A 1,153,433-nucleotide genomic window follows, 5' to 3' on the forward strand; every position below is an offset into this window, starting at 1 on the left:
CAATGCTCTGACCAATAAAGGAAAGCATACAAACACTATTATATCCATCTGTGATTCTATTTTTAAGGAACTATAAACCTGCACTCCAAGGTCTCTTTATTCAGCAACACTCCCCATGGCCTTGCCTTTAATTGTATAAGTCCTACTCTGATTTGCTTTTCCAAAAAGCAGCACCTTGCATTTATCTAAAGTTCAGTATAGCTGTCATGCTATCCCTTATCAAAAACACCACTCCCCCTCCTCTCTTGCCTCCCCTTCTGTCCTTCCTGTAGCATTTGTATCCTGGAACATTAAGCTGCCAGTCCCATCCATCCCTGAGCCATGTTTCTGTAATTGCTGATATCCCATTCCCATGTCGGCGAACATGGTGGCATAGTAGTTAGCACTGCTGCCTCACAGCGCCAGAGACCCGGGTTCAATTCCCGACTCAGGCGACTGACTGTGTGGAGTTTGTACATTCTCCCTGTGTCTGTGTGGGTTTCCTCCGGGTGCTCCGGTTTCCTCCCACTGTCCAAAGATGTGCAGGTCAGGTGAATTGGCCATGCTAAATTGTCCATAGTGTTAGGTAAAGGGGTAAATGTAGGGGAATGGATGGGTTGCGCTTCGGTGGGTTGGTGTGGACTTGTTGGGCCGAAGGGCCTGTTTCCACACTGTAAGTAATCTAATCTAATCATGTTCTTAACCAGGCCCTGAGGTCTGCAGATGTTGGAGATCAGAATTGAGAGTGTATTGCTGGAAAAGCACAGCAGGTCAGGCAGCATTCGAGGAGCAGGAAAATTGATGTTTCAGGCCGGAGACCTTCATGACGAAGGGCTCCAGCCCGAAACATCCCTTTTCCAGCAATACACTCTGCCTTCCCTGTTAGGCCCTTGCATTGAAATAAATGTAGTACTGCTAATCAGAGAGTGCATCACAGCTACAGAAACGAAGGTTGTCAAGGAAGGTTTTATACTGAGTCATTATGGGTGGAAGTTAGGAACAGCAAGGGAGCAGTCACCTCATTGGTGGTTTTCTACAGATGACCCCCTAATAGCAGTAGGGAGATTGAAGAACTCATAGGCTGGCAGATTTTGGAAAAATGCAAATGTAGCAGAGTTGTTGTTATGGGTGACTTCAACTTTCCCAATACTGACTGGAACCTCCTTAGTGCAAATGGTTTGGATGGAGCTGTTTTTGTCAGATGTGTTCAGGAGGATATAGACAGGTCAACAAGGGGAGAGACCATTTTGTATTTGGTGCTCAGAAATGAGTCATATCTCATGGTGGAAGAACACATTGGTTACAGTGACATCTGCCTCACATTTACCATAGCCTTGGAGAGGGAAAGGAGCAGTTACCAAGGGAAGATATTTAATTGGGGAAAAGGAAATTATGACGCGATCAGACAGGAGTTGGGAAGTACAGATTGGGAACAATTATTCTGCAGAAAGGCCACAACAGAAATGTGAAGACTGTTTAAGGAGCAGTTGTTGTGAGTGATGCACAAATTTGTTCTTCTGAGACAGGCAAGAAGGGGTAAGCATAAGGAACCTTAGATGGTGAGAACAGAGGAACTTCTTGTCAAAGGAAGAAGGCAGCTTACGGAAGGTGGAGGAAGCAAGGGTCTAGCACAGCTTTAGAGGATTACAGGCTTACTAGAAAGGAGCTCAGAAATGGACTGAGGAGAGCCAGGATGGCAAAAAAAAAGGCTTGGCAGGAAGGATTAGGGAGAACTCAAAGGCATTTTACTCATACGTGAGGAATAAGAGAATGATCAGGGAGAAGGAAGGGCTGGTCAGAGATAGCATAGGGAACTTGTGTGTGGAGTCTGAGCAGATAGGGGAAACCTAAATGACTTTTTTGCTTAGGGTTTTCACTCAGGAAAGGGATCTTGTTGTTAATGAGAACTTTGAAGAGCTGGGAAACAGGCTTAAACAGATTAAGATTGATGAAATTGATGTTCTGAAAACTTCAACGAAGTTTAAGATTGATAAGTCCCCGGGGTCAGACCATATTTATCCTAGGTTGCTCTGGGAAGCGAGAAAGGAGGTTGCTAAGCCGCTAGCAAAGATCTTTGCTTCCTCACTCTCCACGGGAGTCGTATCAGAGGATTGGAGGGAGGTAAATGTTGTTCCTCTTTTCAAGAAGGGGAATAGGGAAATCCCTGGTAATTCCAGACCAGCCAGTCATATGTCTGTGGTCAGCAAGGTTTTGGAAAGAATTCTGAGGGATAGGATTTATAACTATTTGGAAAAGTATAGCGTGATTAAAGGCAGAGAGCATGGCTTTGTGAGGTCCACCTTCTTGACCTGCAATCTTCTTCCCGACCTCTTCGCCCCCACCCTTCTCTGGCCTATCACCCTCACCTTCACCTCCTTCAACCTATCGCATTCCCAACACCCCTCCCCCAAGTTCCTCCTCCCTACCTTTTATCTTAGCCTGCTTGGCACACCCTCCTCATTCCTGAACAAGGGCTTATGCCTGAAACATTGATTCTCCTTCTCCTTGGAAGCTGCCTGACCTGTGTGTGCTTTTTCAGCAACACATTTTTCAGCGTTTGTGAGGTCATGCCTCACAAATCTTATTGAGTTCTTTGAGGAGGTGACAAGACAGATCGAGCAGCGAATGTGGTGTTTCTGGACTTCAGCAAGGCATTTGATAATATTCCCAATCGTAGGCTCATTCATAAAGTCAGGAGGCTGACAGAAGACAGAGAGTGGTTGTAGATGAAAAGTATTCTGCTTGGAGGTCAGTGGTGAGTGGTGTCCCGCAGGGCTATGTTCTTGGGCCTCTGCTCTTCGTAGATTTTACAAATGACTTGGATGATGAAGTTGAGGGGTAGGTTAGTAAATTTGCCAATGACACAAAGGTTGGAGGTGCCATTGATAGTATCAAGGGCTATTGCAGGCTGCAACACGACATAGACAGGATGCAGAGCTGGGCTGAGAAATGGCAGATGGAGTTCAATCTCGATAAATGCAAAGTGATGCATTTTGGAAGGTCATACTTGAATGCTGAATACAGAATTAAAGACAGGATTCTTGGCAGTATAGAGGAACAGAAGGATCTTGGTGTTCAAGTGCATAGATCCCTTAAAGTTGCCACCCAAGTGAATAGAGTTGTTAAGAAAACTTATGGTATTTTGGCTTTCATTAACAAGGTGATTGAGTTTAAGAGCTGCAAGATTTTGTTGCAGCTCTACAAGACCCTGGTGAGATCACACGTAGAATATTGTGTCCAGTTCTGATCACCCATTTATAGGAAAGATACGGTGGCTTTGGAGAGAGTGCAAATAAGGTTTACTAGGATGCTGTCTGGACGGGAGGGCTTGTCTTACAAAGAGAGGTTGTCTAAGCTCGGACTTTTCTCTCTGGAGGGAAGGAGGAAGAGAGGTGATCTGATCAAGGTATACAAGGTAATGAGAGGCATGGATAGAGTCAATAGCCAGAGAGCTTTCCCCAGGGCAGGATAGTCTGGCATGAGGGGTCACAGTTTGAAGATATTAGGAAAAGGTATAGGGGAGACGTCAGAGGTAGGTTCTTTATGCAGAGACTTGCGAATACATGGAATGCGTTGCCAGTGGTGGTGGTGGAAGCAGAGTCATTAGGGACATTTAAGTGACTGCTGGACATGCACATGGACAGCAGTGAATAGAGGGGTGTATAGGTTAGGTTATTTTATTTATATTAGAAATACTCCTTGGCCTGTTCTGTGCTCTACATTTCTATGTTCTGTTTAATTTATCAGTCCTACCTTGTTCTCTGCTTTGTCCCTGCTTGCCCTGACTGCTTGACTCACTTCTTTTCTCAATGCTACCTGTCTCAGATTGATCCCTTTCCTCACTATCTCCCTGTTTCTCACCCCCAACCTTACTAGTTTAAATCCTCCCAAACAGCTCTAGAAAATCTCATTGCCAGTATATTAGTCCCCTTCCAATTTCGGTGCAATTCTGTCCTTCTTGTACAGATCACTTCTACTCTAAAAGAGATTCCAATGATCCAAAATGTGAATCCTTCTCCCATACACCAACTCCTCAGCCATGCATTCATCTGCCCTACCCTCACTAGCTCGTACCATCAGGAGTAATTCAGATATTACTACTCTTGAGGACCTCCTTTTTAAATTCCTGCCTAACTCTCTGTAATCTCCCTTCAGAATCTCAACCTTTTCCCTTCCTGTGTCATTGGTTCGAATGTATACAATGACCTCCTGCTTGGCCCCCTCCCCCTTGAGAACATTCTGCACCCTCTCTGAGACATCCTTGATCCTGGCACCAGGGAAGCAACACACCATTCTGATATTTGCTGCTGGCCACAGAAACATTCGTCTGTACCTTGGACTAGAGAGTTCCCTAATACAATCGATCTCTTAGAAACCGATGTATTCCTCATTGCATTACAGCCTGTCTCAATACCAAAAACTTGACTGTTTGTGCTATGTTACCCTGCGAATCCATCACCCCCTCTATTTTCCAAAGCAGCATACTTGTTTGAAATGGGGATGGCCACAGACGACTCCTGAACTCCCTGCCTACTATCTTTTCTTCAATTAACCCATCCATGTGACTGTCTGCAACTTTTCTCCCTTCCTGTAACTGCCATCCATTACATCCCCTTGCTCTTGTAAATTCCCCATTGCTTCTAACTGTTGCTCCAACATTCAATTCAATCTGATGGGATTTGCAACCAATGGCATTTATTGCAGATATAATCCTCAGTAAAATGCAAACTCTCCCTAAACTCCCACATTTGATAAGCCTCGGAATTGCTTCCTGGTCAACATGTAAAGTGACTTTGGCACCTTTGATAGGTCCAAGCCTATCAGCGTATTTCATTAGGACCTCAGTGAGGCCAGCCTTTATGGAATTGAAACATGTTGAACCAATCCAGGTGAATCTTTCTCAACCAATTCTGCCCCGATTGTTTGGGACCAAGCCTTTTACGACCATCAATGACTGCACCAACTGCTTCTCATAGGAGACTGGAACCTAAGTCATACTCTTAATCTGCAACAGTTCTCCAGTCTGGCTAAGGTCTTGTGCAAACTTAAGGGTTGGAGTGCCAAGCGAACCTTGTTATGCTACCTCCATAACAATCTCCGTGACCATTTAACCAAGCATTAATTTTAATTAGTTCAGATTTGGATGTCACTAAACAATTTAATCGTTCCAACCCACATGTAGGGGGACTTTCCAGGGTATGCACTCTCCTGGGTACAGGTGCACGAGTTTTCTTACACAAGTCAGGCATTGTAGGATTCCTTTGCTGTCTCGAGTCTACACAGCAGTAGCAACTACAATAGCTTGTTGGCCCAGACCCTGAAGAACATTTTAGCCACTTGGCTGAGGCTTGGCTTTGTTGTCGAGTACTTCTGTGGGCTGGCCTAGGCTCCCTCTGCTCAAGATATGCCCTGCATGGGGCTCTATGATTGCCTACACTCAAGTTATGTTTCCAATGTCAATCGGAGAGGTGAGGGAGTCCACTTCCATTGGGATGTCCTCTCGCTCCCAGGCTCCACTTGCTGCATTTTCTAATGACTACGCCAATTGTGGTGCCTGTTTGAAATCTAGTTAGCTTCAGCTAGTAGGGAATTCTGCATGGTTATGTTATTAATCCTACATGCCAAACTCTCAGCATCTAATTCAGATTGAACCCAAATCACATGCCTTTGCCAGTCATCTCAACCTTGTGAAAATTCTCAGTATGGATTCCTCCTGTTCTCTAACAGCCAAGTAAAACCGATAGCATCTCAAAATTAGAGGGTTGGGGTCGTAATATTCCATCAACTCTTGTGAGGTTTTAGTGTCTCATGCCTCTGAGAAACTTAAGCCCCTTATAACTGAAAATGCTGTGGGTCTGCAAGCTGTTATAATGATTACTCGTTGCTATTCTTCTGCCCTGACGTCATTTACCCTGAAAAAAATATTGCATTTTTTCCACATACTGGGCCCAGACTTCAACAGCAGAATCAAATAAGGCAAACTTCCCAACTAAAGGCATGATGCCAGAAATGTTTACCCCAACTCAAAGATGACTGTTACATGCAAATGTTCTTCAGGCATGTCCTGTTTTTGTTAATTGCCACTTAAATAACTGCACAGAGGATGGGATCCTGTCACCAAGTCACCCATTTTTAAAACTAGTGCTTTTGTAAACTAGCTGTGCCCAGCCAGCTCAGAGTCAGTCACCTGAACTGAGGAGATTCTGATTTCCTGATTATATCTTCCAGATTCTGTACAGTGTGGAAACAGGCCCTATGGCACAACAAGACCCTCCGAAGAGTAACCCACCCAGACACACCTAACACTATGGACAATTTAGCATGGCCAATTCACCTGACCTGCACATCTTTGGACTGTGGGAGGAAACCAGAGCACCTGGAGGAAACCCAGACATGGGGAGAATGTGCAAACTCCACACAGACAGTTGCCCAAGGCTGGAATTGAACCTGGGACCTTGATGCTGTGAGGCAGCAGTGCTAACCACTTTCATACTGAGCATCTCTGGTCCATGTACATTGAGCATCTTCGACTCACACATGGAACATCTTCCGGATACTGGAACATCTTTCCATCAGGCAGACGCAGCATGGATTCAGGAAGGGAAAATCGTGTTTGACAAACTTACTGAGTTCTTTGAGGTTGTAACAAGCCAGGTGGATGGAGGGGAACAAGTGGATGTTGTATATGTGGATTTCCAGAAGGCATTCAATAAGGTGCCACATAAAAAACACATCCATAAGATAAGAATACATAGAGTTGCAGGGAACATACTAGCATGGATAGAGGACTGATTCACCAATAGAAGCCAAGAAGATGTGGGGGAGCCGGTGTTGGACTGGGGTGGACAAAGTTAAAATTAAACGGGTGTTGTGTGATTTTTAACTTTAACCAATAGAAAGCACACAGTTGGGATAAATAGATGTTTTTCTGGTTGGAGATCAGGGATGAGTGGCATGCCTCAGAGGTCAGTGTTAGGCCTATAACTGTCCATTTTATATACATAAATAACTTGGAAGAGAAGGTTGAGTGTAACATATCCAAGTTTGCTGATCACACTAAATTGAGTGGAAAGGCAAACGGTGCAGAAGATGTGGAGAATCTGCAGAGAGATTTAGATAGGTTAAGTGAGTGGGCAAACATCTGGCAGATGGAGTACAATATTGGTAAAAGTTGATTTGCAGGTGCAACAGGTCAACAGGAAGGAAATCGGAATATTGACTTTCATTGCTAGAAGGATTAAATTTAAGAGCAGGAAGGTTAGACAATAGACAATAGACAATAGGTGCAGGAGTAGGATATTCTGCCCTTCGAGCCCGCACCACCATTCAATATGATCATGGCTGATCATCCTTAATCAGTATCCTGTTCCTGCCTTATCTCCACAACCCTTGATTCCACTATCCTTGAGAGCTCTATCCAACTCTTTCTTAAATGAATCCAGAGACTGGGCCTCCACTGCCCTCTGGGGTAGAGCATTCCATACAGCCACCACTCTCTGGGTGAAGAAGTATCTCCTCATCTCTGTCCTAAATGGTCTACCCTGTATTTTTAAGCTGTGTCCTCTGGTTCGGCACTCACCCATCAGCGGAAACATGTTTCCTGCCTCCAGAGCGTCCAATCCTTTAATAATCTTATATGTCTCAATCAGATCCCCTCCCTTCTTCTAAACTCTAAGGGTATACAAACCCAGTCGCTCCAGTCTTTCAGCGTAAGGTAGTCCCGCCATTCCAGGAATTGATCTCGTGAACTTACGCTGCACTCCCTCAATAGCCAGAATGTCTTTCCTCAAATTTGGAGACCAGAACTGCACACAATACTCCAGGTGTGGTCTCACCAGGCCCTGTACATTTGCAGAAGAACCTCTTTGCTTCTTTACTCAATCCCTCTTGTTATGAAGGCCTTCTTCACTACCTGCTGTACCTGCATGCTTACCTTCATTGGTGTACAAGAACACCCAGATCTCTTTGTACTGCCCCTTTACCTAAATTGATTCCATTTAGGTAGTAATCTGCCTTCCTGTTCTTGCCACCAAAGTGGATAACCATACATTTATCCATTTTAAACTGCATCTGCCATGCATCTGACCACTCACCTAACCTGTCAGGTCACCCTGCAGTCTCGTAGAATCTTCCTCACATTTCACCCTGCCACCCAGTTTAGTATCATCAGCAAATTTGCTAATGTTATTACTAATACCATCTCCTATATCATTAATATATATTGTAAAAAGCTCCGGTCCCAGCACTGATCCCTGTGGTACCCCACTAGTCACCGCCCACCATTCCGAAAGGGAGCCATTTATCACTACTCTTTGTTTCCTGTCAGCCAACCAATTTTCAATCGGCCACCATGAGTATGATTCTAACACTCATAGCAATGACAGACTGACAGGTTTGACTTAGAAGCTGCTTTGAAACTGCACTGGACATCTAATTGCCAAATATGATTAAGGTGATGTAGTTATCTCCAAACACTGCCATTTCCCTTACAAGTGTAAATGTGTTTGTGAAAGATTCTTAATTTGATCATTCTCTTCCAGTTATAATGACCATGTCTTTTAAAAGCAAGAAACCTGACACACATTGTTTACATAGCTGCTTGTTTCAGCAATACCTGAAGTGTTGTTTGCAAATGAGCTGGAGCTAAGATATACGTACAAATGGGGATTCAGCTGGCAACAATTGCTTGATTGGTCTTTGAACTACTTTCCAGTTATTGATGACAAAGGCCTTCTGCCTGCCAACAATTACTCGATTTGTTCTCAGAGAACTGAAAAGCTTGTTGTGGTGAACAAAATAGTGAAAAAATACCAGACCTCCACCAGATATGGGGCTCTCTCTGTTCTCTGCAGCAAAAGCCTGAAGATAACCAGTTTATTCTTCCTTCAGCAATTGCTCAACACTGTGACTTATCAGTGTAAATCAGCCACCCTGTGCCTCCTACAAACCTGTGTGTTTGTGTAAGGGGGTGTTTATGTTACAAATATTACTAGTTACATCCCTTCACCTGAATGTTAAAGGCTTCAAGCATTGTGAAAATGTTATTTAATCAATAGGTTAATTGATGAAAAGTTTTTAAATTGAAACTGCATGTTATTTAACTGCTATACAAGTGATCTTTTGCAATGCTAAGTTCTTAATCCCTTAAAATCCATCCTTTAATCATTTGTAAAATGTTGGAGGTTCCAGCCAATATCAAATTTCTAAATCTCCATGATCAAGTAACAACTATTTATTTTAACAGGTTTCAGTTTCATTAACTGAGTTTCTGAAATCAACTTGACCAATCGCAAATATAATTCTTAGAATAATCACCACATATTGCTCTGTTTACTAACTTCAAAGCATATTCCCAGATGTGCAGTTGAGTCACAACATTGAAACTGGAGGTCTCCCAAATCGAGTCATAGAGTCATACAGCACGGAAACAGACCAATCCATGCTGAACATAACCCCAAACTAAACTAGTCCCACTTACCTGCTCCTGGCCCATATTCATCTAAACCTGTCCTATTCATCTATCTATCCAAACGCCATTTAAATGTTGTAATTGTACCTACATCCACAACTTCCTCAGGAAGTTCATTCCACACACACACACCAACTTCTGTGTAAAAGATTTGTCCTTCATGTCTTTTTTAAATCCCTCTCCTCTCACTTTAAAAATATGTCCCCAGTCTTGAAATCTCCCATCCTAGGGAAATAACAACTACCATTAACTCTATCTATACCACTCATTATTTTATAAACTTCTTTCAGGTCACTTCTCCATCTCTTACACTCCAGTGAAAAACATTCCAGGCTATCCAGACTTTCTTTATAACTCAAACTTTCCATATCCGACAGCATCCTGGTAAATCTCTTCTGATCGCTCTCCAGCTTAATAATATTCTTGCTATAATGGGGCTAGCAGAACTAGACACAGTACTTCAGAAGTGGCCTCTTCAATGTCCTGTATAAACCTCAACATGACTTTGTAACTCCTATACTCAAAGGACTGAGCAATGAAGGCAAGCATGCCGAATGCCTTTTTAACCACCCTGTCTATATGTGTCACAATCTTGGAAGAATTATATACCTGCACTCCTAGGTCCCTCTGTTCTACAACTCTATTCAAGGCCCTTCCATTAATGATATAAACCCTGCCCTTGTTTGTTTAACCAAAATGCAACATCCCACATTTATCCAGATTGAACTCCATCTGCCATTTTTCAGCTTATTGACCCATTTGATCAAGATCCCTTTGGATTCTTAGAAAGTTTTCTTCACTGTCTACTGTGCTACCATCCTGAGTATTCTCTGTCATGTGATGGGGTTACTTCTGCCATCAATATTTCTATAGATCAAAAATTAGTTGTCAATTTATTTCTTAAATTTGAATCAGAAAAATGTACTTAATGAAATCGCACACATACCCTGCACTGGTGGTATATCTGGATCTAGTTGATACAAGTAAGGATCTCATGAAAGAAATGAACTTTTGGAATTGCTGCAAAGAAAGAGAGAGAGAGAGAGAGATGGACTAAGTCAGTTAGCTTGTGGCACAACTGGCTCTACTGTAGAGCAGGGTCGGGCAAAGTTCAAGCGAGCAATAGTGGTAGGAGATTCGCTGCTTAGAAGCACAGACAGGCATTTTCATGGCCGCATTTGAGATCCAGGATAGTGTGTTGCCTCCCTGATGCCAAGATCACAGACATCTCTGAATGGTTGCATGAAATTCTTAAGGGGGAGGGTGAGCAGCCAAAGGTCATTGTACACATTGTTACTGACTAAGTCAGATCCCCAATTTAATCCTCCATGAATTGGAACAATTTCAGGCCCCGTGATTTCTGTCCAGCATCTGGTACGGTCCAGAAAGAAGCAGGAAAATTCCCCCAACAAACACTGCCAAGGAAGTCTTCATTTCATTTTCTTGATCATGGTCTACTATTATCGGCCCCCTACTCTTCTTTCACAGCCTTCCTTACTTCCTGTTCCAAGCCCAATGTCTCAGCTGTTCCCTTCTGATTGTTAATATTTACTTGTCCTATCTTACAAGACTCAATTTCCCATTCCCACTCTCAATTTCCCCCTTTTCCTAACCCATTGCCCACTCCTTAACTCGACTACATTCATGATTCTGTGTTCTCCCATTCTCTACAAAGGAACAATGTTAACTATGGTTTTATTTCTATTTGGCCAAACTCATGAAGGAAACAAGAGGAAATTTACAAGGAGGCTCATGTCCCTGGCCTTACCATATTTACCCTCTATCACTCCCCACTGGTGCTACCTCACTGTTCCTGTGTTAGCTCCTTTCCTGTTTCACTATCTGTATATATTCCTGATTTGGAGGTGCCAGTGTTTGGCCAACAGTCTTACAAAAACCAGCAGAAGTTTTTCTGATAGCATGATATTCATTTGATAAACATCCAATTGCACTGAGGAGCATTCTGGGAGAAGTCATCTCAGTTACCATGACTGAATAGCAGATCACCAAAGATCATAGTGACAAGGAATAGTAAGTTCCAAACATTACATTCCTCTACTTTAACCAAAGAAAAGAGAGAAGAAAGAGCGCCTGGAGGATCATCAACTCGGCGAAGGACGCTCTCTGGGTGATCCGAAACCTGTTGATCTTCCAGCTGAAGGAGTTGACCCCGACTGAGTGTTGCAGACTGGCACATTCCAAGGTCCAGGACTACGTGTTGAGGGATGTGCTGAAGCTTGGGGCAGCTGCCGCCAGGGCGCGGTGGGGAAAGACCACCGTTTAACATCTGCCTGTCTAAAGAAGATCAGGGGGCCCATGCAGTCATTTGGGCTCTGCTGACGCCTCAGCTCAATATATGAGTGAGAAATGTACAGATCTGTATGTAATAATGAAAATTCTGAGCTGTGTATGTAAATGTGGAAATATGTATGGCATTACCTAATGTACAGTGTATCAAATTATTTTATGAATATTTTATGAATAAAGTATATTTTTGAAATAAAAAAAAGAAATAGAGATTGAGAGAGGCTGTTAGAAAGTTTCTTTTAGCCTAGAAGGTACTTGGTCTGTTTGTCAAGATTATACATAATTTAAGTAACCCCTGTTTAACAGGTAAACCGTTTTGGATACTATTGGCTGGAAGAGGTTGATAGCCCCTCAGGGGAGTGTAACAGCTGTAGTTAGGCCTGTGGTACAACTGGCTCTACTGTAGAGCAGGGTCAGGCAAAGTTCAAGCGAGCAATAGTGGGAGGAGATTCACTACTTAGAAGCACAGACAAGCATTTTCATAGCTGCATTCGAGATCCAGGATAGTGTGTTGCCTCCCTGATGCCGGGATCACAGACATCTCTGAATGGTTGCATGAAATTCTTAAGGGGGAGGGCGAGCAGCCAAATGATATATATAGAAAGAGGGATGCGATTCTGCAGAGTGAGTTCAGGGATTCAGGAAAGAGGCTGAAAAGCAAGATCTTGAGGTTAGTATTCTCTAGGATACTGCTAGTGCCATGTGTTGGTGAGGTAAGGAATAGAAAGGTAAGACAGGTGAATGCACTGATAAGTAACTGGTGCAGGGGACAGGGTTTTAGATTCTTGGTTTATTGGGAGCTCTTCTGGGCAGGAGTGACCTGCACAACAGGGACGGGTTGTACTAAACTGGAGTGGAACTAATATCAGGAAGGTTTAAACTAGAATGGCAGGGGGCTAGGAAAAAAAGCATCAGGTCGGCCAGTGGAGGGACAGAGGGGAAGGTAGATGTTAGGACCAATAAAACAGAATGGAAGACAGGTAGAGGAACATGATGATATTGATGGGCAGAGGTGTGTTTACTTCAATACCAGGAATATTATAGGTAAGGCAGATGAGCTTAGAACCTGGATCAGTAAATGGGTCTATGATATTTGCAAGGTTTGTGATGGTTTGTAGCTCAGGTTGAGGCTTAGAGTGTAGGTTTGCTCGCTGAGCTGTAGGTTTGATATCCAGACGTTTCATTACCTGGCTAGGTAACATCATCAGTGGTGACCTCCAAGTGAAGTGAAGCTCTTGTCTCCTGCTTTCTATTTATATCTTTCTCCTGGATGGGGTTCCTGGGGTTTGTGGTGATGTAATTTCCTGTTCATTTTCTGAGGGGTTGATAGATGGCATCTAGATCTATGTGTTTGTTTATAGCGTTGTGTTTGGAATGCAGGCCTCTAGGAATTCTCTGACATGTCTTTGCTTAGCTTGTCCCAGGTTGGATGTGTTGTCCCAGTCGAAATGGTGGATTTTTTCATCTGTGTGTAGGGCTAAAAGGCTCAACCTGAGCTACAAACCTTCACAAACCTTGCAAAAACCTATGGGCGCAACACGCTACAACTTGTCCGAAGATGGGAAAGGAATGCCATCCGAGAGAGTTCCACCCGCAAACTGTACTTTCTGCATGAATGTTTAAGAAAACAGGTACTGCCAAAATGTCTCCAATATAAACCACTGATAACAGCACCTCAAGCCAGGAGTTTAACAGAACAAAACGGCCGCAGAATGTTCCGAGAACTAATCAATGACGCCCAACACAGACTCCGAAAATACAACCGGGAATTGCGCGCCAAAAACCGTTATTCAAACAAGCAACAAATCAAGAATGGATAGACGCGGTAGAATGAGCCATAAACACCAAACAACAACAAACACAGATAAAGAAAAATCGGGACCTGAAGAAAAAACTTGACAAACGCACAAAAAAATGACAAAACCGATAACACAGGGGCATGGATAAAGAACTTATCAGACCAGACCCTATCAGACACAGAAAAAGAGGTACTAGTAAAAGGATTAAATTTCAATTACCGAGACGCTGACAAGAAGGATTTCCTAGCGGCATTAGAAACCACATTGAAGGACAACAATCTCACGGAAGAAACACATCAAACGATCAGACAGACAGTTGCACCTACTCTGAGCCAAAAGAGGGAAGGAAACAAACTGAAAACACAAGAAAAGAAAGCCCAAGAAAACCTCAAAAAAGATAAAAACATCGTTATATTACCTGCAGACAAAGGTCGGCTCTCAGTCATCCTGAACAGAAGGGACTACACAGAGAAAGCCAATGCACTACTCGCAGGCACCAACACCTACCAACAGGTGGTGCTAGACCCGACCCCACAACTAGGAAACAATTCTACGGACTATCAAAAATCCATAAACCAGGAGCCCCCCTCAGACCTATAGTCTCACTACCCGGAACACCAACATACAGACTGGCCAAAGAACTACATGCTAGACTGAAACACCTAGTAGAAGAGTCACAGCACTCCATCCACTCCACCCAGGAATTCCTAAAAATCATCAAAAACACCAAAATAGAGGAAGATGAAGCAATGATTTCATTCGACGTAACAGCACTGTTCACCTCCATCAACATCGACCTGGCAAAGGAAACACTTACCACACTTTTAGAAAAGACCATCTCACACACACACCAAACACCATCAATCACATTACCAACGAAAACATTATGAAGCTAGTGGACCTGTGCCTCACCACCCACTTTACTTTCAACAACATAGTCTACAAACAAACCAACGGCACACCCATGGGATCTCCGCTATCAGGATTCATAGCAGAAGCAGTAATGCAAAGACTAGAACAAATAGCCGTACCAACCATCAAACCAAAAATCTGGGTCCGCTACGTAGATGACACCTTTGTCATCACAAAACGAAACAAGATAGAAGAGACATTTAACATCATCAACAACACCCTCACAGGCATAAAGTTCACCAAGGAGGAAGAAACCGACAACAAACTCGCATTCCTGGATGTCACAGTCGAAAGAAAGGACAACGGAGAACTACAAACCTGCATATACAGAAAACCGACAAACACTGACCAAATACTTAACTACACCAATAACCATCCCAACACACACAAACAAAGCTGTATCAGAACACTATTCCAATGAGCCACCACACACTGCATCACAGACGAACTTCGGAAAACAGAGGAGAACCACCTATACAACGTATTCAAGAAGAACGGATACTCAAAAAATACAGTGCGCAGAATCCTCAAGAACATACCCAACAAGCAGACCAAACACAGCCAGAAACCCTAACCACCTTACCATACATCAAAGAAGTTTCAGAAATGACAGCCAGACTACTAAGATCCCTCGGAATCCTAGTAGCCCACAAACCCACCAACACTCTCAAACAAAAACTAACTAACTTAAAAGACCCAGTACAACCCTTGGACAAAACCAACGTCATCTACAAAATTCCATGCAAGAACTGCACAAACACTACGTAGGACAAACAGGAAGAAAGCTAGCCACCAGGATACACAAAGACCAGCTAGTCACAAAAAGACACAATTCTCTCTCCCTTGTAGTCCTACACACAGATGAAAAAAACCACCATTTCATCTGGGACAACACATCTATCCTGGGACAGGCTAAGCAAAGACATGCCAGAGAATTCCTAGAAGCCTGGCACTCCAATCATAACGCCATAAAGAAACACATATATCTAGATGCCATCTATCAACCCCTCAGAAAACGAACAGGAAATGACATTGTCACAAACCCTAGGAACCCCATCCAGGAGAAAGATATAAATAGAAAGCAGGAGACAACAGCTTCGCTTCACTTGGAGGTCGCCACTGATGATGTTACCTAGCTAGGTAATGAAACGTCTGGATATCAAATCTACAATTCAGCAAGCAAACCTACACCCTAAATGGGTCTATGATGTTGTGGCCATTACAGAGACTTGATTGTGAAAGTACTGGCTGCTCCAAGTTTCAGGGTTTCATTGTTTTAAATGAGATGGAGAGGAAGGTTACATTATGAATCAGGGAGAATGCCACATCTGCACTCACAGAGGAGATATTGGAGGGCTCATCCACTGAGGCAATTTGGGCAGACAGCAAAAACAAATGGGTGCAATCACGCCGATAGCATGATACTGTAGGCCCCCTACAGCCACTGAGACGTTGAGGAACAATTACGTAAGCAGATTATAGAAAGATGCAATGACAACAGAGTTGTCATAGTGGGTGACTTTAACTTTTCCAATATTGACTGGGACTCCCTTAGAATAAGAGGCTTAGACAGGGCAGAATTTAAGTTCATCCAAGAGAATCTCTTGAAACAAGAAATGGATAGTCTAATGAGAGGAAGAACCATACTGGACCTTGTATTGCGTAATGAGCCTGGCCAGGTGACTGACATTTCTGTAGGTCATTTTGGAAATAGTGATTACAATCTTATGTTGTAAGATAACTTTGAATAAGAATAATTCAGGACCTTGTAGCAAAGTACTAAACTGGGAGAGGGCAAATTATGTCAGTATTAGGCTTGGTTTCTGCTTGTGGTGATGCCAAGTTTCTCCAGTTTCTTGTTCTTGGTGTGCATGTACATGGTGTAGTTTTGTTGCCTTGCCTGTTTTGGCAATGTTGTGTAACTGTACTGCTGTATCCTGAGTGCAGGCTGAGAGTGTGGACTCCATCTTGATTTCAAGGTTGTGGTGCCTGCTGTAGAGTTGGTGCACAAGATGATTGAGGAGTTTACGAGAGGTGTAGTGGCAAAATCTTTCTGCATAGCCTGTGTTGTAGGTCGACTTGAGTGGATTCGTGGTCCGTATCCCTTTGGTCTTTCCTGCATTTCTGCAGAAACTTGATGTTGGAGTTGATATGTGTGATATTCTTTGAGGTCCACTCCATTTTGAGACGGCAGTTAGTGGTGTCGAGGGTAGCCATGACTTGGAGATGCCAGTGTTGGACTGGGTGGACAAAGTTAAAGATCACACAACAGCAGGTTAGAGTCCAACAGGTTTATTTGGAAGCACTAGTTTTTGGAATCTGCTCCTTCATCATTGTGGAATATAAGATCATAAGACACAGAATTCATACTAAAAGTTTACAGTGTGATGTAACTGAAATTATATATTGAAAAAGACCTGGATTATTTGTTAAATCTCTCATCTTTTAGAATGACCATGTTGGTTTTAGTTCTTTCATATGTAAATCCACAAACTTTTTTAACAATTAGATGTTATGTTGGCTCAGATAATGCATTGAAGGTATGAGAAGCTTTGTGTGAGACTGTCTGTGGCCCATTGTTCAGACTGATTCTAATCTAAAAAAGGGATTTACATGGAGTTTGTGAGCAAAATAAAATGTGATTCTGCAAGTACAAATTCACCACATAAACATATATGTGTGTGTGTGTCTGTGTGTGTATGCGCACGGGGGTACAAGTGTCTCTGAGTTTGTATATCTGTATGCATGCAAGTGTGAGTGTAAAGGGGTATACATCTATGAGAGGGTACATGAGTGGATGTGAGTGTGGGAGTGTATGTGTTAGCATATGAGAGAGAGTCAGGGTATGAGAGGGTCTGCGAGGGTGTATGGATCTGTAGGCATCTGTGTGTGCGTGTGTGCCTGTAGGAGTGTGTGTGTCTGTGTGTATATGTCTGTGTGTGTATATGCGTGCATTTCTGAATGCGTGTAGTGCAGTGGGGTCACCTGTAGTGTGACATGAAACCAAGGACCCAGCTGAGGCCATCCCCATGGGTACTGAACTTGGCTATCAGCCTCAGCTTGACCAATTTGCGTTGTTGCCTATCTCAAAGTCCACCTTGGAAGATAGTCACCTGAAAGTCTGAGGTTGAATGTCTCAGACCACTGAAATGTTCTCCGATTGGGAGGAAAGACTTTATCTGTTGATTGTTCTGTGGTGTCCATTGATCCGTTGCCATAGCCTCTCCTCGGTCTTGCCAATGTTCCATGCCTCAGGGCTGAAAATGTGTTGCTGGAAAAGCTCAGCAGGTCAGCCATCATCCAAAGAGCAGGAGAATCGACGTTTCGGGCATGAGCCCTTCTTCGGGAATGAGGAAAGTGTGTCCAGCAGTCTAAGATAAAAGGTAGGGAGGAGGGACTTGGGGGAGGGGCATTGGAAATGCGATTGGTGGAAGGAGGTCAAGGTGAGGGTGATAGGCCAGAGTGGGGGTGGGGGCGGAGAGGTCAGGAAGAAGCGCTTCTGTGCTGATTCCTCTGGCATTTATACTGGTTTGAATCTGCCGCTTCCGGTTGTCAGTTGCTGTCCGCTGCAGTGGCCGGTATATAGGGTCTAGGTCGATGTGTCTGTTGATAGAATTTGTGGATGAGTGCCACGCCTCTAGGAATTCCTTGGCTGTTCTCTGTTTGGACTGCCCTATAATAGTGGTGTTGTCCCAATCGAATTTGTGTTGTTTGTCATCTGAGTGTATGGCTACTAGGGATAGCTGATCGTGTCGTTTCGTGGCTAGTTGGTGTTCATGGATGTGGGTTGTTAGCTGTCTTCCTGTTTGTCCTATGTAGTGTTTTGTGTAGTCCTTGCATGGGATTTTGTACACTACGTTGGTGTTGCTCATGCTGGGTATCGGGCCCTTTGTCCTGGTGAGTTGTTGTCTGAGGGTGGTTGTTGGTTTGTCTGCTGTTATGAGTTCTAGTGGGCGCAGCAGTCTGGCTGTCAGTTCAGAAATGCTCCTGATGTATGGGAATGTGGCCAGTCCTTTGGGTTGTGGCATGTCCTCATTTCGTTGTCTTTCCCTGAGGCATCTGTTGATGAAATTGCGCGGGTATCCGTTCTTGGTGAATACCTTGTATAGGTGCTCTTCTTCCTCTTTTTGTAGTTCAGGTGTGGTGCAGTGTGTTGTGGCCCTTTTGAATAATGTCCTGATGCAACTTCGTTTGTGTGTGTTGCGGTGGTTGCCTTCATAGTTCAGGACTTGGTCTGTGTGTGTGGCTTTCCTGTATACCTTCGTTGTGAATTCTCTGTTCGGTGTTCTTTGTACCATTACGTCTAGGAATGGGAGCTGGTTGTCCTTTTCTTCCTCTCTCGTGAATCGGATTCCTGTGAGTGTGGCATTGATGATCCGGTGTGTGTTCTCTATTTCTGTGTTTTTAATGATTACAAAGGTGTCGTCCACGTATCTGATCCAGAGTTTGGGTTGTAATTGCGTTAGAACTGTTTTTTCTTACCTTTGCATTACTGCTTCTGCTATGAGTCTGGAGATCGGTGAGCCCATGGGTGTTCCATTGATTTGTTCATATATCTGGTTGTTGAATGTGAAGTGTGTTGTGAGGCATAGGTCCAGTAGTTTAAGGGTGCCGTCTTTGTTAATAGGTTCAGCGTCCTGTTGTCTGTTGTGTATGTCCAGCAGGTTGGATATTGTTTCTCTGGCTAGGGTTTTGTCAACAGAAGTGAACAGTGCCGTTACATCAAATGAGACCATGGTTTCTTCCTTGTCTATGTGTATATTTCTGATGATGTCCAGGAATTCTTGTGTTGACTGTATAGAGTGTCTGGATCCGCTGATCAGGTGTTTCAGTTTCTGTTGTAGCTCTTTAGCCAGTTTGTGTGATGGTGTTCCTGGTAGTGATACTATGGGTCTGAGTGGGATGTCTGGTTTGTGTACTTTAGGTAGTCCATAGAATCTGGGGGTGTTGTTGCTTTCCGGTTTCATTTTTTGTAGGTCAGTCCTGGTTATCTGTCCGTTTTTTTTGTAGATTCCTCAGTGTGCTCTTTATCCTATTGGTGAGCTGTGGAGTGGGGTCAAACTCCCTCTTTTGGTAGGTGTTGGTGCCTGCAAGTAGTTCTTCAGCTTTTTGAATGTAGTCTGATTTATCCAGTATCACAGTCATTCTGCCTTTGTCTGCTGGTAGTATGATTATGGTCTTATCGTTTCTTAGTGATTTTAGTGCTTCTTTCTCCTTGGTGTTGAGGTTGTGTGTTTGCCTTTTCCTTGTTATCATAGGTACGATACTTTGTCTCACTGTTTGTTGTGTCTCTTCTGTCAATCCATTGTTCCTGAGTGTGCATTCTAGTGCTGCTAGGAAGTCTGCTGTCTTGGCGTCCCTGTGGTTGTAGTTAAGTCCCTTGGCCAGTATTGTTCTTTCCGTGTCCGTGAGCTGTCTGTGGGAAAAGTTTTTAACCCAGGTGTGTGTTGTGGTGTCCTTTTCGTTGTGTGTTAGTTTGGCCATTTTTTCTTTTAGTGCCGTTTTTTTGTGGTGTGTGGTCCTGTTCTGTACTATGGTGACAGCCTGTTCTATGGTCCGAGTCCATTCCTGATTGGTAGTTTTTAAAATTAACGATTTTTGGCGCGCAATTTCTTGTCTGTATTTGTGGAGTCTGTTGTGAGCATCTGTAATCATTACCTGGATCATCCTGAGTCCGTTCTGTCTGGCTGTGTCCCTGGCTTGTGGGTTGTTGACTGGTGGTCTGTATCTGACACATTGTGGAAGGATTCGATTCTTTCGGCATTCATGCAGGAATCGGAGTTGTTCATATGTGGCGCTTAGGCGGTTAGCACACAATTCTGGGATTTACATATGACAGAAACCAACATGGTCATTCTAAAAGATGAGACTTCACAAACAATCCGGGCCTTCTTCAATATGTAATTTCAGTTACATCACACTGTAAACTTCTGCGAGAATTCTGTGTCATACGATTGTATACTCCACAACTACCCGATGAAGGAGCAGTGCTCCAAAAGCTAGTGCTTCCAAAGGTAATCAATGCAGAGTCATGAGAGGTATGTACTTAACACAAAACTGGTACTTTAAGATGCAACTAAAATAGAATTTAAATCAATTGTAAAACAGTAGAGACTACATTATATAAAACCAGCAGCATCTAAACCAAATCATAGACATTAAAATATTATGTTCTGCTTGCTCTCAATAACAATGTGAATGTAATACTTCAGGTGCCTTGTACCTACATTTGATCATATCCATTTTGACACGATCTACACTGAGCTAATTTAGATTATTCAAATAAGCAATGCATGTTGGCAAGCAATGACATATGTAGCATTTTCACAAATGGTAATGGATCTCAAAGTAAGGTTAACAAAGGAAGCAAGTGTTTTTACAATAAGTTACAGTTTTCATTGGTCTCTCTCGATTTGTTAACTGCATCCTAGTGGTCTTGGTGCGCACAGTAAGTAAATACAGACCACATACAATTAGCAGATGTATGAACTCTGGTGTCCATGATTAGGTGGCCACAACTATTTTTCCCCTCTTCAGTTCATTCCTCAGAGTAAGACTTAGGAGGTTTACTCATCTTTTCGTGAAGCCCAAGACACCCGAGTCTCATAATGTAAAAAAGGGATTTCCAAAGAGAATTCAATTGGCCTTCCCCTAAAAAAATGCAGGGATTATGTTTGCTTTAGCACACTAAAAAAAACACTTGCCAAATAGTTCACTTGATGAAAACAGCTTTAACTGAAATAAACAAAAGTGATTTCAAGGTTAAATTCCCCTGTTTCCCCCGTCTCTACCATGGTTCTCAGTCTCAATCCAATGATTTACGCTGTGAAGTATATGATTGGCTGTTGTGTGCTCTTACTTACAATGCTCATACGTTAAATAGCATCTTGGCACTAATCGTTGAGGCCCATATTAGATTTTCAAGTTAGAATTGATGCTTCCAGGAAAGATAACAATTAGCAAAATAAAAAATACACCACAGTTGGCGTGCCCAAAGACAGCAGATGGTAGTGGTGCAAGAGTGTTTTTCAGGCTGGAGATTCATGACGAGTGGTCTGTACTGGAACCTCTGCTGTATGTGATATATATAAATGATTTGGATGAAAATGTAGATGGGTGGATTAGTACAATACAAAGATTGGAGAAGTTGCGGATAGTGTAGAATGTTGACAAAAGATATAGCAAAATATAGATCAGTTGCATTTATGGACGGAGAAATAGCAGATGATGTTTAATCCAGGTAAGTGTGAATGCTATACTTTGGGAGGTTAAAAGTTAAGGAAAGATATAGTTAATGGCAGGATCCTGAACAGCATTGATGTACTGAGGGATCTTGGGGTTCAAGTTCGTAACTCCCTGAGAGTGGCCACTCAAGTAGATAGGATAGTAAAGAAGGCATATGGCATGCTTATCATTATTGGTCAGGGACATTGAGTACAAGAGTCAGGACTTTGGTTAGGCCACACTTAGAGCATTGCATTCAAATCTGGTTACCATATTACAGGAAGAATGTGGAGAGGGTGCAGAGACATTTACCAGGATGCTACCTGGATTAGAAATATGAGCTATAAGGAGAGGCTAAACAAAACTCAGATTGTTTTCTCTGGAGCGGAGGAAGCTGAAGGGAAACTTGATTAAAGTCTATGTATGCAAGATGGCGCTGGATATAGTCGACTCCTTGTGAGCTCCTGCATGCAGATCTAAGTTTCCTATTTCCTACAATCGTTTTATACTCTTTAAACTTAATAGCATGCTTTCAAAAATGACTAATAACTCTGTTTTATCTAAACTCACAGGTTTGAAGGTCCTCCAATCCTCAAAACCAACTTACTGGATGAAGGCAGCAGACCTCGTGGTGCCCACGGCCCATCCGGCCACACTGGAAAAAGGCCAGGCCAGCTAGAGGTAGCTTACGCGAGCCCCAGGCTTGGGGCCTGCCTTAAAATGGAGGGACCTGAGAGACCAGCCCCAGAAAACAGAACTGACATGAAACACTCTCTTGGAGAAAGTGAGGACTGCAGATGCTGGAGATCAGAACTGAAAATGTGTTACGGGAAAAGCGCAGCAGGTCAGGCAGCATCCAAGGAGCAGGAGAGTCGATGTTTCGGGCATGAGCCCTTCTTCAGGAATCAGTGAAGAAGGGCTCATGCCTGAAACGTCGACTCTCCTGCTCCTTGGATGCTGCTTGACCTGCTGCGCTTTTCCAGCAACACATGAAACACTCTCTGCCCCATAAGACGCTTGCCTGACATGAAAACTATCAGAATATATCTGGAGAGTTAGATCAAACACTTCTGCAAAAAACATGGCTGGACCTATAGCAGCAAATCGGTGGCAACTGAAACCAGGAACTAACTGGACAAATCGGAACACCAGCAGAAACTTATCTTCTCCACTGGATCCTAAGCTCACACCCTCTAGCAAAAAAACCAAACTTGGTCCAAAGTAGACCCTCTGCAAAAATACACTAAACTGCAACCTACCTGCTCCACAGGGTCTTAGGAAGGATCACAACTGGAAGCAGTCACAATCCACTCCACTAGACCACCGGACCACTCAAATGTAAGAAACCTGCGAAGAAGCGGGATAAGTTTGCTGGCCTGCTAGTAAGATTGAGACTTCACGGTTTCAATACCCCCTTTCCTAGCTAACACCCTAGCAATTGTGGAATCTCTGGAGAACAAGATGGACGAACTCAGATCATGGCTCAGCTTCCAGCGTGAACTGCAGGACTGCTGCGCACTTTGCTTCACAGAAACATTGCTCAATCCATCCATTCCTGACTGCGCACTTCAGGCTGATGGTTTTCCTATCCATCGTATGCACTGTACAGCGTCCTCGAGTAAGACAAAGGGTGGAGGAGTTTGCTTTTCAATCAACAACTTGTGATGCATGGACATTGCAACCCTGGGTAGCCATTGCTCTCCAAACCTTGAATTCCTCACTATCAAATGCCGCCCATCCTATCTACCACAGGAATTTACCACTGCTATACTAGCTGCTGTGTACATACCGCCACAAGCAAAGGTTGAGGAAGCTCTGGATGTACTGTACTCCACCACTAACTCCCTGGAGACAGATCACCCTTAGGTCTGTTGATTCAATCAAGCCAATGTAAGGAAGGTGTTGCCCAAGTACCACCAGAACATTACCTGCCCCACCAGGGGCCCGAACATTTTAGACCACTGCTACACCACTCCATCCTCCGCCCTCATTTCGGGAACTCCGACCACAATGCCGTGTTTCTTCTCCCGGCAAAAGACCAAGCAGGAGACCCCTCTTGGATACAGGCGCAGTGCTGGTTGGAGGAGGCAGAGGATCAACTCTGGTGCTGTCTGGAATTGGCTGATTGGGCCATGTTCAAACAGTCCACAGGTACCTTGGACAAGTACACCACCACTGTCACAGACTTTATCAGCAAGTGTGTGGAGGATTGCATACTGAGGAAGTCAAATCCGGATGTCGTCCAGCAGAAAACCCTGGATGAATCAGGACAAACAGAACATACAGACATACACAAAAAACCAGGTGTGAGGCCTTCAGACCAGGAAACCCACTCATATATAAGGAATCCAAGTGTGACCTTCACAGCACCATTAAGAAAGCTGTGGACCAATATCGATCCAAACTAGACACCCAGACAGACACCCAGCAACTATGGCAAGGACTGAATGACATCACAGTTTCTAAAAAGAGACAGTGAAAGAGAATGAGAGAGCTCTCCCAGATCATCTTAATGTCTTCTATGCTTGTCTTGAGCAGAATTTCGGCGGAGAGGTAACACCTACTCTGACAAGTCCTGACAAACCTACCCCATCAGTCACTGCATCAGAGGTCAGATCAGTTTTCCTTCGTGTGAATCCAAGGATAGCAATGGGACCAGATAGAGTACCAGGCCGTGTACTCACAGCATGCCCAGATCAACTGGCAGAGGTCATCTCCAACATCTTCAACCTCTCCCTGCAGCAGGCTACTGTCCCTACCTGTTTCAAGAGGGCCAACATCATCCCTGTGCCTAAGAAGGCTCATGAAACATGTCTCAATGATTACCGCCCAATGGCCTTAACTTCAGTGGTCATGAAGTGCTTTGAAAGGCTGGTCATAGCATTAATCAACTCCAGCCTCCCCACTACTCTTGACCCACTCCAATTTGCCTATCGGACCAACAGATCCACATCAGGTTAGGTGATTTGGCCATGCTAAATTGTTAGTGTTAGGTGAAGGGGTAAATGTAGGGGAATGGGTCTGGGTGGGTTACTCTTCGGAGGGTTGGTGTGGACTTGTTCGGCCGAAGGGCCTGTTTCCATACTGTAAGTAATCTAATCTAAAAAAAAGATGCAATTTCACTTGCCCTTCACTCCACCCTAGAACATCTTAACACGAAGAACAGCTACTTAAGAATCCAATCATTGACTACAGTTCAGCCTTCAACACTGTTATCCCCTCGAGACTGATTACTAATCTTAGTATGTGGGACTAAGCCCCACTCTCTGCAACTGGACCCTCAGTTTCCTGACTCACAGGCCACAATCAGTAATGACTGGGGACAATATTTCATCCTCACTAACACTCAACACAGGAGCCCCCCGCAGGAGTCTGTACTCAGCCCCTTACTGTATTCACTGTATACCCATGACTATGTCACCAAATACCAGACTAATGCCATTTCCAAATTCACTGATGATACCATAGTCAGTCGAATCTCAGATGGTGAAAAAACAGACTACAGACGGGAGGTGGAAGACCTGGAAAAATGGTGCACTGAGAACAACCTAGCTCTCAATGCCAGCAAAACCAAAGAACTCATTATTGACTTTCAGCGGGATGTTATTTATGCCCCCCTACATATGAACAGCACAGAAGTGGAATGACTGGAGAGTGTCAAGCTCCTGGATGTGGTCATCAACAACAAGCTTTCTTGGACTCTTCCAGTGGATGCACTGATTACAAAGGCCCAACAACGTCTCTTCTTCCTCAGGCAGCTGAGAAAATTTGACATTCCAGCGAATACCCTTGCCAACTTCTATTGGTACGCCATTGAGAGCATTCTGTATGGATGTATCACTACCTGGTATGGTAACTGTATCATTCAAGATTGGAGACAGTTACAGAGAGTGGTGAACTCGGCCCGGACAATCACAAAAGCCAACCTCCCATCTATAGAATCCATCTACCAGGCCCGCTGTCAAGGAAAGGCCGCCAGCATGGTCCATCCCACCCTGGCAATGCTTTTCTCCAACCTCTATCATTGGGGAGAAGGTACAGAAGCCTAAACACATGCATCAGCTGGTTTTGTAACAGTTTCTACCATACTGTTGTTAGAATACTGAATGGACTCACAAACTCTTAACATTTGCCCGTACCCATGTTGTTGTTTTTGCCACTGTTTACGTATTATTTACTTATGTATGCTACTTAACTATGTGCTTTGCCTGTATGCTCACAAGACAAAGCTTTTCACTGTGCCTTAGCACACGTGACAATAAATTCAATTCAATGACATAGATATGGTGGATGGTCAGATTCTTTTCCTCCGAATTGAAACATTTAATACTCGGGGACATGCATTTAAGGTGAGCGGGCACACGTTCAAAGGAGATGTGAGGGGCAAGTTCTTCTACACAAATTGTGATAGGAGTCTGGAACACGTTGCCAGTGATGGTGGCGAAGGCAGATACGATTGAGAGTTTAAGGGACTTTTAGATAAGTACGTGAATATGCAAGAAATGGAGGGATATGAACCATAGGCAGGCAGAAGAGATGTGGCGTATGTTCGGTACAACTTTGTGGACCGAAGAGGTGTTCCTGTGTTATGTGGTTCTATGTCTTATGTTCTCCAAAACAAGAATATTGTTTATAGCATGTTACTTAAGCTGAATGTTGTATTTACCTACATAATAAACATGAAAATACGTTCATAAACTGTTAAAGTGACATTTAAATACAAGCATTCCTTCCATTCCAATCTTCTAAATAAGCCTGTTTATATTTTTAAAAGGAATGAAACTTACATTAGTTGTTGAAATGATTTATTGAAGTGTTTATATTAGCTGATGATGTGCAGTGCACACATTCACACATCTCTACACGTTTCTATTTTTTTTCACAATTCTGTCTGCCTATGCTTTAACAAACACCCAGAATACTGAAGAAACTCACCGGATCTGGCAGCCTCTGCTTCAAGTCCAATATAATTCTTCTACAGAAATGAAAATTGTTGGAAAATAGGGTCTTTTTATTCTTTTGATAGAGGCAGAGGAGAAACAAGAAGGCAGATATTGGGAAGCCCAGTGCAAAAGATAAAGAGATTGGTAGTGATTTGAGGAAAAAAAAGATATATATCTCTTAATTCTCCTGAATACAGTTTCTTGCTCTCTTCTCCTTTAATTTGATGAATGTTGTTATATTAAACTAAGGTTTCACTTCTTCACTCCTGAACTTTGGTTTACACACCAATCAGAAAAACACTTTAGAAATTCCTTGTTCATTCCAATTTTACTGAAGGACTATATGTTGGGAGCTGCCATTGAATAATTGAGTCACCAGCTGATGTCAAGTTCTCCCAACTTTCACACTGGGCTAGGCTTTCACTACATTACATAGCCCCAGAGACATTTGTCCTCCAAAATCTCTGACTTTGCACCTGTCAGGCTGAGGCCAGGCCTCCTTGAAGGTGTACAGCTAACAGCCACAATCTTCCTCATTGTCACTAAGCAAGCTGCAAAACATCTATGCATCAGGTGTTTTGTTTAAGGTTCTGTAATATCCAGCCCATCACATATCTTGTACGATGTCTTACAACTAGTATGCAATAAATCTTTAAGAGACATACTCATAATATCATTACCGTATCATAGCAAGTAACTAAAGGGTGAACTAGACTCGGTCTCCATCTTAACTTGGGTCACTTGAAGCATGACAGTCTAAACCATACTGCTGTTTGTAATTGAATAGCTCAGTACTTCATACAGCAATGTTAATGACAGTATAATTGGTACTGATATAACATGATAGTTCCGTCCTCATGCGATCTCACATAATAATAAAATTGTGCAAAAGCCATGTCACACAAATGAATCAGGCCAGAATTGTGTTGTAGCCAAGACAGATAAGGAAAGGACATGTTCTACAAATAATGATCTAAATTCTCCAATCGCATTAAAGTTAATTCACGTTGAAGAAACACACATTAATAGCAGAACCAACCGTAATATATGGAGATACCAGGAGTTTCATAAACATCAATTGAATCTTTCAGTACTGCTCACCCCACGTATAAAGTTCATGTCACAGGAGGTAATGTAATCAGGAGAAAAATATGCTGCTAGAGGCAAAAGTCAATCACTATATTTACAAAATCCATAAGGGGAGAATAGATCAGTGTACACAGTTGTACTGGTGCGAAGTGATCAGTATACATGGTTGATGTCACCACCCACAGCTGCAGTTTCTTGAACCTAACCTTTCATTATTTTGTTCATTTTGATCATATCGCCTTTGTCCCAAGGAGAACAACCCCAGCTCCACCAACCTTGTAATCACAATCCCTCATTCCTGGACAACATTCAGCCTTGCACTGTAAAGTAACATCCATGCCACAAAATTGCCAGGCATTGATCATCATCAATAAGAGGAGAAAGTGAGGTCTGCAGATGCTGGAGATCAGAGCTGAAAATGTGTTGCTGGAAAAGCGCAGCAGGTCAGGCAGCATCCAAGGAACAGGAAATTCGATGTTTCAGGCATAAGCCCTTCATCAGGATGAAGGGCTTATGTCCAAAACGTCAAATTTCCTGTTCCTTGGATGCTGCCTGACCTGCTGCGCTTTTCCAGCAACACATTTTCAGCCATCATCAATAAGAGACAGGCTAACCACAGCCACTTGACTTGCAATGGCACTACCATCACTGAATCAACTCTATCAACATTCTGAGGGTCACCATTGTCCAGAAACTGAACAGTCAACTAGACAAATACAATGGTGACAAGAGTAGGTCAGAGGCCAGAAATACTTTGGCAAGTAACTCACCTCCTGACTCCCTAAAGCCTGTCCACCATTTACAAAGCACAAGTTTTAAGTGTAATGGAATACTCTGCACTTTCCTGGATGAGTGCCACCACAATAATTCTCAAGAAACTGGCACCATCCACTTCCTCCACCACCAATACTCAGTAGCAGCATTGTGTACTATCTACAAGATCCACTGCAGAAATTCACCAAAGATCCTGAGAAAGCATCCTTAAAATCCATAACCACTTTTATTTAGAAGGACAAGGGCAGCAGATACATAGGAACACCATCTACAAGTTCCCCTAAAAGCCACACAACTATCCTGAATTGAAAATACATCACCATTCCTTCACTCTTGATGGGTTGAAAGTCTGGTATTCCCTCCTTAATATTTTGGGCCTGTCTACAGCATCTGGACTACAGCAGTTCAATAAGGCAGCTTACCACCACCATCTCAAGGGCGACCAGAGATATATACATAGATAAAGTGGTTAAAAAGGCATATGGTACTTGTCTTTATTAGTCAAGGAATTGAATTTAAAGAGCAGGGAGGTTAAAATGTTGGTCAGGCTGCAGCTAGAGCAATGTGTGCAGTCCTGGAATAGACATTATAGGAGAAATCTAATAGTACTGGAGAAGGTACAGAAGAGACTTACCAGGAAGTTGCCTGGACAGGAGAATTTCAGTTATGAAGAGAGAACGGGTGGACTGGTGTTATCTTCCTTAGAGCACGGGAGATTCCGAAGGGACATGATTACAATGTATAAAATTATGAGGGATGTAAATACGGTAGACAGTAAGAAACTTGTTCCCTTGATGGAGGGAATCAATGATCAGAGGGTACAGATTTAAGATAACGGGAAGAACGTTTCAAGGAAATGTGAGGAAAAACATTTTCACCCAGAGGCTGGTGGGAATTTGGAACTAACTGCCTATATGGATGCTAGAGGCAGAAACCCTCATAATATTTAAGAAGCATTTACATGTGCACATACAAAGTTATAGCCAAGTGCTGGAAAATGGGATTAGAATATTCAGTGTTGTTTTTGACTGGCACGGATGCAATGGGCTGAAGGGCCTTTATCCGTGCAGTAGAGCTCTGAATCTGTGACTCTGTGATAATAGATGCTGGACAAAACAGTCATGCCAAGTCCCAATCTCCTCTCCCAAAGGCTTCCATGCCTTTCTTAAAGTATGGTGACCAGAAATGCTCTACTTGGGGCCTTACTAGGCTTTATAAATGTTCAAGATAACATCCCTGCTTTTGTACTCAAAGCCTCTATTGAAGATGCCCAAGATCCAGATTAGGTTCCTTACAGTGTGGAAACAGGCATTTGGCTCACATCCATGCTGACCCTCTGAACAGTAACCCACCCAGACCCAATTCTCTCTGACTAATGCACCTAACATTATGGGCAATTTAGCATGTCCAATTCCCGTGACCTGCACATCTTTGGACTGTGGGAGGAAACTGGAGCACACCCATGCAGACATAGGGAGAACGTGCAAACTCCACATAGATAGTCACCTTAGGCTGGAATCGAACCCAGATCCCTGGCACTGCGAGGCAACAGTGCTAACCACTGAATCACCATGCCAGATGCTATGCTAACCAACTCCGTCACTGCGTCCTACTACTTTACAGATGAATGCATTTTGCCCCAGGTGCCTCTGGTCCCTGAACTGCCTAGAACTGTACCATGTTGATTCTCCCTCTCTCATCTGTCAATATAAACCACCTCACAGTTTTCTGTATGGAATTCCATATGCGGCTTGTCTACCTATTCTAGCTATCTCAATATCCTGTTCCAGTAGATTAGTGGTCCTGATAAGTTTTGTATCATTGGCAAATTTTGAAATTTTACTCTATTTTAGGATCTAAGTCATTTACCTACAGCAAAAAACGTGGTCCTAACAATGACCCTTGGAGCCCACCACTGTCTGCCATCTTACAGTCTGAAAAACAACCATTCACATGACTTGATTAAGATAAAAGAACTGTCGATCCTGTATATCAAAAATAAAATAAAATTGCTAAAGGAACTCACCAAGTTTGGCAGCAACTAGGGAGAGGAAGCACAGTCAATGTTTTGAGTCCAGTCACCCTTCTTCAGAACTCTCCCCAATCCTCTAGTTACTGTTCAATTGCTCAAAATCATTACTCCCTTTCCCATGGCATCTTCCCATTCAAACGCAAGAGTTGCAATACACTTCTATTTCCTCCCTGCGCAAACATTTGTCCAGACAAAACAATGATTTCTTTATTCCAGTTTAGTTTAGTGCACTTAGAATTCACAATGCAGCCTCCTCTGCACTGGGAACAGCAAACACAGATAATCAGATTGCTTTGCAGAACATCACCACAGAGCCCACAAGTGCAAGCTCAAGTTTCCAGATTTCCATAATTTACTTATAATGTACATATCTCATTCTGACCTCTGCCCTCTGGGATGGGCAATAAATGCTGGCCTTGCCAGTGATGCCCTCAGGCCTTGAATGAATTTTTAAAAAATGCTCAACCTCCCTTGGTGTTCCAATGAACCTCAATGTAAGCCAAAACCTCGGCTTTCGACCACTTTACAGCTTTCCAGGCTCAAGAACGAGTCCTAATACCATCTAATTCTGTTTAGTCCCATCATCTCCTTTGTCACTTATTCGCTTCCACTGTAATACTTCCCTTCTTGCAATAATGGCTAAACGACAAGTCGTTCATTCTTCTGCCACCACCTTCTCAAGAACAATTAGGATGGGCGCTAAGTTGTTTCCTCCCCTTTCCCCTGTTTCTGTTTCTGTACTTGCATTAAACCTGTCACATTTTCCGGTTCTGCTGAAAGGTCTTTGACCCAAATCATTTTTCCCAATGCAGCTCCACTTGAACTGCTGAGTATTCCAATATTTTCCTGTTTTTATTTCAGGCTTCCAGCAACTGCACTACCTTGCATTCCACCACAAAAATATAATGAAAACATAATAAAATGTCAATATACCTGACTGATTTTTATTAACCTGAATTGCAAGTTAAAAGGATTGCAAGGTATCACCAAAAAGTCTTGGGATAACTGGGGAAAAGAAGCAGGGGTGTTTCAGTTGACTGAGAATTTATGATCAAAAGACTCTGAAAGTTATCAGGATCTTCCAAAATATTGCAGAATTAGTTGGAATTTGAGAGATTTAGCTAAGTAAAGGCTGCTCATTTTTCATACTGTTCATGTCTAGTAGGAACCAACATTATACTCAAAAATTGAGTCAGAGATCAAAGACATGCTCTTGGTTAGTCAGAAACTGGGGTTGTGTTGAGCAACCCATTTATGAGATAACACAGACAATTAATTGAAGGGAGAATTATTGTTAATAAAAAATTATATCGAGGTTACAGGACATTGGTTAGGCCACTGTTGGAATATTGGGTGCAATTCTGGTCTCCTTCCTATCAGAAAGATGTTGTGAAACTTGAAAGGGTTCAGGAAAGATTTACAAGCATGTTGCCAGGGTTGGAAGATTTGAACTATAGGGAGAGGCTGGGACTGTTTTCCCTGGAACGTTGGAGGCTGAGGGGTGACCTTATAGAGGTTTACAAAATTATGAGGGGTATGGATAGGATAAATAAACGAAGTCTTTTCCCTGGGGTCGGGGAGTCCAGAACTAGAGGGCATAGGTTTAGGGTGAGAGGGGAAAGATATAAAAGAGACCTAAGGGGCAACTTTTTCACGCAGAGGGTGGTATGTCTATGGAATGAGCTGCCAGAGGATGTGGTGGAGGCTGGTACAAATCCAACATTTAAGAGGCATTTGGATGGGATGGACAGGTTGGACCGAAGATTTGTTTCCATGCTGTACATCTCTATGACTCTATGACTCAATGAATATTTGCACGTTATTGAATGCCTTGGATTCATACAATGATAAATAGTCATGTAAAATTTCCTTTTCTTTATTAATATAAAACAAAACACTGGGGGTGCTGGAGATCTGAAACAGACAAAAGCAGGAAGTGCTGGAGAAACCCAGCAGGTCTGGCAGTATCTGTGGAGATCGACACAGGATTAATATTTTGAGTTCAATGACCCTTCTTCAGAACCTTTCTTCACCTCTGATGTCTGAGCTATTTCAGTATATTGGTGAACATGTTTGCATTCAATAATTATCTCTAGCATTGCAACATAACTGACAGTCCAATGTTCACTGGAACATACAACAAATGCATGAAAGCAAACTTTTAAAAATAGAAAGAACTGACCTCTGTTTTGCTGTCTTCTACAGAGACCTTCTGGGAGTCACACTGGGTTATGAGCTCAGTCTTCAAGGACTGAAGATTCCCTTGACAAGAATCACTGTCCAAAAAGAGCACATAACATGCCAAAAAAGGTTGGCACATCAGCAGCCACAGTGCAAGACAAATAGTTGTTACATTGATACATATATTTCACTGCGCCTGGATTTCAGCCAGATATTACCAGGGTATTACAGTGCAGTGTACATACTTTGGCAATTCTTCTTTATGATTAGTCCTGACATTAAATAATGTCTGTAGTCATCCATAGGGTTTTTCGAAAAGATGTACATTCTGTCGGGATATATTGCTGTGGACAGCATCTGATATACACTTACGGCTGGCTACTCTGCATGTACATTAGTGAATATCACACAGGAACTATAGACAAAGCATCACTACAGAAAATCCTGACTATCTTGTGCAATCTCTCTGGGTTCAGTTTAAGATCAAATTTCTTCCAAATGAGTAAACCTCAAAACAAGACAGGTTTCAGGCTCAATTTTACTTCTTCAGCATCTGATAATCTGCCAGTCCTTGTATCATTTTCTTTATAGAAAGAAACAATACTGGAGAATTTGGATTAATAGACAATTGACTTCACATACAATTGAGATTCAGAGACAATGTATCATCTGAAGATTCTTGATCCTCAACAGATTTTAATGACTATATAATTCAGAAACTCAAAAGCATGTCAGTAGTTAATGTGGATGCAATGAGCATTGCAGTATGTTTTACATCAGAATAGGAGACTGACAGCTGATTAAAGCACCAGCACAGCCAAGAGCTCTAATCAGCTCTCAGTTCTTCAATGTGGCATAGAACATGCTCAAGCATTCATTATTACCATCAGCAGATAATGGTCACTCTGAGAATCTGCACATTTACACTGTATTAATGTCCACTTTTACAGCCAGAGTACTGCTTTAATTTATTTTCTCTCCTAATACACAAAGAATGTAATATAACATTGGCAGGAAACCTGTTCTGTATCACAGTCTGTCCCTCATTAGAAGTATTGGTGTTTGCAGTGAAAGCTGACTGGAAATAAAATAATGCACTTTTTTAAAGGAGAGGAAAAACACACTATTTTGCCAAGATGACAACAGTTTCCAGTTTGTCAGCAAAATGTTGATAGCTGCAAAGAAATGCTTGATTTTCAAAAACAGTAAAGAACACCGAGGCCCCCTGGTGGATCCAAGAAGATAACTCACAAGGACACAAGAAATATCAGGACCATTATTGAAAACAGCAATCCATGGAGAGAGAGCAAGCTAATAGTTGTTGTGTGTGTTCTGCATTCTAATTGATCAATACTGAAATTCTCTATCAAATTTACTTTCCTACTTGATTTGATTACACCTTTACATCAACAGAGTAGCGGTTGAGAGCGTCAAGTTCCCAGGAGTGATGATAACAACAACCTGTCCTGGACTTTCTTCGCAGATGCAACGGTCAAGAAGGTACAACAGTGCCACTTCTTCCTCAGGCAGCTTAGAAATCAGGAAAGTCCACAAGGACCCTCACCAATTTTTACAGATGCACCATAGGCAGCAGACTATCCGGGTCCATTTGCATTTCTCTATGCTGCAGAAAGGTTGCCAACATCATCAAACACCCCTCCCACACCAGAAATGCTCTCCTACAACCTCTTTATGACAGAAGATACAGAAGTTTGAAAATACACACCAACAGGTTCAAGAACAGCTTCTTCCCTGCTGTTATTAGACTGATGAATGGACTCCCTAACTTAAAATAATCTTGCTTTATGTACCTCTTGTGCAATGTAACCTTGCATGCCTCGCTCAGCCTATGATCTGTATTTCCTTATTTGCTATGGTCTGCCCATACTGCTCTTAGATACATGTAACTACAATAATTCAAATCAAACCTTTTGTTGTACCCCATCTGGACAAGTATGTTATTATGTAGGTGAGGTGAGGTTGACAGCAAAACCTCCATATACTTACACTCAAAATCCAATAAAAATTAATATACAATTTGCTTTTCTAATTGCTTGTTGCATCTATGTAAGAAAAAGATTTTAAAGAGGAGTCAGCGTGAGGGAAATTTTGCTTGAGTGAAGATAACAGCATGGGTGAACACAGAACTAGGCATTTCTGCCCCTTGAGCCTGCTCCACCATTTAATATAAACATGGCTATTTCATCTCATTCCTGATGAAGGGCCTTTGCCTGAAACGTCAATTCGCTTGCTCCTTGGATGCTGCCTGACCTGCTGTGCTTTTCCAGCACCACACTCTCAACTCTAATCTCATCTCAGCCTCAACTCCAGTTTCCTACCCACTCTCTGTAATCCTTCAATCAATTATTAATTAAAAATCAGTCTATGGGTCAGTGAATTCCACAGGTTCTCTCCTTTTTGAGAGAAGTAACTTCTCATCTGTTTTAAATCTGCTATCCCTTATCCTAAAACCATGAACTCTCATTCTGGATTGCCCACGAGGTAACACTCTTTCTGCCTTTACTTTATCAGTCCCATTAGCATCTTAAGTACCTCAATTAGATCTCCTTTCGTCCTTCTAAACTCCAGAAAATATACGTGTAAACTCTCAATCTGTGTTCATAAGACAAATCCCTTATCTTTGGAATCAATTTAGTTAACCTCCTCTGAACTGCCTCCAATACAATTACAGTTATCCTCAAGTAAGGGGACCAAAAGTGTCCACAGTACTCCAGGTGTGGTCTTATCAGCGCATCACTTTCCTGTTTTTATACTCCATTCCTTTAGCAACAAATGCCAAAATTCAATTTGCCTTTCTTATTAGCTGCTGTACCTGTATATTAGTTTCCTGCCATCCCACTGCGCCAAAGTATGCTGAAGTTTTTTTTCTCATTTAGATTAATAAGTTGCTTTTCTTTTTTCTCCAACCAAAACGGATAGCCTTCTACTTACCCACATTATTCCACCTGACAAACTTTGGCCCGTTCACCTAACCCATCCATACATATCTGTAAAATTCTTAACTCTTGATTGTAACTTACGTTCCTTCCTTTTTTAGAGTCATTTTCAAATTTGGCTATGATATTTTCTATCCCCATATCCAAGTCATTAATACAGATTGTAAATTGTTGGGGGCCAACGACTGAACTCTGTGGTATCGCACGAGTTACAGTTTGCCAACGAGAAAAAGATCACTTTATCCTCACTCTCTGCTTTCTGTTTAACCAAGCTAATAAATTACCTCCAATTCCATGGGATCTTACCTTGAATATTAACCTTTTGTGCAGCACCTTATCAAATGCCTTCTGAAAGTGAATGACAAAGACTGAATGACTAGATTTGGGAATTTGGAGCACAGGGAAAAGAAGTACTTTATGTAAGGTTTACCCCAAGAAGTATAGTGAGCCCAGAATTCAGTGAAGGGCAGGGAGAAGGCATTTCAGTCTCCAACATTTTACTTGCCAATCTGTGCAGGAGCAGATAAATCAGTAAGTGGCATTATTAGAAACTGCAGGTTTTATGTAAGTATTGTACTATTTTATCTGTATGGTAAAGATTACTGGCAGTGCTAAAATATATTGGGAGGTGTAAGTCATATTAATAATAAATTAAGTAATTAGCAATTATTAATTGGCACATATTAGGGTTGGCAGGGCAGATGATGTGCTTCAAAATTGCAAAATATGAGAGCTGGAGGATGCTGCTGTGATCCAAGGAAAACAAGTCTGCAATAAGTGCTTGCAGCTGCAGACACAGTGGCAAATCATGGAGTGGGAAATTTGTCTGGACATTTTATCCCAGAACAGGGTATTCTGACATGGTCAGCGGTCAGGGAAGGAAGGTGTGACTGCAAGTGAGGCAAGTAAGGGAACCTAGGACCCTCAGATTTTGCGATTTATTTGAGGAGTTCTCAGCTTGTTCGAAAGAGAGTAAGGGCAACAAGGAAGGTGACTAAAATAGTCACAGAATTCTGGTACAGGAAGCCATTCAGAGAAAGTGGAAATATGAAAGGATGTAGTGATCATATGGGAAAATATTGTGAAAGGGTTTGACACGGTCATCTGCAGCAAAGTGTGAGTCTAGATATCTGTGTTATCTACCTAGTCCCAGGGCTCAGAACATCTGCTCTGGGTTGGAGGAAGAACCTGCAGTGAGAAAGGGACAGTTAGTGGCTGTGATCCATGCAAGTAGCAATGAAAAAGGTAGAAATTGGAAACACGTTATGCTAAAGGAATTTGAAAAGTTAGAAGCTAAACTAAGAAACAGGACCTCAAAGACCAATTGTATCTGCTTTACTAAATGAGCCAATAGCTTAGGATGGATACAATCACTGAAGTGAATGTGTGGCTTAAAGACTGGCATGGAGAACCAAATTCCAGTTTATAGGCCATTGGCATCAGTACTGGGAAAGTGGGTCATGTACCATTGGGATAATTCACCTGAACCATCTGACTAGTGTTCTCGTGAATTTTATTAGTAGGGAAGTGGGGGGAGGCTTCAAACTAAAGAAGGCGTGAAGGATCATTTTGGACAATTGTAACAAATGAATGGATAGAGATGAATCAAGAGAGCAAAATACTAACACGGATTCACAAAGGTGACAAAATAGCAGGAAGGAACAGAGTATATCCGGTCAAGATTAGATGATACAATGATAAATAAAACAAAACTAATCACACTGCATCTCATTGCATACAGTATTGTTAACAAAGTAAATGAATTGATAACACATATTCAAGTAAATACATACAATCTGACATGTATGTATCATGTGTAGGTATGGTTGCAGGATGATAAGGAGTGAGCTCTGAATTTTGAGGAGAATTTGGCATCCAAGAAAAATAGGCAGCTAGACAAAATGGACGGCAGCATTTTTAAGCAAAGATAATATTGGTGCAGGAGGTAGAATCGATTTGGGTGGAGATTAGACTAGTAGTGCAAAGAAGTCACTAGAGGGAGTAGTCTACAAACCCCTAAATAGTAACCACAATGTAGGACAATATATGTAGGAAGGAAGATTAGGTGCTTGTGATGAAAGAGTGGCAATAATCATAGCTGAGTTTAATCTATATCTAAACAAGAAAAACTAAATTGGCACCATTAGACTTGATGAGAGGTCCGTAGAATGCTTTTAAAATAGGGACATAGGAAGAGCAGAAGGCCATTCAAAACTATTGAGCATGCTCCACCAGTCAATATGATAACGGCTGATCAAGTAATTTACTCACACTATCCTCATAACCTTGTACACCACTGGTACACAAAAATCTCTCAATCTCTATTTTAAATAATCAAAGGTGGAGTATCCACAGACATCGGTGATACAGAATTCCAAAGGTTCAAACAAAATTCTCCTAATCTCCAATCTAAGTGGTATCCCCCTTACTTTTAAATTCTTCCCTTTGGATCAAGACATCCGAATGAGGAGAAATATCTCATTGCGTATACCTTTTCTATCCCGACGAGTATTTTGAAAGTTTTATTTCGATCATCTCTCATTCTTTAGAACTCTTGAGAATACAGGTCCAGTTTGGGCAACCTCTCTTCATATCTCCCATCCTGGGAACAAGTCTGATGAAGCTTTCTTGCACTCCTGCCAAGGATTTATCATCTTTCCGGGGATAAGGAGACAAAGGACGACACACAGTACACGAAGTGCTGCCTGACTAAAGTGGGGCAGCACGGTGGCTCAGTGGTTAGCACTGCTGCCTCACAGCATCAGGGTCCCAGGTTTGATTCCAGCCTTGGGCGACTGTCTGTGTGTATGTGTGTAGTTTGCACATTCTCCCAATGTCTGTGTGGATTTCCACCCGTAGTCCAAAGATGTGCAAGCCAGGTGAATTGGCCATGCTAAATTACCTGTAGTGTTAGTTGCATTAGTCAGAGGGAAATGGGACTGGGTGGGTGATTCTTCGGAGGATCGGTGTGGACTTGTTGGGCCAAAGGGTTGGTTTCCACACTGTAGGGAATCTAATCTACAGCTGAAGCAGGACTTCATTACTTGCACTCACATCATCCTTTAATAAAGGCTAATATTCTATTAATCTTCCTAATAGCTTGCTGCAACTGCAGGTTAGCCTTCCGTGACTTATTCATGAGGATACCTGGGGTCCTTTACCAACCCTTTAACATTTGAGAAATACTCTGTATATCTGTTCCTCTTATCAAAGTTGCCAACCTCACATTTTTCCATTTTATTTTGTTCCCACCTGTTCAATGTTCAAATCATTGAGATGCCCAGTTCATATTACTTCTTGCTATTTAGCACAGAAACAACAAGGAAGCTTCTTATGCTTGTCAGAAATCCTCACTCAAGGGCAAGGGCCTTTGCTCAGGGTATTTCCAGCAGAACAGACCCTGGCTGGGGCAGTGAAGAGTCAAGATTCTCTCCAGGTAAACAACTAGGAGCCCAATATCCCACCGCCAATCTAAGCTCTTTCTGTCCAATTGGAGGCTGATTTCCTTCTAAGATAAGAGGTAGGTATTACATGAGATGAAAAAGGGTTGGTACAGCTTTTATTCATGGTGCAGAAAGGAGATGTTCCAAGTTCAGAGGGATGCAGGGTTAGTCATCAGAAGTCACATGACACCAGGTTATAGTCCAACAGGTTTATTTGAAATCACAAGCTTTTGAAGCACTTCACCACTTCACCTGATGAAGGAGCAGCACTTCAAAAGGTGGGATTTCAAATAAATCTGTTGAACTATAACCTGGTGACATGTGGCTGCTGACTTTGTCCATCCCAGTCCAACAGCAGCACCTCCACATCAGGGTTAGCAGTGTTGGTGGGTGACAGTGAGTGAAGGAAGCTGCAACAGCTAGAGTGGTACAACACAAGTCTTTATGGGATGAGGCTGCAGTAGCCAAGATAATAATAAATGAAAGCGAAGTATTGGAGAGAAAATAAATGGCATCTACGCTCACATAGAGTAGGACATGGAACTTCTTCCTACATTATGCATTCTTCCAGATGGCTGAGACTGCTTTAACTGGGTGACAACTTTGGACTAGGCTTGCTTGGTCTGATGTTGAGGCCTCCACTCCTGGGGAAAGAGAACATTCTGTCTGCATCAATCCGTTCAGTAGGATCTCCAGCACCCAACCCACACGTCAGAGCACCGATTTTATTTTTCCTTCTTGTCTGCTATATCCAGGCAAATGTCACAAATTGTACATGGCAGCACCAGACTGATGGCGCGTGTCCAGCAATATAACCAGCTTTCAAAGATGGTGCAGACACAAAAGATACGGTGAGTTCTGTGATATCCACTGAGTGGCGAGCTGTTCGAGGAATGGTGCATGATACGATAAGGCAGAAACTGGACAAGAGAGATGTCATGGGGTGGGGGAGGGATTTAGAGATGAATTTAATCAAGGGAACTCGCCAGGCCCCATGGCGATATGGCCTCCAAAACTTGATGCAACGTGGACTTGGCCAAGTGTCAGTCAGCCTGATCATTCTTTTGAAAAATAACAGTTAATTATGCCAGCACAGTTCAAACGCTGGCTCATTATGAATATCATGTAAGTTGATATGGAGAGGAAAGAATAAAAAGGCTGGGTGTGAACTGGCCTCAGGGTTATAAAGAACCACGGGGATAAATGTGGGGGAATAGTTTGGCATTGTGGGTCTGAGGCATTTGATGGCATTAGGAGACATGGGTCAGCATGGATGGGAATGGATATGTGAACAGGGATACAAGAAGGGGGCATATGAGAAGGGAGGTATAGAAATATAGAAGATAGATGCATAAGTAGGCCATTCAGCTCTTTGACCCTGCACCATCATTATCAGGGTTGATCATACAATTTCAGTTTCCCACTCCTTTCTCTCCATACCCTTAATCCCTTTAGCTGCAAGGTCACGTCCAGCTCCCTCTTGAATATAGATTGTGAACTAGCCCCAACAACTTTCTGTGGTAGAGAATTACAAAAGTTCACAATTCAGTGAAGAAATTCTTCCTCATCTCAGTCCTAAATGGCTTACCCCTTACTCTTTGACTGTGCCAGCTTGTTCTGGACTTTCCCAACATGAAGTACATCCTTCCCACATCTAGCCTGTCCAAACCCATCAGAATTTTAGATGCTTCTCTGAGATTCCACCTCCCACCACCACCACCATCTCCACCCACCCCCTCATGCTTCTAATTTCCAGTGAGTACAAGCCCAGATGGTCCAGTCATTCTTCATATGTCAGTCCTGCCGTACGGGAATCAGTCTGGTGAACTTTCACTGGACTCCCTCAATAACAAGAGTATCCTTCCTCAGACAAGGAAACCAAAACTGCACACAATATTCAAGGTGTGTTCTCATCAAGGCCCTCTATAACCGCAGCAAAACATCCTTATTCCTATACTCAAATTCTCTCACTATGAGGCCAGCATACAATTAACATGCCTCACAGCTTGCTGCACTCCATTCCATCCTTCAACGACTATTCCACCAGGACACCAAGGCCTTGTTGCACCACACCTTTACCTAAATTGCCACCATTTAGACAATAATCTGCCTTCCTGTTTGCTACCAAAGTGAATTACTTTACATTTATCCACACCATATTGCATTTGCCTAGTATTTGACCACTCAGCCAGTGTGTCCTAGTCACTGCACAGCCTCTTAGCATCCCCCTCATTGCACACATTGCCTCCCAGTTTAGCATTGCCTGCATGAATGGTGAGGACTGGTTTTGGTTATTTTTCTATTAATCGCCCACAAAGAAACAGTGCACGATGGTCGCCCAGACTCCTTCTGGAGAATCTCATCACCCTAATACAATAACCTGACTTTTTCAGGCCAGGATCTCTATGTTTTGATATAGGAAGCAGGGAAATGTTCCATCTCTTGGCTCACAACCAGGAATTAAAAATCAGGGCCCTAGGTTTACACCATTGTAAACTTGCAAATAGAGTAAAAATAAGATGGATATTATTCCAAAATGTTGTCTTGGTGTCAGACGGGGGAGGCCTGCAACACAGATTGGGTATAAACTCTAGAATAAGACAATAATGCAGCACTTGGAGTACGAGATCTCCTTTATCCCATCAGCTAGATGTAAATGGCACTCAGAAAAGAGGAGCAGGTGTTTCTTCCTATGTCTTAGCCAACTTTTAGCCTGATAAAGATCAAAGCCTTCCCCAAAATTCCAAAGACATTTTCCAATAAAAATTTCTTGCATCTGCTATTTTTTGCTTCTTAAAACTAAAAGTATAACTTATTTTAGAAAGGAAAGAAAGAATTAAAGGAAAAAGATCTCTAAAAATCGATTATAAAGTTTTTTGTACCATGTACTTTAATTAGCAAGTTGTCATCATTTCAAACATATTACCAGAAGCCTTTTCACCAGCTAACATTAGTCAGTGGGAAACTTTCCCAAGATGTCATACTGTCACAAAGCTAGTCCCTTTTTTTCCTAAAAGCTGTTCCTTGGCTCAAGGAGACTCTGTCTTTGACTTTTTTCAGAGGTGTAATAAAGCAGGCCAGGCTGCGATCAGTCTATTTTGGTCCAGAGATGAAAAGGATTTTGAGAGGCATTTTCTTCATATGTAAACAGATGAGACTTCAGGCCAAAGTTGTCATGTTTTAGAAGTTACCTGTATAATGAAAGGGGAGTGGTCAGCTCTCTTGCTGAGCTGCACAGTTTTAGTTCAGTCTGACCTGATGCCAAGTTCAACAGGGAGCTGTGTGGAAACTCTCTCTCTGCCCTTCAACTTCAACCTGTAAGCATGATAGTGGCTTTTAAAGGGTGTTTACTTATTGGGATTGTTGTGTATATTCGGAACAGCATAATTAAGTCTACTTGGATAGATTGAGTTCTGTAGGGGTTCTGTGTTATGTTCTTTGTGTTTCACTATGTAATTTTGTGAATACATTTTTGTCTGTTTTAAAATCTAGTAGTCAACCTAGCTAACTTAATCTGGGTAATTTTCACTGTATACTTACAGAAACAAATTGCAACATTATGGTCTAAGCTGCCTGCTTAAGAATATTTTGAGTTGTCTGGCTTAGTCCATAACAACGCGCACAGTATTTAATTGTTCTATCTAAACAAGACCATGTAATAACAAAGGTCCTACTTTCTTTAAACCTCAAAACAGCGTTGATGTTTTTCAAAGTTCCATTTGTCGTAGTTTCCTTCATGGGTGCAGTTCAGAAGTCATGCCAATTTTAAAAATATGCCTACTTGTAGGTTGAAGATACATTCACAGTCATGCACATACTAGACTTACTATAAGCTTGAGTGCAAAAACATGAATAATCAATGAAATATGCATTAAAGAAACAGTAAAAATTATATCTTCAGGGTACAAGGATAGAGTGGTCCATCAGAGTGAGTTTGAAGAAGGCATGTTAGGCAGCATGTGTATCACTATTCTTCAAACTAGCTTCCTGCGTACTGCAACTGAATACTTGGGCGGTACAGTGGCACAATGGTGATCAACACTGCTGCCTCATAGCACCAGTGATTCAGGTTCACTTCCAGCCTTGGATGTATGTCTGTGTGGAGTTTGCACATTTGCTCTATGTCTGTGTAGATTTCTGCTGGGTGCTCTGGTTTCTCCAATGGTCCAAAGATGTGCAGGTTAAGTTGGACATCATGGCGTTATAGTGGTTAGCACTGCTGCCTCAATGTGCCAAGCTACTGGTTCGGACACAGCCTTGAAATGTTGTTGGTGTGCACTTCGCACCCATGCCTGCATGGGTTTCTGCCAGGTGCTCCAGTTTTCTCTCTCAGTTCACAGATGTGCAGGTTAGGTGAGTTAGCCATCAAAAACATAGGGTTATAGGATAGGGCAAGTTTCAGGGCAGGGGGCTGCTTTTTGGACAGTTGATCTCTTTCCGCACTGTAGCAATTCTACATCATTCTAATTTCTTTTTGCAGATGACTGACAGTACAGAACTGATCTGTAAAAAAGGCTTTTCACAGGAGCTACATGGTGCTTCTAATTTTACTGAGGATTAAAGATCTCCTCAGTGATGTCAAGCGTTGGCATAGAGCTCCTCTGGACCTCAGCCCTTGTTGCAGTGAAAGAATGGCCATGGCTGAGACACTTAGTTCCTTATCAATAATCCCAGCAACTGCAGAAAAGTTCATTAAAATTTGATCAGGACAGGTATTACACTCAATAGTCATAGTATTGCGCTAGTCCCAACCTAGCCCCATTTCACCTGGCTAACCTCTCAGGGAATTCTGGCACCTTGGAATAAAAATTCAACCTCTCAGGCCAATTTTATATAGATTGGGTTTAGCAAACCAGAAAATGCCCCATCCCTGAGCTCCTGTCTTAGGAGTGAAAAACATTATTTTACAGTCTTGGCTCAGAAAATATCATGTGCGTCTGTAATAGTAGTAAACCTCTGTAAAACTACAGAAGACAATGACACTGAATAGTTAAACTGATGTGAATTACAAACAGCATGGATGAATTTCAACATTATTTATTGGTTTGCTTATTCCATTTTCCAATACTTGCTCCAAAGTTAAGGTAGACAAATAGAAGGAATACCCTCCTAATTTACACAACAGCATAATGCTTTTACTTAGATGCTTGTTGATTTCACATTAGCCCGTAATTACAAGGATGCCCTGATGATGTTACTCTTCAAAAGGTACAGAAGTCCTCAAAGACAGGTGAGGGGGGGGGGGCAAACCTGTATCAGAATGTTACTGACTCTCTTATTCGACTTTCCTTTTGTTAATCAATTTCTTCAACTGTTTGGCAACAGCTTTGGGATTTCTGTAGATCATCTGTCTGTCTGTTCCTTTTATTTTGATCCATTTGGCTGTGGGATAACCTTGTAAAATGAACTGCTGCTGAAAATGGGTCACAACCTACAGTAAATGTTAAAAGGAAATACAAAGTTAAACAAAGACTAACCATCACCAACACTGGGAAATCAAAATGAGGAACTGGATTATGAAAGCAATATTTAAGCTAATATGAAACTACAGTTAAGGAAGCCACTTTGCAAACTCATTTATACCATTTTATAAAGTTGTTGCTCCTCCTTCACTGAAATCATGAGACATAATCACACTGTATTTTTTTTTAAGCTGGTAGCACAGCTGTTAAAGTAGCTAGGCCCACAGCAATCCTTATTACTACAGTGTAATGTTAGAGAAATTACACAAGGCTTACTCACTCTTGCATGTGCAAAACACCACCTACTATAAGATAGTCAAAAGGCCATTTAAGTTTTTCCACTCTATGACTCTATTAGCATGTATCAGTTAGTATTGGAGTTGTACTGTTGAAAATTCCATAAGTGACCTGATCAGACATACTTGGAATACTTGCAGCATCCGAAGAAAGCCCTTCTTCAAGAATGAGGCAGTGCTGCCTGGCCTGCTGTGTTTTCACAGCACCACACTTCTCAACTCAGTTGTGGGAGGAAACCGGAGCACCCGGAAGAAACCCTCACAGACATAGGAAGAATGTGCAAACCCACACAGACAATGGCCTGAGCCTGGAATTAAACCTGGGCCCCTGGTGCAGTGAGGTTGCAGTGCTAACCACTGAGCTACCCTAGAGACTTGAGAAGGGGGTTGACAATTAGTAGAAAACCATTTCTTGGAGAGGTTTGATTTTTGAATATTCATTTAAGAAAGAGTTGGATAGAGCTCTCAAGGAGAGTGGAACAAAGGGTTAGGGAGATTAGGCAGGAACAGGATACTGTTGATCAAATTGAATGGTGGTGCAGGCTCGAAGGGCAGAATGGCCTATTCCTGCACCTGCTGTCTATTGTCGTGCTCCATCACAAGTCTGCACCACTCTACAAGACCTGACAGCTTTTCTGATATCCAATTCATTCGGATGTTTTTCTCCACACAGTACATCAGAATATTGAATAATCTCCTCCTGTTTTCATCCAAAGAGGGAAGATTCGGTAGTCCTAAGAGGAGGGATACCGGATCCCCTCAACATCCATTCCCAAGGACCCCTCCAGTTCACACACTATAGCCTCCCAATACACTCGGATCCTGTGACAGGACCAGAAGCAAAGTGTAAGCAAGGGTGGCCACACTGTTTTTATATTTGGGTCATTTCACAGCATATCCTTTCTTGGACTTTGCTAGTCTCTCTGGCGCCATATGGGCCCTATGGAGGATCTTCAATTGCATTGCTTGTGCCCTATTGCTTTTTAAAATCTTCTTTACATTCCCCCATATATCGTCCCACGTTTCTGATGAGATTTCTTCCCCATCTTATGAGTCCAAATCTTATAGAGTCTCTCCATATACTACCAGCAATTCCCTCTTTGCAGATGATATAAGATACTAACACTCTATCAGACTTGTAGGGCTGGGTCAAGAGCGTGGTTTTCTTCTGTATATAGTATCTAACTTGAACATATTGGAAAAGAACCTTATCAGGGATTCCATATTTCTGACCTCACTGGCTAAAAGAAATCATGACCTCTCCCTCAAACAGATTGCCCAGACAGGAGTTTCCTGTACCGTCCCATGCTTTGAAGCCAGAGTCCATTGACCCCGGCTTAAATCCTGGGGCTCCCAGTAATGGGGTAAATGGCAAAATCTTGAGCGAATTGCCCTCAGTCTGCCGCACCATTCTCCATGCTTTCACTGTACTTATAATAATCGGACTTTCACAGTGCTCAGTCACTGATCTCATCCATGAAAAGCAAGATTATGAGGTGACACTTCACCTGCGAGGCCTCCATATCTTATACTGATTTCGAGTTATGGTGCAACCATTCGCCCCCATATGATAGCAGAGCATCTATTTGATATTTCTTCAGATTCGGGAGATCCACCCCACCCATATCCTGCAAAACTGCAACTTGGTAAATTTAATTAAGAGGCACCTATGGCATCAAATAAACGACCCAAGCCATCCCACAAACCTCTGCAGCACCAGTTTGGGTAATAATAATAATGGGAGCAACCAAGAGAGAGCATTCATCTTGATCAAGGTTATATGGCAGCCCCTTCCATCATTGCAAGTCCTGTTTTATCCTCTCAAACAGCTGTACAAAGTTAGCTCTGTACAGCTGCCAGAAGTGAGGAGTAACAAGAAGTCGTGGATTGAGAAAACCTTTGTGCGACCATTTAAAGGAACATTTCATTCCGCCTTCCAACTTGGTTACCTCCACCAATTCCTCCCCCCATTGCATGGGCATCACTTCCGATTTTGTGAAATTTATCCTCTATCCCAAAAAGCTACCCAATAACTTAAACTCTTGTACTAACCGGGGTATGCAGTTTTCCAGGTTGGCTAGAAACAGAAGGACATCATCCGCATAGAGAGTAATTTTGTGTTCCCCAACTCCCATTTTCGGTTTTCTGCTTTCAGGGTCTTTTCGGATAGCCTCCGCTAGTGGTTCAAGTACCAAGGTGAACAGTAGCGGCGATAAGAGACATCCTTGTGGGCTACCCCTCTCCACATCAAAATTACTCAATCCCGTTGGAAATAACCGCTGCCTTACGGTCTTTCTGTAATACTGCCACCCACCTAGTGAAAGCTGCTCCCAGAACAAGGGATCTAGAACAGCAAAGAGGTACAACAATTTCACTCAAAAGCCTTCTCTGCATCTGCAGGGAACACCAAAACCAGAATTGCTCTCTGTTGACATATTTGCACCATATTCAATATCCGCCTAATATTATTTGAGGAGCTGCGGCCCTTGATAAAACCTGTCTGGTCCTCTTTTATAATAATGGGCAGCACCTTCTCCAATCTCAAAGCCAACACCTTTGTTAAGATTTTAAAATACACATTCAGCAATGAGATGGGCCTATACAATGCACAATCTTCAGTGTTTTTCTCTTTTTTTAAGAATGAGGGAGATATTTGCCTGCCTAAGAGAGGTGGAAGACAGTCCTAGCTATATGAATGGTTATACATACTCAGCAGCGGTTCACCCAACATGTGTACAAGCTCCTTATAAAATTCACTTGGGAATCCGTCTGGGCTGGGTGCCTTATCACTCTGGAGCTCCCTTACCACTTCCTGCACCTACTGTACTGCTAGAGGTGCATTTAAAAGGGAGCCCTGATCTGCATTTATACCAGGGAGGTCTAAGTTTTCAAAAAAGAACTCCACTCTCACATTTCCATCACCACATCTCTCTGGTATAACTGTACAAAACTCTCAAAATCTGGCATTGATCTTCCTCAATTCACAAATAACATTGCCAGCTCTCTCTCCGACAGACACAATGCACTGTGGGGCACTTTTCTTCCTAGCTAGGTAAGCCGGGTATCTGCCTGGTTTGCCCCATATTCAAATAACTTTTGCTTTGTAAAGGAGACCCCTATCTCCGTTGCTTGTGTAAACACTGAATCAAGAGCAGCCGAGAGAGCTGTGATCTGCTGCAGTTTAACCATGGATGGTCTGGTGTAGTATGCCAATTCGGCTGCTTCAGCTGAGCCTCGAGCATCCACTGCTGCTCCCCACTCCGTCTCCCTCTTGCTGCTGAATATGAAATAATCGCACTCCTTAAGAATGCTTCGGTGGTCTCCCAGAGCACTGATGGGTTGCTGGCCGTATCCCGATGATGTCCCAAACACCCTGAACTCCCTTGTGACGTACTGAACAAAGTTGTTATCCTTCAACAGAAATGGATCCATGTGCTACTGCTTTAAATCTATTCCACTAACTTTGGTCTTAACATCTAAATATACTGCCGCATGGTCCAAGGTAGTTATACTCTCGATTCTACTCTAATCATATGGTGCACCCCTTGTGCCATTACCTTAAAGATTGCGTCAGCTAAAAACTTGAGAAGGTGGGCCGGGGAACAATAGATATTCAAAACACCATACTCTTCTCAATGCATCAGCGCCTTAAGAATGATGAACCATCCATACTCATCCTTGATTTGCTCTGTCATCTGAAATGGAAGATTTCTCCGTATCAGCATGGCCACCTCTCTACTTTTGGAGTTAAAGGAGGAAAGGAATACCCAATGATATCCCCCCTGCTGTAGCTTCAGATGTTCCCTATCTGTCAAATGTGTTTCTTGCAATATTACAATGTCAACCCTTTCTTTCTTGAGTCTTGACAGCACCATTTTCCTTTTAATGGAGGAGTGGCTTCCCTTTATATTCCAGGTACACCACCTGAACAGATCGCTAGCCATGACAGCACCCTACAGTCCGGAGGCCCCCTACAAGAAAAAGCCCAATCAATGTGCGACGAGTGGAGAGAAAATGAACTTTATCACATCTAAGAACTATTCCTACAAACACTGTCAAAACTATAAAAACTAAAGAACTAATCTTTACTACTAAATTAAACAGTTAAACACAAAAAACACAATTTTCCAGAGATACCTCCCTTACCCATAGGGAGCATTCCCAACTTCACAACCTAACACTTTCCAGTTAAGGCCACAGCCCAGACCCAAGGAAGAAAAACAAACATTATTTACTCTCTTACCAGTTAAAAATGGATGCTCATCCCTCCCCCTCATCATCTCAGCCCCATACATATTTACATCAAAGGAATAACCACTCCTCACCCAGCAAAACAGAACAATAAAATACAGAAGAACCTCGATTATCCAAATATCAATTATCCGAACATCGGATTATCTGAAGGAGATCTCGAGGTCCTGATAGACACATTACCTCAAAGACTTGTTTCCAACACTGATCATGTCTTTTGTTACAGTGATTAATAGTGAACTCGGCTAACTGAAATGCTGCTGACAACAGTCCTGGACTGATGGGATCCCAGGCACTGTCTCCAAATGACTGACCTCCCGCGCACTCTCTCTCCCTCCCCCAACACACTCTCCCTGGAGTTTTACGCAGGCATGTACCCTAGTCCCCAGATCATTTATCCAACATTGACAGGTTCCACCTTTGCAGTGTGTGTGTGTGTGTGTGTGTGCGCGCGCGTGTGTGCTCGTGCGTGCATTATTTGGAGACTCCGCCCCCCCCCCACAAAAGGCGACAGCAGCAGCAGTCGTCATCTTGTTGGTGTCTAGTCCGGCTACCCTGGAGAGAAGTGTTGGGGGAGGGGGGCGGTATTGGACAGGGTTGGAGGATGGGGGGGAAGGGGGCGATGTTGGATGGGTTTGGGGGGAGAGCGGGAGTGGGGAGGATGGGGGGCCGGTGTTGGACAAGGTTGGGGGTAATGCTGGGGGCAGGGCGCGGTGTTGGACAGGGTTGGGCAGCGGTCGGGGGCCAGGGTTGGGGGTGGGTGGGGAGCCGGTATTGGAAAAGGGTTGGGGGGGGGGATGGGGGCTTGCACGTAGTGTGCTGCTGCCTTGTCTCCTGAATGGGGAGCGGACTTAAAACAGAAAACTCTGAGTCCCAGAGGAAAGGCATGAATCAATTAACCGAATAATCAATTATCCGAACCAAATAGTGCCTGCCCATCTCATTCGAGTAATCGAGGTTCCTCTGTAACTAATAACCTCCAAACACATATAACATAAAACCCACTGGATTCTTTACCAACACAACATCAAGCTTATAAAATCAGAGACCCCGAAAGGAAAAAAAAACAAGGAGAAAGAAGATACAATAAAAAGGCATGTTACGCCATTGTCCGTACGACCCTTCTTCTCCGTGTTCCTCTGCCAGAGTTTATCATTGTGGCGAGTCCAAAAATTCTTTTATTTTTTTCCATGGAGTCGCTGTTGTAGACAGTTCTCCCATAGCTGACACATAGCACTGCCGGATACTTCAGGAAAAATTGAATGTTTAAATCTCTTACTTTTTTCTTTACCTCATCAAAGGCCTTCCTGTTCTTAAGTACAGCTCTGGAAAAGTCATGAAAAAGCATTATTTTTGAGCTTTTATACGTCAAAGCCTGTGGGTCCTTTCCCAGTCTTTTTGCTGTTTCAATTATTAAATACTTTTCCTTGTACTGCTGGAGTCACACTAGGACAGGGCAGGGTCGCTGAGCCGGCCCAGACTTGTGCAATGCAATTTGGTAGCCTTGGGGCGCCTCCTAGCAGAGCGCTTTAGGGAACATCTCCGAGATACCCGCACCAATCAACCACACCGCCGTGTGGCCCAACATTTCAACTCCCCCTCCCACTCTGCCGAGGACATGGAGGTCCTGAGCCTCCTTCACCGCCGCTCCCTCACCACCAGACGCCTGGATGAAGAACGCCTCATCTTCCACCTCGGAACACTTCAACCTCAGGGTATCAATGTGGACTTCAACAGCTTCCTCATTTCCCCTTCCCCCACCTCATCCTAGTTTCAAACTTCCAGTTCAGCACTGTCCCCATGACTTGTCCGGACTTGTCCGACCTGTCTATCTTCTTTTCCACCTATCCACTCCACCTTCTCCTCCCTGACCTATCACCTTCATCTCCTCCCCCACTCACCTATTGTACTCTGTGCTACTCTCTCCCCACCCCACCCTCCTCTAGCTCATCTCTCCATGCTTCCAGCTCACTGCCTTTATTCCTGATGAAGGGCTTTTGCCCGAAATGTCGATTTCGCTTCTCGTTGGATGCTGCCTGAACTGCTGTGCTCTTCCAGCCCCACTGATCCAGAATCTGGTTTCAGCATCTGCAGTCATTGTTTTTACCTTGCCCCACACTCACCCAGCCTGATTCGATTTCCAGGCCCAGCAGCTCCGGAATCTATCCCTCAAGGAATTCAGCGAGGTTTTCTTCTTATTCCGCTCAGGTAAGCCCAGAATTCGCAAGTTTTTTTCTCTGACCTTGTCTACCTGTTCCTGCAGGGCCCTAACCTGGCCTTCCAGGGTTAGGACCCACCCCTCGGAGCTTTCCATCATGGCATCCTTTGTTCCACAGCTCCAACACGCTGATCCAAGGTCTGGATCTACTGTTCATGCTTTGCCAGTATGGAAGTGATTGGTTCCAGTACTCCCTCAACCTTTTCACGGAGTCATGCTGTTCCCTTGGACGCAAGGGCGCCGCCCACAGGAGTCGAGTAACAGCTGCAGGTGTGCCCAACATAGTAGGGGTGTGCCCTGCTTGCTGCCCTCCCCAGGCCCTTTTCCCTCAGATGTCTTCACATTAACTCCAAACCTTCTAAATTAAAATTTAAAGGGGCTCTAGATATTCTGTCAGTTTTTGGCTACCAACTTTCCCCAGGAGTGACTAGCGGAAGTGGAGATAGGAGCCCACTTTGCCCAGGGTATGGCACACAGCGTAACACAGCAGACTGCTCAGACTGCCTCCATCTTGAATCTCACTTAAACCTCTTTTAACCTCACCTTTTTTTTTTAACTCTGCTGTTTGTACTAAGCATTACTATCTCTTCTTGAATTTAGTAATTAATAAGTTCACTCAAGAAAGCCTGGATAAAGTTGGTTCCTTTTTAGACATTTGGAAGAAAATGGACTGGTTAGTGTCAGGCAGCATGATTTTGAATTGAGAAGGTCATGTCTCACGAACCTGACTGAATTTTTTGAAGAGGTGACAAAAATAATTGATGAGGGAAGGACTGTGGATGTAGTTTATCTGGACTTTAGTAAGGCATTTGATAAAGTCACACATGGTAATATTGATGGGATTCAGGGTGGCTGGCTAGATGGATGCTAAACCGGCTTGGTCATAGAAGATAGAGGGTAGCGGTGGAAGAATGTTTTTTAGAATGGAGATCAATAACTAGTGGTGCTCCATGGGGAACAGTCTTAGGTCCCCTGTTGATTGCAGCATATATAAATGATCTGGAAGAAAACATGGGTAGTTTGATTAGTAAGCTTGCAGATGACATGAAGATTGGTGGAGTTGCTGATAGTGCCAATGATTATGACATGATACAACAGGATATGGATGGATTAGTGACTTGGACACAGAAGTGGCGTTTGGAGTTTAATCCAGACAAATGCAAGATGATGCATTTTAGAGGACCAAATTTAGATGTGAATTGTACTGTATTTGGCAGAACCCTTAGGAACATTAACAAACAAAAGGATCTGGGTGTGCAGGTTCACAGTTCCCTAAAAGTGGCAACACAGGTGGGCAAGGTGATTAAGGAAGCATTTGCAATGCTTGCCTTTACTGGCCAGGGCATGGACTAAAAAAGTTGGAAACCATGTTGCAGTCAAATACAATCCATATTTGGCTGCTTTTGGAGTACAGTGTGCAGTTTTGGTCACTACATTACCAGAAGGTCGTGGAAGCTTTGGACAGAGCGCACAGAAGGTTCACCAGGATGTTGCCTGGTCTCTAGGACATTGGCTATGAGGAAAGGTTAAAAAGACTAGTATTCTTCTCACTGGAAAAATGGCGGCTGAGAGGAGACCTGGTAAAAGTCTACAAAATTATGCGAGGCATAGATTCAATGGATAGTCAGAGATGAAAAAGTTTTAATTACAAGGGGGCACAGGTTCAAGATAAGAGGGGGAAAGTTTAAGGGAGATGCATGAGGCATGTTTTTCACGTAGAAAATGACAGGAGCCTGGAATACACTGCCAGAACAGATGATGGGTGCAGGCACAATGGCGACATTTAAGAGGCATTTGAATAGTTACATGAATAGAACATAGAAAAATACAGCGCAGTACAGGCCCTTTGGCCCTTGATGTTGCGCTGACCAAAGCCTACCTAACCTACACTAGCCCAATAACCTCCATATGCTTATCCAATGCCCGCTTAAATGACCATAAAGAGGGAGAGTCCACCACTGCTACTGGCAGGACATTCCATGAACTCACAACTTGCTGTTTGAAATTTACAGTGTTCATAATCATAATTTTGAAATATACTAGAGGTCAAAATTTTGGGAGACTTATAATAAATTAGGGAGGGTATAGAGAGATATGAACCGAGTTAAGGGCAGAAGGTTTTTTTTCATTTAGTAAGAGCATGACGATTGTCACAGGTTTGGAGGGTCAAAGCGCCTGTTCCTGTGCCATACTTCTCTTTTATTCTTTATGCTATGAAAACATCAGCTCATTTGGATCCACAATGAAGGGATCCTTCTAAGATTAACCTTGTTGGCATCAAGGCAGGTAAATGGCTCTCAAACACTCTGAGATTCATTGAGATCTGGTTATAACAGTGCAGTTCACAGAGGGCACACATTACTGCCACTGTGCACCAGGACTGAATGTTGTAGGTAATTATGTGGGTTGCTACAAAAGTAGACTGCTTTGTACTGCATAGGATTGAGCTTTTTGAGCTTCGTTGGAGCTACACAAAAGATAAGTGCGGAGTATTCCATCACACTCCTGACTTCTGTGATATATTTGACTTCATGACTGCTTGAGATTTCAAAGATAACTTTCTTCTGCCTTCAATGCTCAATCTACCACCAGGATGTTTATTTTCCTCTTTTGGGTCCTCTGTAATACTTGACACACTATATAACCTTAAATATGTCAGCATTTGAAAATACAGTACTCCATATGTGTGATGGTTCTAACAATTACTGTGCACTGCAGAAAACAATACAAGAATTAGTTTCTTATCTGAAAGGCATTATTTTGAATGCCTTTAACCTCTAACCTCTTCATTCATTGCAATCTATCTCATCTCTTTCTAAGCTATTATCCCTCCTTTCAGTGTTTTGAATTCCTTCAAAGCTGTGGCCAGAGAGGAATTAAAAAGTTGTGTCATAGCCCTTGCAATTTTCTGATCCTGCATAGGAATTTTTCACTTAGTTTATAAGTTCTCATCATTCTGTAGCCTTTAACTCACTTGCATTTTAGATCTCAAAACTTGGGTAGACTTCAGAGCCATTCATCCTAATATTTAGTTCCTTCTACAATCTTTAAGCTTTTGAAACCAAGATCAGGATCACTTCTCGATTGCCTAGTCTTCTCCCCTATCCTTTGAACTTTGACATGCTCCACTCTGGCCCTTTAACATTAATTTAGTTTTGAGAACTCAGTAAGTATCCAGTTATGAGATTTTCTATACATAACACATCCCAAAGGCATTTAATTACAGGTCTAAACGGAGTATCAAAACCTATTATTCTTATGCTTTAATGTTTGATAAATCATAGTTTTCTATTTTATTCTCTGAATATAACTTGCTGTTTGAAATTTACAGTGTTCATAATCATAATTTTGAAATATACTAGAGGTCAAAATTTTGGGAGGCTTATAATAAATTAGGCAGAATGATAGGGCCAGTCTGCTTTTGATCTCCATCTGAATGAAGACGTCAAGCTATGATCCAGCTTTTCAGGCTTTTCCTGGACAGAGGCTGGTTTTCAGAAATGTATTCTCATTCTCAACATTACATACATTTCAAAGTGAAAACAAACATGATCAACTAAGTCAGAGCATAAAAGCAAAGAAGTGACACTGCACCTCTATTGGTCATATCACCCTGAGTTCAGAGATATACAAGAATGTTCTTGGAAGCTAGTTTTCTATCAAAAAGGCCATCAATAAACACAGAAATAGACCAGATGAAAAGGGTAGCCAAGGGCACCTGCATGGACCCCAGCTCTTCATCAGGTCCATCTTCCGCAGCTACACTGGCACTATTCTGCACCTTTTTCTCTGCTACATCGGCACCACCGCAGCAGGTTCACCTCTCCATCTTGACCAACTCAACACAGACATCTACTTCACACCCATCAACTCCAGCTACCTGGACTATACCTCATACCACACTGCCCCTTACTCAAAATTTCTTCGCCTCCGCCACATCTGCTGCCAGGATGACAAATTCCACCACAGGGCACACCAGATGGTCTCCTTATGCAAGGACCGCAATTTCCCTTCTCACATGGTCAACAATGTCCTCCAGGGCATCTCCTCCACTTCCTGCACCTCTGCCCTTGAACCCCATTCCTCCAATCGCAACAAGGACTGAATGGTCCTCAACTTCCATCCCACCAACTCCAAATAGAACGCAATATCCTCCACCATTTCCACCACTTACAAACAGACTCCAACACCACAAAAAATATTTCCCTTCCATCCCTATATGCATTCCACAGAGACCATTCCCTCCACGACTCCTCTTACCCAAAAAAAAGTTTTGTGTGCCAATTGGTAAGGTCAAAAGTGCTTTTTGTTCATGTTTCATTTGTTTATTTTTTTCCTAGTAGTCTATTTGTGAATTTTGAATAGTGTGAATGGAGGTTAGGGTAGTTGAATGTTCGTTCTACAGTATGTGAGAGGTAAGAGTCACCTCTAGTGTCGTTTCCTGACTTCATTTGTGGGAAGTGCAACCAACTCCAGCTCCTCGAGAACCATGTTAGGGAACTGGATGTGGATGAACTTCAGATCATTCAGGGGGCGGAGGGGTTATGCACAGGAGTTGCAGGAAGGTAGTTAAGAAGGTAGATGGGTTACCGTCAGGGAACTGGCAGGCAGTGCAGGGATCTCCTGTGGTGGTTCTCCTCAACAACTAAGTACATCGTTTTGGATACTATTAGGGAGGATGACTTACCAGGGGTAAGCAATGGGACACAGATCTCTGGTGCAGAGTCTGTCTCTGTTGCTCAGAAGGGAAGGGGGAAGAGGAGCAGAGCTTTGGTCATTGGGGACTCCATAGTTAGGGGGACAGATAGGAGGTTTTATGGGAATGAGAGAGATTCACGATTGGTTCGTTACCTCCCAGGTGCAAAGGTTCATGATGTCTCTGATCGTGTTTTTGGGATCCTTGAGGGGGAAGGGGAGCAGCACCAAGTCGTGGTTCATAGAGGCATCAATGACAGAGATAGGAAGAGAGGTGGGGGTCTAAGGCAGAAATTCAAGGAGCTAGTGTGGAAGCTTAGAACTAGATCAAACAGAGTTGTTATCGCTGGTTTGTTGTCCGTGCTGGTGAAGTAAGGAACAGGGAGAGGGTGGAGCTGAACACATAGCTGCAGGGATTGGCAGGAAGGAGGGTTTTGGATTCTTGGATAATTGGAGCTCTTTCTGGGGAAGGTGGGACCTCTACAAACAGGATGGTCTTCACCAAAACTGGGGGGTACCAATATTCTGGGGGTGGGGGTGGAATTTGCTAATGCACTTTGGGGGGTTTAAACTAATGCAGCAGGAGGATGGGAATCTAAATTGTATTTCCAATGTACAGGAGTTGAGGGTAGTGAGGTCAGGGATAGGTTTACAAGGTCGCAAGAGGACACCAGCAATCAGGATTTTGGTTTGAAATGTGTGTACATCATTGCCAGGAGAATCCGGAATAAGGTGGGTGAACTTGCAGCATGGGTTGATACCTGGGATTTCGATGTTGTGGCCATTTCAGAGACATGGGTAGAGGAGGGACAGGAATGGTTGTTGCACAATGTTAATGTTCCAGCAAGAACAGAGAAGATGGTAAAAGAGGCAGGCATTGTTAATCAAGGATAGTATTACAGCAGCTGAGATAATGTTTGAGAACTCATCCACTGAGGTAGTTTGGGCTCAGGTTAGAAACAGGAAAGGAGAGGTCACCCTGTGTGGTTTTGAAATTAAGTTGATGACATTTTAACACATGTTTTATAAGAACCGTATATTGTTATAGAGTGTCATTAAGTGTTCACTTTTAGAGTTAAGGAATAAATTGACATTTTTTTTAAATAGTGGAAGAATATGAGAGTTCTCGGTCACTCATATTTTAACAAATTACAAGGCATGTGTATGTGTTTGTGTATGTGTTTGGTTTAATTAGCAGAAAGGTTCATTGGCGTGTCATAACAGTTGGGGGGGGCTTGGGTCCATGGTTTGGACAGGTTTAGACAGATCCAGTCTGAGATTTGGACAGATTTGAACAGATTTAGGGTACGAAAGAGCCAGCAGATTTAAACACTTGCCGATTAGTGTCCTCGATCATTAAATAAATCTTAGGTGAGATAATTTGTTTAATTTCAGTTACTTGTTGGTGGTTAAATTAAAAGGGGAGAAATGGCTCTTAAATTTGCTAAAGAGGCTCTGGGATTTGAAGATTTGGGGCTGCACGGTGGCACAGTGGTTAGCACTGCTGCCTCACAGCGCCAGAGACCCGGGTTCATTTCCTGACTCAGGCGACCTACTGTGTGGAGTTTGCACGTTCTCCCTATGTCTGCATGGGTTTCCTCCGGGTGCTCCAGTTTCCTCCCACAGTCCAAAGATGTGCGGGTCAGGTGAATTGGCCATGCTAAATTGCCCATAGTGTTAGGTAAGGGGTAAATGTAGGGGTATGGGTGGGTCGCACTTCAGCGGGTCGGTGTGGACTTGTTGGGCCGAAGGGCCTGTTTCCACACTGTAAGTAATCTAATGATTCGCAAATTTGCCAAGAAAGTTTAAAAAGACAGAAAAAGGCCATAATTTTAGAATTAGCAAAGAGATTAGAATTGGGTTTAACCAGGGACAAAAGCAAAGCTGAAATTGTAAGGGAGTTAGTCAAGCACTTAGGTGTGTCAGAAAAACATGCAAGCACAGTAGAATAAGAAAAACCTAAATTACAATTGAGGAAAATGGGGGTCAGAAAATAAAGAAAGGGACCAAACAGCCATGAGAGAAAAGGGACAGAGAGAAAAGGAGAGAAAGAGAGCAAAAAGGAGAGAGACAAAAAGACACGAGAAGAGAGAGAGAGAGAGAGAGAGAGAGAGAGCAAGCAGAAAGAAAGGGAGAGAAGGTTCTTAGCCGAGCAAAGAGAGAGTGAAGAGAAAGAGAATTTGAACTTCAGAAGTTGTGAATTAGTTAGGCCCATCAAGGTAACAGGAAGGAGATGAAGAGAGAAGGTAGTGAAAAAAAACAAATATGTTAAAACATTGCCACATTTTTATGAGAAAGATGTCAAAGCCTTCTTTATTTCATTTGAAAAATTGGCTAGGCAGATGGAGTGGCCAGAGAACTTGTGGGTAATGTTGATTCAGACTCAGCTGGTAGGCAGAGCTAGTGAGGTATTTGCAGTGCTGTTGGATGAAGGGTCAAGAAATTATGCAGATATCAAACAGGCTATTTTGACCACTTATGAATTGGCACCAGAAGTATATAGACAGCGGATCAGAAACATAAGGGAGAAACCAGGTCGGACTTATGTTGAGTTCGAAAGAATTACAACATAGTAAATTTTGATAGATAGATGCTAGATAAGACCTAGAAGGCTCATAAAGAGATTATTCTGCTGGAGGAGTTTAAAAACTCACTTCCAGAAATGATAAGAATTCATGTGGATGAACAGAAAGTTTAAGAAGTGAGAACAGCAGCAGAGATTGCAGATGAGTATGCAATTGGGGGAATAAAGCAAAATTTAGCTTCCAGCAATAATTTCATCCAATGAGGGATAGAAATTGGGAGATGGAAGATCCTAAAGTACAAACCAAAGAGTAGAGCACACTGGTAATAGTCTACCACAGGTTAAAAAAGGCCAAGAGGGTGAAAAGCCTCAGGTGTGTCCACTGTGGTAAAGTGGGACACGTAAAGTCATAGTGCTGGTCGTTAAAGAAAAGATGTGGGAAAAGAGGCTAAGCCAGTGGCATTAGTGAAGCAGTAAATGAAACAGCAAGAAAAGTTCAGGAGCTGCAGGAGAGTGCACAGCCTAGGCAGGTGCTGGGTATGAGTTAATGCTTGATCTCTATAAACGCTTCGCCTCAAAGTTTACTCAGAAAGAACGGGGGAGTGCAGTCTATGTAAACTACAGCAATTGAACTTCCCTCATCCAAACACTTAATCACATTTCCAAAAAATTCTAACAAATTTGTTAGGTATGGCCTCCCTCTGATAAAGCGATGCTGACAATACTTAATTAACCCATGCCTTTCCAAGTGGTATTATTTTGCTTCTTCAGAATTTTCTTCACCAGTTTCCCTAACACTGTCGTGAGACTCGGTCTGTAATTTCCTGGTTCATCACAATGGAATCACATTTGCCATCCTCCACTCCTCTGGCACTTCCCCTGTAGCCAGAGAGGAATTAACAAATTGGATCAGAGCCCCAACAATTTTCTGCCTTACCTCCCACAGCAGCCTGGGACACAGTTCTTCGAAGCCAGCTGATTTGAGAATTTACTCAGGGTTGTTAGGATATGGAATGCACTACCTAGGGAAGTAGTACGAGTAGATTCCTTAGGTGGTGTCAATAGGGAAAATTTACATAATCGATTGGCTTTAGTTCTGCATATCAGAAAGGCTACACTCTCAAATCATGCCAAACCCTTGCCATCCAATAAATTTGTTTTGCAGAATGCACTTTATTGTCATTTTTTTGGACAGAAACAGCAGATAATTTAAAAACAGCAAGATTCAACAAACATCAAATTGATAAAATCCCAGATGATTTGATATTTGGTGATAGCTAAGGGGTAAATGTTGACCAGAGTATTAGGACAGCTGCCTTCCCGATACCTGACAACTAAAATGGCTGACATTCATTTCTAAAGGAAACATAGATCGGTAAATATGACAAGCTACAAGATTGTAATACAATGTGGTAGCTGGACGAGCTGAGTAAGATGCAAAATTGCATGTTCGCTAACCTTCTACAGAGCCCTCGCTAGACCACACTTGGAATATTGTGTTCAGTTCTGGTCATTTCATTACAGGAAAGACGTGGAAGCTTTAGAGAGGGTGCAGAGGAGATTTACCAGGATGCTGCCTGGACAGGAGGGCATGTCTTATGAAGAAAGGTTGAGGGAGTTAGGGCTTTTCTCAATGGAGCAATGAGGATGAAAGGTGACTTGACACAGGTGGACAAGATGTTGAGAGGCATAGATAAAGTGGACAGCCACAGACATTTTCCCATTGTGGAAATGTCTATCACTCGGGGGCATAATTGTAAGGTAATTGAAGGAAGGTTTTTAGAAAGATGTCAGAGGTAGGTTCTTTAGAGTGTGGTGGGTGCGTGGAATGGACACTTGGATAGGCAAATGGAAGATAGTACAATGAAGGGTCTGTACGTTAGTCTGATCTTACAGCAGGGTAAAAGACTGGCACAACATTGAAGGTTGAGGGGCCTGTTCTGTCCTGTACTGTTCTATGATGCTTGCTGTCATATACAGGTGACTGAGAGAGTCAATTGGTCTCTCTAGAGTTAAGGACTCTTATCTCTGGCAGATGACAGTTAACTCTGGGGTCTTTGTCTAACTGTCCCGTCCTTTTATACTCTTGATGACAAAAATTTCTTACAATAGGATTAGTCCTATGTTGTGAAAGCCATCATATTTAAATTTAATAGGTTTATGATATCTAGGTGTTTGGTTCAAATTGATTGGTTAAATTCAAAACCTGCTGTCTTGATTAAAAAAACTGCTGGTTGGCTTGCTAACTGCACAGCCTTTCAATACAAATGTTTCACTTCAGGTGCTCCCTGTTCCTGCAAACTTAAAGCTGCTCACGGACATCTATTTTAACTCTAAGCACCAAAGAAAAGCACCATCTTTTAAAGAAACCATCCCTTTGCCCACCCCCACGTCCCTACCGGCTTTTTACAATTTTACAAACACCAAAATCTAACTTCCTTTCTCCCAATCCACAATTACTCTACTCACGGCATAACACCAAGACAGGATCTTTTTTGTGTCCACAGTCTGATATTGTCAGTGGTGGCCGGAAGGGTAGCCATAAAGTTTAAAACCAGAGCAGACTCTCTTGTGGCGCATGACCATATCCTCTTTACAAAGCCCTAGCAGGGTTTGTGGTCCATTACTATATTTACTTCCATAAAAGTATCGATGGAACTTCCTCACTGAAGATGACCGCCAAACCTTCCTTTTCCAGGCATATCTTTGTTTGGCATTTGCCAAAGTCTGGGAAGCATATGCTGTTGGGTGTTCATCTCCGTTGAGCTACTGGTGAGCCAACACTACCCAATAGCATATGGGGAGGCATCGCATGTCAGCACCACATCTCATATGTGATCGTAATGTGCCAAGACCTTAGATGACATTAACTGCTTTTTCACTTCCTTAAAGGCTACATCTCAGCTATGGGACCAATTCCAAGACCTTTCTCAATAGCTAGTGTAAGGGTGCCAGGATGGATGCTTGGTTACGTATGAATTTTCTGTAATAATTCACTAACCCAAGGGAAGACCTAAGCTCCAGTTCAGACATGAGAGCTGGGGCACCTTTGATCGCACTCACTTTGTCTTCCAACAGATGTAACCTGGTCTTGTCAACTCTGTAGCCCACTTGAAGTGCCTAGAACACACATTTGTCACTTCTAAGGCAGACACCCACTTTGGAGAAATACTTAAGCACCATGTCCAAGTTCTCTCAATGCATTGATTAGCCTTCCCACTTATTAGCATGTCATCCAGATAAGTGGTGAACTGGGGTAGAGCTTGTAAAATATTCTCAATCATCTACTGAGAAATGGTACAGGCTGATGATAACCCAAAAGGAAGTGTATTATATATTAGTACAAACTCTTCTGGGTATTAATTGTAGCGTACTTCTGGGAATCCTCAACTATTCGAAACTGCAAGTTTGCTTGGCTCATATCCAGCTTTATGAAGGGCAGCCAGTTTTGCGTACAAGTCCTCTATGGAGAGCTGCAAAACACAGTTTATAACGTGTTTGAAATCCACAAAAAGGCAAACCAACTTGTTGGCTTCACAGTTGATATGACTGGTGCTGTCCATTCTGCAAACTATTACATTTGATGTTTCCATCACTTTACAGCTTCCTGATTTCTGCCTCTACTTTTAACTGTGTGGCAAACAGCATTAGGCAGACTTTGTAGAATAGTATTACTGGTTCTTGGTCAACATGTAAGGTAATCTTAGTCCCTTTCATAGTCCTTATTTTATGGGACTCAGTCAGGCAGCCATTTTTAAATTGAACCTTTCTCAACCAATTTCACTCTAAGATTGCACGGTGGCACAGTGGTTAGCACTGCTGCCTCACAGCGCCTGAGACCCGGGTTCAATTCCCGACTCAGTCGACTGACTGTGTGGAGTTTGCACGTTCTCCCCGTGTCTGCGTGGGTTTCCTCCGGGTGCTCCGGTTTCCTCCCACAGTCCAAAGATGTGCGGGTCAGGTGAATTGGCCATGCTAAATTTCCCGTAGTGTTAGGTAAGGGGTAAATGTAGGGGTATGGGTGGGTTGCGCTTCGGCGGGTCGGTGTGGACTTGTTGGGCCGAAGGGCCTGTTTCCACACTGTAAGTAATCTAATCTAATCTAATTGGGCCTGAGCATTTACTACAATCAGTGGTAATTGAACCAGCTGCTTCTCATAAGAAACTGGAACTGAAGTTGTCCCCTTAACCTGCAGTAGTTCCCCGGTATAGATTCACAGGCTGGCCGAAGTCTTGCGCACACTTAAGGATTAGAGAATGAATCTTGGTAAAGACTGGTTCTGCAATCACTGATACAATATCAACCTCTATTAGAACTGGGTGACCAAATAAACAGATGTTTATTTTGAATGGTTTGATTTGGATATTGCTAAGTAATCTTAACTGTTTCAAACCAGTTGGAGGTGGACTTTCCAGCATGTGCACTCTCCTGGGTACCAGCCTATGAGTTCTTTTGCTCAGTTTAAGTTTGGTGGGACTCTTTTGCTGTTTCAAGTCCACTAACTGCCAGCAACAGATCCTGCCTGCACAGATCCTTGAGAAAAGATTAATCATTTGGCCAAGGCTTCAGTTCGTTTTGGGTTTGGCGTGGGCCGGCCTAAAGTCCCTCTGTTCAGGATATGTCCTGAGTAAAGCTATGTAATTGCCTTCACTCAAGTAGTGATCAGTCAGTCTGGTGTCCCCATTCATCAGAATAATCTGTAACTCATGCTCCACTTGCAGCATTTTTGAATGACAAAGCCAGTTGCACTGCCCGTTTGAAGTCCAGCAAAGCTTCAGTTATTAGGTGCTTTTGCATGGTCACATCATTAATTCTACAACCAGTCTCTCAGCATCTCACGTGGGTTAAACACATACCTGTGGCAGTCGTCTTAACCTCAGCAAAAATCACAATATGGATTCCCTGGTTCTCAAACTGCCAAGTAAAACCGATACTTGGTTTTGAATTAGATGTGGCTTGGGGTTGTAATAATCCTTGGCTAAATCCATCAATTCTTGAAAGCTTTGAATATCCGGCCACTCAACAGTAAATTAGGGTTCTAATAACTGAAAAAGCTGTGGATCCACAAGCATTCAGGAGAATTATTTATTACTTTTTATCTGCCACAATGTCATTTGCTGCTAAAAATAATGCATTCTTTCCACGTACTGGGCCTAGTCTCCGACGGCAGGATCGAACTAGTCAACCTTCCCAAATAGCAGCATGTTGCAAGAAATACTTAGCCCAACTCAATGGCAATTGTTGCGAGCAAATCGCTTCGAGGTGTGTTTTCCTCTTGTTACCACTGAATTAACTCTATGAAAGCCAATATACCATCACTCAGTCACCCTTTATTTACATGGACATAGTACACAACACTGACCCAGCTAGCTCAGAGCCGACTCCTGAAGTAAACAGAAGCCCTGACCCTCCTGTTTATATCTGTCAGCCAGGACTCCCTGTTTGGACTAGGTTAACAGCCCCAATCAGAGAACCTATATTCTGAGAGGTCCACCTGGCTGACCTTGTTCCAATCACTACAATACCCTTAATAAATTCAGATCACCACATTACTTTCAGAGTGAGACATCTTCCTTTAATGCGACTATTGCCTTACAACCCTGCCACTTATTTGCTGTTGTGTGAAGTGTTGAATAAACATATAAATTATTACACAAGTCCAAACAGACTTCTACCCTGAATTCAAATAGTTTTTCTGATCTTCAGCAGGTTAAAAGGATTGATTAGATTAGATTACTTACAGTGTGGAAACAGGTCCTTCGGCCCAACAAGTCCACACCGACCCTCCGAAGAGCAACACACAGACCCATTCCTGTACATTTACCCCTTCACCTAACACTACAGGCAATTTAGCATGGCCAATTCACCTAACCTGCACATTTTTTTGGATTGTGGCAGGAAACCAGAGCACCAACCATTCATTACAATATAGTCCTTACCTTATTCAAATGTTCAGGAAGCTGTTCATCATAATAATCTCCAGTGATCACTGTTATAGTAATTGCGTTGGACAGCGGTTTAAATTTCAGAATGTCTCTAATAAACAAGAATTGAACAATATAAAGATGTAGCTTCTCCAATAAGGATATATAAATAGCTTACAAAAGTAAAATACGGTGGGTGGCGGAATGCTCAAGAAAGTCAGCAGGTCTGGTGAATCCAAGTTCTGAACTGAATAACAGTCATGCCAGACTCGAAACATTAACTCCATTTTGATTTGATTTGATTTATTGTAGTTACGTGTACCTAAGTATAGTGAAAAGCAGTACAGGCAGATCATAGCAAACAAGGACATACAGATCATAGGCTGCTTAGACAGAGTGAGGCATACAAGTCACACTGCACAGGCGGTGTGCAAAGCAAGATTAACATTAGCAAGATCAAAATTATTTGAAATTAGAGCATTCATTTAGCAGGCTAATAATGCTGGGGAGACACTGTTCTTGAACCTGTTGGTGTGTCTGTATTCAAGCTGTTGTATCTTATGTCTGACAGAAGAGATTGTGGGGGAGCATCACCAGTGAGGGAGGGGTCTTTGATGGTGTTAGTAGCCTTTCCACGGCAATAAGAAGTATAAATGGAGTTCATGAATGGGAAGTTGGCTTCCGTAACGGTCTGGGCTATGCATACAACCATCTGTAGTTTCTTCCGATCCTGGGCAGAGCAGCTGCCATACTAGGCAATTATGCACTTAGATAGTATGTTTCTTATGGTGCGTCAATAAAAGCTGGTGAGGTCTTTATGGACATGCCGTATTTCCTAAGCCGTCTGAGGAAGATGAATTGTTGTGTCTTCTTGACCGTCGCATATATGTGGGAAATGGTGTCTGCTGTTGTTTCACTAGTAGGCAAATTGCAGGGGATCGAGGCAGACTGGGAGGCCATGGCCAGTGGCTCTGACCCCCATAATTATAAAGGGATTAATTTCATAACCTTCTCTATCCTCCTTTCATCTGAGACCCTTGGAAAAGTGCTTCGAGTACTTCATGATTATGGGGGTCAGAGCCACTGGGCAGTAGTCATAAAAGTATGTTGCATGTGCTTTCTTTGGGATTGGGATGATTGCAGTCTTCTGGAAGCAGGTGGGGATTTTGGCTTGTAGGAGGGAGAGGTTGAAGATGTCAGTGAATACCTCCCCCGGCTGGTCCGTAAAGGAGCTAAGTGCACAGTCGGGGACTCCGTCTGGGTCCATCGCTTTCATTGGGTTGACTCTCAGGAGAACCGAACGGATGTCTGTAGCAGTGATGGAGAGAACAAGTCCATCTGGAGTTGTAGGGGTAGGTGACATTGCACCACTGGCATTCTGCTCGAACTGAACATAGGAAGCATCGAGCACATCACATCGTATCTTGTTACATTGAGTTGGCATTGCCTAGCAGGTATCTGTATGGCTGGTTTGGGCCTCTAATTTGGTCAGTACTGCCTCTTGCCATCTCTGAGAGCTTTGCAGAGGTCATATCTGAATTTTCTGTAGAGATCTGGATTGTTCGACCTGAATGCTGCACACCTGGTCTTCAGAGTGGATTTCCTGGTTCATTCAAGGTTTCCAGTTGGGGAACACCTACATTGACTTCATTGGCATGCAATCCTCCACATATTTGCTAATGAAATTGTGATGTGGTGGCATATTCACCTGGATTTTCCACTGAGTACTTGAATACGGTCCGGTCCACCACTTCCAAGCAGTCCCTGAGACACTGTTCTGCTGCCTTGGACCAATATTGTACTACTTTATGTGAAGGATCCTCCCATTTCAGCTTCTGTTTGTAAGCTGGGAGGCAGAACAGAGCGTTGTGATTTGATTTTCTGCTGTCTAGACAGGGGATAAAGTGATAGGCGTCTTTGATAGTTGTGTAGTTGTGGTCCAGGATGTTCGATCCTCTTGTGGAGCAGGAGACATGTTGGTGCTCTCCACTGATGCTGCCAGATGTGCTGAGTTTCTCCAGAATTCCCCGTGTTTGTTTTGTCTAAATTTCTTGCCAGAAACTCTTCAGATTACAATGCAATATTTTAAAAAGTGAATTCATAACCTTCTCTATCCTCCTTTCATCTGAGACCCTTGGAAAAATTGAATTCTTATTCTTAATGATTAGCTTTGTTTGGAAAATGAAATATTAGTTACTATTTCTTTTATGGAATGCAAAAAATATTGTTCTGAATATTAACTTTGCGATTGCACTACAAAACACTAACAAAAACAGTTCAGATTTACACACAATTACCAGAATTATGTTCCATCACAAGCTTTTCAATTCTTTAAAATAAGGTATTTTCAATGTGAAATATTCAAATACATTGATCAGTACAATTTTCTATCTAAATGACATTATCATTTTATGCCCAAATTCTTTCACTTAACACCATCAAGGCCTCACTGCACTTGAGACACAATACTTCAGAATTCTCCTTGCATCACGTAACTATTCCAAAGGCAAACATTTCAGACAAATAAAATTTCATAGAGGAACCAAAAATTCAGTTTAAAGAGCAAGACAAAAGCTAGGAATTCTGCAACAATAACTCACCTGCAGACTCCCCAACATCTGTCCACCATCTGCAAGGCACAATTTAGGAGTATGATGGAATGCTCCCCACCGGCCTAGATGAGTACAGCTCCATCAACACACAAGAAGCTCAATACTCTTCAGGACAGAATGGCCCATTAACTGGCACCAACTTGAACATTTATTCCCTTCATCATTAGCACCGTAGAGGTAGTAGTGTGCACCACAGAAAAGATGCACTGCAGCATCTCACCAAAGATCTTTTTACAGCACCTTCCAAACCCATGATCTCGACCACCTAGAAGGGCAGATGCATAGGAGCACCATCGCCTGGAAGTTCTCCTTTAAGTCACAAAACATCTTGACTTGGAGCTATCTCACTGATCATTTCTGTCGCTGCACCAAAATTCTGGAATTACTTCTGCTCCCTAACAGCACTAGAAGTGTACCTATACCACACTGACTACAGTTGTTCAAACAACAGCTCACCACCATCTTTTCAAGGGTAATTAAGGATAGGTATTAAATGCTGCCTTAGCCCATATCCTGCAAAGAAATGAAAAATATGCCCAGATGCATAATGGAAAGGAGCTCGAATTAAGAATAATCAGTAATAAGATCCTTAGTTTCTCTGCTGATCATGTGCAACACTGACATTGATTTCACAAAAATATATCCAGCAGATGGATTTTCACCAGCAGTAAAATGTAGTAGAAAATAAGACTTCACACTGGGAACAGTATTCTGCAGTATTCTTTCTGAGAAAGTTTCTCCCTTTTTAATGTCTTAAAGGACTGTTAGCTCAACCATTAATCATGAATCAGCCTCACTGAGCCTGCATTTTCACAGAGGTTTGCACTTTAGCTAAAAGTACTAAATCATTTTTAAATTCATTCATAGGATGAGGATTTATTGCTCATTCCCAATTGTTCACTGGGCAGTTAAGAGTCAACGACAATGTTATGGGTCTGGAGACATATTTTCACTAGACCAGGTAAAGTTGACAGTTTCCTTCCCCAAAGGACATTAGTGAGCCAGGTGTGTTTTTACGACAATTGACAATGGATTCATGGTCATCATTACACTCTTCATTCCAGACTTTTACTGAATTAAAAATCAACCATCTGCCGTGGTGAGATTCGAATCTAGGTCTTGGGATTAATAGTCAGCAATAATATCACAAGGCCGTTGCCTGCCCCTATATCTGTAAACACAGCTTTCATTTCATAGATTTTTGCTGGCAGGAGAAAGAGGGTGAGATGTAATTCACAAATGTGGGAATCCTGAACCCAGCAGGTTCATTCGAACTCAGTACAGACTTCAAATGGACCCGTTTTTTGCTGAATTGAGAACTAATGCACGCAATGTGTGATTTACATTGAGGAAATATAATGCTGTTGAAATATTTCAAATCCTGGAGGAAAAAACTGCCTGCTCCTTCTTGGAGTTTTAAACAAGGCTCACAATATAAATAGCTATTCATTGATAAAGGGAAAGAAGACACTGGTAGAAGTGGTGTATAGGCCACCAAACAGTAGCTATACAAGGCAACACAGGGAAACAATAAATTGGACATAATGAGTACCAAACATAGCAAGTCCATTAATCATGGGTAACATCAATGTTCATGTAGATTGGATAATTAATTTGGCAGAGGACATCACGAGGAAAAGTCCATAGAGTGTATCTGGGACAGTTCCAGAACTAGCAGACATAGGTTTAGGATGAGAAGGGAAAAATTTAAAAGGGACTGAAGGGGCAACTTTTTCACGCAGAGGGTTATGCAGGTATGGAATGAGCTGCTGAAGGAAGTGGTGGAGAGTGTACAATTACAATATCTAAAAGGCATCTGGATGGGTACATGAATAGAAAGAGGTTAGAGGATATGGACCGAGTGCTGGCAATTGGGACTAGGTTAGGTGAGGATATCTGGTCAACATGGATGGGTTGGACTGAAGTGTCTGTTTCTATCTGTACATCTCTATGACTCTAAGAATATATGGTGGATCCACGGAGGGATCAGGCTATTTTGGAACTGGTGATTTCTAAATAATGCAAGTTTAATAAATGATGTAAAAGATCCCCTCAAAAACAGTGACATAATGCAGTTGAATGAAGTATTCAGTTTAAGTGGGAGGAACATCGGTCAGAAACAACTGTGCTAAGCTTAAATAGGATAATTACAAAGGAATTATGACAGAAACGGCTTGGAATAGGAGTTTAGCAGCAAAGAACAATGATAGGCATTTCAGAAAATTATTCATGGCCCACAGCAAAGACAAATTCCATTGTAAAAGAAGGATTCTTTTAGGGATAAGCCAATTATGTTAATTATGGTAGACAAGGACAGCATCAGATTGAAAAAATAAACATATAATGTGGAAAAGGTTTGTGGTAGGACAGTGATGTGTGAAAGTTTTAAAGAACAACAAAAGTCAATCAAAAGCATAATAAATATAGTTAAAAATCACACAAAACCACGTTATAGTCCAACAGGTTTATTTGGAAGTACAAGCTTTCGAAGCTCTGGTGTTGTGTGATTTTTAACACTGTCCACCCCAGTCCAACACCGGCACCTCCACATCATAATAAATATAGTTTATATTGGGGAAGTAAGGTTATGTTGGAGTTCCACAGAACTTTGGTTCGGGCACAGCTGGAATACTGTACTCACTTCCAGTCACCGCATAATGGGAAAGATGTACTTGGACTGGTGGATATGCAGAGGAGATTCACCAGTATGTTGTCTGGAATGGAGTGCTTTAGCTATGAACCTTACAGATTACCTTACAAATTACTTACAGAGTGGAAACAGGCCCTTCGGCCCAACAAGTCCACACCGACCCGCCGAAGCGTAACCCACCCACACCCATTCCCCTACATTTACCTCTTCACCTAACACTACGGGCAATTTAGCATGGCCAGTTCACCTAACTTGCACATGTTTGGATTGTGGGAGGAAACTGGAGCACCCAGAGGAAACTCAAGGAGACACGGGGAGAATGTTCTACTCCACACAGAGAGTCGCCTGGGACGGGAATTGAACCCTGGTCTCTGGCGCTGTGAGGCAGCAGTACCACCATGCCGCCCTAAGTATTATCTTTTTTTTAAGATTAGATTATTTACAGTGTGGAAACAGGCCCTTCGGCCCAACCAGCCCACACCGACCCTCCGAAGAGCAACCCACCCAGACCCATTCCCCTACATTTACCCTTTCACCTAACACTACGGGAAACTTAGCATGGCCAATTCACCTAACCTACATATCTTTGGACTGTGGGTGGAAACCGGAACACTCGGAGGAAACCCATGCAAACACGGGGAGAACGTGCAAACTCCACACAGACAGTTGCCTGGGGCAGGAATTGAACCCGGCTCTCTGGCGCTGTGAGGCAGCAGTGCTAACCACTGTGCCACCGTGCCGCCAGCTCGGGTGAAGAGAGGGAGAAATTAGGTCAGCTTGGGTGGTTTTCTTTGGAACAACATATGAGATCTCCTTGGAAACAGTGACCATAACATGGTAGAATGAGAAACAACTGTGCTAAAATGAAATGAGACCAATTACAAATGAAATGAGGGCACAGCAGGCTGGAGTCAACTGGGGAAATTCAGCAGCAAAGTTGGTTGAAGAACAATGACAGACATTTAAGAAAATAGTTAATGGCTCACAACAAAGACATATTCCAGTGAGAACTGTCTTTTCTTTTTTTTAATTTTCTCAATAACAAAGACAGAAAATATATTTTCAGAGTACACTTGCAATCAATAACAAAACAGACAAAAGTTTTCTCAAATATATAAAAAGGAAGAAAAAAGCCAAAGTGAACATAGGCCTCTTAGAGAATAAGGCTGAGGAAATAAAACGGGGAACTAGGAAATGGCAGAGGAATTAAATGAATACTTTACATCAGTCTTCACAGTAGAAGATAGAAGCATGAAAGTAGAGCAGTGGATCTGGTGTACTTGGATTTTAGCAAGGCATTTGATAAGGTGCCCCATGGTAGGCTCATTCAGAAAGTATGGAAGCATGGGATACAGAGAAATTTGGCTATCTTAATACAGAATTGGCTGACCCATAGAAGACAGAGGGTGGTAGTAGATGGAAAGTGTTCAGTCTGGAGCTTGGTGACCAGTGGTGTTCTGCAGGGATATGTTCTGGGACCTCTGCTCTTTGTCAGTTTTATAAATGACTTGAACAAAGAAGTGGAAGGGTGGGTTAGTATGTTTGCCAATGAAACAAAGGTTGGTGGAGTGGTGGATAGGGTGGAGGGCTGTTGTAGATTTCGACGGGACATTGACAGGATTCAGAACAGGGTAGATGGAGTTCAACCTGGAAAAGTGTGAAGTGCTTCATTTTGGAAGGTCGAATTTGAATGCAGAATACAGCGTTAAAGGCATGATTCTTGGCAATGTAGAGGAACTGAAGGATCTTGGGGTCCACGTCCATAGATTCCTCAAAGTTGTCACAAGTTAATAGGGTTGTTAAGAACACATATGTTGACTTTCATTAGTTTAGGAGCTGCGAGGTTTGCTGCAGCTCTATAGAGCCCTAGTTAGAATACCACACTTGGAGTGTTGTGTTCAGTTCTGATCACCTCATTATAGGATAGATGTGGAGGATTAAGAAAGGGTGCAGAGGAGATTTACTCAGATGTTGCCTGGAATGGAGGGTTTGTCTTATGAAGAAAGGTTGAGAGGGCTAAGGCTTTTCTCAATGGAGCAAAGAAGGGAGAGAGGCATCTTGATAGAGGTGTACAAGATGATGACAGACACAGGTAGAGTGCATAATCAGAGGCTTTTTTCCAGGACAGAAATGGCTATCATGAGGGGGCATAATTTTAAGGTGATTGGAGGAAGGCTTAGGGAAGATGCCAGAGACTGGTTCTTTACATAGAGTGATGGGTGCATGGAATGCATTGCCAGCTTTGGTATTAGAGTCAGATACATTAGGGACATTTATGCGACTCTTGGATTGGCACATGGAAGATAGTAAAATGAATGGAATGTTGGTTATTTTGATCTTAGAGTAGGATAAAAGGTTGGCACAACATCAAGGATTGTACTGTACTAAAGCACTAATAGCATTCCAAAATGACTAAATATTCAAAAGCAATAGGAGATGAGGAAATAAATATGAAGGGCTTATGTTCTTTGGATGCTGCCTGACTTGCTGTGCTTTTCCAGCGCCACAGATTTTGACTAATTTTCAGCATCTGAAGTCCTCACTTTTTCTTAAAGGCTGATATGTCTGGGACAAAGTCCCATCGTACTGAGGTGGCCCTTTTAAACAAAATATCGTATTGAGCTTTGGAACTTAGAACACAGAACAAATACAACATAGAAACAGGCTCTTCGGCTAAACATTTCTGCACCAACCATGATGTTGGTCTAAACTTATCCCATTTCCCTGCACATGGTCCATATCCTTCTATTCTCTGCTTGTTCCTAACTGTCGAACTGCCTGTTAAGCATTGCTGTCATATCTGTTACTACCACCTCCTCTAGTAGTACATTCTAGGCATGTACGACCCCCTATGAAAAAAACACTTTCCTCATACATCTCCTTTAAACTGACCCCCTCTCACTTAAACCTAAGCCCCCTAGGGTTTGACATTTTCAACCCTGGCAAAGAGACTCCAACTGTCCATCCTATGCATGCTTCTCAGTTCTATGATGTCATCCCTCAGCCTCTGAAGTTTGAGTGAAAACAAACAAAGTTTGTCCAACCTCCCTTTATCGCTAATGCACTCCAATCTAGGCAACATTCTGATAAATGTTGCTTGCACCCTCTACAAAGTGTCCACATCCTTCCAAATTGTGCGATCAGAACTATACACAATTCTCTAATTATGTGCTAACTGCAGTTTTATGCAATGCAACACGAGTTGCCAACTTTTTTACTCAATGCCCTGACCGATGAAGGCAAGCATGCTACATGCCTTATTTACCACTTTGTGTTGCCACTTTCAGGGACCAATTAACTTGGACCCCATAATCCCTCTGTAAATCAATACTCCAATGCAATAGTATTCTTTCCCCTTGCATTTGACCGCTCAAAATGCATTACCTGTCACTTGTCTGAATTAAGATCCACTTGTGATTTCTCTGTCCAAATTTCCAAATTTGTTATATGACTATGATGGGGTTATACCAAAGGTTACACCAAAGGCCAGCAGGAATAGAGTGACAGACATGTAAACAGGTTATGGAAAAATGTAAAAACAACAGAGTTGTGGTGTGGGTGACTTTAATTTCCCCAGTAGTCACTGGGACTCAGTGCCAGTGGCTTGGGTGGTGCAGAATCTGAGAAGTACATCCAGGAGGATTCTTGAAACAAAATAAAGATCACACAACTAAGAAAGGTTTCATATTATACATGCATACCTATCCAAATATCTTTTAAATGCTGTATCTGTACCTGCATCTACCACTTCCTCTGCCAGTACTTTCCAAATACGAACTACCCTTTGTGTGAAAAACTTGCCTCTCAAGTCCCTTTTAAATCTTATTCTTCTCGCCTTAAAAATATGCCCTCTAGGTTTGAACTCCCCTACAAGGGGGAAAAGGTTTTTTTCATTGATCTCATCTGTGCTCATCATGATTTTAAAAATATCAATAACGTCACTCCTTACGCTTCAATGAAAACAGTCCCAGTCTATCCCTAAGAATTCCATCCAATACCTTCCCAACCACTGACGTGAGAATTAATCAAAGTTTGTGCGAAGATTTGTAGCTCGGGTGCTTGTTGTAGTGGTTCTGTTCGCCGAGCTGGAAGTTTTAGTTGCAAACGTTTCGTCCCCTGGCTAGGAGACATCATCAGTGCTGTGGAGCCTCCTGCGAAGCGCTTCTTTGATGTTTCTTCCGGAATTTATAGTGGTCTGTCCTTGCTGCTTCCGGGTGTCAGTTTCAGCTGTCTACTGTAGTGGTTGGTATATTGGGTCCAGGTCGATGTGTTTGTTGATGGAGTTTGTGGATGAATGCCATGCCTCTAGGAATTCCCTGGCTGTTCTCTGTCTGGCTTGCCCTATGATAGTAGTGTTTTCCCAGTCGAATTCATGTTGCTTGTTGTCTGAGTGTGTGGCTACTAAGGATAGCCGGTCGTGTCGTTTCGTGGCTAGTTGGTGTTCATGTATGCGGATTGTTAGCTGTCTTCCTGTTTGTCCTATATAGTGTTTTGTGCAGTCCTTGCATGGTATTTTATAAACTACATTAGTTTTGCTCATGTTGGGTATTGGCTCCTTTGTTCTAGTGAGTTGTTGTCTGAGCGTGGCTGTTGGTTTGTGTGCCGTTATGAGTCCTAAGGGTCGCTGTAGTCTGGCTGTCAGTTCTGAAACGCTCCTGATGTACGGTAGTGTGGCTAGTCCTTTTGGTTGTGGCATGTCCTCGTTCCGTGGTCTATCTATTAGGCATCTGTTGATAAAATTGCGCGGGTATCCATTTTTGGCGAATACCTTGTATAGGTGTTCCTCTTCCTCTTTTCGCAGTTCTGGTGTACTGCAGTGTGTTGTAGCTCTTTTGAATAGTGTCCTGATGCAGCTTCGTTTGTGTGTGTTGGGGTGGTTACTTTCATAGTTTAGGACTTGGTCTGTGTGTGTTGTTTTCCTGCGTACCCTTGTGGTGAATTCTCCGTTCGGTGTTCTCTGTACTATCACGTCTAGGAATGGGAGTTGGCTATCCTTTTCTACTTCTCTCGTGAATCGGATTCCTGTGAGTGTGGCGTTGATGATCCGGTGTGTTTTTTCTATTTCCGTGTTTTTGATGATTACGAACGTGTCATCGACATATCTGACCCAGAGTTTGGGTTGAATTTGTGGTAGGGCTGTTTGTTCTAACCTTTGCATAACTGCCTCTGCTATGAGTCTTGAGATTGGTGATCCCATGGTGTTCCGTTGATTTGTTCGTATATCTGATTGTTGAATGTAAAGTGTGTAGTGAGGCACAAGTCCAGTAGTTTAAGTATGCCGTCTTTGTTGATAGGTTCCGCCTCCTGTTTTCTGCTCTGTATGTCCAGTAGGTTGGCTATTGTTTCTCTGGCTAGGGTTTTGTCAATCGAAGTGAACAGTGCTGTCATGTCGAATGAGATCATGGTTTCTTCTTTGTCTATGTGTGTATTCTTGATGGCGTCCAAGAATTCCTGTGTTGATTGTATGGAGTGTTTGGATCCGCTGACCAGGTGTTTCAGTTTCTGTTGTAGTTCTTTGGCCAGTTTGTATGCTGGTGTCCCTGGTAGTGATACTATGGGTCTGAGTGGGATGTCTGGTTTGTGTACTTTGGGTAGTCCATAGAATCTGGGGGTGTTGTTGCTTTCCGGTTTCATTCTTCGTAGGTCCGCTTTGGTTATCTGTCCGTTTTTTTGTAGATTCCTTAGTGTGTTATTTATTCTATTGGTGAGTTGTGGTGTGGGGTCGGAATCCTTCATTTGGTAGGTGTTAGTGTCTGCTAGTAGGTCTTGTGCTTTTTTGATGTAATCTGATTTATCTAGGATGACAGTCATTCTGCCTTTATCTGCTGGTAGTATGATTATGTTCTTATCATTTCTTAGTGCTTTCAGTGCTTCCCTCTCCTTGGTGTTGAGGTTATGTGTTTGTCTTTTTCTTATCATCATAGGTACGACCGTTTGTCTCACTGTTTGTTGTGTCTCTTCAGTCAGTCCATTGTTCCTGAGTGTGCATTCCAGTGCTGCTAGGAAGTCTGCTGTCTCATTCGACGTGACAGCACTGTTCACTTCGATTGACAAAACCCTAGCCAGAGAAACAATAGCCAACCTACTGGACATACAGAACAGAAAATAGGAGGCGGAACCTATCAACAAAGACGGCATACTTAAACTACTGGACTTGTGCCTCACTACATACTTTACATTCAACAATCAGATATACGAACAAATCAACGGAACACCCATGGGATCACCAATCTCAAGACTCATAGCAGAGGCAGTTATGCAAAGGTTAGAACAAACAGCCCTACCACAAATTCAACCCAAACTCTGGGTCAGATATGTCGATGACACGTTCGTAATCATCAAAAACACGGAAATAGAAAAAACACACCGGATCATCAACGCCACACTCACAGGAATCCGATTCACGAGAGAAGTAGAAAAGGATAGCCAACTCCCATTCCTAGACGTGATAGTACAGAGAACACCGAACGGAGAATTCACCACAAGGGTACACGGGAAAACAACACACACAGACCAAGTCCTAAACTATGAAAGTAACCACCCCAACACACACAAACGAAGCTGCATCAGGACACTATTCAAAAGAGCTACAACACACTTCAGTACACCAGAACTGCGAAAAGAGGACGAGGAACACCTATACAAGGTATTCGCCAAAAACGGATACCCGCGCAACTTTATCAACAAATGCGTAATATTAGACCACGGAACGAGGACATGCCACAACCAAAAGGACTAGCCACACTACCATACATCAGGAGCGTTTCAGAACTGACAGCCAGACTACTGCGACCCTTAGGACTCATAACGGCACACAAACCAACAGCCACGCTCAGACAACAACTTACTAGAACAAAGGAGCCAATACCCAACATGAGCAAAACTAATGTAGTTTATAAAATACCATGCAAGGACTGCACAAAACACTATATAGGACAAACAGGAAGACAGCTAACAATCTGCATACATGAACACCAACTAGCCACGAAACGACACGACCAGCTATCCCTAGTAGCCACACACTCAGACAACAAGCAACATGAATTCGACTGGGAAAACACTACTATCATAGGGCAAGCCAGACAGAGAACAGCCAGGGAATTCCTAGAGGCATGGCATTCATCCACAAACTCCATCAACAAACACATCGACCTGGACCCAATATACCAACCACTACAGCGGACAGCTGAAACTGACACCCGGAAGCGGCAAGGACAGACCACTATAAATACCGGAAGAAACATCAAAGAAGCGCTTCGCAGGAGGCTCCACAGCACTGATGATGTCTCCTAGCCAGGGGGCGAAACGTTTGCAACTAAAACTACCAGCTCGGCGAACAGAACCACTACAGTGAGAATTAATGGTCGATAGTTTCCAGGATTGTCCTTATTTCCCTACATGAACAGAGGAACGACATTAACTACTCATCAGTTCTCCAGGATCTCTCCACAAGCTAGTGAGGACACAAAGATCTTGGTCAAGCTCCCAGTAATCTCCTTTCTTGCCTCTCTCAATAACCTGGGGAAGATACCATTGGGTCCTGGGGACATATCCACCTTCATGCTCAACAGACCCAACATCACTTCTTTCTTCATCTCAAAATGTCCCAGCCTATTAGCATGCTGCACACAAATCTCACTACCCTCCATATCCTTCTTCAGATAAATACTGATGCAAAGTACTCTTTTAGGATCTCACTCACATCCTCTGCCTCCAAGCACAAGTTCCCTTCTTTATCCTTGAGTTGTTCCATCTTCTCGCTACTTATCCTCTTGTTTTAATGTATAGAATGCCTGTGGATTCTCCTTAATCCAACTTGCCAAGGTCATTTCATGGCCCCTTCTCACTCTCCTAATTCCCTGCTTGCGTTCTTTCATGCTTTCTTTATATTCGGCATAGACCCTGTTGAGATTAGCTTCCTAAACCTGAATGCGCTATCCTATTCATATTCTCCCTCACACCAGCACTGAGTGCAATCTGGTAGTTATTACCTTTGAGATCCCTAATAATTTTTTTCCTTATTTTCTAAAATTACCTTCACGATTCAATTCTTTTTCTCCATACGACATTAGTACAGACATAAATCACAATCTCTGACTATTCATGCTGCCCTATCAGGATGTTGCACAACTGCCAATAACTTCATGGATAGAATCCCCACAGTGTGAAAACAGACCATTTGGCCCAACAAGTCCATACCGACCCTCCAAAGCGTAACTCATCCAGACCCATTCCCCTAACCTACTCTCCTATATTCACCCCTGTCTAATGCACCTAACCTACACATCCCTGAACACTATGGGCAATTTAGCATAGCCAATTCACTTAATCTGCACATCTTTGGATTGTGGGAGGAAACTGGAGCACCTGAAAGAAACACACACAGACACAGGGAGAATGCGCAAACTCCACACAAACAGTCGCCCAAGGTTGTGAGGCAGCAGTACTCCCACTGAGTCACCAAACTGCCCAGGACTTCCTTGGCATAGCCCCAGGAAGGCAACATCATACTGTCGAATCACATTTGTGCTTCAGAAATGCCTATCTGCCCCTCTTACCTATTAAATCTCTTATCGTGATTATTTCTATGACCTTCCTCTCCCTCGTCCCCAAACAGTTGAGCCACCTGAGGTGCTCTGGACTTGCCTCTGATGTACACTCAGAACGTACAGAACTCAGGGTTAGTTACACAGCAGTTTGTAAATCAGGGATCTCCTGCAGGATCTATTTAATCCTCCTAGAACACAAAGTTCTTGGCCCAGCAAATGCATTGTAATGAAACTAGAGTTCAAGCTACTCCAGTCAAACCACATTACCTACATATTCAAACAAGAATCAAGAGTATGCCACTCAGGCCCTTTAAGCCTGTTCTTCCATTCAATTATATCATGGCTGCTCTGATTTTAACCTCAACTGTACATTCCTAATCTTTGATCTTTTTGGTACTCAAGAGTGCACAACCTTAAGCTCTGGGTGAGAGTATGAGCAATGGCTGAAGACACCAACACACTCACAAGCTTTGGAGGTAAGCAAATAGTATGTTTACAGAAATGGTCACACTGCAACAGGGGTGGGTACGGGAAGAAAGGAGTGAATCGTTGATCACCAGACAAAGAGAAATGTTTTCTTGTTTTGGAAGCTGAGAATGCTGGTACCTCAACGGAATGCAGCCTTATATAGGGAGGCTGACTATATAGGAGGGAAGAAAGAAGCAAGTAGGAGCAACAGTGTTAAGTGATTCATGAATGAGGTGAACAGTAAGGCTTGCAGATATGATTCCAGGATGTTGTGTCTGGTGTCAGAGTTGAGATTGTCACTGAGCAGCTGACGGACATCCAAAAGGGAAAGGGTGATAAGACAGAGGTTATGGTATACATTTGTTCCAATAATATTGCTAGATTGAGGGATGAAGTCTTCCATCAAGCATTCAGGGCGTGAGACAGCAGATTGAGAAGCAAAATTATTCCCAGCACCACATGCTAGCATGCAGAGAAACAAGAGAATAGAGCAGATGAATGGCTTTTGAGTTTTAAATTCCCAAATCACTGGGACTGTTTCTATGAGTTGTGAAAGATTGTGATCATTTTGTATTTCCTGTAATCATTTTGTATTTCCTGTAATCCTATGATAATTGAAATATTTGGGTATCTAATATGACTGTAAGGCATATAAACATGTAGCCTAAACTATGAGTTGGGGAAACAAGTTCTCTGAGTGGTGTGTCCCTTCTGCTGACTTGAAATAAACCTTACGTATTCTTTGAAGCAGCAGCTGCATTTGTTTCTAGGATCAGTTTAGATTTGGCATAGTCAGCGGGATAATCAGTCAGAGGTTCAGATTCACCAGGCAGGTGAGAATCTTTCTTTAAGTGGATATAGCTTGGTGACTACATAAACAGATCATTGAGATGGAGACAAGTGAAACAAGACAAACGGACAACACGCAGTGCAGTGAGTCACAAAGTGGATTAACTTCACCACATAGCCAGTAAATGAGAATCACTATGGGGTACAGCAAGAGCCATTATGGAATAGGAGCAACAATCACTGCAGGACATGCCAGAGGCAAAGGACAGCCAGAAAAAAAAACACATGGGGTTATTTTGGATGAGAACAGCAATATGACTAGGGACAGCAGGCGTCAATTAAATTCTTGTGGATACAAGGAAAAAGGTCGTTCACAGAATGGTGAAAAACAACTGAAGCCTAAGGGATTTAAGCAGTATAAAACAACCTGGTGAGAAATGCAAAACAAGGACAATGAAATTAAGGGCCTGGTGATTATAATTAGTAGCTACCTAGAATAGTAGCTATCTGGAGCATGCAGATGAAAGACCATTGTTAGGGTATACAACAATAGACTGAACTGACAGTGACCAGGTATAGCTAGACAAGGAAGACACATGGTTGAACAGTCACGATGGGTGAAATCCAGCCATGGAGGATAAAGGGATTGCACTGCCCCCTTATTGATCAAGAGCACAAATGCACAGGCAGGGGAATATGATACAGCCGCTAGTGAAACACAAGCCACCAAACAGCTGAGCACACTGAGGTAGTTCCACGTTGATAGAGTACTTTGGAAAAAACTGGAGGAAATAATGTATACCCAGAGCCTTCATGAGGAGGATATCCAAATGTTGGTATGGTACAAGGTAGCCATAGCCCTATGATTGGAAATGATCAACTGAGTTATGAGTGGAGGTGGACAAACCATGGATGGGTTAAATTCTATGGGGCAGGTACAAATGATTCAAGAAACAGGACAATGAAGGGCTGGAGATGTGCGATCAAGATGGTTAAGCATAATGAGGATAGCCCAAACCAAAAAAGGAAAGAGGTCTATGAGTTTGCTAGGAGGAAATGTACCGCTATTTCCTTGGGGTGTGGATGAGATGATAGTGTTCCTAAATATATTGAAAATGACTACCGGAAATGAGGATGTGGGCCCAGTCAGGGGTTTTGGAAAGAGTTGCGTCACCAGCAACATAAACTCAAAAAGGGAGTTTATGACTGATCAGCCATGGAGGACTTTGCGCAGGATATTTAGGGAAAACAGAGCGAGGTACTACCAGGAAGAGATAAAGTCAAAGTGTCAAACAGTCAGGGACAGGGAAGGTACCATGTAAGAACAGGGTTGTTCTCGTATGGTTCCACATTCTCTCCATCACAAACATAAGCTTGTTTCAGGCTTGAGGTGCTAACCAACAGGGTGGTGCCAATAACTTCATGTATGTGGTGCATGGGAGGAGCAGATAAAATCACTGATGATCTCCAAGAGGGATTGATACGGAATCTATATGGTAGAGAAGGGCTGATATGGCATCAGTAGGGTCTTGATTCCCCAAATACCGGACCAGTTGACTGAGTTGCAAAAGGCAGCCGAAAGGGCAGTTAAATGATTTTAGAAGGTATGCAAAAAGTTGTCGTTGTAACTGGAGTATTATGTCTCAAGCACAGATTTGAAATGCACCCACTGTGTTGTTTCAATCAGCAACCACATTCAAATCTACTTTTACTTTAGAATACAACACTTCATAAGGAAAAGACATAACTGGAATTTTTAAATATCTGATGTACGCTGACCAAGCATTTCTCTCCAGTAAAGTTGCTGTTTGCTGATTTGTCTTGGATACAGGGCAGCACTGTGCCAATGTCCTGTGCAGGTACACCGCATACACAGTCCTGTATATACCATACATTGCCAAAAGCAGACTGCCCAGAAACCATGCTTCTGGTACATCCATGCAGCAATCTAGAAAGTATAATAGGGAGCAACAAACAGGCTAAGCACTAAGAAAATATAGAAGGAGCATTATAAATTGCCACCTGTAATAATTCACATTATGTATCCATGATTGAGGTTTGATTTGATTACATCCTTGTCATCTAATTGAAATTTGTTAAATAACTCTAGCACTGAAGAACATTTCTCCGACGCCTGCATCTCAAAGGAGAACTGATCCTTGCATTCCTGGATCTTATATTAAGAAACCTCCTTTGACAGAGAAACTGGAAGTGAAAGCTGATTTTTGTGAATACTTGACTAACGATATTCGTTCACAGGATTCATATGCAACATAGCTACTGTTATAAATTTAAAACTGAGTGATAACCAGGAACTAGAAAAGGTCTCCTGATAAATACCAAGAGATTGGGTGGTTAACTTGGATGAGTCACTCAATTTTGAAAATTCAGATGCAATAAATGTATTAAATTAACCTTTGCATACTTTTTCCATTTTTTCAGCAAAGCATGGAACTTCTCTGTCAATTGTCAACATTATAATTTATATTTTTAATATGTTCTTTCCCATTACTGCTGTTAACCTAAACTATAGCCCAATGTGAATCACACGATAGAGGTTATATTTAAAAAAATGTTTGGGGTTGCTACAAATTTTCATAATGCACCCATTTTAAATAACTTGGTATCTTATCTTCTCATGACAGAATCACATTTAATCAATGTGCTTTCTATCAGAACTACTTTCACAACTTCAATGCTGAATATCTTTTCTCAGATTGTAAAGACCAGCTATAAAATTAGCTATCATATTTTGGCATTCTTGTAAATGGAACTGACATGAGCGAGGCACATTAAGCAATGCTACTTCATATGCACAATCTTGGATGTGCTTCTCATGCACATCAATAATGTGTCAATTTCCTTTTCTGCATCAAATTCAGTTGTGCACAGACAGTTATATCCAAAGATTGGCACCAACGACATAGGTAGGAAGAGGGGTGAGGATGTTCGGCAGGCTTTCAGGGAGCTAGGTTGGAAGCTCAGAGCTAGAACGAACAGAGTTGTTGTCTCTGGTTTGTTACCCGTGCCACGTGTTAGAGAGTCGAGGAATAGGGAGAGAGAATAGTTAAATGCGTGGCTACAGGGATGGTGCAGGAGGGAGGGATTCCGGTTTCTGGACAACTGGGGTTCTTTCTGGGGAAGGTGGGACCTCTATAAACAGGATGGTCTACACCTGAACCTGAGGGGCACCAGTATCCTTGGGGGGAGGTTTGCTAGTGCTCTTTGGGAGGGTTTAAACTAACTCTGCAGGGGCATGGGAACCTGGACTGTAGCTTTATGGTACAGGACCTTGAGTGTAGGGAGGTTAGGAACAAGGCATCGATCTCGAAGGAGGGTGCCTGTAAACAGAAAGGTGGCTTGAAGTGTGTATACTTCAATGCCAGAAGTATAAGAAATAAGGTAGGTGAACTTGCAGCGTGGGTTTGTACCTAGGACTTCGATGTTGTGGCCATTACAGAGACGTGGGTAGAACAGGGGCAGGAATGGCTGTTGCAGGTTCCAGGGTTTAAATGTTTTAGCAGGGTCAGAGATGGGGGTAAAAGAGGGGGTGGTGTGGCATTGCTTGGTGGAAAGGACGATGGAGGAAGACTTGCCATCTGAGGTAGTTTGGGCTGAGGTTAGAAATAGGAAAGGTGAGGTCACCTTGTTAGGAGTTTTCTACAGGCCTCCCAATAGTCCGAGAGAAGTAGAGGAAAGTATTGCGAGGATGATTCAGGAGAAGAGTGAAAGTAGCAGGGTGGTTGTTATGGGGGACTTTAACTTCCCAGATATTGACTGGGAAAGCTATAGCTCAAGTTCGTTAGATGGGTCGGTGTTTGTCCAATGTGTGCAGGAGGGTTTCCTGACACAATATGTAGACAGGTCAACAAGAGGTGAGGCTATACTGGATTTGGTTCTAGGTAATGAACCAGGCCAGGTGTTAGACTTGGAGGTAGGTGAGCACTTCGGGGACAGTGACCACAACTCGGTGACTTTTACTTTAGTGATGGAGAGGGATAAGTGTGCACTGCAGGGCAAGAGTTATAGCTGGGGGCAGGGAAATTATGATGCGGTGAGGCACGACTTAGGATGCGTGGATTGGAAAAATAGGCTTCAAGGGAAGAACACAAATGATATGTGGAGATTGTTCAAGGAATAGCTATTGGGTGTCCTTGATAAGTATGTACCAGTCAGGCAGGGAGGAAAGGGTCTTGTGAGGGAGCCGTGGTTTAATAAGGAATTGGAATACCTTGTGAAAGGGAAGAGGGTGGCCTATGTAAAGATGAGGCGTGAAGGTTCAGTTGGGGCGATTGAGATTTATAAGGTAGCCAGGAAGGATCTAAAGAGAGAGCTAAGAGCAGCGAGAAGGGGACATGAAAAGTCCTTAGTTGGTAGGATTAGGGAAAACCCAAAGGCTTTCTATAGGTATGTCAGGAATAAAAGGATGACTCGGGTAGGTATCGGTCCAGTCAAGGATAGTAGTGGGAAGTTGCGCGTGGAGGCGGAGGAGATTGGAGAGACACTAAATCAATACTTTTCGTCAGTATTCACTCAGGAACAGGACACTATTGCTGATGTGGATATTGAGTCACAAGTGATTAGAATGGATGGCCTTGAGGTATGTAGGGAGGAGGTCTGGGGAATACTGGAAAGGATGAAAATAGATAAGTCCCCTGGGCCTGATGGTATTTATCCTAGGATCCTCTGGGAAGCTAGGGAGGAGATAGCAGAGCCATTGGCCTTGATTTTTATGTCGTCATTGTCTACGGGAATAGTGCCAGAAGACTGGAGGATAGCGAATGTGGTCCCCTTGTTCAAGAAGGGGAGTAGGGATAGCCCGAGTAACTATAGGCCAGTGAGTCTCACTTCTGTTGTGGGCAAAGTCTTAGAGAGAATTGTAAGGGATAGGATTCATGAACATCTGGATAGGAATAATGTGATCAAGGATAGTCAGCATGGTTTTGTGAAGGGCAGGTCGTGCCTCACAAACTTTATTGAGTTCTTTGAGAAGGTGACTAAGGAGGTGGACGAGGGTAAAGCAGTAGATGTGGTGTATATGGATTTTAGCAAGGTGTTCGATAAAGCACCCCATGGTAGGCTAATGCAAAAACTACGGAGGTATGGCATTGAGGGTGCATTAGAGGTTTGGATTAGGAATTGGCTGGCTGGAAGGAGACAGAGGGTAGTAGTTGATGGAATAGGTTCATCTTGGAGTGCAGTTACTAGCGGTGTTCCACAAGGATCTGTTTTGGGACCATTGCTGTTTGTCATCTTTATGAATGATCTAGAGGAGGGGCTTGAAAGCTGGGTGAGCAAGTTTGCGGATGACACGAAAGTCGGTGGAGTTGTGGACAGCGAAGAAGGATGTGGCAGGTTACAGCGGGATATAGATAAGTTGCAGAGCTGGGCAGAAAGGTGGCAAATGGAGTTCAATGTAGCTAAGTATGAAGTCATTCACTTTGGTAGGAGTAACAAGAAGATGGATTACTGGGCTAATGGTAGGCTACTTGGTAGTGTGGATGAGCAGAGGGATCTTGGTGTCCATGTACACAGATCTCTGAAAGTTGCCACCCAGGTAAATAGAGCTGTGAAGAAGGCATATGGTGTACTGGGCTTTATTGGTAGAGGAATTGAGTTCCAGAGTCCTGAGGTCATTATGCAGTTGTATAAGACTCTGGTGCGGCCTCATCTGGAGTATTGTGTGCAGTTTTGGTCGCCATACTATAGGAAGGATGTGGAGGCATTGGAACGAGTGCAGAGGAGGTTTACCAGGATGTTGCCTGGCATGGTAGGAAGATCGTATGAGGAAAGGCTGAGGCACTTGGGGCTGTTCTCATTGGAGAAAAGAAGGTTTAGGGGAGATTTGATAGAGGTGTACAAGATGATTAGGGGTTTAGATAGGGTAGACACTGAGAACCTTTTTCTGTTAATGGAGTCAGCTGTTACTAGGGACACAGCCTTAAATTCAGGGGTGGTAGGTATAGGACAGATGTTAGGGGTAGATTCTTTACTCAGCGGGTTGTGAGTTCATGGAATGCCCTGCCAGTAGCAGTGGTGAACTCTCCCTCTTTATGGTCATTTAAGCAGGCATTGGATAAGCATATGGAGGTTATTGGGCTAGTGTAGGTTAGGTAGACTTTGGTCGGCGCAACATCGAGGGCTGAAGGGCCTGTACTGCACTGTATTTTTCTATGTTCTATGTTCTATTATATCTGCTGTGTATGTGTATGTGTATGTGTGGCACAATGCTCATTTTGTTTTAAAGGAACCCAGAGCCAATGTATACAAAGGCTTTAACTAGCTGAATTATAGGCATAGGTGTGGTCTGATCTGCTGTACATTTCCAGCATTTTCTGATTTAATTGTAAAGAAGTTTTTAAAGTATTATTATTTAATTAAAGTAACTCAGAGTTGATATTGAAATCCTTGTGTATCCTTCCAGCTCTTCCACATAGCTCTGAAATTTTAACTAAGTCTACTCAGCACTTCATCAATGCTGTTTGAGGTAGATTTCTCCACATCAACTAAAAGGTCAGGCATACTAACATCAACGTCTTTGCAGCAGTTAATAGCACCAGCCTTGAGACCATGATCATCCAAAATCAACAGTGCTGGACCAGTCACTTCTTTAAGATTCCTGAGTTTCAACTCCCAAAAGAAATCATCATCGTTCAGCTCAAAGGAGGCACTTGAACAAGAAGTCAAAGAAAGCATTTCAATTTACCCAGAAGGTTTCTCTCAGGAAATGCAATATAGATGTCATAGTAAGGAAAAACCTTGTCACAAGAAACTGACTTGGAGAAACCTCCTGTATGAAGGGACATAATTATTTGAGAAAACTTGTCGGCAAGAATAAGTACAGAAAAGGAACTGGAGAATGGAACACCAACTATTTTAAGACCAAGGACTAATTCTACCTCCCAGAAACACCTGCCAAAGACGTGATCAGACATGCGGCTCCAAAATCAGACTCAACAGCCACTCAAAGTCACAGAACCCATGACCGTTGGTATGGAATTTTCTAGATAGCCAATCATTTGTATTAAAGAGTGATGGGCAATGTTGGTCCCTTAATTGAGGGGGGGGGGGGGGGGGGGGGGGGTGGAGTAGTTGCATTGAAGTAGTTCTGAGGAGATTCACGAGTGTGAGGGATTTGTCTTTTGAAGAAAGATTGAGCAGGTTTAAGGCTAAAATTTCGAAAGTAAGATAAGATCTAATTGAATAAATGATTTTACTGTCACTTGTACTTTAGTGATAAAGACAGTAGATTGCAGAGAAAAGATTTTCCATTGTCAGCCATGATTCAGCGGCATTTTGAACCATTTTAAAAATAAGTCCCTCAGCACTGAGCCAGTCATCAATGACACGTGTGCCTCCATCCCTCCTTCACCACCTCACCACAGTCTACAACAGACTCGACCAACATTGAAGTTGTCACTCTTCAGGCAGTATTTTTGCCATTGGGCCGATTCTCCTCTGTTACTGCCTCATTGACATTTAACCACCATCAGAGTTACACCTCTTGCTGCTGGGCCCACCTTATCCATGCCCTTCTGTCACTGCTTCACAGATCCAATCAACAACAGTTGCTGATTCACAGGCATCATCTTTCATTGCTGAGGCATACCTCATCAACATCATCGCCACCGACGTAGCAGCTGCTCATACCAATGCCAGGTCTAGAGATTGCCACAGAAAAATAAGTAGGGGCTCACATGCTGCCACCGCAAGGTCCATGCTGGGATCGAATGTCAACGCTGGGTCCACTGACTGCCACCATGCTGTCCATGTCAAGTTCAGAGCTGAAAATGTGTTGCTGGTTAAAGCACAGCAGGTTAGGCAGCATCCAAGGAACAGGAAATTCGACATTTCAGGCCAGAGCCCTTCATCATTCCTGCTGTGCTTTAACCAGCAACACATTTTCAGCTCTGATCTCCAGCATCTGCAGACCTCACTTTTTACTACTACATGTCAAGTTCAGGACAAGAGATAAGGAAAAAAGAGAAAAAAACAAGAGAGAAAGTAAAGTGGTCGCAGCAGATGAGCCCCAGTTCAGGAATCCTACTCTGCCGCTGTCTTTAAATGCTCAAGGGATTGACAAAGTACATGTAGAGAGAATGTTTCCCCTTCCGGAGCAATCTAGAATGAGAGATCGTAGGATAAGGAGTAGCTTTAAATCAGATATGAAAAGAAATTCTTCTCTCAAAGGGCCATGAATTGTGAAATTCAATTCACCTGTTTGTAAACAGTAAATTTAAGAAGGAAATAGACTGATTTTTAAACAGTAAAGGGTTAAGAGAGCAAGAAAGTGAAGTTGAGGCTGAGGTGAGATCAGCCATGATTGCATAAAATGATGGAACTTCTTTAGGGACCTACTTCTACTCCTAGTTCTTACAGAAAATATAACATTACAGCGCAGTATTGGCCTTTCGGCTCTCAATATTGCGCTGCCTGTGGAACTAATCTGAAGCCCATCTAACCTACACTGTTCCATTTTCATCCATGTGTCTATCTAATGACTATTTAAATGCCTTTAAAGCTGGCGAGTTTACTACTGTTGCAGCACAGCATTCCATGCCCCTACTACACTCTGAGTAAAGAAACTACCTCTGACATCTGCCCTGTATCTATCACTCCTTGATTTAAAGCTATGTCCCCTTATACTAGCCATCACTCTCTGAGGGAAAAAGGCTCTCGCTGTCCACCCTATCTAATCCTCTGATTATCTTATATGTCTCAATTAAGTCAACTCTCAACCTTTTGCTCTCTAATGAAAACAGCCTCAAGTCCCTCAGCCTTTCCTAATAAGACCTTCCCTCCATACCAGGCAACGTCCTAGTAAATCTCCTCTGAACCCTTTCCAAAGCTTCCACATCCTTCCTATAATGTGGTGCCCAGAACTGTACACAATACTCTAAATGCCACTGCACCATAGCTTTCTAACAACTGCAACATGGTCTCATGGTTCCGAAATTCAATCCCTCTACCAATAAATGTTAGCACACCATATACCTTCTTAATAACCCTATTGACCTGGGTTGCAACTTTCAGGGATCTATGTACATGGACACCAAATTCTCTCTGCTCATTTACACTACCAAGAACCTTACCATTACCTCAGTACTCTGTATTCCTGTTTCTCCTTCCAAAGTGAATCACTTCATGCTTTTCCACATTAAACTCCATTTGCCACCTCTTCGCCCAGCTCTGCAGCTTATCTTTGTCCCTCTGTAGCCTGTAACATCCTTTGCACTAACCACAACTCCATCGACCTTAATGTCCATCTGCAAATTTACTAACCCATTCTTCTATGCCCTCATCCAGATCATTTTTAAAAATGACAAACAGCAGTGGTCCCAAAACAATCCTTGTGGTACATCAATAATAACTGAACTCCAGGATGAATATTGCCCATCAATCACCAACCTCTGTCTTCTTTCAGCTAGCCAATTTCTAATCCAAACTGCCAAATCACCCTAAATCCCATGCCTCTGTATTTTCTGCAGTAGCCTACTGTGGCTATGTGGGCATCATTTGCAAAGATCACCTTCAATGTCCTCTCTAATTGACTTCAGCTGTGTAAAATTCAGGGGCATGCTAAACCACTTCATAGTCACTTTTGGTGAGGAATCTGAGCCACATGTAGGCTTCTTCGCTCAAAATGACATAGTAACTACGTCAATTACAATACCTCAATACCTCAACTATAATATCTAGTATCCAGTTTAAAACATAGTGTTTACTGACAAGTGCTTTACTCTTTTTAAAACATGACATGTTACATATTATAATGAAAAATATTTAATCCCCAGATTACTAAACTGAGTTTTAAAATATTATTCCCTATGTTATTAGGTCAGTTTTGTGCGGGACAGGTCGTGTCTTAATAACTTGATTGAATTTTTCGAGGAGGTGACGAAGTGATTGATGGTGGTAGAGCAGTAGTTGTTGTCTATATGGATGTCAGCAAGCCTTTCAACAATGTCCCTCATGGTAGGCTCATCCAGAAGGTTAAGATGCATGGGATCCACGGTGACTTGGACTGCACAAAGAAGGCAGAGGGTAGCGTGGAAGAGTGTTTTTCTGGTTGGAGGCCCATGATTAGTGGTGCTCTGCAAGTACTGGGGTCTCTGTTGCTTGTGATAGATACAAATGACTAAGATGAAAATATGCATGGGTGGGTTAGTAATTTTGCAGGCGATATAAAGATCAGTGGAGCTGTGAATAGTGTAGAAGGTTGTCAAAGGATACAGTTGCAGATATGGGCAGAGAAATGGCAGATGGAGTTTAATCTGGCTGAGTGTGAAGTGCTCCATTTTGGGAGATCAAATGTTAAGGAAAAATATAGTTAATGGCAGGACCCTGAACTGCATTAATATACAGAGGTATCTTGGGGCTCCCCTCCATAGCTCCCTGAAAGTGGCCACGAAGTAGATAGGATTATAAAGGAGGACTATGGCATGCTTGTCTTTACTCATCAGGGAATTGAGTACAACAGTCAGGATGTCACGTTGCAGCTTTATAAGACTTTGATTAGGCCATACTTTGAGTACTGCATTCAGTTCTAGTTGCCACATTACAGGAAGGATGTGGAGGGTTTGAAGAAGCTACAAAAGAGGTTTACTAGGATGCTGTATGTATTAGAGGGTAGTACCTGGAAAGACCCAGGTTGTTTTCTCTAGAGTGGCGAAAGCTGAGGAGAGACTTGCAAGACGTCGATAAAATACGTGATGTATTGGTAAGGTTGACAGTCAGAATCTTTATCCTAGAGTTGAAATGTCTCAAACTAGGGGGCATGCATTTAAGGTGAGAGAGTGGAAGTTCAAAGAAGATGTGAGGGGCAAGTTTTCTTTTACAGAGTGTGCTAGGAGTCTGGATGTGCTGCCAGGGGTGGCGGAAGAGGCAGATACAATAGGGGTGTTTAAGGGACTTTTAGATAAGCACATGAATATGCAAGGGCAGGCAGAAAGGATTAGTTTAAGTTGGCATCATGTTCGGCACAACCCATTTCTGTACTATAATGTTCCATGTTCTGTTTCTAGATAACCAGTCTAATGATTTAACCCTTCATATTACTGCACCCAATTTATCATTTATATTGTAATGAAGTACTATGTCCAATATAATTTGATTTATTATTGTCACATGTACCAAGATACAGTGAAAGGTATTGTTTTACATGCTAACTAGACAAATCATACCTTAGGCGAAAATGAGTACTTCAAATGCTGGAGAGAAGAATCAAGAGGGTGGTGCTGGAAAAGCACAGTAGGTCAGGCAGCATCCAAGGAGCAGGAAAATCGGCATTTCAGGCAAAAGCCCTTCATCAGGAACTAGGCTGGGAGCGTTGGGGTGGAGAGACAAATGAGAGCAGGGTGTGGCTGGGGGAGGGCGGGGGGGAAGGTAGCTGAGAGTCAAATAGGTGGATGGAGGTGGGGGTAAAGGTGATAGGTTGGAGGGAAGGGTAGTGCAGATAGATGGGATGGAAGATGGACAGATGGGATAGGTCAGGAGGACGGTGCTGAGCTGGAAGACTGGGGGGAGGAGAAATGAGGAAACATTTCAACAAAATGATGAACTTCACATTGGTGCCATGGGACTGGAGGGCCCTGAGGCAGAAGATGATGCGTTCTTCCTCCAGGCAACAGGTAGGCAATTTAGCATGGCCAATTCACCTAACCTGCACATCTGTGGGAGGAAACTGCAGACATGGGGAGAATGTTCAAACTCAACACAGACAGTTGTCCTAGGCAAGAACCAAACCCGGGTCCCATGTACTGTGAGGCAGCAGTGCGAACCACTGAGCCGCTCTGCCTCCCATTTCCTTTTTTTTAATTTTAAAGATGTGTTTAGCATTCTAGCTGGGGAACCTTTTCCAAAGGAGATACAGGAATTACAATGTTGCCTCCCAAACTCTGAGCTATGCTCCATTAAGGTTTAGAATGAGAGAATCCCTACAGTGTGGAAACAGGCCCCTCAAGTCCACATTGACCCTCTGATGAGTAACCCACCGAGACCCATTCCCCTACCCTATTATCCTACATTTCCCCTGACTAATGCACCTAACCTACACACGGATGATAGTAGCAAAAAAACCTCACAATATTTAATAGTATTTAGATGTGCATGCGTGGTGCCAAGGAATACATGATGATAGTCAAAAATTGTGGCGCTGGAAAAGCACAGCAGGTCAGGCAGCATCTGAGGAGCAGGAGAGTCGAAGTTTTGGGCCCTTCAGCCAAAAGCTGTAAAATGGGATTAGAATAGATAGGTGCATATTTTTGATAGGCATGGACTTGGTGGACTGAAGAGCTTTTCTGATCTGTAGATAACCCTGTTTTGTCCATGTAGCCTGTAAAATTGTTGTCATCCTTTCCTCAATGACTGTGGTCTCAGCCTTTCTCAAAAATTGCAAGTCCCATACAGTCTGATGCTGGCCCAAGATCCAGTCATCAAATAGGCACACAGCGCAGACTGCCTTCACTTCCAGCAGTGAAGAAGTCAGTGATGGGTGTTTGCTCACCAGCCTACCTCTTAAACCCCTCAGTTCCTCACTTTCCAGCTAAGCCACTCATCTTCTATTTTGTACGCTGGGAGTGGATCCTCTTGGAATTCAATCAAGATCAATAATTTCTCTCAGGCTACTTGTTTTTTAGGTCGTCATGAACACTGAACGTTACAAGATGGTTGTAACGTCCCTTTAACTCAAAGTAAACCAGAGAATTTTGGATATATTATCTGGATATTAAAAAAAACTGGTCTGAGAGCTTGTGACCATGATGTGGCTTGTTTCGCTAACAGTAAATGATCTCAAATTGACTTTGGGTTTTCCTAGCCAAGAGAAACTGCACTCAACTATGTTAAACTTATCTTATTGCTTAACAGCACCCTGATACAATATTTGCCGCACGGCTAATGTTCTGTTGACTTGAAAGCATTTTACTATGAGAAGATGACATTACTTGCTTATGTAAAAATGCTGATAGGTACCTATTGCACTTCAGACTTTACTTTTCTAATTGTGAATGCAATTATTTCCTTTTGGCTTCTTTGATCCCACGAATAAGAGAATTATACACGTGGTTGACAATGCATAGGAAAGAAAAATCTTTTAATTCGCTTCTGTTGTATGCCTGTTTACAGGAATCATGGCTGAAAATATGTTGCTGGAAAAGCGCAGTAGGTCAGGCAGCACCCAAAGAGAAGGAGAATCGATGTTTCGGGCATGAGCCCTTCTTCAGAAATATCAGCCACAGACTATCATGTTATATGCATTTTACCAGCGGGATGTGACATTGCCTGTGATTTGGTGCAATACGCTGTCTTCACAGAATAGTTAAAATTCACACAATACCAGGTTATAGTCTAACAGGTTTATTTGGAAGTACTAGCTTTTGGAGCGCTGCTTCTTCATCAGTTACGTGTGGAGTAGGACCATAAGGCACAGAATTTATAGCAAAAGATTACAGTATAGTTTCAGTTGCATGATGTGATTTTTAACTGTCCACCCCAGTCCAACATTGACAGCTCCACTTCATAAAACAGCACATTTTTCAAAGTACCATGAGCAACTAATAATCATGACTTACCTAATTTGAGAGGAGCTCTCATTGATGAAGAAATGTTCATCCACAACAGCACTCAGATGTGCTGGGTTGCTCAGCAGATATTTCTATGGTGAAAAAATAATGGATTGTTGAGTTGTTCAGAAGCTGAAGTTTTTTAATAAGCTTATGAAAACCCAATAGGAGAGGTTATGTGGATTTGCGTGAGAGGTTGAAAAAGATTTTGTCTAAAAGAAACACAAACGAAGTACCTGAACGGAACTTACGCATGTCACAGTCTCACTGGTAAACTGTTCATGAAGTGGAATGTTGACTGTTTTAAGACCATTCCATTTGCCATTATTCAATTTTCTCTGCTATGGAGAATAGCAGAGTGACTACTTACACCATCTACAATTTGCTAAAAACGGATAACTTTATTTTCTCATAACCAGAAAACTGAAACAAGTAAAGAAAAATCTGATTTTTAGTTTTATCTCCTTAAAGTCAATCAAGATTGCAAAGGCATTATAAATACAAGATCACAAGAAACATGAGCAGACATAGTTCATTCTGCCCCTCATGCCTTCTCCAGCATTGGATATAGGAACAGAAATAGGCCATTCTGCCCCTCGAGCCTATTCTGCTGTTCAATCAAATCATGACTGATCTATAGCTTAACCACATATCTTCCTTTCGCTGAGATCCCTTCATAACTCTGCTCAACAAAACTTTATCTATCTCAGATTTAAAATAACAACTGATCTAGCATCAACAGTTGTTTGTGGGAGACAGTTCCAAACTTTTACCATCCTTTACCACTTCTCCTGAATGATCTGGCCCTAATTTTTAGACTATGCCCCCTAGCTCTAAAATCTCTAACCAGTGGAAATAGTTGTACTTACCTACTCTGTCTTTTCCTGTTATTACCTTGAAGACTTTGGTCAGATAACACCTGAACCTCCTACATTCTACAAAAAAAAGGCCTAATTTATATAATTTCTCCTCATAAAGAGAGTGCTAAGAAGAACCAGAACGGAACATGAAAAATCATTGACGGATAGGATCAAGGAAAACCCTAAGGCTTTCTATGGATATATCAGGAGTAAAAGAATGATTAGAGTAAGATTAGGGTCAATCAAGGATAGTAGTGGGAAGTTGTGTGTGGAGTCAGAGGAGATGGGGGAAGCGCTAAATGAATACTTTTCATCAGTATTCACACTGGAATAAGACAATGTTGTCGAGGAGAATACTGAGATACAGGCTACTAGACTAGAAGGTATTGAGATTCACAAGGAGGTGGTGTCAGCAATTCTGGAAAGTGTAAAAATAGATAAATCCCCTGGGCCGGATGGGACTTTAGATTAGATTAGACTTACAGTGTGGAAACAGGCCCTTCGGCCCAATGAGTCCACACCGACCCGCCAAAGCGCAACCCACCCATACCCCCCTACGTTTACTCCTTACCTAACACTACGGGCAATTTAGCATGGCCAATTCACCTGACCTGCACATCTTTGGACTGTGGGAAGAAACCAGAGCACCCGGAGGAAACCCACGCAGACACGGGGAGAACGTGCAAACTCCACACACAGTCGCCTGAGTCGGGAATTGAACCCGGGTCTCAGGCGCTGTGAGGCAGCAGTGCTAACCACTGTGCCACCGTGCCGCCCTAAATCCCAGGACTTATCCTGGGATTCTCTGGGAAGCCAGGGAGGAGATTGCCGAGCCTTTGGTATTGATCTTTATGTTGTCATTGTCTACACAAATAGAAGACTAGAGGATAGCAAATGCTGTTCCCTTGTTCAAGAAGTGGAGTAGAGAACAGCCCTGATAATTATAGACCAGTGAGCCTTACTTCGGTTGTGGTAAACTGTTGGAAAAGGTTATAAGAGATAGGTATTATAATCATCTAGAAAGGAATAAGTTGATTAGGGATAGACAACACCATTTTGTGAAGGGTAGGTCATGCCTCACAAACCTTATTCAGTTCTTTGAGAATGTGACCAAACAGGTGGATGAGGGTAAAGCGGTTATGTGGTGTATGTGGATTTCAGTAAAGCGCTTGATAAGGTTCCCCACAGTAGGCTATTGCACAAAATGTGGATACATGGGATTGAGGGTGATTTAGTGGTTTGGATCAGAAATTGGATAGCTAAAAGAAGACAGAGGGTGGTGGTTGATGGGAAATATTCATCCTGGAATTTAGTTACTAGTGGTGCACTGCAAGGATTTATTTTGGGGCCACTGCTGTTTGTCAATTTTATAAATGACCTGGATGAGTGCATAGAAGGATGGGTTAGTAAATTTGTAGATGACACTAAGGTCGGCAGAGTTGTGGATAGTGACAAATGATATTGTAGGTTACAGAGGGACATAGATATGCTGCAGAGCTGGCAAATGAAGTTTAATGCAGAAAGGTGTGAGGTGATTCACTTTGAAAGGAGTGACAGGAATGCAGAGTACTGGGTGAATGGGAAGATTCTTAGTAGTGTACATGAGCAGAGGTATCTCGGTGTCCATGTACATAGATCCTGAAAGTTGCCATCCAGGTTGATAGTGTTGTTAAGAAGGCTTTTATTGGGAGAGGGATTGAGGTTTGGAGCCACGAGGTCATGCTGCAGCTGTACAAAACTCTGATGCGGTCACACTTGGAGCATTGTATACAGTTTGTCTCACTACATTATTGAAAGAATGTGGAAGCTTTGGAAAGGCTTCAGAGGTGATTTATTAGGATGTTACCTGCTATGAAGGGAAGGTCTTATGAGAAATGGCTGAGGGACTTGAGGCTGTTTTCGTTGAAAAGAAGATTGCGAAGTGACGTAATTGAGACATATAAGATAATAAGAGGATTAGACAGATTGGACAGAGAGCATTTTTCCTCAGATGGTGATGACTAACATGAGTGGACATAGCTTTAAATTGAGGAGTGATAGATATAGGACAGATGTCAGAGATAGTTTATTTACTCAGAGTAGCAGGGGCATGGAACGCACTGCCTGCAAAAATAGTAGACTTGCCAACTTTAAGGGCGTTTAAATGGTCACTGGGTAGGCACATGGACAAGAATGGAATAGTTTAATTTCGATGGGCTTCATATAGGTTTCACAGTTCGGCGCAACATCGCGGGCTGAAGGGCCTGTACTACGCTGTAATGTTCTATATTATATAAAACACTGAAGTACTGTCTCAACTGGAGGACTGCATCCAATTCTGGACACCACAATTCAAGAAGGATGTGAACACATTGGAAAAGTTCAAAAAAGTTTCACAATAATAGTACCAGGGAAGAGGAACATTAGGTAAATCGAAAGTCTGGAAAATTTGGGTCTGCTTTCCTTGGAAAAGGGAAGGTCAAGAGGAGACTGGATAGATGTGCTCATGGTAGTGAGCAATCTAGACAGTGTAGTTAAGGAGATAAGGAGATACTGGTCCAATCATGAAAATTTCAGAACTGGAGGATCTATTGGCAAAGGAAGCAATGCAGTTACAAGAAAAATCTTTTTATACAGCAATTTTAAGATCACAAAAGTTGAATTATTCATTTGGAAGGTTGATGCAAACACGATGGGCTGTCTTCTGCATCACAACATCTCTGTGAAGCTAAAGTTCCTGATATTTCTTGCCTTTCATGTGATCTCTGCTGCAGCTCCATACTTCTAGCTGCTGGATGGAGATTAGTGTCATGCTATGGAATCCCTATTGTAGAACAGGACAAAGACACTCCATGCCATGGTTCATGAATGGTTAATCTGCAAGGGACTGGAATAAACATATCCCAGTATGCACCTGAGGAAAGAGAGGGAAAAAGGGGCAAGAAAGGAAAATATAATGCCAAGCTGAGTGTATAATATGCTTTGACATTCATTGTCTCTTAATAACCAGTTTAAAAAACCCAAAGGCAACAAATGTTGAAGTCAAAAACATCATCGTTCTTCAAAAAAGTATCATGAATAGGATTGAGATTGAAAGAACTGGCTGATGGTCAAAATACAACCTTTTAAAGCTTTTAAAACACTAGAATTCTAGTGGAAATTTAAGGAAAAAAGTTAATAACTGTATATTGGACAACAATTAATCTCAGAATTAAACATGGAACTTTCCCAGAACAGTACAAATATTCAACACCTCGACTGATACTGTACTTTTGTATTCCTCTGCTGGGAAGAAATTAACTGTTTAACTGAACTCTGAATAAAAATGCGAATGCATTCTGACCTAGTACAACTATTCGCAATATTGATCTTTCAAAATACCATAAGAGGGCAACATTTCTTCATAAGGCAAGCATCTAACGTTTGAAATGAAGTTCCAGAAATATATTTATTCAAGAGCATTCAGATTTTGAAGTTAACATTACAGAGAACTAATGTACTTTTTCACTAATTTCTGTAAATTTTTCTTTTAAATATAAATAACAAAAAGATGTAAGAAATTGCATGAAGGCTTCTCTTTCTATTTGTTTTTCCAGCAGTGCCCTTTATGTCCAGCTGTTTCTGTTTATAATTTAAAAAATACAATTATTACCAGAACATAACTTTCCTACTCAGATATTCTGCTCGCAAATTTGCACCATTTGATTATTCTGGTGCAATCTTCTCACAGCAGATTGAGCAGGTAATCAACCTTATTTTGGAAATTAAAAGTGTTTTGATTTGGTTGCATTTTAAATCTTTCAAAATGCTTTTACTGTGGATTCCCAACCACTTAGATACTGTTTTGCATTCTGTAGTGGCTGGTAACTCATGTGGTTCTACGTCACTCTCCAGTCAGAAATAATGGAACACTTTTTTGCAGAATGGCTGTTCTTCACTTGGTGTCATGAGGTCTTTTATGTCGATGAGAGGCATGATATCCCCTCCAAAAGATAGCACACATTCAATTCCGCCCTGATGTCTTAAGCCTAAGTTTTGTGCTGTAGATTCTGGAGTCAGGCTTGGAAACACAACTCAGAGGTGAGTGGGAATGCAACTCATTATGGCTAACACAATTTGATTTGAAATTAGAACAAGGGTGAACGTAGAGAGGAAAAAAGATTGAGAAAGGACAAAATTGCATTGGAAGCGGTGCAGAGAAGTTTCTCTTGAATTATATTTGGGTTTGGAGTGGGGAGCATGTTAGGACAGGTCAAGGCTGTGTCGACTGAAAAAATCCTGAGAACTTCATAATGTTAGTGTTGAAAGTATGTTCACCTTCATGGGAGGAGGCAAGATCTACAGAGCATACTTTAAAAATGGAAGACTCGTTATCAATATGATTTATCTTTTGTAATACTAGAAGCAGAGAGCATGAGAATAAAGACATCCCATAATGGTAAAATAAAAAGGCATCCATTACCCAACAGTGTCCTAAAGCATCAAAATACAAAGACAACATTAACAAAGGATGTTTTGGGAAGTGGAGGAGTGGAGGATGGCAGGAGCGAGAGAATCAATGTACAGAGGCAGAATGCATCGTTGAGGTCTTAAAAGTGTGCTTTTCATGTCACAATTCTCATTCTAACGCTGTGTTATGGACCAGAACAGACCCCTTCAAAATATTTTAAGGAGATTACCTAGACCCTAACATTTTCCTCATTTTAAAAGCAAATGCAAAGCAACTGGTCAAACTCCTCAACATTAAGCAAAAAATTTATTTAACAGTATAGTTAAAATACAAACAAATGAAAAGTGAATTTAGAATATCTTAACTGTTGGAAAACTTAACCGAATAATAGATACAATGCCTATTACTGATCAACTGCTCCATTATATTAACAGCCCATAAACACATCCCTTGGCAAAAAGTCAAATTCAGGCATAGATACTCACCTGCAGTTCTTCAATACAGGAGGGGGCAAAAAAAAACCAAGAGAAGATCTAGAGAGAATAGCAGCCAGGAGACATTCACTGAAGTTTCCAACTCTTTTGAGACCCTAAAGGCTTCTGCTTAAAATTCATCCTAAAAACAAAATAAAACCTAGAAAGCCTGGTCTGAGAGAGCTGGCCACACCCACACTGCTTCCACTGTTCTAATCTTTCCAAAAAAAACCCAAGAGCTCACAAATTGTTTATTTCAAGATGCAACACGACGTCCAATGCCTTACAGCATCTCCTCAAAAAAAACCCAGGACAAAATAATCTTTTAAAGTGACAGTGTTGTCTTTGGCTTTCCATCATGATGGATGTGCTCATTACACATATTTCTTTATAAATGTGCTTTCAATGATCTCCTCTCTCTTTCAGCAGTTCTTTAGGTTTGCCATGGCATTGGTCTTAACTTCCTTTCTGTGTTACTGCTGCCAGGTCAAAGTTAAACTGATTATATGGATGATTATTTTTCATTATCCAGGAAAATTACAATCAAGTCCTCACATTTGCAGCAATCTCATCAAATCATTTTCATTTTTTAAATTAAGATTCACTAGATAGTTTAAAGAAACTATAATTTTCCTTAGTGCAGTTGTTCTACTTTGGAGTCAAATGTCAACATTTCACCTGTCACCATGTTCAAAATTATCCTTCACTATTTCTGCCATTTTCAGTGATGCTATCCAGTAAATCTTGTCCTTCTAGCAATCTGAAAAGTCTACTCCCTTTGTGATGCTCTAGACAACTCATCAATCACTCCCAAGCTATGCCCCTTCCTACCAGAGAAATTGCAATGTCTATCCATTTACTTCCTTTTAGTGTTGTAGGTTTCAGACACTTCTATATGAAGCAAAGACTTAAATGCACTTTTTCATGTTTAATTACAATGCAAATACTAGGGGGAAACAGGGAGATTGGGAGGCCACTTTGTGGAAACCTTCATTCAGTGAATAAGAAATACCCAAAGTTCTAGTCATTTTAATTTTCCAACCTGTCTAATGTTGATCTCTGTCCTTGGACTACTGCAGTGTTTCAATGAAACTGAAAGTAAGCTCAAAAAAAATCCAATTTTTTAAGACTTCTGGAATTAATAATGAGTTTAACAATTTCAGATTGTATTTTCAACCCAAATTTATTCTTTGCACTCTTGCAGATTTAAGTCTGTTCAGCTTTTGGAGGAATCTATCCATCATGCTATCATTCATACCTCATCTCAGTATATTTTTTGTTTCTTTAGTTGTGATTGCAATTTCTTCTGATCCTAAACTACTAACTCCTCTGTCATTAAATATCTCCCAACTTCTAACTTGCAGCATTTCACACAATCAAACCATGAAAATGATATGGCGAAGAAGGATTAACTGACTTATAATTGTTTGGCACTTCTTTTTGACACTTTCTAAACAAATGAACCACATCTGTATTGCTCCACTCCTCTTGCACCTCATTTGTTTCTAGTGAAGATTGGAAAGTAATTATCAGAGCATCTCCAACTTTCTCCCAAACCGCCTTCAGTATCCTGGGGAATAATCGATCTGGCCCATGCTGCATCACAGCACCTGGGACCAAGGTTCAATTCCAGCTTCAGGCGACTGTGTGGAGTTTGCATATTCTCCCAGTGTCTGTGTGAGTTTCCTCCAGGTATTCCGGTTTTGTCCCACAACCAAACGATGTGCAGGGTAGGTGAATTGGCCATGCTAAATTACCCATACTGTTCAGGAATGTGTAGGTTAGGTGCATTAGTCAGGTGTAAATTTGGGATAATAGGGTAGGAAAATGGGTCTGATTGGGTTACTCTTTGGAGGGTTGCTGTGGACTTGTTGGGCTGAAGGGCCAGTTTCCAATATTTCAACATGGACTTTGCTCTTCAAATACTGACAAAACGGCCTTGGTTTTTTTTTAAGATTAGATTAGATTGCCTACAATGTGGAATCAGGCCCATTAGCCCTTCGACCCAACAAGCCCACACCAACCCTCTGAAGAGTAACCCAACCCTCCCTCTGACTAATGCACCTATCATTATGGACAATTTAGCATGGCCAATTCACCTGTCCTGCACATTTTTGGATTGTGGGAGGAAACCGTAGCACCCAGAGGAAACCCACGCAGACACAGGGAGAATGCGCAAACTCCACACAAACAGTTGCCCGAGGCTGGAATCAAACCTGGGACCCTGGTGCTGTGAGGCAGCAGTGCTCATCACTGAGTCCTTTGTATCATGCCCTCTTTTTACAAAGAACAAAGAACAAACCTTTGGCCCTCCAAGCCTGAGCCAATCCAAATCCACTGTCCAAACCTATCACCCAATTCCTAAGCATCTGTATCCCTCTGCTCTCCACCTACTCATGCATCTGTCCATGTGCACCATAACTGAATCTACTGTGCCTGCCTCTACTACCTCAGCTGGCATCACATTCAGCCTCTGTGTAAAATACTTGTTGCGTATATCCCTCTTAAACTTTTCATCTCTCAACTTGAACGTATGACCTCTCATTATTGAATCCCTCACCCTGGGAAAAAGCTTATCTTTATCTACCCTGTCTATACCCTTTGTGATTTTCTGAATCAGGTTCCCACCACCCCCCCCCCCCATCTCCTATTTTCTATTGAAAACAAACCTAACCTACTCAAACTCTCTTCATAGCTAGCACCTTCCACACCAGGCAACATCCTCATAAACCTTCTCTGTACCCTCTCCAAAGCGTCCACATCCTTTTGGCAATGTGGCGACCAGAACTGTGCACAGTATTCTAAATGTAGCTGAACCAAATCTTGTACAATTTTAACATGACCTGTCAGCTCTTTTACTCAATACCCGGTCCAACGAAGGCCTTCTTGACCACTCTATCCACCTGTGCAGCAACCTTCAGGGTGCAATGGACCTGAACTCCCAGATCTCTCTGCTATCAACTTTTCCTAAGGCTCTTCCGTTTACAGATAGCTCGGTCTAGAATTAGACTTCCCAAAATGCATCACCTCGCATTTGCCTGGATTGAACTCCATTTACCACTTCTCCACCCACCTCTCCAGTCTATCTATATCCTCCTGTATTCTCTGACAGTCCCTCATGCTTTCTGCTACTCCACCAATCTTCATGTCATCTGCAAACTTGCTGATCATACCAACAATGCCCTCTTCCAGATCATTTATGTATATTACAAACAACAGTGGCCCAAGCACTGACTCCTGTGGAACACCACTGGTCACCTTTCCCCATTTCGAGGAAACTCCCTTCAACTTCTACTCTATGTCTCCTGTTGCTCAACCAGTTTTTTATCCACCCAACTAGAACACCCTGCATACAATGTGACTTCAGTTTCTCCGTTAGTCTGATCAAACGCCTTACTAAAGTCCACGTATATGACATCAATAGCCCTTCCTTCATCTATCAACTTGGTCACTTCCTCAAAGAACTCTATTAAGTTGGTACGGCATGATCTCCTCCACTGATAAGCCTATTCTTATCTAAATATAAATAGATCCTATCCTTCAGTACCTTCTCCAGCAACTTTCCCACCACGGATGTCAGGCTCACTGGTCTGTAGTTACCTGGAATATCCCTATTCCCCTTCTTGTACAGGGGGACAACATGAGCAACTGTCCAGTCCTCCAGCACCTCATCTGTGTTTAAGGATGTGACAAAGATATCTGTCAGGGCCCCAGCTATTTCCTCTCTCGCCTACTTCAGCAACCTGGGGCAGATCCCATCCACTCCTGGGGATTTGGCAACCTTAATATCCTTTAGCCCACCCAACACATCTTCCCTCCTTATGTCAACGTGATCCAGAGAAAACAAACTTCTATCTCTAATCTCAGCATTCATCAACTCCCATTCCTCAGTGAACACGTAATCAGTGAGAATCTCATACATTTTCTCAGGTTCAACATACAACCTTCCTTCCTTATCCTTTAGTGGACCAACCCTTTCCCTGTTTACCCTCCTGCTTCTTATATTAGAATAAAAGGCTTTGGGATTCTCCTTAATTTTGCTTGCTAAAGTTACTTCATGACCCCTTTTAGCCCGCTTGATTCCTCTTTTAAGATTGATCCTACTCTCCCGATATTCCTCCAAGACCTGGTCTGTTCTTCGCTGCCTGGATTTGATGTACGCTTCCCTTTTCCTCTTGGCGCTTCGCACGATTTCGCCTGTCATCCACGGTTCACGAATCTTGCCTTTCCTATCCCTTGTTTTCAAAGGAACATGCCTAACCTGCATTATCTTCAACCTATCTTTGAAAGCCTCCCACATATCAACTGTGGACTTTCCTTCAAATAGCTGTGTCCAATCCACATTTCCCAGCTCCTGCCTAATTTTGATATAATTGGCCTTGGGCCAATTTAGTACTTGTCCCTTCAGACCACTCTCCTCTTTGTCTACGAGTATTCTAAAACTTACAGAACTGTGGTCACTATTCCCAAAGAAATCCCCCACTGCAACTTCTACCACCTGGCCTGGCTCATTCTCCAACACCAGGTCCAATATGGCCCCTTCCCTTGTCGGACTATTGACATATTGCGCTGGAAAACTTTCCTGGACGCACCTTATAAATTCTGTCCCATCCAGGCCTCTGACACTAAGTGTATCCCAAATCAATGTTGGGAAAATTAAAATCTCCTATCACCACCACACTGTTGACTGTACATCTTTCCATAATCTATTTACCTATTTGTTCTTCTACCTCATGCTCACTGTTGCGAGGCCTGTAATACAACCTCAACAATGTAACTGCACCCTTATTTCTCAGTTCCACCATAACTGCTCAAGTGCTCCATAGTGTCCTCCTTTAGCACAACCGTGATATCATCCCTGATCAGCAATGCAATTCTTCCCACTCTTTCACTTCCCTTCCTGTCCTGTCTGAAGCATCTATATCCTGGAACATTTAGTTGCCAATCATGCCCTTCCTTCAACCAAGTTTCTGTGATCTCAATAATGTCATATTCCCAGGCACCAATCCAAGCCCTACGTTCATCTGCTGCACCCACTATACTCCTTGCATTGAAGTATATTAAAGCACTTCAGGCCACCAGTTCTTTTGCGTTCATCTGCTCTTTGTCTACTCTTCCCCTTGGTAATGCTAACTTAGTGATCCTTACAGTCTCCAGTTTCTACCTGACTGTCCAGTAGTCTTCTCTGTTGATTCCCAGCCCCCTGCCACATTAGTTTAAAACCTCCCCAACAGCAGTAGCAAAAACTGATTTCCTTATTTATTTTTTGCCTGATCTGTAATTTCTATAAACCTCTACACCATCTGCAGTGTTGAGATTTTTGTGACAATCATAAGCTTTCGTTTTCTATTTAATCATTGGTTTACCACCGGTTTATCCTCTCACACTCTCGTCCAGGCCTTCTTTGCCAAATATCTTCTTAATTTTGTAAAATTTGCCTTCCCCCCAGTTTAAAACGTTTACTCCTGATTTATCTCCGTCCTTTTCAGTAATATTATAAATAAAACCAAATTACGATCGTTATCTCTTATTTGGTCACCCACTATAACCACGTACTTGTTCATCTTTATTTCTCAAAACTAAATCTAGAATTGTGTTTCCTCTTGATGGGTTCAAAAACTTTTCCTGGACATAGTGCATGAATTTTTCACCCTTAATGCCCCTTATATTGTTTGCAAACCCAGTTGGTAATAGGATACTTAAAGTTTCTTACTATTGTGCTCTCTTATTCCTACAGGCAGAAATTTGTCTACACGTATGTTCTTTTATCTCCCTCCCACTATTTGGGGGTCTAAAGCATGCACGTAGCAATGAGACTGCCCCTTTTGTATTCCAATATACAAAGCCTCATTTTTTAACACATTTAGGATATCATCCCTTTTCAGAGGTGTAATTGATTCTTCTACAAATACTGTTACCTAGACCAAGGAGGTAAAATTTGTACAACATTCCCTCTCTGTTAGCCAAGATTCAGTAATGTAATGTGACTGCTATTTGAGGAATAATACAATTAATCCCAGCTCTGTTCCTTCAAAATAAAGTGCCTTTCTCACACAAACGTCTGAATTTCACATATGAACAGGATCTGCCAAATGAACGAGGAACAACTCAGCCCTTCAAACTTGCTTTGTCATTCAATAAGATCATGGCTAATCTGATTTTAACCTCAAATCTACATTCCGGCATACCCCTGAAAATCTTTCACCCCCTGGGGAATATGGAATCTATTGTACTCTACCTTAAAAATATTTGAAGACTCTGTAAGCACTGCCTTTTGAGGATGAGAATTCTAAAAACTCAACCCTTTAAGGGTAAAAAAAAACTTCCTCATATATACCTGAAATGGGTGCCCCCTTATTTTTAAGCTATTACCTTATTCTGAATTCACGCAAAGGAGGAAACATTCATTCAATATCTACCCAATCCTCTCAGGATCTTACATGCTTTAACTATGTCACCTCTGACTTGTATCCACTCATTCCAGTAACGCTTTCAAACTGCTTCCAATGTGTTAACACCCTTTCATAGGTGCAGTGACTAGTACTTGCTTATCTGTCCAAAGATCTGTCCAAAGGTTAGGTGGATTAGCCACGCTAAATGTGGGGTAATGGGGATAGGGTAGGTGTTTGGATATTCTTCGGAGGGTCAGTGCAGACACGATGTGCCAAATGGCCTCGTTTCACACTGTAGGCATTATACGATTCCATGATTCTACTGTACACAATACTCTCGATGCATTCTCACCCATGTCCAATGTAACTAAAGCATAATGTGCCTATTCATGCATTCAATTCCCCTCAAAGTAAATCATAACATTCTATTAGCTTCCCTGATTACTTGCTGTACCTGCATATCAGTTTTCTGTAATTCATGCACTAGGACAGCCAAAGTGTCTTCATTTTGGAGAACTGGAACTTCTCATTATTTATATAATATGCTTTTTGATCCTTTCTGCCAAAATGGACAATTTCACATTTTCCTATATAATTCTCCATTTGATAGGTTAAGTGAGTGGGCAAAGATCTATCTATATCTTTTTGCAAGTTCCTTATCTCCTTATACAACTCACTTTCCTACTTATCTTGGTCTCATCTGCAAATTTACCTGCTACACCCTCTGCCCCTTCATCCAAATCATTGTAATAAATTGGAAAGGGCACAACATATGTGACATCTGACCAGTCTGAAAAACACACTCATCTTCAACCTTTGTTTTCTGTAAGCCAGCCAATTTTCTATCCATGCCAATGTTACCCCCTACTCCTACAGCTTTTGATTGATTTACAGTCACATGTGCCAAAGGACAGGGAAAAGCTTTGTTTACAAGCAGTACAGGCAGAGTATAGTAAGCAAGGGTGCACAGAACAAAAGATCTAGACAAAGGCATACAGGTAACATTACACAGGGCATACAAGAGAGATCACAGTTAGGAAAATCAGCATTATTTGAGGATAGACAGTCCATTTGTCAATCTAATAATGGTCAGGGAAAAGCTGTCCCTGAACTTACTGGTGCATGTGTTCAGGCTTTTGTATTTCTGCCAGACGGAAGAGATTGTAGGAGATTATCGGGGTATGAAGGGTCCATGGAGGTTGGGTCTCATGACGGCCTGAGCTGGGCACACCACCTATGATCCTGGACAGAGCAGTTTCCAAACCAGGCCATTATGCACCCGAATAGCATGCTTTCAATTGTGCATCTCCTACAAAAGCTTTTCGTGTGGCATCTTATTAAGAAGTCTTCAGGAAACATAAATTTAATATAGCCACTGATGCCGCTTTATCTATATCACAAGTTATTTCTTCCAAGAACTCCAATAAATTTGGTAAATATGACTTCATTTTTGACAAAATTAAGTTGCCTCTGTCTGATTATCTTGAAGTTGCTCTGTTTTTTAAAATGGCTTCTATCATTTTTCTTATAACAGATGTAAAGCTAACCGGCCATAACTGCCTGCTTTCTGCCCCCCATGATTGTTGAATGAATGAGTTACATTAGCTATTTTCTAATCTAAAGGAACCTTGCCAAAACCTAATGAGTATTGAAAAATTAAAATCAACACATCAAACTATTTCACTGGCTACTCCTTTCAAGATCCAGTGATGACATCCTCATCATACTCAGTGGTCTCGGTTGGAAGGAAAACACCCATGGTTATTTGTCAAGTTAAGGATAGATCTTGGATCTTGATGATAAAAAACAGAGACAATTCAATTCATTCATGCAGTATCTTGAAACAGTGAAAGCACTGGGTACTGCAAAAGGAGAGGTTGAAGACCTATGCTCCCCAATCAAGCTGCTCCAGCATAACAACAAAACTGACATTGACATGGAAATGTGGAACCTACCCAAAAAGGTACAGTCCATGAAAAACAGGACAAATCCAAAGGCGCCTGATCGTCAGCAAAGTGATGGAAACAGTTGTCAATAGTACTATCAAGTGTTATCAAGTACACCCTGTTAGGTGTTTTCTACAGGCCTCCCAATAGTCCGAGAGAAGTAGAGGATAGTATTGCGAGGATGATTCAGGAGAAGAGTAAAAGTAGCAGGGTGGTTGTTATGGGAGACTTTAACTTCCCAGATATTGACTGGGAAAGCTATAGCTCGAGGTCGTTAGATGGGTTGGTGTTTGTCCAATGTGTGCAGGAGGGTTTCCTGACACAATATGTAGACAGGTCAACAAGAGGTGAGGCTATACTGGATTTGGTTCTTGGTAATGAACCAGGCCAGGTGTTAGACTTGGAGGTAGGTGAGCACTTCGGGGACAGTGACCACAACTCGGTGACTTTTACTTTAGTGATGGAGAGGGATAAGTGTGCACTGCAGGGCAAGAGTTATAGCTGGGGGCAGGGAAATTATGATGCGATGAGGCATGACTTAGGATGTGTGGATTGGAAAAACAGGCTTCAAGAGAAGAATACTAATGATATGTGGAGATTGTTCAAGGAACAGCTACTGAGTGTCCTTGATAAGTATGTACCAGTCAGGCATGGAGTTAAGGGTCTTGTGAGGGAGCCGTGGTTTAATAAGGAATTGGAATCCCTTGTGAAAGGGAAGAAGGCGGCATATGTAAAGATGAGGCGTGAAGGTTCAGTTGGGGCGATTGAGAGTTATAAGGTAGCCAGGAACGATCTAAAGAGAGAGCTAAGAGCAGCGAGAAGGGGACATGAAAAGTCCTTAGTTGGTAGGATTAGGGAAAATCCAAAGGCTTTCTATAGGTATGTCAGGAATAAAAGGATGACTAGGGTAGGTATCGGTCCAGTCAAGGATAGTAGTGGGAAGTTGTGCGTGGAGGCGGAGGAGATTGGAGAGACACTAAATCAATACTTTTCGTCAGTATTCACTCAGGAACAGGACACTGTTGCTGGTGTGAATATTGAGTCACAAGTGATTAGAATGGATGGCATTGAAGTATGTAGGGAAGAGGTTTTGGGAATACTGGAAAGGATAAAAATAGATAAGTCTCCTGGGCCTGATGGCATTTATCCTAGGATCCTCTGGGAAGCTAGGGAGGAGATAGCAGAGCCATTGGCCTGGATTTTTATGTTGTCATTGTCAACGGGAATAGTACCAGAAGACTGGAGGATGGCGAATGTGGTCCCCTTGTTCAAGAAGGGGAGTAGGGATAGCCCGAGTAACTATAGGCCAGTGAGTCTGACTTCAGTGGTGGGCAAAGTCTTAGAGAGAATTGTAAGGGATAAGATTTATGAACATCTGGATAGGAATAACGTGATCAAGGATAGTTAGCATGGTTTTGTGAAGGGCAGGTCGTGCCTCACAAACCTTATTGAGTTCTTTGAGCAGGTGACTAAGGAGGTGGACGAGGGTAAAGCAGTAGATGTTGTGTATATGGATTTTAGTAAGGCGTTCGATAAGGTACCCCATGGTAGGCTAATGCAAAAACTACGGAGGTATGGCATTGAGGGTGCATTAGAGGTTTGGATTAGAAATTGGCTGGCTGGAAGGAGACAGAGGGTAGTAGTTGATGGTATAGGTTCATCTTGGAGTGCAGTTACTAGCGGTGTACCTCAAGGATCTGTTTTGGGACCACTGCTTTTTGTTATCTTTATAAATGATCTAGAGGAGGGGCTTGAAAGCTGGGTGAGTAAGTTTGCGGATGACACAAAAGTCGGTGGAGTTGTGGATAGTGAGGAAGAATGTGGCAGGTTACAGCGGGATATAGACAAGTTGCAAAGCTGGGCAGAAAGGTGGCAAATGGAATTCAATGTAGCTAAGTGTGAAGTCATTCACTTTGGTAGGAGTAACAAGAAGATGGATTACTGGGCTAATGGTAGGCTACTTGGTAGTGTGGATGAGCAGAGGCATCTTGGTGTCCATGTACACAGATCTCTGAAAGTTGCCACCCAGGTAAATAGTGCTGTGAGGAAGGCATATGGTGTACTGGGCTTTATTGGCAGAGGAATTGAGTTCCGGAGTCCTGAGGTCATGTTGCAGTTGTATAAGACTCTGGTGCGGCCTCATCTGGAGTATTGTGTGCAGTTTTGGTCGCCATACTATAGGAAGGATGTGGAGGCATTGGAACGAGTGCAGAGGAGGTTTACCAGGATGTTGCCTGGAATGGTAGGAAAATCGTATGAGGAAAGACTGAGGCACTTGGGGCTGTTCTCATTGGAGAAAAGAAGGTTTAGGGGAGATTTGATAGAGGTGTACAAGATGATTAGGGGTTTAGATAGGGTAGACACTGAGAACCTTTTACCGCTAATGGAGTCAGCTGTTACAAGGGGACACAGCTTTAAATTAAGGGGTGGTAGGTATAGGACAGATGTTAGGGGTAGATTCTTTACACAGCGGGTTGTGAGTTCATGGAATGCCCTGCCAGTAGCAGTGGTGAACTCTCCCTCTTTATGGTCACTTAAGCGGGCATTGGATAGGCATTTGGAAGTTATTGGGCTAGTGTAGGTTAGGTAGGATTCGGTCGGCGCAACATTGAGGGCCGAAGGGCCTGTACTGCGCTGTATTTTTCTATGTTCTATGATATTTATGCAATAATCCGCTCTCTGATGTTTCGGTTATTGCCAGTGCCAATTAGTTCCTGACCTCATTACAACTTTGACCCAAACATGGAAAAAAAGAGCTAAACTCAAAAAAGGAAATAAGACTGAGTAACCTTGACATCAAGGCTGCAGGTGATCCAGTGTAGCATCAACTGGAGTAAATGGCAATTGGGGAAAACTGGGAAGGTGGTTGCGATTGTTGCAGGTCAGTTATCTCAGTTCCAGGACACTTCTGCAGGTGTTCATCAGCATAGAGTCTGCGGCCCAACCATCCCAGGTGATTCAACAGCCTTCCCTTCACCATAATGTCAAAGTGGAGATGTTTGCTGATGACTGCACCATGTTCAGCACCACTTGCGATTCCTTGAAAACCGGGAAGCATCCATTTCCAAATGCAGCAAGAACTGGACAACATTCAAAATATGAGATAACAAGAGTTCAAAGATAGTACGTCTCTATTAGGGTGAAGGTCAAGGATGGTAGGTGTAGGGAATGCTGGATGACTACAGAAATGAAGTTTTCGTCAAGAACAAGAAGAAAGTATATGTCAGGTCTCCTTCCTATCGGAAATATGTTGTGTAACTTGAAACGGTTCAGAAAAGATTTACAAGAATGTTGCCAGGGTTGGAGGATTTGAGCTGTATGGAGAGGCTGAACAGCCTGAGGCTGTTTTCCCTGGAGCGTCAGAGGCTGAGGAGTGACCTTATAGAGGTTACAAAATTATGAGGAGCATGGATACGATAAACAGACGAAGTCTTTTCCCTGGGGTGGGGGAGTCTAGAACTAGAGGGCATAGGTTTAGGGTGAGAGGGGAAAGATATAAAAGAGACCTAAGGGGCAACTTTTGGACACAGAGGATGGTACATGTATGGAATGAGCTGCCAGAGAAAGTGGTAGAGGTTGGTATAACTGCAACGTTTAAGAGGCATTTGGATGGGTATATGAATAAGAAGTGTTTGAAGGGATATGGGCCGGGTGCTGGCAGGTGGGACTAGATTGGGTTGGGATATCTGGTTGGCATGGACGGGTTGGACTGGAGTGTCTGTTTCCACGTTGCACATCTTTATGACTCTAGGAATAGAAAGTAGAGATCGAGTGAATCCCTGTAAGAGTATAAAGAGAGTAGGTGTATATTCAAGAGGCAAATCAAGAGGGCAAAAAGCGGACATGAGATAGCTTTGGGTTAAGGAGAATCCAAAGGGATTTTACAAATATATTAAGGACAAAAGGATAACTACGGAGAGAGTATGGCCCCCTAAACATCAGCAAGAACACCTACGTGTGGAACTGCAGGAGATGGGAGAAACACTAAATGAGTATTTTGCATCAATGTTTACTGTCGAGGTGGATATGGAAGATAGAGAACATGAGGAAATAAACAGCAATATATTTAAAAATATCCATATTACAGAGAAGGTGGTGCTGGATAGCGTAAGATACAAAAGGTGGCTAGATACCTGGGATGTGATCAGGTGTATCCTAGAACTCTGTAGGAATGCAGAGAAGTCATTGCTGGGCACCTTGTTGAGATATTTCTTTCATCAATAGCCACAGGTGAGGTGCCAGAAGACTGTAGATTGGCTAATGTGGTGCCACTATTTAAGAAAAGTGGTAAGGAAAAGCCAGGAAACGAGAGAGACTGGTAACACTGACATTGTTGGTGGACATTTATTGGAGCAAATCCTGAGGAACAGGATTGACATGCATTTGGAAAGGCAAGGACTGATTACAGAGAGTCAACATGGCTTTCTGCCATGTTCTTTGAAGAAGTAACAAAGAGGGTTGATGTGGGCAGAGTGGTGACATCATCTATATGGATTTCAGTAAGATGTTCGACAAAGTTCCTCATGGTAGATTGGTTAGCAAGAGTAAATCACACAGAATAGAGGGAGAACTAGATATTTGAATATAGAACTGGCTGGAAAGTAGAAGACCAATGGTGGTGGGGGAGGGTTGCTCTTCAGACTAGAAACAGGGATCAGTGTGGGTCCACTACTTTTTGCCATTTATATAAATAACTTGGATGTGAACAGAGGAGATATGGTTAGTAAGTTTGCAGATGATATCAAAATTGAAGTTGCAGTGGGCAACTAAGTTTACCTCAGAGTACAATGGAACCTTGATCAGATGGAGCACTGAGCTGAGTGACAGTGGAGTTTAATTTAGATAAATGCAAAGTGCTCATTTTAGAAAAGCAAATCAGGCAGGACTTATGCACTTAATAGTGAGGTCCAAGGGATTGTTGCTAAACAAAACGACCTTGGAGCAGATTCAATGTTCCCTGAAAGTGTAGTCCACAAGTAGATAAAATAGTGAAGACAACATTCGGTATGCTTGCCTTTTGCAGTCAGTGCATTAAGTATATGAGTTGGACAGACATATTGCATTGGTTTAGCCACCATTGGAATACTGTGTGCAAATTTGTTCTCCCTACTATTGGAAGGATGTTGTGAACCTTGAAAGAGTTCAGAAAAGATTTACAAGGATGTTGCTAAGATTGGAGGATTTACGCTATAGGGAGAGGTTGAACAGATTTAGGGCTGTTTTCCCTGGAGTAACCGAGGCTCAGGGGTCACCTTATAGAGGTTTATAAGGTCATAAAAGCATGATAGGATCAATAGACAAGGTCTTTTCCCCAGGATGAGGGAGTCCAAAGCTAGAGAGCATACGTTTAAGGTGAGAGGGAAAAGATTTAAGAGGGACCTAAGGGGCAACTTTTTCATGCAGAGGATGGTGCATGTGTGGAATGGGCTGCCAGAGGAAGTGGAGGAGGCTGGTACAATTACAACATTCAATAGGCATCAGGATGGGTATATGATTAGGAAGGGTTTAGAGGGATTTGGGCTAAATGCTGGAAAATGGGATTATATTTATCTAGGATATTTGGGCAGCATGGATGAGTCGGACCAAAGGATCTCTTGTATATCTCTACAACTGTATGCGATAAATGGCAAATGACATGCATCTCACAATATAGCCAGCCAATGGCCACCTTCAACAAGCATGAAAATAACAAGTGTCCCTTGATGTTCAGTGGGTGAATATCAATATCCTGGGGTTACAATCCTGACATCAAACTACGTCACCAACACTTCTCAGTCTCTAGGTCAGATTTTGAAACAATTGCAAAACAGCTGAAGGACTGCAGTTTCAGGAAAGTGGCTCACCACCACCTTCACCAGGGCAACTGGGAATGAGTGACAAACACTGGCTTAGCCAGCAATGTTCACATAAAATAATACAAAAACGTTCTCCTAACAAGCTTCTAGGGGCTTGTACTATAAGAGACAAATACTTTATTGGCAACTACAAACTAAAACGGAAATTGGACTGATAACGGAAAAACTGGGAGAGTTGTGCAACTTGAAAATCAAGTGTTACAGATTTGAAACAAAAATAGAAATTGCTGGAGAAACTCAGCAGGTCTGGTGGCATCTGTAGAGAGAAAGCAAAGTTAATGCTTTGGGTCCAATGACACTTCTTCAGTGATCCTTCTCCAGTTATTTATGCTATTTAAGATTTGTGTATTGTTCAAATATGAAAAATAATGCTGCTTGTTGCAAGAGGGAGGATTTGAGACTAGGTGGTACAAAGAATATTTCAAGGTCAGGAAATTTAGCCCTCTGATTGATCGGGTTGCAGATTGTTAAAAAGTGCCAAGAGAAGCAGTCTGCAGACAGGAAGACTCTCTCTCTCACTGGGAAAAGCACAAAAAACCAAGAAAGCTTAAAGGAAGGAATTCTAAAGCAAGAAAAGGCCTAAGTTCACCTGATTGATTAGTGGAACAAAGAGTGATCGTTATTCAACAGACATGTCATCATTGCTAAGAATGAAAGGAGTGAAAATAACTTCCACTGTGTGGTATGGACCTTGGATTTTTGGAATTTTATTTCACCTCTCTATATTCTTATCCTACCAATAACATGAGCAATGAAACATGTATCTTGTTTCTGTCTTAATTGTGATAAGCATGTGCATATTTGGGGTTTGGCAAGGTACCATTTAAGTTGCAAAAATTAAATTTATTTTTCCATTGCTCTTGTTAAATGAATTTGTAACAATAGTATTATTTTCTCAGTCGTTGCTGAAACCTGGTGTGAAATGCTTTGACCCGAGTAGCAAATAAATCCTTTTGCTGATCTCATTGGGATTTTATACATTTATATATTTTGCAATGATGTTAGGAACAGTGGAACACAATTATTAATGCATTTTCATGACTAAGAATGCTACTAAACTAGAAATGGGGTGCAAAAACATTTACAAGAATGTCACAGAAATTGTAGGGATTGAGTTATAAGCAGAGGTTAGGGAGGTTGAGAATTTATTCACTGAAGCGTGGGAGGCTGAGTGGTGACCTTATCGAGGTTTATAAAACCATAAAGGGCATAGCTGAGGTAAATGGCCAAGGTCTTTTCCCTAGGGTACAAGAGTCCAAACCTAGAGAGCGTAGGTTAAAGGTGAAAGGGGAAAAGGGGAAAGATTTAAAAGGCACCTCTTTTCACACAGAAGGTGGCGTGTATATGCAACAAGCTACTAAAGTGGGACATGCAGATACAATTACGCATTTAAAAGAAATTTTAACAGGCACGTGGATAGGAAAGATTTGGAGGGATATGGGCCAAATGCAGGCAAATAGGACTAGTTCAGTTTAGAAAATCTGGTCAGGGTGAACGAGTTAGACTGAAGGGCCAGTTTCTCCAGTGAAAACTTCTCTGACTCTATAACCAGCACATTCACTAAATATCACCTGTTATACATCTAGATAAAAACATACATCATATAAGTCTTTGAAAATCTGTGCTTTTAAAAGTATTTTACAAAAATGTTAATATCTTATACACTCATTTATGCTCACCACAACACACACACACACACACACACACACACACACACACACACACACACACACACACACACACACACACACACACACACACACACACACACACACTGTCTCTCACCACAATTACTCTTTTTGCACACTCTCTTTGTTCCCCACCCTCTGGGCAGGGGGTTTCCAGCGTTAGTGATGCAGGTGGAAACCCTCAGACCTCTCCACGAGAGGATAAAAGATATTGAAAATCAACACAAATTCTAAGTAAATCTGCCATTACTCAGTGTTGACTCGCTGTAGCCCTCAGAATTCAATACCAAGTTTAATCATTTTAGAGCCTGAGGACTTTCTTCCATGCCCTTTAGCCACCCCCACACCCCAAGCCTTGTCATCACATGGCTGTTTTTTATCACAATCAACCCATTTTCACGCACTAATAGGCCCCATTAACATCTTTGCTTTTCTCTGGCTCACCATTATCCATTCCTCTGGGAAAAAATTCCTCTGCAGATGCGTCAACTCTCCTGCTCCTCAGATGCCGCCTGACGTGCTGTGCTTTTTCAGCAGCACACTTTTTGACTTGTTATCCATTCCTTTCTTTGGGTTCCATCTCCACCTATTGTTTACTTCTTCCCTTCACCCTGGCCTCTCACCCAACCTTAGCAGATATACCACCATTCCTAGCTATAACCGGTTGTGAAGGGTCACTGGACCTGAAATGCTGACTCTGTTTTCTCTCCACAGATACTCCAGATACTCTAAGTTGACCCAGCAATTTCTCTTGTAGTTTAGATTTTGTTCATCCTCAGCTCAAGAGAGACTTTGGCTCTTCTGCTCTCTCCTGCCATCACCAAAAAACCCTCAGGGACACCAGGGTTCCATTGTTCTTACCTCCCCATCACCAGCTGAAGGCAAGAGAGACTCAGGCTCCACTGCTCCCCTCTCCCCATCACCTAACAAACTCCAAGAAGGATTCACATTCCACAGGTTTCCCCCTTCCCTTTCCTCTAGCCAAACCCCAGATTCACTCAATCTATGCTGTTCCCTCCTCCCCATTATTAGCCAAATTTGCTCTTTCTCCTCCTCTATCACCTACCAAACCCCAGGAGTATTTGGACTCTACTGCTTCCTCTTACTTTCCTTTAGCTAAACCTCAAGATACCCAGGCTTCACCGATCTTCCTCCCTCTGCTCCAGCTGAACTCCAAGAACTCACAGTCTCCTGCACCCTCCTCCCCATCAACAGTCGATCCTGAGAGAGACTTGGTCTCCAGTAATCCCTTCTCCCTTTCCTCCAGCTGAACCCAAAGAGACTCAGGCTCCATTGATCCCTTCTCCCACTCAAGTCAAATTGTTCAGACATTGAGTTCCTAAGAAAACCTATTAGATTCAAAATGTCAAGAATTGGACAGAATACTCAAGAAGTACTCAGTACAATAGGAGGGAAGTTATGCAAATCGTTCATAACATCCTTGTTAGTTTACAGCTAAAATACTGCTTGCACTTCTCGTCACCACACAGAACATAGAAAAATACAGCACAGAACAGGCCCTTTGGCCCACGAAGTTGTGCTGAGGTTTAATCCTAACATAAAAAATAATAACTTAATCTAAGCACCTCTCAACTCACTGTTCTCCATGTGCCTGTTCAGAAGTCGCTTGAATATCCTCAATGACTTTGCTTCCACCACCACCACTGACAATGCATTCCATGCATTCACAACTCTGTGTAAACAACCTATCTCTGATGTCTCCTCTAAACCTTTCCTCCTAATATATTCAAACTATGACCCCTCGTACCTGACAATTCTGCCCGGGGGAAAAGTCTCTGGCTAGTGACTCTATCTATTCTTCTCATTATCTTGTATACCTCAATCAGGTTTCCTCTCTTCCTCCCTCTCTCCAGAGAGAAAAGTCTGAGCTTTTTCAACCTTTCTTACAAGGCAAGCCCTCCAGTCCAGGCAGCATCCTGGTAAACCTTCTTTGCACCCTCTCCAAAGCCTCTGTATCTTTTCTATAGTAGGGTGATCAGAACTGGACACAATACTCAAAGTGTGGTCTCACCAGGGACTTGCCGTAGTTCTTAAACTTGATTCTCCTGTTAATGAAAGCAAAAACACCATATGCTTCTTAACAACCCTATCCACTTGGGTGGCAACTTTGAGGGATCTATGTACTTGCACACCCAGATCCCTCTGTTTCTCCACATAATCAAGAATCCTGTCTTTAATCCTATATTCAGCATTCGAGTTCAACCTTCCAAAATGCATCACTTCGCATTGATCCAGGTTGAACCCCATCTGCCATTTCTCAGCCCAGCTCTGCTTCCTGTCTATGTCGCGCTGCAGCCTGCAATAGCCCTCAATACTATTGACAACACCTCCAGCCTTTGTGTCATCTGTAAATTTACTAACCCACCCCCTCAACCTCCTTGTCCAAGTCATTTATAAAAACTATGAAGAGCAATGGCCCAAGAACTGAGCCCTGTGGGACACCACTCAACACTGACCTCCAGGCAGAATACTTCCATCTACAACCATTCTCTGCCTTCTGTCCATCAATCAATTCTGAATCCAGATAGCCAAATCTCCCTGTATCCCATCCTTTCTGACTTTATGAATGAGCCTACCATGTGAAACCTGATCAAATATCTTGCTGAAGTCCATATACACCACATCCACCACTCGATCTTCATCGACCTGTCTTGTCACTTCCTCGAAGAATTCAATAAGATTTGTGAGGCATGACCTGCCCCTCACAAAGCCATGCTGACTGCCTTTAATCACGCTATTCTTTGCCAAATAGTAATAGATCCTATCCCTCAGAATTCTTTCCAAAACTTTGCTGACCACAGATGTAAGACTGGTCTGTAATTGCCAGGGATTTCCCTGTTACTCTTCTTAAAAAGAGGAACAACATTTGCCTCCTTCCAATCCTCCAGTATGACTCTCGTGGAGAGTGAGGAGACAAAGATTTTCGCCAGTGGTTCAGTAACCTCCTTTCTCGCTTCCCGGAGCAGCCTAGGATAAATCTGGTCTGGCCCTAGGGACTTAGCCATTTTAATGTTTTCCTAAATTTCCAGCACATCAACTTCATCAATCTTGATCTGGTCAAGCCTGTATCCCAGCTCCTCAAAGTTCTCATTCACTACAAGGTCCCTTTCCTTAGAGAAAACTGAAGCAAAATACTCATTTAGGACTTCCCCTATCTGCTCAGACACCACACACAATTTCCCTACACTAACCTTGATCAGTCCTACCTTCTCCCTGATCATTCCCTTATTCCTCATGTATGAGTAAAATGCCTTTAGGTTCTCCCTAATCCTATTTGCCAAGCCTTTCTAATGCCCCCTCCAGGCTCTCCTCAGTCCATTTCTGAGCTCCTTGCTAGCAAGCCTGTAATCCTCTAAAGCTGCGCTAGATCCTTGCTTCCTCCACTTTACATATGCTGCCTTCTTCCTTTTGTCGAGAAGCTCCTCTGTTCTCATCATCCAAGGTTCCTTAGTCTTACCCCTTCTTATCTGTCTCAGAGGAATAAATGCGTGCATCACTCGCAACAATTATTCCTTAAACAGTCTCCACATGTCTGCTGCGCCCTTTCGGTGGAACAATTGCTCCCAGTCTGCACTTCCCAACTCCTGTCTGATAGCATCATAATTTCCTTTTCCCCAATTAAATATCTTCCCTCGGTAACTGTTCCTTTCCCTCTCTAAGGCTATGTTAAATGTTAGGCAGTTGTGATCACTGTCACCAAAGTGTTCTCCCACCGCGAGATCTGACACCTGTCCTGGCTCATTGCCAAGCACCAAATCCAAAATGGTCTCTCCCCTCATCAGTCTGTCTATTTTCAGAGAATTGAGTATCTGAGAGAAGATTTACCAGAATGGTTTCAGGAATGAGAGATTTCACTAAACTGGGTGAAGAAACTGGAAAATTATTTTTCTTGGGAGAAAAGAGATTGATTTAAGATTTCATAGGATTGTTCAAGACAGATTCAATAAAGTAGGCAAGGAGAGGCTGTTCCCATTCGATCAAGAAGATACAGGTTTAAGTTTCTGGATAAGAGAAGCAGGGTTATGTGAGAAACAGCATTTTTTAAAATGCAGCAAGTGAAAATGACTTGGAAACTGCTATGAAAGTAGTGGAACTGGAAACAATCAGTAATTTGTAAAAGAAATTTGAGGGAAATGAACTTGTGAATTGAGGATAGAATATAGATTGCAGATCCATCCAGTTAGTTCCAGAGACTCAGCAGGAATTCAATGAGCTAAATAGCTTTCCTCTGTGCCAGCATGACTCAACTGCCAGAAGTAGAGCTCAATAACACTCATGATGTACTCAGCATCACCCAAGATAAAGCAGTCCACTTGATTGGATTCCTAGCCACTATAAACATTCACTCTCTCTGCTACCAGTGCAGGTGCAGTAGATTACACTGTGTACATAGTGTACTGTCATAATTAATGTAAGTCTTTCCCTTGTTCCTTCTGAAGCTGTGTTCTTATTCATCCTAAAGGACAAAGAAGTAGATGCACAGGAGCACTAGGACCTGTTAGCTCCCCTCTAAATCATGAATCATCACAACTTGCAGCAACATCCCCTTCACTATCAGCGAGTTAAGATTTGTAATTCCATCCCTAATAGAACTGTGGGAAACATAACCTACATATGGACAGCAGTGGGCCCATAATAGACTGGCCACTAACTACTCAATGAGATGGACAAAAAATGCTGGCCTTCTTAGTGGTACTCATTTTCCAAGAATGAATTAAATGAACAACACATTAGGTGACCTTCAAGTTTGAACTGTAACTTAATGAAAAACGATACATTGGATTTTCTGATCCAATGAATGGTTTTACAGGACACAGCACTTTCGGTCAGTTTCTGGAAGACTTCCATCAAACCTCTATAATTACTATTTTTTTCCTCTCCAAGCAGCATAGGAGGCTGAGAGGCAACCTTATAGAATTTTGTGAAAAATGAGATATACACAGACAGCTAATAATGTCAGTTGTCTGTCCCCTAGGATGGGGGATTTCAAAGTGAGTAAACATTTTTAAGATAAGAGGAGAGAGATTTTGAAAAGAAATGAGGAACAATTCTTTTTTTTAACAAAGAGGATGGTTTGTGTTTGGAATGAACCTCCAGAAGTAGTGGTGGATGTTGGTACAATTATAAAGTTTAAAAGATATTTAGATAAGGACATGAATAGGAAAGGTTTGGAGGGATATAGGCCAGAAGCAGGCAGGTGGGACTAGTTTAGTTTGGGATTATGGTCAACATGGATTATTTAGACCAAAGGATCTGTTTCTGTACTATCTAACTCTATTGACTGAGCTTTAAAAACAAAAATCCAAGCATAGCTCAAGTTTACATGACGATGTCTCTTTGTTACTTACTGCACTGGCATACAGAATTACATGAGAATCCTGTTACAATTCTCAATTTTCTCCTTTACCTATTGTCTATCCAATTTTACAGCACAATTTTGAATTGTGCAATTGATTTCAGTATTTATTTCATCATTAGTCCAAGCATCAAGCATCATGTTTCAACGGAAATCAGCTCAACAAGCTGTATACACAATTGTAAAGCAGCAATTTTGGAGCCTGCAACATCAATCTTGCCAGATTTCAATAACAGCAGATTAATAACACCCAAGGATTAGTGACATTCGGGAATAAAAATGTCCTACCATGTCAGAAAATAAAATTGACTGCTTACCTGTCTCCTCATAAAATCCTCAGAAATATTCTCCCCCTTCACAGCTGGTTGCATTAGCCCAGCGATTAAAAGCATTCTATTTAACCCCAGAGCAGCAAAGAACTGCAGTGTCTGATGATATGAGAGCAGTTCATTATACCTGGAAGAAAGATAAATAAGATGCAGAAAGGAATCTTGCTATGGTGAGGATATCAACGATAAGTTCATTTGTTCTTCAATTCTGTCAGTTAGCAATGACACTGAAGACAATGTCCCTCTGCAACTTTCATCAACGTTTTGTTATTTTTCTACTCAAGCGATCTTTGTTGTCTGACCACAGTATAAAATATCAAGATTGTTCATGCCTATCAGACATATTAGCTGGCTAACTCACTTTCATACATCTGCTTGACCACTAGATACTTATCCAATTTATCCAAAAATGTGCAGGTCCAGTGGATTGGCCATGCTAAATTGCCCGTAGTGTTAGATGCATTAGTCAGAGGGAAATGGGTCTGGGTGGCTTACTCTTCAGAGGGTCGGTGTGAACTTGTTGGGCTGAAGGGCCTATTTCCACACTGTAGGGAATCTAATCTAATTCAGTATTGGATGAGAAGAAATTTCCTCCAAACAGTGGGAAGACTGAATCCATTAATTTTGGATCTCACTCCATCCAGTTGTGGGTGATCTAACATATTTGCATTCAATACTCTCCTGAAAATCTTCCATCATTAAGAAAATCCTTACCCCATACAAAGTTAAAAATCACACAACACCAGGTTATAGCCCAACAGGTTGTCCTAACCACCTGATGAAGGAGCAGCGCTCAGAAAGCTAGTGTTTCCACTCTGGATGTGGGTGGCATGGTGGCACAGTGGTTAGAACTGCTGCCTCACAGCATCAGAGACCTGGGTTCAATTCCCGCCTCAGGCGACTGACTATGTGGAGTTTGCACGTTCTCCCCGTGCCTGCATGGATTTCCTCCGGGTGTTCCGGTTTCCTCCCACAGTCCAAAGGTGTGCAGATTAGGTGAATTGGCCATGCTAAATTGCCTGTAGTGTTAGGTAAGGGGTAAATGTAGGGGTATGGGTGGGTTGCGCTTCGGCGGGTCGGTGTGGATTTGTTGGGCCGAAGGGCCTGTTTTCACACTGTAAGTAATCAAATCTATCTAATAAGCCTGTTGGGACTATAACCTGATGTTGTGAGATTCTTAACTTTGTACACCCTAGCCCAACATTGGCTCTTCCAAATCATGATTACCCCATACACTTTGCAAACCAATGTTCCATCTCCAATTTCCCTTTTTTCTTTAAAACTCTCTTGGACGTGTTGTCATCTCACAAATCCATTCATAGCATTCCTGGAACTCTACATTAGAAACCCGCCAACAGGGTCACTCCTGCCATAGTATGTATATGGCTCGTCAAAGTCACAAGTGACATCCTATGCGTTTATAACAGATGTAAACTTTCAGTGCTTCACCATCATCACCTGGCTGCCCCCTCTGACATGGTTAGCCATTCCATTCTCCTTCAACACCTCTCTGTTGTCCAGATGGGTGCACTCACACTGTTCCATTCTTATCTATTAAATTTGCACTGTATATTCTGATGTTCCTCAAGGCTCAAAATGTACAGTATTAGTTCTCACAATGACAATGACAATAACCAGCCCCACTTCATAACCTTTTTCAATTTTTCCACTGTTGCTAAATTCTCAGATATCTATCCAATATTTATTATTAGGTGAGAAGAAATTTCCTCTAAATAGTGGGAAGACTGAATCCATTAATTGTGGACACTCGTCCAAACTCTGGTCCTTGCTACTGGCTCCCTAATACTGCTGAGATTAGGCCAATCTGTGCACAACCTTTACCTCATATTTCAAATTCAGATGAGCTTCCAACCTTATAACCCGATAATGTCTATTTCAAAATGCATAACGTCACACAAATTTCCATCACTTATCTGCTGTTTAAACCTTCATCCATGTTTTTGTCACCTCTTGATAAAATTATTCCAATGCAGTCCTGATTGGTCTTCCACATTCTACAAAGGTTCGGGTCATCCAAAACTTAGCTAACTCTGCACTGATTTGCACTAACTTCCGAATCTTTATCACCCAATACTTGATTTAAATTCACTCCCAGTTCAGCAACTTTAGAATTCTCATATTGTTTTTAAATACTTCCGTAATCTTACTCCTCCTTATCTCTATATTCTCCTTTAGCCTCACAAACATCTGAGCTATACGCACTCTTCTAACTCTGGCTCTGTGCATTCCCAATTATTATTCCTCAACATTGGTAACTGTTGTTGTGGTTCTGTTCGCCGAGCTGGGAGTTGTTGTTGCAAACGTTTCATCCCCTTTCTAGGTGACATCCTCAGTGCTTGGGAGCCTCCTGTCATGTTTCCTTCGACATTTATAGTGGCTCGTCTCTGCTGCTTCTGGTTGTCAGTTGCTGTCTGCTGCAGTGGCCAGTATATTGGGTCCAGGTCGATGTGTTTGTTGATAGAATCAGTGGATGAGAGCCATGCCTCTAGGAATTCCCTGGCTGTTCTCTGTTTGGCTTGCCCTATAATAGTAGTGTTGTCCCAGTCGAATTCATGTTGTTTGTCATGTGTGTGTGTGGCTACTAGGGATAGCTGGTCATGTCGTTTCGTGGCTAGTTGGTGTTCGTGGATGCGGGTTGTTAGCTGTCTTCCTGTTTGTCCTATGTAGTGTTTTGTGTCCTTGTATGGGATTTTGTACACAACGTTGGTTTTGCTCATGCTGGGTATCGGGTCCTTTGTCCTGGTGAGTTGTTCTCTGAGAGTGGCTGTTAGTTTGTGTGCTGTTATGAGTCCTAGTGGTCGCAGCAGTCTGACTGTCAGTTCAGAAATGCTCCTGATGTATGGTAGTGTGGTTAGTCCTTTGGATATTGCAGTTTCAATAACATTCAAACATCTACTTGACTGCAACATATTAAGTACTTTAAACATCCACTCACTGCAACTGGCAAGCAATGCCTTCAGTGTACACTCCAGGTACACTATAACCGTGTGGCAAGACTTCTTCAAGAGCACCTCCAATTATGTCCATATTACAACAGAGTTTTCTATAACTCTTTCAGGATATGTGGACATTCTGGCTGGGATAGCACTTAATGCTTATCCCTAAAACCCCTCAAGAACTTGGCAACGGGTTGCTTTCTTGAACTGTTGCAATCCATGTGCTGTTAAGGGAGTTTCAAGATTTTGATGTAGCAACAATGAAGGATAGGTAATATAGTTGCAGGTCAGGATGGTGTAGGACTTGAAGGAGAATTTTCAAGTGGTGACCATGTTTTGTTGCATCTGCTCGTTCTTCTAGTGGCAGAGGTCATGGGCTTGCAAGGTGTTGTTGAGATTAGGTTTGATTAGATTCGATTACTTACAGTGTGGAAACAGGCCCTTCGGCCCAACAAGTCCACACTGACCCTCCGAAGAGCAACCCACCCAGACCCATTCCCCTACATTTACCCATTTACCTATCACTATGGGCAATTTAGCATGGTCAATTCACCAAACCTGCACATTTTTGGACTGTGGGAGGAAGCCAGAGCACCCGGAGGAAACCCACGCAGACACGGGGAGAATGTGCAAACTCCACACAGACAGTTGCTTGAGGCAGAATTGAACCCTGACACCGTGAGGCAGCAGTGCTAACCAGTGTCACCGAGAGAGTTGATGAGTTGCTGCAGCACATCTTAGAGTTAGTACACATTGCTGCCACCATGTTTGAGTGGTGAATGGACTGTAATCGAGAGAACTGACACTTATATGGCAAGGTCAGTTTAGTTTCTAGCCAATGGCAATCTCAAGATGCTGTTGGGTGGTTGGAGGAGGGGGCGTGGAATTCAATGATAATAATGACATTGAACATCAAGGGGTGATGGCTGGGTACTTCGTTGTGGTCAATGCCTGGATTATCTGTATACCTAATACAATGATTAGAACACATCCTTAAACTAGCACGAATAATCAGTTGAGATGTACATAAAATAGTTGATTATCATGAATAAACAGAATTTGAATGCAGAACGCAGGGTTAAAGGCAGGATTCTTGGCGGTCTGGAAGAACAGAGGGATCTTGGGGTCCACTCCATAGATCCCTCAAAGTTTCCACCAAAGTTGATACGGTTGTTAAGAAGGCATATGGTGTGCTGGATTTCATTAGCTGGGGTTTAAGAGCAACGATGTTATGCTGCAGCTGTATAGATGCCTGGTTAGACCACACTTGGAATATTGTGTTCAGTTCTGGCCGCCTTAGGAAGGATGTGGAAGCTTGAGAGAGGGTGCAAAGGAGATTTACCAGAATGTTGCCTGGACCGGAGGGCATGTCTTATGAAGAAAGGTTGAGGGAGCTAGGGAGTTTCTCACCAGTGTGAAGGAAGATGAAAGGTGACTTGACAGAGGTATACAAGATGATGAAAGGCATAGAGTGAATAGTCAGAGACTTTTTTCTAGGGTAGAAATGGCAATCACGGGGGATATAATTTTAAAGTGATTGGAGAAAGGGGAGATGTCAAAGGCTGGTTCATTACACAGACAGTGGTGGATGCGTGGAATGCATTGCCAGCAGTGGTAGTAGAGTCAGATACATTATGGACATTTAAGCATCACCTGGATAGGCATATGGATGATAGTAAAATGAAGGTATGTAGGTTAGTTTGATTTTAGAGTCGGATAAAAGGTTGGCACAACATCGATGGTCAAAGGGCCTGTACTGAGCTGTGCTGTTCTATTTTCTATGTAATGCTTAGTAAAGGATTCTCCTGTATTTAACCAGATAAGGGCTACGAATAAGGTCAGCGTGGGAAATGAACCTGACTGAGCTGCACACAGACTTTCAGACTGTGAGCATTTCTCAACTACAGATATGTACCAGAACGCAACTGACCTTTAAGCTGACATTGTTGTGATAATTTGAGTTTAGTTGTCCTTTAACAGCAGCAAACTGTTCAAATTAGTTCTACTACTGCTCATGCTGATTTACTAAAAATCCACAAGTCAAACATAAACTCCTTCTATGAATTCCACATAGGTTGCGCTGTAAGAAGATTGAAGTTCTCAACAAATCAATTATGGTAATGTCAATGACACAAAGACCAACAGCACAATATTAAAGGTCTGTGCCTCTTTTGCGTATTCAATTATTTGAACAAATTCTTTAAATGGTATGGGTATCTGAACAGAAACTGGAAAAGAAAAAATTGGCTTTTGAAGTATCTGAGCAGTATCATAGTGCGCAGTTTCCTTTTCCAGACTAGGAAAGGCAAATTGACATATTACAGTGATTCATGAGGCCACAGAAATGCAGCATCCTCAGTCAAGTTACTATTGGTATACATGACAGTGAGACCAAATTGACTTACTGGTATCTCCAGCACCACTTGGTAATTTCATAATACTTTATTTTCAACATAGGGAATGGATAGCACATAGCTTGGACATCTATCACATTTGTTATTAATCGTTATTAATATTAAAGGGAAAGCAACTGGGAGTATGGGGTCAAGTAGAAAGATAAAGAGCAAGTTGGCACGTGTGCAGAGTATAAGTTCAATACAGGCCAGGAATGAAGCAAAAAGGAAGGACAACATAGGTAGAGGTGATGGAAATCATGAGGACAAGAAAATTAGCACTAAGGTGCTTTTCCTGAATGCTCAAAGCATTCAAAACAAAGTAGGTGAATTAACAGCACAAATCATCGTGAATGATTATGATGTGGTAGACATCACAGAGACGTGGTTGCAGGGGGTTCAGGACTGGCAGTTATACATCCAAGGATTTACAACTTAGCGAAAAGACAGGGAGGTGGGCAGAGAGGACGGGGTTGCCTTGTTAGTTAAGAATGAAATTAAATCTGTGGCATTAAATGATATAGGGTCAGATGATGTGGAGTCTGTATGGGTGGAATTGAGGAACCATAAAGGTAAAAAAAACCATAATGGGAGTTATGTACAGACCTCTCAGTGCAGGTCAGGACCAGGGGCGCAAGATGTAATAGGAACTAGATAGGGCATCACGGTGATCATAGGGCATCGATTAGGTGAATTATGTTGCCAGTTGATCCAAAGAAAGGGAATTCATGGAATGCTTACAGGATGGCTTTTTGGATCAGCTTGTGATGGAGCCCACAAGGGAGCAGGCTAATTTGGACTTAGTGCTATGTAATGAGCCAGACTTTATAAAAGATCTTAAAATAAAGGAACACTTAGGAGGCAGCGATCATAATATAGTAGAGTTCAGTCTGCAGTTTGAACAGAGAGAAGGCAAAATCGGATGTAATAGTGTTACAGTTAAATGGGCCCTCATCTACCACCCCTCCAACCTTCATATACATTGTATCATCCATCTTCATTTCCGCCACCTCCAAACGGACCCCACCACCAGAGATATATTTCCCTCCCCTCCCCTATCAGCATTCCGAAAAGACCTCTCCCTCCGTGACTCCCTCGTCAGGTCCACACCCCCCACCAACCCAACCTCCACTCCCGGCACCTTCCCCTGCAACCGCAAGAAATGCAAAACTTGGGCCCACACCTCCCCCCTTACTTTCCTCCAAGGCCCCAAGGGATCCTTCCATATCTGCCACAAATTCACCTGCACCTCCACACACATCACTTACTGCATCCGCTGCGGCTTCCTCTATATTGAGGAGTAAGGCCACCTACTTGCAGAACGTTTCAGAGAACACCTCTGGGACACCCGGACCAACCAACCCTCCCATCCCGTGGCTCAACACTTCAATTCCCCCTCCCACTCCACCAAGGACATGCAGGTTCTTGGAATCCGCCATCGCCAGACCATAGTAACACGACGGCTGGAGGAAGAGCGCCTCATCTTCCACCTAGGAACCCTCCAACCATAAGGGATGAACTCAGATTTCTCCAGTTTCCTCATTTCCCGTCCCCCACCTTGTCTCGGTCAAATCCCTCAAACTCAGCACCACTTTCCTCACCTGCATCTTCTTCCTGACCTCTTCGCCCCCACTCCCACTCCGGCCTATCACCCTCACCTTGACCTCCTTCCACCTATCTCATTTCCAATGCCCCTCCCCCAAATCCCACCTCCCTATCTTTTATCCTAGCCTGCTGGACACACTTTCCTCATTCCTGAAGAAGGGCTCATGCCCGAAACGTCGATTCTCCTGCTCCTTGGATGCTGCCTGACCTGCTGCATCTTTCCAGCAACACATTTTCAGCTGTTACATTTAAATAAAAGTAATTACAGGGGCATGAGAGAGGAACTGATGAAAATTGACCGGAAGCAGAGCCGAGTGGGGAAAACAGTAGAACAACAATGGCAGGAGTTTCTGGCTGTAATTGTACCCAGATTGGGGAGGGGTGGTGGTTAGACAATCATGGTTGATGTAGGAACTCAGGAAATGTATCACTGCAAAAGAGAGAGCGTATAAAGTGGCCAAGAGCACAGGGAAAGCAGAAGATTGGGAAGACTACAAAAACAGAGGATAACGAAGAGAGAAATAAGGAAGGAGAGGATCAAATATGAAGGTAAATTAACCAGTAATATTAGAAATGATAGTAAAAGTTTCTTTCAATACATAAGAAACAAACGAGAGGCAAAAGTAGAAATTGGGCCGCTGATGCAGGAAGGCTAGTGATGGGAGATGAGGAAATAGCTGAACAACTTTATAAATACTTGTGTCAGTCTTCACAGTGGAAGACATGAGTAATATCCCAACAATTAAGGAGAGTCAAAGGGCAGAGTTGAGTATGATGGCCATTTCAAAGGAGAAAGTATTCGATAAGCTAAAAGATCTAAGAATTGATCAATCTCCTGGTCCGGATGGGCTACATCCTAGAGTTCTGAGTGAGGTGGCTGAAGAAATAGCGGAGGCATTGGTTGTAATCTTTCAAAAATCACTGGAGTCAGGAAACGTCCCAGATGATTGGAAAATTGACAGGATCAAGACAAAAGATGGACAAATTAAAGGCCGATTCGCCTAACCTCAGTTGTAGGTAAAATTCTAGAATCCATTGTTAAGGATGAGGTTTCTAAACTCTTGCAAGTGCAGGGTTGAATTAGAACAAGTCAGCATGGATTTACGGATAAGTCATGCCTGACAAACCTGTTAGAATTCTTTGAAGAGGTAACAAGTAGGTTAGACCAGGGAAACCCAGTCTAGGACGTTATCTACCTAGATTTCCAAAAGGCCTTTGATAAGGTGTCTCACAGGAGGCTGCTGAGTAAGGTGAGGGCTCATGGTGTTCAAGGTGAGAAACTAGCATGGTTTGAAGATTGGCTATCTGACAGAAGACAGAGAGTTGGGATAAAAGGTTCTTTTTTGCCTTGGCAGCTGGTGACAAGTGGTGTCCCACAGGGTTTAGTGTTGGGACCCCAGCAACTCACTTTTTATATAAATGATCTGGATAAAAGGACTGGGGGCATTCTGACAAAGTTCACCGTTGATACGAAGCTAGGTGGGCAAGCAGGTAGTTCTGAGAAGGTGGGGAAGCTTAGACAGTTTCGGAGAATGGTACAAGAAATGGCTGATGAAATTCATTGTGAGCAAATACGAGGTCTTGCACTTTGGAAAAAAAGAACACAGGCATGGACTACTTTATAAATGGTAAGAAAATTCATAAAGCCAAAGTACAAAGAGATCTGGGAGTGCTAGTCCAGGATTCTCTAAAGATTGACTTACAAGTTGAGTCTGTGCTTAAGAAAGCAAATGTAATGTTATCATTTCTTTCAAGAGGGTTGGAATGTAAAAGCAGTGAGGTGCTACTAAGACTTTATAAAGCTCTGGTTAGCCCCCACTTAGAATACTGTGTCAAGTTTCGGGCCCCACATCTCAGAAATACATACAGGCACTGGAGCGCGTCCAGCGGAGATTCACAAGGATGATCCCTGGGATAGTAGGCCTAACATACGATGAACGGCTGAGGATCCTGGGATTGTATTCATTAAAAGTTCAGAAGGTTGAGGGGAGATCTCATAGAAACTTACAAGATAATGCATGGCTTAAAAAGGGTACATGCCGGGAAATTGTTTCCAACAGGTGGGGATATTAGGACTCGTGAGCACAGCCTTATAATTAGAGTGGGTCAATTTAGAATGGAAATGAGGAGAGTGGTGGGCCTGTGGAATTCACTGCCACGCAGTACAGTGGAGGCCAGGACGTTAAATGTCTTCAAGGCAGAGATTAATAAATTCTTAATCTTGCAAGGAATTAAGGGATATGCGAAGAGTGCAGGTAAGTGGCTTTGAAATGCCCATCAGCCATGAATGAATGGCGAAGTGGACTCGATGGGCCAAATGGCCTTAGTTCTACTCCTATTTCTTATGATCTTATGATCTTTTGGATGTGTATCAAACTCAGATTCCTGAATGGGCAGCCCAGACCAGAGCTTACACTTATTATTCACATCACACAGTGCTGTGAGAGAGATAAGGTAATGAAACAATTGTACTTTTGTCAGTTCTCTATCTTAATGGATATAAATCAAAAACGATACATTTTAACACATATCATGTGTTAAAAAATTGTATGTCACTGGTCACAGGTTCTGTGGGTCCTTGCATGGCTGGCGAGCCTGATTCCAGAGGCGCATCTCCAACCACACAGTTGGCAGGTGTGCTGGAAGGTGGAACTGATCCTTTGAAATGAAATTGCTGTTATTGCTTTCTCCAGTTTCTTTTCAATACAAAAACTTGCCATCAGGTGTTCTCAAAAAGTTGTGCCTCTTCAAACAGGAGGTTCCACCAAGTTGGTTTCTTCTGAGCAAGGGTCTCCCAGGCATTGACATCTCTGCTCCATTGTTTTGAGGCAAGCCTTCAAGGAGTCTCTGAAATGCTTCCTTTGTCTTCCTCTTGTTCCTTCCTTCCTTCTGCAATTTCAAGGATATAGTCTTAGAGTAATGCAGCATGGAAACAGGCCCTTTGGCCCAAACAGGTCCATGCTGACCATGTTGCCCAGTCAGCTAGTTCCAATTTCCCACATTCGGTCCATATTCCTCTGAACCCTTCCCATCCATGTACCTATCCAAATATTTTTAAAATGTTATTGCACCTGCCTCAACCACTTGCGCTCACACACCATTCCATATACGCACCATTCTTTGTGTGAAGACGTTGTCTCTCAGGTTCTGCTTAAATCTTTCCTCTCTCAGTTTAACTCCATGCTCTCTAGTTTTCAATTTCCCCATCTCTGGGAAAAAGGCTGTATGGGGAACTAACAAAAGTACATTCATTTCATTATCTTACCTCACACAACACTGTATGATGGTGAATAATAAATGGAAGCTCTGGAAGATATCCTTCGGCAATTGAAACTCGAGCATTGAAAACATGTAGATGACCCAACAAAGTTGGTTTCAGACAATCATGGTCTCAATGCTGGTGCTATTGGCTCCTTCAAGGGTGCAGATCTCAATATGTCTGTCATCTGATGATGTGCAGAATCCATCCCAAATAGTTCTGATAGTACTTAGCAAGGGCCTTAAGGTGCCATCTATACATAGCCAAAGTTTCTGAGGCATATAAAGTGGTTGGAAGGATCTCAGTATAAATATGGATGCTGCGATAGTTGAAGGATCGCATCCTTAGGTGTTGGAAGATCGCACTCACAGATTAATGATGAGACACAACCAAATCTGGCTCCCCAGGTTAGGAAATATTTTGCATTTGGGAGAATTTTTCCATTGATCTAATTGGAGACAGAGACTATAACATGCCCTGAGATGGTTTGGCAAAGAACTCTAGTCTTCTAGAAGTCGATACGGACACAGATTCTCCAGTATGCTTTTTTGAAGATATTAACTGAGGCTTGAAGAGTCCCTTCCAAGACAGCAAAGGTGAGGTTCCACAAGTGATGCTACATTATTTTCCCAACCAGTTGATTAGATTCCCTACAGTGTGGAATCAGGCCCTTCGGCCCAACAAGTCCACACTAACCCTCCAAAGAGCAACCCATCCAGACACATTTCCCTCTGACTAGTACACCTAACACTATGGGCAATTTAGCATGGCCAATTCACTTAATCTGCACATCTTTGGACTGTGGGAGGAAACCAGAGCACCCACGCAGACACCGGAAGAATGTGCAAACTCCATACAGACAGTTGCATGAGGCTGGAATCGAACCTAGGACCCTGGTGCTGTGAGGCAGCAGTGCCCACAGTTGAGATTGAGAAGTTTTGCATCAACCTTGCAGACAGTGATACCACTGGGAAGCTTGTTTTTGACAACATATATGATGAGGGAGATGAAGGTGGAGAAAAGGGTGAGGGAGGGATTTCTTTATTTACTATTGCATCATGGTTTAGGAGTTATTTGAAGTGTTCTTTTCATCGAAGGCTAAAATCTTCTGTGTCTCGAAAGTATACCCTCCCTACTCTGAACCAGTTTGGGGTCTAGGATATTGGATCTTTATATTGCCTTGGTGGCAAGCATGACACTTTTTGACAAAGAGGTGCAGCTTCTTAAGTCCATGGAACCTTGGCTTTTATATCTAGGAGGACGAGAATACCAGGATGTAGGAGCATGCCATAGTATTACAAACACTTGATTTGGCTAGACCTCAGGTAATGTACAAAGTTAAAAATCACACAACACCAGGTTATAATCCAACAGGTTTAATTGGAAGCACACTAGCTTTCGAAGCGACGAAGGAGCATCGCTCCGAAAGCTAGTGTGCTTCCAATTAAACCTGTTGGACTATAACCTGGTGTTGTGTGATCTTTAACTTTGTACACCCCAGTCCAACACCAGCATCTCCAAATCAGGTAATGTAGGTAGCTCTGAGCTCACCTCTCAGCAAAGACTAACTGTCTTAGGGGAAGTTTAGTGTAGATTTATCAGAAGAATATCTGGACTCCAAGGTTTAAATTATAAGGATAAAATACACAAATTAGAGTTAAACTCCTTTACATTTGAAGTTTAAGGGGTCATCTGACTGAACCTAAGTATTACAGGTGCCTGTTAGAAAAGATAAGAAGAACCTATTTTATCTGTTGAGGAGTCAAAGAAAAGGGGGGGGAGCCAGACGTTTTGGAAATAAAAATAGAAAACATTCCCATAAACAAAGAATCTTAGATGTTTAATCTCGACCACAATGGTGATTGATGCTTACTCAACAGTAAATTTTATAACTAAGATTAATAGATTTTTGTCAACCAAATCTATTCAGGGCAAAGGGATAAAAAATAAAGTTATAGAATAGTCACAATACCATTGACAGAACAGATTCAAGGAACCAACTTGTTTACGACTGATCCAATGCTCCAAGTGAAAAACAGCACCGAGATGACAAAACATGAAAATGATGATGACATTGGGGCATAAACTAGGTGTGCTTTCCTGTTAGGAAGCTGTCTAGGCAACAGCCATTGTCAAAAATCTTTAATGGCATTTAAAGCCAGATGCATCTTGTCAGCAGCAAGCATAATGGGTCAGCGCAGCATAATCCAAGGATTAATAGCATCTTGTACTCAATTAATGCTTGGTCTGATTTTTTCATTTCTTGCATTTGAGCATGAATCTACCTTTAAGTGCATGAAGTCTCAGGCAATAACACTTTTCCTTCTAAGATCATTTCCAGCTTTCAAAAATTCATGAGAGTTTGTAGCTTTCTATGTATTGCAAGGAACAGTATGATGTGATTTACTGGCAAGATAAAGTAGCAGAACATATGAATTTAGTTTTCATATCAACGGTTACAAATATAAAAGACGAATCTTGTTTTATTCATTCACAGGATGAAAGCATCGCTGGCTTGGTCAGCATTCACTGCTCATGCCTATTTGATCAGAGGGCAGTTGAGAGTCAACTAGATGAGGATGGTAGATTTCCTTTCCTGAAAAGTATCAGTGAGCCAGATGGGATTTTCCAATAATCAACAACGATTTTATGTATTATCAATTCCAGATACTTTTTCTTGAATTCAAATTTCACCATCTACCCTGTCAGAATTTGAACTAGTGTCCCCAGATCATAAACCTAAGTTTGCGGATTAACAGTCTAGCAATTTTATTACCAGGCTATTGCCTCCACTTAGTCTGAGGAAAGGTTCAACGCAAAACAATCTTGCATAAGAATAACACTTAAAACAAAGGAAATAACATGTCAATTAGGAATCGTGTTCCAAAAGATTTTTGGCATTTAAAATCTAAACACAGCAGAAACAACAAATTTTCAGAAAATTCATGAATTTACGTCGAGCAAATCAATTGGGGCGGGGAGTAGAAAGAATATACAAAACATATTACTCAAACTCCTTTAAATGAAAACCTGGGAAAAAGTCACCACATACCATGGAGGAAAAATGTTGGCACGTGACCTTACTATTTTAAGAAAGAAATGTGGTAACTTCAACAATATAGTGTAGAACAGGAAAACTCTGATTTAATTTTTCATGATTTCTTTATTTTTCTGCTGTGATTTTGTACTTTTGAAGATTTGTAATGGTAGACTTCTTTTTTTAAATTTTTTTCCCTGGGAATTTGTGCTCAATAATCTGTACCGAGGTACCCTCCTATCTAAAATGGCACTGTAAGTGGAGACTTGTAAATTTTTCACTGTACTCATGTAAGTACATGTGACAATAAAGCTAATTCAATTCAATTTAAATGTCTGGCATGGTTTTCAATCTTAACTAGTGTCTAGTTCACGTGTAATAAAGTATAATTGGCCTCAGCTGCAGTGTTTTAGGATTAAATGACTCCTGAAATTCACTCTCTATTTACATTTATGCCAAGTACCAGGAGGCCATCAGTAAAATTGCATCTGAAAATTACCTAAATCCTAGATAATGGCTGAGGGTTAACCAAGACATCCTGTCTGGTGCTGAACATATCTAATTAATAACTGATTTATTTACACAGGATACATGACCTTAATTAAATAACTAATTTAAATGTTGTTGCAAAATGGGCACTGCAGAAGTAAACATTTGTTTTGTTGTTAACTAGTTTCATATAAACAAACTAATCAAAATCTTGATTTTATCTACCTACCAGTACTGTAACCACGTATCCTCCAGGAACACTTCTTCAGGGATTGGATTCATGAGAATGAGATCTGAAATCTCTCTAAGGCAGAAGCAAATCACGTTAAGATGAATAGTACCTTATAGAACATAGAAAAATACAGCACAGCACAGGCCCTTCGACCTCGATGTTGTGCCGATCCAAGCCCACCTAACCTACACTAGCCCTCTTTCCTCCATATGCCTATCCAATGCCCGTTTAAATGCCCATAAAGAGGGAGAGTCCACCACTGTTACTGGCAGGGCATTCCATGAACTCACGACTCTCTCAGTAAAGAATCTACCCCTAACATCAGTCCTATACCTACCACCCCTTAATTTAAAGCTATGCCCCCTCGTAATAGCTGACTCCATACGTGGAAAAAGGTTCTCATGGTCAACGCTATCTAAACCCCTAATCATCTTGTACACCTCTATCAAGTCACCCCTAAACCTTCTTTTCTCCAATGAAAACAGCCCCAAGTGCCTCAGCCTTTCCTCATATGATCTTCCTACCATACCAGGCAACATCCTGGTAAACCTCCTCTGCACCCGTTCCAGTGCCTCCACATCCTTCCTATAGTATGGCGACCAAAACTGCACACAATACTCCAGATGCAGCCGCACCAGAGTCTTATACAACTGCAACATTACCTCAGGACTCCGGAACTCAATTCCTCTACTAATAAAAGCCAATACTCCATATGCCTTCTTCACAGCGCTATTTACCTGGGTGGTAACTTTCAGAGATCTGTGTACTTGGACACCAAGATCCTTCTGCTCATCCACACTACCAAGTATCCGAACACTAGCGCAGTACTCCATCTTCTACTTATCTATCCAAGGTGTAGCTCAGCAGTGAAAGCACAAAACATAATAATACTGAACTGTTGCCACTGAAGATACATGCAAAATGAGCATCATTAAGCTAAAAAAAACTGTCAAACCTTTCCATCATGAGCTCATCAGCACAGAATCGCAAGAATATCAAATTTTAAAGGGAACAACAACTTATGCACAAGAACAGGGTGTTGATCAGTTTGCTATTTGACTGATTGGTCAAGGCAGAATGCATGAGGGAATGACTGTTAGAAAACCTTTGATGAGTTGAAAGAGGTACAATAAACAAAGACATGTTCTTTATCTTCGTGAGGGGCTGGGCCCTGCACATAAATATATGTGGCCTACAACAAGCACAAGCCCAAGTTGAAATCTAAAGTTGACCACCATTGCCATTAACCACTTGTGGCCATACAGCTTCACATTATGAACAAATCCTTCTCTTCAGGCACTGCATCCTTACCTACAAATCAGATATCATCACTCCACTGTTCACCACTCATTTCTGCAAAGTACCACCACAGCTTCTGATGCCCTCCATCGCTTTAGATCAAGAACTGTCTCATCTTTATTAGAACTCCACAACCAAATCTGTAAGATTAGCTTTCTGCCCCTGCAGAAGCAATCCAAAGGCTCTCATTAAAATCACAAATGAGGGGAGCCATAGAACATAGAACATAGAACATAGAACATAGAAGGATACAGCGCAGTACAGGCCCTTCGGCCCTCGATGTTGCGCCAACCGAATCCTACCTAACCTATACTAGCCCAATAACTTTAAAATGCCTATCCAATGCTCGCTTAAATGACCATAAAGAAGGAGAGTTCACCACTGCTACTGGCAGGGCATTCCATGAACTCACAACCCGCTGTGTGAAGAATCTACCCCTAACATCTGTCCTATACCTACCACCCCTTAATTTAAAGCTATGTCCCCTAGTAACACCTGACTCCATTAGCGGTAAAAGGTTCTTAGTATCTACCCTATCTAAACCCCTAATCATCTTATACACTTCTATCAGATCTCCCCTAAACCTTCTCTTCTCCAATGAGAACAGCCCCAAGTGCCTCAGCCTTTCCTCATACGATCTTCCTACCATTCCAGGCAACATCCTGGTAAACCTCCTCTGCACTCGTTCTAAAGCTTCCACATCCTTCCTATAGTATGGCGACCAAAACTGCACACAATACTCCAGATGAGGCCTCACCAGAGTCTTATACAACTGCAACATGACCTCAGGACTCCGGAACTCAATTCCTCTGCCAATAAAGCCCAGTACACCATATGCCTTCCTCACCATCTTGACTGGTCAGCATATTCTGATATATAATCCTCCTCAAACAGTTTCTCCTTTGTCCAACCAAATGCATTACACTCATCTGGTTCCATTCCAATCAAATCATTTAGAGACAAGGAATCTTCAGCAATGGTATTCTCTTCTCATTCCTAAACTATTATCACTGACATGCCCCAAAACGTTAATTTAAAATATTTGGGTTCCATGTATTTTGAGAAAGCCCAGCTTAACTCCATTTTATAAACATCTCACTCAACCCTTCTACTGATTTGTCATACTTGCCCAACAATCAGCACTGTGTGAGCAATACTTGCTTCCAAACGTTTTTAGTCATATATAAGGATTAAAAGGGTAACTAGAAAAAGTGTTGGCCAACTCAAGGACAAAGGAGGAAAACTGTGAATGGCATCAGAGAAAACATGAGATTCTTAATGAGTACTTTGCATCGGTATTCACTGAGGAGAGAGACATGACGGATGTTGAGGTTAGGGATAGATGTTTGAATACTCTCGCTCAAGTTGGCATAAGGAGAGAGGAAGTGTTGGGTATTCTAAAAGGCATGAAGGGGGACGAGTCTCCAGGTCCGATAGGATCTACCCCAGGTTACTGACGGAAGCGAGAGAGGAAATAGGTAAGGCCTTAACAGATATCTTTGCAGCAGCCTTGAAGATGGGTGAGGCCCCAGAAAACTGGAGAATTGCTGATGCTGCCCCCTTGTTTATGGGTAGCTGGGATAATCCAGGTAATTATAGATCGGTGAGCCTGATGTCATTGGTAGGGAATTGCTGGCAAAAATACTGATGGATAGGATCTATTTACATTTGTAAGAAAATGGGCTTATCAGTGTTAGGCAACACGGCTTTGTGCAGGGAAGTAAAAAGTGAGGTCTGCAAATGCTAGAGATCAGAGCTGAAAATGTGTTGCTGGTTAAAGCATAGCAGGTTAGGCAGCATCCAAGGAACAGGAAATTCGACGTTTCGTTCCTGATGAAGGGCTCTGGCCCGAAACGTCGAATTTCCTGTTCCTTGGATGCTGCCTAACCTGCTGTGCTTTAACCAGCAACACATTTTCAGCTTTGTGCAGGGAAGGTCATGCGGGTGGCACGGTGGTCAGCACTGCTGCCTAACAGCGCCAGGTTCAATTCCTGCCTCAGGCAACTGTCTGTATGGAGTTTGCACATTCTCCCCGTGTCTGCGTGGGTTTCCTCCAGGTGCTCTGGTTTCTTCCAACTGTCCAAAAATGTGCAGGTTAGGTGAATTGACCATGCTAAATTGCCCGTAGTGTTAGGTGAAGGGGTAAATGTAGGGGAATGGGTCTGGGTGCGTTGCTCTTCGGTGGGTCGGTGTGGACTTGTTGGGCCGAAGGGCCTGTTTCCACACTGTAAGTAATCTAATCTAATGTCTTACCAACTTAATAGAATTCTTTGAGGAAGTGATAAAGTTAATTGATGAGGGATGGGCTGTAGATATCAGAGACATGGACTTCAGTGAGGCATTTGATGAGGTTCTCCATAGTAGGCTGATGGAGAAAGTGAAGTTGCATGGGGTCCAGGGTGTACTAGCTAGATGGATAGAGAACTGGCCGGGCAACTGACGACCGAGAGTAGTAGTGGAAGGGAGCTTCTCAAAGTGGAGAATTGTGCCCAGTGGTGTTCCACAGGGTTGAGACCACTATTATTTATGATATATATAAATGATCTGGAGGAAGTTATAGGTGGTCTGCTTAGCATGTTTGTAGATGACACTAAGATTGGTGGAGTAGCAGATAATGAAGAGGACTGTCAGGGAATGCAGAATATACACAGATCAGAGAATTTGGCAGAGAAAGAACAGATGGAATTCAATCCAAGAAAATGCGAGGTGATACATTTTAGAAGATCCAATTCAAGAGCAAACTATACTGTAAATGGAAAACCCCTGGCGAAGAAAGATGTACAAATAGATTTGGGTGTTCAGGTCCATTGTACCCGGAAGGTAGCAATGCAGGTTGATGCAGTGGCCAAGAAGGCATATTGTATGCTTCCCTTCATCGGACAGGGTATTGACTACAAGAGTTGGCAGGTCATTTTACAGCTGCCTTGGACTTTGGTTCGGCCATACTTGGAATACTGCATACAATTCTGGTTACCACATTGTCAAGAAAATGTGGATGCTTTGGAAAGGTACAGAGGCGGCTAACCAGGAAGTTACCTGGTATGGAGGGCATTATCTATGAAGAGAGTCATTGAGTCATAGAGATGTACATCATGGAAACAGACCCTTCGATCCAACTTGTCCATGCCAACCAGATATCCCAACCTAATCTAGTCCCACCTGCCAGTACCCAGCCCATATCCCTCCAAACCCTTCCTATTCATGTACCCATCCAAATACTTCTTAAATGTTGCAACTGTACCAGCCTCCACCACATCCTCTGGCAGCTCATTCCATACACGTACCACCCTCTGCATGAAAATGTTGCCCCTTAGGTCTCTTTTATATCTTTCCCCTCTCATCCCAAACCCATGCCCTCTAGTTCTGGACTCCCCCAACCCAGGGAAAGGATTTTGTCTATTTACTCGATCCATGCCCCTCATAATTTTGTAAGCCTCTATAAGGTCATCCCTCAGCCTCCGATGCTCCAGGGAAACAGTCTCAGCCTGTTCAGCCTTTCCCTGTAGCTCAAATCCTCCAATCCTGGCAACATCCTTGTAAATCTTTTCTGAACCCTTTCAAGTTTCACAACATCTTTCCGATAGGAAGGAGACCAGAATTGCAAGCAATATTCCAGCAGTGGCCTAACCAATGTCCTGTACAGCCGCAACATGACCTCCCAATTCCTGTACTCAATACTCTGACCAATAAAGGAAAGCATACCAAATGCTATCCTATCTACCTGCGACTCCACTTTCAAGGAGCTATGAACCTGCACTCCAAGATCTCTTTGTTCAGCAATACTCCATAGGATCTTACCATTAAGTGTATAAGTCCTGCTAAGATTTGCTTTCCCAAAATGCAGCATCTCGCATTTATTTGAATTAAACTCCATCTGCCACTTCTCAGCCCATTGGCCCATCTGATCCAGATCCTGTTGTAATCTGAGGTAACCTTCTTCGCTGTCCATTACACCTCCAATTTTGGTGTCATCTGCAAACTTACTAACTGTACATCTTATGCTCACATCCAAATCATTTATATAAGTGACAAAAAGTAGAGGGCCCAGCACCGATCCTTGTGACACTCCACTGGTCACAGGCCTCCAGTCTAAAAAACAACCCTCCATCACCACCTTCGAGCCAGTTCTGTATCTAAGTGGCTAGTTCTCCCTGTATTCCATGAGATCTAACCTTGCTAATCAGTCTGCCATGGAGAACCTTCTCGAACGCCTTACCGAAGTCCATATAGATCACATCTACTGCTCTGCCCTCATCTATCTTCTTTGTTACTTCTTCAAAAAACTCAATCAAGTTTGTGAGACATGATTTCATAGATTAGGATTATTTGCATTAAAAAGACGGAGGTTTACGGGTAACCTGATTGAGGTCGACAAAATCGTGGGAGGTACAGACAGGGCAGATAGCAAGAAGCTTTTTCCCCAGAGTAGAGGACTCAATTACTGGGGGTCACGAGTTCAAAGTGAGAGGGGAAACATTTAAGAAAATTTACATCCCAGGAACAAGCCTTCGGACCTCCAAGCCTGAACAGATCCAAATCCAATGTCTAAACCCATCGCCCAATTCCTAAGCATCTGTATCCCTCTGCTCCCCATCTACTCATGCATCTGTCTAAATGCATTCCAGGCACCTCCCACCCTCTGTGTAAAGTATTTGCGGCGTGTATCCACCTTAAACTCTTCACCTCTCACCTTGAAAGTGTGACCTCTCATTATTGAATCCTTCTTGTTATAGAATATGCGTGGAAAGTTCTTTACGCAGAGGGTGATGGGTGCCTGGAACACGTCGCCAGCGGAGGTGGTAGAGGCGAGCATGATAGCATCACTTAAGATGTATCTAGACAGTTACATGAATGAGCAGGGAGCTGAGAGATACAGTTCCTCAGAAAATAGGCAACAGGTTTAAATAAAAGATCTGGATCAATGCAGGCTTGGAGGGCCAAAGGGCCTGTTCCTGTGCTGTAATTTTCTTTGTTCTTTGTTCTAACCATTGCAAGTACGTAGCCATTGTCTTAGATCCTCAAAGGAAACAGCGTTTCCAACTCACTTTCTACCCTGACCACTGCCAAAGGCTGAATCAGAAAATTCAAACTTTGGTAATCCATCTAAATTTGAACAGAGCTTCTGACCCAACACCTGGTATCCAGACTAGACTTCACCTCATCCAACTTTCTATAATTTGTCCTATTGTGCACAACATCTGACTCATCCATCACACCTGTACTTGCTAGACTTAACTGGCTCTTGGGCCCCTCAGAATACCTGGAAACTATCATCCTCATTTTAAAATTCCTCCATAACTTTGCCACTACCAATTTCTCATCTGTCTCCAGACCTGCAATGCTTTGGCATCTGTGCTTTCTTAATCTTGCACTTTCAATGATCATCTTCTGACATTAAGAATAGAATCCTGAATTTAAGACCAAGCATCTGAATGCATCTCTGTGCTGCTGCTTCTTTCTCCTTCTTTGAAGTATTTCTTTAAAGCTGCTACATCAGTCATAAATGTGATATTATATGACGTGTTCGTTCAAATCACTCCTGAGAGACACCTTGGTGTACTTTAGTCTCGTAAAAGCACACATAAATCTAAATTATCACAGTATTTCTCGGTGCAAAGTCAGTGTGGTACCTTTAATTCTGTTTAGGCACCTTTTTCAGTTTTACTGAAGTACTTCAAACTGCAGATACAGTGCCCTAAATCGAACACGCTCAGTGCCAAGACTGCATTAGATGTCAGCTTCTGGATTACTAATCTTTGGATTATGCAGCTTTAAGAGGAGAGAGAAAATTGACTGGTTCCTGGTTTTTTTCCCTGAAAGTGGTCTAGAACACTGCAATCATAATGTTCCTGCATGGGAACAGGCAGTTTTGTGCCCCGTGAACAGTGAGAATGCCTCATTCTGTGCAAAACACTGGCTGATTCCTCCTCTAGTATCAACACAGGAATAGCACCATCATTCCTACATTTGCTCTGCTCCAGAAGCGACACCCAAAGAGAGATGTGTTCTTCTTTTTGACAATTCGTTTTTAGAAAGCTGATTTGAGATATTGCATCTATACAACAACCTAGTCACAGTTCAGACAGGAGGGTGCAATAATGATCAAGGTGTAGCTTCGAGAAAGATCTTACAAGTTATGAACGTGAGTATAAAATCTTGCATTGAATGCTCCAAGTTCTGATCCCACTAAGATGAAAGGGCTCTTCAGCTTCGCTTCTTTAACAAGTCTGTGCAGATCATCAACCATTCTTCAAAAAAAAACAAGTTCACTGGAATTAGTAAATAAATACATAACATTATTAATATGCATGCAGGTTATTTGTTGTGATTTTTCATGTAGATAGAAACGTAAGTAAATTATGTAAATTATTGTATATATCAATCTGCATAAACAATGCTTTCTTTCACCCTTCAGCTCAAAATGAGCTGCTTGTGGGGCAGTTGAGGGCCATAATGTATCTGGAAACTTGGTGAATGACAGGATCAATGCAATGCATCCATTAATGGATTTAAGTATGGTGAAAAGAAAACAGCAGAACAACAGAAAAACAAACAAGATGAACCCAAGTCAAATCAGGAACAGCAAAAAAACAGAGACAGGGAAACAAAAGATGAGGAGCGGTTGAGAGAAAAGCACACAGAAGAAACAAAAAAAAGGAACAATTTGATATCTGATGGAATCATGCTCTTTTTCAAGTTCCCAGTCTGTCCTTTCTGGGTCAGGGAGGTTGAACGTAATTGCAGAAACCTAGCCATGAAAGTGATCCTTATAAGATTAAATGCCAACTCCAATCTTTTTATGAGCTTTATTGATAATTCAAGTGCAAATGAAAAATTTCTTGAAACATGCAACAATACAGTGGACCTAAATGAGAAGACCATAAGATAGAGGAGTTGAATTATGCCATTCAGCCCATAAAGTCTGCTCCAGACTTTGACCTTGGCTGCTGTTTCTCAAATTCACTGACCTGTCTCTCCCCGTAATCCTTGATCCCCTTACCAATCAGAACCTCTGTCTTTAAGTCAGAAATCACACAACACCAAGTTATTGTCCAACAGATTTATTTTAAATCTTTCAGAGTTTTCAGAGTGCAGCCCTTCATCAGGTGAAGTGATAGGGAAGCACACAGAATATAGAATTTATGTGCAGAAAAAGGCAAGAGATCAAAAGATCATACAAATGGTATGCGTGGCGTGTCAAATAATAAGTCTCTACAGGTGACCAAGGCTGTTTGACCTATCTTGGACTAAAGAGGACACAAAGATTTCATGCAAAGCCCCAGCAATTTCTGCATCTGCATCCCTCAGCATTCTAGGGTAGATGTCATCAGGTGGTGGGGACTTGTCTACCATAATGCTTTTCAGAACACCCAATACTTCCTCCCTTTTTTGTATACTGACTTGTCAATATCAACGTACCTTTTCTGAGATTCACTACGCACCTTTTCCTTTTCGAATATTAATGCAAAGTTTTTGCTGAGGACCTCTCCCACTTCCTCGAGCACTACGCATAAATTGTCTCCTTTGTCCTTGAGTGAACCTGCCCTTTGCCTAGTTACACTCTTGTTCCTTATATAATAAAATGCCTTGGAATTTTCCTTAATTCTATTTACAAAAGATATTGCATGGCCCTTCTGGACTTTCAAATTCATAGTGTGAGTTCTTTGAGGTCTTTGTATTCTTTGAGTGCTTTGCCTGTTTTCCGTTTCCCAAATGTTAACAGTCGCCTTTTTCTTTTTGACTAAACTCTCAATTTTGCTTGTCATCCAACATTCCTGAATCTTGCTACCCTTTTCCTTCATTTTCACAGGAACATGCTGGTCCTGAACTCTAATCAATCAGTTTTTAAAAGATTCTGAAATGCCAGATGTGGATATTGCCTCAAACAACTGCTCTGAATCTACTTAGCCAGGCTCATTCCCCAATTCTAGGTCTAGTTTGGCTCTTTCCCTAGTTGGATTATTTACCTGTTACTTTAAAAAGTAAACATCCTGGAAGCAGCTAACAAATTGCTCCCCCTTATCCACGTCCCGCCTTAAGTGAGTCCCAGTCAATATGGAGGAAAGTTAAAATCAACCACCACAACAACCCTGCTGTTTTTTCATAATCTGTCCACACGTGTTCCTCTATCATGTGCTGGCTGTTGGCAGGCCTGTAAAACAACCCGAGCAATGACTATACCCTTCGTATTCCTCAGCTTTAACCCTCCAAGGTGTCCTTCCTCAATACAACTGTGATATTCTCCCTCATCAGGAAAGCAATTCCCCAACCTCTTTTACACCCCTCTCTATCTCACCTGAAACATCTAAATCCCAGAATACTAATTGCCAATACTGTCCCTCTCTCAAACAAGTCTCTATAACAGCTTGGATTAATACACAAAACTAAGTTCATCCGCTTTTCCTGTCACACACTTATTTTAAAACAAAATACTTCAAACCGCCAGACCAATCTTGTACAGTATCCTCTCCCTATCTGTTCTTCCTCTTAGCCTTACAGGTCTTAGTCTCAGACTCTTCCTCATTCATTTTATTTGCTGGTCTACTACTCTGGTTACTGGCCCCCATAACATGAGGCTAAATGGTCATAAGTGGCACGAGCAAACCACAATGCCAGGGATAGAGTGCAAGTGGGGGGTTCTGGATTGGAGGGTTGATGTGAATTCATTTGGACGATTGGCCTGTCATGATTCTATGACGCTTTTCTGGGGACTCGAGTCCTAGTATGATTCAGATGGAGCCCATCCTGTCGGACTTCTATCAGAATTGATCGGCCAAAGGCCTTTTCTGTGTTATATGGTTCAATGATGCCCTGAACATTGTGCTTATTTTCAGGATGAATCCCACTTATACTATAAATGTATTTAGCATTCAAGCTGTATAACGTCATAGTGTAGAAAGTGAGGACTGCAGATGCTGGAGATCAGAGCTGAAAATGTGTTGCTGGAAGAATGCAGCAGGTCAGGCAGCATCCAAGGAGCAGGAGAATCAACATTTCGGGTATGAGCCCTTCTTCAGGAATCATAGTGGTCTACAGCACTTCTAGGATTCAGCCCATCGAGTCTGTGCAGTTCAAAATCAACCATGTAGAATGGCAGTGGAGTTTCTTTTCTTCCTCACTTACTTGCCTCCCCTTCTTTCTTCTCAGCAATGTCCTGGGCTCCCGGCCTCAGCTCAGACTGACGTGTGGCCACATGGCCTGCCTTGGCAGCCTCTCAGCTTGACAGGGTGGTCACGTGGTCCAGGTGTGGCATGGCCTGGCTTTAGCATGGATTTCCAATCTAGAGATGATTCCAGAGCAGTCTCCTAGTCTTCAGAGTCTTAAGATGAAGTTTGGTGCGACCTGGAATCAAGGCCCGTCATGGACGTCAGGCTCAGTGCAAGCATGGACTGAATTATATTTCTTTATTTTCTAGTTCACTCCTATGATAGGTAGTGCTGGATGTTTTGCTTTTTAAAAAAAATTTCTATCTCTTTTTCTGAAGAATTTGTACTGAAGAATCTGTACTAAAATACCTGTGCACCCAAGATGGTGCCATAAGTAGCGACTTGTAAACTTTTTACAGTACTCATCTGAGTACATGCGACAACAAAGCTAATGCGATTTTTAATCCCAGTTTCCAGCATTTAGTCCATAGCTTTGTTTGCCTGACATCACATGCACATCTAAATACTTCTTAAATGTTATGACTCTTTTTATGCAGAAGTACATGACGATGCATCAGCTCTAGTTTCTCATTTGCCTTGGACATATATGGTTGCAGTAATATATCTCATTAATCTTAAGCAAACACTTTGTATCTTCACTTATGTTTAGGCATTTAATGATGTAACTTAATATTTTGTGGTCTGTTTAAATAGTCAACTTCAGGCTTGAGATATAACAACTTTGGATGGTGCAGTGGCTCAGGGCTGCCTCATAGCACTAGCGATACCAGTTTGAATGATGGCTGGGGCTACTGTCAGTGAGATATTTGCACACATTATCCCCACGGCTGCAGGGGTTTCATCTGGGTACTCGAGTTTCCTCACATAGTCCATAGAAGCAAGGAACTGAAAGATAGCTTAGATTGGCTTGGCTAAGAGCTGGTACTGGGGACAGGGTTTCAGGTTCTTGAAGCATTGGTACCACCTCTGGGGCAGGGGTGGCCTGTCTCGGAGAGACGGGTTGTGCCTAAATTGGAGAAGAATCACTATCCTTGCAGAGAGACTCACTAGTGCTACTCAGGAGGGTTTAAATTAGAATGGCAGGGGGCTGGTACCAGAGCAGGAAGTTAGACAATGGAGAGATTGAGGGGAAGGTAGATATTGGGACCAGTATATCTGAAAGGAAGGACAGGCAGAAACATGTAAATGAATACAATGGAACTAATGAGCTGAAATGCGTTTATTTCAATGTCAGGAGTATTATAGGTAATGTAGATGAGCTGGGAGCCTGGGTCAGTACATGGATCTATGACGTTGTGGCTATTACAGAGACTTGATTGACAAAGGGACAGGACCGACTGCTCAATGTTCAACGGTTTCATTACTTTAGAAGAGACAAAGAGGTAAGTTGGAGGAGTTGCATTACTAATATTACGACAGTGTGGTGAACCCCTCTGCTAATTAAAACAAACACCGAGAAAAGGTCACCTCACCTCTTAATCTGTTAAAGTATGAGTGACACAGAACTCCCAAATTCCGCTGTTTAAAGAAAAAAGTATCATCTTATCCTTTACCTCTAAAAGTGAACACAAAACATCTAATAACAACTCTAAGCCTCCTTTCTCTTAGCTGCTTGCTATCTGCCTCAAACTCTATAACGATATTCTATTCCAATAACCACCCATATTAAAGTTACATTAACATAATTTCAAAACCACACAGCGACTGTCATCTCCGGTGTCAGTCTTCTTCTGGCTGTAAATCTCCCTGGGTCGTCTTCAGTCTTTTGCGTCAAAGATGAAAAGGGTTCCTTTGATAGAGAGTGTTTTGCTGGTTGTTACTCTGGCTATGGCAGTTGTGCTTTCTCTGGCCAGCTCTCAAAATGATGGCTTCTTTATACCCCAAACATATCATTTCATTGATTCGATGTTGTCAAAACAGTAAGTTCAAAATCAATTGGGTTTTAGTATCATGGGGCATAATTTAAACTGATTGGTTAAATTCGAATGGTTGTCAACATAGCAACCAAAGCTCAGGTATTTGTTTCACAGCCAAATGTTACATATTTTGAATATTCCAGCACACTTTGAGACTGCTAGCCAGTCACATGATAGGTGCCTGCAAGCTCTCAGTGCTCAATCTGTCAAAGGTACAGCATACGCCTTAAACTTAACAACACTATTCAGGGAGAATGTCACATTCTGCACTCAGAGAGGACATCTGAAGGGCTCATCTACTTACGCAATATAGGTAGAGCTCAAAAATAAAACAGGATTCTGCATTAGGCCCCACTCAACAATCCTGAAACATTGAGGAACAAATATATAGGCAGATTATAGAAAGATTACAGCAATTACAACTGGGTTATCATAGTGGGTGACTTTAATTTCCCCAATATTGATGGGAAGCTATCTTACAGCAAAAGGGTGAGATGCTGCCAAATTTGTTAAGTGCATCCAAGAGGACCTCTTGAAACAGTATGTGGGTGATTGAGCATACTGGATTCACACTGAACCTTGTATTGGCTAATTAGCCTGGCCAGATGACTGACCTTTCAGTGGGAGAGCACTTTGTAAACAAAATCTTAAGATTTAAGAAACCAACAAGGATAGGTCCAGCAAGGCTTGAAATTGGGGAAAGGCAAATTATGTCAGTATTAGGCAGGAGCTAGGGCATGTTAATTGGGGGGTGCTATTATCAAGCAAGTCTGCATTTGACATGTAGAAGTCGTTTAAAGACTAGCTGATGACAGTTCAGGACTAGCTTGTTCCAGTAAAGAGGAAGGACAAGGATGGCAAGGTCAGGGACTCATGGATAACAAGGAAGGCTATGAATTGAGTCAAAAGGGAAAAAGAAGCTATGCAGGGTTTAGGAAGCTAAAATTGAAAAGGATCCATCAGAAATATAAAGAAAGCATCAAAGAATGCAAGCAGGTACATGAAATACCTTTGGAAAGTCAGGTTAAAGAGAGCCCCAAGGCATTGTATACATACTTTAAGAACGAAAGAATAACAAGGGAGAAGGTAGAACCACTCAAGGATAAAGGAAGGAACTTGTGCTTAGAGACAGAGGGTATGGGTGAGATCCTAAATGAAGACTTTGCATCGGTAGTCACCCAGGAGAAGGATTTGGAGAATAGTGAGATGTCTGTGGTGCATGCTAATATACTAGGGCATTTTGAGATCAAGAAAGAAATGCTATTGGGTCCCAAGGTGGATCAATCCTCAGGGGCGAAGGGATCTACCTCAGTTTATCAAGACAGGCAAGAGTGCTGGGGCATTGATCAAAATCTTTGCTAGCCACTAGAGGTGTCCTGGAGGACTGGCGAGTAGCTACTGCTGTTCCTCTGTTCTAGAGGGGAAATAGGGATATCCAGGAAACTAGACCGGTGAGTCTCACAACAATGATTAGGAAGTTATTGGAGAGAATTCTTAGGGATAGGATTTATGTGCATTTGCAAAAGCATGACCTAAATAGGGTCAGACAGCACAGATTTGTGCAGGGCAGGTCACATCTAACTAACTTGATTGAAGTTTTGAAGTAGGTAACAAAGGTGATCAATAAGGGTAGAACACTGGATGTTGTCTACATGGATTTTAGTGAGGCTTTTGAAATGGTCCCTCATAGCACACTCATCCAGAAAATTAAGATGCATTGGATCGATGATCACTTGGCCGCATGAATTCAGAATTGGCTTATTCATAGAAGACAAGAGTGTAGTGGTGGAAGGGTGCTTTCAAGGCTGGAGGTCCATGACGAGTGGTGTCCTGCAGGGATCCAGACAGGGACTTCAGCTGCTTGTGATATACAAATGACTTGGTTGATTATGTGCATGAGTGGGCTAGTAAATTTCTGACGATACAAAGATTGGTGGAGTTGTGGATAGTGTAGAAGGTTGTCAAAGAATGCAAGATATGGATCAAATGCAGGTATGGGCAGAGAAATGGCAGATGGAGTTTAATCTAGGTAGGTGTCAGGGTGCTCCATGTTGGGAGATCAATGTTAAGGAAAGTATGCAGTTATTGCCAGGATCCTGAACAGCATTGATGAACAAAAGCATCTTGAGGTTCAAATCCACATATTTCTGAAAGTGGCCACACAAGTAGATAGAGTGGTTAAGAAGGCATATGGCATTCTTGCCTTTATTGGTTGCAGAAGTGAGTACAAGAATCAGGATGGTATGTTGCAGTTTTATAAGACTTTGGTTTGACCACATTTACAGTACATTTTGGGATAACGTGTTAGGGCAATGCGATTTGACTATAACGACGTTGAAGAATTAGTGAACAGTTACCTCCGATGCCAATAGCGTGATTCCAGTGGGAATGGTTTGCGTGTTTCGTTCTACCCAACAGCGATGGGTCTGTGCCAAAATCGCCATGCTGCTCTGCGCCAATGTCCGTGCCATTCCACGTATGCGCAACGCCAATGCTGGTCTTTGTGTCACTCTACATATGTACCGATGTCTGTGCCAAAGTCCCCTGCGCCATTCCGTGCATGCACAATGTCATTGCCAGTCTTCATGCCGTTCTGCGCATGCGCCAATGTCAGCTGCTGACAGAGCAGCTTTCCGAGAGAGGTACTATACACAAAGTAGCTTTCTTATATTTTTTAAATGTATTCTGATGAATTTACTTTTGTTTTGTTAACAAATATGATTTTAATCATTTTTCAGGTTGCGCTATATTTTGCATTAGACTTTTGGGTGGTTTTTGTGCGATTGTGAGTGATATTTTTGCTGGTCTGCCCCAACTCCATTTTTCCCTTTGGCCCCATTATTTCTATTAAGCAATTTTCTGTTAAGTGAGGTTTCAATGTTTCCATGGCGTTATATGTATTGCCACATTACAGGAAGGATGTGGAGGCTTTGGAGAGGATGCACAAGAGGTTTACCAGGATGCTGTTTGGTTTTGAGAGAATGAGCTAAAAGGCGAGGCTAGAAAAACTTAGGTTGCTTTCTCTCAAGCGGTGGAGGCTGAGGGGAGACTTGATCAAATGCAAAGATAGCGGTGACTGTCAGAATGTTTTTCCCCAGAGTTGAGATGTCTAAAAATAAGAGGGCATGCACTTAAGGTAAGAGGGGGAAAGTTCAAAGGAGATGTGAGCGACAAGTTGTTTTTTTATGTAGAAAGTGGTAGGAGTCTGGAAAGGACTGCCACAGGTGGTGGTTGAGGTAGTTATATAATAAGAGCATTTAAGGGACTTTTAGATAAGCACATGAATATGCAAGGAATGGAGGGATATGGACCAAGGGTAGGCAGAAGGGATGAGTTTCATTTGGCGTCATGTCCGGCTCAACATCGTAGGCTGCAGGTTCTGTTCCTGTGCCATACTATTCTATGTGGATATACACTTCAAGGTACCTCGAATCCTCATTGTCTCCCAGGTTCCAACTGTTCATCATGTATTCCTTGCCTTTTTTGTCCTGCTCAAGTGTACCCACTCATACTTATCTGGACTGAATTCCATTTGTCACTGATCAACCCACACTGTGTCTGTATCTGGAACTCTGATTGATGTGAAAACCATACTATAACCTGTATCAGGTATTCATGGCAATTTTCAAACTGCACCAAACCAGTCGCTGGCACTCAGTGCAACTTACAAACCAGAGAGGGTTCCTGTATTCAGGCTCATTCTTTGTTCATTTGTGGGATGTGAGTGTCGTTGGCTGACCAGCATTTATTGCCTGTCTTTTGTTGCCCTTGAGAAGGTGGTGATGAGCTGCCTTCTTGAATTGCTACAGTCCATGTGCTCTACCTTGATCCACAATGCCATTAGGAAGGGAATTCCATGATTCTGCAACAGTTAAGAAATGGCAATATATTTCCAAGTCAGGATGCTGACTGGCTTGGAGGGGAACTTGAAGGTGATGGCATTCCCACATATCTGCTGCCCTGTTCCCAGATGGAAGTCTTCATGGGTTTGGAAAGTGCTGTCTGAGGATCTTGGCATGGTGACTCAGTGGTTAGCACTGCTGCAACACAGCGGCAGGGACCCAGGTTCTATTCCAGCCTCGGGCGACTGTCTGTGTGGAGTTTGCACATTCTCCCTGTGTCTGCATGGGTTTCCTCCAGGTGCTCCAGTTTCTTCCCATCTAGGTAAGTAGACAGTATCCTATCACACCGTGACTTGTGTCTTGTAGATGATGCACAAGCTTTGGGAACTCAGGAAATGGGTTACTCGCTCTAATATTCCCAGTTTTTTGGCCGCTGTGTTTATGTGGCAAGTTTAGTTGAACTTCTGGTCAATGGTAACCCAAAGGGTGTTGATAGTGGAGAGTTCAATGATGGTAACACTGTTCAAGAAGTGGTGGTTAGATTATTTCTTATTAGTCATATTCATAGACTGGAATCTCTGTGGCACAAATTTTATTTGCCTGGATACTGTCCAGACTGTTGCATTTGAACATGGACTGCTTCAGTATCTGAAGAGTCACAAATGGTGCTGAGCATGTGTATTCATTGGCTAACATTCCCACTTCTGATCTTATAAAAGTCATTGATGAAGTAGCTGAAGATGGTTTGGCCAAGAACACCACTCTGATGAACCTATGCAGAGAGGTTGTGGAGCTGAGGTGACTGATCTCAAACAAAAATGACTATCTTCATGTTAGATTAAATTATCAACAGCGTGGAAACAGACCCTTTGGACCAATGCGTCCACACCGACCCTCCGAAGTATAATCCATCAGACCCTTACCCTCTGACTAATGCACCTAACACTATGGGCAATTTAGCATGGCCAATTCATCCAACCTGCACATCTCTGGACTGATATGTACCAGGTATGACTCCAACCACTGGACAGTTTGGCCCCTGACAGCAATTGGTTCCAGTTCCACTAAGGCTCTTCGATGCCATACTTGGTCGAATGCAGCCTTGATGTCAAGGGCTGTCACTCTCACCTCACCTCTGGAATTTAGCTCTTTTGCTCATATTTAAACCAAGGCTGCTATGAGGTTAATTGCCCTGGCAGGACCCTGGGCATCACTGAGCAGTTTATTGCTGACCAGGTGCTGCTCAACAGCACTACTGATGGCACTGTTCTTTATTGATGATCAAGAGTAGAATAATGTGGACGGGTTGGGGTGGGGGTGATTAACTGGGTTGTATTTGTCCTGCTTTTGACATACAGGACATACCTGGGCAAGTTTCCACACTGTCAGGTAGATGCCAGTGTTATAACTATATTGGAACAGCTTGGCTAGGGAAGGTCCAACTTCAGGAGCACAAGTCTTCAGTGCTATTGCCGGAATGTTCTCAGGGCTTATAGCCTTTGAGTACCCATTGTCTCTAACTACTTCCTTATATCCCATGGAATGAAATGAATTAGCTGAAGACTGGCATTTATTCCAAGTCTGTCTCATTTACACAGTGATAAATGCTACACAACCTGATGGAAGTTGTTCTCAATGTGAAGGCAGGACTTTGTTCCACAGGACTGTGCTGTGGTCACTCATACCGATACTGTCATGAACAGATGCATCTCTAGCCGGTAGATTGGTAAGGATAAGGTCAAATATGCTTTTCCCTCTTGTTGGCTCCCTCACCACCTGTTGCACACTCAGTCTAGCAGCTGTGTCCTTTAGGATCTGAACAGCTCAATCAGAAGTACTGCTGCTGAGCTACTCCTGGTGGTGAACATTCAAATCCCCTGTCCAGAGTACATTTTGTTGCCTTGTAATCCCTCAGCGCTTCCTCCAAGTGTTGTTCAACATGGAGGAATACCAATTCAACAGCCAAGGGAGAACAGTAAATGGCAATCTGCAGGGGTTTTCAAGCCATGAGACTCCAAGGGGTTGAGAGTCAATGATAAGGACTCCAAGGCAACTACCTCCAGACCTTATACCATTGTGCTGCCACCTGTGTGAGGTGATCCATTTTGGAAGATCCAATTCTAGAAGGAACTTATGATAAATGGAAAAGCCTTGGGGAAAACTCACGTACAGAAAGATCTGGGTGTTTAGGTCCATTGTACCCTGAAGGTGGCATCGCAGGTCAATAGAGTGGCCAAGAAGGCATACTTTGTGATTCCTTCATTGGACGGGGTATTGAGTACAGGAGTTGGCAGGTCATGTTACAGTTGTATAGGACTTTGTTTCAACCACATTTGGAATACCGCATACATTTTTAGTCGCCACTTTACCAGAAGGATGTGGATGCTTTGGAGAGAGTGCAGAGGAGGTTCACCAGGATGTTGCCTGGCATGGAGGATGCTAGCTATGAAAAGAGTGAGTAGATTAGAATTATTTTCATTAGAAAGATGGAGGTTGAGGGGGGACCTGATTGAGGTCAACAAGATCATGAGAAGTATAGACAGAGTGGATAGCAAGAAATTTCTTCCAGAGTTGGTGACTCAATTACTAGGGGTCACAAGTTCAAGATGACAGGAGAAAAGCTTAAGGGAAATATGCATGGAAAGTTCTTTACGCAGAACAGGGTGGGTACCTGGAACACGTTGCCAGCAGAAGTAGTTGAGGTGAGCACGATAACATAATTTAAGATGGATCTCGACAGAGACATGAATGGGTAGGGAGCAGAGGGATACAGATCCTTGGAAAATAGGCGACAGATTTAGATAGAGGATCTGAACTCGAGGTGAGGGCTCGGAGGTCTAAAGGGCTTGCTCCTGTGCTGTAATTTTCTTTATTCTCTGATGGGTCTGTTCTGCTAGTGGGATCAGACGTATACTGGGATGGTGCTAGTGGCACCTGGGACATAGTCAGACTCATGGAATAATACCTTACAGACAATGTCAGGCTGTTGCTTGACTAGTTTGTGAGACAGCTGTCCCAATTTTGCCACTATAGAGGAACCTTGATTATCCAAATATCAATTATCCGAATTTCAGATTATCTAAAGAAGATCTCAATATCCCATAAAAACATTACATCAAAGAGGTGTTACCAACACTAGTGTCTTTAGTTTATAATGATTAGAAGTGAATTTGACTTACTGAAAGGCTGCTGAGAACAGTCCTGGACTTCAACGGGAGCCCAGGTACCATCTCTAAATGACTGACCTCACTCCCTCTCCCTCCAAATGAAGACAACAAAATGACAATCTGGGGAAATTCAGAGCACTGAATATTCTCAAATAAAGAACACACCAGCTCATTACAAAGGCTTCACATCTGCGATGTTGAAATTAACAGTCCTGCACTTGCAAGAACACTAAAAGTTAACAGTTATCTTTCTTTCTCAAGAGATTTTCAGGAATAATTAAAAATAAAACAAATCTCTGGGTCTCTCACACACACACACAGAGCAGCTTTGCAGCAGTCCCCTAACTTTGCAACTGGCGGATGTGAAAACTGGCAGCTTTCTGAGGAAATAGAAAAATGGGTTTTACACAAATCTCGATCTAATTCACACAACCCCAATACATGCTTCTGAGCAGCAAACAAATGGAAAATAAAACACCAGAGGCTGGAATTCTCTCACTTGGTTTGTGCTTTTCACGTTCTCAACAGCGCCTTTGAAGTCTCCAGATTTGAAAAGAGGCCAGTTTGCAAATGTGCTTTTTTTTTTAAAAAAGATATAACAGCAGCTCTGTCTAACCAGGAGGTCACAGCAAGCATTGGGGGCTTCCTAGGTTTCGAGACATGCACACTTCTCCCCTCCTCCCACCTTTCCTGGAGTTCCACATAGGGGTGTACCCTACCATACAAACCGCCCTTAGCCAGATAATCTCTCCAACATTGTCCTGCACAAAGCAAAGTGGGAACTTCTCAAAAAGTTGCAGTAAAAAATCCAGGAACAAAAAAATGGGCGGCACCATGGCACAGTGGTTAGCACTGCTGCCTCACAGCGCCAGAGACCCGGGTTCAATTCCCGCGTCAGGCAACTGTCTGTGTGGAATTTGCACATTCTCCCCGTGTCTGTGTGGGATTCTTCCGGGTGCTCAGGTTTCCTCCCACAGTCCAAAAATGTGCAGGTTATGTGAATTGGCCATGCTAAATTGCCCATAGTGTTAGGTGAAGGGGTAAATGTCGGGGAATGGGTCTGGGTGAGTTGCTCTTTGGAGGGTCAGTGTGGACTTGTTGGGCTGAAGGGCCTGTTCTCCCACAGTCCAAAAATGTGCAGGTTATGTGAATTGGCCATGCTAAATTGCCCATAGTGTTAGGTGAAGGGGTAAATGTCGGGGAATGGGTCTGGGTGGGTTGCTCTTTGGAGGGTCAGTGTGGACTTGTTGGGCTGAAGGGCCTGTTTCCACACTATAAATAATCTAAATCTAAAAAGTTGTGCGCACGCATGTGCTATGTTCCAGTCTGGCTGCCGTCTTCATTGCATTACTTCATTTTGTTCTAGAGTCCCACTCGGGAGATTTCATTCCATCTGCTGACTGAAAATGTGGAGAGTTGGAAGCATATGGCTGGGGTGGGGGGGGGTGGTGGTGGAATTTACTGATTCATTGTGCTGCTGCCTAGTCTCCTGAATGGGGAGCAGACTCAGCAAGCGCTCACTCTGTCAATCCCACTAAAGCGAAGCAGTGGCAGGGAGAGGCTTCAGCAATGCTGCAGCTCCCTTATACACAAGGGTTGTCTGCTCAGAAAAAATCCTGAGACAGAGAGGCAGCAAGGCAGGCAGAGAGAGGAAAAAGGAAATTTCAGAAAACTCCAAGTCCCACAGGGGAGGCAATGGATGAGTTATCCGAATAATCAACTATCCCAATGAAATACTGCCCGCCCATCTTGTTTGGATAATCAAGGTTCCTCTGTACTCCCCAGAAACTAATAAGGATGACTTTGCAGAGTCAACAGGGCTGTTTCTGCCATTGTCTTTGCCTAGGTCAGTGCCAGGTAATCTGTCTGGTTTCATTAAATTTCATTTGAGGTTAGCAAATTTCCTTCTCTGAAGGGCATGAGTGAACCAGATGGGTTTCTCCAACAATCGACAAGGCTTCATGATTATCAGTAATTCTTAATTCCAGACATTTCTTTTACTGAATCTGCCACTATAGTGGAATTTAAATTTCAGTTCTCAGGACATTACCTAGGTCTCTATGCAGTAATACCACTAGGCTATCCGACTCCCGATATATAAACCTTTCTATCTGTACCTGCTATTCAGGCTGATATACAAACCACATTAAACTATATCTGCGATTCAGCCGGTTTTCAGATGATACAATCAAACAAATACCCAGACCATACTGTACCTAGAACTGATATTTGTGCTGTTAGTCAGTCCATAACATTATTGAATCTGGTCTTCAGGCTAGTAGTTGAGAGTGTGGTGCAAGAAAAATGCAGAAAGTCAGGCAGCATCCAAGGAGCAAGAGATTTCCCACCCACAGCTTCCAACCTCATAATCCGGAAACCCCACACTGCCCGGTTCTACCTCCTACCCGAGATTCACAAGCCTGACTGCCCCGGCTGACCCATCGTCTCGGCCTGCTCCTGCCCCATTGAACTCATCCCCACATACTGTCCTATCTCCCCGATCCAGGAACTCCCCACATACAGTCGGGACACCACCCATGCCCTCCATGTCCCCCAAGACTTTTGTTTCCCTTGCCCCCAATGGCTCATCTTCACCATAGACATCCAGTCACAATGTACCTCTATTCGCCATCTCAAGGGCCTCCGAGCACTCCGTTTATTCCTCTCCCAATGTCTCCAGCAGTACCCCTCCACTGACACTCTCATTTGATTGATTGAACTGGTCCTCACCCTCAATAATTTCTCCTCTGAATGCTCCCACTTCCTTCAGATCAAAGGGGTAGCTCTACACACACGCATGGGCCCCAGCTGTGCCATCTCTTTGTGGGTTACGTGGAACAGTCCATCTTCCGCAGTTACACTGGCAGCATTCCCTATCTTTTCCTCCACTACACTGATGACTGCATCGGCGCCATCTCGTGCTCTCACGAGAAGGTTGAACAGTTTATTAACTTCACCAATACATTCCACCCCGACCTAAAACTCACTAGGACCATCTTGGACACCTCCCTTCCCTTCCTGGACCTCTCCATCTCCATCAACAGTGACCAACTCAACACAGACATCTTCTAAAAACCCACTGACTCCCATAGCTACCTGAACCACACCTTCTCCCACCCTGCCTCCTGTCAAATCTCCTTCCCTTATTTCCAATTCCTCCGCACCTGCTCCTGGAGGACCAGTTCCATCAAAGAACACAGCAGATGACCTCCTTATTCAAAGACTACAATTTCCCCACCCACGTGGTCCTGGGCCTCCTCCATCACCGCTCCCTAACCACCCAACACCTGGAAGAAGAACGCCTCATCTTTTGCCTTGAGACCCTCCAACCCCATGGCATCAACGTGGATTTCACCAGTTACTTTATTTTCCCTCCCTCACCTTATCCCAGATCCAAACTTCCAACACGGCACCGCCCTCATGGCCTGTCCTACCTGTCCATCTTCCTTCCCATTTATCCACTTCACCATTCTGTCTGACCTATCACCATTCCCCCATCGCCACCTACGTATCGTTCTCATAGGTACCTTCCCCCCTGCCCAGTTTTCACAATTAACCTTGCCCCATTTGCTTGCTTTGATCCATGAAATTCAGAGCAATCTACAAACTGCATCATAACACAATGTAGTATTCACTGCAGTTTTCAAACTGTCTCAGTCTCCGATATTCAGGCTGCTATACAGACCATACTGTAACTGTATCTGGTATTAAGATCAATAGTCACGTCACACTTTAAACATACCTTGCTTTCAAGCTCACATACAAAGCATTCAAAGTATCTGGTATTTAGGGGGATATACAAACCACACTGCAACTGTATCCAATATTCAGGCTGACGTATTGTACCGATATCTGATTTTCGGACTGATGTACAAACCACACAGTATTTGGTGTTCAAGTTGCTATGTAAGCGACACTAATCACATCTGTCATTCAGGCTAATATAAAAACCAGACTGCAAAATATCCTGTATTCAGATAGATACATAAACCACATTGTACCTGTATTTGGTATTCAGGCTGATAGCCAACCCACACTAACGATAACTGATGCACAAACCACACTGAAAATACACGTCTGATGATCAGTTCACACTATAACTGGTATTCCAGCCAATATACAAATTACACTATAATACACTGTATTAGTACTTAGGCTGAAAATACAAACTGCACTGTATCTATTAGGAGAAAGTGAGGACCACAGATGCTTGAGGTCAGAGTCTAGAGTGTGTGTTGCTGGGAAAGCACAGCAGGTCAGGCAGCATCCAAGGAGCAGGAGAATCAACATTTCTCTTGCTCCTCTGATGCTGCCCTGACCTGCTGTGCTTTTCCAGAACACACTCTCGACTGTGTCTGTGCCTGGGACTGAGGTTGCTTTACAAAGCGTACAGTAAAACTCCTGTGTTCAAGCTGATATCTAAACTTCACTGATTGTATCTAGTATTCATGTAATGGCTAAACAATACTGTAAATGCATCTCGTGTTCGGGTTGATGTCCAACTTACATCTTGTGGCTAGTACTCAAGCTGATATGTAATCCAAACTATACCTGCAATTCTTTGTTTTTATTCATTCCGTTCTATGTGTATCTGGTATTCAGGTAGAAATCCACCTCACATGTCCATGCGAGGCTTCCAGTGCTGAAACCACATTGGAATTCATAGTAGATCCACACAGTGAGATGGTAATTGCAGTGGCTACCCTTGTTTTTTTCTTAAGGGTTACAGTAAGCATCAGAAGCTTTGCTTATAGCAAGGGAATTAAAAACTTTGCTGCGGCTCCGCTTATAGACACAATATTCAACTCCATTATGACAGACAGGCTTTTCGTAATGTTCAGAGCCCTGTTGGTGACTATGTTACAGAGCCATAGCCATGGACATAGAGAACTACAGCACAGAATATTGGCCCATTGCATTTGTGCCAGTCAAAAACAAACACAGCTGCTTCGCAGTGCCAGAGACCCGGGTTCGATTCCTGCCTCAGGTGTGGAGTTTGCACATTCTCCCCATGTCTACGTGGGTTTCCTCTGGGTGCTCCAGTTTTCTCCCACAGTCCAAAAATGTGCAGGTTAGGTGAATTGGCTAAGTTAAATTGCCCGTAGTGTTAAGTGAAGGGATAAATACAGGGGAATGGGTCTGGGTGGGTTGCGCTTCGGCGGGTCAGTGTGGACTTGTTGGGCTGAAGGGCCTGTTTCCACACTGTAAGCAATCTAACCTAATCAAAACTATTCTAATCCCATTTTCTAGTACTTGGCCTAGACCCTTGCATGCCTTGGTATCACAAGTGCACATCTAAATTATTGTTAAATGTTGTCAGGGCTTCTGCCTCTACTGCACTTAGAGTCAGAGAGTTCCAGATTCCAATCACCCACACAGTGAAAACATTTTTCCTGACGTCTCCTCTAAACCTTCCTCCCTTTATCTTAAATCTATGCCCCCAGTCATTGATCCCTCGTCAAGGAGAAAAGTTTCTTTCTACTTACCCTATCAATGCCCCTCCTAATTTTATACATTTTAGTCATATCCTGTCTCAGTCTCCTCTGGTGTAAGGAAAACAGCCTCAGTCTGTCAAATCTTTCTTCTTAACTGAAACTCTCCAGCCCAAGCAATATCCTGGTAAATCTCCTCTGCACTCTCTCCAGTCCTGTCACATACCCCCTGTAAAGTGGATTCCAGAACTGCACACAACACTAGCTGTGGCGTAGCCAACATTTTGTACAGTTCCAGCACAGCATTCCTGCACTTAAAATTCTAAGCCTCAACTAATTAAGGGCAAGGATACTTAAGCCACCTTAACCACTTTATCCACCTACCATTCATCATATTGCCTCGTTTGTCCTGCCCAGTGGCATCACCTCACATTTCTTGGGATTGAATTACATTTACCACTCATCAGCCATCTCATCAGCCCTGCCTTGCTCAGACTACAACTGTCCCAACTGTTTATTGTAGTCAGCCATCATCACCTCTTTCCACCCCTTTACTTTTTCAAAGGGGATATTTCCAAGTTTTCTTTGATGGATCTATTGCTTCCTTTGCTTCCATCATATGTGTTTCTCATGTTAAATTTTCTCTGAAAATCTCAAAGTTGTAAACATCTTTCATTGAGTACCGGGAAATCCATTCTCTTTAAACAGCTATGAATGCTTTCAGAATCTTCTTGCTCAGATTGCTGTTATATTTAATGAACTGATCACGTGACTTCAATAAAAAGGCGAAAGTGAGGACTGCAGATGCTGGAGATTAGAGTAGGTGCTGGAAAAGCACAGTAGGTCAGGCAGCATCTGAGGAGCAGCAGAATTGATGTTTTGAGCAAAAGCCCTTCTTCAGGAAGGGATGATGAAGGACTTTTGCCTGAATCGTCAAATCTGCTCCTCAGGTGGACAGCACGGTGGCATAGTGGTTAGCACTGCTGCCTCACAGCGCCAGAGATCTGGGTTCAATTCCCGCCTCAGGCGACTGACTGTGTGGAGTTTGCACGTTCTCCCCGTGTCTGCGTGGGTTTCCTCCGGGTGCTCCGGTTTCCTCCCACAGTCCAAAGATGTGCAGGTCAGGTGAATTGGACATGCTAAATTGCCCGTAGTGGTAGGTAAGGGGTAAATGTAGGGGTATGGGTGGGTTGCACTTCGGCGGGTCGGTGTGGACTTGTTGGGCCGTAGGGCCTGTTTCCACACTGTAAGTAATCTAAAGATGCTGCCTGACCTGCTGTGCTTTTCCAGCACCACACTCTTTCATTAATTCAGTAAATCAAACACTCATTCAGTCAAGGGCGGCATGGTGGCTCAGTGGTTAGCACTGCAGCCTCACAGCACCAGGGACCCGGGTTTAATTCCAGCCTCGGCGACTGTCTGTGTGGAGTTTGCACATTCTCCCAGTGTTTGCGTGGGTTTCCTCCAGGTGCTCCGGTTTCCTCCCACAGTCCAAAGATTTGCAGGTCAGGTGGATTGCCCATACTAAATTGTCCATAGTGTTGGGTACACTAGTCAGAGGGAAATGGGTCTGGGTGGGTTACTCTTCAGAGGATCAATGTGGACTTGTTGGGCCGAAGGGGCTGTTTCCTCACTGTAGGGAAGCTCATCACGCATTGACTTCAATAACAAATTCAGTTTAACTGATATAATTCAATCAGCATTTTCTGTTCTTGCTTACTGAATATTGAGAGGTTAGTATTGTAAATGGCATCGTGAAGTATTGTTCACTTTGCTTCTGCACTGTTTAAGGAATGCCTAAACAGTTGAGTTCATAAACTGTTGATCCTTGTCTGGTAGATGTTAAGACTGACATTTTGATAAGGACTTCTATTACTGCTTTGAAATAGAACATCAAGGGTTGCACACTGGGGAGTGATCTGTATCGCAGTCAGTATTGTGTTAGGTGCACGTGTTCATGCTGTCAAGTCACTTCTGGTGGTGATAGGTTAAGTAAGTGGGTAAAATGTTGGCAAATAGATATAATGTGGAAAAATGTGAAGTTAATTTTAGGAGAGAGTATAAAAGGACAATGGAATAAAAAAGAATCTTCTATTAGATGGAGAAAAATTGCAGACAGCTGCAACTCAAAGGGAGTTGAGCATGAAACTCTGAAAGCTAGCGCACAAGTGCAGCAGGTAATCAGAAAGACTAATGTAATATTTCCCCCTTCATTTCAAATAGGTTGGAGTATGAGAGTAGGGAAGTCTTGCTGAACTGTACCAAGTGTTTGTCAGACCCTTACTAGAGAATGCATTTAAGGAAAGATATTTCATTGGAAACAGTTCACAGAAGATTCACTAGGGTGATCCTTGCTGTACAGAGAAAGGAGATACTATATTTTCTTTGGAAATCCCCAAATCAAGGATGACTTTCACACACTCCGGAGCTGTGGATCCTGAGGTGACATAATAATATGAAGCTGCATCTGCAAACTATATCACAGGTAGGGTTAGTGCTATAATAGTGCCTGGGATGCTTAGGGTTTTCCACTATTCTTCCACTATTTCTGCATGGCTTTCAGTTGTAATTTGTCAGAGAGAAGAACATAAGTAATAGGAGCTCAAGTGAGGATTTAAAATCTGGAATTAGACCATTGTCAGGAGTAACCATTTTATGCATGCTTTTATTAATAATAAAATGGCTTTTTAATGCAAAGTAACAACAAAATGGCTTCAAGCAACAAATTAACACTATGATTAAAATGGCTGCCAAAGGCTGCATTCCTTGCTGAGCTAACTGAATTAAGATAAAGCAGAACAATGGACCCTTCACAACATGGAATTTACTAAGCTAGATAGGACATTACTAACCATTCTAGTTAACCTTGGGAAGAGACCTTTGTTTTCCAGAAAATATCATTGGGTTAACCTGCTGTTCATTATGTCATTTTATTTCAACTTTATTGGATTTACTCTGTAAAGAAACCCACATTGCTAACTGACGGGGTTAACAGTTACTGCCTGTGGTGTTGAATTCATGTATCGCTGGACATCAGAATGCGCCTGGGAAAATTAAAAAACAGTGAAAGTCACAACTGATCTTGGAGGATCCTGTTGGGAGAGGTCACAGCACAGAGACAGATAAGTGGATGTTTTAAGCATGGCCTTAAAAAAAGTCTGCAGTAGTGAGTATACTGGGTCTTTTCCTTGATTATATGTTTTATTGAGCTATATTTCTTTTTTAAATTTAAAATATAAGCCATAACTGTTAATTTAACCTGGAGCAGTGATTTATAGAGATATAAGATGGTGTTATTTTCTGGGTCTGTAGATTGTGAAGGAGCAAAAATGGCTTTTAGTACAGTGATGTGCTCTCCTTGTCGGATGTCAGAGTTTAGGGAGATTTTACGGGTTACTGAGGATTATATCTGCAATAAATGTCGTTGGCTGCGAATCCTATCAGATCGAATGCATCGGTTGGAAAGGCAGTTAGAGGCAAAGAGGAATTTACAAGGTCATGGGGATGTGATGGATGATAATTATAAGGTGGGGGGGGGGGGGAGAGAAGTCACAAATACAGTCACATAGATGAGTTAACTCCAGAGAAGGTAAGAGAGGTAGGCAGTTAGTGCACGAGTCTTCTGTGACTACCCCAATTTCAGGGAGAAAGTGAGGACTGCAGATGCTGGAGATCAGAGCTGAAAATGTGTTGCTGGAAAAGCGCAGCAGGTCAGGCAGCATCCAAGGAGCAGGAGAATCAACGTTTCGGGCATGAGCCCTTCTTCAGGAATGGATGCTGCCTGACCTGCTGCGCTATCTCCATTTCAAACAAGTATGCATTTTGGAAAATGTAGGGGGTGATGTATTCTCAGGGGAATGTTGGCACGAACAGCCAAGTCTCTGGCATTGAGGCTGGCTCTAATGTAATGAGAGGTATGTCCAGTTCCAATCGATCGACTGCCTTAAGGGACTCTCTAGTCCAAGGTACAGAGAGACATTTCTGTGGCCAGCAGCAAAAAATCAGAATGGTGTGTTGCTTCCCTGGTGTCAAGATCAAGGATGTCTCAGAGAGGATGCAGAATGTTCTCAAGGGGGAGAGGGGCAAGCAAGAGGTCACTGTCCACATTGGAACCAATGATATAAAAAGGGAAAAGGTTGAGATTCTGAAGGGAGATTACAGAAAGTTAGGCAGGAATTTAAAAAGGAGGTCCTTGGGAGTAGTGATATCTGAATTGCTCCTGGCGCTACGAGCTAGTGAGGGTAGGAATAGGAGGATAGAGCAGATGAATGCATGGCTGAGGAGCTGGTGTATGGGAGAATGATTTGCATTTTTGGATCATTGGAAGCTGTTTGGGGTAGAAGTGACCTGTACAAGACAGGCAGATTTGACCTGAATTGGAAGGGGACTAATATACTTGTAGGGAGATTTGCTTGGGAAGATTTAAACTAGTAAAGGTGTGTGTGTGTGTGTGTGTGTGTGTGTGTGTGTGTGTGTGTGCGTGTGTGTGTGCGCGTGCGCGCGCACACGCGCAATTTTAATCTGAGACTGGCACAATTGAGAGCAATGGCGAGTCAAACAGTCAGGGCAGGCAGCGACAAAGCAGAGAACAAGGAGGTTCTGATAAATTAAGCTGCATTTATTTCAATGCAAGGAGCCTAACAGGGAAGGCAGATTAACTCAGGGCATGGTTAGGAACATGGGACTGGGATATCATAGCAATTACAGAAACATGGCTCAGGGATGGCAGCTTAATGTTGCAAGATACAAATCCCAAAGGAAGGATAGAAAGAGAGGCAAGAGAGGAGGGGGAGTGGTGTTTTTGATGAGTGATAGCATTACAGCTGTACTATGGGAGGATATTCCTGGAAATCCATCCAGGGAAGTTATTTGGGTGAACTGAGAAATAAGAAAGGGATGATCACCTTATTGGGATTGTATTATAGATCCCCTAATAGTCAGAGGAAAATTGAGAAACAGATTTGTCAGGAGATCTCAGTTATCTGTAAGAATAACAGGGTGGTTATGGTAGGGGATTTTAACTTTGCAAATATAGCCTGCGACGGCCATAGTGTTAAGGGTTTAGATGGACAGGAATTTGTTAAGTGTGTACAAGAGCATTTTCTGTACCTGTCAGGCAGGAAAGAGATGGTCGTGTGAGGGAACCTTGGTTGAAGGGAGGTTGAATGTCTTGTAAGGAGGAAGAAGGAGGCTTACACCGAAAATGTGTTGCTGGAAAAGCGCAGCAGGTCAGGCAGCATCCAAGGAGCAGGGGAGTCGACATTTCAGGCATGAGCCCTTCTTCAGGAATTCCTGAAGAAGAGCTCATTCTAGTTTAGTAGCTATCATTCTTAGTCTGATAATTCTGATTTCCCTCCACAGATGCTAACATTTCGGGTGGCATATCCCTTCCCTTCTGAGGAAGGCTCATTCGAGCCAAAAGATTAATTCTGATTTCTTTCCACAAATGCTTCCATAGCTGCTGAGCTTTTCCTGCAATTTTTGTTTTTATTTCAAAAATCTACTTCTCTAAATACTTCCAGTAATCTAACTTTCATGACTGTCTGGGGTAGAGAATTCTGGACACTCACTACCCTCTCCGATGAGAGATTCCTCCATTCTCTTATTCTATAACTATGTCCCTTCGTTTGAGATTGCCCTTCTTGAGGAAACATCTGAACAGCTATCCTGTCAAGCCCTCTTAGCGTAATCACCCTTCATTCTTCTAAGAGATAAAGGTATCATTAGTTTAATAAGTCAATCCTTCCTCCTAGGAATCAGCTTCATGAATCTCTTGAATTTAGTGAATTTCCCTGCTTTTGAACTCTAAAAACAAAATGGCAGAATAACTTGTCTTTTTAATAATTTTCTGCAAATGCATGCTTTTATATTTTGTGTTTCACCTCTCGTGTTTCATGCACAAAAAAAACTCTTCTGTGCTGAACATTTATTCAACCTACCTCTCCGAACTTGCAAATTCATATATCCTCAACACAATACAGAACACTCTGCCTTTTTCTCCAAATCTTTCATAAAGATAGTAAATAACTCCGAGTCGAACACTGAGCCTCCTGGCACTCCACTAGTTACAGTTTTGTAATCCAATTTTAAAACCATTAATCCTGACTCTGTCTTCTGTGTTTTAATCAATTCACATTAACACCAAGAACTTAAGCTTCTATTTTGTGTACTAACTCTTCGTGTGTGAAGAGTCTGAAAGTTCTGTATGTTCTGAAAGTCTACACTACATCTATAAATTCTTCTTTTTTAAATCTGCTTGTATATCTCAAGGAGCTCTAGCAAATTTGTCAAGCATGACTTCCATTTCACACAGAGCCATATTTATTCTGCTTGACTGTATTAAGTTTTTCTCAACACCCTGTTATCTGTCCCTTAAAAATGGACACCAACATCTTCCCAACAATAGATGTTTGGCTAATTGGTCAATTTCTGCTTTCTGCGCCTCTCCTTTCTTGAACAAGGACATTTCCTGCTTTCTGCCTCCCTCCCTTCTTGAACAATGATGTCACATTACCATGTCTTTAATCTACTGAAACCCTATTGGAGTGAGTTTTGCAATATTTTGATCAATGCATCACAACTGCTACAGACACTTCCTTTGAAACCCTTCGATACAGCCCATCAAGTCTTGGTGACTTGTGTCCTGCATTAGTTTGACAAATACTTTGTCCCTCATGATAGAGACTAATACAAGAACTTTCCTCCCATTAGCACCTCACCTATCTTCAATCATTAAGATGTTAAATTGTCCTCTACTGGAAAGACTGGTGCATAATATTAGCTCAAATCATCCTATGTTTCCCTATGATCCCTAACTGCAAGCTTTCTTTTTAATCCTTGCCTGACATGTTATTAGATTCAAAATAACCTGTTCGCAGGTACATTCCGCATGAATTGTTTTAGGCAACAATCTTGGTCTACAGATTGGTCTTCCATGTTACTCTTGCCCAACTAATTAGTCCAGTTAATATGAAGATTAAAATCATCCATGACAATTAGAACATAGAACATAACAGCGCAGTACAGGCCCTTCGGCCCTCGATGTTGCACCGCCCTGTCATACTAATCTAAAGCCCATCCCACCTACACTATTCTATGTACATCCATTTGCCTGTCCAATGATGACCTAAATGCACTTAAACTTGGCGAACTTACTACCGTTGCAGGCAAAGCATTCCATCTCCTTACTACTCTCTGAGTAAAGAAACTACCTCTGACATCTGTCTTATACCTATTTCCCCTCACTTTAAAGTTGTGTGCCCTCGTGTTTGGCGTCCCCATACTTGGAAAAAGGCTCTCACTGTCCACCCTATCTAACCCTCTGATTATCTTATATGTCTCTATTAAGTCACCTCTCAACCTCCTTCTCTCTAACGAGAACAGCCTCAAGGCACTCAGCCTTTCCTCATAAGACATTCCTTCCATACCAGGCAACATCCTAGTAAATCTCCTCTGTACCCTTTCCAAAGCTTCCACATCCTTCTTATAATACGGTGACCAAAACTGTACACAATACTCCAAGTGTGACCGTACCAGAGCTTTGAATAGCTGCAGCATAACCTCCTGGTTCCGGAACTATTAATAAAGGCCATTTGATATGCCTCCATTATTTGCAGATTTTTATACTTTGTCCTCCAGGGAAGCAACTCTTCATGGGCCTATAGATAACTCCCACCCATCAATTTTTGGCCTTAACATTTCACCCAAAATGATTCCTCATCATGATCTTTTCCACCTTTATCACTACTCAATCAACGCACTGTTACCCTTCTCCATTGACAAAACTACTCTAACTCGTTTTGATTTTCGCTCAGTCTTCTGGAACATTAAGCATCCTTGAAAACAAAGTTCCTGGTCTTGGTCACCCTGCAACAACATTACTGTAATAGCTACCAAGATACACCGATTTAATTCTGTGTGCTGTCAACTCATCTGTCTTGTTACTAATTGTGCATGAATTTAGGTAAAAATGCCTTAAGCTTTCATTTTTCACAATCATTATTCTCACTGGTTCTAAAGTCTGCTGCATTCCTCTACATAAACTTTTGACCCCTTATTTTCACACTTCAATTATTGTTCTTTCTCTCCAATACCCCATACCTCTGTTCTCTGATTCCCTTTAGGTTTATTAAATATTCTTTTCAATTAAACCTTCCTGTGTCTTGGCGCTGAACAATCTTCTATGTTAGAGAATTCCATAAGCTCACTACCCACTGTTGGAAGAAATTTCACCTCATCTTCATCCAAAAAGGCTGAAGATGCTTAGACGGCAACTCCCGATTCTACACTCCTCAGTCATCAAGAAAATTCTTCCTGTTTAATCCTGCTGGACCTTTTAGCTTTCCATAAGATCCTCCCTCATTCTTCTAGACTCCTGCAAACATGATCATAACTTATCCAGTCTCTCCCTATACATCAAATGCTGTCATCCAGGAATCAGTCTGGTAAACCTTTATCGTCTGGACATTGTAGCTCAATAACAGAGGTTAAGGTTGCCATGATTCTGAATTTGAGGTGTTGTACTTGAACATTTTGCTGCTTGCTCTGTAGAGAAGCTCACACACACTTCTTTGGCTGCGCTGCAGTGAGGAGGATGGACAACAGCATTGCCTTTGTACTGACACAAAGTTAATGCCATTCACTGCTGCTCCATCACAAGACTACAGCGTTTTTTTTTGTTATGGACTAGACCAGACTCCATCAAGAGTTTGGGCGGCACGGCACAGTGGCTCAGTGGTTAGCATTGCTGCATCTCAGCACCTGGGACCCTGGTTCGGTTCCAGCCTCGGACAACTGTCTCTGTGGGGTTTGCACATTCTCCCAGTGTCTGCGTGGGTTTCTTCCAGGTGCTCCGGTTTCCTCCCACAGTCCAAAGATATGCAGGTCAGGTGAATTGGCCATGCTAAATTGCCCATAGTGTCAGGTGCATTAGTCAGAGGGGAATGGGTCTGGGTGGGTTACTCTTCGGGTGACTGGTGTGGACTGGTTGGGCTAAATGGGCTGTTTCACACTGTATTGAATCTAATTAAAAGATATTTTAAAGCGGTAGCCTAGCCCCTAATAGTTCCTTATTTTAAAGGTAGGTGCACAGTGCTATGTTCCAGATACAATGTGATTGGTCAAATTACTTGACATTAAGCAAAACATAGTTTATTTAAACACCAAGGGATTTCAAGAGTAGAGAGTACATTTTTAAAATGAGAGGAGAGACACTTTAAAAAAAAACCTGAGGGGCAAATTTTTAACATGTGTGGAATGAACTTTCTGAGAAAGTGGTGGTTGCGGGTACAATTACAATGTTTAAAAGACATTTGAATAGATCTAATAGGAAAGGTTTGGAAGGTTATAGGCCAGGCGCAGACAGATGGATCTAGTTTAGTTTGGGATTATGTTCGGCATGGACTGGTTAGACCGAAGGACCTGTTTCTGTGCTATATGACTCTATGACTACAGTTAAAAATACAAACGAAAGAAAGAGGAATTTAGAATAACTTCACTACTGGAAAACCTAAGTGAATGATAGACATATACCTGTTGCTAATTAACTGTTCTAATTTCGTGTCATCCCATGAACATCAATTATTGCTAGATTATTAATTCAAAAACTCAGCTAATGTTCTGGGGACCGGGATTCGAATCCCGCCATGGCAGATGGTGGAATGTGAATTCAATAAAAACAAAATCTGGAATTAGAAATCCACTTATCACCATGAAATTGTTGTCGATTGTCAGAAAAACCCGTCTAGTTCACTAATGTCTTTCAAGGAAGGAAATCTGCCATCCTCACCTGGTCTGGCCTACATGTGATTCCAGACCCAGAGCAATGTGGTTGACACTCAATCGCTCTCTGAAATGGCCTCACAAGCCATTCAGTCATACCAATCACTACAAAGTTTCAAAGAAATGAAACCAGACGGATTATCTGGCATCAACTTAGGCACCGGAAAACATAACAGCAGAAAGAGCCCTATCGAACCTGCTAAATCCTCCTCATTGAACATCTAGGGGCGAGTACCAAAATTGGGAGAGCTGTCTCACAGATTAGGCAAGCAACAGCCTGGCACAGTCATACTCATGGAGTCATATCCTACAACAATTTTCCAGACAACACCAATACCATCCTCAGCTAAGTCTTGTCTCATCAGCTGGACACACCTAGTGAGGTGGTGGCACAGTGGTCTATGGTCAAGAGGGAGTTTCTCTGGGAGTCCTCAACATGGATTCCAGACTCCATGAACAGTCTTGTAGCTTCAGGCTAAACATGAGGAAGGAAACCTCCTGCTGATTACCAAGTACAGTCCTCCCTCAGCTGATGAATGAGTACTTCTCCATATTGAATAACATTTGGAGGAAGCATTGAGGATGGCAAGGGCACAAAATGCACCTCGGTGGGGGATTTTGAAGTCCACCACTAAAAGTGGTTCAGCAGCAGTACACAGATCAAGCTGCTCTGGTCCTAAAGGACATAGCTGCTAGACTGGGTCAACAGCAGGTGATGAGTGAATCAACAAGAAAGAAAAACATACTTGACTTCATCATTACCAATCTGCCAGCTGCAGATGCATCACTCCATGACAGTACCACTAAGAGTGGCCACAGCACAAAATTCTGCCTTCATACTGAAAATCACGTCCATATGTTGTGTGACACTATCACTGTGCTAAATGGGACAGGATTCGATCAGATCTAAAACTCAAGACTGGGGTACCATCAGGTGCTGTGGGCTATCAACGCCAGCAAAATTGGACTCCAGCACAATCGGTAGCCTCATGGCTCAGCATATCCCCCACTCAACTACTACCATCAAGCCAGGGAACACCCAGATACAATGGAGAGTGCAGGAGAGCATGCCAGCTGCTGCAACAGGCATACCTGAAGATGGGGTGAGGTGTCAACCTGGTGATGCCACCAAACAGGACTATTTGCATGCCAAACAGTATAAGCAGCAAGTGATAGACAGAAGTAAGCAATCCTATAACCAGATGCAGTCCTGCCACATCCAGTCACCAATGGCAGTGGAGGATTAAACAACTCACTGGTGGAGGAGGCTCCACAAATATCCTATCCTCAATGATGGAAGAGCCCAGCATATCAGTGCAAAAGATAAGGCTGAACCTTTTGCAACTATCTTCAGCCAGAAGTGCCAAGTCTCTGATCCATCTCGGCCTCCTCTAGCATTACAGATACTAGTCTTCAGCCAATTCAATTCACTCCATGTGATATCAAGAAATGTTTGGAGACACTGGATATTGCAAAATCCACAGGCCCTGATAACATTCTGGCAACAATACTTGTCCTCCAGAACTTGCTGCTCCGCTAGCCAAGCTGTTCCAGTACAGTTACAACACTGGCTACTAAGGATAGCTGGTCGTGTCGTTTCGTGGCTAGTTGGTGTTCATGGATGCGGGTTGTTAGCTGTCTTCCTGTTTGTCCTATGTAGTGTTTTGTGCAGTCCTTGCATGGGATTTTGTACACTACGTTGGTTTGCTCATGCTGGGTATCAAGCAGGTCCTTTGTACTGGTCAGTTGTTGTCTGACTGTGGCTGTTGGTTTGTGTGCTGTTATGAGTCCTAGTGGTCGCAGTAGTCTGGCTGTCAGTTCAGAAATGCTCCTGATGTATGGTAGTGTGGCCAGTCCTTTGGGTTGCGGCATGTCCTCGTTCCGTTGTCTTTCCCTTAGGCATCTGTTGATGAAATTGCACAGGTATTCATTTTTGGTGAATACCTTGTATAGGTGTTCTTCTTCACCAGTTATCCTTAGTAGCCACACACTCAGATGACAAACAACATGAATTCGATTGGGACAACACCACTATTATAGGGCAAGCCAACAGAGAACAGCCAGGGAATTCCTAGAGGCATGGCACTCATCCACAAATTGTATCAACAAACACATCGACCTAGACCCAATATACCGGCCACTGCAGCAGACAGCAACTGACAACCGGAAGCGGCAGAGACACACAACTATAAATGCCAGAGGAATCAGCACAGAAGCGCTTCACAGGAGGCTCCCAAGCACTGAGGATGTCACCTAGAAAGGGGACGAAACTTTTGCAACAAAAACTCCCAGCTCGGCGAACAGAACCACAACAACGAGCACCCGAGCTACAAATCTTCTCACAAACTTTTTTACAAAGATGTTGCCAGGGTTGAAGGATTTGAGCTATAGGGAGAGGTTGAATAGGTTGGGGCTGTTTTCCCTGGAATGTTGAAGGCTGAGGGATGAACTTATAGAGGCTTATCAAATCATGAGGGGCATGGATAGGGTAAAGAAACAAGGTCTTTTCCCTTGGGTGGGGGAATCCAAAAGTAGAAGGCATAGGTTTAGGGTGAGAGTGGAAAGATATAAAAAGACCTAAGGGACATTTTCATGCAGAGGGTGGTGCGTATGTGGAATGGGCTTGTCAGAGGAAGTGGTGGAGGCTAGTACAATTGCAATTTAAAAGGCATCTGGATGGCAATTTGAATAGGAAGACTTTGGAGGGATGTGGGCTAGGTGCTGGCAGGTGGGACTGGATGTGGGCCAGGTGGGACTAGATTGGGGTGGAATATCTCTATGACTCCAACCAATTAAAGATTTAATCAACAGCGCTATCCAGCAGCACCTGCTCAGCAATAACATGGTCAGTGATGCCCAGTTCGGGTTCCGTCATGGCAACTCAGCTCCAGAACTCATTACAGTCTTGGTCCAAACATGGACAAAACAGCTAAATTACAGAATTTAGGTGAGAGTGACAGCCCTTGACATCATTTGTACGCAAGTCAGAAGACAATACATTACAATATAAAATACCCATTCATAAGCAGGAGCAAAATTCACATGTCTGATCTTTAAAAACAGATTTCAATACACCCCTACATGGGACTACATTAATAAGTATGAATATTTCTAAATTGGTATCTCGTAAATCAGGGACCACCTAAAGACAGATAGATGTCAGCTGAGATTTAATGCAGAAAAATGAGATGAATCAAAAAATAAACAAGGTAATAAAATTTCAAAGGAGCTCAGGAGTAGAGTATTTATGGTTCAAACACTCAAGTGTTCAAAACTAGAATGAAAAAATTGATTAGTTTAAAAGAAGACTCCAGAACACTGATTAGCTCAGTTAGAACAATGTATCCAGGTCTGGATCACACAGAGGATGCAGGAAGGATTTGTCAGCAAATGATGATGTCAGCAAAAAAAATGACCTAGTTATGAAGAAAAGCCTACAGTTTGGATAACCAATCATGGGAAAATGATTTGGGATTTTGAAAAAATTAACAAAGTTAAAATAACTGTTTAACAATTAGAATGTAACAAGGACACCAATATCAGCAATGGGCCAACTTACCAAAGAGTAAAAAGTGAAGTCTGCAGATGCTGGAGATGAGAGCTGAAAATGTGTTGCTGGTTAAAGCACAGCAGGTCAGGCAGCATCCAAGGAACAGGAAATTCGACGTTTCGGGCCAGAGCCCTTCATCAGGATTCCTGAAGAAGGGCTCTGGCCCGAAACGTCGAATTTCCTGTTCCTTGGATGCTGCCTGATCTGCTGTGCTTTAACCAGCAACACATTTTCAACTTACCAAAGATGATGCCATAACCTTATTGTGATAAACTGCATTCTACATTACCAGTAAATGATAATGGCAAAAGACAGGAAATGATCACAGAAAGAAAAATTCATTCTGTAAAGCACAACTAACAAGGTTGTGCTATCTTTGTTTCACTTAAGCATGATTATCTCACATCATTGTTTACTTCACATAATAGTCTAATGATTACCTTCCTGTTGTCGACTCCCTCCAGAGATTATCCAGCCCAGCAGGTTTATTCCGGATCATTTTCTTACTGAAGCCAAGTCCAGCTCTGTCATATACACATGCCTGCAGAATAAGACAAAGTACATGAAATATCCCAACACAGACAAGGATAAAATAATCAAGTGTTTGATAAATGAGGTCAAGTACATGGACAATCTAAGTGAGACTTGGTTAGGAAACAAGTGTGAGTTAATGTTGTTTGCCTGATCTCAGGGTTCAGGACATCTGCTTAGGGCTAGAAGGTGGTGGGGTTTTTTTTGGTGGAGGAAGGTGAATCCAGTTATCGTGATCCATACAGGCTTCAACAACAGAGGCAAAAGAAAGGTGCTTCTGCATAGCCCGTATGAGGAGCAAGGTGGCATATTAACCTGAAAGGTCATAAACTCTGCATTATTACCTCAGACATGTGCAATTTAGCATACGGCAAGTCAAATTGGGAAGATGAATGTGTGGTTCAGAGACTGATATGGGAAGAGTGCATCTGCTTCAGGAGCAGTGACTGCACTACTGGGGAAATTGGGATCTGTATTGAACTGATACAGTCATAGAGTCACACAGCATGGAAACAAACCACCTGAATAGTATTGCAGTGGGTGTACTTTCCAACTGCATAACCAAGGAAGTGGATAAGATTTGAAGCTAAATAATGGGGTCTAGAAATTAAATTTGAGAAGATGTAGCAATTCAAAGAGTAGATTCAAGGTCAAACACAGAAGTATTAATACAAGAACTGAAAAACAGAACATGACAGGAAGGGCTACAGAGCATGAATTCAAGAGAGGCAATCAACAAAATAACATTTGCTAAAACAGTAAACGGAAAAGACTAAGAGCTCTGTATCTTCATGCACACAACATTAAAACAAAACAGATGAATTAATAGTGTAAATAAAAATGAATAAACATGGTAGCTGTCACAAAGACATGGCTGTAAGATGGCATGGATTTGGATCTGAACCCACAAGGTCACAGGACATTTAGGAATGACAGAACACTAGGACAAAGTTGGGTGATGACTATGGTAATATTAGCATAATTGAGAGAGAGATGATCCAAGATCAAGAAATCGGGATGTGGAAACTGTTTTGGTAAGGATGAGAAATGATAAAGACATGAAATAATTTCTAAACGTAAGCACATGGTCACAGTAACCACACAGCAGGGTGGAGGATAAATGCATATCGATTGGAAAATTCAGATATACAAAGAGAGCATTGATGAGGAGTTCAGTGTTTTCTTTAGTTTTAGAAGAGCATGCTCCAGAGCATTTTGGAGAATAGACTTTGACTTACATTGTGCAAAGTGATAGGGCTAATGAATGATCCTATAGTGAAGGCATCCCAAATATTAAAAGAGAGATTTGAGAATACATAGAACAGATGCAGTGTGAAGAATAAAAAAAAATTCCAAAGGACAGATCCACCACCCATATTAATAAAGAAAAGGTTTATGAATGCGCAAATACAGTTGGCAAATAGAGTTTAGAAGATTAAACAGATTATAAAATAGTGACCAAAAGAAAAAGGAAAAATTAGAGTATAAGAGAAAGCAAGCCAGGAATATTAAAATAGGTTGTCAGAATTTTTTATAATTTTTTTAAAAACACTAACAAATACTGGTTCTTTGTGGAATTCATCCTAAGATCTTAAAATAAGTGACGATCGAGACAACTGATACATTGGTTGTAAATTGTTACAAAATCAATGGAAATTTGGAAAATCTGGTTAATTTGAAAGATAGCAAATGTAACTTGTGCAAGGGTGTTGCCACAGTGGTTTCGGAATATCTCCTTCTGGAGGACAGTTAGGAAATAGCTTGTGAGTGTTCCCTGGGTGCTTTTTTAAAAAAAATTAAGGACAGCAAAGTAGTTCAGTGGTTAGCAATGCTGCCTCACAGTTCAGGGACATAGTCTTCTGAGAGTGGAATAGAACCTGTCTGTGCAAGGTTTGCACATTCCCAGTATCTGCATGCGTGCCTACTGGATGCTCTGATTTATTCCCAAAGTCCAAAGATCTGCAGGTTGGTGGATGGGCCATGCGAAATTGACCTAGGTATCCAGGGATATGCAGACCATGTGGATTAGCCATGAATTAGCAAGGTGACAGACATAGAATCTGGGTGGGTTGCTCTTAGGAGCAGAGATGTAGACTCAATGGGCTGAATAGCCTGCTTTCACACTGTAGGGATTCTATGATTCTATGAAAAGTCTTATGAGTGAGTGGGGTCGGGGCTCACATAGACACTGGAAGTTTTATTTTCAGTTAGTGAGAAGGTCTGCTGGCTACTGAAAACTGCTGGAGTGACGTTTTAAATGAGAAGCTTGCTCTTAAAAGTAAAAAGGGGCAGATTGTTTCATTCTGCAGGACTAGAGAGAACCATAACTGTTTTGCTGAATTGCATTTTTGCCAAAGTGTGTGTTTGTGGGATGCGGTCTGTAATGGAACAGTTGATGATTAGTAGTTAAATAATACATTAACTCTATTGAAATACTTAATAAAATAATGTGAAGTTTTTTTGTATTTGAATGGCATCTGGATTTCACCACCTTATACTTGCCTTTAAATAAATACAAACGTTAGGGCATGGTTATACCTTAGAATAGTTTAGGGGTAGGCGGGGCAGGGGGAGCTGTTGGTTGGTGTTGATGATCTGTTTTACTTCAAAAATACTTGGACCCATCAACTGTTTCCCATTTACAAAAGTCACACGAATGAAGGAATGGAAAGTACAGTTGCCAAGTTTGCCAATTATACAAAAATCCTTTGGTTAATTGCAAAGAGGACATTCTACAAAGGGAAATATGGAGGTTAAGAAAGCGAGCAAAGATCTAGGAAATGAAATATCCTTCATTAATAACAGCTTTTTTTAAAATATGGTTTTAATGAGGCTCCCAATGATAACTGTTAGGTAAGTTGTTGATGCAAGGAAAGGTCTTGTAACAAACAGTATCGATAAGGGACTCAGTATTTGACAGACTAATGGAACTAAAGGACAATACGTCTCCAAAGACCTGATGGCCTGCATTCCAAGAACTTTGAAGGAAGTATTCAACTTTGCAAGTTCTCACAACCTGGTTCTGTGAAATTTAAATAGCGGAGAAGCTAGCCTCTTAACATTAACTCATTGTTGTGTTGCACTCATTCTGTTCAAAATTCCTTGGCGCATTTCTTTGATAAGTGATGCTAAGCATACACGATATTAAAATAAAGCATAGAGTCATACAGCATAAAAACAGACCCTTTTGTCCAACCAGTCCATGCCAAACATAATCTTAAACTAAACTAGTCCCGTATCCTGCTCCTAGCCCATATCCCTCCAAAGCTTTCCTATTCGTGCACTTGGCCAAATATCTTTTAAATGTTGCCATTGTACCCACATCCACATTCCATATGACAACCACTCTCTGTGTAAAACAAAAAAATCCCCACATGTCTTTTTAAAATTTTTTCCTCTCACCTTAAAAACCAGCCCACTAATCTTGAAATGCCACATCCTAGGGAAAGGACAACTACCATTAAGTCTATCTACACCCCTCATGATTTTATAAACTTGTATCAGGTCACCTTTTAACCTCCTACACTCTTGTGAAAAAAGTTCCAGCCTATTCAGTCTTCCCTTATAACTAAACTTTCCACACACGGCAACATCCTAGTAAAACTCTTCCGAGCCCTCTTCTGTTTAATAATATCCTCGCAAAAACCGGGCAACCAGAATTGGGCACAGTATTCGAGAAGGGGTCTCACCAATGTCCTGTACAACCTCGACATGACTTCCCAACTTCTATACTCAAAGGACTACGCAATGAAGGCAACGTGCTAAATGCCTTTTTAACCACCCTGTCTATATGTGCAACAAACTTCAAAGAATTATATACCTGAAACCCAAGGTCCCTTTGTTCTCAAACACTATCTCAGATGCTACCGTTAATCATTTGCTGAACCAAAATGTAATACCTCACATTTATCCAGATTGAACTCCATCTGCCATATGAAGTTTGTGTGAAGTTTTGTAACTCAGGTTGCGGATGAGGTTGTTGACTTGCTTGTTGAGCTGGTAAGTTTGTTGACAAACGTTTCATCACCATACTAGGTAGCATCATCATCATCATCAGTGCACCTCCAGTGATGTGTTGGTGCTCTGTCCCAACTACTACTTGTGTGTCCTGGTTTGCTGAAGTGGGGGGGCATCATTTCAAGTTTTGTTTCTTAGTGGTTGGTATTTGGGATCCAACTCTACACGTTTGTTAATGGAGTTCTGGGTTGAGTGCCAGGCCTCCAGGAATTCCTGTGCAGGTCTTTATTTGGCTTGTCCTAGGATAAATGAGTTATCCAAGCCGAACTGGTTTCGGTTGGTATTTGGGATCCAACTCTACACGTTTGTTAATGGAGTTCTGGATTGAGTGCCAGGCCTCCAGGAATTCTTGTGCAGGTCTTTATTTGGCTTATCCTGGGATAAATGAGTTATCCAAGCCGAACTGGTTTCCTTCTTTGTTTGTGTGTATGGACACAGGTGATACTGGCTCATGAATCTTGGTGGCTAGTTGGTGTTTGTGTTCCCTAATGGCTAGTTTTCTTCTGGTTTGCCCTAGGTTATGTTTGTGGCAGTCTTATAACGTTGGTTCTGTTAGCTGTGGGTATGTGATTCTTTATACGCATCAGTGGTTTAATATGTAGTTATCAGTTTGTGGGCTTAATATCTCGGGGTTGGAGTCGTCTGGCAGTCATGTCTGGTATGTCCTTGATGTGTGGCAGGGTGACCAGTGCTTCGGGACATGTTGTGTTTTTCTGTTGTGGTCTATTGTATAGGTACCAGCGGACTGGGCTTTTTGGGTGGCTGTTGTTTTTGAATACACTGTATAGGTGTTCTTCTCCAGCTTTACGCAGCTCTGGGGTGCTGCAGTATGTTGCAGTTCGCTTGAACAAAGTTCTGAAGCACCTCCATTTGTGGGTATTGGGGTGGACGCCGTTGTAGTCGAGTATTTGATCTTTGCCTCACAACCCACTTCGTCTTCAATGACCAGGTAACGGAGCACCCATGAATGACTTGGTGGATTTAGATTTAGACTTTATTGTCATTTGTAGCAAGTACAAAACTATGGGAGTACAATGAAAAATTTTCAATGTCACCATGCATAGTGCCATCTTAGGTACAAGTACGAAACTTAAGAATGAGGTAGAAAAAAAGAACAAAGTTAAAAGTTAAACATTCAAGTTATTCTTAATATAACCTGGGAAGAAAATAAATAAAGTTAAAAGTTAAACACCACAGTTCTATCACACATCACCCTGAGTTTGAACAAGTCACACTTTACTTGTCTAGGCACAAGCGAATTTCAAACATAGTTTGTCAAGTCTTTTCTTATTACATGACATACTCGTTCCAGGTATTTGGTAAACCTTTTCTGAGGTCCTTCCAATATATTTGCCATCTCTCTTAAATGCTATGCTCGGTATTCCAGATATAGTTTCACCAGCGACCGATATAACTGAAGCATGACCACTCTACTTTTATATTCAATTCCCCTTGTGATAAATGGTAACCATCTCTTCGCTTAACTCATTACTTGCTTTCCTTATCAACTGATCTTTATACAATGTAAAAAATCAGGTGTGGGACCACCTGATGAAGGAGCAGCACTCTGAAAGCTGGTGCTTCCAATTAAACCTGTTGGACTAGAGTAGATTAGATTACTTACAGTGTGGAAACAGGCCCTTCGGCCCAACAAGTCCACACCGACCTGCCGAAACGCAACCCACTCATACATTTACCCATTACCTAACACTACGGGCAATTTAGCATGGTCAATTCACCTGACCCGCACATCTTTGGACTGTGGGAGGAAACTGGAGCACCCGGAGGAAACCCACGCAGACACGGGGAGAACGTGCAAACTCCACATAGTCTGAGGTGGGAATTGAACCCGGGTCTCTGGCGCTGTGAGGCAGCAGTGCTTACCACTGTGCCACCAACTATAACCTGGTGTTGTGTGATTTTTAACTTTGTACACCCAGTCCAACACTGGCATCTCCAAATCATGACTACCATCGATCTTTGTACATGCATGCAACAGCAGACATAGATCCCTCTACATCTAAGAACTCTGCAATTTCTCACTATTCAGATACAGTTTCTTCTAAAATGGACAATTTCACATTTTCATACTTGCTTATAGAAACTGTTTGCTTGATGATGTTTTTCTCTCTGGTTGTGGGTGCCTATAATGAGTTTCGTCACTTTTTTTTCCAAATAAAAATGATCTAGAGGAAAATTTGTTTATAAACTACACTGGCTGGTGAAGGGTGGGATCTACAACAGCAGGGAGGGAAATGTGAGGATGGAAGCAGGTAAACTGAACAGAAATAGTAAGTTGAAGAGACAGGTCAGGCTGGGAAGTGACAGGGAGCAAAAAATCCCTGTTGGATTAATTTGCTTCAATTCAATGCAAGAAACAGATAAGGCCGATAAACAGGACTCCCATTTATCTCCCAGCCGCCTTAGGACCCCCACATTCCTGATGAAGAGCTTATGCTTGAAACATCGACTCTCCTGCGCCTCAGATACTGCCTGACCAGCTATGCTTTTCCAGCATGAAACGATTCGACTCTGATCTCCAGTCCTCATTTTCTCCTAGATAAATCTCCTTGTCCTGAACAGAAATATCCAACGACACTGCAAGAGGCTAGAGAAATAATCGCGGGGCTCTGGCTAATATTTTTGCATCATCGTTAACCATGGGTGAAGTCCTGGAAGACTGGAAGGTAGCAAATGTTACTCAAGAAGGACTTCCAAATAAAACCTGGGAACTGTAGATCAGAGAGCCTAATATCTGTGGGAGGTAAGTTGCTTCATAAGATTCTGAGAGAAAATATATACATGTATTTGGAAAGTCAGAGTATGCTTAGGAGTAGTCAGCATGGCTTAAGTATGGGAGATCATGCCTCACAAATGTTTTAGAGCTCTTTGAAGAAGTGACCAGGAAGGTTGATGAGGGTAGGGCAGCAGACATAGTCTGTATGGATTTCACTAAGGCCTTTCATAAGTTCCACATGGTAGACCGCTCGAGAAGATTAGATCGCATGGAATCCAGGGCGAGGTGGCAAACTGGATACATAATTGGCTTGATGGTAGGAAGCAGAGGGTAATAGTGGAAAGGTGCTTGTCAGACTAGTGGTGTACCTCAGGGGTTGGTGCTGCACCCACTGCTATTTGTTATCTGTATTAATTGATTTGGATGAAAATGTACATGATAGGGAGAGGCTGAACAGGCTGAGGCTGTTTTCCCTGGAGCGTTGGAGGCTAAGGGATAACCTTATAGAGCTTTGCAAAATGATGAGGGGCATGGATGGGGTAAATAGGCAAGGTCTTTTCTCTGGGATCGGTGAGTCCTGAACTAGAGGGCATAGGTTTAAGGTGAGAGGGGAAAGATATAAAAGAGACCTAAGGGGCAACTTTTTTCACGCAGAGGGTGGTACGTGTATGGAATGAGCTGCCAGAAGAAGTGGTGGAGGCTGGTACAATTGCAACATTTAATAGGAAGGGTTTGGAGGGATATGAACTGGGTGCTGGCAGGTGGGACGAGATTAGGTTGGGATATCTGCTCGGTGTGGACAGGTTGGACCGTCTCTATGACATCTCCATGACATGATTAGTAAGTTTGCAGATGACACTAAAATAGTCGGTATTGTGGACAGTGTGGAAGGTTATCATAAATTGCAGCAGGACCTTAGTCAGCTGGGGAAGTGGGCAGAGAAATGGCAAATAGAGCTTAAATGATGATAAACGTGTGGTCTTGCATTTTGAAAAGTCAAATCAAGGTAGGAGTTTCAGGGTGAATGGTCAGGACATTTGGAGTGTAGAGGAACAGAGAAACCTTGCAGTTCAGGTGCATGGCTCCATGAAAGTGGAGTCACAGATAGACAGGGCAGTGAAGAAAGCTTTTGACACACTGGTCTCCATCAGTCAGGGCATTTAGTATAGAAGTCAGGAAGTTATGTTGCAATTGTTAAGGATTTTGGTGAGGCTGCACTTGGAATAGTGTGTTCAGTTTTGGCCACTTTGCGAGAGAAGGGGTGTTATCAAACTGGAAAGAGCACAGAAGAAATTTGCAAGGATGTTGCCTGGACGCAATGGTCTAAATTATAGGGAAGAGGTTGGACATGCTAGGAAGATTAGATCAACTTCTATCAGATCTATTTGGCCAAACTACTTTCTTTACAGCGTAGCAGACTGAAGGGGGAGTCTTATAGAAGCGTATAAGATCATGAGAGGTATGGATAGGGTGAATGCACTCAGTCTTTTTCCTCAAGGTTGGGGAATTGAGAACTCGAGGGCATCACTTTAAGCTTAGAGGGGAGAGATTGAAAGAGAACTGCAGGGGCAACGTTTTTACACAGAGGGTGGTTTGCATATGGAATGAGCTGCCAGCAGAGGTTGTTGAGGCGAGTTACATGAACAAAATTTACAGTCATATAGATGTACAGCATGGAAACAGATCCTTCATTCCAACTCGTCCATGTGACCAGATATTCTAATCTAATCTACAGAATATACAAAATTACTGCATAGAACATTACAGGGCAGTACAGGCCCTTCGGTCCTTGATGCTGCACCGACCTGTGGAACCATACTGAAGCCAATTTATCCTACACTATTCCATTTTCATCTGTATGCTTATCTAATGACCATTTAAAGTTGGCAAGTCTACTTCTGATGCAAGCAGTTCATTCTACGCTTCTACTACTGAGTAAGGAAACTACCTCTGACATCTGTCCTATATCTATCACCCTGAAGAAGGGCTTAGGCCCGAAACGCCGATTCTCCCGTTCGTTGGATGCTGCCTGACCTGCTGCACATTTCCAGCAACACAGAATAAAGATGAAGGAGGTAAAGCCATACTGTCTCTATGAGCATTTTGCTTCAACTAAGAGGGGAGGAGCTGGATGACAATATTGTCATCGTTAGCAGGGTTCGAGTCCCTTGGATGGGTTTGATTGAGGTTCGAGTCCTCTGCCCAAAAATGGGGTTAGAGTCCTTTGGGTGGGTTTGAGGTTTGAGTCCTCTGTGCAGTAGTGAGGTTTGAGACCCCTGGGTGGATTAATTGAGGTTTGTCTCTTCTGCGTGTATTGAGGTTCAGGTCCCCTGGGTGGGTTAATTAAAGGTTCGAGCTCTGTGTTTACGTGAGGTTCAAGTTCTCCATGTTTAATTAAGATTTAAGTCTTCTGTGTTTAATTGAGAATTGAGTCCTCTGTGTTTGACTGGGGTTCAAGCACCCATGAGGAGTAAAGTGAGAAGTCGCTTAGTGGCAAAATTTGAGGCTCTGCGAGTCTTTGTTCGGGGAGCGAGCAAGCAGCATGGATTGCGGTGCATTGTCCGCTGTGAGGGCTTTCTCTTGTAACAAGTGTAATTTCAGTGAGAAGATACAAAATAAAGGTTGCACCAATATTTGGGTTGAAAAAGGACATTTTCAATGTAAATTGTGCAATGCTGAGAGTGCTTGATGTTTAAAAAAAATTGCTTTGTTAAAATATTGGTTCGAAAGGTCCTTTTCAGTGACTGCTTTGCCTTGTTTGAATCAGAATCTCAATTCAGTGTGGGCTATGTAATGGAGCAGATTTTGCTTTTACATTGACACTGTACAACATTATGTCCCTTTTAAAATGATCAAACTTGTAACCTTAAAGCAAATTGATTTGAGTGTGCTGAGCCCCGATTTGTGTGAAATTCTACAAGGCCTGTTCAAAAAAAGTTGGGTCAGTGGTCATGTTTTAGCCAGATGAGAATACTGTATAATAATATCTTTGCTGCTGTGTTTTTAATGTAGAGTGTTCATGAAAAGAAGAGTGCATTTTGAGTTTGATGTTATAAGATTTTAGAGAATATTAGAACTTGAGGCTGAGCTGTTTCAGTTCTTTCAATTGTTGTTAAGATGTCATTGGCTGTCTTCATATTGTAAATTCAAAGAATGTTGATCACTACCAAAGTTGCCACTGTAATTCCGACTGTTTTATTTGGGAAGTTTCATTTGGAGAACATATTTTAAATTAGACTGCACTTGTTTCCAATGGATATTTGAGATTTAATTCTGAACTGAAACTGCCTCTTCAATTGCTAAAGAACAGCAAACATTTTGTTGTTTTCTTGCTGTTCCAGACTTTTGAAATTCTTTTCCTGACAGCTTTCATATTTTGCCAGGTACCAATTTGTGAAAGGAAGATAACTTTTGAATAACCTGAATGAGGTCCATCAAGGGTTTGATTTTAGGACCATTGATTGTTGTTTATAAATGACTGAATTGTTTGGACAGTACAATTTCAAAGTTTATGGATTGTATAAAACTTGATAATGTCTAAAAAAGTGAACAGAGTAACAGAGTAACAAAAGAATTCAACGAATGTTAAAATAGGCAGACACAATTTAGTGTAGTTAAATGGGTGACTATCTACATACTGATAACCACCTTGGCAAGGAAGGAATGAGAGGGGAATTAGAGTTATAGAGTCATAGAGATGTACAGCATGGAAACAGACCCTTCGGTCCAACCTGTCCATGCCGACCAGATATCCCAACCCAATCCAGTCCCACCTGCCAGCACCCAGCCCATATCCCTCCAAACCCTTCCTATTCATGTAGCAATCTAAATGCCTCTTAAATCCTCACTCTCTCGGCGGAGCAGGTAATGGCTGTCTGGTGGGGTTTTTTTTAAGTCGCGGGTATAGTCCAGTTTTTGTTTTTTAACGGCTAAAATTTAAAGTTTTTTTTAAGCGCCTAGCGGACCGGGAAGCTGGTGTCGCGCTAGCTTACCTGGGAAGGTTTTTTTTCTTATAAAAGCGCGCAGGCGAGGAACCCGAGGCACTACAGGGGTGGAGTCTCCCACCCGCCCTCTTTCTCTAACCTAATAATAAGACCCGTTGTGGTAAGCAGGTAAGTGCTGCACTTTGCTTGTTTGTTTCTTTAGATCTAGTTTTTAAAGTTTACCTTTTTAGAGGGATGGCAGCGAAGGCGGTGCAATCTTCCTCTTGCAATATGTATGAGGTGAGGGAAGCCATTAGCGTCCCTGCTGATTATACTTGCAAGAAGTGCACCCATCTCTAGCTCCTCCAAGACCGTGTTAGGGAACTGGAGCTAGAGTTGGATGAACTGCGGATCATTCGGGAGGCAGAGGTGGTCATGGATCAGAGCTTTAGGGAAGTAGTTACTCCGAAAGTTATAGAGAGATGGGTGACAGTGAGGGGGAATGGGAGGAAGCAGCCAGTGCAGGGACCACCTGCGGTCATTCCCCTCAAGAACAAGTATACCGTTTTGGATACTTGTTGGGGGGATGACTTACCAGGGATAAGCAATGAGGTTCAGGCCTCTGGCACGGAGCCTGTCCCCGTTGCTCAGAAGGGAAGGGTGGAGAAAGGTAGAGCGATAGTTATTGGGGACTCAATAGTGAGGGGCACAGATAGGCGGTTTTGTGGGGGCGACAGAGACTCACGCTTGGTATGTTGCCTCCCAGGTGCAAGGGTACGTGATGTCTCTGATCGTGTTTTCCGGGTCCTTAAGGGGGAGGGGAGCAGCCTCAGATCGTGGTCCATGTTGGAACCAACGACATAGGTAGGAAGAGGGGTGAGGATGTTCGGCAGGCTTTCAGGGAGCTAGGTTGGAAGATCAGAGCTAGAACGAACAGAGTTGTTGTCTCTGGTTTGTTACCCGTGCCACGTGATAGAGAGTCGAGGAATAGGGAGAGAGAACAGTTAAATGCGTGGCTACAGGGATGGTGCAGGAGGGAGGGATTCCAGTTTCTGGACAACTGGGGTTCTTTCTGGGGAAGGTGGGACCTCTATAAACAGAGATGGTCTACACCTGAACCTGAGGGGCACCAGTATCCTTGGGGGGAGGTTTGCTAGTGCTCTTTGGGAGGGTTTAAACTAACTCTGCAGGGGCATGGGAACCTGGACTGTAGCTTTAGGGTACAGGACCTTGAGTGTAGGGAGGTTAGGAACAAGGCATCGATCTCGAAGGAGGGTGCCTGTAAACAGGAAGGTGGCATGAATTGTGTATACTTCAATGCCAGAAGTATAAGAAATAAGGTAGGTGAACTTGCAGCGTGGGTTGGTACCTGGGACTTCAATGTTGTGGCCATTACAGAGACGTGGGTAGAACAGGGACAGGAATGGCTGTTGCAGGTTCCAAGGTTTAAATGTTTTAGCAGGGTCAGAGATGGAGGTAAAAGAGGGGGAGGTGTGGCATTGCTTGTCAAGGATAGTATTACAGTGGTGGAAAGGACGATGGAGGAAGACTTGCCATCTGAGGTAGTTTGGGCTGAGGTTAGAAATAGGAAAGGTGAGGTCACCCTGTTAGGAGTTTTCTACAGGTCTCCCAATAGTCCGAGAGAAGTAGAGGAAAGTATTGCGAGGATGATTCAGGAGAAGAGTGAAAGTAGCAGGGTGGTTGTTATGGGGGGCTTTAACTTTCCAGATATTGACTGGGAAAGCTATAGCTCGAGTTCGTTAGATGGGTCGGTGTTTGTCCAATGTGTGCAGGAGGGTTTCCTGACACAATATGTGGACAGGCCAACAAGAGGGGAGGCTATACTGGATTTGGTTCTAGGTAATGAACCAGGCCAGGTGTTAGACTTGGAGGTAGGTGAGCACTTCGGGTACAGTGACCACAACTCGGTGACTTTTACTCTAGTGATGGAGAGGGATAAGTGTGCACTGCAGGGCAAGAGTTATAGCTGGGGGCAGGGAAATTATGATGCGGTGAGGCACGACTTAGGATGCGTGGATTGGAAAAATAGGCTTCAAGGGAAGAACACAAATGATATGTGGAGATTGTTCAAGGAACAGCTATTGGGTGTCCTTGATAAGTATGTACCAGTCAGGCAGGGAGTAAAGGGTCTTGTGAGGGAGCCGTGGTTTAATAAGGAATTGGAATCCCTTGTGAAAGGGAAGAGGGCGGCCTACGTAAAGATGAGGCGTGAAGGTTCAGTTGGGGCGATTGAGAGTTATAAAGTAGCCAGGAAGGATCTAAAGAGAGAGCTAAGAGCAGCGAGAAGGGGACATGAAAAGTCCTCAGTTGGTAGGATTAGGGAAAACTCAAAGGCTTTCTATAGGTATGTCAGGAATAAAAGGATGACTCGGGTAGGTATCGGTCCAGTCAAGGATAGTAGTGGGAAGTTGTGCGTGGAGGCGGAGGAGATTGGAGAGACACTAAATCAATACTTCTCGTCAGTATTCACTCAGGAACAGGACACTGCTGCTGATGTGAATATTGAGTCACAAGTGATTAGAATGGATGGCCTTGAGGTATGTAGGGAAGAGGTCTGGGGAATACTGGAAAGGATGAAAATAGATAATGGGCGGAACGGTGGCACAGTGGTTAGCACTGCTGCCTCACAGCGCCAGGGACCTGGGTTCAATTCCCACCTCAGGCGACTGACTGTGTGGAGTTTGCACGTTCTCCCCGTGTCTGCGTGGGTTTCCTCCGGGTGCTCCGGTTTCCTCCCACAGTCCAAAGATGTGCGGGCCAGGTGAATTGGCTATTCCAAATTGCCCATAGTGTTAGGTAAAGGGGTAAGCGTAGGGGTATGAGTGGGTTGCGCTTCGGCGGGTCGGTGTGGACTTGTTGGGCCGAAGGGCCTGTTTCCACACTGTAAGTAATCTAATCTAATAAAAAAATCTAATCTAATGTGCGGGTAAGGTGAATTGGCCATGCTAAATTGCCCGTAGTGTTAGGTAAGGGGTATATGTAGGGGTATGGGTGGATTGTGCTTCGGCAGGTCGGTGTGGACTTGTTAGGCCGAAGGGCCTGTTTCCACACTGTAAGTGATCTAATCTAATCTAATCTAATCAGATAAGTCCCCTGGGCCTGATGGCATTTATCCTAGGATCCTCTGGGAAGCTAGGGAGGAGATAGCGGAGCCATTGGCCTTGATTTTTATGTCGTCATTGTCTACAGGAATAGTGCCAGAAGACCGGAGGATAGCAAATGTGGTCCCCTTGTTCAAGAAGGGGAGTAGGGATAGCCTGAGTAACTATAGGCCAGTGAGTCTCACTTCTGTTGTGGGCAAAGTCTTACAGAGAATTGTAAGGGATAGGATTTATGAACATCTGGATAGGAATAATGTGATCAAGGATAGTCAGCATGGTTTTGTGAAGGGCAGGTCTTTGAGAAGGTGACCAAGGAAGTGGACGATGGTAAAGCAGTAGATGTGGTGTATATGGATTTTAGCAAGGCGTTCGATAAGGTACCCCATGGTAGGCTAATGCAAAAACTACGGAGGTATGGCATTGAGGGTGCATTAGAGGTTGGGATTAGGAATTGGCTGGCTGGAAGGAGACAGAGGGTAGTAGTTGATGGTATAGGTTCATCATGGAGTACAATTACGAGCGGTGTTCCACAAGGATCTGTTTTGGGGCCAGTGCTGTTTGTCATTTTTATAAATGACCTAGAGGAGGGGCTTGAAAGCTGGGTGAGCAAGTTTGCGGATGACACGAAAGTCGGTGGAGTTGTGGACAGTGAAGAAGAATGTGGCAGGTTACAACGGGATATCGATAAGTTGCAGAGCTGGGCAGAAAGGTGGCAAATGGAGTTCAATGTCGCTAAGTGTGAAGTCATTCACTTTGGTAGGAGTAACAAGAAGATGGATTACTGGGCTAATGGTAGGCTACTTGGTAGTGTGGATGAGCAGAGGGATCTTGGTGTCCATGTACACAGATCTCTGAAAGTTGCCACCCAGATAAATAGTGCTGTGAAGAAGGCATATGGTGTACTGGGCTTTAGTGGTAGAGGAATTGAGTTCCGGAGTCCTGAGGTCATGTTGCAGTTGTATAAGACTCTGGTGCGGCCTCATCTGGAGTATTGTGTGCAGTTTTGGTCGCCATACTATAGGAAGGACGTGGAGGCATTGGAACGAGTGAGAGGAGGTTTACCAGGATGTTGCCTGGCATGGTAGGAAGATTGTATGAGGAAAGGCTGAGGCACTTGGGGCTGTTCTCATTGGAGAAAAGAAGGTTTAGGGGAGATTTGATAGAGGTGTACAAGATGATTAGGGGTTTAGATAGGGTTGACAGTGAGAACTTTTTTCCGCTAATGGAGTCAGCTGTTACTAGAGGACACAGCTTTAAATTAAGGGGTGGTAGGTATAGGACAGATGTTAGGGGTAGATTCTTTACTCAGCGGGTTGTGAGTTCATGGAATGCCCTGCCAGTAGCAGTGGTGGACTCTCCCTCTTTATGGTCATTTAAGTGGGCATTGGATAAGCATATGGAGGTTATTGGGCTAGTGTAGGTTAGGTAGGCTTTGGTCGGTGCAACATCGAGGGCCGAAGGGCCTGTACTGCGCTGTATTTTTCTATGTTCTATGTTCTAAATGTTCCAATTCCTCTGGCAGCACATTCCATAGACGTACCACCATCTGTGTGAAAATGTTGCCCCTTAGGTCTCTTTTATACCTTTCCCCTCTCACCCTAAACCTATGCCCACTAGTTCTGGACTCCCCGACCCCAGGGAAAAGACTTTGCCTATTTACCCTATCCATGCCCCTCACAATTTTGTAAACCTCTATAAGGTCACCCCTCAGCCTCTGGCACTCCAGGGAAAACAGCCCAGCCTGTTCAGCCTCACCCTATAGCGGCAACCCTGGCAACATCCTTGTCAATCGTTTCTGAACCCTTTCAAGTTTCGCAACATCTTTCCGAAAGCAATATTCCAACAGTGGCCTAACCAATGTCCTGTACAGCCGCAACGTGACCTCCCAACTCCTGTACTCAATATTCTGATCAATAAAGGAAAGCATACCAAACACATTCTTCACTACCTTATCTACCTACGACTCCACTTTCAAGGAGCTATAAACCTGCACTCCAAGGTCTCTTTGTTCAGCAACACTCCCTAGGACCTTACCATTAAGTGTATAAGTCCTGCTAAGATTTGCTTTCCCAAAATGCAGCACCTCACGTTTATCTGAATTAAACTCCATCTGCCACTTCTCGGCCCATTGGTCCATCTGGTCAAGATCCTGTTGTAATCGGAGGTAACCCTCTTTGCTATCCACTACACCTCCAATATTGATGTCATCTGCAAACTTACTAACTGTACCTCTTATGCTCGCATCCAAATCATTTATGTAAATGACAAAAAGTAGAGGACCCAGCACCGATCCTTGTGACACTCCACTGGTCACAGGCCTCCAGTCTGAAAAACAACCCTCCACCACCACCCGCTGGCTTCTACCTTTGAGCCAATTCTGTATCCAAATGGCAGGCTCTCCCTGTATTCCATGAGATCTAACCTTGATAATCAGTCTCCCATGGGGAACCTTGTCGAACGCCCCACTGAAGTCCATTTAGATCACATCTACCGCTCTGCCCTCGTCAATCCTCTTTGTTTCTTCCTCAAATAACTCAATCAAGTTTGTGAGACATGATCTTCCACACACAAAGCCATGTTGACTATCCCAAATCAGTCCTTGCCTTTCCAAATACACGTACATCCTGTCCCTCAGAATTCCCTCCAACAACTTGCCCACCAGCGACGTCAGACTCACTGGTCTATAGATCCCTGGCTTGTCCTTACCACCTTTCTTAAACAGTGGCACCACGTTAGCTAACCTCCAGTGTTCCGGCACCTCACCGGTGTGACTATCGATGATACAAATATCTCAGCAAAAAGCCCAGCAATCATTTCTCTAGCTTCCCACAGATTTGTAGGGCACACCTGATCAGGTCCTGGGGATTTATCCACCGTTACTCGTTTCAAGACATCCAGCACCTCTTCCTCTGTGATATGGACATTCTGCAAGATGTCACTATCTATTTCCCTACATTCTACATCTTCCTGGTCTTTTTCCACAGTAAACACTGATGCAAAATACTCATTTAGTATCTCCCCCATTTTCTGCAGCTTCACACAAAGGCAGCCTTACTGATATTGGAGGGGCCCGATTCTCTCCCCAGTTACCCTTTTGTCCTTAATGTTTTTGTAAAAACTCTTTGGATTCTCCTTAATTCTATTTGCCAAAGCTATCTCATGTCCTCGTTTTGCCCTCCTGATTTCCCTCCTAAGTATACTCCTACCTCCTTTACACTCTTCTAAGGATTCACTCGATCTATCCTGTCTATACTTAAAATATGCTTCCTTCTTTTGCTTAACCAAAACCTCCATTTCTTTAGTCATCCAGCATTCCCTAACCTACCAGCCTTTCCTTTCACTCCAACAGGAATTTTCTTTCTTTCGATTCTCGTTATCTCATTTCTGAAGGCTTCCAATTTTCCAGCTGTCCCTTTACCTGCGAAAATCTGCTCCCAATCAGCTTTCGAAAGTTCTTGCCTAATACCGTCGAAATTGGCCTTTCTCCAATTTAGAACTTCAACTTTTAGATCTGGTCCATCCTTTTTCATCACTATTTTAAAACTAATAAATTTATGGTCGCCGGCCCCAAAGTGCTCCCCCACTGACACCTCAGTCACCTGTCCTGTTTTATTTCCCAAGAGTCGGTCAAGTTTTGCACCTTCTCCATTAGGTACATCCACATACTAATCAGAACATTTTCTTGTACACGCTTAACAAATTCCTCTCCATCTAAACTCTTACTACTATGGCAGTCCCAGTCTATGTTTAGAAAGCTAAAATCCCCTACCATAACCATCTTATTTTTCTTACAGGTAGCCGAGATCTCCTTACAAGTTTGTTTTTCAATTTCCCTCTGACTATTAGGAGATCTATAATACAATCCCAATAAGGTTATCATCCCTTTCCTATTTCTCAGTTCCACCCAAATACCTTCCCTGGATGTATTTCCGGGAATATCCTCCCTTAGCACAGCTGTAATGCTATCCCTAATTGCAAAGATACTTTCAGCAGCTAACATCTCAAGAGTTTCTCCATTCATAGGGAAAGCATGCCTTTGGACCACCACCCACCTCTCCACAACCTAATCCAACGGATTCAATCAGATCCCCAACCACGAGCATGAAAAATGGTGAAGCTAAGAGGAGGGCAGCACGCTTTTTGTCAATAGCCTTCCTGTGGACATTAAACCATATGAGCTTTACCTTATCTTTCGATAATTGAAGGGATATAAAAGTTCACTAATCAAGCTAACATCACAACAGCCAGTTGGCTTTACTATATTTGACAGCAGAAGCAGCAAAGACTGCTGCCTTCACCGAGCCTGCTCCATGTGAACTTCACTCTCAGATGAGCTGGTACCCTCCGTTTGAAGCACCTCGGAAAGGATGGAAGTCTCACTTTTGTGAAGCATTTAACTGTCCTTATCCAACAATTCAGATTTCTCCAAGGAGTGACACAAGGACAGACTGAATTTTGTTTTCAGGTTGGACTTTACTGATGGAGATTGCGGAGTACTTAGTTTCCACTCAACGTAGAGGTGATAGAGTGCTCACTAAGGACTGTGGATTTAAGAACTTTACTGGCGATTTCTTTTCCCACGTGAGGATTCTTCAAATTCTATTTACTGTAACAGACGAGTATTTTTTGTTAGGCCAAAGTGAGGACTGCAGATGCTAAAGATTATAGTTGAGAGTGTCGTGCTGGAAAAGCACTGCAGGTCAGACAGCATCTCAGGAGCTGCAAAATCGACGTTTCAGCCAAAAGCCCTTCATCAGAAACGAAGCCTCATTCCTGATGAAGGGCTTTTGCCCAAAACGTCGCTTTTCCTGCTCTTCAGATGCTGCCTAAGTTGTAGTAATTTCTGTTGTTATAATCATTGTCTCCTGTGTGTCAATGACTTGCTTAAAGGCGGTCAGAGTCTTAAGAAAGCTGGTAATGCCATTGGTTACATTGAAATAATAAAAGAAATGAATGAGAATGTATACAGGGTATGAGCAGCTAGGGAAAAAGTTAAGTTTTGAGTTTTATGAAATAAAACGTTCAGCTGAGCATGACTCAGGTCAGATTAGAACTTGCAATTAAAAATGGGATGTTGGAGGCAAGGGTAATGAGTTAACAAGGTGGAAAAGCGTTCATTATGTAGAGCCAGTTAACAATATTGGAAGCATTCAGTCTGTCAAGTTGGTTAACAAGGTGAAAATTATTCATTATGTCAAGCCAGTTAATGTTAAGAACATTCATTGTGTAACATCAGATGGCTTAATCTTTACTGTTGATGCTTGCTGATCGTAACGGTCACCCAATGAATATGAATGCTGCTCCCTGTAAAATGACAGATAATCCATAAAGCTATTCCAGATAACTCATTTCTCAGTGCACATGGATGATCATTCTCTGTCCTAGCAGGGCCCAGAATAAAACTGAAGGAGGTAAAGCCTAACAGTGTCTCAGTGTTTTGCTTCAACTAAGGGGTGGATGTGTGTGTGTGTGTGTGTGTGTCTGCGCGTCGGCGGGGGGGGGGGGGGGGGGGGGGGAGTGATGGCATGGGACGACAGAACAAGTCAGCAAGGAAAATCTCATAAAATGGTATTTTATCTAAGAAAAGTAACAAGACTAAACCACGGATAAGTGACATTGGGAGGAGCTATTCAGCAGGTCAAATTTTCATCATCCTCAATGGCCAATCGCAAATTAATTAAATAATCACAGTTAAAAACACAGAAATAGAGAACATAACCGGATCACCAACGCCACACTCACAGGAATCCGATTCACTAGAGACAGGAAGAAAAGGACAACCAACTCCCATTCCTAGACGTGACGGTACAGAGAACACCGAACGGAGAATTCACCACAAAGGTACACAGAAAGCCACACACACAGACCAAGTCCGGAACTACGAAAGCAACCACCCCAACACACACAAAAGAAGTTGCATCAAGACACTGTTCAAAAGGGCCACAACATACTGCAGTATACCAGAACTGCAAAAAGAGGAAGAAGAACACCTATACAATGTATTCACCAAAAACGGATACCCGCATAATTTCATCAACAGATGCCCAAGGGTAAGACAACAGAACGAGGACATGCCGCAACCCAAAGGACTAGCCACACTACCATACATCAAGAGCATTTCCGAACTGACAGCTAGATTACTGCGACCACTAGGACTCATAACAGCACACAAACCAACAGCCACTCTCAGGCAACAACTCACCAGAACGAAGATCCCGATACCCAGCATGAGCAAAACCAATGTAGTATACAAAATCCCATGCAAAGACTGCACAAAACACTACATAGGACAAACAGGAAGACAGCTAACGATCCGCATCCATGAACACCAACTAGCCACAAAACGACACGACCAGCCACACACGCAGATGACAAGCAACATGAATTCGACTGGGACAACACTACTATTATAGGACAAGCCAAACAGAGAACAGCCAGGGAATTCCTAGAGGCATGGCACTCATCCACAGTTTCAATCAATGAGTACATCGACCTGGATCCAACATACCAACCACCGCAGCGGACAGCTGGAACTGACAACCGGAAGCGGCAGATTCAAATCACTACAAATGCCGGAGGAAAGATCACAGAAGCGCTTCACAGGAGGCTCCCAAGCACTGAGGATGAAACGTTTGCAACACAAATTCCCATCTCGGCAAACAGAATGACAACAATGAACACCCGAGCTACAAATCTTCTCAGACTTTGAACTTCTTCAGTATCTTTGCCATTTCCTCATCCTGCATGTTCATTTTAGCTACTGTTTTTTACTTACTTGACAAAAGTGTTGAAAAATACAAAGGGACTGAAGAGCTTTTGTGTAGAAAAAAATTACAATCTTAAAGAATAAAGTACTAAAAGCACAAATCATTTGATAATGTCTGTTTTCTTTAGAAATGACAGGAGAATAGATGCGAACAAATAAATGGGCAGAAAATAATTTTAATACAAGTTTGGAATTAAAATTAAAGGTGATATAGTATTTAAAGAACAGACTGGATAATGACAACCAAAAATCTTGACATACAGAAGCCATGGACACAGAACTTATCATATCACAATTTACAAATCATAGGTCACCACAATACTTTTCATTATTTCTTTACCATTGTACACAGCATTGGGTGAATAAGTACTAATAACACATAAACAAAACCTGTATTATCAAAATACAAAACACAAAGGCAAATTTGTACAAGTACAGTGTAATTAATTTTTCCATTTGATTTCAAGCACTTTGTACACTAAGTAATGTTCTGTAAAAGTATATAAATTTCAGTGCAGTTACTTGCACACTGCATTCAAAAGCAAAGGCAAGAAACAAAACAAACTATAACTTATTTTCCCTCTATCTTTCAAAACTAAATTCCTCCTTTTTCTGCACACAGACACCCCAGTATCCAGATCTTACTGGGACCACCTGGATGTTTCAACTTACCTACCAGGCTAGTCAACAATACTTTTCTATTTACACTTTGCTTCCTACATGGTACTCACCAGTGCCTCTTTAAGTCTCATGATCTCAAAGAAGGTTGCAACATAACTCTAACAGCAAAATCAGCCAGACAATACCAATGCACCATAATAGGAATATATCAAAGCCCAGAAATTACAAGGTGCTAAATTGTCAATAGCAGTCCTCACAATCCCTCTAAACTTAAATGAAATCAGGTCGTAGTCAAGTTCTAGATTTGTGCAAGTATACATACATGTCAGAATCCTTAAGAGAAGGCCACAAAACATTTCCACCCCAGTCTAACACCAGCACTCCACAATAAAACACTGCAGCAGAAACAGACAAACAGACCAAAAGAACTGCAGAACAGGGGCAGCATGGTGGCTCAGTAGTCAGCACTGCTGCCTCACTTTACCAGCGACCTGGGCTCAATTCCTGATTCAAGTGATTGTCTGTGTGGAGTTTGCACATTCTCCCCACGTCTGCACGGGTTTCCTCCCAATCCTCCCATTTCCACCCAGAGTCCAACAATGGCAATACCAAATTGCTCATAATATCCTGGGATGTGCAGACTACATAAATTAGCCTTGGAAATGTAGAGAAAGGGTAGTCGGGAGGTGAGTCTGGATGGGATGTTCTTTAGAGGGTCGCTGTGTGGGCACAATGGGCCAAACAGCAGGCTTCCACTCTGTAGGGATTCTATGATTCTTTGAGACCATTCAGTCCATTGAGTTTGTTCTGCTAGTCAATGACATCATAGCTGATCTGATAATCCTCAACTGTTTTCTATCCTTTTCCCCATAATATTTGATTCCCTCACTAATGAAAAATCCACTTATCTCATTACTGAATATACTTACGTCCTAGCCTCTGCAGTTAAGTATTCTAAAAATTCAGCATCCATCAAGAGAAGAAATTCCTCCTCCTCTCTGTTGTAAATGAGTGACTCTTATTCAGAAATTATGCTTTCTGGTCTCGAAGGTACAACAAGAGGAAACAACCAATTCCTTGTCTAATCTGTGAAGTCTACTAAAATCTTACACTTATCAACAAGATTGCTTCTCATTCTTCTGAACTCCAATGACTACAGGCTCAATCCATTCAATTTCTCCTCGTAAGTCAGTCCCTGCAGAAATAGGATCAGCCTTGTGTATTCTCTCTAGACTGCCTCCAATGACAGTATATCTTCCCATAAGGGTCCAAAACTGTTTACAGTTTTCCAGGTGTGGTCTAATTATTACCTTCTATAATTTTACCAAGACCTTCCTATTTCATTCTCCATTCCCTTTGAAATTAAGGCCAATAGTCCATTTGCCTCCCTATTACCTGCTGAAACTTACAGCTAAGGTTTTTGATATTCACTAACAAGTACATCAAATTCCTCTGTTCTGCAGTCTTTCTCCATTTAAATAATATTCAGGTCCTCTATACTTTCTAATATAACCTCCACATATTCCATAATATATTCCATCTGCTAAGATTTTGCTCACTCAGTTAACATTTCTATAATCTTCCGTAGACTAATTGTGGGAGCACAACTACTCGCCTTCTCACGTATTTTTGTGTCACCCACAAATTTGGTTAGAATGCATTCACTTGCCTCATTATATGCAAGTCATTGTATATACATTGTAAGTAATCATGGCGCCAACACTCCAGTAGCTACAGATTGCCATCCTGAAAATATCCTCCTTATCCGAACTTTCTGTTCTCTCTCTTAGCCAATAGTATATGCATGCTAATATACAACCCTCATAACTATGGGCTCTTATCTTATTGAGTAGGCTGACATGTGGTACCTTATCAAATGCAATATATTACATCAACTGTGTCTTCTTTCAGAGGGTTAAGTATTCTACTGAATGTAGAATCTTTAACTTTTTTAAAAGGCACAGATGGACAGGGTCTTGATTCCAAATGACACAAAAGATTATGCAGGGAAGGGCAGGAATGAAGATTAGATTAGATTCTCTAGAGTGTGGAAACAGGCCAAACAAGTCCACACCGACCCTCCGAAGAGCAATCTATCCAGACCCATTTCCCTCCAACTAATGCACCTCACACTGTGGGCAATTTAGAATGGCCAATTCACCTGACCTGCACATCTTTGGACTGTGGGAGGAAACCAGAGAACCCGGAGGAAACCCATGTGGACACGGGAAGAATGCCTATGTGGAGTTTACACAGTCGCCCGAGGCTGGAACCAAACCAGGGTCCCTGGTGCTGTGAGGCAGCAGTGCTAACCACTGAGCCACTGTGCCGCCCATGTTGTTCCTTTATTCAAGAATAAATCTATATAAGCTTTAACTATATAAGTGAGTGTTTTCTAAACCCAATACCCTACCCTTGTATGGCCTCCTGCCCATCCACCTCCACTAACCTTAAACACCAGGGATTCATCTGGTAAGCTTCTCTTCTTTTTTACTTTCTGATAAGGGGACTAAGCAGGGTTGGCTGCGCAGGGAGAAGAATGTTCCTCCTGCATGATGTTTGAGGTGAGTGACGCCATTAGTGCACCATCCAAGTACATCTGCAGGAAGTGCACCCAATTCTTCCTCCTCCAAGACCATGTTAGGTAATTGGAGCAGGAGCTGGATTAACTTTGGATCATTCAGGAGACAGAGTCTGTAACAGATAAGAGTTACAGGAAAGTAGTTAGTCCTAGGCACGAAGAAAGCTGGGTAACTGCTAGAAGGGGGAAAAAAAAAACAAACAGTCACTGCAGGGATCCCCTGTGGTTGTTTCCCTAAGAAACAAGTATACCATTTTGGATACTGTTGGTGGGGGAGTGACTTACCAGGGGCATGCATTGGGGTGTAGGTCTCTGGCACACAGTCTGTCCCTGTTGCATGGAAGGAAAGGGCGGAAAAGGAGGAGAGTATTAGTCACTGGGTACTCAATAGTTAGAGGGTCAAATAGAAGGTTTGTTGTGAATGAAAGAGACTCACGGTTGGTGTGTTGCCTCTGGTGCCAGGATCCGTGATGTCTCGGATCGTGTCTTTGGGGATCTTGAAGGGAGAGAGCGACCAGCCCCAAGTCATGGTACCAGCAGGTAGCAATGACACAGGTAGAAACAGGGATAGAGATGTAAGGCAGGGTTTCAGGGAGCTAGTGTGGAAGCTGAGAGCTAGTGCAAACAGAATTGTTATCTCTGGTTTGTTACCCATGCTACATGATAATGAAGCGAGAAACTAGGAGACATATCAGTTCAACATGTGGTTGCAGGGATGGTGCAGAAGGGAGGATTTCAGATATAATGAACAATTCGGGCTCATTCTGGGTGAGGTGGAACATCTACAAACAGCACGATCTTCACTTGAACCAGGGGGTACCAAACTCCTGGGTGGGAAATTTGCTAGTGCTATTCATGTGGGTTTAAACTAGCTCAGCAGGGGGTGGGAACCTGTGGTTTAGTTCCAATGCACAGGAGGATGTGAGCAGGGAGGCATGACAGGATTTCATGGTCACAGGAATGTGCTGACAGACAGCAAGCTGGTTTGAAGTGTGCAATGCCAGGAGTATCCAGAATAAGGTAGGTGAGCTTACAGCATGGAGAGGTACATGGGACTTCGAGGTTGTGGTCATTTCGGAGATATGGATAGAGCAGGGTCAGGAATGGATGTTGCAGGTCCCAGGATTTAGATCTTCCATTAAGATCAGGGAAGGTGATATAACAGGGGGAAGCATGGCTTTGTTAGTCAAGGACAGCATAACGGCGGCTGAAAGAACTTTTTACAAGAACTCGTCTACTGAGGTGATATGGACTGAGGTCAGAAACAGAAGTGGAGAGGTCACATTGTTGGGAGTTTTATTATAGGCTTCCACAAAGTTCCAGGGATGTGGAGGAGAGGAATGGCAAAACAATTCTGGGTAGGAGTGAAAGGAACACAGTGGTCATTGTGGGGGACTTACCCAACGTGGACAGGAAATGCTAAAACTCTCGTACGCTGGATGGATCAGTTTCTGTCCAATGTGTGCAGAAGGGTTTCCTGACACTATGTCGAAGGGCCGACAAGAGAAGAGGCCACACTGGATCTGGTACTTGGTAATGAACCAGGCGGAGTTGTGGATAGTGTAGAAGATTGTCAAACAATACAGCCAGATCAGTTGCAGATATGGGCAGAGAAATGGCAGGAGGAGTTTAATCCGGGTAAGTATCGGGTGCTGCACTTTGGAAGGTCAAATGTTAAGGAAAAGTATACAGTTAATGGTAGGACCCTGAACAGCACTGATGCACAGATGGCTTCAAGTCCATAGCTCCCTGAAAGTGGCCTCACAAATATGTGGTGAAGAAAACATATGGCATGCTTGCCTTTATTAGTCAGGGAATTAAGTACAAGAGTCAGGATGTCATGTTGCAACTTTATAAGACTTTAGTTAAGCCACACTTAAGAGTACTGCATTCAGTTCGGGTCTCCATGTTATACTAAGGATGTGGAGACTTTGGAGAGGGTGTAGAAAAGATTTACCAGGATGCTGCCTGGATTAAATGGGTGCGAACTACAAGGAGAGGCTTGAAGAACTCAATCATACTCTCTGGAGCGGTGAAGGCTTGGGGGGGGGGGGGAGACTTGACAGAAGTTTATAAAATTATGAGAGGCCTATATAGGGTTGACAGTCAGAATCATTTTCCCCCAGAGTTGAAATGTCTAAAATTTATAGGGCATACATTTAAGGTGAGAGGGCGAAAGTTCAAAGGAAATGTGAGGGAAAAGTTTATTTTTTACACAGAGTGGCAGGAGTCTGGAATGCCCTGCCACACCAAGTGTTGGAGACGGATACGATAGGGATGTTTAACAGACTTTTAGGGATGGAGGGATATGGTTCAAGGGCAGGCAGCTGAGATTAGTTTAATTTGGCATCATGTTCAGCACAACATTGTGGGTCAAAGGCCCTTTCCTGTGCAGCACAGTTCTATGTTCCAAGTCATGAAGACGTTAAGGTCCCCAAGAGGAAGATAAGGTGTTGTTTTTTCAGCTTGCATCAAGCCTCAGTGAGCACTTCAGCAGGCCTGAGGCTGAAATGTTCACAGGGCAAGGGCTCAGACATACCTTTCAAGGGAAATAGAGTGTTACATGCATCTTACTTAATCTAATCTACTGTGTTCGCTGCTCACAACAGTTTCCTCTACATTGGGAAACAAAACACAGACTGGTAACTGCTTTAAACACCTACACTCACTCAAGTAAAAATGACCATGAATATCCAGTTGCCTGCCACTTCAACACACTATTATGTTCTTACGCCAACATTTAAAACTTCTATGTATCCTCACCCATTTTTAATTGCTAAAACTTTTTTAGCATTATAACCAGGCTCTGTTTTGCACCAATTCTGCCTCTTCACATCCCTGACTGGAATTGCTTCATCAATGGTTCATGCGTCTTCCCTGGAAATTTCTTAACACTCTCCAGCTTTCTAAAAGTTTGAAAATGCTTAGATGTCACTTCTGTGAGCAAGTTTTTAGCCAAAGCTTTCAAATCTCCACGGTCACTTGTCAAAAACAAAAATTCTCTGAAACTTCATTGGAAAACTTGCAAGTGGCAGAGTCCTTGAACTCATGTAGAAAAAATTATGTTAGTTATTTTTATTGTTCAGTGCTTAACCTGGACATAACACCTTCAAATGTTGAATTATAACTCAAACCCACAATCTATGTAAGATCAAGAACTAAGTAGATGATTGCTAGTTGTTTCACTTGTTTTACTTACTTGAGTTAATTGGGATACATCCTTCTGAATCAAGAGCCAAACATCTGAAGACATACCAGTGGGTGCATCAAATATCACTAGGTAGATGGAAAATGCAGAAATCACATCAAACTATACTTCACCCAATATTAGACCATGCTTACTAAAAAGCTCAAATGAAAAAGCTCTAATAATTCGATGCACTTGAATGCATTAAAAATGCTCTTTTATCTTTCGAATAATATGCTGTGAGCTTTGAGTACTTCAGTTTCTTTTTAAAATTACTGGTATGGTTTTTAAATAAGCAAAGTTGATCAAAGAGATGATAGAAGATGGGTAAATTACAAAATCGATCGAGGTAATGAATGACAATACCAGAAAAACACAACTCAACATTTTTGAGCAACCAGTGTGTAGATATAATCAGGTTCAAACACTCTTTGTGATGTATGCTTAGTCATGGTGTATTTATGCCATAGCAACCGTTGTGCAAGATCCTTGATTAATTTGTCTGACTGAAGACAAAGTCTTCTGATTACAGGCACAGAGCTCTTCTTCCAGTTAGTTTAATTTGCATGGTTCAAGTTGGGAGAGTCTATTCACTCTCTAAACATTTACACGAAATAACTGGCAAGACAAAGATGTGTAGGAAACCCATTAGACCTGTGATTTCAAATTCTAACTTCATTAATGTCAAACTTCTCCACAAAATTATACTCTCAGATGCTGTGAAACTAATTTTTCCACCACTTTCTTCAAGATTAGATCCTAATTTCAAACTTTATTTTGCTATTCTAGAAGTGTAAAGAATTTGAACACTCAATTCTTCCAAGCCTGCAAATGCGATAAATTTGAAACACCCAGGCAAAAGGCTTGAACAAAATGACAACTCAACAGCACCCTAAAAATAGAAAATAAAAATTATAGACATGAATAGTACAGTACAGAGGAGGCTATTCTGCTGACTGAATCAGTCCCAGTTCTTTCAAACAGCAATCTAGTCAATACTATTTCCTCAATATTTCAATGTGACATCGTAGTTCTTTCTTCCCCTCAATTTGTGCAGTTCTCTTTTTAAGAGCTACTATTGAAGCTACCACCTCTAACCTGTCAGGCAACATATTCCAAATGCAAATCACTCATTGGGAAGAAGTTATTTCTTCAACTGCTCCCTGTTCTTTTGCCAACCATCTTTTAAGTCTGTGCCCTTGGATTATTTTCCATGAAGGGGGCTAAATACAAGCAAATGGGATGGGTTCAGTTTGGGAAACTTGGTCAGTATGGATGTGTTGGGTGAAGTGTTTGTTTCCATACTGTATAACTGCATGATTCTAAAAATAGCTGGAGCATGCCTATTCAAGAGAAGAATATGGCATCGACACAGATGAAAGTCGGTGTTTCCCTTTGTTGAAGGGTCAAAAACAAGGAGGTATAATTTTTAAGGTGAGACACTGGAGGTTTCAAGGAGATTTGAGGAAAGAACATTCACCCAAAGAGTGGTGGGAATCTGGAGCACTACCTGGTTGGGTAGATGAGGTGGGAAAATTCATAACCTTTAAAAAGTTCATGGATGAGCATTTGAAATGTCATAACTCTCAGGGCTATGGATCAAGTGCTGGAATAGATTGTAGATTGAATAAACACAGTAGTTTTTGTCAGTGCAGACTTGGAGTCTCTTTTGTATTGTAAGATCCTATAGCTCTATAAAATAATAGATTGTTGGAAGCTAATTCAGGAGTTCCTCAAGATAGTGTCCAAGTCCATTCATCAATGAAAATGCCTCCATTAAAAGGTTACAAGTTGGGACGTTCATTGACATTTGTACAATTCCACAACTTCATGAGCTTCAACTTGTGAAGAAGCAAATCCTTTGAGGTTTAGGAGCAGAACTGGGTCTACTTTCTCACTCAATAAGATCATGGCTGATTTGATAATCATCACATCTTTTCCCCACAACCCTTGATTCCTTTGTGGATGAAACATCTCTCTCTCAACCTTTAACATGCTTAATACCCCAGATTTGACTATCTTGAGAAAAAGAATTTGACGACCCTCACAGGAAAAAAATTCTTCCTTATCTCTGTCTTAACTTCGCGACTCTGGTTCTACATGTCCCATGTGGGGAGCCAAACCTTCTGCACACTTGCTCTATCAAGATCCCAAAGAATTTTATATATTTCAATAAGGCTTTCTCTCATCTTTCTAAATTCCATTGCATATAGACCAAAGCTACTCAATCTCTCCTCATAAGAAAATTCCTATATACCCGAAATCAACCAAATGAACTTTGTCCAGACTATTTCCAGTTTCAGTATACATATTTCCTTGGAGAAGGAGAGCAAACTATTCACAGTATTCCAGATATGGTCTGACATGTGGCCTTGTACAGTTTTAGCAAGACCACCCTACGTTCGTACTCTTTTCCTTTTGAAATAATGGCCAACATTCTTTCTGCCTTCCCTCTTGCCTGCTGAACTTGGATGCTAGGCTTTTCGGATTCATTCATGAGGATTCCCAAATTTCTGTACTGCAGCTTTTTCCATTTGAGTAACATGCTGCTCCTCTAGTCTTCCTATCAAAATGCATGAACTCATATTTTCCTTTATTAGATCCTGTCAAACTTTTTGTCCACTAACTTTGTTATATTTCTGTGTGCGCCATCCTCCCCACTTGCATCCCACATACTTTTCTGTTGATAGTATTAGCTATCAGCTGGAACTATAACCAACTGGACATATGCACTAATCTGAAAATATGCATGCCACCATATGACAACATTAAAAATATGCGTGAAGTAATACACAAATGACACAATGCACAAAAGACCATAAGACATAGGAGTTGAAGGAAGGCCATTTGGCCCATCGAGTCGTCTCTGCATTTCCATTCTAAACTGACCCCCTCTAATTCTAAGGTTGTGCCCATGAGCAGAGAAGTGCGTGCACTTTTGGAAAAGGTTTCAAAGGCAAAAAAGAGTGAAGGACAGGATGGGAGGATGTGGTTGCGGTGGACATGGTGGTGGTTTTGAGGGGCGAGGGGCGGTGATGCGGTGCAGGGGGGACAGTGATGACATGGCTTAGTGAGGTTGGAAAGTTACATCATGACCAAATGGGATGGTGAGTTTGGAAGTTCACTTCCCAGGTGTCAGCCCATATCTCCTACTCTTCCCCCAGCTCTTCCTGCATCTTCATGCCCATCAATCACAGGCCAGGTCCCCTCCACAAATTTCCCACTCCCAGCCCCTGAAACCATTTAGGTGTGTTTGTGTGAATTAAAGCAGCACATGGAGCACATGGTCTTGTTAACTATCAAAACAATTTGGCTCTTTTTCGAAAGCTAGAAGTTTCATTTCGATAAATGTGACGTGCTGCAGTTTGGAATGGCAAATCAGAGCAGGACTTCTCCTCTTAATGGTAAGGTCCTGGGTAGTGTTGCTGAACAAAAAGACCTTGAATGCAGGTTCATAGTACCTTGAAAACGGAGTCGCATGATAGTGAAGGCGGCATTTGGTATGCTTGTCATTATTGGTCAGCGCATTAAGTAAAAATAAGTGGGGAGGTCATGTTGCAGATGCACAGGACAGTGGTTTAGCCACTTTTGGAATACTGAGTTCTGGTTTCTCTGCTGCAGAAAGGATGTTGTGAAACTTGAAAGGTTCAGAAAAGATCTGCAATGATGTTGCCAGAGTTAGAGGGTATGAGCTACAGGAAGAGACTGAATAGACTGGGGCTATTTCACCTGGAGCATCTGAAGCTGAGTGGAGCGGGGGTGTGTTATAAAGTTGATAAAATCATGAGGGGCATGGATAGGGTAAACAGTGAATATCTTTTTCTTGGGGTGAGGAGGTCCAAAACCAGACTGCATAGGTTTAGGGTGAGAGGAGAAACATTTAAAGGGGACCTAATGGGCAACTTTTTTCATGCTTAGGGTGGTGCACATATAGAATGAGCTGCCATAGGAAGTTGTGGAGGCTGTAGGATTACAACATTTCAAAGAAATCTGGGTGGCAATATGAATAGGAAGGGTTTAGAGAGAAATGGGCCAAATGCTGGCAAATGGGACTAGATTTATTTGGGATATCTGGTTGGCATGGATGAAATGGACTGAACATCCATTTGTTTCCATGCTGTACATCCCAAGTCTCAGAGTAGATAGAGGGGAATCAGCAGACATGTTGTATTTAGACTTCTAATATGCATTCCACAAGATAATACACAAAAGGTTAAATCAAAGACAAGAGCCCATTGTGTTGGAGGTAATATTGGCATGACAGAGAACTGGCTAATGGACAGGAAACAGCAAGTGGGAATGAGGTTCATTTTTCAAATTGGCAACTTGAAACCAGTGGCGTTTAACTGGGATAAGCACTGGAACTACAATTGATTACAAGAAGGATGCAAATTTACTCCAGACAACATAAAAATACATGAAAAGGCAAGTTCTGAGAGGAATACAGAGTGAGATTGCTAAATTAAGTAAATTGACAGAAAGTTGGCAAATGGAGTACAACGTGGAATAATGTTGATTTTGGAAGAACACAAAATATAGTTTAAATAGATAAACACTGAGAAAACTGCAACACAAAACAACTTGGGAATACCCATACATAAAACACAAAGTTAGCTAACAGCTATAGCAGGTAATCTGGAAGGATAAATCAATAATGGCTGTTATTTCAAGGGATTGGAGTATAAGAGGAAGAAAGTCTTCCTGCAGTTGCAAGTGTGCTGGTAAGACCTCATCAGGAATCCTTGTGAGCACTTTTGGTCCCCTTATTCAAGGAAAGATAATATGTCATTGGATGTACTTTAGATAAAGGTTCATGAGGATGATCCCTGGAATGGGTGGATTATTTTATGAGCAAAGGCTAAACAGAATGGGACTGTATTCATTGGAAAAGAATGAGAGATGATCTCATTAAAACATGTAAGATTTGTAAGGGGCTTGAAAGGGGAAATGCTAAGAGGATGTTACCCCACATGGGACAGTCTAGGATCAGATGGCATAGACTCAGAATAAAGATACGGAAATTGAAGACTGAGATGAGGAGGAATTTCTTAGAGCGTTGGATGTTTTTATATGCCTTGCCACAGGAATTTGTGCGGGCAGAGATTCTATTTAAAGCTAAAGACTAAGGGGGACAATTTAAAAGACAGATAAAGCAAGAAAATATAGGAAAATGGACATGAAGAATACTGGATGAGCCAGAATCTTACTGAATGGCAGAGAAGGCTCAGACAGCCTACTCCTGGTTCTGTTTCTTAAATCTTCTGGTCTATGGTAAGCCAATTACCAGCCAGTATACTCTTGATTATCAGTAAACTTATGGAAAGTGTCATCAACAGTTATCAAGCAGCAACTGTTCAAGCAATAGCCTGCTCAAAAACACCCAGTTTGTATTCCACCAGGGTCACCCAGTTCCTGGTTCTTGATTCAAACATGGACCAAATAGCTGATTTTCATGGCGACGTTAAGAATGACTACCCTTGAAATGAAGGCTGCTTTCAACAGAGTTTGGTGTCAATGAGCAGTAGCAAAATTAGAGTCAATAAGAAATGGGGAAAACTGTACTTATTGGAGACATATCTGGCACAAAAGATGATGATTGTGGTTGTCGGAGGTCAGTCATCTCAGGTCAGAACAATGCTAAAGGAATTCCAGGATAGTGCCCTATGCCCAACCGTCTTCAGCTACTTAATCATTCCCTCCATCATAATATTAAAAGTAGGGACATTCGGTGGTATTTGCACACTGTTCATGACTTCTCAGACACTAAGCCAAAGAGTCATAGAATCCTAGAGCACGGAGACAGGCCTAACAGCCTGAATCTGTCCATGTCGACCAAAACGTCCAACCACGCCAACCCAATGTCCCTATACTTGGCCCATATCCTTCTAATCCTTTCCTATTCATGTACTTGTCCAAATGTCCTTTAAATGTTGTTAAAGTACCTACTTCAATCACGTTTGCTGGCAGCTCATTAAATATGCATACCTCCCTCTGTGTAAAATAGTTGCCTCTCAGGTTACCTTCTATTCTTTCCCCTCTAACTTTAAACAGAATCCTTGATTCCCCAAACCTGGGAAAAAGTCATCTCGCACACTTCAGTAAGATCCCACCTCTAAAGAAAAAAAAACTTTCTTGCTTGTCTAACCTCTCCCTGTAACTCATACCATTAATTCCAGGCAACATTCTTCCAATAGCAAGGTGACCAAAACTGACAACAGTCCTCCATGTGCATCCTCACCAACATCCTGTATAATTGCAACATAACTTGCCAACTTCTTTTCTCAATGCCCTGACTGATGAAAGCCAGTGTACCAAAAGCTCTATTTACTGCTCTGTCTACCTGTGACTCCACATTCAGAGAATCATGCACCTAAACTCCAAAGTCCCTTGGTTCCAGTATGCTCCACCATTCACCATGAAACTACTACGCTGATTTGATTTTCCAAAATGCAACACCTCACACTTACCTATACTAAACTCCATTTGCCATTTTTCGGCCCACTTCCCCAGTTGATCAAGGTCCTGTTGCACTTTCTGAAAATGTTCGTCACTGTCCACGATACCGTCTGTTTTAGTGTCATCTGCAAACTGACTAATCATGTCTTGTACATTTTCACCTAATTCATTGATATAGATAACAAACAGCAATGGGCCCAGCACCGACTCCTGAGGTACACCATTGGTCATAGACCTCCAGTTGCAAACAATGATGCAAAAGTATCAGCCAGAGCTCCACAATTTCTTCTCTCGTCTCTTGCAGGGTTCTTGGATATGTCTGGTCATGACTGGGAGATTTCTCCATCTTTTTTTGTTCTAATATGTCTAACATCTCCTCTACTGCGACTGTCCCCAAGATATCACCACTAACTTCCTAGGTCTTCATGTCTTTCGCCATGGTAAACACAAATGAGAAATATTCATCGAGGACGTTGCCTATTCCCCACAGTTCCATACATAAATGTCCACTCTGATCCTTGAGGAGCTCTATTCTCTCTCTAGTTATTCTTTCTCCTTTAATATATTTAAAGTACCTCTTTGGATTCACCCTAATCTTTTCAGTCAAGGTTTTCTTATGCCCCATTTTCACCCTCCTGATTTCCTTCTTCAGTAAGCTCCTGTATTCTCTATATACCTCCAGGGATTCCCTTGATCCCAGCTGCCTGTACTGAGCCATACCTCTTCCATTTTTCTGGTCAAAGCCTCAATATTTCTAGTCGCCCATGGTTCGTTATTTCTGTCAACCTTTCCCTTCACCCTTGAACGCTAGCTATCTCACTTCTCAAGATCACCCTTTTGCCAGAAATCCCTTTGCCCGTTATCAAACTACTTCTAATCTACCCATCCAAGCTCTTGTCTAATTCCATCAAAGTTCACCTTGGCATAACATTATATTTCAATTATATCATTGGGTATAATGTTGGGATGAGTGACATCATTCATTATTATTATTGTATGCATTTCTTTATAAACTTGAAACATGATGAAGTGAAATAAATGCAGGATTGAGCTATTTGATCTGTCAAACCTGCTTTACCACTCAAAATGATCACAGTTAAAAATCATACAACACCAGGTTATAGTCCAACAGGTTTATTTGGAAGCACTAGTTTTCGGATCACTGCTCCTTCATCAGGCGGTTGTGGTGTACACAATTGTAAGACACAGAATTTATAGCAAAAGTTTACAGTGTGCTGTAACTGAAATTATACATTATCTGGGCTGACACTAATTGTTAAAGGTAAACCGAGAATGTAACTTTTAAACAAAAGTTTTGCAGTTTACATATGAAAGAAGTGAAACTAACATGGTCATTCTATCAGATGAGAGGCTTAACAAACAATTATGGTATTTTTCAATATATAATTTCAGTTACATCACACTGTAAACTTTTGTTATAATTCTGTATCTTACAATTGTGTACTCCACAACCACCTGAAGATACAGAATTTATAACAAAAGTTTACAGTATGATGTAACTGAAATTATACATTGAAAAATACCATAATTGTTTGTTAAGTGCAAGGTTTGTGAAGGTTTGTAGCTCAGGTTGAGGCTTAGGGTGTAGGTTTGCTCGCTGAGCTGTAGGTTTGATATCCAGACGTTTCATTACCTGGCTAGGTAACATCATCAGTGCCGACCTCTAAGTGAAGCGAAGCTGTTGTCTCCTGCTTTCTATTTATATCTTTCTCCTGGATGGGGTTCCTGGAGTTTGCGGTGATGTCATTTCCTGTTTGTTAAGTCTCTCATCTGATAGAATGACCATGTTGGTTTCACTTCTTTCATATGTAAACCGCAAAACTTTTGTTTAAAAGTTACATTCTCAGTTTACCTTTAACAATTAGTGTCAGACCAGATAATGTATAATTTCAGTTACACCACATTGTAAACTTTTGCTATAAATTCTGTGTCTTACAATTGTGTACACCACAACCGCCTGATGGAGCAGTGATCTGAAAGCTAGTGCTTCCATTTAAACCTGTTGGACTATAACCTGGTGTTGTATGATTTTTAACTGTGATCATTTTGAGTGGTGAAGCAGGTTTGACAGATCAAATAGCTCAATCCTGCATTTATTTCACTTCATCATGTTTCAAGTTTATAAAGAAATGCATACAATAATAATAATGAATGATGTCACTCATCCCAACATTATACCCAATGATATAACTGAAATATAATGTTATGCCAAGCACAAATAAGAAAATATTAAAATTCTTTAAAGCAAAATTCTGAAGTTACATTTTAAAACACAAAGTCACCAAGCTGCTTTTATCAATTAAGAAACCCTCTTATCTGCAGGGAGGACAAAGGACATGCTTCTGGATGTGATTCACAGTGAGTCAGACACAGGGTTAGAATCATAGAGGTTTACAGCAAGGAAACAGACCTTTTGGCCCAATTTGTCCATGCCGCCCAATTTTCGTAAGTAAACTAGTCCCACTTGCCTGTGTTTGGTCTATATCCTATCCATGTACCTGTTCAACTGATTCGAAAGTGATGGATTTGCACTTGTTTCCAGAACTACCTCTGGCATCCCATTCCAGACACTCACCACCCTCTGTGTGATAAAATTGTCCACTTGGACCATATTTTCTCTCTCCCCCTCTCACCTTAAATCTATGGCTTCTAGTTTTAGACTTCCCTACCATGGGGAAAAGCTGTAGCTAACTCCCTTATCTATGCTTCTCAAGCTTTTATAGACATCTGTAAGGTCACTGCTCAGTCTCTTTCACTCCAGGGAAAAATGTCCCAGACTATCTATTCTCGCCTTATAACTCAAACTATCCAGTCTAGATAGGATCCTAGTAAACCTTTTAATGTGCTCTTTCTAGTTTAATAATATCCTTTCTATAATCGGGCAACCAGAACTGGATGCAGTACTCTACATGTGGCTTTACCAACATCTTGTACAGCTATAACAAGATATCCCAACTCCTGTACTGAATGTTCTGAACAATGAAAGCAAGCATGCCAAAAGCCTTGGGTTAGATTAGGTCGAGACACTTTCCTTGGAACAGTGCTGAATTGCCTTTTCAAATACGTGACAGAAATCACCAGCTTATTCCATTGATTTACCACAATATTTGATTTGGACAGTAACACAACACTCCATGTGAGGTCACAAGGTAAAGCAACCATCTTTGTCCATATTAAAGGAAATTAGTGGAACTCAAACCAATATTCAGGAGAATTCCAGAGATAAAGCGCTACAAGTAAAGCCATCAGATAGTTACAGTCAGCCAATTTGCCAAAATATCTATCTTAAAGAGAAACAAGGACTCTCTTCTAATCTATGGCACCTTCAAGCTCATCTGAGAAGCTCACCTCCTGACAAATTAACTAAAATAACCTTTGCAGTACTGAGGAATCTCTGCTTTTTCAAAACCTTCACTCCAGCCAGAGCATCACAAACTAAGACCAGCACCAAAATAGTGACTGGATAAAAATCTTAATCTGTTTTGAACCTTGTACTTATGTGATAGTATGTCAAAGGAGTGAGATTTGTCATTTCAACCAACCTTTGGAGAAAGACAGAGAAATCAAGTAACTTTTCTTCCAATACATGAAAGCTTTTTTTCTGGGTTATTAAAATACTCCAAGGCTAAGAAAATACATACATCCACATGCAAAATTATCAATCATGGACAGGCAAAATTGCGCATGTTAATGGTGACAGAAAGTAACTCAAGTACAGTGATTAATTTTTTTTTGTTCTTTTAAACATAGTGCGGCACGGTGGCACAGTGGTTAGCACTGCTGCCTCACAGCGCCAGAGACCTGGGTTCAATTCCTGCCTCAGGCGACTCTCTGTGTGGAGTTTGCATATTCTCCCCGTGTCTGCGTGGGTTTCCTCCGGGTGCTCCGGTTTCCTCCCACAATCCAAAAAAGTGTGCAGTTCAGGTGAACTGGCCACGCTAAATTGCCCGTAGTGTTAGGTGAAGGGGTAAATGTAGGAGAATGGGTCTGGATGGGTTACGCTTCGGCGGGTCGGTGTGGACTTGTTGGGCCGAAGGGCCTGTTTCCACACTGTAGGGAATCTAACCTAATCGAATCGCACCATGGTTCACTTTCAAAGCAAACGTAACATTTAAACTTAGTTCTGTAATAATAAATAATCTGAAGTGATTTCCCAGCCTCATGATTCTCAAGGTGATGGTCTGAGCATGGCGATTCTCCAGGCATGGTCTGGAGCCAGAGCTGGAGCCCGATAAGGATTGGAAAATATGTGCCAGTATGGTCTGTTGTCCTGAATTTTATTTCTGCAATGCTGTACATTTTAATTCTTGATTAAAATCTTGTAACTAATGAAGCTGTATCTAGGTACCATTGTATCTAAGTTGGTGCTCTAAGTGGCAATGACAATTTTTCTCTCGACGTTCATTGAGTATATATGACAATAAAGGCGAATTCTAATCAGCACATATTGATACTGCAATGAATTGACAAAAATGTGAGATAATAAAATCACTGCATTTGTGGCTGTTTTGAAATACAGATATACAATTCTTTATCCGAAATCAGAAAATCTGAAAAGCTTCAAAATCGGAGGTGTTTTTGTGAAGGTTTTTCTCCATAACAAGGTTATTTGACATGCAAACACTTAATCCAGCTCCACACTCACTCGACCCACGTCGCTCAGATGTGACATGCTGGCATGGCCCAGCACTGGCAGGCATCAATTCTGTCTCAGTGCTCATAGTACTCACAGGTGTGTCTGCTGTTCAGTAATTTTTTTAAAAAATTCACAGCGAAACTGTCACTTATTCCGAATCCCAAAAATTCCGAATTCCAAAAACTAATTGGCCCTGAGGATTTCAGATAAAGGACTGTATACCTGTATTTGCCTGTTAAATTATGTGCAGACACTTAAAGATACAAGGTAAGACTGATGACTGGAGGTAGCCTCACCCTTTTTAGTAAAACAAAATCTAGGGCTCTCAAATGTCAATCTCTTGAGAATCTCATGTTTCTCAATCTCTGCAACCTCTTCCAGCTCTAAAATTTTCAGGGGATCATGCCTCACTATTATCTGAACTTTCCTACTGCACATCGCACAAGTTCCTCCTTATCTTTCAAACTATTAATGTGATTAGTAAGGAACATGGTCAGCGTGCACAAGATTTCAGTAGAGTGAAGGCTCAGTACATTTGACAACATTTACGGATAGAAAGCAGCGTCAATGTTTCGGGTCCAGTGACTCTGAAAACTACTGAGTTCTGAAGAAGCCAGAGGACTGAACAGAGGCTAATGTTGTGTCATTATTTAAGAAAGGCTGCAAGGAAAAGCCAGGAAACTACAGAATGGTGATCCTGACATCAATTAATTATTTACAACTTGAGGAACATCAGGTCAAAGTTGAGGAGCTGATGTCTGATCTACAGACATTATGTGTCATTAGGAATGGTAAAGGTGGCCTGGATACTTTTCTCCAGACGACCGTCATACGTCTCAGATTGATTAATTCAAAATTGATCCGTGATCAGGGGATAGAGGATGTGACTGTAGGTGAGGGAGCTATAAGGTTAGAATTGAGGAACCTTGGCCCCTGCAATTATCAGAACCTTTCCTCAGAATGTTGTGGATTCAACAAAGAATCAGACTATTTTGAACCTGGTGACATGCTATGAGACAGGTTTAAAAGAGATGTCGGAGTAAAAGGTAGCTGAGCAAACATGGTAGAATTTAGACTTCAGTTTAAGAGGAAGGAACTTCACTCAAAAAACCGTGTTAAGCTGAAATAAGGGCAATTAAAAAGAAATGAGGACAGAGCTGGATTCAGTGGACTGAGAAAGGAATTCAGCAGCAACAACAGTTGAGGAAAAACTGCAGACATTTAAGGGAGTTCTTCATAGCTCACAGTAAAGATGATCTGAGTAGGAAAGATATATTCTAGGAAGGGATAAACCAACCATGGTTAACCAGGAAAGTATGAAATTGAAAGAAAAAACATGGCAAAGACTATTGGGAAGACAGAATATTTAGGAAAGGTTTAGAAACCAACAGAAGACAAAGAAAGGTACAGAAGAGGAACAAGCCTTTTGGACCACCAGGCCTGCAACAACAGGCTTTCTAAACTAAAAGTCCCTTGCCGCAACACAGTTGTATTCTCTGCCTATTCATGTACCTGTTTAGATACCTCTTGTTTTTAATTCTAACTGCTTCTACCACCTCTGCTGGCAGCAGACTCCAGGCACTTACCACACTGTGTCAAGAACTTGCTTCTCACATCTCCTTTAAACTCTCCCCTTTTTACTTCGGCCTATGTTCCCAAGTAATTGACATGTCTACCTGGGAAAAATACTCCAACTCCAAATGTCCATTCTATCCAATTTGAAAGACCTTAGCTATTTACCCCATCTATGCCCCTCATGATTTTATAAATCTCTATAAAGTCACCTTTCAGCTTCTGATGCTCTAAGGAAAGTAGCCTGCTTATTCAGCATCTCCCTATAGCTCGAACTCTCCAACCCTGGCAACATTCTTGGCAAAGTTTCACAACATCCTTCCTACAGCAGGATAAGTATTCCAAAAGTGGCCTAACCAACATCCTATATGGCCACAACATGGCCTCCCAACTCTTATACTCAATGCACTGACCAATAAAGGCAAGCATACCAAGTATCCTGTCAACCCACAATTCCACTTTCAAGGAACTATGAACCTGCATTCCAAGGTCTTTGTTCAGCAACACTCCCCAGGACCTTACCATCAAGTCCTGCTGATTTGCCTTTCCAAACTGCAGCACCTCACATTTATCTAAATTAAACTTCATCTACCACACCTCAGCACACCTCACCATCTAGTCAAGTTCCTGTTATATTCTGGAGGTAATCTTCTTGATGGTCCATTACACCATCAATTGTAGTATTATCTGCAAACTCATTATCTATACCTCATATCTTCACATTCAAATCATTTATATAAATGATAAAAAGTAGTGTTCCCAGTACCAATCCTTGTGGCACACAGCTGGTCATAGGCCTTCAGTCTGAAAAGCAACCCTCCAGCACCACCCTCAGTCTTCTACTTTCGAGCCAGTTCTGTATTCAAATGGTTATTTCTCCCTGTATTCCATGTGATCTAGCCTTGTTAACCAGACTACCGTACAGAACTTTGGACGCCTTACTGAAGTCTATACAGGCCAAGGACACCGCTCTTCCCTCATCAATCCACTTTGTCACTTCTTCAAAATAATCAAGTTAGTGAACACAATTTCCCACACACAAAGCCATGTTGACTACCCCTAAACAGTCCTTGCTTTTCCAAATACATATGAATACTGTCCCTCAGGATATTCAACAAACTGCCCACCATCGATGTCAGGCTCACCGATCTATAGTTCCCTGGCTTTTCCTTAACACCTCTCTTTAATAGTGACACCATGTTAGCCAATCTCAGTCTTGATGATACAAATATCTCAGGAAAGGGCCAGGGGGTTGGCTTCCATGATAATCTGGGTTGTACACACATCATTCTTGGTTTCTTACAGTCCTGGGCATATTGGCAAGGGTCCTTATAGACATGCCAAATATTCTAATCAACCTAAGAAGAGCTGCCTTCTTGACCGTCGCATCTACATGGGATGTCCAGGATAGATTGTTGGCTGTTATCACTCCTAGGAACTTGACACTCTCAACCCTTTACACATCAGCTCTGCTCCTCCTTTCTTCCTGAAATCAATGATCAGCTCTTTTGTTTTGCTGGCATTGAGAAAGAGATTATCATTGCACCACAATACCAGGCATCTATCACTGCCTACAACAGTGTCATCAGCAAACTTGTAGGTGGCATTCGTATGGAATTCGGCTGTATGGTCGAGTGTTGACAGGGAAGATAGGGTCTGAGTACACATCAGTATTCAGGATTATCCTCCACGATGCTGTGTCGTGGTGTCTGGTGTTTGGATTGAAGTCTGTGGGTCAGAAAGCCAAGGATCCAGTTGCAGAGGACAGAAACAAGACTCAGGAGTCGGAGTTTTGAGGTTAGTCTGCTAAGGACTATGGTGTTGAAGGTGGAGCTGTAATCAATGAGTCAAAGCCAAGAGTGTGGTGCTGGAAAAGTCGACATTTTGGGCATAAGCTCTTCATCACGAATGAGATTTATGGGCCGGGAGGCTGAGAGATAAATGGAAGGGTGGTTGGGGTGGGTGGGGGTGGGGGGGGGGGGGGGGGGGGGGGGGGGGGGGGGGGAGGGGAGGGTGCAAAAGGTAGATGAAGGTGGAGGAGAAGGTAATACGCTATAAAAGAAGGTGGAGCGGGTAGATGGAAAAGATGATGGACAGGTCAAGAGGGTGGTGTCAAGTTAGAGGCTTGGGACTGGGATGAGATGGGAGGAGGAAAAGTCACAAAGCTGGTGAAATCCACATTAATCCCGTATGGTTACAGAGTCCCAAGGCGGAAGATGAGGCGATCTTCCTCCAGGTGTCAGGTGATTAGGGTTTGGCAATGGCAAGTGGTTGCAGGGTCTTACGGGAGAAGACGAACACAGTCCCCCTCTACCACAAATTTTGCAATCGAGTATCCCGTGTTTGGGGCATTGCAAGCATCAGCACACCTGAAGTGTAATAGGATAGCCTTGTCGTGGCAGAACCTCCTCCTTGATCAAGTTGTCTCCCCTGCCAGGTAAGAACCTTTTTTACGCCTCACTTTCACCTTGGTACCCTGCAACCACACAGGATTAACGTGGATTTCACCAATTTCATAATATCCCCTCCCCCCCACCCCACCTTATCCCAGTCCCAAGCCTCCAACTTGGCACCGCCCTTTTGACCTGTCTATCATCTTTCCCATCTATCCACTCCACCTTCTTCGACCTATCACCTTCTTCCCCACCTTCACCTACCCATTGCATTCTCACCTACCTTCCAGCCAGCCACACACCCCCACTCCCATTTATCTCACAGCATCCCCCTACCCCAACAAGCCTCATTCCTGATTAAGGGTTTATGCCCAAAACATTGATTCTCCTGCTCCTCGGATGCTGCCTGACCTGCTGTGCCTTTCCAGCACCATACTCTCGACTCTAATCTCCAGCATTTGCAGTCCTCACTTTCTCCTAGTCAATGAGTCGAACCCTGACATAGATGTCCTTGTTATCCAGATGCTCCAGGGAGCTCAGGAAATGGCATTCAACCGTTTGCCAGGAGGGAAATTGAGGGGATCGAGGCAAACAAGATGCTCAAGTTGATGTGGGTCATAACTAACATCCCGAAGCACTTCAGGATTATGGACGTCAGAGCCACTAAGCAGTAGTCATTGAGGTATACTGCATATGTTTTCTTTGGTACTGGGATAATGGCGATTAGATTAGATTACTTAGTGTGGAAACAGGCCCTTCGGCCCAACAAGTTCACACCGACCCGCCGAAGCGCAACCCACCCATACCCCTACCCCTACATATACCCCTTACCTAACACTATGGGCAATTTAGCATGGCCAATTCACCTGACCCGCACATCTTTGGACTGTGGGAGGAAACCGGAGCACCCGGAGGAAACCCACGCAGACACGGGGAGAACGTGCAAACTCCCCACAGTCAGTCGCCTGAGGTGGGAATTGAACCCAGGTCCCTGGCGCTGTGAGGCAGCAGTGCTAACCACTGTGCCACCGTGCCGCCCAATCTTCATGAAACAGGTGGGAACTTCAGATTGTAGCAAGGAAAGATTGAAGATGTCAGCGAATACTTCTGCCAGCTGGTCCTCACTGGATTTGAGTGCATAGGGTCTGCATCTGGGCCAGTCACTTTCCTCAGGTTTACTCTCAGGAAGACTGATTTGACATCTGTAGCAATAACAGAGGGAACAGGTGCGTCCAGTTCTGTCAAAGCAGGTGATAACATGTCACTGGTATTATGCTTCTAATGCCTGATTTGAGCAGAAGAGAGGAATGTATTTTTGGCTGGATTTTTGTTTTGCTTCATTGTGTATCCCATTATGTAGTGTAGGCATTGCCACAAGCAGCATGTGTCTGTATGGTTAGCTTGTGCCTCTGATTTGGTCCGGTACTGCCTCTTTGCATCTCTAATAGCTTTGCTGAGGTGCTATCTGAATTTCCTTTATAGGTGTGGGTCACCCTACATCAATTTTGCACACCTGGTCTTCAGTAGGCAATGGATTTCCCAGTTCAGCAAAGGTTTCTAGTTGGAGGAACAGAGGGATCTGGGTGTGCAAGTACACAGATCCCTCAAAGTTGCCACCCAAGTGGATAGGATTGTTAAGAAAGCATATGGTATTTTGGCTTTCACTAACAGGGGGATCGAGTTTAAGAGCTGTGAGGTTTTGCTACAACCCTACAAGTCCCTGGTGAGACCACACTTGGACTATTCTGTCCAGTTCTAGTTGCCCTACTATGGGAAAAATACAGAAGCAAAGAGAGGGTGCAAAGGTTTACCAGGATGCTGCCTGGACTGAAGGGCTTGCCTTATGAAGAAAGGTTGAATAAGCTCTCTGGAGAAGAGGAGGGAGAGAGGAGACATGATCGAAATATACAAGATAATGAGTGGAATAGATAGAATCAATAGCCAGAACTATTGACACACATTAACATATTAAACTTGGTCTCCCCTGCATGCACACAAATACATGTTTGTGGGGTGAATTTGTACTTGCAGAATTATATTTTGTTTTGCTCAAAAACTGCATAAATCCGTGTAAAATGCTGTAAATCCCACTTTAGAAACAGAATCAGTCCGACTTATCATTGGGACACAGACAGACTTTAACCTCACACCTTCAATGCTGAGTTGAGCTGAGATGGAACTATCTCACATTGAAGCTATCTTGAGAAAGTAACTTTTAAAAAGTTCTGGGATTTATATATGAAGGAACTGAAACTAACATCATCATTCTAAAAGATGAAAGAGTTAAGCTAAATTTGTTTAATATTACACTCCACGACACTGCAATCCTGCTGCTATTAATTCTGTGTCTTATGATCCTGCTCCACAACCACCTGAAGAGCAGCACTTCGAAAGCTAGTCTTTCCAAATAAACCTGTTGGACTATAACCTGGTGTTGTGTGATTTTTAACATTGTCCATCCCAGTCCAAGAGGAGAAAGTGAGGACTGCAGATGCTGGAGATCAGAGCTGAAAATGTGTTGCTGGAAAAGCGCAGCAGGTCAGGCAGCATCCAAGGAGCAGGAGAATCGACGTTTCGGACATAAGCCCTTCTTCAGGAATCATCCCAGTCCAACACTGGCACCCCCAAATCATACTAAACTCAATGGACTATGGTTGCTGTACGTAAAACAATGAAACTAATCCTCACCCAATTAACTATTTCACCCTAGATTAGTTTTTGCCCTTTCCCATAGCCAACATCACCTATATACTGCATGATCAACCGACCTTTAAAATTTCCCGAACCAGATCAAGCAATGCCTCCTTCCTCGCACTAGAAAACTCTCAACACTCGTGAGAAAGCCACTCCAATCTTTATCAATTACTATCAGAGTCTAGGTTAGAAAAATGTAAGTTTTCAATTATATAGTTCAATTACATTTCTGGTGATATAATAGCTGATTTTGTAAGCTAGATGTGCGACTGAGTCCACGTTCCTCACGATGCAAACCATTGTTGTAGTATAAAACAATAATTTAACAACCCTTAAGATTCACACAGTGTGGGACTTTTTCTCATTTTCAAGCAGTAATTTTTTTTTATTTTTCTTGTATCATGTTTATAATTCCTTTGCTTGTTTTTCTGTTAGATTTCTCAATTACCTACAGCACAAAAAAGGAAACAATTACACAACAGCAAAGTATGAACTGAAAATTCTTACTTACCAACTGGATGTCCCTTCCCTTGGCAGTTTAAATACAATTTCTGACCTAGTCCAATGTCAACCAGTTCACCTTCTGTTAGTAAACAATAGAATTATGATTAAAAAACTAAGATCATGACCTAATCGAATACTGAAAATAATTACAAAATATCATGTTTTGCATGAAGACCATTTTAGAAAAGTGTGGCAAAGAAAGATCAGATCAAAAAAAAAGAGACAAATGAAAAGATAATCTGTTCCAAATTTTAATCTGGCACCTTTAAAATTTTTTCTTGAATGGATCACGCTGTTTTAAAAAAGATTTCTCTGAAAATATCTTTTCCCAGTCCACTTTGGTCAAATTATTATAATCAGCTTTCCCGCAGTAAAGAATTTTGCGAGAATTGTTATGAAAAAAGATAAGGATAGGTCTAACATCAGGGGTTATGACCGGTGTATGCAAAATGCCCTCCTACTGATACTTCAACTACACGCTCAGTGTCCTAACTAAACTTAATTCAGGACTTGTAGTGTCTTCTGCATATTGCCTTAAAAAGCAGTCCTAGATTCTGCTCCCTCCAACCTTTCACACAATAGCTATGCCTGAGGAGGTTAAATTTATTTGCTATCACTACCCATTAGCAACCAAGAGACGTTCACTTAAGCTTCTAACTCTTTTGAGACCCCAATATCTTCTGACATTACTGAAAAAACTAAAATCCAGAAATCTGGATCTGAGAGAGCTGGCCACACTCATTCAGGCTGTTAAAAAAAACCCAAGGCCTCCTAAGCTGTTTACTCAAGAGGTCTTTAGGAGCCAGTTCCTCACCTTTGCCTTACAACCGGTCTTCAAAATAACCTCTTAAAACGACAGTATCATCATATATCTTCAGCTCGAAGGTTTCAAGACCTCTTTGCAACCATTGTATTCAGCACTTTCCTATGTGGAGTCAGTTAAACTAACTGACTGAAGATCAGCATTTGAGATGAAGGGGGTCTCAGGAGGCAGCAGAGGTAGAATTTACTCAGTATTTTTGGATGAAGGTAGCTTCAAACACTTTAGTTTTGACTTTTGCCCTCATGCCAGCAATATTAGGGTGGCAATGCTCATGAAACCTCTTCCTCCCATCCATTCCTTGATAGCTGACAATGATTCCTATTTTTAAATGGCACAATTATCATCTCTCTATGGGACCAATAACTCCACATGGACACCACGGTGGCTCACAGCGCCAGGCACCAAGGTTCGAATCCAGCCTCAGGTGACTGTGTGGAGTTTGCACATTCTCCCAGTGTTTGCAGGGTTTCCTCCTGGTGCTCTGGTTTCCTTCCACAGTCCAAAGATATGCAGGTCAGGTGAATTAGCCATGCTAAATTGCCCATAGTGTTAAGTGTATTAGTCAGAGGGAAATGGGTCTTGGTGGGTTACTCTTCGGAGGGTCGGTTTGGGAAAGCATAAGGGACTATCAAAGAATACAGGAGGATATAGATAGACTGGAGAGTTGGGCAGAAAAGATAGAGTTCAATCCAGACAAATGTGAGGTGATGTATTTAGGCAAGTCTAATTCTAGAGCGAATTACACAATGAATGGAAGAGCCTTGGAAAAAGTTGATGGGCAGAGAGAACTGGGAGTGCAGGTCCATTGTACCCTGAAGGTTGCTGCACAGGTGGATAGCGTGGTCAAGAAGGCATATAGTTTGCTTGCCTTCACTGGACGGGGTAATGAGTGTAACAGCTGGCAAGTCATGTTAAAATTGTACAAGACATTGGTTCGGCTGCATTTAGAATACCGTGTACATTTCCAAATGGATATAGACGCTTTGGAAAGGGTGCAGAGAAGGTTTGCGAGGATTTTGCCTGGCATGGAAGGTGCTAGCTATGAAGAGAGGTTGAGTAGGTTCGGTTTGTTTTCATTAGCAAAAAAGAGATTGAGTGGGCACCTGATTGAGGCTTACAAAATCATGAAGGGTATAGAAGGATGGATAGAGACCAGCTTTTTCCCAGGGTGAAGGATCCAATAACGAGAGGTCACGCTTTCAAGGTGAGAGGTGAAAAGTTTAAGGGGGATACATGTGGCAAGTACTTCACACAGAGGGTGGTAGGTGTCTGAAACATGTTGCTAGCAGAGGTGGTAGAGGCAGGCACGGTAGATTCATTTAAGATGCATCTGGACAGATGCATGAGTAGGTAGGTGGGGAGCAGATGGATACAGATGCGTAGGAAATGGGCGACAGGTTTAGACAGGAGAAGGTGAGGACTGCAGATGCTGGAGATCAAAAAATGTGTTGCTGGAAAAGTGCAGCAGGTCAGGCAGCATCCAAGGAGCAGGAGAATCGACGTTTCGGGCATGAGCCCTTCTTCAGGAATGAGGAGAGTGTGCCAAGCAGGCTAAGATAAAAGGTAGGGAAGAGGGACTTGGGGGAGGGGCGTTGAAAATGCAACAGGTTTAGACAGTAGATTTGGATCGGCTCAGGCTCAGAAAGCCAAAGGGCCTGTTCCTGGGCCGTAAATTTTCTTTGTTCTTTGTTTTTTCCACACTGTAGGTAAACTAATCTCATCTCCTGCTACTACTTCAGTTCCATCTTGCCATGGAATTTCTAACTTGCGGTGGAAATCCATTCAGTTGTAGTAATGCCCCATAGCACCTCATGCATTGTTTGAAATCTAGCTGATTTCGTATAAAATTAATATCATGCAATATAGCAGAACACACCCTTCATGTAAGGACGAGACTAGAATTGTGATGAATATCTCAAACATGTTAGTAAAACAATCTTCAATACACTGTCTAGGAAATGCCAGTGATTTGCTGGGGAACAGGATGAATGTCAGAAAAAACAGGGACACTGGTCTGAAACTGTGAGGTCAAATACACATGGCAATACAGCGGTCTGAAAATATTTCAGCTTAACAGACTGCTTACACTCCTGTTGTCATCACTATCAACAGGCACTATGAATTCCTTCAGTTTGAAAGTACTGTAATAGGGGTAGACCACAAAGCTCTTTGTGTCTGCTCCACCAGTCACTGAGATCACGGCTGATCATCCCCTTCAATATCATTTTCTTCTTGCTGCGACATGGTTTCAGGTTTAAACCATTGTTACAATAGAATCATCAATGCAATAGTGATTGTTAGATCTCGGCAGCATCTTTCTCAACAATTAGTGTGTCATTACTTTAAGCTTAACATAAAATTTCATCTTCAATGTAAATGTGCAAACCCTTTCTAATCCTAAGATCAAAATCTGCATCTTCAAATGTACTACCTCAAATAGTATAAGCAAGATTAATTACAATCCATTTCTTGTAAATCTATACTTTACACTGAGCCATGGCACAGTGGCTCAGTAGTTAGCACTGCTGGGGTTTTATGATTTATACGATGTATAGATAGATAGAAAATTTGACAGCAATTTCCAAAGCTGAGAAGCAGAGGCTTTGCAGCATGAGGTATTTTCTGTGGCTTATGCTGTAAATCAGTCACTCCAAAACAATTATGGCCACTGGAAGGAGCGTATAAAGTTTGAGTTTTACACAAGCAGCTTCAAATACAAAGTTCTCAAGTTGCAGGAAGGCTGCAAAATTGTCAATTCTCCAAGAAAAGCAAAGTTTGCTGCATGTGAAACTCAAGACACAACTCTGCTCTCATTTTAAAGTTTTTATTTCAAACATATTTTCAATCCTTATTTTTACATTTTTAATTGAAGGTGCAAATATACTTGCACAGATACTTCTCAGGAGATGTGACACAGCCATTTATAGGTGAAAAGCTTAGGAGCAACTTCATACAGAAATTATATGCAAATGCAAAACATTAAATATCACCTGAGCTTTCCTCAATTTACCTAATAGCAGTTCTACGAATTACAACATGTGAGTTGAGTCAATTGCTCACTTCTGTGGAGCAACTTCTTTTGGACTCTAATAAATAATTTCATAATATAGAAGAACATATAAGTACAAGAGTTATAAAATCTCACCTTGAGGCTGAAGCAATACTCCTTCTCTCTGAAGAGATGCATAATTAAGAAATGGTGGAATTATAAGCATGAGGACAAGGTATTTTAAAACAGAGGTAACTCGAAGACAGATTCTCAAACACGAATTTGATTTGGCGTTGGGTTCTATGGGACAAACTTGATCTGGGTTGTTTTTCTACAGAAAGAAGAATCAAGTAAACAAAACAATTGCAAAAAAAATATGTTCATACATTGTAAATAGCAAAACCACTACTCTTATGCAACTGTTGTTTTGCAAATGAAAATACACCATAATGAACACTTAGAAAGAATGAAACACATTTGTCCTCTCTTGCTCATTATTCACTCTCTATTCTGGGTAAAGATTGATCATTCTGACAAAAGTGCAATACTGACAATGTTTTAGTAGTTTCTGAAAATACTATCCAATGATATTACTGTCACAACCTTGCATTGCCTTTTTTCTGACCGTGGTCTTCCAATAGATGTAAAGTACTTGTGCAAACTAAACAGAATGAACACTGAAATAAAGAGGTACAGACTGAATGGCCAAGTTACCATTGGTTAAAATGTAACACTGAAATCCACCTTGGTCTTTTTCCATTTTAAACACATGCTCAGGTTTTTAAATAATTTACCGTGATGGTACAGATCAACCATAATCGAACAATTATAGAATAGATTTGAGATGCTGAAAGACCAACTTGTTTTCATATGACGAGAAAGAGAAGCAGCACCAATAATGGACAAAGCATTCCAGGCAGGGTCCAGAGTAAGACTGGAACAAGGAATTTTTCACATAGCCTAAAAAGAGTCAGGTATAACTGGTGTCCGTGCAGGTCCTCTCTTGCTGAGAACTGTAAAATTTTTATGTGTTTTGCTTCCACTTTCCACTCCACTCTCACCTTCACCTGGTCCATTTCTGACTCCTCCCCTTCCTTCTTCGACATCTGTTTCCATTGCTGGAGATAGGTTAGCCCCCAATAGCCATGATAAATCCACCAACTCCTGCTACTTGATTATACATCCTCATACCCTGCTTCCTCTAAAGACTACTTCATTCTCCCATTTCATCTGTCTCCACCGCATCTGTTCCGATACTGTCAATTTCGACAAGGGAACCTCCAAAATGTCCACCTTTATCCCAAACAGAGGATTCTCCCACGACCATAGTTGACAGGGCCCTCAGCCACATCCGATCCATCTCCTGCATTTCAGTCCCCACTCCTCTCTCTTTCCTCCAACAATAGCAATCGGACCCTCCTCATCTTAATCTATCCATTCCTCCATCATCCACATCCAAAGGATATCTGCCACCTCCAGGAATATATTCCCTTCCTCTCCCTTATCAGTCTTCTAAAGGGACCAATCTTACCAGCATACCATGTTCCACTCCTGCACGTCTCCCAACATTTCCCCCCCTTCCCCCCCACCCCCGGCAATAGCCTCACAGCTTCTTCAATTGTAACCTCCAGGTGAAGCAGTGATATACTTACATTTCAATTAATCTAGTTCACCATATTCGCTGCTCACAATGTGGCCTCCTTTACACTGGAGACTAGGTGACTGCTATGCAGAATATCAACATCTGTCTGCAAAAAATGAACATGGGCTTCCTGTTGCCCACCATTTCAACACACCATGGTGTTCCCTGGCCAACATCTGTCTTCAGTGAAACTCAGCACAAGCTGGAAAAACAGAACCTCATTTTCCACTTAGGAACCTGAAGTCTTCTGGACTCAATATCAAGGGCTCGAGCAACTTCTCTCATGCCTTACTCCAACTCCCACACACCAAATCTTGTCATCACATGGGCTGTTAGCACAAACAACACATTTTCAGCCAGTAAGGTCCCCATTAGTAAGTATTCATTCTCCCAAACTGACCTTCACCCATTCCTTTCTCTGTCCAACTGTTTTTCTCTCTCTGTGTCTGGGCTTGATCTCCAACTATCATTTACTAATTCCACCCCCCCCAACCTCATCTTTAGCATGTATACCAACAGATATGAAGAATGGTCACTGGACCTGAAACATCAACTCTGCTTTCTCTCCACAAATGCTGCCAGACATGCTGACTTTCTCCAGCAATTTCTGTATTTGTTATCATTTCCAACACCCACAGTTCATTTTGTTTATTGGTAATAATTGAGTGTCTGTGATTCAAGAATCAGTTTCATGTTGAGCATGCAGGAGAAATGTCATTGTCATCATCATAGAACTAGGCAGCACAGAAAAAAAAGTTCTTCAGTTTATCAAGTCTGCACCAGTTAAAAATGGTATTTTGATTAAGATAGTACTTTTTTTCAAAAAATAAACTTGAATTTAAACATCACATTTTGACGAGAGAGTGTCACAAAATATTTCTACAACTGATGAGCAGTTTTTAAAAAGGAATGTTATGGTTGCACTTTAGGCAAATTTCGAAGAAGATGGGAATAGCAAATCCCATGGCAGAAATGCCTAGAATTCTGTTTTCATTGATATACTTTGTTGATCAGGCACTGAAAACTCACCTGGCTTCTGAATTCCAGTGTAAAATTTGTTGTAACCATTTAGAAAGACATATAAAGCTTCAGTTTAAAATCTTTATAAAAATGCGGCACTCACTCCAACAGTGCGTTCCTCCCTCTACATTACGAGAAACTGTTCTTGATTGTACTTTCAAGACTCTACAGCAAGGCTCAAATACACAAACTTCTGACTAGGAAGCTAGGATGTATCATTTTATATAGTAAATATAATGACCAAAAGAGACACTGCAAGGATGCATGGCAATACAGTCCATTAAGGCAGAATATGGTAGCAAGGGTCCCATGTTTGATAAATGAGCCTCAAACTTAATGTTTATTTTTACACAGATGTCATGTCAGAATGAGACCTCAATTTAACATACTGTCACTTATCTAGGTCATAATTTATGAAGCCTAGTCTCCTGTGTACTCTTCATTTAAACAAAGTTGTGAATCGAAATCAGAGGTAGTTCAAAGAAGGTTAATGACTTTCACACCTGAAATGATCAGGTTGTCGTATAAGAATACGTGAGACAGATTTGGCTTATTTCCACTGGAAGTAAAAAGAGTGAAAGCGATTTGACCGGAATGGCCTTCAAAAGATGAATATAGAAAGAACGTTACCTCTTGTGGGGCAGTCCATAACCAGCAGGGTATGGTTTTAAATTAAGGGTCACCTTTTAACAGCAGAAAAGAGATTTCTTTTTCCTTTCAGAGGGTTATGCAACGTTGGAACTCTGGTCTCAGAAAGAGGTGGAGGCTGGGTGTTTGAATATTATTAAGCCAGACACAGATTATTGTTAGGCAGCAGATTCAAATGTTATCTAGCATTGGTAGAATTCAAAACAGAAACAAGTCAGCAATGATCATATTGAACATCAGAAAAGATTCCAGCGATCAAATGACCTACTCCTTATTCATACATTCATATGGTCGGACATATTGAGATAGTGGTTAGCAAAGCATGCACGATCTTAGGATTCATGAACAGAGGTACAGAGTACTAAAGGAGGGAAATTATGCAGAAACTTTAGAAAACTCTGGTTAAGCCACAACCATTGTTTCCATTTGAAGTTACCATTATTTGGGAATGATTTTGAGGTGCCAGTGTTGGACTGGAGTGTACAAAGTTAAAAATCACACAACACCAGGTCCAACAAGCGTATGTGGAAGCACTAGCTTTCGGAGAACTAGTCCTTCATCAGGTAGTTGTGGAGTATAAGATCACAAGACACAGAATTTATAGCAAATGTTTACAGTTTGAAGCAACTGAAGCTATATTTAGGGTGGCAAGTGGCTCAGTGGTTAGCACTGCTGTCTCATAGCACCAGGGTCCTAGATTCGATTCCAGCTTCGGGTGACTGTCTGTGTGGAGGTTGCACATTCTCCCAGTGTCTGCGTGGGTTTCCTCAGGGTGCTCCGGTTTCCTCCCACAGTCCAAAGATGTGCAGGTCAGGTGAATTACTAAATTGCCCATCGTGTTAAGTACATTAGTCAGAGGGAAATGGGTCTGGATGGGTTACTCTTCGGAGGGTCAGTGTGGACTGGTTGGGTTAAAGGGACTGCTTCCATACTGTAGGGAATCTAAACTAATCAAATCAAAAGACCTGGATTGTTTATTAAGTCTCTCATCCTTTAGAATGAACATGTTGATTTCAGTTCTTTCAAATTTAAATCTCAGAACTTTATTTTTAGAATTACATTTCAAGTGAACTTTAACGATAGTTGCCATGTCATCTCAGATAATGAATTGAAGGTGTGAAGTGCCCTGTGTGAGGCTGTCTGCGCCCCAATGTTCAGACAGATTTTATTTCTAATAAAAGGATTTATAGAATCTTACATGGAGTTTTTCAGCAAAATAAAATGTAATCATGCAAGTACAAATTCACCCCACAAACTTATGCGTGTATGTGTGCTTGTGTGCGTGTGCGTGGGGGGTGGGTATAAATGTCTGTGAGAAAGCATCTGTGTGAAAGCGTGAGTCTAAAGGAGTATGGGTCTGTGAGAGGGTGCGTGTGTGGGTGTGCAGCTGTGATGGTATGAGAGAAAGCCTGCATGAGAATGTGGGTCCACGAAAGTGTGTGAGAGAGAGAGCAAGAGACCACCTGTAGTGTGACAATGAACCCAAAGTCCCGGTTAAGGCCACCCCCATAGGTACTGAACTTGACTATCAGCCTCTGCTTGGCCATTTTGCATTGTTGCTTGTCCCAAAGTTCACCTTGGATGGAGGCCAGCCGAAGGACTGAAGTCAAATGTCCCATACCGCTAAGTGTTTTCTGACTGAGTCGTGATGACTTCAGTCATCCTGGGTATTAGACCTTGGACCTTCGTGGGACATGCGCACACACACATATGCGTTTGTGGGGTGGATTTTATTTTGCTCAAAAACTACATGAATCCATGTCAGATTCTGGAAATCCCTTTTTTAGAATGAAAATTAGTCTGAACATTGGGGCACAGAGAGACTCACACTCTTTAGTGCATTATCTGATACGACATGACACCTATTTGCTTGAGAAGGTAACTGTAAAAAAAGTTCTGGGGTTTACATATGAAAGAACTGAAACCAACATGGTCATTCTAAAAGTTAAACAATCCAGGTCTTGTTCAATACATAATTTCAGTTGCATCACACTGTAAACTTTTGCTATAAATTCTGTGTTTTAGGATCTTATACGCCACAACCACCTGATGAAAGTGCTCCGAAAGCTAGTACTTCCAAATATACCTGTTGGACTATAACCTGTTGTGTGATTTTTAACTTTGTACAATCTGGGAAATCGGCAGAAGTCCTTAAGAAAGTGCAGCAGAGATTTATCAAAATGATTCTTGGGACAAAAGATGGAAACAAAAACGTTATATTGAATGAGGTCTCCCTCTCTCACACACCCCTGAAGGAGGAGCAGGGCTCGAAAAGCTTGAACCGTCAAATAAACCTGTTGGACTGTAACCTGTATCATGAAAATTTTTGACTTTGTCCAAATCAGTCCAACATCAGCACCTTCACATCATGTTCTCCTTGAAGAAAAGAAACTTGACGGGAGCTTTGATAGAGGTGTATAAGATTATGACAAGTACAGATAAGGTCAAAAAACATAAACTGGTCCCTTCACTTGTTGGAACAGGGAATTAGAGTCAAAGGAGTCATAGAAATGTACAGCACGGAAACAGACCATTTGATCCAACTTGTCCATGCCGGCCAGATATCCCAACCCAATCTAGTCTCACCTGCCAGCACCTGGCCCATATCTCTTCAAACCCTTCCCATTCACATATCCATCCAGATGTCTTTTAAATGTTGCAATTGCACAGCCTCTTCCTCTGGCAGATCATTCCATACACTTACCACCCTCTGTGAGAAAATGTTGCCCCTTAGGTCTCTTTTATATTTTTCCCCTCTCAACCCAAACCCATGCCCTCTAGTTCTGGACTCCCCCACCCCATGGATTTATCCTATCTATGCCCCTGATGATTTTATAAACCTCTATAGAGGTCACCCTTCAGCCTCCGATGTTCCAGGGAAAACAGCCCCAACCTATACAACCTCTCCCCATAGCTCAAACCCTTCAACCCTGGCAACATCCTTGTAAATCTTTGCTGAACCCTTTCAAGTTTCACAACATCTTTCCAATAGGAAGGAGACTAGAATTGCATGTAATATTTCAACAGTGGCCAAACCAATGTCCTGTACAGCTGCAACATGACCTCCCAACTCCTATACTCAATACTCTGACCAATAAAGGAAAGCATACCAAACATCATCTTCACTATCCTATCTACCTACGACTCTACTTTCAAGGAGCTATGAACCTGCACTCCAAGGTCTCTTTGTTCAGCAACACTCCCTAGGGCCTTACCATGAAGTGTGTAGTAAGATTTGCTTTCTCAAAATGCAGCACCTCACATTTATCTAAATTAAACTCCAAATGCCACTTCTCTGTCCATCAGCCCATTTGATCAAGATCCCGTTTTAATCTGAGATAATCTTCTTTGCTGTCCACCACACCTCCAATTTTGGTGTCATCTGCAAACTTATTAACTATACCTCTTATGCTCATGTCCAAATCATTCATATAAATGATGAAAAGTAGTGGACCCAGCACCAATCCTTGTGGCACTCCACTGGTGACAGGCCTCAAGTCTGAAAAACAAGCCTCGACCACCACCCTCTGTCTTCTACCTTTGAGTCAGTTCTGTATCCAAATGGTGAATTCTCCCTGTATTCCACGAGATCCAACCTTGCTAATCAATTTCCCATGGGGAACATTGTCGAACACCTTACTGAAGCCCATATAGATCACAACTACTGCTCTGCCCTCATCATTCCCCTTTTGTTACTTCTTCAAAAAACTCAATCAAGTTTGTGAGACATGATTTCCCATGCACAAAGCCATGTGACCATCCCTAATCAGTCCTTGCCTTTCCAAATACATGTACATCCTGTCCCTCAGGATTTCCTCCAATAACTTGCCCACCACCGACATCAGACCCACTGGTCTACAGTTCCCTGACTTGTCTTTACCACATTTTTTAAACAATGTCACCAGGTTAGCCAACCTCCAGTCTTCCGAGACCTCAACTGTGACTATCGATGAAATAAATATCTCAGTAAGAGGCCCAGCAGTCACTTGCCTACCCTCCCAGAGATCTAGGGTACACCTGATCAGTCCTGAGGATTTATCCACCTTTACCCGTTTCAAGATATCCAGCACTTCCTCCTCTGTAATATGGACATTTTTCAAGATGTCACCATCTATTTCCCAACATTCTATATCTTCCACGTCCTTTTCGGTAGTATATACTGATGCAAAATACTATAAGACCATAAGACATAGGAGTAAGGCCATTCAATCCTGGCTGATGGGCATTTCAACCCCACTTACCCGCATTCTCCCCATAGCCCTTAATTCCTCGTGACATCAAGAATTTATCAATTTCTGCCTTGAAGACATTTAGCGTCCCGGCTTCCACTGCACTCTGCGGCAATGAACTCCAAAGGCCCACCATTCTCTGGCTGAAGAAATGTCTCCGCATTTTTGTTCTGAATTTACCCCCTCTAATTCTAAGGCTGTGTCCACGGGTCCTAGTCTCCTCGCCTAACGGAAACAATTTTCTAGCGTCCACCCTTTCCAAGCCATGTAGTATCTTGTAAGTTTCTAATAGATCTCCCCTTAATCTTCTAAACTCCAATGAATATCCCAGGATCCTCAGCCGTTCCTCGTTTGTTAGGGATCATACGTGTGAATCTCCGCTGGACACGCTCTAGTGCCAGTATGGTCCCCACACCTCAGGAAGGACAAAACTGGACACAGTCCTCCAAATGGGGCCTAACCAGAGCTTGATAAAGTCTCAGTAGCACAACGGTGCTTTTATATTCCAACCCTCTTGAGATAAGTGACAAAACTCATTCAGTGCCTCCCCCATCTCCTGCTGCTCCCTATTCTCTCCCTAGTTAACCTTTTGTCCTTAATGTATTTGTAAAAACCCTTTGGATTCTCCTTAACTCTACTTGCCAAAGCTATCTCATGTCCCCTTTTCACTCTCCCGATTTCCCTCTTAGGTATACTCCTACTTCCTTTATACTCTTCTAAGGATTCACTCGATTCATCCTGTTTATACTTGACACATGCTTCCTTCTTTTTCTTAACCAAAATCTCAATTTCTTTAGTCATCCAGCATTCCCTATACCTAACTGCCTTTCCTTTCACCCTATACTTTTTCTGGACTCCCTCTATCTCATTTCTGAAGGCTTCCCATTTCTCAACCGTGATTTTACCTGCGAACATCTGCACCCATTCAACTTTTGAAAGTTCTTGCCTAATACTGTCAAAATTGGCCTTTCTCCAATTTAGAACTTCAACTTTTAGATCTGGCCTATCATTTTCCATCACTATTTTAAAATGAATAGAGTTATGGTCACAGGCCCCAAAGTGATCACCCACTGACACCTCAGTCATCTGCCCTGCCTTATTTCCCAAGAGTAGGTCAAGTTTTGCACCTTCTCTAGTAGGTACATCCACATACTGAATCACAAGGTTTACTTGTACACACTTAAATTCCTTTCCATCTAAACCCTTAACACTATGACAGTCCCAGTCTATGCTTGCAAAGTTAAAATCCCCTACCATAACCATCCTATTATTCTTTCAAATAATTGAGATCTCCTTACAAATTTGTTTCTCAATTTCCCTCTGACTATTAGGGGATCCATAATACAATCCAAGTTAGGTGACCATCCCTTTCTTATTTCTCAGTTCCACCCAAATAGCTTCCCTGGATGTATTACCGGGAGCAAACTCCCGAAGTACAGCAGGAATGCTATCCGTTATCAAAAACACCACCCCTCTCCTCTCTTGCCTCCCTTTCTGTCCCTCCTGTAGCATTTGTATCCTGGAACATTAAGCTGCCAGTCCTGTCCATCCGAGCCACATTTCTGTAATTACTATGATACCCCAGTCCCATGTTCCTAACCATGCCCTGCGTTCATCTGCCTTCCTTGTTAGGTCTCTTGCATTGAAATCAGTTTAATTTATCAGTCCTACCTTGTTCTCTGCTTTGTCTCTGCTTGCCCTGACTGTTTGATTCACCTTTGTTCTGAACTGTATGAGTCTCTGATTGAAATCTTTCCTCACTATTGAGCAGCTCTAGCAAATCGCCCTGCCAGTATATTAGTCCCCTTCCAATTTAGGTGCAATCCATCTTTCTTGTACAGGTCACTTCTACCCTAAAACAGCTTCCAATGATCCAAAAATGTGAATCCTTCTCCCATACACCAGCTCCTCAGCCATGCATTCATCTGCTCTATCCTCTTATTCCTGCCCTCACTCGCACAGATTTGAAGGCTTTCAGTAAAAAAAAAATCAATGGGAAACATTATTTTTACTGTAATGGAATTGACCTTGATCATTTAAGGGTAGTGGTAGCAAAGACAATGATTTATTTTGTCAAGGAATTGAATGGGTAATTTATGGAAAAAAACTTAAGAGATTAGGACAGTGGAGAGGTACTAGTTTGATCACTGTAGATAGCCAACACAGGCTCAACATGGATACATGGTCTTTGTGTCCTAATGTTCTATGTAGATCAGCATTGTGCTAACCGTGCCCATTGCAGACATACATGGTTCACAAATAACGACTTTGATAAGGTGCAACATGAGAGGTTGCTCTGGAAAGTTAGATCGCATGGAATCCATGGGGAGCTGGCAATTTGGAGACAGAATTGGCTTGATGGTAGGAAGCAGAGGGTTATCGTGGCTATGATGAGTGGAGTACCTCAGAGGTTGGTGCTGAGCCCGTTATTATTTGTTAGTTGTATCAATGGTTTGGATGGGAATGTACAAGGCATGATTAGTAAGTTTTGAAAAGTGTAGCAGTGGAAAAGCACAGCAGGTCAGGAAGCACCTGAAGTGCAGGAGAATCAACGTTTCAGGCATAAGTTTCCAGCACCACACTTTTCAACTCTGATTGCCAGCATCTGGAGTCCTCACTTTCTCCATGATTAATAAGTTTGCTGATGTCACCAAAATAGGCAGTATCGTGGACAGCAAGAAAGGTTATCAGAAATTGCAGTAGTACCCTGATCAGCTGGGGAAGTGGGCCAAGAAATAGCATATGAAGTTTAATACAGCTAAGTGTAAGATCTTGCATTTTGGAAAATGAAATCAACATAGGAGTTTCATGGCGAATGGTGGGGCCTTAAGGAGTGTAGAGGAACAGAGAGATCTTGGAGTTCAGGTTCAAAGTTCTCTGAAAGTGGAGTCACAGGTAGACAGGGCAGTGAAGGCGGCTTTTGGCACACTGCCCTTCATCAGTGAGGGCATGGAGTATAGAAGTTGGGAAGTTATGTTGCAGTTGTACAGGACATTTGTGGGGTTGCACTTGGAGAATTGCGTTCAGTTTTGGTCACCTTGTTATAGGAAAGATGTTTAAACTGGAAAGAGTGCAGAAGAAATTTACAGGAGTGTTGCTAGGTCTCAATGGCCTGAGTTATAGGGAGAGATTGGACAAACTAGACATTTTTCTTAAGATCGTAGGATACTGAGGCGAGTTTGTGGGTGTTGGGATGATCAGTGGAACAAACAGTTAATGGAGAACTTCAGATCAGCATCTACAAGAAAGCAACACACACAGACCAGATGCTTAACTACAGAAGCAATCGTCCCAGCGTCCACAAATGAAGCTGCGTCAGGACATTATTGAAAAGGGCCACAACACATAAGAAAAATACCAACACAGCATATTCAAGAACGGGTACCAATAAACAATCTGCTGATTCCTAAACAACAAACCCAAACAAGCAGACATAATGTGTCCACAAACTCTAGCCCCATTACCATACATCAAAGACACCTCTAAAATGACTCCCAGACTGTTCTGACCCCTTGACATCATTATAGCCAACAAACCTACCAACACACTTAAATAGCAGCTGATGAACCGAAAGAACCCTATACAAACAATCAGCAAAACAAATGTCATTTACAAAATAAGGATTGAAGCAAACACTACATTAGTCAGACAGGCAGAAAACCAGCCACCAAGATACACGAACACCAACTAGCCACCAAAAGACATGACACACTATCGTTAGAAGCCTTACATACAGACGAGGAAGAACATCACTTCGACTGGGACAACAGATCTGTCGTAGGACAGGCTAAACAGAGACATGCACAGGAATTCCTAGAGGCCTGGCATTTAAAATGGAACTTTATCAATAAACACATCTATTTGGATCCCTTTACCAACCTCTGTGAAAAAGAACTGGAAATGATATCACCCAACTTAAGAGACAAAGACAAATAAATAAAAAGCGGGACATAACACCAGCACTTCACTGGGGGCGAAATGATGATGTTATTTAGCATGGTGATGGAATGTCTGAAAACAAACTTTTCAGCTCAGCGAGCAAACTTACAACCAGATATATAAAGTCAGATGCTCATGTTGTACAGTGCATACATAAGGAGTGCGGAGTTTGAAGTAGTGTCGAGAATGTAGTGCTGGAAAAGCACAGTAGGCCAGGCAGCATCCGAGAAGCAGGAGAATCGATCTATGAAGGAGGAGGCCATCTGGGATTTTCTACGATGGAATTGGTTGCCCTGGGAGCTGTTGCAATGGAGGCAGAGGAATTGTCAATAAGGGATGGCATTTTTTATTACAGGAAGCAGGATGGGAGGAGGTGCAGTCCAGGTCGCTGTGGGAGTCAGTGGGTTTGTAGTAGATGTCTGTGGTTAGTTGGTCACCAGATATGAGATGGAGAGGTCCAGGAAGGGGAGGGAGATGTATGAGATGGTCTGGGTGAATTTGAGGTCAGGGTGGAAGGTGTTGGTGAATTTGAGGAACTATTCAACCTCCTCGTGGGAGCACGAGGTAGCACTGATACAGTCATCAATATAGCAGAGGAAAAGGTACCAGTGTGGCTGTGGAAGATGGACTGTTCCATGTACCTGACAAAGAGGCAGGCATACCTGGGTGTCATGCAGATGCCCATGACTATCCCTTTGGTTTGGAGGAAGTGGGAGAATTGGAAGGAGAAGTTGTTGAGGATGAGGACCAATTCAGCCAGGCAAATAAGTGCGTCAGTGGAAGGATACTGGTTGGGTCAGCGTGAGAGGAAGAAACAGAGGGCTTGGATGCCTTCGTCATATCAGATGGATGTATGCAGGACTCAGATGTCCATGGTGAAGATAAGGCATTGGGAGCCAGGGAATCAAAAGTCTTGGAGGAGGTGAAGGGTGTGGATGGTGTCCCGAACGTATGTGGGGAGTTTCTGGACTAAGGGGGACAAGACAGTGTCAAGGTATGCAGAGATCAGTTCACTGGGCAGGAGCAGGCGGAGACAATGGGTCAACTGGGGCAGTTAGGTTTGTGAATCTTAGGAATGAGGTAGAATCAGACTGTACGGGGCTCTCGGACTATGAGGTTGGAGGCTGTGGTGGGAGAGTCCCAGAGGTGGTGAGGTTGTGAATGGTCTGAGGAGATGATGGTTTGGTGATGGGAGGTGAGGTCATTGTCAAGGGGGCAGTAGGAAGAGGTGTCTGCGAGGTGGCGCCTGGCTTCAGCGTGTCAAGGTCAATGTGCCAAACTACCACTGCACTTCTCCTGCTATCCGTTGACTGGCTTGACAGTGACGTTAGGATTGGAGCAGAGGGAATGAAGGGATGTGTGTTGCAAGGATGAGAGGCTGGAGTAGGTGAGGGGGGGTGGACAGGTTGAGGCGGTCTATGTCACGACAGCAGTTGAAACTGAAGAGATCGAGGGCAGGTAACAGGCCAGCATAGAGTGTCCAGGTGGGTGGGGTGTGTTGGAGGCAAGAGAATGGGCAGGAGTCTTGATGGAAAAAGTGGACTCGGAGGTGGAGGCAGAAATGTTCAAGGTCGCAACGTGAATCAATTCAGTAATGTGGGAGTGTCCAGAGTAGTGTTTGGAGTACTCAGTCATGCACAGAATGTAAAGTCTAGTATATATGAATTGGAGATGCTGATGTTGGACTGGGGTGTACAAAATTTTAAAAAATCACATAACACCAGGTTATAGTCCAACAGGTTTATTTGGCAGCACTAGCTTTCCGAATGCTGCTCTTTCAACAGTAGTGAAGGTACAACCACCTGAAGAAAGGAGCAGTGCTCTGAAAGCTAGTGATTCCAAATAAACCTGTTGGACTATAACCTGGTGCTTTGTGATTTTTAACTGTATACATGGAGTACGGGATACAAGAGATAAATAAGATAGCGGATGCAAGGGAAGGGATACACTACGTGGAATAAGTGGGATTGGGGCATGGATATACAAGTTGCAGTATACAGGGCAAAGTCGGCGACGTCAGGAATGCACGAAGTTCGAGGTACAGGGTGCAGTGTGCACAGCTCCAGGGATACTGGGGATCTGGGTCAACACACATGGGGATCTCTAGCGACCTTCCCATGCCCAGGTAACGTTGCGGTGCCTCCAGCAAGGCGCATGCTTTCGGCCCCGGACTCCAATTACCTGCTCTTCCGGCTCCGATACAATGAACGGCAGCCGGGCCGAACGCTGCGTCCTCCTCCACAAACCCACCATGTCTTACACTTCCTCGGTCCACAACAGGCTCCAAGCAGGAGACTTATCCAACACGGAAATGGGCTGGAGAGAAAGGCCCTAATCTCTTCAGGATCCACCCCTTCAGGGTCAGGCCAACACACCCCGCCCCCCACACGCAACATCTCAGACACAGACTACCTTCTCCCCCGAGAAACCAAAGATCCGCCAATGCGAATGGCCTTTCATCTCTGCGCCCCGCCCACAAACTGGATCTGCCAACGTTAAGGCCTGCTCCTCTATACCGCAAAGCCCTCTCCTTCCCCTCTTGCCCCAAGTAGGTCTCACGCAGGTGAGTGAGCGTCGCAACACAAAGCCCTGGCAAAATTTATTTTCAACTCTTCTTCAATCTCAGAAACCTTTTAGCTAATTTTTAATCCATTCTGCCAAGGGCATATCAATCCCAAACATTTATAATTTGCACACCAATCTGTCATATGGTACTGTGTTCAATTGCTTTCTGAATATCCAAACTTGTCAGAAAACTCATTTAAATTTGTTAGACATGACCCGCCTTTGACACTTTTTTTTAGGATAAAGTGATTTTTCTCTAAGTGTATTATGGCCTCCATGAGTTGTGGAATATCCCTATAGCGTGGAAACAGGCCTTTCAGCCCAATAAATCCACACAGACACTCCAAAGAGTAACCTCCCAAACCCATTCTCCTATATTTAACCCTGACTAATGCACCTAACTTACATATCCCTGAACACTATGGACAATTTAGCATGGCCAATACACCTAACCTGCACATCTTTGGACGGTGGGAGGAAACCCACACAGACACAGAGAGAATGTGCAAACTCCACAAACAGTTGCCAGAGTCTGGGATTGTTGTGAGGTAGCAATGCAAACCACTGAGCCAACCCAAGGTGTCAAGCTGAGAAGTCTGTTGTTTCCTGGGTTATCTATTGTCCCTTTCTTAAATATTTTCAATCTTCCAATTCCCCAGGACTGTGTTCAGAATGATTGATTTCTGCCAACAGCTCCCTGAACTGAGCTTTGACATAGGGTCAGTTAGACTCGAAACATCAGCTCTTTTCTCTCCTTACAGATGCTGCCAGACCTGCTGAGATTTTCCAGCATTTTCTCTTTTGGTTTCAGCTCCCTTAACTCTCTCAGTAATCCATGTGAGTTGGTAACTTCTCTACCTGGAGTGTTTCAGTGAACGACTTACCCTGCTTGATCCTTATGGGCTCCCATTCAAGTCTTCAGTAATCTTTTACTATGCTTGAAGAACATGATACTATTTGTTTAAGTATAGCCTGCCATCCTTTCCTCATGCTTCTTCTTTGCCATCATTCTACAGTATTCTGTGTCCTTTCACCAAGTCACTTTTTATTGACTCATGAAGAATCCTTGACTCCAGTACAACCTCTTTAGAGTCAGCTTTCAGAATGCCAGAATCTCTGACAGTCGTCTTTTTACCTGACAGTGAAAAGTCTCTGAATGGACCAATCAGGAAACTCACACTCTCTGATCTCATTACACTTATTCCAACCTGAGCCTCTCTCCTGCATTTGAGATATTCCTCCTGATTTCTAATGCTATTATTATTCTGGTATGCATCATCTGCCTTTTTCTTCCTTATTTTTTCGTCACTATCCTTCTTCATCCAGGGTACTCTAGCTTTGGATATGGGAGTGTACCTGGCTTGCACACTATTCATCTCCCTTTTCAAATTCTCCCATTCTTTTATCCAATATTTTATCCACCAAAACATGTTTCCAATCAAGGTGCTTCAGTTCAACTTTTAGACCCCTTTGCCAGTCTGAGAGCTTAATCATTGATTATTAAATATTTTTTGTCTTTTTTCAGTATCATATGGAAACTGTTATGATCACTATTTGTCATCTTGCCTAATTTCCTAAGACCAGATCTAACACAGCATTCTCCATGGCAGTAATGAAAACATACTGTTCTAGAAAGTTCTCCTGCATGCATTGCAGGAATTTCTCCCCTCTCCAGTCCCTCCACTCGAACTATCCATCCTTTCTTGTCTTGCAGACTTCCATAATCTGCCATAATCAGGTGTTCCATTCTACTTCCTCCCCATTATTTAGAGGTTTACAATAAATACCCAATAAGGTCATTGTTCATTTCCTGTTTGTCACCCCCAACCACATATATTTTAATCACTACCTAAGTATGATCACAACTCCTTAAGTTTTAAGATAGCCATGTATAAGGTTAAGTCCGAACCTCGCAGTAAGTACAAAGTTGAACAAATACATGAATAGGAAGGAAATTGATCGATAAGAATTCTGTAAGTGAAGACAGTTTTAGTATGGAAGGGCAAAATGTGTCAGTGCAGGCTTGGAGGGCCAAGTGGTCTGTTCCTGTGCTGTGTTGTTCTTTGATGGGGCTGATGGGCTGAAGTCTGTTTATTTCAATGCAAGAAGTATGGGTAAGGTTGATCCTCTGGCTGTTCTGAATTCCTCCCACAGTCCAAAGATATGCAGGTTAGGTGGATTGCCCATGCTAAATTGCCCTGGTGTCCAGGGATGTGAAGACTAGATGGATTAGCCATGTGAAATGTAAGGTTATAGGGATATGATGGGAGTAGAGAGGGTCGGTATGGACTTAGTGAGCCAAATGGCCTGCTTCCACACTGTAGGAACTCCATGATAAATTGGGGGAGGGGAAATTATGTCAGTATTAGGCAGGAACATTATTTGGTAGTAGCTGTTATTGGGCAAGTCCATATTTGACATGTGGGAGTCACTAAAGGCCAAATGATCAAAGTTCTGGTCCAACATATTTCAGTGAGCAGGAAGGACAAGGATGACAAAGTGGTGGTCCCTTGCTGACGAGGGTGACTCTATTCCATTCTCAGGGTGAGACCATAGACCAAGTGTAGCTGCTGCAGGCTCTATTACAATCAAGGCAGGCATTGGTCACAGGAAGGGGTGAGCTGGGTGTTCGAATGGCGGGGTGAGCTGGGTGTTCGAATGGCAGGGTGCTCCTTTCGCTGTTTTAGGTTAGCTTCTACTTTTTCCCAACAGCAAGTCTCAAGGTGCTCGAAACCTTCCCGGATGCTCATCCTCCATGTTGGGCCACTGATTCCCAGGTATCAGTGGGAATGCTATGCTTTGCCAGTGAAGCCTTGATGGTATCACAAGTGTTTCCTCTGTCCACCTGGGGCTTGTCTATTATTTCAAAGCTGGGAACAGAGCACAATCTTGGGAGTCTCACGTCAACCATGTGGATGTTGTGTTCAGCCTATTGTAGCCAATCAAGGGTGGTCAGTGCCTCGATGCTGGGGATGTTGGCCTGGTCAAGGATACTGCTGTTGGTTCTTCTTGCTTTCCAGCGGATCCACAGGATCTCGCACAGACAACATTGGTGGTACTGCTCCAGTGTCTTGAGTTGTCTGCTGTAGACAGTCCATGTCTCAGAGCCAGGCAGAAGGGTGGGAATCATCACAGTTCAAAAATCATGATCTTGGTGTTGAATCTGATGTTGATGTAATTGAACACCCTTATCCTCAGGCAATCAAAGGCTGCACTAACACACTGGAGGTGATACTGGATGTCTTTACAAACAGCAACTTCATCCAAGAGGACAACTTCCAAGGTATTGAGAGTAGTCAACATTCTCAAAGGTCACCCTGCTGAGCTTGATGATGAGGTTTTGCTCCACAACATCAGGTCAGGTTGGTGGAGGACCTTCATCTTGTGGATGTTCAGGATAATACCCATATTCTCATATGCCTCTGTAAAGGTGTTGATGATGGCCTGAAGTATGTCCTTTGAGATTACCCATACACAAAGCATCATCTGTGTACTGATTGGGATAACTTTGGGTTTGGCACAAAGGCAGTGGAGGTTGCATAATTTCCTACATTAAGTTAGCTCCACTCTAGTAGGGAGCTTGTGAGCAGTGAGGTGAAGCATTGCAGTCAGGTAGATAGAGAAAAGTGTTAGAGTGATGACAAATCCCTGCTTGACACCAGTCCGAATGAAGAAACATGTTGGAGTAATTTGTCATTACCATGATTTCTATGTCGTCAAGGAACAGGCAAAGGACAGTGACAGGGTGGCACGGTGGCTCAGTGGTTAGCACTGCTGCCTCACAGCGCCAAAGATCCAGGTTCGTTTCCATCCTCAGACGACTGTCAATGTGGAATTTGCACATTCTCCCCGTGTCTGCATGGATTTTCTCCAGGTGCTTCGGTTTCCTCCCACAATTCAAAGATGTGCAGGTTAGGTGAATTGGCCATGCTAAATTGCCCATAGTGTTCAGGGGACATGTAAGTTAGGTGCATTAGTCAGGGGTAAATATATGACAAGAGGGTAGGAGAATATGCCTGGGTGAGTTATTCTTCGGAGGGTTGGTGTGGACTTGTTGGGCCAATGGATCTGTTTCCACACTGTAGGGATTCTAATTTTTCTAATACAAACCTCACGGGCAAGCATAGCAAAGATGTACACTCCATCATGCTTCCTTTTTGATGGCGTCAAGGGCCTTTGTAAGGTTGAAGGAGGCCACGTACAGGAGTAAGTTTGTTTCTCCTGCAGCTGTCACATGATGAAAATCATGTCCTTATGTGCAGTTCCGTGGCCAAAAGTCACACTACAACTCTGGGAGGAGTTCCTCAGTTACAGGGAGGAGATAGTTGAGGAAGATCTAGGCAATCCAAGAGTCAACAGCAGAGAGATTCCCCTGTACTTATAACAGTGAGATTTGTTCCCTTTTCTGAAAATATTCTTTATTATGGCACCTTGGAGCTCTCCCTGGATGCTCTTCCAGATAAGGGAGACTAGGGTGTGTAGCTGCAAAAGAAGTGCTTTGCCTCCACACTTCCATGACTCAGCGGGGATATCATTTGCTCCAGCAGCCTTGTTGTTCTTAAGCTGGTGGATAGCCTTCTCTACTTCATGCAAGGCTAGGGTGTTGCAGAACTAATGGCGTATAATATGCTGTGGGATGCATTCAAGGACAGTTGGAACAACCACAAAGCCTGGTTGAGGTGGTGTCCAAAGTGCATCTCCCAGCAGTTTTTGATGGCTTCATTATCTGTGAAAAGATTCACTCTTTCCTTGGCCAGCTATGGGATGGGGCCTTGGGTGTTTGCTCTGTATGTGGTCTAGACAGCACAGACGAATCCATGCATATCATGGTTATTGGTCATTCATTGGGATTCCAGTGGTTTCTGCACTCACCACCTGCTCTCTATATTGTATATTTCTTTTTGGATCTCTGTCTTCAGTAAGCCTGCTGTTTCTCTTGTGAGTGCAGTTATTGGTTTAGAATCAGAAATGCCATGCGCTTTGGGCTTAGTAGTTCCTGGATTTCATAATCATTCTCATCAAACCAGTCTTGGTGCTTCCTGGATGTGTGGCCAACCAAGTTTTCATAGGCATTGATGATGGTGGTCTTAGGGTGGACCAGTAATTGTTGGCATCCTGCAATTCAGTGTCGCTGAGGGTGACTAGGTTTGTGGAGTAGAGTTGATAGCATGAGGCTATTTCTTCCAGATCTTTACATGCCTCGCTGTTGAACTTTTTGCAGCACTAGTTCTGTTGTCTCCACTGCAGTGGGCTATATTTGGTTCATCCTGGGTCAGATCAGGTGATGGTCCAGCCGGCAGTCATCAGCTCCTGTCATGACGTGCATTATTTTAATATCTTTCCGATTCCTCGCTCTGACAATGACGTAGTCAAGAAGCTGCCACTATTTGGAGTGCCGATGCTGTCACGTTTTCTTGTGTTTGTCCCTTTGACAGAACAGTGTGTTGAGGAGGTTGTGGTCACAGCATTTGGTCAGGAGAGGGATGCTTTTGAACTTTTGCTTCCCAACTCCCTCTTTCCCGATTACATTAACCCAAAGTTCTGTACTTTTGTCAAATCTGGCTTTGAAGTTACCGAGGATGATAAATTTGTTGACTGTATGCACCCAAGAGAGATTGGTCAAGGCTGGAGTAGAAGGCTGCTTGACCTTAGCTGCTGCATTGAATGTTGGTGCATGAGCATTGAATACTATGGTATACAGTACTGATTTCGAGCAAAGATGAATATACACATTCACTCTATACACACACACACACACACACACACACACACAGACACACACACACACACACACACACACACACATTCATTCTGCACACATGTACACGTTCCCTTGGCACACATATTCACTCTGCATGCACACAAACGTTCAAAAGGTATACACACATTCACAATGCGCACATGCGCATGCACACATACTCACTCTGTACTCACAGACACGCACATTCATTCACTGTCCACACATTCAATCTGTGCATGCACAAATTCATTCTGCGAGCACATTCTGTGCATAAACACACATTTAATCTGCATGTACACACACATTCAGTCTGTGCACACATACAAATTCATTCTACAAACACATGTTCACTATACACATATACACACATGCATGCATTCATTCTGCACACACCTGTTCACTCTGCAAACACACAGAGTTCAGTTTGTACGCACACACGTCACTATATACACACGCATTCATTCTGCATGTGCACACACATACATTCACTCTGCACACACACTCACTTTGCACACACATTCACTGCACACACAAGTTCACTCTGCACATACACACATTCACTCAGCACATACACACACGTTCACTCTGTAAAAGCACATACACATTCACAATTCACACACACACAGATTTTCACTGCACTCTCACACACGTGCATTCACTCAAAACACACAATCGATCTACGCACGCACGTACTCACTTTGTGCACTCATACATATTCACTTTACGCATACAAATTCACTCTGCATACATATACATTCAGTCTGCATACACACAAACACATTCACTCTTGGAATGCACACACACACACTCTGCACACACATGTTCACTCCACTCATGCAAACATTCACTCTGCACACACACATTCACTCTGTACATGCATACATATTCACTTTATACATGCACATTCACTCTACATACACACATATATATATTCCGTCTGCGTGCACACACTCACATTCACATTGCACACGTTCACTCTGCGAGCACACCCACACATTCACTCTGCACGCATACACATTGACTCTGCATGCACACATAGACACACTCAGCTCACACACACTTACATTAACTCTGCAGACCCATGCATACATTCATTCTGCTCACACACAAACATTGCCTCTGCCTTTTGTGTGTTCAGTCTGCGCGCACACAAAAATGCACATTCACTCTGCACACACATGCACACATTCACTCTGCGCACAAACATTCCATCTGCCTCCACACACGCACATATATTCAATCTAAGTACATACACATATGTTCACTCTATGCACACACACACATTCACTCTACACATACATTTACTTTGCACACACACATGAATTCCATGTACACACAAATTCACTCGACACACACACATTCACACCTCTGCACACATGCACATACACACATTCAATCTGCATACGTAAACAGAGAAACACATTCACTCTGCACAAACACACACAATCTCTACACACACAAATACATATTCACACTGCGTAAGCACAAACATTCACTTTAGGCATGCACACGTGCGCGCACGCACACACACATACACACATTTCCTCTGCGCTCACACACATTGACTCTCCATGCACACACACAATCCACTCTGCACACAAACACACGTTCACTCTACATAACCACATTCACTCTACACACACACATTTACTCTGCCCACACACACACACATTCACTTTATGCACATACATACATTCACTTTGTTTACACATATGCATTGCCTCAGTGCACACACACATTCATTCTGCACACAAACACATGTTCAATCTACACACACACATTCACTGTTGGCATGTGCGCACACATCTTCAACTCTGCACACACACATTCACTCTACGCACACATTCACTCCACACACGTTCACTCAGCATACACATACATTCACTCTGCAAAAACACACACAGTTACACATTCACTCTGCACACTGTGTATGCATACACATTCACTCTCTGCATGCACACACATTCACTTGCACACACACTATCACACTGCACACACGCATTCACTCTACGCAGACACACACGTTCACACTACACATACACATTCACTCTGCACACACAGGCATTCACACATACTATCACTCTGCGCAAACACACACATTCACTCTACACAAACATTCACTCTGCACACACACGCACACACACACACATTCCCTCTAGGCATGCACCGACATAGATGTTCACTCTACAAAAACACATTCAGTCTACACACATATGTTTATCCTACACACACATTCACTCTGCACATACACATTTACTCGACGCACCCATGTTCACTCTACACGCGCATACATTCATTGTCGCTTCACACACACATTCCCTCTGCACATATTCATGCATACATTCACACTACACACACATTCAGTCTGCACAACTACACACACATTCACTCTGTGCCTACACATGTATTCACTCACAATCGCATTCATTCTATGCGCAAATACACATATACACTTTCTGCACAAACACACATCACATTCACTCTGCATGCTCACACACACATATTCACTCTGTGCAAACACACATTCACTCTGCACGTGCACACACATTCACTGCACACACAGACACAAACACATGTTCAGTATGCACACAAACACATATTCACTCTGCACACGCACACACACACACACACACGTTCAATCTGCACACATAAAAACGCACACACATTCACTCTGTACATGCATTCACTCTACACATACACACACATTCACTGCACACACAAACACATTCGCTCTGTGCACACACATTCACTTTGCAGACACACACACATTCACTCTGCACGCTCACTCACATACATTCAATCTCCATGCGCGCGCACACACATTCATTCTGGGAACACACATGCATGTTTACTCTGCACACACATTCACTCTACACATTTTTATTTACGCAAACACAAACAGTTACACAAACACAAATATACTTGACACACAGATGTTCACTCTGCACACGCACATATTCATTTTGCACACACATTCACTCCACACACATGCATTCACTGTGCACATACATACATTTATTCTGTGCACATAAATTCTTCTGCTTAGAAAGACATATGCATTCGCTCAGTGCACATATGCATTCATTCTGCACACAAACGCACACATTCACTCTGCACACACATGTTCACTGTGCCACACATGCATGCATTCACTCTGCAAGCACAAACACGCACATTCACTCTACACAGAGACACATTCACCCTACACACACACACACATTCTCTCTGCGTGTGCACATACACACACATTCACTATGTGCATGCATACATAATCATTTTACGCACACAGACACACAGTTCACACATAGATATTGGCTCTGCACACACATGTACACATGCAGTCTGCATGCAAACAAGCATTCCCACTGTCTCGCTCACACACAGGCATTCACTCTAGGAATAAACACACACACGTTCGCTCTGCAAAAACACACAAACGCACATTCACTTGGCACATGTACACATAGACATTCACAATTCATGCACACGCACAGATTTTCACTCTGCACTCACACACATACACACATTAAATCTTCACACATATACTTAAACACATTCAATCTGCACGCACACACATTCACTCTGTGCAGGCATACATAATCACTTTACATGCACATTCACCCTGCATACATACATACATCCATCCACTGTACATGGACACGCACACACACACATTCACTCCAGGTGCACACAGACACAAATTCACTCTACGCACACACAGTCACTCTGCACTTACACAAATTCACTGTGTGCACACATTCATTCTCTGCATGCATAGATATTCACTCTACACTCACATGTTCATTCTGCACACACACATTCGCCCTGAACAAACACACAAGTGCACATTCAATCTGCAGATGCACACACACACAATTACACTTCCACGCAACGCACAAACGTACACACATTCACTCTGTGTGCACACAGACGTGCACACATGTTTACTCTGCACAGACACACACATTCACTCTGTGTTCACGCATAAATTCACTCTGTGTTCACACATACATTCACTCTGTGTTCACACATGATCACTCTGCACAAACACTATCACTCTGCACACACACACACATTTACTTGACATATACATGTTCACTCTACACATGCACACATTTACTCTGCGTACACATAGACATTCACGCTGCACACGCACACATTCACTCTGTGCAAACACACATTCACTCGAGGCATACACAGACACAGGTGTTAACGCTACACAAACATATTCACTCTACACACATATGTTTCCCCTGCACTCTCTCAATTTCACTCTGCATACACATTCACTTTGCGCACACACACATTTATTCGACACACACGTGTTCACTCTGCAGATACACATTCACTCTGCAGACACGTGCATGCACGCACACACAAACACTCTCACTCACGGGATCCACTGACACAGATGTTCACTCTACACAAACTTTCCACAGTCAAGTTTACTCTGCACACACAATCACTCTGCACATACGCACATTCACTCTGTGTGCACATACATTTATTCTGCGCACACATACATTCACTGCACATACACATTCACGCTTCACACGTGTTCACTCTGCACAAATACACACACATTTTCTCTGTGCACACAGACATACATATTTACACATGCACAAACTCATTTACACTGCATGCCCACTCACACGTATTTCCTCTGCGCAAACACACGTTCATTCTGCACACACCCATACACATTCACTCTATGCACACACCTTCACTTTAGGCACGCACACACACTCATTCATTCTGTGCACAAACATACACATTCACTATGCACACACACATTCACTCTACGCAGACACACACCTTCACACTACATATACACATTCACAGTGCACACACAGACATTCACACAAATTCATTTTGCACATACACACCCACATTGACTCAAGGCATCTGTGTACACACACATTCGCTCAAAGTGTGCATAGGCATAGATGTTCACGCAACACAAACACATTCACTCTGCACGCATATGCATTGACTCTATACACACACATCTACACTGTGTGTCCACACACACATTCACTCTGTGCTTACACACATGTGTATTCACTCACATGCACAAACACATTCATTCTGCATACACACACACACTTTCACTCTGCACAAACATGCACCCATTCATTCTGCATGCTCACTCACACATATTCACTCTGCGCACACACATTCACTTTAGGCATGCACACACACACACATACGCACGCATTCACTCTGTGCAAGCACACACAGATTCACTTTCGGCATGCACACACACACTCATTTATTCTGTAAATACACACATTCATTCTGTGCACACACACATTCACTATGCACACACTATCACACTGCACACACAAACATTCACTCTACGCAGACACACAACTTCACACTACACAAAACACATTCACACTGCAAACACAGATGTTCACACACACCATCAGTCTGCACACGCACACATTCACTCTGTCCACATGCACCCACATTGATTCTGCGTGTGTGCTTGCACACCCACACACACACGTTCGCTCAAAGCGTGCATAGACATAGATGTTCACTCTACACAAACACATTCACTCTAAACACATATGTTTAGCCTGCACCCACGTTCACTCTGCACACACAATCATTCTGCACACATACACATTTACTCGACACACATATGTTCACTCGGCACACTAACACATTTACTCTGCGCATGCAGACTTTGATGCTTCACACACACGCGCACACATTCACTATAGATACATACATTCATACTGCATACACACAAATTCAGTCTGCACAAATACACACACATTCACTCTGTGAATGCACATATATTCACTCACATGCACAATCACATTCAATCTGCACGCGCACATGCATACAGACTTTTGCTCTGCACAAATACACATAACATTCACTTTGCATACTCACACACATATTCGCTCTGCACACACACACGTTCAGTATGCACACACGAACACTACTTTCATCAGCACACACATACGCACGCACACCCATACACATATCAACTCTGCACACACAAATTCACTCTACGCAAACAGACGCGTGCATCTACATATACCATTCAGTCTGCACATGCACATGCACACATTCACTCCTGGCATGCACAGACAAATGTTCACTCTACACAAACACCTTCACTCTGCACTTACATATATGGACTCTTTACACACACATCCACTCTGTGCTTACACCCATATATATTCACTCACATGCATGAACACATTCATTCTGCATACACACACTCTGTACAAATGCACACATTCACTCTGCATGCTCACACGTATTCACTCTGCGCAAACACACATTCACTCTGCACACACGTTCACTTTAGGCATGCATACACACACACACATGCTCATTTACTCTGTAAACACATGCATTCACTCTGTTCACTATGCGTACACACATATTCACTATGCGCACACACATATTCACTATGCGCACACACCATCACACTACACACACACACACATTCACTCTATGCACACACATTCACTTTAGGCGCACACAGACACATACTCATTTACTCTGTAAACACAAACATTCATTCGGTGCACGCACACACACATTCACTATGCACACACACATTCACTTTACACAGACGCACACCTTCACACTAACATATACATTCACACTGCACACACAGATGTTCACACAGACCATCACTTTGCGCGCGCACACACGTATATTCGCTCAAAGTGTGCATAGACATAGATGTTCACTCTACACAAACACATTCACTCTACACACACAATCACTCTGCACACATACACACATTTACTCAACACACATATGTTCACTCTGCACATGTACACATTCACTCTGCACACGCAGACTTTGACGCTTCACACACACTCATTCCCACTATACATACACGCACACATTCACTGCAGACACACATTCACATTGCACACACACAAATTCAGTCTCCACAAATACACACACATTCACTCTGTGCATACACATATATTCACTCACATGCACAATGACATTTATTCTGCACACACACATGCAAACACACTTTCACTTTGCACAAACACACATAACATTCACTCTGCATACTCACATATTCGCTCTGCACACACACCCATTCACTGCACACAAATACAAATATATGCTCAGTATTCACACACTTTCACTCTGCACACACACAAACCCCCACACACATCCACTCTACACACAAAAATTCACACTACATGCACAGATATTCACTCTGGACATACACATTCACTCTGTGCAAACACACACATTCATCTACACATACCATTCAGTCTCCACATGCACATGGACACATTCACTCCAGGCATGCACAGACAAATGTTCACATTATACAAACACATTCACTCTGCGTGCACGTACATTGACTCTATACACACACACATCCCCTCTGTGCTTATACACACACATTCCCTCTGTGCTTACATACATATATATTCACTCACATGCGTAAACACATTCATTCTGCATATACACACATATTCATTGTGCACAAACAAGCACACATTCTCTCTGCATGCTCACTGACACATATTCACTCTGCAAAAACACATATTCACTCTGCACACACACACATGCACATTCACTCTATGCGCACACATTCACTTTAGGTATGCGCGCACGCACGCACACACTCATTTAGATGAGATTAGATTACTTACAGTGTGGAAACAGGCCCTTCGGCCCAACAAGTCCACACCGACCCTCCAAAGAGCAACCCACCCCAACCCATTCCCCTACACCTAACACTACGGGCAATTTAGCATGGCCAATTCACCTAACCTGCACATTTTTGGACTGTGGTAGGAAATCGGAGCACCTGGAGGAACCCCACGCAGACACGGGGAGAATGTGCAAACTCCACACAGACAGTTGCCTGAGGCGGGAATTGAACCCAGTCTCTGGCTCTGTGGGGCAGCAGTGCTATCCACTGTGCCATCCACTCTGTAAACACACATTCATTCTGTGCATGCACACACACATTCACTATGCACACACTATCACGCTACACACACACATTCACTCGACAAAGATACACATTTTCACACAACACATACACATTCACTCTGCACACACAGACATTCATACACACTATCACTCTGCGCGCACACGCACATTCACTCTGCACATACACACCCATATTCACTTTACGTGCACGCACACATGCACAAACACCCACACACACACACACACTCACTCTTGGCATGCATAGACATAGATGTTCACTCTACACTAACACATTTACTCTACATGCATATGTTAACCCTGCACCCACATTCACTCTGGACACACAAGCGCTCTGCACACAAGCACATTTACTCGGCACACACGTTCATTCTGCACGAATACACACAATCACTCTGTGCTTACACATATAATCACTCACATGCACAATCACATTCATTCTGCTCACACACATGCGTACACACTTTCTGCACAAACACGCATAATATTAACTCTTCATGTTCACACACACATTCACTCTGCACACACATTCAGTGCACACACAGACACATATACAAACACTTGTTCAGTAACACACATTTACTTGGCGCGCACACACACTCCACTCTGCACACACACACATTCAATCTACACGTACACATTCAATCTGCACCGCACTTGCACATATTCATTCCAGGCATGCACAGACACATGTTCGCTTTATACAAACACATTCGCTCTGCGCAAACATACACATTCACTCTGCGCGCACACACATTCACTGTATGCATACACACATATACATATTTATTCATGCATACTTTCATTCTGCATGCATACACACAAACTCTCACTCTGCACAAACATGCACACATTCACATTGCATGCTCACACACACACATTCACTCTGTGCAAACACACATTCATTCTACACACACACACGCAAACACACACATTTATCTACACGTACCATTCAGTCTCCACATGCACATGGACACATCACTCCAGGCATGCACAGACACATGTTCATGTTACACAAACATTCACTCTGCGTGCACACACATTGACTCTATGCACAGGCACATCCACTCTGTGCGTATACACACATATTCAGTTACATGCACAAACACATTCATTCTGCGTGCACACACACATTCTGCGCGCGCACACATTGACTTTACACACACACACTCACTCTGTGCACACACACACATTCACTATGCACATATATGCACACATGCACTCTGTGCATACACACATATGTATATTCACTCATGGACAAACGCATTCATTTTGCACGTTTACACACACACACTCTCACTCTGCACAAACATGCACACATTTGCACTGCATGCTCACACACATTTTATCTCTGTGCAAACACTCATTCACTCTGCACACACACATACACATTCAATCTAAGCACACATGTTTACTCTGCACAAACACATACACATACATGTTCACTCTGCTCACACACACTGACTTTGCACGTGCACACGTTCAAATTGTGCGACACACACAGGTTCACTCTGCATGCCCACACACATTCATTCTGCACTCACACACATTGACTTCACACACACACATTCATTCTACACAGACACATGCACACATTCACTATACACACACACATTCACTATGCATGCACGTACAAACCCATTCACTCTTGGCACACACACGAAAACACATTCAATCTGCACACACACTCGTTCACTCTGCATGCATGCATTCAGTCAGTCTGCGTGCACACATACATTCACTGTACACAAACACATTCACCCAACACACACACTGTCATTCTGCACGCGCATACATTCACTCTGCGCACACGTACACACACATTCACTCTAGGCATGCACAGACACAGATGTTCACTCGACACAAACACTATCACTCTGTACACATATATTTAATCTGCACCCATACACACATTCACTCTGCACACACGTTCACTCTACATAGACACATGCATGCATTCAATCGACACACACACATGTTCACTCTGCCCAGACACATCCACTCTCCTCACACACGCACTCACTGTGCACACACAAGTATACATCCACGCTATGCACAAACATACATACATTCATTTTGCATGCACGCACACACATATTCACTCTGAGCAAACACACAATTCGTTCTGTACATGCGCACATTCATGTTGCATATGCACTCACATTCAATCTGCGCATACACACACTGACTCTACACACTCAAGCATTTGGTCTATACATATGCACGCACACATTCACTGTATGCACACACACATTCACTCTACACACACACATATTCACTGTGCACAAATACACACACATTGTCTCTGTGCACATATATACACATTCACTCAGTGAACAAAAAAATTCATTCTGTGCGCACACGCATTCACTCTGCACACACATGCACACATTCACTCTGCATGCTCACACATACATATTCACTCTGCACACACACATTCGGATTACACACACATGTTCACTCTGCACAAACACACACACACTTACTCTGCACACACAAACGCCTGTTCACTGTGCATATGCACACGCACTCTGCACACTCATTCTCTGTGTGGACACAAACACACACGCACTAACATTCACACATTCACTTTATATACACACACGCAATTATTAATTCTGCACCCAAGCACATGTTCACTCTGCATGCTCACATACATTGACTCTAGGCGCTCGCGCACACACACACAAATTCACTGTATATACACACATACACATTCACTTTGCCCACACGTGTGCATGCACGCACACGCATGCAATCATTCTGTGCGCGCGCACACATTCACTCAGCCCATCCAGACATTCACTCTGCACCTGCACGCACACATTCATTCTGCCTCTACATGCGCACATTCATTCTGTGCACAAACACATGTTCACTCTGCACGCTCACTCACACACATTCAGCGTGTATGCACACGCATTCACTCTAGGCATGCACACATACACATTCACTCTGCATGCACACACATGTTCACACAACACATACTCATTCACTGTGCATACGTATACATTCACTCTACACTCACATGGACGTCCACATTCACTATGCACTGGCTCTCAGACACACATCCAAAGTGCTGAGTAAGTGAGGCTTTATATGTGGGTGGTTGCTTTACTCAAAAAGCTACTCAGGTACTGTCTCCCACCCGTGTCCTGCTCTAACGAAAAAAATGGTTCTGTGTGCCAATTGGTAAGTTTTTCTTAGTTCTTAGTTTTTCAGAAGTCTTGTTAGGAATTTAGAACAATGGGAATGGAGGTTACGGCAGTTGATTGTTCCTCCTGCAGAATGTGGGAGGTAAGGATCACCAGTAGTGTCCCTGCTGACTGCATCTGTGGGAAGTGCACCCAACTCCAGCTCCTCGAAGACCACGTTAGGGAACTGGAGCTGGAGCTGGATGAATCTTGATCATTTGGGAGGCGGAGGTGGTTACTGAGAGGAGTTACAAGGAGGTAGTCACACCTCAGGTAAAAGAAGAATGTAGAAGGGTTACCATCAGGGGATGGTGAGAGAACCAGTAGGCTGTGCAGGGATCCCCTGTGGCAGTGCTCCTCAACAACAAGTATACCGTTTTGAATACTGTTGGGTGGGGGGACTTACTAGGGGTAAGCAATGGGATACAAGTGTCTGGCACAGAGTCTGTCCCTGTTGCTCAGAAGGGAAGGGTGAAGAGGAGCAGAGCATTAGTCATTGGGGACTCCATAATTAGGGGGACAGATAGGTGGTTCTATGAGAATAAGAGAGACTCTCGATAGATGTGTTGCCTTCCAGATGCCAGGATTTGTGATGTCTCTGATTGTGTTTTCAGGATTCTTGAGGGGGAGGGGGAGCATCCCCAAGTCGTGGTCCACATAGGCACCAACAACATAGATAGAAGGGGAGATGGAGAATTAAAGCAGAAATTCACAGAGCTAGGGTGGAAGCTTAGAGCTAGAACAAACAGAGTTGTTACCTCTGGTTTATTGCCCATGCCATGTCCTTGCAAAGCAAGGAATAGGGAGAGAGAAGAGTTGAATACATGGCTACAGGGATGGTGCAGGTGCAAAGGTTTTGGATTCCTGGATAATTGGGACTCTTTCTGGAGTAGGTGGGACCTCTACAAACAGGATGGTCTTCACCTGAACCAGAGGTGTACCAATAATCCTGGGGCGGGGGAGGGAGGATATTTGCTAATGCTCTTTGGGTGGGTTTAAACTAATTCAGCAGGGGGATGGAAACCAAAATTGTAGTTTAAGTATATAGAAGAATAAGAGTAGTAAAGTCAGAATGAAGATTTCAAGATTGCAAGAAGGCACCGGCAGGCAAAATATTGGTTTGAAGTGTGTCTAATTAAAAGCAAGGAGTATCCAGAATAAGGCGGGTGAACTTCAGCATGGTTGATACCTGGTACTTCAATGTTGTAGCCATTTCAGAGACATGGGTGGAGTAGGGACAGGAATGGTTATTGCAGCTTCCAGGATTTAGATATTTCAATAAGAACAGAGAAGATGGTAAAAGGGGAGTAATGTGACACTGTTAGTCAAGGACAGTATTACGGTTGCAGAAAGGATGTTTGAAGACTCACCTACTGAGCTAGTATAGGCTGAGGTTGGAAACAGGAGAGGAGAGGTCACCCTGTTGGGAATTTTCTGTAGGCCTCCGAATAGTTTCAGAGATGTAAAGGATAGGATAGCAAAGATGATTCTGGAGTGGAATGAAAATGACAGGGTAATTGTTATGGGCACTTTAACTTTCCAAATATTAACTGGGAATACAATAGTTCAAGTACTTTGGATGGATCAGTTTTCAATGTATGCAGGAGGGTTTCCTGACATAGTATGTAGACAGGCCAACAAGGGGGAAGGCCACATTAGATTTAGTACTGGGTAATGAACCCAGCCAGGTGTTAGATTTGGAGTAGGTGAGCACTTTGGTGAGAGTGACCACAATTCAGTTAGGTTTACTTTGGTGATGGAAAGGGATAGGTAGATACTGCAGGTCAGGTGTTATGGCTGGGGAAAAGGCAATTACGATGTGGTAGGTAAGATTTAGGGTACATAGGATGGGGAAGGAAACTGCAGGGGATGGGCACAATCGAAATGTGGAATTTATTCAAGGAGCAGCTACTGCAGATCCTTGATCAGTATGTACCTGTCAGGCAGGGAGGAAGTGATAGAGCGCGAGAACCGTGATTTACGAAAGAAGTTGAATCTCTTGTCAAGAGGAAGAAGACTTATGTTAGGATGAGATGTAATGGCTCAGTTAGGGTGCTTGAGAGTTACAAGTTAGCCAGGAAAGACCTTAAAGAGAGAGATAAGAAGAGCCAGGAGGGAACATGAGAAGTCATTTGCGGATAGGATCAAGGAAAACCCTAAGGCTCTCTACAGCTATATCAGGAATAAAAGAATGACTGGAGTAAGGTTAGGGCCAATCAAGCATAGAAGTGGGAAGTTGTGCGTGGAGTCAGAGGAGATTGGGGAAGTGCTAAATGAATACTTTTTGTCAGTATTCACACCAGAAAAAGACAATGTTGTCGATGACAAGATTGAGATACAGGCTACTAGACTAGATGGGATTGACGTGCATAAGGAGGAGATGTTAGCAGTTCTGGAAAGTGTAAAAATAAATAAATCCCCTGGGCTGGATGGCATTTATCCTAGGATTCTCTGGGAAGCCAGCAAGGGGATTGCTGAGCCTTTGGTTTAGATCTTTATATCGTCACTGTCTACAGGAATAGTGCCAGAAGACTAGAGGATAGCAAATGTTGTTCACTTATTCAGGAAGGGGAGTTGAGACAACCCTGGAAATTAGGGATCTGGGAGCCTTATTTCGGTTGTGGGTAAAGTGTTGGAAAGGATTATAAGAGATATGATTTGTAATCATCTAGAGATTAATAAGTTTGTTTGGGATAGTCAACATGGTTTTGTGAAGGGTAGGTCACGCCTCACAAACCTTATTGAGTTCTTTGAAAAGGTGACCAAACATGTGGATGAGGGAAAAGCAATTGATGTGATGTATACAGATTTCAGTAAGGCGTTTGATAAGGTTCTCCATGGTAGGCTATTGCACAAAATACTGAGGTATGGGACTGAGGGTGATTTAGCGATTTGGATCAGAAATTGGCTAGCTGAAAGAAATCAGAGGGTGATTGATGGGAAATATTCATTCTGGAGTTCAGTTACTAGTGGAGTTCCACAATGATCTGTTTTGAGTTCACTGTTGTTTGTCATTTATATAAATGACCTGGATGAGGGCGTAGAAAGATGGGTGAGTAAATTTGTAGCTCAGTAGAGTGTGGATAGTGCCGAAGGATGTTGTAGGTAACAGAGAGGGATACATAAGCTGCAGAGCTAGGCCGGGAGGTGGCAAATGGAGTTTAATGTGAAAAAATATGATGTTATGCACTTTGGAAGGAGATGACTGGGATAATGGTAAGATTCTTGGTAGTGTAGATGAGCAGAGAGATCTCGGTGTCCAGGTACATAGATCCTTGAAAGTTGCCACTCTGGTTGATAGGGTTATTAAGAAGGCATGTGGTGTGTTAGCTTTTATTGGCAGAGGGATTGAGTTTCGCAACCATGACATGACGCTGCAGCTGTACAAATCTCTGGTATGGCCACATTTGGAGTATTGTGTACAGTTCTGGTCACTGCATTATAAGAAGGATGTGGAAGCTTTGGAAAATGTTCAGAGGACATTTACTAGGATGTTGCCTGGTATAGAGGGAAGGTCTTACATGGAAAGGCTGAGGGACTTGAGACTGTTTTCATTAGAGATAAGAAGGTTGAGACACGACTTAATTGAGATATATAAGATACTCAAAGGGTGGACAGTGAGAGCCTTTTTTCCTGGGATGGCGATGGCTAGTATGAGGGGACATAGCTTTAAATTGAGGGGTGATAGATAAAGGACAGATGTCAGAGGTAGTTTCTTTACTCAGAGAATAGGAGGGGCATGAATGCATTGTGTACAACAGCAGTTGACTCAACAACTTTCAGGGCATTTAAGTGGTCATTGGATAGGCATATGGATGAAAATGGAATAGTTTAGGTTAGATGGTTCCACAGGTTGGTGCAACATCGAGGACCAAAAGACCTTACTACGCTGTAATGTTCTATGTTCAAACACATGTTCATTCTGTACATCCAGACACCCATTCACTCTATACACACACATTCACTCTACACATACATTCACACACATTCAAACTGTGCACACACATATGCAGTCTGTGTGCACACAAACACATTCCCTCTGCACATACACATTCACTCTGTGCAAACACTCACATTCAAAAACATTAATCTAGGCATGCATGGACACACACACACGCATTCGTTCGCTCAGCACACTCATACACACACGTTCACTCTGCAAAAATACTACACACACATACACATTCACTCTGCACACATACATACACACATTCAATCTGCGCGCACACACACATTCACTCTGCATACACACACATTTACATTCACTCTGTGTGCACACACATTTCCTCTAGGCATGCACACACACGTTCACTGTGCACACACAAATTCACTCTGCACGCACACACACATTAACTCCGTACATTCACACATTCACTCTACACGCAGATGCACTTATTAACTCTGCACACAAACACATGTTCACTCTGCATGCTCATTCACATAAATTCACTCGGCACACACACACACACACACGTTTACTCTGCATGCACACACACATTCACTCTATATACACATACACACGCACACACATTCACTCTGCATTCACACAGACACTCACATTCACTATGCACTGACTCCCACACACATGCAAATGCATGTTCACTCTGTACACCCACACACATTCAATCTACACACATCTATTCTATGCATGCACACACACACATTCACTCTGAACATACACATATTCAAGCTGCACACACAAATATTCACTCTGCACTCACACAAGCACACACATTCACTATGCACTGACTCACACACACATGCAAACACATGTTCACTCTGTACACCCACACACATTCAATCTACCCATACACATTCACTCTACCCACATATACCCACACATTCCCTTGGCATGCATACACACACATTCACTCTACACATATATATTCACTCTGCGCACACACTCACACACATACATTCATTCCAGGCATGCACAGACACACACACATTCACTCTACAGACACATGATCACTCAGCACACACATGCACACATGTTCACTCATAAACAAGTATATTGTTTTGGATACTGTTGAGGGGAGTGGGGAGGTATAGCCTCTCAGGAACAACAGCACAGCAGTCACATCTTTGGTATTTCTGCAACTGTGAGCAAGACTCCAGGATTGTGTGTTGCCTCCCTAGTGCCAGGTTCTGGATCAGTGGTGCTGGAAGAGCACAGCAGTTCAAGCAGCATCCAACGAGCAGCGAAATTGACATTTTGGGCAAAAGCCCTTCATCAGGAATAAAGGCAGTGAGCCTGAAGCGTGGAGAGATAAGCTAGGGGAGAGTGGGGGTGGGGAGAGAGTAGCATAGAGTACAATGGGTGAGTGGGGGAGGAGATGAAGGTGATAGGTCAGGAAGGAAAGGGTGGAGTGGATAGGTGGAAAAGGAGCTAGGCAGGTCGGACAAGTCCAGACAAGTCATGGGGACAGTGCTGAGCTGGAAGTTTGAAACTAGGATGTGGTGGGGGAAGGGAAAATGAGGAAGCTGTTGAAGTCCACATTGATGCCCTGGGGTTGAAATGTTCCGAGGCGGAAGATGAGGCGTTCTTCCTCCAGGCGTCTGGTGGTGAGGAAGCGGTGGTGAAGGAGGCCCAGGACCTTCATGTCCTCGGCAGAGTGGGAGGGGGAGTTGAAATGTTGGGCCACGGGGCGGTGTGGTTGATTGGTGCGGGTGTCTCGGAGATGTTCCCTAAAGTGCTCTGCTAGGAGGCACCCAGTCTCCCCAATGTAGAGGAGACCGCATCGGGAGCAACGGATATAATAAATGATATTAGTGGATGTGCAAGTAAAACCTTGATGGATGTGGAAGGCTCCTTTAGGACCTTGGATAGAGGTGAGGGAGGAGGTGTGGGCACAGGTTTTACAATTCCTGCGGTGGCAGGGGAAAGTGCCAGGATGGGAGGGTAGGTCGTAGGGGGGGCTGGACCTGACCAGGTGGTCATGGAGGGAACGGTCTTTGCGGAAGGTGGAAAGGGGTGGGGAGGGAAATATATCCCTGGTGGTGGGGTCTTTTTGGAGGTGGCGGAAATGTCAGCGGATGATTTGGTTTATCCGAAGGTTTATAGGATGGAAGGTGAGCACCAGGGGCGTTCTGTCCTTGTTACGGTTGGAGGGGTGGGGTCTGAGGGCAGAGGTGCGGGATGTGGACGAGATGCGTTGGAGGGCATCTTTAACCACGTGGGAAGGGAAATTGCGGTCTCTAAAGAAGGAGGTCATCTGGTGTGTTCTATGGTGGAACTGGTCCTCCTGGGAGCTGATATGGCGGAGGCGGAGGAATTGGGAATACGGGAAGGCATTTTTGCAAGAGATAGGGTTGGGAAGAGGTGTAATCCAGGTAGCTGTGAGAGTCGGTGGATTTGTAAAAAATGTCAGTGTCAAGTCGGTCGTTATTAATGGAGATGGAGAGGTCTAGGAAGGGGAGGGGGGTGTCAGAGATGGTCCAGGTAAATTTAAGGTCAGGGTGGAATGTGTTGGTGAAGTTGATGAATTGCTCAACCTCCTCGCAGGAGCACGAGGTAGCGCCAATGCAGTGATCAATGTAGCGGAGGAAGAGGTGGGGAGTGGTGCCAGTGTAATTACGGAAGATCAACTGTTCTACGTACCCAACAAAGAGACAGGCATAGCTGGGGCCCATACGTGTGCCCATGGCTACCCCTTTGGTCTGGAGGAAGTGGGAGGATTCAAAGGAGAAATTGTTAAGGGTGAGGACCAGTTCGGCCAAACAAATGAGAGTGTCGGTGAAAGGGTACTGTTGGTGACGTCTGGGGAGGAAAAAACGGAGGGCGTGGAGGCCCTGGTCATGGCGGATGGAGATGTAGAGGGATTGGATATCCATGGTGAAGATGAAGCGTTGGGGGCCGGGGAAATGGAAGTCTTGGAGGAGGTGGAGGGCGTGGGTGGTGTCTCGAACGTATGTGGGGAGTTTCTGGACTGGGGGGAATAGGACAGTGTCGAGGTAGGTAGAGATGAGTTCAGTGGGGCAGGAGCATGCTGAGACAATAGGTCGGCCAGGGTGGTCAGGCTTGTGGATCTTGGGAAGAAGGTAGAACCGGGCAGTGCTGGGTTCCCAGACTATGAGGTTGGAAGATGTGGGTGGGAGACCTCCTGAGGTGATGAGGTTCTGTATGGTCTGGGAGATGATGGTTTGGTGATGGGTGGTGGGGTCATGGTCGAGGGGGCAGTAGGAAGAGATGTCCTCAAGTTGGCGTTTGGCTTCAGCGGTGTAGAGGTCAGTGCGCCAGACTACCACTGCGCCCCCTTTATCCGCTGGCTTAATTGTGACGTTGGGATTGAAGCAGAGGGATTGGAGGGCTGCGTGTTGTGAGGGTGAGAGGTTAGAGTGGGGGAGGGGGGTAGTCAGGTTTACCTCCCTAGTGCCAGGGTCAAGCATGTCTCAGAGCAGTTGCAACAAATTCTCAAAGGAGAGTGAACAGCCAGAGATCATTGCATACATTGCTTCCCAGTGAAATAGGTAGGAAAAGGGATGAGGTCTTGCAGAGTAAATACAGGGAGTTAGGCAGAAGTTTAAAAAGCAGGACCTCAAGGACAGTCACATCTGGATTACTCCCAATTTTGCTTGCTAGTGAGAGTAGGAATTGGACGACAGGGCAGATGAATCTATGGCTAAGATGGCAGTGCAAAGGGAAAGATTTCAGATTTTTGGATCATTGGGATCTCTTTGGTGGCAGAAGTGACCGATACAAAAGGGGTGGGATGAATTGGAACCAGAAGGGGGACAGTATCCTGGTGGGGAGAATTACTATAGCTACACTAGAGGGATTCAACTAGTCTGACATAGAGTTGGGATGCTAAGCAGTTGTGAGATGAGTGAGAAGGTTAGGGCTGGTGCAGAAGTTAAAGGAAGAAAGTTAACTAGACAAGGCAGAAAAGAGCATGGCAGTCAATGAGGGAAGGCAGATTAATTAAGCTGCATTTATTTAATGCAAGAAGCCTGATAGGTAAGGAAGATGAACTCAGGGCATTGTTGGGAATATTGGACTGGGATACTGGCAGCTCTGTTCAGAGTATAAATGCTACAGGAAGGATAGAAGAGGAGGCAAGAGAGGAGGGGTAGCATTAAGGGCTTGGATGTGGAGGAATTTGTTAAATATGTTTAAGAAAAATTTCCCAATTAATTTAGAGATGGTTCTGGGAAGATGCAAAACTTGACCTTGTGTAGGGAAATAAGTCAGGTCAAGCGACTGAGGTTTTAATACGGGAGAACGTTGGGACCAAGAATCATAATCATATTACAGGGATGGGCAACCTTTTCACATTGCAATGCCGCATTTTGTTTAACCAAGATCCTATTAAACCACATGCTGATAATTTAACTTATACAATGAAAATATTTTTGTCTACATATTTACTCATTTTCATTAAAGCCTGCTAATTAAATGAGGACTTCAAACAAAATTTAAAAATCAGTGATAACACATTTATTTGTTTAGCAAATTTGGCAGTAGAATTAATAGTAAGTGAAAAACTTACATAGCAAACCATTTAATGACTTCTTTGTGATTGCTTATTGTGAGGTAAGAATTGGATATTTGGTTCCAACATTGTTAACTGTAGCTTTAATTGGCCTCCAGGTCTGTCATCTGAGATCTCAAGTGAGTTTTAATTTGTGTCACATATGAAAATATTGATTCACAAAAGTAGGTTGTACAAAAGTAAGACAACATTTGATGAGTATGTTGACTTAGATTTGGGGGTTCATTGACATTTTTCGATATTTCAAAGAGATTCTTCTTAGCAACAAACAGAGACTTAAGAATATTATCTTCTGAGAGCTCATTCCATTCTGCAAGGCCTCAGGTGTTTTGAATGCAGCATCCAAGTGTGTTTGAAAAGCTAGTTTCAGTGTGAGATCATGTTTCTCAAAATCTGCAAAGCTTTCATTGTATTCTTTAATCAGGGAATCCAAAACAGCTGTGTATTCTTTCACGCCCCAGTTCCTTAATGATTTGCTTGTATCCTGTTCATAAATTGCCATTGCCAGTTCAGAAAGTGTTCAGCTGAAAATTCTGATTGGATAAGGGGAGCTTTGAAAAAGGTCCGCTTTTTCCAAAATGCCTGCATTTTTAGTTTTACCTTGCAAAAAATATTCAGATCCATTTTCTTCATCAATCACACAAAATGCAGCATTCTTGCAGAAATCCTCTTTTGACAATTCACTTGGTTCATTCAGTTCCACAAAAAGGTCTTGTGATTTGTTTTTGCAAAGATAAAAGTTTTACACGTAATTGTCCTTGTGACAACCAACGGCACTTTAGAATAATGTAGCAGATCCACACTGAATATTTCATCATCAAGCTGAAACATGTTGCTAAATTGGCGATGCCATGATGCATTTGCTCAAATGCAGCTTGCAATACTTAACTTTTTTTAATCTGTCGCTTAAAACAGCAGATTTGACACAGAGATTTTGTTGATGCAAAAGATAATGAGAGAAAATCAAAGTATCTGGATCTGGCAATTTTTTTTGTAGTAACACAACAAATCCTTACATTTTCCTCTCATGGAAGGTACACATCTGTGTACACACTTAGTAAATTAAATAAATTCAGTTTCACTTCACAGCATTTTTCTTTGATGTCAATTGAACATGTCAACTTCATGTATCCTCGCAGTTAGCGCACCCAAAGCCAGTAACTTTTCATTACAATGAAATCCACAGTTATAAAACAAATAAAATCTACATCTTCTCTGAGTCAGTAGTGTCAGTGGGTTCATCCAAGGCAATCAAGTAATAAATGTCTTTGCTTTGGCATATTGTATGAAGTTGTTCTATTACATTGAAGGCTAATTCATGTTACCAATCAGTTATGGACTTTCATAAAAGAGGTAGTTGTTTGTATTTATAATATTATCTGAATCTAAAGATCCTACAACTTCAACAATGCATTCTTTTACGATTTCCACATCATTAAATGGCTTACCTCTTCTTCCAAGTATATATGTTACTTTATAAGTTGCTCCAGTGATTTTCCTTGTCCTGACACCATTTTAAATACTTGCTGCTGCTGCTGCTGCTGCTTTTGATCTTTCATTTTTCTTAAGTGCAGACTTTCGGGATTCTTTTTTCCAGTTTAGCATATTTGTGGTTCTTATGAGTTGCATAATGATGATATGGATTCTGTTTCTTCAATGTTGCAATTATGGCATCACTGATTCATAGTCATAGAGTCCTACTGCACGGAGACAGGCCTGTTGACCCAAACTGGTCCACGCCAACCAAAATATCTATCCACGCTAATCCCATTTCCCTGCATTTAACCCATGTCCTTCTCAACCTATCCTATCTATGTATTTGTCCTAATGCCTTTTAAATATTGTTGATGTATCCACCTCGAACACTTCCCCTGGCAGCTCATTCCATATGTGTATCACCCTCTCTGTAAAAAAGTTGCCCTTTGGTTTCCCTTTTATTGTTTTTTCCTTTAACTTTAAACTGATGCTCTCTAGTCCTCAATTCCCCAATCCTGGGAAAGTGACTGAGTGCATTCATCCTATCCATGCCTCTCATGATATTATACACTTTATATGATCCCACCTTGGTCTCCATTGTTCGAAAGAAAAGTTTTAGCTTGTCCAACCTCTCCCTATAACTTAGACCATCGAGTCTGATAACAACCTTGTAAATTTCTTCTGCACTCTTTCCAATTTAATAACATTCCTGTTATAACAAGGTGACGAAAACTGAACACAATTCCCCACGTGCACCCTACCACTCTCCTGTACAACTGCCCAACATAACTTCCCAACTTCTATACTCAATGCCCTCACCAATGAAGGCCAGTGTGCCAAAAGTCTTCTTCACTGCCCTGTCTTCCTGTGAGGTAAACTCCACTTTCAAAAAACTGTGTACCTGAACTCCAAGGTCCTCTGTTCCACTACACTCCTTAAGGCCCTACCATCCCCCACGAAACTCCTGCCTTGATTTGACATTCCAACATACAAATTTATCTGTATTAAACTCCATTTACCATTTTTTGGCTCACTTCCCTCACTGATTAAGGTCCTGCTGCAATTTCTGATAACCTACCTCACTGTCCATGACACCGCCCATTTTAGTGTCATCTGCAAACGCCTTGTATATTCTCATCCAAATCATTGATATAGATAACAAATAGCAATGGGCTCAGTACCAATCCCTAAGGCACTCCACTAGACACAGGCCTCCAGGAACAAACACATCATTTTATCTTTCACAGCAACTACGTAATACTGCAAATCCCACTCTTCATTGAATACTCTGTTCTCTTTCTTTAATGTTCTTTTCTTAGTTTTTGACATGACTGGGTTACTAACAAAAATTTTAAAAATGGTACACAGGTTTAAGAAGGAGGATTTAGTATTTGCGGACAAATAGGCAGAAGGCCACAACTGGTATCCCAAAAGGCCATACGTTCCCACCCCGATCTAGCCCAAGGGACAGAAAATTTCACAAACAATAGGCGAACAATAGAAATATTATTTGGAAGTCGTATTCTCAACAAATATTATCTTAAATAATTAAAACAGCACTGGTAAAGTAGTATTAACTGTGTCTAAATGAAGAGGTGAGATTGGATGAGATGTAGAATGTTCCTAATGTCAACCAAAAACCCACGAATTGAGAAGGTTTCTACCACTCAGCTAATTGTGCATCTATTGTGTCATTTTTCTTCCATGACCTAACTTTCCTCACAATTCTATTGTGTGGCACTTTATTAAAAACCTCTGTAAGTCCATCAACAGTATTACCTAATGGGGAGGCAGTGGTCTATTGGCATTATCACTGGACTATTTATCTAGGAACTGAGTTAATGTTCTGGGAACCCAAGTTCAAATTCCGCCAAGACAAATGGTGGAATTTGAATTCAATAAAGAATCTGGAAAGAAGAGTCTTCTGATGACCATAATATCATTGCTAATTGTCAGGAAAAAAACCATCTGGTTCACTAACGTCCTTTAGGGAACAAAATTGATCATCCTTACCTGGTCTGGCTAACATATGACTCCAGACTTGCAGCAACGTGGTTGAAACGTAACTGTTTTCTGGGTAATTAGGGATGGGTCAGAGAAGCTCACATCCTGTGAGTGAATGAAAAAATACATTCTATTATTACCTAAAAAAACTCCAATAAGTTATTTAGAAAAGATGATCCCATAACAAATTCACGCTGCCTTTTCTGAATTGATTCACTTCTCCCATCAGTTCGATCTTGAATAATTGCTTTTGGATAGTTTCCCACCAATCTGACAGCATGAGAATAAACAAACTGAAGTAAGTAAGGGAATTTATAGGTAGGTAAGAAGAATACATAGGTCAACCACTTGGGGTGGCCAGATTCAGGATGCTCTCCACACAAAGGGTAAGGAGTCAAATGTCAGGCAGCCAACTACCCTCTTGATTATTTCTGCTTTATTTGGCTTCCATTTTCCTCCAGGAATGAGAGAGAGGCAGATATTAAGGGAGATGAAAATGAATGGCACAGCAGTTACTGTTGGTGCAGGTGTGGAGCTATCCTGAGTGAATGAGTAGGTGGTACAGAGGTTTAGTGGTGTCAGGAGCTACAGCTGATGAGGGTGAGTGAGGGAAGATGTTGTAAGCAACAATGAAAGTGTTCGGCAACAGCAATCCTTGGTGGGATGTGGTTAAATAGAAGCAATAGAATGCATGTGTAGTATAGAATAACTTGGTGGGACTAACGTTGGCAGAGTGGAGAATGACATTGACCTTTTTCCTACTGTGCTGGGCTTTCCTCCATGGCATGGTCTCATGTTGTGCTGTGGTCAACTCCGCTGGACGTGGAAGAAGAGGTCATCCAACTTGTGCTCAGCCCATTGAGAAGGGCCTCTAGGTCCCCTGCCAACAAAGTGAGGTGTGGTATTTCTTCCTGCCTGCCAAGTCTGGGGCAAATGTCAGGAACTGTGCAGTGAAAATCCACAATGACAGTACTTGTATGGTGCATAATGTCATTTTAAATATGGCACAGACACAAGGGAAGCTAGTAGTTTCAAGGCAAATTGTTTCATGTATGATGTGAGGTGAGATGGAGCTGAAATTGGACATGAGTGACACAACAGCGACAGTCTAGGTAGTTCATGAGGCGAGTTTGGTGAAAAATATAAGATATGGTGAAAACATTTGCAAGGCCACACAAGATGAAACCCACCAAAACACTCAGCGCAATTCAAACATGGCCAAAAAGCATAAGTTTCAGCCTTATTGTTCGAAGTGTCATAATAGGGAACTTGGATAATCAGAATATAATTAATATGGTTATAATTGGTGAATTTCCTCTACACCCTGTCTTGTGCACTTACTATGATGCAGCAATCAGGATTGCACACAGTTTTTCATCTGTGGCGTAACTAATGTCATATAAGCTCCATTATAAACTCTTTGCTCTTGTATTCAAAGACTTCATAAGTAAAAGTAAGTATCCTATAAGCCTTCATTACCTTATCTATCTGTTTTGTTGCTTTCAAGGATTTATGGACACATCCTAGTGTCTGATCATTCATTGTCCTCACCCTGGCCTAGTTAGACCTCCCAAAATGCATCATCTTGCACTTTTTAGGAATAAATTCCATTTACCATTCTTCAGACAACCTGACCAATCCTCCTATATCATTCTGTGGTCCAAGGCTTTACTCCTTGCTATTTATTACCCCATCACATTTACAAAAAAAAGGAACATTTACAGGGAGGCACAATGAAGAAAGCAAATGCTGTGATTGCATTTACTACAAAGTTATACGAGTCAGAAGGTTTTGCTGCAAGGATATGAGGTTTTGAATTAACATAGTTTGAATACTATGTGAGAGGCTTTAAAGAGAATGCAACAAAGAATCACTAAATTGATTGCTGGAGCAACTTGTGAGGAAAGCTCAAGTAGAGTGGGTCTCCATCCTCTGGAATTTAGAAGAATGAGAGGTGATCTCATTGAAACGTAGACATGTTTCTTGAAGAACTTGACAGCTTGGATGCTGAGTAAGGGTTTTCCCAGCAGGAGAGTCTAGAATTCAGGGGCATATTCTCAGGATGAAGTGGTTGGCCATTTAGGACGTATATTAGAAGGCAGGTCTTCATTCAAAGTCTGGCAGATCTTTGGAATTCATCACTCCTGAGGACATTCCATTACTGAGAATAAGAAAAAGATTTGAGTGGTGCTGGAAAAGCACAGCAGGTCAGACAGCATCCAAGGAGCAGGAAAATCAATGTTTCGGGCAGGAGCCCTTCATCAGGACAAATGACTCTGAAAAACTAAAGAACTTGAGGGATAATGTGGGCCAGTGGAGCCTATGTAACAATTTCAGTCATGGACTTATTGAATGGCATTGAAGCTTTGAAAGTCTTCATAGCTTAACTCTACTCTTATTTCCCATGTTCTACATTTCTCTTTGGTTACTCTCGAGGAATTGCTTTTGATTTTGATTTTGAACATTGCTATCGAATTTTCTCTTCACCTTCTCCGCCTTGAAGAAATGTCAAAGCACTATGTCCAAATTCACAAAGTGCTCTTTATTGGTCTTCCCTGTTTTTAGCACATTATCCATATAAATGGCAGCCCGGTGTAGTCCTTGTAAAATGCCCTCCAACATCCTCTGAAAAATGTCATAGGCTGATGATACCTCAAATGGCAGTCTCATATATTGCTACAAACCCTTATGGCTATTAATTGTGTCATACCTTTCCTAGAATATTTTTCCCAAAACTTCTCTTACCTGAGTTGCAAAACTTATTGTTTTCCTGCAAACACAGAGAGCATTGGAGAAACTCAGCAGGTCTGGCAGCACCTGTAGAGAGTGAAACAGAGTTAACGTTTTAAGTATGAGTCTTCTTCAGTTCTAAGTTCAGAATGAACTCACACTTGTTTCAGATTTCCAGCATCTGCTCTATTTTTGTTTTAATCCTTCTCCTATTTTTGGGCCAAAGCTGTCACCTCAGCAATCCTCCAGTCATCAGGTACACACAGAGACCCATACGTTTTGGAACATTGTGTCCAGACATCCACAATTTCTACCCTCAATGATCTAGCATTCCTTGGGGACAAGGTGATAGATGTATCCTCTTAGCTCTGTGAGATTTTTCATTGCCTCTGATTATCTGCTGTTATCTCACCAAAGGGCTGTTGATCTCCTCATTTACTGTGGCTTCGGCAAGTCTGTTCTCTTGATAAACAGTGCTGCAAAATGTTATTTTTTTATCTCAACCCATTGGGTGGCTGCCTTCAAGTAGTTCCACTGCTCTCCGATGCATCTGTTGACCTGGGGGTGACTGACAAATCCCAGATGGTCTTTGACATTAGAATTTAATACACCTACAATTCAATGAATGGAGGATACAGTCTGAGGCAGGTAGCTCAGCCATCCTCATCCCAGTCCCTCAGATTCCTCAGCCCCGGAAAATAATATGGTGCAGAGTGTAGCCAGGGAATTGTCACATCAATGGACAGATCACACGCCTGTCTGCCTCTGCACCATTCCATAACAAGGCCTTAACATTGAGCACTTTAAAAGTTCAGAGATCCAGTGAGATCTCAGTTTGGTTTCCACCATTATTTCCACTTTGCAGTACCTAGACTGCAAGCGAAGTATTTATCTAAAGACCATTCTGTGATATTTTTGCCAAGCATTGTTGGATTCCAATTCATCATATCACTGCCATTCCCCCTACACACACATACACACACACACCAATTTTATTTAGTCCTTCTTCAGTGTTGAGATTTACCAATTAAAGTTATGTGTTAATAGAAATATGACAGCTTCTGTGCGGAGAGAAAAAGAGTTAACATTTCAAATCTGACACGATTCTTCCCTCGAACTGAAAAGAGAGCTGAAAATAAATGATGGGTTATGTTGTGTGAAGAGACGGGAGGAAAAAGTGGAACAGAAAGGAAGGTCAGAGAAAAATTAGGATATCAAACATAGCATGGAACAACAGACAAAGGAGCTGTAGGGAAGATCGGATGCAGAGTAAGTGCGAATGAAAGAGTAATGATGATGTCTGACTGAAATATTGAAAACAAGATATAGAATCTTAGAGTCATAGAGTCCTACAACATGGAGACAGGCCCTTTGCTCCAAACTGGCCCTCTTTGTCAAGGTTCCCATTTATTCTTTCCCCTCTTACTTTAAACTGATGCCCTTTAGTCCTCCATTCCCCAACGTTGGGAAAAAGACTGAGTGCATTCACCCTGTCCATGCCTCTCATGATCTTTTACACTTTTACAAGATCCCCTCCTCAGTCTCCTACACCCTAAAGAAAAAAGTCCTTTTTCACAGTGGCAGGGAGGAAATATTACAATGGCAAATGGAAGTCATGCTCTGAAGTTGTGAACTCAATGCTGTGTCCAGAAGGCTGAAAAGTGCTTCAATAAAAAATGAAGTGCTGTTCCTTCAGCTCATGTTGGGCTTCACTGGAAGACTTTATCAGAAATGTGAGCATGAGATCAATATGATGTATTGAAATGGCAAGCAAACAGAAATCAGTGTCATTCCGACAACAGAGCACAGATGTTCTGCAAAATGCCCACCCAGTTTGCATTTGGTCTTGTAAGCAACAAATATAGCAGACAAGATCAGATGAAGTACAAGTGAAAAGCTACTGCAACTGGTTGACTTGGGGATGTGGCAGTGAGATAGAAAGCAGTAAAGGACAAGTTACACCATGTGTAATTGCATTGGAGTGAATTGTTGGAGAAGTGGATCAGAGTGCCATGGAGGCAACACTCCCAGTGGAATGCTGATAGAGGAGGGTAAAGGAGGGGAAGAAGTGTTTAGTGGCAGCACCCTCCTGGATAGGGTGGAAAATGTCAGAAGATAATTTATTATATATGGGGACTGATGAGATGTAAAATGAGATGAAAGGGAATCCTTTTGGTGTCTGGGAAGTAGGGGAAGGGATGAGGGAGATTTGTCATACATGGGTGAGGCTGTGCAGAAGGGTTCAGCAGGAGCAAGAAGCACATGCTTTAGTTCAATCATGTCACACCATAACTTAGAAAAGAAACCAAGACAGAGCGAGTTCAACCATGTTGTGTCTCAAGGGAATAAGGTGAGGCTGAATGGACTTTACTATGTCCAAGTTCACAAAGTGCTCTTTGTTGGTCTTCCCTGTTCTTCGCACATCATCCAGCTAAATGGCTTTGGGGTGGAATTTACAAATAAAAGGGGGCCAATTGCCACATTTAGATTAGATTAGATTCCCTACTGTGTGGGAACAGGCCCTTCGGTCCAACAAGTCCACACAGACCCTCTGAAGAGTAACGCACCCTCTGACTCTGTGGACAATTTAGCATGGCCAATTCACCTGACCTGCACATCTTTGGAAAGTGGGAGGAAACCGGAGCACCTGGAGGACACCCATGCAGACACGGGGAGAACGTGCAAACTCCACTCCAAGGCTGGGATCGAACCTGGGATCCTGGCGCTGTGAGGCAGCAGTGCGTGCCACCCCCCGCCTTGCTAAAGTAGCGAAGCCACAATCAGTCAGCAGGCAATTAATGACCAGATATGTAGTCAATTTATTAAGGTGTATAAAATAATAATAAGATTATTATATAAGAGATTTCAACTACCCCAATAATAATTGGAATAATCATAATACAAAGTGCTTTAAGGGGAAGATTTCTTGAAATGAATGCAGGAGAGATTTTTTATCCCATCTTGGAGATGGCCCAATAGGGCTCGTGCTGTGTTGAACCTAATTCCTGAGAACAAGCCGCACAGATGTTTGAAGTGACAAATGTTTTAGTGATAGTAACCACAATACATATGAATTAAGCTTATTATGGAGAAGGAGAAAGTTGGTCTGCAAAAAGGGTTTTCCATTAGGGTAAGAAAGATTTTCTTCAAAATAACATAGAATCTGGCCAAAATAGATCATAATAGCCACTTGAGGGTTAATCTACAGCAGAGGTGTTCAAAAAGATAATGGGGGGAGGGATGACCCAACATGTTCCCTTAGGGTGAAATGTAGCAGCAACAAGTCCAGAGAAAATTGGATATCTACGAATATTCAGGACTAGATGAAAATGAAAAAAAAATCTACAATCAGTACAAAGGGAGCAAAACATCTGAGGCCCTAGAGAATTATAGAAATAGAGGGAAGGAGTTTAAAAAAGTAATTAGGAGAGCAAAGAGGGGGCATGAAAACATTCTGGTGGCAAGATGAGGCAGAATCCAAAGATATTCTTTCAGTATATCAAAGGGAAGAGAACAACCAAGGACAGTTGGGCTTATTCAGGACCAAGGTGGAAATGTGCAGGCTGGGTGGCCATTAGAAAGGATGGGGTGGGGAAGATGGGTCTGCATGTGAAGCTCTTCGGACTGTCAATGTTGACTTCATCACCAAATGGCCAGCTTGCACACTGTACAAATTTTATGATTCGATGACTCTTCTATGAAATCTACCCGTAATACCAGAGGACATTAGTACAGAGTTAAGTGAATACTTCACATGTGTCTTTACTAATGGGAAATCTCAAGGTCCAGATTAATAGCATCTCAGGCTGCTGTGAGAGACAAAGGAGGAAATAACAAGGGCCCCAAATTTTTAAATTGTCTCTGATTACACAGCAGGTGCCAATGGACTGGAGGACAGCAAATGTGGAAAATACTGAGGGAGAAAATTACTCTCCATGGTTTAGTCAGGGATAGTCAGCGTGGCTTTGGTAGAGGGTAGTCATTCCTAAAAAAAACTGGTGGAATTTTTTGAGAAGGTGACCAAATGCATTAATGAAGGCAGGGCAGCTGATGTAGTTTAAATGGATTTCAGCAGAGCCTTTGACAAGGTCCCACATGGGTAACTCATAAAGACGTTGAAAGCTCCTGGGATCGAGGATAACTTGGCAACTTGGATCCAAAATTGTCTTTGTAGCAGGAGACAGAATCATTAAATGCCTACTGTGTGGAAGCCGGTCATTTGGCCCACCAAGTTCTCACTGACCTTCCGACAGGCATCCCACCCAGACCCATCTCTTACCCTAACCCTGTAATCCTGCATTTCCCATGGTTTTAATACCTAGCCTGCATATCACTGGACACTACTGGCAATTTAACATGGTCAATCCAATGAATCTATCTTTGGATTATGAGAAGTGTAGTAATTGGAATGCTGTTGGCCAGGTGGATGTCATTTAGTATGAGATCCTGATTGGGGTTGTTAACCTGTGCCAATCAGGATTAACACAGATTGACAGATAAAAACAGGAGCCTCAGAGAGTCTCCTCATTCTTGGGAATAATACTGAGTTAGAGTCCATGTTCTGTAAATAAAGGATGACTTGGTGAGGAGATACTGGTCTTGGTGCAGTTGTTTCATTCGGAAACCAGGGCACCCAGATGAAACACATGCAGACACAGGGAGAATGTGCAACTCCACACAATCAGTCAGGGTGGAATAGAACCTGGGTCCCTGGTCATGTAAGGCTAACCACTGAGCCATTATGCCACCTCAGAGGGTGATGGTTGAAGGCTGTTTGATTGGAGCCCACTGTATACTGGCATAACTCAGGGATCAGTATTGGGTCCCTTATTGTTTGCAATATTGCAATAAATGATTGGTCAGGTGGTTTATAGTGAGGAAGAAGATCTTAGGTTACAGATGGAGATTCAGAGGAGATTCACCAGGGTGTTGCCTGCGATGGAGCATTCTAGCTATGAAGAAAGGTTGGATAAGTTTGGGTTGTTTCTTTGAAGCAGAGAATGTGAAAGGAGACCTTATAGAGGTGTGTAAGACTGAGGGGCATGACAAGGATGGATAGAAAGTAACTGCTCCCAAGAAGAATCAATAACAAGCGGTGTACTGTTAAAGTGAAAGGCAGCAGGTTTAGAGACAATTTGAGGAAATATTTTTGCACTTGAAGTATGGAGGGGTCTAAAATGCAATACCTAAGTATTGTTGAGGCAGGAAACCTCAAAACCTTTTAAAAATACTTGAGTCATAACATTCAAGACTATGTGTCTATTGTGCGAAAGTGGGATTAAGATAGTTTGTCATGTATATTTTTTGGTATAGACTCAACAGACCAAAGGGCCTCTTCCATACTGTATGATTCCATAACTCTATGAGGGGCTTGCTAACAACAGTGTTGGTTTAATCCTTGGTTGAAGAAAAAGAATATCACGTTAGACACACTCCTGTGGAAGGTCACATCATGAGAACAAATGTAATGGAAACAAAGAAACTGTGAGAATGGAATGGAATCTTTGCTGGAAGCAGAGTGTGCATAACTGAAGCTGAAATTGAAACAACAAAGTCAAGGAAAGGTAGGGAAGAGTCCGAACTGGAGCAAGTGAGGGAGAGAGAAGGATGATAATTGGAAGGAAAAATTGTGGAACTTCTCCAATTCCAGACAACAATAGGAAACAGCACCAAAGACATAAATCATTGTATCAGAGAGGGTGGAGCCTGTATCGGACTGGAACAAGGGATGATCCATTTAATAAGACAGGTATAAATTTACCTGGAGAAAAAGAGGTAATTTAAAATAAGAAATTACTCAAATTGAGAATGACCTTGGCCAGGTAGAGAAGTGTGGCAGTACATGAGAATTATTTAAACCTTTTCCAAGTAAGAACCAGAAAGCCTTCAGACCATCCTGATGCGGAATGGATTGCACATAGTGAAGAGGAGACAACTAAGATTAGAAAACTGGAAATTGTGGAACCAAAATAAAGTTTCAGAAGAATCATAGATGTGACCTTGGTTCAAAAAGGGGGTGAGGCAAAAAGCAGGCAATGATGCTGATGAGCCTAACATCTATTGTTGGAAAGCATTGCAAATGATTATTAAAGAAGCAATTGCAAAAAATTTGGAAAATTATAATCTAATGAAGCAGGCTCGGTATGGCTTCATGAAGGGGAAAACGAGTCTGAATAATTTATGAGGAAGTCTCAATGAAAGTGGATTGAGGGGAACCTGTACTTCGGCTTCCAGAAGGCATTTGGCAAGGTACCTCACAAATGGTTAAGTCGTAAAAGCCCACACTATTGGAGTTAGTACATTGGAATGGATAGAAATTTAGCTAATGGGCAAGAAACAGGAAATGGGGATGGAAACCATGACCAGCGAGGTGGAACTACAAATGTTTACAATATATATTAATGACTTGGAGGAGGAAATAGGTGGAAAGACAAGCTGCATGAGAGATGCAAACAATTTACAAAGAAAGAAGTGGGCAAAAAGTTGGCAAATGGAGCATACCATGGAAAATTTTGGAAGGGAGAACAAAATAATATTTTTTAAAAGGAGAAAAACTACAGAAACCTGCAACGCAAAGGGACTTGGGGGTACTTATACAAGAAAGCTAGTGCACAGGTGCAGCAGATAATCAAAAAAGACTAATGGAATGTTGGCCCTTATTTGAGGGGGGTTTAAATCTAAGGGAAATCTTACTGCACCTGTGTAAGGTGCTGGTGAGACCACATCTGGAGTACTGTGAGCAGTTTTGGTCCCCTTATTTAAGGGAAGATATAATTTCATTGGAGGCAATTCAGAAAAGATTCACTCGCATTGTCCCTGAAATGTTCTTAATGAGCAAAATTGGGACTCTACTCAGTGGAGTTTAGAGGAATGAGATGTGATCTAATTTAAACATGTCAGACTCTTAAGGAATTTGATTGGGTAAATGCTGAGTTGAGGTTTTCTGTCATGGGATAGTCCAGGACCAGACCGCACAGTCATAGATTTAAGACTAAGACGAGGAGGAATTTCTTCTCTCAAGACTCTTTGGACTCCTTGAACTGTGTGGCAGAGTTCCTGAGTATATTTAAGACTGAGTTAGATTCTTGAACAATTGGGGAATCAAGGGTTATGGAAAATGCAGAAAAGTGGACATGAGCAATGTTGGATCAGTCATGATCCTACTGAATAGCAGAGAAGCTCAGTGGGACTGAATGACTTACTCCTGTTCCTATTTCTTCTGGTCTTATGGTCTTATATGTAAATGTGAAGAGACTGGACAAGAGGAGAGAAAACAGTCAAGATAGGAACAAACAAATGTAGTGAGGCAGGAATAGGCTGAAATGATTGATCTTTTGAGAGGGAGCCCTTCATTCTGATGAAGTGCTGTGGCCCAAAACGTCGAATTTCCTGCTCCTCGGATGCTGTCTGACCTGTTGTGCTTTTCCAGCAACACACTCTCAACTCTGATCTCCAGCATCTGCAGACCTCACAGTCTCCTGAAATGATTGATCTGCCAGGCCAGTCCTGTTTATGGATTATAGGAAGGAGGGAGGAACAGGCTGTGTGGCATCAATAAACTGTGAGGTAGGAAGCAATGGAAGAGAAATCCCCAGAGGACATGAGGTCAAAACCAGTTCTGGATACTACTGCCTGGTAGTTCTGAGGGGAGACAGGAGGAAGTGACTGAGTGTTGGCATTCAGTCTCTGCCAGGTGGAAGTCAGCATGTCATCCAATGACTGCACCACCTGTAAAGCAACTTTGATAACAGGCTCAGGATGGATTGATAGAATGGAGTGCAGCAAGTTCAGAGGGAGATGAGTTACAATGGATGAGGGGCAAAGAAATTAAGAAGGCGAATGCCATGTTGGCAGCTCTCAATAAAGTAATGAAGTGACAGCAAAAGGTCAGAGGAGGAGTCCAGCTAGAGTGCCATATTGGAGACAGGCAAAAGGGCCTGTGTGAGGGGGAGAGGGCTCCTGTTCAGAGAAACGGGTGTGGAAGAAAATATCAGCATCATGTCATGCCTAAAACCTATTGGATGTGTGACTGTAGAGGAATAAAGCTAAGTCCTTTGCTGAGCATTGATCGTTCAGCATCAGACTGAATATAAAACCAGAAGTAGGATTAGACAATGGGATGGAGTCAGAGAAAAGGGGGTTCAAGGAAGGATCCAGAGAGGCATCAGTGCCTGTGAATTGCTGAAGAAACTTGATATAACTGATCATGACTCCTGAGTTACCTGTTGACTGCAACATTCTCCATTTCAATCACTTCATTCCTGGTTCTTTCCAACTGGCATTTACTGTGTGTGAGCCTTAGCAGTGGATGTCAACATGCTATTGAAACAGGAATGATAAGAAATATTTAATCTTTGTTGATTTGGCTCAATTATTATCACTTTATAACTACAGCACAGTACTGAAGGAATGTGGCACAATTGGAGGTGCTGTCTTTCAGATGTGACATTAAATCAAAGTCCTTTTCCTCACTAAATGACCCACAGTAGAATCTTGAAGATGTGCAAGTGAGTCTTATCCAGTGTCCTGACTGATATTGTTCCTTCAACGAATATCATTTAAATAGGCAATACAATTATTGCTGTTTGTGTGTGTTTGCTGTGCACTTATTAGCTGCTGTGACTCTTACATTAAAATAGTGTATTTCACTTTAGTAGCAGTAAATTGCCCTATGATAACCTGAGACCATCACAGAAGAGGTGCTATTTAAATGTATGTTTGTTATTTCCTGGTGAGTTGCCAATTAACGGAGAATATTGTGGCTAAACACCTTATTAATGTCGAAGTCACCTCATTAATATTCAGTTTCCAATCGTACAAAGTGCACGAAACAAGTCAGACACTGAAAATTCTCGCTGTAGAGACAGAGCAACTACCTGACAACTTCAGCTCAGTGCAATGAGTCTCCATTTTGCTCAGCACCAAACAGTATCTCAGGGACTATCTATGGGCATGAGCTACATGCATCGCTCATTCACGGACATTGGCAATCGACATTTGCCAACCCTTCACAACCATCATGGCATTTCACCAATACACTTGAAGGATACTTAGGAAGCATAGACATGTAGTGCAGGGTGCGCCAGCAAGTTACATTGAAAGGCTACTGCAGTGACACTTTGCATAAGGGGCAGCACTTGATCTATTAGCACTCACTCACTTAGGGCCTACCTGCACATTCACAACATCCTCAACTTTGTACTGCCTTCTCTGTTGATGTTTAAGGGCTCTCAGTGAGGCTGCTTATGAATAAGAATGTGTCTAGTGGGACGTCTTTCTGTACATCACACACTCGAATGTCAATCTAATACCCAAAGCATATGCCAGTTACCTATGTGGTAAACGTACTGCAAATTCAATCAACGAAATGGCTATACCAGAATCTGGGTGAGGGCTTGTCCTCATTCCAACCAACAGAGTGACGTGCCGTTGCCAGCGAGTCTTGGTATCAACTGTCAGGGATACAGTCTGCACACATTTCTGGGGCTGAAACATAGTCACTTGTCCACTCAAGCTGCTCACCATCTGGCATGTGTCTGATTACAGTGCAGGGAGTGGTCAGCACTTGGTGTTATAGGGCTAGTAGCAGCAGTCAGGAAATTGCATGTTGTCAGTTGGGGAGCTGCAACCACAGTGCTCACAGGTTTGATCATTGATGTCTCGGGACTGTTCATAAAGTCAGTTAGAGGTCTGGGGCAGATAAGTCTGGTGATTGTTCAGGAGGGTGCACATGGAGGGTGGTTTGCTATAGGGGCAAAGAAGTAATTGCTGGCAAAAGGAATGGGTGAGTCAAGGCTGATTTTGGAAGGAGGTAGCAAGGGGGATGGGACAGAGGTATTTCTGGAGACAGGGAGAAATTTAAGATATATGAGCAGTATGAGGAACAGTATAAGTATGGTAGGTTATGGGTTGCAGGGAATAGTTATCGGTAGTGACTGCCACCAAGGCCTCCACGGGGAGCGGTGATGTCAGGGCTTATGGAGTAGGGAGGACAGTTGGAGGTGATGGGAAGGGGGTGAGAGCACAGTGTGCACTGTGTAATGTGTTGGTCACTTAGCCAGTGTGTTGAAACCAGGACAATGGTGGAGCAGACAGGAATAGAATCTGACAAAAAGGCCACCTCGGGGTGGTGTATCATAGAATCCCTACAGTTTGTAAATAGGCCCTTTTGCCCAATAAGTCCACATCGACACTCCAAAAAGTATCCCATCCAAACCTCCATATTTACCCCTGATTAATGCACCTAACTTACACATCTTTGGATTGTGGGAGGAAACCCACACAGACACAGGGAGAATGTGCAAGCTCCACACAGAACAGTTGCACGAAGCTGGAATCGACCCAGGTCCCTGGCACTGTAAGGTAGCAGTGCTAACAACTAAGCCACCGTGCCACCCAAATGTTCACAGTCACCAGACCCCACCACAAGATCAAGGGAGCTCAACTGCTCAAACACTGTGAGCCTGATGTGGTTTGAACACACAACCTTCTGCTATAGAGTCAGACACGTTACTGTTGCACCACAAGACCACGCTTAATGAAGTGGGTATAGAAGATACAGTGAAAAATCTTGCTGGGTCTTATTAGGACATACCCTCAAGAAAATTTTGACTAGCTTACACTTAGCTAAAAAAGTAAGATTCAATTCCTGGTATTCAATCCAACAGTGGTCAGGCTACACAGCATTCACTGTGGCGGTGCGGTTGTAATGTTGAATGACTGATAGAAAGCCGAGGGTAGGTATAAATAATCCTTCTCTGGAAGGCGAACTGTAACTAGTGGGATGCCGCAGGATTCGGTTCTCAGACCTCAACTGTTTGATCTGCAAGCAGGGACAGAGTGCAACATAGATGTTAACAGATGGTACTAAAAGAGGTTGGAAAACCGGCAGTGATGACAAGATAAAGAATTTAAAAATGGATATTGGTAAGGTTGGAGAATGGGCCAGAATCTGGCAGATGGAATTTAAGGTGGATAAGTATGAGGTTGTCCATTTTGGCCGGAAAAACAAAAGGGCAAATTATTATTTTAAATGGGAAGCAGATTCAAAATGTGACAGTGCAAAGGGATCTGGATGTTCTTGTGCATAAGATCTTGATGCATGTGCAGCGTATAATAAGGGCAAATGGAATCTTGGCATCTACTGCAAAAGAACTGGATTACAAAAGTAAAAAGGTGTTGTTACAATTACGTAAGGCTTTGGTGATACCACACCTGGAATATTGTGTCCAGTTCTGGTGTCCAATTGAGGAAGGACATGGCAGCACTGGAGGTAGTTCAGAGGAGGTTCACAAGGTTGATTCCAGGGATGAAAGGGTTTTTGTAAAAGGAGTGGTTTAATAGCTTGGCTTGTACTTGCTGGAGTTCAGAATGAGGGGGATCTGATTGAGGTATATCAAATGATAAAGGGGAATGATGAGGTGAATGTGTAATAGATGCTCCAGTCTTGAATGACAGGACATAGATGTGAGAATGTGAGATTCAAAACTGAGATGAGGAGAAACTACTTCTCTCAGTGGGTTGTGTATCTGTGGAACTTACTGTCCCAGAGTGCAGAGGAGGCAGAATCAGTCAACTGGTTCAAGAAATAAATGTGTAAGCAGGATAAAGGGATGTGGGGAACAGGCAGTAAAGTGGAATTGAGTCCAGGATAAGATTAGCCATAATCATGTTAAGTGGTGGAATGGGGTCCAGGGGCTGAATTGCCTACTCCCACTCCTTATGTTCCTGGATGTACCTAGAAAATGATCAAAGAACGTTGAGGAAAGGACCATGAGCCCTTTTGTGACCTCAAAGTTTAGGGGAAAGGAGAATGATTGTCACAGATAGTTACACACCTATGTATTTAATAGTTCTTGAACTTAACAATTTCTCCTGTTATCATTATATGGTAATTTATTCCTGTGTTTTAACGCAAGTCTCGAAAAAGTCGGCGAAATAATGGTAATTTAAAAGCAGGTATCACTGTTGATCTGAAAACCTATCTTTTGTGACGTATTCATAAAGCAGAAAGCACCCTGGGCAATCTAATCCAGTTTTAGTATTCTAGAGGGCATTGTTTACACTGCATCAGCATTCCAGCTCTGTCTTTGATAATGACCGGGATTTTATGCTCTCCTTATTACCTGGATTGTTGCAGACAGGTACTTTGATCTTGGCTGTAGCTTAATCCGAGTCCCCCTTTACATTATTCCGTTTGGTAGTTTCCAGAATGAGAAGGTCAAATTACTGAGCATGTGTGATCTAGTGCCGATCTGTTATGCAGTTGTTGAAGGAGTCAATGTGAAGCAGGCCTTGGATCAGGATTGCGTGTAGGCAGCAAATGCAGTTTCCTCAATACGTTTGGGAAGTAAGTTGCTTTGTTTCTCTGAACGTTACTATTTTGTGTGATTAGGGAGTGAATATTATAGGTGCTGTTTTTTACTGCAGTGTGAATGCATTGCATTCATTTTGTTATGGCTGTGAGTTTTCATATCATTGCCACTTAATATGACATTACGAAAAGCAATTGTTCAGGCAGGAACCGTCCTTGGTGTTGTGGTAATGTAAATAGTGCAGTATAAATGGACGCTGGACCAGCTTTGTGTCTGTATAACTGCAGTACAGTCATACCGAGTCTACTGCTGGGGAATGTTGCAAAGCTGCTGCAGATGACAACTACTTCAGTGTGATTCGAACTGTCTGTTTTAATTAGGTGGTTGTGGTTGAATAGAGCCTGTGGTTTGTAGTGACATATAGCATCCTAATTCAAAGACCTTAGTATGTCCATGAGCACAGAAATCTTTGAGCACCAGAAGGGCGCACAAAATAAGTATTTGATTCTTTAGAGCAAACCATACAATGGAAGAGATTGTAATTGAAGTGCCATTTGATTCATAACTGCATGTTTTGGATTTTCAAAATATTTTAGCACGTTAATTTTAAATTGTAGGTACTGCTATAATAAGATGTTGAAAATGTACATTGGATGTACAGTAGAAACTCTGTTTCAGACTTATTGAATACCGCAGCACTACCAAAGCAATTAAGATGTGAATAGTTTTATGTGCAATGCAAGACAATATCTCTAATTATTGTCCAGACTGCATGAAGAAAACTAATTAAATGGGGAAACTGTATTTGTGGATGAATATGTTCAGTGTTTCTAGCATTGTATGTTATTTGAAGGTTTGAATCAATGATCTTATCGAGGTTTGTAAAATCATGAGGGGCACGGATAGGGTCTTGTCCCAGGGTAAGGGAGTCCAAAGCTAGAGGATATACGTTTAAGATGAGAGGGGAAAGATATAAAATTTTTCACTCAGAAGATGCTGTGTGTATGGAATGAGGAAATAGAGATCTGGCTGCTGGAAAACCTTATATGCTCTCCAGAAAAGAAATGCAAACTGTGGCATTGAGTGTTGGTAAATGATTACATTGAAGGACATCTTGGAAAAATATATTTCTGTTCTTCAAATGCCAATATAAGTATAGTGTGCTGAGTGTTATGGGCAGCAATCAGCTGAAGGCCACTGTTTAAAATTAAGGTGATTTAATTTTGTGTGCTAAAGATTAGTCTCATTCTTAAAATTGGGACCTATTTGAACATTTTTTGTTTACCTATTAACCCTAAAATATTTATCCTTTTATTTGACAATCAAAATGTAAACAAATGCATGAATAATAATGAATAGCAAGGTAAAACTTGGGCAATTCGATTACTAAGTCACCTGATTTTATTTCGAACATAGAATGTGGAACACAGGTCAGGAACAGAGTCTTTGGCCCACAATGTCTGTGTCATCCTTGATGCCATTCACAACTAATCCCATCTGTCTGCGTAAAACATTCATAGTGCATTGATAAAATTTATTCACTGGACAATTGTGTTTTTAAATTTTGCTTGAATCAAGCATTGTTGTTTTGCTGATTTAGATTTAAGTTCTTTTTGGAGTCTATTTTTAGTGATATAATGAAGTGGTACAACAGAACTACGCAAAGTCATTTATTCTTTTCCTAATTTGATTTACCATGCTGTTGAAGCACTTCACAAAAAGTACATTTGCACACAAGCTACTGATCAAGTGTGTGCACAATAATAATTGTCCAATGAAATTATTAACAAATGCCACTGAATTTCTTTTATTCGCTGATGAAATGTGAATGCCATTGCCCGGGCCAGCATTTATTGCCTGTCCTTAATTTATCTTGGGATTTGGTGGTGAGCTGCCTTGGGGTGATATTGGGAGGTAGTTGCAGGATTTTGACCCCAGTGATGAATGGCAAATTCTTTTCAAGTCAGGGTGGTGAGAGGCTTGAGGGGAAACTATAGTTGGGTGCCTTTCGCACCTATCTGCTGCTCTCGTTCTTTGAGGTGGGTTGCTGCAGTACACACTGCTGAGACTAAATGTCAGTGGTGAAAGGAGTAGATGTTGACAGTAGTGGATGGAGTGCTGATCAAGTAGGCTGCTTTATTTTGGATGGTGCTGGGTTTTTTTGCATTACTGACCTTTTAATATGATAGAAATGGTAAAGATGTTTCTTGAGTCTTGGAAGAGAATGAGTGGTTTAAAATACTTGGCTTTATTTATTTCATCTTATTTCTAGGATGAGAGGCATTGCTTTTAAACTTTGCTGTTACAAAATTGTTACACTTCAATGAGTTTGCACCTCCTCAAACTCCATTTTTCAGATGGATTGCATTATGGAATAGTGCAGTCAATGAAACCTAATGTTCAGTTTCAGCTGAACCTCATGGTATGAAATTATGGAAAGATTCTTTCAGAGCTTCTTGAGCTTGAAGGGGGAAACTACTACTTAAGTCATGAAATGTTGAGCTGTTACAGAAGGGTTGAGTTGTCTGTGATTGGATTCACAACATATCACAAAGAGAAACTTTAACCTCCACCTAACTTGTGTTGTGCCTGGCCAGGTGTCATAGACATGTACCACACAAAGACAGATTCTTCAGTCCAAGTTATTCATGTCAACCTCCTATACACTAATGTGATCTTTTGTCTCCAGCAAAGTGTTTTATGTGATGTGTTGATGCTCATGGTATTCTTGGCACATAAGAAACTGGGCTTGGATATTGCAGTGTTGAAAAGTCCAACAGATATATCTTACAACTATTACATTTACAGGTGTATAAGAGTCTGGACTGTGTTGAATTATTAAATTACAATTGATCAACAATGAATAACATGCAATCTGTTTCAAGTGATCCAGGGTAAGGTGGCTTATGATTCTGTTAGGTCACTTTTTATGATGTAGTGATGATGTCATTGACATGTTTCTTAAAAGTGTAGTGACATACTTTATCTCTTAAAGGTAAACTAACAAACCACTGATGCTGGGTGAAGTTAGAAAATGTATTACACTGTGAAACTTTTACTTTGACTACACAATAATAAAATTTAAATCTTCACTTTTCAGAACTTAAGGTTTATCAACTTGATGAGCATGATCATACGTAATTTGTTTTGATTTGCTTCAAAACATACAGAGCAACATAAATCAAAACCAAACACTTCTGTGTACCATTTATACATGATGTTAAGTCAAAATTGATCCATATCATTATTCTGCTCTGCCTCCCGAACTAAATAATAATTTGCCAAACGTGATCATGAAGATATTGCCTCAGAAAATGACTGTCATTGATCCAAAATGATCACCCCACCTTCTTTGGTCCACAGAAGCTGCCTGATTGATTCCAGCATTTACTGTTTCAACATTAGATCCCCAGAATATCCTTTGTCGAGAAATTAGTTTTTGCATTGTTTTTTCCTGTTTGGTTCTCACAGGATGCATTGCAACATATGACAAATTTTACTCGAATGTAGTGATCTCCATAGGTTTAAAGGGTAACACTTCTGTCTCTAGTTACATAATACTGTCACACAGTTTCTGTTTTGCAGACAGTATAAATGTGACCTGAATCCAGAGTCAAAAAGCCTGCTGTTGGAGAGAAGGCTGCTGTTGTTGTTATGACTCCACAAGGAGAAATTTTCATTCTATTTAACCTGAATATAGCTCGACCTTTGTGTTTACACCGCACGTGTTTAATGTTAGTGTGAAGTGGAGTCACAACTATTGGTCAAACAGATTAACTTATGCCATCCAATTCTTTCATGGCATTCCATTTTAATTAGAGGCATTTACTTGTGATTTATCTTCAAAATATCTTCACTATTTACAACGGAATTTGCTGAACATATTCACAGCTGCACAGGGTAAGCAGTCACTAGTGGGCTACTGCGGGATCGGTATTAGGACTTCGCAATGTATGTTTATGATTTAGATGAGAGAACTAGCAGTAATATCTCAAAGTTTGCAGATGACACAAAGCTGATTTGAAGGGTGAGCTGTGAGGAGGATGCAGAGATGTTGCAGGGTGATTTGGATAGGCTGATTGAGTGGGCAAATGCATGGCAGATGGGTATAATGTGGATAAATATGAAGTTGGCTACTTTGGTAGTAAAAATAGGAAAGACAGCTTATTATTTGATGGCTGTAATTTGAGAGAGGGAAATGTTCAAAAAGACCTTGGTGACCTCATGTCCCAGTTGTTGAAAATAAATATGCAGGTATAGCAGGCAGTTAAGAAGGAAAAAGTGAGGTCTGCAGATGCAGGAGAGTCAGAGTCAAAATGTGGCACTGGAAAAACACAGTAGGTCAGGCAGCATCCGAAGAGCAGGAGAGTCAAGGTCCAAGTCCAAAAGGATCATTTCACATCAGGTGAAGATTTTCCTGTACATCCACTCACCTCATGTACTGTGTCCATTGCGCTCAATGTGGTCTCCTCTATATCGGGGAGACAGGACACTAACTCACAGAGCAGTTCAGGGAATATCTCTGGGACACAAACACACCAAACAACCCCATCGCTCTGTGGTGACCGCTTCAACTGTCCCATGCACATGCCAGTTCTGGGCCTCCACCACCACCAAATCCAAGCCACCTGCCGACTGGAGGAAGAACACCTCATCTTCCTCCTCAGAACCCTACAAAACCACATGGCATCAGCACAACTTCACTAGTTTCCAAATCTCCCCTCCCCACAGCTCATCCCAGATCCTACCCTTCAACTCAGTATGGCCGTCTAGACCTGTCCTATATGTCCATCGTCCTTCCCACCTGTCCTCTCCACCCTCCCCACTGACCTATCACACTTACTCTCCAGCTGCATCTTATTACCTTCCCGCCTACCTTCACCCGCACCCCCCCCACTCCAAGGCAGTAAAGAGGACAGACTGTATATTGGCCTCCAGAGCGTGAAGATTTGTGTACAGGAACGTGGATATCTTGCTGTAATTATGATTTTACGATTCTATGTTTTTCTGACAAGACTGGTTTGATTTGGAAGGACATTTCTTGTGGTGGGTAAGTACAGATCTATGGGTCATAGTTTAAACATTTTTTCACTCAGACTGGCGAGCTTTTGAAATTCATTACCATAGAAATTGATTGAGGCCAAAACATTGTCTATTATTTTTTTTCAAGAACATTATATATTAACCTTGTGGTTAAAAGGATCAAAGGATATGGTGGAGGGCTGTATTTGAGCTCAATGATCAGTCATAATCATGATGATCCAGGCATCAAATGGCCTATTCCTACTCCTATCTTCTATATTTCTAAGATCCCAAAATGTGTTTACGCAACAGTAAGTTGACAGATCCCAACACATCACGTTGTGTGCAGTTTGTACAGTAAGATTAACAGCTGCAGTGAAACCCAGCTACAATGTCTCCGTGAGAAGATGCTGGGTGGTGACAAGAGAGACTGGGCACAAAAATGCAATGAACTTAGGCAATTCAACTTCATAGCCAACAGAAAGACAACAATGGAGTGTGTGACCTGTCTTTGCCTACCCCTGATTTTTCTAATGCTATTTTGCGCTCCTCATCTTTATTAATTGCTCTCTTTGGTCTCCTTTTCATCCAACAGTATGACAGAAAAGACAAAATTACTGCTATTTCTAGGATCTTCCAGTGTACAAGCCATAAGTACCATAGTTAAGACCCAGCCACACACCCTTTTATATTCAACAAACCAGGAACTAGCTTGCACACTGTGCTCTCAGGAAACCTGACTGTCTCTGAAAGGAAAGTTGACTCTCTGCTTTCAGAGAGAGACTTAGAAATTTTGGTGAATGGGGTGCTCAAGAGGAGGGCCATCTTCTACCCAGTAGATCACCAGAGGAGGACAAAGCACTAAACACAGCAAGTCTGGACATGATAGCGATTGGGTCAGCATTGTCTCCAGAGTCAGATAGAATTCAGAGCAGGGTAGAAAAGAGGTCAGTGATCTTCTGTGCTCTGCAAGGTAAAATGCCAAGATCCTCTGTCTGCTACTTCACACTGACCTTTAACTCTGCCCCTGCACAAAATCTTCACCAGTATTGGTGGACTGCCAAATTGTTGCATGAAGCATTCTCACTCCTCAGTGACTCTCATTCATTTCATCTTCCAAAACCACTAACCTTACTTTTTTCTGGGTAAAAAAGCAATACAATTCAAAGGATGCTGCCTTGCAGTAAGTGCATTGAGTTAGCGTTAGGAAATGAGGCTAAAAGTCATGAGAAGTATCCCTTGTAGAAATGGGAGATAGCTTGAAATACCTGTGTGCAAAGCAACTTGGTAGGAGCAAGTCAAAGGTGTCCCTGACTCCAAAGTGAAGGGCTGAGTTGAATTACAAGATCAGCCATAGGAAAAGTGGACATTTCTCAGATCAGAGGTAAAGTTGAAAGTGGTATTCCCCAAGGATTGGCATTGGAACCTTGCTTTTTCTTATTTTATAGAAATTATTTGGAATTGGATGTTGAGGGCACAATCTCCAAATTTGCAGATGGGAGGAAGCAAATGAGAATAGTCAATTGTGATGGTGATGCCAAACAACTTCAGAGGTTCATGGACAAATTGGACTAATCGACAGACACCTGACAGATGAATTTCAATGCAGAGAAATGTAAGTTAAAGCATTTTGGTAGAAGAAACACAGGGAGACAATATATGCTCATTTTTGAGGGGATTATGGGAGCAAAGGAACCTGAGGGGTTATTATTAATGATTCTTGCCACTCCTTGAGCTAAGCTGTTCCAGTACCCTACAACACTTGCATTTATGTGGAAAATTACCTGCATGTGTCCTGTGCATAAAAAGCAGAACAAATCCAGCACAGTCATTTACTGTCCCCATCGATCTACTCTCAGCATTCAGTAAAGTGATGGAAGGTGTCATCCCCAGTGTTATCAAGTAGCACCTGCTCAGCAATAACTTGCTCATTGATGCCCAGTTTGCGTTCTGCCAGGGACACTCAGCTCCTGACCTCATGACAAACTTGGTTCAAACTAGCACAAAAGAGGTAAATTCCAGAAGTGAGGCGAGAGTGGCAGCACTCAGTTTCAAGGCCACATTCAACTGAGTGTGGCATCAAGGAGCCCTAGCAAAATGATACATTGAGCAAGGTTCATAGTTCTTTGAAAGTAGAGTTGAAGGACATAGCAGTGATGAATGGCCTTTATTGGTCAGTGCATTGAGTGTGGGAGTTAGGAGATCACATTGTGGCTCTATAGGACATTGGTTAGACCACTTTTGGAATACTGCATTCAATTCTGGTCTCCTTGCAATAGCAAGAATGTTGTGAACCTTGAGAAAGTTCAGAAATGATTTACAAGGGTGGTGTGAGGGGTGGAGGGTTTGAGCTATAGGGAGAGGCCAAATAAACTGGAGCTGTTTTCCCTGGAGTGTTGGAGGCTGAGAGGTGACCTTCAGAAGTTTATAAGATCATGAGGGGTGTGGATAGGGTGAATAGTCAAGGCTATTTCCCCAGGGTAGGGAAGTCCAAAACTAGAAAGCGTAGGTTTAAGGTGAGAGGGGAAAGACTTCAAAGGGATCTAAGGAGCAACTTTTTCATGCAGTGGGTAGTATGTGTATGGAATGAGCTGCCAGAGGAAGAAGCTAGTACCATTACAACATTTAAAAGGCATCTGGATGGGTAGATAAATAGGAAGAGTTTAGAGCGATATGGGCAAATGGGACGAGATGTAAATGGGATATGTGCTAGGTTTGGACTAGAGGACTGAAGGATATGTTTTCATTCTGTCTACCTCTTTGCCTCCATGATTCTAAGTGAAGATGAAAAATATTGTCTCTAAGAGCAGTCAGAGATTAATGTACTGGTAGTTGAAAGCCATAGGAAATACTATCCTCCTGTTACTAGATGTTGCAGTTCGGGTTTCATCAGTTGACAGAATTAGTTAAATATCTTTGTGAAGCAAAGATGCCTTGTTCTTATTGAAGTTAAGATGCCAGGGATTGTTCCTCAAAGACTTTTGTGAGTTGTGGCCTTCAGCAGTAAACCTTGATGCAGTTCAAACTCCATTCAAACAATATTTTTCACGGTGAAGTCCTGCATTCTGTTCAATGTCTTGGTGTTGTTATATAGATTAGATTACTTACAGTGTGGAAACAGGCCCTTCGGCCCAACAAGTCCACACTGACCCGCCGAAGCGCAACCCACCCATACCTCTACATTTACCCCTTACCTAACACTACGGGCAATTTAGCATGGTCAATTCACCTGACATGCACATCTTTGGACTGTGGGAGGAAACCGGAGCACCCGGAAGAAACCCACGCAGACACGGGGAGAATGTGCAAACTCCACACAGTCAGTCGCCTGAGTCGGGAATTGAACCCGGGTCTCAGGCGCTGTGAGGCAGCAGAGCTAACCACTGTGCCACCGTGCCGCCCACATATTTGGCTGTGCAAGCTTGTGCTGCATTATGACAGGGATAGAATTGTTTATATTTTTAAAAATTAATTCTGGGCCAACATTTTGTCCCATACCTAATTACTTTGGAGAAGGAATTGGTGAGTTGTCTTGTTAAATCACTGCCATTCATGTTCTGTAGATAGATGCACAATGCTGTTAGGGAAAGCATTCCAGGAACTTGACCCAGCGAACTGAAAAAAAGGTGATACGTTTTGAAGGGGAAAGTGAGAACTGCAGATCAGAGTTGAATAGTGTGGTGCTGGAAAAGCACAACAGGTCAGGCAACATCCAAGGAGCAGGAGAATTGACGTTTCTGGCATAAGGGAATAGGGGAGGTGGGAGGAGAGAAGGGACTGAGAGATAAATAGGAGGGGGTGTGGGGCTCAAGGAAGATAGCTGGAAGGTGATAGGTAGATGCAGGTGGGGTTATGTTGAGGGGTTGGAGCGGAGGGTGGAGCTAAAAGGTGAGATGGAAGATGGACAGTTGGAGTGCCAAGGTGGAGGTTGAATCTGGGATGAGGTGGGTGAGGGGAGATGTGGAAACTGGTGAAATTGGCATTTGATGACGTGGTTGGAAAGTCCCAAGGCAGAAGATGAGGCGTTCTTCTTCTAGGCATTAGGTGGCTAGGATTTGGCGGTGGAGAAGGACAAGAGCTTGCATGTCTTTGGCGGCGTGGGAGGGGGAGTTGAGTGGTCGGCCACAGGGCAATGGGGTTGTTTGGTGCATGTGTACGAGATATGTTCTCTGAAATGTTTTGCGAGTTGGCATCCTGTCTCCCCAATGTAGAAGAGATCACATCAAGAGCAACAGACCTAGTAGATGAGGTGTTTGGATGTGCAGGAAAATCTCTTTTGGAAGTGGAAGGATCATTTGGCACCTTAGATGGAGGTGAGGGGGGAGGTGTGTGCGCAGGTTTTACATCACTTACAGTGGCAAGGGAAGGTGCCAGAACTGGAGGGTGGGTTGGTTGGAGGGTGGGGGGGAAGGAGGAATGTATCTGGGGTGGTGGGGGCTGATTGTAAGTGGCGGAAATGATGGAAGATGATGCGTTGTAACCAGAGGTTGGCGGGGTGGACCAACTCAACACAGACATCTACTTCCGACCTGCCAACTCCCACAACTACCTGGACTACATCTCCCACACCCCCTCCTGTAAAAACGCTATCCCTTACTCCCAATTCCTCCCCCTCTGCTGTAACTTCTCCCAAGAGGAGCAATTTTACTCCAGAACATTCCAGATAGCCTCCTGTTTCAAGGACCACAATTTCTCCTTCCATGTGATCAAAAATACCCTCCAGCGTATCTCCTCCACTGCCCATACTTCAACCCCTTGAACCTCCCTGGCCCTCACCTTCCTTCCCATCATCCTCTTTCATTTCAGCGACCTACAATCAGATCCCATCACCAGAGCGATATTTCCCTCTTCGCTCCTTTTATCATTCCACAGAGACCATTCCCTCTGTGACTCCCTCATTAGGTTCACATTCCCCACCATCCCATCCTCCCCTCCCAGCAGCTTCCCTTGCCATCGCAGGAGGTGGTAGAACCTGCACCCACACCTCCCCACTCACCTCCATTAAAGGCTCCAAGGGATCCTTTCACATCCTCCAGAAATTTTGCTGTAGATCCAAACATCTCATCTGCTGTCTCCTACTGTTTCACCCTCCCCTCTGGCCTTTCACAATCCATCCCCCACCTGCATCTACGTATTGCCTACCCAGCTACCTTACTCCCCAGCCTCACGACCTCTCCTATTTATCTCTCAGCTTACCACCAACCCCCCCCGCTGCCACCTTACATTCCTGCTGAAGGGCTTATACCCGAAACATTGATTTTCCTTCTCCTTGGATGCTACCTGACCTCCTGTGTTTTTCCAGCGCCACACTTTTCAACTCATATATTTCCAAGTCAGATAGTGTGTCACTTGGAAGGGAGCTTGCAGTGGTGATGTGTGTTGTCTAGTTCCTCGTACAGGCAACTCTGACCAGAATGATATGAATTAATTTGTGCTGGTGTCCCACAATACGAAAGCAGTTAAATCAACATGAACACAAGCTAGACCAATCCAAAACAGTCCCAACTTTACTTGACACAAAATTGCAATAATCTTTAATCTAAACATACTATCCCTAATCCTATTTGGCCTTCTAAGGTTACAAAACTTCCTTAGTCTCATGGAAATTTATGCAGTTGCTCTCTCTGTGCCTTTATCCCTGGATCTGTAAGCTTTTCTTCCTTTCCCTCTGGATGGCCAGCTGATCTCTACCTCATTTCATGCTGTCCTCCTTGGAAAGCCTTGGATGATTCCAAGAGGAAGGTCTGCAGGTGAACCCTGTTTTTATATCTTGTAGATGGTGCTGTGAAACTTTCTATAGTTCTAGCCAATCAGGGAGATACACTTAATAGTTTGAAACAAGTCACTTATTTAGATGGCATGATAAGGAAGTGCTGATGTTGGACTGGAGTGGGACAAAGTTAAAAATCACACAACACTTGGTTCTTGTCCAACAGGTTAACTCGTACTTCCAAATAAATCTGTTGGACTATAACCTTGTGCTGCCAGATTTACGCAGACACAGCTGGAGAGGCTCAAGAAAGAAATTACTCTGGTCAGATTCCTCTCCAACTCCCTTATGTGATTTCAAAACTAATCTAGGAGATTACGTGAACCAAATGTAGCCTGTAGGGAAGATCATCTTTATATGGTGCAACATCTGTCCTAGCAAGGGATCAGTCCAGCTGCATCGTGAAAGCAGTGAACAGTCACTTTCCAATCTGTATAGTATTCCAAAGGCTCATTGTTTTTAATGGGAGAAGAAAAACCACAAAGCATCCAGTCTATTCTTAGTTATTTTAAAACTATGTTCCCTGTTCCTCCCCAACCTGTCAAGGGGGAGGATGGTGTCCAACTCTCTGGTGTCAATTTGCCTCCTAGTTTGTGCTGCTTGAAAGAATGGACCATTCTCTTTGTCCTTCTCTGGATCTTTCCGAAGGCTACTATGTCATACATAACGCAGCTAGATTACTAACTTGGCCAAACAGCAAGGGATGCTGGATACATTAGCCAAGTAAGCTCTAAAATCACAAAAACCCACACACCAGACACAGACCTAGGTTCTAATGGCATTAGCATAATGGAAAAGGCAACAGCTATATCAGAAGAGCAAAGCTGTACACAGTCTGATATGGACAGTATCAAAATTTGACTTAATTCTGAATTATACTGTTAATAGTTTTAGCTGCAATTTCTCTATGTTGCTCATTATAAATAACACCAAGTTCCTTTTTGGTGCAGTCTGTGTCGCCTTCACCAATAAGCATTATAGATACAGCACATAAAGAAGAACCCTTTGGTCCATCATGTCCACGCTAGTCAAAACAACTACCTAATCTTTTATTCTAATTCTATTCACCTGCACTCAGCCCATAGCCTTTCATCACAAGTGCACATCTAAATACCTAATGTTACGATGGTTTCTATCTCTACCGACTTTACAGACAGTGAATTCCAGACTCCCACCACCCTCAGGGTGAGAAGTTTTTCCTCACATGGCCTATAAACTTTCTGCCCCATTTTATCTCTCAGCACCTGGTCATCGATTCCTCCATTAACAGGCAAGTGCCTTCCTGTCTACTCACTATAAGCCCCTCATAATTTTATTCATTTCAATCATGTTCACTCTCAATTTCCTCTGTTCGAAGGAAAACAATCCCAGTTTAACAAACTCTATTCATAACTGAAAGTCTCCAGCCCAAGCAATACCCTAGTAAATCTATCTATTTTCTTCATTGCTATTACATCCCTTCAAAATATGGATTCCAGGACTGCATACAATATTCTACAGTTCCAATATAACCTCCCTGCTCTTAAACCCAATGTCTCGACTCATAAAACCAAGAATCCATTTGCATTCTTAACCATTTTATCGACTTGTCATGATATCTTATGGGACTGGTATACATGGACAGCAAGGTCACTCTGAATCTCTGTACTTCCTGGGCTCCTACCATTCAGAGTATACACCTTGCCTTGCTAATCATCCCAAAAATGTATCACCTCACACTTTTCAGAATTAAATTCCATATGTTCCTATTCTGCCCATCTGTTCCCAGTCTAGCCTGTCTGTATCATCCAATAATCTAAAAGTTTCCTCTTCAATATTTGCCACACCATCAATTTTCATGTCACTTGCAAACTTGCTGATTACACCTCCTATGCTCATTTCTAGGTCATCATGTATACAACAAACAGTAAGGGACCCAGAACTGACCCTTGGTATACTGCAGTATCCAGACTTCCAGTCACAAAAATACCCTTTGACCATACTGAGCAAATTTTAGATTCAGTTGTCTAAATTGCCTTCAGACCCATGAGCACTTAGCTCCTTAACAATTTGCAATAAAAGATTTTGTCAAAAGCCTTACATGAGTTCAATGGAGACTATGAGAAAGTGAGGACTGCAGATGTTGAAGATAGGAGTGGAATATCTGGCACTGAAAAAGCACAGAGAGTTAGGCAGCATTCGAGATGCTGGAGAATTGACGTTTTGGGCATAAGCCCTTCAGGAAAGTGGGGGGAGGGGGTTAAGAGATAAATAGGTGGGATTGGGTTGGGGGGGAAGATGGCTGGGAAGGTGACAGGTAGATGCAGGTATGGGTTGATGATGATAGGTCAGAGGGGAGGGTGGAGTGGATAGGTGGGAAGGAGGATAAGCAGGCAGGACGGATGTTCAAGATGGTGGTGCTGAGGTGGATGATTGGATCTGGGATGAGGTGGGGGGATGAGAGATGAGAGATGTTGAGGGGCAGAGGAGTACACTTAAGAGGGATATCAGGACGCAAAAAAGGTGACATGAGAAAGCTTTGCCAGGTCAGGTAAGGAGAATCTAAAGAGATTCTACAATTATATTCAGGGCAGAAGAGGAACTAGAGAGAGGAGGGCCCCTTAAAGATCACTTCAGTATTTACCATGGAGAAAGAAATGGAAGCTAGGGAACCGAGGGAAGTAAATAGTAGTGCCTTGAAAAGAGTTCACATTACAGAAGAGGAGGCACTGGATGTTGTCTTCAAAAGCATAAAAGGTAGATAAATCCCCAGGACCTGATAAAGTGTATCTCAAGACATGGTGAGAAACTAGGGCAGAAATTGCAGGATCCCTAGCAGAGATATTTGTACCATCGACAGCTACAGGGGAGGTGCTGGAAGACTGAAGAGTGGCTGATGTTGTGTCTACATTTAAAAAAAGCTGCAAGGAAAAGCCAAGGAGAGACAGACTGGTGAGCCCAACTTCAATGGTGGGTAAGTTGATGGTGGGGATTCTGAGACACTGTTTATGCATGTGTTTGGAAAGGCAAGGACTGATTAGAGATAGTCAGCATGGCTTTGTGCATGATAATTATGTCTCACAAATTTGATCATAACTCTTCATCACCTCTTCAAAAAACTCAGATGTCCAAATGGACTTTAGCAAAGCTTTCGAAAAGGTACCACATGGTTGATTAGTTAGTAAGGTTAGATAGTATGGGAGCCAGGGAGAGTTAGCCAATTAGATACATAATTGGCTTGATATTAGGAGAGAGGCACTAGTGGTCCAGGGTTATTTTTCATGTTGGAGGCCTGTGACCAGGGGTGTGTTGCAAGGATCAATGCTGGGTTCGCTGTTGTTCAGCATGTATACAAACAATTTGGATGAGAATATAGGAAGCAAATTCAGTATTAGTGAAGAGTGAAGGTTATGATTAAATTAGATTAGATTCCCTAGAGTGTGGAAACAGGCCCTTTGGCCCAACAAGTCCGCATCGACCTCCCGAACAGTAACCCACCCAGACCCACCTCCCTCTGACTAATGCACCTAACACTCCAGGCAATTTATCATGGCCAATTCACCTGACCTGCACATCTTTGGATTGTGGAAGGAAACCGGAGCACCCAGAGGAAACCCACGCAGACACGGGGAGAATGTGCAAACTCCACACAGACAGTCCCCTGAGGCAGGAATTGAACTAGTGTCCCGAGATAATGTGACTAGCCAAGACCTTTTCCACTGGGTAATACAATCTAAAACTAGAGGGGAAAGATTTAAAAAGGATTGGAGGGACAACTTTTTCACATAGTGGATGGTGCATATATGGAATGAGCTGCCAGAGGAAGTGGTAGAGGCATGTCCAATTATAAAATTTAGAAGATATTTAGTCAATAACATGGATAGAAAATGTTTAGAGAATTTGGGCTACACACAGGCAGATGGGACTTGTTCATTTCAGGAAAACTGGTCGGTGTGCATGAGTTTGACCAAAGGACCTGTTTATGATTCAAAAGGGTGCCAGAGGACTGGAGAACACCTCATTTGGTATGTTACTCAAGAAGAGTGGTAGGAAAATAACACAGAGGCCTGTGTGTCTAACATATGTGGCAGGAAACTATTTCTAAAAAACTTTCAGGGACAGAAATAATTCCCACTTGGAGAGGCAAAGATGAATCAAGGGAAGTCAGCATGGCTTTGACAGGGAGAAAATGCTAAGCATGTTGATAGGTGTAAAGCAGTTGATCTAGTCTCAACCACAACCTCACCTTCCATCACTAAACTATCACCTCCCAGACCACCCACAACCTCATCACATCAGGAGATCTCCTATCCACAGCTTCCAACCTCATACTCCTGGAAACCTGCACCACCCATTCTACCTCACAAAATTCACAAACCTGACTGCCCCGATTGACCCATCATCTCCACCTGCTCCTGCCCTACCTAATTTATCTCTTCATATCTTGACACCGTCCTGTCCTCCTTGGTCCAGGAACTCCCTACATACATTCAGGACACCACCCATTCCCTCCACCTCCTTGATGACTTTAGTTTCCCCAGTGCCCAATGCCTCATCTTCACCACTGACATCCAGTCCCTGTAGACTTCCATCTGCCGTAACAAAGGCCTCCAATTCTTCCTCTCTAGCTGACCCAAAAAATGGCCCTCCACCAACACTCCGATTCGATTAGCAGAACTGGTTCTCACCCTCAACAATTTCTTCTTCGAATCGTCCCATTTTCATTCGACAAAAGGGGTAGCCATGGGCACCCATATGGACCTGAGCTATGCCTGCCTCTTCAGCGGATACCATCTTCTGGCACCATTCCCCATCTGTATCCCTGCCACATGATGACTGTATCAGCACCACATTGTGCTCCCACGAGGAAGTTGAACTTTCATCAACTTCACAAACACCTTCCATCCTGATCTCAAGTTCAGCTGGACCGTCTCCGACACCTCACTAACCTCTCCATCTCCGTAGACCAACTCAATATGGACATCCTCTTCAAACCAACTGACTCCCACAGCTACCTGGACTACACCTCCTTCCATACCTCCTCATGTAAAAAAGCTATCCCTTACTCCCAATTCCTCTGCCTCTGCCATCTTTGCTCCCAGGTGGAACAATTCCACTCCCAGATGGCCTCCTACTTTAAGGACCGCAATTTCCCATCCCATGTGATCAACAATGCCTTCTAGTGCACCTTCTTCACTTCCCACACCTCCACCCTTGAACACCACCGATCAAATCGCAATAGGATAGAAACCCCTGGTCCTCATTTTCCACCACACTATTCTCCGGACACAGTGAGCGCATTATCCTCCACCATTCAATTAGACCCCATCACCAGAGATATATTTCCCTATCAGTACTCTGCAGAGTCCATTCCCTCAGTGACTCCCTTGTGAGGTCCATGTCCCCCCCACCAACACACCCTCCCCTTCCAGCACCTACTCCTGCCATCGCAAGAGCTGTAAAACCTGCACTCACACATCCTCTATCACCTCCATCGTTAGACCAAAGGATCCTTCCACATCCAAACACCTCATCTACTGTGTCAATGGCTCTCAATGTACTCTCCTCTACACTGGGGAGACAGGACGCCAACTGGCAGAACGTTTCAGGGTACATCTCTGGAACACACGCCCCAAACAACCCTTCTGCCCTGTGGCCAACCATTTCAATTCCTTGTCCCACCCCCACTCCCACATGCAAGTCTTGGGCCTCCTCCACTGCCAAACCCAATCCACCTAATGGCTGGAGGAAGAATGCCTCATCTTCCACCTTGGGAACCCTCCAACCACATGGCATCAACATCAATTTCACCAGTTCCCTCATCTGTCATCCCCCCCCACCTCATCCCAGATCCAATCCTTGGGCGACTGTCTGTGTGGAGTTTGCATTTTCTCCCTATCTGCATGGGTTTCCTCTGGGTGCTCCAGTTTCCTCCCAAAGTCCAAAGATGTGCAATTCAGGTGAATTGGCCATGCTAAATTGTCCACTGGGTTAGATGCCTTAGTCAGGGGTAAGTGTAGGCGACTGGGTTTCTCTTTGGAGGGCTGGTGTGGACTCGATGGGCCAAGTGGACTGCTTCCACACCTTAAGGAACCTAATCTAATCAAGTTTAAGTTAGTGTAGACATGATGGATCAAAGGGCCTCATCTGTATTGTATAATTTTTATGGTTCTGTCTCTGTGATCCAATTTGTAGTCGTGAACCACAATCTGGGATCATTTTTCTACAACATCTTTTCAATGGTGTACTTTACTTTCAATGTTTAAAAAATCATTTAATAATTGTGTCTTCTATACTAAGGTCTAGGTTGTTTAAAAATATATTTTTTTAAAAATCAGGAACAGCAAGAGACCTCATACTGACTCTGAGGCAGGGGGGAAGCGGTGGTGGTGGGGGGAGGGGGGGCGGAGGAGACGGTGGGGTGAGGTTTCCTCTACTACAAACCTTGCTCAATCTGAACAACCTCTACTAATAATCACCCTCTTTTTTTTTCGCTGCCATACAGCCTTTTTTTTTAATGCCATGTTGCTGCTATTAATTTGATTCAATGAACACTAACACTGCTCACATGTCAGTTGTGAGGCACTTTATTAATTGCCTTCCAGAAATCCAGGGAAGCCTTAGTATCACTGGATACATCGCATCTGTCTCAATGCCTTGTCAACTTTAACAACAGACAGCCTATCTAGTACCTGCTCTGGATCAATTTTAATTCTTCTTAGTGTCTGACTTTCATGGTCTTTCACCATGACCATGAGCAGCATCTTCCTCCTTGGTACCTCAACAATATCTTCTGTGAGAAACAAAGCTCACTCACTTCAATAATTTCAGTCCAAGACAAGATCTGAATCAGTAGTGTAATTTATTTTACCCTTGCAAGAGGATGCGATGTCCACTGTCTACAAGGCAGGGACACACACACTGAATTCAACGAATCCACGATACTTATGTAATTTGGTTCCTATTTTTTTATCCCATTGCTCCTCCCCTTTTTACATCTTCCACTTGTCTAAGTCCAGCACCCATTACTCCTGTTTATCTCTTGCCTTATCCGGCCTTGTCTGTGACAAAATGCTGATTTCTGGCCTCACAAGGCCATTTGACCACACCGCGCTGTGGCCTATTGTTAGGTATTATCCTTTCTTCACCATTATCCACTCCCTCCATCTGTGCTTTCCCCAACCATACTGATCCTTATGACCTTTTAATTGGGGTTTGTTCCTGTGTTTCTGTAAAAGTGGGAAACAGATGCTTATAACTACTGCTTGTGCAAGCATATCTGGCTTAACCTACATCCTCACATCACCTCATCTATTTGTCTGTAACATCTACCATTGTTTTGCAGTCACGTTTCATTCTTGCATACAATTTTAGCTAATACAAAAGCAATTATGTTATTCCTCCACATAGTTTGCATTCTAGTTGACTCAGCTCTTAGTTGAAACAATTACACACTGGTGTGAGTTCATTTACCTTGCATAAGTAATTATAATTGCAGAAGTAACACTACTTTACCTATATCCCCACAATTCCATCTTCCTTTATCCGAGATTAACTTGACCCTAATCAGCCCCACTCCTCCATTTACAACCTATTGACTATTTTTATGCCAAATCAAATGAACTTGTACAAGAAGGGTTATGTTTTAAATTAGTGGCCTAACTCTCTTCATACCTTATCTTTACTTCTCATATATTTTTTCATGTAAACCTTGCAATTCAGAATCATAGAATCCCTACATTACAGATAGGTACCACTTGGCCCATTGCGTCTTCATTGACCCTCTGATCAGCCCCCCCCCCCATCCCCCATCCTTCAGCCACATTTACCATGGCTAATCCACCTAGCCTGTACATCCCTGGGCACTACAGGGCACTTTAACATCTTTGGGCTGTTGAAGGAAACCAGAGTACCCAGTGGAAACCCAAGCAGACACATAGAGAACATACAAACTCCAGTCACCCTAGGCTGGAATTAAACGTGGGTCCCTGGCACTGTGAGGCAGCAGTGTTAATCACTGTGTCCCCATGCCAGCATCAACATCATTCTCCATTATATTATCTACCTGACATCTATCATAGGCCCACGTGTTCTTCTGAATTTTTATTTCATTTGTCCTCTAGGAGCTCTGGCTTTGTTTGTCATGCTATTCCCCTTCTCAAAGTATATAGTTTCTTTTTTTTTACTTTTAACCCCCACACTACTGCCCAACTGCGGTAGTGCTTATTTTTTCCCCAGCACCAATGTTGTGTGTGTGCAGGTGTGAGACACAGTGAGAGACACAAGGTGTACGAATCTTTATTCAATTTCCACCACCAGGAAGAACGGCCAGTGACATGCAGTGCCCTTCACATCAAAGGGCAATGCTGTGTGATCAAACAGTGAAGGGGAGGGCAGGGATTAAATCAAAATAGAGTTGGAGGGGGAAATAATGCACTCCACTCCCTGAATATATAGTTTTATTGTGTCTGAACTGTCCACTTACTGTTTTTCCTACCAACCTTTTAATGCAATGTTATCCATTTTTACTCCATTGAAGTTGGATTTTAGATTAGATTAGATTCCCTACAGTATGGAAACAGGCCCTTCAGCCCAACAAGTCCATACCGACCCTCCGAAGAGTAACTCACCCATGGCTAATTTACCTGACCTGCACATCTTTGGATTGTGGGAGGAAACCAAGTACCCGGAGGAAACCCATGCAGACGCTGGGAGAATGTGCAAACTCCACACAGACGCACAGATGGCTGGAGGTGGCAATGTGAGCCGTGGACCCCCAAAGACCAGCAAGGTCCACCCAGACAGCAGGGAAACGGAGTCTGGTGGCACCCAGAAAGAAGAACAGGCTGGAGTGGAGGAGGCAGCAGCCAGCGGAGAGACACAGCAGCTGATCCTAGCTCTAGCTGGGCAGATGGAAGGCGGGAATCGAACCTGGGTCCCTGGCGTTGTGAGGCAACAGTGCTAACCACTGAGCCATAGTATTCTTATGGTGGATTTTCCTTGTGCTTCTCTATAGCTAAACATACCCTTTATGAGGCAATGATCACTGTTCTGCCCCGTGTGATATTGGACTGGAAACATCCTGCCATAAGAAATTCTCCTGAACAGACTTTCAGAACCCTAGACACTTTCTGCTATTACTATCCTAGTTTGTGCCTGGATAATTAAGTTGCCCCGTGAAAACGACATAATAAGTTTTGCATCTGTGTAATTTCCTTTCACTTTTGCTCCTCTGCCTCTAGTTGGTGGCATAGAGACTATACGAAGCAATGTAATTGCACATTTTTCCTCAACTCTAGCCAAGTATTTCTGACCTTCACCCCTCTGAGACATCTTCTCTGTCGAGCACTGCAATCAAATGTGAATGGGATTTCCAGGTCCAGTTATTCGATGTAGCAGTACAATGAAATTTGACTTCCCCCATGTTGTATTTACCTTTCACAAATCCATACCACATGCCAATTAGTTGGTTTGGCATTATGTGAAACTATACAATCATACAGTATAAACATTTTCCAGTATTGAAAAATGCAGTGTTACAAACTGGAATTCTCTATAAATAGCAAAATGTTGTTAGCTGGGTGTCTTCATAGAAGAGAATGGTTTCAAATGCACTACATGTTGATTTTTCTTTTTAAGTTAATTTTTGTTTCTTTCAAATTGATACAGATCTGTTTGATCAACATTTTGTCTCTCGCCACCCCCTTCTCCTCCATCCAGGGCCCCAAACAGTCCTTCCAGGTGAGAGAGAGAGGTCCACCTGGCTCTCTTACAACCTAGTTTACTGCATCACATGCTCCCGATATGGTCTTCTCTATATCGGGGAGACCAAACGTAAACTGATGGAATGGTTCACCGAGCATCTCAGCTGGGCCAGCAGGGGCCAATGGGACCTCCTGGTCACCGCCCATTTTAATTCCCTTTTCCACTCCCTTTTTGACAACCATCCTTGGCCTCCTCCATTGCCACAATGATCCCAAAAGCAAATTGGAGGAACAACACCTCATCTTCTGCCAGGGCAGCCCACAGCCTGGAGGACTCAATGTTGAGTTCTCCAATTTCAAATATCCTCCCTTCCCTTCCCCAACCCCTCCCCTTCCCTTCCATTCCTCCCTGCCACCCACCAGATTTCTTCCTCCTGTTGAACAACCATGTTGTATCCACAGCCTGTCTTCACCTTCCCCACCTCACCACCCTGCCCCCACCACCCCTTTATCAGCTGCCCCCCCCCCCCCACACCTACCCCCAGTCCTGAAGAAGGTACACCCGAAATGACAACTTCTCCACTGTTATGAAGGTGTAAGTGTCTACTGTACTTTTTAAGAGAGAATGGAAGTTGGCATGGATCTAGAGATAGGTAAAAACAATGACTGCAGATTATTCCTGATGAAGGGCTTTTGCCCAAAACGTCGATTTTACTGCTCCTCGGATGCTGCCTGAACTGCTGTGCTCTTCCAGCACCACAAATCCATGGATCTTAAGATGCTCAGAGTGTGCTGAACAATTAAAAAATGTAACATTTAGTACAACAAACAGCTGGAGCTATGTTGCCATGGTACAAAACAAATTCAAATTTAGCCAATCAGTTTAAGTTATGTTCCAGATACCAAAATTCAATCGAATTTGAATTTTACTGTTTTGGATAATATAAAACCAACGAAATGATTCGCTGTTTTGGGATATAAAATCAGACATTTTAAACATGTCGGAGGGAGAACAGCAAAGAGCAGCCAAACCAAAAGATTGTAAGCAGAATAGCTCTCCGAAAGGTACCTGTCCATAAGAAATTTGTGCAGCAGAAGACTGAAGAAAAGACAACCCAGGAAAATCTGCAAAAGAGAATAGGCACAGATGGTTGGCTTTGAACCGTGATTTTATTTTTGTAAATCTTAATCAGGGTTTTTATTGGACCAATATTGTAGAGTGGGAGGTAGAAGATAGGTTTAAGAGAAAGGAGTTGAAAATAGATGATGTCTAATGTTCTTTTTTGGATTTAAAGGATAAAACTGTTAATTGTTTCTTTAAGTAATGATATTTGGGATAGTTCTTTGCCACTCAATTGAATAGATTACAGCACAAGGTGAGCTTTTCTGTGTATCTGGTTTAAATTAGTAGAGGGTGTGTCATAACTCCACCTCCTGATGCTACCTGTCTTGCTGTGTTCTTCTAGCCTCCTGCCTGACTACTCTGGGTATCAACAAAGGTATCAAATGTGATCCCATTGTGCCCTGATCTCCTGTCCACTTCTAATATGAGGCACTGAAATGTTATGATGAGTGTCCAACCATGTTTCTCTATCCCTTGTTAACATAAAGTCACCCATCTAGGCTGTCCAGCCACCCTGATGGAAGTCCTCTTATTTAGCCCAGAGCAGGCTTATTGCTTGGAAGCTTTTAGCCAGCTCTGTTCAACATAAACTTGATTTGCCAATGGGATATTCAATAATTTCTGTCAAAATTAAGAGAGTTAAATAGCATTCTGTGGGATTGGAATAGTTGTAATGTCATAATTGATGAAAACCATTTTTGTAGCCATTTATTATATATGATCATTCAATATCATTGAAGTGTTCATTTTCCATTCTGGGTCTCATTGACTGTTTCTCAGATATTTTAAGCAAATACAAATGGACATTTTACTGACATGCAATCAAACTCACAAAAAGGGAGACATTCCAAACTAAATGTGAAGTGCTTGTGCAAAAGCAGCAAGTTAAAACACAAACACCCATTGAACATGTGTTGTTATTGGTACTTGTCACTAGAATGACACAGTAGCTGAAGTGGAATGGTACTCTTGAGTATTGAGCATCTTTGGGAATTTAACTTTTGCAGTTTTCAGAAACTTTGTTTTTTGTGGGAAGGTGGGGAATGGGTGTTAAGCACAGGGATATTGGAACTAGAGAATTAGTCTAACCCTCAAACCTGTCCTAATTTGTGATTGGATAGTTAAAGTGCCCCATTATAGTTATTCTATAATGTTTGCACTTTTGTACATTCAGTGAAGTCACGGCTGATCTGTGATCAATAAGATCCTAAGAAATAAAAGGAGATCATTTCAGCCCTCCATTCTGACCTGCCACTCGGTAAGATCATGGCTAATCTGTCCCAGGTCACAAATTATCTTTATGCCAGTTCACCACAGCTGTCACTCCCTCATGTGTCAACAATTTATGTATGTCCTTTCATCTTGATTTTAAAAAAGATTATTGTTACATGTACTCCAGTACAGTGAAAAATGTACAACAACGTGTACAAGGTGCCACGTTAGGAACAAGTACCCAGATACAGAAGGTAGAAAGAAAAGATGAAGTTAAAAGTTAAACATTGCAGTTCATTATCGTATCGTGTAAAAAATACGAAATAAGGCTAAAAGTTACAAATTGCTAACCTTCTCAATTTTTAAGTCGAAAATAAAGAAATGAAGCTGAAAGTACAGACATTAGTTTTTTTTAATTGCTTAGCCATGGTGGGACTGCACTTTGAGGAATTGCTTCAAGACTGGAAGTCCACGCTGAGGTCATGCTAAGCTGAGAGACTGCCATGTACCGCAGCACGACTGCCGGGAAATCACCATGCTGGACTGGGAGACTACCAGACTAGGCTGGGAGGCTGCCTCGCTGGGTCTGCAGTGTGTCCAAGGTGGGACTCCATGGCTGGGAGGAGAAAGAAGAGCAAAGAAGACAAAAAAAGAAGAAAAAAAAGGAAACAGGCAGAGTGAACAAGCTGTATCTGAAGCATCCTACTCCACTTCTATCATACTTTAATTTGTTTTGTTTTTCAATACTTGCATAGACATAGCATCCACAATTCACTGGGTTAGAAAATTCCAGATATTCAATACTCTCTGGGAGTAACTTTGCTTCATGCCTCTTAAAGCGAAGTTTTCCACACTTTTTCCCACTGTGATCCCATTTTGAGACTTGAAGATTAGTGTGGCTCCCTCCGTGAGAACTGAGAGAACATAGAACAATACAGCACAGAACAGGCCCATCGGCTCATAATGTTGTGCCGAACATTTGTCCTAGCTTAAACACCTGTCCATGTACCTATCCAAATGCCGCTTAAAGGTCACCAATGATTCTGACTCTGCCACTCCCACAGGCAGCGCATTCCATGCCCCCACTACTCTCTGGGTAAAGAACCTCCCCCTGACATCACCCCATACCTTCCACCTTTCACCTTAAATTTATGTCCCCTTGTAACACTCTGTTGTACCCGGGGAAAAAGTCTCTGACTGTCTACTCTATCTATTCCCTTGTACGTCTTATAAACTTCTATCAAATCACCCCTCATCCTCCGCCATTCCAATGAGAAAAGGCCTAGCACTCTCAACCTATCCTCGTACGACCTATTCTCCATTCCAGGCAACATCCTGGTAAATCTCCTCTGCATCCTCTCCAAAGCTTCCACATCTTTCCTAAAATGAGGCGACCAGAACTGCATACAGTACTCCAAATGTAGCCTTACCAAGGTCCTATACAGCTGCAACATCACATCACGACTCTTGAATTCAATCCCTCTGCTATTGAACGCTATTACACCATAGGCCTTCTTACAAGCTCTATCCACCGGAGTGGCAACTTTCAAAGATCAATGAACGTAGACCCCAAGATCCCTCTGCTCTTCCACCTTACTAAGAACCCTACCATTTACCCTGTATTCTGCATTCTTATTTGTCCTTCCAAAATGGACAACCTCACACTTGACAGGGTTGAACTCAATCTGCCACTCCTCAGCCCAGCTCTGCATAATACCTAAGTCCCTTTGCAGCCGACAACAGCCCTCCTCACTATCCACAACTCCACCAATCTTCGTATCATCTACAAATTTACTGATCCACCCTTCGACTCCCTCTTCCAAGTCATTAATAAAAATTACAAACAGCAGAGGATCCAGAACTGATCCCTGTGGAACTCTACTTTTAACTGGGCTCCAGGCTGAATATTTACCATCTACCACCACTTCGACCGGTTAGCCAGTTCTCTATCCAACTGGCCAAACTTCCCATTATCCCATGCCTCCTGACTTTCGGCATAAGCCTACCATGGGGAACCTTATCAAACGCCTTACTAAAATCCATGTGCTCTACCCTTGTCCACATGCTTGGTCACCTCCTCAAAGAATTCAATAAGACTTGTAAGGCAAGACCTACCCTTCACAAATCCGTGCTGGCTGTCCCTAATCAAGCAGTGTCTTTCCAGATACTCATAAATCCTATCCCTCCGTACCCTTTCCATTACTTTGCCTACCACAGAAGTAATTCCCGGGGTTATCCCTATTCCCTTTTTTGAACAGGGGCACAACATTCGCCACTCTCCAGTCCCCTGGCACCACCCCCATTGACAGTGAAGACGAAAAGATCATTGCCAACGGTTCTGCAATTTCGTCTCTTGCTTCCCACATAATCCTAGGATATATCCCATCAGGCCCGGGGGACTTGTCTACCCTCAAGTTTTTCAAAATGCCCAACACATCTTCCTTCCTAACAAGTATCACCTCTAGCTTACCAGTCCGTTACATACTCTCCTCTTCAACAATACAGTCCCTCTCATTTGTAAAAGTACTCATTCAAGACTTCTCCTATCTCTTCCGACTCAATACACAGTCTCCCACTACTGTCCTTGATCAGACCTACCCTCGTTCTCGTCATTCTCGTGTTTCTCACATACGCAAAAAAGGCCTTGGGGTTATCCTTGATCCTACCCGCCAAAGATTTTTCATGCTCTCTCTTAGCTTTCCTAATCCCTTTCTTCAGCTCCCTCCTGGCAATCTTGTATCCCTCCAACACTCTGTGTGAACCTTGTTTCCTCAACCTTATGTAAGCCTCCTTCTTCCTCTTTACTAGACATTCAACCTCCCTCGTCAACAAAGGTTCCCTCACACGACCATCTCTTTCTTGCCTGACAGGTATATACATATCAAGAACACGTCGTATCTGTTCCTTGAAAAAGTTGCACATTTCAACGACATCCTTCCCTGACTATTGTGGCTATTAAAGGCAAGCACACTATATATTTTCTTAACCACTCTCTCCACTTGTCCTGATACCTGAAGGGGATGGTATACATGATCCCTGTGATCTGTGCTTCTCAGGGCCCTGCCTTTCATTATGTATTCCCTTGCTTTGTTTGTGCTACCCAAGTGCACCACTTCACATTTAACTTGCAAGTATTTCTGTAGTCATGATGATTTAAAAAAATAGTTTTAAGAGCTAGTTTTTAGAAAGACTGAGAGTTTATGTATGTTAAACAAGTTTGCAATCTAGCAAGGCCTTAAGATTTCTATTAGGAATTTATGGGCTTGCATTTTTCTTTATGCTTAGGACAAACAGCTGTAGCTTTGAGAGAGAAAGTGACCTTTTCATTTTTACTTTCCGTTTTGTGCAGTTCTGTAACGTCCTTGCATGAGATTCCATAAAGCAGGGGAGAAGTTAGTAAAACTAGATTATCTGAAAGTTGGGCTTTGGTGATAGTTCCAGAAGAAAAATGTTTGGGCTAAATCTGAATGAGGTTATTTGAAGATTAGGGGTATTGTAGCTTAGGTATGTGATAGCTGTGTGAAGAAGCTATCCAAATTTCCAGTTGAGAGTTAAAGTCACAGTTACATTAAAACCTATATTAAGTTATTACAGAAAGCGTCTCTGTGCAAAGATGCATTTTTGCTCTGTGTAGAAATGGAATCATGGATTCCCTACAGTGTGGAAAAAGGCCATTAGGCCATCAAGTCACATCCACCCTCTGAAGAGCATCCCACTCAGACAAAGGCCCCCATACTATCTCTGTAATCCCATGGTTACCATGGCTAACCCATCTGCACATTCCTGGACGCTACAGACAATTTTACCATGGCCCATCCACCTAACCTGCACATCATTGGATTGTGGGAGGAAACCAGAGCACTCAGAAGTAACCCATGCAGATACAAGGAGAATGTGCAAACTCCACGCAGTCACCCAAGGCTGGAATCAAACTTGGGTTCCTGGTTCTGTGAGGCAGCAGAGCTAACCACTGGGCCACCATGCCACTGAAAATGTTTTGAGATTAATGGAATCATACTTTTACCATGTGTTTAAAAATAAGTTTGTGTTATATATGACTAGATTGCTTTCTTTTATATGATTTATTTTGAAAAAGTTCTGATTTAATGTTGAAACATAAGCCGGCAGCATTGTGTGCTTATGTTTCAGTGAGAGACATCTTGTGCAAACCAACATAAAACAAAATACGACCTGGCATCATACTCGTCCAGTAGTAACATCAGCTGGGATCATAACAATAGCATAGCAATCAACATTTTTAAAGAGAAGAGACAGCTTAACAGCTCCAGGATATTTCTATTCTTACCAAACGTTCCACATGAATCATGAATGGATCTTTCCTCACACAGATGCTGACAAAATTGCTATTTCCTTGTTTCATGTGTTTGGAATTCATTTCTCTTACTTATTTATCAGTTTTTATGCAGAAATTAGCGAACAATTTGCAAACATGAAGAATTATATTCTCCAATATATTTAATGTTTTATTGGAGTTAGTTTTCAAATATAAACAGATGGATCAACTTGCCAAAATGCACATAGTGCTTTGTTTCATCACCTGGCACATTGAAAATTAACTTTGTCAGTTTAATTTAGTTTGTGCTATGCAGCAACATGATCATGCTCCAGCAATGATTCTAGTGCATTGGCTTTACATATCCTCTGCAGATGGTACTGTACCATGTGTGGAACTGGATATCCGTGTGAGCAGTGAAGAAGTGAAATGACTTGGCCTTATGTTTTTCTCACAGTCAATTGCTATGAAACCAGTATAGATTAAACTGTATAGGGTGCATTTTTACCAACTTCGCAAAACCGTCTTGGAAAAGAGATCTCCAAAATACATGACTTTTTATCCAAACATGGGTTCAGGATAGATCGAGGCCTTTCAAATGGTGTGTCAGCAGTTAAGTCGCTGTTGAATGCTGAAGGGATGCTGGTCAAAAGGCTTGCCTCTGTTCTCTGGAATGGAATGCCAGTTGCTGTTGTGGATATCATTAAGTCCTCTAAAGTCTGCAGGAGGATGAGAGTGTAAAGAACAGAAGATTTTTAAGTAGCTTTGTGAAACAGACCTTCAAGTATTTTTGGCTTCTCGATCAGCTTGTGACTCCTATCCTGTATGTTACCTTTAGAACTGCCAAAGTCAAGTCTACCCGGGTTTGACGCTTAACATGGCTTTGCTGAGTTTGTGTTTCTCATGCATGAATTACATTACACCCCTCCCTATTGTCCTCAGACCACAATGGTGTATGAGGTTGTATGAATCATGTTCACCATGGGGTCGGTTTGCTGCCACCATCCTCTAAGAGTCGGTATCTATAGGGCCTGCTTGGTCCTCTGTGGTGGAGGAAAAAAGCACTTGCTGCTCCAATGAGAAAAGACTCTTGTCTTAAACAAGAGACTTACAGTGACTGTGAAGGGGCCTGGGATGGTATTATTTTTTCCTTTTGAGGCATAGGTTGTGTTCCCACTGAGTCTGTAGCATATCATGGTTGTGGGTAGTGATTAGCACATGATATTCTCATAGAATCATCGAATCTCAGTAGTGTGAAAATAGGCCCTTCAGCCCAACAAGTCCACACTGGACCTCCAAAGAGTATCCCATCCAAACCCATTTGCCATTAATCTATATTTACCCCGACCAATGCACCTAGTCTACGCATCCCTGAACAGTATGGGTAATATAGCATGGCCAGTTCATCCAACCTGCACATCTATGGCTTGTGGGAGGAAACCCACGCAGATACGGGGAAAACATGCAAACTCCAGACAGTCGTCCAAGGCTGGAATTGAGGCCTGGTCACTGGCACTCTGAGGCAGCAGTGCTAACCACCGAGTCACGGTGGCACTGATGAAGGACTTGACGCATTAAGTGAATATTTCTGTCTACAAATGCTTCCAGATCTGCTGATTTTTCTCCAGCATTTTTTCTGTTGCCTCAGATTTCCAGCATCCACAGTTCTTTCAAGGTCTTCGTGACTCTGCTGAAAACCAAGTCTGTAGACTGAATCTTATGTTTTTATGGCTAAGTGTAAGTTGCATCAAGCGTTTTCGGAGGGATCTTGCTGTGAGGTTTCTCACTAATCTCACCAATTTCACCTCATTAGCTATCTACTCCACCCGTACGACACTCCTCTCATCAAATTTTCATCCCATCTTAGCTCGCACCATTCCTGGAACAACCTGCCACTCAGTGGATATCATCCAAAAGAAGACTATCCTTTGCAATGTAAGTTTTGAAAAGCCACTCAGTTTCAGCATTGACCCTCACTGATAATGTAATGCCACCATGCCATGCTAAACACAATACATAGCCAATAGGCTGAAATTTTCTCATTCATAACTCTTTCTCTCATCCTCAACCTTGTTCTACCATTCTTTAGCTGTAAATCTGTCTGAAAACCCTCTCTATGTCATTGCTGCCCTGTCCCCAGTGTCGTCTGTTGTCTGACACCCTGTCATTATCCAAAAGGGGAACATCAGATACAGACGAGCAGTTGGGCAATTCCAAAGATAAATTTTTATCGAGAGCCTGCTCATGGAAATGTAGGAACAGGAGTAGGCTATTCATACCGTCAGACATGTCCTGCCATTCAGTGAATTCGGGGCTGATCTGTGGCTTTACTCCATATGTCTGTCTTTGGCCCGTATCCCTTAATATCTGGACTTCTTGTCCAATTATTTTTCAAACTTCACCAGAACACACATCACTCAGACTCCTATATAAGATTCAGGCCCATGTCTCTATGTTCTTTCTTATCGATTTGATAAAAATATTCGTTAGTCCTATTTTAACAGACTGTCTGTTGCTTGGAAATATTTAACAAATCTACTCTTTCATGGATTACATCGTTGAAGGCTGCCACTTTTTGAATTCATTCCCTGGATGTGCATTGAAATGGAAATAATGTAGAGGCCTTTAAAGTTTTTCAACTTTTTCTCCAGCTTCTCAAAATCTAACTGAAGTACTTTGATGCCTTTCCTTTTTACAACATGCACAACAACTCACTCCATTCCCCTTCCAGGATATTTATACACTTTTATGTCTTTTTAGGCTGGAACCAGATAAGCAAATCACCCAATGAATACTTCCATAATGATGGTCACAGAAATGCCTCTGTTCCCTGACGATGGAATCTTCTGGAACGACTGCATTTCCACACTTTGCTGATCTCTTGTTCAGCTCCTTTCTCAGTGGTGCCGTGATCTGGAGTGCATTTCTCAGGGTAGTCTTGCTACTGCAGAGTCAACTTAGAGTATCTGATTGAAAGTGGTACACACCTGAAGATCCCTGTGTTTCCAGTCTTTTCCTGATGGCCATCCATCTAAGAACATAGAGCACAGAATGTACAGCACAGAAACAGACCCTTCCACCCACTATTTATGCCAAACATGATGCTCAATTAAACTGATCCCTTCTGTCTGCCCTTGGTTCATATCCCTCCATCCCATGCATATTCATGTGGTTATCTAAAAGTCCCGGAAGTGCTCCTATCTTACCTGCTTCAACCATCACCCCAGTAGTGTGTTCCAGACTCCACTCTGTGTAAGAAAACTAGCACCTCGCATCTCTTTTGAACTTCCCCTCTCACCTTAAATGCACGAACTCTAGGTTTGGATATTTCAGCTCTGAAAAAACTATGCTGACTGTTAGCCCTATCTATCCTCTCATAATTTTATGAACTTCTATCAAGTCACCCCTCAGTCTCATCCGCAGAAGAGAAAATAATCTGAGTTTTTCTAGCCTCTCCTTAGAGGCTATTCTCTAATCCCGGCAGCATCCTAGTAAACCTCTTCTGCACTCTCTCCAAATCCTTCCTATAATGTGGAGGTGCCAGTGTTGAACTGGGTGGACAAAGTCAGAAGTCACACAACACCAGGTTATAGTCCAACAGGTTTATTTGAAATCAGGCAAGTTTTCGGAGTGAAGTCCTGACGGAAAAGCTTGTGTGATTTCAAATGTACTTGTTCGATTATATCCTTCCTATAATGTGGTGGCATGCTGGCTCAGTGGTCAGCTCTGCTGCGTCACAATGCCAGGGACCAGGCTTCAATTCCAACCTCTGGTGATTGTGGAAGCTTTGGAAAGGGTTCAGAGGAGATTTACTAGGATGTTGCCTGGTATGGAGGGAAGGTCTTCTGAGGAAAGGCTGAGGGACTTGAGGCTGTTTTCATTAGAGAGAAGAAGGTTGAGACATGACTTAATTGAGACTTAAGATAATCTGAGGGTTAGATAGGGTGGATAGTAAGAGCCTTTTTCCTCGGATAGTGAAGGCTAGCATGAGGGGACATAGTTTTAAATTGAGAGGTGATCGATATAAGACAGACGTCAGAAGTAGTTTCTTTATTCAGAGAGTAGTAGGGGTGCCTGCCTGCAACAATAGTAGACTCGCCAACTTTAAGGGCATTTAAATGGTCATTGGATAGACCTATGGATGAAAATGGAATAGTGTAAGTTAGATGGGCTTCAGATTGGTTTCACAGGTTGGTGCAACATCAAAGGCTGTAGGGCCCGTACTACGTTGTAATATTCTATGTTCTGTGTCTGTGTGGAGTTTGTACATTCTCCCAGTGTCTGCTTGGGTTTCCTCTAGGTGCTGTATTTTCTTTCCACAAACCAAAGATGTGCAGGCCATGCTAAACTGCCTATAGTGTTCAGGGATGTGTAGGCTGGTACATTAGTCAGGGGTAAATATAGGATAATAGGGTAGGAAAATGGGCTGGGTGGGTTGGTCTTTGGAGGGTTGGTGTAGACTTGTTGGGTTGAAGGGCCTGTTTCCACACCACAGGGATTCTATGATTCTATGTGGCATCCAGAATTAGATTAGATTAGACTTACAGTGTGGAAACAGGCCCTTCGGCCCAACAAGTCCACACCGACCCGCCGAAGCGCAACCCACCCATACCCCTACATTTACCCCTTACCTAACACTACGGGCAATTTAGCATGGCCAATTCACCTGACCCGCACATCTTTGTGACTGTGGGAGGAAACCGGAGCACCCGGAGGAAACCCACGCAGACACGGGGAGAACGTGCAAACTCCACACAGTCAGTCGCCTGAGTCGGGAATTGAACCCGGGTCTACAGGCGCTGTGAGGCAGCAGTGCTAACCACTGTGCCACCGTGCCGCCCTGTTGAATGCAACAGTTTAAGTGTGGTCTAATCGAAGTCTTATAAAGCTGTAACCTGACTTTTGTACTCAATTCCTTGACCAATAAAGGCCAAATATGCCATATGTTTTCTTTCCCACTTTACCTACTTGCGCAGTCACTTTCACAGAACAATAGATTTGAACCCCAAGATCCCTCTGCGCGTCAATGCTTTTTTGGGTCCTGCCATAAACTGTATAGTTTTCCTTCATATTTGTGGAGCACCTGACACTTATCAGATTAAACATCATCTGCTATTTCTCTGCTTATATCTGCAACTGATCTATATCCGGCTGTAACCTTTTGGCAACCTTTGGCACTATTCAGAACTCCACCAATCTTTATATCATCTGCAAACTTGAGGGATGATTCTGGATAATCCAAGATGAAGGACAGGAAAAATTTCTGGCTGTAAAAGGCTGCTCCTTTTTTGAGATATTTTAGGTGTTAGAGTGATCTCCTTGAATTCCAGGAGCAGCAATAATGTTTTATATACTGTTGCATTGTTTTGAAACTTTGGAGGGAAAAAAGTCAATACAACAGCAGTTTTAAAAGGGAGAGGTACAGACAAAGGAAGCACATGGTGAGGTGAGTGCAGGAGAGAGAGAGAGATAAAGAAACTGACAGGGCAGTGAATCTGCACTGCCTTTGCTGTTTGAATTCATGTATTGCCGGACATCAGAGTGATTAGATTAGATTACTTATAGTGTGGAAACAAGCCCTTTGGCCCAACAAGACCACACCGACCCTTCGAAGAACAACCGACCCAGACCCATTCCCCTGCATTTGCCCCTTCACCTAACATAACGAGCAATTTAGCATGGCCATAAGTTAGCAAACAGTGAAATTCACAACTAATCTTGGAGGAACCTGTTTGGGAGAGGTCACAGCACAGAAAATAAAAGTGAATATTTAGGTGTGGCCTTAGAGTAAGTCTGCAGTAGTGAGTAGAGTGGGTTATTTCTTGAGTTTTTTTTTGAGATACGTCTCTTGGTAGTTGGTGCTATTTTCTGAGTCTGTAGATTGTGAAGGAGCAAAAATGGCTTTTAGTAGAGTGATATGCTTTTCTTGTCGGCTGTGGGAGTTTAGGGAGAGTTTACAGGTTACTTAGGATTATATCTGCAATAAATGCTGTTGGTTGCGAATCCTTGTGAAAATTAAAAGAGAAAAAGTATAACATAGCAGAGATAAATGGGAAAACGGAGGACTGGGAAGCTTTTAAAGAACAACAGAGGATTACTAAGGAGGAAATATGCAGAGAAAAAATGAGGTATGAAGGTAAACTGGCCAATAATATAAAGGAGGATAGTAAAAGTTTTTTTAGGTATGTGAAAGGCAAAAACATGGTCAAGACTAAAATTGGGCCCTTGAAGACAGAAACAGGGGAATATATTACGGGAAACAAAGAAATGGCAGAAGAATTGAATTGGTACTTCAGATCTGTGTTCACTGGGGAAGACACAAGCAACCTCCCTGAGGTAACAGTGGCTGAAGGACCTGAACTGAAGGGAATTTATATTTGCCTGGAATTGGTGTTGGAGAGACTGTTAGGTCTGAAGGTTGATAAGTCCCCAGGGCCTGATGGTCTTCATCCCAGGGTACTGAAGGAGGTGGCTCGAGAAATCGTGGATGCGTTGGTGATTATTTTCCAGAGTTCGATTGATTCGGGATCAGTTCCTGTGGATTGGAGGGTGGCTAATGTTATACCATTTTTAAGAAAGATGGGAGAGAGAAAGCAGGAAATTATAGACCAGTTAGTCTGACCTCAGTGGTGGGAAAGATGCTGGAGTCTATTATAAAGGATGAAAGTACGACACATCTAGATAGTAGTAACAGGATAGGTCAGAGTCAGCATGGATCTATGAAGGGGAAATCATACTTGACGAATCTTCTGGAATTTTTTGAGGATGTAACTCTGAAGATGGACAAGGGAGATCCAGTAGATGTAGTGTACCTGGACTTTCAGAAAGCTTTTGATAAAGTCCCACATAGGAGGTTAGTGAGCAAAATTAGGGCGCATAGTATTGGGGGCAAAGTACGAGGTTGGATTGAAAGTTTGTTGGCTGATAGGAAGCAAAGAGTTGTGATAAACGGCTCCATTTCGGAATGGTAGGCAGTGACCAGTGGCTACCGCAGGGATCAGTACTGGGACCGCGGCTTTTTACAATATATGGTAATGATATAGAAGATGGTAATAGTAATAACATAAGCAAATTTGCTGATGATACTTAGCTGGGTGGCAGGATGAAATGTGATGAGGATGTTAGGAGATTACAGGGTGACCTGGACAAGTTGGGTGAGTGATCAGATGCATGGCAGGTGCAATTTAATGTGGATAAATGTATGGTTATCCACTTTGGTGGCAAGAACAGGAAGGCAGATTACTACCTCAATGGAATCAGTTTAGGTAAAGGGGCAGTACAGAGAGATCTGGGTGTTCTTGTCCACCAGTCAATGAAGGTAAGCATGCAGGTACAGCAGGTAGTGAAGAAGGCTAATAGCATGCTGGCCTTCATAACAAGAGGAATTGAGTATAGAAGCAAAGAGGTTCTTCTGTAGCTGTACAGAACCCTGGTGAGACCACACCTGGAGTACTGTGTGCAGTTCTGGTCTCCAAATTTGAGGAAAGGCATTCTGGCTATTGAGGGAGTGCGGCGTAGGTTCACGAGGTCAATTCCTGGAATGTCGGGATTACCTTACACTGAAAGACTGGAGCGACTGGGCTTGTATATCCTTGAGTTTAGAAGACTGAGCGGGGATCTGATTGAGACATATAAGATTATTAAAGGATTGGACACTCTGGAGGCAGGAAACATGTTTCTGCTGATGGGTGAGTACCAAACCAGAGGACACAGCTTAGAAAATATGGGGTAGACCATTTAGGACAGAGATGAGGAGAAATGTTTTCACCCAGAGAGTGGTGGATGTGTGGAATGCTCTACCCCAGAGGGCAGTGGAGGCCCAGTCTCTGGATTCATTTAAGAAAGAGTTGGACAGGGCTCTCAAGGATAGTGGAATCAAGGGTTATGGAGATAAGGCAGGAACAGGATACTGATTAAGGATGACCAGCCATCATCCATTGAATGGTGATGCAGGCTCGAAGGGCAGAATAGCCTACTCCTGCACCTATTGTCTATCAGATCAAATGCATTGGTTGGAGAGACAGTTAGAGGCAATGAGGAATTTACAAGATTGGGAGATATGATGGATGACAGTTATAGGAAGGGAGAAAAGTCACAGATACAGTCACATAAAAAAGGTAAGAGAGGTGGGCAGTTAGTGCAGGAGTTTTCTGTGACTATCCCCATTTCAAACAAATATACTGTTTTGGAAAATGTAGAGGGTGATGGATTCTCAGGGGGACATAGCACAAACAGCCAAGTTTCTGGTGTTGAGTCTGGCTGTAATGTAATGAGGGGTATGTCAGATTCCGAGAGATCAGTTGTGTTAGGGGACTCTCTAGTCCGAGGTACAGACAGACATTTCTGTGGCCAGCAGTGAAAAATCAGAATGGTGTGTTGCTTCCCTGGTGCCAAGATCAAGGAGGGTGCAGAATGTTCTCAAGTAGGAGAGAGGCCAGCAGGAGGTATTGTACACATTGGAATCAACAACATAGGAAGGGAAAAGGTTGAGATTCTGAAGGGAGATTACAGAGAGCTAAGCAGGAATTTAAAATGGAGGTCCTCGAGAGTAATAATATCTAAATTTTTCCCGGTACTACGAGCTAGTGAAGGTAGGAAGAGGAGGATAGAGCAGATGAATGCATGGTTAAGGAGCTGGTGTAGGGGAGAAGGATTCACAATTTTGCATCATTGGAATCTCTTTTAGGGTAGAAGTGACCTGTACAAGAAGGACCAATTGCACCTAATTTGGAAGGGGACTGATATACTGGTAGGGAGATTTGCTAGAGCTGCTCGGGAGCTACTAGTAAAGTTTGGGGGAGCGGGTGGGATGGGTGGGGGGAGGTGGACCCAAGGAGATACTGAAGAAAGATTTCAATCTGAGACTGGTACAGTTGAGGACAGAAGGAAGTCAAACAGTCAGGGCAGGCAGGGACAAAGCAGAGAATAAGGTAGGACTGATCAATTAAACTGCATTTATTTCAATGCAAGAGGCCTAACAGGGAATGCAGATGAACTCAGGGCATGGTTAAGAACGTGGGACTGGGATATCATAGCAATTACAGAAACATGGCACAGAGATGGGCAGAACCGGCATCTTAATGTTCCAGGATACAAATGCTCCAGAAAGGATAGAAAGGGAGGCAAGAGAGGAAGGAGAGTGGAGTTTTATAAGGGATAGCATTACAGCAGTATTGTGGGAGGATATTCCTGGAAATTCATCCAGGGAAGATAATTTAGGTGGAACTGAGAAATAAGAAAGGGATGATCACCCTGTTGGGATTATGTTATAGACCCACTAATAGTCAGAGAGAAATCGAGAAACAAATTTGTAAGGAGATCTCCGTTATCTGTAAGAATAATAGGGAGGTTATGGTAGGGGATTTTAACTTTGCAAACATAGACTGGGACTGCCATATTGTTAAGGATTTAGATGGAGAGGAATTTTTTAAGTGTGTATAAGAAAATTAGAATTAAGGAGAATCCAAAGGGTTTTTACAAATACATTTAAGGACAAAAGGGTAACTAGGGAGAGAATGGGGCCACTTGAAGATCAGCAAAGCGGCCTTTGTGTGGAGCCGCAGAAAATGGGGGAGATACTAACTGAGTATTTTGCATCATTATTTACTGTGGAAAAGGACATGGAAGATACAGAATGTAGGGAAATAGATGGTGACATCTTGAAAAATGTCCATATTACAGAGGAGGAAGTGCTAGATGTCTTGAAAGGCATAAAAATGGATCAATCCCCAGGATCTGATCACGTGTACTCTAGAATTCTGTGGAAGGCTAGGGAAGTGACTGCTGGGCCTCTTACTGAAATATTTATATCAACAATAGTCACAGATGTGGTGCCAAAAGACTGGAGGTTGGCTAACGAGGTGCCACTGTTTAACAAAGGTGGTAAGGACAAGCCAGGGAACTATAGACCAGTGAGCCTGACGTCGGTGGTGGGCAAGTTGTTGGAGGGAATCCTGAGAGGCAGAATGTACGTGTATTTGGAAAGGCACACAGACTGATTAGGGATAGTCAACATGGCTTTGTGCGTGGAAAATCATGTCTCACAAACTTGATTGAGTTTTTTGAAGAAGTAACAAAGAGGATTGATGAGAGCAGAGCGGTAGATGTGATCTATATGGATTTCAGTAAGGAGTTCAACAAGGTTCCCCATGGGATGCTGGTTAGCAAGCTTAGATCTCACCAAATACAGGGAGAACTCTCATGGAATACAGGGAGAGCTGACCATTTGGATACAGAACTGGCTCAAAGGTAGAAGACAGAGGGTGGTGGTGGAGGGTTGTTTTTCAGACTGCAGACCTGTGACTAGTTGAGTGCCACAAGGATTGGTGGTGGGTCCACATCTTTTCATCATTTTTATAAATGATTTGGATGTGAGCATAAGGGAAAAAGTTAGTAAATTTACATTTGACACCAAAATTGGAGGTGTAGTGGACGGCAAAGTAGGTTACCTCAGATTACAACGGGATCTTAATCAGATGAGCCAATGGGCTGAGAAGTGGAAGTTTGAATTTAATTCAGATAAATGCGAGGTGCTGCATTTTGGAACAGCAAATCTTGGCAGGACTTAAACACTTAATGGTAAAGTCCTAGGGAGTGTTGCTGAATAAAGGGACCTTGGAGTGAAGGTTCATAGTTGTTTTATTGGTCAGAGTATTGAGTACAGGAGTTGAGAGATCATGTTGTGGCTGTACAGGATATTAGGCCACGGTTGAAAAATTGCGTGCAATTCTGGTCTCCTTCCTATCAGAAAGATGTTGTGAAACTTGAAAGGGTTCAAAAAAGATTGACAGGGATGTTGTCAGGTTTGGAGTATTTGAACTATAGGGAGAGGCTGAATAGACTCGGGCTATTTTCAGAGGCTGAGGGGTGATCTTGTAGAGGTGTAAAATCATGAGGGGCATCGATAGGATAAATAGACATGGGGTGAGGGAGTCCAGAATTAGCGGGCATAGGTTTAGGGTGAGAGGGGAAGATATAAAAGAAACCTAAAGGGCAACTTTTTCAAGCAGTGGGTAGTATGTGTATGGAATGAGCTGCCAGAGGAAGTGGTGGAGGCCAGTACATTTGCGATATTTAAAAGGCATTTGGGTGGCTGTATGAATAGGAAGGATTTGGAGGGATATGGGCCAGGTGCTGGCACGTAGGACTAGATTGGGGTTAGGATATCTTGGCAGCATGGACGGGTTGGACCGAAATGTCTGTTTCCATGGTGTACTTCTCTAGGACTCTAAATGATTTGGATGAAATAATAAATATAGATATCACAAACAGCTGAGGTCCCAGTATGGATCCTGTGGAACACCATTAGTCATGGACTTCCAGCCTGAAAAACGCACTTCCACCACTACCCTCAGTCTTGGCAAGCCAATTCAGAATCCAAATTGCCAAGTCACCAAAGTCACTATGTATCCCATATATCTTAATCTTCTGGATGAGCCTACCATGAGGGTCTTTGTCAAAAATCTTCCTAAAGTCCATATGGATAAATGTGGAGACAAATTCATCTGCTCTCCTGACCCTTCTCTCTGCCTGGGGGTGTTCACCTCCTGTAACATATGATCCAGGAAATTTGCTTATGCCTGCTTTTCTGCAATGGCTTGTACGATTGCAACATTTAAAGGCATCTGGATAGGTATATCAATAGGAAGGGTTTAGAGGGATATGGGCCAAGTGCTCTAAAATGCTACTAGATTAATTATGGATACCTGGTCAACATGGACGAGTTGGACTGTAGCGTTTTCTTTCCCCACTGTACATTTCTAGGATTCTGTGACTCTAGGTGCTCCACAAGCTGGAAATCCTGAGCTTGAGCAGAAACAGCAAGTGAAGCCCAAAACATATCAAGTGTGCTGAAATTTCCATTTGATGCAAGAATTGACACCAATTTAGCAGGTGCCCCATGATCTGAGGAAAAAGTAAGTATATTCCTTTTCAAAAATCTAATTAATACCATTTTTAAACTAAGACCTGCTCTGAACCACAACTGTCACAGTGATTTGAATTATTTTCCTCCCCAGTTCCTTGTCCAAATGACAGCCCTGGTTTAGAGAAATATTAGTCAACAAATTACTTCCTGTGTTTATTGTGATGACAGAGTTGGATTTATTTTATTTGTGAACCCATGCGCTTTGACTCCCATTAATTCCACTCCCTGCTTTTAACTGTGGGTTTCAGACATTGTTCTATTTCAGGCTCATTTGTGTTTTCTGACTTCTGCTGACTCTCAGACACTGCTTTAAACTGTGGGTTTGTGACATTGTTTTCCCTCATCCTTGATGTCTTGGTACAGGAGAACTGAATAGTGCAGTTCCTTTTAAATCACATGTCTAACCAGTGGTTCTAGCTACCTCGTTTACCACTAGCTACCACTAAACCACCTCGTTTTTCTTGGTCATGCTCCTTCACCAATTCCAAACCTGGAGTCTCTGGTATTTTTGAATTATTACAGCTAAAAAAAATCAAAAATCTGAATCCACTCTGCTCCCATCCCAGATATGTACAAGCTTACAGAAGAATACCTAAATTACACGCTGCATACTTTACAAGCTCCAACTTGTAGAAATGGGAGTTCAATACCTGTGTCTTATTTGGTTATACATAATCTGTATGGTCCACTGTCCTTGTCATCCCTTCAACCATTGAAATAATTCCACCCCATTTTGGCTCAAATTTTTGCTCAAAAAGCATTTCCATCATTACTCTGTGAAACTGACAGCAATTTTGACATCCTCACACAGGCATTTGCATATGGGTGTTTAGAGGCTGCTGATAGCAATGTCTCATTTCTTCATAGATTGTGCTGAAAAAAGGAGCGGCACAGTGCCAACACAGTGGTTAGCACTGCTGCCTCACAGCACCAGAGACCCGGGTTTAATTCCCGTAACAGGCAACTGTCTGAATGGAGTTTGCACATTCTCCCCGTGTCTACGTGGGTTTCCTCTAGATGCTCCGGTTTCCTCCCACAGTCCAAAGATGTGCAGGTTAGGTGAATTGGCCATGCTAAATTGCTTGTAGTGTTAGGTGAAGGGGTAAATGTAAGGGAATGGGTTTGGGTGGGTTGCTCTTCGGAGGGTCAGTGTGGACTTGTTGGGCCGACGGGCCTGTTTCCACATTGTAAGTAATCTAATCTAAAGTCTTAAAAATTTCAAAGTGATGTGAATTTCTGCTTTGTCACAATTTATCTTGCTGCAAAAAAAACATTGAAAATGCTACACTCAATTCTTGAATGAGCTGTATCCCAATTTGAAGCGAAATACTGCTGAATAATTACTGCTGAACAGTTTTTTTTCCTTCATTCACAATATGAGTGCATCACCAGCTAAGGCAGCATTTATTGCCTGTCCCTAATTGCCCAGAGAGGAGTTCAAGGTCAACCACATTGCTGTGGGTCTGGAGTTATATGTAGGCGCGACCAGGTCAGGATAGCAGAGACCTTACCTAAAAGACATTAGTGAATCAGGAGGGTTCTTCCTCAACAATTAACAATGGTTTAATGACTTACCATTAGACCCTTACTTCCCAATTTTTATTGAACTCAAATTGCACCATCTTTCATGGTGAGATTCAAACCTGGGTACCCAGAACATGACCTGAGTTCCTGGATTAACAATCTAGCAATAACACCACAATGCCATCATCTCTGTCCTTGAAAAACTAAGTTTACGTTTTTAAGATTTCTACATACAATGCGGATAGAACTGGCAATGACTGCTGCAGTTGAGAAGGTGATGGTGGTGAGCTGCCTTCTTGAATCACTGAAGTCCATTTGGTGTACTGCTAACGTTCCAGGTTTAAGACCCAGCCACAATGAAGAAACGTTATTGTAGTTCCAGTCAGGATGTTGTCTTTTCTCATTTGTGCACTTTGTACAAATGAGAAAAGACAACATCATTATACCAAAGCATTCAATTTATCTATATAACCTTGCATAAGTGTGGTCCCTTCTGACCATCTTCCTTACATATTTTCACCTTCATTCTAATTGTCACAATTTTCCATTCTTTCCCACAAGATATGTTATGAACCATTGCACTGGGAAATTAGTATATAAAACATTGCTAAAATAATCTGGTACATGTTCTTGAGATTGCATAAAGCTGGGAATTTCACTACACACTTCTCTGATCCTTTTTAAAAATGTTTTGCTCCTGTTAGAATTCCTCCATCAAAAGATTATGTTTGAACACAGAGCTGGAATCCAGTATTGTCTTTGTGTCTAACCAATTGGGCACTCTGATATGACTCTGCAGTTGTTCCATTTCATCTCTGAAGGCACTACATCATTTTGTACAGACCTAGCACAGCCAATTCTGATGGGACTCACATTTTCCAGTATTCTTAATATAAAATTACATCCTTGCTTTACCTCCAAGCCAACATATTTAAAAGCACCAGAAGACTGATTACCAACTTAAGTACTGCCCTAATTTGCTCAATACAATTCTTTTCATACTGATTAGTGATCATGTGAAAATATCATCCTATGCATCAAGAAGTAAGTATGAAAGTAAATCTGCTACTTTCCCACGGTGCCATTTGAACATTGCAGGGTCTGCTTTGAGTTGTGCATAACCTAATCTTTGTAGAGTAGGCCTCACTGAAACATATCATAGACAAAAAGTGCCACTCAATCTATAAACATATTTATTAAACTTTGAGAATTTCCCTTTTGTGGTTAACTACTTCCTCCAAATCGAACATAGAACAGTACAGCACAGAACAGGCCCTTGGTCTACGATGTTGTGCGCAGGGTTAATCCTAATATAAAATAAAATAACTTAACCTATGCACTCCTCAATTCACTGCTGTTCATGTGCACATTCAGCAGTTGCTTAAATGTCCCTAATGACTCTGCTTCCACCACCACTGCTGGCAACACATTCCATGTATTCACAACTCTGCGTAAAGAACCTTCCTCTAACGTCCCCTCTATTCCTTCCTCCTAATATCTTAAAACTATGACCCATCGTATCAGTCAATCCTGCCCTGGGGAAAAGTCTCTGGCTATTGACTCTATCCATTCCTCTCATCACTTCTCTGATACAGGTTTCCCTGCAGAAAAGCTGCTTGTACATCCGTAGATTTGTACTGCAACTAAAATATCAAAAGAAAATTGAATATCACTTTTTCCATTGATCTCAGCTCATTATTTCAGGATATAGAGTATGCAGGTGAGAAAGGAAGGAGATAAAAGATAAAGTAATATCAAGGAATCAATTACAGGGGTAAGGAGTGATCATATCTTAGAAGGCTCCTCAAATGAAGTGATATTGATAGAACTTTAAAAAAAGCAAAAAAAGGGAACAATCAATTTATAATAGTGTAAAAAGTTTAGAGCGGGTGGAAATCTTAAGAGGCATTCAGCAGAACTTCTTAAGCCAGTGTGTAGAAGATCCTCCAGGAGACGGGGCAGTGCTGGGCTTAAGTTTAGGTAATAAATCTGGGCAAGTGGTTGAAGTATCAGTGGGGGAGCATTTTGCAGACAGCATTAAAATCTTGTTAGATTCAAGATTGCTATTGAAAGAGAGCACAAATAGGCTTGAAATCAAAGCTTTAAACTGGTAGAAGGCAGATATCTAGCAAGACCAGATATGATTTGGCTACATTGAATTTAGAGTAGGTATTGGTAACTTTCTGAATGAATATCACAAGATTTTTTTTTGAGAACAGCATTACATTTTTAGAACAACAGAATCTTAGAGTACAGAAGTGGCTTTTCAGCCCATTGAGTCTGTACTGTCAGTCATACACTAAATATACATTACAGATAGAGGGCGACATGGCAACTCAATAGTTAGCACTGCTGCCTCATAGTGCCAGGGACCCAGGTTTGATTCCAGCCTTAGTGACTGTGTGGAGTTTGCATGTTCTCCCCATTTCTGTATGGTTTTCCTGTAGGTGCTCTGGTTTCCTCTCCCAGTGCAAAGATGTGCAGGATTGACCATGCTATATTCCTCCGAGGTGTGCAGTCCAGGTGGATTAGCCACGGTAAATGCAGAGCTTCGAGGATCGGGTAAATTGCTGTTCAGACAGATGGTACAAACTTGATAGTCGAAAGGCATCTTGTCACACTGCAGGGTTGCTATGATTCTAGTTCCACTTATCAGCACTAGTCCAATAGCCTTGAGTATTATGAAACTTGAAGTGCTCATCCAAGTACTTTTTAAAGGTTACCAGCCTTGACTAGTCTCCCAGGAAGTGCATTCCAGATCCCTGCTGTCCTCTGGATGAGCAACATTTTCTTCAAGTCCCCCCTAAACCTCTTGCTTTTCACCCATAAAAGTGTACCCCTTTGTTATTGGTCCTTCAACTAAGAGGAACAATTGCTTTCTATCCACTTTGTCCATTGGAGAAAAATACTGAGGATGAATTTAAAACCAATAGTTAAAATGATGAGTATTAACTACATACGTGGATTATTCACATTCAGCAGTGATCTCTGAACTGGAAGACACAAGTATCAAATTAGCAATCAAGTTGTGAGAACGCATATTGAAAAATTCTCTGCTGTGCGATATTTAACAGCAGCACCAACATACTGTGGTTATGTATTGTAAAGAAGGGTTGGTAAAATCTTTACTTCAGGGCCAATGTAAGGATTATCATCTTTTATTGTAATATAGCTGGTCACTTTTGTGTTGAAACACCATTGTTCCAATTCCAAGCAGTCAGAGGAAATGTCACTTTGGAAATGTGTATTGTCTGGATTTGACTGATTCAGTTGCTTTGTTACATTGATGGATCCAGAAAGTCAGAAAGAAAATTCAGGGATGTTTCTTGGAACTTTGTAGCTCTGATATGAGCTGAGAATATTGATGTTGGCCAATTGATGGAGTGGATTGCAAGCATTTTGGAGGCATTTGGAGGCATTTTGGCCAAGTCACCTCAATCACTTTTCACAATCTGTACTTGAGATTTCTGGTGGGATTAAAAGCAGAAATGTAAGTTTTACATTGGCAAATTATTTCTAACTTTTTTTTTTTCCCTTTTTAGTTGGTCACCTAAAAGACGTGGTGCACCTATGCTGTCAGGTACATATCTTTAATGAGAAGCAAGACACTGTCAAAATGTTCAACACCAAAAGGTCAGTAAACTAAATATTGAATATGTGAGATTAATGGTTCAGAAATTACTTGTTAAGTTACTGTTACAACCAGGGAATTAGTTCAAAATTGTGTTTCCTTGTCATGTTAGCCATTTTAATAGTTGCAATTTTTCAAGGATATCTGTTTTAAATGCAGGTAATATATGTACACTATCAGTCAATTGTAATCATTAAGGGGGCTAATGAGGGTGTTGAAAATGTTATGGTCCATTTTACTCAGCATTCTGAACAGAGGGAAGTAGATCCTATCCTGGAGTCTATCCTTCAATGTCTATGGGAAGTGGTAGATTTGGCTGACCAGGCTGATATAATACTAGCAATTTTTCAAAAGATTGATGATTAATAGGTAAGTTAACTTGCTGAGCTGGAAGGTTTGTTTTCAGATGTTTCGTCATCATACTAGGAATCATCAGTAGTGAGAGTCTCTACTGAGGTGCTGGTGGTATGGCCTGCCTCCCTGTTTACAGGTCTTGGTTTCTTAAGGTGGGTGATGTCCATTTCTGTTTTTTTTAAGGTAAGGTAGAAAGGATCTAAATCATTGTGTTTGTTGATGGAGTTCTAGTTAGAATGCCATGCTTCAAAGAATTCTCATGCGTGTCTTTGTTTTGCCTGTCCCAGGATGTGTGTGTTGCCACCAGGATACATGAGCACCAACTAGCCACCAAAAGACATGACCTACTAACACTAGCTTCCATACGTACAGACAAAGAAGGATACCACTTTGACTGGGATATCACACTTATCCTAGGATAGGCGAAACAAAGACATGCACGAGAATTCTTAGAGGCATGGCATTCTAACCAGTACTCCGTCAATAAATATATCAACTTAGATCCTATCTATCTTCCCTTAAAGAACTGGAAATAACATCACTCACCTTAAGAAATCAAGACCTATAAATAGAGAGGTAGGCATACCACCTGCACTTTACTGGAGACTCTCACTGCTGATGTTACCTAGCATGGTGATGAAATATCTGAAAACAAGCCTTCCAGCTCAGCTTCCAGCTCATACTTGATATAATACTGTTATGAAGTTGAAGGCTTGTACTGTACCTTTGAGAGAGTGAATGCTGTTCTGCACTGAGAGCTTACTTGTGTATATAACAGATAGCAGTCTCAGAATGTACTGGAAAATTGAAAATATGTAACATTTGGCTGTGAAATTGATACCTGAGTTGGTTGCTGATATAACAACAAATCACATTTAATCAATCTCTTTAAATTAGGCCCCAGGATACTAAAACCCAATCTAGTTTGAATGTATTGTTTTGCTAACATCGAACCAATGAGACAATCCAATGTTAGGGATATAAAAAAAGGCAGGCATTTTGAAAATTGGACAGAGCCACTCCCATCAACACAGATTCAATAAATCAGGCAATACTATCCAAGATACATTTTTCAAACAAAACATATTCGTAGTAAAAAGAAAGAAGATGACCCAGGGCGATCTTCAGCCAGAAGAGGACAGACATCAAAGATGACAACCGTTGTATGGTATTGAAATTAAGTTGGTGTAACAGTATATTATTATAGAGTTGGAGGCAGATAATAAGCAATTAAGAGAAAGGGGGACTTAGAGTTGTGAATAGTTGTTTAATATTTACTTTTAGAGTTTAAAAAAATTATGTTATTTTCTTTAGTGGAATTTTGGAGTTCTCTACCACTCCTATTTTAACAGATCACGAGGTGAAATGAGCTTTCTTGGGTGTTTGGTTTAATTAACAGAAGGGTTCACTGCAATGTTCTAACATTACTTTTGTTTGAGGGCTGTGTGTTTCACTGGCTGGGCTAGCATTTATTGTGCTTCCCTAATTGACATGGAAAAGGCACTTCTGCCCCCATCATGGCATCAGAAGATTCCCCCGACCTCTGGAACTTCTCGGACGCCATTAGCCATGCGGCTGGTACAGCTACCATGCCCACGGCTATCAGTGGCATCACTTCCGCCCCCATCATGGCCATTTCCGCCCCTCACGATTCCTCATGCACCACATGTGACATCACTTCTGCCCCCCATATCATCGTTGACATCACGCGCTCAGAAACTTCCGCCCCCCCCCCCCCCACTGCCGTGTTCACCACCACTTTCATCCCCACCAATGCCACTCACCTGCATTCTGCTGACACACCTCCCACAGGTCCCACTGTCACCATCCCCACCCCCCAGAACCCTGAGAGAAACTTCACCCCCGATCCACTCCCATTCCCCCTACCACCGTACCTACTCCAGTTACATGCTCCACCCCCACTCCCAGCTCCACACCTACACCAGGTCCTAGCTCCCAGCCCTGCCAAGTTTTCACCATCCCCCCGGACCTCCCCCTTCACTGAGGATGAACGATCAGTCCTCAGTAAAGGCCTTACCTTTATCCCGCTCCATCTGTGCATCAATGAATTTAATATGCGTTGTGACGTTGAACACTTCTTTCGCTCCCTCCGCCTCTGAGCTTACTTTTTCAATCAAGACTCCCACCTTCTGAGGATCCTTTTGCCCGCCTCCAACGCACTCCATCCACCTGGACACCCCATGCTGGACTATTACCCGCCCTCAATCTCTTAATTTCCAACTGCCACCGAGACATTAACCACGCCAACCTGTCTACCCCCCTTCCCCACTCCAAGCTCTGACCCTCAAAACACGCAGCCCTCCACTCCCTCTGCTCCAATCCCAACCTCACCATCAAGCCAGCGGATAAAGGGAGTGCAGTGGTAGTTTGGCATACTGACCTCTACACTGCTGAAGCCAGACGCCAACTCAAAGACACCTCCTCCTACCACACCTTGACCATAACCCCACCCCCCATCACCAAACCATAATCTCCCAGACCATACTGAACCTCATCATCTCAGGAGATCTCCCACCCACCGCTTCCTACCTCGTAGTCTTTCCCAAGATTCACAAGCCTGACCACCCGACCGACCCATTGTCGCAGCATGCTCCCGACCCACCAAATTCGTCTCCACCTACCTCGATACTGTCCCATTCCCCCCTAGTCCAGGAACTCCCCACGTACATTCATGACACCACCCACACCCTCCACCTCCTCCAAGACTTCTGTTTCCCTGATCCTCAATGCCTTATCTTCACCACGGACATCCAATCACTCTACACCTCCATCCGCCATGACCAGGTCCTCTAAGCCCTCCTTTTCTTCCTCTCCCCATGTCCCCAACAGTGCCCTTCTACTGACACTCTCATTTGTTTGGCTGAACTGGTCCTCACCCTTAACAATTTCTCCTTCAAATCCTCCCACATCCTCCAGACCAAAGGAGTAGCCATGGGCACCAGCAGGGGCCCCAGCTATGCCTGCCTCTTTGTCAGTTATGCAGAACAGACCATCTTCATAGTTACACCAGCACCACTCCCCACCTCTTCCTCCGCTACATTGATAACTGCATTGACGCCACCTCTCGCTCCCACGAGGAGGTTGAGCAGTTAATCAACTTCACCAACACATTCCACCCCAACCTTAAATTCACCTGGACCATCTCTGACACCTCCATCCCCTTCTCTATTAATGATGACCGACTTGACACTGACATTTTTACAAACCCACCGACTCCCACAGCTACCTGGATTACACCTTTTCCCACCTTACCTCCTGCAAAAATGGCATCCCGTATTCCCAACTCCTCGGCCTCCGCCGTATCTGCTACTTGGAGGACCAGTTCCACCACATAACACACCAGATGGCCGCCTCCTTTAGAGACCGCAACTTCCCTTTCCACGTAGTTGAAGATGCCCTCCAACGCGTCTCATCCATGTCCCACACCTCCGCCCTCAAACCTCACCCCTCCAAGTGTAACAAGGACAGAACGCCCCTGGTCCTCCCCTTCCAACCTTCGCATAAACTGCATCATCTGCCGACATTTCCGCCACCTCCAAATGGACCCCAGCACCAGGGATATATTTCCCACCACAAACCTATACACTTTCCGCAAAGACTGTTCCCTCCATGACTATCTGGTCAGGTCCACCCACCCCAACAACCCACCCTCCCAACCTGGCACCTTCCCCTGCCATTGCAGGAATTGCAAAACCTGCACCCACACCTCCTCCCTCCCCTCTATCCAAGGCCCCAAAGGAGCCTTCCACATCCATCAAGGTTTCACCTGCACATCCACCAATGTCATTTATTGTATCCATTGCTCCCGATGCGGTCTCCTCTACATTGGGGAGACTCCTCACAGAGTGCTTTAGGGAACATCTCCGGGACACCTGCACCAATCACCCCCACCGCCCTGTGGCCCAACATTTCAACTCCCCCTCCCACTCTGCCGAGGACATGCAGGTCCTGGGCCTCCTCCACTGCCACTCCCTCACCACCCGACACCTGGAGGAAGAACGCCTCATCTTCCGCCTCGGAACACTTTGACCCCAAGGCATCAATGTGGACTTCACCAGCTTCATCATTTCCCCTCCCCCAACTTACCCCAGTTCCAGACTTCCAGCTCAACATCATCCTCATGACCTGTCCTACCTGCCAATCTCCCTTCCCACCTATCCACTCCACCCTCCCCACTGACCTATCACCTTCATCCCCACCTCCATCCACCCATTGTACTCTTTGCTATCTTCCCCCACCCTCCTCTCTGATGTATCACCTCCAACCCCACCCCCTATTGCTACCTTCCCACCCCAGCTCCCCCCCTCCATTTATCTCTCCACCCTGTGGATCCCTGCCTCCATTCCTGATGAAAGACTTTTGCCCGAAATGTTGATTTTCCTGCTCCTTGGATGCTGCCTGACCTGCTGTGCTTTTCTAGCACCACTCTAATCTAGACTATGGAAAAGGCGGTGATGAGCTGCTTTCTTGAAATGCTGAGAGTGGGGACACCCACAATGCTGTTAGGGCAAGAATTCCTAGATTTTGTCCTAGTTACACTGAAGGAATGGTGATGTAATATTGTTTTTACACCCTTCAAGGACAAACTGAGTTTCTTGAATACAGAAGTAAAGAAATTGTGTGACTTACAAACCTGTGATGGTCAGTTTAGTCTTAGCAGAGAGATAACTAAGGTTATTTTTCCATCTGAAAGTATTTTGTGCTGACACTGGGGAGCAGTTGGTCTTTGAAGAGGTGAATAGCCACACCAGGTACATTGAAAACAGTATGGAGACTATTGCACTGTGTTGTTTGACCTGGGAGCTTGATTTGAGTGTAAATTTTAAGGCATCCATTTCAGATTTCCCATTCAAAATTGTTGCAGTTGATAATCTTTCACTTGCCTCATGATTATGTTGAGTTTCTTTGAGATAAAAATCTTTGAAACACAATTCATAGAACCTCCAATTTGCTGAAGCAAATGCCTCTGGTTGGGTTGGAAAATGCAACACAGGTTGTTTGTGTTTTGACATTTAAATGTTTTTTGACATTTTTTCTTGAATGTGTCTGACAATAATTCAGAGGTTTCTCTGTTAAGGTCTGAAATCACATTGTGTCTCTGGAGATATTTCTTTCCCCACAAGAAGAGATGCGTAAGGAGTTTCTCTTCTACCGATAAGGTAGAATACCTGGATCATTGCTTTGGCATGATTTAACCTCTGCTCTTAAAGATAGTTACAAATCTTGCATTCCTGAAGCCTGTGGAAGTTTTTGTTTTGCTTCCAAATCCATTAGAATGAGTGTATGGAGTCCTGTTGTGAGCAAAAACACATGGATTCTACCCTCGAAGACTGAAAGAGAGCATGGACAGTATCAGCTATCACTGTGGCTTCACCACTGAGGTGTCTTCAGTGTTGACAAATGGAATTGGTCGTAGAGTCAGAGAGACCTACAGCATGGCCCTTTGGCCTGTTGTGTCCATGCTGGCCAAAACAAGCACCTAACTATTCTACTACAATTTGCCAGCATTTGACTCAAGCTTTTAATGCCTTGGATTTGCAAGTGTTCTTCTGAATACTCCTTAAATATTATGAGGGTTTCTGCCTCATCTACAGAGTTCCAGATTCCCACCACCCTTTGGAAGCATTTTTCTTGTTCCCTAAACCTTCTGCCTGTTCCCTTAAATCTATGCCCCATTTGTTGATCCCTTCACTAAGAGTTTCCTGCCTGTCTACTCTATTTGTGCCCCTCAAAAGTTTATAGGTCTCAATCACATCCCCATTTATTCTCCTCTGCTGTAAGGAAAACAGTCCCAGATCCAGTTCCCCTTAATAAGTTTGTTTTTATCCTTAAGGACATAAACACCATTTTTATTAATCTTGGTGATCTTGTCCATTTGACCTCAGCATACATATGGCCCTGATGGCTTTAGAAAGCTTTTTGTATCATGATGATCAACATATTGTTGCATCTGTAGGGCTTTCTTTACCTTCTGCACATCCTTTATCTCATGAATTTGTGACCTTAGATTGTTCTTAGTTAATAAAGGTTGCTCATTTTTATTCACAAATCTCAGCAGGTTATTATGCTTAAAATTGATAATGATTGAACCTAAAAGCCTGGGACGCAGGGTAGTATAGCTGATTTTCTTTAATCCCACTGTATGAGTCAATGACCTGTGCAGTAGGCATCAGACTTCTGTGCAGGTTGAGTAATATGGACATCACTTAGATCTTTGGCCCAAACAATGGCATTCCCCAAGATCTAGTGTTTTGGTCTCAGATGCTCCATGTGGTTTTCTTTTTGTCTTTCGAATATGAGATTTGGGATAGATGACATGCATATAAATGGTGGGCTAGAATCTTTACAATCTTCAGAACCAGGAGAAGCTAATTGCTATGGAACGGACAAAGATGAGTCTGAAATCAAACTTCTCAACTGGGGACAGTCTGATTTTAATAAGATCAAGTATGATTTGACCAGAGTGTACTGGGAACAGATACTTTTAGGTAAATCTGTCTCAGAACAGTGAGGTGCATTCAAGGAGGAAATAGCAGGTACAGGACCAACATGTTCCAATAAAGGAAAAGAGTGGGATCATCAAATGCTATGAAACTGAATATGAAGGGAGAAATGGCATTGATTTAAGGGGAGGTGGGAGGCTGATGACAGATATTGAAGGTTCAAGAGAGCAGAAGCCCTTGGGGAATATAAAATGTGCAAGATGGAACTTAAAAAGATTAGGAGAGCTAAAAAGGGGCATGACAAGTTATTCACAGGTAAAGGAAAGTCCTAAATTGTTCTACTGGCATATTAAGTTTAAAAGGATAACAAGGGAAAGAGTAGGGCTCATTAGATTAGATTAGATTAGATTAGACTTACAGTGTGGAAACAGGCCCTTCGGCCCAACAAGTCCACACCGACCCGCCGAAGCGCTCCCCACCCATACCCCTACATTTACCCCTTACCTAACACTACGGGCAATTTAGCATGGCCAATTCACCTGACCCGCACATCTTTGGACAGTGGGAGGAAACCGGAGCACCCGGAGGAAACCCACGCAGACACGGGGAGAACGTGCAAACTCCACACAGTCAGTCGCCTGAGTCGGGATATGAACCCGGGTCTCAGGCGCTGTGAGGCAGCAGTGCTAACCACTGTGCCACCGTGCCGCCCACAAATAAGGACACAGAAGTAATTTATGCTATAAGTAGGGTTTGAAATTAATATTTTGTCTATTGTTACTAGTGAGAGGGATTATATGAGTACAGAAATCATGGAGAAGGTCTGTGGTACAATTTGAGATTAGCATAGATGGAGAGGAGGTTCTGAGTACTCTGATAGGCATACAAATAGATGAATCTTCAGGGTCAGATGAAATTTATCCCAGATTGTTAAACAAGGGAAGAATAACCCACCCAGACCCATTTCCCAAGCCTATATTTACCCCTAACTAATGCACCTATCACTACGGGTAATTTAGCATAGCCAATTCACCTGATATCCACAAATTTGGATTGTGGGAGGAAACCAGAGCACCCAGTGGAAACCCACACAGAGCTGGGGAGAATGTGCAAACTCCACACAGTCTCCCGAGGCGGGAATCGAACCCGAGTCCCCGTTGATGTGCGGCAGCAGTGCTAACCACTGAGCCACCGTGCCACCCCGAAAGAACGCTATCCTTGCATTACATGCTATCCTTGAGCTACCACATCACGTGGGCTGATCAGTGGCAAATTGAATTCAATCTGGCTAAACATGAAGTGATGCACTTGGGCAAAGCAAGGGCATACATGATGAACGATAGGACTCTGGGAAGCACTGAGGATTAAAGGGACCTTGGCATGCATGTACACCAGTCCCTTAAGATAGTGGGATAGGTTGACAAAATAGTTAAGAAGGTATGTGACATACTTGCCCTGAATAGCCAAAGCGAAGTGCATGGTGCTGGAAAAGCACAGCTGGTCATGCAGCATCTGCGGAGCAGGAGAAATGATGTTTCGAGTGCAAGCCCTTCATCAGGCCCATGATGTTTAAGAGGAACGAGGTTATGCTGGATGTTGGTTACGCCACAGGTAGAGTATTGTATTCTGGAATCCATATTATAGAGGCATGTGATAGCACCGGAGAGGGGACAGAGAAGGTTTACCAGGATATTGCCTGAAATGGAGAGTTTCATTTATGGACAAAGATTGAACAGACTGGCATTTTTTTATAGCAGATGAGATTGACCACTGACCCGCTCAGTTACTTGGACTGTACAGCCTCACATCCCTGTTTCCTGTCAAGACTTCATTCCATTCTCCCAGTTTCACCCTCCCTGTTACATCGGGTCTCATGATGCCACCTTCAATGGCGGGGGGAGGTGGGAGGCCCAGAAATGATTATCTTTTTCCTCAACTGAGGATACACCACAGTGGTTATTGGGGAACTGAGCTGTGACTCATTTCCTGCACTTCAGCCCTCACCTCACCAGCATCCACATCCAACGCCACCATTTCTGCCATTTCCAGCGGGATGGCACCACTTGACACATATTCCTTTCCCCTTCATGTCAGCATTTTGCAGGTACCCTTCACTCTTGGACACTCTGGTCCACTTCTCCACTCCCAAAATCTTCCCACATACCTCTGCACCTTCTCATGCAATTGCAGAAGGTGGAACACCTGCCTGATTGCCTCTTCCCCCTCTCACTGTCCTAGGCTCCAGACACATCTTCCTGGTGATTTACCTGCATTTGATTCACTCTGCTGTATTCACTGTTCATAATGTTGTCTTTTGTACACTGGGGAGATGAGACATAGACTGCACAATCACTTTGCTGAACACCTACATTCTGTCCACACAAGTAACCCTGAACTTTCAGTTGCCTGACACTTCAACACACGACCTTGTTGTCTGGTCAACATTTCTGTCTCTGGTATGTTGCAGCAAGGCTCACCACAAGCTTGAAGAACAGCATCCCATTATACTCATGGGTATCCAGCAGCCTTCGAGCTTAATACTGTTAGGACCTTCTTCCATGTACTTTGCCCAACCCCACACCTCTCATGACATGCTTTCAGCAAGCCAACTCATTTTCACTGATTCGTGGTCACCATTTTCAGCTTTTCTTTCTCCCTGGCACACTACCATCTATCCTTTTGTCTACCTAACTGTCGTTCTTTCTCTTTGTTTCTCTCTGGTTGCATTTCTGTGTATCTGTTCACTCCTTTCCTCATCCCCTGTCTTCAGCAAGTATATCACCTTTTCCTAGCAACTAGTTCTGAAGAAAGCTCACTAAAGTCTCTCTTCACAGATGCTGGCAGACCAACTGTGTTTCTTCAGTAATTTCAGTTTTTGTTTGGCATAGATTTGAGGTAAAGAGTAGAAAGTTTAGAGGAGATGTAAGGAAAAACGTTTTCATATGGAGTTTACTGCCTGCATGGGTCGTTGTTGATGGCAATCACTCAGTGACGAGTATGATTATCTACCTAGAAAATCCTGTGTCTCTGTCCAGGGTTCTGTGGGGTTTTGTGTAGCTGCTGAGCCTGATCCTAAAGCCACATCTCTGATCACAAATTTAGCAGGTGTTTCTGGGAAGTATCCTTAGAATCCGTACAGTATGGAAACAGGCCATTCAGCTCAACAAGTCCCCTCTACACCCAGGAGTTTCCCACCCAGACCCATCTCCCTACCCTATCCCTGTAACTCTGCATTTTCCCATGGTGAATGCACCTCACCTATATATCCCTGGACATTATGGGCAATTTAGCATGGCCAATCCACCTAACTTGCACATCTTTGGACTGTGGGAGGAAACCAGAGCACTGGCAGAAACCCGCATAAACACAAGAAGAATGCGCAAACTCCACACAGAAATGTGCCTGAGGCTGGAATCGAACTTGCATCCCTGACATTGTGAGGCAGCAACATTAAGCACCAAGTTACTGTGCTATAGTCCTCAAAGGCTTATAATGTTGGTAGAGGGTGAAACCTTCAAAACATTTTAAAAGCATTTTGATGTGCAGTTGTGATGTCAGAGCACACAAAGCTTTGGCCAAGTGACAGAAAGTGGGCTTAGAATAGTTAAATGGTTGTTTATGACCAGCAATGACATGATGAGCTGAAGGGTCTTTTTCAGTGCTGTAGATCTGTATGACTCGAAGACTCTAGTATTCCAACAGAGACACAAAAAACACCTATATGTCACAAATTCGAAATCCACAAATCAAAACTTAAAGCAAATGTTATTAAAATATATATGAATCTCACAGTCTACATCATACAATGTATCTTCAGTGAAATTGACTACATACTATAAATGGTGGTATCCACTTTGATGTAGGCCTAAATGATGGATAACCTCTGGATGAACAATTAACCATCCAGGGATACAGACTGTATCAGATAGCAACCAGAGCAGGCAACTATCACTTTCTCCAAGAACTCTGTCAGACAACGATAGGAAGCTTGCTGTAGATCTCTCTGGGCAGGACTTAGACACTTCATGTTAAGGGCAGCACAGAGGCTTAGTGGTGAGCACTTCTGCCTCACAGCGCCAGGGATCCGGGTTCGATTCCTCCCTTGGGTGACTGTCTGAGTGGAGGTTGCACGTTCTCTCCGTGTCTACATGGGTTTCCTCTGGGTGCTCTGGTTTCCTCCCACAGTCCAAAAGATGTGCAGGTCAGGTGAATCCTCCAACCCTGGCAACATCCTTGTAAATCTTTTCTGAATTCTTTCAAGTTTCACAATATCTTTCCGACAGGAAGGAGACCAGAATTGCATGCAATATTCCAACAGTGTACCTAACCTGTACAGCCGCAACATGACCTGCCAACTCCTGTACTCAATACTCTGACCAATAAAGGAAAGCATACCAAACACCTTCTTCACTATCCTATCTACCTGCGACTCCACTTTCAAGGAGCTATGAACTTGCACTCCAAGGTCTCTTTGTTCAGCAACACTCCCTAGGACCTTACCATTAAGTGTATAAGTCCTGCTAAAATTTGCTTTCCCAAAATGCAGCACCTCACATTTATCTGAATTAAACTCCATCTGCCGCTTCTCAGCCCATTGGCCCATCTGGTCCAGATACTGTTGTAATCTGAGGTAACTGTCTTTGCTGTCCACTACACCTCCAATTTTGGTGTCATCTGCAAACTTACTAACTGTACCTCTTATGCTCGCATCCAAATCATTTATGTAAATGACAAAAAGTAGAGGGCCCAGCACTGATTCTTGTGGTACTGCACTGGTCACAGGCCTCCAGTCTGAAAAATAACTCTCTACCACCACCCTCTGTCTTCTACCTTTGAGCCAGTTCTGTATCCAAATGGCTAATTCTCCTTGTATTCCATGAGATCTAACCTTGCTAATCAGTCTCCCATGGGGAACCTTGTCGAATGCCTTACTGAAGTCCATATAGATCACATCTACTGCTCTGCCCTCATCAATCTTTTTTGTTACTTCAAAAAACTCTGGTAGGATACTCCTTCGAGAGATGTGCAGTGTGGACTTGTTGTGATGAAAGGCCTGTTTCCATACTGTATGGATTCTATGGATATCTATGGATATCTTGCTAAATGTGTGATCGGAGATGTGGCTTTAGGATCAGGCTAATCAGCCACACAAAAAAAAACCACGGAGCCCAGGACAGAGACACAGAATTTCCTAGGTAGGTAAGATTGTGAAAGAAGGCATTTGGTATGCTTGTCTTTATTGATCAGTGCATTGAGTATTGGAGTTGGAAAGTCATGTTGTGGCTGCACAGGACATTGATTTTGGACCACTGTGTGCAATTCTGGTCTCCCTGCTATAGGAAGAATGTTGTGAAACTTGAAAGGGTTCAGAAAATAGTAAAAAGGATGTTTCCAGAGTTGGAGGATTTGGGCTATAGAGAGAGCCCCAGTCTATTCAGTCTATCTTCCCTGGAGCATCGGGGGCAAGAGTTATAGAGTCATAGAGATGTACTGCAGGTTTATAAACTCATGTGTGGCATGGATAGGGTAAATAGACAAGGTCTTTTCCCCAGGGTAGGGAAGTCCAAAACTAAAGGGCATAGGTTTAAGGTGAGAAGGGAAAGGTATAAATGGGACCCAAGGGGCAACTTTTTCAGACATGGTGCGTGTCTGGAATGAACTGCCATAGGAAGTGATGGAGCTTGGTACAATTACAACATTAAAAAGGCATCTGGATGGGTATATGAATAGAAAGCATTTAAAGAGATATGGGCCAAATGCTGGCAAATGGAACTAGATTAATTTAGGATATTTGGTTGGCATGGACAAGTTGAAGGGTCCGTTTCAGTGCTGTATAACTCTTAATCTATGAATCTGTGACTCTAAGCTGTTGGATTTTTGGATATTTTTGGATTTCTCATCAACCTTTTGATTTTGGTAATACTTGAATGACTGTTTTTAGTATTGTCAGTGTTGTACCCTAACTCATCCTAACTGAATGTCTCACAACTTCATCTGCAGCCATTGACTATTTTAAGAAGACAAAATTCATTTTCTTATTTGAATGAAATAAAGTTTATGTATTTTATCCCAGAGCCTTGTATTTGGTACATTTTTTACGGAAATCAGAAAGTGATTTGATTTTCATTTACTTCACAGAAAGTAGTTTTTCCCTTTTTCTCATGAGATATTAGTTTTGCATCTTTGTGATACAGCTTTATACATCATACGGCTGTCCTGTGTAACTGTGTAACACAGCAGATCTGACAATATATTCAAGGTATTTGTTATGTATATAGTTGTGTGGTGTTGCCCCTTTAAATGAATAGTTCAACTGACCCAGCATGAATGTGTAAGGAGGCACTTTGTGCTGCTAACAGAGCACAGGCTCCATTTTTGGCCTGTGTACGAGAATGCTGTAAATGGTGGCAGCACACCTGGAGTGATAGGCACTGGCTTTGTCAGCCTACTCATATGAAATCAGATGCTGACAGTTGGAGAAGTATGGTAATCCAAATGCTTTGTCAAGGTTACCACGACCAGGAAATAAGGATATTCTCAACTGAAACCTGAAAATTATGTATTCTGCTTAAGAAGACAAGGTACTGCTGTCTGCAAATCAGGTATGGAACACTAACTGGAGTGACCTGGTCTTGAGCCTTGTGGTGGACCTAGTCTGGTTATAGTAACTTCAGGGAATTAGATGTTTACCTGTCCAGGAGGTGGGAGTTGCCCATATCAGATGGGTGTTTAATGTAAGAAATGAGAGTTGTTATTCCTTCCCTTTGAAGAGGAAAGGTGCTGTAACAAGTGCACCAATGGTACCCTGATGTGGTGTGAATGAAAGAAAAAGCCAGGAACTACTTTTGGTGGCTGAATGTAGATGCCCAGATTGAGGAGAAAGTGGATCATGCAAATCCTGCACGTTACTAAAGAAGGCACCTCCATTGTTGCCCTTTTATCAATGGGAGTGGTTTTAATCATCATGGCAGTAGATTCATGTTGATTTTGCAGGACCAGTAGAGGGACGGTTGTTACTAGTGGTTGTAGATGCCCTTTCCAAGTGGCCTGAGGTGGCAGTTATGAAATTGGTATCAGATGAAGCTGACGGGATGAAATATTGCTGAGTTCCTGAAAAGTTACGAATGACAACAGTTTGTGGCGCAAGAGTTCGAACAGTACCTGAAAAATCATGGCGTCAGACATGCAAGATCACCATGTGACAAATGGATAGGTAGAGATGTTTGTACAAACCTTGAAGCAGGCTTTAAACACCTCCTAACGAGAGGGCTAAATGGCAACTGAACAAATTCCTCAGCATGTATAGGAAGACATTACATGCAGTGACCCAGTGCTTGCTGATGTTCTAATGTTTAACTGCCAGGTGAGAACCATGTTTGAATTACTGTGGCTAGAAGAGACCAAAGAGGTAGTTGTGCGAAATCCAGAACAGCGGATTGTCAGAAGGACGGGAACTTCGTCATTAAGGGTGTTCCAGAGGAGAGACTGGTCTGGAGGAGGCATATGGACCAGCTGGTTGCTGCACCTCAGCAATAAGGGGAATGCCCGTCAAAATACTGAGCCAGTTCAGGTGGGACAAGTGATTAGATTAGATTTCCCTACAGTGTGGAAACAGGCCCTTCAGCCCAAACAGTCCACACCAACCATCTGAAGAGTAGCCCACCCAGATCCATTTCCCTCTGACTAATGCACCTAACACTATGGGCAATTTAACATGGCCAATTCACCTGACCTGCACATCTTTGGACTGCCTCCCCTAGCTCCAATGCCAACCATGTCCTGTTTATCATGTCAGGTTTAGCCATATTCAGGGTGGAGACAACAGCAGTGTCAGAGGACAACAATAGACAATCGGAAAGAGACGTACTTGCAGAACAACGGGAGCTTCTGGAAATCCAGGAGACTACATGAGAAAAGGTTGCTGAGACAAGAGAAGGTCTTTGAGGATTCACCATCCCCTGAAAGACTAATCATATCAGTGTGTCTAGGGAAGGGTCTTTTTCCTTTTTTCTAAAATAAATATCCCTGACCATGCTTGTATAGCTCATAGAATCTTACAGTGTAGAAACAGGTCATTTGGCCCAACAAGTCCATTCCGACCCTCTGAGTAACCCACCCAGATCCATTCCTCTACCCAATTACTCTACATTTACCCCTAACTAATGCACCTGACTGACACATCCCAGAACACTGTGGGCAGTTTAGCTTGGCCAATTTACCTAACCTACACATCTTTTGGATTGTGGGAGAAAACCAGAGCACCTGGAGGAAATTCACACAGAAATGGGGAGAATATGAAAACTCCACACAGGCAGTAGCACAAGGCTGCAATCGAACCCGGGTCCCTGCTGCTGAGAGGCAGCCACCATGCTGTCCATAAATGAGGGCTCGTCCAGGATAACAGTTACATTTGTTGGATGCATATATTAATAAGGGAAATTTGGAAAATGTGCCCATTTCAAGAGAGTAGGTCATGTGACCCAGCATGGGAGCTAGGGGAGGCAGTCTCAGATCGACTCTGGAGCTGAGGAGATGTACGTTAAAGTATTCACTGTTCTAGTTTACCCTCCATCTACCTTGTGTTCTATTTCTGGTTCAAGTCAACCACAAGCACAATAGTATTCTTCATGAATGAGAAAAGTATTTCGTGGTATTACTTATTACTAACACAATTAACTTATCAATGGATTGTACCTCATCAATGGGATGCTCATAAACATCATGCGCATAGCATCTACAGTGTCGTGAATATAGCAAAGTGGATATTCAATAAAGTGCCAAGCCTGAATCAAGATACATTTCTAGAAGGAAACATCATTTATTCAGGTACACATGCTAATTGAAAAAGACTTAGTAGAAGGTTCTAGTACCTTCAGTTCATGTTAATAATAATATTTATTTGCGGTTATATTGTTTAGCAGTATAGATGGAAATCCATGTCATGATTTTGTCAAATTACTTCTTAAGGGGCTTAATGGTTACAAATGAAAATAGTACTGAAATACATCTACTTTGTCAATACCCTTTAGTACCTTTTATATCTCAATTAAGTCTCCTCTCATTGGAGTCATAGAGCTATACAACATTGAAACAGATCCTCCAGTCCAACTCATCCAAGCCAACCAGATGTCCAAGATTAATCTAGTCCCATTTACCAGCATTTGGCCTATATACGCATACAGGTGCCTTTTAAATTTTTTAATTGTGCCAGCCTCTACCACTTCCTCTGGTAGAACATTCCATACGTGCACAATCCTTTGTGCGCAAACGTCCCGTAGGTTCCTTTTAAATCTTTCCCCTCTCACCTTAACCTTGTGCCCTTTAGTTTTGGACTCCTAAGGGGCAGCAACGGTGGCTCAGTGTTTAGCACTGATACCTCACAGCACCAGGGACCTGGGTTCAATTCCTGCCTTGGGCGACTGTCTGTGTGGAGTTTGCACAATCTCCCCGTGTCTGTGTGGGTTTCCTCTGGATGCTTCGGCTTTCTCCCACAATCACAAAAGATGTGCAGGTCAGGTGAAATGGCCATGCTAAATTGCCCATCATGATAGGTGCATTAGTCAGTAAATATAGGCTCGGGGAATTGGTCCGGGTGGGTTACTCTGAGAGAATCTAATCTAATCCAATCCTCCACCCTGAGTAAAAGACCTTGGCTATTCACTCTATTGATGGCCCTCATTATTTTATAAATCTCTTTAAGTTTATTCCTTAGCCTCTGTAAGAGCTGCTCCCTTTTTGAGGTATTTTAGATTTTGGAAGTGATTTCTTGGAATTCCAGGATAGTAATTATTGTTTTATATGCTGTTGCATTGTTTTGGAACTTTAGGAGAAAAAAAGGTCAAAACAACGGCGCTTTAAAAAGGAGGAAGAGAGACAAAGGTAGAGACCTCATGGTCTGACACAGCAGTGAATCTGCACAACTAAGATCTTTGCTGTTTGAGTTCAAGTATCTCTGTACATTGGAATGCTTCAAAGAAAAGTAAACAAATAGTGAAATTCGCAACTGACCTTGTAGGAACCTGTACAGGGAAGCTCACAGCACGGGAAAAGCTAAGTGTATAGTTTTTTAATTGTAACCTTGCTGTAAATCTAGAATAGTGAATAGAGTGGGCTTTTTATTGTATTGGTGGTGAGTGGACTCAGATACATTAGGGACATTTAAGCAATAGGCACATGTATGACTGTAAAATGAAGGGTTTTCAGGTTAGTTTGATCTTTGAGTAGGATAAATGGTCGGCACAATATTGAGGGCCAAAGAGCCTGTATTGAACTGTTCTTTATTCCATGATCTGTATTCTAACTTCAGATCTTAATAATAGATCTCTTCAACAACTACCGGTTGTCATAAAGCTCTTAATATAAATATGAATGTTATTTTTCTAGCTTCTTTTTGAAGAGAAAATGTGACTTCTTTTGTCTATGGATAGATTTGTGGTAATACTTAACATTTGTCACTCCTTGCTGTAGATCATTAAGTGTCTTTGTGAGAACATAGTCAAATTTGCACAATAAAGGAGCACACTGTTAACTAATCAAAAAATTATCTGTAATAGAAGTTTTGTGAAATGTAGGTGTCTAGTACAGCACAACATAGATCCTTTGGCCCTCAATGTTGTGTTGACCTTTTTGGGCGGCACAGTGACTCAGTGGTGAGCACTGCTGCCTCCCAGTGCCAGGGACCCGGGTTCGATTCCTGCCTCAAGCGACTGTCTTTGTGGAGTTTGGACATTCTCCCCCGTTCACCATGGGTTTCCTCTGGATGATCCAGTTTTCTCCCACAATCTAAAGATGTGCAGGTCACCTGAATTGGCCACGCTAAATTGCTCATCGTGTTAGGTGCATTAGTCAGAGGTAAAAATAGGGTAGGGGATTGGGTTTGGGTGGGCTACTCTTTGGAGGGTCGGTGTGGACTTGTTGGGCTGAAGGACCTGCTTCCATATTGTAGGGAATCTAATCTAGTTGGGAATGTTTTAGTAGAATGGATTTTAGTAATTACCTTTCCCAATTTCAAAAATGGGGCATCAAAAAAGAACTCTGGAAATAGCCAAATTAACATAAAATGAAAGATGCCTAGTATAAGATAGTCGTTCTAGATCTTTACATCATTTGCATTGCTTGGAGTTACGCTGCCATGTACAGGAAGCATCCAGCCATCTCTGCACTCCTTCTATCAGTGAATTTATCCACGACTGTAGCAAAGAACCACTGGAACTCCAAGAGCTATTGAAACAAAAGATGGGTTAGCTTAACTTCAAACTTATGAAAAACATAGTGATCAGATCTTTAAAATATCTGAACAAATAAACAGAAGATGTTGTAACAGTTGTTGACTTTGAAGATCCTGAATGAAAAAGATGAAGGCAAGATCATGAAGATTATATTGCAAGAATGGAGGCATTGGCTGTACATTTAGATCATAAAATTGACTCCAGTTTAGTCACATATAAGATGAAGATAGACAGAGGTAACGCATTAAACTGGACTGAAGATAATTGTTGCATTTCCATTTCCTAACAAAGGAAAGTAAACTTGAAAAAATAAGGGAATAGGGCAGCTGTGTAGAAACATTTGTAATGGTAAGCAATTGAGTCCAACATAAAAATATCCCACTGCAAAGCAAGAACAAACAAGCCAAGAATAATGCACTGATTTTAGATGTAGGTTTGCTGGCCGAGCTGCAAGGTTCATTTACAGACGTTTTGTTACCTTACTAGGTAACATGTTCAGTGGGTCTCGGGCAAAGCAATCTGAAAATCTCTGCTTTCTATTTATATGTTTGGGTTTCTTTGGGTTGGTGATGTCATTTCCTGTGGTGATATTATTTGCTGTGGTGAAGTCACTTCCTGTTCCTTTTCTCAGCGGTGGTTGATGGGGTCTAACTCGATGTGTTTGTTGATAAAGTTCCGGTTGGAATGCCATGCTTCGAGGAATTCTCGTGTGTGTCATCACTGAACAAAACAAGTTAGAGGAAACCTTCAAGACCCTCAATAATACCCTTATCGGCATAAAATTCACTAAGGACAAGGAAAACAACAACAAACTGTCATTCCTTGATGACACAGTAGAGCAAACTTCAAACCAGCGTCTACAGAAAAACAACACATACAGACTAAATATTAAATTACATGAGCAATTATCCAAACACTCACAAACAAAGCTGCATCAGAACATTATTTCATCGAGCCAACAAACACTGCAGCACAGAGGAACTATGCAGAGCAGAGGAAAATCACCTATACCATGTATTCAAAAAGAATGGGTATCTAATGAACACAGTCCGCCAATTTCTCATTAGCCGGTTACAGTCAGGGGTAGGAAAGGGAACCGACAGTCAGAGCAGGGATCCCCTGTGGCCATTCCCCTCAGCAACAAGTATACCATTTTGGACACTGCTGGTGGGGACAGCCTACCGGGTAAGCCACAGTTGTCAAGTCTCTGGCACTGAGCCTGGCACTTTGGCTCAGAAGGGAAGGGGGAGAATAGAAAGGCACTAGTGGTAGGGGACTCAATAGTTAGACAGACTGGCAGGAGATTTTGTGGTCAGGAACAGGACTCCCAAATGGTATGTTGCCTCCCTGGTGCCGGGGTCTGGGATGTTGCCGATCGGGTTTACAGGATTCTGCAGGGGGGCGGTGAGCAGCCAGAAATCATGGTACATTTTGGCACCAATGATATATCCAGGAAGGGGATTGAGGATCTGAAAAGTGACTACAGAGAGTTAGGTTAAAAGCTGCGAGCAGGACGAGTTAAGTGGTGATCTCCGGTTTGATACCGGTGCCATGAGATACTGAAGTGAGGAACAGTCAGCGAATGCAGCTTAACACGTGGCTGCGAGGCTGGTGCAGGAGGGAGGGCTTCAGAAACCTCAACCATTGGGATACCTTCTGGTGAAGGTGGGACCTGTACATGAAGGATGGGTTGCACCTGAACTGGAGGGGCACAAATGTTCTGAGTGGGAGATTTGCTCGTGTAATTTTGGAGGGTTTAAACAAGATTGGCAGGGAGTGGGAATCTGAGAGGGGGACATTTGCAGATGGGGCAGTGACAGAATGTAGTGAATCTATCAGGAAGGTTTCTCCTGTGATGAAACAGAGGGATTGGTTAAAGTGTGTCTGTTTCAATGCAAGGAGTGTCAGAAATAAGAGTGATGAACTCAGAGCATGGATCAGTATTTAGGGAGACGATGTTGAGGCCATAACGGAGACATGGGTTTCACAGGGGCAGGAATGGTTGCTTGCTATTCCAGGGTTTAGAACGTTTAAAAAGAACAGGGAGGGTGGAAAAAGAGGAGGGGGTGTAGCATTACCAATCAGAGAGTGCATCATAACTACAGAAACGAAGGTTGTTGAGGAAGATCTGTCTGCTGAGTCAGTATGGATGGAAGTCAGGAACAACAAGGGAGCAGCCACCTCATTGGGGGTTTTCTACAGACCACCTAATAGCAGTAGAGAGATTGAAGAACACATAGGTGGGCAGATTCTGGAAAAATGCATAGGTAGCAGGGTTGTAGTTATGGGCGATTTCAACTTTCCCATTATCGACTGAAACCTCCGAAGTGCAGATGGTTTTGGAGCCATTTTTGTCAAGTGTGTTCAGGAGGGTTTCCTTACTCAGTATGTAGACAGACTGATGAGGGGAGAGACCATTTTGGTCTGATTTTGCTTCAGATTTCTCTAAGGAAAGGGACCTTGATGTGAATGAGAACTTTGAGGAGCTGGGATACAGGCTTGACCAGATCAAGATTGATGAAGTTGATATGCTGGAAATTTGGGAAAACATTAAGATGGATATGTCCCTAGGGCCAGGCCAGATTTATCCTAGGCTGCTCCAGGAAGTGAGAAAGGAGATTGCTGAGCCGCTGGCGAAGATCTTTGCCTCCTCAATCTCCATGCGGGTCCTACTGGAGGATTGGAAGGAAGTGAATGTTCCTCTTTTCAAGAAGGGTAATAGGGAAATCCCTGGCAATTACAGACCAGCCAGTCTTACATCTGTGGTCAGCAAAGTTTTGGAAAGAATTCTGAGGGATAGGATCTATGACTATTTGGCAAAGCATAGTGTAATTAAAGACCGTCCGCATCGCTTTGTGAGGGGCAGGTCATGCCTCACAAATCTTATTGAATTCTTCAAGTAAGTGACAAAACAGCTCGAGCAGTGGATGTGGTGTATATTGACTTCAGCAAGGCATTTGATAAGGTTCTCCATGGTAGGCTCATTCATAAATTCAGGAAGTATGGGATACAGGGAGATTTGGGTATCTGGATTCAGAATTAGCTGGCTGACAGAAGACAGAGAGTGGTTGTATATGGAAGGTATTCTGCCTGAAGGTCAGTGTTGAGTGGTGTCCCGCAGGGCTCTGTTCTTGGTCCTCTGCTCTTCTTGAACTTTTAGATCTGGTTTATCCTTTTCCATCACTATTTTAAAACTTACAAAATCATGGTCGCTGGTCCCAAAGTGCTCCCCCTCTGACACCTCCGTCACCTCCCCTGCCTTATTTCCCAAGAATAGGTCAAGTTTTGCACCTTCTCTAGCAGGTATATTGAATCAGAAAACTTTCTTGTACACACTTAACCTATAGTTCCCTGGCTTTCTTTCTTAAACAGTTGGACCATGTTAGCCAACCTCCAGTCTCCAGTTAAGGTCTAAACCCTTAACACTATGGCAGTCCCAGTCTATGTTTGCAAAGTTAAAATCCCCTACAATAATCACCCTATTATTCTTACAAGATAACTGAGATCTCCTTACAAATTTGTTTCTCAATTTCCATCTATTAGGGGGTCTATAATGCAGTCCCAATACAATAATTATTCCTTTCTTGTTTCTCAGTTCCACCCAAATATCTTCCCTGGATGTATTTCCATGAATATCCTCTCTCAGTACAACTGTAATGCTATCCCTTATCAAAAACAACACTCCCCCTCCTCCCTTGACTCCCTTTCTATCCTTCCTGTAGCATTTGTACCCTGGAACATTAAGCTGCCAGTCCTGTCCATCCCTGAGCCATGTTTCTGTAATTGCTATGATATCCCAGTCCCATGTTCCTAACCATGCCCTGAGTTCATCTGCCTTCCCTGTTAGGCCTCTTGCATTGAAATAAATGCAGTTTAATTGATCAGTCCCACCTTGTTGTCTGCTTTGTCCCTGCCTGCCCTGACTTGTTTGACTCGTTTTTGTTCTCAACTGTACCAGTCTGAGCTTGCTCAGATAGCTGTTGCCAGGTTTGTGCCTTCCATGCTGGATTCACTGTCCCCAGCTCTGATCTTGCTCTCTTCCATGCTGAACTTACTCTCTCCCATGGTGGCTTTGCTGTCTCTTTTGAGCTGAGCTCACCCGCCACGCTGGGCTTGCCGTCCTCTCCTACAAGTCTCACCACTGCCAATGCCAGAAGGAGCTGAGCCTGTTGCCTCCGCTGCCACATGTGCTCACACTGAGAGAGGCTTTTAGAGAGAAAGAAAGAAACAGAAAATAATCTCTGCCATGGCAATGAAGGCAACCTGTATGCAACCTTAACTATTGTATTAACATGTCCTGTCACTTTCAGGGATCTGTGTACAATACCCCTGTGTTGCTCTGGGTTTCTTATTATCTTGCCATTTTTTGAGTACTCCCTTGTGTTGCCTCTTCTTCCAAAGTGTATCACCTCACATCAATCAATGTCAACGTCAAACTTGTGACTGATCTATCCAGCTGACCAATCCCTTTGTATTCTCCTGAATATCACAATCAAGTAAGGAACCCAGCTCTGATCCCTGCACAGTGGGCTCCAGTCACACAAATACTGTTCCACTACAACTCTTTGCCTTCTTCCACTGGATCCAACTTGCCAACCCTGGATAGCATGTGCATTTTCTTTCTTTACCAGTTTCCCATGTGGGACATTGTTGAAGGCCTTGCTGAAAATATATGAGCAATATCAACTACTCCACCCTCATCGAAACACTTGGTGACCTCCTTGAAAAATTCCACCAAATTTGTTAGGCATGATCGTCCTCTGACAAGCCATGCTGACTGTTCCTGATCCCACCTTGCCTCTCTAAATGGAGATTCATTTTCTCCTTCACTATTTTCTCCAATAGTTTGACTACCACTGATATACAAGTCTTTCTCCCACGTAAAGATATATGGTCTATAGTTCATTAATCTATCTCTACCGTTCTTCTTGTAAAGTGGAACCACTGGAAAATCCAATTCTCTGGTACCTCCCCTATGGACATAGACAATTATATATTTGGGTCCAGGCCCCTGTTATTTTTTCCCCTTGTGTCCCACAACAGCCTGGGATACAAATCATCCAGATCTGGGAATTTGTCCACTCTTAATCTGCCAAAAACTCTGATACCTCTTTGCATCTTAATTCAATTTTCCAAGAACTTCACAGTCTATCTTCTCAAAGTCTGTACTTACATCTATCTTTGCGTGGAAGAAAGACAATGTAAGTCCCCATTTTACACTTTACCAGTGTCCTCTAGCTTCAAGCCCCACTCGGTCCCTCATAGGCCTTATTCTTTCCCTGGTTAGTTTCTTCCCCTTGAATTCCAGAAAAGTCTTTTCATCCAGAGGATGGTGGGGGTCTGAAATACACTGCCTGGGAGGCAGTTGAAGTGGGTTATCTAACAACCTTTAAAAAGTGCTTGGATTAGCACTGTGTCATAATATTCATCACTATTGACCTAGTGTGGGAAAGTGGGACAAGTGGAAGTTCCAGTGTACTTTTGAATGTACAGTCATGATGGGATGAAGACCTGTTCTTATAGTATGATTCTATAATTCTGATATGTGATGCAGCAGGCGGTGAGGAAAGATAATTGCAAGTTGGCCTTCATAGCAAGAGGATTTAAGGATAGGAGTAGGATTGTCTTGATGCAGTTGTACCGGGCCTTGGTGAGTTCACACCTTGTGTATTGTATGACATTTTGGTTCCCTAATCTGAGGAAGAGCATTCTTGTTATTGACGGAGATATTAATGCTATAAATAGGAACACAGAAATGTAAGTTTTGCTTTGCTTATACTTGTATAATTACTAATCTTTTTCATGTGTCTGACTTATGTGGCCTCTAATAGAAACTTAAATGTATGATTTTTAAAGAAATCAAATCACCATTATTGCTTTCAAAAATAATCTAAATTGAATTTAGTGTTTTTTCAGTATCCCCCTTAATACGTCTAGTAACATACAGAGCATGATCATAAAAGAAAGTTAATGAAACGATATTACCCTGTCAACAAGAAATGATTATCTTGGATGATCTAAGTTTAATAAGATTAACAACAGATTTTTCTTCTTTGGTATCAACTCAATTTATGATCAGTTGAAACAAGTCCATCTTGACTAAAAGCCACAAAATATCTGTGTTTCTTTCGATCATTTTAACCTGAATACAGTGCCATTTCTCATTAAATGCTTTTGTTTTAATCTTAACATATGATTGATGATACAGTTCAGCATTTGGGTATTTTGTTAAACAAGTAAGTAGCTAGTTTATTATTATTTTTATTATCACCCTACTCCATAAGTAGGTGAGAGTGACTGCTCTGAACATCAAGGCCACATTTGATCAAGTGTGGCATCAAGGAGCCCCTAGCAAAAATGAAGCAAGTGGGAATCGGGGAAAAACTCTGCTGGTTGGAGTCAAGGAAGATAGTTGTGGTTGTTAGAGGTCAGTCATCTCAACTCCAAAACATTTCAGTAAATGTTGCTCAGTGTAGTGTCCTCATCCCAACCATTTTCAGCTGCATCATCAATGACCTTCACCTTCACCCTGCGAACCCTGCATCCCTAAATCATGAGGTCAGAATGAGGATATTCAGCAATGATTGTACAATGTTCAGCACCATTCACAACACCACAAGTACTGAAGAGATCCGTGTGTATATGCATCAATATCTGGGCAATATTCAGGGGGTTTGGGCTGAAAAGTGGAAGTGTGACATACAAATGCCATGTAATGACCATCTCCAAGAAGAGAGATAACTATTATCTCTTGATATTCAATGGCATTCCTTTCATTAAATCCCCTGCTATCAACATTGTGGTGATTACCATTGACCAGAAACTGAACTGGACAGCCATATCAATACTGCCTGTACAAGAAGATGTCAAAGGCTAGGAATCCTGTCACAAATAAATCACATCCTGAGTCCTCAAAGACTGTCCGCAAGGCACAAGTCAGGAATGTGATGTCATACACCTCACAAGCCTGGTTGAGTGCAGTTCTAAAATCAGTCAAGAAGCTTGATACAATCAGGACAAGGCAGCTGTTCATATGACTAATGAAATTGTCACTACAAAAGCTAAGGGTTTAACAGGCTGATTTGTTCATGTCAGGAAGTACAATGTTCAGCTAAACTCTTCAGGAAGCAAGTTGTCAATTAATTGTTCAAGCCACCATAATCACTGAGATTGCTTTTATTTTGTCTTGATGTGTCAGAACAAGGAATAAATTATGTTTCAGGAAAGTGGGCTTTAAAACTGGCAAGAAATTAATAGAGTAGATTCTTTGAGGAAGGAAAATTTGTATTTCTTGTAAAATGGAACTTGCCCCCAATTTTATAATCAATCAAAAATGCGTTAAAAGCTTCTGTTTTCTTTAAACTAATATTGCAGTGATATGTTGTCATGTCATTATGAATAATATGAACAAGATTTCTCTGGAAGTCTCGACAATGACATCTTTTTGTCGCTGTCTCCAATATCACTTTTAGCTTTACTTTGTCAGTGTCTTCAGTTGGAAATAAATAGGTATTGACTAAGTTATCCACATAATTTTCAGTATGAATGTCAATAAAATGTTGGGGGTTAGTTATCTACTATTACTTTTCAGATCAATGTCAGTAGTAGCTGGTTTCTGGGTATAGTGTGGATATTCATGATTGCGCAGAGTTTGGGCAAATTTCTGGTATTGTGAGAGTCTGGAGCTTGTGTGTGGGACAGAGAGATCAGTCACAGTGGATTGTTATTCATTTTTGGTTCTATCCATACTTCTGATTCCAGTGGCGCAAGACAGACTGTTTCCTAAATTGACAGGAGCAAAAAATTGGAACGAAAAGCTTTCTCTGATTTCAAGTAGTATTAATAACAAAATAGATAAACTGACAGCTCAAATAGAAATAAATATTTATGATGTGGTAATAACCATTGCAGCAATAGAGTTGAAAGCTAACAAAAGGTGGAACATGAACATTAAAGGGGACATAGTAATGCAGAAGGATAGGAAGTGAAAAAATGTTGGAGGAGTACCTCTATTCATTAAAAACACATTAGTACAGTAGAAGGTTTGAGCTCAAGGTGTTGAATCGATTTGTGCACAGTTAATAATTAGTAAAAGCAACAAGTCACTTGTTGGAGTATTTAGGCACCCTCACAGTAGCCACACGGTAGAGGTATACAGGAAGAGGTAATGTGAGTTTGTGAGAATAGTATAGGAATAATGTTAAGAACACTTTTATAGATGGAATAACAGATTGCACAGCAGATCTTGGAAATGTGGAGATATAACAGAGTTGTTGTTATGGGTGACTTCAACTTCCCCAATATTGATTGGAAACTCCTCAGTGCAGATGGTCTAGACAGAGCCAATTTTGTCAGCTGTGTCCAGAAAGATTCCTGACTCAATATGTAAGTATGCCGACTAGGGGGGAGGCCATATTGGATTTTGTGCTAGGCACAAGCTAGAACAGGTGTCAAACCTCTCGGTGGGAGAGCATTTTGATGGCAGTGACCACACCTGCCTCACCTTTTACCAAAGCCATGGTGAGGGATAGGAGCAGACAGTATAGGAAGGTATTTAATTAGGGGAGGAGAAATTATGCTGCTATTAGACAGGACCTACGGAGTATAAATTGGGAACAATTGTTCTCAGGAAATGCACAACAGAAATGTGGAGACTGTTTAAGGACCACATGTTGCGAGTGTTGGATACCTTGTACTACTGAGTCAGGCAAGGAATGGTAAGGTGAAGGAGCCTTAGATGACCAGAGAAGAGAAGTTTCTTGTCAGGAGGAAAAAGGAAGCTTAGTTAAGGTTAAGGAAGCAGAGATCTGGCACAGCTTTGAAGATTACAGGGTTACAAGGAAAAAATCACAAAAATAGACTGAGGAGAGCTTGGGGGGACACACAAAAAAAAAGCTTTAGCTCGAAGGATTAGGGAAAACCCAAAGGTGTTCGACACATGCGTGAGGAATACGAGAATGATCAGAGAGAGGGTAGGGCTAATCAGGGATAGTGGAGGAACTTGTGCCTGGAGTCTGAAGAGGTTGGGGAGGCCCTAAATGAGTTTTTTTTGCTTCAATATTCACTAAAGAGAGGGACCTTGTTGATAATAAGAACACCATGGACCAGGTTAATAGGCTTAAACAGATCAATTTTAAGTAAGTGGATGTGCTGCAAATTCTGGGAAACATCAAGATAGATAAGTCCCCAGGGCCAGACCAGATATATCCAAGGTTACTACAGGAAGCAAGGAATGGGATTCCTGTACCTCTGGCAATGTTCTTTGCATCCTCGCTTTCCATGGGAACAGTACCAGATGATTGGACAGCGGCAAATTTTATTCCTCTGTTTAAGAAAGGGAATAGGGAAATCCATGAGAATTACAGACCAGTTTAGTCCAACGTCTGTGGTAAGCAAGGCGATAAAAATGATTCTGAGGGATGGAATTTATGACTGTTGGGAAAAACATAGTTTGATTAAAGATAGTCAGCATGGCTTTGTGAGGAGCAGGTGCTGCCTCACAAGTCTTATTGAATTCTTTGTCAACTTGTCACGTCACTTTCTCAAAGGTTGAGCAGTGGATGTGATGTATATTGATTTCAGTAAGGCATTTGATACAGTTGCCCATGTTAGGCTCATTCAGTACGTTTAGGAGCTATGGGATACAGGGAAATTTGGCAGTCTGGATACAGAACTGGCTAGCTGAAAAAAGACTGTGAATGGCAGTGGATGGAAGGTATTCTGCCTGGAAGTCCTTGCTTACCTAGAGGTTTACAAGGTAATGAGAAGCATAGGTAGAGTAGATAGCCAGAGACCTTTCCCCTGGGCATAAATGGCTGTCACAAGGGGCCATAATTTTAAGGTGATTGGAGGAAGGCGTAGGGGAGATGTCAGAGGTAGGTTCTTTATTACCACTGCTGGCAGTGCATTCCACACACCCACCACTGTCTGCATAAAGTCAGAGACGTTAAGGATATTTGAGGATTGCTGGACAAGCACATAGATGGCAGTAACTTGAGGGGGATGTAGGTTAGGTTGATCTTAGATTAAGATAAATGCTTGGCACAACATCGTGGCCAAAAGACCTGCATTGTGCTGTACGGTTTTATGTTCGATGTTCCAGAGATTATGAGATCTAGAAACTTGGTAATTGGAGAATTCTGGGTTGCAAAGGATTTATCATGTGATTGTTTGGAACTGCAGAACTAAAGTAAAGGAGAACATGGTCTCTGCTATTTACAAAGAAACAAGTGACTTTGTAAGTGTCAGTGAAGATTTTAGAGATGGGTGGGAATCTGAAATCTGGTCTGAAGATTTCACAGAAGTTTACTACTGATAGCAATTTAAACTCATCAACAAGAAACCAAAGTAACTGTGAGAAAGTAACCTAATCCTAAACTTTTAATTTAGAATGTTGATGCAGGCATGGTGGCACAGTGGTTAGCAGTGCTGCCTCACAGTGCCAGAGGCCTGGGTTCAATTCCCGTCTCAAGCAACTGTCTATTCTCCCTGTGTCTGCATGGGTTTCCTCCAGGTGTTCCGGTTTCCTCCCACAGACAAAGATGTGCAGGCTAGGTGAACTGGCCATGCTAACTTGCCCGTAGTGTTAGGTGAAGGGGAAAATGTAGGGGGGGTGGGTTGCTCTTCGGAGGTTTGGTGTGGACTTGTTGGGCCAAAGGGCCTGTTTCCACACTGTAAGTAATCTAATCTAATCACAGGTATCTGACACTGTGTGTATGGAATAAAAGGGAATATAATTTTAAGTTTTAGATCAATTAACTGAATAAGCAGTTTGTTCCTCATTTGAAAAATAAGTTTGCTGTAGGGAATATGTCACTTTTGAAAAGCATAATGAAAGTCTCTGTTGTTCCATCAACAATTAAACAGCAAGACAAATTGACATTTTTGCTGATTGAATAAAACATTCACATTTCCGGTATGGTTTGTAGAGTAGTTGGGCTTGATTTCCAGCGCAATCCTCCTGCCAGAGTCCAAAAATAGTCATGAGTGATTTTAACCTATACATGGATTGACAAGTCAGATTGGTAAAGGCAGCCTGGTGTGTTCAGAGTGTTTTGGTGACAGTTTCATAGAACAGCACATTTTAGAACTTATAGAGGGCAAACTATATTTGGACTGGTCAAGTATAATGAGATAGGATTAATTAATGGTAGTAAAGGTATCCTGAGGTAGCAGTGATCACAACATTTTTAAATTTTCCTTTCAATTTGAGGCTGAGAAGAATGTGATACAATTCTTGTTTTAAACTTATATAAAGGACAGTTTTGAAGGCATTTGAAGTTCTGAAAGTCTGAAAAAGTTCACTTTGTCTCATAATCTGTTAACAATGAGTGACCAAGAACTCTCAAATTCCACTATTTAAAGGAAATAATATCAATTTAGTCTTTAACTCTAAAAGTGAACATTAAACAAGAAATATTCGCAACTCTAAACCTCCTTTCCCTTAACTGCTTATTATCTGCCTCAAGCACTGATTAAAATTACATCAACTTAATTTCAAAATCACACAGCAGCTGTTGTCTGCGGTGTCTGTCTTCTTCTGGCTGAAGCTCTCCCTAGGTTGTTGTCTTTCTTTTACTGCAAAGATATTTCTTATGTTAAAGGTACCATTGATAGAGAGTGTTTGTTAATGATGGTCTTTCTCGATGGCAGTTACTCTCTCAATTCCATTTGCTCTGTCTGACATTCAAGATGCATGTTTTCTTATATCCCCAAGATCAGATTGTCTCATTGGTTTGATATTGGCAAAAATAATAAATTCAAACAGGATTGGGTTTTAGTATCCTGGGGCATAATTTAAACTGTTTTAAATTGTTGTCAAAACAGCAACCAACTTTAGTATCTATTTCACAGCCAAATGTCACATATTTTCAATTTTCCAGTACATGCTGAGACTGCTAGTGAGTCATATCACAGCTGCTTATAAGTTGCCAGTGCAAAAAAGCATTGACTCTCTCTTAAGGTACAGTACATGCCTTCAGCTTCATACCGTCTCCCCCTTTAAGAAAAATAATGTACTATCATAATTAAAAGATGGCTTCATTCTTTTTTTATCTAATTCTTAATCCCATTGCAAGGGACACAGGACATTAATCTAAGTTTACATTAATTTCTACACACACATATGTATTGCATTGTTCAATCTTATCTATACTTTAGCCTTTAAATCCACAATAAAGCGTCTTTTATCACATTTGTACAAACAGCAACATGTACAATTTGTAAATTAAAAGCCTGTAACATAAGACTTCAATGAAATAGTCTCATATTCTTATCTTTAAATCGTTGCAAGAATATAAGAGATTGTGATCTTTATACACAACTTTCTCCAACACATTGTTCATCACATGAACATTAAAATGTTGAAAGGCCAGTACCAAACACAATAATTTCATTTCTATGGTAGTGTTTTCTCTGGGGGGGTGGGTGGGGGTGTTGAGTTTCTTTGAGAAGCAGCCAATGGCTGTTCAGTTCCATCATGTTCTCCCTATAGCAGTACAGCTTCAACTCCGCTGTATGAAGGGCTTTTGCCTGAAACATCGATTTTCCTGCTCCTCGGATGCTGCCTGACCTGCTGTGCTTTTCCAGCACCACTCTAATCTTGACTCTGATCTCCAACATCTGCTGTCTTCACTTTCGCCAATAATACCAGTAGGCCATCACCTCCCACTCTAGGATGAAATTTTTGCTGGAAGCTAAATTTTGCCTTGTGCACTAATGGCTTTTTAAATGCCAACTCTGCTGCTCTTCTCACATCTTGAACTTTCTGTTTATCCACATGAATTCTTATCATCTTTGGAAACGCGTTTCTAAACTCCTCCAACAGAATAATCTCTTTTGGAGTATCAGCGGTTTTATCTATTTTTAAGGCCTGCACCCATCTATCAAAATTACTATATTTACTTCTGTTGGACTCAGAGCTTAAAAATGTGTTGCTGGAAAAACGCAGCAGGTCAGGCAGCATAAGGAACAGGAGAATCGACGTTTCGGACATCAGCCCCGAAGAAGGGCTTATGCCCGAAACGTCGATTCTCCTGTTCCTTTGATGCTGCCTGACCTGTTGCGCTTTTCCAGCAACACATTTTTAAGCTCTGATCCCCAGCATCTGCAGTCCTCACTTTCTCCTTTCTGTTGAACTTAACCTAAGTTTGACTTGGTTCCTTTTTTATGTTTCTGAACCGTTGTCCATATGCTCTGGTACCAATTCTTAAACACTTAAAATAGGCTGTTTGTCATCTGCATAATCTCTTGACCCCTCATCTGACAGTGCTGCACTACCTACAAGTTCTCTGGTCATTCCATCTGCCTAGCTAATTTTTTAAAATGAAATAAAGGAGGTTTTGACATCTGTCTAATCAAAATATAACAATGTTTTAACATATTTGTATATATCACTACCTTCTCTCTTCATCTCAATCCTGTTAACTTGACTTTCCTGACTAATTCGTAACTTCTGAATTTCAAATCATCTCACCCTTTCTCTTTCTCTTTCTCTCTCTCTCTTTGCTCAGCTTAGATTCTTTTCTCTCCATCTTCCTTTTTCCTCTTTCTCTTTTTCTTTTTCCTCCCTCTCTCTTTCTCTCTCTCTCTCTCTCTCTCTCTTCCCTCTCATGGCTCTCCTTTCCCTTTCTTTATCTCATAACACCCTTTTCTGCAATTGTAATTTAAGTTTTTCTAATTCTACTGCACTTGTCTATTTCTCTGATACACCTAAGTGCTTGACTAACTCCCTTCCAATTTCAGCTTTAGTTTTGTCCCTGGTTGAACCCAATTTTAACCTCTGTGCTAATTCTAAAAGTATAACCTTCTTCTGTCTTTCTAAACTTTGTTAGCAAATTTGGGAATCATCTTCAAATCCCAGAACTCCTTTAGCAATCTTAAGAGCCATTTCTCTCACTTTTAATTTAATTAACTACAAGTAACCAAAATTAAACAAATTGTCTCACCTGCATTTTAGTTAAAGATCTAGGACACTAATTGGCAAGTGTTTAAATCTGCTAAGATCTACTGTATTCCAAATCTGTTTAAATCTGTCCAAATCTCAGACTGGATCTGTCTAAACCTGTCCAAATCACTGACTGGAGGCCCCAAACTGTTATGACCTTCCTGTTAATTAAACCACACACCGCGAAAAGCTCACCTTGTCCTACAATCTTTTAAAAGTATGAGTAACAGAGAACTCCCAAATTCCACTATTTAAAGAAAATAATATCAATTTGTTCTTTAATTCTGAAAGTGAACATTAAGCAACAACTATTCACAACTCCAAACTCCCTTTCTCATTACTGCTTATTATCTGCCTTCAACTCTATAATAATATACTGTTCCAATAAAAAAACTTAGTAAAATTACAACAAGTTAATTTCAAAATCACAGCAGTAGCTGTCATCTACGGTGTCTGTCTTCTTCTGGCTGAAGATCTCCCTGTGCCATCTTCTTTCTTTTATTGCAAAGATGTTTCATATGAAGAAAGAACCTTTGATCAAGAGTGCTTTTGAATGGCAGTTACTCTGTTAGTGGCAATTGCTCTGTCTGACTTCCAAATGCCTGTTTTTAAGACCCTCAAGATCAGATTGTCTCATTGGTTCAAGATTGGCAAAAACAATAAATTCAAATCCCACTTTGTTTTAGTTTCCTGGGGCATAATTTAAGCTAATTGGTTCAATACAAATTGTTGCCAAAACAGCAATCAGTTCGGTTATCTATTTCACAGCCAAATGGGACATATTTTTAATTTTCCAGTACACTCTGAAACAGCTAGTTAGCCATCTCACAGCTGCTTGTAAGCTCTCAGTGGAAAACAGCATTAACTCTCTCTTAAAGGTACAGTATACGCCTTCAACTTCATAACATGGGGAAGGTAACTCATACAATTAGTATCAAATTGAAAGAAAATGCTTAGAATTCCATGAAGGTTGGTGGCAGGTCAGATGATTATCATCTGTAAAAAGTTGGACAGAATTGCTGACTAAAAACTGAATAAAACAATTCTGAAGAAACCAGCAAGTCTGGCAGCATCTGTGAAGAGAGAAACAATTAACACTTCGAGTCCAATATGACTCTTTTGCATGCTGGAAAAAAAATAATGTGAGAGAAAATAAAGTACGAAAGAAAGCTGGCGATACAATAGGGTTCTACAGGTATTTAAAGAAAAAGGAGTAAGTGAACTTTGGTCCTCTGGGGAGTGAATCGAGGGAACCAATAATGGAAATGGCTAATGAATTGGACAGCCATTCTCCTAATGAATTGGACATTTTGCATCTGTCTTTACTATAGAGAATACAAAGAATTTCCCACACACATCTATGCATCAAGTGGGTGAAAGTTAAGGAGGAAAATAAAACAGCTGCATTTACCAAGGAAACGGTACTAATTATTAGAAGCTGTATGAAGATAGATGTGTGTAGACAGAGAAGATAAAGATAGGATAGTGAAGAAAGCATTTGGTATGCTTCCCTTTATTGGTCAGAGTTTTGAGTGCATGAGTTGGGAGGTCATGTTGTGGCTATACAGGACATTGGTTAGGCCACTTTTGGAATATCGTGTGCAATTCTGGTCACCTTCCTATTGAAAGGATGTTATGAAACTTGAAAGAGTTCAGAAAAGACTTAGAAGGATGTTGCAGGGTTGGAGGATTTGAGCTAGAGGGAGAGGTTGAATAAGCTAGGGCTGTTTTACCTGGAGCATCGGAGGCTGAGGGGTAACCTTATAGAGTTTATAAAATCATGAGGGCATGAATAGGATAAATAGACAAGGTCTTTTCCCTGGCGTGGGGAGTCCAGAACTAGAGGGCATAGGTTTAGGGTGAGAGGAAAAAGATATAAAAGAGACCCAAGGGGCAACATTTTCACACAGAATGTGTGGAACGGGTTGCCAGAGGAAGTGATGGAGGCTGGTACAATTGTAACATTTAAGAGGCATCTGGATGAGTATATGAATAGGAAGGGTTTGGAGGGATATGGGCCGGGTGCTGGCAGGTGGGACTAGATTGGGTTGGGATATCTGGTCGGCATGGACGGGTTGGACCGAAGGATCTGTTTCCATGCTGTATATCTCTATGACAAACCAGATTTCACTCTGGGCTCAGAATAGTAAACCAGCTGAACAAAGTATTTTTATCACCAATTTGGATCAGTACAGTCAAGACCAAGGTGATTTCCTTATCTAATCAGTGGAGATACTTACAACAGTGTGCATTGAGACTCTAGTTTACACTAAATAAGGAGATACATCTTGGCTACGAAGCCCAGGAAAATATCAAGAACCCTTTCGCAAATAATTTCCCGCCACATTGGCATATTGCCATGAGACCACTGATAGCTCCATTTATTAGCTATGCACAAGATCAACAATGAATAAGTGAAAGAAAGAACCAAGATGCTTTACAGGTACATTATAAAATAAAATATGTCTTTCAACTACATAAAGAAATATTAGGGCAACTAAAATGTTAGCCATAGGTTGGTTTTGCGGAGTGCCTTAGAGGGCGAGGTTTCCAGACTTGAGACCGAGATATGAGCTAATAATGTTAGAATGATCAAAGAAGGCAGGATTATTCTGGGGCTGGAGGAGAATAGAGAGAGAGAGATTATGCAGTACAGAAGACATACTTCAGCCCATCGCATTTACACCACCAAAAGTATATTGCTACCTACACTCGTCTTTCTTTCACATGCTGAGCCCAACATTATGACAATTCAAATGCCCATCAACATTTTAAAGGTTGTGAGGTTTCCCGCCTCTGAAAAATGTGTTGCTGGAAAAGCGCAGCAGGTCAGGCAGCATCCAATGATTCCTGAAGAAGGGCTTATGCCTGAAATAGAACATAGAACATAGAAAAATAGAGCACAGTACAGGCCCTTCGGCCCTCGATGTTGCACCGATCCAAGCCCACCTAACCTACACTAGCCCACTATCCTCCATATGTCTCTCCAATGCCCGTTTAACTGCCCATAAAGAGGGAGAGTCCACCACTGCTACTGGCAGGGCATTCCATGAACTCACGACTCGCTGAGTAAAGAATCTACCCCTAACATCTGTCCTATACCTACCACCCCTTAATTTAAAGCTATTCCCCCTCGTAGTAGCTGACTCCATACGTGGAAAAATGTTCTCATGGTCAACCCTATCTAAACCCCTAATCATCTTGTAAATGTCGATTCTCCTGCATTCCTGAAGACAGGCTTATGCCTGAAACGTCGATTCTCCTGCTCCTTGGATGCTGCCTGACCTGCTGCGCTTTTCCAGCAACACATTTTTCAGCTCTGATCTCCAGCATCTGCAGTCCTCACTTTCTCCAGGTTTCCCACCTCAACTACGATCTGAAGCAGTGTATTCCAGACCTCACCACCCTCTGGGCAAAAGCGTTTTCCTCATAATCTCCTGCCTTTCACTCCTTTATTATTGATTATTTATAGCACAACTGTTTTTATAAGCTGTTCACCTACAACACCTTTCCAAAATTTTAGAATACTCTGGGTATACATGGTAGCTCTGATAATGCCACCACCATCTGTAAGTGTGAATACTTTGCACCTTCTCCCTGAAAAAACAAACCTTCCTTTGATTTCTAACAATCAAATCATCCAGGCACTGGTTTATCTGAAATTGAGCACGCAGGTTAAAACATCATAATCTTACGAACTTCACTGTTAAAAAACTCCATGGAAAATTATTTTCATCATCTCCCTGTATCTTTCACCAATTTTAAATTGATGATGTCAGGTTATGGATTTATCTGCCAGAAGGATTGGCTTTCTCCAGTTGATTAAGCAAGACTTGTCTTCATCTTCAAAGACCCCAATCAACTCACGGGTTGACCTGTCCGTCTGCATCTGTCAGTAGTGTCCCAGTATACCTTCTTTGAATCCTTTCCAAGATCTTTACAGCATTGCTGAAAAGCAGTTCCCAAGAATGTCAGCTATACTCCTGCTGTTTTATAAATTATTTATAAAGTTCTAATGCAGTGACGTTTTTTCTTTTTTTATATTTAATGTCTCTATGAATCCATATAAGCTGTACACTTTATGTTCAGTTCATTAACTTGCTGCTGTGCTACTCATCTAGAAGTCTAAGGGATCCTGCTGATGTGTCAATGCTGGCAAACCATCAATCTCCATGTTACTGAATCTTTAACCATTAAAATATAGGACATTACTATCTAAGGCACTGAGCCATAAAAGACCGGAATGCTAAAATACTAAAACAGTGAACTGAACATATTGGAAAAGATATCTATAAACTTATAACTTAATTGCAATTGAAGGTGCAGAGGAGTTTCACCAGATTGATTCCTGGGACGGTGGAACTGTCCTCTGATGAGAGAAGGAGGACACTATGCCTGGATTTGTTTAGGTTAGAAGAATGACAAAGGATGACATAGAAACTTACAAAATTCTTAAAACAACAGACAGAGTAGATGCAGAAAAGATCATTTCCATGGCTGGAGGTGTAAACCCACGGAAGACAGCTTGCCTTTCATTTGAGACTATTTTGGACTGGGATAAGGAGAAATTTCTTCACTGAGAGGGTGTCAATATTCAGAATCCTGTACCCCAGAGGCTGTGGAAGTTCATTTTTAAATAAGTTCAAGAGACAGACTGATAGATTCCAAGTTGTCAATAACATTAGGCACTTATGATCATTACTTAAAATGCCAAGGGAAAGTGATCTATGGGCCAAGTGAAGGTAAATAGAATTAGTATAACATTTTGGTGTTTGTTGGTCAGCATAGACACGGTGGGTCAAAGGGCCATTTCCATGCTGTATTATTCTTTAATAGATATGGGGATAGTGCAGAAATATGTCATTGAGGTGGATGATTAACCATGAGGTAGAATGGTGGACCAGGTCCAAGGAATTGAATGACCTACTCCTGCTCCTGTGTTCTTACACCTCAATACAACAAACCACCAAGTATTATCAACACTGTAAAGACTGTGTCTTTGTTCCATTAGTGTGCCACTGGAATAATTCATGAATATGGATGCAGAACTGACTTAGTCATAGGAAACAGAGAGTGACAGTGGAAGCAGATTGGCGATGTGCGACCAGTGTGTTCCAGAAGGTTCAGTGCTGGGATCACTGTTGTTTGCAATTTTTGTAAATGAATTGGAGTAGAGTGTAGGTGGCTGATTAATAAGTGCTCAAATGATACAAAGATTGGGTATGATGCAGAGATAGTGAGGAGATTGCCAGAGGATACAGCAGGATGTAAATAGGCTAGAGACTTGGGCAGAGAAATGACAGATGGAGTTTAATATGCACAAATGCGAGGTGATGGATTTTGGGAGGTATAATCCAGGAGGGAAGTATACAATAAATGGCAGAACCCTTTGCAGCATAAACATACAGAGGGATCTAGGTGTACAGGTCTACAGTTCTCTGAAAGTGGCAACACAAATAGAGAAGGTGATCAAAGAGGCGTACAGAATGTTTGCCTTCATTGGTCAGGATATGAACTATAAAAGTTGTGAAGTCATGTTGGAATGTGCTTCTAGATCTGGTTGGCACACTCCCAGAAGGATGTGGAGACCTTGGGAAGCATGTAGGAATGGTTTAACAGGATGTTACCTGGTTTGGAGGATATTAGCTATGAGGAGAGATTGGACAAACTTGGTTTGTTTTCATTTGAATATCGAAAAATGGGTGATGTGATAGAAGTTTACAAACTTATGAACAACGTGGATGCTCAGTCTTTTTTTTCCCAGGATAGAAAAATCGATTACATGGGGACATAGGTTTCAGGTAAAGGGGGCAAGATTAAAGAAGATGTAAGAGACAGGTTTTTTGCATAGAGGGTTTGTAGAATACACTGCCAAAAGAGGTGGTGGAGGTGAATACAATAGCCATATTTAAGAGACATCTTGAGAGATGTATGAATAGGCAGTGAATAGAAGAGTAAGGATAGCATAGAGGTAAAAGATGTTTAGTTTAGAGCAGCAGCATGTGTTGGTGCAGTCTTGGTGGGCCAAAGGCCCAGTCCTTGTGTTGTACTATTTGTTGTTCTTTGTTCTAATATAAAAGAGACAATGATATGAAACAAGCTAACACTTGATGTATGTTACCCACTGATCCTTATGGCAAGAGAGGCATCTTCAGCATTTCCTCCTCTATTTAGCTTACATTATTATTCTAACTTTCAACCTCAGTGCACACAAGGAAAAGTTATTCCCATCTTATTTTGAAAACAAGGAATATGTTAGTACATAGCATATAAAAGTACAGGTACTATCACGTTTTGGTAGAACGTATGTTTTTGAACCTAGATTGAGATGCCACTAATTGTGCAATAACAGTGAACTGCACCATTTGAATATTGTGACTGGTGGTATTTGGATGCACTGAATGAAATCATGGAGGCAGTGCCCGATGAGCAGTTGCACACAATAAAACTGAAAGTACTGTGGATGCTATAAGAAATATCATTCTGAGGAAGGGTCACTAGGTCTGAAATGTTAACTCTGATTTTTCTCCACTGATGCTGTGAGATCTGCTGAGTTTTTCCAGCAATTCTTTTTGCTGTTGAAGCTGTTGCAATCAACTGCCATCCTCCTACTTCCTACAAACCAGAGGGATAGCCATGGGCACCTGCATGGGCTCCAGCTATGCCTGCGTCTTCATCGGATACTTGGAACAGTCCCTCTTCCAAAGTTATACCAGTACCATCCCCACCTTTTCTTCCACTACATTGATGACTGTATCTGCGTCACCTTGTGCTCCCATGAGGAGGTTGAACAGTTCATCAACTTCACCAACACCTTCCACCCTTACCTCAGGTTCACACGGATCATCTCTGATGCCACCCTCCCCTTCCTGGATTTCTCCGTCTCTGTCTCCGGTGACGGACTCAACACAGACATCTATTTTAAACCCACCGACTTTCACAGCAACCTTGACTACACCTCCCCCGTAAAAATATGATCCCTTACACTCAGATCCTTCACTTCTACCGTATCTGTTCCCGGAGGTGCAATTCCACTCCAGGACATCCCAGATGTCCTTCTATTTCAAGGATTATGATTTCCCCTCCCACGTGGTGAACAATGCCCTCTATCACATCTACTCCAATCTTTGCACCTCTGGCCTTGAACGCCATCCCTCCAACTGCAAACAAAAATTGAATCCACGGTCCTCACCCCACAAATCTCTGGATATAGTGCATCATCGTCTGCCATTTTTGACACCTACAGTCAGACCCCACCACCAAAAATATGTTTCCCTCCCCACCCCTATCTGCATTCCACAGAGACCATTCCCTCTGCGACTCCCTCATTAGGTCCATGCTCCCCACCAACCCACCCTCTGCACTCAGCACTTTCCCCTGCTGCTACACGAGGTGGAAAACCTGTGCCCACACCTCAGCCCAAGGCCCTAAAGGATCATTTCAAATCTGATGGAAATTTTACTGCACGTCCACTCACCTTATTTACTGCATCCATTGCTCTCGATGTGGTCTCGTCTACATAGGGGAGACAGGATGCCAATTCGCGGAATGGTTCAGGGAACATCTCTGCATGCACCAAACAACCCCACCAGCGTGTGTCCACTTACTTAACTCCTCCTCACACCCACCTCAATGACATGCAAATCCTGGGCCTTCTCCACTGCCAAATGAAGCTACCCATCAACTGGAAGAAGAATGCCTCATCACCTGCCTCAGTTCCATACAACCACGCAGCATCAACATTGACTTCACCAGTTTCCAAATCTCCCCTTTCCTCACCTCATCCCAGATCCAACCTTCCAACTCGCCATTGCCTTCTTGACCTGTCCTACCTGTCCATCTTCCTTTCCGCCTATCCGTTCCACCCGCCCCACCAGCTTATCACAATTACCTCCCACCTGCATCTACCTATCACCATTCCACCTACCTTCCTCCCACATCCCCAGGCCCACCACCAACCGCCCCCCCCCACCCCCCCTGCCAACCATCTATCTCTCAGCCTTTATCCCCCTCCATTCCTGATGAAGGGCTTCCGCCTGAAACTTTGACTCTCCTGGTCCTTGGATGCTTCCTGACCTGCTGTGGTTTTCTAGCACCACACTTTCTGACTCTGTTTCTCCAGCTTCTGCAGTCCTCACTTTCTCCTAGTTAGGAGAAAGACACGGCATTTTCAGTCCTTAATATTGAACTGTTAGTAAATCCTTTGGGTGTCCAGACTAAATTATAGTCTATTGTTATTCAAAGTATTTATATTAATAAGTACGCCTCGGAGGACGGTCACCTGAAGATCCAAGGCCAAATGTCCCTGACCGCTGAAGTACTCCTCGAGCAAGAGGGAACATCCCTGTCTGTTGATTGTTGGACTGTATCCATTCATCTGTTGTTGTAGCACCTGTTTGGTCTCGCAAATGTACCATGCTTCAGGGCACCCTTCCCTGCAACATGAGATAGATAACATTGACCAAATCACCTGAGTACCTGCCGCATTCCCTGTAGGTGGTGTCCCCTCAGGTAATGGTTGTATCCGGAGTCCATCACACCCACATACAGACTTTACCAAGCTTTCACACACACAAACACACATTCTCTCACATGCATGTACACTATCACTCACACACTCACATGCACACACATACAAATAAGTCTATGGGGTGAATTTGTATTTGCAGATACATTCTATTTTGCTGGAAGATGCACAATCTGCAGGCAGTCAATACATGAAATATTTTATAAATTCCACTTTGGAAATAGTACCAGTCTGACTCAAGATTGGGATGCAGACCTCACATCTTTTACTGCATTGTCTGAGGTGAGATGTCACCTTTTGTTATAAAACTTTAAATTATCTTGAGAAGATGACTTAAAAGAAGTTCTGGGATTTACATATTAATTAACCGAAGCCTGCAACCCATTCTAAAGGATGAAAGAGTTAACAGTCCAGGTTCTTTCAATACATCATTTCATGATACTGTAATTTTTTGCTATAAGTTCTGTGTCTTATGGTCTTATTCTCCACAAGCAACTGATAAGGGAGCAGTGCTCTGAAAGCTAGAGCTTCCAAATAAACTTGTTGGACTTGGTGTTGTGTGAATTTTAACTATGTCCACCCCAGTCCAACACTGGCTGCTCCGCATCATGGCTACAATCCAAAATTAGTTTAGTGGCAGGGGATGGATATTAGTGGTTGAAGGCTATTTGTGTGACAGGAATCTAGTGCGCAATGGCATATCATAGAGATCAGTACTGAGTCCCTTAATGTTTGTGATATTCATAAATCATGTGAACAAGAATGCGAGGGGGGATGAGTTTGCAGGTAAAATCATAGAGTCATAGAGATGTACAGCATAGAAGCAGATACTTTTGTCCAACTTATCCATGCTGACTGGAAATCTGAAACTAATCTCGTCCCATTTGCCAGCATTTGACCCATATCCCTCTCAGCCCTTCCTATGCATTGATCATCTAGGTATTTTTTAAATGTTGTAATTGTACCAGCCTCCACCACTTTCTCTGGCAGCTATTCCATACACGCACCACCCTCTGTGTGCAAAAGGTGCCCCTTAGGTCTCTTTTAATTTTTTCCCTTTCACCCTAAACCAATGCCCTCCAGTTCTGGACTTCCGCACCTCAGAGAAAAGATCTTGTCTATTTACCCTATCTACACTGCTCATGATTTTCTAAACCTTTATAAGTTCATCCCTCAGACTCAGATGCTGCAAGGAAAACAGACCCAGCTGATTCAGCCTTGTTCTGTAGCTCAATTCCTCCAATCCTGGCCACGTTCTTGTAAACCTTTTCTGAACCCTTTCAAGTTTCACAACATCCTTCCCATAGGAGGGAGAATATTGCACACAATATTGCAAAAATGGCCTAACTAGTGACCTGTACAACTTCAACATGACCCCCCAAATCCTTTCCTCAATGCTGTGTCCAATAACAAACATTACAAACACATTCTTCACTATCCTATCTATCTGGGACTCCACTTTCAAGAAACTATGAATCTGCACTCTGAGGTCTCTTTGTTCAGCAGCACTCCCCAGAACCTTAAGTGTATAAGTCTTGCTCTGATTTGCCTTTCCAAAATGCAGCACGTCACATTTATCGAAATTAAACTCCATCTGCCACTCCTCAGCCCACTGGTCCATAACATCCTGTTATACTCTAAGATAACCTTCACTGTCCACTAACCTCCAATGTTGATGTCACTTACAAACTTATTAACTGTACTGTCTATGTTCACATTCAAATCCTTTATACGAATGATGAAAAACAGTGGACCGACCACCGATCCTTGTGGCACGCCACTAGTCACAGGCTTCCAGTCTGAAAAGCAACCCTCCTCCACCACCCTTTGTCTTCTACCTTCAAGCTATTCCTGAATCCAAATGGCTAGTTCTCCCTGTATTCCATGAGATCTACCTTTGCTAACCATTCGACTATGAGGAACCTTGTTGAACGCCTTACTGAAGTCCAGATAAATCACATCCACCGCTCTGCCTTCATCAGTCCTCTTTGTTATTTCTTCAAAAAAACTCAATCAAGTTTGTGAGACATGGTTTCCCATCTTCCCATGTTGACAATCCCTAATCAGTCCTTGCCTTTCCAAATACATGTAAGTCCTGTTCCTTAGGATTCTCTCCAATAGCTTGTCCACCACTGAGGTCAGGCTCACTGCTCTAGAGATCCCTGGCATTTTCTTACCACATTTCTTAAATAGTAGTACCACGTTAGCCAACCTCCAGTCTTCCAGCACCTCACCTATGACTAACGATGATACAAATATCTCAGCAAGAGATATAGGGTTATAGAGTTATAGCGTGCACCTAATCAAGTCCAGGGGATATATCCACTTTTATGCATTTCAAGACATCCAGCAACTCCTCCTTTGTAATATGGACATTTTTCAAGATGTCACCATCTATTTTCCCACATTCTATGTCTTACATGTCCTTTTCCACAGTTAACACTGATGCAAATTACTCATTTAGTATCTCCCCCATCAGCTGTGGTTCCATACTTAGGTTGGCTGATCCTTGAGGGGCCAGATTCTGTCCCTAGTTACCCTTTTGTCCTTAATATAATTATAACATACCTTTGGATTCTCTTTAATCCTTTATTTGCCAAAACTATTTAATGTCCCCTTTTTGTCCTCCAGATTTCTGTCTCAAGTATACTCTGACTACCTTTATATTCTTATAAGGATTCACACAATCTCTGCTGTCTACTCCTGAGATATGCTTCCTTCTTTTTCTGAACCAAACATTCAATTTCTCTCATCATTCCAGCATTCCCTACAACTACCAGATTTTTCTTTCACACTAACAGGAACGTACTGTCCCTGACTCTTGTTATCTCATTTTTGAAGACTTTCCATTCACCATCTGTCCTTTTACCTGCAAACATCTGCCCCTTATTAACTTTTGAACGTTCTTGCCTAAAACTCTCAAAATTGGCTTTCCTCCAATTTAGAACTTCACCTTTTAGATCTGATCTATCCTTTTCCATCATTATTTTAAAAATAATGTAATTATGACCGTTGGCCCCAAAGTGTTCCCTAATTGATAGCTCAGTCACCTGCCCTGCCTTATTTCCCAAGATTAGGTCAAGTTTCACAGTTTCTCTAGTCGTTGCATCCACGTCCTAAATCAGCAAATTTTCTCGTACATACACAACAATTTTCTCTCCATCTAAACCCATAACACAATGGCAGACCCAGTTTATGTTCAAAAAATTAAAACACTTACCATAACCACCTTAATATTCCTTTGGATAACTTAAATCTCCTTACAAATTTGTTTCTCAATTTCCTGCTGAGTATTAGGGCATCTATCATACAATCCTAATCAGGTGATCATCATTTACTATTTCTCAGTTCTACCCAAATAAGTTCCATGGGTGTATTCCCAGGGATATCCTCCCTGAGTACAGCCATAATGGTGTCCCTTATCAAAAACACTACTCCCCATCCTCTCTTGCTCCAACCCCTTTCTATCTTTCCTATAGCATTTGTATCCTGGAACATTAAGCTGCCAGTCCTGTCCATCCCTGAGCTACATCTCTGTAGTTGTTATTATATCCCAGTCCCATGGTCCTCACCATGTCCCAAGTTAATTTGCCTTCCATGTTAAGCCTCTTGCATTGAAAAAATGGAGTTTAATTGATCAGTGCTACCTTGTTCTATGCTTTGTACCTGCCTGCCCTGACTATTTGATTCACTCCTTTTCCCAACTGTACCAGTCTCAGATTGATCTCTTTCCTCACTATTTCCTCAGGATCCCTCCCCCAAAACCCAAACCTTACTAATTTAAATCCTTCTGAGCAGCTCTACTGAAGTTCCCTACCAATATATTAATCCCCCTCCATTTCAGGTGCAACCTGCCCTTCTTATATAGGTCACTTTTACCCTAGAACAGATTCGAATGATTCAAAGATGTGAACTCTTTTCCCCTGCATCAGCTCCTCAGCCATGCATTCATCTGCTCTATCCTCCTATTCCTACCCTCACTAGCTCATTGCACTGGGAGTAATCCAGATATTACTACCCCCCGAGGATCTCCTTTTTAAATTCCTGCCTATCTTTCCCTCCTTATGTCATTAGTGATATGTTTTCAATGACCTCCTGCTGGTCCCTCTCCCCTTTGAGAACTTTGTGCACCATCTCCAAGATATCCTTAATCCTGGAACCAGAGAGGCAACACATCATTCTGACTTTTCACTGCCGACTGCAGAAATATCTGTCTGTGTCTCTGACTAAAGAGTTCCCTATCACAATCGATCGCTTAGAACGTGGTGCACCCTTCATTACATTAGAGCCATTCTCAGTGTCAGAAACTTGGCTGTTCATGCTACATTCCCCTGAGAGTCTACCACCTCTACATTTTCCAAAACTACCTAAAAGATTGGCTGGGTGACAGTGCGGTGGAAGATGTTATATTACAGGAGGATATAAGTGGATTGGTCAGATGTGCAGATGAATGGCAGATGGAATTCACCCCTGATAAAAGTGAAGTGATGCACTTTGAAAGAAAAAACAAGACAAGGGAGTACTGAATGAATGCCAGTATATTGGCGGCATGGTGGCTGAATGGGCAGCACAGTGGCTCAGCGGTTAGCACTGCTGCCTCGCAGCACCAGGTACCAGGGTCAGTTCCTGCCTCGGGCTACAGTCTATGTGGAGTTGGCACATTCTCCCCATGTCTGCGTGGATTTCCTCCGAGTACCCCGGTTTCCTCCCACAATCCAAATATGTGCAGGTCAGGTGAATTGGCCATGGTAAATTGCCGGTAGTGTTAGGTGCATTATTCAAGGGTAAATGTAGGGGAATGAGTCTGGTTGGGTTACTCTCCGGAGAGTTGGTGTGGACTTGGTGGTCCATATGGCCTGTTTCCATACTGTCGGGAATTTAATCTAATCTACTAGTAAACTCAAGGGTGTAGAGGGATCCTGGGGCATTTGTCCACAACTCTCTGAATGTCACAAGGCAGGTGGATAGGATAGTTAAGAAGCTACTTGGCTTTGACAGTTAAAAGATGAATGATAAGAATAGGGGAAGTTATGTTGGAATTGTCACAGTTGGAGCACTGTGTACAGTTCTGGTTTCCACACTACAGGAATGATGTGCTTGCACTGTGGGATATGCAGAGGAAATTCACCCAGGATGTTGACTGGGATGGAGCATTTTGTCATAAAGCAAAGCAAGATAAGCTTGGGTTGTTTTCTTTGGAATAGTGGGGACCTGATAGAGGTTTATATGATTTAAGAGCTTGGAGAGGGTATGTAGAAAGCAGCTGTTTCCCCTCATGTACGGGTCGAAAACAATGGGGAACAATTTTAAGATGGAAAGCAGAGTTTTAGAGGAGACTTGAGGAGGTGGTGGGGGTCTGCAATTCAGTGCCTGGGAGGTGGCTAAGATGGGTAACTTGAAAATCTTTATAAAGTGCTTGGAAAAATACTTGAAGTACCACAACATTCAAACTTATCAGCCTGGTGCGGGAAAGCCAGACAAGTGTAGGTAGTAGTGTATTTTTGGGTGGTACAACTAAATGGGTTGAAGGACTTCTTATGTATTGTATGATTCAATGATTTCTATACATGCCAATGTCACTCTCGACATCATAAGCTTTTATTTCCACAGTAATATTTGGTGTGGCAATTTAACTTCTGAAAATCGAAGTGCATACATTCATTGGTTTCCCTTTATTCACAGCACAAGTTACTTCTTCAAAAAATTCTAATAGATCAGTTAAACATGAGTTGCTGTTGACTCTGCCTGATTACTTGAAGTTATCAAAGTGCCCTGTTATAACATTTTTAATAATAGCTTCAGATATTTAAAACATGCTGAGAATCTTTGTACTAGAAGAAAATGAATGGCTTGAACTTGCATGGGTTGGAGAAGACTAGGCAGGGTGGAAGTGGAGGCCTGGCCCGAACTGACAGGAGACTTTTGACTGTGAGTGGTTCCTTCTCCAAGTGGATACCTGCTGACGTTACCTTGTTTTCTTGGGAGGAGGAGATGCCAAGAGTAGAGTCAAAGTCTCCTGTCTTTCTCTCACCATGTCCCTGGGAACCAATGGAGGTAAATAGAGTGCTGGTGTGTGAAAAGACTTTAAAGGTAGTAGACTTGGCTGTCATTGTCAGCAGCCAATTCCATAACTCATTGCATTGCTGCAGCTTCTGGACCATGGGACTATTGTATCCTCCATACGTATCTGCCACTCGTGCTCTTCTCTGTACATGTGGTTAAAGTCCCTGACTGATGACATAACTGAGTGCTCTCCTGCCTTGGGGTGAGCAGGAGTCTCCAGCAGTCCTCTGCGTGCCAATGACCTAAAACGTTTCTTCCTTGGCCAGAGTTGAGATCCATCAGATTGTTTGCTCATAAAGTTTGTAAACCTAAACTTCCCACCAAGGTGTATTTGGGTTGGTGGGGAGTGTAGGAGAAAGCATTGCTGAAACCTTCTCTGAGGCCTTGATGCTGTTATCCTCAGATGTTGAGGAGATGCCTTGTAGCAGAGTACACTTTTTCTATGGAGAGGTTGTAGATGTCCAACTAGTACTTACAAGGGAAACAGTAAATATTTTGGCCAATGGTTAGAAGTGGCATGCAATAACTAATACTGACAGCGGGGTTACTGTGAGAGTTGCAGTGGAATGACTTGTGGTCATGTTCTGCAAGGAGTAGGACTGTTTCCATATATGGACTAGGGAGTCAAGTTGCTGTGGTTGTGGGTATATTTGCCAAGCTGAGAAGTTGATTTGCAGACATTTTGTCCCCTGACTAGGTGACATCTTCAGTGTTTTGAAGCCTCCTGTGAAGCACTGCTGTACTGTGTCTTCTGGAATTTATTTGGTTCAGTTCCTGCTGCTTCTGGTTGCTGGTTCCAGTAGTTTGTTGTAATGGCAGGTATATTGGATCTAAGTCAATGTGTTTGTCAAGTGTTGGTTTCCTTCCACCCATCTGTCTTATGGGCTGTTTATCCCTGGAATGAGGGAAAGAGGAATGGGTGAGTGATGTGAAAGTGGTTGGCACAGCTGTTAGTACTGGTGCAGGTGTGTGAAAGTTGTTGAGTTGTTCCCAATGAGCAAGCAGCACAGAGGTTTGTAAAATTAGTGATGTGGGATGTTGGGATGGGTGACTGTGATTCAGGGAAGATGCTGAGGACAAAGGTAAGCATGGTAGAACATGAAACTTGATGGTCGGTAAATGTAGGAGCAGAGATAGAGTGTGAGGTATCAAAGAGAAGATGGTGGCCATTACTCTTGTAGAGGGGAGAAAATCATTTACCAGTTCTTACAGCACTGTTTTCTGTATCTCTGTATCGTCGATGTAGCATTAACGTGGGGAGTGAATTTGGATCAGGCTGCCAAGCTTTGCTGGTCATCCAGAAAGGTAACTCATCTTCTTTTGCAACATCCAACACCAGGACCTCCAGGTGCCTGACAAAGAATTGCAGTGCCATCTTCCCTTTCTCCAACATATTCTCAATATGTTCTTTAGTAACAATGGTAGCTTTGGATGACGCAGCTTATCTAGGTGTTCAGTGGACTTTTAAAGATGGCATGGATATCAGTGATGCTGGTGTTTTGGCAGGTATCCATTGAGTGGTGACTTGTTTGGGGAATGGTGCATGAGCAATGAGGCAAGTTTGGCAAAGATTGGAGAGAACCCAGCCAAAAAGATGATGCAACTTGGACTTAGCTAAAATTAGAAGATTCCGCCTTGTATATCAGAGTACAGGAGTAACACAAGCCCTGGGGGGCTTAGTATATACTTCCCCAGTTTGTAAACCGGTATTAGACACCCCTGTCTGCTTTTTGCCCATTCGTACATTTATACACACACTGGCCACTAAGCTTGTACTTGTATGGCCTTCGATTTTGCTCATAAGTCTACCATATGGTACTTTATCAAGCATCTTTGCTCAGTCTATATACCAAACATCCACCAAGCCCCTCCTGACAACCATCTATTATTTCATCATTATTTGATCATGTTAGTTAATTGCAGATTGCATGCAACAAATTTGTGCTGACTTACTTTTTATGAGCCCATGCTTCTCTGTTGCTGAGATTATTATTAATGCTACTGCATGTGCAAAAATGCAAGGCAGTAGTGCTACATCACTGCGATGCACCAGCAGCTGCCAGGGTAAAACCTGGTGCTGCCTCATCACAATGAAGGTTGGTACGGCTTGGAACCTTGAACCTGAATGGGTATCCAAGGTGGAGTTAGGCCTCCTGGCCTATGGATAGAATGAGGAACAGAAAGAACAGTGACAGAAATGTCTAATTAATAAGTTTGCGGATGGTACAAACTTTGGTGGTGTTGTGGATAGTGAGGATGATTGTCAGAAAATATAGCAGGATATAGTTCAGTTGGAGGAATGGGCAGAAAAAATGGCAGATGGAATTTAATCTGGACAATGAAGGATTCTGGGTAATCCACGATGGAGGATGGGAAAAATTTCTGGCTGTAACAGCTGCTCCTTTTCTGAGGTATTTTAGGTGTTGGAAGTGATTATGTGCTGTTGCATTGTTTTGGAACTCTGGAAAAAAAAGTTAAAACAATACGAGTTTTCAAAAAGAAGAAGTACAGACAAAGGAGGCACATGGTGAGGTCAGTGCAGGAGAGAAAGAGGGAAAGAAACTGACACCACAGTGAACCTGCACTGTTACTGTTTTGCTGTTTGAATTCATGTATCACTAGAGTTTGTCTGGGAAAATTAACAAACAGTGAAGCTCATAACTGTTTGGGTGAAGTCACAGCACAGAATCAGATAAGTGAATAGTTTTGAGTGTGGCCTACAGGAAGTCTGTAATAGTAAGTAGATTGGGTTCTTTCATAATTATATTTGCCAAAGCTATCTCATGAACTCTTTTTGCCCTCTTGATTTCCCTCTTAAGTATACTCCTTCTGTCTTTATACTCTTCTATGGATTTGAGTTATAGGGCGAGGCTGGGACTGTTTTCCCTGGAGCGTCGGAGGCTGAGGGGTGACCTTATAGAGGTTTACAAAATTATGAGGGGCATGGATAGGATAAATAGACAAAGTCTTTTCCCTGAGGTGGGGGAGTCCAGAACCAGTGGGCATAGGTTTAGGGTGAGAAGGGAAAGATATAAAAGAAAGTGGGCGGCACGGTGGCACAGTGGTGGGCGGCACGGTGGCACAGTGGTTAGCACTGCTGCCTCACAGCGCCTGTAGACCCGGGTTCAATTCCCGACTCAGGTGACTGACTGTGTGGAGTTTGCACATTCTCCCCGTGTCTGCGTGGGTTTCCTCCGGGTGCTCCGGTTTCCTCCCACAGTCCAAAGATGTGCGGGTCAGGTGAATTGGACAAGCTAAATTGCCCGTAGTGTTAGGTAAGGGGTAAATGTATGGGTGGGTTGCGCTTCGGCGGGTCGGTGTGGACTTGTTGGGCCGAAGGGCCTGTTTCCACACTGTAAGTCTAATCTAATCTAATCTAAACCTAAGGGGGAATGTTTTCACGCAGAGGGTGGTACATGTATGGAATGAGCTGCCAGAAGATGTGATGGAGGCTGGTACAATTGCAATATTTAAAAGGCATTTGGATGGGTTTATGAATAGGAAGTATTTGGAGGGTTATGGGCTGGGTGCTAGCAGGTGGGACTAGATTAGGATGGGATATCTAGTCGGCATGGAGATATTGGATCGAAGGGTCTGTTTCCATGCTTTACATGTCTGTGACTCCATGATTCTAAATGTTAGGTTATACATTTTGGAGGGTTAAGTGCAGATGGAAATTATACGTTGAATAACAGAGCCCTTAGGAGCTTAGATGTGCAGTAGGATCTGGGTGTGCAGATTCACAGATCACTGAAGGTTGTAAAAATGGCCTTGGCATGATTACCTTCATTGAAGTGGACACAGAGTGTAAGGATAGACTAGTTATGTTGTAGATTTATAGAACTTTATTTAGGCCACGCTTGGAAAATTGCATACAGTTCTAGTCACCACATGACCAGAAGGATGTGGATGCTTTGGAGAGGATGCAAAAAAGGTTTACCAGGGTGTTGCCTGGTATGTGGGATTTTGGCTGTAAAGAAAGTTTGGATAGAGTGGGTTTGTTTGTGCTGGCATGCAGGAGGTTGAGGGTCAACTTGGTCAAAGTTCATAAGATTGTGAATGGCAAAGATAGATTGGAAAGTATGAGACTTTTTCCCAGGGTGGAAGGGTCAATTACTAGGGGGTGGGGGAATGTTTAAAAGAGATGTGAAAAACATGCTTTGCACAAAGGTTGTGAGTGCCTGGAATGCATTGCCAGGCGAGGTGTTGGGAGCATACATAAGAGCAGCATTTAAGAAACACCTGAATGAATACTTAAATAGGAAGGAAATAGATGTGGATTCTGTAAGTGAAGACAATTTTAGCATGGAAGGGCAAAATGTGTCAGCACATGCTTGGAGGGCTAAAGGGCCTATATCTGTACTATATTGTTTGTTGTTTTAATGTATCTACAGTCCTGGGAGTAAAACCAATCAACCTGTGACAGTTTTAGAAAGAAAAATATTGCTCTGCTCCTTTCCTGTTGTTAGGTTGTTCTTTGTAGCTATCTGAATATAGTTTGCAGACAGTAAACTTTTCCCTTCACAAAAGAACTGCAACAGACACCAAATCTGCAGCTGTGATTTATTTGGAATTCTGCACTTCCAGTGCACAGAGCTAGAATTATTCCCATTTAATGAAGCATTCATCGATGTGTGTGAGATATCAACTGCATGTTCTGACATACTCTGGCTTACACCGTTTGCACATGTGCCGGCATATTTTGATCATCATCTTTGTGCCATGTTCGGAATAATTTTCTGCTTTTCCAAATGCCAGTTGACTTTGTCCTCATTTTCTGTCTCCAGATATCACCCCAGCAGCAGTATTAGGCTAATCGATTTGGAGGCATTGTGTTCACATTTTTTTCCCCTTTCTTCAACGGAGCTTCAAAATTTGCAACATTTCAATCCTCCACCATACCTGAGAAGAATTTAGAACATAGTGGCTAGAGTGTCTACAATGTCGACCTTTACTTCCATTAATTACCTCCTGCCTTATGCTTAGACCAGATACCTTTTAACCATAGACCACTATTGAGTGCCTCCTCTTGATCAATTTTTATGTTACATAGTCTCACCATCGCCACCTCTGTTACTGCTCCATTCTGCAGAAGACAAGTTAAATCCATGTCATCCTCAAGATCCCTTTTTGATCTCAAATCAGCCTTATCCTTTCATTTTCTTATCAACTGTTTTTATAAAAAGATTTTTGTTTTCCATTTTATATTTGTTGCTAATATATTCTTATGCAGTCTTTTCATTTATCCTATTGTGCTTTATTGTTCTCACCTTCTACTTCTGTTTGTTTCTCAGTTATGTTGTGAACTTTTGACAAGCTTCTTTATCCTGTTTCATTTCAACTTTTACATTTTTAATCATTGAGAGAGCTTAACTTTCAGCTTTTCTTTCCATGTCCTTCATGCAAATGTCTCAACTTTGTTCACAAATAATTCCTTCTTTAATGGCCTCCCATTGTTCAATTCATGTTTCTCCTCCCATTTTCCAACTCAGTCCAGCTGGGACCTTCTTTCCCACTGAAATCTCATTTTTAGTCTTGCCAGACTCAATTGCCACATCCCCTTTTTTATTAACTGTCTTGAATTTGGTGAGATTATGTCTACTGCTCCAGCAAATTCTCCTTCAATAAAACATATCCCATTTTATTTCCAGAGCTGCTCCCTCCCTGGACTGCAAGACCCTGATCAACAAAGTTATTTTCTACAAATTGAAAGAGTTAATTTGCATCCCTTTCCTGCACACCGTTTCACTCCTGGTCTAAATGCAGACAGTGCAAATGTCCCATTATCATAAATCTGTAGCTATTCAATATGCCTGTCAATTGACTCCACTGTTCCCATCATTTAATGTAAATAAACCCATTAGGACTGAACTTCTCCTGTTGTCCAAAACTCTAATTGAATAGGTTCTGTCTTTCACCCTTCAGCTATATTATCTCATATCATATCTACATGATCTCATATCAGATCTATATGATCTTGTATTATACTATAACATCTCATGCCTCCTCCAGTGTTCCCCAGCATTAGAGATACTAGCTTTCAGCCAATTTGACTCACTCCACATGATATCAAGAAATGGTTGGAGACTTTCACTTCTGCAAAGGCAATGAGGCCTGACAGCATTCCAGCAAAAACACTGAAGAGTTGTGTTCTGCAGCATGCCACTTCCCTAGCCAAGCTATTCCAGTACAGTTACAACACTGTTATCTACCTGACAATATGGAAAACTGCTCAACAATAAAAGGCAGGACAAATCTAACCTGACCAATTATAGCCCCATCAATCTACTCTCGACTGTCAGTAAAGTGATGGAAGTTGTCATCAACGTTTTCATGCAAAGCGTGGTGTGTGTATGGAATGATCTGCCAGAGGAAGTGTTGGAAACTGGTACAATGACAACATTTCAAAGGCATCTGGATGGGTACGTGAATAGTAAGGGTTTAGAGGGATATGGGCAAGTGCTGGCAAATGGGACTAGGTTAATTTTGGATATCTGGTCAGCATGGACAGGTTGGACCAAAGTGTCTGTTTCCATGCTGTACGTCTCTATGACTCTATAAAGAGTAGAACAGCCTTGTTTATCTCCCCTCAGCCATCTTGTGTTTTAATTCTAAGGTAGGCTACCTCTTTCTGTTTGTCAGCCATTTTGTGTGAGCAAACCAGGATCTTTGTTGTAAGCAAGTGTGGATCACCCCTACAAATTGTGATGCTGCATCTGCAGAAGGCATGAATACCTCCAGGAAGTCTTTGCACTCGCAGGACATGGGCTGGTGCTCTTTTATGGTGATATTTGTGATTTTGTTCATTGTGTTTTTATTGATGGAACTATACACATGAATCATGGGATCAAATGTATTGGTGTTCTAATGTCCACTGAGGTTGAATTTGTGGGCAATGGCAGTTAGAGAGTTTGCTGTCATCCTTTTCCATTGGTCCACCAGCCTTGCCGGTTCTAATGCTGGAGGCACCTTGTGCCTTGGTCCGCTTAACTATTTCCTGCCATCATGCCCCTCTCCCTGATATTGTACCTTCTCCATGAAATCTCTCAATAGTTCTGAGGAATAGAAACATCTGGTGCATGCAGTGCAAAGGGTGTTGGCATATGTGTAATTGTATGAATGGTGCTTTCTTGACCAGAGTGTTCACAATGCAATTTTTGGCAGGATGGTGAGAGTTGGTGTATGGAAAGAATAATGCCCACTGCCAGGCAATGCATTCAGTTGAAGCCTAGCTATTAAAATTGGACAAATTTTCTCTGCCCTTCCTGTTCCCATCATAGGGCTAATATTAAGGTGATAGATGTAGAATAGGACCATCTGCTGTAAAGACTGAGCAAACAAAAAATGGTCATCTCATTTTACTGGTCCAATTTACTTGATTAAAATATAGCACTTAGTTGGATTGCAATCTCTGGTCTAGTAAATGATGAATTTTACTTTGGTTCATTGACGCTTTCAGGATTATTCATTAGTTGGAACATAATCTTGGAAATTATGCAGACTTTTGCTAAAAGTATAATTTGAATGGGACAAATGATATTTATCAGTAACCCTTTCCAACATCATGTTTTTGGCTAACAGTACTTCTCATTGGCATCACTGTGTTCATAAAGGAAAGACATTTGGGTAAAATAAATGTAAATGCTCTTGCCTCCACCACCCTTGCAAGGAAAGAGTTCCAAAGATTCACAATCCACTGAAGAGAAAAGAATTTTGCTGCACTTTAGTGTTAAAGGACAACTATTGTTAAACAGTGATCCACAAGTTTTAGATCCTTTATGATAGGAAACATCATCTTCACATCAACCCTGTCAAATTCCACAGGATCTTATTAGATTTGAGGTTATGTGGCTGATTTAGAGGCTTTGAGGCTGATGGTTTAGTCAAAAGACATTTCATTGCAACATTTATTAATTCACCTTGGCGACCTCTGAGAGGTTGTTAAACTTCTTGTAGCCTTGAATCTTGATCTTTAGATTAGATTACTTACAGTGTGGAAACAGGCCCTTCGGCCCAACAAGTCCACACCGACCCGCCGAAGCGCAACCCACCCATACATATACCCCTTACCTAACACTACGGGCAATTTAGCATGGCCAATTCACCTGACCCGCACATCTTTGTGACTGTGGGAGGAAACCGGAGCGCCCGGAGGAAACCCACGCAGACACGGGGAGAACGTGCAAACTCCACACAGTCAGTCGCCTGAGGCGGGAATTGAACCCAGGTCCCTGGCGCTGTGAGGCAGCAGTGCTAACCACTGTGCCACCGTGCCCCCCACTGTGGGGCTGTAATGGCTGTTTCCTAACAGCAGTATTCAAATCTATTATAAAAGCTGTCTGAGTGACACGGTGGGTCAATGATTAGCAATGTCAGAGACCTGGGTTTGATTGGACAACTCTCTTCGTGGGTTTCCTCCAGGTGCTCCAGTCTTCTTCCACAGCCCAAAGATGTGCAGATTAGGTGAATTGGCCCCGCTAAATTGTCCATAGTGTTCAGGGATGTGTAGGCTAGGTGCATTAGTCAGGGGTAAATATAGGATAATAGGGTAGGGGAGTGGGTGGGTTACTCTTCAGAGGGTCGGTGTGGACTTGTTGGGCCGAAGGACCGTTTTCCACACTGTAGGAATTCTATGATTCTATGAACAGAACATTTAAAGGATTGGATAAGACCAGCATGGGATAATGAAAAACAAATCATGCTTAGGAACCTATACCAGGAGACTGAAAAGAGGGATACAAAGGTAAAAACAAAAGACAGATTGGAAAATGGGTAAAGTGAAAGACAGCGAATTCAAGGGCAAGAATCAAACAGAACTGTGATATAAAATAATGTGATTGGGACCAAGAAAGTAAAAAGACAAGTCGTAATGCCTAAAGTCTTCACAATGAAGTAGATGAATTAGTTCAAGAAATATATTTATGATACAGTTGAAGTTTGGAGATGTATCTGCATAGTGGGCCAGGGATGGTAACTGAATATTCAGAAGTATTCAGTTTTTATAAACAACAGACAAAAACAAAAAGGAGGTAGCTTGGCTTTGCTGGTCAAAGAGGAAATTAATACGCTTGTGAGGAAGGTTATTGGCTGTAATGAAGTAATACCTAGTAGAGCTTAGAAATACTAAAGGGTAGATAATGATAGGGATGTTTGTATATAAACCCCAAAACAGTCGTGGTAACATTGGGGAAGGCATTAAACAGGAAATTAGAGAAGCAAATTTAGTGGCCAAGTAAGTAAAAATATTCAAGGAAGAGATAACTTTTTTTGATTTTGGTGAATATGATATTGAGATCGAAGATTAGCCGTGATCATTTTGAATGGCAGAACAGACTCAAAGAGCCAAATAGTCTACTTCTGCTTCTATTTTCTGTGTCTTCTCATTGTCTGTCTGGAAGGCCTCTTGTCCTGGGGTAGATGACCTTTTCCTCCTGTCCATATTCTGCTCAAAGGCTACAGGAAACCTTGAAAGACATTCTGTGATATCCTTTCCTACTATTCAGTGTACTTTGTTTGGAGATTCTTCCCACTACAGCCAGAACGCACCATCTCTTTTAAGAGGTGCAGCCTGGTTTGAAGTAAGGAAAGCGGCCTTTAAGTGGTACAAACCTGGGTCCCTGCTGAGGCAATGTAATATTTAGCTCTGGTAATAGCTTGTGGTCATCCTAATGAGGTAGCAGCGAGAGAATTATGTGTTTCCTGCATTGGAGGAAGGCTGCATGTGTTAATTGTGTATCCCTGTATCTGTTTCCTGAATCTATTCAGCTTGGCTTTGTCCAGAATGAGAGCTTATTTAGGAAGCAAGTTGAACTAAAAGTGGAATCTTCATCTTTCAACAAAGATAATGGGAAAAGTATCAAATGGGCACATTACATCTGTACTTAAAAGGGAATTGATGACAAGAAGGTTACATGAAATGAGAAGATGGGAGTTCAGGACTGGGTAGAAGATTGAGCAGGTTTATCGAAAGTATTTGCATTACTAGAAGTTGATAAGTTATTTATGTATGCTAGTTTCTGGAAATAGCAAGAATAACAAACAGAGGTCACAGTCTTACAATCCTTATTGGATACTGGTGTTATGTTGAAGGACAAGAGCACTGGCAATATCATGCCAGTAACCAAGAAAGGGAAGGTGATAAATCAAGAGATTTAGCTGGTAAACCTAACAGTAGTGAAGAGAAAAATATTCAAAATCATTACCTTCTAATCTTATTTGCTGTGTTAGAGAGGTTGATTAAGGTAGTAGGTATCAAATATATAGAGTTTTAGAAAGTATTTGATCTTTATTAGGAAAAGGAAGGTAATAGCCTTCTGGTTTTATTTCCTGATGTCAAAAACATAGATAATGTTCTGGGGACCTGAGTTTGAATCCCACCACAGCAAATATTGGAATTTGAATTCAATAAAAAATCTGGAATTAAGTCTGATGATAACTATGAAACCATTGATAATTGCCAGAAAGGGCATTCCTTTCAGGAAGGAGACTGCTGGCTTTATCTGGCCTATATGTGACTCCAGAGCCACAGAATGTGGTTCTCTCTTAATTGCCCTCTGAAATGGCCTAGAAAACCATTCAGTTGTATTAGCAGTCAGTTCAGTAATGCATGTAAAAATAATAATGTGGTTAATTCAACTACCCTAATATTAATTGGGACAATAAATTATAAAGGATTTAGAGTGGGCAAATTTCTTGAAGTGCATTCAGGAGAGCATTTTATGTCAACAGATAGATAGTTCTACAGGGGACAGTGCAGTTCCAGTACCAATTCCACGGAATGAATCTGAATAGGTATTCAAGGTGACAGTGGGGGAAACAGACCATAAGTTTTAAGTTTGTTTAGAAACTGTGAAACATGATTTGTAAAATAGATATTGGATTGGGGTAATGATAGATTTTATTAAAATAAGGCAGGATCTAGCCAAAATAAACTGAGAACAGCTACCTCAGCAATTATTGTAGAAATTATTGAGAACTGCCAAAAACTCAACAGATGTAGGCTGCTCGTCAGAACACTCAGAGAAGTACCTGTCTAGAAAAGGAGTTTGCATGGAGAAAAACATCAACACCGACCTGGAGAGCAAATCTACAGAGGAAGATAGGAAGAGAAGATTTGACCACTGGCTGGTTTTGAAATTTGAATTTTTCAGTAAATCTTAATCGGGGGCTTTATCGGAGTAGTATTATCGAAAGGAAAGTAAAGGATAGTAGAAGAAGGAGTTGTAAATAGTTGTTAGTTAATTATTCAAGGCCCAACATGTTCTCTGTAGAGCAATAAGTCAAGAGAACCCATAGATATCTAGGAATATTCAGGACTGGATAAAAAGGATCAGAGTGATGTAAAACAGGGACAAAGAGTACAAAATATGGAGGTCCTAGAGAAGTGTAGGAAGTGCAAGGGGAATTCAAATAAATAATTAAGAGTGCAGAGAGGGGAGTCAGAAAACAGTGGCAAGTAAGATTAGGGAGAATCTCAAAATAGTTTACATGTATGTCAGGGAAGAGAACAACCAGAGAAAGAATGGGTCGAATAGCGACCAATTGAAGCGGGAGGACGATGGTAGAGTGTTAAATGAATACTTCCCATCTGTCTTTACTCAGGTGAAGGATGGTGTAAGTGCAGAATTCGGGAAGACATACTGTGAAGTTCTTGAGCAGATCGATACTAAAAATGTAGTGGTATTGGAGGTTTTGGCAGATTTAATGGTGAGTAGATTCTCAGGTCAGGACATGTTATACCCCAAGCTGTTGTGGTAAATGAGTGGGAAAATTGCAGTCGCCCTGACCCAAATTTCTAATTACCTCTGGCCACGTGGGAGGTGTCAGAGGACTGAAGACAGCTAATAGAGTTCCACTTTATAAGAAAGATAATGGACATAGACCATGGAACTGCAGATGAGTCAGTCTAACATCATGATAGGGAAATTTTGGTGAAAATAATGAAGGACTGAAATAATCACCATTTAAAAAGGACAGGTTTGATCAAGGACAGTCCACATGGTTTTGTCATAAAGAGGACAACTTAAGAAATCTGGTGAAATATTTTGAGGAGGTGACAGAATGTTTGGATGAGGATAGGGCAGTTGATGTAGTCTGTATGGATTTAGCAAGGTCTTTGCCATAGTCCACATACAAAAGCTAAAGAAGTTAAAAGCTACTGGGATCCAGAGTAACTTGGTTAGTTGGATGCACAGGAAGGAAGGGGTGGTGGCAAAAAGTTGTGTGACTAGAATATGTTGTGCATTGGTGTACAACAGGGATCAGTGCCTACGGTTTCTGATATTAATAAATGCTATAGGTAAGAGTGTGGGATGGATAAGGTCGCAGAGGACACATAAAGATTAGCCAGGTGGTTGTAAATGAGGAGGAAGGTGTTAGTTTACATGACAAAATATACAGAATGGTCAGATGGGCAGGTCAGTGGCAGATGGAATACAACCCTGACAAGCCAACAGACATTAGGAAGCTCAGAGGAGCAGAGGAATTTTGGAGTCATTTGATAATCAATCAAGAACAATTAGGGCCAGGAAACAATTCTTGGCCCAGCCATCAAAGCAATAATTTTTTAAAAAGTGAACAGTAGTGGAAATACAGAGTAGTGGCAATAATCGTGTGGAATTGGCTCAGTAATGGAAAGTGAAGGCTGATTGGTAAATGTTATCAGATTGGGAAGTGGTTTGCAATGGTCTGTTCAAGAATCAGTTTTGGCTTCCTGATTCTTTTGAATCTTTATGAAGAATTTAAACTTATAGTATGTAAAGACAGTTACAGAAATGACATAATCTTAAAAAGTATAAATTAACAGGAAGACTTCGCTGTCCAACATATCCTTAAATCTGACAGAGAAGTTGGTCAGGTGATAAATAATGTGTATGGATTGTTTGGGTTTCTAAATAGAGCCAAATGAGATCATGATCAAGCTTTAGAAACCACTACTTAACCATCAATTGGGGTATTGCAGGTCAAGGCCTACCTGTACATGCATGACATTGTCATTTTCTGGTCAGACCTGTTGTCATCTACAACCATTTCAAACTGGTCTTAGGGGCTGTAGTAAATTGAAGCAAGAGTGAGGACCTGGGAAACTGGACTGATCGATCATTTATACAATTCTCTGTCATGACAGACTATCTGAAGGTGCTGAGTGTCTGGTTCAGAGAGACCAGGGCATGTGCCAAACAAGGAGCATATCGTGAAGGTGAGGTAGAAACTGGGCAGATAAACTGGATCCAAAGGGACATGATAAATAAAACTCTTGAAAAAGAGAGGAATAATGTCCCCAATGCTGTCCTCTTCCTGATGGCTACTTTCATGTATGACTGCATCAAGCTGTGCGTAGACCTCCGTATGCAAACACCAAGTGTCTCTACGTACTGAGGTTCTGCTTGTCCCCGGTGTTATGAAGGATAGATCTGGTCTTGTTGCCACAGAATGCTCTTCGACAGTTCTGCATCACCTGACCCTCATGGGAAAAATTTGTGAAAGAAAATACCTGGGCAGCATAGTAGCCCAGTGGTTAGCACTGCTGTCTTGCAGTGCTATGAACCCGAGTTCATTTCTACCCACAACCAACTGTCTGTGTGGAGTTTGCATATTCTCCCTGTGTGTGCATGGGATTCCTCTAGATGCACTGGTTTCCTTTAGTCCAAAGATGTGCAGCTTAGTTCAATTGGCCGTGGGAAATACAGAGTTGCAGGATATGGAGGTGACTCTGGGTAGGATGCTTCTCAGAGAGAAGGTGTGGATTTGTTAGGTCAAATGGCCTGCTTCGACACTGTAGTGATTTTACAATTCTATGAACCTTTGATCAGCATGTAGCATCCTTGAGACCCTGGGGGTTGATCTTGTCAGGGTTCCCTGAGCAGGCTGCCAAAGTCATTTGGCAGAATGCCTCATTGCCAGAACTTTGTAACAACTATCAAGACATCGCTTGGCTGGTGGAGAAAAGGACACTACCCATCAGATCCTCTCTCTTCACCACACCCTCAAAGCAACTGAGGGGGAGGTGTTCTAAAGCAGAGGTTGACCCTCCTCTGAGGATTAAAACTGAAACACCCAAAGAGGAGCACCTCATCCCCATAATCTATAAAAAGAGTGTGAAAAACTATCTAACCTGCCTTTCATCAACTTCCAGTAGTTAAGTAAGACAAATCATTGACACGCTAAAATCAGCATATAACAATTTTTTTAACTAACTCTAACGGTGAACAAAATCTCTAACCTATTAACAAATTGAATAAATCCCTTGTAATTAAAAACTATTCCAGAATAAAACAAGTATGGTATGCTGTTCCAATAAATATAAGTCCCACTCATCTAACATAAAATAGAATTTAGTCACTCGAAATTATAGCCAGGTTACATGTCTTCTGGAATGTTGTGTGCCTCCTTTGTCATTCTCTGTCAGGAATGCCTTCTTCATTGCTCTTCTGTCACGATCATCTCCAAAGGAGAAAGACCAAGTGTGTCTAAAACTTATTGATCTTTTAGTGCAAAGAACTAACATTGACCAGGTGCAGCAAACTGACACATTTCTGGCTCCAGAACTATGTGCTAAGGGATACAGAACTACGTGCTAAGCTTGGGGCAGCCACTGCCAAGATGCATTGAGGACAGACCACAGTCTAAGGTCTCTCTGCCAAAGTAGAAGGAAAGCTTTGGACCCTCCCAGTGCCTCAAATAAATGTAAACACCCGCCTGCATAATTAAAAATGCCTTTGGGTTTGTTGTAACAATGGAGAGTCAATCTCCAATATTTGCTTGTTCTCAAAAGCAAAGACTGCACAGAACCAAACTGCTTTCACAGCTGTGAATTTTTTAAAATGAATTTAATATGTTTTTGCAATTAAAAAATTATTTTTGCTTAAATGGCCAATAGTAGTACTGTGAGCAGTACTAAAGGACATGAAGGCACCACTGTCCAACAAGGCCACTGAGGTACAGGACTGTCAGAAGGAGGGCAAGGCATACGAAAAAGTAGAGAAGGACACTGCGTGGAAGGATCAACCAGCGCAGACTCCTTTGGAGAAAACAGAGTCAATGGCGGAGAAGGCAGACTGTTAGGAGAAACCTCAAGAGCTTCACAGTCCAAGGGCAGAGTGAAAAGTGTAAGCTGCTCCAGCGTTTCCTCCATCTCTGATGAAGACATGCAGGAAGATAGTTGCAAACAGATGAAGCAGCGAACTACCAACTCGGGGGAAAATATTTGAGGAAACCCCAGCTCGGAAATACTGGAGTTCATGAGAGAACAAAATTAGGAAACCCCAGCCAGGAAATACTGGAGTTCATGAGAGACCTGGCAAAATCCCCCTTCAGGAAGCCTGGAGCTGCAGTACATTCACCACAAACTTGCTCTGGGCAACCAGCGGCGGCAACAGTCTGGACAAGGATTGGAATGTCATAACATTTCTGCCCAATTCAGAGCCAGATAATAAACCTGATCTTCTTGGCTGTGTATTCCCCCCAATGACACTTGGCTGGGAGGGATACACCTCCAGGACAGCAATCTCATCCCTTCAAGAGTGCAACAGTTCACACATACTACAGAATGTCAGAGCCTACTCATCAACAGGATTGTGTTTACTCTTTTTGGACTCTTGAACAATGTGTGGTAAACTAAAATCTTAGCATGGATTTTAAAATTGCCTATGTAAATGTACATAGTATTAAAGCTACAGTGCAGTGTTTCCACATTAGCCTACTTGGCCAATTTTATAATGGACTTCCTGTTTCAACAGGAGTGCAAGACTGTGCAGGTCAGCAGCTACAAGAAGTTGTCAAGCTTGTGGACTCATGAGCCACGAATTTGGACAGAAGGCAATGATTGTCATTCCTTTGGCCTAGGTATTATCCTGCAGGGAGGTAACAAAGCCAAGGAAGTGGTTGGCAGGCACCACTTCATAGTAGGCACTGTGTACAGAAATGCTCCCCTAATGATAAATAACACGTAAGCCCCAGCAGTAAAGATTACGCAATTGGCTAACCCTCAGGCTGGTCATTCTGGCCAATCACTTCAACTGCATCATTGATAGAACTGAAGAATCTGGACGGGCTGACAGCAAACTCCTGATGAAAACTGTAAAAGATGTAATGCTGCACAATGTATGCTTCATCTCCTGCAGATGGGATGAAGCACAGATACACCTGATCATGGGTAGATGGTTCTTTCATTGCCAAGATAGAGTTCATGTTTGTATCCTACGCATTCTTGGTCAGATCCTCTGATGTTGATGACCAAATGATAGAATCCCAAAAATATGGAAGCAGAAAAGCCATCAGTCCACACCTACCCTCCAAAGAGCATTCTAGCCTGGACCATCTCCCTTATCCTATTCCTGTAATCTTGCATTTCCCATGGCAAACTTGCACATCCTCGGACACTTCGGATAACTTAGCATGGCCAATCCACCTAACTTGCACAATCTTCAACTGTGGGAGAAAACCAGAGCTTCCTGAGGAAACCCTTGTAGACATGAGGAGAACATGCAAACAGTCAGCCGAAGGTGAAATCAAGCCAGGGTCCCTAGCGCTGTGAGGCAGCAGAACGAGCCACTGAGACACCGTGCCACTCTTTAAGCAATGTTCTTCTCTGTTCAACGTACTTGCCAACTGTCACCTGAGGAACAGATAGGTGGAAGGGAATGTGCAAGCTGAATATGAAACTATTGACCACAAAACATTTTGAGGAATTCAAAAGAAATTACAGAATTTGGAGAACTGTGAATCTCCTCTGAGTCTCCAGCACACTGGTCAAAAACAGTCAAGGAAACTTAAAAAGGTTTGTCATCTCAAAAATGTTCAGAAGGTGAGTGAATAAGTAATGAATTGTGCTGAAAATGTGTTGCTGGAAAAGCGCAGCAGGTCAGGCAGCATCCAAGGAACAAGAAATTCAACGTTTCGGGCATAAGCCCTTCATCAGGAATGAGGAAAGTGTGTCCAGCAGGCTAAGATAAAAGGTAGGGAGGAGGGACTTGGGGGAGGGGTCATGGAGATGTGATAGGTGGAAGGAGATCAAGGTGAGGGTGATAGGCTGGAGTGGGGTGGGGGCGGAGAGGTCAGGAAGAAGATTGCAGGTTAGGAAGGCGGTGCTGAGTTCGAGGGACTTTTTTTAGGCGGTAATGAAGTAATGAATTGTGCCAACTCCAGAAAATCCTGCAGAATCTACTCCTGCTGTGGGGATTAATATCAAGGAGAGTCTCAAAGAGATGAAGAGACAGCAAGCCAGCAAGATAAAATTCTGGTCCAGGATTGCTAGGTGGAGCAGGGTGAGATGTGCTCAAGTTTCTTCTTCTAGAAGGTGCACAGGAGAGCTCTGTGAAGAAGATGGCTTGGTAATGTTATCTAAGTCTGACATTTTGAGGATTAGAGATTCCTTTTATGCTAGACTGTATGACATAAAGCTGACAGATGGCGTGCCCTCCCAGATGGCGACAGTATCCCTGAATAGATACAACCCACTACAGCACATATTTGGTTGGGGTGAATCACTGACCCCAGAGCAGATCTGACTCAGTTGGACAGTAGAAGAATGTTCTGTCTCCGGAGATTTGTAATCAGTGGTGTTCCACAGGGATCAAAGTTGAGACCTCTGTCATTTGTAAAATATATAAATGAGGAGAATGTTGCTGGCCTGATTAGTAAGTTTGTGGATGACAAAATGATGTGGGAGCTGCGGATAATTAGAAGGATTGCCAGAGTATAAAGCAGGATAAAGATAGGCTGAACTCTTGGGCAGAGAAATGACAGGCAAAATTTAATCCAGACAAATGTGAGGTGGTGCATTTTGGAATATCCAATCCAGGAGGGAAGTATACAGTAAATCCTTTGTAGAGTCAACATAAAGAGGAATCTAGATGTGCATTTTCCTGAAAGTGCAACACAAGTGGATAACGTGGTCAAGAAGATAAATGACATGCTTGTTTTCATTAATCCGAGCAATGGCAAGTCATGTTGCAGCTGTGCAGAACTTTATTTCGGCCGCATTTGAAATATTGTGTAGAGTTGCCACACTACCAGAAAGATGTGGAGGCTTTGGACAGGGTCCAGAAATGGTTTCCCAGAACGTTGCCTAGTGTTGAGTTTAGCAGCAATGAGGAGAGATTGGACAAACTTGGTTTGTTTTCACTTGAATCTTAGAGGATGAAGGGCAACCTGATAAAAAAAAATATGAAACTATGAGAGGCAAGGATAGAATGGATAGTCAGAGTATTTTTCCCAGGATAGAAGTGTCAACTATTAAGAGACATAAGTTTAATGTAAATGTGAGGTAAGTTTTTTTTATAGTGTGGTAAGTGCTAGAATGCGCTGCCAGAAGACTTTGTGAGGGTGGTTACAATAGCAATGTTTAAGAGTCATCTTGACAGATATATGAACGGACAGGGAATAGAAGGAGATGGAAAGCGTAGGTGCAAGGTTGTAAAGGTGTCATGTGTTGGTGCAGTCTTGGTGGGCCAAAGAGCCTGTTTTTATCTATACTGTTCTTTATTCTTTGTATCACATTTAGTAAAAGATACGTCATGTATAGAGGAGGTTTATCAAAATGTCAACAGATCTGAAGGACTTCAGTTATCAACTGAGTTTAGTAAAGGTAGAACTGATCTCACTGAAACGGTAAAAGATAAGACATTACATTAGGAGATGAAAATAACTCAATCAACAATACAAGGTCACAAATTGGGAGATGTGGTGAAATGTTTCTGCTGGTGTTTTTGGCATTTGGAGTCCGGTTTCTGATTAGGTCCTGGAAGCTTATGGCATGGATCATGTTTGGAAAGGATTTGAGCTAGTACCTGAGGATCTTAATGCATCCTGAACAAAAAAGCAGGAATGTGAATTCGGCATGAATATTCTTTCAACGAGGCAAAGAGGCAACACAGATGAAATGAGCTGAACGGCCTCTATGTGCTTTCTGTAACTGTGATTCAATGAGACTGCATTATGGCCCTGTAGTTACATGTTGTAAACCAGTACCTTTCAGCAAGAAAGTCTTCCATTTGTTTATCAAACATCTATCCCTAACCTTAACATCCATCATGTCCCTCTCCTCAGCGAATACCGAAGCAAAGTACTCTTTAAGAATCTTGCCTGTTTTATCTGACTCCACACATAGCTTTCTTCTTTTGTCTTTGAGTGGGCCAATCCTTTCTCGAGTTACCTCTTGCTCCTTATATATGAATAAAAGGTTTTGGGATTTTCCTTAATCCTGTTTGCTAACAATATTTCATGGCCCCTTTTAGCCCTCTTAATTCCTCATTTCATATTGGTCCTACATTCCTGGTACTGTTCCAAAGCTTGAGAACATAGAACATTACAGCGTAGTACAGACCCTTCAACCCTCGATGTTGCATGGACATGTGGAACCAATCTGAAGCCTCTGTCCTACACTAATCTATTTTCATCCACATGGTTATCTAAAGACCATTTAAGTGCCCTTAAAGTTGATGAGTCTATTATGTTGTCGGCAATGCATTCCATGTCCCTACTACTCTCTGAGTAAAGAAACTACCTCTGACATCTGTCCTATATCTATCACCCCTCAATTTAAAGCTATGTCCCCTCATGCTAGCCATCACCATCTGAAGAAAAAGGCTCTCACAGTCCACCCTATTGAACCCTCTGATCATCTTATGTGTCTCAATTAAGTCACCTCTCAACCTTCTTCTCTCTAATGAAGACAGTCCCTCAGCTTTTCTTCATAAGACCTTCTGTCTATATCAGGCAACATCCTGGTAAACCTCCTCTGCACCCTTTCCAAAGCTTCCATATCCTTCCTATATTGCAGTGGCCAGAACTATATGCAATATAGTTCAATCCAATATGCAATCCAAGTGCAGCCACACCAGTGTTTTATACAGCTGCATGACCTCGTGGCTCCGAAACTTCATCCCTCCACCATTAAAAGCTAACACACTGTATGCCTTTTTAACAACCTTATTAACCTGGGTGGCAAATTTCAGAGATCCACATGTGCACAGAGATCTTTCTGCTCATCTACACTACCAAGAATCTTAGCCCAGTAGTCTGCATTTCTGTTACTCCATCCAAAGTGAATCATCTCACACTTTTCTGCACTAAACTCCATTTGCCTCTGCTCAGCCCAGCTCTATAGCTTATCTATGTTCCTCTGTAACCTGCAAAATCCTTCAGCACTTCAGACAACTCTACAGACCTGAGTGTCATTCTCAAATTTACTAACTCATTCTTCTACGCCCTCATCCCAGTCATTTATAAAAATGACAAACAGCAGTGGCCCCAAAACAGACCATTAGTAATTGAAATCCAGGATGTACATTGCCCATCAACTTACCACCCTGTCTTCCTTCAGCTAGCCAATTTCTGATCCAAATCACCCTCAATCCTACGCCTGCATGTTTGGTGCAATAGCCTACCATGGGGAACCTAATGAAACACCTTACTGAAATCCATATAAACCACATCAACCACTTTACCGTCATCCACCTGTTTGGTCACCATTTCAAAGAACTCAGTAAAATTTGTGAAGCATGACCTATCCTTCACAAAACCAGGATGTTGCCTGGCATGGTAGGAAGATCGTATGAGGAAAGGCTGAGGTACTTGGGGCTGTTCTCATTGGAGAAAAGAAGGTTTAGGGGAGATTTGATAGAGGTGTACAAGATGATTATGGGTTTAGATAGGGTTGACAGTGAGAACCTTTTTCCGCTAATGGAGTCAGCTGTTACTAGGGGACACAGCTTTAAATTAAGGGGTGGTAGATATAGGACAGATGTTAGGGGTAGATTCTTTACTCAGCGGGTTGTGAGTTCATGGAATGCCCTGCCAGTAGCAGTGGTGGACTCTCCCTCTTTATGGTCATTTAAGCAGGCATTGGATAAGCATATGGAGGTTATTGGGCTAGTGTAGGTTAGGTAGGCTTCGGTCGGCGCAACATTGAGGGCCGAAGGGCCTGTACTGCACTGTATTTTTCTATGTTCTATGTTCTATAAAACCATGTTGACTATCACTAATCAACTTATTCCTCTCAAGATGATTGTGAATGCTATCTCTTCTAACCTTTTCCAACACTTTGCCCACAACCAAAGTAAGGCTCACTGGTCTATAGTTATGGGGTGGTCTCTATTCCCCTTCTTAAACAACGGGAGAACATTTGCTATCTTCCAGTCTTCTGGCACTATTTCTGTAGACAGTGATGACATAAAGATAAAAACCAAAGGCACTACAACCTCATCCCTGACTTACCAAAATATCATAGCATAAATCCCATCCAGTCCAGGGGACTTACCTATTTTTACAGTTTCCAGAATTGCTAACATCTCCTCCTTCTGAACCTCAATCCTAGTCTAGTAGCCTATATCTCAGTATTCTTTTCAACAACATTGTCTCATTCCAGTGTGAGTACTGATGAAATTATTCATTTAGCACTTCCCTTATCTCCTCAGACTCCACACACAACTTCCCATACTATCCTTGATTGGCCCTAATCTTTCTGTAGTCATAATTTTATTCCTGATATACCAATAGAAAGCTTTAGAGTTTTCCTTGATACCATTTGCCAACGGCTTCTCATGTTCCCTTCTGGCTCTTCTTAGCTCTCTGTTTCAGTCTTTCCTGGCTAACTTGTATCTCTCAAGCGCCCTACCTGAACCTTCACATCTCATCCTAACATAAGCCTTCTTCTTCCTCTTGACAAGAGATTCAACTTCTTCTGTAAACCATGGCTCCCTTGCTCAACCGCTTCCTCCCTGCCTGACAGGTTCATAACTTTCAAAGACATGCAGTAGCTGTTCACTGAATAAAATTGAAATTTCAATTGTGTCCATCTCCTGCTGTTTCCTTCCCTGATGCATCCTAAATTTTGTCTAATCACATTCTCATTGCCTCCCCCAACTATAATTCTTGCCCTCCGGTATATGTCTATCCCTTACCATCACTAAAGTAAACAAAACCGAATTGTGGTGTCTGTCACCAAACTGCTCACCTACCTCCAAATCTAACACGTGGCCAGGTTCACTTCCCAGTACCAAATCCACTGTGGTCTCACTCCTTGTTGGCTTGTCTACATACTCAGTCAGGAAACCATCCTGCACACATTGGACAAAAAATAGCCCATCTAAAGTACTCAAACTATAGTATTTCCAAGATAGTAAAAACAATGACTGCAGATGCTGGAAACCAGATTCTGGATCAGTGGTGCTGGAAGAGCACAGCAGTTCAGGCAGCATCCAACGACCAGCGAAATCGATGTTTCGGGCAAAAACCCTTCATCAGGAATAAAAGCAGAGAGACTGAAGCGTGGAGAAATAAGCTTGGGAAGGTTGGGGGTGGGGAGAGAGTAGCATAGAGTACAAATGGGTGAGTGGGGGAGGAGATGAAGGTGATAGGTCAGGGAGGAAAGGGTGGAGTAGATAGGTGGAAAAGGAGCTAGGCAGGTCGGACAAGTCCGGACAAGTCACAGTGACAGTGCTGAGCTGGAAGTTTGAAACTAGGATGAGGTGGGGGAAGGGGAAATGAGAAAACTATTGAAGTCCACATTGATGCCCTGGGGTTGAAGTGTTCCGAGGCGGAAGATGAGGCGTTCTTCCTCCAGGCGTCTGGTGGTGAAGGAGGCCCAACACCTTCATGTCCTTGGCAGAGTGGGAGGGGGAGTTGGAATGTTGGGACACGGGGTGGTGTGGTTGATTGGTGCGAGTGTCTCGGAGATGTTCCCTAAAGCGCTCTGCTAGGAGGCATCCAGTCTCTCCAATGTAGAGAAGACCGCATCGGGAGCAACGGATGCAATAAATGATATCAGTGGATGTGCAGGTAAAACTTTGATGGATGTGGAAGGCTCCTTTAGGGTCTTGGATAGAGGTGAGGGAGGAGATGTGGGCACAGGTTTTATAGTTCCTGCGGTGGCAGGGGAAAATGCCAGGATGGGAGGGTGGGTCGTAGGGGGGCGTGGACATGACTAGATAGTCACGGAGGGAACGGTCTTTGCGGAAGGCGGAAAGGGGTGGGGAGGGAAATATATCCCTGGTGGTGGGGTCTTTTTGGAGGTGGCGGAAATGTCGGCGGATGATTTGGTTTATGCGAAGGTTTGTAGGGTGGAAGGTGAGCACCAGGGGCGTTCTGTCCTTGTTACGGTTGGAGGGGACACCTGCGCTGCCTTCCTGTCTTTCTCTGACCTTTGGTCATCCTTTCCCATTCTCCCTCAACAATCATAGTCCACAATATGACCATTTCACTAAACATGCTTTCCACGACATCCTCAACATCACATATGCTCCAAAGTAAGTCATTCCACAGCTCCCGAGCTGTCATGTGGTCTAACAAGAGCTGCAGCTGCATACATTTACTGCACATCATAGAGTCATGGAGATGTATAACAGAAACAGACCCTTCATCCATGCCAACCAGATATCCCAAACAAATCTAGTCACACCTGCCAGCACCCATATCCCTCCAAACCCTTCCTATCCAGATGTTTTTTAAGTGTTACAATTGTACTAGCCCCCACCACTTTCTCTGGCAGCCCATTACACACACACACACACACACACACACACACACACACACACACACACACACACACACACACACACACACCCTCTGCACACACACACACACACCACCCTCTGCATAAAAAAGCTGCCTCTTAAGTTTCTTTTATCTTTCCCCTCTCATCCTAAACCTATGCCTGCTAGTTCTGGACTCCCTCACCTCAGGGTCTATTTACCCTATCCATGCCCCTCATGATTTGATCAACCTCTAGAAGGCCACCCTCAGCCTTCAACACTCCAGGGAAAACAGCCCTAGCCTATTCAACCTCTCCTTATAGCTCAAGTCCTCCAACCCTGGCAACATCCTTGTAAATCTTTTCTGAACCCTGTCAAGTTTGACAACATCCTTCCAATAATAGGAAGGAGACCAAAATTGTATGCAATATTCCAACAGTGGCCTATCCAATGTCCTATACAGCTGCAACATGACCTCCCAATTCCTGTACTCAGTGCTCTGACCAATAAAGGAAAGCATGCCAAATGCCGCCTTCACTATCGGCAATTAACTTCACTGGCGGCATGGTGGCACAGTGGTTAGCACTGCTGCCTCACAGCTCCAGACACCCGGGTTCAATTCCCGACTCAGGCGACTGACCGTGTGGAGTTTGCACGTTCTCCCCGTGTCTGCGTGGGTTTCCTCCGGGTGCTCCGGTTTCCTCCCACAATCCAAAGATGTGCGGGTTAGGTGAATTGGCCATGCTAAATTGCCCGTAGTGTTAGGTAAGGGGTAAATGTAGGGGTATGGGTGAGTTGCGCTTCGGGGGTCGGTGTGGACTTGTTGGGCCGAAGGGCCTGTTTCCACACTGTAAGTAATCTAATCTAATCTATCCTATCTACCTGCAACTCTACTTCCAAGGAGCTATGAAAGTGCTGTCCAAGGTCTCTTTGTTCAGCAGCACTCCCTAGGACCTTACCATTAAGTGTATAAGTCCTGCTAAGATTTGCTTTCCCAAAATGCAGCACCTTGCATTTATCTAAATTAAACTCCATCTGCCACTCCTCAGCCCATAGGCTCATCTGATAGAGATCCCATTGTAATCTAAGGTAACTTCTTCACTGTCCGCTGCACCTCCAATTTTGGTGTCATTTGGAAACTTACTAACTATACCTCTTAAGCTCAAATCCATATCATTTATATAAATTACGAAAAGTAGAGGGCCCAGCACTGATTCTTGTGGCACTGTACTGGTCACAGGCCTCCAGTCTGAAAAACAACTCTCCACCACCACCCTCTGTCTTCTACCTTTGAGCCAGTTCTGTATCCAAATAGCTAGTTCTCCCTGTTTCCATGAGATCTAACCTTGTTAACCAGTCTCCTATGGAGAACTTTATCCAATGCCTGACTGAAGTCCATCTAGATCACTTCTACTGCTCTTCCCTCATCATTCCACTTTATTACTTCTTCAAAAAACTCAATCAAGTTTCTGAGACATGATCTCCCATGGACAACACCATGTTGACTATCCCTAATCAGTCCTTGCCTTTCCAAATACGTATACATCCTGTCCCAGTGCCAGAGATCCGGGTTCAATTCCCGCCTCAGGCGACTCTCTGTGTGGAGTTTGCACATTCTCCCCGTGTCTGCATGGGTTTCCTCCAGGTGCTCTGGTTTCCTCCCACAATCCAAAAATGTGCAGGTTAGGTAAATTGGCCATGCTAAATTGCCCATAATGTTAGGTTAAGGGGTAAATGTAGGGGAATGGGTCTGGGTGGGTTGCGCTTCGGTGGGTTGATGTGGACTTGTTGGGCCGAAGGGCCTGTTTCCACACTGTAAGTAATCTGATCTAAATTGCCCACAACTAATATCAGGTTCATTGGTCTATAGTTCTCAGGCTTGTCCTTACCATCTTTCCTAAATAGTGACACCACGTTAGCCAACCAGCACCTGACCTGTGACCATCTCAGCAAGAAGCCCTGCAATCACTTACCTCGTTTCCCACAGAGTTCTGAGATACACCTGATCAGGTCCTGGCCATTTGTCCACTTCTTTGCGTTTCAAGACATCCAGCACTTCCTCCTCTGTAATATGGATATTTTTCAAGATGTCACAATCTATTTCCCTGCATTCCATATCTTCCATGTCCTTTTCCAGTGTAAATGCTGATGCAAAATACTTGTTTAGTATCTCCCCCATCTCTTGCAGCTCCACACAAAGGCCGTCTTGCTGATCTTTGAAGGGTCCTATTCTCTCCCGAGTTACCCTTTTATCTTTAATGTATTTGTAAAAACCCTTTGGATTCTCCTTAACTCTATTTGCCAAGGCTATCTCATGTCCCCTTTTTGCCCTTCTTTTTTCCCTCTTAACTATACTCCTATTGCCTTTTCACTCTTCTAAGGAGTGCCTTGAACTATCCTATCTATACCTGACATATGCTTCCTTTTTCTTAACCAAACTCTCAATTTCTTTAGTCACCCTCATTCCCTATGCCTACCAGCCTTTCCTTTCACCCTAACAGGCATATACTCTGGACTCTCGTTATCTCATTTCTGAAGGCTTCCCATTTTCCAGCCATCCTTACAAACATCTGTCCCCAAGCAAGTTTTGAAAGTTCTTGCCTAATACTATCAAAATTGGCCTTTCTCCAATTTAGAACTTCAACATTTAGATCTGGTCTATCTCTTTCCATCACTGTTTTATAACTAATAGAATTATGGTTGCTGGCGCCAAAGTGCTCCCCCACTGACACCTCAGTCACCTGCCCTGCCTTATTTCCCAGGAGTAGGTCAAGTTTTGCACCTTCTCTCATAAGTGCATCCATATACTGAATCAAAACATTTTCTTGTACCTGCTGAACAAATTCCTCTCCATCTAAATCCTTAACACTATGGCAGTCCCAGTCTATGTTTGCCAAGTTAAAATCCCTGATCAGAACCACCCTGTTATTCTTACAGATAACTGAGATCTCCTTACAAGTTTGTTTCTCAATTTCCCTCTGACTATTAGGGGCCTATAATACATCCCAATAAGGTGATCATCCCCTTCTTTTTTCTCAGTTCAACCCAAATAACTTCCTTGGTTGTATTTCTGGGAATATCCTCCCTCAGCACAGCTGTACTGCTATTCCTTATCAAAAAAGCCACTCCCCCACCTCTCTTGCCTCCCTTTCTGTCCTTCCTATAGCATTTGTATTCTGAAACATTAAGCTGTCAGACCTGTCCATTCATGAGCCATGTTTCTGTAATTGCTATGATATTCCAGTCCCATGTTCTTAACCATGCCCTGAGTTCATCTGCCTTCCCTGTGAGACCTCTTGCATTGTAATAAATGCAGTTTAATTGATCAATTCCGAGATTTGTCCCTGCCTGCCTTGACTGTTTGACTCGCTTCTTTTCTCACTAGTTTAAATCCTCCTGAGAACTCTAGCAAATCTCCCTGTTTGTATATTAGTCCCCTTCCAATTTTGGTGCCATCCATCCTTCTTGTACAGGTCACTTCTACCCCGGAAGAGATTCCAATGAACCAAAAATGTGGATCCCTCTCCCATACACCAGCTCCTCAGCCATGCATTCACCTGCTCTATCCTCCTATCCCTGCCCTCACTAGCTCGTAGCACTGGGAGAAATCTAGATGTTACTATTCTTGGGGACCTCCTTTTTAATTTCTTGCCTAACTCTCTTTATTGTTCCTTCAGAATCTCAACATTTTCCCTTCCTATGTCATTAGTTCCAATGTGTACAATGACCTCTTGCTGGTCCCTCTCTCCTTTGAGAATATTTTTTTTTGATTAGATTACTTACAGTGTGGAAACAAGTCCACACTGACCCGCTGAAGCGCAAGCCTACATTTACCCCTTACCTAACACTACGGGCAATTCAACATGGCCAATTCACGTGGCCCGCACATCTTTGGACTGTGGGAGGAAACCGGAGCACCCGGAGGAAACCCACAGACACGGGGAGAATGTGCAAGCTCCACACAGTCAGTCACCTGAGTCGGGAATTGAACACTGGTCTCAGGCGCTGTGAGACAGCAGTGCTAACCACTGTGCCACCGTGCTGCCCATATTCTGCACCTTCTCTGAGCCATCCTTGGTCCCGGCACCAGGGAAGCAGCACACCATTCTGATTTTTCGCTGCTGGCCACAGAAACATTTGTCCATGCCTCAGACTATAGAATCCCGTAATACAATCAATCCCTCGGAACCCAACGTACCCCTCATTGCATTAGAGTCAGTCTCAGTACCAGAAACTTGGCTGCTCATTCTACATTCCCCTGAGAATCCATCACATTCTACATTTTCCAAAACAGCATATGTTTGAAATAGGGATAGCCATAGAAAACTCTCACTCTACCTGCCTACCTCTCTTACGTTTCCTTGAGTTAACCCATCCTGTATCTGCGGCTTTTATTAGGTTAGATTAGATTACTTACAGTGTGGAAACAGGCCCTTCGGCCCAACAAGTCCATACCGACCCGCCGAAGCGCAACCCACCCATACCCCTACATTTACCCCTTACCTAACACTACGGGTAATTTAGCATGGCCAATTCACCTGACCCGCATATCTTTGGACTGTGGGAGGAAACTGGAGCACCCAGAGGAAACCCACGCAGACACAGGGAGAATGTGCAAACTCCACACAGTCAGTCGCCTGAGTCGGGAATTGAACCCAGGTCTCTGGCGCTGTGAGGCAGCAGTGCTAACCACTGTGCCACCGTGCCACCCGTCCCTTCCTGTAACTGCCATCCATCACACCCTCTTATTCTTGTAAGTTCCTCATTGCCTCTAACTGTCGCTCCAACCATTCCATTCAATCTGATAGAATTTGCAACCAACAGCATTTATTGCAGATATAATCCTCAGTAACATGTAAACTCCCCCTAAACTCGCACATCCAACAAGAAGAGCATATCACTCTACTAAGGGCTATTTTTGTTTCTTCCAATCTGCCGATCCAGAAAATAGCCCTGCTTTTTCCTCCAGAAAACACTGCTCCAGGCTAACATAATACTTCTAGCATTCATTTTTAAATATATCTCAATAAAACATATAATCAAGAAAGAACCCACTCTATTCACTACTGCAGAGTCCCCAAGGTTACACTCCCAAACAAGTTCCTCCAAGATCATTTGTGAATTTCGTTTGTTAATTTTCCTAGATGCGCTCCAATGTCCAGCAATACATGAATTCAACAGCAAAAGCAGCAACTGCACAGGTCCACTGCTATGTCAGTTAGCAGTGCGGGTTTCTTTTCTCTCTCTCTCTCTCTCTCTCTCTCTCTCTCTCTCTCTCTCTCTCTCTCTCTCCCCTGCACTGACCTCACCATGTGCTGCCTTTGCCTCTCCCTTTTAAAAGTGCCGTTGTTTTGACCTTTTTTTCTCCAAAGTCCCAAAACAATGCAACAGCATATAAAACAGAAATTACTTCTCCTGGAATTTGAGGAAATCACCTCCAACACCTAAAATACCTCAAAAAAGGATTCAGAGACGTCAGCTATGTTAAGATCAAAGTGAGGACAACACTGCTTCTTTCAGGGAATCATTACTCTATGGAATTCTCTTCCTTAATATTGGAGAGTGCATCATTTAATTTATTGGAGGGACAGTTAGATTTTTGATCAACAAGACATTATGGGAGCCCACTGAAAAGTGGTATTGAGGCCAAAACCGGATCTTATTGAAGAGTAGAGCTGTGTTCTCAAGGGGGTTAAATGGCCAAATCCTGCACCAAGCCCATGTGATTCTTTGTTTTGAATCACATGTACATCCTCAGTGTTGATTTTTATACTGGTCTTTAATTTTAGTTTACAGGTCGTCACTTTTATTTCAATACCTCCTGATCCCTCGTGTTCAATAGGGGATGGCTGCAGGGCTCCTTGATTTGGCCATTTTACTGTACCTGAAAAGACTTATACAAAAACATGAAGACTTGGGAACCTAGGGATGTTAGTGGTGATATCTTGGGGACACCCCATACCACAGCAGAGGAGGTGTTGGATGTATTAGAACGTACAAAGAGGAATAAGTCTCCAAGACCTGACCAGATATATCCAGGAATCCTGCGAGAGGCTAGAGGAGAAATTGCAGGAGCCCTGGCTAATATTTTTGCATCATCGTTAGCTTCAGGTGAAGTCCCAGAAGTGTAGAACGTAGCGAATGTTGTGTTCTTATTCAAGAAAGGGCTGCAAAAGGAATCCTGTGAACTATAGACCAGAGAGTAGGTAAGTTACTTGAGAAGATTCTGAGGGATAAGATACACATGCATTTGGAAAGACAAGGTTTGATTAGGAGTAGTCAGCATGGCTTTGTGCATGGGAGATCATGTCTCAAATTTGTTTGGGTTTTTTGATGAAGTGACCAGGAAAGCTAATGAAAGCGGGATGGTAGATGTAGTCTGTATGGATTTCAGTAGGACCTTTGATAAGGTTCAACGTCGTAGGCTGCTCTGGAAGGTTAGATTGCATGGAATCCAGGGGGAGTTGGCGAATTGGATACACAATTGGCTTAATGATAGGTAGCAGAGGGCAATAGTGAAAGGATGCTAGTCAGACTGGAGGCCTGTGGCTAGTGGTGTACCTCAGGGGTCAGTGCTGAGCCCATTGCTGTTTGTTATCTATATCAATTATTTGGATGAGAATGTACAAGACATAATTAGTAAGTTTGCAGATGATCCTAAAATAAGCAGTATTGTGGACAGTGGGGAAGGTTGTCAGGAATTGCAGAAGGACCTTGATCAGCTGGGAGAATAGGTCAAGAAATGGCAAAAATAGCTAATATAGATAAGTGTGAGGTTAATGCATTTTGGAAATCAAGGCTGAAATTTCATGGCGCATGGTAGGGCTTTAAGGAGCAGAGGGATCTTGGAGTTCAGGCACACGGATCTCTGAAAGTAGAGTCACAGGTAGCCAGGGCAGTGAAGAAGGCTTTTGGCACACTGGCCTTCTCCAGTCGGGGCGCTGAGTATAGAGGAACCTCGATTATTCTGAACAAGATGGGCAGGCACTATTTCATTCAGATGATTGACTATTCGGTTAATTGATTCAATGCCTCTCCTCTAGGGCTCTGAGTTTTCTGAAATTTCCTTTTCCTCGCTCTGCCTTCCTTGCTCCCTTTTTCTATTTCAGGGTTTGTTTCTGAGCAGAGACACACTTGTGTGCCAGGGACCTGCTGCAGTGCTGAAGCCCCCCGCCACCCCCAATAAGTTCAATGTCATTGACACAGCGAGCACTTATGAAGTCCACACCCTATTTAGGAGATGAGGCTGCAGCATACTGTGTGCGAGACACTGACACCTCCCCCCACTCACACACACCCACACACACACACACCCACTGTCTGCCCCTTCCCACCCCTGGTCCCCCACAACCGCATCCATGTCCACCCTCCCACCCCACCACTGTCTGCATCCCTGCCCCCCAGCCATCCTGTACCCCCCACCCTGTCTACCCCCTTCCACCCTCCATCCCCTCTCCAGGACAGCGGGACTGGATACTAACTGTAAGACTGCTGCTGCCTTTAGCGTGTGAGTCTCAAAATATCTCTCACACACACACACACACACACACACACACACACACACACACACACACACACACACACACACACACACACACACACACACACACACACACACACCTTTTTGACAAGATCCACCTTTGCCCTGCACAGGATAATGTTGGAGAGATTATCTGAGGAAGGGGGATTTAGGGTGCACCTCTGTGTAAAACTCCAGGGAAATTGTGGGTGGGAAGAGGGAGATAGGGCTGGCGGTCAGTCTTTTTGAGGTGATGCCTGGGCTCCTATCGATGCCTAGGACTATTCTCAGCAGCATTTCAATAAGCTGGATTCATTTTGAATTCATTTTTAACAAAAGACGCGATCAGTGTTGAAACATCTCTTTGCTATAATGGTTCTATCAGGACCTTGAGATCTTCTTTGGATAATCGAGGTACCTCTATATTATAAGTTGGCAAGTTACGTTGGTTAGGCCACATTTGAAGTATTGTGTTCAGTTTTGTTCACCTTGCTAAAGGAAGGATGTTATTAAATCAAGAAAAGCACAGAAGAAATTTGTAAGGATATTGCTAGAACCCTTTTCTTTAGAGCATAGGAAACTGAGGAGGAGACTTATAGAGATGTATAAGAATAAAAAGGAACCTGAGAGACAACTTTTTTTTATACAGAGGATGGTACACTTTTGAAATAAGCTTCCAGCCGAAGTTGAGGAGAGTTCATTAATAACTTTTAAAAAAACATTTAGACAAATACATCGATAGGAGAGGTTAAGAGAGATACAGCAAAATAGGGTTAGCATGGATTGACATTCTGTTTGGCATGGATCAGTTTGGTCCAAAGAGCCTCTCTCCATGCTGTAGGATTCTATGATTCTGCCTAAGTGTCAAGCATAAAATTCATCTGGTCCCCAATTACTTTTATGCCAACATTCCAATACTTCCCTTTGACACCTTGATTTCTCCGAAGATTGTTACTTCACTGCTATATGGCTCTTCGCTCTCTTGGATTTGCTCATTCTTAACCATTTTTCCTTCTGTTTTAGGATTCAAACCTGTGACTGCACTAGACTGGTTTAAAATGGTCAGTCTTCTTGCAGGTATGACATGCCACAGGCAGGAGTCATTTTGTGCTGATGTAGCCTCTTGTCTACTGTCCTTTCATCTCATTTCTTTGACTTCAGTTATGTTTCACTTGCACTGTTGTGTCGATGTTGTGTTTGATCTCTAAAACCTTTGCATCACTGCAAATAAATGATGTGGTGATGCTAGTGTTGGACAAAAATCAACAACACCAGGTTATAGCCTGACAGATTTATTTGAAACTGCAGAATTTCAGAGGCCCACTCATTCCTCAGGCAATTAATGTGAAAGAATACATAGGACACAGAATTTATGAGTAAAAGATCAAAGGGTCAAACAACTTGTACAGATGTATTGAACAAACCTAGATGGCTATGACAACAGATGACTTCAGGTACCACACTGTACATACTCTCACACACGGACACAGACACACACACACACTCTGTCGCACATACACTCTCACAGGCATATATTCCCTCACAGTCACTTCCTCTCAAGCACAATCACATACACACATGTGCACACACACACACACTCAGTCTCTCTCTCTCTCTCTCTCTCTCTCTCTCTCTCTCTCTCTCTCTCTCTCAGGACACATGCACTCTCTGCAGACCCCCACCCCTCCATACAAACCTATGGGGTGAATTTGCACTGCACAGCAATCGCCAGACAAGGATGTTCCCCACTAATATGGGAACACTTGAGTGGTCAAGGACATTCAGCCTTGGATCTTCAGATAAACGTCCTCCAAGGTGGACTTTGGGACATGCAACAATGCAAAGTACCAAACAGAGGCTTATAGCCAAGTTCGGTGCCTACGAGGGCAGCCTCAACTGGGATCTTGTGTTCATGTCACACTTCAGGTACCACACTGTACATACTCTCACACACGGACACAGACACACACACACACTCTGTCGCACATACACTCTCACAGGCATATATTCCCTCACAGTCACTTCCTCTCAAGCACAATCACATACACACATGTGCACACACACACACACACACACTCAGTCTCTCTCTCTCTCTCTCTCTCTCTCTCTCTCTCAGGACACATGCACTCTCTGCAGACCCCCACCCCTCCATACAAACCTATGGGGTGAATTTGCATTTATGTTTGCAGATACATTCTATTTAGTTCAAAAAGCAAATGATCTGTAGACAACATAGTAGTCAGGCGAAAGTGAGGACTGCAGATGCTGGAGATCAGAGCTGAAAATGTGTTGCTGGAAAGGCACAGCAGGTCAGGCAGCATCCAAGGAGCAGGAGAATCGACATTTCGGGCATGAGCCCTTCTTCAGGAATGAGGAGAGTGTGTTAAGCAGGCTAAATAAAAGGTAGGGAAGAGGGACTTGGGGGAGGGGCGTTGGAAATGCGATAGGTGGAAGGAGGTTAAGGTGAGAGTGATAGGCCGGAGTGGGGATGGGGGCGGAGAGGTCAGGAAGAATATTGCAGGTTAGGAAGGTGGTGCTGAGTTCGAGGGTTGGGATTGAGACAAGGTGGGGGGAGGGGAAATGAGGAAACTGGAGAAATCTGAGTTCATCCCTTGTGGTTGGAGGGTTCCTAGGCAGAAGATGAGACGCTCTTCCTCCAGCCGTCGTGTTGCTATGGTCTGGCGATGGAGGAGTCCAAGGACCTGCATGTCCTTGATGGAGTGGGAGGGGGAGTTGAAGTGTTGAGCCACGGGGTGATTGGGTTGGTTGGTCCGGGTGTCCCAGAGGTGTTCTCTGAAACGTTCCGCAAGTAGGCGGCCTGTCTCCCCAATATAGAGGAGGCCACATCGGGTGCAGCGGATGCAGTAAATGATGTGTGTGGAGGTGCAAGTGAATTTGTTCCAATACCGAACAACCCAGATGGCCTCCTTCTTCAAAGACCGCAATTTCCCCCCCGACGTGATCAACGATACTCTCCACCGCATCTCCTGCACTTCCCGCTCCTCTGCCCTTGACCCCCACCCCTCCAATCGCCACCAAGACAGAACCCCACTGGTCCTCACCTACCACACCACCAACCTCCATATACATCACATCATTCGTCGTCATTTCCGCCATCTCCAAATGGACCCCACAACCAGGGATATATTTCCCTCCCCTTCCCTATCAGCGTTCCGAAAAGACCACTCCCTCCATGACTCCCTTGTCAGGTCCACATCCCCACCAACTCAACCTCCACTCCCAGCACCTTCCCCTGTAACCGCAAGAAATGCAAAACTTGCGCCCACACCTCCCCCCTCACTTCCCTCCAAGGCCCCAAGGGATCCTTCCATATCCACCACAAATTCACCTGCACCTCCACACACACCATTTACTGCATCCGCTGCACCCGGTGTGGCCTCCTTTATATTGGGGAGACAGGCCGTCTACTTGGGGAACGTTTCAGAGAACACCTCTGGGACACCCGGACCAACCAACCCAATCACCCCATGGCTCAACACTTCAACTCCCCCTCCCACTCCATCAAGGACATGCAGGTCCTTGGATTCCTCCATCGCCAGACCATAGCAACACGACAGCTGGAGGAAGAGCGCCTCATCTTCCACCTAGGAACCCTCCAAGGGACCAAGGAACCAAGGGATGAACTCAGATTTCTCCAGTTTCCTCATTTCTCCTCCCCCCACCTTGTCTCAGTCCCAACCCTTGAACTCAGCACCACCTTCCTAACCTGCAATCTTCTTCCTGACCTCTCCGCCCCCACCCCCACTCCGGCCTATCACTCTCACCTCAACCTCCTTCCACCTATCGCATTTCCAACGCCCCTCCCCTAAGTCTCTCCTCCCTACCTTTTATCTTAGCCTGCTTAACACACTCTCCTCATTCCTGAAGAAGGGCTCATGCCCGAAATGTCGATTCTCCTGCTCCTTGGATGCTGCCTGACCTGCTGCGCCTTTCCAGCAACACATTTTAAACATAGTAGTCAGTCAATGTGGCATTTTATAAATTCCTACTTTGGAAATAAAACCATCCTGACTCCAGGTTGGGACATAAACAGACCCACAACAGAGCCTCACATCTAAAATACATTGTCTGACCTGAGATGTCACCTTTATACTAATAAAATTTTAAGTTGTCTTGTGAAAGTGCCTTGAAAAAAATTCTGAGATTTCCATATTAATTCGTCAAAACCTGCATCGCTAATCTAACTGATCAAATAAATAATGGCTGTCTTGGTTTGTTCAATACATTCATTGAAGTTGTATGACCCTTTGATCTTTTACTTATACATTTTGTGTCTGGTGTACTCTCTCTCACGAGCTGCCTGAGGAAGGAATGGGGATCCGAAAGCTTGCGGTTTTAAATAAACCTGTTGGATTATAGCACCAGCTTATAGTCCAACATGTTAATTTGCCAATAAAAACTTTGTCGTCTTTCTTTACTTCAGTTTGCCTTACTAAATGTACTGCTCCTGTTGAAGTCAAATGTTCTCTGGCTGGTGAGAAACCTGATCAGATTGGATTCTGACCAGGGCCAGATCTCCCATTAGGTAATCTTTAATGTCCTGTCTATAGAGTTATCTGATAAACAATACAGACAATTGAAGAATGAAGAAGTTGCTCTTTCTTGCCTTTGATTTTACATTTTGCTCAATGGTCATATTTTACTGAATACTGCAGCATATTTCAACAACCTCCTTGTAAATGGCTGGATCTTCATTTATTCCCTGCCTTCAACATCATAATGCTAACAATTACATTAATTAAAAAAGACAAACTAGTTCTTTATTTGCTTCAGTTGCTAAAGAAGAGTTCCCACAGCGAGTGAATCATTGGCTCCAGTTCTTCCATTTCTTGGCTTGATGGGGGCCTTCCACACAGCTGGCCTGTGTCTCACAGCTCTCCCTCCGCAGACCTTGCTTTTGCACTGTTGCATTATCAAGTTGTGGCGTGGCTGAAATTCTTCTCACTGTGTTGTTCCATTAACCATTTTCCCATTGTTTTTGAGTCTTCTCCCTGCCACCATCTTGTTACAACATGAAGACAGACAGCTGAATCAAGTCCTACTTCCTACTTTCTATTCACAATATAGTAAAATCAAAATACCCAGTGACCTTCCAAATTGACCTCAATGGTTCCTTAACACACTTTTAGAATAGCCAGCACCAGGTTAATTATGTAAGCAGAAGATTTAACAATGTAGTAATAATACTATAGCTTTAAAAGAGCAAAATTAAACCACAAGGCAATCTGATTAATGTCTCTGATTTAACTCAATTCTAGCTTCCCCCCTCCTCAACATACAGACAGTCAGACAGACACAGTTAAGGGGTACATCAAAAGGCAAAGAAATAAATGAGTTGTAACTAGCCAGTTTATTGAAGCAGTCTCCACAATCTCAAACATCACTGACATTTAGGGTGATACAGAATCATCGAAATCCTACAGGGTGGAAGCAGGCCATTCAGCCAAATCTGGCCCTCAAAAGATGATCTCACCCAGACCTAACCTGCAAATTAGCATAGCTAATCCCCCTAACTTGTACATTTTTTGACTGTGGGAGAAAACTGGAGCACCCAGAGAACACCCTTACAGATATGGGAGAATGTGCACTCCACACAGACATTCGTCCTAGAGTGGACACAAACCCAGATCCCTGGTGGCGTGAGACAACAGTGCTAACCGCTGTGCTGCTCGTATCTTGCTTGGCTTCCGATTACACCAATGCAAGGCATCCATTAGTCTTCAAAGAATTTTTTTTTTAAATTTGCATCACTGAGGTTCTATAGGACAACTAGGGAGCAATCAAACCTCTGACCTGCACTTTTCTCAGGCACGATCTCTTTGAGTTAAACACAGTCAAAAAACATGTCAGAACTCCACCACCCCACCAATGCCCCTAGCACTTCCCTGCTGGACCAGCTATCTCCCTGTGAGGCTGCAACACCCATTATCTGCCATCTGCCCAAGCACAAAACCACACTGGAGTTGAAGCATTCATAGAGCATCCTCCAACAAGTAAAAATCCACAACCAAACCCAAGACCCAACTCCAAGAGCAAATAACAGCCTTACAAAACAATCTGCTGCCCACAGTCCCAAACCAAATAGCAAACATAAAAAAAGGAGAGTGAAGAAAATCGGCAAGAGCTCCAACAACCTGCTGACCTGGCATTCACTCTGGTGTGGATGAGTGCATTGCATTCATTTCACAGATTGTTTAAGATTATTCAACATACTTTGAACTATTTACCCTGTTAGACTTAGCACAAGGTCTACATATTTGATGGTTGATGCTCTTACCTCACTGCTGGCACAACTTTTTTTTTAACATATTTTTGTATTAGCACGAGAGCCTACAATTACCACTCACTACATCCTCTCAATTCTCCCTGCATGTCTTGCTCAGAAACTTTACATCTGTGCCTTTCAACCCCATCTCCCTCCCCACCAAAGATTTGAAAAAGTAGTGTAAAGAAATAGCATTGTGTACTTACACGAAAACTTTCTTGATCTTGTACACCTCTATAAGATCTTAGCTTTACTCCAAGGAGAACAATCCCAGCTTCTTCAACATTGTTGCTAAAATCACCCTCCCTGGCAAAATTCTGGTCCATCTACACTGTACTGCACTGTACTTACATGCTTCCTAAAGTGTAGTGACTAGAATGGGATGCAATATTATAGTTGGGGCTTGACCAAAGCTTTATAAACGCTCAGCATAATTTCTTTCAAATTGTACTAAATATCTCTATGAAAACCAGGATCCCAGCCAATCACATGGCTGACACTTTGTCCCACTATCTTCAAAGATTGCTGCACATACATCCTCAACATTCCCCAGTCTGCATACTCTTTGGAACTGTGCTGTTAGACTAATAGTTGTTGTTTAATGCACTGTAGTTTGGTTGATCATTTTCCAATTGTTCATACATCAGTGTTTTTTATTCTGGTTATTCAATTTGCTATAACCAGCTCTCCTGTCATACATGTGTAATTTGTTTCAGTTTATGATTCTAGTTTTAGATTGGGATATATCAAACTTAATTTAATGTCATTATGATCACTTTTTCCCAGATAATCTGTAGTTGGTTAATAAATGTCATTGTGAATTTAGATTGTGTTCCGAAAACCAGAAGTCAAATATGATGACATCATTAATTTTGTTCCTTATTAGTTATTGTAATATCATAAGGTAATTAAGAAAAGGATAGAAAATAGATCATTCTTATTTGTTTCTACTGAATAGCATCTCTCTTCTTGCTATGTTGTAGACTAAAGAAAAAGTCCCAGTCAGTGGACATGAGCTCTCAAGGATTTGGTGATCCAATGGCAACTGAGGATTCAACATCCCAAACTGGCAAAATCCTCAAAACAACTGCTTCAGAGGAGAAGGGGAAAAATGCTGTCAACACACAGAGACATAACACTAGACGGACAGAACTCAAGAGATATTATACTATTGGTAGGTACTGTGGTCTGATGCCAGAGAATTGCACAACCCATAGCATTCATCACAGATTCCTGTGTGTGTTGCTTTTGTTGGATGGAATGTAAACATTCTGTCTGAAATCTGAAGATCTGGAAGTAAAATGTGTTTTCAAAGTCTACTTCAATCAAATATTGAAGGCTAGTTTGCTTGGTGCTAAATCATTGTTTCCAGGAATCTTTATTTTCATAACCTATCTTCATATGTCTCTCTAAATAGTTAATAAAATAGTTCCTGGCAATTCTAATAGTACAGGCAACATGATCAACTTTCCCAACATGCAATCGGTATTAGACATACTACTATCTGCATGTGTGAATTTCTTTTGATAATCTGTTTAAATAAATGTAATATGGTATTTATGTTAAAGTGCTGCTATGTTGCAACTCTACCTACATTTTTATGTGGCATAACAGATTTCTAACTATCTGCTGGTCAGTGAGAATGGGGAAACAGGGTTACAAGAAGGGTTATAAACAGGAATAGAAACATGGTATAAACAGATTATAAATAGAGTTACAAACAGGTTTCAAGTAGTGTTAGAATAGGGTTTCAGCTGATTTGTGGATAGGGTTTCAAACAAGGTTGCAGTCAGGTAGGAGCTTGTGAACAAATGCACATGACAGATGACATTTACTCACTTGAGATATGTCAGCTGCGTGGCCTAACTATTTTACCAGCATTCACCTCAATTATCACCACTTCTACCACCTCCATATCCCTTGTTTGACAGTCATTGGGACTGCAGTAACTGACTATGCGGAGCTGAGAAGCCAGTGCTCTCTATCTCAGCTATAAGCAAAGTGATTTTCTGAAAAAATAGTCATAAAATGTTTCTTGATGGGTCAGCATTAATTACCAATCTCGAATTACTCATAGGGCAGTTAAGAGTCAGAACATTGTCAAATACAGTTGGTGGATTACCCTCCCTTAAGGACAGCAGAAACCAGATGGGTTTTTATACAATTGATTGTGGATACACGGCCACGATTAGGCGAGATTTTCAATTCCAGATTTTTATTAAATTCAAATCTTGCAATCAATTTTTGGTGATATTAAAGCTATGACCTTAGAGCATTAGTCAGGAGTTCTAGATTATAAAATCATTTACATTGCCAAAGTACTACCATCTCTCCTCTTGTTACAAAGCCCGTTGTCATGATGCACTGTCATAGTACAATGCCACATACACTAACATAGACAGTATCTCAGAATAGTGTCTCAATACAGCACCTGAGTACAGATTCACTGGATAGTGTCTCAGTAGAGGGTGTCATTACAGTTCCTCAGTACAGTGTCTCAGTACAATATCTCAGCATAGTTCCTCAGTACAGGAGCAAAGCATGGTACCTTGCTTGACTGCTACAGAGGAATACAGCATGGAAACAGGCCCTTCAGCCCTAACTGATCCATGCTGCTGATGGTTCTCAGTCAACTAGTTCCAATTGCCTGCACTTAGTCCATACCCCTTTAAACCCTTCCCATCCATGTACCTATCCAAAGTCTTTTTTTAAGTGTTGCTATTGTTCTCTGGTGCTTCCAGGCAATATGATAAGTTAACTTGTTAAAATTATTTCGAAGATGGCAATTCCAAAACTAGCTCATTGTCAGTGTCATGGTTGGGTGGTCCGAACTCTCACCTGTCAGACTTCAATGCCACAAAATGCATGTTAAATATTCTTCTCTTCCTTCAATCAATATTTTTCCTTTCCTCCATTGATTATGGTGGTGGGATTTGCTTGTCATTTTCTCCTGTTTTTTCTACAGATATAGGTCAGTATCTTTACCAAGATTTTAAACTGATTTCTGATCAACATGCTGCTTAATATCTTCTTCTAACATTTTTGAATCAAACCTTGATTATGCCTCCATCTGGAGAAAAGTGTGAGTTTCTCTATGTTAATCAGGGTCAGAAGATGTCAAGTGGATACTGAAATAACTCCACAGCAGCTGGGTACCTGATGAAGGGCTTATGCCTGAAACATCGTTTTTCCTGCTCCTCGAATGTTGCCTGACTTGCTGTGCTTTTCAGCACCATACATTCGACTCTGATCTCCAGCATGTGGAGTCCTCACTTTCTCCTGGGTACCCTGTCATTAAACCACCTTTATTTACACATGGAGAGTCCTTGACATTGATTCAGCTCTTTCGGAACGAGCTGTAAGAGTGAACAAGATGTCTGATACCTGTTTTTTTTTTCCCCTGTCATCTGTTAGAACCTATAACATAGAACAATACAGCGCAGAACAGGCCCTTCAGCCCTCAATGTTGCGCTGGCCTGTGAACTGTTCTCAGCTCGTTCACCTACACTATCCCATCATCATCTATGTGCTCATCCAAGGATTGTTTAAATCTCCCTAATGTGGCTGAGTTAACTATATTGGCAAGTAGGACATTCCACCCTTAACACACTCTGAGTAAAGAACCTGCCTCTGACATCTGTCTTAGATCTATGATCCCTCAATTTGTAGTTGTGCACCCTCGTACAAGCTGACGTCATCATCCAAGGGAAAAAACTTTCACTGTCTACTCTGTCTAATCCTCTGATCATCTTGCATGTCTCTATCAAATCCCCTCTTAGCCTTCTTCTTACCAATGAGAACAGACCCAAGTCTCTGAACATTGTGCAAGTCATCAGCGGACACCCCCAATTCTGACCTTATCATGGTCATTGGTGTAGCAGCTTAAGATGGTTGGGCCTCGGATACTACCCCCCAGGAATACCTTTAGAGATGTCCTGGAGCTGAGATGACCAACTTCCAATAACCATGACCGTCTTCCAATGCGCCAGGTGTGACTCCAACCAACCAAATGTCTGTCCCCAATACCCATTGATTCCAGTCTTCCAAAGGGCACCTTGATGCCACACTCAGTTGAATGCCTTGATATCAAAAATTCCCATCTTGCCTCTGGAATCTGGGATTCTGAAGAAGGGTTATTGGACCCGAAATGTTAATTCGGATCCCTCTATATAGTTGCTGCCAGACATGCTGAGGTTTTCCAGTAATTTCTGTATTTGTTTCTGACTTCTAGAATTGTAGTTTATTCATTTTTTTTCTGGAATTCGGCCCTTTTTGTCCATCTTTGAATCATGGCTATAATGAAGTCGGGAGCTGAACAGCCCTAGTGGCACCCAAATTGGGCTTAAATAAGTAGGTGCTGCTCGATAGCACAGTCAGTGACACTTCCATTACTTTACTGATGATCGAGAGTGGGCTGATGAGGTAGTATTCGACTGGGTTGGATTTGTCCTGCCTTTTTATATTTGGACAGTATTCCACATTGTTGGGCACATGTCAGCATTGGTACGGGACTGGAACAGCTTGGACTTTGGAGCAAAAATCTTCAGTATAATTGTCGACATGTTGTCAGGGCCCATAACCTTTTCAATGTCCAGTGCTTCTAACTGTTTCTTGATATCATGTGGAGTGAATTGAATTGGCTGAAGACTGATAACTATAATGCTAAGACCAGTGGAGGAGGCAATGGTGGATCATCCAAATGGCACTTCTGATTTAAGATTGCTATGATTGCTTCAGCCTTATCTTTTGCACTTGTGAGTTGGGCTCTTCCATCATTGAGGATGGCATATTTGTGGAGCCCCCTATTCCACTGAGTTGTTTAACTGTCCACCACCATTTCTGTCTGGATGTAGCAGGACTGCAGATCTTAAATTTGATACTTTGGTTGGAGAATCGTTTGACTCTGACTATGACTTGCTGCTTATGCTGTTTGACACTCAAGTAGTCCTGTTTTGTAGCTTCACCAGGTTGACACCACATTTTTTAAGTATGGAATGGATCTGCTCATGGTATGCTCTCTTGTACTCTCCATTGACCAATGGTTGATTCCCAGGCTTGATGATAACAGTTGAGTGGGAATACCCCAAGCCATGATTTTGCAAAATGCATTGGAGTACTGTTCTGCTGCTGCTGATGGCCCACAATGCGTTATGGTTGCCTAGTCTGTAGTTACGAGATCCGTTTGACGTCTGTCCCATTTAGCATGGTGATGATACCACACAACACAATGCAACTGATTCTTAACGTGAACAAAAGAAAAGTACAGCACAGGAACAGGCCCTTTGGTCCTGCAAGCCTGTGCCGATCATTGTGCTCTAACTAAACAAATAAAAACCTTCTCCCCTTATTTGGTCTGTTTCACCTGGATTCACACGTAGGCCAAACCAGGTGAGGATGGCAGGTTTCTTCCCCTAAAGGACATTCGTAAACCAGGTAGGTTCTTCTGACAGTCATCTCATGGTCACTAGTAGATTCTTAATTCCAGTTTTTTTTACTGAATTCAATTTCCATCATTGCCGCCAAGGCAAGTTTCAAATCCAGGTCCCAGAATAGGAGCTGAGTTTCTGGATTAATAATCTAGCAATAATATCACTAAGCCATTGACTCTCCCTTACTAGGTGAACACTGACTGTGAGCATGATAACCAGCTGTGAGCATAATCAAAGGTATGTCCAGTCATGTCCAAAGGTGCCCAAACTCAACCCGAAGGAAAACTGCCTGGAGGCCATTGGGACAGACCATGCTCTACGAGGATGAAAACAAAATTCTTGATGAGCTATGACAAAAATCTAATGGAACTGTCTTTCTTGTAACTATTCCTTCACGAAGGAGGTACATTTTGGTGAAACAAGTTTTTACGAACATATAAGATGTTCTGCCTTGGACTGCAGGCTATGCGACTTGCAAGAGCAAAACACATGTGTTTTAATGTGGCAATACATGTAAAAGTGTCTTGTTCCCGTGCAAACATTGGTTGTGATCTCAGAACATTCGTAGGTCCTGCAGATTATGGTGTTTATCCTGTGAGTAGAGTCACTTTCTACAAAGCTATTCACGTGATGCTGTCAATACAAACTGCATTTAGCAAATTAACTCATGAAGAAATTATCAGTTTGTTTTCTTTAAATTCTGAGCAATATCATTATCATCAAGCCAGGGGATATGGAGAAGAACAGAAGAAACATTTTACTCTAATCCTGAATTAAATATCTGATGCCTGAGCCCACAATAGCACTGGATTTGAGAGTGGAAACCATGAGCATTTTGAAAACAGTTATTGTATGCATTGCAGCACTGTCATCTGAGTTCCAGCATTGCTGGGGTATCTTGGTTTTGTTTTCTTTTGTGTTTCATCAAAGGATGTCAGTGAGCGTGGAGTACAAATCTTCTCTCATATGTTCTCCAAGCTGCTCTTGGTTTTGCCAAAAAATTAGATCTGCCCAACACACTCATAAGTAAGGTCAATACTTCCATTTGAAATAGCTGACAACAAGTCAACATTGTGACAATATTCTGAGCCTATGAATATGAACAGTAAGGATATGATTCTTGAACCCAAAGAGAGAAAATGCTGGAAAATCTTAGCAGGTCTGGCAGCATCTGTAAGGAGAGAAAAGAGCTGACGTTTAAAATCTAACTGACCCTTTGACAAAAGGTCAGTTAGACTCGAAATGTCAGCTCTTTTCTCTCCTTATAGATGCTGCCAGACCTGCTGAAATTTTCCAGCATTTTCACTTTTGGTTTCAGATTCCAGCATCCGCAATAATTTGCTTTTATATAATTCTTGAAGTTTTTTTTTCAGTGTTGGCAGGAATAATCAGTATGGAATTTGAATTTCTTGTATGACCAATTCACTTTATTGAAACTCTAAAGAAAGCATAAAGACATGTAGAGGGGTTGGGTGGGAGCTGGGGTGGATGCTATATTTACACATGAGACTTTCTTATGTTGTTTCTTATGTTATCTTACCTTTCTCAAATGAATAAAAAATGCCATGGAGGCTGCCCAATCGCTGTTGCATTCCCTGAGCAACACACTGACTAATCAGAGTCTGCCTGCCTTAACTGAGAACTACTGTTGATGGTTAACAGTTCTTGCCAATTACCATGGCCAACAGTGGCCCAACCCATCAGAATCCCCTTCTCAGGCTGTAAAAATTGGTGTCCCTTTGTTCAAGTTTATTTCTTCATTCCTCATCCAAAAAAGCTGCAACTTCATGTCTCGTTTTAGCAAGTTTGAAGTTCGTTGGGTTGCAGCTTTTACCTCATCTCTAGGTATGCCACAACACACCTCTTTCAATCACAATTGATCCCCTGGCTTGATGATAGTGATAGTGTGAGAGTTATACTGAGCCACGAGGTTTTGATTTTGTGCAAGGTCAATTTGCTATTATTGATGGTCCATGATAGAACTCATATCTTTCAGTGGCATTAGACTCAAAATATGCACTTTATTTGGATAGCATTGATACTGAATGCAGATTAAAAAAAGTAAGGTCTCAACTACACACAAAAAAACCAAAACCAAATACCGAATAATTAACAAATTAAATACAGAAAATCAGAACACAGAAAATCATGAAAATAATTCTAATAAGAATACCACAGACTTACAATGTGGGTCTTTATACATTATAAGTTAGAATGTACGCCCCTCCCACACCACCACTTTGATTACTATTGGACAGCAAAGCCAAGCTGTTGCTCTATAATGGGCTCTCTCATAGCTGGACAGGCATATGACTCATTCATTTTTGAACTTGTAAGTTTTTGAAACGTTTATGCTATTTTCTGTCTGAGTAATTTTTACCAGAACTGACAAATAATTAAAAACTTCTCATTACAAGTAAAACAAAAGAATATTTATTTTTGATCAGTTCCAGCACAGTTATGTGGTTTGACACATTCCAGTTGAAATTTCTATATCTTAGAGAGATTTGCAGTTGTCATTCTTTTTGTTGTGGTTCTGTTCGCCGAGCTGGGAGTTTTTGTTGCAAACGTTTCATCCCCTTTCTAGGTGACATCCTCAGTGCTTGAGAGCCTCCTGTGAAGCGCTTCTGTGCTGATTCCTCCGGCATTTATAGTGGTTTGAATCTGCCGCTTCCGGTTGTCAGTTGCTGTCCGCTGCAGTGGCCGGTATATATAGGGTCTAGGTCGATGTGTCTGTTGATAGAATTTGTGGATGAGTGCCATGCCTCTAGGAATTCCCTGGCTGTTCTCTGATTGGCTTGCCCTATAATAGTGATGTTGTCCCAATCAAATTCATGTTGTTTGTCATCTGAGTGTATGGCTACTAAGGATAGCTGGTCGTGTCTTTTCGTGGCTAGTTGGTGTTCATGGATACGGGTTGTTAGCTGTCTTCCTGTTTGTCCTATGTAGTGTTTTGTGCAGTCCTTGCATGGGATTTTGTACACTGCATTGGTTTTGCTCATGCTGGGTATCGGGTCCTTTGTCCTGGTGAGTGTGGCTGTTGGTTTGTGTGCTGTTATGAGTCCTAGTGGTCGCAGCAGTCTGGCTGTCAGTTCAGAAATGCTCTTGATGTATGGTAGTGTGGCCAGTCCTTTGGGTTGTGGCATGTCCTCAATTCGTTGTCTTTCCCTTAGGCATCTGTTGATAAAATTGCGCGGGTATCCGTTTTTGGTGAACACCTTGTATAGGTGTTCTTCTTCCTCTTTTTGTAGTTCTGGTGTCATTCTTTTTCTTAAAAAGAGAAAGAGAGAGGAAAAAGGTAGAGAGAGATTTGTGGTTATCGTTAACCATTTGTTGTCTGGTTTGAATCCTTTTATGAACTAATTTGGTTCTATACTTATCAATTAAACAATTAATAATGTAAGATCAAGAATTCCTTTATATTTGGTTTTCAGAGTTGAATTAAATTTCAAATATGGTTAGGTCTGACCTGGAAAGTTGCCATTGTTTTATCTATGGCTGACAGAAGGTACTAGCTGTGACCGTTCTATTGTTCCAATATTTTTATCTTGGCACTAGTAATTTTATTTTCTGATGGTTTTAGTTCACAGAGGAAAAATATTGTTGTCAGCAATATTTGTGAGCAGTCATCTTTTGCTAGTCAGTAATGGGCAAGCCATCAGCCATCTTATGCTAATTAGTGAAAGCAGTCCACAAAGCTCAATAGATGCGACAGCTCAAAGTGCTGAGTGGGCACCTTCTTGCTATATTTTCCGATAAAACTTTGATGCTGGGTCACTCAGAGTGTTATCACATTTTTCAAAACACTGCATTTTTAAAGTAAAAGAAAAGCAATGAAGCATTGTTTGTGTGATGTGTTTAGAATGTTCCAGAACATCTTAGAGCCATTGAAGGAGTGTTTTTAAAATGCTGTTCATGTTATAAGTTAATTTGTACACCAATAAGATGCTCTGAACAGCACTGTGACAATGACCAGAAATGTTCTCTGAACAAACTCCACTAGCTTCTTCCTGCTGTGCTTTGAAATAGTGCCATGGGAACTTTTATGATGACTGAAAATGACAAATTGGATCTCGGTTTAACATTACCTTCTAAATGCAATATCTCCTCAGTATTTAGTACTCTATTAAGCTAACCACTTGTCCAAATGTGCTTCTGATTTAGACCAACACTTGCCTCTTTCTGTACCTTGAGGTGCTTTTAGTCTATTTGGCTGCAGCTGCAGTGCAGTCTTGTTTCCATATCCAAATAAAAGCAAAATACCGCCGATCTGAAATAAAAACAGGTTGTTGAAGAAACTCCACTGCATTTCTGGAGAGAGAAAAACACAACTAATGCTTTGAGTCCACATGACCCTGCTTAAGTTATACATTGATTTTCACACAAGTACCGTTTCATGGCCTCACCCCTCCCAATTTCTGTAGTATCCTCGTCATGCATTCTGAGATACCTATACTCTTTTAATTTTTAAAATTCATTCAGAAGGTGTAGACATCACTGGCTAGGATAGAACTTATTATACATCTGGAATTTCCAAATGCTATGAGTCTGGTGTCACTTGTACAAATCTTTCCCCCCTCACCGAAAACCTATGCAGTCTACTTTTGAACTTCTCCAACCCTGGGGAGAAGACCTTGCCTATTTTCCCTATCCATGCCCCTCATGATTATGTTAACCTCTATGAGGTTACCCCTCCGCTTCCGACACCCCAAGCTCTTCAGCCTCTCCCGATTGCTCAAACCCTCCAACCTTGATAACATCTTTGTAAATCTTTTCTGAACAATTTCAAGTTTCACAAGATCTTTCCTATAATGGGGAGACTAGAATTGCAGTTTTGTGTTGCTGGTTAAAGCACAGCAGGTCAGGCAGCATCCAAGGAATAGGAAATTCGACGTTTCGGGCATAAGCCCTTCATCAGGAATGAGGAGAGAGTGCCAGGCAGGCTAAGATAAAAGGTAGGGAGGAGGGACTTGGGGGAGGGGTGATGGAGATGTGATAGGTGGAAGGAGGTCAAGGTGAGGGTGATAGGCCGGAGTGGGGTGGGGGCGGAGAGGTTAGGAAGAAGATTGCAGGTTGGGAGGGCGGTGCTGAGTTGAGGGAACCGACTGAGACAAGGTGGGGGGAGGGGAAATGAGGAAACTGGAGAAATCCGAGTTCATCCCTCGTGGTTGGAGGGTTCCCAGGTGGAAGATGAGGCGTTCTTCCTCCAACCGTCGTGTTGTTATGTTTTGCTGGTGGAGGAGTCCAAGGACCTGCATGTCCTCGGTGGAGTGGGAAGGAGAGTTAAAGTGTTGAGCCACGGGGTGGTTGGGTTGGTTGGTCCGGGCGTCCCTGAGGTGTTCTCTGAAGCGTTCCGCAAGTAAGCGGCCCGTCTCCCCAATATAGAGGAGGCCACATCGGGTGCAGCAGATGCAATAGATGATGTGTGTGGAGGTACAGGTGAACTTGTGGCGGATATGGAAGGATCCCTTGGGGCCTTGGAGGGAAGTGAGGGAGGAGGTGTGGGTGCAAGTTTTACATTTCCTGCGGTTGCAGGGGAAGGTGCCGGGAGTGGAGGTTGGGTTGGTGGGGGGTGTGGACCTGACGAGGGAGTCACGAAGGGAGTGGTCTTTGCGGAACGCTGATAGGGGAGGGGAGGGAAATATATCCTTGGTGGTGGGGTCCGTTTGGAGGTGGCGGAAATGACGGCGGATGATACGCTGTATACGGAGGTTGGTGGGGTGGTAGGTGAGAACCAGTGGGGTTCTGTCTTGGTGGCGGTTGGAGGAGCGGGGCTCAAGGGCGGAGGAGCGGGAAGTGGAGGAGATGCGGTGGAGGGCATCGTCGATCACATTTGGGGGGAATCTGCGGTCCTTGAAGAAGGAGGCCATCTGGGCTGTGCGGTGTTGGAATTGGTCCTCCTGGGAGCAGATGCAGCGGAGACGAAGGACTTGGGAATATGGGATGGAGTTTTTACAGGGGGCAGGGTGGGAGGAGGTGTAGTCCAGATAGCTGTGGGAGTCAGTCGGTTTATAGTAGATGTCTGTGTTGAGTCGGTCGCCTGAGATAGAAATGGAAAGGTCTAGGAAGGGGAGGGAGAAGTCTGAGACAGTCCAGGTGAATTTGAGGTCGGGATGGAAGGTGTTAGTAAAGTTGATGAACTGTTCAACCTCCTCGTGGGAGCACGAGGTAGCGCCGATACAGTCATCGATGTAGCGGAGGAAAAGGTGGGGGGTGGTGCCAGTGTAGTTGCGGAAGATGGACTGTTCCACATATCCTACGAAGAGACAGGCATAGCTGGGGCCCATGCGGGTGCCCATGGCAACTCCTTTAGTTTGGAGGAAGTGGGAGGATTGAAAAGAGAAGTTATTCAGGGTGAGGACCAGTTCAGTCAGTCGAAGGAGGGTGTCACTGGTTGGTGCGGCGGGAAAGGAAGAAGTGGAGGGCTTTGAGTCCTTTGTGATGGGGGATGGAGGTGCACAGGGACTGGATGTCCATCGTGAAAATAAGGCGTTGGGGACCGGGGAAGCGAAAATCCTGGAAGAGGTGGAGGGCGTGGGTGGTGTCCCGAACGTAGGTGGGGAGTTCTTGGACTAAAGGGGACAGAACCGTGTCAAGGTATGCGGAGATGAGTTCGGTGGGGCAGGAGCAGGCTGAGACAATGGGTCGGCCGGGGCATTCAGGTTTGTGGATTTTGGGCAGGAGGTAGAAACGGGCGGTGCAGGGTTGTGGGACTATGAGGTTGGAGATGGTGGATGGGAGATCCCCTGAGGTGATGAGGTTATGGATGGTCTGGGAGATGATGGTTTGGTGGTGGGAGGTGGGGTCATGGTCGAGGGGGCGATAAGAGGAGGTGTCCGCGAGTTGGCGTTTGGCCTCAGCGGTATAGAGGTCGGTGCGCCAAACTACTACCGCGCCTCCCTTGTCTGCCGGTTTGATGGTGAGGTTGGGATTGGAGCGGAGGGAGTGGAGGGCTGCACGTTCTGAGGGTGAGAGGTTGGAGTGGGTGAGAGGGGTGGACAGGTTGAGTCGGTTAATATCGCGGCGGCAGTTGGCTATAAATAGATCGAGGGCGGGTAAGAGGCCAGTACGGGGTGTCCAGGTTGGTGGGGTGCGTTGGAGGCGGGAGAAGGGGTCGTCAGAGGCTGGGCGGGAGTCTTGGTTGTGAAAGTAGGCACGGAGGCGAAGGCGGCGGAAGAATTGTTCAATATCTCGCCGCATGTTGAACTCATTGATTCGAGGGCGTAGGGGAATGAAGGTGAGGCCTCTGCTGAGGACTGATCTTCCATCCTCAGAGAGGGGGAGGTCTGGAGGGATGGTGAAAACACGGCAGGGCTGGGAGCTAGGACCTGGTGTGGGACTGGAGCTGGGAGTGGGGGCGGGGTTAGGGGCGGGGACAGAGATCGATGTAGGGGCGGGGTCAAGCGTGGAGGCGTTCTCAGACTAGAATTGCAGGCAGTATTCCAAAAGTGGCCCAACTAATTTAGGGTGGCACGGTGGTACAGTGGTTAGCACTGCTGCCTCACAGCGCCAGGGACCTGGGTTCAATTCCCAACTCAGGCGACTGACTGTGTGGAGTTTGCACGTTCTCCCCATGTCTGCGTGGGTTTCCTCTGGGTGCTCCGGTTTCCTCCCACAGTCCAAAGATGTGCAGGTCAGGTGAATTGGCCATGCTAAATTGCCCGTAGTGTTAGGTAAGGGGTATATGTAGGGGTATGGGTGGGTTGCGCTTCGGCGGGTCAGTGTGGACTTGTTGGGCCGAAGGGCCTGTTTCCACACTGTAAGTTTCCACACTTCGGCCCAACAAGTCCTTAGCTAACACTACGGGCAATTTAGCATGGTCAATTCACCTGACCCGCACATCTTTGGACTGTGGGAGGAAACCGGAGCACCCGGAGGAAACCCACGCAGACACGGGGAGAATGTGCAAACTCCACACAGTCAGTCGCCTGGGGCAGGAATTGAACCCAGGTCCCTGGCACTGTGAGGCAGCAGTGCTAACTACTGTGCCTTACCATTCAATGTATAAGTCCTGCTCTGATTCGTCTTTCCAAGATGCAGCACCTCACATTTATCCAAATTAAACTCCATCTGTCTTTCCTTGGCCCATTGACCCTTCTTATCAAGATCACATTTTACTCAGAGGTAACCTTCACTGTCCATTACACCTCCAATTTTGGTGTCATCTGCAAACTTACTAACTATACCTCCTTGTGACACATCACTTGTCACAACCGTTCATCCTTAAAAGCAACCCTCCACCCCCACCTAATCTTCTACCTTTGAGCCAGTTTTGTGTCCAAATGGCTAGTTCTCCCTGTATTTCATGTGATTTAACCTTGCTAACCATCTACCATGAGGAATCTTACATTACTGAAGTCCATATAGATCTTGTCCACCACTCCCCTCATCAATCCTTTTCGTTAAATTCTTCAATAAACTCAGTCAAGTTAGTGAAACATGATTTCCCATGCACAAAGCCATGTTGACCTATTCAGTCCTTGCCTTTCCAAATACATGTAAATCCTGTCCCTCAGGATTTCCTCCAACAACTTGATGCCCACCACCGATGTCAATCTCACTGGTCTATAGGCTTGGCTTTTTCTTTCCACTTTTCTTCAACAGTGGCACCATGTTAACTAATTTCCAGTATTCCGATATGTCATCTGTGGTGATCAGTGATACAAGTATCTCAGTAAGGGACCCGGCAATCACTTCCCTAGATTCCTTCAGAGGTTGAGGGTACAGGGTATTTAACCACTTTATGCCTTTTAAGCCATTCAACACCACCTCCTTGGTAATATGGATAGTTTTCAAGATGTCGCTATTTATTTCCCCATGTTCTCTATCTTCCATGTCCTTCTCCACAGTAAACACTGATACAAAATACCTGTTTAGTATCTCCTCCACCTCCTGTAGTTACACACATGGGAGGGCCTTGCTGACCTTTAAGGGGCCCTATTCTGTCCCTAGTTATCCTTTTGTCCTTAATGTATTTGTAGAATCCCTTTGGATTCTACTTAACCCCATTTACCAAAGCTATCTAATGTCTCCTTTTTGCCCTCCTGACTTCCCTCTTAAGGATACTCCTGCTGCCTTTGTCCTTTAATAGGGATTCACTCAATCTCTGCTATCTGTACCTGACGCATCCTTCATTTTCTTGACCAAATCCTCAATTTCTGTAGTCATGCAGGACTCCTTACAGTCTCTGGACTCTCGTTATCTCATTTTTAAAGGCTTCCCATTTTCCAGCTATCCCTTTACCTATCTCCCCTGAATCAACTTTTGCCTAATATTTAGGACTTCAACTTTTAGATTCAGTCTATCCTTTTCCATCACTATTCTAAAACTATGAATTATGGTTGCTGGCCCCAAAGTACTCCTCAAAGCAGTCACCAGCTTTGCTTATTTTGCAAGAGTAGGTCAGGTTTTGCAACTTCTCCAGTAGGTACACTAAATCAGAAAATTTTCTTGTACACTTAACAAATTTCTCTCCATCTAAGCCAAACTTAATGGTATGGTCCTAGGGAGTGTTGATGAGCAAAGAGACCTTGGAGTGCTGGTTCATAACTCCTTGAAAGGAGAGTCGCAAGCAGATAGGATAGTGAAGAAGGCATTTGGTATACTTTCCTTTATTGGTCAGAGTATTGAGTATAGGAGTTAGGAGGTTATGTTGCAGCTGTACAGGGCATTGTTTAGACCACTGTTGGAACACTGTGTGCAATTCTGGTCTCCTTCCTATCAAAAGATGTTGTGAAACTTGAAAAGGTTCAGAAAAGATTTACGAGAATGTTGCCAGGGTTGGAGGATTTGAGTTGTAGAGAGAGGTTAAATAGGCTCGGACTATTTTCCCTGAGCGTCAGAGGCTGATGGGTAATGTTATAGAGGTTTATAAAATCATGAGGGGCATGAATAGGGTAAATAGACAAAATCTTTTTCCTGGGGTGGGGGAGTCCAGAACTAGAGGGCAGAGGTTTAGGGTGAGAGGGGAAAGACTTAAAAGAGATTTAAGGGGCAACTTTTTCAAGTAGAGGGTGGTGCATGTATGGAATGGGCTGCCAGAGGAAGTTGTGGAGGCTAGTACAATTGCAACATTTACAAGACATCTGGATGGGTGTCTGAAGAGAAAGGGTTTGGAGGGATATGGGCTGGGTGCTGGTAGGTGGAACTAGATTGGGTTAGAATATCTGGTTGGCATGGACAAATTGGACTGAAGGTCTGTTTCCATGCTGTACATCCCTATGATTCTATGACTCTTCAACATCATGGCAGTCATAATCGTTATGTGGAGCATTAAAATTCCCTATCATTACTACTCTATTATGTTTATATGTAATTGAAATTTATTTCTCAATTTCCCACTGACTATTGGGGACTTTGTAGTACAATGCCAATAAGGTGGTCATCCCTTTGCTTTTTCTCCCCAAATAACTTTCCTAGGCACATTCCCAGGAATATTCTCCCCAATTCTGGCTGGAATGTTACTTCTAATCAAATGTGCCACTTCCCCTCCTCTCAGACTGATCTCTTTCCTCGCTGTCTGTCTCTCTCTTCCACCCCCCCCTCTAGCAAATCTCCTCACCAGTATATTAGTCCCTTTCCTATACAGGTACAATGCATCCTCCTGAAAAAGGTCACTTCTATTCAAGAAAAGATTCCAACGATCAAAAAATATGAATAATTTTCTCCTGCTCCAGCTCCTCTGGAGCCTACCTCCAATTCTTATTCTCATGAGCTCTGTGCACTGGAATAATCCAGATATTACTATTCTCGAGGACATCTGTTTTAAATTCCTGACTAAGTTCCTGGATTCTCTCCTCAGAATCTCAACCTTTTCTCTTACTAAGTCATTAATTCCAACCTGCACAACAACCTCCCCCAGTCCCTCTCCCCTTTGAGAATATTCTGCATACTCTCTTGAGACATCCATGAACCTGACACCAGGGAGCAACACAACATTCTAATTTCTCGCTGTTGGCCACTGAAACATCTGTATGTGCCTAACTAGAGACTCTGCTATCACAATTGGTTGGTTGGAATTTTATGTACCCCTCATTACATTAGAGCCAGCCTTGGTACCAGAAACCGGATTGTCAATGTTACATTCCCCTGAGAGTCCATCACACCCTACATTTTCCAAAAAAACAGCTTGGCCTACATGACCTGCCTCCCTCTACCTGACTGTATCTGCGGTTTTTCTCCCTTCCTGCAACTGCCATCCATCGCACTCTCTAGCTTCCATAATTTCCTTATTGCCCGTAACTGCCACTCCAATCGATCCATTGACCCGATAGAAATTGCAACCAAACACACTTGCTGCAGACATAATCATCAGTAACATGGAAACTCTCCCTAATCTCTCATATCGGACAGGAATAGCACATTACTCTACAAAAGGTCACCTTTGCACTTTAACAACCTACAAACCCAGAAAATAATACTCCTTGCTGCTCTAAAAACACTGCTCAGGAAAACATAGTACCTATGTTTTATACTTTCCAAGTTTAATCAAGAGACAGATTTCAATAAAATATATAAATTCAAAAAGGAACACACTGTACTCACTACTGTAGCTTTAAAAAATAAACAGTCAGGTTACACTTTAAAATAAAACAAATTGAGTTTTTTTTTAATAACCCACACTGGCTAGGCCAGCAATTATTGGCCATCCCTAATTGCCGAGATTAGTTGAGAGTCAACTACATTGCTGTGGATCTGGAGTCACATGTAGGTCTTACCAGGTAAGGATGCCATTTCCTTCCCTAAAAGACATTAGTGAACCAGATTTGTTTTTCAAACAATCAGCAGTGGATTCTTGATCATCCTTCGACTTAATTCCAGATTTTTAATTGAAATCTAATTCTACCATCTGCTATGGCAGGATTTGAAGCAGTCCCACAATATTATTTGGGTCTCTGGATTAATAGTCCAGTGATAATACCACTAGACCATCATCTCCCCATAATTATAATTAAAAACAGGTGAAGACCTCATTCATTTTTATTTGTGTGCTAAACATGACAAATTGTCTTGTAAAGCACATCGCTATAGTAACTCAGCCCTGTTAATAGGTTTCAAAGGCTTTTCTAATGTGGTAATTGTTATGGACCAGACCCCTTAAAATCCAAGACCCTAATTTTTTCTTAAGGCAAATGTAAAATGCTATATTCCAGATATGATGTGATGAGTCAAATTTCTCAACATTAAGCAAAGTACAATTAATTTAAAAACTATAGTTAAAATACAAAAGAAAGAGGAATTTAGAATAACACCAACTCTTTTAGAATACTTAACAGAATAACAGACACAGTAACCAGTCCCATTCCATTGACATAATCCTTGGCAAAAAGGCAAATTCAGAAACTCAATTTTCTCACATGTAACTCAGCAGCAGAGAGAAAAAAAATCAAGTGAAAACTTGGAAGGAGTTGCCATGACACATTTACTGCAGCTTCCAACCTTGTTGACACTCCATCAGCAACTGATGCTGAATTTCAAATCTAAAAAACTGAAAACTAGAGATTCTGGTCTGTGGGAGCTGGCCACACCATCCAGACTACTTCCACAGTTCCAATTTTTAAAAAATAAGTCCTGACAAGCTGTTTACTGGCTTTTCAACTTGACAGTTCACCCCTCTGTCTTAAAACCTTTCTTAATAAAAGGACAAAATAACATCTTAGAGCCACGGCGTTGTCACACACTGACTAGTGCCACCTCCTGTTGTAATATTAAGTCAGACATGCTGGCTCAGCCCTGATCTGATCCCTATTCTGTGTTTAAATTAGCTTATCTTAACTGAGGCTGTTGTGGAGAAAAGGAATAGCTATTCATCTTGGTTGCTATTCAATCCTTACTTGTGTTTTGTTGCTTTGTATGTGTCTCACTGGTGTACAGATAGAATCTGAATTAACTTCAGATGAAAAGAAAAGCTTACCTTTAATGGTCTCTTATCATGTCCACATGATGTCTCAAGGTGTCTCACAACCACAAATGGCTTAATTGGCATAGTTTCCAACCGTGAAGCAAATGCAGCAGTCAATTTACTCATGAGAACTATTAATAACAAATAAATAAATGATAAATAAAGTGCTTTGTTTGGTGTTTGTTAAAAGACGAATATTTAATGGAAGGAGTTTTTAAAATATCTACTCATCTTTGGAATATTTATTTAGGTGACTCAAACATTTGAATTTTGAACAGATATTCACAGTTGAGGCTAGGGTGAAAATATGTAGGAAAACAATTATCAAAAAAGAGAAGGCAGGAGCCAGCTCTGTTTCGATAATTTGACATTCTTTCATTAGAAAATTGAAATTCCACTTTAATTTGTTTGAAGATATTGCAGTAAAATATTTTTTTTCGGCATAAAAGTCTACTGAATCCTAAAACTACCAGATTTTTTTCTTTTTAAAATTCATAATCCAACAAGGGGAATCTTTAATGTAATACTTCTCCAGATATTTAGTTACAGTATTGATGAATATTTAATAAAATGTCTGTTTGAAATGGAATTGGAGTGACACAATTTATTTCCCTCTTAACAATATCCAAAGTCCTGCCTGACAGCTTCTGAGCATTTCATGAGTGACTCACTAAATTCCCATTCAAAATTTGTGCTCCACATAGATTCTTTGGATTTTGCCATGAACAGTTTATTTCCAGGTAAACCAAAGCAAAAGCGGCACGGTGGCACAGTGGTTAGCACTGCTGCCTCACAGCGGCTGAGACCCGGGTTCAATTCCTGACTCGGGCGACTGACTGTGTGGAGTTTGCACGTTCTCCCCGTGTCTGCGTGGGTTTCCTCCGGGTGCTCCGGTTTCCTCCCACAGTCCAAAGATGTGCGGGTCAGGTGAATTGGCCATGCTAAATTGCTCGTAGTGTTAGGTAAATGTAGGGGTATGGGTGGGTTGCGCTTCGGCGGGTCGGTGTGGACTTGTTGGGCCGAAGGGCCTGTTTCCACACTGTAAATCTAATCTAATCAATGTTTAAAAAGACCTGGATTCTCAGAGGCGGCTGGCAGTTTATATGATTTCTGTATCAATTAGATGGAGGTTTCAACATGTAATTTTCCCAACAGCAGTCACTGAGATGTTTGAGAGAAAATGGCATGACAAAGCCTTATGTACAGCTGAGGGATAATTAAAAACTTCAAAACAGTCAACAAAGTGCTTTTATTCAAGTAGTATATGAAAAGCAACTTAACCAGAACAAGGTTCCTGAAGCTTTCAGGATGTGCATTGAATGTTTTGCCTGAAAGGGGAAATTTTTGACAGTGCAGCACCCTCTTGGAATGTCAACCGAAGTTAGAATTAGAATCCCTACAGTATGGAAACAGGCCTCTCGACCGAACAAGTCCACATCAACCCCCCAAAGAGTAACCCACCCAGACCCATTCCCCCACTTTGTATTTATCCCTGACTAACGCACCTAACCTACACACCCCTAAACACTATGAGCAATTTAGCATGGCCAATTCACCTAACCTGCCTGTTTTTTTACCTGAGCCTGAAATTTATTTCAATTTTATAATTTTCCTGAAATTTTCCAACAATCATATAAGAATCAAAGATCACAGGCCATAAGAAATAGGTGAAAATGTGTTGCTGGTCAAAGCACAGCAGGCCAGGCAGCATCTCAGGAATAGGGAATTCGACGTTTCGAGCATAAGCCCTTCATCAGGAATGAGAGAGAGTAGCCAAGCAGGCTAAGATAAAAGGTAGGGAGGAGGGACTTGGGGGAGGGGCGATGGAGGTGGGATAGGTGGAAGGAGGTCAAGGTGAGGGTGATAGGCCGGAGTGGGGTGGGGGCGGAGAGGTCAGGAAGGAGATTGCAGGTTAGGAGGGCGGTGCTGAGTTGAGGGAACCGACTGAGACAAGGTGGGGGGAGGGGAAATGAGGAAACTGGAGAAATCTGAATTCATACCTTGTGGTTGGAGGGTTCCCAGGCGGAAGATGAGGCGCTTCTCCTCCAGCCGTCGTGTTGTTATGTTCTACCGGTGGAGGAGTCCAAGGACCTGCATGTCCTCGGTGGAGTGGGAGGGAGAGTTAAAGTGTTGAGCCACGGGGTGGTTGGGTTGGTTGGTCCGGGCGGCCCGGAGGTGTTCTCTGAAGCGTTCCGCAAGTAAGCGGCCTGTCTCCCCAATATAGAGGAGGCCACATCGGGTGCAGCGGATGCAATAGATGATGTGTGTGGAGGTACAGGTGAACTTGTGGCGGATATGGAAGGATCCCTTGGGGCCTTGGAGGGAAGTGAGTGTGGAGGTGTGGGCGCAAGTTTTACATTTCCTGCGGTTGCAGGGGAAAGTGCCGGGGGTGGAGGTTGGGTTGGTGGGGGGTGTGGATCTGACGAGGGAGTCACGAAGGGAGTGGTCCTTGCGGAACGCTGATAGGGGAGGGGAGGGAAATATATCCTTGGTGGTGGGGTCCGTTTGGAGGTGGCGGAAATGACGGCGGATGATACGTTGTATGCGGAGGTTGGTGGGGTGGTAGGTGAGAACCAGTGGGGTTCTGTCTTGGTGGCAGTTGGAGGAGCGGGGCTCAAGGGTGGAGGAGCGGGAAGTGGAGGAGATGCACTGGAGGGCATCGTCGATCACATCTGGGGGGAATCTGCGGTCCTTGAAGAAGGAGGCCATCTGGGCTGTGCGGTGTTGGAACTGGTCCTCCTGGGAGCAGATGCGGCGGAGACGCCAGCAACACATTTTCAGCTGTGATCTCCAGCATCTGCAGACCTCATTTCTTACATAAGAAATAGGGACAGGCAGAGGCCGTTCAGCCCATGGAGCCTGCTCCACTGTTCAGTCGGATTGTGGTTGAACTGACTGAAGATAGAATAGTACAGCACAAGAACGGGCCCTTTCACCCACGGTGTTGTGCTGAACGTGATGCCAAATTAAATTAGTCCCTTGGTCATATCCCTCCATTCATGGAATATTTATGTGCTTGTTGAAGAATCTCTTAAACTCTCATATCTTATCTGCCTCCAACACAAACCCTAATGGTGCGTTCCACAAATCTATCATTCCCTTACCCCTTCCATCTCCATTGAATGTTTCCCCTCTTACCTTAGATGTATGCCTCCTAGTTTTAGACATTTCAACATTGGGGAAGAAGATTATGACAAGGAGAAAGTGAGGACTGCCCATGCTGGAGATCAGAGTCAAGATTGTGTTGCTGGAAAAGCACAGCAGGTCAAGCAGCATCCAAGGAGCAGGAGAATAGATGTTTCGGGCCAGAGCCCTTCATCAGCAATGAGGATGGGAGCTTCAGGAGTGGAGAAATAAATGGGAGGGTGTGGAGTTGGGAAGAATGTAGCTAAGAGTGCAATAGGTGGATGGAGGTGGGGTAAAGGTGATAGGTCAGAGAGGACAGTGGAGCAGATAGGTGGAAGGAAGATTGACAGGTGGGACAGGTCATGAGGATGGTGCTGAGCTGGAAGGTTGGAACTGGGGTAAGGTGGGGGGAGGGGAAATGAGGAAACTGGTGAAGTCCACATTGATTCCCTAGGGTTAAAAGGTCCCAAGGTGGAAGATAAGGCGTCAGGTGGAGAAGGTCCAGGACCTGCATGTCCTCGGCAGGTGGGAGGGAGTGTTGAAATCTTCGGCCATGGGGCGATTGGAGTGGGTGAGGCAGTTGGACAGGTTGAGGCAGTCGATGTCACGGTGGTGGTTTGAAATGAAGAGGTTAAGGGCAGATAGCAGGCCATCACAGGGCGTCCAGGTGGATGGGGTGATTATGACTATCAACCCTATCTATACATCTCATTATTTTATAGAACATTGAACATTACAGCGCTGTACTGGCCCTTCAGCCCTTGATGTTACGCCGACCTGTGGAACAAACCTGAAGCCCATCTATCCTACAGCATTCCATTTTCATCTGTATGTTTATCTAATGACCATTTAAATGCCCTTAAAATTGGTGAGTCTACTACTGTTGCAGGCAGTGTGTTCCATACCCCATGACTCTCTGAATAAAGAAACTACATCTGTCATCAGTCCTATATCTATCACCCCTCAATTTACAGCTATGTCCACTCAAGCTAGGCATTGCCATCCAAGGAAAAAGGCTCTCACTGTCCATCCTATCTAATCTTCTGATTATCTAGTATGTCTCAATTAAGTCTCATTTCAACCTTCTTCTCTCTTATGAAAACAGCCTCAAGTCTCTGAGCCATTACTTATAAGACCTCCCTTCATACTAGGTAGCATCCGAGTAAATGTCCTCTGAATCTTTTCCAAAGCTTCCACATCCTTCCTACAATGCGGTAACCAGAACTGAATGCAATATTCCAAGTGCAGCCGCACTAGAGTTTTGTACAGTTGCAGCATGACCTCATAGTTCCGAAACTCAATCCCTCTACCAATAAAAGCTAACACACCATATGCCTTCTTAACAACCCTATCAACATGGGTGGCAACTTTCAGGGATCTATGCACATGGACACTGAGATTTCTTTTCACATCTATACTACCAAGAATCTTACCATTAGCCTAGTACTCTTTATTCCTGTTGTTCCTTTCAACGTGAATCATCTCACACTTTTCCGCATTAAATTCCACTTGCCACCTGTCAACCCAGCTCTGCAGCTTGTCTATGTCCCTCTGTAACTTGCAGCATCCTTCAGCACTATCCACACTTCCATCGACCTTAATGTTATCTGCAAATTTACTAACCCATCCTTCAATTGCCCTCATCTAGATCATTTATACAAATGACAAACAGCAGTGGTCCCAAAACTGATCCTTGCAGTATAGCATTAGTAAATGAACTCCAAGATTAACATTTTTGATCAACCACCACCCTCTGTCTTCTTTCAGCTAGCCAACTTCTGATCAAAACCACTAAATCATCCTCAATCCCTTGCCTCCATACTTTGAGCAACAGCCTACCGTGGAGAACATTATCAGACGCCTTACTTTAAAACCATACATAGCACATCAACCGCTTTACCCTCATCCACCTGTTTGGTCACCATCTCAAAGAACTCAATAAGATTTGTGATGCATGAGCGACCCTTCTCAAAACTGTGTTGACTATCCCTAATCAACTACTTCCTCTCAAGATGATTATAAATCATAACTCTTCTAACCTTTTCCAACAACCAAAGTAAGGCACACTGGTCTATAATTGCCAAGGTTGTCTCTATTCCCCTTCTTGAACAAGGGGAGAACATTTGCTATCCTCCTGTCCTCTGGTACTATTCTTGTAGACAATGACAACATAAAGATCAAAGTCAAAGGCTCTGCAGTCTCCTCCCTGTCTTCCCAGAGAACTCTAGGATAAATCACTTCCAGCCCTAATTTTATTCTTTCCAGAATTGCTAACACCTCCTCCTTGTGAACCTCAATCCCATCTAGTCTAGTAACCTGTTCCTCAGTACTCTCCTCGACAACATTGTCTTTTTCCAGTATGAATTACTGATGAAAAACATTCATTTAGAACTTCCCCTATCTCTTCGGACTCAATGCACAACTTCCCACTAGCATCCTTGGTTGACCCTAATCTTTGTGTAGTCATGCTTTTATTCCTAATATACCTGTAGGAAGCTTTATGGTTTTCCTTGATACCACCTGCCAATGACTTCTCCTGTTCCCTCCTGGCCCTTCTTAGCTGTCTGTTTAGATCTTTACTGGCTAATGTGTAACTCTCAAGCACCTTAACTGACCCTTCACATGGTTGAAGATTTGTAGCTCGGGTGTCCGTTGTTGTGGTTCTGTTCGCCGAGCTGGAAGTTTTTGCTGCAAACGTTTCGTTCCCTGGCTAGGGAACATCATCAGTGCTATTGGAGCCTCCTGTGAAGCGCTGCTTTGATGTTTCTTCCGGTATTTATAGTATTCCACTATAAATACCGGAAGAAACATCAAAACAGCGCTTCACAGGAGGCTCCAATAGCACTGATGATGTTCCCTAGCCAGGGAACAAAACGTTTGCAGCAAAAACTTCCAGCTCGGCGAACAGAACCACAATGACCCTTCACATCTCATCCTAACATAAGCTGCCTTCTTCCTCTTGACAAGAGATCCAGCTTCTTTAGTAAACCATGGCTCCCTTGCTTGACCACTTCCTCCCTGCCTGACAGGTAGATACTTATCAAGGGCACGCAGTAGCTGTTCCTTGAATAAGATCCACATTGCAATTGTGCCCATTCCCTGTAGTTTCCTTCCCCATCCTACACATCCTAAATTGTGCCTAATCGCATCGTAATTGCCTTTCTCCCAGCAATACCTCTTGCATTATATACCTATTCCTTTCCATCGCTAAAGTAAACATAACTGAATTGTGGTGTCTGCCACCCGAGTGCTCACCTACCTCCAAATCTAACACATGGTCAGGTTCATAACCAAATCCAGTATGACCTCGTCCCTTGTTGGCTTGTTACAAGCCTGAAGAAGGGCTCATGCCCGAAACGTCGATTCTCCTGCTCCTTGGATGCTGCCTGACCTGTTACGTTTTTCCAGCAACACATTTTCAGCTCTTGTCTACATACTGTGTCAGGAAACCATCCGGCACACATTGGACAAAAATGGACCCAACTAAAGTCGTTGAACTATAGTATTTCCAAACAATATTTAGCAAGTTAAAGTCCCCCATAACAACTATACTGTTACTGTTGCTCCTATCCAGAATTATCTTTGCTGTCCTTTCCTCTATGTTTCTGAAACTATACAGAGGTCTGTAGAAAACTCCCAGCAGGACACCCTCTCCTTTTATGTTTCTAACCTCAGCCCATACTACCTCAGTAGACAAGTCCTCAAATATCCTTTCTGCCACCATAACTTTGTCCTTGACTGACAATGTCACACCTCCTTCTCTTTTACCAATTTCTCTGTTCTTACTGCAACATCTACATCCAGAACCTGCAACAACCATTCCTGTCCCTGCTCTATTCTTGTCTCTGAAATGGCCATAACATCGAAGTCCCAGGTACTAACCCATGGTGCACGTTCACTCACCTTATTCTGGTGCTCCTGGTTTTGAAGTAGACACACTTCAAACCATCTTCCTGCTTGCTGGTGAACACTTGCAACCTTGAAATCGTAATTCTGACTCACTACTCTCAACCTCCTGGACAGTAGAACAACAATTTAGGTTCCCATCCCCCTGCTGAATTAGTTTAAAACTTTCCAAATAGCATTAGCATATTTTCCCCCAGGATATTGGTACACCTCTGATTCAGGTGTACACCATCCTATCTGTTTATAAACTTCCATCAAATCTCCCCTCAGAGAAAATAACCTGAGTTTTTCTAGCCTCTTTTTACAGTTTCATACCCTCTCATCCAGGCAGCATCCTGTTAAACCTTGTCTGTACCCTTTCCAAAGCTAACACATCCTTCCTGTTAATGTGGAGACGAGATATCAAAACAGTACACTAAGAAAAGCCTAAACAAATTCTTATAAAACTGCAACATGGACATCCTGACTCTTGTACTCAATTCCTCGACTAATAAAGGAGAAAGTGAGGACTGTAGATGCTGAAGATCAGAACTGAAAATGTGTTGCTGGAAAAGCACAGCAGGTCAGGCAGCATCCAAGGAGCAGGAGAGTCAACGTTTCAGACATGATCCCTTCTTCAGGAATGAGGAAAGTGTGTCCAGCAGGCTAAGATAAAAGGTAGGGAGGAGGGACTTGGGGGAGGGGCGTTGGAAATGCGATAGGTGGAAGGAGGTCAGGGTGAGGGTGATAGGCCGGAGTGGGGGTGGGGGCCGAGAGGTCAGGAAGAAGATTGCAGGTCAGGAAGGTGGTGCTGAGTTCGAGGGATTTGACTGAGACAAGGTAGGAGGAGGGGTGCCACTCCACTTGCCTGGATCAATCTCCATCCGCCATTTCTCAGTCCGTACCTGCAACTAATCTAAATCTCACTGTTTCCTTTAACAACCTTCTACACTATCCACAACTCTACTGATCTTAATATCGTCTGCAAATTTACTAACCTACCCACCACATTTTCATCCAAGTCATTTATATATTTGACAAACAGCTGAAGTTCCTGTGGAACACCCAGTAATTGCAGACCTCCAGCCTAAGAAACACCCTGCCACGACTACCTTCTATGGGCAAGCCAATCCTGAATCCATCCGGCCAAGTCACCGTGGATCTCAATCTTCTGGATGAACCTACAATGAGGGATCTTGTCAAAAGCCTTCCTAAAATCCATGTAGAAATCCACTAATCTACCCTTAACGATCACCTTTATCACCTTCTTGAAAATCTCTATCAAGTTAGTAAGACATGACCTGCCCTGCATGAAGCCATGCTGACTGAACCTAATGAGGCCATGTTTATCCATAGTCATGTAAATCCTATCCCTATGAATTATCTCAATAACTTCCTGTAAGACTCATCAGTGTAAGACTCACCCCTCTATAGATTCCTGGATTATCCCTATTTCCCTTCTTGAACAGAGGAACAACATTAGTTACTCTCTAGTCATCCTGGACCTCTCCAGTGGCTAATAGAAATGTCTTGGTTTGTGGCCCCAGCAGTCTCCTCTTCTGCCTCTTCAGTAATCTGAAGTGGATACCATCAGGTCCTGGGGACTTAACCACCTTAATGCTTTTCAAAGGACCCAACACCACTTCTTTCTTGACCTCAAAATTCCTCAGCATATTAGTATGCTCCACATAAATCTCACTATGCTTCCTCCATATGCTTCTCCTGGTTGAATACGGACACAAAGTACTCACGTAGGCTCTCATCCACATCTTCTGCCTCCAGGCACAAGTTTCCTTCTTTATCCTTGAATGGTCCTACCTACTCCCTAGTTATCCTCTTTTTTTTAATGTGTCTATAGATCCTCTTTAATTAGAGTTGTCAAGGTCATTTGTGGCCCTTTCTTAATTTCCTAATGTCCTGTTTGAGTTCTTTCCTGCTACCTTTATATTTCTTATGGGCCCTGAAACCTTACATATGCTGCTATTTTTTCTTTTGACTAAATTCGTAACCTCCCTCACTATCCAAGGGTCACGCTTCAGGCTCACTGCCTTTATTTCTGATTAAGAGCTTTTGCCCGAAACGTTGATTTCGCTGAACTGCTGTGCTCTTCCAGCACCACTGATCCAGAATCTGGTTTCCAGCATCTGCAGCCATTGTTTTTACCTTATCTTGCCATCCTTGTCCTTCTTCCTGGAACATACCAGTCCTAAACTCTCATGAGCTGGTCCTGGACAATTCCCATACGTCAAATGTGGCCTTGTGTGATAACAGCACGTCCCAATTAACACTCCCTAACTACTGCCTACTACTGTTTTAATTTGCCCTCCCCCAGTTTAGTGCATTGTCAAAAAGTCCTGACTAATCCTTATTCATAGCTATCTTAAAACTTAAGGAGTTGTGATCACTGTTTCCAACATGCTTTCCCACTGAAAGGACAATCAACTGGCCAGGCTCATTAGCCAATACAAGGTTCACCGTAGCCCCTCTTGGATGTACCTAACAAATTCTGCACAGTCTAAGCCTCTTAATCTAAGGGGAAGTTAAAGTCACCCACTATGACAACTCTGTTTTTATTGCATCTTTCCACCACAGTGTCCCTGTGACTGTTGAGAGTTTTTTAGTATATTTCTATCTGAGTGATTGCATCCATCTTATTTTTGAGCTCAACCAATATTGCCTCAGTGGATTAGCCTTCCAGTATGTTCTCACTGAGTGCAGATGTAACATTCTCCCTGATTAGTAATGGAACTCCTCCACCTCTTTAATCTTTATCTTGTCTAAAATAATGAAACCCTGGAATGTTGAGCAGCCAATCCTGACCCTCTCTCAACCAAGTCTCTGTAATGGCCACAACATGACAGTCCAAAGTATTGTTCTGGGCTCGAACGTCATCTGCCTTACTTCTAATACTCCTATGTTGAAATAAACACGCTTCAGTTCATTAGTACTGTGATGTTCTACCTGCCTCTACCTGTCCTTTCTTTCTGATTTACTGGTCCTAACACCAATCTTCCCCTTAATCCCTCCACTTTCTGACCTGGTGTTCTGGTTCCTAGCCCACTGGCACTCTAATTTAAACCCTCCTGAGTAGCACTAGTGAACCTATGAGGATATTGGTTCCCCTCCACTTTAGGTACAACCTGTCCTTCATATACAGGTCACCTTGCCCCAGATGAGGTCCCCATAATTTAGGAACCTGAAACCCTTGTTCCCTGAACAGCTTCTTAGCCAGGCATTCATCTCTATTCATCTCTATCATACTATTCCTTGTCTCACTAGCATGAGGCACTGACAGTAAGTCAGAGATTAACCTTGAGGTACTGCTTTTCAGCGTCTTTCCTACCTCCCTGTATTTACTCCGCAGCACCTCATCCATCTTTCTATCTATGTCATTGGTACCAATGTGCACCACAACCTCTGGCTGCTCATCCTCCCCCTTAAGAATTTTGTGCAACTGCTCAGAGACATCCTTGACTCTGACACCAGGGAAGCCACACACCACCTTGGAGATTCGAACATGGCCACAGAAACATCTGTCAGCCCCTAACTAGTGAGTTTCCTTCCACTACCTCGCTCGTTTGGATCTTGCCTGATCCAGTTATGGTACCACTACCTCCGTGCTTCTCCTGGCAATCATCCACCTACCTGATTGAATATGCCAGGTGACCACCTTCCTCTAGCTAGTGTTTGCCACATTTCTTCCCGTATGCTCCTCAGTGTGTCCAACTGCTGCTCCAACCAAATGTGGTCTGTGAGGAGTTGCAGTTGGTATCACTTCTTACAGAGACAATCGGCAGGGAAATTAGACTAATTCCTGGTCTCCCACATCTAACAAAAGGAGCACACCACTGCCCTAACTGCCATCTCTGCCCCTATACATTGAGAAAGATAAAAGAATATTACCATGTTTGCCTTATTCAGTGAAGTTCAGTATTAATCCAGGCCCACACTTAGAGTCAGAGAGTCAAAGAGATGTACAGCATGGAAACAGACCCTTCGGTCCAACCCATCCATGCCGACCAGATATCCCAACCCAATCTGGTCCCACCTGCCAGCACACAGTCCATATCCCTCCAAACCCTTCCTATTCATATACCCATCCAAATGCCTCTTAAATATTGCAATTGTACCAGCCTCCACCACTTCCTCTGGCAGCTCATTCCATACACGTACCACCCTCTGTGTGAAAAAGTTGCCCCTTAGATCTCTTTTATATCTTTCCCCTCTCACCCTAAGCCTATGTCCTCTAGTTCTGGACTTCCCGACCCAGGGAAAGACTTTGCCTATTTACCCTATTCATACCCCTCATAATTTTGTAAACCTCTATAAAGTCACCCCTCAGCCTCCGATGCTCCAGGGAAAACAGCCCCAGCCTGTTCAGCCTCCCTGTAGCTCAAATCCTCCAACCCTGGCGGCATGGTGGTACAGTGGTTAGCACTGCTGCCTCACAGCGCCAGAATCCCGGGTTCAATTCCTGACTCAGGCGACTGACTGTGTGGAGTTTGCACGTTCTCCCCGTGTCTGCGTGGGTTTCCTCCGGGTACTCCGGTTTCCTCCCACAATCCAAAGATGTGCAGGTTAGGTGAATTGGCCACGCTAAATTGCCCCTAGTGTTAGGTAAGGAGTAAATGTAGGGGAACAGGTGGGTTTCGCTTCGGCGGGTCGGTGTGGACTTGTTGGGCCGAAGGGCCTGTTTCCACACTGTAAGTAATCTAATCTAATCTAAATCTTTTCTGAACCATTTCAAGTTTCCGATAGGAAGGAGACTAGAATTGCACACAATATTCCAGTAGTGGCCTAACCAATGTCTTGTACAGCCGCAACATGACCTCTCAACTCCTGTACTCAATGCTCTGACCAATAAAGGAAAGCGTACCAAATGCATTCTTCACTATCCTATCTACCTGCGACTCCACTTTCAAGGAGCTATGAACCTGCACTCCAAGGTCTCTTTGTTCAGCAACACTCCCCAGGACCTTACCATTAAGTGTATAAGTCCTGCTGAGATTTGCTTTCCCAAAATGCAGCACTTCGCATTTATCTGAATTAAACTCCATCTGCCACTTCTCAGCTAATTGGACCATCTGATCCAGATCCTGTTGTAATCTGAGGTAACCCTCTTTGCTGTCCACTACACCTCCAATTTTGGTGTCATCTGCAAACTTACTAACTGTATCTCTTATGCTCGCATCCAAATCATTTATGTAAATGACAAAAAGTAGAGGACCCAGCACCGATCCTTGTGGCACTCCACTGGTCACAGGTCTCCAGTCTGAAAAACAACCCTCCACCACAACCTTCTATCTTCTACCTTTGAGCCAGTTCTATATCTAAATGGCTAGTTCCCCCTCATCAATCCCCTTTGTTACTTCCGCAAAAAACTCAAATCAGGTTTGTGAGTATGATTTGCCACGCACAAAGCCATGTTGATTATCCCTAATCAGTCCTTGCCTTTCCAAATATATGTACATCCTGTCCCTCAGGATTCCCTGCAACAACTTGCCCACCACTGAGATCAGGCTTACTGGTCTATAGTTCCCTGGTTTGTCTTTACTGCCCTACTTAAACAGTGGCACCACATTTTCCAACCTCCAGTCTTTTAGCACCTCACCTGTGACTATCAATGATACAAATATCTCAGCAAGAGGCCCTGCAACCACCTCTCTAGCTTCCCACAGAGTTCTCAGGTACACCTGATCAGGTCCTGGGGATTTATCCACCTTTACCTGTTTCAAGACATCCAGCACTTCCTTCTCTGTAATCTGGACATTTTGCAAGGTGTCACCATCTATTTCCCTACAGTCTATATCTTCTTATACCAACTTATATCAACTGGCAGTAAGAAGTGATTGCTTAAATTACATTGGAATCTTTACAAACAGCCCAAATACCCTCCAGGCTACAACAAATGTCTTGACAGCCTCACTCAACCTCCCTGTCTCTCTCTGTCTCCCCCTCTCTCTCTCTCTTTTATTTTGGTCAGAGAAGCAGTAAAAATGAAAACGTTACAGTAATGTAATGTTTGGGGCTTACCCTTCCTTAACAGTGGGCTCTTCCTCACTCTGATGATCAGTTGTGGTGACTGAGCCAACCTCTCCCAGAATACTCGTCAGTGAAGTCTTTGCTGTCCAGCAGTGGGTCCCCTCTCCTGCCTCTCCCCATGAGCCTTGATTCCTCTACTGATCGAGAAACTGTATATCTCAGCCTTATATATACACAAGGACTTCAACCCAAACTGTCTGTGGCAAGGGGTTCCAACTTTCAGGGCATTTAAATGGTCATTGGATAAATATATGGATGATAATGGAATAGTGTGGATTAGAAGGGCTTCAGATCGGTTTCACAGGTCGGAGCAACATTGAAGGTCACAAGCAACCTGAAGACAGCTAATGCAGTTCCACTTTTCTTGAAAAATCTCACAACAGAAGGTTATAGTTCAACAGTTTTATTTGAAAGCACTAGCTGACTATAACCTGGTGTTGTGGCTTTTGTAACTTTATAACAGCATGGCATTATGTGTGTTTTACCAGCACTGTATTCTGTGTGCTGTGTCAATGCCATGTTCTGTACATTTTGTCAGTGCCTTATTCTGTATGCTATAGCATCACTGTGGTTTACATTAGTGTTGTATTCTCTGTATTGTATCAGTGCTGTATTTTTAAAATTATACCGGAATTCTGCAAGCTATATCAGCATTGTATTCTCTTATATCAGTGATGCATTCTGTGTATTATAACAGTGCTGTATCCTTTGCATTACATCAGCGCTGTACTCTATGCATTATAGCAGCATTGTATTCTGTACACGACATCAGCATTGCTTTCGGTGTGCTACTGTATTCTGTATGTTATATCAGTGATGTGTTATGTGCAGTATCTCTGCAATGTAGACTGAGCACAATAGCCATGCTGTATTCTATGCATTACATTAGAGATGTATTCTATGCACTAAATTAGTGCTGCACTTCGTGTTTTATATTGGTGCTATATTCTGTTATATCAGTGCTATATTTTGCATGTTATATCAGTGCTGTATTCTTTTGCATTATTCTGAAGCACATCTATCCTACACCTTTTTATTCATATGTTAATCCAATGACCTTAAAGTTGGTAAGTCTACTACAGTTGTAGGCAGGGTTTTCCATGCCCCTATTACTCTCTGAGAACTGTACTATATCTATCACCTATCATCTATTTAAAGCTATGTCCCCTCCTGCTAGCCATCATCATCCGAGGAAAAAGGCTCTCACTGTCCACCCTATCTGACCCTCTGATTATCTTACATGTCTCAATTAAATCATTGCTGAACCTTCTTCTCTCTAATGAAAACAGCCGCAGGTCCATCAGCCTTTCCTCATAAGACCTCCCCTTCATACCAAGCAACATCCTAGTAAATCTCCTTTGATCCCTTTCCAAAACTTCCACATCCTTCCTACAATACGGTGACCAGACTATATGCAGTACTCCAAATGCAGCCACACCAGAGTATTGCAATATGACTTTGTGGCTCCAAAACTCAATCCCTCTACCAATGAAAGCTAACTCACCACATGCCTTCTTAATAACCCTATCAACCTGAGTGGCAACTTTCAGGGATCTATGTACATGGACACCAAAGTCTCTCTGCTCATCTACACTACCAAGAATCTTACCATTAGCCCAGTACTCTTTATTCCTGCTGCTCCTTCCAAAGTGAATCACCTCACACTTTTCTGCATTAAACTCCATTTGCCTCCATTCAACCCAGATCTGCAGCTTATGCATGTCCTTCTGTAACCTGCAATATGCTTCGCAACTATTCACAACTCCACTGACCTTAGTGCTATCCACAAATTTACTAACCCATCCTTTGACATCCTTATCTAGGTTATTTATAAAAATGACAACAGTGGCCCCCAAAAAATATCCTTGCAGTGCACCACTGGTAACTGAAATCCAGGATAAACATTTCCCATAAACCACTATCCTCTGTCTTCTTTCAGCTAGCCAATTTCTGATCCAAACCGCTAAATCACCCCCAATCCTGTGCCTCCATATTTTGTGCAATACCCTATCGTAGGGAACTTATCAAACACCTTACTGAAATCCATATACACCAAATCAACCACTTTACCCTCATCCACTTGTTCGGTCACCTCAAGGAACTCAGTAAGGTTTGTGAGATATGACAAAACCATGTTGACTATCCCTAATCAACATATTCCTCTCGAGATGATTATAAATCCTATCTCTTGTAACCTTTCGCAATATTTTACCCATAACCGAAGTAAGGCTGACTGGTCTATAATTACCAGGGTTGTCTCTACTCCCCTTCTTGAACATTTGCTATCTTCCAGTCTTCTGGCACTATTACTGTAGACAATGTTGACTTAAAGATCAAAGCCAAAAGCTCTGCAATCTCCTCACTGGCTTCCCAGAAAATCGTAGGGTAAATCCCATCCAGTCCAGGGGACTTAGCTATTTTCACACTTTCTAGTATTGCTGACACTTCTTCCTTGTGACTCTCAATCCCCTCTAGTCTAGTAGCCTGTATCTCAGATACAAGTTAGCCTGGAAAGAGCGAAAGAGAGAGCTAAGAAGAGCCAGGAGGGAACATGAGAAGTCATTGACAGATAAGATCAAGAAAAATCCTAAAGCTTTCGATAAGTATATCAGGAATAGAAGATTGATGACAGTAAGACTAGGATCAATCATGGACAGTCGTGGGAAGTTGTGTGTGTGGAGTCCAAGGAGATAGGAGAAGAGCCATTGTCTTTTTCCAGTGTGAATACTGACAAAAACATATTCATTTAGCTCTTCTACTATCTCCTCGGACTCCACGCACAACTTCCCACGACTGTCCATGATTGATCCTAATCTTACTGTCATCAATCTTCTATTCCTGATATACCTATCGAAAGCTTTAGGATTTTCCTTGATCTTATCTGTCAACGACTTCTCATGTTCCTTCCTGACTTCTTAGCTCTCTCTTTCACTCTTTCCAGGCTAACTTGAAACTCTCACGTGCCTTACCTGAGCCTTTATATCTCATCCCAACAAACAACAAAGAAAATTTACAGCCCAGGAACAGGCCCTTTGGTCCTCCAAGCCTGAGCCAATCCAAATGTACTGTCTAAACCTGTAGGTCAATTCCTAAGCATCTGTATCCCTCTGCTCCCTACCTACTCATGCATCTGTCCAGACACATCATAAATGAATCTACCATGCCTGCCTCTACCACCTTTACTGGCAATGCATTCCAAATGCCCACCACCCTCTGTGTGAAGTACTACAGTATGTATCCCCCTTAAACTTTCTACCTCTCACTTTGAAAGCATGAGCTCTCAATATTGAATCCTTCACCCTGGGAAAAAGCTTGTCTATATCCACCCTGTCTATACCCTTCATGATTTTGTAAGCCTCAATCTGGTTCCCCCTCAATCTCCTTTTTTCTAGTGAAAACAAACCTATCCTACTCAACCTCTCTTCACAGCTAGCACCTCGTAAGCCTTCTTTGCACCCTCTTCAAAGTGTCCACATCCTTTTGATAATGTGGCAACCAGAACTGTACACACTATTCAAAATGTGGCCAAACCAATGTCTTGTACAATTTTAACATGACTCACCAGCTCTTATACTCAATACCCCATTCGATGAATGCAAGAATACTATATACCTTCTTGACCACTCTATTCATCTGTGCAGTAACCTTCAGGGTACAATGGACCTGCACTCCCAGATCTCCCTGCCCATCAACTTTTCCCAAAGCTCTTCCATTCATTGTATAATTCGCTCTAGAATTAGTCTTGCCTAAATGCATCACCTCACATTTGTCTGGATTGAAAACCACCTGCCACTTTTCCGCCCAACTCTCCAGTCTATGTATATCCTCCTGTATTCTCTGACAGTCCCTTATGCTTTTGCCACTCCACCAATCTTTGTATCATCTGCAAACTTGCTGATCTTACCAACAGTGCCCTCTTCTCGAGCATTTATGTATATCACAAACAACAGTGGCCCAATACTGACCCCTGTGGAACACCACTGGTCACCTTTCTCCATTTTGAGAAACTCCCTTCAGCTACTACGCTCTGTCTCCTGTTGCTCAACCAGTTCTTTATCCACCGAGCTACAATACCCTGCATACCATGTGACTTCGCTTTCTCCATTAGTCTATAATGGGGAACCTTATCTTACTAAAGTCCATGTATATGACATCAACAGCCCTTCCTTCATCTAACAACTTGGTCACTTCTTCGAAGAACTCTATCAAGCTGGTACGGCACGATCTCCCCCGCACAAACCCATGTTGCCCATCACCAATAAGCTCATTCCTTTCCAAATGTAAATAGATCCTATCTCTCAGTACCCTCTCCCGCAACTTCCCCACAACCGACGTCTGGCTCACTGGTCTGTAGTTACCCGGAATATCCCTACTACTCTTCTTGTACAGGGGGACAATATGAGCAACCTTCCAGTCCTCCGACACCTCACCTGTATTTAAGGATGCCACAAAGATATCTGTCAGGGCCTCAGCTATTTCCTCTCTCGCCTCCCTAAACAACCTGGGATAGATCCCATTCGGTCCTGGAGTTTGTCCACCTTAATAACCTCTAGTATACCCAACACATCTTCCCTATTCATGCCAACGTGATCCAGACTAATCAAACTTCTCTCTCTAATTTCAAGATTCATCATGTTCCTTTCCTCAGTGAACACTGATGCAAAGTAATCATTCAGAATCTCACCCATTCTCTCAGATTCGGCACACAGCCTTCCTTCATTAACTTTTAGTGGACCAATCCTTTCTCTAGTTACCTGCTTGCTTCTTATATAAGAATAAAATGCTCTGGGATTTTCCTTAATTCTGCTTGCTAAAGCTATTTCATGACCCCTTTTAGCCCACTTGATTCCTCGTTTAAGACTTGTCCTACTCTTCCGATATTCCTCCAGGGCCACTTCTGTTCTCAGCTGCCTGGACCTTATGTACGCTTCCCTTTTTCTCTTGGCTAGTCATACAATTTCTCCTGTTATCCATGGTTCACGAATCTCGCCCTTCCGATCCTTTGCCTTCAACGGGACATGCCTATCCTGCACTTAAGCCGTCTTCTTCCTCTTGACAAGAGACTCAACTTCTTTACTAAACCATGGCTCCCTCGCTCGACCACTTCCTCCCTGTCTCACAGTTTCATACTTATCAAGGACACACAGTACCTGCTCCTTGAATAAGATCCACATTTCAATTGTGCCTATCCCCTGCAGTTTCCTTCCCCATCCTAAGCATCCTAAACCTTGCCTAATTGCATCGTAATTGCCTTTTCCGCAGTTGTAACTCTTGTCCCAAAGTAAACATAACTGAATTGTGGTCACTATCACCAAAGTGCTCACCTACCTCCAAATCTAACACCTGGCCAGGTTCCTTACCCAGTACCAAATCCAATGTGACCTCACCCCTTGTTGGCCTATCGACATACAGTGTCAGGAAACCCTCCTGCACACATTGGACAAAAACTGACCCATCTAAAATACTTAAACTTTGGTATTTCCAGTAAATATTTGAAAAGTTAAAGTTCCCCATAAGAACTACCCTGTTCATCTCGCTCCTTTCCTGTACATCTCTGGAACTATTCGGTGGCCTATAGAAAGATCCCAAAAAGATGATCTCTCCTTTCCTATTTCTAACCTCAGCCCATACTACCTCAGTAGACAAGTCCTCAAACATCCTTCCTACCACCATAATACTGTCCTTCACTAACAATGCCACAGCTCCCTCTCTTATACCATCTTCTCTGTTCTTACTGAAACATCTAAATCCCAGAATCTGCAACAACCATTCCTGTTACTCCTCTAGCCATGTCTCTGAAATGGCCACAATATCGAAGTCCCAGGTACCAACCCATGCTGCAAGTTTACCCTCCTTATTCTGGTGCTCCTGGCATTGAAGTCAACATATTTCAAACCACCTTTCTGCTTGCTGTTGTGACCTTGAAACCTTATTTCTGGCCTTACTACTCTCAACTTCCTGGACATTAGAACTATAATTTAGGTTCCCATCCCCATGCTGAATTAGTTTAAACCCGCCTGGAGCGCATTAGCAAATTCCTCCACCCTCACCCCCAGGTTATTGGTACCCCTCTGGTTCAGGTGTAGACAGCCTGTTTGTAGAGGTCCCACCTATCCCAGAATGAGCCCCCAATTATCCAGGTATCCAAAACCCTCCCTCCTACACCATCCCCGTAGCCACGTGTTCAACTCCTCTCTCTCCTTATTCCTGACCTCGCTAGCACGTGGCACGGGTAACAAACCAGAGGTAACACTTCTATTTGTTCTCACTCTGAGCTTCCACCCTAGCTCCCTGAATTTCTGCCTTAAATCACCATCCTTTTTTTACTTATGTCGTTAGTGCCTAAGTGGACCATGACTTGGGGTTGCTCCCCATTCCCATCAAGGATCCCGAAATCACGATCTGAGGCATAATATGCAATATCAGGACTGCTTTCCGTGCACTATGTCAGTGCTGTTTTCTGTATGTCTTATTTAACATTATTTCAGTGCTATTTTTTATGTTAATGCAGTGCTAAATTCTGTGCTGTATTTTCTGTATTATATTAGTGCTGTGTTCTGTAGTCTGTGTCAGTGCCATTCAATCAGCACTATATAGAGGAACTTTGATCATCTGGCATTCGATTATCCAAATTTTGGATTATTTGGCAAGACCGCAAGATGCTTGGCTAAACTATGTTATGTGGCATTTGATTGTCTGGCATTTGATTAACTGAACTAAATACTCCCGGCCTATGTCTTTCAGATAATCAAGATTCCCCTGTATTCTGTGTTTGGTCAATATGTATTCTGTGCATTATATTAATTGGGTGCTCTGGTTTCCTTACACAATCCAAAAGACATGCAGGTCATGTAAATTGGCCTTGCTAAATTTCCCACTGTGTTACGTGCATTAGTCAGGGGTAAATGTAGGGGAATGGGTTTGGGTGGGTTACTCTTCGGAGGGTTTGTGTGGATGTGTTGGGGCAGCACGCTGGCTCAGTGGTTAGCACTGCTGCCTCACAGCGCCAGGGACCCGGGTTCGGGCGACTGTCTGTGTGGAGTTTGCACTTTCTCCCCGTGTCTGCATGGGTTTCCTCCGGGTGCTCCGGTTTCCTCCCACAATCCAACAGATGTGCAGGTTAGGTGAATTGGCCATGCTAAATTGCCCATAGTGTTAGGTGCATTAGTCAGGGGTATAGGTGGGGAATGGGTCTGGATGGGTTACTCTTCGGAGGATCGGTATGTACTTGTTGGGTCAAAGGGCCTGTTTCCATACCATAGTTAATCTAATTTAATGCTATATTCTGCAGTGCATTGTGTTGTATGAGTGATGTATTTTGTACATTATATCAGCACAGTGTTCTGTGTATTATATCAATGTTATGTTCTGAGCATTATAACAGTGCTGCACTGTTTTCAATATTATCAGGGCTGTTTTCTATCATATCAGTGCCTTCTTCAGTGCGTGATATCAAATATATGTCCTGTGTGTTATATCAGCGAGATCAATGTTGTTTTCTGTTATGTCAACACCTTATTCTGTCCACAATATCAGGACTGTAATCTGCCATTATATCTTGCGCATAATATTAGCACTTTATTCTGTGCACAGTATTAGTGCTGTATTCTCTATTATATCAATGCTGTATTCTGTGTTGGATATGAGCACTGTGTTCCATGTATACTATCTGTGTTGCATTCCATATGTTATTTTGTTCATTATAGTGGCATTGTGTGCACTACATTAGCATTCTGCATGCCATATCAGCATTCTTTTCTGTGTTATTTTAGTGTTTTTTAATTAAGCTTACAATACATTTTGAGTGCTGTATCAGCACTTCATTCTGCTGGCCATGTCAATGCTGTATTTTGAGTAATACATTAGTGCTGCATTCAGTGTTATATCAACGCTGTGTTCCGCCTGTTCTATCAATGCTGTATTCTATGTGCGCTACATCAATGCTGTATTCTGTGTGCAATATTAGCACTTGATTCTATGTGCTATATCAGTGCTGTTAGTATTTTCTAGGTTGTACTGGCGCTGTCTTTATACATTACATTACCACTCTATTTGGTGCATAGTATCAATGTTGTATCCTTTGTCTTCCACCAGCATTATATTCCATGCACTACATCAGCATCTCATTATGTGCCGTGTCAGCGCTGTATTCTGTCAGTGCTTTATTCTGTACACTATGTAGGTTATGTCAGTGCTGTCTTTTGTATTTATACCAGCTCTGTTATATGTGTACTGTATTCCATATATTACATCAGCTCTGTGTTCTGTGTTTTATATCAGTGCTTTATTTTGTGCAACTTATTAGCACTATGTTTTGTTATATATGTGTTGAATTCTGTGCACCCTATCAGCACTGTAATTTTATTGTATCAGCATTGCATGCTGTGCACAATATCAACACTGTATTCTGTTACATCACTCAATTTTGTGCATTATATCAGTTCGGTGTTCTCTCCAATATATCAGCACTGAGCATTAATATCAATGCTGTATGTCAGGAAGGGATGTAGGAGTACATTTCAGAGGGAAATTAGGAGAGCAAAAAGGCGACATGCAAAAGGGGAAACCCACATAGACACGGGGAGAACGTGCAAACTCCACACAGTCAGTCGCCTGAGGCAGGAATTGAACCTGGGTCTCTAGCGCTGTGAGGCAGCAGTGCTAACCACTGTGCCACCGTGCCGCCCACAATAGGTGAGATTCTGACTTCTCGTCAGAAAGACATGAAAGCCCACATCTTCACCCACACCTCCATCCAAGTTTCCAAAGGACTTTTTCACATGCAGTAGAGATGTTACTGCACATCCAAACACCTCATCTACTGTGTCTGCTGCTCTTGATGTGGTCTCCTCTACTTTGGGGGACAGGACACCAACTCGTGTAACGTTTCAGGGAACAGCTTTGGGACACATTCACCAAACAACCCCATCGTCCTGTGGCTGACCACTTCAACCCCCTCTCCCACTCCGACAAGTACATGCAAGTCCTGGGCATCCTCCACTGCCAAATCCAAGCCACCTGACAACTGGAGGAAAATGCCTCATCTACCACCTTCGGACCCTTCAACTGCACAGCATCAACATCGACTTCACCAGTTTCCTTACCTCCCCTCCCCCCACCTCATCTCAGATCAAACCTTCCAACTCAGTACCACCCTCTTGACCTGTCCTACTTGTCCATCTTTCTTCCCACCTATCCACTCCACCCTCCCCTCCAACTATCACTATCACTACCACACCTTATCTGCATCTATGTATTGCCTTCCCAGCTACCTTCCACTCCCACTCCCACTTTTCTGATAAAGGGCTTATGGCCAAAATGTCGGCTTTCTGCTCCTCAGATGCTGCCTGACCTGCTGTGCTTGTCCAGGGCCACACCTTTTGACCAAGAAGGTTAGGGAACTTGGGTAAGTACATACTGATCTCTTGAAAAGAGTCCACAATACAGAAGAGGAAGTCTTAAAATGCAAAAAGGTAGATAAATCCCCAGGACCTAATCAAATATATCCCAGGACATTGTGGGAAACTAAGGACTAAATTGTGGGTGATATTTGTATCTTCCACAGCTACGGGCAAGATACTAGAACACTGGAGTCATGGCTAATATTGTGCCTATATTAAAGAAAGGCTGAAAGGAAAAGCCAGGGAGCCAGATGTCAGTGGTGGATAAGTTGATGGAGGGAATTCTGAAAGTCAGGATTTACGTATATTTGGAAAGGCAAGGACTAATTAGGAATATGGCTTTGTGCATTGGAAACCATGGCTCTCAAATTTGATTGAGTCTTTAGCAGAGGTGAAGAAGTGAATAGATGAGGGCAGCACATTGTCTACATGGCCTTCAGCAGCGCCTTTCACAAAGTACTCCATGGTAGACATAGGACCCAACTGGATACAAAATTTATGGGCGGCACGGTGGCACAGTGGTTAGCACAGCTGTCTCACAGCACCTGAGACCCGGGTTCAATTCCTGACTCAGGCGACTGACTGTGTGGAGTTTGCATGTTCTCCCCGTGCAATGTGTGCCACAAGGATCAGTGCTGATTGCACTGTTGTTTGCCATTTACAGAAATGATTTGAGCTGAAAATGTGTTGCTGGTCAAAGCACAGCAGGTTAGGCAGCATCTCAGGAATACGGAATTCGACGTTTCGAGCATAAGCCCTTCATCGAGTCAGAATATAGGAGGGAATGGTAAGTAAGGTTGCGGGTGACACTAACATTGGTATTGTAGACAGGGAAGAAGGTTATCTAAGAATCAATGAGCTCTTCTGAACTGGGCCTTTGGGCTGAAGCATGGCAGATACAGTTTAATGCAGCTATTGTATGGTGTTGCATTTTAGTAGGATAAATTAGGGCAGCACTTGCACAGTTAATGGTAAGACTCTGGAGATTATTATCAAACAAAGAGAGTGAGAGTGCAGGTACATAATATCTTGAAAGTGACGTTGCGCATAGTGAAGAAGACATTTGATTTGAAGGCAGTGGTGCTAACCACATAGTCACTGTGCCCCCAGGCCAGACCATGGAGTACAGGAGTTGAGATGACATGTTATGGCTGTACAGGTTTCATACCTGACATTACAGACAATGAGTTTTGACCACATCACTTTACTACAATAAGAAATGCAAAAATCTGGAGTCTGTGTGAGGATAATGAAATGCTTTAGAATGCAGCAAAACTTAACTATCAGCCTGGTTGATAATTCTTTACTTACTGTTGCAAGACATGAGTATCCCGAATAAAGAACAAAGAAACTTTACAGCCCAGGAACATGCCCTTTGGCCCTCCAAGCCTGAGCCGATCCAAATATACTGTGTAAACCTGTCAGTTAATTCCTAAGCCATCTGTATCCCTCTGCTCCCCACCTACTCATGCATCTGTCCAGACGCATCTTAAATGAATCTACCGTGCCTGCCTCAACACCTATGGTGGCATCCCGTTCCAAACGCCCACCACCCTCTGTGTGGAGTACTTGCCGTGTGTATCCCCCTTAAACTTTCCACCTCTCACCTTGAAAGTGTGACCTCGCGTTATTGAATCCTTCACCCTGGGAAAAAGCTTGTCATGATCCATCCTGTCTATATCCTTCATGATTTTGTAAACCTCAATCATGTCCCCCCTCAATCTCCTTTTTTCTAATGAAAACAAACCTAACCTACTCAACCTTTCTTCATAGCTAGCACCTTCCATATCAGGCAACATCCTCGTACACCTTCTCTGCACCCTCTCCAAAGCATCCACATCATTTTGGTAATGTGGCAACCAGAACTGTACACAGTGTTCTAAACGCAGCCAAACCAATGACTTGTACAATTTTAACATAACTTGCCAGCTCTTGTACTCAATACCCCATCCAATGAAGGCAAGCATACTATATGCCTTCTTGACCACTCTATCCACTCTATCAGCAACCTTCAGGGTACAATGGACCTGCATTCCCAGATCTCTCTGCCTATCAACTTTTCCAAGGCTCTTCCTTTTATTGTATAATTTGCTTTAGAATTAGTCTTGCCTAAGACAAACCTTACATTTGTCTGGATAGAAATCCATCTGGCACATTTCCACCCAGTTCTCCAGTCTGTCTATATTCTCCTGTATTCTTTGACAGTCCCTTATGCTTTCTGCTACTCCACCAATCTTAGTGTCATCTGCAAACTTGCTGATCATAACAACAGTGCCCTCTTCCAGATCATTTTTGTATATTACAAACAACAGTTGCCCCAACACTGACCCCTGTGGAACACCAATAGTCACCTTTCTCCATTTCGAGAAACTCCCTTTAGATTGACATAGATAGTCTATTCAGTGCAGGCATATCATCACTGTGCGGGATGTTACCAGTCCGGATTTCACATCTGTATTTGAGCGTGGCTAATGGATAAGGAATTACACTGAGAGGAATGAACTATTGTTTTGTTAGTAGACTGATGTTTCCATGTCTATTTCTCATTATGTCTTGTTTTACGTAAACTGCATTAAATAGCATAATTTTGTCATTAAAATTAGGAAAAACGTGGATATGTGGAAACCAATTCTCCTCCACCCATTTATAAGAAGACTGCTATGTGCCATAGGTAAACATAAATAAGACCATAAGACCATAAGACAGAGGAGTAGAAGTAAGGCGATTCGGCTCATCGAGTCCACTCCACCATTCAATCATGGCTGATGGGCATTTCAACTCCACTTACCCGCATTCTTCCCGTAGCCCTTAATTCCTTGTGACATCAAGAATTTATCAATTTCTGCCTTGAAGTCATTTCGCATTCCGGCCTCCACTGCACTCTGCGGCAATGAATTCCACAGGCCCACCACTCTCTGGCTGAAGAAATGTCTCCGCATTTTGTTCTGAATTGACCCCCTCTAATTTTAAGGCTGTGTTCACAGGACCTAGTCTCCTCGCCTAACGGAAACAATTTTCTAGGTCCACCCTTTCCAAGCCATGTACTATCTTGTAAGTTTCTATTAAATCTTCCCTTAATCTTCTAAACTCCAATGAATACAATCCCAGGATCCTCAGCCATTCCTCGTATGTTAGACCTACCATTCCAGGGGTCATCCGTGTGAATCTCCGCTGGACACTCTCCAGTGCCACTATGTCCTTTCTGAGGTGTGGAGACCAAAGCTGGAAACAGTACTCCAAATGGGGCCTAAGCAGAGCTTTATAAACTCTCAGTAGCACAACGGTGCTTTTACATTCCAACCCTCTTGAGATAAATGACAACATTGCATTCGCTTTCTTAATCACGGACTCAACCTGCATGTTTACCTTTAGAGAATCCTCGACTAGAACTCCCAGATCCCTTTGTACTTTGGCTTTACGAATTTTCTCACCGTTTAGAAAGTAGTCTGTGCTTTTATTCTTTTTTCCAAAGTGCAAGACCTCGCATTTGCTCACTTTGAGTTCCATCAGCCATTTCCTGGACCACTCTCCCAAACTGTCTGGATCCTTCTGCAGCCTCCCCACTTCCTCAGTATTACCTGCCTATCCACCTAACTTCGTATCATCGGCAAACTTCGCTAGAATGCCCCCAGTCCCTTCATCCAGATCATTAATATATAATGTGAACAGCTGCGGCCCCAACACTGAACCCTGCGGAACACCGCTTGTCACCGGCTGCCATTCCGAAAAAGAACCTTTTATCCCAAATCTCTGCCTTCTGTCAGACAGCCAATCCTCAATCCATACCAGTAGCTCACCTCGAACACCATGGGCCCTCACCTTGCTCAGTAGCCTCCCGTGTGGCACCTTATCTAAGGCCTTTTGGAAGTCCAGATAAACCACATCCACTGGGTTTCCCTGGCCTAACCTACTTGTCACCTCTTCAAAGAATTCCAACAGGTTTGTCAGACACGACCTCCCCTTACTAAATCCATGTTGACTTGTTCTAATCAGACTCTGCCCTTCTAAGAATTTAGAAACCTCATCCTTAATGATGGATTCTAGAATTTTACCAACCGAGGTTAGGCTAATTGGCCTAATTGGGCGGCACGGTGGCACAGTGCGGGCGGCACGGTGGCACAGTGGTTAGCACTGCTGCCTCACAGCAACAGAGACCTGGGTTCAATTCCTGACTCAGGCGACTAACTGTGTGGAGTTTGCACGTTCTCCCCGTGTCTGCGTGGGTTTCCTCCGGGTGCTCCGGTTTCCTCCCACAGTCCAAAGATGTACAGGTCAGGTGAATTGGCTATGCTAAATTGCCCGTAGTGTTAGGTGGGGGGTAGATGTGGGGGTGTGGGTGGGTTGCGCTTCGGCGGGTCAGTGTGGACTTGTTGGGCCGAAGGGCCTGTTTCCACACTGTAAGTAATCTAATCTAATAATTTTCCATCTTTTGTCTTGATCCTTGAACAAAGGGGTTACAACAGCGATCTTCCAATCATCCGGGACTTTCCCTGACTCCAGTGACTTTTGAAAGATCTCAACCAATGCCTCCGCTATTTCCTCTCTCAGAACTCGAGGATGTATCCCATTGGGGCCAGGAGATTTATCAATTTTAAGACCTTTTAGCTTTTCTAGCACTTTCTCTGTTGTAATGGCAACCATACTCAACTCAGCCCCCTGACTCCCTTTAATTGTTGGGATATTACTCATGTCTTCCACTGTGAAGACTGAAGCAAAGTACTTGTTAAGTACTCCTGCTATTTCCTTATCTCCCATCACTAGGCTTCCAGCATCAGTTTGAAGTGGCCCAATGTCTACTTTTGCCTGTCGTTTGTTTCTTATGTTTTGAAAGAAACTTTTACTATCATTTCTAATATTACTGGCTAGCCTACCTTCATATTTGATCCTCTCCTTCCTTATTTCTCTCTTTGTTATCCTCTGTTTGTTTTTGTAGCCTTCCCAATCTTCTGATTCCCCACTGCTCTTGGCCACTTTATAGGATCTCTCTTTTTCTTTAATACATTTCCTGACTTCCTTTGTCTAATCCCTCCCCGGATAATCTTTCTTTTCTTGGGGATGAACCTCTGTACAGTGTCCTCAATTATACCCACAAACTCCTGCCATTTTTGCTCTACTCTCTTCCCCGCTAGGCTCTGCTTCCAGTCTATTTTTGTCAGTTTCTCTCTCATGCCCTCATAATTACCTTTATTTCACTATAACACCATTATATCCGATTTTGCTTTCTGTCTTTCAGACTGCAGACTGAACTCTACCATATTATGATCGCTGCTTCCTAAGTGTTCCCTTACATTAAGATCTTTTATAAAGTATGGTTCATCACATAGCACTAGATCCAGAATAGCCTGCTCCCTTGTCGGCTCCATGACAAGCTGTTCCAAAAAGCCATCCTGTAAGCATTCCATGAATTCCCTTTCTTTGGATCCACTGGCAACATTATTTACCCAGTCCACCTGCATATTGAAGTCTCCCATGATCACCGTGACCTTGCCTTTCTGACATGCCTTCTCTACTTCCCGGTACATGTTGCGCCTCTGGACCTGACCACTGTTAGGAGCTCTGTACATAACTCCCATTATGGTTTTTTTGCCTTTGTGGTTCCTCAATTCCACCCACACAGACTCCACATCATCCGACGCTATGTCATTCAGTGCCATAGATTTAATTTTGTTCTTAACTAACAAGGCAACCCCACCTCCTCTGCCCACCTCCCTGTCTTTTCGATAAGTTGAAAATCCTTGGAGGTTTAACTGCCAGTCCTGACGCCCCTGTAACCAAGTCTCTGTTATGAGTGTCTTTACAAATTATGCAACTTTAAGAAGTTGCTTCCAAAACCTCAAGTTTTAAAGTACCCAAATGGGGTCACGAGCAAATGTTTGGGGTCACACAAGACCTGAGACAGTACTAGTAGTGGAAACAATAGATACTGAAGATCACACCACAAAGGCAACATCCACAGAGAGAGAAAGTGAATGTTTCAAATCTAGATGACTCTTCCTCAGAGCTCAAGTAATCTTCAGCATTTGTTGTTTTCAGTACAGATTCCAGCATCTACAACAATTTGTTCCTACAGTACTGGTAGTGTTGGGTGGTACTGGGCAACATGGTAGCAGAGTGGTTAACGTTGCTGCCTCACAGCACCAAGGACCTAGATTTGATTCCAGCCTTGGGTGACTGCTTGTGTCTGCATGGATTTCAATACACCACAGAACAGGCCCTTCGGCTCTCCATTAGGTGCTATGGTTTCCTCCCACAGTCTAAAGAATGTGTAGATCCGGTGGATTGGCCCTGCTAAATTGGCCGTTATGTTTAGGGGATGACAGGTTAGGTGGATTAACATTGGTAAATGTGGGATTACAAGGATATGTTGAGAGGCTGGATCTAATTGGAATGGTCTTTGGAGGGTCAGTGCAGACTCAATAGGCTAAATAGTCTCTTGCATTGTAGGAATTCTGTGATTCTAGTTGCAGTGGAGTTCAGTGCACATTACAATAGATGTGATCGCATTCAAATGGGTTGTGTTGTCCCAGCTCTCACTGAGGTGTCAAGGCAACTTTCAAGTCTTGAAACAGATGTCACGGGGTGACAAAGATTGGGCAACACTGCTTTAAAATAATTTTGCATCAACCTATGAACGTGCAAGAGCTTTATCATCAAGGAAGAATAACATGAAGTTAATGACCTCAGAAACTCTTACTGATAGGCTAGTCATGATGGATCGGAGCAGAGTGGGGACTGGAGATCCAAACATTACTGTTAAAGACTGGTGAATCTTGAGTAATTTCATAAGATTGATGACAGAATGTGTTGTCAGGGGTGTCGACTTCAGTTGGATGTCTTCTGAAGATTTCAGCCCATTGTCTCCTACCTCCAAGTCTCTCCTAGCCTGCCAATATTTTAATTGCTAAGAATGAAACTATTTCTGGAAAATGTGGGGGGAGAAAGCCCATTGTTTTCAAATGCTCCAGTATCCCCTGTCCAACCATCTTCAGTTGTTTTATTAATGACCTCCATCATTAGGTCAGAAGTTGGGATGTTTGCTGATAATTGCACAATATTCAGCACCATTCGCAACTCTTCAGATATTGGTCCACGTTCAAAGGCAACAAGACCTGAAAAATATCTAGGCTTGGGGTGAAAAATAACATTTGCACCACACAAATGCCAGGCAAAGAACTGCTTCAATAAAAAGACAATGCCTTTTGACATTCAATGGAGTTATCATCACTGAATCCCCTATTAACAACATCCTGGGGGTTACTATTGACCAGAAACTCAACTCGACTCACCATATAAATACAATGGCTATTAGAGCAGGTCAGAGCTTGGAATCCTGCAGTGGGTACCTCACCTCCTGACTACCCAAAGCCTATCCATGCTTACAAGGCACAAGTCAGTAGTGTGATGGAATACTCCCCACTTGCCTGGATGTGTGCAGCCTCAACAACACTCAAGAAGCTTGACACCATTCAGAACAAAGCCCAGTTGATTGGCATAACATCCACTTCCTTTACCTTGAATGCTCAGTATCAGCAGTGGTGCACTCCGAAACTCGTCAAAAGATCCTTGGATCGTACGTTCTAAACCCTGACCATTTCCATACATAGGGACAATAGCAACAGATTCATGGGTTTGCCACCACCTGCAAGTTCCCCTCCAAGCCACTTGCCATCTTCACTTGGAAACATATCTCTGTTCCTAAAACAATAAGGCCATAAACAGGAATAGGCTATTCAGCTTCTTGAGCATGGTCTGCCGTTCAACAGGAACAAGGCTGATCTGACATTCTTCATGTCTGATTTCCTGGGCTTTCCCCATAACTGCTATTGATTAGGAATCTCTCTATCTCAGCCTTAAATATATACAAGGACTGTCCCCCATAGCTTTGTGAACAAGAACAAAGAAAATTTACAGCAAAGGAGCAGGTCCTTCTGCCCTCCAAGCCTGTGCTGTTCCTCCAACTAAACCTGTCACCTATTTTCTAAGGATCTGTATCCCTCTGCTGCCTGCCTATTCATCTTTGATGATGCAATAGTGCCCATTTCTACTACTTCCGCTGGCAACATGTTCCATGTACTCACCATCCTCTGCATAAAGAACTTTCCATCTACATCTCCCTTAAGCTTTTCCCCTCTTACCTTGAGTCCTGACATGGCCCCCACTCTGGGAAAAAACTTCTTGCTATCCACCCTGTGTACACCTTTCATGATTTTATAGACCTCAGTCAGGTTCCCTCTCAACTTCCATCTTTCTAATGAAAATAATCCTAACCTGCACAACCCCTCTTCATAGCTAGCACCCTCCGTACCAGACAACATCCAGGTGAACCTCTGCTGCACCCTCTCCAAAGCATCTACATCCTTTTGATAATGTGGCAACCAGAACTATATACAGTATTCCAAATGTGGCTAAACCAACGTTCTAAACAACTGTAGCATGACCTGCCAACTCTTGTACTCAATACCCTGTCTGATGAAGGAAAGCATGCCGTTTGCCTTCTTGACCACTCTATTGATTTGCATTGCCATTTTCAGGTTACATTGATTCTGAACACCCAGATCTCTCAGTACATCAAATTTCCCCAGGACAGTTCCATTTACCGTATAATTGCGAATTGTATCACCTCGCATTTGCCCGGATTTAACTCAATCTACCACTTCTCTGCCCAGCTCTCCAATCTACCTTTATTCTGCTGCTTTCTTGGCAATCCCCTTCACTATCTGCTACTCTACCAATCTACTTGTAATCTTGTGATAAGAAGTTCCAAAGCCTCTCAAATCCTCCTCAGTTCAATCTTAAATTGATCCCCCTTTATTCTGAGAATGTGCCCTCTAGTTCTAGACTCTTCCATGAGGAATATATTCTCTCAGCATTTACCTTGTCAAGCCCCATATAATTTTATATGTTTCAATGTTTCATTCTTCTAAGCTTCAGTGAGTTGATTCCTAATCTTTGCTTGGAATCCATACGGTGATCATCCTTAAGAACCTTCTTTGAACTGCCTCCGATGGAGTTTACCTTTCTTTAAATAAGCGACCAGAACTGCTCACAGTACACCGGATGTAGTCTCACCAGCAATAAGTCCAATCCCATTGCAATAAGGGGTAACATTCCATTAGCATTTCTGATCACCTGATGCACCTATGTATTAGCTCTCTGTGTTTTGTGCATAAGTGGTCTCAAGTCCTTTCGTACTGCAGCTTTCTGCAATTTTTCTCAATATTGTTCTGCCTTCCAAAATGAACAAATTCACAATTTCCTAATCATTCTCCATTTGCCAATTTTCCCATGTAACCTATCAATATCTCTCTGTAAACTGAGTTAAAAATCACACAACACCAGGTTATAGTCCAATAGGTTTATTTGGAGACTCTAGCTTTCGAAGTGCTGCTTCCTTATTGTAAAGAAGCAGCCCTTTGAAAGCTAGTGCCTCCAAATAAACCTGTTCGACTATAATCTGGTGTTGTGTGATTCTTAACTTTGTCCACCCAGTCCAACTCCAGCTCCTCCAAATGTCTGTAAATTGTTTGCGTGCTTTTCACAACCTCCCTTTCCATCTATTTTTGTGTCATTACAAATTTGGCTACAGTACTTTTGCTTCCTACCTCCAAGTATGTGTAAGAGCAGTACCAAGACTGATCTCTGTTGATCTCCTTTGGTTATAGTTTGCTAACCTGCAAAACAAAAACCCTTATCCCCACTTGCTGTTCCATGCCAATGGGTAAACTCTCAATCTACACAATTGTACGCAACAATATGGAGAGAGTGACCATTTATAAGAATGACAAAGCAGTGGTCCCAAAATAGATCCTTGTGGCATACCACCAGTAATGGAGAGAGTTATGTTTAGTTTAGCGATAGAAAGGGATAGGTAAATGCCGCAGGGCAAGAGTTATAGATGGGGGAAGGGAAATTAAAAGGTGATTAGGCAAGACATAGGAGGCATAAAATGGGCAGCAAAATGCAAGGGATGAGGACAATCGAAATGTGGAGCTGGTTTATGGAACAGATATTTCGTGTCTTTGATAAGTATGTCCCTGTCAGGCAAGGAGGAAGTGGGAGAGAGGTAAGGGAATTGTGGTTCACTAAGGAAATCGTATCTCGTGCTAAGCAGAAGTAGGAGGCTTATTTGATGTTGAGGCTAGATGATTCAGATGAGGCAATGGAGAGTTAAAAGTTATTAGGAAGGATTTAAAGAGAGAATTAAGAAGAGCAAGGACGGAGCATGAGCTGTCTTTAGCAGGTAGAATAAAAGAGAACCCTAAAGCTTTCTATAGATATGTGAGGAATAAAAGGATGACGAGGGTAGGAATAGAGCCTGTCAAAGGCAGAAGTGGGAAGCAGTGTGTGGACCCTGTGGAGATCGGAAAGGTGCTAAATGAATATTACTCATCTGTTTTCACTCAGGAAAAGGAAAATATTGCAGAGGAGAAGACTGAGATACGGACTATTAGACTTTAAAGGATTGAGGTTAGTAAGGGGGAGGTGTTATTAATTCTAGAAGGTGTTAAAGTAGATAAGTCTCCTGGGCTGGATGGGATTTTTCCAAGAATTCTCTGGGAAGCTAGGAAGGAGATGGCCGGGCCTTTGGCCTTGATCTTTGAGTCATTATTCACGTCAGGCTCATTGAAGTCAATTTTGGCTGGCCTTCTTAGCGCAGTCGGTAGCGCGTCAGTCTCATAATCTGAAGGTCCTGAGTTCAATCCTCAGAGAAGGCAAGTCTATGTCCTTTGCCACCTTACGCATTATCTTTAGGGCAGCACGGTGGCACAGTGGTTAGCACTGCTGCCTCACAGCGCCAGGGACCTGGGTTCAATTCCCGCCTCAGGCGACTGACTGTGTGGAGTTTGCACATTCTCCCCGTGTCTGCGTGGGTTTCCTCCGGGTGCTCCGGTTTCCTCCCACAGTCCAAAGATGTGCGGGTCAGGTGAATTGGCGATGCTAAATTGCCTGTAGTGTTAGGTAAGGGGTATACGTATGGGTGGGTTGCGCTTCGGCGGGTCGGTGTGGACTTGTTGGGCCGAAGGGCCTGTTTCCACACTGTAAGTCTAGTCTAGTCATGTTTAGTAACAGAGGACTGGAGGATTGCAAATGTTATGCCCTTGTTCAAGAAGGCCAGTTGAGATAACCAGGTAATTATAGACCAGTGAGCCTTACGTCTGTGGTAGGAAAAGTTTTGGAAAGGATTATAAGAGATAGGATTTATAATCATCTAGCAAGCAATAATTTAATTGGAAATAGTCAACATGGGTTCACCAAAGGGCATAAACCTCATTGAGTTTTTGAAAACGTGACCAAGCATGTAGATGAGGGTAGGGCAGTTGATGTGGTGTACACGGACTTCAGCAATATAGAAACATACAAGATGATCAGACGATTAGATAGATTTGATAAGGTTCCACAGGGCAACCTACTGGAGAAAATGTGGAGGAATGGGATTGAAGGTGATTTAGCAATTTGGATTAGAAATTGGCTTTCTGTAAGAAGGCAATGAGTGGTGGTTGATGGAAGTCTGGTTACTAGTGGTGTGCCACAAGGATCTGTTATGGAACCATTGCTGTTTGTCATTTTTATAAACAACTTGGATGGAGGCATAAGTAGATGGGTTAGTAAGTTTGCAGATGATACTAAAGTCGGTGGAGTGATGGACAGTGTGGAAGAATGTTCCAGGTTACAGGGAGAGTTGGATAAACTGCAGAATTGGGCTGAAAGCTGGCAAATGGAGTTCAATGCAGATAAATATGGGGTGATTCACTTTGGGAAGAATAACAGGAAGGCAGAATACTGGGTCAATGGAAAGATTCTTGGTAGTGTGGATGGGCAGAGGGATCTTGGTGTCCATGTACATAGATCCCTGGAAGTTGCTATAACAGCACTATCTACCACCCAGGTTTTATTGGCAGAAGGATTGAGTTCCAGAGCCGCAATATCATGCTGCAACTATACAAAACGCTAGTGTAGTAGAACTTGGAATATTGTGAACAGTTCTGGTCGCCATATTTTGGAAAGGATGTGGAAGCACTGGAAAAGGTGCAGAGAAGATTTACCAGGATGTTGCCTGGTCTGGAGGGAAGGTCTTATGAGGAATGACTGAGAGACTTGGATCTGTTCTCATTGGAGAGAAGATGGCTTAAAGTCGATTTAATAAAAACATACAAGATGATCAGACAATTAGATAGGGTGGACAGTAAATCTTTTTCTAGGATGATGACATCTGCTTGTCTGAAGGGGTATAGCTGCAAATTGAGGGGTGATAGATTTAAGAAAGATGTTAGAGGCAGGTTCTTCACTCAGAGAGTGGTAAGAGCATGGAATGCCCTGCCTGCCAATGTAGTTAATTCAGCCATATTAGGGCCATTTAAACAGTCCTTGGATAAGCATATGGATGCTAATGGGATAGTGTAGGTTGATGGGCTTAGATTAGTTCACAGGGAGAAAATGAGGACTGCAGATGCTGGAGACCAGAGTTGAAAAGTGTGGTGCTAGAAAAGCGCAGCAGGCCAGGCAGCATCCGAGGAGCAGGCAAATCGATGTTTCGGGCATAAGCCTTTCTTCAGGAATCTGGATTCCTGAAGAAGGGCTTATGCCCAAAACGTCGATTCTCCTGCTACTCGGATGCTGCCTGACCTGCTGAGCTTTTCTAGCACCACATTTTTCAACTTAGATTAACTCACAAGTCAGTGCAACATCGAGGGCCAAAGGGCTTGTTCTGCGCTATGTTCTATACTACCTCCAACAACATTGGTTCTTGTCATTTAAGCATTTGTGAGTTACCTTGATAAACACTTTCTGGCTGTTCAAATCCAAAACATCTACTGGTTTCCTTCCATTCACTTCCTGAAATATCTCTAAAAAATTAATCCGAAATAATTTTCCACTTGACTCTACTTGATTAGATTAATGCTTTACTTCCTTTTAATAGATGTTAGGCTAATTGGCTTTTTTCATCAATATGTTTTTGAATAGGGTTTTCATGTTGGCAGTTTTTGCAATCCTCTGGTACTTCTCCAGAATCCTCGGAGTTTTAGAAAATTACAACCTCTGCATCTCTGTAGCAATTTCTTTGAGCATCCTAAGATGCAAGCCATCAGGGCCAGAGGATATATTTGCCCCCCTTTTTTTAGTATTAAAGGGTTGTTTTGAAGTAAAGACTGGTGGAAAATATTTGTTTAGCTCCTCTGCTATTTCCTTGTTCACCATAACTATCTCCCCCTATTAAGTTCCTATGGGACCTATGTTCACTTTGACCTCTTTTTACCTTATATATTTAAAGACACTTTTCTTATCTGTTTTTATATTCCTGAAATCACTGCACAAATACAGGTGACTCTTCATTTGCATGTACGTGGCTCTAACCAGCAACTTCAGTCAGACCCTAGAATGAGGAGACTCTCCAAATAACCAGTTTATCTTTATCTTTTCTTGCATTGAGGCCAGTATCCTATCACCAAGTCACCCTATATTTACATGTGCGCTTTACGTGCTTAGAGAAGGCATTTGGCCAGGATTGGTGTTCCTCCTACTGTTTCACTCCCCACTCCCACTCGTCTGGGAAAATCAGATTTAACCTGGTGCGGAGTCTTCTCCCAACAGCAATTCTGCTGGAGCTATCCCTATAGTTGTGTGAGGGGTGATCCTTTAATTAAACAGGAACACAAACTGTTTATGCTGTAGACTGTTTCTTCAAGCCTTCCTTCAATGTTTGGATTGCTCTTTCTGCCAGACCACTGGATGACGCATGGTATGGAACTGTCCAAACATGCCAAATGTCATTTGACCTCAAGAATGTTAAAATTCCTTGCTGGTCAATGATGTCCCGTTGTCTGTGACCAATAATTCCGGGAGACTGTGTATTGCGAACGCTGCTCATAGCTTTTCAATTGTCATCCCTGAATTTACTGAATAAATTCTATCCATGTCCAATCACTCTGAATGGGCATCAACAATAACCAATAACATTAAGTCCATGAAAGGACCAGCATAGTCAACATCTACCAAAGTCTAGAGTTTATATGGATGTGAGGGAGCTGCTCGTGGTAATGTATGTGTTTGTTGGCATTCTGGGGACTGGCCCACCAATGTTGCTAAGTTGGCATCTAGTCCTGGCCACTAGAAATAACATCTTGTCAACAGTTTCATTTTGGAAACCCCTGGAATACTCTGGTGGAGTACAACCATTGCCTGGTGGCGACCTTTACTTAAGACAGTCAGTCTTGATCCGTGTAGTAATATGTCGTCTAGGAGAAAGTGAGGACTGCAAATGCTGAAGTACCAGAGTTGAAAAATGTCATGCTGGAAAACACAGCAGGCCAAGCAGCATCCGAGGAGTAGGAGAATCAACATTTTGGGCATAAGGGCTGAAGAAGGGCTTACGCCCGAAACGTCGATTCTCCTGCTCCTCGGATGCTGCCTCGCCTGCTCTGTTTTTCCAGCATGACATTTTTCAATAATATGTCATCCTCTATTATTGGATTAGATTAGATTACTTACAGTGTGGAAACAGGCCCTTCGGCCCAACAAGTCCACACCGACCCGCCGAAGCGCAACCCACCCATACCCCTACATTTACCCCTTACCTAACACTATGGGCAATTTAGAATGGCCAATTCACCTGACCTGCACATCTTTGGACTGTGGGAGGAAACCGGAGCACCCAGAGGAAACCCACGCAGACACGGGGAGAACGTGCAAACTCCACACAGTCTGGTTTCACAAGATCCAGAAAGGTTTAAATTCTGGTTGTGGTGATCTTTTGTATCCCCCTTCACTGCCAGCTGTTTTAGTTTTGCCAGGACAGGATCCTTTTGTGTCAATTGTTGTATATTTTCAGCAGTGACTAGAAGGGTATCCCGAATGAACTATTCCCGTGGAGGAACTGTCAGTGGTGTGTCTGCCAGTAGGAGGTGGCTCAAGACACCTGCATTTGCCACTTGGCTTCCTGAATGGTTTTCCAACTTATAATTGTTTACACTGAAAATTAGGGCGCACCACTGAATTCAAGTCTGATAAGCATGACTTTGTCTACTTTAATTTGTTCTATAGTAGAGATTGGTGGTCCATTACTATGACAAATTTATGTCGTAGAGGTATTCATGGAACTTTTTTACGCCAGAAATGACCATCAAACCTTCCTCCTTTATCTGGGCATATTTGCGCTCAGCATCAGCCAAAGTCTGGGAAACATATGCTATTGGGTGTTCCTCTCCATTGGGCCACCGTGAGCTGACATTACTCCAGTGCCATAAGGGGATGCGTTGTGAATCAGCACTACCTCTTGCTCGAGATCATGGTGGGCCAAAACCTTAGATGACAATAGCTCCTTTCTCACTTCCCTAAAGCTACTTCTTGGCTGAGTGACTATTTTCACACTCCGGATTCCTCAACCGCTCCAGAATCTTCCATCGGCCTCCGGAAGTGCTCGGGCGCAATTAACCACGTGGCCGCTGCAGCAAATGCCGCCGTGAACCATGACGTCACTTCCGCCCCCACCGACCATGCAGCCTCTGTGATCGCCGCCCAGACAATGGCCTCCACGATCACCAGAAAGACCATCACCAACAGATTCGCGGCCTCTGCGGAGTCCACAACCACTGGGAACAACACCGTTTCTGCATTGACCGCAGCCACTTCCGCCCCCGGAGTTGCCGTCGCCATACCTACTTCCGCCCCCAGTGATGTCACTCGCCTGCACGATGACCACGTCGATCCCCGCCCCCATGCCTAACCCCGCCTCCACACCTAACCGCACCCCCACTCCCAACTCCAGTCCCACACCAGGTCCTAGCTCCTAGCTCCCAGCCCTGCCGTATTTTCACCATCCCTCCAGACCTCTCCCTCTCTGAGGATGAAAGATTAATCCTCAGCAGAGGCCTCACCTTCATCCCCCTACGCTCCCGGATTAACAAATTCAACACGCGACAAGACATCTCTCACCCACTCCAATCTCTCACCCTCGCAACATGCAGCCCTCCACTCCCTCCGCTCCAACCCCAAGCTCACCATCAAAATGGCAGACAAGGGAGGTGCGGTGGTAGTTGGGGCACCAATCCTTATATTGCTGAGGCTAAACTCCTGTTCGTGGACACCTCCTCCTACTGCCCCCTTGACCATGACCCCACCTCCCACCACCAAACCATCATCTCCCAGACCATCCATAACCTCATCACCTCAGGGGATCTCCCATCTACCACCTCCAACCTCATAGTCCCACAACCCCACACCGCCCGTTTCTACCTCCTGCCCAAAATCCACAAACCTGACTGCCCCGGCAGACCCATTGTCTCAGCCTGCTCCTGCCCCACCGAACTCATTTCTGCATATCTTGACACGGTCCTGTTCCCCTTAGTCCAAGAACTCCCCACCTACGTTCTGGACACCACCCACGCCCTCCACCTCCTCCATGATTTTCGCTTCCCCGGCCCCCAACGCCTTATCTTCACCATGGATATCCAGTCTCTATACACCTCCATCCCCCATCACAAAGGCCTCAATGCCCTCCGATTCTTCCTTTCCCACCGAACCAACCAGTACCCTTCCACTGACACCCTCCTTCGACTGACTAAACTGGTCCTCACTCTGAACAACTTCTCTTTCCAATCCTCCCACTTCCTCCAAACCAAAGGAGTAGCCATGGGCACCCACATGGGCCCCAGCTATGCCTGCCTCTTCGTTGGATATGTGGAACAGTCCACCTTCTGCAGCTACACTGGCACCACACCCCACCTTTTCCTCCGCTTCATCGATGACTGTATCGGCGCTACATTGTGCTCCCTCGAGGTTGAACAGTTCATCCACTTTACTAACGCCTTCCACCCCGACCTCAAATTTACCTGGACCGTCTCAGACTCCTCCCTCTCCTTCCTAGACCTCTCCATTTCTATCTCGGACGACCAACTCAACACGGATGTTTACTATAAACCGACGGACTCCCACAGCTACCTAGATTACACCTCCTCCCACCTTGCCGCCTGTAAAAACGCCATCCCATATTCCCAATTCCTTCGCCTTCACCGCATCTGCTCCCAGGAAAAACAATCCAGATGGCCTCCTTCTTCAAAGACGCAATTTCCCCTCATACGTGATTGACGATGCTCTCCACCGCATCTCCTCCACGTCCTGCTCCTCTGCCTTGAACCCCGCCCCTCCAATCCTCAGACTCAGCACCGCCTTCTTGACCTGTAATCTTCTTCCCGACCTCTTCCCCCCCACCCCCTCTCTGGCCTATCACCCTCACCTTAACCTCCTTCCACCTATCGTATTCCCAATGCCCCTCCCCCAAGTCCCTCCTCCCTACCTGGTTGGCACACCCTCCTCATTCCTGAAGAAGGGCTTACGCCCAAAACGTTGATTCTCCTGTTCATTTGATGCTGCCATTCTGCAAACTGGATTGGTGTAATGATGCCATCACTTTTTAATTTGCTGATTTTTGATTCTACTTTTGTTAATAAGACACTGGACAGGCCTTGAAGAATTGCGGAATTACTTCTTGGTCAACATATAAAGTGGCCTTGGCTCCTTTGAAAACCCGTAGACCTCCCTGAAAACCTTCTGGCTACTTCATTAAGACTTCACTCACGCAGCCATTTTTTAATTGAATACTCATTTATCCCCATGCTTTTTCTTCTGTTAATCAACCAATCCTCTATCCATGCTAATACATTACCCCTAATGCCTCGCATCCTGATCTTATGCAGCTGCCTCTTGTGCGGCACCTTGACAAAGCCCTTTGCAAAATCTAGGTACACTACATCCACTGGCTCCCCATTGTCCTCCTTGCTCATAATGTCTTCATAGAATGTCAAGCATGATCTGTCCTTCATGAACCCATGCTGTGTCTGCCCAACAGGACCATTTCTATCGAGATGACTTGCTATTTCTTCCTTGATAATAGTCTCAAGCATCTTCCCCACTCCAGAAGTTAAGCTAACCGGTCTATAATTCCTCATCTTTTGTCTACCTCCCTTTTAAAACAGTGGCATCATGTTTGCTGTTTTCCAAACTGTTGGGAATTTTGGAGAACTATTGCCAGTGCACCTGCTATTTCTCCCACCTTCTCTTTGAGTAACCTGGGTTGCATTACATCAGGACCAGGAATCTTATCAGTCCTTAGCTCCAATAGCTTGCCCCATACTACCTCTTTTGTAATAATGATTGTTTCCAGGTCCACACCTACCTTTGTCTCTTTGTCAATTACTGGCATGTTATTAATGTCCTCCACTATGAAGACCAATACAAAATACCTGTTCAATGCCTTGACCATTTCATCATATCCCATAACTAACTTCTCATCCTCTAAAGCGCCAATGTTTACTTCAGCCACTCTTTTTCATTTTATATATTTGCAGAAACCTTCACTGTCTGTCTTTATTATTCCCAATTCCTCCTCTTCTGCCCTAGACTACGCCTCCTCCCATCCTGCCTCCTGTAAAAATGCTATCCCTTTTTCCCAATTCCTCTGCCTCAATCACATCTGCACCCAAGACCAATTCCACCACAGAACATACAAGAAGGCCTCTTTCGAGGACCACAATTTCTCCTCCCACATGTTCAAAGGTGCCCTCCAGCGCATTTCATGCACTTACCTCACTTCCACCCTCGACCCCACACTTCCAACATCCAGATATATCGCCTTATCCTCCGCCATTTCCACCCCCTACAACCAGACCCCACTACCAGGCATATATTTACCTCCTTACCCCTATCTGCGCCCCGTAAAGACCATTCCCTCTGTGACTCCCTTGGTATGTCAATGCTCCCCACAAACTCACCCTCCCCTTCCGACACCTTCCCCTGCCACCACAAAAATCACAAAATCTTCACCCACAGTTCCCTCCTTACCTCCCTCCAAGGCCCTGAAGGAGTCTTTGACATCTGTCAGAGTTTTCCTGCATTCTACACACACCATTTGCTATATCTGTTGCTCCCGATGTGGTCTCCTCTACATTGGGGAGATAGGACGCCTACCTGCAGAACACTTCTGAGAACATTTCCAGGACACATGCACAAACAATGCCACTGCCTCGTGGCCAAATACTTTAACTCCCCCTCTCACTCCGCCAAGGATGTGCAGGTCCTGGGCCTATTCCACAGCCAAAACCTTACCATCCAACACCTGGAGGAAGAACACCTTGGGACCCTCCAAACACACAGGATCAATATGAATTTCACTAGTTTGCTCATTTTTCTCTCCCTCCCTCCCACCTAGGAGGGCATCTATCTTCCCATCTATCCGTTCCACCCTCCTCACCTTCACATTCACAGCCACCTTACCCTCTGCCCTACCCCCCTCCCATTTATCTCTCAGACTGCTTGGGCCACATCCTCATTCCTGATGAAGAGCTTATGCTCGAAGAGTCGATTCTCCTGCTCCTCGAATGCTGCCTGACCGGCTGTGCTTTTCCATGACCACACTTTTCGACCCTGATCTCCAGCATCCGCACTGTCTCCTAGTTTTTTCTCATGTTCAATCGTACTTTTCTTAATAACTCTTTTTGTGGCTTTCTGTTGACCTTTAAAGTTTTGACTTCTAGTTTCATGCACTTTTTGGCTACTTTGTGTGCCTTCTCTTTCAATTTGATAGCCTCCTTTATTTCCTTAGACACCGATGGCGGGTTACTCCTTTACTTGCAGTTCTTCCTTTTCACTGGAATGTACTTTTGCTGAGCACTTTAAAAAATTGCTTTACAATTCTTCTACTCCTCGTCAACTGTCACACCATAAAATCTCGGTTTCCCATCTACTTTGGCCAAGCCCTCCCTCATTCTGTTGTCGTCCCCTTTGTTCAAGCACAGGACCGTAGTATTGCATCTTTTCATCACACTCTCCATCTGTGTTCTAAATTCAACCATACTGTGATCACTCCTTCCAAGAGGATCCCTAACTATGACATCATTAATTATTCCTGTCTCATTACACAGGACCAGATCTAGGATAGCTTGCTTCCTCATTGGTTCCATTACCTACTGTTCAAGAAAACTATTCACGGATACAATCAATGGACTCCTGCTCAAGGCTATCCTGACCGAGCAGGTTGGATCAATCTACGTGTAGATTAAAATGCCCCATGATAATTGTCATACCATTTTTACAGCATTAGTTATTTCTTTGTTAATTACCTGCCCCAATGTGGTGTTATTATTTGGTGACCAACAGACTACAGCTATCAGTGACTTTTTCCTCTTATAATTTCTAATTTCCACCCAAATGGATTGAACCTCATTCTCCATAGAAACTGTGTCATCTGTCAGCACTGCCCTGATGTCGTCCTTGAATATCAGAGCTGCACCAACTCTTTGACCTTCCTGGCTGTCCCTCCGAATAGTCTGGTATCCCTGGATATTTAACTCCCAGTCGGGACTATACTGTGACCGTGTTTCCATAATAGCTACCAAATCATATCCATTTGTGATGATTTATACTGTTAACTCATCAACCTTGTTACGAATGCTCCTTTATGCTAGCTTTCTTACCCTCATGATTTCCAACATCTCCTTTTTGCTTCTTTCAGCTTCTTTCAGTCTGCCTTGAACTTAAACCCCCCCCCCCCACAAACATGCTAACCTGCTGCTTACCTTTTTATTTACCATCATACTCCTTCTCATTTTTCCCTTTCCCTTCCCCCGACTTATTAGGATAAAGTCCTAGTGACCACCCTCTTTATTCTTTTTGCTAGAACACTGGTCCCAATTCGGTTCAGGTGGAGACCGTCACATGGTTACAGATTTCCGGTTCCAAAACTAATCCCAATGCCCCATGAATTGGAACCCCTCTTTTTCACACCGCCCTTACTTCCCTAATTTTCTTATCCCTAAGCCAATTGGCACGTGGCTCAGGCAGTAATCCAGAGATTATGACCCTCAAGAACCTGTTTCTTAATTTTGTTCCTGAGGTTCCTCCTAATACTGCCCTGTCTCCTTCTGAGGAAGAGCATGTCGAGTGTTAACCAAATCCCCTGCTCCCCTGTTTCCATATATGTGGCTTTGATGCCAAGTGACAGGGGGATGGAGTGCACATCTATGTACCTGACTCTTCATAGCAGCTGCCAACCTATACATGGTGGCAAACCGATGGTCACATGCTTGAGGCAACTTTGTTTCGAGAGCATAACTACACTACCACAGCTTCTGGGCAGTGAGGGGCGTTATCTTCAATGTGCCTGTCCGCCACTCCCATTCCTCCCTGATTATGTGCCTGAACCCTGATTCTTGAAACCATTTTGTCGTCTTCTGCCTGGGTCTGACCACGTCTCTGGTCTCTGGCAGTCCTCCAGGAGGCCTTGATCAACTGCAGAGCTGTCACAGTGCTCATCAGATTATGTTCCCAAACTTTCTAAACCAAACCTTCCCACTGAGCTGTCAATATCTGAGCTGGTGGGGGCACAGAAGGCAGTTTGCTGAAGTTTTCTTTCAACCTTTCAACATTGAGGAGTTAGCTTCTTGGGGAGCTAGCCATTTTGTTGTGGTGGTGATGGAGATGAAGACCAGAAAACATAGGGGTAGAAATTGACCAGTCGATCCATTGAGTCTGTTCTTCTGTTCAATGAGACCATAGCTAATTAGATAATCGTCAACTCTACTTTCCTGCCTTTTCCCCATAACACTTGATTCCCTTATAGATTGAAAATCTCAACCTTGAGTGTACTTAATAGTTCAGCCTCAACAATCCTCAACAATAAGGAATTTTACTGATAGTCTACCCTCTGAGAGAAAATGTCTTCCTCATCTCTGTCTTAAGTGGGTGACTGTTATTCTGATCTTCTGCCTGCTAGTCCGAGACACTCCTGCATGGGTAAACAGCCTCTCCACATCTATTTTGTCAAGCTCTCGTTTAATCTTATATTTTTCAGTAAGCTCACTTCGCATTCTTCTAAATTCCAATGTGTACAAGCTAAACCTACTGAATGTCTCCTCATAAGAGAATATCTTCATATCTGAGATCAACCCAGTCCTCTGGACTGCCTCCAAAGCCAGTCCATTTTTCCCTGGATAAGTGGATCAAAACTATTCACAATATTCCAAGTGTGACCAGAGCCTTGTATAAATTTAGCGAGGTCTCCCTAATTTGATATTCTATTTCCTTCAAAATTAATGCCAACCTTCAGTTGCCTTCCCTATTATCCATTGAAATTGAATCATAGCTTTTAGGGATTTGTGGATGATGACATACAAATTCCTCTATGCTGCAGTTTTCTGCACTGTTTTCTCATTTAAAAATATTCAGCTCCTCTATTCTTCCTGCGTCACATTTTTCCTGGGATAGGTCCCATCCGGACCTGGGGACTTGTCAAACTTAATGCCTTTTAGAATACTTCCTCTCTCCTTATGCCGACTTGACTTGGAGTAATCAAACATCTACCCCAACCTCAACATCCATCATCTCCCTCTTCTGAGTGAATACGATGCAAAGTACTCATTAAGAATCTCACCCATTTTCTCTGACTCCATAACTTTCCTCCTTTGATCTTGAGTGGGCCAATCCTTTCTCTAGTTACCTTTTTGCTCCTTATTTACAAATAAAAGACTTTAGGATTTTACTTAACCCTGTTCTCTAAAGATTTTTCATGACCTCTGTTAGCCCTCTTAATTCCATGTTTTAGATTGGTCCTAATTTCCTGATGTTCTTCCAAAGCTGTGTCTGTTTTCAGTAGACTAGACCTTATGAATGCTTCCTTTTTCCTCTTGGCTAGTCTCACAATTTCACCTGTCATCCATTGTTCCATAATCTTGCCATTTCTATCCCTCATTTTCACAGGGACATGTTTGTCCTGCACGCTAATCAACCTCTCTTGAAAATTCTCCCACATATCAAATGTGGATATACCTTCAATCAGTTGCTCCCAATCCACATTCCCCAGCTCTTGCCAAATTTTCCTAACGTTGGCCTTTCCCTAATTTAGCACTCTTCCTTTAGGAGCACTCTGGTTTTTGTCCATGAGTATTCTAAAACTTATGGAATTGTAATCACTATTACCAAGGTAATCCCCTACTGAAACTTCAATCAAGTGGCCAGACTCATTCCCTAACAGCAGGTCCAGTATGGCCCCTTCCTGAGTTGGACTATTTACATACTGCTCTAGAAAATCCTCCTAGATGTTCCTCATAAATTCTGCTCCATCTAGACCTCTAACACTAAGTGAATCCTAGTCAACGTTGGGAAAATTAAAATCTCCAATCATCACAATCCTGTTGCTCCTACATCTTTCTTTAATCTGTTTACATATTACTATTTTTATCTCATACTCGCTGTTGGAAGGTCTGTAGTACAGCCCCAGCATTTTTACCGCATCCTTCCTATTTCTGAACTCTGCCCATATTGCCTGACTGCTCGAATCCTCAAGGTAAATTTTTGTGCGAAAGATGGGGTGGGGCATGGTGTGAGGGTTGAGGAGTAAAACGATGGGTGGAGATGAAGCCCAGAGAGAGAGAAAGAGATAAAAGCAATTGGGCAGATAAAGTAATAGGTAAAGAACAGCCTGGGAGACTGAATAGCTGCTAATGGAGACCATTAGTGGCTGACAGCGAGTTGTTTGTGGTATGAGTCCATGTGATGTCAAGGCCTGGTGTTTGAGGGTTGGTGTAAGTATATAGGAGAAGGTGCTCAAGTCCTAAAAGTTTAAGACTTATTCTTGTGTCCATAAGGATACAGGGTTTGGGGTGCTGTACTTCCAGCTTGCGCTGAGCTTAGCTGGATCATTGAAGTGAGCCAGGGACAGATGTTGGTCAGCGAACACTGGTGTGTTGAAATGGCAGGCAACTAAAAGCTCATGGTCATTTTTGCCAATAAAATATGTAGGTGTTCTACAAACTGGATGCCTTCTCATGTTTCTTCTCCCCAATATAAAGAAGACCACATTGTCAGCAACAAATGCAGTAGATTGAATTGTGCACCTGGAAGATGTGCCTGGGTTTTGGATACTGAGGAGGGAGGAAGTACAGCAGGTGGTACACCTGCGATTGCAAGAAAATGTGCAATGAGGCTGTGGGGACATTTTGAGAATTGAGAGGGTGTCCCAGTTGGAACAGTCCCTGTGGAAGGCTGACAAAGGAGGGGAGGAAATGACTCATTTAAATTTGAAACATTACCTTGCTGTCTCCCCATGGATGCTGTCTGACCTACTGTGATCTCTAGCATTTCTTGTTTTCAGAAGAGGGAAAGGTGGTGGCATCCCGCTGCAGGCGGCAGAAATGGTGGCACTAATAATCCTTTGAATGTGCATCTAGTGGGATGGTAGGTGAGGATGAGGAGGACCATATCATTGATATGGAAGGGAAAGGAGAAGGGCAAGGGCTGAAGTGCAGGAAATGGGTAGGACATGGCTAAAGGCCCTGTCAACAACAGTCATGAGGAATCTTCCATTGAAAAGGATAGCAATTTGGAGTCCTCCTTGTCAAAGTTGGCATCTTTGGAACACACATGATGGAGACAGAGGAAGTAGGAGAATGGAATAGAGTTTTTACAGGAAGCAAGATGTGAGGATGTAATTTCAAGGTAACTGTAGAGGTTGGTGGGTGGCTAGCCTATCCTCAGAAATGGAAACAGAGATTTCACAGATGGGAAGAGAGGAGTCAGAAATGGACCAGGTTAAGATAAGAACAGGTTGGATTCTATAAGCAAAATAGATAAATTTTTGCAATTCCAAACAAGAGAAGGAAGCAGCACCGATGATGTCATTGGTGTACAGGAGAAAAACTTGTGAGTGGCAGCCAGAGTAAAACTGGAACAAGGACTATACCATGTATCCCACAAAAAGGCATGCATTACTGGGTCCTATGCCAGTACCCATGGCCATCCACTTGACCTGAAAAAAGTGGGAGGAATTAAAGGAGAAGTTGTTCAAACTGAGGATGAGCTTGGTCAAGTGGAGAAAGATGGTGCTGGGGAGGAATGGTTCAGCCCTTTTTTTCCAGGATGAAGCTGAGACCCCGAAGACCATCCTGATGGAGAATGACTTTGTAAAGAAATTGCATGTCCATTGTAAAGAGGAGACGGCCAGAATCCACAAATGCAAAATTCTGAACTTGATGTAAAGCATCAAAAAAAATCACAGATATTAGTGGGAAGGGACTGGACACGGAGAAAACATTTGGTTAAGGGAGGAAGAGATACGTTCTATAGACCAGGAGCAGGCAAAAATCTGTCCATATCCCTGTACAGACTCTTTATGCATCTTCACTACTGCCCACTTATTTTTGTGTCATTCACAAACTTAGTGAGAGTACAATCGCTTTCTTCATCCAAGTCATCAATGTATTGTAAATAATTGTGGCCCCAATCATGAAACCTGTGACACTCCACTAATTACAAGTTGCCATTCTGAAAATATCCTCTTATCCTGACTCTCTGTCTTCTTAGAGATAGGATTTTCATTTCGGGCGGCACGGTGGCACAGTGGTTAGCACTGCTGCCTCACAGCGCCAGGGACCTGGGTTCAATTCCTGCCTCAGGCGACTGACTGTGTGGAGTTTGCACGTTCTCCCCGTGTCTGCGTGGGTTTCCTCTGGGCGCTCCGGTTTCCTCCCACAGTCCAAAGATGTGCAGGTCAGGTGAATTGGCCATGCTAAATTGCCCGTAGTGTTATGTAAGGGGTATATGTAAGGGTATGGGTGGGTTGCGCTTCGGCGGGTCGGTGTGAACTTGTTGGCCTGTTTCCACACTGTAAGTAATCTAATCTAAATCTTCCGCCTCACATTTGGAAATGTGTGGCCTAAAAAATGACAGTCAACATAGCTTTGTGCACAGCAGGTCACATCTTACTGACTTGATTGAAGTTTTCAAGGAGATGATGAAGGTGATCGATGAAGATAGAGCAGTGGATGTTGTTAAATGGATTTTAGTAAGGCTTTTGATAAGGTCCATCATAGTAGGCTCATCCAGAAGATTAAGATTCATGGAATCCATGGTGACTTGGCTGCGTAGATTCAGAATTGGCTTACCCACAGAAAACAGGGAGTAGTGGCAGAAGGGTATCTTTCAGGCTGGAGGTCCATGACTGGTGACGTTCCACAGGGATCCATACTGGACCTCTGCTGTTTGTGATATATATAAATGATCTACATGAAAATGTAGATGGTTGGGTTACCAGGTTTGCAGACGATACAAAAATCGGTGGAGTTGTGGATAGTGTAGAAGGTTGTTAAAGGATAAACTGGATATAGATCAGTTACAGATATGGGCAGAGAAATGATAATTGAAGTTAGATGCCCTATCTAATCACATCTTCCTGCAGATGGCCGATAGCCTTGTAGTTTACAGCACTTAAGGTCTAGATCGGGTACTTTTAAAAGAGTTTTGGGTCTCTGCCTACACCAGAACCTCTGTCAGCAAATCCTAGACACTCACCACTCCCTGCCCGGGCGGCAAGGTGGCACAGTGGTTAGCACTGCTGCCTCACAGCGCCAGAGACCCAGGTTCGAATCCGGCCTCGGGTGACTGTGTGGAGTTTGCACATTCTTCAAGTGTCTGCATGGGTTTCCTCCGGGTGCTCCGTTTCCTCCCACGGTCTAAAGATATGCAGGTTAGGTGAATTGGCCATGCTAAATTGTCCGTAATGTTAGGTAAAGGGGTAAATGGGTCTGGGTGGGTTGCTCTTCGGAGGGTCGGTGTGGACTTGTTGGGCCGAATGGTCTGTTTCCACACTGTAAGTAATCTAATCTACATCCTCTTTAATCCTTCTAAAAGTAAGCTTGAAACTATGTCTCCTGGATTATTAATTCTCTGCCAAATATATTCCTCATATGTACTTTATCATAGTTTTATATCTCAATCATGTCACCCCAGCCTCCACTGATTCAAGGAAAACACATCCAACTTCTCTAATCTCCCCTCATATTCCAATACTCCAGCCCACACAGCATTCTCGTAAGTCTTGTCTGCATTCTCTCTCGACCAATTATGTCATTCCTGTAAATTGCGGCCTCATGTGTCTTTACAGTTTCACCATTATGTCCCTACTTTTGTATTCTATACCTCTGCCAAGGAAAAAGGGTGTTCTGTATACCTTCTTTACAACCTTATCCACCTGTACTGCCACCTTTGGGAACCTGTGCACTTTCACGCCAAGATGTCTTACTTCATTCCCATTTATTGTATATTCCCTTTTATGGTTTGACTTCCCTAAGTGCATTACTTCACACATATCAAAGTTGAACTTCCATCTGCCACTTTCCTGCCCACTCCACCAACCCAACCATATCATTTTAGAGATTGAAGCTATCCTCTATGCTATCCACTACATGACCATTTTTTGTGTCATTGTAGATTTCCCAATTGTGCTTCCCACATTCAACTCCAAATTGTAATGTATAAAACAAACACCTAGGGTGCCAACATGGAGTTCTGCAGAACATCACTTGAAACAGCTTTCCATCCACAAGGGCAGCCAGTGACCATTACTTTTTGTTTCCTGTTACTGAGTCAACGTTGAATCTAATTTGACACATTATCCTGTCTCCCATGGGTATTTAACTTTCTGATTAGTCTGCCACATGGACCTTTTCAAATCCATGTAGAGAGCATCACTTCACTACTCTCATAGATCCTCTTTGTCACATCCTCAAAGAATTCAGTCAAATTAATAAGGCATGACCTTCCCTTAGTAAAGCCATGCTGACTATCCCTGATGAGTCCTTGCATTTCTAAGTGACAGTTTATCCAATCTCTTAGGATTGATTCCAACAATTTGCCCACCACTGAAGTAAGACTAACTGGCTTACAGTTGTTTGGCATTTGTTGTGTACCGTTTTAAGATAATGGAACCGCATTTGCATTGCTTCAGTCCTCACCTGTGAATTGTAAAGATTAGAAAATAATCCTCAAAGCATCTGCTATTTTCTCTTTAACCTCCTTCAGCATCCCAGGGCACAATCTATCTGGTCCTGGTCCATTTTCAAGGATTCCCACTCCTCTATCCTCCTGGTTTGCTGTGTTCTTCCAGCCTCTTGCGTGTCTACCTCTTATTCCATCAAGCAGAAATTTGTTGACCTATATATTCTTCTATCTCCCTCCCACTGTAGTATACTCCAAGAGCTTCTATGCTTAAGCTCAACCTGTCAATGGTTAAGCCATTTAGTATCATCCCTTCTTATAACTGTAATTGATTCTATAACCAATGACTTATTATCACTCACTCTGTCCTGCCTGAAAACTCTGAGCTGCCAATACTGTCCCTGCTTTAGCCCGGTTTCCATTATAGCAACGACATCATGCTGCCAAGTGTCTGTGCATTTAGTTTATCTTTTTTTTAGATTACTTACAGTGTGGAAACAGGCCCTTTGGCCCAACAAGTCCACACCAACCCGCCGAAGCACACCCACCAGACCCATTCTCCTACATTTACCCCTGCTCCTAACACTATGGGCAATTTAGCATGGCCAATTCAACTAACCTGCACATTTTTGGACTGTGGGAGGAAAACGGAGCACCCGGAGGAAACCCACGCAGACACGGGGAGACTCCACACAGTCAGTCACCTGAGGTGGGAATTGAACCCGGGTCCCTGGCGCTGTGAAGCAGCAGTGCTAACCACCGTGCCACTGTGCTGCCCTGTCTTGTTTGATATACTTATTGCATTGTAAAATAAATAGCCCAAATCTGTCAATTTACTTTGCTGGATGCTTTTTAATTCTCATTTCTTTTGTCTTTCTGAGTCACTAACTCAATCACTAACTAATATTCTACATCCCATTTCCTGATCTAAATCTGACCCACCTATGCCTACACTTTGGTTCCCATCACCCTACCAAATTAATTTAAAAACCTCCCCAGCAGAACTAGCATGGATTTACATCAACAGGAAATGGGGAAATGAGCTACCTCTGCTTCCCAATGTGAGAGCGAAAATTTCAGGGTTAAGAAAACAATTGTATTATCTCAAGAATAGATTTTTAAAAAGGGATGGACAGTGTATCTCTGACATGGGCATCATGATCTGTTACTCATAGCAGGCTACTGTTGCTACAAATATTTACTTTTTCCATCTCTGATTATGGGTCTCACAGATACAAATGTATCATTTCATTTACAACGTCAACCATGACTGCCATCAGACTTCAAAAATGTGCAAGAGACCGTTTCCCTTTAATGAGTTGGAAGTCACATCTATTATTTATAAGTTGGATTATGTTTCACATTCCTCAACATGTTTAATTTCCAATCTGATACTGAAACATACTGCAAAGCAGGAGCCCTTTATGTTTCTCCTTTTGGTTGAGGGACTCTTTTTAAGCCAGTGGCACGGAGTCTGCAGTTTATCAGTTCCACATCGTAATCAGCTGTACCTTATTTTATAGCCTGCCTTCATTTGCTGCAGAGTTTGCAAGAGGGAAGCAACTGGTATTAGTTGGTGGAGTTAACCAGAGTTACAGACATCCCATACTGCTACTGATCAGGTCTACCTGACCCTGCCCACCTGAATGTGCATCTAACTCACATAGATCACTTGACCATACCCACCTGCCAAATCATTCTACGGGGACCACATGTAAGTTTAGTGGTGTAGCAGAAACTGAAGGACTTCGATGCCCTCAATGTCCAGTTGGTGTGCCAACATTCTAGCATGCCACATAGATTTAGTGGCCTGGCCCCACCATGATATTCTTCAGTGTGCTGCTGTAACATTGGCATTTCAGCCACAACAGGAAACAAGACAATGTCTTTCTGGGTGCCTCGGGCTGCCTGCTGACCACTTGTTCTAGTTGGTTCATGTGTGAGCTCTGAGCAGACAGGGAATTTGCCTACACTCTCAGCAGAAATGCTACTGAGCAGACATTGGGCCTCTATAGCAAGCCATCGGCAGCCTGTACTATTCTGATGGAGCCAGTAGCATCCTGCATATTGTCTACTTGCATCCTCCACAGATTTGAAAATCTGATGACACGAGGAATTCAGAAAGGCAACTAATACGTGGTCTTTCTGGCTGGGCCATGAGTGATTAATTCTTTTCAGCAGTGAACACAATCCAGTTCCCCAATTCCCCATTCAACAACAGAGCTGCATAACAGTGACCAGCACAGCAAGCTCTCTGGCATTGAAAGCTACCAGAGTTTTAAAATTCCAATCAACTTATAAACAAGTCTTATGATCTGGGTTGGAAAGAAGTTACATACTAATCTTCCTACAATTTTTTTCCAAGCCCAACATGTGCGGAAGCTCCAAACCTCCAAAGTTTAGCAATCCTCAGAGGGAGCTTCTTACAGAAACCATACATCACCAACTGGTGTTGTACTCCAGTTATCCAAGATTTAAAGCAACAAAACCTTCCTGACAGAAGAATGTAAGAAGAGGAGCAGGTCTAGGCCATTCAGCTCTTCAAGTCTGCCCTGTCATCCTACAAGAACATAGTGCTCTTCCCCAGGTTCAACTCCTCTTTTGTGCTAGTGTATCACTTAGGCTGCACTCGATCTGCATTCGTTCCACCTTCCAGCACAATGCCCAGAGCCTTGAATGTTATGACAGTTCAAGTGTTCACCCAAGTAGATTTGAAGATTGTGAGGTTACAAACCTCAACCACCTTCCCAGACAGCGCTTACCATTCTCTCGGTAAAAGAAATGTTTTCCAAACATCCCTTCTAAACCCCCTGCTTTTCACCTTAAAATTATGCGGCCTTTTTAATGACCATTTGACTAAAGTTATCAGTTGATTTCTATTCACCCTATCTGTATCCCTCTTATACAGCTCTATCTGGTCCCTTTTCTGCTCCATAGAAAACAACCCAAGTTTATTCAGCCTTTCTTGGATGAATGGATGATATGTGTAGTTGTTAAATTGGCCATTAAATTGTTGAATTGGTACTAAGCAGGAAAGTAACATGCAGATACAGCAAGTGATTATGAAGGTAAAAAACATGTTGCTTTTTATTGTAAGAGGAATGTGGTATAAACATGAGTAGATAAAGATTGCAGTTCATTGAGGGAAGATGTGAAATTGTCGATTTTTGCAAGAAAGATGAAAAAAGCAAATTATTTAAATGAAGGAAGGTAGTAGAACTCTAAGAAGCAAAAGGATCTGGGTGTATGAATGTATGAACCTAAAAATGTTGATACATAGGCATAGCAAATATTTAGGAAGCTCATTGTATTAGAGCGATTATGCTTCAGCTATATAGGGTATTGGTGAGACCACACTTGGAGTAATGTGTACACATACTGATAACCTTACTTAAGGGAACACGTACATGCTGTGGAAGCAACAGTCAGCTGGCACTGGAGACAGAGTGCAAGCGAACAGTCATTAAAAACAAAACATGGTTAATACAAAATATGTTGAGTGGGTCAACTTAAAGCTGGGACATCCTGCACTGCCAACTTAACATATTGAGATTGTTTGTCATTAAAACCATGCAAGTCTGTCCAACCCCAAGGAGAGGGAATAGCAGAAAACTTGAAATGGCAATGAACTGGGGGAAAACAATCTAAAATCAGCACAACAATCAAATGTCTTATTTTTTTCATGAATACAGTGTGATTGCATGTGTACATGTGAATATGTGAAACCAGCAGGGGGCACCATACAATGCTGCCTTAATGGTTATCAGTTTTCAATATCATTTCCTTTATACAAGAATTTTAAGATTAGATTAGATTCCCTACAGTGTTGTAACAGGCCATTTTGTGCAAGTCCACACCGATCCTCCAAAGAGTAACCCACCCAGACCCAGACCCTTGACTAATGAACCTAACACTATGGGCAAGTTAGCATGGCCTAACCTGCACATCTTTGGACTGTAGGAGGAAACTAGAGCATCCGGAGGAAACCCTCACAGACACGGGGAGAATGTGCAAACTCCTCACAGATAGAATAACTCTGCTAATACAAAATATAAGTTCTCTCTGATAGTGTCCCTTACCTATGGGCATTGAAGACACATCTTCCCCAAAGGTGTCTCATAATTCATCAGAACAGGTTGATAAAAATAATATACCCTGTGATTTATTATCAGCGTCAAAAAGAATTGATTTGGGCATTAGGTAGGAAACTGGTTCGAAACAAAACCTGTTCCAGTAGGGGTTTCATGATGTCTTTGTGTCAAACTATAGTTCAGATCAGTTTTTGTTGCAAAAATAATGAATAGGAGCAGCATGTTGGCTCAGTGGTTAGCACTGCTGCCTCACAGCACCAGGGTCCCAGGTTCGATTCCGGCCTCGGGTGACTGTCTATGTGGAGTTTGTACATCCTCCTCATGTCTGCGTGGGTTTCCTCCGGGTGCTACGGTTTCCTCCCACAGTCCAAAGATGTGCAGGTCAGGTGAATTGGGTCTGGGTGGATTACTCTTCGGAGGGTCAGTGTGGACTGGTTGGGCCGAAGGGCCAGTTTCCACACTGTAGGGAATCAAATCTAATCAAAAAGATATGTTAATTCTCTTTAAAATGATTTACATATAAATGTGCAGCATCTTCAAGTGAGGACCAGTTAGACAAATGCAGCTCATTGCAAATATTGAGAAGTAATTGCGCAGATTGTGCACTCCACTGCTACTTTTGTGCAAGTACCATTTAGCTATTTTCTTCACTTTAACCTGTAACAAATGTGGTGAAGCTGCAAGAGCCCAAGTTAAACTGATTTGGATGTGAGTATAAGAGGTACAGTTAGTAAGTTTGCAGATGACACCAAAGTTGGAGGTGTCGTGGACAGTGAAGAGGGTTACCTCCGATTACAACAGGATCTGGACCAGATGGGCCAATGGGCTGAGAAGTGGCAGATGGAGATTAATTCAGATAAATGCAAGGTTCTGCATTTTGGGAAAGCAGATCTTAGCAGGACTTATACACTTAATGGTAATGTCCTGCTGAACAAAGAGCCTTGGAGTGCAGGTTCATAGCTCCTTGAAAGTGGAGTTGCAGGTAGATTGGATAGTGAAGAAGGTATTTGGAATGCTTTCCTTTATTGGTCAGAGTATTGAGTACAGAAGTTGGGAGTTGCGGCTGTACAGTACATTGGTTAGGCCACTGTTGGAATTTTGCATGCAATTCTGGTCTCCTTCCTATCGGAAAGATGTGAAACTTGAAAGGATTCAGAAAAGATTTACAAGGATGTTGCCAGGGTTGGAGGATCTGAACTACAGGGAGAGTCTAAACAGGCTGGGGCTATTTTTCCTGGAGCGTCGGAGACTGAGGGGTGACCTTATAGAGGTTTACAAAACTATGAGGGGCATGGATAGGATAAATAGGCAAAGTCTTTCCCTGGGATCGGTGAGTCCAGAACTAGAGGGCATAGATTTCAGGTGAGAGGGGAAAGATATAAAAGAGACCTGAGGGGCAACGTTTTCACGCAGAGGGTGGTATGTGTATGGAATGAGCTGCCAGAGGATGTGGTGGAGGCTGGTACAATTGCAACATTTAAGAGGCATTTGGATGGGTATATGAATAGGAAGGGTTTGGAGGGATACAGGCCAGGTGCTGGCAGGTGGGACTAGATTGGGTTGGGATATCTGTTCGGCATGGATGGGTTGGACCGAAGGGACTGTTTCCATGCTGTACATCTCTATGATTCTAAACCCAGCACAAGTAATTAAGACTGCTAATTCATGAAGTAAGTATTGTTTTAAAGTGGTCACAAACCCCCGACCAATATCAGGCTAACCAAAAATTAAAGTATGATAATTCATTCTTTCAGAGTGTGGACTCTTCAGGGAGTTTTTAATCATGTCAAATTTAAAAGTTTGTCATCCTTTTTTGACATTCTCTTTTATGTTTCTTTCTTTCTCTCTCGCAAGTTATATCTCTTTCTGTACCTTACCTATTATGAGATTCACACCTTTTATTCACCTTCCTTTATCAGACTTACCGCCTCTTAAAACTAATTTGTTGCATATCTAGTTCACTTGGGGAATGGATGACAAGAGCGGGTAATTTAAGTGAGAATGGACTGTTTTCTCTTGTGTAGTTAACAGCTTACACCCAGGAACATTGGAATGTCAGAGGTTGAGGGGTGACCTTACAGAGGTTTATTAAATTATGAAGGGCATAGATAAGGTCTTTTCTCCAGGATTGGAGAGTTCAAACTGCTGGGCATAATTATAAGGTGAGTAGAGGAAGATTTAAAATGGACCTGTGGGATAACTTTTTCACAGGTGGGCTTCATATATGCAATGAACTGCCAGATGATGTGGTGGAGGCAGTTACAATATTTAAAAGACATTTGAACAGAAATGTGAATACAAAAGGTTCAGAAGGATATAGGCCAAATGCAGGCAAATGAGCCTACTCTAAGTTGGGAAACTTGGTCAGCATGGAGGAGTTAGACTGAAGAGTCTGCTTCCATACTAGATGAATCGATGACTGTCTATCATGAAGGGTAATGTCATCCATAATTATTACTCTATTCTTTTCATGTGCTTCTTTTATTTGTTGTCTATAGCTTCTTCTTTAATAAAGCTAATGTTTGGATCTGCCCATTACTTCTACCAATGTATTCCCTCCTTTGCTGCTTTCTCACCTGTGTCCAAATTGACACTGAATCATCTGAGCCTAGATCATCACTTTATCTCTGCCGAATCCAAGATGGAAGACGGGAAAAATTCGTGGCTGTGACAGCAGCTCGTTTTTGAGGTATTTTAGGTGTTGGAGGTGATTTCCTCAAATTCCAGGAGCAGCAATTACTGTTTTAAATACTGTTGCATTGTTTTGGAACTTTGGAGGAAAAAGCTTTGGAGGCACTTTCAAAAGGGAAAAAGGACACACCTAAGGCAGCAAATGGTCAGTGAAAGGTTGGGAGGTGGGGGGGGTGTGGGCAAGAGAGAGAGAGAAACCCAAACTGTTAATTGACACAGTGAATCTGCACAGTTACTGTCTTTGCTATTTGACTTCATGTATAGCTGGACATCAGAGTTCGTGTAGGAAAATGTAACAAACAGCAAAAGTCACAACTGATCTTGGAGGAACCTATTTGGGAGAGGTCACAGTATAGAAACAGATACGTGAACAGTTTTAAGTATAGCCTCGTTGTAAATTTGCAATAGTGAGTACAGTAGGTTCTTTCTTGATTATATATTTTATTGCAATCTATCTCTTGATTAATTTTTAAAAATATGAGCCAGTAGTAGTAAGTTCACCCAGAGCAGTATTTTATACAGCAATAAGACGGTGCTATGTTTTGGGTCTGTAGATTGGAAGGAACAAAAGTGGCCTTTAGTAGAGTGATATGCTATTCTTGTTAGATGTGGGGTTTCAACAGAATTTACAAGTTACTGAGGATTATGTTTGTAATAAATGTTGTTGGTTGCGAATCATATCAGATCGAATGGATTGGTTGGATCAACAGTTAGCGGCAATGAAGAATTTAAAAGAGCAAGGGGGTGTGATGAATAGCAGTTATAGGAAGTGAGAAAAGTTGCAGATACAGTCAGATAGATGGGTTAATTCCAGGAAAGTTAGGAGAGGTATGCAGGTAGTGCAGGAGTCTTCTGTGGCTTCTATCTTGGTGACTTTGAGAATGAGGATGAAATAATGGACTTCTTTGACGTAACAGCCCTATTCACATCGATTAAGATCAAACTGGCCAAGGAAACACTGACTACTCTACTGACTACACTATTAGAAGACTCAAAAATACATACATCAAATAACCACCAACTACATCAGCAAGGACAGTATCGTCAAGCTCGTGGACCTATGCCTTACCACTCACCTCACCTTTTACAATAAAACCTACAGGCAAACCAACCAAACACTCTCCGATATCAGGGTTCTTAGCAGAGACGGTAATGCAGAGATTCTGCCAACCATCCAACACAAACTCTGGGTCCGCTATGTGGATGATACCTTTGTCATCACTAGACAAAATAAGTTAGAGGAAACCTTCAAGACCATCAATAATACCCTTACTGGCATAAAGTTCACTAAAGAGGAGGAAAACAACAACAAACTGCCATTCCTAGGTGTCACAACAGACCGAACAACCAACAAGGAACTTCAAACCAGGGTCTACAGGAAAAAAACACATACGGACCAAATATTGAACTACAAAAGCATCCCAACATCCACAAACGCAGCTCCATCAGAATGTTATGTCAATGAACCATAACACAGTTGCAGAGCAGAGGAAAATCACCTATGCAGTGTATTCAAAAAGAACGGGTACCCAATGAACACAGTCCGCTGATTTCTCAGCAACAAACCCAAACAAGCAGACAAAACGTGTCCAGAAACCCTAACCACTCTCCCCTACATAAAGACATTTCGGAAATGACTGACAGACCCCTTGGCATCATGGTAGTCCACAAACTCACGAACACACTAAAACAGTAGTTAATGAACTTGAAAGACCCTATACAGACAACAAGCAAAACTAATGTCATTTGCAAAATACCATGCAAGAACTGTAACAAACATTACATTGGACAAACAGGCAGAAAACTAGCTACCAGGATACATGAACATCAACTAGCCACAAAATGACATGACCCTCTCTCACTAGTATCCTTACATACAGATGAGGAAGGACACCACTTCGACTGGGACAACACATTCATCCTAGGACAAGCCAAACAGAGACAAGCACGAGAATTTCTAGAAGCATGGCATTCCAACCAGAACTCTATCAACAAACACATTGACCTGGATCCCATTTACTACCCCTGAGAAAAAGAACAGGAAATGACATCACCGTAGAAAATGACATCACCACAAGAATTAACATCACCAACCCAAGGAAATCCAAACATATAAATAGAAAACAAAAAGTACCAGCAGTGCTTCGTCTGGACGCTCACTGAAGATGTTATCTATAATGGTGACGAAACATCTGAAAGTGAACCTTCCAGCTTAGCAAACCTACATCCAGAGGGTTGTCTTTCAGACTGGAGGCCTGTGACCAGTGGAGTGCCAAAAGGATTGAGGCAGGGTTCTCTACTCTTTGTCATTCATATAAATGTTTTGGCTGTGAACATAGGAGGTATAGTTAGTAAGTTTGCAGATGACAAAAAATTGGAGGTGTAGTAGACAGCGAAGCTTACCTCAGATTAACATAGGATCTTGATCAGATGGGCCAATGGGCTGAGGGGTGACAGATGGAGTTTAATTTAGATAAATGTGAGGTGCTGCATTTTGGGACTTATACACTTAATGGTAAGATACTAGGGAGTACTGGTGAACAAAGAGACCTTGGAGTGCAGGTTCATAGCTCCTTGAAAGTAGAGCCGCAGGTAGATAGAAGAGTGAAGAAGGTGTTCGGTATGTTTTCCTTTATTGGTCAGATTATTGAGCAGAGGAGTTTGAAGATCATGTTGGGCTGTACAGGAAGTTGGTTAGGCCATTTTTGGAATATTGCATGCAATTCTGACATCCTTCCTATCGGAAGGATGTTGTGAAACGTGAAAGGATTCAGAAAAGAGTTACAAGGATGTTGCCAGGATTGGAAGATTTGGGCTATAGGGAGAGGCTGAACAGGCTGGGGCTGTTTACCCTGAAGCGTCGGAGGCTGAAAGGCTGAAGGGTGACCTTATAGAGGTTTATAAAATCATGAAGGACATGGATAGGATAAATAGACGAAGTCTTTTCCCTGGGGTTGGAGAGTTCAAAACTGCAGGGCATATCTTTAAGATGAGAAGGGAAATATATAAAAGGGACATGGGGGCAATTTTTCACACAGATGGTGGTGCATGTGTGGAATAAGCTGCCAGAGGAGTGATGGAGGCTGGTACAATTCCAACTTTTTTGAAAAATTAGATTCCTTACAGTGTGGAAACAGGCCATTTGGCCCAACAAGTCCACACCAACTCTCCGAAGAGTAACCCACCCAGATTTTCCCTTTTGCTAGAACACCTAACATTTGTGGGCGGCACAGTGGTTAGCACTGCTGCCTTACAGTGCCAGAGACCCGGGTTCAATTCCCGCCTCAGGTGACTGACTGTGTGGAGTTTGCACATTCTCCCCGTGTCTGCGTGGGTTTCCTCCGGGTGCTCTGGTTTTCTCCCACTGTCCAAAGATGTGCAGGTCAGGTGAATTGGCCATGCTAAATTGCCCATAGTGTTAGGTAAAAGGGGTAAATGTAGGGGAATGGGTGGGTTGCGCTTCGGTGGGTTGATGTGGACTTGTTGGGCCGAAAGGCCTGTTTCCACACTGTAACTAATCTAATCTAATGACAATTTAGCATGGCCTATTCACCTGACATGCACATCTTTGTTCTGTGGGAGGAAACAGGAACGCATGGAGAAAACCCACACAGACACAGAGAATTTAAAAGCCATCTGGATGGGTAAATGAATAGGAATTTCATTTATTACCTTTTCCATTCCTTCTGTCTCTGCAAAGATCAAATATCTTAAGTTCTTATTTTTATCTCCTTGTAGCCATGTTTCTGAAATCAAATTTATTTATCCCGACTTCACCTTCAGTTTGTGTACCTTATTCCAAATGCTTCATGCACTAAAGTATAAAGCATTTAAGTTTGTTCTATTATCAAATTTTCTTGGACTGATACGTTATGATGTTCACACATTCTGTCCTTTTATTTTCTAGTAACAATCAGCCCCATCATTAACTTGAAATCCTTCCTTCCTCTTTACCTTTCATTTTCTTATTTCCCATGCAACTGAACCCACTATCCCTCCCACACACAACCCCTCTCCCAACTATTTTGTGTAAAGTCCTTTCTATCGTGCTAATTGTGCAATTTACTAGAACTCTGATCCCAGCATAATTCAGGTGAGGCCTGACCACCTTCACCAGTAAACGTGCCAATGCACCATGAATTCAAACTCATTTCTCAGGTTTTCAACTACACATTTACTTCTTTAATTTGTTGACCATATGCCAGTTAACTCATGGCTCGTGCAGTAATCCAAAGATTACTACCTTTTTGGTTCTACGTTTTGGTTTAGGTCCTAGCTGTTCATATTCTTTCAACAGCACCCCTCCTTTTTTTTAACCAAAATCATTGGTACCTAGATAATTAGATCATTCCTGTCCAACTCCAAATTCTTCTGCAGCCCAAATGAGATATCCTGAACTCAGGTAACAAACAGACAACACAGTCTTCATGATTCTTGATCTTGACCACATAGAACCGTGTCCATTCCCGTAACTATCCTACCTTTGATGACAACTAGGTTTTTATTTTCTTCTCCTTCTTGAATCACTCCCTGTACCATGGTGCTGTAGGAAGTGCTGCCTGCTTTATTGCTCACCAGCTCCCTGGTTAACACACTGGGCTTATGTAGTGGAATGTGATGTGTTGGAAAACACAGGAGGCAGATGCTTTAAAGGCAAAGAAAACTCTAACTTTATTGATAATAAACAAATTGAATGTATGTACAACAATGGGAAAAAAATTAATATTTCAAAACCCAACTATTATGTATTAAAATTGAATGTCTGAGATTTGTCTGACAGTTAACTTGAACCCTTGCAGCCCTGACTTGGTACCACGTGTTTAAAATCACAGTGAGTAACTGATAATTAATGGGAGATAGAGAAAAGCCAGAGAGAGAGAAGAAAACAAAACTCACTAATCCCAGAGTCCTACCTTGCTTCCTTTCCCTGTAGATGCCCTGCACTGTTGGCCCCAAAGTCCACCTCCTCTTATCCTAGGTAACTTAGTTGGGACAGAGAATCTCAATGACCTTGGGCTCACCCCTGGTGTAGAAGATGGGCTTGGCTTGCTCTTCTGCATAGTTTCCTATCGTAACTGGGTTCTGCTGCAGACTGCAAGAGCTGATTTTTCCTGTTATCCTGAATGATGGCGGATGTTGCTGGTGCTGCTCTGGTTGGTGACCTCTTTCTCCTTCTCTCTGTTATAGAGATCTGGGCTCCCACAGTTATACCCAACTGCAGGCTCCTTATCTCCTGCCAAATCTGGTTTCAATTGCTGAGCTATCGTTCCTTCTTTCGAGGCTAAGTGAGCCTCCTGATTACTGGATAAGATGTAAATTGTTTCTCAATGGTTTGGAATATCCAGTATTTCCCTTGAATATGTGCTTGTTAAAAGTTCAACTAGTGGTATAAAGGCTCTTACAGCCAAAGACAAAACAGGTTTACAAGTGGCACAATGGTGTGGAGTGTTCAGTATTTCTGTGCCCAAACATTGATTGAAGATTGAATGGCCCTGTACCTCTATAAGCTCCAGAAGGGCTGAAGTTGCTTTGACCTGCAGTCCGGATTTCATTGATTTAAGTTGGGGCATGAATAGGGGTCTTCCTTTAGCTTTGCAAGCCAACCCCTGGTGCAGACAGCTGCCCCGTGCTTGCATATTACGCAGTCTGTCCCAACCAGCCTTCCCTGGTTCGTTTGAGGCCCATAGCCTCTTGAGTCCAATGTTCAGTGAATTTTAGTCAAAAGTACTTTCCACAAACTTAGCTCCAAAGTTCAGAGTTTTACCCAGGGTATATCCGCAAGCTGATGGGGATTTTTTGCTCCACTTTTCAATCCCCCAGGTGGGCAAACATCATTGAGATATCAAAACCAGCTTCCCAGGTTACCTAACCTACTCTGCCTCGACATGGTGCATGGCCTGTCTGAAAAAGGAAATAGATTGGATTAGGAAAGGGTATATCACACACATTGCAATTGTATCACAAACATTCACATTGATTGGTTCTGATATTTCCCGCAGAATACCACCCTTCTTAACATAGAATGTCTCCCAACGCATTCTCAGCTACCTTCCCCCCAGTCCCATCCCCACTCCCATTTATCTCTCAGCCTCTGGCCCACAAGCTTCATTTCTGATGAAGGGCTTATGCCCGAAACATTGATTCTCCTGCTCCTCGGATTTGCCTGACCTGCTGTGTTTTTCCAGCGCCACACTCTCCACACAGAATGCCAGGTTTGTTGTCGATGCTTCGGTCCTGCAAGCTTGCCATCTAGCCCGACAGCTGGCTTATAACAGGTACAGAACAGTCCCTAATTGGCACAAAACCTAACTGTGGGAGATCACCTAAATTTCAATATCTAACCACATGTCCCACCATGATCATGCTGTCAATTTGGTTATCTCTCTGCCAATCTACCCTGTAGTTTGTTCAAGGGTATAGAAGTGTTTTTGGGACATTTCTACTGCCCTGAACAGGGACTTGAGGTATTCAGGCAGGGGGAATAGAGTATCCAAATGGGCCACATAATTCAGCAGGTTGGTGAAATTGTTCCTGACAGTGAGGTGAATTGTGGAGGGTTAAGGAATCAGGGTCATATGTTCCTGGGCCACTTGAACTTCCGCCTGAGGTTTAAGACAAAATGTGCTGTTGCTCACTGGACATGCAGGGTGCTTCTTTTATCAGTAGCTGGACATGCTCATGGTGATACAATAGGTCCCACTGCCTAAGTATGCCACCTGTGGATGAACATGATCCTGTGCCGTTGCTATCATAGTTCATTTTATAGGCTCCATGTCCGCAGCCTGAAACACTCACTGGGGTTTTGAGAAAGCATTCAAGTCGTGGGGACACAGTATGTCATGTGTACCCCAGCTCCAGCACCTAACAGGTCAGTTCCCATCATAGAGTGCTTCCACTTGATGATATTGGGTGAGACCATCTTGAAAAGGACTTGTACCCCACCATAAATGACTCCAATATTCTCCAGCCTAGCGCAGGGCACAAGGGTGCAGTAATAATCAGCAACCACACAATTATCCCCATTAGAGTGTAATGAGTGCAGTGAGGCTGCCCACAATCTAGAGGGATAGGGTGGACCTCTGAGGCCAGGTGGAGCTGGCATGGGCTGAGTGAATTGCTGAAGGATTTGTTGCTAATCAAGGAAGAGATTCGGCTCTGTTGCATGTCCTCCAGGTTACTGTGGCCTTCGCCCAGTAATCAAGCCCCCAGTAATCAAGCCCCATACAGCACACATACCTCATTCCTTGTGGCGTCTTCCAAGACATTCCTGTTCTCCTGAATTAGAATGTTCACCATCTCGGCATGTCTCTCCAGCTCAGCAATTAATCTCTTTTAGGTAGACTGTCAAGGTCTGGTCCTCCCAGAGTTCTGTCCCCCCATTGTGGTTTCCTCCTCTAGAATTTTCTGGAATTGGTCCTCCAAAACTTTAATCTGTAGAGCTAGATTGAGAACTGATGACCCAGTACTATACGCTGTGGCCACTCCAGACACCATTTCCACCCCCCCCCCCCCCACCAACACATACACACACCCACCCCCCTTCTCTGTCTTCCCAAACCTAATTGATTAACATTCTCTGCAGCAGAAACATAGAGGTCTGTTTTGTCAGTTTTTCCAAAGTCCAGTTCTTAAAAATGTCCTGTTCTTGCAGGGCATTTCCCAATCAAGGCCTGATACAGTTGCGTGGTCTCCCTTGATCACCACTCCAGTAGATGGACTTCAGTTAAGTTTAAGTAAAAACAAGGACTGCAGACGTTGGAAACCAGAGTCTAGATTAGAGTGGTGCTGGAAGAGTACAGCAGTTCAGGTAGCATTCGAGGAGCAGGAGAATCAATGTTTCAGGCAAAAGCCCTTCATCAGGAATAGAGGTAGAGTGCCTACAGGGTGGAGAGATAAATGAGAGGAGGGTGAGGGCGGGGAGAAAGTAGAATAGAGTATAATAGGTGAATGGGGGTGGAGATAGAGGTGATAGGTCAAGGAGGAGGGTGGGGGAGATAGCAAAGAGTACAATGGGTGAATGGGGGTGAGGATGAAAGTGATAGGTCAGAGAGGAGGGTGGAGTGGATAGGTGGAAAGGAAAATAAGCAGGTAGGACAAGGCATCAGGACAGTACTGAGCTGGAAGTTCCGCCTCGGAACACTTCAACCCCAGGGCATCAATGTGGACTTCACCAGTTTCCTCATTTCCCCTTCCCCCACCTCACTCAGTTCCAAACTTCCAGCTCAGCACTGTCCCCATGACCTATCCTACTTGCCTATCTTCCTTTCCACCTATCCACCCCACCCTCCTCTCTAACCAATCACCTCCATCCCCACCCCCATTCACCTATTGTACTCTATGCTACTTTCTCCCTGCCCCCACGCTCTTCTCATTTATTTCTCCACTCTGCAGGCACTCTGCCTCTTTTCCTGATTGAGGGCTTTTGCCCGAAACGTCAATTCTGCTCCTCGGATGCTGCCTGAACTGCTGTGCTTTTCCAGCACCACTCCAATCTAGAATTCAGTTAAGTTTAGTATTACTGATATGACAGCATAGTGCACACCTTGGTACAGCAGTTTGTCATTTGGAATTAGAACTAGGCCATTCGCGGGGCCCTTGGTGGTTGGGGGGGAACCTATCTATGTCTACCTGCGGGTTCCTTCAGGAGCATGATGAGTTTAGTGGCATTAATGGTGCTAGGGGGTTTCAGGACCACGCAGGAGTCCATCTTCTGATCCCATTGGATCCCTTTCCCAATATCCTACCATTGCCAATTGAAAGCAATGTACACACTGCTGGACAGATCCTTTCCGACTCCCACATGCAGACATCGATTCCCTGTTCAGATTACACCATTTATCCTAGCAGACACTCTCCCCTCCCTGGATCCCTGTGATCATCAATAGGCGTCATTGTCCAGTTGCTCCCAGTGAGTGGAATGGCTCCTGGTGTCCCTGCTCAGTTTCCTGAGTCACCACAATCTACCCGGTAGGATGTCCCTCTTAACTGAGACATTTCCCATTTACCTTCTGCCTTCCTAACCTGGGTAGCCGCTATTTTTATCCTCAGGCATGGAATGGATGCCTCCCCATAGGTGACTGGAGTACCAAGTCAAATTCGACCCAGCCGATCCTGGCCACCTCCCCTGGTGGATGTAGGAGACAATTCCTTCTATGCCAGGTGTGCCATCTCTGGTACTAACACTGGCGACTTTGACCACCCCCCTCCCCCCCACCAAAAGACCTGTAGACCAGGGACTTGTCCGTATTGCCTCGCATCCGTGCTGACTCCGATCAGAGTGACCAGTAACAGCACTTGATCCATTCCTGAAGATTTCACCCTGTAAGACACAACCTAGCCTCGCCCTCAGCTGTATATTCACCAAAACTTAAATGTATAAAAATAACACAAAACTCCATGATTTGCCCAAATCCTAACACATCAAATAGAAGCAAAGCAATTTCAAAACAGTACTATACAGGGCGACGGCCATATCCACAGAGTTGGTTTCTGCAGTTTCAGGTAGCACAGTTTACTGCAGCCTGAACATATCACATGGAACATTCTAGACCAGGGACTAGGGGGCTGCTGGGGTGGTAAATTTCCCATTTAAATGAATGGGTTTGCTACTATTGCCGGTTTTGGGCTTCCACAGTAGGTCTTGGAACGTATTCCCCCGTACTGGAGACATAACTCAAATTGTGCAATGCCACCTGTTTGCGGGTAGCCACGCTAGAATCTGACCATCCCAACCCTGCGGCCTTGGGTTGGCCAGTATACTGGGGACCAGGGCACCCTAGGTTTAGGAGTTTGTAGTGTTCCCTCTTTCCAACTGTGGATTGGTCTAAATCCCGTAGTATGACAAGTTAACTGGTTCTGTGAGTTGGCTCTACCAACCCTAGCCCCAGGACTGTCATCGCGGCCTGCCTTTCTCCATGGTTGTCATGGTGTGGTGGTCTTCCTGGGCCTGGCCAACTAGCATTGGTTGATATGAAACCATTTAGTCCACAGAATAGCTCTACCGCATACACCATTGGGCTTCCTATGTCCATTATACTGTATGGGCCTTTGTACAGCAGATCAAACTCTCCCACCCAGGCATAATACCGAACAATGACCTGGTTCCCCCACTTCCCACTCCTGCAGCCTGCAGAGTTCAAACAGCAACTGGTTAACCCAGTTTGCCTGCCCCATTGTAAGCAGCCTGCCAGTCAATCTGTTTTAGATCTTTTACAGATTGGTCCCGGTTGATTTCCCTAAGCTGACCCTTAGTGAGTACCAGGGCTAGAACGTGGGAGGGGGTGTACATAACCCCTCCTGTCATGAGCTCGCAGAGGTGTACCTGACTTGGGCTGTCTCGAATCTCCATTAGGATAAGAGTCAGAGCCTCTGTCCATTTCTTTGGTGAATACCCCCCTCTCCTTCTGCAGCCTGGGCTTTATCATTCAATTCATCCTCTCAATCATCCCTGAAGACTGCTGATTGTGGGCCACATGCCACTTCCCTCTATTCCCAGAACTTTAAGGGTGGCCTGCATTACCTGCCCCGTAAAATGACTGCCCTGGTCTGATTCCATGTGTTGTGGAAGCCCTGACCGGGAGAACACTTCTCTAACTAAAATCCTAGCCGTCCCCTTTGCGTTGACCGTTCAGCAAGGGATGACTTCCATCCAGTTAAAGAATACATCCATCAGGACTAGATAGTACTTGTATCCTTCCAGTTCAGTGGTAGCAGGCCCATGTAATCTGTCTGGATGGATTTCCAGGATCCCTCTCCCCCTGTAATGTGCCCTAGTACTGCCATGTTCTCTGGAGGTTGCGATTAGTTGCCACACACACCAGACAGGCTGTGCAAAAGTTGCAGACATCCTCCCTTAACCTTGGCCACCACCCTGTCTGCTGCAACCTCCACCAGGAGTTTCCGGCACAGGGTGCCCTGCCCCTGGACCCTCATAGCCCTGGTGGAGTTACTCACTCCTGTACTGCTGTGGAACCACCTCCACTGATCCTCCTTAAAAACTATACCGTCATTTATGTTGAATGCACTGTACAGACATTCCGTCCTTTCTCCCCTAGCCAAGGTATCCAGAATTTCCTTTGGGGTGGGGTCATGTGTCTGGACTGTTTTCAGGTCAGGGCTAGAACAATGCTTCCAGTATTCTTACCACTATCCCTAGCTGACCCATGTGGATTTCAGAAGATCCCTGTCCTGGCATCCTACTTTGTTAGAACGTTGGCCTGCTTTAGATTAGATTAGATTACTTAGATTAGATCTAATCTAATCTAAAGCAGGCCAACGTTCTAACAAAGTAGATTGCCAGGACAGGGATCTTCTGAAATCCACATGGGTCAGCTAGGGATAGTGGCAAGAATACTGGAAGCATTGTTCTAGCTGATTGCTCTTAGCCCGGGGTTCAGTCTTGGACTGCACCTTAACCTTCTGTATGTATATAACCATTCCCATCCCCAGCGCTGTCACAATCCTTTCTAGCAAGGGTTTAATCACCAGGGGCTTGCTGTCTGCTGAGGTGTACACTTGGCGGGACCAGATGGCCAGATATTCCATGCATGAGTTGCACATAACAGAGCCTATAGTGTAAGGAGTAGAGGATTCTGATGGATAGATAACCACATAGGTTACCGCCACCAGCTCAGCGTGCTGGATGCTCATAGCACTATGGAGTTTAATAGCAGGATGATCCTTATAGTCATAGATCCCACATCCCAGCTGTTACTGTGCTGGAGCCATAGATTTCGCAGCCTGTGGGATGAACTCCCTCCTTAAACCCTGCGTCCACGTCCCACACCCCATTGATTAAATGGTGAGGTACCCCAGTGTAAACCATGATGGCTGCGAGCTTAGGCTCGCACAGACCCTTCACTCTCAATTCCATTAGGGACAGTTGCAGGGCCCAGCAAACAATGCATGCATTGCTCACTGTCCCGTCCTTGATTTTCCCATCAACCAACATTTGGGTGGCGGAATGTGGGGTGAGGAGGATGTCCTAGTAAAAACCTTTGCTCTTTTTACTGCCCAATAGGTAGCTAGCAGATGTTTCCCCACCATTCTGAGTGCCCGAGAAAAGTAAGCTACCGGTCTAAGCTGGTCATGCTGCTCCTATAGCAGCACTGCACTCAGGCCATCCCTGCTTGCGGCTATCTCTAGGACGAAATGTGCCCCCTCTTCAATAGTCCCAGTGCTGGTAAAACACTGACTTGTAGCTCTTTTTCCACTTCTGTCCCTCTCCCAGCCCATCCCCTTGTGGAGGAGCCGGAGCAGGGGGGGGGTGCTGCTGCTGCCTAGTACTCTAAGAAGTCCCTACAATACCCAGTGAGCCCCAGGAAGGAACTTACCCTGTGACTGCATTTGGATTGGGCAGTTCTTGAATTGCCGTCCGCCTAGTTTCGTCTATCGCCCTCTCCCCTACCTGCACTGTCAGTCCTAGGAATTTGACCTGTTGGTCCACCTGAACCTCCTTTGGGTTTAATTTAAACCCTTCCCATCTCAACAACTCCAGCAGCTCAGCCAGGACTTCCTGGGTGTCAGTGAAGAGCAGCAGGTCATCTTCATTTTATACTATCTGCTAGGGCTGGCTTAATGCCTTTAGACAATTTGCCATACACTAGTGAAAAATGCTAAGACTGTAATGGAAACCCTGGGGGAGACATGTCCAGCTGTATTGCTGCCCCTTAAATGTAAAAGTGAACTGTATTTGTCCTCTCATTTCTCAGGGATAGACCAGAACCCATTAGAAATACCCAGTACCATAAGAACCCTGGCTGAGGCCAGGATGCTACTGGTGAGGTCGGCGGCAGCAGTGACTGTGTGTACACATGCAGGGATGTTCTTGTTCAGCACCCTGTAGTCCACCTTGGCTCTCCAGGAATTATCTGGCTATTTGACCGGCCAAAGCAAAAAGTTCATTTGGGTGGCTATGGGCCTTACCTGTCTAACCAATGCCCCTAAGGCCATTTCCAAGATGGCCTATACCCCTTGGGATGTTATATTGCTTCTGCAGTCGGGTCATGGAGTCCCCCTCTACTCTGACTTCTACTCCCTTTACCATCTCACAGTCATGCTTATATGTAGTGAAAGCCCTAAGGTTATCCCGCATATTAGCCTGATTTTCTTCTGGGGTATTGTTAGCAAATGGGGTATTGGTTACAAATGATTCAGATCGTAGTTCTCTTCTGATTTTGTACACCACATGGCCCCCTTTTCCTCTTTTCCTGGGATCACCACTACCTTCTCCTCAGTTCCCATGCACACCGCTCCTGTGGTCTACTAGGATCTTGTGGGTTATGACAAAATCCGCCCCTAGGATCCCCATTCCCTCCTGCTCTGACATCATTAAGACACACATCACTTAGTATGTAGTTTCCCCAGATGAATAGCTAATGGGATGGAGAAGGAGCTGACCTGCGCGTTACCTGCGAATCTGACTAAGCTGTACAGGATCCCATTGGACAGGGGTGAGTTGGTGGGATTTTCTGATTATGCTAAAGTGCTGGGAGCCCCAGTATCCAGGAAATAGCTCCTCTCTACCCCACTTACTGACGTCTTGACACATGGCCTCTTCCAGAGATCACATTCCAGTGGGCATAGGCACACGTGTTGAGTAGGCTCTAGTCATATCTCTGAGTAGCTGTTGAGTGGGGTGCTGGGGGCTCCGGTACCTGTTGCTCCTGATCCTTTCTCTGCCCCTCCCCTCCCTTTCCAGAACAGCCCTGAGTGCTTCTATGACCCGTCCATGGTGCTTGAGGAGCTCTGTGAGACGGAACCTGATTCTCGGGTGGCTGCAGGGGAACCCCTTTCCTCACCTTTCTTCAGGGGAACTGGAGTAATCCTTTTTCCAATGAGCATTTTTTCTGCACCCAAAGAGTATGTCCTTCCTGTCAGGAGGCCTACCACCCTTCTGATGTCATTGCTTCTTACCCTGGAAAGGCTTTTCCCTCGCTTACTTTCTGCTTCCCTTGCCCATTCTGAAAAGTGAGGGTTAACTGTCACAGTACGGATACCTCTGTAATTTGGGGGTACTGTGGATTGGACCAAAGTTTGGCCTTCGACTGCAACCTTGATAAGCTGTTGGCACTCGCAAAGACGGGCCATGGCCTGTCAGCGAATACCTCCCATCATTGAAGCCCATTACTCGCAGGATCTCTTCGTGGATAGCTGCCAATATATTGTGTCCCTGTTTACTATCTGCAAAAAGGCCCTTGTACCGTTCCTTCCATTGACCAACCGTGTCATACCCTCTGCCTGTCTTCACCTATCCCTATTTCGCCACCCTGCCCCCGCCACCCCCTTTATCTGCTGTCCAAAGAGAACAGCAGCAACTTGGCCATTTCTGCATCATCACCCCCATTTATTGACCCCACCTGCTCCACTTCCATAAAGGGGATGGATGAGTCCCCCTTATGGGTCAATTTCTTCATAGGGGCCACTATGACCTTAAGTTGCTGAGTTCCATGTGTAGACTCAAACCGACTCTCTGAATCCCTTTGCATCTGACCATCGTGGGTCACGCCATACCTGTGCCAAATCAGATACATTAGACAAATACACTGCAGATGCTGGAAAACAAAGTGGACAGGCAAGAGTCTGGAAGAACACAGACTCGGCAGCATCAGGAGGTGGAGAAGTTGACATTTCAGGTATAACCCTTCTTCAAGATTGGGCATGGGTGTAAGGGGAACTTAAAGGGGTTGCCGGGGCAGGGTGGTGAAGGCAGGCAGAGGTTGGTCAATAGAACTAATGAACTAACAATAGAACTTCATTCCTGAAGAAGGGCTTTTGCCTGAAATGTCGATACTCCTGCTCCTCGGATGCTGCCTGGCCTGCTGTGTTTTTCCAGCACGTTTTTCAATTCTGGTACTCCAGCATCTGCAGTCCTCACTTTCTCCCAATAGAACTAATGAATCCAGTAGGTGGCAGGGAAGAGTGAAAGGGAGGGGGAGGTGCTGGGAAGGGAGTCAGGGGATAGGAAGGGAGATTATTTGAAATTGGAGAATGGAAATTTACAAAATTGCGAGGTAGGATAGAATAGATAGTAGAGTATTTTCTCAGGGTAGTAATATCGATTACAAGGAGATACAGGTTGAACCAAAAAATGTACTTCCTTTGAAAGGAGATGTGAGAGGCAGGTTTTTACATAGAGGATTAGATTAGATTAGATTACCTACAGTGTGGAGTGTTTGCAATACACTGCCAGAGGAATCAGTGGAGGCAGATACAATTGCAATGTTTAAAAGGCATCTGAACAAATATATGAAAAGGCAGGGAACAGAGGAATACGGGCCACGAGAGGCAAAAAGTGTTTAGTTTAGAAAGGCATCATGTGTCAACACAGTCTTAGTGGGCTTAAGGACCTGTTTGTGTGCTGTACGGTTCTTTCATTATATTATAAGGACTTGGATGAGAAAAGGCAGATCATTTAAGGATTTCAAAAGGGACAGACCTATTACAATACTCTGGTTCACCATTTGTAATTTGTATTGTACAGTGAATGGAAGAGCCTTGGGAAAAGTTGATGAACAGAGAGATCTGGGAGTTCAGGTCCATTATACCCTGAAGGTTGCTGCACAGATAGAGTGGTGAAGAAGGAATATGGTATGCTTGCCTTTGACGGATGGGATATTGACTACAACAGCTGGCAGGTCATGTTAAAATTGTACAAGACATTGGTTTGGCCGCATTTAGAATAGTGAGTACAGTTCTGGTTGCCACATTATCAAAAAGATGTGGACACTTTGGAGAGGATGCAGAGAAGGTTTACGAGGACGTTGCCTGATTTGGAAGGTGCTAGCTATGAAGAGAGGTTGAGTAGTTTAGGATTGTTTTAATTAGACAAAAGTAGATTGAGGGGGGACCTGATTGAGGTCTACAAAATCATGCAGGGTTTAAGCTTTTTACCGGATTCAATAACGAGAGGCGACGCTTTCAAGGTGAGTGGTGAAAAGTTTAAGGGAGGTACACATGGCAAGTACTTTACACAGAGGATGGTAAGTGCCTGGAACGCGTTGCCTGTAGAGGCAGGCACAGTGGATTCATTTAAAATCCATCTGAAAAGATGCATGAGTAGGTGGGGAGCAGAGGCATACAAATGCTTAAGAATTGGGCGACAGGTGTAGACAATAGATTTGGATCAGCTCGGGCTTGGCGGGCTGAAGGACCTGTTCCTGCGCTGTAAATTTTCTTTGTTCTTTGTAGATCCAGAGATGTAGAGGATAGGATAGCAGAGATGATTATCGATAGGAGTGAGAATGATAGGGTAGTTGTTATGCAGGCCTTTAACTTTCTAAATATTAACTGGGAATACTATAGTTCAAGTATTTTAGATAGGTCAGTGTTTGTCCAATGTGTGCAGGAGGGTTTCCTGACACAATATGTAGACAGGCCAACAATGGGCGAGGCCACATTAGATTTGGTATAGGGTAATGATCCCAGCCAGGTGTTGGATTTGGAGCTAGGTGAGCACTTTGGTGATAGTGACCACAAGTCGGTTATGTTTACTTTAGTGATGGAAAGGGATATACCGCAGCGCAAGATTTATAGCTGGGGACAAGGCAATTATGATGCGATTATGCATGGTTTATGATGCATAGGATGGACAAGGAAACTGCAGGGGATGGGCACAATTGAAATGTAGAGCTTATTCAAAGACTAGCTACTGTGGGTCCTTGATAAGTATGTAACTGTCAGGTAGGGAGGAAGTTGTCGAGCGTGGGAGCCATGGTTTACTAAGGAAGTTGAATCTCTTGTAAAGAGAAAAAAGAACGCTTGTGTTAGGATGGGATGTTATGACTCAGTTAGGGCACTTGAGATTTACAAGTTAGCCAGGAAAGCCCTAAGGGGACACGAGAAATCATTGGTGGGGACACAAGAGGGGAGCCAGGAGGGGACACGAGAAGGATAGGATCAAGGAAAATCTGAAGGCTCTCTATTGGTATATCAGGAATAAAAGAATGACTCGAGTAAGATTAGGGCCAATCAAGCATTGTCGTGGGAAGATGTGCATGGAGTCAGAGGAGATAGGGGAAGTGCTAAATGAATACTTTTCGTCAGTATTCACACTCGACAAACACAATGTGGTCTAGGAGAATACTGAGATACATCTTCTAGACGAGGTGTGATTTAGGTGCATAAGGAGGAGGTGTTAGCAATTCTGGAAACTGTAAAAATAGGTAAGTCCCCTGGCCTGGATGGGATTTATTCTAGGATTCTCTGGGAATCCAGGCAGGAGATTGCAGAGCCTTTGACTTTGATCTATATGCCATCATTGTTTCCAGGAATAGTGCCAGAAGATTGGAGGATAGCAAATGTTGTTCCCTTGTTCAAGAAAGGGAGTAAAGACAACCCCTTGCTTTGGTTGTGGTGAAAGTGTTGGAAAAGGTTATAAAAGATAGGATTTACAATCATCTAGAGAGGAATAAGTTGATTAGAGATAGTCAACATGGATTTGTGAAGGATAGGTCGTGCCTCACAAACCTCATTGAGTTCCTTGAGAAGGTGACCACATAGGTGGATGAGGGTAAGCGGTTAATGTGGTGTATATGGATTTCAATAAGCATTTGACAAGGTTCTTCACACTATGCTATTGCACAAAATATGGAGGCATGGGATTGAGGGTGCTTTAGAGGTTTAAATCAGAAATTGAAAGAAGACAGAGAGTAATGTGGGAAATATGCATCCTGGAGTTCAATGACTAGTGAGGTGCCACAAGGATTTTTTTTGGGCCCACTGTCATTTTTATAAATGAACTGGATGACAGCATAGAAGGATGGGTTAGTAAATTTGTGGATGACACTAAGGTCGGTAGAGTTATGGGACAGTGACAAAGGATGTTTTAGGTTACAGAGAGAAATAGAAAAGCTGCAGAGCTGGACTGAGATGTGGCAAATGGAGTTTAATGTGGAAAAGTGTGAGGTGATTCACTTTGGAAGGACTAAACAGGAATGCAGAGTGCTGGGCTAATGATGAGATTCTTAGTAGTGTAGATGAGCAGAGAGATCTCAGTGTCCAGGTACATAGATCCTTGAAAGTTACCACACACATTGATAGAGCTGTTAAAAAGACATACGGTCTTTTAGCCTTTATTGGTAGAGGGATTGAGTTTCAGAACCAGAGATCATGCTGTAGCTGTGTAAAACTCTGATGCGACCACATTTGGAGTATTGCGTACAGTTCTGGTCATTGCATTATTGGAAGGATGTGGAAGCTTTGGAAAGGATTTAGAGGTAATTTAATTAGGGGGTTTCCTGGTATGGAGGGAAGGGCTTACAAGGAAAGGTTGAGGGGCTTGAGGCTGTTTTCATTAGAGAGAAGAAGGTTGAGAGGTAACTTAATTGAGAAATATAAGATAATCAGAGGGTTAGATAGGTTGGATAGTGAGAGACTTTTTCCTTGAATGGCTATGGCTAGCATAAGGGGGCATAGCTTTGAGGGTTGATTGACGTAGGAAAGATGTCAGTGTCTGTTTTTTCACTCAGAGAGTAATAGGGACATGGAATGCACTGCGTGCAAATGTAGTAGACTCACCAACTCATTGGACAGCCATATGAACCAGAATGGAGTAATGTGGGTTAGATGGGCTTCAGCTTGGTTCCACAGGCCTGCGCAACATTGAGGGCCAAAGGGCCTGTATTGCACTGTAATGTTCTATGTTCTCTTTATGCATGCTGGAAGAAGTGAGTGAGGCCCTTAATGAATAGTTTACATCAATATTTACAAAGGAACCTTGGCAGCAAACTACCTCAACCACAAACTGGTATTGGTCAGCATTGCAGCATCATCTAGCACAACGGCTTTGAAATTAAAAACATAAGATGCTGACAAATATATTGTGAGAATCAGTGCTATAGTCTGCCCTCCCCTCAGACTGCAGCATGACGAAGAGCATGGACAAAAGTAATACAAAGTAGGAAACAGCTGCTAGAAGATGATGAGTTGGGGCAAGTTGGGATGGGTGTGGGAGAACAATGGGAGACCATGCCTTACTGGTGTATCAGATATTCCCACTTTAGTAAGGATGGCTTCCCTGAAAACTGACAGTTAATGCAACAGAACTGGAACTGTGCAGTAGAACAAGGACAGCATTGCATTGGGCCCTACGGTCAATTGCAATCATGAAGATTTTTTTGTCAGTTTACTTGGGAGCTCAAGTAGATGTCATGGAGAATAAACATGTTTTTTGCAGCTTGCTTTCCGCAGTTGGGACTTAGAATGCATTGTCTGAGAGTGTGGTGGTGAAGTCCCTTTGAATCAATATATTCAAGAGGATAATTTTCTGAGGAGGGATGAAAATGCAGAGCTACAGGGCAAAGATGGGGGGAAATTGGCAGACAAGCTGTCACACACTAGATAGGTCAATTACCGATAACCATTCAATGAAATCTATGAAATAGCTGAAGCAAACACTGAACATCCACAACTTTCAGTGGTAAAGAAATGTTTCGTCATCTCAATACTAACTGTCCACACCTGACACTGTGTTCTCTAGTTCTAGATTCCTGAACCAGGGAAAATATCCTTCATGTATCTAGTCTGTCTGAACATACTAGAATTTTATATGCTACAATGAAATTTCCTTTCATCCTTCTAAACCCCAGTGAACACAGGCTCAATCGAACCAGTCTCTTCTCATAGGACAATCCTGTTTCAGCCTAGTCCACCTCCCCTGCACACTCTCTATTGACAAATCAGTCATTTCATGCGTAGATAAAGTTAAAAAAAAACACAACACCAAGTTATCGTCTAACAGGTTTATTTGGAAGCACGAACTAGTGCATCCAAATAAACCTGTTGGAATATAACCTGGTGTTGTGTGATTTTTAACTTTGTTCACCCCAATCCAAGACCGGCTCCTCCAAATCATTTCGTGGGTAGGGAGACCTAAACTATATTCAGAATTCGAGGTGTGGTCTCACTGGGGCCCTATTTAACTACAGTAAGGTATTCTGTTCATCATTTCACAAGCTTCTCTTACAATATGTGAAGCGCACAATTTCTGAGAAACTGCTCCAGATTAATTTTCTGTAGCTGGGAATGGCTGCTGTTTTGACAGCTCACAGAACTGAATCCTTCAGACCTTCCTCACATGCAATTCGCAGAAGCCTCTTCATGCCATATTATATTGAGGTAAACTATAGAGTAGAAGTATTGGTGGAAATGTGGAACTTTTTCAAGGAGCAGATACGACGTGTCCTTGATATGTATGTACCTATCAGGCAGGAAAGAAATGGTCGTGTGAGGGACCCTTGGTTGACGAGGGAGGTTGAATGTCTAGTAAAGAGGAAGAAGGAGGCTTACATAAGGTTGAGGAAACAGGGTTCAGACAGAGCAGTGGAGGGATACAGGATAGCCAGAAGGGACCTAAAGAAAGGGATTAGGAGAGCTAAGAGAGGGCATGAAAAATCCTTGGCGGATAGGATCAAGGATAACCCCAAGGCATTTTATGCGTATGTGAGAAACATGAGAATGACGAGAACGAGGGTAGGACCGATCAAGGACAGTAGTGGGAGATTGTGTATTGAGACGGAAGAGATAGGAGAAATCTTGAATGAGTACCTTTCTTCAGTATTTACGAACGAGAGGGACCGTATTGTTGAAGAGGAGAGTGTGAAACGGACTGGTAAGCTCGAAGAGATACTTGTTAGGAAGGAAGATGTGTTGGACATTTTGAACAACTTGAGGATAGACAAGTCCCCGGGCCTGACGGGATATATCCTAGGATTACGTGGGAAGCAAGAGAGGAAATTGCAGCACCGTTGGCAATGATCTTTTCGTCTTCACTGTCAACGGGGGTGGTACCAGGGGACTGGAGAGTAGCGAATGTTGTGCCCCTGTTCAAAAAAGGGAATAGGGATAACTCCGGGAATTACAGGCCAGTTAGTCTTACTTCTGTGGTAGGCAAAGTAATGGAAAGGGTACTGAGGGATAGGATTTATGAGTATCTGGAAAGACACTGCTTGATTAGGGACAGTCAGCACGGATTTGTGAAGGGTAGGTCTTGCCTTACAAGTCTTATTGAATTCTTTGAGGAGGTGACCAAGCATGTGGATGAGGGTAGAGCAGTGGATGTAGTGTGCATGGATTTTAGTAAGGCATTTGATAAGGTTCCCCATGGTAGGCTTATGCGGAAAGTCAGGAGGCATGGGATAGAGGGAAATTTGGCCAATTGGATAGAAAACAGGCTAACCGGTCGAAGTCAGAGAGTGGTGGTAGATGGTAAATATTCAGCCTGGAGCCCAGTTACAAGTGGAGTTCCGCAGGGATCAGTTCTGGGTCCTCTGCTGTTTGTAATTTTTATTAATGACTTGGATGAGGGGGTCGAAGGGTGGGTCAGTAAATTTGCAAATGATACGAAGATTGGTGGAGTTGTGGACAGTGAGGAGGGCTGTTGTTGGCTGCAAAGGGACTTAGATATGATGCAGAGCTGGGCTGAGGAGTGGCAGATGGCATTCAACCCTGCCAAGTGTGAGGTTGTCCATTTTGGAAGAACAAATAAGAATGCGGAATACAGGGTTAACGGTAGGGTTCTCAGTCAGGTGGAGGCACAGAGGGATCTTGGGGTCTACGTACATAGATCTTTGAAAGTTGCCACTCAGGTGGATAGAGCTTGTAAGAAGGCCTATGGTGTATTAGCGTTCATTAGCAGAGGGATTGAATTCAAAAGTCGTGAAGTGATGTTGCAGCTGTACAGGACTTTGGTTAGGCCACATTTGGAGTACTGTGTGCAGTTCTGGTCGCCTCACTTTAGGAAAGATGTGGAAGCTTTGGAGAGGGTGCAGAGAAGATTTACCAGGATGTTGCCTGGAATGGAGAATAGGTCGTACGAGGATAAGTTGAAAGTTCTCGGCCTTTTCTCGTTGGAACGGCGAAGGATGAGGGGTGACTTGATAGAGATTTATAAGATGATCAGAGGAATAGATAGAGTAGACAGTCAGAAACTTTTTCCCCGGGTACAACAGAGTGTTACAAGGGGACATAAATTTAAGGTGAAGGGTGGAAGTATAGGGGAGATGTCAGGGGTGGGTTCTTTACCCAGAGAGTGGTGGGGGCATGGAATGCGCTGCCCGTGGGAGTGGTAGAGTCAGAATCATTGACGACCTTTAAGCGGCAATTGGATAGGTACATGGATGGGTGCTTAATCTAGGATAGATGTTCGGCACAACATCGTGGGCTGAAGGGCCTGTTCTGTGCTGTATTGTTCTATGTTTTATGTTCTGATCTAATTTTGGATATAGATATCTTTGTTCAACTGAATCTCTTAATCAATATAAAAAGTGTGGGGGCATTATTACGAGAGAAATCAGGAAGGCAAAGAGAGGACATAAGATAGCATTGGCAGATAAGACTAAGGATAATCCAAAGAGATTCTACAAATGCATCAACAGCAAGAGGGTAACTAGAGAGATGGCAGGGCCTCTTAAATATCAAGGAGGTCATCTTTGTGTTGAACCCCGGAGATGGGAGAAATACTGAATGAATATTTTGCATCAGTTTTGACAGTGGAGAAAGAAATGGAGTCTAGAGAATGCAGAAAAATAAACTTTGATGTTTTAAAAATGGTTCACATTACAGAAGAGGAATTTCGGAAAGTTTTACAGAATGTGAAGGTGGACAATCTCTGGGACCTGATCTAATGTGTCCCAGCATTTTGTAGGAAGGAGGAAATTATAAGACCCCTTGCAGAAATAATTGCATCATCTATAACTACGGGTAAGGTGTCTAATGACTGGAGGGTGGCTAATGTTTTATCTTTGCTGAAGAAAGTTTGCAGGGAGAAACCGGAAAGTTACAGAGCACTGAGTCTGACTTCTGTAGGTAAATTGTTGGATGTGATTATAAAAGATATGGACATTTAGATAGGGATAATCATCATGGTTTTGTGTGTGGAAAATCATGTTGCAGAAGCTTGAGTTTTTTGAAGAAGTTACGAAAAAGATTGATTATAGCAGAGCAGTAGACATTATTTGGATTTCAGTAAAGCCCTTGATAAGGTTCTGCAAGGTTAACTAATCGGTAAAGTTAGGTCACATGGGATTCTAAGTGAATTTGCCATTTGGATACATAATTGGCTTAACGGCAGGAGACAGAGACTAATATGGAAGATTGTTTTTCGGAATGGAGGCCTGTGACCAGCGGTATTCCACAGGGATCGGTTCTGGGTCCTCTTTTGTTTATCATTTATATAAATGATTTGGATGAGAATATAGAAGGCACGATTTGAAAGTTTGTGGATGACACCACAATTGGTGGTGTAGTAGACAGTGAGGAAGGTTTACTAAGAATACAAAGGAATCTTGATCATATGGGTCAATAGACTGAAAAATGGCAGGCAGAGTTCTATCTGAATACATGCAAGGTATTGCATTTTGGTCCAACAAACAAGGGTACGGCTTATCCAATTAACGGTAGGGCCTTAGGTAGTATTGCAGAACAGAGGGACCTAGGGGTGCAGGTACATAATTCTTTAAAGTTTGCATTACATATAGATCTGAAGAAGGGCTTATGCCCGAAACGTCGATTCTCCTGCTCCTTAGATGCTGCTTGATCTGCTGCGCTTTTCCAGCAACACATTTTTCAGCTATGATCTCCAGCATCTGCAGTCTTCACTTTCTCCTATCACATATGACAGAATGGTTAAAAAAGCATTTGGTACGCCACCATTATTGCTCAGTTCTTTGAGTATGGGAGTTGGGGCAGTATGTTGAGGTTGTACAGGATAACAGTGAGGTCTCTTTTGGAATACAGAGGAACTTCGATTAACTGGCAAGATCTCAATGGTCGGCTAAACTATGTTATCCGGCATTTGATTATCCGGAATTTGATTAACTGGACAAAATACTGCCCAACTGTGTCCTCTGGATAATCGACGTTCCTCTGTACTTAGTCCAGTTCAGGTTGCCCTGTTATGGGAAGGATATTGTCAAATTGGAGTGGATTCAGAAGAGATTTACCAGGATTTTGCTGGGTATGAAGGGTTTGAGTTATAAAGAAAGGCTGGATAGGCTGGGTCTTCTTTCATTAGAGCATATTAAGTTGAGATAGAACCTGATAGATGTTAATAACATAAGTGTGGTATATATCAAGTTATTAGCATTTTCCTTTCTCTAAAATGAAGAATTTCAAGACTATGGGGCACAATTTTAAGGTGAGGAGAAATATTTTAAAAGAATTTGTTTTTACATACAAAGGGTTTTCCAGTGTAGAATAAACTTTCAGAGGAAGTCGTGGATACAATTACAACTTTTAAAGGCCAAATACACGAATAGGAAAAGTTTGGAGGGATATGGGCCAGAAATATGCAGTTTTGTTTGGGATAATGTTTAGCATAGGATTGTTGAATCCAAGGGTCTGTTTCCTGCTCTGTGACTATTAATGCGCAGTAGGTGAGAAGGCGGGGGTAAAGTGTGATTTTAAGGTTGGGCTAAAGGAGTCAATTTTAAAGTTAGAACAGGTTTTAACCCTATATTTTCTCGAGTAACTATTGAGAAAAGTCATCTGGAGGCATCCAAGCACCAAGTAAAAACATCGGAATGAGTGCAGCGGGAGTCCCAAATGGCGACATGCACTGTCCACTCCGCCGTGCTCTTCGACGATCTGGTTAGCGGAAGTTGGTGCGTAGTATTATCGGTTGCTTCAGTGAAAAATGGCGACAGGAAGGCAGTGAGTCTGAGGTTGCTGTGTCGAGATCATGGAGAGGCTGGGCAGTGGATCTGTTCGGGGTTTCAGGGAGGTACAGTTCCTGGACTGGCTGAAGGACGTTGCAGACTCTGGGCCTCCAGTCCTAGTTCCGCCCACTGCCGCCGGCAAGTAATTCCCTAACTTATCCCCAACTCCGGCAAAGTCGACATAAAGTTTTGCCTCGTTTCCCCATCTCTGATTTAGAGGCTGCTGTATTGTCACCCCTATGTCCTGATGAACCCCTCCTCCTCCTCCTCCTCCTCCTCCTCCTCCTCCCCTGGGCTCTCCGGTTTCTTCCTAGCTGTTTCGATGTTTGTTCATTTATTTTCCCTTTTAAAGCAGCCTGGTGTCTTTAGGAAAAGAGAGCAAGCGCTGGTCGTTTGGCGGAAATTTACAACACTGCACTCCGTGTTTTGAAATTGCGCTGCCTCCCCTGTGTCGATAGTTTCGAGTTTAGGTTAATTCATTTAGATTTAATATTTTCTTTTGCGTATTTGCTACTTTACCCTTTTTTTTCGTCGAGGTGCGTGTGATAGGGAAATGAATGCTAACAGTTGGCGAATTAAATCTTTAATACTTTCCCTTTGGCTCCACCCCGCCACAGTCTGCATCCGGAAAGGTGAATATTAACACAGCGTCTGCGGTGGTTGTTGGTATGTTTATAAAGCTGCAGCTTTATTTTGACAAGGAGGAGATGTATCATGTGTTGGGGATCGTCACAAATTGCTGGACACTGTGTGCTGGTCCTCTGTTCGATTCGCATTCACATAATAACACATAATATCATCGTTGAAGAAAGAACTGGATATTTGAGTTTAATTGATTTGAAGCGCTGGTTGATATTTTACAATATAATTTCAGCGTGGTCGTTTGTTTTTAAGGAGGGGAATACAGCATTCTACTTCTGACCATAGCCAGAGATTAAGTTCTCATAATCCCAGGGGATCACAGGGCACCTCTCCAATAACAGACTACTGAAGGTGGTTTAACCTAAGGGTTACTAAACCTCAGAAGGAGAGACAGTGCTTCAGCTGATGCAGGAATTTAACCTATACTGTTGGTGTCATTCTGCATTGCAAAACAGCTATCTCGTGGAAAATGGGCTGTATGCAGTTTAAAAACAAGAAAAGAATGTGGAACATGGGAAAGATGCCCCAAACATAAGGTAAAGGTAAACAAAATGAATTGATATGGATAAAGAGTGAGAGTTAATAGCAAAAAGTAGGCCAGCTCAGAGGAAAGCACATCCATGGGCTGGGGCTGGGGGTTAGCAATCAAAACAGAATAGTTCATGATCTGAAGACCTCTTTGTCAGGATAGAGGGTGAGTTGGATAGATGGCAAGTCACAATGACACAAGTAAGAACAAGGTCATTTCCTGTTCTTGTTGAATTAGGTTTGTGAAACTCCATCTCTACTTTGAGAGTGTAAAGCCATCACCAAAATGACCTGCCAAGGAAGCAACTTGGAATGAAGCATCTGCAGACAAAAGACCAAGAACCTGCAAATGTTTTGTGTTTATTCATTCATTGGATGCAGGCTACCCTCTGTCATTCCCCCCCCCCCACTCAGAGCCAATGCAGTTTTACCTCCTTATTCCGAGCCCTGGAGGGAGAGAAAACGATTGCCCATGTGCACAGGAACATGAGTTCTCAGTCTTCTCTCTTGAACAGCAGCTTCTTAAGGAATTATATAATCATTTTACAGGGAAGAGCATCCAGATAACGCAACATTTATATTGAATGGGTGACCATTACAATCAATGAGTGTCAATAGTAAAGACTAAGCCACTGCTGTTAAACAATGAATGTTTTTAAACTTAACTGTCTTCATATAATGAGTAATTTTCACCTTTTTAAACTGACTTGACATACTGAATGTTTCCAATATTATTAAATGGCTCTACACAATGACTGTTTTTCCACCTTTTTACCCTTTCCTCCAGCACCCCGTTGTTAACTGTAAGTTCTTGTCTGATCTGAGGCTTGCTCAACTGAACTCTTGTTTCACAAAACTCAAACTTGACTCTTTCCCTACCAGCTTATACCCTATACACATTCCCTCCTTATCATTTCATGATAATCAGTTGCATTAACAGCTTTCATAAGACTTGGCAGCCAGTATTTAAGCAAGTTATTGACACACAGCATACAATGATTATAACAACAAAAGTTACTAGTCCATTACAGTAATTAGAGTTTGAAGAATCCTCCCATGTGGAAAAAAAATTCACCCGTGAAGTTCGTAAATCCACACTCCTTGGTGACCACTCCAATCCCTCCAAGTCTCCTTCAGTAAAGTCCAACCTGAAAACAAAAGTCTGTCTGTCCTGCATCACTCCTCAGAGAAATCTGAATTCTTTAATAAGGAAAGTTAAATATTTCACAGAACTGATCAGACTTCCACCCTTCTGGAGATGCTTCAGATGGTGGATACCAGCACATCTGACTGTGCAGTGTAGCAGCTGCATCTGCAGGCTGGGTGAACGCGGTATTCTTTACTGTTTCTGCTCCTATTGTGGTGGTTTAATGTCTGTAGGAAGGCCACTGACAAAAAGTGTACAGACCTCCTCTTCACTGTTGTTAGCTTCTTTGCTTTTCGTGCTCATGGCCGAGGAGCTGATTGGATCAAGTTGTGGAGGGGTGGATGGTGGTCTGAAGGCATGCTTTACCTGTGAATAGAGAAACTCTAGAGATTGTTAGCTGCTGAAAGTATCTTTGCATTTCCCCTGCCAAGGTGGTTATCACCATGAAGACAGTCACACATTTAACTACACTAAATTGTCTGCCTATTTCAACATTCTTTGAATTCCTGAAGTCTGTTACTCTGTTCACTATTTATGACATTATCAAGTTTTATATAATCTATAAACTTCTAAATTGTACTACCTAAACAATTCAGTCAGTTACAAACAACAGTCCTGAAATCAAATCCTCTGGTACCTCCATTCAGGTTATTCAAAAATTATTTTCCTTTAACAAATTGATACTTGGTGAATATGAAAGCTGTTAGGAAAAGTATTTCAAAATTCTAGGACAGCAAGAAAACAACAAAATGCTTCCTGTGCTTTAGCAATTGAAGAGGCAATTTCAGTTCAGATTTAAATCTCAAATATTTGTTGGAAACAAATGCAGACAATTTTAAACATGTTCTCCACATGAAACTTCCTAAATAAAGCAGTTGGAATTACAGTGGCAACTTTGGTAGAGATCAACATTCTTTGAATTTGCAATATGCAGGGGGCCAGTGAAATCTTAACAATAATTAACAGAACTGAAATAGCTCAGCCTCCAGTTCTAATCTCTAAAATCTTAACAAAACATCAAACTCAATGTACTCTTCTCTTTGTGAGAACTCTGCATTTGAAAACACAGTGGCAGCAAAAATATTGTAATAGAATACTCCCATCTGGTTAAAGCCTGACTTTGTTTTTGAACAGGCATTGTAGGATTTCAAAGAAATCAGGGGCTCAAGGCACTCAACCAGTTTGTCTTAAAGTTACGAGTTTGATAATTTTAAAAAGGACATAATATTGGACAATTTCAGTGTAGAAACAAAATCTGCCCCATTACCTAGCCCACAAAACACATTGAATTGAGATCCTGATTCATGCAAGGCAAAGCAGTTAGTTTTCTGAACCAGTATTTTAACAAGCCAAATTTTTTAAACATCGAACACTCTTAGCACGGCTCAATTTACATTGAAACTGCCTTTTCTGACCCAAGTATTAGTACAACCTTAATTTCTGCATTTCTTTTTTTTTGCATCCTCTCACTGAAATTACACTTAACAAGACAAAGTGGACCACATGGTGCTGCAATCCAAGGCACATACTTTCCCCCAGAACAAAGACTTAGAGCCTCAAATTTCACCACTAGGGGACTTTAAATCCTATCTCACTTTACTCCTCACGGGGGCCTGGACCTCAATCAAACACAGAAAACCCAAACCTCAGTTAAGCACACAAAGCTCAAACCTCTGCACAGTGCGGAGATTTGAACATCAAATCAACCCACCCAATAGACTTGAATTCCAGTACCATGCAGAGGACTCAAACCTCTGCTTGCCATCATGCTTGCGAAACTGTGTTGCTTGACTGAACTAATTACAGTTTAGAGGAGTCCTTAGAATAGAAAGAGGGAATTCTGTGCTGGGAGCCTCATTCTTGATTTTCCAGCTCTTCAGATGCTGCCTGACCTGCTGTGCTTTTTCAGCACCAGACACTCTACTGTAATCTCTAGCATCTGCAGTCCTCAGTTTGCCTGTATCTGTTTTACTGCAAGCGGTAGACTGGTAAAGCAGATGAACTTGGAATTTGGATTAATATGTATAATTATGATGAATATATGACAGAGACTTGAGAGAGAGAGATAAGACTGGCAGCTTAATGTTTTTGGATTCTGATGTTTCATGTAAGTTGGAGGGGATGTAAAATAGATGAGGGAGTTGTTACTGATGAAGTACAATATCATAGTTGTACAAGGGAGGACTCCTTGCACTCATCCTGTAAGGCCATGTGGATAGAACTCAAGAATAGGAATGGTGCAACCACTTTAGGATTGTGCTACAGGCCCCAACAGTGAGCATATGATAGCGGAATGGAAACGTAGACAGAAAATGAAAAAGTGTGAAAATGATAAGATTATTGTAGTAGGTGATTTTTTTTTTAACCTCCTGTATATTGATTGGGCCTCACTTAGAGTCATAGGTTTGGAAGGGGGCAGGGATTTGTTAGTTGTGGTAAGGTAGATTTTTTGAAATCCAATAATGCTACTGTGGCATAGGCAATCCATCAAGAAATGTCTGACGCATGTAAGAATGGAATGTCAGTAGTCATAGGGAACTTTTACATGCATGTTGGTAGAATCAAGTTGGTAAAGGGAGTCTTGAAGTGGCGTTCATAGAACGCATCCGTGATAGTTTTCTTGAATAGAATGTGACCAAACCTACAAGGCAAATAAAATGAATGATCTTGTAGCTAAGGATCCTCTTGGAAAGAGTGACCACTGTATGATCAAAATTGGATACAAATGGAGAGTGAAATAGAATGATTTAAAACCAGGGTGTTACACTTAAACAAGGGAGTCCTTAATGGGGATGAGGAAGGAGTTGGCTAAACTAGACTGCAAACACAAGTTATATGGTGGAACAATTGAGGAACAGTGTAGGACTTGCAAAGAGATTTTTCACAGTGCTCAAGGAAAGTATATTCCGGTCAAAAAAAGGATAGCAAGGGTGGGAAGAACCAGCCTTGAATAACCAAGGAAATAAAAGAAGGCATCCACTTATAAGCTGAGGCTCACAAAATAGCCAATAGTAGTGGGAAACAGGAAGATGGGGAAAACTTTAAAAAGCAACGAAGAACTACAAAGCAAGCAATGAAGAAAGGAAAGATAGATTATGAATGCAAACAATTACAGAATATAAAAACAGGTAGGATAAGTTTCTGTAAATATATAAAATAGAAAAGGGTGGCTAAAGTGGGCGTAATCCCTTTCAGGATGAGAAAGGGGAATTAATATTTGGTAATACTGAAATGGCTGAGGACTTGAATAACTATTTTGTGTCAGTCTTCACAGTGGACGATGTGTCTAACGTGCCAAAGAATAATGTTAAGGATGCGATGGGAGGTGAGGAACTTAATTCAATTGTCATCACCAAAGGAGTAGTATCTAGCAAATTTGAGGGACTAAAGGTAGCTAAGTTCTTTTGGTCCTCATGGAATGCATCCCAGGGTGCTGAAAGAAATGGCAGAAATTATAGTTGATGCATTAGTGGTAATTTACTAAAATTCACTGGACTCTAGGAGCATCCCAGTGGACTGGAAGATAGCGAATGTTACACTTTTTTTAAAAAGAGGATATAGGCAAAAAGGCAGATAACTATAGGCCAGTTAGCTTAACATTTGCAGTCAGGAAAATATTGCAGGCTATCATTGGAGAAGAAATAGTGAGACATCTGGATGGAAAGGATTCTATCAGGCAGATGCAGCACGGATTCAGGAAGGGAAGGTCATGTTTGACAAACTTACTGGAGTTCTTTGAATACGTAACAAGTGTGGTGGATGGAGGGGAACAGGTATATGTACATGGATTTCCAGAAGGCGTTAGATAAGGTGCCGAATAAAAGACTCCTCTGTAAGATAAGAATGCTTGGAGTTGCAGTAATGTACTAGCATGGATAGAGGACTGGTTAACCAGTAGAGTGCAGAACATTGGGATAAATGAGTGTTTCTTGGTTGGAGATCAGAGGTGAGCAGGATGCCGATGGGGTTAGTGTTGGGCCTGCAACTGTTCATGATCTATATATGTGTGGGGAGACCGACCGTAACATATCCAAGTTTTCTGATGATACTAAGTTGAGTGGAAAGGCAAACTACGCAGAGGATGTGGAGGGTCTGCAGAGAGATTTGGGTAGGTTAAGTGAGTGGGCAAGGGTCTAGCAGGTAGAGTACAATGTCAGTAAATGTGAGGTTTTCCACTTTGTCAGCAAAAATAGTAGGTCAGGATATTATTTAAATGGTGAAAGATTGCAGCATGCTGTTGTGCAGAAGGACTTAGGAGTGCTTATATTTGAATCGCTGAAAGTTGACCTGCAGGTGCAGCAGGTAATCAGGAAGATAAACAGAATATTGACTTTTATTGCTCGAGGGATCGAATTGAAGAGCAGGGCAGTTCTGCTGCAGTTGTACAAGGTGTTGGTGAGACTGCACCTGGAGTATTGTACACGGTTCCGATCTCCTTACCTTTGGAGGTAGTGCAGAGGAGATTCACCAGATTGATTCCGGAGATGAGGGGGCTAGGCTATCCTATGAGGAAAAGTTGAACCACTTGGGACTATACTCACTAGAATTTAGAAAAATGAGAGGGATCTTATTGAAACACACAAAATTATGAAAAGGATAGGTAAGGTAGAGACAGTAAGTTTTGTTTTCCACTGGTGGTTAAGACTAGGACCAGGAGACATGGGCTTAAGATTAAGGGGAGGAGATTTAGGACAGAGATGAGGGAGTAATGAATCCATGGAATTCTCTGCCCTAGGAAGCAGTAGAAGCAGCTTCATTAAATATATTCAAGACACATTGGATGCATTTTTGCATGGTAGTGGAATTCAGGATTATGGGGATAGTGCAGGTAGGAGGAGCTACGACGATGGATGTATCTTGATGAATGGCGGAGCAGCTTGCCAGACCAAATGGCCCACCTGCTGCTATTGCTATGAAACTATGAAACAATATGTAAATGATCCAACTAGAGAAGGGGTTATAGTAGACCTGGAATTGTGGAATAAGCCCGACCAGGCGATTGAAATTTCAATGGAGGAGCATTTTGGTAACCATTCCAATAATTCTGTCATTATTTAAGTTGCTTATAGGTGAGGATAAGAGTAGTTCTCAGATGAAGTACTAAACTGGGGTAGAGCTTACTACCACAATATTAGGCAGGAACTGGGGCATGTAGATTTGAGGTGGCTGTTTGAGGGTAAATTCCGTATGGCCTCGCTGCATGAATCCTCTGAGTTGTACTCTCTTAGCAGTAATGCAATTTCCCACCACATTTGCATTCTTCTCTATCTCACTTGAAAAATCTGGCGTATAGAATCCTGTAGAGCCAGTTGATTAGATTTCAAGACCAGCGTATTCCTGCAAAATGAAGGATAAGGATGGCAAGATTTGAGCACCTTCCACTGGACGACAAGAGAAATTGAAAGTTTAATGGGCGGCACGGTGGCACAGTGGTTAGCACTGCTGTCTCACAGTGCCTGAGACCCGGGTTCAATTCCCGACTCAGGCGACTGTGTGGAGTTTGCACGTTCTCCCCGTGTCCGCGTGGGTTTCCTCCGGGTGCTCCGGTTTCCTCCCACAGTCCAAAGATGTGCGGGTCAGGTGAGTTGGCCATGCTAAATTGCCCATAGTGTTAGGTAAGGGTTAAATGTAGGGGTATGGGTGGGTTGCGCTTCGGCGGGTCGGTGTGGACTTGTTGGGCCGAAAGGCCTGTTTCCACACTGTTAGTAATCTAATCTAATTTAGTCAAAACAAAAACAAGGTATGATAATATTTTGGAAATTGAAGACAGACAGAACTCGTGAAGAATATAAAAGATAGCAGGAAATGCCTAAAGCAAGGAATGAGGAGGGCTGAAAGGGACCATTAAATGTCTTTGGAAATCAGGACTAAGAAAACTCCCAATGCATTTTGTACGTGTATATGCAGTAAGGGTATAGCTTGGGAAAGGGCAGGCTCACTCTAGGGCAAAGAAAGGAATTTATGCATGGGACTGGCGAAATTGGGTGAGGTTCTTAATTTTGTATTGTTATTCACTAAGAAGGGCATGATGGTTGCTGAGTCTTGGGAAATGAATGTTAATATTTAAGAACATGTCAACATGATAAAGGAGGTGGGTATTTTGACAAGTATGAAGGTAAATGAGTCCACAGAACCTGATGGGATCTATCCCTGTATGCTGAGGGAGGCAGATGAAGAAGTTGCTGGGGCCTTGTAAGTGGTGGAAGACTAGTTTTCTGACTGGAGATCAGTGACGAGTGGTGTTCTGCAGTCATCCGCAGCTGGCACCCCTGGCAAAACACTTACGGAAGGATCTGAGCATACAGGTCAGAGTTTCCAATAAATGGTCAAGAAGGCATATGGTGTGCTTGCCTTCATTGTTTGGGACATCGAATAAAAATCAGCAAGTCATTTTTCAGCTGTATATAAGTTTAGTTAGGTCACTTTTGGAATGTGGCATACAATTCTAGTTACCATCCTGTTTCAGAAGTAATTCAGCTATTGAAAATAGGAGCAGGGGAAGGCTGCTGTGTTGGCCTTCCAAGCCTGCTCCACCATTCAATATGATCGTGCTGATTCTCTATCTCAACCCTCTATACCGGTTTTCTCTCCAAACCCCTTATGCAAAAAATACAGCATGCATTTAAAATAATATATCAAAAATCTAAATCTGTGATAAAGAATTCCACAGGTTCATCACCATTTGAGTGCAGAAATATTTCTTTATCTCAGATTGAAATGGTATATCGCAATTCCTGAGATTGCCTGATTCTTTTTATGAAGAAAGCTGGGATCATTTTCCTTCAGAATGGAAAGGGTTGAAGGGTTCCTGATTGAGATGGACTAAGTTACAAGGATGAAACCTTTCCCCTTAGTACAGAGGATCAATGGTCAAGGGCACAGCTTTAATGTAAGGTTCAGCAGGGATTTGAGCAAACTGTTATTCACAGAGTAGGTTTTAGATATCTGGAATTCATTGCTCTGAAAGGCAGTAGCAATGGAAACCCTCCAAATATTAAGAAATGTTCAGATGAGCAGTTGATATTCCATACCATACAAGGCTATGGGCCAAGTTCTGTAAAATGGGGTTAGAATAAATAAACACTTGATTACTGGTGTGTGCATGATAAACTGATGGACTCTCTTCATGCTGTAAAAACTCAATGCCTCCCTATTATCTTCCCTTAATGGATTTTTAAAATTCCTTCTTGGGACATGGGAGTCACTGGCTGAGCCATTTATTGCCCATGTCTAGTTATTGTTGAGAAGTTAGTGGTAACCTGCCATCTCAAATCGCTGCATTCCATCTATGAAAGGTGCAATTTTTGGTCCAAAGACACTGAAGGAACGGCAGTATATATCCAAGCCTGGATGGTGAGTATTTTGGAGGGGAACTTGCAGGTGGTGGTGTTTCCGTGTTTCTATTGCTGTTCTTTTGAGTTTGAAAGGTGCAACCTAATATGAACTCTTAGGTGAATATCTGTATTGTATCTTGTATATGATGCTGAGTCGTAGCATTGTGCACGCAAAGGGGAAGTGTGCATGTTTGCAGTATGGTATCAATCAAGGGTGCTGTATTATCCTGGATGGTATAAAGCTTCTTGTGTTATTGGAGCTGCTGTCCAGGCAGTTAGTATTTGACTACACTCTTGACTTGTGCTGTGGGATTCAGTGGATAGTCTTTGAGGAATTAGAAGGTACAATATTCTTAGTATCTGACCCAGTTTATATCCATATAACTGGCCCAGTTTAATTTTTGTTCAATGGCAACTCCTAGGGTGTTGATAGTGGGGTATTCAGTGATGCTAACACCATTGAATGTCAAGGGGCAGAGGTTAGATTATCTCACATCAGAGAAGGTGGCATTATGTGGCAATTTGTGGCATGAATGTTATTTGTCTCTTGTCAGCCCAAGCCTGGATATTGTCCAGGCCTTGCTACGTTTGAGCTTGGATTGCTTCAGTATCTATGGACTTGCAAATGGTGCAGTGATCTATGAACACGAAGCATGGAGCGGCACGGCTCAGTGGTTAGCACTGCTGCCTCAGCGGCAGTGATCCGGGTTTGGTTCCGTCTCAAGCGGTTGTCTATGTGGAGTTTGCATGTCCTCCCCAGTGTCTGCATGGGTTTCCCCGGGTACTCCAGTTTCCGCCAACAATCCAAAGATGTGCCGGTCAGATGAATTGGCCAGGAAAAATTGCCCATAGTGTTGAGTGCATTAGTCAGGGGTAAATATGGGGTGGGGGAAATGGATCTGGCTGGGTTGCTCTTCAGAGGGTCATTGTGGACTTGTTCGGCTGAAGGGCCTGTTTCCAGACTCTAATCTCATCTCATCTCATCTAAATATTCCCCACTTCTGTTCTTGTAATAGGTCATTGATTCATTCGAAAATGCCTGTGCCTTGGACACACCTCTGCAGGTTTTCTCAGGACTATTCTGGAGCTGAGATGACTGATTTCTAACAGCAAGGACCATCTTCCTACGTACCATGTATGACTTTAACCAGTGGAGAATTTCCCTCCAGATACTCATTGATCCTAGTTTTGCTTAGGGTGCCATGATGCAAGTGACATCAAATGTCATAGAGGCCTTTTGGCCCAGATATCTGTACCACCAAATTTAGACTATATTTATACTAGTCGCATCTTCCAGTTTTGACCACACAGCCTTGAATGTTATGGTATTTCATGTGCTCATCCAAGTGCTTTTCAAAGGTTGTGAGGCTTCCTGCCTCAACTACCCTCCCAGGTAGTGCATTCTAGACTGCTACCACTCTCTGCATGTAAAATGTTTTCCTCAAATCCGCCTCCTGCTTTTCACCTGAAAATTATGCTGTCTTGTCCCCCTTTGACTAAGAGGAATGGCTGCGTTCTATTCACTTGTGCATGCCCCTCATCACCTCAAGCACTTCTATCTGTTCCCACTCTAGCTTCCTTGGTCCAAGGAAAACAACCTGAGCTTATGCAGCACCTCTTCATAACTATGTTGCTCCATTCCAGACAACATCCTAGTGAGTATCCTTCGCATCCCTTCCAGTGCATTCACATCCTTCCTATTATGTGGAGACCAGAATTGCATGCAGTCCACCCTCTGCAGCTTAACCATCGTCTGATACAGTTCCAACAAAACCTCCTTGCTCTTATAATCTATGCCACCTTCAAGGATCTATGAACAAGATTTACTTTGTTCCTCTGAGTTTGTAGTTTGCTTCTGTTCATTCTTTGTCTTGTTACTTCAATTTGTCAACCACAATCACTTTCATCTTATTGCCGGAATCAAGTCTTTTGTCCATGCTTGAACCAAGACTATAATGGGTTCATGAGCTGAGTGGCCATGTTGGAACCCAAACTTGGCGTCATTGAGCACGTGCTACTTGTGAGCATTGTCGATCCATCGCTTTAGTAATGATCAAAACTAGGGTGGTTATTGATCTGGTTGAATTTTTCCTGCTTTTTGTATAAAGGACATGCCTGAGCAATTTTTCACATTGCCAGATAAATGCCATTATTGTAGTTAAGCTGGAACAGGTCAGCCAGGGATGCAGAATGTTCTCTAGCACAAGTCTTCAGTTGTTTCAAATGTTGTCAGGGCCCATAGCTGTTGCAGTCTCCAGTGCTCCAACAACTTCTTGATATCATGTGGAGTGAATTGAGTTGGCTGAAGACTGGCACCTGTGATTCTGGAGGTGGATGAGATGGATTATTCACTTGACACTTCCGGCTGATTATTATTATGAACACTTCAGCATCATCTTTGGCACTCGTGCTGTTTCCCTAATTATTGTGGATGGGGATATTTGTTGAGCTTTCTCCAGTGACTTGTTTAATTGTCCTCCTCCATACATGAATGGATATGGCAAGACTGCCAAGATTAAATCTGATCCATAGGTTGTGAGATCACTTAGCTCTCTCTGTCACTTGTTTATGATGTTTGCCATGCAAGCAGTGCTGTTTGTAAACTTCATCAGGTTGGCATCTCATATTTGGGTATGCCTAGTGTTCTTAGCATGCTCTCCTACACTCCCCATTGAACTGTTGGTGGTAATAGTAAAGTTGGGTTGTGCTGAGCCATGAGGTTGCATATTGTGTTGGCGTATGATTTTCCTGTTTGCCCACAATAACTTGTGTATGCCCAGTCTTGAGCTGCTAGATCTGTTCGGAATCTGTCCTATTTGAGCAGGGTGATATTGTCACATAATGAGATATGATGTGTTATCAATGTGAAGGCAGGATGTTGTCTCAATAGGGACTGGGCCATTGGACTGCAATGGACACATCTGGTACAAGCAGATTGGTAAGGATGAGTACAAGTATGCTTTTTCTTGTTGGTTCACCGTCCACCCACAACCAACCCAGTCTAGTAGCAGTGTCTTTTTGGACTTGAATAGCACTATCGATTGTGCTACTGCGGAACCACTCTTCGTGATGGACGTTGAAATCCCCCACTCAGGATACATTCTGTACCATTTCTGTGTCCAACATCTTCAACGTAGAAAAGTCATATTCAACTCTCGGTTGAGGAAAGACAAAATTGGCAGCTCAGCATTTCATGGTTTAAATGTTTCAGTCATGATAGAGAGGGATATAAAAATGGTGGGAGGGGTTTGTCGCAACTGTAAGAAGAGAGGAGATATTGGATGATTCATCCAACAAAGCAATATGGGTGTAATTCAGGAAGAACAAAGATTCGGTCATGATGATTGGATGTTGGAAGGCCTCTAGTACAATCCTGTGAGAGACAGAAGAACAGATATATAGGTGAATTATAGAGAGATGCTAAAACAACAGAGTTGTTGTAGTGGGTGATTTTAACATCCATGATATTGACTGGGACTCAGGGTGTCAGAGACGTAGATGGGGCAAACTTTGTTAACACAGGGGGAGCTTTTTGAAACATAGGTAAATAGTCCAACTAGGTAAGAGGCTATACGAAACCTTTTATGGTATATATAGTCTGAGTCTGGCAAGGTACTGAAGTTTTAGTGAGGAGCATTTTTGTTCCAGTGCTCATAGCTCCATAAATTTTAAGATAGTTATGCAACACCTTAACATCAATATGTCCTAGAACATCGTGTTGTAATTATCCTTTACCCAAATCAGCTCTTTGACTCTGACTCTGTCTTGTGGTTTTAAGAAGTGCACCTTGAAAAACATGAAAGTAGATAAAGATAGGACCTATCACAGGATATTGACAGAGGCAAGGAAGGAGGTTGTTGGGGTCTTGACAAAGATCTTTGTATCCTCTTTGACCTCGGGTGAAGTCTCAGAAGACTGGAGAATAGCTGATTTTGTTCCTTTGTTTAAGAAGGGCAACGGACAATCCAGGAAATTGTAAACTAGTGAGTTTTACATCAGCGGCTGAGGGCTGACCTCAGAAGTTTATAAAATCGTGAGGGACATGAATGGGATAATTAGGCATGGTCTTTTCCCTGGGATGCGTGAGTCTAGAACTAGAGGGCATAGTTTTAGGCTGAGAGGGGAAAAATATAAAAGGGACCCGAGGGCAACTTTTTCACGTAATGGTTGGTGCGTGTATGGAATGAGCTGCCAGAGGAAGTGGTGGAAACTGGTACGATTACAACATTTTGAAAGACATCTAGATGGCTATATAAATAGAAAGGGTTTAGAGAGATATGGGCCAAGTGCTGGCAAATGGAACTAGGTTATGGTCAGCAGGGACAAGTTGGACTGCAGGATCTGCTACTGTGCTGTATATCTGAGTCTAAATTATTGGAGAATGTGCTTAGGGATGGGATTTACCTCTTTGAAAATGATTAGATTTATTAGGTATGGTCACATCCCCTACTTTGTTTAGTAAAGATCTTAGAAATTTGATTGAGTTTTTCATGGAAGTGACAAAGATAATTGAGGGTAATGTAGTGGATGTTATCTACATGTACATTTTAGTAAAGGATTTGATGCTGATCCAAAAGTTTTATTTACATGGTAAGTTGATAAGTTGATTACAAAATTGGCTTGGTCATAGAAGACAGAGGGTAGTTGTGGATAAATATTTTTCTGTCTGGAGTTGGCGTTCAAGGATCAGTGCTGGGATCTCTTTGTTTTCTGTGATATATATAAGGACGAAACCTTGGGTTTTCTGATGGGTAAGTTTGCAGATGACATGAAAATTGGTGAAGTTGTGGATAGTATGGAAGTTTGTTAAACGATATGGCAGGAATTGATCAGTTGGGAAGTTTGCCAAAGAAATAGAAGATGGAGTTTAATTTGGACAAGTGTGAGGTGGTGTAGTTTGGGAGGTCAAACACAAGAGGAAAAGATACAGTAAATGGCAGGACCCTTGGGAGCATTGATGTACTGTTATTTTGGGGTGCAAGTCCAAGGCTCCCTGAAAATGGCAACACAAATGGATAAGGTAGTAAGGAAGGCGTATGGCATGCATGCCTTTTATAGATAGGGGTATTGAGTATAAAAATTGGCAAGTCATGTTACAGCTGTATAAGACTTTAGTTGGGCTATTTTGAACACTCATCATCAATAACATGAATTGTCTGTTCCAAGTTTTTTTCACTTTGCTCGTCGACATGGGGTAAACCACTATAAATCTTGGGATGGGTTATTGTTATGGAGCTAAACATCAAGCAAGGGATTGAGTATAGGTTACAAGACCAACAGGCTAGTTACCTGACTTGCATTGTCTGTTGTGTCATGTGAATTTTAATTACCCATCAACTTAGCATGTGATTAAAATTTACTTAAACTTTAAAATATGTTTAAATTTAAAGCAGACTAAAATGACTAAAATCTAAAATGTTAAATAGATTTTAATGTATAATTTTAAAATCAACATTCGAGAGCCTAAAAGAAGTCCATTATTTATCCATAAAAATCCGAAGCAGTTCTAACTTCAAAGAAATTGCAAGGTTAGAAGTATCACGGGTGAACGTCTTAAACCTATGCCCAGTGACTTCATCAACAAATTGTTCTTGTCATACTATTTTCCTCTGGCTCCTACTACAAAACAGAGAAAGGATACACTCGTACCTTGTGTAAGGTCCAATATCTCCTCCTTCAGCTGTTGGTAATTCAATTCCTTTTCCGTCCATGCTTGTTTCAAAGATTCGTTCTTTGCACCGTAATATCCATCAGCAGTACATGACCATTTTTAGATATAATAACTTCGGGTGTCCAGAGTTTCCCTCCGATATCTTTTAATCGGAGTTCAACATAAGTGATCCACCCATGATTCTTAACAAAATTAACTAATTTTTCTGCTATTTTATTATGCCTTTTTATCCTCGTATTCCAACTGAGGGGCACCATCCTGATATGTGGGGAATTGTTTCTGCTGATATACCACAGCTCCTACATTTGTTATTGTTTAAGTGTCTTCCATGGGATAATGTCCTTGTGGAATAAAGGTTCATTCATAATAACTTTATTCACTAACTATTTATAATTTTAGATGTCTTCATATATAATAATCCTTTTGTTTTCCAGGCATTAGAAATATTGTCTTTTTTTAATGTAATGGATGCCCATACCTTAACAGGGCAACACCATCTGTTTTTGCATCTCTATATCCCTCCATTTATCATAATTTTCACTTATCTCTTCTTGACTTTTCATTATCTGATTTTCTGAAGTTACAGCCGACAATCCAATTATCTGGGGATTCCAAATTTCCTTAATATTTTTGATATGTCTTAATTCTATCAACTTTTCTGAAATTTCAGTTATTGAAATAGAATGAGGCTTGTAACATTTTGTCCAGAGTTCTTTTAAAAGCCTCGTATTTACACATGACTGCGATTGGTATTAATGTCGATGATTTGTTAATTCCTAATCCTCCATCTCTGTCACATGCATACAGGATGACACTTGTTAAAACTTCTGGCAAATGTAGAGGTTTCATAAAAAGAAACATTAATTATTAGATCTAATTTACTTGGATAATTTTGGGTTTCTAATAAAGTGAGGTAATAATAGTGTCTCAGAATAAAATAGGTTTTAAGTAGCTCTACCTTTTCCATAGATTCCAATAATAATTTCTTTAAATCGACAATCCAGTCTCCTAGCACTTCTTTCCAGTTAGATATTCCTTTTCCTACCCCGGATCAATTTTTGCCCCAAGATATTTCTCTGTATTTCCAGGGTCTATGTATTGGATTTTGTTATTATTAAGATTCCATTTCCTATTCCTATTGTACATGAAAGTTTTATTTTTATATATAAAATGGATTCCTTTCATTCTATTTCTAGCCCTGTGTTTCTCCAAAATGTTTATACTATCTTTGAATTATAAGACATTCCTTCATAAGATCTACACATTGTTGCAATGTAATTAGCAAATGCTAATGATGCACAATGATTAGTTTTTTGTTCTCAATCTAAATAGATTCCTTTATTACTCTCCTCCAGCGTACTGATGAGAGGATCTAATGATACGTTAAATAGAATGTGTGACCTTATTTCATATCTCTTAAAATCTTTATTTTATTTGTCTTGCATCTATTTCTTTCAATAACAGTATATAAATTTGTAATCAGTTTAATAAATTCCACTGGAAGAGTCTATTCAAGGCCATCGACTGCCTTCGCTAAATCAATGAAAACTATCGCAAATTCTTGCTGCTTTTTCTTGGATCCTGTTACAATGTTACTTAAAATGTTAATATTTTGATCACAGCCCAAGACTCGAGCAAGGAATCCCTTTTGGCATTTATTTAATTCTTCCATTTCACTAAGTCTTTTTGCCAGAATTTTAGTAAAATATCCTTAATAATATTGGTCCAATTGTTATGGGTCTTCAATTGTCAATTTAAGTCCCTCAACATTTTTTGTTTTCGGAATTAACGTTGTTCTACTGACCTTAAGACAATCAGGAATATTTCCTGTTTTTACCCAAATAGAAAATAATCTGGGAAGTTTTTTTCTTGTCCTCATTATAAATAGCCATCTTTTATATTTTGCAAGTTTTGATATGTTGGCCTTATCATGAGGGACGGATAATGTATTGAAGAACTCCTTGAGATCCTCTTGTTTAAGAGGGCACATGCTGCTAACCGGAGCTCCCATTATTTCCCTTGCTAGATATTGTCGTTTAAATTTAAATAACGCTTGTGTTTCTCTAAATTTATTTTTTCTCTCACTATATTTTTTCCTTGCATTATTAATTTGGGGACTATTTTTATTTAATCTCCGATCTTCCTCCTTTCGAATTTCCTTTCTTTTAGTTTCCTTTTTCTTAATAGTTAGCAACGTGTAGTAATTTCATCCATAATTTTAATATTTCCAATCCACTATTTCATTTATTCTTAGCAATATTATCCTCTATCTGATTTAACAGATCATTAATAGGCTTTTTAGTTATATTACCTATGTTGTGTTCCTTTTCGCTACACGAGTTTTGTCTAATTTGATAAGTTTGTATTTCTTCCAATTGCACTAATTGCTCTTCAGTTTCATTTCCTTCTTCCTTTTTATCTTTAATTTCTAATTCGCTATCTCCATCATTCTTTTTATTGCCAATCTGTTTTGCTAAAAAGCTTTCTTTTTTCTGATATTTGTGTCGCTGTTTAATTTTTAACTGTTCAGCTATCATTTTTACTAATGCATTTATTACTGGAGTATTGCTTTTCTAGATCTTGTAGCATTGTTACTACTTCACTGGACCATACTCCTCCTTGTTAATTTTTAACCGAAGTATTTATTTTCTTACTTGTATTTTGACCTTTTTTTTTACATTTCTTAAGGCGGTGTGTTTGTACCTTTCATACTTCCTAGACCTATAGTAGTAGAAAATGTTAGGGGGCAAATTTCACATTGTAAGACCTTTGTTTAGCTCAATTCCTTTGTTCCCTTTGCACTTGGGATGATCACAGGCTGATGGTAGCCACTCTCCTAATCACACTACATTTTACCCGAATTGATTTTATACCTCTATAACTATTTACATATTTTCTAAACTGTCCAATTGTATTGAAGATGTTACAACAGTAATCACAGTTAAAATTATCTAAAGGGTATTTAATAATATCTATTTTACTTTTGGTCTGTTCTGTTGGAATTATAACTAATGGCTCCGCTGGGGTATTAATCTCGTACTCGCTTCCAAGCTCTCTTACGAATTTAAAAGGCCCTTTAAAATTAGAATTATGAAAGGTTTTAGTTGTTAAAGAATCCAATCTAGGAGGGACCTTCTCATTAGACTATATCAAATTTTCACTATAATTCTCAACAACATTCTAATTGAATCTCCCATGTCTGCTCAAAGGAACTCAAATCAGGAGAGCATCTGGGTCTCTTTGGTCTGGGTATGGACGGTCAATGGAGTCGTTTTATGGCTCGGGCGTTTAGCTGTAAGCCATCTAATCGCGCTTCCTCTACCAGGGCGTTACCAGGGGAATCCACGTGGAGGTTTGACCAACTCTACCAGCGGAGGAATACGTAAAAAGGCTGTAGAGGTGACCGCGCAAGTGAACTGTTGGGAAACCCAGCTAAAGCAACTGTAGTTACATCCTCCACCACACCCCCACCACCAATTTGAAGTGTTGTGTGTAGTTCTGGTTGCCATGCCACAGGAAGGATGTGATGGCCTTGGAGAGGGGACACAAGTGGTATACCAGGATGTTGCTTGCATTGGAATGTATTAGCTATAAGGAGAGATTAGACAACCTTTGTTTTTGGAAGCTGAGGAGCAACCTGATACAAGTGTATAAAATTTAGAGGTGTGTAAAGGATGGATGTGGAGTCTTTTTTGCCCGGTTGGAAATGTACAATAGTAGTTGGCATAGGTTTAAGGTGAGAGGGAGGTTTTAAAGGAGATTTGAGGAGTTTTGTTTGAATACAGGGTCGAGGTGCTAGGAAAATACATCTGCTTGAACCTGTTTGACTTTGAATTTGATTTGTGGCTGCTTCCCATTTGAGGAAGTTAATTTATATGCTCATCAGAATACCTTCAGTTCATCAGAAACCAAGGGCAGAGAAGAAGGAAAACGATGGAAGGTATTTTGCTATCTGGATTGCATTAGGTGCAAAAGGTATGAAATAAATGGAGTAGCAGCATAGAAAGACACACAAGGTTCAATGTGAGAGACCTGACTGCAAGTTGAACATGAATATGCACTTCTTGTTCCAATATTGAGAAAATGGAAAAATGGGTGAAAGGGAACAAGGTTAGAGATATTGCCAGTAGGCAGCTTTTAAGTTGCTATGAAAAGAAGGATATTGGGAAGGGTGAGCAGACAGTGGAACGCTCTGGGTCAAATGAAGAGGCAGCAGAGAATGCAAGACTGTAGACCATAAGACATAGGACCAGAAATTAGGCCATTTAGCCCTTCATTACCATTCAATCATGATTGATAAGTTTTTCAACCCAGTTCTCTTGCTTTCTCCCTGTAACCCTTAGTTCCCTTAACACTCAAGAACCTATCTATCTCAGTCTTAAATATATTCAATGACCTGGCCTTCACAGCCTTCTGTGGCTGAAGAAGTTTCTCCTTATCTCCATTCCATGAGGTCTTCCCTTTTACTCTAACGCTATGCTTTCAGGACCTCGTCTGTTCTACCAATGGAAGCATCTTCCTAAAATCTACTTTGTCCAGACCATTCATTATTGTGTATGTTTCAATCTTCTAAACTCCATTGAGTATAAATCGAGTCCTTAAATGCTCTGTGTGAGGCTTTTCATTCCTGGGACAATTCTTGTGAACCTCTTCTGAACACAATTCAGGACCAGTACATCCTTCCTGAGATAAGGAGCCCAAACTGCATGCAATACTCCAAATGTGGTCTGACTAGAGCCTCAGAAGTAAGCCCCTGCTTTTATATTCAACTCCTCGCAAAATAAATGCCGTAATTGCATTTGCCTTCCTAATTACTGACTTAACCTGCAAGTTACCCTTGAGATAATCCTGGACTAGAACTCCCAAGTCTCTACGCCTCTGAATTTTTGTCCCCATTTTCTCTCTATGCCCCTATTCTTCCTACCAACACTTTCCCATGTTGTACTCCATCTGCCACTACTTTGCCCCTACTCGTAACCTGTCCAAATCCTTCTGCAGCCTCTCCACCATCTCAATGCTACCTGACCCTGTACTTATCTTTGTATCAACTGCAAACTTAGCTAGAATGCCCCCATTTCCTTCATCTAGATCATAATGTATAATGTGAAAAGTTGTGGTCCCAACACTGAACCTTGCAGAATATCACTTGTCATCAGCTGTCATCCTGAGAAAGATTCTTTTATCCCCACTCTCTGCTTTCTGTCAGACAGCCAAGCTTCTATTCATGCTAACACCTTGTCTCTGACACCATGGAGAAAGTGAGGACTTCAGATGCTGGAGATCGTTCTTGATGAAGGGCCTATGCCCGAAATGTCAATTCTCCTGCTCCTTGGATGCTGTCTGACCTGCTGTGCTTTTCCAGCACTACAATCTGACACCATGGGCCCTTTTTTACTCAGTAGCCTCCGTGTAGCACCTTGTCAAAGGCCTCCTGGAAGTCTAGGTAGATTACATCCATTGGCTCTCCTTAATCTAATCTGTTAATTACTTTCTCAAAGAATTCTAGCAGGTTTGTTAGACATGACTGCCCCTTGATGAAATCATGCTCACTTTCCCCTATTTTACTATATACTTCCAAGTATTCAGAAATCTCATCCCAATGGATTCCAGGATCTTACCCACAACTGAGGTTATGCTAACTAGTCTGTAATTTTCCATATTTTGACATTTTATCTTTTTAAAAAGGGGTGTCACATTAGGAATTTTCCACTCCTCTGGGACCCTTCCTGATTCTAGTCATTCCTGAAAGATCACCACTAATGCCTTTACTGTCTCTTCAGTAGTTTCTCTTTGAACATTGGGGTGAAGTCCATCTGGTCCAGGTAATTTATCTACCTTCAGGCCATTCAGTTTTTCTAGCACCTTCTCCTTGGTGTTGGCAACCATACTCAGCTCTACCCCTCACACTCTTGAATTTTTGGGATATTACTTGTGTTTTCCACCATGAAGACTGACACAAAGTAGTTATTCAGTTCCTCCACAATTTCCTTGTTTCCCATTGCCATCTCTCCAGCATCATTTTCTAGTGGCCTAAAGTCCATTTTGCCCTTTATATATTTAAAGAAACTCTTCCATTCTTCTGGCTAACCTGCTCTCATATTTAATCTTCTCCCTCCTTTTTTTTGTTGCCCTCTGTTGGTCTTTGTAAGCTTCCCAATCGTCTGGTTTCCCACTGCCCTTTACCACATTATGTGCTTTCTCTTTTGCTTTTATGCTGTCCCTGACTCCCATAGTCAGCCATGCTTGCTTCCTCATCCTTGTACTATTATCACTGGGATGAATCTCTGCCGTGTCCTGAATTACTCCCAGAACCCCTGCAATTGCTGTTTGACTGTCTTTCCTGCAAGGCTCCTCTCCCATTTAATTCAACCCAGCTTCTCCCTCATGCCTGTTTAATTGCTTTTATACAGCTGTAATGCCGTTACCTCTGATTCTATATTTTCCCCCTCAAATTGCAGAGTAAATTCAAGCATATTATGATCCCTACCTCCTATGGGTTCCTTCACCTGAAGCACCCTTATCAAGTCTGCCTCATTGCATTAATCTAAATCCAGTTTTGCCTGTTCCCTCTTGGGCCCCACAAGCTGCTCCAAAAAGCCATCTCATAGACATTCCATGGATTCCTCTTTCTTTTTTTTTGCAAACCACTACCAACCTCATTTTCGCAGTCCACCTGCATATTGAAATTCTACATGATGACTGTAACTTTGCCTTTCCTACATCTCTCTTCTATCTCCTGGTGTATCTTGTGACTCAGCTCCTGACTACTATTTGGAGGCCTGTACATAACTCCCAACTATGTTTTTTATTTAAATTTACAGTTCCTCAATTCTACCCACATAGATTCTACACCATGTGACCCTATTTTGTTTCTTGGTAATAAGGTCAACCCTCCTCAGCCTACCTGCCTGTCTTTGCAAAATGAGACATAGCATATATAACATAAAACAGTACAGCACAATACAGGCCCTTCAGCCCTCGATGTTGTACTAACCTTTAATCCCATTCTAAGATCAAGAATGGTGGAGTTGTGGATAGTGAGGAGGGCTGTTGTCGGCTGCAAAGGGACTTAGATATGATGCAGAGCTGGGCTGAGGAGTGGCAGATGGAGTTCAACCCTGTCAAGTGTGAGGTTGTCCATTTTGGAAGGACAAATAAGAATGCGGAATACAGGGTTAACGGTAGGGTTCTTAGTAAGGTGGAAGAGCAGAAGGATCTTGAGGTCTATGTTCATAGATCTTTGAAAGTTGCCACTTAGGTGGATAGAGCTTGTAAGAAGGCCTATGGTGTATTAGCGTTCATTAGCAGAGGGATTGAATTCAAGAGTCATGAGATGATGTTGCTGCTGTACAGGACCTTGGTAAGGCCACATTTGGAATACTGTGTGCAGTTCTGGTTGCCTCATTTTAGGAAAGATGTGGAAGTTTTGGAGAGGGTGCAGAGGAGATTTACCAGGACGTTGCCTGGAATGGAGAATAGGTCGTATGAGGATAGGTTGAGAGTGCTAGGCCTTTTCTCATTAGAACAGCGGAGGATGAGGGGTGACTTGATGATCAGGGGAATAGATAGAGTAGACAGTCAGAGACCTTTTTCCCCGGGTACATCAGAGTGTTACAAGGGGACATAAATTTAAGGTGAAGGGTGGAAGGTAAAGGGGGAATGTCAGGGGTAGGTTCTTTACCCAGAGTGTGGTGGGGGCATGGAATGCGCTGCCTGTGGGAGTGGCAGAGTCAGAATCATTGGTGACCTTTAAGCGTCATTTGGATAGATACATGGATAGGTGCTTAAGCTAGGACATATGTTCGGCACAACATCGTGGGCTGAAGGGCCTGTTCTGTGCTGTATTGTTCTATGTTCTTAACTAACCTACATACCCTTTATTTTACTATCATCCATGTGCATATCCAAGAGTCACTTAAATTTCCCTAATGCATCTGACACTACTACCACCACTGGTGAGAATGTGAATAGGGTATAAGCAGGCAGGGAAAGAGTTCTGAGTTTTGTGAAACAAGAGGTTCAGCTGAACATGACTCAGATCAGATAAGAACTTAGTTAACCATGGGGTGCTGGAGGCAAGAATAAAGGGTTAACAAGGTGGAAAAGCACTCATTATGTAGAGTTATTTGACAATATTGCAAGCATTTAGTATGTGAGGTCAGTTTAACAAGGTAAAAAGTATTCATTGTGTGAAGTCAGTTATTCCTTGCGTAACAGCAGATGGCTTAATCTTTACTATTGACACTCACTGATTTTAACAGTCACCCAATCAATATCTATGTTGCCTTATCTGGATACTCCTCTCTGTAAAATGACTATATAATTCATTGAGAAACTGCTGTTCCAGAGAAGACCACGAACTCCTGTCCCTATACACGTGGGCGATTGTTCTCTCTCCCTCCAGGGCCTGGAATAAAGATGGAGGTAAAACTACTGTGTCTCTGAGGTGGAGAACGGGATGACGCTGGCAGTGCATTCCACGCATCCACCCCTCTCCTGTGTAAAGAACCTATCTCTGACATCTCCCCTAAACTTTCCTCCAATCACCTTAAAATTATGCCCCATCGTGATTTCCATTTCTGCTGTGGGAAAATGTCTCTGGGTCTCTACTCTATCTTTACCTCTCAACATCTTGTCCACCTCTATCAGGTCGCCTCTCACTCTTCTTTGTTCCAATGAGAGAAGGCCTAGCTCCCTCGACCTTTCTTGATAAAATATGCCCTCCAGTCCAGACAGCATCCTCTGCACCCTGTCTAAAGCTTCCATATCCTTCCTGTAATGAGGAGACCAGCGTTGAACACAATATTCCAAGTGTGGTCTAACCAGGGCTTTATAGAGCTGCAGCATAACCTCGCGGTTCTGAAACTCCATTCCCATGCTAATGAAAGTCAAAACAGCATATGCCTTGTTGACAGTGCCATCAACTTGGATGGCAACTTTGAGGGATCTGTGGACCTGGACCCAAGATCCCTCTGAAATGAAGATGTGGGTGTACTGTACCTTTTTAAAAAAAAAACTACCTGACACAGTACTAAGTGTTCTGAATAAAGTTACAATGTAACATTTGGTCGAAAGCTAGATTAGCTGGTTGCTTGGAAATGACAAAACAGATTCAAATTAGGCCAATCAATTTAAATTATACCTCCAAAAATACCAAATTCCAATCAGGTTTGAACTTAGTATATTGACAATCTTAAAAGCCAATTACACAATCTGATGTTTTGGGGGTGTAAGACCAGGGAAAATTGAACAGTTGGGAGGAGAACTTTCAAGCCAACAACATCTGCAGACTGTCCAGAGAATAGCTCTCTTAAAGGTACCTTTATCGATATGTGACCTGTGAAGTACAATCCCGAGGAAGAAAAGAAGACGCAGGAAGAACCAAATAGAAGATTTGACAACTGGCTGGATTTGAAAACTTGAATGTTTACTAAATCTTATTTGGGGGCTTTTATCAGACTAGTATTATAGAAGGGAAGGTAAAAGATCGGTTAGAGGAAGGAGTTGTAAATAGTTGTTTGTTAATTGTTATCTGCTATACCTTAACAAATAAAGTGATTAATTTTTGTTTTAAATAGTTATTGGCCATTTGAATTTTCAGACTATGCATACAATAAATCTTTTCTGTGTTGCTGGTCTAAATTTAAGCAGGAGGATCTACCCCATGTCGTAACACCTCTGCTCATCAACACTGCCAAGAATCCTGTCTTTAACGCTTTAATCATATCATGCATATTTGACCTTCCAAAATGAATCTCTTCATACTTTTCCAGAGTTGGACTCCATCTGCCACTTCTCAGTCCAGCTCTGCATGCTGTCAATGTCCTTGACACTATCCACAACTCCACCAACCTTTGTGTCATCAGCAAGCTTATTAACCCACCCTTCTCTTCCTCATCCAAGTCGTTTGTAAACATCGCAAACTGCAGATGTCTCAGAACCGATCCCTGTGGTTCATCATTGGTCACCGAACACACAAGGCTAAATGGTTTGCATCTACTTCCACCCTGTCTTCTATGGGCCAGCCAATTCTGTATCCAGACAGCCAAATTTCTCTGTATCCCATGCCTCCTCACTTTCTGAATGATCCTACCATGGTGTACCTTAGCAAATGCCTTGCTAAAATCCATATACACCACATCCACTGCTCTACCTTCATCAATGTGTTATGTCACATCATCAAAGAATTTCATAAGTCTTTAGAGCTTGATCTGCCCCCTCCTCAAAGCTCTCTCTAATCCAACAATGTGTTTTCAAATCAAAAATCCTGTCTCTTCGAACCCTCTCTAATAATTGGTCCAACACCGACATAAGATTGACTGGTCTGTAATTCCCAGTGTTATCCTTGTTCCCTTTCTTGCCACTCTTCAAATTCTGGTGCTACAAGTTTCAAAGTTGAAACATAGAGTTGAAAATTTTGAAACTTAGAGTCATGATCACTATTCCCAAAATGAAATCTCAGTCACTTAGAACATTGAACATAGGAAAGCACAGCACAGAACAGGCCCCTTGGCCCATGATGTTGTACCGAGATTTAATCCTAATATAAAATATAGTAACCATGTGCATGTCCGGCAGTCGCTTAAATGTCCCCAATGACTCTGCTTCCACCACCACAGCTGGTAACGCATTCCATGCATTCACAACTCTCTGCATAAAGAACCTACCTCTGATGTCTTCTTTATACCTTCCTCCTAATATCTTCAAACTATGACTTCTCGTCCCAGTCAATCCTGCCCTGGGAAAACTCTTTGGCTATTGACTCTATCTATTCCTCTCATTATTTTATACATCTCTATCAGGTCTCCTCCCTTCCTCCTCGTCTCCAGAGAGAAAAGTCTGAGCTTATTCAACCTTTCTTCATAAGACAAGCTCTCCAGTCCAGGCAGCGTCCTGGTAAACCTTCTTTGCACCCTCTCCAAAGCCTCTCTATCTTTCCTCAAGTAGGGTGACCAGAACTGGACATATGCTTTTTTAACAACCCTATCCACTTGGATGGCAACTTTGAGCAATCTATGTACTTTCACACCCAGATCCCTCTGTTCCTCCACACTGCCAAGAATCCTGTATTTAATCCTATATTCAGCATTTGATTTCAGCCTTCCAAGATGCATTACTTCACATTTATCCAGGTTGAGCTCCATCTGCATTTTCGTAGCCCAGCTCTGCATCGTCTGTGTCGTGCTGCAGCCTGTAGTAGCTGCAGCAACTATCAACAACGCCTCCAACCTTTGTGTCATCTGCAAATTTACTAACCCACCCCTCAAATCCCTCATCCAAGTCATTTATAAAAACTTAACTGCCTTCGCTTACTAGGATAAGGTGTAGCACTGCTTGATTTCTAGTCAGACTAACGCTCTCCTGCATCCGCTTTAAAAATTCACTGAGGCAATTCAATTTAATGTTGACAAAGTTAAAATCCTCTCCCACAATAACATTATTCCTCTGACAGCTCTGTGATTTACCTACATATCTGCTCTTCTGTCACCCTTTGACTTTTAGGAGGCCTGTAACATAATCCCAGCAAATTTATTGTTTCTGATCATTCAGATGGTTTCATTTGAAGAGCCTTCAAAGACATCCTCTCTCATTACTTTTGCCATGGTCTCTTTTATCAGTAATGCATTTGGTCTCTCTTATCAGTAATGCAATGATCTTATTATGTGTCTCACACCACCCCATCCACTTGAAACTTCTCTATGTTGGAATGTTGAACTGCCAGTCCTGCCCTTCCTTCAGCCATGTCTCTGTGATTGCAACAATATTATATTGTCATTTGCTGATCAATGCTCTTAAGTTTATCCACTTTACTAGTCAGTTTCCTTATGTTGTGGAAGAGCTGTTATTGTAAATTCAATGTTATGTCAGTGTTCAGAACTGATATTGAAACTCAGCCATTGCTGCTTGAAGGCCACTGAGGATTTTTGTTGCAAGTTGAAAGTGAAAGTTTACAACCCACATTGAGAATTTTCAATGAGCTGCTTGCAAGTAAATAGCAGCTTCACAAAGAGGGGAAGCAAGTGAGTGGGGTCAGCAACTTTGTGAAGTGCAGAGGAGAGAGAGTGAGTGCAGGAGTGAGCAGTGAAAACATTGCTGTTGCCTGCATGGGAAAAGAAGTGATGAGGGAGATTTTTTAAAAATGCGACAGCAGAGATGCTTCCATTGATTTTCAACTATTTGATTTAAAATGTGGTTCCACAGGTAAGCAGTTAAGTGATTTGCTGGGTATTTCTTCCATGTCTATTTTAATTGCCATGTGGTTTAGAGCAAAGAGCAATACAGCACAGGAATAGGCCCTTCATCCCTCCAAGTCTGTGCCCCTTTGTCTATTCAAGTGTTCTATGTCTTTGGGCTCTACCTCCACCTATTGTTTACTTTTTAACATCCCCACCCCCACCACCAAAACCCTAAATGAAAAAACTTTGTTACAGCTGAAGAATACAGTTAAGGAATTCAGTTTTCAGCTATTAGCATCACAGTTAGTTAAATAGAATAGAGTAGAAGTGGCTGGGAAGGCAATGTGTTGAACGTGTAGTATATGGGAGCTGTTGAATTCTGGTATGATCTGTAGTGACCACATCTGTAGCAACTTTTGGCAGTTTGAGAAACCTTAGACTTGGAGTCAGTCAGCTGGAATTTGAGCATCAGACACTGTAATCATTACCATAACACAAAATCTAACCATAGCCCCATGACATTCAATGGTGTTACCATCACTGAATCCTCCACTATCAACATCCTGCGGGTTACCATTGATCAGAAACTCGACTGGACTTGCCACATAAACACAGTCTGCAAGAGTAGATCAGCAGTTGAGAATACTTCAGTGAGTGACTCTCTAACTGACTTCCCAGAGTCTATCCATCATCGACAAGGCATAAGCCAAGAGTGGTGGAATACTTTCCACTTGCTTGGATGGGTGCAGCTGTAACAACACTTTAAGCTTAATATCATCTAGGACAAAGCAGCCTTCTTTATTGGCACCACATCTAAAAACATCCACTCCCTCAACCACTTAATAGCAGCAGTATGTAGTACCTACAAGTTTCACTGCAGAAATTCACCTAAGATCCTCCGATAGCACTTTCTAAGCCATGTCCACTTCCATCTCGAAGGACAAGAACAGCTGGTACGTGGGAAAGTTACCACCTTCAAGTTCCACTCCAAGTCACTCACCATCCTGACCTGGAAATAGATTTCCATTCCATATCATCATAGTTAACCCACTGTTGCTAGGTCACAGTCCTGAACCTCCCTCCTTGAGGATATTGTAGGTCAACCTCTAGCGTAGGGTCAAATGGGCAACTTGCCACCACCACCTAAAGAGCAATAAATGCTGAAGTTGCACCACACCAGGTTATGGTCCAATAGGTTTACTTGAAATCTGAAGTTTTCGGAGCACAGCTCCTTTGTCAGGTGAAGGGGTTACTCCCAAAGTTGCTTATTTCAAATAAACCTGTTTGACTGTAATCTGGCATCGTGTGACTTCTGACTTTGTCTACCCCAGGCCAACACTGACATCTCCACACAGTAAATGCTGGTCAGCTAGCAACATCCACGTCCCATAAATGAATGAAAGAAATCTATCAGGAGACAGTAATAAGTTAGATCCTTGGGGTGCAAAGTAGACATGTCTTCTCCAAAAGTAAGAATGGTACTCCCAAATTTTGACCCCCCATAGTTGGGAAACCTGCAGCTTTCTAGACTCCATATGAATTTCAACAAATTTAAGGCTTGAGCGCTCTCATGTCCTTACCCCAACCCCCATACACCTTGTTATCACATAGTCTGCTATTACACACAACGCATTGTTAGCCACTAACTGTCCTCATCAATAACTATTCGCGCTCCTGGCTTGGTTGTTATCCACTCCTTTGTCTGTCCAACTGTTCTCTCTCTTCAGGTTCTACCCCACCTATTGTTTACTGCTTATCCCCTTTTCCTCATCCTATCTTCATGTAAACCACCATCAGTTCTGAGGAACGTCATTCAACCTCAACATATTTTTATCTCCATGTGTTTAACCATTTAATGACCTGATAATTTGTTTTTTGTGATGTTGATTGAGGGATAAATGTTATCACAATTCATGATGGAAAACTGGTCTTGCTCTTAAATAGTGCTGTTGGATCTTTTGTATCTACCTGAGCAGGCAGTTGGAGCCTTGATTTGGTGTCTCCTCTGAAAGGTGACAGCCTGACAGTATAGTGGTCCCTCAGTACTCTCTCACATGGTTTATTTTCGAGCCTGATCTCAGACCTGAACATAGAACTCTGTGGTTCAGAGACAGAAGTAGTAGTGATTGAGCCACTGTTGTCCTTCGTATTGGAGATGAAGCGTGGGCTGTTGTCATTCTACTGTTGGGGTCATAAGTAACATATTTTTCATGAAATCAGTATTGTTGAACCATTTCGTTTGCAAAACATTAAGATAACACAGAAATAAGGTTTAGGTTGTTTTAAGTCTCGCTAGTTATTAAATGTATGAATTTAAGCATTTTTATTATGATTAATAACAATTGTGCATTTATATAATGGTGAAGAAATTCACGTTTCCTAGTAATAATACAACAAGCGTTGTTTTAATCAGCACATTGTGAAATGTACTTGATAAAGTAGGAAAAAAACACGTGAAACGCAGTACAGTATTATCACAATCTCCTCGATATCCAAGTAGATTAGATTAGATTACTTAGTGTGGAAACAGGCCCTTCCGCCCAACAAGTCCACACCGACCCGCCAAAGCGAAACCCACCCATACCCCTACATTTACCCCTTACCTAACACTATGGGCAATTTAGCATGGCCAATTCACCAGACCCGCACATCTTTGGACTGTGGGAGGAAACCGGAGCACCCGGAGGAAACCCACGCAGACACGGGGAGAACGTGCAAACTCCACACAGTCAGTTGCCTGAGTCGGGAATTGAACCCGGGTCTCAGGCGCTGTGAGGCAGCAGTGCTAACCACTGTGCCACCGTGCCGCCCACTAAGATTCCCTACAGCCCAACAAGTCCACCCCGACCCTTCAAAGAATAACCCACCCAGTCCCATTTCCCTCTGACTAATGCACCTAACACTATAGGCAATGTAGCATGGCGAATTCACCTAACTTGCCCATCTTTGGACTGTGGGAGGAAACTCATGCAGACACAGGGAGAATGTGCAAACTCCACCCAGACAGTCACCCAAGGTTGGAAGTTGAGGGTTTGAGTGAGAAGACTCTGCCAGTAGATTTTTTTATTTCAGGCAATGTTGCATTATTGTTCAAATGATTTATGCTGTAAATAAAGTATAAGTGTGATGTGTGCACTCCCTGCATTACATTCCTAATACCTAATGTATGTTTTTATTTTGTGTGTACTTCTTGATGAACTGGAATATTTGACCAACCGGCACAGTCCTGGTCCCGTAGATGCCGAGGTTGATAAAAGGCTTGCTGTACCTATTTAGAAAGGACTAGTGGGCTAATGTGCAAGGATATGAAATGTCCTGGTGTGGAAGATCAGGCTCTAATTCAGTTGTGTAAGAGCTAAGTACTCACCTGTAGGGATAGTTGATTGCAAATGAAGAATGGATTCAAATGAGTTGACTGTGAAGGTGAACCGTGAACTATGTTCATTGATCTCCCTGCATGCTGACTGTGTATTGCTTTGTTCGTTGGTTAAAGATTAAACTGAGACCCAAGTGGATGAGAAGATAGGAGAGGGAAGGTTTTAATTTATGATCACTGTGGCGTGAGAACCACTGTTTAGGATTATGAGCCCAGTGACAAATGAACTCATCCCTTGGCAAAAGCATGTGAGCAGCTAAAGGATGCAAACCTGGATCTAACTCATATATTGCCTCCTCTGCTTCCAGATGCTGAGCAGAAAAAAACCCAGGAGAAAAAGGATGTCCGTCGTATGTCTTTCCAGAAGCCCAAAGGAACCATTGAATACACAGTGAGTGAAAGCAAGATTGGCAACTGGCTACGGGATAGGTCCTGAGAGTTCTACACCTTTTGAGAATTGTTTATAATTAGGAAGATGTTAAATTGCATGGTGGGGGACCCATTTTGGTCGTGGATCTATTAGTCCTCCTTACAATGCCCCTACCCTTGATGGCTACCACCACGCACACCCCACTGAAAAAGTAATCTTCTGTAGAATAGCCCTGGAACATCCATGCAGCCTTTGCCAAATTGCCAACCCTTGCCAAAAATGCAGCCTATTTGTTTCTGTAGGCTTGACTCTGGTACAGCAGTCACAGAAATATATGGCCACAAAAACTGTCCCTTCTCTTCAGCTTGTCCTTGCCGATCAGATATCCTGCATGTATCTAGTCCCATTTGCTAGTATTTGGCCCATAACCCTCTAAACCCATCCAGATGCCTTACAAATATTGCAACTGTACCAGCCTCCCACCACTGCCTCTTTACACGATGATACTAGCGCCATAATCTGTGTGAAAAAGTTGCCCCTTAGGTCCCTTTTAGATCTTTCCCCTCTCACCTTTAAACCTATGAACTCAAGTTTTGGACTCCAAAAGCAGCCCACTTAGAGTCATAGAGATATACAGCATGGAAACAGACCCTTCGGTCCAACCCGTCCATGCCAACCCAATCTAGTTCCACCTGCCAGCACCCGGCCCATATCCCTCTAAACCCTTCCTGTTCATATACCCATCCAAATGCCTTTTAAATGTTGCAATTGTACCAGTCTGCACCACTTCCTGTGGCAACTCATTCCATACACATACCACCCTCTGCGTGAAAAAGTTGTCCATTCGGTTTTTTATATCTTTTTCTGTTCTCACCCTAAACCTATGCCCTCTAGTCCTGCACTCACCCACCTCAGGGAAAAGATTTTGTCTATTTATCCTATCCATGCCCTTCAATTTTGTAAACCTTGATATGGTCACCCCTCCACCTCCAACGCTTCAGGGAAAACAGCCCCAGCCAGTTCAGCCTTTCCCTATAGCTCAAATCCTTCACCCCTGACAACATCCTTGTAAGTCTTTGCTAAACCCTTTCAAGTTTCACAACCTATTTCAGACAGGAAGGAGACCAGAATTGCACACAATATTCCAACAATGGCCTAACCAATGTCCTTTACAGCCGCAACATGACCTCCCAACTCCTGTACTCAATACTCTGACCAATAAAAGAAAGCATACCAAACTCCTTCGTCACTATCCTATCTGCCAGCAACTCCACTTTCAAGGAGCCATGAACCTGCACTCCAAGGTCTCTTTGTTCAGCAACAGTCCCTAGGACCTTACCATTAAGTGTATAAGTCCTGCTAAGATTTGCTTTCCTAAAATGCAGCACCTCGCATTTATCTGAATTAAACTCCATCTACCGCTTCTCAGTCCATTGGCCCATCTGGTCAAGATCCTGTTGTAATCTGAGGTAACCCTCTTCGCTGTCCACGACACCTCCAATTTTGCTGTCATCTGCAAACTTACTTACTGTATCTCTTATGCTTGCATCCAAATCATTTATGTAAATGACAAAACATAGAGGACCCAGCACCGATCCTTGTGGCACTCCACTGGTCACAGGCCTCCAGTCTGAAAAACAACCCTCCACCACCACCCGCTGGCTTCTACCTTTGAGCCAGTTCTGTATCGAAATGGCTAGTTCTCCCTTTATTCCCTGAGATCTAACCTTGCTAACTAGTCTCCCATGGGCAACCTTGCTGAACGCCTTACTGAAGTCCATATAGATCACATCTACTGCTCTGCCCTCATCAATCCTCTTTGTTACTTCTCAAAAACTTGATTGAGTTTTCTGAAGATATGATTTTCCATGCACAAAGCAATGTTGACTATCCCTATTGAGTCCTTGCCTTTCCAAATACATGTACATCCTGTTCCTCCGGATTCCCTCCAACAATCTGTCCACCACCGATGTCAGGCTCACTGGTCTATAGTTCCCTGGTTTGTCCCTACCACCCTTCTTAAAGAGTGGCACCATGTTAGCCAACTTCCAGTCTTCCAGCTGTCCCTATTGATGATACAAATATCTCAGCAAGAGGCCCAGCAATCACTTCTTCTCTAGCTTCCCACAGAGTTATAGGGTACACCTGATCAGGTCCTGAGGATTTGTCCACCTTTATGCATTTCAAGACATCCAGCACTTCCTCCTCTTGTAATATGGACATTTTACAAAGTGTCACCGTCTATTTTGCTACTTTCTATATTTTCCATGACCTTTTCTACAGTAAATACTGATGCAAAATACTCCTTTCGTATCTCCTCCATTTTCTGAGGCTCCACACAAAGATCTTTGAGGGGCCCTATTCTCTCCCTAGTTACCCTTTTGTCCTTAATGTATTTGTAAAGGCCCGTTGGATTCTCCTTAATTCTATTTGCCAAAGCTATCTCATGTCCTCCTTTTTGCACTCCTGATTTCCCTCTTAAGTATACTCCTACTTTCTTTATACTCTTCTAAGGATTAGAACATAGGAAAATACAGAACAGAACAGGCCCTTTGGCCCACTATGTTGTACCGAGGTTTAATCCAAATGTGAAAGATTAGTAACTTAACCAAAGCACCCCTCAACTCACTGCTATCGATGTGCGTGTTCAGCAGTTGCTTCAATTTCTCCAATGACTCTGCTTTCACCACCACAGCGGTCAACGTATTCCATGCATTCACAACTCTCTGCTTAAAAAACCTACTTCTGACGTCTCCTTTATACCTTCCTCCTAATATCTTCTACCTATGACTCCTGGTACGAATCAAATCTGCCCTGGGGAAAAAAATCTGGCTATTGACTCTTTCTATTCTGTTCATTATCTTTTATACCTCGATCATGTCTCCTCTCTTCCTCCTTCTCTCCCAAGAGAAATGTCCAAGCATATTCAACCTTTCCTCATAAGGCAGGCCCTCCAGTCCAGGCAGCATCCTGGTAAACCTTCTTTGCACCCTCTCCAAAGCCTCTGTATCTTTCCTATAGTAGGGTGACCAGAACTGGACACAGTATTCCAAGTGTGGTCTCACCAGGGATTTGTAGAGCTGTAGCAAAACCTCGCGGCTCTTAAACTCGATCCCCCTGTTAATGAACGCCAAAACATCATATGCTTTCTGATCAACCCTATCCACTTGGGCGGCAACTTTGAGCGATCTATGTACTTGCACACCCAGATCCCTCTGTTCCTCCACACTGCCAAGAATCCTGTCTTTAATCCTGTATTCAGCATTCGCATTCAACCTTCCAAAATGCATCACTTCGCATTTATCCAGATTAAACTCCATCTCCATTTCTCAGCCCAGCTCTGCATCCTATCTCTATCGCGCTGCAGCCTGCAGTAGCCCTCTATGATGAAGGGCTTATGCTCGAAACGTCGAATTCTCTATTCCTGAGATGCTGCCTGGCCTGCTGTGCTTTGACCAGCAACACATTTGCAGCTGTGATCTCCAGCATCTGCAGACCTCATTTTTTACTCTATGCAATTGACAATACCTCCAACCTGTGTGTCATCTGCAAATTTACTAACCCACCCCTCAACCTCCTTATCCAAGTCATATATAAAAACAAAAACCTTGATCTATCCTGTCTATACCTTTACATGTGCTTCCTTCTTTGTCTTAACCAAACCCTCAATTTCTTTAGTCATCCAGCATTCCCTATGCCTACCAGTCTTTCCTTTCACCCTAACAGGAATATACTTTCTCTGGATTCTCGTTATCTCATTTGATTCACCACATTCATTCCCTCCACCCTCAACGGTTAATAACAGATGTGCATGTTACCTGCAAGATGCACTGTAAAAATTCATCAGTGTCTCAGATAGCACCTTCCAAACCCACAACCATTTCCATCTGGGAGGGCAAGAACAACAGATACGTGAGAACGCCACCACCTACTAGTTGCCCTCCAAGCTATTCTCACCATCCTGATTTGGAAATATGTCACTGTTCCTTCACTGTTGTTGAGTCAAAAATCCTGGAATTCCCTCCTTCAGGGCATTGTGGGTTAGCGTATAGCATGTGGAATGCAGTGGTTTAAGTAGCAACTCACTACTGCCTTCTCGAGGGCAGTTAGGGATGGGCAATAAAATGCTGACCAGCCAGTAATGTCCCAGGAGTGAATATTTTTTTTAAAAGTGATTTATTTTCGGTCATCTTGAACAAGAGATAAGACATCTGCAGCACATTTACTTGCTCCACCATGTTATATTTTGGAACACTTGTACCCAATTTTGACTCTGCTCTTAAACAGGTTAAGATTAATTAAGACGTGGTGATATGTTACATTCCTGTTTGTATGGTCTTGTTTTGTGTAAATTGGCTTTGATATTTGAATCAAAATAGTTCTTTGAATATTAAATACTTTGACATGATCTGTGATGGTGAAAGATGTAGTATAAGTTGAATCTGTTTTTGTCTCACTGAACTTCCTGCCTCAGGCGACTGACTGTGGAGTTTGTACATTCTCCCCGTGTCTGCGTGGGTTTCCTCCGGGTGCTCCAGTTTCCTCCCACAGTCCAAAGATGTGCAGGTCAAGTGAATTGGCTATGCTAAATTGCCTGTAATATTAGGTGAAGGGGTAAGTGTATGGGTGGGTTGCACTTCGGCGAGTCAGTGTGGACTTGTTGAGCCAAAGTGCCTGTTTCCACACTAAGTAAACTAATCTAAACTTGCTAGAGGTTTGATTTAATTTTGTGATCTAAGATTGTTTTTTAATAACTGATTCTGTTTACCTGATAACTTACACTGAATGAGCAGAAATTTACTCTAATTAAATATTGGGAAGACTTTAAACCATTGTTTCCAGTTGCTACTCTGAACTCCATTCCTGAGCTATTTCCACTTGGTTGACTTTGTCCCAGCCCCTCTCCTGTTGCTACGAAATTCCAAATTCATGTCTGTTCTTTTTAGCCTGCACCATTTCAATGTACTTCTGGTGCTCTCCCACAGTCCACAATTTAAGGTCATCTAAAACACTTCTCCAAGCCTAAATTCACAACAAATCCAACTCCCTGCACAATGACATACATCAACTCCCAGTCGACCAGTGCCATTCCTTGTTCTCAAATTCCTCCAGGGCCTTACCCTTCCCTATCTCTAATCTTCTTCAACTCACGTTTCTCCAAGGTACCCGAACACTTATAATTTTGACCTCTTGATCATTTCCAATTATAATTATTCCACTGCTGCTTGCAAACCTTCACTTGCCTTACCCTGTCCCCACTCAGAAATTTGCACACCTCTCTTCCTCTCCTCCATACATTCCACACTCAAATACTTCCTAAAACCACCCATTTAAACCAAGCTTTTGTTTATCTCCTGTGAATCAGTCTTTATTTGCGACATTTCATTAAGTTAATTTGTATTAATGTGTCACTTACTGCAAGTCTTTCTCCAGTGTCCCTATTTTATTGATTGTGTTATGGACCACGCCAAACCCCCTTCAAGAATATATTAAGATGATAGTATAGATCTGAACTTTTTCTTATTTTAAAGGTAAGTGTAAGAAGTTTTGTTGCAGATACAATTTAATTGGTCAAACTACTCAACTTTAAGTAAAATACACTTTATTCTTACATTACAGTTAAAATCAGGCAAAATAAGAATGTTAGCTTAAGTGTAATTCAATTGAAATGCTTAACAAAGTTTTATACATAACTGTTCCGATACAATAACACAACTTAAGCAAATGCAAATTCAGTAAAATAGATCATCTCACATGTAATTGTAGTAGCAGGGAGAGAACCCTAGCTTTTAGCTGTAACAAAGAGCAACAAGACCTTCCACATCTATCTTCAAGACCCCAGCAATAGCAGGAAACTAAAACTAAGAATCCTGGTTCTGTGGAAGCTTGATCCCACTCATTCATGCTGCTTCGATTGTTCTAATGTTTTTGGAAAAATGCCCAAGGCCCCTCAAGCTATTTGATTTCTTGGCTTTAAGCACACTGCTCACCATCGCTGTCTCAACCTTTTTACATCCTTTTTTTAAAAAAAAGGACAAAATACACCGTTTACAGCCAAAGTATCATCACAGCTCTCTTTTCTCTTTTCCTCCTCCCCCCCCCCCCCCCCCCCCCCCCCCCACCCCAAAAACAAATAACCCATCAATATGCAAAGATGGGTTCACTTTAAAAACCTTTGGCCTTACTCTATTCGTACAGTGCAACACAAATTGACTCTAAGCATACAAACATTCACAACTGCAGTCGTTTTAAATCTTTTTTTTATCGCCACTAAACACCTTCATCTTCAGTTGTCAGTGTCATGGCAACGCATTGGCAATTATGTTCTCTCGTCCTGCCATGTGTTTAATTTTCAAATTGAATGGCTGCAATAATAAGCTCCAACTAAATTTATGATTAGTGGCTATAATTGTCTCCGTCACATTACTGGCATTTGAAATGTTGATAAGTTGCAATGATAACACTCGACTCAAGATCTCATTGTCAGTTGTGGACTATTTCTGCTGCTGATTATTCAATTTTCTGGAAAGTACCCAACAGGTCTTTGTTGTCTTGGAAGACAACAGCATCAATACCCACATCACTTACATTGATAACCACTTTGGCTTTGCATAATCAGGTGTGGCTAACACTGGTAAGCCATACAGGTTCAGGCCGTCAGATGCCTTCTGACATTCCTTCGTCTACTGAAATTTTCTGCCCTCTTTCGACAAGTCAATCAGTGGAGTACCCTTACTGCTGAAATTTGGTATAAACTTTGAACAACAATCCTCAGTCCCAGGAATCGTAGTGCTTCCCTCTTCATTGATTGTATGGAAACTCCCCAATAACCTTTGTTTTCACATCCCATGGGGCCATTTGTCCATGTCCGATGACGTGACCAGAAAAAGTGACTTGGGCTTTTGCAAACTCGCTCTCGGGTTTATCATCAAGCCTATCTGCCCAAGTTGATCAATGCTCCAAATGTTCCTTCTATGTATGATTAAAAATCAGCAGATCATCGATGTATACCACACAAATGAGTAATCCCAAAATGACTTTATTGTTTAGTCTTTGAAATGTGCATTTTTCATATCAAAGGCCATGACTTTAAATTTATCCAGTCCATTTGGTGTCACAAAATTTCCTTTAGTCTCTTGGATAAAGACACCTGCTGATATTCTGAGTAAACCTAACTTAGAAATATAAGATGCTTGTCCCATCTTCTCAATTCAGTCTTCCAAATGTGGAATAGGATTGGAATCAGATTTTGTAACTTCATTGGCTTTGTGATTATGATGTGTAGACTAATGGTGCCACAATAAGATGGTACCCAATGATTGAGTGAGCTCCACCTTTTCTTTTTGCAACTCACTTCAATTGTGTTGTCTTTGAGCATGCGGTCAATCTCTCTTTGAGTTTTTGCCGACTTCAGATGTTTAAGTCAACAAGGATGCTACTTAATTGGAGCAGTTCCTATATCCACATCATGCATATTCAGATGATTATTTCCCAGCTTATTCCCTCATCTCTCCCCATGTGATTGTAATAACACTTTCAGGTCATTTCAATTTTCCTCTGGAAGATAATTCACTAATTAATGTCAATTTTTGAGAACTGCATCATTGTCCAATTCACTTAGAGGCGTGTCCAACTCAGAATCATCTGAACTTGGTTTTTCACACTGTAACCAGTACTACAGTCTTTTTTTGGTTTCCTTTCCTTTCAAGTTACATTTCGAGCATATTCATATGGCAGAGAGATTTCTTTCTGTCTGGCATTCTTAGTGATTAATTCACCTCACTCAGTTTCCTTTTGATTTAGTAAAGCCCTATAAACCTTGCCTTTAAAGGTTTATCTGCCACTGGATGTAACACTAACACTTTACCTGTATTAGTAATACTTTTGATTTTTTTTTGTCTGCTTCTTGATGCTGTACTACTTTCAAATGGTATCTAGCCAACTCACCAGCTCCATCTAATGTTGCCTTAAAATTTGACATGTAATCCAAATATGTTGTCCCTGAATTCTGATTTACCTGTTTTTTCTTGATGTCAATGGTCCTCTGATCTCATGTCTAAAAAGTAATTTAAGTGGACTGAATTTGGTTAGATTGATTTGGTGCTTTCCTAATTACAAAAAGTACAGATGGAATTCCTTTATCACAACACTCTAGCTAGTCTTGACTATAAGCCATTAAGATGGCTGTTAAAGTTTGATGCCACCGTTCTTTTCCTCCCTGTAATGCTGGATGGTATGCAGTGGATTTTAATGATTTTATTCCTAAACTATTCATAATATAAATGCAAAATGACTTCAACTTTCCCAGTATTGACTGGAACCTCCTTAGTGTAAATGGTTTGGATGGAGCCATTTTTGTTAGGTGTGTTCAAGAGGGTTTCCTTACTCAGTATGTAGACAGGCTGACAAGGGGAGAGGCCATTTTGGATTTGGTGCTTGGCAATGAGCCAGGGCAGGTGTCAGATCTCGCAGTAGGAGGACACTTTGGTGACAGTGACCCCAACTGCCTCACATTTAACATAGCCTTGGAGAGGGAAAGGAGCAGTTACCAAGAGAAGATATTTAAATGGGGAAAAGGAAACTGACACTATCAGACTGGAGTTGGGAAGTACAGATTGGGAGCAATTGTTCCACAGAAAGGGCATAACAGACGTGTGGAGACTGTTTAAGGCGCAGTTGTTGCGAGTGATGCACAAATTTGTTCCTCTGAGACATGCAAGAAGAGATAATGTTAAGTAGCCTTGGATGATGAGAACAGAGGAGCTTCTCGACCAAAGGAAGAAGGCAGCTTATGTAAGGTGGAGGAAGCAAGGATCGAGCACAGCTTTAGACGATTACAGGCTTACTCGAAAGAAGCTTAGAATTGGACTGAGGAGAGCCAGGAGGGGGCATGAAAATGGCTTGGCAGGAAGGATTAGGGAGAACTCAAAGACATTTTACTCATACATGAGAAATAAGAGAATGATCAGGGAGAAAGTAGGGCCGGTCAGGGATAGCGTAGGGAACTTGTGCGTGGAGCCTGAGCAGATAAGGGCAGCTCTAAATGAGTTTTTGGCTTCGGTGGGGACTTTGTTGTGAATGAGAACTAAAGGAGCTAGGAAACGGACTTGAACGGATCAAGATTGATTAAGTTGATGTGCCAGAAATTTTGGCAAACAGTATGATTGATAAGTCTCTCGTGCCAGACCAGATTTATCGTAGGCTGCTCTGGGAAGCGAGAAAGGAGGTTGCTAAGCCGCTGGAGAAAATCTTTGCTTCCTCACTCTCCATGGGAGTGGTACCAGAGGATTGGAGGGAGGCGAATGTTCCTCTTTTCAAGAAGGGGAGTAGGGAAATCCCTGGCAATTACAGACCAGTCAGTCTTACGTCTGTGGTCAGCAAGGTTTTGGAAAGAATTCTGAGGGAAAAGATTTATGACAATTTGGAAAAGCATAGTGTGATTAAAGGCAGTCAGCATGGCTTTGTGAGGGACAGGTCATGCCTTTCTAATTTTATTGAATTCTTTGAGGTGACGAAGGTCAAGCAGTGGATGGTGTATGTGCACGTCAAGGCATAAGGTTCCCCATGGTACACTCATTCATAAAGTCAGGAAGTATGGGATACAGGGAGATTTGGCTGTCTGGATTTGGAATTAGTTGGCTGACAGAAGGCAGAGAGTGGTTGTAGATGGCAAGTATTTTGCCTGGAGGTCAGTGTTGAGTGGGGTCCTGCAGGGCTCTGTTCTTGGGCCTCTGCTCTTTGTAGTTTTTAGAAATGACTTTGAGGAAGTTGGAGGGTGGATTAGTAAATTTGCAGATGACACAAAGATTGGAGTTGTTGTTGATTGTATAGAGGGCAACTGCAGGTTGCAACGCAACATACAGGATGCAGAGTTGGGCTGAGAAATGGCAGATGGAGTTAAACCTTGGAGCGTCGAACTAGAATGCTGAGTATAGGATTAAAGACAGGATTCTTGGCAGTATGGAAGAACAGAGGGATCTTGGTGTTCAAATGCGCAGATACCTCAAAGTTGCCACCCAAGTGGATAGGGTTGTGAAGAATGCATATGGTGTTTTGGCTGTCATTAACAGGGAGATCCAGTTTAAGAGCTGCAAGGTTTTGCTGTAGCTGTACAAGACCGTGGTGAGGCCGCACTTGGAATATTGTCTTGTTCTGGTTGCCTTATTATAGGAAAGATACAGAGGCTTTGGATACAGTGCAAGGAAGGTTTAGCAGGATGTTGCCTGGACTGGAGGGCTTGTCTTACAAAGAGAGGGTTGACTAAGCTCAGACTTTTCTTCCTGGAGAGGAGGAGGAGGAAGAGAGATGACCTGACCGAGGTATACAAGGTAATGAGAGGCATGGATAGACTCAATAGCCAGAAAGTTTTCCCCAGGGCAGGATTGACTGGTACGAGGGGTCATAGTTTTCAGATATTAGGAGGAAGGTTTGAAGGAGATGTTAGAGGTAGGTTCTTTATGCATAGAGTTTTGAATGCATGGAAAGGGTTGCCAGCAGTGGTGGTGGATGCAAAATCATTAGGAACATTTACGTGACTGCTGGACATGCACATGGGCAGCAGTGAATTGAGGGGTGCATAGATTAGGTTTTTCTTTTAAGACTAGGAATAATCCGTGACACAATATCCCGGGGCTGAAGGTCCTGTTCTGTGTTGTACATTTCTAAGTTCTATGTTCTAAAATTTTTGATCCCTGATCTGATTGTGTCTCTGTGGGGAGTCTCTATTTGAGTAACTTTCCAACATTCTTTTAGTCGTGATAGCCTCTGGAAATATAGTAGACATATCCATTACGGTCAACAACTACTGATACCTACTTTTTATTTTAGGTATTGGTCTTACACGATCAAACAAGACTCTTCTGAGAGGATCCTCAAATGTGGGAATAGGTATTAAGGGTGTTGGTTTTATCACTACTTGAGGGTTTTTCCCGTATTTGACATGTAAGGCATACCTGGCAAAATTCACCGATTATACAGTCCTGGCTAATTAAAATTGTTTTTGTATTTTGGCTTGAATTTTCCTTACTCCTAAATGACTTTGCTGGTAGTTCACATCTACCTGCAACATCACCTTTCTGTAACCATTCGGCAATACAACTTGATGAACCTCAGCCTATTTTCCATCTGCCTGAATATGTGATGGTCTCCATTTCCTCCTCATAACTTGATTGTCAAGATAGTAAGATTCTGGGATACACACAGATTCTTCTGTGTGCTTTTTGATAGAACTGCTTTAGATTTTTCATTTGTTATAATTCAGATAATTTTTATGAACTAAAAATATCCACTTTGTCCTCAACCTGTTCTTGTTTTCTCTTAAATACTGATTAAACATAGTTTCTGATAATTGGAACTTCAACTTCGTATCTTTATTCCTTGTTTTCTCCTCTTACTTCAACCTGTGGCTTTGGTGACCTTGTTACCAGACATCAGGAAGTATCCCAGTATATACTTTGATGTGACTTGATCTATTATTGTCACATGTATCTAAATACAGTGGAAAAAATCTGTTTTGCATGCTAAACAGGCAGATCATAACATACAAAGTTCATAGGTTGATTGAACAAAGCAAGGAATGCAAAGTTAGGACTGAAAAGAGGATGCACAAAAAGTAAGATCAACATTAGATTTGAAATTTTGAGAGGTCCATTCAGAAGTCTAATAACAGTAGGGAAGAAACTGTTTTTGAACCTGTTGGTATGTGTGTTTAAGTTGTAAGTTCTGCCTCATGGGGGAGGTTGGAAGAGATTATAACTGGGATTGAATAGATATTTGATCATGTTGACTGCCTTTCAGATGCATCAATAAGTGTATATGGAATCAGTAGATGGAAGGTTGGTTTGCGTGATGGTATGTGCTATGTTCACAACTTTCTGCAGTTTCTTCTGATCCTAGGCAAAGCAGTTAGCATATCAAATAGTCATGCATACATGTAGAATGCTTTCTGTGGTGCATCAATAAAACTTGGTGAGAGTCCTTGTAGACATGCCTAATTTCCTTAGCCTCCTGAACAAGTGGAGTCATTATTGTACCTTCCTGACCATTGCATCAATACAGGTGGCCCAGGATAGATTGTTGGTTATTGTCACTGCTCTCAACCATTTCCACTTACACTCCATTGATGTGGATAGAGGTGTGCCCTCCTCCTCCTTGAATTCGATGATCAGCTCTTTAGTTTTGCTGCCGCTGAGGGACAGATTGTTATCTTTATACCAAGCCACCAAGCACTGCCTTTTTCCTGTATTCTGTCTCATTGTTTTATATGTGGTCTACAAGGGTAGTGTGATCAGTAAACTTGCAGATGGAGTTTGGATGACATTTGGCCACACAGTTACGAGTGTACATGGAGTACAGTAGGGGGCTGAGTACACGAGCTTGCAGGTTTCCAGTGTTGAGGGTTGTCATGGAGGAGATACTGTTGCCCATCTTCATTGTGATCTGAGAGTCAAGAAATTGAAGATCCAGTTGCAGAGGACGAAGCAGGGAGCTAGGTCCCGGAGTTTGGAAATTAGTTTGGTTGGGATTATAGTATTGAAGGCGGAGCTGTAGTCAGTAAGTATTCCTGTAACGCCACAGTTGCCTGAGGTTCCACTGCCTTTGCAACTACAAAGACATCAGTCCCATCTGTGATCCAGCTATATCATTACCAAGAATAAACTGTATTTCCAGAATCAAGAATTTCTGTATTATTCCAACCACCACTTCACCACTTTTCACTGGATTCTGTAAACTTATATTACATAATGGAACACTGCTATTAGAACATAGAACAGTACAGCACCGTACAGGCCCTTCAGCCCTCAACGTTATGCAAGTCTTTTATCCTACTAACATACCCTTCATTATACTACCTTCCTCCTTCTGATCCAAGAGTCACTTAAATGTCCCTAATGACTCTACTACCACTGTTGGCAGTGCATTCCACGCACCCACCAACCTCTGACATCTCCCTAAACCTTGTTCCAATTACCTGAAAATTATGCTCCCTAATGATAGCCATTTCAGCTATGGGAAAATGTCTCTGGCTATCCACTCTTATCTATGCCTCTGAACATCTACACCTCTTTCAAGTCACCTCTCATCCTCCTTTTCTGCAGCGAGAAAAGTCCAAGCTTCCTCAACCTTTCATCATAAGACACACCCTCTAGTCCAGGCAGCATCCTGGTAAATCCCCTCTGCACCCTCTGTAAACTTTCCACAACTTTCTTGGAATGAGGTAACCAGAGCTGAACACAATATTCTAAGTGTGGTAATCTAACCATGGCTTTATAGAGCTGCTGCACCCTCACCTAGCTCCCTGCTTCGTCCTCTGCAACTGGATCTTCGATTTCTTGACACTCAGACCACAATGAAGATGGGCAACAGTATCTTCTACATTGGGGAGACAGGCCACCTACTTGTGGAACGTTTCAGGGAATACCTCTGGGGCACCCGCACCAACCAATCCAACGTCCCTGGCTGAACACTCGCTCCCACTCCGCCGAGGACATGCAGGTCCTTGGCTGCCTCCATCGCCAGACTCTGGCCACATGACACCTGAAGGAAGAGCACCTCATCTTCTGACTAGGAACCCTCCAACCACAAGGGATGAATGCAGATTTCACCAGCTTCCTCATTTCTCCCCCCCACCCAACCTTACCTCAGTCCCTATCCCCGGATTCAGCACCGCCCTCTTGACCTACAATCATCTTCCTGACCTCTCTGCCCCCACCACCTCTCCGGCCTATCACCCTCACCTCCTTCCACCTATTGTATTCCCAGCGCCCCTCCCCAAATTCCCTCCCCTCTACCTTTTATCTCAACCCGCTTGGCCCACCAGCCTCATTCCTGAAGAAGGGCTTATGCCCGAAACATTGATTCTCCTGCTCCTCAGATGCTGCCTAGCCTGCTGTGTTTTTCCAGCGCCACATTTTTCAACTCTGGTCTCCAGCATCTGCAGTCCTCACTTTCTCCTAATATCCTTTTTCAACCTACAACAGCCGTCCACACTATCCACAACTCCACTAAACTTTGTGCCATCAGCAGACTTCCAACCCACCATTCCACTTCCCCATCCAAACGTCATTTCTAAAATTCAGAGTAGAGGTCCCAGAACCGTTCCCTGCAGAACACCACTGGTCACCGAGCTCCAGGGCGAATGTGTTCCATCCACCACCACCCTCTGTCTTGTATGGGCCAACATATCCTGAATCCAGATAGCCAAATTTCCCTGTATCCCATAACTGTTTACTTTCTGAATGAGCCTACCTTATCAAACACTTTGCTAAAATCATGTACAATACATCCACTGCTCTACCCTCATCAACGCATTTTGTCACATCCTCAAAGGTTTGGGAGGATGATAAAAATAAATCCATTTTTAGTTCTTTCCTGGCTACCTGGCTGTCTCTTAGAAAGCCATGCTGACTATCTCTAATCAAACTATGGTTTTCCAGGTAACCAGAAGTCCCGTGTCTCCAAATCCTCTCCAATACTTTGCCAACCATGACCTAAAACTGACTTGTTTGTAATTCCCAGGATTATCCCTATTTCCTTTCTTGAACAAGGGAATAACCTTTGCCACTGTCCGATCATCTGGCACTACTTCAGTCTACAGTAAGGACACAACAATCACTGTCAAAGGTGCAGCAGTCTCTTCCCTCCCTTCCTGTTGTAACCTAGGGTATATCCCACCTGGCCCAGGGGATTTATCTATCCTCAGCTTTTAAAAAATTTCAGCACATCCTCCTTCCTAACAACAAACTCTTCTAGCGTATCAGTCTGTCTTCAGAACTGTCAGGTCTATCTCAGTAGTGAATACTGAAGCAAAGTATTCATTTAAGGGCCTCCCTCTACTCCAGGTGCAAATTCTCGCTACCATCCTTGATCACTCTAGCCATCCTTTTGTTCCTCCATTTTCATGGCCCCTTCTAGCTCTCCTAAATCCATTTTTAGTTCTGTCCTGGCTTCCTTGTAATTTTCTAAAGCTCTGTCTAATCCTTGCCTCCTGAATCTTAAGTAAGCTTTCTTCTGTATCTTGACTAGATGTTCCACATTCCTTGTCACCCAAGGTGCTTTCAACCTACCATTCCTTCCTTGCCTCAGTGGGACAAACCTATCTAGCACTATCAGAAAATGCTTCCTAAACAGCCTCCACGTTTCTGGCGTGCATTTCTCTTTTCCAAATTTAGGTGCCCCAGTTCCTAGCTAATAGCACTAATAATTCCCCTTGCCCCAATTAAATACTTTCCCATGCCAGTTGTTCCTAGCCCACTCCATGACTACAGTCAAGGTCATGGATTTGTGATCACTGTCACAGAAATGCTCTCCCACTGAGAGATCTGACACCTGCATGGTTTGTTGCCAAGCACCAAATCCAATATGGCCTCCCGTCTAGTCGGCTTATCTACATATTGCATCAGGAACCCTTCTGGGACACATCTGACAGAAACTGCTCTATCCAAACTATTTGCACATATTATCAGTATTAGGGAAGTGCAAGTCACCCATAATGACAACCCTGTTACTTCTGCACCTTTCCAAATCTACTTCCATATTTGCTCCTTCATATCTCTGTAGCTGTTGGGGCTGCCTATGGAAAACTCACAATAAAGTAACTTCTGTTCGTGTTTCTAACTTCCACCCGTACTGACTCAGATGACCTCCTTTTCTGCAGCCGTACTACTGTCCTGATTAGCAATGCCATTCCTCCACCTCTTTTACCTCCTCCCCACCGCCCCCATTCCTTTTGAAACATCTAAACCCCAGAACATCCGACAACCATTCCAGCCCCTGTGATATCCAAGTCTCCATAATGGCCACAACGTCATAGTCCCAAGTACTGATCCATGCTCTGAGTTTGACACCCTTATTCCTGATACTTCTTGCGTTATAATAGACATACTTCAACCCATGGCACTGACTGCACCTTTGCCCTATCAAGTGCAAATCTCCTCAGATTCTCTGCATGCTGTATCTGGCTGTTCACTACCTACTCCATCACCTGATCCATAGCTCAGGTTCCCACCCCCCTGCCAATCTAGTTTAAATCTTTCCTGAAGAGCTTAGGCAAACCTCCCGCGCAGGATATTAGTGCCCCTGTTGTTCAGGCGCAACCCATCCTTCTTTTATAGGTCCCACCTTCCTCAGAAGGTATCCCAATGTCTACATATCTGAAGCCCTCCCTCCTATACCAGTCCTGCAGCCAGGTGTTCAGTTGCACTTGCTGTCTTTTCCTACTCTGACAAGCACATGGCATTGGTAGCAATTCTGAGATTATATTCTGCTTGTCCTGCCTTCGACCTTAGAATCTAACTCCCTATGTTCTCTTTTCAGGTCCTCCTCCCTTTTCCCACCTATGTCACTGGTACCAATGCGTACCGCGACTTCTGGCTGCTTTCACTCACCTTAAAAATCCGGTGGACTCATCCAAGACATCCCTGACCCTGCAACCCGGGAGGTAACATACCATCCAGGAGTCTTGCTCCCAACCACAGAATCTCCTGTTTGTCCCTCTCACGATTGAATCTCCTTTTGCTATCGCTCTCCTATTCTCCCCCTTCCCTTCATGGCCACAGAGCCAGGCTCAGTACTAGAAACCTGGCCGCTGTGGCTTTCTCCTGGTACGTTTACACACAGAGACACAGACGCACACACACCCCGCCGCCATGTATCTAAAATTATATACTTGTTATTGAAGGGAATGGACACAGGGGATCCCTCGACTGTCTGCCTATTCACTTGCCCTCTCCTGACATTGACCCACTACCTTTATCCGATAACGTATGTGTGACTATCTCTCTATAATTCCTGTCGATCATGCCTCAGCCTCCCAAATGATCCAAAGTTCATCCAGCTCTACCTCCAGTTCCCTAACGTGTTCTGTGAGGAGCTGGAGTTGGGTGCATTTCTCATAGGCAAAGTCAGCAGGGGCACAAGTGATGACGTCCCACATCCTGCAAGAGGAGCATGTAACTGCCCTAGCCTCCATCACACTGCTCTAAATTGCCAAGAGAGATTGAATAAATGGGGCCAAAAAAAATCCTCCTCCACACATGGTCTTTCTTTTGTTCAGAGGAGGAGGATGGCTGGAAGACACTACACATGTACTGTCTTGGATTTAGCCACAGCCTGAATATATCAGTTTAAGTGCCCCGCAATCCCCATGTCTATGTCTACTCCTGTTGAGCCATCACTCCACCTATTCACGAGGTAACTATTTAAGAGGAAAATTTACTTTCCTGGTAGCCCACTGGTCCATGCTGTCACCACTCCAGCTACTGCAAATGGCAACCACTGACTCATGAGGTACGTATTTAACAGGGACATGCACCATCTTCTGCGAACGTGCACCATTATCTTCTCACCATGAATTCCACATATTACCACCTTGCCTGGCAATACTCCTCCTAAATTGCATATCTTTCCATCTCTCACCATCAAAGACTGGCTTGCTGCCATATCTCTTAAAATCTTAATTTCTTTACCTACACCTGGCATACACAAGTAAACTTACCAACACACGTAAATTCTTTAAAGAGATCTAGCATTTCCTTCTCAACCAACCCTGACCAGGTTGCACATTCTGGTACAGCTTTTTAGCTTCTACTGTCCTTTACCATTTCATCAAAACTGACTGGCTTATCCTGTTTTCCCACATGTGTCATCCCTTTGCTTTTCTCAGTCACCTGCAACTTTATTACAGTGAAGTACCTGAGCATTTTTCCTTCTCTTTTCCCCTTCATGAATTTCCTTTTTACCCTGTGTTAATCTTTATTACCTTCAATGACATTTCCTTTTCCCCTACCACCTGAGGATTTCTCTTTTCCTTAAATCATCCATCTGCCATTTCTGCTGCTAATCTTACAGACTTTGTTCTTCCACGTGAGTTCGCACCACTTCAGGAAGTGAATATTTGAACTTCTCCAAAATTGTAGAATCATAGACACCCTACAATTTGGAAACAGGCCTTTTGGCCCAATGAGTATGCACCAGCCCTCTGGAGGGCATCCCATCTAGACTCTATCATAATTCAAACTGTTTCATTTCTTTTACATGATCCAGCTGCTTTATTTACAATTTTAATTTTAGAAGATTCCGATGGCATCACCAGCAATTGTAAATGGTTAGCTATTGCTGCAATTATGTGCCTTTTTCACAAGGGCAAATGCCTTTTAAATGTTATTAATGTACCCACCTCAACCACTTCCACTGGCAGTTCATTCTCCTGCTTCTTGGATGCTGCGTGACCTGCTGCGCTTTTCCAGCAACACATTTTCAAAATTGTATAAATAACCAACCAGTAATTATTCTAATTTTAGGTAGCAATCTATGGCCACATCCTTGGCAAAGGCAAGTTCAGTAAAATAGATTGTCTCACGTGCAATTCTAGCAACAAGAAGAGATCCCCAGCTTTCACCTGTAATAGAGGAATAAGACCTCAGCTACTGTAGAAAACTAAACCTAAAAGTCCTGATTCTGTGGAAACTCAAAACCACCCATTCAGCTGCTTTTTTTTGTTCCAACTTAAAATTTGAAGACCTCACAAGGTATTTACATTGTTGGCTTTGAGCAGATCCCTCAGCACCTCTGTCTCAATATTTCTTCTTTTCTTTAAAAAAAGACAAAATGCAGTCCTTAAAGGCATTACAATTGTCAAACAAAAGAAGTGCCCTGCCAACTTCTTTAAAGTTCTTTTACATTTTGTTATCTTTAATTGGTTATTTTCAAATAGATTAATAGCTAGGTTTCTGTGGTAGAGAGCTGAAAAGGGTTGAAAATAGTAAACTAGAAAAATATATGCTGCTGTCTATCTGCTTTTACATCAAAGTGTAATTCCTGAATTTTGTCTTTAACAAATTGTGTGCTTTTTTTAACAGGTTGAATCAAGGGACTCTTTGAATAGTATTGCACTCAAATTTGACACTGCACCTAATGAGCTGGTGCAGCTGAATAAACTGTTTGCCAGAGCAGTTGTTCCAGGCCAGGTACTTTTGCTTTTACCATTGTTTTCGGATACAATTCTACTGCATGTTTGTGTATAATGTGCAAGCTGTTTCATTTTATTTGACAGTTAACTAGTGGTCACTGCAGTGTAACATTGCAGTAACTTCTGCTCCAGTTATTTCCAAAATGAGTTTGTATTTTGTAAGTAAGTATAGCACCAGGCACTTCGATGCACTAAGCTCGGTTGAGACAAGAATAACACCAATGTCAAACAGTGTTCAAATGGTTTACTTCCAGGTCTTCAACAGAGAGGTTTCAGCATTTCAACACTTTTTGCATGGTGAAGTGGTTGAACGTTATACTGAATGATCAAGCTCAAGATTTTGTCTTTTTGATATGAGCATATCCATGAGAGGATAAAGTTTCTTTTGTAACCACTATTTCAACTCTTTTTCACTTTGTTAAACTGTTCAATTAGATCATATTATATTCTCCTCTCAATTAAATACAAAATTCATCCGCACACTGTATATTTGAACCCATTGATCCCGTGTACCAGGCTGGACTTGTACATTCTACTAAGCTAGTGTATTCAGATGTGCTGCTTAAACTTGTAGTAATTTTATTTCACTGGAGAAGGGCATCACTGATGGGTCAACATTTAATGCCTATCTCTCATTCGCTTTGAGAAGATGATCATCTTTTTGAATTGCTGCAGTTCATGGGCTTTAGGTCTATCCTCCTAATGCTGATAAAGAGGGAGTTCCAGAAATTTGTACAATGGCACTGAAGAAATGGTGATGTTTTTTGTAAGTCAGAATGGTCACTGATTTGGAGGGGAACTTACAATTGGTTATGTTCCCATACATCTGCAGCCCTGCTCCTTTTTAGATGGTAGAGTTGAAGGTTTGGAAGTTATTGTTAAAGGAGGCATAGTGAATTTCTGTAGTGCACCTTGTTGATGGTACACACTGCTGCTGCTGTGTTTTGGCAGTGAAGGGAGTGAATATTGAAGGTGGCGCATTGGGTGTCAATTAGGTAGGTCTCTTTTTCTTGGATGGAGTCGAGCTTCTAGAGTGTTTTTGGAGCTGCAGTCGTCTTGACTTGTTGAGAGTGGGCAGGTTTTGGGAAGTCAGGAAGTAAATTACTTGCTGCAGTATTCCCAGCTTTTGACTTGCTCTTGTCGCCATTGTATTTATATGGCTAATCCAGTTCAGTTTCTGCTCAATGGTAATCCCTACAATGTTGATACTGGGGATTCAGATTTGTAACTCTGTTGAATGTCAAGGAACGATGGTTAGATTCTCTTTTCTTGGATATGGCCATTGCCTGGCACTTGCCACTTACTAGCTCATGGCTGAATGTTATTCAGCGTTTGTCACATATGGGCACTGACTATTTCAGTGTCGGAAGAGTCTCAAATGGTGCTGAATGTTGCGAAATTATCTGTGAACGTCTCCGTGTGTGACCTTATGTTAGAAGTAACAAAGATGATTGAGGTCAGGGTGCTGGATGTCTTCAAGGCCTTTGACAAGATCTTTCATGGCTGGCTGATATAAAAGGTGAAGTCACAGGGGATCGGTGGTGAGCTAGTAAGATGGATACAGAACTGGCACATTCGTAGAAGATGGAGAGTAGCGATGGAAGGCTGCTTTCTGACTGGAGATCTGTGACCAGTTGTATTCAGCAGTGATCAGTGCTGGGACTCCTGTTCTTACCAATACCAAGGAAGAGAATATAGGTGTTCTGATCAGTAAGCTTGTGGCCGATGCAAAGAAATTGAGCAGCTGCACTTTGTGATGATGACCGCAAGGGGTACGGCTGGATATAGATAGACCACTGACTTGGGCGGAGAAATGGCAGGTGGAGTTTAATCTCGAAGAATGTGAGGTGATGCATTTTGGAAGATCTAATGGGAGGGAAAGTAAACAGTAAATCGCAGAACCTTCAGAAGCACTGACCTGAGATTAAGGTATGCAAGTCCACAATTCCCTGAAAATAGCAACATAAGTTTGCTGTCATTGATTGGGGTATCACCAATAAACATTGCAAATCACATTGCAGCTATGTAGAGCTTTAGTTTGGCCACATTTGGAATACTCGGTACAGTTTGTTTGACACTGAAAGATGTGGATATTTTGAAGATGGTATAAAAAACATTAACCAGGCGGCACAGTGGCCCAGTGGTTAGCACTGCTTCCTCACAGCACCAGGGTCCCAGATTCAATTCCAGCCTTGGGCAACTGTCTGTGTGGAGTTTTCACATTCTCCCCGTGTCTGCGTGGTTTACTCCAGGTGCTTCAGTTTCCTCCCGAGTCCAAAGATGTACAGGAAGACTGCTGCTACCTTTCTACTCACCCACCCCACCCCACGCACATGTTTAACTGCGACAAGCTTCACCTTTGCCCTGTACAGGGCAATGTTAGAGAGAATATCTGAGGAAAGGGGGTTTAGGGTTCACCCCGATGTAGAACTCCAGGGAGAGAGGGCAGGTGGTCAGTCAATGGTGCCTGGACTGTTCGGCAGAGATCGTTTTTAATCAGTGTAAGCAAAAGATACGATTAGGGTTGAAACAGCTCTTTCATGTAATGTTCCTATCAGACCTCAAGATCTCCTTCAGATAATCCAATATTTGGATAATCGAGGTTCCTCTGTATTGGCTATAACGAGCAATTGGACAAATTTGGTCTATTTTCTTTTGAACATTGGAGCTTGAGGGGCAAGCTGAGAGAAGTTTATAAAATTAGGGGCGGCACGGTGGCTCAGCGGTTAGTACTGCTGCCTCACAGCGCCAGGGACCCCGGTTAAATTCCCGCCTCCGTAAACTGTCTGTATGGAGTTTGCATGTTCTCCCCATGTCTGCGTGGGTTTCCTCCGGTTTCCCCTCTCAGTCCAAAGATGTGCAGGTTAGGTGAATTGGCCATGCTAAATTGCCCATTGTGTTAGGTGTAGGGGAATGGGTCTGAGTAGGTTGCTCTTCGGAGGGTCGATGTGGACTTGTTGGGCCAAAGATCCTGTTTCCACACTGTAGGGAATCTAATCTAATCTAGTAGAGGTATGGGTAAATTAATAATCAGTTACTAGGGAGTATAGGTTTAAGGTAAAAAGGAGAAAGTTTAAAGGAAATGCGGGCAAGGTTTTTTATATGGAGTGGTAAGTGCTTGGAATGTGCTACCAGAGGAGATGGGAGAAGCAGATACAACAGCTACGTTCAAGAGGCATATTGACAAATGCAGGGATGTGGACCATGTGGAGGCAACAAGTTTTTCATTTAGATAGACGTCATGCTGCTTTGACTTATAGAAGAAATGAGGAAATCAAAGGGAGGATGTGAAAAACATATTAGCAAGCCAGATAACGAAAACCCAAAGAGCAAAAAAAGGATAGTTCAGGCAAAAGTGGGAACTGTCAGATGTGAGAAGGGAAATTATGTGAAGATGCAGAAGAACATAGAACATCACAGCGCAGTACAGGCCCTTCAACCCTCAATGTTACACCGACCTATGGAGTCAATCTGAAGCCCATTAACCTGCACTGTTTCATTCTTGTCCATGTGCCTATCCAGTAAACATTTAAGTGCCTTTAAAGATGGCGAGTCTACTGTTGCAGACCGTGCATTCCACGCCCCTACTACTCTGAGTAAAGAAACTAAAGAAAATATGGGAAAAATTTTAAATGAATTCTTTGATATCCATTGTCCCAAACAATTGGGATGATACGGATATAGTAATCCAAGAAGAGCAGTGTGATTGACCAAAATATTCGTAATGAGAGGAGAAATGTTAAAGGAGGTGGTATCCTTGAAAGTGAATAAGCCACTAAGGTCAGGTGGATTGTTCTCTAGAGTTATGAGTTAGAGCTGACTCTGTGAGCATTATATTCCAACTTCTCTAGACACACGTGAGTTGTCAGAAGACTGGTATTATTTCAAAATGGTACAAAGGAAATGCCATATAATTTGGCCAGTTAGTCTTTCTTCTTTGGGCACATTGTTAGAATCAATCCTGAGAAATCAGATAAGTTCTCATTTAGAAAGGCATGGACTAGTCAAGGGTAGTCAACCTGGCTTAGATGCAGGAAGGCCGTAACTTATTCAACAAGGATGAGTATTGCTTCATTTATCTGTGCGTTGCAATATGTAGATGGTCATCAGCAGGAACCTACCTTGCCATGTTTGACCTGATGCCATGCAACTTCCTGAGGTCCAGAGTCAATATTGAGGACTCCCAGGGCAACCCCTTTGCATCTGTATAGCACTCTGACCTCACCTGTTTTGAGCTTGTCCTGTTGGTAGGCCGAGACAGATCCAGGGATGATGATGATTATGTTTAGGAGGTTGTGTCTGCATGGTACGATTCTGAGTTTAGCTGCTTCAGGCTGTTGCTTGAATAGTCTGAGATATTTTGGCACTATCCCCAAAATATTTGGAGATTTTGGCACCAGTTCCAAGATGCTTGATGTTATGTATAAAGTGCTTTGTGATGCCAGATCATCTGTCTGGTTTCAACTTTTTTGACTTTTGGTATATTGGTTTAATGAACTTGCTTTGCCATTTCAGAGGACGTTTAACCACATTACTATGCGTCTGGAGTCACCAGTAGACTAGACCATTTCCTTCACGTGCATGAACCAGCTGCAATTTTACAACCACCATGACTGGGACTAGCTTTTAGTTCCAGGTTGTTTTCTTAAATTTCACCAGCTGCCATGTTGGAATTCAGATCAGAGCATTAGGCTGGACGTTTGGATTACGAGTCCAGTAACATTACCACAACACCACTGTATTCTGTGATGTGAATGCTTTACTCTAGATCAGTTTTACGCAGTTCTTTATCCAGTTGCAATATCACAACACACCTTTCATGTTCTAGTCCAGTGACAAATGCCAGCGTTTCATTAGCCCTTTGATTTTAATTTTTGTCCCTCTCCTCTAACTTGAGGACAGTTTTCCTGATGGAGTGCTTCTCAACTAGTGAATGCGATTGTTTTATACTTTTGTCTTGGGAAGCAGATACAAATTCCCACCCTGTCAATTAAGCTTGCTGGTGTTTGGTCAACTCCATTGGTGAGCAACTACCCCCTACGTGACATTAAATGAGCAAAAACATACAGAAGTGAAGCAAGCTTGTTAAACTTAACGGAAATTCACCTATCTGCATAAATTATTTATTTGTTACGCTTAAGGGGAAATCAATAAAAATACAATGTGCTTTGCTTCGTCAACTTATTCTAACTTCTGTATTCTTATTGCTTCTGTATACTTATTGCTTTTGTATTCTAACCACATTCTTATTGACATTTTCATTGAATTCCCTGATGGATGTAGTTACCCATTTATTACCTCTGTTGTTGGTCTGTCCTATTAGTGAAAATACCTTTTGCGAGTCTACCCTAGAAAACCTTTCACCAACATCAAGATCTCTCTCAGGCCACCCTGAGCTTTCCCTTTTTGGATAGAAATCAATTTTTTCAATCTTTCCTCGCAATAATCTTTCCAATCTTTCCACACTGTAAGTAATGTAAAAAATAAAGTCTGACAAATCATGTTCCTCTGTTATGATGGTGAGCACATTTAATTGTCCAGGACATGCATTTGGTATGAACCTTCTTTTGGCCTACCTGCAATGTCTATAAATTACATTTTCAGCAGGGCCTTGGGTAAAGTGAAGGGAAGAAAAAATTCTACTCCTCTGTTCTCCCCTCTGCTGCCCTAAGCTCAGTTTTATGTTCAGACCATTGAGGTTGGCTGATCCAACTTGTCTGTGTTGTATTCAGCTCATGTATGGAGTCTCCCACTTGTGGTTGCAGAAACATATTATTTAAAAATGATTAAGTGGGACGTGCAGTTGTTTTAAAAATTCTATTTATAAATTGTAAATCAGACATTCCAGTGAGCACTTTTAATTTTAAAGGGAGTTTATAGTGGTGAATGAGGTTTGTATTAAATTGTTGAGTGCATCACCCTTTTACACACTCTTGTGCTATCATGCAGATTCTTTACGTTCCTGATCCAGACTACATTTCCAGCGTGGACAGTTCACCACCATTGAGTCCAGTCAGCCCTTTGTCACCAACCTCTTCAGAAACCGAGTTTGAGAAACCTCTGGTAAGAATGGGAGAAGGGAAAGAATGAAATATGCACAAGTTGGAAAAGTGTAAAAATAAACAAATGATTAAAATCTCAAGCTGTGAAAGATCATATTTGAGGTATAAAAATTGATCAGGAGCATGTTAATTGAAACACATTTTCTTCCATTATACTATCCGTGTGATTTTCTGATCTCTCTGTCCATTGATCTTTCTGGCAATAAATTTTGTGCCTGTATGCTTTTCTTCACTTCACCGAATGGGGGGCAGTGCTTTGAAAGCTTGTGATTTCAGGTAAACATGTTGGAATATAATCTGGTGTAACTTCTGATCTTTGGATAAAATAGTGGATAAAAAATGAGCGGATTTTAGAATTTCAGAAGGAGACTAGGGCATGAATAATAAATACGGGGTATCCAAAGCTACAGTACCCTGGGTAATTAATTAATGATATGATATCATATGCATACCTGAATAATATTGTTATGGACCATATGAAATCCCCTCAATTTATTAAGGAGTTAAACTTAGACCTGAACTTTTAACTTATTTAAAGGCGAGTTGTAAGGCACTGCATTCCAGATATGATTCGATTGGTCAAACTACTAGGCTTTAAGCAGAGTACACTTTATTCTTACACCGTAGTTAAAATAAAAACAAAATTAGAATTGGCATAACTTGAACTCGATCAGAATAATTAGCAAAATAACTCATCAACTGTTCCAATATAGGCCAAAATGAGGACTGCAAGTGCTGGAGATTAGAATAGAGAGTGTGGTGCAGGAAAAGCACAGCAGATCAGGCAGCATCTGAGGAGCAGGAGAATCGATGTTTCGGGCACAAACTGCAGCATCCCATAAATTCGCAAAGGCAAATTCACAAAACAGATTTGTTTCACTTCCTAGATTCTCCAGTCCATGAGAAGGAACACTGATTGATAGAATGAATCTAGCAGCAGAGAGAGAGATGTATCTTGCAACTTCAACTCCAGAAACCCCAACTTTAATAACTCCAAGCACAACTAAACCCCTGGGTCTGTGTGAACCTGACTTCGTCCACTCGTGCTTCTTTTGTTTACTTTTTTTAAAAAATGCTGTTTACAAAGAGGAACCTCCAATTATCCGGCATTCAATTAACTGAATTTCGGATGATCCGAACAAGATCGTAATGATCCGATGTGTGGCTACCTATGTTATCCGTGATCGATTATCTGGCATTCGATTAACCAAGCAAAATACTCCCCACCCATGTCTTTCGGATAATCGAGTTTCTTCTGTACTCTGCTTTTCCATGGAGTAGACACCTTGGTACCAGGTTGGTGGGCGGCACGGTGGTAGTGGGCGGCACGGTGGCACAGTGGTTAGCACTGCTGCCTCACAGCGCCTGTAGACCCGGGTTCAATTCCCGACTCAGGCGACTGACTGTGTGGAGTTTGCACGTTCTCCCCGTGTCTGCGTGGGTTTCCTCCGGGTGCTCCGGTTTCCTCCCACAGTCCAAAAGATGTGCGGGTCAGGTGAATTGGCCAAGCTAAATTGCCCGTAGTGTTAGGTAAGGGGTAAATGTAGGGGTATGGGTGGGTTGCGCTTCGGCGGGTCGATGTGGACTTGTTGGGCCGAAGGGCCTGTTTCCACACCGTAAGTCTAATCTAATCTAATCTAATCTAATCTCTCCAAGAGACCAGAACAAACAAATCCCTCTTAAAGGCACATATTGTCACCATAGCAATAAAATCAAGACACATTTCTTGAGGCAAAGGCTGAGGAAGCATGAGGAAAGGATGGCAGGCTCTGAAAAAGAAATAATAAAGTGTTGTTCAAGCATACGATGACTAAAATAAGGGGAAGGTGTTCACTGAAGCAAAGGATATGGCAACAGTATTAAATGAAAATTTTGCTTCATTCTTACCAAATTTGAAGATGTTGATGACGCCTAGTTGAAAATGTGAATGTTCAGCGGTTTGAGCAGTATTGTGATAGGTAAAGAAGAGGTGTTAAAAATGTTGGCAACAGGTAGGGAAATGACCAGGCCCAGGTGGGATGCATCCTAGTTTGTTGAGAAAGGTAAGGGAGCAAATTGTGACGACATTGACAAATTTTCCTGGCCACTTTGAACATAGGATTAGTCCCAGAGCACTGGAAGATTGAAAATGCGATGCATTTGTTTAAGAAGGGGGCAAAGGATAACGCAGAAAATTACAGATGCATCAGTTTGATATCAATAGTGGGAAAACTAATGGAGCCTGTTATGCTGCACATAAACTTATTTTTTTCCAAATATATGTTTGATACAGCATGGCTTTGTCAAGGGAGGGTCATGACTGACAAATGTAATTAAGTTCTTTTGATGAGGTGACACAGACAGTGGATGAGAATAGTGCTGTGGATTTAATATATTTGTACATTTAGAAAACATCTGATACTGTGAAGGTTGGTTCCGTTTATTGAAACTTATTTGTTTCTGTTCCTGCTGCTTCCAATTGTCAGTTCCGTAGTTAGTTGTAGTGGCCAGTATGCTGGTGGGACCCCAAAAGCTTCTGATCCTACTGAGAAACCAAAACTCAGAAATCCTGATCTGAGAGAGCTGGTGACACCCATTCAGACATTGTTTTATTTTAAAAATCCAAGCCTCCAAAGCTGTTTACTCAAGTGGTCTTGGAAGGCACCTCAGCCTTACACCATGTCTCAGAAAGAAAGCAAGGACAAAATAACCTCTTAAAGCCATTGTTACTGGAGTCAGAATACCAAGAATGTCAAGAGGCGTCAGATGAGAATCATCCTTACTCACAGTTCTTAGAATTTGGAATACTTTGCCTGAAAAAATGATGGAGATATATTCCACAGAAGGTTTTGAAAGATGGCTAGATCTATGTTTGGAAGTGGTGATTTTAGTGGTCTATGGAGATAGGACTGGAGAGTGGGACTAGCTGGTAGCAATTTTGGGAGCTAGTATAGATACTGTGTTGAGTGGCCTCCTGTTCTGCAAAATTCTGATTGTGGGCAAAGACAGGAGAGCAGCTGCAGAATGGAAAAGATTCAATGGATGTGTTTTCAGCATGTTTGATGACGTGAAATATATTGAAGCACTGCACAGAAATCCCATCTAACAAATCCGTGCAACACCTCCTCCTCTATAACCCACCCGAGGAAATACTTGAGTTTGGTTGAAGAGATTTGAATAAAATGCCGAAAATGGGAAATCTGTTATTCAAGGAGTTATTTCAAAGTTCAGTCACCAGATATAGTGTTTAAAGAACAACAAAAGTGTAGCAGATCATGGGACATGAAAGCAAACGCAAGAGAATTTTGCAAGCATATTGTGAGGAAGTGGGTAATAAGAGTGCTTTGGGATCCCTTAAAACCGGGTACATAATATTGTAATTAAATTATGAAATGCAGACTTGCTAAATGGTTACTTATCTTGAGGGGTTTTGTCTTAGACTTGTCAAAGTGGAGGTTTGACCGAAGACACCTTGATACATCAAGAATACAGGATACGGGTTGAACTTATATAGATACTATTTCACACCCTTTTGGATAAGGTCTTCTGATTTCATCTGTGGATCAAGACTGAACTGTGTGGCAGATAATGATATCCAAGTGCTGGAGGATCCTCCGCTTTTGGAATTATCCAAAAGGTTCAATGGCCTTGTACCAGAGTCTACTGAGTGGATCATTGAACTGACCATGGTACGGCAATACAGGAAGCCATTCAAACAGAGGGAGTGAAAAGGAACATAGTCCTGCTCCGAGACAGAGGATAGGGATAGATGCATATTTCTGTTGAGTCTGGATAACTTATTGTGCCCCTGTGACTCCTTGAGACATCTACTCAGGACTGGAATGGAACTTACTGTGGGAAGGAGAGAACCCAGTGTTCGTGGCCCATGTAGGTACGAGCAGGAGAAGCAAAGGGGAGCTACGTAGTTCATATGTAGAGTTAGATGCCAAATTAATTTGCATGACCTCTGTATATAAGATTACCTGAACCATAAATAAATTAACAGAAGTATTTAAAAAAACAATTGGGGATTTAAATGTATGGCTTAAAGTCTGCTGTAGAAGTGGGTTTAGATTCACCCCCAATGGGTGAGAACAGCTGACATTTCCTACTCTATCCAGCTTGCTCATGGTTTTGAAAGCATCTCTTTAAGGAGAACAGTCTCGCCTCCTTCAATCTATCTTCATAACTGAAGTTTCTCACACCTAGAACCATTCTAGTAAGTTGCTTCTGCGCACTCTTCAGTGCGTTCACATCTTTACTATAATGTGGTACCTACAACTGTACAGTACTCCAGCTGAGGTCTAGCAAGTCTCTGTCTTATATATGTTTAGCATTACCTATACTGTTGAATTCCATGACCTTTTTTAATAAACTGAGAATACTCGATGGATTTTTCATTGCTCTCCTTGTTGGTCTTGCCACCTTCAGTGATGCAGGATGCTAGAGTCAGAGTCAAAAAGTGTGATGTTGGTAAAGCACAGCCGGTTAGAGGGGCAGGAGAGTCCATGTTTCAATCATAAGCTGCTCTTCAGAAATGTGGCGGGTCCCAAGGTCCCACTTCAACTCCACCAAGGGCATGCAAGTCCTGGGCTGCCTCCACTGCCAAGTTCAACCACCTGATGCCTAGAGGAAGAACACCGCATCTTCTGCCTTGGCACCCTCCAACCACACAGGATCAATGTCAATTTTACCAGTTTCCTCATCTCCCTTCTTCCCACCTTATTGCAGATCCAACCCTCCAACTCTGCACCACCCTCTTGAACTGTCCTGCCTGTGATCTTCCTATCCGCTCCACCCTCCACTCTGACCTATCACCATCACCCCACACCTTCATCCACCGTTCCCAGCTGCCTTGCCCACCAGCCCCACCCTCCTCCCATTTATCTCTCAGCCCAACATTCCTGATAAAGAGAATATGCTCGAAACACGACTCTCCTGCTTCTCGGATGCTGCCCGACTGGCTGTGCTTTTCCAGCACCGCACTTTTTGACCTCTGTGATATGTGCAGTTATAGTTATGTCCTTCTGCTCCTGCATCCCTTTTAGAATTTTTCCTCCATTTTCTAATGTATTTCAATGTTCTTCCTACCAAAGTGCATCACCTTATGCATCCCTTTTAGAGTTCCATGCTGCCCTCTCAGTTTGTCGTTCTTCCAAGTTTCGTGTCACCTCAGCGCACCATGATCAAAATCATTTTTATATATAATCAGGAAAATCAAAGCCGTGATCAAATCAAAGTAGATTAGATCGGCCCAACAAGTCCACGCCACCCCTCCAAAGAGCAACCCATCCAGACCCGTTTCCTTCTGACTAATGCATCTTACACTCTGGGCAACTTAACATGGCCAATTCACCTAACCTGCACCAATTGTGAGAAGAAATCGGAGCACACGGACGAAACCCATGCAAGACAATGGGAGAATGTACAAACTCCACATAGACAGTCGCCCGAGGCTGGAATCGAAAGTGGGTCTCTGACTCTGTGAGGTAGCAGTGCTAACCACTGAGTCACCGTGCCGCCCGTTAGCATGTTACTTTCTTGTTTTCAAAAACTCCAATAAGTTAGTTAACCACAATTTTTTCCGTTCAGAAATCCATACCGATGTTTCCTAATTAATAGACCTTTTTCCATGTGATTACTATTCTAACCTGAATAATTGTTTATAGAAACTTTCCCACCCGAGGTAAATTGTTTAGATTTCGGTGCACTCCTGTCCACTTCAGAGTTGCATTCTTAATTTTATTTTGCCTCTCCTCGTACTTCCAAACAATATGTATCACTTTTTGGCAATAAGTTTAATCTGCTATGTGTTTATCTGTTCAACCTACCTGCCTGCGTGCTTTGGAATGGTTTGGAAGAAGAGTCAGTGAATTCAAAGCATTAACTCTGTTTCTGCACAAACTCTGCTAAACCGGCTGAGGTTCTACAGCACTTTTGTCTGTACTTCCAATCTGTTTGTTTTTATTTTAGTTTTTACTTGTGATGTTACATTAACAGACTATTAGTTTCATGACTGTGTCTGTCCTGATAAGCGTCTGATCAGTGACATTATTGTGCTTGTTCTTCATTTCTCATTGGCAAGTGGTTACAGGTCCTGTGTGTGTTCACAGCAGGAAATTGGTGAAGGGTAGTTTGAGCTCGTAATCATGTGAAGTAAACTTGGTTTGGTTTCTTTCTAAATGGAGTCCTTGGGTATCTTTATGAAAACAATAGTTTTCAGTACTTTTTAAAATTACAAACAGTAGCAATTTATGATGTCTTCTACAAAAGTAGTTACAACAAGGTCAAAATTGAGTAGCTGTAGCATGGTATTGCAACTTTCAGTGCAAAGATTATTTGAATATCTATGTTAAGTAGTCCATGACAGGTACTTTGCCTTGGGCTGATATTACAGCAGGAGTTGCAGCTGTTAAAGGGTTGTTACACATGGACAAGCAATTGCTTATAGCTTGCCACATTTTCAAGTTTCTTTTAATTTCACCTATGAGAACATAGTTGATACAGTAGTTAATTGCATTTTTCTGAATTGCTACAAAAAATACCCTGTTTTGAAGGGATAGTGTGTACCATATTTGCATATGTTTGGAAGCTTTTTAATTGTAATGAGGTTCCACACAAAACATTGAGGAAAAGAGCAAGTTACCTAGATTTTTGAAGGCATGTTAACCAAGACTAATGTTTGTCTTTTCATAGTTGGCATGGAGTCTCAAAGCTGAATAAATCACTTGAGATACAATGCCAGGTCATCTAAGATCATAAGGAGTGGCAGCAACTGAATGCCATTCAGCACCAGAACCTGCTCCTCCACTCAGATTATGGAGTAGCTGATTATGGTGTCAGCTCCACTTTCCTGTCTCTCCTTCATGACACTCAACACCTTTTTTATCTGTCAAGATTCTGTCTAACAACATTGAATTTTAAATTACTCTGCCACCACCCTGTACTCATTGGGTGGGGCTCAACCAGGACTTTGAGTTCATGTCACACTACAGGTAACCACCATTGCACTGTACGCACACGCGTGCACACAGACACTCATATACACGGACGGACGGGCATGCGCGCACACTGATGGACAGACAGACATGCACGCACGGATGGACGCATACGCACACTGGCACGTGCACGCACAGACACGGACTGACACACGGACACACTGGCACGCTGCCGTTGACATACACTGCGCGCGCACTGGACGTACACGTGCAAGGACGCGCGCACACACTGACACGGATGGATAGACACTGACACACACATGGACAGACATGCATGCGCAGAAGGGCACGCGCACTGACACGCGCACACATGGGTGCGCGCACGGACACGGGTGCATATACACATGCACTCTGACACACATGCACGCACACTGACACAAACACACGTACGGGAGTGTGCATGCGCGCGCGCACACACTCTGACACATGGACGTGCGTGTGCATACAGAAACACACAGACGGGCACGCGCGCATACAACCACGCACTCACTCACCCTCCCTCCACCCCTCGCGCGTGCACATACTGGCACACGGACAGGCGCCCGCTGACACACGCACATGCTGACAGATAGGCGCATGCGCAAACGGACTGACACGGGCGCGCATGCTGAAGCAGTCTGGCGCGCGCGCACACTTACACAGTGATGCACACACGCACACTGACGTGACACGAGCGCACATGCTGACACACGGATGGACATGCACACATGCTGACACGACAGGTGCCCACACACGCTGTCACAGATGGACCAGGCGCGCGCGTATGCACTGACGAAAGGATGGCCGGACGCGCGCACATACTGACACACAAATGGACGCATGCACGCACACTCATGCATACATACACTGACACACGGATAGATGCGCGCGCGCGCACACATTGACACACCGGATGCACACGTGCGTGCGCACGCTCTGGATATGCGTGCACACATGCAATCACACTGACACACGGACGGATGAGCGGACAGTGACCCACCAACGCGCGCGCGCGCGCATACACAGACGCACAGACAGATGCAGAAACACAGACTGACGCGCGCACACACACCCTCACAGACCTAAGACACTCTGCTCTCTCACACACACACACACACACACACACACACACACACACACACTCTCTCTGACACTCAGCCCCCCAACCCAGACACATGCACACATATACCTATACGTTTGTGGTTGAATTTGTGCTTTCAGAGTTACATTGTACTTTGCTCAAAACCTGCATGAATTCATGTAAGACTCTTATCTGACTTTTTAGATTAGAATCAGTCTAAACATTATGGCACAGACCGAGAACACGGGACTAACACCTTCAACATATTGTCTTGCTAGCACCAAATGTTACAGTTAATCTGAGAATGCAACTTTTATATAAAAAAAGTTTTGTGATTTACACATGAAAGAAGTGAAGCTATCATGGTATTCGAACAGATGAAAGACTCAACAAGCAATCAAGGTATTTTTTCAATGTATAATTTCAGTTACGTCACATTGTAAACTTTTGCTATAAATTCTATCTTACAGTTGTGTCCTCCACAATCACCTGGTGAAGGAACAGTGCTCCGATTCTAGTGCTAGTGCACCTCTAATTAAACTTGGAATATAACCTGGTGCTGTGTGATTTTGAACTTGGTACACCCCAGTCCAACACCGACATCTCCAAATCATCCGCCACCACTACTTGCTAGGGTAGAGACTTCCAAGGACATTGAGAGAAGAAATTTATACTCCTCTGTATGAGTGGGAGACCCTTTATTTTAAACTGTTCACGATTGCCCATGAGAATCTACCCTGTCAAGCCCCCTAAGAATAATGTGCTTTTCAATAAGGTCCCTACTCATTCTCAAGTACAGGTCCAACTGACTCAAAATTTCTTCATAAAGTACCTTCATCACTGGAATGAATGGGTGAGCCTTGTTTGACCAGCCTCCAATGCAAATATGTTCCTCATTAAGTTAGTGAAGCTTGGAACTTGAGCAGGCTATTTCGCCTACTGAACCTACTAGTTGATCATTTCCATTGTGATCGTCATCTTCTTTGATATGCTTAGCTTACTGAAACCTATCAATTTCTGTTTTTGACCCTGCTCAATGATTGAGCATCCAAAGCCTTTTGGAGAAGATAATTCCAAAGACCCACTACCTTTTCCTTGTCTCAATCTCCTCTGAGATTGATGACATATATGCTGAGTGGACTGTTAAGACAATTTGTAAGAAATATCATCGCTGCAACTGCTATTTAAGGTGTCATTTGTGGTTTATAATTGACCATAGTTTACCTGTTTGTTCATGCTTGAATTGTGTTGCTGTTGGGTTTGCAAGTATGGGCACTTAGCCAGAATTGTGTTTAATATTTGTTTTGTTTAACTCATGTATGGTAAGCATTGCTTTGTTTAAACCAGAAATGAGTAGGAGGTTGAGGTTTTTTTTTGGAAGAATTGTTTGCCTTAAAAAAAAAATTCTCAAGGTTTTATTTTGAAAGGTTACCTGGTAGAATGCTGCACTCCCTTGGTACTGTGCACTTGTATTACAATCACATCTTCTCAGAAGAGATTTCTCGATTCTTTCGTTCAAGCCTCAAACTGTGTGGGAAGCAAAGGAAGTGACTGCTGGGCCCCTTGCTGAGGTAGTTGTATCATCACTAGCCGCAGGTGAGGTGCAGGAAGACTGGAGGTTGCTGGCATTGTGCCACTATTTAAGAAAGATGGTTGGAAAAGCCGGTGAGCCTGACAAGGTGTTCGAGGAATCATGAGGGACAGGATTGACTTATATTTGGAAAGGCAAACTGATTAGAGATAATCAACATGGCTTTGTGTGTGGAAAATCATGTTTCAATAATTGAGTTTTTTTGATGAAGTAATGAAGAGAATTGATGAGGGCAGACTGGTGGATGTGATCTACATGGACTTCAGTCAGGTGTTTGACAAGGTTCTTCATGATGGACTGGTTAGCCAGAATAGGGGTTGAACTAGTTATTTAAATACAGAACTGGCTTGAAGGTAGAAGGCAAAGACTGGTGGTAACGGGTTGCTTTTTAGACTGGAGGCCTGTGATCAGTGTGCTGCAAGGTTCAGTGCTGGATCCACTGCTTTTTGCCATTTATTTCAATGGCAATATGTGAACATAGTAAGTTTGCAGATAACACCAAAATTGGAGGTATAGTGGACAGCAACGAAGGTTACCTCAGTACAATGGGATCTTAATCAGATGGGCCAATTGGCGGAGGAGTGGCAGATGTTAATTTAGATAAATATGAGGTGCTGCATTTTGGAAAGGCAGTTCAGGGCAGGACTTATACACTTAATGGTAAGGTATCAAACTATTCAGAAGGCCAGGCAGGAAGGTGGAGGTGGTGTAGCTCTGATATTTAAGGATGACATCAGGGCGGTGGTTAGAGATGATATAAATAAATAAAACTGAATCCATTTAGGTGGAAATTAGAAATTCTAAGGGGTGATAAAAAAGTCACTAATAGTTGTAATCTATAGGCCAGCAAATAATTGCTAGCCTTTTTTGGTCAGTCCATGGAGAAGAGTTCAGTCATTTTATGGTTGTACAGGACATTGCTTTGGCAATCTTCAGAATATTGCTTGCAATTCTGGTCTCCCTCCTTATAGGAAGGATGTTGTGAAACTTTGAAAAGGTTCCAAAAATTTTTCAAGGATGTTGCTAGGGTTGGAGGAAATGGCTGAATAGGTTGGGGCTATTTTCCCTGGAGGAAGCTGACAGGTGATGTCACAGAGGTTTATGAAATTATGGTGCTCGGATAGGGTAAATAGTCAACGTCTTTTCTCTGTGGTGGGGGTGTCCAAAACTAGAGGGCATAGGTTTAGATGAGAAGGGAAAGATTTAAAAGGAACCTAAGCAGCTTTTTCACGCGGACGCTGGTGTGTTTATAGAATGAGCTGCCAGAGGATGTGGTGGAGGCTAATACAATTGCATTTAGAAAGCACCTGGCTTGGTCTGAGTAGAAAGTGTATAGAGGGATATGGGCCAATTGCTGGTAAATGGGACTAAATTAATTTAGAATATCTGGTCGGCATGGACAAGTTGGACCGAAGGGTCTGTTTCTGTCCGATATATCTCTATGACTAATATTGCCTCATCATCTCAATCTTTGATCTAGGATAGCTTTATCTTGACAAGATCAAAAGAACTGTAGATACTGGAAATCAGAAACAAAAACAGAAATGACTAGAAAATGTCAGTAGATCTGGCAGTGTGGAGAAAAATCAGAGTTAATGCTTCAGGTCGAGTGAACCTTCAGAGCTCCGCTTTTCCCTTGATTCATTTTGTTGTATTGAATTTTATCTTTGGCTTTCTAAATCTTAGCCCCATTTCAGTCCTGTTGATTACCTTACTTATCTTATTTGTGAGGAGGCTGATCTAACCTGGTTTGAATTGGAGTTGACCCATATCAGCAGCTTTTTCTTTTTTCTGTTGGTGGTCCCCTCTTCCCACACCACTGTAATCCACAGATTTAATCCTCTAATTTCCATAACTCAGCTCATATAACAATTCAGAGACTTTGACCAGTGATTGAGAAAATATTTTCAGCTTTAGCACATTTTTTTATTTGCTCATGGAATGTGGATATTACTGGATACGTCAGCATATATTGCCCATTGTCCTTTATCGATAGATACCCACTCCTTACTCAGCGATATCCTTCACCTTCACTTCTCATATGCTGCAGACCCTTTTCCACTTGAATTTATTATAGACTTTCTCCCCACCTCTCACTCATTGCACATACACCATGCCCCTCCATCCTCTGTCAAACACATGTGCGTGCACACAGCTAATTGCCACACTCCAATTCACTCCTATTCCTCCTACTCCATATACACACCCACAAACACAGACGATTACATGCAGACCCAGAAATGTGTGCACATCTGTATATTTCTATCTTTGCACAGAGAGAGAAAGAGAGACCCTCATGCTGGATTACCAACAATAACTTAGACCTCCCTAAGTGTCTGGTGAACGTTAGATCATAGAATTATTACAGTGTGGAACGAAGCCCTTCAGACCACTGACTCTCCAAAGAGCATCCCAACCAGACGCAGCCCCACCCTTTCTTTTTAACCTTACATTTACCATGGTTGTCGTTGGACTGTGGTGGGAAGAAGGAACACCTGGTGAAAACCCATGCAGACATGGGTAGAACATGCAAAATCCACCAAAGCTGGAATCAAACCTAGGTGCCTGGCAGTTTGAGGCAGCAGTGCTAACCACTGAGCAACCTTTTATTGTTCCTAAAAACTTCCTGCACTGTTAATGATGATGTAATTGTTTTCAGAGGAAGGGGAACATGTCACCCAAATCGTTGAGATTCCAAGTTTGGTTGAGACCCATATTTTGGAGGTGGTCATCTTGACCAGGAAATACTGGTCCTGTTGAATTTTAACCCTAAGCCATTCATTTTTTTGATTTAGGTTCCTACATGGAGCATGACAACTGAATCTCATCCGTCCCACTCCAAATGCCATTCTGGTCGTGACAAAGTGTCTTTCACCTTGATAGACAATGCTGTCTAGCTGCCTCTACCACTATCAAACTGCTTTTTACTCCTTGCCACATAAATGATATCCTGCTCCATGATACAAAAATAGTGTAACCCTTCATCATGTAGTCCTCCTTCCCACCCACCTAAATTGCACCAGTGGTTCAAAATGAAAGGCTGGGACTCCTCCATCACTCTGTGCTAAATACTCTTACCTGCCTGATTCAAGTCCCATCCTCCCTTCCCTAACAATGGACCAACTCTAAAGTTCAATCTAAGGGATGTGGCTGTCTCCTGAACCAGAATGTCCCAACAAAATTTTTCCCCCCTCCCTGGCATGATTCCATGTATGCAGTTCAGACACCAGGATTGAAGTATTGATTGAGTTAATAAGCTGAAGAATAAAAATTGGTGGTGTAATGGATCGTGAGGAAGGTTACATCAGAGTACAATGGGATCTCTATCAGATGGGCAGGAGTTCAGTTTCGATAAATATAAGCTGCTGCATTTTGGAAAGGCTATTCAAGGCAGGACTTATACACTTGATGGTAAGGTCCTAGGGAGTGTTGCTGAACAAAGAGATCTTGGAGTGCAGGTCCATAATTCCTGGAAGGTGGAGTCACAGGTCGACAGGATAGTGTAGAATGCATTTGGTATACTTTCATTGGTCAGTGCACTGAGTAGAGGAATTGGGAGATCACATTGTAGCTGCATAGGGCATTGGTTTGGCCACTTGAAGTATTGCGTACAATTCTGGCCTCCCTCATATAGGAAGGAATTGTGAAACTTGAAAGGGTTCAGAAAAGATTTACAAGAATCTTGCCAGGGTTGGAGGATTTCAGCTTTAGGGAGAGACTGAATAGGCTGGGTCTATTTTCTCCGAGAGTCAGAGCTGAGAGTTGACCTTATGATGGTTTATAAAACAATGAAGGACATGGAAGGTGTAAACAGACAAGGTCTTTTCCCTAAAGCTAGAGAGCATAGAATAAGTGGAAAAGATTTAAAAGGGGATTTAAAAGACCTATGGGGCAAAGTTTTATGCAGAGGGTGAAGCCTTGTATGGAATGAGCTACAGGAGGAAGTGGTGGAGACTGATATAATTACAGAATTTAAAAGGCAACTGGATGGCTATATGAATTTGAAGGATATGGGGGATATGGGCTAAGTGCTAGCAAATGAGACTGGACTAATTGAGAATATCTGGTCAACATGGATGAGTTGAACTGAAGGGTATGTTTCTGTGCTGTACATCTCTATGACACTGCAATTTACGATTATATTCAGAGAGAGACAGTTTCCAGGATTGCAAGAAGACTAAAGATTGAACAATGCCACTTACCAGAGGTAAAATAAGATAACAGAGCAGAGCCATATCATTTTTCTGTCTCTTATTTCCTGGCACCAAATTTCTGACTCTACCAGCCAGTTAATTAATTGACGCTTTGTTCCCTCAGTCAGTCTGTGTTGGAGCAAGCCCTCAAACAAGCTTCTGCTCATATTCAAATTACAACTCTCTAAACCAGCATCCTGCTGCAGTAGTGAATACTTACTCAGGCATCCACTTCCAGTAGATTGACAGACACACTTGTTGTCTTTGACAGATAGTTTCTATTAATGAGCTGTTTTAGCTTGTTTACAATCTCTAGAGTCGTGGAGATGTACAGCACAGAAACAGCCCTTCAGTCCAACTCGTCCATGCCACCTAGATATCCTAAAATTAAGTCCCTCTTGCCAGCATTTGTCCCATACCCCTCTAAACTCTACCTATTCATACACTCATCCAGATGCCTTTGGAATGCTGTAATTGTACCAGCCTCCAGCACCTTCTCTGGCAGCTCATTCCATACATTTATCTGCCCCTACGTGAAAAAGTTGCCTATTAGGTCCTATTTATATCTTTTCCTTCTCACCTTAAACCCATGCCCTATAGTTTTGGATACCCTACCCTGGGGAAAAGACATTATTTCCCTTATCCATCCGTTGCATGATTTTATAAACCTCTATAAGATCACCATTCATCCTCGGATGCTCCAGGGAAAATAGGTCCAGTCTATTCTGCTTCTCCTGATAGCTCAAGCCTTCCAACCCTGGCAACATCCTTGTAAATCTTTTCTGAACCCTTTCAAGTTTCACAACATTTTTATTCTATCAGGGAGATCAGAATTGAATGTTGTATTCCAAAAGTAGCCTAAACAATATTCAAGGGGTGTGGGGAGAGAGCGGGAATGGGATACAGAGATTGCATGATCATATTCCATGGTGGTGCAGGCTCAAAGCCAAATGGCCTACTCTTGCGCCTATTTTCTATGTTTCCATGTTTCTACAGAGCTACAACATGACCTTCCAAATCCTATATTCAATGCATTGACCAATGCAAGCATACCAAACTCCTTCACTTTCCTTTTTTTTTAACCTGTGACTTTCAATGAACAATGAACTTGCATCCAAAGAACATTTTGGTTAGCATTGCTCCCCAGGACTTCACCATTAAATGTATAAGTCCTGCCTTATTTTCCTTGCCCAAATGGATCATTGATAACCACTGCTCTGTTATTTTGTTTTACCTTTAGTAGGTGGCACTGTCAATCTTTAGTCTTCTTGCTATCCTGAAAACTGCAATTTGCGATTATATTATAGAACTTTGTGGCAAGCTAGGGAAGTGATTGCTGAGCTTCTTACTGACATATTTGTATCATTGATAGCCACTGGTGAGATGCTGGAAGACTGGATGTTGGCTAATGTGGTGCCATTATTTAAGGAAGGTAGTAAGGAAAAGTCAAGGAACTACAAAATAGCAGTGGATATCACATCCAAAACATTTAAACAAATTACAAAAAGCAATGGACCCTACGGCACATAGCTGATCATAGGAATCCATTCTGGAAAGCATCCCTCATTCACCACACTCTTATTATAGAGTACTTAGTGTGGAAACAGGCTCTTCGGCCCAACAAGTCCACAACGACCCTCCGAATGGGAAACCACCCAGACCCATTCCCCTACATTTACCCCTTCACCTAACACTACGGGCAATTTAGCATTGCCTAACCTGCACATTTTTGGACTGTGGGAGGAAACCGGAGCCCCCGAAGGAAACTCGCGCAGACATGGGGAGAATGTGCAAACTGAGGTGGGAATTGAACCCGGGTCTCTGGCACTGTGAGGCAACAGTGCTAACCATTGTGCCACCATGCCGCCCCACTGCTCCGTGCTGCTCTGTCTTTCAACTTCAAGCCAAACTTTTATCCAAATGGCTAGTTTTCCTGTATTCTATGTGATTTAACATTGCTAACCAGTCAACTATGTGGAACCTTGCCAAATGCCTCGAAGTCCATGTGGACAATATTCACCACTCAACCTTCATCAATCCCTTGTTAGTTCTTCAAGTAATTGAGACAATATTACCCACACATGCAACCATGTTGACTCTCCCTTATCTGTCCTTACCTTTCCAATTACTTGTAAATCCTATCTCTCCTAATCCCCTCCAACAACTTGCCCAACGCTGATGTCATGCTCACTGTTCCGTAATTCCTTGGCTTTTCCTTACCATCTTCCTTAAATAATGGCATCACATTAGCCAGCTTCCAGTCTTCCAGAATCTCACCAGTGGCTCTCAATGATACAAATATGTCAGTAAGAAGCTCAGCAACCACTTCCTTAGCTTGTCACAAAGTTCTAAAGTGCACCGTCAAAATTGACCTTCCAATTCAGAATTTTAACTTTTAGATCAGGTCTGTCCTTTTCCATAACTTCTTTAAAGCAAACAAGAATTATGTTTACTGGCCCTAACGTTCTCCCCCACTGACAGCTTGGTCACCTGCTCTGCCTTATTTCCAGGAGTATGTCAAATTTTGCACCTTCTCTGGTAGGTGCATCCACATACTGAATCAAGAACTTTTCTTGCATACACTTAACAAATTCCTCTCCATCGAAGCCCTCCACACTGTAGCAGTCCCTATCTTTGTTTGAAAAGTTAAAATCCCCTACCTTTACAACTCTATTATCTAACAGGTAACTGAGGTCTCCTTACAAATTTACTTCTCAATTTCCTGCTCACTATTGGGCTGATCTATAAAACAATGCCAATAGGGTGATCATCTCTCTCTCTCTCTCTTATTTCTCAGTTCCACATAAATAACTTCACTGGACATAGTACTCGGAATATTCTACCAAAGTACAGCTATAACATTATTCCTAACAAAAAAAAGCACTCCCTTCCCCCTCTCTGTTCTCTCTTTTTGTCCTTCGTAAAGCACCTGGAACATTAAACTGCCAGTCTTTTCCTTCTGTGAGTCGCATTTCTTTAATTGCTATGACATCCCAGTCCCATATCCCCAGTTATGTCCTGAGCTCATCTGCCTTCCCAATTAGGCCTCTTGCATTGAAATAATTGCACTTTAAGTTATGAGTCCTACCTCTTTCTCTGCCTTGCTCCTATCTGTCGACTTATTCCTTTTCTCAACTGTACCAGCCTCTATTCTCACTATCTCTTCGGGCCACGCCTCCTGAGTAGCACAAGCTAATCTCCCCACTGGTGTATTCGTTCCCTTCCAATTCCAATACAACCCATCATTCTTTATTTAGATTGCTTCTATCCAGAAGAGCTTCCAATGATCCAAAATGTGAATCTTCTCCCCTGCACCAACGCCTCAGCCATGCATTCATGTGCTCTTTCCTGCTTTTGCTAGCATGTGGCAGTGGGAATAATCCAGATATTACTACCCTCGAGGACCTACTTTTAACCTCCTACCTAATTTTCTATATCTCTCCTCAGAACCTTGCCCTTTGCTGTTCCTATGTCATTGGTACCAATGGGTACAATGATGGCCTAGTCATACTCGCCTATGAGAATATTCTGCAAAATATCCTTTATCCTGGCACCAGGGAGGCAACACACCATTCTGATATCTCGCTGTCAGCTGCAGAAAGTCTGTGGCACTGACTCAAGAGTCTGAAGCTTTAAGATTGGAAGTCAAATTCTATGCGTTAATTTAAATTGCAGCTTGAGAAATACAAAACTCAGTTTCTATTTACTACCCGTTAAACAAAATTCTAATCTCTAGATTTTGAATCTAAGCCTCTGAATTAATTGTCCTGCAGTGTAATTACTACTACTGTCTCCATGTTGACTCCAATCATTTTGAATTTGTTTTTGAACTGTGGTATTCAAGATCTTGGTCAAAAGTATGCTCCATTTTCTTGAGCAGATAGATTGAGGATCTAGACGTAAAAATCAAATTGATAGGGGTGAACCTCTGGACTTAGTATTTGGTGTAAGATTAAGACCAATTAATAGATTCATTGAGATGTATAGTGTGGGAACAGATCCATAGGTCCAACTTCTCCATGACAATTAGATATCCTAAATTAATCTAGTCCATTTACCAGCATTTGGCCTATTTTCCTCTAAACCTTTCCTATTCATATAACCATCCAGATGCCTTTTAAATGGTGTGATTGTACCAGCCTCCCCCACTTCATCTGTAGCTCATTCAATACACACACCACCCACTTTGTTTCAAAAAAATGCTCTTGAGATGCCTGTTAAAACTTTCCCCTCTCACCTGTATAACTATGCCCTCTAGTTTTGGGCTACTCAGTAAAAGACCTTGTCTGTTTGCCCGATTCATGGCCCTCATAATTTTATAAACCTCTATAAGGTCACCCCTCAGCCTCCAATGCTCCAGGGAGTCTATTCAGCCTCTCCCTATATCTTGAGCCCTCCAACCCTGACAAAATACTGATGAAAAATATTCATTTAGCTCCTTCTCTATTCTTCCACATAACTTCCCACTACTGTCCTTGATTGGTCCTAATTTTACTCTAGCTGTTCTTCTATCCCTTTATATACCTGCAGAAAGCTTTAGGGTGTTCCCTGCCAACAACTTCTCATGTCCCCTCCTCACTCATCTTCACTCTGTCATTAGGTCTGTCCTGGCTACCTTGTAACTCTGTCTCCCTAACTGAGCTTCACGTCTCATCCTAACTTCTTCCTCTTGACAAGAGATTCAACTTCCTTAGTAAACCATGGCTCCTGCGCTTGACAACTTCCTCCCTATCTGACAGGCACATACTTATCAAGGACACACAGTAGCTGTTCCTTGAATAAACTTCATATTTCTGTTGTGCCCATTTCCCCCAGCTGTAGCTTTTGCCCTCTGGTGTATATCTATCCCTTTCCATTGCTAAAGTAAACATAACCAAATTGTGCTCCCTATCACCCAAAGTGCTCACCTGCCTCCAAATGTAACACCTGGCCAGGTTCATTGAGTATGAAATCTCATGTGGTCTCGCCCGTTTTTGCCCTGTCTACATACTGCATTAGAAAATCCTCCTGCACACAATGGACACAAGCTGACCAATCTAAAGTGCTTGAACTACAGTTTTCCCTATCGATATTTGGAAAGTTGAATCCCCAATAACAACAACAGTGTCACTGTCGCTGCTATTGATAATTATCTTTACTATCCTCTACATCTCTGGAACTATTCGGACGCCTATAGAAAACTGTCAACAGGGTGACCTCTCCTTTCCTGTTTATAATCTCAGCCCATACTACCTCAGTAGATGAATCCTCAATCGTCCTTTCTGCAGTTGTCATACTGTCCTTGACTAACAGTGCCACACCCCCACCTCTTCTACCATCTTCTTACTGAAGCCTCTAAATCCCGGAACCTGCAACAGTCATTCCTGTTCCTGCTCTACCCATGTCAGAGTCATAGAGATGTACAGCATGGAAACAGACTCTTCGGTCCAGCCAGTCTATGCCGACCAGATATCCCAATCCAATCTAGTCCCACCTGCTGGCACCCAGCCCATATCCCTCCAAATCCTTCCTATTCTATACCCATCCAAATGCCTTTTAAATGTTTCAATTGTACCAGCTTCCACCACTTCCTCTGGCAGCTCATTCCACCCTCTGCAAGAAAAGGTTGCCCCTTATGTTTCTTTCATATCTTTCCGCTCTCACCCTCTAGTTCTGGACTCCCCAAACCCAGGGAAAAGACTTAGTCTAGTTACCCTATCCATACCCCTCATGATTTTATAAACCCCTATAAGGTCACCCCTCAGCCTTCGACGCTCCAGGGAAAACAGCCTCAGCCTGCTCAGTCTCTCCCCATAGCTCAAATTCTCCAACCCTGGCAACATCCTTGTAAATCTTTTCTGAACCCTTTCAAGTTTCACAACATCTTTCCGATAGGAAGGAGACCAGAATTGCACGCAATAGTGGCCTAACCAATATCCTGTACAGCTGCAACAGGACCTCCCAACTCCTGTACTCAATACCAGATAAAAGCAAGCATACCAAACGCTGCCTTCAATATCCTATCTACCTGCACTCCATGGTCTCTTTGTTCAACAACACTCCCTAGGACCTTACCATTAAGTGTATAAGTCCTGCTAAGATTTGCTTTCCCAAAATGCAGCACCTCGCATTTATCTAAATTAAACTCCATCTGCCACTTCTCAGTCCATTGGCCCATTTGATCAAGATCCTATTGTAATCTGAGGTAAACTTCTTCGCTATCCACTCCACCTCCAATTTTGGTATCATCTGCAAACTTACTAATTGTACCTCGCATCCAAATCATTTATGTAAATGACAAAACGTAGAGGACCCAGCACCCATCCTTGTGGCACTCCACTGGTCACAGGCCTCCAGTCTGAAAATCAACCGTCTACCACCACCTTCTGTCTTCTACCTTTGAGCCAGTTCTGTATCCAAATGGCTAGTTCTCCTTTTTATTCCATGAGATCTAACCTTGCTAACCAGTCTCCCATGGGGAACCTTGTCGAACGCCTTACTGAAGTCCATATAGATCACATCTACTGCTCTGTCCTCATCAATCCTCTTTGTTACTTCTTCAAAAAACTCAGTCAAGTTTGTGAGACATGACTTCCCACACACAAAGCCATGTTGACTATCCCTAATGAGTCCTTGCCTTTCCAAATATATGTATATCCTGTCCCTCGGGATTCCCTCCAACAACTTGTCCACCACCGACATCAGGCTCACTGGTCTATAGTTCCCTGGTTTGTCCTTAACGCCCTTCTTAAAGAGTGGCACCATGTTAGCCAACTTCCAGTCTTCCAGCACCTCACCTGTGTATATTGATGATACAAATACCTCAGCAAGAGGTCCAGCAATCATTTCTCTAGCTTCCCACAGAGTTCTAGGGAACACCCAATCCTTTATCCACCTTTATGCACTTCCCCCTCTGTAATATGGACATTTTGCAAGGTGTCACTATCTATTTCGCTACTTTCCACGTCTTCCATATCCTTTTCTACAGTAAATACTGATGCAAAATACTTGTTTAGTATCTCCCCCATTTTCTGTGGCTCCACACAAAGGCTGCCTTGTTCATCTTTGAGGGGCTGTATTCTCTCCCTAGTTATCCTTTTGTCCTGAATGTATTTGTAAAAAACCCTTTGGATTCTTCTCAATTCTATTTGCCAAAGCTGTCTCATGTCCCCTTTTGCCCTCCTGATTTCCCTCTGAGGTATACCCTTACTTTCTTTATACTCTTCTAAGGATTCACTCGATCTATCCTGTCTATACCGTACATCTGCTTCCTCCTTTTTCTTAACCAAACCCTTAATTTCTTTAGGAGAAAGTGAGGACTGCAGATGCTGGAGATCAGAGCTGAAAATGTGTTGCTGGAAAAGCGCAGCGGGTCAGGCAGCATCCAAGGAGCAGGAGACTCGATGTTTCGGGCATGAGCCCTTCCTCAATTTCTTTAGTCGTCCAGCATTCCCTATACCTACCAGCCTTTCCTTTCACCCTAACAGGAGTATACTTTCTCTGGATTCTCATTATCTCATTCCTGAAGGCTTCCCATTTTCCAGCCGTCCTTTTACCTGCGAACATCTGCCCCAATCAGCTTTTGAAAGTTCTTGCCTAAAACATCAAAATTGGCCTTTCTCTAGTTTAGAACTTCAACTTTTAGATCTGGTCTATCTTTTTTCATCACTAATTTAAACCTAATAGAATTATGGTTGCTGGCCCCAAAATGCTCCCCCACTGACACCTCAGTCACTTGTCCTCCCTTATTTCCCAAGAGTAAGTCAAGCTTTGCACCTTCTCCAGTAGGTACATCCACATACTGAATCAGAAAATTATCTTGTGCACACTTAACAAATTTCTCTCCATCTAAACCCTTAATACTATGGCAGTCCCAGTTCATGTTTGGAAAGTTAAAATTCCCTACCATAACCACCCGATTATTCTTAAAATAGCTGAGATCTCCTAGCAAGTTTGTTTCTCAATTTCCCTCTGACTATTCGGGGAGTCACAACATTGAGTTCCCAGGTACCAACCCCTGCTTCAAGTTCACCCACCTTATTCCAGGTGATCCTGGCATTGAAATAGACGCACTTCAAATCAACGTTTTACTTTCCGGTGCCCTCTTGAAACACTAAACCTTATTTCGAACCTCCGTACTCTCAACCTCCTCTAAACTCGAACTACAATTCAGGTTCCTCACCCCCCCTGCTAAATTAGTTTAAATCCACCTGAAGAGCATTAGCAAATTTCCCCCCCAAGGATATTGGTACCCTGCTGATTCAGGTGAAGGCCATCCTATTTGTAGAGGTCCCATCTGTCCCAGGAAGAGCCCCAATTATCCAGGAATCCAAAACCCTCTCTCCTGCACCACACGTTTAGCCACATGGTTTGCTAGTATGTGGCATGGCTAACAAACCAGAGATAACAACTCTCTTTGTCCTCACTCTTCGCTTCCACCCTAGCTCCCTGAATTTCTGCCTTAAATCCCTATCTCTCTTCCGACCTTTGTCATTAGTGCCTATGTGGACCACGACATGGGGCTGCTCCCCCTCCCCTGCAAAGATTGCAAAAGCATGATCCGAGACATCACAAACCCTAGCACCTGGGAGACAACACGCAAACTGTTACAGTCTCTCGTTCCCACAGAACCTCCTGTCTGTACCCCTGACTAAAGCTGCACCCTTTCCTTGTGAGCAACAGGAATAGACTGTGTGCCAGAGAACTGTGCCCCATTGCTTATCCCTGATAAGTTGCTCTCTCTTTCCACCCCTGCCCCCTCCACACCATCCCCAGCAGTATCCAAAACTGTATACTTGTTGTTGAGGGGAACAGCCTCAGGAGATCCCAGCACTGCCTGCTACTTCCATTTCTGCCCCCTGACGGTAACCCTTCTTTTACCTGAGGTGTGACTACCTCCCTGTAACTCCTCTTAATAATCTCTTCCACCTCTGGAAAAATCCGAAGTTCATCCAGGTCCCTAACATGGTTTTCAAGGAGCTGGAATTGGGTGCACTTCCCGCAGATGTAGTCTGCAGGGGCACTAGTGGCAACCCTTGCCTCCCACATTCTGCAGGAGGAACATTCAACTGCCATAACCTCTATTCCCACTATTCTAAATTCCCAACAAGCCTACTAAAAACTAAGAGAGAAGGGAAAAAAAAAGACTGGTCACCTTATTAATCCAGTGCACAGATCCTTTGTGGTTAGGGGAGGAGAATGGGTGGAGACACTACCCGACACTATCTGTGTGTACCTTTCAGGAAGCACTTCACCACAAAGCATGCAAGCCAACTGACCATGTGATGTTGACATGAGTCCTGTCCTCAGCGCACCATGACACTGAGTACCAGGGTTTGAATCATGGACTAGCTAACAGGAGTTTGGTTTCAAATCATTTCCCAGTTCCCCAAATTGCATTGATGAAATGTGCATTGTAGGGTAACAACCTGTAATGCAACTTCCCCCACCCCTTTTACATCTCCTTCCATCACACTTGAAACATTTAAATCTTGGACAATCAGCTGCCAATCCTGTCTCTATAAATTGCAATTATATAATAGTTCAAAGTACTAACCAAGGCTCTAAGTTCATCATCTTTACCTATTCTCATATCTTTTTAGCCACATATTCATCCTATATATCCTCCAGTTTCTACTCTGACTAGTTCATGGCACTGGTCTTAGAATAACTACCTTTTGAGGTGCTGCATTTGAACTTTCTTCCTAGTTCTTTGTATTCTGCTTTTAGGACCTCATTCCTTTTTTTAAAACCTATGTCATTAGTACCAACGTGTACCTCGACCACTGACTGTTCACTCTCCCCCTCCATAATGTCCTTCATCATCTCAGACATCCATGACAAGGAGGCAACACACTATCCTGGACTCTTGTTTGCAGCTACAGAAATTCCTTACAATTGAATCCCCTGTAATTACAGCATTTCTGGGCCTATTTCTCCCTCCCTCTGCAGCATAGCCAACCATGGCGCCATGAATTTGGCTGCTGGCATTTTTCCCTGAGAGGCCATTCCCCTCAACTGTATCAAAAACAGGATATCTGTTTTGCACAGAAATTAGAACATAGAACATAGAACAAGACAGCACAGAACAGGCCCTTCGGCCCACGATGTTGTGCCAAACATCTATCCTAGATTAAGCACCCATCCATGTACCTATCCAATTGCCGCTTAAAGGTCGCCAATGATTCTGACTCTACCACTCCCACGGGCAGCGCATTCAATGCCCCCACCACTCTCTGGGTAAAGAACCCACCCCGACATCTCCCCTATACCTTCCACCCTTCACCTTAAATTTATGTCCCCTTGTAACACACTGTTGTACCCGGGGAAAAAGTTTCTGACTGTCTACTCTATCTATTCCTCTGATCATCTTATAAACCTCTATCAAGTCACCCCTCATCCTTCGCCGTTCCAACGAGAAAAGGCCGAGAACTCTCAACCTGTCCTCGTACGACCTATTCTCCATTCCAGGCAACATCCTGGTAAATCTTCTCTGCACCCTCTCCAAAGGTTGCACATCTTTCCTAAAGTGAGGCAACCAGAACTGCACACAGTACTCCAAATGTGGCCTAACCAAAGTCCTGTACAGCTGCAACATCACTTCACGACTCTTGAATTCAATCCCTCTGCTAATGAACGCTAATACACCATAGGCCTTCTTACAAGCTCTATCCACCTGAGTGACAACTTTCAAAGATCTATGTACATTGACCCCAAGATCCCTCTGTTCCTCCACCTGACTAAGAACCCTACCGTTAACCCTGTATTCCACATTCTTATTTGTTCTTCCAAAATGGACAACCTCACACTTGGCAGGGTTGAACGCCATCTGCCACTCCTCAGCCCAGCTCTGCATCATATCTAAGTCCCTTTGCAGTCGACAACAGCCCTCCTCACTGTCCACAACTCCACCAATCTTCGTATCATCTGCAAATTTACTGACCCACCCTTCGACTCCCTCATCCAAGTCATTAATAAAAATTACAAACAGCAGAGGACCCAGAACTGATCCCTGCGGAACTCCACTTGTAACTGGGCTCCAGGCTGAATATTTACCATCTACCACCACTCTCTGACTTCGACCGGTTAGCCAGTTTTCTATCCAATTGGCCAAATTTCCCTCTATCCCATGCCTCCTGACTTTCCGCATAAGCCTACCATGGGCAACCTTATCAAATGCCTTACTAAAATCCATGTACACTACATCCACTGCTCTACCCTCATCCACATGCTTGGTCACCTCCTCAAAGAATTCAAAATTGCCACAGGAATTCCTGCACTGCCTGATTAGTCCTCCTGTTCTGCTTGCATGGGCCTGATGGTAACCCATTCCTTTTTCTGCCTGTGGAGTCTGAGTCTGCGGTGTGACCACCTCACTTTTATACATGCTAACAGTACTGTCCACCTCATGAATGCTGTACAGTGTCCTCAGATGCCGCTCCAACTCCGAAACTCAGGCTTCCTGGAGCTGCAACTGACAACACTTCTTGCACATGTACAGATCCCGATCGCTGTAAATGCGCCTGGCTTCTCACATCGAGCAAGAGGAGCAGACTATGATTTGGGTTTTTAGATTAGACTTACAGTGGGGTTTAGATTAGACTTAGTGTGGAAACAGGCCCTTCGGCCCAACAAGTCCACACCGACCCGCCGAAGCGAAACCCACCCATACCCCTACATTACCCCTTACCTAACACTACGGGCAATTTTTTTTAGCATGGCCAATTCACCTGACCCGCACATCTTTGGACTGTGGGAGGAAACCGGAGCACCCGGAGGAAACCCACGCAGACACGGGGAGAACGTGCAAACTCCACACAGTCAGTCGCCTGAGTCGGGAATTGAACCCGGGTCTTCAGGCGCTGTGAGGCAGCAGTGCTAACCACTGTGCCACCGTGCCGCCCACTACTGTCATGTGGGTTCTACTGTCATGTCTCACCCCTTTAACATAATTAATCCTTAGAATGGCAAGTACTTTTAATATTCAGTTAAAGCTGGTGGTGCTGTTTACTTCACTAACAATTTTGCAAAACTTACCTGCTGCTCACCAATAATTTCCAGAAACTGTTTAAGCACGTGCTCTTTTATCTGCTGTAACTCTTGTTATCAAACTTGCTTTTCTCTGAATCTCACCACAGCTCTTTTTTTTGGTTAGAGGAGGAAGGAGGGATGGAAAATGCTACAGTAATGTAATGTTTGGGATTAACTGTTCCTTAACACTGGGTTCTTCCATGATGCCCATCATACACGCACTGACTGAACTTCATGCACAGAATGCAGATGACCAATGTCTCAGCACCCTTTGGTTAACTGCTTCTACCCATCATGGGTGACAAGATCCAGGTTGTTACCATTCATTCTCTTTAGAACAAAATGTCTTTGTTTCCCTGTAAAACTTGTTTTTAAAAAAAAAGACTGATGACCCCAAGTTGTTGTCCCCTCAATGAAAGGAACATGTTTTTATTGGTCTCCGTTATGCGTTCTTATCATAGATTTGATAGAGGTGTACAAATTCTTTACCCCAAGGAGAACAACCTTCTCCACCCTAATCTTGTAATTATAATACCTCATCCCGGGAATCTTCCAATAAATTTTCTCTCCTTTCTCAAGGACACATCATTCCTGACATACGGTGACCAGAACTGCTCCATTTGTAGACTAATCAGAGTGTTGTGAAAGTTAACATAACTTCCCTTCTTTTGTACACAATACCTGCTTTTTTAATGAAGCTGAAAACCCTACTTATCGAGTCGTAGTGTCATAGACATTTATAGCACGGAAACAGACCCTTGACCAGCTATCCTAAACTAATCTAGTCACATTTGCCACCTCTAAACCCTACTCATACCCACACAGATGTCCTTTAAATGTTGCAATTGTACCAGATCCCACCACCACCTCTCACAGCTCATTCCATACACACACTACCCTCTGTGTGAAAATGTCCCTTGGTTCCTTTTCAAAATTATTCCCCCTCACCCTAAACCTATGCCCTCTAGTTTTGGGCTCCCAGATCCCAACAAAAGACCTTGTCTATTTAGCCTATCCATGCCCCTCGTGATTATATAAACTTATATAAGGTCACCCCTCAGCCTTCAATGCTCCAGGGAAAACAGCCCCAACCTCTCCAGCCTCTCCCTTGAAGCTGAAACCCTCTAACCCTGGCAACATCCTTGTAAATCTTCTCTGAACGCTTTCATGTTTCACAACATCCTTTCAATAGGAGGGAGATCAGAATTGCATGCAATATTCCAGAAGTGGCCTAACCAATATCCTGTATAACTGCAACATGATCTCCCAACCCCTATATTCAATGCTTTGACTGATAACGGAAAGCATGCCAAATGCTGCCTTCGTTATCCTGTCTACCTTCAACTCCACTTTCGAGGAACGATCAACCTGCACTCCAAGGTCTCTGTTCAACGACAGTCCCCAGGACCTTACCATTAAGTGTATAAGCCCTGTCTGAATTTGCCTTTCCTAAATGCAGCACCTCACATTTATCTAAATTAAACTCCATCTGCCACTCCTCAGCACATTGGCCCATCTGCTCATGATCCCATTGTGATCTAAGGTAACCTCCTTCACTGTCCACTAACCATCCAATTTTCATGTCATCTGCAAACTTACTAACCATATCTCTTACATTCACATCCAAATCATTTATATAAATGATGAAAAACAGTGGATTTAGCACTGATCCTTGTGGCACACTATTGGTAACAGGCCTCCAGTCTGAAACGAAATCCTCCACCATCTTCTATACCATGTTATCTAACCTCACCAACCGATGCACCATGCGGAATCTTGTTGCACACCTTACTGAAGTCCATATTGATCACGTCCACTGCTCTGCCCTGATCTATTCTCCTCATTTTCTTTACTTTGTTAGCAACTCTCTCGATGTATTCTGTCAACTTCAAAGATCAATGCACATGAATCCCCTCTTTCTCTAACCCTGCATACTGTTTACAATTTTACCATTAAGTCTATATTCCCTCCCTCACTACTCCCTCTCTGTCACCATTCCCTACATACAAACTACTCACTACCTCTCAACGTGAGTATGCAGGTGCAGCAAATGGGGAAAAAAGGTAAATGATATGTTGCCCCTCAGAGCAAGAGAATTTGAGTAAGGGATGGTTTATACAGAGCCTTGGTGTGACAAAACCTAGAATATGGCGATGTTCTGATCTGAAGAAGGATGTTTTGTCCAGAAAAAGGCTTCCCACACGAATTCTTGGGATAGCAGGACAGGCATTTAAAGAGAGACAGATCAGTTAGGACTGTATTCATTGAAATTTAGAAGAATGAGGACATCTCTTATTGGTATCTTTCTAAAAACGTTCAAACAGAGCAGACAGAGGAAAGATGAATGGGAAGTCCAGAACAAGAGCCCACAGTTCAGTGATGCAAGGTAAGCTATTTAGGACTGAGATGAGGAGACATGTCTTCACCCAGGGAGCGGTGAGTCTGTGGAATTCTCCGAAGCCAAGAGGTTGAGACCAAAACCATGAATATTTTGAGGTGGCAAAAGTAAGTACAGGGTACTAAGTTGGTTGATCAGTCATGATCATATTGAATGGCAGAGTAAGGTCAAAAGGCCAGTTAGCACTTCCTGCTCCTAATTCCTATTTTGCCCACCCCTTGGCATCCCCTCCCCCTCCCCACCTCCTTGCACTTTCCCCACTGCTGCTCCTACCTCTTCACCACTATTGAATTTGGTGCCAACATAGGGAAATAAAAATCATTTGAAGAATCTTTATTATTCAGCAGTTTGACTTACATTTCCATCTTTGGTCTCTGTTAGTTACACTTCCTGGCTAGTGTAAGATTTGCAGATCCTGAGATTTTAATAAGAATTGCAGAACCTTGTGTGATTTCAGGATGTGGAACACCCTGATCCCAAAGACCTGAGCAGCTCACAAATACACAGCTGCATCCGGACTCCGAGAGTGATGTCATTTACGTCTGAGGATGAGGAGGCGTTCACAGAGAAGTTTCTCAAAATTACATGCCGATATATAACTGATGGAAAGGTAATTATTCTTGGTTTCATTCAATCAGCAGCATTTATTATTGTTTAATTTTAGTTGTAGCTCATCTGTTTTGAATTATTAATCAAAGGATTGTACAGTAGTTTCAATTAACATTGATTTCCTTCCAGTGTGAGGGAGGACATGTTTGAAGAGGACTGAACCACTGTAGTTTCCTCACTGAAAGATGGTGGCTGTCTGTGACAGTGAAGCAGTCAATGGAGCAGCAATGTGTGCACAAAGGGGTGTAGACAAATATGCCTTGTGTGTGAGAGAGAGTAGGAAAGCAGCTGAATGGAGGAGGTGCACCGGGGGTGAAGTCAGCTGGAGAGTGTCATAATTCTCAGAGATAAAGGGATCTAGGCAGGGGAAAGCAGAGTACTAAGGTAGGTGCTCAGCATCATATTGAGTGGTAGAGCAGACTCAAAGGGGCAAATAAGGTTTAAGGACCAACTCTTCCTCCTTGTTTTGATGTCCATCATGAAAAGGATGAATAGCGATATTATTTGACTTTTGAGTGGAACATGGTAACTTAGGTTTGTTTGGTCTGGTGTTTATTTGACTGTTGTGTTTTAAACAGCCGGTAAAATGGTTAGTGACAAAGAAAGATGAGGTGTGGGATAGTTGTTGAACAGGTATCTGGAATTGTACAGCATAGAAATAGGCCCTTTGGCCCATACTGTGTCTATGCCAAACAACAAACACCAAACTACGCCAACCCCGTTTACTTGCATGTGGTTCATACCTCTTAGGCTCTCGCATTTGAACAATTCATCCAGATGCTTCTTAAATGTTGAGAGTATATTGTCTCTATCACCATCTCAGGCAGCATATTCCATATTTCTCACATCCTCTTGGTTAAAAAATTCTTTCTCAGATCTCCTTTAAGTCACTGTCTACCAACCATAAACCTCATGTCCTCTTCGGTATGATTTCCATGGGGAAGAGAATTTGGCAATTTACTCAGCTCCAAGTGAAAGAAAACTAGCCCATCCAGTCTCTCCTCATCACCAAGACTCTTCATCTCAGGCGACATCCTAGTGAATCTTCTCTGAGTCGTCTCCAGTGCAGTCCATTCCTTTCAATAATGTGGTGACTTGAGATAGTATTCCATTTATGGCCTACCTATTGTTTTATAAAATTGTATCAAAACATTCTTCAATAAAAACTGAAAGAGCGCTGATGCTGGAAACCAGAAACAAAAACAGAAATTGCTGGAAAAGCTCAGCATGTCTGGCAGAATCTCTAGAGAGAAAGCAGAGTTCAAGTTTTGAGTCCAGTAACCCTTCCTCTGAACCTCAGAACAGTTCTGAGGAAGCATCACTGAACTGGAAACATTATCTGTGATTTCTTTCCACAGGTGCTGCCAGACCTGCTGAGCTTTTCCAGCAATTTCTGTTTTTGTTTCTTGCTATGTTGTGCACTCCTACTAATAAAGGCAAGCATCCAGTGGGCCTTCCTCACCACTGTCTACCTGTGCTTCAGAGATCTTCAGATTTGCACACTAATGTGCCTTTGTATCTCATTCCTTCCCTTATCAGACCTCCCAAAATGCATCAAGTTGCACTTTACCGACTATTGTTCTGCCCAAGTTGCCAACTTATCAATATCATACAGTAGCCTGAGACTGTCTTCCTCACTATGAACAACACCATCAATTTTTGTGTCATCTACAAACTTACTAATTCTACTTCTGCATTCACATCCAAATGATTAACATAAACAGCAAACAACAAGCATCCCAGCACCAAACATTGAGGAACACCTCTAGTAACAGACTTTCAATTACAAAAACAATACTCCACGATCACCCATTCTCTCCTATTTGTAAGCCAGTTTTGGATCCAGTTTGTCAACTTGCCTTGGATCCCATGGGCTGGTGCCTTTTGGGATATATATATATACTTGTATGCCCATTAAAACATCTAATGCTTCTTCCTTAGTAATCTTCTTTAGTAATCTTAATGTGTTGTGTTCTCTCTAACCTCACAACCCAACTGAATTCCCTAGCAACAATGCCGTTCTCCGCTGTGAATGCGAATGGAAAGTAATCTTGTAAGACCTCATTCACATCTAATGACACCATACACACATTGCCTCTCCTATCTCTAATAGGTTCTATCCTTTCCCTGGTAATCCTCTTACTTCTCATACACTTGTCGAATGCCTTGGCCTTTTCTTAAATCTGTCTACCAAAGATATTTCACGGCCTCTCTCTAACTTCCTGATATCCTTGTACACGCACTATATTTTGGAAAGATCTCTCTTGTCTTTAATGCACATATGCTTTCTCCTTTTTCTTTAGCGGACTTTTGATATCCAGTGTTCCGTGGCCCTTGCCCTTCATTCTTAGAGGAATACGCTGGCCCTGAATTCTCACTGTACTACTTTTAAAAGATTCCCACGTTTCAGATTTAGACTTGCCTGCAGATAGCTGCTTCAAGTGCATGTTTGCCAGGTCCCACCTAATGATATTGAAATTGGTCTTGCCCCAATTTAGACACTTAATTTCTGCACTATGCTTATCCCTTTCCATAATTACTAGCGTTGACTGGTCCAGCAATCAGACTTTAGTCAGCCTGGTGCTAAGGGAATGTGTTGTTGGCTGCCTTCCTCTTGGTACCTTCTCTTCAGCTACTCTCTGTGTAGTTGCTGGAAAGGGCTATGCCAAATGTCGAGGGTTGTACGAGGTCACTGAGGGAAACCAATGATTGGCAGCATACTCTTTGGGTACTGTAGAGCCCTTCCAGACTGCTCCCTGCAACTGAGGCATTCCCTCTTGGTAGCCATGGTGACCACACTTATTTTGACTTGATTGCTATCCCTATCGAAATGGGATGCTGCCGATGTCATTTTGTCATGTTATCAGCCCTTGTTCCCCATTAGCATCCTCTGCTTTGACGGATATTTTCAAACACTGATGGCACAACAGACTGGCATAGAATAAAGGCATCACTTATCAAAGAGATGAAAATTTTCCAAGATATTCTTTCTCTAAACTTCAAAAGTAATTGAGAGCTATCACTATCCAATCTAGTGAACAAGAATTAATTGACAATATAGAAGATGTTGAGTTTCTTGAGTGTTTGAGAGGTTATAACATTATTCACTAGAATAAAAACAAACAACTGTGTCTCATAATGAGAACTGGCTTAACTTGTATTGGACAGTCAATGTACAGGAGCAACCCTTGGTCTCACTGCTTTTCTCAATTCTTCAACCTCTTAATTTCTGGAATTAATTAGGGGTGTTTTTCTAGAGTCCTCCCTCAGTGTTTTCCCCACTATCTGCTGCATTGAGTGGTCTTCCTTTATTTTTTGCTCTGTTTCTTTCTACCCTGTTTGAGGGCTTGATGTTTGGATAGGTTATTATTTGGCCTTTTGATATGTTAAAAAATTACTTCAAGGCACCCTGTCTGTTGTTGATTTCTTTTACAGACCAGTCCTAGTCTCCCCTAACATTCTGTTTCTTGACTGCACTAACTGTTTATTTGGCTCATTTATTGTGTGAGGATGCTGCCACTTTAAAAGGTTATATTTTCCTGTTTTTTTTAAAAAGAGAAATTGTAAGGCAGAGGTGGCGAACAAGCTATTGAAGGTGATTGAAGTAGACAAAGTGAGGCCTTGGGGTTTTTTTTAAAGTCAATGGATTCAGTATGATTCTGATTCTGATTCTACAGGTTATTGGTTGACAGGTGGACTCTACGGCTATTGCTGTAGAAAATGCACCAGTAAATGATGATAGACAGTTAATTGCTGAGCTTTGTTTAAATATTAAAGGGTTTCTAGTCAAGATAGTGCCCTGAGAAATAAACCAGCAAATGGCTCTTATTTTGTTGTGTTTATAAGCAGTTCCTAATTTCTAATTAGGGTGCCCACACTTACAAGATTACCTTAACACAGTTCCACACCAACTGAGTAGTCTTGGAGTGGTATCAATAGATCCCTGCATTTATCTGTTGTACTGACAAGCAACATCTGTGCAATCAGTGGCACCTTGCACTCTGCTGTGTTGACATACCAAGTAATGCTCTGTTGGTTTATCTGGCAAACGAGAATAAACTAATAATCCCTCTGATGTATATTCCCACAGTCACTTCATTCATACAATGGGTGAACAGAATATTTTTGAGATGTTAACAGTGTTGTCAACTCCAGGCTGAAAGGATCCCAGGGCATTGATGCTTATGACCTTGGCTCCTTTTACAACAGGGCCATCCTATCTTTATGTTGAGTGAAATGCTGCAAACAACAGGTTGCAAAATGTGGAGAATGCTGTTGTAAACTGAGTCATTGCACCCAAAGCAGTGAATGTGTTCACAAGCAGGAGGCAACCACCACTTGGGTCAGAATTGAGACCAACTGAGGCATCTTCCCCTGTGGTGGCCAACTAATTAGCTGTTGTCCGAGGTGAGAAAACATCTGTAGAATGAGAGGCTGGTGATAGCTGGGTGAAGGTTGGTGGCATCCGTGCTGTGAGAGCTGGATGGTGGGAGATCTGAGGTGGGGATGAGTTGTTGCTGAGGGCAAGTAGTCCCATTGCCATCATTGGTGCTGGGAGGCATGGCCATCTGTAGTACAAATGTCATTTTACTGCTAAACCATCACTTATCATCCTGAACAAATTGGCAATTAGGAGCCAGATGTGTGACCTCAAATACCACTAGTCTCTTCTGTGGCAATGACCAAGACAGGTTTCAGTCTAGATTGGACAGCTTGTCTTATGAAGAGAGGTTGAGTGAGCTCTGGCTTCTCACACCGGAGAGAAAAAGGAAGAGAGGTGACTTGGTAGAGGTGTCCAAGGTAATGAGAGGCATAGATCGAGTAGATAACCAGAGACGTTTCCCTTGGGCAGAAATGGCTGGCATGAGGGGTCATAATTTTAAGGTGATTGGCGGAAGGGATAGGGAAGATATCAGCAGTAGGTTCTTTATGCAGAGAGTGATGCACTATGGAATGCACTGCCAGCGGTGGTAATAGAGTCAGAAACATTAGGGACATTTAAGTGACTGCTGGGCAAACACATGGACGGTGGTAAATTGAGGGATGTGTAGGTTAAGTTGATCTTAAATTAAGATAAGTACTTGGCACAACATCATAGGCCAAAGGGGCTGTACTGTTCTACGTTCAAGGGCAGTAATTAATGATTGAAAGATGAGGGATCATCGTTTAGAGATATTTAGAACAGGATGGAGTGGATAAGAGAGACTGTTTGCTTTGTAGAGAAATTTAAAGGTATGAGAGACTTCCAATTAAGGTGAGCATTTAAGAGCGAAATGTGGAAACACATTTCTGTACGCTGGACAGTCGGAATGTGACTTGCTGATCCAAAATCCCTTAGATGCTGACTTAGTTAGAATTTTGTGAATTAAATGCAGTCAAGTGAGATGAATCAAAGTGGGGGAGAATGAAATTTCAACTTCATTCTGTCATTATCAAATTGAGCACTGGAACAGGGTGAAGCCATGGAGTAGTCTCCTTAACTCCTATTGATTTTAAAATCTCCACTTGTTCTGAGAAATAAAATCACAGGATTATAGAATTTCCTACAGTGTGGAAAGAGTCCATTCAGCTCATTGAGTCTGCACTGATTCTCCATAGGTCATCCCACCCAGACCCAGACCCTAATGCTGTCTGTGTAACCCCATGTTTACCATACTAATCCACCTAGCCTACGAATGCCTGGAGACAATGGGCAATTTAGCATGGCCAATCCAACTAAACTGTCCCTCTTTGGACTGCAGGAGGAAACCAGAGTAACCTGCAGAAACCCAAATAGATGATCACCCAATGCTGGAATCATACCTGAGCCAACAGTGCTAACCAGATAGAATCCAATATTTCCACAAAGGTCACCCCTAGAGATGATCCCAGAAATGGATTGTAAAGCAGATTGCACTGCCTTCATCAGCTTCCTCTTCAAACTTATCTGTGTTACTATCTCCTTGACGCACCATGTGTGCTAAGAGACATTTACCCATAGCCTGTGAAAAGTCTATTGTCATTATACATGCTCAAAGTTCCCCTCAGTATGGAGTTGTCAGAAGTAGTTTCGGCAGGTTGAATCTTGCAAACTGCAAATTCCTCAGTGTTGATTAAACACAAACTCGATGCTTGCTCTGAGAGCAGCATTACCGAAAGGGTCGCCTTGGTTGTTTTTAATCTTATCAATAAATGCTCACTGTTATTCTGAATGATCTCCTGGCCTTTCTATCTTCAGCCCCCATTGACAGTAAATTTATCGAATTTTTATAGAACACAAGAAGGCCATTCAGCCTGTTGTATCCATTTGAGCTGATCCCACTCCCAGGTTCTTTTATGATAGGTTGTACTTTTTAATTTGGCTGCGTTGGAACCCAGCTGTCTCCTTCACTAACACACTCCAGGTACTGTCTGAGTAAGGTCTATTTTAATGATCACAGCAAATGTGCACACAGAGGAGTCTGTGAACTAAAATACAGACACAAAAGTTAAAGCTAGGTCCAAATGAAAGGTACTTACTTAAATCATTACAAGGTCAGCCTGTTATCAATGAAGGCTTTTTACTTCCTTGAAGCTATATTTTCCTGAGATGCAGGGATTAAAACTTGAAAGGCAGAAGTTCGTTAGGACACCTGATGCAGTTGAGTACTGAAAATTTCTCCCAGACTTGAACTGAGCAGAACAGATTTTGGGAGAGATTGAAGGCTCTTTGAATTTTTGAACACATGGCACATTGCGCCACTTTGTGGCTGGGCAGTCATGGAGTATGGTGGCACAGTGGTTAGCACTGCTGCCTCACAGCGCCTGAGACCTGGGTTCAATTCCTGCCTCAGGCGACTGACTGTGTGGAGTTTGCACGTTCTCCCCATGTCTGCGTGGGTTTCCTCCGGGTGCTCCGGTTTCCTCCCACAGTCCAAAGATGTGCGGGTCAGGTGAATTGGCCATGCTAAATTGTCCGTAGTGTTAGGTAAGGGGTAAATGTAGGGGTCTGGGTGGGTTGCGCTTCGGCGGGTCGGTGTGGACTTGTTGGGCCGAAGGGCCTGTTTCCACACTAAGTAATCTAATCTAATCATACAGTCATAGAGATGTACAACAAGGAAACAGACCCTTTAGTCCAACTCATCTGTGCCGACCAGATGTACCAACCTAATCTAATCCCATTTGCTATTACTTGGCCCATATCCCTCCAAGCACTTCCTATTCATATACCCATTCAGATGCCTTTTAAATGTTGCAATTGTACGAGCCTCCACCACTTCCTCTGGCAGCTCATTCCATAAATGTGCCACCCTCTGCGTGAAAAAGTTTCCCCTCTCATCCTAAACCTATGCCCTCTAGTTCTGGACTCCCCCGACTCCATGGAAAAGACTTGTCTATTTATCCCATCTGTGCCTGCCATGATTTTATAAACCTCTATGAGGTCACCTCTCAACCCTCGACGTTCCAGGGAAAACAGCCCCAGCCTATTCAGCCTCTCCGTATAGCTCAAATTTTCCAACCCTGGCAACATCACTATAAATCTTTTCTTGAATCCTTTCAAGTTTCACAACCTCCTGCTGATAAGAAGGAGACCAGAATTGCACGCAGTATTCCAAAAGTGGCCTAACCAATGTCCTGTACAGCCGCAACATGACCTCCCCATTCCTAAGCTCAATACTCTGACCAATAAAGGAAAGCGTACCAAATGCCGCCTTCACTATCCTATATACCTGTGACTCTACTTTCAAAGATCTATGAACGTGCACTCCAAGGTCTCTTTGTTCAGCAACACTCCCCAGAACCATACAATTAAGGGTATAAGTTCTGCTAAAACTTGCTTTCCCAAATGCAGCACCTCGCATTTATCTAAATTCCATCTGCCACTCCTCAGCCCATTGACCCATCTGATCAAGATCCTATTGTATTCTGAGGTCATCTTCTTTGCTGTCCACTACACCTCCAATTTTGTTGTCATCTGCAAATTTACTAACTATGCTCCCTATGTTCACATCCAAGTCATTTATATAAATAATTAAAAGTAGTGGACCTAGCCCCGATCCATGTGGCACTCCAGTCTGAAAAACAACCCTCTACCACCACCCTCTGTCTTCTACCTTCGACTCAGTTCTTTAACCAGATGGCTAGTTCTCCCTGTATTCCATGAGCTCTAACCTTGCTAACCGGTTTTCCCATGGGAAACTTTGTTGAATGCTTTACTGAAGTCCAAATAGATCACATCCACTGCTCTGACCTCATCAACTGTCTTTGTTACTTCAAACAAAACTCCTCCAAGTTTGTGAGACATGATTTTCCATGCACGAAGCCATGTTGACTATCCCTAGTCAATTCTTGCCTTTCCAAAAATGTGTAAATGCTGTTCCTCAGGATTTCCTCCGACAACCTGTCCACCACTGATGTCAAACTGACCGCGTCTATAGTTCCCTGGTTTGTGTTCACCACCTTTCTTAAATAATGGTGCAACGTTAGCCAACCTCCAGTCTTCTGGCACCTCATCTGTGACTATCAGTGATTAAAAAAAATCTCAGCAAGGATCCCAGCAATCACTTCCCTAGCTTCCCACAGAGTTATAGGATGTTTAGTGATGACAAAGGTGTCATCCACCAAAGTTTGGATTAATGGTTGGCAGAGCTGTTTGTTCAAGTCTTTGCATTACTGCCTCTGCTAGGATCTCTATTAGTGGAGGTGCCATGGGTGTTCCTTGGTTTGTGTGTAGGTTTGTTTTAGATTAGATTCCCTATGACGTGGAAACAGGGCCTTCAGCCCAACAGGTCCACACTAACCCTCCGAAGAGCAACCCACCCAGACCCATTCCCTTATACCTAACACTATGGACAATTTAGCATGGCCAATTCACCTTATCTGCACATCTTTAGACTGTGGGAGGAAACTGGAGCACCCAGAGGAAACCCACGCAGACACTGGGTGAATGTGCAAACTCCACACAGACAGTTGCCCGAGGCAGGTATTGAACCCAGGCCCCTGGCGCTGTGAGGCAGCAGTGCTAACCACTGAGCTGTGAAATGGGTGCTAAGGCATACATCCACTAGCTTGACGATTTTGTCCTTGCTGAAGAAGTTGGTGTTTGGTGTGTGCATGTCTTTGCTGCTTCTAATAGTGGAATTGGTGTTTCTTTGGCCAGATTGATATTGAAGGATGTGAGCAGAGCTGATATGTCAAAGGAGAACATTACTTCATCCTCTTCTATTTTGGTGTCTTTGGTCTCCAGGAATTCTTAGGTGGAGTGAATGGAGTGGCATGAGTCTTCCTCTAAGTGTTTTAGCCTTTGTTGTAGTTCCTTACCTAATCTGTACGTTGGTGTTCTCAGTAGTGAGACTGTGGGTCTGAGGGAGGCACCTGGTTTGTGAATTTTGGGTTATCCATAGAAGCGTGGTGTGTTGGATCCATCTTGTTTCATTTTTTGGAAGTCTGTAATGTTCAATTCTCCAGATTTCTGTGGCTTTTTTTTTGAGTCAAGCTGTGATTCAGTGTTCTCATTGTGGCGTCGGGTCTATCGCCACCTGTTGGTAAGTGTCAGTATCTGCAAGCAGTGCATTCTCTTTCTCAATATAGTCTGTTCAGTTTAAAACGACTGTCGAGTGTTCTTTGTCTGTAGGTAGGAAATGTTGCTTTTATCTTTTGAGTCCTTCTAGTGCTTTCTTTGTGTATTGAGTGTGTTTCCTTCCTTTTTCTGGCTTAATGTTGGTGCGACTGTCTGTCTCATGGTTTGGTGGGTTTCCTCTGTGAGTTTGTTGTCTTTCAGTGGTGTTTCTAATGCTGCCAGGAAGTCTTTCTTGTCCGCATCCCAGAAGTCGTAATTTAATCCACTTAGTAAGAGTGCTTTTTCGTTTCTGTTAAGGGTCGTCTGATAAGGATTTTTTAAATCCATGCTTCTGTGTTGTCTGTATTGTTATTTTGTGTGCGTTTGTTCAGTATTTTTCTACAGGTCTAGTGTTTTCATTTTTTCTGTTTGCCTCTTTCTAATGCCCATGGCTCATTGTACTGTGTCTGCCCATTCATGGTCTGTTGCGTTAGTGAGTTAAGTCTTTTGGCGTGAAATTTCCTGGTTGTATTTAGAGTCTGTTGTGGGCATCGTTAATCATTTCTCTAAGCATTCTGTGGCCGTTTTGCTCTGCTATTCGTTTAGCTAGTGGAGTGTTAAGGGGAGGTTTGTATTTAGGTAATACCTGTATCCTTAGGCATACAGGGACTGTTGGGGAGGTAAATTTCCAATGTAAAAGGGACTTCGCTTGAGCGTCAGAGGCCTCCAGTTGCTGCAGCTGCAGGAATGGTGAGAGCAAGGAGCTGAGTGGGAGCAATCGAATTGTGCCGTGGGTAGGTGACTGAACTGATATGTTTGGGCATCAGCTAAACCTCAGACACTCCACGTGTAGTGTCTCCAAGCCACCACCCTCCTCTAACCCAAAAAAGGTCTCTGTGGTGTGTTGTTATGGTAAGGTTTTTCTACCTTTTTGTGTGTGGTTGGTTAAAAACTACTTTTCTTTTTTTTTGTTTAAGATTAAAAATGATGAGAGATCTCAGACCTGTGTTATGCTCCTCTTGCTCAATGTAGGAGCTCAGGGATACAGCTGATGTCCCTGACGACTTCACATGCAGGAAGTCTGTCCAGTTGAAGTGACGGCTTTGAAGCACATGTAATGCTGAGGGGGTCATGGATAGCATGTTTAATGAATTGGTCATGCCGCAGATTAGGATTGCCGAGGGAGAAAGGGAATGGGTGACCAAAAGGCAAAGAAAGAGCAAGAAGGCTGTGTAGGTGTCCCCTGTGGTCCTCTTCCTCCAAAGCAGGTGTTCCGTTTTGGATACTTTCGGGGGAGATGGCTCACCAGGGGAAGGCAGCAGTTGCCAAGTTCATCACCGTAACTGGCTGTGCTGTTTGAAAGAGTGGAAAAAAGTCACAAGGGATTCAATTGTAAGGGGAGTAGATAGGTAGTTCTGTGGTCAAAAACGAGACTCCCGCATGGTATGCTGCCTCCCAGTTGCATGGGTCAGCAATCTCTCCGATCATCTACAGAACATTCTGAAGGGGAGGGTGAACAGCCAGTTGTGGTGCATGTGGGCACCAATGATATAAGTTTTAAAAAAAAAAGAGATCAGACTCTACAAGCAGAATTTAGGGAGTTAGGAGCCAAATTGAAAAGTAGGACCTCAGAGGTAGTAATCTCAGGATTTGCTACTAGTGCCAAGTGCTAGTCAGAGTAGAAACGAAAGAATAGGCAGGATAAATATGTGGCTTGAGAGATGGAGGGAGGGGTTCAGATTTTTGGGACATTGGGACCGTTTCTGGGGGAAGTGGGTCTATTACAGATTGGATGGTCAACACCTGGGCCAGACTGGAACCAATGTCCTTGGAGGTGCTTTTGCTAACACTGTTGGCAATGAGATGTTAAATGGTTAATTTGTTCTGCTGACATGTTAAAAATTGGATGTCCCGTTTTTCTGTCTTGGAGACAAGATGTGACAATCTAATCATACTCTGTAAATGTTGGAGTTTAAGAAATAACCTAATCACTTTACATTGTTTTTGGGTGACATGTGACTGTGGGAGAGTGGCCAGGGGTTGTCTTGCGTACATGACTGACTATGATATAAAACATTGTATAAAGGGAGGACCATTCCCTTGTTCAGAGAGCCTCGCTTGGCACTCTTTGCAAGCATCATGGAGAGTGTTAAGTGATCCTCCAAAATCTTATACTTGCTTAAGTATATTGTAGCTGTTAAGATGTTGGCGTATTGCAGTTGTATCAAATGTGTAAGATTCTCAAGAAGGCAACCTAACATTTGGCGATGAGAGTGGGAGGAAAAAGAGGTTAGAGCCCCAGTGGAATTCAGAGGTTAGAATCCTCAAATTTAAGGCCCCAGAACATAATATGTAAGATAAATGATAACTACGGTATCTGTCTCAATCACTCTGCCTTAGACCGGTTGCCAATAGGGGACATCCCCCACGTGAAGGTCAGGACCCTGAAGTGGGTGTGGAGTCTGAGGAGACTGGGCTTGTATATAGAGATAAGTTAGGAAGTCGAGACTTCAAAATAAGTGTGACACACAGATAAATTGGGTGTCGGAACCCCTTTGAACGGTTATGGCAGGATAACCGCCAAAATGAACATACTAAGCATCGGTCTTGACAATATATTTATAAATTCCTTATAAAATTCGCTGAGAAGTCCTAGAGGACCAGGTGCCTTTCCATTCTGGAGTTGCCTCATTGCCTCCTGCACTCCTTGCTCTGACAGTGGGGCATAAAGAAGAGACTCTTGTTTGGGAGTCACACCCAGGAGATCCAAATTCTTCAAAAAAGACACCATCCAGCCCACCCATCCTCACAACATTTAGATTGGTATGGAATAAAATTTCTGAAATGTCACATTGATCCTTTTGGAATCACTGGTTAAGTTTCCAGTATTTTCCCTGATCGAGTTGATGGCTTGAGGCTTGATGCCTTTTCCTGGCAAGATATGCTAAGTACTTGCCCAGTTTATCTCCATGCTGAAACAACCTTTGTCTGTGTGAGCATGGAGTTCAGTATGGACTGAAGCACTGTGATCCTCTAATTTCGCCAGCGGGGGCCTATGGGGCGACACGGTGGCACAGTGGTTAGCACTGCTGCCTCACAGCATCAGGGACCCAGGTTCAATTTCCGCCTCGGGCAACTGCCTGTGTGGAGTTTGCACATTCTCCCCGTGTCTGCATGGGTTTCCTCTGGGTGCTCTGGTTTCCTCCCAGTGTCACGAAGATGTGCAGGTTGGGTGAATTGGCCACGCTAAATTGCCCGTAGTGTTAGGTGAAGGGGTAAATGTAGGGGAATGGGTCTGGATGGGTTTCTCTTCAGAGGGCCAGTGTGGACGTGTTGGGTCAAAGGGCCTGTTTCAACATTGTAAGTAATCTAATCTAATCTAATCTAAGTATGCCTTCTTGGCTGCCATGAGCTATGTTTTGAGCAAGTGTTGCTGCTCACCCTTTTGCCGTTTCTTACTGGCAGAATCGGTAATAACTAACCCCCTAGCATGGGCTTTTACAGTTTCCCAAAGAATGGATGGATTACTGGCTAAGCCTGAATTAATTCGAAAAACGTCCTGAATTCAGTGGATAAGTATTCAGTAAACTTGCTCTCCCTTAAGATGAAGGGATCCAGTCGCCAGAGCCTTAAGTGTCCTTACTCTTGACCATTAGATACCCTGCAGTGTAATCAGAGCTAGTGATATTGCCAATTGAACATGACACCACAGAGTCCAAATGCGCTGCAGGAGTTAAAAATAGATCAATTTTGGTATGACATTAGTGTGGACTGGAGAAAAATGTAAAATCCCTGTCTGTAAGGCGAAGGCATCTCCAAATGTTTACCAGTCCTAGTTCAACACGTGCATCCCTTAATTGCTTAGATCGTGAAGATATCAGGGGACCTTTGGAGAAGCTGTCAGCTGTAAAATCTATTAAACTATTAAAATCCCCCACATGATAATATGCTGAGGTACGAGGCTAATCACATTGAAAAGTGCAGTTACCAGGCGTGCATGGATCAGGGGACAGTAAACATTTAAGGTCTTGTATTCTTCCCCGTCTATCAAAGGTTTAAGGATTACGCATCTCCTGTGTGTGACTTTAAGACATTTGAACAACTTAAATGGGCGATTCTTCCTACTAAGTATAGCCGCTTCCCTACTTGTATTGAAAGATGAGAAATAAACCTGGTCATACCCATTCTGTTGCAATTTCAAATGTTCTGCATCATCCAAGTGTGTGTCTTGCAACAAGGTGAAATCCACCCTAAACCTTTTTAAGACTGGAGAGAGTACCTTTTTCCTCTTGATCGACGAGTGGCTCCCTTAATGTTCCAGGTACACCACTTTAACACATCCTTAGTCATAATATTCTACATTAACATTTAGACTCCAGAGAGGGAAGAACTGGAATTATGAATCACTGAGCTTCAGTAAAATAAAATCCACAAAACATAAAAACTACATATACTCGAACAGCTACAACTAACAAACCTATAAAACTATGTACATCAAAAACAAAAAAGCAAAAAAAGCGCCAAAGGCATTGATTAGAGGAATTTTCCCCCCTATCCAAAGGGGGCACTTAAACATCGCAAAACCCTCCTAGCCATCCCAACCACCCTCTTAATTCCTCCTAGTTGTGTCACCAACACAGCAATACAAGATAAAGTAGCAGTAAAAAGGAAAGAAAGATTAGTAATATACACAAGTAAGTTAAAATAAATACGTCACCCATCCCCTGGTATAACTTAGAAATTAAAGATACATTCTCTATCCATCCCAAGCATAGTTTAACGCAACTTATTACCAACAAAAAGGAGACTTCACCAAGTCCTCTCTAAAGAAGGACACACCCAAACAACATTGTTATTCAGTTGTCTGATTTAAGTTAGCATGTCCACAAAGTTCTTCGCTTTCTTTGGTGAGTCAAATATGTATACAGATCCATTATAGTTAAGCTGAAGAACCGCTGGGTATCTTGCAGAGTACTGGATCCCAACTCTCTTAATCTCCTCTTGATGCCGTCGTAGGATTTCCTTTTCTGAATCACCGCCGCTGAAAAAATCTTGGAAGAACATGACCCTGAAGCCTTCGCACAGCAACGCCCTTGGATCATTCCCCCGGGCTCTGGAAGCTTCCATGACTCTGCTTGTCTTTATAATGATGGAACCATACCAGGACAGGACGAGGGTGCTGGTCCATACCTGGCCTCCGTGCTGCAACCTGGTGGCCTCTCTCAATCTTTATCCTTCCCTTTTCAGCCTCCAAGCTAAGGAATTCTGGGAATCACTTCAAAAAATTCCACTGGTTGCCCACCTTCCATTCTCCTTTGGCAGACCAACAACACGGAGATTCTACCTTCTGCCTCTGTTCTCCAGATCATTCACCATATCCAGTAAACCACAGACCCTGTGCTTCCAGGGTTTCAATCCAACTCTTTTATGAATCAGCCTCAACTTCTACCCCTGTGACTCAGCATTCAAGCTCAGCAGTCCTTTTCCCCAGGTCTTCCAGTTGCTGTTTGTGCTTTTGCAACATAGCAGAGACCAGGGCCAGCTTGTCCTCTATTTTTCCTTCGATCTATTTTCCCAGGACCTCGCGAGATTTGGCGAGCTCCTCAACCAAGGCCTGGTGAGTAAGCAAGCCTGCTGACCCAGTGGATTGAGCCACAGCCATGGCCTTCGGCGAACTCCCTCCTTTTTTTGGCATTCTCCTGTAGCAGAAACAAAGGTAAGTGAATTTTTTTTTAAGTTCAATAGCTCTTTTACCATTTTGTGGCTCACAGGGACTTGGCTATTTCTGACTCTGTCCTGCTGATATTGTGCAGAACCCAGCAATGTGACCCTCCTAGATTCCTGCCATCTTGAATTCCCCCCCCCCAGTTTTATTTATTTGAGTCTTCATAGCGCTTGATAGAACAGAATGGCTTGCAGGGCCATTTCAGAGGGCACATACTCTTCGTTTCTGGAATTCAGCTCTTCTGTTCATGTTTGGACCATTGCTATAATGAAATGAGGAAGGAGCCTTTCAAAGGTGTGATCACAAAGTTCAGTCATTATGTTACTGTCAGAGTGAAAGGTAAAATTGGTAGAATTAGACGCAATGGATCGATAGAGTATGAGGTTCTAGTGAAGAATACAAAGAATTATGTGTTCGATATAAACAATTGGGTTCATGTGAATCCCTTGAGTAGTATAAAGAATGTAGGAGCATTCTTAAGACTGAGATCAGGAAGACAAATAGAGCATATGAGAGAGCTTTGGCAATTAAAGTTAACGATGATCCAAAGGGTTTCTATAAAAACATTAAGAACAAGAGAGCAACTAGACAGAGAGTAGGGCCCCTTAAAGAGGTCATCTTTGTGGAGATTCTCAGGAGATGGGAGAGTTATTAGATTAATATTTCATGTCAGCTTTTTCTGTGGAGAAAGGAATGGAGGCCAGCAATCTCAGAAATAAATATTGATGTTTTAACACCATTTACATGATAGAAGGCAAAATGCTGAAGGTGATAGAAAAGAAAAAGGTGAATAAATCAGGACCTGAAGCAGTGTATGTGGGAAGTTAAGGAGAAAGTTACAGGGCCTTTTGAAGAATTATTTGTATAATTTGTAATTATGGATGAGGAGCTGCACAACTGGAGAGTGGCTAATATTGAGCCTTTGTTTAATAAAGGAGGTAAAAAGAAGCCTGGGAACAGTAGACCTGAGAGTCTGGCTTCGGTGATGGGTAAATTATTCAAAGTGATTCTGAAAGATAGGATTTATATGCATTTGAAGAGGCAAGGAATGATGAGGGGAGAGTCAGCTTGGTTTTGTGCAAGGGAAATAGTGTCTCAAAACTTGATTGAATTTTTTTGAGGAAGTAACCAATAGGATTGAGGGTAGAAAGGTGAACATTGTTTATTTGGACTTCAGTAAAAACTTTGAGAAGGTTCTTCAAGGGAGACAAATTAGTAAAGTTTAATCCTGTCTGATTCAGGGTGAGCTTGCTAATTGCTTACAAAATTGGTGTGATGGTAGGGAGTTGCTTTTTGGACTGGAGGCCTATGATCAGCAGTATTCCACAGGGCGCAGCAAGAAGGCCTTATGCTCAAAACGTCAATTCCCCTGCTCCTTGGATGCTGCCTGACGTGCTGTGCTTCTCCACTACCACACTCTTGGCTCTGATCTCCAGCATCTGCAGCACTCACTTTCTCAAGTGTTTTATAGGGATTGATTCTGGGTCTGGTTTCATTTATGATTTATATAAATGATTCAAATGGGAATGTAGAAATCATGGTTAGTATGTTTGCAGGTAACACCAAGATTGGTGGTATAGTGGTCAGTAAAGAAGCTTATTGAAGATTACAAAGAGATCATGATATGTTGGATCAATATGCTGAGAAGCAGCAGATGGAGATTGGATAAATGTTGCAATTTGGTAAAACAAGCAAATCTATACAACTAAAAATAGGGCCTTAGATCGTGCTTTTGAACAGAGACACCTCTACGTCCAGTTACATAATTTTTTTGGAGTTTGCATCCCATATAGATAAGGTGGCTAAGAAGGCTTCAGCATACTTGTCTTCATTGTTCAAATCTTTAAGGATAGGAGTTGGGATGTCATGTTGAAGTTATACAGGACATGGTGAGGCTTCTTCTGGATTATTGTACTCAGTTCTGGTCTTCCTGTTAATGGAAGGATATTATCATATCTTTCAGAATCAAATCTAACATCTTAACCATCACCAAAATATGATTCTCAGGTCTACAGTTCCCAGGCTTCTCTTTATGTCCTTTCTTAAACAAAGGACATTAGCCAGTCTGCAGTTATCCAGCACTTTATTTGTTTCCTTTGTAATTATAAAATTATTCTTCAAGGGGCCCTGCCATTTCCTCCCTAACTTCACACAAAGTCCTGGAATATACTTGTTCTGGTCCAGATTTAACCATCTTTTATTTTTTCTGAGTCCTCCAGCGTTTCCTCTTCTATGATGTGAAGCGATTTACCAGAATGTTGCCAAGAATAGAGTGTTAAGTAGTATGGATATGCTGTGACTTCGTTCAGTGGAGCGTAGAAGACTGAGAGATGACCATATAAAGTTTTGTAAAATAATGAGGGGTATATGGAGAAATTAAGAAGGAACTTAAATTCAGAATTAGGAAGGTTAAAAGAGGCAGTGAAGTGTCTTTAGCAAATAGGATCAAGGAGATTCCAAAGGCTTTTTTTATGCATATAATAGAAAAAAGAGGGTAGCAAATGAAAGAATAGGCCCACTCAAGGACAAAATAGGGAGGTTATGCATGGATCCTCAGGAAGTGGGAGAAATTCTTAATGAGTACTTTGTATCGATATTCACCAAGGCGAAGGATATAGAGTCATAGAGTCGTACAAATGTACAGCACAGAAATAGTCCGTTCAGTCCAACTCGTCCATGCCAACCAGACATCCCAACCCAATCTAGTCCCACCTGCCAGTACTTGGCCTATATCCCTCCAAACCCTTCCTATTCATGTACCCATCCAAATACCTTTTAAATGTTACAATTGTACAAGCCTCCACCACTTCCTCTGACAGCACATTCCATACACTTACCACCCTTTGCGTGAAAAAGTTGCACCTTAAGGGTCTTTCATATTTTTCCCCTCTCACCATAAAACTATGCCGTCTCATTCTGGACTCCCCCCAACCCAAACAACTATGTCCCTATGATTTTAAAACCTCTATAAGATCACTCCTCAGCCTCCAACACCCCAGAGAAAATAGCACTTGCCTATTCAGCCTCTCCCTATAGCTCAAATCCTCCAACTCTGGCAGCATCCTTGTAAATCTTTTCTGAACCCTTTCAAGTTTCACAGCATCTTTCCGATAGGAAGATAACCAGAATTGCACACAATATTCCAAAAATGGCCTAACCAATGTCCTGTACAGCCGCAACATGACCTCCCAATTCCTAAGCTCAATACTCTGACCAAAAAAGGAAAGCATACCAAACACCGCCTTCACTGTCCTATCTACCTGTGACTGTCCTTTCAAGGAATTATGAACCTGCACTCCAAGGTCTCTTTGTTCAGCAACACTCCCTAAGACCTTACCCGTTAAGGATCTAAGTCCTAAGATTTGCCTTTCCAAAATGCAACACCTCATTTATCTAAATTAAACTCCATCTGCCACTCCTCAGCCCATTAGCCCATCTGATCTAGATCCTGTTGTAATCTGAGGTAACCTTTCTTGCTGTGCAATTTTGGTGTCATCTGCAAACTTACTAACTATATCTCTTATGCTCACATCCAAATCATTTTATATAAATGAGAAAAAGTAGAGGACCCAGCAGCAATCCTTGTGGCACTCCACTGGTCACAGGCCTCCAGTCTGAAAAACAACCCTCTACCACCACCCTCCTAGTTCTGTATCCAAATGGTGAGTTCTCCCTGTATTTCCATAAGATCTAACCTTGCTCACCAGTGTCTCATGGGGAGCCTTGTCGAATGCCTTACTGAAGTCCACATATACAGAAGATGATTACACACCAGCCCAATGCTATTATCCATACACTGTATTCAACATGTCCATATTTTGGTGGGGCAAATGTTGTTAAGGACCAGATCATGTGATTGATGTTGAGGTCAGGGAATGAGTGTGTGATTGCTTGACAGAATGTCATTGTATTGAAGGAGGAAGTTTTAGGTATCCTAAATTGCATTAAGGTAGACCGGTCTCCAGGGCCAGATGGGGTCAATCCAGGTTACTTCGGGAGGCAAGGGAAGAAATGGCTGGGGTGATGGCAGATATTTTCACATCCTCGTTGACCACAGATGAAGTTACAGAAGATTGGAGATTAACCAATGTTGTTCTGTTGTTAAAGAATGGAAATAGGGATAATTCAGAAATTAGAACTAGAGGGCATAGGTTTAGGGTGAGAGGGGAAAGATGTAAAAGAGACCTAAGGGGCAATTTTTTCATGCAGAGGGCGGTATGTGTATGGAATGAGCTTCCAGAGGAAGTGGTGGTGGCGGCTGGTACAATTGCACCATTTAAGAGGCATTTGGACGGGTATATGAATAGGAAGGGTTTGGAGGGGTATGGGCCGGGTGCTGGCAGGTGGGACTAGATTGGGTTGGGATATCTGTTCGGCGTGGACAGATTGGACCAAAGGGTATATTTCCATGCCGTACATTTCTATGACTCTATAAAGGCCAAGTGAGTCTGATGTCTGTGGTGGGGAAGCTCTGAGAGAAGACACCAAGGGACAAGATAAATGCACGTTTGAAAGTAAATGGACTAAGTTAGTGACAGGCAGTATGGTTTTGTATAGGGAAGGTCGTGTCTCACTAACTTGATTGTCACCTCTTCAAAAAGTTCATGATAATTGATTAGGGAAGGGCTGTGAATGTTATGCCTTCATTTGATAAAAGTCCCACATAGCAGGTTGGTACAAAAATTAAAATCACCACATGTTGGTGATATTGACCCAACATATCATGATCTCTTTGTAATCTTAGATCAGCTTCTATACTGACCACTATACCACCAAACTTGGTGTCACCTGCAAACATACTAACCATGCTTTCTATATTTTCATCTAAATCATTTATGTTAAATGATAAATGAAAGCAAACCCAGAATCAATCCCTATGGAGCACTAGAAGGTGAGGACTGCAGGTGCAAAACTAGCTTGGTCATAGAAGACTGAGGGTCGTGGTGGAAGGGTGTTTTTCAGATGAAAGACTGGAACTAGTGGTTTTCCACAGGAATCAGTCTTAGTTTCTCTGTTGGTTGTAATATGTCCATATGATCTGGAGGAAAATATAGGTGGTCTGCATAGCAAGTTAACAGATGATATGAAGATTGGTAGAGTTGCTGAAAGTGATGGTTGTGCGAGGATACAACAGGATATAGAAAGGTGAATTGGACACAGAAATGGCAGATGGAGTTTAATCAAATTTAGCTGTGAATTATACTGTAAATAGCAGAAGCCTTCGGAACATTAACTTACAGTATGAGTTAGCAAACCATGTTAGTTATATAAGATCTTTGTTAGCTACTTTTTGAAGTGTTGTGTGCAGTTTTGGTCACCACACACCAGAAGGTCATGGAAGCTTTGGCAAGAGTGCAGAGAAGGTTCACCAGGATGTTGTCTGGTCTTGAGCCTTAGCGATGAATAAAGGTTAGAAAGACTAGGATTGTTTTCACTGGAAAGTTGGCAGCTGAGAAGAGACCTGATGGAGGTTTACAAAATTATGAGAGGCATAGAAAGGGTCCGCCCACTGTTGAAGTTTCAAGTACAAGGGGGCAAGGTGAGACGGGTAAAGTTTAAGGGAGCTGTATGACGGAAGTTTTTCATCCAGAGTGTGGTAGGAGCCTGGAGCACACTGCCTGAAGAGTGGTGGAAACAGGCACATTTAAGAAGAATCTGGATCCTTACATGAATAGGGAGGGAAAAGAAAGATATGGACCAAATAAAGGCAGAAGATTGGTTTTTTAGTTTAATTAGGACATGATGATCAGCACTAGCTTGGAGGGCCGAAGGGCCTGTTCCTGTGCTGTACTACTTTTCTGTTCTTTTGCATCAGTAAGGTGAGTGGCAGATGTCTTTTCCTGAGGGTGGGGGAATTTCGAGACTAGGGACATATCTTTTTAAAATTTCTCCTTCACTTTAAATATGTGAAGGGCACTTTATTTTTTACACGGTTTGTGTGAGGAATTAACTTGTAAAGGAAGTCGTGGAAATGGATACAGTTACAAATTTAAAGACATTTGATAAGTGCATGAATAAGAAATGTTTGGAGGGATATGGGCCTCGAGCAGGCAGGTGGGACTTCTTTCGTTTTGGGTTTGGTTGGCATAGATTGGTTGGGCCAGAGTCTGTTTCCATAACTGATCTTGCTGGAATGGAAACTCTGCATCAGTGAGCAGGTTATTGTTGAACAAGTGCTGTTTGTTAGCACTTGGTGACACCTTCTATCACTTTATTGCAGATCGAGAGTAGACCAAATGTCTTTGGCAGGGTTAGATTTATTCTGCTGCTTTGTGTATAGGAAATACCTGGGCAGTATTTCATGTCTTGTAGATGCCAGTGTTTTCAATATGACATTTTAAGTTTACTGGGTGATTTAACAGCTTGATGTCCTTACCTGTCTTCCTGCGTCTGGCTTGATTCTTTATAGCCGATAGTGCTCCATGGGAGGGAAATCTACCCCCAGGAATCACTCCAGCATATATTTGTGTTTCATAAACTCACCAATTATCTTTTTATTTTGACGTTATTGGTTGCCACAGTTATACAGAGCAGTTAAGATGCCTCCCCAGGCTTCTGTCAATGGTTCAGGTGTTATTATAATCTTCACTCAGAAGAGTGTGGAGTTTGCACGTTCTCCCCGTGTCTGCGTGGGTTTCCTCCGGGTGCTCCGGTTTCCTTCCACAGTCCAAAGATGTGCGGGTCAGGTGAATTGGCCATTCTAAATTGCCCATAGTGGTAAGGGGTAAGGGATAATGTAGGGGTATGGGTGGGTTGCGCTTCGGCGGGTCGGTGTGGACTTGTTGGGCCGAAGGGCCTGTTTCCACACTGTAAGTAATCTAATGTAAGTAATCTAATGAATGTTGCAAAATACCTTTTCAAATGAAGAATATGTTGATCTGTAATTAATAGTGTACATGGAAATTTAGCAATGTTCTACAATATCATTCCATTCAGCAATGAAATGAATGACTAATAATGTTGTTGTAGCATTGGGAGAGAATTTTCCCTCTTCCAATATGAATGGCAACATGAGGTTTTTGGGCAGGTAGATGAGACTTTACTTCAGCAAATCTCATCCCAAAGGATGACACCTCAGTGAAACAGCTTAGAACAAAGAAAATTTACAACCCAGGAACAGGCCCTCCGGCACACCACACCTGAGCCAATTCAAATCTACTGTCTAAACCTGTCACCCAATTCCTAAGCATCTGTATCCGTCTGTTCCCCACCTACTCATGCATCTATCCAGAGACCTCTTGAATGAGTCTGCCATGCCTGCCTCCACTACTTCTGCTGGCAACGCATTACAGGCACCTACCACCCTCTGTGTAAAGTACTTGCCGTGTGTATTCCTCTTAAATGTTGCACCTCTCACCTTGAAAGCGTGACCTCTCGTTATTGAACCCTTCGCCCTGGGAAAAAGCTTGTCTCTATCTACCCTGTCTATACTCTTCATGATTTTGTAGACCTCTATCAGGTCCCCCCTCAATCTCCTTTTTTCTAATGAAAACAATCCTAATCTACTCAACCTCTCTTCATAGCTTGCACCTCGCACTATCCTCATACACCTCCTCTGCACCCTGTCCACATCCTCTTGGTAATGTGGCGAACAGAACTGTACACAGTTTCCTAAATGCAGCTAACCCAATATCTTGTACAATTTTAACATGACTTGCCAGCTCAATACCATATGCCTTCTTGACCAATCTATCCACCTGAGCAAGCCACCTTCATGTATGATGGACCTGAACTCCCAGATCTCTCTGTTCATCAACATTACCCAAGGCTCCTGCGTTTACAGTATAGTTCGCTCTAGAATTAGACTTTCTCAAATGCATCATCTCACGTTTGCCTGGATTGAATTCCATCTGCCACTTCTCCTCCCAACTCTCCAGTCTCTCTATATTCGCCTGTATTCTTTGGCAGTCTCCTGTGCTTTCTGCTACTCCACCAATCTTCGTGTCATCTGCAAACTTGCTGATCATACCAACAGTGCCCTCTTCCAGATCATTTATGTATATCACAAACGACACCACTGATCACCTTTCTCCATTTCGAAGGACTCCCTTCAGCTATTACTCTGTCTCCTGTTGCTCAACCAATTCTTTATCCACCTAGCTAGAACACCCTGCACACCATGTGACTTCACGTTCTCCATTAGTTTACCATGGGGAATCTTCTCAAACACCTTACTGAAGTCCATGTATGTGACATCTACAGTCCTTCCTACACCTATCAACTTGGTCATTTCCTCAAAGAACTCTATTAAGTTGGTAAGGCGCAATCTCCCCTGCACAAAACCATGTTACCTATCACTGATGGGCCATTCTTTTCCAAATATAAATAGATTTTATCCCTCCGTACCTTCTCCAGCAACTGTCCCACCACTGACATCAGACTCACTAGTCTGTAGTTAACCGGAATATCCCTACTACCCTTCTTGTTGTCCTCCTGTAGATGAGCCACCCCTCCAGCACCTCACCTGTGTTTAAGGGTGCTACAAAACTTGACTGGCAATACATTGGAGCAGTAGCTCACATTATGTACTTGGATTCCATTGCATAGTTTAACTACTTAGGTGTGCAAACTCTTGACAATGTGGCCTTTTATTGAGGCAGAAGTGCACAAAAGCAGTGCTGGAGTAAGGCAAAGAGATAGTGTCATGTAAGAGATTTACACAAGTGTGCATGTTTCTTTTCCATTGCAGGGTGCTGTCAGTGGAGTACTTCTTGTGACACCCAACAACATTATGTTTGATCCTCTCAAACATGATCCTCTCGTAAGGGAATGGGGCTGCGAGGAATATGGTATCATGTGTCCCATGGAAGAGGTCCTTTCAGCAGCCATGTACAGTGACATTTTGGACAATAAAGTCAAAGAGTCTTTGCCTGTGTAAGCTACAGTGTTTGCTACTCATGAACAGTTATGGTGTGCACATCTTTGTTATGAACCATGGTATAGTGAAGCTCCCAGGAATGAATTACTAATTTAAATGACTATTCTAATCCTGCTGAATAAAGTAAAATAGCTGTCTGGCGGTTCTGTTTCTCTTTGCCCCGTCACTGACTGAAAAACCTGTAGGCTTACTTATTTCAAAGCACCATTTATGGTCAGAATGGATTGTTAAGTGATTAGTTGTTACATCTGAACAAGAAATTAGAAAGTAGACCATTCACCACCTCTAGCCTGTTCTACCGTTCAATAAGATCTGTATTGATCTGATCCTGACACCTACCCAATAACCTTTGACTCTGTTATTCATCAAAAATCTATCTACTGCCTTACAAATATTTAATGATCCCGCCTGCTCTCTGGCAAAGAGAGTTATCCAGACTCATCACTCTCAGAGAAACAATTCTCATGATTTCCCTCTTAAATGGGAAATCCTTCATTTTCTCAGTATCTCCAAGGTCAAGTGTCTCCCAGAAGGGGAGGCATTTTTAGCATCCACCTTAAGGTTAAGTAAAGTCACTCCTCTTGAGACTGCTTCATATTGCAATTATGTTCTTTCTTAAAATCAAGAGGCCAGAATTGCAGATACTACACCAGATGTGGCATGAACAAAGCCCTGTAGGTGATATGGTGGCTCAGTAATTAAGGTGCCTCACAGCATAAGGGATCCATGCTTGATTCCAGCCTTGGGCCACTGTCTGTGGAGAGTTTTCACATTCTCTTTCAAGTGTTCTTGTTGCCTCCCACAGTCCAAAGATGAGCACATTGGGTAGATTGGCCATACTGAAATTGTCCATAGTAATCAGCGATATGTAAGGCTTGATGGATTAGCCATAGTAAATGTGGGGTCACAGGATGCGATTGGGGGGGTGCTCAGTGGGATGCTGTTTGGAAGGTCAGTGTGCGCTCGATGGGCCAAATATCCTCTTTCCACATTGTAGGGATTCTGTGATTCTTTAGAACAGTAGCAAACATCTTTATTCTGTAGTGGTTCTGTTCGCCGAGCTGGAAGTTTTTGTTGCAAACGTTTCGTCCCCTGGCTAGGAGACATCATCAGTGCTCTGGAGCCTCCTGCGAAGCGCTTCTTTGACGTTTCTTCCGGCATTTATAGTGGTCTGTCCTTGCCGCTTCCGGGTGTCAGTTTCAGCTGTCAGTTGTAGTGATTGGTATATTGGGTCCAGTTCGATGTGTCTGTTGATGGAGTTTGTGGATGAATGCCATGCCTCTAGGAATTCCCTGGCTGTTCTCTGTCTGGCTTGCCCTATGATAGTAGTGTTTTCCCAGTCAAATTCATGTTGCTTGTTGTCTCAGTGTGTGGCTACTAGAGATAGCTGGTCGTGTCGTTTCGTGGCTAGTTGGTGTTCATGTATGCGGATTGTTAGCTGTCTTCCTGTTTGTCCTATGTAGTGTTTTGTGCAGTCCTTGCATGGTATTTTATAAACTACATTAGTTTTGCTCATGTTGGGTATTGGCTCCTTTGTTGTAGTAAGTTGTTGTCTGAGCGTGGCTGTTGGTTTGTGTGCCGTTATGAGTCCTAAGGGTCGCAGTAGTCTGGCTGTCAGTTCTGAAACGCTCCTGATGTATGGTAGTGTGGCTAGTCCTTTTGGTTGTGGCATAGACCACGGAACGAGGACATGCCACAACCAAAAGGACTAGCCACACTACCATACATCAGGAGCGTTTCAGAACTGACAGCCAGACTACTGCGACCCCTAGGACTCATAACGGCACACAAACCAACAGCCACGCTCAGACAACAACTTACTACAACAAAGGAGCCAATACCCAACATGAGCAAAACTAATGTAGTTTATAAAATACCATGCAAGGACTGCACAAAACACTATATAGGACAAACAGGAAGACAGCTAACAATCCGCATACATGAACACCAACTAGCCACGAAACGACACGACCAGCTATCCCTAGTAGCCACACACTCAGACAACAAGCAACATGAATTTGACTGGGAAAACACTACTATCATAGGGCAAGCCAGACAGAGAACAGCCAGGGAATTCCTAGAGGCATGGCATTCATCCACAAACTCCATCAACAGACACATCGACCTGGACCCAATATACCAATCACTACAGCGGACAGCTGAAACTGACACCCGGAAGCGGCAAGGACAGACCATTATAAATGCCGGAAGAAACATCAAAGAAGCGCTTCGCAGGAGGCTCCAGAGCACTGATGATGTCTCCTAGCCAGGGGACAAAACGTTTGCAACAAAAACTTCCAGCTCGGCGAACAGAACCACTACAACAAGCACCCGAGCTACAAATCTTCACACAAACTTTGAACATCTTTATTCTGTTAAAAATCACACAACACCAGGTTATAGTCCAACAGGTTGTGTGATTTTTAACTTTGTACACCTGAGTCCAACACCGGCATCTCCAAATCATCTTCATTCTGAGCCTTTACAGTAAATCTTCGAGTAAAAAGTGAGGTGTGCAGATGCTGGAGATCAGAGCTGAAAAATGTGTTGCTGGTTAAAGCACAGCAGGTCAGGCAGCATCCAAGGAACAGGAAATTCGACGTTTCAGGCATGAGCCCTTCCTGAAGGGCTTTAACCAGCAACACATTTTTCAGCCCTTTACAGTAAATGGCAACATTCTATTTGCCTTTCTAATCGATTGTGTATCTATATTGCAGATTTTTGTGATTCATGTGCTAGCACACCTTTCATACATCAGAGTTCTAATATTTCTGTTAATTTAAATAACATAACATGCTTCTTTTTGTTCCTGCTGAAGTCATTTTCATATTTTGCCATATTATGCTCCATCTGCCAAAACGTTTCTGCTCACTTGACCCCTCTATTTGTAGCCTCTTTACCTCTTCTTCACAACTTGCTTTCCAAATTATCTTTGCAGCAATAGTAAATTAAGCAGCCATCGAATCATTTATATGGGTTGTAAATAGTTGAATGCCCAATGCTGATTCCTATGACACTCCAGTTTTTACATTGTACAAACTTGACATTTGCTGTTATCATGTAAAGAATTCATAATACTATAGATGGAAAAACAAGTTAGTTTGGATAGAGGATTGGTTACCTAACATGTTTTCCCTTCCACACCAGGATGAATTCTTTATTTTTGTGTAGTAACTTCTGATATGGCATCATATTTAATGCCTTCTGGAAACTTAGATGCACTAAGTGTTCAGGTTCTCCTTTATCCATATTGTTGGTCAGGTTCCTCCATTAAAAACTAATCAGACAGAGCCAACCTGATTTTTTTTTAAAATAAATATCACGGTTAACTAATTACTTTTTTTAACAATGAACTCTAAATGTTCCCAATAACACATTTTAGGCTAAGTGGCCTAAAATTTCCTGCTTTCCTATGCCCATCTTTTCTTGATAGCAAAGTACATTCATTATTTCTCAATCTGATGGAATCTTTTTGAAAATTCCCAAGGTTCTGAATATTAAAATCTTACGTATCATCTATCGCTGCAACCATTTATTTTAGGACCCTGGATGAAGTCTTATCAGGATCTGGGATTTGTCAGCTTTTAGTTCTAATAATTTTCTTACCCTTTTCCTGGTGATTTATAATTGCTGTGCATTCCTCCTTCACTTCAAACTCTGCTGTTAGAAGTGTGTGCGGGAAGTTATTTGGTTCTTTACAATTAAGAGTTGTAAAACGTCTGTTCTGTTCATCTGCCATTTCCTTATTTCCTATTCTTAATTCCCTCAATTAACTCTTTGGAAAACCAGTCCACTCAGAGTCATAGAGTCAAGATCCTATAGCACAGAGACTTTGGCCCCAAACTGATCCACGATGACCAAAATGTCCATCCATGCTAACCCCATTTCCCTGCACTTGGTCCATATCCTCCTAATTCTTTCCTGTCAATGGATTTGTCCAAATGCCTTTTAAATGTTATTAATGTATCCACCTCAACCACTTCCACTGGCGGCTTGTTTTGTATGCATACCACCCTCTGTTTAAAAAAAGATTACCTCTCAGGTTCCCTTTCATTTGTTCCCCTCTAACCTTAAACTAACCCCACTGTCAGTCAGAGATGGTCCAGGAGTAATGGGCCCAGCACTGACCCCTGAGGCACTCCACTAGTCACAAGCCTGTAGTCCGACAAGCATTCTTCCACTGCTTCCTACCATCAAGCCAGTTTTGTATAAAATTTGCCTGTTCTCCCTTGATGCATGCGATCTAACCTTCCAGAGCAGCCTAGCATGTGGAACCTTATCAAAGGCCATACTGAAATTTGCCATATCTACCACCCTATCCTCGTCAATCTTCCTGGTCACTTCATCAAAGAACTCTAACAGTTTTATAAAGGATGATCTCTCACTCACAAAGCCAAGCCTGACTACTCCTAATCATTCCAGATGCATGTATATCTTATCCCTCAGAATATTCTCAAGTAACTTATCCACCACAGATGATAAGTTTACTGGTTTAGAGTTCCCAGGCTTTTCTTTGCCGCCGTTCTTGAATAATGGTGCAGCATTCGTGACCCTCCAATCTTCTGGGACCTTATCCGTGGCTAATAATAATGCAAAAATATCAGGCAGGGCCCCTGGAATTCTTCTCCAGCCTCTTGCAGTGTTTTTGGATCTATCTAGTCAAGACCGGACGATTTAACCACCTTCGTACATTCTAATATATCCACTACCTTCTCTACTGTGATATGGACTGCCCCAAGATATCCCCACTAACTTCCCCAAGTTTTCAAGTCGTCTTGTCTTTCTCAAAGCCAAACATTAGGCACCTTTCCCCTCTACTGCGATTCTACACATACATGTCCACTATGGCTCTTCAAGGGTTCTATTCTGTCTGTCTAGTTATTATTTTTCCTTGAACATACTTAAAATACTTGCTTGGGTTTACCCTAGTCATCTTAGCCAATGTTACTTCATGTTCCCTTTTTTGCCCTCTTAATTTTATTCTTCAGTAAACTCCTGTGTTGACTGTATACCTTCAGTGATTCCCTTCATCCCAGCTCCTTATATCTGAACTACGATTCCTTTTTTCTGATCAAAGCCTCAATATCTCTTATTATCCAGGGTTTCCTATTCTGACCAACCTTGCCCTTCACCCTCGCAAGAACACATAGACCTTGAACTCTAGCCATCTCGTTTTTAAAGGCTTTCCTTTAAAGGAAAGGCAGAAGTCCCTTTGCCTGCAAACAAGTCCCTGCAAGGTCCTGTCTAATTTGATCAAAATTTACCTTGCCCCAATTTAGAACTTGAACCTGTGGACCACTTTTGTCCCTTTCCATAACTATCTTATAATTAATAGAATTATGATCACTAGTCCTAAAGTGCTCCCCCACCACCACCCCATTACCTGCCCTCCCTGTTTTCTCAAGAGTAGATAGAGTTTTGCCCCTTCCTGAGTAGGATCCTCTATATATTGCTTGAAGAAACCTTCCTGAACACACTTATATTCCACCCATCTAAGCCCTCAGTGCCCTGGCAGTCCCGGTCTATGTGAGGAAAATCCCCTACTATGACAACCATATTGCTCCTGCCCTTGTTATTTACTCCATTCCTTTTTAAATATTACAAAAAAGTCTTATTGTCTGATTTAATATTTATGGCTAGCTTTCTCTTGTCCTGATTTTTCCTGCTTTTATTGTAATTTTACTCATTGCTATTTTTCACACTCTGCAATTGTCTGACTTAATACTAATTTTCACACTTGTACAATTTGTTTTCAACTGTGATCAAATATTCATTGGTTACTCATAGTGCATCCTTGCCTGTGAATCTCTGTCATTGAAATTGATCATTGAGTCATATGAAGTGTCTCCTTGAATGTATGCCACTGCTCTACCATTAACCTAATTTCCCAGTTCACTTTAACCAACTTTTCTGTCTTTATACCTTTTTAGAATTGTTTTATTTTGGTCTAAAGTATTAGTCTTAAATCCAATTCTCTCCTGGAAATTAAACAGAATTGTCAATTATTTTAGCCTGAATGACATGTTTATGATGATTTGGAGATGCTGGTGTTAGACTGGGGTGTACAAAGTTAAAAATCACACAACACAAGGTTATAATCCAACAGGTTTATTTGGAAGTGCTAGCTTTTGGAGCACTGCGTCCTTTGTCAGGTTGCTAGTAGACAGAATCATAAGATACAGAATTTATAGCACAAGACCATCGTGTCATGCCACTGATATATTGAACAAACCTAGTTTGCTGTTAAGTTGCAGGTTTTGATTCATTAATATATTAATCCCAGAACAACTATTAAGTCACATTCCCGAGATAACTTAGAGTGACTTCTCAACTCCGACAATGCACTGAAGGTGTGAGGTTTGAGTCAGATTGGTTCTACTTCCAAAGTAGGAATTTATAAAATGTCACATGTATTGACTGCAGATTGTGTGTGTTTTGAACAAAATAGAATGTATCTGCAAATACTAATTCAGCCCATAGACTTGTGCACGCGCGGGTGCATGTGCACGTTTGTGACAGTATAAGCCTGTGAGAGGGTGTGGACGTGTGTATGTGTGTGTTTGAGAGAGAGCATGTGTATGAGGGAAAGTCTGCGTGAGTGTGAGAGTATGTAAGGTTTTTGTGTGTGTGTGTGTGTGTGTGTGTGTGTGTGTGTGTGTGTATATAGTGGGATCATCTGTAGTGTGACATGAGCCCAAGCCTCAACCAGGACCTTAATTCATTTAGAGTTTAGAAATATACTCCAGTGATCTTATTGAAACTTAGAAGGATCTAGGGGGCTTCATAGGTTGGATGTTGAAATGATGTTTTCATTCTGGGGTAGGGGAGACTTTCAAGCTATAAGATCTAGTTTATAAAAAAGGATTAAGACAGATGTCTGCAATTCTCTACCCAAGAGAGTTATGGAGGCTGACTAAGTGAAAGTTAAGTTGTGGCAGCCTGAATCAGATAAGCCAGGATCATCTTGAATTGTGGGGCAAGCTTAAGTGGCTGAATGGCCTACTCCTGCTCATATTTCTTAGATTCTAATTTTCATACAATCGAAAAATAACAATAGACAGTAGGCCATTCTGGCCTTCGAGCCTGCACCACCATTCAATATGATCATGGCTGATCATCCTTAATCAGTATCCTGTTCCTGCCTTATCTCCATAACCCTTGATTCCATAATCCTTGAGAGCTCTATCCAACTCTTGCTTAAATGAATCCAGAGACTGGGCCTCCACTGCCCTCTGAGGCAGAGCATTCCACACAGCCACCACTCTCTGGGTGAAGAAGTTTCTCCTCATCTGTCCTAAATGGTCTACCCCGTATTTTTAAGCTGTGTCCTCTGTACTCCCCCATCAGTGGAAACATGTTTCCTGCCTCTAGAGTGTCCAATCCTTTAATAATCTTATATGTCTCAATCAGATTCCCTCTCAGTCTTCTAAACTCAAGGGTATACAAGCCCAGTCGCTCCAGTCTTTCAGTGTAAGGTAATCCCGCCATTCCAGGAATTGACCTCGTGAACCTACGCTGCACTCCCTCAATTACCAGCATGTCTTTCCTCAAATTTGGAGACCAGAACTGCACACAGTACTCCAGGTGTGGTCTCACCAGGGCCCTGTACAGCTGCAGAAGCACCTCTTTGCTTCCATACTCAATCCCTCTTGTTATGAAGGCCAGCATGCTATTAGCCTTCTTCACTACCTGCTGTACCTGCATGTTTGCCTTCATCGACTTGTGTACAAGAACACCCAGATCTCTCTGTACTGCCCCTTTACCTAAATAGATTCCATTTAGGTAGTAATCTGCCTTCCTGTTCTTGCCATCAAAGTGGATAACCATACATTTATCCACATTAAATTGCATCTACCATGCATCTGATCACTCACCTAACTTGCCCAAATCACCCTATAATCTCCTAACATCCTCATCACATTTCACCCTGCCACCCAGCTGAGTATCATCAGCAAATTTGCTAATGTTATTACTAATGCCATCTTCTATTTCATTCACATATATTGTAAAAAGCTGCGGTCCCAGTACTGATCCCTGTGGTACTCCATTGGTCACTGCCTGTCATTCCGAAATGGAGCAGTTTATCACAACTTTGTTTCCTATCAGCCAACCAATTTTCAATCCAAGTTAGTACTTTGCCTCCAGTACCATGCGCCCTAATTTTACTCACTAACCTCCTATGTGGGACTTTATCAAAAGCTTTCTGAAAGTCCAGGTGCACTACATCTACTGGATCTCTCTTGTCCATCTTCAGACTTACATCCTCAAAAAAAATTCCAGAAGATTAGTCAAGCATGATTTCCCCTTCATAAATCCATGCTGACTCTGACCTATCCTGTTACTACTATCCAGTTGTGTCGTAATTTCGTCCTTTATAATAGACTCCAGCATCTTTCCCACCACTGAGGTCAGACTAACTGGTCTATAATTTCCTGCTTTCTCTCTCCCACCTTTCTTAAAATGTGGTACAACATTAGCCAGCCTCCAATCCGCAAGAACTGATGCGGAATCAATCGAACTCTGGAAAATAATCACCAATGCATCCGCGATTTCTCAAGCCACCTCCTTCAGTACCCTGGGATGTAGACCATCAGGCCCCAGGGACTTATCAACCTTCAGACCTAACAGTCTCTTCAACACCAATTCCTGGCAAATATAAATTTCCTTCAGTTCAGGTCCTTCAGCCACTGTTACCTCAGGGAGGTTGCTTGTGTCTTCCCCAGTGAACACAGATCTGAAGTACCAATTCAATTCTTCTGCCATTTCTTTGTTCCCCGTAATATATTCCCCTGTTTCTGTCTTCAAGGGCCCAATTTTAGTCTTAAAAACCTCTGCTTCAGGGTTTTAACCATGCACTTCTGACCTGGAACTTTGACTAAACTTCTTTATAATGACGTATTCTATTTTTAACAGTTTTTAAACTATTTTCTCCCTTTCTCAGTTCCAAATATATTATGCATCCAGCTTCAACCAAGACCCTACAGAATGTTGCAAACTGAACCAACATTTTTATTTTCCAAGCTATGGGTTTTTCCCTTAATCAAAAGGTCCTCTGGCATCCTAAATTGGAGCCCCATACCTGACCTGTTCACTCATAAAGTTTTCCTGAGTACCCAACAATCTATTACTCACCAGTAAGTCTTTTTATCTCACATTAAAATAATCACTATTGCTGGAGTAGTATTTCCAAGTTCTTTATTCAGTCCTTTCGAACATACGTAACTTGTGCCACTAGTTCAAAATTTAAAAATTTAATGTCAAAAATAAATAGTATTAACATACATATAAATCACACACCTTGTGTCTCACAAAGATAATCCTGGAGTTGTGAATGTACACTTGCTAGTGAAGACTGAAGAGGCTGAGACCTTTTCATGTAGAGGAACCTGATGAGAGATCTTTAGAATCGTGAAAGAAGGCAAAAGTAGTGAAGATGATTCTACTTATGGATGAAGATGGTCACCAGATACTGGTGAAGTAATTCAAGAAGACTTTGCTGAGATGATGATTCATGAAGGATGCTAGATTAAATGACTGGCCAGAAAATTAGTAGGTGAGTTAGGAAAATTAGGAAATTGAGTCTAACGTTGGTAACTTTGAATTTGCCCGCTTCAAGAGAAGGAGTAGGAAAGTACTGTTATTAAATCACGAAATCCGCAACACTCCGTTCATTTCTACTTTGTAACTTTGTTTTATGTTTCTATCTATATTATATTTGAATCTATCGCATTATATTTATGTTTTCTGTTTCAATGGGCAAATTCTGAATTATGGAAAATGGATAGATAAGTGAATGGTCTTGTGCAAGGACCATGCACAGACAGTTGAAAACTGAGTAACCTTCAGTGCTTGAACTGTCAGAGGATGAAGGATATAACATTCACTAAGAATTCTTTAAGAAGAATGACTGCAGTGTGTGAAACGTCTAAAATGTATTTGGCATGCAAGCACAGAAATATGGTCAGTTAGATCCATACTGGAATTTGAATTTATGTTTTTTGTTTCCTTTCTGCCAGAGAACCAGAAAGTCCTGGATCAATCAAAAATGCAAACCAGTTTGATGAAAGAGCACGAAGCAGTGCTGTTGAAGTTGACTTTAAACGAGACCTAGGGAATGGCAGCATAAGCACAACTCCCAGAAACACAAAGGAATCCTTGTTTGAAGATGTGTTCACTGAATCTGAACTCTCCCCAATCCGAGAAGAACTGGCCTCTGATGAGTTTAGACAAGATAAGTCATCTGTAGCCTTATCAGACAGTGTGCAAGCCATAAACCAGTCTGCAAGGGAGAAGTGCCTCCCTTCATCTGCAGAATCATTGGAAGTGAAAGCAACCAAGCAAACTAGTGCTGAAAGTCTGTTGACTCGTGATAGTGATGTTCCAGATCGTGAGCTGGTTGAAATGAAGGGAAGTGGAAACCCGGAGATGGAAATCTCCGAAAACAAACACCACTCTGATGATGATGGTTATGCTGTACACCAAACTGAGGATGAGCAACAAGCCACTTTTAGTCACATTTCGGTTTGTGACCACAAAGGATTAGGCACCGAGTGCAGAGCAACTCGGAGTGCACCTATTTCTGACTTATCAGGGATATGCAAAGAGGAAAATACTGATCAGTCCAGTAGAGCGGACGAAGATCTTGTTCCAGATTCTGCAAATGATGTCGAGGAACTCCGAAAACTCTGGAAAAGCCATGCTATGCAACAGGCTAAGGAGCAGAGGGAAACAATGCAACATGCAGCCAACAAAGACATTAATCCAAAAACTGGGCAAGCTGCAGAACGATCTGAAGAAGGTATATTGATGTATTAAAAATTCTAAGCTTGGGTGGGTACAATGAAACAGATTGTAGTTGAAGAAAGATGGATATTTTTATAGATTCACATTCTGAGGCTGATGCTGTACTCATAGAAGAGAGAACAATACAGCGCAGAACAGTCCCTACGGTCCTCGATGTTGTGCCGAATTGTGAACTAATCTAAGCTTATCCCCTACGCTATCCCATGATTATCCATGTGCTTATTCAGGGTTGTTTAAATCTCCCAAATGTGGTTCAGTTAACTACATTGCCAAGCAGGGCATTCCATGCCCTTTTACTACTCTGAATAAAGAACCTGCCTATGACATGTGTCTTAAATCTATCACCCTTCAATTTGTGATTATACCCCCTCATACAAGCTGACGTCATCATCCTAGGAAAAAGATCATCTTGTATATCTCTATCAAATCCCCTTTTAGCCACCTTCTTTTCCAATGAAAACAAATTAGGGGCCTGTTTGGACTGTATCTTTCATGTATGTATTTGATATAACATGATTTGTATCTTCAGAATGAGAGGAACAAGCTTCAATTTTGTTTTCCCTCTCACAATTGTTTTGTCCTTCACTTGCTATTTTAAGTATATTTCTGCCCTCCTGGGGCTGGAGGTGGAGGAGGTGGGGGGAAGAAGAATGATAAAAGTAGCAAGAGGAAATATGCTCTAGTTCCTAATTAATATCACTCCTGTCATAAAAGGTTTTGAGTTCTCAGCAATGACCTGTTACTGTGGCCTACCCAGAGGGAATGCATAACGTTTCAAAGAGCTCCATAGTAGGACATTACCAAGTATCATTGATAACCCCTTCCCAGTGACAGGACTGAAGTCATTTGCCACAGGAAGACAGTGGAAAGAAGGAATTTGGACAAATTCAGAACCTTTTGAACAAGTTCTGCATTTGAATTATGTGGACATTTTCATAGTTCAGTTCCTATCCATGTGAGTACAACTTTCAAAGAGAATCATGCAGCAATTTGATGTACACAATGAAGTTCAGTTTTGGACTGCCAATCTCCTGTATCCTATTGATAACTCATAGGGGTCCAGTCTGATATTGAGTCAGTTTATTATTTTTGGTATCTCTTACAGTTATCAGCAGCGGGCAAAACACCTCTTCCATATGGAATTGAGAAATGGAGTATGGTTACAATATATTGAACAGATGCTGGAAGTTTTCTGGCTTTTTTATAAAGCCAGAAGAAGAAGAAGAAATGCTGCTTACACCCCGATTGCTTAGCTTTTGTTGATGCGTGTTTGAGTCCGGCAATCACCAGCTGTTGTGTGAATCCAGCAATTGCTGGCTGCAGCTGCTGGTTTGTGCAGAGCGGAGAAGAACTAATTCTTAAACTTTACAAATTACTTTATTAATGTATTGAATTATTTCTTATATAAGCTTTAGTTTATAATAGCATATATATTTTCCCACAAACAGAATTAACAACCTATTTATACACCCACTCAAGTCCTCTGACACTTGGAGTAGTCACTGACTATAAAAGATAATACCCGAATCTGGAAAATTGTTTTGCTACTGCTGAGGAGCGCTAACACTGGCTACACACTGCTCTTGCTCTTCATATTCCTGACATAGAGTCAGATTTGGTTTCTGGAGTTATCGCTGCCTGTATGCCTTGAGGGTCTTCTTTTATCCTCTCTTTTCTTATCTTTCTCAAGTCACAGTGTCTTTACCCCGTTGGCTGAGGTTCATCTGTTAATTGCATGTCTTTACCTTATTGGCTGCAAACCAAGGTAGCATTACCTAATTGCCCCTCGTCCAAATACGTTTCTGCATTACCTCATTTTTCTTAATTTTTCTGAAGAACACGGATGGTACCAAGCAGGACCTGGATTCTGGTAATTTTCAGTTCACAAGCTGTTTTCCCCCATGTGTCAGCAGCTTTTTTCTATATTGAGCATTCCTCGATCCAGGCAGTGACTGGTACCTCTGTGTTTCTGCAGCCTCCTGGCTAGCATCTTGTTTTCAAGAGCATGTGTCTGACAGGTCTCACCGTCTGTATGTTTGTGCAGCAGACTGGCTAACAACACCCATCTCCACCTTGTTCCCCCCCACCCCGGCCAACAAAAAAAGATAATTATCTTAGAATCATTCTCAGTTTCTTTCTGTGTACCACTGTCAGTGTTCCATAATATATATCACAGCAACAGTGATATACATTATATAATAAAATATGTATAAAACATGCTTGTAGATATAATATATAAAAGCATGCATATATATAGTATATATCAAAAAAATCTGAATTCAGTGTTTCCATAATGTTCCTTCTATATCATTATAGCCTCTGCTTCCAATCTTCGTATAGTTTAATTTATTCACCTTCTAAGGTTACATACATTGAGGATGGCGATTACCAATGTACATAGAATCGGTACTACATTATGTGACAGAACTCTAACCCATAGATATGTTTGAACATTGCCTTCTCAATTCCAAAACCTGCTCCATGATCTGCAACAACCCTTTTACTTGATCTGCATGAGTTCTAATTATTTGAGTGTGTTCAATCCATTGATGGATTACCCCTTTGCCTCTCCCACAATGTGTGTCCAATCTGCTGTCAGGTGCAGAATAGGTGGTAATTCATTGGTAACATACCTCGGCACCTCTTGATCTGTATCAAAACATTGGATTGTGACGTTTTCTTTTACCACCATCCTGGTTACTGCCTTAGACATAACTTGCTCACAAATAACCAGATCAGAGGTTAAGTTGTTAATTGTGCCCTTCCAGAGGGCACTGTCTCCATCCCTTGGTATAGTTCATAGCTGCTGTGGTTATGTCATATGTTTACTCTGTAAGGGTATATTGTAGAAAAGACTGGCTGTTTACAGGTAGAATGAATAATGAACAGTCTTAGATACTGAAACCTAAGTTTCTGCTTCATAATCTCTTTAGCACAGGCTCAGTGATTCCTCCCACTTCCCCAACCCCTGCAACCCCTGTTGGCATTTAGACTGATCAACTACTTTCTCAGCATTATCCATTATAATACTATGAAATGGTGGATTGCTAAAAGAGATCCAAGTACGCTCATGATTTTGTCCACGTTATGGACTCTTTTTTTTAAAGGGTTGGTCAGATTGTTCCTGTGGCAGGAAATATGAAGCTCTGTCCCAAAGTGATATTTCCCTTTGTCCTTGTCACAGGTACCTAACACTTTATTAGTTAAAGTCAAACTTCTGAGGTGACATTGAGGTTGCTCTTCTCCAACCTGTTTTGTTAACAATTCATCTGACACCCAGTTTGCAACTTGGTGTGCATGAAGTTGTGACAAATTAGTACCAGTCATAGTTAACACCCAGCTGGGAAAAACAGCATGCACCTCAGCTTTGTGAGTCTCCTCAGAAGTATTGTACATAGTGTCAATGATCAAATTCATTGTATCCTGTAAAGGTTTTAAAAATGTTAGTGTCCAGGGTAACTTGTGATGCATCCTGACCTATTTGATTGGTCTGTATCTGATCTAAGTAACTTTTCCAGTAATTACCTGCATTTTCTTTTGGAGGAAGAATCATATCTAACTTTCTAACTCTGCTATGTCCAAGGTGTTGACAATTGCTACTTTTGACAAATATCCTGATTGTGCTAAATTCCAGTAGTCCTCTTTTCTTTCTGCCTGCATTAGACTTGGTTTCATTCCTGCTCAACTGTTCGTCAAGGAGGTGAACAAATAATTGTGATGGATGGGCACCATTCTGGAGTGGCGATTTCAATTAAATTGAAAACTACCTGCACATGCTGATATCTTGATTCCAAAGTGACAGATTTTCCTGTCTCTTCTGTGTGGAACAAAGAATAAAGAACATTTACAGCCGAGGAGCAGGCCCTTCAGCCTTGCAAGCCTGAGCCGATCCAAATCCACTATCTAAACCTATTGCCCAATTCCTAAGCATCCGTATCCCTCTGCTCCCCACCTACTCATGCATCTGTCTAGACACACCTTAAATGAATCTACCGTGCCTGCCTCTAACTACCTCTGCAGGCAAAGCGTTCCAGGCACCTACCACCCTCTGTGTAAAGTACTTTCCGCATGTATCCCCCTTAAACTTTTCACCTCTCACCTTGAACGTGTGACGTCTTGTTATTGAATCCTTCAACCTGGGAAAAAGCTTATCTCTGTCTACACTGCCTATACCCTTGATTTTGTAGACCTCAATCAAGTCCCCCCCCCATCCCCTCATCAATCTCCTTTTTTCTAATGAAAACAATCCTAATCTACCCAACTCTCTTCATAGCTAGTACCTTCCATACCAGGTAACTCCTCGTAAACCTTTTCTGCACCCTCTCCAAAGCGTCCATATATTTTTGGTAATTTGGCAACCGGAACTAAAGTTTGTAGTTTGCATATTCTCCCATGTTTGCATGGGTTTCCTCCCACAGTTCAAAGGTCTGTAGGTCAGGTGAATTGGCCACACTAAATTGCCCATAGTGTTAGGTGCGTTAGTCAGTCTGGGTGGGGTAACTCTTTGGAGGGTCAGTGTGGACTTGTTGGGCTGAAGGGCCTGTTTCCACACCGTATGGAATCTAATCTTCTAGCATGAAGCCTATACCTTTTGTTTTATACCAAGATTTGCTACATCTAGGTGCTGGTATGGTTCTACTCACAGGGGTGGGGCATGTGGTGGTAGGCTTCCTATGGGTCCTAAAAATTAAGAAGGGCCCCGGCTCCCAAGAAAAATCCTTTGTGTACATCTCTCAAAGGTCTTTTCTTTCTCTACCCACTTGTGCTATAGCATCCTTTTGATCCAAACAATTTCCCTGAATTGCCTTGAATATCTGCCCCAGCCAATTTGCATCACTACCCCAATTTGTGTTCATATAGGTGCGGTCCCAGTGAACCATAATTTTACCTCGTCTGTAATTACATGACATTTGCACCCCTGTTCCTTCTGGTATGTCCAATATCTTTCCCATACGTGCCAACCCATCCACTCCCATGTAATATATTTCCTCTTTATGCCCTTTGTTAGTCTGTGTTATCTTGCACTGCGGAGCTGAGTTTGTTTTTGGTCACAGGATAGCCTTCTAATGTTGATGCTACTTGAGGCCTGGTCGCTCATTGTGGTACTCTGAAGCCAATGCACCTGCAGTCCAAAACATGGTCAATTCATAGCAACAAAATCCCACGTTCTAGGCTGGATCTCTAATATACAAATGTAATTTCTGCTCTTATTGACGGTCTTATTTTCACTTTACTTTAAGTCTAGGTTCTCCATAAACTGAGCCAAGTTTGTTTCAGATTCTAATCGTCTGTTTTGTCGAACCCTTTTTTTAACGCTTTTTCTTTCCCTTTCATTGTTTTTGTTCCATTTTGTACATGAATCACCAATATCAGGTCATTTTTCAGTTATCTCCTCTGATACCTGCAGCTAGTCCTGCTCTTAGTTCCCCTGATCTTGGAATCTCAGAGCATTGTTACATCACGTATCACAAGCCAATAGCAGTTGCCTTGTTTCTCTGCTACTAACTTCAACTGATTAATGTGATACTAGCCACTCTTATCTGGTGTTGTCAATACCTTGTAAACAGATGGACTAGCTCTATCCACTATCTCATAGGGATCTGCAAACTTTGGACTTGAGGTAGGCTGGTCTATTCTGATCATACTTTTTGTCCAGGACTCAACGCTATTGGGCTGGCTTTTGCATCGAAATAAACTTTGCTTTGCTGTTTCTTTTTTGCCTGTTGGTGAGCTGCAATGTAATTTGCCTCCTTTACTGTTTTCACCAGCAGTTGTACCAACTTTTCCAATATAGTTCTGTCTATCTCTGGCTTGGACAAGTCCAAACCTATTAATCCCTCCATTCCTGTCATGTAGCTTGTGGATGAAGAAATTATATTTCTAATTATCAGTACATAGGGCAGAACAATCTGCCAGGTACCTTTGTTGTACCATTTTGGATGGCGCATTTTTCAATGTCCGATTCATCCTTTCCACAATTCCACTAGACTGTGGTCTTTAAGATATGTGGAATCTCTGTCTGATCCCAGAAAGGGTCATTACATCTGACATGGGCTGCTAATTGTGTTCTTTGGTTTGATTCTATGCTCGTACCAGTAGATTATTTGATTTCTTCCACCACCACCCCACTCTGCACAACAAATTTTCCTTCACATAAAATCACTGTCCTGAATATAAATCCCCTTGTATGCTTTAAATGTGTCTGATTCTGCTCCTTCTATTAGTTTTTTTTTCATTTATCTCTCTCTTTTGCTCCTCTGCGAAATCCATCACCTTGACTTGTTTCTCTTTTTGGCCCCTGATTTCGTCAAATGGTGGCAGCCATTCTTGCCCTTCTTCAGTGCCTTGTTTGGCATCAGCATTCCTGTTTCCTTCTGGAGGCAGTTTTGAATAAGCTTTTACCTTTGTGACCACACATTCTTTCCCCTGTGCTCCTTCAAAGATGTATTGTAACAGTTGGAGCCAATGCAAAGGGTTTTCCATCCACTGAATCAAAACCCTTCTCCATCCATAGGGGCAAATATTCTGTAAGTCTATGACAGACAGACATACACGCTATCAGAATATAAAACCGATTGGGCTGGATAAGTGTGCGAGATGGCCAAGCACATGCAATGGCTGCTAGTTCTGCTGCCTAAGCACACATGGTTCTGAGTAGCTTTAGAGCCACAAAATACCTTTGTTGTCCATTGTCATCCTCCATGTATATTCCACACCCAGTTTTTCTTTCTTCCTGTACTGATGAGCCATGCACAAAAATTTTGAAGTGTGGTTCTTCCGTTCCTTTTTCCTTTTGCCTGCTCTGCTTTTGAGCCCTATCTTGCCCCCTGTCATTTGTTTTGATCTTGGGATCATTTGCTATTATCAGTTGACATTCGTGTTTTTCTCCCTGATATTCAAAGTTGTCTGCAAACATGGTGATGCTGTTAATCTTTTTACAGTGATGTCCCTTCCAGTAGCAGTGTCCATCTAGTGATTATATTTTGATAACTGAGCCATGTTTAATCCCTCCAGCTAATACTAGCTGTATAGGGAGGTGATCTGTTAATATTATAATTTAGTTTAACCCAACTATGTCGGTAAAATGCTGCACTACCCAAAAGATGCTAGCAGATGTTTTTCGCGGACTGTATACCCGTGCTGTATTGGTGGAAGCATGCATGAGGCGTATGTTATTGGTTTTAATTGCCTGTGTATCTCCTGTAACAGAACTGTCGAGAAGGTTGTGTCTAAGGTGGCTACTTCCAAAGAAAATGGTTCAGTCGCAGTTGGAGTTTTCAGAGCAGGTGCAGCAGCTAGTGCTTACTTTAGAGCTGCAAACGGTGTGTGTGTGTGTTCCATTTTCCACTCCCAGGCTGCATTCTTTTTTAATAGCTCAATCAACTTTCGCAGCAAATCCATTGATATGCAATCTCTCACTAAGCCCAGGAAGGTTCTTAACCCTTTGACATCCTGTGGGACAGGGAGTATGCAGACTGCCTCTACCCTTCATTGGTTAATTTCTGTCTTTTCCAGTGACTGAATCATTTCCAGATAAGTAACCTGCTGCTTCATGACTTGCACTTTCTTAGAGTTTACCTTCAGACCCAATTCATGCAACAGCTGCAGTAACTCACTTATCAACTAATAATGCTCCTTTTTGCTTTCAATTTATAGAAGCAGGTCATCTACATAGCGCACCAGATGTTCAGGTTTTGAGAACCCTTTTATCTCTTCTCGAAGACACTGGTGAAATACGGACGGAAAATTATGAAATCCCAGTGGTAGAACGGTACACGTATATTGCTAGTCTTGGAAAGTAAATGCGAGTTTATATTGACATTCTCTCTCCAGTGGGATTGACCAGAATCCATTAGAACATAGAACAGTACAACACAGTTCAGACCCTTCAGCCCACAATGTTACGCCAAGTATTTATCTTAATCTAAGGTCAATGTAACCTTCACACCCTTCAATTTACTGCCGTACATGTGCTTGTTCAGTAGTCGCTTAAATGTCCCTAATATCTCTGACTCTACTAACACTGCTGGCAGTGCATTCCATGCACCCAGCACTCTCTCTGCACAAAGAACCTACTTCTGACATCTCCTAGAAACCTTCCTTCAAGAATCTTAAAGTTATGACCCCAATAGTCAGAGGGAAATTGAGAAACAAATTTGTAAGGAGATCTCAGCTATCTGTAAGTATAATAGGGCAGTTATGGTAGGGGATTTTAACTTTCCAAACATCGACTGGGACTGCCATAGTGTTAAAGGTTTAGATGGAGAGAAATTTCTTAAGTGTGTACAAGACAATTTTTCTGATTCAGTATGTGGATGTACCTACTGGAGAAGGTGCAAACCTGGACCTACTCTTCGGAAATAAGGCAGAGCAGGTGTCAGTGAGTGAGCACTTTGGGACCAGTGACTATAATTCTATTCGTTTGAAAATAGTGATGGAAAAGGATAGACCAGACCTAAAAGTTGAAGTCCTAAATTGGAGAAAGGCCAATTTTGATGGTATTAGGCAATAACTTTCAAAAGCTGATTGGAGGTAGATGTTCGCAGGTAAAGGGACAACTCAAAAATGGGAAGCCTTCAGAAATGAGATAATAATCCAGAGAGTGTTCCGCTAAGACCCCCACCACCAGGGATATATTTCCCTCCCCTTGCTATCAGTGTTCCGCAAAGACCACTCCCTTCGTGACTCCCTCGTCAGGTCCACACCCCCCACCAACCCAACCTCCACTCCCGGCACCTTCCCCTGCAGCCGCAGGAAATGCAAAACTTGCGTCCACACCTCCTCCCTTACTTCTCTCCAAGGCCCCAAGGGATCCTTCCATATCCGCCACAAATTCACCTGCATCTCCACACACATCATCTATTGCATCCGCTGCACCTGATGTGGCCTCCTCTATATTGGGGAGACAGGCCGCCTACTTGCAGAACGCTTCAGGGAACACTTCGGGGACGCCCGAACCAACCAACCCAACCACCCCGTGCCTCAACACTTTAACTCTCCCTCCCACTCCACCGAAGACATGCAGGTCCTTGGACTCCTCCATCACCAGAACGTAACAACACGACGGCTGGAGGAAGAGCGTCTCATCTTCTGCCTAGGAACCCTCCAGCCACAAGGGATGAACTCAGATTTCTCCGGTTTCCTCATTACCCCTCCCCCCACCTTGTCTCAGTTGATTCCCTTGAACTCAGCACTGCCTTCCTGACCTCTCTGCCCCCACCCCACTCCGGCCTATCACCCTCACCTTGACCTCCTTCCACCTATCACATCTCCATCGCCCCTCCCCCAAGTCCCTCCTCCCTACCTTTTATCTTAGCCTGCCTGGCACCCTCTCCTCATTCCTGATGAAGGGCTCTGGTCCGAAACGTCGAATTTTCTGTTCCTTGGATGCTGCCTAACCTGCTGTGCTTTAACCAGCAACACATTTTCAGCTGTGATCTCCAGCATCTGCAGACCTCACTTTTTACTCAAAGTATATTCCTGTCAAGGTGAAAGGGAAGGTGGTAGGTATAGGGAATGCTGGATGACTAAAGAAATTGAGGGTTTGGTTAAGAAAAAGAAGGAAGCATATGTCAGGTATAGACAGGATAGATCGAATGAATCCTTAGAAGTATACTTCTAAGTATACTAAGAATCCTTAGTATAAAGAAAGTAGGAGTAAACTTAAGAGCGAAATCAGGAGGGCAAAATGGGGACATGAGATTGCTTTGGCAAATAGAATTAAGGATAATCCAAAGGGGTTTTACAAATATATTAAGAACAAAAGGGTAACTAGGGAGAGAATAGGGCCCCTCAAAGATCAGCAAGGCGGCCTTTGTGTGGAGCCAGAGAAAATGGGAGAGATACTAAATGAATATTTTGCATCAGTATTTACTGTGGAAAAGGATATGGAAGATATAGACTGTAGGGAAATAGATGGTGACGTCTTACAAAATGTCCAGATTACAGAGGAGGAAGTGCTGGATGTCTTGAAACGGTAAAGGTGAATAAATCCCCAGGACCTTATCAGGTGTACCTAGAGAAGTGATTTCTGGGCCTCTTGCTGAGGTATTTGTATCATCGATAGTCAGAGGTGAGGTGCCAGAAGACTGGAGATTGGCAAACATGGTGTCACTGTTTAAGAAGGGTGGTAAAGACAAGCCAGGGAACTATAGACCACTGAGCCTGATCTCGGTGGTGGGCAAGTTGTTGGAGGGAATCCTGAGGGACAGGATGTACATGTATTGGGAAAGGCAAGGAATGATTTGGGATAGTCAACATGGCTTTGTGAGTGGGAAATCATGTCTCACAAACTTGATTTTTTTGAAGAAGTAACAAAGAAGATTGAGGGCAGAGCAGTAGATGTGATCTATATGGACTTCAGTAAGGCATTCGACAAGGTTCCCCATGGGAGACTGATTAACAAGGTTAGATCTCATGGAATAAAGGGAGAACTAGCCATTTGGATACAGAACTGGCTCAAAGGTAGAAGACAGAGGGTGGTGGTGGAGGGTTGTTTTTCAGACTGGAGGCCCATGACGAGTGGAGTGCCGCAAGGATCGGTGCTGGGCCCTCTACTTTTTATCATTTACATAAATAATTTGGATGCGAGCAGAAGAGGTACAGTTAGTAAGTTTGCAGGTGACACCAAAATTGGAGGTGTAGTGGACAGCGAAGAGGGTTACCTCAGATTACAACAGGATCTGGACCAGATGGGCCAGTGGGCTGAGAAGTGGCAGATGAAGTTTAATTCAGATAAATTAAGGTGCTGCATTTTAGGAAAGCAAATCTTCGCAGGACTTATACACTTAATGGTAAGGTCCTAGGGAGTGTTGCTGAACAAAGAGACCTTGGAGTGCAGGTTCATAGCTCCTTGAAAGTGGAGTCGCAGGTAGATAGGATAATGAAGGCGGCGTTTGGTATGCTTTCCTTTATTGGTCAGAGTATTGAGTACAGGAGCTGTGAGGTCATGCCGCGGCTGTACAGGACATTGGTTAAGCCACTGTTGGAATATTGCATGAAATTCTGGTCTCCTTCCTATCGGAAAGATGTTGTGAAACTTGAAAGGGTTCAGGAAAGATTTACAGGGTTGGAGGATCTGAGTTACAGGGAGGGGCTGAACAGGCTGGGGCTGTTTTCCCTGGAGTGTTGGAGGCTGAGGGGTGACCTTATAGAGGTTTACAAAATTGAGGGGCATGGATAAGATAAATAGACGAAGTCTTTTCCCTTGGGTCAGGGAGTCCAGAACTAGAGGGCATAGGTTTAGGGTGATGGGGAAAGATATAAAAGAGACCTAAGGGGCAACTTTTTCACGCAGAGGATGGTACGTGTATGGAATGAGCTGCCAGAGGATGTGGTGGAGGCTGGTACAATTGCAACATTTAAGAGGCATTTGGTGGGTATATGAATAGGAAGGGTTTGGAGGGATATGGGCTGGGCGCTGGCAGATGGGACTAGATTGGGTTGGGATATCTGCTCGGCATGGACGGGTTGGACTGAAGGGTCTGTTTCCATGCTGTACATCTGTATGACAGTCATTTCTGCCCTGGCGCAAAGTCTCTGGCTATCTACTCGATCTATGCTTCTCATTACCTTGAATACCTCTATCAAGTCACCTCTCTTTCTTCCTTCTCTCCAGTGTAAAATGCTCTAGCTCACTTAGCCTTTCTTCATAAGGCAAACCCTCCAATCCAGGCAGTATCCTGGTAAATCTCCTCTGCACCCTCTCTAAAGCATCTACATCCTTCCTATAATGAGGTGACCAGAACTGGACATAATATTCCAAGTGTGGTCTAACCAGGGTTTTATAGAGCTGTGGCAAAACCTTGTGGCTGTTCAACTCAATCCCCTGCTAATGAAAGCCAAAACACCATACATCGTCTCGACAACACTATCAACTTGGATAGCAACTTTGTGGGATCTATGTACATGGACCCCAAGATCCCACTATTCATCCATGCTGTCAAGAATCCTATCTTTCATCCTGAATCCAGCATTCAAATTTGACCTCCCAAAATGCATCACTTTGCATTTATCCAGTTCGAACTCCATCTGCCACTTCTCAGCCCAGATCTGCATCCTGTTAATGTCTTGTAATGGCCCTCAACTCTATATACAACACCACTGACCTTTGTTATTGGCAAACTTATTAACACACTCTTCAACTTGTTCATCCAAGTCATTTGTGAAAACTACAAAGAGCAGAGGCCCAATCACAGATCCCTGCAGTACACCACTGGTCACCAATTTCCAGGGGGAATGCTTCCCATCCACTACCACTCGCTATGTTCTTTATGCCAGCCGGTTCAGTATCCAGACAACCAAATTTGTATCCCATACTTCCTAACTTTGAGTGAGCTTACCTTGGGCAACCTTATCAAATACCTTACTGAAATCCATATACACCACATCTATTGCTTTACCTTCATCAAGCCAAACAGAGAACAGCCAGGGAATTCCTAGAGGCATGGCACTCATCCACAGATTCAATCAATAAGCACATCGACCTGGACCCAATATACCGGCCACTGCAGCAGACAGCAAGAACTGACAACCGGAAGCAGCAGAGACAAGCCACTATAAATGCCGGAGGAAACATCACAGAAGCGCTTCACAGGAGGCTCCCAAGCACTGAAGATGTCGCCTAGACAGGGGACGAAACATTTGCAACACAAACCCCCAGCTCGGCGAACAGAACCACAACAACGAGCACCCGAGCTACAAATCTTCTTCCAACCTTTGTACTGCTGAATGTTCCTGCTATGTCTTAAACATGATCTCCATTGGAGTACTCACCGGTTTCCTCTGAGGGTTTGCATTCTCAGTTTTGTCTCCTTCAAGGGATAGATGAGCATATTCTGGAAATATAAGGTTTGGTACAATGTTGAAACGTAGATTTCACCTTTACACAGTTTGCCGGTACTCTAGTCACTGACTGACTTGTATGGGAGAGAAACTATCTGCCAGCAGAAAATACAGGCAAGGAAACATCCAGTGATTGGAGCAATGATTCCTTACTGAATCTTGCCCATCGGCTTACCTGTATTTCAAACATGTGCCACAGTTACTCTTGGAACCCTCTGTGGGTCTAATGCTCGTCTGTGAACTTAGACTGAATAGGACGACTCTTGTACTCACCTACAGGTCAGTCAGAGCCCCTCACTGGGACCGAGTATTTGCCCATTGACAGCCATGATGTATATGAACGATTTGGTGATAGTACCTTTGCCAATTCCTGTCAAAATATCTCATGTATATTTGCTATATCTTAAATGGAAGTTTAACCTTAGAAACAAAGGGATTAACTTTGTTTAACATTGAATCTCAGGTATTGCCTTACCAAAAGAGAACAGGCGGAATCGATCATACAGGTTCTTGTGTTTGAGAGTCGGGAAGCCAATGCGGAAGACATTTGTCTCAGTGGCAAGTGCATCTATGCAGCAGTATGCCCAGAGAGACAGGAAGCATGAGTACTGGTTTGCAATACCACAAGAAAGGTAGGCAACATGGGTATCTCCGTTTCACAATGTCTTGATGAATACAAGCTGGAAAGCTTATAGAAATGTATCTTTTATTCACTAATACTCAAATTTTGTGCAACTTAGAACAAAACCTCCAAATAGTCCCAGAGATGTGTGGTGGAAAGGATAGCAAAGATGATTCTCGATAGGAATGAGAGAGGGAGGGTTGTTGTCATGGGGGACTTCAACTATCCAAATATTGACTGGGAACACTACAGTACGAGTACTATAGATGGGTCAGTTTTTGTCCAGTGTGTGCAGGAAGGCTTCCTGACATTTTGGAAGGTCGAACTTGAATGCCTAATATAGGATTAAAGACAGGATTCTAGGTAGTGTGGAGGAACAGACGGATCTGAGTGTGCAGATACGTAGATCCCTCAAAGTTGCCACCCAAGTGGAGAGGGTTGTTAAGAAAGCATGTGCTGTTTTGGCTTTCATTAACAGGGGGATCGAGTTTAAGAGCCGCGAGGCTTTGCTACAGCTCGGCAAGACCTTGGTGGGACCACACTTGGAATATTGTGTCCAGTTCTGGTCTCCCTACTATAGGAAAGATAGAGGCTTTGGAGAGGGTGCAAAGAAGGTTTACCAGGATGCTGCCTGGACTGGAGGGTTTGCCTTATGAAAAAAGCTTGGATAAGCTCGGACTTTTCTCTTGGGAGAGAAGGAGGAAGAAAGGAGAACTGATCTAGGTATACAAGATAATGAAAGGAATAGATAGAGTCAATAGCCAGAGACTCTTCCCCAGGGCAGGATTGACAGGTACGAGGGGGTCATAGTTTTAAGATATTAGGGGAAAGGCATAGAGGAGACGTCAGAGGTAGGTTCTTTATGCAGAGAGTCGTGAATGCATGGAATGCGTTGTCAGTGGTGGTGGTGGTGGAAGAAGAGTCATTAGGGACATTTAAGCGACTGCTGGACAGTCACATGGACAGCAGTGAGTTGAGGCGTGTGTAGGTTAAGTTACTATATTTTACATTAGGATTAAACAGTGACACAACATCATGGGACAAAGGGCCTCTTCTGTGCTATACTTTTCTATGAAATACTAATCCACACTCTGCAAAGCTGCGAATCTTTGTAAAGATGACATAACCATTATGATTTAATTTGTTGTTAATCAATATTATTGGTTCAAGTAACTACGATCATGCTCCATGTCTGATGATGAATAATATATATAAACCTTATGCAAACTCTAAGGTTGTTGGATTCTTTTGATTGCCAAGAAGTTGTCATACTTGTGGGAGAATCAGAGTCTGCCAACCCGGAGCTGTAACATAAACGATTGTTTGGATGTTAGACAAAGAGTCGTTTATAGGTATGTTTATTGACAGATCGTGGAACTGAGAGACCCCTAGATCATCAGACCCACTAACTGTTTAGTTTGTACAGAGGGTATCGAGGGACCTTTGGGCAACTTGTCTACTGTAGATCCATGAGACAGTTAAAATCTCCCCCTATAATGATATGCCAGGACTCGAGATTTATCAGTTTAGAAAAAGTGTCTACCAAATATTTAAGGGGATGAACTGGAGGGCAATAAACATTTAAAACACATACTTCCCCATTTATCAAGGCTTTAAGAATTACAAACCTCCCGTGTGTGCCTTTAACACATACTAACAAATTAAATGGGAGATTCTTCCGAACCAGTATAGCCAATCCCCTATTTCTGGTATTAAATGATGAAAAATAAACTCAGTCAAAGCCATTCTGCTGTAATTTCAGATGCTCCTTGTCATCCAAGTGTGTGTCCTGTAACAAAGCAATAACCACCTTTCTAAGACTCAAGAGTACGTTCTTCCTCTTAATTGGTGAGTGACTTCCCTTGATATTCCAGGTACACCATTTAATCAGGTCATTAGCCATAACCTTCTGTAATAACACTTAAATTCCAGAAGGAGGAACCTGAACCATAAACTGGTGAGCCTTAGCGTCACATGATCCACCAAATATAAAAGCTGCATAAAGGTAAAACCACGACATTTAACAAATCTATAAAACTATTGAAAATTAAAAGCAAAAACCCAAAAAAAACCAACATATAAAGCACCAACAGCGCTGAGTAGGGGAACTCACTCCCTGCCCAGAGGAGGCAGCTACTCATCCCAAACTGTCCATAACCATCTAACCATCCCAGTCACCTTCACTTCTCCCAGCTAGACAAACACAAGCAGAAAAGAGTAAACACCCTACTCAACAGAGGAAAAAGAAGTAAAGATAAAGCTCCAAGCAGACTTCCTCCGTTTCTTTTACAAAACGATAAAGACATACTCAAACAACACTATGTATACATACTAAAATTGTTCAAATTAGGTTAATTTGTCCACAAAGTCTCTTGCCTTCTCTAACGTGTCAAAGAGATGTATCAATCCAACTAAGGTGAATAGCAGCACCGCCAGATTAATCGGAGTTCTGAATCCCAAGCTCTCTCACACTTCTCTTGACACCGTCATAAGATTTTCGTTTCTGGATCACCATCGCTGAGAAGCCCTGAAAGAACATGATCTTACAGCCCTCGGATATTAGAGCCTTTGGATCCTTCCCCTGGACTCTGAAAGCCTCCATGACTCTCTCCTTATCCCGGTAATGATGGAACTGCACCAAGAGAGGACAAGGACGTTAACCCAGACCCGATCGTCATGCTGCAACCCGGTGAGCCCTCTCTATCTTCAATCCTCTCATACCAGCCTCCAAGTCAAAGAATTTTGACAGCCAGTCCTCAACAAATTCTGCAGGCTGCTCACCTTCCTTACCCTCAGGCAGACCAATGATCCAAATGTTTTTTTTCTTGCCCCCGTTCTCAAAATCATCCATTTGATCGTGCAAATTATGGAACTGCATCTCCAGAGCTTGGATTTTATCCTTGGATGAACTGGCATCAGCTTCCATCACTGTGACCTTGTGCTCCACTTCATCTATCCGCTTCTTCAGGTCTCCCAGCTGCTGCTCGAACTTCTACAGCACGTGAGAGATTGGAGCCAGCTTCTCTTTGATCTGTTTCCCAAGCATCTCACGAGATTTCACGAGCTTCTTCACCAGGGCCTGGAAAGTAATCAACTCAGAGGATCCTACAGGCTGAGCTGCAGACCCAGCCTCAGATGCTGCTCCTCCCTTTTTCGGCATCTCTGGATGGCTGGAAATGCAGAAAGGTTAACTTTCAGAGGTTTCTTGGGACTCCATGATCTTTCCGGAGTCCCAAGATATCGCGATGGTCTGGGTTGGGCGGGTTAAAAGTTTGTCCTGCTTGGGTTGCGATGCAGAGCTCTGCAGTGCAATCTTCTTGGATCTCCCCAAAAAGTTTTTTTAATTGATTGTTTGCAGCCCATAAACAGTGTCTAGCTTATTTCTAATGTAATTTTAAAATTTTAACTTCTGGTTCAATGCTACTGATTTCTCCAACCATCTTGAACAAGGTTCCAGCATAGTGCTATCGCATAAATAGTTCATTTGCTCCTTCCACCATGTTTTATCTGCCCTCATTTTATGACTATATAAGCTGACGTGTACCATCAAAGAAAACAGACTTGTAGCTTCAGAATAAAGTTACATATCGAATCAACTTGCTACTGGTAGCAAGTTTCCTTCCCAGAAGCAGACTAAACAAATTGAGGTTTAACATAGAACATTACAGCGCAGTACAGGCCCTTCGGCCCTCAATGTTGCGACGCCCTGTCATACTAATCTGAAGCCCATCCCACCTACACTATTCCATGTACGTCCATATGCCTGTCCAATGACGACCTAAATGCACTTAAACTTGGCGAATCTACTACCAATGCAGGCAAAGCATTCCATACCTTTACTATTCTCTGAGTAAAGAAACCACTTCTGACATCTGTCTTACACCTATCTCCCCTCACTTTAAAGTTGCGTCCCCTTGTGTTTGCCGTCCCCAATCTTGGAAAAAGGCTCTCCCTCTCCACCTTATCTAACCCTCTGATTATCTTGTATGTCTCTATTAAGTCACCTCTCAACCTTCTCCTCTCTAACGAGAACAGCCTCAAGGCCCTCAGCCTTTCCTCGTAAGACATTCCTTCCATACCTGGCAACATCCTAGTAAATCTCCTCTGCACCCTTTCCAAAGCTTCAACATCCTTCAACAGTGACCAGAACTGTACACAATACTTCAAGTGTGGCCGTAATAGAGCTTTGTACAGCTATAGCATAACCTCCTGGTTCCAGAACTCAATCCCTCTATTAATAAAGGCCAAGACCCTATATACCTTCTTAACAACCCTGTCAATCCGGGTGGCAACTTTCAGGGATCTGTGTACATGGACACAGATCTCTCTGCTCATCTGTACTCCCAAGAATCTTACCATTAGCTCAGTACTTTGCATTTCGATTACTCCGTCCAAAGTGTATCACCTCACACTTGTCCACCTAAAACTCCATTTGCCACCTCTCAGCCCAGCTCTGCGTCCTATCTATGTCTCTCTGCAACCTACTACATCCTTTGTCACTATTCATAACTCTACTGACCTTCGTGTCATCTGCAAATTTACTAGCCCACCCTTCTAAGCCCTCATCCAGGTCATTTATAAAATTAACGACTAGCAGTGGACCCAACACCAACCCTTGCGGTATGCTACTAGTAACTGGACACCAAGATGAATATGTTCTATCAACTACAGCCCTCAGTTTTCTTTCAGCAAGCCAATTACTAATCCAAACTGCTAAGTCTCCCACAATCCCATTCCTCCGCATTTTGAATAATAGTCTACTGTGGGGAACCTTATCGAACGCCTTGCTGAAATCCATCTACACCACATCGACCGGTTTACTCTCATCTATCTGTTTGGCCACTTTGTCAAAAAGTTCAATAAGATTCGTTAGGCACGACCTACCCTTCAGAAAACCGTGCTGACTGTCCCTGATCAGATTATTCTTTTCTAGATGGTTATAAATCCTATCTCTTATAACCTTTTCCAACACTTTACCAACAACTGAAGTGAGACTCACTGGTCTGTAATTACCAGGGTTGTCTCTACTACCCTTTTTGAACAAGGGAACCACATTTGCTATCCTCCAGTCCTCAGGCACTATTCCTGTAGACAATGATGATTTGAAGATCAAAGCCAAAGGCTCGGCACTCTCTTCCCTTGCTTCCCAGAGGATCCTAGGATAAATCCCATCCGGTCCAGGGGACTTGTCTATTTTCATACTCTGCAGTATTTCTAATACCGCTTCCTTGTGAACCTCAATTTCTTCTAGTCTAGATGCAAGTATCTCTGTATCTTCCTCGGCAACATTTTCATTTTCTATAGTGAACACAGTCGAAAAATATTTATTTAGTGCTTCCCCTATCTGCTTTGACTTCACATACAACTTCCTTGATTGGCCCTTATTTAACTCTCGTCATTCTTTTATTCATGAAATACCTATGGAAAGCCTTAGGGTTAACCCTGATCCTATCCACCAACAGCTTCTCATGTCTCCTCCTGGCTCTTCTGAGCTCTCTTTTTAGGTCTTTCCTGACTTCCTTGTAACCCTCAAGCGCCCTGAGTTTTCACATTTTGTGCCTCCTTCCTGACCAGGGATTCCACTTCCTTAGTAAACCACGGCTCACGTGTTTTATATCTTCCTCCCTGCCTGACAGGTACATACTTATCTAGGACACACAGGAGCTTTCCCTTGAATAAGCTCCACATTTTTAATGTGTTCATCCCCTGCAGTTTCCTTCCCCATTCTACGCTTCCTAAATCTTTCCTACTTGCATTGTAATTTCCCTTCTCCCAGCTGTAACTCTTGCTCGGTGGAGTACACCTATCCCTTTCCATCACTAAAGTAAACCTGACACAATTGTGATCGCTGTCTCCAAAGTGCTCACCTACTTCCAATCTAACACCTGGCCAGGCTCGTTACCCAGTGTTAAATCTAAAGTGGCTTCGCCCCTTGTAGGCCTGCTCAGGAAGAGCAGAGGCCCAAGAACAAACCTCCAGGCAGAATACTTTCCATCTACAAACACTCTCAGCCTTCTGTCAGCCAGCTAATTCTGAATCCAGATAGCCAAATCTCCCTGTATCTCATACTTCCTGACTTTGTGAATGAGTCTACCATGGGGAACCTTATCAAATGCCTTGCTGAAGTCCATATACACCACATCCACTGCCCGACCTTCGTCGACCTGCCTTGTCACCTCCTCAAAGAACTCAATAAGATTTGTGATGCATGACCTGTCCCTCACGAAGCCGTGCTGACTGCCTTTAATCATGCTATGTTTTGCCAAATAGCCATAGATCCTATCCCTCAGAATTCTTTCCAAAACTTTGCTAACCACAGATGTAAGACTGACTGATCTGTAATTGCAAGGGATTTCCCCATTAACCTTCTTGAAAAGAGGAACAACATTTGCCTCCTTCCAATCCTCTAGTACGACTCCCGTGGAGAGTGGAGAGGCAAAGATCTTCGCCAGCGGCTTAGCAACCTCCTTTCTCACTTCCCGGAGCAGCCTAGGATAAATCTGGTCTGGCACTGGGGACTTATCAATCGTAATGTTTTCCAAAATTTCTAGCACATCAACTTTATCAATCTTGATCTGGTCAAGCCTGTATCCCAGTTCCTCAAAGTTCTCATTCACAACCAGGTCCCTTAGAGAAAACAGGAGGAAATACTCATTTAGGGCTTCCCCTATTTGCTCAGACTCCACGCACAAGTTCCCTACGCTATCTCTGATCAGCTCTCCCTTCTCTCTGATCATTCTCTTGTTCCTCACGTATGAGTAAAACGTGTTTGGGTTCTCCTAAATTCTACTTGCCAAGCCTTTATCGTGCCCCTTCCAGGCTCTGCTCAGTCCATTTCTGAGCTCCTTTCTAGCAAGCCTGTAATCCTCTAAAGCTGTGCTTGATCCTTGCTTCCTCCACCTTACATAAGCTGCCTTCTTCCTTTTGACGAGAAGCTCCTCTGTTCTCATCATCCAAGGTTCCTTAACCTTACCCCTTCTTATCTGTCTCAGAGGAATAAAAATGTGCATCACTCACAAGAACTGCTCCTTATACAGTCTGCACATGTCTGCTGTGCCCTTTCTGTGGAGCAATTGCTCCCTCTACAAAGACTCGCAGCTTGCAGTATGGATAGTATTTCCTCGTCTTATCGAACTATTTCTTCATGCTGGTGGTTTTAGTGGTTAGTTGTCGATATAGCTTTAGACACTAGCTGCAGCTAGTCACATAGATGCAGGAACCAGCTCGTCATGTAGGCGCAAGGAACCATTTTATCTAATTTAACAATGCAAGAGCCATTTTGTGCAGCTCCTTTAGCCATTTTTGGCCTTTAGCCAATCTCCCAGTGGCCCATATCCTCAGGTCTGTGTGGGGAGTTATGGTTGGTGGATGTCTGGAGGTGTCTCCAGTCTACAGGTATGGATGTTACGTTTTTCTCCAATCCGTGCAGATGGCACACTAACATTGATTTTTCTTTTCTCTGACTCCTGCGGTAACTCTGGATTTGGTGGCATCTAATACGATTGGTAATATTACCATCTCTGATCATGCTGTAATGTACCTCATGGTTAAAATTAAGGATGTTACAGTGGGTTTGAGGTCCTGGCAAATGGATCCCTTTATCCTCAAGGATCATAGGTTTGTGGAGTACTTCTCTCGGGAATTTAGGGCGTTCCTAGACATCAACTTAGGCTCGGTTGATAGCTCGTCCGTCCTCCGGGAACTGTCAATGCCTATGCGAGGGAGTTAGTTATTTCATATTCCACCAGTAGGAAGCGACAGAATTGTGAGCAGCAACATCTCCTTGAAGTATAGTTGAAGGCAGCCAAGAAGGCCTACTTTGACAGACCCTTGTTGGTCAAACTGCAGAGTTAAACTTCATTAAATTCAGTGCTCACTCAAGCGGTAAAGAAGGAGCTGACTTTTGCAACACAAAGGTTATATGAGCATGGTGACAAACCAGGCAAATACTTAGCGTATCTCGCCCGAAAAAGGAGTGCGATTTGGGAAGGGTCTGGAAATCTTAATGTGTGATTCTAAAAAGATTAATGTGGCGTTTCAGAGATTTTACTCTGTTATACCAATCCGAGGATTGTGAGGAGGGGCAAGCCACAATGGAATTTTTTTTAAGGATCTGAAGCTCCCGGGTGTGACTCCCGAACAAGAAGTCCTTCCTCAATGCCCTATTATCAAAGCAAGAAGTGCAGGAATCTGTGAGGCAGCTTCAGAGTGGAAAGACGTCCGATCCTGACGGACTTCCCAGTGAATTCTGTGAGGAATTTATACGTATGCTGTCAGACCCGATGCTTAATATGTTTAATGATTCATACAGTCATGATTGTCTCCCACCACCTCTGAGAGAGGCCAATATTTCACTTATCCTTAAAAAAGGGAAGGATCTGGAAGACTATGCTTTGTACAGGCCCATCTAACTCTTAAATGTGGACTTTAAAATCCTCTCTAAGACTCTCGCATTAAGGCTGGAGACTGTGTTACCTTGTACTATTAAAGAGGATCAGAAGGGCTTCATAAAGGGTAGCAAATCCTCCAATAATGTTAGGAGGCTGCTTAATGTAATTCAAGCATACCAATAACAGTCAATACAGGGATTGGTGATTTCTCTAGATGCAGAGAAGGCATTTGACAGAGTTGAGTGGCCGTATCTTTTCTATACTCTGGAGTGGTTTGGTTTGCGTGAAGTCTTTATCAGATGGGTAAAGATTCTCCACAGTGGCCCCCTCGCGGCGGTTATCACCAATGGGGTGCGATCAAGTAATTTTAATATTTTTAGGGCAACTGGCAGGGCTGTCCCCTTTCACTGTTGCTTTTTAAATTGGTGATTGAACAATTGGCGGAGGCCATTCATGGGGATCCCAGTATATCAGCTCCAGAAATGGGGTCAAAATTACACAAGATTTCGTTGTATGCAGACAATGACCATTTTTTTTTGACAAATCAGCAGTTTTGGTGCCTCACCTGATAGAATGCATTCACGTGTTTGGCGCTTTTTCGGGGTACAAGGTTAAGATTGCAAAATCAGAGGCTATGCCTATGGGTGGTCTTGCAAAAGAGCTAGGTCTTGAGGGCAACTATAGATTCTCATTTAGGTGGTCACAGGGGTGGTTTTGTTTATTTGAGCATATTCATTACTCCAAAGCCAATTTTATCCAATTATTTGAAAAATTAAACAAGATCTTCAAAGATGAGAGGCACTTACAGTCTCGTGGATGGGTCGGATAGCATTTATTAAGATGAATATTCTCCCCCTTTTGCTATACCCTACACGGATGCTCCACCTGATTTTCAATAAGCAAACTCTCAGGAGGCCGAACGGCTGGTTCAGCGCCTTTATTTGGCATCGTAAGAGACTTGATAGTTAAGGGGACTGACAGAAGATTCTGTGGCCACAAAGTCCAGGGTGGTGTGTTGGCTCCTGGGTGCCAGGGTCCAGGATGTTTGAGTGGTGTTAGATAGTTCTCAAGGGGAATTTACGAACAACCAGAAGTTATTATGCCCATTGGCACAGATGACACGAGTAGAAGGAGTTTACTGAAGAAGGAAATTAGGAAGGCGTAAAGGAGGCATGAGATAGCCTTTGTTAAGAGGATGAGGGTGAATTCAAAGAGATTCTTTTAAGTATGTTAAAGGAAAACTATTCTCTCCAATTATATGACACCTCAAGGACCAAAGTGGACATGTATGTGTTGTAACCATAGCAGATGGGTAAGGTCATCAATTAATATTTCTCCTCTGTTTACTGTGGAGAAAGACAGGTAGACTTAGGGACTTGGGGAAATTAATGATATCATCTCAGGGACAGTCCATATCACAGTAAAGCATTTGTTGGACATATTAGAATATATGAAGTTAAAAATCACACAATGCTAGGTTATAGTCCAACAGGTTTAATTAGAAGCACACTAGCTTTCGGAGCGACGGTCCTTCATCAGGTGATAATGGAGGGCTCAATCCTAATATAGAATTTATAGCAAGAATTTACAGTGTGATGTAACTGAAATTATACATTGAAAAATTGATTGCCTGTTAAGCCTTTCATCTGTTAGAATACAGTGATAGTTTCACTTCTTTCATGTGTAAATGATAAAACCTTTATTTTTAAAAGTTGCATTCTCGGGTTAGCTGTCAATGATGATAGCTAGACAATATGTTAGCCCCCTTTGTTCTGTCTATGCCATGATGTTTAGATTGATTTCTAATCTAAAAAGTGAGATAATGGAGTTTTACATAAATTCATGCAGTTTTTGAGCTACATGAACGCATGCAGTTTTTGAGCAAAGTACAATGTAACCCTGCAAGTACAAATTCACCCCACAAAATATGTGCGCGCATGTGGGTCTTTGTCTGTCTGCCTGTCTGAATTGGGGGTTGTGAGTATGATTGGATAGGGTAACTAGACAAAGTCTTTTCCCTGGGGTCGGGGAGTCCAGAACTTCGAGGGCGTAGTTTTAGACGTAAAAGAGACCTAAGAGGTATGTATATGGACTGAGCTGCCAGAGGAAGTGGTGGAGGTTAGTACAATTGCAACATTTAAAAGGCATCTGGATGGGTATATGAATAGGAAGGGTTTAGAGGGATATGGGCCGGATGCTGGCAGGTGGGACTAGATTGGGTTGGAATATCTGGTCGGCATGGATGGGTTGGACCAAAGGGTCTGTTTCCATGCTGTACATCTTTATGATTCTGTGACTCTATAACTTGTTCGCAGATGTTCTTACACATCTCTAGAGCAAGTGGGATTTGGTCCTGGGCCCCTCAGTCCAGGAGTAAGGATGCTACCACTGCACCACAAGAGGGTCCCTCTGATTCTTCCTTAACAAACTCTCATCATTAAATCCCAGTGACTCTCCATTTTTGTCTATTTTTCTAATCAACTTATTTAGACACACCTTTGGAGCAAGTGGGCCTTGAGCATGGGCTGGTGACTGTCCTTAACCGACTCGAATCATTGAATCCACTGACTATCTGAAAGTCATTGGTTAATCACGAAGTCAATTTGCCTTGTTCTGTGAGATTCACACCTGATGTATTTGATCAAGGTGTTGTTTCCTAAGCAATAAACCATGGGCAGGGTTTGAAAGTGATGGGTTAGCAGTTGAATTGTCCTGTTTTTTGATTGATGGTATTGCAGTTCATGACTGTCCTGGTAATACCCAAATTTGCATGTCTGTAACTCACAACCAGTAGGTCCCACATTTCGATATATTGAATTTAAAATTAGTAAAATGAAGTGTAAATGATTTCTGATTTTGTGAATCTTGAGCATATATTCTTTCAAAGTGCAGTTTCTTCTGTCTGGCTTGTCCATAAACTCTAGTTGAGCTGTCCTGAATACAATCCCAAGCAAATTTGCTGAAATTTATTCAGTGGAAACTGTTTTCTTTTCAGGGCTGAGCATCTATATGCTTTCTTTGTGCAATGGTCTCCAGAATTATATGGTGATGAAGCTGGAGAGTTAGTGAAGGAGCAAGGATTCATGGTCGTCACAAAGAATGAGAAGTCAGAAATGAATGAGAATTCCAACAACGTTCCATTGATGGCAGACTGGGAGGTAAGTGTGTTCTGGTATTGATTTGTATTTTGCAACAAAATCTTTATCAAGTCATTTGTAAGTTGTGCATGTATAAATTTTAAAAGAATAAAAGATTGAAATTCATAAAATCATAGAATTTTACACATTGTGTCTGCAGCAGCTCCCAAAAGAGCTATCTGACTTGTTCCATTCTCCACCCCTAACTTTGTAACCGTCTAACTCCACTTTCGAGCTTATATCTAACTCTCTTCTGAAACCTGCCTCCACTACTCACCCAGGTAGTGCATTCCAAATCCTAACAACTAAGTAAAGAAGTTTCTCCTCATCTCACTCTAATTCTCTTGCTAACGATCTTAAAATTGTGACCCTTGGTTACTGACACACCAACTAGTGGAAACAGAACATCCCATTTTACCCTGTCAAAATTGTTTGTAATTTTGAGCACCTCAGTAAGGTCACCTCTAAACTTTCTCTGATTTAAGGAAAATAAGCACGATTTCTCTAATCTTGTATTTAAAATCCATCGTTTCTGGTGTCATTCTAGTGAATTTCCTTTGCAGTCTCTCCAGGGCTTGTACCTTATTCAAGGAATGAGGTTATAGAACTGGACACAATGATTTGTAGAGATGTAGCATCATTTCCATGTTTTTTTTTATTCTCTGTGCCTCTATTTGTAAACCCAAGAATTCTATAAACCTTAACATATTGAGCATTTGTGCAAAATGGATGTTGTTGGATGGTTAATTGTATTGAATGCAGTAAATATTAGGCACTATAGATGCTGCAAGGCCAGTGAAACAAGACCTACCAGTTTTGCCTCAACCTAGGATGAATATCTACCTCTCATCCATGGGATGATTGTAATCTTACAGAACTGAAAGTAACATGCAATGCATGAGAGTTTTTTTTCGAAAGTATACATTATTCATGTTATTTTTAAATAAAATTGAGATGGAATTTAAAATGTTCTCAAATAATTTATAACAATAGACTACTTGTCCCCAAACAGTATGTTCAATTAAATGTGATTGTAATAGATGCAATTCTTAACCAGGTACAGTTAATTTGGGTGGCATGGTGGCTCAATGGTTAGCACAGCTGTCCCACAGTGCTAGGGACCTAGGTTTGCTTCCAGCATCAGACAACTCAATGGAGTTTGCATATTCTCTTCATGTCTGCATGGGTTGCCTCCCATATGTAGCAGTTAGACATTGACTATTCTAAATTACCCATGGTATCCAGGGATGTATAGTTTGGTAGATTAGCCAATGGAAGTGCAATGTTAGGGAGATAGGATAGATTGGGGGGGAGGGGCGAGGTGGGTGAAGAGTGGGTTCTGGGTGAGATGGTCCTCAAAGGATCAGTTGAGTCTTGATGGGCCAACTGGACTACTTTCGCAGTATAGGCATTTTATGATTCTAAATACATTCCATGTAAGGATTGTAACCTGACTGGACCCAAGATTTTTATTGTTACTTGACATTCATAACTAGAAAACTGACTTAAGGTACATACTTCAAGGTTGGAGGACTATTATTACTTCTCGTTTTCTTGCTTTGTGGGCGGCACGGTGGCACAGTGGTTAGCACTGCTGTCTCACAGCGCCTGAGACCCAGGTTCAATTCCCGACTCAGGCGACTGACTGTGTGGAGTTTGCACGTTCTCCCCGTGTCTGCATGGGTTTCCTTCGGGTGCTCCGGTTTCCTCCCACAGTCCAAAGATGTGTGGGTCAGGTGAATTGGCCATGCTAAATTGCCCATAGTGTTAGGTAAGGGGTAAATGTAGGGGTATGGGTGGGTTGCGCTTCGGTGGGTCAGTGTGGACTTGTTGGGCCGAAGGGCCTGTTTCCACACTGTAAGTAATCTAATTTTACATGTGGTAATGTCTCAAATGCCTTGCTTTTAAAATTTTACTTTTACACTTTCACTATTTGTTGACTGTTTGCAGAATTTTATCCCAAGAGCAGGAATGGTTGTGGGAGGAAATGGGCTCCTGACGTCCAATTGCAACAGTCATTTAAGCATAGGGGCTCATGTTTCCCAGGGAAAGGAAATTCAAGAGCCTGGAGCGAAATGAGCATGTCCCAGCCAGCAAGCAAGTGTTTTTCCAGTACTCCGATGACCAGATTATTAGAAGTCTAAGCTGGGCCACATTGAGAAACCTTGGAAAGCTGGTGCATGCATCCCCCACACACACTACTCAAATACATGTCTAAGACATATATCCACACTATACACAAACACTCAGACACACACCCCACACACTTCATGCACGCACAATATTCACATACCGTACGCCAAGCATCTTCAGCCAGACAGTGGTGAATCTATGGAAATCATTGCCACAGAAGGTTGCGGAGGCCAGATCATTGAGTATATTTAAGACTGCGATAAAGAAGTTCTTTAGAATCAAGGGGTTTGGGAGAATGGGATTGAGAAACTTGATCAGCCATGATTGAATGCTGGTGCAGAATTGTTGGGCTGAATGGCCAAATTTCTGCTCCAGTGTCTTATGGTCTTACATACATACACACACCCATCCACCCCATACATGCTCCCCCTGCACATGTGTGTGTACGTGCACGCGCACGCACACAAGATGCACAACCCTACCAGTCATGTGCATCTCCCCAAGCATGCAAATAACCACTACAGACACATGCACCATAGACATAGCACATGTCATAAATATAATCAGGAACCTGTACATAGAATAGAGATACACACAATACGTGCACCAACATCACATGCATGCACAAACACCACACACACCATACACATATTCATGTGCACGTCCCTCCATGCACACCATAGATGTACACCTGCATATAGACACACATTTCAAGGATACTTCCTAGAGATGCACCCTACCCAAATGCACACCCCTAGCATGCACCCTATGTGCATTACATATGCTTAAAGGGACTCATCACATTGATACACTCATACACATACACATGCACCATACACATACATACACACCATACATACACATGCACCACCCCACCACATTTGAGAGCACCACATTCAAACTCTCCCCACACACTCCATACATTTGTGCATGCCCCTAACCTGCATCCCACTTGCACCATGTATACAAACCATACATGTCATGCACATCCTGCACCCAACCCATACACACAGACTCCCCACATACACAGTAGACATACACCACACCATTTCCCACATGCACACACTTTTCTCATGTACATCCCTCCTGCACCCTATGCAAACTCGCACCCATACACACCTTCCAGGCATGTAAAAAAGAAAACCCATATGTCCACCATACCATATACGTGCACACACGCAATCCCCCATGCTCATGGACATCCCCTGGAACACAATAGACATGGAGATGCAGGTACCATACACATGAAACGCACACACACACACACACACACACACAAATGCGCAAACTCCACACAAATGCACCGTGCACACACCCTCTACACCCATGCATCTCAACTAAGCATTTGCACACCCCTCCAGACACATGCAGCTCACCTGCACACGCGCACACTGAATGCACAACCCCATCTCCACGCATGGACTCCACACGTATGTGCACACACCATACATACCACGCATACTGAGATAGACGGACCCACCAACTTGCCACTCTTTCCCCCCCCCCCCCCCGCCCATTCCATCTGCACACACCATACATGTATCAGACCATACATAAACTACCCAATCCCATCCACACCCATGCCCGCACATACGTATGCACATAAGGCCCCTGACGAAATGCACCCCATTCCCCCATCATACAAATACATGCAGGAACCATAAATACATATATATGCACCACACAAGAGAGCACAACTTACACACACAACACACCATAAACATGCAACACACACACTCACGACGAGTCATAGAGATGTACAGCATGGAAACAGACCCTTCAGTACAACCTGTCCATGCCGACCAGATATCCCAACCCAATCTAGTCCCACCTGCCAGCACACAGTCCATATCCCGCCAAAGCCTTCCTATTTATATACCCATCCAAATGCCTCTTAAGTGTTGCAATTGTACCAGCCTCCACCACATCCTCTGGCAGCTCATTCCATACATGTACCACCCTCTGCATGAAGAAGATGCCCCTTAGGTCTCTTTTATATCTTTCCCCTCTCACCCTAAACCTATGTCCTCTAGTTCTGGACTCCCTGACCCAAGGGAAAATACTTTGTCTATTTATCCTACCCATGTCCCTCATAATTTTGTAAACCTCTATAAGGTCACCCCTCAGCCTCCAACGCTCCAGGGAAAACAGCCCCAGCCTGTTCAGCCTCTCCCTGTAGCTCAAATCCTCCAACCCTGGCAACATCCTTGTAAATCTTTTCTGAACTCTTTCAAGTTTCACAACATCTTTCCAATAGGAAGGAGACCAGAATTGCATGCAATATTCCAACAGTGGCCTAACCAATGTCCCGCAATATGACCTTCCAAATCCTGTACTCAATACTCTGACCAATAAAGGAAAGCATACCAAACGCCGCCTTCACTATCCTATCTACCTGCGACTTCACTTTCAAGGAGCTATGAACCTGCACTCCAAGGTCTCTTAGTTCAGCAACACCCCCTAGGACCTTACCATTAAGTGTATAAGTCCTGCGAAGATTTGTTTTCCCAAAATGCAGCACCTCGTATTTTTTTTAATTAAACTCCATCTGCCACTTCTCAACCCATTGGCCCATCTGGTCCTGATCCTGTTGTAATCTGAGGTAACCCTCTTTGCTGTCCACTACACCTCCAATTTTGGTGTCATCTGCAAACTTACTAACTGTACCTCTTATGCCCGCATCCAAAATCATTTATGTAAATGACAAAAAGCAGAGGACCCAGCACCGATCCTTGTGACACTCCACTGGTCACAGGCCTCCAGTCTGAAAAACAACCCTGCACCATCACCCTCCAACTTCTCCCTTTGAACCAGTTCTGTATCCAAATGACTAGTTCTCCCTTTATTCCATGAGATCTAACCTTGCTAATCAGTCTCCCATGGGGAACCTTGTTGAACGCCTTACTGAAGTACATATAGATCACATCTACTGCTCTGCCCTCATCAATCTTCTCTGTTACCTCAAAAAACTCAATCAAGTTTGTGAGACATGATTTCCCATCTGCAAAGCCTTGTTGACTATCCCTAATCAGTCCTTGCCTTTCCAAATACATGTATATCCTGTCCCTCAGGATTCCCTCCAACAACTTGCCCACCACTGAAGTCAGGCTCACTGGTCTGTAGTTCCCTGGCTTGTCTTTACCGTCCTTCTTAAACAGTGGCACCACGTTTGCCAACCTCCAGTCTTCCGGCACCTCACCTGTGACTATCGATGATACAAATATCTCAGCAAGAGGCCCAGCATTCACTTCTCTAGCTTCCCACAGAGTTCTCAGGTACACCTGATCAGGTCCTGGAGATTTATCCACCTTTAACCATTTCAAGACATCCAGCACTTCCTCCTCTGTAATCTGGACATTTTGCAAATGTCACCATCTATTTCCCTACAGTCTACATCTTCCATGTCCCTTTCCACAGTAAATATTGATGCAAAATATTCATTTAGTATCTCCCCCACTTTCTGTGGCTCCACACAAAGGCCACCTTGATGATCTTTGAGGGGCCCTATTCTCTCTCTAGTTACCCTTTTGTCCTTAATATATTTATAAAAACCTTTTGGATTATCCTTAATTATATTTGCCAAAGCTATCTCATGTCCCCGTTTTGCCCTCCTGATTTCCTTCTTAAGTATAATCACACATGTACACTGCATGCAAAACATACACAGGTGTGTACAACCTCATCCCCATGTGCATACAACCTCAGACAAACCCACCCGACACACCTTGCATTCCATCTGCATGTACACACAACTGCTTCACCCTATCTGCACCCAAGGACACGCACATGTTTCCACACGTAGACCCCCCACAAGCGAGTGAACCCCAGTGCCCCCAACCCCCCACACACACCCACCAAACATAAGCATGCCCACACAGTTGCACACACCTCAAAAAACCCATGCAGGCAGCCCTTACGACAGATAACAGGTATGCACGCGGCCTGCAAACAGGCACGCGTGCAATCCGCATAGCACAGATGCATGCACCCTGTGCAAACACACAGCACCTAACCCCACACAAGCTCCCACCCTGCACGCACCCTGCACTTGCGCACAACCTGCGCAACATGACGCACAGTCCGTGCAACACACTCCCCGCACATAGCACCATCTCTTCTCCCACACTTACCCTGTCAACACCTGGGTGTACGCAATACTCCCGTCACCATAGATGGACCATAGACATGTATACACACATACACAGATGCACGTTCCTGCACAGCCCAGATCTCCCAAACAGACAAACACAATCTGCTTTCTCACAGCTCCCCCACTGCCTGTACACCACCTAGAACACTCTGCCTGCATCCGCCCCATCCTCAACGCATGCATTTCTGCTTCTTCCATGCATCCCTGACCTGCAGCCTCCTCTCCCACAACCCAGCTCCTTCATAATCTGTCTCACCATGCACAGATACTCACCACACAAATACGCTGGAAAGACCCCCCCCCGCCGCGCACGCACGAACACACACACACACACACGCACGCACGCACGCACGCACGCACGAACGAACACACGCATGCACGAACACAGAAACATCCTCCCCTCAAAATTGAAACATTTACCACTGACTCCCACTCATTCAAATAAAATCTAGTCCTCAAATTTGGCATATTTTCTGTGCTTGTGTTTGCCAGTTTGTCCGCTAAAATGTCTTCCAGATTGTTGTGTGAGACAAAGAAGGAAATAGCAAGGGTGTTTGCAAAATTTTCAATTCTTCACTGACCATAGGACAAGCCACACATGATGAACAGTAGGTCCCTGGGAAGCACCAACAATAAGAGGGACCTTGGTGTCTCTTAAGTTAAGGCATAATGCATACTTATCTTTATTAGTCAAGGCATAGCGATAAAGGCAAGGTGCTTATACGGAACTCAAACATTCGTTAGGCCACAACTAGTGTACCGTGTGTAGTCCTGGAACCCATATAGGAGGGTTATGCTAGCACTGGAGAGAGCAACAAGGAGTTTTTTCAGGATGTTGCTTGGGCTGGGACTTTCAGTTCCGAAGAGAGTTCGGACAAACTGGGGTTGTTTCCCTTCAGAGAAGAGGACATTGAGAGGTAACATGTTTGAGATGTTTGAAATTATGAGGGATGTAAGTCAGGGAGACAGAAAACAAGTTTTCCCCTTAATGGAGGCATCAGTGACTGAGGGGCGTAGATTTAGGGTGAAGGGCAGAACATTAAGAGGAAATGTGAGGAAAATCTAGAGGGTGGTGGGAATCTGGAGCTCAGTGCCTATAAGAGCATTAAAGGCAGAAACCTCATAACATTTAAGATGTATTTCAATGTGCACTTTCAATGTCCAAAGCTTACAGCCAAGTTCTGGAGAATGGAATTAAAATAATTAGATGTTTGTTTTTGACTGCTGCAGATGCACTAGGCTGAAGGCCTTTTTCTGTTTTGTAGATCTCTATCACTCTGACTCATTCCCTGCTTTTCAAGTAGGAGCAGCAGCTGCTTTTTATCCACTCTCTCCATGTTCCTCATAATCTTTACACACTTCAATCAAAACCTTCTCAGCCTTCTCTGTTCTAAATAAAACCATCTGAGCTCATCTAGCCGCATTGATAGTGAAATTACTCCATCCCAGTGACTAGAACTGCGCACACTACTCCAATTTTGGCCTAACATTTTTTCACCGCTCCAGCTTTTCTCCTCTTCTAATATTTGCCACAACTATTAATCCTATATGTATTCTTAACTACCCATATGATGAGCATTGGTAACCCGTTATATATAATCAAGAAATATGATTAAATGTGTTTTCTGTGCGTTGTGCAAAATTTAATTTTCTTTGTTTTTACTTTGCTACTTGCAGCAATGGATAAATTAATGAAGGGCGATGTGGTTGGCTCAGAAATTAGCACTGCTGCCTCACAGTGCGAGGGACCTGGGTTTCTGTGTGTAGTTTGCCCATTCTCCCTGTATCTGTGTGTTTTTCTCCCACAATCCAAAGATCTGCAGGTTAGATGAATTTGCCATAGTAAATTGCCCATTGTGTTCAGGAATGTGTCAATTAGGTGCATTAGTCAGGGGTAAATGTGGAGTAATAGGGTAGAGGAATAGGTTTGGGTGGGATACTGTTCGAAGGGTCAGTGTGGACTTGTTGGGCTGAAGGGCCTGGTTCTACAGTTTAGGAATTCTATGAAGGTTGACGAGGGCAGCATGGTAAATCTTGTCTATGTGGATTTCAGTAGGGCCTTTGATAAGGTTGAACATGATAGGCCACTCTGGAAGGTTAGATCACATGGAATTCAGGGTCAGCTGGCAAACTGGATACAAAATTGGCTCGATGGTGTGAGAAACTAAGCTCACACACTTCAATAATTTCAGTCCGAGACAAAATCTGAATCAGTAGTGTCCTTTATTTTACTCTTGCAAGAGGGTGTGAAGTCCACTGTTTGTCTGTGTACAAGGCAAGGGACTCACACACCGAATTCAACGAATACTCGATATTTATATAATTTGGTTCCTATCTTTTTTTTATTTCACTGCTCCTCCCCTGTTTACATCCTCCACTTCCCTAAGACTAGTACCCATTACTCCTGTTTATCCCTTGCCTTATCCAGCCTTGTCTGTGACAAAATGCTTATTTCTGGCCTCAGAAGGCCGTTTGACCTCATCCTGCTGTGGGTCATTGTTAGGCATATCCTTTCCTTACCATTATCTACTCCCTCCATCTGTTCCTTCCTTCACAGCATCTTATCGTTAAGACCCTTTTAATTGGGGTTTGTTCCTGTGTTTCTGTAAAAGTGGGAAACAGGTGTTTTATACCTACTGTTTGTACAGGCGTATCTAGCTTAACTGCCTCTCCTCACAGCATCTTATCTAGTCGCCTATATTTCTACCATTGTTTTGCAGTCCCGTTTCTTTCTTGCGTACATTTTTAGCTCATACAAAAAAAAAAATTATGCATTTCCTCCACATAGTTTCCATTCTTGTTGACTCAGTTCTTGGCTGAAACAATTACACACTGGTGTGAGTTCATTTACTTTGTATAAGCAATTATAATTGCGGAAGTAACACTAATTTACCTATATCCCACAATTTCCCCTTTTTCTTTAATTACTATTTGTTATCTTCTGCATTTTTCTTTTTAAGCATTGCCCCCGAAATTCACAAGCATCGTACCAGAGATTTCATCCATCTTGGTCTCATTCATCCCCTCATTATTTAGTCGATAAAGTTCCTCTGCCTGATTCCCTTTTAGGGACATCTGTTTCATTAAGGCTGTCTCAATCAGACTTTGGGTGAGCCCTCGTATACAGGGTAAGATACAACACCCAATGGCCACCAATACCCTGACTACTACTATCAGGGAAGTAAGGATGGAAACTACCACCCCCTTCCATCTTCCAAACCAGGATTCAAGCCATTCCTTGACAGATGTGTCTACTCCTGAATTCTCAGCCAGTTCCTCTGCTAAGGTAGTCAATCCCCTTAAGGCCCGAGTAATTGAACCATCAGGTGCAGTGTTATTAGGAATCAGCTTCCTCCTAACATCACACACACACCCTTTTTCTGCTAAAATCATATCAAGGGCCATTCTGTTCTCCCATGCCATCCTACTTGTCACATCAAGCTGTTCTGATATTCCTTTAACCGCATCTCTTGTATAATTTATAAATCGCTGTTGATTATAGAAAATGTAATTTATCCAGTATACATTTTTATTAATTGTTACCCACCAAAAGAGTGCTGACTCAAAGCCTGCTGCAATCTGGTTATGAGCCTTGAATTCATCAGGTATCCCCCTAGGGACTCCTACCGAATCGAGAGAAATCCTGTCATCGAAAGAAGTGTCTAACAGTGATCTCTTAACCTTTCCCTTTTTTCCTACTATCTTTTCCTTCTCAAATGCCAGGGTAAATGGAATTGCCAATTGTACAATTGCACATATCCCTCTCCAATCCGGAGGTAGGGTGGGTCTCAATATTTTGCCTCCACAGTAGCACCACAGATCCGCTCGGGGAACCTTTAGTGCTGAGTAGTTCCCTCCCTTCTCTGTTTCAGTAACATTTTTAATCTCTACATAATTTCAGCTCCCCCAAATCTCTAGACCGACTTGTACCTCGTCTACGCACACACGACATGTGATTTCCAACTGCGGCAGAAAATGTGGGGGGAACTTTTGCATCTTTTTTCTCCAAGGGAGGGAACATCAGCGATAGGGAGGTACAATTCCTATCATTCCATGCAGTCTCATCCTGATACAAGGCTATCATATATTTCATGCCCTTCCTGTCTCGCTTCCACCCGAGCGGAAAGGGAACCACCTGGGCCACTGTCCTCCCTGAGCCACCTGCATAGCAATTGCTTTTGTTCAGACTTTTTACAGTATACTTTACCCATTCAACCCAGGCATTTGCATCCCTGTACCCAGTTTCTATTTCGATAGTCTGTTTCAAGTCCTTTACCTCTATAATTTTTACAACTTTAGGATCAGCGCGAGAGGTGAAAAGTTGTATCTCATTATCCAGTAGTTCTGCCCATTTTCCCTGTCCTACGCTAATTCAAAAGCAACAGCCCGAGAAATCCTTCCATTTTGCTTTCATTTCTATCCCAAATGTTTCATTTCATTGTATCTCATAGGTCCTCTCCCCCCCCCCAGAATTGCTTCGTGCCATGTGGTTTTCTTCATTATCAGGTATATTGGGTTACACTTTTTATCGGGACAATCGCGAGCTGGTCGGAAGGGGGTCCGGTGTACTGTGATGAGACCATTAAACCAAATACCATCCCCATAGGACTTAAGATGTATCTCAGAGCTGCGGTACTGCCTCTGATTATCTACATCCCCACAATTTACTAAGCTGCATGTATCAACGTCTATTACTTGTGGATTATCAGACTCCGGAACCGTTAATAATACATATGAAAATGATATTTGACAAAATCCCAATACTAAGAGGGCTAGTATCATAACTCTAAGCATTCCCAGTACTTTAAACATCATGCTGAAGCACAAAATGACTTAATATGCAATCCTACAGAAATAATCACGCACTCGCGTCGCCACTGTATAATCAGTTACTCAAAGTCTCTTTAGCCTGAGTTTCAGCGAGCCTTGCATTGATTCGACTGTCCAGACTTCTTCCTCAACTGGAGATTCCACTGGCCCTTTGATCCGAGTGTAGTGAGTCCAGCCTTTCTCCACCGTCCTTGTTACCGTTTCGGTAGTCAAAAGAGCCTGGTATGGCCCTTCCCAGTCTGGCTACAATTTAGTCTCTGTCCATGATTTTACTAAGACCCAATCTCCCGGCTGGATGGGATGAATGGTGAATCCAAGGGGTGAAGTCTGTGCCAATAAACTCTGTTTCCTGAGGAAAGACAGAGAGGAGGACAAGCCCAGTATATACTTCTTTAAGAACAAATCTTTAGTTTCGGGAATTGGCAAATCTCCATTCGTTTCCAGATAAGGTAATCCAAATAAGATTTCATTGGGGGATAGTCCGAAATCTTTCCTTGGGGCTGTTCGTACTCGCAAGAGAGCTATAGGTAAACATTTGGTCCGAGGAAGTCTGGTTTCTATTAACAATTTGGAGAGCTGTCGTTTGAGTGTTTGGTTCATTCTCTCAACCCTTCCTGATGATGGCGGGTGCCATGGAGTATGGAATTCCCAGGAAATTCCCAAATTCCCAACCCTTTCAAAACCCCCTGTAACACCTTAGAGATAAAATGAGTTCCTTGGTCAGAATCTATACAGTTTATTAGCCCATATCGGGGAATTATGTGCTCCAATATTGTTTTAGACACCCCACTCGCAGTGGCAGTAGCTAGAGGGTATGCCTCAACCCAACCGGATAAATGATCTACGATGACCAACATATATTTTAGTCTTTCTACTCTGGGTAGTTCAGTATAATCTACTTGTATACTCTGGAAGGGTCTCAATCCTGGGTCTCTTCCTCCCGGGGTCTGTTTTCTCAAGACTTTTTTTATTTACCTTTCTGCATATTATACATCCCTCACATATTTGTTCAGCAATTGTATGTATTCCTTTACATCCATATTCCCTAAGAACTAAATCACACATTGCTTGTACTCCCCAATGATTGCCTTGGTGTAGGACAGCCATAATCTCTCGCATCATCATTTTGCTCAACATTTCCCTTCCATCAGGTAACCTCCAATGCCCATCTGCTGTTTTTACAGCCCCTAAATCTTTCAATTCTTTTTCTTTTCTTTCAGCAAATATAGGAACTTCCTGAGGACCTGGGACAGTAGGTATTAGGGAATGAATCATCACTTCCTGTGGGTTCAGGGCGGCTTCCCTAGCCACTTCATCGGCTAATCTATTTCCCTTAACTTCTGGGTCATTTCCTTTCTGATGACCATTTACATGCACTACTGCTATTTCTCGGGGGAGTAATAGGGACTCCAAGACCCGTTTAATCAATTCTTCATGTACTAATTCCTTCCCCTGACTATTGATCAGTCCCCTTTCCTGCCATATCTTTACAAAAGTGTGCACAACACCAAATGCATATTTGGAATCAGTGTATACAGTTCCCTCTTTATTGTCTAAAGCCTTTCCAGTGCATAGAGTTTGCAGGTCTGAGCTGACTACCCATTTGGCAACTTTCCTGCCTCCACCACACTACCTTTTGTCCCATCTACGACTGCATACCCATTATGTCTTTTCCCTTCAGACACACAGGATGATCCGTCTATAAAAAGTCTAGCCCCTGCATGAAGTGGAACATCTCTCAGGTCCATTCGGACCTTAGTTTGGTATTCTATAATGTCAAAGCAGTCGTGCCCTGGATTCTGAGGAGAGTCTCCTTCCCCTTTCCAAAGAAAGGCAACTGGACTTAAACAATTGTCTGTGACCAACACTAGATCATCTTTTTCTATTAATATTGCCTCATATTTCAAAATCCACGAGTCTGTCAACCATTGCCCAGCTTTTTGGTTTAGGATCGTTCTCACTAGGTGTAGGGTGCTTACTATTAGGGCTCCCCGAAATGTAAGCTTTCTGTTTTCCTCCACCAACAATGCAGTGGCAACCACAGCCTGCACACACTCAGGCCATCCCCGGGATACTGGATCCAATAGCTTCGAAAGATATGCTACTGGCTGTTTCATTCCTCCCTACCTCTGGGTTAATACTCCCAAAGCCGCTCCCTTATCTACAGTAGCAAAGAGGTGGAAAGGTTTATCTAGGGAAGGTAAGGCTAATACGGGGGCATGGATCAGATCTCTTTTGCGTTCCTCAACTAGTTCTTTTTCCTCATCATCCCAACTTAGACATTTTGGTTCCTCTTCCAATAGTTTGAGATATAATTTCCTAGTCTTTTGAGCATAAGAATCAATCCACAATCTGCAATATCCCATTAGACCCAAAAATTTACGTAACTCCCGTTTAGTCCTGGGCAGCAGCATCCCCAGTATTCCCTCTATCCGTTCCGGGCTTATCTTTTGCTTTCCCTCACTAACTAAATGTCCCAAGTATTTCACTTCTCACTCCACATATTGTAATTTGTTTTTAGGTACTCGCAGGCCCTGCTGGCCCAGGAAATTCAATAATTTGTTAGTGGCTTCTACTACCCTTTCTGTTCTTTTTCCTGTTACTAAGAGGTCATCTACATACTGCAACAGGGTAGTCCCCTTGGGGCTGCTAAATTTCTCCAATATTTGTTCTAACATCTGTCCAAATAAATTCGGGGATTCCATAAACCCCTGGGAGAGCACAGTCTACTGGTATTGCTGTTTCCGTCTTGTCTTCAGTCTTCCCATTCAAAGGCAAACAAATTCCTACTTTCCTCCGCCAAGGGACAAGCCCAAAAGGCATCCTTTAAATCTATCACACTAAACTGTTTGTGGTCATGAGGTTTCTTATTCGATAACGTATAGGGGTTTGGCACCACTGGGTGTCTGATCTGTACTATTCGATTTAATGTTCTCAAATCCTGCACCAATCGATAAGTTCCATCAGATTTCTGCACAGGTAGGATTGGGGTATTATAAGGAGACATACATGGCTCCAACAATCCATCTCTAATCAGTCCTTCAATTACTGGCTGCAGTCCTCGTTTACCTTCTATGGAAATGGGACAGACAATGTCCCCTTTCCTTTTTAGATGTATTTCAAGGGGAGGAATCTGTAGTCTTCCACGATTTCCTTCTGTAGCCCATACAATAGGGTCTATCTCTCTCTCCACATCCTCTGTCAACCTTGCCATTTGTACAACAAATTCTTTTTCCTGAATTCCAATCTCCAGTCCTAAGAGGATAATTAAGTCTCTCCCTGGTAAGTTACTTCCTATATCAGGGATATACAACAGTTCCCCTGTGACCCTATCCTTAGGACCTTCTTTCATCATGGGTTCAAATACTGGAACAGTAAATCCCTCCCCTTTTACCCCAGAAACAGTAATTGACCGTGTCGACATTTCTACTTTCTTTGGTTTAAAATTCAGTGATGATCGTGCTGCCCCCATATCTACTAGGAAGTCTACCTGTTCCCTATAGGGTCCCACCTTCAAGTTTATCAAGGGTTCCTGGTGGGTCCCTGAAGGCAGGAACCCCTGACACCCCTATTCATTATCAAAATTCATAAGCGGAATTGCCCTTTCTTCCCCTTTTGTAGGTCAGGACACTCCCACCTAAAGTGCCCTATCTTTCCACAATAATAGCATCCTTCCTGTGGAGACCTCCATCTCTGCCCCTGTCGCTCGAACCCTCTATCAAATGCCCCCCCCTTGTCCTCTACCTCTCCTCTTTCCTCTCTGTCCTACATGCTGCCACCCGCCACTCCGGTTGCTCAATATTGGTTCCATTCTTTTCATAACTACCTCATCAACCGTAGCTACCATCATTTTCACCTTCTGTTTTTGTCTCTCATCCTCTCTCTTTACAAACACTTTCTGTGTTTCTCTTAACAATTCATCTAATGGTTTTTCCACTCCACCCTTCTATCTTCTGTATCTTTCTCTGTATGTCTGACCATGCCTTTGTCACAAAATGTACTTTCAAAAGACCCTGTGCCACTGGGTCCTCAGGGTTCATTCCAGAATATTTCCGCATTGAGTCTCTTAATCTTTGCAAGAAAGCTGAAGGAGTCTCATCTTTCTCCTGTCTAACTTCAAAGGCTTCAGTCAAATTCTGCGACTTCGGAACTGTCTTTTTCCTTTTAGAATCAGGTCTTTCAATTCCCTCATTTCTTCTCTATGCTCCCACTGGTTTTGATTTTCCCACTGGTGGTCTCTGAGGGGAAACTTCTTCTCACACTGTCCAGCATCCCCATCTCCAATGGGGTGTTCCCTGTCCCATATTTTAATGGCTGCGCCTCGTATAAGTCCCCTTTCTTCCCCAGTAAATAGTATATTCAAAATAGACATTAACTCAGCCCACGTATACAGACTGGGCCCCAAAAATTGATCGATTTGTTCAGACAACCCTACCGGATCCTCAACCAGGACCTTCATTTCCTTTTTAAATGTTCTGACCTCCCCAATGGTGAGGAGGGCACTTACAAACCCAATCTCTTTGTCCCCTATTGGTACCTCCCGAAGGAGATAAGTCGTTACGTTCTTCCCTTTTTTAAATTTTCCCTCTTAGGCTTTGATTTAGATCCTCCGGAGGCCTCCTCTATGTCTACTTTAGCTTCCCTTTCTTTTGCCAAGGACTGAGGGTCAGGAACAACAACATCCCCGTCCACCACCCCTTCGTCCTCCTCTTGTGAGTCATCTGTTCCCTGTCCCTACCTGTCTGTTTCTTCTCCTCCCCCCATTTTCACCTAATCTGATTTTATGGGACGGGGGGGTGCAAACAGCCAAGAGGATCCCAGGGACGGGGTGGGGCAGAGGGGGAATCTCTTGTCTTTACTGCCATAATTCCCAAACTGCTTTCCAACAGGACGCATAATCTGCCTCCTCTTGACTAAAAGATTTTTTTTTATTCACATACAAATCTAAATACTGACATACCTAATCCTCAAACGAACCATACTTTGGCCAGAAGACAGCCGGATGAAGGATTGGTTCTTTGGTGCATACTAAACAACAATATTTAATCATTTTCTTTTTATCCTTTGTTCTTGTACAAGTATTGCTTGTCCATTCCCACAACATTCTCCCCAATGGACTTTCAGGAGGAATGTTACCAGGGACTTTTTCTTCTTCCTGTACCCCATGACAGGTACTCTGCCTACCCCCCATTTCCCGGGGCCCTCGCTAGTCCCTCAGCGATTAAATACCCCTTTTCCCGGCCACCAAGGCAATACTTAAAAGTCAGTTTTCTTACCCTTGGTCTGTGCACAGAGTTGCCTGGCCCCTTGTCGCCGTATTTTCTATCGACCTCCTGTCACTGTCTGATTCAGATATGTCTCTTGTGGGATTCGTACCAGTCGCCCAAGGGAGCGGACCAAACCGGGACACGAGAACGTTCCTCAATTGGGAACGGGAAGCGTCTTCCCAGTGTCCAAGGCCAGCCACCTCTTCCCCCGCCCCCCCGGCGATGGAGGAACATCCCGGACGAGCCCCCAATTGTGAGAAACTAAGCTCACACACTTCAATAATTTCAGTCCAAGACAAAATCTGAATCAGTGATGTCCTTTATTTTACTCTTGTAAGAGGGTGAGAAGTCCACTGTCTGTCTGTGTACAAGGCAAGGGACTCACGCACCGAATTCAATGAATACACGATATTTATATAATTTGGTTCCTATCTATTTTTTTTATTTCATTGCTCCTCCCCTGTTTACATCCTCCACTTCCCTAGGACCAGTACCCATTACACCTGTTTATCTCTTGCCTTATCCAGCCTTGTCTGTGACAAGATGCTTATTTCTGATCTCTCAAGGCCATTTGACCTCATCCTGCTGTGGGTCATTGTTAGGCATATCATTTCCTTACCATTATCTACTCCCTCCATCTGTTCCTTCCCTCACAGCATCTCATCTAGTCGCCTGTATTTCTACCATTGTTTTGCAGTCATGTTTCTTTCTTGCATACATGTTTAGCTAATACAAAAAAAAAATTACGTATTTCCTCCACATTGTTTCCATTCTTGTTGACTCAGCTGTTGGCTGAAACAATTACATACTGATGTGAGTTCATTTACTTTGTATAAGCAATTATAATTGCAGAAGAAACACTAATTTACCTATATCCCACAATGGTAAGAAGCACAGGTAATGGTGGAAGGATGCTTGTCAGACTGGAGGTCTGTGGCCAGTGGAGTGCCTCACGGGTCAGTTCTGGGCTTGTACTGTTTATTGTCAATATCAATGATTTGGATGAAAGTCATGATTAATAGGTTTGATGATACTAAAATGGGCAGTATCATGGACAACGAGGAATGTTATCAGAAATTGTAGCAGGACCTTGATCACCTGAGGAAGTGGGCTGAGAAATGGCAAATGGAGTTTAGATTAGATTCCCTATGGTATGGAAACAGGCACTTCGGCCCAACAAGTACATACTGACTCTCCGAAGGGAAACCCACCCAGACCATTCCCCTTCATATCCCCCTGACTAATGTACTTAACACTGGGTAATTTAATATGATCAGTTCAGCTGATCTGCACATCTTTGGATTGTGGGAGGAAACCAGAGCAGATTCAGGGAGAATGTACAAACCACAAACAGTCTCCCAAGGCTGGAATCGAACACGGGACCCTGGCGCTGTGAGGCAGCAGTGCTAACGATGGAGCCACCAGACCGTGCCCACCGTTTAATGTAGATAGTGTGAGATGTTTCATTTTGGAAAGTCACATCAAGGTAGAAGTTTCATGGTGAATGATAGGGCCTTATGGAGTATAGAGAAACAGAGGGATCTTGAAGTTCAGGTTCACAGTTCTCTAAAAGTGGAGTCAAGGTAAACAGGGCAGTGAAGAAGGCTTTTGGCACACTAGTGATTCGGTTATGGAAATGAATCAACAGTCAGGGCATTGCGTATAGAAGTTGGGAAGTTATGTTGCAGTTATGTAGGATGTTGGTGAGGCCATACTTCAAGTATTGTATTCAGTTTTGGTCACCTTGTTATCAGAAGGATGTTATTAAACTGGAAAGAGTGCAGAAGAAATTTACAATGATGTTGCCTGGACTTAACTCCTGGATAAGCCAGGAGTTTTTTTAGCTTGAGTATAAGAGACTGCAGGAGGGTGGGGGGAGCAAAATCTTACAGAAGTGTACAAGATCATGAGAGGCATCGATAGGCTGAGTGCACTTTGTCTTTTTCCCGGGTTGGCGAATCGGGGATGAGGGGGGAATGAATGAAAGGAAGTCTGAGGGGCAAACGTTTTACACAGAGAGTGGTGTGCAAATGAAATGAGCTGCCAGCGGAAGTGGTTGAGGTGGATACATTATCAACATTTAAAAGACATTTGGACAAATACCTGGATAGGAAAGAATAAGGAAGATGTTGCCCATGTGCTGGGAAATACGGTTATCATGGATTTTGGTCATCATAGACCAGTTTGGACCAAAGGGCCTGTCTCCATGCTGCAGAGCTTTTTTTTTACTGCTCTGCCAATATCCTTCAGTTCCATGCAAACTTCCTGTTTCGGGCCCAACTTTTTTCCTGATTTTCTCATCCCTTGATACATTTGGTGAACATCTTGAGATTCTCCCTAACCTTGCTCACCGGTATTTTTTTTCTTACTCACTCTTTCCTCTCCTTATTGCTTCCTTATGTTCTCTGCTGAACTTTGAATACTCCCATAGGACGTGCACGGGTTTTCAATTTGTATCTATTATAGTCATTGAATCTACAGCACAGAAAGAGGCCCTTAAGCCCAATGCCTTCAAGCCAGTTAGAAACAACCACATAACTATTCTAATCCCATTTTCCAGCATTCGACCCTTCATGCCTTGATATTGCAAAAGCATAATCTTAGTATTTCTTAACTGTATAATAATTTCTTTCTCTACCACCATTACAGACAGTAAGTTCCAGATTCCCGTCACCCTCTGGGTGAAAACGTGTTTTCTCTCACCTCCTGTAAACCTTGTGTCCCTTAATTTTTATCTCTGCCCGTTTGTCATTGGTACCTCTATCAAGGAGGAAAGATTGTTCCTATCTCAATCTCCTCTTTGGAAAATAACTCAGTTAATCTAACTGAATCTGTCTAGTTCCAGCAACATCCTGCTAGTTTTCCTCTGTACGCTCTCCTAAGCTGTCACATCCCTCCCATAATGTGGATTCTGGAACTGCAAACAATGCTCTTGCTGTAGCCTGACCAATATTTTACATAGGTACAAAATAGTCTTCATGATCTGGCTAATAAATGCAAGTATCCCATTTACCTCCTTTACATCTCTCTTTTCCTTTTACCCAGTCCTGAATGTTCCTAGAGCTTATGCTTGAAACATCGATTCTCCTGCTCCTTGAATGCTGCCTAACTGGCTGTGCTTTTCCAGCACCACACTTTTCAACTCTGATCTCCAGTATCTGCAGTGCTCACTTTCTCCCATATTGACAGAAACTATTTATGGTTATTTGGAAAAGCATAGTTTGATTAGAGATGATTTGGAGGTGCCAGTGTTGAACTGGGAGTACAATGTTAAAAATCACACAACACCAGGTTAATATCCAACAGGTTTATTTGGAAGCACTAGCTTTTGGAGCGTTGCTCCTTCAACAGGTGGTTGTGGAGTATAAGACCGTAGAACAGCATTTATAGCAAAAGTTTACAGTCTGATATAACTGAAATTATATATTGAAAAAATCCTGGATTGTTTGTTAAGTTTGTCTCATCTTTTAAAATGTGCATGTTGGTTTCAGTTCTTTCATATGTAAATCCCAGAACTCTTTTAAAGTTACATTCACGAGCAAACTTTAACAATAAGTGCCATGTGATCCAGATAATGCACTGAATGTGTGAGGCTATCTGTGCCCCATTGTTCAGACTAATTCTAATCTGAAAAAGGGAGCAAAATAAAATGTAATTCTGCAAGTACAAATTCACGCACACATGTGGGATGGGGGGTGTGGTTATGAGTGTCTGTGAGAGTGTCTGGCTGTGCGTGGGTTTGTGTGTAATGGGGTATATGTCTGTGAGAGGGTGCATGAGAGTGTGATAGCATTTGAGCCTATCGGTCTTTAGGAGTGTGTGCGCGCGTGTGTGTGTGTGTCTAGTGCGGTGGGGTGACCGATAGTGTGACGTAAACCCAAGGTCAGGTTAAGGCCATCCCCATGGGTACAGAACCTGCCTATCAGCCTCTGCGTGGCCACTTTGAGTTGTTGCCTGACCCGAAGTCCACCTTGGAGGATGGTCACCCGAAGGTCCGAGGTCAAATTACCCACACCATTGAAGTGTTCTCTGACTGGGAGAAAACACTCCTGTCTGACTGTCGTGCCATGTCCATTCATCCATTGCCGTAGTAGCCTCTTCTCGGTTTCCCCAATGTACCGTGCTTCAGGACATCCTTGCCTGCGATATGAGATGGACAACGTTAACCGATGTTGTGGTTCTGTTCGCCGAGCTGGAAGTTTTTGCTGCAAACGTTTCGTTCCCTGGCTAGGGAACATCATCAGTGCTATTGGAGCCTCCTGTGAAGCGCTGCTTTGATGTTTCTTCCGGTATTTATAGTGGTTTGTTCTTGCCGCTTCCGGGTGTCAGTTTCAGCTGTAGTGGTTTGTATATGGGGTCCAGGTCCATGTGTCTGTTAATGGAGTTTGTGGATGAATGCCATGCCTCTAGGAATTCCCTGGCTGTTCTCTGTCTGGCTTGTCCTATGATGGTAGTGTTTTCCCAGTCAAATTCATGTTTCTGGTTGTCTGAGTGTATGGCTACTAGGGATAGCTGGTCGTGTCGTTTTGTGGCTAGCTGATGTTCATGGATGCGGATTGTTAGCTGTCTTCCTGTTTGTCCTATATAGTGTTTTGTGCAGTCCTTGCATGGTATTTTGTAAACTACGTTGGTTTGGCTCGTGCTGGCTATTGGGTCCTTTGTTCTAGTGAGTTATTGTCTGAGTGTGGAAGTTGGCTTGTGTGCTGTTATGAGTCCTAAGGGTCGCAGTAGTCTGGCTGTCAGTTCTGAGACGCTCCTGACGTATGGTAGTGTGGCTAGTCCTTTTGGTTGTGGCATGTCCTCGTTCCGTGGTCTATCTCTTAGGCATCTGGTGATAAAGTTGCGTGGGTATCCGTTTTTGGCGAATACCTTGTATAGGTGTTCCTCTTCCTCTTTTCGCAGTTCTGGTGTACTGCAGTGTGTTGTGGCTCTTTTGAATAGTGTCCTGATGCAGCTTCGTTTGTGTGTGTTGGGGTGGTTACTTTCATAGTTTCACTGTCCGGGCATGACTGCATGCCTTCTAATCTTTCATAAACTTAGAATATCACTCATACATGTGTTTAGGCCAAATTGTATTCATTTTCAGCTGAGAGTCCTTTTTACAAAATGTGTATGGTTCATTCTGGCATGTGAACACTTGAATTGAAAATAAGTATCTGTTTCAATTGACAATTAAAGAATCACATGTTTCAGTTGGGCCAATGATGTCTGAGCATTAACTAGTAATTCGGTTATGGAAATGAATCAAACATCATTATTTACTTTCTTCAAGATCATATTCTCTAATTTGACAAAAGAAATATTGCCAATGTTAAACACCTGAAGTAAAAATCAAAAATGTAAATTCAGAACAGGTATTTCAGTTTCAGTGGAGGAAAGGGCTCTCTAAACTGTTAGCTACCTTCCTTTCAGGAGCACACCTCTTGATATCCTCTTGATTATGTCTTTGTTGAATTTTAATATTTTGAACAAAGGGCTTATAGGCCAAATCATTATCCTGTTTTTTTTGTTTTAAATGTGTTAGTTCTCCATAAAATACAACAACTTGAATTTCTATAGCTTGTTTAGATTCGATTAGATTCCTTGCAGTGTGGAAACAGGCCTGTCGGCCCAACCAGTCCACACCGACCCTCCGAAGAGCAATCCACCCAGACCCATTTCCCTCTGATTAATGCACCTAACACTATGGGCAATTTATCATGGCCAATCCACCTGACTGGCGCATCTTTGGACTGTGGGAGGAAACCGGAGCACCCGGAGGAAACCCACGCAGACATTGGGAGAATGTGCAAGCTCCACACGGACAGTCACCTGAGGCTGGAATCATACCTGGGACCCTGGTGCTGTGAGGCAGCAGTGCTAACCACTGAGCCACCGTGGCGCCCCAAAATTTTAAAAAAACCAACAAATTTAACAAACAAATTCCCCATAAAGAGCATATTAGTTTAGAAGTTAAAACTGAGCTGAGAGATGTATCAGCAGGAGTAATTTGGCAATATGTAGCTCTACACTATCTTCTTGTTTGCTTGTGTTTAGCTGAATGCACTGCTGGTTGGCAGATGCTGGGGAGCACCCTGCGAGCGCAGGCACCAGCCAGCTTGTGTCGCTTAAAGGCAGCCTGCCATTCTTGAAAGTGGAACTGCACCATACACAAGGAAGTTGTTACTAATTGCCTGTACTGATACAGCCAACAAGTAGAGGTTGAACAGAGAAGAGAGAGAGTGCATTTTGATATTCAAAGTTGGAGCACTGGAGGCCTTGGTGGTGGAGGCTGACAGGGAAGCGAAACAGTTTTACTGCGAAGGCCCTCATGGAACACCATCCAAAGTGAATGGCAGCACATTGTAAGGGAGGTGAACTTCCAGAGTTTGGCCCTGAGAATGGCAAGAAGTTAAAGGGCCTTACGTGAGAGAGCAGGATTAGTGATGGACCTTATATTGGTACCTTTGATCTCACCCCTCAATTTCTGTGCTCTTAGCACAGCCCCATCAGCGGACCTTTGCATTCAGAACTCAGGTTTAGCATTCATAAAATCCATCTCTTGCATATCTTCCAAAGCTATTTTATCTCCGAGTAGTATGTCATCTCCCTGGTGCCGAGGTGAAGAATGTAAGAGAGAAACTGCAGGATGTTCCTCAAGGAGAGTGAACAGCCAGAGGTTGTGGTCAGTGTTGGTATAAATAACTTGGGTAGGAGCAGCAATGTAGTCTTGCAATCTGAATTTAGGAATTAAGTGAAATTGTGGAAAGCAGGGCCTCAAATGTAGTAAACTTTGTATTATTCTCAGTGCCATGTGTAAATAACCGCTGAAATAGGAGGATAAGACAGATGAATGTATGGCAGGAAAAATGGTGCAAGATAAAGGATTTTAGAATGATGGAGTCCTTACAGTGTGGAAATAGGCCATTTGGCCCATCAAGTCCACAGCAATCCTTTGAATAACATCCCACCCGAACTCTGTAACCCTGTCAACAGTTATGTCTAGGAATGGAAGTCTATTGTCATTCTCCCCTTTTGTGAATTTTATGCCAGTAAAGATATTGTTGATGGTGTTGTAGGTTTCCTCTAATTTGTTTTGTTTTGTGATGACAAAGCTGTCATCCACTTAGTAGATCCAACATTTGGTCTGGATAGTTGGGAGGGCTGCTGGTTCCAGTCTCTGCACTTCTGCTTCTGCATGTCTTACATCAAAGACATGTCTGAAATGACTGCTCAGACCCTTTGGCATCATAGTAGCCCACAAACCCACCAACACACTAAAACAGTGACGAATGAACCTGAAGGTTCCAATTTAAACAACCAGCAAAACGAATATCATTTACAAAATACCATGCAAGGATTCTAACAAACACTACATTGGACAAACAGAAAACTAGCCACCATAAAAGATGAACATCAACTAGCCACCAAAAAACATGACCCACTATCATGAGTACCCTTACACACAGACGAAGAAGGAAACCACTTTGACCGGGACAACACATCCATCCTTGGACAAACTAAATAGCGGCATGCACGAGAATTCCAAGAGGCCTGGCATTCTAACCAGAATCCACCAATAAACGCATTGATTTGGACCCCATCTACCATCCTCAGAGAAAAATAATCAGAAACGATCTCGCCCATCTCAAGAATCCAAGATTCATAAATAGAAAGTGGGACATAACACCAGCACTTCACCATAGGCTCACTGATGATGTTACCAAATGTCTTAAAACAAATCTTCCAGCTCAGTGAGCAAACTCATAACCAGGAGTCTGTAGTGAATATAATTCTGATTCTGCTGATGGTCCATAGGACCAAACGATCCCCAGTTTGAGTTGCGAGATCAACTTGAGGCCCTTTGAGTTTAGCAAAATCTTAGGGCCACATAACACAATTGATGGTATTCTCAACATGAAGATAGAGATAAACACAGAAATGGAAAGGGATAGATATTTAACACAGGGCAAGAGTTATTGCTGGGGGAAGGCAATTATAATGCGAATAGGCAAGATTTAGGATGCAGAGGATGGGGAAACTGCAAGGGATGAGCACAATTGAAAATGTGGAGCTTATTCAAGGAACAGATATTGTGCGTCCTTGATATGGATGTACCTGTCAGGCTGGAAGGAAGTGGTCGAGTGAGGGAGCTGTGGTTTACTAAAGAAGTTGAATCTCTTATTAAGATGAGGAAGAAGGCTTATGTTAGGATGAAATATGGAGACTCAGTTAGAGTGCTTGAGAGTTAGCCAGGAAAGAGGTAAAGGGAGAGCTAAGAGCAGCCAGGAGGGTAAATGTAAGGGAATGGGTCTGGATGGGTGCGCTTCGGCAGGTTGGTGTGGACATGTTAGACGGAAGGGCCTGTTTCCACACTGTAAGTAATCTAATCTAGTGACATGAGAAGTCATTGGCAGATAGGATCAAGTAAAATCCTAAAGCTTTCTATAGATATATGAGGAATAAAAGAATGGCGAGAGAAAGATTAGGATCAAGATTAGAGTGGTGCTGGAAAAGCACTGCACGTCAGGCAGCAGTCCTCCGATGCTGCCTGAACTGCTGTGCTTTTCCAGTACCACTCTAATCTTGACCCTAATCTCCAGCATCTGCAGTACCCACTTCTGCCAGAGAATGATTAGGGCCAATCAAGGATAGTAGTGGAAAGTTGTGTGTGGAGTCCAGGGAAATAGGGGAAGCGCTAAGTGAATATTCACAACAGCAAAAGACAATGTTGTTGAGGATAATAGGTGTTAGCAATTCTGGAAAGTGTGAAAGTTCATAAGTCCATAGGGCCGAATGGAAATTAGGAGAAAGTAAGGACGGCACATGTTGGAGATCAGAGTTGAGTGTGTGTTGCTGGAAAAGCACAGGTCAAGCAGCATCCGAGGAAAATCGACGTTTTGGGCCAGAGTCCGTCATCAGGAATGAAGCTGGTAGCATCGGGGAGTGGAGAGATAAATGGGAGGGGGGCGGGTAGAGCTGGGGAGAATGTAGCTGAGTGTGCAATAGGTGAATGGAGGTGGTGGTAAAGGTGATAGGTCAGAAAGGAGGGTGGAGCAGATAGGTGGGAAGGAAGATGGACAGTGGGACAGGTCATGAGGGCAGTGCTGAGTTGGAAGGTTGGAACTGGGTGAGGTGGAGAAAGGGAAACAAGGAAACTGGTGAAGCCCACATTGATGCCCTGGGGTTGAAGGGTCCCGAGGTGGAAGATAAGGCGTTCTTACTCCAGGCGTCGGATGGCGATGGAGGAGGCCCAGGACCGACATGTCCTCAGCAGAGTGGCAGGGGGAGTTTAAATGTTCAGTCATGGGGTGGCGGGGTTGATTGGTGCGAGTGTCCTGGAGATGTAATCTAAAGAGCACTGCGAGAAGGCGTCCAGTTTCCCCAATGTAGAGGAGACCGCATCAGGAGCAATGGATACAATAAAATGTGTGGAAGTGTAGGTGAAGCTTTGATGGATGTGGAAGGTTCCTTTGGGGCCTTGGACGAAGGTAAGGTAGGAAGGAGGTGTGGTTGCAGGTTTTGCAATTCCTGGGGTGGCAGGGGAAGGTGCAGGGAGGGGAGGGTGGCTCGTTAGGGTGTGGACCTGACCAGGTAGTCGCAGAGTAACTGTCTTTGCTGAAAGTGGATAGCAGTGGGGAGGAAAATATATCCCAGGTGGTGGGGTCAGTTTGTAAGTGACAGAAATGTTGGCAGATGATGCGATTTATGTAGGGGTTGGTGGGCTGGAAGGTGAGGGGTTCTGTCCTTGTTGCAGTTGGAGGGGTGGGCTTCAAGGGCAGAGGTGCGGGACATGGATGAAATGCATTGGAGGACAAATTTCAGTCTTGAAAGAAGGAGGCCACCTGGTGGAATTGGTCCTTCTAGGAACAGATGTGGCGGAGGAGGAGGATTTGGGAATACAGGATACTATTTTGGCAGGAGGCAGGATGGGAGGAGGTGAAATCCAGGAAGCTGTGGGAGTCGGTGGGTTTGTAAGAAATGTCAGTGTTGAGTCTGTCCTCATGGATGGAGATGGAGAGATCTAGGAAGGGGAGAGGTGTGTCAGAAATAGACCAGGTGAATTTAGGTTTGGGGTTGGGGTGGAATGTGTTGTTGAATATGCTGCACTGTTTGACCTCATGGGAGCACAAGGTGGCACCAATGCAGTCGTCAATGTAGCAGAGGAAGAGATGGACTGTTCTACATAGCTGATGAAGAGACAGGCATAGCTGGGGCCCATGAGAGTGTCCATGGCTCTTCTTCCCCCCATCTCCCTTTTCCCCCCTGTCTCCCCTTCCCCTCCCCTTCCTTCACTTCCTCCCACCCACCGTTTCTCCACCGCCCTTTTCACTCTCACCCGCCCTCCTCCCAACCCCCCTTACCCCCTCTCTCTTCCCTGCCCCCCTTCGCCCCTCTCTCTCTCTTCCCCGCCCATCTGCCCCTTCCCCCCCCACTCTCTCTTCCCCCCCCTGCTCTCTCTTCCCCCCGCGCTCTGTTCCCCCCCCGCGCTCTGTTCCCCCCCCGCGCTCTGTTCCCCCCCCGCGCTCTGTTCCCCCCCCGCGCTCTGTTCCCCCCCCGCGCTCTGTTCCCCCCCCGCGCTCTGTTCCCCCCCCGCGCTCTGTTCCCCCCCCGCGCTCTGTTCCCCCCCGCGCTCTCTTTCCCCCCGCGCTCTCTTTCCCCCCGCGCTCTCTTTCCCCCCGCGCTCTCTTTCCCCCCGCGCTCTCTTTCCCCCCGCGCTCTCTTTCCCCCCGCGCTCTCTTTCCCCCCGCGCGCTCATCTCCCCCCGCGCGCTCTTTCCCCCCGCGCGCTCTCTCCCCCCGCGCTCTCTCTCCCCCCCGCGCGCTCTCTCCCCCCCGCGCTCCTCCCCCCCGCGCTCTCTCTCCCCCCCGCGCTCTCTCTCCCCCCCGCGCTCTCTCTCCCCCCCGCGCTCTCTCTCCCCCCCGCGCGCTCTCTCTCTCTCCCCCCGCGCGCTCTCTCTCTCTCCCCCCGCGCGCTCTCCCCCCCATGCCCCCTCTCTCCCCCCCCATGCCCCCTCTCTCCCCCCCCATGCCCCCTCTCTCCCCCCCCATGCCCCCTCTCTTCCCCCCCCCCATGCTCTCTCTTCCCACCCCCGCCACCCCATCCTCTCTTCCCCCCCTTCACACTATGCTCTCTTCCCCATTCTCTCTTCCCCCTTCCCCCATGCTCTCTTCCCCCATGCTCTCTTCCCCCCCATGCTCTCTTCCCCCCCATGCTCTCTTCCCTTCCTTTCCCCCATGCTCTCTCCCCCCCATGCTCTCTCTCCCCCCCACACCCCGTCCTCCCCCCCGTCCTCCCCCCCCCCACACCCCCCGTCCTTCCCCCCCACACCCCCCGTCCTTCCCCCCCCCACCCCGTCCTCCTCCCCCCCCCACACCGTCCTCCTCCCCCCCCCCACACCCCGTCCTCTCCCCCCCCACACCCCGTCCTCCTCCCCCCCCCACACCCCGTCCCCTCTCCCCCCCCACACCCCGTCCCCTCTCCCCCCCCACACCCCGTCCCCTCTCCCCCCCCACACCCCGTCCCCTCTCCCCCCCCACACCCCGTCCCCTCTCCCCCCCCACACCCCGTCCCCTCTCCCCCCCCCACACCCCGTCCCCTCTCCCCCCCAACACCCCGTCCTCCCTCCCCCCCAACACCCCGTCCTCCCTCCCCCCCAACACCCCGTCCTCCCCCCCCCGCACCCCGTCCTCCCCCCCCCGCACCCCGTCCTTCCCCCCCCCCAACACCCCGTCCTCCCTCCCCCCCCAACACCCCGTCCTCCCTCCCCCCCCAACACCCCGTCCTCCCTCCCCCCCCCAACACCCCGTCCTCCCTCCCCCCCCCAACACCCCGTCCTCCCTCCCCCCACACCCCGTCCTCCCTCCCCCCCCAACACCCCGTCCTCCCTCCCCACACCCCCCCTCCCCCCCAACACCCCCCCTCCCCCCCCCCCCCCACACCCCGTCCTTCCCCCCACACCCCGTCCTTCCCCCCACACCCCGTCCTTCCCCGTCCTCCTCCCCTCCCACTCCCCGTCCCTCCCCCCCCACACACCCCGTCCTCCTCCCACCCCCCACACCCCGTCCTCCTCCCACCCCCCCACACCCCGTCCTCCTCCCACCCCCCACACCCCGTCCTCCTCCCCACCCACACCCCGTCCTCCTCCCCACCCCGTCCTTCTCTTCCCCACCCCGTCCTTCTCTTCCCCCCCTCCCCCCCCCACCCCCGTCCTTCTCTTCCCCCCCACCCCCGTCCTTCTCTTCCCCCCCTCCCCCCCACCCCCGTCCTTCTCTTCCCCCCTCCCCCCCACCCCCGTCCTCCTCTTCCCCCCTCCCCCCGTCCTCCTCCCCTCCCCCCCACCCTCCTCTCCTCCCCTCCCCCCCCCCGTCCTTCTCTTCCCCCCTCCCCCCCACCCCCGTCCTCCTCTTCCCCCCCCACCCCCGTCCTCCTCTTCCCCCCTCCCCCCCCCACCCCGTCCTCCTCTTCCCCCCTCCCCCCGTCCTCCTCCCCTCCCCCCCACCCTCCTCTCCTCCCCTCCCCCCCCGTCCTTCTCTTCCCCCCTCCCCCCCACCCCCGTCCTCCTCTTCCCCCCCCAGTCCTCCTCTTCCCCCCCACCCCCGTCCTCCTCTTCCCCCCTCCCCCCCCACCCCGTCCTCCTCTTCCCCCCTCCACCCTCCTCTCCTCCACCCTCCTCTCCTCCCCTCCCCCCACCCCGTCCTCCTCTCCCCCCTCCCCCCCACCCCGTCCTCCTCTCCCCCCTCCCCCCCACCCCGTCCTCCTCTCCCCCCCCCCCCCACCCCGTCCTCCTCTCCCCCCCCACCCCGTCCTCCTCTCCCCCCCCACCCCGTCCTCCTCTCCTCCCCTCCCCCCCCCAACCCCCGTCCTCCTCTCCCCCCTCCCCCCCACCCCGTCCTCCTCTCCCCCCTCCCCCCCACCCCGTCCTCCTCTCCCCCTCCCCCCCCACCCCGTCCTCCTCTCCCCCCCCACCCCGTCCTCCTCTCCCCCCCCCACCCCGTCCTCCTCTCCCCCCCACCCCCGTCCTCCTCTCCCCCCCCACCCCCGTCCTCCTCTCCCCCCCCACCCCGTCCTCCTCTCCCCCCCCACCCCGTCCTCCTCTCCCCCCCCCCCCGTCCTCCTCTCCCCCCCCCCTCCTCCTCTCCCCCCCCTCCTCCTCTCCCCCCCCGTCCTCCTCTCCCCCCCCGTCCTCCTCTCCCCCCCCGTCCTCCTCTCCCCCCCCCTCCTCCTCTCCCCCCCCGTCCTCCTCTCCCCCCCCGTCCTCCTCTTCCCCCCCCGTCCTCCTCTTCCCCCCCCCACCCCGTCCTCCTCTTCCCCCCCCGTCCTCCCCCCCCCCACCCCGTCCTCCTCTTCCCCCCCCCACCCCGTCCTCCTCTTCCCCCCCCCACCCCGTCCTCCTCTTCCCCCCCCCACCCCGTCCTCCTCTTTCCCCCCCCACCCCGTCCTCCTCTTCCCCCCCCCACCCCGTCCTCCTCTTTCCCCTCTCCACCCCGTCCTCCTCTTTCCCCTCTCCACCCTGTCCTCCTCTTTCCCCTCTCCACCCCCTCCTCCTCTTTCCCCTCTCCACCCCCCCCCCCTCCCCCTCCCCCTCCCCCCCCTCCCCCTCCCCCCCCTCCCCCTCCTCTTCCCCTCCCCTCCCCCTCCCCCTCCCCCTCCCCCTCCCCCTCCTCCCCCCTCCTCTTCCCCCTCCTCTTCCACCCCCCCCCCCCCCGGTCGTCGTCGTCGTCCTCCTCTTCCTCTTCCCCCTCCTCCTCTTCCCCCACCTCCTCTTCCCCCATCCCCGTCTGCCAACACTGCCGGTCAGCTAATTTCCCCCCCATGCCAATCCCTTGACAGTTTGGGCTTGCTTCCATCGTGGATATGGAGACTGGACTGACTCTATTTGAATTGTACAAGATCCTTAACGGGCTTGTTACTACAGAGATGACCAGGGGAATAGTTTTAAAATTGAAAGTCTCATTTTCCATAAGGATATGAGTTTTCCTTTTCCAGTCGGGGGAGTGCATGTTTGGAACCTAGGTAGCAAAGCAAATTGATAGATTTTTGTTATCAAAGGGGTAGAGATTGCAGGTATGTCATCCTTTACATTTTCAGTTGGTCCTCAATCGTTTTTTAATAAGTGTATTTCACCACTGGGAAGAAACTGTAGGCCAGCGCCCAATGCTCTGGACTCCTGTGCCTGATGGTCGGGATTGTCCCACCTTCTGACCGGATCCTGTGTTGTGAGTGGCGAGCCGTGTTGTCACTGAGCCGGCGTGTGGTTCGTGTGTTGTGAGCCAGGCTGTCACTCAGCCACTATTAGTCCGGCCTCCGGCAGCTGATGAGAGACGTCGCAATGGCTTCAGTTGCTTGCTCCGGGAATGGAGGCTGAGAGCCGTCTGCACGGGGAGTGATGGTACCGGCCGGGCCGTGAGTGGAGTGAGAATAATTTGGGAAATATGTCCCGATTCATGGTTAGCAAGATGAAGACCGCGGGGCCGGGAAGGAAGGACTCGCGACCTGGATACATGTATTCAATGGTAGGGTGGGTCGGTCGAGGGGAAAGAGACTGAGTGGAAGGGGTTGGGAGAGAACAGGGAACGAGAGAAGAATCTTTTGGGAGTGAGAGAATAACGTACGTCGGGGCCTGGTGAAGAGTGAGTGGCACGTTTAGATCCTATGGCTCCCTACCCCGGGGGGGTGGGTGGTGGGCTTCCTACAGGTAGCAAGTTGGCGAGCTGGACACTCGTGGGGTTTTTAATGTAGTCTGTGTGGTTATGTAGGGGCGTGTGCGCATGATGTTGCACACTTACCTTGGTGTTTAACCATTCACCCTCTGCTCAGGCAAGTCACTTGAACAGATCCGAAGTTTTTTCCAATTTGGAAGCAGTGTTTTACTTCTGAATTACTTTTAACTTTTATCATCAAGTAATAACAAATAATTGAAATGTAATCCTATATTTCGTGACAGTTGGTGACCTAAATGCCTATTTCCAAAAGGCATTTCATAATGTACAATGCATAAGGTTGCTCAGTAAGGATCAATGTTGTTGAGATATTATATTAGTATGGGTGGAGAATTGATTGACAAATAGGAGAATGAGTTGGGATAAAGAGAGCTTTTCCAGAATCAAACCTTTGTAGCTGAAATTTACTATGTATATCTTAACTTAGATGAGGAAAGTGAATGTACTACCAAGTTTGCAGAAGACGCAAAAATAGGTAAGAAGTTCGGTAGTGAGATACCATGGAATCTGTTAGGAGATAAAGTCAGGTTAAGTGAGTGGTCAAAAACTTAGCAGATGGAATGTAATGTGATGAGAAGTGAGGGAATGCACTTTGGTAGAAAAAGTACTATTAAGCAATGGTCGTATTGTATCCCTGTACTGAGAGGCCTGGGTTCAGGTCCCACCTGATCCAGAAATATGTAATAACATCTCTGACCAGGTTGATGAGAAAAATCAGTAGTATGTAAACAGGGAAAGGCTGCAGGAAGCTGCGGCGTGGAGGGATTTAAGAGTCATCCTGCACAAATCACAAAAAATCAGATTCCAATTTCATGAAGTTAATAGGGAAGGCAGGTTGAATGTTGGCCTTTATTTTGAAGAGTTTGGACTTATAAAAGTAGAGAGTTCTTGATAAGATTACATGAGGCACTTGTCAGACCATACATGAAATATTGTGAAGAGTTTTGATCCCCTCATCTCGGGGAAAAATTACTGTCATTGGAAGCAGTCCAACTTCTCCATCATCACATCAGCCATCTTCTGTGACCATTTGTCCTGAATAGACAAACTTTTAGACTTGTGGCAGTGTCCACTTCAGCCTTCACACTTTCTTTAATGTATTCTTCTAACTCCTGTCGTTTTTGTCTTGCTATTCATAGACTTTTAGATTTTACTTGATGTATGATATTCAGTGGGTCTTTCTGATTTTGCCAGTGATGCTGTATTGACGTCAAGTTTATGCTCTTGACTCCCATTTTTGCCTTTGGTAGCACTATCAGGTAATTAGTGAGCATCAGGTAAGAACAGGAACAGTTGGACATGTTTCACGTAAAGAGAAAAGTACAAAGCTGTATACGATTGCCCAAGTATAATCAGTTTGGCACAGCAGTTATCTTAAGATATGTAGTTTTACTTTAGGTATCAGGATTACATTTGTGTTCTACTCGCTAAGATATGATTGTTATAAAATCAGAATCGCAGATTCCCCACACTGTAGAAATGGGCCATTCAGCCCAACGAGTCCTCCAACCCTCCAAATAACATTTCACCCAGACCCATTCCCCCAACCCATTCCTGTAACTACACATTTCCCATGTCTAATCCACCAGCCTACACATCCCTGGGCAGTATGGGCAGTTTAGCATGCCCAATCCACCTAACCTGTGTATCGTTGAACTGTGGGATGAAGCTGGAAGAAACCAAAGTACCTTTAGTTTTTTGTTATCATAATATTGTGACTTGGTTAACCAATTTGTAATGAACTTGTAAATAATATTGCTGAATTAATTATTTTAATTCCTGTGACATAAATTGTGAAGCTCTGCATTAACCATGGCCTGAAGAAAGCCTTGGTTGAATCGACACAAGTATTTGAGACAATGCTAGTTTGTCACAAATGCTTGTGAAATGCTGATAATGGGAAAAGTATCTCACAGCATTCCAAATTCCAGTTTCCCGACCTCGAGCCTCAAGGTGAAGCCTGACACAGTTTGAAGTTGAGGCCCAGAATGGACTAGAGGCTAGATGCCAGCATGGACTGGGTTAGAAGGACTGTTATAACCCTATCCTATCATTTCTTTATTTTCTCATTTATTCCTTTTATCTGTAATGCTAGACCTTTTTGTGTTTTTATATCATAATTTTTCTCATTTAAGAGTCTGTACCTTTGTACCTAAGCTGGTTCCATAAGTGGCAATCTGTAAACATTTCACTTTAGTTGAAATTAAAATTTGACTTTCAAAATAAATTAGTTTAAATTTAATCAATTTGAAGTGATTAGTAATGATTTCATCATAGACCTTATTAACTAAAAAGTCTTGATTATCTGCAGCACATGGAATTGAATAACCATACCAGTTGGACAGCTATCCTAATTAATCTTCGACTCACCATACTGTAGCCCTTTCTCATCCAAATATGAGGAAAAAAACTTTTGTCTTTGAAGGTAATCCTTCCTGCATCTCTAGGTTCAAATTTTGACATATCTGTTGCAGCTTCTCTTATTTTGATTATGTTGATACTGTGAGCACCTTTTGATTTTTTTTCTGCCTTCTGTATATGAAAAAGACAATCCTACATTTCATTATGTTGATACCTTGGCTTATTGTAGTCACCTACTTTGATTTATTATTTTCTATGACATAACTATAAACCCTGATCTCCTTCAAGCTTTCTTCTACTGTAAATTTATACCTCAGTATTTTTGACACAGCGTCATCCCACCACAATTCTTTTCATATTTGTCTTTCACATTTTGGAATCTTTTTCTGTGCATGGATCCTGGTCCTTCACCACAGTCCCTTAAATCTATTACAAAAGTTCAACAAATGTGCTATTTTGTCAATGGATTTCAGAGTAGCATAATGAGAGAATATGAAATAGTGGGCCTGTGTTCAGTTACTGAAACATATAAGACCTTTGTGGTCTTTGAGATTTGAGGGTAAATTTGAGAGGTTTCCTATTGAGAGTCTAGGACCAGAGGGCTTAACGTCTCATACATGTCGTTCTGCTATAATACGCAATTTGTTAAAGTTAACATGATTGACGAATTGGGGTCATTGATTCAAAAGCATGAAGTATTAAAGTGTATTGGTTATAATGCCATTTCGGCCCCATTAGTTTAAATGTTGCTGTTATTATGCGATTTCCTAATAAAATGGGATTGCATGAGAACAGAACTACTGTGTTATAACAGAACTGACTGTAGAAGCAAAGAATCCAGACAGTGTGGCAGCAAGCCAATTGGTCCATCGGGTCCACACCAGTCCTCTGAAGAGCATCTCACCCAGACACACTGCCTCCAACCCTACCTATCCTTGCATTTCCATGGCTAACCGACCAAGCCTACGCACTCCTGGACTATGCAATTTAGCATGGCTAATTCACCTACCTGCACATCTTTAAACTTTGGGAAGAACCGATGAACATCTGTGAAACATTTGTTATCGTGATATTGTGACAGTTGCCCAAGGGTGGGTTCGAATCTGGGTCTCTAACACTGTGCGGCAGCAATTCTAACCACTGAACCACCATGCTACCGCAAATAGAGATGAGGAGGAATCTCTTTGTCTCTGAGGATGGTGAATCTGTGGAATTCTTCACTGTGGCGTGCTTTAGAGACTGAGAGACTGGACTTTTAAATCGTGAGGAAAAGTAAGTGTTATGAGGAAGAGGTCGGAAAGTGGAATTAAGGATTATCAATATGATCTTGGCAGAATAGATTTGCTGGGCTAAATGGCCAACTCTACTTATGGCGACGATGTCAGAAGGAGGCCAAGTTAAATAATTTACTTAGCATTATTGGCTGAAGATGCTTGCAAGTGATTCAGCCTTGTCTTTTGCACTGATGTGTTGGGCTGCCCTGTCATTGAGGATGAGGAATTTGCCCAGTTTCTGCCCCTCTGCTTAATTGACCACCACCACTCATGACTGAAAGTTGGTGGGTTTGCACAGCTTATGTAATGTTGATCCATTGGTTATTTTAAAATAGTTACCTATTTTAAAATAGGTACACTTCAAGGAACCGATGGTTTCAATTGAAATTTATTTTTAGATTAGATAACTCAGTGTGGAAACAGGCCCTTCGGCCCAACAAGTCCACACTGACCCTCCGAAGAGCAACCCACCCAGACCCATTCCCCTACATCTACCCCTTCACATAACACTACGGACAATTTAGCATGGCCAATTCACCTAACCTGCACGTTTTTGGACTGTGGGAGGAAACCGGAGCACCCAGAGGAAACCCACGCAGACACTGGGAGAATGTGCAAACTCCACACAGACAGTTGCCTGAGGTGGGATTTGAACCCGGGTCTCATAGCCTTCTATATCCAATGAATTTTGTTAAATAATTTGAGGTGATAGCTAAAGGGGAACATGAGTGTCTGTGCATGTTCATTTAAGTGGACTTACAGAAGGTGTTGCATGCCAGAGACCATGAACAAAAACAACTCATGAAATTGTGGATAATCTAGCATATAATGAATTTGAGGATGTCTGCAGCAGAGCATGGATAAAAGACCTGCACTGAGTCTTCTAGGATTCGATGTCATAGGCAAGGTCGCCTATCTGATCCAGGATCATCTCAACACCCTAGCCTGGAATCAGGCCTCCCATCAACCAAGACCACCAGGTTTGTTGATGGAGGAAACCGTGCAAGTCTCGTCTTGTTTTTCCTCTAATTTTTGTCCCATAGCGATTGGTAGGCTTTCTATACGGTCATCCACCTTTTGTGTTTTATGGTGGAGGGTAAAAAGTGGTAAGGTGTGCACTGAAGCACAATGTCCATACCAGTCATTGGGTAAATATGGGTAGGCCTTGTTTTTGCATAGTGAATGAAGGCTAAACGGAGTTCTGAGAGTGAATGAAAGTCCACTCAGAGCAAGGGCTGAATCTTGTAAACATGGGTGTTATCAAAGATTTGGTTATCCAAGTGTATTTAGGGGATGGAGAGTTGGAGTAGAGAGGATCTTTTGTAACATTTTTACACTGTATTTTCTTCACTTGTCCCAAGTCGTGGGTACCAGAATGCACCATTCTAACAAGGGATCATGGTTAATGTTGAATCCTTCAGGTTTGTTAGTGCACTTTACACAGCGGCATGCTTTTTCTACCAAATGGATTTTATCATCGCAGGTGAGGGGTTGCATATGTGGGTCAGTCTTATTCATACATTGTACATCAGAACGATGGAAGATTGGGCACACAACACATGGATTGGTGAATAAAGAAAACATTGGCAACAGAAGGAGGATTAGGAGTACATAGTACTTTTGGTCGGTCTTCACCTTTCCAGCTTGTTTTGTTAACTGCAGAAGCTGTATAAAGATAGAAGGTTCTGTTGAGAAGGTATAAGTTGACAGTCTGAATCATAGATGTTCAAAGTAACAATTTTCAGCTGTTAAGAGTGGATGAGGTTATGAAATCATGCAATCTCATGACAACTGGCATAGATGTGTTGTCAGGGTGACAGTGTCAAAACTGATGGTCGGATGTGCGATGTAAATAGCTAAAGAGTTTCAGCTGGGCAGCTGCATTCATAGCGTCCAACAGTATTGGTACGAGTTTCATGGAGCCAACAAATTCTATCTTTAGGGGGTGTAGTTAGGAAAATAATGCATTCATAATCATTGGAGCATCCTGAAGCACCAATGTCATTGCCAGTGTAGCCATGATTACATTCAACACCTAAATTGCTGGTTTTGTTTTTGTTCTGTCATTAAGGTGACAAGTGGGATACGTTAGTATTGTAACAATATCAAGGGTGGTGTTCAGAATTGCAATAGGGATAGCAAAACAGGTCATGGTTAGCAGAGTGAGTGTTATTTTCTGCTGTTTCATGATCATTGGGGATGTCTTGTCATGCTTGGTAGTAACAACATCAGTGATAGTGATGGTGGTAGGTGATGACATGGTCGTCAGTATTGGGGGAAAAGTCATTGATGGGCATCAGACATTTCATTGTTTTGGCACGTGGCATCCTCTGAAGTATTGTTTAGATTGATGAAATTAATTCCTGTGACATTGTTCATACCAACAAATATACATACCAACTTCATCGCTTCTCCATTTGATTCATAAGCATTGACACAAATTCAGTTCATACAGTCACATTGGAGGTTTAGCCAGTCGGAGATTTTACAGATGGGCGGATTACATCTGGGCGCACGTTCTTGTGTTGGATTTTCATAAATTCGTAACATTCCCGGATCTCGAGCTCCAGGAACAACAACACAAATAGTCAATCCATGAAAAGCAAGTGTACACTGAAATCAGACCACAAAGAGAGAACCTTTTCACCAGCTGCTGGCCTGCTGCTCTTTCGCTCTCTCACTGTCTCTCAGTCCCTTGAACCCTGAGGTCAGTGAATGTAATTTACAGAAGAGTGTGTGTGTGTCTCTCTCTCTCTCTATATATACACACATTCTTTTCTCTCTCTCTCTCTCTCTCTCTCTACTCCTCTCTCTCTCTAAGTGAACAAATGTTATCACCTTCTTTATATTGATCCATTGACACTAAGAACAGATGTTCCTGCATCATCTTGTAGCGAATGTATAGGCTACAAACTTTCTCATCACTACCTCTGGATCATGCTTTTTGTCTGGTACTGATAGACTCACAGTATGCAATTGTCATTCCAAATCAAGAATGTGAGGGGCTTGGAGGAGTTTCTTCAGGTGATAGTGTTCTTACGTATCAGCTCTTCTACCCATTTTGGGTAATAGTCATGGGTTTGGAAAGTGCTATAGAGAAATCTGAGTGCATTACTGTCACGCAGCTTGGACCTTGGAAGGACTACATCGCCGGTAATCTTACCAGAAGTAGGGTTATTTCATTTGTCTTGATACAGGAAAATATTTCACAGTACAGGCATGCTTACAAATGTACAAGGAGAGGAGATAGAATGAGCAGCTACTTGAAATTAATTTAGAGATACTAGTTTAGCAGTGTTCTTACTTTTAGGATGGAGTCCAGAAGTCTGAAGGTGAAGTTGTCAGCTTGGAATTTCTTTTTATTGAAGCAGCAATCAGCCTCTTGAATGTGCGTCTTAAATAGTAAGCTTTAAAAGCTGATTCATGGGTTGAATGAAAGAAGTTGTGTTTGGAGGTAGAAATAACACTTTGTTTTCCGAAAGCTTACCAATGCTGACAAGAAGACTTGGCACATCCTCCAGGATGAAGAATGCCTTGAGATTCAGTTTTTTTTGCCTACGATACTTTCCAAAAATATCTTTCAAAACATAATCAATAAAGTCAGAAAAAGTTTGCCCTGTCTTCCAACATTTTTTGCTTGACCTGAAGTAGATGGCCAGAGTAGACTTAAAGTACTCTTCAAGGCTTGTAGATTGGCAGTGTTGGTATACCACCACAGGCTTAAGCTTTAAGTTTCTACTAGCATTGGCATCCAGCAGCACAGTCATACAACTTGCCACCTTAAAGCCTTGAGCATGTGCTTCATTCTTAGAAATGTACATAATTGCTGGTATTCGCTTGCAGTATAAACCTGTCTTATCCAAATTGAAGATTTGATCTAAGGTGCAGCCTTCTTCATCAATTTCTTTGTTTTTTACTATGAGAGGAAATGTCAACGTGTGTTTTTCAGTTGCACTGGCAAGTTCACCAGTTAACTTTATTATGGAATGCATAGCATTCTTAAAACCAGCAAATCACTCACTGCAGGATCTTGAGCATTTTTCTTCACATCTTTATAAATGGATAAGGCTTTCTCTTGTTTGGTGAGAAACGTTGCCGTAGAATGCATTTTTGTTTGATCTTCTATCCCGATACTTAGAAGCATCTCCGTCTCCTCAAGTGCCTTTGGCCAAGATCTCTCAGATTTGCTGGCACTCAGCCTTGTTCCAGCAATACAACTTCTATTAGTCTTTTCAGTGTTGCCTCTAATGGTGCATAAGGCAGACTCCCATATTCCTGTTCAGGGAGCTATATCACATTTTCTCACCTTATGCCCGAAGTGCTTCATATTATTGAGCTTCTCTTCCATTGTGTAGCTTGTATTGTTAGTGCTTGCTAACATTATTGTCCCTATGCCCCAACATTTTTTTCAAAAATGTTAATCTGGGAGTAATGTGTCTATCACAGAAAGCTACTCTGTACAGTACCTCACACACAAAGCCACTCTGTCAGCAGCTAACACCAGCACATGTGCAGGATGGCACGAAGACTGATGCTGACATCAACTCATGCACTGAACTAAATGGAGACTTCACCGTGGACATTGGCACACGTGCAGAACGAAGCATGTGAAGCGATCACCCCTGAAATTGCACTAATCCAAACAGAGCAACTCCCGTTCCTTAATTACTAAGTGATGTTATATACAAACCCCCCTGCTGGAACGCACTGTATCAGAGAACTGCCTGTGCTACTTATGGTAAGATTGTAGAGTAGGGCTTCTAGCACGAGGCTTGTCTGCTCAGTTTTTGCATTATTTATCTCTTGTTTTTTCATGTTTCATTTACTTATCTTTTGGTAAAGAGCTTGGTCACAGCGATGACATCACCGGTGGTGAATGAGCCCAGCAGCGCAGACCTGGGATGGCAGCTTTTGCTTCATTGAAACTGTCTTACCAATGACTCATGCTGCTGCAGTGGAGGCGGGTTTGGATCTGGTGGTATCAGCAGTGGCTGAATCGAAGTGCATTCATGGAAGTAGCAGAGTCAGGTTTGGGCTGGTCCAGTGATAACTCATTTTGGCGCACATGTGGAGGGGTGCTGTTGGAAGATGGCACTGAAGAGTGGCGACTTTCCTTCCAGCAGTATGATGATGAAGGGGACTTGTGTCTAGCCACCATGCCCAAGGCCCATGATAGAGCATTTAACAAGAAGGACTGTAACATTGGACTCTTTCTTCGCATTTCATTTTTTTGCCCTTGTATTCTGCTTTGGTTATAAGGTGTCCCTGGAGGTTGGTGACACTAAACAACACTTCTCACTGTATTTTGTAACAAGATAAATGTGCCATTAAATCAGTTCAGGAGTTACATACCATTCCTTCTTTTGACACATTTCTTGGAAGGTGGTGCAAGAATTATATACTGAAATGTAACTTACTTGCACAAACACAGGTTATTGGCATTTTTTTTTAAACAGGCTGGAAGTTTTTCTGATGTAGCCCAGAGTTGAGGGTTTTGATAATTCTTAGAATCCCTACAGTGTGGAAACAGGCCCTTCAGCCCAACAAGTCCATATCGACCCTCCGAAGAGCAACCCACCCAGACCCGTTCCCTTACATTTACCCCTGCACCTAACACTTACGGGCAATTTAGCATGGTCAATTTATCACCTAACCTGCACATCATTGAATTATGGGAGGAAACCGGAGCACGGTGGCACAGTGGTTAGCACTGCTGTCTCGCAGTGCCTGAGACCTGGGTTCAATTTCCGACTCAAGCGACTGACTGTGTGGAGTTTGCACATTCTCCCCGTGTCTGCGTGGGTTTCCTCCGGGTGCTCCGGTTTCCTCTCTCAGTCCAAAGATGTGCAGGTCAGGTGAATTGGCCATGCTAAATTGCCCGTAGTGTTAGGTAAGGGGTAAATGTAGGGGTATGGGTGGGTTGCGCTTCGGCGGGTCGGTGTGGACTTGTTGGGCCGAAGGGCCTGTTTCCACACTGGAAGTAATCTAATCTAATCTAATCTAATCCCTGTAAGTAATCTAATCACCCGGAGGAAACCCACGCAGACAGGGAGAATGTGCAAACTCCACACACACAGCTGCCCGAGGTGGGAATTGAACCCAGGTCCCTGGCGCTGTGAGGCAGCAGTGCTAGCCACTGTGCCGCCCCCAAATGTTAGTTGATGTTGCACGAAGCAGTGTTGCCTCCTTACAATTTTGAAAAAGGAATAAGTTATCGTTAAGCAGCCAGCTGGATTCAGTTGAGCCATGTGACCAAGCATCCTGAGAGAAGTAGCTCACCATTGAGACCTCAATTCATAATGCAGTAGTCAGCTGTTCATTTCTGAAGTTAAATGGTTATTAACACATCTTTTTGCGGGTTAGTTATAAATTGCTGACTTATGTTGGACTTTTTAAATTTTATGGGGTAGTTGTATTTTATAGCTGAAAATGTGTTGCTGGAAAAACGTAGCAGGTCAAGCAGCATCCAAGGAACAGGAATCCTGAAGAAGGGCTTATGCCCGAAACATCGATTCTCCTGTTCCTTGGATGCTGCCTGACCTGCTGCACTTTTCCAGCAACACATTTTCAACTCTGATCTCCAGCATCTGCAGTCCTCACTTTCTCCTCCAGTTGTATTTTATAGATTATAAAACAATAGTTAACATTTCAGAATTGTCAGCAGTCTCATAACTGTTGATTATCTGACTGTTGACTTCTGAGAAGTTAATTCTAAACACATGATTATAGTAACTATCCTTCCTGTGTTATTTACCGTTTTCTTAGAGTAATCATTATCTGTCTTAAAATAATTAATGAATGACAGCATTTCTGGCTAGGCCAGCATTTACTGCCCATACCTAATTGCCCAGCGGCCAGTTGAGAGTCAACGACATTGCTGTGGGTTTGGAGTCAGATGTAAATCAGATCAGGTAAGGTTAGCAATTTCCTTCTCTATAGGACAATAGTGAACCAGATAGGTTTTTCTGACATTCCTTAGAGGATGCATAGTCATTGTTAAGATTCTTAATTCCAGATATTTATTGAAATGAAATGCCACCATTTGCTATAGTGGGATTTGAACTGGCTTCCCCAGAACGTTACCAGGATATCTGGATTAACACCAGGTGGAAATATGTATTGAAATTTAGTCTTGGGTTCATGACTAGGGATATTTAATAACCTTGCCTACCTTTGAGCCAACTGTCTATTGTTTCCTAAACATTATATTCCCACATGGCTATCTGTACTTGTCGCTCCCTTAATCTTATTTACGGTGTTCTCTGCAGTCACATATATAGTGCAGTGAAAATTAAGGTAACTGTATTCCTTCTTATTCTGCTCCCTTCTAATACCTTAACTGTTTCTTTTGCTAGCACTACTATCTCTTCCAACTCTGTTCACCTCCTGAATTCTATACACTGCCAAGTTGGTCGAAATCCTCTCCAACCCCAGTAGCAAAAGAAATTGAGAACATTGGTCCCAATGCTGTTCCAAATAAAATCTGTCTGGCCAACGTATAACTGGGCCCACAATGCCTGCAATTTAAAGCCTTTCCTCATGCCCAATCTTGTATTATAGAATAAACTCCTCAGTTTGCAGTATTGTTCTTGGTAGTCCATCTCAAGAGGAATGCATTGAACTTGGCTAAGGTGCAGAGTAGATGCAATAGAATACACGTGAAACTTAAAAGACATGAATTATATTGACTGGTTGCAGAGACCGTAAAGAGATGATGATCTAATTGAAATGTTACAATTATACGATTTAAACGTATGGATACTTTTTCTCTGATGGAGTATCCAGGACAAGAGAACAAAAACTTGAAAGTCAAGCAGCTTAAAGCAAATTTCAGGAAGAGCTTTCAACAAAGGGTAGTGTATGTTTGCAACTTTTTCTCATGGCCCCCGTCAACTCCATCCAAACAATTTGTTTAAGCTTGAAACTTTCAAAACTGAGATGGGTAAGCAAAGATTTGGAAAACCAAGGCAGGGAGTTGAATGTAAGATGTAAATAAATCATAACCAAATAGAATAGTAGAACAAACTGAAGAAACTGAATAACCTACCAATGTTCTTAATGAGATATTTGCGTTTAAGTAGCAAGCATATTAATCAACACATGGTGTGTAAGCAGGTGAAAATGCGGACTGCAGAAGCTGGAGATTAGAGTTAAGGTTAGAGTGGTGCTGGAAAAGCACAGCAGGTCAGGCAGTATCCGAGGAGCAGAAAAATCTACGTTTCGGGCAAAGGTCCTGATGAAGGGCTTTTACCCGAAACGTCGATTTTCCTGCTCGGATGCTGCCTGAACTGCTGTGCTTTACCAGCACCACTCTAGTCTAGAATCTAGTTTCCAGCATCTGCAGGACTTGTTTTTACCAAATTGACATTTCGGGTAGGAGCCCTTTATGATGAACGGCTTCTGCCCGAAACGTCAGATTTTCTCCTCCTCGAATACTGCCTGACATGGTATGTAAATACCTGGTGTTTTGAATCTCAAGGTATCATGTGGTCATTGATGGGGAATCAACTTTTTTTTTCCAATTTAAATCAATAATTTATATAAAAGAAACTAAGTCATGGTTGCTATATTTGCATATAACACTTGGTCAGCAAAATATCTTATAAGGAAGACAAGGAAGTTGCAGATGGCCTTAGATGAGTTGATTCTGGATTAGTGGTGCTGGAAGAGCACAGCAGTTCAGGCAGCATCCAAGGAACAGCAAAATCGACGTTTTGGGCAAAAGCCCTTCATCAGGAATAAAGGCAGAGAGCCTGAAGCATGGAGAGATAAGCTAGAGGAGGGTGGGGGTGAGGAGAAAGTAGCATAGAGTACAATAGGTGAGTGGGGGAGGGGATGAAGGTGATAGGTCAGGGAGGAGAGGGTGGAGTGGATAGGTGGAAAAGGAGATAGGCAGGTAGGACAAGTCCAGACATGTCATGGGGACAGTGCTGAGCTGGAAGTTTGGAACTAGGGTGAGGTGGGGAAGAGGAAATTGTTGAAGTCCACATTGACGTGGTTGAAGTGTTTCGAGATGGAAGATGATGAGGCGTTCTTCCTCCAGGTGTCTGGTGGTGAGGGAGCAGCGGTGAAGGAGGCCCAGGACCTCCAAGTCCTCGGCAGAGTGGGAAGAGGAGTTGAGATGTTGGGCCATGGGACGGTGTGGTTGATTGGTGCGGGTGTCCCGGAGATGTTCCCTAAAGCGCTCTGCTGGGAGGTGCCTAGTCTCCACAATGTAGAGGAGACCGCATCGGGAGCAACGGATACAATACAATAACGGATACACAGCTGTGCTCTTCCAGCACCACTAATCCAGAATCTGGTTTCCAGCATCTGCAGTCATTGTTTTTACCCCTTAGATGAGTTGAGTCAGTGGGCAGACATTTTGCACAATATAGTGTGAAAAAGCTGCCATACCATGGTCTACCGCCTCATACTGCACTCCCAAACATCTTGCGTCCTTCCGCTCACCACCCTTCTTCCCTCCACCTATCATGTCCTCCCTCTTGTCATCCTTCTCTTGCATCCTCCTGTCTTTCCTTGCATCCTTTCATCTTCCTCCCCCTCGCTTCCTTCCCTCTCCTCATGATATCTCTCGTGCACCCCCCCAGCACTACCTCTTTTGCATAGCATCTTTCGCCCCCACCCTAATGTGCCATTTCTGTCTCTCCACTCTTTCCCCCCCTCCCCCCACTCGCTGTCTTTGCCACGCCACCCCCACCCCAACCTGCACATCATATCTCCACCCCATCTCTCACAGTCATCACCACCACCACCACTCTCCCCCCTTCACGCGCCGTCTCTTGCGGCCACCCTTCCCCCTTTACACGCCATATCTTGTGCCCCCTCCTTCACACATCCATCCTGTTCATGACCTCTTCCCTGATCGCCTCACTGTGTGAGCCCTTTAAAGTGTCCACCCTCAGTACAGCTGTGATATTCTCCCTCAACAATAGCCCACTCCTCTTTTACATCCCTCTTATCTTAACCTGAAACGTCTAAATCCCGAAACACAAAGCTGCTCATCTTGTCCCTCTTTCAACCAAGTTTTTGCGATAACTATAACATCATTGTTATGAGCATTAATTCAAACTATAAGTTCATTTGTTTTGCCCATCGTACTCCTCATGTTAAAACAAATAACCTTCAGAATGCCAGTCCTGCCATGTTCAGTATCCTCTGTCTGTCTGTTCTTCCTTTTCTGCTTACTGGCCCTACTCAGTCATTTCAATTGCTGCTCTGGTTCCTGTACCACTGCCACACTAGTTTAAATCCTTCAAATGGCTCTGGCAAGCCTTCCAGCCAGGACATTAGTGCCCCTCCAGTTAAGGTCCAATCCATGCTGCTTGTACTAGTCCCACCTGCCACTGAACACACTCCAAAGATCTACATATCTGAAGCCCTCCATTCTTTGCCAACTGTTTAACTGAGTATTTAACTGTACTGTCTTTCTGTTCCAACGCTTGCACCATTAAAGACAAAAACTCTTGAAGTTGCAGTCCTGCTGTTCCACAAGCTCTGTAGTAGTAATGCATTTTCGGTTGAGTTGGTATTGAAATCAATGTAAGGGTGGTGAACGTGCTGACCTTCATGCTAGTTAGGGTTCCTGCATCAGGGCAAACCCCTCTCCCAAACCACTGAAAACGTTGGCCCCTTCTCCCCTACAAAAGACAATAGTGGCCCCCTGCTTGGTAGTCCGGCTTAACCAGAAGATCAAAAGTTTACTTGCTTACTCATCAAAAGAAAAATTGGTGTCCCTGTTTTGGATAAACAAGTGTTTAAGTGCAGACTATTTAAACTCTTCACTGGCGAGCAACACCTTGCCTGTTAACACCTCAAAGTGCACCTCTCATTGTCAGATAAATTGATTAAATGGTCATATTTATAAACAGACTTTCAGATTAGACATTGTGAGACCTCATCCCCTCATATTGAATGGGGGAGAAGGCTAGAGGGGTTATATGAGTTCCTTACTTATTTTTGGATTATTTAGGAAATTGCTTATGATAATTCCTGTGTTATTATTTAATTAAAGTCATCTTTATTACCTAAAATCTACTGTTAGGGTTCTTGTGTGTGTGGGGTTCTTGTTTGTGGCTTTGTCAGAATTTAATAGGATTCTTGTTGTTTGAAATGCATATTGCAGTCTTGAGCTATGAATAGTGTTATGGACCAGACCAGCCCTGCTCAAAACACATCAAGAAGCTAGTCTAAGTCCTAACAGTTATCATAGTAAAGGGAAGTGTCTTCATTCCAGAAGTGATTCAATTGGACAAATACGAGGCTTTAAGTAAAATTCACTTTGTTACACCACAGTTGAAATACTATGAATAATGAATTGGATTAACTTCAACGCCATCAAAATACTTAACAAAATAATATATTACTTAACCATTTACCAACTGTCAAGTGTGGTGCTGGAAAAGCACAGCAGGTCAGGCAGCATCCAAGGAGCAGGAGAATCAACATTCCGGGCATAAGTCCTGTACCAGGAAACCAATGTAAGACTAATGCCTGAAACATCAATTCTCCTGCTCCTTGGATGCTGCCTGACCTGTTATGCTTTTCTGGTACCACAGTCTTGGACTCTGATCTTCAGCCCTCACTTTCTCCTTCTTATCAACTGTTGAAATAAGCCTTAACACACCTTGGCAAAGACAGATTCAGCAAAACTGATTTCTGTCACTTGTTTCTTCCAGCCGAGACAAGCTAGGCTGGAAAAGCATTGCAATCCAAACAGCATCAGGAGGTGGGGAAGTCAATGTTTCGGGTAAAGGGTTCTTCTTTAGGAAGAGAGATGGGGTTAAGGGAGCTGCAGATAGGGGCAAAGGGTTATGGGTGGGGAGAGGGGAGGAATGGTGAGGTAGTGGTAGGTGAATATAGGTGGTAGGTATGACCTAGTGGTTTGATGGGAGGAATGAATCCAGTTGGTATCTGGAAGGAGGGGTTGGTCAGGAGGATGGGAGGGAGGAAGGTAATTGGGGCATGGGTAGGAAGGTTATTTGAAATTGGAGTACTCAATGTTGAATCTTCTGGACTGTCGGACTGCCCAGGTGGAAGACGTGGTGGTGTTCCTCCAATTTGCAGTCTGATTCCCTGTGGAAATGGAGGAGACCAAGGATGGACATGTTGGAGAGGGAGTGGGAAGGGAATTTGAAATGGGTGGTGAGCGGGAGGTCAGGCTAGTCCTTACGGGCCCAACTGAGATGCTCTTGGTTTACATTTGGTCTCCCTGTACAGAAGACCACATCGGAAGCACTGAACACAGTAAAATAAGCTGAAGTAGAGGTGAGTGAACCTCTGTCTCACCTGGAGGTGAGGGAACTGGTGTGCAGGCAGGTTTTGCATCTTTTATGATTGCAGGGGAAGGTACTGGGGGCTTGGGTTGGTGTTGCTTTGGAGAGTGGTCCAAACCAAGGAATTCTGAAGAGAATGGTCCTTGTGGAAGACAGTGAGGAGTGGGTAGAGGAAGATTTTCTTGGTGATGGGGTCTGGTTGGAGTTGGCAGAAGTGTTTGAAGATGATACGTTGGATATATAGACTGGTGGGGTGAAATGTGAGGACAAAGGGGAACCTTGTCATTATTGTGTTTGGATGGGATGAGGTTTAGAACAGTGAAGCGGGGAATAGAGGTGGTGAGATGAAGGGCTGTCAGGTTGACTGGGGGAAAAGCACATTGTTTAAAATAATAGACATGTGGGATGCTTGGGAGTGGAACGTCTCCTCATCAGAGCAGATGCAATGGAGGCGGAGGAGTGTGGAAAACTGAAGTTTTTGCAGGATACGGGGTGTGAGGCGGGCATAGTCCAAGTAGTTATGGGAGTCTGTGGTAAGTGTCAATCCGTAAACCTGTTGCCAGAGATGGAAACAAGGAGTTCAAGGAAGGGAGAGAGATGTCCAAGATAGACCAAGTGAATTTAAGAGCAGGGTAGAAATTGTCAGCAAAGTGGATGAACTACTCCAGTTCAGCCTTGGTGCAGGATGCAGCACCAATGCAGTCGTCGTTGAGGTGGCGGAAGAGTTGGAGAAAGTACCTGAAAGGATGCATCTAGCAGCTGAGAGAAAACTCGAACTTTTGCAGAAGCAGTGAAAGAGCTGTTTGTAGCGACTTCAACTCCAGTAACCCTGGATCTATGTGAATCTGACTCCATCTACTCATGTTTCTTTTCTCTAATTTTAAAAAACCTACAAAGCCGTTTACTCTGCTTTCCCTGGAACCGACACCTCTTCACAAGGTTGACCACACCCTTTTTCAGAATATTCAGGAGAGAACAAATCCCTTTTTAAAGGCACATATCATCATCACAGTAGTGATGGTAGAGGTTTCAACTTGCTTACAATTCCATAGCTCACCAGGAATGTCTCCTGCTGTTGCTCCCTGTCTGGTGCTTATTAGAATGATTTGCAAGTTAATTTTCAGGTAAAATTATGAAAACATATCCCTTCAAGTCTCAACTAAGAGGCAACAACACTATCCATTGTGCCGTAAGACCTCCACTTTTGGCATCTCTTTATTTAAGAGCATTCTACTTTAAATGCTGTAGCATGTTGGAAATACCTGCCAATGCAGTAGGAAACTAATTTACCTGACATTTTTAAATGTTGATTGAACTGAGTGAATGGCATGTATAAAATGCAGGAATATCCAGGTTTATGTTGTTCTGATGATATTGTTAGGGTCTTCTCGGAACTACAAATTGAGAGGCATCATTTGTCACGTGAGATGTGGTTCTTGTTCGCATCAGATTATGGGCAGAATGTTGACCCTGCTAAGTTTTGAAGGGTCTAGCTAAACTAAATTGTGCAACCTCTTACTATTTTGGGGTGGATTCGGGGGAAAGAATATACACAAAACTACCTCATAGATTTGCAGCTGGCAATGACTTAAATTATGTTCCAGTTTGGATAATTTTTCCAACAATATACTTTATTCATCAAAACTTGTTCAGTAAAATGATTTGACTCTTAGAGTTTGCACTAATATTCAACTTGTCCCTTCCAGAATGTTCCATTTAATATGTTTGTAGCAGATTTAATATTTACAAAATTCCTGACCTCAAATGTATAGGTATATAGCTCAAGGATGGAAAAAAATTAAAGTTGGGAATTACTTAGTGCAAAATATGTTACAATATCTTCTATATACCATGCTACATTCTGAGACACTTCAAAACTACTACTGTTCTTTTTTTGAAATGGACAGATTTTTGGATGTCACACAATCTGAGGAGTTCTGCAGTTTTCCAGTTCTACATTTTATAACCTTCTGGATTTAATATTGAGTTCAACACAGTCAAATTGTAAACCATCTTTCATTCCTTTCCCTTAAGCTCTGCTTGTTATGTTCTGTGTCACTGTTACCTCACTCCCCTCCCTCTCCTCCAGTGAGACAATCTGTTCTTTCAAGTCTGACAGTTAGACATGCCCTTGTTCTGCCATTCTCACATTCCGATCACTTAATCTGAACGACCAACATCCTGTAGTCACCACCCCCAGTTATAGCATAAATACTGCCTCTCTTTACTTCAGCTTGATAAACTTCAAGGAGACATGAGCTTGCTCTCTCTGCATGGAAGCTACCTGACCCGCTGTCATCTCCACCATTTCTTGTCTTGCGGACAGTTTCTAGCTTCTGGTTGTACAATGACTTGTATGGACTAAAGGGGGAAAGAAAGGGAGCTTCGGGAATTGATTTTGATGTTCTAAGCTTGTACTGCTCGCTCATTGCATCGACGAAAGAGCTTTACTCCACAAATAACTAGTAAACACGAGCATTGTGTTTCCTAAGATTCCAAATGAGTTCAATCTCTATTCCATCCCATATTATTTGAAGTGTAGAAGTTCCAGGATAAATTAACTCAATTAAAAACTAGATATAAGTTCTAGTTCTCTTTGTAAACTTGTTTATGGGATGTCGGCATCACTGGTTGGGCCAGTATTCGTTGTCCTTTCAAATTGTCTTTGCCAAAATGAGTAGTTGTTTGAGACTGCATTAGTCATCGATGTAGATTTGTGCAATTTGCCAAAATCAAAATGTACTGCATGGGTCCTTGATGAGAGCTGAGACTTTCAAGTGTTTCACTATTCTAAAATACTTAAATAATCATTTCATAAGTCATTTTAGGTACTGTCTGAATTGTTAACTGTCAAGCCTACAATCTTTTCTCATTCGCTTCCTTCACCGTGCCCCCTTGCCTTATACATTTATTCTTTCTTTAACGCACCTTCTAGATTTTGTATTCCTGTTTTTTTTCTCCTTGCTCTTCACTGTATTATTTTAATTTTAGTGGAATTGTTTTCTTCCTGTCTCTGTATTCAGGTAGTATCAGTGACTGAATACCATCGCAGGATCGATGCTCTTAATGCTGAAGAACTGTGCAAGCTTTGCAGACGTCTCAAGGTGCTCCATCCGTAGTTAAACGCAGCATATATTTGCCCAAAGAGCTAGAGCAGATGTGGTTGCTTGCATCCCAGATTTTTCTCAGCGGCAAATATGCTTCCAATGTGTTTGTCTCAACACCAGCACTATCAAAGCTTTGCAGAAAATTCCTTTTATTCACTTGTGGTGCAGTGATATGCAATAGTTCGTTAAACATAACATATTGCATGAAGGGAGTTAATTATGGCATGGGGGAGGTTTTATGAATTTTCTGCCCTCCATATTCACAGTACAGTCCTCACATGATGTGATGGTGAGCAGTTTCTTTAAATTGGTTTATTGCAGGATTTGATGTGGAGGAAAATTCTGCTGAGAATGCAAAAGGTGAACAAAGTCTGCGATGATTGTGCCTCATCTTTCATGTAGTACATTTGGAATAAATTCTCTCCAATTGTTTGCATTCTTCTCAGCTTTGACTTCCACCTGTTAACGCTGAACTTGAATCCATGTGCATTCTAACTTGCTAGTGGCAGTAATGCTCTTGCACAGTATACTGATAAGACAGTAATGATATTAAACTTACAATGCGAAATTCTACCCATGTTTTAATTTAAAGCTGTTGTGTACAGAGGGATAATAATGAGGTTAAATGATCATTATTTACAGCTAAACAGTTATTTTGGTCATCTATCTTAATACACTGCAGTGAGGTAAATTGAAGATTTCTTAGGTTAGCGTTTTGACCGTCATTTTAAAAATACCTCACCTGGAATGGCACTGATCAATTAAGGGTAGGTCCGCTATTGCTGTCTTATTAAATTTGCCTTGAAAAATTCCAGATACTTTATTTAGTCGAAATGTCCACATTATTTGTTTTGGAATCAGCAAAAAAAAACGAGACTGAGTTTGTGTTTATTCTGAAAATGCGATGCTGTAATTGAGAACTAAAGCCTGAAACTTTGAGATTGTCCATTCACTCTAATTTGAACATGTCAATTGTGTAAGATGATAGACTTTTCTTAGGTTCTTTTCCTGAGATTTCACATATAAGATGCAATTAGCACACATCAACTTCTGCGAACAGTTAGTTTGTTAAAGCTTGTACAAGCTCGGTGAGTCCTTTGAACCCCCTGCCGCCCCCCACAGGCATGGGAGGTCAAGTCAAAGTGAAGCCCTGAACAAAGAAAACACATTCCCTTTACACAGGTCAGTTGATTGCACTCATAGATGTTCAGGCCACTCCCCCCCCCCCCCCCCCCCCCCCCCACAGTCACATTACCCCAGGTCTGATGGTAGAATTAGAACACCCTCTGAGATGATGCAAATGCCCTAATCCTAGGGAATCGTTATGCTGACGGTTTCCTGACTCATTGATTCCCCAAGACGATGTAGGTGTGATCTACCTAGCTTCAGGGCATTTCTGAATGGAAGAGATTGAATGATAGTTTATTTGACAATGGGGGAGTAGTAGCAAATGACTGCCCAAATGAAGTGGCAGACGTTTGCATTCTTGCATGAATGTCATACCCACCCACTTCCAGAATGTTCAGTCAGTGCTGTTTAACTCTTTAATATTACATTAATGTCCAGAGCAATATTCCAATTTAATCTTTTGACATTACATTTTTACATAGTTTCAGTTCAAGGTACTGAATTAAGGTACCTTCCAACTAAGGCTGGAAGAGTTGTGGTTATTCATGTTATCCCTGCTTTTAGATAACAACACGAGAGGAAACCAGTATGAAGCAAAATACAACTATAAAACTAGACCTGGAGTCTGAAACGTTTCGGCCAAACCTAAGTGAAAAAAGTGCCCTACTGCAAACGGATCAGATTGAAAAGGTAATTATTTCTCAGACAATAAATTTGAAGCATTGAAAAGTACTGAGGCATTTTATCACCTTAAGATGTTTTGATGTGAATTGTTATTGAAATTACTCCACTTAATTTGGGAATGAAAGCCTCAAAAGGAATGGAATAATCTATATGGGGCTGAGTAGAATTAATGGCAGGAATTTAAGGCCTGATCTCGCAAGATGGTGGAGATTCCACAATCCCCACCTAGCTTCATGCAGGTCTGGTTCAGGAAGGCTTGTGGTTGCTCTCTTGCAGAAGTGTTTCAGTACTGTGTATTAGAACCTACATCATTTCCATTTTTCTAAAGCACTGAACAAATATCTGTCCAAAGACTGTCCAACTATCTGTCTTAATCAAAAATGATGTATTCATTACCAGATTCCATAGAGTCAGATCAACGGCACAGCAAAAGGCTATTCGACCAGTCTATCTGCAACGGTCCAAATCACGACCTAACCATTCTAATCCCATTTTCCTCGACTTGGCCCATAATCTTGTAAATTGCATATACATATCTAAATAGATCTTAAATGTTATGAGGGCTTCTGTCTCTATCATCATTGCAGACAGTGAGTTCCAGACTCCCAACACCCTCTAGGTGAAAAGGTTTTCCTCACATCTTCTCTAAACCTTCTCCCCATACCTTAAATATCCAAACATGAAGCTATATAAGTGAAATTGTTAATAGCATGACTGACAGGTGTCATTGCTGGTAAAGGTTGGGCAAATTGTCTGTAATATTTTTGTGCATCCATGCACAAAGGATGCAACCTTGAATTACTATTTCATGAGTTTGTGAAGCATTCAAAAAGTACAAAAAAAGTTAGGCTTGGATAAACCAAAAACAATGAATGAAAGATGGTTTATTTAGGATACAGAAAAGTAACCATGTAGTTTAAGACAAATAAAAATGTTGACGAAATGAATTGCATCAGTTTAACAGTTTTAGAAAAGAAATTAGCAACATGGAGCAATGGACAAAACAAATTAGCAGTGAAACAAGTGTGCTTAATGTTAAAGAACTGTTGACCATAAAGTGAAGGTGGAGGAAAGTTTTGGTTTATTTGTATAATTGTGCGCCGAACTTTCACAGCTGACCAACTGTGAAATTACAGATATCTCTGGAGATAGTCAAAGAAAACTAAACAATGCAGTGGAGTTTCACAGCTGACCTTCAGAGACCTCCTTATCGGAACTACATATATAGCAGCTGTGAGTGATCATTGATTTCAGAGCCTGATCAACTAAGTATGTGATTTTAAGACTTAAAACTGATAAAACTTCACTTTTTATAGGTTCCCAAAAAAAATTAATAGGGTGAGTTTTTTAATGTCTGATTAAATCTCCTTTGATTAATTTTTAATATAAAAGATAGATATTAAGTTATCCCAGAGCAGTGTTTTTGAACAGTGAAATAGTTTTTGTGAAAGTGATTTTTTTTTGGTATATTCTGGGTGTGTAGATTGGTTGAGATGGCTTTTAGAAGAGTGATGGGTATGGGAGGTTAGGGAGAATTACAATGTTCCTGGAGATTGTCTGTAGGAAGTGTGTTGGATAAATTCCTATCTGATCACAAGAATTGTTGGAGCAGCAGTTACAGTCAATGAGAAATTCATAAGAGCTGGGGGATGTGATAGATGGCAGAAGATAGAAAAACCACAGTTGCAATAACCTAGGCTGGTTACCGTGAGGGAAGGTAGGGGAGATAGGTGGTTCAGGAGTCCCCTGTGGCTGTCTCTGTCTGAAACAAGTATGCTGTTTTAGGTAATGTCCGTTTTCTGCAAAGACCATTTCCTCCATGACAACCTGGTCAGGTCCTCCCTCGGCTCCTGGCATCTTCCCTTGCCACCGCCGGAATTGCAAAACCTGTGCCCACACCTCCCCCCTCACCTCCATCCAAGGCCCCAAAGGAGCCTTCACATCCATCAGCATTTCACCTGCACATCCACCAATGTCATTTATTGTATCTATTGCTCCCAATGCGATCTCCTTTATGTTCGGGAGACTGGACGCCTTCTCGCAGAGCGCTTTAGGGAACATCTCCGGGACACCCGCACCAGTCAACCCCACCGTCCCGTAACCCAACATTTCAACTGCCCCTCCCACTTTGCCAAGGACATGCAGGTCCTGGGCCGCCTCCCTCACCACACGATGCTAGGAGAAAGATCGCTTTATCTTCCGCCTAGGAACTCTTAAACCCCAGAGCATAAATGTGGACTTCACCATTTTTCTCATTTCCCCTTCCCCCAGCTCCAGCCTTCCAGCTCAGCATCATCCTCATGATCTAGCCTACCTAACAATCTCCCTTTCCACCTATTCACTCCACCCTCCTCTCTGACTTATCACCTTTATCCCTACCTCCATCCACCTATTATACTCTTGGCTACCTTCTCCCCAGCCCCACTCCCTTCCCATTTATCTCTCCACCCTGGAGGCTCCCTGCCTTCATTCCTGATGAAGGCCTTTTGCCTGAAACATCGATTAGTTCCTGTTACAGTGAAAGTCAAGGCTGGTAAGATTAGGGAGCAATGAATGAATAAAGATATAAAGATTTTAGAATAAATAAAACTTGCAAATAATAAAATATCATATTAGATATAGGCAACTGAGATCAACTGAACCTCTTGAGTTTAGAGTGCAGGGTCATTCTAACGAAAGAAATCAGGAATGTGATATAACCTTGGGAGACCGTGTTAAAGATAATCCCAAAAATATTCTACAAGTGCATAAAGAGCGAAAGAATAGTACCTCTTAAAGATCAGTGAGGTCATCTTTGTGTTGAACTCAGGAGATGGGAGAGCTATTAAGAGAATATCTTGCATCAGTTTTTACTGTTGAGGAAAAAAATTGGAGAGAAATAAATATTGGAAGTTTTGAAAACCGTTCCCATGATAGAGGTGGTGGTGCTGGAGGCCTTAGGTAACCTAAAAGTACTGGAGGACTGGAGGGTAGCAAGTGAGCCATTGTTTAAGACAGACTGTACGGAGAATCCTGAAAACTATAAACTGAGTCTGACATTGGTAGGTAAGTTATTAGAGGTGATTCTGAAAGATAGGATTTGGAGAGGCAAGGATTGATTAGGGATGGCCAGCACGGTTTTGAGTTTGGTTGAGTTTTTTTTAAATGAAGTAACCAAAACAATTGAGGGCAGAGTGGTAGATTTTGTTTACATGGACTTCAGTAAAACCTTTGACAACATTCTGCGTGGTTAACTAATTAGTAAAGTTCAATCACAATTGGATACAGAATCGGCTTAACAGCAAAAGACATGGGGATGGAGGGTTGTTTTTCAGATTGGAGGCCGGTAACTAGCAGTTATCTCTAAACCTTTTTAGAGGTTTATAATGTAATGAGGGGCACGGATAGGTGCAGATAACACACAGATCAGTAGAGTTTTGGATAATGTTGAGGTTGTCAAAGGATTCAGTAGGATGTAGATCGGTTGCAGATCTGAGCAGAGAAGTGGCACATGAACACCTGGACATATGTAAGGTACTCCACTTCGGGAAATTAACCATTAAGGAAAACTGAGTTAATGGCAGGACCCTCAACAGCCGTAATGTATAGATGGAATGTGGGGTTCAAGTCCATAGCTTCCAGAAACTGGTAACAAAAGTAAATAGTGTGGTAAAGAAAGCATATATGACATGTTTGCCTTTATTGGTCAGGGAATTGAGTCAGGATGTCATGTTGCAGCTTTATAAGACTTTGGTTAGGCCATACTTCAAGTGTTGCATTCAGTTCTGGTTGCCATATCATAGGAATGATGTGGAGGCTTTAGTGAGTCTGCTGAAGAGGTTTACTGAAATGCTGTCTGGATTAGATGGTATTAGCTTTTAGGAGAGGCTAGAAAAAGAGGGTTTTCTCTAGAAAGGCAAAGGCTGAGGGGAGTTTTGAAAGAAGTGTACACAATTATGCGATTCATTTAAAGGGTTGACAGAATAAAAACAGAAAGAACTATGAAAGAGTCACCAGAACCAAAACAGATTTCTCTCTGATTTCTCTTCACAGATACTGCCAGACTTGCTAAGCTTTTCCAGGTATTTCTGCTTGTGTTGACAGAATCTTTTCCCCCAGAGTTGAAATGTCTAACGCTAGGGGGGCATGCATTTAAAGTTCAAAAGAAATGTGCAGGACAGGTTTGTTTTTAAAAAAAAAAAGTGTGGTAGGTATCTGGGACATGCTGCTCAGACTGGTGGTGGAGGCAAATACAATAGCAGCATATAAGGATTTTTAAATAACACATGAATATGCAAGGAATGGGTGGATATGGATGAATGGTAGTCAAAAGGGATTAGTTTAATTTGGTATCGTACACAGCACAGTATCATGAGCCGAAGGGCCCATTCCTGTGCAGTACTGTTATATGTTCTATGTAATCAAGAACCTACCTATTTCTGTCTTAAATACGTTCAGTGACTTGGCCTCCAAAGCTTTCTGCAGCCAGAGTTCCAATGGGTTTCAGAGGTTCAACACACTCTGGCTTATGAAGTTTCTCCTGATCTCAGATCTAAAGGGTTGTGCCGAGACTGTCCACTGTATTCTGACGCTTTGGATTGTACAAGTTTCAATGAGCCCCCTCCCTGCCACGGATCCAAACATCTCAACCACTCCTCAGTATAACAAGCCTTCCATTCCCAGGATCAATTCTTCTAAACTTCCTCTGGACTCCTTCCAAACCAGCACATCTTTTCTTTAATATCGGTTTACAATATTCCTGAGTAGATAGGCAGGAGGCTGGAAGAACACAGCAAGCCAGGCAGCATCAGGGGGTGTAGAAGTTGACGTTTTGGGGCGGGTTCTACACCTCCACAAGAAGAGTTACACCCAAAATGTCGACTTCTACACCACCTGATGCTGCCTGGCTAGCTGTGTCCTTCCAGCCTCCTGCCTGTCTACTCTGGATTCCAGCATCTGCAGTGTTTTTTGTCTCAATATTCTAAATGCAGTCTGACAAGAGCCTTATCCAGCCTCAGCAGTCCGTTTATGTTCTTGTATTCTACCCTTGAAATTAAACCTGCGTTAACATTGAAATTCTAGTTCAGAACTCTCGAGACCCTTTGTGTTTCAGATTTCTGAAGCCTTTTCCCATTTAGAAAATATCTGCACTTGTATTCCTCCAATGGAGCGACAGTTGGAGGCAGTGAGGAATTTACAAGAGCAAGGGATGATGGATGGCAGTTATAGGAAGGGAGCTGAAAAATTTGTTGCTGGAAAAGCGCAGCAGGTCAGGCAGCATCCAAGGAGCAGGAAAGTCTACATTTCGGGCATAAGCCCTTCTTCAGAAATGGGGAAGATGTGCCAAGCAGGCGAAGATAAAAGGTAGGGAGGAGGGACTTGGGAATGCGATAGGTGGAAGGAGGTTAAGGTGAGGGTGATAGGCCAGAGAGGGGGTGGGGACAGAGAGATCAGGAAGAAGATTGCAGGTCAAGAAGGCGGTGTTGAGTCCCAGAATTGAGCCTGAGATAAGGTGGGGGGAGGGAACATGAGGAAGCTGGAGAAATCTGCATTCATCCCTTGTGGTTGGAAGGTTCCTAGGCAGAAGATGAGGCGCTCTTCCTCCAGGCATCGTGTTGCCATGGTCTGACGATGGAGGAGGCAAAGGACCTGCATGTCCTTGGTGGAGGGAGGGTTAAAGTGTTCAGCCACGGGGCGGTTGGGTTGGTTGGTGAGGGTGTCCCAGAGGTGTTCTCTGAAACATTCCGCAAGTAGGTGGCCTGTCTCCCCAATGTAGAGGAGGCCAATTCAGGTGCATTGGATGCAGTAATTGAAGTGTGTGGAGCTGCAGGTGAATTTGTGACGGATATGGAAGGATCCCTTGGGGCCTTGGAGAGAAGTGAGAGGGGAGGTGTGGGCGCAAGTTTTGCATTTCTTGCGGTTGCGGGGGAAGGTGCCAGGAGTAGAGGTTGGATTGGTGGGGGTGTGGACCTGACTAGGGAGTTGCAGAGGGAGTGGCCTTTCCAGAACGCTGATAGGGGAGGGAAATATAGTTGTAGGAAGGGAGAAGAGCCACAGGTAAAGTCACTTGGATGTGGTAACTCCAGGAAAGGTAGGTGGGATAGGCGGGTAGTGCAGAAGTCTCCTGTGGCTATCTCTATTTCAAACAAGTATGCTGTTTTGGAAAATGAAGGGGATGATGGATTCTGAGGGGAATGCAGTATGAATAACCAAGTTTCTGGTATCACGACAGGCTCCAATGTAATGATGGGTACGTCAGGTTCCAAGCAATCAGTTGTGATAGGGGGTTCTCTAGTCAGAAGTACAGACAGTTGATTCTGTGGCCAGCAGTGGAAAAATCGGAATGAACAAAGAACAAAGAAAACTTACAGCCCAGAAACAGGTCCTTCGGCCCTGCAAGCCTAAGCCGATCCAAATCCACTGTATAAACCTATCGCCCAATTCCTAAACATCTGTTTCCCTCTGCTCCCCACCTACTCATGCATCTGTCCAGACACACTTTAAATGAATCTATCGTGCCTGCCGCTATTACTTGTGCTGGCAAAGCATTCCAGGCACCTACCACCCTCTGTGTAAAGTACTTTCCGCATGTATCCTCCTTAAATTTCTCTCCTCTCACCTTGAACGCGTGACCTCTCATTATTGAATCCCTCATTCTGGGAAAAAACTTACTTCTATCCACCCTGTCTATACCCTTCATCATTTTGTAGACCTCAATCAAGTCCCACCTCAATCTCCTTTTTTTCTAATAAAAACAATCCTAACCTACCCAACCTCTCTTCATAGCTGGCACCTTCTATACCAGGCAACATGCTCGTAAACATCCTCTGCACCCTCTCCAAAGCGCCCATGTCCTTTTGGTAATGTGATGTCCAGAACTGTACACAATATTCAAAATACGGCCGAGCCAAAGTCTTGAACAATTTTAACATGACCTGCCAGCTCTTATACTCAGTACCCTGTCCGAAGAAGGCAAGCATACCAAATGCCTTCTGGACCACCCTGTCCACCTGTGCAGCCACCTTCAGGGTACGATGGACCTGAATTCTCAGATTTCTCTGCTCGTCAACTTTTCCCAAGACTCTTCCTTTTACAGTATAATTGGCTGTAGAATTACACTTCCCAAAATGCATCACCTCACATTTGCCTTGATTGAACTCCATGAACCACTATCTCTGCTCAACTCTCTCGTCTATCGGTATTCTCCTGTATTCTTTAGACAGTCTCCGACACTTTCTACTAGTCCACCAATCTTTGTGTTATTTGCAAACTCACTAATCAGACCAACAATGCCCTCTTCCAGACCTTTTATCTATAATACAAGCAACAGTGGCCCCAGTACTGATCTCTATGGAACACCACTGGTCACCTTTCTCCATTTTGAGAAACTCCCTTCAGCTACTACTCTGTCTCTTGTTGCTCAACCAGTTCTTTATCCAGCTAGCTGCACACCATGTGACTTCACTTTCGCCATTAGTGTACCATGGGGTACCTTATCAAATGCCTTACTAAAGACCATGTATATGGCATCTACAGCCCTTCATTTATCTTCTGAGAAATAAGAAGGGTGCAGTTACAAATAGATAAACAGATTATGATAAGATGTAGAGACAACAGGGTGGTGGTGCTGGAAAATTGTAATTTTCCCAACATTGACTGGGATACACTTAATGTCAGAATGCTGTGTTGCTTCCCTGGTGCCAGGATCAAGTATATCTCAGAGAGGGTGCAGAATGTCCTCAAACGGGTGAGGGACCGGCAGGAGGTCATTGTGCACATTGGAACCAATAACATAGGCAAGGAAAAGGATGAGATTCTGTCGGGAGAATATAGAAAGTTAGGCAGGAATTTAAAAAGGAGGTCCTCGAGAATAGTAATATCTGGATTACTCCCAGTGTTCCAACCTATTGAGGGTAATGAGGAGCTGGTGTATGGGAGAAGGATTCACGTTTTTGGATCATTGGAATCTCTTCTGGGGTAGAAGTGATCTGCACAAGAAGGATGGATTGCACCTGAATTGGAAGGGGGCTAATATACTGGCAGGGTGATTTGCTGGAGCTTTTGGGAGGATTTAAACTAGGCGGGGTGGGACCCACAGAGGTCATGAGGAAGGAGATCAATCTGAGTCTGGTACAGTTGAGAAAAGGAGCGAGTCAAACAGTATGGCAGGCAGGGACACAGCAGAGAACAAGGTAGAGCTGATAAATTAAACTACATTTATTTCAATGCAAGGGGCCTAACAGGGAAGGCAGATGAACTCAGGGCATGGTTAGCAATTACGGAAACGTGACTCAAGGATGGACAGGACTAGCAGCTTAATGTTCAAGGATGCAAATGGTATAGGAAAGATAGAAAGGGAGGCAAGAGAAGAGGGGGAGTGGTGTTTTTTGAATAGGGAGGATATTCCTGGAAGTACATCCAGGGAAGTTATTTGGGTAGAACTGAAAAATAAGGAAGGGCTGGTCACCTTATTGGGATTGTATTCTTGACCCCTCAATACTTAGCGGTAAACTGAGAAACAAATTTGTAAGGAAGTTTCAGTTATCTAAGAATAATAGGGTGGTTATGGTAGGGGATTTTAACTTTCCAAACATAGAATGGGGCTGCCGTAGTGTTAAGGGTTTAGATGGAAAGGAATTTGTTGCATGTGTACAAGAAAATATTCTGATTCAGTGTGTGGATGTATCTTCTAGAGAAGGTACTAAATGTGACCTACTCTTGGGAAATAAGGCAGGACAAGTGACTGAGTTGTCAGTGGGAAGGCACCAGGGAACTGTAGACTGGTAGCCTGACATTGGTGGTGGGCAAGTTCTTGGAGGGAATCCTGAGGGACAGGATTTACATGTATTTAGGAAGGCAAGGACTGATTAGGTGTAATCAGCATGGGAAATAATGTCTTGCGAACTTGATTGAGTTTTTTGAAGAAGTAAACAAAGAGGATTGATGAAGGCAGAGCTGTGGATATGGTCTGTATGGACTTCAGTAAGGCATTTGACAACATTCCTCATGGGAGACTGGTTAGCAAGGTTAGATCTCATGGAATACAGGGAGCATAGCTGTTGTTTTTCAGACTGGAGACCTGTGACTGCTGAAGTGCCACAAAGAATTAGTGCTGGATCCACTACTTTTTGTCATTTATGTTAATGTCTTGGATGTGAACATAGGAGGTACAGTTAGTAAATTTACAGATGTCACGAATATTGGAGGTATGGTAGACAGCATAGAAGGTTACCTCTGATCAGATGGGCCAGTTGTCTGAGTGGCGGCAGATGGAGTTTAATTTAGATGAATGCGAGGTGCTGCATTTTGGGAAAGCAAGTCTTAGCAGGGCTTATACCCATAATTTTGTGGTCCTGGGGCGTGTTGTTGAATAAAGAGACCTTGGCACACATGTTCATAGCACCTTGAAAGTAGAGTTGCAGGTAAATAGGATAGTAAAGAAGGCATTTGGCATGCTTTTCTTTATTGGTCAGAGTATTGAGTATAGAATTGGGAGGTCATGTTGCGGCTGTACAGGACATTGGTTCAGCCATTTTTGGAATATTGCTTGCAATTCTGGTCTCCTTCCTATCGGAAGGATGTTGTGAAACTTGAAAGGGTTCAGAAAGGATTTCCAAGGATATTGCCAGGATTGGAGGATATGTGCTATAGGGGTGGCTGAACAGGCTGGGGCTGTTTTCCCTGGAATGTTGGCGGTTGAGGGGTAATCTTATAGCAGTTTATAAAATCATGAAGGGCATGGATAGGGTTCATCAACCTGGTCTTTTCCCTGGCACGTGGGAGTCCAGAACTAGAGGGCATAGGTTTACAGTGAGAGAAGAAAGATATAAAAGCAACATAAGGGGTAACTTTTTCACGCAGAAGGTTGTGTCTGGAATGAGCTTCCAGAGGAAGTGGTGGAGGCTGGTACAATTGCAGCATTTAAAAGATATTTGAATGGGTATATGAATAGGAAGGGTTTGGAGAGATTTGGGCCACATGCTGGTAAATGGGACTAGATTAGGTTCGGATAAGATTGGACCAAAGGATCTGTTTCCATGCTGTACATCTCCTTGACTCTAAAGTTCATAACCCCACACTTTCCCACATTGCATTCCATCTGCCATTTCTTTGCCAATTCTCCTCATCTGTCCAAGTCATGCTGCAGTTTCCTTAACTCCCCCGTGCTACGTGTCCCTTCACATACCTTTCTGTCATCTGTAAACTTATCAACAATGCCCTCAGTTGTGAACAGTCAGGGTCCCAACATTGGCCTCTGCAGTACTCCACTAGTCCAACTGCAATCTGAAAATGATCTCTTTATCCCCACTCTCTGCCTCTGTCGGTCAGCCAATCATCTATCCATTGTCAGCACCTTATCCTGAAGACACAGACTCTAATATTAATTAACAGCCTTATGTCGGGCGGTTGCCTTCCGCAAAACCTATAAGATATCGTCCACTCCTTTACCTAACTTGCTCGAAGAACAAAAGGGAAGTGCTGCACAGGAACAGGACCTTTGGTCGGCCCTCCACACCTGTGCTGATCATCATGCCCTAACTAAACTAAAAAAAAACTTTTGCCCTTGTTCTGTCTGTATTCCTCTCTTCCCTCCCTATTCATGTAACCATCCCATTGCCTCTTAAATGTTGCCAACATGCCTGCCTTCACATGAAAGTTTCTCCTTGCACATCTGCTCCCTTAAACTTTGCCCCTTTCACCTTGAACCTGTGCCCCCTTGTACTTGAAACTTCAACCATGGAAAAAAAACCTTGGACTATTCACCATATCTATGCCTGTCATAATTTTGTAGACCCCTATTGGGTCTCCTCTCAGCCGCTGCCTTTCCAGTGAATTGTTATTCTAGCCTTTTTAAACTTTCTTCCTTCGAATCATTGCCTTCGAGCCCAGACCTGGTAAACCTTCTCTGCACTAACTGCAAAGCTTCCACGTCCTCCTGGTAGGATGGTGACCAAAACTGTACACAAAACTCTAAAAGCAGCCCAACAACCTGTAACATGGTTTACTAACTCCTGTACTCCATGCCCTGTGATGAAGGCAAGTATGCCATATACCTCCTTAATCACTTTGGCCACCTGTGTTGCCACTTTTATGGAACTGTGGACCTGCACAACCAGATCCATCTGTATATTAATGTTCGGAAACGTTTTGCTGTTTTCAGTATAATTTATGCTTCTGAACATTAATATCATTGTGTATCATTTCACAATCGTCTGAATTACCAGCAACTCGACCAATCTTCATGATCATCGGTGAACTTAGTAATCAGACCCCTTTGTTTTTCCTCCAGATCATTTATATATGCTCCAAGCAACAGAGGACCTAAGACTGATCCCTGTGGAACACCACAAATTCCTGGTCTCCATTCTGAAAAACATCCTCTCACCGCTACCCTCAATCTTCTGAAACTAAGCCCATTATTTGATCCATCTAGCCAGCCCATCCGGAATCCCATGTGATTTTAGTTTTTATACCAATCTGCCATGTGGGACTTTATCAAATGCCTTACTAAAGTCCATATCAACTACATCCACAACCCTTTCCTCATCAAGTACTTTTATCACCTCTTCAAAAACTTCAATCAGTTTTCTATACAACACCATGCTGCCTGTCACTTGCTAGTCCATTTCCTTTGAAACGTGCATGTAAATGTGCATATGAAATGGACATACCTCAGTATGTCCCTTTCCAAGAGCTTCTCCACCACAGATGTCAGGATTTCTGGGATTATCCCTGTTTCCTTTCTTGAACAACAGAGTAGCAATGACTAATCTCCAGTCTTCTGGAATCTCACCTGTGGTCAGAGGATCTGATGATACCTGTTAATGCTCCAACTACTACTTCCCTTGCCTCTTGTAATAACCTGGGGATCGATCCCATCTGACCCTGGAGATTTGTCCACCTTAAAGCAAATTAGGATACACAAAACTTCCCCACTCATGATATTAACATCCTCCAGGATATTCACAGACCCATCACTGAGTCTGTCGGAAGTCCATGAGTCAGAAGTCCATCTTCTTGGTGAATACCAAAACGAAGTGCTCATTAAGAATCTCTCCGACTTCCTGTGCCTCCACGTATAACCTCCCACCTTTGTCTTTTAGTGGGCCTACTCTTTTTCCCTTGTTAACCTCTTTCTTCTAATGTGTGTTTTAAAAGCCTTTGGATTCTCTTTGTTCCATTGTTCCTTTTAGTCTTCATAATTCTGAATTTCAGTTCCTTCCTACTTTCTCTGTACTTAATGGCTTTGTTGGTTCCTTCATCAGGATAAAGGAAGAGAGCCTGCAGCGTGGAGAGATAAACTAGAGGAGGGTGGGGAGAAAGTAGCATAGAGTACAATAGGTGAATGGGGGAGGGGATGAAGGTGGTAGGTCAGGAAGGAGAGGGTGGAGTGGATAGGTGGAAAAGGAGATAAGCAGGTAGGACAAGTCCGGACAAGTCATGGGGATGGTGCTGAGCTGGAAGTTTGGAACTAGGGTGAGGTGGGGGAAGGGGAAATGAGGAAACTGTTGAAGTCCACATTGACATGGTTGAAGTGTTTCGAGGTGGAAGATGAGGCGTTCTTCCTCCAGGTGTCTGGTGGTGAGGGAGCGGTGGTGAAGGACCTTCATGTCCTCGGCAGAGTGGGAAGGTGAGTTGAAATGTTGGGCCATGGGGTGGTGTGGCTGATTGGTGCGGGTGTCCTGGAGATGTTCCCTAAAGCGCTCTGCTAGGAGGTGCCCAGTCTCCCCAATGTAGAGGAGACCGCATCAGGAGCAACGGATACAATACAATAATGGATACACAGCTGTGCTCTTCCAGCACCACTAATCCAGAATCTGGTTTCCAGCATCTGCAGTCATTGTTTTTACCCCTTAGATGAGTTGAGTCAGTGGGCAGACATTTTGCACAATATAATGTGAGAAAACTGCCACACCATGGTCCTGCTACCATGGTCTACCGCTTCAAACTGCACTCCCAAACACCTTGCGTCCTTCCGCTCACCACCCTTCTTCCCTCCCCCTATCATGTCCTCCTTCTTGTCATCCTTCTCTTGCATCCTCCTGTCTTTCCTTGCATCCTTTCATCTTCTTCCCCATTGATTACTTCCCTCTCCTTATGATATCTCTCGTGCCCTCCCCCTTGCGCCACCCCTTTTGCATAGCATCTTCCCCCCACCCTAATGTGCCATTTCTGTCTCTCCACCCCCCCCACCCGCTCGCTGTCTTTGCCACGCCACCCCCCACTCCAACCTGCACGTCGTATCTCAAAATCATCACCACCACCATTCTCCCCCCTTCACGTGCCATCTCTTGCGGCCACCCTTCCTCCTTTGCACGCCATATATTGTGCCCCCCTCCTTCACACATCCATCCTGTTCCTGACCTCTTCCCTTATGGCCTCACTGTGTGAGCCCTTTAAAGTGTCCACCCTCAGTACAGCTGTGATATTCTCCCTCAACAATAGCCCACTCCTCTTTTACATCCCTCTTATCTTAACCTGAAACAAAAATCCCGAAACAAAAAGCTGCTCATCATGTCCCTCTTTCAACCAAATTTCTGTAATAACTATAACATCATTGTTATGTGCATTAATTCAAACTATAAGTTCATTTGTTTTGCCATCATACACGTTAAATGGGCAACACGGTGACACAGTGGTTAGCACTGCTGCCTCACAGCGCCTGAGACCTGGGTTCAATTCCCGACTCAGGTGACAGACTGTGTGGAGTTTGCACGTTCTCCCCTTGTCTGCGTGGGTTTCCTCCGGCTGCTCCGGTTTCCTCCCACAGTCACAAAGATGTGCAGGTCAGGTGAATTGGCCATGCTAAATTGCCCATAGTGTTAGGTAAGGGGTAAATGTAGGGGTATGGGTGGGTTGCGCTTTGGCGGGTCGGTGTGGACTTGTTGGGCCGAAGGGCCTGTTTCCACACTGTAAGTAATCTAATCTAATCTAATCTAATCTAAAATAAATAACCTTCAGTCCGCCAGTCCTGCCATGTTCAGTATCCTCTGTCTGTCTGTTCTTCCTTTTCGGCTTACTGGCCCTACTCAGTCATTTCAATTGCTGCTCTGGTTCCTGTACCACTGCCACACTAGTTTAAATCCACCAAATGGCACTGGCAAGCCTTTCAGCCAGGACATTAGTGCCCCTCCAGTTAAGGTCCAATCCATGCTGCTTGTACAAGTCCCACCTGCCACTGAACACACCCCAATGATCTACATGTCTGAAGTCCTCCATCCTTCGCCAACTGTTTAGCTGAGTATTTAACTGTACTGTCTTTCTGTTCCAACGCATGCACCATTAAAGACAAAAACTCTTGAAGTTGCAGTCCTGCTGTTCCACAAGCTCTGTAGTAGTAGTACATTTTCGGTTGAGTTGGTATTGAAATCAATGTACCCCTCCCCCAAACCACTGAAAACGTTGGCCTCTTCTCCCTACAAAAGACATTAGTGGCCCCTGCTTGGTAGTCCTGCTTAACCAGAAAATCAAAAGTTTACCTGCTTACTCACCAAACAAAAAATTGGTGTCCCTGTTTTGGATAAACAAGTGTTTAAGTGCAGACTATTTAAACTCTTCACTGGTGAGCAACACCTTGCCTGTTAACACCTCAAAGTGCACCTCTCATTGTCAGATAAATTGATTAAATGGTCATATTTATAAACAGACTTTCAGATTAGACATTGTGAGACCTCATCCCCCCATATTGAATGGGGGAGAAGGCAAGAGGGGTTATATGAGTTCCTTTCTTATTTTTGGATTATTTAGGAAATTGCTTATGATAATCACTTTGTGGTATTATTTAATTAAAGTCATCTTTATTACCTAAAATCTACTGTTAGGGTTCTTATGTGTGGGGTTGTGTTGGGGTTCTTGTTTGTGGCTTTGTCAGAATTGTGATAGGATTCTTGCTGTTTGAAATGCATATTGCAGTCTTGAGCTATGAATAGTGTTGTGGACCAGACCAGCCCTGCTCAAAACACATCAAGGAGCTAGCCTAAGTCCTAACATTTATCATATTAAAGGGAAGTGTCAGACACTTCATTCCAGAGGTGATTCAATTGGACAAATACGAGGCTTTAAATAATATTCACTTTGTTTCACCACACCTAAAATACTAAGAATCATGAATTGGATACTCAAAATACTTAACAAAATAATATATTACTTAACCATTTACCAACTGTCAAGTGTGGTGCTGGAAAAGCACAGCAGGTCAGGCAGCATCCAAGGAGCAGGAGAATCAACATTCCTGGCATAAGTCCTGTACCAGGAAACCAATGTAAGACTAATGCCTGAAACATCAATTCTCCTGCTCCTTGGATGCTGCCTGACCTGTTGTGCTTTTCTGGTACCACAGTCTTGACTCTGATCTTCAGCCCTCATTTTCTCCTACTTATCAACAATTGAAATAAGCGTCATCCCCTTAACACACCTTGGCAAAGACAGATTCAGCAAAACTGATGTCTGTCACTTGTTGTTTCTTCCAGCCTAGACAAGCATAGGCTGGAAAAACATTGCAATCCAAACAGCACCAGGAGGTGGGGAAGTTGAAGTTTCAGGTAAAGGGTTCTTCTTTAGGAAGGGAGGTGGGGTTAAGGGAGCTGCAGATAGGGGCAAAGGTTTATGGGTGGGGAGAGGGGTGGAATGGTGAGGTAGTGGTAGGTGAATTTAGGTGGTAGGTATGACCTAGTGGTTTGATGGGAGGAATGAATCCAGTTGGTATCTGGAAGGAGGGGTTGGTCAGGAGGATGGGAGGGAGGAAGATAATTGGGGCATGGGTAGGAAGGTTATTTGAAATTGGAGTACTCAATGTTGAATCTTCTGGGCTGTCGGACTGCCCAGGTGGAAGACGTGGTGGTGTTCCTCCAATTTGCAGTCTGATTCCCTGTGGAAATGGAGGAGACCAAGGATGGACATGTTGGAGAGGGAGTGGGAAGGGAATTTAAAATGGGTGGTGAGCGGGAGGTCAGGCTAGTCCTTACGGGCCCAACTGAGATGCTCTTGGTTTACATTTGGTCTCCCTGTACAGAAGACCACATCGGGAGCACCAGACACAGTAAAATAAGTTGAAGGAGAGGTGAATGAACCTCTGTCTCACCTGGAGGTGAGGGAACTGGCTTATCTCTCCACACTTCAGGCTCTCTGCCTTTATTCTTGATGAAGGGCTTTTGCCCGAAACGTCGATTTCGCTGCTCCTTGGATGCTGCCTGAACCGCTGTGCTCTTCCAGCACCACTGACCCAGAATCTGTTTTCCAGCATCTGCAGTCAATGTTTTTACCTTGTAGCTGCCTACACCTATCGTAGTCTTCCTTTTGACTGCGTTTACGATTTCCCTTGTCCATGTTTCTTGAATCCAGCCGTTCCATTTTTTCAGCTTTACAGGACTTCTATGTCTTGCACTTTAATCAAATGGTCTTTAAAAGCCATACATCATTTTGCCAATAAATACGTGCTCCCAATTCGCATTCCCCAGTTCCAGTCTAATCCTGTCTGTGGTTAGCACTGTTGTCTCACAGCACCAGGGACCCGGTTCAATTCCAGCCTTGGGTAACTGTCTGTGTGGGTTTCCTCTGGGTGCTGCAGTTTCCTCCCACAATCGAAACAGGTGCAGGTTAGGTGAATTGGCCATGCTAAATTGTCCATATGTTCATGGATATGTAGTTAGGTGCATTATTCAGGGATAAATGTCATGGAGCGGGGAGTGAGTATGGGTGGGTTGCTCTTCGGAGGGTCAGTGTGGACTTGTTGGGCCAAAGGGCCTGTTTCCACACTGTAGGATTCTAAGATAACTGGCCCTTGCCCAATTAAGCATCCTCACCTGAAGGCCACTCTTATCTTTGTCCATGACTAATTGAAATCTTATGGAATTATAGTCACTCCTCCTGAAACATCGATCACCTGCCTGTCTCATTCCCTAATATCAAGTCTAGTATGGCCTCCTCTCTGGTCTCAAAAAAAGCCCTCTTGGACTCATCTCCAAGGAAGTCCCAGTCAATAAGAGGAAAGTTGAAGTCACCCAAGATATCCCTTTTGCTATTTTCACATTTTTCCAGTATCTGACTACATGTGTGTTCCTCTCTATCCTGTTGCCTGTTGAGGTCTATAGACAACTCCCAACCTTGTGATTTCACTCTTGCTATTCCTGAGCTCCACAACGCCTCACTGCAAGATCCCTCTGATGTGTCCTCCCTCAATATCGCTGTGATGTGATCCTAATCAGCAATGCGACTTCCCCATCCCTTGTTGTTTCCCCACCTGTCCCACCTAGAGTAGCGATATCCTGGAATTATAAGTTGCTAGTCTAGTCCCTCCTTTAATTATGTCTCCGTAATAGCAATAACATCATAATTCCATGCAGTAATCCATGCTCTTAGTTCATCGGTCTTACCTGATATACTACTTGCAATGAAGTAAATCTAGACCACAGTCCCTCTGATCCTGTGACTTCTCTCTGCCTGTTCTTACTCTGCACTATGCATATTTCAGTCTCACTTTTGTCCCCAGCCCCTGCCCGTACTGCTCTGTTCAAGTTCCAATCCCTCTCCCACACTAGTTTAAACCCACTCGAAGCATTCTAGCAAACCTCCTGTCCAGGATATTGATTCCCCCTCCAATTCAGGTGCAACCCGTCCTCCTTGTACAAGTCTCGCCTTCCCCCAAAAACATCCCAATGATCTATCTATCTGTACCCTCTATGCTACATCAACTTTGTAACTACATGTTCAACTCTGTTCCTTGCCTTACTAGCCCATGGCATTTATAGTACTGCTGAAATTACCACTCTGGTAGTCCTGCATTTTAGCTCCCCACCTAACTCCCTGAATTGTATTTGCAGGACCGCTTCCTCCTTCCTCCTATGTAATTTGTGCCAAAGTGGGCAATGACTTCTTTCTCTTTCAGGATGTCCTGCGTCTGCTCAGAGACGTCCATGACCCTGGCACCAGAGAGGGAACATAGTGACTCTTGTTCATGGCCACAGAACTGCCTGTCTGTGCTCCTGACTATTGAGTCACCTACCACTATTGCTCGCTTGGACTTTGCCCCACCTTTCTCTACAGCAGAAACAGTTGTGATGCCACAGGCCTGCTGCAGCTTGTACTGTCAAATCAAAGGTCATTCCTTGATCTGCTGTTCAGATATTGACACTCGACTCACTCTGTTTGTACTTGTTTTGACACTCTTAATTACCTTACACGAATCTTTCTGTCTATAAATTCTGTGCCTGTGCACTTCCCTCCCCTTCGTTCAGCTTTTGATTTCAAATAAACCTGTTGGACTATAACCTAGATTAGATGACTTACACTATGGAAACAGGCCCTTCAGCCCAACAAGTCCACACCGACCTCTGAAGAGCAACCCACCCAGACCCATTCCCCTACATTTACCCATTCACCTAATACTATGGGCAATTTAGCATGGCCAATTCACCTAACCTGCACATTTTTGGACTAGGAGGAAACTGGAGCATCCGGAGGAAACCCATGGAGACACGGGGAGAATGTGCAAACTCCACACACAGCCGCCTAAGGCGGGAATTGAACCCGGGTCTCTGGCGTTGTGAAGCAGCAGTGCTAGCCACCATGCCGCCCATAACCTGGTGTCGTTTGACTTCTGACATTACTTATTACTTTCTCAAAGAATTTTGACAGATTTGTCAGGCATGCCCTTTCCTTGATGAAGCCATGGCGAGTCGGCATTATTTTACCATGCACTTCCAAGTGTTCTGAAATCTCATCCTTAATAATGAGCTGTAAAATCTCACCAAGCACCAAGGTCAGGCTAACTAGCCTGTAGTTTCCCATACCCAAAACGTTAACTTTGATTTCACAGATACTTGCTGAGCTTTTCCAGCAACGTCAGTTTTTGTTTCTGACTTCAAACTTCCAGTTTCAACTTATGTACTCCTCCTCCTCCTCCTCCTCTTTCCATCCCTTCCCACCCAATATTGCTTAATTAGTTACCTTCTGCGATTCTTTAACGGCTTCCCAAACCTCTAGCTTCCCGCAGATCATCTTCAGATCGTATGATTGTTCTTTTTTGTGTTGCTGTACCCGACATCCCTGGTTGCCACCTCCTTTCCGTAGTACAGTCAGAAATTTTTCCCATCCTCCATCTTGGATTACCCAGAATCCTTTGTCTAAATAAACTTTTTTTTAGATTAGATTCCCTGCAATGTGTAAACAGGCCCCTCGGCCCAACCAGTCCACACTGACCCTCCGAAGAGTAACCCACCCAGACCCATTTCCCTCTGACTAATGCACCTCACACTTTGGGCAATTTAGCATGACCAATTCACCTGACCTGCACATCTTTGGACTGTGGGTATTTTAGGTGCTGGAGGTGATTTCTTAAATTCCAGGAGCAGCAATTACTGTTTTATATGCTGTTGCTTTGTTTTGGAACTTTGGGAAAAATAAGTCAAAGCAACAGCAGTTTTAAAAGGGAGAAGAATAGACAAAGGAAGCACATGGTGAGATCAGTGCAGAAGAGAGAGAAAGAAAGAAACTGACACAGCATTTGTTGTTTGAATTCATGGATCGCTGTTCATTGGAGTGCGTCTGGGAAAATTTACAAACGATGAAATTCACAACTGATCTTGGAGGAACTGTTGGGTGAAGTTCACAGCACAGAAGCAGATAAGCATATTGTTTTAGGTGTGACCTACAGAAAGTCCACAGTAGTAAGTAGAGTGAGTTCTTTCTTGATTATATGTTTTTGGAGATATGGCTCTTGATTAACCTTAAAGTGGGCGGTATGGTGACACAGTGGTTAGCACTACTGCCTCACGCCGCCAGAGACCCGGGATCAATTCCTTCCTCAGGCGACTGACGTGTGGAGTTTGCACGTTTTCCCCATGTCTGCGTGGGTTTCCTCCCACAGTCCAATAATGTGCAGGTTAGGTGAATTGGCCATGCTAAATTGTCCGTAGTGTTAGGTGCAGGGGTAAATGTAGGGGAATGGATCTGGGTGGGTTGCACTTCAGCGGGTCGGTGTAGACTTGTTGGGCCGAAGGGCCTGTTTCCACACTGTAAGTAATCGCAGGAAAAATTGAGGACTGCAGATGCTGGAGATCAGAGCTGAAAAATGTGTTGCTGGAAAAGCGCAGCAGATCAGGCGGCATCCAAGGAGCAGGAGAATCGACATTTCAGGCATAAGCCCTTCTTCAGGAATGGGCTTATGCCAGAAATGTCGATTCTCCTGCTCCTTGGATGCTGCCTGACCTGCTGCGCTTTTCCAGCAACACATTTTTCAGCATGTAAGTAATCTCATCTAAACTTAAAAATATAAGCCATAACTATCAATTTAACCTGAGGCAGTGTTTGTGGAGGAATAAGATGGTGTTATTTTCTTGGTCTCTAGATTGTGAAGAGGCAAAAATGGCCTTTAGTAGAGTGAAATGTGCTTCTTGTGAGATGTGAGTGTTTAAATAGAGTTTAAGGATTACAGCAGATTATATCTGCCATAAATGCTGTTGGTTGCGAATCTTATCAGATGGAATGGATCGGTCGGAGAGACAATTAAAGGCAATGCGGAATTTGCAACAACAACAGTGATGGATGGCAGGTATAGGAATGGGGGAAAGTCTCAGATACAGTCACATAGATGGGTTAACTCCAGGAAAGGTAAGAGAGGGAGGCAGCTAGTGCAGGATTGGGGGGGGACCCAGGGAGATAGTGAGGAAAGAGGTCAATCTGAGACCAGTACAGTTGAGAGCAGGAGCGAGTCAAACAGTCTGGGCAGGCAGGACTAATAAATTAAACCGCATATATTTCAATGCAAGGGGCCTAACAGGGAAGGCAGATGAACTCAGGGCATGGTTAGGAAGGATAGAAAGGGAGGCAAGAGAAGGGGAGTGGAGTTTTAGATAATGGATAGCATTACAGCTGTGCTGAGGGCGGATATCCCTGGAAATACATCCAGGAAAGTTATTTGGGTGGAACTGAGAAATAAGAAAGGGATGATAACCTTATTAAGATTGTATTATAGACCGTAATAGTGAGCAGGAAATTGAGAAACAAATTTGTAAGAAGATCTCAGCTGTCTGTAAGAATAATAGGGTCGTTATGGTCGGGGAATTTAACTTTGCAAGCATCGACTGGGACTGCCATAGTGTTAAGGGTTTAGATGGAGAGGAATTTGTTAAGTGTGTACAAGAAAATGTTCAGGTTCAGTATGTGGATGTACCTACTAGAGAAGGTGCAAAACTTGATCCACTCTTGCGTAATTAGGCAGGGCAGGTGACTGAGGTAAAAAATGAGGTCTGCAGATGCTGGAGATCACAGCTGCAAATGTGTTGCTGGTTAAAGCACAGCAGGCCAGGCAGCATCTCAGGAATAGAGAATTCGACGTTTCGAGCATAAGCCCTTGAGGTGTCAGTGGGGGACCACTTTGGGGCCAGCGACCATAATTCTATTAGATTTAAATTACTGATGGAAAAGGATAGACCAGATCTAAAAGTTGGCTCAGTGGCTAGCACTGCTTCCTTACAGCATCAGGGTCCCAGGTTCGATTCCAGATTCAGGCGATTGGCTGTGTGGAGTTTGCACATTGTCCACGTGTCTGCATGGGTTTCCTCCCACAATCCAAAAATGTGCAGGTAAGGAGAATTGGCCATGCTAAATTGCCTATAGTGTTAGGTAAGGGGTAAATGTAGGGGTATGGGTGGGTTGCGCTTCGGCGGGTCGGTGTGGACTTGTGGGCCGAAGGGCCTGTTTCCACACTGTAAGTAATCTAATCTAATTAATCAAATTGGAGAAAGGCTAACTTTAATGATATTAGGCAAGAACTTTCAAAAGCTGACTGGGGACAGATGTTCGCAGGTAAAGGTACGGCTGGAAAATGGGATTCCTTCAGAAATGAGATAACGAGATTCCAGAGAAAGTATATTCCTGTTAAGGTGAAAGGAACGGCAGGTAGTTATTGGGAGTATTGGATGTCGAAAGAAATTGAGTGTTTGGTTAAGAAAAAGAAGGAAGCATATGTAAGGTATAAGATAGATCGAGTGAATCCTTACAACAGTATAAAGGCAGTAGGAGTATAGCGAAATCAGGAGGGCAAAAAGGGGACATGAGATAGCTTTGGCAAATAGAATTAAGGAGAATCCCAAGGGTTTTTACAAATATATTAAGGACAAAAGGGTAACTAGAGAGAATAGGGCCCCTCAAAGATCAGCAAGGTTGCCTTTGTGTGGAGCCATAGAGAATGAGGGAGATACTAAACGAGTGTTTTGCATCAGTATTTACTTTGGAAAAGGATATGGAAGATATAGATTGACAGAAATAGATGGTGACACCTTGCAAATTATAGAGGAGGAAGTGCTGGATGTCTTGATAAGCATAAAGTTGGATAAATCCCCAGGACCTAATCAGGTGGGCCCAAGAACTGTGTGGGAAGCTAGAGAAGTGATTGCTGGGTCTCTTGCTGAGATATTTGTATCATCAGTAGTCACAGGTGAGGTGTCGGAAGACTGGAGGTTGGCTAACGTGGTGCCACTGTTTAAGAAGGGTAGTAAGGGCAAACCAGGGAACTATAGACCAGTGAGCCTGATGTTGGTGGTGGACAGGTTGTTGGAGGGAATCCTGAGGGACAGGATGTACATGTATTTGAAAGGCACGGACTGATTAGGATAGTCAACATGGCTTTGTGCGTGAGAGAACATGTTTCACAAGTTTGAGGTTTTTAAGGAAGTAATAAACAGGATTGATGAGGGCAGAGCGATAGGTGTGATCTATAAGGATTTCAGTAAGGCGTTCGACAAGATTCCCCACAGGGGATTGATTAGCAAGGTTAGATTTCACGGAATACAGGGAGAACTAACCATTTGGATACAGAACTGCCTCAAAGGTAGAAGACAGAGGGTGGTAGTGGAGGGTAGTTTTTCAGACTGGAGGCCTGTGACCAATAGAGTGCCATAAGGATAGGTGCTGGGTCCTCTACTTTTTGTCATTTACATAAATGATTTGGCTGCGAGCATAGGAGGTACAGTTAGTAAGTTTGCAGATGACACCAAAATTGGGGGTGTAGTGGATAGCGAAGAGGGTTATCTCAGATTACAACAAGATCTTGACCAGGTGGACCAATGGGCAGAGAAGTGGCCGATGAGTTTAATTTGAATAAATGCGAGCTGCTGCATTTTGGGAAAGCAAATCTTAGCACTTAATGGTAAGGTCTTCGGGAGTGTTGTTGAACAAAGAGATCTCAGGAGTGCAGGTTCATAGCTCCTTGAAAGTGGAGTTGCAGGTAGATAGGATAGTGAAGAAGGCATTTGGTATGCTTTCCTTTATTGGTCAGAGTATTGAGTACAGGAGTGGGAGGTCATGTTGCTGCTGTACAGGACATTGGTTAGGCCACTGTTGGAATATTGCATGCAGTTCTGGTCTCCTTCCTACCGGGGAGATGTTGTGAAACTTGAAAGGGTTCAGAAAAGATTTGCAAGGATGTTGCCAGGGTTGGAGGATTTGAGCTATTGGGAGAGGCTGAACAGGCTGGGGCTTTTTCCCTGGAGTTTCGGAGGCCTTATAGAGATTTACAAAATTATGACGGGCATGGATAGGGTAAATAGGCAAAGTCTTTTTCCTGGGGTCAGGGAATCCAGAACTAGAGTGCATAGGTTTAGGGTGAGAGGAGAAAGATATAAAAGAGACCTAAGGGGCAACTTTTTCACACAGAGGGTGGTTACGTGTATGGAATGAGCTACCAGAGGAAGTGGTGGAGGCTGGTACAATTGCAACATTTAAGAGACATTTGGATGGGTATATGAATAGGAGAGGTTTGGAGGGATATGGGCTAGGAGCTGGCAGGTGGCACGAGATTGGGTTGGGATATCTGATCGGCATGGACAGATTGGACCGAAGTGTCTGTTTCCACGCTGTACATCTTATGACGCTAATCTAGGACTCTTCTTTAGAGCATAGGAAACCGAGGAGGGGGGGATCATTTACAGAGGTGTGTAAGATCAGGAGAGGCATGGACAGTTGAATGCACTCAAGTCTTTTTTTCCAAAGTTGGGAAATTGAGGACTTGAGGGAGTCAGTTTAAGGTGAGAGTGGAAAGAATAAAAGGGAACCTGAGGGGCAACATTTTTAACATGGAGGTTGGTACGCATATGGAATGAGCTGCCAGCAGAAGTGGTTGAGGCAGTTAAATTAACAACATTTAAAAAGCATTTGGACAAATACATGGATAGAAAAGGATTATAAGGATGTGAGCCAAATAGAAGGAAATGGGGTTAGCATGGATAAACATTTGGTCAACATGGACCAAATTGCGCCAAAGGGCCTGTCTCTGTGTTGTAGCACTCTGACTCAAAGTTCCTGCCACTAATGTTCCACTGCCTTCCCATTCCAAGCAACTCTGGCCGGCTCCCCCATCTTTGTAGTTATCTTTACTCAATTGAAATTCTGTTCCAAGTAGTTCTCATATGAAGCTTGTTTTGGCAGCACGGTTTAGGGAGGCCTGAACATAACTCCTGTCAGGGTCCTTTCTCTTTTGTGGATCGTCAACTCTACCCACAGATTCTATGGCCTCGAACTCTGTTACGCTTAATTTCATTTATTACCAAATAGGTCACTCCACCATCTGTCTATCCTTTCAATAGGAGGCATATCCTTGGATATTTAGTTCCCAGTCCTGATCACCTTGCAGCCACATCTCTGTAATAGCCAAAGTCTGCCTGTGAATTTCGATCTATACTGCAAGTTTATTTACCTTGTTTTGTAGGCTGTGTGCATTTAAGTATAACACCCTCAGTCCTGTATTGATGCCCCCTTATAGGTCATAAAATCCTGCAACATGGAAGCAGGCCAGTCGGTACATCGAGTCCACGTTGACTGTACAAACAGCATCCCAAAAAAGCCCCTCGGAAAAGTAACCCACCCAAACTCACAGTGCCAGGTGCCCAAGTTTGATTCCAGCCTTGGACGACTGTCTGTGTGGATTTGCACATTCTCCCTGTGTCTGCATGGGTTTCCTCCGGGTGCTCTGATTTCCTCCCACAATCCAAAGATGTGCATGGTAGGTGAATTGGGCAAGCTAAATTGCCCATAGTGTTCACGAATGTGTAGGTTATTTGCATTTATTTACTAAAGATAGAGTAATAGGGTAGGGGAATGGGCCTGGGTCAGTTACTCTTCAGAGGGTTAGTGTGAGTTTGGTAGGCTGAAGGGCCTGTTTCCACACTGCAAGGATTCTGTGATTCACCCTTCTGTCCCTGACCACTGACCCGGTTGTTAATCTAAATGGTGTGACTGTCTCCTGAAAAATTGTGTCCAGGAAACTCTTTCCCCCTCCCTGATAAGTCACAGGGTTCAAAGCTGACTCCAGCTCATCAACTGAGTTTGAGTTCGTCAAACACCTAATACTTGATACAGATGTGGTTGCTGTGAACCACAATGAGGTCCACAAGCACTGACATCATACAGGTAAAATACATCACCTGGCCCTGTACTCACTTTTATTTACTTAGATCTTAATTTGATTTTTTAAAAATTTCTTTCTTGTCTTTTAATTTGCAACCTGTAAATATTACCCCCCCCATTTATCTTCACTCTGAAAGCAACCTAAATTAGTAGCTATCACCCACCAGTGAACTTAGTTTACATGTGATGTCACTGTTTGTGCTGTGCCCCTATCCTGTACTTCACTGAATCCTGTTTTTAAAATAACTTTCAAGATATGATCTTGAAAACAGGGGGTGCAAGTAAAAAATCACTCCTTCCCCGCCACAAAATTCCCCAAATTATATTGTCGAACAGGCAGTGTCTTACTCTGGATATGATCTCTCTTTTGTGACCATGCAAAGCTTACTGAGGTGTTTTCTTTGCTACTTTCCAATCAGATTGAATCTTTCCAGAATTTCGAACTTTTGAAAATTAACACCAAAGCTTCTGTTACCTCATTAGCCCCTCTGTTAGACTGTAGGAAGAAGTCCATTGAGACCTGGGGGTAGTGCGGTGGCTCAGCAGTTAGTGCTGCTGCCAGGGACCCATGTTCATTTCCACCCCTTCAGCATTAGATTCCTTAGGGTGTTTTGGTGCTCTCCCACAGTCCAAAGATGTGCAGGTTAGGTGGATTGGCCATGGGAAATGCATGAGTATAGGGATGGGGTAAGTCTGGGTAGGATCCTGTTCGGGGAGTTAGTGTGGACTTATGCGGAATGGTCTGTTTCCACAGTGTAGGGATTCTATGATGACAAATGAACCTGCACCTCCATTAGTTTGCTTAGCACAGTATCTCTTGTGATCATAATTTCACCAAATCTTTACCTTGATTTGAAGATATTTGGTAGTTTTTTGTAACTTCTCTAATGATACCAGAAGGTACTCGCTGTTTCTTTAATATCTGCTATTAACTTCCTGTTCTTTTCCTCTAGAGGACCACTTTTCTTTCTTTTGTTTCCTTTTCAGTTGCCTATGAAAAGCTTTTCCTCTTCTCTGATGTGTGTGTCTTGGTTCACCTTTCAGTCTCTGCTATTCTTTGTATTCTGATGAGTCATCTGACCTGCCAACCAACTTTGTGCAATTGTTTCCTTTTTTCTTGAGTTTGATGTTTTCCTTAATGGTACGTGGGATGGTAGGTCTTTCGCTTGAAGTTTTTCATCGTATTCTGAAATATATTTTTAAATGTCTTTCACTGCTTCTCTACTGATCTCTCTCTCTGAACATAATATCCTAGTTTATTTTAGCTGTCTTGCATATTACAAGAGGGAGATGTCAAGAGTGAGATGGAAGCATTTGGGGTCAATCTTGCATTGCAGTTAGGACTAGGATATTAAATTATAATAGCAGAAAGTGGATCTCTTAGAAGTAAAGAAAAGCATAAAGGTAAAGGTTCCTGTAGTGGTTCTGTTCGCCGAGCTGGAAGTTTTTGTTGCAAACGTTTCGTCCCCTGGCTAGGAGACATCATCAGTGCTCTGGAGCCTCCTGCGAAGCGCTTCTTTGATGTTTCTTCCGGCATTTATAGTGGTCTGTCCTTGCCGCTTCCGGGTGTCAGTTTCAGCTGTCCGCTGTAGTGGTTGGTATATTGGGTCCAGGTCGATGTGTTTGTTGATGGAGTTTGTGGATGAATGCCATGCCTCTAGGAATTCCCTGGCTGTACTCTGTCTGGCTTGCCCTATGATAGTAGTGTTTTCCCAGTCGAATTCATGTTGCTGGTTGTCTGAGTGTGTGGCTACTAGGGATAGCTGGTCGTGTCGTTTCGTGGCTAGTTGGTGTTCATGTATGCGGATTGTTAGCTGTCTTCCTGTTTGTCCTATATAGTATTTTGTGCAAGCACCCGAGCTACAAATCTTCGCACAAACTTTATGGACTGTCCTGCTTTTCTGATGCTGCTTGACCTGCTGTGCTTTTTCCAACTGCACATTAGATAGACAGCCACCACCCCCCCCCCCCCCCAATCCCACCTACATTCCTTGCACAGGACTATAAAATATGGGGAGAAGTTTAAGGGAATAATTGTTGGGCCGAAGGACCTGTTTCCACACTGTTGGGAATCTAATCTAATCAAATCTATTCTTATACAAATTGCGTCTGCAGGCAAATAATGGTTCTCACATTTTAGAAATGAGAAGGTGCGACTTCTTCTCGAGTCATAAGTGTTTGCAATTCCCTCCCAGAGACCAGCTTGGTGATCGAGTGGTGTTAGAACAACTTTTGATCGACTGGGATGTTTAGGGTTTTGGGACAATGCAGAGGAGAAAGTCAAGTTAAGACTACATCAGACCAATCATGATCTTATGTGTGGAGCAAGCTCAAGGAGCCACCTTCAACTCCGATTTCCCATGTTTGTTAGCTACCAAGACCAAAATGAATTTTTCAGCGACTTTAATCCTTTGAATTGTTTTCTTTGACTGACTTTTTTTTCAGCTATCCCAGTACTCTCCTCCAGCATTATCTGAAACTGCTAATCTACAACAGAAGAGTGAATTCCTTATGTCCATGAGTTCTCTGGCGCTATTCACTTTTCTACTGAATTGGTGCATGCATGTATTTGTTCTTTTGATGTACCTCTTGGTACATGATCCTCGCTTGGTGACATTTGAACCTGCTCTGAAATTTGACAGGTTTATTGATCATCTCCTCCCTCTTACCTTGGGCGATTTTTACCTTATTTTGATCTTCAAATATTATTTTAATACTGTTAACTTTCCTGGTAAATGCTGAAACAAGATTATTATTGAATCTTACAATCATTGCACTGTACTAACTCAGTTCATTTTGTTAAATCCCCTGGTGAGACTTGACTATTTTGTGTTCTTGTTTGTAAATGCTTCATACTGTTGAAAGTTGGACCAATCCTCATTGGTGTTCAGAAGAAAGAGGAGTGATCTTATTAAAACTTAAGATTGTGAGGAGGCTTGATAGCATCCTGCTGAGAGAATGCATCCTTTCCTCGGAGATTTGAAAGCTAGGGACACTTATTTCTAAATAAGGGATCTCCATTTAAATCATTAAGGAAGAAGAATTTATCCTGAGGGTCATGGAATCATAGACCTTTTGGTCCAACTTGGCCATGCTGACCAGATATCTTACATGAATCTACTCCAATTTGCCAGCATTAGGCCCATATTCCTCTAAATCCTTACTATTCGTCTACCTGTCGAGATGCCTTTTTAAAGTTTGTAGTTGTGTATCTGCCTTCACCACTTCTTCTGGCAGCTCATTCCATACATGCACCATCTCTGCTTCCACCTCACTCTTGACATCTCCCTCTTGTAATACACCAGACAGCTAAAATAAACTGGGATATTATGTTCAGAGAGAGATCAATAGAGAAGCAGTGACAGACATTTGAAAAGTTGCCCCTTGTTTGTCTCTCAAATCTTTCCCCTCATCCTAAACCTATGCCCTCTAGTTTTGGGGAAAAGAGCTTGACGAATAACCTATCCATGTCCTTAATGATTTTATAAATTTCTGTAAGGTCATTCATCGGCCTCAGATGATCCAGGGAAACCGGGCAAATGTGTAAACTCCACACAGACATTTGCCTGAGGCTGGAATCGAACCCGGTTCCCTGGCGCTGAGAGACAATAATGCCGCTCTGAATCTGCCCATTTTCAAGGGGGCTATGAACTTATACTCCCAAGGTCTCTTCATTGAACAACACTTCCCAGAACCCCAAATTCTCCCTGATTTGCTCTACCAAACTGTAGCACCTCACACCTACCTAAATTTAAATGCAATTGCCACACTTCAGACCATTCGCCCATCTGATCTAGGTCCCATTATACTCTGTAATAAGATTAGATTACTTACAGTGTGGAAACAAGTCCACACCGACCCGCCGAAGCGCAACCCACCCATACCCCTACATTTACCCCTTACCTAACACTACGGGCAATTTAGCATGGCCAATTCACCTGACCCGCACATCTTTGTGACTGTGGGAGGAAACCGGAGCACCCGGAGGAAACCCACGCAGACATGGGGAGAACGTGCAAACTCCACACAGTCGGGAATTAAACCCGGGTCTCAGGCGCTGTGAGACAGCAGTGCTGACCACTGTGCCACCGTGCCGCCTAATAACTTTCTTGGCTGGCCACAACACCAATTTTGATGTCATCTGCAAGCTTACTAACCACAGATCCTGCATTCATATCCAAATCATTTATATAAATGGCAAAAAACAGTGGACCAGCACTGATCCTTGCAGTACACCACTGGTCACAGGCCTTCAGTCTGAAAAACAACAGTCCAACACGACCAGCCTCTGTCTCTTACCTTCGAGCTAGTTATGTATCCAAAGGGCCAGTTGTCTGTGTATTCCATGTAATCTAACCTTGTGACACATCTACCCTGTGGAACCTGACACTGTGACCAAGGAAGATTTTCCAGGATGTGGTCAGGAATGGAGAACTTTGACAAAGATTGGATAAACTGGGATTTTTTAAACGCTTAGATTAGATTCCCTACAGACCCTTCGACCCAACGGGTCCACACCGACTCTCCAAAGAGTAGCCCACGCAGACCCATTCCCCCACCCTATATTAACTCCTGGCTAATGCACCTATCACTATGGGCAATGTAGCATGGCCAGTTCACCTGACCTGCATATCCTTTAGATTGTGGGAGGAAATCGGAGCACCCAGAGGAAACCCACGCAGACAGTTGCCCAAGGCACGATTCAAACCCGGGTCCCTTGCACTGTGAGGTAGCAGTGCTAACTGTTGAGTTACCATGCTACTCAATCTTGGAAGATTTGTTGATGCAATCTGTGTTGTTATGCAGAGAGCATAGATTTGAATGTAATTTATACATTATATTCGAAGAGTTGAAGAGAAATCCTTTCACGCAAGGAAAGATATAAAGGATCACTCTTTGAAAGCATGGTTATGACTTGTTGCTTACTTATGTACATTTGAAGTGCTAAAATTGACAGGGCTATGAATCTTGAGACGGAAGGTCAGGTTTTTCCCGTCTTCTGCTGTGACTCCATGGGTGGAAATTAATGCTTCTTGGGAGGTATATAAGGTGTGAGATGAAGGCCCTGTTGCTATCCCCAACTCTCCGATTTGGTCCCTTCTGAAGCGTTTTGAGGACAGTCTTTCCATTACAAGGCTAACAGACCATTTAAGGATCCCATCTTGCTACCACCGATATTGTATAAAAAGTAAAGGCATGCGCTGCAGTGTAGGCTACCCACCCAATAAACAGTGGTGAGCATCTTTTTGGCTTGGCGAAGGTCTCAGATACAACATTGGCAGTGTGTGGCTTTGGACCATAATCTGCTAATGGAGCAATTAGTAATATCTGTAGATGAAACATGCCATTGCATAGTTTGATATTTAGAAAGTGAGTGAACAGGGCAATTCATCTCCCTCATATCTCCAAAAACTGCAGATTGAAGTTTAGTTAGATAAATAATGCAAGAACTAAAGTGTAAATTCACTCTTTTGTCAAATCAGATGAGGAAAGAACATGAGGAAGAAAACATTATTTGCGTTGAAAAGAGAGATGGAGAAAACTCATTTAGAATGACACTAGCTACAGAATACAGCTTAAGTTTAAAGCTCCAATTCAAATGATGAGTGAGAGAATGGATGAGAGCGCAGTTCTGTCACATCGAGAGTGGGATTGGTCAGCTTTTAAGTTGGAAGATGGTGAACAGGTAACATCTGACTAGATCAGAATAAAAGTATGAGCAAAGTGGCCCGAGAGAAGACAGGTTGTTATTGGAAGTTGAAACGTAGCAGAGAACATCTATGTAGGTCCTGCACCTGGATTTCTACAGGATCCTGATGGACATCAATGAGCTGGAGTCCGGACAATTGGGCATATTCTTAATTTTTTGGCTATTTAACAGTGTGAATTGCTGATATTTTATTCATAGACAAAACTGTTCATTTGTAAATGCCACTTTTCTTATTTTGCAACTGAAATTGTTTTACAAATCACCAGTGGAGAATATGATGAGGTCTGTTTCATTTATACATGGGATGTCAGCATCATTGACAACAAGATCAATGTATGCTCCCCTTTGCTAATTCACCATGAGAAGGTGGCGATGATCTGTACTCTTGAATCATTGTAGTACATATCGTCTCAGTACATGAACATTGGTAAAGAGACATTTGGATTACTGTATGTAGTTCTGGTCACACTATGGAAAAGAATATAATTTAACTAGAAAGAGTGCAGAAAAGATTTACTGGATGCTACCTGGACTAGAAGGTTTGAGTTATAAGGAGAGGCTGGAACTACTTCCCCAGAGCATAGGAGACTGAGGGGTGACCTTATAGACATCTATAAAATCATGAGAAGCATAGATAACCTAGATAGCCAACAGCTTTTCTCCATGATAGTGGTGACTAAACCTTATGGGCATAGGTTTAAGGTAAGATGGGAGAGAAACAAAAGAGTCGGGAGAGATCATTCTTTTACACACATGGTGAATGAGTGTCTGGAACGAGCTGTCAGAGGTGGTGGTGGCAGCTACTATAATTTTGTCATATGAGAAACATTTGGACAGCTACATGATGGATAGGGAGAGATATGGACCAAACTGGGAAAAGGATCTAGATTATTGTGAAAACTGGGTGAATTGGACAAACTAGGCCAAGGGGCCCATTTCTGTGCTGTAAATTTCTATGCTGTTGCAATAGAAACTTGGGATTTTGACCCAATAATAGTGAAGGAACTGTGACATGTTTCCAAGTTGGGGTGACCCAAGAGGAACTTGCAGATGGTCAATTTCCTATTATTTGGTGACCTTAATCCCCTGTGAGAGGTTGCACGTTTGGAAGGTTCATTTGAGTTGCTGCATTTTTTTGTGGTTAAGGCAGTGCAGGAAGAAGTGAATGGATTGCCGACCATTTTGGCGATGGTGTCAAGTTTCTTGTGTTATTTGTGCTGCTGTTATCCAGACAAACAAAGGGTATTTCATCATGCCATTTAAGTGACAAGGGTTAGGTTTAAAATCTTTGCCACAGAACACCCTGCCTTTCATTCCAGCACTATTTTCATTTAGCCCCCACTTTCTCTCCTGACCCCTCCCTTCCCATTTGATGGCTTACATTGCCTGTAACAGGCTTTGAATGTAAATTATTCAATTGGAAACATAGATGATTAACTGGTGATGGTTAACAGATGGAAAAGATATACATGAACAATTTGATGTTTTGAGGGAAAGAACGTTCAGTTGTGTTTAAGAGCACTTCTACTCTGTCCTCTGGGCAGGAGATCCAGGTTCAAATCCCACTGTTCAAGAGGAGTGTCGTTAGGCCTCTGATCATGTTGATGAAAGATGTTATCTCTGTCCTGCTCACCAGAGTTAGAATCAGAAACAGGCCCTTCAGCCTAACAAGTCCACAACGACCCTCCAAAGAGTATCCCACCCAGACCCATTCCCCTACCCTATTGCTCGGCATTTCCTCTGACTAATGTACTTAACCTACACATCCCTGAATATTGTGGGCAATTTAGCACAGCCAATTCACCTAACCTGCAGAACTTTGAATTGTGAGAGGAAGCCCACGCAGAAGAATGTGAAAACTCCACACAGACTGTCACCTGAGGATGGAATCGAACGCAGGCCCCTGGTGCTGTGAGGCAGCAGTCCTAACCACTGAGTCACCAGTTCTATTCAAGGTTGATTCCTACCTCACCCAAGGTATTGGTGATGAGGCTTTAAATGATGGTAATAGCTTGAATACAATGATGAGGGCAGACGGTTATATTCTGCCTTCTGGGAGTGACCTTTGCTTGCCCTTTGGCTAAATCTGAACCTTGGCACAAAACAAAAATACTGTTTTCAGAAACCAACAGAAGTTAGGTTGTGTCCTCCATATCGTTGTTTTAGAGTCATAGAGTCCAACAGCACGGAAACAGGCTCTTTAGCCCAAATAGGTCCATGCTAATCCCATTTCCCTGCAGCTGGCCCATGTCCTTATAATTCTTTTCACTTCAACCACTTCCTCTGGCAGCTCATTCCATATGCGTAGTACCCTCTTTGTAAAAATATAAATTGTGTCTCTTGTTCCCTTTTATTCTTTCCCCTTTAACGTTAAATTGATGATCTCTTGTCCTCCATTCCCAACCCTGGGAAAAAGACTTAGTGTATTCTCTCTATCCATGCCTCTCATGATCTTATACACCTCTATAAGGTCCCCTTTCGGTTTCCTATGGTCTGAAGAAAGTCCTAGCTTGTCCGACCCAACCTTGCTGTAAATCCTCTTTCTTGATTGCGTGTTTTATTAAGATCTGGTTTTTTGATTAAATTTTAAAAATATAAACCAAAAGTACTTTGTTAGCCTGAAGCAGTTTTTTTTTAAGAGCAATAAGATTATGCTATTTTCTGGGAGTATGGATTGTGAATAAACAAAAATGTCCTTTAGCAGAGTAATGTGTTTTTCTGTAGGATGTGGGAGTTTAGGGAGTCCGTGTCACTGATGACAATGTCTACAGGAAGTATCTTTAGTTGCGAATCCTATCAGATCACATGGATTGGTTGGGGCAGCAGTTAGAGTCAATGAGAAATTTACAAGAGTTCGAAGGTGTGATGGATGGCAGGAAGGGAGAAAAGCCGCAGGTACAGTCAAGTAGATGGGTTAATTGCAGGAAAGGTAGCAGGGGTAGGCAGGTATCGCTATCTCAAGTATGCTGTTTGAAAAATGTACGGGGTGATGGACTCTTAGAGAAATGTGGCGCCAACAGTCAAGTTTTTGGTACCTAGAATGGCTCTAATGTAATGAGAGATAAATCTGGTTCCTAGCATTCGATTGTGATCGGAGATTCTCTAGTCAGAAGTACAGACAAATGTTTCTGGGGCCAGCAGCGAAAAATCAGAACAGTGTGTTGCCTCCCTGATGGCAGGATCAAGGACATCTCCGAGAGGGTGCAGAATGTCCTCAGGAAAGAGGGACCAGCAGGAGGTTATTGTACACATTGGAACTGATGACGTAGGAAGGGAAAAAGATAAAATTCTGAAGGGAAGATATAAAAAGTTAGGCAGGAATATAAAAAGGAGGTCCTCCAAGGTAGTAATATCTGGATTACTCCCGGTGCTATGATCTAGTGAGGGTAGCAATAGGAGGATAGAGCAGATGAATGTGTGGCTGAGGGGCTAGTGCAAGGGAGAAGGATTCACATTTTTAGGATCATTGAAATTTCATCTTGGGTAGAAATTACTTGTACAAGAAGGATGGATTGCACCTGAATTGGAAGGGGACTAATATACTGGGAGGGAGAAATGCTAGAGCTGTGCAGGAGGTCTTTTAAACTAGGAAGGTGTGGGGTGGGACCCAGGGAAATAGTGAGGAAAAAGATCAATCTGAGACTCGTGCAATTGAGAAAAGGAGTGAGTCAAACAGGGCAGGCAAGAACAAAGCAAGGAACAAGGCAGGATTGATAAATCAAACTGCATTTATTTCATTGCAAGAGCAACATTACTCTTGGACATCATAGCAATTACAGACTTGGCTCAGGGATGGACAGGACTGGCAGCTTAATGTTCCAGGATACAAATGTTATAGGAAGGAAAGAAAGGGAGGCAAGAGAGGAGGGGGAGTAGCACTTTTTGTAAGGGATAGCATTACTGCTGTACTTAGGGAGGATATTCCCGGAAATATATTTAGGGAAGTTATTTATGTGGAACTGAGAAATAAGAAAGGGATGATCTCCATTATTGGATTGTAGTATAGAGTCCCGATAGTGAGCGGGAAATTGAGAAGCAAATTTGCAAAGAGATCTCAATTACCTGTAAGAATAATAGGGGATTTTAACTTTGCAAACATGGACTGGGACTGCCATAGTGTGAAGGGTTCATTTGGATAGGAATTTAAGTGTGTGCAAGAAAATGTTCTGATTCAGTACGTGGATGTACCTACTAGAGAAGGTGCAAAGCTTGACCTACTCTTGGGAAATAAGGCAGCTCACGTGACTGAGGTGTCAATGGGAGAGCACTTTGGGGCCAATGACCATCATTCTCTTAGTTTTAAGCTAGTGATGGAAAAGGATAGACTGGATCTAAAAGTTGAAGTTCTAAATTGGAGGAAGGCCAATTTTGATGGTATTAGGCAAGAACTTTTAAAAGCTGATTGGAGGCAGATGTTCGCAGGTAAAGGGGCAGCTGGAAAATGGGAAGCCTTCAGAAATGAGAAAATGAGAGTCCAAAGACAGTACATTTCTGTTGGGGTGAAAGGCAAGGCTGGAAGATGTAGGGAATGTTGAATGATTAGAGAAATTGAGGTTTTGGTTAAGAAAGAAGCCATAGAAGGGTATAAAGGCAGTAGGAGTATACTTGAGGGAAATCGGGAGGGCAAAAAGGGGACATGAGAGAGTTTTGGCAAATAGGGTTAAGAAGAATCCAAAGGGATTTTATAAACATATTAAGGACAAAAGGGTGACTAGGGAGAGAATTAGGCCCCTCAAAGGTCAGCCAGGCAGTCGATGCATGGTGCAGCAGGAGATTGGGAGATACTAAATGAGTATTTTGCATCTGTGTTTACAGTGGAGAAGGTCTGGGGATATATAGAATGTGGGAAAATAGATGGTGATGAAAAAGTATATAAGGTATGAGCAGGTAGGGAAAGAGTTAAGTTTTGTGTTGTGTGAGACAAAGGCTCAACTGGCATGACTTTGACCATCTAAGAACTTGCAGTAAACATTGAGGTGCTGGAGACAAGGGTAATGGGTTAACGAAGTGAAAAAGCATTCATTATGTACATGGAGGAAAATATTCAGTATGCGCAGCCAATTTACAAGGCTAGGAACATCCATGCTATAGTGCCAGATAGCTTAATCTTTATTGTTGATGCTCACTGATTGTAACGGTCACCCAATCAGAGTGGATGTTGCCTTGGAAGCTGCTCCCTGTGGATGACTATATAATTTGTTAGGAGTCTGCTTTTCAAGAGAACTCATGTCTCTGTGCACATGGGCAATCGTTCTCTCATCTACCAGATCCCGGAAGAAAGACAAAGGAGGTAAAGCCATACTGTGTCTCTGAGTGTTTGCTCCAATTGATATGGGGATAGGGAACTGGGACGACAGTGACACCTTGAAAAATGTCCATATTGTACAGGAGGTGGTGCAGGATGTCTTGACACACCAAAAACTGGATAAATTCCCATGACCTGATCAAGTATACTCTCAAACTCTGGAAAGGCAGAGAAGTGATTGTTGAGCCCCTTGCTGAGATATTTGTATCATCGATAGTCACAGGTGAGGTGCCAGAAGACTTGTAGGTGCCGCTATTTCAGGAAAATGCTAAGGAAAAGCCAGGGAACGATAGACCGAAGAGCCTGACATCGGTGGTGGGCAACTTGTTGGAGAGAATCCTGAGGGGCAGGATTTACATGTATCAGGGCTGACTATTCCTAATCTGGCAAGGACTAATTAGGGATAGTCAGCATGGCTTTTTGTGTAGAAAATCATGCTTCACCAACATGGTTGAGTTTCTTGAAGAAGTAGCAGAGGATTGATGTGGGCAGAGCTGTAGATATGGTATATATGGACTTCTGTAAGGCATTCAACGAGGTTCCTCATGGCAAACTGGCTAGCTGGTTTGATCTCATGAAATTCAGGGAAAGCTATCCATTTTGAGACATAACTGGCTCCAAGGTAGAAGACACAGTAGTGGTGGAGAGTAGCTTTTCACATTTGGTGCTGAATCCACTCCTTTTTATCATTGATATAAATGATTTGGATGTGAATATTGGGGGTATAAGTTTGCAGATGACACCAAAATTGGAGGTGTGGTAGACAGGAAAGAAGGTTACCTCAGTACAACGGGATCAGATGGGTCAATGGGCTGAGAAGTGGCAGATGGAGTTTAATTTAGATAAATGTGAGGTGCTGCATTTTGGACAGGCAAATCGGAACAGAACGTGTATCCTTAACGGGAAGTTCCGAGGGAATGTTACTGAACAGAGACCTAGGAGTACAGGTTCATAGTTCCTTGGAAGTGGAGTTGCGGGTAGATAGGATAGTGAAGAAGGCATTTGGTATGCTTGTCTTTATTGGTCAGAGTATTGAGTATAGGAATTGGGATGTCATGTTGCAGCAATACAGGGCATTGGTGAGGCTATTTTTGGAATATTGCATGCAATTCTGGTCTCCCTCCTATCGGAAGGATGTTGTGAAACTTGAAAGAGTTCAGAGAAGATGCCAGGATTGAAGAGTTTGAGCTACGGGAGAGGCTGAATAGGTTGTGGCTGTTTTCCCTGGAGCAGAACAGGCTGAGGGGTGACCTTCGAGATTTATAAAATCATGAGAGGCATGGATAGTATAAATAGACAAGGTCTTTTCCTTTGGATGTGGGAGTGCAGAACTAGAGGGCATAGGTTTCAGGTGAAAGGAGAAAAATTTAATAACGACTGAAGGGGCAACTTTTTCACACAGAGGGTTGTGCCTGTATGAATGAGCTGCCAGAGAAAGTGGTGGCGGCTGGTACAATTACAACATTTAATAGGCATCTGGATGGGAATATGAATAGGAAGGTTTAAGAGGAATATGGGCCAAGTGCTCGCAAATGGGACTTTTGCAAAAGTGAGGACTGCAGATGCTGGAGACGAGTCGAGAGTGTGGTGCTGGAAAAGCATAGCAGGTCAGTCAGCATCTGAGGAGCAAGAAAATTGATGTTTCAGGCAAAAGCCCTGGTCAGCGTGGACGAGTTGGACTGAAGGTCCTGTTTCCATGCTGATGTCTCTATAACTCAGACCATTGAGACCAGACAACATGCTTGTAAACTTCTTTTGCACTTTCTACAATCTAATAATATCCTTCCGATAACAAGGTGACCAAAACTGAACACTACTCCATGTGCAGCTCACCAACATCCAGTACAACGAAAACATAACTTCCCAATTTCTATACTCATTGCCCTGACTGATGGTCAGTGTGCCAAAAGCCTCTTTTACTGCCCAGCCTACCTTTGACTCCACTTTCAGAGAACTCTGAACCTGAACTCCAAGGTCCCTCTGTACCGCTACACTCCTTAAGACCAATGAAACCCGTATGTTGATTTGAATTTCCAAAATGGAAGACCTCGCACTAGCCAATAGTTAACTCTACTTGCTATTTCTCAGTCCACTTTCCAGGCTGATCAAGGTCTTGCTGCAATTTCTGGTAACCTTCTTCGCTGTCCACGAGATTGGCTATTTTAGTGTCCTCTGCAAATGTACTAACCAAGCCTTGTACATTTTTGTCCAAATCATAGATAACAAAGTAGTGGGCCCAGTAACTGATACTTGAGGCACCCCACTCATCACAGGCCTCCAGTCCGACAAGCATCCTTCCATTGTTACCCTCTCCTACTTACCATCAAGCTAATTATGTATTCACTTTGTCAGCTCACCCTGGATTCCATGCGATCTAACCTTCCAGACCAGCCTACCATGTGGAATCTTATCAAATGCCTTACTGAAATCCACATAGATTACGTCTACCACCCTGCCCACGTCGACCCTCTTGGTGACTTCATCGAAGAACTCAAACAAATTTATGAGGCATCTTCTCCCACTCTCAAAGCCATGCTGACTGCTTCTAATCCAATCCTGTCTTTCCAAATGCATGTATATTGTAACCGTCAGAATCTTCTCAAGTAACTTACCCACCACAGAAGTTAAGTTTACTGGTCTACAGTCCCTAGGCTTTTCTTAACAGTCCTTCTTAAGTAATGGCACAACATTTGCTACCCTCCAGTCTTCCAAGACCCCACCCATAGCTAACGATGCAAAAATATCAGCCAGGGTTTCCGCAATTTCTTTAACCTCTTGCAGTCTTCTTGGATATATCTGACCAGGACTAGAAGATTTATCCACCTTCAAACATTATCTCATATATCCAACACCACCTCTATTGTGATGTGGACTATCCCCAGGATATCACCACTAACCTCCCCAGCAAGCTAATAAACTTTGCCTCGTATTAGTGGTGGTAGAAATTCTGCAACAGAGTAAAAGTAGTAAAATTGCACTTGAATGTTGTTGCATTTGATTTTTAAATATTCACTGTTAATTGTTTTATATGAATTTCAGCTTGCAAAAAATCTTCCTCCACGAACTGTCGGTTACCCGTGGACCCTAATTTACAGTACTGCGAAGCATGGCATGAGTCTGAAAACACTGTACCGTAGTATGACTGGTATTGATACACCGATGCTGCTCGTTATTAAAGATAGCGATGGCCAGGTACAGCATGGATATTCAAAGAACAAGACATATTACTTTTATTACTTTTTACACACAGTTCTGTGATATCGTGTTTCTGCAGCCTGATTTGGCTGTAACGTCACCGAAGAATTAAGGAGCTGTATTTTCAAGATCGCTTTTCTCTGTTCACAATAACGCAATTCCAGCAGAGATCAGTTCGCGCACGCGCCAATATCCACATTGAAATTGCCACACCGTTCTGGGCGTATGCCGATGTCCACTGAGCATCATGTTATTCTACGCATGCGCTGGTGTCCGTGTAATTCTGCGCATGTGCGATGTCAGTGCCGATCTTCATGCCGTACCGATCTTCATGCATGTGCCGATGTCAGCAGCCAACTGATCAGCTTTATGTGAGAGGTGCTGTACAGAGAGCAGCTTCCTTAATTTTTTAAATGTGCTGTGTTTCGTTTACTTTTGTTTCATCAATTAAGTATGACTTCAACTTTTATTCAGGCTATGCTGTACTTTTGGGTGATTTTCGAGCAATCGTAAATAATTTTTTTGGCTAGTTTGCCCCAACCCCACTTTTCCTACGGGCCCCATTGTTTATATTAAGTGATTTTCTATTAAGCAAGATTTCACTGGAATGCAACTATGGCACTATAGGAGAAACACTTATAGAGTGCCATTAATTGTGAATGAAATATCAATATATCAAATACTGAAATTTTCTGAATAAGCTGTTGATCTGATAGTCCTTTAATTTTCATTCTGTGATACTTGGTATTTCCAACTTTTGTCATCTTTAACTTCTTCCTTTTGCCTCAGTGGTTTGCTACTTTTGTTTGCAATGCAGAGTAATATCAACAGCATGGGTTCAATTCCCATACTAGCCGAGGTTACCATGAAGGACTCTCCTTCTCAACCTCACTCCTCTCGTGAGGTATGGTGACCCTCAGGTTAAACCATCACCAGTTGTCTTTCTCCAACGAGAGAGCTGCCCTCTGGGACAATGGCGAGTTTACTTTTACCATTTTATTTATCCCATTATAATCCAGCTTCACTGTTCTTGTCTGCTGCTGCTTTCTAAAGAGTGAGATGTGGTCCACCCAGCCATTATTCTCGACTGTGTTCGCTTGATCCACTTCACCTTGTACCTACTGTGCCCGGGGTAAAAACAAATCCATTCCATTTTGGACATTGCACAAGCTTGAGCGGGGTACATGAAGATACCATGGGCTGATGTAATATCAGCAAGATTTCACAAGAGTATAAACGAAATTGATTGGTGGCCTAATGAATATGGTTTATTAATCATTTCTTTATTAACTGATTTCCATTGTTCAATTTTATATCCACAGATATTTGGTGCCCTAGCATCAGAACCGTTCAAGATTAGCGATTGTTTTTATGGAACTGGGGAGACCTTCCTTTTCACTTTCCATCCTGAATTTAAAGTAAGAAAATTACTTGGTCAGGAATGTGATGCTTTTATAATTTAAGTTTATATTTTAGTCATTATATCTTCAATAAAGTCATTTTTTTCCATCAGATCCATGTCATGCTCACTACAGAATTTTTCAGTTAGTTCCACTTCTCTTGCTTTTAAGTTAATTTATCACCTCGTGCACAGGTGAAATCTGAATTTTTCAAGGAAGTGACAAGTGTTTGGATGCGGGTGTAGTTTATATGTATTTTAACAAGGCTTTTGATAAGGTCCCACATGGGAACCTGATAAAGCAGATAAAATAAAAGCAGATAGATCCAGGGTAACTTGGCAAGATGGATTCAAAATTGGGTTACAACACTTTATGTGACTGGAGCCAGTGCGCTTTATGCACATTGGGAGTACTGCATGCTTTTCTATCAGAAGAGAGGCTGGGAGAGCTCAGGTTTTCTTCTTTGGAGCAGAGCAGGGGGAACCTGATAGGCATGTATAAGATTGAGAGGCGTAAATAGATAGAGGGAGAATGTGGCTGTTTCCTTTAGTTGAAGGGCCAGTAAAAATGGGTGTGATTTTAAAGTGAAGGGTTTAGAGGGGTGTTGAAGGAAACGCTTTGACACAGAAGATGCAATGTCTGGGAGGGTAGTTGAGATGGGAAACCTCAAACTTTAAAAAGCACTTGGATGAGCACTAGAAGTGTCAAAACATTCGAATTATGCCACTTTTGTGGGTAGGAGTATATTTTTGTCGGTGAACTTGGTGAGTTGATGGGTCTCTACAGTTTGAATCTATGTTTAGCGTCTTTTCAGTGCACTGGAACCTTTTCTACATCCAGGAAATTATGGAATATTATCACCAGTGGATCTATCATCTCTGCTGCCACTGGGATGCAGGCATTCAGTTCCTGGAGACTTGACTGCCTTCAGTTCAAGTTGATCACTCAGTACTTTGTCCTGAGTGATGATGTTTGATCTTAGTTTCTCCTTCAGCGTTACCTGTTGCTGGTGGGATGGTACTTGTGTCTTCGACTGTGAAAACTGAAGCATAATATTGATTTAGTGACTGTTGTTTCCATGTTCTCCAGTGTAATCCCCAATTGCATCTACCAAGGAGCCAACATTTGTTTTAGCTATTCTTTCTTTTTAAGTGCTATCCTACATTTTGTGATCGTTTTCATTATTTATTTATTGCTCTCTTTATCTCTTACTAACCCTTTGTCGCCTTTAAAATTTGCTTGCTGGCATTTGTGACAAATGTCAATGTAAGCCATAATGTGATCCACCAGCTCCCACATCTTGCAGGTACAACACATCACTTGGCCCTGCACCTCCTTGTTTTTTAGATTAAATTTCCTACACTGTAGAAACAGGCCCTTCAGCCCAACAAGTCCACATCAACCCTCCAACGAGTACCCATCCAGACCCATTTCCCTTCATTTACCCCCAACTGATGCACTTAACACAATGAACAATTTAGCATGGCCAATTAACCTGACCTGTACATCTTTTGTAATCATACTTAATTTCCAATAATCACTTTTTAATCTGTAAAATATTTCTCTTATTTGTCTTTAATCTGAAATTAACTTACTGTCAAATTAATGATGAGTCAACAAATTTACAGTTTTCCTATAATGTTGATCTGTTTTGTCCTGGGCCTCTGACTCTTGGCTGCAGTTTACTCTGTTAAAAAGACCTTGCAAAAGAAAAGCAAAAAGCATCTGTTTCCTCTCAGCACCAAATTCACAGGCTACTCCAAGTTCCTGAAACATACACATACATCAGGCCCAATGTTATTTGAGTTTGGACCAAGCTGCAGGAGTACCACTGATCATCAGCTCTTTTTAACCTTTTTGCAATCTCTTACTACTTATCCACGTAAAGTTTCCTGGTTTCAGGCAAGCCTTCAATTGGTTCTGATCCTTTCTCAGTGCCATGCCTGTTCTGTAGCAGAGTAAAGGTAGCTCCTGTATTTGCATAAATAACAGCCCTACACTCACCTAGTGCAATTAATTGTATTATTTGTACATCGGGAACCACCGCATACTTCAGGTAAACAGCTTGAAGTTCTTGTCAGCACCAACAAGTAAGTTACAGATTGTAATAACAGAAAAGACTAAAAAGTTGTAACGATTAAAATCACCTGAAGTCATTATGAAAACAGTACAAAAGCCTGAATGATATCATAAACTAAAACAAATTGTCTAGAATACTTGGATCTGGCAGTGAATGTGAAAAGGGAAAATTAACATTCTACGTTGTGCTATGTCCACTTTTTGTCATTTATATAAATGATTTGGATGTGACTATAGGAGGTACGGTTAATAAGTTTGCAGATGAGACCAAATTTGGAGGTGTAGTGGACAGCAAAGAAGATTACCTCAGAATACAACCGGATCTTGATCAGATGGGCAAACGGAGTGAGGAATGGCAGGTAGAGTTTAATTTAGATTAAAGTGAAACTGCATTTTGGAACTGTAAACCGGGACAGGACTTATACACTTAATGGTAAGGTCCTAGGGAGTGTTGCTGAACAAAGAGACCTCAGAGGGCAGATTCATAGTTCCTTGAAAGTGGAGTCGAATAGGTAGGATAGTAAAGAAGACATTTGTTATACTTGCCTTTATTGGTCAGAGTACTGAGTAAAGGAGTTGGGAGGTCATGTTGTGGCTGCACAGGACATTTTTCAGGCCCCTATTGGAATACTCATGCACTTTTGGTCTCCCTGCTATAGGAAGGATATTGTGAAAGTTGAAGGTTTTCAGAAAAGATTTACAAGGATGTTGCCAGGGTTGGTGGGTTTGAACCTGAATTGACTGGAACTATCCCTGGAGCATTGGAAGCTCCAGGAGAGAACTTGTAGAGATTAATAAAATCATGAGGGGCATGGATAGGGGATAAAGGCAATCTCTTTTTCTAGCGTGGGGAGTCCAAAACTAGACCGCATAGGTTTAAGATGAGAGGGAAAAGATTTAAAAAGGACCCAAGGGAGAACTTTTTCATGCAGATGCATGTATGGAATAATCTGCCAAAGGAAGTGATGGAGGCTGGTGCAATTAAGGCATTTAAAAGGTACCTGGATGGCCATATGAATAAGAACGATTTTGAGGGATATGGGCCAAATGCTGGCAAATGAGTCTAAATTTATTTAGGATATCTGGTTGGCATGGATGAGTTGGACTGTAGAGACTATTTCCATGCAGTATATCTCTGTTACTGTAAGTCAGTGACCTTTCAGCTGTATTAGGAATGTCATTGGCTTTAAGCAATTGAAAAGATGGAACGGTTAGGGAAAAGAACAAATGATCTAAGGCAGGAGAAACTGAGTAACAAGAGGTGCAGTAAAACGCAACAGAGTGGTGATAAGGCAAGGAAAGAAGCAAAGTATGTATCCATACAAGCTGTGAATCGCAGGAAAATGGCTCTCAATTTGTTCACCATTCTGCAAGTCTACTAGTATTCTGTCTTTGTGTTAACTATGCCCAGGTTTCAAAGAAGCAATCGTTTGAGTATGTTGCAGATATGTTTCCGTAACAAGGAAAGATAAAGTAAGCACATAGCTTGTTTGATAATGTTGTAAGATAAGATAAAGCAGAAAAGTGGATAGTACGGTTGAAAATCACATTGAATAGAAAGTTCAAAAGCAAGTGAAAATAGGAATGAGAACCATTAAAAGGGAATCCATACATCTTCTCTGTCCATAAGAGCAGTAAACTGATAGAAATGAGAGTGATTAGGGGCCAGAAAAGGTGTTTTAAGTTTTAGGCTGAGGTACTTAATAAGTAATATCTAAGGAAGTCATGCTGCCCAGATTATGGTGAAAAACAAGAGAGAAAGTTGAGACATTGGCTGGGCTAAGCATTGCAAAGCAGCAGTAAGCTGTATAAGGAAGAAGAGATCACATCTAGAGTGAGACATATAGTTTGAGTAATTTGAGGCAATGTGGGAATAGAACTGGTAAATCTATCTTAATTTTAAAAGTTTAAAATTCAGTAGTCTAGTTCACAGATTAATAAATTGGCTGACAGACCTAACTGAAAGACAGTTATCAGTCAGTCACTTGAAGTGTGAAGGTCCCTTCATTAGATATTGATTGCTATTGAAGCTTAACTAGTAAGAGTCATCTCAGCTCAGCTCAGCAGTGACTTACACCCAAAATGTCGACTCTTCTGCTCCTTGGATCCTGTCTGACCTGCCAGGCAGGTTTCCAGTGCCACGTGTTTTGGGCGGCACGGTGGCACAGTGGTTAGCACTGCTGCCTCACAGCGCCTGTAGACCCGGGTTCAATTCCCGACTCAGGCGACTGACTGTGTGGAGTTTGCACGTTCTCCCCGTGTCTGCGTGGGTTTCCTCCGGGTGCTCCGGTTTCCTCCCACAGTCACAAAGATGTGCGGGTCAGGTGAATTGGCCAAGCTAAATTGCCCGTAGTGTTAGGTAGGGGGTAAGTGTAGGGGTATGGGTGGGTTGCGCTTCGGCGGGTCGGTGTGGACTTGTTGGGCCGAAGGGCCTGTTTCCACACTGTAAGTCTAATCTAAGTCTAATCTAAACACAGCAAGCCAGACAGCATTAGAAGGTGGAGAAGTTGTCATTCCAGGTGCAAACCTTCAGGAATGGAGGTGGGAGTTGGGGAAGCTGTAGATGATAGGTTGGTGGCAGTGGGAAGGGAGGAATGACTCTGGTTGGTAGTTGGTAGAAAGTTTTGGTTGAAGGGATAGAGGGGAGGAGACGGGGGATGGGTGGTAAAGTTATTTGAAATTAAACCTTAATGCTAAGTCCTCCAGGCTGTGCCAACCAGGTCGTACCCACCACTTGTTTTCACTTATCACAGCTTCACCATTTTGCCCCTCTTCCCACCCATAACTGTAACTCCCCAGCCTTTCTGTAGTTCCCCCATCCCCACCTCCATTCCTGAAGAAGGATTCTACCCAAAACCTCGATTTCTCAACCTTGTGATGCTGCCTAGCTTGCTGTGTTCTTCCAGTCTCTTGTCTCCTGTGGATTCCAGCATCAGTTGTTTCTGTTTCTAAGTGTATTTAAAAGAGAGCTTGTCCAGTCAGGAAAGACTGATCATATTTGGAGTTGGAGACAGCCTTAGTTTGTGAAATTTGAAGGCATCATGGAAATTCAGTATAGAGGGAAAAGAGATACTTTTTGCTTGCTTTGTGTTTAGTTTCATAGCTTGTAAGGCTTTTGTTAAACAGGATAAATTGAAATGTGGAATCGGGGTCCAGCACAACAGGTCATAGATAAACTATACGTTCATTGGTTGGTGATAGCCACTAATCTGACTATCTTTTACAGATTACTTTTCGGTTTGAAGTCTAATAAGGGAAGTATTTACAGACTACAAACCAAAGGACGAAGTAGGAGTTTTTAAAAGCCAAAGTAAGAACTCACTATTGATACGAATGCAGGGCCAGGTGATGTTTTGTATTTGCATGATGTGAGCACCTCATCTGGAGGTGCAACACAGCGACATGTCAGGGAAGGGGAGCTGGATGCTGTGTTTCAGGATGCCGTCCAATCCCTCAAATTAACTATTTTTAATTCAGTCAGCGGTAAGGGACAGGAAGATATGACTGAGAGTGAGGCAGGTAGAGGGATCTAGGTGGTTGTGCTCAGCTGTTGAATGTGTCTAACAGGCTAGCAATTCTTGATCCCTCTGTAGGTGAGAGTGGCAGTATAGGGAGGATGAGCAAACTCATATTACAGGGAGCCATTGAAGACGGGGGAGAAAAGAGAAATGAGATCGAATTAGGAATAGTATAGTGTGGGAAATAGCGACTGTTCTCTGTGGATCAAGAGTTTGCTTAGTGCTAGAGTTTGGGAGCAGAAGAATTTGAAGTGGGAGGGCAAAATCCAGTTGTCATGGTCCAGTGATATAACTAGAAAGAGGAGAGGGGTTCTGCTGAGGGAATATGACAAGCCAGGCTCAGTTGAAAAGAGAACCAAATGAGTAATAACCATTGGATTGTAGCAGGAGAAACAGGTTTGACTTCATGGAAGATTGTGGAAAAAGTTTGAAGACTGGGGAGAGGTTTGCTCAGTAGAGGTCATTAAAGTTTCCAGAACAAGTAATAGAAGGCAGTATATGGAAAAGATCAGGAATCTAACTTGCAGGTAACAGGACAGTTTTGAGAAGATGAGCAGTTAATAACAAACTGTGAGTGTTGTACTTAAATGCATGCAGAATATGAAGCAAGGAAAATTAGCTTGTTATGCAGATTGAAGTTGACAGGCATGATACTTTAGGTATCACAGAGTTAAAGGTCTATAAAATCAGCAGAGGCTTGGAAGGATAGATGGTCAACAGCTTTTCCCCATGAAAGGCGAGCCCGTAGGTTTAAGATGAGAGGGGAGAGATACAAAAGTGTACAACGGGACCATTTTATCATAGTGTGGTCAGTATCTGGAATGGGCTGCGAGTACAATTTTGAAACATTGAATAGGCACGTGGACAGGATAGATATGGACCAAACGCAGGTTAATAGAAGTAGATTAATTGTGAAAACTGGGCAGCATGGACAAGTTGGACCAAAGGACCCATTTCCATGCTGAAAACTTCTAACTCTGTGGCTGCAAGGGCTAAAGGTTGGGAACTAAATATCCAAGGAAAAGCATCCTGTCAAAAGGACAAGCAGAAGGGACAGGGTGCCTTGTTAGTAACAAACAATTAAATTGAGAACAAGAACTGATGCAGAGTTAGAATGTGTAGAATCTGTGTTGGTGAAGGTGAGGAAATGCGAAGGATTAAAACACTATGCTGATTTCCTAGCAGTAGTCAGGATATTGGGGGAAAAAATGTCAGGATTTGAAAGGGCATGTGTGGAAGACACTGTTACAGTAATCATGGGGACTTCAATATGCAGATGGACTGCAAATCAGATTGGAAGTCGATCTCAAAAAAAAATTTATGGAATGTCTACGAGGTAGTCTTTCCGAACAAGTGGTAAAGGCCACTGGATAATATGTATTTTTACATGTATATAAGGTAAGAGAGGCAAGAGTGGACCACTGGAAAATGAGGCTGAGGAAGTAGTGTAGGGAGTAAAGAACTGATGAAGAAATTGAATAGTACTTTGCGTCAGTTTTTTCAGGGAAGATACCAGCACCATGCCAGACCTTCAAGAGAATCAGGGGACAGAGATGAGTGTAATTGATGTTAGGAAAACTCGAAGATCTCAAGATGGATAAATATCCTGGACCAGATGGACTGCACCCCAGAGTTCTGAAGGAGATAGCTGAGAAGATTGTGGAAGCATTGGTGGTGATGTCTCAGCAATCAGTGGTGTCCGGGAACATCTCAGAGCCCTGGAAAATGTAACACCCCTGTTTAAGATGGGAGGGAAGCAGAAGATAGGAAACTGTAGACCAGTTCGCGTGACTTCAATCCGTGAAATTGTACAGCCTTTTATTTAAAGATGAGATTACAGAGTACTTAGAAGTCCAAGTACAATAGGGCTGAATCAGCATGATAGGAGGATATGCCTGGCAAATCTGTTAGAATTCTTCAAAGAGGTAACAAGCAATTTAGACAAAGGTGAGCCATGGACATGAACTATTTGGGTTTCCCAAAGATCTTTGATGACGTATTATACGTGAGGCTGCTAACTAACATAAGACAAAGTTAGGGGCAAAGTACTGACATGGATTTAGATTTGGCTGACTGGCAAAAAAGCAGAAAGCAGGTATACAGGTTTTACATGATGGTAGCTGGCGATTAATGGTGTTCTTCAGGAATCAGTGGAAGCACAACTATTCACATTTGATGTTAATGAGCTGAATGAAGGAACTTAGAGCATTATTATTTGCTGGTGAAGGACAGATTTTTTGAGGAGGCAACAGAAGGACTTGGACAAGCAAGGAGAGTTGGTAAAGAAGTGAGAGATAGAATACAGTGTGGGAAGATGCCCGCACTGTTCAGGGATGTGTAGGTTAGTTGTGTTAGCTATGGGAAATGTAGGGTTACAAGGAAAGGGAGGGTGGGATCCTCTTCAGAAGGTCTAAGTGGACTTATTGGGCCGAATGGCCTGTTTCCACATTATGAATTGAATGGAAATGAGTCCTGTTATCTGGATCCTAAGCATCTGCTTTTTTGTGTGTGAAGCTGGCATCCCAGATTCAAAAGGGTAAGTTTGAATGCTTGGAATCCAGATAGCAAAGACTTTACTATATTAGCAGTTAGAAGAGAATAGTGTTTCTGGTGCTTTCTGAAACCTAGTTCAAGACCAATAGAGATAACATGTTGTTGCTAAGTATATAAGTATTTGAGTGATCTTGGCCACACATCCTAAAATGCACATTGGTCTTGTAATAGCAGATTTGAGTTCTCCCATCCTCTTCATGTCTCTCGTGAAACCAGAAGGTTCATTTCATGTAAAGGCCACAACATTCCCTTCCCTCTTGCACGCAAGATATTGGGTAATTATTGCATTTTCCTGGGGATTAATGTTTGGTCTACTGCTTTTCCTGATTTTGATGAATGACCCAGACTTTGTGTTATGGATACAATTTCAGAATTTGCGGATGACAAATCTTGATGTGTTATAAACCTAGAGAGGCTGCTGCAATGGACAAACGAGGCTGAAATTTCATGCAGGGTAATTCATTTTGCTGAGAAGCACAATATAAAACAAAGGGTGCAATTGTAAAGTGGAAGCAGCAATTTCAGGGAAATTATGCACAAATTATGGAAGATGAGAGCAAAAACAGAAATTGCTTGAAAAGCTGAGCAGGTCTGGCAGTATCTGTGGAGAGAAATCAGTTAATGTTGTGTTTCCAGAATTCAGAACTTCTCAGAAGATGGTCAAGCAATTGTCTGTTCAGAACCTGTTTGAAAGTACATTATCCCTCATTTCTCTATTAATTTTTTTTGTTCTGCTAGCCTCTCCAGACATGTTGCAGTCAGTTGGTTGTACCTGCAGATTTGCAAGTCAGCTAGAAATTGGGAAAGTATTCGAAATAGCAAAGCTGATAGGAAGAACCTGTTCCCATTGTTCAGCTATGTCACACCTCTGGAGCAGGTGGGTCTTGAATCCAGGCTTTCCTGGTCCAGGGACATTACCACTGCATCACAAGAGCCCCTCAAGAGAGGATCAAGGATTAGATAACACTGATCTGAAGTGAAGGGCCAGATGAAACATGAACAAACCTGTTTTCACAGAAGGGTCTGGGAAAACACTGCTCGAAAGTGTGTTGGAATTCATTTCACGAAGGCCTTCATACAGGGAATTAATAATCTGAAGAGCTACAGGGTGTGGGACCAGGAGTAGTTGTGTATTTTGCAGGGAGTCCGCATAGGCAAGATGAAACAAATGGCTGCCTCCTGTGTTATAACCACTCTGTGATTCTGTGTTTGCGAATTCCTTGAAATGTGTTGCTTTGTAAATAAAGTTATGCAAAACACATTTGAATATTTGAAACATGTTTAGAATTTCACCTAAAAACAAAATAACTTCCCTGGAGAAACCATGTCAAAGTAGCCAAGTAGCTGAATATACAGCATTTGGTATTGAATGGAAGTTGCCGGACTAAGTTTATTATTATAGTACAAGTATTACAGCGTTACACAAACACTTTTCTAAGTGAAGCAAATTATTGTTTTACAGATATTCAAGTGGACAGGTGATAATATGTTCTTCATAAAAGGAGATATGGATTCCTTGGCCTTCGGTGGTGGAGGGTAAATGATGTTTTCATAGCATATTAAGTTGATAGTTTTGTTTTCAGATTCTAAGGAATTTTGGCCAGTACTACAAAGAATTAGATGCATTTTTAACCAAAATTATCGATTATAGATTAGACTTACAGTGTGGAAACAGGCCCTTCGGCCCAACAAGTCCACACCGACCCGCCGAAGCGAAACCCACCCATACCCCTACATTACCCCTTACCTAACACTACGGGCAATTTAGCATGGCCAATTCACCTGACCCGCACATCTTTGGACTGTGGGAGGAAACCGGAGCACCCGGAGGAAACCCACGCAGACACGGGGAGAACGTGAAAACTCCACACAGTCAATCGCCTGAGTCGGGAATTGAACCCGGGTCTTCAGGCGCTGTGAGGCAGCAGTGCTAACCACTGTGCCACCGTGCCGCCCACATGTGAACAGCATTTTTTTAAAATGAGTATTGTTAATAATGTTGGAAGAATAGTTGGTCACAGTTGTATATTGATGTTTAACAGGAGCATATCACATCAAATAAAACTTCACACAATTTATTATAGAACATGGCCTTTGCTAATAGGATCAGAATTCACATGATACCCGGTTTTGGTCCAACTGGTTTATTTGAAATCCCAAGCTTTCGGAGCACTTCTGCTTTGTCAGTGCTCTAAAAGGTTGTGATTTTAAATAAACCTATTGGGCTATAACCTGGCGTTGTGTGACTTCTGACCTTGTTCATCCCAGTACAATATTGGCACCTCCACATCTTTGTTAATAGATAACACAGCAGCTGTTCCATTCTGCAAAGACCAATGCTTTGAATGATTTGTTAAGCTGGATCAGAGGAAGTGCTTGATTGAGTTGCTGGGAGTACTGCTTGAATACAGTGCTGCTAACTGAAGTAGGCTGATCTTTTGATTCCAGCCTCAGGCTGTGTGGAGTTTGCACATTCTCCCCATGTCTGCTTGGGTTTCGTCCCTCAATCCAAAGACGTGCAGGTTAGGTGAATTGGTCGTGCAAAATTGTCCATAGTGTTCAGGGATAGAGAGGTTAGGTGCATTGGTCAGTGGTAAATGTTGAGGAATGAGTTTGTGTGGATACTCTTCAGAGGGTTGGTGTGGACTTGTTGGGCCTAAGGGCCTGTTTCCACACAGCAGGGATTCTAAACAAACAAAAAATAATATTTGGTATTCGTTTTTCTGCTGCTGCTTGATTATTGATCATTATCTCTGTCTAAAGATGACTGACGTTTTACAAAATATATAAATCGCATCCACATAAGGCATTTATTGGACACCAGTACGAGAATAATATTTCCCATTCGGAGCGGCACAGTGACTCAGTGGTTGGTGCTGCTGCCTCACAGCGCCGGAGACCCAGTTCAATTTCTACCTTTTGTTGCTCTTCCTCCTTTAAATTCCAATTGATGTCTAGCTTCCTCAATTTATATCATTAAGAATATTCTGCTCTTGCTTAAACTCCAAATGATGAATCCATTGTTACCAAATCCTGTCTGTCTCAGCTCGTGATTTTAAGCTGATTCCTGTTTTCTAAGCTGCAATTTTCAAATTATTTTGTGATTGTTCCAAGGCATTCATTAGTGCAATGTTTTTGATGCATTTCACTTGGACTTCAGCAGGGCTTTTGAAAAGGTTTACATGGTGTCCAGTGGGCATCCCACAGCAGTCAGTATTGGAACCCTTCCTATTTGTGGTTCATATAAATAATTTAACCTGGAATATAGGAGTCTTAATACGATAATCACTAGGATAGTGAATAGGAGGACAGCCTTAGATTATTGGGAGATATCGACATCCGGTCAGATGGCTCATCAGTGACAAATAGAGTTCAGTCCGGATAAATGTGAGATGATGCATTTGGACAGAACAGACAAGGCAGGGAGTATGCAAAAAATAGTAGGCAAGCACAGAGAATCAGAAAGATCTTGATGTGAGTATACACCGACCCCTTAAAATTGCAGGACAGATAGAGAAAGTGTTTAAGAAGGTATACTTGGCTTTACTTACAAAGAGTTTAAGAGTGAAGAAATGATGCGAGGACTATGAAAAACGATGGATGGGCCACAACTAATTATGTATGCCATTTTCTGGGATCCACATAAGAGGAGAGATGTGACTGCATTGAAGAGAGTGCAGAGGAGATTGACCAGGATTGGGCTGGAGAGTTTTATTTATTAAGAGAGTCTGGACAAATGGGTTGTTTTCCTTAGCGCAGAGGAGATTGAGGGGACATGATTGGCATCTGTAAAATTTGAGGAACAGAGATAGGGTAAGTGGTGAAAAGTCTTCCCTCTCGATGGAGGATTCAGCAACTGGGGGCATAGTTTTAAGGTAAGGTAAGGTTTAGAGTAAGTGTGGGGACTGAGGGTAGTGGGAATCTGGAACTCACTGCCTGTTAGAGTGATTGAGGCAGAAATCCTCATCGCATTTAAGAAGTATTTAGATCTGTGAATGCAATGCCAAGGTTGTAAGCCAAATGCTGAACAATGGGATTAAAATAGTTAGGTATTGTTTTTGACTGGTGTGGATGTGATGGGCCTAATAGTCGTTTTCTGTGTTGTGTATATCTATGACTCTGACTATTCTCATAAAAGCCTGAGCCCTAAAGGTACTCACGTTGATTTCCTAATGAATACAGGAAATATGGAATCTTGATTATTTAAATTCTGCAAAAGTTGAGTGTTTTTCTGTTTTATGGTCTTCACGAATCAGCCTGCAATAGCCCCAAATTTTTTTAAGATCCCATTGCAATCCAAAATGGAAAAAAGAGCCAAACTTACCAAGCAACTCTAATGAAAACCCTGTTTAAAGATGCAATGTTTTCTGTAACAATCTGTCACAAATTCAGCATGAATTAAATGTAAGGGCAAATTGCAGGTAATGCGGTATAAATTATAAACTGATATGCGTAACTCAAATCTGGACAGTCCTCTCAGCACATCTCTCACTAACCATTACCAAAGCCTTTCAAAACTCAGCTTTCCCCTGAATTTTTTCATAACTTTATACTTAATTTTGTGCTTCCAGTCATAGAGACTTGCATCAAGGGAAAGAATTACTGTCTTCGCTATCTATGCCCCTCATAATTTCCACATCTCAATCATGTGGCTCAGTGGTAGCACTGCTGTCTCATAATGCCAGGGACCTGGGTTTGATTCCAGCCTCGGGCGACTGTGCAGACTCCACACAGGCCTTCTCCCAGTGTCTGCATGGGTTCTCCAGTTTCCTCCCGCAGTCTGTAAATGTGCAGGTTTGGCTGTGCTAAAGTGCCCATTGTGTTCATGGGTGTGGAGATTAGGTGCATTAGTCAAGGGAAATTTAGAGTAATAGGGTAGGGATATGGGTCTGGTTGGGATACTCCTTGGGGGGGTCGGTGTGAACTTTGTTTGGCCAAATTTCCTTTCTGTAGGGATTCTATGTTTTCTATATCCCCTTTCAATTTCCTCTGCTCTAAGGAAAATAACTGCAGTCTGTCTGATCTCTCTTAATAGCTAAAATTCCTGCATTATCCAAGTCCATCTTCTCTGCAGTCTGCCCAGTGCAATCACAACAATACTCGAGCTGCAGCCTAACCAACATTTTAGACAGTACTTCTAAAGTTTGTATTTTCTAAAGTGTCCACGCTAATGATTTTAGCCTGTTTTGTTGTTATCCTTATAAAGCACCTTGCAATGCAAAAGAAGTCTTAAGTTGATTAACCTATTTTTGATCATGGTTCTCCAACTGATGGCCTTTTTTCTTTATAGAGGAGAAATTGGATTGTGGTTGGATGGGGATCTATACCACGGACGTAGCCACTCATGTAAAACGTTCGACAACTGCATCCTTTCTAAAAGGGAAGACTTCTACGTACAGGACATTGAAATATGGGCATTTGAGTGAAAGGACAAATCTTTACATAAGCACTGAAGGAATTCAATGTGTCCGATGTAAGACCCTAAATCTGACCAAGCATCGATAATGAAGTTGAATCTAGGCAAATCAAAAAAAAATTATCGTCAGTTGGGCCACCACATTTGTTAGCAGATCTGTAAAGAAAAATTCGATCTGAGCCCAATCTAAGAATGTAACAAATACATGTTTTTAAAAGTCAAAACACCAGCCACATACTCTGAAGTTTTGGCAAACCCAATCCCATTAAACTGAACCCTGACAAGTCATAGTTGCACTAAAATGATGGGGTCAGAAATCACCCTAACAAATTCTATTTACTTCTGTTTGAAAAACGTATCTGGGTAATGCTGTCACTGATGGTGGTGCTGCAGCTTTGAGACTGATGCTGTCAACATTTTGGGTCAACTGGCAAAAACACGTGTCACATTCAGCCTGTATAGGGCTTGATGCTGTTCTGTGGCAAAACCAATGAAAGAAAACGTATTCAGGAAGAAGCCTCATGTTGCTGGATAAATGACAGCAGAATTTTGCAGGGTATTTTTGTTATGCCTGTGTAGTTTCCTGCAAACGTGAAGAAGCTTATACTGTATTTATTGGTCAGATTTATTCTACTGTTTAGCTTCATAGCACACCAAACTCCCAAGCACCCATAGTTGTGCTGTCTGTCAGTGGGTGTATGTTGTGAGTAGCTGACACCACTCTAAAACAGAATAGTAATCGATACTGTAGATGTTAGGATAATTCTATAGACTTGTGGAATTTACAGGTTATTGTCAAGTAATGTCGAACAACCTTGGCAGGCTTGGTCATTTATGCCTTGGTCACTGCAAATGATTAATGCCATCTAGAGATTAACAAAACAGTTTCAGAATGAAAATAACTAAACCCTATTGCAGGTTTTCTTCGTATTTTGTCAAGTCTAGAACCTGATTGTGTTTTACAAATTATTCCTGTTCTGAGTGTGAAATTGATTTTCTTCGTGCTGAAAATCCAGCTATTCAGCTGCATTGTATTATAATACTCTGTAAATCAAAGTACTGCATTGTTCCTCAGTTGAGAAAATGAAATGGTGAGTTGTTTATGGCACTTTGAATTATGACAGAAATAAACGCAGGCCAATTAATTTTATTGGTTTTTGTTGTAGTCTTGTACAGATTTACAAATTTAAAATGTTAAACTGATGGGAGACAGTTGCTGCATTCATAAAGGGCATATTAATTTTGTGGACTGTTTATTTATGCTGAATGTGAAAAATACAGAGATCATTTCTGTCTAATGTTCTGTATCTTTGTTAGGATGTAGCCTGAATGTTTACAGATTTTGGACGTGAATTGTAAATAAATACAGCAGCTTTTATTTCCTTTGTCTTCCACAGCAGTATTAATGTCTTTGTGGAGTTACAGCTACCTAACAAAACTATTTAAAATAAGCTTAGAATTATCACAATACTGCAATGTAAGATTGATGAATAGTAGAATAAATTATTGGAACCAAATACCCTGGTCTGAATTTATTCAATTTCAGTAAATTATACAGACCAATGTGTTAAGCATGGAATCAATGAATAACGTTTGATTTATTGAATGTACGATTGAAGTTTCAATGAAAGAATGAATGCAGATTCTTTCATAGAGACAAATTTGTTTTATTTGAATTAACGCATGCATTTTGTTTCATTGAATAATGTTTGAATTCAGTTTGATTCACTGAATGAATATGTTAAGTTTGTTACATTAAATCAATGAATAATGTTCGATACATTGAATGTGCTGTTGGCATTTGATTCAATGAATGAATGAATGCAGATTGCGTTCTGCTGACATGCCCTCCACAGACCCAACTGTCACTATCCCCACCCCCCCAGAACACCGAAGGGAATACTTCCCCTGCTCCACCGTTACTCATTGATTCAATGAAACCAACTGAACGTGTTAATTTAAGGAGAAAAGCTTGGATCATTAAATCATTGTCTTGAGTTTAATTCCATGAAACAATCTGCATTCATTCATCGAATCAAACGCTAACAGCACATTCAATGTATCAAACGTTATTTATTGATTAAATGCAACAAACTTAACATATTATTTCAGTGAATCAAACTGCATTCATTTATTCAATGAAACAAAATGCACGCGTTAACTCAAAGAAAACAATTGATCTCAATGAAAGAATCTGCATTCATTCTTTCATTGAAACTTCTATTGTACATTCAATAAATCAAACGTTATTCATTGATTCCATGCAACGAACGTAACACATTGATTCAGTGAATCAAACTGCCTTAATTCATACAACGAAGCAATCTACATTCATTCATTCATTGACTGAAACGACGCCAGTACATCCAATGAAACAAACGTTATTCATTGATTCAATGATGCAAACTTAACTCATTCAATCTGTGTATCCAACAGCACTGAATCATTCAATGAAACAATCAGCATGCGTTCGTTCAATCTGTGGATCTTGTATCACCAATTCATTGTCTCTCACTTAATGCATTCAGTCGTTGCATCATCGTCAGGAGTGCATTCAATGAATCAAACGCGACTCATTGAATATTGAAACAAACTGAACATATTTGTTTAGTGAAATATACTGCACTCTTTAAATCAATGGAACAGACTGCACCTGTTAATTAAATGAGTAATGCTTGTACTACTAACTCATTGCCTCGAGCTGAATGTTACATTCAAGAAAGAGTTTGCATTCATTCATTCATTCAATCAAACATCAATAGTAGGTTGAAGTAGTCTAAAGATATTCATTGATTCCATGCAACGAAATTAACCTATCAATTCAGTGACTCAAACTGCCATCATTCATTCAACGAAGCAATCTACATTCATTCAATGAAACAAACTTAGCATATTCAGAATCAAGCTGCACACATTCAATGAAACAATCTGCACGTGTTAATTCAATGAGTCGTGTTGTATCATAAATTTATTGTCCCGAGCTTAATGCGTTCAATCGATGAAAGAGTATGCATTCATTCATTTAATCAAACGTCAATAGAAAGTTCAATGAATTTAACGTTATTCTTTGATTTCATGCAACGATTTTAACATATTCATTCAGTGAATCTAACTGCCATCATTCATTGTCTAGAACTCAATGCAAAAATTCAAGGAAGCAATCTACATTCATTGATTTATTGAATCAAGCAACGAAAGTGCATTCAATGAGTCAAACGTTATTCATTGATTCAATGAAACAAACTTAGCATATTCGAGCACTGAATCAATATGCACACATTCAATGATTCAAACTTCACCTGTTAATTAAATGAGTAGTGCTTGTACCAGTAACTCATGGCCTCGAGCTGAATTTTTATTTCAAAGAAAGAGTCTGCATTCATTCATTCATTGAATCACATGTCAATAGTCAGTTCAATTAATCTAACATTATTCATTGATCCCATGCAACGAAATTTACATATTCATTCATTGAATCAAATGACGAAAGTACATTCAATGAATCAAACTTTATTCATTGATTGAATGAAACAAAATGAGCATATTCATACAGTGAATGATTCAATGATTGAAACTGCACCTGTTAATTCAACGAGTAGATGTTCTCTCGTTCATTCAATGTCTCAAACTAAACTCATTCATTCATTGAATCAAACTGCACACATTCATTCAATAAAACAAATTGCACGTGTGAATTCATGAAAACAATTGATCTCAATGAAAGAATTTGCATTCATTCTTTCATTGAAACTTCAATCGAACATTCAATAAACCAATCGTTATTCATTGATTGCATGCAATGAACATAACACATTGAATCATACTGCCATCATTCATTCAACAAAGCAATCGGCATTCATTGATTTATTGAATGAAACGACGACAGTACATGCAACGAATCAAACGTTATTTATTGATTCAATGAAACAAACTTAATACATTCATTCAGTGAATCAAATTGCAATATTTATTCAATAAAACAAATTGCAAAAGGTAATTCAAAGAAAACAATTTATCTTGATGAATGAATCTCCAATCATTCTTTCATCGAAACCTCAATAAATCAAACGTTATTCGTTGATCCCATGCAACAAAGGTAGCACATTGATTCAGTGAATCAAACTGCCATCTTTCATTCAATGAAGCAATCTACATTCATTCATTCATTGACTGAAACGACGACAGTACATCCAATGAATCAAACGTTATTCATTGATACAATGAAACAAACAACTTATTCATTCAGTTTATCCAAAAGCACCGATTCATTCAATGGAACAAAATGCATATGTTATTTCTGTCTGTGGATCTTGTAACACTCATTCATTGTCTCTAACTTAATGCATTCTTACAACAAAACAATCTGCATGCATTCATTCGTTGCTTCAACTTTAATAGTACATTCAATGAATCGAACGCTACTCATTGAATATTGAAGCAAACTTAACATATTTGTTCAGTGAAACCCGACTGCGAATCCTCTTGCAAGGATGCCTGCCTCGAATAAGTTTTCTTCCTCTCGCTACAAGAATCTCAGGGCCTCCTTCTCCCACTGCAACTCCCAGGTCATTTACTCTGCCCTGAAGCTCTTCAACCATATGGTGAAACAACCTCGCCACCACAGCTACATTTGCTTCGTCAGTGCCTGCCTCCTTAACCAACTCATCATACGTGCACTGTGTACCACCTTTAAACCAGCAGAGTTCGGACCCGAACAGGACAAACAGTACAGACAGCGGATTCAAAAACACCAGCAACAGTTCTCCTTCAAGACTCTCCGCTCCACGCTCACAACAATGGGCGGGCACCTAACCTCTTTACAGTCAGCCCTGCCTCAGCTGAGCGCCATACTCTTTCGGAATTGCAAAGGACCCACTCTGTACTACGTCCTCAGGAGAATTCATACTCTCAACAAACAGTACTTCCACTCCATCACAAACATCAAACTTTATTCATTGATTGAATGAAACAAAATGAGCATATTCATACAGTGAATGATTCAATGATTGAAACTACACCTGTTAATTCAACGAGTAGATGTTCTCTCGTTCATTCAATGTCTCAAACTAAACTCATTCATTCATTGAATCAAACTGCACACATTCATTCAATAAAACGAATTGCACGTGTGAATTCATGAAAACAATTGATCTCAATGAAAGAATTTGCATTCATTCTTTCATTGAAACTTCAATCGAACATTCAATAAACCAATCGTTATTCATTGATTGCATGCAATGAACATAACACATTGAATCATACTGCCATCATTCATTCAACGAAGCAATCGGCATTCATTGATTTATTGAATGAAACGACGACAGTACATGCAACGAATCAAACGTTATTCATTGATTCAATGAAACAAACTTAATGCAATGAATCAAATTGCATTATTTATTCAATAAAACAAATTGCAAAAGTTAATTCAAAGAAAACAATTTACCTCGATGAAAGAATCTCCAAACATTCTTTCATCGAAACGTCAATAAATCAACATTATTCGTTGATCCCATGCAACAAACGTAGCACATTGATTCAGTGAATCAACCTGCCATCTTTCATTCAATGAAGCAATCTACATTCATTCATTCATTGACTGAAACGACGACAGTACATCCAATGAATCAAACATTATTCATTGATACAATGAAACAAACTTAACTTATTCATTCAGTTTATCCAAAAGCACCGATTCATTCAATGGAACAAAATGCATGTGTTATTTCTGTCTGTGGATCTTGTAACACTCATTCATTGTCTCTAACTTAATGCATTCTTACAACAAAACAATCTGCATGCATTCATTCGTTGCATCAACTTTAATAGTACATTCAATGAATCGAACGCTACTCATTGAATATTGAAACAAACTTAACATATTTGTTCAGTGAAACCCGACTGCGAATCCTCTTGCAAGGATGCCTGCCTCGAATAAGTTTTCTTCCTCTCGCTACAAGAATCTCAGGGCCTCCTTCTCCCACTGCAACTCTCAGGTCATTTACTCTGCCCTGAAGCTCTTCAACCTTATGGTGAAGCCACCTCGCCACCTACATTTGCTTCCCTAGTGCCTGCCTCCTTAACCAACTCATCCTACGTGCACTGTGTACCACCTTTAAACCAGCAGAGTTCGGACCCGAACAGGACAAACAGTACAGGCTGCGGATTCAAAAACACCAGCAACAGTTCTCCTTCAAGACCCTCCGCTCCACGCTCGCAACAATGGGCGGGCATCTAACCTCTTTACAGTCAGCCCTGCCTCAGCTGAGCGCCATACTCTTTCGGAATTGCAAAGGACCCACTCTGTACTACGTCCTCAGGAGAATTCATCCTCTCAACAAACAGTACTTCCACACCATCACAAACATCAAAAACTTTAAGTACAACAAACGTTTATCTACCCACCTCCAAAACCAGGGCTCCTCAAACATTCCAGAAGATTCCTCTGGCCTCGGAAACTCCTCAAATGCTATTAGCGATTTGGCTGATGCAGCTGCTTAATGATGTCACTTCCGCCCATCATGACCACACCCACAACCAGTTCAGCCTCTCATAATTATTCATGCATCACACGTGACATCACTTCCGCCCCTCACATCATTGCTGATGCCACACTCTCAGTGACATCGGTGCCCCCTACTGCAGTGGTCACTCAACACTTTGTGCCCACACCAGCGCCTCTCACCTGCATTCTGCTGACACGCCTCCACAGACCCAACTGTCACTATCCCCACCCCCCCAGAACCCCGAAGGGAATACTTCCCCTGCTCCACCGTTATTCATTGATTCAATGAAACCAACTGAACGTGTTAATTCAAGGAGAAAAGCTTGTATCATTAAATCATTGTCTTGAGTTTAATTCCATGAAACAATCTGCATTCATTCATCGAATCAAACGCTAACAGCACATTCAATGTATCAAACATTATTTATTGATTAAATGCAACAAACTTAACATATTATTTCAGTGAATCATACTGCATTCATTTATTCAATGAAACAAAATGCACGCGTTAACTCAAAGAAAACAATTGATCTCAATGAAAGAATCTGCATTCATTCTTTCATTGAAACTTCTATCGTACATTCAATAAATCAAACGTTATTCATTGATTCCATGCAACGAACGTAACACATTGATTCAGTGAATCAAACTGCCTTAATTCATACAACGAAGCAATCTACATTCATTCATTCATTGACTGAAACGACGCCAGTACATTCAATGAAACAAACATTATTCATTGATTCAATGATGCAAACTTAACTCATTCAATCTGTGTATCCAACAGCACTGAATCATTCAATGAAACAATCAGCATGCGTTTGTCCAATCTGTGCATCTTGTATCACTAATTCATTGTCTCTCACTTAATGCATTCATTCAACAATACAATCTACATGCATTCAGTCGTTGCATCATCGTCAGGAGTGCATTCAATGAATCAAACGCGACTCATTGAATATTGAAACAAACTGAACATATTTGTTCAGTGAAACACACTGCACTCTTTAAATCAATGGAACAGACTGCACCTGTTAATTAAATGAGTAATGCTTGTACTATTAACTCATTGCCTCGAGCTGAATGTTTCATTCAAGAAAGAGTTTGCATTCATTCAATCAAACATCAATAGTACGTTGAATTAATCCAAAGAAATTCATTGATTCCATGCGACGAAATTAACCTATCAATTCAGTGACTCAAACTGCCATCATTCATTCAACGAAGCAATCTACATTCATTCATTCAATGAACCAAACTTAGCATATTCAGAATCAAGCTGCACACATTCAATGAAACAATCTGCATGTGTTAATTCAATGAGTCGTGTTGTATCATAAATTTATTGTCCCGAGCTTAATGCGTTCAATCGATGAAAGAGTATGCATTCATTCATTTAATCAAACGTCAGTAGAAAGTTCAATGAATTTAACGTTATTCTTTGATTTCATGCAACAATTTTAACATATTCATTCAGTGAATCTAACTGCCATCATTCATTGTCTAGAACTCAATGCAAAAATTCAAGGAAGCAATCTACATTCATTGATTTATTGAATCAAGCAACGAAAGTGCATTCAATGAGTCAAACGTTATTCATTGATTCAACGAAACAAACTTAGCAAAATGAGCATATTCATACAGTGAATGATTCAATGATTGAAACTGCACCTGTTAATTCAACGAGTTGATGTTCTCTCGTTCATTCAATGTCTCAAACTAAAGTCATTTATTCATTTAATCAAACTGCACACATTCATTCAATAAAACGAATTGCACGTGTGAATTCATGAAAACAATTGATCTCAATGAAAGAATTTGCATTCATTCTTTCATTGAAGCTTCAATCGAACATTCAATAAACCAATCGTTATTCATTGATTGCATGCAATGAACATAACACATTGAATCATACTGCCATCATTCATTCAACGAAGCAATCGGCATTCATTGATTTATTGAATGAAACGACGACAGTACATGCAACGAATCAAACGTTATTCATTGATTCAATGAAACAAACTTAATACATTCATTCAGTGAATCAAATTGCAATATTTATTCAATAAAACAAATTGCAAAAGGTAATTCAAAGAAAACAATTTATCTCGATGAAAGAATCTCCAATCATTCTTTCATCGAAACTTCAATAAATCAAACGTTATTCGTTGATCCCATGCAACAAAGGTAGCACATTGATTCAGTGAATCAAACTGCCATCTTTCATTCAATGAAGCAATCTACATTCATTCATTCATTGACTGAAACGACGACAGTACATCCAATGAATCAAATGTTATTCATTGATACAATGAAACAAACTTAACTCATTCATTCGGTTTATCCAAAAGCACCGATTCATTCAATGGAACAAAATGCATGTGTTATTTCTGTCTGTGGATCTTGTAACACTCATTCATTGTCTCACATCTTAATGCATTCTTACAACAAAACAATCTGCATGCATTCATTCGTTGCATCAACTTTAATAGTACATTCAATGAATCGAACGCTACTCATTGAATATTGAAACAAACTTAACATATTTGTTCAGTGAAACCCGACTGCGAATCTTCTTGCAAGGATGCCTGCCTCGAATCAGTTTTCTTCCTCTCACTACAAGAATCTCATGGCCTCCTTCTCCCACTGCAACTCCCAGGTCATTTACTCTGCCCTGAAGCTCTTCAACCATATGGTGAAACAACCTCGCCACCACAGCTACATTTGCTTCGTCAGTGCCTGCCTCCTTAACCAACTCATCCTACGTGCACTGTGTACCACCTTTAAACCAACAGAGTTCGGACCCGAACAGGACAAACAGTACAGACAGCGGATTCAAAAACACCAGCAACAGTTCTCCTTCAAGACCCTCCGCTCCACGCTCGCAACAATGGGCGGGCACCTAACCTCTTTACAGTCAGCCCTGCCTCAGCTGAGCGCCATACTCTTTCGGAATTGCAAAGGACCCACTCTGTACTACGTCCTCAGGAGAATTCATACTCTCAACAAACAGTACTTCCACTCCATCACAAACATTAAAAACTTTAAGTACAACAAACGTTTATCTACCCACCTCCAAAACCAGGGCTCCTCAAACATTCCAGAATATTCCTCTGGCCTCGGAAACTCCTCAAACGCCATTAGCGATTTAGCTGATGCAGCTGCTTAATGATGTCACTTCCGCCCATCATGGCCACACCCACAACCAGTTCAGCCCCTCAGAATTATTCATGCATCACACGTGACATCACTTCCGCCCCTCACATCATTGTTGCTGCCACACTCTCAGTGACATCGGTGCCCCCTACTGCAGTGGTCACCCAACACTTTGTGCCCACACCAGCGCCTCTCACCTGCATTCTGCTGACACGCCCTCCACAGACCCAACTGTCACTATCCCCACCCCCCCAGAACCCCGAAGGGAATACTTCCCCTGCTCCACCGTTATTCATTGATTCAATGAAACCAACTGAACGTGTTAATTCAAGGAGAAAAGCTTGTATCATTAAATCATTGTCTTGAGTTTAATTCCATGAAACAATCTGCATTCATTCATTGAATCAAACGCTAACAGCACATTCAATGTATCAAACGTTATTTATTGATTAAATGCAACAAACTTAACATATTATTTCAGTGAATCAAACTGCATTCATTTATTCAATGAAACAAAATGCACGCGTTAACTCAAAGAAAACAATTGATCTCAATGAAAGAATCTGCATTCATTCTTTCATTGAAACTTCTATCGTACATTCAATAAATCAAACGTTATTCATTGATTCCATGCAACGAACGTAACACATTGATTCAGTGAATCAAACTGCCTTAATTCATACAACGAAGCAATCTACATTCATTCATTGACTGAAACGACGCCAGTACATCCAATGAAACAAACGTTATTCATTGATTCAATGATGCAAACATTCAATCTGTGTATCCAACAGCACTGAATCATTCAATGAAACAATCAGCATGCGTTCGTTCAATCTGTGGATCTTGTATCACTAATTCATTGTCTCTCACTTAATGCATTCATTCAACAATACAATCTACATGCATTCAGTCGTTGCATCATCGTCAGGAGTGCAGTCAATGAATCAAACGCGACTCATTGAATATTGAAACAAACTGAACATATTTGTTCAGTGAAACACACTGCACTCTTTAAATCAATGGAACAGACTGCACCTGTTAATTAAATGAGTAATGCTTGTACTATTAACTCATTGCCTCGAGCTGAATGTTTCATTCAAGAAAGAGTTTGCATTCATTCATTCATTCATTCAATCAAACATCAATAGTACGTTGAATTAATCCAAAGAAAATCATTGATTCCATGCAACGAAATTAAAATCCATTCAGTTACTCAAACTGCCATCATTCATTCAACGAAGCAATCTACATTCATTCATTCAATGAAACAAACTTAGCATACACAGAATCAAGCTGCACACATTCAATGAAACAATCTGCACGTGTTAATTCAATGAGTCGTGTTGTATCATAAATTTATTGTCCCGAGCTTAATGCGTTCAATCGATGAAAGAGTATGCATTCATTCATTTAATCAAACGTCAATAGAAAGTTCAATGAATTTAACGTTATTCTTTGATTTCATGCAACGATTTTAACATATTCATTCAGTGAATCTAACTGCCATCATTCATTGTCTAGAACTCAATGCAAAAATTCAAGGAAGCAATCTACATTCATTGATTTATTGAATCAAGCAACGAAAGTGCATTCAATGAGTCAAACGTTATTCATTGATTCAATGAAACAAACTTAGCATATTCGAGCACTGAATCAATATGCACACATTCAATGATTCAAACTTCACCTGTTAATTAAATGAGTAGTGCTTGTACCAGTAACTCATGGCCTCGCGCTGAATTTTTAATTCAAAGAAAGAGTCTGCATTCATTCATTCATTGAATCACATGTCAATAGTCAGTTCAATTAATCTAACATTATTCATTGATCCCATGCAACGAAATTTACATATTCATTCATTGAATCAAACGACGAAAGTACATTCAATGAATCAAACTTTATTCATTGATTGAATGAAACAAAATGAGCATATTCATACAGTGAATGATTCAATGATTGAAACTGCACCTGTTAATTCAACAAGTAGATGTTCTCTCGTTCATTCAATGTCTCAAACTAAACTCATTCATTCATTGAATCAAACTGCACACATTCATTCAATAAAACGAATTGCACGTGTGAATTCATGAAAACAATTGATCTCAATGAAAGAATTTGCATTCATTCTTTCATTGAAACTTCAATCGAACATTCAATAAACCAATCATTGATTGCATGCAATGAACATAACACATTGAATCATACTGCCAATCATTCATTCAACGAAGCAATCGGCATTCATTGATTTATTGAATGAAACGACGACAGTACATGCAACGAATCAAACGTTATTCATTGATTCAATGAAACAAACTTAATACATTCATTCAGAGAATCAAATTGCATTATTTATTCAATAAAACAGATTGCAAAAGTTAATTCAAAGAAAACAGTTTATCTCGATGAAAGAATCTCCAATCATTCTTTCATCGAAACTTCAATAAATCAAACGTTATTCGTTGATCCCATGCAACAAACGTAGCACAATGATTCAGTGAATCAAACTGCCATCTTTCATTCAATGAAGCAATCTACATTCATTCATTCATTGACTGAAACGACGACAGTACATCCAATGAATCAAACGTTATTCATTGATACAATGAAACAAACTTAACTCATTCATTTAGTTTATCCAAAAGCACCGATTCATTCAATGGAACAAAATGTATGTGTTATTTCTGTCTGTGGATCTTGTAACACTCATTCATTGTCTCTAACTTAATGCATTCGTACAACAAAACAATTTGCATGCATTCATTCGTTACATCAACTTTAATAGTACATTCAATGAATCGAACGCTACTCATTGAATATTGAAACAAACTTAACATATTTGTTCAGTGAAACCCGACTGCGAATCCTCTTGCAAGGATGCCTGCCTCGAATAAGTTTTCTTCCTCTCGCTACAAGAATCTCAGGGCTTCCTTCTCCCACTGCAACTCCCAGGTCATTTACTCTGCCCTGAAGCTCTTCAACCACATGGTGAAACAACCTCGCCACCACAGCTACATTTGCTTCCTCAGTGCCTGCCTCCTTAACCAACTCATCCTACGTGCACTGTGTACCACCTTTAAACCAGCAGAGTTCAGACCCGAACAGGACAAACAATACAGACTGCGGATTCACAAACACCAGCAACAGTTCTCCTTCAAGTCCCTCCGCTCCACGCTCGCAACAATGGGTGGGCACCTAACCTCTTTACAGTCAGCCCTTACCTGGGAAGGGTTTTTTTGCTTATATAAGCGCGCAGCTTCAATCCTTTGGCCTCACTCTCTCGGCGGACCAGGTAACGGCTGTCTGGTGGTGTTTTTTTTAAGTCGCGGGTATAGTCCAGTTTTTGTTTTTATCGGCTAAAATTTAAAGTTTTTTTTAAGCGCCTCGCGGACCCAGAAGCTGGTGTCGCGCTAGCTTTCCTGGGAAGGTTTTTTTTCTTATTAAAGCGCGCAACTTCAAGCCTTTGGCCTCACTCTCTGTGCGGAGCAGGTAATGGCTGTCTGGTGTTTTTTTTAAGTCGCGAATATAGTCCAGTTTTTGTTTTTAACGGCTAAAATTTAAAATTTTTTTTAAGCGCCTAGCGGACCTGGAAGCTGGTGTCACGCTAGCTTACCTGGGAAGGTTTTTGTTTCTTCTATAAGCGCGCGGGCGAGGAACCCGAGGCACTTCAGGTGTAGAGCCTCCCACCCGCCCTCCTCCTCTAACCTAATAATAAGACCCGTTGTGGTAAGCAGGTAACTGCTGCATTTTGCTTGTTTGTTTCTTTAGATCTAGTTTTTTAAAGTTTACCTTTTAGAGGGATGGCAGCGAAGGCAGTGCAATCTTCCTCATGCAACATGTATGAGTTGAGGGAAGCCATTAGCGTCCCTGCTGATTACACTTGCAAGAAGTGCACCCATCTCCAGCTCCTCCAAGACCGTGTTAGGGAACTGGAGCTGGAGTTGGATGAACTGCGGATCATTCAGGAGACAGAGGTGGTCATAGATCAGAGCTTTAGGGAAGTAGTTACTCCGAAAGTTATAGAGAGATGGGTGACAGTGAGGGGGAGTGGGAGGAAGCAGCCAGTGCAGGGACCCCCTGCGGTCATTCCCCTCAAGAACAAGCGTACCGTTTTGGATACTTGTTGGGGGGATGACTTACCAGGGGTAAGCAACGAGGTTCAGACCTCTAGCACGGAGCCTGTACCCGTTGCTCAGAAGGGAAGGGTGGAGAAAGGTAGAGCGATAGTTATTGGGGACTCAATAGCGATGGGGACAGATAGGCGGTTTTGCGGGGGCGACAGAGACTCACGATTCGTATGTTGCCTCCCAGGTGCAAGGGTACGTGATGTCTCTGATCGTGTTTTCCGGGTCCTTAAGAGGGAGGGGTAGCAGCCCCAGATCGTGGTCCACGTTGGAACCAACGACATAGGTAGAAGAGGGGTGAGGATGTCAGGCAGGCTTTCAGGGAGCTAGGTTGGAAGATCAGAGCTAGAACGAACAGAGTTGTTGTCTCTGGTTTGTTACCCGTGCCACGTGATAGAGAGTCGAGGAATAGGGAGAGAGAACAGTTAAATGCGTGGCTACAGGGATGGTGCAGGAGGGAGGGATTCCCGTTTCTGGACAACTGGGGTTCTTTCTGGGGAAGGTGGGACCTCTATAAACAGGATGGTCTACACCTGAACCTGAGGGGCACCAGTATCCTTGTGGGAAGGTTTGCTCGTGCTCTTTGGGAGGGTTTAAACTAACTCTGCAGGGGCATGGGAACCTGAACTGTAGCTTTAGGGTACAGGACCTTGAGGGTAGGGAGGTTAGGAACAAGGCATCGATCTCGAAGGAGGGTGCCTGTAAACAGGAAGGTGGCTTGAAGTGTGTATACTTCAATGCCAGAAGTATAAGAAATAAGGTTGGTGAACTTGTAGCGTGGGTTGGTACCTGGGACTTCGATGTTGTGGCCATTATGGAGATGTGGGTAGAACAGGGACAGGAATGGCTGCTGCAGGTTCCAGGGTTTAAATGTTTTAGCAGGGTCAGAGATGGCGGTAAAAGAGGGGGAGGTGTGGCATTGCTTGTCAAGGATAGTATTACAGCGGTGGAAAGGATGATGGAGGAAGACTTGCCATCTGAGGTAGTTTGGCCTGAGGTTAGAAATAGGAAAGGTGAGGTCACCCTGTTAGGAGTTTTCTACAGGCCTCCTAATAGTCTGAGAGAAGTAGAGGAAAGTATTGCGAGGATGATTCAGGAGAAGAGTGAAAGTAGCAAGGTGGTTGTTATGGGGGACTTTAACTTCCCAGATATTGACTGCGAAAGCTATAGCTCGAGTTCGTTAGATGGGTCAGTGTTTGTCCAATGTGGGCAGGAAGGTTTCCTGACACAATATGTAGACAGGCCAACATGAGGTGAGGCTATAAAGGATTTGGTTTTAGGTAATGAATCAGGCCAGGTGTTAGACTTGGACGTAGGTGAGCACTTCGGGGACAGTGACCACAACTCGGTGACTTTTACTCTAGTGATGGAGAGGGATAAGTGTGCACTGCAGGGCAAGAGTTATAGCTGGGGGCAGGGAAATTATGATGTGGTGAGGCATGACTTAGGATGCGTGAATTGGAAAAATAGGCTTCAAGGGAAGAACACAAATGATATTTGGAGATTGTTCAAGGAACAGCTTTTGGTTGTCCTTGATAAGTATGTACCAGTCAGGCAGGGAGTAAAGTGTCTTGTGAGGGAGCCGTGGTTTAATAAGGAATTGGAATCCCTTGTGAAAGGGAAGAGGGCGGCCTCCGTAAAGATGAGGCGTGAAGGTTCAGTTGGGGCAATTGAGAGTTATAAGGTAGCCAGGAAGGATCTAAAGAGAGAGCTAAGAGCAGCGAGAAGGGGATATGAAAAGTCCTTAGTTGGTAGGATTAGGGAAAACCCGAAGGCTTTCTATAGGTATGTCAGGAATAAAAGGATGACTAGGGTAGGTATCGGTCCAGTCAAGGATAGTAGTGGGAAGTTGTGTGTGGGGGCGGAGGAGATTGGAGAGACACTAAATCAATACTTTTCGTCAGTATTCACTCAGGAACGGGACACTGTTGCTGATGTGAATATTGAGTCACAAGTGATTAGAATGGATGGCCTTGAGGTATGTAGGGAAGAGGTCTGTGGAATACTGGAAAGGATGAAAATAGAAAAGTCCACTGGGCCTGATGGCATTTATCCTAGGATCCTCTGGGAAGCTAGGGAGGAGATAGCGGAGCCATTGGCCTTGATTTTTATGTCGTCGTTGTCTACCGGAATAGTGCCAGAAGACTGGAGGATAGTGAATGTGGTCCCCTTGTTCAAGAAGGGGAGTAGGGATAGCCCTGTAACTATAGGCCAGTGAGTCTCACTTCTGTTGTGGGCAAAGTCTTAGAGAGATTTATGAACATCTGGATAGGAATAATGTGATCAAGGATAGTCAGCATGGTTTTGTGAAGAGCAGGTCGTGCCTCACAAACCTTATTGAGTTCTTTGAGAAGGTGACCAAGGAAGTGGACTAGGGTAAAGCAGTAGATGTGATGTATATGGATTTTAGCAAGGCGTTCGATAAGGTACCCCATGGTAGGCTAATGGAAAAACTACAGAGGTATGGCATTGAGGGTGTATTAGAGGTTTGGATTAGGAATTGGCTGGCTGGAAGGAGACAGAGGGTAGTAGTTGATGGTATAGGTTCATCTTGGAGTGCAGTTACTAGCGGTGTTCCACAAGGATCTGTTTTGGGACCATTGCTGTTTGTCATTTTTATAAATGACCTAGAGGAGGGGCTTGAAAGCTGGGTGAGCAAGTTTGCGGATGACACGAAAGTCGGTGGTGTTGTGGACAGCGAAGAAGGATGTGGCAGGTTACAGCGGGATATAGATAAGTTGCAGAGCTGAGCAGAAAGGTGGCAAATGGAGTTCAATGTAGCTAAGTGTGAAGTTATTCACTTTGGTAGGAGTAACAAGAAGATGGATTACTGGGCTAATGGTAGGCTACTTGGTAGTGTGGATGAGCAGAGGGATCTTGGTGTCCATGTACACAGATCTCTGAAAGTTGCCACCCAGATAAATAGTGCTGTGAAGAAGGCATATGGTGTACTGGGCTTTATTGGTAGAGGAATTGAGTTCCAGAGTCCTGAGGTCATGTTGCAGTTGTATAAGACTCTGGTGCAGCCTCATCTGGAGTATTGTGTGCAGTTTTGGTCGCCATATAATAGGAAGGACATGGAGGCATTGGAACGAGTGCAGAGGAGGTTTACCAGGATGTTGCCTGGCATGGTAGGAAGATCATATGAAGCTGTTCTCATTGGAGAAAAGAAGGTTTAGGGGAGATTTGATAGAGGTGTACAAGATGATTAGGGGTTTAGATAGGGTTGACAGTGAGAACCTTTTTCTGCTAATGGAGTCAGCTGTTACTAGGGGACAACGCTTTAAATTAAGGGGTGGTAGGTATAGGATAGATGTTAGGGGTAGATTCTTTACTCAGCGGGTTGTGAGTTCATGGAATGCCCTGCCAGTAGCAGTGGTGGACTCTCCCTCTTTATGGTCATTTAAGCGGGCATTGGATAAGCATATGGAGGTTATTGGGCTAGTGTAGGTTAGGTAGGCTTTGGTCGGCGCAACATCGAGGGCCGAAGGGCCTGTACTGCGCTGGATTTTTCTATGTTCTATGTAAACTGGGGAAAGACCAATTTCAATGGTCTTTGGTAGGAGCTTTCAGAAGTTGATTTGGGGAAGCTGTTCACAAGTAAATTGATGTCTGACAAGTGGGAGGTTTTCAAATGCAAGATAGCAGGTGTTCAGGGCCAGCATGTTCCTGTTAGTGTGAATGGCAAAGTTGGCAGGAGTGGAAACATTGGTTGACAAGAGATATTGAGGCTCTGGTCAAGAAAAAGGCATCTATCAAGTATAGACAGCTGGGATCAAGTGCTCCTTGAGGATCATCAGAGGTGAAAGAGTACATTTAAGAAGGAAATCAGGAGGACAAAAAGCAGACATCAGACATCTTTGGCAAATAGGGTAGAAGAATCCAAAGAGATTCTGCAGCTATATTAAAGGCAAAAAAGTAACTCGGGAGAGAATAGGGCCCCTTAAATATCAATGAGAACATCTATGACTGAAACCACAAGAGATTGGTGAGATCCTAAGCAATTATTCCTCATTATTATCTACCATGGAGAAAGACATGGAAGGTAAGGAAATTGAGAAAAAAAATAGCAATGTTTTGAAAAAAATCCATATGACATAAAAGGAGGTGTTAGGAGTCTTCAAATGTATAAAGATGATAAACCTGGAACCTGCTCAAAAGTATCCCAAGACATTGTGGGAAGCTATGGAAGAAATTGCAAGGCTCCTAGTAGAAATATTTGTTTTATTAACAGTCACAGTTGAGGAGCTAGAAGACTGGAGGGTGGCTAATGGTATGTCATTATTTAAGAAAAGCTGCAAGGAAAAACCAGGGAACTACAGACCATTACATCAGTTGTTGGAGGGGATTCTGAGAAACCCGATCTGCATGCATTTGGATAAGAAAGAAATGAATAGGAATAGTCATGGAAATCATGTGTCATAAATTTGAGTTTTTTAAAGAGATGACCAAGAAGGGCAACGTGGACTTCAGCAAGACCTTTGACAAGGTTCTGCATGGTAGACTGCTTAGTATGGTTAAACACATGGGATTTAGGGAGACCTAGCTAATTGAATACAAAATTGGCTTGATGGGAGTAGAAAGAGTAGTGGTAGAGAATTGCTTTTCAGTCTGGAAGCCTGTGACCAGCAGTATGTCGCAAGAATAGATGCTGGGTCCACTGGGTGACCTTATAGAGGTTTATAAATTCATGAGGTGGTTAGATAATATGAATAGCCAAGGTTTTCTCCCCATGGTAAGGGAGTCCAAAACTAAAGGTTTAAGTTAAGAGGGGAAAGATTTTTACACTGTGGTAGTGCATATATGGAATGAGCTGCTAGAGGAAGTGGTAGAAGTGGATACAATTACAACATTTTAAAAGACATTTGGATAAGTACATGGATAGGAAAGATTTAGAGGGATATGGGTAAAATGCAGAAAATGGTTCAGTTTAGGAAACCTGGTCAACTTGGACATGTTGAGCTGATGGATCTGCTTCCATGCTATACGACTCTGTGACTCTAAGTCGTTAATGTAACTGGCAAAAGCAAGCGTCCCAGCACCAAACTCTGTGGTACACTGTATGTGGCTTCCAATTACAAAACGTAACCCTCCGCTAACACTCTTTATCTCTACATTCTACATTCATATCCAATAAGGCACCATAAATGTATGGAGAATACATGGTGAGGTATGCAGGTGAGACTTGTGTGCAATAATCTGCTCGAAGTTACAGAGAGAAATCCTCCAAATCCATGCCTTGGAATGTCTGATATGTTGCCATATTTAAAGCCCAGCCAATCACTGCCACGACTGCACATGAGGGGAGTGTATGAGGGGAGTGAACAAAAACTCAGAGCTGATAAGTGGTGCAAGTGACCCTCCATTCCAAATATAATTGCACATTCATAACTATATTACAGGCTGGTAACCTTTCTCTCTATATCCAAAACCTAAAAGACCTAAAACTGGAGGTATTTTTGAAAACGAACCCAAACAGATTTGTAAACAAACTGAGATGTGACCCTTTGGAAAAATACTTTGCTTGGCCCAAATGAACTTGAAGGGACTTAAAAGCAATTTTGTTTTGTCCCAAATAACCCATCTCACCATTTCAATGAGTCTACAAGTCCATTTGGAGTGTTCTTTAGGTCCATTGTCCAAAGTTATTTTCAAAGAACCCTGAACAGACTATAGCGGACCCAAAATTATACATATTCTCAGAAACCTATTGTTTCTGAGCTTTTTAGATGAGGGATTCCTGACATGTACTAACTTACATCATAACCCATCTGATCAACTGTCTCAGAATCTACAGGTTAGTCCTGCTGAAACACATCCATAAAGAGTTAGTAACTATTCCTTAGTTTGCACTAATGCTAATTTGTCACAAACACCCAGTACCTAGTGGTAATATTTATACATGGTGACAGCAAACCTCAAAAACTTTTACTGAGGATGGTAGCAAAGCAGAGGTGAAGTCAGAGAGTGTGGTCGCCACTACAGATGTTGTATCCCATCACCAAGTCACCCTCTATTTACACATGGAGAGTCCTTCATATTGATCCAACTACCTGAGAGCCAGCTCTCAGAGTGAAAGGGATATCGGACATTCCACTTCTTTCTTTTTAGAAACGGTAGACACCGTATACTCCTTCTCTCAAGGCACCCAGGCACAGATGTAATCGTGGAAGAGGGGCAGGCAATCTGACATAATGACCTCCTCCACCAATCACTGCCTGGACCTGTTTATGGCCAGTTTGGTCTGACCTGTGCTCCCCCCTCCGGGGGTGTCCAATGCTCAGGAGGGTGGGGCTGAACTCCAACCAGAAACGGAGGAGAAGGTTTTTCAGAAAACTAAATAAATGAGTGCAAACACCCACACCCAGTATATAAACGGTCCATTTGCTGGGTTCCTGGGTGGGGAGTGGGGTGGGGTTTGTATTCTATGCACTGTTTCTTATCTTTTCTTTTCTATGTTTTTTCCTTTCTTCTTTGCCCTTCTCAACAAAGAACAAAGGCTGCTATATTTTTGTTTTTCTTCCCTTTCTTTCTTACCACCACACTACTGCCTAAACAGGTGGACAGTGTGCAACAGCAGTTGATAAATGGCCTGCCATTTTACGTCCCTGAAGGGGACAAAACTAAATTTCCAGAGGCAGCTCTGGGGCACGTTTCACACTTCAGACTCCATGCTTCAGGATCTCTGCCTTTGTTCCTGATGAAGGGTTTTTACCCAAAACATCGATTTTTCTGCTCCCCAAATGCTGCCTGAACTGCTGTGCTCTTCCAGCAGCACTAATCCAAAACCTCAGATAGAGGGGATGGGTGGTACCTTGTAACTCCTTCAGCAGAGAGTCCTCCCACCATAGACCAGCCAGTAGTCTGGACCATTTGGCTGATTTGATTCTGGTTGAAGACACCACCGAGTATACCAACTGGCACTCGCGCATCCTCCCTAGGTCAGCCATGGCACATCGCCAGCGTAAGCCAAAAGGGCCACCCACTTGCCCAGGCTGGGCAAAACCAGCCCCGACAACCTCCTCTGCAAGAAGCACAGGAAAAGCTCCAAGCACAGGGAATACAGCTGGCCAAAGGAGGACAGCTTTGATATACACCTCTCCCAAAGCAAAGGGCACCGTGAGGGACCCATTAACGTTAACTGACACCCTGTGGTGATATACAACAGTCAGACCCAGTGACAAACTGCATCCTGAACCCGAATGCCCGCAGAGTCCTGAGTAGATATGCTTGATCAACCCTGTCAAACACTTTTTCCTGATCGAGAGACAGGAAAGTGCTCAGCAGACTAGCCAGTCATCAGAAATGGATCAGGTCCCGGACCAGATGTGACACTCCTGGGGGTGTGTACGACTGGTCTGGGTGAATCATGTGGGCCAGCACAGTAGCCAGACGAGAAGCCAACACCCATGCCAAGGAGGGAGACCAGACACCAGTTCTTAAGAGAATGTAGGTCCCCTTTCTTCAGGAACAGGACAATGACAGCACAAGGACCTGCTGATGGGTGCCACACCTTTTTTCCAGTGAGTAGAAGAAGGGGGAGCCACAGACCAGTACCTGGAGGAGCCAGATTCATGACCTCACGTCTATGCCCTGGAACCCTTCAAGCTTCAGGTCTTCTCTTCATGCACACCCTGCAGGGCAGGGTCCACGTCGGGCTGACCGAGATGGGAATCCAGGTCAAACGCTTCTTTCTTCAACTCCTTGATCCTGGATTTCCGCCTCTTCGTCAACCTCCTCGCATACTCCTAACAGAAAACTCAGATGTAAAACTTGCCCTCGTCCCACCATATTCTCAGGGAGGGGTAGCTTCCCTGATTCCTTCTCTACCTGGCCCAGAACCAACAAAATAAGTCCCAGAACTGCTTGTCCTCCAGCAATAGGTTGTTAAAGTGCAGTATGTGGACCTGAACCAGGCACCGAATGGAAGGTGATGGTCCGTGCATGACACCTGCCGCATGGAGGCCACCGGAAAGTATGAAGCATACACCTGTGAAACATACAGGCAGTTGATTCTGGATGATCCAATCCCAGGCATCTCAAAGGTGAAGACGACGGAGTCAGGATAAAGATTTCGCCAAACGTCGACCAGGTCAAAGGACTTGACTAAGTCTTCCAATGTCCTCCCAATACCGGGCCAGACCATGCACCGCTATGACTCCTGTCCTCAAGGATGCAGTTAAAATCTCCTGAGTATGATGCACTGGCCTTCATCAATGGAGGTGAGATGAGTGGACACGTCTTCATAGAAGCGCATTTGCCTTGGTTCGACCATGGGAGCGTAGACATTCACTAAGTGAAGTACCGTGTCCTCCAGCCACACATCAGATGAAGCAAACAGCTCCCTGACCCCCAAGTTCTCCAACTGGAAATGTGGAGCCAACAAGATAGCCACCCCGCCAGATCTGTTAATAAGGTGACCCTGCTTTGCCACTCCAGCAGCGAAGTGGCTTTGTGTCCCAGGGTAGTGTGGGTTTCTTGCAGGAAACGTACCTCATACTTCCTGTCCTGAAGGACTGAGAAGGTCTGGAATCTGCGCTGTGACTCCCTGGTCCCATTGATGTTGCAGCTGGCAATGGTTGTCTTCATATCAGCAGTATTATGCAACCACCACTAACACAATTAAAACTATGCACATTTACTGGGAGGACAAGGAGGGGCGCAAAAGTCCCTCACCAAGAGTGCATTGAGGAAGTTCTCGATCCGCGTTCGCTCATTAATGTCCAGCCCAGGTGCTTGGCATGCAGCCTGGGCCGACCAGTACACTTGCTCAAAGGAGCTCCAGTGGTCAAATGCCAGCTGGGCTCTATCCTAGCAATTGAGTGTCTCTTCAATAAAGTCCCAGAGATCTCCGAGAGGGATGAGGGGAGCTCAGTGGGGGCGCTCCTGGGAATCAAAATCTTTGCTGCAGACAGACTTTACGTCAATCCCACTGCCCACCAACGAGCCCGAACCCACTACTAGGCAGTCGCCCTCAGTCACTGACCCCTGCCCCCACTGACAGAATGGAGGCTGATCCAGCACTGCCAGCTGGCCTCAAACCCCCAGTGACCCCACCCCAGGGTTACCAGCAGTAACCTCTGCAATGCACCTTTTCCTGGAATGTCCCAAAGTCTGTCATCATGTAGTGGAGGCTCGGGTCACCCCTCCTCTCCCAAAACTGGGGCCCCCAACTCCATACAGAAAAGATCTTCCCCCAACACCAAGGTGCCTGAAAAAATGTCAGGGAGGGAGGAGTGTGGAGAACACCTTCCTCCCCTCCACAGCTCAATGACCCAGCAGGATTAAAACTGTTACAGACTGCACCATAGCCTATGTGGGACTCCAGCTTTTCCCAGGGACTGGTGGATTGCCAGCAGCAGGGGAACTTGTGTAACCACTAGGGCTCCAAATAAGTCAGGCAGTGGCTTGGGAAACACAGGAGATGCTGCGGACTCACCCCTAGAGATGGACAATGCCGTCAGTGTGCATAGGGGAGGTCTTCCCCCTCCTGAGGGTGGTATTTCTTCCCCAAGGAACAGCACCTTTGTGGACATTGGTCCTTCCCCATCCTTCCTGGCAGTCATGGGATCTGAGGCTCCTCCTTCCTGCTTCTCTTGAAAAGCAATTGACTGGGAGAAGGCGGGTGGGGGGGTGTAACAAAAGCCATATATGTCACTTCCTGCCCCACGCTGGGTTTTCACGTAGCAAGCTTCTTGCCCAGGATCCAGAGACAGTTGCTGCAAGATGTAGGGCAGCAGCAGCTTCTCCAATGCCTGTGTTGAGGTCTGGATGGATTGGGCAGGGTTCAGGCTCAGGGGTGCTTGAGTTAGGTATTGTGGGGTGAGGGTCAGACATGGATGTACTTGGGTTTCCATAACAGAGCAGGGTTTGAGCACGGGAACAAGGTGCATGGGTACCTCAGGGATCGCTACAACATGGTGTGGGCTTGGGTTCAGGATTCCTGTGCTGTGATGGTGCTGGTGTGATCATAGAGGCATTTTTGCACTGGAGTGGGACAGGGTGAGGGTTTGATCCTGAGGGGGGATATAGGGTTCCATCCATGGTGGCAGACTCTGTATGGTGTGTTTTATAGAACATAGAACATAGAAGGATACAGCGCAGTACAGGCCCTTCGGCCCTCGATGTTGCGCCGACCGAGTCCTACCTAACCTATACTAGCCCAATAACTTCCAAATGCCTATCCAATGCCCGCTTAAATGAACATAAAGAAGGAGAGTTCACCACTGATACGGGCAGGGCATTCCATGAACTCACAACCCGCTGTGTGAAGAATCTACCCCTAACATCTGTCCTATACCTACCACCCCTTAATTTAAAGCTATGTCCCCTAGTAACACCTGACTCCATTAGCGGTAAAAGGTTCTTAGTATCTACCCTATCTAAACCCCTAATCATCTTATACACTTCTATCAGATCTCCCCTAAACCTTCTCTTCTCCAATGAGAACAGCCCCAAGTGCCTCAGCCTTTCCTCATACGATCTTCCTACCATTCCAGGCAACATCCTGGTAAACCTCCTCTGCACTCGTTCTAAAGCTTCCACATCCTTCCTATAGTATGGCGACCAAAACTGCACACAATACTCCAGATGAGGCCTCACCAGAGTCTTATACAACTGCAACATGACCTCAGGACTCCGGAACTCAATTCCTCTGCCAATAAAGCCCAGTACACCATATGCCTTCCTCACAGCACTATTTACCTGGGTGGCAACTTTCAGAGATCTGTGTACATAGACACCAAGATCCCTCTGCTCATCCACACTACCAAGTAGCCTACCATTAGCCCAGTAATCCATCATCTTGTTATTCCTACCAAAGTGAACGACTTCGCACTTAGCTACATTGAATTCCATTTGCCACATTTCCGCCCAGCTCTGCAACTTATCTATATCCCGCTGTAACCTACCACTTCCTTCCTCACTATCCACAACTCCACCGACTTTTGTGTCATCCGCAAACTTGCTTACCCAGCTTTCAAGTCCTTCCTCTAGATCATTTATAAAGATAACAAAAAGCAATGGTCCCAAAACAGATCCTTGTGGTACACCGCTAGTAACTGCGCTCCAAGATGAACATAATCCATCAACTACTACCCTCTGTCTCCTTCCAGCCAGCCAATTCCTAATCCAAACCTCTAATGTATCCTCAATGCCATACCTCCGAAGTTTTAGCATTAGCCTACCATGGGGAACCTTATCGAACGCCTTACTAAAATCCATATACACAACATCTACTGCTTTACCCTCATCCACTTCCTTAGTCACCTTCTCAAAGAACTCAATAAGGTTTGTGAGGCACGACCTGCCCTTCACAAAACCATGCTGGCTATCCCTGATCACGTTATTCCTACCCAGATGTTCATAAATCTTATCCCTTACCATTCTCTCTAAGACTTTGCCCACCACTGAAGTCAGACTCACTGGCCTATAGTTACTAGGGCTATCCCTACTCCCTTTCTTGAACAATGGGACCACATTCGCTATCCTCCAGTCCTCTGGTACTATTCCCGTTGACAATGACGACATAAAAATCCAGGCCAATGGCTCTGCTATCTCCTCCCTAGCTTCCCATAGGATCCTGGGGTAAATGCCATCAGGCCCAGGAGACTTATCTATATTCATCCTTTCCAATATTCCCAAAACCTCTTCCCTGCATATTTCCAGGGCATCCATTCTAATTATTTGTGATTCCATATTCACATCAGCAACAGTGTCCTGTTCCTGAGTGAATACTGATGAAAAGTACTGATTTAATGTCTCTCCAATCTCCTCCGCCTCCACACACAACTTCCCACTACTATCCTTGACTGGACCGATACCTACCCTAGTCATCCTTTTATTCTTGACATACCTATAGAAAGCCTTTGGGTTTTCCCTAATCCTACCAGCTAAAGACTTTTCATGTCCCCTTCTCGCTTTTCTTAGCTCCCTCTTTAGCTCCTTCCTGGCTACCTTATAACTCTCAATCGCCCCTACTGAACCTTCACGCCTCATCTTTACATATGCCGCCTTCTTCCCTTTCACAAGGGACTCCAATTCCTTACTAAACCACGGCTGCCTCACAAGGCCCTTTACACCATGCCTGACTGGTACATACCTATCGAGGACCCGCAGTAGCTGCTCCTTGAACAATCCCCACATCTCATTAGTGTTCTTCTCTTGAAGCCTGTTTTTCCAATCCACACAACCTAAGTCATGCCTCACTGCATCATAATTTCCCTGCCCCCAGCTATAGCTCTTGCCCTGCGGCGCACGATTATCCCTCTCCATCACTAAAGTAAAAGTCACCGAGTTGTGGTCACTGTCCCCGAAGTGCTCACCTACCTCCAAGTCTAACACCTGGCCTGGTTCATTACCTAGAACCAAATCCAATATAGCCTCCCCTCTTGTTGGCCTGTCGACATATTGTGTCAGGAAACCCTCCTGCACACATTGTACAAACACCGACCCATCTAATGAACTCGAGCTATAGCTTTCGCAGTCAATATCTGGGAAGTTAAAGTCCCCCATAACAACCACCCTGCTACCTTCACTCTTTTCCTGAATCATCCTCGCAATATTATCCTCTACTTCTCTAGGACTATTAGGAGGCCTGTAGAAAACACCTAACAGGGTGACCTCACCTTTCCTATTTCTAACCTCAGCCCAAACTACCTCAGATGGCAAGTCCTCTTCCATCGTCCATTCCACTGCTGTGATACTGTCTTTGACAAGTAATGCCACGCCTCCCCCTTTTTTACCCCCATGTCTGATCCTACTAAAACATTTGAACCCTGGAACGTGCAACAGCCATTCTTGTCCCTGTTCTACCCACGTCTCTGTAATGGCCACAACATCGAAGTCCCAGGTACCAACCCACGCTGCAAGTTCACCTACCTTATTCCTTATACTTCTGGCATTGAAGTATACACACTTCAATCCTCCTTTCTGGTTACAGGCACCCTCCTTAGAGATCGCTGCATTATTCCTAACCTCCCTACACTCAAGGTCCTGTACCCTAAAGCTACAGTCCTGGTTCCCATGCCCCCGCGGAGTTAGTTTAAACCCTCCCAAAGAGCACTAGCAAACCTCCCCCCAAGGACACTGGTGCCCCTTTTTCTTCTGTGCCTTCTGCCAGCAGGATGCTCACTACAACAACCCCCCCCCCCCCCCCCCCCCCCCACCCCCACCCCACTCCAGCCTGTCAGAGGCTGAGGCACATGCAGCTCCTGGCTTAGACCTTGCTGATGCGACCTTTGATGTTGTCTTAGGTTGAGGGAGAGAGGGAGTGGGAGTGGGTGTGATGGCGCCAACTGTTACTGCTGGAGTGGGCTGTGCAGCCTTCTGGGTAGAGTGGTTCTTTCATATATGCCCCACCTCACAGCACATGTGACACTGCATGCCATTCAGAAGAGGCAATAGGCTGCAACCTTGGAGGAGGGCAAAGGAGCCGTCAGTGAATTTCTCCCGTCGAGGCAAATTAACACCTGGTGCTGGAAGGAGTAAACATGTCTTAAGCATTGCCCTTTGAGAAGGGCACTACTTGTCACTGGCCACTCGGGCGTTTCCTTTCTTCTTGGTGGTGGAATATAAATAGCTTTACACAATTGTTGTTTTTCACTGTGACTGACACATGACATGGGTGCTGGAGAAAAAGAAAAAAAAAGGAGACTCAGACATCCTGTCACACAGTTGACTCTGAAGAAGCTGGATCTGTGTCAAGGACTTTCCACGTATAAATAAAGGGTGAGCTGGTGACAGGACACTGACCTCTGTTGAATTATCCCAGTGGACACTGCAGTGGCTTATGTCTCTCTCCAATGCTGTTTTGATTTAGTACTCTCCCTTGTCACCACTCCCTACTGTTCTTCTGATTTTTGTTGGTGTTACAAACTTACAAACTAAGGCAATGTATTTTGTTGTCTCCTAACTGGGTGATTAAGGGCATTCACCACCAAATTAGCATATGGTGTGTGGAATTTTGGACAGGGAAAGGGTCCTTATGGAAACGTAGAGGCTAGCGTTCATGCTATAGATTTACAATAAGTCTCTCAAAGTCTTTATCTGCCAAATTCAACACATGGCCCTCAGTCTGTTAAGTAGTTTGACTATTTTTTTCACTTAAAAGTTTAATAGTGGCAGCAGTTGTGGTGGCAGGTCTGGGAACCAGCATCAGTCTTTGCAGCAGAAGCAGTAGTCCTGGTTGTCAGTGAGGCACAAGCCTAAGTTGCAGCAGCAGCAGCTGTGGTGATGTTGATAGCTGCCTGAGAAGTTGAACACAGCTCAAAGAAAGGAAAAGGAAAATCACACAAAAACAAAAAAAGAAAACAAGGTAGGCAAATGTTTTCCCTAGGCAAGGGAGACTCTCATTTTCTTCTTCCTCCACCTCACAGTACACACTGGATATAGACAGCCAGCTCAGAATCAGTCCCCCAACACAAATGGAGAGTCCTTGACACTGATCCAGCTCCCTCAGAGCCAGTTCCCAGAGTGAACGGCTTGTCAGACTCTCCTATTCTTATTTTTCTTTGTTTTAGGACATCTGACTCTCTGTTCTTTTTTTAATCTACCCCCACATTACTGCCAAACAGCGGTAGTGCTTATTTTCACCCCAGCACCCATGTTGTGTGTGTGTGTATGTGTGAGACACAGTGAAAAACAACAAGTGCATAAATCTTAATTCATTTTCCAACACCAAGAAGGAAGGAAACACCCAAGTAGCTAGTGACAAGCAGTGCCCTTCTTTTCAAAGACCAATGCTGCATGATCAAAAAGTGAAAGAGGAGGACAGGGACTAAATCAAAATAGGGTCAGAGGGAGAAATAAAACACTCCACACCTCGTAGTGCCCATCGCTCCCTGAAAACTTCAGGGGAGTTGGTAGACACCACATACTCTTTCTCTAAAGACACCCACACACAGATGTAACCACAGAAGAGGGGCAGGCAATTGACCAGAATGACCCCCACCATGGCCCTCTGCCTGGACCTAGTTATGGCCAGTTTGGCCAGACCCAGGAGCAGGCCTACAAGGAGGTGGTCTAATCTGCCCTCCCCCCCCCCCCCCGCATTGGGTGCCCAAAGATCAGGAGCATGGGGCTGAAGTGCAACCAAAAGCAGAGAAGAAGGTTTTCCAGAAAAGTAAAAAGGAATTGCAAATGCCCACACCCCATGTACACATGATCCAAGGACTCTGCAGCACCACAGAACAAGCAGTTGGGCTGGAAGTGCATGAGCCACCTCAATCTGCCCTCCACCCCAGATCCCGAAGAGAAAGGGTAAGGATTCCTGCATAGAGATCCCTCAACTGGAGCTCTCCATTGCCTAGTGACAAATGGGCAAGCCACGCCGGGCAGTGGATGACAGAAAGGAAGTGGATATGTGCAGCAGCAGTCTGTACAGGGCCTTCTGTTTCACATCCCTGAAGGGGACAAATCTAAAATTCTGGAGGCAGCTCTGGTTGTGGGACACAGGTTCCCTGGGACGAACATGGCCTTGGTTCCAATGTGAAATTCTGTCTTGGCAGGGGTACGCACAGACGGGATTCCACCGCACACCTGACAATCCTCCAACTGATGCACTATGTCAGGTCTAAGCACCGTAATTTTAAGGCATCGAACGGCAGTGGCCCGAATCAGATGTCTATCACTGCCCTGCTCACTAAATCCAGTGGCAGTATCCGGCCCAGACTCCTGCCACTCAGCACGTTCCCGACCCTGGTCACCCTCACCTCCACAGACCTCCCCTCTGACAGCCACTCAAACCCCTGAGTACAGAGATGCAGATTGCAACAGCTCACTGGAGTGTAGGCATGGCATGATTTGACCATGTTCCACAGTGATCAGGTTCTGGTAATGGTCCTGAGAGTGACCTTCAAACCATCACGATCAATAAACAGGAGCTGCGTGTCGTAGTTGAGGTTACGCACTTGGCAGAAAATATACGTTACCAGGGCACACCACCCATGAGATGGGTGGCTCAACGTAAAGGTATCGCTGCAAGGTGTGAAGTCGGAAAGTCACCACCTAGGTGCAGATGCATACCAATGACTGACCGCCTCAGAAGGGAGACTCAGGACCTGTGCCATGACTCAGTGCATCATTTTGTTCAGAAGACAATATGTTCGGTCTTCCTCTACACCTTCTGTCTGGCTGGATGCTCAACCCTTCCATGCCAGTGCGCTAGCAACCCCTGGCATAGAACCCACTGATGGAGCCCTTGATAATGTCTTGGGTTGGTGGAGAGGGGGAGTGGGAGCAACATCCCACCCTTGACTGCCATTGTGGGCTGGACAACATTCTGGGTGAGCCAAGTCTTTCTTATGTGCCCCACATTGCAGCACAATTGGCACCACACACCATCCGCCATACAGAAGACGCAGTAGGGCACGCCCTCATGGAGGAAGGTAAAGGAGCCCTCGGTGACCTCCTCGTAGCTCACGCAAATGAACACCTGGCACCAGAAGGAGTACACACGTTTGATGGGCAGGGGGAGTAGGAGCAGCTATACACCTGACTGGATCTTCCCTCAGGGTTTGGAGATTAGGGAGAAGGAGCTCACTGGCAATGAATGGCGGGATCCTCTGGGAAATTGCAACTCTCTGGGCCGTGACCACCTTCAGCTCGGCCAGGTGGATTGTAAGCTCAGTCTTGAGCCTTCTCGTACATGCGAGCTGTAGCGATAATGGCCAGTGGGCCAACCACACCAGTCATGGCTTTACTGCAGGTCTCAATCATAATATTGTGATGGAGATAGGCCTTCACACCCAGTTTCTTGGTTAGGTGCTTGAAGGTGTTTGGTGTTGTAGCCAAGGCTGGAGCAGCCGAGCCTAAGGCAGCGACTGTCCCAGCATAAGTGCGGCTAGGACCTGCCATTTTGGGGCTCGCCATTGTGTACTGCTTGGTAGTGCCAGGTGTTTTTCCTCCTCCTCAGGCAATGGTGGTGAACTGTTTGGCCCAGGCAGCAGTAGAAACAGTCTCAGGTGCTGGTAGGTGCCAGGCAGTGGCAGTGGAGGCAGGTCCCAGGCTGTGGCAGTGGAGGCAGGCCTCAGGCACCAACAACAGTGTTCAGGTGTGGGTGAGGCCCAGGCTTCAGCAGTAGGAGCAGGCCTAGGCTGCAGCAGCAGCAGTGGTGATGTTAGCTGCTCGTGCACCTGAACACAGCTCAAATTAAAGGAAAAAGGAAAGAAAAAACCATGAAAAAAAGAACGCATGAATAAAAAATATAAACTTCAAATATTTCCACAGAGGCTGGTATTCCATTACCAAATCACCATTTATTTACATATGGAGAATCTTTGACACTGATCCAGCTCCCTCAGAGTCAGCTCTCAAGGTGAACAGAAACGTTGACACTTCTGTTTATTTTTTTCTTCTTCTATAAACCCGATACTACTGCCTAACAGCAGTAGTGCTTATTTTTCCCCAGCACCCATATTGTGTGTAGGATACAGTGACTAACAAGTGCTTAAATCTTTCTTTATACTCCACCACTAGGAAAAAAGGAGACACCAGAGTTTCCAGTGACAAATAGTGCACTTCTGAAGGAAGGGCAATGCTGCATAATCAAAAAAAGTGAGAGGAAAGGCATGGATTAAATCATATTGAGTTGGAATTGGAAATAAAACACTTCGTTCACTTCTCCCTGAACAGCTCAAAGGGGAGGACCTCTGACCTCCACTCCCCTCTCCGCACTAAGTGCATAAAGATCAGGAGCGTGGGACTGAAGTGCAACCAGAAACAGAAGAGAAAGTTTTTAAGAAAATCAAAAAGGGCGTGCAAATGCCCACACTGCATATAGTCTATTGATAATACCACTAGGCCATTGACTGCCCAGAAACTTTCATTTCTTGACTGGGAGAAACCTACATGACACACTTTAAGCTGTCCACAGAAGGCATGTAAGAAAAACAAACAGTGAAAGACTGATAAAAATAAAAGCAGACGAGCTCCAGGCAGGAGTCTTCACACTGTGCTGCTATTCCACCATCATCTCTCAGTTGTGGATCCATTGATGATAATATAATTGAAGGTAAAGAGGAGATGGTTGGTTTCTCTCTCATGGAAGACAGTCATTGTCTGACATTTTTGTAGTGTGCATAGTGTAATGTCCATATGCCCCAATATCCAAGCCTGGATATAAGTGACACAAACTGCTCCAGTACCAGAAGTACCTTATGATAAAAGGAATGTCATTGATGAATTAGCTGAAGATGTTTCAACTTAATTCAATACACAGAGGAACTTGTTTCAGCCATATCCCAGGACTGAGTTGTATTATTCTTGTGTGATTATATAAATCTGAGAAAATGTAAACAGATGATTTTGCATTCAGGAAGTACATTTTATGATTTCAGTACATCCCTAAAGTGCTGAAAGTAAACTGATTATCTTTGAAGTAAAGTCATTGTTGTAATTTAGTAATGCACACCAAATTCCCAAAACAATAGTATAATAATGACTTGATAATCTAATTTTCATAATGTTTATTCTGGAATAAATTTTCACCATAACATTAGAGATTGTCTCCTGCTCTCATTTGAAAGAATTTCTGGGATTTTATTATTTAATGGTGAGAGAATGGTGAATTTGACATTTAATCCAAAATTGTCACCTCAGACAACGTTGCACATTCACTCTAACTGGAGGGTTAGTTTAGATTTCTGTGCTCAGCTCTTGAACTTGAACCTTATCATTCAGAAGTGAAAATTCCTCTTGTAGCCAGAAATCATGGTTATTATGTTTCAGAAATACTTTTCTATAATTACTGTCATAAGCATATTATGATTCCTGTTGAGGCAGATAACCTTAAAAAAATTGAATTCCCAAAGGGCAACTTAAAACTTAATATGTTTCCTTTAAGATTTGAACTGTTACAAACAAACTAAAAACAACTGTCCATAATTTACCAAGTTAAAAAATCACACAACACCAGGTTATAGTCCAACAGATTTATTTGAAAGTACTAGCTTTTGGAATACTGCTCCCTCATCAGGTGGCACCTCCAAATCATGTCTATTTTTAGGCAATTTATATCCTAAAATTCGGATGCACTCCATGCTTAATGCTTTTGTGTGAAATCTTTTCTCTGCGATCAATTCATATTGTGTTTTTTTCCAAGGGGGCAGACTAGAAAAGTGCTAGTGGTAGGAGACTCAATTGTTAGGAGAATTGACAGGAGATTTTGTGGTCAGGATCGAGATTCCTGGAAGGCATGTTGCCTCCCTGATGCCAGCGTCCGGGACGTCTCCAATCGGGTGTATAAGATTCTGAAAGGGAAGGGCGAACAGCCAGAAATCGTGTTACATATTGGCACCAATGATATAGCCAGGAAAAGGATTGAGGATATAAAAAGTGATTTCAGAGAGTTAGGGTGGAAGCTGCAGAGGACAAACAGAGTAGTGTTCTCGGGTTTACTACCGGTGCCACGAGCTAGCGAGGTGAGGAACAGGGAATGGGCACAGCTTAACACATGGATGCGCAGTTGGTGTAGGGAAAGAGGGCTTCAGATATGTAGATAATTGGGATGCCTTCTGGGGAAGATGGGACCTGTACATGAGGGACGGGTTGCAACTGAACTGGAAGGGGACCAATGTCCTGGGTGGAAGGTTTGCTCCAGTGGTTCAGGAGGGTTTAACTAGTATAGCCGGGGAGGGGGGGGGGGGTGTGGGGGGTGGGGTGGGAACCTGAGCTATATACCGGTGGTGAGAGTTGATGGAGATGAGGCAATAGCAAGAGGTAGCGCAGCTAGTGGGAAGGAATTTCCTGGGAAAGAACCAAGGGATTGGTTAAAGTGCATTTGCTTTAATGCAAGGAGTATCAGGAATAAAAGTGATGCGCTTTGAGCATGGATCAGTACCCGGTGCTATGATGTTGTGGCCATAACAGAGACGTGGGCTTCTCAGGATTGCTGGATGTTCCGGGCTTTAGAGCACCTAAAAAGAATAGGGAGGGGGGAAAAGAGGAGGGGGTGTAGCACTGCTAATCAGAGAGGGTATCGCAGCTACAGAAGTTACCATTGTCAAGGAGGGTCTGCCTACTGAGTCAGTATGGGTGGAAATTAGGAACAGTAAGGGAGCAGTCACCTCATTAGGGGTTTACTACAGGTCCCCCCAATAGCAGCACGGAGACTGAAGAAAGCATAGGTCGGCAGATTTTGGAAAGGTGTGATTGTAGTAGGATTGTTGTAATGGGTGATTTTAACTTTCACAATATTGATTAGAACCTCCTTTGAGCAGATGGTTTGGAAGGAACTGTTTTTGTAAGGTGTGTTCAGGAGGGTTTCCTAACTCAGTACGTTGACAGGCTGACAAGGGGAAAGGGCATTTTAGATTTGGTGCTCAGCAATGAGCCGGGGCTGGTGTCAGATCTTGCAGTGGGAGAGCATTTTGGTGATAGTGACCGCAACTGCCTCACATTCTACATAACCATGGAGAAGGAGAGAAGCAGGCACAATGGGAGGATATTTAATTGGGGAAAAGGAAACTATGATGCTATCAGACGTGATTTGGGAAGCATGGACTGGGAGCAATTGTTCCATGGAAAGGGCACTATAGACATGTAGAGACTCTTTAAGGAATAGTTGTTGTGAGTGATGCATAAATGTGTTCCTCTGAGACAGGCAAGAAGGGGTAAGATAAAGGAACCTTGGATGATGAGAGCGGAGGAGCTTCTCGTCAAAAAAAAGGCAGCTTACGTAAGGTGATGGAAGCAAGGGTCTTGTTCAGCTCTAGAGGATTACAGGCAGGCGAGGAAGGAGCTAAAAAATGGTCTGAGGAGAGCCAGGAGGGGGCACAAAAAAGGCTTGGCAGGAAGGATTAGGGAGAATCCAAAGGCATTTTACACATATGTGAGGAACAAGACAATGATCAAAGAAAGACCAGGGCCGTTCAGGGATAGCATAGGGAACACAGAACATAGAACATAGAACAATGCAGCACAGAACAGGCCCTTTGGCCCACGATGTTGTGTCAAACATTTGTCCTAGCTTAAGCACCTATCCATGTACCAATCCATTTGCCGCTTAAAGGTCGCCAATGATTCTGACTCTGCCACTCCCACAGGCAGAGCATTCCATGCCCCCACCATTTTCTGGGTAAAGAACTTACCCCTGACATCCCCCCTATACCTTCCACCCTTCACCTTAAATTTATACCCCCTTGTAACACTCTGTTGTACCTGGGGAAAAAGTCTCTGACTGTCTATCTATTCCCTTGATCATCTTATAAACCTCTATCAAGTCACCCCTCATTCTTCGCCGTTCCAATGAGAAAAGGCCTAGCACTCTCAACCTATCCTCGTACGACCTATTCTCCATTCCAGCCAACAGCCTTGTAAATCTCCTCTGCACCCTCTCCAAAGCTTCCACATCTTTCCTAAAGTGAGGCGACCAGAACTGCACACAGTACTCCAAATGTGGCCTTATCGAGGTCCTTCAGAGCTGCAACATCACCTCACGACTCTTGAATTCAATCCTCTGCTAAAGAACGTTAATACACCATAGGCCTTCTTACAAGCTCTATCCACCTGAGTGGCAACTTTCAAAGAGCTATGAACATAGACCCCAAGATCCCTCTGCTCCTCCACCTTACTAAGAACCCTACCATTAACCCTGTATTCCGCAGTCTTATTTGTCCTTCCAAAATGGACAAACTCACACTTGACAGGGTTGAATTCCATCTGCCACTCCTCAGCCCAGCTCTGCATCATATCTAAGTCCCTTTGCAGCTGACAACAGCCCTCCTCACTATCCACAACGCCACCTATCTTCCTATCTCCTGCAAATTTACTGACCCTTTGACTGCCTCTTCCAAGTCATTAATAAAAATTACAAACAGCAGAGGATCCAGAACTGATCCTTGCGGAACTCCACTCGTAACTGGGCTCCAGGCTGAATATTTACCATCTACCACCATTCTCTGACTTCGACTGGTTAGCCAGTTCTCTATCTAACTGGCCAAATTTCCCACTATCCCATACCTCCTGACTTTCCACATAAGCCTACCATGGGGAACCTTATCAAACGCCTTACTAAACTCCATGTACACTACATCCACTGCTCTACCCTCATCCACATGCTTGGTCACCTCTTCAAAGAATTCAATAAGACTTGTAAGGCAAGACCTATCCCTCACAAATCCGTGTTGGCTGTCCCAAATCAATCAGTGTCTTTCCAGATACTCATAAATCCTATCCCTCAGTACCCTTTCCATTACTTTGTCTACCACCAAAGTAAGACTAACTGGCCTGTAATTCCCGAGTTTATCTCTATTCCCTTTTTTGAACAGGGGCACAACATTCGCCACTCTCCAGTCCCCTGGTACCACCACCTGGAACTTGTGTATAGAGTCTGAGGAGGTAGGGGGAAGCCCTAAATGAGTGTTTTGCTTCTGTCTTTACTAAAGAAAAGGACCTTGTAGTGAATGAAACCATTGAGGAGCACGTAAGCATGCTGGAATGGATAGAGATTGAGGAAGCTGATGTGCTGAAAATTTTGACAAACATGAAGATTGACAAGTCGCCAGGGCCAGACCAGATTTGTCCTCCGCTGCTTTGGGAATGAGAAATGTGATTGCTTTGCCGCTTGCAAAGATCTTTGCATCCTCGCTCTCCACTGGAGTCGTACCTGAGGACTGGAGTGAGGTAAATGTAATTCCTCTCTTCAAGAAAGGAAATAGGGAAATCCCTGGCAATTACAGACCAGTCAGTCTCACGTCTGTCGTCTGCAAAGTGTTAGAAAGGATTCTAAGGGATAGATTTATGACCATCTGGAAGAGCATGGCTTGATTAAATGCAGTCAGCCCGGCTTTGTGAGGGGCAGATCATGCCTCACAACTCTTATTGAGTTACTTGAGGATGTTACGAGACAGGTTGATGAGGGTCGATTGGTGGATGTGGTATATATGGACTTCAGCAAGGCAGTTGATAAGGTTCCCCATGGTAGGCTCATTCAGAATGTCAGGAGGAATGGGATACAGGGAAATTTAGCTATCTGGATACAGAATTGGCTGGTCAACAGAAGACAGAAGAAGTGATAGTGGAAGTCAGTGGTGAGTGGTGCTCCACAGGGCTCTATTCTTGGGCCTCTTTGTAATTTTTATTAATGACTTGGATGAGGAGATTGAAGGATGGGTTAGCACGTTTGCAGACGACACAAGGGTTGGAGGTGTCATTGACAGTATAGTTGTGGGCTGCAGCGTGACATTGACAGGATGCAGAGATGGGCTGAGCGATGGCAGGTGGAGTTCAACCTGGATAAATGCGAAGTGATGCATTTTGGAAGGTCGAACTTGAAATTTGAGTACAGGATTAAAGATAGGATTCTTGGCAGTGTGGAGGAACAGCGGGATCTTGGTGTACAGGTACATAGATCCCTTAAAATTGCCACCAAGTGGACAGGGTTGTTAAGAAAGCATTTGGTGTTTTGGCTTTCATTACAGGGGGATTGAGTTTAAGAGCCGTGAGATCTTGTTGCAGCTTTAGAAAACTTTGGTTAGACCGCACTTGGAATACTGTATCCAGTTCTGGTCGCCCGAATATAGGAAAGATGTGGATGCTTTGGACAGGGTTCAGAGAAGGGTTACCAGGATGCTGCCTGGAATGGAGGGCTTATTTTACAAAGAGAGGTCGACAGAGCTCGGATTTTTTTCATTGGAAAAAAGAAGGAAGAGTGGGGACCTAATTGAGGTGTAAAAGATAATGAGAGGCATAGATAGAGTTGATAGCCAGAGACTTTTTCCCCAGGGCAGAAATTGTTATAACGAGGGGTCATAATTTTAAGCTGTTTGGCGGAAAGTATAGAGAGGATGTCAGAGGCGGGTTTTTTACGCAGAGTGTTGTGGGAGCATGGAATGCGTTGCCAGCAACAGTTGTGGAAGCGAGATCATTGGGGATATTTAAGAGACTGCAGGACATGAATATGGTCACAGAAATTTGAGGGTTCATTTGAGGGTTTACCTTACATGAGGATCATTGGTCGGCATAACATCGTAGGCTGAAGGGCCTGTTCTGTGCTGAACTGTTCTATGTTCTATGTTCTAAAATCTGTCCAAAGTGATGTTTAGCTCCTGAGGGCTTGCTTCCATTATTTTCTTTATCCTCCAATATTTTCTATCTCTAAATTGATTTTTACAATCAGGAATTTCTTTCCTTCACCCATAACTCAGCAAATTTTCCAGTCTCATTTAAATCCTCACTAGCATAGCCTCTTCAATCCAGCATGAACTTCTGATTGTCTTCTTTCACAGCAAGCCAAAAAGCTTTTCTCCTACTACTTTTCATCTCTCAATTAATTCTGGCAGACACAATACCTGTGGCTGTGATAAGTTAAGGTAAAACTCTGAAAGCTGCTCCTACAATGGCTTTCTATGGAGCCTCCTTCTGTCACAGTCTTTTCTCCATGGCAAAATGAAGTGCTTGCACCCAGTAGGAATTAATTAGTCACTTAATTATTTTATTTGTCACTTCCAATGCCATTGTATTTTGAAATTAAGCAGTTAGCCTAAAGTATAAACATTAATAAGACCTGATATTAAGAACTTTTTAAATGGGAATTTGGAATGCAGCATCAACATGGTTTCTTCTTCTTGTCTGAAAACATGAACAGCTTATATGATCTTGATGAGGAAATGAATTCTACTCCTCTTTAAGTTTTTAATATCCAAGTTCAGTGTAATTCAGAAGAGTCATTTTAATTCTTTGATTGTATCCTAAAATTAAAGACGGTCCCAAAAAGATCAATTTTAGAAAGTTTTAATTTTTAACAAACATTAAGTATTTTTTGTTCTTAGAACATAGAACACAGAAAAATACAGCGCAGTACAGGCTCTTCGGCCCTCGATGTTGCACTGACCGAAGCCTAACTAACCTACACTAGCCCAATAACCTCTATATGCTTACCCAATGCCCGCTTAAATGACCATCAAGAGGGAGAGTCCACCACTCCTACTGGCAGGGCATTCCATGAACTCACAAAGCGCTGAATAAAGAATCTACACCTAACGTCTGTCCTATACCTACCACCCCTTAATTTAAAGCTGTGTCCCCTAGTAACAGCTGACTCCATTAGCGGAAAAAGGTTCTCACTGTCAACCCTATCTTAACCCTTAATCATCTTGTACACCTCTATCAAATCTCCCCTAAACCTTCTTTTCCCCAAGTGCCTCAGCCTTTCCTCATACGATCTTCCTACGATGCTAGGCAACATCCTGGTAAACCTCCTCTGCACTCGTTCCAATGCCTCCACATCCTTCCTATAGTATGGTGACCAAAATTGCACACAATACTCCAGAGTCTTACACAACTGCAACAAGACCTCAGGACTCTGGAACTCAATTCCTCTACCAATAAAGCCCAGTACACCATATGCCTTTTTCACAGCACAATTTGCCTGGGTGGCAACTTTCAGAGATCTGTGCACATGGACACCAAGATCCCTCTGCTCGTCCACACTACCAAGTAGCCTACCATTAGCCCAGTAATCCATCTTCTTGTTACTCCTACCAAAGTGAATGACTTCACACTTAGCTACATTGAACTCCATTTGCCACCTTTCTGCCCAGCTCTGCAACTTATCTATATCCCGCTGTAACCTGCCACATCCTTCTTCGCTGTCCACAACTCAACCGACTTTTGTGCCATCCGCAAACTTGCTCACCCAGCTTTCAAGCCCCTCCTCTAGGTCATTTATAAAAATGACAAACAGCAATGGTCCCAAAACAGATCCTTGTGGAACACCGCTAGTAACTGCACTCCAAGATGAACCTATACCATCAACTACTACCCTCTGTCTTCTTCCAGCCAGCCAATTCCTAATCCAAACCTCTAATGCACCCTCAATGCCATACCTCCGTAGTTTTTGCATTAGCCTGCCATGGGGTACCTTATTGAACGCCTTGCTAAAATCCATTTACACCACATCTACTGCTTTACCCTCGTCCACTTCATTGGTCACCTTCTCAAAGAACTCAATAAGTTTTGTGAGGCACGACCTGCCCTTCACAAAACCATGCTGACTATCCTTGATCACATTATTCCTATCCAGATGTTCATAAATCTCTCTAAGACTTTGCCCACAACAGAAGTGAGACTCACTGGCCTATAGTTACAGGGCTATCCCTACTCCCCTTCTTGAACAAGGGGACCACATTCGCTATCCTCCAGTCTTCTGGCACTATTCCCGTAGACAACGATGACATAAAAATCAAGGCCAATGGCTCCGCTATCTCCTCCCTAGCTTCCCAGAGGATCCTAGGATAAATGCCATCAGGCCCAGGGGACTTATCTATTTTCATCCTTTCCAGTATTCCACAGACCTCTTCCCTACATACCTCAAGGCCATCCATTCTAACCACTTGTGACTCAATATTCACATCAGCAACCGTGTCCTGTTCCTGAGTGAATACTGATGAAAAGTATTGATTTAGTGTCTCTCCAATCTCCTCCGCCTCCACGCACAACTTCCCACTACTATCCTTGACTGGATCGATACTTACCCTAGTCATCCTTTTATTCCTGACATACCTATAGAAAGCCTCTGGGTTTTCCCTAACCCTACCAACCAAGGACTTTTCATATCCCCTTCTCGCTGCTCTTAGCTCTCTCTTTAGATTCTTCCTGGCTACCTTATAACTCTCAAATCGCCCCAACTGAACCCTCACGCCTCATCTTTACATAGGCCGCCCTCTTCCCTTTCACAAGGGATTCCAATTCCTTATTAAACCACGGCTCCCTCACAAGACCCTTTACTCCCTGCCTGACTGGTACATACTTATCAAGGACAACCAAAAGCTGTTCCTTGAACAATCTCCACATATCATTTGTGTTCTTCCCTTGAAGCCTATTTTTCCAATCCACGCATCCTAAGTCGTGCCTCACCGCATCATAATTTCCCTGCCCCCAGCTATAACTCTTGCCCTGCAGTGCACACTTATCCCTCTCCATCACTAGAGTAAAAGTCACCGAGTTGTGGTCACTGTCCCCGAAGTGCTCACCTACGTCCAAGTCTAACACCTGGCCTGGTTCGTTACCTAGAACCAAATCCAGTATAGCCTCACCTCTTGTTGGCTTGTCTACATATTGTGTCAGGAAACCCTCCAGCACACATTGGACAAACACCGACCCATCTAACGAACTCGAGCTTTAGCTTTCGCAGTCAATATCTGGGAAGTTAAAGTCCCCCGTAACAACCACCCTATTACTTTCACTCTTCTCCTGAATCATCCTCGCAATACTTTCCTCTACTTCTCTCAGACTATTAGGAGGCCTGTAGAAAACTCCTAACAGGGTGACCTCACCTTTCCTATTTCTAACCTCAGGCCAAACTACCTCAGATGGCAAGTCTTCCTCCATCATCCTTTCCACCGCTGTAATACTATCCTTGACAAGCAATACCACACCTCCCCCTCTTTTACCGCCATCTCTGACCCTGCTAAAACATTTAAACCCTGGAACCTGCAACAGCCATTCCTGTCCCTGTTCTACCCACATCACTATAATGGCCACAACATTGAAGTCCCAGGTACCAACCCACACTGCAAGTTCACCTACCTTATTTCTTATACTTCTGGCATTGAAGTATACACAATTCATACCACCTTCCTGTTTACAGGCACCCTCCTTCGAGATCGATGCCATGTTCCTAACCTCCCTACCCTCAAGGTCCTGTACCCTAAAGCTACAGTCCAGGTTCCCATGCCCCTGCAGAGTTAGTTTAAACCCTCCCAAAGAGCACGAGCAAACCTTCCCACAAGGATACTGGTGCCCCTCAGGTTCAGGTGTAGACCATCCTGTTTATAGAGGTCCCACCTTCCCCAGAAAGAACCCCAGTTGCCCAGAAACCGGAATCCCTCCCTCCTGCACCATCCCTGTAGCCACGCATTTAACTGTTCTCTCTCCCTATTCCTTGACTCTCTATCACGTGGCACGGGTAACAAACCAGAGACAACAACTCTGTTCGTTCTAGCTCTGATCTTCCAACCTAGCTCCCTGAAAGCCTGCCTAACATCCTCACCCCTCTTCCTACCTATGTTGTTGGTTCCAACGTGGACCACGATCTGGGGCTGCTCCCCCTCCCCCTTAAGGACCCGGAAAACACGATCAGAGACATCATGTACCCTTGCACCTTGGAGGCAACATACCAATTGTGAGTCTCTGTCGCCCCCACAAAACTGCCTATCTGTGCCCCTCACTATTGAGTCCCCAATAACTATCGCTCTACCTTTCTCCACCCTTCCCTTCTGAGCAACGGGGACAGGCTCCGTGCCAGAGGCCTGAACCTCGTTGCCTACCCCTGGTAAGTCATCCCCCCCACAAGTATCCAAAACGGTATACTTGTTCTTGAGGGGAATGACCGCAGGGGGTCCCTGCACTGGCTGCTTCCTCCCACTCCCCCTCACTGTCACCCATCTCTCTATAACTTTCGGAGTAACTACTTCCCTAAAGCTCTGATCTATGACCACCTCTGTCTCCCGAATGATCCGCAGTTCATCCAACTCCAGCTCCAGTTCCCTAACACGGTCTTGGAGGAGCTGGAGATGGGTGCACTTCTTGCAAGTGTAATCAGCAGGGACGCTAATGGCTTCCCTCACCTCATACATGTTGCAAGAGGAACATTGCACTGCCTTCGCTGCCATCCCTCTAAAAGGTAAACTTTAAAAAACTAGATCTACAGAAACAAACAAGCAAAAATGCAGCACTTACCTGCCTACCACAACGGCTCTACCCTTGTAGTGCCTCGGGTTCCTCGCCTGCACGCTTTTATAAGAAAAAAAACCTTCCCAGGTAAGCTAGCGCAACACCAGCTTCCAGGTCTGCTAGGTGCTTAAAAAAAACTTTAAATTTTAGCCGTTAAAAAAACAATAACTGGACTATACTGCGACTTAAAAAAATACCACCAGACAACCGTTACCTGCTCCGCCGAGAGAGTGAGGCCGAAGGCTTGGAGCTGCGCGCTTTTATAAGAAAAAAAACCTTTCCCAGGTAAGCTAGCGCAACACCAGCTTCTGGGTCCGCTAGGCGCTTAAAAAATCTTTAAATTTTAGCCGTTAAAAAAACAATAACTGGACTATATTGCAACTTAAAAAAAAACCACCAGACAGCCGTTACCTGCTTTTCATTACTTTTGGACTTGCATTTAATTGAAATGTTTTGTATAAAATTTGATTTTTTTCACTTCTTCTCTTCAGTTTCTTATTGTATCCACACTACCCATTGCCTCCGACTATCATCCTTTAGATATGTACCCAAGAAGAACTTTTTGTTGAAGCTCCGAGATAGAGGCTGATCCATGTTACTCAACACAGATTCAAACCATAGTCTTTTTTTGTTCTCTGTGTGGCTGTGTATTGTCTGAGCACTCATACAAATTCACCAATAATCTAGCCTTGCCAAGATAATTGTGTTCACTGACTTAGCATTCCATGAAAAGAAGCAGATGAAAGCAAATGTCCACTGTTCAAACAAAGCATTTACTACTTAAATTCAATCTGCCTATCTCAAATTAGCTGTTATGAATAGCACTGAGTGAAAAGCTGCATTAACAAATGGTGCTGTTTGCAATTCAAACTAATTATCTGTACCAATTAGGAAAAAGTTAAGACGTTGCCATAGAATTGCCACTACACCATTATAAATGATACAACAGATGTATATTTTGGGAGCAGATCGCCTGAAGGTTTATTGTACTGTTCAATTTTAATTTCTCATAATGTACACCCAGAGTGTGTACAGTTTTACATTAAAACAAAACTGAACAATTCTGATTACAAATGTGCCAAAAGAACATAATGTTAAGGACATATTCTTTGTTCAGCTGTGAAAGATTAATCCAACAACAATTTGTCAAAGGACTAATTTTGTAGCTATGCTTTTTGTTTTCCAATGCCATCCTACTAGGTCTTAGGATCTTTCTCTTCCAAGAAAATGTGAGAAACAAGACTCCCCAAAGGGCCAAACAGTTTATTACTGACCCATGGAGACCAGAAAGATCCCAAATTTGGCTTCTGAGTCTGTTTAAATTATTTGATATTGTTATAATCCGATTTGAAACAATCAACATTTAAAGGAGAAATCCGGACGTGGTGTAATTAACATCACAAGATTGTAATAGTTTTAATTAGAAACAATTGTCTTTGTATGTACAAAAAGAAAGTAAGCACAATTAGCCTAACATTGCTCATAAAGCCTTATACAACAAAACTCAATTCCACAGTTCTATTTCCAAAAAGACCTGGATTGTTTGTTAAGTCTCTTATTTTTTAGCATGGCCATGTTGGTTTCAGTTCTTTCATAAATCAATCACAAAACTTTTCAAAACGTTACATTGTCAAGTGGTGTCATGTCAGCCCAGATAATATATTGAAGGTGTGAGCTGCCCTGTGTAAGACTTTCTGTGCCACAATGGTCAGACTGATTCTCCACACACACACACACACACACACACACACCTATAAGTTTGTGGGGTAAATTTGTCCTTGCAGAATTATATTTTACTTTGCTCAAAAACTGCATGAATACATGTAATATTCTGTAAATCCATTGTTTTAGATTAGAATCAGCCTGACCATTGTGGGATAGTCTCACCAAAGTCAGCTCACACCTTCAATACATTATCTGGGCCAACATGACACCAATTGTTAAAGCTCACTTGAGAATGTAACTTTTAAAAAGGTTTTGTGATTGACATATGAAAGAACTGAAACCAATATGATCATTCTAAAAGATAAGAGACTTAATAAACAATCCAGGTCTTTTCCAATATATAATTTCAGTTACATCACACTGTAAACTTTTGCTATAAATTCTGTGTCTTACTATCTTATACTCCACAACCACCTGATAAAGGAGCAGTGCTCTGAAAGCTAGTATTTCCAAATAAACATCTTGCACTATAACCTGGTGTTGTGTGATTTTTTTTTACTTTATCTAACAGCTTGCAAGGAGCTACAACCTACATAAGATCCATAGCTAGCATGGCCTGGATTTCTCCAGAGTTATGGAGATTTGATGGGTCTTTGAAAAATGGAAGGTGGAACCAGGATGTGGAAGTTCTGCCCAAATTTCTGAAAAATCCCAAGGGCAGAGAGGATGGAGGAAGTGGATGGTACGAAAGAAATTCAAACTCGCTGCTTCATTTTCAGGAGCAACAAGAAAGAGAAGACCAGGGGACTGCCAGGAAGGTAAATTTCCTTCTTAAAAGGGCTTACCTCAAGCATCAGTGGTCTTCATTTTCGGGAGCAGCGAGAGAGAGAGAAAGAACCATGGAGCTGTGTGGAAGGTAAATTTCTTTTGTAAAAGGAGTAACCTCAAGCATCAGCAGCCTTCATTTGCAGCAGTGGCAGGAGCGGTGAGAGTGAGGAGCTAAGTGGGAGGAGTCAAATTGCACTCCAGGAAGGTAAGTCATAGAGTCATAGAGATGTACAGCATGGAAACAGACTCTTCGGTCCAACCCGTCCATGCCGACCAAATATCCCAACCCAATCTATCCTACCTGCCAGCACCCGGCCAATATCACTCCAAACCCTTCCTATTCATATACCCATCCAAATGCTTCTTAAATGTTGCTATTGTACCAGCCTCCACCACATCCTCTGGCAGCTCATTCCATACACATACCACCCTCTGCGTGAACAAGTTGCCCCTTAGGTCTCTTTTATATCTTTCCCCTCTCATCCAAAATCTATGCCCAGTAGTTCTGGACTCCCAACACCAAGGAAAAGACTTTGTCTATTTATCCTATCCATGCCCCTCATAATTTTGTAAACCTGTATAAGGTCACCCCTCAGCATCCGACACTCCAGGAAAAATAGCCCCAGTCTGTTCAGCCTCTCCCTGTTGCTCAGATCCTCTAACCCTGGCAACATCCTTGGAAATCTTTTCTGAACCCTTTCAAGTTTCACAACATCTTTCCAATAGGAAGGAGACTGGAATTGCAAGAAAAATTCAAAAGTGGCCTAACCAATGTGCTGTACAGCCGCAAATTGACCTCCTGTACTCAATATTCTGACCAATAAAGGAAGGCATTCAAAATGCCGCCTTCACTATCCTATCTACCTGCGACTCCACTTTCAAGGAGCTATGAACCTGCACTCCAAGGTCTCTTTGTTCAGCAACACTCCCGAGGACCTTACCATTAAGTGTATAAGTCCTGCTAAGATTTGCTTTCCCAAAATGCAGCACCTCGCATTTATCTGAATTAAACTCCATCTGCCACTTCTTAACCCATTGGCCCATCTGGTCCAGATCCTGTTGTAATTGAAATAACCCTCTTTGCTGTCCACTACACCTCCAATTTTGGTGTCATTTGCAAACTTACTAACTGTACCTCTTATGCTCACATCCAAATCATTTATGTAAATGACTAAACGTAGAGGGCCCAGCACCAATCCTTGTGGCACTCCACTGGTCACAGGCTCCAGTCTGAAAAACAACCCTCCACCACCACTCTCGGTCTGCTACCATTGAGCCAGTTCAGTATCCAAATGGCTAGTTCTCCCTGTATTGCAAGAGATCTAACCTTGCTAATCAGTCTCCCATGGGGAACCTTGTCGAATGCCTTACTGAAGTCCATATAGATCACATCTACCGCTCTGCCTTCATCAATCTTCTTTGTTACTTCATCAAAAAACTTAATCAAGTTTGCGAGACATGATTTCCCACGCACAAAGCCGTGTTGACTATCCCGAATCAGTGCTTGCCTTTCCAAATACATGTACATCCTGTCCCTCAGGATTCCCTCCAACAACTTGCCCACCACCGAGGTCGGGCTCACCTGTCTATAGTTCCCTGGCTTGTCCTAACCACCCTTCGTAAACAGTGGCACTATGTTTGCCAACCTCCAGTCTTCCGGCACCTCACCTGTGACTATTGATGATACAAATATCTCAGCAAGAGGCTCAGTAATCACTTCTCTAGCTTCCCACAGAGTTCTCAGGTACACCTGCTCAGGTCCTGGGGATTTATCCACCTTTAACCGTTTCAAGACATCCAGCACCTCCTCCTCTGTAATCTGGACATTTTTCAGGATGTCACCCTCTATTTCCTTACAGTCTTTCTCTTCCATATGCTTTTCCACAGTAAATACTGATGCAAAATATTCATTTAGTATCTCCCCCATTTTCTGTGGCTCCACACAAAGGTTGCCTTGCCAATCTTTGAGGGGCCCTATTCTCTCCCTAGTTACCCTTTTGTCCTTAATATATTGGTAAAACCCCTTTGGATTCTCCTTAATTCTATTTGACAAAGCTATCTCATGTCCCGGTTTTGCCCTCCTGATTTCCCTTTTAAGTATACTCTTCTAAGGATTCACTCGATCTATCCTGTCTGTACCTGACATATGCTTCCTTCTTTTTCTTAACCAAACCCTCAATTTCTTTAATCATCCAGCATTCCCTATAGCTATCAGCCTTCCCTTTCAACCTGACAGGAATATACTTTCTCTGGATTCTTGTTATCTCATTTCTGAAGGCATCCCATTTTCCAGCCGTCCCTTTACCTGAGAACATCTGCCTCCGATCAGCTTTTGCAAGTTCTTCCCTAATACCGTCAAAATTGGCCTTTCTCCAATTTAGAACTTCAACTTTTAGATCTCTTCCATCACTATTTTAAAACGAATAGAATTATGGTCGCTGGCCTCAAATTGCTCCCCCAATGACACCTCAGTCACCTGCCCCACCTTATTTCCCAAGAGTAGGTCATGTTTTGCACCTTCTCTCGTAGTTACATCCACAAACTGAATCAGAAAATTGTCTTGTACAGACTTAATAAGTTCCTCCCCATCTAAACCTTTAACACTATGGCAGTCCCAGTCGATGTTTGGAAAGTTAAAATCCCCTACCGTATAACCACCCTATTATTCTTCCAAATAGCTGAGATCTCCGTACAAGTTTGTTTCTCAATTTGCCTCTGACTATTGGGGGGTCTATAATATAATCCCAATAAGGTGATCATCCCTTTCTTATTTCTTAGTTCCAACCAGATAACTTCCCTGGATGTATTTCCGGGAATATCTTCCCTTAGCACAGCAATGTATCCCTTATCAAAAATGCCACTCCCCCTCCTCTCTTGCCTCCCTTTCTATCCTTCTTGTCGCATTTTTATCCTGGAACATTCAGCTGCCAGTCCTGCCCATCCCTGAGCCATGTTTCTGTAATTGCTATGATATCCCAGTCCCATGTTCTTAACCATGTCCTGAGTTCATCTGCCTTCCCTGTTAGTCCCCTTGCATTGAAATAAACACAGTTTAATTTATTAGTCTTACCTTGGCCCTGACTGTTTGACTCACTTCTGTTCTCAGCTGTACCCGTCTCAGATCGATCTTTTTCCTCACTATCTCCCTAGATCCCACACCCCCCCACCCCGCACCCCCACCTTACTAGTTTAAATCCTTCCAAGCAGTTCTAGCAAATTTTGCTACCAGTATATTATTCCCCTTCCAATTTAGGTGCAATCCGTCCTTCTTGTATGGGTCACTTCTACTCCAAAAAAGACTCCAATGATCCAGATATCAACTGTGTTAGACCTATTCTGGCAGGTATGTGTGGCCTAATACAGACGGTGGTGTTGGTGACATTACATTGGACTGTCCCATACTGATATGTACTAAGTGAGGTCGAAAGGCAATATTCTTCTTTTTCCCGGAGGCCACCCAGGTTAAATCAATGTCCAGGATGTGAGCCTCTATGGAGCAATTCAGGCTGGCATTTGTATTGAAGCCACATATTGCGTGTTCATTTGAATAAATTGGGAACGGGCAGGTTATCACAGTATTTAGTTTGTTAGCATTTGTCCAGAGTGGTGCCTATGAACCTCACATCCTTCTCTACAACGTACGTCATATCCTATCTGCAGATCTTGTGAGTCATCCTGGAAAAGAATCCCTACAGTGTGGAAATAGGCCATTTGGCCCAACAAATCCACACCAATCCTCTGAAGAGTAACTTAACTAAACCCATTCCCCTACCCTATTACTCTACATTTACCCCAGACTAATGCATCTAACCCACACATCCCGTGGGCGTCATGGTGAGACAGTTCACTGGATCTCACAGCGCCAGAGACCCCAGTTCAGTTCCCGCCTCAGGGGACTCTCTGTGTGGAGTTTGCACATTCTCCTCGTGTCTGCGTGGGTTTCCTCCAGGTACGCCGGTTTCCTCCCACAGTCCAAAAATGTGCAGATTAGGTGAATTGGCCATGCTAAATTGGCCGTAGTATTCGGTGAAGGGAAAGGGTCTGGTTGGGTTGTGCTTCGGCAGGTCGGTGTGGACTTGTTGGGCCAAAGGGCCTGTTTTCACCCTGTAAGTAATCTAATCTAATGCTTGAACACTATGGCCAATTTGGCATGGCTAATTCACTTAACCTGCATGTCTTTGGATTGTGGGAGGAAACCGGAGCACCCAGAGGAAATCCATGCAGGCACAGGGTGAATGTGCAAACTCCACACATACAATCACCAAGGTTGGAATCAAATCTGGGTCCCTGGCATGACTTGGGGGTGCTTTTGTTGGACTGGAATGGACAAAGGTAAAAATCTCACAACACCAGATTACAGTCCAACGAGTTGATTTGGAAGCACTAGCTTTTGGAGCACCACTCCTTGTAATGGGTGGCATGGTGGCTCAGTGGTTAGCACTGCTGACTCACACTACCAGGGACTTGAGTTCAATTCCCACCTTGGGTGACTGTGTGAAGCTTTCACATTCTCCCGATGTCTGTGTGGGTTTTCCCCCACAATCCCAAGCAGTATAGGTCAGGTGAATTGGCAATGTTAGTGTTAGGTGCATTAGTCAGGGGTAAATATAGGGTAGGAGAATGGGTCTGGGTGGATTGTTGGGCTGGAGTGCCTGTTTCCATACTGTAGGGAGTCTAATCTTTCTATAGTACCTATTGTACTATAATGTGGTGATGTGTGATTTTTAACTAAATCATGGCCATTAATGGTTGATAATGCCCTATATGCTATCGCTAAGTCTTTCCGCATTTCCCTTTTGTGTTGTTTCTCTGTCTCAGATTTGGTCTTTCTGTCATCTGTCCCTATCCTCAGTAATCTATAGGTAAAGTGGAGGTATAGTCTTTTCAATCAGGGAAAGCACCATTCTGGCAGTTGAGTTCTTGATAAATTCATCTCCATAGGTACAAATTCATGATGGTTGTTATCCTATAAGGTTTTCCCAACTGGCTTTAAAACTAGCCTGATTAGTGGATCGGGGGTGACTTCAAGGCAAACAGGTTGGGGTGCATTTGCAGCTGTCCCTAATTACATATGGATTGAACTTCCCATATGAAATGAGATGCCCAAGTTCCAGTCCCTTTTCTAGGCTGTTTGCTAAGCATTCTATCTTAAGGCACCCCAGTGTTGGAGAATCCCCATCAAAAACCAGTGATTTCTACACTCAGTTAAGAGTCATCTGAGCTTCCATTTACTTTTATGTATACTGCCTGCTGATTGTTGCATCTAAATACTATTGGAGTGTCCCTACAACACACTATCCTCACATTTGCTAGCACCTGATCGGCCAAACCATCAATATCCTTGGTACATGTACCCAGATTTGTTTTGATGTCTCCTGCGCAAGGTTCCTGATTACGATGATGATCCCGATGACATATATCTTGATTGCATTCTGCGTGGCCATAGTTATCCTTGAGCGAGATCAAGGTTATCTCTGTGTTTAATAGATGAACAGTTTTGACACAATCCAATATATATGCCCATGATGCATATGCCCTACCCTTCCCCCACATTTTAGTTTAAAATAAAAAATATTCATGGTGGCGTGAATCCCAGGTGAAATGTTAAGTTGGGTTGAGAAACCTGTTAGGCTCTAAACTCAGTTTCTAGTGGTAGGGCTGTTTAAACGACCTGACCATGATGTAGTTAGGTAAAAGAAATCTGAGATGAAGTGGTCATGAAGACCAATGATTCAAAGAAAACCGAATGTGCAGAGGACCTCAAGAGATTAATAATTTAAACATGAGTGAAAATGAAGCTGGCCTGATGGACAGAGACCAATTTAAATATAGGTAATAGAAATGAAGATAAAAGTGAAAGAAAGATGAAGAATCTGATTGGAGATCATATCCAACGACCAGAAATTTGAGGAATTATAATTTGGTTAAATCCTATCAGCAAGTCGGGAAAGATATGAGATATATGTAAATTTTGATCATCAAAAATAATTGCAGCTTGCCTTGAATGGCTGTCAGGAGCTGTTTCATCACTTGCATCACTAAATCAGTGCATTTGTCAAATAGGCACCAAACAGAGAGTCTGAATCCTCTGTCTCTGAGGTGTCTATATTAAATCGTCCCTGTTTTCCTGTTGGTGTGTTATCAATCCCCCTATTGGAGAAGTGTGGAATTGCCGTCTGGGAGTCTGAGCCAACATGTTTCGTCAGTAATTGTCTGGGTGCCTATGTTGTTTTAATATCACATATTGAGACATGAGGAATTGTTGAATGACAGTCTGAGTGAACGTGCTTAGTTCATATTAACCTTTTTGCATCGCCTTCTGTCCATGCCGTTAGGCATCTGAGTTATAGCAAATCGCAAAAGTTCAGTTTGCCTGCCTGTCACGGGGTTCTCGGGAATCTGTGACATGTCCGCGTAGTAACTGAGTAGTGAGTCTGTTGGGTCACTTAAAATAGTCAGGGGTCCCTTGGACATGGAAGCTGCTGTCTGTGACCATGATGGAGGTGTATCATTTCCTCGAGGAGGGGTGCTTTAGGATGTGTCACGGATCCATGATACATATACTAAGGTGGTGAGAGTGGCTATGTTGTGTGTCAAAAGCTTTTAACAGGTTAACATAGTACCAGCCAATATTACCCATGGCCAGTGGACTCTTAGAGACTGATGGGCTAGCTTTATCCACAACGGTGTGTGGACTTGAACATTTAGGTGAAAGGAAGGAACTCGGGTTGCAGATCTGTAGCATTACTTGCTGTTCCTATGGGGTAGTTGACAGGGTTAACTTTGCTATCAAAATAAGCCTTGCTTTCTTTCTTTTTCATCCCAGGCTTGACAGTTTTCTTGTGGGTGAGGGCAGTGAGGACAGGTTCCGTTAGATCGAGGCCAAACAGGTAGTTTTCCACTTTTAGGCGTCAGCCTGTCATCATGCTGGGGGGTATATCCTGCAGAGCTGGAGATAGTGTCGTGGATCATCATGAGGACAAACAAACATACTGTGTCCCAGGTCTTGCTATTCTGTTTCACCGTTTTCCTAATTATTCCTTTCAGTATGCAGTTCATTCTACAATCCGACTAGATTGGAGGGGATATGTGATGTGGAATTTCTGTTTGATACAAACTACTTGCATTACTCAACTGGTGAAATGGATTCACTGATCAGACTCGCTAATGCAGGATCAACACCATCTCATATTGTGTTAGGACCTGTGCTGTTACTCTGGCTGTATTTACCCGTCGGGAAAAAGTACATAGAACAATACAGCGCATAACAGGCCCTTCAGCCCTCAATGTTGCGCTCACCTGTAAATTTTTCTCAGCTCATCCCCCTACACTATCCCATCATTATCCATGTGCTTATCCAAGGATTGTTTAAATCTCCCTAATGTGGCTGCGTTAACTACATTGACAGGTAGGGCACTCCATGCCCTTACCACTCTCTGAGTAAAGAACCTGCCTCTGACATCTGCCTTAAATCTGGCACCCCTCATTTTGTAGCAATGCCCCCTCATATAAGCTGACATTATCATCCTAGGAAAAAGACTTTCACTGTCTACCCTATCTAATCCTTTGATCATCTTGTATAGCTCTATCAAGTCCACTCTTAGCCTTCTTCTTTCCAATGAGAACAGACCAAGTCTCTCTGCCTTTCCTCATAAGACCTTCACTCCAGACCAGGCAAAATCCGGGTAAATCTCCTCTGCACCTTTTCCAATGCCTCCACATCCTTCCCGAAATATATCGACCACAACTGTACACAATATTCCAATGCGGCCACATTAACATTTTGTATAGTTGCAGCATGAACTCAATTCCTCTACCAATGAAACTTACCAATGAAGCCTTCTTAAAAGCACCTGGGTGGCAACTTTCAGGAATCTATGTACATGGACGCCAAGATCCCTCTGCACTTCCACACTGCCATTTTCCCAATACTCTGCCTTCCTGTTATTCTTCCCCAAAGTGAATCACCTAACAGTTAGCTGTATTGAACTCCATTTGCCACCTCTCAGTCCAATTCTGCAGTTTATCCAAGTCCCACGGCAACCTGTAACATTCTTCCAAGCTATCCACTACTCCAGCAACTTTAGTGTAGTCTGCAAATTTACTAATCCATCCACCTATGTCTGAGTCTAAGTGATTTATAAAAATGACAACCAGCAGTCGTCGCAACACAGATCCTTGTGGCACACCGCTACTAGCTGGACTCCAGGATGAATATTTCCCATCAACCACCACTCACTGCCTTCTTTCAGAAAGCCAGTTTCTAATTCAAACTGCTAAATCACCCTCATTCCCATGCCTCTGCATTTTCTCCAACAGCCTACCACGTGGAACTTTATCAAAAGCTTTACTGAAGTCCACGTATACCACGTTAAATGCTATACCCTCATCTACATGCTTGGTCATCTTCTCAAAAAGCTCAATGAGGGTTATGAGACATGAAATCAAAGCATTGCTTGCTAGATCATTACAAATCTTATCCCTTATAATCTTTTCCAAAACCTTTCCTACAACAGAAGAAATGCTCACTGGTCTATAATTATCTGGGTCATCTCTACTGCCCTTCTTGATCAAGGGCGCAACATTTGCAATCCTCCAGTCCTCTGGTACTAAATCTGTAGACAATGATGACTCAAATATCAAAGCCAAAGGGTCTGCTAGCTCCTCCCTAGCTTCCTAGAGAATGCTCAGGTAAATCCCATCCGGCCCAGGGGACTGGGAAAAAGCTTATCTCTATCTACCCTGTCTATACCCTTCATGATTTTGAATACTCAATCAGGTTCCCGCCTCAATCTCCTTTTTCCTAATGAAAACAAACCTAACCTACTCAACCTCTCTTCATAGCTAGCACTTTCCACACCAGGCAACATCCTCGTAAAACCTCTCTGCACCCTCTCCAAAGCATCCACATCTTTTTGGTAATGTGGCAACCAGAACTATGCACAATATTCTAAGTGTGGCCGAACCAATGTCATGTACAATTTTAACATGACCTGCCAGCTCTTATACTGAATATTGCGTCCAATGAAGGCAAGCATACCATATACCTTCTTGACCACTCTAGCCACCTGTGCAGCAATCTTCAGGGTACAATGGACCTGAACACCCAGATCTCTCTGCTAATCAACTTTCCCCAAGGCCCTTGTGTTTACTGTATAATTCGCTCTACATTTAGACTTCGCAAAAGGCATTATTTCACTTTTGCCAGGCCTGAACTACATCAGCCATGTCTCTGCCCAACTCTCCAGACATCTATAATTTCCTGTATTTTTTGACAGTTCCCTATGCTTTCTGCTACTCCACCAATCTTCGTGTCATCTGCAAACTTGCTGATCATACCAACAGTGCCCTGTTCCAGATCATTTATGTATATCACAAACAATAGTGGTCCCAGCACTGATCCCTGTGGAACACCACTGGTCACTTCTCTCCATTTTGAGAAACTCCCTTCGACTGCTACTCTCTGTCGCCTGTTGCTCAACCAGTTCTTTATCCACCCAGCTAGAACACTCTGCACACCATGTGACTACACTTTCTCAATTAGTTTACCATGGGGAACCTTATCAAATGCCTTACTAAAGTTCATGCATATGGCATCTACAGTCCTTTCTTAATCTATCAACTTGGTCACTTCCTCAAAGAACTTTATTACATTGGTAAGGCACAATCTCCCCCGTACAAAACCATGTTGCCTATCACTGATAAGCACATTCTTCCCCAAATATAAATAGATTATGTCACTCAGTATCTTCTCCAGCAACTTACCCACCACTGACATCAGACTCACTGGTCTGTAATTATCTGGAATATCCCTACTATCCTTCTTGTACAGGGGGACAACATGAACAACCCTCCAGTCCTCTGGCACCACACCTGTGTTTAAGGATGCCACAAAGATATCTGTCAGGCCCACAGTCATTTCCTCCCTTGCCTCCCTCAGCAACTTGGGATAGATCCCACCTGGTCCTGGGGATTTCTCCACCTTAATAACTTTTAGCCTACCCAGCATATCTTCCCTACTTATGTTAATGTGATCCAGAATAATCAAACTTCTATCTCTAATCTCATCATGTCGCTCTCCTCAGTGTACACTGATGCAAAGTAATCATTCAGAATCTCACCCATTTTCTCAGGTTCAATTCATGGCCTTTCTCCATTATCCTTTAGTGGGCCAGTCCTTTCTCTGGTTACCTACCTGCTTCTTATATAAGAATAAAAAGCTTTAGGATTTTCCTTTATTCTGCTTGTGAAAGCTATTCCATGACCCCTTTTAGCCCATTTGATTCCTCATTTAATATTTGTCCTACTCTTCCGATATTCCTCCAAGGTCTGTTCTGTCCTTAGCTGCCGGGACCTTATGTACACTTCCCTTTTCCTCTTGGCTAGTCATACGATTTCTCCTGTTATCCACAGTTCACAAATCTTGCCCTTCCTATCCTTTGCTTTCAACGGGACATGCCCATCCTACACTATCTTGGCACTTTCTTGAACCTATCTTTGTAAGCCTCCCACACATCAAATGTGGACTGCCCTTCAAATAGCTGTGTCCCATGCACATTTCCCAGCTCTTGCCTAATTTTGATATAATTGGCCTTGGCTCAGTTTAGTACTTTTCCCTTAGGACCACTCTCATCTTTGTTTATGGGTATTCTAAAACTTACAGAATTGTGGTCACTTTAACTTTGTAAGATCGTATATCATCACACTAGAACTTGTCCAGGCTCCAAGTGGTTAAGGTCTTCTTCTTCTTATGATGGTCTCGGAGGAGTCTTCCCTTGCAGTGTTTATTCTTGAGTGACCTCCCTGAGCAGGGAGTTGCTGCGATTCTTATACTTTCAAGTCTTTGCTCTCTTTTGGGAGGGTCTTAAGGATCTGCCAATGGATTGATGAGGTTCGATTATTCTGATCAATCAAACCCAATCAGGTGTCTATTATGGTAGGTGCTGGGTGCATGTAGCATCCCCCAAATAAGGGCGCGAGGTACTTCCATGTCTGGCGAATAGCTTAATACTCGCAACATTCTATAGTCCCATTCAAGTCCAACTTCAATTTTATATTGCAAAGTCTGCAACTGTCAAGTTTGTTTGCAAACTATCTGTGGACAGCTGCAGCCTGTCTGGATTCTGCAACATGTGGATTGACGCAGTCACTGTAGTCAAGGCTGGCTTCTATTCACAGCATGCTTTAGTTTTGGGACACTTTATCAAAGTTTATCACGTCAATTATTTTTGGTGGTCTCTCTGGGCATACAAAGAAGTTATGAAAACTTAGGAACGAAACAATTCAAATTCACTGTATGCCATCCACAATTGCAGGAAGCATTAGAACAATGGCATCCAATTTAAAGGTCTATGTTTAAAAAGATGCAGGACATGTGGAGTGGCCATGCTAAATTGCCCTTAGTGTCCAGGAATGTGCAGCCTAGGTGGATCAGTCATGGGAAATGCAGGGATAGAGCAGGATGATGGGTATGCGTGGGATGCTCTTTGGAGGTTCTGTGTGAACTCAAAGAGTTGACTGGCTAGCTTTCACTGTTTGGAAATTCCATTATTCAATGAATCTATGTTGAGGGCTCATAGTCAAGACTATCCAGAGGATTAGGATAGAGGAATTCCACTTGTACTTGGTGAAATTAGGGATACACGTAATGAATTAACTAAAATCAGTCAACTTGAATTATTTTTTAGGAATGATGTGAGAAGATCACTGAAAGTAATTAAGAAAAATTGGTGACTCACAAATTTGAACACTAAAGTATTGTGGACATTGAAGAAGATTACCAGAAATTGCAGCAGGACCTTGATTACAGAGGGAAGTAGGCCAAGAAATGATAAATGGAGTCTCATGTGGGTGGCACGGTGGCACAGTGTATAACACTCACAGCGCCAGAGACCCAGTTCAATTCTCACATCAGGCGACTGTCTGAGTGGAGTTTGCACATTCTCCCCGTGTCTGCGCCAGTTTCCTCTGAGTGCTCCCACAGTCCAAAAATGTGCAGGTTAGGTGAATTGCCCAGGCTAAATTGCCCCTAGTATGAGGTGAAGGGGTAAATGTAGGGGACTGGGTTTGGGTGGTTTGCGCTTCGGCGGCTCAGTGTGGACTTGTTGGGCCGAAGGGCTTGTTATTCATTGACATCATTCATTTATTCATGCAACAAACTCAACATATTCATTCAATGAATCAAACTGCATTCGTTTATTCAATGAAACAAAATGCACGCATTAATTCAAAGAAAACAACTTAGCTCAATGAAAGAATTTGCATTCATTCTTTCATTGAAACTTCTATCGTACATTCAATAAATTGATTGATTGATTCTGTGCAACGAACGATTCTGTGAATCAAACTGCCATCATTCATTCAACGAAGCAATCTACATTCATTCATTGACTGAAACGATGACAGTACATCCAATGAATCAAACGTTATTAATTAATGCAATGAAACAAACTTAACTCATTCATTCAGTGTATCCTACAGCTCTGATTCATTCAATGAAACAAACTGCATGTGTTAATTCAAACTGTGGATCTTGCATCATTCATTCATTGTCTCTTACTTAATGCGTTTTTACAGCACCACAATCTACATGCATTCATTCTTTGCATCAACGTCAATAGTACATTCAATGAATCAAACGTGATTCATTGAATATTGAAACAAACAACATATTCATTCAGTGAATCGCGACTGCGAATCCTCTTGAAAGGATGCCTGTCTTGAATAAGTTTTCCTCATCTCGCTACATGAATCTCAGGCAGTCCCTCTCCCACTGCAACTCCCAGGTCATTTTCTCTGCCCTGAAGCTCTTCAACCATATGGTGAAACAAGCTCGCCACCACAGCTACATTTGCTTCCTCAGTGCCTGCCTCCTTAACCAACTCATCCCACGTGCACTGTGTACCACCTTTAAACCATCAGAGTTCGGATCTGAACAGGACAAACAGTGCAGACTACAGATTCAAAAACAGCAGCAACAGTTCTCCTTTAAGATCCTCAGCTCCTGCTCGCAGCAATGGGCTGGCACCTAACCTCTCTACAGTCAGTCCCGCCGAAGCTGAGGGTCATGCTCTCTAGGAATTGCAAAGGACCCACTCTGTATTACATTCTCAGGAGAACTCATGCTCTCAACAAACAGTATTTCAACTCCATCTCAAACATCAGAAACTGCAAGTACAACAAACGTTTATCTGCCCACCTTCATAACCAGTGCTCCTCAAACATTCCAGAAGATTCCCCTGGCCTCGGAAACTACTCAGGCGCCATGATTGATGATGTCACTTGCGCCCCCATCATGGCCAATCGCACAACCACTTCCAATCCTCCCAATTCCTCATGCATCACACGTGACATCACTTCCGCCCCTCACATCATCGCTGATGCCAGACACTAAGTGACTTCCGCATCACCCCCACTGCCGTGGTCACCCACCACTTGCGCCCCCACCAGCTCCACTCACCTGCATTCTGCTGACACGCTCCCACAGACCCCACTATCAATATACCCACTCTCTAGAAGCCCGAGGGGAACACTACCACTGCTCATGACTCTATTGGTATTCATTAATTCAATACGTTAATTCAGTGAAACAAACTGAACGTGTTAATCCAAGGAGAAGGGCTTGTTTAATTAAATCATTGTCTCCAGTTTAATGCATTCATTCTATGAAACAATTTGCAGTCATTCAGTCATTGAATCAAACGTCAAAAGCACATTCAATGTATCAAACGTTGATTTCATGCAACAACCATAACATATTCGTTAACTGAATCAAACTGCATTCATTTATTCAATGAAACAAACTCTACTCATTCATTCAGTGCATCCAAGAGCACTGATTCATTCAATGAAACAAACTGCCTGTGTTAATTCAATCTGTGAAACTTGTATCACTAATTCACTGTCTCTCACTGAATGCATTCATTGAGCAAAACAATCTACATACATTCATTCGTTGCATCAATGTCAATAGAGCATTCAATGAATAAACGCTACTCATTGAATATTGAAACAAACTTAAGATATTTGTTCAGTGAAACAAACTGCACTCATTAATTCAATGGAACAAACTGCTAGTGGTAATTCATTGCCTCGAACTGAATGCTTTCATTCAATGAAAGAGTCTGCATTCCTTAATTGAATGAGTAGATCTTCTCTCGTTCATCCAGTGTCTCAAGCTAAACTCACTTATTCAGTGAATCACACTGCACTCATTCATTCAATAAAACAAATTGCACATGTGAGTTCCACAATAACAGTTTATTTCATTGAATCAATGAACGTAGATTGCTTCGTTGAATGAATGATGGCAGTTTGATTCACTGAATGAATAGGTTAAGTTCGTTGCATGGAAGCAAAGAATAACGTTAGAATAATTCAACCTACTATTGACGTTTGATTCAATGAATGAATGAATGCAAACTCTTTCATTGAATGCAACATTCAGCTCGAGGCAATGAGTTAATGCTACATGCATTACTCATTGAATTAACACGTGCAGTTTATTCCACTGAATTAATGAGTGCAGTTGTTTCACTGAACGAATATGTTAAGTGTGTTTCAATATTCAATGAGAAGCGTTGGATTCATTGAATGCACTATTGACGTTAATGCAACAAATGAATGCATGTCGAATGTTTTATTGCATGAATGCATTAAATGAGAGACAATGAATTAGTGATACAAGATCCACAGATTGCATTAACACATGCAGTTTGGTTCATTGAATGAATCAGTGCTGTTGGATATACTGAATGAATGAGTTAAATTCCTTACATTGAATCAATTAATACCGTTTGATTCATTGGATGTACTGTCGTCGTTTCAGTCAATGAATGAATGAATGTAGATTGCTTCGTTGTATGAATTATGGCAGTTTGATTCACTGAATCAATGTGTTACGTTCGTTGCATGGAATCAATGAATAACGTTTGATTTATTGAATGTACGATAGAAGTTTCAATGAAAGAATGAATGCAGATTCTTTCATTGAGATAAATTGTTTTCTTTGAGTTAACGCGTGCATTTTGTTTCATTGAATAAATGAATGCAGATTGATTCACTGAAATAATATGTTAAGTTTGTTGCATTTAATCAATAAATAACGTTTGATACATTGAATGTGCTGTTAGCGTTTGATTCAATGAATGAATGCAGATTGTTTCATGGAATTAAACTCAAGACAATGATTTAATGATCCAAGCTTTTCTCCTTGAATTAACACGTTCAGTTGGTTTCATTGAATCAATGAATAATGGTGGAGCAGGGGAAGTATTCCCTTCGGGGTTCTGGTGGGGTGGGGATAGTGACAGTTGGGTCTGTGGAGGGCGTGTCAGCAGAATGCAGGTGAGAGGCGCTGGTGTGGGCACAAAGTGTTGGGTGACCACGGCAGTAGGGGGCACTGAGGTCACTGAGCGTGTGGCATCAGCAATGAGGTGAGGGGCGGAAGTGATGTCACGTGTGATGCATGAATAATTGTGAGGGGCTGAACTGGTTGTGGGTGTGGCCATGATGGGCGGAAGTGACATCACCAAGCAGCTGCATCAGCCAAATCGCTAATGGTGTTTGAGGAGTTTCCGAGGCCAGAGGAATCTTCTGGAATGTTTGAGGAGCCCTGGTTTTGGAGGTGGGTAGATAAACGTTTGTTGTACTTGCAGTTTTTGATGTTTGAGATGGAGTTGAAATACTGTTTGTTGAGAGGATGAATTCTCCTGAGGACGTAGTACAGAGTGGGTGCTTTGCAATTCCGAAAGAGTATGGCCCTCAGATGAGGCAGGGCTGACTGTAAAGAGGTTAGGTGCCCACCCATTGTTGCGAGCGTGGAGCGGAGGGTCTTGAAGGAGAACTGTTGCTGGTGTTTTTGAATCCGCAGTCTGTACTGTTTGTCCTGTTCGGGTCCGAACTCTGCTGGTTTAAAGGTGGTACACAGTGCACGTGGGATGAGTTGGTTAAGGAGGCAGGCACTGAGGAAGCAAATGTAGCTGTGGTGGCGAGTTTGTTTCACCATATGGTTGAAGAGCTTCATTTACTCTGGTAAATGACCTGGGAGTTGCAGTGGGAGAAGGACGTCCTGAGATTCTTGTAGCGAGAGGAAGAAAACTTATTCGAGGCAGGCATCCTTGCAAGAGGATTCGCAGTCGGGTTTCACTGAACAAATATGTTAAGTTTGTTTCAACATTCAATGAGTAGCTTTCGATTCATTGAATGTACTATTAAAGTTGATGTAACGAATGAATGCATGCAGATTGTTTTGTTGTAAGAATGCATTAAGTTAGAGACAATGAATGAGTGATACAAGATCCACAGACAGAAATAACACATGCAGTTTGTTCCATTGAATGAATCGGTGCTTGTGGATAAACTGAATGAATGAGTTAAGTTTGTTTCATTGTATCAATGAATAACGTTTGATTCATTGGATGTACTGTCGTCGTTTCAGTCAATGAATGAATGTAGATTGCTTCATTGAATGAAAGATGGCAGTTTGATTCACTGAATCAATGTGTTACGTTTGTTGCATGGGATCAACGAATAACGTTTGATTTATTGAAGTTTCGATGAAAGAATGATTGGAGATTCTTTCATCGAGATAAATTGTTTTCTTTGAATTACCTTTTGCAATTTGTTTTATTGAATAAATATTGCAATTTGATTCACTGAATGAATGTATTAAGTTTGTTTCATTGAATCAATGAATAACGTTTGATTCGTTGCATGTACTGTCGTCGTTTCATTCAATACATCAATGAATGCCGATTGCTTTGTTGAATGAATGACGGCAGTATGATTCAATATGTTATGTTCATTGCATGCAATCAATGAATAACGACTGGTTTATTGAATGTTCGATTGAAGTTTCAATGAAAGAATGAATGCAAATTCTTTCATTGAGATCAATTGTTTTCATGAATTCACACGTGCAATTCGTTTTATTGAATGAATGTGTGCAGTTTGATTCAATGAATGAATGAGTTTAGTTTGAGACATTGAATGAACGAGAGAACGTCTACTCGTTGAATTAACAGGTGCAGTTTCAATCATTGAATCATTCACTGTATGAATATGCTCATTTTGTTTCATTCAATCAATGAATAAAGTTTGATTCATTGAATGTACTTTCTTCGTTTGAGTCAATGAATGAATATGTAAATTTCGTTGCATGGAATCAATGAATAATGTTAGATTAATTGAACTGACTATTGACGTGTGATTCAATGAATGAATGAATGCAGACTCTTTCTTTGAATGAAACATTCAGCTCGAGGCCATGAGTTACTGGTACAAGCACTACTCATTGAATTAACAGGTGAAGTTTGAATCATTGAATGTGTGCATATTGATACAGTGCATGAATATGCTAAGTTTGTTTCATTGAATCAATGAATAACGTTTGACTCATTGAATGCACTTTTGTTGCTTGATTCAATAAATCAATGAATGTAGATTGCTTCCTTGAATTTTTGCATTGACTTCTAGACAATGAATGATGGCAGTTAGATTCACTGAATGAATATGTTAAAATCGTTGCATGAAATCAAAGAATAACGTTAAATTAATTGAACTTTCTATTGACGTTTGATTAAATGAATGAATGCATACTCTTTCATCAATTGAACGCATTAAGCTCGGGACAATAAATTTATGATAAAACACGACTCATTGAATTAACACGTGCAGATTGTATCATTGAATGTGTGCAGCTTGATTCTGTATATGCTAAGTTTGTTTCATTGAATGAATGAATGTAGATTGCTTCGTTGAATGAATGATGGCAGTTTGAGTCACTGAATTGATAGGTTAATTTCGTTGCATGGAATCAATGAATCTTTGGATTAATTCAACCTACTATTGATGTTTGAATGAATGAATGAATGAATGCAAACTCTTTCATGAACGAAACATTCAGCTCGAGGCAATGAGTTAATAGTACAAGCATTACTCATTTAATTAACAGGTGCAGTCTGTTCCATTGATTTAAAGAGTGCAGTGTGTTTCACTGAACAAATATGTTCAGTTTGTTTCAATATTCACTGAGTCGCGTTTGATTCACTGAATGCACTCCTGACGATGATGCAATGACTGAATGCATGTAGATTGTATTGTTGAATTAATGCATTAAGTGAGAGACAATGAATTAGTCATACAAGATCCACAGATTGAACGAATGCATGCTGATTGTTTCATTGAATGATTCAGTGCTGTTGGATATACAGATTGAATGAGTTAAGTTTGCATCATTGAATCAATGAATAACGTTTGTTTCATTGGATGTACTGGCGTCGTTTCAGTCAATGAATGAATGAATGTAGATTGCTTCGCTGTATGAATTAAGGCAGTTTGATTCACTGAATCAATGTGTTACGTTCGTTGCATGGAATCAATGAATAACGTTTGATTTATTGAATGTACGATAGAAGTTTCAATGAAAGAATGAATGCAGATTCTTTCATTGAGATAAATTGTTTTCTTTGAGTTAACGCGTACATTTTGTTTCATTGAATAAATGAATGCAGTTTGATTCACTGAAATAATATGTTAAGTTTGTTGCATTTAATCAATAAATAACGTTTGATACATTGAATGTGCTGTTAGCGTTTGATTCAACGAATGAATGAATGAATACAGATTGTTTCAGGGATTAAACTCAAGACAATGATTTAATGATCCAAGCTTTTCTCCTTGAATTAACATGTTCAGTTGGTTTCGTTGAATCAATGAATCAATGGGGATAGTGACAGTTGGGTCTGTGGAGGCTGTGTCAGCAGAATGCAGGTGAGAGGCGCTGGTGGGGGTACAAAGTGTTGGGTGACCACGGCAGTAGGTCACACGGATGTCACTGAGCGTGTGGCATCAGCAATGATGTGAGGGCGGAAGTGATGTCACGTGTGATGCCTGAAGAATTGTGAGGGGCTGAACTGGTTGTGGGTGTGGCGATGATGGGCGGAAGTGACCTCATCAAGCAGCTGCATCAGCCAAATCGCTAATGGCGTTTGAGGAGTTTCCGAGGCCAGAGGAATCTTCTGGAATGTTTGAGGAGGCTGGTTTTGGAGGTGGGTAGATAAACGTTTGTTATACTTAAAGTTTTTGATGTTTGTGATGCAGTGGAAATACTGTTTGTTGAGAGGATGAATTCTCCCGAGGACGTAGTACAGAGTGGGTCCTTTGCAATTCCGAAAGAGTACGGCCCTCAGCTGAGAGTGAAGCTAGCGCGACGCCAGCTTCTGGGTCCGCTAGGCGCTTAAAAAATCTTTAAAATTTAGCCGTTAAAAACAAATACTGGACTAAACCCGCGACTTAGAAAAAGCACCACCAGAGAGCTGTTACCTGGTCCGCCGAGAGAGTGAGCCCGAAGGGTTGAAGCTGCGCGCTTATATAAGAAAAAAAGACTTCCCAGGTAAGCTAGCGCGACACCAGCTTCCAGGTCCTCTTGGCGCTTAAAAAAAATTTAAGTTTCAGCCGTTAAAAAACAAAAACTGGACAATACCCGCGATTTAAAAAAACACCACCAGACAGCCATTACCTGCTCCGCCAAGAGCGTGAGGGCGAAGGCTTGACGCTGCGCACTTATACAAGAAAAAAAAACCTTCCCAGGTAAGCTAGCGTGACGCCAGCTTCCGGGTCCGCTAGGCGCATAAAAAAAATTTAAATTTTAGCTGTTAAAAACAAAAATTGGACTACATCCGCGACTTAAAAAAAACCCACCAGACAGCCATTACCTGCTCCGCTGAGAGAGTGAGGCCGAAGGCTTGAAGCTGCGCGCTTATATAAGAAAAAAAAACCTTCCCAGGTTAGCTAGCGCGACACCAGCTTCCAGGTCCGATAGGCGCATAAAAAAACTTTAAATTTTAGCCATTAAAAGCAAAAACTGGACTATACCCGTGACTTAAAAAAAACACCACCAGACAGCCATTACCTGCTCCGCCGAGAGAGTGAGGCCGAAGGCTTGAAGCTGCGCGCTTATATAAGAAAAAAAAACCTTTCCAGATAAGCTAGCGCGACACCAGTTTCCGGGTCCGCTAGGTGCTGAAAAAAAACTTGAAATTTTAGCCGTTAAAAAACAAAAACTTACCTATACCCGCGGCTTAAAAAAACACCACCAGGCAGCCGTTACCTGCTCCACCGAGAGAGTGAGGCCGAAAGCTTGAAGCTGCGCGCTTATATAAGAAAAAAAACCTTCCCACGTAAGCTAGCGCGACACCAGCTTCCTGGTCCGCTAGGCGCTTAAAAAAAACTTTAAATTTTAGCCGTTAAAAAACAAAAACTGGACTATGCCCGTGACTTAAAAAAAACACCACCAGACAGCCGTTACCTGCTCCGCTGAGAGAGTGAGGCCGAAGGCTTGAAGCTGCGCGCTTATATCAGAAAAAAATACCTTACCAGATAAGCTAGCGCGACACCAGCTTCCTCGTCCGCTAGGCGCTTCAAAAAAACTTTAAATTTTAGTTGTTAAAAAACAAAAACTGGACTATGCCCGCGACTTATAAAAAAACCACCAGACAGCCGTTACCTTCTCCGCTGAGAGAGTGAGGCCGAAGGCTTGAAGCTGTCGGTTTATATAAGAAAAAAAAATTCCCAGGAAAGCTAGCACAACACCAGCTTCCGGGTCCGCTAGGCGCTTAAAAAAAACTTTAAATTTTAGCCGTTAAAAAACAAAAACTGGACAATACCCGTGACTTAAAAAAACCACCAGACAGCCATTACTAGCTCCGCCGAGAGAGTGAGGCCGAAGGCTTGAAGCTGCGCGCTTATATAAGAAAAAAAACCTTCCCAGATAAGCTAGCACGACACCAGCTTCTGGGTCCGCGAGGCGCTTAAAAAAAACTTTAAATTTTAGCCGTTAAAAAACAAAAACTGGACTATACCCGCGACTAAAAAAAAACCATCAGGCAGTCATTACCTGCTCCGCCGAGAGAGTGAGGCCGAAGGCTTGAAGCAGCGCGTTTATATAAGAAAAAAAACCTTCCCAGGTAAGCTAGCGTGACACCAGCTTCTAGGTCCGCTAGGCGCTTAAAAAAACTTTAAATTTTAGCCGTTAAAAACAAAAACTGGACTATACCCGCGACTAAAAAAAAACCACCAGACAGTCATTACCTGCTCCGCCGAGAGTGTGAGCCCGAAGGCTTGAAGCTGTGCGCTTATATAAGAAAAAAAACCTTCCCAGGTAACCTAGAGCGACACCAGCTTCCGGGTCCGCTAGGCGCTTAAAAAAACTTTAAATTTTAGCTGTTAAAAAACAAAAACTGGACAATACCCGTGACTTAAAAAAAACACCACCAGACAGCCATTACCTGCTCCGCCGAGAGAGTGAGGCCGAAGGCTTGAAGCTGCGCGCTTATATAAGAAAAAAAACCTTCCCAGATAAGCTAGCGCGACACCAGCTTCCGGGTCCGCTAGGTGCTGAAAAAAAACTTTAAATTTTAGCCGTTAAAAACAAAAACTGGACTACACCCGCGCCTTAAAAAAAACACCATCAGACAGCCGTTACCTGCTCCGCCGAGAGAGTGAGGCCAAAGGCTTGAAGCTGCGCGCTTATATAAGAGAAAAAAACCTTCCCACGTAAGCTAGCGCGGCACCAGCTTCCTGGTCCGCTAGGCGCATAAAAAAAACTTTAAATTTTAGCCGTTAAAAAACAAAAACTGTACTATACCCGCGACTAAAGAAAACCACCAGGCAGTCATTACCTGCTCCGCCGAGAGAGTGAGGCCGAAGGCTTGAAGCTGCGCGCTTATATAAGACAAAAAAACCTTCCCAGGTAAGCTAGCGCGACACCAGCTTCCGGGTCCGCTAGGCGCTTAAAAAAAACTTTAAATTTTAGCCGTTAAAAAACAAAAACTGTACTATACCCGTGACTTTAAAAAAACACCACATGACAGCCGTTACCAGCTCCGCCGAGAGAGTGAGGCTGTAGGCTTGAAGCTGCGCGCTTATATAAGGAAAAAAAAACCTTCCCAGATAAGCTAGCGCGACACCAGCTTACGGGTCCACTAGGTGCTGAAAAAAAACTTTAAATTTTAGCCGTTAAAAACAAAAACTGGACTATAACAGCGACTTAAAAAAAACCCACCAATCGTTATCTGCTCCGCCGAGAGAGTGAGGCCGAAGGCTTAAAGCTGCGCGCTTATATAAGAAAAAAAAACCTTCCCAGGTAAGCTAGCGCGACACCAGCGTCCGGGTCCGCTAGGCGCTTAAAAAAAACTTTAAATTTTAGCAGTTACAAACAAAAACTGGACTATACCTGCGACTTAAAAAAAACACCACCGGACAGCCGTTACCTGCTCCGCCGAGTTTGTGAGCTAGACCTATCCTTTTCCACAAACAACTTAAAACTTATATAATTATGGTCATTATACTCTCTCACTACCAATATCTTGTATAGTTGTAATGTGATGTCCCAACTCCTGAATGATGAAGGCACGTGTGCCAAAATGCTCCCCCATTAACGCCTTAGTGATTTGCCCTGCTTTATTTCCCAGGAGGAGGTCACATTTTGCCCCTTCTCTGGTAGGGCTATCTACATATTGATTAATTTTTCCTGAACCCACTTAATAAATTTCTATCCATTCCAAGTTGCTAACACTATGGCAGTCCCACTCTATATCTGGAGAGTTAAAATTCCCTTCTGTTACAACCCAGTTATTCTTACAGCTAGCTGTGACCTCTCTACATATTTTGTCACCAATTACCTGCTAACCGCTGAGGGTTGTATAGTACAATCCCACCAAAGTGAATACAGTCTTCTTATTTCTCAGTTCCACCCATATAGCATTAGTGAATAAGCCTAGAGGAATATCCTCTCAGTGATGTTTTCCTAATCAAAAATGACACTTCTCTTCCTGTCTTACCTATCTTTCTATCATTCCTACAGAGAGAGGGTGCAGAAGACATTCGCCATGATGTTGCCAGGGATGCAAAGCCTTACTTATGAGGAGACAGTGCATAGGCTGCCTTCCTTTATCCTTGGAGCAATAGAGGTTGAGGGTGGTCTGTTTGAAGTATACAACATTATGAGATCCATAGATCAAGTCGATTGTAAGAATCTTTTCCCCATGGCAGACGTGTCTAAGATCAGACGGCATAAATTTAGGGTGAGGAATAAACGGTTTAGAAGGGTTCTAAGAAAATCTCCACTACCAGAATAGGTATTGGAAGCAAGCACAATGGCAACATTTAAGAGACATCTGGATGGATACATGAAAAGGGAGGGAATAGAGGGACATGGACTGAATAAGAGTAGAATTTGATTTTTAGTTTAGTTAGGGCATGATGATCAGCACAGGCTTGGTGGGCAGAAGGGCCTGTTCCTGTACTGTACTTCTTTTTTGTTCTTTTGAAATGGTAGAAATGGTATAAATAATGTGCTGTCTAAGAGGGTGGTAGCAGCAGCTACTCTCACGACATTTAAGAGGAATTCTGGATAAGCACTTAAAATGCTGGGGCAAAATAAGTTATGAACCATGTGCAGTTAAATGGGATTTGTGTAATTTGGTCTTTGTTGGTCGGCATGCTCCAAGGAACCTATTTCCATGCTGTAAGAGGTACCTATGAGGTATAAGGTGCAGTGGTGAGTAGTTTTGCCATTGCTGAATGCATGATAGCATGAATAAGTCTTCATAAAGGTATAATGGATACATGGTGAGGTGCACAGAAGAGAATTGTGTGAGATAACACAATAGAATTTACATATCTTCCATGAAATTTTTCAAAGTTAATACTTCAGTCCAAAAAGCTAGAATTAGTAATAATGACCATGCAACTGCCAGACTATTTAAAAGTCCATTCTGCTCTCTCAACCCTGAAGTAAGGAAATGCCATCCTTACCTAGTTCAGATGGAGGGATGTGGACCAAAGGCAGGCAGAAGAGGTTAGTTTAATTTGACATTATATTTGGCACAGCATCATGGTCTGAAGGACCCATTCCTGTGCAGTACTTTTCCACATTTAACTAGGTGAATCTGACTCACAGCCTCCGAAATGATCCTTCAATCTACTGTGTTAAATCAAAATATTAGTAAAACAATCTAGGCACTAGATTCATACAAGTAGCCAAGCCAATCATTCCTGCAAAATAATTTTACTGACCACAGACTAATTAAGTAAATTATAAAACAATGGGCGGCACGGTGGCTCAGTGGTTAGCACGGTGCCGCAGTGGCTAGCACTGCTGCCTCACAGCACCAGGGTCCCAGGTTCAATTCCAGCCTCGGGCAACTGTCTGTGTGGAGTTTGTACATTCTCCCTGTGTCTGCGTGGGTTTCCTCTGGGTGCTCCGGTTTCCTCCCACAGTCCAAAGATGTGCTGGTCAAGTGAATTGGCCATACTAAATTGCCCATAGTATTAAGTGCATTAGTCAAAGGGAAATAGGTTTGGGTGGGTTACTCTTCGGAGGGTCAGTGTGGAGTGGTTGGGCTGAAGGGCCTGTTTCCACACTGTAAGGAATCTAATATTAGACACTCAGAATCATACCTATTCACTCCTATCACTGGAAGCATGGATATACCCTGTGGCACCTGCATATCAGATCCATCAGTTTTGGTGATACGGTTGGGATGGATTGGTCCAGGGTGTCCTTGATCTCGACTCTGGACCCCATGAAATTTCATATGTTAAGATCTTGGTGATTATGATTTACCAACCTCCCTCAACTGATGAATCTAATCGTTCTCTGTTAAACACATCTTGGAAGAATTGGCATTGGAATAGGCTTTGGTTGGACATTTCAATGTTTATCGTCAAGACTGTTTTGATATCATAAGTACTGACAGACTCTGTATCAGGCAGTGAAAAAATCAAGAGGAAAGAAAACATCGTCCTCAACAATCTAAATGTCACAGATGTATCCATCCCTGAAAGTATTGACAGGAAACTCTGTAATAGACATCTATATCTCCTGCAAATGGGATATCAGTTTTCACCTTGCCTTCTGATGTGACTGAAGTGAAAGCTTGGTGTCTTCTGCTAGTGCCTGGCTAGTGTTCCTCTGACAGCTCCCAGGGCTGTTGGTGTTGGAGATCTTCTTATAAGAGACTCTTTTTTTTGTCAGAACGGAGTTTCACTTTGAAATAATGATAATGCTATTCATCAATGTTAGAAATTACTTTCACAATCATCAATCCATAGTGGCAATTGATTCTTCAGACTATATCTCAATATCCTGTGATATTCTCCACAGATGAACTACCAACATTGAGAGAGCTGTAACAAACATTCGAGTGGATCAGAAACAGCAAGGCATGTAACCATAATGGTAATCTTCAAAGCTGGTGAGTGTCTGCTCATGTCAAGAATTCATGTAGTCATAGATCTTTTAAGAAAAATGTCTCTATGCTTAACAATTTCAGGAATGCGACTGTTCTAACCAGCTTCATGATGGGTAATAAATCATGCTTTGGATGCTATCCAGTACTTTCTTCTTTTTCACATCAGGAATTGTCCTGGCATTAGTTTTTTTTTAACTGTCTGCAGAAATCATTCCTGAAACAGAATGTATCCCAAAAAGCAGGCAAATCCAAGCCTCTGGGACTTTTAATTCCCATCTATCATCATTCACATTGTAATGGAAAAAATGGTCAACAATAAGCAGCACTTACTGGATCATTATTTGTTTGCTTGATGCTAACTTTTGTTTTGGCAGAGTCACTCAACTCTCAATTATATAATAATCAAAGAGTCATAATGGCAGAGTCATTATTTGGCCCGTCCCACCCATTCCAGCTCTCCATGGAACAATTCAATCAGTCTTAATCTCCAGCCCCATCCTAAGTCCTTATAACATTATTTTCCTTATGTCTTCGTTTTATTCCTTGTGGGCATTGTTGGCTGGAACAGCATTTTATTGACATTCCTAGTTTCTCTTGGGAGTTGTACATACTTCGAAAGTAAAGTAGTTATGTTTAGTACACAAAAATTAAGATAAAAGTAATTTCACATTTTGGGGGGATTTTGAGTTATTAACTTACTGGTTTGATGGTATGTGTACTTTAGTTAATGATGTAATCAACAGGAATTATCAATAATCAGCTGAAGTGAATTATGGTAGCAATTTTGCACTTACTGTGTAGTATTCAAATATTGGATTACAAAGAAATACATTTCATGGATTGAAATCAGAACAGATCAAAATACTACTTTTAAAAATGAAGCTGCACAATAAAATAGTGGCGGCATGGTGGCACAGTGATTAACACTGCTGCCTCACAGCGCCAGAGACCCGCGTACAATTCCCACCTCAGGCGACTGACTGTGTGGAGTTTGCACATTCTTCCCGTGTCTGCGTGGGTTTCCTCTGGGTGCTCCAGTTTCCTCCCACTGTCCAAAAATTTGCAGGTTAGGTGAATTGGCCATGCTAAATTGCTTGTAATGTTAGGTGTAGGGGAATGGGTCTGGGTGGGTTGCGCTTTGGCAGGTCGGTGTGGACTTGTTGGGCCGAAGGGCCTGTTTCCACACTGTAAGTAATCTAAGAAAAATGTTATTCTCCTGAATGTTGTATTTGTTATATTTTATATTCAAGTGTTTCAATAGAAGCTTTTTGATCAGGCAGAACCAAATATCACCACAGAGTCTACAAAAGACACAAAATGGTTGAGCCATTATCAAGAAATGCCTATTATAGTTCTTCTCAGGGCACAGTCAAGTGGAAAAGGACATCATTTGCTAAAGTCAGAGGTGAATAAAGACTGACAATTTCATTTAGTCGAACTGTCACAAGAAAATATCCATGCTTCGCATTGCCAGAAATATGCCTTCAGGTTGGAGAAGGTGATTGTGCAAAATGGGGAAAAAATATATCCAGTAAACAAGGTATTCATTACTCCTTTCAATTGATTTTTCACTGGATGACAGAGGCAATTTAAGGCTTTTGAGTTCAAAGGTGATATATATAAATTCACCATTCCAAGCAAAAAGCAGTTTTGAGATAAAGAGTAATTGCAGCATTTGAAATTTTATTCCGTTTAATGAGAATAGAAACCTGATGTAATTAAACATTCTATCTTTCTCTTAAATTGTTAAAATAATGATCAAAGTCATATAAAACACCATCATCTTGTCAAAAGCATGGTGTGAAAAATAGTTAGCAATTACAACTTTGTAAATAGCTTTCTTGTCACTTTAGTTTTCTGGAATTTCACATTGAATAATGGTCAGTCAGATAGACTTGATTTAAGAATGATAATCATAAGGGGAATACCACTTTAAAGCCACATAGTTTACATACCATACCAATTAATCAGAATTGTTTGATTTATTTCTTATGAAATTAATTCAGCCTCTGAAATTATTCTTTTAAATTTCACTTGTATACATCTGTTTGTTTAGCACTGTGATAAACAAATTGTTTCTTATTGTGAGTGCATTCTCAGTTATGCATATGCAATCTGATATGGCACAGGAATTTTTTTAAATCTCAGAAATAGAAAACATACCATAGAAAATAAACATGTGGTGATAAACTCTAAAGAACACGAGCCTCTTTTTAATATGCATTTGTTTATGAAATGGACGTTGCTGGCAAAGCAAATGTTTAATGACCATCTTAATTTTACCTGAGCTGTCTTCTCTAATTCCTGAAATCCATATGGTACAGGTTCTTCCACAATACTAATAGGGAGGGAGTTTCAGGATTTTGATCCAGTAATAATGAAAGAATGTTCATATAGTTCCAAGTCAAGCTGTCATGTGATTGGGATGGAGGAACACTCCAGCAGGTGGTGCTGTCCCTTGTCCTTTTCGAGTTATGGATGCAAAAGAACCTTGGTAATTTGCTGCAGTACATTTTGTAGATGATGCATAGTGTTGCTATTGTGTGCTAATGGTGGAGAAAAATAAATATTTTAAGGAGTTGAATGATTTGCCGGTTAAGTGAGCTGCTTTGTCCTGGATGGTGCTAAACTCTGAGCTTATCACATAAATGAGCAATGACATATATGGATTTCAGTGCTGCTGTAATATATGCTGTAAATTCCAGAGACCGGTGGATCATATCAAATGACAACCACTTTTTTTTCTTTTCTCCAACAACTCCTGGTCGCAATCATCAGCATATGACCTGTAACCAATCAATTCGTGCTTGCAAACACAAAGCACCTTAATTGACATTAGACGTGATTCCACAAACCACCAAATGCACGAACAATTATGCTGGCAACCAATTTAGGACTGCCAGTCAGTTTATAATATGGCATTCTTACATGTACTGGAATCTATACATAGGCCCCTGTCATTTGCTGCCAGAAATAACCTGCATACATCCTGTGAGAAAGTGAGGATGGCAGATGCTGGAGACCAGAGTTGAAAAATGTGGTGCTGGAAAAACACAGCAGGCTAGACAGCATCTTAGGAGCAGGAGAATCGACGTTTCGGGCATAAGCCCTTCTTCAGGAGTCCTGAAGAAGGGCTTATGACCGAAACGTCAATTCTCCTGCTCCTCGGATATTGCCTGGCCGGCTGTATTTTTCCTGCATACATACTGTGCCTTCTTCAATGTAGCCATTTCTTGGTGCATTTTTTTAGGCAATGCCTTGACCAACCTTTTTTGTTTATAATCTAAACTAGACTTAGTCAACAATTAGTCGTCATTAACTGTTGAATCTCCATCACACCATCTACCATGGCGGCCAGTGGTTAGCACTGCTGCCTCACAGCGCCAGGGATCTGGGTTCAATTCCCGCCTCAGGCGACTGACTGTGTGGAGTTTGCATGTTCTCCCTGTGTCTGCGTGGGTTTCCTCCGGGTGCTCCGGTTTCCTCCCACAGTCCAAAGATGTGCTGATCAGGTGAATTGGCCATGCTAAATTGCCCCTAGTGTTAGATAAGGGGTATGGGTGGGTTCCGCTTCGGCAGGTCGGTGTGGATTTGTTGGGCCAATGGGCCTGTTTCCACACTGTAAATAATCTAATCTAATTTAATAACAGACCACTTGTCAACTGATCAGCAATCTCCTCTTATGCTGAATAAATGTGGTTTGCCCTTTAGAATGGTATTTCTTATCAAATATTTTGAATACAAGACAAAAATTTCAACGAACCATGTACTTTTCAGCAATACTCAAGAATACCAATATTAATTTTTGCCTTTGTGCTTGAATCCATGGTGTCCATGGTTACTTTTAATAATTAAAAAAATTACGACTTGGCATCTAGTGTGGTAACTGAACTGTAGCTTAAACTAATACACATAAGTGACAGGGTTGTCAATTACATTTAGTCCCCTTCTAAAATTGCTGGATTGACACTTAAGACATGGGTGGAAACATGGACAGAAATGTGGAGGTTGTTTATGGAGCACTTGCTGCAAATGCTGGATAGATTTGTCCCACTGAGGCAAGGTAGGGATGGTAGGGTGAAGAAACCTTGGATGACAAGAGATGTGGAAGAAAGAAGCTTACTTAAGGTTGAGGAGCAAGGATCAGTCACAGCTCTAGAGGATAACAAGGTAGCCAGGAAGGAACTGAAGAATGAACTTAGAAGAGCTAGAAAGGGGCATGAAAAAGCCTTGGCCGGTAGAATTAAGGAAAACCCCAAGGCATTCTATGAGAGGAACAAGAGGATGGCCAGAGTAAGGGTAGGGCCAATCAGGGATAGTGGAGGTAACTGTGCCTGGAGTCAGAGGGTGTAAGGGAGGTTCTTAATGGATGTTTTGCTCCAGTATTTGCGAGTGAGAGGAACCTTTTTGTTTGTGAGGACAATGTGAAGCAGGCTGATATGATCAAATATGTTGATATTAAGAAGGAAGATGTGCTGGAAATTTTGAAATACATGAGGATAGATATGTCCCCTGGGTCATACAGGATATACCCAGGAAGTGAAGTAAGAGATTCCTGTGCCTGTGGCAGTACCAGATGATTGGAGGATGGCAAATGTTCAAGAAAGGGAATAAGGGTAACCCTGGAAATTACAGACCAGTCAGTATTATGTCAGTGGTGCGCAAATTATTGGAGGGGATTCTGAGAGGCAGGATTTATGATTATTTGGAAAAGCATAATTGGATTAGAGATAGTAACATGGCTTTGTGAGGCGGCAGGTCATGCCTCATAAGCCTTACTGAATTCTTTGATGATGTGAAAAACACATCGATGAAGGTGGACGTAGTGTGTGTGGATTATATCAAAGCATATGATAAGGTTCCCCATGGTGGGCTCATTCAGCATGGGATACAGGGAAATTTGGCTGTCTGGATACAGAATTGACTGGCCCATAGAAGACAGAGGTTGGAAAGTATTCAGTCTTGAGCTTGGTGACCAATGGTGTTCTGCTTTCTGTGATTTTTATAAATGACTTGGATGTGGAAGCAAAAGGGTGGGTTAGTAAGTTTGCTGAAGACACAGAGATTGATAGAGTTGTGGATAATGTGGAGGACTGTTGTAGGTTGTAATGGGATTGACAGGATGCAGAACTGGGCTAAATTGACAGATGGAATTCAATCTGGAAAAGTGTGAAATGATTCATTTTGGAAGGTCAAATTTGAATACAGCTTACAGGGTTAAAGGAAGGATTGTTGGCAGTATGGAGGAACAGAGGGATCTTGGATCTTAGATTCATAGATCCCTCAAAGATGCCACCCAAATTGATAGAGTTGTTAAGAAGGCTTATGGTGTGTTTGTTTTCATTAGTAGGGGGACTGAGTTTAAGAGCCAAGAGGTTATACTGAGGCTGTGTAAAGCCCTGGTTACAGCACACTTGGAACATCGGTTCAGTTCTGTTTGTCTTATTATAGGAAAGATGTGGAAGCTTTAGAGATGGTGTAAAGGAGATTTACCAGGATGCTACCTGGACTAAGGTATGTCTTATGAAGAAGGATTGAGGGAGCTCAGGTTTTTCTCATTGGAGCAATGAAGATTGAGAGGTGACTTGATAGAGATGTACCAGATTATGAGAGGCATAGATAGAGTGGACAGCCAGAGGAGGAAATGGTTATCATGAGGGGGCATAATTTTAAGGTGATAGGAGGAGATTTTAGGGGATATGTCAGAGGTAGTTTCTTTACACAGAGAATGGTGGATGCATGGAATGCACTGCCAGCAGTAATAGTAAAGTCAGAAACATTAGGGACATTGAAGTGACTCTTGAATAGGTACACGGATGATAGTAAAATGAAGAGTATGTAGTTTAGTTTGATCTTAGAATAGGATAAAACATCAGTACAGCATCAGGGAGCCAAAGAGCCTGTAGTATGCTGTATTCTTCTATAATCTATGTTCTATGAATACTAATGAGCCCTATATGCCTCTGATAGCTTTTTGCATGAATGATCTTAAACTAATCCCATGCCCTGTGTCTGTATCATAACTTTTCAACTTCTTCTGCTTATGTAGAATAGGATCCCTACAGTGTGGCAAAAGATCATTTAGCCCAACAAGTCCACACTGACCCTCCAAAGAGTATCCCACCCAGATCCATTCCCCTAACCTATTACTTTACATTTCCCCTGACTAATGTACCAAGCCTATACATCCCTGAACACTATGGGCAATTTAAAATGGCCAATTCACATAACTTGCACATCTTTGGACTGTGGGAGGAGACCCACACAGACACGGGGAGAATGCGCAAACTTCACACGGACAGTCACCCAAGGCGGGAATTGAACCCTGGTCCCTGACTCTGTGAGGCAGCAGTGCTAACCACTGAGGCACCATGCTTGAAATAAGTATACATTTTTTTCCTTGAGAATTGCAATGCTCTTGTATCTATTATTCCTTTTATATCAACTATCAACCTTTAATCCTCCAATAACTTTCTACCATCTCTACAAAAAAATTTCTCTTAGTGTTTAGCTAAGCTTCATAAATGAATTCACGCTATAATAAATTTATTTCTAGCCTTCTCTACTCTAAAGAAGGAAAGAAAGACTCTTCTGAAGAAGGGTCACTGGACTTAGCATATTAACTCTGCTTTCTCTCCACAGATGCTGCCAGACCTCTTGAGTTTCTCCAGCACTTTCTGTTTTCAGTTTTAATAAATTGACTAGGTTACTTACAGTGTGGAAACAGGCCCTTCGGCCCAACAAGTCCACACCGACCCATTGAAGCGCAACCCACCCATACCCCTATATTTACCCCTTACCTAACACTAGGGGCAATTTAGCATGGCCAATTCACCTGACCCGCACATCTTTGTGACTGTGGGAGGAAACCAGAGCACCCGGAGGAAACCCACGCAGACACGGGGAGAACATGCAAACTCCACACAGTCAGTCGCCTGAGCCGGGAATTGAACCTGGGTCTCAGGCGCTGTGAGGCAGCAGTGCTACCCACTGTGCCACCGTGACTAAGGTGTCTGCAGATAAAATGCTTTACAAACAATGAAGTCTTTCAAATATAGCCACCATTTTATGTAGGAACCAAAAAACTTTATTTGTGCATGAAAGCACCCACAAACAGCATATTGTAATCTGTTTTTGTGATGTTCATCAAGGGATGTCTCCTCTCCTATTCATCACAATAGACTGCAGTATTATTTATCTACATCTGCAAAGGAAAAAGTATCTTTCATCCAAAAGTTGGCAGTTCTGATGGTACAGCACGCACCATCACTACTATAGCTTAATTTTTGTGCTGAAGTCCTGATATTGAAGCCTTGATGAGTGGTTTCAGTATCTCCAATGCCCAATGCTAATGTTATCTTTATATTCCTGGAATCATCTGGTACATCCACATTTTATGCTCTCAGTAACATTAATATCCTTTCTAAAATGGCATTTCCAAAATACATATAATACTTTAATCGTGGCCAAACCACTTCTTGCTCTAAGTTAATATTCTACATTTTGTAGTTTGGTAAAAGACAAAGGAATATGAAGGAATAGCCGTAAAAAGAACAAAGAAAACACAGAATAGAAGCAGAGGAAGAGGAAGAGAAAAGAGACACAGATACAATTATTGAGAACAGTTACAGGGAGGTAGTTACTTGACAGCTACATGAAGAAAGCAGATGGGCTACCATTAGGGAACCGACAGGCAGTGCAAGGATCTCCTGTAGTGGTTCCCCTCAATAACAAGTACACTGTTTTGGATTCTGCTGCAGGGGATGATGACTGACCAGGGGTAAGCAATGGGTCACAGCTCTCTGGCGCAGAGACTGTCCCTGCTGTTCAGAAGGGAAGAGGGAAGAGGGAAGAGCTTTAGCCATTGGAGACTCCATAGTCAGGGAGACAGATAAGAGGTTTTGTGAGAACGAGAGAGACTCATGATTAATTTGTCGCCTCCCAGGTGCCAGGGATCATGATGTCTCTGATTGTGTTTTCAGGATCCTTCAGGGGTTGGGGGGGGTGGGGTGGGATGTAATAACCCCAAGTCAAGGTCCACATAGGCACCAACGACATAGGTAGAGAGAAAGGTGGGGATCTAAGGCAGAGCCTCAGGGAGCTAGGTTGGAAGTTTAGAGCGAGAAGAAACAGTTGTTATATTTGGTTTGTCGCCCGTGCCGCATGCTACTGAAGCAAAGAACAGGGAGAGTGTGGAGCTGAACATGTGGCTAAAGGAATGGTGTAAGAGGGAGGGTTTTGGCATCTTCAATAATTGGAGCTCCTTCATGGGAAGGTGGGATCTCTACAAACAGGATGGTCTTCACTTGAACCAGAGGGGTACCAATATCCTGGAGGGATTTTGCTAATGCTCTTTGGGGTTTTTTAAACTAATGCAGCAGGGGGAGTGGGAACTTGAATTTTAGTTGAGGGTACAGGAGGTTGAGGGTAGTGAGCTCAGGGATAGGGTTACTAGGTCACGAGAAGGCCCATGCAACCAGGACGTTGGTTTGAAATGCATATACTTCAATGCCAGGAGCATCTGGAATAAGGTGGGTGAGTTTGCAGCATGGGTTGATGTTGTGGCCATTTCAGAGACATGGCTAGAGGACGGATGGAACAGATTCCGGGATTTAGATGTTTCAGCAAGAACAGAGATGATGGTAAATGATGGGCGGGGGGTGGGGTGGGGGTGGGGGGTTGGGTGGGGGGTGGTGGTGGCACAGGTTGGCATTGTAAATCAAGGGTAGTATTGCAGCAGCTGAGTGAACATTTGAGACTCACCCACTGAGGTAGTACAGGCTGGAGTTAGAAACAGGAAAGGGGAGATCGCCCTGTTGGGAGTTTTCTATAGGCCTCTGAATTGTTCCAAAAATGTAGAGGAAAGAATAACAAAGATAATTCTTGATATGATTCTTGATAGGTAGTTGTTATGGGGAACTTTAACTTCCCAATTATTGACTGGGAATATGATAATTCAAGATGGGTCAGTTTTGTGCAATGTGTGCAGGACAGTTTTCTGACACTCTATGTAAACAGGCCAACAAGGGGCAATTCCTTTTCGGGGATTTGGTAATGGAGAATGAACCCAGCCAGGTTTTGGAGGTAATTGAGCACTTTGGCAATAGTGACCATAATTGGGTTATGTTTACTATAGCAATAGGCAGGATAGTATATACCGCAGGGAAAGCGGAGTAACTGGGGGAAAGGCAATTATAATGTAATTAGGCAAGATTTAGGATGCATAGGATGGGGAAGGAAACTGCAGGGGGATGGAAACACTTGAAATGTGGAGCTTATTCAAGGCACAGCTACTGCGTGTCCTTGATAAGGAGAGAAGGAGTCTTAGTTTACTAAAGAAGTTGAAGAAGAAGGCTTATGTGAGGATGAGGCATGAAGGCTCCGATAGGGGGCGAGAGTTATAAGTTAGCCAGAAAAGATTTAAAGAGAGGGCTAAGAAGAGCCGGGAGGGGACATGAGAAGTTGTTGGCGGACAGGATCAAGAAAAATCCTAGGGCCTTCAATAGGTGTATCAGGAATAAGAGAATACTAGAGTAAGATTAGGGCCAATCAAAGATAATAATGTAAAGTTGTGCGTGGAATCTAAGGACATAGGAGAAGCACTTAATGAACACTTTTCGTCAGTATTCACTCTGAAAAGGGGAAATGTTAGTGAGAATATGGAGATACAGGCTACAAGATTAGATGGAATTGAGGTTGACAAAGAGGAGGTTTTAACAATTTTGAAGATCTGAAAATAGATAAGACTCCTGGGCCTGATGGGATATAATCTCGGATTCTCTGGGAAGCCAGAGAGGTGATTGCAGAGCCTTTGGCTTCGATCATTATGTCATCATTGTCGACAGGAGGAGTGCCAGAAGACTGGAGGATAGCAAGTGTTGTTCCCTTGTTTAAAAAGGGGAGTGGGGACAACTGTGGTATTTACAGGCCAGTGAGCTTTACTTCAATTGTGGTTCAGGTGTTGAAAAAGATTATAAGACATAGACTTTATAACTATCTGGAAAGGAATAGTTTGATTCGGGATAATCAAAATGGTTTTGTGAAGCGTAGACCATGCCTCACTAGCCTTATTGAGTTCTTCGAGAAGGTAACAAAACAGGTGGATGAAGGTAAAGTGGCTGATTTGATGTATATGGACTTGATGTATTTGATAAGGTTCCACATGCTAGTCTATTGCACAAAATATGGATTTTTGGGATTGAAGGTGATTTAATGATTTGGATCTAAAGTTGATCAGCTGAAATAAGACAGAGGGTGGTGGTTGATGGGAAATGTTCATCCTGGAGCTCAGTTACCAGTGATCTGTTTTGGGGCCACTGCTGTTTGTCATTTTTATGAATGATCGGGATGTAGGTGTAGAAGGACGAGTTGGTAAATTTGTGGATAATGCTAAGTAGGCTGCATTGTGGATAGTGCTGAAGAATGTTGTGAGTTACAGAGGGACATAGATAAGATGTAGAGCTGGGCTGAGAAGTGGCAAATGGAGTTTAATGCAGAAAAGTTGAGGTAGTTCACTTTGGAAAAAATAACAGGAATGCAGAGTACTGGGTTAATGGTAAAATGCTTTGCAGTGTAGATGAACAGATAGATCTCGGTGTCCAAGTGCATAAATCCCTGAAAGTTGCCACAGGTTGATAGGGTTGTTAAAAAGGCATATGGTGTGTTGGCATTTATTGGTAAGGAGGTTAAGTTTTGGAGCCATGAGGCCATGCTTTAGATGTACAACACTCTAGTAAGGCTTCACTCATGCAGTTCTGGACACCACGTTATCGGAAGGATGTGGTCACTTTGGAAAAGGTTCAGAGGAAATTTATTAGGATGTTGCCTGGTGTGGAATGGAGATCGTATGAGGAAAGGCTGAGGGAATAGAGGTTGTTTTTGTTGGAGAGCAAAAGGTTGAGAGTTGACTTAATCAAGACATATGAGATAATCAGGGGTTAGATATCGTGGACAGTGACAGTGAGACAGTGGGCGGCACGGTGGCACAGTGGATAGCACTGCTGCTCCACAGCGCCTAAGACCCGGGTTCAATTCCCGACTCAGGCGACTGACTGTGTGGAGTTCGTACGTTCTCCCCGTGTCTGCGTGGGTTTCCTCCGGGTGCTCTGGTTTCCTCCCACAGTCCAAAGATGTGCAGGTCAGGTGAATTGGCCATGCTAAATTGCCTGTAGTGTTAGGTAAGGGGTAAATGTAGGGGTATGGGTGGGCTGCGCTTCGGCAGTTCGGTGTGGGCTTGTTGGGCCGAAGGGCCTGTTTCCACACTGTAAGTAATCTAATCTAATCTTTTACCTTGGATGGTAAAGGCCAACATGAGGGGACATCGTTTTAAATTGAGGGGTGATAGATTGAGGACAGATATTAGGAATAGTTTCGTTACTCAGAGAGTAGTACGGGTGTGGAGTGGTCTGCTTGCAACAGTAGTAGACTCACCAACGCGAAGGGCATTTAAATGGGCATTGGAAATACGTATGGATAATAATGGAATGGTGTAGGTTAAATGGGCATCAGATTATTTTCACAGATTGGAGCCACATTGAGAGCGGAAGGGTCTGTATTGCATTGTAACGTTCTATGTTCTATGCACTATGTATAGCACAAAGGCAATAAAATAATACTGAAGTACAATGTAGCACCTTATTAGATGAGATTACCTATAGTGTGGAAACAGGCCCTTCAGCCCAACCAATCCACACTGACCCTCTGAAGAGTAACCCACCCAGACCCATTTCCCTGTGACTAATGCACCTAGCACTGTGGGCAATTTAGCATGGCCAATTCACCTGAACTGCAAGAGGAAATCCACGCAGACACGGACAGAACATACAAACTCCACACAGATAGTCACCTGAGGCTGGAATCAAACCTGGAACCCTGGTGCTGTGAGGAAACAGTGTTAACCATTGAGCCACCGTGCCACCCTTCTACAGACCCTCCTGTACACCCTACCAGCAAGTGTTAAGTCCTTAATCCTTTAGGGTAAGAATTCCCCTTGTCACAGGATCATAAATCTATTGATTAAAAAAAATGGTTATGATCAGTTAAACATAATTCTTTTTCTGAGGTGATTTTTGTGTTCCAGCTTAACGATCAAGGTACGCCAGCATTGTAAAATAAAAGTAGCGAGTTATTTGGCACTAATTTAGAAGTCTGAATGATACACATTTTACTTTCTATTCTTTAGGGATCCGAGTTACCATTAGAAATTGCAAACAGAAACAAAATACTAACAATTATTTTTGATAATATTTTCCTATCTTGAAGCAAAGGCATCAGACAATGCCACTAAGCCATCCATTACCTCAAACTCTTAATCTCTGTCTGTCGGTGTGAATGAACCTACCCACCAGCTAGGTTGTGACCGATAACACTGAATTAACATAGACGGAGCACAAATAATGGCATTGTGGCTCAGTGGTTAATATTGTTGTCTCACAGTGCAAGGGACGTGGATTCAATTCCAGCCTCAGGTGACTGTCTGTGTGGAGTTTGCACATTCTCCCTGTGTCTGTGTGGGTTTCCTCCAGGTGCTTTGCGTTCCTCCCACAGTCCAAAAATGTGCAGGTTAGAATTAGCTATGCATAAGTTGTGCACAGTATTTAGGGATGTGTAGGTTAGGTGTATTAATCTAGAGTAAATGGAGAGCAGTAGGAGAATGGGTCTGGGTGGGTTCTTCAGGGGGTTGGTGTGGACTTGTTGGGCTGAAGGGCCTGCGTCCACATTGTTGGGATTCTATATCAAAATAGTATCATGTGCAAGCATAAGTTAGAATAGATAAAATTTGTCGTTTATGTTTTGGTTGATAGTATGGAAAAGAATTGTTCTAGCCCCTAGCTGGTGTGATATTAATCCATCCTTTTTGGATTTATTTATTTTGATTCTTTCACATGATGTCTATCACTGATAAGGGTTGACCATTTGCTGACCATTCTTATTTTCCTTGAACTGAGTGACTTGTTAGGCCACTTCAGAGGGTCGTAAAGATTTTGCTACATTGCCGTGGGTCTGGAGTCACATGTAGACCAGGCAAGGTGATCATACCAGAGTTAAATTTTAATTGTGCTGAATCCTTTCCTGTTTTCCCCTTCAACTAAAAAAACACAGGAGACAGAATATTATAAAGTTTGGCTGTGGCTTAGAATTAGCAGAGTCTTAGCATTGAGGTTGACATGCTGCTGTTGAAGTCAAGTGCAGGCTTTGCAGAAGGTTGCCAACAGCAGTAAAGTATGGAAAGGTATGATCTTACTTTTTCTTTTAATCCAGAAGGGTAGCAATAGCAGTTATTGGTATAATCCTCCTATGAGATGTAGAAGATCAGGGAGAAGTCAAATATCTTTGAAAACTATGTCTGCTGGAAGTCTGTCCAACTGCAGCTCCTCCCAGACCTCACATGGATTGGTTCGAGCAGCATTGGACTTAGGGTATATTGGACTGAGGAGCATAGACGAGGCAGAAACATTTATAGACAGGAGTATCAAGGACGTTGTCACACCAAAGATCCATCCAGATAGATGTATGATTCCCAGGAGGGTGAGGCAGGTGGGGCAAAGTTACAAAGGCAGTAAAGGACCAAGAAAATTCTGAATTATTTTGAATTAAAATGAGAATAGTCCAGAATTGCAAATTATTGCATATAATGGCTTAAAAAAAACCAAAATCTAGTCTTTTCCACTCATTACAATTAATCTGCATGTTTGTAAGAACGTAAGAACAAAGAACAATACAGCAGAGGATCAGGCCCTTTGGCCCTCTGGCCCTCCAAGCTGCATCTCTCTATTGCCTTCCTGTTCATGTATACAACATGATCAGAGGATTAGATAGGGTAGACAGTGAAAGTCTTTTTCCAAGGATGATAAAATTAGCTTGTACGAGGGGGTATAACTTCAAATTGAGCGGTGATAGATTTAAGACAGATGTCAGTGACAGGTTCTTTACTCAGAGAGTGGTAAGAGCGTGCCAATATAGTTAACTCAGCCACGTTAGGGAGATTTAAACAATCCTTAGATAAGCACATGGATGATGATGGGATAGTGTAGGGAGATGAGCTTAGATTAGTTCACAGGTCGGCGCAACATCGAGGGTCAAAGGGCCAGGGCTGTATTGTTCTATCTATCTATTTGTTCCATCTATATGTTCAAGCCAGAGCTGGGCTGTGGAGTGGCAGATGGAGTTCAACCCTGCCAAGTGTGAGGTTGTCCATTTTGGAAGAACAAATAAGAATGCGGAATACAGGGTTAATGGTAGGGTTCTTAGTCAGGTGGAGGAACAGAGGGATCTTGGGGTCTATGTACATAGATCTTTGAAAGTTGCCACTCAGGTGGATAGAGCATGTAAGAAGGCCTAGGTGTATTAGCGTTCATTAGCAGAGGGATTGAATTCAAGAGTCGTGAAGTGATGTTGCAGCTGTACAGGACTTTGGTTAGGCCACATTTGGAGTACTGTGTGCAGTTCTGGTCGCCTCACTTTAGGAAAGATGTGGAAGCTTTGGATAGGGTGCAGAGAAGATTTACCAGGATGTTGCCTGGAATGGAGAATAGGTCGTACGAAGATAGGTTGAGAGTTCTCGGCCTTTTCTCGTTGGAACGGCGAAGGATGAGGGGTGACTTGATAGAAGTTTATAAGATGATCAGAGGAATAGATAGAGTAGACAGTCAGAAACTTTTTCCCCAGGTACAACAGAGTATTACAAGGGGACATAAATTTAAGGTGAAGGGTGGAAGGTATAGGGGAGATGTCAGGGGTGGGTTCTTTACCCAGAGAGTGGTGGGGGCATGGAATGCGCTGCCCGTGGGAGTGGTAGAGTCAGAATCATTGGCGACCTTTAAGCGGCAATTGGATAGGTCCATGGATGGGTGCTTAATCTAGGATAGATGTTTGACACAACATCGTGGGCTGAATGGCCTGTTCTGTGCTGTATTGTTCTATGTTCTATGTTCTACTTCTTGAATGCTGCTACTGTGTCTGCTTTCACTACCTCCTCTGGTAGTGCATTCAAGGCACTCACTGCTTCTTGTGTGAAAAATTTGCTTTGTACATCTCTTGTGAACTCCCTAACCCCACCCTAGCACCTTGAACCTGTGTCCCCTAATATTGAACCTGTCCAACCTGGGAAAAAAGCCTCTTACCTTCCACTCTATTAATGCTATTCATAATCTTATCAACTTCTATCAGCTTGCCACTCAACCCCTTGCATTCCAGTGAAAACAAACCCAATCTATCCAATCTTTCTTTTTCACTAAAATCCCCCATACCAGGCAATAGCCTGGTAACATTTTCTGTACCCTCTGCAAAACATCCACATCCTTCTGGAAGTGTGGTGACCAGAACTGTATGCAATATTCCAAATGTGACACAACTGAAGTTCTTTAAATCTGCAGAATAAATTTCCTATCCTATACTCAATGCCATTTCCAATGAAGGTAAGCATGCCTTAGGCTTGTGAATTGTTGTGAATCCTTCTCATTTGTTTTGAAATGTCTGAAGATTTCATTCTAGTTGATAACATTATTTTCCTCCACTGCTTTTCTCTGTAATCCACCAATCATTTACAGATTAGATAGATTAGATTAGACTACTTACAGTGTGGAAACAGGCCCTTCAGCCCAACAAGTCCATACTACCCTCTGAAGAGCAACCCAACCGTACCCATTCCCCCACATTTATCCCTTCACCTAACACTATGGGCAATTTAGCATGGCCCATAGTTCCAGGGATGTGTAGGTAATGTGGATTAGCCATGGGAAATGTGGGTTACAGGCATAGATGGGGTGGGTCTTGGTGTGGAATTGATGGGGCCAAATGGCCTGCTCCCATTCTATGATCTACTGCCAGTCCCAACTACAAACACTGACTTAAAAAAAGCTTGCTTTCTTGATTCACAGATTCGATCAATCACCCTAACTCATCACTCAGTTCTTGTTCAGTGTCAAATATCCTTTCAGCTTTATGGGATATTTGGTTACATTAAAAAAAAGTGCACATTGATGTTACCTTGAATCAATATCAAATTTATTTTATAATCATTCATCCTTATGGTCAAAATATAGCTTTCTTTCAGTTGCTAATGTTTTTTTTTAATGCATGCACTGATTAAGAACAGGTTTTTATTTCAGAAAATTACATTGCTCTAATTTTTGAAGCACCATGGGAAAAGGACAAAATTAGTATGAGTTTTGTTTTTAATATGACGCCAACTTCTACAATTGGGACACATGAAATTTATGGAATCAAATGTGCTTATATGCAGATTGTTCTATTTGAAAGGCTGCATCTGGCTTTATTCTATCCAGCATGAAAATTAACTAAAATGATTATTGGAGATCAATTGTGATATGAAAAGACTTTACATCCAATCAAAAGATCTTTTCTTTGTAGACCATCCTGAGCCTTTGTACATTTTGCTCATGCAAGTCTTGTAACAAAAGGTAAAATTAAAGAAAAAATTCCTCATAGTTGAATGGAAAATCCAGTTGCTTATCCCCTGTCAAGATTTTTTGTTAGAAGAAATCTTTGAACAAATGGCTTTTGTTATTTCTTTGAGAAAAAGTAAAATAAAAAGAAATGACCCTTGTGCTTACTGTGCCATGCTGTGCCAAAAGCTATACTGTGAATCATGGAATTGAAAATCTAGAGAAAAGCATGGTTCATGCAGGAAAACTACACGTGCATTCTCTTTTTCTCTTCGTTGATAGATTTAGTTGATAGCAACATTTCAGTTCTCCCACCCACCATAATCTTCAGTTTACTCAATACTCTGTGTGATATATCCTTACTCACATTATTGCCTCTAAGCTCAATTACGAATTTTTGAAGTCTTTAAATGTAGAATTGTCAGCCATGTACTCAGATCATTTCATGACACTGCCTCTTCCTAACTGTATAATCTCCTGTAGCCCTATAAATAAAATCAAAGTTCCTCCAATACTAATCTCTTACTCATCTCTAACTTCTTTTGCAATTCGTTTAGAAGACTTGACTCTTAGAAAGAATGGAAATGGTACATTAGAATGAAGACAGGAATAATTTTGCAAGAATTTCCAAAGTTTTGTGGAAATTGAAGAAGCAGTCATGTTCAGCATGTCGGCTTGTATGCTCCCAGGAGTGTTCCTAGAGTTCTTACAGGAAACGTAAAATATTAGTTTGACAGTATGATAGAAAGTGATACCATATTACCAGTGCCACAACCAACAATGCTGCTCACAGCTAATAACTGTTCCTAAGACAAATGCAGAACTATGAATGTGTTTGGATCTCACTCAATTAAACACAGAAATTAGAAGAGAAATCTATCCTTTACATTTGTCAACAATTGCTGCAAAGGTTGACAAGAAGGAAGTTTTTTGCAAAATTGGATACCAACAGTTGATTCTGACAGATACCCTTAGACCCAAAGTTAAGATTTTGGGTACTTTTTGGGATGTGGGCATTGCTGGCTGGGCCAGCATTCATTGCCAATTTCTTGTTGCTGTTCAGAAAATGGTATTGAGCTACCTTCTTAAATTAGTGAAACTATTTGCTGTAGGTTGACCTACAATGTATCTAGAAAGAGAATTTCAGGATTCTGACCCAGTGATACTTTATAACTTATGGGTGATATTACTTCATTTGCCTACCATTTGTGATTTCCTCTGCACCAAAGATTTCTAAATGCTTCGTGGTTAGCACAGCTGCCTCAAAGTGCCAGGGATATGTGTTCAAGTCCAATATCAGGCAACTGTCTGAGGTTTGCACATTCTTCCCATGCCTGCATGGGTTTTATCTGGGTGCTCCGGTTTCCTCCCCTAGTCCAAAGCTATGCAAGTTAGGTGGATTGGCCATGGTAAATTGCCCATAGTGTCTAGGGATGTGCAGGTTAAGTGGGTTAGCCATGGAAAATGCAGGGTGACCAGGACAGGGAGGGGGTGAATCTGGGTTTGATGAGTATTCAATGGGCCAAATGGCTTGCTTCCATACTGTAGGGATTCGATGACTCAAAAATCCTAGAATAGAAACTGGGAATAATTTGCAATATGGATAATTTCCTACTATATGATGAATTGAAAAAGAAACATCATTAAACGGACATGTTAATGGATCTGCAGAATGCAGGCTTTACACTAAATGAGAAATGCCAAATCTCAAGAGGATGATTACATCCGACACCGTATCATGGATGCAAGGAAGACAAAAGCCATCAATGAATTTTCATCACATTAGCATGGAAATGACAGCTCAGATATTCCGATTGTGGTCGCAGCAGTTTCAAAAGTGCTAATCATTCTTAAAATGACCCACTTATTTGTCGGCATTTTTTCTGGCCGAGGTTCCGAGTCAGGCCTGTCCTGAATGCATCCATCAGTGATAACCAGGAAGAAATCTGAGTTGCATGTGAGTAATGCGACAGATCAAATCATGCTTCTCTTTCATGACACTTGCCACTATACTTTAGGAGATGTATTATTGCCTCCAGCAGGAGTGGTGGGGGAGAAGGGGCGAAGGTGTGGTCAGCAGGCTTTTCAGCTGCACCATAACCTGGAAAAGAGTTCATCAGGATCAGCCTGAAGTAGGGAATGTCCGCTCGTGCAACTACTGTTAATTTCAACTAGGCTTGGTACAAGGTCTGACCAGGAGAGGGAGGTGAGGTGGGTTAATGATGAGTCAGGAAAGTCAATTTAGTACCTATTTAGAGGTTTGACTATCCTTTTTTATTGTCTAACATTTCTCGATGAGCAATTAAGCTTAAGTGAATCAAAGTTCTCCGAATTCTCTGACTTTAATAGACTGTTTCAGAGGCTTCCAGCAGCAGCGAAATTCCTATTGGAAAATTCAATATCCTGGGCAGTTCTCAGAATCAGCTGTGCCAGTAATTCGACGGGTCTTGATACATAATTCCAGGCCATGATACTCTAATTGACTCTCTAGCCATTGGGGCATCAATTCAATTGCTGATGCGTGGTCAGTGTTTCTTAGGCATGGGAGTTTTTACTTTATTAATCTCACCGAACCTATAAGAAAGCTTTTGAGAAAAATGGCCAGCAATGGTATTAGAGTTAGGTACAGGCTGCAACCTGCGAAAAGGTGAGAAAGAGAAATTACTTCCTATTGCAAGTGTAAAAGGAAGGCCTAAAGTGCTCCCAACACAGAGTGTGAGCTGCAGAGATGAAAATGTTAGGATTGAGCTGTGAGAGTTTAGGGAAATGAGGGAGGGAGGAATTACTATGTCTTCTCCCACCCAGTTTCACAGCTATTTTGAAAGGTGCTGCTTTGCTGGTCTAAACGTGGGCCTTGGTGAATACAAGGCTTTGTTGAGGAGGCCGAACAGAAATAAGTAAGGGCAAAATCATTATTTTCCTAAGTCTGCTAGTTGTTAAATGGGCAGGGATGACAGTTCGAGGAGTGGTATGCTCCTCCCATCAAATCTGGGAAATCAGGGAGATGTCAAGTGTCTCTGGCTACTATGCCTGCAGGAAGTGTGTCTGGGTGCGGCACCTCTCAGACTGCATGGATTGGTTGGAGCAGCATTTGGACACACTGAGGAGCATGCAGGAGGCAGAAAGAGATAGCTAGCAGGGCAGTGGTCCCACAGCCTCAGTCAGGTAACTGGGTGGCCTCCAGGAGAGGTATCCAGGAAGTGCAGGAATCGCCAATGGCTATCACCTTCTGAAACAATTATACCATTTTAGATTCTGTTGCGGGTTTCTCAGAGAAAAATAGCAGTCTTTAGTACAACAATTGGTTCTGCTGTAAAGTAGTACATGGCAAAGTTTAAATGAGAAATTGTGACAGAAACTCTCTAGTCAGGAGCTCACATAGGTGTTTCTGCAGCTCCAGGATGGTGTGTTATCTCCATTCTGCCAGGGTTAAGCACATCTCGGAGTGATTGCAGTCTCAAAGGGAAGCATAAGTAGCCAGAGGTTGTTGCATACATTGGTACAATGACATAGGTGGAGAAAAGGATGAAGTCCTGTAGAGTTGATAAAGGGAGTTAGGCAGGAGGTTAAAATGCAGGACCTCAAGGACAGTAATCGCTGGATTACTCCTAGTCCCATGTGCTATTAAGAGTTGGTTTAGGAGGATAGGCAGATGAATGTGTGCTTGAGGAGCTGGTACAAGGGAAAAGGATTCATATTTTTGGATAATTCTAATCTATTTTGGGGCACAATACAGACAGAATGAGAGATTGATTCATGTATGACTACAGAATGTGTTTTGGTTCAACCATTTTCAGCTGCTTTATCAATGACCATCCTCCATTATTATGTCAGAGTAGGGAAGTTCACTGATGACTGAATACTGAATACAAAGAACAAAGAACAAAGAAAATTACAGCGCAGGAATAGGTCCTTCGGCCCTCCAAGCCTGTGCCGATCCAGATACTCAATCTAAACTTGTCACCTATTTTGTAAGAATCTGTATCCCTCTGCTCCCTGCCCATTCATGTAACTGTCTAGATACATCTTAAATGATTCTATCATGCCCGCCTCTACCACCTCTGCTGGCAATGTGTTGCAGGCACCAACCACCCTCTGCATAAAGAACTTTCCACGCTTATCTCCCTTAAACCTTTCCCCTCTCACTTTGAATTCATGACCCCAACTAATTGAGTCCCCCACTCTGAGAAAAAGCTTCTTGCTATCCACTCTGTCTATACCTCTCATGATTTTGTGGACCTCAATCAGGTGCCCCCTCAACCTTTGTCTTTCTAATGAAACTAATCCTAATCTACTCAAACTCTCATCATAGCTTGTGCTGTTCATGTCAGACAACTTCCTGTGCACAAAAGCATCCACAGCCTTTCAATAATACGGTGACCAGAATTGAATGCAGTATTCTAAATGTGTCCAAAATAAAGACCTATACAACTGCAACTTGACCATGCTAACTCTTGTTACTCAATGCCCTGTCCAATTAAGGAAGGTATGCTGTGTGCCTTCTTGACCACTCTATCTATCTGCATTGCCACCTTCAGGGACCTGAACACTCAGATCTCTCTGTACATCAATTTTCCCCAGAGCTTTTCCATTTATGATGAATTGTATCTTCCAAAATGCATCACTTTGCATTTCCCGGATTGAACTTCATCTGCCATTTCTCCACCCAACTCTCCAATCTATATTCTGCCGCATTCTCTCACAGTCCTCTTCACTATCTGCTAATCTACCAATCTTAGTGCCATCTGCAAACTTGCTATTCAGATCACCTATATCTTGCTCCAGATCATGATGATTTCACCACAGGAATTGCAACGTGATTACCTGGTCAGGTCCATGCCCACTAATAGCTCACCCTCCCCTCTCGGCACCTTCCCCTGCCACGGCAGGAATTGCAAAACCTGCACCCACATCTCTCCCCCTCACCTCACTCCAAGGCCCCAAAGGAGACTTCCACATCCATCAGAGCTTCACCTGCACTTCCACATGTCATTTACTGTATCAGTTGCTCCCGATGTGGTCTCCTCTACATTGGGGAGGCCAGCCGCAGAGTACTACTCACAGAGTACTTCAGAGAAGATCTCCGGGACACCTGCACCAATCAATTCCACTGGCCCGTGGCCAAATATTTCAACTCCCACTCCCACACTGCCGAAGACATGCAGGTCCTGGGCCTCCTCTGTCACCCCTCTCTCACCACGCGACGTCTGAAGGAAGAATGCTTAATCTTTTGCCTCGGAACCTATGGCATCAATGTGGACTTCACCAGCTTCCTCATTTCCCCTCCCCCCACCTTTCCCGAGTTCCAACCGTCCAGCTCAGCACCATCCTCTTGACCAGTCCCATCTGTCAATCTTCCTTCCAACCAATATGCGCCACCTTCCTCTCTGACCTGTCACCTTAACCCTCACCTCCATCCACCTCTTGCACTCTCAGCTACCTTCCCCACCAGTCCCATCCCCTTCCCATTTATCTCTCCACTCCTGAGGCTCCCAGCCTCATTCCTGATGAAGGGCTTTTGTCCGAGACATCAATTTTCCTGCTCTTCGGATGCTGTCTGACCTGCTGTGCTTTTCCAGCACCACTCTAACCTTAATTCACGCTAATCTCATTATTTATTTCCTTAAAGGCTTTAATTACTACCTCCTTACAGTCCACTAACCTCCTCACTTGGTTCCCATTGTCCTGCCACAATAGTTTAAACCCTCCCCAACAGCATTAGCAAAAGCACCCCCAAGGACATTGGTTCTAGCCTGGCCCAGGTGTAGACCGCTCAATTTGTAATAGTCCCACTTCCCCCCCAGTGAGTCTCAATGTCCCAATGATCTGAATCCCCCCTCCTGCACCATCTCTCAAGCATTCATCCTGCCTATTCTTCCATTTCTACTCGTGGCACTGGTAGCAATCCTGAGATTACTGAGACCTACTTTTTAAATTGGCTCCTAACTTTCTCAATTCTGCTTGTCGGGTCTCATCCCATTTTTTATTTATATCATTGATGCCTGCATGCACCAACACAACTGACTGTGCACCCTCCCCATTCAGAATGTTCTGTAACCGATTTGAAACATCCCTGACCTATGTACTTGGGAGACAAAATACCATTCAGGACCCTCATTTTAGACAACAGAGCTATGTATTTACTCCCCTTACAATTAAATCCCTTGTGACTAGAGCCCTTCCACTCTTTTTCCCGCCCTTTTTCCAGCCACGACGCCACGAACCTGGCTAGAGTTGCCTTCCCCTGGTGAGCCATCTCTCTCAACAGTACCCAAAATGGTAAGCCTGTTTTGGAGGGAGATTATCGCAGAGTATCCTGCACTGCCTTCCTGCTCCTTCTCTGCCTTTGGTCACCCATTCCCTTTCTCACTCAGCAATCCTAAACTCCGTTGTGAACAATTCGCTGAACATGCTATCCACAACTTCCTCAGCATTGCAGATGCTCCAAAGTGAATCCATCCGCAGCTCCAGAGCCATGATGAGCTAAGACGAGCTGCAGCTGGACACACTCTTGCACATGAGGGAGTCGGGGACGTCAGCAGCACAAGTATCACAAGATCAAATTCTCCTTCACTAGCATCATCATACTCTTTGCTCTTTCTTGTTTTTCTGTAAACAGCATAAAACCCACACGTGACAGGTAATATTCATGCTGCACAAGTGCAAGGCAATGATCATCTCCAGAAAGAAAGAATGCAAACTTTGCCTCTTGATATTAAGCCATTAAACAGCCTGCTATTGAATTCACTGTCTCCACCACCAATACTCATCAGTCTCGGAGTCAGAGTCGGGTTCAATGACAGAGTTTATTGTACAAGGAAATATCAGAGCTCAGGAAGAGAAAAACAGCTGTCAACTGTGATTCTTCTCTCCACCCGGAGCACATGTCAAGATATTTTTATACTTCTTGTGATACGATATGTCAGTGATGTGATTATCGTCTTTGCAACATGTTTTGTTTATGGCAATCATTGCAGAATCATTGACAATTTCAATACAGTCATTGTCAGTTCCAGTGCAGCCTTTGTTAATTTGAATTGACCACTCTCTGTAACAGTCTCCGATCTTGAATGTTATAGTTACCATACCAGGTAGTGATACATCCAGACAGAATGCTCTCAATGGTGCACCAATAACAGTTAGCAAGGGTATTCGCCATCATGCCAAATTTCCTCAGCTGCCTGAGGAAGAAGAGATGTAGCTAGCATGCTCACCACTGAAACTAAACGCCAACTCGAGGACACCTCTTCCTACTGCCTCCTCGACCATGACCCCACCCCCCCATCACCAAATCATCATCTCCCAGACCATACAGAACCTCATCACCTCAGGAGATCTCCCACCCACAGCTTCCAACCTCATAGTCCGGGAACCCCGTACTGCCCCGTTCTACCTCCTTCCAAAGATCCACAAGCCTGACCGCCCTGGCCAACCCATTGTCTCAGCATGCTCCTGCCCCACTGAACTCATCTCTACCTACCTCAACACTGTCCTATCCCCCCCAGTCCAGGAACTCCCCACATACATTTGTGACACCACCCTTGCCCTCCACCTTCTCCAAGACTTCCGTTTCCCCGGCCCCCAACGCCTCATCTTCATCATGGATATCCAATCCCTCTACAGCTCCATCCGCCATGACCAGGGCCTCCAAGCCCTCCGTTCTTTCCTCTCCAGACAGTACCCTTCCACCGACACTCTCATTTGTTTGGCCGTACTGGTCCTCACCCTGAAAAATTTCTCCTTTGAATCCTCCCACTTCCTCCAGACCAAAGGGGTAGCCATGGACACACGTATAGGCCCCAGCTATGCCTGTCTCTTTGTTGGCTATGTAGAACAGTTGATCTTCCGTAATTACACCAGCACCACTCCCCACCTCTTCCTCCGCTACACTGATGACTGCATTGGCGCTACCTCGTGCTCCCGCCAGGAGGTTGAGCAATTCATCAACTTCAGCAACACATTCCGCCCTGACCTTAAATTTACCTGGACCATCTCTGACACCTCCCTCGCCTTCCTGGACCTCTCCATCTCCATTAATGACGACTGACTTAACACTGACATTTTTTACAAACCCATCGACTCCCACAGCTACCTGGATTACACCTCTTCCCACCCTATCTCTTGCAAAAATGCCATCCCGTATTCCCAATTCCTCCGCCTCCGCCGTATCAGCTCCCAGGAGGACCAGTTCCACCATAGAACACACCAGATGGCCTCCTTCTTTAGAGACCGCAATTTCCCTTCCCACGTGGTTAAAGATGCCCTCCAACGCATCTCGTCCACATCCCGCACCTCTGCCCTCAGACCACACCCCTCCAACCGTAACAAGGTCAGAACGCCCCTGGTGCTCACCTTCCACCCTACCAACCTTTGCATAAACCAAATCATCCGCCAACATTTCTGCCACCTCCAAAAAGATCCCACCACCAGGGATACATTTCCCTCCCCACCCCTTTCCGCCTTCCGCAATGACCGTTCACTCCGTGACTACCTGGTCAGGTCCACGCCCCCCTACGACCCACCATCCCATCCTGGCACTTTCCCCTGCCACCGCAGGAATGGTAAAACCTGTGCCCACACCTCCTCCCTCACCTCTGTCCAAGGCCCTAAAGGAACCTTCCACATCCATCAAAGTTTTACCTGCACATCCACTAATATCATTTATTGTATCCATTGCTCCCGATGCGGTCTCCTCTACATTGGGGGGACTGGGCGCCTCCTAGCAGAGTGCTTTAGGGAACATCTCTGAGACACCCGCACCAATCAACCACACCGCCCAGTGGCCCAACATTTCACCTCCCCCTCCCACTCTGCCGAGGACATGGAGGTCCCGGGCCTCCTCCACCACCGCTCCCTCACCACTAGACGCCTGAAGGAAGAACGCCTCATCTTCCGCCTCGGAACACTTCAACCCCAGGGCATCAATGTGGACTTCAACAGCTTCCTCATTTCCCCTTCCCCCACCTCATCCTAGTTTCAAACTTCCAGTTCAGCACTGTCTCCATGACCTGTCCGGACTTGTCTGACCTGCCTAGCTCCTTTTCCACCTATCCACTCCACCCTCTCCTCCCTGACCTATCATCTTCATCTCCTCCCCCACTCACCCATTGTACTCTATGCTACCCTCTCCCCATCCCCACCCTCCCCTAGCTTATCTCTCCATGCTGCCAGCTCACTGCCTTTATTCCTGATGAAGGGCTTTTGCCCGAAACGTCGATTTCGCTGCTCGTTAGATGCTGCCTGAACTGCTGTGCTCTTCCAGCACCACTAATCCAGAATCTGGTTTCCAGCATCTGCAGTCATTGTTTTTACCTTGTTCACATGAAGGGTCCGAGAAAGCTTGCTGTGGATGACCACTCCCAGGAGCTTGACACTCTCCACTTGTACCACCTCTGTGCTGTTAATGTTTAGGGGGACATGAGTAACATCCTGCTGAAAGTTAATAATGAGTTCCTTGGTTTTGCTGGCATTGAGATCTAGGTTATTCTCAGTGTCAGTGCACCATTGTCTCAGGTGCTCCACCTCCTGTTTGTAATTTGTTTTGTCACCATCTGAGATTTGACCGACTATGGTGCTGTCATCAGCGAACTTGAAAATGGAATTAGTCTGGTATTTGGTGACTCAGTCATGGGTATACAGTGAGTACAGTAGGAGGCTGAGGACCCCCCCCCCCCTACCGAGGGGGTGGGCGTGGGGGGGAGGTGGTGGTGGCTTCAGTATCGAGTGTTAGTGAGGATGAAATATTGTCCCCAATCTTCACTGCTCGTGGTCTGTGGATCAGGAAACTGAGGATCCAGTTGCAGAGAAAGGGGCTTACTCTGAGATCACTAAGTTTAGTAATCAGTTTCTAGGGGATGTAAGTATTGAAGGCTGAACTCAATGAGTAGGATTCTTACATAGCTGTTCTTGGTGTCAAGATGTTCTAGGGAGGAGTGAAGGGCAAGCGATATGGCACCTGACATGGATCTGTTGGTCCAATAGGTAAATAGGAGTGGGTCAAGAGTAGTGGGGAGGCTGGAGTTATTTAATGCCATGGCCAGCCTTTTGAAGCACTTCATGACCACCGAAGTTATGGCTTCAGTAATGTTATAAGAGGCATAAATCACTTGGGTGATACAATTGTCACCAATAATTATACAAACTCCTCCTTGCTGTGCAAATTGATAATCCACCGCATAACTTGTCTGTTGCATGTAGAATCTGAGTTCAGCCAGTTCTGTATTCATTGCTTCTAGAGCTTTTGAGGTACTATTGCCTAAGATAGTCAGGCACTTACAAGTGCAATTTAGGTTTTTAGCGCTGATGACCTATGCTGCGCACCCCAAAGACAGCGATCTTAAGAATCCATATCCCAATGATGTGGTGGGAACCTACCAGTCAGCACAGAATTCCTGACTGATGAAGTGAGTCACTATCCTTCTCCAAACATGTTCCCCCACTGGGACATGATCCAGTAAGGAGTGCAACCTACTGCGAACAGTTTTGGGAGGTCTGGGATGTCTGTCACATAAGTTCCCTTAAATAGAAAAACAAATCTCTTCGCTGCTCGGTAACATACATTATCCTGTCCTTCTGTCCGTCTGTCCACCCACGTTGCCCCTGATCTCCCAGGTGCTCCCCCGAGCTTGTGAGTATCGAACAGGTACATCCATGTGGCAGAGGTGACATGGGTGCCATTGCATTGACCACATATGAATTGTCTGCCTGCGGTCACATTCAAGCATGCCTGCTCGTGGCAGGTGCAGGTAAGCTACCCCCTGGTGACTGTACAATCATGATAAGTGCACTGAGTCTGGACGCATGAGTCATTTTTGGGAAACAGGGCATAAATGCATCCCGATGTCCTGTGAAACAGAGTGGGGAATTACGGTGTTTTAAATAGGTATTCCCTTTCCTAGGCTGGTGGGCCCAGCCCCATGGGCTGGTGGTCCAGTTGGCTGCACACACCTTGCAGTCTATGCTTGTATTTCACTAACTGCCTTTTACTTGGCGCTCCCGAGGTGTCCACTGCATACAGGTCACAAGGGGTCCACACCAGGGTGGCCACAAGTAGGGATTCCATCGATCATACCAGTGGGTAGTCGACAATTCGGTTCCCATGCAAGCTTAGGTGGGTTTTATAGAAGAGGTTATCCTCAAATCCGACAGTTGTGACACTTAAACACAGTGAAAGACATACAGATATATACATATTGCAGTCAAAATAAAGTTATCAGTTAAAGTCTTTGCTTGTGTCAGGAGATGCAGTCATGTTTCTGTTGTGATTTCGGTATACTTCCGGGGTGACTGTCTTGTCCACCGTTCCTGTTTGCACCTGGGGAATGGTTAATGACATTACTTTGTTCACAGGAACCTCTAAACACTTCCAGTGCTTCCATGTGCCTTTTCTTTTAATATCTATGCAGGTACAGGTGTCCCCATTTATTACCATGTTGTATGGCTCATTCCATTTTAGGGCAAAGCCTGGTTTGTCGGGCAATGCTCGCACTAGGACGTGGCTTCCTGCTGATGGGACCTCAGGGAAGAATTTGAGTTCCCCTGCGTTGTCCTTTTTGTCCTGTTTATCAATTACAGATTTCTATATCCCTTTCAATTGGGCGCTCCATTCTATCACATATCAACGAATTTTGTCTTTTAGTGGACTCACATCGGTGCCACCTGTAATTATTGTCTCTGGCAATTGCATTGCTCGCCCAATCATTAATTCATATGGTGTTAGCCCATATGGCTTGCAGCACTTCAGCCCATGTTCTGCCTGAGGTTTGTATAGTAAAAGTATTTTACGCTAAAGTATTTTTGAGCGTTCAATTCATTCTCTTGACCATCTCTGAGCTCTGGGGGTGATAGGGGATGAGAAATCTTTTTCTAATGCAGAATAATTGGCAGACAGTCTTCATGACTTTGCCTGTAAAATGTGTCTCTTGGTCGGAGTCGATCTGAAGGCGTGCCCCCCACCTAGGGATTATCTCCTCCGCGAATATTCTGACTACAGTGGTCACAGTGCAGCTTTTGGTCAGAATGCTTCTATCCAACAGATGAATTGGTTGATGATGATCAGGCAGTACTTTTTCCCACAGGAAGGTTGCAGTGGCCCTGTAAAATCTACCTTAAGGTGTTCCCAGGGTCCCTTTGTTCTGGGCTGATGTCCCATCTTAACTTTTATGGGTCTCCCTGGGTTATATTGTGCACAAGGCATGCCTCTGCGGTAGTACTTGGCCACATCTCTTCCCATTCCCTTCTACCACCACTTATTATCACGGCCTCACTACCTGTATGGGAGAGCCCGTGGTGCAATTCGAGGAATGTATTCTGCATACACGCCAGTGCTACCACTTTGTCTGCTCACCTCCAGACACCATCATCCCCTTTAAATGTCCCCTGCAGTTTTCATTGCTCTCTCTCTTCCTGCGGGGTGTCCTCCTGTAGCTGCTGAATTCGGATAGTGTCTTTTGCTAATTCAATAGCGGCTGTTGCAGCCACGTCATAGACTTCTTGTTCCAGAGCTTTCTGAGCTGCTTGGTCTACTGCTTGGTTTCCTTTGAATTTTAGCCAACTTGGGCTCTCTTTTGCTGGCTCCTTTTGATGGGCTTTCATTTTTATTACTACAGCCTCTTTTGGCTATTCACTGGCATGCAATAGTGCCTAAATTCTTAATTGGTGTCTGATAGGGTGTCCCCCCATGGTGGTGAACCCTCTGCTACTCCATTCCACCATGTAGTCATGGACTGCACTGAAGACGTATTGAATGTCTGTGTATATATACTCACGATTTTTCCTTTTGTTAGTTCCAGTGCTTTAGTGAGTTCTGCTACCTGTGCGGACTGACTTCCATCAATCTTGCCAGACATAACTGTTTTTAATTTATCACTTACCACAACACATCCTGTTCGGGACAACCCTGCTACATATTTCTGTGGCCTGCCCATGAAGACGGTCTCCTCAGCTGTGTCTAGTGGGGTTTCTTTTACTCTCCCTCTAGCTTTGACAACCTGGTGACAACTGACCCTTCTGAAGTTGAGTAGTACCCTACAGGTCTTCTCCTGTTACCGTGGTCTTGGGTGACCACTGTGGAGTAAAATCCTCCCTCATTACTACAATGGGTGTGAAAAACCTTGGTGGGTTCTGGCATCTCTAGCCCGGGGGCTGATATTAGTCGAGTTTTAAGTTGACTGTGTGCCTCCTCCTGTTCTGGCCACCAGGTTACAGGTTCCAAAGTGGCTTGCTTCCTTTAGTTAATCTCTGGAATGGTTTAGCCAATTTTGTGAACTCGGGTATAAAGCTCCGACTTTAGTTGAATAGCCACATAACCTTTCCGACTCCCCTGACAGTAGCTGGTTGTGGCATCCTGTTGGATTGTCTTCTTGCGGTCACTGGGCATTTTTTTGAGTCCGTGGGATATAAGGTGTCCCAGGTATAAGACTTGTGTTTTGCCAATCTGTGCCTTTGTGGGGCTGACTTTTGTCAATTCAAGCAATACTGTACATAAAGCTTCCTGGTGCCCAGGCCCCGACTCTGAGGCAATTAGAATATCATCTACATATTGGAGGGCAGAGTTACTCTCTGGTAATGCTACTCTCTTCAGAATGTCGCTCATCACCCTCAAATATAGTATGGCTGTTGTGGAACCCTTCTGGAAGGTGAGTCCACGTGTACTGCCTATTCCTTACTGTAAAATCAAATTGTTCTGGGACTCAGGATGTAACTGGATAGATCAGAAACCTTTTGCTTTGTCTAAAACAGTAAAAGTCTTGTTCTGAGGGGCCAAACCGTTTCAAATGGTGGAGGTGTCTGCAACAATGGGGTGCAATTTGGGGGTAATCCTATTTCGTCCTGTCTAATCAATGGTGAACTTGTAGCTCCCATAAGGCTCTATTACTGGCCATGTTGGGAAATTAGTTGTACTTGCGGTTCCTTTAACATCCCTGTTTCACTAGTCCTTGCACTATCTACACAACTGCTTTTTCTGCTTCTAGTTTTATCGGGTATTGCCGATGGGGCTTATTCTCTGGTCCGGGAACCCTTATTGGGTCTATGTTAACTAGACCTGTATCTAACTTTGTTTCTGCCCATGCTCCGGGGACGGAGGCACAGATGGCTCCAAATCCCCCCTTTGAGGTTCCAGTCCCTACTGGTGACTGCAGCTACTTTAACAGTTTCAAGGTGATTTGTAAGTTTCCCAATTTCAGTCTTCCAACCGTCCTGTCTGGGCCAAATCAACTTCGCTTTTGTATTATCAATTAGAACATAATATTCTGAAATGAGATAGTTGCCCATTATGGTGACTTGTTATTTTGGCATACAAAGAATTTCATGGGGATATATGTATTGTTTATTTCTACAAGGGTAGTTTTGCTTAGGTAAGCTGGTGTTTCATCACCTCCTACCCCAGTTAAGGGGATCATTTTATTTGTGTGCGGTAAGGGTAAGTTTGTCATAGATATGGCCACTCTTATGGCTACTAACATTCCACATTTCTTCCTTCCTATTACTGCTAGCACGTAAATACTTCACTCTCCCTTGTCCGCATGAATGGGGGCTGCTGGTTGTCAGCTCTGCTGGCCTCGGGACTCCCACGGTTTTGCAATGTTTGGGTGGTGTTTGGGGGAGTCCCATGTTTTTCCCAGCACACTGCTTCTATGTGTCCTGTTTTGTGTTTGTACTAATGTCTGGGATAGATCCCTTCTATGTGTTTTGCATTGGCTGCAGTATTTAACATTGTTCCCTGGTCTATCCCATGCTCATGGGACCCTACAGTCTCTAGCAAAGAATCCCTGCAGGCCACAGTTGTGGCAAGATTGTTTCATTCGTTTCATTCTATTCTCATCTCCATTCTGGTAGGCTGCTTTGTTAAGCCTTAGCTCCTGCATCCTGCATCCTGGGACATTATTACTCCCGATTTCAGGATGGCTTGATGGACACTAGATAGCCCATCTTTAAAAGCTTGGATGAATGCCCGGTCCCCCCCGATCTGGGTTTGCTTGCCTTGTGTCTTCCTGATAGACCCTAAATAATTGTTCCCCATATTCAGCGGCTCCTTCCTCTTTAAGTTACTTAGTGGTCGTGATCTTGCTCCAATTCGCGAGAGCATTTCCTAGCACCTTCTGAATTTCTTCTTTAAAGTTGATGAAGAGGGCCTGCTGGGCATCTATCTCTGCTGTGAGGGCAATGTGTCCACCTCCCTAAAGTCTCAGACTGCTGTGGTGTTGGGTCCACCAGCTACCTGCCTCCACTTGTCTGCAGAGCAAGCTGCCCAGACCAGCTGGTGTATGTCTCTCAGGTGTAGTTAGTGTCCTACCCATACACTATTCAGATCTTCCCAGAACCGGGTGTTTGCGCTCTGGGGCTGTAATTTGCTCAGCAAGGACCATAATCTGCTGCCTCCCACTTGGGGTGAATGGTTTGTAATTTGCTTTGGTTGCAATTCTGTCCCTCCTCTGGTAATGGGCACTAAGTTATACTCTTGCATAGTACGTCCAACAGAGGGAGCCGTTGGTCCTTGCTGCACAGTTTTGTCGGAGGGGAGAGTGTCAATTTTTCTCTCCTCTTGTGTTCTTTCTAATGTGAATTCTAGATCCTTCATCCTGCTCTCCAGCTCTTTAACTTGTTCCTGGTCCTTCCTCCACCTACTTATAGAGGCACTCAGTTGTTTAATTAGGCCTGTTAATTGGTATACTAACATTATCCCTATCTTTTTAGTTTTATTCCATTTCTGCTTATCTATCCATTCTCTCTATTGTACTAATGTCTGGGATAGATCCCAACCACTTTTTTTCATTTGCTCTTCCTTGTATTTCTCAATAAGGAAACTTGCAGTGTCCGCTTTAAAACTTTGATCTGCCACTTAGCAGATTGTGTACCCCGGATACCACCAACAGTAAAATGTTCCCAATCAGTGGGGTCTTCTCTACCCCTGGGCCAATAATACTGTCTCAGCACCATCCGTACGGTTGTAGCAGCCTCCGAGCAAGGTGTACCCTCTACCGATGGGACTTCTCTACCCTACCGGCCACCACTACCAGTCGGAACCTACCGGTTGGCTGGGAATGCTGGCTCAATAGGGTGTTCTCTCTACCGGTGAGACTTTTAGATTAGATTAGATTCCCTACAGTGTGGACACAGGTTCTTCGGCCCAACAACTCCACACCGACCCTCCGAAGAGTAACCCACCCAGACCCATTTCCCTCTGACTAATGCACCTAACACTATGGGCAATTTAACATGGCCAATTCACCTGAAATGCACATTTTTGGACTGTGGGAGGAAACCGGAGCACCCAGCGGAAACCCATGCAGACATGGGGAGAATGTGCAAACTCCACACAAGCAGTCACCTGAGGCTGGAATTGAACGTGTGACCATGGTGCTATGAGGCAGCAGTGCTAACCACTGAGCCATCGTGCCGCCCCAGGGGAGGGTAGAACTTTTCTACCCTCCCGGCCACCTCTACTGACCCAGTGCCTCCTGGTAGGTCCAGAAACCAACTCGAGCCCCGTGTGCTCTCCACCGGTGGGACTCTTTACCCTCCCGGCCACCACCATTACTCAATCTGTGTCATGCTACTATGGGCTGATAGGGTATCACAGTTATTTACAGTGTCCACACTCTCCACCTAGGAACGTGCATTCCACTGAGATTTGGCTCTTGGCCAGAGTGATCAGCATTTGGTTTCAATGATAGAGTTTATTGTATAAGGAAATACCAGAGCTTCAGGGAGAGAGATGCCAACAACACAGTGGTCAGCTGTGATTCTTCGCTCCACCCAGAGCACATGTCAAGATACTTTTATACATCTTGTGATACAATAGGTCAGTGATGCGATTATTATCTTTGTAACATGTTTTGTTCATGGCAATCATTGCAGAATTGTTGATAGTTTTGATACAGTCATTGTCAGTTCCAGCGCAGCTTTTGTTAATTTCAGCATGGTTGTTGTTAGTTTCAATGCAGACGTTGTCAGTTTCAATGTCTGCCTGGAAGTCCATTGCTGCAGCAATGGGTACTAATAGCTCTTCCTGAGAAGGACAATTACTGCAACCGTGGCTATTAGCACTTTGTATTGAGTCTGTATCAAGCTGTTAGCATTTCTATCTGGACCAGACACTTCGGCGGGCAGTGTATGTTCATAGAGTCATAGAGATGTACAGCATGGAAACAGACCCTTCGGTCCATGCCGAACAGATATCCCAACCCAATCTAGTCCCACCTGCCAGCACCTGGTACATATCGCTCCAAACCCTTCCTTTTCATATACCCATCCAAATGCCTCTTAAATGTTGCAATTGTACCAGCCTCCACCACATCCTTTGGCAGCTCGTTCCATACACATACCACCCTCTGTGTGAAAAAGTTGCCCCTTAGGTCTCTTTTATATCTTCCCCTCTCACCTAAACCCATGCCCTCTAGACCTGGACTCCCCAACAACAGGGAAAAGACTTTGTCTATTTATCCTATCCATGCCTCTCATAATTTTGTAAACGTTGATAAACCTCAGCCTCAGATGCTCCAGGGAAAACAGCCCCAGCCTGTTCAGCCTCTCCCTGTAGCTCAGATCCTCCAACCCTGGCAACATCCTTGGAAATCTTTTCTGAACCCTTTCAAGTTTCACAACATCTTTCTGATAAGAAGGAGACCAGAATTGCATGCAGTATTCCAACAGTGACCTAACCAATGTCCTGTACAGCTGCAACATGACCTCTCAACTCCTGTACTCAATACTCTGATCAATAAAGGAAAGCATACCAAACGCCTTCTTCACTATCCTATCTACCTGCGAATCCACTTTCAAGGAGCTATGAACCTGCACTCCAAGGTCTCTTTGTTCAGCAACACTCCCTGGGACCTTACCATTAAGTGTATGAGTCCTGCTAAGATTTGCTTTCCCAAAATGCAGCACCTCGCATTTATCTGAATGAAACTCCATCTGCCACTTCTCAACCCATTGGCCCATCTGGTCCAGATCCTGTTGTAATCTGAGGTAACCCTCTTCACTGTCCACTACACCTCCAATTTTGGTGTCATCTGCAAACTTACTAACTGTACCTCTTATGCTCGCATCCAAATCATTTATGTAAATGACAAAAAGTAGAAGGCCCAGCACTGATCCTTGTGGCACTCCACTGGTCACAGGGTTCCAGTCTGAAAAACAATCCTCCACCATCACTCTCTGTCTTCTACCTTTGAGCCAGTTCTGTATCCAAATAGCTAGTTCTCCCTGTATTCCATGAGATCTAACCATGCTAATCAGTCTCCCATGGGGAAACTTGTTGAACGCCTTACTGAAGTCCATATAGATCACATCTACTGCTCTGCCCTCATCAATCTTCTTTGTTACTTCTTCAAAAAACTTAATCAAGTTTGTGAGACATGATTTCCCACGCACAAAGCCGTGTTGACTATCCTGAATCAGTCCTTGCCTTTCCAAATACATGTACATCCTGTCCCTCAGGATTCCCTCCAACAACTTGCCCACCACCAAGGTCAGGCTCACCAGTCTATAGTTCCCTGGCTTGTCTTTACTGCCCTTCTTAAACAGTAGCACCACTGCCAACCTCCAGTCTTCCGACACCTCACCTGTGACTTTTGATAATACAAATATCTCAGCAAGAGGCCCAGCAATCACTTCTCTAGCTTCCCACAGAGTTCTCGGGTACACCTGATCAGGTCCTGGGGATTATCCACTTTTAACCGTTTCAAGACATCCAGCACTCTCTTCTCTGTAATCTGGACATTTTGCGAGATGTCACCATCTATTTCCCTGCAGTCTATATCTTCCATATCCTTTTCCACAGTAAATACTGATATTAAATTCATTTAGTATCTCTCCCATTTTCTGTGGCTCCATACAAAGGCCGCCTTGCTGATCTTTGAGGGGCCCTATTCTCTCCCTAGTCACCATCTTGTCCTTAATATATTTGTAAAACCCCTTTGGATTCTCCTTAATTCTATTTCCCAAAGCTATCTCATGCCCCCGTTTTGCCCTCCTGATTTCCCTTTTAAGTATACTCCTACTTTCTTTATACTCTTGATTCACTCTCTATACCTGACAAATGCTTCCTTCTTTTTCTTAACCAAACCCTTAATTTTCTTTAGTCATCCAACATTCTGTATACCTACCAGCCTTCCTTTTCACCCTGACATGAATAAACTTTCTCTGGATTCTTGTTATCTCATTTTTGAAGTCTTCCCATTTTCCAGCCGTCCCTTTACCTGAGAACATCTGCCTCCAACCAGCTTTCAAATGTTCTTGCCTAATTTCGTCAAAATTGGCCTTTCTCCAATTTAGGACTTCAACTTTTAGATCTGGTCTATCCTTTTCCATCACTATTTTAAGACAAATAGAATTATGGTCGCTGGCCCCAAATTGCTCCCTCACTGACACCTCAGACACCTGCCCTGCCTTATTTCCCAAGTGTAGGTCAAGTTTTGCATCTTCTCCAGTAGGTACATCCACATACTGAATCAGAAAAGTGTCTTGTACACACTTAAGAAATTCCTCTCCATCTAAACCTTTAATATTATGGCAGTCCCACTCGATGTTTGGAAAGTTAAAATCCCCTACCATAATTACCCTATTATTCTTATAGATAGCTGAGATCTCTTTTACAAGTTTGTTTTTCAATTTCCCTCTGACTATTGGGAGGTTTATAATATAATCCCAATAAGGTGATCATCCCTTCTTATTTCTCAGTTCCACCCAAATAACTTCCCTGGATGCATTTCTGGGAATATCCTCCCTCAGCACAGCTGTAATGCTATCCCTTATCAAAAATGCCACTCCCTTCCTCTCTTGCCTCCCTTTCTATCCTTCCTGTAGCATTTGTATCCTGGAACATTCAGCTGCCAGTCCTGCCCATCCCTTAAGCCCATCCCTGTTTCCGTAATTGCTATGATATCCCAGTCCCATGTTCTTAACCATGCCCTGAGTTCATCTGCCTTCCCTGTTAGGACCCTTGCATTGAAATAAATACAGTTTAATTTATTGGTCCTACCTTGTCCCTGCCTGCCCTGACTGTTTGACTCACTTCTGTTCTCAGCTGTACCCATCTCAGATCGATCTCTTTCCTGACTATCCCTCTGGGTCACACCCCCTCAACTTACTAGTTTAAATCCTCCCAAGCAGTTCTAGCAAATTTTCCTGCCAGTATATTAGTCCCCTCCCAATTTAGGTGCAATCCGTCCTTCTTGTATGGGTCACCTCTACCCCAAAAGAGATTCTAATGATCCGAAAATGTGAATCCTTCTCCTATACACTAGCTCTTCAGCCATGCATTCATCTGCTCTATCCTCCTATTCTGGGAGTAATCCAGATATTACTACACTTGAGGACCTCCTTTTTAAATTTCTACCTAACTTTCTGTATTCTCCCTTCAGAGTCTCAACCTTTTCCTTTCCAATGTCGTTGGTTCCAATGTGGACAATGACCTCCTGCTAGCCTCCCTCCCCTGTGAAAACATTCTGCACCCGCTCTGAGACATCTTGATCCTGGCACCAGGGAAACAACACACCATTCTGCTTTTTCACTGCTGGCCACAGAAACGTCTGTCTGTACCTCTGACTACAGAATCCCCCAACACAACTGATCTCTTGAAAGATTATTTAAATATTGTTGGAATTTTGTGAAAAAATACTTAGAACTGGCAAAATCATTGCAAGCACAGGTAAGAAAGGTGAAACGGTCTGGGAGAGAACAGAGTGGCGTTTAGAGAAGGAAGCCTTTACCAGTCTAAAGCAAGCTTTAGGATTCACCCTGGCACTCGCACTAATTGACGGTTCAAAACTTTTTCATGTCTGGTATGAAAATGAGAATGGATTTTTAGACAGCGTGTCTGTCAAAAACAGTGCATTAAAATGAGACCAGTAGCGCATTATTCCGTGAAAAGAGGACCTGCAGCGGCCAAACTGCAAGGTATCCTACCCCAATCTCTTTCTCTCCAGTCTAGAGGCCTTACTGGAAGTGAGAAAAATAAGAGCATATCGGACAGCCACAGAACTAAAGAGGAGTCTTTGCTACAAACATAAATGGGAAGTTAAAAATAAAGTAATAAACTCAGCAGGACTGATGAGTGAAAGAAGAAGGTGAACATGAGTATGTGAGAGAAGTCGAAGATGGATAGAGTAACGGGACAGCTGAAGAACCTTTAGGAGACAGAGTATTAAAGTTTCTTGTAGATGGATCAAGGAAAGATTATAAGGGAATGGGCTGCACTGCTTGTGCAATTGTAGAGGATGCACCAATCTCTACACCACTAAAGCCAGGCGCTCACTCACAGACACCTCCTCTTCTGCCCCCTTGATCACGACCTCACCTCCCACCACCAGAACATCATTTCCCAGAGAATGCACAACCACATCACCTCAGGGGAGCTCCCATCCACAGCCTCCAACCTCATTTTCTCGGAACCCTGGACCATCTGGTTCTAGTTCTAACCCAAAATTCACAACCTTGACCAGCCTGGTTGACCCATCGTCTCCACCTGCTCCTGCTCCACCTAACTTGTCTCCTCATATTTTGACACCATCCTGTCCCCCTTGGTCCAGGATCTTCCAACATATATTAGGGACACCACCCACGCCCTCCAACACCTCCATGATTCTCGGTTCCCCGGCCCCCAGTGCCTCATCCTCACCATGGACATCCAGTCCCTGTACACGTCCATCAACCATGACGAAGACCTCCACGTCTTCCGTCTCTTTCTCTCCCACCAACCCAAACAGTACCCTTCCATTGACACACTCATTCAAATGGCTGAACTGGTCCTCGCACTCAACAATTTCTCCTCCAAATCGTCCCACTTTCTTCAGACCAAAAGGGTAGACAAGGGCACCACATGGGCCCCAGCTACGCCTGCCTCTTCATATGTGGAACAGTCTATTTTCCATAGTTACACTGGCATCTTTCTCCACCTTTTCCTCTTCGACAGTGATGACTGCATCGGCACCACATCATGCTCTATTGTAGGAGGATCAGTTCATCAACTTCACAAACACATTCCACCTTGACCTCAAGTTGACCTGAACCATCTCAGACACCTCCCTCCCCTTCCTGGAGCACCCCATCTCCTATTCTGGTGACTGACTCAACCCGGCAACTACTTCAAACCCACCAACTCCCACAGCTACCTGGATTACACCTCTTCCCACCCCATGCTCCTGTAAAAATATTATCCCTTTCTCGCAATTCCTCCACCTCTGCTGTATCTGCTACCCGGAGGAACAATTCCACTTCAGAACATCCCAGATGGCTTCCTACTTCAAGACCACAATTTGCCCTCCCACATGGTCAACAATGCCCTCCAGCACATTTCTCCACATCCTGTACCTCTGCCCTTGAACCCCACCCCTCCAACTGCAACAAGGATTGAACTCCCCTGGTCCTCACCTTTTACCCCACCAACCTCTGGATACAACACATCATTCTCCTCCATTTCTGCCATCTGTAGTCAGACCCCACCACAGAGATATATTTCCTTCCCTACCCCTTTCAGCATTCCGCAGAGGCCATTCCCTCTGCGACTCCCTCATTAGGTCCAATACCCCCACTAATCCATACTCCATTCTCGGCAACTTCCCTTGCCACCGCAAGAAGTGTAATACCTATGTCCACACCTCTCCCCTCACCTCCATCCGAGGCCCCAAAGGATCCTTCTATATTCAACAGAGATTTTCCTGCACATCCAAACACCTCATACACTGTGCCTGTTGCTCTCTATATGGTCTCCTCTACATTGGGGATACATGACACCCACTTGAAGAACATTTCAGAGAACATCTCTGGGACACACGCACCAAACTATCCCACTGCCCTGTGGTCAACCACTTTAATTCACCCTTCCACTCTGCCAAGGACATGCAAGTCCTGGGCCTCCTCCACCATCAAATACTAGCCACCTGGCGTCTGAAGGAAGAAAGTCTCAACTTCCACCTTGGGACCCTCCAACCATGTCAATTTCACCTTCATCTACTTAGTGCCTTCCAAGCTAACACCCCCCCCAGCCCCAACACCCTCCAATTTATCTCTCAGCTTTTTTCGGCACCCTTCCACATTCCTGATGAAGGGTGTATATCAGAATCATCAGCTCTCCTGTTCCTCGAATGCTGCCTGACCTGTTGTGCTTTTCCAGTACCACACTTTTTGACTTTAATCTCCAGCATCAGCAGTCCTAACTTTCTCCCAGTGCTAGAGGGAAACTTAATGATCAGAGAAGGAATTCATGGGAGATATTCAGTCCAAGAGTTGAATTAAAAGCCCTGCCAGCAGCACAGAAATTACACAGGGGTCAGAGAGTCATATACAGAGATAATAGGTATGTTTTTGGAGTAGTGCATGACTATATGATGGCTTGGGCTTGATGCCACCTCATCCAGCGTCTACATTCAACATGAAGAGTGGGTTAAAGATTTGGTAGAAACAGGCAAATTGTCTAGTGAAGCAGCGGTAATTAAGATTAAAGCTCACTGGAAGGTAGAGATCAGTGGAGGTAGAAACCAGTTGTTGTCAGGTAATGAGTACGCAGATAAAACAACTACTGAAATGGCGCAGACATTTGAGGAAATGCCAGTAGCAGAAGAAGAAACGTAAGATTGAAATTCTTAATCTGAATCAAGATTTTTATAGCCCTTCAGGATACAACTTATTTGACTATTGAACAATCCTCAAGACTGGATGACAAGGATTGGAAGAATGGGTTTAGATTACTTACAGTGTGGAAACAGGCCCTTCGGCCCAACAAGTCCACACCGACCCACCGAAGCGCAACCCACCTATACCCCTACATATACCCCTTACCTAACACTACGGGCAATTTAGCGTGGCCAATTCACCTGACCCACACATCTTTGGACTGTGGGAGGAAACTGGAGCACATGGAGGGTGCCCACGCAGACACGGGAAGAACGTGCAAACTCCACACGGTCAGTTGCCTGAGGCGGGAATTGAACCCAGGTCCTTGGCACTGTGAGGCAGCAGTGCTAACCGCTGTGCCACCGTGCCGCCCATTCTAGTACCAGATTTGGTGCCTTGAGATGTCAGTCAGCTAGTTACATAGATCAAGGGCTTAAAGAGGCGTGTTGTTGGGGGAACCCCTAGTCAGAAGTGGCACAATATGATCACCTATTAGCATAAATATGGTTGTAGTAACAAAATTAGCTTGTCTGAGCCAGCACTAAAGTGAGGCCATTAATTAACATAATGGTAGCTTTGAAAAGGAGTTCTCACATTGGCAGGAATTGCTTTGAACAAAGAATCCTACAAATTAATATACAGGGAGTTCTGTAAAAACAACAACTGCAGATGAGTGCAGGAGACAGTTTGATAAGAGATATGTGAGAACAGACTGCCTGAAGTTCGTAGCAAGCATTAAATAGGAGAGTAGGATCCCAGAATAAGAGAGCAAATTATTATGGGATTATGTCTTGTAAAAGCCTGGAAGATTAGACAAGTTCATTGAGCTGTGAAATTGATTGTGTTTTAGTTTTATCAATTACAAAGATGTTGTCTTATTAGGTAAAAGAGTTAGAATTATAGAATCCCTACAGTGTAGAAACAGGCCCTCAGTCCCACACTGACCCTCTGAAGATTAACCCACCCAGACCATTCTGCTACAATATTCTATATTTACCTTTGACTAATGCACCTAACCAACACATCCCTGAACACTATGGGCAATTTAGCATGGCCAATTCACCTAACCTACACATCTTTGTGGGAGGAAATGCACACTGACATGGGAAGAATATGCACACTCCACATGGATATTTGCCCAAGGTTGGGATTGAACCTGGGTCCCTGCTGCTGTAAGACAGCAATATTAGCCACTGAACCACCATTAGTCAGAGTAGAAGCAATACATTTCATTTAAGAAGACAGTATGTAACGAGAATCAGTTCAAGATAGAGAGGCAGTGTTTACTTGAACCTCCATGGTCAGGTGGGACAGAAAATGCTCACAACTCATTAGCTGAAGAATGTTAACAGTAGGTGTAAACACAACTCTCTATATAACTAACTTTATATAGAATAAATATTAAGAATCTTATAGCAATTAGCTGGAATTTGTGGGCAGCATGGTGGCTAATAGTGGCTGGTTCCTGTGTTTGATTCCAGCCTCCGGCAACTGTCTGTGTGGAGAGCCTTAGAATAGGGTACCACTGCTGTCCTTAGAGAGAGTCATTGTATTTGTCATTTCTACCATATACAGCTGGTACAATAAAAATGAGACAGTGTTCCTCCAGGACAAGGTGATATATGAACACACAGACTACACAAGAATACAGTCATACACAGAGCAGCGTAAAGTGCATATAAAAATGCAGAAAATGCAAGACAGCACAGTAATTCCTGACAAGACAAGACAATTGGCACAGTGGCGGACAAATTACAATGTAATAATGAATGATCATTCATAAAGCATTATTTTAGCAACAATTCAAAAAGTCATCTGAAACTTGCAAATAGAATAGAGAATAATCATACAGTGCTAAGGAACCTGATGGCTTGGGGGAGAAACTATTTCACAGCCTGGCCATGAGAAACCAAAAGCTCCAGTATCTTCTGCCAGATGGCAGGAGGAAAAATAATTTGAATGAAGGATGTATGGTGTCATCCACAATGCTGTTATTCTTGCAGATGCAGCATGTGGCGTAAATGTCTGTAATGGAGGGAAGAGAGCCCCGATGATCTTCTCAGCTGTCCTCACTATCTGTTGTAGTCTTACAATCTGAGACGGTGCAATTCCCAAATTAGGCAGTGATGCAGCTGTTCAGATTACTCTCAATAAACCCTCTGTGAATATGGTGAGGATGGGGAATGGGAGATGGGCTTTTCTCAACCCATGCAGAAAGTAGGGATACTGCTGGGCTATCTTGGCAATGGAGCTGGTGTTGAAGGACCAAGTGAGATTCTCCACCAGGTGGACACCAAGAAATTTGGTGCACTTCATAATCTCCATGGGGGAGTCATCGATGTCCAGCAGAGAGTGATCACTCCATGCCTTCCTGAAGCCAACAACCATCCCTTTCATTTTGTCCACATTCAGGGACAGGCTGTTGGCTCTGCACCAGTCCGTTTGCTGCTGCACCTCCTCTCTGTATGCTGACTTGTCATTCTTGCTAATGAGACCCACTACTGTCATGACATCAGCAAACTTAAAATGATTCGAGCTGTGCATCGCTGCATGGTCCTGTGTCAGGAACAGCAAAGGACTGAGCATACATCTTGGGGACTGCCACCCCCCCCCCCCTCACAACGTGCTCAGTTCGATGGTGTTGGAATTACTGTTCCCAATCTGGACTGACTGACATCTTCCAGTCAAGAAGTCCAGGATCCACTTACAGAGGGAGGTATTCAAGCCTAGCAGACTCAGCTTTCCAATTAGCTGCTGAGGAATAATAATGTTAAATGCAGAACTGAAGTCTATGAACAGTAATCTGACACAGGTATCCTTCTTGTCCAGATGGGTGAGGGCCAGATGGAGGTGATGGAAATGGAATCATCTGTTGAGCAGTTGGGATGATATGTGAACTGTAGGATGTCAAGTGAGGGGAGCAGCAAGGTCTTAATATGCCTCATCATAAACCCCTCAAAATATTTCATGATGCAATGGGAGTCTTTGAGGCAGGACACTGAAAGCTTCTTCAGCATGGGAATGATTGTAGTGGCCTTTAAGCTGGCTGGATCTATGGTGCAACTCAGGGAGATGTTAAAGATGTCCATGAGAACATTCACCAGCATGTCAGAGCATCCTCTGAGCACTCTGACAACGATGTTATCTGGTCAAGCAGCCTTATGTGGGTTGACTATGCATAGAGGTTTCTTCACATCAGCTGTGGTAAGACTCAAACCTGGTCATTGGGAGGGGTGATGGTCTTCCTTGCTGCCATGTTATTTCGTGCCTTAAACCATGCATAGAAGTTGTTCAACTCATCCAGGAGGGAGGCATCACCAGCACAAGCAGGCAATGCTGTGAACACCCTTCCACATACTTCACATATCAGCATTGTCTGGAAAAAGGCTGCGTATTCTCTATGCGTATGCATGCTTTGCCTCTTTGATGGCTGGGACATGGTGGTTTTTGCTGTTATTAGGACCACTTGTCACTGCTAGGTGTGTCAGAGAAACAGAGAAGTGCAGTGTTAGAAACACTTAAATTACAGTTGAGGAAAATGGAGTTAGAAGTAAAAGAGAGAATTAGTGAAGACAGAGAATGAGAGAGAGAGGGGAGAAAGAGAGAGAAAGAGGGAAAAAAAAGAGGAAGAAGGTTCTTATCTGAGTAAGGAGAAAAGAAAGAGAGAGAGAGAGAGAGAGAGAGAAAATAGAAAGAGAAAAGGAGAGAGAATTTGAACTTCAGAAGTTGCGACTCAGTCAGGAAAGTCAAGTTAACAGGTTGGAGTTGAAGAGAGAAGGTTATGTTAAAACAGGTTATGTTAAAATATGTTAAAACATTGCCACATTTTGATGAGAAAGATTTCAAAGCCTTCTTTGTTTCATTAGCTAGGCAGGTGCAGTGGTCAGAGGACTTGTGGGTAATGCTAGTTTAGACTAAGCTGGTAGGTAGAGCTTGTAAGGTATTTTCAGCGCTGTGAGATGAGGGGTCAAGAGATTTTGAAGATGTCAAACAAGCTATTTTGAGTGCTTATGAATTGGTACCAGAAACGTTTAGACAGCTGTTCAGAAACATAAAGGAGGAGTCAGGTCAGACTTACATTGAGTTCGAAAAAAATAAACATAGTAACTTTGATAGGTGGATGCAGGTCTTAAAAATAGTTAAGACCTTTGAGGCTCTTTGAGAGATTATTCTGCTGGAGGAGTTTAAAAACTCACTTCCAGAGATGATAAGAATTCATGTAGATGAACAGAAAGTTCAAGAAGTGAGAAGAGCAGCAGAGATGGCAGATGAATATATATTGGTGTATAAGACAAAGAATTTCATCCTGTGAGGGATAGAAATTGGGAGAAGGGGAGATCCTGCAGTACAAAACAAAGGGTAGGGCACGCCGGTAATAGTTTGCCACAGGTTAAAAAAACGAAGCCCAAGAAGGTGAAAAGCCTCAAGTGTTTCCCCTGTGGTAAAGTGGATTACATAAATTCACAGTGCTGGTAGTTAAAGAAGGGCACTGTGGGAAAAGATGTGGTAAAAAGAGGCTAAGCCAATGGCATTAGTGCATGCTGCAAAGGAAATTCCAAAGAAAAGTTGGGGAGCTGCAGGAGAGTGCCCAGCTTAGGCAGGGGATAGGTATGGAGTTAGTGCCTGACCTCAATAAAGTCTTCACCTCTGTGGGTAAAATTTACTCAGAAAGAACGGGGGGAGAAGGGAAAGTAGTAACAATTTTGAGAGGTACAGTATCAAATCAGTCTCTAATGGTAGGAGATGAACGTATTTGCACTCTTTCCGACCTGTTACCTGAGAGAGTGGTAATTTGTACGATAGATAGACAGAAATTTAGTGTTCCCCAATGTAAGATCAGATTGGAGTGCAAACTCAAGACTGGAAACGTAATGGAGGGAGTGATTGACAGAGTGGCAGTTCCAGGAACACAGTTTGTTGCTGGGAACAATTTAGCAGGATCCAAGCTGGGACTAAGTCCTCTTGTTGTGGAGAAGCCAAAGGAAGACCAGGGAACTGAGGTGTTAAAAGAAAAATACCCTGGAATCTTTCCAGACAGTGTGAAAACATGCTCCCACTATCATAAGTCACAGCACTAAACAAAAACTGAAGAGAAAGATGAAGGAGTTGAGGTTTTGTTAACAGACACACCAGTTGACGTAATGGTGAAGGAAAAACCTGAACAGGCAGAAGTGTTTAGTCCAGAAAGACTAATGGACTTACAACAGAAAGATGATAAAATATATATTTGTTGGAGCATACTCAGAAAAGGAGTCTGACAATATTCCTGAGGATTATTATTTAAAAAGACAGAATCCTAAGATGAAATGGAGACTGCGGTAGTTTAGTGCAGAGGAGAAATGGCTGGAAGTGCACCAGATTGTGTTGCTGGTGGCATACAGACAGGAAGTGTTACAGGTAGCACATGAACTACCAGTAGGAGGTCATCTGGGTGTACGGAAGACTCAGGATAAGGAACAAAAACACTTCTAAAGGCCTTTAATGCAAAAAGGATGTTGTTAAATTTTGGTGTACATGTCATACATGCCAAATGTTAGATAATCCACAGGTGGTAATAAAACCAGCATCTTTGTTGCCAATTCTCGAATTTGAAGAAGTTTTCACATGACGGAAGAACCTTTGATGGTGTAGGTCCCCTCCTGAAAACTAAAAGTAGGAACTAGCACTTGCTAACCATAATGGATGAGTCTCACAGATTTCTGTGGGATGGTCTGAGCGGGTTACTCTTCGAAGGGTCAGTGTGGACTTGTTGGGCCAAAGGGCTTGTTTCCGTACTGTATGGAATCTAATCTAGTCAAAAGGCCATTCGACCCATTGAGTCTCCACCAACATATCTACATGTAAAAGTGCGCTAATCCTAATTTCCTGCACTTGTCCCATATGCTTTATGATATTTGAAGTGTTTATCCAAATATATTTTAAAGGTTGTAAGATTTCCAGCCTCTACTACCTTCCCAGGCAGTGCAATACAAATACTCTCTACTCGCTGAGTGAAAAGAGTTTTTCACAAATTCCCTTTGAATCCCCCACCTCTTATTTTAAAACTATGTCCTTTTGTAACTGACACCTCAACCAAGGGTAACAGCTGCTTTCTATTCATCCTGTCCATACACCTTAATCTTTCACACCTCAATCATGTCCTTCCTCAGTCTTCTCTGTTCTAAAGAAGCAATCAAGCCTACCTTATAGCTCAATTTCTCCATCCCAGTCAACATCTGGGTGAACCTCCCTTGTAGTAAAAAGTGAGGTCTGCAGATGCTGGAGATCAGAGCTGAAAATGTGTTGCTGGTTAAAGCACAGCAGGTTAGGCAGCATCCAAGGAACAGGAAATTCGACGTTTCGGGCCAGAGCCCGATGAAGGGCTCTGACCCAAAACGTCAAATTTCCTGTTCCTTGGATGCTGCTTAACCTGCTGTGCTTTAACCAGCAACACATTTTCAGCTCTGAATCTCCCTTGTGCCTGCTCCAGTACTATCAGATTCTTCCTGCAGTCAGACAACCACAATTGTTCACAGTAATCCAGTCGTGGCCTGAACAATACTCTTTACAAGCCTCCTTGCTCTTATACTCTATCATCATAGAATCCCTACAGTGTGAAAACAGGCCACTTAGCACAACAAGTCCACATTACCCCTTCGAAGAATATCCCTCACAGACCCATTCCCCTACCCTATTACTCTACATTTCCCATGACCAGTGCACCGAACCAACACATCCCTGAACACTACAGGCAATTTAGTATAACCAGTTCGCCTAACATGCACATCTTTGGACTGAGATGAAACCAGAGCAACCAGAGGAAACTCACTAAACCAAGTGTGCCATATGCCTTCTCAGTGATCGTATTCATGCGCTCTGCAAACTTCAGGGATCTGTGTATACCTACCCTAAGATCCACCTATTCCTCTGAGCTACTGATAATGTCCAATCATTCATTAGATACTTGCTCATCTTGTTTCTACATCCAAAGTGCATCATGTTATGGACCAGGCTAGACACCCCTCAAAGCATTTCATGAATGTAGCCTGGACTCTAACTTTGCTAGTTATCGAGTCATAGAAATGTATAGCACGGAAACAGACCCTTCAGTCCAAACCATCCATGCCTACCAGATATCCCAACCCAATCTCGTCCCACCTGTCAGCACCTGACCCATATCCTCTAAAGCCTTCCTATTCATACACCCATCCAAATGCAATTTAAATATTTCAATTGTACCAGTCTCCACCACTTCCTCTGGCAGCTTATTCCATATACGTACTACCCTCTACATGGAAAAAGTTGCCTCATAGGTCTCTTTTATATCTTTCTCCTCTCACCCAAAACTGATGCCCTCTAGTTCTGAACTCTCACATCATGGGGAAAAGACTTTGTCTATTTATCCTATCCATGCCCTTATAATTTTGTAAATCTCTATAAGGTCACCCCTCAGCCTCCGATGCTCCAGGGGAAACAGTCCCAGCCTGTTCAGCCTCTCCCTATAGCTCAAATCCTCCAACCCTGGCAACATCCTGTAAATCTTTTCTGAACCCTTTCAAATTTCACAGCATCTTTCCGATAGGAGGAGACCAGAATTGCACACAATATTCCAACAGTGGTCTAACCAATGTCCTGTACAACCGCAACATGACCTCCCAATTCCTGTACTCAGTACCCTGACCAATAAAGGAAAACATACCAAACACCTTCTTCACTATCCTGCGACTCCACTTTCAAGGAGCTATGTTTTAAGCAGGTGTAGAGTGGATATTCCAGGAGTGATCCTGTTGGCCCAACCACTTAGTTTTAAATGAAACAGAATTTATTTGCGAATTTAATGAATGAAACACAAACAAAAGAGAAGAGAATGCCAAATAACTTAAACTATCTGAAAACCCAACAGATTATCCCAACGTAATGATGCTGTTCCAAATACTTGCGACAAACCCCATAAACACTATTTGGCACAAAAGGTAAAATCAAACACTGGGTCTTATAGGAGAGATGTCAGAAAGAAGGAGGATCAGCATGAACCTGCTTCTTTAGGTCCAGCAGCTTCACAACAGATTGCCTGCTGGAACCAAACCAAATCAGAAGAAAGCTGAGCAGGGAGCACTGGCCTTTTATTGTACAAACATTTTTTTTAAACTTTTGCCTGAGGCATGATCTGTTAGTTATAATCAAATTGTCCCTCAATCCCTTCAAACCTAGACCTCCTGGATATTCCAAATTAATCTAGTCTCATTTGCCAGCGTGTCCCATATCCCTTTAAGCCCTTCTCATTCATATGACCATTCAGATGCCTTTTAAATGTTGTAATTGTAACAGCCTCCTTTGGCAGCTCATTCCATTCACACACCACCCTTTCATACATACACTTTACCATGCTAGCAACACACAAACATACTCTCTCATGTGCACTCACACTCACACTCACATGCACACACTCTCTCTCTTTCCTACATCTGCACACACATACAAGTCTCTGGGTTGAATTTGTATTTGCAGTTACATTTGCAGATACCTTTCTATTTTGTTCAAAAAATGCACAACCTACAGGCAGTTAATGTAGGCAGTCAATCCATGTAATATTTTGTAAATTCCACTTTGGAAATGTAACCAGTCTGACTCAAGATTGGGATACAAACAGACTCCAACCTCACACCTTTAATGTGTTGTCTGAACTGAAATGGCACTTTTTAAAATAAAACTTTAAGTTATCTCAGGAATGTGACTGAAAAGAACTTCTGAGATTTACATACGGAAGAACCAAAACCTGCAACCCATTCTAAAAGATGAAAGACTTAACAACAATCTAGGTTTTTTTAACACATTATTTCAGTTGCATGCCATTGTAATCTTTTGCTGTCAATTCTGTGTCTCATGGTCCACCTCCACAGCGGCCTGATGAAGGAGTAGTACTTCGAAAGCTAGTGCTTCCAAATAAACCTGTTGGACTATAATCTGATGTTGTGCAATTTTTAACTTAGCGCTGAATTGTCATAGATATCTAGGGTTCGTAGAACTTATTGCTCCAACACTACTCTCTAAAGGGTACTCTCTCCAGCTTCTCTTTCAATGCCCAACATTGCTCTGCTGTAGACTTACCTGCAAGGAACCACTCCCATTCTACTGTGGGCAGATCTTCCTTTATTTAAATAAAAACTGCCTTCCCTCAATCTATAGTGTTTGGAGCCAAGTGGTCCCCAGTTTCTATGAGGTCCTTGATTGGGATTGTTAAACTGCCAAACAGAAGGCATTACCTGATCAATATTAACAGGAGTTTATGAGCTCAGGTGTCCCTGAAGAAAGTGTCTACCAACACCCTCGAGATTTTCAGGGAAAGGCAGGGAGTGGAGTGTATTATTTCCCCTTCCAACTCTATTTTGATTTAATCCCTGCCCTCTCCTTCACTTTGACCTTTGAGAAAGGGCACTGCCTGTTAGTGGCTACTTGGGTGTTTCCTTTCCTCCTAGTGGTGGAATATAAATAAAGATTTACACACTTGTTTTTCACTGTTTCTGACATCTGCACACACATGACATGGGTGCTGTGGGGTGGACATTTGTTGCCTTTAGGAGTGGACTCTGTCTTCATTTGTAGACTCTGTTTCTGGTAATGGACTCTGCATACTGCAAAGAACTCTGATTCTGGTAATGGATTCTAAGATTCAGAGGCGATTCTGTTCCTTGTTGCTTTTATCACCTGCACTGTCTTGCATGTCCCTGGATCTGGCAGGCCTCAATATGTGCTGAGAAGCTCAGAGATCTTCATGAAAGCTGTCACCCTGAGAGCTGGAAGGTGTGTAGGCTGTCCTGTGAACCAAAAGGTGAGTAGGCTGCCCGAGAGCTGGAAGGTGGTTAAGCCATACCGATGCCAGTCACCCTGAGAACCGGAAGGTGGATAGGCTGTCCTGAGCACTGTCATCCTGAAGAAAGGGTGGGACAGGCCAACCTAAAAGTGGCCAGAAGGTGTGTCAGGGTGGCCAAGAGCCAGAAGGTGCACAGGGACAGGCCAAGGTCTGGCAGACCTGTGGGCTGCTCTGTCCACGAGCCCATGGAGGGTAATGGGCTGTCCTAGAGGTGTGTCAGGGCAGACCACAGGCTGGATGGTGAGTCGGGGTGTGCGAGAGCCAGACGGTGCATATGGGTGGACCAAGAAGCCGGAAGGGACATGGGGTGTACTGAGAGCTGTAAGAGACATAGAGCTGTAAGAGGTTGCCTTTGAGTGGTGAGAAGGTGGGATGTTCGGATGGGTTACTGGGGGGGTCTGTGTTTTATGTACCATTTTTCATTGGATTGGTCTGTCTTGTCTGTGTTTGTTACTGTTTCTTTTTTGATGACTAAAGGTGGGATTTGAGGTTCACTCTCCTTTCCCTGAAAACTGATTGAATGGTGTGGTTTGCCCTTGCTGCCTCTTCCCCTGTAAACAGTGTTTTTTTTTTGTGAATTGCTGATTTTATTTACTGTTAACTATTTGTATTCTGTATTGTTTCATTAAAAAATGGAGTTTAGAATCTGCTCAGTTTAGGTGACCAACTCTGAGCTGGCCGGCCACAGCCAGTGCACTGTGGGGAAGAAGAGAGTTCCCTTGGATGGGGAAATATTTGACTTCTCATTTACTTTGGGTTTTGCATTTTTGTATTTTATTTCTCTCTTACTGGGCTATATTAAGCTGCACAAGTCGCCACCACTGCTCCTGCTGCAGCCAGGCCTCACCAATTTCTAGGCCTGCTTTAACTGTTGCTGTCTAGGCCCCGCCCAAACTTCAAGGACTGTTGCTGGTGTCTGGGCCTGCCTCTACTGCTGGTGCCTGGGTCTAACCTATTCTGTTGTCTGGACTTCACCAACATTCAGGACTGCTGCTGCAGCCTGGACCTGCCTCCACTACTGTTGCCTGGGCCTACGTCCGATACCATTGCCTGTGCCTGCCTCCACTGCTACTGCCTGGTCTCCGCCTATTCTGCTGTTGCCTGGAGCTCACCAATACTCAGGACTGTTGCTACTGCAACTGCCTGTGCCTGCTTTCACTACTGCTGCCTGGGCCCCACTGTTACCTGGGCTTACCTTCACTGCTGCTACCTGGGCTTACGTCCACTATTGTTGCCAGGGCCTGCCTCTACTGAGACTGCCTGGGCTCCACCAATTCTGATGCTGTCTGGACCCCACCGACAGTCAAGACTTTTGCTGCTGCTACCTGGGTTGCCTTCACTGCTGAGAGGGGGTCATATCGTTTTATGGCTAGTTGATGTTCATGTATCGTGCAACAAACACTGCATTGGACAAATAGGCAGAAATCTAGCCATCAGGATACATGAATATCAACTAGCCACAAAACAACATGACCCTCTCTCACTAGTACCCTTACATACAGATAAGGAAGGACACCACTTCGACTGGGGCAACACATCTATCCTAGGACAAGTCAAACAAAGAAACACACAAGAATTCCTTGAAGCATGGCATTCCAACTGGAACTCTACCAACAAACACATCGAGTTAGACCTCATCTGCCACTCCCTGTGTAAAGGAACAGGAAGCGACTTCACCACAGGAAATGACATTGCCAACCCAAAGAAACCAAACATATAAGTAGAAAGCAGGAATTTTCAGCAGTGCTTCGCCTGAGACATGCATGATTATTCCTCGAAGCATGGTATTCCAATTGGAACTCTATCAATAAACACATTGAGTTAGATCTCCTCTACCACCCCTTCAGAAAAAGAACAGGAAATGGAGTCACCACAGGAAATGACATCACCAACCCAAAAAAGCCCAAACATACAAATAGAAAGCAGGAATCTGTAACAGTGCTTCGCCTGCAGGCCCACCGAAGATGTTACCTAGTAGGGTGACAAAATGTCTGGAAATGAACATTCCAGCTCAGTGAGCACATGTACATCCAGAATAGCCAGTATTTCTGTGATTACGGCAGATCAGTTTCCTGCTGTATGTCATTGTCAGTCAGGTTCTAAAACAAGATTCTGGTTATTTAACCTGCAACTGTTATTGACTTATTTGGACTTTGTGACCAGCCAAACAACACATTGTACTTGTGGCATATTTGGCTTGAATAAGATTCTAGCATATTTCCAGGTGGTGGGTGGGTGTTTGTATACACACGGGATGAAAGTAGCTTTTTATGGCATAATATGCTCATATCAACGTATACATTGTTTTGATCTGATTGGTGATTTTACTGATTTTCTATTATTTTAACATACTCTTTGTGATTATGTATGTAATTCTATTATTATGTAATAGAGTTGAAGTTTGTAAAATGTGATGGAGCATGTATTATGCAGAAGTTCTGATGTTTGAGCATAAAAGCAGTGTTTCAAATTTAATTCAAATCAGAAATAGCGTAAATGATATAAATTCTTAACTTCAGAATTTAACTGAAAATGGTAGTTTTATATTGGAAAGCTTTATTTACTTAGGAACACTCAGAAGCTATATATTAAATATATAGATGAGCTATAAAGTATCCTTACTGATATGATGTCAATCTTTTCTCCTTTTTATTCCTCCCCCAGCTTCACAAACCCCTAAGGCATTTACTTTTGATAACTGTTGAAGCTTGATTCAAGTTCAACTTTGAAACACCATTGGGCTTTTTAACACTCAAAGGAGACCGTTTGGTCCATTATGTCTGCACTGGCTATCCAAATGAAGATTTCACCTCATGCCGCTATAAAATTAGAGCCATATAATACAGAACAAGCCCTTCACATTGAGTCTGTACTGCAAAAAGTATGCTATTATCTACACTAGTCCCACTTTCCTGCACTAGGCCCATAGCTTTGAATGTTATGATTTGAATGCTCATCCAAGTACTTTTTAAGATTGTTTCCTGCCTTAGCTACTCTTTCAGACCCCTGCCGCCCTCTGGGTGAAAAGAATTTGTTAAATCTCCTCCTAAACCTTCTGTCTTTCACTTTATAATGATGCCTCCTTGTTATTGAACCGTCAACTAAGGGCGAATAGAAAGCAGCTATTCCCACTCCTCCTGTTCTACACCTTTTAGGTCTTCTCCCAATAACACACCCACTCGCCCATGCCCTCGACTTGCTCTGTTGCAAAGTAAACAAACTTGCATTTATCCAGATTGAATGCTCTATCCTAGGCAATGTCCTGGTGAATCCCCTTTGCACCCCATCCACTACAATCACATTCCTTCTGCAGTGTGGTGACTAGAACTGCAGGTAGCACTCTAACTGTAGCCTAACCATAGTTCTGGACATCTCCAACATGACCTTCCTACTCTTATGTGATGACTGATTGAGGCAAAGGTCCTGTTTGTCTTAAGTACCTTATTAACCTGGTCTTCAACATTCACCCCTCTGTTCCTCAGAGGCTCCCATTGGTTCTCTTGCTTTTATCCTGTACCCTTTACCTGAACTCCTCTTTAAAGAATAATCCAAATTCCTTTTTTGAATCCTTGATTGAACCAGCCTCCACTGCATCCCAAACCCTATCCACTCCCACACTATTAGAAGACCCAAAGACACATACACCAAACACCACTAACTTTATCAACAAGGACAGTATAACCAAACTAGTGGACCTATGGACCAGGGTTTCTGGACGTGTTTTGTTTGCTTGTTTAGGTCTATTGCTGAGAAATTGGTGGACTGTGTTCATTGGGTACGCATTCTTTTAGAATAGGCAGGATAGATGAAATTGCTGTGCTCTGCGTAGTTCCTCTGTGCTACAGTGTGTGTTGGCTCATTGAAGTAATGTTCTGATGTAGCTTCATTTGTGGATGTTGGGGTGATTGCTTCTGTAGTTCAATATTTGGTCCGTATGTGTTGTTTTCCTGAAGATGCCGGTTTGAAGTTCCCCATTGGCTGTTGGCTCTACTGTGACATCTAGGAATGACATTTTGTTGTTGTTTTCCTCCTCTTAATTTTATGGAATTTTATGCCAGTAAGGATATTATTGATAGTCTTGAAGGTTTCCTCTAATTTGTTTCGTTGAGTGATGACAAAGGTGTCATCCACATAACGGACCCAAAGTTTGGATTGGATGGTTGCTAGAGCTGTTTATTCAAGTTTCTGCATTACTGCCTCTGCTAAGAACCCTGATATTGGAGATCCCATGGGTGTTCCATTGGTTTGTCTGTAGGTTTTGTTGTTGAAGGTGAAGTGTGTCTGCACTATGTCTGCATATCCATGCCCCTCATAATTTTGTAAACCTCTATAATGTCACCTCTCAGCCTCCGACGCTCCAGGAAAAAACAGTCCCAGCCTGTTCAGTCTCTCCCTATAGCTCAAATCCTCCAACCCTGGCAACATGCTTGTAAATATCTTCACAGATAATAGATCAACATTTGAGAGTCACAGTGTGCAATCCCCACTCTTGTTAGGCTATGGATTTCTGAAGTTCTTTGTTAAGGGAGAACTATAATTAGTTCAAAATGATGCAAAGTTTATCATGCTATCATTTTCCATATATGATAGGCCTATATGCATTTATTTCACTATAATTACCCTGCAGCCTTCGACAATTTCTCATGGCAACAATGATCAGTAAGGCTGAGTCAATTGTCTGATAACTCTTATCAGAAATAAAAACTTAAAATGTCAGCTTAAAAAAATTAAAACACCAGTAGATGAGAGAAAACCGGGAAATACAACCTTTAAGACGCATCAGGTCAGTCAGGTGACACCCTCCCTTTGTGTTCAGCTCAGCTGGATTCAGTTCCCCATAGTACTCGTGGAATTACCGTAATTCATTGTGCATGAATTTCAGCCACGTAAAAGTAGTAACCATATCAAATCATGTCTCACAAACTTGACTGAGTTTTTTGAAGAAGTAACAAAGAGGATTGGTAAGGGCAGAGTGGTGGACGTGATCTAAATGAAATTCAGTAAGGAATTTGACAAGGTTCCCCATGCGAGACTGGTTATCAAGGTTAGACATCATGGAATCCAGGGAGAGCTAGCCATTTGGATACAGAACTGGCTCAAAGGTAGAAGGTGGTGGTGAAAGATTGCTTTTCAGTCTAGAGACCTGTGACCAGTGGAGTGCCACAAGGATCGGTGCTGGATCCACTGCTTTTTGTCATTTATATAAATGATTTGGATGTGAGCTTAAGACGTAAAGTTAGTAAGCTTGCAGATGACACCAAAATTGGAGGTGTAGTGGACAGTGAAGAAGATTATCTCGTATTACAACAGGATCTTGATCAGATGGGCCAATGGGCCGAGGAGTGACAGAGGGGGTTTAATTTAGATGTAAATGCAGCAAAATGCTGCATTTTGAGAAAACAAATCTTTGCAGAACTTATGCACTTAATGGTAAGGTCCGAGGGAGTGTTGCTGAACAAAGAGACATTGGAGTGCAGGTTCATAGCTTTTGAAAGTAGAGTCACACATTGATAGTGAAGAAGACGTTTGGTATGCTTTCCTGTATTGGTCAGAGTATTGAGTACAGGAGTTGTGAAGTCATGTTGCGGCTGTACAAGACATTAGTTAGGCCACTTTTGGAATATTGCATGCAGTTCTGGTCACCTTCCTATTGGAAAGATGTTGTGAAACTTGAAAGGGTTCAGAGAAAATTTACAAGGATGTTGCCAGGGTTGGAGGATCTGAGCTATAGGGAGAGGTTGAATACTTCAGAGCTGTTTTCCCTGATGCATCGGAGGCTGAGGGATGACTTTATAGAAGTTTATAAAATCATGAGGGGCACAGATAGGGTAAATAGATAAGGTCTTTTCCCTGGGGTGGGCCAGTCCAGAACTAGAGGCATAGGTTTAGGGTGAGAGAGGAAAGATATAAAAGAGACCCAAGGGGCAACACTTTCATGCAGAGGTCGTGCGTGTGTGGAATGGGCTGCCAGAGGAAATGGTGGAGGCTGGTGCAATGCAACATTTAAAGGGCATCTGGATGGGCATATGAACGGGAGTGATATGGGCTGGGTGCTGGTAAGTGGGACTAGATTGGGTTGGGATGCCTGGTCGTCATGGACAAGTTAGACCTAAGAGTGTGCTGCACATCTCGATGACTCTATGACCTTGGGGCACTCCTGGATGGGGTGTACAGAGGAAGTCCCTGTCGATGACTTCGGGTATGCGGTTGCTGGGGATTTGAGGCCACCTGGTGGTGCTGGACCGGCCTCCATTCTCATGGTGGGGAAGGGGCCAGTGACCGAGGGTGAATGCCCAGAGGAGGATTCAAGCTTTATGGTGGGCACTGGGGATGACACGGAGTCCCTCTCCAGTGAGGTCTTTGATTCCCAGGTGCCAAAACCCCCCAACCCTATCCCGAGTGTCCCCTCATCACCCTCGGGGATCTCTGGGATTGTGTCAAGGAAACTAGCAGTCATCGAGATAGAGCCCAGCAGGCGCTCAATTGCTGGAGATCCTTTGAGCAGATATACTGGTTGGCCCAGGCTGCTCACCAAGCACCTGAACGAGTGAAAGAGGGTCAGCAATTTCCTTGGTGCACTCCTGGTGAGGATGAGGATTCTTTGCGCCCCTCCCTTGTCCTCCCAGAAAGTACTAAGTTTGAACTGTTTTGGTGGTGGTTACACACTACTGCTACCATGAAGACTACCATAGACAGCTTCAACGTCAAAGGAAGAAGGGAGTCACAGCACAGATTCCAGACCTTGTCGTTCCTTCCAGTAAGAAACGCACAGCACTTCGGGAGATGAAGCCACCTGGCTTCCGGAGTGACAAATGGGTGTCTACATGAGTCACTTCACCTGCAGATCTGACGTTGTGGCTATCTTATTGGCCCCCCCTGTTTTTAGCCGGAGATCTTGGGGGCAGGGAAGCCTGTGCCAGGCCATTTGTTTCATCTGACTGTGTGGCTGGAGGGCATGATGCATCATTTCGTGAACATCTACATTCCCATGGTCGGACCCAGGCAATTTTACGAAGAAATGTCCACTCATCTCTCCTCCATTAAAGAAGGCTAGTGCGTTGTCCTTGGGGGGTGGATTTTAACTGCATCCTCAAGGACAGGGACTATGATCTGGTTTGGTGTCAGGGAGGAGGTTTGGGGACTTAATCAATCCTTCAACCTGGTGGGTGTCTGCTGGAATATCCATACTGCCTTCATGAGGTCTGGAGTTGGCAAGTACAGAATCGACCACCTGTGCATTTCATAGGCGTATGCCTCCTGCTTTCCAGTGGCCTCAATGCGACAGGCACTGTGCTCAGACCATCACCTGCTTAGGCGGAGCTCCTTCCATTCAGTGCCTGGCTCAGATCTGCACTATAACAATCTGCTGCTGGAGGACAAGCAGTTCCAGGACTTGTTTGCTGGTTCTGGAGCAACTGGAGAAGGAAGCGGGGAACCTTCCCCTCCCTGATGCAATGTTGGGACATGGGCAAGGCTCACGTCCGTCTTTTCTGTCAGGTGTACACGAGGGGGTTGATAGAGTGGCGGAAATGCAGGTTCAAGAAGCTGGAGAAGACCTGGAGTCATGTCTTGATCAGCCCAACATGGACGCAGTGTGTAAGAAGAGAAGAAGGTCGCTCTCTGGGACCTACAGCTCCCCTGGTCCAGGGGTCATGGATCGGGCTCCTCCAGAACCTGGAATGCGGCTTGCCCTTCCACTCGCTGGAAAAAAGGTGCGGCACCTGTCAGCAGCTGGCTGATGAAGGGTCCCTCATCTCAGATCCGGAGGGCATCAGGACTTTTACACTCCTTTTGCATGGCCCTGTTCTCTCCTGATCTATCCAGCTAGGGTGCTCACAGAGTTCTGTGAGACGACCTGCCGCAGCTCAGCCTGGAGGATGCAGCAAGGCTTGATGATCATATCAGCTTGGAGGCAATTGGTTATTGAGAGGCAAGTCCTCAGAGCTGGATGGGCTCACTGTGGAGTTCTTCAGTGCATATGTGATATCCTGGGGAGCAACCGCTCGCAGGTCCTGGAGGAGTGTCTCACAGTGGGAGAGCTGCCCTTTCTTGGTGCAGGGTAGCCATCGTCCTGCTGCTGAAGACATGGGACCTTTGTTCTCTGAAGAACTGGCATCTGTGGTCTCTGTCCTTGGCATGGATTACAAAATTTTCACCAGGGTGTTGCCTTCTTGCCTGGTTTCTGTGCTGGCCCACATGATTCATCCAGACCAGTCCTACACGGTTCCAGGCTAGAGGATACATGACAGTGCCCTTCTGGTCCAGGAACTGATTCATTTCTGTTGACAGGCTGGTCTGCCAAGTGCTTTCCTGTCTCTTGATCAGGAGAAGGCATTTGACAGGGTTGAGCATGAGTATCTGCTCAGGACTCTGGGGGCATTGGGGTTTGGGACGCAGTTCGTTACCTGGATCCAACTTTGTACACCACGACAGAGTGTCTGATTAAAGTTAACAGGTCCCTGACAGCGCCCCTTCGCTTTGGAGAGGGGAACATCAAGGCTGCCCCTGTCTAGCAACTGTATTCCCTGTGCATGGAGCCTTTCCTGTGCCTCTTGAGCAAAAAGGTTGTTGGGCTGGTTCTGCATTGTGTGGACATGGGGTTGGTCCTCTGGCCTTATGGCAAGGTGCTCCTCACTTTCACTGATCCAACTGACCTGTGGAGGATGCGCGAGTGGCAGGTGGTACACTTGGTGGCATCTTTTACCAGGATCAAGTGGGCCAAGTGTTCTGGACTACTGGTTGGTCTGTGGCAGGTAGACTCTCTGCCAAAGGATCTACCTTAGCCTGACTAAGGAATCCTGGCTGACCAATTGGCAGGAGCTGGAGGCCTAAGCCACAGGACAGGACTGCTCCGAATACTGTCTTACAGGGTTGAGTGTTGCTCAAAACCCAGCCAGTGACTGTCATGCTATGCTACCAGCTGGTCCCTTTGGTCCCTCTTCCTAGTTATGTCATTGAAATCCAGAGAATGTTGGTTCACTTCTTCTGGGACAAAAAGATGCACTAGATCATAGCACAGGTTCTGAGTTTCCCTATTGAGGAGAGCAGTCAGTCATTGGTGTGTGCCCACAACCAGGTGGTGACTTTCCACCTTCAGACCTTGCAATGATACTTTTACGTTGAGCCTCCTCCTTGGTGGTGCACTTTGGCGACATATTTTTTCCACCATGTGCGCAACCTCAACTACAACATGCAGCTCCTGTTTATTGATCATGATAATTTGGATGTTGGCCTCAGGACATTGCTTCCCCTTTCACCTGATCACTGTCTGGAACATGGTCGAATCACATCGCACCTACCCTCCGACAGAAGCAGCAGACAGAAGCAGTAGCTATTGTAGGGAGCCGTTGCCCAGGAATACACACCTCTGTACTCACGTGCTGGGTGGCGGTGGCCTGGGCTGGATGTTGCCACACGACTTGGCGAGCAGGGCAGTGGTAGACATCCGGTTCATGGCCACAGCCATTCAACGCCTTAAGACAGCAGTACTTGGTCACAACATAGTGCACCAGTTGGAGGATGCTCAGGTGTGCTGCAAATGTGTTGCTGGTCAAAGCACAGCAGGTTAGGCAGCATCTCAGGAATAGAGAATTCGACGTTTCGAGCATAAGCCCTTCATCAGGTGTGCAGTGGAATCCCATCCATGCAATATCCCTGCCCAGCCGGGGTTTCACATTGGCCCCAAGGTTCCATGTTTCCTGCGGAGCCTGTGCCTCACAACCAGCGACATCTCCAGAATTTTAGTTTTGTCCCCTTTAGGGACGTAAAACGGCGGACCCTGCATCAACTGCTGCTGCATACTGTCCACCTCTTCTCCCTTATCCACCACCCGGACATGCTTTGGCATGCCCATTTGCTAGCAGGGGTCGGGGTCTCCAGTGGAGGGCTCTCTACACAGGAATCCTCCCCCTTTCACTTGAGGACTTGGCTTAAACAAAGTTGCAGACAGCAGACCTCTGCAAACACAGGTTGCAGTGGTTCATGGACACCCAGCCCAATGCTTATTCTGTGGTGCTGTGGAGTCTGTGCACCATGTAAATATGGGGTGTGAGCATCTGCACTCCTTTCTTAGTTTCCTTAAAGACTTTCTTTTATATTTTTGGTTGCACTTCAGCCCCACGCTCCTGATCTTTGGACACCTATGTGGAGTGGGGTGGGGGGGAAGGCCCCCTCGTAAGTCTGCCACCTCGTAAGTCTGCTCCCGTGCTTAAGTAGGCTGGCCATAACGGGTCTAGGCAGCAAGCCAAGGAGGACATCCACAGTTATGTGTGGGCCCAGATGTTCCTGGAGAAGGAATAGGCGGTGTCTACCAACACCCTATAGGTGGGCACCGGGGAGTGTGAAGTCCTTTATTTCTCCCTTCAACTCTATTTTGATTTAATCCTTGCCCCTTCCTTTTGTTTTTACTTTTTTGATCACTCAGCATTGCCTTTTTGCTGTTTTTGGGTTGTGAGCTAATGCTGCTGTTGCAGCGACCTGGACATCCCCAGATCCACAGGTGTGGTCTTGGCCTTCCGTGCTGAAGATCTTCTGGAGTCGTCCAGTGGCATGCAGTGGCGGGCCCAGGCCATGCTTGTGCCAGGGTGGCTATTGCCTTGGGCTCAGCTGCTGTGGCCTCGACCCTCTTCTCGCCCCGGCATGGCTGTAACTGGTGTGTTCGGCCCATGGGCCATCATCGCTGTGGACCACATATATTCTTTCTTTGGACCAAGCAGGCAGTCCACCTGGTTGTGCAGAACTGGCTCAAAGGGCAAGACATTTCTTACCATCGACCCATTGAAGGTCACAGTCCAGGAATTTGTGGTCTCCAACATCCACCCATCATTGCTTGTGAGCACCACTCTCCAATCACTCGGGGAAAGTCGATTCAGTTGAGCAGCTCGTGCTCAGTCTGAAGGACCCAGTCCTCAAACGTGCACTCCAGGAGTTCATTTGCCTGGGATGGGAGGAGGTTACCATGAGTGTACTCCATGAGGGCGTGGCCTAACATGCATTCGGGACAGTGGATGGCATGCGGTGTCATTTCTGCCGTGAGGTGGGGCATGTTGGGGGCTGCCCCACCCAGGGGACTGTCCGGTCTACACTGGCAGTCGCAGGTAGTCTTGCTGCACCCTTTCACCCTTCCCCAGGACGGGATCGTGGGGCTTTGTCGGTAGGATCTGGGCCTGGAGTGGCTGGTGCATCAGCCTTTGGCAGGTGGGGGGTGAGCAACCAGCGCAGGGGGCGCAGCAGAGGATGTGCCATGTCAGGCTTGCCACCGTGGGTGTAGACCCGTGATCCCCTTGGAGTCGGACTCTCGCCCTGGGTTGGCGGTGCCCTTCTGGCTGCGCCAAGATTGTTCCACACTGGGCCCCTGGCCACAGGGCCCCATGACCCCCTGATTTGGTGTCTTGGCCCCACCCAATTGTGGGTGACCCTAGGGCCTCTGTGCCTAGCCATCGCCTCCCGACACCTGGCCCTAGGTCCCTGAGCCAAGGAGCTGCCCTGCTCATCCGGACTCCAACACTGACCTTGGGATGGTCTACTGCTGCCCTGCATCCTGCAGTGGCTATGTCTTTGCATCCTGGGTGCGGGAATTAGGCCCCTGCACTGCCCACCATCACCTGATAACCAAGGGGTGGGACAGAAAGTGCCACGCATGTCTTTCTCCTACTTCTCCTACACTGTCCCACGCCCCGCCGCCTTTTCCCAGTCATAGAGTCATAGAAATGTACATAACGGAAACAAACCCTTCAGTCCAACTCATCCATGCTGACCAGAGATCCCAACCCAATTTAGTCCCCACTTCCAGCACCTGGCCCATATCCCTCCAAACCCTTCCTATTCATATACCCATCCAGATGCCTTCTAAATGTTGTACTAGCTTGCACCACTTCCTCTGACTGCTCATTTCATATGTGTACCACCCTCTGCATGAAAAAGTTGCCCCTTGATCTCTTTTATATATTTCCCCGCTCATCCTAAACCCCACTCACTAGCCCTCTAGTTCTGGACTCGCCCACCGCAGGGAAAATACTTTGTCTATTTATCCTATCCCTGTCCCCCATAATTTTGTAAACTTCTATAATGTCACCCCTCAGCCTCCAATGCTCCAGGGAAAACAGCCCCAGCCTATTCAACATCTCCCTGTAGCTCAAATCCTCCAAACTTGGCAATGTCCTTGTATGTCTTTTCTGAACCCTTTCAAGCTTCACAACATTTTTCCAAAGGAAGGAGATAAGAATTGCATGCAATACTCCAACAGTGCCATTACCGATGTCCTGTACAGCCACAACATGACCTCCAAACTCCTGTCATCAATACTCTGACCAATAAAGGAAAGCATATCAAACACTTTCTTCACTATCTATATACCTATGACTCCACTTTCAAGGAACCATGAACCTACACTTCAAGGTGTCTTTGTTCAGCAACACTCCCTGGTACCTCACCATTAAGTGTATAAGTCCTGCTAAAATTTGCTTTCCCAAAATGCAGAACCTCACATATATTTAAATTAAACTGCCTCTGCCACTTCTCAGCCCATTGGCCCATCTGATCAAGATTCCATTGTAACCTGAGGTGACCTTCTTCGCTGTCCACTACACCTCCAATTTTGGTGTCATCTGAAAACTACCAACTATACCTCTTATGCTCACATCCAAATCATTTATATAAAAGATGATAAGTAGTGGATCCAGCACCGATCCTTGTGGCACTCCACTGGTCACAGGCCTCCCATCTGAAAAACAACCCTTCACCACCACTACCCTCTGTCTTCAACATTTGAGCCAGTTCTGTATCCAAATGGCTAGTTCTCCCTGTATTCCATGAGATCTAACCTTGCTAATCAGTCTCCCATGGGGAACCTTGTCGAAGTTTATATAGATCACATCTACTGCTCTGACTTCATCAATCCTCTTCTTCAAAAAACTCAATCAAGTTTCTGAGACATGATTTCCCGTGCATAAAGCCATGTTGACTATCCCGAATCAGTCCTTGCCTTTCCAAATACATTGTGTTCACCCAGTACATTGGGGGGAGGGCAGGTCAGATGACATCCTCATGGATCTTGGGACAGGACAGGCTGGCCATAAACAGTGGGCAAAAGTGAGGACTGCAGATGCTGGAAACCAGGGTTTAGATCAGAGTGGTGCTGGAAAAGCACAGCCAGTAAGGCAGCATCAGAGAAGCAGGAAAATTGATGTTTCGGGCAAAAGCCCTTCTATTCCTGATGAAGGGCTTTAGCCCGAAATGTTGATTTTCCTGCTCCTCGGATACTACCTGATGTGCTGAGCTTTTTCAGCACCACTCTGCCATAAAGAGTTCCAAGCAGCTGGCTATGGCAGGGTGGGGGTGGAGGTGGTAATGGCCGATTGCCTGACCCTCTTCTGCAGTTATATGCAGGCCCAGACATCCTTCTGGAAGGAGCACGTGATATCTACCAACACACTTGAGGTTTTCAGAGAGAGGTGGGCACTGCGGGGAGTGGAGGGTTTTATTTCCCCCTACAACTGTTTTGATTTAATCCCTGCCCTCCCTTTCCAATATTGGATCACTCAACATTAGCATTTGTTGAGGTGGGCACTGCTTGTCACTGGCCAGGCGGGTGTTTTCTTCCTTCCTATTGGTGGAATATGAATAGAGATTTATGACAATCGTTGTTCTTCACTGTGTCCTACACCTGCACACACATGACGTGTTGAAAAAAAAATATATAAACTGGTGTTTAGAAACTCCTCAGTTCAGGTGACTGACTCTGAGCTGGCTGGCAACAGCCAGTGTGCTCTAGCGAGGAGAACTAATTTCTGTGCTGGCTGAGTTGCAGCCAGTATGTACTGTTGTTTGTTTGTTAGAACTGGTTCCTGAAATACAGGATAAACAGCCAATGATACTGTTGAAGAGGCCTGTATGTTCCAGGATTACTCGGTGATGCAGCCCGGCCTTGTGTTGTAGGTTTGTGGGTCATGCCCTTGCAGGTCGGCTAATCTCTTGTGTGTGGACCATGTTTCTGCAGATGGAATCTGTTCTCGTGAGTGAACTTTGCTTCTGTGCGTGCACTTACTTTCATGTCTGCTCTTGGATGTGGGCTCTGCCTTTGGGTGTGGACTTCGCCTGGGTGTTGGGAATTCGTATTATGTCAGGATTTTGTAAACTTTGTTATTGTACATAGGTCTTAAAAATGGTTGTGTTTGGGGTTTTCATGTGTGTTGAGCTGGGTAGTTAGAAGTTAGAAGGTCAGCTGGGGACCATGATGTGCTGTGGGATTGATAGTCCTTGGCCAGCCCATGGATTGGATGACAGGCTGCGGGCCAGTTAGTGTGTGGGGAAGCCAGGGACCAGGTGGCCGACAATTGATCTGGATGAACACGGGCCAGAGTGGGCTAGTCAGTACACGGGCACCTGGGAGTTGGAGGGTCAATGACACGGGGTGGCCAGGGGCTAGGTAGCCAACAGCATGCCTGTAAGAAAGCTAGCCAGGGGAGAGCCAGCCAGTACGTGAGCCAGAGGATTGATGACCGGGCTGGAGGAAAATGGCTGAAGACTGGAAGGCAGATGACTGTCCCGCAGGAAATCTACAGATCAGTATGGAGTTTGGACCGATGACAGGCAGTGTGTAGGGTACCTGGGGACTGAAGGGGGTTGGGGGGGAGTTGAAAATCAATGGTTTTCATTGTTGAATGTTGTTTTTGGCTATGTTGTATTTTGTAGACTGCTTTCTGTTGTGCCAGGATGCAAGTAACATGTAAAGTGTTTGCAATTGTATATTGTGGGCTTTCGCCTGCTGTAAACTTTGCCCTGAGGGACCGAAACAGACTCTTTGCTGGATATATTTCATTGTGGTATCTTTTAAAAAAGATTTGTGTGAAAACTTTATTTTATTTTATGTAGTGCTGTTTATTTTGTGAGATTTCGGGTACCTTATGCTTGTATCTCTATTTATCTAGTGTTTTGGTGCTGTTATATTTTGTATAACTATGAGTCAAAAAAAATATTAACAGGGGTTTGGATTCTTCTCAGTTCAGTGGACTGATTCTGAGCTGGCTTGTCACAGTCACTGTACTGTTGATTTCTGCTTTTTTTGAGGGAAACCTGATTTCTAAACCGGTTGATCTACACAGCAAGTGAATTAATTGGTGTTCCTTTTTTTTAATTGAGGACTGATTTCTGAACTGCCTGATCTATACAGTCAATGTGTTTCAGGTGTAATACAGTTCTCATTAGGGTATTGTTGTTTCCCTGGCTGGTTACAGCCTGTGTGTTACTCTTTTCTTTTGCTTTGAGAAAAGGACTTTTCTGAGGATTTTGACTCAGGGCTTAGCCCTTGCATGCTGGTTTTCTTTCTTTTTTTTGCATATGTTTTCACTTTTGTTTTGGTGTTTGGACTGAGCCCTAGTGAGTCAACTGCACCTTTCTAAATGAATTGTTCCTCTATGGGTAGGCCTGTCCCTCTGTGGGTGGACTAGGCCTCTGTAAAGACTGAACATCACTATGTGTGCTGAGAGGTGATCATTTGCTGCATGCTGAAGTGGACTCTGCCTTTGGGAGTGGAATCTGCCTTCGGGGGTGGAACCTGCCTTCGGGAATGGACCAAACACCTGTGAGTTGACTAAACCTTTCCAACAAACTGTATTGCCGTGAGTGGGCCTGGTTCTCTATAGATGGACCAGACCCCTATGGAGGCTGCGTGTGTGATGTGGGGTGTGCATTTGCTGCCTTCAAGAGTGGACTCTGCCTTCGGTTGTGGACTCTGTTTTTGGCAATGGGCTCTGCATACTGGAGTGGGCTCTTATCCTGGAAATGGATTCAGCATTCTGAAGAGAACTGTTTATGTTATGGATTCTGCTTGTTGGTAATTGATTCTGTCTTTTTGGTTGTCGTATATATCACCTGCACTGTTTTGTGTATCGCTGGGTCTGGTAGGTCTTACTGTGAGCTGGGAGGCTCATAGTTCATCCTGAAAACTGTCACCCCGAGAGCCAGCCAGGGTAAGCCACCCCGATGACCGGTCGCTCTGAAAGGCGGAATGTTGGTGGGCTGTTCTGAGCGTTCTTGTTCCGAAAAGGGGTAATTTAGACAGGCTGTCCTAGAGGTGGCCAGATAGTTTGTTAGAGTGGCCAAGAGCCAGAAGGTGCATAGGGGGAGGCCGAGATCCAGCAGGTGGATAGGCTGTCCTCAGCGCTGTCACCCCGGAAGGTACAGGGATGGGCTATCCTTGAGGTGACCAGTAGGTGCGAAGAGCAGTTAGGGAATCCGGAGGTGGGTAGGCTGTCCTGATCACTGTCATCCTGAAGGGGTGGGGGGAGAGTGGGGGTGGGGAACCAGAACGGGCTGTTCTAAAGGTGGCCAGAAGGTGTGTCAGGGCAGACCAAGAACTGGAAGAGGTATGGGGCAGATGGAGAGCTGGAAGGGCGTAGGGACAGGTTGCCTTTAAGTGGCTGGAAGGTGAGAGGGGCGGGTGGCTTGCTGGAGAATACCTGTATTCTATGCACTGTTTCTTATTTGATTGGATAGCAACTAAGATCAAGGATAGTCAGCATGGTTTTGTAAAGGGCAGGTCGTGCCTCACAAACCTTATTGAATTCTTTGAGAAGGTGACTAAGGAGGTGGATGAAGGTAAAGCGGTAGATGTGGTGTATATGGATTTTAGTAAGGCGTTTGATAAGGTTCCCCATGGTAGGCTCCTGCAAAAAATACGGAGGTATGGCATTGAGGGTGAGTTGGGGGTTTGGATTAGGAATTGGCTGGCTAGAAGAAGACAGTAGTAGTTGATGGTAAAGGTTCATCTTGGAGTGCAGTTACTAACGGTGTTCCACAAGGATCTGTTTTGGGACCATTGCTGTTTGTCATTTTTATAAATGACCTGGAGGAGGGGCTAGAAGGTTGGGTGAGCAAGTTTGCAGATGATATGAAAGTCAGTGGATTTGTTGACAGTGAGGAAGGATGTGGCAGGTTACAGCGGGATATAGATAAGCTGCAGAGCTGGGCAGAAAGGTGGCAAATGGAGTTCAATGTAGGTAAGTGTGAAGTGATTCACTTTGGTAAGGGTAACAAGAAGATGGAGTGCTGGGCTAATGGTCAGATACTTGGTAGTGTGGATGAGCAGAGGGATCTTGGTGTCCATGTACACAGATCTCTGAAAGTTGCCACCCAGATAAATAGTGCTGTGAAGAAGGCATATGGTGTACTGGCTTTTATTGGTAGAGGAATTGAGTTCCGGAGTCCTGAGGTCTGAGTTGTATAAGACACTGGTGCGGCCGCACCTGGAGTATTGTGTGCAGTTTTGGTCGCCATACTATAGGAAGGTTGTGGAGGCACTGGAACGGGTGCAGAGGAGGTTTACCAGGATGTTGCCTGGTATGGTAGGAAGATCGTATGAGGAAAGGCTGAGGCACTTGGGGCTGTTTTCATTGGAGAAAAGAAGGTTTAGGGGTGACTTGATAGAGGTGTACAAGATGATTAGATATTTAGATAGGGTTGACCATGTATGGAATCAGCTATTACGAGGGGGCATAGCTTTAAATTAAGGGATGGTAGGTATAGGACAGATGTTAGGGGTAGATTCTTTACTCAGCGAGTCGTGAGTTCATGGAATGCCCTGCCAGTAACAGTGGTGGACTCTCCGTCTTTATGGGCATTTAAACGGGCATTGGATGGGCAGATGGAGGAAAGTGGGCTAGTGTAGGTTAGGTAGGCTTGGATCAGCCCAACATTGAGGGCCGAAGGGCCTGTACTGCGCTGTATTTTTCTATGTTCTATGGACTGTCTTATATGTATTTGTTACTGTTATTGTTGTGATGACTGAAAGTGGGATTTGAGGTTTGTCCTCATTTCCCTGAAAACTGGTTGTACTGTAGGGTTTGGGTCTGGCTTTGCCTCCCCTCTCCCTGTAAATTGCTGTTTCTTGTAATTCACATTAACCTTTGTTTGTAATTTATATTGGCTAATAAACTAAAAATATATGTTTGATGTAGTGCTGCTTGCTTTGTGAGATTTCAGGCACCTTATGGTTGTGTCCCTATTTCTCTTGTGTATTGTTACTGTTGTATTTTGTGTAACTACGAATCAAAAAAAAAAGCAGGAATTTAGAATCTCTTCAGTTCAAGGGACTGACTCCGGGGTGGCTGGCCACAGCCAGTGTGCTGTGCACAAATAAATAAAGGGTGACTTGGTGATACGATATTGGCCTCTGTGTATCTATTTCACAATCCAAAGCCATATTTTGCAGGTCATCCTTTTCCTTGTCCTGATCAAACATGGTTTCTGATAATTTGAACTTCAACTTCCTGATCTTCACTCTTTGATTTCTCCTCCCTGTTTCAACATGTGCATTTGTGACCTTATTACTGCACAGTCAGGTCATATCTGAGAATCTACTTCCTGTAACATTTGTTGTCTAATTTTCCACTGGCTTTTCACCCAAAGTAGGCATCACTCCATCTGGGATCCAGCTATATCACTACTGAGGATAAACTGTACTTCCGGAACAGACAATTTCTCTATTACCCTTACTACTCTTCGCAACTTTTCACCAGACTCTGCAACTTCACCTTATATTATAAAATATACTCTTCTCACCATGAATTACACATATTGTAACCTTTTGTGTTAATACTCCTTCTGAATTACATATCTCCTCATCATTCACCATCAAAGATTGACTTACTTCCATATCTCTTAAAATCTTCATTTCTTTACCTGCTCCTCCTAGTACACGAATAAATCTTACCCACACGATTAAATTATTTGTAGAAATCTGACACTTTCTTAGCAAACAACCCTTGACCAGATTGTATATTCTTTTGCAACTTTTCAGTTTCCACCATGCTTTCCTTCACCAGCTTTTACCACATTCATCTTCCCAGTGCTTTAAACCAAGTACACATTGATTTTACATGTCTTACTTTATTGCAATGATTACACCAAACCTTTTCTACTCATCTTTGCCCTACCTCAAGGTAAAAAAGGAACCTTTTTACCCTGTGGTGAACTATCTTCAATGCGATCTTCTTTTCCTTTACCACCTGAGGATTTCTCATTCCCCAGTTTCAATCCTCACAGATTGAAAATGTCTGAAGCCAAACTTTGATTTATCAACTAATTCATAATCTTAGAACATGGAACAGAGAACATTACAGCACAGTGCAAGCCCTTCAGACCTTGATGTTGTGCCGATCTGTGGAATTAATCTGATGCCTATCTAACCAATACTGTTCCTTTATTATCCATATGTAATTCCAATGCCTGTTTAAATATCATTAATGTCAGCCAGTCTACTACAGTTGCAGGCAGGCTGTTCCATGCCCCTACTACTGAGTAGGAAAACTACCCCTGATATTTGTCCTAAATCTATCACCCCTCAATTTAAAGTTATGCCTTCACCATCCGAAGAAAAAGGCCCTCTGTTTGTCCACCCTATCTAACCCTCTGATTATCTTATAAGTCTCCATTGAGTCACCTTTCAACCTTCTTCTCTACAATGAAAACAGGCTCAATTCCCTCAGCCTTTCCTTGTAAGACTTTCCTTCCATACCAGGCAACATGCTGGTAAATCTCTTCTTAACCTTTCCCAATCGTCCATAATCCTTCCAATAATGCGGTGACCAGAACTACATGCAACACTCTAGGTGTAGCCTTACCAGTGTCTTGTGCAGCTGAGGCATAACTTTGTGCCTCCAAAACTCAATTCCCCTACAATAAATGCCAACACACCTTATGCCTTCTTAAAAACCCTATCAACCTGGGTGCCAATTTCTGGGGTTTGTGCACCTGAACACCGAGATGTCTCTGTTCATCTACACTGCCAAGAACTTTATCAAGTTACAAATCACACAACACCAGGTTATAGTCCAACAGGTTTAATGGAAGGACATGAGCTTTCAGAGCGTCGTCCCTTCATCAAGTGATTGTGGAGGAAACAATTGTAAGGCACAGAATTTATTGCAAAAATTTAAAGAGTGATGTAACTGAAATTATACATTGAAAAATACCTTGATTGCCTGTTGAGTCTTTCATCTGTTCGAATACCATGATAGTTTCACTTCTTTCATGTGTAAATCATAAAACCTTTTTTTAAAAAGTTGCATTCTCAAGTTAACTGTAAGAATTGGTGTTAGCTAGACAATATGTTGAAGGTGTTAGCCTCCTGCATTCTGTCTGTGCCATGATATTTAGATTGATTCTAATCTAAAAAGTGAGATAAGAGTTTTACATGACTTAATACAGTTTTTGAGCAAAGTACAATGTAACTCTGAAAATACAAATTCACCCAAAAAATATATGTGCGCATGTGCGTCTGTGTGTCTGTCTGTCTGTTTGTCTGTCTGGGTTGGGGGTTGTATGAGAGAGAGTGCATATGTGTGTGCAATGAGTGTAGAGTGTCTTAAGTCTGTGAAGGGGTGCAGGTGTGTGTGTGTGGGGGGGGGGGGGTGGGGGGTTGTGAATGTCTGTGAGAGTGTATATGTGTGTGGATGAGTATAGAGTGGTCTAAGTTTCTGAGAGGATGCCTGTGTGAATGCTGGAGGGTGTGTGTCTGTGAGAGTGTGTGTGAGTGTCTATGTGTCTGTGTATATGTGTGCGTGTGCGTGTGTGTGTGCGTGTGCGTGTGAGTGTGCCCGCGTGTGTGTATAGTGCAATGGTGGTCACCTGTAGTGTGACATGAACCCAAGGTCCCGGTTGAGGCTCTCCCTATGGATATGGAACTTAGCTGTCAGCCTTTGCTTTGCCACTTTTTGCTGCTGTCTGTCCTGAAGTCCGCCTTGGAGGATGGCCACCCAAAGGTCCTGGACTGCTGAAGTTTTCCTCAACTGAGAGAGAACAGTCCTGTCTGTTGATTGATGTGCGGTGCCCATTCATCCGTTGCCGTAGCCTTTGCTCGGTTTCCCCAATATACCATGCCACAGGGCATTCTTGCATGCAACGTTTAAGATAGACAATGTTGGCTCGTCCAACCTAAGCATCACTTGATCATTTTCAAGCACATCCCCACCAATCCTCAACACTGCTTCCACCTTTCACTTTTACTTCTGCCATTTTAAATTGACTTTCACTGTTCACTTCCAAATTCTGAGGTTCAAAAATTCTTGCTTTCATCCTTTCTTCTCTCTCTTTATCTCTTTTTCTCAATTCAATTGCAACTCAAAATGTTTCATTTAATTTTTATATTGAAGTTATTTTAGTTATTTTGCCCTTTGTTCTGCTGCAATTATCTTATGCTTTTGCCTATAATTTAATCTCTTTCATTTACAACTAAATTTTTGCTATTTCCAATGATTGTAATTGCATTTCTGGCAATTATAAATACTGAGCTATTCTGCAATTACTTCCTCATTCCTTACAGGCACAGATAACCTCAACTCCAGTTTGTCTGCCAATTCTGAATGCTTTGCCTTACTCATCTTCTGTAAACCACCCAAGCAAGGTCTTTCATGCCCAAGAAACTCTTCGCCACTGGTATGCCTTACAGAAAACATCCATTTGCAACACCTGAAAGGAGAACACCAACACACACCACTCATTTTCTTTGAGTTCAGTTATCCTAAACCTAACCTGGAATTAGAGATGTGGATCCCAACAGGAATCCCCAATTTATGATGGTCCAGATCAAATCCCTTAAAATTTATCAAGAGTTCTGGGTAATCCAAGGTGGAGGACAGGAAACGTTCTGGCTGTAAGACGTGCTCCTTTTTTGATGTATTTCAGTGTTCAAGCTGATTTCCTTGAATTCTTGGAGCAATAATTCATGTTTTATAAGCTGTTGATTGTTTTTGTAATTTTGGGAAACAAAGCGATCAAACATCAACACTTTAAAAAAAGGAAGAACAGAGGCAAAACAGGTAACGCATGGGAGGTTAAAAAAAATCATTAAACATGCACACTGTCTGACCAGGCAATGAAGCTTCACAGCTGACTGCCTTTGCTGCGAGTGTCAAATATCTCTGGACTTCAGAGTTTGTTCTGAGAAAAATAAACAAACAGTGAAACAAACAAATAAACAATCAGATAGCTGACCTTGAAGAAACCTGCTCACAGCAGCAGAAGAGCTAAGTGGCTTATTTTAAGTGATTAAACTTTAAAAATAAAACATAGGTATTAATTTATTCTGGAGCAGTGTTTTTAGAGCAGTAAGACTGCTGTTTTCCTGGGTCTGTAGATTTTTAAAGTATAAAGATGGCCTTCAGTGGAGAGATGTGTTCTTCTTTCAGATATGGGAGACTGGGAGAATTTCAATGTTCCTGATGATTATGTCCACAGGAAGGGTGTTTGGTCATAATTTCTATTAGATTGCATGATTGGTTAGAGCAGTATTTCCAAGGCAATGAGGAATTTACAGGTCCTAAGAGGGTGTGATAGGTGGCAGTTTCAGGAAGGGAGAAAACTGCAGATACAGTTAAGTAGATGGGCTATGGACAGGAAAAGTAGGAGAGGGAGGTTGGTTTTGCACGAGTTTCTGTGGCTATTCCTATCTCAGACAAATCTACTATTTTGGAAAATGTAGGAGGTGACAGACTCTCGGAGAAATGTCGGACTCATAGTCAAGTTGCTGGAAGTGAGATTGGCTCTAATGCAATGAGGGGTGCATGAGGTTCCAAGCAATTGATTGACATAGGGAACTCTCTTGTCGGAGGCGCAGACATTTCTGAAGCCTGACAATGAGATATCAGAATGGTGTGTAGCCTCACTGGTGCCAGGATTAAACATACCTTGGAGATGGTGCAGAATATTCTCGGGTGATCATTGTACACATTAGAATAAACAACACGGGAAAAGAAAAGGATGGGGTTCTGAGGAGACAAAATAGGAAACTAAGCAGGAATTTAAAAAGTAGGTCCTTGAGAGTAGTAATATCTGGATTACTCCTGGTGCCATGTGTGAGTGAGAGTAGGAATAGGACAGAGTAGATAAATATGTGGCTGTGAAGCTGGTGCAGGGGAGAAGGATTCACATTTTTGGAACATTGCTTCTACCCCAGAAGAGATTCCAATCATATAAGAAGGATAGATTGCACTTGAGTTGGAAGGGGACTTGTGGGGAGATTTGCTAGAGCTGGTCAGGAGGATTTAAACTAGAAAGGCGGGGGAGGGGGGGTTGCATTGAGGAAACAGATCAGTTTGAGACTGTGCAGTTGGGAAAAGGAGCAAGTCAAACAATCAGGCCATGTCATAACAAAGTAGAAAATGAGGTAGGTCTGATAAATTAAACTGCATTTATTTCAATGCAAGCGGCCTAACAGGTAAGGCAGATGAACTCAGGACATTGTTGGGAACATGGGACTGGGATACCATAGTGATTGCTTAGGGATGGACAGTACAGGCAGGCTTAATATTCCAGGATACAATCCTGTAGAAATGGGTCAAGGGAGGTGGGGGAGTAGCTTTTTGGTTAGGGATAACATTATGGCTGTACTTAGGGAGGCTATCCCTGGGAGTACATCCAGGGAAGTTATTTGTGTGGAATTGAGAAAAAGGGAAGGGAAAACTATAGAACCCCTCATAGCAGGAAATTGAGAAACAAACTTGTAAGAATTTGTAGTGGTGGACAATTAAACAACTCACTGAAAGAGGAGGTTCCACAAATGTCCTCATCCTGAATGATGGAAGAACCCAGCACACTTGTGTAAAAGATAATGCTGAAGAATTTGCAGCAATTTTGAGTGAGAAGTGACGGATGGATGATCCATATTGGCCTCATCCAGTGGCCCTGTGTAATATACATATCAGTCATCAGCTAATTCTGTTCACTCCACATGATATCAAGGAACGAATGAAGGCACTGGATACTATAAAGGCTATGGGGCCTGACAACATTCTAGCAATGGTACTGAAGTCTTGTGAGCCAGAACTTGCCACTTCTTTAAGCAAGCTGTTCCAGTACAGTCACAAGACTGGTATCTACCCATCAATGTTAAAAATTGCCCAAGTGTACCCTGTAAGCAAAAAGCAGGACAAATTGAACCCTGTCCCATCAGTCTACTCTTGATCATCAGTTCAAATGGAAGATGTCATGAATAGTGCTATGAAAAGCAACATATACTCAAAAATAACCTGTTCAGTGAAGTCCAGTTTGGGTTCCTCAGGGGTCACTCCGATCCTGACATCATTACAGTTTTGGTTCAAATATGCAAAAAGAGCTGAATTCTAAAGGTGTGGTGAAAGTGACTGCCTTTGACATTGAGGCTGCATTCAACTGTGTGACATCAAAGAGCCCTAGCAAAATTGGAATTAGTGGGTATTGGGGCAAACACTCTGCTGATTTAAGTCATACCTGGGACACAAGAAGATGGTTGTTGGAAGTTAATCATCTCAGCTCCAGGACATTTATGTAAGAGTTCCTCATTTTTGTGTAGTTGGCTCAACATTCTTTAGGGGCTTCAAAAATGACCTTAATATGCACAGAAGTGAGGAAGTGTGTTGATAATTGCACAATGTTCAGTGCTATTTGCAGTTTCTCAGAGACTGAAGCAATCCATGTTCAGATAAAATAAAAATCTGGATAGTATCCATGCTTGGGCTGAAAATAATATTCACACTACACATAACAGACAATCCCGATGACATTCAATAGCGTCACCATCATTGAATTCCCCACTATCAACATCCTGGAGATTTCAGTTGACTAGAAACTCAATTGGACTCATAACATGATCACATTGGCGACAAGAACAGGTTAGAAGCGAGGAATATTCTGAAGAGTAACTCAACGCTTGACTCCCCAACATATACCAAGCACAATCCAATAACAGTTTCTGGCACCTCAGCTGTGACTATCAATGCTACAAATATGTCAACAAAGGGCACAGCAATCACTTCCCTAGCTTCCCACAGAGTTCCAGGATACACTTGATCAGATCCTGAGGATTTATCCACTTTAATACATTTCAAGACATTCAGCACTTCCTCCTCAAGATGTCATCATCTACTTCCCTACATTCTATATCTTCCATGTTCTTCTCCACAGTAAACACTGATACAAATACTTGTTTCGTATCTCCCTCATCTCCTGTGACTTCACGCCTGGGCTGCTTTGTTGATCTTTGAGCCCTATCCTCACCCGAGTTACAAGTTTGTTCTTAATGTATTTATAAAATACCTTTGCATTCTCCTTAACCCTCTTTGCCAAAGCTATTGCAATTCCCTTTCTTCCCTCCTGACTTCCCTCTTAAGTAGAAGACTGGAGGTTATCTAACGTAGTGCCACTGTTTAAGAAAGGTGGTCAGGCCAAGCCAGGGAACTATAGACCAGTGAACCTGATGTTGGTGGTAGCCAAGTTGTTGGAGGAAATCCTGAGGGGCAGGATGTACATGTATTTGGAAAGGCAAGGACTGATTAGGGATAGTCAACATGCCTTTATGTGCAGGAAATCATGTCTCACAAACCTGATTGAGTATTTTGAAGAAACAACAAAGAGGATTGATGAACACAGAGTGGTAGATGTGATCTATTTGGACTTCAGTAAGGCTTTCGACAAAATTCCCCATGGGAGACTGGTGAGCAAGGATAAATCTCACGGAATACAGAGAGAACTCGCCATTCGGATAAGGACTGGTACAAAGGTTGAAGACAGTGGGTGATGGTGGTGGAGGGTTGTTTTTCAGATTGGAAACCTGTGACCAGTGGAGTGTTACAAGGATCGGTGCTGAGTCCACTACTTTTCATCATTTATATAGATGATTTGGATGTGAGCATAAGAGGTACAGTTAGTAAGTTTGCAGAGGACACCAAAATTGGAGGTGTAGTGGACAGCGAAGAATTAGACCGGGATCTTGATCATATGGGCCAGTGGACTGAGAAGTGGCAGATGGAGTTTCATTTAGATAAATATGATGTGCTGCATTTTGGGAAAGCAAATCTTAGCAGGACTTATACACTTACTGGTAACGTCCTAGAGAGTGTTGCTAAACAAAGAGACCTTGGAGTGCAGGTTCATAGCTCCTTGAAAGTGGAGTTGCAGGTAGGTAGGATAGTGAAGAAGGCAGTTGGTATGCTTTCCTTGATAGGTCAGAGTATTGAGTACAGGGGTTGGGAGGTCATGTTGTGGCTGCACAGGACATTGGTTATGGCACTGTTGGAATATTGCATGCAATTCTGGTCTCCTTCCTATCGGAAAGATGTTGTGAAACTTGAAAGGGTTCAGAAAAGATATACAAGGATGTTGCCAAGGTTGGAGGATCTGAGCTATAGGGACAGGTTGTATAGGCTAGCATTGTTTTCTCTGGAGCATCGAAGGCTGAGAGGTGACCTTATTAGAGGTTTATAAAATCATGAGGGGCATGGATAGGATAGATAGACAAAGTCTTTTCCATGTGGTGGGGGAGTCCAGAACTAGAGGGCATAGGTTTAGGGTGAGTGGGAAAAGATATAAAAGAGACCCAAGGGGCAACTTTTTCACACAGAGGGTGGTACATGTATGGAATGAGCTGCCAGAGGAAGTGGTGAAGGCTAGTACAATTGCAACATTTAAAAGGCGTCTGGATGGGAAGAGTTTGGAGGGATATGGGCCAGGTGCTGGCAGGTGGGACTAAATTGGGTTGGGATATCTGATCGGCATGGACAAGTTGGACCGAAGGGTCTGTTTCTGTGCTATACATCTCTATGACTCTAAGTATACTCCTACTGTCTTTATACTCGAAGGATTCATTCAATCTCTCCTGTCTATATCTGACATATGCTTCCTTTTTCTTAACCACAATTTCTGTAGTCATCCAGCATTCCCTACGCCTACAGCTTTTCCTTTTACCCTAACAGGAATATACTGTCCATTCTCTCATGTATGAAGGCTTCCCATTTTCCAGCCACCCCTTTTCTTGCAAGTAGCTGCCCCCAATCAGCTTTTGGAGGTTTTTTTTTAGGAGAAAGTGAGGACTGCAGATGCTGAAGATCAGAGCTAAAAATGTGTTGTCAGGCAGCATCCAAGGAGCTGGAGAATCGACATTTTGGGCATGAGCCCTTCTTCAGGAGTGAGGAGAGTATGCCAAGCAGGCTAAGATATAAGGTAGGGAGAAGGGACTTGGGGGAGGGGCGTTGGAAATGTGATAGGTGGAAGGAGGTTAAGGTGAGGGTGATAGGCCAGAGTGGGGGTGGGGGCAGAGAGGTCAGGAAGAAGATTGCAGGTTAGGAAGATGGTGCTGAGTTTGAGGGTTGGGACTGAGACAAGGTGGGGGGAGGGGAAATGAGGAAACTGGAGAAGTCTGAGTTCATCCCTTGTGGTTGAAACTGAAACATTTTCAGTTTTGAAGGTTTTTGCCTAATATTGTCAAAATTAGCATTTCTCCAGTTTAAAACTTCAACTTTTAGATCCAGTCTATCCTTTTCCATCACTATTTAAGAACTAATAGAATTATGGTTGCTGGCCCCAAAGTGCACCCCCACAGACACGTCAATCATCTACCCTGCCTTATTTCCCAAGCATAAGTCTAATTTTGTACCTTCTCTAGTAGGTACATCCACATACTGAATCAGAAAATTTTCTTGTACACACTGAACAAATTCCTCTCAATATGAACCCTTAACATCATGGCACTCCCAGTCTATGTTTGGAAAATTAAAATCTCCTACCATCACCACCCTATTATTCTTACAGATAACTGAAATTGCCTTACAAATTTATTTCTCAATTTTCTACTAACCATTTGGGGATCTATAACGCAATCCCAATAATGTGATCGTCTCTTTCTTCTTTCTCGATTCCACCCAATTAACTTCTCTGGATATACTTCCGGGAATATCCTGCCTCAGTACAGCAGTAATGCTATCCTTTTATGAAATACACCACCACACCCCCTCATCTTTGCCCTCTTTCCTATCTTTCCTATATCCTGGAACATTAAGTTGCCAGTCCTGTCCATCCCTGAGGCACATTTCCGTAATTGCGATGATATCCCAGGCCCATGTTCCTAGCCATGCCTTGAGTTCATCTGCCTTCCCTATTCGGCCTCTTGCATGGAAGTAAATGCAATTTAATTTATCAATCCTACCTTGTTCTCTACTTTGTTCCTTTCTGCCCTGACTGTTCTCACCCTTCACCTTCCTAGTTTAAATTCTCCGAACAGTTCTAGTAACTCTCCCTGCCTGTATATTAGTCTCCTTCCAATTCTGCTGCATTCTACCCTTCTTGTACAAGTCACTTCTACCCCAGAAGAGATTCCAATGATCAAAACATGTGAATCCTTCACCCATGCACCAGCTCCTCAGCCACACATTCAACTGCTCTCTCCTCCAATTCCTACCCTTAACAGCTTGTAGCACGGGGAGTAATCCAGATATTACTACTCACGAGGACCTCCTTTTTAAATCCCTGCCTAACTTTGTATATTCTCCCTTCAGAATCTCATTATTTTCCCTTCCTGTGTCATTGGTTCAAATATGTGCAATGACCTCCTGCTGGACCCTCTCCCCTTTGAGAACATTCTGCACCCTCTGAGTCATCCTTGATCCTGGCACCAGGAAGACGATACATCATTCTGATTTTTAATTGCTGGTTGCAGAAGTGTATTTCTGTGCCTCGGACTAGACAGTCTCCTATCACAATTGATTGCTTGAAATTCAACGTACCCCTCATGACATTAGAGCCAGTGTTGATACCAGAAACTTGGCTATACGTGCTACATTTCCCTGAGAGCCCATCACCCCTTTCATTTTCCAAAACAACATGCTTGTTTGAAATAAACATACCCACAGAAGACTCCTTCATGACTGCCTACCCCTCCTACCTTTCCTGGAGTTAACCCATTTATCTGTTTGTCTCTATGGCTTTTCTTCTTTCCTAGAACTGCCATCTATCACATCCCCAGTTCTTTTAAATTCCTTATTGCCTCTAACTCTGGCTTCAACTGAGCCATGAAATTTGATAGGATTCGTAGCCAAAGACAATTCCTGCAGATACAATCATCAGTCACATAGAAACTCTCACTAAATTCCCTCATCCAACAGGAAGAGCATATCACTCTACTAAAGGCAAACTTTGCTTCTTCGCAACCTACAGACCCAGAAAACAGCACCATCCTTTTGCTCTTAAAAAAAAACAGTGCTCCAGGCTAGCTTAGTACTAATGGTTTGTATTTTTAAAATTTAGTCAAGAGACAGATTTCAATAAAACATAATCAAGCAAGAACCCTCTCTACTAACTAATGCAGATTTACAGCAAGGTCACACTTAAAAACTATACACTTACCTGTTCCTGTGCTGTGAGCTCTCCTACACAGTTTCTTCCAAAGTCAACTGTGAATTATGCTATTTGTTATTTTTTCCTAGACACACTCATATGTCCAGAGATACATGATAGCAAAGGCAGTAACTGTGCAGACTCACTGCTGTGTCAGTTATCACTGCAGGTTCCTTTCAATGACCATGTGGTTGCTGCCTTTTATCTGTCTTTCTCCCTTTTAAAAGTGTTGTTGCATTGACATTTTTTTACTCCAACATTCCAAAACAATGCAAGAGTATATAAAACAGTAATTGCTGCTCCTGGAATCCATGGAAATTACCTCCAACAACATAAATATCTGAAAAAAAAAGAGCAGATCTTACAGCCAGAAGCTGTTTTCATCCTCCAGACCCAGAATTGGCTCTAAATTCTGGGACTGTTGACCGTAAATTGCAAATCAATGTTATAATTACTGTTAAAAAGAAATGCTATGTGTAATTAGATTTGTCCTTTTTTTAAAAAGATCAGATATAAAGGAAGATGTTGGGAAAGCTGTTCCAGGTAGGAGATGGTATTTGACAAATTGTGTCATCATGAGTGGAAGGAGGGTGATTTGCTGGTTTTTGTTTACTTTTGTGGATTCAATGAAGTATGGTTGGTTTGGGCAGGGCATCTGTAGTATTTTACAACATTGGAAATGTTACACAGAAGTGAGTAAGTGTTTCAGCAGTTGATACAGAGATAAAAAAATATGGTGGTGGTGGAAGTAGGCAGTTTCTGTGATGGAGAGTGTAAGGTGTCAAAAAACCCTAAAACTTTCCATGGGTATATCAGCAATAAAAGAATGACTAGAGAAAGATTAGGGCCAATTAAGGATATTAGTGGGAAATTGTGTGTGGAGTCCGAGGAGTTAGGAAAAGTGCTAACTTAATATTTTTCCTCAGTATACACACTCAAAAAGGACAGTGTTGTCAAGGAGAATACTGAGATACATACTGCTAGGCTAGACAGGATTGAGGTTCATGAGGAGGAGATTTTAGCAATTCTGAAAAGTGTGAAAATAGATAAGTCCCCTTGGCTGGGGATGGGATTTTTCCTAGGATTCTCTGGGAAGCCAGGGAGAAGATTACAGAGCCTTTGGATTTAATCATTATGCCATTATTGTCCACAGGAATGGTGCCAGAAGACTAGAGGATAGTAAATGTTGTCCTCTTGTTCAAGAAGGTGAGTAGAGACAACCCTGGTAATTATACACAAGTGAGCCTTACTTCGGTTGTGGGTAAAGTATTGGAAAAGGTTACAAGAGATAGGATTTATAATCATCTAGACAGGAATAAGTTGACAAGGGATAGACAACACAGTTTTGTGAAGGGTAGGTTGTGCCTCACAAATCTTATTGAGTTCTTTGAGTTGGTGACTAAAGTGGTTGATTGTGGTGTATATGGAGGTGAAAGTGAGGACTGCAGTTGCTGGACATTAGAATCAAGAATGTGGTGCTATAAAAAACACAACACATCATGCAGCATTCGTGGAGCAGGAGAATCAATGCTTTGGCCAAAAGCCCTTCGCCAGGAATGAGGCTGGGAGCCTAGGGGCTGGAGAGATAAATGGGAGAGGGTGTGGGGCTGGGGGTAAGGTAGCTGAGAGTGTGATAGGTGGATTGAGGTGGTGATAGGTCAGAGACAAGGCTGGAAGGAATAGGTGGGAAAGAAGATGGACGGGAAGGACAGGTCATGAGGGTGGTGTTGAATTGGAAGGTAGGATCTGGGATAAAGTAGGGGGAGGGAAATGAGGAAACTGGTGAAATCCACATTGATGTCATGAGGTTGGAGAGTCCTGAGGCAGAATATGAGGCGTTCTTCCTCCTGGCGTTGGGTCGTAAGGGAGTGACGATGGAGGAGACCCAGGACCTGCATGTCCTCGGCAGACTAGGAGCGACTGTTGAAGTGCTCAGCCATGAGTGGTGGAGTTGGTTGGTGTGGATGTCCCAGAGATGTTCTCTGAAGCTCTCTGTGAGTAGGTGTCCTGTTTCCCCAATGTAGACAAGACCTCATTGGGAATAATGCATACAGTAAATAATTTGTGAAAGTGCAGGTGAAATTTTGATGGATGTGGAAGTCTCCTTTGGGATCTTGGATGAAGGTGTTGGGGGGTGTGGGTGCAAGTTTTGCATTTCCTGTGGTGGCAGGGGAAGGTGCCGGGAGGAAAGGCTGGGTTGGTGGGGGGGAGCATGGATCTAATGAGGGAGTCGTGGAGGAAACGGTTTTTACAGAAAGCAGATGGGGGTGAGGAGGGAAGTATATCTCTGGTGATGGGGTCTGTGTGTAAGTGGTAGAAATGGTGGAGGATAATGCAATGTACACAGAGATTGGTGGGGTGTGGCAAGGTGTGGATGAGGGAGTTCTGTCCTTGTTGAGGTTGGAGGGGAGGGGTACGAAGGCGGAGGTGTGGGAAGTGGATGAGATGCACTGGGGGACATCTTCATTTGGAAGGGGAAATTGCTGTCTTTGAAGAAGGAGGCCATCTGATGTGTTCTGTGGTGAAACTGGTCCTGGAGGCAGAGGAATTGGGAATAAGGGACAGCATTTTTATAGGAGGCAGGATGAGAGAAGGTGCTGTCCAGGTAGCTATGGGAGTCAGTGGGTTTGTAGAAGATGTCAATGTAAATGGATTTCAGTAAGGTTCCCCACAGTAGGCTATTGCACAAAATAGGAGGCATTGGATTGAGGGTAGTTCTGATCAGAAATTAGCTAGCTGAAAGATGTGAAATGTTCATCCTGGAGTTTAGTTACTCGTGGTGCAGCACAAGTATCTGTTTTAGGGTCACTGCTGTTTGTCATTTTTATAAATGACCTGGATGAGGGCGTGGAGGGGTGGAATAGTAAATTTGCGAATGACACTAAGGTCGGTGGAGTTGTGGATAGGACTGAACAATGCTGCAGGCTACAGAGGGACATAGGTAAGCTGCAGAGCTGGGCTGAGAGGTGGCAATTGGAGTTTAATGCAGAAAAGTGTGAGGAAGGAGCAACAGGAATAAAAAGTACTGGGCTAATGGTAAGATCCCGGTGTCCATGTACATATATCCCTGAATGTTGCTATCCAGGTTGAAAGGGTTGTTAAGAAGGCTTTTATTGGTAGAGGGATTGAGTTTCAGAGCCATGAGGTCATGTTGCAGCTGTACAAAACTCTGGTACAGCCGCACTTGGAGTATTGCATACAGTTCTGGTGACATTAGAGGAAGGATGTGGAAGGTTTTGAAATGTTTCAGAGGAAATTTACTAGGATGTTGCCTGGTATGGAGGGAATGTCTTATGAGGAAAGGCTAAGGGACATGAAGCTGTTTTCCTTAAAGAGAAGAAGGTTGAGACGTGACTTAATAGAGAGATATAAGATAATCAGAGGATTAGATATGGTGAATCTTTTTCCTCGGATGGTGCTGACTGGCATGAGGGGACATAGCTTCAAATTGAGGGTGATAGATATGGGACAGATGTCAGAAGTAGTTTCTTTACTCAGAGTAGTAGGGGCATGGAATGCATTACCTACAACTAGTAGTAGATTTGTCAACTTTAAGGGCATTTAAATGGTCATTAAATAAACATATGGATGAAAATCGAATGGTAGGATACATGGGCTTCAGATTGGTTCCACAGGTTTGTGCAACTTCGAGGGCCAAAGGGCCTGTACTGCGCTGTAATGTTCTATGTTCTAAAGTCATTTCAGAGTCAAAAAACAAATGAAGGTTAACAGCCCAAAAGTTGTTAAGGAAGGTGATATTGAGAGTCACAAAGCATTCCCTACCCACCATACTAACTTTTACTAATATTGTATTATACTTCCTTTAGTAACACATCCTAAAACATTTAGCATTCCAAGCTCAAACACATGCACTGTTCCGGATACCCCATAATCTTAATCTTAGGATTTGGCACAACAGTACCAACCTCCACCACATTTTTACATGATCTAGATCGTGGAAAGTGGAAAAGCTTTCAACTCTCTTTTACTGTTTTTCTCATCATAAAATACGTGACAAAAAAATGATTCAATCAAAAAAATGCAGCGGTAATTTTTTTGACATTTTTAGTTGAAATACCTCCACATTCCATAACTCAAACACCTTTATTTCCCTTTGTCTGCACCTTCTATCTATCTGCATTATGAGTTCTTGTTTATATTGTGTGCAGCCACACTTTTTGCAAATTAAGAGCTGAAACAGAATATTACACAATCATAATCAATTTCACTTATTCAGCAGCCATACATCCATGACACTTTTAATATATTCTAAATCAATTATTCTTACATTGTTCTGGTTGAAGGACCCCCTTACAAATGGATTAGTAATCACAACCCTCCAATTTAACTGATAACATTACACAATAATCAAAAAATAAAAAAAGTTGTATATATGCAATGTTTGAATAATACTTAAGAAAACAGGCAACTGCTTAGTAATAATTCAAGAATTATCCACCCATGACCTGTGTTCACTTGCCTACATTGGCTTGCAATTAAACTACACATTACTTGGAGATGCCGGTGTACAAAGTTAAAAATCACACAACACCAGCTTATAGTCCAACAGCACCAGAGTTCGGAGTGCTGCTCCTTCATCAGGTGGTTGTGGAGTACACGATTGTAAGACACAGAATTTAAAGCAAAAGTTTACAGTGTGATGTAACTGAAATTATGTATTGGAAAATACCTTGATTGTTTGTTAAGTCTCTCATCTGTTAGAATGACTATGTTAGTTTCATTTCTTTCATATGTAAATCGCAAAAATTTTTTTCAAAGTTACATTTTGCATATGAAGGAAATGGAACAAACAACACATTGAATTTAAATTCTTCTCCTTGTATCCAAGTCCCTCCATGACCTGTAGCTTCCCTTATTGCTATTTCTGCAATCTCTTCCAGCTCTTCAAACTTCTGAAAAGCAGCAGCTTTTTAATCATTTGTGGTATGATCTTCAGTTTTCCATATCTTAAACTGGCTCACTACCTCACTTTCTTCCTTTAAGACACCCCTTAAAATCTGTCTCTTTGACCAAGGTTTTAGTTATTTGCCTTAATTTCTCCTTATAGGTTTGTGGCATACTTGTTACATAATGCTTTTGAATTACTTTGGAATGTTTTATGAGGTTAAATATACTTTATAAAGTCATGTGAAGGTGCCAATGTTGAATTGGGGTGGACAACGTTAAAAATCACACAACACCAGGTTATACTCCAACAGGTTCATTTGGAAACTTTATAATCATAAGCTATTGTTGCTTCCTTCCTGCAATTTTATTAAAATGAGTATTAAGGGGAATGTGTTATTCTTCAGAATATTTTACAAATCTGTACAATCCAAAATAGATTCTCAACATTATTTAATCACAAGGAATTTACATTATTGCAACAAACCAACAAGGTTTTAATGTAATAGAACAAAAGAACTGGAAATTAAAAGCAGGATACGTAATATCATAATGGCACTCAATCACTGCATGTATTGAAATTGAACGCACAGTCGTCTCAGCAGAAGCTGGCCTCCTAACTACCCTCCACTACCACTCCACTGGAAGTAAATCTGAAATTCATCACTGAAAACTTTGGTGGCCAAAGTGGTTGCCACCACAAAAACTGAGGATTATGAATTCTTTTTAAATCTGGTGACTTGCTTTGAATTTTTTCTCCTCTTTTTCCCCTTCTATTTTTGCTCTCTCTCTCTCTCTCTCTTTAGCACCTACAAGAGAAGATATTTCACAGATCATCTGCATAGCTTCTCAGGACTCTGTTTAGGAACAACTAATCTACGTGACATTACATTCAGAATTCAAGTTTTTAAACTTACTACCAGTGATGCCACATGTAAACTGCTTATTTTAATGAACCTGGTCCTCTGCTTTCACTTAAAAATAGGACTTGAAGAAATCAACTATTGAGTAACTAATGAAAACTTCATACTCTTTTTAAGGTTAGTACAGAGAATCCTGAGAAAGTTAGTATAAGGAATCCTGAGAAAGTGTTGATATTTATCATGTGTCTGTTCAAATAGAAAAGTTTGAAAACCACTAGTATAAACTAAAAGTAGATGACTGCCTTTTGTTCTTTATAACAAATAATTGTCAGTTGCTGTACTTGCGATTTATCTGGCAGAACAGAAACTGCTTGAGGCAGTTCATTGCATTTAATAGGTAAACAATTAGAGTGTTCCATTTCAGATTAAATCCTTAAGGGAGAGCCAATGAAATTGGAGGATAGATTTATCTAATCTGGGATTTACACATTTCATTCCCTGCCCTCAAGTGACATTTTTCCATTTCAGTGAACGACCAGTTAAATCATTAGTTTTGCAGTTGTTATGCAACCCTGCAGCTAACTTTGTTCCTTAAATGTTTCAAGAGGAGAGAAGATAAAGGATTTTTTTTTCATAAATGTTCCAATTCTAAATAACAAGAACAATTAAATGATATGAGAGACAGTGTTTTTTTGGAATTAAAGTTTAGGAATTATTTGTACTGTAATTTCATTTTTGAGAAATAATTGTATTCACCAGAAAAAGTATTGATATTTTAAGCAGAATTAATTTTCAACATTTCCAAAGATTCATATTTGACTCAAAACATCAACTGGTTGTTCATGGATGCTACCATATCAATTGAGTTTCTTCAGAACTCTGTTTTATTTCAACACTTATTTGAACTAGCTTCAAACCTGAATTGACTGACATTCAAAATTCCATTGCTAAGTAAGAAAAATAATTGTGGAAAAAGTAATGAATTTTAATACGGAGTGAAAGAATGTTAACATATTATATTTAAGAGAACAGGAGACTTACTGAACAGGCTATTATGAAAAAGCCTACTACTGTTTTCAAGCATTATAAAAGATTCTTGTTAGACCGCATGACTGCTCTGGAGCTGTGGATGGACTCACTTTGGAGCACCCATGATGCTGACGAGGTCTTGGATAGTGTGTTTAGGCTGGTCACACCTCAAATTAGGATTGCTGACAGAGAAAGGGAATGGGTGACCAAAAGGCAGAGAAAGAATAGGAAGGAAGTGCAGGTGTCCTCTGCAATCATCTCCCTCCAGACAGGTAGTTATTTTGGAGTTACATGACACTATGGTTGACTCTGCTGTACAGAAGGGTGGAAAAGAGTGGAAGGGTATAGTCATAGGGGATTCAATGGTAAGGGGAGTAGACAGGTGGTTCTGTGGTTGAAAATGAGACTCCTAAGTGGCATGTTGCCTTCCAGGGGCAGGGGTCATGGATGTTTCAAATTGGCTGCAACATTATGAAGGGCTAGGGTAAACATCCAGTTGTCGAGATGTGTATAGGCACCAATGTATAAGTAAAAAATGGGATGAGGTCCTACAAGCATAATTTAGGGAGGTAGGAGTCAAGTTTAAAAATAGGACATCATTGGTAGTAATCTCAGGATTGTTACCAGTGCCAAGTGATAGTCAGCGTAGAAATGAAAGAATAGGCAGGATAAATATGTGGCTTGACAGATGATGCAGAGGAAAGGATTTAGATTTTGGGACATTTGGACCAGTTCTGGAGGAGGTGGGACTATTACAAACTGTATGGTATACACCGGGGCACTGGAACCAATGTCCTCAGGAGTGCTTTTGCTAATGCTGTTGTAGAGGGCTTAAACTACTGTGGCAGAGAGTGAGAACCAAATGAGGAGGTTAGTGGACAGTAAAGAGGTAGTAATTAAAACCTGTAAGGAACTAGACAATGAAGTCAGTGCGACTAGGATAGGCAGGGAGTAAATGATAATACAAAGGGACAGGTGGTTTGAGGCACATTTGTTTTAATGTGAGAAGGGTAATCCAAGATGGAGGACGGGAAAAATTCCTGGCTGTAAGAGCTGCTCCTTTTTTTGAGGTATTTTAGGTATGGAGGTGATTTTGTTGAATTCCAGGAGCAGCAATTACTGTTTTCATATGCTGTTGCATTGTTTTGGAATGTTGGGAAAAAAAAGTCAAAACAACAGCAGTTTAAAAGGGAGAAGAGCAGACAAAGGAAGCACATGGTGAGGACAGTGCAGGAGAGAGAGAGAGAAAACCTGCACAGTTACTGCCTTTGCTGTTTGAATTTGTGTATCGCTGGACATCGGAGTGCATCTGGGAAAATTAACAAACAGTGAAATTCACAACTAATCTTGGAGGAACTGTTGGGTGAAGTTCACATCACAGAACCAGATAAGTTAATTGTTGTTTTAAGTATGTCCAAGAGAAAGGCTGCAGTAATGGGTACCGTGGATTCTTTCTTGATTATATGTTTTTGGAGATAAGTCTCTTGATTAAACTTAAAATATAAGCCATAGCTATTCATTTAACCTGGGGCAGTGTTTATTGAGAAATAAGATGGGTGTTATTTTCTGGGTCTGTGGATTGTGAAGGAGCAAAAATGGCCTTTGCAGTGATATGTAATTTTTGTCAGATGTAGGAGTTTAAAGAGCGATTTAAGGGTTACTGCGGATTATATCTGCCATAAATGCTGTTGGATGCGAATCTTATCAGATCGAGTGGATTGATTGGAGAAACAAATAGAAACGATGAGGAATTTGCAATGGCAACAGTATGTGATGGATGGCAGTTATAGAAAGGGGGGAAAGTCTCAGATACAGTCACATAGATGGGTTAACTCCAGGAAGGGTAAGAGAGGTAGGCAGCTAGAGCAGGAGTCTTTTGTGGATATACCCATTTCAAACAGGTATGCTGTTTTGGAAAATTTAGGGGGTGATGGATTCTCAGGGGAATGTAGCACAAACAGCCAAGTTTCTGGTATTGAGACTGTCTCTAATGCAATGAGGGGTATGTCGACTTCCAAGAGATCAATTGTGTTAGGGGATTCTGTAGTCAGAGGTACAGGTAGATGTTTCTGTGGCCAGCAGAGAAAAAGCAGAATGGTGTGTTTTTTCCCTGGTGCCAGGATCAAGGATGTCTCAGAGGGTGCAGAATGTTCTCATGGGGAGAGGGGCCAGCAGGAGGTCATTGTCCACATTGGAACCAACGACATTGGAAGGGAAAAGGTTGAGACTCTGAAGGGAGATTACAGAGAGTTAGGTAGAAATTTAAAAAGGAGGTCCTCAAAGGTAGTAATATCTGGATTACTCCCAGTGCTTCAAGCTAGTGAGGGCAGGAATAGGAGGATAGAGCAGATGAATGCATGGCTGAGGAGCTGGTGTATGGGAGAAGGATTCACATTTTTTGATCATTGGAATGTCTTTTGCGGTAGATGTGACCTGTACAAGAAGGATGGATTGCATCTAAATTGGAAGGGGACGAAGATACTGGCAGCGAAATTTGCTAGAATTGCTTGGGAGTATTTAAACTAGTAAGATGGGGGGGGGGGGTGGGATCCAGGGAGTTGGTGAGGAAAGATCGATCTGAGACGGGTACAGCTGAGAACAGAAGTGAGTCAAACACTCAGGACAGGCAGGGACAAGATAAGACTAATAAATTAAACTGCATATATTTCAATGCAAGGGGTCTAACAGGGAAGGCAGGTGAACTCAGGGCATGATTAGGAACATGGGACTGGGATGTCATAGCAATTACAGAAACATGGCTCAGGGATGGGCAGGACTGGCAGCTGAATGTTCCAGGATACAAATGCTACAGGAAGGATAGAAAGGGAGGCAAGAGAGGAGGGGAGCGGCATTTTTGATAAGGGATGGTATTACAGCTGTGCTGAGGGAGGATATTCCCAGAAATACATCCAGGGAAGTTATTTGGGTGGAACTAAGAAATAAGAAAGGGATGATCACCTTATTGGGATTATATTATAAACCCCCCAATAGTCAGAGGGAAATTGAGAAACAGGTGAGGTGCTGGAAGACTGAAGGTCGGCAGTGGTGCCACTGTTTAAGAAGGGTGGTAAGGACAAGCCAGGGAACTATAGACCAGTGAGCCTGATCTTGGTGGTGGGCAAGTTGTTGGAGGGAATCCTGAGGGACAGGATGTACATGTATTTGGAAAGGCAAGGACTGATTCGGGATAGTCAACATGGCTTTGTGCATGGGAAATCATGTCTCACAAACTTGATTAAGTTTTTTGATCAAGTAACAAAGAAGATTGATGAAGGCAGAGCAATAGATGTGATCTATATGGACTTCAGTAAAGCGTTCGACAAGGTTCCCCATGGGAGACTGATCAGCAAGGTTAGATCTCATGGAATACAGGGAGAACTAGCCATTTGGATACAGAACTGGCTCAAATTTAGAGGGTGGTGGTGGAGGGTTGTTTTTCAGACTGGAGCCCTGTGACCAGTGGAGTGCCACAAGGATCGGTGCTAGGCCCTCTACTTTTTGTCATTTACTTAAATGATTTGGATGCGAGCATAAGAGGTACAGTCAGTAAGTTTGCAGATGACACCAAAATTGGAGGTGTAGTGGACAGCAAAGAGGGTTACCTCAGATTTCAACAGGATCTGGACCAGATGGGCCAATGGGCTGAGAAGTGGAAGATGGAGTTTAATTCAGATAAATGCGAGGTGCTGCATTTTGAGAAAGCAAATCTTCGTAGGACTTATACACTTTATGGTAAGGTCCCAGGGAGTGTTGCTGAACAAAGAGACCTTGGAGTGTAGGTTCATAGCTCCTTGAAAGTGGAGTCACAGATAGATAGAATAGTGAAGATGATGTTTGGTATGCTTTCCTTTATTGATCAGCATATTGAGTACAGGAGTTGAGAGGTCATGTTGCGGCTGTAAAGTACATTGGTTAGGTCACTGTTGGAATATTGCATGCAATTCTGGTCTCCTTCCTATCGGAAAGATGTTGTGAAACTTGAAAGGGTTCAGAAATGATTTCCAAGGATGTTGCCAGGGTTGGAGGATCTGAGCTACAGGGAGAGGCTGAACAGACTGGGGCTGTTTTCCCTGAAGTGTCGGAGGCTGAAGGATGACCTTATAGAGGTTTACAAAATTATGAGAGGCATGGATAGGATAAATAGACAAAGTCTTTTCCCTTGGGTTGGGGAGTCCAGAACTAGAGGGCATCGGTTATGGGTGAGAGGGGAAAGATATAAAAGAGACCTAAGGAGCAACTTTTTCGTGCAGAGGGTGGTTACGTGTATGGAATGGGCTGCCAGAGAATGTGGTGGAGGCTGGTACAATTGCAACATTTAAGAAGCATTTGGATGGGTATATGAATAGGAAGGGTTTGGAGGGATATGGACCGGGTGCTGGCAGGTGGGACTAGATTGGTCTGGGATAACTGGTCAGCATGGACAGGTTGGACCGAAGGGTCTGTTTCCATGCTGTACATCTCTATGATTCCATGACTCTATAAGTGTTGTTGGTAAGGCAAATGAACTTAGTGCTTGGATTAGTACCTGTTATTGCTATTACTGAGACTTGGTTGAAGGGCATGGTTGGTAACAAAATATCCCAGGATATAGATGATTTAGGCAGAATAGAGAGGGAGATAAAAGGGGTGGAGGAGTTGTATTAGTGGTCAGAGAATATATCATAGTTGTGCTGAAGGAGGGCACAATGGAGGACTTTGAGCAGTGAGGGAATATGGGCAGAGCTCAGAAATAGGAAAGGTGTGGTAACAATGTTGGGGCTGTACAGTGAGAGTGAGATAGAGGTACAAATGTGCAAACATATTAAGGAAAGATGTAGGAGCAACAGGGAGGTGGTATTTGGAGATTTTAATTTTCCCAACATTGACTGGGATTCACTTAGTGTCAAGATGAAGCAAAATTTGTAAGGAGCATCTGGGAGGTTTTTATAGAGACGTATGTAAACAGTTCAACAAAAAAAGGGCCATACTGGACCTGGTGTTAGGAAATGAGCCCAGCCAGGTGGCTGAAGTTTCAGCAGGGGATTACTTTAGGAATAGTGATCACAATTCCGTAAGTTTTAGAATACTCATGGACAAAGCTGAGACTGGTCCTAAAAGAAGAGTGCTAAGTTGGGGGAAGGCCAATTATAGGGAAATTCAGTAGGAGCTGGGGAATGTGGATTGGGAATAACAGTTTGAAGGAAAATGCATATTTCACATGTGGGAGGCTTTTAAAGACAGGTTGATTAGAGTGCAGGAGAGACGTGCTCCTGTGAAAATGAAGGATAGAAATGGCAAGATTAGGGAACGATTGATGACAGGTGAAATTGTGACACTAGCTTAGAGGAAAAAGCAAGCATACATAAGATTGAAACGACTGAAAACAGATGAAGCTTTGGAAGAATGTAGGGAAATGAGGACTAGTCTGAAATTATGGGATATCTTGAGGACACGGGATTTAGGAAAATCCCAAAGGCCTTTATTCATACATAAATAGCAAGAGGGTAACTAGAAAAAGGGTTGGCCCATTCTCGGACAAAGGAGGAAAGTTATGCGTGGAGTCAGAGGAAATGGTTGAGAATTTTATTGAGGAGAAAATGAGGATTGCAGATGCTGGAGATCAGAGTCGAAGAGTGTGGTGCTGGAAAAGCACAGCAAGTCAGGCAACATCTGAGGATCAGGAAAATCGATAGTTTGAGCATAAGATCTTCATCAAGAATGAGGCTTGTTACCCAAGGGAGCTGAGAGATAAGTGGAAGGTGGTGCAACTGTGTGATGGTAGCTCGGAATGAGTAAGGTAGATGAAAGTGGGAGTGAAGGTGATATTTAGGAAAGGAGGGTGAGGTGGACAGGTGGGAAGGACGATGGACAGTTAGGACTGTTCAAGAGGATGGTGCCAAGTTGGAAGTTTGGATCTGTCATGAAGTGAGGGGAGGGGAAATGAGGAAACTGGTGAAATTGACATTGATCTCATGTGGTTAAAGGATCCGAAGGCGGAAGATGAGAAGTTCTTCCTCCAGGTGTCAGGTGGTTAGGGCTTGGTGGTGGAGGCATTCCAGGACGTGCATGTCCTTACTTGAGTGGGAGGGGGAATTAAAGTGCTCGGCCACAGAGCAGTGGGGCTGTTTAGTGTGTATGTCCCAGAAACATTCTGCAAGTTGGCATCCTGTTCCCCAATGTAGAGGACACCACATTGGGAGCAATGGGACCAGTAGATGACAGTTTTGGAAGTCCAGGTAAATCTCTGTTGGATGTGGAAGGATTATTTGGGGCTTTGGACGGTAGCAAGGGGGGAGGTGTGGGTACAGATTTTGCACTTCTTGTGGTAGCATGGGAAGGTGCCAGGAATGGAAGGTGGGTCGGTGTGGAGTGTGGACCTAACAAGGGAGTCACAGGGGGAATAGTCTCTCTGGAATGCAGTTATGGGTGGGGAGGAAAATATATCCCTGTTTGTAAGTGGCGGAAATGGTGGAGGATGATGCAATGTATGCGGAGATTGGTGTGGTGGAAGATGAGGACCAGGGGGATTCTGTCCTTGTTGTGATTGGAGGGGTGGGGTTCAAGGGCAGAGGTGTGGGAAGTGGAGGAGATGCGCTGGAGGGCATCATCAACCATGTGGGAAGGGAAATTGGGTCTTTGAAGAAGGAGACCATCTGGGATGTTTTATGGTGGAATTGGTCCTCCTGGGAGCTAATGCGAGAGAGGCGGAGGAGTTGGGAATAAGGGATAGCGTCTTTACAGGAGGCAGGGTGGGATGAGGTGCCGTCCATGTAGTTAAGGGAGTCGATGGGTTTGTAGTAGTTGTCCATGTTGAGTCAGTTGCTGGAAATGGAGATAGAGAGCTCCTGGAAGGGGAGGGACGTGTCCGAGATGGTCCAGGTGAACTTGAGGTTGGGGTGGAAGAAATGAGTGAAGTTGATGAACTGTTCGACCTCCTTGTGGGTGCAAAAGGTGGCACCAATACAATCATATATGTAGAGGAGGAAAAGGTGGGGAATGGTGCCAGTGTAGCTGTAGAAAATGGACCATTCCACGTACCCAACAAAGAGGCAGGCATAGAACAAGCCCATGCAAGTGCCCATGACAACCCCTGTGGTCTGGAGGAAGTTGGAGGATTCAAAGGAGAAATTGAGGGTGAGGACCAATTTGGCCAATTGAATGGCTCCCTTGTTAGGTCCATGGCCCCCACCAACCAACCCACCACTCCTGGCACCTTCCCTGGCCACCACAAGTGCAAAACCTGCACCCACACCTCCCACCTAACCTCCCTCCAAGGCCCTAAAGGATCCTTCCATATCAGACAGATTTATTTGTACTTCCACACCTATCTTCTACCATGTCCATTTCTCCTAATATGGTCCCGTCTACACTAGGGAGACAGGAAGTCAACTAGCGGAACATTTTGGAAAACATCTCTGGGACACACCCACTAAACAGTGCCATCACCCTGTGGCTGAGCACTTTAATTCCTCCTCCCTCTCCACCAAGGACATGCAAGTCCTGGGCATCCTCCACCACCAAACTCTAACCATTCAATGCCTGGAGGAAGAACACCTCATCAGCCTTGGGATCCTCCAACTACACGGGATCAATGTCAATTTAACCAGTTTCCTTATCTCCCCAGATCTTTTGCTAATTCTAACCTTCCAACATGGCATTGCCCTTTTAAACTGTCCTACCCATCCACCTTCCTTCCCATCTATTCACTCCACACTCCTCTGTGAGCTTTCCCCACCTTCATCTACTTTTTGAATTCTTAGCTACCTTACCTCTAGCCCCAACCTCCTCTCATTTATGTCTCAGCACCACCAGCCCACAACCCTCATTCCTGATGAAGCTCTCATGCTCAAAATGTTGATTCTCCTACTCCTAGGATGCTGCCTGACCTGCAGTGCTTCTCCAAAACCACACGTTTGTTGATTCTTAATTAGTGCATTGCATTGGTATTCACAGAGGACAGGGACACTACAGATGTTGAGGTTAGGGATAGATGTTTGATTACTCTAGATTGTCAGCACAATGAGGGAGGAAGCATTGATATTCTAAAAGGCATTAAGGTAGACGGGTCCACAGGTCTAAAGGGATCTATCCCAGGTTACTGAGGAAGCAAGAGTGGAAATAGATGGGGCATTAATAGATATCTCTGCAGCATTCTTGAACATGGGTGCAGTCTTGAAGAACTGGAGAATTGTGAATGTTGTCCCCTAGTTTAAGAAGGATAGCAGGGATAATTCAAGTAATTATAGACCGGTGAGCCTGATGTCAGTTGTCAGGAAACTGGTGGAGAAGATACCGGGGGATAGGATCTATTTACATTTGGAAGAAAATGGGCTTATGCAACATGGTTTTGTGCGTGGAAGGTCATGTCTTACTAACTTTATAGCATTTTTTGAGGAAGTGAAAAAGTTGATTGATGAAGGAAGGGCTGTACATGTCATATGCATGGACCACAGTGAAGTAATTGATAAGGTTCCCAACGGTAAGCTGGTGGAGAAAGTGAAGTCTGAAGGGGACCAGGATATACTAGCTAGGTAGATAGAGATGTGGCTGGGCAGCAGGAGACAGTGTAGTAGTGGAAGAGAGTTTCTCAAAGTGGAGAACTGTGACCAGTAGGGTTCCACAGGGATCTATGTTTGGATCACTGTTGTTTGCGATATAAATGATCTGGAGGAAGGAATAAGTGGTCTGATTAGCAAGTTTGAAGATGACACTAATATTGGTGGAGTAGCAGATAGTGAAGGGGACTATCAGAGAATGCAGCAAGAATATAGATAGATGGGAAAGTTGAGCAGAGAAATTGCAGATGGAGTTCAATCTGGGCAAATGCAAGGTGATGTATTTTGTACGATCCAGTTCAAGAACGAACTATATGGTAAATTAAAAACTTCTGGGGAAACTTGATGTACAGAGAGATCTGGATGTTCAGTTCCATTGTACTCTGAAGGTGAAATGCAGATCGGCAGAGTGGTTAAGAAGGCATATGGCATGCTTTCCTTCATCGGTCGGGGTATTGAGTACAAGAGTTGCAGGTCATGTTACAGTTGTACAGGACTTTGGTTCAGCCACATTTGGAATATTGTGGACAGTTCTCGTCGCCACATTACCAAAGGATGTGGATGCTTTGGAGAGGGTGCAAAGGAGACTCACCAAGATGTTGCCTGGTATGGAGGGCTATAGAGAAAGGTTGAGTAGATTAGTATTATTTTCATTAGAAAGATGGAGGTTAATGGGGACCTGTTTGTGGTCTACAAAATCATGAGGGGTAATAACAAGAAACTTTTTTTCCCAGAGTAGGATATTTAATTAGGGCTCACGAGTTCAAGGTGAAAGGGGAAAAGTTTAAGGGAGATATGTGTGGAGAGTCCTTCATACAGAGGTTGGTGGGTGTCTAGAACCTGTTGCCTGTGAAGGTGGTTGAGGAGGCACTGATAACATCATTTAAAATGTATCTGGACAGGTACATGAATGGACAGGGAGCAGAGGGATACAGATCCTTAGGAAATAGCTGATAGGTTTGGATAGAAAATCTGGATTAGTGCAGGCTTGGAGTGCTGAAGGACCTTTCTTTGTTCTTTGTTCTATTCCACATGATAACTCAGCTTCTGATTTCATTTCAGCCTTAGTCCAGTACGGACAAAAGAACTGAATTCCAGAATGACTACACTTGATGTTAAGTCTACATTTGACTGAAAGTCAAGAGTGTGATGTTGGAAAAGCACAGCAGGTCTGGCAGCGTCTGAGGAGTACGAGAATCGATGTTTCAGACATAGGCCCTTCATCAGGAATGCGGCTTGTGGGCCGAGGGTGGCTGGGGAGGGGGTGTCTGAGAGATAAATGGGGGGTGGGGTGGGGTTAGGAGGAAGGTAGCAAAGAATGCAATAGGTAGATGAAGGTGGGGGAGAAGGTAATAAGTCGGAGAGGAAGGTGGAGTGAATAGGTGATGGACAGGTCAAGAGGGCGGTGCCAAGTTGGAGGCTTGGGACTGGGATAACGTGGAGGGTGGGGAAATGAAGTAACTGGTGGAATTCACAATAATCCCGTGTGGTTGCAGGGTCCCAAGGCAGAACATGAGACATTCTTCCTCCAGGCATTGGATGGTAAGGGTTTGGTGATGGAGGAGGACCAGGACCTTGGCAGAGTGGGAGGGGGAGCTGAAGTATTCAGCCACAGGGTGGTGGGGTTGGTTGGTGCAGTTGTCCCAGAGATGTTCTCTAAAATGATCCACACTTTGGCGTCCTGTCTCCCCAATGTAGAGGAGATCACATTGGGTGTAATGGATACAGTAGATTACATTGATGGAGGTATGGGTAAATTTCTGTCAGATGTGGAAGAATCCTTGGGGGTCTTGAATGGAGGTGAGGGAAAGGTGTGAGTGCAAATTTTGCCCTTCCTGCAGTGGCAGGAGAAGGCGCTGGGAGTGGGGTGTGGGCTGGTGGTGGGTGTAGATCTGATGAGGCAGTTGCAGAGAGAACAGTCTCTCCTGAACGCTGATAGCGGTGGAAATATATCTCTGGTGGTGGAGTCTGTTTGTAGGTGGCGGAAGTGGCAGAAGTTGCAGTGTCTACGGAGCTTGGTGGGATGGAAGGTGAGGATGGATGGGTTCTGTCTTAGTTATGTTCGGAGGGGTCGGGTTCGAGGGCAAAGGTGCGAGAAGTGGAGAGGATGCGCTGGAGAGCATCATTGACCATGTGGAAGGGGAAATTGCAATCTTTGAAGAAGGAGGCCATCTGGGATTTTCAGAGCTGGAATTGGTCCTCCTTGGAACAGACGTGGCAGAGGTGGAAAAATTGAGAATAAGTGATGGCATTTTTACAGGATGTCGGATGGGAGGAGGGTAGTCTAGGTAGAAGAATTAGGAATAAGGGGTGGTGCTTTTACTGAGAGTGGCACCTAGGAACTCTCACAAAAGTGGAAGCAAATGGATTTTGGAGGTGATGCTCTTCGTTGGTTGGAAACGTATCCAGCACAAATGAAAATACCTGGGGTTGTTGCAAGTCAGTAATCTCAGCTGCAGGACATCTCTGCAGGAGTTCTTTGGATTGCGTTCGAGGCTCAACTATTGGCTGTTTCAACAAATTTCCCTCCATCTTAGAGTCAGAAGTAGAGACATTCATCAATGAATGTTCAGGGTGTTTCGTGACTCCTTAGGTACTGAAGCAGTGCATGACCAAATCCAGTAAGACTTGGACAATATTTACATTTGGACTGAAAAGTAGCAAGAAACATTTGCATCACATAAATGCTAGGTAATAACAACCTCTAATAAGAGAGAATGTAACCATCTCCCTTGACATTCAATAACATTGCTGTTAGTGAATTCCCCTGACATAGTGTGGTCACCATTGACCAGAAACTGAACCGGACTAGCCCATTAAAAATACAATCGCTACAAGAACAGGTCAGGCTAGAAATCCTGCAGTTATTAACTCATCTCCTGACTCCCTAAAGCTGACTCACTATTTACATAGCTCAAGTCAGGAGTGCGAAAGAATTCTATTCACTTGCACAGTTGGGCACAATTCCAAAAACACTCAAGACTTTTGGTACCATTCAGCACAAAACGGCCCATTTAAGTGGCTTCACATCCACAAATGTTCACCCCTCCACCACTGATGGCCAGTAGCGATTGTCAGTCGAGCCACTCGGCTTTGGTAAGCTTTGGAATGGAAGAAACACAACAAACTATCAGACAGACAGTTACACCTACACTGAGCCAAAAAAGGGAAGGAAACAAATGAACACACAAGAAAAGAAAGCCCTAGAAAACCTCAAAAAAGACAAAAGCATTGTTATATTACATGCAGACAAAAGTCGGCACACAGTCATCCTGAACAGAAGGGACTACATAGAGAAGGCCAATGCACTACTCGCAGACACCAACACCTACCAAAAGGCGGCACTAGACCCAACCCCACAATTAGGAAACAAAATCACATATCTCCTAAGAAAATGACACAATTCTGGACAATTAAACAAGACGGAATTCCAGAAAATGAAACCTGATGGGACCAACACCCCCTGATTCTACCGACAATCCATAAACCAGGATCCCCCCATAGACCTATAGTCTCACTACCCGGAACACCAACTTACAGACTGGCCAAAGAACTACACATGAGACTGAAGTACCTAGTAGAAGAGTCACAGCACTCCATCCACTCCACCCAGGAATTCCTAAAAAGCAATGATCTCATTCGACGTAACAGCACTGATCACCTCCATCAACATTGACGTAGCAAAGGAAACACTCACCACACTTTTAGAACAGGCCATCACACACACACCAACCACCGTCAATCACATTACCAACGAAAACATCATGAAGCTAGTGGACCTGTGCCTCACTACCCACTTCACTTTCAACAACATAGTCTACAAACAAACCAATGACACACACATGGGATCTCCTCTATCAGGATTCATAGCAGAAGCGGTAATGCAAAGGCTAGAACAAACAGCCCTACCAATCATCAAACTAAAAATCTGGGTTCGCTCCATAGATGACACTTTTGTCATCACAAAATGAAACAAGATAGAAGAGACATTTAACATCATCAACAACACCCTCACAGGCATAAAGTTCACCAAGGAGGAAGAAACTGACAACAAACTCGCATTTCTGGATGTCACAGTAGAAAGAAATGACGAGGGAGAATTACAAACCTGCGTATACAGAAAACCGACAAACACTGACCAAATACTCAACTACACAGCAACCATCCCAACACACACAAATGAAGCTGTATCAGAACACCATTCCAATGAGCCACCACACACTGCAGCACAAACGAACTTCAAAATACAGAGGATAACCATCTATACGATGTATTCAAGAAGAACGGATACTCAAAAAAACAGTGCGCAGATTCCTCAAGAACAAACCATGACAAGCAGACCAAACACAGCCAGAAACCCTAACCACCTTACCATATATCAAAGAAGTTTCAGAAATGACAGCCAGACTACTGATACCCCTCGAAATCCTAGTAGCACACAAACCCACCAACACTCTTAAACAAAAACTAACTAACTTAAAAGACCCAGTACAACCCATGGACAAAACCAACGTCATCTATAAAATTCCATGCAAGGACAGCCACAAACATTACGTAGGACAAACAGGAAGAAAGTTAGCCACCAGGATACATGAACACCAGCTAGCCACAAAAAGACACGACCCCCTCTCCCTCATAGCCCTACACATGGATGAAAAGCAAACACCATTTTGACTGGGGGGACACATCTACCCTGGGGCAGGCTAAGCAAAGACATGCCAGAGAATTCCTAGAGGCCTGGCACTCCAACCACAATGCCATAAACAAGCACATAGATCTAGATGCCATCTATCAACCTCTCAGAAAACAAACAGGAAATGACATCACCACAAACTCCAGGAACCCCATCCAGGAGAAAGATATAAATAGAAGGCAGGAGACAACAACTTTGCTTCACTTGGAGGTTGCCACTGATGATGTTACCTAGCCAGGTAATAAACATCTGGATGTCAAACCTACAGCTCAGCGAACAAACCTACACCCTAAATCTAAACCTGAGCTACAAACCTACACAAACCTTGCGATGCTTTTCTTTGAGAGCATTGAGTATAGGAGTTGGGAGGTCATGGTGCGGCTGTACAGGACTTTGATTAGGCCATCTTTGGAATATTACATTGAATTCTGGTCTACCTGATAGAGGAAGGATGTTGTGAAACTTTGAAAGGTTCAAAAAAGATTTACAAGGATGTTGCCATGGTTGGAGAGACTGAGTTGCAGGGAGAAGCTGCATAGGCTGAGGCTATTTTACTTGGAAAGTCAGAGGATGAGGGCTGACCTTATAGAGGTTGAAAAATCATGAGGGGCATGGATAGGAGAGATAGATAAGGTATTTTCCCTGGTGTGGGGCGTCCGGAACTAGACTTGGGCAACACTGTGGCTCAGTGGTTAACATTGCTGACTCACATTACCAGGGACCCGGGTTTGATTCCCTCCTTGGGCAATTGTCCGTGTGGAGTTTGCACATTTTCTCTGTCTGTGTGGGATTCCTCTGGGTTTCCTTCCACAATTCAAAGATGTGCAGGTCAGGTGAATTAGCCATGCTAAATTGCCCATAATGTTAGGTGCATTAGTCAGTGGTAAATATAGAGAAGGAGCAGGGTCTGGGTGGATTTCTCTTTGGAGAGTCAGTCTGGACTTGTTGGGCCAAAGGGCCTGTTCCCATACTGTAGGGAATCTAATCTAATTTAGACGTCATAGGTTTAGGGTGAGAGGGAAAGAAGGTGCAAGTTTTTCACACAGAGGGTGATGCATGTATGGAATGAGCTGCTAGGGGAAGTGATGGAGGCTGGTACAATTACAGCACTTAAAATATGAATAGGAAGGGTTTCGAGAGATATGGGCCAAGTGCTGGCAAATGGGACTAGATTAGGTTAGGATACCTGGTCAGCATGGACAATTTGGACTAAAGTGTCTGTTTCCATGCTGTACATCACTATGACTTTATGATACTATAACATCTACAAGATGCACTGCAGAAATTCACCAGCGATCCTTCAATGGCACTTTCAAATCCATGACCCTCACACCTAGAAGGACACATGGAAAATCACCACCTGCTGGTTTTCCATAAACCACTCACCATCCAGACTTAGAAATATATCGCAGTTCCTTCTATGCTACTGGATCAAAATCCTGGAACTCCTTTATGGCATTGTGCATGTACTAACAACAAAAGGAAGGCAGGTCAACACCAAGGGAAGACAGATATGAGCATTAGGTAAAAACAAGGACTGCACATGCTGGAAACCAGAGTCTAGATTAGAGTGGTGCTAGAAAAGCATGCTGGGTATGAGCATTAGCTGTTGGCCCAGCAAGTGATGCCCACACCCAGGAGTGAATAAAATGAAAAGCAAGTTTCAAACAAAACTCTAAGAAGTAAGATATTAAATATCAGTACATGAGGTTTCCTGTAATTGATAATGATACTTTAATATTGCTGTTTGATGCCTGACCCACTTTATGCAGGACTTCTGTAGTGAGGACAGCATCAGAGTTAATATGCTGAAATTTTTCTGAGTCACAATTGCAATGATTACCTGTGTTATTCTGTCTGTAGCGGACCAAAATATTACGAATGAAGTGTACAGTGTACATTGTTTGCTCATCTTCCTCCGGAAAAGGGAGTCTTTTCATCTAACTGATCTAGCCTACATCTTACTAGATAATGCCTTTTAATTTTTTGTGAAGTTTGAAAAAAGATTCTGAAGCACCAGCCTTTAATTCCAAGAGCTTTTGTGTTTCCCTAGTTTTTGACAACAATTTAGTTTATATGAACTGTTTTATATTAGTTCCAAATTAATATTGGGGTGGCTCAGTGATTAGCACTGTTGCCTCACAGCACCAGGGACCTAGGTTCGATTCCTACCTCAGGCGACTGTCTGTGTGGACTTTGCATGTTCTCCACGTGTCTGTGTGGGTTTCTTTTGGGTGCTCCAGTTTCCTCCCACAGTCCAAAGATGTGCAGGTCAGATGAGTCAGTCATGCTAAATTGCCTGTAGTTTTAGGTGCATTAGTCAGAGGGAAATGGGTCTGGGTTACTATTCAGAGGGTCGGTGTGGACTTATTGGGCTGAAGGGCCTGTTTCCACACTGTAGGGAATCTAATCAAACCTCTTTTCCTTTGATTGTTACTGATTTTGGGCCAATAACCTGGGAGCAGGAAATGAGCTTCAAGGGCTGCTCTGAAAGAATAACATTAAATGTGGGCATTCATGCATTTTTATTAAACTGGTGTTTAAAAAGACTTGTGTTTTATTTTAAAATTCACATGCAGACTTCTAAGCTTTTTTTTCCCTGTGGCTGTTACCAACTTTGAAGGAAATACACAGTGTTATCCCAGGCCCCTTGCAGTTCCACTCTAAAAGCAGCATACTTTCAATCAATTTAGGATAAATCGAATGCAATGCTTGACTCACTATCACTTTGTATTTAAGCATGTATACTGTATTAACAAAAAGAAAATTGGATAATATAACTTGGCTAATCCCTGTTACAGAGGTTTTCAAGAAGGCTTTGAAACATGCAGCTGAAGTTTCTTTTCGAAATGTTTTGTTCCTAGTCAGCATGTATGACCCTAATGCAATTTTGGTATTCCACTGGACTCTCGAATCAGAATAGCTACATTGCAGAAAGAGGCCATTCAGCCCATCAAGGCTTCTCCAAAGATCATCCCACTCAGGCCCCCAAGTCTAACCCCATTGTCCAACTTTTACCATGGCTAATCCACATAACCTGCATTTCCCTGGACACTACAGAACAATTTAGCATTGCCAATCCACCTAACATCTTTGGTCTGTGGGAGGAAATAGGAGCACCTAGATGAAAACTGCACAGAATGCCACTCAAGATTGGAATCTAATCGGGGGCCCTGGTGCTGCTCGGTAGCAGTACTAATCACTGAGTCACCATGTAATCATAACTAAGTATTTGCAGTAGGTGTCTGATGGTGGGGAGGCTGAAACCTTGCATGCAGATGTCACTCATTGACTGTGTGTGGCGAAAACCAAGACTGAGACAGGCACGTGGGTTTGCTGAGCTGCTACTCACGCTATGCATAAAACTTAAACCATGCTGCAGCCTCTGTTCAAAGACAGGGAAATTAAACCAAAAGCAGGTGGGATGGTATTGGCAAACAGGTGTTGTTGAAAAATTATATAAGGCAGGGGAAAGGAGTTGGTTGTTCAATAAAGGGTTAATGATCAAATGTAAATAGCTAACCTACATCAATTCTGACAGTTCCCTAGGCTGGAGAGAGACCTGTACTTGTTCTAAGCTTAATGTAGCCATATGTTAAATAAAAAGATAACCTGACCAACACTCCAGACTTAGCATTCTCCTTATGTTGCCAAAAAAAACTTCATCCAAGACACACACCATAAGAACACACTGTTTATTTTGAGTGTGGTATGAGGGGTGTTTACTGTGTGTTGCAACGAGACGGGGGTAATATGTTGAAAGGACAGAGGGGCTGATTACATTGATCTGAAACATTAACTTAGTTTCTCACTGTATAGGTGCAGCCACAGCATTTCTGTTTTAGTTCAGATTTCCAGCATCTACAGTATTTTGCTTTTGATTAGATTAGATTACTTACAGTGTGGAAACAGGCCCTTCGGCCCACCAAGTCCACAGTATGTACAAATTTCTGGAGATATGTTGACCTTTTGTGTAATTTCTTACAGTCAAAAAAGACAAAAACATTACTGAAACTGTCTCCAATCCAACCCTTTTCTGTTTGCGTAACATGCTTGCTTCTCATTGCTGTATCCATTCCTTTAAAATTCAGTATGTCTCCAAATGTGTTTTACTCTTTCAATTCTATTGTCTCTCTTTTGTTGGTGCTCAATACTATGATACTAAAATACCATGAAACACACAATGTCAAGAAGAACAAAAACAGAAGTGCTTCCAAATCTCAGAAATTTAAAAAAAGACCATAATGTTGAAATAGAACAACATGATTTTCTTTGTGCAATAAAAGTGAAAAAAAAACATGTTTCACACTTGGTGAGCCCCGGTGAAGACTGCAATGCGATGTCCATTTCTATCATACAAAAAAAACGCAACATCAATGTATTGACTGGTAAAGTTGAGTCCTAGGCTGCAAATGGGATTCACAAGTGCAAATTCCCAGAAATGCCTGCCCCTTATTTGAACTTGCCTAATACCAAATTATCTTCTGTTGCTGTGGACTGGAATTTAGAGAAGGTTGGCTTTTGAGAATTCAAACCCGGCTTGATGAACTGAATTTATACTTCTTCTCAATCAATTATGGATGAGCTTTCCGCTCTACCATTCATGCAATGGTTATGCTTTTAAAATGCTGACCTGTTTAATTACGTTCCATTGGTAAACGATAATGAGAATTTTATTTTAAAAGAAAGGTTTGTAAAATCATGAAGAGCATGGATAGGGTAATTAGACAAGGTCTTTTCCCTGGATGGGTGAGTCCTGAAATAGAGGGCTTAAGTTTAGGGTGAGAGGGCAAAGATTTAAAAGGGACGTAAAGGGCAACTTTTTCACGCAGAGGGTGGTGCTTGCATGGAATGAGCTGAGAGTGGGTGTGGTGGAGACTGATACAATTACAACATTTAAAAAGCATCTGGATGGGTATATGATTAGAAATGGTTTAGAGGGCTATGGATCAATTACTGGCAAATGGGACTGGACTAATTTAGAATATCTCATCAGTATGGACGAGTTGGACCGAAGGATCTGTTTGCATGCTGTAAATCTCTACGAATCTATAAAAGTCTTAAAAGTCCTCCTTTCCCCTTTCTCCACCATTCTCTCAGTATACACAGAGACCTGCCTCGGAGAGTAGTTCCTCTAATTCAATGAAGAAGTGCTGGTAATGAGATATACAATATACGAATTTCGATCATTATCAAAAAGTCAATGTGAAGGAAAATGATTGATGTGACCATCAAATTCAAAAGGTGATGACATAAGCACAGCAGCTACAGGCTTATTAGTCTCACCTCATAGTAAAACATAGAACATAGAACAATACAGCACAGAACAGGCCCTTCGGCCCACGATGTTGTGCCGAACATCTATCCTAGATTAAGCACCCATCCATGTACCTATCCAATTGCCGCTTAAAGGTCGCCAATGATTCTGACTCTACCACTCCCACAGGCAGCGCATTCCATGCCCCCACCACTCTCTGGGTAAAGAACCCACCCCTGACATCTCCCTTATACCTTCCACCCTTCACCTTAAATTTATGTCCCCTTGTAATACTCTGTTGTACCCGGGGAAAAAGTTTCTGACTGTCTACTCTATCTATTCCTCTGATCATCTTATAAACCTCTATCAAGTCACCCCTCATCCTTCGCCGTTCCAACGAGAAAAGGCCGAGAACTCTCAACCTGTCCTCGTACGACCTATTCTCCATTCCAGGCAACATCCTGGTAAATCTTCTCTGCACCCTCTCCAAAGCTTCCACATCTTTCCTAAAGTGAGGCGACCAGAACTGCACACAGTACTCCAAATGTGGCCTAACCAAAGTCCTGTGCAGCTGCAACATCACTTCATGACTCTTGAATTCAATCCCTCTACTAATGAACGCTAATACACCATAGGCCTTCTTACAAGCTCTATCCACCTGAGTGGCAACTTTCAAAGATCTATGTACATAGACCCCAAGATCCCTCTATTCCTCCACCTGACTAAGAACTCTACTGTTATCCCTGTATTCCGCATTCTTATTTGTTCTTCCAAAATGGACAACCTCACACTTGGCAGGGTTGAACTCCATCTGCCACTCCTCAACCCAGCTCTGCATCATATCTAAGTCCCTTTGCAGCCGACAACAGCCCTCCTCACTGTCCACAACTCCACCAATCTTCGTATCATCTGCAAATTTACTGACCCACCCTTCGACTCCCTCATCCAAGTCATTAATAAAAATTACAAACAGCAGAGGACCCAGAACTGATCCGTTTCACACTCTCCTCTTCAACAATACGGTCCCTCTCGTTCGTAAATACTGAAGAAAAGTACTTATTCAAGACCTCTCCTATCTCTTCCGACTCAATACACAATCTCCCACTACTGTCCTTGATCGGACCTACCCTCGTTCTCGTCATTCTCATGTTTCTCACATACGCATAAAATGCCTTGGGGTTATCCTTACTCCTATCCGCCAAGGATTTTTCATGCCCTCTCTTAGCTCTCCTAATCCCTTTCTTCAGGTCCCTTCTGGCTATCCTGTATCCTTCCACTGCTCTGTCTGAACCCTGTTTCCTCAACCTTATGTAAGCCTCCTTCTTCCTCTTTACTAGACATTCAACCTCCCTCGTCAACCAAGGCTCCTTCACACGACCATTTCTTTCCTGCCTGATAGGTACATACATATCAAGGACACGTCGTATCTGCTCCTTGAAAAAGTTCCACATTTCCACCACATCCTTCCCTGACAGCCTATGCTCCCAACTTATACTCCTCAAATCCTGTCTTACAGCATCGTAATTTCCCTTCCCCTAATTGTAAAATCTACCCTTTGTGCGCACCTATCTCTCTCCATAACCAAGGTGAAAGTCACAGAATTGTGGTCACCATCACCAAAATGTTCACCCAATAACAAGCCCATCACTTGTCCCAGTTCATTACCGAGTATCAAATCCAATATGGCCTCCCCTCTAGTTGGACAATCTATATACTGAGTTAGAAAAGCTTCCTGGACACACTGCACAAACACTGCCCCATCCAATCTACTTGATCTAAAGAGCTTCCAATCAATATTTGGGAAGTTGAAGTTGCCCATGACTACGACCCTGTGGCTTCTGCACCTTTCCAAAATCTGTTTCCCAATCTGTTTCTCCACATCTCTGCTGCTATTGGGGGGCCTATAGTAAACACCCAACAAGGTGACTGCACCTTTCCTATTTCTGACTTCAGCCCATACTACCTCCAAAGGCAGATCCCCCTCAAACTTCCTTTCTGCAGCCGTTATACCATTTCTAATTAGCAATGCCACCCCCTTCCTTTTGTACCACCCTCCCTAATCTTACTGAAACATCTGTAACCAGGAACCTCCAACAACCAATCCTGTCCCTCATCTATCCAAGTTTCCGTGATGGCCACAACATCGTAGTCCCAGGTACCGATCCACGCCTTAAGTTCACCCACCTTATTTCTGATACTCCTTGCGTTGAAGTATACGCACTTGAGCCCATCTCTGTGTCCGCAAGTATTCCCTGTCAGTGCTACCTTCTCCACAGCCTCCCTACATTCTTGGACATCCTGACAAACAGCTAGCTTACTTGCTGGACTACAAGTCCGGATCCCATCTCCCTGCCAAATTAGTTTAAACCCCCTGAAGAGTGCTAGCAAACCTACCCCCCAGGATATTGGTGCCCTTCTGGTTCAGGTGCAACCCGTCCTGTTTGTACAGGTCCCACTTTCCCCAGAATGCAGTCCAATTGTCCAAATACCTGAAGCCCTCCCTCCTACACCATCCTTGCAGCCACGTGTTCAACTGCACTCTCTCCCTATTCCTTGCCTCACTGTCAAGTGGCACCGGCAACAACCCAGAGATGACGACTCTGTCTGTCCTAGCTTTTAGCTCCCAGCCTAACTCCCTGAACTCTTGAATGACCTCCCCACCCCTCTTCCTACCTATGTCTTTGGTGCCAATGCGTACCACGACTTCTGGCTGCACACCCTCCCCCTTAAGGATTCTGAAGACACGGTCCGAGACGTCTCGGACCCTGGCACCCGGGAGGCAACAAACCATCCGAGAGTCTCGCCCATGTCCGCAGAACCGCCTGTCCGTCCCTCTAACTAGAGAGTCTACTATAACTAGCGCTCTCCTCCTCTCCCCCTTTCCCTTCTTAGTCTCAGAGCCAAACCTCACGCCACAGACCCCGTCACTGCAGCTTACACCTGCAAGGCTGTCCCCCCCCCCAACAGTTTCCAAAGCTGTATACTTATTGTTTAGGGGAACGACCACAGGGGAACCCTGCACTGCCTGCTTCTTCCCCTTCCCACCTCTAACTGTTACCCAGCTATCTCTGTTCTCTGGCGTAACTATGTCCCTGTAGCTTCTACCAATCAGCCTCTCGAATAATCCTCAGTTCATTCGCCTACAGTTCCAGTTCCCTAACTCGTTCGGTGAGGAGCAGGATCTGACTGCATTTCCTGCAGGTGAAGTCGGCAGGAGTATCGGTGGTCACCCCTACCTCAAACATCCTGCAGGAGGAACATTCCACTGCCTGCGCTGCCATGACTGTACACTTTATCTCCAAAACAAGAACACTGAGTCAATAACACTGAGTCGCTTACCTGTGGACTTTAAAGTTAGGTTAGAAGATGAGGATGAGAGGGAGGCCCTACGAAGTAGGGCCTGGGGTCTAGAACACACCCACTCAAATACCAATCACTTACCTTCCCGACCAGCTCTGCGCTCCAACCTCACTTCTGCCCAGCTCGCGCTGCTCTCTGCGGTGAAATTCCTTATAAAATAATTGAATTGATTTCATGAATAAACTTAACTAGTTGTATTATAGTAAATTATAGCAGTTAATGTGTTAAGATGAGGAAGATGTTGTCTAGTTAATTCCCTGATTTCTTTGCAAAATGCTGCCGGTTAACTGTGATAAATCCTCCAATATTGTGTAATTAAACATCTGCGTGGGTTTCCTCCAGATGCTCCAGTTTCCTCCCACAATCCAAAGATGTGTAGGTCAGGTGAATTAGCCATGATAAGTTGCCTGTAGTGTCAGGTGCATTAGTCAGGGGTAAATATAGAGTAGGGGAATGGGTCTGGGTGGGTTATGCTTCAGGGGGTTATAGTGGATTTGTTGGGCTGAAGGGCTGTTCCATACTGTAGAAAATCTAATCTTGCCAAGCAATGAAGAGCTACCAGCCTTTGATTATCATCAGCTAGGCAGGCTGGTTTTCTGTCATTGGGATCCTTATTTCTAAGGAAGGCCCACCAATACCCATTAATTAACACTTACATAGAACATAGAACATAGAAGGATACAGCGCAGTACAGGCCCTTCGGCCCTCGATGTTGCGCCGACCGAATCCTACCTAACCTATACTAGCCCAATAACTTCCAAATGCCTATCCAATGCCCGCTTAAATGACCATAAAGAAGGAGAGTTCACCACTGATACGGGCAGGGCATTCCATGAACTCACAACCCGCTGTGTGAAGAATCTACCCCTAACATCTGTCCTATACCTACCACCCCTTAATTTAAAGCTATGTCCCCTAGTAACACCTGACTCCATTAGCGGTAAAAGGTTCTTAGTATCTACCCTATCTAAACCCCTAATCATCTTATACACTTCTATCAGATCTCCCCTAAACCTTCTCTTCTCCAATGAGAACAGCCCCAAGTGCCTCAGCCTTTCCTCATAAGATTTACCTACCATTCCAGGCAACATCCTGGTAAACCTCCTCTGCACTCGTTCTAAAGCTTCCACATCCTTCCTATAGTATGGCGACCAAAACTGCACACAATACTCCAGATGAGGCCTCACCAGAGTCTTATACAACTGCAACATGACCTCAGGACTCCGGAACTCAATTCCTCTGCCAATAAAGCCCAGTACACCATATGCCTTCCTCACAGCACTATTTACCTGGGTGGCAACTTGTACAGCAGATCTTCCTGAAAAGACACAAATGCGACATGGGCTTTTACCCATCTAACTTCCTTGTCAAGTGTGTATTGAGAGGACAAGGAAGTCACTACTATCCTAATAAGGCTTTACATTTGTAGCTTTCACCAATCCATAATCTTTCGACGTTAATACCTTTTCTTATATTTTAAAACCAATAGAGTAACTTTTGAAGTATAGTAATTGTAGTAATGTAAGAATGTCCCGCAAACAGCAATGGTCAGATAATCTGGGTTGCTGTAATTGATTGATGGATCTAAGATTTATCTTAGCCAAAATACGAGGAACACTCATTCTCTTGCTCAAGTGAACTTCCATGAACTACTCTAAGTCTGGGATAGGTGTGTGAATAATTAATTTATTTAATTTATAATACCACTTAATTAATGCATGAAAGTCTGTTGACTTGTAAATTGACCATAATTAACAGAGATATGAGAGAAAATATACCAGTCCTTTTTAAACTAAACCAGATCAGGTATCATTGGGAAAGGGAATTCAGGGTTTCAGTTTTTTCTCCATGTTCATAACATGCTGAAAGAAGAATTGTTACCCAATTAATCAAATAGCCATGCAGAGTAATATCAGTTCCATCAATGTCACTGTCACTGGAGGATTCTTGCATCTGAGTGACCCTTCAAATCTGAGAGCATCTCTTATGCTTTAGTTGAAAAGAAAATCTATCTCTGTAGAAAATCTATAGAGGCACCTCAGTTAAAGTTCCAATTTATGACCAATGATTTGGGACTAGGAAATAGATTTGGCTCCTGTTCTCCACTGCACTAATGAAAATTCAGCCCACTGCTTCCATCAAAACAGTGTGATTTTGACTTGTGTTTAGTACAAATTAAATTCATACCTATCACAAAGCTGTATTTGTTGGAGGCCATTTATATCATGTCCAAGATGTGGGAATGTATCTTCATACTGTCAACTATTAATTCTCCTTACAATCTTACTTGGGCTTGGGCTGTTTCTGAAATCAGCACATAATGAGTTGAAACAACATTCAATTAACCAAAGAATCATTACAGCATTGAGGAAGACCATTTTTGCCCATGCTAGCCTGCCTATGGAGCAATTTACATATTGCCATCCCCACCACAATGTCTTTGCACATTACTTATTTTCAGACATTTAGAAGTTTTGGGAAATATAGAAAAAATATATGACACAGGAGGAAGTTACTCTGATCATGGTGTCTCTATCTACTGAAAAATGAACTATCAAGCCAAATTCCTGGAGGTTAAGGGACTTCAATTGCATCCAGCCATCTTTAAAATAAGTTGAGAATTTCGGCCTTGACTACCCTTTGAGTAAAGAGGTTTATTCTCATCTAGTTTTGAATTTTTAAATTAATCCTTTAAATCTATGTGTTATAGTTACTGATCATACTGCTAAGGGAAATAGATCCTTCCTCTTTTTTCTATCCAAGCTCCTTACAATATTGTAAACTTTATTCAAACTTCCCCTATGTATCCTCTGTTCCAAGGAGAACAAACCAGCCAATGTTTCGTCATGATTAAACTTTCCAGTCCTTGCAAATCTGATCTGAATCCAGACATGGTGGAATTTCATCCTTTCTGCAATAATATGATTAGAACCGTATTCAGTACTCAAGTTGCGGCCTAATTAATATTATCAGTTGTAGCATGACCTCCGTGCTTTGATATTTTATATGTCAGCCTATAAAGGAAAGGATATTATTTCACACAAAAACAAAGTATTATAGATGCTAGAGATCTGGAAAACAAACAGTGTGGTCTAGAAACTCTGTGGATCTGGTAATACCTGTGTAGTGCGAAAAAAAAGTTTTAAATCCAAAACAACTCGTCTTCAGACAAGTCTTCTTTACAATGGCTCCTTCTCTTGACCTTCAACATGCAGCCAGGTAGCATATCCCCCCTGAATGAGAGAGACTATGAGCATGTTTGTGAGAAATTGAGTGAATGTGAGAGAGGGTGCGAAATGCATAATGTGTAACAGTGTGAGTGAGTGAGTATGAGCATGTAAGTACGTGCAAAAAAGAGCACGTGAGGAAGAAAACATGTTTATGTCAACTTAATGAATATGTGAGAGGGTTGAAAGGTGTACTGATTGAGTGTACATTTTATAACACCAAAATCTGCTCACACACCAAATCCTCCCACCATCTACCCAACCAGCTCCCTCCTCCAGCCCATGCTAGGGTAACTCTTATTTGAGGTTTCAATAACTTGCAATGCTCCAGACATGATCAGTAGAAAACGGTTGAGAAGCACTGCAGTAATATGTACAACAAAAAGGAGACGACCTATGACTGAATCTTGAAAATTGCCATGGAGACAGTCTTCAATCACAAAAGACGCATCTGCCATTACTCATCTTGAGTTACATCTGCAGCTGCAGCTGTGTCTGTTCCCTGAACTTGTGATTTCAGTGCCACTACTGCTTTTTCAACTTCCTCTCCTGGAGCATGGCTGCAGAATACTCTTGCATTATCTGCTGTTTCTTTTTGGTTGTGTGTCATTCATTTCTTATCTGCTACTTACCCTTAAATTGTGGGTGGTCTGCTGCAGGAATGTGTTAACAAATTAACTCTCTGTGCTACAAAGGAAAGAACTGTTGTTCAAATTCTGAAAGCTGGTGTTCAAGATACTTCAGAGTAATGTAGAATCACTGATAGAAACTTTCAGAGTTCTGTTCAACTGCGTATATGTGGACTCCTGCTATCAGTTTTTGAAGGGTAATGATGGCAAATGCTGACAGCTTCACCATCACTGCAAATGCAAAATTTGGGCCATAATCTATCAGCTGATGTAGAGAGTTTTCTCTATTTAAGACATTACTGCATAAAATGTCCAACATAAAATATATTGTGACAACAAATTCCAAATTTTGTAGAGAATTGCACTTTGAGAGGATCATTAGTTTATATTTGATTATATAAGATTGTAAGGAGAATTAATAGTTGACAGTCACTGTATGATTAATCAGTAATAAAATCAAACATGGTCATATTGCTACAGGTAATATATGGAAGTTGCAAATGCCACAGTGCATTCCTACCCTGAGGGTTCTAAAAATATTCAATACAATTATTTTAATTGAACATAAGTCAGTGAGTATTTCTAATTTTAAACTTAATGTATAAATCGTGTCAAAGTGTATTCACATTTTATTCAATTGAATTACAAATCCTTTTTACATCCTGCACAAAACTGCAGGAGATCACCATAATTTTTCAGAATCTGGGGAAATCATGTTCTGTGGATATAGGTAAAAATGCCATTGTGATATAACTGATGCTGCTTGTAGTGTCTCATTCCTGAGGCATATGTACATTGTGTCAGTTATTTATCACCAACTAAATGGCAACACCTTGTTTTTTTGGGCAAACTTTCCAGTCTCTCAACAGTTAATTTAAATGAGTCAAATATCTGGTTGTGCTTCTTGCAAATACCCAATGCTCCTCAACAGCAGCTCCACACCCCCCGCCCACCCCTCCGGGTCCTCAAGACTTTCAACAGGCCCCAGGTTCGTCACAGATTCAAGGGGCACCACGCACCACCCCCCCTCCAACCCCACCGCCTCACGACCTGGGCAGTTGGACAGACCGTGGTTTTTGGCAGTGGTTAGTTTGTGAACCAAAAGGCTGTGGAATGAACAAAAAATGATGTTTTTCTTAACTTTGTCTAATTTTTAAATATATAATTTATGTAATAAAATGGTACTGGTTTTGTGGTGATTTATACACATTTTGCAGTGTTTTCACAAATACAAGTAACAATAAATTTCTTTCTATCTCTATGTATGTATGTATGTATCTATCTATCTATCTATTTATCAATCTATCAATCAAAAGGATATAAATGGGCTGGCCAGATTGGCTGATCAGTGACAAATGGAACTCAATCCAAATAATATTAGGTGGTGCACTTGGGCTATACCTTGGAAAGCGTTGGGGTTCATGGGGATCTTGCAGTGCATGTATATTAAGGGATCAGGGCAAACGGATAAAGTGGTTAAGAAAGCATATGATATACTTGTCTTCATTAGTTGAGGCATACAGTTTAAGAGCAGGGAGATTATAAAATGTTGGCTAGGCAACAACTGGAGTATGATGTGCAGTTCTGGATCCCACTTTATAGGATGAATTTGATAGCACTGGAAAGGGCATAGAGGAGATTTACCTGGATATTGCCTGCGCTGAAGAAACAGAGAACAGCACAGCACAAGAACAGGCCCTTCAGCCCACCATGTTTGTGCCAACCATGATGTCATTCTAAAGTAATCCAATCCGACTGCATATGGTCCAATCCTGGCTGTTCATGGGCCTGTCTCTTAAACATTCCTTCAAATACTTCCTCTGGTGGCATGTTCCATGCATTTACCACCCTTTGTGTAAAAACCTTACCTGCATATTTCCTTTAAACTTTCCCTCCCTCACCTTAAAAACCTATGCCCCCTGGTATTCGGCATTTTTGCTCAGGAAAAAAGACTCCGACTCTCCACCCTATCCATACTTATAATTTTATATACTTCCATCAGGTTGCCACTACGCCTCCAAGCAATCTAAGTTTGTCCAACTTCTCTTTATAACTAAAACACTCCAATTCAAGCAATATTTTTGTAAACACCTTTTGCACACTCTCCAAAGCCTTCACATCCTTCTTATAGTATGGTGACCAGAACTGCAGAAAATACTTCAATGTTGGCCTAGCTAAAATTTTCTATAGCTCAGCATGCCTTGACAGCTTTTATACTTGGTGCCTTGACTGATGAAGGTAAGCATATCATAAAACTTCTTTACCACCTTATCCACTTTTGTTGTCACTTTCAGGGAGCTTTGGATTTGCACCCCAAGATTTATATATATATCAGTGCTTCCAAGTTTCCCACCACTTACTTTTTATTCTTGCATTTGACCTCCCAAAATGCACTACCTCATACTTATCTGGCTTAAACTCCATTTGACATTTTCTGCCCAACGTTACAACTGATCTATATCCTGCTGCATTCTTAGAGAATCTGGCTCACTATCCATTCCTCTAGAAACTTTCATGTCACCTACAAGCTTACTAATCAATCACCTACATTTTCTTCTGAAATTATTTATATATATTTCAAACAACAGAGGTCCGTACTTGATCTTTGGACTGGTCATAGATCTCAAGATCTCAGGAAAGGGATTGAATTATATAACTTCCAAAAGTCAGTGGGAAATTGAGAAGCAAATTTGTAAAGAGATCTCAGTTATCTGTAAGAATAATAGGATGGTTATGGTAGGGGATTTTAACTTTCCAAACATAGACTGGGACTGTCATAGTATAAAGGGTTCAGATTCTGTTGAATTTTTTAAATGTATACAAGAAAAATTTCTGATTCAGCAAATGGGAAGTCTTCAGAAATGAGATAATTAGAGTCCAGAGAAAGTATACTCCTGTTAGGGTGAAAGGAAAGTCTGGCATGTACAGGGAATGCTGGATAACAAAAGAAATTGAGGGTGTGGTAAAGAAAAAGATGGAAGCCTATGTCATGTATAATCAGGAGAGAACAAGTGAATCCTTAGAAGGCAGGAGGAGTGTACTTAAGAGAGAAATCAGGAGGGCAAAAAGGGGACATGAAATAGTATTGGCAAATAGAGTTAAGGAGAATCCAAAGGACAAAAAGGTAACTATGGATAGAATAGGGCCCCTCAAAGATCAGCAAGCCAGTCTTTCTGTGGAGCTGCAGGAGATTGGGCAGATACTGAATGAGGATTTTGCATCAATTACTGTTGGAAAGGATATGGAAGATATAGAATGTAGGAACATAGGTGGTGACATCTCAAAAAATGCCCACATTACAAAGGAGGAAGTGCAGGATGTCTTGAAACACATAAAAGTAGATAAATCCCCAGGACCTGATTAGGTGTATCCTAGAACTCTATGGGAAGATGGAGAAGTGATTGCTAGGCCTCTTGCTGAGATATTTGTATCATCGATTGTCACAAGTGAGGTGCCGGAAGACTGGAGATTGGCTAACGTGGTGCCACTGTTTAAGAAAAGTGGTAACGACAAGCCAGAGAACTATAGACCAGAGAGCTTGAAGTGGGTGGTGGGTAACTTGTTGAGGGACAGGATGTACATACATTTGGAAAGGCAAGGACTGGTTAGGGATAGGCAACGTGGCTTTGTGTGTAGGAAAACACGTCTCACAATCTTGATTGAATTTTTTGAAGAAGTAACAAAGAGGATTGATGAGGGCAGAGCAGTGGATGTGATTTACATGGACTTCACTAAGGCATTTGACAAGGTTCCCCATGGGAGATTGGTTAGTGAGGTTTCATCTCATGAAATACGGAGAGAACTAGCCATTTGGATTCAGAACTGGCTGAAAGGTAGAAGACAAAGGATGGTGGTGGAGGGTTGTTTTTTCAGATGGGAGGCCTGTGACCAGTGGAGTGCCACAAGGATTGGTGCTGGATCCGCTACTTTTCATCATTTATATATATGATTTGGATGTGAATGTAAGAGGTATAGTTAGTAAGTATGCAGATGACACCAAAATTGGAGAAGGGTACCTCAGCGAAGAAGGTTACCTCTGAGTACAACGGGATTTTGATTAGACGGGCCAATGGGCTGAGAAGTGGCAGATGGAGTTTAATTCAGATAAATGTGAGGTGCTACATTTTGGGAAAGCAAATTTTAGCAGGACTTATACACTGAATGGTAAGATCCTGGGGAGTGTTGCTGAACAAAGAGACATTGGAGTGCAGGATCATAGTTCCTTGAAAGTGGAGTTGCAGGTAGATTGGATACTGAAGGAGGCATTTAGTATGCTTTACTTTATTGGTCAGAGTATTGAGTACACCATTGGGAGGTCATGTTGCAGCTGTACAGGACATGCCTCTGATGGAATATACGTGCAATTCTGGTCTTCTTCCTATTGGAAAGATGTTATGAAACCTGAAAGGGTTCAGAAAAGATTTACAAGGATGTTGCCAGGGTTGGAGGATTTGAGCTATAGGGAGAGGTTGAATAGGCTTGAGCTGTTTTCCCTGAAGCGTTGAAGGCTGAGAGATGACGTTATAGAGGTTTATAAAATCATGAGGGGCATAGATAGTATAAATAGACAAAGTCTTTTCTCTATGGTGGGGGAGTCCAGATAAGAGGGCATAGTTTTAGACTAAGAGGGAATGATATAAAAGAAACCTAATGGACAACCTTTTCATGCATAGGGCAGTATGTGTATGGAATGAGCTGCCAGAGGAAGTGGTGGATGCTAATCTAATTACAACATTTAAAAGGCATCTGGATGGGTATATGAATAGGAAGGGTTTGGAGCGATATGGGCCGGGTGCTGGCAGGTGGGACTAGATTGGGTTGGGATGTCTGGTAAGTAAGGACAAGTTTGACTGAAGGGCCTGTTTCCATGCTGTACATCTCTGTGACTCTATGACTCTGTGGTTGTACCTACTAGAGAAAATGCAAAACTTTATGTACTCTTGGATATTAAGGTAGGGCAGGTGGCTGAGGTTTCAGTGGGTGAACACCCAGGGTCAATGACCACAATTCTATTAGTTTTACAATAATGATTTCAAAAGTTAAAGTTCTAAATTGGAGGATGTCCAAGTTTGACAGTATTAAGCAAGAATTTTGAGAAGTTCATTGGGTGGGGGCGAGATGTTCACAGATAAAGGGATGGTTGGAAAATAAGGAGCCTGCAAAAATGATATACCACAACTCCAGAGACAGTATGCTCCTGTCAGAGTGAAGTAAAGCGTTGTAGGTATAGGGAGTGCTGGATGAGTACAGAAACTTAGGTTTTGGTCAAGAATAAGAAGGAAGCAAATGTCAGGTATTGACAGGAGTGAATCCCTAGAAGAGTATAAAGGTAGTCGGAGTATACTTAAAATGGTAATTAGGCTGGCAAAAAGGAGACATGAAATGGAGTTGTCAAATAGGTTAAGGAGAATCCGAATGGATTTTACAAATACATTAAGGGCAAAAGGGTAACTGGGGAGAGATAGAAATCAGCAAGGTCATCCCATGTGTGGAATCCGAGGAGTTGGCAAAGATATTAAATGAGTTACATCAGTTTACTATTAAGAAGGATACGGAAGATAGAGAATGTGGGTAAATAAATAGTAAGGGATAGATCAGATAGGTGGGAAAGAAGATGGACCAGTAGGACAATTCAAGAGGGTGGTGCCGTGTTGGGAGGTTGGGACTGGGATAAGGTGGGGAGAGAGTATGTGGGGAAACTGGTGAAATCGACATTGATTCTGTGTGGTTGGAGAGTCCCAAGGCAGAAGATGAGGCGTTCTTGCTCCAGGCATTGGGTGGTTAGGGTTTGGTGATCGAAGGGGCCCAGGACCTGCATGTCCTTGGCAGAATGGGAAGGGGAGTTAAATTGTTCAGCTACAGGGCAGTGGGGTTAGTTGGTGCGAGTGCCCGAGAGACATTCTCTGAAATGATCCGCAATTTGGTGAAATGTCTCCCTGAGGAAGAGGAGACCACATCAGGTGCAAAGGATACAGTAGCCGACAGTGGAGTTACAGGTATATTTCTGTCAGATGTGGAAAGATCCTTGGGGACCTTGCATGGAGGTGAGTGGGTAGGTGTGGGCTCAGGTTTTGCACTTCCTGTGGTGACAGGGGAAGGTGCCAAGAGTCAAGTGTGGGCAAAAGGGGGACGTGCATCTGACAGAGGATTTGCTGAGGGAATGGTGTCTCTGAAATGCAGATCGGGATGGGAGGGAAATATATTTCTGGAGGTGGTGCCTGTTTGTAAGTGATGGAAATGGCGGATGATAATGGGCTGGAAGGTGAAGACCAGACCGGTTCTGTCCTTTTTGTGATTGGAAGGGTGGGGTTCAAGGTCAGAGGTGCAGAAAGTGGAGGAGATGTGCTGGAGGGCATCATTGAACACATGGGAGGGGAAACTGGGATCTTTGAAGAAGGAGGTCATCTGGGATGTTTTGTGGTAGAATTGGTTCTTCTGGGAGCAGATGAGATGGATGCAGAGGAATTGTGAATTAGGAATAGCGTTTTTACAGGAGGCAGGGCCAGAGCAGGTGTAATTCAAATTTAACCAATTAGTATATATTATGTGCAGGATACTAAAATCCAATTGAGTTTGAGTTTATTATTTTGACAACATTAGGCAACATTAGGGTGGCACAGTGGCACAGTGGTTAGCACTGCTGCCTCTCAGCAGCAGAGACCTGGGTTCAATTCCTGCCTCGGGTAACTGACTGTGTGGAGTTTGCACATTCTCCCCATGCCTGCGTAGATTTTCTCCGGGTGCTCTGGTTTCCTCCCACAATCCAAAGATGTGCAGGTTAGGTGAATTGGCCATGCTAAATTGCCCATAATGTTAGGTGTAGGGGAATGGGTCTGGTTGGGTTGTTCTTCGGAGGGTCAGTGTGGACTTGTTGGGCCGAAGGGCCTGTTTCCACACTGTAGGGAATCTAATCTAATCTAGACCAATGATAGCAATGATGTTGAGGGATATAAAACCAGGGCATTTTGGAAATTTGGTCAGAGAGAAACTGCTACTGAACAGCTGAGTAATTGCCGTAGAGTTGGAAAGCTAACTGCTCATCTAAAATCTTGCTTTCAAAGAAATTAGAAGGCACTCCATCTCCTGTAAACCATATTCTCAGTATAACATAGAAAAGTACTGCACAGACAGGCCCTTCAGCCCACGATGTTGTGGCGAGGATTATTCCTAATCTAAAATACAATAACCTAACCTAAGTACCCCTCAATTCACTGCTGTCCATATGCATGTTCAGCAGTCACTTGAATGTCCCTAATAACTCTGCTTCCACCACCACTACTGGCATCGTAATCAATGCATTCCCAACTCTCTGCATAAAGAAATACCTCTGAAGTCTCCGTTACACATTCCTCCTAATATCTTAAAATGATAACCCTTCATGCTAGTCAATCTTGCCCTGGGGAAAAGTCTCTGGCTATTGATTCTATCCATATTTCTCATTACTTTGTGTACCTCGATTAGGTCACCTCTCTTCCTCCTTCTCTCCAGCGAGAAAAGTCTGAGCTTAGTCATACGACCAATCCAGGCAGCACCCTGATAAACCTTCTTTGCACCCTCTCTAAAGCCTCTGTATCTTTCCTATAGTAGGGTGACCAGAACTGGATACAATACTCCAAGTGTGGTCTTACCAGGGATTTGTAGAGCTGCAGCAAAACTTTGTGGCTCTTCAACTTGATCCCCCTGTTAATGAAAACCAAAATGCCATATGCTTTCTTAACAAACCTATCCACTTGGGTGGCTACTTTGTGGGATCTATGTACTTGAAGACCAAGATTCCTCTGTTCCTCCGCACTGCCAATGATCCTGTCTTCAGCATTCAAGTTTGACCTTCCAAAATGCATTACTTCTCATTTATCTAGGTTAAACTCCATCTGCCATTTCTCAGTCCAACTCTGCATCCTGTCCATGTTGCCCTGCAGCCTGCAATAGCTCTCAATGGCACCTCCAATCCTTGTGTCATCGGCAAATTTACTAACCCACCCCTCAACCTCCTCATCCAAATCATTTACAAAAACTTCAAAGAGTAGAGGCCCAAGAACAGTGTCCTGCAGGACAGCGCTCACCACTGACCTCTAGGCAGAATACTTTCCATCAATAACCACTCTCTGCCTTCTATCAGCCAACCAATTCTGTCCAGACTGTCAAGCCTCCCTGTATTCCATACCTCCTGATTTTATGAATGAGCCTCACTTGGGGAGCCTTATCAAATGCCTTTCTGAAGTCTATATACACCACATCCACAGCTCAACCTCCTACAACCTGTCTTGTCACTTTTTCATAGAACTCAATAAGAGTTGTGAGGCATGGCCTGCCCCTCACAAAACCATGCTGATTGCCTTTAATCATGCTATGCTTTTGCAAGCAGTCATAAATCCTATCCCTCAGAATACTTTCCAAAATCTCCTGACCAGAGATGTAAAACTTACTGGTCTATAATTGCAAGGGATCTCCCTATTCCCCTCCTTGAAAAGAGGAACAACATTCGCCTCCCTCCAGTCCTCCAGTACGACTCCCGTAGAGAGTGAGGAAACAAAGCAGCAGCTTAGCAACCTCCTTTCTCACTTCCCGGAGCAACCTAGGATAAATCTGATCTCGCCCTGGGGACTTATCAATCTTAATGTTTGCCAAAGTTTCCAGCACATCAACTTTATCAATCTTGATCTGTTCAAGCCTGTTTCCCAGTTCCTCAAAGTTCTCATTCATAATAAGGTCCCTTTCCTTAGTGAAAATTGAAGCAAAAAACTCATTTAGTAAAAAGGAAGAAGGCAGTCCAGGGAGATCAGCAAGTGGAAGATTGAGGAGAGTAGAGAAGGCAGAGATTATATGGATTTGAGATTAAGCTAATGTAATGTTTAATAAGTTTGTTATTGGAACACCATGTTCATAGCATTTTGTTCAGTTAAAGGAAAAAGTGTTCAGCTTGTTAATAGTTTTCTTTTGTGTTCTGTTTGGAAAATAAATTGTTATTTTCTTTAAATAGTGGAAATTAGAAGTTCACTCACTTCCTCACAGTTTTAACAGATCACAAGGAGTAGCGAGTTTTTCTGGGTATTCGGTTTTAATTAAAACAAAGGTTCGAACTACTCACCACAACTCTATCCACATCATGGTTTGGAGGTGCTAGTATTGGACTGGGTGGACAAAGTTAAAAATCACACAACAGCAGATTATAGTCCACCAGAGTCTAGTTTGGATAAACTGAGTTCTCTGGGTATTCTATATTCTGTTCTTTGTGTTTCATTCCATAATTTTGTGAATAAAATTGTCTGCTTTGAAACCTGGTTGTCAACCGAGTTAACTTACTCAGGGTGATTTTCACTGTACAGTTACCAAAACAAATTGCCAAGTTGCAGTCTGTGATACCTGCTGAAGAATGATTTGAGTGATCTGGCCTAGTCCATAACAGACTGGGGGTTCTTTGCAGAATTTAAACAGTGAGTGGTAGGTGCTAGTGTTGTTATTTCAGGTGTTGGTTTGGTTGGGTAGACAAAGCTTGGGATAGCATCGGCTCTTACAGTTGCCAACAGTTTTCTGGAAGTGGACAAAGTGACTTTAGAAGTTTTATAGAAGGTGAATGAAACCAAGCTGCAGGAATTAGCAGACAAGCTGGGGTTGGAGCTGCCTTATTCTGTGAGGAAAGGAAAGATAACTACAGCTGTAGCTCAACATTTAAATTTGCTATAGAAATGGCAAGAATTCAATTGCAAATGAAGTAGCTTGAGTTAGAGGCAAGAGAGAAAGAAAGGGCTGCAGAAATGAAACAGTTTGAGTTACGGTTAAAAGCAGAAGAGAAAGAAAAAGGACAAAGGGCTTTAGCAGAAGAGAAAGGAAAAGAGAGAGAGTTTGAACTTCAAAAACTGACACTTAGAAAGGAAGGTCAGCTTAAAAGGATAGAAGTGAAGGCTGAAGTTAAGTCGAGTGAGGAGAGTGGGGATGAGCAAACCCACAGCGGGCGAAAGCCTGATGAGAAACTATTTAAATATGTTCAAGCATGGCCTAAATTTGATGAGAAGGATGTGTAAGCCCTTTTCATCTCAGTTGACAAAGTGGCTAAACAAATGCAGTGGCCAGTGGCCAGGTGTGTTTTGTTGATCCAACAAAACTTGTAGGTAGGGCTAGCAAGGTCATTGCATCACAATCAGAGGAGGTATCAGGAGAGTATGAGGAGATGGAAAAAAAGCCATGTTAAGTGCATATGAGCTTTTACCAGAAGCCTATAGGCAACGTTTCAGGAATCTAAGGAGGGACCCTAGTCAAACCTATATTGAGTCTGAAAGGATCAAACAAAGTAATTTTGATAAATGGCTAAGAGCTTTAAAAATAGATCAAACTAACGATGCCCTTCGAGACATAATTATTTTGGAGGAATTCAAAAATTCACTGCTTGAAGCAGCATGAACTCATACGGAAGAGCAGAGAGTTAAAAGGGCAAGGTTAGCAGCTGAAGTGGCTGATGGTTATGAGCTTGTCCATAAAACACAGTTTGCCTTCCCAAATCAATTTCAGTCCATGAGGGATAGAAACTGGGGCAAAGAGAAATCCTCACGTGGAAAGACAAAGGTAGATCTCAGAAAAGATTATAAGGAGACCTTCCTACAGGGTAAAAAAGAAACCCTTGAAGGGGATAAAGAATGTAAAAAGCTCTAGTGTTTTCATTATAATAAAGTGGGTTATGAAATGGGCAAGGAGAAAGCCAGATGTAGGAAAACAGGGCAACCTGAAAGTTTTGTTGACGTGGTAACAGAAAGCACAGTGGAAGCTAGAAAGCTGCATCAGAGGGTGATTAAGGAGGAAATGCTCAGTCTGCTTAAAAATATACCTACAAAAGTAAAGGTTATTCACACAGAGCAGGAGTAGCAGGCAAAGAGGTTACAATATTAAGGGACACAGGATCCTCTCAGTCTGTCATGCTGAAGGACTACTGCCAGAAAAGGTATCGGTAACAGGAATTCATGGTGTGACAAAAAGTGTGCAATCATGTAAAGTGAGGCTAGAGTGTTACAGAAAAGAGTGGACAATTTGTGGTAGGAGTACTGGACAAACACTCAGCTCCAGGAAAACAATAACTGATTCACCGGTAGGTGTGCTACCTACTCTAGTTGAAAAGCCAGTGGAGATGCAGGCAACTATCCAGAAATCTTCCCAGATTGTGTCTTAGCAAGATCACAGAGTCACAAGCTGAAGCAGGAGAGATCAAAAGGCACCAATAAGGAATCTGAAATAGCATTATCAAAGACTTTTTTGATCAGTGGGAGAGAATGGAAGAGAGCAGGAGCAAACAGGAAAACATGCAACTATGTTTAGCTCTGCTAAGTTATTGAATTACAGCAGAAAGATGAGAATAGTTGTATCAAAAGGCAAATTCAGAAAAGGAGAGTGAATGTATCCCAGTGTGTTGTTACTTAACAAATGACGTCTTAATGAGGAAATGGAGATCTTCACACATTCAAGCAGATGAGAAATAGGCATAAATTCATCAGATTGTTTTGTCAGAACTGTATAGAAAGGATGTGCTGCAAATGGCACTTGAGCTACCACTTGGAGGTCATTTAGGGGTGAGGAAAACGCAGGCTAAAATACAAAGGCATTGTTACTGGCCTTGACTACACAAGGATGCAGTTGGATTTCGTCAGATGTGTCATATATGTCAGCTAATATGAAAAGTACAGGCAATAATAAAAGGTTTAAAGAACCTTTCACAAGAGTCTTGATTAGATAGAACATGGAACAATGCAACACAGAACAGGCTCTTCGGCCCTCAATGTTGCGCCTACCTGTGAACTAATCTAAGCCTTACACTATCTCATCAGCATCCATGTGCTTATGAGATTGTTGAAATTTCATCTAATGTGGCTGAGTTAACTACAATGGCCAGCAGGGCATTCCACGCCCTCTGAGTAAAGAACCCCCACCTCTGACATCTGTCTTTAATCTATCACCCCTCAATGTGTAGCTGTGCCCCCTTGTCCAAGCTGACGTCATCATCCTAGGAAAAAAGACTTTCACTATCTACCCTATCTAATCCTCTGACCATCTTGTATGTCTCTACCAAATCCCATCTTAGCCTTCTTCTTTCCAATGAGAACAGGCCCAAGTTTCTCAGCTTTTTCTAATAAGACCTTCCCTCCAGACCAGGCAACATCCTGATAAGTCAACCCTTCACCTTTTCAATGCTTCCACATCCTTCCTGTAATGGGGTGACCAGAACTGTACACAATATTCAAAGTGCAGCCGCACTAGCGTTTTGTATATTTGCAGCATGATATTAAGGCTCCGGAACTCAAACCATCTACTAATAAAACCTAACATGCCATATGCCTTCTTAATAGCACTATCAACCTGAATGGCAACTTTCAGGGATCTATGTACGTGGACTCCAAGATCCCTTTGCATATCCACACTACCAAGAATCTTTCCATTGACCCAGTATTCTGCCTTCCTGTTATTCTTCCCAAAATAAATCACCTCACATTTATCTGCATTGAACTCCATTTGCCATCTTTCAGACCAATTCAAGTTTATCCCTGAAACCTCCAACATTCTTCCATATTGTCCACTATTCCACCGACTTTAGTGTCATCTGCAAACTTACCCACCATTCCTCCCTACCTGACAGGGACATACCTATCAAATACACACAATGTCTATTCCTTAAACCAGCTCCACATTTCAATTGTCCCCATTCCCTGCATTTTGCTCCCCCATTCTATGCATCCTAAGTCTTGCCTAATTGCTATATAATTGTCCTTACCCCATCTATATCTCTTGCCTTGTGGCATGTACCTATACCCTTTCCATTGCTAAACTAAATGTAACTGAATTATGGTCACTCTCTCCAAAATGCTCACCTATCACTAAATCAAACACCTGGCCTGATTCATTACCAAGCACCAGATCCAGTGTGGCCTTCCCTCTTGTCGGCCCTTCAACATACTGTGTCAGGAAACCCTCCTGCACATATCGGATAAAAACTGATCCATCCAACATACTGGAGTTATAGCATTTCCAGTCAATGTTGGGGAAGTTAAAGTCCATCTTAATGACCATCCTGTTCCTTTCACTCCTACCCAGAGTCGTTTTGCCAATCCTCTCCTCCACATTCCTGGGAAAAAAAACTCGCAGCAGTGTGACATCTTCTCTCTTGTTCGTAACCTCAGTCTATACTACCTCGGTAGACAAGCCCTCATCAAAAGTTCTTTCAGCCACCGTTATACTGTCCTTGACGAACAAGGCCACACCTTCTCCTCTTTTACCCCTTTCCTGTTCTTAATGAAAGAAATAAACCCTGGAACCTGCAACATCCATTCCTGACCCTGTTCTATCCATGTCTCTGAAATGGCCACAACATCAAAGTCCCAGGTATCTATCCATGCTGCAAAATCACCTACCTTATTTTTGATACCTTTGGTGATGAAGTACACACACTTCAAACCAGCTTGCTATCTGCCAGCACGTTTCTGTGACTATGAAATCCTGTCTATGCCCTCCCTACTCTCATCCTCATGTGCACTGGAACTGTTCCTCATGTTCTCATGAGCTAGTTTAAACCTACCTGAATAACACCAGCAAATTTCCCGCCTAGGATATTAGTATCCCTCTGGTTCAAGTGAAGACCATCCTGTTTGTAGAGGTCCAACATTCCACAGAATGAACCCCAATTATCCAAGTACCTGAAATCGTCCCTCCTGCACCATCCCTGCAGCCGCATGCTCAGCTGTTATCTCTCTCTATATTCCTTGCCTCGCTATCACGTGACACAGTAACAAACCAGAGATAATAACGCTGCTCTAGCTGTCAGCTTTCATCCTATCTCCCTGAAATCTTGCCTTACATCCCTATCCCTCTTCTTACCTATGCAGACCACAACTTAGGGCTGGTCACCCTCTCCCTTCAGGACCCTAAAGGCACGATCTGAGACATCACGGACTCTGGCACCTGGGAGGCAACACACCAACCGTGAGTCTCATTTGTTCTCAACAAACCTTCTACCTGACCCCCTGACTATTGATTCCCCAATGACTAACACTCTCCTTCTTTCCCTCCTTCCCTCTGTGCAACAAGGACAGACTCTGTGCCTAAGACCTGTACCCCACTGCATACCCCAGGTAAGTCATCCTCCCCAACAGTGTCCAAAACGGTATACTTGTTTTTCAGGGGAACAACCACAGGGCATCCCTGCACTGACTGCTTCTCCCCTTCGAACAGTTACTCAGCCTAGGGTTAACTGCTTCCCTGTAACTCTTATCTATCACAGCCTCTGCCTCCTGAATGATCCGAAGTTCATCCAACTCCTCTTCCAGTTCCCTAATGTGGTCTTGGAGGAGCAAGAGTTGAGTGCACTTCCTGCAAATGTACTTGGAGGGACTCTATTGGTGTCTCATAACTCAAACATCATGCAGGAGGAATATTCCTCTCCCTGCACTGCCATGACAGAAGCGTTTCACAGGAGGCTCCCAAGCACTGAGGATGTCACCTAGAAAGGGGACGAAATGTTTGCAACAAAAACTCCCAGCTCGGCGAACAGAACCACAACAACGAGCACCCGAGCTACAAATCTTCTCCCAAACTTTATTCAGAGGCTACTGGCAGGTACCTTTGTCAGAAAGAGCAAAGGCAATTTCAGCTTTCATAATGCCAAATATCATTTTAAAGTCAAGCCATTTGGTATGAAAAATGCTCCAGCTACATTTCAGAGACTACCTAATAAGGTCATTCCCAGACTACCCAACTGTTGTTTACATTGATGACCTGGTGATTTTTAGTCACTCATGGAAAGAACATTTAGAGCAGTTATCGGACTTGTTTGATCGACTACGGGAGGTAGGTTTGGTGGTAAACCGAGCTAAAAGAGAATTTGCCAAAGCCCAAGTCACCTTCCTGAACATGTTATTGGACATGGAAAGATGGCCCCACAGGATGCGAAAATGGGGAATTTCTCACAACATTGCAAACAAAGCAGTACTACATTTCCTGGAGTTAAGTGGATTTTCCCAAACATTTGTACCGAACTTTAGCAGTAAGGCTGGTCCACTCACTGAATTGTTAAAAAAGTTTTCAGTGAACAGAGGACCGCCAAAAGACATTTGACACCCTAAAAACTGTGATAATTACTGCCCCATAATTAGCCACACCTCATTACATGAAGTCTTTCAAAGTGGTTATACATGCCAGTGATATGGATGTTGGTGCGGTGCTCCTACAGGAGAATGACGAGGGAATAGACAGACCTATTGGGTATTTTTATAGGAAATTGAACATTCATCAACAGAAATATTCAACAGTTGAGAAAGAGACTTTGAGTTTGGTGTTGGCATTACAACATTTCAGTGTTTATATTACCAACAACACATCTGAGACAATCGTTTACACTGGTCATAACCCATTGACATTTGTGGAGAAATTTAAGGACAAAAATGCCAGACTGTTTGGATGGAGTTGTTGTTGCAGCCATTCAATTTGATAATTGTGCACATGGCAGGTTGCGAAAACGTGATTGCTAATGCATTATTGAGACTTAAACAAGATACAAAGGCATTCGGTGTCAGATGTGCCATGGCCTGAATTTGAATGTAGTTGTGCATGTTTGCATGTATATAGTCAGTTTAGTGTATATGTGTGTTTTAGAGTAATAACCAATTCCTTTCGAGGGGTTTTAAAAATAAAACCATCTTTAAATATTGATAGTTCATTTTTTTTAAAGGGGCTCATTTATTTTGAAAGCTGTTCCTTTTCTCAAAGATACTGTGTCCTTGACTTTTCTCAGCAGGGTCTCTTATTTGGGCTCTGAATCAGCTGGGTTTGTACTGAGATGTAAAGGGTATTGGGAAGCTTTTTTGTTTATACATAACAGATGAGACTTTAGGCTACAGCTTTCATATTTTAGAAGTAACCTGTGTTATGAAAGGGGAGTGGTCAGTACTGAAAGTCGAATTCTTGTTATTCAGTTCAGTTCAGCAGTGGGCTATGTGGAAACAGGCTGCTTAGACTCTCTCTCCTTCTGCCCTTCTAACTTCAACCTGTAAACTTCTCTTTCAATTTTACTCTATGTTTAAGGGGTTTGCTTATTGGGATGGTTATGTACTTTCAAAACAGCATAATTAAGTCAAGTTTGGATAGACTGAGTTCTGTGGGTATTCTATAGTCTGTTCTTTGTGTTTCATTCCATAATTTTGAGAATACATTTTTGTCTGTTTTAAAACCTGGTTGCAAACCTAGCTAAATTATTCCAGGTAATTTTCACTGTACACTTACCAAGACAAATTGCAAAGTTACAGTCTGGGATGCCTGTTTAAGAATGTTTTGAGTGGTTTGGCCTAGTCATAGTCAGGTGGTTGTGGAGTATAAGATTGTAAGACACAGAATTTAGATTAGATTAAATTCCCTGGTTGGCCCTTTGGCCCAACCAGTCCACACTGACCCTCCGAAGAGTAACCCACCCAGACCCATTTCCCCTCTGACTAATGCACCTGACACTATAGACAATTTAGCATGGCCAATTCATATAGACATATAGAACATTACAGTGCAGTACAGGCCTTCGGCCCTCAATGTTGCGCCGACCTGTCATTCCAATCTGAAGCCCATCTAACCCATCTAACCACGTACGTCCATATGCTTGTCCAATGACGACTTAACTGTACTTAAAGTTGGCGAATCTACTACCGTTGCAGGCAAAGCATTCCATACCCTTATTACTCCCTGAATAAATAAACTACCTCTGACATCTGTCCTATATCTATCACTCTTCAATTTAAAGCTATGCCCCCTCGTGCTCGCCATCACCATACTTGGAAAAAGGCTCTCCCTGTCCACCTTATCTAACCCTCCAATTATCTCATATGTCTCTATTAAGTCACCTCTCAACCTTCTCTCTAACAAAAACAGCCTCAAGTCCCTCAGCCTTTCCTCATAAGACCTTTCCCTCCATACCAGGCAACATCCTAGTAAATTTCCAAAGCTTCCGCATCCTTCTTATAATGCAGTGAACAGAACTGTACACAATATTCCAAGTGTTGCCGCACCAGAGTTTTGTACAGAAGCAGCATAACCTCATGGTTCCGGAACTGGATCCCTCTATGAGTAAATGCTAAAACACTTCTTGACAATCCTGTCAACCTGGGTGGCAACTTTTAAGGATCTGTGTACATGGACACCGAGATCTCTCTGCTCATCTACACTACCAAGAATCTTACCATTAGCCCAGTACTTTGCATTCCGGTTACTCCGACCAAAGTGAATCACCTCACACTTGTCCTCATTAAACTCCATTTCCACCTCTCAGCCCAGCTCTGCAGCTTATCTATGTCTCTCTGTAACCTACAACGTCCTTTGTCACTATCCACAACTCTACCGACCTTAGTGTTGTCTGCAAATTTACTAACCCACCCTTCTATGCCCTCATCCATGTCTTTTATAAAAATGACAAACAGCAGTGGACCCAATACCGGCCCTTACGGTACACCACGAGTAACAGGACTCCAGGATGAACATCAACCATCAGCCACCACCCTCTGTCTTCTTTCAGTAAGCCAATTACTGATCCAAACTGCTATATCTCCCACAATCCCATTCCTCTGCATTTCGTACAATAGCCCACTGTGGGGAACCTTATCGAATACCTTGCTGAAATCCATATACACCATATCAACCAGTTTACTCTCACCTACCTGTTTGGTCACCTTCTCAAAGAACTCAATAAGATATAAACCGTGCTGACTATCCCTAATCAAATTATTATTTTCTAAATTATTATAAATCCTAACTCTTTCAACAATTGAAGTAAGGCTCACTGGTCTGTAATTACCAGGGTTGTCTCTACTCCCCTTCTCGAACAGGGAAACCACATTTGCTATCCTCCTGTCTTCTGGCACTATTCCTGTAGGCAATGTGATTTAAAGATCAATGCCAAAGGCTCGGCAATCTGGCTTCCCAGAGGCTCCAAGGATAAATCCCATCCGGCCCAGGGGACTTATCTATTTTCACACTCTTCAGGATTTCTAATACCTCTTCCTTGTGAATCTCAATCCCTCCTAGTCTAGTAACCTGTATCTCAGTATTCTCCTCAAAAACATTGTCAATTTGTAGAGTGAATACTGTTGAAAAATATTCATTTAGTGCTTCCCCTATCTCCTCGGACTCCACACACAACTTCCCACTACTATCCTTGATTGGCCCTAATCTTACTCTCGTCATTCTTTTATTCCTTAAATACCTATAGAAAGCCTTAACATTTGCCCTGATCCTATCCTCCAACAACTTCCCAAATCTCCTCCTGGCTCTTCTGAGCTCTCTCTTTAGGTCTTTCCTGGCTAGCTTGTAACCCTGAAGCGCCATAACTGAGCCTTCACATCTCATCCTTCTTCTTCCTCTTGACCAGAGATTCCACTTCCTTCATAAACCACAGCTCCCGTGCTCTACAGTTTCCTCCCTGCCTTACAGGTACGTATTTATCTAGGATACACAGGAGATTTTCCTTGAATAAGCTCCACATTTCTAATGTGCCCACCCCTTGCAGTTTCCTTCCCCATCCTATGCTTCTGAAATCTTGCCTAATCGCATCGTAATTGCCTTTCCCCCAGCTGTAACTCTTGCCCAGTTGTATACACCTATCCCTTTCTATCACTAAAGTAAACATAACAGGATTGTGATCGCTATCTCTAAAGTCTAACCTACTTCCAAGTCTAACACCTGTCCAGGCTCATTACCCAGTACCGAATCTAATGTGGCTTTGCCTCTTGTTGGCCTGTCTACATACTGAGTCAGGAAGCCCTCCTGCACACACTGGATAAAACCTGACCCATCTATAGTACTCGTACTATAGTGTTCCCAGTCAATATTTGGAAAGTTGTAGTCCCCCATGACAACTACCCTGTCTCTCTCACCCCTATCGAGAATCATCTTTGCTATCCTTTCTTCTACACCTCTGGAACTATTTGGAGGCTTATAGAAAACTCCCAACAGGGTGACCTCTCCTTTCCTGTTTCTAACCTCAACCCATACTACCTCAGTTGACGAGTTACCAAACATCCTTTCTGCTGCTGTAATACTGTCCTCGACCAACAATGTCACACCTCCCCCTCTTTCACCATCTTCTCTGTTCTTACTGAAACATCTAAATCCTGGAACCTACAATAACCATTCCTGTCCCTGCTCTATCCATGTCTCTGAAATGGCCACCACATCAAAGTCCCAGGTACCAATCCATGCTGCAAGTTCACCCACCTTATTCTGGATGCTCCTGGTGTTGAATTAGACACACCTCAAACCAACTTCTTGCTTGCCGGTGCCATCTTGCGTCCCTGAAACTTGATTTCGGACCTCCCTACTCTCAACTTTTTCTATACTCGAACTACAATTTTGGTTCCCATCCCCCTGCTGGATTAGTTTAAACCCACCCCGATTGCCTCAGCAAATTTCCCCTCCAGGATATTGGTACCCCTCTGGTTCAGATGAAGACCATCCTGCTTGTAGAAGTCCTAGCTACCCCAGAAATAGCCCCAATTATCCAAGAGTCCAAAACCCTCCCTCCTGCACCATCCCTGTAGCCACCTGACTTGCACATCTTTGGATTGTGGGAGGAAACCGGACCACCCAGAGTAAACCCACACAGTCATGGGGAGAATGTGCAAACTCCACACAGACAGTCGCCCGAGGCTGGAATCGAACCTGGGGCCCTGGTGCTGTGAAGCAGCAGTGCTAACCACTGAGCCACTGTGCCGCCCTAAATTCAAATTTTACCACCTAACATGGTGGGATTTGATACCACGACCCTTGAACAGTGGCTCGGGCCTCTGGATTAGCATCCAGTGATATTATCCCTACGACACAACCTCCCCAAGTTTAGAATTAATTTTTTTAACATGCACAGATGTGCACAGCACCGATGACCATTCTGTTGAAGAGTGTCGTTACTGTTAGCTGGTCCTTCCTCTAAAAGCACTATAGCATTTGGCTTCCTTGTGCAGGCGGCCTGGTTCAAAGCCAAGAGAAAGCTGATGTGCTAGTGTCACAGTGCACCACGGATTCCAGACGTGTCCTCTCTGTCAAGTGTCTCCCAAAGTAGTCATTTGCAAGCTGTCTGCCATTTTTCAACGTGTGACCATCAACACCAGAAGTCTTGAATCATGTTTTGGAGTAGTTTGCGTGTTAGTGCAATATTCCATCAGCAACAGTCTCAGATGAACCTCTGGACTTGTGCTGTCATAGAGTCACTAATATTAATGTGCGACCTGAAATCTAAGCCACGTTGGTACTGAAACTGAGGAAATAAGAGACAGGCATTGACATTGTATCTGTTTTGTTTTGAGCAGGAAAATGTAAACGGGGCGGGGGCAGGGGGAAAACAAAGCGAGGTGCATGCAGCTCTGGTGAAACCTCTTCTTTCTGATTTACAGTATGATGCAACTGAAATAATATATTGAAAAATACCTGGATTGTTTGTTAAGTCTCTTATCTTTTAGAATGACCATGTTGGTTTCAGATCTTTCATATGTAAATCCCAGAACATTGTTTTAATGTTACATTCTCAAGTAAACTTTAACAATAGGTGCCATGTGAACTCAGATTATGCATTGAACATGTGAGGTTAAAGTCTGTCTGTCTATGTCCCAATGTTCAGGCTGGTTCCATCTTTAAAAAAGGAATTTACAGAATCGTACATGGATTCATGAAGTTTCTGGAGAAAATAAAATGTAATTCTGCAAGTACAAATTCACTCCACAAACTGGTATGTGTGTGCGTGCATGTAGGTGTGTGCATGGGGTGGAATGTGAGTGTCTGCGAGAGAGTATGTCTTTGTGTGGGACTATAAAGGGATATAAGTCTGTGAGAGGGTGTGTGAGTGGGTGAGAGTGTAGGAGGTGTGTATGTGTCAGCGTATGAGAGACGCTTGTGTATGATAGAGGGTCTGCGTGAGTGTATGAGCCTGTAGGAGAGTGTGTGTGTGTGTGTGTGTGTGTGTGTGTGTGTGTGTGTGTGTGTGTGTGTGTGTGTGTGTGTGTGTGTGTGTGTGTGTGTGTGTGTGTGTGTGTACGCGCACTTGTGTGACCTTCCCCACACCTCCACTTCTCACCTTTCTACAACACCAAACCTCAAACTGTCCAGTCTTCAGGACAATACTATTCAGCTAGGTCATGGCAGATGCTGCAAGACATGTCAGAGTGTTGACACAGATACCACCATTACACATGGGGATACCACCCACCATGTACACAGCAGATACTCATGAGACTCAGCCAACGTTGTCTATCTCATATGCTGCAGGCAAATATGTTCTGAGGCATGGTACATTGGCGAGACCAGCAGAGGCTACAGCAATGGATGAATGGACACCACACAGTGATCACCAGGCAGGAGTGTTTCCTCCCAGTCGGAGAACACTTCAGCAGTCCAGGACGTTTGGCCTCGGACCTTTTGGCGACCATCCTCCAGGGCAGACTACTGATAAGATTAGATTCCTACAGTGTGGAAACAGGCCCTTCGGCCCAACAAATCCACACTGACCCTCCGAAGAGTAAAACAGAACAGGCAATAATGCAATGTGGTTGAGCAGAGGCAAGTTTGATACCCAGGGGGATGGCCTCAACTGGATATTTAACTATCCATGTCAGTTTCACTTTCTGTAAACTCACTGGTTCAAAGTCCAAATGCCATACACTGTCTCTTTATAGCATCAGTACATCATTTCCTTTCCAGGTTCATGACTGTAGGTTTTCTACTGCCCCAAACTAATGCTACAATAAAATAAACTAATGTGGAGAAGACCAATAAAATTCATGAACTCAGTGTAAAATTTAATTACATTTAACTTTCAAATGAGTGTGTTAATATAACATCCTTCAGAAAAATTAAATACGATTCAATCTTTATCATTTCCTTTCATCAAAATTAAATCCTTTTCAGATTAATTAAATATCAAGTGTGTATTTTTATATATGTATAAATATTTATGTATATATATATAAAGTCTATGTAAAAATAATCAGTTCCTTTTTTGAAGAAGAAAACAAAAAATGCAGATGCTGGAAATCTAAAACAAAAGCAGAAATTGCTAGAAAAGCTTAGCAGGTTTGACAGCATCAGTGGAGAGAAAGCAGAGTCACTGTTTCAAATCCAATGACCCTTCCTCAAAATGCATTTCAATTTCAGTTCATTGTTTTCCGATCTGATGATTAAAACAGTCATTTGATGAACTTCCTTTTTGATCACTTTCAACTCATTATTCATATATATACATGATGTTCCTACTTGTTTATCTGTATACTGGTATGTACTTTATTTCAGTACTTTCCTGATGAAGGGCTCCGGCCTGAAGCATTGATTTACCTGCTCCTCGGATGCTGCCTGACCTGCTGTGCTTTTCCAGCAACACACTTTTAACTCTGATCTCCAGCATCTGCAGACCTCACCATCTCCTGTACTTTATTTCAGTTGATGTAGCTCAGCTGAGATCAAATATTTTGTGTGAAAGGGATTTGATGCATCTCCAATGACCAACCACTTTAAAACACAACAAGCATACACTGATAATAAGGATTAATGTAGTTTGATTTGTCTTTCTTTCTTTTAGATTCCTTGAACATTTCTGTATTCCCCTTCTCACTGAAACTGATACGTGGTTCTATGGTCACTGATCAATCTTTGATACCTCAGTCAAGTAGTCATTCATGATAACAGACCTTTATTTTTTACTGCCAAGCTGAAGCCCCAGTTGGCTCCAAATATGCACAGATATAACTTTCAGGAGTAAAGCTCCCTGGGATTCTTCCCCATTAGGCTAGATTTTCAAAGACCCTAGTTTAGCACTTATACTGCTACCCCCAACTGAGATTAACTGTGTTCAATTGGATAAATGTTTGTTACTGAAGCTCATTTCTATCATAGCAGTACATTTACTAATTGATCCACTTTGAAGGCTTTTGGTTGGCAATTTATGTAAATTCAAACTTGCCAAATCAAAGAATAAATGTGGGTCTAAATTTACTCAACAATTCCAGTTGTCATCCGCTGTAACTAATGAGAGTCTGGCAGAATGCAAGAGATTTCATCAGATTGTACCATTAAACAAGAGTATGCTTTTGCCCTGTGAAGGTGGAGAAAACTAGCATTTCATTACCATATATAAACAAGGCCATTGATGCAGAAATGTGAGAACAAACAGAACTGCAAACTTCCTTTTCCTTCTTCACCAAATCCAGTTTTGAGATTGACATGTTAAGTTGGATGAGACCAATCAGCTTCTCAAAAGATGCAAAGAAGTGTAACTGTAAAAAGGTAGGCTGGGAAAGCAGCTTAGACACTGACTAGAATAGGGGATCCTCAATGACAAGAGATATTGAGGTTTTGACCAGAAAGAAGAAGAAAGCGTAGCTCAGGTACAGGTCAAGGGAATCACTGGAGGGATACAGAGAATACAAGAGTTTACTGAAGAAGGAAAGTAGGAGGGCAAAAAAGAGGGACTGGATAGCCTTGACTGAGAAGATTAGGGTGAATCATTCTGCTAATTAAAGCAAACGCCCAGAAAAGCTCACCTTGCCTCATAATCTGTTAAAGTACGAGTGACAGAGAACTCCCAACTTCCACTATTTAAAGAAAAAATATCAATTTATTCTTTAACTCTAAAAATGAACACGAAAAAACAATGATTTACAACTCTAAGCCACCTTCTCTTAAAATTTGTTATCTGCCTCCAACTCTATAGCAATAAACTGCTCTATTAAACACCCCTCTTAGAATTACATAAATTTAATTTTCAAAACCACCCAATTGCTGTCATCATAGATTTCTGTCTTTCAGCTGCCTATCTCCCTGGGTCATCTTCGCCCTTTTGTTGCAAAGATGTTTCATATGAAATAGGTAGAGTATTTTGCTCACAGTTACTTTGACAATGGCAGTTGATCGTTCTGTGACTCTCAAAATGTCTGTTTTTTATACCCCAAACATTAGAGCATCTCATTAGTTTGAGGTTGATAAAAACAATAAATTCAAATTCAATTGGGTTTTAGTATCCTGAGCTTAATTTAAACCGATTGCTTAAATTCAAACTGTTGTGAAAACATAGCAGCCAAAACTCAGGCATTTGTTTCATAGCCAACATGTATGATATGTAGATTAATAGTCTGTAACGTAAGACTTCAATGAAATAGTCTTACATTCTTGTCTTTAAATCATTCCAAGAATGTAAGAGGACTGTGATTGGTGTATACAATTGTCTCTGACACATTGCTCATCATATAAACATCAAAAAGTTGTAAGGACAGTACCAAACTCAATAATTCCTTTTTGATGATACAGTATTTTCTCTACTGGGTGTTGAGTTTCTTTGAAAAGTAACAACTGGTGGTTCAAATCCATCATCATATACCTGTAGCAGTACAGCTCCAACTCATATGTCATTAGCATTGATTTCAACTTTGAAGGGTTTCGAAAAGTTTGGTATAGCTAAAACTGGTGCAATGGTTAATACTGCTTTTATATTGCCAAATGCCACCTGGTATTGTTCTGTCCAATGAAATTTTGTGTTCTTCTTCAGAAAATCTGTTAGCGGAGCCACTATACTGCTGATGTTTGGAACAAATTTCCACTAGAATCCTCTTAGTCCCAAAAATTGAAGCACCTCTTTCTTCGAGGATGGTTATAGAAATTCTTCCATGGTCTTTGCATTCCTTGGGGTCAACCTTCAATGACTGATGGTATTTCCCAATAACATTCCATCTACCTTTGCAACTTGTGTTTTCTTTAAGTTTATTACAGTTTTGCTTCTCTTAATCATTCAAAGAGCTCTGCCATCTTTACCATATGATCTTCACATGACTCACTCAAGGTGACAACATCATCCAAATAGACTGCACAGTTTATTAAACAGCCACAACTCTGTTCATGAGTCTTTGGAGTGTGGCTGGTGCATTTTTCATTCCAAAGAGCATCACTTTGAATTGACATAGTCCATTTGTGGTTACAAATGCAAAAACTTCTTTTGCTTTCTCTGATACAAGTACCTGCCAATAACCATGCAGTAAGTCTAACTTTGTGATGTGACCGGCTTATTCAACTTTCTCTATTGGTATATCAGGAACAAAAAAAAAATGACTGGAAGATTGGAGTAAGATTTGGGCCAATCAAGCATAGTAGTGGGAAGTTGTGCGTGGAGTCAGAAGAGATAGGGGAAGCACTAAATGAATACTTTTCATCAATATTCACACTAGAAAAAGACAATGCGGTCGAGGAGAATTCTGAGATATAGGATACTAGACCAGATGGAATTGAGGTGCATAACTTAGATAAGTCCCCTGGGCTGGATGTGATTTATTTGAGGATTCTCTGGGAAGCCAGAGAAGACATTGCCGAGCTTTTGATTTTGATCTTTATGTCATCATTGTCTACAGGAATAGTGCCAGAAGACTGGAGAATAGCAAGTGTTGCTCCATTGTTCAAGAAGGGGCATAGAGACAACCCTAGAAATTATAGACCCGTGAGCCTTACTTTAATTGTGGGCAAAGTGTTGGAAAGGGTTATAAGAGACAGGATTTATAATTATCTAGAGAATGTTGGTCAGGGATGGTCAACATGGTTTTGTGAAGGGTAGATCATGCCTCACAAAACTTATTGAGTTCTTTGAGAAGGTGATCAAACAGGTGGATGAAGGTAAAGCGGTTGATGTAGTGTATATGGATTTCAGTTAGACCTTTGATAAGGCTCCCCATGGTAGATTATTGCACAAAATAGAGAGGCATGGTTTGGATCAGAAATTGGCTAGCTAAAAGAAGACAGAGGTTGGTGGTTGATGAGAAATATTCCCTTTGGAGTTCAGGTAACAGTGGGGTACCACAAGGATCTGTTTTGGGTCCACTGTTGTTTGTCATTTATATAAGTGGCCTGGATGAGGGCATTGAAGGATGGGTTAGTAAATTTGCAGATGACATGAAGGTTCATAAAGTTGTAGATAGCCATGAAGGATATTGTAGGCTATAGAGAGACATAGATAAGCTGAGAGGTGTGTTGAGACGGAAACCGTATGGTCTCGTCTCCACGTGTTCTTTGGAAGGAGAGATCAGACCGGCTAGAGTTTGGAGCAAAAACACCGTTTATTACAGAATCAAGACTGGCAAACTATACAACGAATTCAAAGGCATGCAATTTGTTGGAGAAGGCGTTCTGTCTTTCTCTTCGGATCTGGTGCAGTTATACTTCGCGCTTCCTCGAGTTCCCGGTCAGGTTCCCCTCGTTCGGTTCTCTCATTGGTCGGTTCACCTGTCTGTGAAGGGATTAGTGTCTCTATTGGCTGCCCCGAGATACCTGTCCAGCTCCTGCTGTGCTGAACAATGGGTAGACATCCTGGGTTCAGCAGTTTCCGATCTTGTAAATTAAAAGTTTATTGTTTGGAAGGGTTTCCTCATTGCTATACGCCTGGCTGTCTGGGTGTTCACAATAGTTCTCCATAGTTGAATATACAGGTATTATCATTTAACACAGGACCCGAATGAGTTTGACGTCAGCGGAGGCATTAGCAAGTACTTTATCAATCAAGTGTAGTATCGGTGCGATTTACACTATCCGATAGTTACCGGTTTCCTTTATTAACAATGAGAGTGTAACAGGATGATCTGAAACTGACGGACATGTTCTAATCCCCCAGGAATGTGGCCCCAGGCAGACAGTCCTGCAGTGGCTGGGTTTACTTTACATGGCTGTGTTTTAGCTGGTATCTGACAGTGTCTGCTTTAATAATGGTGCTCCCCTCCCTAGCCCCAATGTAGGTACCCCGATAGCAGAATTATCCCCAACATTCCCTCCCTTGGCCTCGAAAGAGGCCACACCCCCTTATAGTATAGGGGTACATCGTGCCCTCCCTTAGTTGTAAAGTGAAGTGTCAGCCTGGAGATAGTAATCCTGCAAGGGTTGCAAAGAAAGACAAATAGGTCAGTCACGGAGAAGGGGTGTGATGGGGTTGAGGTAAGAAGGGGTTGGGGTCGGGAGGGAGAGGTAGAGATGTGTCGGTGCGGGAGTTAGGTCTGCAGTCCACGGAACATCCAGAGGTAAATTCAGGTGGCTAGCAGCTGTCTCAGGCTCGGCAGTGATCAGAGCGCAGTGTACTGTGGCCTGGTCGTGATGTAGAGTAGAGAACTTCATCGGCACATCAGAGGGCACAGACATGGACTGAGAGAGAGTGGTGTAGAGCAGGGCCACGAGTTGAGACTGAGCCTGGTTTAGGTGTGCCCTCATCCGTGTGGGGCCACCCGCCATTGGCTAACCAGTCGTCACCCTACCGGGTGCTGGCCTGCTGTTGGTCAGTGTCGATGCGAGGCGAATTCGTTCAGCGATGCCGGGTGATGTGACCATTGTAGGCGAGTCGTCGGGGCACACAGTAGTTTCTGATGTAGGCTGCCAGTAGACAGTGCTAGCGTAGAGACTGCCAATGAGTGAAGGCGTTCGTAGACTGTCGACCTAAGCATCCTCGGGGTATGAGGTTAGGATAGGGTAGGAGTGGGAGAGAGACGTAACGTTGCTGACTGACCGGGTGAGAGGAGCATAGAGAATAAGCACCGAAAACGCGTGTACGCTGCTCAAGGCAAGAGCAGCAGGCATCACTGCACCACAGCAGGGGTGTCCTGCTGGTAGTGAGAGACAGTGGCTGGTGAGGGAAGTCATTGGGACTTCTGGAATGGCAGGGCCTTGAGAAGTGTACACAGAAATAACCGCGAACGATCGAAGTATCCCACCCCAGGTTAATGGAGGTTTTAATGTGCAGGAGATGCAGTGAGGCAAAGTGTAGCAGTAGGTTAGAGTGAAGGGGCCTCGCGAGATGGGGTAGTCAAATTCGTGACAGCCATAATAGTTCAGGATGTAGAGGGGAAATCGTAAACCGTAGTACGGGTCACACAGGAAGATGCTGTGCGTTCCGGCCAAGAAGTTTGGGAAGTGGATGTATCAGGTGAATGGTGTAGCACTACGGCCTGGTAGATGGGTGTAGGGGAGGCGTTGCCAGTATATATTGATGGAGGTAGCCCGTGAGTCTTCTGGGGTGGGGGTGAGCAAAAACTGTCCCACGTCAGCTAGGTTCAGGGAGTGCTCCCCGGGCCAGAGGAGTCGCAGCCCTTTGGGTGAACAGTGGATATAAACGCCTAACTTAGTAAGGGCATCCCGCGCCAGCAGGTTGACTGGGCACTTCGGGGCGAGGAGCAGGGGTATGGTGATCTTTTGGCCTCCGATAGTGATAGTGGCTGGCATAGTGTAGGGTTGATGTGCAATCGTCCCCGAGAATCCCACAGTTTCCTGTACCCTGTCAGATAAGGTGAATCCCCTCGGCAGTCTGTTAATGGTGGATGCAGATGCCCCAGTGTCAATGAGGAAGAGGAATTGCTCCCCGCATACTGAGGCGTGGATCATAGGGGGCAGGCTCGGGGGTGATGGCTCGAGGCACAGGGGACTGTAAGATTCTCGTGGGCACCGTCAATAATCTCCGTCGGACCACTGGGAGTAACCGTAGTCTCCGTGGTGCCTTGTCATTGCGCCCTGCGCTAAACCCTGCATTCTTCTGCCCCTGGTCTGAACCCAACCACTCATTCTAGCTGCGTCCCTGGGCCTGGTGTCAAATTGTCGCCTGTCTCCTTCCCCATTGCGGGGTATTGAGTAGCGGGGCGTAAAGTGGTTCTCATTGTGCGTGTGGCACTCGCGGGCAAGATGTCCGGATCTGTTACAGGACCAACAATGAATGTTGCGGCTGCAGTCATTGGAATGGTGGTCTGTTCCCTTACATTTCCAGCAGCGGACAGGCTGCTGGCCCCTCCTTGGTGGTCGCAGAGTGTCGGCCGCTAATTGCGGTCGCCTGTCATGGGGGGGCAGGTCATGGTCCTCATTGTCAGCCCTGTCTGGGATGAAACGTGGGGGGCTGTTGGGTGCAATAGGTTGCTGTGAGCTGTACATTTGGGTGGCCGGCGATACGAGGTCTCGCGCCGCGCCCTTAGCCCCCACCTGCTCTAGGATTTTGCCAAACTGCTCCATGAGCTGTAATGTTGTCTTAGTGACCTGCCCTTCGGCTTTCATCTTTTCAGAGGTACGGTATCTTGTCAGGTAGTGGTGGACCTGTTTCCTCCATAAATCATCCTTCATTGAGTCCACCCCTACAAGGTCTTTTAGCTTGCTCTGTACTGGGGTGGGGAGTCCCTCAGTTACTCCCTTCCGAAAATGTGCCGTGGCAAAGGGGGAGCTGTCTGGTCTTTCCCCTGTCCCTGTCTCCCAGAGGTCCCAAGCACGTGTTAGGTATTCGTGTATATCCTCTTCATCCTTTAGCCTGAGAGTCCCTAATGCATCGAGGGAAAAAGTGGTGGGGAAGCTATCTCGGAGGGAGCGCCAGACTATGTTTCGGTATAGGTCGAAAGGGGCGGTCTCATTGGATCGGGAGCACCTAGCCAGCCTTTCTGCCCTTATCAGTGCTTCTTCGGCCCGAATGCACACCATGATTGTTCTGAAGTCAGCTAGGGCCAACTTTTCGTGGCAGGTTTCCCTTTCAAAAGTAGCTATCCAGGCAGACGCGCCGTTAGCAATTGGTGGGAGTTTTCTGACTAGGGCATCGAGATCTGTTCGTGACCAGGGCACATATTTGTCTACACCCACACTAGTGGCCAGGAGAGGCGCCTGGAGAAGCGGGGTGGTGTCCGCGGTGTCGTGTAAGGGGCTGTAGTGGGCTCGCGGGATGGGTGTGTAGGAGTGAGGTCCCAAATCCCCCAGGGCCTCATCCTCACCATCTGAGATGGCATGGTCAGGTGGGGTGGTGAGCTTACCCCCACCTTTCACAAGCTTGCCCTGGAGGTGTGTTCCGCGGATAATGAGAGTGTCATTGTCTGGTGCTAGTGGAAAGTCCCTCCCTTGGGGCTTGGGAATAGTATGGGTTACCGGGTCGGCCCTGCTGGAGTGCTTTCTCATGACAGTCAGGCGGTCATGTCTCCCCTGGAGAGGTGGCTTTGGCGTTGGGAGGATCTCCTGCTCTAAGACAGGGGTGTGTTCGTCCCCCTGTACTTTGATCTGTTGGACTTCCCATTTGTGTGGTAAGGTCTTGGACTGGCCGAGATCGCACAGGTCATCGGTTGGTTGCAGGAGCCCCGTATCGGTTTCCATGCCGGCGGCAACCAATCGCGTCAGGAAGTTTAATTTTTTCCCATGGTTATTGAGGACATTTTCCAGTCGCTGTGTCCTACGATCAGCGGCTGGGTCCTCATAGGCGATGTTGCTGTCCACGAGCTTGACTACAGGGGCTTGTAGGGTCAGCCCTCCGTAAGATGGTGTATTCGGGGCAAGTGGCGCATTGTGTGCTGTGGTCGGGACTGTGGGGGATACAGGGGAAGTAGATGGGCCTGATTGGGGGAAACTGTAAGGGGGCGGGGGACTGGGCTTGAGCAGTTCAGCTGGGGCAGGGTGTAGGATAGTGGGCATGTGAAGGGTAGGGGGAAGGGGGTAAAGTGGGGTCTGGTTGGGAACCCACTCAGGCTCATGCTCCGGGAGGGGGTCGTGTTCGTTCTTAGCAGGCGTCTCAGCTGGCGGGGCAGGCAAATGGGCCAGAAACCTTACTAAGAGCTCCCGGCGGTAGACAGATTCGTCATCTGCTGTAGCAGGAGGCTTTGACAGAGTAAAAAGAGTTTTCTTAGTCTTATCTTTTCTCTCCTTCAAGGTGTGTACATTGGCCTGGAAGCGTTCAAAATTTTCTGGTGTGAAAAAGGGCTGGTGATCCTCAGGGAACCAGTCTTTGTTCCGCCACAGCTTGAGGGTATTGTCGAGGTAACGGAGTTTCCGCTGAGCCTCTTTGGCGGTGTTATTCTCTCTAATTTGTGTACGAATTTCGTCCAGCACCTTTCCCGTAAGGGGCTGAGGTGCCGGGGTGTTCGGGAGTGGGGTGTGTTCGCTGGCGTGTGCATCAGCTGGAATGGAAACGGTGGCGGTGAGGTGGTGCAACTCTCGGGCAGGGGCGTCCGAGATGACTGGGGCCGTGGTGGAGGTACAGTGGCCCCCTTGCCACTGCGGGTTGAATGTGACTAACAGTTTCGTCTTCCACCCCAGGGATTTATCGGCGGTCGGTGGTGCCCAATCAGTAGGGGGTTCCCCTAGGCCTATCGTTTGCTGCACTGAGTATTGCGGCGAGAGTAGGAGACTGTTTAAAATCTTGGTCATTAGCGCCGTATCTGTGAAGGTCTCTTTTAGTCTCGTCAATATCAGGTCTTTTTGGGCAGGCGCTTGGTTAAACACTTGATCCAGTGCTGTCTTGTGCACTGTTACACTGTCCAGTAATAAATGGGTATGCCAAGTTTCGTCTGTGCCAACCGTGAGGTGCCACCAGGGCACTCCGGGGCGTAATGGTCGAAAGTGGGTCATTTTTGGTGGTCCAAAGTTCAAGTCCCCCATGACGGATCTCACCTGGTGGGTAGCGCTTCCAAACCAGTGCGTTTTTCAAAAGCCTGACCTTCGTGTGGCAGATCTCTGCTCTTAACAACCGGTCTAAGGCAAACGCCTGTGCAGGTAAACCCTATCCAGGAGATGAGATCCGCCCTCTGTCCCCTTAGGATGCTAGCAGCGAGTGTGTCTATCGATAGTTGTCAGAGCTAAAGTGCTTATTAAAAGAGAAAGGATCCAATCAGTCAAATGCGGTCAGCGCTGTACTAATTAATTTCAAAAAGCGTCCAGGCTCCGTAAGCCACGCGTTACCTTAACTCAGAAAGCTGCGTCCAGGATCCGAAATCCACGCATTAACTTAACTCAAAAACTGCGTCCAGGATCCGAAATCCACGCATTAACTTAACTCAAAAACCGCGTCCAGGATCCGAAATCCACGCGTAAACTCAACTCAAAAAACTGCGTCCAGGATCCGAAATCCACGCATTAACTTGACTCAAAAACCGCGTCCAGGATCCGAAATCCACGCGTAAACTCAACTCAAAAAACTGCGTCCAGGATCTGAAATCCACGCATTAACTTGACTCAAAAACCGCGCTGCAAATGTGTTGCTGGTCAAAGCACAGCAGGTTAGGCAGCATCTCAGGAATAGAGAATTTACTTAACTCAAAAACCGCATCCACGATCCGAAATCCACGCGTAAAACTCAACTCAAAAAACTGCGTCCAGGATCCGAAATCCACGCATTAACTGAACTCAAAAACAGCGTCCAGGATCCGAAATCCACGCGTAAAACTCAACTCAAAAAACTGCGTCCAGGATCCGAAATCCACGCATTAACTTAACTCAAAAACCGCGTCCAGGATCTGAAATCCACGCGTAAACTCAACTCAAAAAACTGCGTCCAGGATCCGAAATCCACGCATTAACTTGACTCAAAAACCGCGTCCAGGATCCGAAATCCACGCGTAAACTCAACTCAAAAAACTGCGTCCAGGATCCGAAATCCACGCATTAACTTGACTCAAAAACCGCGACCAGGATCCGAAATCCACGAGTAAACTCACTTCAAAAAACCGTGTCCAGGATCCGAAATCCACGCGTAAAATCTCAACTCAAAAAACTGCGTCCAGGATCCGAAATCCACGCATTAACTTAACTCAAAAACCGCGTCCACGATCCGAAATCCACGCGTAAAACTCAACTCAAAAAACTGCGTCCAGGATCCGAAATCCACGCATTAACTGAACTCAAAAACAGCGTCCAGGATCCGAAATCCACGCGTAAAACTCAACTCAAAAACTGCGCATTAACTTAAGGCTAGCCATGGATCAATTAGTCACTTCAGTACCGCGAAAACAGGCAGGTATTAGTGAAGACGTGAGAAAATAGCTTACCAGTATGGACTCTGCAACGTTGCTGCCAAACTGATTTAAAAATACTGTTTGTGTTGGTGAGGATCAGGGAGCAGACAAAGACTGACTAACTGAAAAAATTTACCTACTGGAAGTCTTTGCTTTAACAGGCGCTTCCTCACCTTTTAAAAGTTCGGCCGAAAGTTTGTCTGCCCTCCGGTCCGCCAACGTGGCCAACTTGCGGTCGTCTCTTTCCCTTCCCACGTTCAGGCTCACCATCTGTTGAGACGGAAACCGTATGGTCTCGTGTCCACGTGTTCTTTGGAAGGAGAGATCAGACCGGCTAGAGTTTGGAGCAAAAACACCGTTTATTACAGAATCAAGACTGGCAAACTATACAACGAATTCAAAGGCATGCAATTTGTTGGAGAAGGCGTTCTGTCTTTCTCTTCGGATCTGGTGCAGTTATACTTCGCGCTTCCTCGAGTTCCCGGTCAGGTTCCCCTCGTTCGGTTCTCTCATTGGTCGGTTCACCTGTCTGTGAAGGGATTAGTGTCTCTATTGGCTGCCCCGAGATACCTGTCCAGCTCCTGCTGTGCTGAACAATGGGTAGACATCCTGGGTTCAGCAGTTTCCGATCTTGTAAATTAAAAGTTTATTGTTTGGAAGGGTTTCCTCATTGCTATGCGCCTGGCTGTCTGGGTGTTCACAATAGTTCTCCATAGTTGAATATACAGGTATTATCATTTAACACAGGACCCGAATGAGTTTGACGTCAGCGGAGGCATTAGCAAGTACTTTATCAATCAAGTGTAGTATCGGTGCGATTTACACTATCCGATAGTTACCGGTTTCCTTTATTAACAATGAGAGTGTAACAGGATGATCTGAAACTGACGGACATGTTCTAATCCCCCAGGAATGTGGCCCCAGGCAGACAGTCCTGCAGTGGCTGGGTTTACATTACATGGCTGTGTTTTAGCTGGTATCTGACAGTGTCTGCTTTAATAATGGTGCTCCCCTCCCTAGCCCCAATGTAGGTACCCCGATAGCAGAATTATCCCCAACAGGTGGAAAATGAAGTTTAATGTGGAAAAGTGTGAGGTGATTCCCTTTGGAAGGAGTAACAGGAATGGAGAATAATGGACTAATGGTAAGATTCTTGGTAGTATAAATGAGCAGAGAGATATTGGTGTCCAGGTACACAGATCCTTGAAAGTTGCCAGCCAGGTTGATAGGCTTGTTAAGAAGGCATACGCTGTGTTAGCTTTTATTGATAGAGGGATTGAGTTTTGGAACCATGAGATCATGCTGCAACTGTACAAAACCTCTGGTGCAGCCACATTTGGAGCATTGCATACAATTCTGGTCACTGAATTATCAGAAGGATGTAGAAGCTTTGGAAATGGTTCGGAGAAGATTTACTAAGATATTGCCTAGTATGGAGAGAAGGTCTTGTGAGGAAAGGCTGAGGGCCTTGAGGCTATTTTAGTTAGAGCGAAAAATGTTGAGAGGTGACTTAATTGAGACATATAAGAGGGTTAGATAGGGTGGACAGTGGGAGCCTTTTTTCTTGGATGGTGATGGATAGCGCATAGTTGTAAATTGAGGGGTGATAGATATAGGACAGAGGTCAGACGTAGTTTCTTTACTCAGAGTAGTACAGGCATGGAACACATTGCCTGCAACAGTAGTAGACTCGCCAACTTTAAGGGTATTTAAATGGTAATTGGATAGGCATATGGACAAGAATGGAATAGTGTCAGATAGATGGGATTCACATTGTTTCCACAGGTCCTTTCAACATCGAGGGTCGAATGGCATACACTGCACTGTAATGTTCTATGCTCTATCCAGTCCTCCAATCTTGGTATTGAGTAAGCATCTGATTTTGTGTTAACCTTCCAATAGTCCACACAAATTCCTTGAGTCCCATTAGGTTTGGGAACTAACATGATTTGCGAACTCCGTTCACTCTGACTCGGTTCGATGATATCTTCGAGGAGAAAATGAGGACTGCAGATGCTTGCGATCAGAATCAAAGAGTGAGTGCTGGAAAAGCACAGCCATTTTGCAGCATCCGAGGGGCAGAAGAGTCAACGTTTCGAACATAAGCTCTCCTTGGGTTGCCTTCGGTCTTTTTTTGAAAAGATGTTTCATATTTAAAAGGTACCTTTGCCAGAGAGTGTTTTGCTTGTAGTTACTCTGACAATGGCACTTGGTCACTACCTGGCTAACTCTCAAAATGTCTGCTGCTTTACACCCCAAACATTGGATCATTTGTTTGGTGTGAGGTTGACAAAAACAATAAATTCAAATTCAATTGGGATTTTGTATCCTGAGGCATAATTTAAACCAATTGCTAAATTCGAACTGCTATGAAAACATAGTAGCAAAAACTCAGGTATTTGTTTCACAGCCATATTTTCAATTTTCCAGTGCACTCTGAGACTGCTGGTCAGCTTTCACTCTCTCAAAAGTACAGTAAACACCTTTAATTTCATAACAATATTAAAGGAAAAATAATAACTAGGGAGAGAATCAGGCCCCTCAAGGATCAAAGTGGACATGTCTGGGCAAGGTTTAATTGAACACTTCTCCTCTATGCTTACCATGGAGAAAGACATGAAGACTTGGAAACTTGGGGAAGTTACTGGTAATATCTTGGGGACAATCCATATCACTGTAGTGGAGGTGATATATTAGAATGCATGATTTTGGATAAATCTTCTGATCCTGACCCGGTATATCCAAGAACACTGGAAGAAGCTAGAGAAGAAATTGCGAGGGCCCTGGTTGGTATTTTTGCTTCATCATTAGTCACAGGTGAGGTCCCTGAAGACTGGAGGGTAGCAAATGTTGCATCCTTATTGAAGAAGGGCTGCAAAGAAAAGCCTGGGAACTATAAACCAAGTAAGCTTAACATCCATGGTGGGTAAGTTATTTGAGAAGATTCTGAGAGATAAGATATACATGCATTTGGAAAGACAAGTTTCAATTAGAAGTAGTCAGCCTGGCTTTGTGAGTAGGAGATCATAAATTTGTTAGAGTTCTTTGATGAAATGACCAGGAAGGTTGATGAGGACAGCTTGGTAAATGTAGCCTATATGGATTTCAATAAGGCCTTTAATAAGGTTCCACGTGGTACGTTGCTCTGGAAGGTTAGATCACATGGAACCCAGGGGGAAGCTAGCAAATTGAATACAGAATTGGCTTGATGGTGGGAAGCAGAGGGTAATAGTGGAAGATGCTTGTCGGACTGCAGGTCATACTGGGCCCATAACTGTTTGTTAGGAGAAAGTGAGGACTGCAGATGCTGGAGATCAGAATCGAAAATTGTGGTGCTGGGAAAGCATAGCTGGTCAGGCAGCATCTGAAGAGCAAAACAGTTAACGTTTCGAACAGGAACTCTTCATTGACTCATTACTGTTTGTTATCTATATCAATGATTCGGATGAGAATGTACAAGGCATGATTGATAAGTTTGCTGATGACACTAAAATAGGCAGTATCGTGGATGGTGAGGAAGGTTATCAGAAATTGCAGCAAGAACTTGAACAGCTAGGAAAGTGGGCCAAGAAGTGGCAAATTGAATTTAATAAAGATAAGTGTGAGGTCTTGCTTTTAGGAAAGTCAAATCAATGTAGGAGTTACATGGTGAAGGAGTGTAATGGAACAGAGGGACCTTGGAGTTCAGATTCACAGTTCTCTGAAAGTGGAATCACAGGTAGACAGGGCAATGAAGAAGGTTTTTGCCACACTGACCTTCATTAGTCAGGGCATTGAGTTTTGAAGTTGGGAAGTTATATAGGATGTTGGTGAGACAGCATTTTGAGTATTGTGTTCAGCTTTGGTCAACTTGTTATAATGATGTCATTAAACTAGAAGGATTGCAGAAGAAATTTACAAGGATGTTGCCTAGAGTCAATGTCTGAGTTGTAGGGAATGTTTGGACAAGATAGGACTTTTTTCTTTACAACATAGGACATTGAGGGGGGACTTTATAAAAATGTATAAGATCATGAGAGGCACGGATAGGATGAATGCACTCAATCTTTTTCCCAGGTTTGGAGAATCGAGGATGAGAGGACATCAGTTCAAGGTTAACGGAGAAAAAATAAAAGGGAATCTAAGGGGCAATTTTTAATACAGAGGGCGGTATGCTTATGCAATGAGCTACCATGGGAAATGGTTGAGGCAGGTACATTAATACCATTTAAGTGACGTTTGGAAAAATACGTATATAGGAAAGGATTAGATGGATGGGGTCAAGTGCAGGGAAATGGGATTAGCGTTGATGGACATTTTGGTCGGCATGGCCCAGTTTGGGCCAAAGGACCTGTTTCCGTGCTGTAGGACTCTCTGACTCTCTATGACTCTAACATTTCTCTATTTCTCCTAGGTGAGTAAGCACCTCTTACTTAATACACTCTCATTAGGATGTGAGGCAGAGTTTGCTGCAATGTGATTCTGATGGGCACTGGAAATATATGTTCTATGACACATCCCATTGACTCTGCATACTTTATCAGAGTCTGTAGTGCAGAATACAAACTTGTCTGGTCCTAATATAACTACCAGGGTTGCAGCTTGATGATATTTTAGGGATGTGTAATAAATCACTAAAAATAAATTTAAAGATGATCATTTTTAACAAGTATTTCATTGATTACAATTAATGAAAAGATTTCAGAAAACAGGAGGACAAAATGGTTTAAAATAAGTGACATGGTAACTGTTAGACTGTTACATGGAAACAAGGTTGTAAATTGTTCCTTTAAAACAAAATTCTCAACTTCCAAATAAACGAGGCTTTGAATAAATATTAAAATGAGATTCTGAAAGGAAAATAAAACCTGAATCTGTAAAATGTATGTAGTTCAAAGTGAAGCACTTGTTAAAACACACAAGTATGAAACAAAGTTCTGACTCCAAATGGCACTCCATCAAATTACAGAAGTGAAAAGTGTATTTGTGCTCATTTTAATATCTAGTATGAAAGCAAATCTATTTATAACGATTAAATACAGCTGTCAAATGTGGAGTAGTTTTAACAGAAGTGATTTCGTTATATTTGCTGTTACCATAATGGAAGGTAAATTGAACTGCTAACTAGGTACTTTTTTAATCAACTGGACAAAATTACAATAATATTTTCACATTTATAGTCACAAACTACAAATGTAGTTACTATTAGATTTGGAGCTGGCAAGATGATTTTATTTAAAACTGTTTTAGCCAATAGCAGCAATAATATAATAATTTAGTTAATATTAGGGCAGTTACCAACTCGTACAGTCACAGAACCATAGAGATGAACAGCACGGAAACAGAACCTTTGGTCCAACTCGTCCATGCCTACCAGAGATCCCAATAAACCCAGTCCTATTCGTCAGCATTTGGCCCCCATATCCCTCAAATAAATCCTTTTCATGTACCCATTCATATGTCTTTTAAATGTTGGAATTGTCCCAGCCTCCACCACTTCCTCTGGCAGCTCATTCCATACATGCACCACCCTCTGTATGAAAAAGTTGCCCCTTAGGTCCCTTTTAAATCTTTCTCCTCTCGCGCTAAACCTATGCCCTCTAGTTCTGGACTCCCTCACCCCAGGAAAATGATCTTGTCTATTTCTTCTATCCATGCCCCTCATGATTTTATAAACCTCACTCGTTAGCCTCCGATACTCCAAGGAATAACAAATTACAGAAAAGGCTTATCAGCCTATCAAGTCTCTGCCTCCAAAGCTAAACTAAATCTAAACTAGTCTTACCTTCCAACACTTGAAAAGTAGGACATTTCAAACACTCATCCAGGTACTCTTTAAAAGTTGTGAGGTTACCCATCTCAATAACTCTCCCAAGCAGTGCAGTCCAGACCAGACCTCCAATATCCTCTGCATAAAAAAGAGTTATTCCTCACTTCTCCTCCAAAGCTCCTGATGTTCACCTTAAATGTATGTCCTCTTGTTACTGACCCTTCGAGTATAAAGGAACAGCTGCTTTGTTCAACTTCAATATTATGCACCTCTATTGGTCTTTTGGCATAGTGGTAGAGTGTCTGGTTCAAGTTCCATGTACTCCAGCGAAGTGTAAAAACAGATTGATTAGGTTAAATAAAATAAAACACCTCCACCAGGTCCTGCCTCAGCCTTCTCTGCTTCAAAAATAATAATCTTATCCAGTCTTTCTTCATAGCAAAAGCACTCTATCTCAGACAATATTCTGGTGAAACAAAAAACAAAAATTGCTGGAGAAACTCAATAGCATCAGTGGGAAGAAAGCAGAGTTAATGTTTCAAGTCTAGTCGCTCTGCAAAAATGAATTCCACTACCTTCTACTTAGAAAAAGATTTCCTGATGTCCCCTCTACCATCAATCTTACATTCAATCTGTGACATTTGGTTTTTGAACTCTCTGTCAAGAGAAATAGGTTCCTCCTGTCTATTCTATATCTAGCCCTCACCACTTTGTATATCTCAATCATGTCTCCCCTCAGCTTTCTCTGTTCCAGGGAAAACAATCCCAACCTCTCCAATCTATCCTCATAACTATAATTCTCCAGTCTTTGCAACATTCGAGCAAATCTCCTCTGTACTTTCTCCAGACCAATTTTTTTATTGGTCCTGTAAATGGGGTGACCAGAACTGCACACCAGTTGTGGTTTCACCAATATCTCATACAGTTCCATCATTATAACATTACTTTTGTATTCTATGCATCTGTCAATGAAAGACAACATTCCATATACCTTCTTTCCAACTTTATCTACCTGTATTTTTAGCGATCTGTCCACTTGCATGTCAAGGTCTCTCACTTCATCCACCCCTTTCAGTATATTCTCACTTGTTGTATATTCCTTTTACTGCTTGAACCTTCCTAAATGTTTTATCTCACACTTACCAGAGTTGAATTCCATCTGCCACTTTCTTACCCACTCCACCAACCCATATATCTCATTTTGGAGCTACAGCTATCCTTGACACTATCCACTGCACAGCTTATGTTTGTGTCTGCAAATTTCCCATTTGTGCCTCCAACACCTCCCACCCCACCCAATGCCACCCCACTACCTCCCACCCTCACACCCCCCCATCAAGGTTCAAGTCCAAATTATCAACAAACAAGAGGAATCCCAGAACTGAGCACTGCAATACGCCACTTTCCATTCAACCAGGGCAGCCATTAACTGCTACCCTTTGTTTCCTGTCACAAAATCAACTTTGGATCCAATTTGACACTTATTCTGTCTCATACTTCTACATTTTTCAATCAGTCTGCTCTGCGGGATCTTGTCAAATGTCTTTCTAAAATCCATATAGACAGTATCTCCTGCATTACCCACATTGATCTTCCAAGTCACTCCCACAAAGAGTTCAATCAAATTTGTAAGGCATGACTTTCTTTTGGCAAAGCCATGATGATTTTCCCTGACTAGCCCATTCCTTTTAAAGTGACAGTTTATTTAATCTCTCAGGATTGATTTCATCAATTTGCCTGCCACTGAAATAAGACTAATCCACTTACAATTGTTTAGCATTTCTTCATACTCTTTTTAACCAATGGAACCACATTTGCATCCTTCCATTCCTCTAACCTAACCCATACCTAGTGAAGATTAGGAAATAATCGTAGACTATTTTCCTCCTTCAATATTCTGAGGAACAATCCATCTGACCATGGTGACTTATTCACTTTCAAGGATTCCAACTCCTCTAGCATTTCCTCCATTATAATGGCTATTTTGTTCAATATTCCACACTGCTCCTCTTAGATTATTATGTCTATGTCATCTTTTTCCTTTGTGAATATGGAGGAAACAAATTCATTTAAAATTTTTCCCATGTCCTCTGCATCTTCACACAAGCAGATGACTCCACAATTGTTGGTAAAGTTGATAGTGAAGAAAGTTATCTAAAATTAGAAAGGGATCTTGATTAGTTGTGCCAATGGGCTTAGGAGTAGCAGATAGAGTTTACTTTGGTATTGCGTTTTGGTAAAACAAACAAGGGCAGAATTTATTCAGTTAAGGGTCAGGCTCTGGGCAGTGTTGTCAGACAAAGAGACCTAAGGGTTCAAGTACATAATTCTTCGAAAGTTGCATCACAGACGGGTTGATTAAAAAGGCATTTAGCATGCTTGCCTTTATTGCTCGGACCATTGTGTAAAGGAGTTACAACATCATGTTAATATTGTACAAGATGTGGGTGAAGCCACTTTTAGAATACTCTGTACTGTTCTGGTCACCTGTTGTAGGATGATTTGGAGATGCTGATGTTGGTCTGGGGTGTAAAAGTGTAGATTGTTCAGAAAGGATTTACCAGGATGTTGCCGGGATTAGGGGTTTTGAGTTATAAGAAGAGGCTGGATAGGCTGGGGCTTTTTTCACTGGAGGGTAGAAGGCTGAAGGATGACCTTATAGAAGTTTATAAAATCATGAGGCGCATAGATTAAGTGAAAAGCAAAGCTTTTTCCTAAGGTGGGAGCGTTCAAAGCGAGAGGCATATTTTTACAATGAGAGAAGAAAGATGAGGGTCAACCTTTCCCACACAGAGGATGTTTCGAACGTGAAATGAACTGACAGAGGAAGTGGTCGATACAGGGACAGTTACAACATTTAAAAAACATTTGGACAGTTACATGAATAGGAAATGTTTCAAGGGACATGCAGGCAAGTGAGATTAGTTTAGCTTGGGAAACTTTATCAGCATGGATTAGTTGGACCGATAGGTCTAGGATAAAATGAGGACTGCAGATCAGAATTGAAGAGCTTATGTTCGAAACATCGAATCCCCTGCTTCTCAGATGCTGCCCGACTGACTGTCATTTTCCAGCATCACACTCTTAAGACCATAAGACCATAAGACATAGGAGTGGAAGTAAGGCCATTCGGCCCATTGAGTCCACTCCGCCATTCAATCATGGCTGATAGGCATTTCAACTCCACTTACCCGCATTCTCCCCGTAGCCCTTAATTCCTCGTGACATCAAGAATCTATCAATCTCTGCCTTGAAGACATTTGGCGGCCCAGCCTCCACTGCACTCTGCGGCAATGAATTCCACAGGCACACCACTCTCTGACTGAAGAAATGTTTCCGCATTTCTGTTCTGAATTGACCCCCTCTAATTTTAAGGCTGTGTCCACGGGTCCTAGCCTAACGGAAAAAATTTCCGAGCGTCCACCCTTTCCAAGCCATGTATTATCTTGTAAGTTTCTATTAAGTCTCCCCTTAATCTTCTAAGCTCCAATGAATACAATCCCAGGATCCTCAGCCGTTCCTCATATGTTAGACCAACCATTCCAGGGATCATCCGTGTGAATCTCCGCTGGACACGTTCCAGTGCCAGTATGTCCTTCCTGAGGTGTGGGGACCAAAACTGGACACAGTACTCCAAATGGGGCCTAACCAGAGCTTTGTAAAGTCTCAGTAGCACAACGGTGCTTTTATATTCCAACCCTCTTGTGATAAGTGACAACATTGCATTCGCTTTCTTAATCATGGACTCAACCTGCAGGTTTACCTTTAGAGAATCCTCGACTAGCACTCCCAGATCCCTTTGTACTTTGGCTTTACAAATTTTCTCACCATTTAGAAAGTAGTCTATGCTTTTATTCTTTTTGCCAAAGTGCAAGATCTCGCATTTGCTCACGTTGAACTCCATCAGCCATTTCCTGGACCACTCTCCCAAACTGTCTAGATCCTTCTGTAGCCTCCCCACTTCCTCAGTACTACCTGCCTGTCCACCTAACTTCGTATCATCTGCAAACTTCGCTAGAATGCCACCAGTCCCTTCATCCAGATCATTAATATATAATGCGAACAGCTGTGGCCTCAACACCGAACCCTGCGGGACACCACTCGTCACCGGCTGCCAACTCTCTGCCTTCTGTCAGACAATCAATCCTCAATCCATCCCAGTAGCTCACCTCGAACACCATGGACCCTCACCTTGCTCAGCATCCTCCCGTGAGGCACCTTATCAAAGGCCTTTTGGAAGTCTAGATAGACCACATCCACTGGGTTTCCCTGGTCTAACCTACTTGTCACCTCTTCAAAGAATTCCAACAGGTTTGTCAGGCTTGACCTCCCCTTATGAATCCATGTTGACTTGTTCTAATCAGACTCTGCTCTTTCAAGAATTTAGAAACCTCATCCTTAATGATGGATTCTAGAATTTTACCAACAACCGAGGTTAGGCTAATTGGCCTATAATTTTCCATCTTTAGTCTTGATCCTTTCTTGAACAAGGGGGTTACAACAGCGATCTTCCAATCATCTGGGACTTTCCCTGACTCCAGTGACTCTTGAAAAATCTCAACCAATGCCTCCGCTATTTCCTCAGCCACCTCTCTCAGAACTCTAGGATGTATCCCATCGGGGCCAGGAGATTTATTAATTTTAAGACCTTTTAGCTTTTCTAGCACTATCTCTTTTGTAATGGCAACCATACTCAACTCAGCCCCCTGACTCCCTTTAATTGTTGGGATATTACTCATGTCTTCCACTGTGAAAACTGACGCAAAATACTTGTTAAGTTCTCCTGCTATTTCCTTATCTCCCATCACTAGGCTTCCAGCATCAGTTTGAAGTGGCCCAATGTCTACTTTTGTTTGTTGTTTGTTTCTTATGTATTGAAAGAAACTTTTACTATCATTTCTAATATTACTGGCTAGCCTACCTTCATATTTGATCCTCTCCTTTCTTATTACTCTCTTTGTTATCCTCTGTTTGTTTTTGTAGCCTTCCCAATCTTCTGATTTCCCACTGCTCTTGGCCACTTTATAGGATCTCTCTTTTTCTTGAATACATTTCCTGACTTCCTTTGTCAGCCATGGTTGTCTAATCCCTCCCCGGATAATCTTTCTTTTCTTGGGGATGAACCTCTGTACAGTATCCTCAATTATACCTACAAACTCCTGCCATTTTTGCTCTACTGTCTTCCACGCTAGGCTCTGCTTCCAGTCTATTTTTGTCAGTTCCTCTCTCATGCCCTCATAATTACCTTTATTTAACTGTAACACCATTACATCCGATTTTGCCTTCTCTCTTTCAAATTGCAGACTGAACTCTATCATATTATGATCACTGCTTCCTAAGGGTTCCCTTACTTTAAGATCTTTTATAAAGTCTGGTTCATTGCAAAGTACTAGGTCCAGAATAGCCTGCTCCCTTGTGGGCTCCATGACAAGCTGTTCCAAAAAGCCATCCTGTAAGCATTCCATGAATTCCCTTTCTTTGGATCCACTGGCAACATTAGTTACCCAGTCCACCTGCATATTGAAGTCTCCCATGATCACCGTGACCTTGCCTTTCTGACATGCCTTCTCTATTTCCCAGTACATGTTGCGTCCCTGGTCCTGACCACTGTTAGGAGGTCTCTACACAACTCCAATTATGTTTTTTTTCCTTTGTGGTTCCTCAATTCCAACCACACAGACTCCACATCATCTGACGCTATGCCATTCAGTGCCATAGATTTAATTTTGTTCTTAACTAACAAGGCAACCCCACCCCCTCTGCCCACATCCCTGTCTTTTCGATAAGTTCTTGAACTGATAGGTCTCTTTCCTTTCTGCATGATTATATGACTATGTAAATTCCCTTCTGATAGGTCTCAGCTTTTCCTTAATTTTCATTTTGCTCTTTATACACAGGTAAAGCATCTTCAGGTTTTCCTTTATCTTGCTTGCTAATATTTTTTATGCCCTCTCTTTGATTTCCTCATTTTTTACGATGTGATTCCTATACTTTTTGCATACTGAGTTTTTTATGATGACATTAAGCTTTCTTTTTCTGTTTAATCCTCGCCTATATTTTCCTAGACATCCATGCAGGTCTAGATTTGCAATATTACTTTAGTTTTTGAAGGGGACACGTCTGCTTTGTGCCCTAAGGCACGTTTTAGTGTCTCTCATTGGTTTACCACTGATTTATCTTTGGTAGTGCTGCCCAGACCACCTCAACTAAATCACTTTGTAAAAGTCCCTTCCCCTAGTTAAAAACTTTTCCTCCTGAGTTATCTCTGTCGTTTTCCAAGATAATACTAAATCTAACCAAATGATGGTCACCTTAGTGAATGTAAAAAGGGACTGAAGGATCTCATTTACTTTATTGGAATGTAATTTGGGCCAATTAGGGAGCCCTGGCAAGAGATCCACGCACAACTTGGGTGTTGGGGAAAAATAAGCACTACTGCTGTTGGTAGAATCTCTTCAGTTCAGGGCATTGTATCTGTGCTGGCTGGATCACAGTCTGTGTGTTTCTGCTGATACTGTTTTGGAGGAGGAAAGATTACTTTTTCTTCCCACCACCTGCTTTTTTCAGAGGAGATATTTGTTCCTTTTTGGTTTTCTTGATTTTTTTTTGTTTGTTATTCCTTTAATTCGAGTTGTTTTAAACTGCACAAGCAACTCCCACTACTGCTGCCTCGACCTTGCCCACAGCTCAACACTGTTGCCGGTACCTGGGGCCTGTCTCAACTGCTGCTGCCTGGGACCCAGCTACTCTTAAGGACTACTGCTGATGGGCTCCAACTACACCTGGGTCTGCTGCTATTACTGCCTGGGACCCAACCAAACCTGGGACTGTTGCTGCCTGGGCCTATTTCCACTGCTGCTGCCTAGGCTGCACTGACACCTCAGACTGTTGCTGTTGCTGCCTGGGCTTGCCTCCACTGTGCTGCTGGGGCTCCACCGACAGCCAGGATTGCTCCTGCTGCCTGGGCCCCACAGATGCCCTGGACTATTTCTGCTGCCTTAGCCTGCCTTCCTTGCTGCTAAGTGCACCCTAGGACTGCTGCTGCCTGGGCCTGCCTTCACCATAGCTGCTAGAGCCCTCCCAACACCTGGGACTATTGCACTGTTACTGCCTGGACCTAACCCCTCTGCTGTTGCCAAGGCCAGGACACCCAGGACTGTTGCTGTTATTGCCCCAGCCTCAGTGTTATGACCAGCATCACCTGAAGCCCACACTGGGGGAGGAATATCAGGCCCATCCAGCAGCACACTATGGCGAGCCCAAAAGCAGCAGGCCTCAGCCGCACCTACGCCGGGGTAGCTGCTGCCTTAGGCTCAGCTGCTCCGGGCCCAGCTACAACCCCAACACCCTTCAGGCACCTGACTAAACGCTTCGGGCTTAAGGCCTATCCTCACCCAAGCATGAACATTGAGGCCTGCAGTGAGGCTATGACTAGTGTGGTTGGGCTACTGGCCATCATCACTGCAACCCAGATGTACAGGAAGGCCATGTTTTTTCTAGAGACTGAGCAAGTAGTCCATCTGGCTGTGGAGAAGGGGCTCAGTGAGGGCAGGACATAGCTACCTTTCGACTCATTGGAGGTCACAGTCCAGAGGATGATGATTTCTAATGTCCCATTGCTTCAAACAGTGGAGGAGATCTGGTCAGGTGTCCAACCACTCTTGTTTGGTCTGAAGGACCCCGCCGTAAGACGAGTCTACTTTTTCTGGTGCCAGGTGCTTATTTGCCAGGCCCAGGAGGAAGTTACCGAGGGCCATCAAAAGACCTGTCAGGAGGGCCTAAGCTAGGGTCTACCAGTGCTCTGGCTCCAGCAGGGATGGGGGTTAAGCATCTGGCCAGATAGAAGGCACAAAAAAGGCCAAACATACTGAGCCCATCCCCGTGGAAGTAGCTCCATCCCCTCCCCCAGGATCAGGTCCTCTGCTCCCACCACCCAGGTGTGAAAGTGCCCCTGTGGCCACACCAGTGTCGACCTGGTGTGGGAACCCTGATCCCAAATCCCTGACCCCACAACCGAAAAAAACCAACCCTGCTGAGGTGGCCCCTGTGCCTGACCCACACTCTGAAACACCTGGCCCCAGGATTCCTGAGCCTGAACACTGCCCTGCCACTCCATGCCCAGACTCTAACCTCTGGTAAGCTGCTGCTGCTGCTCCCTCCCATCCAGTGGTGACAGAAAGCTGAGTCCCTGCCTCACCTGACATTGTAGGGGCAGGAAGTGACATGACTGGCTCTCCCACCCTTGCCACATCCCCTGTTTTACCCCAACCAATAGTATTCTTGGAGAGGTTGGCGGGGGTGGGGGGGGGGATTGCGGAGAGAATCCTCAGGTCCCATGACCACCAGGAAGGCCAATAAGGTCCCACTCCTCTACCTGGGAAAGAGGTTCTGCCCCCCGGAGAGGAGAGACTTCCTACTAACATGCCAGCACTGTCTCACCACATGCTGTCTCCAGAATGTCCCATACTGCAGCCCAGCCTGCCTAACCCCCTGAGGACTGCAGTAGATACTTCTGCTGCTGCCGATCCACTGGCCCCCAGGGAGGAAATAGAAATCAAACTGGATTGCGGTGTGAGACGGAGTATTTTTAATACAACCGGGTCATCGAGCGGCAGAGGGGAGAAGGGTGTATTCCTCACTCCTCCTTCCCAGACTGTTTTTCCGGGTGACAGGGAGTTTATCTCCAGTGAAGGTTTTGATTCCCAGGTGCCTCCCACCGAGTTCCCTCTCATCCCCTTTGGGGAACTCTGGGAATTTGTTGAGGAAACTCGAAATCGCCAGGATAGAGTCCGACTGGCACTTGGCAACTGCAGCTCCTCTGAACTGGTATACTGGTCAGACCAGGCTGCTCGCCAAGCTCCTGAGCTGGATATAGACAAGCAAAGGTGCGTCAGGAACTTCCTGGGTGCACTCCTGGTGAGGGCAAGGGATTTCCGTGCCCCTGCCGTGTCCTGCCAGTAAATTATATGGAGTTAGTTGTATTGGTGGTGGTTGCACAGTACTGCTAATGTGAAGACCACGATAGCCAGTCTCAACATCAATGTCAGTAAGGGGTCACAGCGCAGATTCCAGACCTTCTTGGTCCTTTGGGATGAGAAGTACATGTTGTGCTTCCTGAAAGAAACTCACACTACTCCAGGAGACAAAGCCACCTGGCTCCTGGAGTGGCAAGGAGGGCTTTACATGAGCTACCTCACCTGCAGATCTAGCGGGGTGACTATCTAGTTGGCCCTGCATTTCCAGCCAGACATCTTGGGGGTCAAGGAGCCTGTGCCAGGCTGTTTGCTTTACTTGACGGTTCAGCTGAGGAGGCGTGGTGCTTCACTTTGTGAACATCTACATGCCTGTAGTCAGACCGAGGCAAGCACACTTCTATGGAGATGTTAGCTCATCTCGCCTCCATTGACGAAGGTAAGTGCATTGCCCTTGGGGAGATTTTAACTGCATCCTCAAGGACAGGGACCATGGTGATGCCTGGTCTGGTTTGGCATTGGGGAGGAGGTTGGGGGACTTTGTCAAGTCCTTCGACCTAGTGGATGTCTGGTGGAATCTCCATCCTGACTCCATCGCCTTCGCTTTAGTGAGGCCTGGATTTGGAGCATCAAGAATTGGCTGCCTGTACATTACGCGACTATATGCCTCCTGCTTTCTGGCAGCCTCCATGCGGCAGGTGCCATGCACAGACCAAGACCTGGGATGGCCAGGGCTCCTTCCGTTCCGCGCCCAGCTTGGGTCCGCTTAACAAACTTTAACAAAGTGTTGTTGAAGGCTGAGTGGATCCAGTTCTCATTTCACCAGTTCTGGGCCATCTGGTGAAGGAAGCGAGGAAGCTTCCCCTCCATGAGGTTATGGTAGGAAGTGGGCAAGGCCCACCTCCACATTTTCTGTCAGGAGTATGAGAGGGGGCTTGACAAAGAGGCAGAAATCCAGAATCGAGGAGTTGGAGAAGGTGGTGTTCAATCAGGAGTCATGTCTCGGTCAGCCTGATGTGGACATGGCCCTGCAGGGGGTGTGCGAAGCAAGGAAGGCCACACTCTGAGACCTGCAGCTCTTAGGGTCCTGGGACACAGATGTAACGTTGTGGTCTAGCTCTTCCAGGACCTGGATCACGGCTACCCCTTCTTATACTTCCTGGCAAAAAGGCGCGGCACCCATCAGCAGTTCCTTGTGCTGCTGGCCAACGATGGGTCTCTTGTCTCAGATCCAAAGGGTACCAGGGCCCACGTTTACTCCTTTTCATGGCTCTGTTCTCTCTGGATCTGTCCAGTGAGGATGCTCACAGAGTTCTGTGGGAGGACACCAGAAGGCTTGGTGATCTAGTCGCCTTAGATGAGCTGACCGACGCCGTCAACTGGCTCTCATGGGGCAAGTCCTCAAGGTTGGATGGGCTGACTATGGAATTTTTCAGTGTGTTCTGGGTCATCCTGGGGAGCGACTATGCACAGGTCCTGGGGAGTGTCTAAATGCTGGCAAGTTGCCACTTTCTTGGCGCAGGGTGGTCATCGTCCTGCTGCCAAAGAAGGGGGATCTTCGTTCTCTGAAGAACTGGCGGCCAGTCTCCCTCCTCAGCACGGATTACAAAATTTTCACCAGGGTGTTGGCTACTTGCCTGGCTCCCGTGCTGGCCCTCATGATTCATCTGGACCAGTCCTCCACAGTCACAGGCCGGAGGATAGACAACAATGTCCATCTAGGGGACAAAGAATCAATGACCTGATTCTTTTCTGTCTGCGGGCTGGGCTGCTGAGCGCCTTCCTGTCTCTCAATCAGGAGAAAGCCCGGACATAGCCGCAGAAGAGGATCAGGCGGTCAGCTATAACGACCCCTTCACGGCCCACTGCCTGGAGCTGTTTATGGCCAGTTTGGCTAGACCCAGGAGAAAACCCATGAGGAGATTCTCTGATTTTCGCTACCCCCTCCGCACTGGACCCCTAAAGATCAGAAGCATGGAACTGAAGTGCAACCAAATACAGAGGAGAAGGTTTCAGTTTTGTTAACTGTTATTCCTTTTTAATTGTTTTTAATTTTAAGGAATACCAATTAACAAACTGCCTAAATAATTCAGCCAGTTTAGGAATCAGGTTTCCCCCTCAAAAAGAAGAAACCAACAGCAGCAGGAAGACACTAACTGTGGCCCAGACAGCACAGCATCTGCGAGGACTCTAAATCTCCTGGTTATATATGTATTTTCTTCTTTTCTTACACTACTACCTAACTCTGGTAGTGCTTACATTTCCCCAGCACCCATGTGGTGTGTTTGCAGGTATAGTACGCAGTGAAAGACTATGGCTGTACAAATCTTTATTCAATTTCCACCACCAGGAAGAAAGGAAACACCAAGGCCAATGACAAGCAATGGGTCAAGATTAGAGTGGTGCTGGGAAAAATTAGAGTGATGCTGATGAAAGGCTTTTGCCCGAAATATCGGTTTTCCTGCTCCTCGGATGCTGCCTGACCTGCTGTGCTTTTTCCAGCACTGGTCTAATCTTGCATCTAATCTCCAGCATCTGCAGTACCCACCTCCCCCGAGTGACAAGCAATGCCCTTCTCATCAAAGAGCAATGTTGCGTGATCAAAAAAAGTGAAGGGGATAGCAGGGATTAAATCAAAATAGAGTTGGAGGGGGAAATAATGCACTCCACTCCCTATGGTGCCCACCTCTTCCTGAACAGCTCAAGGGAGTTGCCGTGTGCTCCTTCTCCAGTGAAAGCCGGGCTCTGACACGCTGCGGAAGAGGGACAGGCAGTCGGCCCTAACGACCCCCTCCACAGCCCACTGCCTGGACCTATTTATGGCCAGTTTGACCAGGCCCAGGAGCAGACCCACGAGGAGATTCTCTGACCTACCTTCTCCCCATCCCAGTGGGTGCCCAAAGATCAGGAGCGTGAGACTGAAGTGCAACAAAATGCAGAAAGAAAGTTTCCAGCTCTGTTTTTTTTTGTAATTTGCAAAGTGAACAGGATATCTGGCGCACCTGTTCTTTTTTTTCTCTTTTTTCCACACTACCACAGTGAAGAATAACAAGTGTGTAAATCTTTATTTATATTCCACCACCTGGAAGAAAGGAAACACCAGAGTGACAAGCAGTGCCCTTCTCATTAAAGAGCAATGCTGTGTGATCAAACAGTGAAGGCAGGGATTAAATCAAAATAGAGTTGGAGGGGGAAATAATACTCTCCACTCCCTGCAGTGTCCACCTCTCCCTGAACAGCTCCTTCTCCAGAGACACCTGGGCTTGGACTTAGCCACAGAAGAAAGACAGGCAATCAGCCATAACGATCCCGTCCATGGCCTGTTGCCTGGATCTGTTAATGGCCAGTTGGCCAAGCCCAGGAGCAGATCCATGAGGAGATCTTCTGACTTAATGTCCCTTAGCACCGGGTGCCCAAAGATTGTACTTTGGGGCAGACCAAGAGCTGGATGGCGGGTAGGCTGTCCTGAGTGCTGTCACCCCAGTTAGGTAACAGGGCGGGCTGTTGTAAAGGTGGCTGGAATTCATGAGAGGGTGGTTAGGGAAGCTGAAAGTGGGTAGGCCATCCTGATCATTGTCATCCTTGGGGAGATGGGGAAATAGGACGGGCTGTCCTAGAGGTGGCCGGAAGATATATCAGGTGGACTGAGAGTCAAAAAGCACATGGGGTGGACAGAACTGGAAAGGGCATTGGCCGGCTACTTTTGGGTGGCTAGAAGATGGGAGGGACGGGCGGTTTGCTGGTTTATGATGGTGTCCATGATTTATGCACTGTTTTATTGTTTGATTTATTGGATTGTCTGTATGTGATTGCATTTACGTCTTCCTTTTTGGTTGATGTAAGGTGGGATTTGAGGTTCGTCCTCGTTTCCCTGTGAACTGGTTGTACTCTGGGGTTTGGGGTCTGGCTTTGCTGCCCCTTTCCCCAGTAAATTGCTGTTTCTTGTATACAGCTGTTAATGTTAATAGTTTGTAATTTGTGCTGGTTAATAAAATATAAGCAGGAAATTGCCCTTTAATGAGAAGGGCACTGCTTGTCACTGGCCACTCAAGTGTTTCCTTTCTTCCTGGTGGTGGAAAATGAATAAAGATTCGGGCACCTTATGTCTTACACCTGCACACACACCTGGGGAAAAATAAGCATTACTACAGTTAGGCGGTCGTGTGGGGATTGAAAAAAAAGAAAAAAAGACAGGAGTGTCAGAGCTTCTGCTCCCTAAAAAAAATATACGCAGCAGATTGCACTTTGATGAGAAGGGCACTGCTTGTCACTGGCCACTCAGGTATTTTCTTTTGTCCTGCTGCTGGAAAATGAATAAAAATTTATGCATTTGTTTTTTTCACTATGTGTCACACTTGCACACACACAACATGAGTACTGGGGGAGAAAATAAGCCTACTGCTGTTAGCCAGTAATGTGGAGATAAAAAGAAAAAAATGTAAACAGGAGTATCAGAAATCCTGATCACCTTGAGAAGAAAAAAAAATATTTTTTTTTCAGAGATTCAGAGTCTTCTACGGTCTTCTCTGAGCTGGCTGGTTAACGCCCATGTTCTGTGTACATGTCAATGAAGAGTGGTGGGATACTGGTTTCTGTTCAGGTATTTCAGTAGCAGTGAGAAAACAATATACTCTTCAAGAAAATTTCCTCATAACGGTCATCTTTGAATTGAGATATGTATTTCTAGTGTCATGCCTTTATTTGGGAAGCTTGACTCTTTTGATCCAGTTGAAGATTGGACCAATAAGTGGAAACCTTGCATTATTTTTCTGGGCAAATAACATTGGGGCAGATGAAAAGCATAAAGTAATCCTTCCAACTACTTGTGAATCTACAGCATTTTTGCTTAATAGGAGTCTGCCTTTCCTTGAAGCACCGGATACTAAACCCCAAGAGTTGATGGATTTAGATGAGGAATATTGTGATCCCCAAGCCTTATCTAATTCTAAGATGCTTCTGGTTTTATTCACCTGTTGGGAACCAGCAAAATTTATTACGATTTTTTTTAAAGGTTAACATGACTGGCAGGAGCATATGATTTTGGGTTGACCTTGAATGAGATACTGGGATGCATTTGGTGTGTGGGATTGATGACGTAACCGTGCAAAGGTGTCTATTAGCTGAAGCAAGAACTTCAACTGGCATTGTAGAAAATATGGCAATTGGACTTTGTGAGTTAAAGGGAATTCAAATGAGATTGGACACCCTTACCTGTCTGTTTCAGCTTAGGGAACAACACTTGATGAAGGCAATCACAAAGCTTTGTGCAGGGTATATCCTGAGCAGAAGGACCCTAGGTCAGCCACTGAGAAATCCCAGAACTTAACTGAGCCTCAGCCAAGTGGCTAAAATGTTCTTTAGGATCCATGCCGCTGAGCTGTTGTATTTGATGCCAGTTTGAGAATTTGAGACAACAAAGGAGCAAAGTGTTGAACATTTAGATTCCCAACCTCTGAGAAGAATCTCTTGGTGTCAGCCAGTAAGTGGCAAGACCACTAACTGTGGAGATGTGGAAACCAATGCCCTGGCAAACAGGTAAAATGCTTGATGCATTGCTCTTCCTCTGTGTATGCAATGATATGCCACATCCTCTACCCCTGATCAAGACTTAGACAATTCTCTCTTTTGTCTCCAGGAGGTACCAGTGGAATATCTGCAGTGGCCATGGTCAAAAGGTCTGGATCATCAAGATCTGCATTCATCAACCTGAGGAAGACTGCACCCATTGCTCAAACACTGCCAAGGTTGCAAACTGCACCCCAGCAGCTCATGCTGATATTTTAGTGAGTTTTTTTCTTGATTTAGGTTGGCAGCACTTGCTGGGGAATACTTGCTTATGTCTCCTCAACTGGCTGAAGAAGAAATATTGACACTCAGACAACTGCCAAAAACCAGGCACCTACATAGTCCCAAGCAATAGAAGACTCCCTTGTGTTGGCAAATGGCAACTTCTTAGAAATACAGGAGCAGCAGACATGTTTGTCATGGGCACTGAGCAACCTTATACAAAAGCTGCAGGAGTCCAGCAATGGACAGAGGAACGCCGATTATCTGAACGAGATGAGCAGGCACTATTTGATTCAGATAATTGTTTATTCAGATAATCGATTTTACCTTAATCAAGGGCAGCCCTGCTTATCTAATGCTGTCCCGGAGAATTTATTTAAATCTATAATTCAAATGTATTGAGTGCAAGAGGACACAGATTTCACATGATGAACAAAATAAAGCAATAATAACATGATAAAACTTTTTAAAAATGCAGCAATAGTTACCATTTGGCAAGGAGTGGTGAAGACAGCATTAAACGAAGTCCTGAACAGCTTCTATGATCGCAACAGCACTTGTCAGTTTTCAGGAATGGAGTCTCACGATAGAAAGATGGAAGCACCGCCTCATGCGTGCATTTATGTTCTTGGCCAAATTCTTTTTAATAAATGGAAAAGTGATGGGAATATCTGTACAGTACTGTAAAACACTTACTGTTGCAAGGGTTGTATAACAACCCTTAGTTTAAAAATATCCAGTTGCTGTTGCTTGAGCTCCTTGTATTTTGTTGTTTTTGCTAGCGTTTTCACTTGTTCTTCAGTATAGCTAAGTCAAATGCATTACCTCTTTGATGTAACATTTTTGTGGAACTTTGAAATCTTCAGTTGATCCAAAATTTGGATAATCGATAGTTGGTTTACTGAGGTTTCTCTGTAGTTAGGACCTTGCTGCCTCAGGCATGTAAACATGCTATCAACTTGTGCATGCCTCCATGGACAAATTGATAGCTGTCATCAAGAACCAGTCCCAGAACTCAGTCTGTTTGATGCACAGATGATCCTGCACTTCATCCCTCTTGGACAGAAGGACAAAGGGCTCACTCCAGGCCCCTTTCCTCAAAAGGAGACAGGATTGTTTCAGGATGCATCTCCCTGGAAGAGGAACCAAATACAGCCATTCTTCATCCCCACCAGCAAAGAGGTCCATCTTAGGACACTCCAAAGATGGCCAGGCCTTTCATCTCTACCCTGATTGCCACCCTCAGCCCAATGTAACATATGTGTATTTGCCTCTGATAAAACCTTCTAACAAGAATGGGTCACATGACCAAGTCTTCAAGGCTAATGTGATTGTGTCTAGAACAGTCATTCCACCCTGGGACTACATTGAGACATTTTTTGGAGGTAAAGAAAGGTGACCTTCAGTAGGCACAGGGATTGCACGGGTGACGTGATTGCAAATTTTTCCATTTGTTACTATGTTTTCTTTTCGCCATTTGTATGTGCACATCTTCATCTACCCATAAGGTACAGAATCCACCTGTTCTTAACACAACACCACGTTCATAGTGCAAAGGAAGGAATAGCTGACTGCTACCTTAGTTGCATCTTTCCAGGTTGACAAACATTACCATTGCTTCACAGACTGGAGTCCATTAGTTACCTTGCACTAAATTGTCAGGTGTGTTTGGGACAGGGAGTTAGATTTCACACAATCGACCAGTGTCTCAGGCTAACAAAGCATATATTGCCTGCAGGTATCTTAAGCTTCAGTTGTGTGGGTGTCTGTATAATACTGTTGCCCTTTGAAAGGCCTCACAAATCAAGCTTGAAAGCCCCTCTCTCTCAGAATAAAAACTTATTCTGATCACTTCAAATGCAGTCATAGCCATTTTCATCTCCATTGTGCACTTGTTATTTACAAAGCAATTGAAGGTGACATTGATGTGGAGATGCTGATGTTGGACAAGGGTGGGCAAAGTTAAAATTCACACAACAGCAGGTCATAGTCCAACCAGTTTGATCTTTTACTATAAATGATATCCTATGATCCTGCTGCACTACTTGACAAAGGAGCACTGCTCTGAAAGCTTGTACTTCCAAATGAGTCTGAAGGCCATTGGTAGCACATTCACTGATGAGTCTCAGGGTCAGCCTCTACAATCGGAGAACCCCATGTTATTAATGAAGTTGGATGTGCATAAGTCCTTTAAGACAGCAGGTCAGGTGACACAGAGGCTGGAGCTAAAGAAGACATTCTAAAACTGTCTATGGACTGAGACGACCCATAAAATTTTCCTTGTTCAATTTTACCCTCAGTATATTTAATGATCTAGTGAACCACAAACTGATAAAGACTGTGGGATCTGGCTAACAAACTGAGTGCAAATACTGTTCTTATTGTGTGTGTTGGGAGGAAGGACTTCAAAAATGATGCAGGATTGTTGAGGGAGGTGGTCACAAGGGGACTCAGCCTGTGATCACTGCTGGGGATGAATAGTATGCACTTGGGTGGGGCTGACGGCAGCAGTCATGAAGGAACTCAGACTGCAGCTAATGGTTGAAGGTAGGGTGTTTATCCAGAAGTTTAGAGGTAATTGCGAGAGATCACAAGGGGAATTTAGCTGCGGTCAATGTCAGGGAAGAATGGAATGCTAACTTAGTTGGTGAGAGAACAGCTTTGAACACCTATTAGATTTGGGTTGGAGGAAAAATTCCTGCTGGATAGAAAACAATATGGTTGGCCAAGTCAGAGTGATAGGCCTGTTTGAGTCAGAAATTTGGATTCTGTACTCTGAACGTTTTAATGCATATGTATAGGCAAAGTGATTGAATTCATAATGGCATCAGTTTTCTGAAGTAACTTTGGAAGCAAGACGTTCATTTTAAGGAATAGACACAACAAGAACAATACAAGCTGTTAGGGTTATTTTGCATTCGACCATTGATGATTGCAAATCATTTCCATTTTTATGTACTGGTACAGCACAAAGGACAGTCCATCACCTAATTTGTGACCACCTTAAAGGGGCTAGTAGAACATTGTGAACATGGAAGGTTCATTTGAGATACCTTGTGGGACTATTTAGTTTGGGGCATCTGGCACAAAGCTATCTAACAGAAGCTGCTAACAAGTAGAGAACTGGATTTCAAGGTACCTTTTGAAATTGCTACCCTGATGGAGTTTGCTATCGATGAAGCAACACAGTTGAATAATGAAATTCTGATGCGTAAAGTAGAAACTCAACATGCAACTCAGAAGCAACAGTAGAATGTCACCAATGCAGCATGAATGTGTTGAAGCTCAGTGCCATAGGTTTAATCAAGTAGGCCATATTGTTTAAAATTGCCAGGTATAAATCAAGCAACAGAAGGGCCAATGCAGAGTCAAGACATAAGGTACATGTGACCAGCCAAGGAGTAGATTGGGAGTCAGCCAGATCTGAAGGAGAGGCAGAAGGCTCAGAGCCAGCAGAATTTCAGTTAAACATTCTGGTAGTATGGGGTGAAGCTGATCATTTGTGTTCTTCTCAAGTGGGAAGACTGTCACAGAAGCTGTCAAAGACTACACAATGGACACAAATGAAACAAGTGGTGCCACGGAAGGCCCTGCACTAGTGAAAATACAGTTAAGGGACCAATATGCCAATTGGCTCTGTGCAGTGAAAGACTACATCTTTCATTTTAATCTTCCATTAAACAGAAGCTCCTGGTTACAGAAATTAAACTTAAACTGGCATGTTTAGTAGGCTGATGGATTTAAAAGAGTTTGCAAAAGATTTTGGATAAGTATAAAGATGTCTTCAAAAAGAAACCCTAGGGGAAAATGAAAGTAGAAATTAAACTTCAGATAAAGCAGGAGACTCATCCAAGGGGTCAAAAGGCACACCCAGCACTATAGCTATGGAACTGGAGTGGCTGATGACCTGGGAGCATTGAAACTAGTAACTACCAGTGTATGGGCCACTCAAATCATTCCAGTCTTAAAAATAATTGATGCAGTAAGAATTTGTGGTGACTTTAAGGGCAGTCAACCCAGCCCTGTGTGTGGAATAATTACCAACTTCCACCCATTGAAGACCTGTTTAGCAGGCAGGCTGGGGATAAAATCTTAAAAAGTAGATCTGTTGCAGGCCTACTTTTGGTGGTCATGAAGGAGACCAACCACTGTTGACAATAATGACACCATTCCACCTCAAGTGACTTTCTTTCAGTGTTATGTCAGTTTTGGTTCTATTCTAGAGGGCCTTGAACCAAATGGAGTGGATTGGAGATGTCCAATGTTATCTGGAAGATATTTTGACTGCTGGATCTTCTAAAAAGGGCCACTTGAAAAACCCTCGAAGAAATCCTACAAAAAGTTGCAGGAGCATGGCCAGCAAGCAAAAGGAAAAAATGAGTTGTTTTATCAACTCCATGGTGTATCTGGGCTATGTAATCAATGGCGAGGGATTACAGAAGATGTAGCTAGATGTTAATGGAGGGTATCATGAATGCACTTAGACCAGAGAATATGTTTCAACTGATTGTTCTTGGGACATATAAATTATTATGATAAGCTCATGTTTGATCTGGCAAGTGTTAAAACCTCTGCATTGGCTGCTGAGAAAAGGGCAACTGTGGAAATCGATCCAGAAATGTAGGGATGCTTACTGGCAGATGAAACAACCCCAAAAGAAAATAAGGTTGACTGATTTCGACCTGAAGTTGCCACTGCAATGGTATGCAATGCCTTGCCTTTAAAGCAAGCGCTTTGTGCTGCTGACAAGACCACAGGCTATAACATCCGAGTTTTACCTATAAACAGAAATATTGTCAATGGCTGTAGCACCCTACATAGAAGGGAACAAGCTCGATTAGCATCCTCATATGAAATCCAATACTGACAATTGGAGCAGCATAGCAATGCAGATGAATTTAAGATTGCCACTATCAGGAAATAAATATGTTCTCTCCTCAAATCCAAATTCAGTACCTTTCCCCGGAAGACAAGATAATAGTGTTAGTGAGTGAAATGTGGAAGCTATCTGAAATGACCTGGGTATTCAGCCTGCAGTGAAGGACTGGGATTAGAAATTGCCTAGAATTATGCTTTTACTTGTCCAGGAGGAGGGAGTTGTTTGTATCACGTGGGGAATGAGAGTTGGTGTCCCTCCCCTGTTAAGATGGAAAGTGCTGGAACAAGTTTACCAAGGGCACCCAGCATGGTGCAAATGAAAGAAATAGGTAGGAGCTACTCTTCGCTATAGAATGTGGGTTGCCAGATTGAGGAGGCAGTTGGGTCATGTGGATCCTGTGCTGTATTAAGAAAGGCACCATAGTTGTTGTCCCGTTTGAGGCCATTCCCATGCGTAATCACTATGGCACTGTGCCGGACCAGTAGAGGGATGGATGTGATTAGAGGTCATGGATGTTCACTCCAATCGCCCAAGATGGTAGTCATGGAATTGGTATCAATGGAAGCAGTGACCAGCTGGATAAAATATTTGCCAGCTTCCAGAACCAAGCACAAATTAAGTGACAATGGTATAAGAGTTTGACTACTTAGAAAATCAGAGTTTAGACATGTGAGATTGGCTCTGTGTCACCCTATGGCTAATGACCAAGCAGACAGATTTGTGCAAACCTTGAAGCAGGCCTTGAAGGCATCAGGGGGAGGGTTAGGAGAAAGGGAGGACTGCAGATGCTGGAGATCAGAGTTGAGGTTGGTGCTGGAAAGGTACAACAGGTCAGATAGCATCCAAGGAGCAAGAGAATCTACATTTTGGGCATAAGCCCTTCATCAGGAATGAGGTTTCACTAGGACTGTGGCTTAACATGCTCCTCAGCATATGGAGGAGCATGCCACTCATGATGACCAGGCATTCACTAACATCTTTAATGTTCAATCACCAGCTGAGAACTGTATTTTGACTTACTGCAGCCAAAAGAAACTGGAGAGGTGATAAAGCAATTAAGAAGGATAAATAATCAGAAGTGCCAGGACGTTAATGTTCAATGGTGCAATACCTTAGCAGAGATGACTGTGGAGGAACAATGACGGATATTTCTGTGTATAATGCAGAAGTTGCAGGATCAGTTCATTCCTAAAAGGAAGAAAGATTCCAGGAGGAGGCATGCGCAGCTGTGGCTGACGAGGGAAGTTAAGAAACATATAAAGTTAAAAGAGAAAAAGTATAACATAGCAAAGATAAGTGGGAATACAGAGGACTGGGAAGATTTTAACGAACAACAGAGGATTACTAAGAAGGAAATATGCAGAGGAAAAATGATGTATGAAGGAAAACTTGCCAATAATATAAAGGATAGTAAAAGCTTTTTTAAGTATGTGCAAGGCAAAAAAATGGTTAGGACTAAAATTGGGCTCTTGAAGACAGAAACAGGGGAATATATTACAGGGAACAAAGAAATGGCAGAAGAATTAAATGGGTACTTCAGATCTGTGTTCACTAGCAATCTCCCTAAGGTAACAGTGGCTGAAGGACCTGAACTGAAGAGAATTTATATTTGCCAGGATTTGGTGTTGGAGAGACTGTTAGGTCTGAAGGTTGATAAGTCTCTGGGGCCTGATGGTCTACATCCCAGGGTACTAAAGGAGGTGGCTCGGGAAATCATGGATGCGTTGGTGATTATCTTCCAGAGTTCGATAGATTCGGGATCGGTTCCTGAGGATTGGAGGGTGGCTAATGTTATACCACTTTTTAAGAAAGGTGGGAGAGAGAAAGCAGGAAATTATAGACCAGTTAGTCTGACCCCAGTGGTAGGGAATATGCTGGAGTCTATTATAAAGCTGAAATTACGGCACATCTGGATAGTAGTAACAGGATAGGACAGAATCAGCATGGATTTATGAAGGAGAAATCGTGCTTGACTAATCTTCTTGAATTTTTTGAGGATGTAACTCTGAAGATGGACAAGGGAGATCCAGAAGATGTAGTGGACTTTCAGAAAGCTTTTGATAAAGTCCCACATAGGAGGTTAGTGAGTAAACTTAGGGTGCATGGTATTGGGGCAAAGTACTAGATTGGATTGAAAATTGCTTGGCTGATAGGAAACAAAGGGTAGTGATAAACAGCTCCATTTCGGAATGGCAGGCAGTGACCAGTGGGGTAACGCTGTGCTGGGACCGCAGCTTTTTACAATATATGTTAATGATATAGAAGATGGTATCAGCAATAACATTAGCAAATTTGCTGATGATACAAAGCTGGGTGGCAGGGTGAAATGTGATGAGGATGTTAGGAGATTACAGGGTGACCTGGACAAGTTAGGTGAGTGGGCAGATGCATGGCAGATGCAGTTTAATGTGGATAAATGTATGGTTATCCGCTTTGGTGGCAAGAAGGCAAGAACAGGAAGGCAGATTACTACCTCAATTGAATTAATTTTGGTAAAGGGGCAGTACAGAGAGATCTGGGTGTTCTTGTACACCAGTCAATGAAGGCAAGCATGCAGGTACAGCAGGTAGTGAAGAAGGCTAATAGCATGCTGGCCTTCATAACAAGAGGAATTGAGTAAAGAAGCAAAGAGGTGCTTCTGCAGCTGTACAGGGCCCTGGTGAGACCACACCTGGAGTACTGTGTGCAGCTCTGGTCTCCAAATTTGAGGAAAGACATTCTGGCTATTAAGGGAGTGCAGCGTAGGTTCAGAGGTCAATTCCTGGAATGGAGGGATTACCTTACACTGAAAGACTGAAGCGACTGGGCTTGTATACCCTTGAGTTCAGAAGACTGAGAGGGGATCTGATTGAGACATATAAGATTATAAAAGGATTGGACACTCTGGCAGCAGGAAACATGTTTCCGCTGATGGGTGAGTGCCGAACCAGAGGACACAGCTTAAAAATACAAGGTAGACCATTTAGGACAGAGATGAGGAGAAACTTCTTCACCCAGAGAGTGTTGACTGTGTGGAATGCTCTGCCCCAGAGGGCAGTGGAGGGCCAGTCTCTGGATTCACTTAAGAAAGAGTTGGATAGAGCTCTCAAAGATAGTGGAATCAAGGATTATGGAGATAAGGCAGGGAGCGGATACTGATTAGGAATGATCAGCCATGATCACATTGAATGGCGGTGCAGGCTTGAAGGGCTGAATGGCCTACTCCTGCACCTATTGTCTATTGTCTATTGTCTATTGTTATAGTCAGAGGTATACTAAAGAGAAGTTATGATGTTAACCTGGAATTATATACTTGTAGGGAAAAATGGATCCTTTTGTTGGTGGTGACTCAGACAGGACCATTTGTCATATACAATGCAGACTAGGGATGAATTGGGCTGGAGGAAGCACATAGATCAGCTGGTCACTGTACCTCACCAACAGGTAGGAGAGGAGAGAAGGAGGGAGATTTCCATCAGAATATTGAACTGTGTGGAGTCAGATATTACGAGGGGGCATTGCTTTAAATTAAGGGGTGGTAGGTATAGGACTGATGTTTAGGGGTAGATTCTTTACTCAGCGAGTCGTGAGTTCATGGAATGCCCTGCCAGTAACAGTGGTGGACTCTCCCTCTTTATGGGCATTTAAACGGGCATTGGATAGGCATATGGAGGATAGTGGGATAGTGTAGGTTAGGTGGGCTTGGATCGGCGCAACATCGAGGGCCGAAGGGCCTGTACTGTGCTGTATTTTTCTATGCTCTATGTTCTATGGTCCAGATGGGACCAACAGTGTTGACAGAGTCATGTGTCTCTGATCCAGGGTTGGATGTAAACAGGTAGAAGACAATAGCAGCTTCACAGTGTAACAGCCAGAGAGGGACATACCTGTGGAACAACAAGAGCTTCCAGAAGCTTGGGAGACCAAATTAGAAAAGATTCCTGAGACTGACGTTGTTTTCTCGGATTTGTCATCTTTCTGAGAAAATGGTAATGTGAATGTAGAACATAGAAGGTTAGTTTTTCTTTTTCCATGTTTATTTTTGGCATATATCCCTGACAATGTATATATGCTAGCTACAATGTCTGCATAATATGTAAAACTGTTTGGTGTGTGTGTGTTTGCACGTATATATGGGGAATATTGAAATAAAGGGGAGTGGTATTATATGTAGTTGGGTGTGTTGCCCCCTTTATGAGAGTTGGTCAGACCACCAGGAGGTGGGAGGAAAGAGAGGCAGTAAAGAATAACATTTGAATTCAATAAAAAAAATCTGGAATTATTAGTCTTTATTCATCCTGTGAATGAATAAAGGGGAAAAAAAAATTAAATTGCGAGTCATTGCAGAATTCCAAGGTATAGAGAGATCTTACTTGCTTCTTTTTTTGGTGGCAGTTGAAGTGGGAGGAGCGACAGTGAGGACCAAAGGCCCGATGGAAAATAAGTTTAAAGTATATAAACGTACCTCGTGTATTGGCGGAATGCACACTGAGCAGAAGTGGACATGGGACTGCTGGGCAAGTGAGGCTTTATATTAGGGCGGTTGCTTCAACACTACTCAGGTACTGTCTTCCACCTGTCCTCCTCCTCCTCCTAACCAAATAAAAAGGTTCTGTATACCAGATTGGTAACTGCACTAGTTGTTTAAAAAGTTTTTCAGTAGTCTCATTGGGAATTTAGAATAGTGGGAAAGGAGGTTAGAGCAGTTGAATGTTCCTTCTACAGAATGTGGGAGGTAAGGGTCACCCTGTTGACTGCATCTTCAGGAAGTGCACTCAAATCCAGCTCATCAAAAATGGCATTAGGGAACTGGAGCTGGAGCTTGATGAACTTTGGATCATTTGGGAGGTGGAGAGGAGTTATAGTAAGGTAGTCACACTTCCGGTCCAGGAAGAAAGTAGATGGGTTACCATCAGGGGACAGAAAGAGAACCGGCAGGCAGTGCAGGGGTGCCCTTTGGCTGTTCCCCTCAACAATAAGTATACCATTTTGGATACTGTTGGGGTGACAACTGACCAGGGGTGAGCAATGGGGCACAGGTGTCTGGCACAGAGTATATTCCAGTTGCTCAGAAGGGAAGGGGCAAGAGACACAGAGCATTAGGCATTGCAGACTCCATAGTTAGGGGAACAAAGAACAAAGAAAATTTACACTCAGGAACAGGGCCTTCGGCCCTCAAAGCCTGAGCCGATCCAAATATACTGTCTAAACCTATCGGGCAATGCCTAAGCGTTTGTATCCCTCTGCTCCCCACCCTCCCCCACCAACCTCCACATGCATCTGTCCAAATGCATCTTAAATGAATCTACCGTGCCTGCCTCTACCACCTCTGCTGGCAATGCATTCCAAATGCCTACCACCTTCTGTGTGAAATAATTCCATGTGTATCCCCATTAAACTTTCCACCTTTCACCGTGAATGATGGGAGGTTCTATGGGGATGAGACAGATTCATGGTTGGTGTGTTGTCTCCCAGGTGCCAGGGTTCATGATGGCTCCAATCTTGTTTTCAGGATCTTTGAGGGGGTGGGGGAGCAGCACCAAGTCATGGACCAAATGGGCACAAACAACATAGGTCAGAAGAGAGATGGGGATTTCAGGCAGAAATTCAGGGAACTAGAGTGGAAGCTTGAAGGTAGGAGAAACTGAATTATTATCTCTGGTTTGTTGCCTGTGCCACATGCTAGCGGGTTGAGGAATAGGGAGACGGAGGAGTTGAACACGTAGCGACAGGGATGGTGCAGGTGGGAGGGTTTTGGGTTCCTAGGTAATTGGGCTCTTTGTGGGATAGGTCAATATCAACAAAGTGTTCATCTATCTCCAAATCTAACACCTGGCCGGGTTCACTACGCAGTACCAAATCCAAATCCTCAACAAACAGGATAGTCTTCACCCAACCAGAGGGGTCCCAATATCCTTGGGGGAAATTTGCTAATGCCCACCTGGTGGTTTTAAACAAATTCAGCAGGGGGTTGGGAAACCAAATTGTAATATAGGAAGTTGAGAGTAGTGAGGTTTGAAATAGGGGTTCAAGGTCGCAAGAGACCACCAGCAAGCAAGAAGTTGGTTTGAATTGTGTCTGCTTCAACGCCAGGAACATCAGTTATAAGGTGAGAGAACTTGCACTATGGGTTGGTACCTGGGATTTTGATGCTGTGGCCATTTCAGAAATATGGATAGAGCATGGACAGGAATGATTGTTTCAAGTTCCAGGAGTTAGATGTTTCAGTAAGAGCGGAGAAGATGGTTAAAAAAAAAGGAGGGAGGGTGGCATTGTTACTCAAGGACAGTATTACGGTTGCAGAAAAGACATTTGAGGACTCATCTACTGAGGCAGTATAAGCTAAGATTAGAAACAGGAAAGGAGAGGTCATCCTGTTGGGGGGTTTTCCATAGGCCTCCGAATAGTTCCAGAGATGTAGAGGAAAGGATAGCAAAGATGATTCTGGATAGGAGCAAGAGTGACATGGTAGTTGTTATTGGGGTCTTTAACTTTCCAAATATCATCTTAGACTACTATAGTTTAAGTACATTAGATGGGACAGTTCTTATCCAATGTGTGCAGGTGGGTTTCCTGACACAGTATGAAGACAGGCCAACAAGGGGGGAGGTCACACTGGATTTGGTACTGCGTAGTGAACCAGCCAGGTGTTAGATTTGGAGGTAGATGAACACTTTGTTGATATTGACCACAATTTGATTCATTTTACTTTAGCAGTGGATACGGATAGGTATATACTGCAGGGCAAGATTTATAGCTGGGGTAAATGCAATTATGATGCGATTAGGCAAGACTTAGAATGGAGAAGATGGTGAAGGAAACTGCAAGAGATGGATGCAATTGAAATGTGGAGCTTATTCAAGGAACAGCTTCTGCAGGTCTTGATAAGTATGTACCTGTCAGGTAGGGAGGAAATGGTTGAGCACGGGAGCCATGGTTGACTCTAGAAGTTGAATCTCTTGTCAAGAGGAAGAAGTAGGCTTATTTTAAGATGAGATGTGAAGACTCAGTTAGGGCACTTGAGAGTTACAAATTAGATAGAAAGAATAATAAAAGAATTAAGAAGAGCCAGGAGGGACGTGAGAAATCATTGGCGGATAGGATCAAGGAACACCCTAAAGCATCCCATAGGTATTCAGGACTAAAGGAATGACTAGAAGGGTTTTGTGATTTACACATGAAAGAAGTGAAACTATCACTGTATTCTAACAGATGAAAGGCTTAACAGAAAATCAATTTTTCAATATTTAATTTCAGTTACATCACACTGCAAATTTTTGCTATAAATTCTGTGTTACGATTGAGCCCTCCACAATCACCTGCTGAAGAGCCGTCGCTCCGAAAGCTAGTGTGCTTCCAATTAAACCTATTGGACTATAACCTGGTGTTGTGTGATTTTTAACTTTGTACACCCAGTCCAACGCCGACATTTCCAAATCATGTCTCTTAGAGCTGTTATTATGTGAAATTCTCTACTTCAGAAAGCAAGGCAGATTGGTCACTAAATTTATTCAAAGTGGAATTGAATGTATTTAAAGGTTATTGGAGTCAAACAGGAAAGTCAAGGTTGAGAATACATGCAGATTGGCAATATCAAATGAAGTTCACTTCATGCATGAAATTCAAATGGCCTGCTTTTGCTCAAAGTTCTAATGTTCTCTGCAGAAATCACAAAATATAAATAAAATGTCTATTGCTTGTAGCTAGTAACAAATGTGATGTGGACTTGAAATGGGACACAATGGCTCCTGTAATTATAGAGTGGATGTAGTGGGCAGGGACAAACCAGTGGCATGTGTAAGTGAACAGCAAACCCTGAAAAGGTGGAACTGAAGGGCTCTTGCTAAATTCAATGGAAGGATATAATCGGGGTAATCAAAGGTTCTGCATTACCAAAGAAATGTCTTTTGTGTCTTAATTCTAGGACAGCCTGGAGGAGACTGAGCCTGAGAGTCACCAACACTCCATATGAAATGTACTTTAATTTATTTCCTAAAGAGTTGGTCAGCCTGGATGTTCTAGAAAAGGAGAAAGTGAGGACTGCAGGTGCTGAAGATCAGAGTCAAAAAGTGCAGTCCTGGAAAAGCACAGCTGGTCAGTCAGCATCCGAGGAGCAGGACAATTGATGTTTCTGTTCTGTTGAGCTTATGCTTTTCATCAGAAATGTGAGGGGGCCCAAATGGGCTGAGAGATAAATGGCAGGGGGTTGGGGGTGGGGGGAAGGTAGCTGGGAATGCAATAGATAGATAAAGGTGGGGGTGAAGGTGATAGGTCAGAGCAGAGAGTGAAGTGAATAGGTGGGAAGGAAGATGGACAGGTGGGATTGTTCAAGAAGGTGGTGCTGAGTTGGAATGTTGGATCTGGGATAAGGTGGGGGAAGGGGAGATGAGGAAATCGACATTGATCCCAAGTGGTTAGGAGGTCCCAGGGCGGAAGATTCTTCCTCTAGGCATCAAGTGGCTAGAATCTGGCAGTGTAGGAGGCCCAGAACTTGCATGTCCTTGGGAGGGGAGGGAGTTATTGAAATTTTCAGCCATAGGGCAGTGGAGTTGTGTTGTCCGTGTGTCTCAGAGATGTTCCCTGAAACGTTCCGCAAGTTGGCGTCCTGTCTCCCTAATGTAGAGGAGACCACCTCGGTAGCAACGGTCACAGTAGCTGATGTGTGTCAAGTTGCAGGAAAATCTCTGCTGGATGTGGAAAAGTCCTTTGGGGCCTTGGATTGAGGTGAGGGGGAGGAGTGGGTAGAGTTTTTATGCCTTTTGCAGTGGCAAGGGAAAGTGTCGGAAGTGGAGGGTGGGTTGGTGGCGGGAATCATGGAGGGAATGGTCACTGCAGAATGCAGATAGGAGTGGGGTGGGAAAAATATCTTGGTGGTGCGGCCTGTTTGTAAGTGTTCTAGGAAATAAATGGCCTCAGTGGATTATCTAGTATATGAAACTAGAGAGACCCAGGAAGTATTTTGGAGACCTAGGTTCAAATCCTGCCATGACAAATAGTGGAACTTGAATTCAATAAAAGCCCAGAATTAAAAGTCTAATAATGATAATGAAGCCAGTGTTAATTGTTGGGGAAAACCTATCTAGTTCACTAATACCCTTGAGAGCAGGAAATCTGCTATCCTAATTTGGTCTGATTTTCATGTGACTCCAGTCCCACAGCAATTTGGTTGACTCTTAACTGCCCTGTGAGCAATTAGTGATGGGCAATGAATGCTGGCGTCAATAACTGTGACTATCCTGTGAATAAATTATTTTTAAAAATTGAAATGTTATTCTTTGTTTTCTCATTCAAAAAATACCTAATCAAAGTGGGATTATAGGGCTAGAGAGTTTTTGGGCAGTGAAGAAAAATTGATCGAGAAAGAAGACAGATTTCAGAAGGTTTATTTAGGGGGCCAGGATGATGAGGAAACACTTTTGCTACTGGTGTCCTTGAAAGAGTGCTTAATTGCAAATAACAAAAGTGTTGTATAAGGCTCTAATGGATTAACACTGAAGTGCACATTAATACCACCCAATTTGATGATGATCTGCACAGTAGGTTATTGAGTAAGGTTAAATCTCATGGGGTCCAGGGAGAGCTAGCTAATTGGGTACAAAATTGGCTTAACATTAGGAGACAGAGGGTAGCAGTAGAGATTGTTTTTCAGACTGGAGGACTGTGAAAAGCAGTGTGCCACAGGGATAAGTATTGGGTCCGCTGTTATTTGTCATTTATATAAATAATTTGGATGAGAATTTAGGATGTATGATTAGTAGGTTTGTGGATGATGCCAATACTAGTGGTATAATGGATAATGAAGAAGGTTATCTGGAATTGCATTGGGATCTCGATCAATTGGGCCAGTGGGCTGAGGAATGGCAAATGCAGTTTAATTTCGATAAATGCAATGTGTTACACCTTGGTGCGTCAAACCAAGGCAGGATTTACGCAGTCAATGGCACGGCCCCAGGCAGTGTTATAGAACAAGGAGATCTGGGGGTACAGTTTCAAAGCACCTTGAAAATGAAGCTCAATTAGACAGGGTGATGAAGAAGGTTTTGAATGCTTGCTTTCATCACTCAGAGCACTGAGTATAGGAGGAATTGGGATGTCACGTTGGAGCTGTACAAGATGTTGGTGAGGCCACATTTTGAGGACTGCATCCAATTCTAGTTGTCCTACTGTTATGGACCAGGCCATAACCTCTTAAAATGTTTTAAGAAGGTAGACTAGACCTTAACTTTTCTTATTTTAAAGGGCAGATGTGAAGTGGATATTCCAGATGTGATGCAGCTGATCAAACCACTCATCTTTAATCAAAGCAGAATTCATTTAAACACTACAATTGAAACATAAACAAAAGAAAACGGCATTTAGAATAACTTAACTATTGGAAATTTTAACCAACCTAATATAACAATTTAATGAAGGAACTGTTTCAATCCAGTAACATTCCATAAACTCATAGAACATAGAACCTCACAGCGCAGTACAGGCCCTCTGGCCCTTGATGTTGCGCCGACCAGTCACACTAATCTGAAGCCCATCTAACCTACACTATTCCATGTACGTTCATATGCTTTCCAATGACAACTTAAATGTACTTAAAGTTGGCGAATCTACTACTGTTGCAGGCAAAGCATTCTTACCCTTACTACTCTCTGAGTAAAGAAACTACCTCTGACATCTTTCATATATCTATCACCCCTCAATTTAAAGTTATGCCCCCTCGTGCTTGCTTTTACCATACTTGGAAAAAAGCTTTCCCTGTCCACCTATCTAACCCTCTGATTATCTTATAAGTCACCTTTCAACCTTTTCTCTAATGAAAACAGCCTCTCAAGTCCCTCAGCCTTTCCTCATAAGGCCTTCCCTCCATACCAGGCAACATCCTAGTAAATCTCCTCTACATCTTTTCCAAAGCTTCCACATCCTTCTTATAATGCAGTGACCAGAACTGGACATAATACTCCAAGTGTGGCCACACCAGATTTTTGTACAGAAGCAGCATAACTTCATGGTTCTGGAACTGGATCCCTCTATTAATTAATGCTAAAACACTGTAAGCCTTCTTAACAACCCTGTCAACCTGGGTGGCAACTTTCAAGGATCTGTGTACAAGGACACCGAGATCTCTCCGCTCATCTGGGCTTATCATTAGCCCAGTACTTTGCACTTTGGTTACTCCGACCAAAGTGAATCACCTCACACTTGTCCTCATTAAACTCCTTTTGCCACCTCTCAGCCCAGCTCTGCAGCTTATCTGTGTCTCTCTGTAACCTCCAACGTCCTTTGTCACTATCCACAACTCTACCGACCTTAGTGTTGTCTGCAAATTTACTAACCCACCCTTCTATGCCCTCATCCATGTCTTTTATAAAAATGACAAACAGCAGTGGACCCAATACCGGCCCTTACGGTACACCACGAGTAACTGGACTCCAGGATGAACATCAACCATCAGCCACCACCCTCTGTCTTCTTTCAGCAAGCCAATTACTGATCCAAACTGCTATATCTCCCACAATCCCATTCCTCTGCATTTCGTACAATAGCCCACTGTGGGGAACCTTATTGAACGCCTTGCTGAAATCCATATACACCATATCAACCGGTTTACTCTCATCTACCTGTTTGGTCATTTTCTCAAAGAACTCAATAAGTGAGGCTTGACCTACCCTTCACAAAAACGTGCTGACTATCCCTAATCAAATTATTCTTTTCTAGATTATTATAAATCCTAACTCTTATAACCTTTTCCAACACTTTACCATCAACTGAAGTAAGGCTCACTGGTCTATAATTACCAGGGTTGTCTGTACTCCCCTTCTTGAACAGGGGAACCATATTTGCTATCCTCCTGTCTTCTGGCACTATTCTTGTAGACAATGACTATTTAAAGATCAATGCCAAATGGCCCAGCAATCTCCTCCCTGGCTTCCCAGAGGATTAAATTAGATTAGATTAGATTACTTACAGTGTGGAAACAGGCCCTTCGGCCCAACAAGTCCACACCGACCCGCCGAAGCGCAACCCACCCATACCCCCACACCTACCCCTTACCCAACACTACGGGCAATTTAGCATGGTCAATTCACCTGACCCGCACATCTTTGGAAACCGGAGCACCCGGAGGATCCTAGGATAAATCCCATCCGACCCAGGGGACCTCTCCATTTTCACACTCTGCAGAATTTCTCATACCTCTTCCTTGTGAACCTCAATCTCACCTAGTCTAGTAACCTGTATCTCAGTATTCTCCTTGACAACATTGTTATTTTCTAGAGTGAATACTGCCGAAAAATATTCATTTAGTGCTTCCCCGATTTCCTTGGACTCCACACACAATTTCTCACTACTATCCTTGATTGGTCCTAATCTTACTCTCGTCATTCTTTTATTCCTTAAATACCTATAGAAAGCCTTAGGTTTTACCCTGATTCTATCTGCCAACAAATTCTCATGTCTCCTCCTGGCTCTTCTGAGCTCTCTTTTTAGGTCTTTCCTGGTGATCTTGTAACCCTCAAGCACCTTAACTGAGCCTTCACATCTCATCCTAACATAAGTCTTCTTCTTCCTCTTGACCAGAGATTTCACTTCCTTTGTAAACCACGACTCCCTCGCTCTACACTTTCCTTCCTGCCTGACAGGTACATACTTATCTAGGACACACAGGAGTTTTTCCTTGAATAAGCTCCACATCCCTGCAGTTTCCTTCCCCATCCTATGCTTCCTAAATCTTGCCTAATTGCATCATAATTGCCTTTCCCCCAGCTGTAACTCTTGCCCAGTGGTATCACTAATGTAAACATAACAGAATTGTGATCACTATCACCAAAGTGCTCACCTACTTCCAAGTCTAACACCTGGCTTGGCTCATTACCCAGTACCAAATCTAATGTGGCTTTGCCTCTTGTTGGCCTGTCTACATACTGTATCAGGAAGCCCTCCTGGACAAAAACTGACCCATCTATAGTACTCATTCTTTGTGATATACATAAATGATGTGGAGGTGATCTGATTAGCAAATTCGCAGATGACACTAAGATTGTTGGAGTAGCAGATAGTGAAGGGGACTGCCAGAGAATACAGCAGAATATAGATAGATTGGAAAGTTGAGTAGAGTAGTGGCAGCTGAAAATGTGTTGCTGGAAAAGCGCAGCAGGTCAGGCAGCATCCAAGGAACAGGAGATTCGACGTTTCGGGCATAAGCCCGTCAAATCTCCTGTTCCTTGGATGCTGCCTGACCTGCTGCACTTTTCCAGCAACACATTTTCAGCTCGGATCTCCAGCATCTGCAGTCCTCACTTTCTCCTAGAGAAGTGGCAGATGGAGTTCAATTGGACCAATGCGAGGTGATGCATTTTGGGAGCTCAAATTCAAGAGCAAACTACACAGTAAGTGGAAAAGTCCTGGAAAAAATGTTGTATGGAGAGATCTGGGTGTTCAGTTTCATTGTTCCCTGAAGGTGGCAACACAGGTCTATAAGGCAGTCAAGAAGGCATACGGCATGCTTTCCTTCATCAGACAGGGTATTCAGAACAACAGTTGGCAGGTCATGTTACAGTTGTGTAAGACTTTGGTTTGGCTACATTTGGAATACTGCATACAGTTCTGATCGCCACTTTATCAAAAGGATGTGGATGCTTTGGAGAGGGTGTAGAGGAGGTTGCCTAGTATGGAGGGCACTAGCTATAAGGAGAGGTTGAGTAGATTAGGATTACTTTCATTAGAAAGACGGAGGTTGAGGGGGGATCTGTTTGTGATCCACAAAATCATGAGAGGTATAGACAGGGGGAAAGCAAGAAACTTTTTTTCCCAGAGTAGGAGATTCAATTACTCAGGGTCACGAGTTCAAGGTGAGAGGAAAAGGCTTAAAAGAGATATGCGTGGAGATATGGGTGGATAGCAAGAAGCTGTTTCCTAGAGTGGGATGCTCAGTTACTAGTGGTCATGAGTTCAAAATGAGAGGGGAAAAGTTAAGGGAGATATGCATGGAAGGTTCTTTACACAGAGAGTGGTGGATGCCTGGAATGTGTTGCCAGCGGAGGTGGTCAGGGCGGGCACAATAGCATCATTTAAGATGTATTGAATAGACAGGGAGAAAAGGGGTACAGGTCTTTAGAAAATAGGTGACAGGTTTAGGTAGAGGATCTGGATCAGTGCAAGTTTGGAGGGCCAAAGGACCTGTTTCTGTGGTGTAATTTTCTTTGTTCTTTGTTCTATCTCAGTTTTCTGTAAGAATAATAGAGTAGTAATAGGGTAATAAAGGGTAGCATTTTAATTTTCCAAACATAGACTGGGTTGTTAAAACGTTAAAGGTTTAGATGAAGAAGAATTTGTTAAATGCGTACAAGAAAATCTTCTGATGCAGTATGTGGATGTACCTACTGGAGAAGGTGCAAAACTTGATCTCCCCTTGGGAAATAAAACAGGGAAGGTGACTGAAGTGTAAGTGAGTGAGCACTTTGGGACCAATGATGATAAAAAGTTAGGCATGATCTAAAGGTTAAAGCTCAAAATTGGTGGAAGGCCAATTTTGATGATATAAGGCAAAAACTTTCAAATGTTGATTGGATGTGGATGCTCGTAGGTAAAGGCACTGCTGGAAAACTGGAAGCCTTCAAAAAGAAGCTAACAAGAGTCGAGAGACAGTGTATTCCTGTTAGGGTGAAAGGCAAGTCTGGTAGGTGTAGGGAATGCTGAATGACTAGAGAAATTGAGACTAGTCAAGAAAAAAAAGAACATATATGTCAGGTATAGATAGCAGAGATCAAGTTAATCTTAGAACAGTAATAAAGGCAGGAGGAATATACTTAAGAGGGAAATCAAGATGGCAAAAAGGGTCATAATACAGCTTTGGCAAATGGAGAATCCAAAGGGATTTTATAAATACATTAAGGACAAAAAATTAAGAAGGGAGAGAATAGGGCCTCTTAAAGATCAGCAAGGCAGCTTATGTGTGGAACCATAGGAGATGGAAGGTATAGTAAATGTTTACTGTGGAGAAGGACATGGAAGATACAAAATGTGGGGAAATAGATGGAGACATCTTGAAAAATGTATATATTAATGACGAGGAGTTCTTGGATGCCTTAAAATACATAAAGATGGAGAAATCCCCAAGATCTGATCAGGTATACCCTAGAACTCTATGGAAAGCTCAGGAAGTGATTTTTGGGCCCCTTGCTGAGATACTTGGATCATTGATAGTCACAGGTGAGGTGCTGGAAGACGGAGGTTGGCTAACATGCTGCCACTATTTAAGAAAAGAAAAGCCAAGGAACTATAGACTGGTAAGCCTGACATCAGTGGTGGGCAAGTTGTTGGAGGGAATCCTGAGGTACGGGATTTGCATGCATTTGCAAAAGCAAGAACGGATTAGGGATAGTCAACATAGCTTGGTGCATGGAAAATTTTGTCTCACTAACCTAATTGAGATTTTTGAAGAAGTAACAAAGAGGATTGATGAGGGTAGAGCAGTGGGCATGATCTATATGGACTTTAGTAAGACATCTAACAAGGCTCCTCATCGAAGATTGGTTAGCAAGGTTAGATCACATGGAATACAGGGAGAACTAGCCATTTGGATATACAGAACTGGCTCAAAGGTAGAAGACAGAGGGTGGGGATGGAGGGTTGCTTTTCAGACTGGAGGCCTGTGACCAGTGGTGTGCCACAAAGATCTGTGCTGGTTCCATTGCTTTTTTTTAGATTAGATTAGATTCCCTACAGTGTGGAAACAGGCTCTTTGGTCCAACAAGTCTACACCGATTCTCCAAAGAATATCCTACCCAGTCACATTTCCCTTTGACTAATGCATCTAACACTACGGGCAATTTAGCATGGCCAATTCACCTGACCTGCACATCTTTGGATTGTGGGAGGAAACCGGAGCACAAGGCGGAAACCCACGCAGACACGGGGAGAATGTGCAAACTCCACACAGACAGTCACCCAAGGCTGGAACCGAACCTGGGACCCTGGTGACTGCTCTAGGAGGGAATGGAAGAAGAATGTAGTCAAGCTGGTTTGGGTTGCACAGAGCCACATTGCCACCAGGTAACATTGATGGACAGGTAACTGGATTGCTGTGATGCTTTCCAAGCTTCTTTAGCACTTATATCTGAGTGATTGATACAGAATTCTGATTTTAAATGGCAGTAATCTGAGTTTCTATGACCTCATTCATATGTTAGATAGCCTCTGCTTGTGCTGCAATGGAATTGATACAGTAAGCATCAGATGTTGCATCATGGTTGAATTTGTTAGCATGCTAGAGGAATTGATCATTCCATGCTGGAATGGTTGATGTCTCAGTTCTTTGCTAAATTGGTCGTGGCCTCCTCTATACTCATTGCCTTTAACCACAGACCTTCCAATGCACAGGGAGTTTAGTTATGCACATCCTTCAGATATTTTCTGTAGCTTGTTCCATTGAAATATTCCTCCAAATCTTCCTGCTGTTGGACCACGTACACTTCTGGACCAGGTTGCATTTCTTGGTAATTGGAAAGGAAAAAAATCTTTCCAAAGATGTGCAGCTTAGGTGAATTGGCCATAGTGTTCAGGATGTGTAAATTAGTTGCATTTGTTGAGGAAAATATGGAAAAATAGGATAGTGGAATGAATGGGTTACTCATCGGAGGCTCAGTATGGATTTGTTGGGCCAAATGGCCTGTTTCCACACTGTAGGGATAATTCTTCTTCTATGTGAATAATCAGAGCTGGATTGGGAGAAGGAAATAGAATAGGAGATACATACTTACACCATTGGCAGCTTGCAAATTGAAAGGATTTGTGAGATGAAGGGTAAGTTGGACATAAGAAGGCATGAACACACTTTTATGTTTGACAGTTTGGCCTTTGGCCATGAGTTTAATCATAGCAATTCCAATTATGTGAACGTCAGGCCTCAGCGGTACAGATGTGTTGGTCAGATGTTGTGCCCCCTCTTTGTGCCTGGTTATGAACTAACTTGTCCTGCAAGACAGAGAGAGAAATATGTCAGTTATTGTAGTGTAATGTGTTTGGGTGATGCAGCTGTCACAGTTTTTCAGCAGGAACTGGTTGCTGGTCTCTGTGGAGCATCTATTATGCATCAACTTCATGACACTTGACTGACCATCAAGAATTCTCTCATTGGTCCTTCAAGTTGGTAATGTTAGTGTAAGAAATCCTGTGCCTGTTCCTCATTAGCACTAATCAACTTTCCTAGGGGTTACTTAAAAAATAAATACATTTATGTTGTATCTTTCATATGAGAGAACAACAGCTGTACTTCACATGGGCATTATCAAACAAAATTTAACACCATGCAATGGTGCAGATTTAACAAAATACGATTTAAGGAGCATGTTGTTTGAGGAGAAAGATATATTCTAAAGAGTTTATAAAGAAATTTCAGAGTGTAGGACTTAGGATATATTAATTGTACAAGGTGGTGAATACCTGTGATGGTCACGAAAGCTGCCTTAAAGTAATCGAGGTAAATTAAGAATTCATTGAATGCTTGCTTAGTTCTGATTTGACCATTGCATTGCAAAGTCTGTCCTTAATTTGCCCATTTTACAAACTTTAATGATGGTGATGTTGAATTTTTCCCCTACTATTTACAGTAATTGAAGGTATTAAAGTTATGGAACATCAGTGTGGGATTGAATGTGAAAGATAGAGGAGAGAGATAGAAATGTTTATTTGAACCTGAACAGGTTGTGGGAATTTAGAATGTATTCGTGGAATTAGTGATTGTAGTAGAAACCACACCAAAATTCCACCAAGTGGCCATCAAACTCAGTTTCCTCTCGCATTTGGACACTGTTTAATGGATCACAAAATTAGAAAGTAATTGCCATGCAAACAACTGTATGGGAGAAATTACATTACTGTTTTCAAAAACTAGCCTCATTCTATGTTTTCTGCCAGATGGTCAAGCTTCTATTCATGTTAGCACCTTGCCTCTGATGCCATGGGCTTACTCAGTAGCATCCTGAGCAGCACCTTGTCAAAGCCCTTCTTGAAGTCCAGGTAGATAACATCCATTGGCTCTCCTTGGTCTAAGCTGCTCATTACTTTCTCAAAGCATTCTAGAAAATTTGTCAGGCATGGCCATCCCCTGATGAAACACGTTGACTTTGCCCATACACTTCCAAGTATTCAGAAATATCATACTTATAATGGAATCCAGGTTCTTACCCACAATTGAGATTAGGATAATTGGTCTATAACTTTCTATCTTTTGCCTTACTGCCTTTTTAAACAGCGGTGTCCATTAGCAATTTTCTAGTCCTCTGGGACCCTCCATGATTCTAGTTATTCCTGAAAGATCATTACTAATGCTTCGACCATCTCTTCAGCTATCTCCCTTCGAACTCTAGGGTATAGTCCATCTGCTCCTGGTGATTTATCCACTTTCAGGCCATTCAGTTTTTCTAGCACCTTCTCCTTGTTGATGGCCACCATACTCATCTCTGCCCATTCACTCTCTTGAATTTTTGAGATACTACTCGTGTTTTCCACTGTGAAGACTGATGCAAAGAAATTATTCAGTTCCTCAGCCATTTCCTTATGCCCCAGTACTATCTCTCCAGTGTCATTTTCCAGCAGCCCAAAGTTTACTTTTGCCTCTCTTTCTTTATATGTCTAAAGTCTTCCTTTATATTACTAGCTAGCTTATTCTCATATTTAATCTTCTTCCTGCTTATTTCTTTGCTTTTGTTGGCCTCTGTTGGTCTTTGTAAATTTCCCAAACCTCTCGTTTCCCACTGCCTTTTGCCACATTGCATGCTTTCTTTTTTGCTGTTATGCTATCCCTGACTTTCCTCATCAGCCATGGTTACCTCATCCTCCCTGTACCATGCTTCTTTTTACTCAGGATGAATCTTTGCTGAATTACTCCCAGAAGCTCCTGATATTGCATTTTCACTGTCTTTTCTTCTAGGCTCCTTTCCCAGACAATTCTACCCAGCACCTCTCTCATGCCTCTGTAGTTGCCTTTATTCAGTTGTAATACCATTACCTCTGACTCTACCTTCTCCCTCTCAAATGAGGAGTAAATTCAATCATATTATGATCACCGCCTCCAAAAAGTTCCCTTAAGTTCCCTTATCAAGTCTGCCCTATTGCACAACACTAGATTCACTATTGTGTGTTCCCCAATGGGCTCAACCGCAAACAGCCCAAAAAACCTTCTCAAAAACATTCCACAAATTCCTTTTCTTACAATCCATTACCAAAACAATTTTCCTACTTCAACTGCATATTGAAATCCCCCGTGATCGCCATAACTTTGCCTTTCTATCTCTTTTCTATCTCCTGCTGTATGTTATGTCTCAGCTCCAGATTAAAGTTTGGAGGCCTGTACATAACTCCAACTATCGCTTTTTTACCTTTGTGATTCCTCAATTCTGCCCACACAGATTCTATTCTACCTGGCCTTACTTCATTACTTAATGTTGATTTAATTTCATTTCTTACTAATAAAGCAATCCCCACCCTCCTCTGCCTATCACTTGCCTAATCAGAGCCAAAGTATGACATGAAAATGGTGCCTGCAAGCATTTATCAATCACCGTCTCTTCTTCTTGATGTACATGTTGCCTCTTAGTAGCATCATATAAAAGCAAACCATTTTTTTTTAACTACACTAATGGCATTTGTCTCTACTTCACTTCTATCTCTCTTGTCTCTTACATTCTCACTAAACTTTTAAGAATGCTAATACAATGTCCAACCCAGGATAAGCAGAAATTTCCCCTCATTAAATATTGGGAAGACAAAAGCCCTTGTCTTTAGTTCCTGCTATGAACTCTGGTTCTCAGTACTGACAAAAATCCCCTTACTGGCAATTGTCCCAAATTGCTGCATAATTTTATCATCTTTGACCCTAAGATAACTTTCTATTAAGCCTACATCTCTACGATCACCTTTTTTCACCTCTATAATATGATCCAACTCCAAACATACATCATCTCATCTGCAGTTCAAATCCTTATCCATGCCTCCAATCTTTCTGAACTTCACCACTCCATTTTACTTCTGTCTTGTTTGCCATCACGCAAGTGCTTGCTGACCTACATTGCAGAGGAAAGGAGGGGAGTGGGGTGGAGAATAATGGGAGGGAGTTAGGAAAAGATGACAGATCAGGCAGATGTGGTGAAGAGATGGGGTCACAGAACCCTACCTCTGCTCTTTCAGATTCATAATTTATTTCATAAGAGACACTGTCTGATCATTCTGGTATTCCCTTAATTATTTGATATTTTCAACCATGGAAACCCTGACAGCAAAAATAAAAGGAAGGTGAAATACCCAGACTCATTCGAAGTATTTAAATTGCTGATACACCAACTGAGAGTAGTTTGCTCAACCTACTTCCATTTATAGACTTTCCTCCCTCCCAAGGCAAATAAACCAATATAGACTGACATCTGATCTCCAAGTCACATTTCATGTGTAATGAATTGCATTATTAAATTGTAAAAAGTTGTAATGATTTCACAGAGACAGTAGTTAGGACTGTTGATCAGACTATGGATGATAAACTCAAATCATAATTTCTGCACAAATAACAGCTGCTTAACAATGGAAAATATAACATTTTAAAACAGTTTAATTTAAAGTGTAGTAAGATAATATGGAGATGTCAATCGTGCTTTAAACTAAAATTACTTGTAAAGAAACAATATTTCAAGGACAAACACGTTTATCAAATATCATCAGGGAACTTCATATTGGTTAAAATAGGATAAATAATTACATTTTTCTAACTGATAAATCAAAGCCAAATGATCAGTCAATCTGTGACAGCAACTTAATTACATGAAATTAAAAACTGACTGCCATGACAAATTGTAATGGATTACTTGAAAACAATATGCACACCAAATAGATAGTGGTTATGCCTTTAGTGTAAAAATCCTGTTTATTTCTCCCAGTTTATTTGCATGGCAAATTAAATGAATTAGTCAATTCCAGGAAGGTACTGCTACAGAGTAGTGAATTCAAGATTGTATTTGCATTATTTTAATAAGCATCTATAATTTGTATCCTTCAATTCATTTGCTTATTACTACAGTTCAATCAAGTATCACAATAATTATTGCAAAATGTAATGACAATAGTGAAAATTAAGTTTGGTATGAGTGGTGGCACGTTTGCATGAGTTACAAGGACGTAGATTTAAGTGTCACTCAAGAGATTTGACAACACAACCAGCCGTGTCCCTGCTGACTGCATCGGTGGGAAGGGCACCCAACTCAGCAAAAACTCCATTAGGGAACTGGAGCTGGAGTTGGATGAACTTTGGATCATTCAAGAGGCAGAGGGGGTAATTGAGAGGAGTTGCAGTGAGGTAGTCACACCTCAGGTAAAAGAAGAAGGTAGATGAATTACCGTTAGGAGACAGAAAGGGAACCAACAGGCAGAGAAGGGATCCCCTGTGGCTGTTCCCCTCAACAACAAGTATACCATTTTGGATACTATTGGGGGGGGGAATGACTGACAAGGGATAAGCAATGGGGTGCAGGTCTCTGGCACATGTCCCTGTTGTTCAGAAGGAATGAGGAAAGAGGAGCAGAGCATTAATCATTGGGGACTCCAAAGTTAAGAGGACAGATAAGAGGTTCTATGGGAACAAGCGAGACACATTGTTGATGTGTTGCCTCTCAGATGCCAGGGTTCATGGTGTCTCTGATCAAGTTTTGGGGATTGTTGATGGGGAGGGGGAGGAGCTCCAAGTCTTGGCCCACATAGGCACCAACAACATAGGAGATGGGGATTGAAAGTAGAAATTCAGGGAGCTAGGGTTGAAGCTTAGAGCTAGAACAAACAGTGGTTTTTCTCTGGTTTGTTGCCATGCCACATGTCTGCGAGGCAAGGAATAGAGAGAGAAAGAGAGAAAGAGAGAAAGAGAGAGAGAGAGAGAGACAAGTTGAACACCTGGTGCAGGTGGCAGGGGTTGAATCGCTTGTCAAGAGGAAGAAGAAGGCTTATGTAAGGATGACATGCGATGGCTCAGTTAGGGCACCTGAGAGTTACAAGTTAGCCAGGAGAGACTTAAAGAGAGAGCTAAGAAGAGCCAGGAGGGGACATTGGCAGAAAGGATCAAGGAAAATGCTAAGTCTTTCTCTTGGTATATCAGGAATAAAAAAAATGACTACAGTAAAATTAGTGCCAATCAAGCATAGTAGTGGGAAGTTATGCATGGGGTCAGAAGATTAGATTAGATTAGATTACTTACAGTGTGGAAACAGGCCCTTCGGCCCAACAAATCCACACCGACCCGCCGAAGCGCAACCCACCCATACCCCGACATTTACCCCTTACCTAACACTACGGGCAATTTAGCATGGCCAATTCACCTGACCCGCACATCTTTGGACTGTGGGAGGAAACCGGAGCACCCGGAGGAAACCCACGCAGACACGGGGAGAACGTGCAAACTCCACACAGTCAGTCGCCTGAGTCGGGAGAAAAGCTAAATGAATGCTTTTCATTTCACAGTAGAAAAAGACAACATAGTTGAGAAGAATACAGAGATACAGGCTACTGGACAAGATGGAATTGAGATTCACAAGGAGGATTTGTTAGTAATTCTGTAAAGTGTACAAATAGGTAAGTCCCCTGGGCCGAATGGGATTTATCTTCCAATTCTCTGCAAAGCCAGGGAGGAGATTGCTGAGCCTTTGGCTTTGATCTTTATGTTGTCATTGTCAACAGGAATAGTGCCAGAAGTCTGGAGGATAGCAAATGTTGTTCCCTTTTTGAAGAAGGGAAGTAGAGACAACCGTGGAAATTATAGACCTCTGAGCCTTACTTCAGTTGTAGGTAAAGTGTTGGAAAAGGTTATAAGAGATAGGATTTATAATCATCTGGAGAGGAATAAGTTAATTAGGGATAGTCAACACGGTTTTGTGAAGGGTTGGTCGTGCCTCACAAACCTTACTGAGTTCTTTGAGAAGGTGACCTCATAGGTGGATGAGGGTAAAGCAATTGATGTGATGTATATGGATTTCAGTGAGGCATTTGATAAGGTTCCCCACAGCAGGCTATTGCACAAAATACAGAGGCATGAGATTAGGAGTGATTTTGCAGTTTGGATCAGAAATTGGCTAGCTAAAAGAAGACAGAGGGTGGTGGTTGATGGGAAATATTCATATTGGAGTTCAGTTACTAGTGGAGTATCGCAAGGAGATGTTGTTGTTTGTCATTTATATAAATGACCTGGATGAGGGCATAGAAGGTTGGGTTAGTAAATTTGTGGATAACAAAATGTTCGGTAGAGTTGTGGATAGTGATGAAGGATGTTGTAGGTTGCAGAGAGACATAGATAAGTTGCAGAGCTGGGCTGAGTGGTAACAAATGGAATTTCATGTGGAATCGCGTGAGATGATTTATTTTGGAAGGAGTAACAGGAATAAAGAGTATGAGGCTAATGGTAAGATTTTTGGTAGTGTGGATGAGCAGAGGTGTACAGGGGTACAGGTGTACAGGTGCATAGAACCTTGAAAGTTGCAACCCAGGTTGAAAGGGTTGTTAAGAAGGCATACGGTGCATTAGCTTTTATTGGTAGAGGGATCGAGTTTCAGAACCATGAGGTCACGCTGCAGCTGTACAAAACTCTGGTCTCTCCACATTTGGAGTATTACGTACAGTTCTGTCACCGTATTATAGGAAGGATGTGGAAGCTTTGGAAAGGGTTCAAAGGTGCTTTACTAGGATGTTGCCTGGTATGGATGAAAGGTCTTACAAGAAAAGGCTGAGGAAGTTGAGGCTGTTTTTGTTAAAGAGGAAAAGATTGAGAGGTAACTTAATTGAGACATATAAGATAATCAGAGGGTTAAGATAGGTTTGGATGGTGAGAGCCTTTTTCCTTGGATGGAGATAGCTAGCACGAGGGGATATAGCTTTAAATTGAGGGGTGATAGATATAGGACAGATGTCAGAGGTAGTTTCTTTACTCTGGAATTCACTGCCTGCAATAATAGTAGACTCACCACCTTTAAGGGCATTTAAATGGTCATTGGATAAGCATATAGGTGAGAATAGAATAGTGTAGGTAAGCTGGGTTTCATTTTGGTTCATCAGGTTGGCGCAACATCGAGGGCTGAAGGGCCTGTATTGCGCTGTAATGTTCTATGTTCTATGTTAAGGGCAGCACAGTGGCTCAGTGGTTTGCACTGCTGCCTCACAGTGGCAGAAATCCGGCTTTGATTACAGCCTTAGGTGACTGTGTGGAGTTTGCGCATTCTCCCTGTGTTTGTGTGTTTCCTCCGGGCACTTTGGTTTCCACCTCCAATCCAATGATGTGCAGGTTAGGTGAATTAGCCATGCTAAATTGCCTGTAGTGTTCAGGGATATGTAAGTTAGGTGCATTAGGCTGGGGTAATTGTAGAGTAATACGGTAGGGGAATGTTTTTGAGTGGATTACTCTTTGAAGAATTGGTGTGGACTTGTTGGGCTGAAGGGCCTGTTTCCGCTGCAGGATTCTACTCTAACTGTGTAATTTATGTCCTAGTTGATCTTACAAAAATGCAACCCTTCACATTTATCTTCATTGAACTCTATCTACCTTCTCAGCCCATTGACCTAGCTGATCAAAATAACATTGTAGTTTTATGATAACATTTCTCACTGTCCACTAAACCTGATGAAGAAGCATTGTTCCAAAAGCTAATACTTCCAAATAATACTGTTGGACTATAACCTGGTATTGTGTGATTTCTAACTTTTGTCCACCCCCTGTCCAACACGTCGCCTGCTCATCATGACCAATTTTTTATGCAATCACAAACTTACTATCTCTCCTATTTTCTTTCCACATTATTTAAAGAAATGATGAACAACATCGGTCATAGGCTTCCAGTCTGAAAAGTAATTCCCTATCACCACCATCTGTCTCCAAACATCAAGTCAATGATGTTCCTAACTGGCTAGCTGTCCCTGGATCCCATGTGATTTGACTTTACTAACCAGTAGACCACTTGGTACCTTGTTGAAGGCTTTGCTAAAGTTCCTGTAAACAACATCTACTGCACTGTCCTCATATATCTTCTTGGTCACCTCTTCAAATAACTCCCTGTGGTTTCTGACTTTTCTTTGCAGCCTTCTTAAATAATAGCAATATCAGCTACCTCTAATATTCCAGCACCTCATCTGTTGATGATACAAATATCTCTGTTAGTGGCACTGCAATTTCTTCCTTACCTTCCCACAATATCCTAGAATACATTTGAACAGGTTCCAATTATTTATCTCCCTTTACACATTTTAAGATCTCCAGTGCCTGTGATATCTCCTCTTCTGTGATATGGACTATTTGCAGGACATTGTTATTTACTTCAGAGTTCGTAGCTTTCATGTATTTCTCCATGGTAAATTTTGATGAGAAATATTTATTTAGGTTTTCACTAATCTCCTGTGGCTCCAGACGTATGTGACCTCATTGATCTTTAAAGGACCCTATTCTCTCCCTATCCCAAATACTGTTGTCGAATCTCTTTGAATTCTCCTTTACCTTATCTGCCAAAGTTATCTCAGGGTCCCATTTCTGCCCCCCCCCCCCGATTTCCCTCTTAAGTATACTATTACATCCCCTACACTCCAAGGGATTCATTTGATCCCAGCTGTCTATAGCTGACATATGCCTCATTATTTTTCTATACCAGAGCCTCGATATCTCTCGTCATCCAATGTTCTTACTCCAGCCAGCCTTGCTCTTTATACTAACAGGAACACTCTGGCCTTGAACTCTCAAGTTTCCCACTTACTAGACCTCCCTTTACCTGCAAACAGGCTACCCCAATCAACTTTTGAAAGTTTCTGTCTCATACCATCAAAATTGCCCTTGCCCCAATTTAGAACATTTCCTTGTGGATCAAACCTATACGTTTCCATATTTACAAAATAATAGAATTATATTCATTGCTCTCAAAGTGCTTTCTCTCTAACTCCTCAGTCATTTACCCAGCCTTATTTCCCAAGAGGAGGTCAAGTATTGTCCCTTCTCTAGAAGGGCCAGGTACATATCGATTGAGCAATTTTTCTTGAACACACTTAAATTGCTCTCCAAGTTGGTAACACTGGGCAGTTGCAGTCTATGTTTGGAAAGTTAATATTCACTACAATTATTCTTACTGTGATGTGTTATCTCCCTATATATTTGTTCCTCAGTTTTCCACTGACTGATGGACGGGCCTGTAATGCAATCCCATCAAAGTGATCACCCCTTCTTATTTCTCAGTTTCACCTATATAGCCTCACTAGTGGTGCTGTAAGTACTACCGTGATATTTTTCCTAATCAAAAATGCCACTTCTCCTCACCTGTCATCTCCCCTTCTAACCTTCCTGTAGAATCTGTGCCCCAGATCATTGAGCTACCAGTCCTGTCCCTCACTCATCTATGTTTCTGTCATTGATACCTCAGTTCCATGTTTCCATCAATGCCCTGAGTTCATCTGACTTACCCGTCAGGCATTGCATTGAAATAAATGCACCTTAATTCATTGGTCTTCCCTTATTCTCTGCCATGTTCTTGCCTTCTGCACCTATTCAATTTGCTGGCCTTAACTTTTGTACTAGCCTCAATCTTGTATTTTGTCTCAAATGATTATGTTCCACATCCTTCCCAGACTATTTTAAACCCTCCCAAGTAGCTCTAGCAAATCTCTGTGCTAGGCTACTAGTTCACCTCCAGTTCAGCTGCAGCCTGAGCCTCTTGTACAGGTTACCTCTGCCCTCGAAGAGATCCCAGAGATAAGAAAATTTGAATCCTTACCCCCTGAACCAGCTCCTTAGCCTTGTATTCAATTGGCCTGTCCTCCTATTCCTATTCTCAATAGCATGTGGCATTGGTAGTAATCCAGAGATTACTACCCTTGAGCTCCTGCTTTTTAATCTCCGACCTAACTCCCTATATTCACTCTGCCAGACCTTATCCAGTTTTTTTCTTGCTATATCATCGGTACCAATCTGTATAATGATTTCTGGCTGCTCACGCTGGCCTTTGAGAAATTGCTGCGAGTGCTACAAGATGTCCTTGATCCTGCCATCAGGGAGTCTCAGCCATACCTACAGAAATGTCTGTCTGAGCCCCTGACTAGAGAGTCTCCAATCAGAATTGCTCACTTGAACTTTGTCTTACCCTGCAATAAGCAGAGCCAGTTATGGTGCCACAGACGTGACTACTGCTGCTATTATCCCCTGAGAGACTGTCCCTCCACCTATATCAAAAAGTATAGTTGTTTGAGAGGGCTGCACTAGTGCCTACCTTTCCTGGCAGTGACCCATGGTATGACCACTTCCCTGAACCTATTATCGATCACACTCTCTGCTTCCTGTGTGCTTGTCAGTATGTCCAATTGCCACTCCACTTGCTCCATGCGGTCTGAGAGGAGCTGCAGCCAGATACACTTCCTGTAGACATCATCTTCAGGAATTGTAAAATGCTCCCTGATTTCTCATTCCTGTCAGGAGGAGCATACCACGCCATTGAATATATTAAAGTTTTAAAAAAACTTTCAAAGACTTTTCGTTTAAAGAGTAAACAAATCAGACCCGACCACTGATAAAACCAAGACTTATGATGTGGAGATGCCAGAGATGGATTGGTGAACTAAAATCAAAAATCAAACAACACCAGTTTATGGTCCAACAGAATTATTTGAAATTTCAAGCTTTCACACTCAGCTCTTTCCTCAGGCGTGGTATGACATGTGTAAGAGTCGAAAACTGTGGTGCTGGGAAAGCACAGCAGGTCAGGCAGCATCTAAGGAGCAGGAGAGTCAAAGAGTCAGAGTATAAGCTGATGCAGTACTTATAAGCAAAACGTTAACAACTTTAAACTAGCTGCCCTTGTTGAAACCTTTAATCAATTAGAAAGTAGACTGCTGTTTAAAATGGAAAATCCAGCTTCCTTTCAAGTCTTTGTCCCTGGATAAGTAAAGATTTTATTAATGTACAAGGGTTGATATCTCATGTTAGACAATACACTTTAGGTGTGAGGTCCTGCTTCAAATCTATGTCTAAAGCTAAGATCAGGTTTTTTTACACAAAGGAATCTTGAATGAATGAAAGTGTGTGTGTGTGTGTGTGTGTGTGTCTTGCCTGCACAATATCATTCTTGAGGCTATCCTCATGGGTAAAGAGCTTAGCTATCAGCCTCTGTCCAGCAATTTTGTATTGTTGTATATCTTGAAGTCAGCCTTGGAGGATGGTCACCTGAAGAGCGGAGGCTGAATGTCCTGAACTGTTGAAGTGTTCCCTCACAGGGAGTGATCCCCATTGTACGGTGTCCTGTCATCTGTTGTCATAGCACATGCATGGTTTTGCCAATGTACCAGGCCTTGGGGCTCCTTGCTTGCATTGTATAAAATCTATGACGCATGAGTACACTCTGTGTACATGGTGAGTGGTGTTCCGACGTGTAATGGTAGTAACCAAGTCAGTGATCTGACATGTCCTGCTGATGTCTCCATTGCAGGGTTGTGTGGTGTTGTGGTTGATGTTGTCCTAAAAACTGGATAGCTTGCTTCAAACAATAGTTTATTTAATTTTAGGCATTTGTTTGAAGGTGAGAAGTGGGGGTGTAGTGAAGATCATGGCGAGATATTCATCGATGATGTGTTGAAGGCTGTGAAGAACGTGGTAAAGTTCCTCGACACCAAGAAAGTACTGGACAATGAAGGGTGCCCTCTCAGTCATATCCCATGTCTGTCTTCTGATGAGGTCATTACAGTTTTTCATTGTGGCACAACAGAATTGGCAATCGATGAACTGACCATCATATCCTGTTCTTATGAGGGATCTTTCAACATCTTCAAGTGTCACTTGCTTTCCCCCTCATCCGAGCAGATCCTGTGTATGCAGAGGGTTTGTTCATTGGGGATGGCTGTTTTAATATGTTCATGGTAGAAGCTCGAGATCTGCAGCAACGTGAGGTTATCTATAGGCTTGTTGTACAGTGTGATGCTGAGGTTACCATCTTTGATGGAAATGCATGTATCCAAGAAGGACATTAATTCTAAAGAGGTAGTCCATGATAAGTCTGATGGTGGGTTGAAACTCGTTGATATCATTATGCAGTTGTTTCAGTGATTCCTCACCATGAGACCAAAGGAAGAAAATGTCATCAATGTATCTGGTGTAAAACGCTGTTTGGAAGTCCTACATAACAAAGTATTGTTTGAACTTGTGCATAAAAATGTTAGCGTATTGGGATATGAATTTCACCCCCATGGCTGTTCCACGTGTCTGAATGAAGAACTAGTTGTCAAAGGTGAAGACATTGTGGTCAAGAATGAAGCCAATAATTTGTAGGACGGTGTCTGGAAATTAGCAGTTGTTGCTATTGTGTACTGATGCAGCGATGCCACCGTCATGGGGGATGCTGGTGTAATGTTTGTTGTGACGAGGTGTATTCCTGGTTCGAAGGGTCTGTGGGTGCTGAGTTTCTCTAGGAAATCTGTGGTGTCATGACAGAAATTAGGGGTTCTTTGTACATTGAGTTTCAAGATGTCATAAACATAGCCAGAGAGATTGTCACACGGGGTCCCATTACCTGATACAGTGAGACATCCAGGTGTATTGGCTTTATGAATTTTTGGCAGGCAGTAGAAGTCTCCTATGTGAGAAGTACACAAGATGAGTATGTGTAGCATACTTTGAAGGATTGAATCCAAAGTCCTGATCAGTATGTTTAGTTCACAGGTGTGATTCAGCAGATAGTTGTCAATAGTGTTCCTGGTTAGTCAGTTGTTGGTACACTTCTTTGCAATAGTCTGTTCTATTCTGTATGATGATAGCTCCTCTCTTGTCTGCTGGTTTGATGATGATGATCCGATTGGTCTTGAGAACTTGGATGGCCATGCATTATGCTTGAATGATATCTTACACCCCCTTTTGCTTGTGGCTAATGAATCTCGTGCTCATGTGTGTCCTTACAGCTTGACTATACATGTTAAGCTTCAGGCAGTGACCCTTTGGCGGGGTCCAGTGGAACTTCTTCTTTCGCCGCTCCATCTCAGATGTCTCTGTCAACAGTTCCAGTTCTCATTGGGCTCACTGCTGATATCTTGGATAGCTTGGAAATACTCACCAGAATGTACTTGCCAACAAGCTGCTTCCCTTGGTCTCTTTCACTTTCTCAACTCTTAGAGTCTTGTCTTCACCCGCCCCCACTGGATCTGTGAAAGTAGTAAGGGAAAAAAAGACACAGCAACACCTCCCAGTGCATCACACTCTGCAACTAGCACTCCAGGCTTTTATAGTCTTGGCAGAATTTGCTTCAAAAATAAACTTTAACCAGTTTACTTGATTAGTTTAATCATTTTAATTGCAGCATTGGTGAGTTCCTTCTAACTTTCTTTCAGCCTGAGATAAAAAGAAAACCTTAAATATCTAGCCTTCGCTTATCTGAACTCGTTACATTTTAAGAAGACAAAATATTTATACACTTAAACTCCCACACTCATTTCAATTCCCAGTGTTTCACTCTCTGCAGCTAGCACTCTGTCAGATTACTGAAACTTCCACAATGTATTTTTCATGGGAGCAGAATGGACATTGGGCTGATTTGAAAACATAAAATTCAGCCCAAAGTCAAATCAATTACAAAAAAAAGGATAATTATTAAATTGGATTGGATTGAATTAAATTAAGATTAAAAGTAAAAAGAGATGGGCAGGAACAAAGAACAAATTAAAAATTGTCAGTTCTGAAATTTGCTTGAAAAATTGTAAACTTGAAGAAATGAAATGGTCAGTAGTTAATTTTCATTGCCAGAAATCTTCATTGTTAGTCATTAACTGTCTTCATGTCATTGGAAAGGTGCTCCTGTCTATAGTAAGAAAAGACTTAAATTCCAATAAATTCCAATTTAGTATGCAATGAATGAAAAATATCGATAAATTAGGAAGGCTAAGGAGTGAAGGGTGAAATATCAGATTTGCAAAGCTGAAACAAAAACAGAAAAAATCCGACGTTTAAATTTTCTATATTTAATTATTTCGTTTACCTGAAGATTTTACAATTTACCAATAATGTTGACCTCTGTCAGTTTTGCCATTATTTTGAGAGTGAACTCTGATCCATTTTCATTTTCCATAACTTACAAGTCAATTTTTGAAGACTGTATACAAAGCAGTTTCAATGGCATTCATATTATTTGAGTATTTCACATTCAATTATGTGATCATTTTCTTTGTTGTGTTTAAGGAAATTATGTATAATTTTATTTTTGGATCAGTATGTTGCATTTATATTGCACGCCTATTGTTGAAAATTCCAGAAAGTGCTTCACAGAAGTCAGAGGAATAATTAGACAAAAGGTGTACTAAACTAAAGAAGCAGAGGTGAGGAAGAATGATAAATGAATTAACCAAAGAAGTAGGTTTTCAGAAAGGTTTTAAAGCAGAAGTGCAATTTTGGGTGCTGAGAGGGGTTAGAAAGGGAATTGGAGACTATGTAGTTGAGATGGCAATAGGTATATTCATCAATGAAGGAGAAGATTTGGGATTCCTTGAAACCATTAATTTAGTTTTGTGATTCTATGGAAATTAAGAATAGTGAAACCAGCATAGGTCATGTTTAATGTGGCTTTACCCACCATAGGACATCACATAGCAGACTAGAGAACTGGGAATAGGGATTGGTGTTGTTCATTAAATATTATGATTTCATAGCAGTTAATTTTAAAATCTGAACACCAAGCAATTGTGAACAATTTATTACTGACAGCAACTTGTAACACACAAATATTTCCAGTTTCAGCATTGCAAAATAAGCTAATTCTTATTAGTCCAAGATAGGGCTAATAATGTTTTGTACAAAGAACAAAGAAAATTTACAGCCCAGGAACAGACCCTTCAGCCCTCCAAGCCTGAGCCGATCCAAATGTACTGTCTAAACCTGTTGGTCAATTCCTAAGCATCCGATGAATCTACCAGGCCTGGCAACATGTTCCAAACGCCCACCACCCTCTGTGTGAAGTACTTACCATGTGAATCGCCCTTAAAATTTCCACCTCTCACTTTGAAAGCATAACCTTTCGTTATTGAAACCTTCACCCTGGGAAAAAGCTTGTCTCTATCCACCCTGTCTATACCCTTCATGATTTTGTAAACCTCATTCAGGTCCCCCCTCAATCTCCTTTTTTCTAGTGAAAATAAATCTAACCTACTCAACCTCTCTTCATAGCTAGCACCTTCCATACAACCTCGTTGTAAACCTTCTCTGCACCCTCTGCAAAGCGTCCACATCCTTTCGGTAAAGTGGTGCCCAGAACTGTACACAGTATTCTAAATGCAGCCGAACGAATGTCTTGTACAATTTTAACATGACTTGCCAGCTCTTATACTCAATATCCCATCCAATGAAGGCAAGCATACTATATGCCTACTTGACCACTCTATCCACCTGTGCAGCAACTTTCTGGGTACAATGGACCTGCACTCCCAGATCTCTCTGCCCATCAACTTTTCCCAAGACTCTTCCATTCATTGTATAATTCACTTTAGAATTAGATCTGCCTAAATGCATCACCTCATATTTGTCTGGATTGAAAGCTATCTGCCACATCTCCGCCCAACTCTCCAGTCTATGTATATCCTCCTGTAATCTCTGACAGTCCCTTATTCTTTCTGCTACTCCACCAATCTTTGTGTCATCTGCAAACTTGCTGATCATACCTACAGTACTCTCTTATGGATCATTTATGTATATTACAAACAACAATGTTCCCAATACTGACCCCTGTGGAACACCACTGGTCACCTTTCCCCATTTCGAGAAACTCCCTTCAACTACTACTCTCTGTCTTCTGTTGTTCAACCAGTTCTTTATCCACCTAGCTAGAACACCCTGCACACCATGTGACTTCACTTTCTCCATTAGTCTACAATGGGGAATCTTATCAAATGTCTTGCTAAAGTCCATGAATATGACATCAACAGCCCTTCCTTCATCTAACACTTCCTTGAAGAACTCCATCAAGTTGGTAAGGCAGGATCTCCCCCACACATCACCAATAAGCTCATTCCCTTCCAAATATAAATAGATCCTATCTCTCAATACCCTCTCCAGCAACTTCCCCACCACCGACATCAGGCTCACTGTCTGTAGTTACCTGGAATATCCCTACTACCCTTCTTGTACAGGGGGACAATGTGAGCAACCTTCCAGTCCTCTGGCACCTTACCTGTATTTAAGGATGCACAAAGATATCTGTCAGGGCACCAGCTATTTCCTCTCTCGCCTCCCTCAGCAACCTGGGATGGATCCCACCCGGTCCTGGGGATTTGTCCACCTTAATATCCTCTAGCATACCCAACACATCTTCCCTACTTATGTCAACGTGATCCGGACTAATCAAACTTCTATCTCTAATCTCAAGATTCATCATGTTCCTTTCCTCAGTGAACACTGATGCAAAGTAATCATTCAGAATCTGACCCATTCTCTTAGGTTTGGCACATAGCCTTCCTTCATTATCTTTTAGTGAACCAATCCTTTCTCTAGTTACCCGCTTGCTTCTTATATATGAATAAAATGCTTTGGCATTTTCTTTAATTCTGCTAGCTAAAGCTATTTCATGACCCCTTTTAGCCTACTTGATTCCTTATTTAAGACTTGTCCTACTCTTCTGATATCCCTCCAGGGCCCGTTCTGTTCTCAGCTGCCTAGACCTTATGTACGCTTCCCTTTTCCTCTTGGCTAGTCGTACAAATCACGGTTCACGAATCTTGTCCTTCCTACCCTTTTCCTTGAACTGGACATGCCTGTCCTGCACTGCCTTTAACCTATCTTTGAAAGCCTCCCACATCTCAAATGTGAACTTCCCTTCAAATAGCTGTGTCCAATCCACATTTCCCAGCTCCTGCCTAATTTTGATAGAATTGATCTTGGCCCAGTTTAGCACTCTTCCCTTAGAACCACTCTTTTCTTTATCTATGAGTATTATAAAACTTACATAATTGTGGTCACTGTTTCCAAAAAATTCCCCTAAGGCAACTTCTACCACTTGTCCTGGCTCGTTCCTCAGTACCAGGTCCAATATGGCCCCTTCCCTCGTCAGACTATTGACATACTGCTCTAGAAAACTCTCCTGAATGCTTTGTACAAATTCTACTTCGTCCTGACCTCTGACGCTAAGTGTATTCCAGTCAATGTTGGGAAAATTAAAATCTCCCATCACCACTAGCCTATTGCTTTACATCTATTCATAATCTGTTTACCTATTTGTTCTTCTACCTCATGCTCACTGTTGGGATGTCTTAATACAGCCCCAACAATGTAACTGCAACCTTCTTATTTCTCAACTCCACCCATAATTCCTCACTACCCAAGACAGCCATAGTGTCCTCCTTTAGCACAGCCGTGACATTGTCCCTGACCAGCAATGCAACTCCACCCCCCTTTTACTTCCCTCCCTGTCCTGTCTGAAACGTCTATATCCTGAAACATTCAGTTGCCAATCATCTTGCCCTTCCTTCAACCAAGTCTCTGTGATAGCAATAATGTCATACTCCCAGGCACCAGTCCAAGCCCTAAGTTCATCTGCCTTATGCACTATTTCCTTGCATTAATGTAGATGTATTTCAGGCCACCAGTTCTTTTGCGCTCACCTACTCTCTGCCTATTCTTCACTTTATTAGTGCTATCTTCATAATTCTTACAGTCTCCAGTCTCCACCTCGCTGCCTACTTGTTTTTTCTTCTGCTTCCCAGTCCCCTGCCACATTAGTTTAAAACCTCCCCAACAGCAGTAGCAAAATCTCCCCCAAGGATATTGGTTCCAGTCTGGTTCAGATGTAGACCACCCCACCGTCCCCAGAACCAGTCCCAGTGTCCAACAAATCTGAACCCCTCCCTCCTACACGATCTCTCATGCCACGTGTTCATCCTGCCTATTTTTTCATTTCTACACTGACTAGCACATGGCACTGGTAGTAATCCCAAAATCATTACCTTTGAAGTCCTCCCTTTTAACTTCTCCTCTAGCTCCCTGGATTCTTCTTTCAGAACCTCATTTCGCTTTCTATTTATATCGTTGGTGCCTAAATGCACCAAGACAACTGGCTGTTCATCCTCCCGTTTAAGAATGCTCTGCAGCATCCCTGACCCGAGCACCTGGAAGGCAACATACCATCCAGAAGTCCCTTTCTCGGCCACACTATCTACTCCCCTCACACTAGATTCCCCTGTGACTGTTGCCCTACGAGTCTTTTTCCCGCCCTTCTGAACAGCAGTGCCTGCAACAGTGCCATGATCTTGACAACTGCTGCCCTCCCCTCGTGAGCCATCTCCCCCAATGTCATCCAAAATGCTATCTCTGTTTTGGAGGGAGATGACCACAGGGGGTACCTCCATTGCCCAAATAAAAGTTAAGCCCTGGCAAAATGGAGGCCGACTCCCGAGGTAAGTCCCTTTCTATGCAGGAAAAGTCACCCTTCCGAGCAGCCCTTGCTTCACTCCTTCTCTCCTCGCCGCTCTGGCAAAATGGAGGTCTGATTCCTGAGGTAAGTCCCTTTTTATGCGGGAAAACTCACCCTTCCCGACAGCCCTCGCTTCACTCCTGGGTGCAAACAAACTGCTCTTCAAGTTTTTTCTTTTTGGTGTTTCTGACAATTATGTTAAGTTTATTACATTGTTGAAAAGTTGCAAAAGCCCACATTGTTCTTCTGAGTCATTTTAATTTGTGAAAACCTCAGATAAAAACAACTGAACTGCAAAATTACTCAATGTAGGTTCCCTGCTGTTATCTTAATCTTATATCTGATTATTAATTACAATGCTTGCACAAAACTATTTTTACATAGTTAGCTACTTGTAACAAAAGCATTTTGTACTGCAACTGGTACACTTTGAACTTTCATTACTTTGGGTGTGAACCGAAATACATGGTCCAAAACATCTACTCAAATTGACATTACTTAATATTCCATGCAGGTGGTTGTATCATTTAATAAGCATTCATGATATAAGCACTAGTATATTTGGTATAAAAAATGGAAATGATTTTACTCAAACAATTTTGATTCTGTTCACAATGGACTGAATTCACTTTCTGCAGGCTACAAACATCACATGAAAGAAATTTAAAGAATTTGATTCAATCCTTTCTGGGTGCAGAGTCTATGTTAAAGCAAAAATGTTACACAAAGGTGCAGCAGGAGACTAAAGATCAGGAGATTGAGTGCCGAGTATTGGGAATTCACTGCAGTGAGGGAGAAAGTGTCTTACAACAAAAAGAATGGCCTATGCAGAGGGGCCTGACACAACAAGAATAAAGAGCTGAATCTTGGAAACATTAAATAGGTGTGCATAACTGGAGAGTTTCCATGTTTCTTTTCCTTATAAATTTGCCAAAATATAACCAATCACATTTTTACCCTGTATTACTTCTCAATAAAAAGAGTATTCAATTCAAAACAGAAGCATCATTTCTCACTCTAGATACTGCCTCATCTGCAAAATATTTCTCGCATTATATGGTTTTATTTAATATTTTGAATTCCAGTATCATTTTACAGTAAAATAAAGGATATAAATATTATACATTTTCTGCTGGGTATGTAGTCATTCCTTCAGTGTAAATGGCAGTTGCACGTGAGCTCCTCTGAAATTCTTGATATAAGTTTTCCAGAGTATTTGGAGGACTCGGCTGCATTTAAGTAAGTAGCTACTCAGGAAAAAATAGACAATAATTGAAAGGGTGCCAAAGCACAACGTGGAAGGAGGCCAAGCAAATGATGGAGTATTTAGGATACGTCAGGTTGGGAGGGAGAAATCAAATCCACTGGGAGGCAGAGGGTGCATGGTTGAAATGAAGTTTCAGGTCCTGGGATGTATTGTTAACTTTGCTGGTGGGGAAGGAAGGGTTCATCAGGTCCCTCGGTCGGGGTGAGGGAGAGGAGGATTGAGGATGTCAGTTCCAACACCTGAGCAATAACTGAACTGAACTCTTAACTTATCACAAGCCCACACAACTTGAATTCCCCTTATGCTCCCAGTTCCTGACTGAACATCTCACTCTCTTCCATAGAACCCAAAACCCTCCAGCCGCCAAATCTGACACCATTCTTCTATACGTGGACTGATCACTTCATTTTAAAGACCAGATATGCCATTCCCTAGCCCAGATCCAACACTCCACACCCCAACTGCTGGAACTGACATCCTCAATCCTCCTCTCCCTCACCCCGACTGAGGGACCTGATGAACCCTTCCTTCCCCACCAGCAAAGTTAACAATACATCCCAGGACCTGAAACTTCATTTCAACCATGCACCCTCTGCCTCCCAGTGGATTTGATTTCTCCCTCCCAACCTGACGTATCCTAAATACTCCATCATTTGCTTGGCCTCCTTCCACGTTGTGCTTTGGCACCCTTTCAATCTCTTACACTACTTCCTGAAAACGTCTAGCGCCTTGCCCATTAGGCACCCTACCTATCCACATTGCTGAACCATACTTATCCAATCTCACACTTACCTTACATACTTACATTTTATAAAAGCATTCAAACGTGATTGTCTGTGATCCTGGACTCAGCAATTGACTGCTGTGAGAAAGCAGGCTTGGTTTGCATTCCCTCAACTGTTCTATGCTATACACAAAGTATAGCACAACATTTCTGAAGAAGCCCTACTTTACAAGATATACTTATAAGAGAACTTGTTTATCTTGTTGCTTTAAAAACATGTGTTGCAAACTTGGAGATGAGCTGTCTGCTTTTAGTCAACCTCATTTGGTTTTTTTTCAACAATAGAAACAGCATGAAGGGCTAGGGTCAAGCTCCTATAGAACCAGGATTTTAGTATTAGTTTTCAGTAGTTGCTGGGATTTTGAAGCTAGATATGGAAGCTGTTATTCTTGTCACTATTACAGCTAAAGCTTGGGTTCTCTTCCAGCTGCTAGAATTGCATGTCAGACAATCTATTTTTCTGAACTTGCCTTTGTCAAGGGCGTGTTTATGGGATGTTACTTTCCTGGAACAGTTGCTGTTTAGTAGTTAAATTATCTATTATTCTGTCAAGCTTTCTAATACAGTTAAGTTTTCCAATTCTTCTTTCTTGCATTTGTATTTTAACTATAGTGTAAAAATAAAGTGTGTTTTTCTCAAGCTTGGTAATTTGACCAATTGAATTGTGTCCAGAACACAGTGACTTACACTTCCTTTAAAAATATGAAAAAGTTGAGGTCAAGGTCTTTTTTTAAAAAATATTTTGAGTGTGTTTGGTCTGGTCCATAACAATTGGAAGCTCTTGTTGGGATCAAAATTTATTGAGAATTATTGGACTCAAAGATAGTGAGTGTTTGCTTTTCAGGTGTTGCATTCAGTTGGTTTAAATAGGGTATGCCTTGTGTAGTAATGGGTTTCTCAGTCATTATGTATATCCTGGGGATGAAAAAAGTCACTCCAGGAGTTTAACAGGAAGTAAGCAAGGCAAAATTTTCAGAATTGGCAGACAAGCTGGTTGCCTTTATCTGTGTGGAAAGGTGAAATAATTGCAAAAAAGCTTCACAGTAATAATTGCCAGAAATGCACTCAGAATCTTTGGAAATGGCTAAACTGAATTGCAAATGAAGCAACTTGAATTAGAGGCAATGGCGATATAAAAAGAGAAAGGAAGAATAGGTTTGGCATTTAAAAAGAGAGAAAAAGAAATAAAACCATTTGAATTATGATTAAAAGCAGTGGAAAGAGAACTTCAGAGGTTAGAACTTAAAACTCAAAGTTGACTAAAAATGGAGAAGATAGAGAGAAAAGTTAAGAGTTGTAATGAGAACACTGATGGAGAGGCCTGGTGGAATCTGTTTCGATATATCCAAGCATTGCCTAAGGTCAGCAAGAAGGACGTAAAAGTCCTTCTCATTTCAATTGAGAAGGTGATTAAACAAATGAAATTGCTGGTGACCACGTGGGTCTTGTTGATCCAAACAAAAGTAGTAGGTAGAGAGGAGATTTCTGAGGAATATGATGTGATGAAAAAAGCCATTTTAAGTACATATGAACAAGTGCCAGAAGCCTACAGACAATGATTTTGGAATCTAAGGAGTGAACCTGGTCAAATATAAATTGAGTTTGAAAGGATCGAAAGATAAGGGCATTGAAAATAGATCAAACATATGACCTTCTTAGAGTTGATTATTTCAAAAAATAATTTCCTGAAATTGAGGACTCATGTAGCAGAGCAGAGAGTTCAAACTGCAAGATTAGTCGTGGAAATGGCTGACAATTCTGAGTTGACTCATAAATCAAAATTGACTTCCAGCATGAATTACAACTTCAAAGGAGTAATAGAAAATTCTTGGTTCTGGAAATATGGTTTATCCTTGGTAATTATTTAGCTGGATCACAGGTAGAAATGTGGTTGAAAAGCCAGTGGAAAATCAGACAACTGAGGTGTTACAGGAAACATATCTCAGGACTTTTCTCAAATGTGTTGTCACAAAGTCACACTATTAGTACATTATAATATGTATACATTTATTGTAACTTGGATGAGGGCAGTGACTGCATTACGATAAGCAAACTGACTATGGTATTGTAATGCAAAGAGCCAATCAAGTGGTGGGAATAAAGAGGAAATATGTGTTTTGGAAGTTAGGAACTGCACTCTTCTGCCAACAGTATAAGAGCATGTTGGCTGCTCAGTGCCCCTTCAGGGCTTGAGAAGAACTATGAGTAGAATGTAAAGGGGATATTATGGTCCGCATGAATACCATCAATATAGGGATGAAACAGGTTCTTCTGAGGAAGTATGAACAACTAGGGACTATATCACAAAATTAATATTGTCTAATTAAAACCTGAGCCATAAGCAAAATAGCATAGGAGAGGTAAAATCAAATGATTGCAGGGTCAAATGGCTTTCATTCTGTTGTGGCATCAGTATTGGGAAGGAAAATTTGTACTCATAGAATCATACAGTAGAGACTCTTTGACCAATTTGGACTGTACTTCTAAAAATACGCTATTACCGACTCAAGTCCCACTCTTCCATTCTCAGCCTATAGCATTGAATGTTATAACACTTCAAGTTTTTTTTTATTCATTAATGGAATAAGAGTGTCACTGACTAGCCAGTATTTATTGCCCAACCCAGAGGGCAGTTAAGAATCAACCACAATCACATTGCTGTGAGTCTGAAGTCACATGTAGTCCAGACCAGGTGAGGATGGCAGCTTCTTTCCCTAAAAGACATTAGTGAAACAATAATCAGCAATGGTTTCATGGTCATAATCAGATTGTTAATTTGATTAAATATAAATTCCATCATTTATTGTGGCTGGATTCAAACCCGGGTTCCTCAAACATTACCCAGATCACTGGATTTGCAATTCAGCAGTAATATCCCAGGACATCATCTCCTCCTTTGAGTGCTCATCCTAACACTTTTAAAAGGTGGTGAAGTTTCCCATCCAAGGCAGTGCATTTCAGACTCCTGCAATGCGAGAGTCTTGAATGAAAATGCTCTTCCACAAACCCCCTCAAACATCCTGCCTTTCACTTGAACATTACACCCCTTCAACTAGGGGGAGCAGCTGCTGTCCATTCACTATGTCTATGCCCCTCATAAATGTATACGCCTCTATCAGATCCTCCTCAACATCCTCTGCTCCAAAGAAAACAACTTAAGCTTATTTAACCTCTCTTCACAGCTCCATCTCAGGCAACATTCTGGTGAATATCCTTTCCACCCTTGCGGTGCAATCACATCCTTCTGTAGCGTGGTGACTAGTATGCGAGTATGCTAGCATAGTATGCTAGCTGTGGCCTAACCAAAGTTCTGTACAGTTTCAATCTGATTTTCCTGTTCTTTTAATCTGAGCCACGATTGGTCTGAGCCCGTGTCTGCGTGGGTTTCCTCAGGGTGCTCCAGTTTCCTCCCACAGTCCAAAGATGTGCGGGTCAGGTGAATTGGCCATGCTAAATTGCCCGTAGTGTTAGGTAAGGGGTAAATGTAGGGGTATGGGTGGGTTGCGCTTCGGCGGGTCGGTGTGGACTTGTTGGGCCGAAGGGCCTGTTTCCACACTGTAAGTAATCTAATCTAATCTAATCTAATCTAAAGTAATCTAATCTAATCTAATCTAAACAAGCATCCTCCATGACTTCTTAACTAACATAATAACCTATACTACCACCTTTAATGATCTGTGGACAAGCACCCCAAGATCCCACCATCGCTCTGAGCTTCGTAGTGTCTTGTTAATCAATGAGTATGACCTTGTATTCTTCCTTCTTTCTAAGTGGTTTACTTCACATTTATCAGGTTTAAATTCCATCTGCCACCAATCTGTCCAAGTGGTCAATTCATTGGTATGCAACTGTAATCTAACATCTACCTTCTTACTGTCAATCACCTGGCCAATATTTGTGATATCTGCAAAGTTACTTACCTTCCACATCCCTCCACATTTTCATTTAATCATTTATGAATAACACAAAAAATAAAGGACTCTGAACTGATCCCTCTGGTATGCCACTGCATTCAAGTCTCACAAATAGCCTTCTAACACTATTCAAGCCAACTTCAGATCCAACTTGCCAAATTACCCTGGATCCCATGAATTTTAGTTTCTTTATCAGTTTTCTGTGTAGGATTTTGTCAAATGTCTTGTTGAAATCCACATGAACTACATGAACTGCCCTACTCTCATCCAAGCACTTAGTGAACTCCTTGAAAAATGACATCAGAGTAATCTCCTTTTGACAAAACCATGTGGACTATATCCCTGACTAAACCTTACCTCGAAATAGAGCATAGAACTGCAAACTAATCCCTTCTATCTGCCCTTGATCCATATCCTTCCATTCTTTCCATATTCACATACTATCTAAGAGTCTCTCAAATGGTCCTACCGTATCTGCCTCCACCACTATCCTTTGCTGCACAGTTCACAGACCTACCATTGTGTAAAAAACTTGACCATCACATCTACTTTGAACTTTCCTCTTTCATCTTAAATGCATGTCCCTTATTTTTGACATTGCAACTCTAGGAAAAAAGATTCTGACCATTAACCCTGTGTTTCTCATAATTTTATAGAGTTCTATCAAGTCTCTCCTCAGCCTCTGCAACTCCAGAGAAACAACCAGAGTTTTTTTCTAACCCCTCTTTAGAGGCCATACCATCTAATTCAGGCAGCATCCTAATAAACCTCTTCTGCACCCTTTCCAAAGCTTCCTCATCCTTCCTATAATATGTTGACCAAAATTGAAAGCAGTACTCTAAGTGTGGCCCAACCAAAGTCCTTAAAACTGCAATGTGACAACTTGTCTCTTGTACGCAATTTCCCAACCAAAGGTACGCATGCCAAGTGCCTTATTTACTACCCTACCTACTTGAGTGGCCACTTTCAGGGAGCTGTGGGCTTGAACCCCGCGATCCCTATGTACATCAATGCTGTTCCATGTCCTGCCATTAACTGTATACTTTTCCTTAATATTTGATCTCCCAAAGTGCAGCACCTCACACTTACCTAAATTAATTTTTTTTTTGTTATGAAGTTGAAGGCATAACAACTTCATACCTTTAAGAATGCAGTTTTGCATGGAGAGCTTACAAGCACCTGTCATATGAGTAGCTAGCTGTCTCTGAGAGTACTGGAAAATTGGAAATATGTAGCATTTGGCTGTGAAACAAATACCTGAGATTTGGTTGTTGTTTTCACAACAATTCAAATGTAACCAATCAGTTTGAATTATGCCCCAGGAAAACAAACCTTGAAGAGAAAGGAGGCTTAGAATTGTAAAACGTTGTTACTTAAATTCACTTTCAGAGTTAAGAATAAATTGTTTTTTTAGAATAGTGGAATTTTGGAGTTCTCTATCAGTCATACTTGAACAGATTATGAGGTGAGGTGAGTTTTTCTGGGTGTTTGGTCTAATTGTCAGAAGGGTTCATCACAGTGTCATAACATTTTCTGGACTCAGGTCCATGATTTGGACAGGTTTAGACAGATCCAGTCTGAGATTTGGACAGATTTAAACAAATTTGGGGCACAAAAGATCCCAACAGATTTAAATACCAATTAGTGCCCTAGATCTTTAAATAAAATGTATGAGAGACAATTTGTTTAATTTCTGTAACTTGTGCTTGGTCAAATTAAAAGTTAGAGAAATGACTCTTAAGATAGCAAAAGAGGTTCTGGGGTTTGAAGATGACTCCAAATTCACCAAGAAAGCTTAGAAAGACAGAAGAAGGACATACTTTTAGAATTATAAAATACTTTAGAATTGGGTTTAACCAGGGACAAAAGGAATGTTGATATTGTAATGGCGTTGGTCAAGCACTTAAGTGTGTCAGAGAAACAGACAAGTGCAGTACAGTTAGAAAAGCTTAAATATAAATTGAGGCAAAATGAGTTAGAAGAGAAAGCAAGAAAGAGAGAGAAGGAAGAGAGAGAGGAAAAAGAAAGGGAGAAAAGCTGAGCAAAGAGTGAGAGAAGTAACAGAAAGAAAGAATTTGAACTTCAGATGTTGCATATTACTCAGGAAAGTCAAGTTAATAGGATGGAGCTGAAGAGAGAAGGTAGTGATATACACAAGTATGTTAAAACACTGCCAAATTTTGATGAGAAAGACTTCAAAGTTTTTTTTATTTCATTTGAGAAATTGGCTAGGCAGATGGAATGGTCAGAAACCTTGGGGGTAATGCTAGTTCAAACTCAGCTGGTAGGCAGAGTTAGTGAGGTATTTGCAATGCTGTCAGATGATGGGTCAAGAGATTATGAAGATGCCAAACAAGCTATTTTGAGTGCTTATGAAATGGTACCAAAAGCCTCTAGACTTCTGATCAGATTTGAGTTTGAAAGAACCCGAGCCATTTGGAGACAGATTTGGCTCAAAGATAGAAGACAGAGGGTGGTGGTGGAGGTTTGTTTTTCAGACTGGAGGCCTGCGACTAGTAGATGGCACAAGGATTGGTGCTGGGTCCGCTACTTTTCATCATTTAAAATTTGGATGTGAGCATAAGCGGTATAGTTAGTAAGTTTGCAGATGACACCAAAATTGGAGGTGTAGTGGACAGCGAAGAAGGTCACCTCAGATTACAATGGGATCTTGATCAGATGGGCCAATGGGCGGAGAAGCGGCAGTTGGAGTTTAATTCAGATAAATGCAAAGTGCAGCATTTTGGGAAAGCAAATCATAGCAGGACTTATACACTTAATGGTAAGGTCCAAGGGAATGTTGCTGAACAAAGAGACCTTGGAGTGCGGGTTCATAGCTTCTTGAAAGTGGAGTCACAGATAGATAGGATAGTGAAGAAGGTGCTTGGTATGCTTTCTTTTATTGGTCAGAGTATTGAGTACAGGAGTTAGGAGATCATGTTGTGGCTGTACAGGACATTGGTTAGGCCACTGTTGGAATATTGCCTGCAATTCTGGTCTCCTTCCTATCAGAAAGATGTTGTGAAACTTGAAAGGGTTCAGAAAAGATTGACAAGGATGTTGCCAGGTTTGGAGGATTTGAGCTATAGGGAGAGGCTGAACAGGCTGGGGCTGTTTTCCCTAGAGCGTTGGAGGCTGAGGGGTCACCCTTATAGAGGTTTACAAAATTATGAGGGGCATGGATAGGATAAATAGACAAAGTCCTTTCCCTATGGTGGGGGAGTCCAGAACTAGAGGGCATAGGTTTAGTGTGAGCAGGGAAAGATAGAAAGAGTCCTAAGGGGCAACCTTTTCATGCAGAGGGTGGTACATGTTTGAAATGAGCAGCCGGAGGAAGTGTTGGAGGCTGGTGCAATTGCAACATTTAAAAGGCATCTGGATGGGTATATGAATAGCAAGAGTTTGGAGGCATATGGACCGGGTGCTGGCAGGTGGGACTAGATTGTGTTGGGATATCTGGTCGGCAATGGACGGGTTGGACCAAAGGATCTGTTTCCATGCTGTACATCTCTATCACTCTATGACTCTAATACTTTATTTATTAATATATAGATAGGCATACTAGAGATGGGGCAATCTTAACCTCTTTTTGGGAAATAAGGCAGGGCAGTGACTGATGTGTTAGTGGTATAGACTTGGGGACCGGTGACTATAATTCTATTTAAAATACTCATTGAAAAGGTGATACCTTGTCCACAAGTTAAAATTCGAAATTAGGGCAGGGCCAATTTTGATGGCATTAGACAGAAACATTCAAAAATTGATTGGAGGAAGCCGTTTGGAAGTAAAAAGGTGCCTTGCAAGTGAGAGGCTTAAGATTTTACGGCCAGTGTGTACCTGTTAGGGCAATGAATAAGAACACTGGATGACTAGAAATATTGAGGTTCTGGTCAAGAAAGATATTGAGGCATATGTCAGGGATCAAGTAACTCCCTTGAGAAGTATTGGAGTATTTCAGAGAGAAATCAGGAGATCACGAGGGGGACATTAGATAGCTTTGGCAGATAGCGTAAAGGAGAGTGTACAAGTATATTAAATAAGTAAGGAGAGATATCAATGAGGCCATCTGTGTGTTGAATTACAGGAGATGGGTGAGATCCTAAATCATTATTTCTTGTCAGATTTTTTTCATTATTTCTTGGGGAAAGACATGGAAGTAGGGAACTTGGGAAAATAAATAGTGATATGATAATAAAAGTTCACATGGTAGAATAGGAAGTGTTGGAGGTCTTAAAATGCATAAAGGTAGATAATTCCCTGATCAAATTCATCCCAGTATATTGTAGAAAGCTGGAGAAAAAATTGTAGAGCCCATAAGCAGAGATATTTGTATTATCGACAGCCACAGGTGAGGTGCCAGAAGACTGGAGGGTGGCTGATGTTATGCCATTAATTAAGAAAAGCTGCAAGGGTAAACCAGGGAACAACAGACTAGCAAACCTAACTTCGATGGTGGGTAAGTTGTTAGAGGGGATTCTGAGAGACAGGATCTCATGCATTTGGAAAGGAAAAGCCAGTTAGTCAGCATGGCATTGTGTGTGGAAAATCACGTGTCACAAATTTGCTTCTGTTTTCGAAGGGTTGATCAAAAGATATATGAGGGCAATATTCAGGCCTTTGACAAGGTAGACTTGTTAGTATTTTTAGATCACATAAGAGACATGGTCACCTAGCCAACTAGATACAAAATTGGCTTGACGAAAGGAGAGAGAGTGTGGTGATAGAGAATTGATTTTCAGCTCTTTGGCCAATGGTATGCCACAAGGATAGGTATCAGATCCATTGTTGTTTGTCATGTATATAATCAATTTGGATGAGAATATAGGTGGCATGTTTACTAAGTTTGTGAATGATACCAAAATTATTAGCATAATGGACACTTAAGAAGTTTACCCAAGATTACATTGGGATCTCTAGCAACAGGGCCAGTGTGATGAGGAATGACAGATGGAGTTTAATGCATATAAATATGAGATGTTGCATTTGGGAAGACTAACAGGACAAGACTAACAAGAGTTAATGGTAGGGCGCTGGGGAGTGTGTTTAACAGTGAGTCATAGGGGTACAGTTATATTGTTTCATGAAAGTGACATCACAGGTTGACAGGGTCATAAAGAAGGCTTGCCTTCTGCCGTCAGAGCATTCAGTATAGAAATTGGGATGTCAGGTTACCGCTGTACAAGATATTGGTATGGTCTCATTTGGAAAATTGCATATAATTCTGGTCACCCTACTAGCCTTACTGGTGTAAGACTGTTATTACACGAGAAAGGGTTCAAGAAAATAAAAGTTTGCAAGGCTGTTATTGAGACTCAATGGTTTGAACTATAAGGAAAGGATGAATAGGCTGGGACTTCTTTTTCCCTGGAACATTGGAGGCTGAGGGGTGACCTTATAGAGATTTATAAAATCACGAGGACCACTTATAAGGTAAATAGGCAAGATGGTTTCCCCAGGATAGGGGAGTCAAAACTAGAGGGCATAGATTTATTATGGGTGAGAGAAAACCCCCTTGAAAACATATCAAGAGATAGCCTGGACCATAACTTACTTAAAGCTGAAAATGTGTTGCTGGAAAAGTGTTCCTGAAGAAGGGCTCATGCCCAAAACGTCGATTCTCCTGCTCTTTGGATGCTGCCTGACCTGCTGCGCTTTTCCAGCAACACATTTTCAGCTCTGATCTCCAGCATCTGCAGACCTCACTTTCTCCTCATAACTTACTTAAAAGCAAGTTTAAGGTGTTGCATTCCAGAAGTGATTCAAATGGTCAAAATACTAGGCTTTAAGAAAAAAATAGGAGAAAGTGAGGACTGCAGATGCTGGAGATCAGAGCTGAAAATGTGTTGCTGGAAGAACGCAGCAGGTCAGGCAACATCCAAGGAGCAGGAGAATCGACATTTCGGGCATGAGCCCTTCTTCAGGAAGGATCCTGAAGAAGGGCTCATGCCCGAAACGTTGATTCTCCTGCTCCTTGGATGCTGCCTGACCTGCTGAGCTTTTCCTGCAACACATTTTCAGTTTAAGAAAAAAATAGTTTATTCTTAAACCACAGTAAAAATACAAACAAATAAAAAAGAAGAATTTGTGTAATTTTATCTCTATCAAAACACTTAACATAATTTATTATTAATTAATCATCAACTGTTCCAATATAGCAGCATTCTTTAAACATACTCTTGGTAAAGGCAAGTTCAGCGAAAAAGATTTCCTTCACTTGTGATCTTTTCAAGTCCAGAAGAGAAGAACAATTGAAAGCATTAATCTAGCAGCAGAGAGATAACTCATGCTCTTTGCTGCAGCAGAGAGTTAACTTATCTAGCTGCTTCGATCCTAAAACCCCCAACTTCAACAACTGAGAAATGCCTCTGGGTAGCACAGTAGCTCAGTGGTAGCACTGCTGCCTCACAGCGCCAGGGACCTGAGTTTGATTCCAGCCACAGGGAACTGTCTGTATGGAGTTTGCACATTCTACGTGTCTGCATGGGTTTCCTCTCATAAACCAAAGTAATGCAGGTTAGATCAATGGCCATGCTAAATTGCCATTAGTGTTCAGGGATATGTGGGTTAGGTGTATTAGTTGGAGGAAATATAGAGTAACAGGGTAGGGGAATGGGTCTGGGTAGGTTACTCTTCAGAGGGTCGGCATGATCTTGTTGGGCTAAATGATCTGTTTCACTCTGTAGGGATTCTATGATTGAAAGCTAAAACACTCCACCTTCTTTTGTCGTAAGTTTTTTATTAGCAAAAAGCTATCTATTCTGCTTTCCATGGAGCAGACATCTCATTACCAGGCTTACAACAAGCCTCTTCAAGACTTCTACCAAATCTCCTCTTTTTTTTCATTGGAGAAAAAGAGGAGAAGGGGGTCCTAATTGAGGTATACAAGATAATGAGAGGCATAGATAGAGTCGACAACCAGAGACTATTTCCCAGGGCAGAAATGACTAACACGATGGGGTCATAGTTTTAAGCTGGTTGAGGAAAGTAGAGAGGGGATGTCAGAGGCAGGTTCTTTACACAGAGAGTTGTGAGAGCATGGAATGCATTGCCAGCAGCAGTTGTGGAGGCAGGGTCATTGGGAACGTATATGGTCACAGAAATTTGAGGGTGCATACATGAGGATCAGTGGTCGGCACAACATTGTGGGTTGAAGGGCCTGTTCTGTGCTGTCCTGTTCTATGTTCTATGTTCCTCTTCACTTTCTCCTCTTCAAGAAAAAAGATTCCAATTTATCTTCATACTTGAGGTTTGCATCCCTGGAAGCAATCCTGAAACCTCTTCTGCATGTGTTCACATCCTTTCCAAAGTATGGCAAACAATACTTTACAGAATGTTCCAGCTGATGTCTAACTGGAGACTCATACAAGTTCAACATAAGATTAGATTAGATTAGATTGCTTACAGTGTGGAAACAGGCCCTTCGGCCCAACAAGTCCACACCGATCTGCCGAAGCGTAACCCACCCATACCCCTATATTTACCCCTTACCTAACACTACGGGCAATTTAGCATGACCAATTCACCTGACCTGCACATCTTTGGACTGTGGGAGGAAACCGGAGCACCCGGAGGAAACCCACGCAGACACGTGCAAACTCTACACAGTCAGTCACCTGAGGCAGGAATTGAACCCAGGTCTCTGGTACTGTGAGGCAGCAGTGCTAACCACTGTGCCACCATGCCGCCCACAAACCCTGATATATACACTATGTCCTTATTACTAAAGCCCAGGTCTCTGTTCGTTCTATAATTTGTTCTCTCCATCACCTTTAATGATTCATGCGGCCCGGTGGCTCATTAGTTAGCATTGCTGCCTCATAGAGCCAGGGACCTGGGTTTGATTTCACCCTCGGGCAACTGTATGTGTGGGGTTTGCACATTCTCCCTGTGTCTGCGTGGGTTTCCTTCAGGTGCTCTGGTTTCTTCCCACAATCCAAAGATGTGCAGGTTAGGTGAATTGGCCATGCTAAATTGCCCATAAGTGTTCAGGGATGCCTAGGTTAGATGGATTAATTAATGGTAAATATAGGGGAATGGGTCTGGGTGGGTTACTCTCAGATGGTCAGTGTGCACTTGTTGGATCAAAGAGCCAGTTTCCACACTGCAGATATTCTGTATACATAAACCTAGCTCTCTCTCCCCCAACCATATTTAGAATTGTACTTTTTATACTCTCTATATCCTTTTTCAAGATGTATCACATCACATTTCTCTACATTTAACTTCAGCTGCCAACTAACCACCCCCTCCAACAATTTGTCAATGTTCAACATTAACCTCCTCATAGTTCACAATACTTGCAAAGTTTTTTTTAAATCATCCATAAATTTTAAAATTGTTCTCTGTATACCATGGTCTTGATCATGAGTAAAGATTAGGAAAAGTAGGGATTCCTGACCCTTGAGAACACCATTCCAAACCATCCTCCAGCCTGAGAAGAATGAACATTTGTCACATTCTTATTTGAATAAGATACTGTTTGTGATTTTACTGAGTTTCAAGTTGTTAACTATGGCAGGGGAAGATTGGAGGAACACAAGTTTGGATTCCAGGAAGAATGGACATGGATTGATAGGTGAAAGTAATTTGAGCACATAGAACATAGAATATGGAACTGTACAGCACAGGAATGGACACATCGGCAGAACATGTGCAGAACATGATGCTAAATTAAACTAATCCCTTCTGCCTGCCCTTGGCCCATATCCGAGTAAAAAATGAGGTCTGCAGATGCTGGAGATCACAGCTGCAAATGTGTTGCTGGTCAAAGCACAGCAGGCCAGGCAGCATCTCATGTTCCTGAGATGCTGCCTGGCCTGCTGTGCTTTGACCAGCAACACATTTGCAGCTTGGCCCATATCCCTCCATTTCTTGCATGATTATATGTTTATCTAAAAGTTCCTTAGATGCCCTTATCCTATCTGCCTCCAGCACCACACCTGACAGTACATTCCGGACTCCTACCGTTGTAAAAAATAACTGTTCCTCATGTCTTCTTTGGACCTTCCCCCCTCACCTTAAATTGACATTTTAGACATTACAATTCTGGGAAAAAAATTCTGACCTTCAATCCTATCTACGCATCTCATTATTTTATAAACTTCTATGAAGTCTACCCTCAGCCTCTGTCACTCAAGAGAAAACAACCTGAGTTTTTCTAGTCTCTCCTTATAATCCAGGCAGCATCTTGGTAAAGTTCTTCTGCATCCTCTCCAAAGCCTGCGCATCCTTTCTGTAATTGAAAGCAGTACTCTCAGTGTGATCTAACCAAAGTTCCATGCATCTTAATCTTCTGGATAAGCCTAGTATGAGGGACCTTGTGAAAGTCTTACAAAAATCTATGTAAACTGTTTCCACTGCTCTACCAATGCAAAGTACTCCGTTAGGATTCATCTACATCCTCTGTCTTCAAACACAAGTTCCCTCTTTTAACCTTCAGTGGTCCTACCTTCTCTCTGGTTATCATCTTGTTTTTTTATGTATATATAGAATGTTTTGGGATTCTCTTTAACGCTATATGCCAACATCATTTCATGACCCCTTTCTTGTTCTCCTAATTCCCTGCTTGAGTAGTTGCCTGCTTTTCTTATATTCCTCGCATGTCCTATCCAATTTTACCTATGCTTCTTTTTTGCTTTACACTAAATTCACAAAATCCCTCATATTCTAAGAGTTCCTTCACTTGCCGTCCTTCCCTTTAGAACATAGAACATAGAAAAATACAGTGCAGTACAGGCCCTTCGGCCCTCGATGTTGCGCCAATCCAAGCTCAACTAACCTACACTAGCCCACTTTCCTCCATATGCCTATCCAATGCCCATTTAAATGCCCTTAAAGAGGGAGAATCCACCACTGTTACTGACAGGGCATTTCATAAACTCACGACTCGCTGAGTAAAGAATCTACCCCTAACGTCTGTCCTATACCTACCACCCCTTAATTTAAAGCTATGCCCCCTTGTAATATCTGACTCCATACGTGGAAAAAGGTTCTCATGGTCAACCCTATCTAAACCCCTAATCATCTTGTACACCTCTATCAAGTCACCCCTAAACCTTCTTTTCTCCAATGAAAAAAGCCCCAAGTGCCTCAGCCTTTCCTCATACAATCTTCCTACCATACCAGGCAACATCCTGGTAAACCTCCTCTGCACCCGTTCCAGTGCCTCCACATCCTTCCTATAGTATGGCGACCAATACTCCAGATGCGGCTGCACCAGAGTCTTATACAACTGCAACATGACCTCAGGACTCCGGAACTCAATTCCTCTAGCAATAAAAGCCAGTATGCCATATGCCTTCTTCACAGCACTATTTACCTGGGTGGCAACTTTCAGAGATCTGTGTACATGGACACCAAGATCCCTCTGCTCATCCACACTACCAAGTATCCGACCATTAGCCCAGTACTCCATCTTCTTGTTACTCTTACCAAAGTGAATCACTTCACACTTAGCGACATTGAACTCCATCTGCCACCTTTCTGCCCAGCTCTGCAGTGGGCGGCACGGTGGCACAGTGGTTAGCATTGCTGCCTCACAGCGCCAGAGACCTGGGTTCAATTCCCGCCTCAGACTGTGTGGAGTTTGCACGTTCTCCCCGTGTCTGCGTGGGTTTCCTCCAGGTGCTCCTGTTTCCTCCCACAGTCCAAAGGGTCAGGTGAAGTGGCCATGCTAAATTTCCCGTAGTGTTAGGTAAGGGGTATTTGTAGGGGTATGGGTGGGTTGCGCTTTGGCAGGTCGGTGTGGACTTGTTGGGCCGAAGGGCCAGTTTCCATAATGTAAGTAATCTAATCTTATCTATATCCCGCTGTAACCTGCCACATCCTTCCTCACTGTCAACAACTCCACCGACTTTCGTATCATCCGCAAACTTGCTCACCCAACCTTCTAGCCCATCATAAAAATGACAAACAGCAATGGTCCCAAAAGAGATCCTTGCGGAACACAGCTGGTAACTGCACTCCAAGATGAACCTTTACCATCAACTACTACCCTCTGTCTTCTTCCAGCCAACCAATTCCTAATCCAAACCTCCAACTCCCCCTCAATGCCATACCTCCGTATTTTTTGCAGTAGCCTACAATGGGGAACCTTATCAAAAGCCTTACTAAAATCCATATACACCACATCAACCACTTTACCCTCGTCCACCTCCTTAGTCACCTTCTCAAAGAATTCAATAAGGTTTGTGAGGCACGACCTGCCCTTCACAAAACCATGCTGACTATCCTTGATCACATTATTCCTATCCAGATGTTCGTAAATCCTATCCCTTATAATTCTCTCTAAGACTTTGCCCACAACAGAGGTAAGACTCACCGGCCTATAGTTACTAGGGTTATCCCTACTCCCCTTCTTGAACAAGGGAAACACATTCGCTATCCTCCAATCTTCTGGCACTATTCCTGTAGACAATGAGGAAATAGAAATTAAGGCCAATGGCTCTGCAATCTCCTCCTTTGCTTCCCAGAGAATCAGAGGATAAATGCCATCAGGCCCAGGGGACTTATCTACATTCACCCTTTCCTGAATTTCCAACATCTCTTCCCTACATATCTCAAAGCCATCCATTCTAATTAATTGTGACTCAATATTCACATCGGTAACAATGTCCTGTTCCTGAGTGAATACTGACGAAAGTATTCATTCAGTGTCTCCCCAATTTCTTCGGCCTCCACACGCAACTTCCCACTACTATCCTTGATGGGACCTATTCCTACCCTAGTCATTCTTTTATTCCTGACATACCTATAGAAAGTCTTTGGGTTTTCCCTAATCCTATCACCCAAGGACTTTTCATGTCCCCTCCTTGCTGCTCTTAGCTCTCTCTTTAGATCCTTCCTGGCTACCTTATAACTCTCAATTGCCCCAATTGAACCTTCACGCCTCATCTTTACATAGGCCGCCCTCTTCCCTTTAACAAGGGATTCCAATTCCTTATTAAACCACGGCTCCCTCACACGACTCTGACAGGTACATACTTATCAAGGACACTCAGTAGTTGTTCCTTGAACAAGCTCCACATATCGATTGCACCCTTCCATTGAAGCCTACTTTTCCAAGCCACGCATCCTAAGTCATGCCTCACCGCATCATAATTTCCCTGCCCCGAGCTGTAACTCTTGTAACACTTATTCCTCTCCATCACTAGAATAAAAGTCACCGAATTGTGGTCACTGTCCCCAAAGTGCTCACCTACCTCCAATTCTAACACCTGGCCTGGTTCATTACCCAGAATCAAATCCAGTATGGCCTCACCTCTTGTTGGCCTGTCTACATATTGTGTCAGGAAACCCTCCTGCACACATTGGACAAACACCGACCCATCTAACATACTCGAGCTATAGCTTTCCCAGTCAATATCTGGAAAGTTAAAGTCCCCCATAACAACCACCCTATTACTTTCACTCTTCTCCTGAATCATCCTCGCTATCCTTTCTTCATAGGCTGCCCTTTTCCCTTTAACAAGGGATTCCAATTCCTTATTAAACCATGGCTCCCTCACACGACTCTTTCCTCCCTGCCTGACAGGTACATACTTATCAAGGACACTCAGTAGTTGTTCCTTGAACAAGCTCCACATGTCGATTGCACCCTTCCCTTGAAGCCTACTTTTCCAAGCCACGCATCCTAAGTCATGCCTCACTGCATCATAATTTCCCTGCCCCCAGCTGTAACTCTTGCCCTGTAGTGCACACTTATTCCTCTCCATCACGAGAGTAAAAGTCACCGAATTGTGGTCACTGTCCCCAAAGTGCTCACCTACCTCCAATTCTAACACCTGGCCTGGTTCGTTACCCAGAACCAAATCCAGTATGGCCTCACCTCTTGTTGGCCTGTCTACATATTGTGTCAGAAAACCCTCCTGTACACATTGGACAAACACCGACCCATCTAACGTACTCGAGCTATAGCTTTCCCAGTCGATATCTGGAAAGTTAAAGTCCCCCATAACAACCACCCTATTACTGTCACACTTCTCCTGAATCATCCTCTCAACCCTTTCTTCTCTGTCTCTAGGACTATTAGAAGGCCTGTAGAAAATTCCTAACAGGGTGACCTCACCTTTCCTATTTCTAAGCTCATACCAAACTACCTCAGATGGCGAGTCTTCATCCATCGTCCTTTCCACCGCTGTAATACTATCTTTGACAAGCAACGCCACACCTCCCCCTCTTTTACCCCCACCTCTGACCCTACTAAAACATTTAAACCCTGGAACCTGCAACAACCAATCTTGGCCCTGTTCTACCCATGTCTCCGTAATAGCCAGAACATCAAATTCCCAAGTACCAACCCACGCTGCAAGTTCACCTACCTTATTTCGTATACTTCTCGCATTGAAGTATACACACTTCAAGCCACCTTCCTGTTTACAGGCACCCTCCTTCGAGATTGATGCCTGGTTCCTAACCTCCCTACACTCCAGGTCCTGCACCCTAAAACTACAGTCTAGCTTCCCATGCCCCTGCAGAGTTAGTTTAAATCCCTTGAAAGAGCACTAGCAAATCTCCCCCCAAGGATACTGGTGCCCCTCAGGTTCAGGTGTAGACCATCATGTTTATAGAGGTCCCACCTTCCCCAGAAAGAACCCCAGTTATCCAGAAACTGGAATCCCTCCCTCCTGCACCATCCCAGTAGCCACGCATTTAACTGCTCTCTCTCCCTATTCCTCGACTCTCTATCAAGTGGCACGGGTAACAAACCAGAGACAACAACTCTGTTTGTTCTAACTCTGAGCTTCCAACCTAGCTCCCTGAAAGCCTGCCTAACATCCTCATCCCTCTTCCTACCTATGTCGTTGGTGCCAATGTGGACCACGACTTCGGGCTGCTCTCCATCCCCCTTAAGGACCCAGAAAACACGATCAGAGACATCACATACCCTTGCACCTGGGAGGCAACATACCAAATGTGAGTCTCTCTCGACCCCAGAAAACTATGCCCCGAACTATCGAGTCTCCAATAACTATTGCTCTGCTCTTCTCCACCCTTCCCTTCTGAGCAACGGGGATAGGCTTCGTGCCAGAGGCCTGAACCCAATTGCTTACCCCGGTAAGTCGTCTCCCCCACAATTATCCAAAACGGTATACTTGTTCTTGAGGGAACAGCCGCAGGGGGTCTCTGCACTGGCTGCTTCCTCCCAGTCCCCCTCACTGTCACCCATCTGTCTACAATCTTTGGAGTTACTACTTCCCTAAAGCTCCGATCCACGACCCCCTCTGCCTCCCGAATGATCCTAAGTTCATCCAACTCCAGCTCCAGTTCCCTAACACGGTCTTGGAGGAGCTGGAGATGGGTGCACTTCCTGCAAGTGTAATCAGCAGGGACGACCATGGCATCCCTCACCTCATACGTGTTGCAAGAGGAACATTGCACTGCCTTCACTGCCATCCCTCTAAAAGTTACCCTTATAAAAAAACTAGATCTAAACACGAGAATAAGCAAAATGCAGCACTTACCTTCTTACCACAATGGGTCTTATTATTAGGTGAGAGGAGGAGGACGGGTGGAGGCTCTACCTTTGTAGTGCCTCGGGTTCCTCTCCTGTGCGCCTTTATAGGAAAACAACTTACCCAAATAAGCTTGCGCTACACCAGCTTCTGGGTCCGCTCCGCGTTTTTTTTTTAAAAAATTCAAATTTAAACCGTTAAACAAACATCACCGAGCCTTCAAGCAGCCGCTGCCAAACAGCCCTTACCTGCTCTGCTGAGAGATGGATCATGCCGGTCTTGAACTCTCCCCAGCAGGTCTTTAAACAGTTCCCACATGTCAAATGTGGACTTGCCTGATAACAACTCCTCCCAACTAATCGTCCCTGTACTCCCGCCAAATACTGACATAATTTGCCCTTCCCCAATTTACCTTCTCTCAAGGCCCTGAATTCTTTGACAGGAAAGGAAGATTGGAGATGAGGCATAGGTGGAAGATCAAAGTTTTAAGGGGTTTTTTTTGGGAAAGGGCTAACAACAGAAAATTTAAAGAGAGCCATGTGCCCATTTAATGTCCCTGTGCATTTCATTGAGACAATACACAAAGCACAAAGACAATCATCATTCTCTTTCACAGATTTCGTTGTCCACATTATTGCAGGTCTGCCTGAAATTGACCAAGCTCGGACGATACAATTCAGTTTTTACAATAGGTCTGTAAATAACAGTGAAACATCAAAGAAGTTACAGCTTTTGCAGAGCAGTTCAGTGGTGGCTGCATTGCTGGTCTTTTAAAGTATATATTATTTATGCATGCAGCAAGTGGTACTCCATAGTTAAACCTACAGAACAACAAATAGCCTCTCTGTATTACTCTTGATATTCCACCCACTCACTTAATTGTCACGCACTCTACTTTTACACTCATTTATTCACTTACATAGACATACTTTAGGCAACTGCAGCACGACACACAACAGTGACTTACCTCTGCCAGCAAGTATTCCTTAGCAACACCAAAGTAACAAATGCTACCTTTTTTTGTAGGAACTTTCCATGATGATACACCTGGACATCCAAATTTAAATATCAGCTCTTAACAATGTAAAGCAGTAAAACAATGATAATGCTGGATACAAAGAACTAAGCTTCAACTGGATCTATAAATTCCAGTATGGTTTTGTGATAATAACAGAGAGTATACATCAACTTTATTCTGGTCGACAATGGATTGACGAAGGAAAGATGTATTACGATGTGTTTGCTTCAAATTGTGAAACACAACTTGTCTTGCATTGGATAGCAGGAGGAGCTGAAAATATTTGTTCTTTTATTAGCAAATTTGGAGTGCCATGAATCAGGCATGCAGAGCTCAGACCCAATTCAATGATCTGCATTTTTGTTCTCCAAAGCTGTAAAATGATAAAACTTGCAAATTAGAAATAGCAGAAGAGGAATATAAATAAAGAGCTACTGTGTTATTTACAGAGCAATGTCATTTGACTGTAACTCAGTTCTGAAACACTATCCTGAGTCGCTCAATGTTTAAACATAATGGGTGGAATCTGATGATGTTCAGGGGCATTTAATCAGGCAAGAAGATGGCAGCAAGGTGCCACCTATCCACTTCTGCTCCAATTAAGTCTAAGGAATGAAGACGTGTGATTGACTTTCTGATTCCTCATCCAGTTGAGGATGCCAATTTGTGCAACGTTTCAGAGAACATCTCCAGGACATATGCACTAAATAACCCCACCACCCTGTGGCCAACTGCTTCAACTCTCTCTCCCACTCAGCCAAGGACATGCAAGTCCTGGGCCTCCTCCACTGCCAAATCCTAGCCACCTGACGACTGAAAGAAGAACACCTCATTGTCCACCTTGGGAATTGCCATCACGCAGAATTAATGTTGATTTCACCAGTTTCCTCATCTCCCCTCCATCCACCTCATCTCAGATCCAACCCTTCAACTCAGCACTGCCCTCTTGAACTGTCCAACCCATCCATCTTCCTTCCCACCAATCTTCTCCACCCTCCACTCTGATCTATCACCATCACCCCGCACCTTCGCATTCCTAGCTACCTTACCTCCAGCCTCACCCTTCTCTCATTTATCTGTCAGCCTCCTTGGGCCCCACCAACTATTCTGATGAAGAGCTAATGCTTGAATCATCGATTCTCCTGATCCTCGCATGCTGCCTGACCGGCTGTGCTTTTCCAGAGCCACACTTTTTAACTCTGATCTCCAGCATCTGCAGTCCTCACTTTCTCCCTACCCCTCATAAAGCCATGATGACTATCACTAATCAAACTATGGTTTTCCAAGTTATCGTAAAGCCTGTCTCTCAGTATCCACCCCAACACACATGTAAGACTGAGCTGTCTGTAATTCTCAGGATTATCCCTATTCTCTGTCTTGATAAAGGGAATAACATTTGCCACCCTCTAATCATCTGGCACTACTCCTGTGGACAGTGAGGATGCAAAGATCATCACCAAAGGCACAGCAATCTCTTCCCTCGTTTTCTGTAGTAACCTAGGGTATATCGCACCTGGTGTGAAAATGTATTGCCGGAAAAGTGCAGCAGGTCAGGCAGCATCCCAAGGAGCAGGAGATTGAGCCTTTCCTCATTCCTGAAGAAGGGCTCATGCCCGAAATGTCAATTCTCCTGCTACTTGGATGCTGCCTGACCTGTTGCGCTTTTCCAGCAACACATTTTCAGCTCTGATCTCCAGCACCTGCAGTCCTCACTTTCTCCTACATCCCACCTGGTGCAGAGGACTTCTCTATTCTTATGTTTATGAAAATTTTTGCATATCCTCCTTCTTAACATCAGCATGTTGGGGCATATCAGCCTGTTTCACATTGTCATCACAAATGTCACGTCCCTCTCAATAGTGAAAATTGAAGCTAAGTATTCATTAAGGATCTTCCCAGTCAACTCTGAGTCCAGACACAAGTTCCTTCCACTCTCCCTGATCAGTCCTATCCTCACTCTGGCCATTCTCTTGTTCCTCACAGTAGTGTAGAAAGCCTTAGGGTTTTTCATAATCCTACCTGCTAAAACCTTTTCATGACCCCTTTTTGCTCTCCAATGTTCATTCTCCAGTTCCTTCCTGGCTACCTTGTAACCTTCTCGAGCCCTGTCTGATCCTTGCCTCCTCAAACTTTAAGTAAGCTTCCTTCTTCCTCTTAACTGGATGTTCCACATCCCTTGTCACCCAACCATCCATTTCTTGTCTCAGTGGGACAAACCTATCCAGCACTATCAGCAAGTGATCCCTTAACAACGTCCACATTTCTATCATGCATCTCCCTGAGAACAACTGTTCCCAGTTTAGGCACCCCAGTTCCTGCCTAATAGCATTGTAATTTCCCCTCCCCCACGCCGTCTGTTCCTATCCCTCTCCATGACAATAGTAAAGGTCAGGGAGTTGTGATCACTTCCACTGAAATGCTCTCTCACCGAAAGATCTCACACCTGGCCTGGTTTGTTGCCAATCATCAAATCCAATATGGCCTCCTTTCTAGTTGGTCCATCTACTTATTGAGTCAGGAATCCTTCCTGAACATACCTAACAAAAACTGCTGCATCTAAACTATCTGAACTAAGGAGGTTCCAATCAATACTATGAAGTTAAAGTCACCCATGACAACAACCCTCTTACATTTGTTTCTTTCCAAAATCTGCCTCCTAGTCTGCTCTTCTGGATATCTGTTGCTATTGGGGAGTTTGTAGAAAACTCCCAATAAAGTGACTGCTCCTTTCCTGTTTCTTATTTCCAACCTTACTGACTCTGTAGACAACTCCTCCATGACAACCTCTTTTTCTTCAGCAGTGATACTGTCCCTGATTAGCAATCCCACTCCTCCACCTGTATATTTTTTTTGAAACACCTAAACCCTGGAGCATCCAACAACCATTCTTGCCCCTGTGATATCCAAGTCTCCGTAAAGGCCACAACATCATAGTTCAGTGTACTGATCCATGCTCGGAGTTCGTCACCCTTATTCCTAATACTTCTTGCGTTAAAATAGATGTACTTCAACCCAACACACTGACTGCAACATTGCCCTATCAAGTGTCTATCCCTTCTTACAGACTCTCTGCATGTTGTATCTGGCTGTTCATTAGTCACTCCATCCTCAGATCTGTAGTTCCAGTTCCCAACCCCTGCCAAGCTAGTTTAAACCCTTCCAAAGAGCTCTAGCAAAACTTACGCCAAGAATATTGGTGCTCCTCCAGTTCAGGTGCAACCAGTCTTTCTTGTATAGGCCACATGTTGAAGCCCTCCCTCCTGCAACCATGTGTTCATCTACACTCATTCTCTGTTTCTAGCCTCACTAGCATGTGACACTGATAGCAATCCTGAGATTACCACTTTGCTCATCTTGCGTTTTAGGTTCAAACCTAACTCCCTATATTCTCTTTTGAGGTCCTCGTCCCTTTTCCTAGCTATGTCATTGATACTGATGTGTACTACAACTTCCTTCTTAAGAATCTCCCTCCCCCTTAAGAATCTTATCGACTCGTTCCAAGACTTTCCTGACCCTAGCACCCAGGAGGCAACATATCATCCGGGATTTTTGTTTATGACTACAGAATCTCTTGTCTGTTCCTCTCACCATTGAATCTCTGATCACTATCATTCTCTTATTCTCATCTCTTCCCTTCTCACCCACAGAGCCAGGCTCAGAGCTGGAGACCTGGCCACTGAGGCTTTCCCCTCGTAGGTCATCTCTACTAACAGTATCCAGAACAGTATACTTATTATTGAAGGAAATAGTCATATGGGATCCCTGCACTGTCTGCCTATTCCCTTTCCCTCTCCAGGGAATTAAGGCAGCAAGAACGCACCATGAAATGACTTTGAGTGTTAAGGAGATTCCCAAGGCGTTCTCTACATACATTAAAAGCAAGGGGATAACTAGGGGGAAGGTAGGATCACTCAAGGATAAAGGATAGAACTTGTACTTGAAGTCAGAGGATGTGGATGAGATCTTAAAATCTTGCATTGGTATTCACCCAGCAGAAGGATATGGAGAATAGTGAAATTTGTGTGGAGCATGCTAATCTGGTCTGGCATTTTGTGATCCATGTTGGTACTCTTGAAGAGCATTAAGGTGCATAAGTCCCCAGGGCCCAACGGTATGTACCCCAGGCTATTGAGAGAGGCAACAGAGGAGATTTCTGGGGCCTTGACTAAGATCTATGTATCCTCACTAGCCGCTGGAGAGGCCTTGGAAGAGTGGTGAGTAGCTAATGTAGTTCCTCTGTTCAAGAAGGGAAATAGATATAATCCAGGAAACTATAGAATGGTGACCGGTGGGTGGTTGAGAAGCTATTGGAGACAATTCTCAGGGATAGGATATATGCACATTTGGAAAAGCTTTGCATAATTAGGGGCAATCAGCATGGCTCTGTACGGGACAGGTCATGTCTTACTAACTTGTTTTTTTCAGGAGGTGACAAAAATGATCGATGGAGGTAGAGCAGTGGATGGTGTCTACATAGATTTTAGTAAGGCTTTCAAAAGGGTCCCTCATGCTAAAAGGCAGAGGCTAGTGGTAGAATGTTGTTTCTCAGGCTGGAGGTCTGTGACTAGTAATGTTCTGCAGGAATCTGTACTGGGACCTCTGTTGTTTGTGATATATACAAATGATTTGGATGAAAATGTAGATGGGTGGGTTAGTAAGTTTTTGCTGATGATACAAAGATTGCTGGAGTTATGGATAACGTAGAAGGTTGCTAAAGTATACAGAGGTATACAGTGGCAGATATGTGTGGACAAATGGCAGATGGGGTTTAATCCATTTAGGAATTGCACTTTAAGAGATCAAATGTTAATAAAAATTAGCTCTGAAAATGTGTTGCTGGAAAAGCGCAGCAGGTCAGGCAGCATCCAAGGAACAGGAGATTCGATGTTTCGGGCATAAGCCCTTCTTCAGGAATGGGCTGAAGAGTTTCTGTGCAGAGGAGATAACCTGGGGTGTGCAGTGAGAGAGGGACTCACTGAAATCCTTGTAGAGGGAGGAAGAGAGCTTCTTCAAGGAAGGCATCCTTGCAAGAGGATATGCAGTAGGTTAAAATCTTTGAGGAGAAAGTGAGGTCTGCAGATGCTGGAGATCAGAGCTGAAAATGTGTTGCTAGAAAAGCGCAGCAGGTCAGGAGCATCCAAGGAACAGGAGATTCGACGTTTCGGGCATAAGCCCTTCTTCAGGAATCCTGAAGAAGGGCTTATGCCCAAAACGTCGAATCTCCCGTTAATAAAAATTATATAATTAATGGCAAGAAACTGAATAGCAATGATGTACAGAAGAATCTTGGGGTTCAAGTCCATATCTCCCTGAAAGTGACCACTCAAGTAGATAGGGTGTTAAAGAAGGCATGTGGCATGTTTGCCTTTATTGGTCAGGTAATTCAATACAAGAGCTGAAAATGTGTTGCTGGAAAAGCGCAGCAGGTCAGGCAGCATCCAAGGAACAGGAAATTCGACGTTTCGGGCATAAGCCCTTCATCAGGAAGGGCTTATGCCTGAAACGTTGAATTTCGTGTTCCTTGGATGCTGCCTGACCTGCTGCGCTTTTCCAGCAACACATTTTCAGCTCTGATCTCCAGCATCTGCAGACCTCACTTTCTCCCCTAATTCAGTACAAGAGTCAGGGTGTTATGTTACAGTTTTATAAGACTTTGGTTAGGCCACACTTAGAGTATTGCATTCATTTCTGGTCACCACATTACATGAGGCTTTGAGAGAGGTTCACAAGAGATGTACCAGGATGCTGCCTTGATTAGAGGTTATGGGCTGTAAGGAGGGGCTAGAAAAACTCTGAAGTGGCAGAAGCTGAGAGGAGACTTGAAAGAAGTCTATAAAATTATGTGATGCTTGGACAGGTTAATAGTCAGAATCGTTTTTCCTAGAGTTGAAACATGTAATATTGGTGGCATGCATTTAAGGTGAGAGGAGGAAAGTTCAAAGTTCAAGGTGAGGGTCAAGAGAGTGGTAGGAGACTGTTGGGCTAGCAGGTGTGGTGGATACAGATGCAGTAGGGACATTTAAGGGACTCATAGACAAGCACATAACCATGCAAGGAATGGAGGTTATGGACCAAGGACAAGAAGAAAGGATTAGTTTTATTTATCTTCACGTTTGGCACAGCATCATGGGCTGAAGGGCCCATTTCCATGATGTACAGTTCCATGTTTTATGAAATAGTCATTATGGGTCTCTCCCACTTTCTCTGGTTTTTTGTATAAATTCTTCCTTTGTCCAAGAGTGAACCGATCCTTTCACTAGCTAACCTCTTGCTCCTAATATCTGTATGAAATGTCTTGTGATTCTCCCTGATTGGCTCAACTCTTTCTTTGACCATTCTCGTATTCCTCACATAAGTGTAAAATGCCTTTGTGTTCTCCCTAATCTGTCTTGCCAAGCCTTTCTCGTGCCCCCTCCTGGCTCTCCTCAGACCATTTTTGAGCTCGTTCCTCACCTGCCTGTAATCCTCTAGATAAAAAATGAGGTCTGCAGATGCTGGAGATCACAGTTGAAAATGTGTTGCTGGTTAAAGCACAGCAGGTCAGGCAGCATCCAAGGAATAGGAAATTCGACGTTTCGGGCATAAGCCCTTCATCAGGAATGAGGAGAGGGTGCCAGGCAGGCTAAGATAAAAGGTAGGGAGGAGGGACTTGGGGGAGGGGGCGATGGAGATGTGATAGGTGGAAGGAGGTCAAGGTGAGGGTGATAGGCCGGAGTGGGGTGGGGGCGGAGAGGTTAGGAAGAAGATTGCAGGTTAGGAGGGCGGTGCTGAGTTGAGGGAACCGACTGAGACAAGGTGGGGAGAGGGGAAATGAGGAAACTGTATAGTAGATGTCTGTGTTGAGTCGGTCGCCTGAGATAGAAATGGAAAGGTCTAGGAAGGGGAGGGAGGAGTCTGAGACAGTCCAGGTGAATTTGAGGTCGGGATGGAAGATGTTAGTAAAGTTCTGTGTTGAGTCGGTCGCCTGAGATAGAATCTGTGTTGAGTCGGTCGCCTGAGATAGAATCTGAGATAGCGCTGCCTCGTGCTCCCATGAGGAGGTCGAACAGTTCATCAACTTTACTAACACCTTCCATCCCGACCTGAAATTCACCTGGACTGTCTCAGACTCCTCCCTCCCCATCCTAGACCTTTCCATTTCTATCTCAGGCGACCGACTCAACACAGACATCTACTATAAACCGACTGACTCCCACAGCTATCTGGACTACACCTCCTCCCACCCTGCCCCCTGTAAAAACTCCATCCCATATTCCCAATTCCTTCGTCTCCACCGCATCTGCTCCCAGGAGGACCAGTTCCAACACCGCACAGCCCAGATGACCTCCTTCTTCAAGGACCGCAGATTCCCTCCAAACGTGATCGACGATGCCCTCCACTGCATCTCCTCCACTTCCCGCTCCTTCGCCCTTGAGCCCCGCTCCTCCAACCACCACCAAGACAGAACCCCACTGGTTCTCACCTACCACCCCACCAACCTCCGCATACAACGTATCATCCGCCGCCATTTCCGCCACCTCCAAATGGACCCCACCACCAGGGATATATTTCCCTCCCCTCCCCTATCAGCGATCCGCAAAGACCACTCCCTTCGTGACTCCCTCGTCAGGTCCACACCCCCCACCAACCCAACCTCCACTCCCGGCACCTTCCCCTGCAACCGCAGGAAATGTAAAACTTGCACCCACACCTCCTCCCTCACTTCCCTCCAAGGCCCCAAGGGATCCTTCCATATCCGCCACAAGTTCACCTGTACCTTCACACATATCATCTATTGCATCCGCTGCACCCGATGTGGCCTCCTCTACATTGGGGAGACGGGCCGCTTACTTGCGGAACGCTTCAGAGAACATCTCAGGGACGCCCGGACCAACCAACCCAACCACCCCGTGGCTCAGCACTTTAACTCTCCCTCCCACTCCACCGAGGACATGCAGGTCCTTGGACTCCTCCACCGGCAAAACATAACAACGCGACGGTTGAAGGAAGAGCGCCTCATCTTCTGCCTGGGAACCCTCCAACCACAAGGGATGAACTCAGATTTCTCCAGTTTCCTCATTTCCCCTCCCCCCACCTTGTCTCAGTCGGTTCCCTCAACTCAGCACCGCCCTCCTAACCTGCAACCTTCTTCCTAACCTCTCCGCCCCCACCCCACTCCGGCCTATCACCTTCACCTTGACCTCCTTCCACCTATCACATCTCCATCGTCCCTCCCCCAAGTCCCTCCTCCCTACCTTTTATCTTAGCCTGCCTGGCACCCTCTCCTCATTCCTGATGAAGGGCTTATGCCCGAAACGTCGAATTTCCTATTCCTTGGATGCTGCCTGACCTGCTGTGCTTTAACCAGCAATACATTTTCAACTGTAATCCTCTAGAGCTGAGCTTGACCCTAGTTTCCTCCACCTTATGTAAGCTACCTCTTCCTTTTGATGAGAAGCTCCACCGCTCTCGTCATCCAAGGTTCCTTTATCTTACCCCTTCTTGCCTGTCTCAGAGGCACATATTTATTCATCACACACAACAACTGTTCCTTAAACAGTCTCCACATGTCTACAGTGTCTTTACCATGGAACAATTGCTCCCTGTCCATGCTTCCTAACTCATGTCAAATCGCATCGTAGTTTCCTCTTCCCCAATTAAATATCCCTCCCTTCTCCATAGCTATGTAGAATGTGAGGCAGTTGTGGTCACTATCACCAAAATGCTCTCCCACCGCAAGATCTGATACCTGCCTCGGCTCCTTTCCGAGCACCAAATCTAGAATGGCCTCCCCCCTCATTGGCCTGTCAACGTACTGAGTTAGGAAACCCTCCTGAACACACCTTACAGAAATACCTTATTCAAATCTTCTGCTCGAAGGAGGTTCCAATCAATATTAGGAAAATTAAAGTCACCCATTACAACAACCTTACTAAGTCCACACTTTTCCAAAATCTGCCGACCTATGCTTTTTTCAGTCTCCCTGCTGCTATTGGGAGGCCTGTAGTAAACCCCTAACGAGGTGACTGCTCCCTTGCTGTTCCTAATTTCCACCCATACTGACTCTGTAGGCAGATCTTCCTCGACAATGGAAGCTTCTGTAGCTGTGATACCCTCTCTGATTAGTAGTGCTACACCCCCTCCTCTTTTTCCCCCCTCCCTATTCTTTTTAAGTGCTCTTAAATCCTGGACCATCCAGCAATCATTCCTGCCCCTGAGAAACCCATGTCTCTGTTATGGCCACAACATCATAGCATCAGGTACCATGCTCTAAGTTTATCACTTTTATTCCTTACACTCCTTGCGTTAAAGCAAACACACTTTAACTGATCCCTTCATTCCTTCCCAGGAAAGTCATTCCCACTAGCTGGTCTACCTCTTGCTATTGCCTCATCTGCATCAACTCTCACTTCTGGTTTACAGCTCAGGTTCCTACCCCCCTGCCATACAAGTTTAAACCCTCTCAAACTACTCGAACAAACCTTCCACCAAGGACATTGGTCCCGTTCCAGTTCAGATGCAACCCATCCTTCATGTACAGGTCCCACCTTCCCCAGAAGGCATCCCAATTATCTACACATCTGAAGCCCTCCCTCCTACACCAGCTGTGCAGCCACTTGCTAAGCTGTGCCCACTCCCTGTTCCTCGCCTCACTATTTCGTGGCACTGGTAGCAAACTAGAGAACATTACTCTGTTCATCCTGCTTTGCAGCTTCCATCCTAACTCCCTGAAATCACTTTTTAAATCCTCAATCCTTTTTCTGGCTATATCATTAGTGCCAATATGTAACCCAATTTCTGGCTGTTCCAGCTCAGCAAGCAAACACACCCAGAACCTCAACCTGCGCTACAAATCTTCTCAAAACTTGCTAGCTACATAGGACATGCAGTATCTGTTCCTTGAATAAATAATCTGTTCCTTCAATTGGGCCCAACCCCTGCAGTTTCCTTCCCCATCCTATGCATCCTAAATCTTGCCTAATTACATCATAATTGCTTTTCTCCCAGCAATAACGCTTGTCCTGTGTTATATATTTATCCCTTTCCATTACTATAGTAAACATAACCGAATTGTGATAACTCTCATCAAAGTGCTCACCTACCTCCAAATCTAACATCTGGCAGATTCATTACCCAGTACCAAATCCAACATTGCCTCGCCCCCTTTTGGCTTGTCAACATACTGTGTTAGGAAACCCTCCTGCACACATTGGATAAAAACTGACCTGTCTAAAGCACTCAAACTATAACATTTCCAGTCAATATTTGGAAATTTGAAGTCCCCCAAAACAAACAATCAATACTCTAGCTGCTATCCAAAATTACCTTTGCTCTCCTTTCCTTTTCATCCCTGGAACTATTCAGAGAACTATAGAAAATTCACAATAGGGTGACCTCTCCTTTCCTGTTTCGAACATCAGCTCATACTACCTCAGTTGATGAGTCCTGAAAGGTCCTTTCTACCACCGTAATACTGCCTTTGACTAACAGTGCCATGCCTTCCCCTTTTTTATCATGTTCTCTGTTCTTACTGAAACAGCCATTCCTGTTCCTGTTCTATTCATCCACCCTATTCCGGATGCCCCTGGCATTGAAGTAAAGACACTTCAAACTACCTTCCTGCCGGAAAACACTTGTGATGTTGAAACCATATTTCTGACCTCACTACTCTCAACCTCCTGGACACTGGAACTACAACTTAGGTTCTCCACCACTCCCCCCCCCCCCCTCCCACCAGCTAAATTAGTTTAAATCATTCTAAAGAATATGATATCCAGACCACCCCCCCTTCCCCACCCCAGGATATTGGTACCCCTCTGATCCAGGTGTAGACCATCCTGTTTGTTGAAGTCCCACCTACCCCAGAATGAGCCCCAATTATCCAAGTATCAGAAGCTCTGCCTCCTGCATCATCCCTGTAGCCACGTGTTCAACTCCTCTCTTGCCTAATTCCTCACCTTGTGAGCATGTGGCACGGGGCAACTAACCAAAGATAACAGCTCTGTTTGTTATAGCACTAAGCTTCCACCCTAGCTCCCTGAATTTCTACCTTAAATCCCCACATCTTTTCCTTAATATGTCATTAGTGTCTATGTGGAACATGACTTGGGTATCCTCCTCAAGGACCCCGAAAACACGATCTAAGACATAACAAATTCTGACACCTGGGGGGGGGGCAACACACCAACTATGAGTCTTTCTTGTTCCCACAGAACCTGTGGGCGGCACGGTGGCACAGTGGTTAGCACTGCTGCCTCACAGCGCCTGAGACCCGGGTTCAGTTCCCGACTCAGGCGACTGACTGTGTGGAGTTTGCACGTTCTCCTCGTGTCTGCGTGGGTTTCCTCCGGGTGCTCCAGTTTCCTCCCACAGTCCAAAGATGTGCGGGTCAGGTGAATTGGCCATGATAAATTGCCCGTAGTGTTAGTTAAGGGGCAAATGTAGGGGTATGGGTGGGTTGCGCTTCAGCGGGTCGGTGTGGACTTGTTGGGCTGAAGGGCCTGTTTCCACACTGTAAGTAATCTAAGTAATCTAAAAAAACCTCTAATGGGTCCCCCTAGCTATTGAATCCCCAGTGACTAAAACTCTGCTCCTCTCTCCCCTTCCTTCCTGAGAAACACAGGCAGACTCTGTGCCAGAGATCTGTACTCCATGGCTTAACCCTGGTAAATCATCCCCTCCAACAGTATCCAAAATGGCATACTTGTTACTGAGAGGAATGGCCACAGGCCTTGCACTACCTGCATTTCTGTCCCCCCACTGTAACCCATCTGCCTTTTTCTTGTATCTTAGGTATGACTACCTTCCTGTAACTCCTCTCAATAAGCCCCTCCACGTCCCAAATGATCTGAAGTTCATCCAGCTCCACTTCCAGTTCCCTAATATGATTTTTGAGGAGCTAGAGTTTGGTGCACTTCCCGCAGATGGGGTCAGCAGGGACACTAGTGGTGTCCCTTGCCCTCCCATCTTCTGCACAAGGAACATTCAACTGCCTTGACCACCGTTTCCGCTATTCTAAATTCCCAAAGAGACTGTAGGAAAAAATAAAGAATTTTTAAGAAGTAGCTACCTTACCAATCCAGTGTTTTTGGTTAGAGGACGAAGATGGCTAAGCGACACTACCTAAATCGTGTTTTGGGTAACTGAACCGCCTAATTATATTATTTCACTTACTCAGCAGTCCCATGTCTGCTCCTGCTCTGCGTGCACTCCGCCTATTCAGAAGGTAAGTTTTTAAATCAGTGATTCACCTTCACGTCAGCTCCCAGTCAACGCTCTTCCTGCTGCTAAAACAAAAATGCATGTTTACTAAACTTCACATATGCTGACTTTCTCTTTTTAACAAAATTGGTCAGCAGGAAAAAAAAATCTGAAGAAATCCATATTGCAACTCCTGCATAATATTTGCTGCCTTATTGATGTTTTGTTGCTGGAATTATTAGAGACACCAAATGATTCTTTCAATCATATGTAATTTATGATGAAATGCATTGTCAGAAAATGGGTCAGAGAGTGTGGTCCTTTCCACCCAGAAACTGATATCTGAGGTGATAGGAACAGGTTCGTATCTCTCTGGTGCCAAACTGCGCTATTTGTTTCCCTGCTGTTTGCTCCAGCATTTCTGGGGCAAGGTGGAGTGTGTGAATGTCTGAAAAGGCAATTCCACATTTTGGCAGTGGAGAAAACAATAATGTCATAGAACATAGAAAAGTACAGCACAGAACAGGCCTTTTGGCCCACAATTTTGTACCGAGGATTAATCCTAATCTAAAATAAAATGATTTGACCTACGCACTCCACAATTCACTGCTGTCCATGTGCATGTCCAGCAGTCATTAAAATGTCCCTAATGACTGCTTCCACCATCACTGCTGGCAACGCATTCCATACATTCACAACTCTTTGCATAAAGAACCTTCCTCTGACGTCACCTAAATACCTTTCTCCTAATATCTCAAAACTATGACTCCTCGTGCCAGCCAATCCTGCCCTGTCTCTGGCTATTGACTCTATCCATGCCTCTCATTACCTTGGATTCCTCGATCAGGTCGCCTTTCTTCCTCCTTCTCTCCAGAGATAAAAGCCTGAGCTTATTCAACCTTTCTTCATAAGGCAAGCCTTCCAGTCCAGCAGCATCCTGGTAAACTTTCTTTGCACCCTCTCCAAAGCCTCTGTATTTTTCCTATAGTAGGGCGACCAGAACTGGACACAATATTCCAAGTGTGGTCTCACCAGGGACTTGTAGTGCTGTACCAAAATCTCGTGGCTCTTGCTAATGAAAGCCAAAATATCACATGCTTTTTTAACAACCCTACCCACTTGGGTGGTAACTTTGAGGAATCTATATACTTGAATACCAAAATGCCTCTGTCCCTCCACATACCAAGAATCCTGTCTTTAATCTCAAATTCAGCATTTGAGTTTGACCTTCCAAAATGCATCATTTGCATTTATCTAGGTTGAACTCCATCTGCCATTTCTCAGCCCAGCTCTGCATCCTGTCTCTGTCACGCTGCAGCCTGCAATAGCCCTCAATACTACCAATGGCACCTCCAATCTTTGTGTCATTTGCAAATTTACTAACCCACCCCTCAACCTCCTCATCTAAGTCATTTATAAAAAATTGCAAAGAGCAGAGGCCCAGGAATAGAGCCCTGCAGGATCCCTCTTAACACTGACCTCCAGGCAGAATACTTTCCATCTACAACCACTCTCTGCCTTCTGTCAGCCAACCACTTCTGAATCCAGATTGCCAAATCTCCCTGTATCCCATACCTTCTAACTTTATGAGTGAGCTTACCTTATCAAATGCCTTTTTGAAGTCCATATGCACCACATCCACTGCTCAACCGTCATTGACCTGTCTTGACACCTCCTCAAAGAACTCAATAGGATTGTGAGGCATGACCTGTCCCTCACAAAGTCATGCTGACTGCCTTTAATCATGCTATGCTTTTCCAAATAGTCATAAATCCTATCCCTCAGAATTCTTTCCAAAACCTTGCTGACCACAGAAGTGAGACTTACCGATCTGTAATTGTCAGGGATTTCCCAATTGCTCTTCTTGAAAAGAGGGACAACATTCGTCTCCTTTCAATCCTCCAGTATAACTCCTGTTGAGAGTGGAGAAGCAAAGATCTTCACCAGTGGCTTAGCAACCTCCTTTCTCGCTTCTCGGAGCAGCCTAAGGAAGATTTGATCTGGCCCTGGGGACTTACCAACTTAACGTTTGCCAAAATGTTCAGCAGATCAACTTCATCAATCTTGATCTGTTCAAGCCTGTATCCCAGCTCATCAAAGTTCTCACTCACAACAAGGTCCCTCTCCTTAGTGAAAACTGAAGCAAAAAACTTATTTAGGGCTTCCCCTATCTGCTCAGACTCCACATACAAGTTCCCTACACTATCCCTGATTGGCCCTACCTTTTCCCTGATCATTCTCTTATTCCTCATGTATGAATAAAATGCCTTTGGGTCTCCCTAAACCTTTCTGACAAGCCTTTCTCATGCCCCCTCTGGCTGTCCTCAATCTATTTCTGAGCTCCTTTCTAGCAAGCCTGTAATCCTCTAAAGTTGTGCTAGATCCTTGCTTCCTCCACCTTACATAAGCTGCCTTCTTCCTTTTGACGAGATGCTCCTCTGTTCTCGTCATCCAAGGCTCCTTAATCTTACTCCTTCTTTCCTGTCTCAGAGGAACAAATTCGTGCGTCACTCGCAACAACTGCTCCTTATTCTTATTGTGCTCTTGTCAAACCTCCAGTTCCTCTATTTTAGACAACCCGTCTCCACCAATATTTCTCCACTTAACTGGTAATGGAGATGACATCCTCTGGTCCTCTTGACAGGAAAAAAAAACTCCAAAGAAAGTGATGTTATTAAATTTAAAATACAATGAACTTTAATCCTAAACAGTTACTAATGTTCCATTTAAAATGCATGATCCACTTACAATAGCCAACATGGTCTAACAAGGCATTGAATGAGTAGGAGTTCCAGTGTTGTCATGAGCAATGCCATGAGTACTGATGACTTTAAATATTCCATTTAATGAATATAGAAATGAAGAATGACACAAATGATTAATATTTCTGGCTGCTCATATATGACTATATTATTGCTGGATAAAGCTTCAACAAATACACTTGGCAAACATTTCCTTGTACATGAATGATGATTTAAGTTTCTAGGTGGTGTGGTTTCATGTCATTAATGGTTTAATTCAGGTTCCAAAGCCTTATAGCATAACACCAAATGACATTTACTTCCCAATTTGATTACATAATACTGAAATAATGCCAAAGATAACCAATCTAATAATTTAAAATTTATATAATCTAGATGTAATGAATATAGTTCATTAAAATTAAAGAAAATACCAATCTGCCATTTATTATGAATTCACTTTTATTGTACCATGCATCCTTTGTTTCCATAGTATTCTGCAAACAGTTTTTATATTGGAGCATTTGAAACATTGGAGGAAAAATGATTTCAATCTTTTCCTGGCTTCAACCTTATTTTTCTGTTTTCCTTTCTCTGTTCCAATTCCCTTCAACCCCCAAGGCATTTGACTTTGCAGTTCCTTTTGTTCCACCATCAATGACAATACTTCAACTACAAGGCACTCTTGATCTGAATTCCCTTTCCAAATATCTTCATTTCAGCATTCTTGCTCAAAGATCCTCTTTCATAGCACATCTCTGAACAGGTTTGTGATAAACTCACTTATTATGTCCTTCTTTGACTTGGTGATCATGTTTCTATTACATCTGTGAAATATTATGATTCTTTTCTATTTTAAAGGTTTCAGATAAATGTAAATTGTTGATGCATTACAGATACTTCTAACCACGAAATTGGATGCATTTAAGTCAGGTGAAAGTTTTTAAAAACTGTCAAACGTGACACCAAACTACTGGTTTTAATGGAGATGGGATGGGGCATAAACACCATCCCAAGAGGTGGGTTGGACTTTTAGAAACTATGATGATGTATGTGCATGAATTTAATCTTCCTTCCAAATTTAATACTGACAAGGTTTGCTCGGCCACAGTAAAGCTCTAGCTAGACATGATTTTTGTCATTTACATAAATGATTTGGATACGAGCATAAGAGGTACAGTTAGTAAGTTTGCAGATGACACCAAAATTGGAGATGTAGTGGACAGCGAAGAGGGTTACCTCAGATTACAACAGGATCTTGATCAGATGGGCCAATGGGATGAGAAGTGGCAGATGGAGTTTAATTCAGATAAATGCGAGGGGCTGCATTTTGGGAAAGCAAATCTTAGCAGGACTTATACACTTAATGGTAAGGGAGTATTGCTGAACAAAGAGACCTTGGAGTGCAGGTTCATAGCTCCTAGAAAGTGGAGTCGCAGGTAGATAGGATAGTGAAGAAGGCGTTTGGTGTGCTTTCCTTCATTGGTCAGAGTATTGAGTAGAGGAGTTGGGAGGTCATGTTGCGGCTGTACAGGACATTGGTTAGGCCACTGTTGGAATATTGCGTGCAATTCTGATCTCCTTCCTATCGGAAAGATGCTGTGAAGGGTTCAGAAAAGATTTACAGGGATGTTGTCAGGGTTGGAGGATTTGAGCTATAGGGAGAGCTGGGGCTGTTTTCCCTGGAGTGTCGGAGGCTGAGGAGTGACCTTATAGAGGGGCATGGATAGGATAAATAGACAAAGTCTTTTCCCTGGGATCGGGGAGTCCAGAACTAGAAGGCATAGGTTTAGGGTGAGAGGGGAAAGATATAAAAGAGGCAACTTTTTCACTCAGAGGGTGGTACGTGTATGGAATAAGCTGCCAGAGGATGTGGTGGAGGCTGGTACAAGTGCAACAATTACGAGGCATTTGGATGGGTATATAAATAGGAAGGGTTTGGAGAGATATGGGCTGGGTCCTGGCAGGTGGGACTAGATTGGGTTGGGATATCTGGTCAGCATGGACAGGTTGGACCGAAGGTCTGTTTCCATGCTGTACATCTCTACGACTCTATGACTCTATCTGCTTTGTGAAAGACGTATTTATCCAGCATTGCCTGTGAACCAGAAGGCGCAAAGTACTTCCCCTACCACTTACCTCTCAATTTTGCAGAACTCTATCAGGTCGCCCCCTCAGTCTCCATCTTCCTCTCCACAGGTACTCCAGGAGCTACTGAGATTTTTTTAAAGCTCCTGTTTTTATTTTAGATTTCTAGCATTCTCAATATTTTGTCTTTAGTTGTAATTGTTGGATTGACATTAATATAAAAGGAAATGGTGTTGATTTCTTTCCAGTAGCTTCAGAGTAGGTCAGAAAATTAAAGGTTCTAGTTGCATTATATGAAGACAGTACTGAAGTATCTAATGTCTTTTATTATCATCAGACAATTGCAACTGATGGGGAGAAATGATGCATGAGGACTTATGTATAGTTCACACACAATATGATGTTTTCTATTAGGTAGTGAAAATGGAAGTGGTTTCTGACTGATATTTTTCTTTAAAAGATACGAAACGATGAGTGAGACATTGTTAGTGGGCTTCCAAAATACTCTAATTCAGGACATTCCATGCAGACCTATCAGAAGGATGATGCGAAACTTGAAAGGGTTCAGAAAAGATTTACAAGGGTGTTGTCAGGATTGGAAGATTTGAGCTGTAGGGAGAGATTGAATAGGTGGGGCTGTTTTCCCTGGAGAGTTGGAGGCTGAGGGGTGACCTTATTATACAATGAATGGAAGAGCTTTGGGAAAAGTTGATAGGCAGAGAGATCTGGGAGTGCAGGTCCATTGTACTCTGAAGGTTGCTGCACAGGTGGTCAAGATGGCATTTAGTATGCTTGCCTTCATCGGATGGGGTCTTGAGTATAAGAGCTGGCAAGTCATGTTAAAATTGTACAAGACATTGGTTTGGCCGCATTTAGAATACTGTGTACTATTCTGGGCGCCACATTACTAAAAGGATGTGGACGCTTTGGAGAGGGCGCAGAGAAGGTTTACGAGGATGTTGCCTGGTATGGAAGAGAGGTTGAATAGGTTAGGTTTATTTTCACTAGAAAAAAGGGGATTGAGGGGGGACCTGATTGAGGTTTACAAATCATGAAGGATATAGAACAGGGTGGATAGAGACAAGCTTTTTCCCAGGGTGAAGGATTCAGTAATGAGAGGTCATGCTTTCAAAGTGAGAGGTGGAAAGTTTAGGGAGGATACACATGGTCAGTACTTCACACAGAGGAAGATGCATCTGGACAGATGCATGAGTAAATGGGAAGCAGAGGGATACAGATGCTTAGGAATTGACCGACAGGTTTAGACAGTACATTTAGATTGGCTCAGGCTTGGAGGGTTGAAGGGCCTGTTCCTGGGCTGTAAATTTTCTTTGTTCTTTGTTCTTATAGAGGACTATCAAATTATGGGAGGCGTGGATAGGATAAAATAGTCACAAAATCTTTTCCATGTGGTGGGGAGTCCAGAACTAGAGGGTATAGGTTTAGGGTGAGGGAGGAAAGGTATAAAAGAGACCTAAGGGGCAACATTTTCACACAGAGGGTGGCATGTGTGTGGAATGACTTGCCAGAGGAAGTGGTGGAGGCTGGTACAATTGCAACATTTAAAAGGCATCTGGATGGGTATATGAAAAGGAAGGGTTTGGATGGGTATGGGCTGGGTGCTGGCAGGTGGGACTAGATTTGGGTTGGGATATCTGGTCAGCATGGACAAGTTGGACTGAAAGGTCTGTTTTCATGCTGTAAATCTCTATGACTCTATGCCCAAAACATATAATACAGACTGATGACAAAACTGTTAACCAAATCTAATTCTATGTATATGCTTGATTTCCACATTATTTTGAAGAACTAGTACATTTATACTAATGTTACTAAGTTTCTTTAGGAACTAAGGTTAATTGCATGTTGAATTTGAACAAGGCATTCTTGAACTGGCATAACTAAAAATCTGGAAGTAAACAATGGAAAAAATTAAGCATTACAAAGTCAGATTTTTGAGCATAGAAACAGTTCACTGAGTCCTACCTCTGTACCAGGATTTTTCTTTGCATGACTATCAAGTGGAGTCCCATTCTCCTATTCATTCCCTATACCTATAATGAATGCAACTTGAATAATTCCAGTTTGCAAGTGATTATAAACTTTTACTTTAATTTGTGGTAGGAAATTTAATGCTCTAATCATTCTTTTTCTTTCATCCATTATCAAGACTACACCAGACTTCCCACAAACACTCCCCTTCAAATCTCCCAAATGCACCCCCAAAACCTGACACTCATTCCACGCCCCCCCCACGCCCCCATGAAAAAAAATTACACTTCCGTGTACTAGTCTGATGTCCTAATGTTATTAATCTGCAGTGCACCGTGACGACTACATGTGAAAATCTGCAAGGGACCTATGTACGTATGGTAAAAAACCAGCAATCTCCCTAGAAGCAAGTCAAAAGCAACAATCAAACATGTAACAATCCAACTCATTTAAGGTAATCTGCAGAATCTAGAATCTCCAAACCAACTACTCAGTTGCCAGAGTCAACACTTTCAGAATCTCTAGCAGTTTTAGGTTAACCTTGTTGAGAACAATAGAGGAAAGGGGTTGAATAAAGAAGGGGAGCCCATTCCACATCCCTTACTCATGATCACAGTATATTGGGTACACTCACCCATGGATTGGTTGTAATAGCCTCCTTTGGACAATAATGTTTGCAGTGGACACTGGAGATGCTTCTATGGACACATCTGTGACTAGTATAACTACCACATGCATTTCAGCCATAAGCTGAGGCAAACAAATAAGTTGCCTTCACCTGCCACAAGACTACAAAGGGAACTGCACATAGAAGTGCTAAAGTGTGGAAACCATTCTGCCAGAGTTCTTCTGATTCACATTCCATAATAAGTAAGTTGAATAGCTGAGGGCCCAGTTCAGACTTTTGCAGTGCACCATTAGTTACATTCCACCCATTATCCCCCAACTCTTCATTTCCTTGGAATCAGATCAATAATATGTTTTCAATTCCATGGGCTTCAATTTAAACTATTGGTCTCCATAGAGGAACTTTATCAATTCCCTTGTGGAGACATATCTGCAAGCATTTCCAGGTCTAGAACTGTATATGTATTCGGTATCTTTCTTTTCAAATACCAAGTACTAAAACAATGTTGTTAACTAATGATTGCTTCAAGTTAAGTTAGCTCTCACTAATCAGTTGCAAAGTCTGTTAATTTCATTATGGCAACGATCACAAACAGATTTTGATGGAGCTAGTCCCTATGTTGCAGTTCCTTCCTGTACCAATACTGATGCCACTCTCCTGTGAAATGCAACTGCTCTCACACATCATTTTTTCATACACATGCTCAGCTCCCTAATTTACTGACCCTGACTTAAATATGTTTGCGATATAGGTAAGTTCTAGTTCCTCTTTTTAAATCAGTTAAAGGTTGTGGACATAGAAGGGTATACTAGTAATTATTTCTGATCCAATTGTGTTTGAGAAGTGGTGATCTGCCTTTTTAAACTCCTGCAGTTTTTTGGGTATAGATAGACCCATAAAATCATCAGAGAGAGTGTTCCAGGATTTTGACCCAAAGCAGTGAAGGAACAATAATATATTCCCAAGCCAGGATGATGACTGGCTTAGAAGAGAATTTTCAAATCATAGTTTTCTCATAGATCAGTGGCTTTTGTCCTTTTAAGTAGTAGAGGTTGTGGATTTGGAAGATGTTATCCAATGAGCTTTGAGTGGTAGATGGTATGCACTGTCTCTACTGATCATTTGTGGTGGAAGGAGTAGATGCTTGTGGATGTGATGCAAATCAAGTGGGCTTCTTTGTCCTGAATTGTGCTGAGCATCCTGAGTGTTGCTGGAATTGCACTCATCCAGGCAAATGGTGAGTGTTCCATCACACTTCTGACTTGTGCTTTTTTAGACCAGACAAAAGTGAGTGCTGCAGATGCTGGAGATTTGAGTCGAGATTAGAGTAGTGCTGGAAAAAGCACTGCAGGTCAGGCAACATCTGAGGAGCAGGAAAATTGATGTTTCGAGCCAAAGCCCTTCATCAGGAATGAGGCTGGGAGCCTCTGGAATAAAGAGATAAATGGGAGGGTTTTGGGGGTGGGGCTAGGGAGAAGATAGCTGAGAGTGCAATGGATGGATGGAGGTAATGGTGAAGGTGATAGGTCGGAGAGGAGGGTGGAGCGGATAGGTGAGGAGGAAGATTGACAGATGGGACAGTTCATGAGGGTGGTGCTGAGCTGGAAAGTTGGAACTGGGGTAAAGTAAGGGGAGGGAAAATTAGGAAACTGGTGAAGTCTACATTGATGACATGTAGTCAAAGGGTTCCAAGGCAGAAGATGAGGCGTTCTTCCACCAGGCGTTGGGTGGTAAGGGAGTGGCAATGGAGGACGCTCAAGACCTGCATGTCCTCGGCAGAGTGGGAGGGGCAGTTGAAATGTTCGGCCACAGGATGGTGGGGTTGATTGGTGCAGGTGTCCTGGAGATATTTTCTGAAGCGCACTGTAAGTAGGCATCCGGTCTCCCCAATGTGAAGGAGACTGCATTGAGAGTAATGGATACAGTAAATGACATGTATGAAAATGCAGGTGAAACTTTCTTGGATGTGCAAGGCTCCTTTGGGGCCTTGGACGCAGGTTGGAGGGAAAGGTGTGGGTGCAGGTTTTGCAATTCCTGCCGAGAGGCAAGGGTGGGCTGTTAAGGAGTGTGGACCTGACCAGGTAGTTGAGGAGGGAAAGGTTTCCTTGGAAAGCAGATAAAAGTGGTGAGGGAAGTATATCTCTGCTGGAGGGGTCTGTTTGTAGGTGGCGGAAATGTCGGCGGATGATGCACTGTATACAGAGATTGGTAGGGTGGAAGGTGAGGACTAGAGGGATTCTGTCATAGTTTTGGTTGGAGGGATTGAGTTCAAGGGCAGAAGAGCGGGACGTGGATGAGAGGCATTGGAGGGCATCTTCAACCAGTTGGGAGGGGCAATTGCGATCTTTATAGAAGGAGGCCACCCCACCTCCCATTCCTGATGAAGGGCTTTGGCCTGAAATGCCAATTTTCCTGCTCCTTGGATGCTGCCTGACCTGCTATGCTTTTCCAGCACTACTCTAATCTTGTGCATTTTAGAGGATGGACAGACTTTTGAACATTAGGAGGTAAATTAGTTGCTGCAGGATTCCTGGACTCTGACCTGCTCTAATACTGACAGTATTTATATTGCTGGTCCATTCAGTTCATTAATGGAAACCCTCAGGATGTTAACAGTGGGGCACACAAACTCACAATGTCTCAAGGTTTTGTGAACTGTTGCAGGTGCTAGAGACAAAAACAACATGTTCTTCTCAATTTCCATATACACCAGCTCTCAAGCTTTTACTTTTCTACTTATATCGCACTAATGAAAACTAATACGAATATTTTCTTTGTGACTTGGTGCATCAAGATAATCTTGGACTTGGAAACGATACTGGGCAGATTTACCAGGACAAAACCAGGCTTAAAGTGTTATATTAAGTTGAAAGATTTCGTATAATTATCAAATATTCCTCTGATGTTTAGAAAGCTGGGAAATAATATAATCAAGATATTTAACACTGTGAAGGGATTCGATATCCACAGGGCCCAGCGACAGATGGAGAAATATCTGGCAAGCAACAATTCACAACTTTGTCACAGATGGCCAAATATTTACTTGCTACACAATGTTAGCTGTACTATATTTATCCTGTGTCTCATGCCTTGCCTGTATGGATGGATTGGGATAATAAAATAATGCTACTTTTTCAGTAATCAGAAAAAGCTATGTTGCTAGTGTAAAGGGATACTTTGATACTAAATGGTCAGAAACACAAGTTAATCTGTTTGAACACCAGGGTAATTGTTAACAGTTTGTTCATTAGTGGATGATGATACACTTCCTGCCTTAGGAAGATGGTAATTACTTTGTATTAATATTACATAACTAATGAGTAAAATAAGAAAGCTGGAGGAAAATCCATGGTCTTTCTGTCAATTTGATTTGTTCACAATCAGGGTTTCCCCTCAGGACCACATTTAATTCAATGCATTAATGTGACTTCATTTGGAATTTTTAGCAAGAACATTTCTCTTGTCCACCTTTCTTTCTTATCATTTTTCATTCAATCTTATCAGTTTTTATCCAATTTTCTTTGTCTTCTGAAATCACTGCCTCAACTATAAACAAATCTCTTAATGAACCTGAAGGAGCGTCACTGGATTTGAAACTTGAACTCTATTATATCTCATTTCTATAGCAATTTCTATTTTTTGTTTGCACCTTCATGGATCTCACTGAATTGCTTAATTCTTTCATGAGAATCAATCTTCTGCTCAGGTAGGCTGCAAGTAGAAATTAATGTGGTCAGGAAAGATAGCTTTATTGTTTGGTGCATCGTTCTATTTATACCAATTTACCATTTGTTATGTATCTCATATGATAAAACAAAGTAATTAAAAATTTGAAATATTCCAAAATATAGAAATTACAAACAAGATTTAGTATTGTAGTATCGTGGCCATAGGACATGAATGGAAATCCCAAAGAAAATTGATATTTTCTTCTGTATTTTTGTGCTCAAGTTTTGTTATTTTAAAAATGAACAACTTTGCTAAACTCAAATGGAGAAGGCTTATCACATGATTGCATTTCCAGAAACCTTTGAACTCCAGCACCCCTGGTGGTTCAAAGAAGTTAGAGACCAGCTATCTGCTCCCAGCCTTCTCTGGAAAAGAGCAAAAATGATACTGAAAAGAAGTGATTATCCTTTTACAGTTAACTAGTCACATGACAATGGAAATTCTATCATGAGAGGTAAAGTCACACTGTTACCTTAATGACCTTCCAATTAGCTCAGCAAAGTGATCATTTAGCTTTTGAAATACCTGCCTTGTGTTATGTCTGATGTCAAATGCCTTGATTTGAAATTAAATGTTCAACTATATGCTCTATACCAGTGGCATGAAAATCCATTACAATATTTTGAAGTACAGTTAGGGAGACATACTTAGTGTTCTGAATAATAATTACTATTATGAAACAACAGGGTGGTACAGTAGCTCAGTGGTTAGCACTGTTGCCTCACAGCGCCAGGGACCTGGGTTTGATTCAAGCCTCAGGGAACTGTCTGTGCAGAGTTTGCACATTCTCCCATGTCTGTATGGGCTTCCTCCCGGTGCTCTGGTTTCTTCCCACACTCCAAATATGTTGAATTGGCCAATTTAAATTGTTCACAGTGGTCAGGTAGGTTAGGTGTATTCATCAGGGGAAATGTATTCTGGGTGGAATACACTTCAGATGGTCAGTGAGGGCTTGCTGGTCTGAAGGGCCTGTTTCCACACTGCAGGAATTCTAAAAACAACTTCCTTGATCAATATCACAAATTTGTCTGTTTGTGGGAGTTGGCTGCTGTGTTTGCAACATAACTGTGACTGTATTTCATGACTGTAAAGTGCTTTAGGACATGCTGTGGTTATTGAAACAGCTAAATAAATGCAAATCCTTCATACTTTTCTTTCAAATATTTTCCCTATACAATCACTCTGCATCAGATGGTAAGCCATTGTACCAACTTATTTGATGAAATGCAGCAAAAGAAAGGTCACCTCTGAAATTGCAAAGTACACGGACAGTTTAGAATTACAGGACCTGAGTAGTGATGGGGGACAGAAAAAGGGTAAAAGTGTAATAATACCTGATTTCTGTCTACATATGGAATTGACGTCTTCAGTTATGCAGTGCAATGCTTACCTTCAAAGAGATTTCCATTCTTGTCCCTTAGTGTAGTGCTTTTTAGATGGGAATATTGGAGAAGAATAATGAAAGTAAAAATTTAACAAAATCAAAAATGTAAGTTTTCTTGAGAAATCCATCTAATGTTTGTGGCACAAGTACAGAAAAATGTTATTGCAAAAACAAAACATATTTGACTACAACTCAAATACTTTAGCTTTAAACCACCTGATTTTCTGCTACTTTCTATGTACAAACAATCCAGTTCAGAACAATGAAACTTTCCTTGGTTTCTCATATCATTAACAGGGTAATAATAGTGTATATATAACTTAGTACTAAAATAAGCTGAACATCTTAAATTGATTGAGATTTCTTGTACTATGTGATGGTGTTTGTAAACAGCCTTTTTTATAAATTTTTATTTTGTATTACATGCTTGGTAAGAACATAACCTACTGTGCTAACTGACAAAGCAGTGAACCATTGCAGTTACTGCCTTTGCTGTTGAATTCATGCATCATTGGATATCGGATTGCATCTAAGAAAATTAACAAACAGCAAAATTCACACCTGATCTTGGAGGAATTTATTTCGGAGAGGTCACAGCACAAAAACACTTAAATGAATACTTTTAAGTATAGCTTTCCTGTAAGTCTGCAGTGGCGAGTAGAGTGGGCTCTTTCTTGATTATATGTTTTATTGAGATATGTCTCTTGATTAAACTTAAAAATATAAGCCATAATTATTAAGTTAACCTGGAGTGGTGTTTTGTAGAGGTATAAATTGGTACTATTTTCTGTATCTGCAGATTGGAAGAAGCAAAAATGGCCCTTAGTAGAGTGATATGCTCTTTTTGTTGAATGTAGGAGTTTAAGGAGCGTTTACATGTTACTGAGGATTATATCTATAATAAATGCCATTGGTTGCAAATCCTATCAGATCAAATGGATCAGTTGGAGTGACAAAGGCAATGAGGAATTTGCAAGAGCAAGGAGATGGATGGCAGTTATAGGAAGGGAGAAAAGTCACAGGTACAGTTACATAGATGGTTTAACTCCAGGTAAGTTGAGAGAAGTAGGTAGGTAGTGCAGAAGTCTTCTGTGGTTAATCCCATTTCAAACAAGTATGCTGTTTTGGAAAATGTAGGGGATGATGGATTTTCAGGGGAATGTAGCATGAACAGTCAAATTTCTGCTATTGAGACTGGTTCTAATGCAATGATGTTTCCAAGATTTCATTTGTGTTAGGGGACTCTCTAGTCTGAGGCACAGATAGACATTTCTGTGGCCAGCAGCAAAAAATCGGAATGGTGTGTTCCCTCACTGGTTCCAGGATCAAGGGGTGTCTCAGACACGGTGCAGAATGTTCTCAAGGGGGAGAGGGCCCAGCAGAGGGTCATTGCACACATTGGGACCAATGACATAGGAAGGGAAAAAGATGAGAATCTGAAGGGATATTATGGAGAGTTAGGCAGGAATTTAGAAAGGAGATCGTCGAGAGTAGTAATATCTGGATACTCGTAGTGCTACAAGCTAGTGAGGGTAGGAGGAGAGAGCAAATGAATGCGTAGCTGAGGAACTGGTGAATGGGAGAAGAGTTCACACATTTTGGTCATTTGGAATCTCATCCAGGGTAGAAGTGACCTGTACAAGAAGGACGGATTGTACCTAAATTGGAAGAGGTCTAATATACTGGCAGGGAGATTTGCTAGAGCTGCTCAGTAGGATGTAAACAAGTAAGATGGGGGTGGGTGGGGGGGGGGGGGGGGGGGGGGGGGGCGGGACGGGGTGGTTGGGGTGGGACCCAGGGAGATAGTTAAGAAAGAGATCATTCTGACACTGGTACAGTTGAGAAAATAAGCGAGTCAAACAGTCTGGGAAGGCAGGGACAACACAGAGATCAAGGTAGGACTGATAAGTTAAACTGCATTTACTTCAATGCAAGAGACCAAACAGGGAAGGCAGATGAACTCAAGGCATGGTTAGGAATATGGGACTGGGATATCATAGCAATTACAGAAACATGGCACAGGGGTGGACATGACTGGCAGCTAATGTTCCAGGATAAAAATGTGACAGGAAGGACAGAAAGGGAGGAGGGGGAGTCGCGTTTTTGATAAGGGAGTACTTACAGCTGAACTGACGGAGGATATTCCCGGAAATACATCTAGGCGAGTTATTTGGGTGGAACTGAGAAATAAGAAAGGGATGATCACCATATTGGGATTATATGTAGACCCCCCTAAATGTCTGCAGGAAATTGAGCCACATATTGTGAGGAAATGTCAGTTATCTGTAAGAATAAAAGGATGGTAATGGTAGGGGATTTTAGCTTTCCAAACATAGATTGGGACTGCTATAATGTTAAGGGTTTAGATGGAGAGGAATTTGTTAAGCATGCAAAACAAAATTATTCTGATTCAGTATGTGGATGTAGAGAAGGTGCAAAACTTGATCTGATCTTGGGAAATAAGGCAGGACAGGTGACTGAGGTGTCAGTGGGGGAGCACTTTGGGGCAGCGACCATAATTCTATTAGTTTTAAAATAATGATGAGAAAGGGTAGAACACATCTAAAAGTTGAAGGTCTAAATTGGAGGAAGGCTAATTTTGAAGGTATTAGGCAAGAACCTTCAAAGGCTGATTGGGAGCAGATTTCACAGGTAAAGGGATGGCTGGAAAATGGGAAGCCTTCAGAGATTAGATAACGAGAGTCCAGAGACAGTATTTACCTGTTAGGGTTAAAGGAAAGGCTGGTGAATGCAGGGAATGCTGGATGACAAAAGAAATTAAGGGTTTCATGAAGAAAAAGAAGGAAGCATATGTCAGGTATAGACAGGATAGATCGAGTGAATCTTTAGAACAGTATAAAGGCAGTAGGAGTATACTTAAGAGGGAAATCAGGAGGGCAAAAAGGGGACATGAGATAACTTTGACAAATAGAGTTAACTAGAATCCAAAGGGTTTTAGATTAGATAACTTACAGTGTGGAAACAGGCCCTTCGGCCCAACAAGTCCACACCAACCCTCCAAAGAGCAACCCACCCAGACCCATTCCCCTACATTTACCCCTTCACCTAAAACTACAGGCAATTTAGCATGGCCAATTCACCTAACGTGCACATCTTTGGACTGTGGGAGGAAACCGGAGCACCCGGAGGAAACCCACGCAGACACAGGGAGAATGTGCAAACTCTACACAGACAATTGCCCGAGGCGGGAATTGACCTGGTGCTGTGAGGCAGCAGTGCTAACCACTGTGCCACCATGCCGCCCACCTTAAGGACATTAATACACATTAATACATTAAGGACAAAATGGTAAGCTGGGAGAGAATAGGGTCCCTTAAAGATCAGCAAGGTGGCCTTTGTGTGGAGCTACAGGAGATGGGGGAAACAGTAAACAAGTATTTTGTATCAGTGCTTACTGTGGACATGGAAGATATAGGATGCAGGGAGATAGATGGTGACATCTTGAAAAATGTCCATATTACAGAGGAGGAAGTGCTGGATGTCTTGAAATGCATAAAAGTGAATAAATCCCCAGGACCTGAGCAGGTGTACCCTAGAACTCTGTGAGAAGACAGGGAAGTGATTACTGGGCCTCTTGTTGACATATTTGTATCATCAATGGTCACAGGTGAGGTGCCAGAAGACTGTTTAAGAATCGTGGTAAGGACAAACCAGGGAACAATAGACCAGAGAGTCTGACTGTGGTCGGCAAGTTATTGGAGGGAATCTTGAGGGACAGGATGTACATGTATTTGGAAAGGTAAGGACTGATTAGGGACAGTCAACATGGCTTTGTGATTGAGTACTTTGAATAAGTAACAAAGAGGATTGATGAGGTCAGAGTGGTAAACATGATCTATATAGAGTTCAGTAAGGCGTTTGACAAGGTTCCCCATGGGAGAGTGATTAGCAAGGTTAGATCTCATGGAATACAGGGAGAAATAGCCATTTGGATACAGAACTGGCTCAAAGGTAGAAGACCTCTTATGATTGTGGTGGAGGGTTGCTTTTCAGACTAGAGGCCTGTGACCAATGGAGTGCCACAAGGATCGGTACGTTTTGTCATTTATATAAATGATTTGGATGTGAGCATAAAAGGTACAATTAGTGAGTTTGCAGATGACACCAAAATTGGAAGTGCAGTGAACAGCAAAAAAGGTTATCTCCAATTGCAATGGGATCTTGATCAGATGAGCCAATGGGTTGAGAGGTGACAGATGGAGTTTAATTTAGATAAATGCAAGCTGCTGCATTTTGAGAAAGCAAATCTTAGCAGGACTTATACACATAATGGTAAGCAAGTTTTGAGAAGATTTGTAGCTCAGCCATTTAATGCTAAGATCCTAGGGAGTGTTGGTGAATAAAGAAATCTTGGAGTGCAGATTCATAGTTCCTTGAAAGTAGAGTTGCAGATAGTTAGGATAGTGAAGGCAGCATTTGGTATGCTTTCCTTTATTGGTCAGAGTATTGAGTACAGGAGTTGTGAGGTCATTTTGTGATTGTACAGGACATTGTTAGGCCAGTGTTGGAATATTGCATGCAATTCTGGTCTCCTTCCTATCGGAAGGATGTTGTGAAACTTGAAAGGGTTCAGAAAAAATAAGAATATTGCCAGGGTTGGGTGATTTGAGTTATAGGGAGAGGTTGAATAGGCTTGGGACTGTTTTCCCTGGAGCATTGGAGGCTAAGAGGTGACCTTATTGTGTTTTACAAAATTGGGAAGGGCATGGATAGGATAAGTAGACAATGTCTTTTCCCTGTGGTGGGGGAGACCAGAGGTAGAGCACATAGGCTCAGGGTAAGAGGGGTAAGATATAAAAGGGAGCAAAGTAGCAATGTTTTCACACAGAGAATGGTGGATGTGCGGAATGGGCTGCCAGAGGAAGTGGTGGATATAAGTACAATTGCAACATTTGAAAGGCACTTGGATGGGTATACGAATAGGATGGTTTTGAAGGGATATGGGCCAGGTGCTGGCAGGTGGGACTAGATTGTGTTGGGATACCTGGTCGGCATGTGACATCCTTGATCCTGGCACCAGCGGGGCAACACACCATTCTGATTTTTCTCTGCTGGCCACAGAATCAACTGTCTGTGCCTTGGACTAGAGAGTCCTCCAACACAATCAATCCCTTGGAACCCAACATACCCCTCATTGCACTCAAGCCAGTCTCAATATCAGAAACTTGGCTGTTCATTTACATTCCCCAGAGAATCCATAACCTCCTCCATTTTTCAAAATAGCATACTTGTTTGAAATGGGGATAGTCACAGAAGACTCCTGGACTACCCGCCTACCTCTCTTACGTTTCTTAGAGTTAACCCATCTATGTAACTGCATCTGCGAATTTTCTCCCTTCCCCATCACACCCCTTTGCTCTATAAAATTTCTCATTGCCTCTAACTGTTGCTCCAGCTGTTCCATTCAATTTGATAGGATTCGTAACTAATAGCATTTATTGTAGATATAATCCTCAGTCACATGTAAACTCTCCCTAAACTCTCACATCCAACAAGAAAATAATATCACACTACTAAGGCCCATTTTTTTGCTTCTTCCAATCTGCAGACCCAGAAAGTGGCACCATTTTATAACTCTACAAAACACTGCTCCAGGTTAACTTAATATTTATGGCTTATATTTTTAAGTTCAGTCAAGAAACATATCTCAATAAAACATATAATTAAGAAAGAATCCACTCTATTCATTACTACAGATTTACAGCAAGGCCCCAAGGCCACACTTAAAACTATTCACTTATCTGTGTCTGTACTGTGACTTCTCCCAAACAGGCTCCTCCAAGATCAGTTGTGAATTTCACTGTTTGTTAATTTTCCCTGATGCACTCTGATGTTCAACAATACATGAATTCAAGAGCAAAAGCAGTAACTGCTAAGGTTCACTGCTGTGTCAATTAGCAGTAAAGGTTCCTTTCTGTTTCTCTCTCTCTCCTGCACTGATCTCATCGTGTGCTGCCTTTGTCTATTCCTTTCCCTTTGAAAAGTGTTTTGACTTTTTTTTATCCAAAGTTCCACAACAATGCAACAGCATATAAAAATTCGAGGAAATCACCTCCAAAGTTATGTTGTCATTAATATTTTTCAAAAAGGGTCCTAAAAGGTAGAAGTTCTGATTTGACTGGGATTAGGCCACTTTGATTATGGCTAACAGATACTGCTGAAGACAACGATCAGGAAAAAGGGCTTTCAGATTTTTTTTAACAACAGTTGTGCAATGAAAGGAGAGTGGCCAGTTCTTCCAAGTCAGGGATTTTTCTAGTTTGGCTTAGAAACAGAACAACAAGACAGAGAGGAGAAGAGGGAGTTTGAACTTCAGAAATAAAAAGCTGGAGCAGTAGTTAAAGGTTGGTTAAAGATGAAGTGCCAGAACTTCTGAAACCACATGCTTGCGAAGGTAAGGTTTAATCGCTTAGGCCAACAGCACCAGGTAAAAAGGTTACGATATTATGAGACACAGGATCATGTCAGTATTTGACGAAAGGTGAGGAGATATGTACCACAGAATGACTGCCAGAAGAAGTGCTAGTAAGTTGAATTCATGGTGAGATATATTCCTGTCAGGGTGAAAAGAAAGGCTGGTAGATATAGGGAATGGTGGATGACTAAAGAAATTGAGGGTTTGGTTAAGTAAAAGAAGGAAGCATATGTCAGGTATAGACAGTGAATCCTTAGAAGAATATAAAGGAAGTAGGAGTATACTTAAGAGAGAAATCAAGAGGGCAAAACAGGGACATGAAATAGCTTTGGCAAATAGAATTAAGGAGAATCCAAAGGGTTTTTACAAATATATTAAGGCTAAAAGGGTAACTAGGGAGAGAATAGGTACCCTCAAAGATCAGCAAGGTGGCCTTTGTGTGGAGCCAAAGAAAATGGGTGAGGTATTAAATGAATATTTTGCATCAGTACTTACTGTGGAAAAGGATATGGAAGATATAGACTGAAGGGAAATAGACAGTGACATCTTGTAAAATGTCCAGATTACAGAGGAGGAAGAGCTGGATGTCTTGAAATGGTTAAAAGTGGATAAATCCCCAGGACATGATCAGGTGTATCCAAGAACTCTGTGGGAAGCTAGAGAAGTGATTGCTGGGCCTCTTGCTGAGATATTTGTATCACCGATAGTCACTGGTAAGGTGCCGGAAGACTGGAGGTTAGCAAACCGTGGTGCCACTGTTTAAGAAGGGCGGTAAAGACAAGCCAGGGAACTACAGACTGGTGAACCTGACCTCGGTGGTGGGCAAGTTGTTGGAGGGACAGGACATACATGTATTTGGAAAGGCAAGGACTAATTCGGGATAGTCAACATGGCTTTGTGTGTTGGAAACCATGTCTCACAAACTTGATTGAGTTTTGTGAAGAAGTAACAGAAGCTTGATGAGGGCAGAGCAGTAGATGTGATCTATATGGACTTCAGTAAGGTGTTCGACAAGGTTCTCCATGGGAGACTGATTAGCAAGGTTAGATCTCATGGAATACAGGGAGAACTAGCCATTTGGATAGAGAACTGGCTCAAAGGTAGAAGACAGAGGGTGGTGTTGGAGGGTTGTTTTTCAGACTGGAGGCCTGTGACCAGTGGAGTGCCACAAAGATCGGTGCTGGGCCCTCTACTTTTTGTCATTTACATAAATGATTTGGATGCGAGCAGAAGAGGTGCAGTTAGTAAGTTTGCAGATGACACCAAAATTGGAGGTGTAGTGGACAGCGAAGAGGGTTACCTCTGATTAAAACAGGATCTGGACCAGATGGATCAATGGGCTGAGAAGTGGCAGATGGAGTTTAATTCAGATAAATGCGAGTGCTGCATTTTGGGAAAGCAAATATTTGCAGGACTTATACACTTAATGATAAGCTCCTAGGGAGTGTTGCTGAACAAAGAGACTTTGGAGTGCAGGTTCATAGCTCCTTGAAAGTGGAGTCGCAGGTAGATAGGATAGTGAAGCAGGCGTTTGGTATGCTTTCCTTTATTGGTCAGAGTATTGAGTGCAGGAGTTGGGAAGTCATGATGCTGCTGTACAGGATATTGGTTAGGCCACTGTTGGAATATTGCATGCAATTCTGGTCTCCTTCCTCTCGGAAAGATGTTGTGAAACTTGAAAGCATTCGGAAAAGATTTACAAGGATGCTGCCAAGGTTACAGGATCTGAGCTACAGGGAGAGGCTGAACAGGCTAGGGCTATTTTCCCTTGAATGTCGAAGGCTGAGGGGTGACCTTATAGAGGTTTACAAAATTATGAGGGGCATGGATAGGATAAATAGACAAAGTCTTTTCCCTGGGATCGGGGAGTCCAGAACTAGAGAGCATAGGTTTAGATGAGAGGGGAAAGATATAAAAGAGACCTAAGGGGAAACGTGTATGGAATGAGCTACCAGAGGATGTGGTGGAGGCTGGTAGAATTGCAACATTTAAGAGGCATTTGGATGCTTATATGAATAGGAAGGGTTTGGAGGGATATGGGTTGGGTGCTGGCAGGTGGGACTAGATTGGGTTGGGATATCTGGTCGGCATGAACGGGTTGGACCAAAGGGTCTGTTTCTATGCTATACATCTCTATGACTCTATGACTCTGAGTGCTCGATTATGTAGAATGGGGTTACTTTCCAATGAAAAATGCAGAAATGATGGTAGGACTATTAGAAAAACTGTCAGCTCCAGGAATACAGTTTATCCTTGCTAATAACATAGCTGGGTCACAGTTAGCCTTGCTGTCTACTGTGGTTGAAAAGACACTGGAAAATCAGGTAGCTGAGCTCGTACAGGAAGTATATCCTGGGATTTTCCTGATCACAAAGTCACCAATTGAAACAGGAGAGCTCAAAGTGTACAGGTAAGAAAGTTGAAGTAGAGTTATCCGAGAACCTAGTTGATCAGATGGTTGAGACAAAAATGGAACAGAAGAATGACAAAGTAGATTTCTTTCGCTCAGAGAAATTAACTGAGTTAAAGTAGAAAGATGAAAATTTTAAGCAATTGTATGAAAAAGGAAAGACAGAAAAAAAGAATCTAAATGTATCCCTGAGTGCTATTATGTCAAAAATGATGTCTTAATGAGGAATTGGAGACCATCACATATTCAGGCAGATGAGAAATGGCCAGAATTTCATCAAGTCATATTGCCAGTGGATCATAGGAAGTAGATGTTGTGGGTAGCACATGAATTTTACCAGTACGAAGTCATTCAGGGGTAAGAAAATCTCAAGCTAAAATATAAGAACATTTTTATAGGCCTGGACTGCATAAAGATATTGTTGAGTTTTGCCACATATGTCATACTCATCAGGTAATTGGAAAACCACAAGCAGTAATAAAACTCTCACCTTTAATAACCATTCCTATATTTGAAGAACATTTTACAAGAGATGTAATTGATTGCTTAGGACACCGATCTCAAAGAAAAAGTGGGAATCAGTGTTTGTTAACAAGAATGGATGTGTCCACAAGATTTCTAGAACCATTCCATTATACAATATCACAGCTAAAAGGATTTACACTAGATTTGGACTACCTACGGAGATGTAATCAGATCAAGGGTCAAGTTTTACATTAAAACTATTCAAGGAAGCTATGGACAATTTAGGAATAAAAAAATTTAAATCTACTGTGGCATGGTGGCTCAGTGGTTAGCACTGCTGCCTCAAAGCACCAGGGACCTGGGTTCTGTTAAATTCTTCTTCCATCACCTTCACATCTATGGCAACTTCTTTGAGCAAAGAGAGGGTTCCTGCCTAATGAGTCTTTTCACGCATTTCTAATAGTCTCCCTCCACCCAAACCTCTCTCTCTCACTTCTTATCTGTCCTTGGTCCTTCTATTGTTAGTGTGACATCAGCTGTCTGAACTTCTCTACTACCCTCACATAGCGTAACCTGCTTCCGTATAACTTGCTGCACTCAGTTTCCTCAGGTAACCCTGAATTTGTTGTCAAGCACTGAGAAGTGTAATGCTGTTGTCATCTGGTGTACCAACCTCAAATCTGCACGACATCTGTTCCAATGGCAGCAGTTTTCAAAATGGCACTTTTTCCATGTCTTCTTTCTTCCTCAATCGAAGAATCCCTCCTCTTCCTCCTCGCTTTCCTGCCCGACCATGGATGAGAAGGCCTTTAGCCACATTGACCCATTTCCCACATTTTTATCCTCACTCCTTCCTGTCCCTCCCGAAACAACAACAGTGTTCCCTTGTCCTCAGATTACACCTCAGCATTCATAATCAAATGATCACATTCTACCATTTGCATCATGTCCAGCAGGATATTATCAACAAATGCATCATCCTGTCCCCATCTTCTCTATGTGATTCAATGGTCTACTTCATGTTACACTCAATACCATTTCACCATCTGACAACCATCCCTTCTCTGCCCACAGCATCATCCCTGCAATTTCCGAACATGCAACAAGGTGTCACTAGCCTCCTTACCTCTTTTTTCATTACTTTTCAAGGGTTCAAACATACCTTGCAGTCAAAGCAATGATTTACTTGTACTTACAATCCAGTCTATTGCATCTATTGCTCACAATGCAGTCTCATCAATACTGGAGAGACAAAATGCACACTGGGTGATGATATTCACTTAGTCCACAAACATGAATGCAACTTTCCAGTCACTTGATATTTCAATACACTATCCTGCTCCCTTGCTCACATTTCTCATCTTAGCCTGGTTCCAGTGATGTTGAATGCAGTCTGGAGAAACAGCTTTTGATTTTCCACAACTTTTGGACTCATCACTGAGTTGAACAACTTCAGACCATAAATTGTATCTCCACTGTCTTGATCATCATTTGTAAATGATAGTAGTGAGGCATTCTTTCAAAGGACTTTGGCAGTCTGCTCAGGGAACCATTTGACAGGTCTACCAACTCCTTTTGCCTCAGGGCCTTGAAGATGTTGTGTGCTAACTACTACTGTTTGACTTGTGGTCAAAGATTTTTTTACATGCATTTTTCTTATGAGGGAAAAGTACTATGGCATGATTTAATTACTTGGAGCATTTTGTGTAAGTGTTGCCAGTTCCATCCTTCACAACATTGGAGACAGTTATAAATGTGGTAAATGTGTATAAGTGATTGCATATGGAGACAGTAAGGACTGCAAATGCTGGAAATCAGAGTCAATAGATGTGAAGCTGGAAAAGCACAGCAGGGAAGTCAATATTTTGAGCCTTTTTCAGGGTCTTTGATAGACCCTGAGGTCTATCAAAACTAAATACAGTGAGACACAAAAGGTGGCCATCAGGATGAGAGTGATGCTGAGTGTGTTTAATCTCTTTATCTGAAAGTTTGTACATCCTGTTACTGCAGATACAGCCTCCAGATAGAGTTGAAGATGGCTTGAATGATCACCATGATGCAGGAGTGGAGTATGGACCAGTCCTGAATCCATTATAGAAAATAAGAGCATTTCATACCTGATCTCCAGATTCTTACCCATAATGGACAAGGGACATCAATCAAACATGGTCTGGTTATTTGGTTCCCAGCCTCAGACTTTTGCCCGAAATGTCGATTTTCCTGCTCCTCAGATGCTGCCTGATCTGCTGTGCTTTTCCGGCACCACTTTAATCATGACTCTAATCTCCAACATCTGCAAGTACCTACTTCTGCCTGGTTATTTGGTTCATGATTGCTTGCTACTTCCAGTTTTTGGCCCCTCTGAACCATAATCCCAGTATGTTCAGGTAATCTGATTTGGCAAAGAAGAGGGAAAGGGATTGTTTAACACAGTTTCCAAAGAATAAAGCTTGAACTGTTTGCAGTAATAACCAGTTTGTGCACTGACAATGGATCTGAGCAGAAACCAGTAACATTGTCCATGTACCTGAATATGACCTGAGTACCTCAACTACTTGGACTAGTCACATCTATTATGCTTACGTCCCTTCTGATGGAAACTGTAAAAGGTCCCATTCAATGTCATTGAAATCTGCCACTTACTGCTGCTGGAACCACAATCTTAGCTTTGCAGGGTCTCCATTATCAATTCTTATGAAGATGATGACAGTTTTGAGTTTTATCTTTCTAGAATCTTCCAGACTGGTACCTGAAAATATTTGTTACACCTCTCAATTTACTACTCACTATTACACAAGGGAAGCCACTGAGGCTATCTTTTGTTAGAGAGCTATCTGTATTCTATTTTCCTTTGATAGGCTCAAGCAGGAGTGAGTACATGGCTTTGTGAGTATGGAAGGATTTGTCATGGCCTAAACTATTAGCCACAAAAACTTTGCTATTTTAGTATCAGATATTAATTCTAAACTACGCTAGAACCAGAAAAAAAAGTTGAATTTCCTCGATGTCCAGCTGATTTGTGACTGTAGTTAAAGAATCATGCACATCACTGTTGTTACGCTGTGGAGGTCGAACCCCTTTGCTAATTAAAACTAACACCTCAAAAAAGCTCACCTTGCCTCATAGTATGTTAATTGTGAGTGAGTGAAAGAAAATCCCTGATTTTCACTGTTTAAAGAAAAAAAAAACAGTTTATTCTCCTAACTCTAAGGATGAACACTAAACAAAATTATTAATGAACCCGAGTCCCCTTTTTTCTTAAATAGTCACTCTGATCCCAACTCTTAAATGCTGCTAACATAACAATTGTTAAACATTAAATTAACTGATATATCCATATAGTCTCTTATGCTGTTTTCCTTCTGTCTTCCAAATCTGCTGCTTTCTTCCATCCTTCCAATTCTGCTGTCTTCTCTCTGAGTCATCTTCCTTGCTTTTTCTTTACTGTCATTCTATAAAATTTCTTGGTACCTTTTAATGGATGCCTTCTGAGAGATTTCTTTGAGTGTTAAGATGTTTATTTCTTTGTATAGTAATTGGCTCCGACTAATTTTCAATCTAATCTAATGTTGTCACAATCTCTCAGCTCAGAAAAGGCACCTGTCTCTTAAAGTGATCATGCACTTTTTGACTTCGTAACACTCCCATATACTGGTCATGATGTTGAGGCGCCTGTGTTGGACTGAAGTGGACAATGTGTGATTTTTAACTGTATATTGGTAGCAGTTATGGTGTCTTCATTTTGTAACATTATGCTGTATAAATCGTATTTCAGTGTCAAACCAAAGAATGACCACAGGGCATTTAGGGTTATGTACCTACTGGCTATAAGCTAATGAATGTAGCAAACCAAGGAAATATATAAGCATACAACCATTATTTGTTAGGGCACAGGAACCTTTTTGTTGGTCATGTCTGTATTGGCTCTGTGAATGAGCATTATGACTTAGTACCATTCTCCTACCTTTTTCCTGTAATCTTACACGTTGTTTCACTCTCTCAGCAGAGAAGGTAGTGGCTGTTTGGCAGTGGCTGCTTGAAGGCTCGGTGACGTTTGTTTAATGGTTTAAATTTGAATTTTTTTTAAAAAAAAGCACGGAGCAGACCCGGAAGCTGGTGTAGCGCAAGCTTACCTGGGTAAGTTGTTTTCCTATAAAGGCGTGCAGGAGAGGAACCCGAGGCACTACAGAGGTAGAGCCTCCCACCCGTCCTCCTCCTCCTCTCACCTAATAATAAGACCCGTTGTGGTAAGAAGGTAAGTGCTGCATTTTGCTTATTCTCGTGTTTAGACCTAGTTTTTTTTAAAGGTTACTTTTAGACGGATGGCAGTGAAGGCAGTGCAATGTTCCTCTTGCAACATGTATGAGGTGAGGGATGCCATGGTCGTCCCTGCTGATTACACTTGCAGGAAGTGCACCCATCTCCAGCTCCTCCAAGACCGTGTTAGGGAACTGGAGCTGGAGTTGGATGAACTTAGGATCATTCGGGAGGCAGAGGAGGTCATAGATCGGAGCTTTAGGGAAGTAGTAACTCCAAAGATTGTAGACAGATGGGTAACAGTGAGGGGGACTGGGAGGAAGCAGCCAGTGCAGAGACCCCCTGCGGCCGTTCCCTCAAGAACAAGTATACCGTTTTGGATAATTGTGGGGGGGACGACTTACCGGGGTAAGCAATGGGGTTCAGGCCTCTGGCACGGAGCCTATCCCCGTTGCTCAGAAGGGAAGGGTGGAGAAGAGCAGAGCAATAGTTATTGGAGACTCGATAGTTCAGGGCACAGATAGGCAGTTTTCTGGGGTCGAGAGAGACTCACGTTTGGTATGTTGCCTCCCAGGTGCAAGGGTATGTGATGTCTCTGATCGTGTTTTCTGGGTCCTTAAGGGGGATGGGGAGCAGCCCGAAGTCGTGGTCCACATTGGCACCAACGACATAGGTAGGAAGAGGGATGAGGATGTTAGGCAGGCTTTCAGGGAGCTAGGTTGGAAGCTCAGAGTTAGAACAAACAGAGTTGTTGTCTCTGGTTTGTTACCCGTGCCACTTGATAGAGAGTCGAGGAATAGGGAGAGAGAGCAGTTAAATGCGTGGCTACAGAGATGGTGCAGGAGGGAGGGATTCCAGTTTCTGGATAACTGGGGTTCTTTCTGGGGAAGGTGGGACCTCTATAAACATGATGGTCTACACCTGAACCTGAGGGGCACCAGTATCCTTGGGGGGAGATTTGCTAGTGCTCTTTCGGGGGGTTTAAACTAACTCTGCAGGGGCATGGGAAGCTAGACTGTAGTTTTAGGGTGCAGGACCTGGAGTGTAGGGAGGTTAGGAACCAGGCATCAATCTCGAAGGAGGGTGCCTGTAAACAGGAAGGTGGCTTGAAGTGTGTATACTTCAATGCGAGAAGTATACGAAATAAGGTAGGTGAACTTGCAGCGTGGGTTGGTACTTGGGAGTTCGATGTTGTGGCTATTACGGAGACATGGGTAGAACAGGGCCAAGATTGGTTGTTGCAGGTTCCAGGGTTTAAATGTTTTAGTAGGGTCAGAGGTGGGGGTAAAAGAGGGGGAGGTGTGGCGTTGCTTGTCAAAGATAGTATTACAGCAGTGGAAAGGACGATGGATGAAGACTCGCCATCTGAGGTAGTTTGGGATGAGCTTAGAAATAGGAAAGGTGAGGTCACCCTGTTAGGAATTTTCTACAGGCCTCCTAATAGTCCTAGAGACATAGAAGAAAGGATTGAGAGGATGATTCAGGAGAAGTGTGACAGTAGTAGGGTGGTTGTTATGGGGGACTTTAACTTTCCAGATATCGACTGGGAAAGCTATAGCTCGAGTACGTTAGATGGGTCAGTGTTTGTCCAATGTGTGCAGGAGGGTTTTCTGACACAATATGTAGACAGGCCAACAAGAGGTGAGGCCATACTGGATTTGGTTCTGGGTAACGAACCAGGCCAGGTGTTAGAATTGGAGGTAGGTGAGCACTTTGGGGACAGTGACCACAATTCGGTGACTTTTACTCTCGTGATGGAGAGGAATAAGTGTGCACTACAGGGCAAGAGTTACAGCTGGGGGCAGGGAAATTATGATGCGGTGAGGCCTGACTTAGGATGCGTGGCTTGGAAAAGTAGGCTTCAAGGGAAGGGTGCAATCGACATGTGGAGCTTGTTCAAGGAACAACTACTGAGTGTCCTTGATAAGTATGTACCTGTCAGGCAGGGAGGAAAGAGTCGTGTGAGGGAGCCATGGTTTAATAAGGAATTGGAATCCCTTGTTAAAGGGAAGAGGGCGGCCTATGTAAAGATGAGGCGTGAAGGTTCAATTGGGGCAATTGAGAGTTATAAGGTAGCCAGGAAGGATCTAAAGAGAGAGCTAAGAGCAGCAAGGAGGGGACATGAAAAGTCCTTGGTTGGTAGGATTAGGGAAAACCCAAAGGCTTTCTATAGGTATGTCAAGAATAAAAAGATGACTAGCGTAGGAATAGGTCCCATCAAGGATAGTAGTGGGAAGTTGTGTGTGGAAGCTGAAGAAATTGGGGAGACACTGAATGAATACTTTTCATCAGTATCCACTCAGGAACAGGACATTGTTGCCGATGTGAATATTGAGTCACAATTAATTAGAATGGATGGCTTTGAGATATGTAGGGAAGAGGTGTTGGAAATTCTGGAAAGGGTGAATGTAGATAAGTCCCCTGGATCTGATGGCATTTATCCTAGGATTCTCTGGGAAGCAAGGGAGGAGATTGCAGAGCCATTGGCCTTGATTTTTATGTCCTCGTTGTCTACGGAAATAGTGCCAGAAGACTGGAGGATAGCAAATGTGGTTCCCTTGTTCAAGAAGGGGAGTAGGGATAACCCTAGTAAGTATAGGCCGGTGAGTCTTACCTCAGTTGTGGGCAAAGTCTTAGAGAGAATTGTAAGGGATAGGATTTATGGACATCTGGATAGGAATAATGTGATCAAGGATAGTCAGCATGGTTTTTTGAAGGGCCGGTCGTGCCTCACAAACCTTATTGAATTCTTTGAGAAGGTGACTAATGAGGTGGACGAGGGTAAAGAGGTAGATGTGGTGTATATGGATTTTAGTAAGGCTACTGCAAAAAATATGGAGGTATGGCATTGAGGGGGAGTTGGAGGTTTGGATTAGGAATTGGTTGGCTGGAAGAAGACAGAGGGTAGTAGTTGATGGTAAAGGTTCATCTTGGAGTGCAGTTACCAGCGGTGTTCTGCAAGGATCTCTTTTGGGACCATTGCTGTTTGTCATTTTTATAAATGACCTAGAGGAGGGGCTTGAAAGCTGGGTGAGCAAGTTTGCGGATGATACGAAAGTCGGTGGAGTTGTTGACAGTGTGGAAGGATGTGGCAGATTACAGCCGGATATAGATAAGCTGCAGAGCTGGGCAGAAAGGTGGCAAATGGAGTTCAATGTCGCTAATTGTGAAGTGATTCACTTTGGTAAGAGTAACAAGAAGATGGAGTACTGGGCTAATGGTCGGATACTTGGTAGTGTGGATGAGCAGAGGGATCTTGGTGTCCATGTACACAGATCTCTGAAAGTTGCCACCCAGGTAAATAGTGCTGTGAAGAAGGCATATGGCATACTGGCTTTTATTGTTAGAGGAATTGAGTTCCGGAGTCCTGAGGTCATGTTGCAGTTGTATAAGACTCTGGTGCGGCCGCATCTGGAGTATTGTGTACAGTTTTGGTCGCTATACTATAGGAAGGATGTGGAGGCACTGGAACGGGTGCAGAGAAGGTTTGCCAGTATGTTGCCTGGTATGGTAGGAAGATCATATGAGGAAAGGCTGAGGCACTTGGGCTGTTTTCTTTGGAGAAAAGAAGGTTTAGGGGTGACTTGATAGAGGTGTACAAGATGATTAGTGTTTAGATAGGGTTGACCATGAGAACCTTTTTCCACGTATGGAGTCAAATATTACGAGGGGGCATAGCTTTAAATTAAGGGGTGGTAGGTATAGGACAGACGTAGGGGTAGATTCTTTACTCAGCGAGTCATGAGTTCATGGAATGCCCTGTCAGTAACAGTGATGGACTCTCCCTCTTTATGGGCATTTAAACGGGCATTGGATATGCATATGGAGGATAGTGGACTAGTGTAGGTTAGGTGGGCTTGGATCGGCGCAACATCGAGGGCCGAAGGGCCTGTACTGCGCTGTATCTTTCTATGTTCTATGTTCTCTGTTCCTTTTCAAATTGTCATCAAATTCTTTTTTGAGTGGCATGATTGAACCTATCTCTTCCTTAAGTGTGAGACGATAAATTTGAGATCTTACTCATTAGCTGCATGAATATATTTTCTCTCACATTGCTTTTACGTTAAATTTGTGCCCTTTTACGACTTAATCCTTTTGATAGGGGGAGCAGTTTCTCACTATCTACTCCATCTAGATCCCTCTCAATTTTGAATATTTCTATCACATTTCCTCCTAGCCTTCTCTTGTCCAAGAAAGCAGCTTAAATTTCTAATGATAACTTAAGTATGCATATAATGAGAAACATTGCCACACAAAATATACCAGAGAAAGTCATTGGAATGATAACACTGGACTGAATTTTGTTGAGAGGACTGAGGTCCTGCTGGAGCCAGTGAGAAGTGTATAAAGTTTGAACAGGTAGGGAAAAAGATAAGTTTAGGGTTGCTTGAACCCTAAAGGCTCAGCTACCATGACTTTGACCAGATAAGAGGCAAGGGTAGTAGTTTAATGAGATGAAGAACATCCATTGTGCAATGCCAGTTAACGAGGTGAAGAACTTCCATTGTTAAAAATCACACAAATCCAGGTTATAGTCCAACAATACAAATTCACCCCACAAACGTATATGTGTATATGTGCGTGTGTGTGTGTGTGTGTGTGTGTGTGTGTGCGCGCACGCGCGCGCGCGCACATGCGGATGCGCACGGTGGGGGGTTGTGAAAGTCTGTGGGAGCAAGTGTATATGTATTTGTGAGTGTAAAGGGGTCTGAGACTGTCAGAGGGTGCATGTGTGAGTGTGGGAGTGTGTGGGAGTGTCTGTGTGCATGTCTGTGTGTGTATAGGAGTGTCTGTGTGTGTATAGGAGTGCCTGTGATTATGTGTGTGTAGTCGTGTCTGTGTGTGTATATTGTGCAATGATGGTCACCTGTAGTGTGACATGAACCCAAGGTCCTGGTTGAGGCCCTCCCGATGGGTATGGAACTTAGCTATCAGCCTCTGCTCGGCTGCCTGTCCCAAAGTCCGCCTTGGAGGATAGTCACCCGAAGGTTCAAGGTCAAATCTTCCTCGATTGCTTATGTGTTCTCCAACTGGGAGAGAGCACTCCTGTCTGTTGATTGTTGTGCAGTGCCCATTCATCCATTGCCATAGCCTCTGCTTGATTTCACCAATGTACCATGCCTAAGAGCATCCTTCCCTGCAGCGTATAAGATAGACAACTTTGGCTGAGTCACATGAGTACCTGCCACATATATGGTGGGAGGTGTCCCCACGTGTAATGGTGGTATCCATGTCCATACTCTGACATGTCTTCAGAGCCTACTGTGACAGGGTTGTATGGAGTTGTCCTAAAAGCCGGGCAGTTTTCTACGAACAATGATCTGTTTGAGGTTTGGCAGTTGTTTAAAGGCGAGCAGTGGAGGTGTTCTTCATGACCTGCAACACATCATCAATAAGGATGAGCACCTCTCCAAGACCTTTCCCACACCTCCACTGCTCGCCTTTAAATAATTACGTGTGGGGACACCTCCCACCATGTACGTGGCATGTACTCATGCGACTCAACCAATATTATCTATCTTATATGCTGCAGGCAAGGATGCCTTGAGACATGGTACATTGGTGAAACCAAGCAGAGGCTACAGCAATGGATGAATCGACACCGCACAACAATCAACAGACAGGAGTGTTCCCTCCCAGTTGGAGAATACTTCAGCGGTCCAGGACATTTGACCTCGGACCTTCAGGTGACCATCCTCCAAGGCAGACTTTGGGGCAGGCAGCAGCAAAAAGTGGCTGAGCAGAGGCTGATCACTAAGTTCCGTACCCATAGGGAGGGCCTCAACTGGGATCTTGAGTTCATGTCACACTACAGGTGACCACCATTGCACTATACACACGCACACAGGTGGTCCAATGCACACACAGTCACTCATGTACACACACACAGACATGCACACAGAACTCACACACACTCCTGCAAATTCGCACATGCACCCTCTCACAGACTTAGACCCCTTTACACTCACATACATACATATACATTTTCTCTCACAGACACTCACAACCCCCAACCACAGACACAGACAATTATACACACACTCTCTCTCTCTCTGTCACACAGACACACACAACCCACCACCCCAGACACACACACACACACACACACACACACACACACAATGTACTTGCAGAGTTACACTGTACTTTGCTCAAAAACTGCATGAATCCATGTAAATCACTGTTAACTCATTTTTTAGATTAGAATCAGTCTAAACCTTATGGCACAGACAACAGAACACAGGGGGCTAACACCTTCAACATCTTATCTGACATGACACCAATTGTTACAGTTAACCCGAGAATGTAACATTTAAAAAGAGTTTTATGATTTACTTATGAAAGAAGTGTAACTATCATCATCATTCTAACTAATGAGAGGCTTAACAAACAATCAAGGTATTTTTCAATATATAATTTCAGTTACATCACACTGTAAACTTCTGCTACAAATTCTGTCTCCACAACCACCTGATGAAGAAGCAGCACTCCGAAAGCTAGTGCTTCCAATCAAACCTGTTGAACTGTAACCTGGTGTTGTGTGATTTTTAACTTTGTACATCCCAGTCCAACACCGGTATTACCAAATCATAACATCCATTATGTAATGCCAGTTTATGAAGTGAGGAACATCTATTGTGTAATGCCATATGGCTTAATCTTAATGTTGATACTTGCTGATTGTAACCAATGCACCCAATCAATATAGGTGTTGCCTTATTTGGATGCTACTCCTTATAAGTGACTATATAATTCATTAAAAATCTGACCTTGTAAAGAAGAACCAAGAACTCATGGCTTTGTGTACCTGGATGATTGTACTCTCTCTCTAGGACCTGGAATAAAGGTAGGGCCATACTGTCTCTCTGAGCATTTACTTCAAATGATACGGAAATGGGATGACACCAGGAATGACTTCACTTTAGCCAGTTGGTGGAACTTGAAATGGCATTTTACTGGAACCAGAGAATGTCAATGGAGGCACAGGCGTGGACCTGACCAGGTAGTCACGGAGGGAACGGTCTTTGTGGAAGGCAGAAAGGGGTGGGGAGGGAAATATATCCCTGGTGGTGGGGTCATTTTGGAGGTGGCGGAAATGTCGGTGGATGATTTGGTTCATGTGAAGGTTGGTAGGGTGGAAGGTGAGCACCAGGGGCATTCTGTCTTTGTTACGGTTGGAGGGGTGGGGTCTGAGGGCGGAGGTGCAGGATGTGGATGAGATGCGTTGGAGGGCATCTTTAACCACGTGGGGAGGGAAATTGCAGTCTCTAAAGAAGGAGGCCATCTGGTGTGTTCTGTGGTGGAACTGGTCCTCCTGGGAGCAGATATGACGGAGGCGGAGGAATTGGGATTAGGGGGTGGCATTTTTGCAAGAGGTAGGATGGGAAGAGGTGTAATCCAGTTAGCTGTGGGAGTCGATGGGTTTGTAAAAAATGTCAGTGTCAAATCGGTCGTCATTAATGGCGATGGAGGGGTCCAGGATGGGGAGGGAGGTGTCAGAGATGGTCCAGGTAAATTTAAGGTCAGGGTGGAATATGTTGATGAAGTTGATGAATTGCTCAACCTCCTCGCGGGAGCACAAGGTAGCGCCAATGTAGTCATCAATGTAACGGAGTAAGAGGTGGGGAGTGGTGCCGATGTAATTACGGAAGATCGACTGTTCTACATAGCCAACAAAGAGACAGGCATAGCTGGGGCCCATACGTGTGCCCATGGCTACCCCTTTGGTCTGGAGGAAGTGGGAGGATTCGAAAGAGAAATTGTTAAGGGTGAGGACCAGTTCGGCCAAACGAACATCCTTGTAAGTCACTGAGCACTTTCAAGTTTCACAACATCTTTCCGATAGGAAGGAGACCAGAATTACACACAATATTCCAACAATGGCCTAACCAATGTCCTGGACAGCTGCAACATGACATCCCAATTCCTGTACTCAATACACTGACCAATAAAGGAAAGCATACCAAATGACTTCTTCACTATCCTATCTATCTGCGACTCCACTTTCAAGGAGCTATGAACCTGCATTCCAAGGTCTCTTTGTTCAGCAACACTCCCTTGGACATTACCATGAAGTGTGTAAGTCCTGCTAAGATTTGCTTTCCCAAAATGCTGCACTTTGCATTTATCTGAATTAAACTCCAACTGCCACTTCTCAGCCCATTGGCCCATCTGATTGAGATCCCGTTGTAATCTGAGGTAATCTAAGGTAACCTTTGTCTCTGTCCACAACACCTCCAATTTTGACATCTGCAAACTTGCTAACTGTACCTCTTATGCTCCCATCCAAATCATTTATATAAATGATGAAAAGTAGTGGAACCAGCACCATTCCTTGTGGCATTCCACTGGTCACAGGCCTCCAGACTGAAAAACAACCCTCCGCCACAATCCTCTTTGTTACTTCTTCAAAAAACTCAATCAAGTTTGTGAGACATGATTTCCCATGTGGTTCGTCCCTTGAAAATGCTTTCTTTTAAATTAAAAAAATGTAATGGACCAGGCCAGACCCCCTCAAAGTATTTCAAGCAGGTAGCATAGACCCAAACTTTTATTTTAAAAGCAGATGTGAAGTGGATATTCCAAGTGAGATGCAGTAGTCAAAACACTCAGCTTTAAGCTAAACAGAATTTATTTAAACACTGAACCATGAACAAAAGAGAACAGAATTCAGAACAACAACTACTTAAATTTAACTAACTCGAGACCGCAACTTAACTAAGGAGCTGTTCCAATTCCTGTAACATCCTATAAACATACCCCTTGTCAAAAAGTCAATGCAAACACAGGTTCTTATAGGCAGGAAAGATTTCAGAGAGAAAAGCCAGTCAAGAGTCATCTGCCGAAGCACAGACTCTTTCTTGGACTGCAGCAGCTTCTCACTATCACAACTAAACCAAATTGGAAAATCTGAACTTGGAGAACTGGGTCATTCCTCCAACATTGTTAATGTAGACATTTTGGAACCTCTTGTCTTTACCACCTCTCTTGGAAAAAAAACTTAAGGACAACAAAACCTTGTTAAAGTGACAGCACCGTCACACCTCCCTCCTTAAAAAAATAAAATTAACCATTAATGCACAAAATGGCTTCATTTTAAACCCCTTGTCTTACACTGTTAGTACACGATGATATATGTAAATCACTTCAACTATAACCAGGCAAACATGCACTACTATGTTCTATTTCAGTCTGTTTACTCCTGCCACCGAACACCTCTGTTTTTCTTCCAAGTCTCGACAATGCTCTGGCAAGTACATTTTCTCGTCCTAGCACATGTATCATTTTAAAATTGAATGGCTGCAAGAATAAGGTCCATCTAAATCGTCTGAAATTTTTGTCCTTAAATTTTGCAAAAAAGCTTTAACGGGTTTTGATTATATATGATTGTCTCAGACATATTATTTGGAACATAAATGTTGAAGTATTGTAATACATACACAAAGCTCAAAATCTCTTCAATTGTCAAATATTTCCATTGATGAATGTTCAATTTCCTGGAGAAGTATCTGATAATTGTTTCTATCTTCTCGTTGTCTTACTGTAATTGCTTTACATAATTAGGTGTGGCTAATACTGGGGCAGTGGTTAACTCAGCTTTTAGGCTGTCAAATGCCTTCTGGAAGTCTGTTGTACAGTGAAATTCCCTGCATTACTTTAGAAAGTGGAGCAGCCAATCTGCTGAAATTTGGTACGAATTTCAGATAAAACCCATATTCTGTGCAGAAATCTGTCCATGTCTGATAACATGGCCCAGGACTGTGATTTGGGCTTTGGCAAATTTACCCTTAGCCAGGTTTAAATCTAAGCCTGCCTCCCAAAATCAAGCAAATAGTTCCAATAAATGTTGCAAATTTTCCTTCCAAATGTGACTAAAAATCACCAGGTTGTTGATGTATACCACATAATTGGATAATCCGGAAAATACTTTATTGTTTAGTCTTTCTATTGTGGCTGGCACATTTTTCATATCAAATGACATGATTTTAAATTGATATAGTCCATTTGATGTTATAAAAGCTGAAATTGTCTTCGCTCTTTCTGATAATGGTACCTACCAGTATTCTCTGAGTAACTCCAACTCAGAAATATAAGTTGCTTGTCCCACCTTTTCAATACTCTTCCAAATGTGAATCAGATGTGAGTCAGCCTTTATAACTGACTTTGCAATAGTCCACAAATGATCTTTGGGTACTATCTGGTTTTGCCATCATTACTATGTCACTGCAACTCAATTTAATGCATGCTCTAAGAAGACACAATTTAATCTCCTTTAACTTGTGCCAACTTTAGAGGGTTATGCCTATAAGAATGTTGCTTAATTGGAACAGCATTTCCTATATCGACATCATGCAGAATTAGATTAGTACTTCCCAGCGGATTCACACATAATTCCCCATGCATTAGTAATACTCTTCCAGGTCTTTTTGATTTTCTTCTGAAATGTAACTCAATGGCTTCTCCCAAATTTGACAACTTCCACATTGTCAAATTTAATTTGAGCCACGTCTAATTCAGAATCCTCTGAACTTGGTTCTTCACTCTGCATTGTAACCAACAACACAATCTCCATTAGCTTTCCTTCCCTCGCAAAATAACTTTCAAGCATATTCATATGACACACAGATTTCTTTCTGTCTGGGATCCTTATCAAGCAGTTCACCTCACTCAATCTCATTTTGACTTTATAAGGTCCACCAAATCCTGCTTTTAAAGGTTCACATATCACTGAAAGTAACATAGAGTCATAAAGATATGCAGCACAGAACAGACCCTTTAGTCAACTCATCCATGCCAACCTAATATCCTAACCCAATCTAGTCCTATATGGTCCATATCCCACTAAACCATTCCTATTCATATACCCATCCCGATGCCTTTTAAATGTTGTACCAGCCTCCACCACCTCACCAATTTGCGTGTCATCCTTGCGCACTAACACTTTATCTCCATTAGCAAAATTGGGAATTTTTGATTTATTGTCGACCTCCTGTTTCATGATATGCTGTGATATATTTAAATGCTGTCTTGCCAACACCCCCACTATATTTAACCATTCCTTAAAATTTGACATACAGTCCAAATATTGGTATCTGAATTCCTACTCACCAATTTCTCTCAAATCAATTTCTGTAGTCCTGTCACTTCATGCCCAAATCTAATCAACTGGACTGAATTTGGACAATTCATTTAATGCACCTCTAATGGCAAAAAGTACAAATCCCAATCCCTTTATCCTAATCATTTGGATTGTCTTGACTGTAAACCCTTAACATGGTCTTTAATGTCTGATGCCACCTTTTTCATGCTCTCTTTAATTCTGGACGTAACTAAGTAGATTTGATTTTATTCATAAGCTGTCCATAACTTCCCTGTACAACTTTGATGTAAAATTTGACCTTTGATCTGATTGAATCTCTGTGGGCAGTCTGTATCTAGTGAAAAATTTGAGTAACTCTTCAACAATTCTTCTAGCTGTGATATTGTGTAATGGAATAGTCTCTGGAATTCTAGTGGACACATCCATTATAGTCAACAAATACTGATTCCCACTTTTTGTTTTAGGTATGGATCCTAAGCAATCAATCAACATATTGTAAATGGTTCCTCAAAGGCAGGATTAGGTATTAAAGGTGCGTGTTTCATTATCGCCTGCAGTTTTCCAATTACCTGACATGTATGACATTTCTGACAAAATTCACCAACATCCTTATGTAGTCAAACCATTAAAAATGTTTTTGTATTTTAGCGTGAGTTTTTCTTACCCCTAAATGACTTTTACTCCTAATGGTAATACACCCACTACCCGCAACAACACTTGCTATAATCCACTAATAATATGACTTGATGAACTTCTGCCTATTTCTCATCTGCCTGAATCTGTGATGGTTTCTATTTTCTCTTCAAGACCTAATTTTTGAGATAGTAGCCTCCAGGGATACACTCAGATTTCTCGTCTGTGTACACTTTTTGATACAATTGCTTCAATTTTTCATCTTTTTGTTGTAAATCAATTAATTTCTCTGATTTAAAAATATCCATGTTGTCCTCCACTTGCATCTGTTTGGCTCAATCATTCGATTAAACATGGTCTCAGATAATTTTACTTCAAGTCTCTTATCTGTATTCTTTGATTTCTCCCCTTGTTTTAAGTGGTAACTTAGTGACCTCATTACCTCACAGTCACGACGAATCCCAGGATAAGCTTTCTGTAATACTCAGTGCCCGAGTTTCCACTGCTGTATCAGTAACAAGGAAAAATTGTATTCTTGGAACTGAGTGTTCTTCCAATACTCCTACCACCATTTTTCACTGGACACTCTAACCTCACTTTACATCATTGAGGACTTCTTGTCTCACCATGAATTCCACTTACTAGCACTTCTTCTGCAATAGTCCTTCTGTGGTACATATCGCCTCATCTCTCAACATCAAAGATTGACATGATCCTGTGTCTCCTAATATTGTAACTTCTTTACCTGCTGCTCCTGGCCTTCGAGAATAAAGCTTACCTTCACAAGTAAATGGGTTAAGAACATATGGTACTTCCTCCTTAAAAAACCTCTGACCAGGTTGTACATTTTTGTGGAAGCCTTTGTCTTCCACTGTGCTTCACTGCTTCAACAAAATTCACTGGCTTATCCTGTTTTCTTACATCCATGCTTTTTCCAACTTACCAACACTGATTTCACCTGGCCTAATTTATTGCAGTAAAAACAGCAGAGCTTTTAATTTCGCTTTCCCCTTCATGGGTTTCCTTTTTATCCTGTGGTAAGTTTTTTTTATCCTCACTGAGATCTACATTTCTCTTACCACATGAGCATTTCTCTTTTCTCCAATTTCTATCCCTCGTGGATTGAAGTTGAGATTGAAATCAGCCATTTCTGCTGCTAATCTTGCAATTTTAACTCTGTTCTTCCACATAAGTTCTCATTACCTCAGGAAGTGAATTTTTGGACTCCTACAGAATAATTGTCCCACTTAGAGCTTCATATATTTGATCCATTTTTAATGCTCTATCCATTTATCAAAATTAATTTGTTTGATCCTTTCAAACTCAATGTATGTTTGACTAACATCCCTCCTTAGATTCCAGAAATGTTGTTCATAGGCTTCTTTATCAACCACATTTGCACTTAAAGTGGCTTTCTTGACCTCCTCCATACGCTTCACTATCTGCCTCACTATGTTTACGTTTTACCTTTACCTCTATCCTTTTAACGTGGCTTTTTTAAGTGCCAATTTCTGAAGTTCAAACTCTCTGTCTTTCTATTTTTGTTGTGCTAAAGTGATTCATTCCTTTTCTATTTCATCTGTTTTTAACTGTAATTCAAACTGTTCCATTTTGCAACACCAAATCCAGCATGTCTGCCAATTCCAGGAGATTTGCTTTGCTCAGCTTTTGTAAAGTCCCTAATTCACTTCTCCTACCCTCAAAATTCCTGGAGACTGAAGAAGCCATTACTACACCAAGCACTGTTTAAACCAACTGAATTCAACAACTGGAACAAATGACACTTGAGTCGCCTTAGAGTCCAATGATTCCTAATCCCAACAACACCCTCCAATTTGTAATGGACCAGGCCAGACCTCGTCAAAATATTTCAAGAAAGTAGCCTAGACACAAAATCTTTCTTATTTTAAAGGCAGATGAGAAGTGGATATTTCAGGTGTGATGCAGCTGGTCAAACTACTTGGCTTTAAGCAAACAGAATTTATTTAAACACTACAGTTGAAACATGAACAAAAGAAAACAATTTAGAATAACTTAAGTCAGTTATTGAGTCAGTTGAGTTAAGTAGGGAGCTGTTTCAATTCCTGTAACATCCCTTAAACACACCCTTGTCAAAAGATAAATTCAAACACAGGTTCTTACCGGCAAGAGAGATTTCAGAGAAAGAAGCCAGTCAAGAATCATCTGCCAGTATGGACTCTTTTTCTGGACTGCAACAGCTTTTCACACTGACAAATGAACCAATTTAGAGGAAAACCTGAACTGGGAGAACTAGATACTCCCCTGCCATTGTTAAAGAAACATTTTGGCACCTCTGTCTTTTTTACATCTTTAGGAAAAAAACCAAAAGACAAAATAACCTTGTTAAAATGACAGCAGCATCACAAGGGCCAGTAAAAACAATTGAACTCTGTTCTCAGTTTTTCCTTGTCCTTGCAGTCTCTTGTCTTCTGATTCCTAGTACACGCTTACACGTTAGTATGTTCACACGTTTCTAGATTGCTGTAAGATTAGATATACACACTTATTTCCAGCCACTTCACTAAATTAAGTTGTGGGAGGTATGTCTATCACTGACATTTTCAATCTACCACCAATTAAAACTCTTAAGTGATTAATGGCCACTTAAGGGCCTCAACTCGGCCCAAAAGACAATTTTCCTGCCAGGCAAGAAATATGGTTGTGTTTTACTTATGTGAAATCAGGGCAGGCTACCATCTGGGCTGAGTGGGACCTCCATCTGCTTGAACCTGGGAGTAAATTGAAGGGAGGTGGCGAGTGAAAACCATCCACCAGTGCATGCCTCTGAACCTTCCTGAATCCCCTCTCCCCAGTCGGGCGGCACAGTGGCACATTGGCACAGTGGTTAGCACTGCTGCCTCACAGCGCCAGAGACCCAGGTTCAATTCCCACCTCAGGCAACTGTCTGTGTGGAGTTTGCACATTCTCCCAGTGTCTGCGTGGGTTTCCTCTGGGTGCTCTGGTTTCCTCCTATAGTCCAAAAATGTGCAGGTTAGATGAACTGGCCATGCTAAATTGCCTGTAGTGTTAGGTGTAGGGGAATGGGTCTGGGTGGGTTGCTCTTCGGAGAGTCAGTGTGGACTTGTTGGGCCGAAGGGCCTGTTTCACACACTAGGGAATCTAATCTAATCTGCAGCCCCAGAAATTTACCTGTCACTGGAGCAGATCTTTTGCATTTGCCATCAGAGTAGGTCTTCAGTAGTGAGGCTTCTGGTTGGATAAAAAGCCTTGTTGGTAAGCACTTAAGTATCTAATTGGTACATGATCTACTAGGTTTTTTGCTGGTGGTGGCAGGGAGTTAATCGCCTCCTGAAGTCCCTTGTCCCAACACTTTGTGCACAGAACATTAAATCCCTAAACCCATGTTGCTACATCTGAAAATACTTTACAAAGCTTTTTAAAAATCTCACATCTTGGTTTATGATCAGAAAGGCTGTAAATAATAATGTAATTTGAAACAAACATCGATTACTGTATGAAATAGCTTTTCATAGACAGAATTATGTTAAGATAATCATTTTCCGATCACATCTCCTTCGATTAATGGCAGGTGTAACAAGTATGCATGAAGGAAAAATAAACCAAAACAATTGTGGATGCTGTCAATCAGAAATGAAAAAAAATAGAAATTGCTGTAAAAGCACTGCAGGTCTGATTGCATCTGTGGAGAGAAATCAGAGTTACTGTTTTAGATCGAGTAACCCTTCCTCAGAATTCTAGAATACCAGAGACTCTGGGTACAATTGTCAGGGCCAGGAGGCAAGAAGTCAACTTAGTTAATGGCCAAGGACCAGAACCCTATCACCACCTCAACCTTTACCCTAATTAATTTCCGCCATGCCTTTATCTTTCAACTATGCCCCCAACTGAAGTTCTTAAATGATTAATGATTTAAGGGCCTAATCTCACTTGGGCTGCAATTTCTGTAGATGGGATTAGAAAAAGCTGTCCCATTCAACTATCAAACTGATTCAGACAGGTTGTCAGCTTCTGAGGACGTTATGCACAAAACTGAGGAACTGGACTGAAGGCAAGTGGTTGGACAGTGAAAGGCATCCTTTTCCTGGTTTCCAAGTTCACCTCACCCCACTTCCAATCCCACTAATGCCTGCATAAGAGAAGGGAAAGGCTTAGTTGTGTAAAAGGGATAAAGGCTGGTGCAGATTAAGAATGAGTTAGCATTAATGGTAAAGTGACAGGAGCCATCTCAGGGAGGTGATGGTCTGGTAGTATTAATGCTTAGCCTACTCATCCAGAGACTCCAAGTAATGTACTGGGGATAGAGGTTCAAATCCTGCCACGGCAGATGATGGAATTTGAATTAAACTAGAATCAACCTGAATCAATTGATGACCATGAAATCATTGTCAGGAAAAACTCATGTGGTTCATAAATGTCCTTTAGGGAAAGAAATATCCTGAGTGAGATATAGACCAAGTGAATGCATGATACTTCAAATTCAGTGTAAGAGGGTTTCCTTTTGTTTGTTCATGGCTTGTGGAGCTTTTTTCAGGGTTTTGATTTTGTAATGCTACATTCTTCAGATACACTGAGCAGAGAGAAAGGAGTACTAGTTTAACAGGTGCAGTTTCAGAAGTCTGCTGATTGGGAAAACAAATTAAAACAGTGATATCTAAGGAAAGTGGTTTGCTGATTACATTTTTAAAATCAAAAAGCACATTCTTTTTTGGGAAAAGGAATTGACTGCGAAATGACTGGAATAAGTGAAAGTGAAAACATAACGAAGGAATATAAGTAAGCAGAGGAAGGAAAGTACAATTAGCATAAGGGAAGCAAGTTAATAGAGTATTCTTGCAGTTGGAGTCACAGTGAAGCACAGGGACATACAGAACAGCACAGAAACAGACCCACTATGTCTGTACTGATCATGACGACATTTTAATGTACTTCCATCTAGCTGCACATGGTTTGTGTCCCTTTAATTCCTGCCAGTTCATATGTCAGTCTAAATGCTTATTAAGCATCCTTATTATATCTGCTTCTACCACATCCCCTGGCAGGGCATTCCAGGCATCTACCATACTTTGTATAAAAAATACTTGCTTTGCACATCTCTTTTAAATTTCCTTCCTCCTCACCTTAAACCTACATGCCCCAGTATTTTACATTTCCATCCTTGGAGAAAGACTGCAACTATGCACCCCATCCATGCCTGTTATCTTTTCATGTACTTCTATCAGGCTAACCCTGAGCCTCTGAGACTCAATGAAAACAATCCAAATTTGTCCAACCTCTACTAATAGCTGATATATTCCAATCCAGGCACCACTCTGGTGCACCTCTTTTTGATTTGATTTATTACTGCTGCATATACCTAGGTACAGTGAAAAGTTTTGTTTTGCATGTGGAACAGGCAGATCATACTACACAAAGTGTACTACACAGGTAATAGAACAGAATGAAGAATACAACGGTACAACTGCAGAGAAGGTGTACAAAGAGTGAGATCGACATTATAATTTAAAAATTGAGGGGTCCATTCAGAAGTCTAATATCAGTGGGGAAAAGGCTGTTCTTGAATCTGTTGGTATGTGTGTTTAAGGTTCTGCCAACAGAAGAGGTTGAAAGAGATTGGAAGAGATTATAACTGGGTCAGGAGGGGTGTTTGATTTGTTGACTGCCTTCACAAAGCAGTGAAAAATATAGAATCAATGGCTTGGAGGTTTCTTGCATGATTGACTGGGCTGTTTTCACACTCTGTGTAGTTTCTTATGGTCCTGGGCAGAGCAGTTGCCATATCAGGTCAGGATGCATCCAGATTTCTATGGTACATCTATAAAAATTGGTAAGTCTTTATAGACAGTCATAGACTCCTTAGTCTCCTGTGGAAGTAAAGACATTGTTGTGCTTTCTTGACCATCACATCAATGTGAGTGGACCAGGACAGATTGCTAGTGATCATCACTGCTAAGAACTTGATGTTGTCAACCATTTCAACCTCAGCACCATTGATATGGGTGGGGTGTGCACTCCACTTTGCTTCCTGAAGTCAATGGCTAGCTCTCATTTTGAGATTGTTATCTTTACACCATGCCACCAAACGTTCTGTCTCATCATTGTTTATATCCAGTCTACATTGGTTGTGTCATCAACCAATGGAGTTAGGATAAAATTTAGGCACACAGTCATGAATATAACGGGCTGAGCATGCAGCCTTGTAGGACATCAATGTTGAGGATTATTGTGAAGGAGATGTTGTTGTCTATTCTCACTGATATTGGTGATGCGTACCCTCTTCAAAGCCGCCACATCTTTCTTATAGTGTTATTGCACAAAATATTCAAAATGTGACTTAACTAAAGTAACTATACAACTGCAATATGACTTGCTAACTTTTACATTCAATGCTCCAACTAATGAATGCAAATATGTTTCTTCACCACCTTATCCATGTGTGTTGCCATTTTAAGGGAGCTATAGACTTGCACCCCAGGATTTCTCTGTATATCAATGCTCCTAAGGGTCCTGCCATTTACTTTCCTCTTGCATTTGACCTCCAAATTACATCACCTCACACGTGGCTGGATTAAACCCTATATGCTATTTCACTGCCCATCGATATTCTCTTGAATCCTTTTTTCGCTACCCACAATTCCAATTCTTGAGTCATCTGCAAACTTACTAATCAGACCATATACATTTTCATCTAAATTATATATTGTAGAGCACCACTAGACACCGACCTCTGGTCAGATAAACACCACTCCACAATGACCCTCTGTCCTCTATGATCAAGCCAACGTTATATTCAATTTACCAATTCATCACGGATCACTTATGACTTCATCTTCTGGATCAGACTATCATGAGGGGCCCTGAAGTCCAAATAGACTGCATCCACTGCCCTACCCTCAATCATCTTCATCACGTTCACAAAACCTCAAGATCCCTCACCATACAAAGCGACACTGACTATATCTAAAAAGTTCATTCTTTTCCAAATGCGAGTAAATCCTGTACCTAAGCATCTTCTCAAATTATTTCACTATCACTGATGGAAGGTTCACCAGCCTATAGTTTCCTGGGTTATCCCTGTTACACTTCCTAAACAAAGGAACAACTCCAGTCTTCGCCTGTAGCTAAATAGGATGAAAAAGAAATGCTGGTTCATGAGTGACCTTTAGGGAAGAAAATCTGGAAAAATGGGTTTGGCTGACAAATGACTTTAGAGATGGAAATAAATATTGGCCTGGCTAGCAATGCCCACATCTGTAAGTAAATAGAAGAAAAACTAACTACCATTGTTACCCCTCTTTAATAACTATCAGATTAAAAAAAGACTTCCCCATGCTGTACCTTAATGTTGCTCACCCTTGTCAATGAAGCATGATACTCACTAAAGCCTCCAGTTTGACCTCAATAGTAGTCCTATGACATCTATCCATGTCTAAAATGGCTCTCCCACTTGCCTCCCTTTATATGTTTGCCAGTAGAAAGGAAAGACATTAGTTCGGCGGCATTTAGAATACTGTGTACAGTTCTGGTCACCACATTACCAAAAGGATGTGGACACTTTGGAAAGGGTGCAGAGAAGGTTTATGAGGATGTTGCCTGGTATGGAAGGTGCTAGCTATTAAGAAAGGTTGAGAAGGTTAGGTTTATTTTCATTAGCAAAAAGGAGATTGAGGGGGGACCTGATTGAGGTGTATAAAATCATGAAGGGTATAGACAGGGTGGATAGAGACAAGCTTTTTCCCAGAGTGAGGGATTCAATAACGAGAGGTCACACTTTCAAGGTGAGAGGAGGAAAGTTTAACATGCGGCAAGTACTTCACACAGAGAGTGATGGGCGTTTAGAGTTGAGGGGTGTGTAGGTTAAGTTACTATATTTTACATTAGGATTAAACCTCAACACAACATCGTGGGCCAAAGGACCTGTTCTGTGCTATACTTTTCTATGTTCTGTATGTTCTATAACAGTAAAAGAAAAAGCATGAAATATGATGAAAATTATGGAAGCCAAAGGATTGGGAAGCCTTTAAAAACTAACAGAAGACAACTAAAAAAAGTAATATAAAAGAAAATTTCATTTTTTTTATTTTGCTGTGTACAAGGTAAGAGAGAGGCAAGAGAGGACATTGGACCGCAGGCGGAATAGTAATGGGGAACAAAGAAATGACAGAAGAACTGAATTGGTACTTTGCATCAGTCTTTAGGGTGGAAGGCACTAGGAGCACACCAGAATTTCAAGGGAGTCAGGAGCAAAACTGAGTATAATAGTTATCACTAAGGAGAAGAGGCTGGGGATGCTGAAGGTTCGAAGGTGGATAAATCACCCTGGCCAGATGGCCTACGCTCCAGGATTCTGAAGGAGTGAGCTGAGGAGATTGTGGAGGCATTGGAGGCAGGGAGGTTCCCAGAGGACTGGAAAATGGTTAATGTAACACTCCTGTTTAAAAGACAGTAGACGGGAAACTATGGTCCAGTTAGCCTGACCTCAGTTTTTGATAAGATTTTAAAGTTCATAATTAAGGATGAGAATCGAGAGTACATGGAAATGCATCATAAAGTACGATTGAGTCAGCACAGCTTTATCCAGTGTTGGTCATGCCTCATACATCTATTAAAATGGTTTGATGGGGTAATAAGGAGAATGTGAGGACTGCAGATGCTGGAGATCAGAGCTGAAAAATGTGTTGCTGGAAATGCGCAGCAGGTCAGGCAGCATTCAAAGAGCAGGAGAATTGATGTTTCGGGCATACGCCCTTCTTCAGGAATTCCCGACCTGCTGCACTTTTCCAGCAACACATTTTTCAGCTTTGATGGGGTAATAATTAAGCTAGATAAAGGATAGCCAAATTGATGTGATCTTTTTGGATTTCTAGGAAGCCTTTGACAAGGTGTTGCACAGGAGGCTGCTAAATAAGATAAGATCCCATGGTGTTAGGGGCAAGGTATTGGCATAGAGAGAGGATTAGATCACTGACAGAAGGCAGAGAGGTCTCTTTCAGAATGGTAGCTGGTAACTAGGAGAGTTTCAAAGAGGACAGTAGTGTGACTACAACTAATGGCATTATACATTAACAATCTGGGTAAAGGAACTGGGGTTATTGTTGCTAAATTTGAAGATGACACAATGATGGTGGAGGAACAGGTTGTGCTGGGAAAGTGGGGAGACTGCATAAGGACTTGGGCAGGCTAGGAGAGTGGGCAAAGAAATAACAGATGTAATACAAAGCAAAAAATCATGAGGTTATACACTTTGGTAGGAAGAAAACAGGCATAGATTATTTTCTAAATGGAGCAAGATTTCATATATCTGAAACACAAAGGGATTTAGGAGTCCTAGTTCAGAATTCTTGAGGTTAACATGTAGGTTCAGTTGGCAGCTAGGAAAGCAAATATGTTAGCATTACGCAGTAATCACTCTTATTGATACTGTCATTGTCAAATCCATCTGCAGCAGGCAGATGAGTGAGGATGAAATCATAGAATGCTTACGGTGCAGATGGAGGCAATTCAATCCATCAAGTCTGCACTGACCCTCCAAAGAGCATCCTGAACCACCAACCTATCGTTATAACCCTGCATTTAACAAAACTAACTCATCTAGCTTGTACAACCCTGAATGCAATGGGACCATTTAGCATGCACATCTTGGGACTGTGGGAGGAAACTGGAGCACACTGAAGAAACCCTTGCAAACATGGGGAGAATGTAAAACTCTGCACAGTCACCCAAGGCTGGACTCAAACCTGGGTCCATGTGGTGCTGTGAAGCATCAATGCTTACCGCTGAAGCCCCATGCCACCCTAAAACATGTTTAGAAAGCCCTAAAGTATAGGTGAGCATACTTTTCCTTCTCATTGTTTCCCTCCACAAGCTGCAGATCCACTTTCACAGCAATGTCCTAGGACTTGACCAGGTTGGTCAGTAGTAGTACAACTGAATACATTTTTCGGGATGAATATTGAAATACCTAACCCAGGATATATTCTGCACAATTGTCTCCCTCAGTGTTTCCTTCAGGGGGTGTTCAACATGGAGAAACTTGATTAAAGTTATACTTCCATTCTCTAATTTGTAATTTTGCTCATTTGGTTTGCATTGTACTTGACAAGTTGCAAAATTATGTACCGATTTTTATAGTTTTAATGTTATTAATATTTTTACCTATGTATATTATAGCATAGTAAAGCTAACTCCACACTTAGTCACGGGATACAGGGAAATTTTTCTGTCTGGATACAGAATTGGCTGGCCCATAGAAGATGAAAAGTATTCAGCCTGGAGCTCGGTGACGAGTGGTGTTCTGGGACCTCTGCTCTTCGTGGTGTTTATAAATGACTTGGATGAGGAAGTAGAAGGATGGGTTAGTAAGTTTGCCAATGACATGAAGGTGGGTGGAGTAGTGGATAGTGTGGAGGATTGTTGTAGATTGTAACAGGATATTGACAAGATGCAGAGCTGGGCTAAGAAGTGGCAGATAGGAGCTCAACCTGGAAAAATGTGAAGTGCTTCATTTTGGAAGGTCAAATTTGAATGCATAATACAGGGTTAAAGGCAGAATTTTTGGCAGTGTGGATAAACAGAGGGATCTTGTGGTCCATGTCTATAGACCTCTCAAAGTAGCCATCCAAGTTGATAGAGTTGTTAAGAAGGTGCATGGTGTGTTGGCTTTCATTAATGGGCGGATTGAGTTTACAAACCGTTAGGTTATGCCACAGCTCAATAAAGTCCTGATTAGACCCACACTTGCAATATTGTGTTCAGTTCTGGTCACCTCATTTTAGGAAGGATGTGGAAACTTTAGAGAGGCTGCAGAGGAGATTTACCAGGATGCTGCCTGGACTGGAAGGCATGTCTTATGAAGAAAGATTGAGGGAGCTACGGCTATTTTCATTGGAGAGAAGAAGGATAGGTGACTTGATAGTGGTGTACAAGATGATGAGAGGCATAGATAGAGTGGATAGCCAGAGGCTTTCCTAAGGTGGAAATGGCTATCATGAGGGGACATAATTTTAATGTGATTGGAAGAAGTTTAGGGAAATGTCAGAGGGAGGTTCTTTACACAGAATGTTGGGTGCATGGAATGCACTGGCAGAAGTGGTGTATTAGAGACATTAGAGACATTTAAGCAACTCTTCGATAGGCATGTGGATGATAGTAAACTGTAGGTTATGTAGGTTAGTTTGATTTTAGAGTAGGATACAAGGTTGGTACAACATCGAGGGCTGTAAAATTCACAATCTTTTGTTATAATCAATTGCAAATGAGGAGAACAATTCCACTCCCACCCTTCCCCTAGTTATAACATTTAGATGAATGTAAAGTTTATCTTCAGCTTTTTCTGAATGTATGAATGATTATTGACTTTTATTTTTACTTTTAAAGAGTCAACCATCTGTGCATTGAGAATAGGAGTTGGAATGTCATGTTATGTACAGGACAATGATTAGGTTACTTTTGGAATACAGCATTTAATTCCGCTCTCCCTGCTATAGAAAGGATGTTGTTAAACTTGAAAGCGTGCAGAAAAGATTTACAAAAAATGTTGTTGGGGTTGGAGGGTTTGAGTACAGAGAGAGAGAGAGACTGAATTTCTCTGAGATTGAGGGGTGACCTGATAGAGGGACATGGTGAATAGCTAAGACTGGGACTCTTTTTCCCAGTCCAAAACTAAAGGACAAAGGTTTAAGGTGAGAGGGGAAAGATATAAAAGGGACCTAAGGTGCAACATTTTCACACAGAGGCATGTATGGAGTGAGCTGCCAGAGGAAGTGGTGGAGGCAGGTGCAATTACAGCATTTAAAAGGCATCTAGATGCATACATAAATAGGAAGGTTTTAGAGGGATATGGCCCAAATGCTGGCAAAAAGGACTAGATTAGTTTTGGATATGGACTGAAAGGTCTGTTTCTGTGATGTAGTCTATTACAGTCAAAATTTGCCTTTTTCTCAACATATACTGGCTAACTTGCTGTATATTCCCAGCATTTTATACTTCATCTTAAACATTTTGATACCTTCTTTAAAACAATTGGAGTTTTCTTCCCCAAATTGTTTCGATTAATTTAATTATGCTTGAGGCTGTCTCCATCTGGACATTGTCAACAAAATTTATAAGCCAACTCCTTCATCACAGAGTGAGAGTAAGTTCCAAATAAAGTACAACAAATACCTGATTTTTAACATAATTGTAACATTACCATCTGTTTAAGCATCATCTATTACACTTGCTGTTTTGCCAATTTGCAAAAGTTGCTAAACACAGTTACTTTTGCAATCAGTCCTCTTGCTAATTGTGCTAGAAACCTGGTGATTTTCAATGCTAATGAGAATATACAAAAGTAGATGCAACAAAATTGGTGATTAAAACAGACATGAGTATTCCTTGCATTATCAGTTCATGGTTTAAATCAAGAATTCATTGCTTGAGACTGATGGTGGAGGCAAGTTCAAATTCCAAAGTGATAAAAAATGCAAGGCTTTGGGAAAAGGTTTGATAAGATGACTTATTCTTTCAGAAATCCAGCACAATGCAACTAGTTGAATGGCTTCCTTCAGTACAGCTACAATTCTATGATTTTCGAAGGTGCTGGTGAAGAACTTTCTTGAATCGCTGCAGTCAATGTTGGGTATGTACAAGCACAGCAATGAAAATGAATTTCAGGATTGTAACCCAGTGGTAGTGAAGGAATGACAATTCAGTTCCAAATCAAAATAGTGTGGGGTTTGAAGAGGAAGTTGCAAGTGCTCTTGTGCAACCTTGTTCTTTTAATTGGTAGAACTCTCAAATTTGAACAATGTTGTCAAAGAAGCCTTGCTCCTATCATTCAACATCAAAGGTAGATGGAATGAATGTTTAAAGTGGCTAGTGGGATGCCAATAAAGGAGATTGTTTTGTCCCAGTTGAAGTCAAGTTTATTGATTTGCCCAGTCTATATGAAGATTAAAATAGCCCACGTTCATTGAAATACCTTTGATGCAAGACCCTTTTTGAAAAAAGTTATACTCTGTCCTGCAGTTCAGGGGCTTAAAGTCTTCTCCCATGAGTAACTTCTTTGCTTTTCAAATTCTTACCTCTTAAATTCTTTCATATTTTGATCTTTGAAGCCAAGGTCATTGCTCACTATTGCACTGATCTCATCTTCATTAAAAGATCTATTCTACCTGCTTGTCCTTGCAGCCTAATCACACCCCCAACATTAACCCAGCATTAATCCCTTGACTCAATCCACTTTTAATTCAAACAGTCACTTATCTCCCTTCAGTTAGGGTGAGCATATCACCCAAACACAGACTACATAATCATTCACATTTTTACCACTCACTTACAGGGTGAGAGTGGAGAATACAGCATAACGGTAAAGTTACTGGAGTAGTAATTTAGAGGCCCAGGCTAAGGCTTTGTCGATGTGATTTTAAATCCCAGCATTGCAACTGCTTGAATTCAAATTCTATTAATTAATAAATCTGGAATTGAAAGTTAGTATCACTGATTGTGAATGTAAAATCTTAATTGCTTGCAATGATAACACATCACTAAAGTCCTTCAGAGAAGGAAGTTTGCTGTTCTTACCTGACCAGCTTACATTTCACTCCAGATCTGCACTGACCCTTAACTGGTCAAATACTTCACTCAGGAGAAAGTGAGAACTGCAGATACTGGAGATCAGAATCAAGAAGTATGGCTCTTGAAAAGCACAGCCGGTCCGGCAGCATCCAAGGTGTGGGAGATTTGACATTTCAGGCATAAGCTCTTCATCAAGAATGTTAGTGCAGAATCCATCTTGTAACTCAGTGCTTGTCACATGAAGAACGATGCACAGGTTTTGTTTGAGTGAACGTCTCATGCATATCTGTGCTAGAAGCAGTTGATGGGATAGGGCACTTCAGCAAAATGATATTGGACATCTGTAGTGTTATTGGAGAAGGTAATACAAAGATGAAATTATTGTTCATTATCTGTTACAGATCAATCTGTCATACATTATTAATGTTCAGCATGAATTTCCACAACTTTGAGTTTAAGTTTTCCAAAATGTAGAAATTTATCAAAGGCTACTTGAAATTTGGAATTGATTCTTCATGGGATTTCATCATGCCACTTCTTTTTTTTTTGTTTTTCGCCTCCTACATTGCCCCCATTAAACTCAATCAAAAAAAAAATTGGAACCAGTAATTCAACATTTTTCTCTGGGCTAAATATTGAGTTTAGTAACCATAGGTCTCAGCTGTTCTCAACTAATGTTTCCTATTCATCTTTCACTTCAACTCCCTTTAATAAGCAAGCTTTATTTCCTGTTAATATTTAAATGATCTTTCACTGTCTATTTATGATTATTTAACTAACTGCCTCGTTTCAGTAATGAGATATCTCACGAGGGTGTAACTTTAGTCTCAACTTAGGTAAAGCTTAAGATTAAAAATGGTAGGAGATGTCAGACCAGTGTTATGCTCCTCTTGCTCAATGTGGGAGCTCAAGGATGCAGCTGGATTTCAGCAAGGCATTTGGTAAGGTTCCCCATAGTGGGTTCATTCATAAAGCCAGGAAGTATGGGATACAGGGAGATTTGGCTATCTGGATTCAGAATTTGTTGGTTGGCAGAAGGCAGAGAGTGGTTGTAGATGAAAAGTATTCCACCTGGAGGTCAGTGTTGAGTGGGGTCCACAGGGCTCTGTTCTTAGGCCTCTGCTTTCTGTAGTTTTTATAAATGACTTGGATGAGGACGTTGAGGGGTTGGTTAGTAAATTTGCAGGTGACATAAAGGTTGGAGGTGCCGTCGATAGTACAGAGAGCTACTGTAGGCAGCAGCGCAACATATATAAGATGCAGAGCTGAGCTGAGAAATGGCAGATGGAGTTCAGCCTGGATAAATGCAAAATGATGCATTTTGGAAGGTCGAACTCAAATATTGAATAGAGGATTAAAGACAGGATTTTTAGCATTGTGGTGGAACAGAAGGATCTGGGTGTGGTGTGCAAGTACATAGATCACTCAAAGTTGCCATCCAAGTGGATAGGGTTGTTAAGAAAGCATATGGTGTTTTGGCTTTCATTACCAGGGGATCGAGTTTAAGAGCCATGAGGTTTTGCTAAAGCTCTACAAGTCCCTGGTGAGACCACACTTGGAATATTATGTCCAGTTCTGGTCACCCTACTATACGAAAGATACATGGGGTACAAAGAAGGTTTACAAGGATACTGCCTGGACTGGAGGGCTTGCCATATGAAGAAAGGTTAAATAAGCTCGGACTTTTCTTTCTGTAGAGAAGGAGGAAGAGAGGAGACCTGATCAAGGTCTACAAGATAAAGAGTGGAATAGATAGAGTCAATAGCCAGAGACTTTTCCCCAGGGCAGGATTGACTGGTACGACAAGTCATTGTTTGAAGATATTAGGAGAAAGGTATAGAGGAGACGTCAGAGGTAGGTTCTTTACGCAGAGAGTTGTGAATGCCTGGAATGTGTTGCTAGCTGTGGTGGTGGAAGTAGAGTCATTGGGGACATTTAAGCGACTGCTGGAAAAGCACATGGATAGCACTGAGTTGAGGGGTGCGTAGGTTAAGTTATTATATTTTACATAAGGATTAAACCTCGGCACAACATCGTGTGCCAAGGGGCCTGTTCTGTGCTGTACGTTTCTGTGTTCTATGTTCTAATTGTGTCCAGTTGCAGCTCTTGTTAGACTGCATGACAGCTCTGGAGCTGCAGATGGAGTCACATTGGAGCATACGCGATGCTGAAGGGGTTTAGTGAGTTGGTCATGCCACAGATTAGGATTGCTGAGGGAGAAAGGGAATGGCTGAGCAAAAGGCAGAGAAAGAGCTGGAAGACAGTGCAGGTGTCCCCTCACTCCAAAACAGGTTTACCCCGTTTTGGATACGTTGGGGGAGATGGCTCACCAGGGGAAGGTAGCAGTAGCCAAGTTCATGCCACTGTGGCTGGTTCTGCTGTTCAGAAGGGCAGGAAAAAGAATGGAAGGGCTACAGTCATAGGGGATTCAATTGTAAGAGGAGTAGATAAGTGGTTCTGTGGTAATAAACGAGACTTTCGAGTAGTATTATACTTTCCAGGTGTATGGAGTCAGGGATGTCTCTGATTGACACGGCAAATTTTCAAGGGCAACAATAAACTGCCAGTTGTTGTGGTACATGTAGGCAAAAATGATACAGGTAAAAGGAAATAGGACGAGGCCCTGCAAGAAGAATTTAGGGAGTTCGGAACCAAGTTAAAAAGTAGAACCTCAGAGGTAGTAATCTCAGGATTGCTACCAGTGCCACATGTGATTCAGAATAAGAATGATAGATTATTCAGGGTAAATGCATGGCTTGAGAGATGGTGCAGGAGGGAGGGGTTCAGATTTTTGGGACATTGAGACCGGTTCCAGGGGAGGTGAAACTATTACAGGACAGTCTACTCCTGGGCTAGACGGGAACCAATGTCCTTGCAAAGCTGTTGGGAAGGGTTTAAACTAATGCGGCAGGGGATTGGAACCAAATGAGGAGGTTAGCGGATAGGAAGGGGGTAGTAACTGATTTGAACCCTTAAAAACTTACCTCAAGCAAAGCATCCTCCACTTCTGCTTTTCAGCAGCAGCTCAAAGGGCGGGAGCTTGGACCAGGGGCCTGTTCGCAGCGCAGTGAGTTACTGATTTGAATTTTTACATTTGACACCACAGAGCAGAGGTTTCTGGGAAAGGAGGGACTTTTTAAAATTTCTCTCAAGCTAAATAAGTGACTGCTTTCTAAACCCAAGACCTTACCCTTGTAGGGCCTCACACCATCCACCTCCTCTAACCTTAAACATCAGGAACACATTAGGTATGCTTCTGTTCTTTTTTACTTTCTGATAAAGGGATGAGTAGGATGGCGGTGGATGGCAGGTGAAATTATGAGATTAGTTAAGAGGAAAAAGGTTGCATACATAAGGTCTAAAAGACTGAAGTCAGATGAATCTTTGGAAGAATATCAGGAATGTAGGACCAATCTGAAGTGAGGAATTAAGAGGGCTAAAAGAGCTCATGAGCAGGGTTAAGGAAGACCCAAAGCATTTTATTTATATATAAGGAATAAGAGAGTAATAAGGGAAATGGTTGGCCCACTCAGGGACAACAGAGGAAAGATATGTGTGGAGTCAGGGAAAATGGGTTAAATTCTAAATGAATATTTTACATTGATATTCACCAAGGAGATGGATCTTGAGGTTCGGGATAGATTTTTTTGATTACTCTAGATCAAGTCGGCATAAGGAGGGAGGAAGTGTTGTGTATTCTAAAAGGCATTAAGGTGGACAAGTCCCCAGGACCAGTGAGGATCTAACCCAGGTTACTAAGGGAAATGAGAGAGGAAATAGCTGGGGCTTTAACAGATATCTTTGTAGCATCCTTGAACATGGGGGAAGTCCCAGAGGACTGGAGAATTGCTAATGTCCCCTTGTTTAAGAAGGATAGCAGGGATAATCCAGGTAATTACAAACCTGTGAGCCTGACGTTAATGGTAGGGAAGCCCTTGGAGAAGATACGAAGGGATTGATATGTACCCATTTGGAAGAAAATGGACTTATCAGTGATAGGCAGCATGGTTTTGTGTAGGGAAGGTCATGTCTTACAAACCTAAAAGAATTATTTGAAGAGGTTACAAAGCTGATTGATGAGGGAAGGGATGTCGATGTCACATACATGAAATTTAGTAAGGTGTTTGATAAAGGTCCCCATGTAGGCCAATGAAGAAGGTGAAGTCACATGGTGCCCAGGGTGTTTTCACTAAATGGATAGAGAACTGTATGGGCAACAGGAGACAGTAGTGATGGAAGGGGGCTTCTTAAAGTGGACACTTTTGAGCAGTAGTTTCCCACAGGGATCTGTGCTGGGACCAGCATTGTTCGTGACATACATAAATGATTTGGAGGAAAATGTAGGTTGGCTCATTAGTAAGTTTGCAGATGACACTAAGATTGGTAAAGTAGCAGATAAATGAAGGGGACTGTCAGAGTATAAAGCAGAATATAGATAGATTGGAGAGTTGGGCAGAGAAATGGCAGATGGAGTTCAATCCGGAGAAATGTGAGGTGATGCATTTTGGAAGATGCAATTCCAGAGCAAACTATGCAGTAAATGGAAAAGCCCTGGGGAAAATTGATGTGCAGAGTTCTTGGTGTTCAGGTCCATTGTTCCCTGAAGGTGGCAATGCAGGTCAGTAGGGTTGTCAAGAAGGCATACAGCATGCTTTCCTTCATTGGATGGGGCGATGAGTACAAGAGTTGGCAGGTCATGTTACATGTTACAATTGTATAAGATTTTGGTTTGGTCACATTTGGAATACTGCGTACAGTTCTGGTTGCACATTACCAAAAGGATGTGGATGCTTTGGAGAGGGTGCAGAGGAGGTGTTGGGGCCAGGTGGTAGAAGTTGCAGTGGGAGATTTCTTTGGGAATAGTGACCACAATTCTATAAGTTTTAGTATCCTCATAGACAAAAATCAGAGTGGTCCTAAGAGAAGAGTACGAAACTGGGTCTAGGTCAATTATATCAAAATTCGACAGGAACTTGGAAATGTGGATTGGGGGCAGCTATTTGAAGTGAAGCTCACATTTGATATGTGGGAGACTTTCAAAGATAGGTTGAAGAAAGTGCAGGATAGGCATATCCCTTTGAAAACAAGGGATAGGAAAGTCAAGATTTGTGAACCATGGATGACAGGACAAATTGTGCTACTAGCCAAGAGGAAAAGGGAAGCATGCATCAGGCCCAGGCAGCTAAGAACAGAACAAACTTTGGAGGAAGAGTGGAACCAATCTTAAACAAGGAATCAAGCGGTGAAATAACTTTAGCGAGCAGAATTAAGGAGAATCCCAAGGCCTTTTATTCATACATAAGAAGCAAGAGAGTAAGGATTTTTTATTTCTTTACCAGTGACTGGTTAAAAATTTACTTTTTTTGTTTATCTATTAATTCTTTTTTAGGAAAAGACTATAGCAGAGAGGTATCAGAAAGTATTTTAACTCAAACCTGTTAAAAGTAACAAAGTAATTAACTAAGCAGAGATGGTTGGTCAGGTGATGTGCTGTAGCTGTATGATGTGGGAGCTGACTGATCCCATTGTGAATGGCAGTGACCGCATCTGCAGCAAGTGTTGGTTGCTGGAAGAACTCCGGATCAGAGTTGATGATCTGGAATCTAAGCTTCAAACACTGCGGCACATCCGGAAGGGGGAGAATTACCTGGACGCTTTGTTTCAGGAGGCAGTCACACCTGGGAGATTAAGTAATTCACATTCAGGTAGTGATCAGGGACATCAGAATGTGACTGTAAGTGAGACAGGTCGGGGGAACCTGAGTTCAGGAGTGGAAGAGCCTTGACCTTGTCCAACAGGTATGAGATTCTTGGTCCCTGTACAGATCAGGAAAAGGGCTCTGGACAGGATGAGCCAGCTGACCACGGCACCATGGTACAGAAGGCCATTCAAGAGGGGGGAGCAAAAAGACAAGTAGTTGTTATCGGGGATTCTATAATTAGGGGGACAGATAGTATCCTTTGCAAGCCGGATCGGGAGTCTCGCATGGTGTGTTGCCTGCCCGGTACCAGGGTGCAGGACATCTCCGACCGGCTTGAAAGGATATTGGAGTGGGAGGGGGGGATCCAGTTGTTGTGGTTCACGTTGGTACTAACAACATAGGCAAAGCTAAGGTGGAGGACCTGTTTGGGGATTACGAAGCACTAGGAAGGAAATTGAAGTACAGGTCCTCAAGGGTCATAATCTCCGGATTACTGCCCGAGCCATGTGCCAATTGGCATAGGAATAAGAAAATTAGGAAAGTAAACACGTGGCTAAGGGATTGGTGTGGGAAAGAGGGATTCCACTTCATGGGACATTGGCATCAATTTTGGAACTGGGGGTGGGCTACTTCCATACTGTAGGGATTCTATGATAAGAACAGGAGTTAGCTATTAGACCTTTCAATCCTACTCCGCAATAGGATCATTACTGATTTGACACTCCTCATGTTTACTTTGCTGCAATTTCCTTGATTTCTAAGCTGAGCAATAATCTAAACTTCTGGTAGAAAGTTTTACTACAGCTGTTTAAGCTCCTGCAGTGTTTTAGCTGCTAGATACCATTTCACCCCTAAATCTGATCTTCTCCCTGCCAGTTGTCAACTGCATACAGATTTTCACAGCATTCTCTTTTTAGCAGTTGTGATGATTGAATTCTCAGAATAATTTCAAATGAGTTGTGAACAAAATGTTGATTTATTTCTGATTACCTTCTGAAAATTCCCACACCATTGTAAAGTCCAGACAAATGCTGTGTTGATGTTAAAAGTAATATATAACTGCAAAGCATTTTAAAAATGCATATTATTCTGCAGCTTATGGTTATTACCACCAGGTAAGTCCTGTAGTCAATAACCTATACATTAATGGTCAACATTTTGGGCATAAACCCTTCATTAGGAATGTCATTGGTGTTTTGCAAGTAGCAGTGCTGGGCCTCTGCTGTTTCTAATATATAAATGATTTGGATGGAAATGTGGGTGGTCTAATTAGTAAGTGTTTAGATGAAACACAAATTGGTGTAGTTGTGGATAGTGATGAACATTGTCAAAGGATACAGCAGAATGTAGACCAGTTGGATAATTGGGTGGAGAAATGGCAAGTTTGAGGTGACGTAAGTTGGGAGGTCAAATGTAAGAGGAAAATATACAGTAAATAGGAGGATCGTTAAGAGCTTTGATATACATAGGGATCTTAGGGATCATGTCCATAGCACCCTGAAAGTGGCAACAGGAAATAAAGTGGTAAAGAGCGTGTACAGCACGCTTGCCTTCATCAGTCTGCGCATGGAGTATAAAAGTTAGCAAGCAATGTTGCAGGTATAGAAAACTTTAGTTAAACAACATTTGGAGTATTTTATGCAGTTTTGATCACCACATGATGGGCAGGATGTGGAGGTTTTGGAGAGGATTGGGAAATTAAAGTAGATAATAGTAATATTTCATCCCTTCCTTCCTCCATTAACCACAAATAAAGAAAGGGTAGAGAGACATCCTACTGCAAAATTTGTTGGAAGCAAAGTAGTTTGAGGCCGGAGCCAAGTGGGAGTGAATGGAGAGCAGCCTGGGAAGGTAAGATTTTATAAAAACTTACCTTGTAGATTTGGGGCTTGCACTTTTGGGACCAGAGCTAAGTGGGGCAAACAAAGAGCAGTCTGGGAAGGTAAGAGATTCTGATTCCAGTACCTCCAAATCCTGATTCAGAACAGGTTTGACTGAGGAGAAACTGAGAAGTGATATCACAGGAGGACTGTGATTTGATTGGGTAATAAGGGGTCTGCTAAATTTGAATCTGTATTAAATTGAATCTTGTTAATTTATTGGTTACAACTTATTTATTGATCACAATTACATAAGCAAGATACACAAGCAGTTAAATATGTTAAAAAAATCAAAACTAAATAAATAAATAAAATAAGGATTGATGGTCAGATGATGTGTTGTTTCTGCATGATGTGGGAGCTGGTGGACCCCATTTTGGTTCCCAGTGACCATGTCTGTAGGTTGGTTGTTGGAAAACCTCTGGCTCACTCTTGATGAGTTGGAGTCTGTGCTTCAAACTTTGTAACACATCAGGGAGAGGGACAGTTACATGGATGCTGTTCAGGAGACAGTCACAGCCCTTGGAATAACTAAGTCAAATTCTGCCAGAGGACAGGTTCAGGAGGGTGTGGTTGTGAGTGAGGCAGGTAGGTGCATTCAAGAGGTAGAGCTGCAGGAGCTTCAACTCCTGTCCTTGTCCAACAGGTTCAAGACATTTGCTCTTGATGTAGATGGGAATGGGGGCTGCAGGGAGGATGAGCTGACTTACCATAGCATCATGGTACAGGGAGCCATTCAAGTGGAGGGAGCGAAGAGAAATGTTGTTATAATTGCTGATAGTATAGTTGGAGGCATAGACACTGTTCTCTGTTTTCTGGATCGAGAGACCCAAAGGTTATGTTGCCTGCCTGGTGCTTGGGTTCGGGATATCTCATCTGAGCTGCAGAGGAACTTGGAGTGGGAGCATAAAGGTCCAGTAGTCATATCCATGTAGATACCAATGACATAGATAAAACTAGGGGAGAGGTTCTGGTAAGGGAGTATGAACAGCTAGGAGCTAAATTAGAAAACAGAACCACTGGACTACTACTCGAGATTAAGCAGGCAAATGCATGGCTCAAAGATTGATGTGGGAGAAATGGATTTGAATTCAAGGGATATTGACATCAGTACTTGGGAAGAAGGGATCTGTTCCAATGGGACGGTCTTCATCTGAACCGTGCTGGAACCAGAGTCCTAGCGAATTGCATAACTAGGGCTGTAGACAGAGCTTTAAATGAAATGGATGGGGAGGGCTCAGTTATATGGGAAATTAGAAAATCTGATAAGAGTGCAGAATGCAGGAGAAGTTATTAAAATCGCCAGCACACACAAATAGGACAGAGTGTTTGGAAAGGGTTAACAATCAAACTTCAAGCACGCTGGACAAACGAATAACAATTAGAAGAGGGACAGTTAATACAGGACTGAAGGTGTAATGTCTGAATGCATGCAATATAAGGAATAAGGTAAATGAGTTTTTGGCCAAATCAAAATTGGCAGATATGACATGGTGGGCATCATGGAGACGAGACTGCAAGGGAATCAGGACTGGGAGCTGAGTAATCAAGGATATATATACTACTGAAAAGAAAACAAGTAGGTGGAGGGAGTTGGGTTGCCTTATTAGTAACAAATGAAATTAAATCAGTAGGGTGTCAGATGGTGAAGAATCCATGCGGGTAGAATTGAGGAACTGCAAAAGGTAAAAAAAAATGTTTGGAGTTACATACAGGCCTCCAAATTGTAGTCAGGAACTGGAGCACAACGTACACTGAGCGATAGAAAAGATATGTAGGTAAGTTATAGTGATCATGGAGGATTTCAATATGCAGATGGACTGAGAAAATCAGGTTGGTAGTGGGCTGCAAGAAAGGGAATTTGTGGAATGTCTAAAAGATGGCTTTTTGGAGCGGCTTGTGTTGCAGCCCACAAGAAAAGAGGTAATACTGAACTTAGTGTAGGGCAATGAAGCAGACTCAATAAGGAAGTTTAATGTGAAGGAACCCTTAGAAGGCAGTGATCATAATATGATTGAAGACTAAATTCAATTAGAGAGGGAGAAGATAGAATCAGAAGTAATGCTATTACAGCTGAATAAAGGCAACTACAGATGTATGAGGGAGGAACTGGGTAGAATTGACTGGGAGAGAAGCCTAACAAGGAAGACAGCAATGGCACGAGTTTCTGGGAGTAATTCAAGAGACACAGCAGAGATTCATCCTGAGGAAAAAGAAGTATGATAAAGGGAGGATGAAGCAACCATGGCTGACTAGGGAAGTCAGGGATAGCATAAAATTAAAAAGAAAGCATTTAATGTGGTGAAGGGCAGTGGAAAACCAGAGGATTGGGAAGCTTACAAAAATCAACAGATGGTAACAAAAAAAGAAATAAAGAGAGAGAAGATTAAATATGAGAGTAAGCTATCCAGTATTATAAAGGAATTCTGTAAATATTTCTTTAGATATTTAAAGGGCAAAAGAGAGGCAAAAGTGGACATTGGGCCACTGGAAAATGACGTTGGAGAGATAATAGTGGGGAACAAGAAAATGGCTGAAGAACTGAATTACTTTGTGTCAGTTTTCACAATGGGAGATACGAGTAATATCTCAAAACTTCAAGAGAGTGAGGGGGCAGAGCTGAGTATGTTGGCTATCACTAAGGAAAAGGTGCAAGAGAAATTGAAAGGCCTGAAGGTGGATAAATAACCTGTGCAAGATGGACTAAGGAAATTGCTGAAGAGATAGTGGGGGGTGGGGGCATTAGTGGTGATTGTTCAGGAATCGTTAGAATCAGGAACGGTCCCAGGCGACTGGAAACTTGCAATTGACTCCCCTGATTAAAAAGACAAAAGACGGAAAATTACAGACTGATTAGCTGAACCTCAGCCATGAGGAAGATCCTGTGAGGGATGAGATTTCTGAATATTTGGAAGTGTATAGCAAAATATGGCAAACTCAGCATGATTTCATCCAGGACAGGGCATGCCTCACAAATCTGCTAGAATTCTTTGAGGAAGTAATGAGCAGGTTAGACCAATGAATGTATCTATCTGGACTTCAAGAAAACTTTTGACAAGGTGTTGCACAGGAGGCTACTGAGTAAGATAAGGGTCCATGGTGCCGTAGGCAAGGTGCTAGCATTGATAGAATCTTTGCTATCTGATCAAAAGCAGAGTGGGGATAAAAGGGTCCTTCTCAGGATGGCAGCTGGTAACAAGTGGTATTCTGCAAAGCTCAGTGTTGGGACCACAACTTTTTACTTTATACATTAATGATCGAGATGAATGAACTGAGGGTATTCTGGATAAGTTTGCAGATGACACAAAGATAGGTAGAGGGACAGGTAGCATTCAGGAGGCAGTGAGGCTTCAGAAGGATTTGGACAGGTCCGGAGAGTGGGCAAAGAATAGCAGATGGAGTACAACATTGGAAAATGTGAGGTCATGCACTTTGGTAGGAAGAATAGAGGCATGGGCTATTTTCTAAATGATGAGAAATCAGAAGTCTGAAGTGCAAGAGGCTTAGGAGTTCTAGTTCAAGATTCTCTCAAGGTAAACTTGCAGGTTGAGTCAGTACGTAGGAAGGGAAATGCAATGATAGCCTTTATTTTGAGAGGACTTGAATATAAAAGCAGGGATGTACTTCTGATCAGACCACATTTGGAGTCATGTGTGTGGTTTTGGGCCTCATACCTCAGGAACAATGTACCGGCCCTGGAGGGTGATCAGAGGAGGTTTACAAAAATACTCCCAGGAATGGAAAGGTTAACATATGAGGAATATTTGAGGACTCTAGGAATTTAGAAGGATGAGGGGGATCTAACTGAAACATACAGAATGCTGAATGGCCTGGATAGAGTAAATGTTGGGAAGATGTTTTCATTGGTAGGAGAGACTAGGACCTGAGGGCATAGCCTGAGTAAAGGGAAGACCTTTTGGAATTTAGCCAGAAAGTGGTGAATTTGTGGAACTCATTGCCATAGAAGCCTGTGGAGGCCAGGTCACTGAGTATATTTAAAACTGAGATAGATAGGTTTTTGAGTATCAGTGAGATCAAGGGTTATGGGGAGAAAGTGGGAGAATGGGGTTGAGAAACATATCAACCATGATTGAATGACAGAGCAGACCCGATGGGCTGAATGGTCTCATTTCTGCTCCTATATCTTGTCATCTTAAGGGTTAAAAGAACAAAGAGACCTGACTCTACGAATACATACATTACCAAAAAGTGGTAATGCAAGTCAGCAAGGCCATAAAAACAGAAAAGCACAAGTTATTTCTAACTTAAAAGTAGAAAGACAATCCTAATCTAGCATTGAAACCTGATTGGGTACATATTTAATATACTATGTAAAACTCTTGCCTCTCTATTTTTAAATGGTATGGATAAAAGAAAGATTTACAATTCGGTAAACAGAAATGTTGGGACTTTTTTCACTTGAAATGATAAGACAGAAGGCTGAAATGGTGAGTCTTTAAAAGTTTGAAAGATTTTAATGAGGTAAACATAAATGAAATAGTTCCATTTGTGGTTACAGCAAAATTAATATAAATACCTTTTTTTTCTGTAGTTTTGGATATGGACTGTAATGGGAAAAAAACTGATTTAAAAACCAAGGATTGATGAAGGATTGCTGCATTTTTTAAATATAAGTTACCTAACACTTATTTTAAGTGTTGTTTATGCAACTGTTTGACCTGGAAAAATGGTGCACTGAGAACAACCTCAATGCCAGCAAAACCAAGCAACTCATTATTGACTTTCAGCGGGATATTACTGATGCCCCCCCCAGACATTGGTAGAATGAGTCGTGAGTGTCAATCTCCTGGGAGTGGTCATCCACAACAAGCTTTCTTGGACTCTTCATGTAGACTCACTAGTTACAAAGGCTCAACAACGCCTTTTCTTCCTCAGGCAGCTGAGGAAATTTGGCATGACGGTGAATACCCTTGTTGAAAATTGTGGAAAAGCACAGCAGGCCAGGCTGCATTCGAGAAGCAGGAGAATTGACGTTTCGAGCATAAGCCCTTCTTCAGGAATGAGGCTGGTGTGCCAAGTGGGCTGAGATAAAAGTGGGGGGGGTGATATTTCGGGGAGGGGTGCTGGGAATACGATAGGTGGAAGGAGGTGAGGGTGAGGGTGATAGGTTGGAGAGGGGGTGGGGGCGGAGAGGTCAGGAAGAAGATTGCAGATCAAGAGGACGGAGCTGAATCCGGGGATTGGGACTGAGATAAGGTGGCCAGAGGGGAAATGAAGAAGCTGGAGAAATCTACATTCATCCCGTGTGGTTGGAGGGTTCCTAGGTGGAAGATGAGGCGCTCTTCCTCCAGGCGTCGTGTGGCCAGGGTCTGGCGATGGAGGAGGCCAAGGACCTGCATGTCCTTGGCGGAGTGGGAGGGGGAGTTAAAGTGTTCAACCACGGGCAGTTGGGTTGGTTAGTGCAGGTGTCTCAGAGGTGTTCCCTGAAACATTCCGCAAGTAGGCGGCCTGTCTCCCAAATGTAGAGGAGACCACATTGGGTGCAGCGGATGCAGTAAATGATGTGTGTGGAGATGCAGGTGAATTTGCGACGGATATGGAAGAATCCATTGGGGCCTTGGAGGGAGGTGAGGGGGGAGGTGTGGGCGCAAGTTTTGCACTTCTTGCGGTTGCAGGGGAAGGTGCCGGGAGTGGAGGTTGGGTTGGTGGGGGGCGTGGGCCTGACGGAGTCATGGAGGGTGTGGTCTCTCCGGAACGCTGATAGGGGTGGGAGGAAAATAGATCCCTGGTGGTGGGGTCTGTTTGGAGTTGGCGGAAATGACGGAGGATGATACAATGTATCTGGAGGTTGATGAGGTGGAAGGTGAGGACCAGTGGGGTTCTGTCCTGGTGGCGATTGGAGGGTCGGGATTCAAGGTCGGAGGTGCGGGAAATGGAGGAGATGTGGTGGAGAGCATCATCGACCACGTCGGAGGGGAAATTGCAGTCTTTGAAGGAGGAGGCCATTTGGGTTGTTCGGTAGTGAAATTGGTCCTCCTGGGGCCAGATACGGGGGAGGCGAAGGAATTGGGAATATGAGATGACGTTTTTACAGGGGAAAGTGTGGGAGGAGGTGTAATCCGGGCAGCTGTGGAAGTTGGTCAGTTTGTAGTAAATGTCTGTGTTGAGTCGGTTGCCTGAGATAGAAATGGAGAGGTCTAGGAAGGGGAGGGAGGAATCTGAGATGGTCCAGGTAAATTTGAAGTCAGGATGGAAGGTGTTCGTAAAGTGGATGAACTGTTCAACCTCCTCATGGGAGCACGAGGTAGCGCCAATACAATCATCGATGTAGCAGAGGAAAAGGTGGGGGGTAGTGCCAGTGTAGCTGCGGAAGATGGACTGATCCACATATCTGGTGAAAAGGCAGGCTTAGCTGGGGCCCATGCGGGTGCCCATGGCTACTCCTTTGGTTTGGAGGAAGTGGGAGGATTGGAAGGAGGAGTTGTTAAGAGTGAGGACCAGTTCGGTCAGTAGGAGGAGGGTGTCAGTGGAAGGGGACTGGTTGGGTTGGCAGGGGAGGAGGAAGCAGAGGGCTTGGAGGCTTTCGTGATGGCGGATGGAAGTGTATAGGGACTGGATGTCCATCGTGAAGATAAGGCGTTGGGGGCCGGGGAAGCGAAAATCACAGAGGAGGTGGAGGGCGTGGTTGGTTTCCTGAATGTAGGTGGGGAGCTCTTGGATTAAGGGGGACAAGACAGTGTCGAGGTATACAGAGATGAGTTCAGTGGGGCAGGAGCAGGCTGAGATAATGGGTCAGCTGGGGCAGTTGGATTTGTGGATTTTAGTTCAGTGGGACAGGAGCAGACTGAGACAATAGTTTGGTGGGGCAGAAGTGAATACCCTTGTCAACTTTTATAGATGTACCATCAAGAGCATTCTGTCTGGATGTATCACTATCTGGTATGGCAACTTGACCGTTCAAGATCTGAGATGATCACAGAGAGTGGTGAATCACAAAGGCCAACCTCCCATCTATAGAATCCATCTACCAGGCCCGTTGTCAAGTTAAGGTTGCCAGCATTCTCAACGATCCATCCCACCCTGGCAATGTTTTTCTACAACTCTTACCATTGGGATGAAGGTACAGAAGCCTGAACACATGCACCAGCTGGTTTCGCAGCAGTTTCTACCCTATTGGTGTCAGAATACTGAATGGACTCACAAACTCATAACATTCGCCTGTACCTGTGTTTTTGCTTTTGCTGCTGTTTACCTATTATTTACTATCAATGTAGACGGACCAACAAGGGAAGAGGCCATTTTGGATTTGTTCCTCTGCAACGAGCCAGGACAGGTGTCAGATCTCGCGGTGGGAGAGCACTTTGGTGAAAGTGATCACAACTGCCTCACATTTAGCACAGCCTTGGAGAGTGAAAGCAGCAGTTACTGAGGGAAGATATTTAATTGGGGAAAAGGAAAATGATGACGATATCAGACAGGAGTTGGGAAATGCAGACTGGGAGCAATTGTTCCACAGAAAGGGCACAGCAGACATGTGGAGACTATTTAAGGAGCAGATGTTGCGAGTGATGCACAAATTTGTTCCTCTGAGGCAGGTAAGGAGGGGTAAGATTAAGGAACCTTGGATGACGAGAACTGAGGAACTTCTTGTCAAAAGGAAGAAGGCAGCTTACGTAAGGTGGAGGAAGCAAGGATCTAGTACAGCTTTAGAGGATTACAGGCTTGATAAAACGGAGCTCAGAATTGGACTGAGGGGAGCCAGGAGGGGCACAAAAAGGCTTGGCAATAAGGTTTAGGGAGAACCCAAAGGCATTTAACTCGTATGTGAGGAATAAGAGAATGATCAGGGAAAAGGTAGGGCCGATCAGGGATCGCGTAGGAACTTTTGCATGGAGTCTGAGCAGGTAGGGGAAGCCTAAAATGAGCTTTTTGCTTCAGTTTTCACCAAGGAAAGGGAACTTGTTGTAAATGAAAACTTAGAGGAGCTGGGATACAGTCTTAACCAGATCCAGATTGATGAAGTTGATGTGCTAGAAACTTTGGAAAAGATTAAGATTGATAAGTCTCCAGGGCCAGACCAGATTTATCCTAGGCTGCTCTGGGAAGCGAGAAAGGAGGTTGCTAAGCCGTTGGCGACAACATTTGCCTCCTAACTCTCCACAGGAATTGTACCGGAGGATTGGAAGGAGATGAATATTATTCCTGTTTTCAAGAAGGCTAATGGGGAAATCCCTGGCAATTACAGACCAGTCTTATGTCTGTGGTCAGCAAAGTTTTGGAAAGAATTCTGAGGGATAGCATTTATGATTATTTGGCAAAGCATAATGTGATTAAAGGCAGTCAGCATGGCCTTGTGAGGGGCAGGTCATGCCTCACAAATCTTATTGAGTTCTTTGAGGAGGTGTCAAGACATGTCGACGACAGTCGAACAGTGGATGTGGTGTATGTGGACTTCAGTAAGGCATTTGATAGGGTTCCCCTATATTTATAAATTCAGGAAGTATGGGATGTCGGGAGATTTGGCTATCTGGGTTCAGAACTGGCTGGCTGAGAGAAGGCAGAAAGTGGTTGTAGATGGGAAGTATTCTGCCTGGAGGTCAGTGTTAAGTGGGGTCCCACAGGGCTCTGCTCTTTGTAGTTTTTATAAATTACTTGGATGAGGGGGTTGAGTGGTTGGTTAGTAAATTTGCAGACAACATAAAATTTGGAACTGTCGTCGATTGTATAGAGGGCTACTGCAGGCTGCAGCGTGACATAGACATGATGCAGAGCTGGGCTGAGAATTGGCAGAAGGAGTTCAACCTGGATAGATGCGAAGAGATGCATTTTGGAAGGTCAAACTCGAATGCTGAATATAGGATTAAAGAGAGGATTCTTGGCAGTGTGGAGGAACAGAGGGATCAGGGTGCGCAAGTACATTGATCCCTCAAAGTTGCCACCCAAGTGGATAGGATTAAGAAAGCATATGGTGTTTTGGCTTTCATTAACAGGGGGATCGAGTTTAAGAGCTGCGAGGTTTTGCTGCAGCTCTACAAGTCCCTGGTGAGACCACACTTGGAATATTGTGTCCAGTTCTGGTCGCCGTACTATAGGAAAGATTCAGAGGCTTTGGAGTGGGTGCAAAGAAAGTTTACCAGGATGCTGCCTAGACTGGAGGGCTTGCCTTATGAAGAAAGGTTGAATAAGCTCGGACTTTTCACTCTGGAGAGAAGGAGGAAGAGAGGAGACCTGATCAAGGTGTACAAAATAATGAGAGGAATAGAAGGAATCAATAGCCAGAGACTTTTCCCCAGTGCAGGATTGTCTGGTACGACAAGTCATAGTTTGAAGATATTAGGAAGAAGGTATAAAGGAGACATCAGAGGTAGCTTCTTTACGCAGAGAGTTGTGAGTGCATGGAATGCGCTGCTAGCTATGGTGTTGGAAGCAGAGTCAATGGGGACATTTAAGCGACTGCTGGACATGCACATGGATAGCAGTGAGTTGAGGGGTGCGTAGGTTAAGTTACTATATTTTACATAAGGATTAAACCTCGGCACAACATCATGGGCCAAAGGGCCTGTTCTGTGTTGTACTTTTCTGAGTTCTATGTTAACTATGTGATCTGCCAGTCATGCTCGCAAGACAAAGCTTTTTACTGTGCCTCAGTACACGTGACGATAAATTCAATTCAATTCAGATTCAATGGGTCTTTATGAATCAAGATTTAGCCAGTGACTAGTAGGTGGTTGGCTTATAAACTATTTATTATTACTGGACTAATCATTGATGACAAAGGCCTTCTGTCGAATAAAAGCTATATGACTGGCTCCTAGCTGGCTGAAGAGCTTGGTGATGTGAATGTTTGGGAATCATTGAACCTCTGAAAAGAAAGTAGCTGTATTTGCTCTTCAGTACAAAGTATCTCAAGCCTAATATGTCCAGTTTATATCCCCACATCTGTTGCTGTACACTGTGACTTTTACTTAATAAGAGAGGAAGAGAGGATTAGCAAAATTATTCTAAATAGGAGTGAAAGGAACAGGGTGGTCATTATGGGGGACTTTAACTTCCCTAACATTGACTGGAAATGTTATAGCTCTAGTACATTGGATGGTTCAGTTTTTGTCCAATGTGTACAGGAGAGTTTCTTGACACAGTATGTCGAAGGGCCGACAAAAGCGGAGGTCACACTGGATCTGGTGCTTGGTAATGAACCAGACCAGGTGTTTGATTTAGTTGTAGGTGACCATGATTCAGTTACATTTTGTTTAGCGATGGAAAGGAATAGGTAGGTGCCACAGATCAAGAGTTATTGATGGAGCAAGGGCAATTATAATGCAACTAGGCAAGAATTAGGATGCATAGAATGGTGTAGCAAAATGCAAGGGATGCAGACAATCAAAATGTGGAGCTGGTTTAAGGAACAGATATTGTGTGTGTCCCTGTCAGGCAAGGAGGAAGTGAGAAGGTAAGGGAACCATGGTTTACTACAGAAATTGCATCTCTTGTTAAGAAGAAGAAGGAGGCTTATGTGTTGATGAAACAAAATGGTACAGATGAGGCGATGGAGAGTTACAGGTCAGCTCGGGAGGATTTAAAGAGAGAGTTAAGAAGAGCAAAGAGAGGACAGGAGCAGTCTTTAGCAAATAGAATAAAGGAGAATCCTAAAGCTTTCTTATAGGTATGTGAGGAATAAAAGAATGATTAGGGTAGAAATAGGGTCAGTCAAAGACAGATGTGGGAAGTTGTGTGGACCCTGTAGAGATCAGAGAGGTGCTAAATGAATATTTCTCATCTGTGTTCACTCAGGAAAAGGAGAATATTGTAGAGGAGAAGAATGAGGTACAAGATGTCATGATTTGGAGATGCCGGTGTTGGACTGGGGTGTACAAAGTTACGATCAAGCCCACCACTATCACCTGATGAAGGAGCGTAGCTCCGAAAGCTAGTGTGCTTCCAATTAAACCTGTTGGACTATAATCTGGTGTTGTGTGATTTTTAACGAGGTACAAGATATTAGACTAGAAAGGATTGAGGTTAGTTACGCACAGGTGTTATCAATTCTAAAAAGAGTGTAAGTAGGCAACTTCGCTGGGCTGGATGGGATTTATCCGAGGATTCTCTGGGAAGCTAGGGAGGAGATAGCAGAGCCTTTGGCTTTGATATTTGAGTCATCATTGTCTACAGGTTTAGTACCTGAGGACTGAATGATTGCAAATGTTGTGCACTTGTTCAAGAAGGGCAGCAGAGATGACCCAGGTAATTATAGACCAGTGAGCCTTACTTCTGTTGTAGGAAAGGCTTTGGAAAGGATTATAAGAGATAAGATTTATAATCATCTAGCAAGCAACAATTTGATTTCAGATAGTCAACATGGTTTTGTCAAGGACAGGTTGTGTCTCACAAACCTCATTGAGTTTTTTGAGAAGGTGATCAAGCATATAGACGAGGGAGGACAGTTGACATGGCATACATGGACTTCAGTAAAGCCTTTGATAAGGTTCCACATGGTAGGCTGATGGAGAAAATGCAGAGGCATGGAATTGAGGGTGATTCAGCAGTTTGCTGATGTGAATATGGAATCACAAATAATTAGAATGGATGCCCTGGAAATATGCAGGGAAGAGGTTTTGGGAATATTGGAAAGGATGAATATAGATAAGTCTCCTGGGCCTGATGGCATTTACCCCAGGATCCTATGGGAAGCTAGGGAGGAGATAGCAGAGCCATTGGCCTGGATTTTTATGTCGTCGTTGTCAACAGGAATAGTACCAGAGGACTGGAGGATAGCGAATGTGGTCCCATTGTTCAAGAAAGGGAGTAGGGATAGCCCTAGCAACTATAGGCCAGTGAGTCTGACTTCAGTGGTGGGCAAAGTCTTAGAGAGAATGGTAAGGGATAAGATTTATGAACATCTGGGTAGGAATAACGTGATCAGGGATAGCCAGCATGGTTTTGTGAAGGGCAGGTCGTGCCTCACAAACCTTATTGAGTTCTTTGAGAAGGTGACCAAGGAAGTGGATGAGGGTAAAGCAGTAGATGTTGTGTATATGGATTTTAGTAAGGCGTTCGATAAGGTTCCCCATGGTAGGCTAATGCTAAAACTTCGGAGGTATGGCATTGAGGATACATTAGAGGTTTGGATTAGCAATTGGCTGGCTGGAAGGAGACAGAGGGTAGTAGTTGATGGATTATGTTCATCTTGGAGTGCAGTTACTAGCGGTGTACCACAAGGATCTGTTTTGGGACCATTGCTTTTTGTTATCTTTATAAATGATCTAGAGGAAGGACTTGAAAGCTGGGTAAGCAAGTTTGTGGATGACACAAAAGTCGGTGGAGTTGTGGATAGTGAGGAAGGAAGTGGTAGGTTACAGCGGGATATAGATAAGTTGCAGAGCTGGGCGGAAATGTGGCAAATGGAATTCAATGTAGCTAAGTGCGAAGTCGTTCACTTTGGTAGGAATAACAAGATGATGGATTACTGGGCTAATGGTAGGCTACTTGGTAGTGTGGATGAGCAAAGGGATCTTGGTGTCCATGTACACAGATCTCTGAAAGTTGCCACCCAGGTAAATAGTGCTGTGAGGAAGGCATATGGTGTACTGGGCTTTATTGGCAGAGGAATTGAGTTCCGGAGTCCTGAGGTCATGTTGCAGTTGTATAAGACTCTGGTGCGGCCTCATCTGGAGTATTGTGTGCAGTTTTGGTCGCCATACTATAGGAAGGATGTGGAAGCTTTAGAACGAGTGCAGAGGAGGTTTACCAGGATGTTGCCTGGAATGGTAGGAAAATCTTATGAGGAAAGGCTGAGGCACTTGGGGCCGTTCTCATTGGAGAAGAGAAGGTTTAGGGGAGATCTGATAGAAGTGTATAAGATGATTAGGGGTTTAGATAGGGTAGATACTAAGAACCTTTTACCGCTAATGGAGTCAGGTGTTACTAGGGGACATAGCTTTAAATTAAGGGGTGGTAGGTATAGGACAGATGTTAGGGGTAGATTCTTCACACAGCGGGTTGTGAGTTCATGGAATGCCCTGCCCGTATCAGTGGTGAACTCTCCTTCTTTATGGTCATTTAAGCGGGCATTGGATAGGCATTTGGAAGTTATTGGGCTAGTATAGGTTAGGTAGGATTCGGTCGGCGCAACATCGAGGGCCGAAGGGCCTGTACTGCGCTGTATCCTTCTATGTTCTATGTTCTATGAATTAGAAACTGGCTTTCTGAAAGAAGGCAGCGAGTGGTGGTTAATGGAAAATATTCAGTTTGGAGTCCAGTTACTAGTGGTGTGCCACAAGGATCTGTTTTGGGACCACTAAGTCATTTAGACACAGACATAGGTGGATGGATTAGTAAACTTGCAGACGACACTAAAGTCGGTAGAGTAGTTAACTGTTTGGAAGAATGTTACAGGTTGCAGCGGGACTTGGATAAACTGGGCTGAGAGGTGGCAAATTGAATTCAATGCAGCTAAATGTGAGGTGATGCACTTTGGGAAGAATAACAGGAAGGCAGGTCAATGGAAAGATTCTTGGTAGTATGGATGTGCAGAGGGATCTTAGAGTCCATGTGCATAGATCCCTGAAAATTGCCACTCAGGCGGACAGTGCTGTTACGAAGGCATATGGTGTGTTCAGTTTCATTGGTAGAGGGATTGAGTTCCAGAACCACAATATCATGCTGCAACTGTACAAAACGTTGGTGCGGCCTCACTTGGAATATTGTGTACAGTTCTGGTCACCCCATTACAGGAAGGATGTGGAAGCATTGGAAAAGGTGCAGAGGAGGTTTACCAGGATATTGCATGATCTGGAGGGAAGGTCTTATGAGGAAAGGCTGAGAGATTCCAATGAGTCTGTTCTCATTGGAAAGAAGAAGGCTAAGGGGGGGATTTGATAGAGACATATAAGATGATCAGACGATTGGATAGGGTAGACAGTGAAATACTTTTTCCTAGGATGATAACATCAGCTTGTACAAGAGGGCATAACTACAAATTGAGGGTTGATAGATTTAAGACAGATGTCAGAGGCAGATTCTTTATGCAGAGAATGGTAAGGGCATGGAATGCCCTACCTGCTAATGTAGTCAACTCAGCCACATTAAGGAGGTTTAAACAATCCTTAGATAAGCACATGGATGATTTTGGGATAGTGTAGAGGGAACGAGCTGAGAATAGTTCACAGGTCGGCGCAACATCAAGGGCCGAAGGCCTGTTCTGCGCTGTATAGTTCTATGTTCTATAAGTTAGAGACATTTTTAAGTGTCAACCAGTCAATCCTTCAAACAAGTAAAAGCACATGGGGAAAATGGACTAAGAAGCAGCATTATCAGCAAAAGGATCATATCCCTGTTGTCAAGGATCACTTGACTATCTTCTCAGTTTCCCTCCACCCAAATAAGCCTTTTTTTTGTGCCTGTCTGGACACACTTGTGCATCAGTGTATATGTGTAGGGAGACACATATGGAATTATATGTTGACAGTTCAAAATTAGAAAAGTTAATAGAATATTTAAAAAGATTTACTTGACTGATGCCTGGAATGAACATTTGCCTTACGAGGAAAGGCTAGACCGGCTAGGCCTGTATCCTTTGGGGTTTGCAAGAGTCAGAGGTAATTTAATTGAAATATATAAGACCCTGAGGGAACTTGACTGGGTGCATGTTGAAATGGTTAATCTAGAACTGGGGTCAGAATAAAACTAAAGATATGTCCATTCAAAAGTGTTGAGAGTCTTTGGAATTCCCTTCTTCAAAAGGCAGTAGATGCAAACTCCTTAAATACTTTTCAGACAGTGGTGGATGAATTCTTGATTACTAAGGGAATGAAAGATTATCTGGGATATGCGTCAATGTAGAGCTTAAAAGTAGATCAACCCATGATCTTATTGAATGGTGGAGCAGGCTCGAAAATGTGAATGATCTATTCTTATTCCTTGTTCAAATGTTAGTATATTCATATAATACTTTTTCTGTTGTTTGAAACTATTAATTTGTAATAAATGGTACTTTTTGTAAGCAACCAGGTCCATATTTCCTGTCAACCTAGGTCTAAAAGACATATAAATTAGGGAATTCAGCATACTTTTAAAAAGCTTTAATGTGTATGAATCCAGGAATAGCAGCACTTGAATTCCAGCATGCCATCCCAGTGAGGTGTAATACTGAGGGCCATTTCAATTACATAATCTTCAAGAAGCTATGATTTGGAGATGCTGATGTCGGACTGGGGTGTACAAAGTTAAAAATCACACGACACCAGATTATAGTCCAACATGCCTGAAACGTCAATTCTCCTGCTCCTTGGATGCTGTCTGACCTGCTGCGCTTTTCCAGCAACACATTTTATACACTTAAATTCCTCCCCTTTCAAGCCCTTAATGTTATGGCAGTACCAATCCACGTCTAGAAAATTAAAACCTTAGACTATTACAACCGTATTATTCTGGCACCTGTCTGCGAACTCCCAAAGTATCTGCCCTTGAATTTTCTGGCTGACTATTGGGGGCCTATAGCACAATCCCAAAGTAATCATCCCTTTCTTATTTCTCAGTTCCACTCTTACAGCTTAAACATACAAACCCTCAGAAATATCCTCTCTAAGTGCTCAAAAACACCACTCACACACACTCAGTCTCTTACCCTACCCTTCTAACTTTCTTATAGCATCTGTACACTGGAAGAATGAGCTACGAATTCTGTCTGTCCCTCAGCCATGTTTCTATAATTACGATATCCTAGTCCCATGTTCTCATCCATGCCCTTAGTTCATCTGCCACTTGCACTGAAATAAATGCAGTTTAATTAATCAGTCTTCCCTCGTTTGCTGACATACCCTTGCCTGCTTTGTCTACTTTAACTTGCTGTTTAACTTCTATGCCAGCCTCAACCTTCCCTCTGTCTTACTACTCTTAGGGTCCCATCCCATTAGTTAATCCCTCCCGTGTAGCAACCATTGCTGAAAAGGTATGGAATTAATGAATAACAATTGAACAGATCTGAGTTGAACATTTATGAGTACTCATACAAGTTGTTGTATAGCCCTGTTTGGCCTCCTCTTTGTTGGCTGAAGTGATGCTTGCAACAAGGATTTTTGTTTGTGAGACTTTACAATATAATTCTGTTTTACAACTCAGCTTCAGGCCACAATTGTTTCTGCACATTTGTAGGGTTTTTGTTGGCTGCTAGCTATTGATTCCCTTGTTGTTGGCAGCTTCTGTTCAACCTCTGGAAAACCAGGTCATCGCTATTCTTCCCAGTAGGACTTTCAGAAGTGGTCACAGCATCTTGATTTTCTGCCCAAGAACCAATACTGGCTTCTGATTACTCTAGCATGCCTTATTTCATCATGTGAGTAGAAGCTTTCTAAACAACTTTCTATCTCAAAGATTAGACATGTGTTCATTGCACTGCCACAGAATGTCTGCCAAATTTAACTAGGAAGTTTTTGGGCTTTCAAGTACAGGAGCAGAACCCTGTGCATATCTCAGATACGGTTGTATAATATCTTTTCACTGAATTGCTAATACTCTACCTCAAGGAAGTCCTGGTTGCAAACATTTTCTGCAAAGACAAAAGTACATGTGGAGCTACACTCCACTCCACCAACTCTTCAAAGAAAACAATATGATTACGGTGATTCTCTGCCTGGGGAAGGAAGGATGATTCAGATTCTTTTTACAAGACTGCTTTAAAGAAATGAGAAGAACTTTGCACAACATGTCTCACTGGTGCATTTTTATTTTACATTTTCAAAATAAGAAATTGATTTTTCAAACAATCGGTTTCTTGATCAAGAACTATTGGATATTTAATGTGGGAAAGCAGAATGTGCTTGAACTTGTAAAATATTTATGGACACTAATTAGTTCAATCTTTATTTCAAATAATGAATACAAGCATATGGATAGATTGATTGGATGTTTACTTGTTCCCTAGTGAAGAATTATTGATGTGAACTGCTCTACTGTTCTGCACAGGCTAATGTGGCATATAAATTGAAGTTGTTAGCCAAGAATTAAAGTACAAAACTTTAAGTTATAACTTAGACAGATGTGTTTTGCTATCAAGCAATTAAGTGATGATAGTATTTAGAGCAGGTTTCTTTCCTACTTGTCTCCTGCAGTTTAAATATCAGTAATTTCCTAATGATTATTACACAATTAATCTTCCAGTTAAGATATTATCATGTATCAAAAACAAAGTCCTAAATGTCAAAATTGATCTGATAAAACATGAAAAAAATTAATATACATAGAAAAAAAAGAGTCATACATATAAACTTAAAGAGTGGGTAATCAAAGCTGTATGATACTTTTCAACTGCTCCTAATATTTTCATCCACAAATATCCATCCAACTGCATTTTACATCATATTAGGGTCTGTGAGTGGCATTTTCAGTTGACAATCTCTGCTGAAACTGAGGTTTTTCAAATGCAAAATCTGAAAAAAAACTAATCTCAACAAAGCCAGTCTTTTTAAATTCATTCACTGGATGTGAATCACTGTAAGGCCAGCATTTATTACCTAGCTTTAATTGCCTAGATGGGAATTAAGAGTCAACTACATTACTGTGGATCTGGAGTCATAATGTAGGCCAGATAGGGTAAGGACAGGAGTGTCCTTCCCTTCAGGACATCAGTGAACAAGATGAGTTTTTCTGATAATTTACATCATTAGACTCTTAAATTTCAAATTCATTTTGAACCTACACTTCAATATTAGCTTGATCACCTGATTGAAGTTGTAAAAGATCTTTTCTTTATTAAGTATACCCTTCTCCTTCTAAAAGAAACCCTGCTACTGTACTTTTCAATAGTCTATATTTGGTTTATGCAAATATCTTACCTCAAGCATTTATTTTAATAATTTTGTTAATTACATAATGAAAAATTCAATTAGAAAACTCAATATTGGTTTTAAAAAATCTGTTTCCATACAGTGATCTCCAATTTTTTCATTTGTCATGTGTGCTCCTTTTGCAGGGAATTTCAATCTTCACAGTCTGAAAGGAATTTCTAGTAGGAATTTAACTGAGAATGATCTGCCTGGTTCAATGAATACTGACTTAAGATAAGCGTAGAGTTTGATGGATAGGGAAAGCTTGCTGAAAGAGTCTTTTCGTCGGAATTCTGTTCATTGGGGAGAATTTTCCATCCCATGATGTCTATATAATTACCTGTCAGCTTTATAAAAACAGGCGAAATTCAACTTCAATGATTCTGTGAAACTGAAATTAAAGCTGATCTCTATCTTAATGTTCTGCCTACTGAAATAACAAATGAGGACCTGAAACAAAATATTATTCAGAACTCATTACCAGTTTGTGATCATTATTAGCATTGTTTTTTAAGGAAAGTGCAACATTTTCCACTCTCTAAACCTTTGTTGCTCCATTATCTTCTCCAAAATGTTTCAGTACTTAGGCTGCATATTATTTGAAAAATAAAAGAAATGAGCACTTAATCCTAATACATTTATTGAAATGTATACACCTACGTTTACATCTATATATTGCATAAGAAACATTTTGAAGGTCAAAGAATATATTGTAAAAATTAACTAACATTTCTCCTTTCAGCTGTTAAATAGTAATGGATAGTGTTATTTTAAGTTATGCTCGTTAATGCTTAAAACAGCATTTAGTTTTTAATGTAGTAGAGAGAATATTACACGTTTGCATTTAGAATGTTAGCATTAGCTTTGGTGAGTCATTCATGATAGCTTCGCGTGGGAGCTGTAAAGTTTCAACTACAAATGAAATTGGTGATAAGCATGATCACTAACTGCAATGGGTGCTTTATAGAGGCTCTACTATAATACTAATTTATTTTTGCATCTCAACTTTTAAAAGCAATAATCTTCAAGTATTTTAAAAATAAAAAGGTGAGCCATACAAGTTGAGACTTAATAATTTGAAGGTCTCAAAGAAAATAAGCTAGAAAAATTATCAGTATTTTCTTAATCTAGCATTTTCTTAAGAAAGAGCCAAGTGTAATACTGTAATAAAATTGCAATTCCTTTCCTGAAGAAGGGCTTATGCCCGAAACGTCAATTCTCCTTCTCCTTGGATGCTGCCTGACCTGCTGCGTTTTTCCAGAAACACATTTTTCAGCTCTGATCTCCAGCATCTGCAGTCCTCGCTTTCTCCTAGTTAAAATTGCAATAGAATATTTTATATGTATATTCACAATTTCCTGTAAGGATATATTTGTTTGAAGAAACTCCTGAGTAATATCTTGGTAAAAGATAAATCTTGTTCAAATGTCTATTTTACTCATTATGGAATCGATATTTTAAAGTTTGAGAAAATGTAGGAGAAACTCAGCAGCTCTGGCACTCTGTGGAGAGAGAAATAGTTCACATTTCACATCCAAAGACTCTTCTCCACAGATTGTGCCACACATGTTGAGTTTCTCCAGCATTTTCTGTATTTATTTCAGATTTTTTAGTACCTGCAGTACCTTGCTTTTACTTTTCAAAAAATAAATCATCTGACATGCAAGCAAGTGCCTGTAACCTGTCAACTCTGAAGTAGCTTGGATTCTGATAAATTTTATTTCCATGCATTTAGGTTCAGTAATTAATTTTGTCCCTGACCTCATTACTGGTTCATCACCGAGAAAAGTTAGTTAGCTGAGAATCTGTGATCCGGTAAAATTGATAACATGAGTTTTCAGATTTTTCTCATTTTATATATTTCATAACGTACCTTCACTTCTGTGCATACAATAAATGGCAATAATAATTTGACTTTAAATATTGTAGTCTTTTGATGGAGAGATTTTAGAAATTAGCTAACAAATATAAAACATTATCTCCATGTCAGCATACACCCTGGCGCAGCTAAGCTATTATAAACACAAACAATGAATTAAAATTATACCTGAATTCATCTGTCCCAAGCAAAGAAGAGTTCTTCTTTAGTTTGGTCTCTCACAAAGCAGTTCTAGTATAACTACAACATTGAAAATAAAAACAGAACTGTGGTTGCTGGAAATCTGAAACAAAAATAAAGTGCTGGAGAAATTCACAGATCTGATCGTATCTGTAGAGACAAAGTTTCAGTGATCCTTTGTCAGAACTGAAACTAGCTCAGAAGGGTGGTATTTACACTGATGACGGGGTGGAATACAATAAATGGAACATATCGAGGTGGTGTCCAGAGACAGAGAAACAGTGAGTTTTGAGAAGATTTGTAGCTCAGGTTGAGGTTCTGGATGTAGGTTTGCTTGCTGAGCTCAAGGGTTCATTTGCAGACGTTTCGACACCCTACTAGGTAATATCTTCAGTGGGCCTCAGGTGAAGCACTGTTGATAATTTCTGCTTTCTATTTCTATGTTTGTGTTTCATTGGGTTGGCAATATCATTTCCTGTGGTGATGTCATTTCCTGACCCACTCTCACTCGTATCCTTACATACGGATGAGGAGGGACATCACTTCAACTGGGACAATACATCCATCCTAGGACAAGCCAAACAGAGACACACACGAGAATTCCTAGGAGCATGGCATTCTAACTGGAACTCTATCAACAAACACATCGAGTTAGGGTCTAACTCCCATCCTCTGAGAAAAAGAACAGGAAATGACATTGCCAACCCAAGCATATAAATAGAAAGCAGGAATGATCAGCAGTGCCCAGAGGCCCACTGAAGATGTTACATAGTAGGGTGACGAAACATCTGGAAATGAACCTTCCAGCTCAGCGAGCACACCTACATCCACAGAGAGAGCGCTTTGGCAGCATGGTGGCTCAGCAGTTAGCACTGCTACCTTACAGCACCAGGAATCTGGGTTTGATTCCAACCTCAGGTTTCCTCTGGGTGCTCTAGTTTCCTCCTACAGTCCAAAGTTATGCAGGTTAGGTGAATTGGCCATGCTAAATTGTCCATAGTGTTCGGGGATCTGTAGGCTAGAGGCATTGCTCAGGGGAAATGTAGAGCAATAAGGTAGGGGAATGGATTTGGGTGGGATACTCTTCAGAGGGCCAATGTGGATTTGTTGGGCCAAACCGCCTGTTTCCACACTGCAGGAATTCTACGAAAGCGAGAAGGAAGAATAGGATAGGCAAACAAAGAGATTGCTAAGGAGAAGCCGAGAAAGAGATAACTGCCGAGTAGTGTAAATGAGTGACAACACAAACAAAACAGGACTGAGGGTTGTTTTGGGGTGGAGAGGAATAACATACATGAAGAAAGTTTTCACATTCTGAAATTGTTAAGCTCTGTATTGAGTCCTGAAGGCACCTGAGTAGAATTTAAATTGTTCTTCCTTTGAGCCTCACTGATGTACTGCAGCAGGCCTGAGCTAGAAATGTTGGCATGGGAGAACAGTGGTGTTTTGAATTAGTAGTGTTTTGAAAGCTTGGGGTCTCCTTTTACAGACAGAATATATTTGTTTGACAAAGTCATCACACAGTCTGCATTTCATCTCCCAAATACCAGGATACCATACTGCAAACAGATGCAGTAACTAGATTGAATGAATTGCAGGTAAGTTGCTACTTTATCTGTAAGCTTTGTTTGGGGCCTTGGATAGTGCAGAAGGAGGATGTGAACAGTCAAGTGTTGCACTTTCTCTGATTGTATGTGGGTTTTGGGAAGATTTTGGGAGTGGTGGAAGAATGGCCCAGAATATCCTAGAGGGAATGATCCTTGTAGAATGTTGGCAGGTAGGGGATTGGGTGTCTGATGGTGGCAGAAATTGTGGCTTATGATCCTTTGGATGAGGATGCTCGTGAGCAGAAAGAGAGGACCATGGGAACCCTTCATTGTTTTGGGACAGGCTGCCAGAACTGCTGAAGTTAGCTTGCACCTCCTGTTTTTGTTTCAACTATAAAACTGTCTCCATTTAACAAATATCCAAATATGTTGTTTACACAAAATGAGAAAAAATATCTAACTGGGTGAATTACCAGCTTTTCAGCCTATTCTCAATGATCAGAAAGGTGCTGGAAGGTATTATCAATAGGGCCAACAAGATGCACTCACCAATAACCAGCCTGCTGCTGCTCAGCTTGGGAGTTGCTGTGAAAATACTGTGGCCTGAAAAAGTGTACTTTATCCTTTTTTTGAAGAGAGGTTTTGAAACAGGGGTTCCAAGTTATCTCTTCCAAGCCAGTGGCTCGGTGGTTAGTACTACTGCATCATAGCACCAGGGTTGCAGGTTTGATTCTAGCCTCATGCAACTCTATGTAGAGTTTGCACACATTTCTCGTGTCTGTGTGGGTTTCCTCCAGGTGCGCCGGTTTCCTCCCACAGTCCAAAGATGTGCAGGTTAGGTGAATTGGCCATGCTAAATTGCCTATAACGTTAAGTGCATTAGTCAGAGAGAAATGGGTCTATGTGGGTTACTCTTCGGAGGGTCGGTGTGGACTTGTTGGGTTGAAGGATCCGTTTCTACACTGTAGGCAATCTAATCTGATCTATAAAAAAATGTAAACAGCTTGTGAAGCCCTGGAGTTTTGGCCTAGACATATTACCAGATTATTAATGCAGAGACCCAGGCAATGTTCTGGGGTCCCAGGTTCAAATCACACCACAGCAGATGGTGGATTGTGAATGCAATTTTTTGAAAAAAACTGGAATTAATAATCTAGTGAAATGAAATCATTGTCAAATGTGAAAAAGCCCATCTGGCTTACCGTCAGGGATAGAAATCTGCCATCCTTACCTAGTCTGGCCTACATGTGACTCCAGATCTGCAGCAATGTGGTTGACTTTCAATCGCCGGGCTCATGCCCGAAATGTTGATTCTCCTGCTCTTTGGATGCTGCCTATTGTTTGTTTGAAAAATCAATTTCTTATTTTGAAAATGTAAAATAAAAATGCACCAATGAGACATGTTGTGCAAAGTTCTTCTCATTTCTTTAAAGCAGTCTTGTAAAAAGAATCTGAATCATCCTTCCTTCCCCAGGCAGAGAACCACCGTAATCATATTGTTTTCTTTGAAGAGTTGGTGGAGTGGAGTGTAGCTCCACATGTACTTTTGTCTTTGCACAAAATGTTTGCAACCTTGAGGTAGAGTATTAGCAATTCAGTGAAAAGATATTATACAACCGTATCTGAGATATGCACAGGGTTCTGCTCCTGCACTTGAAAGCCCAAAAACTTCCTAGTTAAATTTGGCAGACATTCTGTGGCAGTGCAATGAACACATGTCTAATCTTTGAGATAGAAAGTTGTTTGGAAAGCTTCTACTCACATGATGAAATAAGGCATGCCAGAGTAATCAGAAGCCAGTATTGGTTCTTGGGCAGCAAATCAAGATGCTGTGACCACTTCTGAAAGTCCTACTGGGAAGAATAGCGATGACCTGGTTTTCCAGAGGTTGAACAGAAGCTGTCATCTTGTGCTAAATGGGACAGACTTTGAATAGATCTAACAATTCAAGATTGGGCATCCATGAGGCGCTGTGTGCCAAAGCAGCAGAATTATACTCCAGCACAATCTAATCTCATGGCCTGGTATCATCCCTCACTTAACCATTACCATTAAGCCAGTGGATCAAACCTGATTCAATGGAGAGTGCAGGACTGCATGCCTGGAGCAGCACCAGGCATACCTGAAAGTGAGGGGTCAACAGAGCTACTTACATACAAAATAGCATAAGTAGAAAATGTGATAGATAGAGCTGAGGGATCTCACTACCAACAGATCAGATCTAAGCTCTGAAAGTCCTGCCACATCCAGTCAAGAATGGTGAGGGACAATTAAACAGCTCACTGGAGGAAAACGCACCACAAATATCCCTACCCTCAATGATGCAAAAGCTCAACACATCAAAAAATAAGGCAAAGCTTTTGCAGCAATCTTCAACCAGAAGTGCCAAGTGGATGATCCATCTCAGTCTCCTTCAGTGGACCCCAGCATTACAGATATAAGTCTTCAGCCAATTCGATTCACTCCATATAATATCAAGATACGGTTGAAGACATTGGATACTGCAAAGGCTATGGGCCCTCACAACATTCCAACAGTAGTTCTGAAGATGTGCTACAGAACCTTCGACTCCACTAGTGGAGTTGTTCCAGTATAGCTGCAACACAGGCATTTACCCAACAATGTGGCCCTATAAATGAAAAGCACAAATCCAACCCAGCCAATTCCTGCCACATCAGTCTACTAATCATTCATTAATAAAGTGATAGAAGATGTCATTAACAATGCTATCAAGCAGTATCTGCTCAGTGATACACAGGTCCACTCAGCTCCTGATGTCTTTACAGCCTTGGTTCAAACATGGACAAAAGAGCTAAAGTCCAAATGGGAGTGGAGTATGATGCCCTTGACATCAAGGTTGCATTCAACCAAGTGTAATATCAAAGAGCCATATCAAAACTGGATTCAATGGGTATGGGGGGGCAAACTCTCTAGTAGTTTGTGTCATACCTGTCACATAGGAAGATGGTTGTGGCTCTTGGAAGTCAATCATTTCAGCTTCAGAACATCTCTGCAAGAGTTCCTCAGGGTAGCGTCCTGGGCCCAACCATCCTCAGCTGCTTCATCAATGACCTTTGTTCTATTATAAAGATCAGAAGTGGAGACGTTCACCAATGTTTGCACAATGTTCATTCGATGAATCCCCCACTATCAACATCCTAGGGCTTATCATTGATGAGAAACTCAACTGGACTCACCATATAAATGCAGTGGTTACAAGAGCAGGTAAAATGTTAATAGAATACTGTGCGAATAACTCAACTCCTGACTCCCCAAAGTCTGTCCCCATCTACAAGGACAAGTCAGCACTGGATGAGTGCAGTTCCAAAACCACTTAAGAAGTTTGACACTACCCAGGACAAAGAAGCCTGCTTGATTGACACTACATCCACAAGTATCGACTCCCTCCTCCTCCAACACTCAGTAGCAGTGTATATAATCTACAAGATGCAGTGTAGGAATTCAGCAAAGGTCCAGTACCTTGAAAACCTATGACTACTTCCTCATAGAAGGAAAATGGCAGCAGATATGTGGGAAACACCACCACATTCAAGTACTCCTCCAAGCCACTCACTATCCTGACTTCAAAATATATGGCCATTCCTGTTGTCACTTGGTATAAATCCTGGAATTCCCTCCCTATGCATTGTGGGTCAAGTCACAGCAGGTGGACAGCAGTGTTCAAAAAGGCAGCTCATCACCACTTTTAAGGGCAACTAGGAACAGGCAATTAATGCTGCCCAGCCAGCCACAACCCATATGCTACAAAAAATTTAGAGGACAATGATAGGGGGGAGAGGGGGTGTGCCAGTAAATGCCCCAGTAAATGCCTCCCCTTCCCCCCCCCCACCAAACTCAAAAGACAAAGTATCACAGAGATAGCAATTAGGACAATTATATTTCTGTAATTGGGAGAGTTATAGCTTCAGTTATAGAAAACATAATTGGGTCATTTGTTCGTAACTTTCAATTCATCGTTATGGTCTTACGCAATTTATCCCGGTAGATTGGTATTTCAGAAACAGTTTGGATGCTTTCAGTTTCTGTGCCATGTCTGTCTATGGTGCAATAAGAGCCATTCTCAGGGAAAATGGAGGGAAAATTGCATTAACAATAAATAGATGTATTAGTTTTCCAAAGTTTTTCCTTGAAAATGGATTTGAGATATTGGCTGTTAATATGAATGTATGTTCATGGTATGAAGCAGAGGCGACTGTGATATATTCAAACACAGCTGTTTGTGTTTCTGAAGGTAGCTCTATGGAATGATGGTATACATCACAGTAGCTAAATTTGCTATTTCTAATTAATTCATCTTCCAGTATCATTGAGTGCAACAAGTTTGCACGAGCATTTGCCAATGCAGTTACATATGTTGCATGAATTATGTTATGCAAAACTGCCACTCCACAATGAGAGAGACTAATTTAGACAACAATATCTTAATATAAAATCCAAATCAAACAAAATGTTGAGTGAACATTAGCATGGTTAAATAACACTAAAAAGATCTAAAATCAGCAAACTTTAGTTAATCACGCACTCACGTTGTGCTGGTGAAGTAAGACAAGG

At 42.9% G+C, this 1,153,433-nt stretch overlaps 2 protein-coding genes and 2 non-coding genes across 16 annotated transcripts; 2 read left to right on the forward strand and 2 right to left on the reverse strand.

Annotated features, from left to right (window-relative positions):
• Nucleotides 1–44,152: 44,152 nt before the first annotated feature.
• Nucleotides 44,153–236,033, reverse strand: si:dkey-122a22.2 (uncharacterized). Of its 2 annotated transcripts, XM_060824317.1 has the most exons (11): nt 235,816–236,032; nt 222,313–222,487; nt 218,352–218,423; nt 200,081–200,157; nt 173,024–173,124; nt 141,861–141,977; nt 134,428–134,502; nt 120,447–120,585; nt 93,119–93,201; nt 64,495–64,591; nt 44,153–44,540 (listed from the first exon to the last, which is right to left on the reverse strand). In XM_060824317.1, the coding sequence occupies exons 1-11, from the start codon at nt 235,885–235,887 to the stop codon at nt 44,385–44,387; spliced, it is 1,164 nt and encodes a 387-aa protein (XP_060680300.1). In that variant the 5' UTR covers nt 235,888–236,032; the 3' UTR covers nt 44,153–44,384. The 2 variants fall into 2 exon arrangements, with proteins under 2 accessions (XP_060680300.1, XP_060680301.1); XM_060824318.1 differs by lacking the exon at nt 64,495–64,591 and having other exon boundaries at nt 44,455–44,540; nt 235,816–236,033.
• On the reverse strand, nt 215,036–215,198 carry LOC132815546 (U1 spliceosomal RNA). The gene has a single exon (XR_009644672.1). It is a non-coding gene; the product is annotated as a U1 spliceosomal RNA (small nuclear RNA).
• A 104-nt stretch (nt 236,034–236,137) lies between the features above and the next one.
• Nucleotides 236,138–761,127, forward strand: oxr1a (oxidation resistance 1a). 12 transcript variants are annotated; one of them, XM_060823374.1, is made up of 19 exons: nt 279,953–280,146; nt 324,208–324,298; nt 402,891–402,944; nt 409,137–409,327; nt 539,314–539,396; nt 558,233–558,340; nt 564,292–564,405; nt 593,090–593,242; nt 617,173–617,357; nt 627,378–628,159; nt 641,471–641,639; nt 653,015–653,177; nt 703,172–703,252; nt 704,948–705,073; nt 729,804–730,043; nt 744,502–744,654; nt 745,980–746,075; nt 755,670–755,743; nt 759,498–761,126. In XM_060823374.1, the coding sequence occupies exons 4-19, from the start codon at nt 409,165–409,167 to the stop codon at nt 759,631–759,633; spliced, it is 2,826 nt and encodes a 941-aa protein (XP_060679357.1). In that variant the 5' UTR covers nt 279,953–280,146; nt 324,208–324,298; nt 402,891–402,944; nt 409,137–409,164; the 3' UTR covers nt 759,634–761,126. The 12 variants fall into 12 exon arrangements, with proteins under 12 accessions (XP_060679355.1, XP_060679347.1, XP_060679349.1 ...); XM_060823372.1 differs by lacking the exons at nt 279,953–280,146; nt 402,891–402,944 and adding an exon at nt 236,138–236,197; XM_060823364.1 differs by lacking the exons at nt 279,953–280,146; nt 402,891–402,944 and adding an exon at nt 279,860–279,940 and having other exon boundaries at nt 759,498–761,127.
• Nucleotides 459,580–459,652, forward strand: trnam-cau (transfer RNA methionine (anticodon CAU)). Its single transcript has one exon. It is a non-coding gene; the product is annotated as a tRNA-Met (tRNA).
• Nucleotides 761,128–1,153,433: the final 392,306 nt, after the last annotated feature.

The sequence above is a fragment of the Hemiscyllium ocellatum genome, chromosome 4 (assembly GCF_020745735.1).
Source record: "Hemiscyllium ocellatum isolate sHemOce1 chromosome 4, sHemOce1.pat.X.cur, whole genome shotgun sequence".
NCBI classification, from domain to species: Eukaryota; Metazoa; Chordata; class Chondrichthyes; order Orectolobiformes; family Hemiscylliidae; genus Hemiscyllium; species Hemiscyllium ocellatum.

What these genes read in the sequence shown, in the direction of transcription:
- si:dkey-122a22.2 (XM_060824317.1), bottom strand. Translation starts at nt 235,887, where the DNA reads ATGGTGGGTTTGTGGAGGAGGACGCAGCGTTCGGCCCGGCTGCCGTTC. An exon ending in TATCGGAGCCGGAAGAGCAG is followed by an intron (nt 222,488 to 235,815) that starts GTAATTGGAGTC and finishes TTCTTTCTGTAG; the next exon opens with AAAAACAACCCAGATCAAGT. An exon ending in AGTATTGCTTCAGCCTCAAG is followed by an intron (nt 218,424 to 222,312) that starts GTGAGATTTTAT and finishes GTTTACTAACAG; the next exon opens with AAGGTGAACTGGTTGACATT.
- oxr1a (XM_060823364.1), top strand. Translation starts at nt 279,907, where the DNA reads ATGCTCTCCTTATTACCTGGATTGTTGCAGACAG. An exon ending in GAGCAGTTGTTCCAGGCCAG is followed by an intron (nt 558,341 to 564,291) that starts GTACTTTTGCTT and finishes GCTATCATGCAG; the next exon opens with ATTCTTTACGTTCCTGATCC. An exon ending in TTAAAGATAGCGATGGCCAG is followed by an intron (nt 744,655 to 745,979) that starts GTACAGCATGGA and finishes TTATATCCACAG; the next exon opens with ATATTTGGTGCCCTAGCATC.